The following is a 1,042,613-nucleotide window of genomic DNA, read 5'->3' as shown; positions in this document are numbered from 1 at the left end:
GCAGTGTCTAATGGATATCGGTGGGTTTTGATCATTTCAATTTCCAAAGTTTTCATTTTTACACAGCCATAATAGACTAAAATATTCCTAACTAATCTTCTCATTATTTTCCTGAAAAGAGACTTAATGTAATTCTAGCTCTTAGTTATAGTTACTTGTGTAATATAGGGCCTTTCTTCAGAGACTTCCGAACTTTGACAACTGATAACAGCCATCTAATTGAAACTACATCTGTCAAGTTAGTTGTATTTATTCAGTCTGTTTGGGTGTTCTGTTCAGGCAACATACCGCGCGCTTCACCCATTTTACGCTCGCTTTAATCGCCCTACCTAGAGGACTATTTGCAATGTGATGGATGAATTTGAGTCCACTGGTTCAGTAAACGTCGGTATCCTTGAGATACCGAATCCGAGACAGTCGACTTCGCGTCGCTCACAAGAACTCGGCTTTTTGCAGACCAAAACTTGGCAAATTTCGCGTCGTGGCTTGAGTCTGTGCCCATACAAAATTCAAATAACTCAGGAATTGAAGGTAAACCATAAACAACGATGTGTATTCGCTGAATTAGCTCTGGAGCAGTTGACAACTGACCCCAAAATCATCTTCAGCGATGAGGCACATTTCTGGTTCAATGGTTACGTGAACAAACAAAATTGTCGAAGGTGTTATGACCATCGGTCAAATTCAGCCTGATTCATGCTCCAGAGTAATGGAAAATTTGACGTTTCGGATGTGCTCCACCCAGAACGATGTTACGAGTATATTCCACACATAATGGCATCAATAGGTCTCGCAAATGAATAAAAATTTCTATGATATATCATTCACAATTTGTTTAATTTAATTTTCAAAGTCAGGAAGCGTTCAATGAAAGGCCTTATAGTTTATTGTGCTCCTCTGTACAGAAATACTTTAAAGTTAATACATCACGATCACGTTGTAGAATATGCAACACCACCGTCACATGAATAGCCATATAAACGGATACAGCGTTCTTTTAAAAAAGCGGCCTTAAATGAAATCGAGTGAGCCATACTGGTGATAGATTTTGCCTTTTTCGGTAGTTCACCACCATCACCACAAAATCTATGTAATTCGGGAGAAATAGAGAGTTGGAAGTTGATTGATTGTAAGAAACTAATGGAGTGTAAAACAGTAGTCCCTTTAGGATTACTTCAATACAAAAAAACAAAAAGTATAGATAACGTATGTTTGCGTCAACTAATTGATGTTGGATATAATCAGCCTTCAAGGAGTCGTGGATCGCTTATAAAAAACCGACAAACGATACTATAAATGAACATGGAGTCGGGCAAGTGTAAAGAAACGTACATTTCAACCAAAAACTGTTTCCAAATTCTCGCAGTTGTCATTGGTAAGTAATTTGAGTTATTTCTACTGTTTCACTTCCAAGATAGGTCATACAGAGCATTCTAACTGAAACTTGAATAATGATAATAAACGGGTCAATTCATTGCTACAAATGAAAAGGTGTCACTTTTTAATGTTTTTCAACTTGTAATTGCTTACATATGAACATACCATGCCATGCTTGACAACCAGAAGAACCCGAGATTTAGCCCAGAGCTACTGTTACACCTTAGACTAGGATTAGGTAGGAGTTCATTATGATCTTTTCCAAATTGTTTCTTGATATTTTTTGTGGGTAAATTTTCTTCTATTTTCCATTCTGAGCCAGAAGAGGTTCCTCTCATTTCGAAAGGCATAATATACAGAGACCATAGATGAACAGAAAACAGAAGTTTCCAGTCTTCAGTTCATTGAATTCATAGGTACTGTTCAAACAAGGCTCATAACTAAGTCACAGTAATCAAACAGAAAGCACTTTCTGTTTTTATACGATAACATGACTTCTTCTTGCAGACATTTTCAAGAAGTTTCTCTGATGGAAAACTTGACTTAGATGTATTAAATTTCAATTCAATACGTATGCCAAATAGTTTTTATGATGTATTCGGTATGATTGACATAATATACAGGGTGTTTCTTAAACACATGCTAATATTTAAGGAGGTATTTCTTAAACCCATTTTAAGAAAAAAACGTCCTATGGACGTATGTCCTAAACGCCTTAACTTTTGAGATACAGGGTGGCAAAGTTTTCAAAAATAATCAGTTTTTTAATAATAACTGAGATAATTTTGTAGACATCTTTGACATATTTGGTACATATGTTCCATGCCTCAAGGCGCATTTTCTGATGTACAATTTTCTTAATGTTCTCTGCCAGTGGCGTACGTACGAGTTTTGAAATGTATATTTTTGGCGAAAAAAATACTACGCCACTGCTTTATCTTGAATTAAAAATTATTTTTAAAATCTCCATATATTTTTCAGCACATTTGATTTGCTGGATTTTCTTTGTCCGACGCATGGTTTTCGCTCAAAAAATTAAAAATCGCTTTACTTAAGGATAAAGTCCTTAAAAATCTGATGCGGTATCGTGCATCGACTGAAAGCAAACTAAGAGATCAGATTTGTTGCAAAATAATTGAGGATCTAAAAGGTATTTGTTTGTTGTCAGATGCACTGTTCTCAATTAAAATTACGTCATAACGCAGCACCGCTTAATAATTTTTGAAAACATAAATTTAGCACCACCATAGCAATAGAAAACGAATTCTCTGTATGTACAAACGTCAGTAGCTAATATTGATGTTGGTTTGAAGTAAGGTGTTGGTGTTAAAAACTGTCACAGCGCGTTTTGATTGATTTTGAAGTGTTATTGAAGTTATTTTGGTAGTCCGCTGTTTTTCTGAATATCAGTAAATATGGTAAATTATACGAATGCGGAAATGGCGCAAATGCATTACGTATATGGCCTTGCCGATGGTAATGCAACAGAAGCCATGCGCATTTATCAGGAAAGATATCCTAATCGTGCCTTACCAGATAGCCGAACCTTTTCAAATATTCATCGTCGACTTGGGGAAACTGGTAATTTCAAGAAAGGGACTCCGGAAGGTAGACCTCGTGTAGTAAGAACTCCTGAAATTGAGGAAGGGGTGCTGCAAGAAATTGAGGAACATCCTGAGACGAGTACGAGGAAGATCGCTAGAACTCTGGATATTTGTCATCAAATTGTTTGGCGTATTTTGGTTGATTTTTTGTTATACCCATACCATATTTCAAGAGTGCAGGCATTACTCCCCAGAGATTTTCCACAGCGTGTGAACATCAGTCCGTGGTATCTACAAAGTATTGCACTAAATCCGCAGTTTGAGACACAAATTTTGTTCACAGATGAAGCAAATTTTTCTCGGAATGCCATTCAAAATTTCCATAACAATCATGTGTGGGCTGAAGAAAATCCCCTTGCAATAACCGAAACCCATTTCCAACACCAATTTTCGGTTAATGTATGGGCAGGAATTATAGGTGATCATCTAATAGGCCCATTTTTTCTACCACGACGCCTTGATGGTCGTTCTTATTTACACTTTCTCGAAGAAGACTTACCTGGGTTATTGAAAGATGTGCCACTTGCGTTAAGGAATCGAATATGGTACATGCACGATGGCGCCCCTGCTCATTTCAGTGTAATTGTCCGAAACCATTCAAATACAGTTTATCCTAATCGTTGGATAGGTCGCAGAGGACCTCAGCAATGGCCAGCAAGATACCCCGATCTCAACAGTTTAGATTTTTTATGGGGTCACCTTAAAACTCTTGTGTATAAAACTCCCGTTAATAATTTAGAAGATTTAAGAGAGCGAATAGTTGCCTCGTGTGAAACTATACGAAATACGCCGGGAATATTTGAACGGGTGCGTAATTCCATGCGTAGAAGGGCGGAAGCATGCATACTAAGTGCAGGTGGCCACTTCCAACAATTTTTATAATCAGTTTTGGTATTATTACTAATTAACAAATTTGTGCTATTCGTTTAGACTTACTGTCACAAAATAAAATAAAACTAGTTTTTGTGAAAAATTTATTTTTTTGCAGATTATGTTTTCAAATATTATTAGGGAATTGGTAATGCGTTATGAAGCAATTTTCAGATTCTCATTCATTTTAGAATTGATCTAATTTCTTAATTTGCTTTCTGTCGATTTTTATTTTTTTGAGTGAAAATCATGCGTCGGACAAAGAAATACCAGGAGATCAAATTTTCTCAAAAATAAATGAGGATTTTAAAAACGATTTTATTTTGAAAAGAAAGCATTGGCGTAGTACTTTTTCCCCAAAATTATTCAATGCGAAACCCGTAGGGATGCCACTGTTTGAAAAAATACAAATTTGTGTACATCAGAAAATGTGCCTTGAGGCATGGAACATATGTACCAAATATGCCAAATATGTCTACAAAATTATCTCAGTTATTATTAAAAATCTGATTATTTTTGAAAACTTTGCCACACTGTATCTCAAAAGTTAAGGCGTTTAGGACATACGTCCATAGGAAGTTTTTTTCTTAAAATGGGTCTAAGAATTACCTCCTTAAATATTAGCATGTGTTTGAGGAACACCCTGTATAATGGAATTGGCTGATATTTGATGAAAACCCTCAACGTATTCAAGAAACATATTATTGTAAAATTGTCACTAAGAAGTTAGGTTAGGTCAGAAGTGAGTAGGTCTATTTAACCTTCCATCACAACCAGCAAGGGTTTATTATGGCTCACACTCGACCAAATTAATTCAACTTCTTATCGAAGCCGATTAGTTTGTATGGTGAGTGGTCTTTCAGGTAAGATGGTAAGAGTACTCTAAAAACCTGACACAAAGTATATGCAATGCTGTTTCATCATTTTCCAGACAGAGACGACACACACTTTCTTCCGACAGTCCTAGTCTCTGCATATGATGATTCAGAAGACTGTGACCTGTGAGAAGGCATGTTAGACATCGTAGTTCATCCCTACTGTAGTCCAACAATTGTTCGGTATCAATCTTCGAAGGGTGAATGAACGCCTTGCCATCCAGGTGCTCAATGTTTGTTTGGCAAAGCCTAAAGAGATGCCAGTGAGAGGTTCTGGTCTATTAAAGCTGCTTGCAGCACCCTCCTTTGCAAGGAAATCAGCAGCCTCATTACCTTCCAGTCCAGTATGACCAGAAATCCAGACCAGAGAAAATTTGTTAAGTCTTCCTATTGAGGAGAGTCATTTTTGGCAATTTGCTACCAATTTAGACGCTGCTCGGTAGGAGCCGCGAGCTTCCAACGCCTTTTGACTGTCTGAAAATATTTTTATCGGCTTCTGTATGAGGATTCTGCCAATCTGTCCGCACACAATTCAATAACATAGATTTCCGCCGGAAATACAGTGGTATAGGTTTCTAGGCAGGTTGACTCATCCAAACATCTACAGTGTCATACCCTAAGAACAACGTAGGGGAAGGTCGGGCAAAGCGAAATAGGCGGGCAAAGTGAAAAATCGGCATATTTTATTTTGAAATTGACGGGTTCAAGTTGTGCTGCCATGTGAACATAGCTCGCTTGGGTTGGCAGTTGTGAATTCAATATGGTTATTTTATCTGAAATCTTTCATGTGACAGGTCGACTGTTAGTGTTTTTGGACGTTTTGTTGTAATTTTTTTACTGTTTTCTGTAAGTAATAATAAAGAAAAGGTAATTGTTTAATCTCTATCTATTTGTCAGCTATAGTTTACATGTTTAGAAGTATCTTGTTTATTGATCCTGTTTTTCCGTTTGAGATAAACAGGTGGATTTTTTTAACGGTTGTAGGATGGCGGGCAAAGTGAATCACAGGTGTTGCGGGCAAATTGAATTATTTGGCAAAGTGAAATGGTTATTTTTTTGCATGATACGAGCAGAAAAAGATTTGGTTTACGGATTTTTGAAAAGGAACACGAAGTTATCACTGCAGCTTCCAGAGAAAACTTCGGAAGCTAGAGCTTTGGCCTTCAATAAGGTTAATGTTGATAAGTTTTTCGACCTACTTGATCATTTATATGGAACTCATCGATATTCCCCGAATCGCATATATAATTGCAACGAGATAGGAATTACCACGGTTCCAAATAAGCCTTCCAAAGTTATATCAAAAAAAAGGAAAAACAGGTAGAAGTTTTGTCCTCAGCAGAGAGAGGCCCTGGTTACCGCCGAAATTTGTTTCAATCCGGCCGGAGATATATTCCTTCAGCTTTGGTATATAATAATAATAATAATAGTTTATTAACCGTTTGTTGGTACATTAGGTATATATGGTAAGTCAATATTATATTATAATTTATTACACTAAAATATAAAAAAATAAAAAATAAACGGACATATGTATAAATAAATGAAATCTTTCAATTCGTACATATGAATTGGAGCGTCAGTATATATAAAAAACAAACAATCAATATCGTTTACCATTTAAAAACTTAACAATCACGTAAAATCTGTGTCTATCAAATTATCATTTATAAACTCTTGGTAACTATAATAGCACTTTCTAAGTAAACGATTTTTAATTTTGTTTTGAAATACCTTATCATCGGCAATTTGTTTCAGCTGATTTGGTAACTTATCGTAAGAACTGATTACATTGTACCGTGGGGAGTTCTCATATAATGAGGTTCTGTGCTGTGGAATTCTCAAAGAAGCTCCATGCCGTGTATTATGTTCGTGCTCAGATCCATTTGTCGCAAGAACCGATAAGTTATGTCTTGCGAACAAAACACATTTTAAAATATAAATGGATATGAGGGTTAAAATCTTTTTTTCTATAAAAATATGCCGACAACTAACTCTGAAATTCAAATCAAATATAAGTCTAAGGATTTTTTTCTGAGCCACAAAAACGGAGTTCCCCCAAATACAAAAATTTTCACCCATCCAACAGCTAAAGACCGCGTCCTCTCCATTTTAGATGGCCACTCTACTCACATAAAAACCTTGATATGTTAACTGTTGCCAAAGAAAATTTTGTTGATATCCTTGTTTTACCTCCACATTGCACACATCGGTTACAGTCACTTGATGTCTCCTTTATGTATCCGATTTCCACTGTTTATCAACAAGCAGTAAGAGTGTGGCTGCGAGAACACCCCGGAAAAATTGTTACTATTCACGAAATTGGAGCCCTATTTGGAGAAGCCTACTTAAAGGCAGTCACAATGGAAACGGCTATTTCCGGATTCAAAAAAACGGGCATCTATGCCTTTCAAAAAATTTTCAACGCCAGCTCCTTTGCTGCAGCTGAAACAACCAATCGTTTGGCACCTCCTGAAACAAGTGAAGATCAAAGGTCATATGCCGTACAAGAAAAACCACAAACACCTTCAAATGTGAGTCTGGAAGGTGCTGTTCTTATGTCTCCTCATGATATACTTCAAATTCCTCACGTCAAGTAGATGACATGCATAAAAGAAAGAAACGTCATGGATCCACAGTAGCTGCGACCTCAACCACTTTTATGGAGGAGCTCAAAATAGCCAAGCAACCAAAGCAACCACAGAAACAAAAAAACAACATTGATAGTGATAGTGAAAGTAGTGAAATAGATCCACCCCTGAACGATGATAGTAGCTTCGAGTTGGATGACCAAACCTCTCCAAATGACCACACAGGTGAAAATACGTTTGCAGATTTGGAAGAAGGGATCTGGGTTGCAGTAAACTATGGCGGAAATATTTTTCCTGGGATCGTCATAAACCATGTGAACAAACAAGTAACGGTAAAATGCATGGAAAAATGCCAAAAATATTTTCGTTGGCCAAAAAAGGAAGACATAATGACTTACGAGCAAGAAGACATTCATATGCAAATTAATAAACCAAAAATACTGAGACGTGGTTTTTTTGATGTTCCGGAACTGGCTACATATGCAACCCCATAATATTTTAATTTAATCAAATATTACCTGAATTAGACTGTCAACTATGTTTTCATCAAACGTTACCTAAATTTAATTTACTTTTATTTTTTATTATTAAACTGACTTATTATGAAACGTTACTCGAATTTGTACCTTTTGCTTTGATTTTTTCATTATTAAAATGTTTGAATACAATTAGTCGTTTTTCACTTTGCCCTCTTGAAAATTCCACTTTGCCCGCAACACGGCGGGCAAAGTGAAATTTGCACTCCCTTGGGTTTTTATTTTTTCTTCTCAGAGGACATTGGATTAGCAGTGTATAGCTTACACATTGTGAATGTTTATAATATAGCTATTTCGCTTTGCCCGACCTTTCCCTGCAGTATCTTTATGCAAAAACAAATTCATCGATGTTTGTTTGAAGGTGATTGACAATGTTTCGTGATGAATTTCACTAGTTCGGACTTCCATTGTCTATTATATAAAATGATTTGTAATCCCTGAAACAAGTAAAAAAGAATAATTAAAAAGAATAGTTGAAAATAACAATTATATTAAGCAACAATAAACCTGAAATAAAATGATAGTGAAATAACCTACAAGTAAAAATATAATAATTGAATAAATAAAAATTAAAGGAATGCAAAAAGAAAATAATAAAAATAAAAAAGTGTAGAGATTCCAAGTCACGTTAGTTCCCGACGTTTCGATTGTTGGTATCTACAATCGTCTTCGGGTGATGACTGGACTGATTCCTCCGAGAGATGACTATTTTATAGGTCGTTGAAATACTTTCACTTTCTCTACTTTCCATTTTCCGCTTCACTGATTCCGTGAGAGATGACCGATTTGGCGGAAGTTGGTCATTTTTCGTTTGATGATGGGTTTCCATATGTTTTCTCCTGAACCAATGTTCCTCTCTGTGCAAGATCTCAGCTTGGGACCACTCGATGTTGTGTTGATGGGTCCAAACATGGTCTGCTATTCCTGATTTGCTGGTTTCTCCTCGCTGTGTGTGCTTCTTGTGCTCGGCAATGCGAACATTCAATGGCCTCTTAGTTTCACCAATATATGATTTTCCGCACTCACAGGGTATCCGGTAAATGCAATTCTTGGAATCGCAGTCCGCGTTTGGGGGCCTGGTTTTCGTGAGGCTGCTACGGATAGTGTTACCGGATCTGAAACAGGTTCTGATGTTGTACTTGGAACCAATTCTTCTTATCCTCTCCGATAATCCTCTGATGTAGGGAAGTGCAAGCACTGGTTGTGACGGCTTCTCTTCCTTGCGAGGCTCCTGCTGTCTTTTAGCCAAAGTCTTTTCTACCATCGCTTTGGAGTATCCATTCCGCTGAAGATCATTTTTGATGATGTCTAGTTCCTTCTCGAGACCTTCCTTTGTATTACAGAGCCCAAAAGCACGGTCTAATAGAGTCTTGATGATTCCTCTTTTTGTCGATTGATGGTGGTTGGATTCGTGGTTCAGATACTGTCCCGTATGAGTGGGTTTTCGGTATACAGATGTTTCCCACTTAGTGTCGATCCTCTTCACCAAAACGTCTAAGAATGGCAATTCATTGTGGATTTCCTTCTCCATTGTGAAAGTGATGGAAGGTCTCACGCTGTTGATGAAACACATCAACCTGTTTCAGATCCGGTAACAGTATCCGTAGCAGCCTCACGAAAACCAGGCCCCCAAACGCGGACTGCGATTCCAAGAATTGCATTTACCGGATACCCTGTGAGTGCGGAAAATCATATATTGGTGAAACTAAGAGGCCATTGAATGTTCGCATTGCCGAGCACAAGAAGCACACACAGCGAGGAGAAACCAGCAAATCAGGAATAGCAGACCATGTTTGGACCCATCAACACAACATCGAGTGGTCCCAAGCTGAGATCTTGCACAGAGAGGAACATTGGTTCAGGAGAAAATTTAAGGAAGCCGCATACATGTTGTCCAACAACGTATTCAGCCAGGCCAGCGTAGATATACGAAACATATGGAAACCCATCATCAAACGAAAAATGACCAACTCCCGCCAAATCGGTCATCTCTCACGGAATCAGTGAAGCGGAAAATGGAAAGTAGAGAAAGTGAAAGTATTTCAACTACCTATAAAATAGTCATCTCTCGGAGGAATCAGTCCAGTCATCACCCGAAGACGATTGTAGATACCAACAATCGAAACGTCGTGAATTAACGTGACTTGGAATCTCTACACTTTTTTATTTTTTATTATTTTATTTTTGCATTCCTTTAATTTTTATTTATTCAATTATTATATTTTTACTTGTAGGTTATTTCACTATCATTTCATTTCAGGTTTATTGTTGCTTAATATAATTGTTATTTTCAACTATTCTTTTTAATTATTCTTTTTTACTTGTTTCAGGGATTACAAATCATTTTATATAATAGACAATGGAAGTCCGAACTAGTGAAATTCAAATTCATCGATTTCAAAACCAAATTTTTCATGTGGTAATCATATCATTGTTTACAGCCAGTATATCAGCTGTCACAAGTGGAATTTGCTTCGCGTGGTCATCACCATTCGTCCTGAAGATTTCGAAAGACAAAGGAAACTACGATATCACTGAAGAGCAAGCATCGAAGTTTACGATACTCCCTTTCATCGTTGTTATACTAACCTGTCCAATCATCAGCAAGCTAGGCGATGTTTTTGGAAGAAAACGCATGTTGCTCATGACATCATTCATCGATGCAGCAGTTTGGATCCTGAAAGCTACAGCAAGGAATGTGTATATTTTTTATTTCTCCAGGATTCTGGTGGGTGTATCAGAAGCCATTTTGTTCACCACGTTGCCAACGTATCTCGGAGAGGTTTCATCACCGAAAGTAAGGGGAACATGGGGAAACTCAATGACAGTTTCCTTCCTTCTTGGGGAACTACTGGCAACCGTGGTCGGAAGCTACTTCAGCGTATGGGAAACAAGCTACATTTTCCTTCCTTTACCAGTTATATTTTTCATTCTATTTTCTTACATGCCAGAGTCACCCCACTTCTATATAATGAAAAGAAGATATGATGAAGCAAGGAATTCCCTGCGAAAACTTAATGGGAAAAAAGACGTCTCTGAAGAATTTCAGTCTCTGAAATGTGATGTTGAACGACAGATGTCAGAAGAAGGAACGTGGAAAGAAACATTCATGATAGACAGTAACAGAAAATCTCTTGCTGCTGCACTGTTTCTCAAGATATCCCATGTTTTTGGAGGATCACACGCGTTTGTCACTTTCACTCAGTACATATTCGATAAATCCGAAGGAACTTTCACGACAGAAGTTTCCTCGATTATTTTTATCAGTTTGGGGGTTTTATTGAGCGTTTTCGCCAGTTTTGCTGCCAAATGGCTCAGCAGAAGAAAGGCATATATTGGATCATTATTTCCGTGCGGTATAGTTCTGCTCATTGAGGCGGCATACTTTTTCGTCTACCAGCACCGACCAGACATAAATGTTGATTCCTTTCACTGGATTCCTATAGTTGGAATGATACTCTATTCTATATTCAGCTCTTATGGCATCAACTTGTTGCCCACTCTGATGATGGGGGAGTTGTTTTCCACCAGTTTTCGGGTAAAAGCTTTCATCATTGTGGAATTAGTTATTTCAATGGGGTCATGCATTGCTAATGCCCTATTTTATTTCCTCAGTTCCAACTATGGACTTTACGCTCCATTACTATTCTTTGGATTATGTGATATAGTCTCAACGGTTTTGTGCTATTTCATTCTACCTGAAACCAAAGACAAAACTTTAGAAGAAATTCAGCAGCTAATGAAAGGAAATAGATCAGGAAACAATTTGAAGGAAAGTGAAAATTTGATGAGCGTCTAAAATTAATGACTGTTCTAAATTGAAGAACACGAAGAAGTTTGGAAATAACTAACTCAGTTTTATAAAAAAAGTCATATTGTATTCCCAAGTATGAGGTTACTTCACACTCTACTGACTATTTTATCTCTTTCGTGTGTAACACCGTCTTAGTCACAGAATTCATATTCTGATTCATTTTTTCCCTATATTTCGTTACCATTTCCTTACTCGTTTCTTCATCAGGAACAAGAAAGCGGTACATGCGTCCGGTTAGACCACGGCTGAAGCTTTCAAAAAGGGTGAAAAGTTAAAAAAAAAATAGTAGGATGAAACTCATCAGAAAATGGGGTGAATATGATAAAAATGAAAAAAAAAATAGATTTCAGGCGATCGGAGTTTGGGAAGTGGGAGGGGGTAAATTTTTAAGGGTAAACACTGGTTTATCTCGATTTCCTATGGAAAAAAGTTAAATAGCAAAGTTATAGGCAATAAAAAGATCTACAACTTTTGAATCCACTATTTTTTCACATCACCTCAAAATTTATGTGAAAAATTGAAATAACCAAGTTTCTGGTTTTTTATTTCTTTTTCAAAAAAAAAAATTCTACGAAATTTGGTGAAAACTTAACTTTTCAAGTCCCAAATAGACTGTAATTCATTTGATATAAAATATTTAGGTTTTCACCTTATTTTGACTTAATATCTAAAAAGCACCCTAATTTTCAATCGAAAATTCTCACGTCAAAATATCAGCTTTTTTCAAAAAGTCGTTCAAAAAGTCTGTTTGTTGAAATCTCTACTTTCCGATGTTGTAAAAAATTTAATTTACTTTAGTAAATGTTTCCAGAAAATGCAAAAAAATCGAAAAAACTCGAATCAAAAAAATTTTTTTTTAATCATGTACAAATTTGAGCTATTTATTAAAATTGACACTTTAATCACTCAGAAAACGTAAGATTCAATGTTACATTGATGAAAGAAAAATTGCAAGTCGAAATATACCATTATAATTGACAAAATAAGTTAATGAAGTTAATATTTAATGACATCTACAATATTTTGAGAAGGTTGTAGAATCTTTTTTGAATAATATTTGTAGATGCCTATTCATTGCTGTTTTAAAATAATTTATCTATTTTTCATTTATCTATTTTTCACGTCTAATAGTTTCAAACATGAGTCCTTCAAAAATATTGTTGCATTTCTGCATTGTTTTTCCGGATGCGATACAACATCTGAATTTGCTGCAAAAGGAAAGAAAAGTATCGTAAATTCATTATTAGACGCTAAAAATGTGTCAAATTTGGCCAATGTTTTCATAAGGGAAATTCAAGTAAAGAAGATAAGAAAAAAATGGATTACAATTAATTGAATCTATTTATAAATGTAAAAATGAAAAAATAACACTAAATCAATTAAGATTTCAAAAATATCAATTGGCAAAAATTAAATCACCTTTCATTTTGGCAAACCTCACACCCACAAAAGGAGCAGCAGAACAACATTGTTACCTACATCCATACTCGTATTATCAGCTTCAAACTTGGTAATGAATTGACAGCAACAGATTGAGACTGGAAACAACATCAACGTGGCATTATGGATGAAACTGGATGTAGGACTAGACTGTCAAATAAAGGAAGGTGACAAAAGGAAGGTACAAAGTATTTAGGAATCATTGTCGATCGACATATGAAGTAGAATATTTCAAATATTTGAAGGATTTCTTGAACATTAACCAGTTGAAAACTGTTTATTCTTCCTTGATAGAGTCCTTACTATCCTATGGGATTTTGGACTGGGGCGGGGTCAATGATTGATTCTTGAATCAAGTACAAGTTTTGCAGAGATGGGTTCTGAAAATTATGTATGGCAAAAAGCTGACATTTTCTTCTGACGCACTCTGTAATGAATCTCAGTGTAGAGATGTGAGACAAATATTTGTTAATATAATTAATTTTACTTTATGTCAAAGCTAATAGAATTCAACTATATCTATAAATCTGTTGATAAGTTATTCAAAAAGAAATTAAAAAGTGGATTGTCAGTAATAGACCCATAATCAATACAATTTTCAATCAAAAACTATAAAAAAAACTGAATTACACCTATTACAACTGATTATTATATGTCGTGTTAACCAGTATTAAACGACGTTACCCCGAAAATGTAAAATTAACCGGATTGTGACTTAAATATAACTGATTTGAGAAAAAACCTCAAAATTAGAATGTGATTAATAGTTGTTTTGATACAAAGATACGTAGGTGTTAGATATTAAATTTTTTTATCGATTATGTCAATTGTACTCTCATATTAAACTTATTTTGTTACTGCCTTCATATACACATATACAAGTAGCTTTTGCAGCTACTTCTGTGTTTTTTTCGTGTTTATTCACCACTTCCCCTTATTTAATGAGTTACTGTATTTTTTAAATGAACTTTTTCATGTAATTATATGTAGTGTACTGTGAATAAACCTTATTTTTATTATTAACAGTTCAAAATGTGGCTATCGAAAACATGGTTTAAAATGCACAAATTTATGCTCAAATTGTCATGGTTCTGAAAATTGCTCCAATATGGAAGAAAAAACCTACGAGGAAGTTGATGATTCAGATGAAATTGTGGATGAAGAACCAATGCAGTCTGAAAATAATATTGGAGACGAAGAATATGATGGTTTTGAAGATTTCGTAATCAGAATGAAGTATCTAAATTCAATAATACGATTTACATGTATATTTATATTTTATGAGATTTTCTATGACATGAATGTAATTAGAATTCAATAAATGAACTTTTCAACTGAATAAAATTGCAGCAATCACATTTTTCTCATGAAATTGTACATAATGATTAAAAAAAAACTCTGATTCGAGTTTTTTTCGATGTTTTGCATTTTCTGAGAACATTTATTTTAAAAATGTATATTTTTTCACACTATCAGGAAGTAGATATTGCAACAAACAAAAAGCATACCGACTTTTTGAAAAAAGCTGAAATTTTGACGCAAAGTTTCACCAAATTTCGTAGAAAAAAAATGTTTTGAAAAAAAATAAAAATAAAAAACCAAAAACTTGGTTGTTTGACCTTTTCACATGAATATTTAGGTTATGTGAAAAAATTATGAATACAAAAGTTGTAAATCTTTTTATTATCCACAACTTTGCCATTCAACTTTTTCCATAGGACTTGTAGTTTTGCCGGAAATCGAGATAAACCAATTTTTACCCTTAAAAAAACGCAGGTCGGTTCTCGATTTTTTATGGAAACTCAATAATTATAATTGTTGAAAATGGTTACCAAATTGAAAGATCTCATTCGGACGCCATCTACAGAAATTTCGAAAAATACTGAACCCCTTTCAACATTTGTCACAGCTGACCATCTGCCACTGTATAAAGAAATCAAAGTGTTGGTGTTCTGAAATTGTCTGTCATTTCCGAAGGTTGCTTCACTAGGAAAAATAACAAAATACAGGGTCTTTCTCTAGGGGGATGAATGCACAAAACTCTGCAACTTCTGATCGAAATCCCATTTCCAGAAAACATGGAAGAAACTTAAGGCTGTTGTTTCACACTCCTCCACTTAGATTCCTATAATTCTTGAGATCTGGGACCTATGTTTCACAGTGCAGCCAGACACGTCTAAGGCGGTTCTTATACTTTGATATTTTTGTGCTTGTATGCTCTTTATGCTTTTACGCTTTTAATGATTTTGTGATCTTATGATTTTTTCTGGTAGAACTATAATACCAAAAAACTGTTGTAGAAAAATGCCGATCATTCTGCGATTAGTTAAAATAAACAATTTCAAAACATATAGAATCGGTATCGGTTCGAAGATCAGGCAATGATACCACCTGTTCTCTTAGTTCCTTCAGATACTAACATTGGCACTAAAATAGCTGAAAAAAATTGAGTACTCAAATCTACTTGACAATTTCCTTGTTGACATCCACGTAAATGCATCTGTTTTCTGGACCTGTAACTGTAAATGAAATAATCATACTTATATCCAAGCTTAAGAATAAGTGCTCTCCAGGTCCAGACGGACTTATTACAGAAATTCTATAGTTACACCTATCTTCAAATCTCCAGATCTAAAAAAAAATTAGGTATCATAGACATATATCTGTTATATCTAATTCAGCTAAAATCTTTGAATATTGCATCAAAGTACCCTATTAACATTTATCAGGGAGCATCATGTTATAACAGAACGTCAATATGAGTTCATACAGAATTCTAATACTGAAAATGTTATCTTAGATCTAACAAATTAAATAATAACGTTTCTTGATAAATCATCTGAGTCTTTAGCGATTTTTCTGGACTTGGCCACAGAATTTGACACTGTGTCTCATGATGCACTGTTGAAAGCACTTTAAAGATACGGTATTAGGGGGAGATCACTACAACTTCTTCAAAACTATCTCAGTGGTAGAACCCAACAAGTTAAAATCGGTAAAAACCAATGTTCACCCTCAATCCTATCTATTGGTGTGCCTCAAGATACAGTTCTGGGTCCAATACTGTTCCTTGTATATATAAACAATATTTGCCGCATTAATAATTTTCTAGGTCATATCGTATGTTATGCCGATGATACCGCATTAATTTTCAAAGGCAACACCTGGAATGAAACTATTTCCACAGCTGAGCAAGATTTGAGGAAAATTGGATTATGGCTAAATTACAAATTGAGTATAAATATACAAAAAACAAAATTCATCACCTTTGAAAATGAACAAAAAATTATAAAATTTGAGAAAGTTGAGAATCAAAAACAATATATTGAAAAATATTTCGAACCAAATTACTTCACGACGTTTCGATTGTTAGTATCCACAATAATCTTCAGGTGATGACATAGTAGACAATGACATTGTAGACCACTTTCAACCAAACGTTCATACTTTACGTTAATCACAATGCGGACACAATGTGTCCGCAAAGTATGCAATAAATTCGATATTTCCAAAATCAAATCTGAAACACGTCGATTTTCAATTTCAATATTCTACATTTTACAATTAAATTTCATCACACAGGGTGATCCATATTAATGTGTTGACGTCTTCGGTAATTTTTTAAAATGCAACACCCTGTATTTGGTGTCAGTTTTAGATAATCCGTAACGAGCTGATTCCGAAAAGGTATGATAGTTGTGGTTTAACGGACAGAATTTGAAAGATGTACGCTTAGAAAATAAATTTTATTGATATCTAATAAAAGTAGAAATTAATTAATTATTTTATATTTTTTTCTAATGATTAATTTAACAATGGGAAGGTAATCCAGTAATGAACACATGACTTTATTATAAATGTTCGAACTGTGGTTCTTGCTGTATTTGACAGTAACCTAAACGTTGAATAAATTCTTGTTGAACTTTGTTTATTGTTTTTGAGAAATATTGTTTATTTGTAAGCCATGTCGGGAAAGTTTTTGAAAAAATTCTAAAAATAAGAATAGAGAAATACATAAAAAAATATCATATACTCTCGGATAATCAGTATGGATTTCGCCAAGCCAAGTCATCACAAGATGCAATGGTTCATTTGACAAAAAAAATTATGAAGAGATGACGTAGGAGAAACCTCATTATATGTCTTCTTTGACTTGGCAAAGACATTCGACACATTGTGTCACCACAAATTACTAAGAGTATTAGAAAATATAGGTTTCAGAGGTGAACCATTGAAACTTCTCACTCTTACTTTTCAACGTGTTAGGAATCACACGTTGAAAGGTAAGACCTCGTTAGTCCTTAGCTCGCACAAGTTTCTCAACTTCTGAGAGTTGTGGTTCGTATGGGGGCTAAAGCTGATTAAATGAAAAATATATTTTTATTTTTTTTTAGTTACTCATCGAACAGAAAACAGAGAGTAAAAATTAATAGTTCATTTAGTTCAAATCAAGTCATTGAGTGTGGAGTGCCCCAAGGAACGGTGCTTGGACCTATTCTACTCAATATTTATATCAATAACCTCTACAATATTGATGTGGAAGCGAATATTATCAGCTTTGCCGACGACACCGCCCTTCTATTTCGTGACAAAAATTGGAACATTCTGAAATTTATCGCTGGTAGGGAATTGGAAACTTTATTTCATTGGTTCGACAGTAGGCTTTCAACAGTGAACTTTTCTAAGACCCACTTTATTGCCTTTTCAATTTATAACAACAACTTACCCACATATAGTAAAATTACAGTTAATATAAACGGCAATATCATTGACATTAAAAGGATAGAACATATACAATATCTAGGTCTCATTATAAACCAATATCTTAGATTACAAAAACACGCTGAATACGTTACAAAAAAATTGAGACAATTGATAATGAATTTCAAACTGTATCAAAAATTATTCGACTCGACACAAATGAACATACTTCATGCAAGCCTAGCCCAAACTCATATAAACTATGGCACACTTGTTTGGGATGGGATAACTAATAATTATATGAGAAACCTAGAAGTGAAACAAAAATGGCTGATGAAGATAATGTATAAGAAAATTCTCCGTGTTCTTTTCAACAGAAAAGAAGAAGCGGTGAACCTCAATCGAATATAATAATGATAATAATAATAATGATGTAGTCCTTCTCGACCACCAGACCAAAACAATATTTGTCGTGGAGTTTTCAGCTCCTGGCGAGACGAATATCGTCAGAAAAGAGGAGGAAAAACGGATAAAATATCGAGATTTTCTCTTTGAACTCCGCAGACTCTATCCAGACCACTCTGTCAAGATGGTTGTTCTGATTATTGGAGTCCTTGTTGGAATGATGTCCTCTCTACTCTCGAATCTCAAAATCATACCGGCTTGCCGCACTACGGCAGAAATCTTAGCCGCACAGATGCAGAAGGCTTTCATTCTTGGCTCACTGCGCTTGCTCAGGGCACATGATTCTCGTACCCAATGATCACTTACCTCACGGTGTGGGGAGTGGTCATTGGTTGGGGCTTTGGGGGATAGGGCCTGACCAGCGCACACTACGGTGGAAAAAAAAATAATAATTTATTCACAGCAATATAGGGTACAGATTGTGAATGAAGTAATATATATCTGGCGTGTCTTTCAGACACACCAGATGAAGCCATTGTATGGCGAAACACGTGTTGCGTTTTTGTAAAACAATTTAGTGAAAATCTCACAATAAAGTGTTTTTGGAATACCTTAGTTATGGATTTTCATCAAGTATCGGGCCGATTCCATCATATAATTAATTTGAAGGAAGAATTCTTCCTTCAGATTAAAGTAGTATAACAAATTAAGTAGTATAACAATATAACATTCAGAGTATAATTAGAGGTCAAAATATAAAAAGAAAATCTAAAATTTATTTGAATGTAGAATGTATATACATGTTTAAGTTACTATTAAAATTCCAATCTAAAAATGAACAAATATAAAGAATTTATGATATTATCACGGTTAAATATATGTGTACATGTGAAAGGTCTATGTATGTATTGAAAATGTGATTTTTTTCATCATGGGAATTTATGGTGAACAATCAATATAGTAGTTAAACAAAATTATTGTTTTTCTATTTTTTTTCTTCAGTTTTCAATTAGTGCACTAGTCTCATATCGATCAGATTGTTTCGTGAAGAGTTTTATTCCTTTCTTGAATCTGAATTTGAAAGTATCGTCTTTCAAATCTTTAGGAAGTATATTAAAAGCCTTTGGAGCTAGGACTCTATAACAGTTTTGACCAATTGATTTGGATACGAAGGGTATTGAGAAGTTACCAATTTGCCTCGTTGTATAAGCATGAGATGGTTTCTGGAGTTCATTTTCATCTAAGAACTGCGTTGTAGTTATGCTAATGAAAAATAATTGTCTCAGATCAAACATATTAGACTCTTCATAAAGAGCGTCGCTTGAATAACTATTATTTCTGTTTAGAGTCATTCTCAGAAAACGTTTTTGTGCCACTTCAAGATGTTTGAGGTGACTTTTAGAGACTCCTCCCCATCCTATAATCCCGTAGTTCAAATGAGATTCTACTAAACTCATATATATAATTTTAAATTGTTTTGTATCGAATATTTCTGAAAGTTTTTTGAATCTGTACAAAATACATCGGAGTTTTTTTACCAGATATTCTACCTGTGAGTTCCATTTCAAATGTCTATCAATTATGATTCCAAGTTATTTGATTTTATCTGCTGAGACTATGGTGAAGTTATCATCCAATGTAATTTGATTGAAATGTGGAAGACCTGTTTTGTTGCTGCAAAAAGGTAAGTAAACGGTTTTCTTTAGGTTTATCGAAAGCAGTCTATGATTGAGCCATTTTATAATTTGCGGAAAGTTTTCTTCAGTTTTTGCCAGGTTTCGTCTTCGTATATAATGACAGTATCATCTGCGAAATTTGTTATTTCACAGTCTCCTTTTATGAAGAAGAGATTGTTGATATATATTATGAAGAGAATTGGCCCCAACACCGTACCTTGAGGTACACACATGTAATTAATTTTTCTTCACTGATGTGGTTTCGTACTTTAACTCGCTGTGTTCTGACAGTCAAGTATGACGTCATTAGACTATGCACTGTACCACGTACACCCATTTTAAGGAATTCGAGAATAACGAACAGAATGACAACAGGCAGCAAGATTGTCAATGTTCCAGGTTCAAATACAGGTACAAGTACAGGTGCAAGTGCAGGTACAAGTACAGGTACCAAGTATACAGGTATACAGGTACCAATACAACGGATTACCTGACAAGGCATAAATACACTTTACCAAGCCTAAAAGTTAGTTAGGTTTTCGTGAGGTTCCTACGGATAGTGTTTACGGATCTTAAGAAGGCTCTGTTGTACTCGGACCCATTTCTCCTTTTTTTCGGTACTTTGGGAGCTGTCTGACTTATCCATTCAGTCCCAGTCTCCAGAAAACACTGCAGCCTCTTGGGCTTATTGCGTTTATTCTCCCATCTTCTCATGACACCCATTCCATCAGTCTTGTTCCCTGTGCTAGTTTGTACAGGTTCCGTGTTGGATGTTCGTCATATTCTTCTGGACGTAATTTCGTACGTCCATATATTGCCTGCTTCCTGTGATTCAGTGCCTCACATTCACATAACATGTGTAGAGCTGTTTCTATCCCTTCGTTGCCCCATTTTATTCAGGTGTCCTCTAAGCGGACAATGACCGGTTAGTAACCCTGTAATTATTCTGAGCCGATCCTTACTATATTGAAGTAGTTCTTCGGTTCTTTTCTCGGACGGTTCCCTAATGAAGGTTCTACTGTGATTGTTGCCAGGTATTATTGTCTAGTACTCTGTGTGCTTCTTATTGGTCCATGTCCTAATCTGGTTTTGTACCAATACCCAATTCTTCTTATCCTCCCGATAATCCTCTGATGTAGGGAAGTGCAAGCACTGGTTGTGACGGCTTCTCTTCCTTGCCAGGCTCTTGCTGTCTTTCAGCCAAAGTCTATTCTACCATCGCTTTGGAGTAGTCATTCCGTTGAAGATCTTCAACCTTTTCCATCTTTATATATTTCTTTATAATAAATGAAGAAGGCAATAAATTTCAAAATAAATTCTCATAAACTCCCGTGTTAGTAATCACACGTTGAAAGGTAAGACCACCTTAATCCTTAGCTCGCACAAGTTTCGAGTTTTGAGGATTGTCTTTCGTAGGGGTGCGGCAGCTGGTTAACGGAAAAACAGATGTTCAAACAGATTTTATCATACAAAGGGACAATCTGGAAGAAATCCCCTTTCGAAACAAGTACTTTCATATACATTTTGAATCATACGAAAGAAAAAATACTTTCGAAACAACTACTTCAAACATTTTTTGTATAAAGATGGATAAGTAGAAAGCCAAAACCTTGTTCTACTGAAAATATGTATCCGTAACTTTCGAATAATTGTTTTTAAAGTCGATTTTATTTTCCAAATAACTTTTTTTAACAATTGTAAGTAATGTAAAACAAAATTGTCGTTATCTTTGTACAAAATTTATTGCAATAATTATTAACGTGTTAAAACGAAAAGCCATTTCACATTCAAATTCGTTTCCAATATCACTCTACCTCTGATAACACTGGTCTACAGTGGTTTTGTTGCCCTAGATATAAGATTGATTTTGGGTGTATTTATACTCACAATTCATGAAATTATCAATGGTTTTGTAAGATTTGCTCTCGTTTTCTTTTAAATATTTATTTTCATTTTACATTACAAAAATTCGGAAAAAAATTTGGAAAAAAATATGATACTTTGAAGTAAATAGAGAGGGAAATTTCGAAAACATGTTATATTTCCATGAAACGCCTTTTAAGAGCTTTTCTTTTATAATTTTTCAGAAGACAATCTCTTTTTAAAGACCAGCAGTGATCGGCCATCATGTGACAATCCCATCGACCCTGATATCTTTCTTCCATTACTTTTAGATCCTGGTGGAACCGCTCTCCCTGCTCCTCACTATAATTTCCTAAATTATCTGAAAATTTATCCAAATGGTTGCGAAGATAGTGTAACTTGATACTCATATTTGCTCCTAGAATCTGAAAGTTTGTCAGCATATTTTGTACAATTTCTTCATAATTTGGTGCTTTATGGTTACCTAGAAAATTTTCGACTACCAACACAAAACTTTCCCAAGCTTTACTTTCCGGAACAGTCATAACTTTAATAAAATCAGTGTCTTTCATCAATTGCCGTATTTTAGGACCATCAAATATTCCACCTTTCAACTTTTCCATACTAAGTTTTGGAAATTTTCTACAAATATATTTAAAACAATCTCCTTCCTTGTCCAAAGTTTTTACGAATTGCTTTATCATTCCTAACTTAATATGCAATGGTGGAAGTATAATTTTGTCTCTGCTCACCAACGGCTCTCTTATTACATTAATTTAACCGACAGTTAAAGAATTTCTTTCAGGTCAAACATCTTGTTCCCAATGACGTTGCTTTGCTCTACTGTCCCACATACAAATGAAGCAAGGGTATTTCATGTATCCACTTTATTGACCAAGTAAAAAATTAACCATTTTTAAATTCACACAGATCAACCATTGATGGTCCGAGTAATTGATTTTTTCTAAAACTAATTCGACATTTTCATATTCTTCTTTGAGTTTTGTAGAATGGGCAATTGGAATTGATGCAAATTCATTTCCATTATGCAGTAAGACGCATTTTAAACTTCTTTTACAGCTATCAATAAAAAGACGCCACTCAGTAGGTTTGTATTCTTTCAAACCCATGTCCAGAAGCAGCTTCGCAATATTATTACAGTACACCAATCCTTCATTTTCATAAAAAAATTGTAATAGCTCACTTTCTCGCGTTCTGTACGTTGTAATTGTACCTGTCGGTGCCAATAATTTTTTATTGAGAAAATATTTTTTTTTTTACTAACAAGCCGATTATTATTAAAAATACAAGATACGTAAAAATCATAAAAAATAGAGCACATTCAGTACTTTCATAAATATATTCGTGATTTAGGCACTCGAAAACATAAAAATTTGCAAAAATATCCAGGGCAACACAAAAAAATGTTTTTTTGTAGAGCTGTGTAATATATATTATCAACTTATGGTTGAAAATTAACAGATTTCATTGCTGATTCACACGTTTATGAAACACTCCTTGGTGAAAGAGAACATGCCGTGATTTAGTGTTTCCATTAAGAAAAAGACTTGGAACACACAACGCTGTAGAACTGATATTAAAAAAAATTGAATGAATAAAATATATTTTGTGCAAACTAATTGCTCATTTAGGTCTGGTTGCATTGTTTTTAGTCTATTTTTATTCGGCCGTGGTTGTTTTTTGATAATAATAGCCCATTCGAACGGAGTATCAAATTTGGAGTCATCTAAATGTAAATAAACGACATCTCGAATAAAAACTACTCTCAAATTCTTACAATAACCATTGTGAGTAACTTCAATAGTCTTTTTACACGTTCCCTCCATCCCTCCATCAGTTTCGTTTTTGACATGGTGGTGGGCGGACGTGCCGATAGCGACCGCTCACAAAGAAGGTACGCGGACGCCATTGTTGTGTATGTCCGCCGTTTTCTAACGTGCATGCAAAATTGAAACAGTGATTATAAACATTGTTTTAGTGTATTTGAATAAATAGTGCTCCCATTCACGCCGGTTGAAGGCCGGGGTGGACCGGATGTCCACGTGGGAGTAGGATTGCAATTAATAATGTTTTATGAAAAAGACGTAAAATTTATATGTATGTATATGTCCGCCATAGATAGACGTGCTTTTCAAAAATAATAAATTGGAATAATAAAAATGGGGTGCAGTATTGTGTAAAGCAAGACTTCTGCACTCCCTGGACAAAGTTTTTATTATATTTTTTAATATAATAAAAAGAGTACTGATCATAATAGCGCCACCTGGAAGCTGGGACCATAATTAAGCAGAAGAAGAAGAAGAAGAAGGTTCCCTCCAATGAGAAATTATATCTTCTACGGTGTGACACACATGTGACACACTCCTGTAGTTCAACCACTCCTGAAAACAGATATTATATACGGGCGTCATGGGCCGCACTTTTCCCAATGCTTAGCTCAAGTAATAGCCTTGACCGAGCCTACTGCAATCACGCGAAAAGGGCAAATTCTCGATAATTTGCTTCGCGTTGGAGACCGAAATAAGTTGCTTGGAAATCAATTTTGAACCTGCATACCAAATTTCAACCCAAAATTAGAAATTTGAATACTCAAGCCCGATTTACAATTAATGGTTCCGAATAAAAAGCTGTAGAAAAGGTGAAATAGTCAAAATCATTTAAATAAATGTATTGAAATAAGTTAGGTTAGGTTGGGTCCAAAGTGAGTGGATCTATTCGACCCTCCACCTCAACCCATAAGGGTTTATTCCGGCTCACACCTATTCACACTCGACCAAATAAACCCAGCTTGACGAAGCCAATTAGTTTGTATGGTGAGTGGTCTTTCATGTCAGATGGTAGGAGTACTGCTCTGCCAGTAACAGTCTAAAAGTATATACTTCGCTATTACATCATAAATCTTCTTGCCATCCAGGTGTTCAATGTTTGAACACTCTGCGTTAAATTGATTTGTGCAATTGGCAATGTGCACAAGTCTATATGCAGTCCATCTAGCCTTTATATCCAAAAAATGTGGAGAGGAGGTGGATCTAGATCCATGGCCGCTGACGGTGTGCTACTGACGGCACCAGTGATGGCCAGACATGTCTGTCCCTGTGAGAAAGAAAGCTTCGCCTGATCCGTTTTCTGTAAAGCCTTCGGCCACCAGGCAATTGCACCATGACTGATCGGTCTGACAATCATCACATGAATTCAATGGATTTGTTTGGCAACCAAACCCCAAGTTTTACTACAAATCCTCCGACATGTCCATAGGGACAGTCTGGATTTGTGTAAAACTTTTTTCAAGTGCAGGTGAGTTTTTCATCAAGGATAACGCCAAGATATTTTCTCTCATAGCTTCAACTGTATTAAATCTGGTTCCCTTCAATGCTTCCTTCACTTTCGGTAACATAGTATATTGTGTAGAACTCCTGTGGATGATAACTGCTATAATTCCATAACTAAAGTTTGGAATACAAACCGAGTAGAGAAAAGTGTTTTTTGTATAATTCAGTGTTCATATAAAAGCATTATTTTCGAAAGAATTTTTCTTTCGTGTAATTCAATGTTTATGAGAAAGAAGATGTTTCAGGCGGGCTTTTTCTTCCAGTTTGTGTCTGAAAGTTACTTCTATGCATGATCTACAGACCCATTAGTTATGGAAGTTGTAGATTATACTATAGACGCACCCCTCCCGATACAGAAGGCCCCGTCGCTCAATTGAGTGAAGGCCCCACGACGTCTGTTAAAAAGAACAGTTTGTTCATCAAATACCCCAGTCAGGAAGGCGTACACAAGGCCAGGACGGCATAGAGGTCATTGATCTTTATGTCGTCACCAAAAAACACCTTCAGTTATGAACCACTCGTCCTCCTGACGAAAGACAGTTGAAATGGTAAGGGAAAAAATTTCCAACCTGAAGAAAATGAAGATGACATATGAATGATCCACACATCTATGTATAGAGTTAGTACTTTTAAATTGATTCCTTCCTTCCTTTCTTTGAAAGATTCCCACTTTTTCTTTTGTATCAAGATGGAGTAATAGAATTCCCGAATGAAATATTGCTACCAATGATATAGGTCTGTATTTATAGTTGAGGACGATATTCTCTATAATCGATTCATGTTGATACATAGAATGAATACTTCAACACTTCAAGCGCCCCATACACTGTCAGTTCAACTGAAGATAATTGTATGGCCGTAGATCGGCATTGCCCACACATTTATCAGTTGATCTGAAGATAATGGACTGCAGTTCGCCCGGACTGAAGGTGTGTGGTTGCCGGGCAGGTGGGGATAGGATGAGAGATTCGCGACAGGCAGAGCGACCTGTCCGAAAATGATCTCATGCAGCCCCCACCACACACTGTCAGTTAGCCTGCAGGCAAGCGATCTGTTGTCACCGTTTCCATCAGTTTTGCGTGAGATAATTTTTGTGAGATCATTCACCAGCCGAGATTTGACTGACGGGGAAAGATGGACGGGAAACCTCCTTTCATTTCCGCATTTATTGAATTATATCGGGCCTACCCCTGTTTATGGAAAGTCAAGGACGATTCCTACGCAAATAAAAGATCGCGGGATGAGGCGTACGGAGAGTTGTTGAAGTTGTATCAAAAAACTGTGCCGTCAGCCACCGTTGACACAGTGAAAAAAAAAATTAATAACTTGAGATGTGCGTTCCGTAAAGAGTTGAAGAAAGTAAAACAGCAAAAGTCGGGCTCATCGGGAGATGACGCGTATACCCCGTCACTGTGGTATTTCGACTTGCTATTGTTTACAGCCGACCATGAAGAAACTAGAGCGACGATTGGGAGTGAGGAATCACAACTCGTAAGTTACTATTTTTATGCTATTCTAATTTATTCTTTAATTCATATCAAATACATACAACAGTAGAAACAAATTTTCACAGTATAATATTTCACCCTCTCACCCTAATTGGTGACAAATTTGTTTTGCCAGGAAACTGCACCTTCTCCAACAAAATAGTTCTTGTAATTATCACGATTCTCCTTCGTTTTTTCACACGAAACTTGTGTATTATATCCCTGTCGTAGACCCACCATCTGATCTTCATCCCTATCCCCTCGAATAACTTCCCCACTATCAATATCTTCTACATCGAGTGAATTTGATGGTATGTACAACAGTTTTGCTTCCTTCCTCAGAAAATTATGAAGAGCACACGCTGCTAGCACAATGAAATCTATTTTTTCTGGTTTCAAGTTGATTTCTGTGTGAAATATCCGGAAACGACTTGACAGAATGCCGAAAGTATTTTCCACTATTCTGCGAGCTCTGCTCAAACGGTAGTTGAATATGCGCTGGTCATAAGTCAATTGTCTTTGTGGATATGGTTTAAGTACGTTTTCATGCAAAGCAAAAGCGTCGTCAGCTACAAATACAAAATTGAGGTTTGCCTTGTTGGCACTGTTCGGTGGCAAATTGAGACTTTTGTTTAGTAACTTCGTATAAAAACCGGTACATTCAATTACACCTCCATCAGAGACTCTGCCGTTACAGCCAACGTTTACGTATATGAACTGATAGTCTGCGTTAACGATTGCCATCAAAACTATACTGCAAAACCCCTTGTAATTATAAAAATATGAGAAACTGTTTGGAGGTTTCTTGATTCTGATATGCTTCCCATCAATGGCCCCTCCACAATTAGGAAAGTTCCATCTGTTTTCGAAATCTTTCCCTGTCTGTCGCCATTCGTCTTCAGAGTTTGGTAACTGAAACAAATAATAAATATAAAACAAGGTGTACTATATGTTAATTAACATTTTATGTTATATGTTATTTATGTGATATTATATGTTATTCAGCTTTTAAAGTTTCTATTCAATTTATGTTCCAGGAGAGTCAGGATGAAACCTCAAACCATACGTCATCACAACTGGTATCGCCCCCTGCTAGCCTCAGTTGGTCTGACAGTATTTCATCAGGCCTATCAACTTCATCCGGAAATATAAAAAAATCGGGCAATCAGAAAGAAAGAAAAGATGCTATCGACGCAGCTTTGAAAGCTTTGAAGAAGGACAATGAGTTCGATGGCATTGGGCTCAACGTCGCATGCAAATTACGCCGTATGGATGGAGATCAAAAACCGTATGCTGAAATGTTGATCAACAAAGTGTTGATGCATGGTGTGAAGGGAAGGCTTCAAGAGGAAACTGATTTCCTGGGTCTCAAGTTCGTACAGCCGCAAACACCAGTTCGTCGAGTAGAAACACAGATTTCCTGCTCCTTTGGTCAAGATGAAAACCTCTTCCAGACTACTAACAACTTCAATCCGAGAACTGGAGGGGGAAGTACCACAAAAGAATACTTGGTATCTGCTGATGCTGACTCTGATAACCAGTTGTCTGAATTGTTATTGTTGAAGTAGTTGTCTGAAAATAGTTGTCCTTAAAAGCGCATTAGCTTTCCGTTATTAAAATACTTCCTTTATCATTTAAAATACTCATCTGATTTTTTTTCTCAATAATTTCCAATACACAATTACATATCTGCTTACATAATTTTTAAATGTAATGGAGCAAAATAAAACATAATAAGATGAATGAAGTTTTTTTTTAATTCAATCTTACCTTCAAATAAGAATCCTTTAGCACCAGGTAAAGTTGTTTGCAGGTCTCGGGTATGATTTTCCCGAGTGCTTGAGGTGAAATTCGCGTGGGAAACTTCAGATCTTCGAAACTTTGACCCGTTGCCAAAAATCTCAGAGTTGCAGTCAACCTTTCTTCGGCAGTGATAGCCTGGCGCAAATGAGTGTCCATTTTTCTGATTTTCAATGCAACCAAATTTAGAAGTTTTTGGAAATTTTCTTCACTCATCCTCAGATAATTCACCAGATCTTCGTGGTGAGACAGCATCAGTTCACGGAGCAACGACATGTGAGAGCTAGCCTCTCTATCTCGCAGCCAACTTTTTACCCAGACCCTTTTTCTTGGGGTTCCCCAAGAACTGACAAAACAAACGCACAACGTTTCCGACGGCGCATGGTGATAAACTGGGGATCTCCTGCAGTCCTGTTTCTTGGCCGCGACAGTCCGCCTGCAGTCCTGATTCATTGACCGACAGTCCGCCTGCAGGTACCGGACTGTAGTGTGTGCTATCTTCAGGCTATCATCTGCAGTTCAGTATGGCCGCCTGCAGGCGGTTGACTGCTAGTGTATGGAAGTCGGCGATATTGGTCTTACGATCGCCTGTTGAGGCGACGGCCTGCAGGGAATCGCATAGTGTATGTAGTCTCTTAGTCTACTTAGTCGCCTGATGGCGATGTTATTCTATGGTGAAATAAAATGGATACGTTTTGAACTCTCAATGTATCTGAGGTTTGATTAGAATTTAAAAAACCAATATTGCTAGACGTGGGAGTAGTCCAGATAACCTTAAATCTCTATCGCGAATTGTTTCTCATCAAATTTCAACCACTTTCATGCTGTACTTCTTTGTTAGAAATATATTGAAGGAACTACCTTGTATAACTGCTCGTGAAAACAGCGAATTTTGAATAGATAAGGTAGACTTGATATAACTTCGTGTAACATTTAAATTTCTGTTGTAGTTCAGTTGTAATCCACTGGGTGACAGAAATATTTGTCATCCGAACGTAATTTTAATTATGGATTTATTCAAACCGAAATGTAAAAAAACTTCAACGGAAAATTATTCTGTTGAAATTCTGGCAGTGATAATTGGTGAGTGAGTTTAGTAGCGAAATTTAGACGTTACGATGTCTGTTCAAATTGTGAATTTTCATTTTTCTCAAAAAATATTCATTTTGAATTGTTGAATCGTTTTTTCACAATAGCGGACGTTTTCTTCTCGCAAGCGGTGCATATCAGAAGAAAAAAATGCGTTTAGGAAAATTTCTATCGCGCCCCTCAATCTTGGTAACAGGAAAAAGTCACAGGGAGCCTAATCTGGTTAATTCTATGGCTGAATGATTACGGTATTGTTTTTGGCCGAAAGATTAAGAAAAAGCAATGACGAATGAACAGATTATACTTTCAAGATTATACTCCTTATTGACCGTACTACCATGTGGCAAGTACTCCTGATGCATTACGCCACGGTAATCGAAGAAAACAGTTAGCAAAACTTTGACATTTGATAGAACTTGGCGAGCTTTATTGGTCTTGACTCTTCTGGGCTCTTCCATTGAACGATTGAACTTTGATTTCAATGTCCTAAACATATAGGTATGATTCGTCACCAGCTATGATCTTTTTGAGCAAATCTGGATCTGACGTTATCCAACAAATCCTGAGCGATGCTCATGCGACGGTTTTTTTGGTCAAAATTCAGCAATTTTGGAAAAATTTTCGCTGCCACACGCTTCATATCCAAAATTCAAATAAAATGCGTGATATGATCCAACCGATATAAAGAATCTTCAGCAACTTCTCTAATAGTGTTTGATATTCTGGGGCGTCCAGGGCGAGCGTTGTCATTCCGTTGACCTTCTGTGGAAAGCTTGTACTATTTGCAAACATTTTTCTGGCTCAGAGTACAATCACCATATGCCACTGTCAACCTTTCAAGTGATTTGAGCACCTAATTCTATTTTTTACATAAAATTCAATGCAAATTCTTTGCCATTTTCTTTGGTAGCAGCGGTAACGATAAACAGCTAAAAAAAATTAAAAATCGCTAATGGAATGTACGAAACACGTGAAATTAAAAAAATCTCCTCATTATCATTAACACGCTTTCATTAGCTTCACCTTTATGTATGTATGTTCGTTTGTTTGTTTGTAACTTTCCTTTTCATTTCATATCAGGATCTATATTTGACAGAATTATCGACATTATTGCTTGATCTATTCGCGGGCAGATGGCGCTGTAATTTGAACTCGCTTTACATGTAGTTCTTCATTTGAAAAAAGTATTTTTTTTTTCATTAGCACGCGCTCTTGCTGCCCTATTTGTAACCCTCCTTTGCGCGCCTGTTGCCTTCCTTGGGCTTGGTAGCTGATTTTCAAGCACCCTCTCCGGAATCGGAAAATATTGATGGTCATTTTTCTAAACAATATACGGCTGATCAATCCCAAAGTTTAGATATAATACACATAGTTTAAAAAGACTAAAAACACGCGCTTAAAAAACATCGAACTGAAAGGTTGAAAATACATCATTTAAAATAAGCTTACCCACATAGCAATAGATATTCCAGGTATATTTCATGAATATACATTCAAGGATATTGTATTATGCTATGAATATGCCATGGATATATATATCTTCTGGAGAATATTCCCTGGAAGTGCTCCTGGCGACATTTTGATATATTTTAAGAATATTCCTTGGGAATATTCTTGGAATATCTTATAATATTCTCAGAATATGTAAGGTATATTCTATTAAGAATATTCCAGGAATAGAACCCGAGGAATATTCATAAAATATTCAGGATATTTTTACTTTATTGTAGGAATATACAATAGTGAAACACCATAGAATATTCTTTAAATACATTTTATGAATATTCTATGAATATTTGGAATATTCCAAGAATGTGACGAGTAAACGCTATTAGGTATGTATATATTACATTTTGATGCAAGATTGACACAAGTAATAAAACACATAATATTCATAAACAAATATATTTTAAAAACAATATACACTGAAATATTTGACGTTTCAACCAATATTAAAAATAAAAAATCTATTTCAAAATATTTATTCACTGAATAAAATATTCCTGAATACTGTCATATTACAAATATTAGAAATGTATTCAAATTAGGATGTTCCTACTCTCAAACAAATGTATACTAAAAAATATAATAAAATAACAACTCTGTGAATTCATCAGCACTATCTAAAAAATAATAAATATATTATTTCATTGAAAAAGAAAAAATGAATTACATCAAGAAATAGGTTAGGTTAGGTTTCTCACTTAAAAAAATAAACCCACAAATGAAGTATTCAAAATGAGTGGTATGATGGGTTCTTCAATGAATTTCACTTACTTAAAGTTACCCAAACTTTGCTCACCAGAATAGTTTTCCTTATATTTGTCCAACAATGCATCAGCCAGTGTTTCAATAGTAATACCTGGAACAAAATGTACATTAACGTTCATTATCACTATTTGAAAGTGGCACAATAAAACTGGAATAAAAATCAAATAGATATTTTTCGCATAGGTTACTCATGAACATTTACAACATTTTATGACTTGGAGAGCAACTTGCATTGTCTTGATGAAAAGTACTCATTACGTTTTCAGTTCCTTGGCGCACCTGCCTGTACCAGGTGCCACTCTGTTTCCTTTTGGGTAAATTGATACTATCTTGAAAACGAGTGATAAAAATTATGAAAACAAATGATACAAAAGAATGTATTATTCACTTACTTTTATCTATTGAAGATACACAATTGAAATCACTCTAGTTCAAACATGTACGTAGTCAAACCAACAAATCCCACACACCAACTCTCCTCGAACCTAAAATGAGGTATAGTAGGTTAATCACCATGACTTTACTATCGATACTATTGCATTTTACTCACTTTTCTTGAAGACTGAATATATGCAACTCTCCTGTTTGAAGATCCAAAATCAAACTATTCGCTTTACTGCAAATTGGACAACCCCAAATTATAAATGGTACACTGAACGTGACAGAATTATACTTTGATAATAACACCAACACACCATGCATTACGCGAACCTGCCACGTCAACCACCATGTTGAATCAAATGTCGAATTCAACGCATTAAGGGACAGCCGCTTTCACAGAGCTTATTCGACTGTCGCGCGCTACACTTCAATTGACCAATGAGAAACGTTTACTCCAATTCTTCACTTCCCCATTTCTCTGTTTCCAGGATTTTTCCCTTTGTAATTAAATAATTTCAAATACAAAAAGACAAATAGGATGAGAATTAACCAATTTATTGATGCAATTGGTTCATTTATTGGCCCATTCAAATTTTTTTGTCGTTTCCAACAGTTGCTGTTGGAGCAATTCATCCAGAATCTTCGCGTTGAGTTCAAAAACTGGTTAACACTATCAGGGTTATATACATTAGGTTATGCATTCGATTAAGATCTTCAAATATTTTTGTTATTAATAATATTGAATTATTTGAATACGTTATTATAAGATAATTCAAAATTCCATGGTATAGAATATTCCAAAATATACCGTGGGGATGTATTCTAAGAATATACCATATGGTATATTCGATCGACAATATTCTTAGAATATTCAAGGGAGAATAATCCATTTATAGACATTCTATGCACATTCTTTCGGGAATAATCCTGCCATATTCATTCAAGCATATTCTATGAATATTCTAAAGGCATGTATATATTCCAAGAATATTCTATGAATATTTGGAATATATACGTTCGTTTTATGATATACAGGGAATATTCCATGAATATCTGGTGCTGTGTGGGTAAAACAATAACGAACGAAAAATACTAATATTATTGTGGAAAAAGCGTGGGCGCTTTGCGCCATATTTTTTGTCTATCAAGCGCCCGTCGCTTTTTTCACAATAATACTAGTCTTTTTCGTTCGTTATTGTTTTAAGCTTATTTAAAAAAAAAATAACTTTTTAGTCCGATGTTCTTCAAAAGCCTGTTTTTTAGTTTTTTTAAACTATATTTATTCAAACAGACGTCGTATGTTTCAATTAAAACTAATTGGGTGAATTTATCACGATTTCTGGTAAAATAGTGACTCTGTGATTCAAATATTACGTTTCTTTCAAACATATAATGAGGTTTCCCCTGGGTAATAAGTTTGTGAGTTGTGACAAGAAGGTGAAGTTGCCAAGGCTTGATCAATGTGAGCCATCAAAACTCATCAAATTCAACGGAGATGTGATCAAATTCCCTAACATCATGTTGGTGTTTCATGTCCAATTTTATTAAAGTTGACACATAGATGATATCACAATAAGACACTCTAGATCAGCCTTTCCCAAACTGTTTTGTCTGGGAATCCACCTTCATTGTGGATTGTTCCTCCTATTATTATTTTTATTTTTTATCGTGGTGTGCGCTGGTCAGGCCCTATTAATCCCCCGAAGCCCCGATACATTCGGGAGAGCGCGCCAGCATTATCAACCAACAACCATTCCCCACACCGTGGAGTAAATGATCATTGGGTCCGAGAATCATGTGCCCTAAGCAAGCGCAGTTAGCCAAGAATGATAGCCTTCTGCATCTGTTTCTGCCTTACTGCGGCAAGTCGGTATGATTTTAAGATTTGAGAGTAGAGAGGGCATCATTCCACCAAGGACTCCAATAATCAGAACAACCATCTTGACAGAATGGTCTGGATAGAGTGTGCGGAGTTCGAAGAGAAAATCTCGATATTTTATCCGTTTTTCCTCCTCTTTTCGGACGATATTCGTCTCGCCAGGACCTGAAAACTCCACGACGAAGATCGTTTTGCTCTGGTGGTCGAGAAGGACTACATAAGGCTTATTAGCTTTATGAGCCTGAGGGTGAGAAACGAATATTTCCAATAAATTTGTCACTTATCGTTTCCCAGAACGGATGCAATATCCCCCGGAGCGTAGATGATAATAGAGCACCCTTAGGGCTGCGTTATGTCGATGGATATAGGCCGAGAACGCATATGATGGACATGCTGACAGTAAATGCATTAGGGTCTGGGGCGCCTCGCTGCAGGCCCTGCACCTTGTGAGAAGACACCATCCTGGCAAGCCATGATGAACTCTCAGTTCCATTCAGCCCATTCGACCTGAGGAAATCGAAAGTCAGGCGCTCTGATAAGCCAAGGTCTCCAATGTTATTGAAGAAGACCCTATGCATTGGCTTATCCTTGTGTTCCCGCAGAAGTGAGGTGATCTCAGCGGCTTTTATATGAGCTTTCTTCTGAACGAGTCCCAACTCGGTGACAAAGTTATGGTCACCTCGTTCAGTGTCGAAAACTAAACCGAGTTCATCAGCTGCTCGGACAGCTGTTGTGAAGAGAAATGCTCCAATTCCTGCTCTCTCATGGTCACGGACCATGCAGGTTATATACAGGTTATATCCAGTAATATTCTATCATGTAGACACTCCAAACTCAAAAGTCCACGGCCTCCCTTTTGTCGGGGGAAGTACAACCGTGAAACGGACGATTTGGGATGCAAACTCCTATTGATAGGGGAGCCCAAGCGGGGATTTCAGTATTTACCGAAGCGCGGCAGATTGATATACAGGGGAATACCTTGTACCCGGTTAAGTACCTCCACCAAATATGAACCCCATATCTAAAGCCGCCTGTGAGGGAAAAAGGATCATATTAGGGAAAAAAATTTATCATTAGAAATTATCGAGCGCGTCAGATTAAGGTAGGTTGAGTTAATTACCTGCTGAAATGTGTATATTCCAGTAATCTGACAATTTGAGAGTGACGTAAAGAAAGGGGCGGGCAGCAAAGTTATAAGAAAATAACGTCATTTCGGCATTCCCGAGCGTAGCTAATTTTTTTATCATTTTGAAGAAAATAATTCAAGGATAACGAAAAATATACAATCTGACGATTTCCGCAAGCCGAAATAACAAAAATTCGTCGATGAAGTTTGATGCGTGCAGCTGTGTGATACCTATATTTCCCTCTTCGAGTTCCTATTCCTCTATTCTCTATTCACTTTTTCTCTATCTAATACTCTCTCACTCCGTCCCCACTCTGAATTCTGTTGCCATGTCGCCATCACAGCTGATCGCAGAGACTCGTTCATGATGAAGATGAAGATGATGATTAAGTAATCAATTAATTGATGGAAGTAGCCGTTACTGCGTGGTAGGAAATCATAATGAAGAAAAGAGAAATGAAACTTTCTATGTTTTTTTTCAAACTTAATTATTGTATAAGTTTGAAAATGTCTTTATAGGACGAAACTGCAGTAACGTTAGTTACAAATAAAAGTGGTAAAAACATAGAAAGTTTCATTTCTCTTTTCTTCATTAATTAATCAATTGATTATAAAAAAAATTAATTTTATCAGCATTGTTATTTTAACACCTCGGCACGTGTTTCGATCACCAAGTGATCATCTTCAGGGGGAAGATGAAACTAATCATACTTACAAAGCTATCCTTATTTACTCGTATACCATAGATACCTGTTCTATGTATCTGTATCTTGAATGTCTTGAAATAATTTTACAATTCGCCTTATCTACTTGTCTTAAATTAATTTTACAATGTGTCCTTATGTAATAGTCAGGTAAATCTAATAATTGAAATATTATAAGCTATATAAAACCAATTTCACAATATTGCCCTATCTACTTATTTCAAATTAATTTTACAATGTGTCCTTATGTAGGTAATACTCAGGTAAATCTAATAAATAAAATATTATTTTAAGAAGCTATACCGGGTGTCAACGAATCTATTAGACAAGTCATAACTTCTAGACTATTAGGTGTATCAAAACGAGATTTGGTACAGATAAATGGTATGTGGAGAGGAGAGTTTTCACATATTTTTCACTTTCCGGTCACTTCCGGTTTCAGCGGAAATGGCTCCGGTTCTGAATTTTTAAATGGAACACCCTGTATATTGTAACATTTTTGGATTTCTGAGACAATTCTGGATCAGAAACTGACATTTCCGGAAGTTTTTCAGCCTACTTGATTTTTTCAGAGTCACTTTTAAAATTGCATCTAGCTGGCCATGATCGGACGTAAACTAATCTATGGACCTCAGGTGATATCAGAAAATTGCAATAGCGGAGTTTTAGTGACTAGTGTGTTGAATATGAATGAGACAAGTTTACAAAATAACATTTTCGTCTATAACTATTATTTTTCAAATGGCGACCATTTTTTGACAAGCACTTTCCGAAAAAAGGATTTTTTGACAAATCTAACGATACTAATTTATTTGCGATTGGATTACAAATGAGAACATAAATTAAATATTACTGAGGAAAATACTCGATACAAATTCATTTACTTTTGTCAAGGGTGCCATGGATAGGAATGATGCATAATATTTTGCGGTTATTTCCATCAAGTCCACTTTGGAGAACAAAACGCTCACCTAGGTTATGACAGTGACATAAGCTTTATGAGCAGAAAGTAGAAGTTTCTCTTGATTTTCGTTAATTTTAGTTTAATTTTTCGTCGAAATAATGTATACTCAAAGTGAAAAAGTGGATATGTTGTTATTGTTTGGAGAATGCCACAGAAATTCAAGGAAAGCTGCTGAGTTGTATGCTCAGAGATATCCCAATCGGCAACACCCATCTCATCAGTATTTTCCCTATGTTGAGAGTCGTTTTAGGCAAGAGGGAAATCGAGACGCAGAACAGAGGTTTGTCATAAATGAGGAGACTGAGATTAACGTTCTTGCTATGGTAGAAGTTGACAAAACGGTTTCTTTAAGAGAAATTAGTAGAGAAATGCAGATAAGTCACGAATCAGCAAGAAAAATACTGAAAAAGCACGGATATCGAGCATTTAAATATCAGTTACATCAACATTTGTATGCTGACGACGGCAATAGAAGAGTAGTATTTTGTGATTGGTTGCTTCAAAATCATAGAGTTAACCCAAATTTTATCAACTTCATTCTATTTTCCGATGAATCACGGTTTACAAATAATGGCATGTTTAATAAGCAGAATTGTCGGTACTGGGCCCAACAAAATCAACATGCAATGAGAGAGGGCAATTTTCAAGAAAGGTTTGGCGTCAATGTCTGGGCTGGTATCGTTGGAAACAGAATAATTGGTCCAATATTGTTTCAAGGTCAGTTAACAGGGGTTGGATACTTGGGTTTTCTTCAAAATGAAATCGAGGATCATCTTAATGATATGCCTTTAGAAGTTTTACGGCAAATTTACTTCCAGCAAGATGGAGCACCACCCCATAATAGCAGAGATGTACTTGATTTTTTAATAGAGCATTTTAATAATAGAGTTATTGCAACCAACGGTCCAGTACGGTGGCCTGCCCGCTCACCGGATCTGACTGTGTTAGATTTCTTCATTTGGGGATATGTAAAAGAAAGGGTCTACTATGCAACAGCCCCAGCCACTCTCGAAATCTTAGAAGAAAGGATTCAACAGGCATTTAGAAGTATATCGCCTCAAATGTTACAAAACGTGTTGAGAGAAACAATTGAACGAGCTGAAATGTGTCTTGAACAAGGAGGGATGCACTTTGAAAATTTACTATAGTGGAATTTTCAAGAACTTAGGATATTGCAAAAAATCTAAGTGCATCGCTGAAATTATTAGTTAAATTTGTTAAATTTGTTGATCCAATCGCAAATAAATTAGTAACGTTAGATTCGTCAAAAAATCCTTTTTTCGGAAATTGCTTGTCAAAAAATGGTCGCCATTTGAAAAATAATAGTTAGACACGAAAATGTTATTTTGTAAACTTGTCTCATTCATATTCAACACACTAGTCACTAAAACTCCGCTATTGCAATTTTCTGATATCACCTGAGGTCCATAGATTAGTTTACGTCCGATCATGGCCACCTAGATGCAATTTTAAAAGTGACTCTGAAAAAATCAAGTAGGCTGAAAAACTTCCGGAAATGTCAGTTTCTGATCCAGAATTGTCTCAGAAATCCAAAAATGTTACAATATACAGGGTGTTCCATTTAAAAATTCAGAACCGGAGCCATTTCCGCTGAAACCGGAAGTGACCGGAAAGTGAAAAATATGTGAAAACATTCCTCTCCACATACCATTCAACTATACCAAATCTCATTTCAATTCTCCTAATAGTCTAGAAATTATGTCTTGTCTAATAGATTCGTTGACACCCGGTATAGTGTATACTATCAGGTATTGGTCCACCATCGTTATTAATAATATTATTATATTTACTTATTTCTGCACTTTGCATCTAGAATGCCTGTTGTTGTTAACTTGTCTAACTAATCTGAATCTATGGAATGGTTTTTTGCAAAAGATGATGGGCGACTGCTGATTTTTCAGGTCTTTCATATTTTAAGTGTGCTAAGCATTCCTTATCTTATCTTATTTTAATAGATATTTTTGTCTGTCCAAAACATTTTGCATCGCAGTCCTTACATTTAATTTCTTGAATTCCAGACTCTTCCGAATTCTCGATTGTGTCTTTTGGACTTCCTAAAAGGATCTGTAGTGTATCCAGAAAAGTCTGGAATTTACGAAATCAAATGTAAGGACTGCGATGCAAAATCCTATGGACAGACAAAAAAATCTATTGAAATAAGATATAAGGAACAAATAGCACACTTAAAATATGGAAGACCTGAAAAATCAGCAGTCACCCATCATATTTTGCATCAAATCCATTCCATAGACTTCAGTTCATTAAGCTTAGTTAGTCAAGTTAACAACAACAGGCATTCAAATTCCTATGAGAGTGTAGAAATAATATTATGAATAACGATGGTGAATCAATAACGAATAGTATACTACATAGCTTGTTAAAATATTATTTCATTAATTAGATTCACCAGACTATTACATAAGGACACATTGTAAAATTAATTTAAGACAAGTAGATGAGGCAAATTGTAAAATTAATTTAAGACACTTAAGACGCAAGACTCAAGGAACAGGTATGTATGGTATAAATAACGATAGCTTTGTAAGTATGATGATGAATTTGATCTTCCTCTTGAAGATGATCACTTGGTGATTGAAACACGTGTCAAGGTGTTGAAATAACAGTTTGGTGTTGGGAAAAAAACTCCTCTAATATTCATTAATATACCAAAGGTCTCAAACAGTGCATCACAAGTAAGACATTAACTGTTTTCAAAGGACTTTCTCTTCCAATTTGTGGAGCTTTGTAAGAGCTACACATCTTTCCTTTCTTCTATTCTTTGGAAGAATCCCACATTCTTCTGTAAAGAAATAGAGAAGTAAAATAAATTCAACTCTCATAATATATAATAAATTCATTAAAAAGTTCTGAACTCTCATTCACAACAACTATTTTTTCAGCTAGTTTATCATCTCTCACCAACGGAATTTTCTTCAGCTGGCCATCGCCGTTCATTTTGAAAATTTCGAAGGACAAAGAAAACTACGATATCAGCGAAGAAGAAGCTTCGAAATTCGCGATGCTCCCTTTCATTTTTGTGATGCTGAGCTGTCCAATTTTCTCCAGATTAGGTGATATTTTTGGAAGGAAGCGTATTTTGCTATTGACTGCATTTGTTGACCTAGCCGTTTGGATACTGAAGGCCTATGGAAGAAATGTGTTTGTGTTCTACTTCGCCAGGATTTTAGTGGGGATTTCGGATGGCATCATGTTTGCCACATTGCCTGCCTACCTAGGGGAGGTTTCGTCACCAAACGTTAGAGGCACCTGGGGTAATTCTATGAGCGTGTCATTTCTCACAGGGGAATTGCTAGTGACTGTGGTTGGAAGTTACTTCAATGTATGGCAGACGAGCTACATTTTCATTCCTATACCAATTGTGTTTTTCGTTTTCTTCTCTTTCCTGCCAGAGTCGCCATATTTTTACATGATGAGAGGAAGATATGATGACGCGAAGAAGTCGTTACAAAAACTCAGACAGAGAGATGATGTAACAGCAGATTTCTTATCTCTTAAAGCAGATGTTGATAGGCAGATGTCGGAAGAGGGGACGTGGAAAGAAACATTAATGATAAGGAGCAATAGAAGAGCTCTTGCTGCTGGAATATTCCTTAGGATTTCACAAGTATTTGGGGGAGCACAAGCTTTCGTCACTTTCACTCAATACATTTTCAATAAATCTGTAGGAACCATTTCGGCCGAAACATCATCGATAATTTTTATCAGTATTGGGCTTCTGCTGAGCCTGTTTGCTAGTTTTGCAGGTGACTGGTTTGGTAGAAGAAAGGCATACATTGGATCACTTTTTCCATGTGGCTTAGTTCTGTTTTTCGAGGCGATATACTTTTTTATTCATCAGGAACAACCAGACATAGATATCAGTTCCTACCATTGGGTTCCTTTGTTTGGAATGATACTTTATTCAATCTTCAGCTCTTACGGTATCAACATCATGCCTACTCTCATGCTTGGAGAGTTGTTTTCCGCTAGTTTTCGGGCAAAAGCAATGACCGTTGTATTAATCACAACTGGTACCGCATCTTTCAGTGCCAACGCTTTGTTTTATTTTTTTAGTTCCAACTATGGTCTGTACGCGCCATTCTTGTTTTTTGGCTTTTGCAATATGGTCTCAACAATTTTATGTTATTTTATCCTACCTGAAACTAAAAATAGAACATTAGAGGAAATTCAGCAATTGTTGAAAAGGACAAGACCGCAAAGACCCGAAAAAAAAATTGAAAAACTGATGGATGGATCTGAACTGTTCTGACAAAAACCACCCCACAATACCTACGACGATAGATCAGAGGATGCAATGAGGTTGTTTCGAAAGTTTTGTTCATTTTGATGTCATGACATCGATGTCCAACCACTATCCTGAACATCTGTTGTCGTAGAGGATTCACTCTTCACCACACGTGATGATCTGATCTAAAATAGGATCGTTATTGTTTTGCAAAAGCAAAGAAGAACAGACTTCGAAACGTGAAAATTTTTGTCGAACTATGAAACGAATAATTTGGCTTTTATGAATCAAGCGTAAATCAGAGCATTCCGTTTTCCCGAAACTCAATTGGAGAAACCATAATAGTCATATCGAGAATAAAATGAACAACTACTAGAAAATAAATATTTAAAAATAAAATATCTACCATTTACCTACCCCGTGGTTCTGGTAAATGTCTGCTCGGCAACCAATCATACAAACTGATTTGAAGTTATTTGGAAAGTTGCCGAATGCACCGTATATAAGTAAACAGAAGTAAAGTCACTCCCGGTCGGTCTTTTTAATGTTTCGGGTCGAGATTTTATTTTTTGCTGGCATGTGGCGGGGCAGGAGGGTATCGACTAAGAGCTGTTGTGCATCTCTGCACGAGGTTCGATCAAAAAATATGTGACCATGATCTGACTTCATCATTGCTACGAGGAGCTCCGAATTAATATCTCATATGATAGTGAACTGTATAGAAATTGATTAAAATAAGACAAGGCGGTGAAATGAACGTATATTTTATATAGTAAGATTATACAATTTAGGTCAAAAACTTATGCTAATATATTCTAATGGTTTTTCAGAATGATGAGTTTTTGATTTTTTTTTACCATTTGTTTTCAAATTTCTATTGGCAAATTTCAAAGTATAATAAATTCTTACCCTTGTGAAAAAAGTGAAAAATGTTGATTTTAAAAACATTGTTTTGGATTGGTTGCCTATGCAATCAGTGGCACATAAATTGTTGAAATGATTAAAAAGAATTGTCTCTAAACGAATGATACATTATAAAAATGGATCTGGAGGCATATATGAACTTCCAAACTGTTTGGCTACTGTATTACTATATGCATTGAAATAACTATATACATTTGTTTCACTTAGTGTGGTACTAGCCACCGTGGCAAAATTTGTACATACTTCACATGAATGTTTTCTTGAACATTTTCTCAAAAGATATCCACAAACATAGCCCAAGCTATTGCCTTCTGGAGTGGCTAGAGTTCTATAATCATTTGTCTCTACTCTCAAAGGTTTATGGGGATTTTTTGGAACTTCCACAAGAATATTCATTCTATTTATGCCAGCATCTAGACAATTAGTTCCTTCTGCCTGTGTGAAATACTGAAGAGTAAATGTGTTTTTGAAAGCTCTGGTAATTTGAATAGGAGGTTTCTGGCATTTCCACAAGTATTTCTAAGATAATCAAAATAATTTTCCACACAGTCCTGATTTATATTCCTCGTCAATATGTTCTTCACTATGTAGGTTGTCCCAAAGTTGCAGAAATGCCACCCCTCGATGAATCTCATTTGTCCAGTCGTGTATCTTTCCTTTTTTTTGAAATTACAGTTAATTTGCTGAAAAATATTTTCATTTCTTTCATAAAATAAATTTGTTCTGATGTTCCAAAAAAAGGTTTATTGAAATATTTCACATCGTCAAATCTATTCGAATTTAAAATATCGAACACGTTATCCATTTTTTTTTCAATGAATATAGCCGTTCCTATTGTTGCTGATGGTATCTGATTGAAACTGGCAAGTATTCATCGCTGTAGCTAAGGAATGACTGAAAACTTGACTGACTTATTTACCCTTCATCCTTTAAAAGTTAGTTGGAAATAAATGAGAATCAGTAAGTTTGGGTGCTAGTCTATATTGCTTTTTCTTATCCAAGTTGTAAAATCGTTCAAGATGACTTTTGTTCGTTGTATATTCATCAAATTTCAAAAAGTCATCGAAAAAATAGTTTCTGCTACATTTCAGCAGATGAGGAGTATCAAAAAAGTAAAATATTTTTTTCTCATGAACAAAGAAATATGGCTGCTCTACAGTCACTTCGAGATCTTTTCTGGCAAGTTAATAAAAATTAGAACCAAAATCTGAAATGATACCCCTCACTCTCAATCCAATTTTTGTTAATTGCCTAACAGCTTCAATCACAATACTTTTTATATCCAGTATTGATGTGGATGAATTGGTAAAAAAGTATGCAACAGGCTGTTTCCAGTTCGAATGTATACCTTTTGCCACGACTACCAAGGCATATTCTGCTATAGAAGCCGTTTTCTTGTTAAATAATTCCTCAAAACCAACTATTCTATCCTTTCCTATATTGCAGAATAAGTGTGACTTGATGCTCATTTCATCGAAACAAATGTTGCAATCCTATCTTGATTACTGATTGATTTTTAGTTAGATGTTCGTTATATGTTCATTACTGCAATCTTACATAATAAATAATAGAAAAAGATACCTTTTTTCGTCAATTGGAAATCGAAAACAATGAATGCCGACATCACCCTGCAAACTACAGCAACCGACAGCTCGACACTTGCTCATTTTGAAACTAGACACAAATTTTTCACAAATACCAAACCACCACTTACAACGACTCACTCTCTAATAATACTCCATGACTCAATTTGGCTCCTTTGGTAAACGCCTCAGATTCAGTCGGTTGCGCTGTAGTTCAGCCGCGCATAAAATTCGAGGTGGGGAATCTGGACCCAAATATGGCGGAGAGTGAACTTACTTGTGTTTACTTCTATACGGTGCCGAATGCGATAAAAAATTTCCCTATAAAGCTTTCGAAATCAGCAACAGTGATTTTACCATCAAAGGAGTGTTATGATTAACTCTAAAACATATTTCATGTTTCTATTCTACTATGCTATGCTATATGTTATAACATTTTCCTTGTAAAAAAATGTTTAAGTATGTAAAAGTTATGATATACTCATTATATACAAAAATTACTAAACTGTAGTATCCAAACCATGTTTCATAATTTTTGTATTGTGTATTACTTATATTATTCATACATGTGAATTATAATTTTTTATGTCTCCTTCCTTCCTGACTTGTGTAAACATTCGTTATTATAATCTCGAAAACTATAAAAGAAATTTGAACTGATAAAGTGTAATTAAGTCGAAAATGGTGAAAAAGTACCGGCATCACTGAAGTTGTGGATATTTTTAACTAAAGTTATATTCTAAGGGATAAAAATCTATCGTGTCAATAAACTGAACAGTTGACAATGATTTCAGAGATAACATATGAAAAAAAATCTACACAAAAATTAAAATTTTTGTACAACTGTCATTAAAAGTGACATTTTTAATGGTTGTCAAGAGTATTAAAAGGTATTCAACGAAAGTCATTTTTTGTGGAGGAAAAAATCAGTTTTTTATCGACCTTTTTTGGGTAATTGTTACCTTCCACAATCTGAAAAAATATAAAAAAAAATTATAATGGAGAACTTTATACAAGTGTAGAAGGGCAAACTTTTTAGTTTACCTTGATAAGTTACTGCGTAAAAATCAAAGTATTTTTCACAAAGAAAAATCGTCTATTAAAAGGTGATGTTTACAAAGTAGCGTGTTGAACATTATTTTAACATTAATGTTAAAAGTATTTTCAACATGATTTTTTTCGACCAAATAGCAATAAACAAAACATTATTATTCAGTTTTTTATCGACCTTTTTTTGGGTAATGGTTACCTTCCACAATCTGAAAAAATATAAAAATTATAAAAAATATAAAAAATATAAAAATATAAAAAATAGACAATTGACAGGATCAAAATTATCAGAACACATTTTAAAATCAGACGGTGAACATCGGGTAGAATGGAATAGGACAAGAAAGATTACCAATGAGCCTCATTCTAAGAGACGTAAGCTAAAAGAATCAGCGTATATTCTCATGTCTGGAGAGAATTGTATCTCGAATAGCTCCTTAGAAATAGATCGTACTTGGCTACCCATCTTGAAGAAAACTTTGGATAGTGGCGAAATGGCAACAAACTGATATCGGAGAGTACCTTGTATTACATCGAATATTTCAGTTGTCAATCAACAACATTGACATAATTTCATATTTCAAAACTTCTTTGACATCTGTCGAAGAAGTAAAGAAATAAGCTCTCAAAAAAGGAATAACTGCATATTTATTCGAATATTTATCCATTTCTGAAGACGGAGGCAGATTTTGGCCTCCGAAACGTAAAAGATAAGTATAATTTCTTAATATTTTTTTGATAGGCAAAATTGTGAAATACGACAAGTTACTGATAAATAGAAGATTTTTCTTTGTGAAAAATACTTTGATTTTTACGCAGTAACTTATCGGGGTAAACTAAAAAGTTTGCCCTTCTACACTTGTATAAAGTTCTCCATTATAATTTTTATATTTTTTCAGATTGTGGAAGGTAACCATTACCCAAAAAAGGTCGATAAAAAACTGATTTTTTCCCCCACAAAAAATGACTTTCCTTGAATATCATTATTCAATTTTCAAGGAAGTTTCATTATGAACAATAGATATAGATACGATTAAATTCTGTTACCTTGCGATGTTGAAGAGCCTTCTAATATATTTGAAATATCTGAATTGATGAGAAAGGGGACGATAGCCTTTTTATAAAGAAATAGATTGATCGATGTAACTCTCAGCTACTGTTGTAGACTTCCATCCTCCGTGCTTCTTAATATCCGTTATATTTGCTCCTAACTCTGCTAGCAAAGAAGCAGAAGACCTTCTGAAACAGGGACCTGTATATTTCTTTGAATCCGGGAGGTTCAGAAACTCAGCAATGCTAGAGGGCATTTTTCCAAACGTGTTTATACCACGTGGAACTGCATTTATAATTTGAGTAATTTCATAAGAAAACGTTGCTGATTGATAACAGAAGGGCGTAATGCAACTGTTGAGAATCTAGTTATTTTTCCTTTCAGGAAATGGACAATTGTAAATTATGAAAAACTTGTTATGAAAAGGTGTAAAAATGACATTTAAATGTCTTATTTTTTATGGCTTGTTAGCTACTCACTGAAAAAAAATTATTATTATCAACCGAAAAATTATCAGTCGTTATCATGAATGAATATGCAAACTCTGTTTACTAACAGTTTTAACGATTTACTAATCTGCAATTATTCTACAGTAAATGAAAGTAACGAACATAACAACACTGCAAAATAATTAATATGACCAAACCACGACGAGGTGCTTTTGAATGTGAACATAATGCGTTATAAAATATTGACTGAAGTTTTATAAATAATGAATAAATCTGTCAATTCAATATCCAGTGTGGTAATAATGGGCTAACCAAAACAATTATTGATTCAAAAATTCAAGATATGCTCCAGAAAAAATAATTCCTCATGCACCAAGTTAACTGAATTGATTTACTCGTTATCTCAAATAAGGACAAACAAAGCTGAATTATCATGTGACTTGTACAAAAATAGTGCGAGTCCTTCATTGAATATCAAATAATAAAACTTCAAACATGAAAATACTGTGGGTAGAAAGAAAAAAGTGAATAATAGGTATGAAATCAAACTTGCAAGAAGTAATGTGGAAAAAGAGTAATAGTTAAACTATAAATAAAAAAATATGAACCTATAACCTAACCTTACCTAAAAAAGTTAGGTTTTTACTATTTACGGGCTATCTCCAAAATTGGAAAATGCATTTAAATTTTGCCGACATTGAAAACGTGATAAAAATGATGACTTCAAGTTGACATTAGTCATTTCAAATTTTTCGATAATAAAAATGGAGCTGTGGCTTGAAAAGTTGTTTCGGTGGCAGGAATTTTCAAATACACTGCAACATTTCATTTTTCCAGTTTTCATTTTATACTGTTTGCGACAAAATCCAAACAAAAAGAAACCCTTTTTGCCCATTTTGAATGGTATATTGTACCATACCAATTATTTAAATTTCTTTTTTCACAGATCGGAGTTACTTCTGAGTAGTCTACAGTATAGTGTGTCGAGATTTTAGAGAAACTGCAGCAGTATATCTATATGTATTAGTGCCATTCGTGAAAAATCTCATTCATAACAAACAGTCCGACGCCTATTGACACTATATTTAACGCAATATGATAAACAGCGTTGGCCGCCTCTTTTGAAGTTCTTTACCGCAAATCATTATTTTCATGACTCTTTAGCGGCGTCCTCAAGGGACATAGCGGGTAGAAATATCTCAGTGACTTTGTGCATGAATTCTTCTGCCACTTTACTGTCACTGCCACTGTACTATAGTACTCCAAATCAAAATCAGAATGCTGACACCTATTCAAAGTCAATAGTGTTTATTATAATTATTTTTATTCGTGTTACGTATACAAAATAGACGTCAACAAGTGCTCTTCTACTTTTATTCAGTCATCGAGTCATTTTTCATAGTGAATAACGTAGAGTGAGAAGTGAGGTACAGACAGAGATATATATATATTTTCTTTGGTGTCATACTTAGAATCAGTGTGTATGTCTGAAGGAACTAACGGAACAGATGATAGCATTGCCTGAACTTTGAACCGATACCGATTCTAAGTTTGATGGATAAAATTTTGAAAGGGCCTTTTCTGTGCCTGGCTTCAGATAGAGAACGCGTAGTCGTGATATAAGTAACATTTTTGAGAATCGTCCATAAGAGTGAATGACATCTTTTGTAGTATTCATAGAAAATATTTTGAAAGCGGATTATATAAAATCATGTTTTGAAATTGTTAATATCAACTAATCGTAGACTCATTAAATTTTTTCACTTTTTTTCTATTATAGTTTTGCCAGGCAGAATCATGAAAAGCAAAAAATCATAAAAAGCATTTTAGTATAGAATATCAAAATATAAGAACCACTAATAGTTTTAAAACAGGAATAAATTGGGCATAACGAGGAGATCATCTTGGATACAGAAAATTCATCTCATTAATTGATAAATTTCTCCGAAATATGAATATTGATGATATTTTCATATAATTTCAGATATTATTTTACTGGCAACTCGCTCCGGCTACGCACGGGTGCGTAGCCGGAGAAGAATTAAAAATGAATAGCTGAAAATAAGAATTATATTAACCAAAATAAACCTGAAATGAAATAATAGTGAAATAAAATACAAGTAAAAATAGAACAATTGAATAAATAAAAATAAAGAAATGAAAAAAGAAAATAAAAATAAGAAGTGGAGAGATTCCAAGTCACGTTAGTTCACGACGTTTCGATTGTTAGTATCTACAATCGTCTTCGGGTGATAACTGGACTGATTCCTCCGAGAGATGACTATTAATAGGTCGTTCGAGTACTTTCACTTATTCCTGCTTTCCATTTTCCACTTCACTGGTTCCGTGGGAGATGACCATTTTGGCGGGAGTTGGCCATTTTTCGCGGCAACTGATTGTTCGACCGATAAAAATCCGGTGAGTGTGCAAGCACTCGCTACCAACAAAATATCGGCCGATTTTGGACGGCCAATATAAAATCGGCCGATATTTTATTGGTAGTGGGTGCTTGCACACTCACCGGATTCTTATCGGTCAAGCAATCAGTTGCTTTGTTGTCGTAATCAGCACGCACTACCAAAACGAAGTTAATGCGTAGTAATTACAATTTCACGGAGCATTCGAGACTGGAATGGTCGGTAAAAAACCGATGAGTATGCAAGAGTGTATTCAGTCATGTACGCCACTACTTCTCGGTACTGCCGGCGATACAGTGGCAGTGGACGACTGCTCACCGGTATTTAACAGGCGACGATCATCGGTAGGCATGTGTGCAAGATCCCGTTCCCACATGTGGTTCACTATTGGAATTTGGACGACCGGTACAAAGTCGGCCGTCCAAAATCGGTGTGTGTGCAACTATCGTAATACAGCGTTCTGGCAGTTTTGATTTCCAAATTTATTGAAGTTACTGCATAACATCCAGAACAAATTTTACTCTTGAGTTGTTTAATATGCTCAATAAATTTGAGCTTGTCGTCAATGTGAATAACTAGAAATTCAGATTGAGTCTCGTTCTTGATCACTAAGTTATCACCAAATGACAGGTCATCAAGAGCACATCTAAATGAAAAAACGTTTGTTTTAGTGATATTGAAGAATAGCCAATTAACATAATAACACTCCTTGCCTTTTTTCATATCAGTAGATATTGCATTGTTTAACTCATTTGAGTTGTTGTTCCACAATATTATAATAATACTAATAATAATAATAACACCTCAGTCTACCGCAGTCGCGTGATGGGTATAGAGGTTACTGACACAAGGTGCAGGGCCTGCCGCCAGGCGCCCGAGACTCTAATGCACTTGCTATCAGCATGTCCAGTATATGCGGTCTCGGCCTATATCCATCGACATAACGCGGCCTTAAGAGTACTATATTACCATCTACGGCACTCTTACGGTATTGACGAGACACCGGTGTTGCCCTACGCTACGGCGGATATTGAATCCGTTGTGGGGAACGAGAAGTGCCGAATTTATTGGAACTATTCGTTCCCCACCCTCAGGCACATACAAGCTAATGAGCCTGATGTAGTCCTTCTCGATCACCAGAGCAAAACGATATTTTTCGTGGAGACGAGGCGTGGCGAGACGAATATCAGAAAAGAGGAGGAAAAAAACGGATAAAATATCGAGATTTTCTCTTCGAACTCCGCAGACTCTATCCAGATCACTCTGTCAAGATGGTTTTCTGATTATTGGAGTCCTTGGTGGAATGATGTTCTCTCTACTCTCGAATCTTAAAATCATACCGGCTTGCCGCAGTAAGGCAGAAATCTTAGCCGCACAGATGCAGAAGACTGTCATTCTTGGCTCACTGCGTTTGCTCAGGGCACATGATTCTCGGACCCAATGATCACTCACCCCACGGTGTGGAGAGTGGTCATTGGTTGATAATGATGGCGTGCCCTCCCGAATGTATCGGGGCTTCGGGGATAGGGCCTGACCAGCGCACACTACGGTAAAAAAAAATTAATAATAATAATAATGCTCATGCTAATGCCAAAAATGCTCAAATTTGCAATGTCTTTGACATATAAGAATAAGATGGGTCCAAAAACTGATCCTTGTGGAACTCCACACAAAATTCTTACAATTTGATTCCTTCCTGAAAGGTAAGGTTCAAACCATTTGAGCGTCATTATATCTGCAGCCGTATTGGTGAATTTCTCTTAACAAGATGTTATGATCAACGCAACCAAATGCCTTAGAAATATCACAAAAGACCGCAGCTGCTACTCTACCAGAATTAAACTTCGAGTAAATATCATAAAGAAATGAAAAGATGGCATAGTGCGTATTTTCATTGCTTTGAAAACCAAACTGGCTTTCACTTAAAATATTGTGGGGTTTTAGGAAAACTGTCAGACGTATTTTCACAAGTTTTTCGATAACTTTGGGTATAGTTGGAATGAGAGAGATCGTGCGAAGATTCATTTATATGATGGAAGGACAACGGATATTTTCAGAAAATCAGAAAAAAATCCATTGTCGAAAGAAATGTTGATTAGAAATACCAATCTTTGCAGTGCCTGAATTGGAAGATTTTTAATACTTTTTATGGAGATTCCATCATAACCAGTTGCATTTTAATTCTTTATATTCCTCAAAATTCCTACTAATTCACTAATACTTGTATCGTACAATGTTAGGTTATCCTCAATTCTGACATCTTCAAGATTTATTGAGGGATCGTAACATACCACTATATTCTCACTAAGGTTTTTTGCAATCGAACAATAATAATCATTGATTTTTTCAGGACTAAGTGATATTCCCACATGTTTTTTTTTATTTCTCGTAATATCACTGATAGCAGACCATGCTTCTTTAGTTTACTTACCGATTTGGTTATCATAATGGATTTCCTTCGTTCTCTTAATAGTGGATCTATATATTCTGCGGTAGTTATTGAAGAAGTCATGGTAGTAAAGATTGTCAGTAAATTTTCGTATGTTATGCAGTGTACGTGAATTTTTCGAAGAAATTTTCAATCCTGTTGTAATTCATGGTTTTCTTTTTTTTGACTTTGATTTTTTTGCATGGAGAATGATTCATCAAATACATTTACTAGCGCGTTGTGAAATGCGAGGAAAGGTTCACTTTGGGACAGCATACCTTTCCAATTAATCTTTAGACAATTCTGATGAAATCTATTGTAATTTGTTCTACTGTAAAGTCTCCCAAACTTAAGTTTACGTTGTGTAATTAATGAGTCAAGACGTACAAAACAAGTAATTGCTTCGTGATCTGATAAACCTGATAGTATTGCTAAGCATGATACGTTCTGTACATCAAAATTGCTACTAATAATGAATAAATGAAACAAAATGTTGAATATAAATAAAGTGGTTTTATTATAAAAGTAAAAAAGACATCAACAATAAGGAAACTTCCAACTTACACACTAAATTAACAACAAAAAAGGACTAGTTTGGTCATTTGTAGAAAATAATGTACAGGTAGCGATAAGTTTATTCAGAAAGAGCTGCACTCAATGGTAGCCACCGTGACCTTCATCTCCTCCATGGCTTTCATAGCTTCCTCCATAACCACCGCCAAAATCATGACCTCCTCCTTCATGTGATATCGCGTTTTGCTCGAAGCCGTGACCTCCATAGCCACCATCACCACCTCCATAACCTCCTCCATAACCTCCTCCGTATCCTCCGTCACCACCGCCAAAGCTGTGACCTTCCTCGTAATGACCCAGACCTGAGCTCCCTTGATCTCCCCCATGACTCTCTAGCGATGCTCCGTGTCCACCTCCAATGCCCCCTTCATATCCACCACCACCTCCTGAAACTGAAAAGAGCTTCGTGTAGAGGCATAGAAATATGTGGTTTGTTTTTCGTGAATGGTTTTTGGCAGGAAATTCAACGTCTTTCATTTTTGAGTGTCTGCCTCATAAAGCAAGATGGAAAAGAGGTGAATCATTGGTGATATTTTCATCACATTTTGACACAAAAATTCTTGGAAATGAATCCTTATTTTCAGAGTGGTTCGCCTCTTTGCAAAATAGATTTTCTTATATTCATGATGAAGAAAATGTAGGAAAATATAGAATTATCAGGAAGAGGAATACTTAAACAAAATCTATCATAGAGAAAAATTTAAGGGAAATAATCAATGAAAAATAAATGAAAAACATGATAAATAACACACATGAATTTGATTAGGAAAAATTGGTACAAAAAATAATATACATACTAGTGAAAAGTATAGTACAAAAAACATTTAACACCACCATAAGATATCAGATGATTATGAGATAGAGCAGAAATAATGTGGAAATAAATGCCATACATTTGTTTCATTATAGTCAAACTTTCTTTCCAATATTTGTATTAGAAAAGAAGTAAGACTATATAGTATCTGACGATGTCACTATGGTGCTGACAGCAGCAAAAATACCATTCAAACAAATAAGCAATGAAGATCAACAGACCAAGGTGAATAACAACTTTCAAAATCAGTGGAACATAAGTAAATGATATTATAGTTGTAGAAAGAAACCATTTAAGGTAGGAGTATTTGAATTAGAAGAAATAACGACATTAAAATTCATTTCACCAACGATATTGAGGGATGACAATTAATGTATGCAACGAAAGCAAAATCTATAGCTGAAAAAATAAAAGAATATTCACGGATATTTGATTGATGAAATATCTGGACCAATTAACTAAAAAGAAATAATTAAAGGAGAAACTGAGAAGAAACCACGATAGAAAATGAAGAAACAAAGATTTGAATGCCTGCTTAGGCGATTGAAAAGAAAACGAATTTCAGCTGAGGAATCACTCGCAACTTACAGCAAAAACTATGATCAGGAAAAAATAGATAGACATCATTAGAAAAGTTTCAGAAAGAGACAATACACTTCATGAAAAGGCTTCCGTATTCATGATCGAATCACCCTCTAGGGGTTCACTTTATTGTTAGCAATAACATTCTTTTGAATCAAATTATACATGATTCCGGATTGGATGAAAAAACTATAACTTAACGGACGTTAATCAACCATAACTACTAGCATAAGAAACTAATAAACGTGCAAATGACAATATAATGAACAATCATGACATACAGACCTACCCGTCTGATAATGTGGAGTAATGCTGTTATAATAGGATTCATTTTAATAGGTTTCTCAAGCATTTGGTTGAACTTTCATTTGATTTCACTAATGTTTTTGTTGAATCTCCAAATATTTCTGTAGAATAAAAAATTCAGATATCGAATTACAATTTATTAACAAAAACATAACAAACAATATGTATATGACATATCTAAACAATACTACTATTAGGATATAACAAATAACCACACTTTTCGAGAGATCATAGTATGATGTATTCGATTTTGTTCCATATCAAAAAATAACCAAATCTCTTCATCAATATTACACAATATTTTATTGTTTTAATTTTTTTTACTTTTTACTTCTAGTAAGTGGAGATGAGGATGGTTTATAATTTACCATCCCTACTTGATCATTATGGCTTTCGTTTAGTCACTTGTATTGAAATTATGATTTTCATCATGAAAAATCATAAGCTTTTTTTCAAGATTGTATTAGACCGAAAACAATGAAGATGACAGACAGACAGTTTTTACTATATTTGATCAAAAAATATTTATGAAAATTAGGTACTTAACAAAAGACGGGGATCAGATATTGAAAAAAATCATTCGTTGAAAAAAAATATGCATAAAAACCTTGGAGTTAAAACCGATTCGCTTTTGTTTTGTTACAAACTTGACGCGAGAAATGAGATTGATCAAACTTTGTAAAAATGTTGATAGATGGAAGACGAATTGTTTCAAAATGTGGACAATGGTGTGCGCTTAGCGCCTCTGCGAATTGAATGCCGAACTATGTTGAATCTCTTCATTTTATGAAAAATTATAGGTGCTACGAATGGAATGATGAACTATGTTGAATCTCTTCATTTTATGAAAAATGATAGATGCTGTAGATCGAGTGAATTCGTCAAAATAATTAACATAGGAAGTTCCAAACGATTGAACCATGGTATTTCTATTTATTGAGGTTGAGAGTAGCAATTGAGGCTTATTCCTGCTACAACCCAATCCGTCAATTCATCACCACAAATACTTCAATAAATTTTGTTTGAAAAAAATTGAAATCTGTCTAAAAAAAACCGTTCAAAATCTGTTTTTCCGTTAACCAACTGTCGCACCCCTACGAACGACAACTTTCAGAAGTCGAAACTTGTGCGAGCTAAGGACTAACGAGGTCTTACCGTTTAACGTGTGATTCCTAACACGGGTTGAACGATAGGAAGTGAAAATCGATCGTCCGGCCTTGCGGTTCGAACCACCGGATCGCACAGCGGTCGATTGAGTGAGTGGAGCAAACCACCCACGTCAATCCAACCGGCTACCATCCCTCCAACCGGCTATCGTCCCAACAATACTTCAAAGAAGAGCCCAACAGCCGAAGCATCTGTTATAAATCAAAGTTGGGCAATTTTGCCAAAAGAACCAGTATTATTTTTTCATGACCTTACAGAAATCGTAATTCTGCAACTTTTGCACGACGTGACAATAGAGATTGATTACCTCATCACTGTACACAGTGTACATATTTCGTTTTCAAAAATTCAGGAAGAGTAGGTTACATTAGGTTAGATCAAGAGTGAGTGGGTCTATTCGACCCTCTACCGCAACCCGCGAAGGTTCATTGTGGCTCACATATATTAACACTCTAGCGACATACACTGTCTTCCAACAGTCAAAATCTCTGCATATGATGATTCAGACGACAGTGACCCGTGGGAAAGCATGTTGGACATCGTAGTTCATCCCTACTGTAGTCCAACAACTGTTTGGTTCCAATCTTCGAAGGGTGAATGAACACCTTAGAGGAGGAGGACGAGGTTATCAAAATTCATTGAGTAACGTACCAATCGCTAATCGGAAAATCATTAACATAATGAATATGCTAATTATATGTTTCACCAGGGTTCACCAATTTCAAAATCAGTTGCTGATATATTCAGAATATATTCAGAACACACGGTTTCACGGCCGAAATCACGATTAGAGAGAACCAAATCCGGGCTAACGGAGTGAGCAGAATGTTTCGTCTTCTACTGCGGCAGACATTGGTGATGAGACCTCGCAGTCAATGCATACTGCACTGAATATATCTGCCGCAGTAGCAGACGAAACGTTTTATACCACGGTTTCCTCTCGAACACAGCCTAGCAGCCCAGATTTTGTCCGTTCTGAAAAAATCTACAGAATTTATTCATTTGACAAGGGTATCCTTTTCGGTTGTTGTACTGAGGAGTTAGATAGCACCTCACATGAAAGTGATTTTTACTTTTTTGTTTGACTACTCCGATTTTTTCCATAAAGAGCCTTTCAAATTCTAATATATGATATTGTACATTTAACTTTGAGTGTGAGAAAAAGTATTTTTTAGCGATACTGGGATGATACTTTCAAAAATCTCTAACTTGATCACTGACCTGTTTTTCCATTAACCAACTTACAAACAATAATCCTAAGAAGTGTGCAAGCTAAAGATTAACGGTGTTTAATTTTTTAACGTGCGATACCTAACACGTGTTGAACGATACACAGTGAAAATCTATTGTTCGCCCATCGGGTTCGAACCACCGTTTCATAAACAAGTCGACTGAATGAGTAAAATGAGCCATTCAGGCCAACCAACAGGCTTCCTCCCTCTCCCTCCTGTTATAGATAGAGATAAAGATATATTGAATTTTTCGAATTGAACATATGAAAACTTGATTCAGTAAAATTAAATATATAAATGCACATATAACAAAAGACCATCACAGGTTTATCAATTCGTGGAAGTACATAACTGAGCATGTAAAAAAGGAACGTGTGAGACAGATAACAACCCATTTGTCTAAGAGATATGACTCGCATATATCATGTCTGTAGTTGTGAAGTTTATGAAAATTTTGATAAATAATACTACTTATCCTTCTACTGTTTTCTGAATTCGTCGTAAAATTGCAATATAAAAAATTATTGCATCGAATTTGGTTCCTTGTTACACAACTAATCGAAAATTAGATTCTTCAAAGTATGCCGTCTGCCTTCTTGTCAGTGGTAAATGATTGTATAATTTGATGGTCATAGATCGTGGACCTCTTTCTGTATTTCTTAGTCTATGTTTAGGAAGAATGAAGTTCAAGTTATTCCCAGTGAAGTATTCGCGGATATTTTTATGAATGATAAATTTTTCTTTAATGTCATACACGAAAATAACACAAACATAAATATAAATCCAATATAAAGTAAATAATTTATTACTTTTAGAAATATTACAAGAGTCTGTGAAGTTCATGTTCAGCATAGTCTTTATTAAACGTTTGCATAAAGAAAATGCGATCCAAGTAAATACTTCCACCCCAGAAAACTCCGTGTTTGAGAAAAGAATAGATAATTCCATTCCAGTATATTCAAGTGACTTCTTAAAACTCTAATTGCATAACATTTGCTAGCATTTGTTTTGCAAGATGATCAATGTGCTCGTCAAAGTTCAGGAAAATCTTTTATATAATTAATAAACAACAAAGGAACTAGTACACTTCCTTGTGGAACACCTTTATGAATTTCAACTATGTCAAAGTCAAAAACTTCTGCTTGATACTCAATACAAACGATTCGTTTTCTGTTGCTAACATACGATTTCATCCAATGCCAATTGGCATTATTGTTAATAACATTTCAATAATACGTTGGCAAATAAGCCCAAAAAAGCATATGCGATTGTTTATGTACATTTGATTGTTCAAATCATATTGCTCCAAAGATACTGTAAAAATTTTGTAACTTTTGATAGAAATGATTCAACTTTCTGATATACTATATAATATGTACTATTAGGAAAAATGGTGACCTTGAAGTTGATTAAAACATTAATTCTACTCGAGTGCTCGTAAAATCCACAGGACGTTTACAAAATAACATAAAACATCCACCTGTTATTCAAAAAACATTAGAGACCACATCAATGGCATAAAACAGTCCAAGGTATGTGTCAATAATCATAAAATAACAAAATTTCAACTTGTTCAGTTTTTGAACTCAGTATGATTCTGAATAAATCGATATAGAAATTATTCGTCGAGTTGGGTGCGTATCACTGCACGTCGAATTTCCGTTACAACGAATTTCCCTTACGTCGAATTCCCACTATCGTTACTTCGAAATCTAGCTATGTGAAATTGATTTCAGTTTCAACAACGTTTGTATTTTGGTGACGTCAGTGAAAATAATGTGTCTTGACGTACTGAGAACTTGACGTTATCGGAATTCAATGTAATCGGTCGAAGAACTATGTTCATAATTATATATTTATAGACTCGTAGTGCCATATGAGTTTTCTTTCATTCAAAGTTGATATCAGACGTTGAACATGAATAATATTGATGAAGGATTTGTCATGAATGAGGCTGATATAAAAGTATACATGATCAATGAAACCAAACCACTACATGATGATGAGAAACGTTAGTAGTTCGAAGACATTAGATTATTCAAGAAGTAGATAAAAGTAGACCCTATCTACCTGAGTGACCGATTTCGATTCCATGGCCGCCTCCGATGCCTCCGCCGAAACCGCCTTCCCATCCACCTCCGTGTCCGCCGCCTCCATGGGAAACTACCTCTCCGTCGTCGATTCCTCCGGAGTAACCGATGACTTTGTAGTACTCCTTGTCGCCGCCTCCTTCGTGGCCGACGTGCTTGACGACGGTGCGGGTGTGGTGGATGTGCTTAACTTTGAATGGCACGTGGATAATCACTTTTTTATGTCTGGAAAAGAAATAAGAATAAGTTAATTTGGCAACAATGTACTTGTAGGGGTACAAACACGTTTGATGTATTTTGTGCGATTTCGTGTAATGGAAATATACGTGCAATTTCGTGTAATTCCTCTGATAAAGAAGCAAAGTAATCGTAAAATATCGTTTGTTATATATTGACGTATAGATAGTCTGCACAGAACAAATTCAAAGGTGAAGGTCAGTGTGTGTGTGTGTGTTAGGTGTGTTCTGACAATTCTATCTGTTCTTTCGTCCCCTGCTTGTATCATGCTATGATATAAATGACAGATGACATAAGGGCAATTGTTTTTTATTATTTTTGATTTCTAGTGTATTAGTTAATGACGACGTGAATATGATTCTGGTTAATTCATTCGGCAATGTTCAACGCGCAGTTTCGATCAACCAATAGTGATCAATGGATCAATAAGTGAAACCACTGCTGAATTATCAAATTTGAAAGCATTTGACATTTGACAAATATGTCATTAACTTCCAGCTGCAAATCCAAAGTATGAAGGAACGAATAAAAAATACGATTATACATTGTTCCATTTCAATAATTGGCTTCAGTTTTAGCATATATCAATCTTCACTGTGACGTAATCATCACAAAACATATAGAGTGACCTTGAAGGTTCTCTGGCAATAGAGTTTATAGGTTTGGTAAATATTAAACCAGACAGACAAATTTTGGATTAGAGAACCCAGGTTGTCTATGACCTCATTTTCAAATCAGGTGAACTCTGACATTGAGAAGAGAATTGACTGTCTGTCTATCTCTCTCAGTTTCACGTTGGAAAGAGAGAGAGAGGCATATGATTTTTCCTCGATATGAGAGTTCACCCGACTTGCAGATGCGGTACCAGATGTAAAAGTAACGAGTCTTTAGTGTGTAGAGGGTGGTATAATTTCTAGCAATCTCGTTTGTTTGATGGTTCCAGTGATGTAGTTGCGTAATTTACAGTTGGAGTCACTTTAAGTTTAGTCATCCGCATACTAAATAGGGGGCAAAATATACGACGATTGTAATGGTCAGGATGGTTCTGGTTCCATTGCGTTATACTGAAGACCATCTTTCTATTGTCTCAAAAGTTTTATCCGTTTAAATGTCAAGTGTTTTCGTGGCTCCACCATACTCCCCAGATCGTGGTCAGTTGGCGAGAGATTTGGCGGAATTATTCGACACGTGTTACGTTAGCACATGTGCACTGATTCCAATGGCGTATATATAATAATAATAATATGCCTTTGCATAATAAAATAAAATTTTACAAAACACATGCAAAAAACAAATGAACAGAATAATCACAGAAGCAGTTCAAACTGCTTGTACGTGATATAATGACACATCCAGGTAAAGTCATATTTGGATTTTTTGATAAGTTACATGTAGTAATTTCACACCACTTTAAATAACATAATCAGGAGGCAAATGACATAATCAGGAGGTAAATGACTTAATCAGAAGATACATTTCTTTTATAAAATACTCACTTAGAATTTATCATTACTGAAAATATTACGTGCCGCCGTCTTGAGAATCCACTCAGTTAAAGAAAATTTTTCAATATTCTGAATCTCATGATGTATTTGCTTATATATTCTTGGTGCCAGGTAATTGACACTTCGTTGTCCAATTGTTTTGTCACATCGGGGTAAAAATGTAGAATCATTATTCCGTGTATTATGAGTATATTCATAAACTTGTAATATTATTTTTTTATTTTTAATGAGTAATAACATTTTCATGCAGAAAAGTTGTCTGTTGTCCATGATTTGAGCTTCTTTATATAACAGATCACTACTATAGTTACGTTTCTTGGCAAATATTAGTTTTAGAATCCATTTTTGAACCACGTTTACGTTTTCTGTAAAACAATCACTAACCCCCCTATCCTAAAATTCCGTATGTAAGATGTGATTGTACTAGCGAGAAATAAATCATTTTTAATTGTTTGATGTCCATAAATTCTTTGAGATATCTAAATTTCGGAAGAAACCCTCCTGTGTCTATAGTGACACCAAGGTATTTCACCGATGTTGCTGAAGGAATTTGTTTGTTGAAGCCTACTTTAAGGGGACCTAAGTTCGGTAATCCGCTAAAATAAGATGTAAATGGTAAGTACCAAGTTTTTTGGTAATTAACATTGGAACCATTCCGAAATTTTAGGAAAATCATCTTCAACAGTTTGTTTCATATTTTGCCGAGTTAAAGAAGTGTACAAAATGGCAGTATCATTGGCGAAACCGATAGTTTGACCAGTGGTATTTAAAGAAAACAGACTATTCATGTAGATAGTGAAAAGGAGTGGCCTCAGCACAGTGCCTTGAGGAACACCATAACGGTCACAGTTCTCAGAACACTTAGGACACCATCAATTTCAACACTCTGTTCAGGATCTGATAAATAACTGGACAACAGGTTGTATGTATTCCCATGGATGCCATAACCATTCAGCTTTCGTAAAAGGGTTTTGTGGCATACAGTGTCAAAAGCCCTGGGGAGGTCTATAAATATTCTAGAGCATTATAAACAATTGTAGTAAGTTTATAAATGACATCCTCGGTTGATCTGCCTTCTCTTAAACCATACTGAAGTTCCGACAATATGTTGAATTTCTTCAAAAACTTGGTCAGTCTAATTTTTATTATTCGTTGTTCATTTATCGTTATTATTCGTTGTTATCGTGAAATAATCAGGCCCTTAAATCACTCGTGCAGAATATTCAATGTGGCATGAACATATGGCATGTAGCGCCGTCCTATTGAAACCACATGTCCTTGGTATCCAGATCATCCAATTCAGTCCAATAGAAGTTGGTAATCATCAACCCGAAGTGCTCACCGTTGACTTGGCCCACGTCGTTCTCAAAGAAATATGGACCGATAATGCCCCCAGCCCAAAACCCACATCAAACAGATACTTTTTTGGGATGCATTGAATGCTTTTGGATCTCATGTGGATTGGTGTCGTCCCAAATTCGACAATTTTGTTTGTAGACGAACCCATTGAACCCGAAATGGGCAACATCGCTGAAGATGATTTTTCGATGAAAATTAGGTTCAGTTGCCAACTGCTCTAGACCATTCAGCAAACACAAGTCATTGTCTATGGTCGCTTACCTTCAGTTACTAGGTCAGTAGAATTTTGTACGGGGAAAGGCCCAACTCACGGCACAAAACTCACCAAGTTGAGTTCTTGTGAGGGACGCGAAATCGACGCGGATTCCCCTGCACACTCTCACAGACAGCGGCGATGTTTTCGGCAGATCTTGCGTTTTGTCGACGTACGGGTGTTGGTCGATCGTTTACTAAACCAGTGGACTCAAATTCATCCACCACATTGAGAATGTCCTCTCGGTAGGACTATTATGGCGACCGTAAAATAGGCGAAGCGCGCGATACGTTGCCCGTGTTTTTAAAAGCTATAATCGTCCATGGTGATTTGGCAATACGGACAGAATAAATGACAACTAATTTGACAGATGTAGCTTCCACAAGATGGCCGTTATAAATTGTCAAAGTTCGGAAGTTCCTGGTGGAAGACCCGTTACTATCATCGTCTAGTACGAGATACAAGTTTAGAAGTAGCACAGAACGTGTGAAACATTGTAGATTCAGACGAAGTGTGACTCACGGTCGATGGTAGGTTAGACGTTTCTGGAAAACGCAAAGCATGATTTTTCTGAAAATTTCACCTCACATTTCCTTACCTGTTCTATAGATCTAAAATATTGTCAGCATTGTGGCGTTGCCACTTCTATCAAAAAGTCCTAGCAATTATATTTTTTTGAATGGAACACCCCGTATATTAATACATTTTTGGAATCGCTCTAGTATTTTAATACTTTTTTGTTGATAATGTCCTATACCTATCTCTATCTGTTTTCGAGATAAAAAATAAATTGTGCTAAATATGGTCCAAAACATAGTCTTGATTGAAATTAAGTACATCAGTACTCTCAATTCATGAAAAGTTGATATTTTGATGATAGTTTGGACAAACTCGAAATATTCAAATAACACCAAGAAATCGACTTCATATCATACAGGGCGTACTAAAATTACTATTATTTCCAGTGTGCATAAAAGTAGTCGAAAGTTCATTTTTTCAAATGAAAACCCCTGTATATTACTCGATAAATTGAAAGATGGTGAAAAATGCTTCAAGATGATATACATGTCCCTATACCTAAATTGTCAAGTTTTCTTAATGCAGCCGTTTTTGTGGAAAAATAGTTATTCACGTTTTACCTACAAGTGTTGAAAGTGACATTTTATTTTGTGAGTGGGGATTATTGCAAAACGAGCGTCAGCAAGCAAACTCACGAGCAAAATAAAATAACTTTTAACAAATGTATCATACAAATTTTTCTGTATAGCGTTACTGCTGATAATAAAAAAAATTATAGGGTCCATGGGATTTGAACACACGATCTTTGGATTACAAGGCATATGTTACAACTACATACGTACGCCAACTCACGTTATTTTAAGGAGGATTATTGGTTGGTCATGAAGGACTTTCTATAGTTGGACTGAATACTACTTCGTCATCGTCAGTAACTTCACAGGGATTTAATATTACCAATAGCACGAACTGCATGTGTGAACTCTTCTAAATGATTTTTTGGTAGGTGTTCTGATTGAAGTGTTTCTTTCAAACAGTTGTACAAAAAATAATTTTTAAATAATTTGATTTCTAGGTAGCCGTGGAAATATCAAGCTTATGACAGTTTGATGACTTTTATAAGTAATTGATAAATGGTTATTGACGGAGTTTCAAAAAATCGCGAAAAATGAATGCAAATATTGATTATTCAAACGAAGTTCTTATGAAATTATTTATTATACACGGACAGTGTAGCCATAGTTAAGGAAATTATTTTGTAATCTTACAAAATTCCTCTCGTTCATTGGTGTTAATTCAGGATACATTTGGTTGAATTTTCTACAAGTTCTGGTAATGATTTGAACACTTTGTTCATGTGTATAATAAATAATTTCATAAGAACTTCGTTTGAATAATCGATATTTGCATTCATTTTGGAAGATGATTCGAAACACCGTCGATAACTCTTCGTTAATTACTTATAAAAGTAACCGAACTGCTATAAGCTTGATAATTCCACTGCTACCTAAATTCAAATTCTAAAAAAAATAATGTTTCTAGAAGAAGCGACTTTATTGAGAAAACTTGACGATTTAGGTATAGGGACATGATAAACCATCTTGAAGCATTTTTCACCATCTTTCAATTTATCGAGTAATATACAGGGGGTTTCATTCGAAAAAATTAACTTTTGACTAATTTTATGCACAATGGAAATAATAGTAATTTTAGCACGCCCTGTATGATATGGAGTCGATTTCTTGGTGTTATTTGAATATTTCGAGTTTGTCCAAACTATCTTCGAAATATCAACTTTTCATGAATTGAGAGTACTGATGTACTTAATTTCAATTAAGGCTATGTTTTGGACCATATTTAGCACAATTTATTTTTTATCTCGAAAACAGATAGAAATAGGTATAGGACATTATTAACAAAAAAGTATTAAAATACCAGAGCGATTCCAAAAATGTATTAATATACGGGGTATTCCATTTTAAAAAATTAAGTTGCTAGGACTTTTTGATGCTGAAAATATTCTAGATCGATAGAACAGGTAAGGAAATGTGAGAGTTGAAATTTTCAAAAAAATCATGCTTTGCGTTTTCCAGAAACGTCTAACCTACCATCGACCGTGAGTCACGCTGTATTTACTGAGTAGAAGTTATGAGAAAAAATTCAATTGATTTTCTTCCATACTTGACTGTCAAAAATCATATTCTGGGATGCTGGAACCATCTTAACGTTAATTTTTTTGTCAGGGGCGCTTTTTCTATCACCGAAACGGCCTCGATATCTCTCCGTCATTATTGAAATAATCAACAGAAATGCAAGTAAAACAAGATAACCAGGAGAAATGGAGCTGATCGTCTTGCAAGCAATTGATCATAATTAACTCTCTCCGATTCAACTCAAGTGTAACAGCAGCTTGTCACGAGATTAATCCGCCTTGAATTTCTTTTGAATGAAAGTTGTTTTTTATCGAAATGGATATATTTTGAATCGCTTCTGAAGAAAAAGGAATCATTAGATGCCATTACTTCAACGGTGATATGAGCGAAAGTGATCCACATAATGAGATAAAAAGGTGCAATCAACTTTCTAACTGGATATATATCTTTTAATCATTAGAGGATTGTTCTGCTCGTGTTACATCGAACACATTTATGAATTTTACTGTCACGGTCATTCCCTTCTAGTTCAAGAATGTTTAAGATGCATTTCGCATTTCACGCCAGACTTCATAGAGGTTATCTCGAAACCGTTGTCATGCATTTTCTGGAACTTTCTATGCTATTTCGAAACATATATTAAATATTCGTCTTTCAGTGAAAAACGATAACCTTCGTTTCTTATGTGTTAGAATAAATCTACACGACTCAAGTCAGGTGACTGAGCGGTGCATTTCCAGTTAACAGACACATCAAAACAGTAGTAACTTTACATTATATACTGGGATTTTACGGGTAAGTTGTGCCAAATGGCACATATAAAAAATCGTAGAACGTGCTTCATTAAATTTTTCGAATGATACTCCCAAGTATTCTTTGATATCATAAAAGACATGACTGTGTAGCAAATTCTTGAGAAAAACTTAAAAATTTTCGATTAGACAGCTCTTTGAGATTAGGTAATACATGATTATATATTTTTATACTGTTATATAGTGGTCCCTTTCGGGTCATAACTACAATTCGGTAACCTAAATAGGTACTTTATTCCTTGTCATATGCGCATGTACGTCAGAATAATGTGTCAAAATCTCTCTTTTTTGTGTATTAGGGACCTATTTTGAATATATATTTTATAAACTTGTTAAAGTAAGCATTTTTTGTTCTTTTATCTTAGACCGGCCAAATTCTCTTAGTTTCAAATCAAATGAGATGCTTATTGCTTTTTTCTGTTATGAATATGGATTGATGTTTAGTTGATGTACCTACTCCAGAATTCCATTCCATATTGAAGCAAACTATTGAAATGAGCAAAATTAATGGCTCTTGCCGTTATTGATATAGCTGTATCAATATTTTTTTCCATTATACGTACAGAATAAATAACGGTCACATGGACCGGAAGCTGGACTATTCCAGCTTCCGGTCCATGTGAATTCCTAAAAATTTGAATTAGAATGATCATTTTCTGAAGCTAAGAAAATGTCGTCATCATTTTGGCGTAGTTGAAACTGTAGCTACTGGGTTTGGAATTAGTCCATTACCTTTTTTCACTCGTAAATTCGTTATTTCGCTAAATTACAAATAAAACTCGTACATTTACATTCGCCCGGTACTTTAGGATTCGTCGCAGAGCCCAATTTTCGTGTACCAAACGTACTATACATTGCAATTGATCCCTATTGAATCTACAGCTTTCTTAGCTATAGATTGTCAACGGAAAAACAACAAAACTAACTCAGCTGATACCGCGCAGAAAGCTGAAGTAAAACCATCAGGCACCTGCGCAAGTAAATCCCTATATATGATGTTCAACATACGTCAAACTGGAATCATATTCAAAGCACGTATTAAAGAAGACAAAAAACTGTTTTTTTTTTTCATCATGCTAGTCGCTTCCTTACAGAGAAACATGAGTTCAATAATGAGTTTGAAACGCATTATTTATCAAACTTCAACTTGATCTTGGAAGCAGTGTGGTCTGATTTTTAGAGATATGTAGATGTAGAGATAGAATGTAGGAGACTCCATTCTGAACTTTATGAAATATTTGACGAAACGGTTCCGTTCAGATGTGTTCAGTTCGGTTCAGTTAGCTGACTTGTTCAGTGAAGCGAAGTTCTGGATCCAACCACAGTCCTTAGTTTTTCATCTTGGTCACGGAAGGAAGTTTTTCATTTCCGATGCTGACTTGAAAAGTTGAGTTGTGAGCTCTCTGTTCGTCTTGGGCCCAAACACCATTATTGCAGATTTATTAGGATTGAGTTTGAGCTTATGGGCTGTAGAAATATCAAAGATGGCTTGAAGATCCTTATCAATATATGACTGAGCAGAGGTAGAATCTCGAAGCGGAGAAGATAAATATAACTGCGTGTCGTCGGGTTAGTGATGTATATTGCATTTTTTCACAAACTGATGAAAATCTCAGATGTACAAGCTGAAAGGCAAGGGCCCAAGGATATATCCTTGTGACACTCCCTTTGATAATTTTTTGAGTACGATTTTCCCAGATAGCTTCTTGAGAGTGGCATTGCTTTCCGAGAAAAGCCAAAGTGGTCACACAAAATCTCGTGATAGAAATTACTCGTCATAGAAATTACTGAAATTGATATTTTTAACAGCAAGTTCTTCACTTGCTATGGATACCGTTAATAATAACAGTACTGAAAATGTATTAAAGGGTCTAAAAAATTCAAGAACAATTAAACTACCAGTAATGATAGGATCCCAACATGTTCATCGTTAAGGATTGCATTAGTGCAATATGTGAACCTCTATGATTATTTGTCATATTATTATAACTTCTTCCAGGTTTCACTCACAATAAAAAACTGCTCATGTGCGCCCCATTCTGAAAAAGGAGATCCTAGTTTTTTCAAAGTTACCGAGCAATTTCAACAGTGTACAAGATGTTTGAAATTTGCGTTCAAAAACTTTTTTTGACAGGTGAATATACCATATCGGCACATCAGCATGGTTTCATGCGACATAATTCTTGCATTACCAACCTAGCATGTTCAAATAATGTGTGTGCTCATTGCTCCATTTCCAAGGTCAAGTCGGTATTTAATAAAGATTTCCAGAAACGTTTTGATAAATGAGATCGTTACATTCTTCTGGCTAAACCAAAAAACATGGATTTCACGGAAAGCAGGTAGTAGAATACGAGTCATTCAAATCTTCTAGTTATTCAGTTAGTGCAGGTGTAGGTTAGGTCCAATGTAAGTAGGTCTATTCGACCCTCCACCGCAACCCGCAGGGGTTTATTGTGGCGTTCGGCCGAACTCTAAAAACCTGATTCGGTCTCCAGCGGGACAGGCAAAAAGTATGTGCTCTGCTGTTTCATCATTTCCAAACAGAGGTGACACACACACACACTGTCTTTCGACAGTCTGAGTCTCTGCATATGACGATTCAAATGACAGTGACCTGTAAGAAGGCCTGTTAGACATCGTAGATCATCCCAATTGTAGTCCAACGAGTGTTTGGTATCAAGCTTCGAAGGCAAATGAACGCCTTGGAGTGAGCCAATCCTGGAAGATTCTGCCAGAAATATTCTTGCCATCCAGGTGTTCAGTCTTTGTTTGGCAAAACCTCAAGCGATACCAATCACAAGTTCTGGTCTGATGAAGCTGCTTGCAGCACCCTCCTTTGCAAGGGAGTCAGCAGCCTCATTACCTTCCATGCCAGTATGGCCAGGAATCCAGACCAGAGACAATCTGTTATGTCTTTCTATTGAGGAGATTCGTTTTTGACAATTTGCTACCAATTTAGACGTTGCTCGGTAGGAGCCAAGAGCTTCCAACGCCGCTTGAATGTCCGAGAAATTTTTTATTGACTTGTGTATTAGGTTGGATTCTTCTAATCTCTCCGCACACAATTCAATAGCGTATAAAACAGCGATCTAACTTAGGGGCCTTGCCATTAATAATTCTTATAACGATCTATATCAGTCCTATCATATTTCGAATTGATTTTTTACTGACGATATGAAACTTGACGTAAAAATTGAATCCATATCAGACTGTTAAAACATTTGCAATCTACTATCGAGTTGGTTCATAATTGGTATTCACGAAACTAATTGAATTTCAAAATTCAAAAACTCAGCATTTTATCTTATTAACTGGAATTACTCATTCCAATACTCCAGTCCAAAGTTTCAGTCTTCATAGCAGAAATAAAAAGTTCCAACTAGAAGAGGAATCTAAGCAACAAACGCAGCTCATGATTCCTTCCTCATTGCGATACTTGGATGTCGAACAGGCAACTCAAATCAGGAAAAACGATAGCTATGGCTTCCAAAATTGGATTTTTGCAGAGTCAAGCTTTGGCATCGACCGCCGTGTTCTGTCTTTCTCTGTAGCTCTCACTGCAAGGGAACTAATCGAAACCAAAGCCCAAAAACAAAGCATTTGTGATCCAACCGCACACAGAGCTGTTTCGACCAAACCAAACCGTTATTTCAACACCTTGACACCCGTTTCGATCACCAAGTGATCATCTTCAAAAGGAAGATTAAACTTGAAGACGATTACTTGGTGATCGAAACATGTGTCGAGGTTTTGAAGAAACGGTTTGGTGTTGGGAAAAATTCCAGTAATATTCGAAAAAAACAAGTTCAGTCATGATGAGACCTACGTCTGTCCGGTGTTGGCTCATATTGTTTCATGCTCTTATTGTCAACTAGTTGCCTTGCAGTTGAAGCTGCAAAGACAGATATAAGGCGAATTTCCTTCGGCGATCGATGTCGAAGCCTTACTTTGTAACAAACTGCCTTTGGAAACCTCGTTCATTAGTGACATTCGTGGTTTCAGTTTTCTGTCAATAACATAGATGGCGTATTTGAAGGGGGAGATGTCTGCTAAGTTACACACCGACAAGGGCTTAACACTTTCAAAAACTTTATAGTCAATCAGAAAAACTCACCCTCCTCCTCCATAGCCTCCAGCATGACAAACTTCGAGAAGAGCTAGGACAACAATTGAAGCAACCTGAAAAAGGAATGGGTTTATAATTTTGTATTGCAATGAATACAGAAATAATTATTGAACTGACTATTTGACAAAGAAATGTGTTATTAGTACATTATATATTCGAATAACTTTCCGCTGTCAGCAATCTTAAATTCTGTTAAGTCCGAGTTATTAGTATATTATATATTCGAATAACTTTTCACGGTCAGCAGTTTGAAATGCTGTTAAGTCCGAGTTGAACCACTTTTGAAGTTTTTAGTTGTTCGACTATTTGGCTTCGGTTTTGAAACCATTTTTGAAAACTGGAAGATGTGGCCACACTGAAGTCTCAATAGATCAACTTCTCAGATAGTGAGGGGAGTTTGTAATACTGAGTCAAGTTTGAACTTTGTGGCACCCCTGTAATAACCACCAGCTATTCAGATTGCTCATCATTTTATATGCACAATTTATTATTGATAAAGATTCGTTCATTCTGATGGTTAAAAAATGAATATAATAATCTTGATTGCGTTTCCAAAAACGAATAAGAAATTTCTTAAAGCTGATAAGAGAATTGTGATGAAAAGTGTACGTTATGTCAAGTCTTGATGCCATCAAAAGAATTTTAAAATGAAATAAAAACGATGCTGTACCTATATGCCTAACATTGCTGAAGAATCAATTTGAATGGTATTTAAAATTGTTTGTGTTTGTTAATACTAGGTGGTCGACTTGGAATCCAGTTTTATTGAAGAGTCGAGAAAAAAGTTTGGTTGATTTTGTCATAAATAATAAAACATATTTATAGTAACTTTCGATTTAGCTCAATTAGTTTTTTATTCATTACCAACCATGAATTCTCGAATTTTGATGTTACAATTTATCACAATTTTACCAGATGATCAATAGATGCATTTGATATCATCTATAAAGTGTAATGTTGAAATTGGATTATTGTGGAAACTATATATTGCATTTCTTAACCTACCAAGATATGAGGATAGGGTTCATGCAATTGCAAAATATAACATGTTCAGGACATTTACGAATTTTTCAACAAAATGTATTCAAGAGTTTTAGGAATTTTGGTTCGGTGGGAGCTTTAGATATAGAGTATGATATTCTTTATTTTGCTCTCAATCCAGAAACTTTTTATCGATATTTGATAGTTGATTTCGAAACAGTAATTTTCCAAATGTCCGAAAGACATAAACGCTTTAGGGCGAATAATTATGTTCAATGATCAATATTTGAAGACTTAAAATATTGTAAAATTGTAACGAAAGTCAAAAAAAATGGGTGCATTTAACCCGGCTTGGATGATTTCTCTTGGCTGTAGAAGGAGGTCCGAAAAAGAATAAGAAATCATGAAAAAATTATATTTATGGGCAGCAGTTGCCATAAGATTTTTTCCATTTCATTAGTTCGAACTTCCATTGTCTAATATGATATAAATTGATTCGAAATACCGAAAAGAATCTGTAAAAATTCAAAAAAGAGATTAGCTGAATAATAACAATCATATTAAGCAAAACAACAACCAAAAAATCAACCAACCAAACCAACCAAAACCAACCAAAAACAACAACCAAAATGAATTCTTGGTTGTTGTTTGTATTTCATTTCATTGTAATTTCAGTTTTTTTGCTTAATATAACTGTTATTTTTCAGATAATCTCTTTTTAATTTCAATTCAGAAACCTCATGTAACCAGATCTAATAAATTAAAGTCACTACAATGTATATCTTTTTGAGTTCTACACTCTTCTACCTGCTGATCTTGAAACAAAAGCAAATGTAAAAATCTATCAAAAAAATCCAGCATTATTTTGTTTTGTAATAATAATTTCACAAACGCTTTCAACGTTATATCATATAATTTAATGGTCTCTCCATTTCAGTCAAGTGAAAAAAAAATAGGTTCTCTACTAAGACAACTATAGTGTTCTCTTGTACTCATTTTCAAAAGTGAATGAATGAATATTTTGAATTGAATGAAAGATTCCTTGAAAAAATAAACCCAAATAGTTACCAGAAATATACCTATCAACTTTGCACTTCTCGTTTCTCCCAGAAAATATATGCAAAGTAGAGACATCAGAATAGTATCTGAATTTCAATTCAGAAAAAAATCACCACACGAACTTTAGAGATTATTTTCCCATATTCGCAATGAACATTCCCCTATTAGTATTGAAGATGGAAGCGACGTTTCGAAACGTTCCCTCATGTAGAAAACGAACAACTGAAGTCACTTTTTTCCACGAATAACACTTCACAAAACAGCAAATACTCTCAAACCCTGATGCCTTCAACCCAGAATATACAATTTGGCTTACCAGAAGATGTGAAGCCATTTTCTTGGGTAGCTACGGTCAAGCTAGTAATTAGTTTTGCACTGCACTAGATCCAATAATGTTATGATGCTTTCTCGAATTCGGTACTCGCTATTTATACGCTAGTGAACTTTAATATAGAATGAAAGGAAAAATACGTACAGCATGGTGGTGTAACGAAAGTGAGAAAATTCGCATCGGTGCATTTACCCCGGCTTGGATTATTTCTCTTGGCTGTAGGAGGAGGCCCGAAGAAGAATAAGAAATTATGAAAAAAATTATGTTTGCGGGCAGCAGTTGCCAAAAGGATTTCTTTAATTTTGAACAGTACTATTTAGAAATCTCGCGAAAACTTCTGAGGGTTTGTTGCAGTTCATTGGATGTTGAGATGAAATAATCGATCAGAAAAATCATGTTTATACTTCAATGTTGAAATTTTAACAAAATAAAAATGAATCACAAATTGTGTGGTCCTGAAATGGAATCATTGAAAACTCTCAACTCTACTTCGATAGTAACAATTTGACCATCTGTTTTTCAATTTGTTGTTAAGAATGCAGGAAAATTTCAAAAGCAGCCTACAACATTTCAAAAGCAACCAGCTGGTTAACGAAAAAACGGATTTCGGAAGATTTTTCAACATTTTAAATTCTGAATAAGATTTTTTTCACCTTTCCGAAACTTCTGGAAAAGTGCCAAGATCAATGGTAATATGCCTGAGAGAAAACTAAGAACTCCATCTAAAAGTCAAGTGCACAAACAAACAAAATATTTTCTAGTTATATGTCTGATCAGTTAATAACTTTAAAATTTTTGATAATCAAAAACTATCAAACAAAATGCAAAAAATTAAAAGTAATTTCTATTGATATATTTATTATATGAATCATGCGGCCAGTAAAAAATACGTCTTGTTGTGAATAGTGAATACACTAACCCGTCATTTGATGAAAAGTAATAACACTATCCAGGACTGGTACATCAATCTATTTTATAAATGTCTTTTAAATAACAGAAAATAATAACCAAACTCAATTGGATTAACGATTAATGAGGAGTAAATTCAGAAAAAATATTTAGAATACAAAACTACTTCAAGGAAAACAGGTGAAATATCGGTATCTTATGTGAAAAATTGTTTGGATAAATGAATAATTCTAGCAAAACAGATATACTTTGGAAAAAAATATCAATACAGACACTATTTCCAGGGAAACAAGTGAAATATTGTTAATTTATGTCAAAACATGATTGGATGAATAAATATTTCTGGCAAAACAGATAGATTTTGAAAAAACAATTACAATACGTATACTACTTCCAAGAAAACAGCTCTAATATTGTCATTTTACGTCAAAATTGACTAGATGAATGAATATTTCTGGCAAAACAGGTAGATTTTGAAGAAACAATTGCAATACAAATACTATTTTCAGGAAAACAGGTGAAACACTGTCATTTTATGTCGAAGATTAAGAGGATAGAAGAATATTACTGGCAAAGGAGGAAGTTTTGAAAAAATACTTCTTACAAGAAAACAGGTGACATATTTTCATTTTATGTCAAAAGTTGATTGAATAGATAATTATTTCAGGTTGATTTGAAAAAACAATTACAATACAAAACTACTTCTAGGAAAACATAAAATTATCATTTTATGTTAAAACTTAATTGGATAAATGATAATTTCGGGCAAAAAAGGTAGATTCTTAAAAACATCGACAATACAATATCATTCATAGGAAAACAGATAATTTATGAATATGTTAATTGTTATTGACGTTTTATGAAAATAAGTTCAATAAAAGGTAAATGAACAACTTCTTGTTGGTCGTTCAAAAGAAAATTTGAATATAAATGTTTACTGATTTCGAAAGATTCCAGCAGTTTTTATTTTTTCTGTGTGTAATTTGTCATAGTTCATGTTGAGATCATAATTGTTCTCGAAAAGCTGGCAAGTATAGGTGAAATTGGTTTTATCAGTTCAAAACATCTTTTATGTTATGTTATTTCTTCAAGTCCTTCCTATATAAACTTTCAAGCATGCTCCACATGTTAGTTTGTAGACTCCTGATTTTGTTATCTATGTCCATTTTTGACTTGTCTATGCTATGTTAATGGTCTGTTTTGTTAATAGTCTTTTTATTTCACCCGATGATTTTCCTGTATATGTGAGTGTTTCATAACTGTTATTTTCTATGTGGAAGTATACTCGGTTAATAACCTGGTTAAAAAGTTTTTAAACAAAAATGCGATGAATTTTAATAGGGTTGAAGCTGTTGTTTACTGTAATTTGTTTCATCAAATTCAATTTCTTATTGATTCTTTGGCTCATGCCATGTTATGCTGCTGATTTATGTTGATGAGGATGATTAGAATGATAATTGATAGTTGATAATTGATAATTGTTAGTTACGGGCAGAGACTCTGCCCGTAACTAAAGGTGTTCCTCAACGGTCCATCCTTTGTCCATTACTATTCAGCTTATATATTTGTGACTTCCATCAGTCGGTAGAAAAATGCAATATTCATCATTACGCAGACGATACTCAACTGTACTTCCCTTTTCAGTTCACTGACATTGATTCCGCTCAAAACCTCATCAATCGTGACCATCTTTGATATTTCATCAGCTCATAAATTGAAGTTAAACTCCAAAAAGTCGGCAGTAATGACCTTTGGACCAAAAAGATTGCGAGATACTGCTAATAATAGTCTTCATATCAATATAAATTGTGACGTTCTGCCCTTTGTAACTGAAGCAAAGAACTTAGGCCTGTGGTTTGATTCTGAACCAATCAACTCAAACTAAAATTATGTGAGGCGCTAATCATTTCGAACGTTTTATATTGCGATAGCATTTATGTCTCTGCGTTACTTCAATCTAATTTCCTCCGTCTTCAATGAATCTCCAAAACAGTTGCCTTCGTTTTTTCTGTTAGCATTCGAAAATAAGACCACATATCACCGATCAGTTACAAGAAATGCAATTATTACATAGTAAATATGGAATTAATATTAAAAATAATGAAATATAGAAATGTATAAAAGTAAATGCTGAAACAAAGTATGTAAAATATTCTCGTATAAGTAGAATTTCAAAAGAGGACTGAAAAATTGAGTATATAATACAAAAAGTTACAAATCATGCAATTTAACAGGACTGACACAAAAGTTATGTATAGTATTATTAAAAGTGATTGTGGATACAAGATACCAAGGCGTTTAGAGAGTCGAAATGAATATCGCAGTGTTCACAGATTTTATTGAAGCTACGGCACATGAAATTCAATGGTGATCGTAGCATAATATTTGTGCGTGATGCTTCGTAATAGAATTTCAGATTGTATCGACCTTCACTTCTTGGTACTAAGAAATTGATCTCGGGCAAAATAACCGTACTGTCAATATTGTTGTTTAGTAATTTATGCAGGAATTTTATACCAAGGATAACTCTCCTATTTTCCAAAGAAGTCATATCAAATCGTGTCAACAATATGTTATGGTCGATGCCTCTCGTGGGGTATTGACCATCAATTTTTAGACATAAGTATTTTAGGAACTTCCTTTGCACGCTCTCAATTGATGTTTTTTGGTAGTCGTAAACTGGATTCCATAACACAGAGCCATACTCTAACTTAGATCTGGCATACTTAAATATAGAAATTTTAAGGTGGCAATACTTTTGAAGTTTTTGCCATTTCTGTAAATGAATCCAAGCGTCCTATTTGCATCAGCAGTCACATTCCTTATGTGTTGATAATGGTCATTTACTGTCGTATGTTATACCAAGATCTTTTATCTCATGTACGCGTCTGATCGTAGTTTTGTTGATTGAATAATCGTGCATTGAACTTCGCTTTTTGTTTTAAATGATATTATTTTACATTTGGATATGTTCAGTTGTAGACGATTATTATTACAGCAAAGTTTGATTACATCTAATTCATGTTGTACACATTGGCAGTCAGTAATGTCGTCGATTTTATAATATAGTTTCATGTCGTCTGCAAATAGTAGGCTAGGAATATTCAAAGAGTTTGCCAAGTCATTAATGAAAATTGAAAATGAAAGAGTTCCAATATTGGAACCTTGCGGTACCCCAGATGTAACTACGTACTGAGCCGATTTGAAAGATTCATATTCGACAAACTGTTTTGGTTAAATAGTCCCAATTTTGTCAATTTTCTGAGAAGAACGTAATGGTCTATTTGATCGAAGGCTTCTTGAAAGTCTAAATAAACAACATCGACTTGTTTCTGCTTGTCCAGGTACATACAGAGATATTGATTTAAACATGCAAGATTTCTCATACATGATCTTTGTTGTACGAAACCATGCTGAGTAGGAGAAATAACTTTTAGAATACGGGAGTACATAACATTTTGCACACATATCTGGAGGAGTTTAGAAAAATTACATAAAATTGAAATTGGCCTGTAATTTGTGATATCGTTAGAGTCGCCTTTTTTTTAATATCGGATGAATTCGAGCCGTTTCCCACTGTTCAGGGAAGGTAAAAGTTGATAAAATTAAGTTGAATATGCCTATTAGAGGTATAGAGAGAACGTCGATAAAGTCCTTTATCACAAGACTAGGAACATTTTCAACGCCTGTGGTGAGTGTATTTCTTAATTTTTTCAAAGCAGTAATAATATCGATTTCAGGGAAGGCAGAGATGTTTAATGTATCTAAATCATGAGGCAATCAGGTTGGTTGCAACTAGAGAATCTCAGGACCTACTCACAAACACCCACAAACTCTTGAAAACCGGATGCCACATTACTTATTGAAAAAATTTAATTCTTTCTCAAATATCAACAGCTTTTCCACTAGAAACAGGTCGGTGCTGGTCATTCCTGAACACAGAACTTCTGTTTTTACTAGCAACTTCTCATACAACCCAGCTAAATTCTACAATCTCCTGGCCAATGAATTCAGATCCTACACATTGGAAAACTTTAAAAATACTCAGAGAGCATCTATTTGAGTAGTTCGTTTTCCTCATGCTGAGCCTTGGAGAAAATGTATTGTGATAATTCAACAATTATCATCATATAAGTCCTATTGTACTTTCCAAAACTCCTTTGTCCCTGGAAAGTCTTGCAATTACCGCAGTCCTCTTGACGATGTTAAAAAAGAATTTTCAAAAACATTGAAAATCTGGTGATTCGTTCCATCAGCATCAGCAGTAAGCAATTTACTTTATTGATTATACCACAATGGGTTGTATTTTCAATTTATCCTAGTGTTAAGACTTTCCAAAACTGACAATGTTTGGTTCGAAATTTTACAATTTCTCCAATTTTACCTATCAGAACATTAACAAACGATTACATTTTCTAAGAAACTACGAGAAAATACTTGTTAACTTCATTTGAGCAACTGAAATACCTAATTTTTTTTCTTTTTTCAACGATTTAACACTTTCTGTGGGGTTCAAGGAGTCCTAAAATTTCTTATTAACGCTCATAGTACAATTAGGAATTAGAAAAACAACTTTCTAATGGAAATAAAAAAACTTTCACTTAAAAGTGACAGTGATTGGTTTTCCAATTGATTTTTCACAACTTTGATTGTATCTGTAGTCCTAAAAAATCACATGAGAAATATGTATTCATCAAAATTATTTGCTGTTATTTTAATGTTGCTGAAAACTATCACTTGAACGTTATTTTTTGAAAAATTTCTTGGTTTTCCAATTGATTTTTCACAACTTCGATTGTATCTATAGTACTAAGAAATCACATGGGAAATCTGTATTGATCAAAATTATTTGCTGTTATTTCAATATTGCTGATATTGAAATTATAATTTTAATAGAGAACCTATCAAGAAACTTTTTATCTTAGTTTAATAAATTGAAATCTAGACGTATAAGACAAACCGTAATGTTAATGTAACAAAAAATATAGATTTTGTTCATCCAAAGGAAATGTTGTACTTGAAACATAGACAATTAAACTGCCATTATTCACAGTTGGATTGCTCTTGAACTTGAATGAAGCCTTTCTCCGGTACAGTTGTATCACATTCACTTTGATTAGTCCAGTGATTTTGGTTTTGTTGATGGACTAACAAGAAATCTACGTTGCTTGACATTCAAAAACACTCGAAAAACACTAAGTAAACTAGTGCAGTAGAAACTAATTAGTATAGTTTATGTATGATTTATCAATATACCTAACGGGTTTTACAAAAACCCCGACACGTGTTTTGCTTCACAATAGCTTTCTGAAGCGTTAATAATCATTATTGTTGGATGATACATCATAGTCAAAGCCTATTATGATAAGAATTAATTTTTTTCAATATCTCCAGTTTTTCAAAAAAGAATGATAACTTATGATACATCATTGAAAAGGTAAAATCTGGTTCTATTCAAAATAGAAAGAATCCAATGTAGTGCCCATAAGAAAAAATGAAGTTGATGACGTTGGCCAGAAGACGAAATGTCGGATATCAAATCTGAAAACACCATTATGTAGCAAGCAAGAAAAAGTGGCAATATGGAAGTGCAATTTATTTTCGAACCTTTCGAAATTTCCGAACTTTCTCAACGGCATATTGTTAGTCAGGTAAATGCGCAACTTTGACCCAATTTAACCATCTTCGTATCTGTCTTAGTTTCTGAGATCCCAATGGTGACTATCGAATTTGAAACACCTTGTATGAGATATAAAGAAACAGTATTGATAATATCTATTTTTCTTGGTGAAAGAGCAACTTTTCTCAAAATTATAGGAATCACTTGAGAATTATAAAACAAAAAACTGTAACGACAATGGTTGTTATAGTTGGTTATCCAAAATGCGCGTCGAGAGACAGTGATGTTGTTCTGGTGTGAAAAAAGTTTTAGTTGAGCTTTGCTTACCTCATCCTCGCTCAACTTCGCTTTGAGAATTGGTACATTGCTGGAATCTTTCACTAAGGTATGCATCAGAGACTATCAGAATTCTCCAAGATCCTGCTACTTAATCTAAGAAAATAACTTGAACATCGCCAAAAACCACAGCAGATGATCAGTTTGATCAAAATTGTAGTTGAAAGTTGTATTTTGTCAAATATAAACGAAATATTTCACCAAAAACTGATTCATCAAGAAAATTGTGAGCCTATGATTTTTGGAGCTACTTTGCCACTTTGATGAAAACAAACTATTGATGGTTTTGCTTTCCATTTCAATAAATGAAAGTATGTGGTATACAATCTCTCTATCCTGTCCAGTATCAACATCATCAAATATAAGAAAATATGTATCATTTCACCAACGAATCTGACAAAATAGATTGGTAATTATTCGAAAAGTCAGACTCTAGTAGGTTCCACGAGAGCTGTGGAATTGTGAATATTGATTTTGATGAATTTTTTTTTCCATAAACTGAATAAATATTTTTGCCCGACTTGAACTATTCTGAAACTATTTCTGAAACAGATTTAGTGCAGTTATTTGTCGAATGATGATATGAGAAACATGTTTCCCAAAGAACGGGCATTGTTAATATAAACAGAACAACAAAGGATCATTCAGCACCGAACAACAATACTCGATATGGGGGTAAATAAGAACTTTACTAACCTGAGTTTCATTTCTTCTGATAACTGATATTTGAATTTGTATAGCGATTTGAGTTTGAAGAATGATACTTTGAAAATGTTTTTTACATGTTCATGGAAAGACAAAGAGCTATCTATCTATGGTTACGCCAAGATTTTTAGCACTGTCTACCCAGTCAATGTCTGCGTTATCGAGAGTGAGCCTAAAGTTACACTGAGTTTTTACTGTTTTTCTTTGAGTCCCTATACATAAGGCCAAAGTTTTATTTGATTTTCAGTCCATGATTCTCCGAGTATGGGAAAGTTTTGTGCAAATCTGTGTTTATATTGGCCACGCAACTTTCTGTATCGGTGTTATGAGAAGACAAATATAACTGTATATCATCTGCGTATAGATGTACTTGACAATGTGATAAGAAAGTGGGGAAATCAAAAATAAACACTGAAAACATCAAGGGTCCAAAAATACTTCCCTGTGGTACACCTGAGATTGTTTCTTTTAGGGATGACCATGAGTAATCATCCAGTTTGACCCTCTGTGATCGGCCTGTGAAATAGCTGGTCATCCATTTAAGAGAAATGTGATCGAATCCTATGAACTTGAGCTTGCTGATGAGTAAATCGAAATTAACTAAGTCGAAAGCTTTACTTTGATCAAGCAGTACTAAAATGGTGACTTTTGATTGATATCTGAATCTCGCAAGATCGTCGATTACTTTCAAGAAGGCAGTCTGTGTTCCGTGTTTTTTGCGGAACCCAGACTGTTCGTACGAGAGTATTCGATTTTCTTCAAGAAAAGCTCTTACTTGACGGGAAACATTTTTCTCGAATATTTTAGAGAATCAGGGCAGAATGCTGATAGGACGTAGGTCACTGAACGTGGTAGGTGCATTCTTTTTCGGAATCGGAATTATACCTATCAGCAACCTTCCAAACATCTGGAAAAATACCCTGCCTGAAGGACTTGTTGAAAATATGGTTAACTTCATCAATACAGTGTGGTATCGCTAAAAAAATTATCTTGATATTTATATTGTCAATACCTAAAGCAATAGACTGTATTTCTTTGATAGCAGTCAAATTATCATCATCGCATATATCGGTGAGGGAAAAATTCATAGGAACGTTCAATTTATTATTATTGTAAAATAAAAGAGTGTTATTATTTACTATTGAATGTCCAGCCACGTTTAAAAAATATTAATTTATTTCTTCAGGTCTACGTAGTTCAACTGGCAGGCTATTGGTTTGCGAGGAGGATTTTGTAGTAATCCCAATCTACAAGATTTCTTCCTGTCATTTTTGAATTGTTTTTATTGTTGTTCAAAACAAATTGTATATATGCTGTTTTTTTCACGTTTTACTCCGTCACTGACGTAGTTGCGTAAAGTTACATAGTACTGTCTAGCTGCTGCTGTCTTTTCTTTAAATAATTTGGCATGAGCTCTATCACGGGTTTTCATCATCAATTTGATATTATAAGTTATACACGGGGATGCTTTATGTTTTCAGTTTACAGTGCAAATTGGAGCATATTTATCAAAAAGCATAATGATACATTCGTTGAGAAAATTTACTTTGGAATTAATATCTTGCATAGTCAAAATATCACCCCATGGTGAGTTAGCAGCATCTTGAGAAAAAAGTTCATGATTGAAATTTCTATAAAAAATCAAGTTATCATTAGTATCTTCACCTTCGAAATCATTATCGCAAAATACCATCAGGTAATCAGTTATACCGTTCATATCAAGTGTATTAGAATTTCTTACCATTACTTTCTTACTAATGCAAATTACATCAATCAATTTTAGAATGGAGAAGATTTAATCAACACCTGGTATATGGCAAACTTTCTGCTTTCTTCCGTTCATTGTACTTTTCCTAATCATCAATTGCAAAACACTAAGACCGAGTACAGCTCAGTCATTCTTTGCACATGCAGTAAACAATACTCTTGAGAGCCAGCCCATAATGAATAAACAAATTATCTAACAATTGGATTGCTCCCATTATTTATTTACGTAAAAGCATTTCTTTATATATTCTAAGTATTTCTTCAGTGTACATTCAGTGCATCACCTCTGAGTATGGATCTGATATTGCAAGTATGTACCCTTGTTCGCCATTAATTTAGTTATTCAAATAATGATTGACTGACTGAGTAGGTTATTTGCGCCCAATTATTATAGATACGCAGTAATTAGAGAAATTGTGTAAATAATTTGGAACAGAGTTGTTTAGATTGCGGGATAAAAGTTGATTTTGTAGTAAACAGAGCGAAAAATTTGTAGTTAATGATCTATTCTAGAGATGAGGAACCCCTGAACGTTCAATTCTCAAATTGAATCGATTTCACCACCCGAATAATGACAAATTTCAACAAAATAACTTCTTTGAAAATACAATTATTCTAAATACAATATTCAAATATATAAACAGAGTATGTATTTTTCAATAATAGCCGACTTACTTGACGCGGCCTTGACATGAGACCGCAGAGCTGGCACCCGAGTCACTCCACATACTTGATGCGGCTAGTTGCATTAACTGTACGTCGCGTATGTTTTTTGATTTCAATGAAATTGCTACTATTAAGGATAATTAGGAATAAATTTCGATTGAGAAATTTTAATTGAAGGATTATTGTCTTATTTTCGATAAATTGTATATGTTTTGTGAATTTCATTTGATTTATATATTCATTTGAGTTTAGAGTTTTATTGCCATCCTAATCATGATGTCAAATTATGCCTGTTAGTCCGGTCAATTTATACATTCGAAGCTACCTAAATTCCCACCAAGCTGAAAATCAGTAAAATTGTTTAAAATATGATTAAAAATAAAACTTGAAAGTTCCTCATCTTTCTCCTGTATAAAAAAAATGTTATTCAAGGTCGAAGGTCAAAAAATGAGTTTTTCGCGATTTTCAAAGTTCTTATCTTTCCCTGTTTGGAAAATTTTCATTCGAAGTTAAAGGTCAAAAAATGAGTTTTTCGCGATTTTCAAAGTTCTTATCTTTCCCCTGTTTGGAAAATTTTATTCGAAGTCAAAGGTCAAAAATGAGTTTTTCGCAATTTTCAACAAAATTAAAAGTTTTATCATAAAAATACTTCTGACAAAAAATGTAGATCATAATGTATGGATACAAAAATGTATGAATACTTTTTTTTCTACGAGCCACCGTTTTTGAGATATAACGATTCAAAAAGTTGTAATCGTCATAATAAGAACACGTTTCCACGTCACCTATGAGGTAGTGTACTTAGCGCTTTTTTTAACGTGGGTTCAGTTGTGATTCTGTTTAATTTAATACTATTGCAAAATAATGGATATTAGCAGAGATTGAGAAGATAAAAGCAATTTAAGTTAAAAAAAGTGGTTAAATTTAATCGCCCGAGTCGTAACTTTCAAATTCTTCTTGTTCTTCTTGATCTTCCTGTTCTTGTTCGTCTTGTTCTTCTTCTTCTTCTTTTTTTCTTGTTCTTCTTCATCTTCATCCTGAGTACACGTGAAATGCGTTAATAACGATGTATCACATGTCGCCTCGTTGAAATCAAACGGATCCTCCACTCAAGGCCGTAGCCAGGGGGGATCAAGGGGGATCGATCCCCCCTGAAAGTTCAACAAGCAACGGCCATCCAAAAATTATATCAAATACAACGATTGGCTTGTTTAAACATCACAGGAGTTATGAGAATAACACCAACCGCGGCAATGAAATTAATTACTGGTCTGTCCCATCTGGACCTGTACGTTAAGAAGGTTGTGTTACGATTGCACACGGCTGGTGTAAACCTCGAAGCGCAGTGTGCGAGAAGCGCACAGGTTTGTGTTCAATAAACTCTACAAAATACAAATAAAACAGAACACAAAGTCAGATGCTACAAATGCAATACGCATGTATACAGACTGCTCAAAAACCAAAGGAGACTCAGGATATGGAGTGTACTCCAGATCACTAAGCCTAAGGATTGATTGGAGAATGGGAAAAAATACCAGCGTGGTTCAAACAGAACTGGCTGGTATCTCAATCGCCACAAAAGAAATAACCAGGAAAGGAATTTCTGGCAAAAAAATAACAATCTGCACTGATAGCAGACAAGCCCTATTAGCCTAGAACAGACAACGTGTTACCTCAGGGCTAGTACTGGAGTGCCACCAAGATTTAGCCAAAGCCTCGGTAGATAATAACATTATCCTGATGTGGATCAAAGGGCACGACAGGGGTAAAGGTAATCGCATTGCCGACTCTTCAGCCAAGGAAGCGGCTGGACTAAGAATTTTACGATCCAGTGACACCTACATCCTGATGATTTCGACAATTGCGGATCTAGCCAAACGTTACACCCATGCTCAATCCCTAAAGAGATGGAATGAAATCACAGGATGCACTCTTGCCAGGATCACCCTGGAAGTCCCTGAGAAGCTGGCTCCGAAGAATTATCTAGCGATAACCAGGAAAAATCTACGCTCAACTAAGAAATCACCTCCATTATATGGCGCTAGTGGACACACTATGTCCTATGCGAGTGTCCGGAGTTATCGTCAATAAGAGAATGTGTTCGGCGAGTCTTGGCCTACACCTGCCGATATAAAGGAGATGTCTACTAGTGATCTGTCCAACTTCCTGGAAAGGACAGAATCGACGATGACCTAGGAGGACCACTCCTTGGGAGGATGTACAATGGGTCACATGTGGCCTAAGTGCTGTGGGCCTACACTAACCCTCCCTACTCTACAGAAACAGATACTATTGAAATTATGAAATCCGTTTGAAATGTTTTCAAGTCCTTGGCAACACGAACCAAGCAGTGCTTGGAAGAGAATATTGAAAAAACTTCCCGAAACACAATGGAAAAACCTTACGGCAATGTGCGTACAAACTTTCAAAGATCATGGCGATACTACTACAAACTTTCAAAGATCATGGCGATACTACTTGTTTCCACATGTACCCCTGAAAGGACTTTCTCTTCTCTGAAATGCCTCAAAACTTATTTAAGAAACTACACAAGCCAGGAACGACTAAACGGTTTGGCGTCAATGGCAATCCACCGTAGAATTGACATCGACACCGAGAAGGAAATTGATTTGTTTGCTGCAAAGAAAGCTAAAAAACTAAATTTAATTTTGTAAAAAGATGTTTATATTTCTGTAACGGTTTTCTAATAAATATATGATCATGTAACACAATTTTATTCCCTAGTTATTTTTATATTTCATATTTTTCTACTGTTCCACCAGACCAAACCCCCTCCGAAATTGTTCTCTGGCTAGGCCTTGCCCCCACTGTTGCACCCCTTTTTGCAGTTGCAAAACATTGTGTTCAGCTATTTTTTCGGCGCAGGTGGAAGTGAAGATTGGACTGGTTCCAATTGAACTTGGTAATATATCCGAAAACGATGTTGATGAGCAGCAACTGAGGTTGGAGGAAGACAAAGTAATTGTACTTGTTTTTTACTTTTGGCATTTTCAACGAAACATGCATATCTATACTTATCTAAGCAGGTAGTTTTTCAGGAGCTCCGTACATAGAAAGAAGAAAGCGAATGCCATTAGTGATAATTTCTTGTCGAGTTGAAATAATATTTTAAAAACTCCAGCACATTGAACTGAAGTTTGTTTTTCAAACATTTTGAAAACTGTTATTTTACCCCCCTGTAAAATGCAGTTGTCATTTTACCTGATATTCTAATAGTTATAACTCATGTATATTTTATATCATAAGTGTCAAAAACGGTGGCTCGTAGGAAAAAGAGTATCGATACATTTATTATAGATAATTTTATGATCTACAATTTTTGTCTGTAGTATTTCTATGATAAAACTCACCAGTTTGCTGAAATTCGCGAAAAACTCATTTTTTTGGCCGTTGACCTTGAATATTTTTTTTCATGCAGGGAAAAGATGGGGAACTTTCAAATTTTGTTTTTGATGTTTTTTTTAACAATCTTACTGATTTTCAGCTTGGTGGGAATTTAGGTAGCTTTACTTCTATTTTTTGGTCTAATTTGACCGGACTATATGAATTTCTGTAGAAGCATTCATACAAAATTTTGACATACATTCACAATCATATTGAAATATTTGAATCCATTGGTTCAGTTTTATTAGGCCAGTAACAGTGATTGAAATTGTGAGAATGGTGCATAACTAGGCTCTGAAAGTTACAAATGATTCATAGCAGGGGAGCCCACGATGCAAAATGGGGATTTACTCGTGCGTCATAGAGACCCATTAGGTTGCAAAGCTTAGATGATAAGAAGAAAAAAATGTTATATAATATATATATATATATATATATATATATATATATATATATATATATATATTGAGCGCGTCAGATTTTCTAAGGGATAGTTAAGTACACCAAAAAAAAGCTCTCATTCAATAATCTGACGATTTCAATCTGACGCAAACTTGCGGCCATTATTATAATGTGCAAAAAAAATCGCCAGTTTGAAATACTCAAGCGCGTCAGATCAAGATATATATGGTTCGTCTTTAGGTTTTAGACATGCTGTCTCATAATCTGACGATTATCTAGAGGGATTCGCTCAATCTGACAATTCTCTTAGAAAAGAGAAATGAAACTTTCTATGTTTTTAACCACTTTTATAACTAACGTTACTGCAGTTACTTATACAATATATGAGTTACAAATAAAAGTGGTGAAAAACATAAAGTTTCCTTTCTCTTTTCTTCATTATGATTTCCTACCACGTAGTAACGGCTACATCCATCAATTAATTGATTAATCAATCATCATATTCATCTTCATCACGAACGAATATCTGTGATCAGCTGTGATGGCGTCATGGCAACAGAATTCAGAGTGGGGACGGAGTGAGAGAGTAATGGATAGAGAAAAAGTGAAAAAGGAATAGAAACGAGGAGAGGGAAATATAGGCATCACGCAGCTGCACGCATTAAACTTTCTCGACGAATTTTTGCTATTTCGGCTTGCGGAAATCGTCAGATTATATATTTTTCGATATCCTTGAATTATTTTCATCAAAATAAAAAAAAAAACAGCTACGCTCGATAATGTCGATATGACGTTTTTTTTACAACTTTGCTGCCCTTCCCTTTCTTTACGTCACTCTCAAATTGTCAGATTACTGGAATATACACTTTTTAGCATGTAATTAACTCACCCTACCTTAATCTGACGCGCTCGAGAATTTCTGATGATCAATTTTTTTTACTAATCTGATCCTTTATCCTTCACGGGCGGCATTATATTATATGGGGCTCATTTTTGGTGGAGGTACTTAACCGGGTACAAGGTATCCCCCTGTATATCAATCTGCCGCGCTTCAGTAAATCCTGAAATCCCCGCTTGGGCTCCCCTTTTATCAAGAATCATTTTAATTTCATGTCTATCAATTTTATCGTTGTTGGGAAGAAGCGTTTCATCGCCGTCAAACTCTGTTTTTTATCATTTTATCGGTTTGATGTGAAAAATCAGATATATTTTATGTGTATTACTGCCAAGGCACAAAAATATATTTCTGTTGAAGATTTTATTAGTAGTTAATTGTGAACTACAGATGAATATTGGAGAATGATGATATGCAGTATATAAAATAATATTTCAAGCTATAATTCAAATGCAGATTTCAAAAAATGAAAGGGAAACATATGAACATACAAAGTTTAAACATTTCATTCTGATGATTTCAAAAATTTGAGATTTATGATCATTAGAAAAAAAAATTCTGACGCTAAATTCAAAATAATATATTTTATCTTATTTTCCTACACCCTACTTCGATGAGTAAAACAAATAGTGGAGGTAATAACCTAAACTCTGTCCATACAACAAACATAGTAACCCAAACAAAGATCTGTCTATTTATGTTTTTCCGTTAACCAGCTGTCGCACCCCTGCGAACGACAACTTTCAAAAGTCGAAACTTGTGCGAGCTAAGGACTAACGAGGTCTTACCTTTTAACGTGTTATTCCTAACACGAGTTGGACGATAGCAAGAGAAAATCGATCGTTCAGACTGGAGCTTGAACCACCGACCAACATGGCCACGTTGAACCGGCCGGCTACCGACCGACTAAGATAGATGCGTGATCAAGGCATGATCATCACTCAGCACCACCACAATTTTTGAAATGTCAAGTACTGATGTGGCTGAAGAGTCGGCTAATTTGTGCCCCTACACTCCATCTAAAATATGTTCCTATACCCAGACGCATATTTCAAATAAATCCTTAGTGCGACTGTTGAAACCTGTTATTCAGATTTTCCAATTATTCAATTTGTTGCTTGTTTTTATATTTTTTTGCTCACCATATAGTTGTTTTAAAAAAGAAGGAGACGGTCAGAAGTTATTTTGGAAAAGTCATTAAAATTTTGTTAGACTAAAAATACAGTTTTATTGGCGATTCCTGGAAGGAAAAATAACTAGAGTCTTAACAGCGACTCTGTACAAGCAGCCTTGTCTGGGAGATAACGTGTACTATGCATGATAATGTTTTGAAAAAAAAATTTAAAACGAATATCTCCTTCGAAAGAATTTTCAAATATCAAAGAGTACGGGTTTTGACCTGTGAAATGTTTTTTCAGTTTGAGTTTGATTTTCATCTTCATCGCATATTTTCCTTTTCAGGTGACTTTCATTTCACTTATTGGGTTTTGTGAAGGAATCTTGTCAATAGGGTAGGTATATTCTGATTTTCTCAAAACGAAAATATTGTGCTTTTGAGTTATTAGTGAACAACTGAATGCTTTCCTTTTCAATCTCAATTTGTTAATTGTCTTCAAGCCAAGCCTCATGAACTCAACCTAGCTTTTTTGCATAGTAACAAAGCTTTAAGTTGAGCTAGAACCCTCAAGCCAAGCTTTTATGAACCTAACCTAGCATTTTGACTGCGGTGAGGACTGGCAAGTACCACTATAACTCAGAATTGTACAAATAGCAGATATTCATATACTCAAAACATTAAATTCTTGGTCCTTGTGCTAGATCAGTGCCTATCGAAAAAGTTCGTATTTTACTTTTTACGGCTGAACGATATCTACACAACTACGGAAGCACAGAAGAGCCACATATTTTTATTATTTGTTTCTTTATTCAACCAAAAATTAAGAACTTGAACTAGAAATTACGACTCTAAATTCGAGTTTACTAACGTTCCCATTGATTCACATTGTGACTTAGTTAAAGCAGAAGTTTGCTGTGTGATGTGTTAGATATATTTAATGCGAAAGTCATTTCAAAAGTCTACATATTTTTTCATTAGCTAGTTCTATTTCCAGTGATTCTGTTTATATTTTGTGTTTTTTCACGATGAGGACATTTTCTGCTCCAACCTGTCGGAATTGAGTATCCAAAATATGAAATATCTTGTCTATACCTGACAAAACAACCTTTTTTTTTCTACTTGAATTGCACAATTTGAACCAGACATCTTTGATTCTGACATAAAATTCTTCTTCTCCCTGCTTATCATGCTTGTTGAGCATGATTTATTCAAAGAATTTCAGCAACTAAGCTTAAGTAATTACGATCATAATAAAGCTGGGCTTAATTTTTTAGCCAAGCTCAGTAAGGCTTGGCTTTGACGATATACGGGGAATACGGACATATATTATCGGTGTTAAAGCATCGGTAGATCTTTCAACTTCCCGTGAGACATAATTTGTAACCGATTTTAATCTCCACTTTACATAATATCGACCAAATGCGACCTGTTGCCTTTAATAACACTTTATCGTTTCCTTAGGAATTTCCCAAGGGCGAGACCCCTCGTCCACTCGGAAGAAGACATTCCATTCCTCCCCGCGGCCTACTACGCTCCGACGGGTAATAAATTTTACATGCAGCTATCGGAGATAAACAAAAAAACTCCGAAATATGTGAGCATCGGTAAATTGATGGGCAGTTTCTTGCCAGCAGACGCTCCAAAAAAATGCTGTGGGAATGAATGGGTAGCCGATGATCAGGAAGTGCATCTCGTACACGGTGAGTTGAGGTGAATGGCATTGGCCCGATTGCGTGCACAGGGTGTTCTTCACATTCTTGAAGTCACGGTTGCTGAAAGGAAAATATATAAGATTCGAACTAAGGGTTAGTTTATGGGTACGACGACGTTATTGGAAATTCAAAATCAGATGCCAGCGCCGTTTGTGGCGAAAGTGAAAAACATAGATGTCTACATTGGATCTATAGGTCATAAAAAAATGTTTAATGTCTAAACAGGAATAAATCCCAATAACAAGACATATTAATATTATTAACAAACATGTTACAGTTTATATCTGCCTATATACACACAATACACATACATATATACGTACATACATATATACACATATACATGAATACAATAATAATTTATCAACTAGAAACACCTGAAACGAGTAAAGAAAAAATAAAATAAAGTACATTTAGGAGAGTTAAGCTAAAAATTAGGTGGAACACTTTTGTGTGCAGCAAGCTAGGAGAATAATTGAAAAAAAACATAAGTCAGATATAGAGCTAAGAAGTAAAAACATAGTTCAGGTGTATTACAAAAAAAACATAATTCAGCAGTAATACAGTAGTAGTAGAGAGCTCACATGGTAGAATAACTTTCATTTCAGGCTCATGTATTTTGACTAGAGTGTAAAAATTTCTTAACGTGGTTCTTAACTTGACCAGTAGATTCAAAATAAATGTCGAGATTTTCACAGAGTTGATTGTAAAGTTTGCTCATTGCAACAACTGGTGACTAGAGTAATATGTTTGTTCTAGTATTTGGTCGATAAAAAGTCAGTTCATTTCTAGAATTGATTCGTGGAACATGAAAGTTGAAGTGGGAGAGTAGTTCGGGACAGTCAATCAGATTATATTCACTAGTTTATAAATGAAAATTATAGAGTAGTAGGTTCTTCGGTTTTGAAGGGATAATAGATTGAATTTATTCAGTAGTATTCTGTTGTCGATGCCTTGTTCAGGGTAAACTCCTTCTAGCTTGTAAGTAATATATTTCATGAAGCCTCTTTGTATAGACTCGAATTTGTTTATGTGGACATTGTATATGGGTGACCATATAAGGGAGGCATATTCCAGCCGAAATTTGCATGACGTATGCATTGAAAAGAATTGAAAAAACTGTATCTGTTACGAAAGTTCTTACAGTTACGATAAATGAGCCTCAGCATCCGTTTGGCTGAGCATGTTATTGTGTCATAGTGGATGGAGAAACTCAGTTTAGGGTCAAATGTGACACCAAGATCCCTTTGATGAGTGCTAATTTGAAGAGGTGTGTTATTTATGCAGTAATCATGAGAAATAACATTATATTTAAGAGTGTATTTTGAGTATTTACATTTGTTTGTATTGAGGGGAAGATTATTTTCGGTCTTTTTGTAAGATCATGTGATGTAATGGGCCGAAAGATTTTCAAAAAATCTGCAAAGAGTCGGAAATTGCTAGAGAGATTATTTCCTATGTCGTTAATGAAGAATAAGAATAAAAGAGGTGCTAAATTGCTTACTTGAGGGGCACCACTGTTTGCAATAAATTGGAACGACTTGTAACCCCTATAATCTACGAATAGGATACGTTCAGTTAAGTATGAGCGGAAAAGGTTTAAGAGTTGGGAGTCGAATCCATATTGGTGAAGTTTACTGATAAGAATGTTATGATCCAACTTGTCAAACGCCTTCGAAAAATCTGTGTAGACAGTATCTACTTGTAGGTTATTATTAAGTGCATTACTTACTGATTGTGTGTAGCACATTAAGTTAGTTATTGTTGATCTTTTGCTAAAGAAACCGTGTTGATTGTTTGAAATTAAATTCTTAACATCAGGAAAGATTATGTTGTACAAGCATATTCCAAAAGCCTTTACAAAGTTTGATAACAAGGTTATAGGTCGGTAGTTTTAGATATATAACGTATATCCAAAACCTACATTAAATTATATCTGCAAACCAGTGTGTTTTGAGACACCAGGGGACGCTTATTTTGAATTAATGCCCCAATGTAGAAAACTAATTAATCTGACAGTAACACTTTTCAAACATGTCAATTGACACTTTTGCATCATGTCCATTGAAACCTTTTGAGATATATGATGGAATTGGCCGATACTTGATGAAAATCCATAACTAGCGTATTCAAAAACACTTCATCGTGAGATTTTCACTAAACAGTTTTGCAATGGCTTCTTCGGACGTGTCTTTACTCAACTTTTCAAATCTAAAAATGACACTTTTCAAACCTGTCAATTGACACTTCCCGAATATGTCGATTGGTACCTTTAAAATATATCAATTGGCACTTTTCAAGTCTGTCAATTGACACTTTTCAAATATGTCAATTGTTACTTTTTGAATATGTCAATTGGCATTTTTCAAATCTGAAATTACAAAAATGGAATTACATTTTTTGGTTTAATAAAATTGTTATTTTTCGGTTAATATTTTTTTTACAGATTCTTTCAGGGATTTCAAATCAATTTATATTATATTACACAATGGAAGTCCGAACTGATGAAATAAACAACAGTAATACTCGACGCTACTTTTTTTCAGATTTTATTTATGACTTCACACTGCTTACAGTGACTCGTCTTTTGTTGTGTCCTGCCGCCTAACCTCACTGATCTCTTTTTATAGATCTAATCTGTTCTCTTATCCATATTGTATTATCCCTGATGATGATAATTGTTTTTTCGGGTTTTGATCCGTGTTCTGTGTTTTTGTTTCCACTGGGACTAAGCAGTCAAGCTAATTCTAAACACACCAAATGAGAAGAAGAAACACAGGTAAAACATCACAGCATAGGTAACAATCAGCATGGACACTTGGCCATGCCGTCTTTGATGTGGAAAAGTATCTAGACGCCATTTTGGGAAGTGACGATAAGAGGGCAGGACTCGCGAAATGGTTTTGGACAGGTTCGCACTCAAACTTTTTTATATCCAAAATACTCATATAATTTTGATATACCTACCTTACGGAATGGAACCAAATTCAATTGATATAATAATTCTTGTGCAGACATTCTATCTGATTACATGATTTTTTCAAAAAATGTCAAAACAGCCGAATCATTTCTAAAATCACCAGTAGGAATACAATGCTTCAATCAACTGGAATATGAAGGAAAAATTGTCCACCAATCAACTTTTTGATATAAACTTTATTATCTACCTCTCTTAAAATAAATGTGATTTTGTATATAACTAATTGACCTTTCAGTTAAATTGCTTGTTCTTCATTATGATGAATGAACTCTTTTTCAACATAATGTATTTTTTATACATACATAGGTAAGTCCTATCCAAACATCAACTTACTTTTGTTACTCCAATCTTTTTATTCTTTTTTAGTAATACGTTCACGGAACGTTTTTTACCCTACTGAAATGTCAATATCATGTAGTTGACCCACTTAGGAATATTACTCCACTATATAACTCCAAAAGGTGAGATATTGGGAAATTTTCAAATGGATGGTTATAATCAAATCGTTCAAACAATGATACAAATCCTGAAATGACATTTGTTCCTACAATAAGATTCTCAAAATTGCTTTAGAAGTTTACTTTCAAGGAGGAAATGAAATAAACAAATTAATTTTTGGGCATATACTTAAGTTACCGAATGTGTCAAGAGTTCCATTTTGAAATGCTCTGAAATAACAGTACAGAGATTAATTATTTAATTCACAATTTATCCTAACAAGAGCAAAGCCAAAAGCAGTCACTTCCCGAAATGGCGGACTCATCAACGTGACGGATATGCGTGAACTTTTCCTGCCAAGCGAAGTGACTTTGCTGATTGTTACTGTTACTGTGAAAACATCAACATCCATACTTATATAGTAAGAATCAGACTCGAGCAAGGTCAGTCTGATTCCGAACACCAATAAATAAGCACCAGTAGAAGGCAAATGAAACTTTGCCGAAACGTCGTGAAATTAGTACCAGTGAGGATAAAAACACAGAATACAAAACAAACTGAATGATACAAATTTATTCATAGAAAACTTTATATTTCTCTTTCATTCAAATCTATACTTAATATTTATCTCTGGTCCACGAGACTGGAAATCACAAAATGTTTGAGCACTGTGTTAGCGTTTTGCATTTCTAATGAGCATTTATTATTCTTTGCTATTAGGAAACAGATTATAAACGTAGCATCACGACGATTTAGACAAATGAGTGAAAGTACAAGTCAGCCTGAAGAGGAAACTAAATTTACATTGAACTTTGAGAAAAGTTTATTCAGTTCCACATAAAGAGTTTATTCTTTGAAAGAAGTAGGAAAATGAGTTTTTTGACGAATAACAAGTCCGTAGGTATAGAAAAATAACTTTTACATTCTCAAGTTACCGTTCCACATAGACCAGCAATAAATTTTTAATTAATATATTGCTCCATCTCATCGTGGGAAGCCCGTTCGAACCACTCCCATTCGCATGCATCTTCCTTTCAATTAGTAACTACCTACCACCGTGCTTCGGTACTTTCGGAATGGAGTGTGAAGAACAACCTGGAAAAATCCGTTTCGCCTGAATGAAAGTTTGGCCACCCTGTCGTCGGGAAATTTGAATAATCACTTCATAAAAGAGGTAATTTAACCAGTTTCAGTTTTAGTGCCGACGACTTCGCCCCTTTTCTATGGATACCGAAAATCGGAGGACGTCAAACCGGTTACAGAATACATTGAAGATGACTTACAATACGATTTCCGAACAAAAACCCACTCGATCCGATAGAGAAGTAGGTACATGCCTACCGCATAATGATTCTTTTGTTCGGTAATAATGTTAAGTCAACATGTCAAAATTTGATTGAACGTTGCTTTGGAGTGGTTTGTAGGAACAGACGAGAGTAATTTACTTTTTCTGGGCATAGATATCTTCATTTGTTCTTCTGTACTTTTAGTTCACTACCTGCCAATAAAGCGTTTGTGTTAACTAGGCTAGTGATCTGATGACTTTCACTATTCGATTGTTTCATGTTATTTGTGTAGTGTTTGGTTCGGAATATTTTGTTACTAGGTACAGCATTTTTTATTATGTATCTAATATGTCAGAAAGTTTAGAAATAATTCATATTCGACACTGAAAAACTTCTTTTCGAGCCCTGAAGAAAAAATTAGTTAGTTTGAAATGTTGTCAAAAAAAGCAATTGTTTTTCTAAGAATAAATGATACTGTTACCCAATCAACCGCTATGGAAATTATAATTATGATTATTGTTCATTGTTTCATTAAAATCATCCTCTCTAAATAATACACGATAAATGTTGTAATACTATTGATGGATATCCCTCGAATACTTTTACCATCAGCGCTGGTGTTCCCCAGGGATCCATATTATCTCCAACCCCCTTTTCATTGTATATCGACGACTTATTGGTCCAAGAATCCAATATATTGCTTTGCTGACGACACCACACTTGTCTCGCCATTCCATTTGGATTCCAGGACATCAGCTGCGGATGCACGTCTTCACCGGCAGCAGAAGGTTGCAGGAGGTTATTTCCAATTGGGGTGAAAGTAACCAGGTTCATTTCAATGCCACGAAAACCCAGGCATCGGTTTTCTCAAAAAGATAAATGTCTGCGAACCGTATAGAATAATGTCAGGACAGACAATGCCGCTTTCTGCTTCGATAACTTTGTTGGTGGTTAAAATAGACACAAATATGTCTTGGCACAATCATGTCGCTGGAATTACGAAGGCTGCTTCTCAAAAGCTTGTAACACTATTCCGAAACGTAAAACTGTACACACCTCAGCAACTTTTGATGTTTTATAAAGCTCAGATCAGATCTTCTTTGGAATATCGTTCTCATATCTTGTAATGAGGTAAATATCACAACAACTAGGTGCCAAAATTCAATATTTTGGTATCCAATCAATGAAGAAGAAATTATTCTGGCAAGCAGAAAACTTAAAAACAAACTAAGTAGCGGTACTGATAGTTTTCCACCTAAATTATTGAAAAAGTGTGCTCATTCACTTTCCATCGTACTCTGTCATATTTTTAATATTTGTTTAGAGACAGGAATATTTCCAGATCAAATGAAGCTGGCAATAGTGGTTACCACTTTATAAAAAGGGAGAACAGAACGATATGGGTAATTATAGGCCAATCAATTTGTTGACAGCTTTTTCTAAGTTATTTGAAGTGATCATATCTACTAGAATTATAAATTTCTTCAATGCCTATAATTTGTTCAATGATTTCCAACGCAGTTTTCTCAAAGGAAAAAATACAGAAACAGCATTGTTTGATTTCAAAGATGAAATTCATTCTTTACTAAAACAAGACTCTATGGCTTGAGATGTTTTTCTGGACCTGAGTAAAGCTGTCGACTGTATGGACCATTCTGTTTTATTACAAAAGTTGTGTCATCATGGTATCAGTGGTAAAACTTTAGATCTCATGAAATCGTATCGTAGCAACAGAAAACAAAAAGTTTGCATTGAACATCAAACAGAAGATTTTTACTCTGACATAGCTGATATTCATAAAGGTGTTCCACAAGGAAGTGTGCTAAGTCCTTCGTTGTTTATCATTTATATAAACGATTTTTCGGAATTTTTTTAAAATACTAGCACCAAACTTGTCAGTTTTGCTGATGATTCCAATATTGTTATACCTCTTGACTGCCATATGAATTTGAAAAGTGATGTATTGAATGTTGTTTCTACATCCTCAAAATATTTCATTCAAAATGAACTTCTTTTGAATACAGCCAAAACTAATTGTATAATTTTCAGAACAGTAAATACGTCCATCATTATTCCAGAGTATGTGAACATGGGACCTGAAAAGTTGAATTTTTCATCATGTACAAAAATGTTAGGGGTCTATCTAGATGACAAATTAAACTTTGACGTACATATTGAGCATCTTGCAAAAAAATTGTCTAGCAAATGTTATACAATTAGAATTTTGAGAAGTCACTTGAATACTGCTGCACTAAAAATAGCATACTATGGAACCGTCTATCCTTTCCTCAAATACGGAGTTATGTTCTGAGGTGGAAGCACTAACTTTGAATGCATAATAAAAAAAACGTATAATAAAGAATATGCCTAACATGAACTCCTGTCGTGGAATTTTTAAAAGTAATAAATTACTTACTTCATATATTTATGTTTGTGTTATTTTCGTTTATGACAACAAAGAAAAATTAATTATTCACAAAAACATTCAAGAGTACTATACTAGAAAGAATTCGAACCTCGTTCTTCCTAAACATATACTAAGAAATACAGAAAGAGGTCCACGCTATATGGCCATCAAACTATATAATCATTTACTACTGACAATCAGAGAAGAAGGCAGACGGCATACTTTCAAAATTCTAGTTTTCGATTTGTTGTGTAACATATATATATAAATCCTTTATTTAGTCAAAGACTAATAAATTATACATACAAGTGAATAACAATTTTAAAGAAATCGATACAATCTAAAAATTATAGTATTTTTTTTTGTAACTTGTACAATGTCATTAAGCTGTAATATACTTATATTAAAAATAATTAATTACTAATTTACATCTCACCTCAAATATATTGTAAAATCTTACAAGTGAAATTAATAAATTAAACGTCGCGTCGTTCTATAAAACTGAAGTCAACAATGTAAAATATTTACAATCTATATATACATATATATATATACATACACATATATACACATACACATAGATCCTTATTTAGTCATGAAACTAATAAAAACATTGTGAACAATATACAAATATACAATGATAAAATAGGTGACTCGCACACATGTGTATAAACTTACAAACAAATATAATATATAAAATGAACCACACAACATTTATATACAAAAAAAAATGTTACTACAATATAATTCCATCCGTTAATAGGTGCTTCTTGAGTTTGACTTTAAATATACTCAGACTTTCAGAATTTTTTATATAAACCGGAATATTGTTGTACATGGTTACACCTTTAACAAAAATAGAGTTTTGGCTATATGTTCTGCTAACCAGAGGAACGCGAAGATTACCTCTACATCTAGTATCGTGCTGATGAACATCCTGATTGAGAACTAAGATATTCTGCAAGTATTCAGGTGCTATACCTCTTTTAATTTTATGAATGAATATTAAGGAGTGATATAATAGATAAGTCTTAACCGGTAACCAATGAAGAGTATCGAGCATAGAATTTATTGACGTGTCACGTGCACAACAAAGAATAATTCGCATAGCTCGATTTTGCAATTTTTGCAAACGGCTTAGCACATTTTGATTTACCAGATAAAGCACTGTTGCACAGTAGTTGAAATGAGGAAGAATAAGTGTATTATAAATCATAAGCTTACTCCACTGAGTGAGATGCGGAGAACATCTCCTCAAATAATAAATTTTCATGGCAATTGTTCTTATAACATTTTTTGCATGGTCATTAAAATACAGTTGACGATCAACCAAAACCCCTAAATATTTAAATGTCTCAACCATTTCTATCTGGACACCATCGATTGAAAGTTTTGGCACTGTTTTCATTACTTCCCTATAAATTTTATCTCTACTGATTAACATCCATTTTGTTTTGTTTGTATTTATTTTCAATAAGTTTCCACAGCAATAAATTTGAATGGCTTCTAAACTTTCGTTGATTGCATTGAAGCATGTTGAATGATTATTCCCAGTGTAATAAATAACAGCGTCGTCAGCAAAGAGGTGTATACAACATTCTTTCACCACCTCAACCATATCATTTATATAAACTAGAAACAATAAAGGACCCAGAACACTACCTTGAGGTACTCCTATATTATTATCGAGTGTGCCAGATGTAACATGGTTAAGTCTTAATTTTTGCTTCCGGTTATTCAAATAGTCTGCAATCCATTGTAATGCTGCATCTACAATTCCAACTGACTCCAATTTCTTCAATAATCTGGTTCTGTCAATAGTTTCGAAAGCCCTTTGCAAATCCAGAAAAACGGTCACTGTTATTTGATTTTTTTCTAAAGTGTTCTTCCAATCGTGGAGCACACATTGCAGAGCAGTTTCACAACTGTGTTTATTACGAAACCCTGACTGAACACATGTAAGGGCCTTATTACCTTCCAAGTGATCCACAATTTGATTGTAGACCGCTTTTTCTAGTACTTTTCCTATAATTGGTATCATATTTATTGGTCTCAATTCACAAGCTTTATTCGTATTTGGGACTTTAGGAATTGGGATAATTGTTGCAATTTTCATTTCATCAGGCACTTTATGAGTTTCGAAAGAATAATTTATCATATTCAAAAGTGGTTTAGAGATGGTTGAGAAGCATTCTTTCAACAATTTTGTAGATATTTCATCTGTACTATTTTTATTTGTCATTGAAAATATTATTTCCTTGAGATTCACAATGGTAATCATCTTGAAATATCTCAATTTATGTGAAACAGGACTAACTATAAGAGGAATTTCGTCTTGAGGTATTTTAATTGAATCAGTGATATCGTTAATACTTTTGACATAGTATTCATTAAGACTATTTGACATTTTGATATTATCATTTTCAATAATAACATCATCGAATTCAATACTTGCATATGTGCTAGAAACACTATTCTTTGGTATATATTTCTTCAAAGTCTGCCACATTTTAGTAGGATTACCCATATTACTATTTATTTTATTTTCTAAATATTTCTTTTTTTCTTGTCTTATAACCTTCACAGCAGTGTTTCGTTTTTGTCGGTAGGTTTCCCAGTTCTCTGCTATACGATTATTGACATATATCCGATAGCTTTCATCTCTCTCTGCAGTCGCATTTTTGACTATAGTATTCCACCATTCTTGATAGTGAGGTAATATTTTTATCTGCCTCACAGGGGCAACTGTATCAACAGCTTCTAAAATTGTGGTAACCAAATACTTATATTTACGATTAATATCATAGATTCTATAATCCCATTCTATACTCTCTAGTCTTTCATTGATTGCATGATAATCCAAAGTCCTACCTCTACTCTCGATTAATTTCACTTCATTTCTTGAAACAACTTCATCGAGATTTACTATTATATTTCTGTGGTTACCAATTCTAGGTAAATCCAGTACTTGTACATTGGTGTCACAATTTGACAACACTAAGTCAATTAAAGTACCCCCACTACTTGTTATGTTCGTATGCTCTTTAACTTTATTCTCAAAACCAATATCCTCTATCACAGCCATCAATCTCTGAGTGTACGTATTCGTACCATACCAATTAATATTGAAATCTCCAACAATAATAATCTTCATATTCTTGTCTGTTAAATTATCATCACACCATTTTTCGAAAAAGTCTAAAAATAATACACCACTGCTGTTTGGGGATCTATAAACATGGAACCGTATTCGATGCAAGAACTATTAATGGCAACTTCATGACGATTGCAGAAAACAGAAGGATAGATATTAGTATTAGCCATCAAAATTTTTATAATTATAACAAATATAGACATGATATATGCGAGAATATATTATCATTTTCATTATATTTTGATATCTATATATTTTAGACAAATGCGTTTATATCTGTGACACTAATCTTTTGTTTTTTCTCTTTTTTTCAATATTGAGTTATACTAAAATGTACACCCATGAATTTATAAACCTGTGATAATATTTTGTTATCTTTTGTTGTATTTTAGTTATATATTTATACCTTACTGAATTAAGTTTTCGTATGTTCAATTCGAAAACTTCAATAAATATATCTATCTATCATCATATAGAGCTCCACCCCTAAGCATACCCTAAAGCTGCTGGATTCCATCCAGAAAAGAGCCATTCGCCTGATTGAAGAAACGTACATTACTTGCATCATCACCGCATCACAAATCACTGTTGAAGAAGCTACTGTGTTAGCGAAACATGTGATATATATTTCAAATAAAGTTTGTGGGGATCAAATCGTGAGCTCTGTTACGCCAGCAACGCAAAGTACGTAAATCGCATTTAGAAAATGCCAAAATTAGGTACTTTTTAGGTGCTTTTTAGGTACCGAAGTCAAAAATTAGGTGCTCTGTAACTTCACCGCAACTCAATACTCAAAAGTTGACTTGGCACATTTGACTCCACCAAGAGCGATACATATCAGAAATACGCGACGGACTATGGCTTCTCATCGTTTCGAGGTTCAACTCAGTACACCTCGAACTCCACTGTTTGAGAACTCTTTCATTTGTTGAACTGCGTTTATGTGGAATAAACTTCCTGATGAGGTTTCTCCAAATGAATTTAATCTCCAGCGATTCAAATCCAACGTGAATAGCTAGTTTGGCACAGAGACCGATCTTAGAACGCCTTTAGGATTTTACTGTAGTGCTTGTGTTTTGTCCTTAATTGTCCAAATTGTTCGCTGTCGACACATCAACACTTCGAAATGAGATGGGTATGGTAGAAAAAAAAAGTGCCGAAAAAACACTGTAATCGATTATGTTTCATGTAGTGTAAATGATTATATCATTATATTATTGATACCATAGAATTTCAATAAATTACTCCTGTCAATTTTATTTCAAAAATATTTATGTATAAAATAAAAGATGTGGGTTCCCAATTAGAACCCTGAGGGATTTTGAGGTAGACATGTAGATGTTCAACTGTGGTTTTTTACTGTCGATAGATTTACACGTAGAAGTTAAATGATTTTAGAGAAAAAAAAATTGAAACCGCTAAGAATACACTAAGAATACCTAGTCATATTAAAAATACAACAGGATTTCAACAAATTTGTTGTGAAAATTTTATTTGAAACGTATTTGTGGGTAATATAAATGATAGTTTTCCCAAATTAGAAATATGAGGGATTCCGGAAGTAGACAATTAGATGTTGATGTGAAATAAACAATCCTCCATAAGCTGGCCAATCATACCCAACTGCAATCGGCTGGCGGAATTCATTGTTACATTGTCGGAGTGGTCAGTTACGTTTAAACGCCTGCAGTGTGTACGTATTCGGTATTTTAAAGTTTGAAAGTTTTGAGATGTAAGGTACTGATACGGTTGAAGAAACTGCTAATTTGTGTCCCTATACACTCCACCAGAAAAATGTTCCGATACCCAGCCGCGTATTGGCCTTCAACCAGACCAAATCATCACAGCAGAGTCCTGTTGTGAATAATTGTACCGAAAATTGCCACAGCAGCAGCGATTCTGCTCTACGACAACGCCGGTCAGCGCCTTTCACATATCACCGTCCGAAAATTAAACGAATTGAGTTCCGCCTCATCCATCATACTCCCCAGACCTCTTGCCAACCGACTACTATCCTTTGAAGCACTTCGATAACTTTCTCACCGTAGAACCTTTGCCAATCGAGACCAGGTCTTTGTCGACTTTATCGAATCCCCATTACCCAATGTTTATGTTGATGGATTTATTCGACTTATGTTACGTTGGCAAAAGTGCACTGATTCAAATAGCGCCTAAGTATTCACTGAGATATTAAAGATACGAACGGACAAAACTTTGGTAACAATTCACTCACCTAAAATTGGTAAATTTTATTGTTTGGACCTTATATCGATTGATACCTATTAATAATATTCAGGTCTGTTTATTCAATTTGCAAGTCACCTATCGGACTTATAACGTAAAATACTATTATCTCTGATAAATTTGAGTGTTTATCTGTTTTATACGTTCTTTCATGTTCAGTCACACATATATGTGTCCTCACAAACTGATAAACCTGTGATAATCTTTGTTTTTCATATTTACGTTTACATATTTATCTACTACGGTCTTGAGTTTATCATATGTTCTAATTGTTAACGGCGGCTTCGCCCGCGTAGAATTTCGTCACATTAAGTTTCGTGACAGACCATTTCAAACAAATAGTTACAAAATTTTTTATTAACCCAAAACTTCGGGTTTTTAACTTCAAAACTGACGAAATTCAATAATCTTTGAACCCCTATTTTCCCCTTTAGAGGTGGAAATTCCTGATTCTCTTTCTTGATGCTTATTTACGCTATACAAAGAACCTACCTGCATACTTCAAGATTCTAGGTTCAGTAGCTTCGGTTGTATATTAATATATAATACGTTAATATATATAATACAGTTACCAAAAAAATATGCCATCTGCATTAAGTAATGCATAACTTCGAGAATCGAATTATGTTACCTATAAAAAAATCGGAAAACTAACATAACCGTCAACGACGTCTGTCCTCGCACGTCTACCCGCGTTCGAGTCGCATTCTCGGCGATGACCGAGAATGCGAATGCTTAGACCGCCCCTGTACCCCCGCGCATCCTTCCCCGACGTATTACAGTAGACGCGACGCGTAATGGCTTACTGCGTTGCGTCAAGTTAATCTTATCGTGATAACTTTTAAACGATTCGTCCAAACAACTTAGTGTAAAAGACAAAGTTTGTCTATAATAATATAATCGAAAATCATATCAATTTTCAATAGAATTTGACAGATATTCTAAAATGTGCATTGTAAAAAAAATATCCAATTGAATTATATGTATTTCCCATCAGTATTTTGCATATAGTGGCTACCACGTAAGAGGTAGATATACGCTATCGCTGACTTTTATTTGGAACTATTTAAGATAAACCATCTTACGGTACATTATCTGCATGTAACTCCAACGGTATAGGCAGCGACTTACTCAATACTTATCGTTATATTATGACCAAATTCACATAAAACCTTTGTAAATTGTAGCCTATATGTTATTCCTATGTATAAGCTGTATTTCTGGAACGTTTCATCTAAATCCGTTTAGATGTGAAAGAGCCAAAAACACATACATACATACATCTATCCTCACAAACTTTCAGTTATAATACTAGTATAGATTTAAAAACTTCAATAAATATGTCTATGTATTTAATATTGAAATTACTGGCTCCGACACAACAGTTTAATATTTCTAGAATAATTTTTTTCTTTGAATAACTATAAATCATGAAATTCTAAAACAATAACAAAAATTAATTGGCGCCCGAGGCGACTTCATTGATTCCAGTGACGCATTTGCTTTTTCAGCTGCACGAAAACCCGGAAAAACCTGCAGCACCACATCATCTGAAGATCTTGATCTGCCAAGGTCCTCTCTCTCATAAAACAAAATGTAGGGTGTCTCCAGAGGCTCCAAAAAATTCAATACACCGCCAAAACACTTAGTGGCACGACTATCGTCAAACTTAAACCAGTCCGTTTCGTCTTTGACCAAGGCGTAATAATGACCAGATTTCGAACCTTCTTGAAATCTGGAGGTGCTTCCGTCAGAGGTTGAGTCATGTTTGAAGATCATCAGTGTTATTATTAGATTGACTGGTGCCTCAGCTGTACTTGTTTACTTATAGCAGTTCGTTAGTTTGGCGCATGGCGCAATACAGTCGATCATCACCTGTTAAAAGTTCCATTTTCAGATGATTTAACAATAAACTTTGCACGGACTGGTTATTAGTCATATTAGGAAACGCTAGTTGAGTTTCAGAAATTCGCATAAGTTTTTGCTACCTCTTGAACATTTACTACAAAGTAAACAAGTGAGGATTTTTCCAGCAAAAGATTTACAAACACAAGATGAGATAGACTGTACGGAATCATTCAATCCAGAGCGGTCAGGAGTATTGATTCTATTGTTTTTCTCACGAAGAGTATTCAACAAGAACCCCAAGATTTCGGAACAATCCTTTTGTTGTCCTAAAGAGTATCTAGTGGACTTCAAAGACTCCAGGAAATCAGTTGGAGGGAAATAAGATATATTCTTACGAAACTGCAGCTGCATGAAGGTGTTTAAGTTTGGTGAATAAGTAGGAAACATTCTCGTTCATCATTAAAACCTCGTTCTTGAAATTCTTCGTCATGAATAACACTTGGAAAATGCTATTCATGTAGGAAGTGTTTCCTAAATTATCCAATCTAATTTTCTTCTCAAAATTTTCAAGACAACTCTCTACTGATACGTAAGGAAAAACATGTTTCACATAATCTGCATAAGAACGATTTCTCAAGCTGCGATCAATCCTTCCAAGTGGTGAAGGATTTCGTAGAGGGATCGCTTCGGCTCTTGCTTCATGAAGCTCTTCCACTGAAACGGAAGATTTCATCATTTACTAATCCCAAAATGTGGCAGTTTCTGAATATTAGGAAAAGAAAGATGAATACTCTATTTTCAATACTTACATATAGCAAATATATTCTTGTTTTGAAAATATCCGCATATTTTTCGAAAGAATTGCTTTGATTAATTAATTCTTGCGCTTTTACAAAAATTCAGGGAAAATTGTAGAGTGTTTTGAAGAAAGCAATTCAATAGAATTCGAAGATTACACCAACCTCACGAAAGCTGAAAATCACTTCAAATCATACATGATTGAATGTAATGAACATGTAGATGAATAGGTAGGAGGTATTTCATAAACGCTGATTAACTTTCAAGTCCACTCACTTCCTCAGAAGGAGTAAAATTTCCGCAGCAATAATTAAAGAGTTATAACATTCTTGTACATATCCTATATATTTATATAATAAATCTTTCACTTGTATCAATCGGGAATTTCAAAGAGCATTGTCAAGGTAACTTTCATCTTTACTTGCAGACATCGGCGAACGGTCATCTGTTAGTGAAAGTGTAGCAAAGAAAGTTGTTAACATTCAGTTAATATTCAACAATTTTTAATGTTGCTTCGGGATATTCCTCTGGTTTCGAAACTTGAATTCAAGTGGTTTCGTCATAACGAGTTAACGAGATTCATTATACAACAGAATCGAAACATCTCAATAGATGCAGCACTCGTTTGTAGATGCAGCTCGATATCAAACCATTAATTTTAATTTATGTAACTGTCGGGCATTCTCAGATGTCCGTTTTCATGTTTCGAAATCGGGCGGGTTGTGAAAAGAAGTGGGAGTTGAGTAATTATCGATAAATAATATTGAGCACAGAAAATAGTTTTTTGAGAAGGGATTAAACTCTGATATTGTATTCAATATTTCACTGTCTTTGTTCAAGATAAGAGTAACTTTCAAATTTCCACAAACCTTCCAATAAATTGCAAACAAAAGAGTAGAAAAATATACTCAGTCCCCCGGTTTCATGATAATTTTGATGACTTTGATATGATGTGGTTGGATGAAAGAGCAATAGCTGCCTTGATTTATCATGTGCAGATGTAAAATTCTACTATTTGTTAAGTCAGCTGATTAACGGAAAAACAGATTTTAATCAGATTTTTAAACAGGTTAGTATCTCTTGTACTGAGTAACCTTAAAATGAAAGCATTTTTTACCGTAGTATGCGCTGGTCAGGCCCTATCCCTCGAAGCCCCGATACATTCGGGAGGGCGCGCCAGCATTATTATCAACCAACGACCACTCCCCACACCGTGGGGTAAGTGATCATTGGGTCCAAGAATCAGGTGCCCTGAGCAAGCGCAGTTAACCAATAATGACACCCTTCTGCATCTCTCCGGTTAATATTTCTGCCTTAGTGCGGCAAGCCGGTATGATTTTAAGATTCGAGAGTAGAGAGGACATCATTCCACCAAGGACTTCAATAATCATAACAACTATCTTGACAGAGTGGTCTGGATAGAGTCTGCGGAGTTCGAAGAGATAATCTTGATGTGTTTTCCGTTTTTCCTCCTCTTTTTGGACAGCCAGGAGCTGAAACCTCCACGACCAATATGTCTTGCTCTGGTGGTGGTTAATTTTACAATGTGTCCATAAGGACCTTTTTACTTCCAAGTATTTGAGTGTCAACAGGAGGAAAAAGAGGTGGAGGAGTAAGTACATTTATAAAAAACATATCAAATTCTCAATTATTGAAACTGAACCTACTATCACAATATAAGTCTCATTATTAGGTTGTTTCGAAAGTTTTGTCCGTTTTTGTAGTGGATATTGATTTAATTTACCTAATTGAAATAACTGAGTCACTGCACTTTTGCCAAAGTAAAACAAGTTGATTAATTTTGTCTGTATAAAAATTGGGTGTTTGGGATTGGATAAAGTCGACGAAGGCCATTTTTGTCGGGTCCTGATTGGCGAAGGTTTTACCGATGAGGTATACCTTTGACGCTCAATTCGTTCAATTTGTGGAAGGTGATTTGTGAAACTTGCGACGGGAGCAACATCAAACCTTTTCTGTTGACCATTGCAGGCTGCTGCATCCCAGCCGCTGACCACCATACAGTAACCATGGTCTTTTTTAGCGAGTTTTTGCCATTGAGAAGTACCTGGGTAGTTCATCGGTATCGGTATTTCCTGTTATTGTAGGAGATCCACTTTTTATCACACATGACCATCCTATCCAAAAAAGAATCGTTTTGATTATGCAAAAGCAAAAAATAGACCTGGAAACGTGACAATTCCTGTCAATAGTTCAAATCGTTGGTCACCCACTTTTTGAGCTTTTCGATTTTTCTAATACCGAAGGGAGCTCATCTTTGAGACTAAAATCTCCGGAACGAATCTTCGCAAACCGATATCGAACATAACCGCCAAATGCCTGGTTAAGTTTTTGGGCGGTTACGGCAGCGCTTTGGTTCAATTTGAATTCGTAGAGAAAAATGGCCGAAAATAGCTTAACAACATCATATTATGGGTGATTTTTTAAGAGGTATAGGATTTGATTTTCAAAACAACACAAAAAATTTGAAAAAATTGATGATATCTTTATTGGATTCGATAGAACGATCAATCTAATTTAATGTTCGAAGATGATTTCATAAAAATGTTGTCCTTGGCCCCGCTTTACATGGCCCATGCGCAAGTTCCAATTTTGGCACACTCCCTCTAACATATCGACCGGTATTTTACGTATAAATGCTTCAATATTAGCTTCCAGAGCGTCAGTCGTTGCTGATTTATTCCTGTAGACATGAGCCATAACACGACCCCACAAGAAATGAGCCAAAGGAGTTAAATCACACGATCTAGGCGGCCATTGACGGGCCCCAAACGTGAGATAAACTGTTCACCGAAGGCGGCTCTTAATTGGGTCATTGTTTCGCGTGCCCTGTGGCACCGTCTTGTTGAAATCACATGTCAGGCATGTCCAATTCTTCCATTTTGGGCAACAAAAAGTCGTCAATCATCACACGGTAGCGCTCGCCATTCACAGTACCGTTCCGGCCATTGTCGTCTTTGAAGAAGTACAGCCCGATGATGCCACCGACCCAAAATTAATCCACACCAAACAGTGACTTTTTCGGGATGCAACGGTAGCTCTTGCAATGCTTGTGGCTAGTCTTCACCCCAGATGCGGGAATTTGGCTTGTTAACGTATCCATTCAACCAGAAATGAGCCTCATCGCTGAACACAATTTTTCGATAAAAATGTGGATCTCCTTCAAACTTTGCCAGCACCCACTCACCAAATGTTAGACGTTGTGGGAGGTCGGGTGGCTTCAATTCTTGCACCAGCTGTATCTTATAAAGGTTTACATCCAAATCCTTTCGCAAAATTTTCCACGTAGTGGAGTAACAGAGGCCCAATTGCTGCGAACGGCGGCGAATCGACATTTCACGGTCATCACGAACACTGGCGGATACAGCCGCAATGTTTTCTACGGTCCTCACTCTACGTATTCGTGTTGGTGGTTTGATGTCCAATAATGTAAACTGGGTTCGAAATTTAGTCACAAGCTTTCGAACAGCTCCCTCAGTAGGCTGACGAAACTGCCCATAAATTGGAAGCATGAATTTTGATAATAAAATTCAATAATTTGCAAGCGTTGTTCATTCGTAAGTCGATTCATGGTTAAATTATAGACCAAACTGAACAAGTTTGACAATGACACAAGACACGATTCACGCGTGATCTGTCAAAATCAGTGTTGCCAAAAAGATAACAGTAAAAAAATCACTCATTAGTCATAAGCTGAAAAAGGAAAAAATTGAAATTTGGAAAAAATGAACATCAATGTACAGAGTACAAGATTCTCTATCGATCAGTTTATTCCACACAACAGTAAAATAAATATTTACTGAGATATGGAGCCATAAAAACACATTAATAAAACGGACAAATGTTTTTAAACAACCTAATACCATGGAGATTGGATCAACGTCTCCACAATTGAAATTATGTGTTCTGTACAAACCAATAATAGTTACGAATTAATATTTTTATATTTTTCAAAAATCTTATGAATAAATAAAATCAATCATTATGAGCAACATTCAAATATTTTGAGACAAAAATAGATAAAATTTGATAGATTGTACCCAATAAAAATCATTACAATGGATCATGGTCCATAATTGATCACACACTCTCCAATTAAAAACTAACGGAACACCGCATAATTTGATTTACCAATATACAATATTTTCTGAACAAAAATGATTGTGGACAGTAATAAAATTTTCCACAAAGTTATTGAAAAATAAAATCAATTTTATTAACAAATATTAATTCTGAGGATTTTTATTTTATTGTAACAACACTTCCAGAATATAAATTATAAAACAAAAACAAAAATTGATTGGCGCTCCGGGGCGACTTCATTGATACCAGTGGCGCATTTGCTTTTTCAGCTGCAGGAAAACCCGGAAAAACCTGCAGCACCACATCATCTGAAGATCTTGATCTAATAATGACCTCTCTCTCATAAAACAAAATGTAGGGTGTCTCCAAAGGCTCCAATAAATTCAAGACATCGCCAGAACACTTAGTGACACGACTATCATCAAACGCAAACCAGTCCCCTTCGTCTTTGACCAAGGCGTAATAATGATCAGATTCAACGCCAGAACCACAGTAAACAATGACTGATGAAAGAAGAATAAAATCTTCAGGAAAACACAACAAATTCCTCTGAAATATCAGTTGAATGTATAGTGAAAATAATTGTACTGCGTTGATTTCCTCTAGGAATAATTATTGGATAAATCAAGGCATTATCCACTTGCTGGAAAAAATAGTGAAAGTTAACAAAAAATTTTGGACTAAAATTTTTTGAATTTACGCAATCCCTTTTCTGTCCCTTTGTGTCCCTCGTACACAAACCTCATTCGTTCAAAATGAATGCAATTCTATGTGACAAATGTTGCTTTTAAGCAAACGCTTTCATGAATGATAATTTGGAATTTCATTAAATTATTATACACTCAAGTCATTAGCTCAACAAAATTTACAAAATTATTGATAGCCTTGGATGACAATACAACTTGTAATCTAGGATATATTGATGAATGATGGATTTTACCACTTTGTATTTGTAACTGATATTACCGCAGTTTCGTTCTATAAGGACATTCTCAAACGAATACAATGGGGAATGTTCCTCCTGACGAAAATCAAGTAGTTTTCATAAAAGAGCTCTAAAACAACGCATTTTAAACTTATCATTTCAACCTTTTTCTTTAAAATATTATTTAAAAACCAAAAAAAAAAAGGAATGAAATAATGCATTCAACATTTAAATGGATTCGTTTCCATTTCACCATTTGGCAACATCGGTTATAGCTAATAAAGGACAATGAATCTGTTACCTGTATGAGACAAACAAAGATGACATATTTCAGAGGCATGAGGTTCTGTTTACTTATGTTCCGAGTCATTCTGTGACATATGACATTTTGTGCACCTAATCTATCTTCCTCTATATAAATAAATAACAAAACAACTGTTGTTTATGTGGCTTGTGGAGGTGGTATTGAACTTTAATTTATATTTTGCCTTAATTGTTGATTTATAAAGATAGTTTTCTTTTTTTAAAGTAGAATATCTAGGTACGTATAAATTATTTCAACTTGAAATAGGCGCTGTTGCCAATATGTGAATTAGAAACAAATCCCTTTAAAAATTAAAACCCAACATTTGAAACATCAATTTGAATACTTTTCGAAGTGAATTTGAAAAACTCATGAATTAAACTCAACTTTATTTTGTTCAAACTTGTATTTGCTTGCATTTGCTGTAATAACCCAAATTGAGGAACATTCCCTATTGTATTCGTTTGAATCTAGAGGTTCGTAGTTGGAATTCCGGAGTCTTTCTAACGTTTACACCAGTGGTCGCCAACCTGTCGATCGCGAGCTACCGTTAGCTCGCGGAGGCAATTCTGGTAGCTCTCACAACGATTTTAATTTAAAAAATAAAAACTGCAAAAATCAGAGAAGCTTCCGAAAATTCCACAAAAAAATCTAATTGTCATAATATTAAACATAAACAGCGGCAACGTTGCGGTAAGCGATCTGCCGCTGACGCCATCAAGCTAGAATCGGCTAGAACCGGAACCGACCAGCCGGACCAGCGCGTTAGTGTTCGAGAACGATCTGGATTGCTTTGAACGGGATAAATACGCACGGCGCGGCGACATTGCGCTTAGTTCAAAACTGAACGCGTAACCAACGTCCAACGGTTGGGTTAGTAGAGAACAACAAAAATAATATTATGGCAAGGAGTTGTAAGAAAGTAAAGACATACCACTTTCATTCGGAATGGGAAGAATAATACTTTTTTACAGAAGTTAAAGATAAAAATGTGTGTTTGTTATGTAATACTTCGGTCTCCGTTGCTAAAAAAGGAAATATTGAGAGACATCATAAAACTGTACATTCTAATTTTGAAAAATCATTCCCACTACATTCTGCCGCCAGAAAGGAGAAACTGAAACAGTTAAAAAAACAGTTAATTGGACAACAATCAATATTTTTAAGAACAGTCGACGAAAATAAGGCTGCAACTGAAGCATCGTACCGTGTGTCCCAGATAATTGCACAAAAAAAGAAACCTTATGAAGACGGGGAAATGATAAAACAGTCGTTTTTAGAAGCTGCTAATTCGTTATTTGCCAACTTTAGAAATAAAGACGAGATAGTTTCAGCTATAAAATCTATGCAACTTTCTGCTAATACAGTGATGAGACGTGTAGAAGTAATGAGCAATGATATTTTTTTACAGTTGAGAACTGACTTAGATAACTGTGTTTATTTTTCACTTCAACTGGATGAATCAACAGATGTCGTTGACACTGCCCAGATGGCCGTGTTCGTCAGGATGGTTTTTAGTGATTTTTAGATCTTTTGATGTTCATTCCACTGAAAGGACACACTACTGGACATGAGTTGTTTTCTCATTTAAAAAATATTATTTCTTCCGAGAAAATTCCAATATCGAAAATGGTAGGCTTGACAACCGATGGCGCTCCAGCTATGGTGGGTTGTGATAAGGGTCTGGTGGCGTTATGTCGTAAATATGAAACTTTTCCGCAATTTCTCTGTTACCACTGCATTATCCGTCAGCAAGCATTATGTGGAAATTTCCTGAAACTAAACAACGTTATGAAACTGGTGATAAAAATTGTGAACAAGATTAGAGCTCAAGCGTTACAAAGATTATTCAGAACCTTGCCGATGAAGTTGACTGTCAATACGGAGACCTACTCCTTCACTCTGAAGTCTGATGGTTAAGTAGAGGACGGGTGCTGAAACGTTTTAATGATGTCCTATCTGGCATAGTTCAATTTTTCAAACAACGCGATGAACCGACTCCTGAACTAGCACTAGCACAAAGCACTAGCGGAAATGATTTCTGATATAAAAGCATTTATCAAAAAGCTGGAGTTTTGGGAACACAACCTAATTAACAGCGATGCCAAGCATTTTCCTATTCTTTCAGAAAAAATATCTCAAAATCTATTAGAACCCTATGACAACAAATATCATGTAGAAATAATTTCTACCCTGAAGAATAACTTCAAAAATCGTTTCAAGGATTTCAATGAAATGGCTTTAGTAGCGCAGTTTGTTGTTTCACCCTTTATGGAAATTGATATCCAACAGTTTGCAACTTGTGTTATGCAGAACTTTGGTGAAGACATCGCTGCAACAGAAATGGAAGTCATTGAGTTTCAAAATGATTTAGCCTTAAAATCGTTAGTCTCAAGTACTGAATGTATCTGGCCTATTGTAAGTAAAGACAAATATTCAGTTCTATGCCGTGTTGCCTTGAAAATGAAAGCATTATTCAGTTCAACCTATTTGTGTAAATCTTCTTTTTCCAATATGAAGTTTATTAAGAGCAAATATCGCAATCGACTTACAGATGAACATTTGGATAATTGTATTTGAATGGCTACATCAAATTATACTGCAAACATTAAAAAAATTATCGATGAGTCTGAGTATAAGCCTTCTCATTAAACGTGCTTTTTTATTTTTCAATGTTTATGTTCATGATAGTGCGTTACTTTTTTGTTGTTATTATTAATTATTTTTAAATCATACGTCACATGCCGTTGTGGCTGGATAAAAGTTTGTGTTTATTTTTCAAACACCTTCGTTTGATAGGTAGGAATGTAGCTATGAACAAGTACGTACTAGTAATATTAGTTATTTTATTATTAGTTTATTATTAGTACCTATGTATTATGTATTACCAGTTAAATAGTAAAATAAATACATATAATGATAAATTAACTGTGGATTATTTCATTTACGTTGCGTTACGTGGCTTCCGTGAGGGTAGCTCGCTGTTTATTCCAAAATCAACAAAGTAGCTCAACACATTGAAGAGGTTGGCGACCACTGGTTTACACAATCAGTTCACAAGTGTCTGAAAAAATGCTTTGAGTCAACTTCTTAATAATTTGAATTTGTAACATGCACTCGAATTCTACCCCAATTGAAAAAAAAAACGCTGAAAACTGTATATGTATATTAACGCTTCTTCAAGCAAAATTACACGAAAGCGATAAAAAAGAATAATCATATCCTCACAAACAAAAATTGTGACACGTCTATGTATTTACAGCAATATAATCTGGTGAATATATAATATATATACTCAATACTAATGTAACCTACAAATCGATATCTGCACAATAAAAAATTCAACAAAAACAATTCAAAACGAAATAAATAACTACAGGGCCCAGTGTGTCCACGGCCACAGAAAACAATTTTCAATATAAATCTGTTTGCTTCAAATGATTTCTTCTGGTTTCTCGTTAAAGATTTTGTCCCAAGTCAGTTTAATAGTGATATACATTGCGATGCGAACTTCCTGAAATAAAAAAAAAGGATTAGATTTGAGTTTCAATAAGAAATAACACAGATCAGAATACGTATCCCCTCCTCAATTGGGGGTGAAGAAACCTGGTATAAGGATAAAATTGATAAGTTTTTTTCAGTTCTTGACATAATAAAATTTTCTCAACTACTTTATTTTTTGTGTAACCTCGAAAGTTGAAATAGGACACTTTTTACTCCCAATCAATAGTAAATGTAACATTACTCCCAAAAGTGAATGTAACATTTTTTAAAAGGCAAAACACAAGCACTACAGGAAAATCATCAAGGCGCTCTAAGAGCGGTGCCTGTGCGAAAGTAGTGGATTTGAATCACTGGAGATTAAATCCATTTGGAAAAACGTTCTCAGGAAGTTTATTCCACATAAACGCTGTTCTCCAAATGAAAGAGTACTTAAACAGTGAAGTTCGAGGTGTACTGAGTTGAACCTCAAAACGGTGAGCAGCCACAATCCGTTGCGTATTTCTGATATGTACCGCTCTTGGTGGAATTCAATGTGCCAAGTCACTTGAACACTTTCCATGAAAGTATCTATAGAAGAGAGACAAATCTCCAACACTTCGACGATGTTTCAGACTATCAAGGTAGCAAGTTATGTTTGCATCTCCAATCAGAAGAATTGCTTTTTTCTGGATGGATTCCAGCAGTTTCAGAGCAGAGCAGCTCCAAGAGTAATTGTAACATTGCAATAGTAAATGTAACATTGCGACACAACAGAAATTATACACTCCATAGATTCATGTGTTCATAATTTTCAAATGATTGCGGTAAAAGTATCTAGTTTTCAAAAAAACTCTTCATTGCGAGATTTTCACTAAACAGTTTTTGCAAGCCAGGCTTCTTCAGGCGTGTCTATACTCCAGTATCTAGTTTTCATAGGTTACATTAGGCAATATGTTTCCTTCAATCATGTTCATTGACATATATATGAAAAGAATATTTTGTTATTAGTGAAGTAGTACTTTTTGTTGTGTAGTCAACAGATTTGTATCATGGACCATTGAGGAAACATTTCGTATTTTTGTTGTGTCTAGAACTGATCTCTGTTGTCTGAATATAGAACTACTTTTATCAGAATTAACATTTTTGAAGTTTTCAGCAAAATAGTTCAGTATTTGGACAAGAGATAGCACCAAACACGGGAAATGTTCACCTGTCATTCTCTATTCGTTAGGAGTCACCCTATTTTTGTTTATTTATTGATTTATTCATCCAAACAGGCTGATTAGCCCAACTACATGGATATAACATGAATAAAATATATAATTTCAATATATAATAATTACAACACAATATATACATAACCGCAACTGTCAATATACAAGAACAGCAGGGAAAAATTATACAGAAATATTAAGTAAATAATTTAGTAAATAAAGTAAATAATTACTTTCGATAAAGATCTAAGCTTTATTGATCATGTCAATAATATCTGTAATAAAGCATTCAGAATGCTCGGATTCATCAAAAGGAATACCCGCCATATTACAGAATATGATGCTATAAAGTCATTATACTTTTCACTGGATCGGAGTATTTTGGAATATAATAGTGTTATTTGGTGTCCTCTTTAGGCTTGTCATAAAGAGAGACTTGAAAAAGTGCAAAATCGCTTCACTATACTAAAACCAATAATGATTGAGAGTAGAAGTAAGCCCAGTTGACAGCAAATCGGGGGCGTGCTTATTAATTTTTGAGAGGGTTAAGAATGAAAGAAAAATTCTTAGTACAATTAGTTAAAATATTCATACACATTTTTTATTTATTTCATTAAAACTTTGCAATATCGTAATTTACCTAATCGTTGTAGTCATTAGGTGGGCCTTATGAAAACGGAGTAATAATCGTGATAATTATAGTAGGTACCAAATAAATTAACAATATTAATAAAAAACACATATATATATATATATATATATATATATATATATATATATATATATATATATATATACATATATATATATACATATATATAACTTTTTTTCACTATTGGGTTGCAGCAATTGATAAGTGAACTCTTTATAACTATTCTCAAGCTTTCGAGTATCTTAAACTCATCGTCAGGGGTACTCGAAAATACAAATTACAAATTTTTGATAATAGAATATAATATAAATGTAAATGTACAAATTTTCGTCTAATCTTCAACCTCAGATTCGTCACTGTTGCTACCGCTATCATCAAAGTGAATTATTATTGGTTCAATATTGTGTTCAATACGGTTGTCTATGTCCCACATTTTTTGCTCCTCTTTTAAAACATGCTGCATGCATTTCTTCCAGTCTTCTGCAGAAACAGTTCGAATAGCTTCTTGTAGGTGATGTTGCACGTCCACTAATTTAAATGTTCTGTTTTCTCGTGCCACTAATCCTTTTACTTGCGCCCAGATTAATTCTATTGGGTTTAATTCGCAGTGGTATGGTGGTAACCTTAAAACTGTAATTCCACGACTTAACGCCATTTCATCCACTGCGAATTTTTTATATTTGTCTGAGTGTAATTTTGTTAGCTGAAGTAGTTCTGCCTTTAAAGTATCTTTGTTATATTGGATGTTCTTATTAATTAACCATTCTTGAATTGCTGCTTTTTTCCATGATTGTTTCGGTAATGGTTCTAAATGTCGACTATGGTATGGGGCATTGTCCATGACGATGACAGACCCAGGTTCCACAAGTTGAATGATGCCTTCAAACCATTTTTCAAACACCTCCGCATTCATCTCTTCATGATAGTCGCCTGTTTTCTTAGATTTAAATATTAATTCACCATTTGGTAAAAATCCACTGTCGCTTCCTATATGCGTAACTATCAGACGACTACCTTTTCCAGATGGCTGTTTTAACCCAACTGACAAACCTTCAATGAAGGCTTGTCGTGCACTTGTTATATTACCATCCTGCCATACTTTTTTGACCGTATGTCCTTGGTTAACCCATGTCTCGTCCATGAAGTACAATTTTTTTTTGAGCTTCCGAAATTCGTCAATTTTTCTTAGATAGTTTCTTCTCCATGCTATTATTTCTTGACGTTCAATGAGAATGCTTTTTCTGTCAACTTTTCCGTACGTAAATTTCATTTCGTGTACAAGTTTCCTAAAAGTTTCTTTACCCATTTTTGGGACCAATTCATGATCGCTAAGTGCCTCCAGAACTGTTTGTAGTGTGGGCAGCTCATTTCTGAAAAAGAAACTGTCAATAGTTCTGCGTATACTGGTTTTGGCTTTTTCATCAACTGTGATTTTTTTTCGTCCGCTACTAGTTTTTGGCGTTTGTATGTCCACATGAATTTCTGCTTCTCTTACTATTTTGTAAATGGATGATTTTGGTACACCGGTATAATCAGAGCACATATCAACTAATTTATCTTTTGTAATTGTGGAACTTAATGATGTAGAAATGCCCGGTTGGTTATTTGTAGGTACACACGTAGAATTACAGCACATATGCACAAAGTCATCTTTTGGTGGCTGATGATCTCTTTCAAGACAGTGAAATACTCGCAGTACAATTTGTTTTTCTCTTACTGACCGAGACTCCGACCGTTTTACCTTTTTCGACGTGGAAGGCCCGACCATGTCTCCCATTTTTTGAGTAGTTTGAGAACGGTGTAGAAATATAATTATGTAACGCTTAAACACTTATTAGCACTATTATTTTCACCAATTGTTATCACAACACGTCGATTGCTGACTAACTTAACTGTAAAACGTACAATTCACGCTGTATAATTCACAAACCAATGATACCCTCATGGCTGCAAGTACATTAGTGAGGACTGCAACGATGAGATGGAAGTTACAGTAAAGTGACAAAGACAGAAATATCGTTGCGTACAGCGTTGCCACTAGTTGTAATAAATATCTAACACTATACAGAAAATAATGAATTTTAACTGATCAGTAATCAGGAAATGTATAAGTATTACTCATTACAAGCTCATTACTGATTTTTGTCATAAATAATACCTTTTAATCGTACTAGTATTGTGTATTATCTATAATTTGCCACAGCCTACAACTCTACTGCTTACTATATTTTGATTCTGCTATAAACTGGTAACGTAAAATTTAGATATGACAACACGCTTTACTCTCAATCATTATTGGTTTTACTATAAATATATAATTAGGAAACTTGGCCTACCCTACTTTGGATTTAACTCGCAAATGAGGCTGTCTGTATTGGATTTATTATCAGTTGAGGACAGACGTGAACTTGAAATGGTTCTATTCCTTCATAAAATAATAAACTTCCACAATTGTTCAGCTATTTTAGATGACCTTTGCCTTTCTGTTAAGTACTCAACTGTTAAGTTAAGTTAATTTTTAACTCAGTACTTAGTATGTGATGATTTCAATATAAATATATTTACTGACAAGAATTCAATAAATTTGGCATGGAAAACCATATAAAACAAGCCATACGAATCACCGACAAAAGCTCGACCTACACTGATCTTATGTTTTCAAATATTTCATTGTGTTCAGAATTGGTAAAAGATAACCACATATAAATTCAGTAACTTTTTCAAAAATTTCAAATTCTACTAAGATATCTCATTTCCATTTAAAAGAACGCAAATAAAGAAATACTGTAAAGTCTGGTATACCAAAGAACTGAAAGAACTTCATAATATGCTCTGTGATATGACAAACATTATTAAAAGTTCATCAAACATGACCATTAAAAATAAATTTGATACGTTGAAAAAACTATATAAAGAAAAAATAAAGCAAGAAAAGTATAATTACAATGATGAAAGAATAAAAATGACATGGAAAAATCATATAAACGAAACAACCACCAAGCTGAGAAAAATCTGTTTTGTAATAAGACAACTGAAAAATACTGTATCAACTGAAACTCTGAAATTGGCATACCATGGATTGGTTCAATCAACACTGGCCTAATGTTTTGGGGTAGCTTAAGCTACCTAAATCAGATATTTATAATCCAAAAAAAAATCGTCAGAAGTATGATTGGAGTGAAGCCTAACACATCTCGTAAATCAATTTTTCCAAAGATAGGTATTCTCACAGATTCACTACATATATTTCAAATTACTCTGAATATTAAAACACAAGAGAATTCCATTCTTAAAAATAGCAGTTTACACAAGTACGATACAAAAAAAAGTGGTAACCTACATCAACCATACTCAAGATTAACCATTGCACATATACAGTGTCACCGATAAAGTCCGCATCAAATGGGAAACTTTTTTATTTATCGTTTTATGTGAAATTTGATTTTGGCAGTAGATTTTGCTTAAGAAATGATGTCAAATGGCGTCTACAAAATAGGTCACATGATTTCCTTAACCTGTCAAAATTGACATTTAAAAAAAGAAACATCGAAAAATGACATTATTCTTCAAAATATCCAAAAATATTAAAGGATAAAAACATTTTCTTTTGTAATTTTATACCCACACACCAAGTTTCAAACCCATAATAAGTATTTTATATTTTCACAATTTTTCCGCATCCCTGCTTTTTCTACTTATCAAAATTTAAGCACACCTGTACTAAATCATTTATTTTAACTAAACTCGTCACCGAATTTCTTTTTTTGTAATATAATAATATTTTAAGAGCCTCTTTGATGTTAAAAACAAATTTTGAAAAATAAAAGTTGTCAAACTTGATGCAAAGTTCATCTAGTTTCAACGGGGCTTTCCAAACTATACAGTACTTGAGTTTTTTAATGAGCAAATGGCCTCACAATATGAATTAGAACAAAACGGAACATTAGGAAACAATATCTTAGAGTGTTTATTGTTTTTTTAACAAAAAATACAGTGGAATTTAATCTTAATTCAAAGGAACTGAAAATAAGCATGTACCTATACCTAATAGCAAAAAAACACGAAAAAAGACTCACGACATTAAATACACTACATTTCTGTATGTCTTCCATCGCGTTCTATGCAGATAATTGTCCTTCTTGATACATCTTTTATTGAGTTGCTGATACTCACAGGGTTTATGTTTAAAATAGTTTCTAATAACAGTTTATAGGTGATTCACGTCACGAAAAGGTTTTTGTTTATAAACGATTTGTTTTAAGTAACCCCACAAGAAAAAATCTAGTGGAGTTAAATCTGGCGACCTAGGCGGCCATATTTGCTCCATATTTCGCCCAATAACTTTGCCCCTAAACATTTCTAATAGTTTCTCTTTGACTTGTCTTGAACTATGAATAGGAGCCCCGTCACATTGATACCACAGACTGTGTCTTATTTCAACCAGCATATTGTCCACTATATCACTGATCTCAGTATTTAGAAATTGCAAATAATCCTGAGAAGTTAAATTGTGTCTAAAAAAGAATGGTCCCATTACCTGATTATTTAAAACACCGCACCACACATTTGTTTTAAATGAATATTGGTCCCGACATTCTATCACAAAATGAGTATTTTCCTGAGCCCACCACCTACAATTCTGGGAACTGACTACGCCGTTCGATGTGAAGGTAGCTTCGTCGGTCCATAGGATTTTGTAAGGAAATTTTCTGTTTAATTCTACTTCTCCTTGGTACCAGGAAGAGAAATCTAGTCGAACATCGAAATCTCTTTCCTTTAAGGTATCTATAAATTTGGGTTTGTAGGGTTTGAATTCATTTTTATGTAAAATTGCTCTTACGCTTTCTCTTTTAACGCCAGTTCTATCTACAATATTGGTAATACTTGATTTTCCCTGTTCGATAACATCCAGGCAGACAGCCAACTGAACCTCATCATTATTGCATGATGGATTATGGCGTTTTTTAAAAGTATTTTCAACTGAACCAGTCAGTTTAAATTTTTTTAAAATCCTACTTACAGTGGATTGCTGTACATGTCTACCAGGATGTCTTGCGTTAAAAATATCAGCCACTTGTCGATGCAATGTGTTTTCACCACAAATTAGCACAATTTCAATTTTTTCTTGTAAAGATAACATATTATTTTAATTTTCATACATTACATTGAACTAACGGGCATTAATTTATTCAGGGACAGTGACGTTTTCTAAAACACATTATGTAGTTTCATATTTTTTCACAGCCTACCCAGTTTTTTTAAATTAGTGTTGTTAGCGGAGTAGGTAAATGTAAATACTATGAGTTTTTTTCTTTTATTGAATGGGCTTCAAGAATCACGAAATGATAATTCCTAATGTTCCGTTTTGTTCTAATTCATATTGTGAGGCCATTTGCTCATTAAAAAACTCAAGTACTGTATAGTTTTGAAAGCCCTGTTGAAACTAGATGAACTTTGCATCAAGTTTGACAACTTTTATTTTTCAAAATTTGTTTTTAACATCAAAGAGGCTCTCAAAATATTATTATATTACAAAAAAAGAAATTCGGTGACGAGTTTAGTTAAAATAAATGATTTAGTACAGGTGTGCTTAAATTTTGATAAGTAGAAAAAGCAGGAGTGCGGAAAAATAGTGAAAATATAAAATACTTATTATGGATTTGAAACTTGGTGTGTGGGTATAAAATTACAAAAGAAAATGTTTTTATCCTTTGATATTTTTGGATATTTTGAAGAATAATGTCATTTTTCGATGTTTCTTTTTTTAAATGTCAATTTTGACAGGTTAAGGAAATCACGTGACCTATTTTGTAGACGCCATTTGACATCATTTCTTAAGCAAAATCTACTGCCAAAATCAAATTTCACATAAAACGATAAATAAAAAAGTTTCCCATTTGATGCGGACTTTATCGGTGACACTGTATAAAGGTATTCTCTGCTATAATAGATTTATAGATTTGTTTAATAGCAAAATTGATCTTGCCGATCTGAGAATCCAGGGCATTCTACTCGTTAGAGAAATTTCTGAAGACATGAACGAATATGTTGTAATTAGTTACATTTTCATATGTCTGTATTTTCTTTTTTATACTTCTTCACGTTCTGATTTTTATATGTAGACTAAATACTAAATTTATATCATATTTTGTGACGAGTCCAATAAGTTATACATTCTGTACTCCTTTTTGTAGTCTACAAGACTAACTATAGCTCGATGGCAATAAGTTGTAGACTTCTGAAAAATTTCAATACATACTTGTCAGAACTTGATCTTATTCATTTGTCACATTTAAAATTCAAAAAAAATGGCAATCAGACGACTTCATCCAGAGATTTTTCGTTAAACTTCTGAATAGTCATTTATTATTTATTTAAATGATCATAACTTATTCTAGTGTTTGTACGTGTTTTTTTTATTTGAATTTGAACTTCCTTGGCTTGCCATTTGGATCTTATTACAATTATATATAATGTACTACTTAACAAATGAAAATGCATACCTTCATTTATTATGAAGTAAAAACTTGACTCTAGGGTTTGTTTGCACATTGATGTAACATTTGGGACTTTGTTACAATTCTGTAATGTGCTTGACATAGTTACGTTTTGTTTTATAATTTAATTGATCATTAGTGTTGAATGTCTTTATGCTTATTCTTGTCTTTTTAATATTTTTTCTTCTTTATGTTCCATTTGGTATTTTATTAATAGTTTGTGGTATACTGAACTAATAAAAATAAATAGGTTTATTTATTTTTAAGCAATTACAATAGTTTATCTTGAGGATCTTAGTTGTTGGGTTCATAACTGAACTCTAATGCTTTACTAGTTTCTACAATTGAAACTTTCTTAATGTACCATTTGGGATTTTATAACAATTCTGTAGTGTACTTGTCGGATAAATAAATAAATAATTGATGAAAACTGTTTCCAGATAAAGTCCAGTCCAAAGATATCAAGACTTTTTGTAAGAAACATGGATACATATACAGTAAGGGATATGAATGTGTGACTTTATAAAAGTTTTTAAAGTAACCTACAGAATGTGAGTATATCAATATTTCTTGTAAATTTGATGAAGTTGATAAATATCATTATTAATGAAAAAAAATGTGATGTTTGGGCCCAGAACATGGACTTGGTGGAGTCCGAAACATCTGGATCACCGTCTTGAAATATCTTATTAAATGAAAAAAAATTACCTGTTGTCTGCACTGCCTGAGGCGGCGGGGGTGGCACGTGCATCTGCGGCATCCCGGGGGGCGGAGGCCCGTGATGCATCATCGGCGGCTCCGGCGGCCTACCGCTCATATGATGAGGCGGCATCGGTAGCGGCAGCGGTGGCGGCAGGTGGTGATGTGCTGACGGCAGTGGAGGCAGCAGCACGTTTAGTGGCGGCCGGTACAGTACGGGACTCTGACTAGCCTGTTGCGCTGGTATCAGGTTGGCGACGTATGGGTGAACGTTATTGACAGGGTGTGTCTTAAGTCTGGGGGGGAAGACGTGGGGCGGGGGCGATCCGGGTGGCGGAGAGGGTGGAGGCAGGATGTCCTCCTCGTCGGATTCTTCCGTCTCGGTGGGGGGTTTGATAATCTTCACCTAGAAGAATAGATGAGAGAATTATTATACTGTCTGTCATTTTCAATTCAAAAAATTAGAGTTAGGATTTATAATAAAATTACCTGAAGCGTCTACTCAACTTTTATATACCTAAGGTATATCCTCAAATTATGATTACCTAGAGTATATTATATAAATTCTACATCCATAATACAATGTCGATTTCTAAGAAAACAAGTTCAGTAACGATGATCTATTTAAATCCAATCGGTCATTCAGTTAAATGTTTAAATTTTTAAGTTTATTGATTTCCATTGCTTCCAAATAATCAAGCTTTAAACTGGTATTTTCTATGTATAAAACTTCAAAATCTAAAAGATGATAGCTCATATAATGTTCTGGGATGCGATTCTTAAATGTTGTGTCAGTTTGGCCAATGTAGCCCTTAAAACAAGTTCCACAATTTGATTTATATACTCCTGATTTCTCGATCAATTATTTTTAATTACTTTTCCCAAAGTATTCCCTCTTCTATATGCGATTTTAATATCTTATTTATTCAAAAATGAAGGCCCTTTTTCTGTTGTTTGGGAAACTTTTTTTTCAAGAAGTTTCAATGAAGTTTAACTTCGGCACTTGTTTGTGCTTTAAATTTAACCAAAAATGATGGGGCCAACTGCGACCCACTGACGTTCAGTGTTTGTCAAATTCAACTTTTTTTTGGAAAAAAATTGAAAAGGTGCATTTTTAGATCGAATATAACAAAAAGTTACCTGAAAAAGTTGTGTCTATGCCAAATTTTATGCAACTAGGATAAAGTTAATATTTTGCTTATTTTTGACAGATATCCCTCTTTATTTAAAAAAAAAAAGTTCGGTTAATTGTCATCAATTCATATATACATAACAAACTCATCATGGAGTTTAACTTTTCTGATACATTTTCACTTATACGGATATTTTTAAAGAGAAATTAAAAATTTGCTATAAAAATTTTAACATGACTGGTGCAAAGTTTCAATCACTTGGCTATTTTCTTAAACAAACCTTTGATTTCGAAAAAGCAGAGGCAACTAAAAAAAATGCAAATAATTTCGATAGAACTATTATTATTATTATAAATTTTAAACAACAATAATATTATAGAAAATACAAATGGGTACAAAAAATTACTTATTGATCTAAATGAGGTTGTCAAACACTTATAGCCTACATTTCAGTATGTCGTCCTCCACGTTCTATACAAATTATGGTTCTTCTACAGACATCTGTAACTGCATTTTTAATAAATCGGAGATTTATATTTGCATAGCACTCGCGAATGGTATTTTCCAGATGTATGTCAGTAAATGGTCTACTTCGGTACACTTTGTGTTTCCGGTAACCCCACAAGAAAACGTCTAAAGGCGTCAAGTCGGGTGATCTAGGTGGCCAATAATGTTCCCAGTTACGTCCAATAACTTTGCCTCTGAACATTTGTTGGAGGGACTGTTTTACAGCAACCGTGTGATGTATTGGTGCGCCATCAAGCTGATACCATAGGTCGTATTTAATATTTAAAGGCATATTATCTAAAACTTCACTAACCTCATTATTTAAAAGGTTGAGATAACGGACGGATGATAAATTTTCCCTAAAGAAAAGTGGCCCAATTATTTGGTCGTTAAGTATCCCACACCATACATTAGTTTTAAAGGAATACTGATCACCACATTCAACTGTGAAATTGGGATTTTCTTGGGCCCACCATCGGCAATTTTGAGAACTTACCATTCCATTTATCTGTCCATAAAATTTTATACGGAAACTTTACATTTTCTTCTCTCTCTCCTTAAAACCAGAATGAAAACCCCAAAGGCCAAAATTTTCTAACACTTTCTCTCTTGTAATCGGTATTTTGTATAATATCGGTTATGCTCGTTTGCCCGTGTTCAATAAATTTTAAACAAATGTTAAGTTGGGCCTCCTCATCATATTTACTTGGAGTGTGCTTTTTCTTAAATTGATTTGATACGGATCCTGTTTCTCTGAATTTCGACATTATCCTTGACACAGTAGTATGTTGAACATTTTTTCCTGGATGCCGTTCATTAAAAATGTTAGCTACTTGTCGGTATGGTGTATTCTCACCACATATTAAAACTATTTCTATTCTTTCCTGAAGAGACAACATTATTGCAACAATAACTGTTAAAAATTTGACAAGTAAATTAACAACTTGACACTACCATAGCATGGTAAAAATTTTATTCAACGTGATTAAGCATCCTTTCCGGCCTAGTTAGTGTTTATGAATAATCTGTAAATATTGAATATTGAAATTTTAATGTAATTTCAACTCTAGTAATTTTATTAATACTTATTGCAGTTTTTAAGTTGTGTCTGCTTTTTCAAAATTGAAGGTACTGACGTTTGTTTAAGAAAATAGCCAAGTGATTGAAACTTTACACCCGTCATGTTAAAATTTTTATAGCACATTTTTAATTTCTCTCTAAAAATGTCCGTATAAGTAAAAATATATCAGAAAAGTTAAACTCCATGATGAGTTTGTCATGTATACATGAATTGATGACAATTAACTGAACTTGTTTTTTAAAATAAAGGGGATATCTGTCAAAAATAAGCAAAACGTTAACTTTATCCTAGTTGCATAAAATTTGGCATATGGATATAAAATTGCCGTAGACTCAACTTTTTCAAGTAACTTTTTGTTAAATTCGATCTAGAAATGCACTTTTTCAATTTTTTAAAAAAAAAAATTGAATTTGACAAACACTGAACGTCAGTGGGTCGCAGTTGGCCGCATTATTTTAAGTTAAATTTAAAGCACAAACAAGTGCCGAAGTTAAACCTAATTGAAACTTTTCGAAAAAAAAGTTTCCCATATGGTGCGCACTTTAATGGTGACACTGTTGAAGTTTTATAATTTTGATTATCTGACTTATCAGTAGGAAAAACCTCCTCATTAGCTGTCGCGTACACTTTTTTGGAAAGGATTTTCTTAATAAACAAAATCCATTTCAATCAAAACCCAATTCTGTTAATGCATTATATTCCAAGTCCGATATTGAGTTATTTAAATTGTCCAGTGAGCGAAACATTAGACAGAATTAAAATTTATAATAACCATATAAAATAGATGGCTCAAAAACCAAAGAAGGTTCAGGATGTGGAGTGTACTCCAGATCACTAAGCCTAAGGATTAAATGGGGAATGGGAAGAAATACCAGCGTGGTCCAAACAGAACTGGCTGGTATCTCAATCGCCACAAAAGAAATAACCAAGAAAAGAATTTCTGGCAAAAACATTACAATCTGCACTGATAGCAGACAAGCACTATTAGCCTTGAACAGACACCGTGTTACTTCAGGACTAGCACTAGAGTGCCACCAAGATTTAGCCAAAGCCTCGGTAGATAATAACATTATCCTGAGGTGGGTTAAAGGGCACGAAAGGAGTAAAGGTAATCGCATTGCCGACTCTTTAGCCAAGGAAGCGGCTGGACTAAGAATTTTAGGACCAAGTGGCACCCACGGCCTGATGACATCGACAATTGCGGAACTAGTCAAATGTTACACCCATGCTCAATCTTTAAAGAGATGGGATGAAATCAAAGGATGTAATCTTGCCAGGATCACCTTGGGCGACCCTGGGAAGCTGGCGCCGAAGAAATATCTGGCGATGACCAGGAAAAATCTACGCCTTACAGTAGGATTTCTGACTGGCCACTGTCAGCTAAGGAAACACCTACATAATATGGGGCTAGTGGACACACCTCTATGCAGGATGTGTGAACAGGAAGATGAGACTGTCAGGCATATCCTGTGCGAGTGCCCGGAGTTATCGTCAATAAGAGAGTGTGTGTTCGGCGAGTCTTGGCCTACACCTGCCGATATAAAGGAGATGTCTCCCAGCGACCTGTCCACCTTCCTGGAAAGGACAGGATGGACGACGACCTAGGAGGACAACTCCTCGGGAGGATGTACAATGGGTCACATGTGGCCTAAGTGCGTGGGCTTACACTCACCCTCCCTACTCTACAGATACAGATACAGATACAGAACCATATAAAATTTACTTACAACAAAATATGAAATACCGGCAGTTTATTAGCCTCCGAGAGGAAGCTATCATTTAAACAAAGGCTGTTTCTGATTCAATGCAAACGTTGACTGGTTTGTCTTCGTTTTTCACTTCAAAAAAAAGAGATGCTGTGTAAAAGTAAATACTATGGCGACAGATATTGATGGCTCATGTATCAAAATGGTCATTTATTTTATAAAAAAAATGTTCAGTCATTAACTTGTCACCCAACATTGTTTACTTTCCTTGTAACTTCTGATAAAAAAATAAACAAATACATAAATAAAAATACTACAGAAATACATTTGAGACTGTATAATCACAAGTGACTTGATGATGAATAAGTAACTTAACATTTGTTTTAATTATAGTTTTTGCACAATAAGGGACAGCACAATATGTACCGAAATCTCAACTGAAAAAAACAAAATTTTTGTTGTTTTCGTTTCCAAATTACGTCAAAAATCCGTCATTTTCGGAATCCTACGGAATCACACGTTAAAAGATAAGACTTCGTTATTCTGCCAAATATGGCCGACAGTGAAGTACACTATTCAGATCGGTCCCGAAAAACGTGCAATTATTGTAAAAAAAATACAAACACAGGTCTCAAATGTGATATATGTGAGTCTGTATATCATAATAGCTGTGCAGCAAGAGTAAAAATTTGCTGTGATGTGCCAATTATTAATCTAATAGAGCTGGAGCCCATTCAGTCCAACGAATTTCTGAAAGTGGAAAATGAACTTCTGAAACAAATTATCGCTGATAAAAATACAATAATTAATGATAAGGAAACTGTCATTAAAATGCTTAAAGATATAATAGATGCACTGGAAACGAAATATGAAAATGCAAATCTTGGAATTCAGCATAAAAATGGTAAACAATTGAAGATTCCCACAAAAACAATTGAAGTGGCAGATAAACCACATGAAACAAAAACCGACCCAAGTACAAAAAACAAACAAACGACTACCTTTGAGAAAATCCAAAACAAGCAAATAAATGTAATAAATCAGCTAATACACTTACAGGATGATTCCCCTCAGCAAAAAAGATCATCACAGACACAAACAGAAATAGACCATGATTTTAAAAATATTACTTATAAACGCCACAAAAGGAACCAAAATAAAGTTTATATCGGAGAGGCAAAAATCAATGAAGAGGGGGAAAGTAAAGGATTTGCAGGAAGAGATCAGGACAAAAAAATCTGGTTGTTTGCATCCAGGGTTAAAGACCATGTTACAGAAACTGAAAATCGTATTACTGTTACAGAGATTGATACCCATAGAAAAATTAAAGACAACAGGTGCTTTAAAATCGGTATGGACTACAGTGTAAAAGAAATGGCTTATACAAACACATTCTGGCCCAGAGGTGTTGCTGTGTATAGATACGATTTCAAAAAAGAAATGTACAACAAAAAATTCAGAAATAACTATAATAATGCATCAAATTTTCAAGATGTACAGAGTCTAGAAACTCAAACTTAACATATTGTTATAATTCTCAGGATAAAAATTTTACTGCTATGCACAAAGTAAACAATGAAGTAGAATTGAATGTATTCCATTTAAACGTAAGATCTTTAAGAAATAAGGTAGATAACAAAATATTTTAACGTGTGAATTATATAAGTGTGTTTTATACATTGTAATTTTAGTTTATTTTATTTATATTCATTTTGACTTGTGTAAAACTTTATGTTAAACAGCACCAATGAACTATTCTATTCTACTCTATTCCTTAACTCGCACAAGTTTCGACTTCTGAGGATTGTCGTTCGTATGGGTACGATAGCTGCTTAATGGAAAACACATATTTCAAACATATACACATATTTGAACAACTAACTATTTTTCTATAATTCAGTCACCATTTCATATATTTAATAGATTCAAGAGGAAAAAACTCTGTGATTTTCTACCTCTCCATACTTTAAAAACAACTACTTTCATGTGAACATTGAGTCATACGAAAGACACTTTTTCCTATTCAGTTTGTACTCCGACTAACATTCGTTATGGAATTAAAACAAATATCATTCGTACTTTATGGTACTCTGTCTGTTTCTGAAACTTTATAAATAATATATGAAAAAATTACGATATAAAATTTCACTTACAAAGAACACTATGGTGTATCTCGAAGTATTGCATTAAGACACCTGTTTTTGGATGACAAAACAAGAAGAAGCACTCATTTTTTCATAACATTACGACTTTAAGTCACCAGAAGAGTCAAATCTACTCATGACGTGGGACTGTAGAGACATTCAAACGCTTATTTGATTTAATCCCAGCCGTAGGAATCCTGCTTAAATTGAAAGGAATATATTTTTTAGGAGAAATTAGTTTTTGGTATAAAAATATATCCCTTTCAGTTTGAGCAAGATTCAAAAGAATGTTCACCACTAACAACAAAAAACTTATACAAACCTTGATTTTCTTCTTTTTCTCCTTCATCTTCAATTTGGTTTTCGTGTACCTCTTCTCCTTGGGGAGTTTTCTATAACGAGGCGAGGAGGACAATTCTTCCCCAGCAGAAGGAGAGGTTCCTTCTCCAGGCCGGACCCCGTCCGCAAACTTGACCGTTTTCCTCCTATCCAACTTGACAGATTTCCTATCAAAACGAAGGTTAGTTCTTGAAACTAAGTGAATGCGACTTTCATTACCTGTGCCCGAGGACGAGAATGCTCTTATTCCCGTCTTTCGAAGTGCTAGAAATACTCGGCAGAGGTGGCCACTGGGTTGGAGTTTCGTTGAGTAGTGGATCTACCTCGCCAGCAACTTCCAACTGGAGAGCTCGCTGCAGATATAGAATAGGATTAATGGCGACCGTTGAATGTAACAATTTTGGAAGAATTTTGAGGGATATTAATGTCTGAGATGTTGTCACATTGGTTTTATTTCATCAAAACATTGAGATACAATGTTTACAAAAAAAAAAGTCAAATACAAGGTTGGACAGTATTATATTAAAAAAAAGGAGAAATGAACTACATTTTCACATAAAAAGAAACTGATTCAGAGAGTAGACCTTTTTTTTAACAACAGTGACTTAAATTCTTTATTGTACCTCTCAGTACTTTGTATATCTCAGTTTTCAGTGGAAATTTTATCGAGCAATTACTTGCCGTGAAGATGCTGAATTAGTTCAAAAAGATCTCGAAGCCTTTTCCATGTAAATAATTTGTTAGAGGTAAACATTAATAAAATCAAATCATTACGTTCGCTAAAATTAGAAGTCCAATATTCTTTAAATATACATTGAATTATAGCTCTTAAAAGAGAAACATTTATTCGCGATCTGGGAGTTGAATTTGATAGCGAAATCAATTTTAATCTTCAAATATCAGAAATCAGATTTTTCAATTAAAACAAAAAAGATTTTATATTGTGCTTTCGTAAGACCCATTCTTGAATATTGTTCGGTTAACCAAGTTAAATATAAAATCATTGGAAGATAGGAGAATTTCTATGAACTTGAGTTTCCTCTTCAAATTAATAAATAGTGAAATAAACTGCCCAAAACTACTTCAACTAATAACTTTTCATATCAAACAAAAAGATACGAGAAATCCTGACATTTTTCATATACATTTTTTCTATAACAATTATGCTTTGAATAGTCCGATTCCTCATATTCTGAAGCTAGGAAATCAATATCATAATAGCTTAGATCTGTTCAATGTATCACTTCAGGTCTTTAAAAATCAATTGAAAAGGGCTATAGCTTTTTCGAAGCTTTTATTTACTTTACCATTTTCTTTGTAAGTACCAGATTTGTTACATCTTTTTTCTTGTAAGTACCATAATTGTTTCATCGTTTAGTAATGTAGTAACTAGACATAAGGATTTATTATTATTTTGTATTTCACACTTCGCGAAATGCTTTGTAAAATTGTAAATTGTTATGTAGACATCACACATGAGCATTCAAAAATACTTTGTAGTTCCTCACACTTTGTTAAATATGATTTTGTAAATTGGCTTTGCCGTTGAATGAATAATTGAATAAATAAATAAAATTGGAGGTTGCTGGTATTACATTATCTACATTTAAAAGTAATCTGTGGTCAGAATTGTAACATTTACTTCTGTATGATACTTATTTATTGTTCTTGTACTTAAGTATCTCTAGTTTGTATGCCCATCAACTGTATTTGTGTTATTACTTCACTGTGTGATGTAATAGGGATAACCCGTATAACTAAATAAATAAAGAATAAAAATAAATATTTGTGGGTAATTCATGAACTGTTAAAAATAGACTGTTTTGTGCCGTGCTTACTTGGTAATAAAAGTGTTTTAAGTCTTGTGAGGTACCAATGATCTCTGCTTAATGTCAAAATATCCATTTCTTTGAAAAGTTCTCTGTAGCTCTCATTGTATTTTAAATTTGCCAACACACAAATAGCTCTTTTTGCATTACAAAAACACTGTCAATTTCATAAGCTTCACCCCAGTGTACTACAGAATACCTCAGATAGCTATGAACCATTGCAAAATATAGAATAGAATAGAAATTTATTCATCATTAAAAGATTTTATACATGTGGTACATACAGTATAAAACTTTATCAGACTAGTCAGAACCGAACATAAAGCAATTGTGCTTATCTATAGTTAGTGTATATATACATGTTATTAGAAGTTAGGTAGACATAATAAAAAGATGCAAGAACAGTGACAGATAATATATGCAAGTAGCTTAAATTAGTTAAAATTGTGAAATCTAATTTTTTTTTTTTTAATTATTTGTACAAGTAAAATAAAGTAACTATACAATAATAGCTACAGAAAAGAAGGCTTATCAACTTTTTCAATGCAAATGATGTATTAACCGATAGTCAATACGGATTCATAAAAAAATCAAATACGGAAAATGCTGTTCTAGACTTCGTGAGGAACGGCGTGGAGGCACTGGACAGATCGGACAGATGCATAGCCATTTTTCTTGACCTTGCCAAAGCCTTTGACACCGTTTCCCACGAAATTCTCTTCCATAAGCTATATAAGTATGGAGTTCGGGGTTTGACACTTGATTTACTTCGAGACTATCTATCAGAGAGAACACAAAGAGTAAAGATAAACGAAGAACTTAGTGATTTTTCAACAATTACCGCCGGTGTACCACAGGGTACTGTATTAGGACCTATTCTATTCTTGGTATACATAAATAGTATTAGTAAAATTAAAAACTTTCAGGGACATATTATATCCTACGCTGACGATACGGTCATTCTCTTCTCAGGGGACTCATGTCAAGGAGTCTACAGAAAAGCGGAAAATCAAATGAAAAAGATGAAAGCATGGCTCGATTATAATCTTCTTAGCCTAAACGTTGGAAAAACAAAATTTATGACAATCACTTTAACAAAAAGCGACCAACCAAATGAAAAGTTTTTGAAGATACATAAAATAAATTGCACTCAAAATATCTGCCAATGTCCTACGATCGAAAATTCGATTAAACTTAAATATTTAGGAGTCATAATTGATCAGCATTTACGATGGGATGAGCATAAGCAGTATATGATCAAGAGACTAAAGCAACTCATTCACAAATTTTACTCCCTGAGAGATATCCTAACCCGTAAGAACATGCTTACCTTATATTATGCACTGGCAGAGTCTGTTCTTAAGTATTGCATTACAGCATGGGGAGGAACTTTTGAAAAACATTTAGGAGGTTTACAAATAATGCAAAACACATTACTGAAAATTATTTGTAAGAAGGACCGTTTATTTTCCACAAAAAAGCTGTATGAAGAAATCAACTTATTCAACATCAGAAGTCTCTACTCTTACTCTTGTTTAATATGGATATTTCATAACAAAGTAAATTACCAAAGTTCAACTATTGAAAAAGAGACCAGATCTGTTATAAAAAGGTCTATCCATCTACCTTTATTCAAAAAAAGTCATTCACAGAAATCTGTATATTACTTTGGCCCAAAACTTTTCAATTTACTACCACCCGAGTCCAGGAATATTATAGACATAAAGAAATACAAAATTGCTATAAAATCATTTCTACGCTACAATCAACTTATTATTGTAAAATTATATTGAACACATATACCTGAAAGCTCCATTCTCCAGAAATATCAAATGTATATAAAATGTCTGACAGAATAAAAATCTCCTTTTAAAAAAAGGGATACCTATCACAACACAAGCGCATTTGCGCTTAGGTGAAAGGTCCCAATATATGAAAGGGGATAAGAAATATTTATATATTATTATCAATTTTGTATTATTATTAATTTGAAATTATTATTTGTAATTGTAATTTGTATTGTTGTTGTTGTAATAACTTCACTGTGTGATGTAATAGGGATAACCCATATAACTAAATAAATAAAGAATAAAAATAATTATTTGTGGGTAATTCATGAACTGTTTTGTGCTGTGCTTACTTGGTAATAAAAGTGTTTTAAGTATTGTGAGGTACCAATGATCTCTGCTTTATGTCAAAATATCCATTTCTCTGAAAAGTTCTCTGTAGCTCTCATTATATTTTAAATTTGCCAACACACAAATAGCTCCTTTTGCATTACAAAAACACTGTCAATTTCACAAGCTTCACCCCAGTGTACTACAGAATACCCCAGATAGCTATGAACCATTGCAAAATATAGTTGTCTCAATATGCAACTAAATTGTCTTCCAGCAATTTTTGGAGCATATATAGTTCTAGTCAGTTTAGGGCAAAAAATCAATATATCTGCCCAGTTGAGGTTACAATCAATTAATAGCCCAAGCATTTTTAATGTTGTTGATGTTCAAGGATTATTCCATTTAGAGAAATGGTGTTTTCTGATAGTCTTGACCTACTGAATGAGTGTCAGTTTTGTCTTCGTTTAGTCAGAGTTTGCACCCATAAGCTAACTTTGGCATACAATAGTTCAGCGAGAAGAACCCAGCGATAAGCGCTATCAGAGTGTTCAAAAAATGTATTTATTTATGAAAATATAATTCACCAGTAATCAGAATAGATCTGGTGTTATAGCCTACAAAGTATTCTTTGATTAACACAATCTTGTAATTATTTATAACAATACCAAAATAATAATAACCAAAAGTATATAAAAAAAAAAGAAGGAAATTTAAAGAAAAATTTTAGAGGTAAAAAAATAAAAAAGTTCCACAAAACAAGTTGGTGTAACTATTGTTTGATAACTTCATCATGGTAAAATTTTATTAAATCACCCTACTTTCTAAACAGTTATCTGCATGTTCAAATACAATTTTTTTAAAGCCTGTTTCAATTCAGTCTTAGAAGCAATGTTTGTGAAGTCTGCAGGAAGTTTATTGTATTGCTTGATTCCTCTATAGATGAGTGTATCCTGATTTTTCTTTGTTCTATTGTTCACAAAATTCAAAACGAAACACAAGAAATATCTTTTTGGCCAATTTAAACTTTTTTCCGTTATCTTTTTTTCTAAATAAACTTCAAACATTCTTTCACGGAAGGATATGTAATGATGCTAATACTTTGATAAGGTTGAAATGAACTCTGCCATATTCTTATGTTTATCAGCTCATGGTCACAAATATGAAGTGTACAATTTATGTGAGAAATATTATTATTATTACTATGTGCGATCAAGATGTTAGAATCATCAGCATATGACGCTATTGTACAGAAGTTATTGTTTCTACCAATGGTATGAAGTTGATCATTTATAAAAACAATAAACAGATTAGGACCAAAAATGGACCCTTGGGATACACCACTAGTGACGGTCATGATGAAGAATGATGTCATACAAGACTTTTAGCAAGTTGTCTCATATCATTCAGCTGTATACTTGAAAAACATAACAAAAGAATGTTCAGTACAATTATTATTAAATTTAATGGGATCTTTCTCCAATTTTAAGGTGAGTTTGTGATATAATAATATCAATACATTTTTTGGAGCCCTTTTTTTGTTGAAATTTTACATTGAACTTTTATGGAATCACCACAATGGCATATTTTCAAGAGTGCATGGAATACATAACAATTACCTTAATCATATTTTCGGTTTTCTGTTTCATCTTGACCTGTCTCTGTTTTTCCTTCTCCCTCCTCCTCTTCTCCTTTTCTTTCCTTCTGGCCTCTCTCTCTATTCGCCTTTTTTCCCTTTCTGCCCTCTTTTCCGCTAACTTTTGTTGCATAGCCATTTCTGCAGATCTTTTTTCCTGTTCATTAACAACCTTGATAACCGCTTTGACGTTTTCGATCTGTTCCTCTTTCGGTTTGGCAGGAAGTGGAGGGGGAATCACTTCCGGAGGTGAATCGTTAGGAACTATTTGGAGCATATTACCAACCTTAAAGAAGAGTTTTGTCAATACAGCACCACACAACAGAATTAATGAATATAAAATATCATTTAATTTCGTGGTCCAAAAACTTGGTACATCCACTATATTTCTAAGTAGTGAGCTTTAAGTGCTTTCATCAGATGATAGTAAGTAGAAAAGATGGTTTAGTATCTTCTTCAGCTATTTGAATGAACTATGTATTGAGCTAGAGTAAAACTATCAGATGAATACATCTCGTTAGGAGTGGTTCATTTTAGTATAGCTCTGTCAAGGATTCAATCATGAATGCTTCATTTCAAGGCTCAAAATTCAATTTGAAAATAACTCTCATTATTTATGCATTGGAAGGCGAAACTTTTGGTACTACAAGTTCCATTGGACCACAGCTTACCAGCCCAAGATTTTGTTTTTTGGGAAAGAAAGTTTTTGGCTTTCTACTACTCCATCTGATACAAAGAAAGGAAGGAAGTAATCAATTTGAAACTCTATACATGAATGTGTAGATCATGCAAAGAAGTAACTTTCAGACACAAACTGAAAGAAAGTCCTCCTGAAACAGCTACTTTCATATAAATATTGAATTACACGAAAGAAAATAATTCTTTCGAAACAAATACTTCTATTTGAACACTGAATTATACAGAAGATACTTTTCTCTACTCAGTTTGTATTTCAAACATTTGTTGTGGAATAAGAATCAGATATCATTCACATGAGTTCTACTTTGAATGAATGGTAATAAATTGTACTCACATAGAACACTATCACCCTCACTGGTATACACCGATGTTTCGCCTTAAGACACTTGCCCTAAGGCTCTTCAGTACCAAATTGGATAACATTATAGAAAATACACACACTTCATTCATGAATTACGATTTTGAAACGGAATCTGCTTATGTCATCGATGACATCGTAATGACATTCATTCACCTATTTGATTTAATCCCAGCCAAGAGGAATCTTATTTGAATTGAAGGAGTTATATTTTTAGGAGTGATTAATTTTTTGGGATTGAAAGTTTTTGGCTTTCTACTACTCCATCTGATACAAAAAAAGGGATGAGAGAATCTTCCAAAGAAAGGAAGGAAGTAATCAATTTGAAACTCTAGCTGTTTCAGGAGGACTTTCTTTCAGTTTGTGTCTGAAAGTTACTTCTTTGCATGATCTACACATTCATGTATAGAGTTTCAAATTGATTACTTCCTTCCTTTCTTTGGAAGATTCTCTCATCCCTTTTTTTTTGTATCAGATGGAGTAGTAGAAAGCCAAAAACTTTCTTTCCCAAAAAATTAATCACTCCTAAAAATATAACTCCTTCAATTCGAGATTTTGTTCTCTAATGAGTTCAATGAAAGTGATGAAAGCCAAAAAACATATCTTTAGTATGGCAGTAATCAATGACTTGTAAAATGTCTATGACTGTCAATCGAAAAACACTTTTGCAAAAGCTATATAATTATGAAATTGATGAAAACTCATACCTGTTCAAGTACAAATAATGTGAAATCAGAAGTACCGAAAGGTTCAATCCTGGCATGTATACCCTTTTTACTGTACATAAATAGTATTACTACTATACTCTGTCCATCTAAGCTAAGTCGGGGTTTGCTTTTAAATCTCCTTTCATTTTTCTCGAAACTAACAAACAAATTTTAAAAATGATTTAGAGGTAATGACAGACGCAACAAACGTCTATCAATGATGTCCCTCAACTCATCAAGCTATTGAAAAAAATAATTGAGGTAGTTCTGTCAGCAGGAGGGTGAATTTTATATCAAATGTTGACCTTCTCGAAATAAAAATTGAACTATTCTTTGAAACTTTTGATCATATGTCTTTTTCTAGGTTAGAGTGGGTCAAGTTTCCGTTGAGACACTGTAGGTAGTTTTACAGAAACTAAGATTTTGTTCCCTTCTCGTTTCAATTGATATATTGACCACTCCTAGACAATTCATATAGTCTATGTGGAAACAAACTATTATCACTCACCTGAACAATTCGAGTCTTATTCTCTTGTTGATGCAATTGTTTCTCGTTCCCAAGTTTTCTATCGGTAACAGCTGCTTGGACAGCTTCAGTCTTGACATTCAAATCACTAGGAACAATTTGTACCATATTACCTACTTGAACAAAACTGTTCTGCGATTGAGGCATACTCTGAAGAGCCTTACTGGCCGGTACTTCGATGTCAACAGGCGTAATTTTATTATGGAACACTTCGCTTTTTGAAGGTATGCCGGCTTCGATTTTAGCCGATCTCGAGAACTGGCCGATGGTCTCTAGAATTTGCGACAGCTGGTTCTGTTCGTACCTGTAGTTGTCGTAGGTCGTGCTAATCGGTCTGAGATCTTCTTTGGCGTAACCTAAAATCTGGCGAACGCCTTCGTTCATCGACAGCTGCCTAGACATATCCGTCTTTGCCCTTCCGTAGAAATGCGACAAAGGTGATTCAGTCATCTCCTCCAAATTAGGTTGAGGCAGTAAGGAATCGTCCGAAATTGTTGAATCCGCTACGCTTCTTTTCAGTTCTTCTAAAGGCGAAGCGATAACTGCAGGAGGTTCTGATGTGTGTGCTTCCAACGAAGACCTCTCAGACATTTGGTGGAATTTCACGGGTTTTTGGGGAGATCTGGAACGCCCCCTTCTGGACGATTTCGATGAAGAAGTTCTAGGAGAAGTAGATCTCTTGGGGGATTTTCTTCTTGGCGAAGGCGAACGTCTTCTGTGACTGGGAGAGTTACTTCTTCTAGAAGAATATCTCCTTCTGCTGCCTAGGAATCAAAACAAATCGAATAAAATATTCATTTCGCACAAGGGACAAATTACAAAATTTGTATAGTACAAGTCAAAAGGAATAGTGTGCATTTTCATCCCACTACATCGGGAAGTGATTTGTTAAAACCATAAAAAGGATTACGAACAACATATAACATATTGTTAGAGACAGTTATACCTTGAAAGTGCCCTCCTCCACATCTTCCAAACCATATGGTTCAGCTACAATGAGCATTTGTTTTAGTTTGTGTTTAAATGGTTGAATAATCTTTAAATTTCAACACACATAAATGGGGGCCGAGAGAAAACCCCAACATTTTACACAAATGACTCCAAAAAAAAGTAATATTAGTTTTTCTTAATCTCCTGAAAACGCAAACTTGTTTGGCGAAAGGCGCATCGAGAAGCGTATTCCATTTCTGGTGATTGGAAAAGTGCTTGTTTTCGGATTTATTCTCATCATATTCTCTAGAAGAATACTTAAATTTTGTGTTCAACATACAACTCACTGATTTTTAATAATACATATTTGACTTCAATATTTTTTTATTTACATAAGTTTTACTAATTGACACAATGGTCACCAAAGTTTTAATGAATTATGAGAGCCAATGTTTGGTCAATTCTTTACACACCATTGTAATCAATTACCTTCTCTCTCTAGAGCGTTAATTACCAAAGTGGTCCACATGGACCCCCCCCCCCGAGGGCCATGACAGACTCGACGGGGGTTTACGTTGGCGTGAACAAGATAGATAGATAACGTATTCCAAAAACACTTTATTGTGAGATTTTCACTAAATTGTTTTACAAAAACGCAACACGTGTTTCGCCATACAATGGCTTCATCTGGCGTGTCTTTCAACTAATTCTACACATTCAATACTAAATATATATATAGTTTATGGAGTACCTGAAATCAAAGTACCTGTAAACGAAGTACCTGAATTTTAAGTAGCTGATATTTTACCTGAGTTTCTAACGAATTAAATTACCTGCACTTATGTTCCATTTTCACATTTGAAAAAATATATTCAGTAACGGAGAGTTATTGAGTTCTAATTGATCATTCAGTAAATTACCCGAATTCCTGAATCTATTGATTTCTAAACATTCTAGATGATTAAGTTTCAAACTCTTCTCTTCTAAATGTAACACCTCGTACTCATGATTGAACTCGTGTCCTTCTGCTAAAAGATGGTTTGCAAATGTGGAATTGGTCTTTCTATTTACAAAACTACTCCTATGTTCTTTAATTCGTTGGAAAAATGTTCTTCCTGTTTGCCCAATATACAGTTTTGGACAGGAGCCACAAGTCAGCTGTCGGATAGATCAGGAGTATATAAGCTGACTTGTGGCTCCTGTCCAAAACTGTATATTGGTCAAACAGGAAGAACATTTTTCCAACGAATTAAAGAACATAGGAGTAGTTTTGTAAATAGAAAGACCAATTCCACATTTGCAAACCATCTTTTAGCAGAAGGACACGAGTTCAATCATGAGTACGAGGTGTTACATTTAGAAGAGAAGAGTTTGAAACTTAATCATCTAGAATGTTTAGAAATCAATAGATTCAGGAATTCGGGTAATTTACTGAATGATCAATTAGAACTCAATAACTCTCCGTTACTGAATATATTTTTTCAAATGTGAAAATGGAACATAAGTGCAGGTAATTTAATTCGTTAGAAACTCAGGTAAAATATCAGCTACTTAAAATTCAGGTACTTCGTTTACAGGTACTTTGATTTCAGGTACTCCATAAACTATATATATATTTAGTATTGAATGTGTAGAATTAGTTGAAAGACACGCCAGATGAAGCCATTGTATGGCGAAACACGTGTTGCGTTTTTGTAAAACAATTTAGTGAAAATCTCACAATAAAGTGTTTTTGGAATACGTTAGTTATGGATTTTCATCAAGTATCGGCCGATTCCATCATATAGATAGATAGATAGATAGAATTCATTTATTTCTACAGAGTATATGTAAATCTTGTAAAAAAAGTTAAAAGAAATACTTTGTCCGAGAAATACGTCAGTGAAGAAAATTATAAAAGATTAATAAGATACAAAATTTGAATACAACACGTCACATGCACATATAAGTATAGAGTTGATAAGATAAAATTTAACATACACTGTTAAAATATTCATCTATAGTATAAGGCTCTATATTGCATAAAAATTCTTTCACAGACTTCAAACAACCTCTGGCCAACCCAATGTCTCTTATATCCTGTGGCAGGGAATTAAAATACAATTCTTTCATATAGAGATTTTTTTATGTATCGGATATAAAAATTCATTCCTAAATCTTGTTCCTTACTTATGTGTTTTATGATGCTTTTCAAAGTAGCTTGGTTGATTAACTAAAAATTTTAATGACTCAAAAATGTATATCGCTGGTACTGTTAATAATTTGTTCATTTCAAAGATTCCTCTACATGAGTCTTTGACCTTCATACCAAAAAGTATTCTGATTACCCTTTTTTGGCAGAGAAATACTCAGTTCGGCTCATGACTGGAGTTCTAAATGACAATACCAAACCTTATTGCGGAGTAAAAATTAGCCTAGTAGACAGTCATCAGAACATCACTGTCAACGTTTTTTTTTGAGAATTCTCATAGCATATGTAGTTGAAGAAAGTTTTCTGCAGAGATTGTCTATTTGATTTACCCAACTTAAGGTGTCATCGATATATATACCCAAAAACTTCACAGGGGTGTTGCAGCTCACTCTAAAATCATTGAAACTAATGCTCTTCGGTGTCTCCATCCTGTTATCAATTTTGAACATGATGCAATCTGTTTTTTCATCATTTAAAATCAATTTATTTTCCAGAAAAAAGTTTTTTGTCCTTTCTATTACAATACTGCATGTTTTATTATGTGTGGTAAGTTTGCACCTGTCAACAATAGGTTAGTATCATCAGCATAATTAACTATGTGAGCGGAATTTGAATTTACCACCATGTTTATGTCATTTGTAAATATAATGAAGAGTATTGGGCCCAATATACTACCCTGTGGAACTCCCATAGACGTCTCCAAAGCCTCTGATAGTGCTGCTGTATCTTTCAAGTTCAGTTCTACGATTTGCTTTCTGTTTTTTAGATACGACTTGAACCAGTCATAGGAGTTTCCTCGAATTTTTACAAAAGAAATAAAAAATTTGATACTTCTTATGTAATTAATGGCCATGGATTATCTTATGTTTCGTCTGTGAAGGATCTGGGTGTTTTTTTGGATGAACAACTTCAATTTTTAGACCACTTGAACTATATTGTGGTAAAGACGGCAAAATGTCTTGGATTTATTCTACGACATGGTAAACATCTGTCCCTTCAAGTCTTAAGGATAGTTTACTTGTCTCTGGTAGTATCAATATTAGATTATGGCTCAATGATATGGTCTCCATTTTATGACAATCACAACCTTACTCTTGAAAGAGTTCAAAACAAATTCCTAAGATTTTGTGCTCATAGAATGAGTATACCTGTTATTGACCATGATTATAGCAACATTTTAGAAATCCTTAATCTCAATCTGTTGAGAAAAAGGAGGAAAACTTTGATCTAATTTTCATATACAAGTTACTGAATGGCTTAATTGTTGCTCCTGAAGTTCTAGAAAATATTAATTTCAATGTCCCAAACAGAATTCTAAGGTCCAGCGATTTGTTTCACTTACGGTTTCATTCTACAAATTATGGCTTACATAACCCTGTTGATCGTACACTTCGACTTATTAATGAAAGAAAATTGGAAGTAACTGGTATATCTCTCAGCAAATTCAAAAACAATCTCTCATAACTGCATGGTAGTATTATGATATGTATTTTATAATAACTTAAGTTAATGTAATGTAGTATATTACTTTATTATATAATTGTTAATTTTATTCTCAAATGGGGGTGATCCCGTAAAATAAATAAAAAATAATTTAAAAAAATGTAATATTGACATTTCTAAACTGACACAATGTGGTTAAACTTCTTCAAGTCATGACAATGACAAATTAGTTCCCAGTTATCTTATCTCATTTATTCAATATATTGACGTCCACACTAACCCACACAAGAAATGAGAGTAGTTTCCATATATTTTAAATGCGTAATACAAACTCAAAAACATTACTTCTCAGGGGATTGAATTATTTCAATAACTTTTCAACTGAAGTGAAAAACTGACCATCATTGTACATTTTCAAAATCAAGCCAAATGAATAACTATCAATTGAAAAAATGTGAAAAACTGAATTATGGAATTATCTAATTAATAATCTAATGAAAAAATATGTTCTTTATTATCAAAATATGGAGATGATTTATTTTTATTTAGTTGAATCTCAATTAAACTATGATATACTATCATGAGGAGTAGTTGATTAAACTTATTAAAACAAACAGAAATATTACAAAAGTGATTTCTAAAAATCATGTACAATAAAAACATTCGATATTGCCCCAATAAATAAAGCAGTACAATCCAGTACACCAGAAACCAGTATTTATAGACCAAAATCGAAAAAAAGAGTCAACCTTTAGGTCAGTCTTAATTTAGAAAAATATACATAAAAATCTGCAAGCATGAAATTTTATAATTCCAACAAAAATAATTCTATAATTATGGGACATTGATATCTGGTGAAATAAGGTGCAGCATTGAATCATGCAGCCTAAAATCAATTTTCACTTTGTTTTTTACTCCCTATTTGTCCGTGTTATGAAAATTACAATTTCAGCCTCAGAAAATTTAAACGAATATAGTAATATTTACCTGGAGAGGATTTTCTCCTAACAGGTGACCTCGCCGGAGATGAATGCCTTCTCGGAGACCATCCCCTTCTTCTCGGAGAGCTCTCTCTTCTTCGATTTCGCGACGAATATGATGAATCAGAACCCCTCCTCGGCGAAGAAGCTTTTCTCTCTGCCCTTTCCCTTCCGTGATGTGCTCCACTCTTTGGACTGCGTGACCTCGAACGTCTTCTCTTTCCGTCCTCCAACTTTGAGACGCCTTGCTTCGCTTCCCTAGCAGCATTTGGCTTCACATCCCGTGCAACATCTGGCTTCACCTCTCGAGGAGGGTCTTGCTTCACCTCCTGGGCAATGTCTTGCTTCACCCGTGACTTGATTTCCAGGGCATTTTCTTCTTTCAACTCTTCCTCGGGCAGTTTTCTGGACTTGCCAGATGAAATAGATTTCTCTAGCCTAATTTCATCAATCGCTCTCATTTTATTGCTTTCATCGTCTGAATCTCCCAGATTCAATTTAGAGTTGTTTATTAGCAGCTTCTTCGAAGGCAGGATTAAGCTGGTAAAGCTAAAAGGCTTTTCAGGAGCTTCCTGTGCAACCAAACTGATAGGCTCTTCCTTGAGGGGAGCTGCAGAAGTAACTTCGGCCGATATCTCTGTACTACCAATCTCGTTCATTTCCTTCACAGAGTTGTCGAATACACTGCTACTAACGACCGAATCTTCCGCTTTGGGTTCGGGATCGACCAGTAAAGGAGTGACAGGCTTCAAATCCAGAGGTATCCCAATCGAAACTTCAATAATTGATGCCAGATTCTCACTAGGAAGACTCAAATTCGATATCGTCTTGATGTCTATGGGTGGTGCCGGAACCGGCGTCGGCTTCACTTCTCCGAGCATTAGCTTCACTTCTCCCGACATCGGCTTCACTTCCCCAGACATCGAGTTTACTTCTCCAGACATCAACTTCACTTCTCCAGGCATATGCTTTACTTCCCCAGGCATATGCTTTACTTCCCCAGGCATATGCTTTACTTCCCCAAGCATTGGCTTCACTTCTTCAGGCATCAACATCACTTCCCTGGGTATCAGCTTCTCTTCCCCAGGTATCGGCTTCACTTCCGCAGGTATCGACTTCACTTCCCCGGGCAACAGCTTCACTTCTCCAGGCATCACCTTCACTTCCCCAGGCATCGGAATGAATGGAATATCTTTCGGAGCGATGATGATTTGGCTTGTCGATGCTTCGCCGATCTTATCCGACTTTATAGGGGTGCTCATTTTCATCGATTTAACGTCGATCAAGTGTCGATTGTCGAAGCTGCAATTTGAATCGCTGAAATCCGAGAAGCTGCTGAGGGATATAATACTTTCATTTAACTTTCTCAAGTCTTCATTGCGGGGCTTTGAAGTAACAGCTTTAATAAACTCCTCGTACTCGTTTTCCAGAACTGCACTGGTGTTCACTGAAGAAGTCGACTCTGAAAGATCGATCGCAACGACTTCTGGAGATTTCCGATCGTGATGCACTACCGAATCTGCTTCCTTCTTGTCCCATCTTCTTCGTTTAGTCTTGTTCTCAACTACGTCGATGGTTTCTTCCTTGCTTCTCTTTCGCTTCGGCGGCGATTCCTTCTCTTTACACTCCACCTCCTCGATGTTGGCCAGTTCCAGTTGTTTAATTTTGATTTTATCCAATTCCAGCTGAATTCGCTCTTCGTTTAATGACTGGCTTTGTATTTTCAGCACCTGCAGCTCTTTATCAGCGTCGATGATTTCCCTGCGTTTAAAGGGTTTGATGTTCAAAGGTATTTCCAAATCCAAACCTTCCGCAAAGTTGAGGGGCTTATCGACGACCCTAACCTCTTCGTGAACTTCTTCGTCGCTCTCCCAGGATGTGTTGATATCCTCTTTCGTCTTTGTAACACCTTCGTCGTCGCTCTCCCACACCGGAGAAGAGTCTTTTTCCCAGTTCCCTCGGTATTCGTCAGTGTCAGGTGTGCCAAGGTCTTTAGCTACCTCCATTGTGTCTTTAGCAAGTGGAAACTGTTCAAGTTTGTCTGTTATCGAAGCATCTTCATCGATTCTTTTGGTATCATTATCCTCTATCCATTCAGGCTCTTGCTTTATAAACAGCGGAGGCCTTACGTCTTCAATTTTCTTTGATTTCCTCTTCTCGTCTTTGTAGCGCTTGTCTATGAATTTGTTTTGTTTACTAGGAAAGCCACTTACCACGTCAGTCTTTTCTCTTGAGGATTTTCGTTCTTTGCCTCTTCCGTCCAAATAGTCATTTCTCTCTCTTGATATGTTCACATCTTGATTCTGCAATACTTCAGCTTCAACCACTGACATCATGGTAATATAGCTTTCTCTACTGTGTCTCTTCCTCTCTTTGCTTTTTCCCACCATTTGCTCTATTCCTGTCTTTTCCAATTTGTTCTCTAAGCTTTCAACTAACCCAAGATTGGTCAGTTTTGAATTCATTCTCTCACTTCTCTCTCTTTCCAGCGTCAAAAAGGTTCTCCTCAAGAGCTCTTCCTCTTCCCAGTCGTCATATTTTTTCTTTTCTTCAGTTTTCGGAACTTGATCGTGAGCACCTCTCTCCTTATCTTTTTTGTTTTCTTTCAAGAAACTAGCTCCTTCACTGACTGATAATTCATTACACTTCGTGTTCTTGTCTTTTTTTTGGATTTTTTCTTAGGTTCTTCCAAAACTGACAAGTCAGCAATTGCCTCTTTTTTCTTTTTTGCACTTTTCTCATTCATGGATCTCTCTTCGGACGATTCTTTTTTCTTTTTATTTTTCAATCGTCGCGACTTGTCCTTCTTGTACTTGTTTTTTTTTTTTTTTGACTTCTCACTCTTGCGTTTCTTGTACCTCTTATATTTCTTCTTTTTATCTTCTTCAGAGCTTGCACTGTCTTCCTCATCTGAGGAAATTTTCTTTTTTGTTTGTTTTTCTTTTTCCGTTTTTTGCTTTTAGGCGATTCATCTTCAATGTCTGAGGACTCTCTTCTTCTCTTCACCCCTGCTTTCTTCTTCTTAGCTTTCGCTCTGTCTTCTTTTAGATTCTTCCTTTTTTCTAGTTCCTTTTCTAGCTCCTTGATGACGTTTTTTGTCATGCTGATTTCATCTATTTCAGATTTGCCATCGCGTGACAGTTCTTCAGGGGTCAACCTATCCTTGTATTTGTTCTTGCTGAATTTATCAATTTTCTGATTGTCATGGTGTGAAATTTCTTCTGGTGTTAGCCTATCCTGGTTATACTCAACGGTTTCATTATTACAACAGATCTGTTTTGGAGTTAATCGGTCAGTATCATCAACTTCTAGTGCTCTATTTTTCTTGTATTCAGTACTGTCAACTCTTTCCAAATGATGCTCTTTTCTCTTGTTCAGTTCCAATTTCAAATTCAAATTTGATGGGGTCAGTCTTTCTTCCAACTCATTCGTTTCAACTTCACTCGAAAAAATTTTCTCATCATCACCATCAGTTGTTTTGGATATTTGATAATCACAATTCAGCCTAACGGGTGTCAATCTTTCTTCATCACGATTATCCACATTACTTTTCAGATGAGCTGTTATTTCCCAATCACATTTATCTTTTTTGCGTTCCTCCTCATTTGGGGAGGCCTTTTTGGAAGAATCTACTAACTCATTGATGATCTCATCCTTCTTGATTGTTTCTTTTACTGAATCTGTGTGGTCCTTATTCTTAAAGACAATTTCTTCAGTGTCATTTTCGAATGATTCTTGAGCTTTTTCATTATTGCAAGTAATTGCTGAAGCAGAGCCACTGTGATCCTTTTTCTTAGTCCTGATGTTGCTAGTAGGAAGTGTATTTTTATTGTCAACTAAGTCTTCAGGTTTCTCATTTTCTTCAGTTATTGCTGTAGCAGAATCAGTGTGTTCATTTTTTTTATCAATGATGCTGCTACAAATAACAATTTCTTCAGCTTCATTTTCCTCCTCTTCGTCTGAATAATTCTGAAGAAATGACAAACCGACAGATTTTTCCAAAACCTTACACTCTGGTTCCCCAGCTTTTTTCCACGATTTATGGTACCACGGTTGGCTCCTGTTTCTTTTACTGGATGGTTGAGCTCTGGTGAAAAAAGTTGTATTTATATTTGAAGTTGTACTTAACAAAGATTGGTATCAAAGAAACCCATGCCAAGAAAATCTAACATTTGTAAAATCTCTCTGAGTGATTTCCTTTTCATCAAAATAATATTATTTGAAAAACTTTATAATCTACATTCTACCATACTCACTTTGAAGGATTGTCAATCAGCTTTTTGATTATCTCTACCCTTTCCTTTGATATCATCTGGAAGAGCTGTTTTCGACTCAGGTAACTTTCTCTGTTACTTTCGAAATTTGTACTGAATATAATTGGAGGTTTCGACTTAGTAACTCTGAAAAAAAATTTAGATGTACTTTTTATAAAAGGTTTACACCTAACCCAAAATTATCTAGATCAATGACAGTGCTTATTTTTTAACTTGATTATCGGCCTCTCCATCGTTTTATTTTGCAAGTTATGTGTTAGTTTGAAAATGAATATCATTGCTAACTCGTACAGTCTCTGGGAAACAGACAGCCACTGCAATGTACTTAACATGTTTGATATACTAGAATACCTATTCACTTGTAAAATTATCCTCATTCCACGATTCTGTAACTTTTGTAAAGCCGATACCTTATTTTGGTCAAATGAGTATAACAGACTAGCACAATAATAAAAATGGGGTTGGATTATACAATTATATAATGTAATTTTTGAGTACATCGAAAGCTGAGATGAAATTCTTGAGAAAAAATATATTTTTTTAGTAATTTTTCTATATATATAATCAAAATGAGCATGAAGAGATAAACGATTATCCACCATGAAGTATTTGAATTCACTTACGAACTCTATTACATCACCTGCAATTTGTAATCTTATGTTGAGATTGTTGATGAGTGATAGCTTATAACCAGTTGATAAGATCATATATTTTGTTTTGGAGGTGTTGAGTTTTAATTTATTGCTATTCATGTACTTGAAAACATTTCTTAGTTCATTATTCATTTGATCAGCTACTGTTTCTATATTATCTCCTGAAATTGATAACAAAGTGTCGTCTGCAAAAAGATTCATGAAATCACAATCATGGATGATATGTATCTATATCCTTCAGGTAGATTAAAAATAATATAGGTCCCAAAACACTCCCCTGAGGTACATCAAAAATGACATCGCGAGATGATGACACTGAATCCTTTATTTTGGTTACCTGTTTGCGTTGTGATAAATACTCAGTCAGCCATAACTAAACAGTTTCCCTGATACAAATACTTTGCAGTTTTTTAGTAATATGTGGCGACCAAGTGTCTCAAAAGCTCTTTTAAGATCTAAAAATACAGCTATAATATAATGTCCCTTATCTATTGATTCTTTCCATTTTGATATTGTGACTTGTAATGCAGACTCACATGAATGATGTTTTCTGAAACCTGACTGATATTTCAGTAAAATATCATTATTTTCTAGATATTCAATGAGTTGATTATAAACTGCGAGTTCTAATATTTTTTCAATACAAGGCAAAGTGTTGATTGGTCTAAATTCCCAGGATTAATTTGTGTTAGGGACTTTCTGAATTGGCACAAGGACACTGGTCTTGAGCTCCTTTGGGAATCTGCCAGTGCTCAAAGATGTATTTATAAAATGCAACCAATGCATGTCCTATAACACCAAACGTTTTTTTAATAAGTTCAGTTTAATGAAAACAAAATTTGTCTCCGATGGGCAATGCACAAAACAAATTTCATCTACAGAATGGCCAATTCAAAAACTGAAAATTCTGTTAATTTCAGGATATAACGGTAAAAATCAATCAAAATGCTTCATTGTTAAAAGAAATGAGTCTTATTGACAAAGTTATTGTAGAAATAATATAATACAAAATAGAAGTATTACAGAATAAAATAGGCGTAAAAACTCGACTATATAAAATGTATAAAAATAGCGTGAAAAATAAGAAATGAATGTTTTTTACCCCTTTTATCACAGAAACATACAAAGTTTAATTTCTCATTTTTCATGATCTCCTACCACGTAATAACGGCTACATTAATCAGTTTATTTATGAAAATAGCAATATTCAGACAAAAAAGGAATTCAGATATAAAAATATTTCTACATAAAATTCCCCCAATGTATAAAATGCATAGTTTAAAAATGTATCCTTTAGGGCATTCTTAAATTTAGTACATACAGATAAGAAACGAAAATCTATTGGCAAGTGATTTTTTGGCGTTGTATATTACACAGTTCTTTATCATTATGCTTCTGGAAATAGGTAAGAGGATCACGTCGATGACATGCCTTCAGGAAGTTGAATTGATTGCATGACGAAATCTTTTATAAATCAAGCATAATAGCAAGATAAATATACACTGAGGTGTTCAGAGTTTTATATTGATCTCTTGGCTTTGCTCTGAAGATACTACGCAAGTTTCAGTTTAGTAAGAACTAAGAACTGCCCTTATGACATATACTTATACTTTATTGTCCAAGAAAATACAATGTTATTGACAAAGCTTGTGAAAAAATATGCTATATATAGCACTTTAAAGAATAAAAGAAAAGAAACAATTCAAAAACACAAATACCCAGAAACCCAATTTGGCAAAACTACGTTCACATATCTAATAATATAACAATAGAAAATAAAATTCAACAAAGTTTGTAAACAAAATAGTTTGTATAAAAAAAAGTCCCTTTCAAAAAGTGTAAGTAACAAATATACACAATTTGAACGTAAGTTCACATGTCATGGCAATAAAATAAGATATATCCCAGTATAAAATAGAATTTAAAGTATAGGTGTTAATATAAACAACAAAAAAAACAACTTTATTAAATCACAGCAAAGTTCCATTGTAATATTCATCAAGATTGTAGTACGATTTAGTTGCAAGGGCATCTTTAACAAGAGTTGTGAACTTTTTATAGCTTTTTTCCTTCCTAATTTCGTAAGGTATGTGATTATACAGCTTTTTACTTTCATAAATTAAAGAATACTTTGTCTGGCTTGTTTTTGGAACAGGAAGATGTATTTTATTTTCAGTTTCTTGCCGGGTTATGTATTTTGTATGTTCCGGAGTTCCAACCATATTATGTTTTTTGTAAATCAGGCAAACAGTTTCAAGTATGAAAATAAAGTAACAGTGAGAATTTTTTTCTCTCAAAAATAATGGTCTGCATACTCCACACACTCCCATCTTACATAAGTATCTAACCGCTCGCTTTTGCAAAACACTGAATGAAAAAGTAGTTGACTGCAAAATCCCCAGAAGGCAACACCATATCTCAGGTGGGACTTAATCAGGGAATGATATACCATTTTTGTTGTGGATGAACTCAGTTCATTTCAAATTATTCGAAATGCATAACATCCTGATGCCAATTTTTTATTTAAAGCTGAAATATGTTGATCAAATTCTAATTTGTTATCCATGAAGATTCCCAAGAATTTGGATTGGTTTTTATTCTCAAGAATTTGTCCATTCAAGTATAAATTGTTAATATTACAGGTTTGCTGCATAAGTGCACAAGTTTAACAAGGCCTTTAACACCAACAATTTCAGGTATCTCTCAAAATATCTTATTGAATAACCCTGACAACAATAATTTTTACCAATATTGTATATGTGTAATGTTGTCCTTCGTGCTTAAAAAATTTGGTGGTAACTATTTGTCATTCAATAATAATGAAGCCCTATCTGAAACAATAGTTTTGATGACTTGATTTCTTAACAAAGCATTTACCTCTGGAGTCTAAAAGTAGCCTCAGACAGTACAAATTATGTTGATACTTGACTTTGACAAAAATAAAAGTTCTGTAAAATGTCTTTTCTGTTTCTGTCAGCACATAAATAGATTTCTGTAATTCGAATCATGTCAAAATGATTTATTGAAACTGTCAAAATTTTTGTTGATTTTGTTTTGTTGATTTGATACAATGAAAATTATAATAAAAATGAAATCCCAAAAAGGTTAATGAAAAACTTGATTTTGTCTGTGAAAGTGTTAAATTATTTGGATATTCAGTATTATTGTGATATTCAAAAGTTAGACCAAATGCAAACCTGATTAACAATTTTTTTTCCACATATGCATATTCAGCACTGCCTTGAGGATTGAAAAAAACGCTGCCACAAGTGTATTATATCTGAGGGGGCTACTCTGAAGAGGACAAAATAGAAATTGATGAATAAATAAATATTTTTTGCGACAAATGAAAATTCACCTTAGTTTTTTAACAGACCTCATAACTAATAAGAGAATTAGGAATTCATCAAATCAACAAGTATTTAGGTTACCCTAATGTACAAACGTTCATTAAAAATAAAATACATAATGTAAGTGTAAATACAAATTAAAAATAAATTAATAATAAAAAAATATATATATAGTTATGATAATATCAATAATTTATAAAAGTTGAATAATTGAAAATAAGAAGCAGAAAAAAAAGAAATAATATGGAAATCACAAAAAATAAATAAATAAAACTTTAATAAGTACAGATATAAATTCATACATATATATTAAAATTTATTATCTTTTTTGATATGCTGCAATAAGGCTTGTTTGAAAGGGTGATTACTTTTGTTGTTTCTCAAAGCACCAGGCAGTTTATTGAATTCTACTAATCCCCTGAAAAGATACAGATGCACTCATACACATTATATTGAAATTTATTATCTTTTTTGATATGCTGCAATAATGTTTCATTAAAAATGTGGATACTTTGTTGTTTCTCAAAGAACCAGGCCGTTTATTAAATTCCACTAGTCCTCTGAAAAGATACAGATGCACTCATACACATATTAAAATTAATTATCTATTTTGATATGCTACAATAACACTTGTTTTAAAGAGTGATTACTTTTCTTGTTTATCAAAGAACCAGGCAGTTTATTGAATTCCACTTGTCCTCTAAAAAGATACAAATGCACTCACACATTTATTTATTTTTTTTATATGCTGCAATAATGCTTGTTTGAAAGTATGAATACTTTGTTGTTTCTCAAAGAACCAGGTAGTTTATTAAATTCCACTAGCCCTTTGAAAAGAAACAGATGCACTCACACACATATTAAAATTTATTATCTTTTTTGATATGCTACAATAACGCTTGTTTCAAAGTGTGATTACGTTTGTTGTTTCTCAAAGAACCAGGCAGTTTATTTAATTCAACTAGTCCTCTAAAAAGATACAAATGCACTCATACACATTTATTAAAATTTATTATTATTTTTTTATATGCTGCAATAAGGCTTCTTTGTTTCTCAAAGAGCCAGGCAGTTTGTTAAATTCCATTAGACCTCTGAAAAAATATAGATGTATTCATACACATATATTGAAATTTTGCATCTTTTTTGATATACTGCAATAATGATTGTTTGAAAGTAGGATTACTTTTGTTGTGGCTCAAAGAACCGGGCAGTTCATCAAATTCTGCTAGTCCTCTGAAAAACAGACTATTCATTGCTTGTACTAAAGTCTATTCAAATCCAAGATAGAGTGAAACAAAACAAAATCGAAGCATGATGTTCACGTGATCGCCCAGTGTCAGATGGAAAGGGCAGCGTTCATTGGTGAATTCGCCTTCTTGGTATGAGTTCGGTACCAGCACAGGGTTGTAATCAGTCGTTTGCGTGTTTGTGTGGCGTGCGTTATAGTATATTGTTTAAAATTGTTTTCCAAGATGTCCAGTACAGACACTGTTGATGACACTGTGAGCTATCCTCTGAGTCCAGCCAGGAAACGATCCAAAAAAAGACATTTGAAAGTTTAGACGAAAGAAATTATTTTAAATGTGTTCAAGAAAGAGATGGAAGAAATTGAGACGTCGACGAAGTCGTATCGAAAGTTTCCGATAAAATTGGAGTGTGTTACGCTTCGATTTACAAACCGAATACAAATCAGAATTTTCAAACCATTATAAAATCAATAGATGATGCTGATAAACATGCAATCAGAAGGAAAGTGCATGAGTACTTTTTCAGAAATGAAATTCTCACGATAGACAAAGTACTCACAGAAATAAATGATAATGTTTTATTGCCAAGTTTTAAGTGGTCAACATTCCATAAAGTATTGAAACATTTGAATTTTGTATGGAAAAAACGAGGGCGCAATAGTTTATTATTGGATAGAGAGGAAATTGTGTTATGGAGGAGAGAGTATTTAATCAAAATTAAATATTATAGGGAACAACAGAGAACAATTTATTATATGGATGAAACCTGGGTTAATGCTGGTCATACTACCCCTAAAGTATGGGTCGATGAAACTGTGACCTCGTCTAGGAGGGCCTTTCTAGATGGACTATCCACCAGATTAACAAATCCATCAGGTAAACTTATATTTATATTAAGACCTGCCTCAATCTCAATATATAAAAAGTAACCCTCGCATTTGTTTTATTTACTTACATACCTCTTCATAATTTCAGGTAAAGGAAAACGGCTTATTATTTGTCACATCGGCAATGAGAATGGGTTTGTTGCTGAAGGGCTGTGGTGTTTCGAGTCGAAGAAAACTGGAGATTATCACAAAGAAATGAACGGTGAATCTTTAGAACAGTGGTTTTCCAAAGTTCTACCCCATCTGGAGGATAATGCTGTGATTGAAATGGACAATGCACCTTTATCATTCGCGACGGTTAGAGAAGATTCCGACGTCTTCAAAGAAGGTTGAAATCCAAAATTGGCTGCGATTAAAGAATATTAGCTTTGAAGGCTCAATGCTAAGAGTACAGCTACTAAAAATTGTAGATGAGATGGCAGCAGGCCAAAACAAAATTGTCCTTGGCCTACCTCCATACCACTGCGAGCTCAATCCCATTGAGTTAATATGGGCGGATGTGAAGAATTTTGTAGCTCAGCATAACACCACGTTCAAATTTGCATATCTCAAAGTACTTTTTGATGAGGCTTTAAAAAGAGTCACAGCGGAGAAATGGGAGAAGTGTGTTCGGCATGTGATATCGGAAGTCGAGACTAAGATGTGGAAGCTTGATAACATAATAGAGGCACAAATCGAGCCACTGATAATTCAGATTGGTGAGGATGACACTACAGATGAAGAGACAAATTCATCCAGCTGAATAATTTTGATTAATATCCCTTTTGATTTTACATAAAATAAAAAGTATCAGTAAAGAAATAATTATGTCTCTTTTCATATAATGCTTGAGTGCGCTGTGAAAAATCCAATGATAATCTTTTTATATACACATATTATCTGCATTTTTCCCGTTAAACTACAAAACTTGTGCATTTCACTCGTTATTATAAAAAGTTTTCCTAAGTATGATATAGCATTTGCGATCAACAAAATGTTGGTTCTGAATATGGCCCTGGCCAATTCTTGGGATTTTCAATATCACGTGCGTAGGGAATGTCAATGTTTACATCCACTCTATCTTGGATTTGAATTTGCTTTAGATACATGGAAGCATATATTGATTCTAAGGCCATATTGGCGGACTTCATTGTTGACTTATTGTTGAATTATTGGAATACCTAGGTTGAATACCCTATATTATTTTGAATGTAAAAACCATACTTAGATAATATGATCTGTTTGAGATTGATAACCGCTGAAGAGAATCGAGCATAGTCTTTGCATCTCAAAATTATATGCATACCTGTTTTGCAGTTTTTCTAATTGACTTAATTTTGATTTAGAAGATACAATAATGTAGCACAGACGTCAAAATGTGGCTGAATTATACAGTTGTTAATTGTGACTTTTGAGTTAATACCAAGATGTGGGATCAATCTTGAAAATAGGAATAATTTTTTCAAGATTTTTTGTATAATAATAATCATCATGCCTATCATCAATCAATAAAGGTACTTACCTTACAAATGAAGTTGGGATAATCTTTTCTCCATGTTCTGTTCCACATCGAAATGGTTCAAGAGGCGTCGAGGGTAGAGCGAAATTGTAAATTCTGTTATACATATCTATGTAATTATTTGAATATGAAGGAAAACACTTTCTCTTGAGGCATTCGTCTTTAGCAGGTGTTAATTTCTGTTCTTTATATTCAGCCCAATTTTTTGGATACAATGATTTTTTATGAACAGGAGATGACCTTCTACGATTTTTTCTGCCCTGATCTTCTGGGAGACCGATTTTCGACTGATAGAATCTGTGCGCCGATAATTGCGACTCTTGATCTCCCTTCGTTTGAAACGTTTCGCCCGTTCTGTCAATAAATAATATCACTACATATTTGAAGATAAGTTGAAAGAGGTATATTTTCAGGGAAAATTAATTTTTGGGAAAGGTTTTGGCTTTCTGCTACTCCATCTTTGTAAGTTTTCCGCATTTTTTTTGTATAAAGTTGGAGAAGTAGAAAGCCAAAAACCATTCTTTACCATATTTGAAAATATTTAATGAACCACCATATTCAATTTTCGAAACGTGAATTATACATACCTGAGGATAAGGATCTGGACCGGGGTCTCAAACTGACAGAACTCATTGTTCTTATAGCTTCAGCAACTAGTTGTTTTTTCAGGATTTCTTCAACTTCTTTTTTCTTTATATCTTCAATTTCCTGAATTACAATTTTTGCTTTTTCGTCAGGATATAGAACTGAAAAAATGTGTCGAAAAAATATTTCTGTGAAATTCTGCATAAGAGAAACGGAAATGTGTTACAAATCAAAAAGGCTACCTGGTAGCTATATATCTCTGAATTTAAAATTTTGTACATAATATAGTATGTTTGGGAGAAATTATTTTTCAGAAACAATAAACGAATGATAGAAATGGAATTAGGACAGAAAAGGAATACTTCTTCATGAAACGTGCGTTGATATACTACTATTTACACAAGCAACTTAATTAAAAACCTCCTGGGATAACAAAAGACCTCTGTTGAGCTAGCAGAACCACTTTGAATTTTTATATTTATTTTTAGGTTAATTTTATAGACTATTCCAGAATGTTTTGTTCTTCATTTAGTGAAGATATTGTGGGTTCTGCTAGCTTTTAGGCTCCTATTGCCCTCTATCGCCGATTTTTAATGAGTTATTTTTTTTAATCTCTGGGTTCTGCTACCTAACTGTTAAGATGGCAGAACCAGATCGAAATCCTTCACTTTTTGCAAAATTTGAACTTGTAATAATTGATAATGAATACTTATTGCCTCTTGTTTGAATTGAATACTGGGTAATTAACTCAGAGACCAGCGATAGTAAAAACCGGAAATAATTTTTTCAAAAAATTCTTCAAGGAATAATTTTTGCTTACCACTATGGTAAAAAAGTGGGAGGAGAAATGAATAAGCTTGGTTCTTGAAAGAAGCATGTAGCTCTCTCACAAAATTCTTATAGACGTGAAAACACTACAATTTATTTAATAATCATTCTCTTGATATATGTGCTATTTTTACACTAATAGGATTGTCAAGTATGTGACAAGAACAAACCACAGATAAAGCTGACCAGCCAAAAGATTATTCTACCAAGGTAAGATTTACTTCACACGCTTTTCTTGTTGAAATTGAAAAATACAATCCCCTTCTCAGGTACTTAAACAATAGACATAAAATAACAGAAAAACTCTGGAGTTAACATCACAATTTAAATATTTGAAAATATCACCAATATGGCATTAAATCCTGGTAAGTTCAATTATTATGCAGGATTATTTCAATTGAAAAGGCCAGATACGTTTTTGAAAAAAAGTGATTTTTATGTAATTCAATGTTCACATGTTTGAGAGTAGTTGTTACTTGGCAACTTGGCAAAAGTTTTTATTGAGGTTCATTTCTTTGGAAAAATTCACACAGTTTTTTTTTTATTTAAAAGGAGAAGCAGAAAGCAAAGAGTTATTTCAAAGTTTCTTGACGTTTCTGTGGAAAATAACTTTGACACAGTTATCTTCGGCCGTGAAAGTTTACATTCTTTGAGAATGATATACTGTTGGTAAAATTATTTGAAAGTGTAAACAAGCAGCCAACTAACCTTTCTTGGATTTTTTCGACACATTTTTCTCAGGCTTATCCTCACTGTCAACCTTTTCATCTTTTGAAGTTGTCTTATTGGTTGTCTGCTTGGTATATGCCTGTAGCCTCTTTTTTGCAAGTGCAACATTTTTGAAACTTGACTTGATAGGAGTATCATTTTTACTCTCATTTTCTTCCACAACAGGATCAGGATATTCTGCAGACAACTGAGTACTGTCCGCAGTGTTATCTTCTTCACCTTCACTCCAATGCGATGCTATATATTGAGAATTTTGAGAGTTGTCAAAGTCAGGGCCTTCGACTACCCATTCGGAGTACCAGTTGTCCATTTTCAAGTATGTAACCTCATTTTTTCTTCAAGAGAACTAAAATTATAATATTGATATCTTAACGCTATCGAATACACCTGAAAAACGCTTACCGAATTCTCTTGATTAAATAAAATTGCAAAAGTGGAGTGTGATGAAATTGTATTTTATCACCATGTAAGAAATATTCACTTATGCCTAGCAAAATCTAAAGATAATTGAAAAAGGTACTGAAGCAATTATTCAATTACAAGCAATATAATCAATTGAAGAATTCCATATTCATTTACTTCACATTTTATTTGAATTATTATTATCTATAAATTGGTTTTATTAATAAATACTAGGTAAAACCAATTCACCAGAAAGTCACTTCCACCTAGATGTCAATTGTCAATCAATCAATATTTGGTGATATTTAGGCCGATTTCAAGCGACCAATGTCTCCACTCACCATAGGCGAATAAGGCCTATGATGACCATAGACTAACAACCAGAGTATAGTATATACGAAGTCAATTCTAATGGCATAAAAGCCAAACACGTAGGCAGTTTCTTTGTATGGCACGGACGGCGTGGTATAATTTGTAATCTGATTCAGGGTATTATCCTAATATATAAATGTTTCAATATAGTACATCTTTGTATAGTCCTAATTTCATTCTCAAATACATCATTATCGAGAAAGTCAATTTTTCAGATCGGTATGGTTTGAAAATATTTGTTCTCAATGTGGAACTGGAAGATCCATACAAAATGAAATTTCAGTTTCAACTTGATAAACGCCATTTTTCAAATTGATAATTTCGATCTGCAAGTTTTTTGTAGAAAAAATAAAAACAAACAATTTGATCTTTTCTAGATAATATTCCTTAATTATACAACCACGTTGAAAATTAACCGCTGATGATATCAAATGCCAATTGAGAACCGAGATCGACTTAAAAAGCATATGGAATATGATGGCATGAATGCATGCTCTCCGTGAAACACTGTAATGTGTTATGTTTGTGACACTAAACAATTGCGGCGAAAAATGCATAGACGTATCCTGTAATAAATCACGTAATAAATTCACGTGAGTATAATTACCGTTACTAGGTGGTAGGAGATCAACATGAAAAATGAGAAATCAAACTTTCTATATTTTTTACCACCTTTATTATTGAGAATGGTTATTAACATTGTATATCCAGAATACGAGGCAAATGACCAAAGCAATCGATGCTGTTGACACCCAAAAAATACTGTTTTATTGTATATAAATAGAAAATGAATTAAATGAATTAGAATTTTTTCATTCATCACTGAAGAATTTACATATATATATATATATATATATATATATATATATTATATATATATATATATATATATATATATATATATATATATATATAATATATATATATATTATATATATATATATATATATATATATATATATATATATACATATATATATATATATTACATGCAAAAAAACTTATCGGACTAGTCACAAGGCAATAAAGAAAATTCAGAAATATACAATTTAAAATATAGAAAATATACAAACAATCAGATTAAAATTCTCTACAATATAGCGTCTAAAAACTCTCGATGGTGGTGGTGAATATATCAATCAATGCAAAAGCGGAGTTCAAAAATCTTGTTCAAAAAAAAGTTTGTGCTCTTCCACTCAACCAATTGTTTTTTGTTTGTGCAGTTGGCTAACTTGATAATGTTAACATCACTAAACAGTTTTGACGTTTTGCTTAACCTTAAAAATTAGTTAAAAAAGGGCAAAGTTCAAAAAATATTTTCTTTCGTTTTGTATTATCCAAAAAGTGTGTTATTTCATTGTCATTTTCCTTAACGCAGATAAATATGTCTTGGGTTACAAATTATCCCTTCACCTTATTGCAAAAGTTTTGTATGAATGTAATCAAATGTGGTCCAATTCCAAGTCATCTAGCCTTCATTATGGATGGAAATCGTAGATATGCTACGAAAACCAACGTGAAAAAGGCAGAGGGGCATTCAAAAGGATTCGAGAAATTAGGTGAATGTCTTCAATGGTGCAGGGAGTTGGGCATAAGGGAAGTTACCGTTTATGCCTTCAGTATAGAGAATTTCAAACGCAGTAAGGAAGAGGTTGGTTCAAAATAAAATACGAGGAAAATGCTCAATTCAACAGCTAACTATGAATCTGAAGTCGTATCTTGGCACTTCAGTCTACTTTTCAAGATACGGTCAGTCAAAACTTGAAAATGTGAAAAAGTCATACTTCAAGAACTTTTGGTGATAAAAACTCGTAAAATGGCACCTGTTTTTCACTATTACATGGTGGGGACTTTCATTCGACCATGGGACTTTCATTCGAACATCTCAAATATTCTATATTACAGAAGTCAAAGTCAAGAAATGAAAGATATGTTGCCAAATTTCAAAAATTTTTCTAGCAAGACAAAAGGATTGTCGCTTTCTAAAAGTTTTGTTCTTATTCATTATTGTGTAAATGGCATTTTCTTGTCGGTTCAGCCTTCTTTCAAATAAATCAATTATTACATATAGTGACTTTCTAAAATATACATTTTTTTTTACTACATAGAACGTCTGTCTGTTCAAAAGTAGATCAGAGCGCCAAGTCTTGAGACATCAGAATCGTTATCATCTGTGCCTGCACAAGATGTTGAAATGAATGTTTACCAAATATGAAAAGAAAAATACTCAAAATAAATATTTCAGGTAGACACTTTAATGCAATTGGCAAGAGAGAAATTTCAAAAAGTATTTGAAGAAAAGGACAAGCTAAAGGAAGAAGGCGTCTGCATTAGAGTTATAGGAAACTTGTCGTTGCTCCCACAAGATATAAGGAAACTCATTGCTGAAGCAATGCTGCTCACAAAAGACAATAATAAGTCGATATTGAATGTAGCATTCTCATACACTTCCAGTGATGAAATAACTAACAGCATCAAAGAAATAGTGGACGGGGTTAATCAAAATTTGATCGACGTTGAAGACATCTCAGAAGAACTAATATCTAATTGTTTATACACACATTCAAGTAGTAATCCTGAAGTTTTAATAAGAACTTCAGGTGAAGTAAGACTAAGTGATTTCCTTCTGTGGCAGGTTTCGGAGTCTGAAATTTTTTTCACCGACGTATTGTGGCCAGAATTTTGCATTTGGCATTTGTTAGGTTGCGTTTTCAAGTACCAGAGGTCTTATAACTATTTGAAGAAATTTGATTACCAGTATAAAATTGAAAAACCTTTGACTAAAAAAGTACAGTCATTTGTGGATCAACTAGCTAAAAAGAGGTTTGAACAGTTAGAGCTCTATGCAAAATCATAGCTGACTGAAATCAAAAGTATTGAACCGTCTTTCTTCATTTGATGAATGTGCATTCCAACTCACAATAGGGTTTATAGGGTGAGAATATTGGTATCTCCAAGCTACTGATACATTTGTAAAGAATAGGTATGTATTTCTCAATAAGAGTTTGGACCTTTCCAGTTGTTGCCAAAAGTTACAGTAATTTGAGTTGTGTTACTTCTATAATCTTTAATTCAGTTATATGCAGGAACACAACTGCTAAAAAAATTGCTGTAATTTCCATGTCTTCCGAAGGTAGGTTCAAACTCCAATGGAATCATCACAAAAATAACCCAAAGGATATCATATTTATTAAGAAACTTACAGTTTATATAAGAGAAAATGTCAAAACATTTTAGTAATTTTATTATAAAAGATGGATAAAACCTTGGTATAATCCCTGATTTGATTTTTTGTCAAAACCAAAGAAATGGTTTGATTAGTCTTGCATACGTTTCGAGTAGACAAATAGATGAATCTATTGGATCAATCAATGGACTCGGCAGTATATTTAAAACTGGGTTTAACGATTAAGTGAGGCGAATGTAACATAATGTTAAAACAAAGTGTCGGACCAAAGTGCGTTCATTTTAAATTCCACTCCGCATAAGCAACAACTTATCCGTGACTCAAGACAGAGTTATGTTTCTTATTTTCAACAGTTGACGGTTACGAATTCTATGCCAGTTTTTGAAAGTTTTCTTGTTTGGTTAGGCATTAAGTGTGTCATCTATGAAATGATGCACTCCTGCATTGCCATACTCAATCTACAAATTCAGGTAAAGAATTCATCTGTGGTGTGCTATATTGTACTATTTGTCTTTAACATCCTAATGCCCTTTTTTTATCTCTACACATACAGAAGGGAAGGTTACATAACATTAGTAGTCAAAATAACAATACCTATTGAGGTATCAAGCATTTATGAGAGTGAAATGCCTATAAGAAAGGTAATAATCCAGATCAGTGAAGATTGGCACCTTTTCCCAGGAGCTAATCCATAAGCGAACAAAAAGCAAGATCCAGACAATGAGCTGGCTTTTTCCAAAATGTGTTCATACTACTAGTCAGAAACAACTCCTTGTCATTTTCTTCAAATTCTGTTCCAGAAGATTATTCACATTCGTTTCTTATGGATATACCAATACCTTACTTTTGGAGAACAGAATTTATACTTTTGTACCAGCACTAGAAGTTGATTATATCAATAATATTAACAGATTGACATCCTTATCAACAATAAAGGTATTACATGAATCAGCCTGTTCAGTATCAAATTTAAGTTTATCTTTAAAATTAACTGAATCTTGTTTTGGAGTAAACAAAGGAATTTTATTTAGTTGAATATAGCACATTTGATGTACAACACATCAAAGATGTGATTCAGTTCAATCCTGTTCATAGAATAATTTATGACTCTACACTCTTATAGATTTTGGTCAATTTTGTATACACGTGAATTGATGTATTCGTACAACCTGCTGGTGTACTGGAGTCAGCATTATGTCATGTAGTGTCCACTGTAAATGGTCCCACTTTCATTCGCAGGGCATATAGATCATCAAAAAAATGCTATATATTGTCTGTTGCGCAATTACTTATGTCCAAACATTCCAGAAGAGAGTTGATGAAATTATTATTAGATTTTCATCATGAATTATATTGAGGAAGTTTGATCTCTAATGAATATTTCATCAACTTTCCACAGTCAAGATTTTCAGTGACAATCTTGATTGCAATATGATTATGACAGAAGTGAATGCTCTGTGTCAAGAATCTGGAAATATAACCATTAAATGTAGCCATACAATTTGTTTTTGTAAAAAATCCAACATGTAAAATAATTTAATAGTTTTTATGCATCTTTCACTCTTTTAGATGCTTCACTAGATTTAATATTGTAAATAGTAAATCTGAAGTATTTTCAGTACATTCCAAATGGTAACCAAAACATTATTTCAATGATGAAATTCACATTTGATTATTCATTTTTATATTCATACAAATTCCAGTGTTTATATATAGTGACAGTATGGAATTAAGGAATTTGTACGGACTAAAATAATCTTATATTTTCCTTTCTCAGGTGGGTCACAAAGGAAATGGCAACTATTCAACCTTTCAGTAAAACAAATATTTTTGAAATATGACCTGTAGAACTTTGGAATCTAAATTATAGGTTTATGTTTATTATTATTGATATTTTATCCGTGTATTTGTACATTATTTATTTATTGTTATGGATGAATAATCATATATATATATATTTGAACAAAAAATATTGTTTCATCATCTTTACAGAAATAAATGACATCCATTCGTGGTTTCAATTTTTGAAATATAACACAAAGATCGAAGCAGACCGCAATCAATCTACTTGAATAATTTCAGCATGATCCTACTACTGGATGAATGAGAAACATCTGCGAGAGGTGCATACGACATGCTCCGGTTTACGTGAAAACACCTTACCCCTTGCCTCTAATGTGAACCTACAACTTTGTAAGTATGTGTGGCATATACCCGCTAGAAAAAAACAACCAACCCAGCTAATGGCGCGCAGAAAGCTGAAACAAAGCATCAGGCACCTGTTTGGTACTCCAGGTTCCATTCGACCACGATCTAATAGCCCAGATTTTGTTATCTCCAACACCATACTTGTTAAATGAAATAGGGCTAATTCTTTTCCAACAAATTGATGGATATTGCCGTTACTACGTGGTTAGTATATCATCACGAGGAAATTTAAAGTCTCATTTTTCATAATTCTTTTTCACTTAGTTCCGAGAGAATGAAAGTCACTTTTCAGATTTTTTTTAGTATTATAGAATGTTTGGTACAAAAGTTATTATTGACCTGTTGTTTTTTACACCATATGATTGTAAAATCTGTAATGTATATCTGATATCAATTAGTGCATTATTTTCAAAAGTGAGGTTTGTTGGGAACAAATTGAACATTTTTCATGAAAAAACTGAATTTTGCAAAACCCACTTATTAATATATCTTTATACGTCAGTGTTTCACAAAATAAATAAAACTAAAACAAATTCAGTTGACGTAGGTCTTTGAACATCATAAAAGTATGTAGGCACAAATTACTGAATTTTTATTTTTCTACTTGAACGGAAGGAATGCTTTTCAACTGACGAAAGGAATGGCAAAAACTATCAGAATAACTAACCACATCAATTCAAAGTCAGAATAACAAATGATTAAACAGCCAATAAAACTCAATTTTATTTGACAATAGAAGTATAACAATACAGAGAAGTCAAGAAAATGTTGGTTAATATTGCGTTACAGTACATGTAATTTACCCTAAATATCAACCACAGGAATGTAAACCTATACAACTATATACAGAAATATTTATAAAATTTTATAGAACCAGGTCCTAACGCATAATCTGAGATAATTCAAAATACCTTATTGCAAAACAATATCATAAAATACTATTGGCATAGATAATACTGGAAATATTAGCTGAAATTATGCCTTTCCTGCAACAGGCGTGGCAGATTTTGGTCCTGAATCAGTTCCTTGTTCTTTTTCAAGTTGCCTGCCAAGATATTCCCAGTTGTGAACCATAAGTTTCTGTACTGCCAAAAGAGCTTCGTAACGAACATTGGGGTCTTCATGACCTAACAATTGCATTACCAATTGTTTACCACCCAACTGTTCAATAACACTGCAAAACAAAGTCAAGAATAATATTTCTTTTCTCAAAGGTGTGCCTTATATAAGTTCATCAAAATCACAATAAAACAAAAAACGATAAGACAGATGCATAGACGGAATTGGTTTTCTTCAGTTCAAAACTTTTTTTATGTTCTATGATTCCCGTTTTGAAATTCCTTGAAGTCCTTTTCCATATAAACTTTTGGGCATATTCCACATGTTAATTTGTACACCCCTAATTTGTTATCTGGTTAATGTAAGTAAGGTTGGCGACATCTCCCTTTACGAAGACGCCATCTATGGGATCGTCAGATAACTCGATCCTCAAATATCAAAAATAAACTAGGTTCCCCAAGGCGGTCAGTTGCAAAGCCAAGCTACGACCGCTGACTAGATTCGTTCTTTGTCTTTCAATACAGCTTTCACTGCAAACAACTAGTTGTTTGGGCCTTCAGTTTTCAGCTGGTTAATGGACAAAGAGTACAAATCAAGGGTCTACAAACTAACATGTGGATCGTGCCCAAAAGTTTGTATAGGAAGCACTTCAAAAAAATACAACTTTTTCCTTTAAAGAACAATTTATTCAATAAGTATATTATTGGTTGATAAGTGGTCCATTGATGGAATTTTTACCAAATTTCAATTATTTTGGATAATGTTGGTAACTAAAAAACAGGTCTAAAATTGGATGGATCACCAGCTTTTTAATGTAGAGAAATGCCTACTGCCGTTTTTGAAAATTATGGAAATACTAGTACTATGTTGCTGTATCGCTGCTGTTCCAATGTTTTATCAGAATCAACGAACTTAGGCGTGCGCAGCGTTATAGAACAGTGCTTTCAAAAAATTGTTCTACAGCGCTATCTAGTGGCGAGTTACAGAAAAATTGATAGCCTAAAAACCTTCTCTATGAAAAATTACTTATACATGTCAAGTTTCATCACGATCGGTTGAAACATGTAGAAGTTTATCGCTCCATTTTTATATATTAGATACCTGTAGAAAAGGCCCTGTTCACAAATTAAATAAACTTTAGTGAAACAGTCAAGACTGTCATATATTTTCAGTGATTCATCATCCACACTAGAAGTTTTTCGTTCTTCATAACTTTTTTCAGTTTAGTTTTCAGTTTGTTTCTTTCAAGGAAAAAGAATGTGTATGATGTGAGAACATTAATTAAAATAATTTTTTAAAGTACTTTCCAAAAAATTAATCTCTTCTAAAAATATACCCTTTCAATTTGAAGTGGTATCTCACTCTCAAAATTTCAGTATCTGAATATTTGGAGCGTTAACATGCAAATTCTTAAAAAAAAAAAAGATTAATAATACAGTTTGGGATGATGAAGTTTATGTCTGAACTGAAAGCAGGTCAGATTGAAGTACGATAAAATCAGAAGAACTAAAAAAACTCACTGTTTTCCACGAGGATAGTGGCGAACATATTCTCCAATATCAAAACTGGCTACGCTCAATACCAGAGCATCTTTGCTGGTTTCCAACAGATGAATAAGAATGCGGAGCAATTCATAGTTCTTCTCGTTGAGGCGCTGTGCGTTTTCTCTCCAGAACTTGCTTTTGTGGACAGGAGACCATTCCAAACGGCCAGACTTGACCTGAAATCAAAGCAAAATTTCTGTTATTGTTTGAATATAATGAGGATAAGTTAGAATGCGTAGAATGCAGTATACTCCGATTTTGATACAATACAAAAATGTTCTCGAATCATCACTTTTCGGGGTCTGTTCTTTGCTTTTGCGTAACCAAAGCGATACTTTTTTTGATTGGATCGTTTATTGTGATGAAAAGTGGATCCTCTATGGCAACAGGAGACATTTAAGACAATGGTTGGTCTCCAATGAGCCACCCAGACACTTCCCAAAGGCGAAAACCCACCAAAAAAAAGACCATGGTTACTGTATGGTGGCCAGCGGCTGGTGTGATTCACTATAACTTTATGCAACCGGACCAAACCATCACAGCAAAATCGTATTGTGAAAAAATCGACGAAATGTACATAAGAGATCCGATTAAAAGAATTGAACGTCTGAGTTCATCCTCAGCCACCATACTCCCCATACCTCTCGCCGATTGACAATCTTTTCAAGAACTCCGATTACTATGTCACAGGTAGAACCTTCGCCAAGCAGGACCAGGCAGAAACGTCCTTTGTCGACTTTATCGAATCCCGAGCGATAATTTTTATGCCGACGGAATTATTCGGCTTCTGTTGCATTGCAAAAGTGCACTGACTTAAATGACGCTTATTTCGATTGAATTGAATAAGTATTCACCGAAATATTTCAGTTCAAAGTAGACTCTGAAACAATCTTATACTTCTGAAAAAACTGAATTTGCCTGAAAGAACTTTCACTGGAATCATTATGTTCTCTATCTATACCTACTGACTCACCTCAGTTGAATATTCATCGAAAGAACTAAGATCCTGAACAGAACTTTGCAACTTCTCTGTCAAAAACTCCACATCGCCGGTAACATCTTCATCGTCAAACTTACGTTGCTCTAAAATAGTTAATTGTTTCAAAACCTGAAAATAACAATACTGACAATGAAGGTATTCTGCAAGGTTCGGTATCCAGCCCCACGCCTTCCATAAGATACACATCAATACGTTCCTTACCTTACACTGTACCATAGCGATGCAGTGCTCTTTGGCTACCTGTTGATCTTCAGGCTTTTCTATCAAATTCCTGAACACGGCCAGGATGATCCTGGTTACTTTTTCTTTGACGGAGTCGCTCAAAATGTCCGCCAAGATAGGGATGACGTTGAACTTGTTCATTTTCTCGGCAACAGAGGATTGAAGGTCAACACCCACAGACAGAAGATGAGTTGATACTGCACTTGGAAATTGACTCGACCAGACAGTACCGAAAGGAGGGTGGAAATTCCATCAACGGAGACAAAGGCAAAGCGGTATTCGTCGATGCGGAGCATCATTTGTAGGCATCGGGCAACGGACTGAATGTACTCATTATTCTGAAGAACAAAATTATCTTTCGGGTCATGTTTTGAAAAAACACGGAGTGCAACAGACAAAAACTAACCTAATGGATTTATGGAAATGATTTGTTATTAGATGAGTTAGTTCCGTTTCATAAATCAATTGTACAAATTTATACAAAGGACTGTCACTATGATTCAAATTAATGATTTACATTAATAATGTAGTGAATAAGAAATAAGTTTCGATTATAACTTGAATTATTAAAATGTAGTGAAAACTATGTGTCTAGTTTTAAAAAATATAGATCTGGACTCTTTTTTTAACGATAAAAAAGTAGTCTTTTATTTACAAAATAAAAAATATTTCAACGGTACAACTTTTTGTCATCTTTCAGGCAAAAGGCTGATTCCTCATCGAAACAATTTTTTATTCTTTGTCACAAACCTACTTTTTCAAACCACTTCTAGGGTTGGAATTGTTCTTCAGCCAAAGTGTTGCTCTTTGAACAAAAAGGTAATATTCAAAGAAAGCAATGTCTGATAAATAAACCAAGTGAAAGCTCTCATCCACTTTTTCATAATACAGGGCTATTCAAATTCGTTTCTGTATATGGGGATCCCGTAAACGATAAGAGATAGGGTGTCGGTTAAATTGTGGCAAAGTTGCGTATTTTAGAGACCTATTCAATGATGTAAAAAAAATCGAATATTGCTCTTTTGGTTCTGGGGATATACAGGAAAAACCAAAAAATCCCAAATTATTTTTTTGCCTATATCTTCTTTATTTGCAGACATTGAAAATCAGTTCACATTTTGCTATTGACACTTGATGTGGGCTCTCAGAATATATTCATGAATCTTTTATACAGGGTGTCATCTGACTTGGGTCACCCCCCATCTTTGAATTTTTAAATACGGGCCTGTATTTTTTGTTGTAGTTTCACTTCATACTGAGAAACTAAATTCAATTTTATATTTCGGGATGTTTCGGTAATATTCGATTATAATTGTGTGAATTATTCCCTTTTAAATTACGGCTCTGGGAATTGGTTGACTGAGTTGAATAAAAACAAAAAATACAGGTCCGTATTTGAAAATTCCAAGATGGGGATGGCCCAAATCAGATGACACCCTGTATAAAAAAATCATGAATATATTCAGAGAGCCCACATCAAGTGCCAATTGCAAAATGTGGACAGATTTTCAATATGTCTGCGAATAAAGAAGATATAGGCAAAAAAATAATTTGCGATTTTTTTGGTTTGTCCTGTATATCTTCAGAACCAAAAGAGCTATATTCGATTTCTTTACATCATTGAATAGGTCTCTAAAATACGCAACTTTGCCATAATTTAACCGACACTCGTATCTCTTATCGTTTACGAGATCCCCATGTACCGACGCGAATTTGAATAGCCCTGTATATCTCAAATTCCATATTCAATCAAATATACAACCTGAGCTTGGTGATGATGGATCTGATTAAATTAACTACACCAAAAAGATTAGAAGCTCTGGTCCCATCTAGTTGCCTTGCAGTGAAAGCTACAGATAGAAAGTGATTTCTTATTCAGCGGTCGATGTTTAAGCTTGGCTTTGCATCAGTCCCCCGCGGGAATGCCTGCTCATCATGGAAAAATAAACAAGATATAAGTTTTCTGCCGATTCCATAGGTTGATTCATCAACAGTTTATGAACTGAAAAGTTTTTTGGATTGTGGCCCTAATACTGTAGGAGTGCCAAATTTGGCAAGGTTTAACATAACCTCACAAAATGAATATATGGAACAATAATTTTTCTCAAATCTATAATTTATCTCCTGCATTTTAAATACCAGCAAAAAATAACTGGTGAAGCATTCTTGAACATCTCAAAATGGGATTCCATATTCGGTGAGGTTCAAAGTTCTTCTTTTCTGTTTCGTGTTTTTGAACAGAATTCTGTGGTTTCCTTCACTGGTGGTGATTCTGATCGAAAACACAAAGCTCATTGCCCCCAACCAGGGATACCATAGCCGACTGGCACGAATATGGAATCTCATGCTAAGAAGTTCAAGAAAAAAAACATCATAACGGCAAGTAGAAAAGGGACAAGGAATGTTATCGACAATTTACCTAATCCAGGTACATTAATTAGCACATCAAACTACCTGAATCAACAAATATGCTTCACGCAGTCGAAATATCTAGTCATTGGAGATAGACTCAAGATATATGAACCTCTGAAGAAGCCAGCCTCGGGTCAGCGAAACGTCAGGAAGAAATTCCAAAAATCGACGAATAAAAATAGTGACACTGAAAACCCCAGCCGCGAAAGCCTTAACCATTTTGTCAACTATGTATTTACAAAAACAATGATTATTTTCAACTTTTCTTTTATGTTCACTTTTAAACTAAGGTTTGTGATAAGAACATGTTTCTTCAAACAATAAAGCAATCAATCAACAACATTTTAGAAAAAAGGTTTAAGCATGAATCGTTTTTAAACAAAAATAGGATAACACCTGAACAAGTTACACTTGAATTGAACAATCATTAATTCCAAATTCAATAACATACGCTTTCTCATATCATGAACGATTTTTAATGTCTCTAAAATTTCCGTTACTTTCAGGTGTATTTCTAATTGTAAAGTTTGGAACTGACAAACGATATATCTCAATGGATGATATGGATATAAAACTAATATTAGAATTTTAATGAGAAAATATTGTTATTAAAAGTTAATATATTCCGTGCAAAAAATCTCGAAACACGTGTGGCATGCATAGGCAAAACGCTGCAAAAATAACGCAGAGAATTCAAGTAAATAATAATATTTCAGACACCCTTTATTCATCCTATAATTATTTTAGATTATTTCCTTCGTAATATTTCACCTGCTTGCTACATTTAATTAACTGTTAAGAATTGGGAATTTCCTTGAATATCTATGCCTTACTTTACAGTTTTTTGATTTATGGCAGACTGAAACTAATTCACTCACCTGATAAATATAGAAAAATCAAAGATAATTAATAAAACATGCTTACATGCACAGCGTTGGTACGAATATGTAGATACAAGCGAGTATATAAATCTATAGTCGAACCATATACAAAAAAAGGAACATATTGTTACATCCATTCTCGAATGAGTTTTTGTAAAGAAGATATGACTTTTGAAACATCTATTGCATTGCATTATTCAAGCCTGTAACAATATATTACTATACAGTGCCATCCCCAAAGTATGCACCATATGGGAAATTTATTTATTAACGGTTTTTCGACAAAAAGTTATTTTTGATAAAAGTTTGTGCATCCCCTAAAACTAAACGTGCACCAACAAAATACAGTAAAACACACGTAATATACGAGGAGCCTTCAAATATTTGAATTTGAAAAATTTCGGGAAATGTGTGAAGTTTTAATTTTTTTCCCATTTTTTTTAAACGGGGACTACGAAAAAAAAATTGCTAAAATGATAAATAGACAGAATCCTGTATACAAAGGTTCATTTCAAAAGCCTGCAATATTACAAATTACACAACTATGGTGTTAACCACGGTCAATTTTTTTGAAGAGTAAAATAATTTTCAAAGTTTTTGGTGCAGTTATTTTTATTTTTTGTTGGCACCGAAAATTACTCAAAATTATACAGTACTGTAACAGTAACTTAATATTCAATAATATCAAATCACGAAACATCAAAATAAAATTATTATTTTGAAGAATTATTTTGGACGAGAAAATCTCCAGAAAATCAATGAGCTTATTCAGAAATATCTATTTTATTTTGAGGTTTTGTGATTTGATATTATTGAATATTAAGTTCTTGTCACAATACTGTATAATTTTGAGTAATTTTCGGTGTCAACAAAAAATAAAAATAACTTTGCACCAAAAAATTGACCGTGGTTAACACCAAAGTTGTGTAATTCGTAATGTTGCAGGCTTTTGAAATAAACCGTCGTATGCAGGATGCTATCTATTTATCGTTTTAGCAAATTTATTTTCGTAGTCCCCGTTTAAAAAAAGGGGGAAAAATAAAACTTCACATAGATGGCCATGCCTACAAATATATATATATATGTATTTTTTAATGCTGAACTACTTTTTTTAATTAACATTTCCCGAAATTTTTCAAAATGAGAGTACTTTATTTACTCTTGTCTCAAAATCAAATATTTGAAGGCTTCTCGTATATTAAGTGTGTTTTACTGTATTTTGTTGATGCATGTTCAGTTTTAGGGAATGCACACACTTTTATCAAGAATAACATTTTGTCGAAAATCCCTTAATAAATAAGTTTCCCATATGGTGCATACTTTGGGGATGACACTGTATACAGTGTCACCGATAAAGTCCGCATCAAATGGGAAACTTTTTTATTTATCGTTTTATGTGAAATTTGATTTTGGCAGTAGATTTTGCTTAAGAAATGATGTCAAATGGCGTCTACAAAATAGGTCACGTGATTTCCTTAACCTGTCAAAATTGACATTTAAAAAAAGAAACATCGAAAAATGACATTATTCTTCAAAATATCCAAAAATATGAAAGGATAAAAACATTTTCTTTTGTAATTTTATACCCACACACCAAGTTTCAAACCCTTAATAAGTATTTTATATTTTCACTATTTTTCCGCATTCCTGCTTTTTCTACTTATCAAAATTTAAGCACACCCGTACTAAATCATTTATTTTAACTAAACTCGTCACCGAATTTCTTTTTTTGTAATATAATAATATTTTAAGAGCCTCTTCGATGTTAAAAACAAATTTTGAAAAATAAAAGTTGTCAAACTTGATGCAAAGTTCATCTAGTTTCAACGGGGCTTTCAAAACTATACAGTACTTGAGTTTTTTAATGAGCAAATGGCCTCACAATATGAATTAGAACAAAACGGAACATTGTGAAACATCATTTCGTGATTCTTGAAGCCCATTCAATAAAAGAAAAAAACTCATAGTATTTACATTTACCTACTCCGCTAACAACACTAATTTAAAAAAACTGGGTAGGCTGTGAAAAAATATGAAACTACATAATGTGTTTTAGAAAACGTCATTGTCACTGAATAAATTAATGCCCGTTAGTTCAATGTAATGTATGAAAATTAAAATAATATGTTATCTTTACAAGAAAAAATTGAAATTGTGCTAATTTGTGGTGAAAACACATTGCATCGACAAGTGGCTGATATTTTTAACGCAAGACATCCTGGCAGACATGTACAGCAATCCACTGTAAGTAGGATTTAAAAAAAATTAAACTGACTGGTTCAGTTGAAAATACTTTTAAAAAACGTCATAATCCATCACGCAATAATGATGAGGTTCAGTTGGCTGTCTGCCTGGATGTTATCGAACAGGGAAAATCAAGTATTACCAATATTGTAGATAGAACTGGCGTTAAAAGAGAAAGCGTAAGAGCAATTTTACATAAAAATAAATTCAAACCCTACAAACCCAAATTTATAAATACCTTGAAGGAAAGAGATTTCGATGTTCGACTAGATTTCACTTTCTGGTACCAAGGAGAAGTAGAATTAAACAGAAAATTTCCTTACAAAATCATATGGACCGACGAAGCTACCTTCACATCGAACGGCGTAGTCAGTTCCCAGAATTGTAGGTGGTGGGCTCAGGAAAATCCTCATTTTGTGATAGAATGTCGGGACCAATATTCATTTAAAACAAATGTGTGGTGCAGTGTTTTAAATAATCAGGTAATGGGACCATTCTTTTTTAGACACAATTTAACTTATCAGGATTATTTGCAATTTCTAAATACTGAGATCAGTGATATAGTGGACAATATGCCGGTTGAAATAAGACACAGTCTGTGGTATCAATGTGACGGGGCTCCTATTCATAGTTCAAGACAAGTCAAAGAGAAACTATTAGAAATGTTTAGAGGCAAAGTTATTGGGCGAAATATGGAGCAAATATGGCCGCCTAGGTCGCCAGATTTAACCCCACTAGATTTTTTCTTGTGGGGTTACTTAAAACAAATCGTTTATAAACAAAGACCTTTTCGTGACGTGAATCACCTAGAAACTGTTATTAGAAACTCTATTTTAAACATAAACCCTGTGAGTATCAGCAACTCAATAAAAGATGTATCAAGAAGGACAATTATCTGCATAGAACGCGATGGAAGACATACAGAAATGTAGTGTATTTAATGTCGTGAGTCTTTTTTTCGTGTTTTTTTGCTATTAGGTATAGGTACATGTTTATTTTCAGTTCCTTTTAATTAAGATTAAATTCCACTGTATTTTTTGTTAAAAAAACAATAAACACTCTAAGATATTGTTTCCTAATGTTCCGTTTTGTTCTAATTCATATTGTAAGGCCATTTGCTCATTAAAAAACTCAAGTACTGTATAGTTTGGAAAGCCCCGTTGAAACTAGATGAACTTTGCATCAAGTTTGACAACTTTTATTTTTCAAAATTTGTTTTTAACATCAAAGAGGCTCTTAAAATATTATTATATTACAAAAAAAGAAATTCGGTGACGAGTTTAGTTAAAATAAATGATTTAGTACAGGTGTGCTTAAATTTTGATAAGTAGAAAAAGCAAGAATGCGGAAAAATAGTGAAAATATAAAATAGTTATTAAGGGTTTGAAACTTGGTGTGTGGGTATAAAATTACAAAAGAAAATGTTTTTATCCTTTGATATTTTTGGATATTTTGAAGAATAATTTCATTTTTTGATGTTTCTTTTTTTAAATGTCAATTTTGACAGGTTAAGGAAATCACGTGACCTATTTTGTAGACGCCATTTGACATCATTTCTTAAGCAAAATCTACTGCCAAAATCAAATTTCACATAAAACGGACCTTATCGGTGACACTGTGTAAACCCACCCGAGTTTGGAATTTGCACTTCCAGTTTGAGTGTGTGTGAACGAATGATAACTCTCTCACAACAAATCATGTGAAAATAAGCATATGATAGTGAACAACTTTGTCAGATGTACAAGTATTTCGAAAGCATAGGTCAGTGACATGTCTAGTATACTTTTATTCAATCAACCGAGTGGTTCATGTATTTTATGGTGAATGAGAGTGGTATGTATCAACAGGAGCCCATGAATAAGATTTGTTGGAACAGAAAATTCAAGAATATATTTTTACTAAAATTATTATGACTCTGAAAAGCCCGAAGTTGTGATAACATAAAGTTTTTCACTAGCTGGAATTGGCCGCGGTGGCAGTGCGCCCGACTCACGATCGGAAGACCGTGGGTTCGATTCCTGCTTCGACCAGATATTTTTCTGGAGAGAATTTATCTGGCTGAAGCTGGGATGATTCTGCAACCGTGTTAGGAATCACACGTTAAAAGGTAAGACCTCGTTAGTCCTTAGCTCGCACAAGTTTCTCAACTTCTGAGAGTTGTCGTTCGTATGAGGGCGACAGCTGATTAACGGAAAAACAGATTTTAAACTAGCTGGAATAACAGACACTGTCCATCGAGGTCGCAACTTAACTTAGATCAATCATCACTGCTGTCAATAATAGTTTCAGTTCTCAAAATTAAACTGCTTATAGCTTTTTTAACATCTATCGGTCTTCAGAAAACTGAAATCAACCTCTCCATTAGCCTTTAATAATAGCACAAGCATATAGTTAATCCGAAAAACATTTGTATTGGAACAATTAAAAATTGTAGTTGTAACAATCTATAGAGTGGAAATTTGCAAATATGCAAGTCATGAAGAAGTTCATTAGCATATACCGAAAATATTAATGATCAACGAACTAGCACCAGTACTTTGTTGGCTTTTTAATCTATCCCACAAAAAAAGTGTTATCCTTTCTTTTGGGGAACTGTTCGACTTCTGCCTAAACCCAAAACGGGCAAGAAAAATCTTCTAACCGATCATTGATTTGGTTTCTGGAAGCAAAGATCTACAAGTTACCTTCTTTCAAATGTCACCCATCGGAACAATGCAACCGAATGTTGTGCTTGATATTTGCAAGGCCTTGAGAACACTAGTAAATATCTTGAGTAGTGGAAGAGTCAACTAGAGCAGAAGAAAAAAGTATATAGGCGTTATTCTATCCTTTCTCCTTCTTCCTTGTTCTTCTGTTTATACAAACCTCTATCACTGTACAAAAAAAGACAATGTCACTCAGGTTTCATCATTTTTCTCTCTCTCTCGATCGTCATACTGTTTTTGACCTCCCATTAGTTCTATTCTTATTTTGTTCTTTTATGTTTAGAAACATTCATTATTGAATTTATTCAAATTTGAATAATAAACTGACTAGATTTTATTTTAAGTGGTTTGTATTCTTTAGAAAACATTTGTTTACTTTCAGATTTATTAAAATTTGACTATTCGACCGACTCGATTTTGTTTTAAGGGTCGTGTATATCTTTATGACGTTTACTTACTTTTGCATTTGTTAAAATTTGACTATCGTGTTGGTTGGTTGATATTGTTTGGTTTTGTTTTGGTAGCTTGTAAGATGGTAAAATTTGTAAATCCCATGTTTTTGTGTGCACAATGCACATGTAAAAACCCCTTAGTCTATACCATGTGAGTGACAAGAGATGAATCTTTCGGTTGCCTACAAAGATTAAACCATAAAATCAGGAGGGCAACTCTATATTTTTGAATATTGCTGGAGTTTTATCCCAACACCAAACCGTTATTTTCAACCCCTCGACACGTGTTTTAATCACCGAGTGATTGATAAATATACATGTCTCAATGTAGACCACGTTTATCCTAACATATGAATAATGGTTACCGTGGATGATCAATTTTCTCCATAAACTTTGAAATGACCAATTGTTTTTAATGTTAACACATCAACATAAAAAAAACAAAACGACATTCCTGAGTCATAAATTTCAGAACTTACAGTTGAACATCATCTTACAAATCTTACACAAAGACTCCAGCAAGTGTATGACCTATCAAAAATATATATGTGTATACCGATATCGTTTGCGAGGAGGACTGTTGATCGAACGACGATTCCGAGTAATGTTCAGTTGCAGCTCCCTTCAAGGTATCTAAAGTTGGTTGCGAAGCGGCCAAAGCTTCATACTAAAAGTTACAACACTAAAAATCATTTCGAGATCTGATGATGGAAATCATCAGAGAATTAGTTGAAAAATCCCTAAAATGAATATGCACATACCGTTGTGAGGTTGCTGGACCCACGTGAAAAATATAGTTATTAGGAAGAGTAGGTTTAGTACCACACCTAAGCATGGACCATTTGTAATCATTTGGCCCTTAGCGATGAATGAATATACAAAGCGGAAACCTTAGCCTGATAATATACTACATTCTACTACAAAGAAAAGTGCTAAAATAACCGCCTTTCTTACAAATATGAGCACGTTCGAAAAATACCTTATGAAGGATATATAAGATAAAGCTAAGTGGGTATGAACAATTATAAGGTTTACTGTTACTTAATGACGGGAATCCTAAGATCTTTCAAACATAAACATACTTTTTTTTCTCTTTTTTAAAGGTTTAATTTGCAAAACAGCGCAGGATGTACTTCATTATTCATCGAGATAATTTTTGTTACCCTTGTGATTTGTTTGATGGATGAATAAGCTCATTTTCCATTATTTTCTTTGCTAGAAAGGTTGCGCTGGTCAGGCCCTCTCCTTGAAGCTCTGACATCTGGTATCAGTAACCAATGACACTGTGAGTTGAGTGATTTGATCAGATTGGACAATCCTGTGCCCTAAGAAGATGTACTGAGCCATGTATATGAAGTCTCTGGAGTTCGAAGAGAACATTTCAATATTTCATCCGTTTTTCCTCTTCTCTATTGACGAAATTCTTGGGGGAGGTTGAGCTAGCCTGATCAGTCTAGGGATGATAAATGACTAATTCCAATAAATTCAGCACTCACCATTACCTGCATGGAATTCAATATTTCCTAGAACATTAGGCAACACAGGTAACTCGTCAATACCGTAAGAGTACCCGAAGTGGTTATAAAGCACTTGTACAGCAGATTTATGTCGGATGTATAAAGGGTGAGACTCCACATGCTGGACAAGCTATTCACAAATAAATCCGGCTCTTTGCTTGGTATGAGAACCCTCTATGCCCATCATGCGACTTTGGCAGACAAAGATGGTGAAGACACCATCGTGGCAGGCAATGATGAACCCCTTAGTTTCCGTCTTCAGCCACTCGACCTGAGGAAAGCAAGATGCTTTGATAAGCTGAGGTCTTCGATTATGTTGAAAAAGACCCCGTGCTTATCCCAGTCAAGCTGTAGGAGTAAAGTGATCCCTATATCTTTTAGATGCTGACCAGGTTCCAACTCGGTGACAGGGTTATGGCTGCCTCCTTCAAAGGCAAAAACTAAACCAAGTTTATGACCTCTCAAAAAAATTACCCACTTTCTCTCTTTCTCTCTCTCAGGGTCGCGGCCATGTCATCGCCTAACAAAAGTTCATTTTTGGATAAGTGTATCATTACATAAAATTTTAATGAACTGTACTACTCCCTATAAGGTAATATTAAATGGAATATGAAAAGAAATTACAAAGAAGTCATGTTTCATTTGCTACCCTAATAAAAACTAATTTTAGGTACTACACTGGCCGGCAAGAGGCTTATCGTAGTCCAATAGTAATTTAGTTGGAAGAGTCTATACCTGGGCGATCGCTCGCCATCACGTTAAGCGCTTGCTATAACGCTATCGATGAAAATAATTAAACAGTGTTCATTGCAAATTTTTCTTTGTTGAAAATATATTGAACTTATGCAGTAACTAGAAATTTGCCCTTACTACACCTGTGTGAAATTCCTCAATGAAATGCTATTTTTTAGATTATAGGTGAAAATTCTCAGAAAAGTCAATAAAGAACACTGGTTTCCTTCACAAAAAAAGACTTTCAGTCAATATTTGAAAAAAGTTTGCTTACACAAAATTCAGAAACTACATTAAATGGTTTTATTTAGTTATTTTCAGAATAGGTTTCTGGTTTTAATACTAATACAATATTCATGTCAGCTAATAAGGTGAGTTTTCTTATAACAAATTGTACAGCAACCTTATTACTTTCGCTTTTCGTTGAAAACTCTGATGTTCATTCAATTCAGATAATGCAATGTTCAGTTTTATCAAAAAAAAAAACTCTTAAGTCGGTTATTCTAGCAAGACGGAACTTACAAGGAACAGTAAACCCACACGTTTCATAAGTAAATGACGACATAGAACGACAGAATGTGTTATTGTTAGAACACCTGAAGCACAGAACACAAAACGTTACCACAGCCGGCTGGATCGCCGTGAAATTTATTTAGATAGTTTTTTGCTCTTTTCCAGAAAAAAGCACCAACCTCTTGGGCAACCCTAGTTGCATCCTCGAGAGACATCCCGAATAATATGGAGTGTGCGCCGTGAATGATATCGATGCAACTACGTTTGTCTTTTTTATGGGGAATGCTGGGCGGGGCCGAGCAAGACATTTTGTACTTGCTCTCCTACAGAAATGTTTTGTTTTAAACTCTAGTTTGTTTGTACACGTCAAAGCATGTACCTTGACACAGTAACGTAAGGGGGATGAAATAATGGAAGCTTTCTTTTGAGTTGGTAACTGAATAATTACAGCTTGCATACATTTAACATAAAAATTTCTTTTACATGAAAGACTATCATCCTTAGTATGTTTCGGGACAAGACACTTGTCTCATTTCATCAGAACCGTTTAAGATACCATTATAATACAAATCACTCGTTTCTTTCATGAGATTATGTCAATCATGCTCTTGTCATGATGACAGTTCATATTAACATTCATATGTTTAATTAATTTCATCCCAGCTGTAGGCATTACAAGCATATTAGAAGTTTCCCACATTTTTTCTTTAATATTGAAGAAATATAAAGCCAAAAAACTGTATTTGCCATTGTAATTTGTTTATTTAACTTTTGAATTAATTTTTAAACTACTGAAGAGATATACAACCAGGTAAAACAGGTACTTTTAAATTAGGGTAATATTTTTATGGACTGAAGTTTGAAAAGTATACTTCCTGCAGAATTGCCAACATTAAAAGAGTTCCTGTCACACTGAAATCAACAGTAAGAAGAATTTATGCAGTAAATAGAGACAAATTACCAACATAATAATAAAATCTTACTTGAAAACCTCTTCTATGTAGATTTGTCAACATTGCTAGAAAATCATAGAGTTTTCATCATAACAATGAACTTAATATTATTGCTCATGTTGTATGACTTATCAATTACTATAGGGAGAAAACACATAATATAATATATACTAGTGTTGAAAGATTATTTTCATAAAAAGAAAGTGAGTGTAGTTATTGATTGAATTCATCTATATGATGTTGGTGCATTTGAAAAAAGCCAAGTTTTAGTTCACAAAAATCAAATTACGAATTTATGTTGACTTTTATGTAATATGTATAAAGCCCGTCAATTCTAACCTAACTCCAATTAACATAACCTTCAATAAACTCAGTAAGTGTGTAATAATCTCAAATAAATTTGAATTGTGTTGGAATATGTTGCAAATGTGAGTTTTTTTGAAGACTTTAGAATCCAAGCTAGATGTAACTATGAAAATTTAATTTCATTCAGAGTGATGCCATTGATTTGAAATAATGTTTCTCTAGTATCAAACCAACTACTTGTTATTCTTGTTTTCGAAACATTTTAAAATTCGTGAACTTGGCCTAACTGTTCTATTCATGTAGAAATAGAAACTCTTGTTCGTGGTACATCTAATGATAACTCAAATTAACATAGAATTTCATCATAGTAGATTTTCATGTCCCTTTAAGAATGGATTTTCCAGTTTCCTATCTTATTTATAATTACTTAGATTACTCACACTGAGATAGTGCTTTCAGTCTTACTTTGAAATCAATACTTAAACATGTTCTAAAATAGTTTATTTTTTGACATTTCAATTGTATACTAACAAATGATGAATTGAAATTTGGTTAAAAAATGTTTTCAACTCATTATAGCCTGTTTGCAATTCAAATGGGATTATTTATCATTTCAAATTTTTAATCATACCATATTCCGAATTTCAGCAATTTAATGTGGGGAAATAATGTTTATATAAACCCAGCGGGGCTTTTACGACAATGAATCATTTACTAGTTATCTGTGCAAGCTTATATTCAGTTCCAATATTTCAATACTTTCGATAACCTAGCTGATATATTTTACCAACTCTTAATTTATAAAATCCCAATTACATTTTAAAAATTTCCCTTCCACGCCTGTGTTTCCCGATTCATTACAGGATTGTTTACTTCCCCTTTAGTATAAAGAATAAGAGAATCAAGTGGAGTTCTAAGTAACTGTTTCAACCTAAAGAGGATGCTCTCGATTTTAACGTTGAATTCAAAAAATTTCATAGAATTAAGTGACAATAGAGAAAGGTTAGTAAGACCTCATGTTAACGTTTGTCAACGTTATTCTAGACGTACAAATGAAATAGAATCAAGCAGTGACATATCCAGAGTCGAAGTAGTATCGAAAGTACTATCATAACTTTTTTTTTAAGAATATTAACTAAAAAAAGAACAGAATTTCTCTATATGCCACTGCTATCAAGCTAACATAATGGAGAGCCGATGAAGCTAGAGAACTCATAGGAAACCCCTTGAAATAAAGTAGAAATAGATTATTAAGAAAATCAATCAAAAACTATTAAATGCAAAATAACATGCAGGCCAGCTTGAAAGAAATTTTGAATTTTAAATGAACTCATCATTAGGCTGCAGATTTCTTGCGACAGGAAGTTCAAATAGCTTTTGAATGACTGGGAAAAAACCAACTCCTTTTATTGATATAATTTATTTTCATAAAAATCATACCCCTTCAAAAATAATTCGTTTCTATTAACAAACTATTCAAGTAAAGGTTTATAAAAGCAAAACCTTGGCAACTTTCCATGTTGTTTGATAACTATAATTTGGTTTTGCAGTTCGTGTTTGATTTCACAAAAATATAAAAAAGAGTTGGTGATTTTTTTCATACAAATTCATGCTCATCAAATAAAAAAAAAATAGTAAAATTAATATTTGATACCTGAGTTTTCAACTGATCTTTCAACCAGGTCAGATAGAAGTGCAAATCAGATCGTTCCATCGGAGTATGGGACCAACATGCGATTTTTGCAATGATTCTAGATGTCATGTTGGTAATGAATCCATCTTGTCGATTAAGTAGGTTCAAGAATGGTCCCCAAACTGATTCTTTCTTTTTATTGGCATATTCATGAAAGATCTCCACACGGCTTCTACTTTCCTAAATAAATGGAATCGTATTGATAGTAAGCGCCTTTATGAGTGATTATTCACACAAGAAACACCTACCTGTAACATATCATCTACCAAAACCAAGATGTACTGCAATGTTTGATCTTTTGAAACATGTCCCAACAGATTCAAAAAGGTCTGGGCACATTGATTACGATCCTTTTGCAAAAGTGCTTCTCGTTTAGCGCTATCTGTGACATCAAAAGCTACAATGAAGTTATAGTCTTCCTGTGTTATCATCTGAGACCTGTGAAAATATGATATCTGAGTATCTTACTAGATATAGACTGTGTTAATAAAATTCATATAATTTTCTAACAATTCTGAAGCGAGGTTATGCAAATTAGAAGACGATTTTCTGTAATAGAACATTTCTAACCAAAAAAAGCCAAATTTAACTATGCAATACATTATTTCTTTACACGCCAATTACGCGGATGTAGTCAACGGTTCTAGTCTCTTGAGAGTAAACTCATTTCGGATTCAAAAACTTCAAATGTCTTATACGAAACTAACCACGAGTACTGGAAAACGAGAGCACATTTCACACCTGTTCGGAGATTTAGGTTGGTTAAACATGAAGGTCAGGTGCAAGCTCCACTCTGCTCCACTATTCCATAAACTCATTACAACAAAAACACCCTCTTACCTTATTGAGAAAATATCATTCAGAACTGATGTACAGCATTTGAATTTATGAATCTGAAATGTAGTAGAGTAGAGTAGAGTTTATTCTCTTGTGTGACAATTAAAAAAATTGTATACAGTCGTCAAAAAAATAGTAAAAGGACAATTTTGTACTTGCAGAAACAAATTTTAAGCTATTTAAAATGTAAAATAAAGTTATATATATATATATATATATATATATATATATATATATATATATATATATATATATATACATATACAAAAATAACCTATGTAAAATAGTAGGAGAACTTAGTTATAATACATTACTGTTACTTAGTCATGTTCCATTAAAGAAGTGTATGAACTCTTCACTTTTATAAAACACATTTTCTTTAAGAAAACTTTTTACCCTTTAGCAAATTTAACTAGGACTAGTTCCTTCCACTCGTTTGGTATCATATTGTAATATTTAATAGACAGAAATCTGAAAGAGTTGAGATTCTTGGATAAGCGAAAATACGGCACTATAACGGATTTATATCTGGTATTATATTTATTTTGAACAGTATAACTGGAAATGTTTTTCTTGGCAAAAAGTAAGCATTCATAAATGAATTGATTAGTCACAGTCAATATACCTAGTTTTTTGAATAGTGGACGACAACTTTCATCAAGTTTTGAATTTGTTATTACTCTTATTGCCCTTTTTTGCATTATGAGAATTTTATCAACATGTGCCGATCCACCCCATAAGAGAATTCCGTAGGACATGGTACTGTGAAAGAGACCGCGGTAGGCTGTGAGAACAACACTTTCATTTACAATATCTTTGATATTTCTTAAGAGATAGATGGAGGTAGCTAATTTATTTCTCAGATTGGTTATGTGAGCCTCCCATGTCAGCTTACAATCCCACAATGTTAGTCCCAGGCATTTTACCGGCAAATTGTCCTCCAGGGTTAAGTTGTAATTCAGAGTAAAGAGTAACGTTTATGTTTTATCATTATTTAGACACAATAAAACGTTACCCAAACATGTATCTGGATAATTTATATTTATAATTGAATAGAACTGGCCGATACTAGATGAAAATCCATATTAAAAAAACTAATCAATATAGTTTATTGTATGATTTTCACTATAAAAGGGTTTTACAAAAACCGCAAACGTGTTTCGCTGTAAACTGAGGTTCCTGCTTGAAGAAGCTATTGTATAGCGAAACACATGTTGCGGTTTTTGTAAAACCCTTTTATAGTGAAAATCATACAATAAACTATATTGATTAGTTTTTTTTTATTTATATTTATTATGTTTTATTTTTTAACAAAATATCATGTGAATCATGGTATATGAAGGCATATATATGTTTTACAATTTGTCAATGAGATTTTTTGTATCTTCAGACAATTCAGTATATTTTGATTCAAGTGAACAATCTGAAGAAGAGCGATATTATACAGTGTGTCAATTTCAAAACTTACAATGGGCTATATCTCACGAACGAAAGCTGATATCAAAAAATGCTTTAAACCGTTTCTAGGATAGTAAGAGGGAACTAAAGTGACATGAAAGAGAACTCACCTCATCAACCCCCTAGGCCCCCACCCACCAAAACTCAAAAAAGTTAAATTGCAAACCCCTACTTGTGATACATCATTGAAAAGGCTAAAAAACGCTATCCAATGGTATAAATAATAATTGTGCAGTGTGAAGCAATAATTGTGAAACTTTGGCTTAAATGGAATATTTAATGAGGTTTTTGTTGAACTGCAAATTTATTGAAAATGTCAATTAAGTAAATGTTCAAAGTGGGTCCCATTGTTTTGTTAACAATAATACAGCCTATTGTCAAAGTCTGCACAAACTTTGATATCAGCCGGCTTACTATGACTTTTTTATTTTTATTTTATTTTTCTTTAAAATAATAGTCCTCCCGGACTATTAATTTAAATGATAAGTGTCTGTCGATACTTTTTTTGTTAAATAAAAACTTAATTTCCGTTTTTGCAAAACAAGTTGGAAAGATCTGTTTTTTGGGTTCTATCAGAATCAATAATTTTTGGTTTATTTGACTTTAAAATGATATTAGTTTTCATCATTTGTACGATCTGTACTGTCATTCAGCTGTAGTTGTCACGATGGTTTACAGTATACCTGAGCGTGTGGAGATAATTTTCATATTTGCCTCCCAGAACCAGTGTTATTTAAAAACAGCTCAAATATTTCATGAAAGGCATCCGGACAAAAATGTAAGTCACGTGTATGTCCGCGATTTAGTTGAAAAGTTTAGAGAAACGGGATCAGTACAAAATAAAAAAAGGAATGCCCCAAGATTACTGAATGAAGCAACCCAATTTGAGGTCCTTGGAAATTTTGCAATGGAGCCTGCTGCGTCAACACGTCAATTTTCTGCAGTGACAGGACTTTCACATGATTCGGTTAGAAAGGTGGTAAAATTACATAAGTTTCACCCCTACAAAACACAAATTCTTCAAGAACTAGGCGATGATGATCCAGACCAACGAATTGAGTTTTGTGAACTCATGACTGAAAGAATTCGCGTTGAATCGAGAATGATAAAAAATATTTGTTTCAGTGATGAATGTACTTTTATGCTGAATGGTAATGTAAATAAACAAAACTGTCGGTACTGGAGTGATACGAACCCGCATCGATTCAGAGAAGGTCGCATTCAATATCCTGTAAAACTGAATGTTTGGGCAGGAATATTAGGCGATGCTATAATTGGTCCCTTGTTCATACCAGGCAATTTAAGTAGCGAAATTTATCTCGATATGCTGGAAAACACCATCGAACCTTTAATTGTGCATGAATTAGAGAACCAAAGGGACGACCAAAGCAACCTAGCTGTAGACGAAGATTTGCTGCACTTCCAATAAGATGGATCACCTCCTCACTATACAGCTCCAGTTAGGCACTGATTGGATACTAATTATCCGAACAAATGGATTGGAAGGAGAGGTCCCATTGAGTGGCCACCGAGGTCACCAGACTTGGCGCCACCTGACTTTTTTCTGTGGGGTCACCTCAAGTCAGTTGTTTATAAAACTCAACTTGCGTCACTTGGGGAATTGAGAGAAAGCATTACGCAAGCAAGTCGCGCCATTACTAGAACAACATTTGCCAAAGTTCGTGCAGAATTTGAAAATAGGCTTTACTATTGTTTACAAAACAACGGAACCCACTTTGAACATTTTCTTAATTGACATTTTTAATAAGTTTGCAGTTCAACAAAAACCTCATTGAATATTCCATTTAAGCCAAAGTTTCACAATTATTGATCCACCCTGTACAATTATTATTTGTACCATTGGATAGCATTTTTTAGAGTCTTTTCAATGACATATCACAAGTAGGGGTTTGCAATTTAAATTTATTGTGTTTTGGTGGGTGGGGCCTAGGGGGTTGATGGGGGTGAGTTGTAAGTTTTAAAATTGACACAGTGTATATGAAACAACTGGCGAATAAAATCTTTATAAATAAATGAGATTTCACGGTTACCTAATCTTTTCGTAATGCTCGAAAAATGGCCACTTTTGAACCACATTTCTACTCATTCTTTGGTTGTTAAATGATCCATATTGTAAATGGCAAACCTTTCACTGAAAAAATTACACTTTAGATGACACTGAATGGATAATCCTTCACTTGACCTACTGAAAACGCATCATCACTCGACATTGAGAAAATTCTACAATAGTTTGTGAAGAGTCTCACCAAAAGGACTGTTCAAAAAACATTCTATAAAACTATATATCCATATTGCTGGGTCAACGAATTTTAATGAGTTATATATCAAAGCATTGATCAACTTACTTGTGATAAAAAATACTAGAATTCTTTTTCGAAGTCGTAATTGACGACTCATTGTTATTTTAGAACAGAATAATTGTTAATTATACGTCTCAATTTAAACAAATGCCAAATCCTTGAGGAACATCCAGCTATTTTGACACTTAAACAACAACAGACGAACTGACAGAACCTTATTTGACTCTTTCCAACTTATGACATTCACCTCATAGGCAATGGTATCCAACTTTCAGCCAATCAAATAACAGCTTCAGAAAAATGGTTATTTTTCTGGATATATTAGGTCGAAGAGGTAAGAAGAATTTTTGTATTGGTGGTAATTGAAACAAATCCACTCAAAAATTCACTGCAAAGTTCAATTTCCATGATAGATATTTTTATGATGGACGAAAAATCTTTTTTTAATGAATGAAGTTTTAAGCTGCCTAAGATCCTTCCCTCTACTGGTCTCCATGGACGAAGTTCTGACACAAATACCAGCTATTTTACACTCAACTGCACCATTCCCAATTATGAAGAAAATTTAGAATTATATTAGAACAGTATAGGTTCGTTCGTAACATAAAACATTACGTTGCGCAACAATTTCGTTAAGATGAAATTTTAAGATGATATGAAATGCACAAACAAACTAATTATTGCATCCTGGGATTACAGGAATGAATTACAAACCAACTTTTCTTCTCAACCTCACTAATATGGTTTTTATTTATAAATGATTGAAATCAGTACCACTTGAAACATAAAATACAAGTCATTTAAAAGATTGTGACATCTAGTGGAATTGAGTGAAACAAAGTAGCTACAACGAGATTTTTGCCATTAAAATTATTTGTTCATCTGAAAAAAGAGTGTGTAATAATATAATAGAAACAGTAGTTATACTATATTATCAAAGGTTGGTGAATAGTATCCCGCATCCACTTATTTGCCTCTTACTGCCATATGGATTTAATTCAAGGATTAATGTGAATGAATGAAAATAGCATACTCCTCACTTCAGGAGAAATATTAATTAGAAGATTGTAGTACTCACTGAAAATAAGACTGCCAGTTAACATGCTGATTCCTGATGTCAGTTGCCCTTTGCTGCAAAACACTGGTAGCAGCCAACATATCTGTTGGAATAGCCATAGTTTGAATAACACATTCGACAATCGTTTGATTTCATCAGATTTTTCTATTTATATACCAAAAACAATTCCAAAAATAAAACTTCTCAACAAATTTTGGTAGTCACTGGTATAGTACACCATTTTATGTCACGTGAATTCAAAACACGCCTATTTTTACAAATAGAAAACAAATGTTTTGTAAGAATTTAACAAAATTAATGAAAAATTAGGTAAATGTAGTGAAAATCCTCAACAATACTTCATTCGTTTCTTAATGTGCCAAATAAATAATTTTCCTTAAGTGAGTACGCACTAAAATTCTTACCTATTTTGTCGTCATCTAAAGACGTTATTATTTCTTTAATTTTCGGATCTGTTCCGGCCGCTGCTAGGTTCGATGCCATTTTTTGCAATTTTTATCCAAACCGATAGCCGAAAACTTTTTTGCTTCACCAGCCCAACTTTTTACTAGATCTTGACACAGCTGACAGTCTTGTGATTATTGACATAGGTTAGGTAACCTTTTCACCTGACGTTTAATGATTTTGTCGTAGGTAGGAAAAGGACAGCAGATCTTTTTCAGTTGGTCACGAGAGGTTTGTACCGCCAAGTTCAAAAATGGAACTCACGGAGCCCAGACCCAAGAAATGTTGCAAACTTTCCAAAAACCTACCTCTCCCAGTTATTTTGAAGAAGGATGGTACAGTTCACAGAATTAATGGTTTTTTCAATGGATTTTCAGTTTGTATTACCGACAAAGAGGACATGAAAAAAATTATTTCAATGGGGTATTTTGGAAAAGCAAATCTTTCACGAAACTACCCTCAGTTTGGTGACAAAAGGACTGAAATATTGAGAAATAGGCAATATAAAAAAAGAAAAGCTTGGAGTGAACAGACTTCCAGTAAAGATATCAGGAAAATTATAGTTGTTCCTGACTCTGAAGACGATAATGAAGATTATTTCACAAATTTAAGGCCAGAGTACCAAATCGATAGGTCAGGACTGAAAGAAACAGTTTGGCTCAGTCTGGAGGAATCTTTCTTTCTGTCAGAAACTGTGAAGTGCTTGAATATTTTCAATGGCAAAAATATTTTGAGTTCTGAAGAATGTTGGAAATTATTTTCGGAAGCAGATCCTCATTTTAAACAAAATTATATTGTTTACTTCCATTTTAGAGCTAAAAACTGGGTAGTGAAGCCAGGTATAAAATTTGGAGGGGACTATTGTAAGTACTGGATTTTATAAATAAATTACATCTAACACAGTTTATTTTAGTGCTCTATAAACAAGGCCCTCCTTTCTTTCATGCATCCTATGTAGTGATCATAGACTTTATGAACGAAGATTCAACAAGAAATGAAAGTATGTTGAGAAAATCACTGGACAATGTTTCATTATTGAGTTTAAATAGACTCTGCGAAACGGCAGGAAAGGAGTTGATGATATGTCAAGTTACAGGACAGCAAAACGAAGATATTCACTACACAAATTTGGGTAGTTTTGTGGTGAACGAGTTGTTAGTTAAACGATGGATGTTAACACAAGAACTTTCTTGAAATGTTTATTTTTAAAACTACATTATAATTCTTCTCAATCCTAGTGCTGTTCATTTTTCATTAATTGTTTAAGAATCAATTACATTGAACCCATTCTCTGTGTTTTGTTCCGAGAAATGCCAGTTCTTCTATATTCCGACCTTTCTGCTAAATATTCCTGTGTGCATTCTTCTTTGAACTGATCATTACTCAACCAGTTAACTAAGCATTCCTTCAAAGATGAATTTTCTTTTCTGCACTTTACCACCATCAATAGGCCAGTGTTTTTACAGCACTCTGTAAATTCTTCAACCTCTTTGAAACATTTTTCAACTCTGGCTTTCTCACGCATTTTCTTCGGTATCAATACATTCATTTCCACTTTTCTCATAAATAAATCATCTGGATCTCCTGAAAATGAAATATTACATCTGTTTTAGTATGAGTAGATTCCATTACTAACCCAATGCGTGGGGTCCATTACAATACCTAGAGAAGACAGTTTGTTTTTTCTCTGTATTTTCCATTATTGGAGAAAATCTAGTTAGATCAATTTTTTTATCTTCTGAATCAAAGTTTCATATTTTTCATAGATACACAAATATATTTTCAAAATTTAAGGTTATGTCTGTGATTCTATCTATGTAAAATCCACAAGACACATCAAGCAGCTAGCGCACAGAATTTAACTGGAACAAGTTCATAATATTCCGTAAAAAGTCGCTGATAAACGATTCGTTATTTATATCGGTAGCTGGATTTTATCGACGCTATTCTATAGCGAAACACATTTCCTTTTTGTGAAATAATGTAGTGAAAATACCACACGTATGTTTTGAATACTTTATGGAATACGTGTGTATGCATGTCGAGCGAAAGTTAATCCGATTTCTATTCCGGAACCCGGCAGCGGAACCGTCAAAAAGTCGGGCCCTCGAAAGAGAGTTCGTCGGGGCAACCCACATTTTAGAGTGCCACCAAGATTTAGCCAAAGCCTCGGTAGATAATAACATTAACAATAGCATTATCCTGAGGTGGGTTAAAGGGCACGACAGGAGTAAAGATGATCGTATTGCCTACTCTTTAGCCAAGGAAGCGGTTGGACTAAGAATTTTAGGACCCAGTAGCACCCACGGCCTGATGACTTTGACAATTGCGGAACTAGTCAAATGTTACACCCATGCTCAATCCTTAAAGAGATGGGATGGAATCAAAGTATGTAATCTTGCCAGGATCACCTTGGGCGACCCTGGGAAGCTGGCGCCGAAGAAATATCTGGCGATGACCAGGAAAAATCTATGCCTTACAGTAGGATTTCTGACTAGCCACTGTCAATTAAGAAAACACCTCCATAATATGGGGCTAGTGGGCACACCTCTATGTAGGATGTGTGAACAGGAATATGAGACTGTCAGGCATGTCCTGTGCGAGTGCCCGGAGTTATCGTCAATATAAGAGAGTGTGTGTTCGGAGAGTCTTGGCCTACACCTGCCGATATAAAGGAGATGTCTCCCAGCGACCTGTCCACCTTCCTGGAAAGGACAGGATGTACAATGGGTCACATGTAGCCTAAGTGCGTGAGCTTACACTCACCCTCCCTACTCTACAGATACAGATACGTGTGTAAGCATAGGTCGGAGTTTTCGATGCATCTTGTTTATGTCAAAAACACAGATTAGGTAAATATTCCACATCTTTATACAAACCTAACAAATGGATAGTAATTCAATCACAGTTCAGGTGTGAGTTGCGAAAAAATATGTTATTGATTTTTATGGCTGGCCTCTGCTCCCGTACTTTTGTTAACTATCACGAGCCATTAACTTGTTCCATTGGTTGATACCGTTAGTAACCGGTGAAGGTGACTTCATTGAAATTGAAATGAACATACTGTGCTCCTAAAGAAAAATACGTCAATTATCAAGTGGTTGGAAAACCATTGTTTTCGCCTGTATGATATAACTGCATTATTTTCAGCTTGCCATGCTTGACAAGTTCCTGGATAGTAATTTCAACCCAATTGTGGATGGGCCCGCACTAGGTCCACTTGTGTGGCCACATTTGGCTTTAACAACAACTTTCGTTACCAACTGGCCGAATAGTCTTAGCTGCTGAGGCCATTGAATCGAAAAGAATAAGAAGAAGATTACTTTTGATCCTTTCAACACTGTCAAATAAGTGGTGAGTTGCAAATTTTGGGGAATTTCAGCATTACAAACAATTATCTTCAATATCCTTTGTGAACAACGTACGCTCGGAACTTAGACAGGGTACGAGTACTGATATTTTCGCAAATTCAGATTATATTTCTCAGTTGAAATGGACCGACTTTTGAGACTTGGAGGAGGTATGCCAGGTTTGAGTCAAGCACCTCCTCCTTCAGATGCACCTGTGGTAGATACAGCTGAACAAGTGTATATTTCCTCTCTGGCTTTACTGAAGATGCTGAAGCACGGCCGTGCAGGAGTACCAATGGAAGTAATGGGGCTTATGTTAGGTACGCAAATTATGGTTTGCAAGGTGTGATTTGTTCTAATGTCTTTAAAATTTCCAGGTGAATTTGTAGACGATTACACAGTCAGAGTTATTGATGTATTTGCGATGCCACAGACAGGTACAGGTGTTAGTGTAGAGGCTGTAGATCCAGTTTTCCAAGCTAAGATGTTGGACATGTTACGGCAGACTGGTAGACCAGAAATGGTGGTGGGCTGGTACCATTCCCATCCAGGATTCGGTTGTTGGCTGTCGGGTGTCGATATCAATACCCAGCAAAGTTTTGAAGCCCTTTCCGAAAGGGCAGTTGCTGTTGTAGTAGACCCAATTCAGTCTGTTAAAGGCAAAGTTGTAATTGATGCCTTCAGGTGAGGCTCTAAGTTGTTTTTTTGTTTGAAGAAGGCAGGGTTTCACAATATCGCTCAGTGAAATACTGCTAGTGAAACTTTCTTTGCAACCACAATTTGTAGGTTGGTAAACATTCATTTTTCTGGCCTGGGTTAATTTTCAACAAATTTTGTGATTTATGTGTCCTCTCCATGCTGTTAATTCCATAATGTTCAATAAAATTAATTAAAGATGTGTTTCACTTCACGGTAGTTTCATCAGTTGGACTGGAACATCTAACATCTTTTTAAAGAATTTAATATTAATTTATGAACTACTAGCCACACAGATAACCTTTGGAAACGATTCTTAACGTAAATCTTGATTTTATCAATTTTTTTCAAAAACAAATTTAATTTCACTTTTCAAGTCCAAATCAGAACTTGAGTTTATGTAGATTAAAAATTGAATAAGCCCATTTACTGATTTTTTTTAGAAGTTATATTTTCTGAATTTCAAATGAAATTTGTAGGATTGACATTGATTGGTCCTATACTACACTATACTATACTACATCTATGACGTTTGTGATAGAAACCCCCAATATACTCGTATATGTAAAAACATTTTTGTGTTCGAGTTTTCTCAATCTCTTCAGTTGTTTCAGTTCCAAAAATAGAAACAAAAAAATTGATTTAGTTTGGAAAACAAACTTGAAACTCAAATTCCTCCAAACAAGACAAAAACTAATCTGGGTCGCGTGTGTTGTTTGGCTAAAAATGTTGTTTTCACGACAGGAACATTTTTTGTATAATTGAATCTTTTGAGCAAAAGGAGTGAAAGCGAAAAAACCAAGATACTGGATGAGATCATTGTTAAGAAGACGAATAGAATATGTAACTGATAAAATTATGGCAGATTTGATAAATGATGACATAGAAATGAATGGAGAAAGAGCATCAACGAAATTTGTACTTGCCACAGATAAACACTTTAAATAAAACAAAATAGTGAACTGAATATTTGTTTGGTTGTTGTCGCCGACCGTTAACACATAGCGAACTCTATTTATAAAAACAGAGACAAAACACCAAAACCTTTTGATCTTTCTGCCTGCCGAAGTGACATTTCCTTGTTGACAATAACAGTCACCCGCGATACAAAGTCTTCAAAATGTGTCTTGATTGGATAACTCTCATTTTTGTTTTGTTGAAATCAACACAATTGTTTTTTTTTTTGCTCATTTGGTGTAAATATGCGTTTACAGGTAATTTTGAACAAATTTTTTTTGTGGAGGAAATCGGAGTTGATGTCAACTTTCTTTGAGTATTTTCACCTTCCACAATCTGAAAACAGTGAAAATTGTAATGGAGATATACATGTAGAAAGGGCAAACTAGTTCACTCCAATAAGTTACTGTGTAAATTCAATGTATACAGTTCTTCATTACAATTTTCATATTTTTTCAGATTATGGAAAGTAATTTTATATATATTTGTGATTTTTACAGCAGTCTTTTTATTTTTTTTAGGTTGATAAACCCTAACATGATGGTTTTGGGTCAGGAGCCTCGGCAAACAACCTCCAACTTAGGACACCTCCAGAAGCCTTCAGTGCAAGCTCTCATTCACGGTTTGAATAGGCATTATTACTCGATAAGTATCAATTATCGAAAAAATGAACTGGAACAGAAAATGCTTCTCAACTTACACAAAAAGTCCTGGATGGATGGCCTTACCTTAGCGGACTATGCAGAGAACTGTAGTGTAAATGAAAAAACCGTGTCTGACATGCTGGATTTGGCTAAAAATTATAACAAAGCTCTAGAAGACGAGGAAAAGATGACACCGGAGCAACTAGCGATCAAGAACGTCGGCAAACAGGATCCGAAAAGGCATTTGGAGGAGAAAGTTGACGTTTTAATGACAAATAACATTGTTCAGTGTTTGGGAGCTATGTTGGACACCGTTGCATTTGAATAATTCAAGCTCTTGAGCTTCATTATCTCCAATTCATTCATTTGACAACTACTTTATAAGATATTTTTCATTAAACTAATTTTTTTTTGTACCTATTTTCTTTGTTTTGAAGAAAATTGTATGAAAAGGGAAAAACAAAGCATTATAAATTCACTGAAGTGGTTTTTTGAATAATATAATATACTGGTAGGTGTATATATCATTGACTATATGTGTTACTTCGATCGCTAGGGAGTGGATTGAAAGAACTAGTTACAACAGGTATATACATATAATCTCCCAGAGAGTAGGCTTTTCAAACCGTCAGTATTAGTTCTCTGGGGATAAGTGTTTTTAGTGATCTGTTAAAAACACGAAGTCTCTTAAAATTGATCCCTACAATTTCTAAAATGACCCTTCTCCCCCTAATAGATTTTTATCTCATTTCTATTACACTCATTTCAAAACAACCCATTGAAGCTGCAATAAATGAAATACAATCTCCTATTGATCCTTCACTTAGAATGATCAATGAAAAAAATCTAAATATTCGGATCATAGGTTTAGGCCTATCAAAATTCAAATGTCTTCTGAGTGGGACTTGAAGATTAATTATACACCAAATTATCAATGTATTCATTCATTACTTATTTCTATCCTTTATATTATACTCTCCATGTATCTCTGTATTTTGAAGAGTATAATCTATAATTCTGTTTATCTTAATCCTTTCACATTCTTCACATGCTTGAGTTCATTTTGACAAATACTTTTACATTTTTAGTATTTTCTTCAATTTTAAAATTTTCTATAAATATTTATTGAATTTGATGCTTGTACTATTATTAAAGGGGTGATCCCGTGCAATAAATGAATAAAAAATGCTAGAGTAATACACTTGTTATTCCCAAATAACTTACTCCTCCAATTGTTACAGTTAGGATTCACACGAAATTTATCAAACTCGCTAGCCACATATGAATTGGCCCGAGGTACAGTGGAATCCTTCGAAAGGGGAGAAACAGTAAAATATTTATATTGTAACCCTGAAAGGCTTCTTACTCAGAAAACTTCCACACTAGAGAATTTGAGTACAAAAGTTGGTACAACAGGGATGCCTCAGGGGTCTATTGTGGGATTCCTTCTATTTATATTGAATGTTGATGAACTTTCACAATACACAAGTCCTTTCAATACCATTCAGTATGTCGATGATACCATGTTTTGTGAGAATCACCCTGGTTATAAATATTCTATACAATAAACCTCGCTTCCTTTATGAAAGAGCTGAAATATTGCCAACAATCTCTAAACGTTTTTAGGTGTTATATTGTATCCAAAACGTAATTGGCAGAACCACATGATAGATTTTTCTTCTGAATTGCCCAGTGTTATTTTTCCTGCTTTGCAGAAGCACTGTATTTCTTATGTACTTGAGAGTAGCATGCATCTGAAACATCATACGGACTTCTTTTCTGAGTAAATTCAACTAATTATGACTAAACAAAAACTTATAATCTTGACTATTTCACCTTTATACATTTCCCAATGTCTTTCCCGTAGGAAAGATGTAGCTTGTATCAAAAACAGAAAGTGTCATTAGTAAGTAAATTGCAACCATATTATACAATCAGAAATGTGATAATCCCTTTATGCCACAGCATTGCTTGGCAACCACCAATGGAAGCTTCATTACCATGGCAATAAGGTTCTTCAATCATACCACCATAATCGCTTTATGCCACAGCATTGTTTAGTAACCACCAATGGAAGCTTCATTACCATGGCAAAAAGGTTCTTCAATCATACCACCATATAAGAGTTATCTGCTCACGAGTAAATTCAAGAGTAATTTAAAAGGACTGGTGGTTAATTTGTGTCCAGATACTATTTCTGTTATAATGAGAAATTAGGTAAATAAACTGGTTGCAAATTTTTCTCAAACACTGCATAGTGAATATTCGCTGAGTGTCTGCATCAGACATTTCCCAAAGGATGATACCATATCTAATACAATCTTCAATGTGTCCATAGTATGTCAGTAATGTTGCAAGTTGTTGCAATATTATTTATGAGTCTTCAAGTTAAATTTTGAGTCAACTGAAAAGACCTAGAAAAGATAATTGAGGAACAGATTCCCATTGCTAGAATTACTATCACTACTGGTGCCATTCAGTGTAAAAATTATGACTTGTGTTTTATTGGTGTTCAATTTCAGATTATGGACTGCAAAGTATTTCAACAATTTCAAGGAGGTAAATATATTGATTTTTTTGAGAAGAGGTATCATTTGAACTGAAAACCACAGAGCAATAATCAGCATAATGCACCATAAATCAATTCACAGTGTCGGGTACATTATAGTGTATAATATTTAGAGTGAAGGGCCTCAGACTGGCCCTTGGGGTACACCTTATAAGTTCGCCAGTTTGGTCCCTTTGATATGATAAATGATGATGATAAATAGAATAACAAAAATCAGAAATATTTCAAGTGCTTTCGTAAGGTTATTTCTTGTTACGAAATCGAACGGTATATCCCTGTTATAAGTATAGTATTCTACTCGCGAAAAATAGACATTTCTCGCTCGAATGATATACGATGCTCGCCTTGCGTTGACAAACTTCATTTTCATGAATAATGGCCACATTTCTCAACTGTTGAATGATACACTATTTTCAACTAAATCATCTAAAGGCACAAATCGTTCAGGCCAGTCTCAACTTTCTACACTGTAGGTTAATGGACTGACACCTATCAGAAAACAACTACTTCCCTGGCTAATACCACGAAGGGCGATGGATTATATCCGACAGGCGTCCGTGCAGGATTCTTCACTGAAGTTATTCCAGCATATGCTGTTGGCGATACAACTGCCGCTTTTCAATTATTGTAACACACTTGCAGACCGGTTTCGGGTTGTTTGGCCACTCGTCAGTGCAAGGTAGTGTATATCATCAACGTGAAGTCGATGATTCCCGATAATTGAAAATCGAATTCCGTCAGAGTATCATTCCTCGAACTAAGCTGAAGACTACAACAAACAACAGGTTTGTCGTCGCCCCATCTGCCTGTGAACGAGGTAACCAACCGCATATCCGAAATTTGCCCAATGGGGAATGTTCATCCTGACGAAAATCAAGTAGTTCATAAAAGAGCTCTAAAACAACGCATTTTAAACTTATCATTTCAACCTTTTTGTTCAAAAAATTATTTAAATTTAAAAAAAGGAATGAAATAATGTATTCAACATTCAAAGGGATTCGTTTCAATTTCACCATTTGGCAACATCGGTTATAGCTAATAAAGGATAATGAATCTGTTACCTGTATGAGACAAATAAAGATGACATATTTCAGAGGCGTGCTGTTCTGTTTACTTATGTTCCGAGTTCCGAAACATTCTGTGACATATGACATTTTGTACACCTAACCTATCTTCCTCTATTTAAATAAATAAAAAAACAAATGTTGTTTATGTGGCTTGTGGAGGTGGTATTGAACTATAATTTATATTTTGGCTTAATTGTTGATTTATAAAGATAATTTTCCTTTTTTAAAGTAGAATATCTACTCCGATCTAGCATTCTAGGCGCTGTTGCCAATATGTGATTTAGAAACAAATCCCTTTAAAAATTAAAACCCAACATTTGAAACATCAATTTGCTATAATAACCCAAATTGAGGAACATTCCCCATATACGGAAAGAAAACTTTTCACATATATTCATTGGGCATACTTGAAGACTGGCTATAAATCAAATTATCGAAAGGAACAATTCGTTCAGGCCAATTACTTTCTTCAACTTTTACATTACATTTTAGATTGAATGCTTTTTAACTATACAGATAGTGTCGACAGAATATTTCCTTGACAACAAAACATATTTTGATTAATTCTGAAAGTTCAATTAAAAAACTAGTTACAAAATATATTTTAATTTTTGTACTCGACATTCAAACAATAAATACCATTTTCAAATATGAATGATTTTAAATTACACCACAAAATTATTTGTTTCTTCTTTTGAGTCGAAGTTTCGCCTGTGTAGATCTGCATTATCAGGGTCAAGTAGATTTTCCAATTCGCAGTCAACACTGCACAGATCTGTAAATATAAAGTTAATGTATAGTTAATTTCAAAAAAAGTTCTGTTGAAAGACATTTGTTGTGAATAAATTCATGGTTTGCCTGATCTCCTGGGCTTCTGAACTTATGTAACATTTCAACAATTACCAATAAATTCAAAATCAAATCTGTTTACAAATTGAATTTAGGGTTCAAAAACGAGAACTTTGACCAATCACCAGAAATGCAATACTCTTCTCGACGCGCGTTTCAGCAACCAAGTTAGCGTCTTTAGGAGATGATGAAAACTGGCAAAACAAAATATTTGCTATACTTGGGTGATCTAACGCAAAGGTTGCGTGCTCTACGTGTAGAATTTTTGGGGAAATCTGTCGACTAACATGGCTAACTCGATTTCATTTACGTGGGTCGCTTTAAAAAAAACGATAGATATCGTTTATATCGCTGTTTGTGTGACGGTACAGACTTTCGAATTCTTTTACGTGATAATCACATCACATCAAGTCACATCTCATCTCCCTTGAGAGGGAGATGAGATGTGACTTGTCATGACATTGAGATAAAATATTATTTTAGGTTATGTAAGCATATGCTTGACAGTTTCCCGATTTCTTTGAATTACTTTTGTGAATCCATAAAAATCTCTAATTTATCAACAGTGTTGATCATAAGGCTATGTTGCGAAATTTTTTTTATGTTAGTAATAGAAATATTTACTTATTATGGTGAGTACAAACTTTAGCTTTTGTGTTAACCTATTGGACAGAAATCAAAATATTTTACTAATAATGTTACATGTGGGGATCCTCTCTAGTGGTATTAGATGACTTTAGTTCGCTCAGCGAATAATTTTTGCCGGGACAACTCAATCTATAATATCAGTGAGAACCAAACGCACCTATTAACATCATATGTAGATTGGCCATTAGTGAAACAGGAATTACGTCTCATTTTTGGACACATTTTTGGGAATTCCATCGTCCAGACGTGACATCTACCGGACATATTTAAACTAAGCCAGATGGTAAAACAAAAACACAGAGTCCTCTCCAGCTGTTTTCATGTATTGCTGTGAGTGAAAGTAATTTATTTTTAACTGTACCTGTTCATCAGTTTTTCATGTGTATAATGAACTCACTGAAAAACTTTACTCACAAATTTACATTAAAATTACTCAAACACAACCCGAGGGTCGGGCTATCTAACGGGCGCGTCCCCAGGTGGCGGATAGGGGCACGGCCAGGGGACAAGGGACCCTGTCCGGGAAGCCAATATGTGGCCTTACGGACCGGATCGCCGGACTCCTGGTCAGTGGTAGAAATAAGTAGGATGAGGGGAACTAAAACTCCCCAAAAGCCTTTGCAAAACATGCCACCGTGAACCAGCCTACCCAAGCTAAGGTGTAAGGAATCATGCCGACAGCTGAATGGCCGCAGGGTGATATGCGGTTACGAACGATCCCCTTGGGGAACCGGGCGAAACCTCATTGTAATCAGCCTTCGTCTGGTAATGCGAGGCTCTGCCAGAGGTGACCAACTATTCCCTTGCTACTCGTGGGAACACACATATATGAAACAAACTAACAGACACAACAAAAATCAATCCCGAGGCTGGACAGAAGTGCTCACCTCAATCTATGGCGGTGGCTGGGGATGAACAGAAATGTCCACTCCAATCTACCGCTCGGAATGAGGCTGGACATAGCAGATCACCTCGTGATGTAATACAAAGGCGGCGGATTTGTGGCGCCGAGGCCAAAAGAAGAAAGGGAGTGAAAGAGGTAGGAGTGGCAGCAACTATAAGTGCACCCTCCCCCTCCCCCACTCCACTTCCAACAGCAAGGCACTTCCTGCAACGGGCGCCAAGATCTCCGCCTTGAATAAAGGCAAGGAACTGGCTGCCCCTGCAGAAAAGCGCCCTCACTTGAACACCTCCACTAGGGGAAACCCAGAAAAGTTGAAGAAGCCGCGCAACGACAGTAATGTCGCTGCACCTTCCAAAACTTTTGCGGAGGCCGCCGTGAGATACCTCAAGGTTGCCAAAGAGAGTGTGTGTTGGGTGAGTTTTGGCCTACACTTGCCGATTCAAAGATGTTTCCTAGTGACCTGTCCACCTTCCTAGAAAGGACAGGATGTACGATGACCTAGGAGGATCACTCCTCGGGAGGATGTACAATGGGTCACATGTGGCCCAAGTGCTGTGGGTATACACTCACCCTCCCTACTATATACATACATACAACTCAAACACAAAAAACCCCAAAACAATCAACACAACATATGTTCAGTTATTCCGATCAGCCGTTAGCAATTTGTGTAGCGCCATCATCGGTAGAAATTCTCTCCTATATGGACCTTTTGTTTTTATATTTTGAAAAATATATTTTGAGATGGCAATCTCAATTTGAAAATCAAAATATACGAATATTTTACAAATTGGGTACTATATGTAATGTAAGGTTACTTGGATCATTACTTTTGGAACACCCACACAAAAAAACGGTATCATTCCATTTCACCCGGTACTCAAATGCGAAATGCGAACGATCGAACGATAGAACGAATTCATCGATTACCGCTCGAAATATATTTTCGAATTTGACACAGAGTCATATGTCAACGAACATCAACATAGGGCTTTTTTTTCCATTAACCTCACTAATTTGTTTCTACGATAAAATATTAGTATTGGCTATCGACATCATTTTGCGTCAACGTCAGAACTAATCCACTTGGTTTACAAGAATTTCTGAAACAGAAGCAGATGTAGCACATATGCCCGACTGATAGTTTCAGTTTCATTTAGAAAAAATGAACGATATCATTGATGTTCCTTTTACCTTTAATAATCTTCTCTAATTCCTCTTTGGAATTGAAATACTTGAAATCTTCTCGAATAATTTCTTGAAATATCGACACCACTTCTTTTCTCACATTCAAGAAGAACAACGGCTGTTTTCTCATTATGAATTCATTTATTAAAGATGAAATCCCTTTGGCTGCTGTAAAATCTGCACCTGAAAATAGAATTTTGATCATTTATCGATTCTATTCTAGTTTGATTGTTGATGATTCCGAAAATGCAAATTGATCAAATTGAAAAAAAATATTAGGAATTGGGGTGAATATCATTCAGGCGTGACACGGAATCATTATTTGTTTGTATAATATTGGCAGAATATTTGATAGTGAAATTATTTTAACTTGTAAGACTTACCTAATATATATCTACAGTCTATGACGACTGGAAGGTGTTTGGAAGTTTCACCTGCTTTTCCTACGTTTGTTTTTATGAAATCGATAGATGGAAAATACAAACTGTTTTCTGGCGTGATCATGATATATTCTTTTCCATCGTGAGTCTGAAAAATACGAAGAATTGAACATCCAAATTCGTTCTAGTTCCCCAACTATAACTATGAGTCAGACATTTAGTGTTTGTAATCCCTAATGTAGATGAAAAATCATGACAGCGAGAATCATTTTCTATATAGTCTCCACATTTAGACTATTATAACAAACGAATTATTTTTTGAATTGAAAATTTCAATATAGACTTTAAATTGTGACTACAAACCCAAGATATAAATATCCAACGATTAAATTTATTGTCTTTCATCAATCTTTACTACTCCGGTCAGAGGAACTTTTGAGTCAATTTGTTAATTTGTGATGTAGTCAGCGTTACTTATATTTGAAAAAGGGCCACCTGTCTGCGAAGAAGTTTAAAATTTGAACTTCCGTAGAAAGTTCCGTTATTTCTTCTGAAAGGAAATGCGTTGACAGTTTTAATTGTGAGTTCAAAGTTATAAGTGTGAAATCTCAGTTAAATTAGGACAAACGTCTGTAGACAGCAATCGTCACATCTGCATTTAGTGCTCAGCATCACAGATGTCAGTTAATGAAAATAAAATCTAACCTATATCCTAACCAAAGCTATATTTGAACTTCCATAGAAAGTTCCGTTATTTCTTCTGAAAGGAAATGCGTTGACAGTTTTAATTGTGAGTTCAAAGTTATAAGTGTGAAATCTCAGTTAAATTAGGACAAGCGTCGGTAGACAGCAATCTCGTCACATCTACATTTAGTGCTCAGCATCACAGACGTCAGTTAATGAAAACAAAATCTAACCAATATCCTAACCAAATCTATATTCAATCGACTTTAATACATGATATGTTTTCCATGTTTCAGTTGCACTAGTTGAATCAAACTTCGGCTAGGTGTTTCAAAATTGTATGTCTAGTTTTTGTTCGATTAACAGTAATAAATTAATTTGCAATAAATGCTGACATCCATTGTGTCGAGTAGAAAGTGTTCATGGGGGGAATTTGCTGTGTACAGACGCTGATCGTAATTTACAAGTTATATGTGTCAATTCACGGTTGTAAGTGATAATTTGTCAATTCATATTCAGTTGTAATATGGAATTCACATTCATCACAGTAAATTCATACATATAACTGTAAGAAACCACTATCGACATGGGTGGAAAAAAACGCGGGGCCCGAGAGATTGGATAGAAATTAGTCAGTAACAGTTACTTGAGCCAGCCAGGCGAGAGCATTGTTATTCATTTAATTTTTTATAATATCTAGCCTGGAAAACGGGTGTTGTTTTGTTCGTTAAGTTCAATTGTGAATTGATGTATTTTTGGGTAAAATATATTGTTTACGATTATTATATCTGCTTTTCTTATATAACTGTGAATTATTGTGGTAAGTATTCAAGGTGAGTATATTTTTTCTCAATAAGTAGGTACTGAAATATAGTTGGCAATATTCGCAGATAAATTGGTCGAAATTGATAAATCGTTCGAGACGTTTCGGAGGAGCGCGACCATAAACATCGTGATTCAAGATTTTTATATATTAGGTTAGCAAACATTTCAATGTTAGGATATTCTTGTGAAAAGACCTTTACAATTCGAACTTCAAAAAAATTAAGAAAACTATCGAAAACAATAGCACATGTACATACAAAATTGTCTTGGGAGGAGACATCTTATTTGGGAGGGGCCTCTAAGGTTTTTTTTTGCATAAAATATTGAAATAAACCACACATTTAATATTATCCACTCTAATGAAGTATTTTGTTGATGACGACCCAGATTTTTTTTGTATTGCAGCTATTTTAATAGTTTCAAAACAATTTGGCATTACACATATTAAGACACATTAGTGTGGAAATTTTAGTTTGGTTAGAGGTAATACCAACAACTAAAATGAAAAACTTGATATAACTTACATAGAAGTTTAAAAACTATATCAAAACCAAAATGAAAGACTTAGAGTTTCCATTGGATACTCGCTGGGAAAAATACCTTTGCTTTTTCTACGTAGACTGTGGGTCTTGCTGAAGAATGTAACAGGAACATCAGATTTATTCCAACTCCCAGCAAAATCCCGTATTCAACACCAACGATCAAACAGGCTATGAATGTAGCGAACGTGCACAGTAGATCTTTTTTACTAGATCTCCACATTGGTCTCACAACTTCGTATTCTATCATGAAAATGACGGCACTCACTATTACAGCCCCCAAAGAGGCTTTTGGGATGTAGGCGAAGTAAGGCGTGAGAAAACTCAAAGCTAACAGGGCCATGATTCCTGTGAATACAAAAAATGATAAGTTATAGTCATAAGCCAATGTGATTATTTTTTTTATAGAAAGAAAGGAAAAAAAAAGATATGTATATAATGGGAAAAATAAATTGAAGTTGATCCAAGGTACAATGAAGTTTTATAATACCTGTTACAATTCCCCCAAGGGAGTTTGGACGCCACTGGCATGATTCACTGCAGATCTCGAAAAGGATCCAGTGATAGGCATCGAAGAAAAAAAGGAACCAAATATGTTGCACAATGACAGAGTTAATAGTTCTTGAGTGGCGTCGATTGTGGAACCACTAGCTGAAAATAAAAAAAAATCACTAGCTGATGATACATAATCACCATCTTTTTGTATCAACCACATAACCCGTATACTTTTTGATTGATAAATAATAATAAATCTCCTGGATTAGATAACATACAAGTATAGGTATTTTTGAAACAGTGTTAAGGGTTAGGTCAAAAGTGTGTATGTGAGACAGAGACAGAGATGAGACACACTGTCTGACGACAGTCCGATTCTCTGCATATGATGATTCAGACAGCCCCACAAATATTTGGTTTCAAGCTCCGAAGGGTGTATGAACGCCTTGGAGTGAGCCAATCCTGAAAGATTTTACCAGAAGGCCTTAGATCTTCTTACCATCCAGGTGTTTAATGTTTGTTTGGGTAAACCTAAATCGATGCCAATGACAGATTATGGTCCGATGAAGCTGCTTGCAGCACCCTCCTTTACAAGGGAGTCAGCAGACTCATTGCTTTCCAGGCCAGTATGGCCAGGAATCCAGAGCAGAGACAATCTGTTAAGTCTTCCTATCGAGGAGAGTCGTTTTTGGCAATTTGCTACCAATTTAGACGTTGCTCGTTCCAACCTCTTGGCACACAATTTTCGCTTGAAAAACAGTCGCATAGTCCCTAGGCAGGTTGATATATCTGTCTTGGGTTTGCAACTGAAAATACCTGCACCGGAACCTGAAGGTGTTATGGATCCATCTGTGAACCAACAAATAATAATAAATCTTCTGGATTCGATAACATAAAAGTATAGGTATTCTTGAAACAGGGCCAAGGGTATTTTCCGGGTTTTTTGGCCACGGTCTGCAGGTTTTTGACATTATCAAAAGTGATGAGGTAACGGTCGAGGTGCCCGAGTTGTTCTCAATGCAGAAACTACAATGTTGGATTTGTCTCCGGTTCTATATCATTGCTGGTGGGCGTGGCTTCATTGAATTAAATGACCTTGTTTGTGTACAGTTAAGGACAGGCAGCTAGATTTTACTAATGTACAATGCCTCTTCCTTTTTACTGAAATTATCCCTCTGTTTCTAAATTTCTATAGCCTTTTTTTATATTTATTTTTGGGACAGTAATTTTGAGTTTAAAGGAGTATTTATGTATCTTTGAATGAAACAACGTGAAAGTCTTCTTTGTTGGTTGGTTTGTCCGAGGTGACAGTTTCTCTTGTGTTCAGAGAAACTAGTACCTACACTTCTTTTCGTGGTTCCAATGTAGACCATTAGGGTATACCGTTAAGGCAGCCGTTGAGATAGACCGTTAAGGGAGCCGTTTGAGAGAAACACACGATGTGAAACTAATTTTAAGGTCAACAAAACTATCGAAGAAAGTCTAAGGAGTATACTGGATCCTTTGTAGCTGCGGGTCTACCTTAACGGTCTACCTTAACGGCTTCCTTAACGGTCTACAATGGTTAGGATGTTAGTTTTTGGTATATTGAAAGACAACCTATTAGCATCACACCAATCTTTAACTTTACTAATATAATTCTCAATCATTTGATGCAATTGTGTGCCATTTTTATCATGCCAAAATATTGTGGTGTCATCTGCAAATTGAGTGAACTCTCCGAAATATTAATTGAGGCTAGATCATTTATACAGACTAAAAAAAGGGTGGGTCCCAGAACTGATCCTTGAGGTACCCCCCATCGATTTAGATGTTGATGATTAAAACCTGGTTCAGTAGAGTTTACAGTTCGATTTTCTACAAATTACGACACTTCTACTCACTGAATATGACTTAATAATTTGAGCTGAGTTTTTAGGTAAAAATTCCTCAGCTAGAGGGCCGATGTCAGTGATATACCTCTTCCTTTCCATACATCAGTATCGTCTTCAGTTGTAACACATCTAACGCCAACATTTTTATAGGATTTTTTAGGGTGATCTTTAAAAAACGAAATTCAATCGCAAATATGAATGAATTCGCTATAAAAATTCAAATGGACAATTTATGAAATAATTACCAGTTTTCACATGAGAAAACAGATTCCGAAGAGGTAAATAATTCAGTAAAATCTAGTCATTCAGCAAACCGTTATTTTAACAATCTCGACACGTGTTTCGATCACCAAGTGATCATCTTCACGAGGAAGATCAATCTTCCTTTCGCTGAATATTTAATTATATCCGACATACAGAGGTTAGTCTGGCTGATGTTTCTTATTCATCCAATAGCAGGACCATACTGAAATTATTTGAGTAGATCACCTATAGACCGGTTTCTAGGTGTCAACTCTCATCAGTACAGAAAACATATGCGAGACTAACCTCTGTTAGGTACCTTGCATGAACGTCTGTCGGATATAACTCAATATCCAGCGTGGTATCAGTCGGGGAAGTAGTTGTTTTCCGACAGGCATTTACCAGAACCTATGGTGTAGGTTGTTGGGAGAGATGAATATTTCGATAGAAATATTGCTTCTTGTATACTAGTTTTGGTATTTGTAGATAATTCAATGACAAAACAATCAAATGATTTTGATTTAAAGAGAATCAAAAGTCAAACTTTGATGAATTAATTACTTTTACATTCTCTAACTCTAAAGCCAACGGGGTTGCCTTTACTGTGTTAGTTATATTTGGTTTTTCTGAGTTCTCAGTGGAGTTTCGTCCAGTTACTCAGTGAAATAAGGTGGGACCGATGTGTATATGGAAAACAAAACAAAAATATAAAAATGAACTTGGACGAAAGCTCTTAGGAAATATAATATACTTACCAAAAGCTTTAGCTATCGCGACATTTCCTAAAACAGCGATGACGGGAACCAATACAATCGAACTTCCTAAATCCGAGATCATACCACCAAAAGATACAGTGTGATTGTTCAAACTTGTCTGGAAAGGAGGTGGTTTGAATTCGGGCAGACCCGGTTTCACTTGACCTGTTAGCAGGAATGGAGAACCTATACCCCTGGATTCGTATAAGTAAGCCAAAAAACTGCAGAAGATCACAACAATGGCATTTCTTGAAGTCGAAGTCAGCCACAGGGTATATTTGACGATGCTTTGATTTTTTGTGAGCTTTGTGTTTTTCTTGTGCAGACGGACGTCCTTCAATTTCTGAAAGCGAAAATGAAGAACAGAAGTATCAACTAGTTAAACTTTTAATTGTTTAAATGAACTATAATAATATTAATAATAATATATTTAGTTTCGTTTTCTTCACTTACTCTTAATGACATCAGCACTACTATGCAAGACACACCCAGGCCGAGATCAGCCATTCTAGTTTCATGAATTTTATGTGAAACTTCAGTAATAGTTTCCAAGAAAGTAGATGCTTTTATTTTCAATCCGAGAAGGCTTTTCAACTGAGATGTACCTATTATCACAGATGTTGCTGATGTAAAACCAACCGTCACCGGTATAGATATAAAATCTATGAGAACACCTGAAATTTAGAACAGAAAAGAAATTTTTAGAAGCAATGCTTGGCACTCAACTTGATTGAATACATATTTGAGGGGATAGTGAACGATTAATTATCCTGGTGTAGTGCGATAACTTTGGAGAATGTTCGTAAGGGTTCAATTGTTATACAGTGCATTTCTTTAATGTTTCCTCCCCTTTTATTTTTTGAACGACTCAACTCAAAAAATTGAAATTTGGGATAATGAAATTAATGCATGGATACTTTCTTATGGAGTGAAATTGGTAGATGAAACTTTTAAGATGGCGACTGGGCGCCATCTGGGAAAAAAATAAATGGAAAAGGAGGTCTTGTGACACATCTTTCTGAAGCTCCTGGCAAATGTTTCACAACCTCAGAATATATTGTCAATATCTTCAAATACTACAAAATGGCGGAACTTTAAATAATTGCCTGAATACATTGACATTTAACTACATAATATGAGCTAAGGGGTAGGCGGGGAATCACACGCAGCGGGCAATGGTACGCATGGCCCTGTATGACCAAGCGATCGTAGAATGTCGGTGCTAATTGGATAGACTCGTGGCACACATGCATTTCAACAACTCTGTTGCGGTACATTTCAGTTCTACGCTTTTGTCACAGACCATATACCCTACACGGTTCACGTAGGTTACTTCACCTTGAATCCCTTTTTTAGTACCGATACAAATCTTAAGATGGCACTGTAAATTTGTTCTTTGGTTTTATGTCACGGACCCACATATATTCTTGTGGTTTGTGATGTATGTCAAAAATAAGAAGAAGAAGAACATGTGCATAATATATAAAAGATGGTCATGTGACTCATGTGTTGTTGGTCTGTAGTGTTGTTGTCTGACTGTGTACCCTAGTGATTATTTATTTCGTTATTTTGATTGTTTTACAATGGTTTACCACAACAAATGTTGCGTTCCTTATTGCAAAAGTATATCTAGTATAAGACATGCGTTCCCTAATCCAGATAAAGATATAAATAGGTTCAAGAAATGGATACTGGTAATTAATAACTTGGAACTGATGGAAATGGACCCAAAAGAAGTTTACGGTTCTAGAAGGCTGTGTGATAGTCATTTTGAGGCAAAATACATTTCTGCTTGGTCTCACAAGTTATTTGGGAACGCTGTTCCAACTCTAAATCTTCCGGGTGAGTAAAAATTTTAATTCGTGAAACTTAAATGAAACAGACTTTTTTATAGGTTCAACAGACCCAAATGATGTATATGATACTCCATCAACATCTAAGTCTTCAAATAGTTCTGCTCAAGAAAGTACTCAATTTAATAAGTTAGTCATTGAGATTCCAGAATTGACGAATCTTCTCACAGTATTGAAGGTAATGAATATAAACATACAGACATATATGGTGGATCTTTCACTAGAAGATTGTGTTACCCAACGTTATCATTTCTCACTTCTTTTTATGATATTGTCCAAGTGATAAACTATTGTTTAGATAAACAACCATACTCCAAACATTTAATTCGTATAATTGAAAATACAATATGAGGCAAGGTTAGCTTTGAGTTCTTATCTTGCAACAAAGAGGAACATAAAAATAATATAATTCAATTTGTTATAAAATTCACCATAACAACTATCACACATAATTGGTGCAAGCGTTTAATTCAAATTATACAGGGAAAATCGAAACTGTATACAGGTACGAATGTAATTAAATTACAAGCTAATAAAATTCATTTGAACAGAATAAAGAAAAAGAATTCTAAGCAACCTGAACATATAATCACACAAAATGTTTAATGTTGAAATGTTCTGAATAAAAAATCTTTAATAATTCAGCTGTTTTTTTTAAACCTTATTGTCCTGCAACATAAAGCAGTGGTTAAGAATTTGTTCTAACTATAATTTTTACATTGTTTGAAGTCCACACAACACTCAATATAAAGTGTAGTTTGAGACTCGCAATTCGCTGGAATTTCCAAAAAACATTTGAATAAAATGAATATTCCAACTATATACAACATTTGAATATCCCGCGTCCGTCACCATGGTACTGATACAAATCTTCAGATGGCGCTTTTTTCCGTCTCTGTTGTTTAGAATTGCCGTGAACCGTCTAGGGTATATGGTCTGTGGCTTTTGTTCGTTAGATATAGACCATTTTTAGTTTTCGGCATTTTTATTATAGCATTTGTGCGTGATTCAAGTAAAGGTTAAGTATTACATTTTTATTTCAAAGTTGCTCTATTTTTTTTTCATGAATGAACTGGCCCCTATTGCACCAAATGCGGTATACATTTCGTGGCAATATCGACCAATAATTTGTTCAAATAGCTCATAAGACAAACGACGTAAATCGGGTAATGTCATCAGTACATGTGTTTCAGCTGCACATATTGTTGTTTCAGCTGCCTAACAAGTACGTGAGAAAAACAAATATCGCTGGTTGGACCGAGGATACTTTACAGAAAGCTCTTGAGGCAATAGATTCTGGTAGAAAAATTCGAGAGGTTTACAGATCATTCAACATTCACGAGGCAACACTGATAGCGCACAGAAAGAACAACAACTGATCTGGTCCAAGACAAGGAAGACCCTCTATGAGGTTGAAACTCAAATGGCAAGTCACGTTCTTAAACTAGCTAAATTGTTTCATGAATTGACTCAGGTAGAGTAATGAAAACTTCCGTTTCAATATGCAGAAGCCAATGGCATACGATACGATTTTAATAAAACTCGCCAAGAAGCAGGCAAGGATTGGCTGCGACTATTTCTCGAGAGAAACCCCCAAATTAGACTAAAATAACCTAAAGGAACAAGTGTCAATAGAATTACTGCTTTCAATGAAGAATCCGTTAAAACTTTGTTTAGAAAAATTTAAATTTGGTCCAAGCAGAATCTTCAATATTGACGAAATTGGGATTTCAACTGTTCAGAAGCCAATTAAGCAACTGGGACTAAAAAGCGTAAAACAATTTGAATAAAAAATATCTTGGTAACGTGGAAAGAACGTAACTGCCATATGCGCAATGAGTGCTTCTGGGACTTTCATTCCACCCCTCCTAATATTTTCTCGGAAACGAATGTCTTCTATATTGACGAAAAATGGACCACTAGAAGCGACGAAAAATGTTTTGTTCAGTGGTTACAGCGTTTTAAATTGCATGTAAATTCAAGTAAAGCAAACCGTGTTCTCCTGGTGCTCGACAAGCATTATAACCATATATCCATTCCGATTTATAAGTATTGCAAAGATAATGGAATTGGCATATCAATACCGCCACATACCTCCCACCGTTTATAACCTCTCGATACTTCGTTTTTCGGCTCATTCAAATGCGCTTTCAATAAGGAGTGCAATATTTTTTTGAAAACTGGCAAGCAAGAGAAAATAACTTTCACAGATTTGGCAGAAATATTTAAAAATGCCTACGTTAAAATTGCGACAATGGAAAAAGCTATATCAGGATTCAACTCATCTGGAATCCACCCATTCAATCTAGATAAATTCACCAAAGATGATTTTGAAGTTGCTAGTCAATATTTGCCTAATGTATCTGATGATTTGGTCTCCACAAATCGGCCTTTTGCAGTAAAAAATCATTTGCAAAAAGGGACCTTGTTGGCAAATTTTAATTTAATTTCTGAAATAAGTTTAATGTTTTTGTTAAATATTCAAAATATGTTTTAAGTTTTCGTTTTTATTGAGTTTTAATTATGAATAAGTTCACTTTTTTAAATTTATGATTTTCTCTAACTATTTTCAATAAACACGATTTTTCATTGCCCGACAAAAAGCGTATCATCAACCGCCGTGAAGGGTAATGGTACAAAACTCGGGTTTATCTGTTTTATACCAACTCCTTTCATTTTGTAGAGAATTTGAGATGGCTATATTGAAGGGAACATATGAATGAACGACAATGGCAAATCTGCAGTTTTTACCGATAAAAACATTTGATTTATGACAAATAATGCTTAGATGCGTACAATTACCCTCCTCTCCCCTAATGAGCTTGAGGTCAGTTCAGAAGAGGCTCGAAATGATTGTCTTGAACTTTTTGACATATGAACAGCCTATTCGATATTTCACGCCGAACATTTTCGAACACAGTAACGTCGATATCTCTACAAATATGTATATTCTCTGCTGTGTATCCAATATTGAAGCAAGTTCAGTTTTGTATTTGTATGTATTGTATTTGTATACCTTTTGCTTCGAATAGCCCCATAAAAAAGGCCAAAGGTGTCAAATCTAGCGAGCGGGCTGGCTCGCCAGATTTGACACTTCGCAATCTGTAGGACCTCGACGGCCAATCCAATGACCGGGAATGGTAGTATTTAAATAATTTTTTCCTTGTCTGGAGTAATGTGGTGGTACTCCATCTTGTTTGAATACAATATCTGTATCGAATTCATTAGGAGTCGCTTCGACGATTTCAGTGATGAGAGGGTCAACTGTAGTTTTCAAAATATTCAAATATAGTTCCTCTGTTAAATTTTGATCAATAAATAGAGGTCCTTCAATATGGTTTCCAATATTTCTGCCCAAACCTTATTTTTTTCTGGATATTGGGTATGTGTTTCCCGGAAAACGTGGGGGTTGGTGTCACTCCGTTTACCGTTTAAAAAAATGTACATTCGTCACTAAAACAAATATTGTGGAGATAGGTAGGATGCCTTGCAATGGTTTCCGTCATGATTCCGCAGAATTCTGTTCTTCGATCAGGGTCAGCTTCAGTTAATTGGTGTACCATTTTAATTTTGTATGGATGATACCTATTCCTCTTCAAAAGTCTCCACACAGTAGAAGGAGACACCTCACAACCATTCGCGACGGAATAAGTAGACTGTTCAGGGTTTACTACCATCTCATCAATTATTTGCACTTGTTGTTCTTCCGGAATGGACGGATGACCTGGGGAATTTTTGTTATGTATCCTACCGGTAGGTGTGAATTTGGATACAACTTTCCTCAAATATTTTCTACAGATAGGACGATTCGAAAAACGTTCATTGAAAATCCTTTCGATCTCGTGAAAGTAACGCGTCGCACCGTAAATAAAAATCGCTTCAATTTTTGCTTCCAATGGACGAGATATGACCATTTTAGGGATTGTTGACGTGGTACCTTTTTATTAGTAAAACCGAAAGTTAAATGAGAATATTCTAACTGATGTTCATTGTCGTACTGACATTTTTTGGCGTTTTTATAAACAAAAAATAACTTAACAAACCTTATCGGGTTGTTGGAATTGTCATATGGCAGATAAAAAGGACTATTTCTAGAAATATCGATATTAATGTGTTTGTCTTCAGAAAATTATCGAATATTCCGCCATTTTGTAGTAGGTGAAGATATTGACTTCATATTTTAGAGTTATGAAGTATTCGTCAGGAGCTCCAAAATGATGTGTCACAAGACCCCCCTTTCCATTTATTTTTTTCCCTAATTGGCGCCCAGTCGCCAGTTTGAAAGTTTCATTTGTCAATTCAACTTTAAATAAAGTATTCATGCATTAATTCCATTATCCCAAATTTCAATCTTTTGAGTGGACCTATTCAAAAAATAAAGGGGGGGGGGCATTAAAGAAATGCACTGTATAAAAGTTCTATGCAGTCGCACAAATGGCAGATTCTATTCCGTAAGTGTAGCGTTTCAAACTGAAATTGGATTTCAATTAATAAATTACTTTCATGGTATCTAGTTGAGGTATTTTTCTTTTTGACGATTTCTCGCGAAGTGCGGAGAATAAAAATTGAAAGCACGAGCAAGAATTTTGGTTACTCACCTAGATGTAAAACTGCCATCACTATCTGAACTATGCCTGACAGAAAACAGAGGAGAATAGCGTAATCTACATTTCTGTCTATCACTTGCTGGTATGTCATCAAAGCCATTAGTGCTGTAGGTCCTATGGTGATGTCCTTGATACTACCAAACATGGTGTAAACGAAGCATCCGATGAAAGAGGAATAGAGCCCATACTGTAATTTATTCAGTACTTATATCACTATATGTCATGGAATTGGCCGACATTTGATGAAAATCCATAATGCGAGTACGAATTCTAGTAAAATTTTATTTTTAGATGTTCACTAAACCGCAACACGTGTTTCGCTATACAATAGCGAAGCTGGGGTATGTTCATACCGAGTGAATTCTACCTAATTAGTGCTTTATATAATATGACAATTCGAATCATATGAACTTCTTCCTTCTCAATGACTAATAATTTCACCATAGTTTCGATAGGTAGGTTGCTTCAAAATTTTTGTCCGTCGAAGTTCCGCTTCACCCACCATACTCCCCAGGCGTTTCGCCAACCGACATGAAAACGCTAGAGAAAGCTATTGTATAGAGAAACACATGTTGCGGTTTTGAAAACTGTCCAGCAAATCATCAGAATTCTTGAAACTATTAATTTCTGAGCACTCCGAAAGATTGTGTTTTGGAACTTTCTCTCCCGAATCTAATGCGTCATAGTCGTGGTTAGACTTATGCCCCCCTGTCAAAAGTTGGTTTGCAAATGTGGAATTGGTCTTCACAACCAAGAATCTACTCCTATGGTCTTTCATTCATTAGGGAAAGTTATCCCCGGTTGGCCAATATACAGTTTTGAGGAAGAACCATAACTCAACCTATTACCTCCTGATTTATTGTCAATATCCTATGGAACTTACTATCGTTTCTCAAATTGCTATAGACCTTGGTAAAAGGCTCGTTCTTGTCGTTTTTTGGAAAGAATGTAGTCAATAATATTAACCTCGTAACCGTTGTTGGGAACAATCCGCTAACTGTGAGTAGCATTCCTCCGCTACTCACAGTTAGCGGAGGAATGGAAGACGCCAGTAAACTATATGGAGGAGATATCCAACAAGGCCACAGACGTACAAGTCCACGCAAAATAATCCGAGACCATCATATATGTATCCGAGATTGACGTAGCGACCGACGAGGACGCAGTAAAAACGGGCATTGAAGAGGAGTTGGGGCTTAACGGAGCAGTCAGCGTAAAAGGTATGTAACCAGGAAGGACAGGTAATTACACAGCCGTGATTGAACTTCCTAAAGATGCAGCATCGAGGCTGAAAAGGAAAGGGGAGATTGAGATAGGATGGGTACCATGCCGAATATGGGAGAGGATTCCAGTAATTCGGTGTTTCAACTGCTTAGCTTTCGGGCACAGGTCTAAAGAATGTAATGATCGAACCAAAAGCGACGAGTGTCGCAGGCCACAAAGCAAAGGAATGCCCAAATAGCCCTCACTGCAAGGAATGTCACGAAAAGGGCAGAAACGCGGAACATCGCTCCGACCAAACAAAGTGTCCACTCTTTAGAAAATTCATCGATCAGGAAAGGCAGAAAAGGCAGCGCAGAAACGGTGACCGGAAGCGCATCACAACCAGTGTGAGCCAGAATTAAATTCAAAGGGCTACAGACAAGAATGTAATGATCGAACCAAAAGCGACGAGTGTCGCAGGCCACAAAGCAAAGAAATGCCCAAATAGCCCTCACTGCAAGGAATGTCACGAAAAGGGCAGAAACGCGGAACATCGCTCCGACCAAACAAAGTGTCCACTCTTTAGAAAATTCATCGATCAGGAAAGGCAGAAAAGGCAGCGCAGAAACGGTGACCGGAAGCGCATCACAACCAGTGTGAGCCAGAATTAAATTCAAAGGGCTACAGACAAACCTGAGTGGATGAAGGATAACAACCATGACGTGGCAGTGCTTTTACTGAACAGAAAAATAGTCAATAGTCAAAAGTCAAGGCCTTCGAAAGCTTTATTTCTATCAAGACAAAGGGACTGACAGTAATCTGCTGTTACATATTTCCAAACATCCCCATTGGAATCTACAAGAAAAAGGTGAGTGAAATCATAGAAGTCGGAAGGTGAACAAGAAAACGATGTATCATCCTGGGAGACATAAATGCCAAACCGTTCAATGGGGCTCTCCGGTCTCTGACCCCAGGGAAGACTATTGGGCAGAATGACTCGCGGCGCTGGATATGGTAGTGATGAACACGGGCCTGGAACCTACCTTCACACGGGGGAAAAGCCGATCATAATAGATGTCACTTGCTGCACCCAGGACGTGGCCCTGGGGGTTGGAGAGTGGAGGATCCTCACGGAGGAAAGCCTCAGCGATCATCAATTTATTCAGTTCTCCGTTGAAGGAATAGGAGTTCATACTTGGACTAAGGTGGAGTATGACTGGGAATGTTTTAAAACACTACTGGAATGGACATTGGAATTAGCTCCAGAAGACATACAAAATGGGGCGTCAGGGTGCCAGGCGACCATCAAGGAGATACTGAGAAAAGCCTTAAGCAAAGCACTGGCGAAAGAACTGAGAATCCGTACTGGTCGAATGATGAGATCCAAGCGAAACGGGAAGAAAGCATCGTTCTTTCATGAAGCTGGAGAGCCATCTACATGAATGATCCGACAAGCCATAGTATCGAAGTTTGTCAAAGGCCTTAGAAATATCAAGCGCAACAGCTCTTGATTCTTCATTTTTCTCGGTTGCGTTATTCCAGATATGGGTGACATACGATAGAAGGTCGCCTCCTGTTGATCATTGTTTCCGAAAGCCATATTGATGATCGCTCAAGATGTTGAAACCTTCCAAGTATTAAAGGATATAGTGTTTTACGACTTTTTCCATGATTTTTGATATCACTGATAGCAAAGCGACTGGTCTATAGTTATTTGGAAGATTTTTCTTGCCTTTTATTGGGAATAGGCTGAACGCGAGCAATCTTCCAACAAGAAGGAAAATCCCCTTTCTTGTAAGACAAGTTGAAAAGTCTGCAAAATACTGGTGCGAGTTCATTTGCGCACTTTTCAAGTACGATGACGGGCACTTCATCAGAGCCAGACGCCTTGTTGATATTGAGCTGTCGCTAGACGCCGTCGAAAAGTAATTTCCGGCATTGTGGATTCTAGTGTGGTAATAGTGGGTGCTGGCTTTCCCATAAAATCGACTGTGGAGTGGGACGCAACTTGTTCAGCTAGTAGATTTGCTTTTTCTATGGCTGTTGTTGCAATTGAACCATCCGCTTGTGTTAGTGGTGAAATTGTAGATTTTGTAAAGTTCCGATTAACAGCTTTAGCTACCGACCAGAAGGATCTTGACCCGTTGGGATTGACAAGCAAACTTTAACCAAAGGGGTTTATAGTCTTAATGTCGGGATTTATCTCGAAATTGAGACTTCAAACCCGAAATTTTGACTATAATCTAAAAATTCCGAAATAATATAAACATTTTTTAATCAACTCGAAATTTCCAGTTTTACCCCGAACGTTTGAGATCAACTTTGAAATTTTGACTTTGAAGTCGCAATATCTAGATCAGTGATTCCCAAAGTGGTCCAGATGGACTCCCAGGGGTCCACGAGAGACTCGACGGGGGTCTATGTTGGCGTGATTTCTTTTAGTTAATAACTGAAAACTTGGCAGGACTTCACCTATTAAAAAGCTTAGCGACTGTTACATTTAAAAACTTGCAAATACCATATATCATTTCCTTAATAGCACAATCAAACAATCAATTGATTAATTAACCAATCAATTCTCAGTTTTTATTCGAAAACTGTTAATTTGTGGTTGGAACGTAGCCACGACGCAAATTTTCATAGTTAGATCTATAACATATAACATTGGCATTAGAGGGTTCCTTCTGGAATGGATAAAATATTTTATGTAAGATAGGAAAATGGTAGTGACTGTGAATAATGCAGTATTTGACAATGCAGTATTTGATATTCAAGATATTATCCTTGGGGTATCACAGGGATCCATTTTAGGCCCACTGCTTTTCTCTATTTATATAAATGATTTTCCGAAGTATATAAAACAAGGTTTCATTATCCTATTCGCAGATGACACTACCATAACAGCTTCCGGAAATACTGCGGAGAAGCTAGAAAATAACATTAATTCAGTCATGGATGACATGATTTCTTGCTGTGATATAAATCAACTAAAACTGAATGAAAGTAAAACAGTACATTTAAGCTTCGCGTTAAGGAAAACAATGAAATTCAACAACATCCAACTATCGTAAACAGCCAAACTCCTTGGTATGTTTATAGATAAAACCTTGTCTTGGGAGCCCCGTATCGATCATGTATGCAAAAAATTGAATCAAGCGTTATTTGCAATACGACAGATCGAAGAAGTGCTATGTTTAGATAGTATCGGAACTGTTTACTATTCATTGGCATATTCATATATGGCTCAAAATGTGGGGTTCTTCTGTGGGGGCAAAACATGTTTTTATTGTTCAAAAGAGAATAATTAGAACTATCTTTGATATTGCACCCAGGGATAGCTGCAGACCTGATTTCTGCAAGAACAAGATGCTAACGTTACCGTGTATCTATATATATAAAGCTCTGCTCTGTGTGAAAAATAATGTACCCAATCTGAGAGATGAATCAATAGTTCATAACTATGCAACACAACATATTATACCATTTAAAAAACAAATAAAGGAGCTATTGACTAATTAGGGATATTGAAGCGTAGAGTTCTTAGAACGGGATACACTGTTATCATGATAATTGCTTTCACTGCATTTCTTTCATCCTAGTTAAAGATAAATTTACATATAGTTGTATGTGTATGTGTGTTTGTTTTATTTTTTTATATATGTATATAGTTAAGTAGCTACCTGTCTTAAGTGTCCGATCTATGTTATACTGTGGACCGTTATTATTATTTTATATAATGTTCATATTTTTATTTATGACATGTCTTATATCATGTAAATGATCGAAAAGACGAATAAAGTTATTATTATTATAATCTTCACATTTCCTGTCGAGTTTTGGGAATGTGTTAGAAATGTAGCTGCATGGGGTCCACCAATAAAATTTTGACTAGCCTGTGATCAAAAAAAGTTTGGGAATCTCTGATCTGAATTTTCGAAATAAAAAGCTGCATGGGGTCCACAAATAAAATTTTGACAGTAGCCTATGACTGAAAAAAGTTTGGGAATCTCTGATATAAATTTTTGAAATCAAAATCAAAATTTCCTGTTTTCAACTCCATACTTCCGTATAATCCAATCAAAAAGGCTGCCTTTGAAAAGTGTGCCCCCCCTGCTGAATAAAATAAAACTATTTCTGATGAATATGAACTGGTGAAAATTTGGCAGAATTAATTCCAGCATAGAAACATAAAAAATTCTAGTATGTAAGAAATATTTAATCTCTTACCTCAAACATGCCGGAAACTTAAAATATACATATGCATACCTGGGGTTCAAGTCCTGCTAGAGTGGCGTACGCCAATGCCTGCGGCATAACCGTCAGCCCGACCGTGAAACCTGCTATCAAATCGCTTATCAATTTCCGGCCGTCGTATTCTCGGCCCCATGTCAAGATTGGAATTCGGTGCGCTACTAGGTTACCCAATTTTTTCGCAAACGACATCCTGGACTACTCATAAGGTTGTGTAAACCTGCAAATAGAAAGAAAAAGCACGTGTATGGCCAGCCGATCACTGGGAACTTTAGGCTAGCCACACACTAACAACTTTTTAGTCGCGGTGATTGAATTCGCCCGTTGTTGTTGCAAGCGCCCACCGCCAACTGATAGTTTCAAATTGGATTTCGTCGAGATCGAAACCGTTTATCTTGTTCTAAGGAAGATGAAATATACAGTACGTTGCTGATTTTCACATCCCTGAAGTATATACTGTGTTCCAGACTTATGCCGTCAGTTGAAGGTGGTGCACGTGAAAATTTTGGAGGGGAGAAAACAACAACCCAAGTGAGAAGGGGTGATTCGCCAAAAATCCTTGTACGTCTCTTGCATTTAATAGAGTTGAAATTACCAAATAATGAAGAATTGAAAAAACAATTCAAATTAAAGAAATACGAGTATGAACAACAACTTATTAATAGGAAAAGCGAGTGGCGATGAATAATATTCACGAGTCGTCTAATAGACCAAAAACTATCTGGGAGCACATCAACACCAATACAGGAAGGAAACCTAAAAAAAAGACAACTACGACGATATCTGCCGAAGAATTCAACAATTACTTTGTGAATATTGTAAATGAAATAATCAATGAAATTCCACCTTCGAAAGCTAATTTCTCGACACATCTGGGTAAATCCCCTACTACCGTAGATGGAAATTCACTTTTCATCTATCCTCCAACAGAAGAAGAAATAACTGATATAATAAAATCATTCAAGAATGACTGACATCTACAACCACTCAGTGTGTATGTATTAAGAAAACCTAGATGCATTACTAAAACCAATAACTCAGATAATAAATAATATATTAACAACTGGAATATTTCCGAATAAGCTAAAAATCGCAAAAGTGATACCAATATTCAAATCAGGAGATACAACATCGATATCAAACCACAGACCAATTGCATTGGTCCCCATTTTGAGTAAAATTCTGAAAAAATAATTGCAATACGAATAGCCTCATTTTTAGAACAAAATAACTTATTCACGAGTTCGCAGTTTGGATTTAGAAAGCGGAAAAGTACTGCTGGGGCAGTTTTTGAGCTAGCCAATTTCATAGGAGAGGGATTCGAAGACAAAGTATCAACCTTGGCAGTATTTGTTGATCTGAGTAAAGCTTTCGATTGTGTCTCAAAAAATATTTTACTCGAAAAGCAGGAATACTATGGTCTCAGAGGTATATCTCTTGATTTGATGCGATCTTATATGACAAATCGAACACAATCTGTGTACCATGACAATAAATTCAATAAACAATCCCCAATGAAATATGGAGTACCACAAGGCAGTATTCTTGGACCCTTGCGGTTTCTTATATAAAGGGGTTTTCAATTGGCGCGGGTAGATTTTGGCGCCCCGTGGCGGCCATTTTGTTTTGGTGACATCTGTCAAATCTTTTGTTTATTAGTTGCTTATGCCAAATCATCATGGCAAGTTACACGATTAAACAGCACGTTCAAATGATAAAACTGTATTATCAAAATGAGTGTTCGTTAACGCAAACGTTGCGCGCATTGCGCCCATTTTACGGTAGACGTGGTGGCCCTTCACAGTCGACTCTTCAACGTTTGGTGGCCAAATTTGAGACGACCGGTTCAGTAAATAATCAGCTAACACCCGTACGTTCAAGGAACGCAAGATCGGCCGAGAACATCGCCGCGGTCCGTGAAAGTGTACAGCAGAACCCGAGGCAGTCTCTTCCTCGCCGTGCACAAGAACTCGGTCTTTCGTAGACTTCAACTTGGCGAATTTTGCGTCGGGACTTGGGCCTACACCCGTACAAGATCCAACTGACCCAGGAGCTCAAAGTTCATGACCATAGACAACGCCGTTTGTTCGCTGACTAGGCTTCTAATCGTTTGGAAGAGGACCCCAATTTTGGCCGAAAAATCATCTTTAGTGACGAGGCGCATTTTTGGATGAATTGCTTTCTTAAGAAGCAAAATTGCCGCATATGGGCCGACACCAACCCACGCGAGGTTCACCAGGTGATAATGCATCCTCAAAAAGTTACCGTTTGGTGTGGATTTTGGGCCGGCGGCGTAATTGGTCCGTACTTTTTTGAAAAAGACGTTAGTGAGGTGGTCACCGTCAACAGCGAGCGCTACAGAACTATGATAACTAATTTCTTATGGCCCAAATTGAACCATATGGACCTAAACGACATGTGGTTCCAGCAAGACGGCGCTACGTGCCACACAGCAAACGCCACGATTGACATTTTGCATGAACGATTTGAGGGTAAGGTTATCTCTCGCAGGGGTGATGTGAATTGGCCACCAAGGTCATGCAATTTGACCTCGCTAGACTTTTTCCTGTGGGGTTTCTTGAAGTCGCAGGTCTATGCAAATAAACCACAATCGACCGATGCCCTAAAGGTGAACATAACACAGGCCATCGCTCAAATTCAGCCGGATCTATGCGGAAAAGTCATTGAAAATTGGATCACTCGGATCCGTGCCACCGTAAGAAGCCGAGGCGGACATTTGAATGATGTCATATTCCACACTTAATGGCATACATGCGCCTTTCAAATTAAACAATAATTTTGTTAATACCTCACACACAGCTTGTTTTATTCCATTTCAACATCTACCCGCCCTTATTGAAAAACCCTTCATATAAACGATTTGCCCTCTTCAATTAATATGAAGACTTTCTTATATGCCGACAACACAACATTTTATACGAGGGTAAGACAAAGAGAGGAAACCACCGTTATCCAGGACATAACTGAGTCAGCTAATGATTGGTTTAACGCAAATAAATTTCAAATCAATAAAGCGAAAACAGCTTCTATGATATTCTTAAACCAAGGAAATGATGCTCAATCTTTAAAGTTTTTAGGAATTCACTTGGACAGCAACTTGTCGTGGAAAACTCACACAGACAATCTTTCGAGTAGGTTTAGGTAGGGAAGCGGCTATCATGACATACCATTCACTATTTCATAATGTTATGACATATGGATTATTAAATTGGGGACACTCTATCTACTTATAGCCTATTTTTTTACTCCAAAAAAGATCAATTAGAGCAATTGTAGGTTTGAACAGATTAGAAAGTTGTAAGCCGTGGTTTGTACAGCTAGGTATTTTGACGTTACCTTCATCAGTCATATTATACTAACTTGGTATTCATAAAAGAAAATATCAGCAACTATCAGACACTTATTGATAATCATAATTATAATACAAGAACTAGAGACAACCTGCTGATTCCACAGCATAAATTAGCAAGTACTAGTCGCAATTATCTAGGAATGAGACTGTTAAATAAATTAACTATTGAATTGAAAGATACACACCTGGAAATATCCGAAAAAAACTAAAGAGTATTCTGTTGAGGAAAGCCTACTACGAAGTAAATGATTTCGAATTGTCCTAAGTTAATTTGAATTACAATTCCTGTTATTTTTTCATTCTTTTGGTTAAATTTGTTTCAAATTATTACATAATACTCCTCTCTTATTTATATATATGACTTACAGATTTGGTAATAATCTATATGGAACCTTAATATGTTTATGTTTCACTTTTAAATTTTGTTTCATATGTCATGTGTTAGTAATTATGTTGTAATTTCACGTTGTAAATAATTTATAATTTACAAATTATTTATGTCATATATGTGTATTTTATGTAACAACTTGTTCAGACACCATGGTGTACTTGTGATCAATAAAAAAAATAAATAAATAAAAAAAAAGATATTTCTCGGTAAACATTCAATTTGCAAAATATCACTCATACGATGGTTTTCGTGAGACGTCTATTAATAGATCAAAATAGTTGCAAATGATTACGTTCGTAATGAGATGATCATAAAAATGATTCATACATTTTGTCACTTTCATGACGTTCGTTTTTGTATGTTATATATACATTTTTTCATGATTAAAATATTTGGTACATATCTGTTTTCCTGCTGATTAATCAAAAACGTAAAAAACATAATATTTTATTTTCGTATTACAACAAACTGAAAATTAACGAACAATTAAAGACGAAAGTTATTATTACTTCAATATAACGTTATTTCGAATCCTTTTCGAAAACGTCATTTCAGAGATGTAAGGAAGACCAATTATTTTGATCCTTTTTGAAATGACTTATAGATTATGTATTCAGGATTGAAATAACTGGTAAAATACTTAGCATCATAAGTATATTACGTATCGGTTTATATTTTTTGAGCAAATGGAAAAATTCTGCATTTATACTGATACATTCAATATATTAGAAATGGAATGTTCCATTTCCGTATCATTACAAACAGATAATATTATGATAAAGTAAATATTTATAAGTGGAAGTTGTTAGTAATCCAAAATAACGTTTTTAGGCCATGTAAAAATCATCATTTTGGAAATGTTAAAAAGACCAATTATATTGATTTCTCAAGAAACAGCTTATATATTATGTGATTATGACCATCATCTGTGATATGTTTATTTTGAGATATTATATGTACATTATTTTTATGGTTCAAATATAGTAATACTTATTGCATTGCAAACATGTGAACAGATAAAAATACGTAGTTTTCAATTTAGAATTTTCATTTCCATAATAATAATGATAACAACAAAAGTAAACTAAACATTTGAAGAATCTAAAAAACTGAATAATTGATTTTAACTCACTAAGTTATATATTTTATATTCTTTTGCATTTCTTTTTTGGTATCTCTAATAACATCTAATTGTGTGAATTTATCACATTTGCATATAGAGTTCACTTTTTCAAAAAAGAAATTTTTTTGTTTTCCTGTTGTTTGGTTAGGAAATTTATGAAATTATGAAAGTCGTACAACTTTTGGCAAACTACCTTCGCCACTTGAGTTATTCTTTTCACTTTCCCAAAATATTTATGTTCACCACCCACAACTGACGTCATAAGGCTGAACCTCATGTTTCATTTCGGGACTGTGAAAATCATACGCTTCTCAGAGGTATCTATCAAAAGACCCCCGCGAAGGTTTGCGGTCTATTATTCCCGAATTTATTCCATTATTGTACAAACTTCCGACATAATTCACACCGCAACTTTTCAGGATTTTCATCTTATTTCACAGACACGACCAAATTTTAACTGGAAAATCAAGGGAACCTATTCAATCCTCAGTGAATACGTACGTTCTATTTTGCATGAAATGAGTCTCCTGGAAAATCGGCTAGCCCTTATCACCGATTCTAAAAAGTTACCAGTGTGCGACTAGCCTAAGGCTAGCCTTAGGCTAGTCCCACACTGGTAACTAAGGCTAGTCGCACTAGCTTGAGGATATATGAAAGATATTATGTTTACTCTGATATAATGCTTGACACGGATGTCCACTATAACAACAATAATAGAGGAGATTCCTAAAAAACTATTCGAAATGAAGCCATACAAAAACAATTACAGTAATAGTATTACAATAAATTACTAGAAATATATGTGTCTGAATAAGTTTTTGAAACGTTTACAACTAATTATAACTCACTTAATGACCAGTTTGAGTTAATTTCTTAAATTATTTCAAGCAATATTATCATCTGTTACCTGAAATTCAAATCGAATAACTTTGATGAATAGTTTTTAGTCAACATTTTCGATATGGATGTGTCATTTATATTCAAAATGAGAGACTACAAAGAATCAAAAGAATTTCGACCTTCACTTCCAAATGGGCTAAAAAACAATTCCATCGTTTCTTTGTCGCAGTTTTAAACATACGTACAGTTTATCGATAACAGTCTATATTCTCAAAATATTATTAATTCAATTGAATGATTTGGGTTGAAAAGTTTATGATACAAAAAAGCAATGAGTCTCAGCTTATTGTTGTTGTGCATGGGTTTGGGTCAAATAAAAAAAGCAAAAGTAACACAACTAATTGTTTAATTGAACAATGATTAGGCCACCCAAAAACAAAATTATGTTAACTGGAAAGTCTGAAATTCATAAAATAAAACTAAGGTCTGCGATAGAAGTATATCGATCAGATCAAATGAGTTTTTGAAACACGTGTTAAAGAACAGAATATGTAAGAGTAATATCGCTCAGTACGCCTTGAATAAAGGATCATTGCTTGCAATTGTTGAGGAACACGATCCTGTACTTTCGAATGAAAATAACAGAGATCCCATTCCAAAACAGAAACAAACTAATTTGAATCTTTCCCTGATGTCACCAAAATGCCCGGTTCGCTTCGAAAAAATCTATTGTGTAAAGAAATGTTTTTGTTGAATCCAAAATATTTTATTTTTTCTTGAACTAAACTGCTATTTATTTCTTGCAAAGTCAATTTCAGCTGAAGCTATACATTATATGATGAATACAAATAGAGACTGGAATTTCTGATGATGCTTAGTGCTAAAAGTAAACATTTTAAGAGGTAAAAAACAGGGCATTGGGTGTAAGAATTAGATTGATCAGCAAGAAACAGCCTAACAGAAAAAACATGACCCTTAGATCTTTCCTTGTCAATTCCAGCCCCAAAATAGGTTAGAAACATATTTCATTTTGGCTGAAACCAAACGTAGTTGAAAATGATTATGCAAGATTATTTTGAAGTGAAAATGAATAATAAAAAAGTCCAAAATCAAGCTGAAAGTTCTCTGAATGTTTCACACACCCTAAAAAGTGAAATGGAAAAAAAAGTGTGAAAACGAGTGAAATTCTTTAAACACAGTTCAAATGAGGAATGAAAGCCATATGTTTATGCTTGTTTAATGAAAAATCATGAATGGAAGAGATACATTTCCTATGATAGCGAAAAAGTGAAAGGGTTTTGAAATGCTTTCTGCTGTTTGAAAAGAGAAGGAATTGCTCCAGAAGTGGAAGAAGATTCATAACGTATATTTGTGATATAAAACTATCAATATTAAATGGAGTCACATTAAACATAGAATGTAATGCCGACGAACTATGTAACTTTCTTTTTTTTTTCTTCAAGTCATCAGTCTTGAGAAATGGGTCCAGTAATCCTTCATTTTATTGCAAATTTTTACACGTTTGTTACAATATATCCATTACTAATTAGTAGTTAAAGAGCACTTAATGTCTTGTTACGATTTCTTTCACCAAACACAAAAGACCGTTATTCTATCGTTTCCTCATCATTTCACCAAATTAGCATAATCAATATGACCTCGCGATCGGTGAGATGCGGCAAAATGTAAGTACGTACCTCTTTTCCGGAATATAAAAGTGAAAAAAGAATTAAAACTCGCGAGAACTTTTAATACTTCTTAACTCCAACAACGGCACTATCACACGTGTAGGCGTTCATCATCTATTGTGCTCGAAACAAATGACTATCCGCAAAAGCAACGAGCACTAGATTGATTTCTATAAATGTGCTTCTCTCTCCATTATGCGCTGGACCAACTTTTAAGCAGTAACTATGTCAACACGATTGCCTAAGATTTACCACGGACACTGAACTTGGCCCAGGTGGTATTGCAAATTTGGCGAAGTTTTCTGTTCCGGAATGTGCGAATGACAGATTGAATGAAAAATTACCGTATTTGTCATATGGAGATCATCTTTCTTTGGAAGAATTTCATATGACGATTTACTTTACCATTCTGTTTGTAGAAAACCAACTTGTTATCAAAAAACAATTGGAGAAAACAAAGCAACATAAGCCGTAAAACATAATACTATTTTTGAAGAAAGAAAGGTTTTGGTTGTGTGGAAATTTTGCAAAGGAAGAAAGAAAACAATGAATTTGAAAATTAACTTTATACAAAGATGTGTAGATCATGCAAAGCAACTTATTCCGAAACATCGATGTCCGCCATTGAGTTTTTTCCTCACTGAGTCTTTAATAGCTTATACACAGTATCACGCATTTTATATTGTTCTCATTATTGTTTTTATCTATTATTTACCATTGTATTAAAACCGTTTTTTCAATTTTTTGTTTTTGAATATTTCGAATTTTGTTTCACCATTCTGTAATCGCCTTTTCGCTGATTTTAATGAAAATAGGTGTTTGTTAGCAGTAAAAAGGCGCCTCTCTTCATGAAATTAGATTACGGGCAATAATTCCAGTGTTAAAGACTAATGTAGTCGATGCCAATGACACCAAAAAATCCAGTGGCGTCACAGAGGAATACCTAATTGATATTCATGGTAATGGTATTTATGGTACGCTACTTTTTTTTCCAGTTTAATATTTTTATCAGATTGAACAATTACGATATAGAACGCGTTTATAGATTAGCATTCGTACAAATGCATTAAATTGGAAAAATTAATATCTTCAATTGTTTGATCTAGGTTATACTGTAACATATTCAAAATCTTTCCGCGCAAAATTGGACTTGAGCAATAGAATTCCAAATGAAGGTTCTCATTTTGAACATCTGATTTAACTATTTTTTTTTAATCATTGTCTATGCTGTTATAAGAGTAAAATACAAATTAACTACCAGTTTGCATACGTCTTCTTTCTACCCTTCAAACATATTTTCATTTCAAAGTTTGTTCAAACGGTACACCCTGTATTGAGATAGCTTTGAAATTCTGAGATGATTTGAATCTTTTTTATGAAACATTCTCAATATCTAAAATCAACCGTTCACGAGATATTTCAGTTTTTCTTGAAAAAATAAAACATGCGTATGTCCACCATAAAACTAGAGTCTACGAAACTTTCATTTCAAAAATAATTAATTGAAAAATGTCTACTCTAAATGTTTCATAAAAGAGCGAAAATTCAAAAATATTGCATTGTCCTTTCCCACAGAATATAGAAACTATTTCAAAATACAGTGCATTTCTTTAATGCCCCCCTCCTTTTATTTTTTGAACTGGTCAACTCAAAAAAATTGAAATTTGGAATAATGAAATTAATGCATGAATACTTCATTTCGAAGTGAAATTGACAGATGAAACTTTCAAGATGTCGACTGGACGCCATTTTGAAAAAAGGCCAAAGGTGTCAAATCTGGCGAGCGGGCTGGCCATTCTGTAGGACCTCGACAACCAATCCAAGTAGTATCCAAATAGTTTCTTACTTGTCTGGAGTAATGTGGTGGTGCCCCATCTTGTTGGAATACAATATCCATATCAAATTCATTAGGATTCGCTTTGACAATTTCAGTGATGAAAGAGTCAACAGTAGTTTCCAGCATATTCAATTACAGTTTCCCTGTTACATTTTGATCAATAAATAGAGGTCCTACAATATGGTTTCCCAATATTCCTGTCCAAACGTTTTTTCTGGATATTGGGTATGTGTTTCCCGGAAAACGTGAGGGTCGGTGTCACTCCGTTTGCCGTTTGAAAAAATGTACATTCGTCACTAAAACAAATATTGTGGAGATAGGTAGGATGCCTTGCAATGGTTTCCGTCATGATTTCGCAGAATTCTGTTCTTCGATCAGGGTCATCTTCAGATAATTGGGGTACCATTTTAATTTTGTATGGATGATACCTATTCCTCTTCAAAAGTCTTCACACAGTAGAAGGAGACAACTCACAAACATTCGCGACGGAATAAGTGGACTGTTCAGGATTTACTATCATCTAACAAATTTTTTGCACTTGCTATTCTTTGGAAATGGACGTATGACCTGGAGGCTTTTTGTTATGTACACTACCGATAGTTGTGAATTTGGATACAAGATCCCTCAAATATTTTCTACAGATAGGACGATTCGGAAAACGTTCATTGAAAATCGCTTCAATGTTTTTTCAATGGACGAGAATTGACCATTTTGGAGATTGTTGACGTGGTACCTTTCTACTAGTAACACCGAAAACTAGATGAGAATATTCCAACTGAACAATGATGTTCATTGTGGTACTGACATTTTTTGTCGTTTTTATAAACAATAAATAACTCAACAAACCTTATCTGGTTGCTGGAATTGCCATATGGCAGATAAAAAGGAATATTTCTAGAAATATCGATATTAATGTGTTGGTCTTCAGGAAATTAGTAAATGTTCCGCCATTTTTCAGTAGGTGAAGTTGACTTCATATTCTAGGGTTGTGGAGTATTCGTCAGGAGCTTCAAACTGATGTGTCACAAGACCCCCTTTCCATTTATTTTTTTTCCCAGATGGCGCCCAGTCGCCATCTTGAAAGTGTCTGTCAATTTCACTTCAAAATAAAATATTCATGTATCAATTTCATTATCCCAAATTTCACTTTTTTGAGTTGACCCGCTCAAAAAATAAAAGGAGGGGGGACATTAAAGAAATGCACTGTATGATAGTCCATAGGAGACAGATCGTGGGGACGTACTGGCCAAAGGTAAAGCCCATTATTGGCAATCCACCTATCATACAATATTTGATCGAGTAATACGCGGTAGTACGTCGGTACTAAATGTTTTCTGTATCTCCGCAACATTTTGTAGTGTTACAGTATCCATCACCATTAAAATTGTCATCATAGATGTACAAACACAGAATGCTACTGTGCTTAATAGCACATTAAACGCTTAGAACTCTAACTTCTTTGGAAATATGTGAAAGGTATTTTGTGGGATTTTTGGCGGTGGTCTGCAGATTTTTATGCATGACGTCTGTGGTGGTAATTCACTTAAACGTTTACTTTATCATAATTTGGTTGATAATGAATTATTTGGATGCGCTACAAGTGAAAGTTAAGTTTTCAACTCAGCAAGAATAATGCACCAAGACACTTCTTAATAAAGATACAGGACTCTTACACAGAGACTTATTTCAAATCGTGATTACACTCTTTTGGTACAGGAGGTCCCTGAATTTCTACACATACTTTTCTACATGGGCTTATTTGTCGATACACACATCACCTGCATTTGAATTCAATTCACTCGGTACATAAAGCTTCAAAACATAAGTCGTTATATCACAGAAATCTATAAACAATATCATGAATTCAAGGAAAAAGTGGATTTAATACTTTTTGCTGAACTGTCAAGGCTCTTATGTGGTAACTGGTGTTTATGAAACAAATATAGGTGAGTATAAAATGTCCTTCTTATTTATGAAGGAATATTGCTGTATTTCTTTCAAATTCAGTGAGGTGTAGCAAAGAATCAACTCCATTACACGGTCGAAGTCAATCCGTTTTAGTGAAATAACTTTTTGTTTTCAATACTGACACTCAGTATTTAACATCATGGTCAGTATATTGAATGTTATGACGTCAAATTCGATTTAAGCAACAACTAGCAGGAAAAAACCCTGTTCAGTTTCCACATTGTACACGATCTTGTAATTTTACCAAACTTCTAAATGAATTATGTTTTAATCAGATTTCTGCAAAAACTTTTTTAAAATTCCGATAAAATAGCAATATATACAGTGTGTTCCACATCGATCGAACTTCCATAAGTATCAGTATTCAACCTTCTGAAATTTGAAAATATTCGTAAATATACACTCGTATCAGAATTACGTGTTTATCATAATAACAATATACAGGGTGTATCTTAAATGATGTCATTGATTACAGGTGGTGATTACTTGTCATATTTTATGAAAACAAATCATATAAACGTGTGTCCTAACTTGCTTCGTTTCCAAGTACCAGGATATCACCGTTTCAATAAAAATATTATTCTGTTACCAATAGATTAGATTAGATTGTCGGGGAGCTGGCCCATAGCCTGATTCACTGCGGCCTTTTCAGATTTATTGTGATGCTTCTTGGTTGTTAGAGCTCATTGTCTAGCTTGATCTCTTTGATGAGACTCCATAGCCTTGACATGACCCCTTCATATAGTTGGCAGCCTCGAGTTTCTCATCACTAGATCTTGCGTGTCTCAGCCTTGCTTCGCATTCACAGAGCACTTGCAGTGCGGTTTCTTCTTCTTCTTGATAGAACCTGCATTGGGTTTCTTCAGTCCTGATGAGTCAGCTGTGACTCGTTAGTAGACCCACTAACACCCTTACAACCTTACGGTTGTGATTCAGCAGGTCTTCCGTGAATCAGGGCGATAGTTTCTTTATGAACTCTTTCTTCTGTTTCATGCCTGGGAGTTAATTCCACCAATGTATCCATTCGACTTGCATCCATGAATTTATGGATGTCTTTTCTTTTATCAATAACTCACAATTATTTTTGCCGATTTTGAATGAACTACGGTGTTTTTAATGAGTAGCAAGGGGCTCCTTTTCATGAAATTAGATTTGGAATGTCAATTTCAGTGGCGTCGCAGAAGGTTACTTGATTGATATTTATGGTGCTGGGTTTCACAGGTAATTAAATCAAAAGTTAATGTTTTGTATCCCTCATTTTGATACATATTCAATTTTCACTTCGATTCGAATATGTTTGAAAACAAATATTATAAAAAACATTTTTAAAGAGAAGATTTTATACAAATGCACTGAAAATGAAAAACTAATTCTTTTCATTGTTTGATCTAAATTAAAAACAGTGGCGTCCAATGGTTTTACCATAATTATCAATCAGATAACCATCTGTGACGCCACTGGAATTATTATCCGTGATATAATTCCATGAAAGAAGCTCGTTTTTACTGCTAACAAACACACCTAGTTTCATTGAAATCAGCGAAAAGACGTGAGTTATTAATAAATGAACAATGTTTTTGGTGAAACTGACACCCCACCCCGTTACTCTGTAACGAAGCAAGTTAGAACACACGTTTATATGAACATTTTTTCATAAAATATGACAAGTAATCACCACCTGAAATTAATAACATCATTCAAGATACACCCTGTATATAGTGTTCTCCATATTCAAATTAGAAATTATTTTTCCATATACAGGGTTGTGTAGTATGTGTACCTAGGTGTTTGGAACTTATACCAAAAACAAAATAATGACAGTATTTTCCAGTTTTTTTTCAAATGAACCCCATATATCACATAAAATATGTTAATTCTCTTTGAGGTATACCTACAGACTAGACCTGCACCACAGTCACGTGGTGCAGGTCTAGTCTGTCAATTCGCAAATGATACGTCGGTAACAGTGTTTGGGTCCGATTCAAAGGTTCTCTCCAGAGGGTTACCTGAGGCAGAGGAAAAAATGTTCAGGTGGTGTGCGGAGACCACAAACAAAACAGGACTTATCCATTTCAGAACTTCCCAAAATAGACAGGAATCCATCTATGCCAAATTGGATCATAAATCTATTCCAGGAATGAACAATTTCAATTTTTTGGGGGTCACAGTTGATAGCAGAATCAGATGGGACACACATGTCAATAAACTGAACTCAAGGCTCTGTTCTGCAGCAGGAGTAATTCAAGCAACAAGGGACCAAGTCTCATTGAACAGCATTCGCAGATGATTTTAAGCTGTTTAAGCTAATAACGTGCCTAGAAGACTGCATGAAATTGCAGGAAGATCTTGATTCGGTTTGCAGGTGGTTTGAAAGTAACAAAATGTTCTTAAATATCGATAAGTGCTCAGTTATAACATTCACAAGGAAAATTAACTATATTTCTGCTTCTTACAAAGTAGAAAACGTTCCACTTATGCGTAAGTCTGAGTGTAAGGACTAAGGTGTTTATTTTCAAAGTAACCTCAAATTCAACACTCACTATGAATATATTGTCAACAAAGCCTATAAGATTCTTGGTTTTGTTATTAGAAATACAAAAAACTTTAGAGATGTTGGGTGTATTGTAAAGTTATTTAATGCTCTAGTTAGACCTCATCTTGAGTATGCTTCTGTTATTTGGTCACCACAGGGAGAGACCAACGCAGATTTGATTGAAAAAGTTCAAAAAACATTTCTTAGATATCTTTATGTCAAAATTTATGGCTGATATCCCATTATGGTGTCTTACAGAAGCATGCTCAAGGAATTTAACATTGTTACTTTACAGAGCAGACGTGCATTACAGGATGTTCTTTTTGTATACTATATAATTAATAATGTAAAGTACAAGGGATCATCTCTGGTCAACTATGTAAAATTGTTGGTGCCTAAGGTAAACCTGCGTAGACAGGACAAGAGAACATTCTTTATCGGCCTTTCTGATAACTCGCCAATCACCCGTATGCTAAATCATTGCAACATTTTAACTGAAAATAGCACCGTGGATCTTTTTACTAAAACAAATGCCAAAGAGATAAGGGCCTACTTTTTCTCACAGCCGGATTAATTTCTAGGTATTGGGTAACTTAATTTATAGGTAATTGTATACATTTTAAAAACTGTGATGATTTATTTGATTTCTTTTTTGTTTCCTTTTATATTTACTGTTTTGTTTTATTTTAGTTAGTAGTTCTTAAGCTTATTTTGTTATTGTAGTTTTATCTCTCTTACTTTTAATTACAATTCAATATTGTGTTTGTAGGAGTAAAAAGTAAATAAAAAGTAAATAAATAACTATGCACATGTTCAATCTATTATTCAATATGGCATTATATTTTGGGCGAACGAAATATTCAAAACTCAAAAGTATATAATTCGCTCTATGTTGAAATTTCCTTATGGGTCAACATGTAGACCATACTTCAGAGAACTTGCTATATTAACCGTTACTTTCTTCAATTAGTAACTTTTGCAAAAAACACTACCACATCATTTCAAAGAACTGTGATCATTATTCCGATCAAATGGCAATAAATACAAGAGGAAGAACCGACCTAAGTATACCCAAAACACATAACATCATTATATGAAAAGGGACCCCACTATAAAGCCATTATAATAAGAAATACCTAGTACTCGAAAAAATTCAGAATCCTAACAATAGAGTATCTGAAAGAAAAAAATGTTTATAGTTTCAACATTTGGTGATGAGTCTTGATATACAAATTACAATAATATTTATTAGATGTCTTTATGTTTACTTGTATTGTTACCTTGTCTCTCAACCTGTCATTCTGTATATTTTTATTTACTCAATGAATTGTTTTATAACCTCTGACGTGCTATGTCCCCAGTTGATTTTATAGCAATAAAGAATATTATTTTTTTTACCGTAGTATGCGCTGCTCAGGTCCTATCCCCCGAAGCCTCGATACATTCGGAAGGTCGCGCCAGTATTATCAACCAATGACCAATCCACACACCGTGGGGTAAGTGATCATTGGGTCCGAGAATCATGTGCCTTGAGCACATGATTCTCGGCAGCAAGCCGGTATGATTTCGAGATTTGAGAGTAGAGAGGACATCATTCCACCAAGGACTCCAATAATCAGAACAACTCCACGAAAGCGATTCAAATCCAATATGAATCGCTACTATCGCACAGGCACCGCTCTTAAGGATTTTCCTGTAGTGCTTGTGTTTTGTCCTTGAAAGAAAAACAACCTGAATGGTTCTAAAACACACAAACTGGTCTCCAGTACGGTACAAGATACCACCATGCGTACATTACACACACTCTATTCAATTACAGTAGAGTCAGGTTTTACAAATAATCAGATAAGAAACTAAAAGCACCAGAGACTAACTCCCGACCATGAGAGGTCAGATTTCAATATTTCTGAAGTGTCAAAAACAGCAGGTTGAGGTCCACTCGGAAGTGAGTCGGAGTGAAAGGATGAGATTTTAGCTTCTGCGCACAGATACAGTGTGGGAAAGATTTTATCTCGGGGCACTGAACCCCGGGGGCCATAGTGGAATGCATTTGTGGTTCAGCCTAGCACCACTGATGAGACCTACGGCAGATCGAAAAGCGATATCTGTTGTTGAGTCATAAATGCGTTGTGTTGGGCTCTAATTCCCAAACTCATTTGGCTTAACAATTTTCATTTTTCACACTTGTATTTTTTGTTATTTCATAGCTTCGTTTATCTCGAAAATAATAGTAAATAGATAAATATAGTCATGAATGTACTTACATTGAACATTGAGAAACGATTGCATATCCTTTTCCACACTAGTTAGTAAGTAAGCCGAACATGGTAGAATTTTTATTTTTTAAAGGTTACACTAGGCAACTGATACAATTTTTGTAGAAAACAATATATTTTTCTTAATCAACGGTAAAAAGTAGTTATCACATTTTATAAATAATACTGGCTTACCATTAGGTTTCAATAGCTTTGTCTTGCCGTAGAGTACTAACCGAATTCTCCGTTCAAATGTCCAAAAATAAGTTTCAACATATGCATATATGTTAACGAGCAAGGGACTAATTGTTAAAAATCATAAATAGTTTAACAACGAAATAAATATACTAACGTATTTTATAAGATAAACAAAATATCAAGTGCTCATTTTTATTTCAATAGTTTTCCACGTGGCCTAAATTTTTAGGTAAGGTCGAAACTCAAAGCGAGAATTTGCCAGACATATATTAACTATTGAAGCCTGGATCAGATAAATAGACAGCTGTTTCAGCTATCTACCGGTGGCTCTTGAATTGAAATCAATATGGGAATGATCAGAATAGTAGGTACTCATCTATTTATCTTTTGATTTTCATGGAGTTATTTTCCAGCAGTTTGACTGCATTAACCGTTCTCTAATCAGTTTCAACTTCTCAACTTTCACTATACGGTATTTCTGTCGACGCGACAAATTTATGTTATAATTATTACGTCACCGATCGGCGGAGAAGTTTAAATTTTTATTTTTAATAAAACATTTTTCAGCTAATTGACTTCAACAGTTCGATACATTTTCGAAAAAGCAAAAATAGATAAATTGATTTCCAGGATATTATCTCAATATTTTCATATTGAAATACAATGTACCTGCCACTACTATCAAATCTACGTCATAGTGTGTGTGTCAGTGACAACTTCTAACCTTACGCGACCCCTTCCATATGCTACGCCACTGAAAGCAGCTGTTCACCGAATCAATCAATCAATTTAACATTATAACATTTGGAGAGTTTTTTTTGACGCCCGTCGAATGGAATTATGTTCTGAAATTTGTGTAAGACAAGACAAAGCAAACAAACCTTCTGGTTTATGACACACCCAAACGTCGTATTATTTCAGCGTTTACACTCCGTATTTACAAATTTGTTTTACCGGCATCTTCCCCGCTCTCTTCATCTCTTATGGCCATAGAAAAAGAGCAAGTGTGTGGATCTTCACTGGTATCTGAAACAATTTTTCATTATCGAACCATCAATTGTTGAAATAATTTCAAAAAATATATTAAACAATCGCGGGGCGCGGTATAAAACTAACCTACAATACCTACTATCGATCGGGGCATATGCTCAGATGAGAAACGATAATATTTTATAAGCAGGGGCGTACGTTCAGGTTTGTTGATTGATTGAAATGCCTGAGTGAAAGACCAAAGTTTTGTGCACGGAAAATTTTTAGTTTTCACATGTGAAATAAAAACAAGATGACTACTTTTCAGAATGTTTTGAGAATATTCATTTCAAATTAACAAGGTCATCAACATACGAGGTCTGTTAAAAAAATAAGCTGAATTTAAATTTTTCTCAAAACAATATTCATTTATTAATCAATTTCTATTTTGTCTCCTCCGAAGTAGTACCCCTCAGATGTAATACATTTGTACCCGCTTTTTTTTTCAATAGTCGAAGTAGTTCTGATATGCACTCTTTCGTATGTTATTTCAGCGTTTCGATTGTTATCTCCTCAATCATTTTATCTCCTCAATCGTCCTTTTATGGGCCTCTTCAATATCGAGAACAGGAAAAAGTCACAGGGTGTCAAATCTGGTGAATATAGTGGCACGAGGCATCTTCAGTGGCTAGTGAGCAGGTGCATTATCATTATGCAAAAGCCATCAATTGTTTTCCCACAATTCCAGACGTTTTCTTCGTATTGCTTTTCGCAAGCGGCAAAATATTGGTTTCGATTTCAAAACCATATACCCATAAGTCGTTACCAGTTATGACCTTTTCGAACAAATCTCGATCGCCATTGACGGCATGAAACAATTCCTGAGCGATGCTCATGCAACGATTTTTTGGTCAAAAATTCAGCAATTTTGGAACGAACTTCGCTGCCACACGCTTCATGCCCAAAATTTCCGAAAAAATTGCTCATCATGAGCCAACCGATATGGGGACATCCTCAGCAACTTCTCTGATAGTGATTCGATGATTCTCCATAACAATTTTTTTATGCCACTGTAAACATTTCAGTGTTTTCGAGCACGAAAAAGACTTCTAGCTTGTATGCCTCTCACAAACAAACTGAACATGCTGAACATCAGAAACTGTGAACATATGTTCGAGACGAGTGCCCCAACATGAAAAAATAAAAAAATCAAGAAACTATTACCTCCAGTAAAACTTCCCAATTCACCAATGCTGTTGATAATTCGCAACCCATTTCCATTGATGTATTTCAATGTCACCGACAGATTTTTCCTTGGGTTCAACAGAAAAACTTGTTTCTGATTTTTGTTCAGGTCTTTAATCAGTTCGCATATACACTGAAAAAAAATACAAGAATGATATGAATAAGTATAACGCATACCTGATTCGTTATTTCTTACTAAGGCCGTAGTGTATTCCATTGCATCGATTCCTCCTAATTCTATGACAACGTTTCGACAGTTCTTCCCTTTCATTTCGACTTCCTTCAAAACTGTTTCCCTGATATATTCAGCCGAGTAGAACGGCATCGCTGACCCAAAAGCTACTTTCACATGTCTTTCCAAAGAATTGACCTATAATATATTTTTTTTAATTCAATCATAGTCTTTCAAATCCTTTACTCACATCGATTTTCTCCACTAATATCCGGGGTCTCGACGAAGTGTATAAAACTTTCAGTATATCAGCCATCAACCCAACCAAGATGCCTACTTCAATTCCAATAAGGAGACTTGTAAAAAAAGTAATGAAGAAAGGGAACAGGTCTAGTTCTGGAAACAAATAATACCTCAGTTATACTTAATACGAAGTCAATCCAAACAGCTAAATGAGAGACTAATGTACCGGGTCTGATAAATTAACTAGTTAATACTATATAAAACCTCCCACATAAAAATAATGATTAGACCTTGCATAAATTCACCACGCCGTCCATGCCATACAAAGAAACTGCCAACGTTCGGTAACTATTTAGTTTTTATGCCATTCGAATTGACTTCGCATATACTATACCATTAAAGATGAAGCGACAGGCACAACAGAGATTCATTGGTTATAATCAATTGGTTAGGTTAGGTCCAAAGTGACTGGGTCTATTCGACCATCCACCGCAACCCGCAAGGGTATATTGTGGCTTACACCTATTCACACTCGGCCAAATAAACCCAGCTTCTTAACGAAGCCGATAAGTTTGTATGATGAGTGGTCTTTCAGGTCAGATGGTAAGATTACGGCTCTGCCGAACTCTAAAGACCTGATTCGGTCCCCAGCGGGGCAGGTACAAAGTATATGCTAAAAAATGAGAATTATTTATAATTATTTATTAAGTGATAATTTATAAACCTTAAATGAGCTGATTTCGATCGGGAAAACCAGTTGATTTCAAATAATATTTAATCTGCGCTCGCGCTGCCCTCTATCTCAAAAACGATTCAACTTATGAAAAAATGGTAAAAATAAAATAGCGCAATTGCAAAAGCTTCTAAATCGGAGCATGCGATTAATATTGGTTTTCAGTTGTAGAACGTATATTATATATGACTATGATCTTTATATTTAAGCTGCATAAAGGATTGCTACCCAATTACTTTCAAAAATTCTTATTGAGAAATAATGAAGTTCATGATTACAATACGAGAAGAAATAACAATTTTTACATTAATGAAACAAACACTAAATTTGGAATGAATAGTATATTTCATAAAGGCTTAAACGAATTTAATAAACTACCACAATTTATAAAAGAATCTAATTCAATAAACCAATTTAAGTCATCATTAAAGAAGTTTATTAGTGACAGCTCATTATGATATTTGTAATTTTTTATTTTTTAATGTGAACTAACCTAGCAATCTATAGATATGTATGTATATTTGGTTTTCCTTGAAAGGTACTTCAAAATGTTATTATATTTACATAGTTAATGTTGTGAGATATTTATGAATTTGTAATTTTTCTTTTTTTGTATATTAGGCTTGCCTACTTAATAAATGAAATAATAATAATAATAATAATGTTTGAAACAAAAGTTGTAGAGAATCTGATTCTCTAAATATTGATGACAAATACAATTAGCATAAAACCCATTGGAAACGAGATATTGGCAAAAAACGTGCAAAAAGTCGTTTTTTTTTTTACTCTTGACCCCCAATTTTTGAAGTTGCGGCCGTCGAATCATATGTGAATTTTGAGAATACTTTTATGATGCCAAAATACAAAGTTTATACAAATTCACAGCTGGGTATGTCCACTTTCCTAGGCAAACCCCCTAAAATGACTGGACTATAAATAATCCAGGAAATAGTGACTGGTTTCAAGGAAGTGGTCGGCTAGAGAACTGCTCCCAAACAGCAGAACTGCCACACTTTTCTTTACACGCGTTTCAAAAAATAAACAGTTTCAAAATGTTCAAAACGTAGAATATTTTTGAGATAAATTGAAAGAGTTATATTTTTAGAAGTGACTAATTTTTGGGAAAAAAGTTTTTGGCTTTCTACTACTCCATTTTGATACAAAAAATGTGGGAATCTTCCAAAGAAAGGAAGGAAGCCATCAATTTTAAAAGAAGTAACTTTATAGTTAGATGTGTAGATCATGCAAAGAAGTAATTTTCAGACACAAACTGGAAGAAAAAACCCCTCTTGAAACAGAGATGTTTGAATTTACATAACAAATAACGAAGTTTTCTGGTGAGATCGCTCATATGTGCATTCGATTTCATATTACAATCGAAGATGATACCTAGATATTTTACTGTGTAAGAATGTTTCAACTATACAGTGGTACTTCCTACGGTTACGTCTAAAATTTAGTAATCCGGAAGGTTGGTCTCGTAGCTGGTGAAGGGTACAAAAACTGGGTTTTCAGGAAAAACATTATCATCCAGTTTGAGTATTTGAAAAAGATAACAGTGTCCTCAGCAAATAGCAAATCAACATGGAGAATGAACAGCGTGGGTCCAAGAACTGATCCCTGTGGTACACCGTACATGCCTGTTTTCTCTTTACTGGTTTTATCAACTATTATGGCAGATTTTCTTCAATTTTTAGAATAGTTTTCTATTATAGCTATATTCTCTGCATACAGATGTAATTTGACCTATAGAAAAAAATTAAAAAGTCTTACTGTTGATTCTCCAGAGTTTTCGTATAATCATCAACTCAACCATGAAAATAACTGCGCATATTATCACAGCTGCTAATGTAGGCTTCGGGATGAACGGAAAGTAAGGCGTCAATAATGTGAAGGCAAGAAATACCATGATAGCTGAAAAAAAACATTTCATTTTATAGATTCTCAACAGAATTTTTTATCCAAAAAATCAGTAATTCTCATTGCACTGGAAATCAAAACTCTTAGATGCTTTTTTACACCGGTTCTATTATAATAAAGTTTTTTAAAATATCTAATGTGTGGTGAATAGAAAATATTTAGAAACTGAACTCAATTGATGGTTGAATGAAATTCTTGAATTAGAAACTCTTCGAATTGAACTATTTTTCGTTTTCCTTTAGTGCGATTCCAAGAAATGTATTTACCGAATGCCTTGTATGTGGGACCAATCCTATATCGGCGAAACCAAAGTCTGCATTGCGAGCACAAGGAAAACATCTAGCTAGAACAAACCAACAAATCGGGAAGAACGGAGCATGTTTGAGCTAACTCATCAATATAACATAAAGTGGTCCGAAGCAAACGACTCATCCTGGCAAACTAATGTTGAGATACGCAACATATGAAAACCACTGATCAAGCGGGAAAACAGGCAACGGTGCACTGAACCGAAAAGCGAAAGGAGAGGGGGAAGAGAATGGGGTGTGGGGAGAGGTGAAAGCATACAAGTGACTATAAATAGTCTTCATAGTCACGAATAGTCCCAAACAATGATAAGTCACTTTACCCAAGCCTTTTGGTAGAGAATCTCCCACTCCAAGACTCGGTGACCTACTTGGGGGTTACTTTCACGTGGAGAAACGCCGGTCAGAGCAAATTTCCTAAAAGCACTGAGAGCCTCGGAAGATGCGCCAGTAAGACTCTATTACACACATATAAAATGTTGATAAGACCAATCCTGGACTATAAAGCTGTGATCTACTGCACGTTCTTCCCGAAACACATCCTAACAACCGCCGAGAGAAGAATCCTACGAAATATCCATAACCTCCCCTTCCGATCCCCCTTCCAAGATCTGTATAACACCTTGAAAATTACCCCAATAAACTTCAGATTTCAGGAACTCCAAGACCGATTCGCCGCCAGAAAACTAAGCAGCACCAACACCGCCGCCATTAACATACTGTTCCCGGACCATCTGTCGCTAACAAACAACACTAGCCAGCACGCACCAATAATCGTTTAAACTATCCAATAACTTGAGATAGTGAAGATGTAGTAGCTCAAAACCACCTGTAAATCAACCCAAACCCTAAAGAGACATAAGCCTATAGCAAGGCCCCCCACAACCCAATGTAACGAAAAACCCCTGTCAAAAACTGTAAATAAACGTCTTGAACAGAACGAATAGTCCAGTTAACCAACCGATTCATCTACCGGGACCTGGATCTTTGTACCCAGTACGTGGATGTACACACACACTCCAACCGAGCGCTGCGTGATTTTCTCGACGCACTGAGCAGGGACGACCCCATATTCCACAAGAGGGACAAGCTTATGAGGCCGAGGCTGAATCAGATACTACCTCCGATAGTCGTCATCCAGCAGCTCCCGTAAGTATAGGGTATTGGGTCTTCCAACAGGGGCTTCCGAACTTTGACAATGGCCATCTTGTTGAAGCTTTCAAATATGTTATCATGTATTCAATGTGTTTTGCCAAATCACCATAGACAGATATAACATTCAACAATACGTACAAGTAATGAAATTGTTATATCAAAAAGGATGTTTTGTTCAGACAACGTACCGCGCGTTTCGCCCATTTTACGGTCGCCATAATCATCGTACCAAGAGGTCTATTCGCAATGTGGTGGATGAATTTGAGTCCACTGGTTCACTAAATAACTGACCAATACCCGTACGCCGACGAAACGCAAGATCTACCGAAGACATCGCCACTGTCTGAGACAGTGTGCAGGAGAATCCGAGGCAGTCGACAACTTGGCGAATTTTGCGTCGTCTCTTGGGCCCGCACCTGGCGATCGTCTAAAACAACCCCAAGCAACTTACAGTGATCACCTATCGAGAGCTGATTATTAGTTGAAATTTACTGACAGAGATCCAAGCTTCTGCTTGTTGTTAGAACTTATGCAAGAAGTATCATCCGCAAAAAGAACAACTTGGCATTTCGTCATGATATGAAAACACATCATTATTATAGATGATAAATAGCTGTGGTCCAAGAACAGAACTTTGTGGTAGTACATGCTTCATGATATCCGGATCTGATTCAGAACAGTTGTTCAGGTGGACAAACTGTCTACCTTCTTGAGTGAGACTAGAAAAATTTTGACGGTGTGCCTCTAATGACATAGGATGAAAGTTTTTCTAACAAAAGTTCATGAGAAACACAGATTTGGAGAGATCACAGTCCGGGATAAATGACCATCTACCTCCAAACCCTCGACAATGTTTTCCAGAGTCTCAAGGAGAGTTTCGTTCTAGCTTTTTTCAAAGGAAACCGAATTGGGTGGAGTGCTGTCTTACGCGTCTCTCAAAATATCCCGGAAATCCGTCTTTTAGTGAGATTTCAAAAATCTAAGGGAAAAATGGTAATACTTGAATATGTATCTGTCCACCTACCTGTATATACACCTGCAAGTGGAGTCCTGATTCCACTGGCACTCCCAACAGCTCCTCTGGAGAATGAAGCGTTCACCGGATAAGAACAAAACATTGAACCTACGATACCACACAAACCTACTGCTATCATTTCTTGGGTTGCATCTACCACCTTACCATGTGCTGAAAAAAAATTTTTGGATACTCATTCATTTTTCGTTTACTACAGGAGAAGATTTGAACAAATCCAAAGAAGGTCTGATTTGAGCTTTATAAAGCATCAAAAGTTGCTGAGGTGTGTACAGTTTTCTGGTTCGGAACAGTTTTCCAAACTTTTGAGAAGAAGCTTTCGCAATGAAGAAAACGTTGGGAAAACGTTGGGATCGATGGGAATTTTGAAGTTCACACATTGATGCTGTTGATTTTTTTCCAAATTTCAATTTGGAATTGTGTGTATGTCTCACTATGTAATTTCTTTTGTATTGCAGTGAAGATGACTTTATGAAATTTGAAAAGTCAAAAAAGAATAAATTTCTGTTTTCAGAAACGCAACGATTTCCTGCTTAATAATTACGGCATTCAATTCTATTTTATTCAGATGTTTTTTAAATAGTTTTCAAATGATCGTGTGTAACCCAAGCAGCCAATCTCATACCTCATATTGGCACCTCACAGCTGGTTCAAAGCCTGATGATCTTGGCCAAGCACATTCATCAGCTTATAGTTGCCTTCGATTCAGGTACGTAGTAGCGAGTCAATTCATTCCAGTTTGCCAGTTCATTCAGCTCTTCACAGCATTTACTATCAATTCTCGATGTCATTTTAGTGTCCATCAATCCCACTTCAGGATACTAAGCGTCGTAGGACCTTGACATACTTTGGAAAACACACCAATAACGTCGCTAGTCCATCAACTTAGACACAGTTAACAGAACAACTAATAACTTAGGCAAATTTATTAAAAACAATGAAGACATAACTTCAGTAACTTGTACTTGTCCGAAACTTTATATTGGCCAAGCGGAGAGAACAATTCCCCAATAGATAAAAGAACATAGGAGGCATTTTCGAATGTGGAGACCAATTCCACATTTGGCATGAGTTCAACCACGACTATGATTCCAGAAGTACAAGGCTTGACCTAGAGATGACAGTAGTTGTCTCTATTAGAAAGTACACAATCTATAAAGCCTATGTTTCGAATTTGAAGACGCTGCGTTGCTTAAAATTTGTATTTGGAAGAGAAAGGTTTGAATCTTAATCTCTTGGAATGTCTAGATATTAATATATTTAGGAGTTTGGAAGATTTACTGATGAACAAATAGAATTTAATTCTTTCCCGCTGTTTCAGTTTCCTGATGTGGAAATTGGTAATGAGTTGTCCATTTATTGAGTTGGTAATATTACTTTCATAATCTTCAGATTCGAAGTGTCACTTGAATGAGTCTGTCAATGCCTCATATCGATGAGTCCTACAATTAATATTCCTTGTGCGTTACAAAATTGTACACACTTTCGCTTGAAAGATGGATCTGTATCTGTAGAGTAGGGAGGGTGAGACCCACAGCACTTAGGCCACATGTGAACCATTGCACATCCTCCCAAGGAGTTGTTCTCCTTGGTCAGCGTCCATCCTGTCCTTCCCAGGAAGGTGGACAGTTCTCTGGGAGACCCGTTTCACTCCTTTATATCGGCAGGTGTAGGCCAAGACTCGCCGAACACACACAATCTTATTGACTATAACTCCGGACACTCGCACAGGACATGCCTGACAGTCTCATCTTCCTATTCACACATCCTGCATAGAGGTGTGTCAACCAGCCCCATATTGTGGAGGTGTTTCCTTACTTGACAGTGGCCAGTCCGAAATCCTACTGTTAAGCGTAGGTTTTTCCTGGTCATCGCCAATTATTTCTTCGGCGCCAGCTTCCCAGAGCAACCCAGGGTGATCCTGGCAAGATTGCATATTTTGATTTCATTCCATCTCATCAGGGATTGATCATGGGTGCGACGTTTGGCTAGTTCCGCAATTGTCGAAGTCATCAGGCCGTAGGTGCCACTGGGTCCTAAAATCCTTAGTCCAGCCGCTTCCTTGGCTAAAGATTTAGAAATGCAATTACCTTTAATCCTGTCGTGCCCTTTAACCCACCTCAGGATAATGTTATTATCTACCGAGGCTTTGGCTAAATCTTGGTGACTAGCCCTGAGGTAACACGTTGTCTGTTCAAGGCTAATAGGGTTTGTTCGCTATCAGTGCAGATTGTTATGTTTTTGCCAGAAATTCCTTTCCTGGTTATTTCTTTTGTGGCGATTGAGATACCAGCCAGTTCTGTTTGGACCACGCTAGTATTTTTTCCCATTCCCTACTTAATCCTTAGGCTTAGTGATCTGGAGATGGATATTCATCGGTCTTTTGAATAGGTGGGAAATAATTTTTCCCGGACAGAATACCCATGCACCCATCCAATGTTTAGTTTTCGACAGGGCTGTACACAATGTGTTCTTACGAAGCTTTCCTACAGTTTGTGACTTTGAACATCAAGTTTGTGACAATAGTGTACTTCGGTGCTATGTGGTCCGTGAAATTGTTTATTTTTTTTTTCCTCTGAATATTCTAGACCCCCTATGGCTTAGTGGATATTTGACCCTGAAATGGCTTACCCCTGCCTCCCTCATTATTACAGGGTAGACTGAAAAATAATTCCAATGCTATAGTTGGTGTGGTTTCAATCGGTACCATCAATCTAACTATTTCTAGATGTATCCATCACAATCTACTGACTGCTTTCTACAAATGATATACATCATCAGAAGTTTGTTGCCACTCACCAAAAGATTTCGCTATTCCAATATTCGCCACAATCGCTATGAAGGGGATGAATATAATACCGGTTTCCAGTTCGGTCACCATGTCGATGAAAGTAATTGTTTTGTTATTTTGTTCCACGCTGAACTTTGGAATGGATACATTAGGCCAACCCGTAGCGATTTTGTCTGAAAAAAAGAATGAGGTTTCTGGTAGAAAAAATGTAGGTAGGTATATACTCATATTATTATTAACATATAGTTCAAACGAAACACTAATTTCGAAATTGCACTTTTCATAAAAATCATTAGTACTATATTATTAGCTTTCAGTTTCTTGATGGAACGCATCCCACGAGTATCCACCTCTTTCGGTACCTTTGACAAATTCCTTGGCACCGTTCTCCAAGCTCATTATCACTAAATATATTCGGAAAATTCAATTTATTTTTCCCACAATTACACCTCTCTTCTCTTTTACGTTTCTTCCCACAAGTACCAACACCTGATCCTTAATTTCGCTACATAGAAGTGAGATCAATCATCAATCAACCCATAGGATATGAAATGTAGGGTCTCCCAACAGGGACTCCCGAACTTTGATAATTGATAACGGCCACACTATAGACTATAGACGAAATATAGCATTCAATATCACGTCCTTTGCTATCGCTTTGCCAGTTGCTTTGCTATCAGTGATATCAAAAGTCAAGGAGAAAGTCATAAACCACCATATCCTCAAATATTTGGAAGGCTTCAACATCTTGAGCAATCATCAATATTGCTTTCGGAAACAAAGGTTAACAGGCGACCTTCTATCGTATGTCACCAATATTTGGAATAACGCAATCGAAAAACATGGAGAATCAATAGCTGTTGCGCTTGATATATCTAAGGCCTTTGACCGTGTGTGGCATGAGTGTTTGCTGGTCAAACTTCGATGCTATGGCTTGTCTGATCATTTTTGTGAAAGAGCGTTCCCTGCAAGTGGACGTCGATGGGTATCTCTCAAATACTTTCATCGTTAACGATAGTGTTCCCCAGGGATCCGTATTGTCTGCAACCCTCTTTTTATTGAATACGATAGGTTGCCTTTTATGTTTCGGGATTTGGCAACCCAAGCTCTATCGTAAAGACATACGCGCGCTATTTGTGTTGTTTGCAGTAACTTAAAAGATTCATCTCGGCCCAAAAGTGGAATTAAATCGTGAACTTTTTCGTGCGATTACGTTTTACAACTTTCGACGTGGATTAACTCAGCAACAGTGCATGGATGAACTTGATTCAAGTTTTGGCCATGAAGCTTCATCAAGGACCACTGTTTATCGATGGTATGGTGAATTCAATCGTAGTCGTAGTTCACTCCGAAAACCATTGATGCTGTGCGTGAACTTATATTGCAAGATCGTCATGTGACCTTTCGTGAGATTGAGACAACCTTAGGCATTAGTGGGACCAGCATACATTCAATATTGCATAAACATTTGATTGTCGAAAAAATTCATTCGCGTTGGATCCCACACAATTTGTCATCTTGACAGGAAATGAATCGTGGATCTACGCGTATGAGCCCGAAAGTAAACAATAGTCGACTGTATGGGTGTTTCACCCATACAGTCGGTCAGTAGCCAAGCGGTTCGGCGTGGGTGATTTGTTCACTCACTCGAATTGACTGCCGTGTTGGTCGGTGGTTCAAGCCCTAGTCTGAACGATCGATCTTCACTTGCTATCGTCCAACCCGTATTAGGAATCACGGTAAGACCTCGTTAATTCTTAGCTCGCACAAGTTTCGACTTCTGAGGGTTGTCGTTCGTAGGGGTGCGACAGCTGGTTAACGGAAAAACAGATTGTAAACAGATTTTTTTTCACGATGAGCCAAATCCAACAAAAGTCGTTCGCGCACGAAGCACATCCAAGCAAATGGTGGCCTGTTTTTTCAGAAAAACTGGACATGTCGCAACTGTACCACTAGAACAACGCAGAACAGTCAATTCTGAATGGTACATAACCATTTGTTTGCCAGTTGTCTTCCAAGAAATCAGGAAAACCAACCGCCGAAGACGGATCACTCTTCACCACGACAATGCAAGCTCTCACACATCGGCTCAAACAACTGCATTTTTGAGCACCCAAAACATCGATTTGATGAGTCATCTGACTTGGCACCGAATGACTTCTTCTTATTCCCGCACGTAAAAAACAAACTGAGAGGTTAACGTTTTTCGACACCTGAAGAAGCGGTTGCTGCATTCAGAATACATGTTTTGGAGATATAGTCCGGTCAAATTAGACTAAAAAATAAGAGTGAGGTACATGAATTTACAACAAGCTGCAACTGCGAATAATTGTTCAAAACATAGTTAAAAATTAGATTTTAAAATTCCGAATGATTGCGATGCCTGAAAAAAAATTTATTCAAGGTCAAAGGTCAAAAATCTCTTTTACTTTTGCAAAGAGTCAAAATCATGTACTACTTTTACACGCCATAACTGGCTGTGATACGACATCTGCATTTTACAGGAGGGGTAAAGCAACAGTCTTCAAAATGTTTGAAAAACAAAATTTAGTTCAATGTGCTGAAGTTTTCAAAAAAAGAAATTCGACTCAACAAGAAATTATCACCAACGGGATTCAGTTTCTTCTTTCTATGTAAAAAGCTCCGAAAAAAAACACCTGCTTATAAGTATCGATATGCATGTTTCGTAAAAAACACTAAAAATAAGAAACAGGTGCAATTAGCTTGTCTTCCTCCAACCTCATTTGCTGCTCATCAACATCTTTTCCGGGTATATTACCAAGTTCAAGTGTGGCTTGGTTATCAGCTAGACCCAAAAGACTGGGGTTGGAAGTTAGTCGACAATGTATTAGAACCTATTCAGACTTCACTCCCACCTGCACCGGAAAAACTGCTGAATATAATTTTTTGCAACTGTAAAAAGGGATGCAGCGCTAAATGTGGTTGTAAAAAAGTTGGATTGTTGTATTCTCTGGCATGTACACATTGTCAAGGCCAGTCATGTTCTAATGCTGAATCACCAATAGTGGAGGATTCATTTGATACCAACGAGGAAACATGCAATACATCACTCTTGACGCAGTTTACCTACACCCAGGATGAACATCAAGAGGAAGAAGAAGATCAAGAAGAAGAAGAAGATCAAGAAGAAGTATTTGAAGGTTATGACTCAGATGAATAAATTTTTCCATTTTTTTATTTCAATCGCTTTTATAATTTCCAACCCTTCCTAATATATTTTATTATGCAACTTTTCAATTTGACAGAATCACAACAGACATGTGGAATAGGCCTACTGGGGAAACCACGTTTAAAAAAACGCACTAAGTACACTACCTCATGGGTGGCGTGGAAACGTGTGCATATAATGACGATTACAACTTTTAGACTCGTCGTATCTCATTAACGGTGGCTCTAAGAAAAAAAGTATTGATACATTTTTTGTAGAGAATTGTATGAAGTTATTCTATGATAAAACTTACCGTTTTCCTGAAAATCGCGAAAAACGAATTTTTTTCGAGATTTTTGACCTTTGACCTCGAATAATTTTTTTTCCAGGCATCGCAATCATTCGGAATTTAAAAATCTTATTTTTAACTATGTTTTGAACAATTACACGCGTTTGCAGCTTGTTGTAAATTTATGTACCTTCCAATGTCTAGATTGACCGGATTAATACCTCAATCAGAGTGGCAAAAGTGCTTCGACAATTGGTTCAAACGCATGCAAAAGTGTATAGATCTTCATGGGGAATATTTTGAAAAAAAATAAAGTGAATTTTGATGATTAATATTTGTTTTTGTTCTCTAATCTCGACAAATAAAAGGCAACCCTTATCAACGACTTATTAGAGAAAACCAAGAATCCAATACATTGCTTTGCTGACAGCACACTTGTCTCGTCATTTCATTTGGTTTCCAGGACATCGGCTACAGAGGCACATCTTCACCGGCAGCAGGAGTTTGCATATCTCGATGAGGATCTAGGAGTGATTTTGAATTGGGGTAAAAGTAACCAGCTTCAATTCAATTCCACAAAAATCCAGGCATCGGTTTTCTCCAAGAAGATAAATGTCTCCGAACCGGATATAATAATGAAAGATAAAAATACCCGAAAAAAGGTCGATGAAAAACTATGTCTTTATAATAAAAGGTAAATAAAAAACTTAATGAGATAAACGATCGATTCTGGAAAAACAGGTAGTTGTTTTTTCAAAATAAATACATAACAATATTACTTCAAGGAACACAGGTAATTTTTTTATTAATTGAGATTGTGTGGCGTATTACTTTACCTTGTAATGAGAATGGTTTGAGATCGTGCAGGTTCAAAATAAAAGCCAAAACCGCGCATCCCACAACTACCAATGCATTTTTCGACACAGAGAGCAGAAATATAACTTTCCTTCCCAGGGGTTGTCTCTTCTGGTCTTTATCTTCCACCAGTGGGGATCCATAGTCCTTCAGTTTCTGAGACAAAAAACAATACTGATTAATACACTTGATCAAATCAAAATATACTTCATTACCCAAGATCTGAACATCTTACTGGCAAAGTCTAGTAAAGTAAAACGTGTATATGGGACATTGAATTAACAAATATAAACAGTGACGGCTCGTGCATTGGAGAACAGGGGAGGCTTAAGTCATATAAATTAGAAAAGCCCGCCGGAGGCGCGAAAATTTTTATGTTGTTGCACGCTTTGCTTAATACTAAAGTTAGGGCATGGGCATGACAATGCGTAAAAAGTGCATGAGGAGCTATGGACTTTATTTTAGTTTGTAAACCATTCAAATGGCCGGCCATGACCGCAGCCCCATCATAGGTTTGCGCAATTACCTTTTGCCTAAAATTATAGGTGTCACACGTACGAATTAAAAAATTAAACAAATCGTCAGCTGTGCGCCCAGATGAAACATCATGAAAACCCATAAAACGTTCTACCACATTACCATCTTTGACATATCTAAAAACGATTGAAAGTTGTGATGTACAGGTAATATCGGTAGTTTCATCAATTTTCCATGCAAAAAAAGAAACAATTTCAATCTCCTTGCTTATATTTTCCCTAATAATATATGCCACACTGTCTGTAATAAGCTCATTTTGGATGGTTTTTGAGGTGCCCGAAAAAACGCTACCGTTTAAAAAAGTGTCAAATTGTGAATCATATTTGCCCCATAACACGAGGTAAATTTTAAAAATCGGAGTATCCTATTTTAGACCACGTTTGGTATTCGGTTTGTACGGAAAATAAAACACAGGGCCAACAAAAAAGTTTGTCTCGTTTAATGGAGCCGGTTAACCAATCGCATTTATCGTACCAACTGATATTAAATCCACGATTTTGTCGATTATCTGACGATTTAATTGAAATCAAATTTGGTTGAGGCCTTCCCAGAATGTCAATAATGTAAAATTTATTATCATAAGATAAAGACTTGAAATTATTTGTCAGCAACCAATCGACCAATCACAGAGGGTCAAACTAGTTGATTACTCCTGGTCATCCCTAAAAGAAACATTCTCAGGTGTACCGCAGGGAAGTATTTTAGGACCCTTGATGTTTTTAGTGTTTATTTTTTATTACCCCACTTTCTTATCACATTGTCAAGTACATCTATATGCAGATGATATACAGCTAGCTATATTTATCTTCTCATTACACCGATTCAGAAAGTTGCGTGGCCAATATAAACACAGATTTGCACAAAACATTCCTATACTCGGAGAATCATGGACTGAAAATCAATCCAAATTAAACTTTGGCCCTGTGCATAGGGTCTCAAAGACAAATAGTAGAAACTCAGTGTAACTTTAGGCTCACTCTCGATAACGCAGACATTGACTGGGTAGACAGTGCTAAAAATCTTGGCGTAACCATAGATAGCTCTTTGTCTTTCCACAAACATGTGACAAACATTTTCAAAGTATCATTCTTCAAACTCAAATTGCTATATAAATTCAAGTATCAGTTATCGGAAGAAATGAAACTCAGGTTAGTTGAAACTCTCATTTACCCCCATATCGAGTAATGTTGTTCGGTGTATTACAATTTTTTGCCGCAATATAACAAACAGAAGTTACAACGTATACAAAATGCCTGCATGCGATTCGTATACTGTATCCCATATGGTGAACATGTCACCCCATTTTTGTTAAAAATTAAGGAGCTGAATATGAGGTACAGAGTCCAATATTTGATAAAAATGTTTTTGTTTAAGTTGCTTCAAACTAAAACACCTAGTTATTTATATAGTTTACTAAGCAGGCATTCTGACATACATATGGTCAAATTGAGAATTAACTCATTCAACATACCTAGACACCGTACTTCCAAATTTTAAAGATGTTTTTCTTATATAGCCCCTTCCTATCTGAATGAAATTTTACCCCTTTTAAATCATAATATTCATCAATTTAAGAAAGAAATGAAATCAAAGATGCTTACTGCTCAGTGCTAATTTAAAAGATTCAAAATTCAATGTACGGTAGTGCAATGAAATTGTTGAATCGACCAAAATAATGTTAAGAAAATCAAGAGTTATTAGCAACTAGATGATGTATTATTTTTTCTCTTCTCTATCATTGTTATGATACTAAATAAGTATGTTTATAATCATTTTCTTATACTTACTGTATAATTTTTGGGAAGGGTGGAAGATAGCCTTTGGCTAACCCTTTTCCTTTTATGTATAAATGAATTTTTATGCATAATAAACGATATTATCTTTTTTTCACCGTAGTGTGCGCTGGTCAGTCCCTATCCCCTAAAGCCCCGATACATTCGGGAGGGCGCGCCAGCATTATCAAACAATGACCACTCCCCACAACATAAGGTAAGTGATCATTGGGTCCGAGAATCATGTGTCCTGAGCAAGCGCAGTGAGCCAAGAATGACGGCCTTCTGCATTTGTGCGGCTAAGATTTCTGCCATATAATATTGGAGAAAAAACTATCCCCGCCGCTATGTACTGCATATAGAAACATACATAATATAATGGAAAACCCGAATAAAGGTAGCATAAATGACATGAAAAACTTTCAATATGCCCTAAATTCATTCTCTATCACAATCCCTGTATATAGTGATGAACCAAGTTTAAACAATTGCATCCTGAAGAGTTATATAAATAAATTTCCAGAGTACACATGCATTTATACAGACGCTTCCAAACAATGTGAAGGAACTAGCTGTGCATATTATATTCCTATTGCGAATGTGAGTGAGATATTCAAACTGAACCAACTCACTTCCATATTTTCAGCAGAAGCAATTGCTATAACCAAAGCACTTGAATATATAGAACAACAGTGTATTAAAAAAACAATAATAATATCTGACTCACTGTCTGTACTATCAAAAATATCACAACCTATCAACATACTTACATATCAACTCAGCTCGCATATTCTGGAATTGAAAATTATTATCAGCAGGCTCTATGAAGCTAATTTTGATATCAAATTAATGTGGATCAAAGCTCATGCAGGCTCAATAGGCAACGAGAAAGTTGATGAACTGGCAAAGACAGGCATCAGAACAGGACAACGCCTTGAGAATGAAAGTGGCGCTGAGGAATGTCTAATCTTAGCAAAGAGTAGGTTCAAGGAAAATTGGGAAACAGCATGGAAAGAGTATTGTAAAAACTCTGCTACACAGTATACCCGGTTAGTACCAAAAATCCCTGCGGAAATATGGCACAAAAAATGAAGTATGGACGGAAAACAATTGTCACAATAACCAGACTGAAATTTGGACATGCATGTTATCCAGCTCATCTTTACAAAATAGGAATCGTTGAGTCAAACAAATGTGCCACATGTAATGTAATATCTTATATTGATCATATATTTTTTAACTGTTCTGAACATCAGGAACAAACCAAAGATTTCATGGAAACATTAAGACGGGAAAAAATAATACCACCGTTAAATATACTGCACTTACTGGCACTGAACAAACCACAAGTAATAGATGCTATGATGAAATTCGTGAATGATTGTAACCTGAAGTTGTAGAGGATACTTGATGTGAATTCTATGTGTTCATGTTCCCAACCCCAAAATCCTTTCTTTCCGTGGTCTACCTTTTCTGTGCAAAGTCACCCTGATCGACCCCTGGGTGTGAAAAGTTCCCTTGTTTTCGAAAAATTGAGAGAAAAACTAACGTTTAGTTGCTGGCTATTATGGACTATGCGTCCGACGGCCAAAAAAAAAAATTTCTGCCATAGTGCGGCAAGCCGGTATGATTTTAAGATTCGAGAGTAGAGAGGACATCATTCCACCAAGGACTCCAATAATCAGAACAATCATTTTGACAGAGTGATCTGGATATAGTCTGCGGAGTTCGAAGAGAAAATCTCGATAGTTTATCCTTTTTTCCTCCTCTTTTCTCACGATATTCGTCTCTCCAGGAGCTGAAAACTCCACGACAAATATCATTTTGGTATGGTGGTCGAAAAGGACTACATCAGGCTTATTAGCTTGTATGAGCCTGAGGGTGGGGAACGAATAGTTCCAATAAATTCGGCACTTCTCGTTCGATATTATTATTATTATATCGTCAGATTTTTTAATTTCGTCCAACTTATCCATAATAAATGAAAAAAAAAACTTGCCGAAAAGTGAAAACCTGAAAACACCTTGAAATTGAAAGAAAACCCTTTAAAAACACATTAAAAATATTACCAAAAAGCACTGCTATAATATAATACTGCCTGTTTTATACACAAATAACAAATATTATCAAGACACACTAAAACGATTTACCGGAATATTTTTTAGTGCCGGTCCGTTACGGTATCCTGTTCGAATAATTAAATAAAAAACAAACGCATTCGTACTCTAACGGAGACCAACTGGAGGCAAGCTTCCTCTGACGCTATAATTTCTGCAACTGAAATTACAAATCGGGACGTATGTCGCATGTTGGATCGGTCTCGTGGAGCCTGTGTTTTTTAAAGCAGTCGGAGGCTTGGCTCCCTTGCAACGTATGGCATTCATTATTTCGGGTTGATGTTCGTTTATTCGTTCGTGGGAGGTGCGTTTGAGTTTTGTTGATGCAGGATACAGTGTGGTATACGTACTACGTAGTGAGTGATAGTGTTTTTTCGGGCATATTATGTATTTATATTAAAAATTAATAGTAAAGTAATGATACCCAAGCATTTTTAGAAAAAAATAATCATAATTATTTGTCAGTGTCTTTTAATTCATTGCGATGAATAACCTCAAATTTTATGGGGAGGCTAAGCCTCCTTTGATGAGCCGCCGCTATAAAACAATGCTTAGAGACAAGAGCAGAGTATATGGACAGAACAATATTTAAGCCCAACTGAACAGATACAAATACAAGTTCATGAATATTGAGTAAATGTAAATATATAATGAATATTTATAGCCATTTCGTGGTGATTTCTATAACTTGTTTACACAAAACCACATGCCAATTACGCGATAAAGCCTTGGTAAAATACGTCCATATTATAATAGGGCCTCCCAACAAGGAATTCTTTGACTTTCTTTCTGAATTTTTATTCATCATAATATAGTCACCTCAAATTAATGGGAAGGTGATTAAATAACTTCTTGCTATTGAAAGTAATACAATTTTGTGTAAGGGCTAGAGTAGATGTTGGAAGGGAAATTAAGACTGATGTGTACTATAAGTTGAGGTGGTATTAAACTGATTTTTATATTTTTTTGTGGATAAGACACATAGTTTCCAAAATAAAAAGACCTACTGAGATCAGAATTTTTTGCTTCACAAATAATGTGCGGCATGAATCCCTGTAGCTAGCCTTGCATAAATATCTGATGGATTTTTTTTGTAGAAAGAATACCATATTGAAACGAAATTGTGCACAATTTCCCCAGAAACAAATTCCATAACGTAAATAGGACTCAATTTGTGCAAAATAAACTGATCTTGTAATAGTAGTGTCTAACTCTCTTGCAACAACTATCACTGCATGACATCCTGCTGTAAATTTAAGGCGGTATTGCTATGCCAGAGGATAGTTGTGTCGTTAGCGAAACATGTGAATTTACCACTTATGTCAACATGGACTGAGTCATTGACATAAATGAGAAACAACACCGGTCCCAAAACGGAACCTTGTGTGACCCTACAGCCAATGAAACTTTTCTCTGATGACGTTCCATCTAATAGAACATTCTGTCGCTGATGAGATTGACTCATACTTCAAAAAAAAATCAAGATTTTAAAAATGATTCAATAATTTTTTGTAGTTCAAATGAAGGTTAGTTTTTTCAATCACATCATTTAGTTTAAAAATAATTAACCATGAAAGACATCATATTGGGGTTAATAGATGAAGATGAAATATTTTCTTTTTCTCTTATTAAAGAGTAAGACTTTTAGTGTCGTGATCTCATAAATTTTGAAGTTCTAAGGTCCTAAATGTATTCAACCTCTTGCTGAAATATACTCAAACTGTAGCTTAATGTCACAATTCTAGATGCAAATATATTTTGCAATTTCTAGGTTTGATTCATTTCTATTAATTACACATTTGTTGAAACTCACCCTCATGAGCAGTAGTATGGCACAGCAAAACAAACCTAAAACGGCATCCCACACTTTATACTTTGAAATGTGTTTGAAAATGTTCATCCATATGGAGAAAAAGTTTTCTGCTTCGAACTTCAGTCCAAGTAGACCCTTTACCTGCGTGGAAGCTATGGTGATAGCTGATGCTGATGTGAAAGCTGATACTACAGGCGATGATACAAAGTCCACTAGAAATCCTGAAAAATTATAATATTGTGTGTGAATTGGTGACTTTATCCAAAATCCAACAGTTGAAATCGCAGTGTTATGTCGCAAGATTAGAGAAACATGGGCGAACGCTTGAAGGAGGAATTGAAATCCGATAAATATTAATTCACAAATGTTATTCATGTTATCAGATTTATAACAAAATGGTTAAGTTGAGTAATGAAAAATTACTATCTTGTGAGATTTTCACTAAACAGTTTTACAAAAACCCAACACGTGTTTCGCCATACAATGGCTTCTTCGGACGTATCTTTACAAATTATACAGGGTGTTCCTTAAACACATGCTAATATTCAAGGAGGTAATTCTTAGACCCATTTTAAGAAAAAAACTTCCTATGGACGTATGTCCTAAACGCCTTAACTTTTGAGATACAGGGTGGCAAAGTTTTCAAAATAATCAGTTTTTTAATAGTAACTGAGATAATTTTGTAGACATATTTGGCATATTTGGTACATATGTTCCATGCCTGAAGGCACATTTTTTGATGTACACAAATTTATATTTTTTCAAACAGTGGCATCCCTACGGGTTTCGCATTGAATATTTTTGGGGAAAAAGTACTACGCCAATGCGTTCTTTTCAAAATAAAATCATTTTCAAAATCCTCATTTATTTTTGAGAAAATTTGATCTCTTGGTATTTCTTTGTCCGACGCATGATTTTCACTCAAAAAAATAAAAATCGACAGAAAGCAAATTAAAAAATTAGATCAATTCTAAAATGAATGAGAATCTGAAAATTGCTTCATAACGCATTACCAATTCCCTAATAATATTTGAAAACATAATCTGCAAAAAAATTAATTTTTCACGAAAACGAGTTTTATTTTATTTTGTGACCAAAACTGATTATAAAAATTGTTGGAAGTGGCCACCTGCACTTAGTATGCATGCTTCCGCCCTTCTACGCATGGAATTACGCACCCGTTCAAATATTCCCGGCGTATTTCGTATAGTTTCACACGAGGCAACTATTCGCTCTCTTAAATCTTCTAAAGTATTAACGGGAGTTTTATACACAAGAGTTTTAAGGTGACCCCATAAAAAAAAATCTAAACTGTTGAGATCGGGGGATATTGCTGAGGTCCTCCGCGACCTATCCAACGATTAGGATAAACTGTATTTAAATGGTTTCGGACAATTACACTGAAATGAGCAGGGGCGCCATCGTGCATGTACCATATTCAATTCCTAAACGCAAGTGGCACATCTTCCAATAACCCAGGTAAATCTTCTTCGAGAAAGTGTAAATAAGAACGACCATCAAGGCGTCCTGGTAGAAAAAATGGGCCTATTAGATGATCACCTATGATTAACCGAAAATTGGTGTTGAAAATGGGTTTCGGTTATTGCATGGGGATTTTCTTCAGCCCACACATGATTGTTATGGAAATTTTGAATGGCATTCCGAAAAAAAATTGCTTCGTCTGTGAACAAAATGTGTTTCTCAAACTGCGGATTTAGTGCAATACTTTGTAGATACCACTGACTGAAGTTCATACGCTGTGGAAAATCTCTGGGGAGTAATGCCCGCACTCTTGAAATATGGTATGGGTATAACGAAAAATCAACCAAAATACGCCAAACAATTTGATAACAAATATCCAGAGTTCTAGCGATCTTCCTCGTACTCGTCTCAGGATGTTCCTCAATTTCTTGCAGCACGGCTTCCTCAATTTCAGGAGTTCTTACTACACGAGATCTACCTTCCGGAGTCCCTTTCTTGAAACGATTAGGATATCTTTCCTGATAAATGCGCCTGGCTTCTGTTGCATTAACATCGGCAAGGCCATATACGTAATGCATTTGCGCCATTTCCGCATTCGTATAATTTACCATATTTACTGATATTCAGAAAAACAGCGGACTACCAAAATAACTTCAATAACACTTCAAAATCAATCAAAACGCGCTGTGACAATTTTTAACACCAACACCTTACTTTAAACCAACATCAATATTAGCTACTGACGTTTGTACATACAGAGAATTCGTTTTTTATTGCTATGGTGGGTACGCTGTTTTTTCTGCTTTTAATCTTTAAAAGAAATCACATATCGACAAACTCCATATTTCCAAGAGGTGCAGTAAATAAATTCTGCTACACGTCATTTATTCCAGGATAACTAAATATATGTTTTCAAAAATTATTAAGTAGTGCTGCGTTATGACGTAATTTTAATTGAGAACAGTGCATCTAACAACAAACAAATACCTCTTAGATCCTCAATTATTTTGCAACAAATCTGATCTCTTAGTTTGCTTTCAGTCGATGCACGATACCGCATCAGATTTTTAAGGAATTTATCCTTAAGTAAAGCGATTTTTAATTTTTTGAGCGAAAACCATGCGTCGGACAAAGAAAACCCAGCGAATCAAATGTGCTCAAAAATATATGGAGATTTTAAAAATAATTTTTAATTCAAGATAAAGCAGTGGCGTAGTATTTTTTCGCCAAAAATATACATTTCAAAACTCGTACGTACGCCACTGGCAGAGAAAATTAAGAAAATTGTACATCAGAAAATGCGCCTTGAGGCATGGAACATATGTACCAAATATGCCAAAGATTTCTACAAAATTATCTCAGTTATTATTAAAAAACTGATTATTTTTGAAAACTTTGCCACCCTGTATCTCAAAAGTTGAGGCGTTTAGGACATACGTCCATAGGACGTTTTTTCCTTTAAATGGGTCTAAGAATTACTTCCTTGAATATTAGCATGTGTTTAAGGAACACCCTGTATTCTACATACTCAAAGCTTAATATACCCAATTTTACAATTTGAAGTACCTGATTTTCACCTAAGTTTGTAATGAATTATACTACCTGAGCTCATGTCCCAGTTTCCACTTACCTTTACCAGTAAATTACCCGAATTCCTGAATCTATTGATTTCATAACATTCTAGAAGATGGAGTTCAAAATTCTTCTCTTCTAAATATAAAACGTTATGTTCATGTTTGAACTCATGTCCTTCTGCTAAAAGGTGGTAGGCAAATGTGGAATTGGTCTTTTTATTTCAAAACTACTTCTATGCTCTTTACATTTTCGAAAAAATGACCTCCCTATTTGGCCAATATACAGTTTTGGGCAAGAGCCACAAGTCAGCTTATATACTCCTGATCTATCTGACACCGAAGTTTTGTCTTTTCATTGTTTTAAATAAATTTACTCAGACTATTATTCGTTATTTTCTGTGAGCTACGTTTACGCATTCTCTCTTCAAAAAACGGGCAATGTTATTAGTGGGACCATCCAAATATAACAATGTCTTATAACTACGGTTATCACATCTTGAATTTGGGTATACCTGGTCCATAGTTTGCTTTTTAGGTTTTTTGGAAAGAAAGGAGTCTATTATATCTACCTTATAATCGTTGTTGACCGCGAGTTGTTTGATCATACTCAGCTTTCTCTGGAAATTACTCTCAGACAGTGGAATATTCAATAGTCTGTGAAACATACTATTGAATACAGCAACTTTATGCTGGTGAAGGTGTGGAGGAATTATGTATGAAAGTGTCCGTGTAAGATGGTTTGTGGAAAATTTCAAATTCATGTTTATTGTTATTTTTCGTAATGGTTGAGTCAAGGAAATTCATTGAATTATTCACCCCCCTTCCGTGGTGAATTTTATTGACGGGTAGATGGAATTGACATTTTCTACGAACTTGCCTAATTGCCTATCTGTACCAGTAAAACAGACTAAGATATCATCTACGTATCTGTACCAGTACAAGAAACTGTTAGTTAACTGATTGTTATGGATTTCATACTCTATGTTATCCATGAAAATTTCAGCGAGCAAAGGACTCAAAGGGTTTCCCACTAATAGTGCTTTACTGCATGAATACACTTTTTCGTCAAACTGAAAATAATTTTGAGATAGACAAATAGTAAGTAAATTTAAAAGTTCCTGTGTTATTAGTGGATTCATGTGGTTTTTGTCTAAGAGACGCTAAACCAGTACAAGTGTTTCAATTGGCAGAATACTGGGAAATAAATTTTGGACATCAAACGATATTAATTTTGTGTTATCAGGAAGAATGACGTTTTTAATATTGTTCACTGATTGATAAGAATTATTTATACTAAATCTCGGCTTGAAATTGGTATACAAGCTGACTTGTAGCTCTTGCCAAAAACCGTATATTGGCCAAACAGGGAGAACATTTTACCAAAGAATCAAAGAGCATAAAAGTAGTTTCGTAAATAAAAATACCAATTCCACGTTTGCAAATCACCTTTCAGCAGGACATCAGTTCAATCATGAATACGACATATTGCATTAAGAAGAGAAAAGTTTGAAACTGCATTCATGCGTACATAAGTACACACACACACACTTTTTTTTTCGTGTAATGCATTGTTTATATGAAAGTAGTTATTTCGATAGGATTTTTTCTCCAATGTTATGTCTAAAAGTTTGAAAAGAGTTCTTTTTGAGATCAACTGCCTTTTTTGTCAGTTTTTGTATATGCTCTATCAACTTATGTAACTCTGATACCGATATCTAGATAGGTACTAGTTGAATGCTTCTACTGTCCTGTTCAAGCTTGTTGAAAGTATGAAGAGAAGATACGACAACGATTTCCTATTTAACTAGGATTGTATATTTGAAATTGAGCTTCACGAAACATACATATTATAATTAAGAGAATGTTGATTTTATCTTGGCAATAGTAATATTAATGAATCATGAATGAATTACGTAGTTGTTACTATTGTTCATTAGAGATTTGGCACGGGTGATTATAATTTGACGAGTGAGTTCAACATCAGATACCGGTAAAAAAGATCATTAAATAAGCGTCATTAAGTTCTTGGTACTAATAATGATTGCCATTGTTACGACTACTTATGTAACCAAATATTAGCCAGTGTGAGTGTTACGTGTGAGAATAAACAACGTTCTGTTTGGAATGGTACCTTTGTCGGCGTTCATTGATTTTATTTCCCATTTTTTTTTAGTTATAAACTTTCAAAACCATCTACAAAACTGTTGGCATTTACCGGTCCCAATCATTTCACATTTATTTTGTGGCCGTTATCTAACGTACTCGTATGTTGAACAGCGCTAGGCTTCTCTAGTCTACGATACCGAATATGTGAAACGTGTTCCATGAAACGAAAAGAGTTATTCTGACCGACATACCTTTCATCGCAATCTCAGACTACTCTTTTTTGTCTTTTTGTCTTTCTGGTCGCTGAAACTTGTTGGTCCCTTTTTGAAAACTACTTTCGTGTTCAATTTTTCAACATATTCAGATCAATATACGAGGTCTCTTCAAAAAATTAGATAAATTTCCATTTTTCTCAAAGAATTCATTTCATAACAAATCACAATGGGACAACTGTGTTTGAGCTTGAGAATCTAATCATTCTAGAAGTTCAACAGCGATACTCACAAATCTCCTTCTTGGGAAATCATTTTCCAGATGTTTTATCTTTATTTGATATTAAGTTGGTACTAAGTTATACTAGATGCGCTAACAAATTCGTACGCTAACATACAGATGGAGCTACTGGTAATACATTCATATACTTTTTAGTTAACCCCAACCTTCAAAAGACATGTGTACAGCTGTCGGACTCTCAGTTTGTGGGAAAGAACATTTTAAGTGAAGCAACTTTTGTGAGTTTGAAGAAAATGGTTGAAAAGGATTTTCGTGTGTTAATAAAGCTTTGCTTTTCGACGAAAAAAATACTGTTGAATCCAATACTTGGCTTGATAAACATTATTCGTACTTTGCACCAGGAAAATCAACCGTTGAGGAGTGGTTTGCTGCACGCAGTGGATGCCGTAAAGAGGCTATTAACGACGAAAACATAAAAAAAGTCCACAAAATAACCCAACAGTCGGCTAGCAAGGTTATGGTGTCAGTATTCTCGGATGCGTGTCGTATAATATTCATTGACTATCTTGAAAAGAAAAAATCATCAACAGAGACTATTACATAGCGTTATTGGAGCGTTTGGAGTTTGAAATCGCAGAAAAACTAACCCATTTGAAGAAAAAAATATGATGTTTCTTCAAGACAAGATAAATCAATGAAAATGATACCAAAATTGTATGAATAGAGTTCTGGATTGCTTCCGCACCCACCGTATTCTCCAGATTTGGCATCCAGCAAATTTTTTTCCGTTTTAAGGCCTCAAGAGCATGCTAGCTGGATTCTGGTGTTGAATCTGGTCATTATTACGCCTTAGTCAAAGACGAAACGAACGTCAAACTTAAGTTTGATGATAGTCGTGTCACTAAGTGTTCTGGCGATGCATTGAATTTAGTGGAGCCTCTGGAGACACCCTACATTTTGTTTTATGAAAGAGAGGATATTGGCAAATCAAGATCTTCAGATGATGTGGTGCTGCAGGGTTTTCCGGGTTTTCCTGCAGCTGAAAAAGCAAATGCGCCACTGGAATCAATGAAGTCGCCCCGGAGCGCCAATTAATTTTTGTTGTTGTTTTATAATTTCATAATTAGCAAAAATTTGTTCTTGTGATGCACTGTTTAGAACTTTTGGTGTAGTAATGAATATTACTGGTGTTTATCCCAACACCAAACCATTATTTTTAACACCTCGACACGCGTTTCGATCACCAATGATGATCTTCAAGAGGAATAATAATCTTCCTCTTGAAGATGATCACTTGGTGATCAAAATACGTGTCGAGGTGTTAGAAATGGAGGTTTGGTGTTGGGACTAAACTCAAGTAGATTAAAAAAAAATTTTTTTAGCCTACGATGTTGGGTTAGTTAGATACTTACCTAAGTGCAATATGCCACAAAGTAATTCTATGCATCCTGCCAGGAAACACAGTAAAATGGCACCTTGTAAATTCCCGAAACTCAAATTTTTCGTGTAGGAATACGTCAGTAGGGAGAGTAAGGCTGTTGGGGCTATACTCAATTCAGGAATGGTTCCAAATACAGCGTATATGAGACCTCCACATAAGGAAGAGTATAGGCCATACTGAAAACAGAAACATATACAAAGTTCTCAAAAATTTGATATCTGCACTGACAGCGGCAGTTATCTTTTTTGATAATTAAAAATGCAAGATCAAAAGTTCATTGAATTGCAAACCAAAGACTCAAAATAGACCGGTTTGTTAAACCATTTACTACAACACTTGAAAATGGTTCAACAAACCAGTCATAACAAATAATAAACTAAGTAGCAATCGGACAAAAGTTTTTTTTATCCTTTTTTCGATATGAATTTTTACAAAATAAGAAGGTCATCAATCGAACTAAGGCTTGAGCTGGTGTGATTTATGGAAGACTTGTTACTATTACATGTAGTCTACTAGAACGTGATATCACAAGCGAGGCCATGATACTTTGAAGTGTTTTGATGCGAATTAAAAACTTATAAATAAAGTGTATTTATTTTATACTGAACTTTTATTTTTTGCGGAGATATGATATATGTTGTAATTATAATATATTACCCAACATTGTCATCAGTCATCATGCCTATTCTATTTTGGCCATCGACCTGCTTAATTAACATTATAGCCGATACCATTAGACAGCAATTAAAAACAAATGCCAAGAATTTATGACTCACAATCCCGTGCTTTTTATAAATCATTTTCCAAATTCAAATCCACTGTTTGAATATGCATCCAGTATTATCATAAATTTTCTTCCTTGCCATTTCAAACTTACACTATAATCGCCGAATGTTTTAGATAAGAACGAATGTTTCAATTTTACGATAAGAAATAATAACCCATTTTCCTGATATTAATGTTTCCTAAGTATTGATTTGAATTCTAGGTGTAGTCATTCTCAACTTTTCACATGATAAAATATTGGAAAACATGAAAAAATATATGACGGTGATCAAATGACAATTTGAAGAAGAAATATGAAATAATATCCTAGAGAAGGAGAGAGAGAGAAACATTTCACTAATGAAGTTAATGTCATTAGGAGTTGTACTGTACTGAGTGTAATTTATTTCCTGAACTCCAATCCCCTGACCTCATCGAGTCATTTTTTTCAACTTTGGAAACAGAAAATAATCAAATGGACAAAATCTGAGGGATGAAGTGCATAAGGAATCGAATAATAACTCATTGATTTTATCCAACACTATGTACAAACTGACGCATTGTGTTGAAATGAAACTTATTTTACTTCAAATCCCGTTTTTATGAATTCCATCACTCAAACGCTTCATTAAAATTGTGAAGTACATAAGGTAATCGATGAAAATTACTCAAGGGGAAATCCCAAATAACTTACTTCGTTTGTAGATTTCCGTGCCTGCTTTAGAGTCGTATTTGAATAGCTGTGCCTCTCAACAGATTTATTGATATAGTATAACAATTTTCAATTGAAGGTAACTCATATACAAATTGAACTGAGAGTTAACGGCAACAATGTTAAAAGTTAGAACTAAATTCTTACCGGGGTCATTTTTATTGTCTATGCATCGCCATTGTAAATCATTGAAAAGTAAGATGATGCCATAAAATTTGCCCCCCGTAACAAGATAGCTTCTGCATATCGATAGGATGTACGAGCGAACAGGTGAACCAGTTCGTTAAATACTTTGAAACATCGGTAAACTGATCAACACTTCGCAGGTCTATTATATTTGCGTCTTTAAAATGCCATAACTAGTCATTCGGTTTCTTTATTATCAAGCGTCCTTATCTGCATAGGCGTAGTGTGTTCTGTTTCTTGTGAAGGTGACTTCGTTTTGTATTCATTAAATATATTTTATTATATTTATTAAATATACTCTTATATTTATTAATTTTAAAATATAAGATAGAGTTGGCCGATACTTGTTTTTCAAAATACATTATCATAGATTTTCATCACATTCACACTTTATTGTGAGATAATTAGTTGACCTAGTCATTAAACTCAGGTATAACTGTCATTAATTAGTTCCTTTAATATTATTAGTTTCTACGTAGATAGTTATATCACAATGTATGTAGAATTCAGTTTGTTAGTGAACACGCTTGGAAAGGCTACTGTGCAGCGAAACACGTGTTGCGTATTTGTTAATATGTTCTAGTGAAAATCTCACAATACAGTGTTTTTCAAAATACATCAATTTTAAAATAGTTTTTGAGGTAAGTAAACAACTGACAAATAGCTGAATAATGTGATTGAATTTTTTATTATTTTTTTTATTAAAGTATTAAGATGGATGCTGTAGCAGGTCCAAGTAATGTACAAAGAAAGCGGAAGGTTATGTTGTTAGAAGATAAACAGATTGTCTGTAGAGTGTATGAAAATTTAAAAAATACACTCCGTACAGTGGAAGCTTTAACAAAGTGTAGCCGAGTTTTACCATTGACACCAGGAAGCGCCACCTACAATAACAATTTTTACGTAATTACCTATGTGTTTAAATAAATGAAAATATTATTTTGGTACGCTTCTGCAGAATTGGTAAGAGGATTATCCGTTGGTCACTTCAAGTGCGACGTTGCTAATGAATCACCTTCAATTGAAAATTGTTATAGTACATTATATTCGCCAAGACTTCTATGGGTGGAGCGCATCTAAAACGTTCAATTTTCCGTAACTCTGGCGCATAAATTAAGCCGAATTTGACCGATGTCATGTGTTCTGTATCTGTAGAGTAGGGGAGTTGTCCTCCTAGATCATCGTCCATCCTGTCCTTTCCAGGAAGATGGACAGATCACTGGGAGACATCTTTATATCGGCAGGTGTAGGCCAAGACTTGCCGATAACTCTCTTATTGACGATAACTCTTAGCACTCGCATAGGACATGCCTGACAGTCTCATCTTCCTGTTCACACATCCTGCATGGAGGTGTGTCCACTAGCTCCATATTATGGAGGTGTTTCCTTAGTTGAGATAGTTGCCAGTCAGAAATCCTACTGTTAAGCGTAGATTTTTCCTGGTCATCGCCAGATATTTCTTTGGTGCCAGCTTTCCAGAGTCGCCCAGGGTAATCCTGGCAAGATTGATTTTATCCCATCTCTTTAGGCATTGAGCATGGCTGTGACGTTTGGCTAGTTCCGCAATTGTCGAAGTCATCAGGCCGTAGGTGCCACTGGGTCCTAAAATTCTTAGTCCAGCCGCTTCCTTGGTAATGCGATTACTTTTACTCCTGTCGTGCCCTTTAACCCACCCCAAGATAATGTTATTATCTACCGAGGCTTTGGCTAAATTTTCGTGGAACTCTAGTACTAGCTCTGAGGTAACACGTTGTCTGTTCAAGGCTGATAGGGCTTGTCTGCTATCAGTGCAGATTGTTATGTTTTTGCCAGAAATGTCATGTGTTATATTGGCTATGAGAATCGCTGTGGTTTGTGGCTTATTCGCATACACCTGCTACTTGAGGAAACCCCACCAGAAAAAGTCAAACTGGGTCATATCGCACGATCTCGGTTACCAACTCACATCACCTCCACGTGAGATGACCGTACCCTCAAATTTGTCGTGCAGAATATCCAATGTGACATGAGCTGTGTGGCACGTAGCTCAATTCTGTTGAAACCACATGTCGTTGGTATCCAGATCATCCAATACAATCCAAATGAAATTGGTAATCATCGACCCAAAGTGCTCACCGTTGATAGTGTTGGCCTGGCCAACGTCGCTCTTAAAGAAATATGGACCGATGACGCCGTTAGCCCAAAATCTACACCAAACATTGACTTTCTCGGGATACATTAAACGCTCTTGGATCTCATGTGGATTGGTATGGTCCCAAATTCGACAATTTTGTTTGTTCACGTACCCATTCACCCAGAAATGGGCCTCACCGCTGTAGATGATTTTTCGATGGAAACCAGGGTCATTTGTCTTATGCACTGTAGCTCATTCAGCGAACACACGTCATTGTTTATGGTCATTTACCTTTAGTTCCTGGGTCAGTTGAATTTTGTGAGGGTGCAGGCCCAAATCACGACACAAAAAGCGCCAAGTTGTGATCTGTGAAAGATCAAGTCCTTGTGAGTGACGCGAAATCGATTGTCAGGATTCTCCTGCACACTCTCACAGACAGTGGGGGTGTCTTCGGCAAATTTTGCGAATAGTCCTCTCGGTAGGACGATTATGGCGACCGTGAAATGGGCCATTTTGATAAAATAATTTTAGTATTCGCACGCGTTGTTGAATGCTATATCCTATCATAGGAATTTTGGTTGAATTGAAAGGGGTATATTTTCAGGAGACATTAATTTTTGGGAATACAAAAAAATGTAAGAATATTCTAAAAGAAGGAATACATCAAGCAATTTCAAAGAATTAACTCTATATAAAGATATGTAGACAGTGGCGATTCTAAAAATTAAGGACGTATGGGCACACCATAACTAAGCGCTAAAATTCAGTAAATAGGCATAGATATTTGAAGTAATACTGTATTTCCCATTAAGAAAAGAAATAATATCAGAAAACTATAAAAAAAAATATTTCCATAATAAACAATGCGCACCATTGAAAAGCCAGCATACAAAACAAAACATTTCATTACCTCTTGGAGAGTAAACTAACCATTCGCGTACGCTGCGTTGTCCAAAAGTCGTTTTTTTAAGTTTGTACCAAAAAATGTTGAATTTTCTGTGATTGGAAACTGGAAAGTCATCTTATAACCCAGGTTGGCAATGTCCTTTTAGAATTAAATATTACTGTAGTTTTTTCCCTACACCAAACCGTAATTTTAACACTTTGACACTTGTTTCGATCATCAAGTGATCATCTTCATGAGGAAAATTAATCTTCCTAGGCGCATGTCGAGTTGAGCGTCACTTTGGCCAAGACTCAATCGATTGTAGAAGATCAGCGGCGTCCGGCGTTATTTTTTTCAGGGAATGGTTTACAACATTCTCACTAATCATTGGCGAAAACCTGATAATGATGAAAATTACCTGAATCAAAAGCATTCAATTTGGAAAATGATTATTATATCAAAAATTCGTTTGAATTAGCTTCTTTCATAAACAAAAAATGTATACCAAAATGAATATCATTTCATGAGTTTCAATGTGGTTTCTTTTTTCAGTAAAATACCGATAAAACTTGTTAAAAAGCAATATTAAAGAGATGGAATGATATAGAAGGAAATTGCAGAATTAAAATAAACAAATTTTTTGAAGTAACTAAATTTACTTTCAATTCGAGGTACTTCTCATTCGAATAAAAATACTACGAACAAATTTCAGGTACGCCAATGGATGCAACAATTTCACTAGTACTGGCACAGTACGTTTCTCGTAAAGTTTGTTAACGATGTTATATGAGTTCTTCCGAAGAATAAATCACAAGAAATACTTCAAAAAGGTGATAATTATAAACAATATAATTTGAAAATAATAAAACCATTTCTTTTCTAGATACCAAAATAATTCACAGAGATGACAATTCGTTATCTACAGAACGGTATATCAAATCTATCATTTTTTTTCATCAAAAGTCAATGGAAATAAATTGTATTCTCTGCTTGAAAAAAAGGATAAAAAGAGGAGTTCAACCTTCAGTCATTTTGCTATCAGTTTTATCAAAAATCATGGGGAAAGCCGTAAACCAGCATATCCTTTAACATCTTGAGCGATCATCAATATGGCTTTGGAAACAAAGATCAACAGTCGACCTTTTATCACATGACACCCATATTTGGAATAACGCAATCGGGAAACATGGATAATCAATAGCTGTTGCGATTGATATATCTAAGGCCTTTGACCGTGTGTGGCATTCGTGTTTGCTGGCCAAACTTCGATGCTATGGCTTGTCAGATCATTTTTATGTATGATTCTTCAGCTTCCTGAAAGAACGTTCCCTGCAAGTGGCCGTTGATGGATAATACTTTTACCATCAACGCCGGTGTTCCCCAGGGATCCGTATTATCTCCAACCTTCTTCTTATTGCATATCGACGACTTATTAGAAAAAAACAAAAATCCAGTATATTGCTTTGCTGACGTCAGCACACCTGTCTTGTCGGTTTTCTCCAAAAAGATAAATGTCTTCGAACTGGATATAATAATATCAGGACCGACAAGCCCGTTTTCTGCTTCGATAAGTTTGTTGGGGGTTAAAATGGGCACCAATATGTCTTGGCACTAGCATGTCGATGAAATTGCAAAGGCTGCTTTCCGAAAGCAGAAAACTGTACAATCCCCAGCAACTTTTTATGCTCTATGAAGCTCAGATCAGACGTTCTTTGAAGTTGTCTATGAGCTTCTAATATAGATATGTTATTTTCATTTGATGGATGAATGATTGAGTTCATGTTCAATTTCAACTCGAAGATAACGACCATCGTACTTATTATGCTCTTCCATATTTTTTTTAGTTTTATTGATATCATTGTTGACAAGTTAATTTTCCTTTTATAAACATGTTATATATTTCTTGGGAAATAAATATTTACCACTAAAATAGCTTTCTCAGTTTTGTCTTGATTGCCTATCGAGACACGTATGATAGTTCTGTAAACTATTTTACAAAGGAAAATGATAGTAAATGCCAAATATGTAGTAATCTAAAGAAATGAACTTTAAACGTTCTAGCCAGTCTCGAATATACCTACACAGTAGATTAAATGGACTGACGCCCATCAGAAAATAACTACTTCCCTGGCTGATACCACGAAGGGCGTTGGATTATATCCGACAGGCGTCAGTGCAGGAATTTTCACAGAAAATTTCCTGCATATGCAATGTGCAACACAACTGAAAGAGTGGACTTTCAATTTTGAAACGGGAACACTTGCAGACCGGTTTCGGGCTCATTAGCCACTCATCAGTACAGAATAGTGGCCATCATCGACCTAAAGTCAATGATATTCCATAATTGAAAATCGCGCCGATGGTCATCGTCGTTTTATTCAGGCTGGAGCCTTGCTCCCTTACCCTTTGGGCTGGTTTTTGTCAGAGGGACAAATGGGTCATGACTGATTTTTGATGGTGGCATGAAAGTCCTCAGACATCCATACCGCCTTTCGCGGTGTACCCCTACCTGGCTGGGGTGAGATGGATGAAGATATTATTCATCTGTTAACGGAGGACATAGAGGCCTCATTCGACAGAGTGTCGGGGCCTTCTATATCGAGAGAGGTCGTCTACAGCGTAATCTATAGCTTCCTTGACTAACGGATTGTCGTGAGTTTCAGCGTAATCTAAAACTCGCCGATTCCTCGACTGGATGGACTGCTGAATGGAAGGCAGCTTCAAATCTCTGCGGATGGCTTCATTACGCACGAGCCACGGAGCATTCACAATCATCCGTAGAATTTTATTTTGTAAGGTCTCCAAGATGGAGATGTTAGTCGGAGCCGCTTGTCCCCAAACGCCTGAAGCGTACATGATGACAGACTTGAACATCGTGTTATAGATCGTGATTTCATTCTTTAGGCTTAACTTAGATTTTCTATTGATTAAAAGGTACAGGCTTGCCATCCGACCCTGGATCTTTGCCTTCACGCTTAACAGGTGCGGGTTCCAGGTGAGCCTACGGTCTATAAGAAGACCTAGGTACTTGACCCGCGTTTGCCAGTTAATCTCCCTTCCAGAGATTCTTACTTTCATGGCCGGAGAAGCTATCGTTCTTCCCATGGTTATTGCCTGAGTTTTTTCCGGGTTCACTCGGATCTTCCACTCGAGGTACCAGCGCTCGAGGTCGCCCAATGCACGTTGCATATAGACGATCCCGAGCTCCCGACCCATGGAAGATAAGAGGAGAGCCGTGTCATCGGCGTAAAGAGATACCTTCACATGCTCGGACCTCGGAAGGTCGCTGGTGTAAAGGGAGTAGAGCGTGGGAGAGAGCACTCCAGCAAGGATCTCTCTGTTGTCAGACAGAGAGCCCTCTGCTCTAACCTGAAATGTTCTGTCTTTCAGGAAAGACCCAATCCACCGGATCTGGCCCCGAGGCAGGTCGAACGCGATTAATTTGTGTAGAAGGCCTTCATGCCAAACGCGGTCGAAGGCCTTCGAAATGTCCAATAGGACTAGGTGAACTTTTTTGTTCCTATTTAGCTCCGCGATGGTATTTTCGACCAGTCTCAGAGCCTGCAACTCAGTGGAATGTTCTCTCCTAAAGCCGAATTGCTCGTCAGGCAGGACATTTCGGTCCTCAACTTCTTCGTTGAGCCTTTGAAGTACGACTCTTTCAGCCAGCTTAGCCGCCGACTAATCGGGCGATAATTCTGCGGGAAAAGCCGGTTCTGCCCCTGTTTTGGGAGCATGACGACGACCGCATGTTTCCACCTTCTGGGGAAGTAGCTTAGAGCCAGAGAGCTGTTAATGATGGTCAGTAGGCCCTCAACGCAGTTTTCCGGGAGCTTCTTCAATAACTTGTTTGTTATTGAGTCAACCCCCGGGCAATTGAAAATCGAAATTCTTTCAAAGTATTTCATTACTCTACCTAAGTTGGAGCGAGCAACTAAATGTCACTCTATCTAGTGGACGAGGTACTAACCAACTGAATATCCGAAATGTGCCCGATTCCTTTGAATAAGGAAGAAACACTTTCTTATTAGTCAGTGAGCTATGCTTGAAGACAGGCAGTAAACAAATCTAAAGAAATGAACCTTAAACGTTCTTAGGCGTCAGTCCATTTAACCTACTGTGTAGGTATATTCGAGACTTGACTGAACGGTTAAAGTTCAGTTCTTAAGATTTGTTTACTGCCAGTCTTCAAGCATAGCCCACTGATCAATAAGAAAATATGTAATACCTGAAGATGGCATTCGAAATGATAGATGGAAAAATATTATTGTGCAAACTTGAAGAATATGATAGATGAAGTGAACTGGCCGATACTTGATGAAAATCCATATTAAAAAACTAATCAATTGTATGATTTTCACTATAAAGGGTATTACAAAAACCGCGACACGTGTGTACAGCATACAATAGCTTCCTCAAGAATAAACTAAGAGTTACTTCTAAATTACAACCATTTTATACTTTAACCTAGTGCCTACTCGTCTACCTGATTAATGAAACTACCTGAAACGGTCAGGTATGAATTCATTAATGGTACTAGTAGTAGCATTACTAGTGCTATGAAGATACAGGTTATTTTTCAATATCCTTCGATAATTTTTTTAATAATTGTCTCTTTTGCTTTTTCGTTAGGTTAGGTCAGAAGCGAGTGGGTCTATTTGATTTCCACCGCAACCCGCAAGAGTTTATTGTGGCTCACATCTATTCATACTTCATCAAATAAACCCAGCTTAACGAAGCCGATTAGTTTGTATGGTGAGTGGTCGTTCAGGTAAGATGGTAAGAGTACGGCTCTGCTAAACTCAGAAAACCTGATTCGGTCCCCAGTGGGGCAGGCACAAAGAATGTGCTCTGCTGTTCCGACAGTCCGAGTCTCTGCATATGATGATTCAAATGCGAGGGACCTGTGAGAAAGCCTATTAGCTGTCGTAGTTCATCCCCACTAGCAAGCTTCGAAGGGTAAATAAACGCCTTGGAGTGAGCATATCCTGAAAAATTGGCTCACTCCTTACGTGTGATTCCGTGTTAGGAATCACGCGTTAAAAGGTAAGACCTCGTTAATCCTTAGCTCGCACAAGTTTCGACTTCTGAGGGTTGTCGTTCGTAGAGGTGCGACAGCGGGTTAACGGAAAAAACAGATTTTAAGATTCTGCCAAAAGGCCAAAAATCTTTTTGCCAACCAGGTGTTCAATCTTTGTTTGGCAAAGCTTAAAGCGATGCCAATGGTCCGATGAAGCTGCTTGCAGCACCCTCCTTTGCAAGGGAGTCAGCAGCCTCATTGCCTTTCAGGCCAGACCAGAGACAATGTGTTAAGTCTTCCTATCGAGTAGAGTCGTTTTTGGCAATTCACTGGCAATTTAGACGTTGCTCGGTTGGAGCCAAGAGCTTCCAATGCCACTTGACTGTCCGAGAATATTTTCATTACTTGTGCATGAGGCTGGATTCTTCCGCACACGATTCAATAGCGTAAATTTCCGCTTGAAATACAGTCGCATAAGTTCCTAGGTAGGTTGATATATCTGTCCTGGGTATGCGACTAAAAATACCTGCACCAAACCTGAAGGTGTTTTTGATCCATCTGTGAACCAACAAATATCTGCTCTTGATATTTCCGTCTCCGAGGGATCCAGTTCTCTCTACTCGGGAACAATACTTTATAAGGCAGTTAACAGTTGAAGGCATAAAGTCAGAAGTCATTTCCGGAATGCTGTAACCTTTGACAAAATTAGTCATAATACACTACTTCGGAGACTTGTTGAAGGTGGTGTAAGTGATTCGATGCTAAAATGGATCGAATCATATTTAAAAAACAGAACTCAATATATCTTTATAGACGGTTATTCATCTGAACCTTATCCAACACCTTCTGGAGTGCCACAAGGGTCCCATCTAGGGCCCTTATTCGTTATTATCTATATTAATAACATTAAACAATGTTTTAAAAATGCCAAATTCCTAATGTATGCTGATGATCTTAAAATTTATCTTCAAATAAAATCATTGTCAGATTGCTTGAGAATTCAGAGTGACATAAATAATTTATTTGAATTTTGTAAACAAAACGAATTATATCTCAATTTTTCCAAATGTAGTTGTATATCATTCACCCGCAACAAAAATATTTTTACATATTCATATCACATAAATAATATCTTGCTGTCACGAGTTAATACATTTAAAGATTTAGGAGTTATTTTTGACTCCAAACTTATTTTCGATAAACATATAGATTATGTAATAAATAAGAGCAGTAGAGATCTGGGATAACAATCAAACAAAATCAATACAAAATCTATATAATGCTTTTGTATTAAGTAAGTTAATGTTTGCATCAACCATCTGGAGTCCACAGTATAATATATACATCGATCGATTAGAACGTATTCAAAATCAAATCATCTAAAAGAACAATTCGTTCAGGCCAGTCTCAACACCCTACACAGTAGGTTAATGGACTGACACCTATCAGAAAACAACTACTCCCCTGGCTAATACCACGAAGGGCGTTGGATTATATCCGTCAGGTGTCAGTGCAGGATTCTTCACTGAAGTTATTCCTGCATATGCTGTTGGCGATACAACTGCCGCAATAGATTTTCAATTATTAATGGACTGACGAGTGGCCAAACAGCCCGAAACCGGTCTGCAAGTGTGTTCCAATAATTGAAAATCTATTGCGGCAGTTGTATCGCCAACAGCATATGCAGGAATAACTTCAGTGAAGAATCCTGCACTGACACCTGTCGGATATAATCCAACGCCCTTCCTGGTATTAGCCAGGGGAGTAGTTGTTTTCTGATAGGTGTCAGTCCATTAACCTACTGTGTAGGGTGTTGAGACTGGCCTGAACGAATTGTTCTTTTAGATGATTTGACTTATAGCCAGTCTTCAAGTATGCCCACTGACTATACGTGAAAGATTTCTTTCCTTTTACGAGGAATTGGGCAAATTTGGATATGCAGTTGGTTACCTTGTTCACAGGCAGATGGAGCGACGACAAACCTGTTGTTTGTTGTAGTCTTCAGCTTAGTTCGAGGAATGATACTCTGACGGAATTCGATTTTCAATTATCGGAAATCATCGACTTTATGTTGATGATATACACTACCTTGCACTGACGAGTGGCCAAACAGCCCGAAACCGGTCTGCAAGTGTGTTCCAATAATTGAAAATCTATTGCGGCAGTTGTATCGCCAACAGCATATGCAGGAATAACTTCAGTGAAGAATCCTGCACTGACACCTGTCGGATATAATCCAACGCCCTTCGTGGTATTAGCCAGGGGAGTAGTTGTTTTCTGATAGGTGTCAGTCCATTAACCTACTGTGTAGGGTGTTGAGACTGGCCTGAACGAATTGTTCTTTTAGATGATTTGATTTATAGCCAGTCTTCAAGTATGCCCACTGACTATACGTGAAAGTATTCAAAATCGATTTTTAAAACTCGTTGCTTACAAACAAGGTATTCGAATTACTGAAAACAGTGATACCACAGTATTTTGTATACAGTAATTTCATCTTATCAAAAGACAATGCCAAGATATTTCACCTCCGTTCCGAAGGGAATGACCTCACAATTTAGGGAAAGTAGCGTTAAATCGTCCAATTTTCTTCTCCTGGTGAAGAGGATTATCACAGTTTTGTTGGGGTTGACAGACATCTGCTCCCTCAGGCACCAACTGTGAACAACGTCCATCGTACTTTGAAGGATATTACAAACTACTCTTCCCGACGTGAACCTTGCAAAGGTGACAAGGTCATCTGCATAAGCTGGCAGATCTTCTTTTCATCAGTCGAGGGAATCAAGCAGACTATCCATCAGGAGCAACCACAGAGGGGAAGATAGTACCCCACCTTAAGGGTGACCCTGAACCTAATGGCATCGCCTCGAAGAGTCGTAGTTGCAGTTCTGTTGCAACTACGACTCTTCGAGGTCATGCTGCAACAACATGTTGCAGCATGACATAGATCCAGCCAGTTTTGGTCAATTCTATACATTTCTTAAGCAGAGATGATCCTATAGATTCAGGTAGTGCATTGTCAAATGCTCCTATCAAGAAATACATTTTTTACATAATCTAGTGAAATTTCCAATATCATTTTTGAGTGAGGTCTGGTCAAAAGTCGAAACTAAAACGCTATTACTCTCGAAAATAAAAAGTGTTGCTAAGCAATACATTACGATACCAGATACCGTAATGTTCAATTTACCGGCCGCAAATGAGTAAAGGGTAGGTTGATTTACTGGAAAGAGTAAAAAAGTGCAATGGCTAAATTGATAGAAATATCAGTTGAAACAAAACTCATGTGCTTTCTGAATGATTCATACTCAGCAGATCGCACCCCGTTGGTGAAAACCATTTCATACTCGAATGAAGGTGAAATTACTTGCGGCGTACCACAAGGTTCGGTTATGGGTCCACTTTTATTTTCAATTTACATTGATGACCTATCGTCTCCTAACATCCAAGGTAAATTTACTTCATTTGCTGATGATACCACAATTGTATGGCATGCCCCTAACAAACATGAAGTATGAAGTTATTGAGAGTCACATCACGAAAGTGAAAGACTGGTTTGACTCAAATCTGTTGAGCTTGGATTTGTCAAAAACAAAAGTACAGTCGTATCGTTGCCAGATTCTAGCTGTATATTTGAATAATATTCAAATTGACTTTGTACCAACTTTTAAATTCCTTGGCATGTTCATTGATAATAATTTAAAATTTGACAAACATGTAGATAGTTTGATATCCAAGCTCTCTTCTGGATGTTATGCAATACGAGTAACTGTATTAGAGCTCGGATCTGCAGTAGCTAGAATGATTTATCATTCCCTATTTCTATCCCATCTTCGTTATGGTGTTTGCTTTTGAGGTGTGTGTTCTACCACATGCTCAATACGATGCATATGTAAAACCAAGTCCTAACTGTAGTCTCCTTATTAATATATAAAACATTGTGCCTTCTCTTTAAAAATAGGAACTTGTTCAACAACTTGGATGAGCCAGTGAATGAAACCAGGCATAGATTCAGCTTCAAATTACCGCTGCCTTCTTCGACCCTAGTTACAGATTTCATTATTTACAATGGTCTCAAAATGTTCAATCACCTTCCTTGAGTTATGAGAACCATAAATGGCCTTAGCGCTCTCAAGAAAAGGTTTGCTTTCTGTGAGACCTCATTATAGCTTAGCAGAATTCTACGATGAGAATTTTAATTGAGCATGACTAACTGTAACAACTACGGTATTTCATTGATTTGATATGATTTAAATCAATTTATTTCATTTTATTGACCATTTTCTTCTATTCTGAACGTTATTAGTAGGTTATTGTTATTTTTGTGATTTTATTTATATTTCATTTATAATTTTTACCAGGTTTTGTCAATGAAAATTTATTCTTCGGCCAATAAAGTATATTCTGAATTGAACTGAAAAAAAGTAGTATTTACCTGCGGTTCCAACCCCGCCAGAGAGGCATATGCTATGGACTGCGGTATCAAAGTAAGTCCCACCGTGATCCCAGCCACCAAATCCGAAATGGCTTTGTCGATGTTGTATTCACCGGACCAGCTCAACATCGGCACGAACCTCCGGAGATGATGCCACGGAGAAATCATTTTGCACTAGTCCCAACGACAGAAAAACTGATTCTGCGATGTTTTGCACCAATTGTCACTGGCTGATTATTCGCTCGTAGTTTTATTACTTCCTTGAGTTCTTGAAATGCGTCGGATCGCTGATAAAGTAGGCTTTGAGTCACCTGGAACGCGCAGTTCAAGGTTTTAAATAGCGAATGTTATGAAGGGTCTTCAACGTGAAGTTGAATAATTCATGAAATCACACGAAAAATTCTTTCTCGTAAAAGTATTACTATTTTGAAGATGTATTACTTTCAACGTTTTTCTCATTACATAGTGTTCAAGACACTTAAAAAGTCATTAACTGTTTATCGCAATTAGTGGTAGTCCAGTCGACGAATACTTAGCAGTAAACAGAACAAACAAATGTGGTAGGTTGTGAGGTAATACCCTTTATATAAAAACGAAGCAAAAATTGATCATGAAGAAAAGAGAATTGAAAATGTCTATGTTTTTTACCACTTTTATTTGTAACTAACGTTACTGCAGTTTCGTTGTATGAGGATATTTTCAAACTTATACAATAAACTAACAATGGTTCATTACATTAGCTCTTATATACCACCCCTGTGGTACATGGTTTGATTGAGTACCTGAATTTACAGTTTACCATGCGGATGTGCCAATTTGAAAACCGGTGAGTAAACTAAATGGATTTGATCATTTAACAGGTTGCACCCGCAATGTTCATGCTTGTGGGCCTGAATCTGATATCTTTAAAATGAGAGTCTTACATTCTTTGTACGGTATGTTGGAGAAGATACTCTTTACATCGAATGAAACTAAAATTGAAATATGTGTCGTAATTTTTGACAGTTGAAAATAACGCTACCAACTAATATACCTACTTTTTACAGCTGATATACTAAACTTACCGTACTTCCTTTTGAATATTCCGTCCAAAATTACCTCCACACTCAAGTACCATAGAAACGTATTTCACTAACTTCAATCCACCCAGAAATAGAAATGATTTGTCTATGACAAAATCAACAATGAAATATAAATCCATACAACCATCATAAATAAATTGGTTAACACTTGAAACACGATTTTTCTTCGAGCAAGGCTCACTCTGTGTAAATAAAACTTATTCGCACTTCACGATGGGTGATAACAAGTTGTTGTCCAATTGAAGAGTACAAAAGAAATTATGACTACACTGAAGACGTTGGAAAATTAACTACTATTATCTAAATTGTGTAGGACGTTACACAGTACCAAATTTTTTGCTCATTTGCAGAGATATTTCGGGAAACCCGCAGCAAAATGAATCTGCCTGTACCCGGTAATTGTAGTTATATAACTTCGAAGGTTGAAATAATTTTTTGCACGTTGATTGTAACGGGGATTTTAATTATATTTTAAAGTGATTCAGCTGTTCCATTGGTATTCAAAGATCCAATTAAGTTGAGCAAATCTAATCATTACTGAACTTTCGATTAGGAAAGTAGGAATGGGATCAATTGGATTGGGAATGTCCAAATTCAATATACGTTTACTTTCATTTTTTCAGCACCGTGTGGGGTACTCCAAAAAAAATTAAAAAATTCCAAACATCAGTTCATCAACGTCACATTCAAGGCATGTATTCGTGTTTTTAAGATCTGATTGAAAATATGTTCCATAGATAGATAGTTAGGTAGATTTATTGAAGTTTTCGAATTGAACATATGAAAACTTAAGTCAGTAAGGTATAAATATATAACTAAAATACAACAAAAGATAACAAAATATCATGACAGGTTTATAAATTCGTGGGAGTACATTTTAGTATAACTCAATATTGAAAAAAAAGAGAAAAAAAATAAGATAAGTGTCACAGAATAAACGCATTTGTCTAAAATATATGGATATCAAAATATAATGAAAATGAAAATACACTCTCGCATATATCACGGTACCATTAGGGGTGGAAGTGGGTAATATAACTGGAGTGTTGGGATACCTGAAATATAGAAGATTGCACTTGGGTTAACAGTTTTCAAGTTGAAACGTTTTTGAAGGTATAAGTAATTTTATCATGAACATGTAGCATGTATAGAGTCTTCCAAAAGGGACTTCCAAACTTTGACAATTGATAACGGCCATCTTCTTGAAGCGACATCTGTCAAATGAGTTGTCATTTATTCAGTCTGTTTTGCCAAATCACCATAGACGGATTTAACATTTTTTTTTTAATAATAAAATACTTTATTGTCATTAAGAATAAATCTTGTGGACAAAGCTTGTGAGAAATAAATACAAATGTAAATAAAGAAATATAAAATGTAAATATAAAATCTACAAAAAAGTAAAGTTAGAACATACACTGTAGGTAGTTCAATGCCGAAATTTTGTATCAACATGGTCGTGTACAAACTTGTTTAAAAATATTATCAACACTAATTTAATAGACATATAAATTAATAGACATATAAACATATTATATACTTATACATTATTAAACAACTTGACCCCATTGTAATAAATAGAATTCTTAACCAAATTTCTTAAAGGATTTGGCAATTTCAACGCGGTGGAACGGGTGCTATAAGAATGGCATGAAGCCTTAAATAGGGAGATATTTTTGTAAATGAGGCAAACCGATTCCAAAATGAACAAAACAATCACTGTTAAAATCTTTTGCTCATCGAATTTGTGTCTGCACGAATCATGAGGTTTAATCTTACACATATACCTGATAGTCCGTTTCTGCAGTACTAATACAGACAGAAGTGCTGATGAATTGCATACTCCCCAAAACGGTATTCCATAACGTAGGTGGGATTCAAACAGGGCATAATACAATACACCGTTCTGGCAGTTTTGATTCCCAAATTTATTGAAGTTACTCTCACTGCATAACATCCAGAACAAATTTTACTTATAAGTTGTTGTGAATGTTGTGAATACCTAGAAATTTAGATTGATTCTCGTTCTTTATCACTAAGTTATCACCAAATGACAGGTCATAAAGATCACATCTTGTTTTAGTGATATTGAAAGAAAGCAAATTAGCATCACACCACTCTTTGATTTTTTTCATATCAGTAGATATTACATTGGGTAAATCATTTGAGTTTTTGTTGTTCTACAATATAGTCGTGTCATCAGCGAAAAGAGTGAAATTTCCAGAAATGCTCAAATTGGCAATGTCATTGACATATAATAAGAATAAGATTGGTTTTAAAACTGATCCTTGTGGAACACCAAACAAAATTTAATTTTTTTTTTCTGAAAGTCCTGTTGTTCTTACCATTTGATTCTTTCCTGAAAGGTATGGCTAATACACCTATCCTTCTTCTGTTTTCGGCAATCGTCATGAAGTTGCCATAAAAAATTCTTGCATCGAATACGGTTCCATGTTACATAACAAATCGAAAACTAGAATTATGAAAGTATGGCGTCTGCCTTCTTCTCTGATTGTCAGTGGTAAATGATTGTATAGGTTGATGGCCATATAGCGTGGACCTCTTTCTGTATTTTTTAGTCTATGTTTAGGAAGAACGAGGTTCGAATTATTCATAGTATTGTACTCGTGAATGTTTTTATGAATAATGAATTTTTCTCTGTTGTCATGAACGAAAATAACACAAACATAAATATAGATCCCATATATAAAGTAAGTAATTTATTACTATTAAAAATTCCACGACAGGAGTATGTTAAGTTCATGTTAAGCATATTCTTTAATTTACGTTTTTGCATGATGAAAATGCGTTCCAAGTTAGTGCTTCAACCCCAGAACATAACTCCGTATTTGAGAAAAAGATATACGGTTCCATAGTATGCTATTTTTAGTGCAGCAGTATTCAAATGACTTCTCAAAATTCTAATTGCGTAGTATTTGCTAGCCAGTTTTTTTGCAAGATGCTCAATATGTACGTCAAAGTTCAATTTGTCATCTAGATGGACCCCTAACATTTTTGTGCATGATGAAAAATTCAACTTTTCAGGGCCCATGTTCACATACTCTGGAATAATGATGGAAGTATTAACTGTTCTGAAAACTATACAATTAGTTTTGGCTGCATTCAAAAGAAGTTCATTTTGAATTAAATATGTTGAGGATGTAGAAACAACATTCAATACATCACTTTCCAAATTCATATGGCAATCAAGAGGTATAACAGGATTGGAATCATCAGCATAACAGACAAGTTTGGTGCTAGTATTTTTAAAAATTTCCGAAAAATCGTGTATATAATTGATAAACAACAAAGGATCTAGCACACTTCCTTGTGGAACACCTTTATGAATATCAGCTATGTCAGAGTAAAAAACTTCTGTTTGATGTTCAATGCACACTTTTTGTTTTCTGTTGCTAATATACGATTTCATGAGATCTAAAGCTTTACCCTGATACCATGATGACACAACTTTTGTAATAAAACAGAATGGTCCACATAGTCAAAAGTTTTACTCAGATCCAGAAAAACACCACAAGCCATAGAATCTTGGTCTAGTAAAGAATTAATTTCATCTATGAAATCAAACAATGCTGTTTCTGTATTTTTCCTTTGAGAAAACCGTGTTGGAAATCATTGAACAAATTATAGGCATTGAAGAAATTAATAATTCTAGTAAATATGATCACTTCGAATAACTTAGAAAAAGCTGTCAACAAACTGATTGGCCTATAATTACCCATATCGTTCTGTTCTCCCTTTTTATAAAGTAGTAACACTATTGCCAGCTTCATTTGATCTGGAAATATTCCTGTCTCTAAACAAATATTAAAAATATGACAGAGTACGGTGGAAAGTGAATGAGCACACATAGTTATGTAAGCTGAGAGGACACCAGCCAATCAGTGAAAAACAATGAATTGGACATATAAATTGACGAATGAAAGTTTTATAATATAATAATTTTGGAGAATAAAAATAAATTTTTATTAAAACAACGATAAAAATGAAAACATCAATAAAAATTAATTGGCACTCCGGGGCGACTTCATTGATTCCAGTGGCGCATTTGCTTTTTCAGCTGCAGGAAAACTCGGAAAAACCTGCAGCACCACATCATCTGAAGATCTTGATCTACCAATGTCCACTCTCTTAATAAACAAAATGTAGGGTGTCTCCAGAGGCTCCAATCGATTCAATGCATCGCCAGAACACTTCGTGACACGACTATCGTCAAACTTAAACCAGTCCGTTTCGTCTTTGACCAAGGCGTAATAATGACCAAATTCAACGCCAGAACCACAGTGAACAATGACTGCATGAATAATATAATAGTGGTCTGCTAGATTGAAATGTTCATCTATTTCGAACCTTCCGAAGAGTTTCTCACTTCCGTCAGAGGTTGAGTCTGGTTTGAATATCATCAGTGTTATTATTAGATTGACTGGTGCCTCAACTATACTTGTTTCCTTATAACAGTCAGTTAGTTTGGCGCATGTTTGGCAATACAGTCGATCATCACCTGTTAAAAATTCAATTTTCGGATGATTAAACAATAAGCTTTGCACGGACAAGTTATTAGTCATATTAGGAAAAGCTAGATGAAGTTCCAGAAATTCACATAAGTTTTCGCTATACCTCTTGAACATTTACTACAAAGTAAACAAGTGAGGATTTTTCCAGCAAAAGATTTACAAACACAAGGCGGAATATTCAATTCACAATACGGAATCATTCAATCCAGAGCGGTCAGGAGTATTGATTTTCCTAATGTTTTGCTCACGAAGAGTATTCAACAAGAACCCCAAGAATTCGGAACAATCCTCTCGTTCTCCTAACGAGTATTTAGTGGACTTCAAAGACTCCAGAAAATCGGTTGGAGGAAAAGATGATACATTCTAACGAAACTGCAGCTGCATGAACAAGTATTTGAGTTTGATGAAAAAGTAGGAAACATTTCCGTTCCCGTTCACCATTAAAACCTCGTTCTTGAAATTCTTCGTCATGAACAACACTTGTAAAATGCTATTCATGTAGCAAGTGTTTCCTAAATTATCCAATCTAATTTTCTTCTCTAGATTTTCTGGACAACTCTCTACTGATTCGTAAGGAAGAACACGTTTCACAGAATCTCCATTTCTCAAGGTGCGATCGATCCTTCCAAGTGAAGAAGGGTTTCGTAGAGGGATCGATTCGGCTCTTGCTTCATGAAGCTCTTTCACTGAAAGGGAACCAGAACTACGGGGACTGCAACTCATATTTGGGGGGCAAGAATGACCTGAGTCCACTGACCGCATTGAAAAAGAAGAAGGTGGATCAGTCACTTGTGAATTAACCTTGATATGAGACTGATGGGTATCCTCATATCTCGGCTTGTTTCGAAGAGATTTCAGTTCCGTACTGAAATTAGGGCAATGCATGATCTCATCAAAATTATGTGAAGGAGGAATAGTTCCAAGGACCGAAGGGGCATTGCCACGTTGAATAGCAATACTAATTATTTCTATCAAAAAAGAGGTAGAACGGTGATCTTTCGTTGCTTGGCCTATTCTCCTTCCGAGTTCATGAACGAATAAGAAAGACTCCGGGCCATGAACACCAAAAGTTTCAACCGCTACTGGATGGAACAGATAGTTGTTACCAAGATTTTGATATTTTTTTCTTTTCAATTTCTCGCCAGACAATGCTGCAGTTCCAGCAGACATTGAACTTCCGGCTAGATGGGAAGCCGCGACCGTGTCAACGCAAGTGAAGTCCCATACCACACGTTTACCGTATTTCCATGGTATGAAAGAAAGTTAAACATGTATGGATTTTTTTAATTTGACAAATGTCATATCTTCACATAAATGTCATTTTTCAATGGGCATGATGATTTGATAATCTTCGAGTCTGAAGAGAGAGTTACGCTACACTCAACGATTTTATTATTTTTTCATCTGAACAATACCGTAGATTACTGAGGAGAGTGGTGTGATGACTGCTGCCTAGGACCTTCCGAATTATTTTTTAGTTTTTAGTACATTAACCTACATCATTATTTTTTTTTTCAAATGAACCGTTCAACATAATTATTTTTACTTATTTTATATTCTAGTTTTTAGTTTCTTATTTCGTTACTCAATTCCACTCATTTTGTTTAGTGCCTCAGTATCACAAGGTAATATGTAATACGCCATTTTGTAGCTGCGGCCATCTTGAATTTGCATAATTTTCAAAGTGTACTACTATTCTACTGGTCAAGGCCTGTCATGTGATATCCATATTGAAGTAGTTGTGAAAAATATTAAATCTGCGGCAATTTTGAATTTGCTTCTTTTTCAAAGTTTACTACTTTTCTACTAGGCAAGCCCTGTCATTTGATACTTATATTAAGGTAGTTGTGAAAAGATATGTAATCAGCCATTTTGTTGCTGCGCCCATGATACAGAATTTATTAAATTGTATTGTCATCAAAACTAAACATGTGTTCCAAATGTCAGATCAATCCAAATCTCAAACATGGCTAGCTAAATAAAACCGTTTAAAAATCGATTAATAATGACTTTCCTGTATATCTTCATTGCCTGTAAATGCATTGCGGAAATAATTGAAGCTGTGATTGAAGTTACGGATGACGACGTGAAGATGACCATCATGGATAGTTCTAGATTTGTGGTTACCGTCAAGTTCAAACGAAATTGATTCCGAATTCCGGGTTTCATTACATAAATAAATGATGGTCACTATTTGATTGGATAACAGACAAAATACGTAGTTTGCAATCGTAATTTGCAATATTCTTGGATTGGAGGTCATTTATTTTTGATCTTAACTGTGTATTTAATAATCGTGTTTGGCGCCAAACAAACATACAAATATCCCTGGCATATCTGTGGTTTGTTTGTAGTATTACATATTGTTATGCGAGAAGTTCACTTTACGATTTCCTCGTGAGTTAATCGGAAGCTCCGCAACCACCAATATTAAGGACATCGTGGTATCAATCGCACAATGCAAGATAGGACCTCGTTGATTGTTAGCTCGCACTATAGTTCCGATTTTCGAGTGTGGGAACGGATTTATGGAAAAACCGATTTCAGCCATTTGATACGCATCTATCAGACAAGTGTATTTATGTTTATGATGATAACATGAGAAAAGAATATATTAATATTTTTCTCAGAATTGAAAACAGCATACATTACTTCAAATTGCATCATTGAAAAAGGAAACTACAGTAGATCAGGTCTATGCATAGGGAAAGAATAAGAATATTCCGAAAATCTAATACGAGTATATGAAAGGAAGTCGCAAAATCTTTTCAGAGTATATTTTCTTAGTCAGCGAAGTAAAAAATCATTTTCAAGTTCCCGTTTCAGTGGCATACATAATTGAGCTGATTAAAAAGTGAAAAACAAATCTCAAAGGACTATAAATGTTGTATATATTTGGTGGGTGACAAAAATATGAATAAACACCCAAAATAGTTTTAACTTTGTTATTTCTAATTACATTTTCAATTCATTCTATAAAAAGCACTTTTCAATGTATTACAAACGTGCAAAATTTACCTTTTTTATTGCACATCTACAACATAAACCGAACCTACATACAAAATTTCAGCATCCGAAAATATACTGGTATTGAGAAACAGTCATGAAAAGGAAATTTTCATATGTAAACGCGCCCCTTTTTACTCCACGGTGGCGCCCCAGTTGGAATATTCAAAAATCCCTTCTTAGTGCGCATCTAAGACCTATGAAGCACCTATATACCAAATTTTAGCTTCCTAGGTTTTCCAGTACGGAGAAAGAGATGAATAAGTGTTAGGCGAGTGACATTCGCATTTATAAGTATAAATTTATACCGATTTGTGATTTAATCGACAGCTGTTGATTGAACAATACCCGGCGAACGTCGTTGCGCCTAGAGCATGTATACAGGGTGTAACATAAGTACGTTAAAATATTCAAGTGACGTATTCCTGAGACAATTTTAAGAAAAAAGTCTATATGAACTTGTGTCCGAAAATGATTCGTTTCGGAGATACGGGGTGTTGAAATTGAATTTTTTTGTTCGCTTTTTGCACGAAATTCAGGAATACGTCACTTGAATATTTTAACGTACTTATGTTACACCCTGTATATACAGGGCTATTCAAATTCGTTTCTGTACATGGGGATCTCGTAAACGATAAGAGATAGAGTGTAGGTTAAATTGTAGCAAAGTTGTGTATTATTTTTATACAGGGTGTCATCTGACTTGGACCACCCCATCTTTGAATTTTTAAATACGGACCTGTATTTTTGTTGTAGTTTATGAATCGTAGACGTTCACTTCATACTGAGAAATTAAATTCAATTTTATATTTCGGTATTTTTCGGTAATATTCAATTATAATTGTGTGAATTATTCCCTTTTAAATTACGGCCCTGAAAATTGGTTGACTGAGTTGAATAAAAACACAATAGCAACTTTCACATCAAATTAAAATTATAAATAATGGAGATAGAGTTTCGGGAGTCGGGACTTTTTTATCAGAAATTTCCTCCTCTTTTTCAAAATTGCTTAAATATTAATATTTTTTGAGTTAGTAACGAAAAACTAAATACCATTTTTTTTTTATCTTATTTTAATAACAATTGCAGTTTTTCACCTGCACAAAAATCCTCAAAAACATTTTTCTAGAGGTGATTCAGAATCGAATGAACTGTGGCTCATATATTTAGGACCTTTATCTCTATTTTTCATGTTTTTGAATTTGTTGAGTAGACTCCTCAGTTTAGAACTGGCATGACTTACCAATTAATTTAGAGGTATAGTTTTTTCAGATTTTACAGCTTTTTCAAAATGAACTTTCATCAGTGAACTTCAAAGAAAATGTTACTTCTCACCAATGCAATTACCACACTTTAAAATATTACAATTAGACCATGGGCCTGAAAAAAAATATTTCAAAATATTGTGGTTTCTATTTGTGATTCAAAAAAAAACATCAATTAAAAAAATCGTGTATTTATATCACAAAAGTGAAATATAAACGGTAAAAAACTCTCAATAGAGTTCGGCGTTTGAGTAAAACAGAAACATGGTGGCATATTCTCGAAGGGCAGTTTCAAAAAGTATACACCTATTTAAAAATAGTTTTCGGGGATTTCACAATACCTGACCCCAAACAGTAAGTAGACGAGCCTAAGTGTGATCTTTTGGATATTTGGCACTTAAAGTTGAGCTGAAAAAAAATAGTTTATTAGGACTTCCAAAAAAATCTACATAATAATTAAACGGTTCAATTTGAACTTCCAAAAAGGTGGTAATTGTCAATAGTAATAGGCCAAGGAAATTGCTGATGAGAAATAATTAGGCTAAATACTTGTAGAGTGAAATTGTTTTTAAAAAATGTTGCAGAACGACGTCTTGATTGCTAAGGGATATTGGAGGAATACAATTTGTAGTTGAACTTATGGAAAACATCAAAACAAAAGTTGAAGAACATAAAATCAACTCACCAGTCAGTTGTTCCGGCCCGTCGTCTCGAAAACATTCCTTCAAATTTGAATTAATACCCAAACAGGCTTCTATCACAGATTCTTTGAAATTCAAAAATACAATTTTTTGTTCCCTCAATTTGAGTTCGTCTCTCAACACGTTGAAACTCTGAAAAAAAAGTTTTAAATAATTAATTGTGAAAAAAGGAATTGGAACTTGGGGGTAAAATGAATCCGACACTTCTCCCGTAAGAACTGTAACACTATTTTCGACGTGCATTTTAGGGAATGATCTATAGGGTCTGTCATTAGGCGCTTCCTTTCTTTAAATTTAAAATAAAGAAAGTGTTCGTGAGATATCATCGTTTTAAAGACATACTGTATAATATCATGTGTGTTTTTGTTGAACCCTTTTAATAATGATAATTGGCTTATCAAAGCGCCTGACCTTCGCTTTTCTCAGGTCGAGTGGGCTGAAGTCGGAAACCGAGGGGTTCATCATGGCTTGCCAGGATGGTGTCTTCAACACCTTAGTCTACCGCAGTCGCGTGATGGGTATAGAGGTTCCTGACACAAGGTGCAGGGCCTGCCGCGAGGCGCCCGAGACCCTAATGCACTTACTATCAGCATGTCCAGCATATGCGGTCTCGGCCTATATCCATCGACATAACGCGGCCTTGAGAGTGCTATATTACCATCTACGGTGTTGCCCTACGCTCCGGGGGATATTGAATCCGTTGTGGAGAACGAGGAGTGCCGAATTTATTGGAACTATTCGTTCCCCACCCTCAGGCTCATACAAGCTAATAACCCTGATGTAGTTCTTCTCGACCACCAGAGCAAAACGATATTTGTCGTGGAGTTTTCAGGTCCTGGCGAGACGAATATCGTCAGAAAAGAGGAGGAAAAACGGATAAAATATAGAGATTTTCTTTTAGAACTCCGCAGACTCTATCCAGATCACTCTGTCAAGATTGTTGTTCTGATTCTGTTTAAAAATCTGTTTAAAATCTGTTTTTCCGTTAACCAGCTGTCGCACCCCTACGAACGACAACCCTCAGAAGTCGAAACTTGTGCGAGCTAAGGATTAACGAGGTGATTAAGGTGTGATTCCTAACACGGGTTGGACGGTAGCAAGTGAAGATCGATCGTTCAGACTAGGGCTTGAACCACCAACCAACACGGCAGTCAATTCGAGTGAGTGAACAAAGCACCCACGCCGAACCGCTTGGCTACCGACTGACCGACTGACCGAGTCCTTGGTGGAATGATATCGTCTCTACTCTCGAATCTTAAAATCATACCGGCTTGCCGCACTAAGGCAGAAATCTTGGCCGCACAGATGCAGAAGGCTGTCATTCTTGGCTCACTGCGCTTGCTCAGGGCACATGATTCTCGGACCCAATGATCACTTACCCCACGGTGTGGGGAGTGGTCATTGGTTGATAATGCTGGCGCGCCCTCCCGAATGTATCGGGGCTTCGGGGGATAGGGCCTGACCTTAGGTCCGCGTTGTGTCGATGGATATAGGCCGAGACCGCATATGCAAGTGCATATGCGGTCACCTCGCGGCAGGCCCTGCACCTTGTGTCAGGAACCTCTATACCCATCACACGACTGCGGTAGACTAAGGTGTTGAAGACACCATCCTGGCAAGCCATGATGAACCTCTCAGTTTCCGACTTTAGCCCACTCGACCTGAGAAAAGTGAACGCCAGGCGCTTTGATAAGCCAATGGTGTTGAAGAAGATCCCATGCATTGGCTTATCCTTGTGTTTGCGCAGAAGTGAGGTGATCTCTGCGGCTTTTATCTTAGCTTTTTGCTGAACGGGTTCCAACTCGGTGACAGAGTTGTGGTCACCTCGTTCAGAGTCGAAAACTATACCGAGTCCATCAGCTGCTCGGGCAGCTGCCCTAAAGAGAAATGCTCCAATTCCTGCTCTCTCATGGTGTGCGCTGGTCAGGCCCTATCACCCGAAGCCCCTATAGATTCGGGAGGACGCGCCAGCATTATCAACCAATGACCACTCCCCACACCGTGGGGTAAATGACAGCCTTCTGCATCTGTGCGGCTAAGATTTCTGCGGCAAGCCGGTATGATTTCAAGACTCGAGAGTAGAGAGGACATCATTTCACGAAGGACTTCAATAATCAGAACAACCATCTTGACAGAGTGATCTGGATAGAGTCTGCGGAGTTCGAAGAGAAAATCTCGATATTTTATCCGTTTTTCTTCCTCTTTTCTGACGATATTTGTCTCGCCAGGAGCTGAAAACTCCACGACAAATATCGTTTTGCTCTGGTGGTCGAGAAGGAATTCATCAGGCTTATTAGCTTGCATGAGCCTGAGGGTAGGGAACGAATAGTTTCAATAAATTCGGCACTTCTCGTTCTCCACAACGGATTCAATATCCCCCGGAACGTAGGTCAACACCGGTGTCTCGTCAATACCGTAAGAGTGCCGTAGATGCTATTATAGCACTCTTAGGGTGGCGTTATGTCGATGGATATAGGCCGAGATCGCATATTCTGGACATGCTGATAGCATGTCCAATAATAATAATAATACTCTACTCCAAACGAGTAGAATATTATTATTTTTTTCACCATAGTGTGCGCTATCCCCCGAAGCCCAAATACATTCGGGAAGGCGCGCCAGCATTATCAACCAATGACCACTCCCCACACTGAGGGGGAGTTCTGGATATTTTTTTTTCACCGTAGTGTGCGCTGGTCAGGCCCTATCCCCCGAAGCCCCGATACATTCGGGGGGGGGGGGGGGGCGCGCCAGCATTATCAACCAATGACCACTCCCCAGAGAGTGGGGAGTGGCCATTGTATTATTATTATAGTATTATCATTTTTTTTTCACCGTAGTGTGCGCTGGTCAGGCCCTATCCCCCGAAGCCCCGATACATTCGGGAGGGCGCGCCAGCATTATCAACCAATGACCACTCCCCACACCGTGGGGTAAGTGATCATTGGGTCCGAGAATCATGTGCCCTGAGCAAACGCAGTGAGCCAAGAATGACAGCCTTCTGCATCTGTGCGGCTAAGATTTCTGCCTTAGTGCGGCAAGCAGGTATAATTTTAAGATTCGAGAGTAGAGAGGACATCATTCCACCAAGGACTCCAATAATCAGTACAACCATCTTGACAGAGTGATCTGGATAGAGTCTGTGGAGTTCGAAGAGAAAATCTCGATATTTTATTCGGTTTTCCTCCTCTTTTCTGACGATATTCGTCTCGCCAGGAGCTGAAAACTCCACGACAAATATTGTTTTGGTCTGGTGGTCGAGAAGGACTACATCAGGCTTATCAGCTTGCATGAGCCTGAGGGTGGGGAACGAATAGTTCCAATAAATTCGGCACTTCTCGTGCCCATGCATTGGCTTATCCTTGTGTGTCGGCAGAAGTAAGGTGATCTCTGCGGCTTTTATCTGAGCTTTTTGCTGAACGGGTTCCAACTCGGTGACAGAGTTGCAGTCACCTCGTTCAGAGTCGAAAACTATACCGAGTCCATCAGCTGCTCGGGCAGCTGCCCTAACCGGAAATGCTCCAATTCCTGCTCTCTCATGGTCACGGACCATGCAGAGAAGGGGATCCGAACTCCTGACGACTTTACAAGCTGTATCCAGTACCATTCTGACATGTAGACACTCCAAACTCAAAAGTCCACGACCTTCCTGTTGTCGGGGGAAGTACAACCGTGGAACGGACAATTTGGGATGCAAACTCCTATAGAGATGCATCATTTTACGGGTCTTTACGTCGAGTTGATACAGCTCCTCCCGAGTCCACTTCACTACTCCAAACGAGTAGAGTAAAATTGGAACGGCAAGCATATTTGTTGCAGCAACTTTGTTCTTCCCCGACAGTTCCGATGACCAGATCTGTCGAAGTTTGTGCTGATACTTGCCGCGGAGAGAGTTTTTCACTGTAGTTACCTCTTGTGACTATTATTATTATTATTATTATCAATTATCGGAGTTCGGAAGTCCCTGTTGAAAGACCTTACAGAAATGACCCATTTCGGGTGTTTGGGATTTTTCAACTGAATATTAGAGCGAACCAGGGGAAAAATATTATGGTGGGCGACTCGTTGAAAACCCCTCAAAAAAGTACATTTCACTTACCTTCGCTACCGTAGCATCGATATTCCCCATGTATTCCCCATCAACAACGACCGTGGTTTTCTCCACTGTGCAATTCTGAAGGATTCGTTCCCGCATAAATTCAGAAGCGGTGAAATGAAGTCCAGACTTGATTTTCACGAGGTAAGTGTCTCCGGTCAGCTCCTCTATTTCGATTTTAGGTCGGGCAGAAGAATAGAGCACGAAGAGAATATTTGTCGCTATTCCTATTAGAATTCCGTATTCTAGATTGATCAGTAAACAACACAAAAGTGTGACGGTCAAAGGGATCAGGTCCATTTCTGAAATGATAATTTACATGTTTTACTGATAATTGTTGAATTTCTGGTAGATAATTTGTATTTAGTTGATTTCAAACGTAGGTGTTAGATATATTAAGTGATTCAATGTTTGCAGTAGATTTTTTTAAAACCCTAGTGCAGTGGTCGCCAACCTGTCGATCGCGAGCTACCGGTAGCTCGCGGAGGCAATTCTGCTGGCTCTCACAACGATTTTGATTTGAAAAATACAAACTGCAAAAATCAGAGAAGCTTCCGAAATTTCCACAAAAACTCTAATTGTCATAATATTGAACATAAACAGCGGCAACGTTGCGGTGAGCGATCTGCCGCTGACGCCATCAAGCTAGAATCGGCTAGAACCGACCAGCCGGACCAGCGCGTTAGTGTTCGAGAACGATCTGGATTGCTTTGAACGGGATAAATACGCACGGCACGGCGACATTGCGCTTAGTTTAAAACTGAACGCGTAACCAACGTCCAGCGGTTGGGTTAGTAGAGAACAACAAAAATAATATTATGGCAAGCAGTTGTAAGAAGGTAAAGACATACCACTTTCATTCAGAATGGGAAGAACAATATTTTTTTACAGAAGTTAAAGATAAAAATGTGTGTTTGTTATGTAATACTTCAGTCTCCGTTGCTAAAAAAGGAATTATTGAGAGACATCATAAAACTGTACATTTTAATTTTGAAAAATCATTCCCACTACATTCTGCCGCCAGAAAGGAGAAACTGAAACAGTTAAAAAAGCAGTTAATTGGACAATAATCAATGTTTTTAAGAACAGTCGACAAAAATAAGGCTGCAACTGAAGCATCGTACCGTGTGTCCCAGATAATTGCACAAAAAAAAGAAACCTTATGAAGACGGGGAAATGATAAAACAGGCGTTTTTAGAAGCTATTGATTCGTTATTTGCCAACTTTAGAAATAAAGACGAGATAGTTTCAGCTATAAAATCTATGCAACTTTCTGCTAATTCAGTGATGAGACTTGTAGAAGTAATGAGCAATGATATTTTTTTACAGTTGAGAACTGACTTAGATAACTATGTTTATTTTTCACTTCAACTGGATGAATCAACAGATGTCGTTGACACTGTCCAGATGGCCGAGTTCGTCAGGATGGTTTTTAGTGATTTTACGATTAAAGAAGATCTTTTGAAGTTCATTCCACTGAAAGGACACACTACTGTACATGAGTTGTTTTCTCATTTAAAAAATATTATTTCTTCCGAGAAAATTCCAATTTCGAAAATGGTAGGCTTGACAACCGATGGCGCTCCAGCTATGGTAGGTTGTGATAAGGTTCTGGTGGCGTTATGTCGTAAAGATGAAACTTTTCCGCAATTTCTCTGTTACCACTGCATTATCCATCAGCAAGCATTATGTGGAAATTTCCTGAAACTAAACAACGTTTTGAAACTGGTGGTAAAAATTGTGAACAAGATGAGAGCTCAAGCGTTACAAAGAAGATTATTCAGAACCTTGGCCGATGAAGTTGACTGTCAATACGGGGACCTACTCCTTCACTCTGAAGTCCGATGGTTAAGTAGAGGACGGGTGCTGAAACGTTTTAATGATGTCCTATCTGGCATAGTTCAATTTTTCAAACAACGCGATGAACCGACTCCTGAACTAGAAAATTCAATCTGGCTTAGAGATTTTGGTTTTCTCGTGGACATTACAGAGAAATTAAACGAACTTAATTTGCAGCTCCAGGGAAGAGACAAAGAACTAGCGGAAATGATTTCTGATATGAAAGCATTTATCAAAAAGTTGGAGTTTTGGGAACAAAACCTAATTAACAGCGATGCCAAGCATTTTCCTATTCTTTCAGAAAAAATATCTCAAAATCCATTAGAACCCTATGACAACAAATATCATGTAGAAATAATTCCTACCCTGAAGAATAGATTCAAAAATCGTTTTAAGGATTTCAATGAAATGGCTTTAGTAGCGCAGTTTGTTGTTTCATACTTTATGGAAATTGATATCCAACAGTTTGCAACTTGTGTTATGCAGAACTTTGCCGAAGGTATCGCTGCAACAGAAATGGAAATCATTGAGTTTCAAAATGATTTAGCCTTAAAATCGTTAGTCTCAAGTACTGAATGTATCTGGCCTATTGTAAGTAAAGACAAATATTCAGTTCTATGCCGTGTTGCCTTGAAAGTGAAAGCATTATTCAGTTCAACCTATTTGTGTGAACCTTCTTTTTCTAATATGAAGTTTATTAAGAACAAATATCGCAATCGACTCACAGATGAACATTTGGATAATTGTATTCGAATGGCTGCATCAAATTATACTGCAAACATTAAAAAAATTATCGATGAGTCTGAGTGTCAGCCTTCTCATTGAACGTGCTTTTTTATTTTTCAATGTTTATGTTCATGATAGTGCGTTACTTTTTTGTTGTTATTATTAACTATTTTCAAATCATACGTGACATGCCGTTGTGGCTGGATAAAAGTTTGTGTTTATATTTCAAACACCTTCGTTTGATAGGTAGGAATGTAGCTATGAACAAGTACGTACTAGTAATATTAGTTATTAGTTTATTATTAGTACCTATGTATTATGTATTACCAGTTAAATAGTAAAATAAATACATATAATGATAAATTAACTGTGGATTATTTCATTTACGTTGCGTTACGTGGCTTCCGTGTGGGTAGCTCGCTGTTTATTCCAAAATTAACAAAGTAGCTCAACACATTGAAAAGGTTGGCGACCATTGCCCTAGTGATATCACGTCGACAATGGATATGAGGCATGAGCATACGAATTATAACCAAATTCTTCAAAGTATTTTTATTCAATCACGATAAAGTGAGATAAACTAATATAATGTATACTGGAACTGAATTCAAATGCAACATTTTAAGTACTGCATCTTAACAATGCACCCCCTGTAGAAATTGCAACAAGGAGAGAAATAATTCTATTACTGCAGTAGACTGTTTTGTCCTTGTCATGCCACACTAATGTGGTGTCGTCAGCAAATAAGGTAAAGCTTCATGTAATCGATATGTTGGTCAAATCATTAATGTATAACAGAAACAGTATGGGACCTGACACAGAGCTTTGAGGTACTCCACAATTTATCTCCCCCACGTCCGAGTTAGATGACGTTCTTACAAATTGTTTTCTCTCAGAAATGTATGAACTAATCCAAATATGACTTTTGTCCCTAAAACCATATCTTATGAGTTTCCGAAGCAATATGCTGTGATTGACACATTGAATAGTGTGAATTAGTTTTTTTTTGCAGAATCTGTTAAATAAAAGAATAGCATCTTGAATTATATATTCTATGAAGTTTATTTATGATAATAATATCAACACAAGGTATATAAGATAACGAATTCACCTACATATACTCACTTTTAGTCCTCCAAAGAAGAATGAATGCATGAAATTCGCACAAATAATACATGGCTACAAGAATAACAGCCGCCAAAGTGGTTTTTGGGATGTACTTGAAAGTGGAAGTCAAAAAACCCAGCGCTAGTAGAACCATGATACCAGTTATAATCCCGCACGTGGGAGTTTTTGCCCCGGAAGCGTTGTTTACAGCAGTTCTTGTGAAAGAGCCTGTAACAGGCATCGATTGGACGAAGGATCCCATGATGTTAGAAAATCCCAGAGCGATCAACTCCTGTGTGGCATCCAATGTTCTTCCCTTTGCTGAAAATATTCATCAGACTCAAAGCAATATCATCTATAAACAAATGGTATCAGAGACCTGATTCTTACAATAACTACTGCTTGTCAAATCTAGGAAACCAGTTAGTGTTTTGTTTAAAAAAAAATGATGATATCAAACGCCAATCGAGGACGTCTATCAGTATTGCAACTGAGAGCTATCACCGTCTTCTAACGCGCATATAGTGAGAAGGATCATATCGAACTCCGTACATTCGGCAAGCTACATGTGAATAAGTAAACAAAAACGATGATTCATATTTTGAAAACACTGAGATAACAAACTGAACTTTCATCATTTAGAATGAGTTAAGAGCCAACTAGTGGGAGTCAAGAAAATTCCATAGTTCAACTATCCAGATGACAGCAAATTATGATTCCTACTTTCCTCTCGTACAAAAAAAAATACAAATGGGAACAGATCCTCCTCGTCATGGAGAAATTGTGATATTGATAATTTTTTCAATTTTATTCTATTTTCTTTGTAATTATTGTTTCTGAAAAACTGACATGACAGGACTGCAAACATTATATCAAAGAAGAAATGCAAATTTGTTTATGAAAATCCATTTGAAAATTCATCTATTGTGAACAAAAATTCGGTATTTCGTAAATAAGCAACGAAATGAAGTTGAAATGGAAAAGGCAAAGTAATTATATTGGAAAAATTGAAAACAACTGAAATATATCAAAATTAAGGAGATGTCCCAAACGCTAAAAAAGGATCATCTTATTTAAAATCCGAAGTCGGATATGGTTTCAAGAATAACTTTCGTTTCTCTTGTATTTTTTACATTTTTTTTTCACAAATAACATTATCAATATAATTAATATCAAACTCCCTGGAAAATTAAAACAATCCGTGAAAATGTATTAGAAATACATGTATTAGAAAATTTATTAACTTCATTTTCAGCAAAACTAAACTATGCAGGTACTTGAAATATTCTTTATTTTATATTTGTGAATGATATAGCTATTAATATCAAACTAAAAAATATATTTCGACCATTTTGGGATTTAAGAAGAATTGACGAAAATAAAATAGATAATGATGAAGAAAATGTTAACTTTCTTATTGGTCAGTGGGCAATGCTCAAGACTGGCAGTAAACAAATCTGAAGAAATGAACTTTAAATGTTCAAGCCAGTCTCGAATATACCTACACAGTAGGTTGAATGGACTGACACCTATCAGAAAACAACCACTCCCTTGGCTAATACCACGAAAGGCGTTGGATTATATCAAACAGGCGTCAGTGCAGGAATCTTCACAGAAAATTTCCTGCATATGCAATTGGCAATACAACTGAAAGAGTCGACCTTCAATTTTGGAATGAGCACACTTGCAAACAGGTTTCGGGCTCAATAGCCACTCATCAGTGCAAGATAGTGGCCATCATCGACCTAAAGTCGATGATATTCCATAATCGAAAATCGGATTTCTTTCAGAGTATTTCATTCATCTACCTAAGTTGGAGCGAACAACAAAATGTCACTCCATCTAGTGGACGATGTACTAACCAACTGCATATCCGTAATTTGCCTGATTCCTCTGAATAAGGAAGAAAAACTGTGCCCGTTCCAAAATTGAAGGTCGACTCTTTCAGTTGTAGTGCCAATTGCATATGCAGGAAATTTTCTGTGAAGATTCCTACACTGACGCCTGTCGGATATAATCCAACGCCCTTCGTGGTATTAGCCAGGGAAGTTATTGTTTTCTGATAGGCGTCAGTCCATTCAACGTACTGTGTAGGTATATTCGAGACTGGCTTGAACATTTAGTTGATTTCTTTACATTTGAAAATGCTTACAGTTGGAATAAAATTCAAAATAGTGAAAATGACAGATAGTGACACTCTTTTAGAAAACGTTTTTAAAATTACTTCTTGATAAGCAACGACGTTTTCTTGCTTTATCAACAACTAACTTGCTTTTCACCATGATCCGGGCACTAAAAATCAATAAACATATTTTAACTCACTGAAAGCTTTGGCAATAGCAATATGTTCCAAAACTGCTACTAAAGGACAAAAGATTATGACTGTTCCAAAATTTTCGATCATATCCTTCAAACCAAATTCTGTACCATTGAAGCTTGTACTGAAGGGAGGTGGTTTAAAAGACGGCAATCCACCTGGTACCTCACCTGAAAAAAAATAGTAAGGTTTTCTATAATAATTTTCTAATAATAATGACGAATTCAATAAGTGAAAACCAAAATATTTGGCACAATATTTACTTTAATGATGAGTGTACGTTTTTTCTTAATGATCTTGTAAAGAGACAGCGATGAAAATCCTCAACTTATAGAAGGTCATACACAGTATCCAAATAAAGTTAACTTTGAGCTGAATTCTTGGGAATACTATTATTGATAGGAATCTTAAGTGGAAAGCTCTACTTAAATCTACTTGAAGACATAATAGACCAGTGGTCGCCAACCTGTCGATCGCGAGCTACCGGTAGCTCGCGGAGGCAATTCTGGTAGCTCTCACAACGATTTTAATTTAAAAAATACAAACTGCAAAAATCAGAGAAGCTTCCAAAATTCCACAAAAAAATCTAATTGTCATAATATTAAACATAAACAGCGGCAACGTTGCGGTGAGCGATCTGCCGCTGACGCCATCAAGCTAGAATCGTTAAAAACCGACCAGCCGGACCAGCGAGTTAGTGTTCGAGAACGATCTTGATTGCTTTGAACGGGATAAATACGCACGGCGCGGCGACATGGCGCTTAGTTTAAAACTGAACGCGTAACCAACGTCCAGCGGTTGGGTTAGTAGAGAACAACAAAAATAATATTATGGCAAGCAGTTGTAAGAAGGTAAAGACATACCACTTTCATTCGGAATGGGAAGAACAATACTTTATTACAGAAGTTAAAGATAAAAATGTGTGTTTGTATGTAATACTTCGGTCTCCGTTGCTAAAAAAGGAAATATTGAGAGACATCATAAAACTGTACATTCTAATTTTAAAAAATCATTTCCACTACATTCTGCCGCCAGAAAGGAGAAACTGAAACAGTTAAAAAAGCAGTTAATTGGACAACAATCAATATTTTTAAGAACAGTCGACAAAAATAAGGCTGCAACTGAAGCATCGTACCGTGTGTCCCAGATAATTGCACAAAAAAAAAACTTTATGAAGACGGAGAAATGATAAAACAGGCGTTTTCAGAAACTGCTGATTCGTTATTTGCCAACTTTAAAAATAAAGACGAGATAGTTTCAGCTATAAAATCTATGCAACTTTCTGCTAATACAGTGATGAGACGTGTAGAAGTAATGAGCAATAATATTTTTTTACAGTTAAGAACTGACTTAGATAACTGTGTTTATTTTTCACTTCAACTGGATGAATCAACAGATGTCGTTGACACTGCCCAGATGGTCGTGTTCGTCAGGATGGTTTTTAGTGATTTTACGATTAAAGAAGATCTTTTAAAGTTCATTCCACTGAAAGGACACACTACTGGACATGAGTTGTTTTCTCATTTAAAAAATATTATTTCTTCCGAGAAAATTCCAATATCGAAAATGGTAGGCTTGACAACCGATGGCGCTCCAGCTATGGTGGGTTGTGATAAGGGTCTGGTGGCGTTATGTCGTAAAGATGAAACTTTTTCGCAATTTCTCTGTTACCACTGCATTATCCATCAGCAAACATCATGTGGAAATTTCCTGAAACTAAACAACGTTATGAAAATGGTGGTAAAAATTGTGAACAAGACTAGAGCTCAAGCACAAAGAAGATTATTCAGAACCTTGGCCGATGAAGTTGACTGTCAATACGGGGACCTACTCCTTCACTCTGAAGACCGATGGTTAAGTAGAGGACGGGTGCTGAAACGTTTTAATGATGTCCTATCTGGCATAGTTCAATTTTTCAAACAACGCGATGAACCGACTCCTGAACTAGAAAATTCAATATGGCTTAGAGATTTTGGTTTTCTCGTGGACATTACAAAGAAATTAAACGAACCTAATTTGCAGCTTCAGGAGAGAGACAAAGAACTAGCGGAAATGATTTCTGATATAAAAGCATTTATCAAAAAGCTGAAGTTTTGGGAACAAAACCTAATTAACAGCGATGCCAAGCATTTTCCTATTCTTTCAGAAAAAATATCTCAAAATCCATTAGCCCTATGACAACAAATATCATGTAGAAATGATTTCTACCCTGAAGAATAACTTCAAAAATCGTTTTAAGGATTTCAATGAAATGGCTTTAGTAGCGCAGTTTGTTGTTTCACCCTTTATGGAAATTGATATCGCACAGTTTGCAACTTGTGTTATGCAGAACTTTGGCGAAGACATCGCTCCAACAGAAATGGAAGTCATTGAGTTTCAAAATGATTTAGCCTTAAAATCGTTAGTCTCAAGTACTGAATGTATCTGGCCTATTGTAAGTAAAGACAAATATTCAGTTCTATGCCGTGTTGCCTTGCAAGTGAAAGCATTATTCAGTTCAACCTATTTGTGTGAATTTTCTTTTTCCAATATGAAGTTCATTAAGAACAAATATCGCAATCGACTTACAGATGAACATTTGGATAATTGTATTCGAATGGCTGCATCAAATTATACTGCAAACATTAAAAAAATTATTGATGAGTCTGAGTGTCAGTCTTCTCATTGAACGTGTTTTTTTATTTTTCAATGTTTATGTTCATGATAGTGCGTTACTTTTTTGTTGTTATTATCAACTATTTTTAAATCATACGTGACATGCCGTTGTGGCTGAATAAAAGTTTGTGTTTATTTTTCAAACACCTTCGTTTGATAGGTAGGAATGTAGCTATGAACAAGTACGTACTAGTAATATTAGTTATTAGTTTATTATCAGTACCTATGTATTATGTATTACCAGTTAAATAGTAAAATAAATACATATAATGATAAATTAACTGTGGATTATTTCATTTACGTTGCGTTACGTGGCTTCCGTGTGGGTAGCTCGCTGTTTATTCCAAAATTAACAAAGTAGCTCAACACATTGAAGGTGTTGGCGACCACTGTAATAGACAAACAACTAGTTTCGATAATAAAATGATGCATGATTTTTCCAGATTGAGTTCTCCCACACTACTTTTTGCAGTTAGATCTTCATACTATCGTTAGACAGTTGCTAAATGTTCACCAACTTATCGCCTCTGGATTTCTTCCTATGTTCATGAAACATACTTTCGAAATTTGAAGGATTTGAAGAAAAGATTAACAACTGCATGTAGGCAGACATTTTATAGAATATTGGAGAGAACTTTGAGTGCAGACTTCATCACAATAATGAGATAAATAACTTTTCATTAATTGTTTATATTTTATTGCGAAAAACTTGATACGTATATATTTTCACGTTTTCACTTGATTTCTCCGAAAGTACTGAATAAAATATCAAGTAGGGGTATTTTTGAAAAAGCTTCGCCTTTTTATTTAAGATTTTAGAGGTTGTCCGCCCCTGCTAGAGGGTTGACATGATTTAATTGAAAACTAGCTCTGAAAATGCCACCTTTGAAAATAAGTTTTCTGTCAAATAGTTTGGGAAAGAGCCTTGTGAGACACTATTCTTGTTCCCCTTTGAAATAAAGCACAATACATTATACAGGGTGTAAATTCCAAATGATATATGCAAAGAAGTGTCTTTGGAGACACTTCATAACTAAATTACGTCCATTACCTGTCAGTTCGAAGGGTTCATAACCACGTTGTTGAAACACATAAGCTAATACACTTCCGAAAACCACAGCTATTGCATTGCTTGCCAAAGAAAACATGAAAATGCATATTCCAATCATATTTCTTCTTCTAGTCCAGTCTGCGCGTTTTTTCAGAGTACCATATCGTCTTATTTCCTGTAAAAAAAGTATGAAACTATCTTATGCAATGAAGGAAGACATGAATGTTCTCTAAGCTAGTACCTCGACGGATATTTGATCACAACTTACCTTGGCAAATACTAGGAATATAATTGTGAAAAATCCCAGGAGGGAATCCGATAGCTTTGTGTTTCTTATATTCGAGAAAACGGAAATCCACGCTGTCAGAAACGTATCGGATTTCCCAGCTATCCCAAGAAGTGATTTTATCTGCGAAGAGGCAATATTCAAAGCTGCTGCTGTTGTAAATCCTGCTATCACAGGATAGGAAAAAAACTCCACTATGAAACCTAGAAAAAAACTTGTCTGACTACTTATATTTAGGTGATAAGCATTTGAAATGGGATAATCATATTTATTATAACTATCGTATAACTCTTCTTTGATACAAATACAATTGAGCTACAGTATTTTAGGATGAGGTGATATAACTTCTCTCCATAATCTGGAAGTAATCAAAATTGATCAGAAATGATATACCACCTAATGAAAAAAATGTATATAATATGATCTGAACTACATTATAAAGAAGAAAAATGTGTTTGTCAGCGTGAATTGGTAATAATGTAACAAATCAAAATATCTATAACTTTCCTATCAAAGTTAATCTCACCAAAAACGATCTTTTTCGATAAGTTATCAGATCTCAAAGCGAGCCAAACTCTTTACAATAGGGCGTGTAGACACACCTTAACTCTTTAAACCCTACCTTATATTTAAAATATGTCCTTTGACCGTTTCATGGAAATCACGTAGGCACTCCTAATTTTTTAATTTTGTGCCAAGGAGTGTCTACACTCACTAAGTATTATTGCGACCATCAGTAATTGAGAGAGACCGATAAATTTGGATTTTTAGATATTAATAAAAAACTATAATATACAATACCATATGAATTTCACTAGTTCGGACTTTCATTGTCTACTATATAAAATGATTTGAAATCCCTGAAACAAGTAAAAAAGAATAATTAAAAAAGAATAGTTGAAAATAACAATTATATTAAGCAACAATAAACCTGAAATGAAATGATAGTGAAATAACCTACAAGTAAAAATATAATAATGGAATAAATAAAAATTAAAGGAATGAAAAAAGAAAATAATAAAAAAAGTGTAGAGATTCCAAGTCACGTTAGTTCACGACGTTTCGATTGTTGGTATCTACAATCGTCTTCGGGTGATGACTGGACTGATTCCTCCGAGAGATGACTATTTTATAGGTCGTTGAAATACTTTCACTTTCTCTTAGAGATGGGCTTATCGATACGATATATCGATAAGGTATCGATTAACATTTTGAACATCGAATATCGATACAAAAAGTAATATCGATAAGAATATCGATACAAACAATAATATCCATAAGAATATCCAAATAATTTGTGTAATTGATGACTTGTTTATTTTGTGGAAATTCATGATCTATTTAATGAAAAGAATGAAACACTTTTGTTCTTATAAAACGTTACTTCTTCCACGTAACTATTAAGTAAGACGATTGGCTAGTTGGCAACAAAATTTCATTGTACAGCTCAGAAGAAGAAGTAAAGGTAGGAAAGAAGAGTGTCTGTCTTCGAGACTTGCAATTTGCAATTTGTCATTTGTCATATGACATTACTGTTAGGTCAACGTAAATTAAAAAATAGTTTTGTCACTTCATCCTATCTACTTTTTGTTTTGACTTTGTTGGTTTGTTTCTATTTCCTAACAATAACAATCTTTCATCATCTTAATATACCAAGGAATATGACATCCCTAGAAAAAGTAAAAAAGGAAAAGTTTAAGAAACCCAGACAAAAACGCAGTGCATGCTGGATATATTTTGAAAATATTGATAGAAATGATTCATGGAGACAAGCCAGATGTACAGTAATTCAATCTTTTATAACTAAATACCAAATGGGACTGATTGTTATATACGTCTGTTCCATCGGAATGAGTTTTTTCTAAAAGTGGACAACTCCTACGAGACCGCATAGAACTTGCCTCAGTCCCAAGAGAGTTGAAAAAATTATATTTTTAGCTTCAAATTTGGATTGAGTTTCTAGGTATATATTCAGTTTATCCAGAATAATTGTTTTGTTTTTGTAAATATTTTTATTTCACAAATTTAATTTATTTAGGTTATGTTGTTACTTTTCGTTTCGCTACTGTTAGAATTTATTTAATTCATTTAGGTTACTTTTTATTTTCGAGTTGTGAGAATTTGATTTATTTAGTAATATATTTTACATAATGTATGTTTTTTTATCTATTATATATCGATAAAAAATATCGATATATCGATAAGGAATATCGATACGAATTCAAAATATCGGTATCGATAAGATATCATATCGATAACCTCTAATATCGATAAGCCCATCTCTACTTTCTCTACTTTCCATTTTCCGCTTCACTGATTCCGTGAGAGATGACCGTTTTGGCGGGAGTTGGTCATTTTTCGTTTGATGATGGGTTTCCATATGTTTCGTATATCTACGCTGGCCTGGCTGAATACGTAGATATACGAAACATATGGAAACCCATCATCAAACGAAAAATGACCAACTCCCGCCAAAACTGTCATCTCTCACGGAATCAGTGAATCGGAAAATGGAAAGTAGAGAAAGTGAAAGTATTTCAACGACCTATAAAGTAGTCATCTCTCGGAGGAATCAGTCCAGTCATCACCCGAAGACGATTGTAGATACCAACAATCGAAACGTCGTGAACTAACGTGACTTGGAATCTCTACACTTTTTCATTTTTAATTTTTTATTATTTTCTTTTTTCATTCCTTTAATTTTTATTTATTCAATTATTATATTTTTACTTGTAGGTTATTTCACTATCATTTCATTTCAGGTTTATTGTTGCTTAATATAATTGTTATTTTCAACTATTCTTTTTTAATTATTCTTTTTTACTTGTTTCAGGGATTTCAAATCATTTTATATAGTAGACAATGGAAGTCCGAAATAGTGAAATTCATCACGAAACATTGTCAATCACCTTCAAACAAACATACAATACCATATGTATATAATATACAATAGTATATGAAGAATATACAATAGTATATGAAGAATATACAATACATACACATAATATACATTTAAATATTATGATTTTCGATTAGTCATATATATTTATATTATATTCCAAATAAGGCAGCAGGCGCGAGTGTTAATAAAAAAAATACTTTTTTCAAATGAAGAATTATATCAAGGAGGTTACATAAAGCGCCATCTGCCCGCGAATAGATCAAGCAGTAATGTCGATAATTGTGTCAGATACAAATCCCGAGTATTCAAACGGGAATGAATATGAAATGAAAAGGAAAGTAAAAAACAAACAAACAAACATACATACAGGTGAATCTAATAAAAGCGTGTTAAAAATAGTTCAGGACGAGACAGGGTAAAGGGTATTTTGGTTGATAAGAGTAGGTACAATACCTAAATGTAAGAGTCCGCAAATGAAAATAATGCATCCAGAAATGAAAGTAAGGAGAACGCTTGCTGCTACTCCCATAGTAGCCACGTATGGTTGAATCATCAGCGCCATAATAGCTGTTGGTCCGATGTTGATATCCTTGCAGCTTCCCAGTAAGTAATACATGAAACATCCCATGAAACCGCTGTATAAACCATACTGAGAAGGGAGGCCTAAAAAATATAAATGTGAACAGATTTAGTAGTAATTGATAATACACCTTGGAAATAATTTTTAAAACAACATTAACATTAGAGAAAAAAAGTTCACATATAGTCAGTGGGCATACTTGAAGACTGGCTATAATACAAATCATCCAAAGGCCATCCATTTTCCCCAGTGCTTGTGTTGATATGGCGCACGAAAACTTCAAATATTCCAAGTTTCTTACGCTAGCTAAGTAGCGAAGTGTAATAATAATAATAATAATATTTATTCGTTCATAACGATCATAACATGATGACATAGAACAAGTCAATAATAAAAATAAAAAATAAATATGATAGATAAAATAAAATAAAATAAAATATAAATATATAGATAGAAAACCCCGTTGATTGAAATCGTAGGTACATCAAAACTAAATATAATTATGAACTGAGCCACATTTGGTAATTGTGTTGGCATTCTAATCAACCCATGAAGGCATTAACCAATTATACATTACATAGGATCTTTCAAATACTCATCAACAGAGTAATAGGCTTTGTCAATTAAAAGTTGTTTCACATACTGTTTGATTTCTCTCAGCGACATTTCTCTAACATGAGTTGACAATTTGTTAAATAATTTGATACCCATATAAAAAGGACTTGATTCGGTCCTGGCCAGTCTATGAATTGGTATTTCCAATAACGTTGAATTTCTTGTACTGTATTTGTTTCTATTCAATGGGGCAAACAATTGTCTGTCTGATTTTACAAACATCAGTATCTGGTAAATATAAATGCAAGGTAAGGTTGAAATTTTTAGGATTTTGAATAGTTCTTTACAGCTCGTGCGTCTACTTACTCTTTGAATATTTCTGACAGCTCTCTTTTGTAAAATAAACACCCTTTGCGCTTCACTCGATAAACCCCAAGCTGATATGCTATATGAGATTAAAGAGTGAACATGTGCATGATAAAACATAAGTAATACAGATTTGTCCACAATTTTATTAAGTTGATACAGGCAATAGCACATCGGTGATATTTTTTTGCACATTTCATGAATGTGATGATTCCACTTAAAATCTTCTGAGAGGTTAAGTACCAAGAATTTAACTGATGTTACTTGTTTTAACGAACCATTTGATGCTTTTAAAAGTAAGCTGTGATCATACCCTTTTGGTGCATAACTAAATCTCACAAAAGAGGATTTTTTATCATTGCAAACTAATTTATTTTTGGAGAACCAATCCTGTGCTTTCAATATTTCTATATGAGCAGAGTCAACTGTAGCGGAGATGTTTGGTCCATTTACCAGTAAGGTTGTATCATCTGCATACATTACAACATCACCTGCAAAATCATTGACATATATTATATAAAGCAATGGTCCCAGAATAGAACCTTGTGGCACTCCCATGGTATAATTACGGTGAATAGACTTAAACTTGCCTATCTCAACATATTGTGTTCTATTGCTCAGGTAACTTTCAAACCATTTATATGGAATGCCCCTAAATCCATACTTTTCTAATTTATCTAGTAGGATTTTATGGTTAACCAAATCAAATGCCTAACTAAGATCCAAGAAAACACCCAGGGTTCTCTTTCCTTCATCTAAATTCTTATATAGTTCATTAAGAAATGTTATTATGGCATGCGTTGTTGACCGCCCTCTTCTAAAGCCAAATTGATTTGCATTAAATAGTTTATAAAGATCAAAAAAAGAAATTACCATGTATGCCACACACTTTTCATAAACTTTTGCAAACACACTGGGAACAGTGATGGGCCTGAAATTTTCAACCTGAGTTTTATCACCTGTTTTATGTATGGGTTTTATTTTATATTGTTCGAAAGTTTTGTTGGAATACTATTAAAATAATCAGCAAAACGATTTGTTATTATCTGGGTGTCCTGAACAACATTGTTATCTATATTCAATTGAATGGCATTCGATCTTATCTTTGAATTTTTATTTGTTCCTATTATATTCCAAGCAGTTTTGGCTTTATTTTTAGAGTTGGCAATCAGGCTATTATTATACTTTTTTTGCTACATTTAACAGATGTTTGTATAGTTTCTTATATTTTTTATAATAGGCTTTGAAATTTTCATTTCCTGTTAGAGTCAGGGCATATATATTCTTCAAATTTTTGCCGGAAATTAGTAAACCTTTTGTTAGCCATGGTTTTTTTTGAGTTAATCTATGTTTTAGTTTCGCAGTTTTCAGAGGAAAAGCAATATCAAAAAGGTGTTTGAAAGTTTGAAAGAAGACCTCAAATTTTTCATTTGTGTTTCCTGTACAGTAATACATATCCTCCCAATCTTCATTATGTAATAATGATAAAAAGTAGGTAGGTAGGTCTGAAGTGAGTGGGTATATTCGATCCTCCACCGCAACCCATAAGGGTTTATTGTGGCTCACACCTATTCACACTCGGCCAAATGAACCCAGCTTAACGAAGCCAATCAGTTTGTATGATGAGTGATCTTTCAGGTCAGATGGTGAGAGTACGGATCTGCCGAACTCAAAGGCAGTTTTATCATTTTCCAGACAGTGGCGACACACACTGTCTTCCGACAGTCCAAGTATCTGCATGTGATGATTCAAATCACAGTGACCTGTAAGAATGACAATGACAGGTTCTGGTCCGATGAAGCTGTTTGCAGTACCCTCCTTTGCAAGGGAGTCAACAGCCTCATTGCCTTCCAGGCCAGTATGGCCAGGAATCCAGACCAGAGACAATATGTTTAGTCTTCCTATCGAGGAGAGTCCTTTTAGGCAATTGGCTACCAATTTAGACGTTGTTCGGTAGGAAGCCAACAGCTTCTAACGCCGCTTGACTGTCCGAGAATATTTTTATTGACTTGTGTATGAGGTTGGATTCTTCCATTCTCTCCGCACACAATTCAAAAGCGTAAATTTCCTCTTGAAATACAGTCGAATAGGTTCCTGTCCTGGGTCTGCGACTGAAAACACCTGCACCAGAACCTGAAGGTATTTTCCATCCATCTGTGAACCAACAACTATGATGATCCAGTCCTCTCTACTCGAAAACATAACTTTATAAGGCAGTTCGTAGTTGACAGTTGGAGGCATAAAGTCGGAGGTGATTTCCAGAATGCTGTTGCACTCTGCATTAAATTGATATGTGCAATTGGCAATGTGCACAAGTCTATATGCAGTCCATCTAGCCTCTCTCTCCAGAAAAATGTGGAGAGGAGATAGATCTAGAAGGATCTCCATGGCCACTGACGGTGTGGTATTTATGTCAAATTGTCTAATTTTCTACTTTTGATGAAGGATATTATCACAGTTTTGCTGGGGTTAACATCTGCTCCCTCAAGCACTAACTGTGAACAACGTCCATCGTGCTTTGGACGTGGACGACGTGGACCTTGCCAAGATGACAAGGTCATCTGCATAAGCTTGCAGATCTACTTTTCTTCTGTCGAGGGAATCAAGAAGACTGTCAATCAGGAGCGACCACAGAAGGAGAGATAGATGTCTATGAGTACTCAATCCTTTTTTTACACAAAATTTGATGTACATTCTTCGATTCATTGTTTTCGATAGCAGAAAAACGCCGAACACGCAACTTTAATGCGTCCCACCAACAAACTAAATATGCTGAACAGCTGAAACTGTGAAATTGTGTTCAAGGCGGGTGTAACAACATAAGAAATAGAAATCTTTAATCGAAATTTGAACATTTTCCTTATTTTTTGAACAGTCCACGTGTATGCAAAGCAAAATAAATTCGTTTTAATTCATCAGACTAAACGTGTCACTTATCCATATTCCCATTAAAACCTTAACGATGTTTTATTCTGGAAACTTTCAAAAAAACTCATCATTTGAATTGAGAAATACTACAGTAAATTTACCTGCAACTATAGCATATGCAATTCCTTGTGGTATTTCAGTCAGACCAACAGTGAATCCCGCCAGCAAGTCTTGAGAAAAGGTTTGTAGACTGTATATTGGCAACCATGATAAAATTGGAAGTCTCTTCTTTATCAGTTGCCTAGCACTGTAGGATCTGTTGGTGATTCCTATAAAAAATTAAAAATTGAATAGCATCACCAAGTACTTACTCCATTTTTTCGTCTTGTGAAAATTATAATGTTCAGCTGGTTGTTAAAAATTTGAGAATCAATAAATAGCTAAATGATCGAATGATGCCTTTACTGAAAACCACAACGGAAATATAAGATTATATGAGAAGTGTTAATCGCCTTTTGAAAAAGTACACGTAGGGTTATTTCACAAAGTAATAAAAAAGTAACTAGAAGAAGATTTTATGAACGCATTATTATTTAGCCTATTTAGTAAAGTTTTAACTGCATACGATAATTTTGATTTGTGTTGCGCTGTTGCAAAATAAGACTCGATATAACCTACAAAAATTCTTAGTTTTGACAATACTTCATTTCAGACACAATACCAGATTTTCTCTTCGTATTTCTTCCCGCAAGTGGCACTTAACTTCAAAATATTACTCCTTATTGACCGTACTACCATGTGACAAGAACTCCTGGTGCATTAAGCCACAGTAATCGAAGAAAACAGTGAGAAAAACCTTGAAATTTGATCGAACTTGACGTGGTTTTTTGGACTTAGCTTTCCTGAGCTCTTCCATTGGAACGTCACCAGTTATGATCCTATTAAGCAAATTATGCAACGGTTTTTGTCACAATTCAGCAACTTTAGAACAAACTTCGCTGCCACACGCTTCATGTCCAAAATTTACGAAAAAATTGAATGCCGACATCCTCAGCAACTTCTGTTATATTGATTCGACGATTCTCCATAAAAGTTTCTTCACTTTCTCAACATTTTCATCTTTTTGACCTTCTACGAAAGGGTTGTACTACTTGTAAACATTTTTCTGCGTTAGAGTACTGTTACGTTTTTATCCGTGGGTTGACCAATAATTGACTACACTGAATAATCAAACTTAACTTTATTTCACTTTAAATACACAAATGCTTCAACTTAAACTTCAACTATTATTTGAATGTCTATCGCCTCACTAAATCACTTCGCTTACCGCACTGTAGCGTCCACTTGACTGTCTCGATATGCTCGCAGCTAGCCTTTAAATATCGTAATCGAATGTTGTAGAAATTTCGCCAAAGGTCCGCCGAAATCGACAGCATTATTCTCGCTGCTTCTAGAGTGGCGGGGAATCATCGTTCACTCGCGTCACGTCATGTCTGGTTTATGGCTACCAGCGGCGGCCGGCGTTATTTTCTTTCGGGCATGATTTACAACACTATCCCCTTCCCTGAGGTTGTTCGCCCCGAACAACATTCCAAGAGGGGACATCACGACCCATGTAAGAACTCAGTCTTTCTATGTGGACAAAACTTAGGCTTCCTTCTGGGTGACAATTGGATTCTGTACACCAGATCGTTTATCTTTTTGGTTACCGAGTAAGGTCCTTGCCATGGTCTCTGCAACTTAGGACACAAACCTTTTCGTCGTTGGGATTGGTAGAGTCATACTGCATCGCTCTTCTTGAAGCTCATTGGTAGCGACTTTTTGTCAAATCTCATCTTTATCCTGTTGCTGGAAAGCTGTAATTTGATCCTGGCAAATTCGTGTACAATTTCCAGTCTCTCTTTCAGGTCATTCACATACTCTGAAAGAGGTACCTCTTGAGATTCATCGAAAGGAATGCTACACAATACATCTATCGGTAGTTTCAGTTCCCTACCAGTTAACAACAGGGATGGTATGTAACCTGTCGCGTCATGTTGGGAGCTCCTGTATGCCAACCGAAAAAGAGGAACCAATTTATCCCAGTCCCTTTGGTTGAAGGTGCGATTATGCCTCTCAACCATTCCATCGGATTGTGGGTGAAGATCAGTTATTCTTGTCTTCTTTATTCCCAACAGAGTCATCATTTCCTTCCTTAAATCCGATTCGAAGTTGCGGCCCTGATCCGAGTGCAGTTCTTGGGGTACTCCGTGTCTGGCAATTACGTTCTGCAACAGGGCTTCTGCCACCGTTTTAGCTTCTTGGTTGGGTAAGGCTACTACTTCAGGCCATTTGGAAAAGTAATCCATCACAACCATAAGGTAGTTGTTACCGGATGTGGTCCCAATATGTCGACTGCGATTCTCTCGAAAGGGCACACACTGAGGTACTGCTTCAACTTTCCTCTCTGCCTTGTCTTCGGACCCTTTCTCGAAGAGCTCAGGTCACAGCGCTTATACCACTCATACACGTCTCGACGGCAATTGACCCAATAGTACCTTTCACGCACCCTCGCTGGAGTTCTATTTACTCCGAAATGCCCTCCGGTGCGACCATCGTGAATCTGTTCGAGGATACTCGGGAAACACGTCTTAGGAAGGATCATCTGGAATTTGTGGGTTCTTCCATCCGGACTTTCCCATTTCCAAATGAGTAGGTCATCTCGAAGGCTCATGCTTGGAAATCTCTTGCCATTCCGGTCTCGCTCTTTTGGCAATTCATTCTCGTACAGTTTTCAAGACGGGATCCTCTTTCTGCGCTACGATGATGTCTTGCCTCGTAGTGCCACCCTCAGAGGATGTTAACGACCGTACCACATCATGATCAGGTGATTCCTCAAATTGTCTGTCCGTATCACTGGACAAAGGACCCTTACAGGTTGCTACCCTCCGGATCAGAGGGAACCCGAAGCGGCGGGAGGTAGGGGAGCTTATCTCCCTATCAGAGCTGTCTATAAAGGAGTCTCCGCCCGCTACCTTATCACGTCTTCACTCCTTCAAGCTCCTTTTGAAATTTCCTTCCGACTCTTTCAACATCCTCTTCAAGTTTCCCTTCAACCCCATCAAACTTTTCATCGACTATTTGTTCCAATTCCTCCTTTGTTTCCTGAAATACTTTCTCAAATTCTTCCTAAATCAATTCCTGTACCTCCCCTTTACTCACTTAGGAAGATTTCAAATCTTCAAATAAATGAAGGTACATCTTATTGTGTTTTTCTTGTTTCTTCTGAATATTTACCAATAATTTAAGATGTTCCTCTTGTTTTTCCGGAATATCTAGGAGCAATTCACGATCTTCGTTTCGGCGTCATTGTTCTTCCTCTCTTCTCTGCGTTTCTCATTCTCTGACAGGCTCGCTTGCAAAGCCTCGAACATTTTCTTGAGTTTTTCGTAATCGACACTCATCGTTTTTACCATAAAACAGAAAATTTTCAGTCAATTATCCCACTTCTGACACCAAATGTTACTATTTTTTGAATGTCTATCGCCTTACTAAATCACTTCGCGTGCCGCACTGTAACGTCCACTTGACTGTCTCGATATGCTCGCGGCTAGCTTTCAACTATCATAATCGAATGTTGTAGAAATTTCGCGCAAGTTCCGCCGAAATCGGCAGTATTATTCTCGCTGCTAAATGATTGAATGATGCCACGTGGGGTTATTTCACAAAGTAATAAAAAAGTAATTATAAAAAGATTTCATAAATGCATTATTATTTAGCCTATTCAGTAAAGTTTCAACTGCACTGCTGCAAAATAAGACTCGATATAACCCACAAAAATTCTAAATTTTGACAATACTTCATTTCAGACATAATACCAGACATTTTCTTCGTATTTCTTCTCGTAAGTGGTACTTAACTTCAAGATATTACTCCTTATTGACTGTACTACCATGTGGAAATGACCTATGACTTTATGCCTCCAACTGTTAACTACGAACTGCCTTATATAAATTACTTTTCCCGAGTAGAGAGGACTGGATCCTCCGGGAGAAGGAAATATTAACAGCAGAGTCTATCGCCTTACTAAATCACTTCGCGTGCCACACTGTAACGTCCACTTGACTGTCTCGATATGCTCGCAGCTAGCCTTTAAATATCGTAATCGAATGTTGTAGAAATTTCGCGCAAGTTCCGCCAAAATCGGCAATATTATTCTCGCTGCTTCTAGAGTAGTGGGGAATCATCGTACATTCGCGCACTCTTTTCCACACCTAGTTTATGGCTATCAGCGGCGGCCGGCGTTATTTTCCTTCGAGCATTATTTACAACAGTACAACCACGCTATGCCACTGTTAATATTTCATGTGTTTTCGAGCACTCAATTCCATTTTTGACACAAAATTTGATTCAATTTTGTTTATCTATTTGTTTCTATAGCAAAAAATCGCCGAATCCGCAAAACACTTTCAATATTTACGCCTCTCACCAACAAACTAAGTATGCTAAACAGTCTATGAAACATATAGCGGTTTCATATTAGGTTCATATCATGTTATATTAACTTTCATCTAAAATGTTTCTGAAGTTGAATTTTTCTTCGTAGATCTTCGTAAATCTACTTTTTATTTCTAGTTACATTCAGTTCTCAGCAATACACTTCGGGTAAGAAAAGTACCATTTATTATTATTGATATGAATCAATGTTATACATCGAATCTCAGCCTGATAATAATTTCATCCAATCGCAGGAAAGTGCGGAACCTTGTCGTTTCTCTAACCATCAGTTTTTTTTTTCAAATATTAGGCATAAAATAATATCAATAATCGTCTACTCACTCAATCTATTCAGCAAATTTTGATTCTCACTATTTTTCTCATCATTTTCATTCATATTTTTCAGTGCGGAAGCTTTGCAGGTAACTGCCACAGTTATATTTTTACAAAGCAACATTTATAAATACAAACGGAATGTTCATCAGAAGGTCGATAATAATATTGTTTAGGAAGTAATTTGAGATGTTAAATTGAAGCCTGGGAGCTGACGCAACATGACGGTAGTTCATCGTACTCGAAATTGTTATGCAATAAATAGATAAATAAATGCTGTAAATTGTTTCAACGTAACAACAAATTATTGCACGCACAATGACACAAATTTCATTGTTAGATATGAATAGAGACCAATTTTAGAGTTAGAAATTAGTCATCAAATTCAAATTCAAATTTATTGCATCCATATCCTATTAACAATAAATATACCAAGTTCACAAATTAATGTATGTACAATTAAAATGACAAACATAAATGATGGTTAAAAAAGATTACATTCTTGAATGTTATGAAACATCGAGTCAAAAACCGAATTTGAATCGGGTATTACATTGATGCATACTTCACCGCCTGTGAGAAAGACCATCACAAAGATAAAGCAAAATATGAAGAAGCACGAGAGGGTCAGTACTGGAAATCAGTATTTTCTTTAATTTGCGTTTGAAGATACCTGGACGTCTGCTCTCTATCAATGCGAGGGGCAGAATGTTGAATGTGAGTCAACAGTTTTAATATACAGGGTGTTCCTCAAACACATGCTAATATTTAAGGAGGTAATTCTTAGACCCATTTTAAGGAAAAAACGTCCTATAGACGTATGTCCTAAACGCCTTAACTTTTGAGATACAAGGTGGCAAAGTTTTCAAAAATAATCATGCCTCAAGGCGCGTTTTCTGATGTACAATTTTCTTAATTTTCTCTGCCAGTGGCGTACGTACGAGTTTTGAAATGTATATTTTTGGCGAAAAAAATACTACGCCACTGCTTTATCTTGAATTGAAAATTATTTTTAAAATCTCCATACATTTTTTAGCACATTTGATTTGCTGGGTTTTCTTTGTCCGACGCATGGTTTTCGCTCAAAAAATTAAAAATCACTTTACTTAAGGATAAATTCCTTAAAAATCTGATGCGGTATCGTGCATCGACTGAAAGCAAACTGAGAGATCAGATTTGTTGCAAAATAATTGAGGATCTAAAAGATATTTGTTTGTTGTCAGATGCACTGTTCTCAATTAAAATTACGTCATAACGCAGCACCGCTTAATAATTTTTGAAAACATAAATTTGGTTATCCTGGAATAAATGACGTGTAGCAGAATTTATTTACTGCATCTCTTGGAAATGACGCAAATGCATTACGTATATGGCCTTGCCGATGGTAATGCAACAGAAGCCAGGCGCATTTATCAGGAAAGATATCCTAATCGTGCCTTACCAGATAGCCGAACCTTTTCAAATATTCATCGTCGACTTGGGAAAACTGGTAGTTTCAAGAAAGGGACTCCGGAAGGTAGACCTCGTGTAGTAAGAACTCCTGAAATTGAGGAAGCGGTGCTGCAAGAAATTGAGGAACATCCTGAGACGAGTACGAGGAAGATCGCTAGAACTCTGGATATTTGTCATCAAATTGTTTGGCGTATTTTGGTTGATTTTTTTGTTATACCCATACCATATTTCAAGAGTGCAGGCATTACTCCCCAGAGATTTTCCACAGCGTGTGAACTTCAGTCAGTGGTATCTACAAAGTATTGCACTAAATCCGCAGTTTGAGACACAAATTTTGTTCACAGACGAAGCAAATTTTTCTCGGAATGCCATTCAAAATTTCCATAACAATCATGTGTGGGCTGAAGAAAATCCCCATGCAATAACCGAAACCCATTTCCAACACCAATTTTCGGTTAATGTATGGGCAGGAATTATAGGTGATCATCTAATAGGCCCATTTTTTCTACCAGGATGCCTTAATGGTCGTTCTTATTTACACTTTCTCGAAGAAGACTTACCTGGGTTATTGGAAGATGTGCCACTTGCGTTAAGGAATCGAATATGGTACATGCACGCGCCCCTGCTCATTTCAGTGTAATTGTCCGAAACCATTTAAATACAGTTTATCCTAATCGTTGGATAGGTCGCGGAGGACCTCAGCAATGGCCAGTAAGATCCCCCGATCTCAACAGTTTAGATTTTTTTTTATGGGGTCACCTTAAAACTCTTGTGTATAAAACTCCCGTTAATACTTTAGAAGATTTAAGAGAGCGAATAGTTGTCTCGTGTGAAACTATACGAAATACGCCGGGAATATTTGAACGGGTGCGTAATTCCATGCGTAGAAGGGCGGAAGCATGCATACTAAGTGCAGATGGCCACTTCCAACAATTTTTATAATCAGTTTTGGTATTATTACTAATTAACAAATTTGTGCTATTCGTTTAGACTTACTGTCACAAAATAAAATAAAACTCGTATTTGTGAAAAATTTATTTTTTTGCAGATTATGTTTTCAAATATTATTAGGGAATTGGTAATGCGTTATGAAGCAATTTTCAGATTCTCATTCATTTTAGAATTGATCTAATTTCTATATTTGCTTTCTGTCGATTTTTATTTTTTTGAGTGAAAATCATGCGTCGGACAAAGAAATACCAGGAGATCAAATTTTCTCAAAAATAAATGAGGATTTTAAAAATGATTTTATTTTGAAAAGAAAGCATTGGCGTAGTACTTTTTCCCCAAAAATATTCAAAGCCAAAGATGTCTACAAAATTATCTCAGTTATTATTAAAAAACTGATTATTTTTGAAAACTTTGCCACCCTGTATCTCAAAAATTAAGGCGTTTAGGACATACGTTCAGAGGAAGTTTTTTTCTTAAAATGGGTCTAAGAATTACCTCCTTAAATATTAGCATGTGTTTAAGGAACACCCTGTATAAATAGAGGACACCGTGAGAATTTTATTACTTTTGAAAGTGTATCTGCAATATGTTCTACAAGATAAGCAGAAAATACGTCTAATAATACGTTTTTGCAACACAAACACTCTTGGTAGTTCGGACGCTTGACCCCACACAACGATAGTATATGAAATAGCGGAGTACCGCAGTGCATAGTAAGTAAACTTCAAGCAGACATTCTCGTTCTAGCATGTTTTGGAGTGTGGTCACCACATAGAGCTTGCTACAAACTACATCGACTTGCGGGTTCCATGATAAGCTGCAGTCGAATTGTGTTCCTGAGAACTTCACCATTATAGATAGCTCAATTGACACTCCTTCAAATGAGAGCGATAAATGCAAAGGTGTTCTATGTTTGCTTATTATGATTAATCATGAGCTCATTTTTAAAGCACCAGTCTTTGAACTCTATTAGGATTTTGTTGACCTTTTCGGATAGTATTTCAGATGAAGTATCTGACACAATAATGCAAGTATCATCTTCATACATAAGCAGCCTTCCTTGAGATATATGAACAGGAAGGTCGTTATTGAAAATTAGAAAAATTAGAGGACCGAGTACGCTTCCTTGGGGTGTACCAATATCTGTTTCAAATTTCTCCGAGATAACGTCATCAATATTAACAATGGACACGATCCACTCATTGATTGGGCCGCAGACAACAAGGTTATTCAATTTATCAGATATGAAAGAAATATCGCCGAGTCGAAAGCTCTAGTAAGATCAACGGAAATTGAGATCACAAATTCGCCAGAGTCCATTTTATTGTTGACATTTTGCACAAATTCTATCGTGCTTATTTCAGTTGATAAACCACTACGGAACCCATGCTGGTTGTCACATAAAACCTGATATGTGTTGAAGAAATTTGTGATTCTATTGGTCATCACTTTCTCTATCGGTTTAGAAAAATTGCTCAGTAAAACGATTGGTATATAATTCTTAATATTATTTGGATCACCTTTTCGAAAAATATAAATTGTAGAGGCTAGTTTGAGGCTAGGTGGAAATTTACCCTGCAATACGGACAGATTAATGATAATCGGGGAGCCCAAGCGAGGATTTCGGGATTTACTAAAGCGCGGCAGATTAATATACAGGGGGATACCTTCTACCCGGTTAAGTACCTCCACATATATAAGGCAGCCCTTGAAGGATAAAGAATCGTATTAGTAAAAAAATTGATCATCAGAAGTTCTCGAGCGCGTCAGATTAAGGTAGGGTGAGTTAATTACATGCTAAAAAGTGTATATTTCAGTAATCTGACAGTTTGAGAGTGGCGTAAAGAAAGGGGAGAGCAGCAAAGTTGTAAAAAAATAACGTCATTTCCACATTTCCGAGCGTAGCTAATTTTTTTTTTCTGAATGAAATAATTCAAGAACAACGAAAAATATATAATCTGGCAATTTCCGCAAGCCAAAATAACAAAAATTCGTCGAAAAAGTTCAATGTGTGCAGCTGTGTGATACCTATATTTCCCTCTCTGAGTTTCTATTCCTCTATTCCTCTATCTATTACTCTCTCACTCCATCCCCACTGTGAATTCTGTTGCCATGACGCCATCACAGCTAATCACAGAGACTCGTTCGTGATGAAGATGAAGATGATGATAAATTATTCTATTGATTATAAAAAATTGAATTTTTTTGAGCATTTTTTAAAAATTATTTTCTTATAAATACAAGTATTCTACTTAAAAAAACATACACTCATTTATTTGCATGCTATTTCCTGAGCTTTTCAATCAATTAAGTTCGATGATTTAAAAAAATTTAAAAAAAAATTGTCAGATTAGGCGAATCCCCCTAGATAATCGTCAGATTATGAGACAGCATGTCTAGAACATAAATATGAACGAAATATATCTTAATCTGACGCGCTTGAGTATTTCAAAATGGCGATTTTTTTTGCACATTATAATAATGGCCACGAGTTTGCGTCAGATCGAAATCGTCAGATTATTGAATGAGAGCTTTTTCTTTATTGCACTTAACACCCTCTTAGAAAATCTGACACTCGATTAAATTTATTTTTTTTCACTTTCAACCCTTACGTACAACCACCCGCATCATGCAAACGATCAGATTAACGTACGAACATTATTAAAAATACGTAGGACATTAATGCTATCAATATCTGACGCGCTCGAGTATGTCCATGCAACAGTATTTTTTCACATATTTGAAAATCTATATCCGCTTCCACCACCGATGAAAAGGTATATATTATATAACATTTTTTTTCTTCTTATTATCTAAGCTTTGCAACCTAATATGTCTCTATGACGCTTGAGTATATCCCCAATTTGCATCGTAGGCTCCCCTACTATGATATGTTCGAAAACTAGTGCAATTATTTCACTGGTGTCTTCAATTACTGAAATCGGAATTTCGTCCGGACCTGTAGATTTTTCATTCGGTAATGCGTTTATAACCAACCTCAAGTATTTCGTCCTTTGTGACGGGTTCAAAGAACATTGATGCAGGATTGAACTCACCTGTGGTACATTGTATACCACAGGTGTAATGATTGCATTATAATGCGATTTTTTTTCGAGATAAATTGTCTTATCAATGTTTCTTCAGTAATTTATAATTTTTTTCCCGTTACATCATCTGTCGTCTTGCATAACCAATCTAAATCCTTTCTCTCATTAGGTTTAGTTCATGTGAAAATTTGATTTTTTCACTTTTCATAGAAAAAATTTTTTTGTAGTCTACATCTGGTTGAATAGACGAGCTATGTCTGCTTTTATTTAACATGTGCAGATGTTGAATTCTGCCATTTGTTAGTTTAGTATCTCTTGTACTGAGTAACCTAAAAGTATTCATTATTATTATTATTATCTACTGAAAACGCCAGCTTGATTGGTGAAAAGTGCGTCAAAAAGAGTATTGCAGTTCTGGAGATTAGGAAAAGTGCTTGTTTCGAATATATTCTATGTCAAGGTTCCAGTGTGACCTATTATTCAGTCCGTATACCGTCCGACTGAATTTGAAAATTACTAATTTTTTACTTTAGTAAATTAATAGCCATTTGCGCTGAGTCGGCTGACTTATCTTCATTTATTTATCTTTATATTGTTGAAAATAAAGTTTGCTTGGCCTCGTAACGTGATAAAGGACAAGTAAATATGTCAATGATTCTGACTATTATACAAAATAAACATTTCGAAAAATTTTGAATCCCGTTGAAACGTGTTTGAAAAATCACTTAAAACATCTATCACATCTTCTCTACATATCTATACCAAAAAATAACTCCCTCTTCACGTAACAATATGTTACAATTATTAACCACAGTACGAGTACTTATGATAAATGTAATTCAAGTTTGTTAAATATTTCAATGGGTGTTCGGCAAGGATCGGTATTAGGGCCTACATTGTTCCTTTTATATACAAATGATTTGGAATCACTTATTAGGAATACTTCTTCAACAATGTATGCCGACGATATGTCTTTAATAGTATCTGACATGGATGAAAACTCACTTTTAGACAAATGTAAATATACTTTGCAATCTGTTATGAACTGGTGCGGAGCTGATTCTCTCTATCTCAATGCTAACCAAACAAAATTGGTCAGATTTCACAATCGACAAAAACATTACGTGCCTATTCAATTTCAAATTAAGAACATGAGAACATTTATCACCAATGAAATCATACATAGTAGGAATACTCGTCAAAAATATAACTTCCACATACAGTATTGTAAATATAAGGTTACTTCCAATTCACCTTGTGTGATGGGCCCAAATATATTTAATAAGTTACCAAAAGATATTAAGGATATCATTAAAATTAAGGAATTTACCCGAAATCTGAAAAAGTATTTAATTGATAGTTGTTTTTATAACCTAGACGAATTTTTTATATCATAAAATAGTTTTCTTTTGTATTGTATTTTATATTATATGTTAATTTTAGAGTGTTTTTATATTGATAGAGACACTGCGTTTTCATGTGTTCTTCATTGCTGAACAAATCCTATGCATACTTATATGTCAAACGGATAATCAATAAATAAATAAATAAACGTTGAACTGTATGGATTTCGTAACATGAAATGAAATAAAATTATAAATCCCAATCGAGTTACCTGAAAAATACCTAACACACGTGCATATTTTCAGACTTTGGTGAAGTATGGTATAAAATGAATTGTTTTCTATTTGGTTGTTGCAAAAATTTTCAATAAATTTGTTAGTCTGGGTCACAAGATCCTTTTTTTGGAACTTCTATCCAAGGGCAATGAAAATTATGATTCAGGGCACATTCGATTCGGAATGACCTCTAGCAACTTTTTGAAAAATTTCAAAAGGGGTTCGAAAAAATTGCAAAAGTTATAAACAATTTAGTGAAAAAAGGGGGATTTGTTTTTTTGCAAATATCTCGGAAAATATTGAAAAAAGATTCTTGAAGCGGAGGAAATTTACTAAAAAAAGTCCCACCTCCGGGAACTCTATCACCAATATTTATAATTTCAATTCAGAGGCGAAAATACCGCTAAAAGCAAGCGATGCGCGTCTCGCACGTACGGACCTCAGAACAATAAAAATTATTTTTACCCATTAAACACTATTATTAAGGAAAAAATCACATGCCTTCTAGACACTTGAATAAACGAAAATCCATGGAAAAAATGATTTCCCGTGATTATTTTATCAGATATACTTTAGTTAATTAAGTAATTTTTACAAGTTTTAAATTTACATAAAAACCCTGATAATTTTTAAACTAAAAACCTCAACTTTTGTACACTTCTTGAAGCTTTTCTTGAAAGCCTTCAAAAAAGATTACCGCTGGAAAATTTGAAAAATTTTGATTTTTCACCTTGTAATTAATAATTAAAGACGTCAAAAAGTGAGAAATTCAATTAAAGCAATGAAAGATTTTTTCAATATTCAAATTTATTCATATTCTTATTATCTGAAGTTACAAAAAAATGATTTTTATTTTTTGCTCTATTTGTTTAGAAAATTGTTATGAACAAATATATTGTTTATAAGATATTTGAAAATTTTTTTACTGATTTTCATCAGTGATAAATATTATGATTTTTAAAAACAAAATCTTTTCTTAAAATAATTTTTTATTGCTTAAAAACGCATTTGTTGATTAACAATTTTTTTTGCTACTAAATATGAATATTAGGGAACGATCATCATAATTTCTATTTCTCTTTGATATTCTGAAAAAAACTTTTTTCAATTTATATTTTCTTTATTTATTTAATCCACAATTTGTTTTGAACAAATTAATTTTTACGATATATTTTTCAAATACTACCAAAAAACAAAAACAACCATGTGTCAATTTTTATATAAAAAAATGTTCTCCATTTTTTACATAGTTTTTAATATATTTCTTTTTTTACAAAAAAAAAGTTTTTCCAGAATATCAAAGAGAAATAGAAATTATGATTTTTTTAAATCGCTCCATAATATTCATATTTAGTAGCAAAAAAATTGTTAATTAACAAATGCGTATTTAAGCAATAAAAAAATATTTTAAGAAACGATTTTGTTTTTAAAAATCATAAGATTCATCGCTGATAAAAATCCCACCAGAAAAACTTCAAATATCTTATAAACAATACATTTGTTTATAACAATTTTTTAAACAAATAACTGAAAATTATGAAAAATCATTTTTATGTAACTTCAAATAATAAGAATACGATTAAATTTGAATATTGATGAAAAATTGCATTGCCTTAACTGAACTTTTCACTTTTTAACGTCTTTGATTATTAATAACAAAGTGGAAAATCAATTTTTTTTAATTTTTCCAAGGGATTTTTTTAAGACTTTCAATAAAAACTCCAAGAAGTGAACAAAATTTGTGGTTTTTAGTTTAAAAATTCTCAGGGTTTTTATGTAAATTTAAAACTTCTAAAAATGAGTTAATCAACTAAAGTATATCTAATAAAATAATCACGGAAATAATTTTTTCTCCATGGATTTTCATTTATTCAAGTGTCTAGAAGGTATGCGAATATATTTTTTTCCTTAATAATGATATTTAATGGGTTGAAATAATTTTTATTGTTCAAAGGTCCGTATCAGTCAGCGCATGCGTAAATTTCCTCCTCTTCTAGGATCTTTTTTCAAAGATCGGATATCTTTAATATCTTCCGAGATATTTGCAAAAAACCAAACCTCCATTTTTTTCACTAAATTGTTTATAACTTCTCACTGCGCTTGCTCAGGGCACATGATTTTCGGACCCAATGATCACTTACCCCACGGTATGGGGAGTGGTCATTGGTTGATAAAGCTTGTAGATAAATTAGAGTTACAAAAAAATATAAGTTAACAAGATAAAATTCCAATTGTATAAAAATTGACTAAAATGTAAAGCCATTAGCTTAACAAATTATAAATCACATATCTAACATATTTTATTATATATAATCAAAGTTGAGTAAAAGTTCGGTAGGTGACCACAAAAGTCTCTCTTTCTTCTTGAATACCTTCGAAAAATTGATCAATTTCATACAAAGGATATTTGGTTAATATTTTCTCAAATAAGTTTTTGAATCTTCTGAATGGCAAGTTACGACAGATAAGGCATTGTATAGCTTAATTCCTATATTATCTGTTCTTTTCAACCTATTAGCTGTAGGAACAAGGTTCGATTCATTTCTTGAATCTTGTTGGTGTATATCATTATGAGCAACTTTATTCATCAAATTTTGTTGAACAAGAAGCAGATTTTCATAGACAATAACTGAGTACAGGGTCATTATTTTAAGTGTTGCAAATATTGGTCGACACTTTTCATCATAATTGGCAGAGATTATTCTCCTTACTGCAGATTTTTGAATGACAAATATTCTATTAACATGTACCTTTGATGCATTATTCCAATTGATTATACCATACCTAAGAACTGAATGAAACAATGAATGATATGTTAAAAGTGCCGCACTTTGATTTACTATTTTTTCAATTATTCTGATAGCAAAAACTGTCTTGCTAAGTTTACTACACATGCTATTTATATGGTCTATCCATTACAGGTTGGAATCTATTTGTACTCCCAAAAAATTTGTAGAATTTTTGTTATCTCGATTTATGCAAATTGTTTCAAAAGTTAGAGTTTCTGTTTTTTGTTCATTGAAAATCAAGTCATTTGGTGTGAAGCATGATCGAGCTTTCTCTAATATGTCAGTATGGATCATATGATATCATCTATTTTACCTATTTTTTTGCTCAAGGTTGCATCATCTGCATACAATATAGTTTCTATGTCTGACGAGTTAATCACGTGAGGCAGGTCGTTGATATAGATTAGAAACAGAAGTGGCCCCAATAATGACCCTTGCGGTACTCCTCTCAATATTTTTCTTTTTTCACATTTGGTATTTCATAGATCAACAATTTGATATATTTCGTTAAGGTATCACTTCATCATGTCCAGGCAGACATCTCTCACTTCGTAGAAATCTAATTTGGCCAATAAAATTGAGTGATTTACAGAATCGAATGCTGAAGTAAGGTCTGTGAAAACGCTCATATATTTTTCTTGGTTATCAAAGGCGTCTTTTATACTATTGCATCAGACGTCGGTTTTCCTTTCCGAAATCCAAATTGATGAAGACTAAGAAGATTATTTATATCTAAATATTTTACTAGTACTAGTCTGTCTGTCGAAAATTTTTTTGGTTCGGAAGTAACGCCTTTTTTATGAATTGGCAGGATTCTACCAATTTTTAATTGTTGAGGGAAGTAGCCTTCACTTAGACAAGTATTGATAATATCTGTTAACGGTTGAGTTAACATTCAATGGCACTCTTTATGACTAAAACATTCACACCGTTTATATCTTCAGTTTTTTTATTTTTCAACTTAGTTATGAATATTCTCACCTCATCTGTCGTTACAGGCCTAAAGAACATCGACTTATTTGTGTTTATTTTTTTATCCATAAAAGCAATAGGGTCAACATCCACACTGTTTTGCCGTACCTAATTATCAGTTTTGCTTAATATACTGTGGTAATGTGCTTTTTTAGCCTCCAATAGTGACTCTTGACTCTTGTTTATAAGTTTTATAGATGTTTTTATGTTGTTCAGAAGGATTTTGCCTTTGTATGTCATACGCAAGCATTAAAATAAGTTTTGAGGCTGTAACCCCAGGACTTATCCATTTTGATGCTCTCTCTGATTCAAATTTTATTTTAGTGAGTGGAAAGCAAATGTTATAATGAAACATAAATGCAGTGACGGCTCGTGCATTGGAGAACAGGGGAGGCTTAAGTCATATAGACTATATACACAAAGAAAAGCCTGCCGGAGGCGCGAAAATTTTAATGTTGTTGCACGCTTTGCTTAATAGTAAAGTTAGGGCATGCGCATGACAATGCGTAAAAAGTGCATGAGGAGCTAGGTATGGACTGTATTTTAGTTTGTAAACCATTTAAATGGCCGGCCATGACCGCAGCCCCATTATGGGTTTGCGCAATTAACTTTTGCCTAAAATTATAGGTGTCACACGTACGAATTAAAAAATTAAACAAATCGTCAGCTATGCGCCCAGATAAAACATCATGGAAACCCATAAAATGTTCTACCACATTACCATCTTTGACATATCTAAAAACGATTGAATGTTGTGATGTACAGGTAATATCGGTAGTTTCATCAATTTCCCATGCAGAAAAAGAAACACTTTCAATCTCCTTGCTTATATTTTCCTTAATAATGTATGCCACACTGTTTATAATTTTGGATGGTTTTTGAGGTGCCCGAAAAAACGCTACCTACCGTTTAAAAAAGTGCCAAATTGTGAATCATATTTGCCCTATAACACGAGGTAAATTTTTCAAATCAGAGTATCCTATTTTAGACCACGTTTGGTATTCGGTTTGCACGGAAAATAAAACAGGGCCAACAAAAAAGTTTTCCTTGTTTAATAGAGCCGGTTAACCAATCGCATTCATCGTACCAACTAATATTAAATCCACGATTTTGTCGATTATCTGACGATTTAACTGAAATCAAATTTGGTTGATGCCTTCCCAGAGTTTTAATAATGTAAAATTTATTATTATAAAATAAAGACTTAAAATTATTTGTCAGCAACCAATCGACTATATCGTCAGATTTTTTAATTTCGTCCAACTTATCCATAATAAATGAAAAAAAAAACTTACCGAAAAGTGAAAACCTGAAAACACCTTGAAATTGAAAGAAAATACTTTAAAAAAACACACTAAAAATATTACCAAAAAGCACTGCTATAATATAATACTGCCTGTTTTATACACAAATAGCAAATATTATCAAGAAACGCTAAAACGATTTACCGGAATATTTTTTAGTCCCGATCCGTCACGGTATTCCGTCCGAATAATTAAATAAAAAACAAAGGCATTCGCACACTAACGCAGACCAACTGGAGGCAAGCCTCCTCTGACGCTATAATTTCTGCAACTGAAATTACAAATCGGGACGTATGTCGCTTGTTGGATCGTGTAGCCTGTGTTTTTTAAAGCGGTCGGAGGCTTCGCTCCCTTGCAACGTATGGCATTTATTATTTCGGGTTGATAGTTTATTCGTTATTCGTTCATGGGCGGTGCCTTTTTCGGGCATATTACGTATTTATATTAAAAATTAATGGTAAAGTAATGATACCCAAGCATTTTTAGGAAAAAATAATCATAATTATTTGTCAATATCTTTTAATTTATTGCGATGAATAGCCTCAAATTTTATAGGGAGGCTAAGCCTCCCTTGCCTCCTCTGACGAGCCGCCGCTGCATAAATGAGATTTCAAAGTTACTGAATTTTTCTTAAGCATCATTTCTTGCATATACACTGGACCAATTACTCCTGCAAGCCAGTCATTCTATATGAATTGCCTTATATCCTGAAATACCTTTATATCACCCTTCCTGACATTAAACTCTAAATCTGCCCTTGTTCATTTTGATCTCCCCTAAATTTTCTAATTTTCGGTACGGCAACAAAAAACGGTATATTCAATTCAATTCACTCTGTAAATAATACTATTCTGCTATCACAACTTTCTCGTGTTTTAAATGCAATCGACATACCATTCTTCAGCAACACCGTCATTTCCTCACTATGTAGCTGCACTTACTGCAATCAAAACTGGTTGATATACTCCGAAAAACAAGATCAATCAGCGGCCAGGGACTTTCTTTATTGCGATAATGATGTTATGGATATGATATCTGTGAGTCAGAAAAATAATATTTTTATAAAAACGATGAAAACACCCATAAAATTATTTCACAATCGATTCACGACAACACCACCTGAATACGAGGAATATTTATACTGATGTGTGTTTCGTTTGAGTAAAATTCCAGTGGGTTTTCCAACATTTAATTACATATAAAGCTTGTAGAAGGAGAGAAATCTTACCTCAACAGGTGAATAATAATTTTGCTTCTATCTAACACATGGACTGGAAAGTCCCTAGCTTAAGAAAGAAAACGCGTTCTTTTTTTTGTTCGAAATTGGCTTTATTCATCAACGTAATCTCCATCAAGAGCCATACAAACATTCCAACGCCGTTCTATCATTTCAGTACCACTTTTGTAGAACGATTTATCTTTTGCCTCAAAATAGACCTCACTTTCAGCAATAACCTTTTCATTCGAGCAAAATTTCTTACGGTGAGTATTGAGCGAACGACCAGTAGTCGCTGGGAACCAAATCTGGCGAATACGGTGGAGGTGGGGGCAATTCAAAGTTCAATTCATGTAGTTTTGCCATTGTTTTGATTGACTTGTGACACGGTGCGTTGTCTTGATGGAACAAATTTTTTCTTTGCCATATGCGGTCGTTTCTTTGCAACTTCGGCCTTCAAACGCTCCAATAACGCTATATAATATTCACTGTTGATGGTATTTCCCTTCTCAAGATAGTCGATGAATATTACACCACGTAAATCCACGCACACCGAGGTCATAACCTTTCCAGACGATTGTTGTGCTTTCGGGTGCTTTGGACGAGGTTCACCAGTTGCTTTCCACTTAGATGTCGATCGTTTTGATTTTGGAGTGAAGTGAAGGATCCATGTTTCATCTACCCGTACATTCTAAAGAAATCAATTTCTCAACGAGCCTTCTAATGTGTTTCGTTAAAATTTTATAATTCAGTACCTGAAACAATAAAAAAAATAATAATAAGCATTTGTTCAAAAAAAAGCTGGGGTTATATATACACGAACGTGGGACATATTTTGTACAAATGCTGAACTAGGACTTCAAATACTTACCTGGACTTGACACAACCTTAACGGCTGAGTTCAATACATCTTTCGCAGATGAAATTCTCCTTACTCATTGTTTTTTTATTATATTACTGTATTGAAATTTATTATAATGTTGATATTCCTACCTGTTATTTCATTGTACTACTTTATTGAAAATTCATTATAATTTTTATAGATCTATTTAAAATTAATTTCATGTAAATTTTATTGCTATAACCAAACAAGTACTTGGGTCCCTACTTATCGTTTTTATTGTTTTATTAATCCAATAATTATTTCAAATTGTATATACAGGGTGTTCCTTGAACACATGCTAATATTTGAGGAGGTAATTCTTAGACCCATTTTAAGAAAAAAACTGCAGATACAGAACGCAGTGAACATCCAAATGAGGCAGTAACGACACAAACCATTAAAAAACACAAAATCGTTTCGAATGATCGAAAAAATGAAGATGAGAGAGTTAGCTGACATTGTAAAGATATCAAAAGAACGTGTTGGCTTGCTTCATATTGCATGATCATTTGACTATGAGAAAGCTTTGTTCAAAGTGGGTGCCGCGCGACCAAAAACAAGAACGTCTTGATGACATCTTTGGCATATTTGGTACATATGTTCCATGCCTCAAGGCGCATTTTCTGATGTACACAAATTTGTATTTTTTCAAACAGTGGCATCCCTACGGGTTTCGCATTCAATATTTTTGGGGAAAAAGTACTGTGCCAATGCTTTTTTTTCAAAATAAAATCATTTTTAAAATCCTCATTTATTTTTGAGAAAATTTGATCTCCTGGTATAAATTTTTCACAAAAACGAGTTTTATTTTATTTTGTGACAGTCTAAACGAATAGCACAAATTTGTTAATTAGTAATAATACCAAAACTGATTATAAAAATTGTTGGAAGTGGCCACCTGCACTTAGTATGCATGCTTCCGCCCTTCTACGCATGGAATTACGCACCCGTTCAAATATTCCCGACGTATTTCGTATAGTTTCACACGAGGCAACTATTCGCTCTCTTGAATCTTCTAAAGTATTAACGGGAGTTTTATACACAAGAGTTTTAAGGTGACCCCATAAAAAAAATCTAAACTGTTGAGATCGGGGTATCTTGCTGGCCATTGCTGAGGTCCTCCGCGACCTATTCAACGATTAGTATAAACTGTATTTAAATGGTTTCGGACAATTACACTGAAATGAGCAAGGGCGCCATCGTGCATGTACCATATTCGATTCCTTAACGCAAGTGGCACATCTTCCAATAACCCAGGTAAGTCTTCTTCGAGAAAGTGTAAATAAGAACGACCATCAAGGCGTCCTGGTAGAAAAAATGGGCCTATTAGATGATCACCTATGATTCCTGCCCATACATTAACCGAAAATTGGTGTTGGAAATGGGTTTCGGTTATTGCATGGGGATTTTCTTCAGCCCACACATGATTGTTATGGAAATTTTGAATGGCATTCCGAGAAAAATTTGCTTGTCTGTGAACAAAATTTGTGTCTCAAACTGCGGATTTAGTTCAATACTTTGTAGATACCACTGACTGAAGTTCACACGCTGTGGAAAATCTCTGGGGAGTAATGCCTGGTATAACAAAAAATCAACCAAAATACGCCAAACAATTTGATGACAAATATCCAGAGTTCTAGCGATCTTCCTCGTACTCGTCTCAGGATGTTCCTCAATTTCTTGCAGCACCGCTTCCTCAATTTCAGGAGTTCTTACTACACGAGGTCTACCTTCCGGAGTTCCTTTCTTGAAACTACCAGTTTCCCCAAGTCGACGATGAATATTTGAAAAGGTTCGGCTATCTGGTAAGGCACGATTAGGATATCTTTCCTGATAAATCCGCCTGGCTTCTGTTGCATTACCATCGGCAAGGCCATATACGTAATGTATTTGCGCCATTTCCGCATTCGTATAATTTACCATATTTACTGATATTCAGAAAAACAGCGGACTACCAAAATAACTTCAATAACACTTCAAAATCAATCAAAACGCGCTGTGACAGTTTTTAACACCAACACCTTACTTTAAACCAACATCAATATTAGCTACTGACGTTTGTACATACAGAGAATTCGTTTTTTATTGCTATGGTGGGTACGCTGTTTTTTCTGCTTTTAATCTTTAAAAGAAATCACATATCGACAAACTCCATATTTCCAAGAGGTGCAGTAAATAAATTCTGCTACACGTCATTTATTCCAGGATAACTAAATTTATGTTTTCAAAAATTATTAAGCGGTGCTGCGTTATGACGTAATTTTAATTAAGAACAGTGCATCTGACAACAAACAAATACCTTTTAAATCCTCAATTATTTTGCAACAAATCTGATCTCTTAGTTTGCTTTCAGTCGATGCACGATACCGCATCAGATTTTTAAGGAATTTATCCTTAAGTAAAGCGATATTTAATTTTTTGAGCGAAAACCATGCGTCGGACAAAGAAAACCCAGCAAATCAAATGTGCTCAAAAATGTATGGAGATTTTAAAAATAATTTTTGATACAAGATAAAGCAGTGGCGTAGTATTTTTTTCGCCAAAAATATACATTTCAAAACTCGTACGTACGCCACTGGCAGAGAAAATTAAGAAAATTGTACATCAGGAAATGCTCCTTGAGGCATGGAACATATGTACCAAATATGCCAAAGATGTCTATAAAATTATCTCAGTTATTATTAAAAAACTGATTATTTTTGAAAACTTTGCCACCCTGTATCTCAAAAGTTAAGGCGTTTAGGAAATACGTCCATAGGACGTTTTCTCCTTAAAATGTGTCTAAGAATTACCTCCTCAAATATTAGCATGTGTTTAAGGAACACCCTGTATATTTTGTATTCTGTATAAATTTATTATTAATATTATATCGACTCAAAAATGTCTATTTGTTATGTTCAAACATGGCCAAACACTGCTCAATATCATCAAGACGTTCTTGTTTTTGGTCGCGCGGCACCCACTTTGAACAAAGCTTTCTCATAGTCAAATGATCATAGTTAGTTCTTCCATGAAAAGAAAATCGGGCCTAAAGTTTGGAAAACTTAGGTTTTCGATAGGTTTTTAAATCTAACCGCCACTGAGTTGACATAAGAAGAAACTCGGGACTATTGGAAACGAAAAAAGTCTCAATTATAATGTAAAACCGAATACAAATTCTGCAAGTATAGAATTTTCAGCTTTCGAAACAGAGCTGGCTCTGAGAGATAGTTCAGATCAAAGTAACGTGTGGCTCCAACTACATATACTGAAATCTGAACCCGTTGATCAAATTCAGGTCAATGATCTCAACGATTTTTAAACACTTGAAAGAAGATATATCATCAACTCGGCGACATTAGAATACTGGATTAAGTACTCTGAAATTTGTACTTCCGTATGAAATCGTGAAAGTTATTGTTGCAAATGAAACAAATGGGCAGATGCGATCCTGGAAGTCAGCCAAGATTATAATTACCAGTCGTGCTTTCATTTCTCTATAGGACACAGCGCAGAGTTAAAGAACTAGTGAAGATCGAGAATTTACCAAAGAGATTGTTTACGAAATTAATATGGGATTCGGTAAAACAAACAAGGGTAAGGTAAATGATTGAATATTTTTGGCCAACAATAGTTTAGGGAGTTTTATTTTGCAGCTAGGATGGAGAGCATTTGATTTCTTCTGAGCTGTTTATATTTTGTGATTTTACTTATAGGATTGAATATATAGATCAACAATTCATAAATGAACAGTCAAATGAGAGTTAGTAAACGGTAGAGTGAATATATTTCAACAGAAATTTATACCAGGATCCTAGAGAATATGAAGCCTTAAATTATATGTTTGAGCTTCAAAAACATTTTTGGCATAGCAGAGTTAACCTACAAGCAGATGTCATACCGCTAATATAAATAGCACGGGTCGTTGTATTGATCCCTGAGGTATTCCCAAGTGGACCTGCCCAACTTCAGATATTACTACTCTAATAGGCAAACTTCCTCCACAAATCTAAGAGAAACACACAGAGAATGATTTTTTCATGAGGAATGATTTATCTTGTTTATAAACCGTATCAATGCGCTGGTCTTAGGTATATAATTTCTCATGAAGTTCAAACGCCGAGCTGAGAAAACTTTTTTTTTCAATTAATTTGATATTTTAGTTTTTCGAGTTGGATCAACTCTTCAAAATACTAAAATTTCTTTCAATCTGGGCGATTTTTTGGTCCTTCATTCATGTATTCGAATTTTAAAAAACAATTTCATCATAGGGCTCTAAAAACAAAGGCGAAAACGTTGCAATTTCTCATATATAATTACCCGATATTAATGACACAAATACAACCTGTTAACATCCTCTATGTCGTATAAATTCATATTCATGACAGGAGTTTAAAACACAATCACCCATAATGAGGATCTAGAAGTGATTTTGAATTGGGGTGAAAATATCCAGGTTCAATTCAATTCCACAAAAACCCAAGCATCGGTTTTCTCCAAAAAGATAAATGTCTCCGAACTTGATATAATAATGTCAGGTCAAACAATTCCCATTTCTGCTTCGATGAGATTGTTGGGGGGTTAAAATGGACACCAATATGTCTTGGCACAATCATGTCGCTGGAATTGCAAAGGCTGTTTCTCAAAAGCTTGGAACACTGTTCCGAACCAGAGAACTGTATAGAGCTCAGCAACTTTTAATGCTTTATAAAGCTCAGATCAGACCTTCTTTGGAGTATTATTCTCATTTATGGAGCTCCGTTCCTAAGCTTGCCCTAAAGCTGCTGGATTCCATCCAGAAAAGAGCTATCCACCTGATCCATATATCACCTGAAGTGACTTGGCACATTTGATTTCACCAAGAGCGTTACATATCAGAAATTCGCTACGGACTGTGGCTGTTCATCGTTTTGAAGTTCATCTCAGTACACCTCGAACTTCGCTGTTCAAGAACTTTTTCATTTGGAGAACTGCGTTTATGTGGAATAAACTTCCTGAGAATGTTTTTCCAAATGGATTTGATCTCCAACGATTCAAATCCAATGTAAGTCGCTACTTTCGCCAAGGCACCGCTCTTACAGCGCCTTAAGGATTTTCCTGTAGTGCTTGTGTTTTGTCCTTGAAAAAAACCTTTCAAATATTTACATAGCATTCCGATTTACACTGTATACAAATGCGCAAGCCACTGATTTTCATCGATCCAGTAACATAGCGAGGAACTCAAGGTTACGTCCGCGATTCTCGTTTTTAATGAATCGACTATCAACTGATATAGTATGACCTGTGATCTAGAGTTATTTTATCACTATATTATGGTTTATTTTAACGAAGACCCTCTAACATTTTTTGAACAAATTGAAGGTGAAGCACAATATCTCACCTGAGTTAAACATCGTGAATGCACCGCCTGTCCGCTTCTGTTTTGTTTTGTAATATAATATATCGCGAAACAGCTGAGATCGGTTACAAAAACGTTACACTACACTGTTGGTCATGGTAAAGCCGAAAGTGGTCGTTTACTCGTGTGATGAGTTTGAAACAAAATCGACTACTGTCTGTCCGTTTTGATACATTTGATAATGAGGATAAACGCCTTCAAATTTAAATTTCGTGAATATGTTATTAACGTTATCTATGTGTAACGTTTTTCAACATTAAACTTTATCAGGCTTTGGTTTCTCATTTTCATTTGGTAATTGTGAACCTAATCTTCTAGGATGTAATAAACGGATTAAAAATATCACATGTTCTTTGTGATTTGCAGATAATTCATTCACGAGCAGACATTGTTTCCTTTGTCTGGTTTGATTCAATTAAAAATGGTAAATAAAATTATCCAGAATAAGTCGTCGAGGTTAACAGACTCAAGGTTACTTTTGTTGATAGATTCCAAATGAATTTTACTTTATGTATTTATGGAAAATTGTGCACCAAAATTTTGCCACCAATATTTCATTTCCTGCCATAATGCAAACCTACCTAACCACAGGTATAGGAATGTAGACTTCCACGGCCGGAGATAACTGTATGAAAGCTATTTTCGGGTGGTTTGGCCGTGGTCTGCAGGTTTTATGTCTGACGTTTCGTCTACTACTGCGGTAGACATCAAAGACAGTGCCAGAGTTGGTGTTCCCGTTCCGAATGCAGTAACTACGATTCTAGTATTTGATTCTGGTTTTATATTATTAGTAGGCGTAGCTTAATTACTGTCAATTGGATTACCTTACCTTGTTTGTGTAACTTTAAGGACAGGTAGCCAGATTTTAGTGATGTTCATTGCCTCTTCTTTGCTATTGAAATTATTCCTGTGTTTTTAAGTTTGAACTCAGTTTATTATGTCACTTACATGTATTTTATTAATGTAGCACTAGTAGTAGTACTTATTTCCATCAAACAATACATGTACCTAGCCATCGGCATGAGGAAAATAGTAGTAGTAGAGTACATTTACGAAATCATTTATCAAAAAATATTCAGTCATTAAATGAACAATAAATACAGCATTTATCTAAATATTCTGTTGTATATTTATACCAGAGGCAGTAACTATTTGAGAAAATGAAATTTAGTAGATAACATTGATGTATAACACTTTCAATTTCCTCTTGAGAAGAATTCTTCAAAATTGTAAAATACGTACTGTTGGACAGTGACGGATAAAGAGGGGAGGCACGTGCCTCTTCCAATTAAGTTCACTATGTATATACCTTGGAATTTATTGAAATGATTTGACTCGATAATTTCTTCATTTAAATTTACCTCCACATTGTGAGTATTTTTGTAAGGATTGAAGAGGACATTGAAAGTTTTTGAGATATTCAAAGATAGCATCATGCTAGTGTCATTAGCAAAAATAGAGAAGAATGTCTAGAAAATTAACGACAATATCATTTATATAAACCAGAAATAATGATGGCCCGAGAATGGATCCCTGAGGCACGCCCACCTTGATGTAATCCTTTTCTGATTAAAAATGATCAATGGTTTCTTCGTCAGATTATGCTATTCTCACCAAATTTAAGCGATTGCATAGATATGTTTTGAACCAATTCAATAAAGTACCATGTTTACCTTAGTATTCTAGTTTATTCTGAAGAATGCTGTGGTCCACTCAATCGAAAGCTTTGGATAGATAGATCCAGAATCTCATTTATCCTTTTCTGAATGCGAAAGCAGCATTGATAGTGTTATGATCTTCTCAAAATTCTAACTAAAATTTAGTAAGGATATTTTTGATAGACAGGTGGTGACTACTGAAATTTGCTAGTAATGGAATGGCTCAGTGTAGTTATTCATGTCAGACCTGTTGCCTTTTTTTAAGATGGGCAATAAAATACAAGTCTTAAAGAAATTATTGGAATATTCCATTGGAGAAAGACATATTGAAAAGAAAAGAGAACGAGACTTCCGAAAAATTTATGTTACTTTTCATCAGAGTCGTTGGAAACTCATCTATCCCTGATGAGGTCATTGGTTTCATAGTGCTGCCACAAAAAACAATATCCCATATGGTAACTGACCACACAAACAAGCTCTACTAGCTTCAGTGGCTTGTCGCATTCATTTCTGTATTTGGGTTTGTTTATATATATATATATATATATATATATATATATATATATATATATATATATATATATATATATATATATATATATATATATTATCTTCTGAAATAACATTACTATCATTATAAATAAAGAATAAAAATGAATATGAACATTAAGATTCCAATGTGAAAATTCCTATCGTTTTTATAATCTTTTTATCTTCTAGAGTCATCTAATCGACAAAATTTTGGAATGGCTTAGTGGTAAGAATGCCAACTCTTAACGTTCTATAAGTAATCATAGATTACTAAAACATAGTTGTTAGTAATTTACAGATACTGGTTTTTCCAAGATAAGGATTGTGCACCAATAAACACATCACAAGAGCATTAACTTTTCCCACACTAGCTAAATCATCTCCTGATGATGTTAATATGGTTGGTGAAACGCTCCGAGAGACAGTATTTTGTTCTAGTGTGGCAAGTGTTTCCATAGAGTCCATCTATGGATAGTTTTATCTCTCAACTATCTACCTAAGGTTTGCTATTATTATTCATTTATATTCAGTATACCAACCAAAATGCAGTTTAATAGAAATGAAATTAATAGACGACAATTATGATTATTTATATTATTCATCCTAAATAAACATATTAAGAATCCGAATAATCCAAGAAATTAGAATCTTGATTATTCTATTCGAGCTCTACAACACCGCCAACTTTTTCTATAGCCTCTTTCAGCTTTTCTGCTTCTTCTTTGGAAATGTCTGACTTAACCACTGTCGGTGCACTTTCGACAAATTTTTTCGCTTGCACCAAGTTCATTCCTTCCATCAAATTCTTCATTTCTTTTATCAGAGCCACTTTCTGCTTGTCATCGAATTTCATCAACTTCAATGTGAAAACTGATTTAACTTTCTGCGGCTCAACTTCCTCTTCCTCCTTCACACCAGGACCTGGTCCAAATCCACCCACAGGTAGTACGGGGGCATCAGGGAGGTTCAAACGCTTCTTCAATAAATCACTGAGTTCCGAGACTTCTATGAGGTTGAGCTGCGATATTTCTGTGACTAACTTTTCAATTTTCGGTGCGAATACCTTTTCGCAACCGCTTGGGGGTGGGATTGTGAGTTTTTCGACAGGGTTAGATTGGATCTCCGCAGATTGGGCTACCCGGGCACTGTAATGCACAAACTTGGTAATGATTAGATTAAAAAGATAGTGGTAATAGTTTACCATTTTGAAATGGACCTCCAATGTCTTATACTTTGTAAAGAGCGGTAAGCTAGCCTCGCTTCCTGCATTTTGTTGAACTATTACGAATTAAAATCCTGAAACTAAAATTAATTTTTTGAGAGGTTAAAGCAGGAAAGTGTGTGATCTCTTTCTTCTTCTTTTCTTTCACGCTGGGACGAAGGCATGGATGAGTAAAATATCCTCTGTGATGTAATCACACATTTCATATAATAGATAAAGCATTCCTATCTCATTACAGAAATAGTTTGCTCTAAAATAACCCCTATGATCTTCAGTGTTGAATTTTAAAGTTGACACCCTGGGTTGTTCAACTACCTGTCCTTCCATCTTACCTAAAAACTCCATATATAACCGAGTTTTCAAATTTCAATTTTCATTTTTACACTTGATAATGAGGTTGAACCCGAAACCCTGAAAATCAACTAAGTAGTGGTAATTACACAAAAGTGTTTTTATTCATTTCATTAAAGTGATCATGAATCACCACAAAATAAACAAGTCATCAATCACACATGTTATCAGAAGCACCATTGCGGGCGTGATAGTTTCGCCGCTGCTCCGAAGCGAGAAGAGTATAACCCTTGCTATCGTAATACTAACTCTTCCTGGAGCAAAGAAGATATGCAAATTGGAAACAAGGCTAATGCATTAATGGAATATGAAATACAAAAGAAAATCAATATTGTTGAAAAACAAGACTTCTGCATTCCCAAGACAAGTTCCTCTAACTTAGCGTATAATACGCAACGGGAATACAATGACATTATAGTTCCATTTTATGGAAGGTCACCATTAAACGAAAAAAAAGAAGATGAAGTCTGTGAAGTAACCTATGTTAATGAATTTTTGAAAATATTTTTTAAAGGTAGAATGAAAATCGCAAAATTGTTAATAATTAACAATAATGAACCTTAAATTGTCCAAATTTTCAAAGCACCTATTTAAAAATAAATTGAATAAAAACATACTGCATGGGTCCACTACGATTAAAAATGAATTTTCTACTATCACTAAACAAGAAAATATTAAAGCTGTCTCGAATAAGTCATTATTCAAGAACAAACTAGTCAATGGCCCAACTTTACAGACCTTTTTACAAAACCAAGACAGAAATGAGGTCAACATACCTCAATCACAAGATATAATTCCTTATATACATAGCATATCAGGATATAAAAGAAAGGTGTTTTTTGATGTTTATGGCTGTCAAATGAATGTAAATGACACTGAAATCGTTTGGGCGATATTGAAAGAAAATAAGTTTGAACGAACAACGGATATTACTGATGCTGACGTTATTCTCATAGTAACCTGCGCTATAAGAGATAGTGCAGAAGAAAGAATATGGGGTAGATTAGATCATCTCAAAGGAATGAAAAAAAACAGATCAAAAGATAGACCGAGTCTCAAAATAGGTATTTTGGGATGTATGGCTGAGAGATTGAAAGAGAAAGTTTTGGAAAAAAATATCATGGTCGATCTTGTAGCCGGTCCCGATAGTTATAGAGACCTTCCGAGATTGCTGGAACTTACGTACAATAACCAAAAATCAATAAATGTTCTTTTGTCATTGGATGAAACATATGCTGATATAACTCCAGTTCGTCTTAATGAGGACTCCATAACTGCCTTCGTGTCTATCATGAGGGGGTGCGATAATATGTGCACTTATTGCATTGTTCCCTTCACTAGAGGCAGGGAACGATCTAGGCCTGTATCATCCATCCTACACGAAGTGGAAGAGCTCTCAAAAAAAGGAGTCAAAGAAGTAACTTTGTTGGGTCAGAATGTCAACAGTTATAGGGATACATCTGTAGACACAAAAATAGATAATGTAACAAGTTTAGCTAGTGGCTTCAAGACTGTATACAAGTCTAAAAAAGGGGGACTGAGGTTCGCAGATCTGCTGAAAAAAGTTGCTAGCATCAACCCTGAGATGAGGATAAGGTTTACTTCTCCTCATCCTAAAGATTTTCCCGATGAAGTTATAGAAGTAAGTACTAGTTATTTTTCTATTGCAATCTTTAAAAACAATCAGCTATATTGTGACTTATTTTGTAGCTGCAAATTCATGGTTCACGATGGACAAGTTTCTAGTCAACTTCGATAAGTTACTACTCTTCTGAATTATTACGTGAACATCAAAAACAGAAATCTTAGATATTATCAATTCCATTCTTTCTAAAAAATTACAGATACGAACTATGAACGTCTTCAAAAAACGAGGGAAAAATTTACCTACTTTGTTGAACCCATCAAAAATATCACACATTTTTTTCAAGAAAAAGTTAGGTATAGCTTGCATAACAAATAATTTGAGAAATTCATTTCAAACAATATAGACAAAATGTTTTTGTTGTATAATTTGGAAGTTGTCTTGAGGTTCTTGTCTCAAACTTTATATTTGTCAAACGTGGAGAACTTTTTTCAAAAGAATAAAAGAACGTAGCAGCAGCCTTTTGAAAGAAAACAAAACAATATTTGTAGATCATATATTGAGAGGTTCATTCACGAGTATGATGAGAAAGGTTTCAATCTCCATATTATGGAATGCTTAGAAACCAATAGGTTTAAGAATGTGAAACAGTTAATCATTGATCAAATAGAAATAAGCAATTCTACTATATTAAATTTGTTTTGTGATGATGAAACTTGTAGTTTTTGAAGAATCTTGTTGCAGAGTAGTGTCTGTCATAGGAATGTAGGCTTTTACAGCTGGCGTCAATGTTTTGGTTCGTGTTTATGAGTTATTAGAAAGATATGATAAATGGCAGAATGAAGGAACTGGTTTTACAGATGTTAATTATCACATATTTGACATGATAAAAATTTCTCTCAATATTAAGTAATTTGAATTCTGTACACAGGAGAATGAAAGAACTGCTGTTATCCATAGATACGTAAGGATTTTGATGAGCGAGATGGATTTTTAGAAATCCAAAGTTATTTTAACAGTACTTGAAAGTTGTCCGGAGTTCCTTATTGTAATTCTTATTTCTTTTAATCTGTGAAAGATAAAAAACATATCTGATTCCACATAATAATATTTTTAAATGAATACATTTAACTTGACAACTCTGATTCACTTGAAAAATTAATTGAAAATGTACCTGTTTTTATGCAATGTACTAATTAATTGATAATCAATCCAGTTTTCAAAGAAAGCGCGTCTTCTAACATAATGAAAATATATATTATTGTGACGATGCTGTATTTTATTTCATAGCCCTAATTTTAAGATTCAATATAATTATAAAATATTCTTGGAAATTCTAAAAATCTGTAATGGTTTTCAGACAATTCAGTATCACCCAAACATTTGTAATAGTCTGCACATGCCTGCCCAATCTGGTAACACAGCAGTACTAGAAAGGATGCGAAGGGGCTACATCAGAGAAGCGTACATTGATCTAATAAAACATATTCGTTACCATATTCCGGACGTGGCGTTGAGTTCGGATTTTATCTGTGGTTTTTGTGGAGAAACTGAGAACGAATTTGATGACACCATTTCTCTCATGAATGAGATCCAGTACAACACTGCTTTTCTGTTTCCTTACAGCATGAGGGAAAAAACTACAGCTCACAGGAGGCTACAGGATGATGTTTTGCCACATGTCAAACAGATGAGGTAAGATGTTCTAATTGTATGTTGAGTTTTGAACATTTTAGAAACTATCTCTCTATTAAAAAACATTATTCTCCTTGTGAGACTGCATTTTTTTATACAATACTTGTTTGTAATTACAAAATCAGCATTGAAGTGCCTGTTCTTGCAAGCATCTTTGTTTAGGACTCAATAATATTCAATAGAATCAAACTAAATCTCCTGCCAGTGGAAATAAAAAAATCAAGGTACATCAATTTATCTAGAAAGAACAATTCGTTCAGGTCAGTCTCAAATTACCTACACTGTAGGTTGATGGACTGAATCCTATCAGAAAACTACTGCCCTGGCTAATACTACGAAGGGCGTTGGATTATATTCGACAGGTGTCAGTGCAGGATTCTTCACAGAAGTTTTTCTGCATGGAATTTGATTCTTCTAGAATCGATTTTCAATTATTGGAACACACTTGCAGACCGGTTTCGGGCTGTTTGGATACTCGTCAGTGCAAGATAGTGTCAATCATCAACATGAAGTCGCTGATTTCACATAATCGAAAATTGAATTCCTTCAGAGTATCATTCCTCGAACTAGGCAGAAGCAAACGACAAACAACATGTTTGTCAACGCCTAGTCTCCAAGAATGCCAACTCGTTTTGTGAAAAAAATCAAGGTATACAATATATTCAGAAAAGCTAGTGAAACGCCTATTATACAGTTCAAGAGTATTTTCATGAAGTTGTATTTATATCCCTATTATATTTATGCATAATGTACTCTCTCCGAGAGTATGTCATATCTTCATTTTTATTTATGCTGTAATTGTCAATTTATATGCAGATTCTCTCTTGAAGACTTTATTATCAATCGAGTAATAATGATTACAAGACTTTAAATATATGTAGTAATCCTAATCATCACTTTTTTTAATTTTTTTGGGTATATAACCTTCCACAATTTGAAAAATAAACGTTAAATCAATAGAGAATCTGCTGAAGTGTAATGCAGGGCAACCTGAAAAGTTTACCCTCAAAAGTTACTGCGTAATATAAACCACAGAAGAGTTCAATTAGTCAGTTACAGTATTCATAAATTATGCCCACAAATTGAAAAAATCGATTTAAAAAAGTAAATATTCATACTTAGCATCGTTTAGTGGTCAACTTTTCGAAAAACAATCTTTTTCCTGAAATACACTTTTAAAGTTTCGCCTCAAACTGTGAATAGCTCTAGTTTTTTCAAAATACACAAAAAAATGAAATGTCTAGATGTCATATTTGATAGTGTTCATGAATATATACTGGATATTTTTTGAGAGTCGAATGATATTATCTCTGTATTCAAAATTATCAACGGACTGAGTATCAGCCCCGAGCTTCTCTCCAAAATATATTTACATGTCCCCACTCGTTCAACTAGACAGGTGCAAACGTATTGCGTTTCTTTTCACAGATTCAATTATTCATATAACAGCTTTATTCCCAGAACTCTTCGATTGGCTAACTCTTCAAATAACCTTCAAATCTTTAATATATTAGTTTCCCGCTTCAAAAACCATATTCTTCACCTAGCCATCTAATACTCTCTGCTTGTATTGTGTCTAGTGTTACTTGCCTGTAAGAATTATATTAGTTCATATTGTTATACATTTTAATTTTTCTTAAATTATCTACTTATTACCTCACTTTGAAATTGTATCATTCTTATAATTTACTTTAAATCCACTGTATTGCATCAAGTATTACATAGCACTGTACTACTTATATCTGAATTGGGCTTGCCTATCTATATACATAAATAAATAATTATGAACTGAGAATTGCCATCTATGTCTGACGAGTATTTATTTATTTAGGTTACCCCAATGTAGAAACCTTCAATAAAAATATAATACATAATGTGAGTGTAACTAAAAATAATAGTAAATTGAAAATAATATATAGTTATTTTGAAAAGTCAATATGGTAACATCAATATGAAATACAAAATCACACCTTGACCTTATACGTTTCATTTCACAGATTAGAAAGAATGATACAAATATTCCGTCAACACGCTCTCAGACTAAACCAGTCCCAGATAGGAAAAAATCACCTTGTGTTAATCGAAGGCTACAGTCGAAGATCGAAAAATTTTCTTCAAGGCAGAAACGATCACAATATTAAAGTTATCGTACCAGGAAACGAAGCTGTTCCACTCTTGAATGGGAGTTCTTCCAGACAACTGAAACCAGGAGATTACGTTTCTGTGTATGTAAATGATGCCAATTCCCAAACTCTGAAAGCTATTCCTCTGTATCTCACTAGTCTCGAAGATTATTACTTAGGAAAAGAAGCCAAGCATACTTATGTTATGTAAATCCTTTATTGTTAAGTTTCAAAGTAGTCTTTTGTTGTTAAAATAAAACTTATGAAATGCGTTTGTTATTTATGAAACTAGTATCCCGAGAGAAAAAAAAAATGTGTTAAACTCTCTGGCATAAATACTGAATACTTTTCCCACACCCGGACAAAAATAGAGGAGAAAAATACCTTTAAAGATATTCTCAAACATTGAATATAGTAAAGAACTAAAATAAAATCAGACCTTTTCTTTTAATAAAATTAAAAGAAAGGAACAACCATGAACGTAAAAAATAAATGAACTCGGCAAACGAATATCTACGACTGTTTATGCTCTTTAATTTTGATTTATAACCTTCAAGCAAGTTAGGTTCAGCTTCTAGTTTGACAGAAGCCAGAATGACTCCCTCAACTTTCTTCCTCAATGATTATTTTGAGAACCGCTCAAAAATCAAACTACAAAATGTCAAACTAGGTTTTATTGTTAAATCCAGCGTTACAAACTCAAAAAGAACTGTTATGCCACAGCCTGAAGGTTCTTATGAATACACTCTTCCTTATTGATAAGATGTGTGATTTTGTTAACTCTCTGCATGACCTGAGTGAGATCGTGGGCCCAGTCATTTAGAACATCGCTAGGATCTTTGGTTTGTTGAAAGTGCACCACTCCAGCGGGCCGATCCGTTTTAGCTTGGATGGACTTGCTGACGACCATCTGGGAAAGGAAATCCTCAGTCTCGGCAGGAGAGAGATCAAGAAGTTCGGCGATTCGGGTTATCCTGATTCTGGTGTAATACTTGGCCATGACTCGGATGTTGTGTTCCACGACTCTTGATCTGGAATGGGATAAAATAAAAAAGATAGCTTGAATATTTGATATAATTGTAAATCTCATCCTTTTTTCAGAGTGACATGGAAATTTGCAGTACCTGTTTAGAGTTTATTGTTATTATAATTGTTCACTGTATATTGAAATATACAGTGAAATTTTCTTGACAAATTTGAAATCAGACTTTAGCATAGGTTTTTGCTTTGAATGAGACCAATAATGAACACATCACTGGCATCAAAATTACATTACAATTTTTTTTGAAATGGTATTATTTGACCAAATTTCATAAAAATCATTTTAGAAAGTCCTTATACCAATTTTTCATGAGCTAGGACGAATATGATGTTTTCTAGCTTTAACAAATAATACTATTACTTATTAGAAACTTTCTTTTATTGTCAAAGATTTATACTATAGTCAGTAGGCTACTGACCATAGTAACTAATTATTATTGAATGATTTTAAAATCGAATATATGATATTCCAGGTATTTTAATACTCCTGTCATTTAGTAACTTTAAACTACGTTTGATAGACGATTGTTGACCATAATTTGTGAAATGATAACATAAAATAATATTTTTCACATATTAAGATTGTTAGTTGATACATCGAACATGACATGATCGGTTTTTGAAGATTGCATAGGTCAAAGGAAAAAATATCTGGGTGTTTTGCTGTTAAATTGGTAATCAATGAATTATATTTGCGATCTGCAAAAATGATATACTATTGTTTAATAGAATCCCGTTTGCGATACAGTATTTCATTCTGAGAAAACGCAAGTAGTTATATCTTTAATGTGGCTCTTGCAAACCTTTATTCAAAGAGTTTGTAGTTTTAACAGTAATGACAATATATATTTTAGATATAGTAATATGTCACAATAATAAAAACATATCGGCAGATTTGTGTCACACTAAGTGCATTACTCCACTAGACAAAAGCAAAATTAAAATTACAAGAACTACTGATCTAATTGAAGATTCTTCCATTCATGATGGAAGTAAAATATCCAGTCATATACTTGATGAAATCAAAGATATTGTGACTCTTGAAGAGTTGAGAAAACCAGTAAAAATATTTCAATTGTTATATCTCATTGCCACCTTGAAGAATATTTCAATGAGTTACTATCTTAGTTGTACTTAGTCATCTTTCATCATTTCAAATATTTGTATTTGCGATGTAGGTATGTATCTTTTGTAAACGTGACTCAACTCGCAAATTGATCATGCAGTTTGACATAGGTATATATAATTTTTTTCATCTTTCAAATTCAGTGTCATGCTTATAACTTTATTGTACCAAAAGATAAATATTTCAAAATAAAATCTTGAAATATTCATGGCTACCAAATACCTACATTGTAGGTTCTGGTAAATGCCTGCCTTCCCCGGCTAATACCACGCTGGATATTGACAGATATTTATGCAAGATACATCACAGAGGTTAGCCTATCAGATGTTTCTTGTTCATCTAGCAGCAAGACCATGCCGAGGTATTACCTATTATCAGTGCAGGAAAGATCTGACCTGAACAGCAAAGTGTCTGGGACTCGATTCATTTCAATACGTGTCAACTGCAAGTATAAAACCATTTAAAAAAAAATCTAATAACTAGTAACTGTTCCATCTTGTGAATAAAGCCCCAATCGGTAGTGTCTTCGGAAACGTTTTAATTTTATTGGTAATAATAATAATCCATTTTATTGACAAAATGTAGTACAAGGTATGAGTAATACAGACAATTCTTGAATGATATGTCATACATTTTTGTCAAAAGGCAGAATTCAGGTTTTATCTGATTTTATCATTTGAGTAACGCAATCAGAACTTACTCTTCCTTTCAACCATATCTCGTTTCTTAGTATACTGGTTTTAATATTTGAATAATAATAATATGTCTTTATTTATCACAATAAGAAGTACAAATTAAATAAAATTCAAAGAAATGCTGAATAGGCGGAGTTCAGCTATGAGAGCTGCTTTTAAACCCAACCTCAATTGGTATATGTTTTTATTATTTTTTGTAATATTCGGATATGTGAGAAATTGCCAAAATCTTTTGCATATGTCATGCCCTATCACTGTCGTGTAAGAAACATGTCTTTCAACCTTTTCTTAAAGTTTCTCAATGAACTTTCTTTAAAGTCTGTAGGGATGGTGTTATACAACTTTGCCGCATTGTAGGAGAAACTTCGAGTAAATATTGCTGTGAAATGCCTAGGAATGAGCAAAGTATGCCTATTACGAGAAGTGCCACTGCGTGATAGTGCAATCAGTCTTTCACGTAAGGCGGATATCCCGAAACAAGAATTCTATGCGTGAAACTAAGCAAATGGATTGCTCTTAGATATTTGAGTGAAAGCCAACCAGAATCTCGAAAGGACGGACTTATGTGATCATACTTTCGGATACTGTAGGAAAAGCTGACACAACTATTTTATATTCACTGGAGTCGCATTACATCTAATTGTTGTAAGGCGGGTCTGTAGATACAATCGCAGTAAGCTAATCTTGAAAAAATAAGTGTTTCACAGAGACTCAACTTCAGACTTTTTGATAAAAGGTGTCTACTTGGATAAAGTTGTCTTAATACATTGAATGACATTTTACACAGATGACTTACATGCTCCGTGAATCTCATGTCTATATCTAACCACAAGCCCAGATTTTTACATTCATTTACAAAAGGTATTATGTTATTGTTGACACGGATCGACAATGACTCACACAATATTTCTTTTACTTCTGGGACCAAATAACATGACCTGGGATTTCTTTGGATTGATAGTAAAATTATGTGCACAGGATACATCATATAGAGTTTTGAGGTTTCTGTTAATATTTTCATTAGCAGGTGTAATATCTTTAAAGCTGAATGAACTATACAATTGGGTATCATCGGCGTAGTGATGTATTTTACCAAAACTAACAAATTCATGGAAGTCACTAATATAAATTGCAAAAAGGAGCGGTCCCAGGACTGAATACTACAAAATCGAGGAATGAGAATAATTTTAAAATGTAATAGGTATACACCAATTTATACCATGCTATCTGCTCTACAATGGCTCTCAGTATCCAAAAAATTATTCTATTGTTCCATGGTTTTCATTCATAAAATATTAAATAAAATGACCCCACCATACTTGCTATCATTAATAACTTTCAATAAAGACATTCACCACCATTCTACTAGGCACAACAGCCACATTCATATAAATAGAACAAATACAAGAAATAATATGAGCAGTTTATTTTTTAAAGGTTTTGTCCAATTCAATTATTTACCTGATTAAATTAAATCTACTCTATCATTAAAGATTTTCAAGAGCGAACTGTTAAAATATATTCATGATGGAAATTGAAAATTTCCTTTTTGTTCAGTTAAAATTATGTACGTATATAAAATTGTATTATTTATATAAATTTTGTTGATTATATTATATTTTAAGTTAGCTAACCTGTATATTAGGGAATCCTAATTCAATAAATAAATTTAAAAAAAAAACATTTTTTTTTATATTATTATTGATTGGTTACCATCAAGGTAAGTTGATTGGGTCCTTCCGAAGAGATACCTATTCATAGGTGACACTGCATTATGGGTGAAACCAAAGCACTTAAGTTTTATGGACAATAAAAAAGGATCGAAAAGAAGGATCCAAGGTATCGAATGCTTTACTGTAATCAAGCATTAAGAGACATGTGAAATTTCCTTCATCAAGTGATTTGAATATGTCGTCAGTGACAAGACTCAGAGCCGTAGTAGTGCTATATAGAGAGTGAAATCCAGACTGAACGGAGGTAATAAGATTTTTTCGTTTAACGTAATCTGAGAGTTGTTCTTTAATGATCATTTCCAAGACTTTTGAGATGGCAGAAAGAATACTTATAGGTCTAATATCAGAGAACTCTGAGGGATCGGTTCATTTTGCCAATGGCTTAACTCTAGCATGTTTCCATTGAGAGGGAAATTTACTAGTCTCGATGGCAAAGTTGAGAATATTTGTTATATATTCCAATAAATGGGACAAAACTAAATCCCACTACTGATTTTATTAAAGTGCGTATTCACTTCATACGAGTTTACATTATAAAAAATAAACTCTGGTTCATATTTAGGATTGTAATATGTTTCGCATACAGCTATTTGATTGGCGTTTTTTTTAAATATTGGTATATTAACGAAATGTTCATTCAGATCATTAAAATTTTTCAAAAACAGCGGAATAGCCGAAGTTTTATTATCTCGAAGTACTTCAAGAGATCTAAGAGTATTCCATGTTGCCTTAGAATTCTTCTGTCCAAGTACATAATTGAGATAAACAGTTTTTTCATGGCGGATAGCACTAGATACATAATTACGCAATTCTTTACAATATTCCCATGATCCCAGTGTTCTCATTCTCTTGTATTGTTGGAATGCTTTGTGTTTCAGTTCAAGCATTAGTTTCATATTGTACGTTATCCAGGGTTTGGGCGGCTTAGTAGCTCTAATTGTGCGATTAGAAATATGAGTAAATATTTTCTTGTATCCTTCTATTATTCGGTTCTATTTCTTTAAGACTGTGTTTACATGACTCAATCATGTATACAGCATACTCTCTTTCTCTCGAAATGAACAAATTGACATTAAATTAACAGTAAACTCACTTTAAATCTGCCCATCTTTTTGTTGCAGCCTCATCTTCAGAAAAAACAGGTGTGGATTTCAGCTGTTTTTCGTACACCTCACATAAACCAGACCATTTTATCAGTTCCGGAGTAGTGAACAATTTCAAAAGTAGCTTGTATAATGGAATCTCTTCCAAAATTTTATCTGCCAACACCCTATGAGTCAAGTCAACCTAAAAAAATACAAAAATCCACTCAAACCTGAACTACCATCTCTCAGCTTTATTTTTTTTGGAAAGATACAAACTTGTTCACTGTCGTGAGTAGCAAGGATGAGGTATAAAACAACTGCTTGCGCAGCACTTTGTCTTTCTTCCGGAACAGCCATGATGCTGGGGGTGTTCAAAACAGCCCTGTAATGTTTGCAGGTGGCCAAATAAGATCCTTCGTGTTGATCAACTGCCATCATCAGGCGATAATATTTAAGCTTCAGATCGGAGGCAGCTAAAAAATATGATACAATAAACATTTTAACAAACAGAATGTGTCAATATTTAGGCTTGAAAACTTTTTTGAATTGAACAACATTACTGATGATAATCAGGTCAGGTTCCAAGTCAATACAAATATGAGTAAGCAATTTTTTTTTTGAGTTGTAACTCTGATCAATGTTAGGGATATTGTCGTTGCAGTATTTTACAATCTGGCAAAGCTTTTCGACTGTGTAAACTGTTGAAAACTCAACTGATAAGTTATTTGAATCATATTTAACAAGTGGTAGTGTGAATTTGTGAAATATCAAAGGTTACTGGAATTCTGCAAGGATCAGTTGTAGGTCCGATACTCTTCTTGATATTAAATTTTGAAAATTGACATGGCGGGTAAACTTACCCTGCTCGCAGATGATACCCCAATACTGTAGCAAACTAAAACTAAAATGATCTGAGTAATGAAATATCTTGTGCCTTGAAAAAATTCAAGCTATGATGTGACTAACCTACCATCATTCAAATTATGAATGGACTGACCTGTTACTTGATGAAAATTAATGGCACTATCCATGATACTAACTACACAATTTTCACAAACATTTCAACATCTCAAAATCTGATCAATTATATCTATTCATAAGTCGACTCTAGCCATTTTGTATTCGCGATTTTTTTCAACTCAACCAAGGCTTTCGATATGGTCTCATCAGAACCTAGTCAAGTGGATAGAGTCCTAGATGAAAAATCGCAACACGATTGTGAAGTATGATGATGTTTTATCCAAATATTTCAGCATAAACCAAAGTGTTCCTCAAGGATCGGTATTCGGATCCCTATTATTTCTTATTTTTATTGATGATTTGCCGGAACACTCATCAAATTGTCAAATCACAATGTTTGCTGATGATACGACTATCGCTGTATCAGGAAGAGATCTCAAAATATTGATTAGAACAAATTGATTGTGTTATTGAAAAATTCTCAGAATGGTGTCAACTTAACCACTTCATCTTAATCACTACCAAATCTGTTTCTATGAGATTCTATAAAAGAAGGAGCAATATTCCAGATCACATATGTGACTCACTTGATACTGATGTTGTAACTGTTGCTAAATTTTTTGATACAATTTTGGATAAACAACTGACTTGGGATTTACATATTGATAGGGTATGTTGTAGATTAAACAAAGCATATTTTGCAATAAAATAGATGAAGCAATGTATAAGCAGGTCAAGTCTGATGAGTGTCTACTATGCAATGGCGTATTCACACATTTCTTACAATGTAATGTCTTGGGGAAGTGCAAAAAACTTCACTAGGATCTTTGTATTACAGAAAAGACTAGTGAGACTGATATTTGACATCAACTACTTAGACAGTTGTAGGCCAGTATTCATTAGAGAACGATTTCTGTCAGCTCCCTGCGTATACATACATAAATGTGTGAACTATGCCAGAAAAAACGAGTCACTGCTTGAAAAAACCTCGTCATGAATATCCGAATCGTAATGGAAATTTTAAAAGTGCCTGACACAAAACTCCAAATTTAAAGAATCACCACTATATAATGCAGTCAGCCTTTATAATGTGCTGCCGTCAGCTATTACACAAATTAAAACAGACAAGTTATTCCATAGGAGCATTAAAAATCTCTTACTAGACAAATGTTACTACAGTTGCGAAGAATTCCTGAATGATTCTAACTGTTAAATATCTCTATATTGTGGGTTTGATACGTGTATGTCTGATATATAATTATTTTATTGTTAACTATAAAGAATATGATGTGTATATGATATATTGTGGGTGTATTGTTTACTGTAAAAATTATGACTTGCTATATGTATAATTCTGTACCCAACTGGCCAATAAAGAATTTGAATTTTAGTTTGTAGACTCATTTGTTACCTGTGTCTATTATTGACTTATTTTCTTTATACGTCTTCCTAAGAAGTCGCCAATCTTATATGTTAATGCTCTCTTTTGTTAGTAATTTTTCATTTTATCTGATGATGTTCCCATATAAATGAGTGTTTTGTGGATGTCAATGTTAATTTTGATGTGGGGGAATACTAGGTTAATAGCCTGTTTGAAAAAAATTTTGTCAAGGATGTAATGAATCATATTCGGGTTGAAGTTTTCACTGCAATTTGTTTCATCAAATTCAATTCTTTATTGAAATTATCTGTGGACATACGGATACTGATGAGTCTGTGGGTCCTGCTATGGTAAGCTGCTAATTTATTGACAGTTGGGCCTGTATGGGTTGATTTATGGTAAATCTCGAAATCATGTTTGTTGTTGATTTTTGTAATCGTAAGTTCTAATATTTTTATTGAATAATTGGTTACTAGTTCTATTGTGAATTTTATATTTTCGTAGATAGAATGTATTGAAAATATGACTGTAATTGTCGAAGTGTTCCTGTACCGATAATATCCTCAAAGTACCTATACCAATAAATGAGTATTTGGAAAATTGGATATTGTTGAATAGTTTTTTGAAATTGTCCATAAAAATTATTTTATTGGATATTTTTTCTCCATGTATTCTTTGTTACTAGTATACTTTGTCAATCAAATAATTTTTTTTGGACAATAAAGTATATTTATTTTTATTACCTTCATCTTCAAAGAACTTAGTATTGATCTTTTTCGATATGATTTGTGTACGAATATAGTCCTGCTTGGCAAGACATAGTCTCATTTGTTCTAGAATCAGCTCTACTTTTTCACGTTTTTCCATAGAGCCATAAGTTTCAACTTGCAGTTCCTGTATGATATTCGCAGCCTCTTCAATATTACCCTCTTCTTCGCGAATTTTAGCTAACTTATGAGTTAGGCGAGCCCGCTCAACTTCAACGTATATCTTTCCTTCTGTAACTTGCCTGAAAGAGAACTGATTGAATTAACAACAAAAAAATAGATATTTGTTTCAACAGCTGAAAGTAGTTTTTTTTTAATTTAGATTCAGTATTTCTGTCTGTTGATCATGAATCTGAAGTCTCTCAAATATTGAAAAATTGACTGATTCAGAAATTCACTTTGAATAATGAAAATTCTTGAAGTGATATACTACAAATTTTTCTCATATAAAATGTTTATTTCATTGAAATTGTATATTTTCCATTAAACTACAATATAAATCTTCAAAACTAAATAACACTTTTAGAAATGACTATTTCGTTGGTTCTGTTAGCACTGTTACAAAATGGCAGAGCCATGTAAAATTTTTGAAACTGGCAATTAATTTTTTATTCATTGATTTTGACTTTTTTGTGTTATTGCTATTGAATTATAACAAAAAACCCTGGTGAAATTATGATATAATAGAGGTCATGATTCCAAAAAAGAGTTATTTCACTATTTTTGATTACAAATGGTGAGTTACTGAAATAGTAAATGTTTTCAGCAGTTTCAACTTTTTAGTGGTTATATATCCAAAAGTGGAGTGTGGCACCAAGTTTTGACTTCAGAAACGTCAACAGTGGATAAAAATACATGAGTCTATTAAAAAATTTCATAACTTGCTTGAGCCGTCAAAAAAACATACCTTAACGTATCAATGAGTTTGACCTTAGTTTCTTTGTCAGGTGTCTCATCAACATAAGTGCAGCATTCCTGGACCATTTTTGCTACCGCCTGTTTCAACTGCGACCTTCTTTTTGTCAAAAGCACTATGTGTTCATTAAGAGCAGCCCAGTTTTTTGCTTCTTTACAAATTTGACACACTGCAACTAGTACTCTGCCTGTAGAAATCATGTCCGCTCCAGTTCTGGTTTGCTTTTCTAAAGCCAATAACTGGTCGAGGGCATCATGTAGTTTGCCAGATTTGGCCAATTTTTGACATTCGGGAATTTTTTCGTCGCAAGTAGCACTATAATCCACTTCCATTTTGACGATTTTACCAGAATCAGTGGCTATTGACTCCATGTTGGCCTAAAAGTAGTAAAAAGCATAATAAATTCAACATACTTGTATGTTGCATTGTGAGTTACAATGTAAGTGGAGGGTTACTTATTTATCTAGTTACGTTATCATCTCATGCATCAAATCAATGAGAAATGTTATATGAGTAGTTTTTATTCTCCTTTTAAACATTTACTGTGACAATGGTTTCTTATATTTTTGGATAGTACGATAGTAAAACTTGTAGCGTCTTGGGAGAATTTATTGGTTAGCTATGAAATACTTACTATTTTATATTGTTAGTTGAACTAGGAAATATTCCAAGTTTTCAAATTTGAAAAACTGAATTGAATTATAAACCACAAGTCATGTACATTTACACCAAAACAACTAATTTGTTCCTCTTCGTTTTTGTTCAAAAGTCATCTGTCATAACTGTCATGGGCAAGTGCTTACGTCCCAAGGCGGCTAAACAAATATATACTTCTTGTTGACGTCTAACAGCTTACAGCATTAGGCGGTTTCACAAAAAATTATCGCAAAATGTGATAGATAATATAGGCAAATTCTTAAACTCTTGAATTGAACAGAAAATTTCTAGTGGATTGCTCCAAACAATAGAAACACGCTAAAGTTTCGAATGGACCACTCACTACGTGAATTCAAGAACTTATCTCATGTATTGAATCCACAGAAAACGCTCCGTGTTCTGTGTTTTTGATCCTCACAAGGATTATTTCCACAACTTTTTGGCAAAGTAACCTTTAACACATTTAAAATCTGTGGCAAAGTCTCATTTACTATCTTCAGCTGATATATTTGAAGTTTAGAACTAAACTGTCTATCTCGTTCGATTGATGACTTATTTATTATGTAGGAATTCATGTTGAATATATAATAAAGAAAATACTCTTGTCTAGTTTCTACTGTGTTTATTTATTCGTTACGACCAGTTTCGGCTTATAAGGCTATTTTCAAGTAACTGAAATGAAAATGGCCTTATAAGCCGAAACCGGTCGTAACGAATAAATAAACACAGTAGAAACTAGACAAAAATATTTTCTTTATTCTATATTAAACTGTCTATCCATAGAAATTCATCGGATCAACCGTTGAATTTAAGAACTCGTCTTTGCTGTAATCTGACTTCATATGTAAAGCAGCTTTTATCCGCTGCCTGTTAGACAAACAACCGTTCCAATTGTCAGCTGTCTTTTTTGACAGTTTATTTGTCAAGAATTGGTTGAATTGTAATTTGTAATAGGTTTTTATAATTGGAATTCTATTTACCAAATTATTTAATGGTGGACATAAAATAACTGTTAATATGTTTGGTGAGTAGTTATCTTAACTCTTATTATCTGTTAGTAACAAAATATTGAGCAAATATAACGTTTTTGCTAGGAATTTGTTCTCTAATGATGTGAACAAAAAGGATTGGAAAGTTCTCAAATATGGATAACACGGAAACTATTCTTAAGTTCCCCAAATTTCTTGTTTGGTGTGACCTGTAGTCTTGCTAAAAATAAACATTGAAACATGCCGCTTTTACAACAAACATCAGTTCTATTTTCTATTAAGAAATTTGGTGATTACTTGAAGTTTATGTTTATGTATTTTTTATAGAGAAAATTTGAACTTAAATTATCTTAGTTTATTCTCGTTAAATATGCGTATAAAATGAACTGTAATAACTTTCTATTGGGTAAAATTAGTAACACTGGTAGATTTCTGGAGTCAGATACCATGAACTGTTCGTATAGAAAACAATGAAATGTTAATATTCAACTTTCTTGTCTAGGAATCAAAAGAGAGAAATCTGATTGTGACAGATCTTCAAGGTAGGATCCCTTTTTTACACTTCTTTATGAACTGATATATTTTCATATCTAGTTGAATTTGGAGGAGCTCTTCTACAATTTGAATGGAATTGTTATACTTTGGACAAATTTCTTTTTCGTTATTTTTCGATAAACAGATTCTGCTCTGAATTATTAAATTTATCTAGGATTACATTTACAATTGGGAGTTGTATCATAGAGTTCATTGAACTACATTTCAAAGTTCAAAACAACCCCTGTTTTTTGCACAACAAAACACAAATATGGATTCAATATAAACTGAGTAAGATAAACAGTGAAATATTTAATTACCCTAGTTATTGAAAAAACTTATTTGGTTAACAGGAATTCAATGGAAATATGTAGACAGTTATTATTTATTTCAAGTATATTCCTTTTTTATTTTTGTAGATCCCCAACTTCCATCTGGATGTGGGTAAATCAGACTTGCAAAATCAGGGATTTTCTTTAACTATGGCTGCTAATGGAGATGGCAGTGGAGGAAGCAATGGTATGAAGTCACAAATATTTAGTTCAATCAAAGTAGCATTAATTAGTGTTTAAAGTTCAACCGTATTATTAGATTTGCTAAAAATTTTCATTACGTTATTTGTAGTCCTAATGAGAATCGAAAAAATGTTTCATCATTAAATAAGCTTTAAGAACATGCACCACAGATAACATCAATAAAAATTTTGATTGGTAAGTCACGCATTCCCACTTATTGCTGAAAACTTTCAAATACATCCGTGAAAGTGCTGCTGCCTAAATTGTTGTTCTTCTTTGCCAGAATCTTTGACACATTTAATGAGGCGTGTTTAACATTAGATATGGTTTTAACTATTTCTGGATCTGGTTTATTTATTTCATCTCCCTAGACATTTACTGCCTTGTTTTGGGCTATAATTCAGTTTTTGTATTGAGTTAATCATCAAGTGAAATTAGAATGGAAGACGATTATGCTCCAGCGGTAAAACAAAGCAAGTGTTGTGTTGAAAACTGTACCGATACAAATGGTGAAAGACATCCCTTTCCTAAGAACGAGCTGGACGTTTGCCAAGCTGGGATTGATAAAATAAAACCCCCCTTCTTACAAAACCTATCTGTTCAGCAAGTTCATGACTAATATGTTGTTTGCGAGCAACATTTTTTTCAAGACTGTTCAGTTGTGGATTTCAAACGAGGCTTGAGGAGAGCCACTTCAATATTGGATAATCATTGTTATTAAAATTTCATATATAAATACTGCATGCACAGGCGGTACAGCACAATTTCCTGGGATATATTGCCTTCAGGATGTGTTTATACTATGACTATGTTGCATTAGAACGCATATTGAACATACCTTCTCTCGAAGCATGCAATAGTTCTATTTAAAATCGACAAAGGACTGAGTTCCAGCCCTGAGCCCTGATAATTAATCATACGACAGCTATATCCCCAGAACTCTTCGATTAGCTAACTCTTTGAATAATCTTCAATATATCAGTTTCCCGGTTCAAAAACCAAGTTTTTGACCTAGCTATTTAATATTTTCAGCTTGGGCTACTGTATTGTGTTTAGTGTTTGCTTGACTGCAAGAATTAGATTAGTTCATATTGTTATACCTTGTGAATTTTTCTTGATTAATCTAACTATTTTGAAACTATCATTCTTATGAATATTACTGGAGATTTTTGGAGGAAGATCAAACATCAACACGTGTCGATGTGTTAAAATAACGGTTTGATGTTGGGAAAAAACTCCAGTAATATTCATTACTACACCAGAGGTTCCAAACAGTGCTTCACAAGTATCATGAATAAATAAATGAATAAACATTATGCAGCCCAAGTATGAAGGTGCAAACAATAGAGTGGCCAGCTTAGCTTACTGGCTGAATTCCTTTGTATTCTTCGACAGGGTAAAAGTAGCAAAATGTCCCTATGAGGATAACTTTTGAATAAGCACAACTATGAATAATTCTGATAAATTATTTCTCATATGATTGGAAAATGATCAGAAAGACCTCTCTGATGAGGTGTTATTTCATATCATCTTCTAGTAAATAATGAGGGACACGAATAAAGAGTGTGGATCTACAAATAGAGAAATGATTTTCCTTAAACCCTATTCCAATAAAATGTTTTTTCGAACATTGAAAAACTTTCATTTTGTGTCTTTGATTGATGAACCTCTCGAATCCTTTCAGGTACTTTGTCCAGAAATTTCCCTACCAGAGAATATGACTCGCTCAAGCAACAGATAGAAAAAACAAACAATGAACTGAGTACATCGAGGAGGAGGTGTGATCATGCACTTAGTGTAAGTAATTTATTTGTTCCAACAATGTCCTTCAATGTCTTATTTCCTGAGGAAGTGAGTTGTATCTAGACCAACTGCTCTTGACAATCAGGAAGTAATAGATTTGAAGTCACGGTATGGAAATCGATCAGGTTTTGAAAATGTTACCTTCAAAAGACACGTGTACAAATTTCACAGCTTTCGAATTATTAGTTTGTGGGATAGAGCATTTTGAGTGAATCAACTTTTGTTGGAAAGAAGAAAATGAATAATAAAGAATTTTGTGTGTTAATAAAGCATTGCCCCTTGGCGAAAAAAAAAGTTGAAGGCAAGACTCGGGTTAATAAACATTTGTGATGATAACATCATCACAAATCTTACAAGAAATCAACACTATGAAACTGGAGTATATGATGTATGCATATCCGATCATTATTTATTTATTATACTATTGATATCTAATCAATTCAGATGAGATGAAGTAATTTTTCTATTTAATCTTTTTCCAAATCCATAAAATGGTATGTTATTACCTTTCTTTTCTTCATAATGCTGGTTTTCAGGAAACATGTGAATTTCATCAAATTTTTAGAATCTGGAAAAGTACTAGAAAACGAAGCCGCATTTCTTTTTTGGATGGCTCTACTAATTTTTTGAATGAGAAAAGAGGTGGCTCTTGAATCGTGGGTTTCATTGGTTATCTTTTTTTCCAATTTCATTGATAAAAGATAATGCTTCAGAGTCAACACCAAAAGTTTCAACGGCTATTGGGAGAAACATATAATCATTTCCCAAATTCTGATATTTCAGTAGATTTTTTTTATTATTATGTTTATATGTATATTAATGTCAACATCATTATCATTATTGTATATTATTAGAATGTACCATATTTGAATAAAGCATTTCATTTCATAGGAGTGCATGAATGTGTTTTGTTTTTTATAAAAGTGTTATTTTCAGTTGTGTAAAATGCTATAGAAGAATAAACTTTCTATCGTACCTATGCATCTCTTCAATGAAATTATTTTTCTGGACCTAGTGATTTTGCAGGACCTAGATTATTACCGTGAACAGCATCGAGCTGTCATGAACCAGTTAGAAGTATCTTCCCAAGACTCCGCATCGCTGCGCACTAAATATGCTGAACTCCTCAACGAAAATAAGCAGCTGCAGGCAGAGAATCAGCGTCTCTGCCAGGAGCTTGCTGATCGCAATGGCAACGCCTCTGAAGCCTTATTCATGTCTCACTCTCAAGCCTTGTCCAAATTGGAACTCGCCCAAGATGAGAATGCTCGTCTTGCTAAGCAGTGTGAAGTACTCAGCCAAGAAAGGGGACAGGCGCAAAGAGACTTGATTGGCCTGAAACAGCAGATGGTGAAATTGTGCAAGGATTATTCCAAGTATAGGGAATCGCATCAGAAGCTACAGCAGCAGTACGAGGAGGCCGTGAATGTGACCATAAAGGCGAACAAGGATATTAAACGGCTTACTGATGAGAGGAATGCCACCACTGCCGAATATACACTGATAATGAGCGAAAGGTTAGTGGAATTGGTTGTTTATCTAGTAATTTTTATAATATTACCCATTCAATTGACGTATTATTCAATTTGAAATTCAAATATGTCTTTTTTAAGCCATTATGAGCAATCTCTTTTGAAAATCAGGTGAAATAAACAAATGGTACCCCTTGTTTTGTTTTGATGAATAATCTTCCAATTGAAATAAAAAATTTGAGAGTTATAATGAAAAATCATAACCATCCTAGATTACCACTTTTAGGACCCCTTTCTATACACTGATGGTACTGTCACTGAGGCAGGCCGGGCGTAAAGGAAGGTATTTCACATTCGCCAATGACACGGTCCTTTTGTACAGTGGATATGATTTACATTTACTGGAGAACACAGTTAATGAAGATCTCTCTAAATACTCAAATTGGCTTGCACATAATAAACTTGAGGTGAACTCTGCAAAAACCGTTTACATGCTATTCAAACAAAAAAATAGAATTTATGGAAATATTGAATCAAGAATAAATAACTTACCCTTAATGAATTTTGTAAAAACCAAATATTTGGGACTCATAATAGATGATAAGTTTAACTGGTCAGGACACATAGAACATATTCATTGAAAAGTATCACCTGTGGTGTTCCACAAGGGTTTATTTTGGGTCCAGTTTTATTTTTGATTTACATAAATTCTATTTCAAAATTATTGTTGAAAGGAAATATTAAGTTATACGCGGATGACACATCATTGCTTTACTTTTCTAGTGATACTAAAGAAGTTTACAATAACATGAAAAATGACATTATATTGCTAACCTCTTGGTTAAATTATCATAAGTCAAGTTTGAATTATGAAAAGTCTTCTTTAATGTTGATAACCAAGAACAAAATCACAACCAAAGAGAATTTGAGTGTTAACAACAAAATGATTAAATATTGTCAAAACACAAAATTTTTAGGACTATACATTGATGAAAGTCTTTGTTGGAATACTCATATTGAGATATTAAAAAAGAAAATCGGACCAATTTTAGGAATATTATTTAGGATTAGAAATTTTATTCGATTAAAATATCTCAAATGTATATATTTCTGTTTCGTATATTCAAATCTACAATATTTAATTTCAATTTGAGGAACAGCTAATTTATCAATAATAAATCCTCTCAAGAGACTGCAAAATAAAATAATAAAATGCATAATATTCAAATTACCATATCTTGAACCTACGTCAAATTTATATGTACCGCGTGATCTTTTAGATATTCAGTGTATTTTTCAATTGAAAATTTGTTGTTTCATTCGTTCTGTTAGAAAAAATCACAAACATTCGAATTTGGAATTCAATCAGATAAATACTATCCATGACTATAATACAAGACAAGCAAAAAAACTACTAGTTGAATCATATCGCTCAAAATTTGGGGAGAAATCAATATTTCATTTAGGAGTTGAAATATATAATAATCTTCCTCTAATTCAAATTCTGATCTCAATATTACATTTTTTTGTTTTTAATTACCATTATAATTCAAAAATGTATATATTTATATATGTATGTGTGTGTATATGTAAATATGTATGTATATTTGTGTTCGTATTTATGTGCTGTATATGTAACTGATATTTGATATTGAAATAATTTATTTAATCATTATTTTTAATTTTATACCTGTTATAAACATTCTTGTTTCTTGGGATTAATAAAGATTATTATTATTATATTAATGGAGATCTAGAAGGATCTCCATGGCTGCTGACGGTGTGATACTGATGGCCAGACATCAGTGCCCCTTTTTTGTTTTGACGAATAATCTTCCAATCGAAATGAAAAATTTGAGAGTTATAATGAAAAATAATAACCACGCTAGATTAACAGTTTTAGGTGCTCTGTGTGTGGAAAAGTGCCCATCCCACACTCTAAATGAAAATTTTACAGTGTGGCAGACTTGTCAAGATGAAACTGCTTAGACCATCTTTGTGACTTTTGTAAGAGATTAGCTTATTGAAAATCAATAATTGACATCACATAAATTATCTATGACTAATGGAAGGTTTCAATATCGTGTGGATCACAACATATTACATAAGATGAGATTATTTCACAGATCGAGAGTACCTCAAGGGTCGGTCTCATTGTGCACATCTTGTGTTCAATATTTTTGTTAATGAAATTACAGAATGTTTTGAAAATTTAACCTTTCTAATGTTCCCAAATGATCTTGAAATTTTCAGAACAATACAATCATTAGACGAAGTTAATCTGTTACAACATGGTTTAAATAGCTTGGATGGGTTGTGTATTGAAAACAATTCACACATGATCATCGGCAAATTTATTTGAATCAGCATCTGTGACTTCACTGATATCTTGAACAATTTCATTCGCTACCAGATTTTTGGCCATATATTCAAAATGTATTCAGTTAAAGCAAATCTACTGCAATCGCTACCGCTGATTGCTTCAATTTTGAATTTTCAGGCACACCGTTCACAAAGAAATGGAGAAACTTAGCGACGACCTATCTGAAGCGACGAAAAAGAACAAAATCCTCGACGTCAACAACCAAGAACTGCAGGAGGAAAAACGGAATCTCACTTATCAACTAGAATCTCTGAGACGAGAAATTGCCAGCGCTCTCCACGAGCGCGATAAAGCTTTAAAAGAATGTAACGATCTTCGAGAAAAATTCGGAGATCTGGGCGCCACTTCGGAAGATGGTCGCTTGATCATGGGCGATCAAACTAAGAAGTCACGTGGAAGACTGATCGACAGCCTGGGGGCCATCGGGGACGGGCAGAGCTGCAAGGAACATTTGCGTGAGGATGCTCGGTCATTTAGGTGAGAGTTTTTTGGATTTCTGTAAAATTTTATTTGAATTAACATCAACGAGGGTAATTGAAATAAAATTCATTCTTCAGTTGCTGAGCTGACAGTTACATTTCTGATATGTGTTATATTGATATTCGAGTTTAATCAGAAAAAAAGATCTGGTGATGACCTCTTCAAAGCTTTCAACAGTGTATTTCTTGAAATCCATAAAAGGTATAGCACTGAACATCGTAAAATCATACTCTAAAGTTAAAAAATATGGTTTATAATGAATATTACTGGAGTTTGGGAAAAAACTCCAGTAATATTCATTACTTACTACACCAAAGGTTCCAAACAGTGCTTCATAAGTAATGGTTTATAATGATTTAAAATCATCAGCAAAGGAGATCCCTCATAGAGTTCCAAAAGGATCAGTATTGGGTCCCCTTCTTTTCATATTATATATCAGTTATTCGCTGGGTTTTGTGGGTCTGGCGGGTAATTTTCTTTATGCAGGTGATACATTTATAATTAAAAGTAAACTGGAACTATTGGCAGAGGAGACACTGTTGAATAGTGAGGAAATAAATGTTTCGAATATAGAGAAAACGCAATATATAAAATTCACGAAACATAATACGAAAAATAACATGACGTCACTCTAAATCCAATATGGCGGACGGTCCAAAATGGCGGAATAGTTTTGATTGAAAGAATATATTTTTAGGAAAGAGAGTTTTTGGCCTTCTACCTCTCCATCTTGATGCAAAAAATGTAGGTTTATTCCAAAGAAAGGAAAGAATCAATTTCAAAAAATTTATTCTATACAAAGATGTGTAGATCATGCAAAGAATCAACTTTCAGACAAAAACTGGAAGAAAAATTCCCTCCGAAACAGCTATTTTCATATAAACATTAAATTACACGAAAGAAAAATACTTTCGAAACAAATACTTTTATATGAAAGCTGAATTATATGAAAAACACTCTTCTCTATTCCGTTTGTGTTTCAAAAATTCATAATGGAATCAAATCAGATATCACTGTTATCCTTACTGCTAGACATCCGATGTTTCGACGTAAGACACTTGCCTTATCGGCTCTTCAGTAGCAAATACGTATTTGAGAACTATTTCATTTGGAGAACTGCGTTTATGTGGGATGAACTCCCTGAGAACGTTTTTCCAAATGAATTCAATCTCCAGCGATTCAAATCCAACCTGAATCGCTACTTTCGCACAGGCACCACTCTTAGAGCGCCTTGAGAATTTTCCTGTAGTCTGTGTTGTGTCCTCGAAAAAAAAAAACTAGAATGACATCTGTTCAATCCCCCATTTAAACACTTTTGGAAATAGGCGAATCCAAACAGACTTATTGTTTCTATTCAAATTGTTAGCAGGTCACTATTACGGTCCAGGACTTCTAAAACATGATTAATTTTAGAGTGAGGAAAAGGGAAATTAGTAATGGTAATACTGTCTTCATTGTACAGACACATTCCAGAAATTATAGACTCAATAGTCCAATTTCACGAAACTTAAAGGAGGCTAATGAGTCAGGACTAAATTTTTTCACAAACTCTATTGAGGCATTCAAAAGATCCGTAATTAATTATATTTTTATTGTGACAATTTAAAGAATTGACTGTTTTGAACAAATTTATTTCCAACAATATTTCACTATCATAAACTAATTTATTTACAACACTCAGCAACTAACGCTTAATTTATTTCCACTATTTGAATTCCTTGTTCAACCGCTCGATTCACTTTCTGAACTCAACTGCCCTCTTGGGACGAGAAGCCGACCTTATATATCGGTAACGATCGTTCTAGAATTCTCTAGTCGTTTCGGTACTCAATTAGAGTTTAACCGGCGGCTGCCGACTGCATTTCTTTTGCGGTGATGTTTAAAAAAAAATCTGTTTTTCCGTTAATCAGCTGTCGTCCCCATACGAACGACAACTCTCAAAAGTTGAGAAACTTGTGCGAGCTAACGACTAACAAGGTCTTACCTTTTAACGTGTGATTCGTAACACGGTTGCAGAATTATCCCAACTTCAACCAGATAAATTCTCTCAAGAAAAATATCTGGTCATGTGTTTATTCGCTGGCCGACATATCGGTCAGATTCCTAACATTATCATTTAGTTCTTCAACATTTTGATCTAGGTGTGAGTTTTCTGTTTTTTAATAATTTATGATAATTTATATGTCTAAATTGAAAGAGGTATATTTTTAGAAGAGATTAATTTTTGGCAAAGAAAGGTTTTGGCATTCTACTTCTCCATCATTATACAAAAAATGGAAATTTAAGTTTTTCTTCTTTTCATTGCTTGTAAATGAAAACTTGTACTTAGAAATTACTTTTACCATCAGTTTATTTTCATTCAGTCATTTAGTTACAGTGAACTGTTGTTAAAAGTAGTTTATTATAAATGAAACATTTCTTTATGTAAGTCTTCTTTATATCAAGTCTTCTTCCTTCTAATTTTATCCCAATAAATAAACTATAACCTTTCACAAATGATTTTCAATCATTTTCTTCTGATCAGTCAAAGGCAACGCCTGGACAATTTAGACCAGGCCAACCAGGAACTCGAATCTCTGAGAAAAAGTCTGGACAAAGCTCAAACTGAACTAGCAGAAGCAGTTCAGGAAGCAGAAGTATCAAAAGGTAAGTTAATATAATTCAGTAGGTTATTTATTAATAGTAGCTACTTTTTTATCTCACTTTAATTTCAGTCAATACTACAATACTACTAAAAATGATGAAAATTTTGTTTCTATTAAATTCAGAGTTAATCATCAGTGAAGAATATTATAACCCTAAAAAATTATAATAATGATGAACAAACATTTTTCAGTCGCACTTGTTTATTTTTAGGTCGTCGTGATTGGGCCTTCAGTGAGCGAGATAAAATCGTACTTGAACGTGAAAGCATAAGAACCCTCTGCGATAACATGAGGAAGGAACGCGACAGGGCTGTTTCCGAACTAGCCGAATCTCTACGTGAATCTGACGCCGTGAAAAAGCAACGCAACGAATTGGTGAAGGAGACCAAAGCTTTGAGGGAGGCTCTCGAAACGCACATCGAATGCGAAAATAGACCGCTGTCGAGCTACGACCACATACAAGATTATCCCAGAGGAAACACCGAGATTGTAGAGCTGGAACTCACCTCTGCTGATGAGGAGGGACTGGAGTTTGCCGGGGGGAGAGATTTTTCAGGTGAAGTTTTGAACCCTGCAGATTGCTCGTTTCAGTAGCCTTTTTCAAATAAAATGTAGTCTTCGCGAGTTACACACAGACTAGATTATTCATGAAACATGAAACAAATACAAAATAGCATCCTTAAAATTATTTATTGTTTGCATATAATTGAAGAAAAGTATCTACTCAATGTGAAAAAATTAATTGACATTTTTTTTTTATTTTCTCTCCAATAATTTATTTGTTTTGTACTGTAACTTTGTGTATTGACCTGTCAAAAGCATTTGATAGTGTCAGCCATGAAATTTTATGCAACAAACTTGATAAATATGGAATCAAAGGTACATTTTTGGACTTAATCAAATCCTATTTGAGAAACAGAACCCAACATTTGATTGAAAATGACATCTCGGAGATAATTAAATCAGAATCAATTGTGATTTAAAAAAAAGTGTGCCACAGGGATCCATCCTAGGCCTATTACTATATATACCGTACACAAATGAAATACCAAATGTAGTTATTGAAGATATTGTATTATATGCTGATGATATGTCATTGTGAAAGAAAAGAACTTACAGTTGGTCATGACAAAGACAACAAATGTGCTAGATGTATTAAACAATTTCCTCACAGCAAATGACCTACTACCTAATATTGACCAAACTTGAATAATTCATTTCGCATATAGATCTTTGCTAGAATTGAATACCTTTGAATATAATAATCAAAATATAGATAAATAGATAGATAGATATTTTATTCATGTCATTACACAGAAGTGCATATACATATGTCACATATAATAGATTCAAAAAGTAAAAATGTATAAATGTAAAATATCACAGTGAACAATTAAAAGTAACCCAATTTGTCAAATATAAACATATGCAATCAGGTCAAATTTCTGGCACTGTTGATAGATAGGAGACTGGACTGGAAAAATCACATAGGCTATTTATCAAAAAATATTGCAAAATATTGCTACACGTCGATCGATAGCCAGTTGAGCAAAATTGTAATTTTGTTCAATAAACTACAATTATTATTATTATTGCTATGCATTGAGAAAACTGTCGGAACATGTCTCAAACGAAACTGACCTCTCTGCATACCATGCTTATATTCAATCTAGGATAAAACTTGGAATTATATTCGGGGGAAACTCTGATATCTCTAGGATACTCGTACTAAAAAAAATGTGTCAGGTTCTATAAGATGAAAAAAAAACGATAGCTGCAGAAATTTTTCACTTCATTTGAGAGGTTGTGATGCAGTTTGATCTTCCTCTTGAAAATGATCACTTGGTGATCGAAACACATGTTAAAATAACGGTTTGATGTTGGGAAAAAACTTCAGTAACGTTTAAAGTTCACTTCTTTACATTTGTTTACTACCAATCTTCAAGCATAGCCCACTGACTAATAAGAAAGTTTTTCTTCCTTTTTCAGAGGAATTGGGCCAATTACAGATATGCAGTTGGTTAGTACTTCGTCCACTAGATGGAGTGACATTTTGTTGTTTTGCTCCAACTTGGGAAGAGGAATGAAATACTCTGAAAGAATTCCGATTTTCAATTATGGAATATCATTGACTTTAGGTCTATTGATGGTCACTATCTTGCTGGCTAATGAGCCCGAAACCGGTCTGCAAGTGTACCCGTTCCAAAATTGAAGATCGACTCTTTCAGTTGTATTGCCAATTGCATATGCAGGAAATTTTCTGTGAAGATTCCTGCACTGACGCCTATAGGATATAATCCAACGCTCTTCGTAGTATTAGCTAGGGGAGTAGTTGTTTTCTGATAGGCGTCAGTCCATTCAACCTACTATGTAGCTATAGCAAGGTTAGCTTAGTTTTTCAACTTAGTTAACTTAGTTAACTTTTTTCTCATTTTATAAATGATGATGAAATATGATGACAATGTGTTTCTATTCACTTGACCAAACTCTGCTCCATTGGTAGGAGTAAGTTCATGAACGCATCCTTGTAGTTCATAGTTGGGTGCCTGTGTTTTATATCGAAACATCTCTAGGTAACGGTTTCGTGTACGTAGCCTCCGTAGCTACTGGATCGACAGCTGAAGGAAAACTCTTCCAAAACGACCGAATCTTGAGGGTGAACGATGTCGACTGCAGCCAGGCCTCCCTGAGAATGGTCACGGAGGCCATTCGTTCGAGCATGCCCCTCGCTAGGGTGTTGGTGAGGAGAAGTAGATCTGTCAGAACCGAAGGCAAGGGGGTCGAAGATCAGGTCACCAAGTGGATACATACCGCTCGCCTAGTCCCGGGATGCCACGGTCTATCTCTGAAAATGGGGGTGTACATCAATAGAATCAGCGAAGGTAGTTTGGCAGCGAGGGATAAGAGTTTGACGGTCGGAGATAGGGTGCTCAGGGTGAGTGATGATTTTGTTGTAATATGTCAATTTTTCAAAACTTTTGCTTGTGAGAGTTCTGATTTGAATGAAATATCAGTAAACGATAAATTATATATTTATTTATTATTTTGTTATGCATAAACAGGTAATCCACTATAGAAAGAATAATTCAGCCCAGTTTATTGTCCCAATAAATAATAAATTCCTATAATTAGGTACTATAACTGATTACGTTTAATAAGTATAATAAGAAACAAATCTTGAAGCTATTCAGTGATCAATATAAAATATATAATTAATAGGGCTCCTTCAAAAAAATCAATATCATTTTGATTTATGAGCCCCAATGTCCCGTTAATAGCTGAGTGCTGACCACAATTGCTTTAGTTCAGTGAAAAAAATATCATAATTTATGAGTGAATTTTATTAGTTCGGACTTTGTCTGATATGATTCTACTATGATTCAAAATCTATGAAAGAACAAATAAATAAAAATTAGAAGAAATATCTAAAATATTAATAATATTAAACAATTAATCTTGAAATTAAAATTCAATAAAACGAATAAAATATTCAAGATACAAAATAAAAATGACCACAGAGTCAAAAAAGGGAACTGAAAAAATTAGCAAAAAATTAAAAACAATGAATTTAAAAAGATTTCAAACCAACATGAAAAATGAGAATTGAAACTTTTATGTTTTTACTGCTTTTATTTGTAACTAACCTTACTGCAGTTTCGTCCTACAAGGAATCTTGAAACTTATACATTAAACTAAAAATGATAAATCACATTGGCCCTTATATAACACCACTGTAGGTATTAACAGAGGTACCTAACTTGATTGAGTACCTGTATTTTGGTTACCTGTGTCAATGTGGATACGCCATTTCAAAAACCGGTGAGTACGGATCGATTTAATCATTTAACATGTTGCACCCACAATGTTCATTCTTATGAATTTCCAAGGATTCCAAATAATTGAGTTTGCAACCCTTTCTAGTTAAATGTATAAATTTGAAAATATCCTTATAGGATGAAACTGCAGTAACGTTAGTTAAAAATAAAATTATTAAAAAACATTCTCATTTTTCATGATGATTTCCTACCATGTAGTAACGGCTACATCCTTGAATTTATTTTAAACCAAGTTACTTCACAATCGTCTTTGAGTTATGACTGGACTATTCCTCAGAAATATGACTATTTCTAGGTTATTCAACTGCTTTCACTCTTTTCGCTTCACCGGTTTAGAGGGAGATGACTGTTCGACGGGAGTTGACCGTTATCCGCCTGGTTACAGGTTTCCATATGTTGCGTATCTCTACGATAGTTTGGTTTAATGCGTCGTTGGATAACATAAGCAGCTTCTTTGAACTTTCTCTTAAACCAATGTTCCTCCATGTGGATGATCTCAGCATGGAACCACTTGATGTTATGTTGATGAGTCCAAACATGCTCTGCTATTCCTGATTTGCTGGTTTCTCCCCGCTGTGTGTTGTTCTTGTGCTCGGCAATGCGTATTTTCAGTGGTCTCTTAGTTTCACCGATATCTATCTATCTATAGGATTTGCCGCACTCACACGCACACTCTTGATTATTTTATTTGTTTTATTGTATTTTCATTTAACATTTCATTGTTTGATATGATTGATATTTTAGATAATCATTTTAATTTTATTTGTTCTTTTATAGATTTCAAATCATAGTATCAATCAATCAATCAAACTGTATTTTATTGTCCAAGAATAATTATTCTTATTGACAAAGTGAGTAGATAACAATGAAGTGGATATCCACTGTGTCCAATACATATGAGAGACAAAAAATATGAAAATATAAAATGTAATGATGAATAATTATATATATATATATATATATATATATATATATATATATATATATATATATATATATATATATATATATATATATATATGTATAAATAAAATGTCCATATAAATAAACACAACCATGACAAATAGAATGATGACATTCACTCACAACATATATTTGAAACTAATTACAAAACAATATCTAGACATGAAGTTGATACCTATATCTTTATGCAAATATAAATGATTAAAAATGGTCATTGTTATATTCCTGCAGGTCATAATACGCTTTTGAAATGAGAAATACTTTTATCTCCTTCCTGTATTTTTTTTTATTTCCGATTGCTTTAAAATGTTCAGGCAAATGATTGTACATTTTTTTGCTTTCGTATATTATTGAATTTTTAATTTAAGTCGACTTAGGTATTGGCAGGGAGATATGGCAGTTATTTCTGGTGTGCCTGGGATTTAATGGGTTATCATTCGATAAATGTCGGTTGTGAATCAAGCATACAGTCTCCATAATGAAAAGGCATGTAAGCGTAAGAATTTGATGCTTGCTGAATAGTGGTCTACAGTGACCCCTTGCTTTGGCCTTGTACAAATAACGGATTGCTCTCTTTTGTAGAATGTACACAGAATTCCATAAGGTTTTCCTACAAAAACCCCAAAAGGGTAGTCCGTATCTAATATGGGATTCTATGAGTGAAAAATATGTGTTTCTGCCAATAGCTGTACCAAGCTCGAACTAATAAAATTCACCATGAAACACCAATTTGAAACGTGGTTTCTGAGGTTTCTAATCGGAATATTTTGGTAAGAGTTCATTTTTGTTGAGTAATTCAATATTTTTCTTGAAATTAATCAATCAAGATAGGTTAACATAGTAAGCCATTCAAATCAATGTAATGTGAAATTCTGAAAGTATAATCAAAATGTGTTAGAATTATACTGAAGGACTTTGGTCGATGGTCGTGTTGTATTTACCAACAAATCACTTTTATTATTATTGTTTCAATTTATATATTCAACATTGAAATTCAGATCAACGACAAATCAATGGACGATGTCGAAAGCGCCCACGAAGCCATGCAAGCGCTGAACATTGATTCCGGCGACGTCATCAACATAACCACCCTGAAGATGAGCTATCCAGAATGTCCGAACGTATTCACACCTGTCAGGCGTCACAAAAAACAGACGCGCTGCTCTCAAACAGAAGACTGGCTCATAGCGGATTACAAGTATGGTAACCAAGAGAAGAACAATGGCGGCGCTTGGTTGAAGGAGAAGCTAGATATGATGAGAGGTCCTTGGAGACATTCCAAGGACGATAAAAAAAAGTACAGGAACAGTTCTCCGAATCCAATAGATTATGGCCACGAACAAGCTATTGCTGAGCTGGATCTGGTTTTGGAGAGTTATCATCATGGAACAGTGAAAAGATCTGGGGGTAAGCAAATTTCCTGCGTCTCAGAATGAAATCTATATAATACTAGCTAACCTGGTACACGTTGTTTTACCACATATATTATTTCTCAGAACAATAACACTTACAAATAATATTAATCCCTTAATGCTGAAATATGTACAATATTTTTCGTTAGTCCATGTTTAACTAACACAAACAAACTGGATGGTTTGCCCACTCGAGAGCCTGCCACGTATAATGGGGAATGTTCCTCAATTTGTGTTATTATAGCAAATGCAAGTTTGAACAAAATAAAATTGAGTTTAATTCATGAGTTTTTCAAATTCACTTCGAAAAGTATTCAAACTGATGTTTCAAATGTTGGGTTTAAATTTTTAAAGGAATTTGTTTTCCAAGTTGAAATAATTTATGCGTACCTAGATATTCTACTTTAAAAAAGGAAAATTATCTTTATAAATCAACAATTAAGGCAAAATATAAATTATAGTTCAATACCACCTCCACAAGCCACATAAACAACAGTTGTTTTGTTATTTATTTATATATAGGAAGATAGGTTAGGTGCACAAATCGTCAAATGTCTGGGAACTCGGAACATAAGTAAACAGAACAGCACGCCTCTGAAATATCTCATCTTTGTTTGTTTCATACAGGTAACAGATTCATTGTCCTTTATTAGCTATGATCAATGTTGCCAAATGGTGAAATAGAAACGAATCCCTTTAAATGTTGAATGCATTATTTCATTCCTTCTTTTTTAAGTATTTAAATAATTTTTTAAAGAAAAAGGTTGAAATGATAGGTTTGAAATGCGTTGTTTTAGAGCTCTTTTATGAAAACTACTTGATTTTCTTCAGGAGGAACATTCCCCATTGCACACGTTTAAAATCAATTGGCACATCTGTAGGTATATCAGGGATTTGTGGTATTAATATATTTTCACTTCCGAACTTTATATTGAAATGCTGGCTTCGACACCTTTTTCAAATTACAAAGCGATCCAACCTTCAGTTGTAAATTATGCGTTGGCATGTCTGGCAAATCCAATGAGTTCAAAAACTTTGTTGGGTAATCCACAGCTTCGGTGGCATCGCAAACTGTATCTACGCAAGATGGATAAACAATAATAGTCGCCGTGTAGGGAGTGAGAGAAGGCTTATTGTGCGGGGGAGACAGGAGACGCTTTGTTGTCATCCCTACTCCTTGCTGTTTACTGAGTGCGAAGTGACACCGGTAGACGCCTGGCAGGAATAACAATGATTAAATTACTAAAATGGCTATTAAGAAATAGAGGTTGGTGATAGAAGGGTAAAAATTGAGGGCTATATGTATTTTTCAATGCCACATCATAAAAACATGAGAACAAAAAAGTTTGGTGTGTGGGTTTAGGTGTTAGGTATATGAAAAATAAACTAAACCTTATTCTCAGAACTACTGAATATACATATAAAATTACATTAAAATCGGGCCTAGGAGTGTGGCAACACTGTGACACGAAAATTTTATATATTAAATGAATGCTGTGTTTTAATTCAAGCACCAATTACTTACAAAGGTTCACGAACAGTTGATTACTAGTCATCATAAACATTGAGTTCTATAGAGTTCAATCCAAGCACGGCAGGTGAATATTTCTATTCCTTGTAGGGTACCTCGGGGGTCTTATCTAGGAACTTTATTGTTTTGAATATTTATCGATGACATTTCAAATTAGTTATACTTTACATATGTACTAAAGTGTACTCTTGAATTTTGGCAAGGGTTAATTGGATCTAATAAATAATATCAAATGAACACAGCAAAATTGAGTATTCCAAAATGTCTTTCCGTTTACTTTTTTAGATAACATAAGAAAATTGACCTAACTCATTGTAAAGAAATATCGAGATAATTACCCAGTAACTATATTTCCTTCTTTTTGGGTACAGGTTTTCTACTGTACTGGGTTCAATTTCATCACTGGCTGCCTGAAACAAAGGTTGCGCAGTAAGCGCTTCTCGCCATAGGCTTAGCCTCAATTGACCCATTCCTACTTAGAGGTTCACACCAGCCATGCGCAATCATAACATGACCATTAACACAACCTCCTCATTTTATGTATTCCAAATTTGTTTATGTTTCTTGAAATATAAATTGTATGCTCTAAATTTTTTTTCGCATATTTGTATTCAAAGGTGGACAAGTCCCATAAATAGATTAATAAACATACCCGTGATTATGTTCGTTTCCATATTAAAATGTAATAGTACTATGTACCTTCAGTAACAAATAACATTATTAGGCGCCAAAAGACATCAATCTCAAACAAAAGAAGAGAAAAACAACGGAGGCACTTGGCCCAAAGCCCGAGCCGCTCCAATCTTGACCTCTAGCGGAGGAACAGTTGTAACCAGAACTAAGGAGCGTCTACCACTATCCCTGTTGGCCCCAAAAAATAACCAACTGCAAGATAACTACAACTACAGGAATTCCACGCCCATACCACTTTCGCTGGTGTCTTCGGCAGTGCCTGTCAATTATGCGAGACACTCTGTTTACAAGAGTGTCGACGCTTCACATAACTTTGGCCTTGAGACGGATTCCTTCGAGAGGTTGAGATCCGGGAATGCCACGAACAGGCAGAGCGTCAACATGAACTCTGACAATAGTCTAGACTTTCCTGTTCACAGATTCGTGGATAAAGATGTGATATCTTACCTCAAAAAGAACAACATATCTGGTGAGTATTGATTATTTTTATGAGTGGAATTTTTTATTTTTATATTCTGCAAAAGTTGTTTGTAATAGTAATAAAGCTTTATTTGGTTATTCAATACGCCTCACCAGCGTGGTCACCATATTATCGAACTCACAAACATCGATCGAATAGGAAGAGTGTCAAAGTCAGAAATGCTTTATTGTCATAAAAGTTTTGGTTTTGTTGACAAAGCATGCTCAAGAACTAAAACAATCTGTAACATTAACATAAAAGTAAAGAATTTAAAACAAAATATTAATATGGCTCAAGTACACTTCAAAAAGTCTATGGTAAAAGTCTGTGATAAAAAATTTTATAAGTTGTAATTATAAGTTGCAAAGTCATCCGGAAGAAATTCCCCAGTACTATATTAAGCTTTATCTAGCAGAAGTTTTTTTACTCTTTTTCGAAACTGTTTGTAGCATGTTAACTTTCTTATTGAAAGGGGAAGATGATTGAAATATTTTTTGCTATTATAAAGAATCGAATGTGAGACGAGAGGCATAACTTTGAGATAAATTCGCGATGTTATATTTGTACTTTTTGTACATTAAGCAGAATTAGGCATACAGGAATCTTGGATTCTAGCTCTGGTAATGAATTTCACTGCTCTTTTTGGTATTGTGGTAACTTGACTCATTAAATTTTGACAGCTGCTCCCCCAGAAACAAACTCCGTACCCCAAGTGGAATTCGAAAAGTGCAAAGTATGCTTTTCTAGCAGAGTGATAGTCCAAAGAGTTAGAGATAAACCTTATCACATAATTTTTTGCATAGTATACTAATATGCGTTCAAAATTTTAATTTGTTGTCTTTGTTGAGGCCTAAAAATTTGTTCTCTAATTTATGATCAATCTTCAAGAATTATATGGTCCAAATTACATTTAAAGGACATTATATTAGTCTTTGATATATTGAGTGCATAGAAAATTTCTGAGGTGTATAGTATTTTAAATGAATCTTTGATATGGTGAATATGATTGATTATAAGCAAGTTATGCAAAATTTGAATATTACTAGCTTGGAAAATAGTAGAAAAAGAACTGACTTGATTACTGTCCATACTATCTGGGGAGATAAATTGTCCTTCATTGTTCCATTCAATTCATTTTGAAGTTGCAAATAGACTTTCTCAAAACTCTGAATTATTCTAAGTTTCCTACCAGCACAAATTATGGTTATCATAGAACTTTGTCAGGTTTTGTTAGATTAGGTAATGAATATTGCAATAGAGGTTTAGAATTTACTGGTCAAACATCAAATTCATTCAAAACCAGTGTAAAAAGATTATTAGTATAAGTGTCTGTCTATTACTGCAGTACTGTCAAATTGTTCATTTTTAGTTTATATTTAGTATAAATATGTATCTGTATTATATTTCATATGTAAAAAGGGGAAAATCCGTGTATAATAAAATAAAATAAAATATCGGTTGATAATTCATCATTGATTACATTTATTTCAAAAGCTTTGGTTTTGCTCGAAAGGATAATTGAAAATGTGTATTGCTTTCTAGTGTTCTAATTAAAGGATGTTGGAAATAGTTCCATTTAATTTTCAGATCAACATAAACATTGGTCATCGAGAAATATTTAAACTGGGTCCTGTGAGATGCATTCCAGTTGAAACTATAGCTACCCTGAATAAATCATTTGATTCTGAGACTGTAAAAACTACCACTTAAAATACCTCAAGTGTAATTTTCATCCAACCCCTCCAATAAGCTTCATGTCAAAAATTGGTGGAATGACACCTCATTTGAGAGATTTTTCATTTCTACGTGCAACCCTATTACATTTTTGCCATGATATCATTAAATAGCATTAGAAAAAATTAAATACTCTTAATTTTTATTCAATTCCAAACTGGTAACACTTTTTTCTTTATGTAATTCACAACTGCACATAAAGTTGGTAATTTCAGATGTATTTTTTCATTATTACATTATTTCATTACACAATAATAATCACCGACTTTTTTTGACACAAAATTTATTTGCTGATGAAATAGTGAACGAAGACATCTATAATAATGATGAACATATATTCAAATTGTCATCCTAATATGCAAAATTGAAAGAAAAGTAAATATTATTGTGAATATAACAAGTGACTGCTAGAGAGGAAGAAAGGATGAGCACATGATGAAAAGTGGTTGAGAAAAAACAATACTGTTTATCCCATATTGGTGCTATTACATATAAGGCCAGTTGTATCAAACTTCCACAACAACAGAATTTCGTAATGACATTTCAAGTCTAAATCTTGGCTCAAGAACATACCAAAAAGTGCAGAACTGCTTTGAGGATTGGAAAAAACGCTGACACAAATGTATTATATCTGAGAAGGGCTACTTTGAAGGAGAAAAAAATAGGAATTGATGAATGAATGAATAAATTTTGAGAAAATTGAAAATTCACCTCATTTTTGAACAGACAGTGTGTTGTTGAAAAATACTTTTCATGTTCTAATGAAATATATAAGAAAATTTTGATTTTTGCCAACATTTATCTGTTACCATTTTATTTTATTTTTATTATACACTCGCAATGTGATGGCACTGAAAGTTTCTTTTTATTTTTCATGATAGTTTGAACACAACTATAGTTATAAAATTATAAACACCGATGCGATAATGTATACAAAAACTCTTAATGAAATTCCAGTCATCCCGAAATATGGATCAGGTTCAGAAAGAGACAGCATAGTAGGGGGCCACCATGATGTAAATTCTTCTTCACACAGCAGGGGACACAGTCAATTATTCGTGTCTCCTCGAGCTCACTACCCCTTTCAGCCTCACCAACACCCCCACATCAATCAGTCGAGGGAGAGTTTCAGTTTTGAGCCCTTCCACCACATTTACAGCCCATCTGTAGATGCTCAGGCAGCACGGAGACAGCCCGATTTACTGGAGTCTGGGGGGACATTTCCGAGAAAAAACCAGAGATTTCGTGTACCATCAAACCCTAGTGTGACAAGCAAAGTAAGTTTTGGGAAGAAATTGCAGTTATATGTGAACAATTCAACATATTTTTTGGTAAAACGTTTGTTTTTGTTTTTTCACCATAATTATACAAAAAATATGGTAAAATTGCGAAGAACATATAAAAATAATTAACTTCAAAAACAAAAGGAAAAAAACAAAATGTATTAACCAACAGATAAATATATTTACAGGACAATATACACACATCGGAAAAATCTAGGGATATTTTTATAACGTACTAAATATCATAAAAATAAATGCATGAGGTCGTTTAATTTCGATTAAATTGGTACACTCGACCACCCTGTAGATTTCTATGGGTTGAACAAAGCCTGCAAAAACGGTAACTAATCTTTTATCCAGTTTTTTACAAACTGTAGGTTTTCGGCTAAAATGAATAATCTGAAAGTGTCGAGTTTGTACATTCTATGCAGTTCTTGCTCAGCAATTAAACTGGAAATATTGTGCTTTAACATGGAACGCCATCACTTACCATTGGCTGAGATGAATAGAGCTGTAGGGCTTCTTCAAGGTGGCATGCGACAAAATGATGTAGCTCTTCGTTTGGGGGTCTCCCAAAGTGTTATCAGTCGATTGTGGCGGCGTTTCCGTGAAACTGGCAGTCCAGCCGAACAACATCCAGGGCGAGGACGCGCTACAACTGCAGTTCAAGACCGATTTTTGGTCTTAACCGCAAGAAGACAACCGACAATCACAGCACCTGAGTTGGTTAACGTGTTGCAGCAGACGCACCAGGTAACCATTGGTCGTGATACTGTCAGAAATCGACTGCATGAAGCAGATCTCCACAACAGAAGGCCACTTAGATGTCCACCTTTGTCAAGAGGCAATCGCGGTAGAAGATTAGAGTGGTGCCAAGAACATCAAAACTGGGATGCAAATGATTGGGCCACAGTTTTGTTTACAGACGAATCCAGATTTGGATTTCATCCAGATTCTCGTCGAGTAAGACTGTGGAGACGACCTGGAAATAATGAACGTTTGAGACACGTCCAGGAAGTCCACACATACAGAGGTGGTACAGTAATGCTATGGGACGGAATCATGATCGGCGGCAGAACCGATCTCGTTTTTCCAAATCGCTCCCTCACAGCTCGACAGTACCTCGACACCATTCTTCTACCTATCGTCCGTCCGTTTGCTGGTGCTGTTGGTGAAAACTTCCACCTAATGCTTGATAATGCTCGTCCACATGTCGTGCGTCTAGTGACTGACTGGCTCACCAACGAAGGAGTTGATGTATTGCCATGGCCAGCACAATCACCGGACCTGAATCCCATCGAGCATGTGTGGGACATGCTTCAACGAAGAATTACTCCGAATATGGGGAACATTCACACAACGTTTCAATTGAGAGAGCTTTTAATCGCTGAATGGGCAAATGTACCTCAACAAGACATTGACAATCTCATTTTGTCGATGCACGATAGATGTAGGGCCGTAATAAACCAGCGTGGAGGCCATACTTTGTACTGATTCGAATTTTTTTTTGTATTATGATTTTTTTTCGGGGTGCCAAAGAAGAGCCATATTTTTTTTTTAGTTTTGCTTATATGCGCACTCAGTATTTTTGACCATTTAATAAATTTTGTTATAAGTTACATTCGTTTAATAATCACCCGTCAACTTTTTTTTTCCTAAAGCGATCTAAAAAAAAATTATTGCCATTTTTAAAAATATCCCTAGACTTTTCCGATGTGTGTATATTACAATAGGTATATGATTCCCCCATCTTAATATACAAAATTCAAATTCGAATTAACAAAATGCTACGTACTCTGCTCAACTAGAGTTGAGATTTTTCAGACTGGGTCGAAATGGATATGGCATTGATTTCAGTTCAAATACATTGAAATTATTGGAGCAACATTTCCAATATTTGTTCTCAATAACGAAATGTAAAATGTGATTTGTCTTTGTGTTGTTATTTGAGGTACATTGAAATTAAAAGGATTTGGAAAAGCTGAATACACTTATTTGAATTAATGAATCGAAGAGGTTTTGTATTAAAGTGTATAATATATTAAAATTCTTGCAAAGCGCTTTCGACTTTTGTCATCATCAGTGCTCACTTGTCAGGCAACAGGAAGTATCATGATAAGTGAATTGTACATTGTAATATTTAAATTATATAAAACAAAATAGGCTTATAGCCAAAAAATACATTTTTTGGATTCAGGCCATGTGGTTCAGTCAAAGTATTTTATGAAGAAGCTTCTTCATAAAATACTTTGACTGAACCACATGGCCTGAATCCAAAAAATGTATTTTTTGGCTATAAGCCTATTTTGTTTTATATAATTTAAATATTACAATGTACAATTCACTTATCATGATACTTCCTGTTGCCTGACAAGTGAGCACTGATGATGACAAAAGTCGAAAGCGCTTTGCAAGAATTTTAATATATTATACACTTTAATACAAAACCTCTTCGATTCATTAATTACATTGAAATTAATTTGATCCACCACCGAAGGTACTTACATCAACTGTTCCATTAAGAATTTTGTGCAACATAATTATGTTCAATGTTAACCTACCCATCTCTAAAGAAGGTAGTCCGAAACTTTGTAATAAAACTACGAACCTCAAAATCGTCTCTGTACTTTCTTCAAAGCTTTAATGTGGACACCGTAGAAAGGATAAAAAATCAAAGTGGCACATTCCAATGTGGATCAAAACAAATGAAAAATATATTAGTACTAAACCACGAGTATTAGTGAATGATTCAGAGTTATGTGAAAAAATAAACAAAATTCTATGCTTTTTCTTATGAAACTTCAGACCTACGAGCAGAACCTTGTTGAATACCCAACGAGAGGTAGGTGAGCGTGTATTAGAGGGAGACAAACGGCAATATGAGTGAGAAGATGATGACGTTAGCGAGTGGTAGAGAAAAAAACAAACACAGCGGCATACCAAAAAGACATCACTACAGAAATTACAGAATTGTAATTTCTGTATAATGTATAATGTGATACAATATAATTTGCAAAATATTTTCTTTTTCCTTACTCTTATTGGATAATCATTATTTTGTTGGAAGCTAATTGAATTAAAACAGTTATAACCATAGATAAACCCAAGGATGAAATCATTTTTTGATTTGACTCTCTAACAGGTCAGCACCGGCAGCATAGAACGGGGGAGTTCGGAACGAGGCAGCCCTATGCCAATCATCCACGTGGAAGTCCTTAGCAGTCCCGGCGACCATTCGGGCAACTCTGCGGCCAGCCCAAAAGACTATTGCCCTTGGGGCCACAAGCCGGTGCCTGGCGAGCTTCGACGCGTCCACATTGACAAATCCAACGAACCGCTCGGCATCCAAATCAACTGTCCCGATACAGGCGGCATTTTTGTTTCGACGGTCAATGAGAACAGCCTCGCCAGCCGCGTGGGTCTTCAAATCGGCGATCAGTTGCTCGAGGTAAGTATTTTGTGGTTTCACAAGTATTCGACTGTATTAACCACAGAATACTTCATAGGAAAAGCATAACTGGTTCTACCTTAGTGACAGGTTTTAATAACAATAATAATAATATACTTTATTGTCATTAAGAATAAATCTTGTGGACAAAGCTTGTGAAAAATAAATACAAATGTAAATATAGAAATATAGAATGTGAATATAAAACACCTAACAAAAAAGTAAAGTTAGAACATACACTATAGTTCAACGTCAAAATTATGTGTGAACATAATTGTATACAACTTGTTTAAAAATATTATCAACACTTATATAATAGACGTATAAACATATATACAAACAAAAAAAAGTGTAATAATAGGAATAGCTGATAGAGCAATATATCTCAGCAGCCCAACCCGAAGAGATGAATGTTTGAACAAAGTTAGAAATATCCTACAAAAAAACAACTACCCCCTCCAATTAATCAATGCCACAATTAAAAAAAGAGTTCAGAAATTCTACAACAAAACACAACACAATCCCCCAAACACAAACAAACAATACATCTCACTTTCTTATATTGAAGGATTATCCGACAACATAAAAAACATTATTACATGTCAACTTCAAAGCATATAACACTCTAAAACAATATTACAGCCCTCTCAAAAGTAGAGATCCGCAATTTAAAAAATCCAATCTGATATATAGCATTCCATGCAATGACTGCAACAAACAATATATAGGTATGACATCACAACTTCTGGGGAACAGAATAAATGAACACAAATATATGAAAAAATCAAGTACCGTGTTAAACAAACATATCATACAAGACTACCACAACCCCAATTTTGCAGAAACCAAAATTTTAGCCTATGAACCAAACCTAAACAAAAGAATTGTAAAAGAAATGATTTACATTAAAATAAACCAAAACACAATGAACGACAGACGGGACATAAACAATTTGAGCCAAATTTACCAAACAATCTTATAATCACCCACATATACACATTAACACCCATCTTCCCCAAACAAACCCCAATACACAGTAGAAAGACAATTAAATACAAATGCGCGCACAAATCAAATCCCAACACAAGAACACGTCATTTCCGTCCTCATTTCCTTCTATCACCAAAACGACACACACAAAAGATCCCTCCACCAGCCATTTTTAAGCCAACGGCGCTCAGTCCGATTCTCAAAAAATAAACATTAAAAACATAGGAAAACATGACCAGAACCTTTACTAGCAATCACTATCAAATAAGAAGAACAACAGCACTTCAACATTATTTACATTTTGAAAAGTTATCAATAATTTTAAGCAAGGTACGTACAAAACAAAAAATTGTAAACATTCAACAAATGAATCAATTTAAAATAAAAACAATAGTAATACAAAAATTGTATTCTATTTCAGGAAACCAGTCAAATATCCAATGTGTTATAAAACATTTTTTCAAATAAACAATCGAAAAAGCCTCTAGCCAGGGGCGAAACGTCTTGACACCTAATTGAAAAAACTTTTCCATTTTCCAAGAGAATCCAAAACCCAAGTACAACGAAACAATCATACTTATATATAATATTACATAAATAAACATGCCCATTGCACCAGACAATCAAACATTTATATCCAAATAAGAATGTAAACAAAAACCCTATATAACCTAAATTCAAAAATGCACATTTTGTCACGTAAATTTATCATCTTGACCCCACTGTAATAAATTGAATTCCTGACCAAATTTGTTAAAGTAATTGACAATTTCAACACGCTAGAACGGGTGCTATAAAAATGGCATGAAGCATCAAATAGGGAGATATTTTTGTAAATGAAGCAAACCGATTCCAAAATGAACAAAGCAATCATTGTTGAAATCTTTTGCTCAACGAATTTGTGTCTGTACGAATCACGAGGTTTAATCTTACACATATACCTGATAGCCCGTTTCTGCTGGACTAATACAGACAGAAGTGCTGATGAATTGCATTTGAGCGTCATTTTTCTGCAACCGTATTGGCGAATTTTATTTAGCAAGATCTTATGATCAACGCAATCAAACGCCTTAGAAAGATCACAAAAGACCGCAGCTACTACATTACCAGAATTAAACTTTGAATAAATATCATAAAGAAATGAAAAGATGGCATCGTGCATATTTTTATTGCTTTGAAAACCAAAGTGGCTTTCACTTAAGATATTGTGGTGCTGTAAGAAAACCGTCAGACACATTTTCACAAGTTTTTTGATAACTTTGGCTATAGTTGGAATGAGAGTTATCAGACGAAGATTTGCAGGATCATCTGTTAAAGTAGGTGACAGAACATCTGCTAGTTCAAGTAACAGTTAATTGTGAGATTTTCACTAAACAGTTCACAAAACCGCAACACGTGTTTCTCTATACGATAGCTTCGTCAAACGTGCTAATACTAAGTAAATTCTACCTAATTGGTGCTTTGTATAATATATCCATTTGAATAATATAACCTATCTAATTAATGACTAACAATTTCATCAGAGTTTAGGTATAAACTGATTGAAAATGTAAGAAATTACTTTCTCAGTGACTAATAATTTTACCAAATAAATAATGTTTCAATTTTCAAACTGGCATATACAGGGTGTAACTGAATAAGTGTAAAACATTTAAGGAGGTGATTCCTCATCGAAAAAAAGATAGGATCTTTCATAGAAAGAAACTTCATTGGAGCATCCCTTGTAGGGGGGTACCCCCTTATAGGGGGTACATAAAATTTGTATAACAATTTTTTTTACAAGCACTGAAAAAGTTACAATATTGAAATCAACCTGACGTTTTGTACTACCAAAAAGACACTTAACCAGTAATTTATTTGGTTTACCCCATGGTTGTAAGGGGTGGAAAACACAACCCCTAAAATTTATTTCCAATGTAACTTTTTGTCTTATTATTTGTTTACCATTTAAAAATTTATTTCCGATAGCCTGTTTCATTCTAAACAAAAAATGTCTCTTGGGTTTTTTGCCCAAAATAAACCAGTTCGCAGCAAAAAATTATTTTACGAACAACTACAGAGATACATCATCATAAATGCGAACTGGATTTATTGTTATTTTGTAGTTAGTACCAATTAAAGGGTAATAAAGAAAACTAATTTATTAATAACAAAACACACAACATGTAGAAATCATAGTAAATGTTCAATATGTCTACCTTCAGACATTACGCATACGTCTAGACGTCGGCGCATTGAGCCACGTATTCGCTCAAATATTCCTGGAGTCTCTCTGATTACCCTTCACGCATCGATGATGCGTTTTCTTAAGTCCTCTACATCGCAAACAGGAGTACGATAAACCAAATGCTGTAAATGGCCCCAAATAGAGAAATCGAGAGGATTGAGATCCGGGAATCGAACGGGCCAGTTCTGTGGTCCTCCTCGACCTATCCACTGATTTGCATATGTTTCAGTTAAATGCTGACGTGCTACTTGGCTAAAATGGGCGGGAGCCCCATCATGAATAAAAAACATATCCCTTCTGACGCCCAAAGGAACTTCCTCCAGCAGTACTGGATACACTTCTCTTAAAAATTGAACGTATGCCTCACCATTTAATCGAGGAGGTAGAAAATGAGGCCCAACTAAATCATGCCCAATAACTCCGAGCCACACGTTAAGAGAAAACTGTTCTTGATGGTTAGTTTCGACAATAGCGTGAGGGTTTTCATCAGCACATTTGTGTGTAATTATGAAAATTAATAATCTTGTCCCGAGAAAAACTATATTCGTCTGTGAATTCTATCGTCTTCAGAAAGTCACAATTTCTTTTGATCATTTCCAGCATCCAATTGCAAAATTCAAGACGGTTCGGAAAGTCTCGCGGTAACAGTGCCTGTACTCGTTGCAGATGGTAAGGGTATAAGAGTTGTTCCTTTAAAATTCGAAATACCGTCATATGATCAACATTTAGCTGGAAAGCAATCTTTCTAGTACTGGTAGTAGGTTGTTCTTCAATCAAATTAAGTACTGCTTCCTAAAGCTGTGGTGTTCGTACTTTTCGATGGCGACCACAATTCTGCGTTCTTTTGTCAAATGTACCATATTCTCGTAATCGTTGATGAAGTCGAGCAAATATTCTATGTGAAGGATGCTGCCGTTGAGGATACATTTCAGCATATCTTCTAGAAGCTTCTAACCCATTCCCCTGTGACAGACCGTAAACGTAATGCATATCAGCCATTTCCTCATTTGTGTATGCCATTTTAATTACAAGTGAATTATTAAAGTAACAAATTAAGAACAGAACAAAAACACACAAAATTGTAATAATTCAATTTCAATTCAATTTCAAACTGACAGCGTCATACCAATTTAATTGTCACTATCGCTAACAGCGACGTACTACATAGATTAGTTTCGTATTTTCGAATTTATGACAATGTATCTCTGTAGTTGTTCCTAAAATAATTTTTGGCTGCGAACTGGTTTATTTTGGGCAAAAAACCCAAGAGACATTTGTTGTTTAGAATGAAACAGGTTATCGGAAATAAATTTTTAAATGACAAACAAATAATAAGACAAAAAGTTACATTGAAAATAAATTTTAGGGGTTGCGTTTTCCACCCCTTACAACCATGGGGTAAACCAAATAAATTTCTGGCTAAGTGTCTTTTTGATAGTACAAAACATCAGGTTAATTTCAATATTGTAACTTTTTTAGTGCTTGTGAAAAAAATTGTTAGACAAATTTTATGTACCCCGTTTAAGGGGCTGTATCTTAACAAGAGTTGCTCCAATGAAATTTCTTTATATGAAAGATCCTAGATCCTATCTTTTTTTCGATGAGGAATCACCTCCTTTAATGTTTTACACTTATTTAGTTACACCCTGTATATAAAATTCACTTATATCTACTTATTACTTTTCTTCTACTGTCTCACTTCATGACATTTGTTTTTTGAAGGTGTGCGGCATCAACATGCGCAACGCCACCTACAACTTGGCAGCGAACGTCCTCAGACAGTGTGGCAACTCGATCACGATGCTCGTGCAATACAGCCCCGACAAGTACCACGAGCTCGAGGGCGGAGCCGAATCTTGCTCGTCGTCAACGTCCGAGTCGGAGGAGGAGGACGAGGAGGAGGCTGACGAAGGCGAGGCGACGCCCTGCAACTCCCCCAAGGAGGTCAGGAAGAGTTCGTCGTTGCCGATGAAGCCGTTGCAACTGATGGCGATGCAGAGGCAGGCGCAGAATGTTGCGGCGAACGGGAATTCTAGGTACAGTAGAAATCCGATAATCCGGCACGTTCGGGACTCGCTCGGTGCCGGACTACCGAAAATTCCTGTCTATCGGGCGGTGCCCCTTTTGGTGTAGGCTTTGCCGTAAAACAAATGTAATTTTTTTTAACTACAAATACATTATGCAAATACAACAAAGTTTATTTTACATTTCATATAATGTATGTACAAGTATTGTAAAACATATTTCACTTAGATTTAAAAGAGTCACGAATGTCTTTTTGTTTTCTTGACTTTTGACGTTTAGTATAAAATTTATATCTAATGATATGGAAATCGATAATTTCTGAAGCACTGTAGCTAGTACTAGCCGCATCAAAAGAGATAAACTTATTTAGTGATTCTACAGCTTCTGCCCAGCTGATTTTTTTCTTTTCTTCCGTTTCGGCATCTGAGTCACTTTCTTCAATATTTTGAGTAGGCTGAGGGTTTACTACACTGTTGATAATGTCCTCATCAGTTAGTTCTTGTTCAACAGGCTCATTCTCGTCGATTAGAAGCCACTCCTCTACCTCATCTTCAGGCAGGTTTTTTCAAGGGATTGTCAGCACTTCTAACGACATCCAAAAGTTTGGTCAGAGCGTCTTGATGGTTTTCTTCCTCATCAGTCTGTAGAGTTAGGTCAGATGCAGGGTTTGCAGCTGGCCAAAGTTTTCTTCAGCATTTTTGGAGTGTTGTATTTTTTACCTGATTCCAAGACAGTGCAACAGCATAGACGGCATCTTTTTCTGTAATCTTTTTTTTAAAGTTTCCGGATGATCCTGAACTACCCCGATAACTTCCGAATAGCTCTTGAGTGTTTTTATTCGCTTTAGGCACATTTTTGGAGAAAACGAAAATTTTTACAATTTTCCGAAGCGATGCTGGACTATCGAGTATTCCGGACTGTTGGATGCCGGACTAATGGACTTCTACTGTACATTGTAGTACTCTGTATACAATAAATAGTACTGTACAGTACAAAATATCAGTACTGTACAAAATATCAAAGTCATGACGGCATTTTTGTAAGCCAAGTAGTTGGGAACAATTTAGTAAAAATCCCCAAACGAGAATTTTACAGTCCTATGCGGTTTGTAAGAACTAAACATTGTCCAAATTAAGTTGTCATAGAGTCCTTGAGGATTGGTTTTGGTTTCCATTCTATTACTGAATATAAACTACATTATTTAAATATATCTGTCAATTTTACTCACTTTGCAGATGAAACATCTTTATTTTGGCACCAATCACATCATGAAAGAATAAAACTAATCGATGATTAAATGAAACTCAACAATTGTGCTTTCTAATACTAGATGGACTGAAAAGATCATAGGCTAACATACAGATGGCGCTACTGGTATTAGATCTATATGATTTTTAGTTAACCCCAACCTTTAAAAGACACGTGTACAAATTTCACAGCTGTCGGACTATTATTTTGTGGTATAGAACATTTTGAGTGAAGCAACTTTTGTTAGTTTGAAGAAAATGGATGAAAAGAAATTTCGTTTTAACAAACATTGCTCCTTGGCGAGTGATCAAATGGATAGCAATGAAAACACCCTGTATCCTTGTTATTTTTCAACAGTTTTGGCATGTCACGAATAATTCACCACTTTTCTTGAAAACGTTTCCATTTACCTCGGCTCAAAGAGTATGTGGGCTTTCATGATACAAATATCTTAGTATTTACACGCTTTATATTAGCTTCACCTGAATGTATTTATGTATGTATGTTTGTAACTCTCCTTTTCATTTCATCTGTATTTGACAGAATTATCGACATTATTGCTTGATCTTTTCGCGGACAGATGGCGCTGTACGTAACCTCCTTGATATATCGATATTATTGCTTGATCTATTCGCGGGCAGATGGCGCTATACGTAACCTTGATATAATTCGAACTCACTTCAGATGTTTGCAGCAGATGCTTGGTAGCTGATTTTAAGGCTCCCTCTCCGGAATCGGAAAATATAATTTTTTTTTTTTATTATTAACATTAATACGCTTTTATTATTTGACAGAATTATCGACATTATTGCTTGATCTATTCGCGGGCAGATGGCACTGTACGTATCCTCCTTGATATAATTCGAACTCACTTTACATGTATTTCTTCATTTGAAAAAAGTATTTTTTTTTATTAACATGCGTGTCTGCTGCCTTATTTGTAACCCTACTTTGCGCGCCTGCTGCCTTGGGCTTAGTCGCTGATTTTCAGGCTCCCTCTCCGGAATCGAAAAATATCAATGGTCATTTTTCTAAACAATATATGACTGATTGATCCCAAAGTTTAGATAAAATAAATATAGTTTAAAAATACTAAAAAACACGCTTTTATAGCATACGAAACTAAAAAATGAAAAATAAATATAGTTTAAAAAACACGCTATTAAAGAACGTCGAACTAAAAAGTTGAAAATATTTTTTTTATAAGCTTAAAACAATAACGAACGAAAAATACTAGTGTTATGGTGAAAAAAGTATGGGCTCTTTGTGCCATATTTTTCATTCTTAATTGTTTTAAGCTTATTTTAAAAAAAATATTTTCAACTTTTTAGTTCGATGTTCTTTAAAAGCGTGTTTTTAGTTTTTTACACTATATTTATTTTCCTTTTTTTTATCATTTTTATTTATTAGTATGTTTTGCTCTTTTAAGATCTTTTCCAGATCTTCTTCGTTCATTTGCTTTTTTAGACACAAACCGACAAGTGTGATGAGTGTCCACAGTGTGGACACTCATCAGTAATCTTTGATCCTTTCTTGGATTTGTCCCTTCCCATACCACAAAGATCTGGCCAAGTGAGTTTGTCACATTGCTTGGAATCTTTCACAAGAGAGGAAACTCTGGATGGAGATGAAAAACCAATATGTACGAGGTGCAAGCAAAGGAGAAAATGTACAAAGTCCTTATCAATCTATAAGTTTCCCCGTATTTTAGTAATTCATTTGAAAAGATTCTCTCCGACGGAAAGGTTCAGAGGCAAATTGAATGTTTCCATTGACTTTTCTTCAGATGGATTAGATATGAGCAGTTATGCAGCAGACAATGTGGCTCCTTGTCATTATAATCTATATGCACTTTCAAATCACAGTGGGACTACTTACAACGGATATTACACAGCATATTGCAGACACCCATATAGTGGCACATGGCATGAATACAACGATTCACACGTGTTCCCAATTTCGCCAAAATCAATTGTGATCAATGAGGCATATGTCCTCTTTTATGAACAGGAGGGAACGAAGCAGCACCTTCGATGTGTTTTTTTTTCTTTCCTTTTTTTTATAATCTCAGTTCTTTGAATTGATTTGTATTTCTAGTTGTGTCACTTTTTGTTAAATTCGATCTAGAAATGCAAAAAAAAAACACATTGTTGTTGAATAAATGCTTTCTGCTGAAAAAAAAAACGACAATCTATATTTTTAGGTTCGTGAGTTTCTGATAATCTGCTTTATATTTATTATTTATGATATTAACTTTATTTTCGAATTTGAAACATTGTTCATTAATAGTAAACATTATTTTCAGTCCACAATTTTTCATGGGTTCAGTCTCATTTACATTCATCCTATATTTGCACGGTGCTATATTTTTTTGTAAATCCATTCTGGTTTCTGTTACAGTTTAGGTAAACTTCGGTTCAATTAACATCAGGATTTTTTGCTATCAAAACAGTGGTTGATAAACTTGTGTATCAGCCAGCTAAAAATATATATTTTGCCTTGGTATAGTCTAACCTGGGACACTGAATACAATTCTGGGGCTCATGCAAATAATTTATGTAAACATCTCTTTATGAAAACCAAAAAAAATACTGTGAGTTAGTCCGTGAATAACCAAATCTGCCCTGGAGAAGTGAAAAAGTCTTTTATTTGAAATAACATTAAAATGAATAATGAATTGCCTGCAGCTATGAGGTGTACTGAATCAGTAAATTTTGAAAAATATTGAAAATATTCTCTTGGTCACGAATTTTATACATCTCAAGCAAAACTCAATTGAAGAAATGTAAATTTCTGACTTCGCAATATTCGAGATTATAAACCTATCAAGTTCTTTGGCATATTTTCTGTACACAGGGGCAGTACAGAAGAACCGCGATATCTCTGCATTGAAACTCAGAACACTTCCAATTTGGGCATATCTTTGGTAGGGGGTAATGCGGCAGGAATCTTCATTCACTCTGTTCAACCGGATTCTTTAGCTTACGACGCCGGCTTGAGAACTGGAGATCAGATATTGGAATACAACGGCAGCAATCTACGGGCTGCCACAGCGGAGGAAGCTGCTTACGAATTGGCGAAACCAGCTGATAAAGTTACGGTTCTTGCTCACTATCGTATTGACAGTAAGTATTCGTTACATTAAAAATATAACTTACTCATCGAGTTTTATGATACTAATTAGAAATTAACGGAGGCGTCCTATTAGAGAACCTTGCAGCACTATTCTAACCAACTGCATTGTTACTATGCTATATTTTTTGGTGATTTTAGAATACAACGAAATAAAGGACAAACCTGGCGACAGTCTATACGTTCGTTGCGGCTTCGACCGAAGCGGAAACGACATGACGGAACCTCCCCAGCTGTCTTTCTCAAAAGACGATGTTTTGTATGTTGACAACACCATGTTTAGCGGTTCTCCGGGTCAATGGCGTGCTTGGAAATTAGACGGCGAAGGACATCGGCAGCAATGCGGCGTTATTCCCAGCAAGTATAAGGTCGAAGAAGAGTTGCTTCTGAGGCGGGGCGCAGGAGATCCATCAGAAGGTAGAATAACCATATGTAAATGAAATATAGTTTTCCATTCATTCTATTTGGAAATAGTTGTTATTTGATAATGATATTTATTTTCCAAAAGAAAAAATATTGCTTATGTTGGGGAAATACAATGCATAATAACATCAACCTAAAAGTGCCTAGGCGAATACGCTGTAGAACTGAACTTTCCCCTTTGGTTATGAAATGCAAATTAGGATAGTCATTACATGGTTTAGATTCAGAAATAAGTGGAAGCTTCAAAGTTCAGACTCTTCATATCTGCACCAGCCACAAATCTTATATTCATTAACCATTTATAAATATTTATTTATGTATTTATGTATAAATTATAATTAAAATAAAATCAGATAAGGCATTGAATTACAAATTGCAACTGAGAATAGCCTAATAGGGGTAAATTTAAAGTTTGAAAGGGGTTAATTTTAGAGTATAAAACGACAAAAAACAATGAGCGATAATAAAACATATACCACATATAATACTTTAAACTATACACTAAAACATTAAAGCACAGTATTAAGTAATTGAGTTTTAAAATGATGCAAGGAGATGTTAAACATCTCAAGATCAACGTTACTATTGTATAATTGTAAGATTCTAGGAATGCAGCTATTGAATGTGTGGTTCAAACGATAAAATGGTACATAAAATGTTTGTTGCTATCGAGTTGAGCGGTTTTGAACATGTAGATACATTTTTTCTAGGAGTTCAGCACAACTGAATTTTCCGTTAATAATATTGAAAAATAGTGTCAGGTCTTTCTGTTTCCTCCTAGTTTCCAGGGAGGACATGCTCAGAGATCGCAGTAGCAACTCGTACTCACAACGAACACCCAATTTAATGCTATGTATCTGAGGAAGTTGTGTTGGACATCTTCGATGTTCTTAATATAAGTTACACAATGAGGGGACCATACAGAAGAACAATACTCCAGGTGTGAACAATAAAGGGCTTTAATAGCAGTTGGGTCTGTGAATTCATAGGTTAGCCGTTTGATAAATCCCAGCATTTTAATGGCTTTATGGATAGCCGTTGGTATATGTAGATTGAAGCTCAAGGTGGGATCGAGTACAACCCCAAGGTCTTTTATTTGATTAACAGACTCCAAGACATGACATGACCATTTAAAGTGTAATCAAAAGTGGTAGGAATTATATGGGATCGATAAAATCGCATGACACGGCACTTTGTGGCATTCAAGTCCATGCCACTTAAGGAGCACCAGTTTGATAGATTGTCAAGGTATGACTGAAGCCTATGAGCATCCAATGAGGTTTTAATAATTAGGAAAAGTTTTAAATCATCTGCAAATGATAGTGCTTTGGCGTGCCGGAAGCAATGAATAATGTCGTTAATGAATAAACTGAATAATAAGGGACCGAGGTGTGACCCCTGAGGAACACCAGAGGTTACTTCGTATAACGTGGAGTAGTATAATTTGCTCTAACCATTTGAGTCCCATTCCTAAGATAACTACTAATACATTCCAGTAGTACCCCACCTACACCATATCTGTTGAGCTTTTGGAGTAAGAAGTTATGGTTAACCCTGTCAAACGCCTTGGAGAAGTCAGTGTACGCTGAATCAATCTGGCAACCCTTCTCCAAAGATTCCGACAGGAAGTGGGAATAGGTAACTAGGTTTAATTCAGTCAATTTCCCAGCACAAAAACCATATTGTTGTTCAGTTATGATTCCAGAGCAATCAGAGTAATCTGCCAGAATGTTCTCGAATATCTTGAAAATTGTACTGAGAATAGATATCGGTTGGTAATTATTAACATCTGACTTAGTACCCGATTTGTATATTGGGGTGACAAAAGATTGTTTTCAATAATCTGGAAACACGCCTGACTGGATAGCTTTATTGAAAATATAGAAGAGAAAGCGAGACAAAACGAATCTGAAATTTATTATGAATATACTCGAGCTTGAAACTGTTCCCTGGGGAACGCCAAACAGAATATTTGATAAACATTCGATGTGGTGAATTGCATTCTTTCATAAATAATATGTAAACCAAGAAATAATATTGCAGTATGTTGCAACAATGATAGTGAATTTACCCCTTTAATATTATTAGATATTTCTCAAATTTCGATAAAATAAATGTGGTTTATATTCCAAGTAGATCTATTTGTAGACTGTAAGATATGTGTCTTGATTTTCAGGACGATCAACTGCCACAGCACGACGCAGTTTTTTCAGAAGAAAAAAGCATCAAAGAGGTGGTAGCGGAAGCTCCGGTTTAAATACGTCAAGGGATTCCAAAGAACTTGCAAGTTTTTGTAACCTTTCGCCTGGTTGGTACTCGGATTCAGGTACGTAAGACATTGTTCGTATTGTATGGGGTCTCATTCCAAAACCGAAACCAGGCGAAGTGGCAAGCGCACCACCTATCCTGAAAGGCTTAAATAATTTTGCGCAATATATTTGCAAAAGCTTTTCAATATATATATAACTAGCTCTTTCTATCTCATTTCCTTAACCCTTTCGCTGCGCATAGGCCGAGAGTCGTCTCTCGTACAGTTGACAGTTTTTCTGGCGTTTGCGAACATACTCGTCTGGAGCAGTATAGTCCAATGGGGTATGCAATTTAGGGAGAAATTAAATATGTTATGTCACCGAAACAATGTTTTATGATAGTGAATCATTTATTAAAATAACAATTGAAGTTAAGCATTATTTATTTTCCTGCAATGCAAGAAAAATACAATATATTAGCAAGCTCACACATGTACCACGTTGTTATCGGCGCGTCGTAGACAATTTGCACGAAAAGCGCCGTTGCAGGCTCGTTGCCACACTACAAAATAAGTTGCCGCGAGAATTTGCGGCTGGAGCAGTCAGATCTTATTTTATTTTGAAATGCGAGTTTTCTCGTCAGGAGCAATAGAACGGCAAACGAGAATACTCGTCTTGAGCAGCGAAAGGGTTAACTACACCAAACTGCTTCTTTTTGTTGATAATATGGAAAATAGGATAATAATAATAATATTTATTCATCCTCAAAGACGTTGACAAACGTATATGATAGGTCAGTATTAAGCACATAAAAATCACATCAAACGATAAAATTGTAGATCAGTAGATAAAAATAATACAATAAAAATTTATACAACAAAGTCAGAATTACAAAAATTAAAACAATTATAGTTATAAAAATTGAATATGTCATGCCAAAGCCGCATGAACCCATTCAGTCGAGATGGTCCGAGAGAAATTCGCCAATACTATAGTAGGCCTTAGAAAGAAACAATGTTTTAACTGCTTTTTTAAATGCTACAGTGTTCATCTGTTTGAAATGGTCTGGTAACCGATTGAATAATTTTATTCCCATATATTTGGGAGAATGTTCGAATTTTTTAGTTTTATGTTTAGGAATGCTCAACTCCTCTGCATATCGAGTTGGGTAGCTATGATAGAATGAGTTCTTAGTACAGTCTGTTATACATTCGCGAACATATAAAAGTATTTTAAAGATATAGATGCAGGGAAAGGTTAAAATTTGATGACTAATGAAAAATATCTTGCATGCATGATTCCCTATAGACCAGACTGTAATATACATCTAAAATGGCGCGTAAAGGCATACAATTCTTAATTCTTGAGATTGCATAATACCCTTGATTGATTTTTTTACAAACAACTGTGATATGGTCAGTCCACTTCAAACAGTTGTCTACATGAACGCCAAGGAATTTTGTACAACTTGTGCATGCCAGTGTCATTCCATTGATTAGTAAGGCAAGCGATTGCTTTTTCAGATCGTTTTTTAAATTAAAATAGATATATTTTGTTTTGGTCAAGTTTACAATCAGATTGTTCCTTTCACACCATTTTAAGAACAGTGATATTAATTCCTCTGTTTTTGATTTTAATTCCTCCTGACTCTCTGCTGATACAGCTAAAGACGTGTCATCATCTGCGAAAAGAGTGAGAGCATGTTCATTACTGGTGAAATAAGTAGGCAGATAATAATAATAATAATAACAATCGTCTTTATTGTTACCCAGCTGTAGTTACATACAAATATTTAAATAAATTAGAGAGCTAGTTGCTGACATAACAAAAGGCGAAGTTCAACTTAGTTAGCACAAGTGCTACTGTGCAAACAATAGAAAGATCAGTGGACCTAACAGAGCCTTGAGGAACTCCAGAACATATATCGTGATAGTCTGATTTCATATCTTTAATCTTGACGAACATCCTACGATCTGTAAGAAAGTCAATGATCCATTCTAGGAAGTCCCCTCTAAATCCTAGATTATATAATTTGCTCTCGATGAATTTAAAATATCGACAATCGAACGCACGTGACAGATCGAAGAATACTCCTGCAACATGCTTACCCCTATCTAAAGAAGCCTATATGATTTCTATAAATCTCCAAGTAGCTGATTGAGTGGATTTGCCTTTGCAAAAACCATGTTGAGAATCGGACAGGATCTTAAACCTTGATAAAAATCTCAATATTCTCTCATTCACAACTTTTTCAAACATTTTTGAGAAAATGCTTAGCAGAGCCACAGGGCGATAGTTTGTAATATCCGATGTATCGTTCTTCTTATGAACTGGTATGATCACGGCTGTTTTTAGAATTGAAGGGAATTTGCCACTTGTGACTGATAGATTCAACAAATAAGCTAAATGTTTTGAAATGTGTAACTTCATTTCTTTTAAAATTCTCACTGATATATTATCAATTCCTGTACTTTTTTTAATTTTTAGATTGTTAATTACTGCGTCAATTTCACATTCGTTAACGGGCATAAAGAAAAAAGTATTCGATTCAATTCCAGAAACCGTGCATATTGTCTCCAAAATGGTCTGCTAAGCTATTTTCTACTACTGAAGAGAAATAGTCCCCAAATATGTTCGCAACATGATCTTTGTCTGTGATTACTTTATTATTATAGTTAGAGTAATATCTCTTTGAATTTTTTTTCTGTTCGTTTCTTTGTTAACTAGGTTCCAAACTGTTCTATTTTTATTGTTAGAATTCTTAATTATAGTTTCGTAAAAATTCAACTTTGAAGCTTTTATTAATGATTCATAGTCTTTCTTCGCTTTTTTGTATGCAGCACGAGAATCTTCGTTGCCTATATTTTTACATAACCAATGCATACTTTTTAAATCAAGACTGGCCTGTTTCACTTCAGGAGTTATGGGTTTTGTTCAGAAAAAAAAATGAGAATTCAATTGAAAATATTTGATTGTTCATATTTTTTATCATCAAAAGTTTTTATTGACTTTTACTTGAACATTTTCATCAACTTATACCAGCATAATTTCTGTCTCAAAGTTTCATATCGAATTAATAAATGAATAATTCTAGGGTCCCTGCACGAAGATTTATCCCAGGCGTCCTACCAACGGGTGGAACGCCTCCAATACCCCGAATTCCGACCGGTGCTCGTCCTGGGCCCCCTGGCCGAGTGCGTGGCCGACAAGCTGGTACAGGAGTTCCCCGACAAATTCACCAGGGCTGCAACGGAATCGAGACGGTGCTCACAAGCTCAGCTCGATCGAGAGCTCGCCGATGGATTACTTCTCGAATACCGTAGGAGGGGCACTTGCTATGAATGCATAACTGTGTCCGCTGTCAGATCTGTAGCGCAGGCTAGGCTGCATTGCATGCTCGACGGGTCGATTACAATGGTGGAGCGATTGCATCGCCACCACATCTATCCCGTGGTGCTGCTAATCAAGTTTAAGAGCACCAAGCAGATTCGAGAGGTGAAAGATGCCAGGTAGGTTTTGAGTGATAGAGTCAGAAATGCTTTATTGTCATAAAAGTTTAGGTTTTGTTGACAAAGCAGGCTTAAGAACCAAAACAATATGAAACATTAACATAAAGGTCAAGAATTTAAAACAAAATATTAATATGGCTCAAGCACACTTCAAGAAGTCTATGGTAAAAGTCTGTGTGGTATTTGGCTGTACGTAAATGGTATCAATATATGTATTTTCTTTCGGGCTATAAGTGTATATTGGGATAGCATTCTTATTGGTTCATATGTAGGATTGTATATGATTATTATGGTATTTGGCTATACTTGAATGGTTTTCTTTTAGCAAAACAATGGAAAATATAACTCGAAATGTAAATACATAGTGTGTACGTTTAAATTTAAAACAAAACAAATATATTAATACTATCGAAGGAGCTGCTAATTAATATATATATAAGATTATACTTTGTGAATGTAGATTAGGATTACCTATTTCAAATAAAGATTATTATTATAAAAAATTTTATATGTTGACAAAGCAGGCTTAAGAACTAAAACAAACAGAAACAATAAAATAAAGATCAAGATTTAAAACAAGATATTAATATTGCTCAAGCACACTTCAAAAAGTCTATGGTGAAAGTCTGTGATAAAAAAGTTGCAAAGGCATCCGGAAGAACTTCCCCAAACGGTTTCTCTTTTTCGAAACTGTTTGTAGCAAGTTAATTTTCCGATTGAAAGGGGAAGATGAAAAGGAATATTTAATGTGAGATGAGTGGCATAACTTTGAATTTAGTTTGAGATGTTATCTTTGTGCATTAGGCAGACTGTTTCTAAAATAAAGAGGTAGTGGACTGTTAAGATGTGATACAACCGTCTAGCCACCGCATTATTGAATTCCACACTCTTCTGAAAATACCATAAATAATATTCAAGAGTTGCCTTGGAAAACGATTGCAGTATTTAATAAACAACTTGACAGTTGTTGTCAACTTTATAAGCTTTTAATTTATATTTGTTATAAAAAGTGTGTTTAGTGGTTATTTTTCGAACCATTTTTGTAAAATATGGTTCAATTTACTAACAGTGAAATGGCAGATATGCATTTCTGTTATGGAATGGCTCACGGAAACTCAAATGCTGCAAGACGCATTTACCATGAAAGATTTCCTCAGCGTGTAGTGCATAATAGAAGAACTTTTGTACGTCTCCATGCACGACTTTCTGAAACAGGTAGCTTTAAAAGATCGACGGTTGTCATTGAGAGGCCTGCAACGGTACGAACAGTTCAAATTGAAGAAGCTGTTTTAAATGAGATTGAAGTAAATCCTCATACCAGTAATCGGAAAATAGCTAAAGAACTGAATATTACCTATGTCACAGTGTGGCAGATTTTAAGAGCACAGCAGCTATATCCCTATCACATGCAACGTGTGCAAGCTCTATTGCCCAGAGATTTGCCTGTAAGACTAGCTTTTTCTAATTGGTTACGCGGTAAAATAAGAAGAAATCCAGGTTTCCTGAGTCGAATATTGTTTACAGATGAAGCTTGTTTCTCTCGCAATTCAATTATTAACTTCCACAACAATCACATTTGGGCCGAAAACAATCCACAAGCCTTGATAGAAAATTATTTTCAAGAACAGTTTTCTTTTAATATTTGGGTTGGAATTGTCAGTGACCATCTCATTGGGCCTCACTTCTTTCCACCTAGACTTAATGGAGAAGAATACCGAAGGTTTTTGGAATTTGTTTTACCTGGACTTTTAGAAGAAATTCTAGTCATGGAAAGATTCCGTATGTGGTACATGCACGATGGTGCTCCACCACACTTTAGTGTAGTGGCACGGCAATTTTTGGGTGAAAATTACCATAATCGCTGGATAGGGAGAGCAGGCCTACACCCATGGCCACCTCACTCGCCCGAAATGAATCCCTCAGATTATTTTCTCTGGGGACATCTTGAAGCGTTGGTATACAAAACTGCTATTCAAAGTGAAGAGGATTTATGGAATAAAATCATTAATTCATGTGACATAATAAAAAATACGCCAGGTATTTTCAGAAGAGTGCTAAATTCAATTATGCGGCAGCTAGACGGTTGTATTGAAGCCGAAGGAGGCCATTTCCAACACTTAATTTAGTGCAATTCGTTAGTCTAGAGTCTAGATGTTAATGTTATTTAATATTTGTTGTTATTGTTGAATAATTAGTAATGAAAAATTGTAAAAATAATAATTTCCAAAAGAAACATTTAATTCTCCATATTATTCCTTGTGAGGTCCAGGGATATGCAATTAGGTCGACTTTTTTTTCTTAAAAACTAAGCAAGATACAAAAAAATTCAAGAGACAAAACAGTTGTATTTCTAATTGCCTAATCCAAAGAAATAATAAAAATTGCACAAAAGTCAGTGGCGTACGTTTTTAAGTCAAAAATATTCGTTCAAATCCCGCTCGAGACGCCACTGGATTTGATAAATTGAATCACGTTCGGGCTAAATTAGCTCCTTAATGTTATAAATACCATTGCCAAATTACAACAAAATTAGGTAAAGGATATTTACGAATAACTTTTTTTTTTTTTATTTCAACACCCTCTATCTTGAGAACGAAGGATTTGCGGACCCATGTTTATATTAAAGTTGCGTCTTAAAATTACCTAAAGAATCGTCTGTTAAATTTATGGTACACACCCTGTATAAATGTATTGTTGATTGTAAATAGGATTGAATATGATTATTTGATTTCAGGTATAGCATCGACAAGCTTTCAGGCAAGGCTGCTAAAGAGATGTTTGAGCACGGGCAGAAGCTAGAAGGGGAATATCGCCATTTGGTTACGGCCGTCGTATCCGCAGGCGCTAACGTCGCTCATTTGTGCGCCCAAGTGAAGGCGGCCCTCGATGCAGAACACCGAAAGAGCCAGTGGGTTCCCACGGCCACGCTGCACTGACGGCAAGCGGTTCGCAGTACCAGTTCAACGCTTTTAAGATAACGAAACGTTTATAAATGCGATAATTTCTTGTGCAAGCGTTTGTGATAGTAGCCTCAAGAGTTACGTTTTGGTTGGTGAAGTTTATAGTGGATTTTTTTTGTCTCTGGAGGTACTTACTTGAGGTTCAGGATTGGAAGTACGGAGAAAAAGAAAGAAGGTATTTGATTTCAAAAGGGTATTCTTTTGAACTAGAAAAATCGCCTTGTTCAAAGTTGACACACAATACGATCTTTATCGTGCCTTTTCCAGTAATGGGGTATTTTCCTCAAATTTAAAATTATATGCCTTCGGAACTGAAGGAAAATATTCACACCAATTTTGGAGTATATTGATTTCACAATCGCAAAAGGTATTTTTAGAAAAATATACAATTTCATACAGGACATTGAGATTCAAAACAATTGATCAATTCAATTTCTATGTAATAAAACCTTCTGTATTATTAAACATCCTTGGAAACTGTAACAGCGAAGGTTCAACTTTTTGAAATATGTTATCACGTCTTGTCTGTTTCACTAATCTTGGTAACTAGTAAAATATAATGTGGACTTTTTATAGCTTGTCATTTTATGTTTGAGGATTCTCAGTAGGTCACCGTGTCTAGTATTATGTTCATGTTCAGAAACGTTAGACTGATAGGTTTTTAGATTCTGTCTGGCAAACATAACAGGTAGGTACAGTAATAATTTCATTTTGTCTAAATATTGGTCTGCAGATGTCTCAAAAATTCAAACTGAAAATAAAATGAGTCCAATTATGTGCTTCTGAGCGTATAATTGTTTCCGTTACTGATGTAACATTACTTACGTACGTTACGTGACATGTGTCACGTTACTTTAATACAGAATGGAATGGAAATGGATTTTCATCAAGTATAGGCAAGCAGAATATATACTTTTTAATGGTGCTTTCATATTGCATGGGTCACACTGTGTATGACATCTTTCGAAAATAGAAAAGTCCAACTGAGGATGCTATTATCGCATATTGGATATGAAGTATTAATTGTGAAAATTAAATAATTATAAAAATGTAATGGCATATGAAGAAGAATCAAACAGGCCGAAAATGGTATTGGATATCATTTGCAAAACTTGCAGAATGTGAAGAACGTTTTCACTTCCTGTTGTAAATAGTCGTTTTTATTTATTGTTTTGAAAGTCTAAGTTTAATGTTGAGAAAAGGAGGATTTGAGGATAATTCTTCATTTTCTGGTTTTCCAAATGATGTTCCTTATGAACGAGAGTAGGTCTGGAACGTTTATTTGTCTTTGAAAGTTCAAGTAAGTGCCTTCAGAGATTGTAGTAGATATCTTGAAAGGGTTTCCAATACCAGTTGCAAACAATTAGAATATTTCAAATTTTAATTGATTTCGAAAAGTATTCAGAATAATGTTCAAATGAACTACCTCTTATAAATATTGCTAGGTAGGTTTCCGGGTTTTGCCGTGGTGAAGGTCTTCTTTGGTTATAATCTCCAAACGTTTCGACTGCAACTGCTGCAGTCATCTTTAGTGGCATAGTCGAAGAACTCTTCTTGGCGTGTCAACTGAAACGCCAGCCGTGAGAGCCTACATTCCTATATTGTGTTAGGTACTTCAAATATTTCAAACAGTTCAATCCCATGCACAATTAAAAACAATTTGAAATATAAAATTATTCTATTTCTTGCCAAAGTTTGAAATACCAGTATTTGAATATGATATGATCTCTATCCTATATTTAATATATTAATTTTTGCAAATATTTGGTATTGTTAAGTCTATTCTGAAATATCTCAGATCAGTTGATGATTCAATTTTAATTTTTGTTTCTTATTTGTTATACATACTTTAAAACTTTTTTTTTTTTGAATTGAAGCCAGTAATAATTAATTGTATTCACTTTTATCTTCCAAAGAAAAAATGCTGTGTATATACAATTTATATTATTTCCAGTGCCTTATTATTTTAAAATCAGAATCTCATGAAAATAAATTTGAATGTAAACATAACTTCATATTTTGATAACTACTTATGTAATTTAAGGTACTATCACAAAGGCTTACTATATTGTTTGCAAGTTTAAAATGACATCCTAACTTTTACCAAGTCAGTATTTTTTCTTTCCAATAGTTTCTGAACATATCAGCCTTGATATTTAAAAAAATAATAATAATAATACTGCCATTTCGATCCAACAGCTCGAATAGTTGTTGAGGTCAATTCTCAAAAGTTCTGAAATGGTGGAATATCTCAGTTGTCTGCGAAATGTTTTTTTTTTCGTGTAATCAGACCAAATTGTTGAAATAATGAATATGTTTGTTTAAGATCTTTGAAAAATCAAACACTTTTAATGAATGTATAGTTTTATTGTATATTCAAAAATTGAAAATATACAGGATATCCTATTGAAAAAAGGAAAGTTGATGACATTTCCTGCTAAACCCTGAGTACCAAAGGTTTTATGATCAATACATTTTTTAATCATTATTTTATACCGTAAATCATTGTAAACGCTCCCATTCACTTATTTCTGGGGTAAACAATTTCAAATTCGAACGAAAATATAGTTCATTGAAAAAAAAAACAATTGAAAATCTATTTCGATTTAACCGGAAATGAAATCAAGTCAAGAATTTTAAAAACCATCTGATGGAATATAAAATTATCTTTTCAACGATATAACACAAGTGACCATTTCGTTTCAAAATGGCGCCGTGAAATTCTTGATTTGAGTTCATTTTTGATTAAACAGAAATAGATTTTTACAATTGTTTTTTTCAATTGGAAACATTGGCTTCAATAAACTAACCAAACCAAATCTTTGTTCAAAATTTCTTACCCAGGAAACAAATGAATGGCCTAGTGTACAACAATTGTATTGTCACCCTATTTACATATCAATTTAATTCTTTTTTTTCTGGATGACAAACATATTGGATTGTTGCTGGACTTTTGCTGTTATTTGTACAATTGATGTTCATGCTCCAACTTCTGATAATTTCAAGTTCATACGCTGGATGTAATTTTAAACTTAAAAATAAAATCTTGCTTTAATCGATCTTGAACTCGAAACTTCTCCAAGAAATGCGGGAATAACCCTTGCTGAACTTATTTCTTTCTTTGAGCGTGGTTTGGGTCTTTCCTACTATTAAGAATATATACATTAACTTGTAAGCCAAGTGCAGACATTTCGAAATTGTATTAACTTTCGTCCAAATGTGATATCAAAGTCAAAATATCAAAAATAATTTTATATTAGAGTACATCATTTAATCATTGTAAAAGCGGCAATAAAATTTGTTTATTGTAATATCTGTTATTCCTCTGCCTAGTTTCTAATGTTTATAAACCTTTCCTCGTAATTTTCCTTGGAGCAACAAATTTCCAGATTAAACAGAAGAGAAGTAGATTTTTCAGTAATTTGAGATTATAGAAAAATTTAATACCCAAAAAAACTCGCTAATCTCCTCATTGAGCAATAATTAATACAAGTTTTATCAACCTCTTTGGCGTGGCCACTAACAGCTCTTCACAATTGCATACAATGAAAGATTGCACATTGTCATCCATTTATGCATCTCATACTAGTCCGGTCAAATTAGACCAAAAATTAAGAGTAAAGCTACCTAAATTCACACTAAGCTGAAGATCAGTAGGATTGTTTAAAATATGATTAAAAATAAAATTTGAAAGTTCCCCATCTTTCCCCTGAATTATTTGATGAAAATATGACAGTCAACAAAAATTTCTTACAAATTTTACTGCTGAAAATATATTGGTAAAACAAGCTAATAATGATGCTGATGTATTGATAATTGAAACAACAATATAGAGCAATTCAATTTGACAAATACAACTATTGTTGTTGGTGAAGATGTAGACATACTAAATGTGGTTGCAAAAAAGCCAGACTATTTAGTTCTCATGTACACATACATTTTGTCTGAAGTATTTTTATGATAAAACTTACCGTTTTGCTGAAAATCGCGAAAAACTAATTTTTTTACCTTTGACCTTGAATACATTTTTTGCCATACAGGGGAAAGGTGGGGAACTTTCAAATTTTATTTTTAGTCTTATTTTAAACAATCTTACTGATTTTCAACTTGGTGGGAATTTAGGTAGCTTCGTATGTCTAAATTGACCGGACTAAAGAAGTAAACAAAATAATGAAAATGAAACGCCGTAGCTCACGCTCCAAACAACGTAATCTTTTAATGAAGAATTAGTTTCATTTTTCAAATTTGCTGACGATTTACCCTATGTTATGATTTATGGTCACCTTCATAAAATTCGTCAGCTTTTAAATAATTACTCTGATATCTCGCCATTTAAACAATCCAGTATATGAAATGTTAGACACAACCATTCCAATTTGAGGTAGAAAATTATAATTGATAATAATAATGATTAATTTTCCCAAGAAACATGCATAAAAAACAATAATTCAAGACTGTAACATAAGCAAGTATGAACAGAGCAACAAAAAATACATGCATAACTGAAACTAAGAAAAAATAGATGATTGAATATACTTTGACAGTCTAAAAAATAATTATAAACGTTCGTACTCATATTAGGTCGAGATATGGGGCTACAAAAACTCATGACATCAAAACGGTCAGAACTTTTGAAATAACCTATATAAAAAAGTTGTTCAGTTTTACTCCAACATATGTTATATAAGAGCTCAATGCCAACAACATATGTTCTGTTTGAAAGTTTTACATTAAATAAATGAAATATAATTTTGAAAAAAAAATTTTTCTTTTGTTCATTATAAAAATTGTTATTATTATTGTAATAATTTTTACATTATGTGATTTGGAATCAGCACGTCTTTATATGATAAAAAATTATAAATCACACTGCATTCCCCCCTACTATTTTGCATAACAGTAGCTAGTGAATGAATGATAATTGCACAATCCTATTTTAATCGCCTGATAAAGATATCAAATTACGTATTTCAAAAAGTTTTATCAGCTAAACGTTTCCAGAACTAATTATTTTTCGAGATTTCGTTTGAATCATCAATATTAGGTTGATATTTTTGCCCTTCAGTTTGATTCAGAGGTGAGTTCAATATTTATTTATCTATAACACTTGAGTCAATAAACAATGACAGAATTGAATGTTCTCATAACTGAAACTCAACTCAAAAATTCACTAAAACTTGTTTTGGATCACAAACTTCGAATGATCTCCGTATTACAAACATTTTGGGGCTAATACAAAAACGCACTTTGAATTTTATTTTACAAAATTGAAAAATATGGGTGTAGTCGAAGTAACCGGTATGGTGCATAGTTAAAGATGTCGGCGATCTCAAAGGCCAAAAAAACAATACAGAAAAATAAAGCCGCTGTTAACTAGTCCACGTGGACTGTAGACTTGACGTTTCATATTAGATGATTTTTATTAACCGAGTTTTATGATTGACTGAAAAGCCATAAAATTAAATTTGAAGTCATGTTACGGTGAATAGAATGTGAGGATGGTTATAAGAGTCGTGTTGTCAATGTTCAGTTGAGGAACTGATCGCGATTTGAGTGTTGAAATTCGATATTGGTGCAGTTATAATTACTTAAAATGTTTGTTATCTATTTAAAATGTGACATCCTTGAACAAGTACACTAATAGTAATAACAAGTGTGATAACAACGCAGACTGTTTCTTTCCTGTGTAGTGATTCCAATAGCGATGGTGAACAGTGCGAAAAAGAGATACCAGTGAATAAGATTGAATATTGAAACACAGAGAGTATGTTTCAGTGTATATAAGAATCTACATCTGAAGTTTGGTTTCGAAGGAACCCAACTATTACAAGCAACATCAGATTTGACCGAAATTCCTATCTCAACTGTACGTGAAATAGTCAAAAACAAATCTTATTAACGCAAGGCGCGATATGATTCGGGATAATTAAAACCTTTAGAAGTTCATCTACTAAAATCATTGAAAAAACAATATACGACTGTTACAAATGTTACAAAAGCAATGAGATACCTACAATTGAAATCATAAGGAAGAAATTGAATACTTCCGGCCATAACGTGAGCTGCTGCAACAAAACTTTTCAGAATTGGATAAAGAAAGTAGGATTTAGATTTATAATAAAAAACAAACGTCAATCATTTATGGAAAGCAGAAGAATAGTGGAATTGCATAACAAATACTTAGAACAAATAACCAAATATAGACAAGAACAACGGCAAATTTTCTATTTGGACGAAACTTGGTATGACACTCACGACACAGTTACGAAAGGGTGGACTGATGGTTCGAGAATGTTTACGCCTAACATGCCTGCAAACAAAGGATCGCGACTAATCATTGTGCAATGCGGAGGAAGTAAAGGATGGGTTCTGAATTCTTTGAAATTATGTGGAAAAAACTAAAGGACATCAATGTTGACTATCATAAGAACATGAAAGCTAATATTTTTGAGGAATGGTTTGAAAACACATTGATCCCAAATTTGGATGCGAATAATGTAATAGTTATTGACAACGCTTCCTATCATTCGCGACAGCTCATCAAAGTACCGAATAAAAATTCGAGGAAAGATGAAATACAAAGTTTTTTAATGGAAAAAAATTTTTATTTTGAAGATAACTATACCAAAAACCAACTACTTGAAGTTTTACAGGCAAAAACATTTGAAAAAGTGTATGCCTTGAGAGAATCTGTAAAAAATCAGCTAATCTTTTTAATTTTTTACAGATTCTTTCTGGGATTTCAAATCAATTTATATTATATTAGACAAAGGAAGTACAAACTAATGAAATAGGCCAACTTTTATTCTCATTCTCAACTGCTCACAATATCAAAAAAATTTGTAGAAGCAATTTTCTGTAAAAAGTTCAGTAATAAAGCAAGGAACAATGTTTCACTCTGATAATTCAAGATATTGAGGATTTTTCTAAAAAAAAAACATAATTCAAAAACTACTCTCAATATCGAAAATAAGCAAAGAGTCAATTATATTGAACTTTTCAAGTTCCTCCAAAAATATGTGAAATTTTTTCAATTGCTATAGTGTTGTTTTATGAAGGAATAGTTCAGGAATTATTTGAGTATCCGCTCCAAAATTGCTCAGAAAATTTCCTTCACGGGACTGTTATACTTGTCACAATTCAGGAGATATTTGTTGAAAATTTTATTTTATGTTCAAAGGATTGTAAATATCTGAATAAGTTGTCATCTCGATAAGTGAAAAAGGTCATAAGTTTTCATAAAAATCAAAAACTACACCTCACGATTTGATCTCCACAAACTTTATTTGAAAAATATATCACAACATGTTTCGCTAGCACAGTAGCTTTGTCAAGTAATCATAAAATGAATAGTTCTGGATTTGTATAACAAAGAACTACTTCAAAATTGCTAAGTGTCTTAGAAATAAGTTGAACGAAAAACTGGAAACAACGTACAAAGCTATAAAACCTTTTTTGTTGCTTCAGAAAAATTGAACAAAATATTTCATTATAGTTTTGCCCTTGCTATGTTCAGAAAAAATCGCGTTTTACCCATTTCTCTGGAATAGTTTCAGTTATAGAATGTTTCTAAAAGACGTTATTTATTTCAACGAGATATATCAAATTTTGACAGGAAATATAATTTTGTGAGGATTTTGAAGACCTTATTTTTCTACAAAATAGAAAATGCAATATATAGAGACAAAATCTACAAGTTATAAAATGTAAATAAAAAAATAACTAGCAAGCGTTTCCATATAAAACGTATGGTAAAGCAATCTTAGTGGTGAGATAGATACAATAAGAAAAATGCATAGCAACCCTGTGTTTGAACCAATTCGCTTTTGTTTTTGACCAACTTTGCACTCATGTTGATAGATGATGTAAAAATCGAAATGTAAATCATAAATGTTATTTACATTTATTACATTTTGATTCAAATATATATCAACTTGACCATGACTGTGCCCTCAGACAGGATTTATGGCATATATTCTTAAACTGCCCCCTGCATCGGTAAGTGTCGTTTTCAAGAAATTTTATTAAATGATATCCTTTTTTACTGTTCATGACCACAAAACCTCAATGCCACTAGAGTGACTACTGTCTGGTTTCCCAAAGTGAAATTTATATTACAGATTGGGTTTCCCTATTTTTTCAAAGTAGGGATGGACTGTTATCCAGATTCACTTTACTGTTACCCCATTTGACTCAGTGAACCTTTTGTCAGAATATCCCCAATAGCTTAGGCCACTACAGAAGAAGAAAAAACTAAGACAAACTTGTCGTTTCGTGCTGTACATATTCGATGCAGTGACAAATAATTAATATGGACTGGCCAATGAAGAGAGAACATTGACTCCAACAACTAAAAAAATTAAGAGATTTACATCACTCATACATTTAACGTAGTATACAACGTCACGATGTTCTTCATGTTACATATTCCCATGTGAAAATTTTTGGATTTGATTTGTCACATGAAGCTGTGACGCAATGGCCAAGTCCGCGTTTGGAATATATGTAAAGAGACATAACCACAGAATAGCTACTATTCTGTGACGTCACGCCCAGCAGTGCTCCCAATACTCAAAAATGTATCTCCCTAAAGACCCAATCAAAACCCCCTAAAAACTAGGAATTCCCCCTTAAAAAAATGTCATTATTCATGAAATATATAATTCAATATTTTTACGTAAATAATATATCAAAAATAATTAATTGATAATAAAATATCAAACAAATGATAAATTCAAAACAATCAGTTAATAATGTCATTCAGCAATATTTCTCAGTTTCCATTCATTCATAAATCATCTGAAACTCAAGTAACGAATCATTTTCTTAAGATTCTGACTTTTTAGAGTCATACATGTTGACACTGAATAATTTTAACATTTTTGGGAACGGTTGAAATGTTGTGCAGGATTCCGTTGCAGCGTGAATCGAACCATGAAAAATTGAAGTTATAAAAATCCCTAAAAATATCCCTAAAAGTATAATACTCTCATTCCACTTTTTTTTCTCCTAAATTGGGGGGAACCACTAAGCTGGGAACCCTGATCACATAATCCCTAACTACCGGTATATATTTGACATTTATTTATTATGTCTATGATTCATGATTCGATATTCGATGTTTATACTTTTTTAATTTACCTTTCATTAAAATATGAATCTATTATTGTATGAAAAACTTATTTTTCATGGAATTTGAAACATTAGAACATTGTTTATGTGAATAATTATCTATAATTTTGTTTGGAAAACCTTGAGAAATGAGACTAATTTAAAATTTCAGATGAGCACAAGACAGTAATGTTTGATGCAATGTTATTAGTATCCTAGACTTCTTAATTGAAATTCATTAAAAGTTATCAGAGACAATGTCAGTTACAAATTATCAAATAATTGATCAAGTTTCTGACGTGAGTATATACAAACTTATAAAATATACAACTATTTTGGTATACTTCAAGACTTTGGAATACTCGCTCTAAGGACTTTCAAATTATAGCACCGTACTTCTATACGGTGATAATAGTAATCAAGGCTTTTGTTATTTATAAATTGATTTTCCAATATTGCGGGATTGTCACATAACCTCAAAGAAAAATGAGGAGCGGGAACTATCTTATAAAATGTTACATTGTCCCAACTATAAACATGTGTTTCTTGGGATTAATAAATGTATTATTATTATTGAAATGACTGTTGAAACAATTTCCCTAAATAGCATTTTCTGAAGATTTTAAATCAAGGGTACTTTACTCTTGTGAGAATTTTGAATTTTAAACCTTTTAGACAACCTGTATACACTATATCACACCTGCATCAACATTCATATAGTTCTATTAAGTGAAAATTTCAATGAAGAAATACTCCACCATATAACCTGACATACTGTATTCAACAATCACTTTTCAGAAAATTATTTATTTTAGATGGACCATGAGCCAACATTTCGATATGGAAATAAGCTCAAGCATTACCTGAGTTACATAACCGTCGAGCCCACTATGGTTCTCTATATGATGGCTTTCATGACAACCAGCGTAGTGGAGCAATCATTTTACATATATAAAGCGTGCACAGTAAACCACGGCTATAGTGAAACAATATGCAACAATATTAATGATAAGAAGTACGAAAATATAACCAAAGAAGTCCAGGTAATCAATATTTTGTCATTAGCTTATAACTTTCCTTGTTTTGCCCTGTTTTATTAAGTTCTAAGTTGGATACTATTGTCTTTATTTTTTTCTATCACAGTTGACATCAGCTACTTTCCACATGTGGAATAGCATTGCTGGTCATGCTGCTCCAATAGTATTAGCTTTTTTCATGGGAGCTTGGTCTGATAAACGAGGAAGAAAATTACCTCTCCTTCTAGGCCTTTTCGGTAAACTCTACTTCTCTGCTATGATAGTGGTGAACACTCTAAAAAAGGATTGGCCAGTTGAATATGTGATATATACGGCAACTTTTCCTTCAGCTCTCACCGGAGCAGATGTAGCTATTTTTTCTGCAGCTATCACGTATCTTGTCGACGTATCTTCTCAGAAAAACAGAACCATAAGGGTGACTATTCTGGAGGTGTGCTACTTAGCAACTATGCCCACAGGTGTAGCTTTAGGTAGGTAAGTGTTGAGCTATTTTTATATTTCATGTCTTTGGTGTATCCTAAATATCCATTTGTAGTATCTTTATAATAGACTAGGGATGTAATTAGCAAAACTGATTATGAGAAATATGAGATAGTTGCTACTGAAACATTTTTGCAGAAAAGTGTCTATATAGTGGATATGTCCAAGCAGAGAATTTCTAGAATCTAAAAAAATTAACTGTCATGAATGTTCCTGTGGGGCACCACAGGGATCAATGTTAGGACTATTGTATACACCAACAATCTCACTCATCTAAACCATATATTAATATGTTCATATCACTTGACACACAACAAAAAATATTTCTCCTTGATAACTTGAAATTCATTGAACTGAAATCACATTCTTAAAACTCTGAATCATAAATGATGATTCTAGGTTAGACTGGAAAAGTTACATCAGTTGCATTAGTTACAAGAAATACTTCATACAAAAGGAGGTACTTTCACTTATTAAATTAGTTAATCATGCATTTGTTAAAAGAAATATATTATTTTCTGTCAATAATGTATAAATTTCAGAGTGTACTATCAATAGCAAAGACCTCTACAATTTCATTAAACTTTTTGGAGACATATGAGACGTATATGTCTCTCATTAAATTTACCATATGTTTTCTATATATTCACTTACATACCCTATAACATCAAAATTATTGTACACGAAACCCTTATCTTATAAAATTGTATTCATTTGTGGACCGTTTCAGGATCCTACCTCTTCAGAAAGGTGCTAAACCAGTCATATACATACATGTTCCTTATCAATACAACCCTAATGCTATCTGCCGTCATATATACGTTGCTAAGGTTGGAATGGAGAAGCAGCCCTACACAAAAACCTCTGTCAGAGGCTAACAACATATTCCTAGACTTTTTTGACTACAATCATGTCAAGGATACTATCCAAACTCTCGGTAGGAAACGTCCAGATAACAAGAGAAGATTCCTCCTCATGCTGATTGTTATGACGGCCCTGTATGTTTTTCAACGAGACGAACGAGAAGTGATGTACATGTACTGCCAGCTAGCCTTCAATTGGACCTTGAATCAGTTCAGCACTTTTCGTACATTCCAATCAGGTCTGCAAGATCTCGTTCTATTGTTTGCCATTCCGGTGATGAGCAGGTTGTTGGATTGGAGGGACACTGTCATTATCATGATTGGAGCTGCTGCACACACGACTGCTAGGGTGTTTTATTCTACTGCCAAAGAGACGTTAGCGTTTTATATAGGTGAGAATATAAGATATTTTTAGAAACAATAATAATAATCTTTATCAATCTCAAGAAACAAATATGTTCGTAACTATAGTAATCCTGAAATCGGTTTGATTTTTTTTTCAACATCCCAATAATGCTAAAATTGACAAAGTAAAACCATTATTTAAAGCAGGTTAAAAAGACCAAATGACGAATTATAATAGACCATTTTCAGTTTTACCAGTATTATATAAATTATTGAGAAATCAGTACATTCTAGATTGTTTGAATATCTTGAAAAGACAAAATTATTATATGATGGGCAATACGGATTTCAAAAAATTGTGACACAGAGTCCGCAGTATTAGATGCCATAACCCAATCACAGCTAGATTTAGATTTAAACAAAAATGTGGAGTTCTTTCATTAGACCTGAAGAAAGCATTTGATACTGTGGACCATAAAATTCTTCTGAAAATAATGCATAATATAGGTATGAGAAATTTAGTTTGTAATTGGTTTCAAAATTATTTAATGAATAGAAAGCAATATTTCTATATTGACAACATAATTAGTTGAAAACATATAAGTGGGGTACCGCAAGGATCAATACTTGGACCTGTTTTGTTTCTTATGTATTTGTATTCTTTGGCTATAGTAAATTTATTTGGTAATTTATCAATGTTTGCTGGTAATTCCACTTTAATTTACACTGGACATAGTGTACAAGAAATCAAAATTAATATTTCAAAAGACCTTGATCAAATATTTTTATGGCTTCAGTGCCATTAAATGTCACTGAATTTTCAGAAATCTTCATATTTGTTCATATCAAAAAGGTCTATATGAATTCATTCTAAAGATCCAATTAAATTCAATAATGAAAATATTAAATACTCTCCTATTGCTAAATTTTTTGGTATTATTCTAGATGAAAATATATCATGCAGACAACACATTGGAACAATAAAAAAAAAGAAAAAAATAACTCCCATAATGGGGAATGTTCCTCCTGATGAAAATCAAGTAGTTTTCATAAAAGAGCTCTAAAACAACGCATTTTAAAATTATCATTTCAACCTTTTTCTTTAAAAAATTATTGAAATACTTGAAAAAGAGGAATGAAATAATGCATTCAACATTTAAAGGGATTCGTTTCTATTTCACCATTTGGCAACATCGGTTATAGCTAATAAAGGACAATGAATCTGTTACCTGTATGAGACAAACAAAGATGACATATTTCAGAGGCGTGCTGTTCTGTTTACTTATGTTCCAAGTTCCGAGACATTATGTGACATATGACATGTTGTGCACCTAACCTATCTTCCTCTATATAAATAAATAACAAAACAACTGTTGTTTATGTGGCTTGTGGAGGTGGCCTTGAACTATAATTTATATTTTACCTTAACTTGACACTGTTGACATGATTCTTCTTCTTCTAGCATACTACTAACCTGAACTCCGATCTAGCATTCTAGGCGCTGTTACCAATATGTCAATTAGAGACAAATCCCTTTAAAAATTAAAAACGAACATTTGAAGCATCATTTTGAATACTTTTCGAAGTGAATTTGAAAAACTCGTGAATTGAACTCAACTTTATTTTGTTCAAACTTGCATTTGCTGTAATAACCCAAATTGAGGAACATTCCTCATTAGAATTTTATTCAAATTAAGAAACATTGTACCCCTAAAACACCTTAAATTAATTAATTTTTCGTTGGTATATTCTAAAATTCAATATCTTATGTCAGTATCGGGAATGACAACAAATTCCTTATTGAAACCAAATAAAAAACTCCAGAACAAAATTATAAAGTGTATATACAAGTTGAACTACAAGGAGTTCAACTTGTATAAACCAAAAAAACTATTAGATTTGTCATCCTTACATAAATTCAAATTATGTACCTTTATTTATTTGGCCAAAAATAAGCTCAAACATTCAAATTTAACTTTCAGAATCAATGTATCTTTTAATGTTTTTCCATCTCAAACGATATCATTTGCTATCCACGGTTTAGATATTTTTTGTTTGAGTTTTATATTTTTGATAGGACACGAGATATGGAAACGCCATAAAATCTGCTCAAGAAAATATATGTGTGGTATAATTTTTTAATGGCGAATAATTATTCTATTATTCAATAATGATATTTTTTTATTTGATAACATTTGGTTCTCTTTCTTAAAATAATGACAAAGTCAGCAATAAAATATTTGTGTTTCAGGGGGTGTTTTTGCCTCGTTTGGACCCATTGTTGCACCTGTTGTAAGATCATTGGTGTCTAAAATAGTGACAAGTTCAGAGAAAGGTAAGAAAGACAAACTTTGAATTTTTTATTGTTTCAATGAACAGTAAGAAATAAAAAACAATTTTCTTTACTGATTGTCACCATTTCAGGAAAGGCATTCTCAGTTCTTGCTGCAGCTGATAACGCTATACCATTAATATCTGGAGTATGTTATAGTGCTTTGTACTCCGCTACCATACACAGCAATCCACATGCCATTTTTTACTTGACAATGGCGACGCAAATTGGTGTATTTATACTAATTCTGTGAGTATTCATTCTCTAAAATATTACAAGGTTTTTAAACGACTTATCTGTTCATCCCTTACATATTACAAAATTTTATAAACACACTAAAACGTGTAAAGCTATTAAAATTTCTATATTGTTATAGGCGATATTAAAAATTGGGCCTTATCTTATGTGAGTGAGAGAATAAGTAATAAGTAATCCTCTTTCCAAAAACACTTGAACTTGACGTACCTCAGAGCTCGATTCTAGGACCACTACTGTTCCTCTTACTGTCAAAACCTACTTCAAAATAAAGTAAATGCCACGTAACAATGTTGATTGATGAAACTAACATAGCTGTATCTAAAAATAATGTTGAACAACTTAGCAGCAGATCTGAAAACAAACTTATTTTGAACACTGTGTCATTTTTTTTTTATGTATAGATAACTCAGATACTTCTAATGTAAGTGATATTGAAAACTATTTTGAAGTCAAATTCTTAGGTACTTAACCTAGACTCCGATTCAGAATGTGGAAAAGCAAGTCGATCACACTTGCTCTAAAATGAATAATAATAATATTCATTGATCTCTTTAGGACATCCTAATATACATACATTATTTTAAAAATATGTAAATAAATAACAAAAATTATGATACAATAGAAAAAAAAAGAAACGCATAACAAATATATTACAAAACAGAAAAAAGAAAATCAGGGATGAGATTTCATATAGTTCATGAGTTTTTTTGAATTGTAAGACATTTATTGAATCTTTCAACGAAAGTGGGAGTTTGTTATACTCATTCAAACCTTTATAAAATGAAGACTTCATCGTACTAGTCAAATTAGTTTGAGAAAGGTGGAATTTTTGGGAGCTACTCGCTGTTGTTAAATGGTTATGGATTTGAGATTTATGTATACAGAATTCTTCAAAATAAGTTGGAAGCGAGTTATGTGTTAGTTTGAAAATGAATATCATTGCTAACTCGTACAGTCTCTGGGAAACAGACAGCCACTGCAATGTACTTAACATGTTTTATATACTACTATACCTATTCACTTGTAAAATAATCCTCATTCCACGATTCTGTAACTTTTGTAAATCCGATACCTTATTTTGATCAAATGAGCACAATTATCAAAATGGGGTTGAATTATACAATTATGTAAGGTAATTTTTCAGTACATCGAAAGCTGAGATGAAATTCTTGAGAAAAAATATATTTTTTTTTGTAATTTTTCTGTATATATAATCAAAATGAGCATTAAGGTATAAACGATTATCCACCATGAAACCTAAGTATTTGAACTCACTTACGAACTCTATTACATCACCTTCAATTTGTAATCTTATATTGTGTTTGTTGATGAGTGATAGCTTATAACCAGTTGATAAGATCATATATTTTGTTTTGGAGGTGTTGTGTTTTAGTTTATTGCGATTCATGTACTTGAAAACATTTCTTAGTTCATTATGCATTTGATCAGTTAGTGTTTCTATATTATCTCCTGAAATTGATAACAAAGTGTCTGCAAAAAGGTTCACATCCATGGATGGTATCTATATCATTCAGGTAGATTAAAAATAATATAGGTCCCAAAACACTCCCCTGAGGTACCCCTAAAACGACATCGCAAGATGATGGCACTGAATCCTTTATTTTGGTTTACCTGTTTGCGTTGTGATGAAGCTTACTACGTCATTCAGCTACTGAAATTGATTTAAAATGAAACTGGTTTACTCAGCATCTACTACGCTATGATCTACTTTTATATTAGCATGAACATATTCGTCTGAGGGATGGCTAAATATTTCTCTAGAGCTGGCGTCAATGTTTTGGTTGGTTTCGGGGTTTTGCCGTGGTCTTCTTTGCTTACATCCTTCAAATGTTTCAACTGCCACTGCGACAGTCATCTTCAGTGGCGTGGTTGAAGTACTCTTCTTGACGTATCACTATCACCGACGTATTACTGATACGTCAGTAATCGTGGGGCATCCACTTTTTGAACTTCTTGACCTTTTCAATAAGTTTTAAACCATCAAAAACCTCATGTGAGCTGACGCCCGGTTGGAGTATAAAATTCAAAATTACTATACAAGACTATATATAGATAGGCAATAGAAATTCAAAAACACAGAGATAATTTCAATACAGAAGAAGAGGCAATGAACATCAATAAAATCTGACTACGTGCCTTAATTGTACCCAAACATGGACAAATAATCCAATTAAGAGAAATTGAGCCATGTCCACCTATGATTATATAAAGCGGGAGTCAAATACTATCATCATAGTTTCTGCGTTAAAAACAATAAATAAATAGGTAAATAAATAAACTCGAGCACTTCGACCGTTACCTCATCGCCTTTGATGTCTACCGCAGTAGTAGACGAAACGTGAAGCATAAAAACATGCACACCACGGCCGAAAACCCCGTAAAATAGCGTAGTTTTAGGTAACAAGTTATCTAAAAGTTCAACAAAATGTGTCATGCTACTATCTTTTAGTAGAAACTTGAAGACAATTCTGGTCAAAAAGTCACAAAAAGGATTTGAAGCTTTATAACTCCTATTTAATTATATGCGAGCGCTTTCGACAGCTGGTCGTGCTGTCATCATCTTGGCTCTACTCAAACGCAGTTTTGTAGTGTTTTTTATTTATACATTTATACAAAAATTACTAAATCATAGTTTTACCCATGTACAAGATTACACTTTAACACACATACTGTTTGTGTATGTGCTCATTTGTGTCTATTAGTACATTTATATATTTACTTAACAATTTATTAATATAGTTATTTTTTTAGCAGAAAAATATTTGTCGACAAGATGTATTTCTTATGACATTAAATGTATATCTCTCTCTCTCGCAGCTGCATTCTATTTGTCACTAGTTTCTCAACTTTTTGTTACATTTTGAACAATCCTAAGGGTGAAACCTTTATTTGTTTTTTAATTTTTGGTCTAAAAAATTTCAGTATAACTTATTCCGCTCTAATGAAAAACCTTTTTATTATTTTTATTCAGATAATCCAACATAGCGATTACACCTTCTCTAGTAATGAATTTTTGTAACAGGTACATACATATGAAAACTGACAAACGTGAGTTCGAAGTAGAGATGAAAGAAAGCATCAAACCTTCGGATGGAGAAACTGATAGGCAAGAAACAAACAGAGAGCGGTAACCACTAGAGAATTATTAGAAGAAAATGACTTGGACATATTGAATCTCATTTTTGTGAAAGGAGTTCTTTCCATAGTGAAGAGACTTTTAGGTGCAAAATAAGAAAAATCATCATTGAAAACAAAAATCAATAAACAAGATAAAAACAGTGGTCATCATTATTAATGTGTATGACTGCAAATCAAAAGATTACTCTATCTGACAAATGATTACTTTGATAGGTAAAATTGGAACCTCTGGAATAAAATGAATCTAGAACTATTTTCCAATACTAGACGCGCATTTCGCTAACCAAGTCAGCATCATCAGGAGATGGAAAGGTCAATTTCATCTTATGATAAATAATTACTGAATTGACTAATTGGAGACTGAAATTGGGAGGACTTTCATTGTGTACTAAATTTAATTATGAAAATTATATACTAAATTGAGTGAAGTCATATTACTATCATACCATGCACATTTGATAGGTAGAACTTTGGGGTAAAATAAATATAATGCAAAACACTTCAACTACATCCAGAACTAAAACTTCGGCATTCCATCATCCCCTGACGATGCATTTTTGGATAGTGTGCATTATGAAATAGTGCTTCAGTTTTGGTAGAGAATATGTAGGTTTGATATATTTATACTTAAGTATTTCCACAATAAACTGCCATTTTTGTGTCAAATGCAATAAAAGGGTATACCTAATTCCTAAAGCTGTTCTGTATCTTTTCCTGAGAGATCGAATCACTTCCTCCTTGATCGCTCGCTCTGTTCAATGTTTGTTGATCAGGAAAATCGGTCAGCATCTGTAAAATATGAATCAAAGTGGCTGTTGACTTCCCAACAACTTTTTTATCAACAGCTCAACAGCTGTTGAGATCTCTCAATTTCAATGAAGGCGAATGCTTCCGAAACATCATTCCTTCTCAATAATAACATTAAAATTAAAAAAAGTTTCAATAACATTGAAATTAAAAAAAGTTTTCATTTTGTTAGTCTAAATCGCCAAAACTTTACTGCAGTGCATTCCTGTATGGACATTTTCAAATGTATACATTAAACAATGATTTATTACATTAGCCCTTATATAAATTTGAGTTCAATGTTTTCAGAAAACCTAGCTATACAGACATTACCATCCCAAGCGATTATTTCCATACATACAGTCATAAATTAGCAGCCTACAATTCAATGTTGCACAGAGCATTCTCACTGCCTTTGTCTGCTAACAATCTAGGATGGGAAATTGGTATAATTACACAGATAGGTCATAATAATGGTTTCAACGCAGATACTATCCAGAAGTTAGTCAGCAAACAAAGCCCTAAATTCACTTACAGAATAATATACCCTCAGGTCAAACAACCAGAAATCAAGAAATGTGTAACTCTTATATATTTTGGAAAAAGAACAGAGATAATTGCGGGTTTCTTCAGAAAAAACAATGTGGAAGTGGCATATATACCACATGCCAGGTTATCTGATTTCCTTTTCAATGCCAAAGATAAAGAGGGCAAGTTGGAGAAATCTGGAGTAATAAGCTTAAGTGCCCGGAGTGTAATAGTGTTTATGTGGACAATGTGGTCGAAATTTACAAAAACGGTATGCTGAACATGAAAGGCCCTTCAGACTAGAAAAAAATGATTCGACGTTTTCAAACCGTTCCATGGCATGCAACCACAAGTTCCCGAATCTAAACGATACGGAAATTTTGCACTATGCAATTATTTAGAATCCTTGGAAATTCACAAGCATAAACATTGCAGGTGCAACCTGTTAAATGATCAAATCGATTTAGGTCACTCACCGGTTGTCCAAATTGGCACATCCGCATTGTAAATTGTAAATTCAGGTACTCAATCAAGCCAATTACCTGTATTATTACGTATAGGGGTGACATATAAGGGCTAATGTAATAAATCATTGTTAGTTTAGTGTTTGAGTTTGAAAATGTCCTTATAGGACGAAACTGCAGTAACTTTACTTACAAATAAAAGTGGTAAAAAACAGAAAGTATCAATTCTCTTTTCTTCATGAAAACTAACGTAATGGATTACCTTCTAGATGAGTTCACAATAGTTGAGAAAGAACTTTGTTGATAGTCACTTTTCAGTAGGGTTTTTTATCATATGAGTAAATATCTGTTGAGATTACAATAAATTTGTCAAATTTTAGAAAAGGTTTTTTTCGGAACTAATTGGACCTTCGAATGTGAAATCTTTTTAAGTATTGATGCTGATGACCATAATAGCCTATACAGTTGATATTGAAAAAAATTATCAGAAGGATTAATTCATTTCAACAATATGGAAAAGTTTTGCCTGTTCCAAAGGTAGATATAGAAACTTTTCCCACGTGTCTTTGATTCTAAAAAGAGCATATAATGGCTTGAGATTGATATACTCAAATAAAAACATTCTAAATAAGCTATTAAAAACAACTTTGTCAGTCACTTGTGTTATCTCACGCAAACTATGTCGATGTGGTTTTTGGTCCTCCCCTATTGAAATTTGATAAAACTAGATTGCAAAGATAATAGAACACCTGTGTGCGTCTCATATGTGGCTTACATAGGAGATACCACGTAACAAATGCCTTGAAATCTCTGGGTTGGATGAACATGAATGAGAGGAGAGCACTTCACACTTGCTGCTTATTTGTACCATAAAATAAGATTCAGAACGGACGTACATAACCTAAATATCCGATAAAAATCAACGCTAAGTCACAAAAAATCTGTATTCAAAAGTTAATTTTCTTATTATGTAATTTGGCTAATGAATAGGATTCCACCTTTGGTTTTATTCAAGAAACACGTTAAGAATGAAATTTTGAACAAATTCCTTGCATTAGAAACGAAGTGAAGCATCTTTTTTTAAAATACTGTTTCAAATAACTACATCAGTATCTCACATTATTAAACGTCCTTTTGTCCATGTACTTGAGATGCACGTTTTGTGGTTGAGTGGAAGAACAAGTCTCGTTTGCCGACTAGACTTGAACTCTGCCTTTTGACTGACATTCTTTTCTCTACATTCTCCATATATTTTGTATTTTCATATTATTTTGTCTTTATATAATTTGTATTTTAGTCAATAAAAACTATTATTATTATTATACTAGAAATACTTATTTTATGTAAACGATTAAAAATGTATACATTCGTCCAGATGCTGATATGGATCACATAAATAAAATAAAGTGTAAAATAGCTTCACATGACGAATGTACAAGTAACAAGGTACATATCATAATTAAAGACAAGAATCATGAACATGTTAAAACCAAAGAACAGGATAGTAATCCCTACCCACATATACATGTAACTACATGATCCAGATAATTATCTACGAGTAAAAACAGTGCCATGTTAAATATTTACGGATCTTGGTTTTGAATGATGCAAAAGACATTGTCATCTTTGAATTGTTGTTGCAAAATATTATACAATTTTATGCCCAGAATCTATAGGAGTTGTGTTTTTGTAAGTTTGAATAACGGAGGGCAGAGATCACTTTTTTCTTGTACTATAAGAGTGAGTGTAATAATGAATTCTTTGACATATTATGTTTCTTTTTACGTAAGGAAGACACAATTTGAAATGATATTAACCCTAACAATTACCCTTTGACGATCTAAGAACATAAATAGTTACCTGTCGAAAAATATCTATTCCCTGGCTAATACCACGGCTGACATTAGATTATATCCTCTCTGAAATAAATTTTCGGGGGTATTACTCCCCGTTAGTATTGGACAGATCTAACCAAGACAGCAAGCTGTTTGGCTTATTTCCACTTCGTTCACGAAATGGAGCTATTATCACCTTACTAGTTACAACAGATCATCTGCGAGAATTTCTTCTATGAGGAATATCATACAAAGATTTAATCGAATACCTGTCGTGGCATAAGCTAGGAAAATTGTAGTTTTCCTGCAGGAATGTTCCCGATCCTAGTGTGTGGAAACGTTGGGGGAGGTATTTCAAATTACAAATCGAAGTATTTATTTTCTTATTATGTGTTTGTATCTCTCCCTGATAGTCATCGGACTTGATTCATTTGACAATGATGTTTGTTAACAAGAGGCTGCATACACATTGACTAGTGTTAATTGACACTTGTCAATTAATTAATCTTCCTTGAAGATTTGTGTAAACTTACCTTTTCTAAAAAATGAACGAGCTCTCTCTGAAGTTCCGGATTAACGAAATCCATATTGATGTTCAAATGAAATGTGTTTTCCAAGTATTCACACAATCTAAAATTTTTGAATTTTTCGAATATTTTTGAAAAAATAGGGAGTACTGATACAGGTCTATAATTATTCATATTGGATATTGTAAAGATGCAAAAGTTTCACTTCAATTAATTTTTTTTATTTGAAAATTTTAGTAGGTGTGTGATGTATCTAAAAAAGTGTTATGTATTTTGATTTTTTAGCATCTACTTCTATATATTAATTTTTTTTAGTTCCTTTTGCTGATTTTTAACTTATACAGTCCTTATTCCTGAAATGTTTAAGATTTTGTAGACAACGAAATTCCATATTCTTGAAATGTATTTAGATTTAAGATTTTGTGACGTACTTTTACAGACAATGTATTCTGCCACTGTTTTCATGTACGACTACAAATACTCTCTGAAGTAAATAAACATATCTATCTATCTATCTACCGTTTTTGTAAATAAGTGTTACTTGTGTGATTTTCATTTCATGGCGATTTCCAAATTAAAAATTTCAGAAATGGAGTAATTTCTGTTTTGCAAATTTCCACAATCAATACTGAACCTTTCTTTGGGTTCAATTCCTTAATTATTTTCATAATGTGAGAACCATCAATGACACCATATTTCTTTCAACAAAATAATAGAACAATTCAAAGATTATTTTTTAGAGAATGAGTTAGTTCTGAATGATGGAAAAACAAATTGTATCATGTTCAGAATCAATAACAGTATAGAAACACGACAAAACATAATTATGCACAATCAAAAAATCATTTGTTATACTTCAGTGAAGTTTCTAGGCATATACATTGATGACGCTTCAAGTTGGACTAGTCAGATAGACAACCTTTGCCATAAACTATCCTCGGTAACATACGCCATGAGAGTTCTGAAAAATGTTGATCTTGAAGCACTAGTTACAGTATATTATGCGAATTTTCACTCTGTTATGAGACTAGGGATAATCATCTGGGGCTCATGTCATGGTTTTAATATTTTCCTATGTCAAAAAAAAATTATCAGAATAATCTTCAATATGAATACAACAGATTCCTGCAAAGGAGCCTTTAAGATCAACAAACTACTTACTGTGTCAGCAATTTATATCTGCAAATCAATAAAATTTATCATCAATCGTCCAGGCCATTTTGACATACATCACAAAATGCATATTTATCATACAAGACAAAAAAAAAACTTCTCATACCCCATCCATGCAATATCCCTTTATTAACGTAGCACTATCTATACTGGAATGAAATTTTATAATAATCTTCCGAAAAACATAAAAGATATTGCCGTTACTAACAGATTTCTGAAATCTGTAAGAAAATTCTTATGTAATCTAGAGCCCTACAATACTGATGAATATTTTCTGGCCTGTAGAAATTTATGAACTAAATTTCATTCAAAATTGTGCTATGTATTTATAGAAATTATCTCTACTTGCAGTCATCATGAGCAATATGACGCACATTTTAAAATGTTTGTAATCGTGTTTGAAACTTGAAGCTATTCATTTTCAATGTTTCATTTTTAGATTTATATGTACACATATTTGATATTTTTACAATTTTCCTTTTGACGTATTTCTCAGACAAAAATATTCTGCCACTCCTGTGAATGATTTTAAAATACTCTGCTGAAATAAATGTGTCTATTTAGCTATCAGGAATGGTTTGAAAGTCTGAGGAATTTTTCAAACAAGTGATTATTCAACGTACTTGAAGTGTTTGTTGAATGGATTGTTTTCATTGAAGACAGATGAGTCCAAACTTTGCTTTCGTTATCCATCCAACTACTATTAATGCGTCCATGGCGGATAAAAAACGAAACAGTCTTAATTGAATTACAAAGGGGATTATTTTGGGCACTGGTTTCAAGTATTTAGGATTTCTTGATACTATTTTCATTCCATTACTATTCCATTTATTGATTCTGAATTTCGATAACAGAAATAAAGGTATGTATAAAAAAAACGAACAATTTAAAATAGGTATGACTTTAATCAAATAGCATACAACACAGTTGCAGTAATTCAATAGTACAATCAATTTTAAATAAAAATTTTAAAACAATTTCTATCTATTGAGCTTCGAAGATGGCTCTCCGAAAATTTCCAATCTGGTCCACAAGAGAGCAGAAACCTTAAAATTAATAGTCCAATAAAAAAATACAAAAATCTAGATACCGATAGAAAATCATGAAAAATTTTGTGATGCAGTATTGAAATATGGAATGAATACAATGTACTTCTAACGGCTGTATATTATACTTCATACATCGAGACTGTACTAACATGAATGAACAAAGGCGGTTGAAAGACGGATTCGCTGTTGTTGTTCTCAGAAGGGATCTCCTCCCGCCTAAGTTTCAGATACGTACTATAATTGCTTACGATAAAAAAATCTAGCTAAAATTATTTATACAAACAATCAACCCTAACTAGTAATGAATATATTTATGATGAATAAAAATGTCCTCTATACTTGATTAAAACAAAAAAGCTACGTTCATTTGTCATGACAAGAGTATTTCAAATATACAGGGCTACTCAAAATTCGAGCATATGTTTGTGTGAGGATCCAGGGCGAAATTGCACCTTTTGATAATGAGCTCCAAGAAATGATTATCGGAGGATATGGAACATTTTAAAAGAGAACACAATACAGTCTTTCAGATATCAATATGTGGGTTAAATGAATTTGAAACTCCACTCTGATCCGATATTTTCAATTTTGAAAATTCCATCCATGAACTCGAATTCTTCCCGGCCTGTTTAATAAATGAAAAGGTGAATGGATAAGAACCTTACAAACTAGATTGTTGCACGTAGGTCATAGTTTAAGTTATAAAAAAGGTATTTGAAGAGTAAAAGAAAGAAAATCAGAGAGATACTTTGCCTCGACGATGGTACTAAAAAAATTACACTTTATTTTCCTTCCTTGTCTTTGTTTTCTTCTGTAATTTTTTCATTTGCTTTGTCCTTTTCTTTTTCATCGGCCTGTAAAACAAAAATATCGTTGGAAATGGGTATTTATGTAAAATATAAGGTGTTTGAATTGTTTCTAATTTCTCAGATTATTTCTTTCATTCCCTTCAGGAAGGACAGAAAAATGATTTTTTTAAGTATCATTTTTTTCTACTATACGAGGTCTGTCCAAAAAATGAAATGAATTTTCATTTTTCTCAAAAAAATATTTATTCACTCATCAATTTCGATTTCGTCACCTTCGAAGTAGTCCCCTCAGATATAATACACTTGTGCCAGCGTTTTTTTCCAATCCTAGAAGCAATCTTGGGAAAAGAAAAAGTCGCAGGGAGGCAAATCTGGGGAATACGGTGGCTGCGGTATGATTACTGTGTTGTTTTTGCCCAAAAAATAAAAGCTCGTACCACTTGTAAACATGTTTCTGTCTCAGAGTACAATCACCATATGCCACTGTCAACATTTCAGATGTTTTTGAGCACTTAATTCCATTTTCGATAGCAGAAAATCGCCGAACACGCAAGACACTTCTAACTTTCATGCCTCTCACCAACAAGCTAAACATGCTAAACAGCTGAAACTGATAATATGTTCGAGACGAATGAACCAACATAAAAAAACCTTATTTTTTTAACAGACCTCGTAGTATGTGTTCAAACGAGTTTAACCAAACTTGGTATTTGAGAAATAAGAATCACAAATGTAGCATTAAAAAACGATTTTCAAAATAATTTACATAAATGTTTCACTAACAAAAACCAAATTCATTGTTAAAAAATATTGACATAAAAACTTTCAACGATAATGACGCTTAATTTCAAAAGGGCCTTACTGTGGTACAACCTGATATAGGACAGAAGTTTGTTATAAAAGTTATCCATGTTGGAAAATGTGTTATTTCTGAAGTTATAATGAGTAACATTACTTTCATACTGAATACCAAACTTAAGCAATTGGAAAGTATCCTTTTTGAATTTGGCTACACTATCTGAGAAAGAAAACAAAAAAATTTTGACAATCAAGGAAGGAGTTGGAAAAGTTTCAACTACAATGTTCGCTTATGCAGTAAACCTGAATCTTTACACTTGCTTCAAAAACTTGTGCATACGAAATGAGTCAATGAATCGTCAAAATAATTTTGTTTCATAAAGTTCCTTCACTATAGGTACATCATATTTTATAATCCAACTCTAATATTTGGAAATTCAGTTATTCTACTGTGGGAACCTTTAGAGAACCATTTCCAATTAGAGGTTAAAATTCATAATCATGATACACAATTTACTTACTATGAAATGTGAAATGCTGGTAGTTCATTAATTATGATAACAACTACCTGTGTAGCATATGACGTCAAATAGTATGAAATTCCTAAAAAACAATATTGAACTGTCAAACGATAGTGATCAACTGCCGAATTCTGACCCCGATTCACCTTTGTGTATACGTATCTCTCTCCAATGTAGTAACAAAAGTTTATTCATTAAACTTGAACTGTTTCGACACCGTTATCCACTTGTAGAAGAAATGAGGATAATATTTCTTCAATGTCCCCCCTTTTATTTTTTGAAGGGATGAACTCAAAAAATTGAAATTTGTTTTAATGAAGTTGATGCATAAATATATTATTTTGAAGTGAAATTGACAGATGAAACTTTCAAGATGGCGACTGGGCGCCATTTGGGGAAAAAAATTAAATGGAAGGGGGGTCTTGTGACACATCATTTTTAAGCTCCTAACGAATACTTCACAACCCTAGAATATGAAGTCAATATCTTGCTACAAAATGGCGAAACATTTAATAATTTCCTGAAGACAAACACATTAATATCGATATTTATAAAAATATTCCTTTTTATCTGCCATATGGCAATTCCAACAAGCTGATAAGGTTCGTGAAGTTATTTTTTGTATATAAAAAATTGGAGTGACACCAACCCTCACGTTTTCCGGGAAACACATACCCAATATCCACAAAAAATTAACGTTTGGGCAGGAATATTGAGAAACCATGTTGTAGGACCTCTATTTTTTTATCAAAATTTAACAGGGGAACTGTATTTGAATATGCTGGAAACTACTGTTGACCCTCTCATCACTGAAATCGTCGAAGCGCATCCTAATGAATTCGATATGGATATTGTATTCCAACAAGATGGAGCACCGCCACATTACTCTAGACAAGTAAGAAACTATTTGGATACTACTTTTCCCGGTCGTTGGATTGGCCGTCGAGGTCCCACAGAATGGCCAGCCAGTTCGCCAGATTTTACACTATTGGACTTTTTTTATGGGGCTACTTGAAGCAACAGGTATATGAAACTGAACCTGCTTCAATATTGGATATACGGCAGAGAGAAATAAGTATTTATAGAGATATTGACGTTACTGTGTTCGAAAATGTTCGGCGTGAAATATCGGATAGGATGTTCATGTGTCAAGAAGTTTAAGGCAACCATTTCTAGCATCTTTTGAACTGACCTCAAGCTTATTACCTCATATTATGTAGTTAAATGTCAATTTATCGAGGCAATTATTAAAAGTTCCGCCATTTTATAGTAGTTGAAAATATTGACATTATATTCTAGGGTTGTGAAGCATTTGCCAGGAGCTTCAAAAAGATATGGCGCCTAGTCGCCATCTTGAAAGTTTCATCTGTCAATTTTACTTCAAAATAAAGTATTCATGCATTAATTTCATTATCCCAAATTTCAATTTTTTGAGTTGACCCGTTCAAAAAATAAAGGGGGGAGGGGGCATTAAAAAAATTCACTGTGAAAGTGTGTTTTATCATGACAGGTATTGTGTAATGATTCGTTGTCCCAAGTGTAGTTATTTCATGAAAGTGTGAGTCGTATCAAAAGTTTACATGAAATTTTGGCATTTTTTCAATCAATAAAGTTGAATACTTATGTTTTCTCACTTTCTCAATTTCTTTTTTTTGTACAATTTACTGTATAAATAAGTCTCATTTTATTATTTTAATCCTCGTTAAGTTTTGTTTGAAATTCCTAAAAACTTTTTCAGTCTAATTTACCCCTGAAATCCACCCCATTCCTAACATATCCAAAAACTCACCTTTTCTTTTTCTATATCTTTCTCTTCGGGCTCCTTCTCCCTCTCTTCTCCCTCCTTCTCGTCTTTGCCCTCTTCCTTGTTGTCTTTCGATTCTTCGGGGGCGGGTTTGGGCAGGTGGGAGTTGAGGTCAAGGGTCGTGCAGATGTCGTCCCAATCGGGGAAGCACCTCTCCTTCATGCGATTCACGAGACCCACGAGATTGGCGCAGGATTCCGTCATGAAGTCGCGCAGGGGGTAGCTGACCTCTTTGTCGATAAAATAGATTTGTGCTAGGTGTGCGAATACTACGACGTCCAGCTGCAAGAAAACGGAAGTTAGTGAAGGAGTCTCGGAGAGGTTATTTTTGAAAGTCGAGGGAGGTCAAGTCGAAAACAAATTGATATTCCATTTATGAGGATGTTTTGAAAAATTCTTTACCTTTTATGGAAGCAAACAAAATTTAATATAATATATTAACGGTTCTTCCAACAGGGACTTCAGAATTTTGACAATTGATGACGGCCATCTTCTTGAAGATACATCTGTCAAATTAGTCTGTGTTGCTGAATCACCATGAACGGATATAGCATTTAACAACAAGTGCAAATCATTAAATTGTTTTATCAAAATGGGTATTCTGTTCGGACAACGTACCGCGCACTTCGCCCATTTTATGGTCGCCATGATCATCCTACCGATAGGACTATTCGCAATGTGGTGAAAAAGTCACTGTTTGTCATGGAGTCCTGGAAAATTGGATGTTTGGGATGCGCCCCATCCAGAGAAAGCGTGGCGAACATTTGAGGATTGTTATATTCCACATATAATGGCATCAATAGATCGTTCAAACGAATAAAAAGTTTCGAAGATATCTCTCACACACACAGACACTTTGCTTTATTTAAATTTAGAGATAGGAAGCGTCTAATGGAATGCCCGTTACGTATAACATACATTTATTACAGTAAACCTGCGATGTCTCTGAATCTTGAAAAAAAATTGGCCTTTCAGGCATTTTTCAGTTGAGGAAAGTCATTATAGTCGGACGAAGCCGGATCTTGTGAATAAGATCGTTTAATACGATTTTTCATTCATTATTATTTTTATATCATTATTTTTATAAACCAACCGCGTTGTTATCTCTCAACTGAATCTCTCTGATATTCATTCTATCCTTCTATGCATCGGTTACGTCGCACACGTCTGTTTCCCACTCACTAACGGTGAGATCAATTTGAATTTCCCGCTGTGCGCGCGGTAGCGGTAGCTTCTGATTGATCGATTGATCATTACCCAGTCGATCAATCAGAAGTTATCGCGCGCAAAGCGGGAAATTTAAATTGTTCTCATTGTTAGTGAGTGGGACAGAGACGTGTGCGACGTAACCGATGCATAGAAGGATAGAATGAATATCAGAGAGATTCAGTTGAGAGATAACAACGCAGTTGAATTGTTAAAATAATGATACAAGAATAATAATGAAGGAAAAATTGGAAAGAAGAAAAAAACATGGCGGCGAGGCATTCAGTGCGGCAGTACAGAAAAAAATGGCTGCCATCGGGGGTTTACAGGGTGTGTGTTTGAGAAAAAACATCGCCCAACCCGTGTTAGGAATCACACGTTAAAAGGTAAGACCTTGTTAATCTCTAGCTGGTATAAGTTTCTCCACTTCTGAGAGTTGTCGTTCGTATGGGTGCGATAGCTGGTTAACGAAAAAAACATATTTTAAACATTTTTTCAATTCAAACTCAATATCACTAATTGTTTGAATAGCAAAATACTATTTGTTTGCAGTGGCATTTTCCACTCTCTATAATATTGTCTCGTATAGTGGACGTAATGTCAAATCGTATTTCCAAGTTATTGTTAAACAATTTTCCAGAAAATTATTCGTGATTACTTCTTGGTAATCTCCAAAAACTCAAGTTTTCAGCCTCAAATTTGTCCATTGCACAATGAACTACCAGAATACCGTTCTGACAAAAATTCTTTTTTGGAACTTGGAATGCTACTCAGTACCGAACAAACTAAAGTGGGCTTTTCAAATGAAAATACAATTGGAAAGCTTTTTTCTCGAAACAAAAAATAAAAACACCACAAGAAATACAATCCAATATAGTCTACAAATTGAACTGTGGAAGCTCTCACAAATGATATGTTGGTCAAACCGGACGGAATCTTAAAACACGAATTTCAGAACATATGAGAGACTCCAAGAAACTGAATATAAAAAACCCTTTTTTCATATTTAATATGATATTTGGAGGGCCATACTTTCGGAATGATGAAAATTACCAAATATTTTTCTCATGTCCAATGACTAATTCAATTCTGAAAAGTTGAAATCATTCTTGACTACAAAAGTGAACTTGCAATTTTGCTAGTGACTAATTATTTGATTAAGATATATGAATGTAACATCCGTTAAGTATTTTGGTATAAAAGATTTAGACAGAAAATATCAACGCACTATGTTTTCATTATTTTAAAAATATGTAGCATGAGCAATATTTTCATCAACATTACATTGGACAATAATTGCACAGTCTTGATAAGCATGGCCCTATCCGTTATCTGGGAATAATATTTATGCACGCAATGTTTGCCTCATTTCGGAGCAGTACCTATCACAAATGTCAATAAATAACGGCGTAATTTTACCCGTTTTCTATATTTACTTGTCGACACTGTTTGCATTCCAACTCTTAATAACATTGAGATAAGACGTCAATTATTCTCTTCTATTTTCCAAAACAACACTAATATCATATATTTTTCCAATTTTGATCATTATTATAAATAAACATGAAATGACAACAAAACCAAGAGAAAACTAAAGGTTTCGAGGACTTGGCCAATGCCTTTCAGACAACAACATTTCTTGGCTAATACAATGGCGAATATTGAATGACATCAACACAATGTCAAATATTCAGTTTTCTCAAGTGATAATAGTATAAACGAACTTACATTGGTGGGTTCATCTCCGAAGAAGAATGGTTTGTCGGCCAGCATTTCGGATAATACTTTGAGATCTTCCTGTCCGAATTCGTTGATTTCTTCGGCCGAGTGGACTCCCATACCTTGCGCCTTGACCTTTTTCGTTCCCTGGAACCACTAGATTGTCAATAAAACTACATTAAAATACCTCTAATAACACAACACTGGAAAAAACATGCTCACATGCTGAGGATATATATATTAACGAAAAATGTATGAAATAAAAAGTTCAGGCTTATTCATAATTTTGACGCACTCGTCAAAAACGCTAAAATGATTAGGGTGTTTCGAAAGTTTTTTCCGTATTTATTAGTCTACTTTAAATTATAATATGAATACTCATTCAATTTAATGGAAATAAGCGACATTTGAATCAGCGCACTTTTAACGTCGCTCGATCTATTTCGTCGGCATAAAAATTGTGTGCCATGGATTCGATGAAGTTGACAAAGGCCGTTTTTTCCTGGTCTCGATTGGCGAAGGTTTTACCGGTGAGAAAGGATAGTAGTCGGTTGGCGAGAGGCCTGAGGAGTACGGTGGGTGAGGCAAAACTTCACTTAATTCGTTTAGTTTTCGGACGGTGATTTGTGAACCATACAGTTAACCATGATCTTTATTTGGTGGATTTCCGCCTTTGAAAAGTACCTGAGTGGCTCTTCGGTTTCCAACCACTGTCCCGAACGTCGTAAAGGATCCACTTCTCGTCATATGTGATGATCTGATCCAAAAAGGATCGACTTGCAATTCAATGACTAAATCGAGGACCCAACTCGGGGACCAACTCTAGATCTTGAGGTACGAACCGATGACGTCTGCCTGAATAAGGGCTACTTCTACGCCTGATCGTCTGTTTTAATTATTTATGTCCACAGAAAATACAAATCTCCCGCCACGATGTTCTGAGATGCAGAAGCGTGTGCTCTGATTATCTGGCAAGCTGTGTGACAATTTGAGGACGCTACGTGACAATTTGGTACACTCCGATTGGTTCACTGCTGGGTGACAGGACACCACTTGACAATTTAGTGTACTCTGGTTGACTGGGTGATCTGTCTGCCTTGTATGGCGAGACGAGAGGCAACCTGGCTGGTGTGATGACATCACAGTCTGCCTAAATAAGGGCTACTTCTACGCCTGATCGTCTGTTTGAATTATTTATGTCCACAGAAAATTCAAATCTCCCGCCACGATGTTATGAGATGCAGAAGAGTGTGCTCTGATTAGCTGGCAAGCTGCGTGACAATTTGAGGACGCTACGTGACAATTTGGTACACTCCGATTGGTTCCCCGCTGGGTGACAGGACACCAGGTGACAATTTGGTGTACTCTAATTGACTGGGTGATCTGTCTGCCTTGTATGGCTAGCTGAAAGGCAACCTGGCTGGTGTAATGACGTCACAGTCTGTCTAAATAAGGGCTACTTCTACGCCCGATCGTCTGTTTGAATTATTTATGTCCACAGAAAATTCAAATCTCCCGCCACGATGTTCTGAAATGCAGAAGCGTGTGCTCTGATTATCTGGCAAGCTGTGTGACAATTTGAGGACGCTACGTGACAATTTGGTACACCCCGATTGGTTCACCGCTGGGTGACAGGACACCACGTGACAATTTGGTGTACTCTGGTTGACTGGGTGATCTGTCTGCCTTGTATGGCGAGCTGAGAGGCAACCTGGCCGGCGTGATGACGTCACTGTCTGCCTGAATAAGGGCTACTCCTACTAGTGTGATAACTAATCAGAACAAAAAGGATCGTTTTGGTTGCGCAAAACCGCAGAAAGTATTGTTCAAATAGTGGTTGGTGCATCCACTTTTCGAGCTTCTTTCCGTTTCCAATACGTTTTAAACCATCAAAAATCGCATGGGGGCTGATGCCCAGTTCTTCAGCCATCCCACGCACCATTTTTGATGGATCAGTCTCCACCAGGCTCATCTTCGAGGCCAAAATCTCCGGAAAGAAATTCGGAGACCAACGTCAAACAGTGCCAAATGCCTGGTTAATGTTTCTGGCTATTTGGGCAGCGCTATGATTCAATTTGAATTCGTAGAGAAAATTTGGCTGTATTTGGAGTACAACATTCTCTATCGATCAGTATATAATAACCACGATTCAGTAGAATGAATATTCATTGAGATATGAAGCTACAAAAAACATGACACTGAAACGGACCAAACTATTGAAACATCCTATACTACATATTTAGATTATTTATTCCAGTTATGGCCAATCTTGTCGTGTCCCATTATTAGAAACGGATCATTTGGTTTCTTATTTAGATTCAAAGATGCATTAAATGGTATAATCATTCATTATGGGCTTCAAATTATGCGGCATATAAAAAATAGAAGCATGTCAAATTTTGCTAATGATTTTCAAATATCATAATGAAATCAAATCCGTTGGAATAGGTTGGGGGAAACTAAAGGTCAATAACAGTGGCAATATTCATAACACGATTAAGTTGATGAGGTCGATAATTCAAAAAGAATTGTAAACAAATACAATAATACTAAGAAAACATTTTCATTACCAAACTTCAAAACTAAAGCAGATCAAAAGAGAATTCACTACATAAAAAATACATGCTCCAAAAATATTTATTATCAACGATTTCTGTAGTACTACATTAGTTGAAGCATAGCAGAATCCAAATATATAAATATTAAAAGACTTAAACCGTCACCTCGAGAGAAGTAGTTACATGCTAAAGCAAATTCTTGCATTTCCATTTGAAGATGGATTTTCAAAACACAGAAGAATAAAGATGTAGTTTATTTGTATGCGTTTTGTAATTCCACAGCAAATATCATATCATTTACGGACCCTTTAATGAAGACTATTGGGGGGAAATACCCAAAGCATCAATATTTGAGTAAAATACAACTATATACTTGATGGTGGTCGATGGCTCCGCTAATGAAACAGAACAGGTCGAAAGAAAGCCTTTTAAATAGCTACAGATGCCTCTTGATGGATGCTCAATAAAGATACGACCCTGATGTGTTTGGCAGAAAAAGGACTTGATCAGTTTTAACAAAAACAGGAAGGTAAACTGGGTGCACATGTTTTGTGTCATAATGAATACTTATGAAAACAGTATTATCCCCCAGAGGGGATCTTTATAGAACATCGCAAAAAAAAACAATTGAAAAGCATTCTTGTCACTATTATGAAGCCAGTGCTGAAGATTCTACACCTTTTAACACTGATCAAATCGCTATACAAATCGTTATACGTTTGGCGCCCAACGCGGGGCGCCGAAAGTGAAAATGATAATTATCAATTAGATGTTGGCCCTTAATATATAAGTGGCGTCAATAACCATTTCAATATCGTTCATTTTGGGGGGAATTTCATAGTTTATTTACCGTTTATTAAAGTTTGATGCATCAATTCACCGGACAGGTCAGTACTGATCCCACCACAGGCAATTGAAAATTTATCAACTGTTCCGTATCAACCTTTTGCTATCTGAGTCATTTAATCATTTCGATATAATTTATTCCGGTGAACCAAAGTTTCACCGTTCAGTATAATTTGGTCAATAGGGCCTAAATGTGTGGAGATTTCAGGCTACATATTTGATGGTAGTGCTGATGTCTTTACTCAGAATAATTTTGATTTTCATTAGTTTCAAGTTTGATAACTTTTTTGGTTCATCTACTCGGTTGGAAAAAGTTTTCTAAACGGAGGTTGGAAGAGGCAATCAGCTGAAAACTGAAAACACTGGAATATTGTAGTAGGTCTGTTGAAAGACTTCTTACAGGTCACTGTCATTTGAATCATCATATGCGGAGACTCGTGCTGTCGGAAGACAGTTTGTGTCGCCTCTATTTGGAAAATGATGAAACAGCAGAGCACATACTTTGTGCCTGCCCCGCTGGGAACAGAATCAGGTTTTTAGAGTTCGGCAGAGCCGTACTCTTACCAAGAAATTAAACTTTGAGAATGGAATCCCAGAAGGGTTAGAATCCTTGGCAACCGTCGATTACATTATACGTGGTAAATTATCAAATTCAGAGATTCAGAGAGATATACCTGTACATTCCGAAAAAAAAATTACCTTTCTGCCGAATGCGAATTTGAAGAAGAAATTGAGTATCCCGTTGGGTATCCTCGTCCCGAGTGCGTGCTGCAGATTCACTTTGTACCCCTTGAGCACCTGGTCGGGTACTTGGTGCGCCACCACATCACCACCCACGCGAGGTGGTTCTCGATCATGAGGATGGTGGCATGTGCCATGTTCCTTTGCTCCGCGGTCAGACAGGCGTCCAAGTCGTGACCGAACTTCGACGAGAGCTCCTTGATGATGATGGCACTGTCGGCGATTTCTTCGCCATTCAGTTCGACGAACGGGAGTTGCCCCTTCTTTGAACGGTACTTCATTTTGTGGTCTACGTTCTGGAAAAGAAGAAAAGGAATTTAGTATTGATCTTGTATCAATGGAAATTTACAAGATAATTGTGAAATTATTTGCTTCAATTAAAGAATCTACACTGAAAATTCTATAATTCCAAGTTCGACTTAATTATTAGGTAACAAAACTTCTACCAATTTTTTGAATTGTATGTTTAAGTTTCCAATATTATGAAAGCATTATATTACCTATACCTATTGATAAAAATAAAATACTAATGTAAGATACATCAATATAACCGAAAGTTGAGCACTAAGCATACATTTAATACTGCGACCACTTCGTGGCGACATCTAGATTTTATAATTCGAACGTCAAACTCAGGAAAAACGTTTGTTATAAGAAACGAATATTATTTATTATAGGTTTCTTTAGTCAAATGTAAACGTTAACACTTCACAATGACTAATGGATACAATGTTCATGAGCAAATTAATATAAATATATCTCGATAAATGTATCCAGGAATAGCAAACTCTTGCCATTTCCAAGCAATTTTTTTTTGTAGCGAACACTTCAACTGAGATTATTTTACTCATAATTACATAAAATACTTACGTAATAGCAAACATCTCATCTACAAATTGATGTGTAATTGCAGTAAACACTTCGACAAAGTTGATTTTACTCTAAATACATTAACTACCGAATATATTAGCAATTATCCAATCTATTATATTCTATATACCAGAGTTAAAGAGATTCAAATATGATAAAATGACATTTTACTGTTTTTCCTCGAGTTTTATAATTCCATCTAGCGACAATGGTCACTTCGAATAGTCGTTATATTCCCAGAGTTTGACTTTCGAATTATTGAATCTAGATGTCACCCACACCTTCATCCTCCGGAATACTATATAGTAAAAGTTAAAAGGGGATATCTTTCAAATAAGAAGAGATACCCGTTTGTCCTTCTGGCAAACATCAGTCCAAAGGGTAAGGGAGCCAGGCTCCAACCTGTCTAAACTCAAGATGACTTCCACCTAAGAAGAGATGAGCTCTGGAGAAATCTACGGAAATGAAAATTTTATACGAGAAAAACAGAAACGAAAATGAAAAATTTAAATTATTTACAAAAATAAGATCTATCCGCAATCATAAAAAAATAGGTAGGTAATTCTCAAGGACCCCTATTTCTCACACGTTAAATTGAATTTCCAATTAAATCCCCCCAGAGAGAATCAACAATTTCACTGAAAGAACATTTTGTTGAATACGTTTATTATTACCGTTGGTTGAGGTTTTTGCCCTAAACATTCCTAACTAAATATTCCTTATACTAAGTACGACAGAAAAAGTATAAATTATAATTATAATTTTTTTCATTTTCTCCAGAATATTCTTGGACCTTTCTGGAATGTAATTTCAAAAGGTTGTAATAACATGTACTGAAAATTTTAAACGTTTAAATCCAAAAAAGTGACAACCGGTATTTATTACAGACACGGAAGAAGTATTATTAAAATATTTTGTCAGCTGACACCTCAGATCCTATTTGTTTTCTCTGTCGACCAATTTTGCGTGAAACAATTACCTAGTTCATATTTCACAAAAGGAGACTATAAAGTCTATATCTCCATTAAACTAGCCTAATGAAATGCTAGAGAATGCGAAAAATGCAAGGACAAATTGTACGGCATCGCATTCCTTTCATGGGATGTTACCTGATTTTCTTCCGACGTCGCACATATGGTCAGCACATGGCTCAACTTGGACTGTGTGTATTTACTTTGAATTTGAATATGCTCAGGATGTTTATGGACATGAATGATTTTGTATTCCCTTCGCAACTCAAACAATTTATTATTCCAATAAAGATTATAGTCACTATAAGTTATAATAAATCGTGTTCATTTTGAAAGTGGAAAATAGAAATGCGCGCAGGTAGTTAGAAAGAAAATTCAAATTTATATAGTCAAGATTCAAGTGAATAGATGAGATTCTCTTCTTGCCTATTAGAAAGACTAAAATTTCAATGCTATAAAGGTTATATTACAGTTCACAGAAATACATGATAAGAAACCATTAACATGAATAACAGAAAGTGTGTAATACCCCCAGTAACGTGTCCTCATTGCTTACATTAAAACAAAATAGGTACTTTTTTTGACACGCTGAATTGATTCGATATCACACTTCAGAAACTTCCCTTTACTTGTCAAAATCTGACAACTTATTCAAAAACCGTGACGCCTAAAATAAAACGTTACCGGTATATCAGCCACGTTACCATTCACGGCGTTTCGTGTCTGTTTTCAAAACATGGTGTTGCTTGAGGTTGTTGCTTTGAAATATATTTCTAATATATGGGTTAATTTGTCACCGGTAAATTTTGAAATGGGTAAATCAGTTTTACTTGGAAAATCAGAAAGTTTTATGCATCTTAGGGCTGATTTGTACCTCCTAGCACTTGTCCCAGTCTATTTCCATTCTAGTATCTATTGTCTTGACTAATTTTAAGCCCGGTCAATTCATACAGCATAATTTCATTCTTAAGGATTAGGACCAGTGACATATAGCGTTACCAATAGGAACGTTATTGTGCGTTATTTCAACAAATGTGGCTCTTACAGAGTCATTTTGATTAATTAACTCTAGTACCATATTTTCCAAAGACCAATCAACTATCAGCTGTCTACAATCAACTAAATTCAATTACATTGATTGAAAAAGAAGTACTCGTTTGTGGACATACGCATTATTGACGTTTTCTTTCCTAATCTTATGTCCGTATTCTCCGTATATCATGCAAAGAAAAGCTTTACTCTGCTCGCCTGAAAAAAACTCGGTTTGAATGTTAATGATATAAGTACAGCGTAATTACATAAGCCAAGCCTCCTCAAGCATATGACAACTCCTGAAAATTGCTGAAATTATTCAAAAAAATCATATCGGAGGGAAGAAGAATGATATGTCAAAATCAGATATAACCGGTCAAAATTGTGCAATTATGGATTGTTGTGTTCAAGGAGGTAGTTCTCAGGTATATACAATATCATGAAAAAATACAAAATAGAAATGAATTTAGTGAAAATCGGATTAGCTTATAAAAAAATGTGGACTTTTACATCAAATACATCTAACATATTATCTTCAACTTTAAAGAAGTTGTCTTAATGTAAATCACTGGGAGCGTTCATATACTCATGTCAGAGTTCTATGGGTTTTATGTTCCATGTCATATGACGTTATGTATTAGTAGTGATGTACGTTTATATTAAAAAGGAAAACCACTGCGGTATTTTGTCATTTATTTGAAATATAACGTTCTCCATTTCATGCACAAATAACAACTTATTCATGTGTTGAGATAAAGTAAAAAAAGGTGTACAGTCCAGCTGTAAAAAGTAAAGTAAGAATTGTTTTCGTTAGGCAGAGAAATAAACATCAAGGACGGAAAGTTTAATGTTGTAGATATACAAATATCTGTAATTTATAGGAATGATTGTGAGTTATAGTGTTAATTGTCAGTCCCCACCGCAGACAGAAAGCTAGGTTAGGTTCATAAAAGTTTGACTTGGACGCTCTGAGCCGCCAAAATGGAGGGCTTAACTTTGAGCAGGCTTAAGTTGATTTTTGTTACGAAACATATGGTATTTTCAAATTGAGCAAAATCAAGGTCTGAGCCAGGCCGAATACTCAACGGATAATATGGCCATTAGCCTAAACGCTTAATTCCGGGAACTTTTGAGGGCAAAGACTAAAGAAAAGAGCATCCCCCCATGCCCCTTCGAGGTTGAGTGCCCTGAGATAGAATCTTCCCCACACGGAAACTGTGTGCAGAAGCTAGAATCTCGTCCATTCCCCCCCCACTCATCCCTAAGTGGACCTCAACCTGCTGATAAGCACTTCAGCAAGATTGACATCTAACCTCCTGCGGTCGAAATTCAGTCTTTAAGTTAGGTTAGGTTAACCTTTCACTCACGTAATCTGTTGATTTTATTTGACGTGACTTTACTGTGATTGCATGGGAGAAGAGAACATGAAACGAGTAGATAAATGCTTTTATGGAAACATACTCTTCGAACTCTCTTTTTGAGTCTAAAATTCAAACTAACCAAGGAGCACTCTGCTGACGAGACTGTGAACTATGTTTAAATAAAGAAGACAGAACGTAAAGTTCATTAGAAAACGTTCAGATCAGAATTCAAAACTCCTCTAATGGAAAATATTTGGCAAAATCGTTGCAGTTTATTTCTGACACTATCTTATTGTTGAAGAAACCTGTGATATATTCAGATTCTATCTGATTTGATTTTTTTCTGCAAATGTAAAAGTATTTGTGGTCAGCCTGTGATAAACAAGTTACCGTTTTCAATATAGCGAAACTAATCCCCTTGTCTTAATAAGATGCATGGCAAATCTTCAATGTTTCTTTCTATTGGAAATAATTAAAAGTCGAGTAAAATCTCAGCAATGAAAGTTCAATTATAAAGATATTGAAGCACTTTCCAAAGAAGAGACTGGATTGTGAAATAAATAGATTGCGAAGATTTAATAATGTGATTTATTGTGAAATTACACTAGTAGTATAATTCATATCTATTCTTCAACATCAAATCTGTAATTAATACAGTCGTTTTCTCAATAGAATGGAAGAAACTGTCAGTGTCGTGCATGAAACACATCATATATTTTCTAGTTCTTACTTTAATTTTTTGAGTGTTAATGTAATCAAAGATTATATTATCTTAATAATGTAAAATAGAGTTTAATGCATTGCGTCAAATAATGTCGAAGTTTGTTTCATAACATTTTTTGTCAGTAGTTTCTCCAAACCGAGTAAAAACGATAATTCTTCTTCTTCTTCTTCTTCTTCTTATGGCTCTGCCTTTTCGGAAAAACGATGATTGTGGCGTCACTAACATTTGATATGAACTTGGCAACACCGTTAAACTTATTCATATTGCATAATTCAATTTTCTTCTTCTTCATGTATTCTTGTTGTTTGTACTGTGCGTGCGATACTGCCAACTTGTTTTGAAGTCGATTCAATGGTTAGTTTCGAAATTAAGAAGCATTTTACATTACGAAAAAAAGACCTTATATTCGGAATTTTGTAAAAGAGATATTTGATCAGTTTCGTTTCTGACATGGTGGTGAACGGACGTGCCGATAGCGACCGTTCACAAAGAAGGTACGCGGACGCCATTGTTGGAGGTGGAACTCAGTTCGTGTTGTGTATGTCCGCCGTTATATAACGTGCAAGCAAAAGTTACAAAAGTTATAGAAACATTGTTTTAGTGGTTTTAATTAAATAGTGCTCCCATTCACGCCGGTTGGAGGCCGGTGTGGACCGGATGTCCACGTGGGAGTGCTAAAATGGAAGTGAAGTTTAAGGACCCCTTTATTCACGCCGGTATCCAGGCCGGGGTGGTTCGGATAACCACGTAAAGGGGTCATATATGTGAATTCAAAAATCAGGTCTCCCGAGAAGGAGGCGACCCAATAAATATATACGTAGTACATTTAAAAAACACATTGTTTTTTTTTATTGTAAAAAGTGTGACAAAAAAGGGGTGGCAGCATTGCTTCGAGCAAGACAGCTGCGCCCCTCCCGACGAAGCTTCTGTCAAATTGATGTCAATTTGATAGGAGGAGCCTGGACAAATGCGCCCGAGTGGGAAGCAACGTCCATATAATTAGAGAGAGAGAGAGAGATATTTGATTTAGTAGTACTAACCCATTAGTAGTATATCCATTATTCATACATGTACTTTTTTCTGCTTTACAAAAATCGTATTCCTACATCTTGGAACGTGGTTTGAAAAGGGGGTAAGTCTCAATGGTAGTCACAGTCAAGGTGTTATGTATATGTTTATGATTAGAATATTATCTATAAGTATATACAAGTATATCACAACTTTATGCCATGGACATTAAAAAAATTAATGTACTTAGCAAAACGATATCTTTGCCACACATTGCGTTGATGTGCGCGAGGGTTACGGGGAAAGATGAGACCTACGATAGACTGTGACTTCCCCACTGGGACTCTGACAGTGGCGCACACAACTTATTCAATTGGGTGATGATGAAAACAAAAATATGTGAAATTTCATATAAGAGAGTGGCCTGGAAAGTTTCCGACCTAACAAAGAAACAAAACATTTTTTCAGTTTTTTTTAATTTCTCAACATAGTCCCCTTTCAACTCTATACACTTCCCCAAACGATACTCCCATCTCGGTAACCCGTTCAAATAGTACTCGGCGTTTTTCTCTGCAAAATAATTGTTCACGAAGGTTATTGCCTGATCATTTGACGCGAATCTCTGAGAGAACAAAAAGAAGTCACTTGGGGCTAAATCCGGTGAATAAGGCGGATGGTCAAGCAGTTCAAACCGTAATTTCGGTCTTTCTCATGCATAAATGTTGATTAAATACGTGACAAACACGTTCTTTTGACATGTTCTATCTCTCTCACTTTAATTCGGCGGTCGTCTAGTTCCATTTAGTGAACTTAGACGGTGTGTTCGTCGGTAGTTGCAGTTTTTGGACTTGCGGCCACGTTTAAATTCAGCTTCCAAAATTTTCACTGTAGTAAATGATGGTGCAGAGTCCCCATACACAGAGCCCAACTCATCTTTGATTTGCGTAAGCGTATTGCCTTTCAAAAACAAATATTTAATTACAGCTCGATATTCGATTTTGCCCATTTTCATAAAAAAAATCACATCAACTCAATCAAACGACTGTTGAATAACAACGGCGCGTCCAAAATGGCTGAAATTTTGGTGAGTAACTGTTAACAGATGAACAACGAAATCTAGCTTTTATTTACGAGTGCTCCTATCCTTATGTTGAGGTCGATATTTTCATCAAATATGTAATTAGTTCATTGGAAATTCAAATATTAATTACAGAAAATATTCACTGTATCTGAAGAAAATATAGAGACTGAAAACGAACCGTTCCTGTGAGGAAACTCTTTCTTCTTCATTCGAATGTTTCTTATTATAATGAATATAAAATATGAACACTTGGCGTTGTGAAATGGAAACAGTGCAAAAGAGTAATGTTATGGTTAAAAGTTAAAATACAATAAGATTAAGCTTCAAATGCTTGTTTCAGATATACTTTTATACACTGCAAAAAAGTGAATCTACTTGCTTGGAGGCATGATGGCTCCACTGACTATCGACAGTAGAACCGTGCTAAAGTGTCTGAGCAGTCGAAAAAAGACACGAAAAATGATTTCGACCCTCACTTTTTTTCACTTGAAAAAAACTGTTATATGACTTTGATTTGAATACCATTTTCACTCATACATGCATGGGCCCAGGCGAAGCTCTTTGCTTACAGAGACGGGCTATCAGTGGTATCATTAGTACCACACCGTCAGCGGCCATGTAGATCCTTCTGGATCTACCTCCTCTCCACATTTTTCTGGAGGGAGAGGCTAGATGGACTGCATATAGTCTTGTGTAGTATGCTCTTTGTTATAGGTCCGTCATCGTTATTCATAATGTTATTGTGTTTACTTATTTCTACACTCTCATAGACATCTAGTTGCCTGTTGTTATTAACTTGTCTAACTAATCTTAATGAACTGAAGTCTATTGAATGGTTTTGTTGCAAAATATGATGGGCGACTGCTGATTTTTCAGGTCTTCCATATTTTAAGTGTGCTATGTGTTCCTTATATCTTACTCTAATAGATAGATATTTTTGTCTGTCCATAATATTTTGCATCGCAGTCCTTACATTCAATTTCGTAAATTCCAGACTTTTCCGAATTCTCGACTTTGTCTTTTGGACTTCCCAAAAGGCTCTGTAGTGTATGACTTGTTTTAAAAACCACCTTCATACTTAGTTCCTTGAAATTCTTTCCAAAGTTCCTCGTATATTGGTGGTATGGAACTGAGATGTATTTATCTTGGTTTTTGTCCTTTCTGAAAGTCTAGATTTCGTTCATTCTTAACCTAAACTTCTTCTTCCTTATTATGTCATCTACAATACCCCTCGAGAAACCGTGGCTGCTATTTCCTGTATTGTACGTCTTTCTTTTGTGAACCTATCATGTGTTAGAGGGAAAGTCAAAAGACGATGGACTAAAAAATTCAACCCAGCACGTTTGTGCTGTCCACAGTGATGTGAACTGTCAGGAATATACCTGTACGTGCTTGTTTCTTTTCTAAATATATCGTATTCTAACCCTCCATATTGGCTCCTCATTACCAAAACGTCAAGAAACGATTACTACATAAGGACACATTGCAAAAATAAATTTGGATAGGCAATATTGTGAAATTAATTTTTATATAGCTGAAAATTGAAATATATATATATATATATATATATATATATATATATATATATATATATATATATATATATATATATAGAGAGAGAGAGAGAGAGAGATTTTATCGAGTGTGCATGACACAAATCAAAAATGAAACAATTCGTGGACAGAACACTCCAAAAAAGGGGGGCAAACCGCGGACACGTGTTTCTGGCTATTGGTCTCATCAGCGCGGTGCAGCCAAGTGCGTGACATCCGGGTCCAGGACGTCACGCAGGTAGCTATAGCTGCCTACGTGGTCATGTTAGATGTAGCCTGGGAATTCTAGGTCTTCTAACTGGAACCACAAATGTGCGGTTGGCTTCTGTTGTTGACTCCGTGCGTATGTGTTGTTTCCTGCTTTCGGCAAACAAGTGTTGCCTATCTTCACACTTGGCTGCACCGCGCTGATGAGGCCAATAGCCAGAAACACGTGTCCGCGGTTTGCCCCCCTTTTTTGGAGTGTTGTGTCCACGAATATATATAGAGGAAAATAATAGATAAGGTAAAATTGTAAAATTAATTTAGGTTGGTATACCTGTATGGGTGGTACGCCTGGATGGTTTACCTGTATGGGATACCTATATTACCTGTATGGGATACCTATATAGCACAAATAGGGTTAGCTCGCATTAGTTTCTAGTTTTAATCTTCTTCTTTGAAGATGATCACTTGGTGATCGAAACACGTGTCGAGGTACTGATAATAACGATTTGGTGTTGGGAAAAAACTTCAGTAATAGGATAAGAACCTGTCATTGGCATCACTTTAGGCTTTGCCAAACAAAGATTGAACACCTGGATGGAAAGAAGATTTATGGACTTCTGGCAGAATCTTCCAGGGCCTTTATTTACCCTTCGAAGCTTGATACCAAACAGTTGTTGGACTACAGTAGGGATGAACTACGATATCTAACAGGCCTTCCTACAGGTCACTGTCATTAGAATTATCATATGCAGAGACTCGGACTGTCGGAAGACTGTGTGTGTCGCCTCTGTTTGGAAAATGATGAAACAGCAGAGCACACACTTTGTGCCTGCCCCGCTGAGGACCGAATCAGGTTTTCAGAGTACGGCAGAGCCGTACTCTCACCATCTGACCTGAAAGACCACTCACCATACAAACTAATCGGCTTCGTTAAGAAGCAGGGTTTATTTGGTCGAGTGTGAGTAAACCCTTGCGGGTTGCGTGGAGGGTCCAATAGACCCACTCACTTTGGACCTAACGTAACCTAACCATACATGCATGACTTTCCATTAAAAGAAACATACAATTCGAAATGACTCTCCAATAAAAATAAAGTTAATATTGGTAATGAATGTACTTAATTTGGGACAATCCGTGTATTGCTTCATCCAGTGATACATCACATGCTTCCATTTAAAAAATCGCGGTTTTAGAGATCGTCACAGAGTTTTGCGACATCCGTAGCGCTAATCAACGATGACAAATATACGATATCGGTTTTTTCCTAAAATATTATTACCGCAGCATTCCAAGTCGTGACCTAATTCTCTCATTCCTCTTATTTCCTTTGATATACTCATTCCTGATGTGGCTGAATGCACAATAGAAACGGTTAATCAGACCTGACAGTAACTCCTTTATCCGTCGCAAATTGCTCATCTCGTTGATGTGAATATGCGTCTTTGTTTCATGAAACCATGCATTAATTATATAAATAGCTGCCACTCTGGCTGATTGTGCATTTCTGTAATTTGTCTCGTTTAAGAAGATTGTGTATTGCGGAGACGTTTTGCTGCGATTAAGGCTAATGGACAACGAGAAAAGATGAATAAAAAATATGCGTTGTAGCATTGGAAAATGTCATTACGGTCGTTCAGATAAGTCGTCATGAAATGTATACGAGGGTAGTTCCAGAAGTACCTGACCCAACAAAGAAAGCAAAAATTTTGGAAAATATTTGTTCTTCAACATTATTTCCATGCAGCTCTAAAGACTTTTCACAGCGGCGTTCAATAAGTTCAGTACCGTTTTTATCATTGAAACTGTCTTGCATGAGGTAGCATTTCAAACAGTGGCGACGCAACGGGGACAGTATACCCCCCGCCCTTTGCAAAATGTTGTTCTTAACGCCCTTTCGATGTTAAATATTTCACAAATACAGGGTATTCCATATTCGATGGTCTATTAGACGTAGCTAGAGAACAAAAAAAGATGAGAGTTTCAAATTTTGGTTACCGATGTAGATGTCTGCGACCTATCGTTTGAAAATATTTTCATTGCCTCGTTGTTGCCACATCTACATGTAACAGACATCAACTTGGAAATTTCAAGTGAAACACCCTAGATATTATATCATTTTTGAATTCTGCATCGAAATCCAAGTTTCTTTTGTGAACCATGTTCTATACCTATCTCTCACCGTTTTCAAAATAATAATCATTTTGTAATTTTTTTTGGCAAAAACATGGTATTTTTAATATTTAATATCGCATGAATTAACTGATACATCGAACTCAAATCTTATTTTATACAGAGTGTCTGAAAAATACGACTCAATTTGTATCTTTGGAAAACGACCATAACTAATTTTTTTCAAATGGAACACCCTGTATATCATTCAATTTTCGAATTCAGCCAACCAATGTGAACAACTTTGATCAACTATGTCTTATACCTATCTCTGACCGTTTATGAGATATGATTTCTTCTATAATTTTTTTGATTCTACATAAATATAACATTTCAATTACAAAATTCAGCGAAAAAAGTATTTATTGAACACATTGAGTAATGAATAATAACTTTATATTAGTTCAGAAAGGTTTAACACTTTTGATAACAAAATTAATTCTACATTAAAAAACAAGAGATAATATTGTCAAACTAGCATCGCAATTATTTGACATTTGATACTGACATGACAAAAACTCACTAGCTCAGGTGCTTGAAATGATGACCATTCGCTTGTAAACATTGATGGATTGATGATATTATGTTATCAGTCGTGAAATAAATGAATATAAAACTTATTCAGGATTTTAAGAGTTCGAATAACTATTATTATTCATCTTCACTATTTAATATGATAGTCGAACTATTTAAACAAGTTATTGTAAAATTCATTATTTTGTTTTTTGAATCAGACTTAGATCATTATACACTTAGATCATGATCCTTGCCGAAATTCAGTTGCGAAATTGAAAATTAATGTTTAAATTAAAACTCTTTTGATATTCGCGTAAATTATTGGAACTAGAAAAAGATTCACCATATGTATTGAATTTTTCAGACTGATTTTATAATATTCAAAAGTATTTCTTGTGTATTATGTACTTTATTTTTAATTTTATTGGAAATTTTATGCTTGAATAGGAGCAATTTTTTTTTAGAAATAGTTCATAATAAAAGGTCAGGACGTAGTCGATCAAAGTTGTTCACATTGGTTGACTGAATTCAAAAAATTAATAATATACAGGGTGTTTCATTAAAAAAACATTAGTTATGGTCGTTTTACAACGTTTTGTACAGATACAAATTGAGTCGTATTTTTCAGACACTCTGTATAAAATAAGATTTGAGTTTCGTTCTGAAATAATGACCACCATACCTTATCTCAATGTTGCCAGAATTTGAGTTCGATGTATCAGTTAATTCATGCAATATTAAATATTAAAAATACCATGGTTTTGCCAAAAAAAAAAAAAAATTACAAACTGATTATTATTTTGAAAATGGTGAGAGATAGGTATAGAACATGGTTAACAAAAGTAACTTGGATTTCGATGCAGAATTCAAAATGATATAATATATAGAGTGTTTCATTTGAAATTTCCAAGTTGATGTCTGTTACATGTAGATGTGGCAATGAAAATATTTTCAAACGATAGGTCACAGACATCTACATCTGTAACCAAAATTTGAAACTCTCATCTTGTTTTGTTCTCTAGATACGTCTAATAGACCATCGAATATAGAATACCCTGTATATTGTTAGGTACATAACACGGAAAATCAATGAACGTGGCAACATTCGCTTTCAATACCTCGACCTCGATCACTTGTGAATCCCATATCGCTCGCTGTCTAATGCGAATATGATAATTTTTTAAGAGATTGGATATTGATTGTATCTTGGCGTGGCATTCGTGGCAGTAGTAGCAGACTGGTTTGTTAAGAGAGTTTGAAAGAGAGAGTTAAGAGTTTGTCGATTTTATCAATTATGGAAAAAAAAAATAAAATTGTCCAGAGCGGATTATCGAAAGTTACGCGAAAATAAGTTAAAATATGCTGCTGCATCACATTATAAAATAATATTAAATTTTTGAAAAAACTTTCAAATCGTACGTTCTTAATTTTCAGTTGAAGATTCGAAATCGTATTCATTATGGAAACTTGTACATTTACAGGGAAACAAAAGACAATTTTACCAGCAAGATATAATCTCAGACGTAGATATGAAATACGACTAAATTGGGGGAGATTGATTCGAAAAAAATTCTGGGGCAAAATAAACTCCGTTTGATGTCATGGGGGGGGGGGGGGGTAAAAAGAAAAAAATAGAACAATTAATTCACACTCAAAGTTGTGTAGATAAATCGGTGCCAAATAAACCTGATACTTCGGTCAGTACGGAGTCAACATTTCTTGACGTTCCATCTACATCAACCTATAAATTAAGAACAAAATCTGATTCAACATTTACCTAGATCATAATTCGGATTTGGATAGTGATAGTACTCAAGATAAGATGTCTGCTGAGAATGAAGGTGGAAAAAATATTTCAATTTTGTAGGTATTCACCTTTCTGTCGATGAAGATGCTTATCCCGTCGACCCATTTTTATTCGAAAATACTATTTTGATCCTTGAAATAGGGCGTCAACTAATTCTAAAAGGTCCTTGCCAACCTGGGTTATTAGATAACTTCTAAGACTTTCCAGTTTCCAATTACAGAAAATTTAACGTTTCTTGGTACAAACTTAAAAAAACGACTTTTGGACAGCGTAGCGTACGTGAATGGTTATTTTACTCTTCAATAAAATAAAATGTTTTGTTTTGTATGCTGGCTTTTTGATAGTGCACATTGTTTGTAATTGAAATATTTCTTTTATTATAGCTTTGTGATCTTATTTCTTTTCTTGATGAAAAATATAGTATTACTTCAAATACCTATGCCCCCCGCCAATCCTAATTTTAGAATCGCCACTGATTTCAAACAAACAAAAATTCATCAAGTTTGGTCATGGCGATAATAGATTTGTGAGCTGGTGCATTGTCTTTTTCTTAGCCAAATGAGGCCGTTTTTGCTTGATTACGTCGGGACTGGTGATAGGTGAATTATTAATCAGACGGACACAGCGTTAACAAATAATAACACCAACAAAACGACAAACAGAAAATAACATTGTTAGCTCGTGACGAGGAGAATCAGAATTCGGATTAGTTCCCGGCCGAAATCCCTGAATAGACTGAATACCTCGTCCAAAAAATGTGTTGCCAGTGTTGAAAAATCACCAGTGGTCGGGGTCATAAATATAGTCAAAAGGGTCAACCACTTGGGCCCGAATTCTTTGTTTAAATCGATAAGAGTGTTAACGATTAGTACCTACTCGAAACATCTCACATGTTTTCGTTCTAAATATTCAAAACTTTCGTTTCGAGAGAAAAGAGCATTCCAATGATATGCGATGAAAAAATACGAAAATAATAAGTAGAAATAAAAATAAAAGAATTACCATACAAGCAGATAGATATTCTGAACGCCTGTGCGATAAAAGAGTTACAAAAAGTTAATTTTGTAATAAAAAATTGATGATACAAAAAAAATCAATAAAGGGATACAATGTTTCTAAACTAAGTAGTAATAGTAGGAAAAACTTCACTAGTATTTCATTTCAGGTTATTTTTGCTTAATATAATTGTTATTTTCAGCTATTTATTTTTAATTCTTCTTTTTCAGTTGTTTCGGGATTCCAAATCATTTTACATATTAGACAATGGAAGTCCGAACTAGTGAAATTCATCATGAAACATTGTCAATCACCTTCAAACAAAAGTAGGAAAAACCTTACAATTTATTCACTCAAACGTTGTAATAAGTTCGCATGATACTCTCCGTTGATAGTTTTATCTTTAATCTAGTGGATGCCTGTCTACTCGATGTATGTGGGTTTTTCTCAAACTCATGCATTACATCAATTAGAGTTCATCACTCATTACATTGGCAGCGGTTTTTGTTATCTGTCCCACATTACCAAGCTCGCGAAACTGCTTCTCTATTTTGCTTATTGTTCCTTGAGATATGGGCGGTTAATTAGGAAATTCATCATGAAATAGGCGAGCTACTTTCTGCTGTGTTCGGGTTTTATCTCCGTAACCAATCATTTGTAAAACTGTTATTTTATGCATTTCCGTTAATCTAACCATTTGTCAGACTTGAAGTTAACGAACTGAAATACTGACAACTAATGTTGTAACATACAAAATAAATTGACAAGACGTTTTAAACTAACGTTGCCACGGAACTTATTTACAGTTTTTTAAAGGATACCATCTAAAAAAAACAATTGCTATGGTTTTTGATTACTTTCTTATTATCAAAACCTCAATATGAACCACATGATTTGAATTAATTTTATCTTAATTGTTGTAATAAACTTGAAAGCGATAACATTTTTGAATAGAGAATGAAGATACCTTTCAAACGATATATCACAAGCCTATACTTTCCATTTAAAAAATTGAGGGTTGTACCTGTCATTCAAATTATAAATTTAAATTTGATGTGTTTCGGGATTGTTAAAATATTTACTGTACCCCGAAATAATGAATTCATTCCATTTGGCTTTTACACAATGTATAAATGCCCTAGAATGTCAAATTACGGCACTTCCTGGAGTAAGTTTTCTCCACGAGTTTGAAAAATCGGCCTTTCCAAATTAGCATTATGATGAAATTAAAGATCTATATTGTAATTTCAAGCAGTTTTTACAGCTTCATAGGGGTATGTTACTGTTGAAATCAAAATATTTCAAAACTGAGACATGAGCGTATTCCGTATTCTGCCACACTGAGAAAGAACAAAGGGATAGATAAGCTGCGTGTTATTACATCGTCATAATTTCGATAACCACCCTTATCAACACACCCAGTATTACCGAAACACGAACACGACAGCTCCAATCGATACATTTCGGAACACATCCAACACAATGTGAAATGTTTCGTTACAACATTATAGCGGGGCCAAAGTGATGCCTTCTGTGATCCACACCCAGATTAATGGAACCGTTACCATGGCAACCCGCTCTGTCGTCCATCTTTGTCTAACACCCTCGGGACAGACCGGAAGAATGAAACGAAGCTGTTAATTCTTCTCTCCCCGAATTGGCCACTGTGTCGAAATCTGAGAACGCAGCAGGTGGACGATATAAAGTTTTGAGATTCCCCAGCGAGAAGTCTTTGGAAGCCTTTCACCGAGTGCCATTCAACATATTTAAATTACACCTTCAAGAAAATTATGATCGAGTTGTACATAAAAAGAGGCATGAAAAAACGGTTGGTTGGGTTACAGGAACAATTTTTTCTTATAAAAACAATTGTTTTCTTGCCGAAGTTTCGAATTTAATTCAATTAAATTTATTAAATTCATGTAAATTAATTTAATTAAATTAAATAATTCATTTAATTAAATTAAATAATTTATTTAATCAAATTAAATAAAATATTTAATTAAATTAAATTCTATTTGAGAAAAATTTAATTAATATAATTGAATTCGACAAGAAAACAAATTTTTTTTTTTTAAATTGATTCTGTTACCTAACCAACCTTTTTCAGAAAAATTATTGGATCACTAAACTAGTTAACTGAATAAAAAGAGGTGTTCGTGTGTTGCAAATATCTCCAGAACCATCGCGGGTATCCAAGATTTGGAAAGAGCTGTAAATTTACAAAAAAATATCTCCTTTCGAAAACCGTACGGTCGCTGGAACAAAAAACATTCAATCCATTCACTATATATATACGAGGTTTGTAAAAAAATAAGGTCAGTTTTCATTTTTCCCAAAAAATATTAAATTATTATCATTGTTATAATTATTATTAACTGGAAAAAATGTTAATCGCAAATTCTTCTTAATTTATGCTTCAATGATTAACATTGTTTTTCCAAATTGAAGTGACAACTTTCAAAATTGAATCCTGGATTTTTTCTTTCTTGAAACTTTCCTTTGAAGACTTTGAACAATATGAACAATCAAGATGATTAAAAAATTGAAAACATAAAAAATGATTTTTTTTTCAAATATTCCAAGTTTGTTTTTTAATGATAAAAGCTACATCAATGTGATTTTTTTTTAATTTCCATTTTTATTGTTGGAAAAATGTTTATAAACAAATGCATTGTTTATGAAATATTTGATTTATTTTTGTGAATCTGATAATCTGTCAATCAAATGATGATTTTGAAAAAAAATCGATTTTAATAATGTTTCATTACTTGAAAACGCATTAATTAATCAATTAATTATTTTTTTCCAGTAAAAATCAAAATTAATGAAGCTTTTTTTAAATAATTATTTTTGTTGCTCACTTCTATATATTTTTTCTATTTTTTTTTCGTTATAAAAACATTTCATTTTATACAATAAATTTTGACACTTAGTTTTTTGAATAATGAATTATTAAATGAAAATAATCATGTACCTTTTCAAAATGAATTTCACTATATAATAAAATTATATTTTCATTTAATATTCAACTAAGTATACAACTTTCAGATAATGATTTTCAGAAAATTATTTTTCTTATATTTTTCTTTTACATAAAAGTCATTAATCACAATTGATTCTCTATTTTTGCAATAAATATTAATGTTGAGGAACCATTTTTTTCTAATCATTATTTTCTCTGCTCACTTGAATTCTGAAAGAATATTTCTTCTATTTTTTATTTGTTTATTAGATAAACAATTTATTTTAAACAATTAATTTTCACACGTTTATTTTTCAAAATAAATTTTACTACAAAATAAAGTAAAAAACATTTGTTCGAAAAAAATGTTTTATCAAATGGACAAATAAAAAATTTAAGATGAGTTTTTATAGTCAGAAATAAAAATTATTATTCAATAAATGCGTTTTTAATGCTCATCTTTTTTGATTTTCAGATTATCTGGTTCCCAAAAAAATCAATCATCTCATGTATTTTATTATATACAAACATTGACAAATTAAAAAAATTAATGTAGCTTCCTTCAATGAGAAATCAAACGAATTGGATATTTTGAAAACGTTATTCAATGTTTCATTAATGTTTTCAATTTTTCAACATCTCTGTTCATAAAAATCTTACGTTTCTCTCTTCAAGGCAAGGATTTTTTTTTCAAAATTGAATATCTGCAATACTTCTTGATATATTTACAAAAAACGAACCCGTTTTTTATATCTTCAACTGAATTGTTTACAACTTTTGAAACTACTTGTTCTATGTGCAATACGAATCGATTGACACCTCAATAATAATATCGATGAAGACGAACTAAATTTATGTGTAATGGTACTTGTGAACCATACCATGGGGATGCTTGTAATGTATTGTATCGATGAATATGAATGAGATTCACTCTAGTGCACTCCTTTGCATATTCGTGGTGCAGCAGAACTAAATTAATTCTGAGCGTTGCAATATCTGGTTTCAGGAAACGTCTGGCGAAATGTAATGGAGTAACTGAATATAAAACGTTTTTTGATAAAATATCTTTTGAGTCCAGAAGGGACCAATTTTTTTTTTTTAATTCGAAATTTCAATATTGCAAATTTGATGTCTGAGAACAGTTTTGTTAAATATAGCTGACATATTTGTGATCAACAGAATGCAATGGGACATAAATTATATTATTTCATTCCCCGAGTTCTATTCGTCACCGTAACATGACTTCAAATTTAATTTTATGACTCTTCAGCCAATCATAAAACTAACTCAGTTAGTAAAAATCATCTAATATGAAACGTCAAGTCTACAGTCCACGTGGACTAGTTCGGTGCCGGTTCATTTCTATGTATTAGTTTTTTGGCCTTTGAGTGCCGCCAACTTTAAGAGTGCACAATATCGTTTACTTCGACTATAACAGAAACTAGAATGGATTTACTGGGGAATATATTACTGTGCGAATTGAAGATAAATGTAAATAAGATAGAACCAATAAAAATGGTGCACTACGCGACGGACTGTGGCTGCTCATCGTTTTGAGGTTCAACTCAGTACACCTAGCACTTCACTGTTTAAGAGCTCTTTCATTTGGAGAACTGCGCACGAGTGGAATAAACTTCCTGTTTTTCCAAATGGATTTAATCTCCAGCGATTCAAATTCAATGTGAATCACTACTTTCGCATAGGCACCGCTCTTAGAGCGCCTTAAGGAGTTCATGTAGAGCTTGTGTTTTGTCCTTAAAAAAACAAACAAATAATGTGTAGAAGTGAAACACAATTTTTTGGAAAGGTTTTGATTTTCTACTTCTCCATCTTCATACAAGAATTTTGGGAATCTTCCAAAGATTGCAAAGATAAGATAATATAATATCACCACGTTACATAATAAAATGTTTGTAGCAAGTCAAAAAATAGCATGAAAGTAATAATGAAAATATTATAAAAACAAACGAGAAACACAAATACAAAAATATAAGAAGAAAATTGAGTATGTATGTTGACATTAAAACATTTAAAATTTATTTACGTATTATTCGACAGAATAGAAGCAAAAACTCAAAAGATAATTTTTTATTGTTTTTTTTTGAATTTGTACATACTAAGAATTTTGAAACTATCGAAAAGATAGTTGTAGAGGTTGAAATTCAGTGTGTTCTTTCGTGATTTACTCAAACGATAACGGTTTGTCCGAAATTTTTTACAATGTCTGGTATCATAGTCAATGAAGTTCTGATTGCTTGATTAATGAAGTTGATTTTTTATGAATTTCTATGACAACGTTGTACAAAAATAATGTGAGTAACGGCATTATTCTCAATTTCAAAAAGAGAGGTAGACAATCATCCCTATAACCAGAATTAGTAATTATTCTGAGAGCTTTTTTCTGCAATTTGAAAATGTTTACAGCCCCAGTTGAGGTTACCCCAGAGTATAACACCATAGCTATAATAGCTAATGTGAAAATGGAAAAGGGAGAAATATGTTATTTTCAGTGTATCAAAACTAGTTATATTTCTCAACTGACTCAATAAAAAAAGAGTTCCAGATAATTTTTCACTCAATTGGTCAATATGACAGGTCCAAGTGAGAGTACTATCGACAACTAACTCAAGTAATTTAACACTATTTGCACTTGCACTGTAACTGTTGCGTTTTGTCTGTATTCAGTTTGAGTCGATTTGACACGAACCAACTTTCTGCATTCTCATCGACTTCCTTTGATATTCTAATCAGAGGTCTCCAAACTTTGAAGCCTTCGGGCTATAATGATTTTTTCAGTTTGTTCCAAGGGCCAATTTCTGCCCTAAGCAAACTTACGCTTTTTTTGCATTTCAATTATTATTGTTTATTGTGACACTTAACGACATCTAGTGGCGAGTAGTGGTACTATATACTATCTTTTTCAGCTACCCGCTAGGTAGCAGATAGCTGTGGCATTAGGCGTAATTAAATATTTGGAATTACCGCGTTGGTTCGAGAAAGTTCTGGTTCTAGCTAGTGTATTCCGATCAACTCGAGATGGCAGTAATAATTGCATATAAAAAGGCTAGCGGCGCAACTGCGAGTTAGTCTGCATAGGAAAGGCGAAAGAAGCGAAACTGTCTATTGTGAAATAAAGTAACACCCGCCAATGAAAGTATTTTGATTTGACTTATTGTTTTTATGTGTGATTTGTTAGTATGGAAAAAGACGCGAAAAATAGACAGTGAATGCAGAACGTTCCAAGAAAAATGGAACTTTCAGTATTTTGTGATTGAGTCCAGTAATAAGGCGCTATGTTTAATTTGTAATGAAACATAGCTGTTCTCAAAGACTATAACATTAAACGACACTATGAATCGAAACATCTTCAAAGTTACTCCAAGTATACAGGAAGTTTGCAGAAGGAAAAATTTGAAGCTTTGAAACGCGGACTCAAATCGCAGCAATCTTTGTTTACCAAAGCGATTACTGAACAAGAGTCTGTAACTCGCGCCAGCTTTCGTGTGGCTCTTGAAATCGGAAAACGTGTCAAACCATTCACCGATGGAGAAATAATAAAAGAATGCTTGATTGCAGTAGCCGAAGAAATATGCCCCGAAAAGGTAAATTTATTTAAAAGTGTCACTTTGTCAGCAAACACCGTGGCTCGGAGGGTGCAAGGCATCGCAGAAAATATATCATCTCAACTGTCTGACAAAAATAGACATCATGAGTGGTTTTCTCTAGCATTGGATGAGTCAACGGATATGTCAGATACTGCTCAGGTTATGATTTTTATTCGCGGAGTAGATAAAAGCTATGAAGTGTATGAAGAACTTCTTGATATTGATAGTATTCACGGCACGACAACTGGGGCAGATATTTTTGAGAGAGTTGAAAATGCCATTAATAAAAAGAACCTTCGATGGAGAAATTTGAAATCTATAACAACTGATGGAGGCAAAAATATGCATGGTAAAAATAAAGGAATGGTTGCACTTGTGTCAAAGCCTGTAGAAAATGATGGTGGTTCAAAACCATTAGTTTTACATTGTATCATTCATCAACAGTCCTTATGCGGAAAATGTTTGGATATGTCTGTTCTAAAACCAGTCATATCAGTTGTTAACTTCATCAGATCCACTGGGCTGAATCACCGACAATTCCGCGAGTTTATTCAACAGATTGGAGAAAATGATTTACCATATCATACTGCCGTACGCTGGCTTAGTTGCGGAAAAGTTCTTAAGGGCTTTTTTGAACTTCGAGCAGAGATAGATTTTTTTTTAAATGAGAAGCAGCGCCCTTTTGCCGATTTAGAAAATAGTGAATGGATGTGGAAGTTAGCCTTCTATGTCGATTTGACAAATCATATGAACGAACTGAATTCAAACGAACTGATAGTTCAATAGAATTTTTGTTAGAGTAAATAAACGTAGTGTCATCGGCAAACAAAACAGATTTATATAGATGCATGAAGTTACTAATGTCATTCACGTAAATTATGAATAGAAGTGGTCCCAATACTAATCCATGGGAACACCATGTTTAACGAGTTTTAAATTCGAAATGCTAGTATTGCTACTGACTGCTTGATATGATGTATAGTAACCTTCAGACATAAACTGGAAGAAAAAACCCTCTCGAAACAGCTACGAATGTTTTCCAATGCGGTGGAAAGGTAGAAGGGGTCTAGTGGAGTGGCCAGCTAGATCACTAGATTTCACACCTTTGTGAAATATTCTTTTCTATTTACTAGGACATTTGAAAAACAACTCAACTGGATTAAATTATGACTGATACATTTCTAGGAGTGCTTACGTTGAAAAAAGTCCTTGAAACAGACCTAAAATATTAGGTGGTCTACCAAAAATGAAAACAAAAATGAAAATGCTTTACAAACACTATATAAAGCCCACCATGAAAACAAAAGGTTTAGAAAGAGTAACACAGTTAATGCCTTCCCACGTTAACATTTTCTCCAATCAACTTCAATCAACCCTCGTCAATCCGCTCCCTATTATTTTCCAATAAAACTCAATAAACCACGTTTGATTCGAATATAAAAAGCTCCCTCCTTGACATTCCTGGATACCACCATATCTTTCAACTGGTAATAAACAGTAGTAAAAAGGTGCGGGTCTGGCAACAATACTGACTTTATAACCCTGTATAACTGTAGCCGTACATTCAATGGTCCCTTGTGTGAATCATTCATTTTCTTTATTAACGACTCGGTTGCTCCAAATCCGTCAGACATTCCACATGGTCGACGTCATGGATTATCTTCAAGTGGGTGGAACAAAAGGTTGCTTGAGAATGGTTGTCTAGATGCACTTTAGGTCAATAAAAATATCTGAGAGATCTGATTTCAGGAAGAGATTATGCACGAACATTAAGCGACTATCGTTCTTGAAGAGATTGAAAGATTAATGAAATGGTATAATTAGACAAACAATTGAACAAATTATTATATGTCGTGTTTTCGTAATCAAGATTGTACGGTACTTTTGTAAGGAATACTTTTTGATATGAAACTGCACCAACTGCATAGAAAAATATACAATTCACACATTTTTATCCATCGAAGCATAATGACTAGAATTAAAACGCCTAATCACAGAATACCCTACAAAAGAGATAATCATCACGAAACAGAAACCATGAACATTTTTGACAGGTGACAGCCTTGAAGGGGAAAGTTGTCAAACATTCCTTCGCGTTGTTAGTGAACGTGAACATGGTAAAAAGAAACTAGTTTAGTTGAAATGTTGTCTTAAAACCTTTCGAGACGATATCGTGATACATTTTCTATTGCAATAAAACTATATATACGATAAGTTTCAAATAATTTTAATTTACCGCTAAAAGAGGTCACAGAAACTTGACCCACGAACATCAAAGTGTTGCAAATATGTAGCAAAATTTCCAATGGGCGGAATCTATTTCAATTTATTTCTGAATGTTCGTATACAAATTGCGAAAAATGTTAATTCAATAGCACTGCATTTACGAATTCACAAATATCTGATTTAATTCGTTGTTTTCCCTTAGTTTCGCGTTGACGTTAGCGCCACCTTGCGGCAATACTTCTCTTCATCTATAAACATTTTATGGGCTTGTCCTGCGAGTCGTTGACCCAGCTTCACATTTGATCACTACAGAGTTTCACAAAAGAATTATTAATTGATGGCTAGATGTCCAATATAGCAGTTATTTTTTTATATCGCTTGTAATGTTTTTCGAATTATTGTAATCATTTCAAAGAATTCACTCAAGGGGTAGATTATGCTGAAGCCCAGACTTATATATTTACGAAAAAAGTATATCTTGTTTTTTAACGAAATTCCCTTACACAAAGGAGGACATTTGAAAATGAAAAACCGTCATTAGATGGGAAATATCAAAAAAACTCATTCCACGAACCCTCCGACACTTACTGAAAGTGGTATGATCTCCATATTATGATACGGGTAGGACCTTTCATTAGTTCAAGTCTCTTGTCAAGTACTCGCATTAACCAAATTGACTGCGTCGAATTAATGGACATTTTCATCATTCTGGCACTTTGAATAACGTGTGGAGGCACTCTCACGACGGAAATAATAATTAGAGTTGGTAATTCGATAGATATGCCACCCCGAGGAGGGTGGTAGAGGGAGTGTCGCATACATCCCTATCGCTGTGGGTATTACGAAGCATGTTTGCCACTCCCTTGTAACAGTTACACTTATTAAACAGGAAGAGTGTGTGTCATCAAATTGATAAATAATACGAATGCGAGATAACCAAAATGTGAAACTAAATTTTAGGATGAATGTTTGCCATTATTCAAGACCATGTGTCAAGTTTTACGTGAAATTAACGATTATTAAATTTATGTTACCAAAATCATGTATATCAATCATCACTTGTTGGGAATCACACACGTTAAAAGGTGAGACCTCGTTAGTCCTTAGCTCGCACAAGTTTCTTAACTTTTGAGAGTTGTCGTTCGTATGGGGGCGACAGCTGATTAACGGAAAAAACATTTCAAACATATTTTTTCAATTAATACTCTTATCAAATACTTTGTACCATGGGGAATGTTCCTCCTGACGAATATCAAGTAGTTTTTCATAAAGAGCTCTAAAACAACGCATTTTAAACTTATCATTTCAACCTTTTTCTTTAAAAAATTATTTAAATACTTAAAAAAGAGAAATGAAATAATGCATTCAACATTTAGAGGGATTCGTTTCTATTTCACCATTTGGCAACATCGGTTATAGCTAATAAAGGACAATGAATCTGTTACCTGTATGAGACAAACAAAGATGACCTATTTCAGAGGCGTGCTGTTTTGTTTACTCATGTTCCGAGACATTCTGTGACATATGACATTTTATACATTTTATGCCCTAACCTATCTTCCTCTATATAAATAAATAACAGAACAACTGTTGTTTATGTGGCTTGTGGAGGTGGTATTGAACTATAATTTATATTTTGCCTTAATTTGACACTATTGACATGATTCTTCTTCTTTTAGCATACTACTAACCTGAACTCCGATCTAGCATTCTAGGCCAATATGTGAATTAGAAACAAATCCCTTTAAAAATTAAAACCCAACATTTGAAACATCAATTTCAATACTTTTCGAAGTGAATTTGAAAAACTCATGAATTAAACTCAACTTTATTTTTTATTTTGTTCAAACTTGCATTTGCTGTAATGACCCAAAATGAGGAACATTCCCCATTCTGTCATATCAAGTGCCTTTGGAGTTATTACTGATACGTCTATGAATTTCAAAGAGTTTTTTGGCATACTTGTAAATTAATGAGGTCATTCGAAACACCCCCCAATGTTTGTAATCCGAACACTTCTCATCTATCAATTCACTTTGCTTTAGTCTATTTCCTTAGACAGCGGAGTAATACATCATTTTTAAGTGGCTGTTACATAGGCGTACATAATTCAGTCGGGTATTTTTTTAAACATTCAATGTTGTTATATGATGTGATATAACAAATTTCAAGACTTGTTTTGTATGTATGTGTTTAAAATAAAAAGATTTCTAAATACTCTTTACGGAGTCTTCAAAAAATAGCGAAAATGTATTGATCGTGTTAGAAAGAAGAGGACAGCATTATTTATTTGAGAAAATTGTAGAACTTTCAATCATAACACTCGACGAAAATTCATCGGATTTAATTTATTACAACACACCATAATTTTTGCTTATAGGTATCCACCATATTCTCAAATAAGTATACCTATTATTATGTACATATTTCAAATTAAAACATTACAACAATATTACTTGTATCTAAATAAATTAACATAGTTATTCAATTCGCCAGGTATTTGAACACCCAAACGCACCCCACTGCAGGTAGAAAACGACCTGAACGCCCATAAAATCTTCTGTTTGCCATATAAAAATAGGATGGGTCCGGTAAAGTATTATAAACTCGCATATACCATCTATGGCAAATCATGACGAAAACACAAACTTTTGTTAGTGTTTTTGCGTTGATAATGAGCATTCATCACATTTTACTATTAAGAAACAGAGTGTAGCATTACAACATTGGCAGTTAAAATAAAAACATCCCAACTTATTGGGACAGAGGTGCTGCGATCTTATTCAAATGAGCTCTAGATTATACTATATATACTATTCAATAAGGCAGATTTGACTTTTACAGTAGCAAACTATACAGTGACAATCCTGGAACAATAGGTTAAGAAGAAAGAATAAAATATTGGTCAATGAAACTTTTTTTTCATAATTAGAACAGAGGAATAAAAAGCCTCCTAGATAAATGAAGAACTACATTCAGGCTTTGCAGATCTGGATAAAAATTTGATGAAATAAAATCAGCACAGATATACTACAAAATATACAAAAAACAGAAATAAACATTGACAAGAGGTAGACAAATTTTGTGAAAGAAAAGGGGTTACAAAGCTTTAAACGGAGAATACAGCTTTACACCGTTCATGAATCGTACATATGGAGCAACCCACCTAATTAAAATAAAACCTTTAAAACACTTTTGAAAACGATAAAAAACAATGGAGAGAAAACAAGTTAAACCATATATCGTGTAGAGAACAGCAAATCCCATCCCACTCTCCTTTTCAACAATCAACTGCTACAACCATCAACTCGTACGATCGTTCGTATTATATGCGTAATTTCTAATCTAAAACAACTGAATAATTTATAAGACATACCGGATAAACAATAATCAAGAATGAATTAACCATGCGACAGATGCATTCAAGGTCAAACTTGGCACAGAATCAAAACAAAAATATGTTAATCGGATGTTTGGAGATATATTAGGCGTCTTTTTCTTTCATGGGTTCAACTAACTCGAGCCATAAATAAATCAAAACTGGTGCCAATAAACCTGAATTATGCATTTCTTTCGGGAGACGAGCTTGAAGGTTAAACTATGATGATTTATTGCGGTATTGTGAAATTTGTCGACTTGGAGCTATTGAATTTGCATGGAACTGAGCTTTGAATAATTGACCTAAAGCAGCGTCGTTTCCAGAGAATGTAGAAACAACTGAAATACTCTATTTCCAAGAAAAACATTCACAAATATACTTTGCAAATATCACGTGAAAGATTTAAGTGCGACATTCGAAGTTTAATGGTAGTAAACGTGCAACATGCCAGTTTAGCATAGAGAACGATTGGATTTGTTGTAAAAAAGGTTTACCTGTTGTACAGTTAGTGGTCACTTTCTAGCGGTCGTTTCCTTTGTTACCTAACTGTCAAATGATCAGCGGCGTCCAGTTAAGTGAGGAATCAGTTTTGATACTTCAAACATATCAGACATATCTTTAATGTTCCCCCCCCCCTTTTATTTTTTGAACTGATCAACTCAAAAAAATTGAAATTTGGGATAATGAAATTAATGCATGAATACTTTATTTTAAAGTGAAATTGACAGATGAAACTTCCAAGATGGCGACTGGGTGCCATCTGGAAAAAAAATTGAATGGAAAGTGGATCTTGTGACACATCATTTTGAAGCTTCTGACGAATACTTCACAACCCTAGAATATGAAGTCAATATCTTCACCTACTACAAAATGGCGGAACATTTAATACATTGAAATTTAACTACATAATATGAGGTAATAAGCTTGAAGTCAGTTCAGAAGATGGTCGAACTGGTTGCCTTGAACTTCTTGACATATGAACAGCCTATCCGATATTTTCTTGCCTAACATTTTTGAACACACTAACGTCAATATCTCTACAACTATTTATTATTCTCTGACGTATATCCAATATTGAATCAGGTTCAGTTTCGTACACCTTTTGCTTCAAACAGCCCCATAAAAAAAGTCCAAAGTATCAAGTCTGGCGAGCGGGCAGGCCATTCTGTAGGACCTCGACGGCCATTCCAACGACCGGGAAAAGTAGTATCCAAATAGTTTCTTACTTGTCTGGAGTAAAGTGGTGGTGCTCCATCTTGTTGAAATACAATATCCATATCGAATTCATTAGGATTCGCTTCGAAGATTTCAGCGATGAGAGGGTCAACAGTAGTTTCCAGCATATCCAGATACGGTTCTCCTGTTAAATTTTGATCAATAAATGGAGGTTCTACAATATGGTTTCAAATATTCCTGCCCAAACGTTTTATTTCTTCTGAATATTGGGAAAACTGAAAACTAAATGAGAATATTCTAACTGAACAATGATGTTCATTGTCGTACTGATATTTTTTGTCGTTTTTATAAACAAAAAATAACTTGATAAACCTTATCAGGTTGTTGGAATTGCCATATGGTAGATAAAAGGAATATTTCTAGAAATATCGATATTAAAGTGTTTGCCTTCAGAAAATTATTAAATGTTCCGCCATTTTGTAGTAGGTGAAGATATTGACTTCATATTCTAGGGTTGTGAAGTACTTATCAGGAGCTTCAAAATGATGTGTCACAAGACCCCCCTTTCTATTTAATTTTTTTTTTCCAGATGGCGCCCAGTCACCATCTTGAAAGTGTCATTTGTCAATTTCACTTCAAAATAAAATATTCATGCATTAATGTCATTATCCCAAATTTAAATTTTTCCAGTTGACCCGTTCAAAAAATGAAAGGGGGGGGGTATTAAAGAAATGCACTGTATGTATATTGATGCTGATGAAAATCAGCATTTAAAATGACATGAATACATTTTCAAAAAAAAATCCTTAATGTGAAATAATATACGAGGAGGTCCGGTTATTACATAACGAGACTGGTTACGAAAAAGGGTTTTATTGTAAAAATTATTCTACATTGGAATGCTCCCCTTCAATATTCTCCCCCTCTCGCCACACACCTTTCCATACGTTTTTCCCATTGATCGAAGCAGTGCTGGAAGTCTTCTTTGGTGAGGGCCTTTAGGAACTCTGCCGGTTTTTGCTTTACCGCTTCTATCGACTCTCAAATCGGTCCTTTTCAAAACAGATTTTATCTTTGGAAACAAAAAAATCGCACGGTGCCAAATCTAGCGAGTACGGCGCGTTTATCGGCCAAATACCGTTTCACAGACAGCGCGTTATGGGCAGGTGCGCTGTCCTGGTGCAAATCCACGAGTTGTTCTTCCACAACTCGGGCCGTTTCTTACGACGAACTCGTTCTCGCAGTTGCCAAAACTGACAAATAGTAAGTCGGGTTGACAGTCTGACCCTCAGGAACCCATTCAGTCATCACGATACCGTTAATGTCGAAAAAAAACCGATCAACTTTGCCTTGAATTTTGATTTGGAGATACTTGCTTTCTCCTCTTTACTGAAGCGTTTATACCACTCAAAAACACGCACAGGAGATAGAGAATTGTCGCCATAGGCCTCTTGCAACAATTTATAGAAATCGGTCGGGTTTTTTTTAATTTAACGAGAAAGAGACTGATACGTTGCTTTTTTTTCGTCACACATGGTTTTCGGCACGAGAAAAAAACACGACCGTTTTCAAACCGCTACTGCACAAGTACCATAACAGTGACGAAAACGTGTTTTGGTACGTAAATAAAGTAGATTTCCAGATACTCAATGCACTACTCGTTTTTTCCCTACCCCTCGTATCGTCAATACATTCTACATAAATCTGAGTTGGATTCGAAATCAATTTACCTGCTATCTCCATTGAAGCAAATCCTTTGGAGTGTAAATTTGTAGGTAAATTACTGGGATTTGGCTATTTCAGTATTTATTACTTTGATAATAATTGAGGAATAATGTGGGCATGGCGTTTTAAATGGGAGTTCCAGTGTTGTGAGTATCGTGGATTTTCGTTTGATTTTTCCGCGAAATGTCGAATATCGGCAAACTTTCATTTTGTAACTAAAGAAAGCCTCTGTAAGGCAGATGCGTGAATCAGGAGAACCAACTTATATTGAATGACAATAAAATCAAAACCTTAATGTTCAAAACAAACCATGCAGGATTTGACTTACCTCAAGAAATTCGGCTGACGAATATTTCACTCAAAATAGAAAATGATTGCAATTCTTAGGACTTCACATAGACAGCACACTGAGTCATATTCAAAATGTTTGTCAAAAGTTGAACTCAGTGTTGTATTCAATGAGAGTTATTGATCAGTATGTCGACACAGATGTAATCCGAATGGTCTATCATTCAAATTTTGAATCTGTTTGTAGGTATGGGATTATTTTTATGGAGGTAGTAGAAATGCAGAGCAAATTTTTATTGTACAAAAAAGAGCCGTAAGAACTGTGCTGAAACTAACCTCAAGAGAATCATGTAGAGGCAAATTTACTAGTCTTAAATTACTTACACTTGTAAGTATACAGGAACTCTTGTTCCTGCGTAAAGACAGAAAGGAGCCTGTTCTATCTAAGCATGAAAATGTTCAACAAACTCCCCACCAGCATCAAACAAATGAATAAACTTGGTGAATTCAAAAAGAGAATTCATTCTACTGAATATAGGACTCTATACTATTGCTGAATACCTCAACAATGCTGTCTGACATACTCTATCTTGCTGCTGACGTTATTTCTGGTTTTGTATCTTTTTGCGATTATTCTTCAGAAATAAAGATATATATCATTATTATTAAGCAATAAACAAATGTAGTCAACAAATGAATGGACATATTGGAACATTTCCTGCCGAGATAGTAATCAATTCACCGAACTTCCTATCTCCTTATTCCAATGGAATCACCTACTCCATTAAACCATGGCAATAAGAGCCCGAATCAACATAAAACTGTAGTAATTGCCTGCTTGTGAATGCCGTTGAAGAAGGAATGTCTGATCGGCTAGAAAAGTGCTTCCTCCTTTATGAAACGTGACATAAAAAAACGACACTCGCAGTCACTGTAACTTATCGATTCTTTCAGTAATCGCTGTTAAATACGAGTCGCCATCGACAGGTAGACTCTCAATCGATTAGAAATGGTCGTCGAGCGGTTGAATGCGAAATCGATTCTTTGTAGCACGTCCGGGCTACTGTATAATGAAAAGACACAAATGGTTGTTCAATCCTTGGAAGTAGAATAAGGCGTTACTGTATAAATTTGAGTAACAGCATCGATTTGATCAAAAATTTGTATTCAGGTTCTACTTACTCTACTACAGATTGTGTACTCAACAATATCAAGAATATAACAAACATACATCTGGCGCCCCACGTTGGGCGCCAGATGTAATAGGAACATTTAGCAAAAACTAATAAAACGATGAACAACCTTCGGAAGTAGAAACCTTACATTCCAAATGATAGCGGGTAGGAATGACCACATACAGGATGATTCTGCTACATATTTCAATGGAAAATGCACAATTCAAAACATTGGTATTAATAAATTGGTAATAGCAACATATTTGAATCTGCCCTGATCCTAATTTATATTCAGAGTATCGTTTTCGAAGAACATCTCAAAGCTTATTAGTTGATGCCGGTGGTGAGATTACTGCATTGAAACGTCATGGTGGCTGGAAATCCAATTCAGTGGCGAAGGGCTACTTCGAAATAAAATCAGCATTTACGATACAATATTGGGACTAGCGAAATAAATGTAAATATTCCTTCCACTTCTAGATCAGTGGGACCTAGAATAAACTATTCAAACTGACCAATAAATAATCTCAATATTTTCAAGAATCGGATCACCTACAATAATTATGTTCAATATGAATATAAATAGAAGGTTTATAGTTTTCCTATACACATGATAATAGCCAAGGTAATACCATTAACTACAATTTTGTAGAATTTTTTGGAGAAATACGAATAATTACTGTTATCGTGTTCAAAAACAAATATAAATATAATATTTTCAATTCTTCATTATTTGTGGGATTTAGAAAAAATAGCGTATGTAACTATCTTGTAGGTAATGTTATTATTACACTCCCTTAAAACAATAAATACGAAACTCGCCTTCACCTCGTTTCGTATCCCGTTAATGCTCGTGTATTATTAACAATCATTACATGATCATTGCATAATATACTATTGAACTATATAAAAAGTAATTTGTATGATGATGATATTGTGACGCCCGAAGACGCTATCGAATATCGAAACATGTGTCGCGGTTATATAAACTGTCAAGTGGAAATTTCACATCAAAGTGTTTTTTTGAATACGTTATAGTGGATTTTCATCGAGTATCGGTCAAGTTTTATCATATTGTTACGTATTTCCCAGTGGGTTGACCAATAATTGACTACACTGTATAATCTAACCTAACTTTATTTCACTTTGAATACAATAGTAGTAGTTTACAGCTGATTCTCGGCCTCCCCCCACCACTATGACGTATTAATTGCTTTTTTATTGGTTGTTGTTTGGTGAAGTTTTTTTTGTTGTGCAGTGAAGTCAAGGCGTTGTGACCTTGAAGTGTCTGGTGCATGGATCGTTCAGATTTTTTTTTTTCATATGAGATTTTGTGTGTTTATGGGTGTGTGTGTGTAGGAGAATGCACGGTACAGGGTTTCATCATGTGCTTGTTTGTCTATGTACAAACATACGTCTGCATACTTCGAAGATCCTCCAAGTAATAAATGCTCCATCGGTGTTAGGGCACCAAGTTAGTAGTGGAGTGACGTCACAGCAATAACCGTTCAACGGCTAGAGAGCGACATGTTCACTCCACGACGTGTGGCAGAGTAATGCGTATTCATCGGTCTGCCCTCACCTCTCCCGAAGCGATGAAGGTTCGCTCTAGCCCCGCTATCGATGGTGACACAACGGCAGCCGAGGACCGTTTGCCTAGCGTCTACCCTCTCCGAGACCGCAACGACCACTGCTTGCTCGTATATCGACATCTGTTATCGCATTCAGTTGGGAGGTAATCTTGGCGCATGTAGTTGAGAAGTGGGGTTGGCTATGACGTCTTGACGGGTCCTATCAGAGTGTATTTAAGAAGCGTACGAGTGTTGGCTATGTCAGTTTACATCAAGTGAGTTAGTGAGAACTATTATATAAAATGTATTCCTGTGACTGTGGTAAATCTTTCACTCGTAGTGATAATCTTCGTCGGCATCAGCTCCAGAGTTGCCAAGGAGGGCCTGCAGTGAAACGGGTGAGAGTGGATAATGCAACACCTATGTATACGTGCAATTGTTGTAATGTGACAATTCCTATGACCCAAGTGAATTCTCACCGAAGAACCATGAGTCATAAAAATAATGCATGTGTTCAATTGTCTGACGGTGTTCAAATTATAACGAATGCATTCAATTGCCGCATTGCTACATACAGGGTGGAGAGTTCGATTGTAACCAGTGACTACATGTCATTTTTCAATAAGATTAGGCAGAAGGTCATTGAATTACTGGAATCAGCCATCAGGATCCATAAAAGCATCAAGGTGAATATGGAAGTTTTTGGGAATTATATTCTTCAGACTGATGATTCGAGGGACACGAAGTCATTTAATTCCCAAAATAAAAATAGTGGACCAATCTTCAGATTTGAATGCTGTTTTTGATGGATTCCGTGATGTAATTGTGGCTCAAACGACTGAGTTCCAGGATCGTGACTCAGGTATTTATTTTTTAAAAATTTCAATAAGATTGAATAGTAATATTTTTTTTTTATAATTCAGGTTGGACTTGTGAAAAAATATTGTTTCTCGAGGTCAACATTAATAAATACAGTCCACTGGAAGGACGTTCATATGTGAAGCTGCCTCAATGTATTCAATGGAAGAAAGCTGTTGTGAATGTTCGTAATGAAGATCAATATTGTTTTGCTTGGGCTATAACATCAGCATTATATCCTGCAGATAGTCGAGTGTCCGAACTTACGTCATATCCACATTTTTCCACTGTTTTAGATGTCACAGGTATGGATTTTCCGGTTAAAGTTAATAATAAGAGTATCGAAATATTCGAAGATAGGAATGATATTTCAATCAATGTTTACGGTTTAGAGAGTACATTTGAGAAGGGTAAAATGAAGTATGAAGTGATTGGTCCATTGCGATACTCACAGAGAAGACTCCGGAGACATGTCAATTTGTTGTTTATAACTGATGACTCCGTAATGGTCACTATTGTTGGATCAAAGATCTTTCAAGATTAGTTTCTAATCAACTATCAGCTCATAGACAGAAAAAATATTTTTGTGACGGATGTTTGATATATTTTTCTGATGAGAGATTGCTTTTACGTCATAATATGTATGATTGTAATCACATTAGTACCACAACACCAACTACTAATTTAAAGATCAATAAATATGGTAGAATGGTTGCGGAAAATAAACTAATGTTTGAAAACTTTGAGAGGCAAATGAGGGTGCCATTTGTAGTGTATGCTGATTTTGAATCAGTGCTTAAACCGATTCATGTGAATGAGCCAAATCCTGGAAGTTCATACACGATTAAAACATTCAAACATGCCCCATATTCATTTGCTTATTTGATAAAGTTTCATATAATGATGATTTGACAAAATTTGTTACATATAGGGGTGTAGATGCAGCTCAGAAATTTGTGAGTAGCATTGAAGATGATTTGAAAGAGATACATGAAAATCATCTCAGAAACCCTAAACCAATGGATACACAAACTGTCGAAGAAGAAGAACAGTTTGTTGCAGCCAGAACTTGTGGTATATGTAATAAAGCATTTACTGATGGTGACGTCAAAGTAAGAGATCATTGTCATGTCACAGGAAAGAAAAGATCACATGCCGCTCACTCGAAATGTAATTTAAATTTCAAAATACCAAACTTCATACCTATCATTTTTCATAATTTAAGTGGTTATGATTGTCATTTATTCATAAAGAATTGTATAGGAATAAAGAGAAAGTTGATGTTATCCCGCAAACTAAAGAGAAATATATATCTTTCACGAAGCATCTCTTTACACACAGCTATACCGATAAAGATGGTGTGGTTAGGAAGAATTATCTCAAAATGAGATTTATCGATAGTTATAAATTTATGACTAATTCGTTGGAGAAGTTGGGTGCAAACTTGACCTCCGATCAATGTTTGGAGATGCACAAACATTTCCCACAAATTGAGAAATTCAATTTGATGAGACAGAAAGGTGTATTTCCATATAGTTTTGTTGATGACATTGATAAATTGAATTATCCATTACTTCCGACAAAAAATCAGTTTTATGACACACTCAATTGTGAACATATATCGGAAACTGATTATGATAGGGCTAGAAATGTTTGGAATTTATTCGAGTGTCAGAATTTGGGGGAATACTCTGATTTGTATTTGAAGTCGGATGTATTGCTACTATGTGATATTTTTGAAAACTTCCGCACCACAAGTTTAGAGATATATAACTTAGATCCGGCACAATATTACACTGCACCTGGATTATCATGGGATGCCATGTTGAAGTTCACTAATGTTGAATTGGAATTACTAACTGACATTGATATGATTCACTTTTTTCAAAAAGGTATACGAGGTGGAATTAGTCAATGTAGCGAGAGGAAACATATAGCAAATAATAGATTTTTACCCAATTATAATCCCAACGAACCTTCCACATTCATTACATATTTAGATGCAACAAATCTATACGGTCACAGTATGTCACAACCTCTACCAACAAGTGAATTTACATGGTTGACACCAAATGAAATTCTTAATCTCGATGTGATGGATGTGAGTACTGATAGTCCGTATGGGTATGTATTTGAAGTGGACATTCATTATCCACAAGAGTTGCATGATAAACATTCTGACCTTCCATTTTTAGTCGAAAAAATAATACCACCTCGTACACAATCGAAAATTCCCAAATTAATTCCAAATTTGAATGATAAAAGAAAATATATTGTTCATTATAGGAATCTACAGCAAGCTGTCAAAAATGGATTGATTGTAATGAATACACATAGAGTATTGAAATTCAAACAATCATGCTGGATGAAACCCTATATAGATCTTAATACTGAAATGCGTAATAGGTCTAACAACAAATCTGTTAAAGATTTCTATAAACTAATGAATAATGCGGTGTATGGAAAGACAATGGAGAATGTAGATAATCGAATTGATGTTAGACTCGTTACACATTGGGAAAATATAAAGAAAAATATAGGTGCCAGCACTCTCATAGCCAAACCAAATTTCAAAAATTGTTCAATTTTCACTGATAATTTCGTTGCCATTCAATTGGGTAGAGTGAAGGTTCATTACGATAAACCATTATATTTGGGATTTTCCATATTAGAATTATCTAAAACAGTCATGTATGACTTTTTCTATGGATGCATCAAACAACACTTTGATGAAAATGTCTCTTTACTTTACACAGATACCGACTCGCTCATTCTTAAAGTAAACACAGAAAATTTTTATGAATTCATAAAAACTAACATAAGTAGATTTGATACATCCAATTACAGTATAGTTAACCAATTCAATATTCCAGTAACAAGTTCAGTCTTGGGTAACTTCAAAGATGAATTTCCAAATGATCCAATCATGAGTTTTTATGGTACAGGTGCTAAAGCATATTATGTGAAATCTGTTGATGGTGAATTTAAGAAAGCCAAAGGGGTTAAACGATCTGTAATAAAGAATGAATTGACATGCGAAGATTATCAAAAAATCGTCGAACAAGGTGGTATGATATTCAGAAAGATGAATTCATTTAGAAGCGTGTTACATGATATGTATACTGAATTAAAAAATAAAGTTGCAATATCATATCACGACGATAAACGATTTATCATTCCGAATACTACCCACACTCTTCCTGGGGTCATAATGATATTGAATTTTATGAAAACGATCCAAATGAGAACATTCGTTGGATAAGTAATATTATTCAACAATCACAATCTCAGGAGACTCCATTGGATCAATTGATTAATTTATTATCTGCCGAGATCAATGATTGAAATATCATTCAATATCTTCAAAACCGGAAAATTCAATATTGATATTTATGTAGCCATTTATAATTAATAATATATGATAGAAGTAATGTGATATTAATGTATTATGTATGTATGTATATGTATTACTGTAATGAATATAAAATGATTAAAATTTTATTTGTATTATTTCTATTTCCCTAATCAATTACTGCAATATATAGTATAATGTAAATGACAGAAATATCAGTTTGAAGAGAATCATCGTAGAGTGCACAATGTCTAAAACAATCGATAAGTTTGGTAGAAAAAGAAAATGGGGTGGTAATGTCATTCGAGGTCCTCCTGGGAATGGTTTTAAATTAACAAAAGATGGTCATTATGACATGCAAAGGAAAATATTGAAAAATACAAGTGAACCAATTGACAAGAGTGATTGTGTAACTGTATCATATCTTGAGGGGGAAATTAATGGAGCAAAGGAAGTTATACTTCTAGCCCTACAAGCTGCAATACAATCCACAATAGGCAATATTGCTCGGGACGCCCGGCAAGCATTTGACGATAAAATTGCAGAGGCTCGGATAACTTTCACTCGTAAATTTGACAAACTTACAAGTGATGTAGACATAAAAATGTCTGACATAACAGCGTCTACAAATAAAAAATTTGATGCTATGTCAAACATAACAGGGACTACAATGAAAACGTATGATGTACTGGAACAGAGAGTTGAAGTATTGGAGAAAAACCATAAAGAAGTTTTGGAGAGAAACTATAAAGTCAGGCCATCATCATCAGGTGGACTGGGATATCCAGGACTGAACATTAATCCAAATCATAGAATAATACAACCAAAACCAAAACCAACTGATGATGTATTAATGGAACCAACATGGTGAATGTATTCCCTCGTTAGGTTAGGTTAATAGTTACGTTAGGTTAGCTGCATACTTACGTTAGGTTAGGTGTTAGGTTAGTATTCCCTCGTTAGGTTAGGTTAGGTTAATAGTTACTGTAGGTTAGGTTAGGTTAGGTTAGGTTAGGTTAGGTTAGGTGTTCGGTTGCATAGCGGTAGGTTAGCGTACTAGGTTAGTTACGTTAATACATACGTTAGGTTAGGTGTTCGGTTGCATAGCGGTGGGTTAGCGTACTAGGTTAGGTTACGTTAATACATACGTTAGGTTAGGTGTTCGGTTGCATATTATGTTACGAACGCGCGCGCGAAGAGGGCGTAGATGTCTCTCCAGATGTCCCGCCTACCTGGGGCCGGGGCCCCACCCACCTGGGCGGAGCCCAGGCAGTGGGCGTGGCCCGTCAGGGCCACGCCCCCCCCCCCGTCGCCACCAACTTTTCGGATACCCCGCCCCTTCCCGAAGCCCCGCCCCCTTTCCGAAGCCCCGCCCCTCCCCTCCCCGAAGCCCCGCCCCCCCGACTCCCAACATTTGCGCATGTACACCCCTACCCTCATCGCGCATGTGCGCTCCCACCATTTTCCCACCGCTCACGCATCGAAGTCGATACCCTCCGGAGAGCACTCCACAACATTCAGTTCGAGAAGTCATCTCATCGAGAGCAGTCCACTCCACAACACGTTCCAACGACCAACTTGATATTTGAGTAAGTAAATTAGGAATGTTATTTTTTATATCAACTAACTTTGTATTATTTCTTCTTTTTCAGAATGGCAACCAATACACAGGAGGTGAATAATGCTGTGGCGTCTATTCTGCCGGTGTCCGCTGACCAGGAGGAGGCAGCATCTTCGAGAGCGGTGACGGGTGACCAGCCAACCACTTCGCGTTCGCGAGTTAGGTGCAGATCTTCTAGCCCTGACTTATTCGAGGAGGAGGAGGAAGTCAGGGCTGTGAAGAAGGTTTGCCAACGACCTGCAGCAAGGGTTGGTCCTATTTCAAAGTACCGAGCTACTTGCAATAGGGCTAATCCTTATGCAGGTAGTTTTTCGACCTCTCGTAAGAGGACCTCCACACCAGCAGCAGCACCAGCAGCAGTGGAAATTCCGAGGAGTCCTTCTCCGGAGTTGGTGATATTGTCGCCGTTGGTGACGCGACTACCACCGCTGCCAGCGACACCGGCGGATCCTGAGGTGTTGGTGCCACAGCCTATCGGAGAGGTTAGTGAAAAGATGAGTGTTTTTCTGCAGAGATGCAAGAAAGCAGAACGAGCTGCCCGATCTAGCGAGGCCGCGTTGGTTACCATGAAGCGACAAATGGCTGAAATGGATAACCGACGGAGGGAAATCCAAAAGGAAATGGCCGAAATAGATCGGAAGTATGCATCTATGCAGGAAAGGTGTAAAGCAGAGACCTCTTCGATAAAGCTGTACAAAAAAATAGTGACAGTTATGGACACTCTTTTTGTAGATGAAGTGTAAATATAAGATTAGTTTTAGGTTAGTTAGGAGTATTTAATTATGGTAGTTTTAAGTTTATATTTGTTAAGTTTATATTGAATAAAGGAAAAGGAAGTGAAATAAAGGGTGTACACTGTTTTTTGGTTTGGTACACATTGAACAATGCGATGGTTGGAGCATTTTTCTTCACTTCCTCTTATTATTATTATTATTTTTTTTATTTCAATTCCAAGTTCTTCTAGACAAATACCTCACATCAATTTTTGTGTTCTCTAATCACTTGTAAATAATTTCATGTGAAGAAAATTTAAAAAATAAAAAATAGACATGTTTCATAGTGAAATCGACAAGTATATTTCATTTGTATTTTATCCATTCAAGTATCTCTTTCATTGAATATGTCTTATGTCACTTTGCAATTTACCCCTACTCATTGAATATGTCTTATGTCACACTACAATTTACCCCTACTCAATGTTCCACTCCTCTCCCACTCCCTCTCGAAAGTATAAAAGTAGAAATCATCTGATGAAACATTCAGTTGATCAGCTAGCATCGAGATGGAACCCGATTCAACCTCCGAACCCTATAGCTGCCCGGATCAGGGGTACAACTTCAATTACTGGGATAACAGCCAGGTACAGGTAGTCTCTTCCACCACGGAACCCCACAGTCCGCCATACGAATACCGGGATCACGACATCAGGATGCAAGTTCAACATGTCACTGGCAGTGACGAAGGACACTTGGATGACTCGGAATATCCAGATCCTGACGGATGGTGGGACCCTGCTTATGATGACATTGTCCCAATGAGTAGCGACGACGACGATGATGACGACGACGACTCTGGTGATGATGCTGATGACGAGCTTGACGTTAGACGTCCTCCACCATCCCCTATCCTCATCGAGGATAGTCCTCCGCCATCCCCAATCCTAATCGATGATGATGTCCTCAATTCCGATGATGACATATAATCATCTACTCGTCCATCATTTCCTTTCCTTTCCTTCCACGGAGTACACACTTTTTGGTTGGTGTACACGAGGCACTGCGAGGCTGGGGCAGTGTCTTCCTCCCTTCCTCTCCCTCTTATTAGTTTTTTTTTTCATAATAATCACTAGAATTTCTCCTAATAATCGCTCAGAGTTTCATTCTTGATGTTTTCGAATCTCAAACACTGTTCTACATTTCACCCCCTCCATTTCATTTCTTCCAATATAAATATAGCAACAATCCCAGTTCTATATCATTCTTCCACAATGTCGAGTACAGGACCCATCCAAGTACATGAAATAGATTCAACGTCTGATCATTTGAGTACAACCTTCGCTCAATTTCTGCAGCGAATCTATGATCTTCCTGATGATTTCGCAGAACGAGTGGAACAAGGTATTCAGGACGACATAGATGCTGTTGACGATAATAATGCGGATGATGTGATTAGTATATCATCTGATTCAGCTGATTATGACGACGACGACATCATGAGTATATCATCTGATTCAGATGACTACTATGAGGATGATATCATTAGTATATCATCTGATTCAGATGACGATACCATAATTATTGTTTCTGATGATGAGGAGCGTTAGTCCATATCATTGCATGGATTAATAAAAAAATAACAGCCCTTTTCAGGGCTACAATTAAAGACTGAAACAATAAAAAAAATAGCTCTTTTCAGAGCTACCATTATACTTTCAAACAGAAACAGATTCATACCATTGTTAACATTATGTTAACATTATAATCTCAAACGAAATATATGTATGTGAAAGTATTCATCATTATATGCATATGAATGATTGACAAATGCCAACTTCAACTTTCATTTAAAGTAGTACTCATCATATGCATAGATATTCAATGACTATCAAATTCCAAATTTCGACTTTTCAGTCAAAGTAGTAATTTATTTGTCATATAATGTATAGATATTCAAAGACTAACAAATAGTAATTTATTTGTCATATAATGTATAGATATTCAAAGACTAACAAATTTCCAACTTAGACTTTTATTAGTCAAAGTATTCATTTGTCACATAATCTATGAATACTAATACAACTAACTACTGTTTGTGTGAGTAATGTAGCCCTGAAAAGGGCTGTTGTTTTTTTTTTTGACCAGTAGGTCCACGGTTATTGTGCCACAGGTTGGACATTATTACATATAATACATGTAGATACTCGGGTGAAGTTTGTTAGTGGCCTCTCGCAAGCTTCACACCAATTCTGTCCCATTTCCATAATTGAGACAGTGTTGTGGGTGTTGACATGGGCATACCACCCTCCATTATTGTTTCTATGCGAATAAAACCGAAAGCAGCACCAACATAGTTTTTTGTTCTCTCCATCTATTGTGCTGATCAATACGTATGCATCCAATGCACAATACAAATCCAAGGGATCTTCCAGTGTCTCACTGACATTGAGTGTTCGCATACCGATCCTCATAGCACCATCACCTTCAGTTGTGTCAGCTTCTATCCCTTCATCATCTCCTTCTTCATCCATGACCCTCTCAAACTCCATCACGTCATCATCTTCGTCGCTTTGGTTGGCCTCGTTTTCAACTTCGTCTATCTCATCTTCATCGACTCCAACATCTTCTGCTTCAACTATTACTTCCTCTAGCGGAACATTGACATCCTCATCATCTGATTCGTCTATCCAATTGTTTTCATCAACAGCAGCTATTCTATTTAATGCAGCATTTATTTTTGCAGAATTCATCTTGTTGTTGTTTGCTCACAGTTGTAGAGAGTGAATGAATGAACTCTAGGTTTGCAAGTCAACTTATATAGGAGGTGATGCGACTCCCACTTGACTCGTTTAGAGTGGAATAGTAGGAGAAGTTATCCCACTATACTTCCACATGATGTTGATTTGTATAAATAGAGATCGTAGGTATAGGAGAGAGCATTCAGAGTTTCTGTAAGTCATCTCTTAATATTTCTAATCGAATTAGTAAAATGCCGTTTCCAAAAGAGTGGAATGAAAAACCAAAAGTGTGTGTCTACCCAATGATGATTGCAGGGGCTATTGTGTGCTACTTTTGTCAAATAAGTAGACCTAAGGATTCAATCAATCCATGTACTGGTATGTGTAGTGATTGCGTGTTGCGGATTCAACTATCGCCTCCTTCTCATCCACCGAAGCGAACAAAATCGGATTATCGTCAACAACAGTTACAGTGTCTGAAGTGTTCCGAACCTATAATATTTAACAATATAGGTATCTGTAGAAATATTTGTGGTACCTGTGCTGCCGTTCCAACTCCACTGCAACGTTGTTTGCGTTGTGATACATATTCCATGAATTGTTGGAATCATGTATGCAATGCATGTAGAAGTACTTGGGATCTGTGTGAGAAGGTTGGTCAACTCTACCCCAATAGGAGAATCCATTTTTTTCAATGTTGGTGTTTGACGCACGAGCAACAACTATTGAGGAATAGAGTCAAAGAACGTTCCACATCCACAGAGACATATTAACATTTTTCATTTTTTATTATCGTTATTGTCCTCTATTATTAATAAATATATATATATATATATTTTGAATTTATTTGTATTATTTTCTAACATTTAAAAATACATGCATGCAACACAAAGTTTTCCTCTTAAATGACAAAGATTGTTACATGCGTGAATAGTTTAGTGAGAGAGCGCATGTGCCAGTTGATGAAAGAGCGCATGCGCTAGTTTATTTTCTTCTATAAATGGTGAGGTCTCAGTAACATCATCACCTTTCCTATCCACATTCTATTGCTATCACATATCATTCCTCAGACCTCAATAATCATGAGCTCTATGCCGCTATTGATTGCTGAAGATGGTTCACCACTTGTTGATATCGATCAGACTGATTTTGAAAATATTCCAGTATTACATTTATCGAGTCAAGATTCGATAAATGATTTTGATATTAACGACTTCGTTAACTTTGCAGATGTGCCAGAACCAAATGAGCAAATTATTATTGAAAATCCGATCGTTTCGCAATTATCATCACTCAAACACTCTTCATCTACCCTTCCTCTTGGTGTTGATAAGAAATCTAGAACAATCAAGAGGAAGGTTACTAAGGCATCTTCATCGATTGTCACTGACTTTAAAGAAAAGAAAGAATCCAAAAGTGTTGTGCGACAGAAAAAACCCGCAACGAAAAGTGACAGATCGAAGAGGAAGCCAAAAGGTACTCCTAAAGAAATGAAGAGTGATTTGAAAGCTGAACCGCTATCTTCTTTCAGTCCCCTCCATCGGTTTGGGGAAATGAAAAGGAAAGCAAAATGCCGTCTTGTAAAGGCACAGATGACTATTGCTGAACTTGAAAAGAGTGAGCGAGCTATTAATGCTAATAATGAAACTCTTGAAGCATTAGATGCCAAGATTGCATTAGCGAAGGTTGAATTGGCTAGAATGTCTAAAGATGCTGATGAACTCCGTTCAAAAATTGGTAAAGATAAGCAATTCCATCAACGTTCGAGAATGCAAGCTCAGGCTGAGCTTGAGGAGTCGACTAAGCTTTATGAGACAGCATTATCAGTGAGAGATAATTGGCAAAAAGAGTTGGATACTGCATTTCAAAGTGACGGCGATTAGTTTTGGGAATGATAATGTGTTTTCAATATCGTGAGTTGAAAAATATAAGCGGGAATGGAGTATACAATTAATTTGGTTTGGTATACACAGAACATTGCGAATGGCTGGGGCAATGTTTACCGCTGCAATATTTTTCAGTTCACATACTTATAATTGAAATGAAAACAATAATGAACTTTAATATTACTTTATTCATAAAAGTCACTATTATATACATTTAAACCATATTTGATTCATCAATCCAAGAATTTTGTTCGCTAGGAAGGCCTAACCACTTTACATATACTTTATTTTTTCTTCTCTTCAACACCTTCTCAATCAGATATACGTCAGGATTCTCGGTTCGTAATAACTCTTCTTCGTAAAAACATCCTCTAATCGGCTGTTCATTCATATCTTCAAGATTATAAGTCGTTGGGATGGTTTTATTAATTTTAACAATCTTGAATAGCTCCGTGGTAAAATTCGCAGTGTAAGACTTTTCAAAAATATGTTTGTATTTACTTATACGTACAATATCATTTAATTGGAATTTGGGTTTACTTTGTCTTCCTCCAATTCCATTGATACCCTTGAATTTTAATTTTGTTGTTGAATCAACATTGATGGGTGCCATACCTATTGTACGATGAACTTTATTATTATATCTACTAGTTATAATTGGAAGAATATCAAGCCATTTGTGGTGACCTCTCATCGAAAATTCCTTGTAGAGCCATGCCTTTATTGTACGAATCACTCTTTCTGCTATAGCTGCCTTCTTTGTGCTAAATGTTGAATAATGATTGATATTATATTCTCGCATGAGAGATGAGAAGCTTTTATTGAAAAATTCTTTCCCTTGATCGCTTTGTATGTGTTTGGGGGAGTATTTGGCTTCTTTCAGTACATGTTTCATTGCATTAGTTACTGTACTACCTGTTTTATCTTTAACTGCTACAGTCCACAGATATTTGGAGTAACAATCTATCACTACAAGTATATATCGGTATCCTTCATTACTTTTTGCATAAGGTTGCAGTTCAGCTAAATCTATTTGCCATAGATCTGCAAAACCTTTGATGGTGGTTATTCTTCTACGAAAATTACGTCTTGCAGGTTTATGTAATTCATTAACAACTTGTCGTTTGACATCACTTATTTCATTAGTCATTCTATTTCAATATGATTAAAGAGAAAAGGTGATAATGTTACTGCATTGAATGATGATGTGACAGTGATCATTACATGTGAATATGTTAATATATTATACCTTCTTCACGTAATTCTTCAATTATTGAAATTATTTCATTATCATGTCCGGTATGTCCGGCTGACTTTGAAGCTACCAATAGTCGTAGGCGAGCAACTAACTCTTTCGGTGAATTCCAGTACACATAATTCACAGGTTTAGAATTATATATTTTCTCCATTTTCACTCGTTTGAGTGCTCCACCAATTTTACTTCTACTTCTTATTGGATATTGTCGTGAGTCTAATAGAGGTTTGATAACTTCACGAAATTTTTTAGAATTTGTATTTTTAAAACCATTCTTCAGATGATATTGTTTATATGGAGCATTCGTTATTTTCAATATTTTGGAATATACTTGACGAGTTTCTTCATTATCAACATCTTGTGGATTCTTCAAAAAAATCATATCATACAATTCTGGACTACCTGCGCATTCATATTTTTTCACTTTATTAGCATCCCAAAATGAAATGTTTCCATCTTTGAAATTTACCACTAGACTTCCCATTTTCAGCTTTTGTGTAATTGGATCCATACGTACGCCAAATGTTCCATCATATGCTGGATTTCTAGATTTTATATTATTCAAATGTTTCATCAAAACATCTTCACCACTTTCATTCATAACAGGTGAGATGTCAGGATCCGAGGAATCGATGTGGGACGATGATGGTGTTTCGAATAGAGTTGTTCTCATATCGTCTTGAAGTGTGCTCGTGTCACTATTCACAGATGATACACTACCAAAAGATTGTTTTCTTCCTATTGGAGTACTCATGGGATAATTTGAAGTAGATTGAACAGTTCCATGATTTGGTGATAACACTGGTGATTTAGAAGTAGCGTTTGATGATAAAACATTCAATGGTTTCATTATGGGCTCATACAATCTTTCAAGTGTCGTACGATTTTCAATATTATCATTCTTGATAGAGTTGAATTTCTGCCTGACAGCTTCTGTTGTCTCTACTAGTTGACGTTTCAAATTTATTTCATTGTTTTTATTTTCAGGATCTTTTTTTGTATTCATAATGCCCTTTTTTTGAATTAAAGCTTAATTCGTTGGTGAAGTGACCACTACAATATTCAGTGATCGAATAAGTTCCAAAAACAAGATCATGGGTATATAAAACTATCGAATCCTTTGCGATATCTACCTTCATCTATTTTTCTATCCTTATCAATGACTAGAAATCCATATTGGTCCTCCCAGCATTTAACACACATCAATTGGAATTGTTTGAATGTTACATCGGGTGAAACATGATCTGAATAAATGTGATGTAAATTCGTCTCATCTTGTTTGAACATTATAATGAAATTGGTATTGTCACGCACTAACTGTTTGGGTACCCGTGAATATGTCTGTGCTAGATAAAAACAATCAACATCCTTATGACGTCCCATACAGAAATATGATCTAATAATATCTTGCTTTTCACATATCACATCATCGAAAATGAAAACAGAATTAGGCTTAGCGTCGGAGGGTTCCACTATTTCTGCATTATTGCTGAATGTATAAAAACCTAATCCTTTTATAGGTTCCAAAACACTTCGCAAGTACTGATATTTAGGTTGATTGAGTGATTTCGAATAGAGATACACATTTCTAAATCTCAGTCCTTGTGGATGTGTTAATAGTGATATCATTGCATTCGTCTTTCCACAATTTGAAGGTCCTATAATGAGTCCTCGAACTGATGATGGAAGTAGTGGACCATGTCTGAATACCCTTTGTCCATTCAATCCACAACCAAATTTCTCATCTAGATTATCTACAGCAAACTTTTCTTTCTGTTTTACAATGCGCATCGTGCCGTGGTTGGAGACTATATAAATGTTATTAGCTTATTCATTTCAATGTGTACCATCAAACGATACGGACGTATTGAAAGTGATCGTAAAATTAAAAGAGGTTGTGGTTTTGTTAATGATTTAATAAACAAACTTCCTTTCGAATTACATCTACCCGGAGGTTATCAATACTGTGGACCGGGTACAAAATTGAAACAACGTTTAGCTCGTAACGACCCTGGAATCAATAAATTAGATATTGAATGCAAAAAACACGATATTCAATATTCTAAGCATCCATCCGATCTTGCAGCAAGACATTTAGCCGACAAAGAACTTGAATACAGCGCTTGGGATAGGGTTAAATCGAAGGACGCGAGTATTGGGGAAAGAGCAGCTGCATTACTTGTCACCAACATTATGAAAGCGAAAAGACATATGGGCATGGGTTGTAGTACCAATAAGAAAAAATGTAAGAGGAAACAAACGAAGAAAAATAAAATTAAAAAAGTTGCATTTGGTGCTGGGATAGTCCATAAAGTGCGAAATGTATTGAAGAAAGCTGGTGGGAATCAATTTGTGACGAATAATAGCAAAAAAGCTATCACTGTGGCATTGCAGGCGGCACGTAAATACCTTAAAGCTGCCGGTGGAAAGAAGAAAATCCGCACACCACGCATAATTCCTGTTCCCAAGATCGGTGGACTTTTACCATTGATACCAATTTTTGCTGGACTATCCGCACTAGGAAGTTTGGCGGGAGCCGCTGCTGGTATTACCAAGGCCGTGAATTCGGCAAAAGCCAGCAGAGCGGCTTTAATGGAAGCCAATCGTCACAATAAAACCATGGAGGCTGTAGCATTAGGCAAACGCGGAAGTGGAATATATCTCAAACCATACCGTAAAGGTTTAGGACTATATTTAAAACCATACAAAGCCACAAACAAAACAAAAAACTAATTGAACCCCTACCTCAGAGGCCTCTTACTGATCTCGATCTCAGTTATTATGCACAAAAAATGAAAATTCCACATTTTCGTGGTGTTTTTATGCGTGATAGATTACCATCTTCAGGTCCAAAACAAAACGAGACAGCTATTGTTAATTTAGATGGAATAAGTGGACCAGGAACACATTGGGTGGCATATAAAAAATGTGGGAAAGAAGTCACATATTTCGATAGTTTTGGAGATCTACCCCCACCATTGGAATTGACTCGATTCTTTCGAAAATGTTCGAATGTAAAAATCAAATATAACTATGATCGACAACAGAAATTTAATACAGTTCTCTGTGGTCACTTGTGCTTGCAGTTTCTCTCTAAATAATTTTCCAAATAAAAATGGATTCAACACCAAAACTGGATCGGGAGGCTATCAAGGGAATGGGGTTTTCACTTAGAATGTTTTCAAAATATGGTACCTTGAAAAAAATGGATAAAGTGATGCTTGCAAATATGCCTAAGGAAGTGATACTTGCATGTGTTGCACATGAGATTGCATATGTTTGGGAAAAGTTGCCTAAGCATCTGCAAGATGACATCGATATAATGAAACATAGATATTGTTATGAGCACCACCACCACGATCAAAATTCAGAATCGGATGTTAATGACGGTCCTATACCTCGGAAATCTATGTGTTGTATTTGTAATATAGAGGATGTGAATATTGGTATCAATAAAAATGATACTTATTACAATACAACACCTTCCAAAAAGTGTAAATTGTCTCAAATGTGCTGTTGCTGTGTACAATAATAAATTGAAATGTGTTTCAAAATATTCATCAGTCATGTCACGAAAGTTCGAGCTACAAGCTGTCGGGACAAGTGTCTTGAGTGCGGATTTTTTTCCACCAATTGAATTGGATAGGAACAGTCGTTATGGATTAGGACTTTTGGGATTCTATGGGTGCAATACAATCAATAATATAACTGAAGCTAATAACTTAGTTAGTTTTAGAATCAGTAATGACAACTCATCGATACCCCAAAAGTTGACAATTGAAATTCCATGTGGTGCTTATGAAATAGAAGAGATCAATGCCGTCATACAGAAACATATCATGTTCAGATTGTTTCATGATAAAAAACCAAATGATGTCGTTGCAGATGATATTTTCTATCTACACGCCAATAATAATACATTCAAATGTGAAATGCGATCCAAATATGAAATTGATCTGACACATCCAAATTCAATAGCAGAAATGATGGGGTTCGCTCATGAAATATTTCCACCAAATCAGATACATGAATCATCATTACCAATAAACATTACAACTGTGAGACTTATCCGCTTAGATTGCAATATAATATCTGGTTCATATATAAATGGTGAAGAATCCCACATTCTTTTCTCATTCGATATTGATGTTGAACCTGGCTACAATCTCACTAAAGAACCACACAGTATTATATATATGCCTGTCAGTCCAGAAGGTCGTCAATTGATTCACAACATTACAGTGCGTATTTTGGATGAAAAAAATAACCTTATCGATTTTGGAAGTGAAGAAGAGATTTTCATTATTTTGGAATTGAAGAAAATCGAATAACTGTTGTTATGGGTTTCATTTATAATAGACAAAATCGCATTGAACAATCCCAAACGAGTTGCACTATCAAAAAGAAAGGTGTGCATAAAAAGAAGCTCATTCCACAAGTGTATGCTAAACAGTTAGCACATAACGCTCTGTCTGTGAGTGATCTTAAATTTTTGAAATCGATTGGATTGAAAGTGAGAAAATAACAATGGTGCTCGAAACAAACAATGAAAAGTTGAATATATTCAATGAACCAGTGCTCGATCATTCTCTCATAAGTTTACATGAGCACACATATAAGCCCTATGGATCACCGCTATTCAGGAATTCGGATGAAATCAGAATTGCAATCAATAATCAAGATGTTATACTAGATATTGCCGAGAGCTTCATTTACATAGAAGGTAAATTCACCCCCAAAGATGTAGCGAAAACATGCTATCTCTCGAATAATGCAATTGCATTTCTCTTTGACGAAATTCGTTATGAAATGGGTGGTGAACAAGTGGCTGTTGTTAGAAAACCTGGGATAACATCTACAATGAAAACCATGATATCATTTGGACAATCTCATGCTAACACATTATTGACATCTGGTTGGGGACTTTCACAATTGAAGCAAGATATCTTGGATACAAACAGTCATGTTTTTAGTGGAAAACTACCACTGAAATATTTGATGGGTTTTGCTGAAGATTACAACAAAAGTATCTTGAATGCCAAACAGGAATTGATTTTGATTATCGCTCGATCATTCAAAAACTCATATATAGGTGAGGTTGATGCTGATTTGGAAATAAATAAAATCGAATGGAAAATAAGGCATATTGTACCAGATGATAAACACAAGCTCAAACTTTTGAGTAGAATAAACAAAAGCGGTCTGAATGCCAAAATCAAGTTGGCGTATCGTATGTGGGACCTCTATGAACTACCATCATTACGTGGGACTTCTTCAGACATATGGGCCATCAAAACAACTAACGCATTGGAAACTCCTCGTTTTGTCATCATCGCATTCCAAAGTACTACCACATCTGAAGATAGAACACAAGATATTACAAAATTCACAACTGCTGATATCAATAGTATTCGAGTATACTTGAATTCTGAAGTTTATCCATATGAGCGTTGGAATTTGAATTTCGATAAAAAACTTGATGCTCCTGCTTATTATGCTTTTGAGAGTTTCCAGCGAAGTTATTATGATAAAGATATGAGTGAACCTCTGATGGACATTGGACAATTTAGAGAGAATCCACTATTCGTCATCGATTGTTCCCATCAACCGAATGCAACAAAATCATCAACTATTGATATAAAGATTGAGTTTGAGACGAGGAAGACCAAGTTTCCAGACAACACTAAAGTATATGCATTAATTTTGCATGATACAGTTTTAACATACAATGCATTGGATGGTTCAGTTCATAGCAGATATTGACACTTTTTTTTTTCACTCTATCATGTACTGTTTTATGATCTTTTTTTTTTTATTTGTAACTGACTTATATCATGTATTGTATTTTATATCATATTTATTGTTTTGTAATCATTTTCTATTGTATTTCATCAGATTTAAATAAATAAAACATGAAAATAATACAAAGTTTTTTATTTGACATTATTTATGATTTACAGGAACATACAGACTATCTAAAATAACTTCTTCCTCATAATCATCATTTTCGCGACCATCTTCAATTTCCTCTCGATTTTCATCATTCAATTCAAAGTGATGAATAATCCATTCTGGCAAGTATGGTTGGAGGCTATACAGGAATCTTCTTAGGTTCAGTTCAATCATAACCTCACAAAGTTGCCACAATTCCAATTCATTATCCAAAAATTTGTTGCAAACTTCTGCACCACTCCAATAGTTCTCAGCATCACGAAGGCATAATTCGATTTGTTTTTCATCATAGCATACACTCATATCATAAACGCTTGCATGTTCGGCTCCATCACCCAACACCTTCAATTTAGACGACAAATGTTGAACCGATGATTTGAGATCTACAATATCGACCCAATCTTGACTTGCGTACTGCATCCACATCTTTAAATGGTGGAACTGAAATCGAATAAAAAAAACAATAAGCAACCTCCAATTTTTCAGTGATATAATACTCACATTCCCATTTTACTTGTAGTTACAAAGTGAGTGTATTCAACTAAGTTAGTAATGTTTATATTTCCATATAATTATCATCTAATATATGAATATTAATAAAACAATAAGAAATTCATTATAATTACTATTATTATTCAATCATATTGAATTTGACTAGAGTTATCGTTTTCACACCAAAAAAACTTTGTAAGCTATGACCTAAAGAAATTCACTATAAATTATTACTATTATTCAATCATATTGAATTTGACTAGAGATCGCGTTTTCATGCCAGCAAAACTTTGTTGGCTCTGTCCTAAATACATCATCGTATATTTACCACCTGATGAGTTGATACAAGATATATCGTCATCACTGAATTGCAACGAAATACGTTTTGGTAGCCATGTTTTAAATAATTTATCATTGCTCACATCTTGCAAAGTTAATAAAATTGATTTACCAAATCGTGTAGAATAAGTTGACATATTTTTAATTATGTACACTTCATCAATTGGCAATGATGATAAGGCCTTTTGCTCTAGTATTTCAACCTCCTGTACAATCAAATTATTAATTTTATTCAAGTCTACTTTTGAAACGGACATGATGAAAATATATATGAAAATATAAACAATTTCCAACAGACAAATACACTCACCGTCTTCCTTCTATTACGAACTGAATAACACTCTACCAATTGCTAACTGCTGCAGATATATTCGTCTACTGATTTCATAGTGTGCCAGGCATTTCTTTTATATTAAACAGTGTGAGTCACCCCCACCATGAAACCGTGAAAGTTTCACATTGCTAGTTGCTATCCACTAGAGATGCCTGACGTCACAGCCAAGCCCATCTCCCAACTTGATGCGATAACAGTTGCCGGTACGAGCAAGCAATGGTCGTTGCGGTCTCGGAGAGGGTAGACGCTAGGCAAACGGTCCTCGGCTGCCGTTGTGTCACCATCGATAGCGGGGCTAGAGCGAACCTTCATCGCTTCGGGAGAGGTGAGGGCAGACCGATGAATACGCATTACTCTGCCACACGTCGTGGAGTGAACATGTCGCTCTCTAGCCGTTGAACGGTTATTGCTGTGACGTCACTCCACTACTAACTTGGTGCCCTAACACCGATGGAGCATTTATTACTTGGAGGATCTTCGAAGTATGCAGACGTATGTTTGTACATAGACAAACAAGCACATGATGAAACCCTGTACCGTGCATTCTCCTACACACACACACACACACATAAACACATAAAATCTCATATGAAAAAAAAAATCTGAACGATCCATGCACCAGACACTTCAAGGTCACAACGCCTTGACTTCACTGCACAACAAAAAAAACTTCACCAAACAACAACCAATAAAAAAAGCAATTAATACGTCATAGTGGTGGGGGGAGGCCGAGAATCAGCTGTAAACAACTACTTACAATAAACACTTCAACTAAAACTTCAACTATTATTGGAATGTCTATGGCCTAACTAGATCGCTTCGCGAACCGCACTGTAACTTCCACTTGACTGTGACTGTATGCTAGTGGCTAGCGTTTATATATCGTAATCGAATAAGCTAGAAAATTTCGCCGGAATTCCATCGAAATCGGCAGAATTATTCTCTCTACATCTAGAGCGGCAGCGAACATCGTACATTCGCTCGCTCTTAGCTACGTCACGATTGGTTTATGACTACCAGTGGCGGCCGGAATTAATTTCTTTAGAGCATGATTTACAACAACATTTTCGATATCATACATTATTATCAAACTGAGAAGAAACAGTATTATAAATACATGTCACTTTCTAAGAATAAATAAAAAATGTAACAATGTGTAATGGTTGTGACTGAAAAATTAAAATTAAAAACGAAAATTTGCAATATTATGGATGGAAATAAACTTCAAAAGTGTTTGCTAAGGGGTAATGTTACCGTATTTAGAAAAAAATTAGCAAATATCAATTATTTTCTTTGTATAAAAGAGCTTTCTGAAGGTATGCCATAAAATGTCAAAATAAAATATATTTGATGGTCTCAATGGCATTTTACATTTAACTTTCTATGAATCAATACTTCCAAACTCATGTTAGGCCGGCCACACACGTACATTTATAACTGAACAGCTATAACTTCAATTAAAACTGTAAACTGAAAAGCACTCAGCTAGTTCACTCCTTTATTTTTACAATGGATTCGAACGAAAAAAACAATTTTGTCGCTTTCACTTCACTGGTTCTAGGTTTACAAAAAAAAAACATTCACGCAACATAATGAAGAATGAACAAAACGAACAAATTTGAGTGAAATTGAAACTGTTGTACACACATACGTACAGTTTTATCAACCTGACACTCAAAGCTATCCAATTAGAACTGTACGTGTACGGCCGGCCTTAAATACCTACTTTTGAAAAATATGAGGTTATACAAGTATATGCCATTGTGAGTTGGCCCCATTAAAAAAAAAATAAGTATTATTCTATCCAGCTAATTGGAGTATGTAATGTAAGGAAAATAAATAAATAAAAGTCTCGCCGTATGTGCTGAAGGGTCAATACTCACTGCGTTTCTTCTTGGACAACAACGAACTACATACCTGCAAAAGAAAAGAAAAAATTAGAAGTAGTTCTAAACACGTCACCGAAAAATATTTCAAGTTTTAAAATACAAAAATTTGATTTGAGGTAGTTCAAGTTTATTTTCATACATAGTCTTTTTGCGAAATATTTGTTATGCTGGTGCATACAACTATTTTACATAAATTGGCCGTTGTTATGTGTTGAAATATGTTTTTCGGTTAACCGGCTGTGACTCCCTTACGAACGACAATCCTCAGAAGTCTAAACTTGGGCGAGCTAAGGGTTAACGAGGTCACACCTTTTAACGTGCGACTCTCAGCACGGGAATTGAAAGAAATATCTAAAAAAAATTAAAATTTCTGTGATCGACCCCTTATTCCCCCATGTGATATGAAACTAAAATACTTAGGGCGTCCATATGAGGTATGTAGTTTCAGAATAGAACTGAAGCTTTTAGAGTTTCTGTGAATAAATCTCAAAATTCTCCATCTTGCCGGACGGTTTTGTCAATATATATTGAAAAAAATTTACTGTCGTATATTATGTCTGAATCATTTATTTCTTCGTAACAATTCATAGCATTATACATAATTTGTTTCGAAAGCCTCAATTATGAATAAATTCAGTAAACGATTACTGAATATTGACAATCTGAAATATGTTCTATTTCACTGTCAAACTACGAATCGCCAGCAAAAAATAAATTTAGAACAGTTACGGTTTGACATAAATTGTTTATAAAAGTGTGACTAAGAGGCGTCCTAACTTACAAATGTGGGGCACACCTGGTACAAATCGAACAAAGTAGCGTGTGTGACGAAATTATTCTGGAAAGCAAATACGAAAACACTGGAATCTGATCGCGGACACACTATAAGATATTTGTTTGAATGTGGTTGACAATGTTTCGTAATGTATTTATTTCATCGGTTCGGACTTCCATTGCCTAATTTAATATAAGTTGATTTGAAATCCCTGAATGAAAAATTAAAAAGAAATAACATACAAGCAACAACCAAAAAAATAAAAAATTGAAATATGAATAAAAGCTGAAAATGAAATAATGTAAAACTATTATTAACAAGAAATGAAAAATAAAAATTAAAATATTCCAAACCAAGCTACGACAAGACGTTTCGATTGTTAGTATCCACAATCGTCTTCGGGTGATAACTGGACTTATTCATTCCTCCGAGATTTGACTTCATTGGTTTTAGCCAGAGATGACCGTTTGGCGGGAATTGTTTCTTTTTAGCTTGATGAGAAGTTTCCATATGTTACGTATCTCTACGATAGCTTGACTAAATGCGTTGTTGGACAACATATACGTAGCTGACTTGAATTTTCTCCTAAACCAGTATTCCTCTTTGTGGATGATTTCAGCTTGAGCCCGCTTGATGTTATGTTGATGACTCCAAATATGTTCTGCTTTTCCGGATTTGCTGGTTTCTCCTCGCTGTGCGTGTTTCTTATGCTCAGAAATGCGAACTTTCAATGACCTCTTAGTTTCACCGATGTATGATTCTCCGCACTCGCAGGTTATCCGGTAAATGCAACTCTTGGAATCGTAGTCTGCGTTTGGTGGCCTGGTTTTTGTGGGGCTGCTACGGATAGTATTCCCAGATCTGAAGCAGGTCCTGATGTTATACTTGGACCCAATCCTTCTTATCCTTTCCGATAATCCTCTGATGTAGGGAAGTACAAGTACTGGTTGTGGCGGCTTCTCTTCCTTGTGGGGCTCTTGCTGTCTTCTAGCTAAAGCCTGTTCTATCATCACTCTGGAGTAACCATTCCGTTGAAGGTCATTTTTGATGATGCCTAGTTCCTTTTCGAGACTTTCCTTTGTATAACAGAGCCAGAAAGCACGGTCTAGTCGAGTCCTGATGATTCCTCTCTTAGTCGATTGATGGTGGTTGGATTTTCGGTTCAGATACTGTCCTGTAGGTTCTCGATATACAGATGTTTCCCATTTAGTGTCGGTCCTCTTCACTAATACGTCTAAAAAAGGCAATTCGTTATGGACTTCCTTCTCCATTGTGAAAGTGATGGAAGGACTTACGTTGTTGATGTGCTTCAGGAAAGAGTCTAGTTCTGCATTCCCATGGTTCCATATTATGAAAGTGTCGTCTACGTATCTCAACCAGACTCGGGGCTTCTTGTGGACTTCTTCAATGGCCAGAGTTTCAAACCACTTCATATATATATTGGCTATAACCGGTGAAAGTGGCGATCCCATTGGCAGTCCCTCATCTTGCGTAAAGAATTCGTCCTTCAGTTGGAAGTAGCAGTTTCATACACATCGTCCTAGTAAATTCATGATTACTTGTATCGGTAAGTTTGTTCTAACTTTCATGCCCCCATCTTCGGATAGCTTCTTCTGTATGATTTGAAGTGCTTCTTCGACAGGAACGTTGGTGTAGAGGCTTTCCACGTTTCCATATGGAAACCTCTAATCAAGCGAAAAACGACCAACTCCCGCCAAACGGCCATCTCCCACAACTCAGTGGAAGAACAACTCAGTAGCACTTGTGCTAACTAAGTTGAACTTCGCCATTTGTTATGTCAGCAACTAGCTCTCTGATTTATTTAAATATTTGTATGTAACTACAGCTGGATAACAATAAAGACGATTATTATTATTATTAAGTTGTGAGAGGTAAAGAGGATAGGTGAAAGCACTCGAATGATCTATAAATAGTCAGATCTCGGAGGAATAAGTCCAGTTATCACCCGAAGACGATTGTAGATAATAACAATCGAAACGTCGTGTCGTAGCTTGGTTTGGAATCTTTTAATTTTTATTTTTCATTTCCTGTTAATAATATTTTTGATTTTTTTTTAATTTTCAGCTTTTATTAATATTTCTATTTTTTTTTGGTGTTACTTGTATGTTATTTCTTTGTAATTTCGGTTTTTTGTTTAATGAAATTGTTATTTTCAGTTAATCTTTTAAATTTTTTTCCCAGGGATTTCAAATCAATTTATATTATATTAGACAACGGAAGTCCGAACTGATGAAAAAACATTATAAGATAGTTTGAATTAGTTTGCGGAATAGTTCGAAAGCAAGGAAAGCGACAATGAAATAGGAAAATGAGTACGATAACTACAAAGTGGGAATGAAGTAGTGCTCAGACGTAATTTGTGCTATTACATCAAGTTGTTGGTACCATTTATTTACTTATTAACAACACACGCCATAAACGCATAGACATACATTGGTGACAGCGATAATACGTACAATATTCCAGTTTGCATTACCAGAAGCATTCATAATAACGCAATGGAATTCTCTCCTGACATAAACCAAAAGATTTTGTCTTCGTTCGAAATACAAAGATACTATCGACAGGAAACACATTATATAATTACGCTTGAGCTTTAGGAGGAAGGCGAATGCAGATTTATATTTCCGTGATCGAATGTAACTGGATTTTTGTTGGATGTGATCTAGTAGGAGGCTCAACAGGAACCGGAATTCCGGTCATAGGTATTCTCATGATTATGCAAAGCGTATTACTATTTCTGTATAGAAAACATGATCGGGAATACCAGACCGTTGAATGTGTGTCACCCATATGAGATTGATTTGCTCAACCAGTTTCAATATTAATCAAAATGAACACTATGAGATTTTTATTAAGCGCAAACTGTGTAAGAGATATCATGGAAATGTTTTATTCATATGAAAGGCCTGTTAATGTCATTATGTGTCGAATATAATATTGTTCAAATATCCGCCACAACTACCATGAAGCGAAAAAGAGCATTTTTCGGGATATGAATTTTCGGCGCGCATGCGCGAAACAATGTTAATGTCAATCTATACTTGCTGTCTTACGAATGTATCACAGGGTTGCCAAATCTTGATTGATTTCTGGCATTTACCGTGAATTGATTATACTATCAGATATTATCTGAGTCAAAATTCTTGAAATAAAAATGTATTTGTAACAGGTACATGCCAAAATAATATAGATATTGTTAAGGATTGCAGAGAATGCTGTAGTAAAATTATTTATACAGTAAACTTCTAATTTCTCAAATAATTTCATATTGACCATATCATGTACTTCATTAAATATATTCTTATGTAAGTATATAATAATTAGTGCCGTCTTGCCATTGGATTTCTATCCGTTGGATGGCCTTGCTACAAATAAATGAATAAACAAATCATAAAAGAAATATGTTGTTTTTTTCAATCATTCAACGAATTTACAGGTTTTCAATATTTTTTTCTACACCCGTACTATAATAATACACTTACATTCCCATAATTCGTTTTCGGTTCGGTTTTCGTTTCTTGGTTCGAACCAGTAATGAAATAGCCCAATCGGATATATGACAACGCCGTAGACCTCTAGACCACCGGCCGACTTTTAATGAAGATCAGCTTCATTCTTTAGTGTTGGTCGACAATCACCTCATAAGTATTGTTGTAAATCATACCCGAAAGGAAATAACGCCGGCCGCCACTGGTAGCCATAAATCGAACGTGACGTAGCTGAGAGCGTGGGAATATCCAATGTTACCTGCCGCTCGAGAACCAGCAAGAAACATGCTACCGATGTTGATAGAACTTCGGCGAAATTCTACGATGTTCTAGTGCGATATTTAAACGCTGGCTGCAAGCGTATTCGGACAGTCAAGTACACAGTGGAATGGACGTTACAGTGCGGTGCGCGAAGTGATCTAGTAAGGCGATAGAGATTCAAATAATAGTTGATTTTTTTTTAGTTGAAGTGTTTGTTGTATTTTAAGTGAAATAAAGTTAAGTTTGATTATTCAGTGTAGTCAATTATTGGTGAACCCACGGGGAAAAACGTAACAGTACATTATAAATAATGAGCTTCTTTATTAATCATAACTAATGAAATGGTGAAGCATCATTCAAGGGTTTTTCAGCCTATGAACAATGAGGTTAGACTACTTGGCAATGAATACACTAGACGACTAGACGAATGGCTACAGTATTACTAATCAAAATAAAATTTATTAAATTTCATCAAACTTCATGTAATATTAAGTTCCTCTGATATATGTACTTGCTTGAAAAACTAAAATCGAAAAACGTTTTTAGTTCAATTGAAATTCATTTGTTGTTTGATATTTTGTTTACCAATTAATTGTAGCTATTTCAACCAAATTCATAGCATTTCTGATATGATTTCAGGAAAACTGATCAAAACAATAAATTATTAAATATTACTGGAGTTTTTTCCCAACACCAAATCGTTATTTTTAACACCTCGACACGTGTTTCGATCACCAAGTGATCATCTTCAAAGAGGAAGATTAAAAACTGGAGGTACCAAAATCATTGGTACGAAACCAGATTAGGACATAAAAAGCACACAGAGTACTGGACAAAAGTACCTGGCAACAAATACAGTAGAACCTTCATTAGGGAACTGTTCGAAAGAAGAACCAAAGAACTACTTCAATATAGTAGGGATCGGCTCAGAACAATTACAGGGTTACTAACCGGTCATTGTCCGCTTAGAGGACACCTGAATAAAATGATGCTGTACAACGGAGACTTCCGCAGATTATGCAACGAAGGGATAGAAACAGCTCTACACATCTTATGCGAATTTGGTCTAAAATAGTTTTTTTCTGTAGAAAACATAAAACGAAATCCATTCATACCGGTGGCTCAATAAAACAATTTGAAAAAAGCAATTTATTAAAATAAAAATATATAGGATTATTCGAATATGATGTCACACGGCAGTATTTTACGGTAAAAAAAACTTTTTTAAAGGACAGAGGGTTTTATATTCAAATATTTCCGTTTAAACGTTAACATGATGGAAAAATTGGAGACCGGGCCACCAAAACTGAGTTTCACATATAGTAAGGGGGCATACTTGAGGACTATCTGTAAATCAAATCAACTAAAAGAACAATTCGTTCAGGGTAGTCTCGAATCATCTACACTTTATGTTAATGGACTGGCACCTATCAGAAAACAACTACTCTCCTGGCTAATACCACGATATAATCCAACACCCTTCGTAGTATTAGCCAAGGAAGTAGTTGTTTCCTGATAAGTGTCAGTCCATTAACCTACATTGTAGGTGAGTTGATAATGGCCTGAACGGATTGTTCTTTTAGATATTTTGAAAACAAAGTATCACAGCGATGAAACGCTTCACTTCAAGAGCGATAAAACTGCCAGTCATGAAATTCTGCTGTTGAAAAAATTATTAAATACTGTAAAACTACAACATGTCTAGGACTGAATATTCATGAAAGTCTCTGTTGAAATATTTCAGATAAAAAAAAGAATCAGACCACTGCAAGGAATACCATTTAGAGTTTCGAATGGATGGATCCACTGATCCAATATCTCGAATCGTAATTTCACACTGCCGAATGGTCTACTATCATTACAGGAGATCCAGTTGGAATAAGCCCAATAAAGTTCAACCTTACTTTTGTTCCCGAACCAAATTGGCAACCGTAAGCGCCATTTCACCCTTCACATCCCGGAAAAGTATAGCTCTGGCAAGCGTTCCTATAGAAACGCGAAGAATATAAATCTCTCGCTCCCCAAAAAAAACACTGCCAAATAAATTCCTCTGCATTTGAATCTGAAACAAATTCGGGCACAACGAAATGGGTTAGTGACGTTGGCAATCTACTCGCCGAGGGAACAGAACACAATCGAATAAATCACGAACAGTGTTGCCGGATAATACTTTATGAATAAGGAACACGAACAGGTCTGAGTGTGCATACATTACCCTACAGTCTACCCTGGTAATGACCATCGGCCTAATGCATGCTACTTTACTTTAGCCAAAGCCAATTAGTCCATCTCAATCGTATATCTATTTTTGTTGCGTCATTTTATTACTAGGTTATACCAATCAATATTTTTCATATCATATAATTTTTGTTACTATCGTTAATCATGTCAGTTGCTTAAAACACCGCTCCATACAAATAATGAAGCTGGATCCAACCAAGTTAATGAAAGGTTTTCCGTACAATCAATTTATTTTCAAAGGTTCGTAAAAATTCGAAATTCCTCAAATCTGCAGAAATTCATTAGCATCTGGCATCGCCGCTGATCACGAAACAAAACGAATCTATTCACCCGGACCGTTGCCATGGAGCTACTCGGCCAGGGCTGAAAATTGCTGATAGCGTTCCGGTCGCTAGGAGACCGCTCGCGCGAGTATCTCGAGCGGGGTCTTTGCTCCGAAGACACAGATTCGATTGAACGCATTCTGTTCGGGACTGAACCGACGAACAATCGCGGGACATCTAGCTTGATTTGGAGTTATCGAGGACAATTCCGTATGCGGTCGGTTCGATCAGATACGTTTTGATTCACGGTCGTATTCAAGTTGACATGGATTTATTATCGCTCATCATGAAGCTGTCTACATTCGTAAAACCTGTCTTTGTTTGAGAACAAGGAAATGTCGAGAGAAAAACAATAAGAGTTAAAAGCAGTCCGGAAAGATTTGAAACCTCACGGACCTCTGGCAAGTAATATTTGAGCTGCAGCTCAGATGAGCCTACGTACTATCGTGGTCAGATTAGGCCTGGTGTACTAGACATCGCGCTTCTCAGAAACGTCTCTCAGACTAGCGAAATTTACGTTCTGTCGGAATTAGATTCTGATCATAATCCAGTAATCCTGGTATTGGGCGATAATCTTCCTTCTCCTAATTACCGCATGAGGCCTAAGACGAATTGGGATATATTCACAACCCAGCTCGGAGAAATGCGCGCCCCTCCTGAGGCACTTCGCTCTCCCGACGAACTCGACGGGGAAGTTGAGCGTTTCGAGCTTTCTGTGAATGATGCGTTTCGAGCGGCCACCTCCAGAGAGGAGTGTCCGCTAAAGAGCAACAATGAATTTCCCCCTCGTATCACAGCCTTTATACGAGAGAGAAATCGCTTGAGAAGGCTCTATCAACGAACCCTTTTTCCAGATGATAAAATTGCGGCAAGCAGGATGGCCAATCAAGTTAAACAGGCCATCATTGATCACCGAAACAAAAGGTGGGAGGAGCTCTTGGAATCCTTTGAACCTGGGGATGACGAGCTTTGGCGATTCACCTGCAGGCTCAGGGAGAAAAAGACTGCTCCCTCACCCATTCACGGAGAGCGCGGAGTGTGCTACTCCCTCGCCGACAAAGCGTTAGCCTTTGCCGACACGATGGAACGTCAGTTTCAACTTAACGTTGACGACATCGACCGCGATATGCTGTTGGAAGATCGGGTTCACCGTATCCTCAGGTAATATGACGATGATAACACCCATCCAGCTTCTGTGGAAGAACTGAAGGGTTACTTCAGGGCCGCAAAGGCCAAGAATAACAATAAATAAATAAGACGCCGGATAACTGCGTTGTTTAGAACCTTCTGAACATTATAAACAGTTCGTTGGCCCTCAGATACTTCCTCAGAAGGTGGAAGCATGCGATCGTCGTCATGATTCCAAAACAGGGTCAGAACCTGCGGTTCCCATAGAACTATCACCCGATCAGTCTACTCTCGTCGGCGGCTAAGCTGACTGAAAGAGTCGTTCTACAAAGACTCAACGAAGAAGTTGAGGATGAACAATTTCGCTTCAGGAGACAACATTCCACTGAGTTACATGCTCTAAGACTGGTCGAAAACACCATTTACGAACTGAACACCAACATCTCGAAGGCCTTCGACCGTGTATGGCACGAAGGTCTTCTGCACAAACTAATTTCGTTCGACCTGCCTCGGGGTCTGATCCGGTGGATTGGGTCTTTCCTGGAAAGCAGAACATTTCAGGTTAGAGTAGAGGGCTCTCTGTCCAACGACAGAGAGATCCTCGCTGGAGTGCCACAGGGAGCCGTGCTCTCTCCCACGCTGTACTCACTTTACACCAGCGACCTTCCGAGGCCTGAGCGTGTGAAAATATCCCTATACGCCGATGACACGGCTCTCCTCTCATCTTCCATGGATCGGGAGCTCGGCATCGTCTACATGCAACGTGCATTGGACGACCTCGAGCGCTGGTACCTCGATTGGAAGATCCGAGTGAACCAGAACATTACTCAGGCGATAACCAAGGGAAGATTGCTATCTTATCCGGCCAGAAAAGTGAGAATCTCTGGAAGGGAGATTGACTGGCAAGCGCGGGTAAAGTACCTCGGCTTTCTAATAGACCGTAGGCTCACCTGGAACCCGCACATTATGTGCGTTAAATCAAAGATCGAGGATCGGATAGCTAGTCAGTACCCTCTGATCAATAGAAATTAAAAAATGAGCCTCAAGAACAAAATTACCATCTACAATATGATGTTCAAGCCTGTCATCATGTATACTTCAGGCGTCTGGGGCAAGCGGTTGTAACATCTCCATCCTGGAGAGATTACAGAATAAGTTGATACGGATGATTGTGAATGCTCTCTAGTTCGTGCGGAATGAAACCATCCGCAGAGATTTGCAGCTGCCTTTCATTCAGCAGTCTATTCAGTCGAGGAAACGGCGAGTTTTTGATAGCGCAGAAACTCACGAAAATCCTTTAGTAAGGAAGCTATAGATTATGCTGTAGACAACCCCTTCCGATATAGACTAACACTCTGTCGAATGAGGCCCTCATGTCCTCCGTTAACAGATGAACAGATTTTTCATCCATCCCACCCCAGCCAGGTAGGGGTACCCCGTGAAGGGCGGTACTGATGTCTGAGGCCTTCATGCCGCCAATATCCCCTCAGTCATGAACCCATTTGTCCTTCTTGGTGGAATGAGGTTTAACATTCTTCGTGGTAATCGCCAGAACGTTGTGGTGCTAGACGAACCTATGAAGTGTTCCAAAAACCCACGTACACGGATAGGTACCTGCACGAACTATCAAACCATCATCCCAGTCAAAAGGGGAGATGTCACCCCTACTCTATGCGGTGGAGGGCCGAATAGACCCACTCACTTTGGTCCTGAACACCTCTACTCTAATTGAATGGGCTTTAAGAATACGTGAAACCGAGCACCTGGAGGAAGAACTGGAACATCTTAAAGTGACCTTGAGATCGAATGGATATACAATGTACCCGAGATCAACAAAGCCATGAAATCGAAGAGGTCCACGGTTCAATACGGTGGGGAGGCTCAGATGGTTACACGTGCCTATCTACCATATGTCCCTAGGGTCACAGACAGAATTGGAAAACTCTTGGGGAAACAGCATTAAAACGGGCTTCAAACCCACCAAGAAGACAAAACAAAGCCTCAGGTCGACTGAAAGCAAAAAGAAACCCACTGTCAGCAGCATGGATATATCGTATACCGTGCACTTGTGGGTAGGTATACATCGGAACCACCAGAAGGTCCATGGAAACTAGGCTGAAGGAGCATGAAACAAACTGCAGACAAGGCTAAACGGACAAGTTCAAACAGGATTCTGTTTGAAAACAAGAAACTCATTGCCCCCAACCAGGGATACCATAGCTGACTGGTACTGGAAGCAATAGAAATCCACAAACACACGGATAATTTCGAAAGAAAAGAAGAAGCGGTGAACCGCAATCGAATATGGAATCCCATTCTAAGAAGTTCAAGAATAACAAACGGCATGGGTATAAATAGAAAAGGGTCAACGAATGTCATTGACAATCTGAAGAAAGGATGGTGGGGGAAAAAATTGTTTTCTTGCCTACGTTTCGAATTTAAATAGATTCTTCTTCAGGGCTCTAAAAGTAGTTTGTTCGTGTTAATATCATTATTTTAAAAACCATTAAACATATTAGATACATTTGAAAAAAAAACATTGCAACAATCAAATTTTCGAGACATCAACAGAGAACGACATGAAACCAACGAATCTATTACTAGATTCTTGAAATAAAATGAACGTACTGTTCTTCTAATTGCAAGTTTGTAGTTTGCATCAACAGGCAGAGTTTTTCTTCTAAAATTCTTTCTGAAATTGTGGACCGAAAATAAATATAGAAATTCAAAGTGGTTCTTCTAACTTAACAGGGCGTCTAAAGTAATAATTATTGTCTTTGTCGGTTCGTTTTTTGATATTTTACCTTCTTGTTCATATCCTTCGATCCGTTGTAAATCCAGACCAAAAATACATTCATTAGTTTAAGCAACTTTGCTCATGAAAAAATTGAAATGATCATTAAAGAAAAAAGTATTTTCAAAGATTTCCAAGAAGGTACTGAAGAGGATTTTACCAGAACTCTTAAAGGAACACTTGCGATGAACTTGAGTTGACACAATTTGTTCAAGGAAAGAAGAATATCTGCACGGGACTATAGTCCGACTTTATAAACTATATCCATCTAACAAGAAAAGTAAGTCACATATAGATGAGTGATCACGCATCTATATATAGATGAATAAACAAGCCTCCTTACGCTGACCAATCAGATTTAACTGCAATCGGCTGGCGGAGTTCATCGTTACAGTGTCGGAGTGGTCAGTTACGTTTTAACGCCTGTTTTGTGAACATAAACGGTATTTTGAAATTTAAAATTTTCAAAATGTCAAGTACTGATAAAGCAGAAGAAACTGCTAATTTATGTCCCTACACTACACCTAAAAAAATTTCCTATACCCAGCCGCATATTTAAAAAATAATCCTTAGTGCGACTCTGTAAAAGCAGCCTTGTCTGGGAGATCTCGTGCACTCTGCATGATAATGTTTTGGAGCACTCCATTGCCTAGATAGTCATAGTATAGTTATAAATAAATTTAAAAAACCTAATTTCCTACTATAACAAACTCTTCACAAACGAGTAGATATCGTGTTAGCTCGTTAGTCACGGAATGAAGAATTTTAATTGAGCCGGACATGTTAACATTGTTATTATGATTCATTAACAGTTTTTGTGTGGAAGGTGAAAGTAAATTCCATTGTTCCAGAGAACAGGTCGGTTTGTATTCTTTGAAGGCGTATGACCCGCTTGACCGAAAACAAAAACGTTTTGGTGAGGTTCTTTCTATTTAAATGCAAGTGAGAAATTCCTCGAACCACTATTGTCTTCAAAGTAATTTGATGCATGCATAAATAAGTTGCAGTAGCTATGTTTGTTGGCCTAGGTACAAGAAGCATATGCCCGGAGACCCAAATTTTAGTGCTATATTGTGAGGACAGGAAAATATCCCTCAAAATTGAATCAGTTGCATAAAAAGGGCACCTTGAAATGGTAACAAATTGACTTTTTCATTTTTATCCTGAATTTGATTATTTGGTTTCAATGAATGGAAGGAAATTTATCTCAGATTGATTCACAACGAACTGCATGGTTTCCTAATAATGCCCGATTTAAAACACCCTGTGGTGAAATATAGCTTTTGGATGACATATTTATTGAATATGAACTGCTGGCCACAATAAATGCAAGAAAATAATACATATCTCAAAAATGAAACTAGGTATATAAGTGCGGTTTTTATACAGGGTGTTCCAAATTAACTCAGCACCATTGCCAACTCCATTAGTAGCATTTTTGATGGCCTTCTCTTGAAAGTCGCGTTTTCCAAATATTTCATAAAATGATCTGTTTTGGAAACAGATGGGTTGCTGGTCCTGTTTAATTGCCTCCTCGTTCAACAGACATGTCACCTCTACATTTTTATTTTTGGGGATTTCTGGAAAATGAGCTGTTCAAAATATAACATTATAATGTAGATGAACTGAAAACTTATATTGAAACTATAATTATAAGAATTTATGACAGAATTGTATTGAAAGTAACACGCAGTGTCAACAGAAGGGTCCAAATATGTGTGCAACAAAAACGCGGTGGTTTTGAATATTCACTCCATATTTTATAGCTCTTTATTCGCCAAAACAAAGACATTTTTTTATACTATTGAAAAAAATAAATATTTCCATATAATTCGCTCATTTTCAATTTTAGGAAGAAAGGTGAGGTGAGCTTTGTTGTTGAGAATGTAGTCACGAAGCGAAATTCAATATAGGGCGTTCCATTGAAAAAAATCATTTTATGAAATATTTTGAAAATTCCACTGTCAAAAATGCTACTAGATTGTCCATTCAATCAAATTCGTAGCATCAATAATAACGTAGTTGGCAATGGTGCCGACTTAATTTGGAACACCCTGTATAAATACTACAACTAGAATCAGTGCGAGTAAAAACAGTGAACTGTCATCTTTGTTTCATGTTTATACTTTTGAATCAACTTTTGAATATAAATCTTTATTTTTTATAAATTATTTTATACTTTTTTTTCAATCAGTTTGATTTTTTAATTCAATGATGAAAATTTGAAGCAGGATTTACATCCGGTCAATCCTGTGTTGAAGCATTAAAAATATTTAAAAACGTGTTGCTTTCTTTCATTATTTTCCCTCATTGTTCTTTCATTATTTTTTTATATCCACTGACCTAAAGTTATTTGGGATCTTTTCCTAGCCCTTATTGGGTTCAATCTGAATAAGAGCGGTTGCCCAACAAAAAAAAAGAATCTCTTATTTATAAAGTTAACTAGCCTACAGAATACTGTTATAAGTTCTATTTTAAGTACGAAGGTATTTCATCAAGACCAAAAGTTTTGTTGATGTTGAGCTGTTTCAGTGTTCTTCTGTTTAAATTTGTTTTTCCGTTAACCAGCTGTCGCACCCCTACGAACGACAACCCTCATAAGTCGAAACTTGTGCGAGCTAAGGATTAAAGAGGTCTTACATTTTAACGTGTTATTCCTAACACGAGAAGTTCTTGAAAATAACTTTGTGGCTTGTACAGTAGACATAGAAGGTAAGTATATAAAAAAAGAAGGTATATGTTCAAATTTTGCGAGTTACTTACATTCGATTAGCGAGTTTTTTGTTCCCAATTTCAGCTGTTTAGCATTATTCTGAGATTTAAAAGTTTTATCTTTCATAAATATAATTTGGCTTTTTGTAAATGAGGAATTCATGTGTAATGACGAGTAGGTGGAGCTGCCAGGTCTTAGGTCTAACTCCTCGAACTTGGGGGATATATGGTTGAATTTTCTCACGCCATGAGAAAGACGAATGCAATTGTTTTGTATTTTTTGTAAACGATTTAAATCAAATTGAATCTGAAGGGGGCAAAATAAGATATTGTTGAAAATATTTTTTGAAAAAAAAAATGAAAATTCACCTTACTTTTTGAACATACCTCGTGAAAGGGTGGTACTTTTTCCTGAAAATCAAACAGTGGGATGCGGGTTGTTCACCACAAATAATACACGTTTTCAAAGTGTGTTCATGCATAAAGTGTAAGACTCAATTTGTGTACAAAAATAAAACAAAAAAAATGTTGAATTCCTTTCATATTGAGTAGTATTAGTTTTCAAAATCAACTGTTCATATTTGTTCATATTTTTTTATACTTCTGATTGATATTTTCATATCTTCACCCTTTTATGTGTATATATACATTTATTTGTATTGTGAATCTCTATATTTGAGTATAACTGACTTTTTCCATGCTGTAGAGTCTCTGGAAATAAACTGATTTGATTACGAGTATGAATTTTCGATACGCAAAAACACGTCCAAAAAAATACCACATTCTCACGGTATTCCTTATTCTCTACAAGCTCAGGTTATCGTATCAACATACAAATTCTTGGGAGTCACCGCCGCAAACACGATATTTTATCATTTTGGGAGAGTTCCCAATGTTAACAACTTATCAAGTGGTATTGATATTGTCAAGTGGTGCATGTCTTAAAATATCCGGTCGGAGCCGTTCTCGGAAAATAAATATGCCCTTCCTTGTTTGGATTGCATGACATTTATTAGATTTGAAGAGAGGCTAATAGGTTCAACGAATTTACATTAGTCTTAGTTATTGCAAAGGTAGGGGTAGAAAAACTGAGATTGGGCTCATCGCGGCGATGTCAAGGCACGTAGGAACAGCGTATCTTTATTCAAATAGTATAATATCACATCAAATACGAGAAGATAAGGGTGACTAGAACTAACGGATTTGAATTTGCCGCCATTTGTGCAGTAACGTGCTGCCAACCTAAAAAAAAACGATTTGCCGCTGACAGTTTACGGTTGGTAAAAATGGGGCGTTTTACGATAGAACAATAGTATTTTTATTCATTTTAAACAAACGTAAAACAATATGACTTTATTGTTAATTATTCCTTTTATCAAGTATGTTCATCACACCGCTTGTTAGCTAGAAGTCTTTTATAGAAAAAGCAGCAGAAACTGTCTTATATTTCCTACGCATATCTCCATGAGTATTTATTCATAAGTGACTTCCGGTACCTCCAATCCAATATATATCTCCAAATGAAAAACATGTGGTTTCGTTTTTAATCGGGGACGAAATAAATGCACATTTTGTAATCAATTATGAAAAGAGAAAAATTTTCTGTTAGGTTAAATTATTATTGTTCTGAAATGAGTTCTTCAATATTTAAAAAAAATTCATTTAACGAAAGTAAAAACATATAAACCACATTAAAATTTTGAGAGTTTGAATAAATATTCTAAGAATAATTTTCAACAGAAATTCAGTTTATGATGTTTTAAAAAAATGTTTAAAAAATATCTAATGTCGCAGGACACGGTTCATAAACGTTAAAAATATTTTCATTTAAAGTACAAGAACATAAAAAACTGTCAACTTACTGCAAACGGAATCATAATAATAAAACACAAGTTCTCTCTTTCCCAGCAATTTTTTTTCGTGGAAAAAAGTGAATAGTCGCTAAAGCTAACTCACCATGACTGTCCCAATGATCTAATGAGTAAATTATCTAGAGAATCAGCGGCCGTATCTAATTGTGAGAAAATTTTTCTGCCACACTAATCTGAATACTTGCCGGCTGCAATTATACGGCAGTTCTTTCTCATCTGATATTTCAAAATAATGAGGTTAATATGGCTGCAGTTCCCACAAAGGAGTGTAAATTCCTCTAATGAACTACTTACACAGAGCAACTCTTCTGCCATTATTTTTTTTATTGTTCGTGTCATCTTATTCTATTCATTTTTTATTTGTTTTCGTCTTTCACCCCCTTTCTGTCATTAATACATCATAGTTTTCTTCTGAATTCTTTCATTAATTTCATTTTTTGATTCTCTTTGTGTCTTGCATCTAATTTTATTCACTTTTTATTCATTTCTTATTTTTCCCATCTTATCTCTGTGGCCGTTATTCTCTTGTCGGTTGTTCTTTCTTCCTTTTTGTCGTCTATCATTTCAAACAATCAATCGTATTCGTAACCTGCTTTCTTCCAAAAATCTTCTACCAATTGATTTCATTTTTGGATTCCATATGTATTTTTTGCATCACTGTTTATTTATTTCTCACTCTTCTCTCATTCAAGTAGCCGATTTTCTCTTTTCAGTTGTATTTTATTCCATTTTCTTCTCTCTCACTTCCTTTCTGTGTCCAAATTATTCGTACTCTGATTTCTTCTATCATTCCTTAACTTATTTAATTTTTGGATTCGGTTTGTTTGCATCTTTTTCTATTCATTTAATATTCATTTCTTATTTTTCTTATCCTTCTTATCATTTCCTTCTGTCAATATCAAAACCTCTGTCATATATAAGTATTATTGTAATCACCTTTTCGCAAAATGTACCTTTGTGAATGAACAAGTATAAGTAAGTTGATATTGACATAAGTAAGTAGTTCCAGAAAAAAACATATTTTTAGGAAATAGATGAATCTTGCGACAGACAGGCTTTTATATTGAATAAAGTGTGTAATTTAATAATTTATAAGTTTGATTTGATTTATAGTTTATTTTGTTATAGCAGGTAAATAGTAGTTTGTTTTCAAAAATGTTTCTACTGTCAATTTTTCAACTAGTTTTTGTCGTTCTCCATAAGAAAAAATAAATATTTCGAAATAAATTTCGAAACGTTCATCTCTCCCAACTACCTATATAGTAGGGTGTGGTAAAAGTCTTTCGGAAAACAGTTACTTCCCCGGCTAATACCACGCTGGATAGTGAATTACCAGACCTACCTACCTACCTCTATAACCTTTTTATCAAACTTTGGAAAATTATATCTACGCCTGATGCTTTGTTTCAATTTTTCCCAAATCAACTCGATGGGAATGAAAACACAAAAATAGGGGGGAAGTCTCAGTATGATGTGTCCATATTTTTCAACAATACCCTCAAGGGCATACACTTTTTCAAATGTTTTGTCTGTAAAACTTCAAGTAGTTGGATTTTGGTATAGTAATCTTCAAAAAACAAATTGTTATCCATTAAAAAACTTTGTATTTCATCTTTCCTCGAATTTTCATTCGGTACTTTGATGAGTTGTCGCGAATGATAGAAAGCGTTGTCAAAAACTATTACACTATTCGCATCCAAATTTGGGATCAATGTGTTTTCAAACCATTTCTCCAAAATATTAGCTTTCATATTCTTATGATAGTGAACATTGCAGTCCTCAAGTTATTTCCACATAATTTCAAAGAATTCGGAACCCATCCTTTGCTTTCTCCGCAATGCACAATGATTAGTCGCGATCCTTTGTTTGCAGGCATGTTAGGCGTACACATTCTCGAACCATCAGTCCATCCTTTCGTAACTGTGTCGTGAGTGTCATAGCAAGTTTCGTCCAAATCAAAATTTTGCCGTTGTTCTTGTCTATATTTAGTTATTTGTTCTAAGTATTTGTTACGCAATTCCACTATTCTTCTGCTTTCCATAACTGCTTGACGTTTGTTTATTATTTCAAATATAAATCCTAGTTTTTTTATTCAATTCTGAAGAATGTTCTCACAGCAGCTCACGTTATGGCCGGAAGTATTCAATTTCTTCCTTATGATTTCAATTGTGGAAATCTCATTGCTTTTGTAACAGTCGTATATTGTTTTTTTCAATGATTTTATAAGATGAACATCTAAAGGTTTTGGTAATCCTGAATCACATCGCGTCTTGCGTTCATAAGGTTTGTTTTTGACTATTTTACGAAGGTTGAGAAAGGAATTTCGGTCAAATCTGATGTCGCTTGTAATAGTTTGTTTCCACCGAAACCAAACTTGAGATGTAGATTCTTATATTCATTGAAACATACTCTCTGTGTTTCCATATTCAAATGCATCTAAATCTTATTTACTGGTATCTCTTTTTCGCATTGTTCACCATCGCTATTGGAATCACTACACTGGAAAAAGTCTGCGTTGTTATCACACTCGTTATTACTATTAGTACTTGTCCAAGGACGCCACATTTCGAACAGATAACAAAAATTTCAAGTAATTTTAAGTGCACCAATGCCGAATTTCAACACTCAAATCGAGATTAGTTCCTGAACTGAACATTGATGACACGACAGCGATAACCATCCCCGCATTCCCCCATTTCGATTCGTCACCGTAACGTGACTTCAAATTTAATTTCAATTCTATATCTATAATTCAATTCTATGCATTGGTTTTTTTGGCCTTTGAGAATGCCGCCAACTTTAAATATGCCCATTATCGCTTACTTCGACTATACCCATGCTGGTCACTGAAAAGGAACAATAGACAATATTTGAAACATTCTGATGCAATTCAACTTTTCTTTCTAGAAATCGTCAATTACTAAAGATAAAGAAACGTCAATAGGAAAAATCCTAACTGGATATACAGCGAATAACCCATAATAATACCGCAACGAGAATCTCTTTATAGCAGAAATGAAACCGTTTAATTCATTATCCCAATCATCAATGGATCAGCTGCAATCTACCTACTTACCGAAACAATTATCACTGAAACACAATAACCTCATTTCTAATTCCAAGAGGCGAAAAAAAAATCGTCCACCATATGGTCACTAGATTTATAGGTATGTATATCAACGTGCTGTGATTATACCGTTATTTTCAGAGAGGAAAAAATCAATTTCAATGTGCTTTGTACTGATACTAGAAGGATCTCATGCGATACTTTGTGAGAAATATGCAGTTACAGGTTGTCAAGTTGAACGGGGTGTGATCCTTAATATCACCCTTCTAAGAAATATTATAAATCGGGAATGCATATCCCAATTTTTCTTTCAACGCGAGCACTGCCAAAAATATTTCGACCCTAATGGTTAACTTCCTATGAGGGGTATATGTAAAACAGATAAATTCTATGGAAAGAATGTGCAAGGTAACTCAATTCTCTTTCTAATGGTTCCCTAAATTTACAATCAGCAGTTTCGGAAAAAATCGCCTTTGAAATTGAGGGTAATGAATTTCAGGTTATTATTTACACAAAAGTATATATTATTGAACGAATGAGAATTGCAAACATTACTAGTGATGGTGAAGTTTGTGTAGACGCGAGCCGAATCAGTTGAACGAGTAAAATACTATACTTTTTCTATAACTACTAACAGGAATGTTTCGAAATAAGATTCATTTGTAAAGAATATCCCGAATGTGAAAAACGCATTCAAAAATATTTCGTGTTTTTTGTTATTTTATTCAAGTTCAAATAATTTGAATATCCGACAGGCGTCAGTGCAGGAATCTTCACAGAAAATTTCCTGCATATGCAATTGGCAATACAACTGAAAGAGTAGACCTTCAATTTTGGAACGGGACTCTTGCAGACCGGTTTCGGACTCATTAGCCACTCATCAGTGCAAGATAGTGGCCATCATCGACCTAAAGTCAATGATATTCCACAATTGAAAATCGGAATTCTTTCAGAGTATTTCATTCCTCTTCCTAAGTTGGAGCGAACAACAAAATGTCACTCCATCTAGAGGACGAGTTACTAACCAACTGCATATCCGTAATTTGCCGAATAAGAAAGAAAAACTTTCTTATTAGTCAGTGGGATATAATCCAACGCCCTTCGTGGTATTAGCCAGGGGAGTAGTTGTTTTCTGATAGGCGTCAGTCCATTCAACCTACTTGTAGGTATATTTGAGACTGGCTTGAAGGGTTAAAGTCCATTTCTTTAGATTCGTATACTGCTAGTCTTTAACCATAGCCCACTGACTAATAAGAAAGTTTTTCTTCCTTATTCAGAGGAATCGGGCAAATTACGGATATTTGGTTAGTACCTCGTCCACTAGATGGAGTGACATTCCGATTTTCAATTATGGAATATCATTGACTATAAGACGATGATGGACACTATCTTGCACTGATGAGTGGCTAATGAGCCCGAAACCGGTCTGCAAGTGTGCCCATTCCAAAATTGAAGAGACATTTAGAAGAAAAGAGATTGAAACTCAATCTTCTGAAATGTTTAGAAATTAATAGATTCAAGAATTCGGGTAATTTACTGAATGATCAATTAGAATTGAATAACTGTATATGCAGCTTTTGTTGACATTAACCTTCATTGCTCGTAAAAGTAGAGGTTGTTGATTGAAACCAGCAAAACTACCGTTCGATTTGTTAACATCACTATTTCCCAAACAAATTTATTGCCCGAATGAACTACTAGAAACATCTGCCTACACTAATATAGTGATAATTATTGTACAAATAGCCGCACTCTCTTCACTAATTAAGTGCGGCAGTCAAATTCCCATCAATTACAGTATTTATATTGCCAGCAATGAAACCAGATGAGTCATTACTAATTTGCTCCAGATATGTCGGTTATAAAATGAAAGTTCAGAAGTTTTGTGATCAATTTTGGAGTTTCGTAAAAACCTTGGAATTATATTGAAAAACATAACAAGTAATGCATATTATTATTGGAATTTATTGAAAAGATTTTTCATGACATTGTATTTATTTATATTTTTGAAATTCCTATTATCAAAAACCGCCAGCTCAATTAGTATTTTAGGTTTACCGCCATATCACTTTGTATATGTTCCAAAACTTCCCAAAAGAATCCTGGGCCAGTTTGGTTTCATATCAGATGTTCCTACTACATATTTCTGAAGATGGTGGGTGTCATAGTGGACGGGTTTTAGAGGAAGGAATATGTTGTCATTACAATGTGCGACACTGTTTAAAACTTTCGACTGTGTTCCCATCCTATTTTTTGGAAAAACATTGCAGAAGGGCTCGCTTCATGATTTTTACCAAATAAACCTGAGCTAAATAGGAAAAAAAGTCAGAGCGTTAGTTTTCTCTTCAAATTTGTTCATCTCAGAAACCACCACAGAGCTCTATTGGGTTTAGCTTCATTGAAGACCTCAGAAGTGAACCTGTCTGTCTTCAACTGTCACTTGTCACCTGTCAACTATCAAGTGTCATTTGTCAACAAATGACATGCCGGGAAGTATCACATGACGTGGGTGTTGCTGGCGGAAAAAAGTGACAGGCGACGTGGGCATTGTTGGCAAGAAAAATTAACGAGTGACAAGTGCTGTTTCATCATGTTTGCTGAGGTCACTAAGATCTTTGGTGTGGTTGACAGATGATATGACGGAAAATGAGACAAGGTGTGGGTAACAGATGGCGGGAAACTATGACTGACATTTGATAGTTGACAAAAAAGTGGAGGGGAAAAGGAGTGGATGGGGCAATTAACAGCTTACCAGCTTATATTAATGTGAGATTAGTTGTTTCGGGAGGGTTCTCTCTTCCAGTTTGTATTTGAAAGTAACTTCTATACATTATCTACACATCTTTATGAATAGTTTATTTTGAACCTAAATGCTTTCTTTCTTCCTTGGAAAGTTTCCCACATTTTTTGTGTGAATATGAAGAAGTAGAAAACCAAAAGTTTTTTCATATTCTTAAATTTATACCCCTTTTTAACTTGATGCTGTTGACGCTTTCGGGAATTGATAAACCCAAACACGTGTATTTTGGACATTCCGAAGTACACAATTTCATCAGTAGATAATGCAGTTACTTTATGAATCTCTGGTTTGGGCAGTTTTCTGTATTTTATAGCGAAACACATATTTCGCTTTTATAAACTGTTACTTAAATAAACTTTTTATTTTTTTTACTGACCTGCACCACATTAGATATTAAATGAACTAACTCTATCTACGTATTCTAATAATAACATATTTTGTTGTAAACTATACCTGTAATTGAGAATGAATATTTATACAGTGTTTGTCAAATCGAGATTCCAATAGTAGTTTGAGATGATGGAGTCGAGATATAAAAAAGTGTTCCGTATAAAAAAACGTTTTAGATATCAAGGCATTGGATTTTATGGGGTACACAGTGAAAACGTAATGAAAAAACTATCTCATTAAAACCACTTCATACTAAAGCAAGCTTTTCAAATGAGATTTCCTTGAAAATGACGAAGGCTGAATACATTTATTTTTCAAATCTGAACCGCTCGTTCTATAACCATACAATACACTGTTTTTCACTACTTTTCGGGCAGAATCAAAAGTCTGCAATGCAATATGTTATTCCATTAAAAAAAAACAAATTTCGATACGCGCCAACACACACTGTATGTTACTTTTCATGAAGTAAACAATAGATTTACGTCAGCGTAAAAATTAATTGGTTTTTCTCTCGTTCAATTCTTGATGATTCTTCTTCTTCAGAACGTTTCGAATATTACCCAACATCTACAGGGTGTTTCAAATTCGATCCTCACCTTTGGGATATGTAAGTCTAATTACACAAAATCAAGTTATCCAGGGATTAAACTGCTAAATATACGTTGGCTACTGTAATCAATCAGAAATATCAGTAATGTTTTCAAATCACATTAATAATTTAGTTATTTAAAAAACCCAACCAATAAAATTTCAGAAAACTTTGTGCGTAAATTTCTCTCTGCTCGTTTTCTTTTATTATTAATACGTAGATACACTGGGTGTTTCCCAACTATGTGGATAACACAGTTCCGCAGTACAACTTAAAAAAAAAATGTATTTGATACAAATGGAATGAAAGAAAAAAAATAGGTTGAAAAGGTACACCCTCAGAAACAAAATTGACATTTTCGAATATTTCTCCCACGCATTTCAGTTCTGTGGTTTAAAAACTACCTTCATGAAGTTATTCAGAGCATTTTTTTCCTTTAGTATGATCGTATCACTTTCGAAGTATACGGAATAGGAGACGTCAAGGTATTAAGACGAACGTGTTAATTTATTTACACATACTCGTATCATTAGTCATCGTACATAAACAACAAACAGCGATCTCATTAAAATAATTAGTTATTAATGGGACATGGAAATATTTCACTGCGTTGTTGGGGCATCTCTTTCGTGATAAGTATTTCGGTACTATTTGTATGTTTAAGTGGGCTTTTAATGAATTCTTGTAATGGTGTGTGAGAACGATATTTATATGTAAAGGCAGCTTTTACATTTTTCGGTAATTATGTGCATGGACCATTACTTGAAATGTGGGTTCGTTTATAGTAATTGGTGTACTTCTGACACGATAATTGTGAAGATACAGGCATACAGGCTGTTTCAAATTCGATCCTCACTATTGGGGTCTCGGAAACTATGAGGGATACGAAGATAGTTAAATTGGAGCAAAGTTGCGCATTTACCTGACTAACAATATGCCGTTGAGAAAGTTCTGAAATTGCGAGTATATCCGGAGATATCTGGAAAAAACAGATATTTCGAAAAATGGTTTAATTTTTTTCTGGCTTTATTATTCGAAGGATTCGAAAATAAATTGCACTTCCACATTGCCACTTTTTCCCTGCTACATAATGGTGTTTTCAGATTTGCTATCAGACGTTTCATCTTCCAGCCACCAGTAAATTGTAGAACCATTAATCATAACATTCGAAGAAGATTTTTCGGATTTATCTGATGATTTAACACCATAATTTTTGCTTATACCTAATACATATATTCTTTAATGAGCATATCTAGTCATTATTATATGAAATGTAACAATATCAACTGTATATGAATAAATAAACAGTTTTTGCTAGACGAGCGTCGTAAAGATCTTGTGCCTTTCCATGCTCTGTTCCACGCTTCAATATACTAATTAAACAATTGAACCCCTTGAATAAATCGTTTTCGCGCACCACTGCCTCGATAACGCACCGTGGCAGTCTTTCCCCCATGCCGAATGAGAGAAATCAAATAATTCCGGAGTGAATAATGAAGGCATAGATCCCGGTTTCGGTTGAAATATCACGAAGGAAATGTCGCCGTTGTCATCATTTCGAACGGAAATTGTCGGGATTTTACAATAGTTCCAAAAGTTTTGTTAGTTTTAATGTCATGTGTTTTTGTAGCAACATATCTCGATAAATATTTATTTTACTGAGTCATGGTATATTCTGATCTATAGAGAATTTTTACTTTATACATTGACGCTGTTTCCTAATTTCAATTTTTTGCCTCTGTTCAGCTCATTTCTACATGATATCATTGAAAACATTTTTGGAAGAAATTCAGTTTTATAATTCACTTCTCCGAAACGTTTTCGCAACTATTATGAAATATCAAATTACAAACCTCTGAGGCAATTACGAACACACATATTGAAGTTGGTAACAACTATTGTCATTATTGCCACTGACATATGTCATGTCAACTGTCTGTCAGTCCCAACTAACAACAACATATTTAAACAACATATTTAAAAAATATCGCGAAATACGTCAAATGTAAATTATAATTTGACATTCTTCAACGTAAAAATGCTACCCCTAGCTTCAACCCCCTTCGAATGACAGGTTCAACCACCAATTTTTCAAATAGGAAGTATAGGTTTGTGATATATCGTTTGAAAGGTCTCTTCATTCTCTATTCAAAAATGTTATCGCTTTCGAGTTTATTGCAACAATTAAGATAAAATAAATTTAAATCATTTGGTTACTGAAATTCGATAAAATACCCTCAAAAACTAAAATGTAATGCAAAACGTAATGAAATGTAGAATACGAAAAAGAACTATGGATGCTAACGAAGTAGATGTTCACTTCACTTCACTCAAAGTTCTTGGCCTTTGCTTCCAGATAGGCGCATTTAGCCAGCTCGATTCGGATGGTTACAGCTTGGTCTGATTGTGAATCATGCTGTAATCCAAGACTTCTGTTTTCTTAATTAGATTTATCTCTTCTCGTGATATAAATTTTACGAATTCTTCATAAAAGATTACTAATTGCAATCCTACTCCCACGTGGACATCCGGTCCACTCCGGCCTCCAACCGGCGTGAATGAGAGTAGGTATTATATAATTATTTCACTTTAGCACTCCCACGTGGACATCCGGTCCACCCCGGCCTCCAACCGGCGTGAATGGGAGCACTATTTATTCAAATACACTGAAACAGTGTTTATAATCACTTTTTCAACTTTTGCATGCACGTTAGAAAACGGCGGACATACACAACATGAGTTCCACCTCCAACAATGGCGTCCGCGTACTTTCTTTGTGAGCAGTCGCTATCGGCACGTCCGCCCACCACCATGTCAGAAACGAAACTCAAGTAGATGTTCAAAATTTTCACCGCGAACGTCTTGGCAACATACTAATCTCAAATAAACTTGTCTTCTAATATTATTCAACATATCAGGCGTGACCGACCTAATCGCAAGCGTAATTCGTTTTTTCAAGTCAATCTGAAGGTTTAGTTTTGTACACATTGCTCTTTACATATCCCCATAAAAAGGAATCTAATGATGAAAGATCAGGTGACCGCGCTGGCCATTCAATCGACCCTCGCCTCCCTATCCACCGATTGGGAAATGTTGTGTGGAGGTATTGCCAGACATTAACTTGGTAATGTGGTGGTGCTCCATCCGGCTGAAACCATATCGTATTCACTGGAACTTGAAGGTTTCCTGGATCAGGATATATACACACATCGGAAAAGTCTAGGGATATTTTTCAAAATGGCAATAATTTTTTTTTAGATCGCTTTAGGAAAAAAAAAGTTGACGGGTGATTATTAAACGAATGTAACTTACAACAAAATTTATTAAATGGTCAAAAATACTGAGTGCGCATATAAGCAAAACTAAAAAAAAAAAAATATGGCTCTTCTTTGGCACCCCGAAAAAAAATCATAATACAAAAAAAATTGGAATCAGTACAAAGTATGGTCTCCACGCTGGTTTATTACGGGCCTACATCTATCGTGCATCGACAAAATGAGATTGTCAATGTCTTGTTGAGGTACATTTGCCCATTCAGCGATTAAAAGCTCTCTCAATGGAAACGTTATGTGAATGTTCCCCATATGCGGAGTAATTCTTCGTTGAAGCATGTCCCACACATGCTCGATGGGATTCAGGTCCGGTGATTGTGCTGGCAATGGCAATACATCAACTCCTTCGTTGGTGAGCCAGTCAGTCACTGTCACTAGACGCGCGACATGTGGACGAGCATTATCGTGCATTAGGTGGAAGTTTTCACCAACAGCACCAGCAAACGGACGGACGATAGGTAGAAGAATGGTTTCGAGGTACTGTCGAGCTGTGAGGGAGCGATTTGGAAAAACGAGATCGGTTCTGCCGCCGATCATGATTCCGACTCATAGCATTACTGTACCACCTCTGTATGTGTGGACTTCCTGGACGTGTCTCAAACGTTCATTATTTCCAGGTTGTCTCCACAGTCTTACTCGACGCGAATCTGGATGAAATCCAAATCTGGATTCGTCTGTAAACAAAACTGTGGCCCAATCATTTGCATCCCAGTTTTGATGTTCTTGACACCACTCTAATCTTCTACCGCGATTGCCTCTCGACAAAGGTGGACATCTAAGTGGCCTTCTGTTGTGGAGATCTGCTTCATGCAGTCGATTTCTGACAGTATCACGACCAATGGTTACCTGGTGCGTCTGCTGCAACACGTTAACCAACTCAGGTGCTGTGATTGTCGGTTGTCTTCTTGCGGTTAAGACCAAAAATCGGTCTTGAACTGCAGTTGTAGCGCGTCCTCGCCCAGGATGTTGTTCAGCTGGACTGCCAGTTTCACGGAAACGCCGCCACGATCGACTGATAACACTTTGGGAGACCCCCAAACGAAGAGCTACATCATTTTGTCGCATGCCACCTTGAAGATGCCCTACAGCTCTAATCATCTCAGCCAATGGTAAGTGATGGCGTTCCATGTTAAAGCACAATATTTCCAGTTTAATTGCTGAACAAGAACTGCATAGAATGTACAAACTCGACACTTTCAGATTATTCATTTTAGCCGAAAACCTACAGTTTGTAAAAAAACTTACTTGGAATGACATCATTTTGAAGTTGTCCCAAATAATTATCACCATTGAAGTTGCCCTCGATGAAAAAGGGACCAATGATATGGTTTCCTACAATCCCTGCTCAAACATTAACCTTTTAAGGGTATTGCGTTTGTTCTTTCATCAAGTGAGGATTTTTCGTTGACCAGTAGCGGCAATTTTGCAGATTAGCATGACCGTTAAGAGACAAAGTACACGTCTTCTAATTGGATGATATTGTTATCCAACATGTCCATCAATTGTTCACAAATATAATTTCTTCTATCAAAATCGTCTTCCATGAGCTCTTGAATAAGTATCATTTTATAGGGATGCAATTTATTTTCTTTAAATATGTTTACTATCGATGTATGGCTAACATTGAATGTAGTGGATGCCTGTCTACTCTATGTATGAGGGTATTCCTCAAAAGCATCACATCTAATTTGAGTTAATCACTCATTGCATTAACAGCTGCTTTTTTTATCTGCCCCACATGACCAATCTCGCGAAACTATTTCACTATTTTGCTTATTGTTCCTTAAGATATGGGCGGTAAATTAAGAAATTTTTCATGAAATAGGCGACCTACTTCCTGTTGCGTTCGGGTTTTATCTGCGTAACCAATCATTTGTAAAACTGTTATTTTATGCATTTCCGTTATTCTAACCATTCGTCAGACTTGAAGTTAACGAACTTTAAACTTGAATTGAAATACTGACAACTAATGTTGTAATATACAAAGGCGTTTCAAACTAACTCTGCCACGGAAATTATTTACAGGATACCATCTAAAAAGAACATGGTTTTTGCCTACTTTCTTATTATATCAATACCTCAACATGGGGGGTTGTTCCTGTCATTCGACGGGGGTTGAAGGTAGGGGTAGCATTTTTCCGTTGAAGTATGTCAAATTATAATTTAAATTTGAAGTGTTTCGGAATTTTGTTAAAATATGTACAGTCACCGAAATAATGAATGTATTCCATTTGACTTTTACACACTGTATATATATTCCTAGTTATGTATGTCTATAATACAGCGATACCCTTTCTAAAATTGTCATAAAAAGGGCAACCCTAGGATGGTTTTCTACCAGTCATGCGTCTACAGAACAACAAAAAGCGAACATGAATTTAAACAATGAAAAAGTAACCAGACATAGTGGCGCTCAAGGCCGAAGGAGTGCCTCGAAAACGACACTGAAAGCCGTCTACCAGTCGGTCTTGGCGGGGTGGGGAGGGACCATGAACTGAGGTAAAAACATGCCCTCCAGGTAAAAGTGCGTAGTATTCAAACTATTGTTCCATCTCTTTTTACCTGTCCGTCCGACAACGTGTTTAGGTGAGGTAGAGATTCTGTTTATTCAAAAAAGATTTCCGGCAGGTCATAGCTATTAACTGTTTCCTTCCAACATAAAGGAAACATTAAAAAAAATAAGATCATCTGGTATTAGGTAGTACCGTTTGGATGTAGATAATTTATGAGAGGTCATCTACTTATTGAAAAAAAACAAAAAAATATGAATATTAACGTAGGAGAAAAGTGAAATGGCAATATTCTACTCTGGTATACAACTTTTCTTCTACAAAAGAAATCCTAATAGCAAACAATATGCAATGAGTTAGCTACAGTTGGAGCAACGAAAGAATAGACATGCGTCATCAATAAAATACAGGATTACACAAGCCAAGCCAACTTTTTCCGGATGGTCATTTCATTTTGAAAACAAACTAACCGTAGATTAAAGCACTGTGCTTTATCACAGCACATCAATACATTTGCCAACAAAGAAGCACTGTAAATCTTCATTACCAACATTCTTTTATAACTTGTGGTGGTATTCTTGGAACTCTAGGTCTTTTCACAACCTGACAGATTTTCTTATTATACTTATTATCAACAAGAACATTTTAGGCAAGATTTCTTCAAAAGTTCACATTTTCAGAGAGCTGCACTTGTGGATGCAACCTTTGTCGCAACTGAGTGAAAGAACAGTTATAACCTCGTTTATAACTAACTGTAACTACTATAGAAGTAGTAGTTAACTATAACTATTCTTGCAGTGAGTAGTTACCTCTTCCATAGTCGTATCAGAACCTTGCCTCCAAATAACTAGCTCTTTTCATGGATGTGCCATTGGTATCTGGAGGGTTGGAGAAAGAATGTCTATTAGGAGTGGAGGTATCTAACCGAACCCAAATCGGTATAAGAAAATAGAGGGATGACCTTGTTGACCTATGTCCTTGACAACTTCAAATACCAATTCTTCTTCTTCTACCTATAAAGTTACGGTGACTATGTCTTAGGGGGTAAAGAAGATTGCCTTGTAGCATACTCTTTATAAATATTACTAGCTATTTGGATGTGGATATGTTTTCATCATAGAGGTAAAAATAAAATGGTCTAAGTTTTTCGTCTCATCAAATGAAGTCAGTGTTCGGGGACATTCTAAGGTCATGTTGTTGAGCTAGGTGTTGTCATATCGATTCCATGATAATTCTTCAATATCCACCAACACTGAGCTGAACTTCATCGCCAACGAGTTAGTTTCATTCAGTAACTTGAAATTAAGACCTTTTTTATGCAATAAAAATCACATTAAACATTCCAGAATCTAAACTGAAATCGCATTATTCTGGATACTTAACAACTTAACACGTAGCAACGATATTGAAGGAATGGCTGTTTGATAGTTCTTTACTGTTTATAAATTTCACCAATTCATGTTGACATTATTGTTTATGCACGATATTTCCAATATTAAGATAAGTCATCAACAGAGATACAACAATTACTAGATAATTATCATGGGTCTAAATGAACTAAGAAACTATTTACAATGTCCACGAGGTTGATTGCAAAAGATTGAACACAACATGAATATTATTTTACCAACAATATTTATGGAGTCAGACAGTTGAAAATACATTGGAATGACACATTAAAATCAATCTACATAAGTAGAATAATAAAAGTGTTGCAACAAAGGAGCACGGTAATAATACTAACATAAAATTGTTAAACTGGCATTTTATGCGGCCATGAAAATCTCATGGCACACTGGTTAGTGGAGCCATCTATCATGACAGTCGAGGAAACTCATAGAACAACATATCAAAATGGAATCATGAAACCGTTCTGGAGCAGAACCTCGACAACTGGATATCTTTGTATTCATCTAATCTTATGAACATCTTTATCTAGTAACGATTTCATGATTTCATTCTGATATACAGGCTGATTCACGGTGGATGGCACATTAGACGTTTCTGGTGAACCAGACAACGGATCACTTTGAAAATTTAATGGAGGGCATATTCGGACATTCTCTAGCCAACTAAAATATTTTCGACAATGCGGTGTTGCCGCTTCTATTAGAAAGCAGTAGCAACTTTGATTTTTCAAATGGAACACTCTGTATATAATATTATTTTTGGAATCTCCAACAATTGCCCGACAACTTTTCTTGATATTTCCCTATACCTATCTGTTACTGTTTTCGAAATAAAAATTAATTTCAATTTTTTTCTTCGAAAATCATGACTTCTAAAAATGCCGATATCTTTTAGTTAAGAAGTACTATGATATCGAAATTTGGTTTGGAGTTAGGTGATACTTGGACACTTCCCACACGTCAGCCTAATCTCCGTTACTTCAATACAGGGTGGTAAAAAAATACAGTTTTTTCGTTTGCTTGAAAAAGTTGCTGAAATTTGATTATTTTAAATGGAACACCCTGTATATTATTGAAAATTCGGAAAGCTGCTGAAATTTGCTTTCTTTCTATGTATATCATACCTATACCTAACTAGTCAAGTGTCGGACTTATGAACATTTATTTGTGAAAATGTCCCTTCAGAATGGTATTTCCATTCGGTATTTGGTAAGCAGGCCATGATTACTATTTGACAGTAGCGTTGTGACATTCTCCTAATAATATCGACATTTTCGTCACTTCAGAAGTTGCAAATACCTTCAAAACGATGGAACAAAACTATTCAAACGAAGTTCTTATGAATTTGTTTATTAATTTTGGACAGTGTGACAAAATTATCAGCAGAACATGTAGAAAGTTCAATGAAATGTATCCGAATCTACCGCCAATGAACCTCAAGAAATTTATACGAATTCAGAACAATTTCAATATGTTTGGATAAACTTTAAAAAAGCACCAAGAAACTTGAAATTGGAAATATTGATATGAATAATTATAAAAAAGTAAAACAATCATGTGGAATATTTCAAAATATGTTCGAATCGCTGGCCGTTCACTTCCAAGCACTTTAAAATGCGGGTGTTGACTGCTTTCGTGGTGGCAGATCTGATTTCATTGGGATCCAAATCTTCAAATGTTTTCATGTTCAAATGTTTTTCTTTAAACATTCCCCACCGATCGTCAAATAGTCTATCCAGTTCTGCGCTCACTTCTCTTGTGCAATGTGCAGGAGCTCCGTCTAGTTGGTACCAACAGTTTCGATAATCTTCGAGTGGCAGATTATCCACGAAACTGTCTACAGTATTCTCCAAAATATTCAGGTAGCTTCTGGATGTTAATGACTCCTCGTATATCACGTAGATCAATTTGTTGTCCATCAACATGCAGAAGACATTAAAACTAAATTTTTCTTGAAATCCGGCTTCTTTTGTGACGTGAGGATTTTCACTGGACCAATAATGACGATTTTTTCTATTGAAAATCCCTTCTCTCGAAAATTTCGATTCATCAGTCCAAATAATTTTATTTAAAAAAAGTGGATCTTCTTGAATGCGTGTCAACAACATTTCACAAAATTCTACTCTCTGTTGAGGATCTTGAGGCTTCATTGCTTGAATTTTGGTGAATTTATAATCATGCATTTTATGTCTTCGCAAGATTCTTTGAACCGATGAATATTTTATACCCAAATCTTCTTCAGCACTTCTTATCGATGACTCGGGAAATACGTGAAAATATGCTAAGACATTAATCTGGTTGTCTTCGAAAGTTACGGGTCGAGGCAAGTTTCTTGGTGCTTTTAAAGTTGATCCAAATGCATTGAAATTGTTCTGAATTCGTATAAATTTCTTGAGGTTCATTGGCGGTAGATTCGGATACATTTCATTGAACTTTCTACATGTTCTGCTGATAATTTTGTCACACTGTCCAAAAATAATAAACAAATTCATAAGAACTTCGTTTGAATAGTTTTGTTCCATCGTTTTGAAGGTATTTGCAACTTCTGAAGTGACGAAAATGTCGATATTATTAGGAGAATGTCACAACGCTACTGACAAATAGTAATCATGGCCTGCTTACCAAATACCGAATGGAAATACCATTCTGAAGGGACATTTTCACAAATAAATGTTCATAAGTCCGAAACTTGACTAGTTAGGTATAGGTATGATATACATAGAAAGAAAACAAATTTCAGCAGCTTTCCGAATTTTCAATAATATACAGGGTGTTCCATTTAAAATAATCAAATTTCAGCAACTTTTTCAAGCAAACGAAAAAACTGTATTATTTTACCACCCTGTATTGAAGTAACGGAGATTAGGCTGACGTGTGGGAAGTGTCCAAGTATCACCTAACTCCAAACCAAATTTCGATATCATAGTATGTACTTCTTAACTAAAAGATATCGGCATTTTTAGAAGTCATGATTTTCGAAGAAAAAAATTGAAATTAATTTTTATTTCGAAAACGGTAACAGATAGGTATAGGGAAATATCAAGAAAAGTTGTCGGGCAATTGTTGGAGATTCCAAAAATAATATTATATACAGAGTGTTCCATTTGAAAAATCAAAGTTGCTACTGCTTTCTAATAGAAGCGGCAACACCGCATTGTCGAAAATATTTTAGTTGGCTAGAGAATGTCCGAATATGCCCTCCATTAAATTTTCAAAGTGATCCGTTGTCTGGTTCACCAGAAACGTCTAATGTGCCATCCACCGTGAATCAGCCTGTATTGTTCTATGGTTATTTAGAGTTTCTTCAATTGACATAATAGTGTGCCATGAGATTTTCATAATCACAAAGTGTTAACCATAAAGTGTAACGATTACATTACTATTTTGTTCTGCATCTATTTCACATTGCCAAGTGCTCACATTTCATACGTATTATAATAAAAAAATCTTCCTTTCTGATATTAGAGTTAGGATCAGCAGTTTTCTCTCAGGAACGTGTTGTTTTCAGTCTTTGTATTTTTTTCTGATGCAATGAATACTTTCTGTAACTAATATTTTAATTTCAAATAATTTTATTACGAATTATATTTTGACACGTTACTTGATAAAAATGAATAACCAGTCCAACTGAGGAAACTCCTGTTGTAGTGAAACGCATACTGGAAATAAAATCTCTGTGAGATTTGTAATTATCATTATGAATAATATCAATTATATATTTGATGAAAATATCACATACATCTCGGAGGTTTCCATAAATATTCGAACTGTCTCATATTTTTGTTTCTGTCATCACTCAATTATTAAACTTGTGTGCGCCACTGTCGGTGGAGGGGAAGTCACAGTCTATCGCAGGTCTTCTCTTTCCCGTAACCAGCGTGTCCACGAACATAGCGACTTCAACACAATCTGTGTATTGGTTTGCTGAGTCCATTAATTTTTTTCAAGTCCATAGTTTTTATCGTATTGTACAACCGCCTTATTATAGATGAAACATTCAGAATATGCCGTCCTTCAGTGTGAATAATCTTCGGGTTTGAAGGCCGCGGAAGCCTTAACTATACCGTCCTTATGTACGCTCGTAAGTCGCAATTGCACTGCATGGGTTATCCACCCGTTTAAAATTGTGAAATGATCGGTCCAGAAATAGACGGGAGGCCAATTATCTTATCGACAGCCCCCACGACCAACCGCAAGAAAGAAACATAGAGTGAGTTACCAAATGACTCAGTGGAATTCAAGATATTTATACCCGCAAACGGAAATTGAATCTAGCCGGCGTAACGAGAGAGAAATACCGACAGATAAGGGGAAAACAGATAAACAATCAACTGACGGTGAGGCATAAGCACGCTAGGACAATAATGCATCACTGTGGTAGATACGAGTAGATATGTTTGCAGCGATAACTAGTTCTATTTTCTAGGGCAGAAATATACGCCTAAACTTCGTAACTGGTACAATAACGCTAATATTCCGTAGAAATGTTCAACATGCAATGTGGACCCTCAAATAAAGAATGAACAATAGGGAAAGTACCAATTGTGTCCATTATTAAAAGAGTAATTTCATCAATGTGATACTTGACTGCCGTGTTGGTCGGTGGTTCAAGCCCTAGTCTGAACGATCGATTTTCACTTGCCATCGTCCAACCCGTGTTAGAAATCACACGTTAAAAGGTAAGACCTCGTTAATCCTTAGCTCGCACAAGTTTCGACTTCTGAGGGTTGTCGTTCGTAGGGGTGCGACAGCTGGTTACCGGGAAACAAGTTTTTTTTAACAGATACTTAACTACGTTACTTGTCATTATGACGCCCTCTTGCGGACAAAACCATGTAATGAAGTAACTCATAAAATGCTCCAAAATGTCAGACGTTTCGAGATTTACTCATACTCATGTATGATAATTAATAGAGGACATTTCGAGCACCTATTCTGTGGATTAATGTAGTTTGCGGTTATTGAAATTATACAGTTTTCCATTTGTGGGTTCATATCATGTACATTTTTTCAATGTTTGTTATCTTTTTATGACTTGGTTCACTTTACCTTTCAAATGAAGTAGACACATGGATGGATTCCTTATGAAATTACGTTTCTAATGATGTCACCTGTTTACCTATCAAAACCACTTTGAATTTCTATATTTATTTTCAGGCCATAATTTTAGGCTACCAATGTGGTCTATTCCAGAATGATTTGTTCTTTATTAATCGGACATAACCCAAAAAAAATGTTTAATGTCTACGTCATAATTTTAGGCTCATTCTTGATTTCTATTCCTGACTATCGCTGATTTTATAAGCATAATATCTAATATTTAAAAATGGATGTTTGTTGGTTGGTTGGTTGGTTGGTTGGTAAATGATAAACTTCTACATCGCTTAACCGATCGTGAAGAAACTTGACATGTATAAGTAATTTTTCATAGAGAAGGTTTTTAGGCTATCAATTTTTCTGTAACTAGCCATATAAAAATGGATGTTTGTTGGTTGGTTGGTTGGTAAGTGATAAACTTCTACATCGCTCAACCGATCGTGATGAAACTTGACATATATAAGTAATTTTTCATAGAGAAGGTTTTTAGGCTATCAATTTTTTTGTAATTAGCCATATAAAAATGGATGTTTGTTGGTTGGTTGGTTGGCTGGTAAGTGATAAACTTCTACATCGCTTAACCGATCGTGATGAAACTTGACATGTATAAGTAATTTTTCATAGAGAAGGTTTTTAGGCTATCAATTTTTCTGTAACTAGCCATATAAAAATGGATGTTTGTTGGTTGGTTGGATGGTAAGTGATAAACTTCTACATCGCTCAACCGATCGTGATGAAACTTGACATGTATAAGTAATTTTTCATAGAGAAGGTTTTTAGGCTATCAATTTTTCTGTAATTAGCCATATAAAAATGGATGTTTGTTGGTTGGTTGGTTGGTAAGTGATAAACTTCTACATCGCTCAACCGATCGTGATGAAACTTGACATGTATAAGTAATTTTTCATAGAAAAGGTTTTTAGGCTATCAATTTTTTTGTAACTAGCCATATAAAAATGGATGTTTATTGGTTGGTTGGTTGGTAAGTGATAAACTTCTACATCGCTCAACCGATCATGATGAAACTTGACATGTATATGTAATTTTTCATAGAGAAGGTTTTTAGGCTATCAATTTTTCTGTAATTAGCCATATAAAAATGGATGTTTGTTGGTTGGTTGGTTGGTTGGTTGGTAAGTGATAAACTTCTACATCGCTCAACCGATCGTGATGAAACTTGACATGTATAAGTAATTTTTCATAAAGAAGGTTTTTAGGCTATCAATTTTTCTGTAACTAGCCATATAAAAATGGATGTTTGTTGGTTGGTTGGTTGGTTGGTAAGTGATAAACTTCTACATCGCTCAACCGATCGTGATGAAACTTGACATGTATAAGTAATTTTTCATAGAAAAGGTTTTTAGGCTATCAATTTTTCTGTAACTAGCCATATAAAAATGGATGTTTGTTGGTTGGTTGGTTGGTAAGTGATAAACTTCTACATCGCTTAACCGATCGTGATGAAACTTGACATGTATAAGTAATTTTTCATAGAGAAGGTTTTAAGGCTATCAATTTTTCTGTAACTAGCCATATAAAAATGGATGTTTGTTGGTTGGTTGGTTGGTTGGTAAGTGATAAACTTCTACATCGCTCAACCGATCGTGATGAAACTTGACATGTATAAGTAATTTCTCATAGAGAAGGTTTTTAGTCTATCAGTTTTTCTATAACTCGCCACTAGATGGCGCTGTAAACAGTTTTTTGAAAGCACTGTTCTATAACGCTGCACACGCCTAAGTTCGTTGATTCTGATTCTGTCAAAACATTGCAACAGCAGCGATACAGCAATATAGTACTAATTAGTACTACAACTACCAAATTCTACGCAGGCGAAGCCGCGGGCAACAACTAGTTTTTTATAAATCTGGGTTCTGGATTCTGCTAGCTTAACGTTAAGCTAACAGGACCCAAAACATTTTCTTGAATTAGTCTACGTCATAATTTTAGGTTCATTTTTGCTCCTATTACTGATGTTATAAGTGTACTTTTTTATACATTTGGGTTCTGCTAGCTTAACGTTAAGCTATTCTTGAATCAAAACACGTCATAATTTTAGGCTCCCATTCCTGACTGTCGCCGATTTTATAAGCGTAGTTTTTTAGAAATCTGGGTTCTGCTAGTTAAAAGTTAAGCTAGCAGAACCCAAAAACATTGTCTTGAATCAGCCTACGTCATAATTTCAGGCTCATTTTTGGCTCCTATCACTGATTTTATAAGTGTAGTTTTTTAATAAAAATGGGTTCTGCCAGATTAACTTTGAGCTAGCAGAACCCAAACACATTTTTTTGTATCAGTCTACGTCATAATTTTGGGATCATCTTTGACTTCTTAAGCTGGCAGAACCAAATCGAATCCTTCAGTTTTTGGAAAATTTCAACTTCAATAATTTTAGGCTCCTTCATTACGATGCCAAAAAATCTTTACCCCTCGTTCAAATTAAATATTTGTGTGATTACCTCAGGCACACGCAATAAAAGTAGGAAATAATTTTTCACTTAAAAATTGAACGGAGGTGAAATATCTTGGCATTGTCCTTGACAAAAGTTTTACACAAATCCAGACTGTCCCTATAGACATGTCGTTTACGCCCCAAACAAATCCATTGGATTTATGTGTTGATTGTCAAACCAATGATCACTTATGGAGTCATTGCCTAGTGACTGAAGGCTTTACAGAAAACAACTAAGGCGAAGCTTTCTGGATTACAGAGACAGGCTTGTCTGGCAATCTATGGTGCTATCAGTACCACACCGCCGGCGGCCATGGAGATCCTACTAGATCTACCTCCTCTCCACATTTTTCTGAAGAGAGAGAGGCTTGATGGACTGCATATAGACTTGCACATCGCCAATTGCACAAATCAACCTAATGCAGAGTACACAAGACTGCTGGTTGACACTGGAAGTCCCCGCATTCTGGGAATGACCTCTGACATTATGCCTCCAACTGTCAATTGTGAACTGCCTTATACAGTTCTTTTCCCGAGTAGAAGACTGGACCCTCCGGGAGAGCGGGAGACGGAAATATTGAGAGCAGATATTTGTTGGTTCACAGATGGATCAAAAACACATTCAGCCTCTGGTGCAGGTGTTTTCAGTTACAAACCCAGGACAAAGATATCAACTTGCATGGGAACATATGCGACTGTATTTTAAGCGGAAATCTATACTATTGAATTGTGTGCGGAGAGATGGGGGGAATCCAACTCATAGAGAGTCAATAACATTATTCTCGGACAGTCAAGCAGCTTTGCAAGATCTTGGTTCCTAGCGAGCAACGTCTAAATTGGTTGCGAATTGCCAAAAACGCTCTCCTCAAAAAGAAGGCTTGACAAATTGTCTCTGATCTGGATTCCAGGCCAGTATGGCCAGACCATTTTTGCTGCAAGCAGCTTCATCGGACCAGAACCTGTCATTGGCATCGCTTAAGGTATTGCCAAACAAACATTGAACACCTGGATGGCAAGAAGAATTAAGGACTTCTGGCAAAATCTTCCAGGATTGGCTCACTCCAAGGCGTTCGTACACCCTTCGGAGCTTGAAACCAAACAGTTGTTGGACTACAGTAGGGATGAACTACGAGGTCAAACACTCCTCACAGGTCACTGTCGTCTGAATCATATGTAGACTCGGACTGTCGGAAGACAATGTGTGTCGCCTCTGTTTGGAAAATGATAAAACAGCAGAGCACACACTTTGTGCCTGCCCCGCTGAGGACCGAATCAGGTTTTCAGAGTTTGGCAGCGCCACACTCTTACCATCTGACCTGAAAGGTAACTCTCCATATAAATTAATCGGGTTCGTTAAGAAGCTGGGTTTATTTGATCGAGTTTGAACAGGTGTGGGCCACAATAACCCCTTGCGGGTGCGGTAGGGGTCGAATAGACCCACTCACTTTTTACCTAACCTAACCTATATTTAAATGTTCAAACTCAGATTCAGGGTTTGGTTGATTGGAGAGATTATTCGCACATTTCCATATTATTTCATTCGAGTTTTTATTTTCACTCATCATGTTTATTATATAATTTTTCATATTCATTTCATCACAACATACATATTTCTCACATTTAGGTTAAAGGTTTCGAATCTGAATTGAAGGGGTTATATTTTTCAGGAGTGATTAATTTTTGGGAAAGAAAGTTTTTGGCTTTCTACTACTCCATCTTGATACAAAAAAAGGATGAGGGAGTCTTCCAAAGAAAGGAATCTGTTTTGAACATTCAACACAGAAATCTCTTTTGCGGATTTCTGAAGCTTTTGTGACGTTGATCACACAAAAACAAATCATGAAAGAATTAATCCAATCATTATCTGCGGTCATGGACATTTTAACTACCGACGAATAGTATAAATCTGAACTATCGACGAAGCGGGTTTTAAAATAGAACCTTCCATCGCGAGTTCCTGATAATCGCCTCAATAAAATTGTACACTCCTCAATCTGCTTTATAAGTACCTGCCGGTTGTCTTGAGTTCATTAGCAAATCATCGTGGTTAGCCTTGCAGAGTTTGTTGCACTCGGCTATATCTAAATACACACAACACTGTGTTTGTGTCGAAGGTCTATTTTAATTTCCGTCCTAAGACTGATTGCATATCTCTATTATCTTCGTGTTATTGTCTTATTATACCGAGTGGTCCATTCACTGTTAAATTCTCCGACACGGTTTTCATCTATTTAGTCAGGCGAATTTTGAAACAGCTTAATATCAATAAGGCGTCTGGTCCTGATGAAGTGACTGTCATCGTACTTAAAAAGTGCGCAAATGAACTCGCACCAGTATTTTGCAGACTTTTCAAACTGTCTTAGAAGAAAGGAGTTTTTCCTTCTTGTTGGAAGATTGCTCGCGTTCAATCTATTCCAAAAAGGGCAAGAAACATCTTCCAAATAACTATAGACCAGTGTCGCTTTGCTATCAGTGATATCAAAAATCATGGAGAAAGCCGTAAACCACCATATCCTCAAATATTTGGAAGGCTTCAACATCTTGAGCGATCATCAATATGGCTTTCGGAAACAAAGATCAACAGGCGACCATATATCGTATATCACCCATATTTGGAATAACGCAATCGAGAAACATGGAGAGTCAAGAGCTGTTGCGCTTGATATTTCTAAGGCCTTTGACCGCGTGTGGCATGAAGGTTTGCTGGCCAAACTTTGATGCTATGGCTTGTCAGATCACTTCAACAATTAGCTTAACCTGTATGTAAGTAACTCTCAAGCTCGGGATCTGTATTTGACAGAATTATCAACATTATTGCTTGATCTATTCGCAGGCAGATGTCTCTGTACATAGGTAACCTCCTTGATATAATTCGAACTCACTTTACACGTATGTCTTCATTTGTAACAAGAATTTTTTTAACACGCTTTTATTAGCTTCACATCTATGCATGTATGTATGTTTGTTTGTTTGTAACTCTCAAGCTCGAGATCTGTATTTGACAGAATTATCGACATTATTGCTTGACCTATTCGCGGGCAGATGGTGCTGTACGTAACCTCCTTGATATAATTCGAACTCACATTACATGTATTTCTTCATTTGAAAAAAGTATTGTTATTCATTAACACGCGCGCCTGTTGCCCTAATGGGGAATGTTCCTCCTGACGAAAATCAAGTAGTTTTCATAAAAGAGCTCTAAAACAAAGCATTTTAAACTTATCATTTCAACCTTTTTCTTTAAAAAATTATTTAAATACTTAAAAAAGAGGAATGAAATAATGCATTCAACATTCAAAGGAATTCGTTTCTATTTCACCATTTGGCAACATCGATTAAAGCTAATAAAGGACAATGAATCTGTTACCTGTATGAGACAAACAAAGATGACATATTTCAGAGACGTGCTGTTCTATTTACTTATGTTCCGAGTTACGAGACATCCTGTAATATATGACGTTTTGTGCAACTAACCTATCTTCCTCTATATAAATGAATAACAAAACAACTTTTGTATGGGAAAGAAAGTTTTTGGCTTTCTACTATACATGAATGTATAGATCATGCAAAGGAGTAACTTTCAGATACAAACTGAAAGAAAGTCCTCCTGAAACAGCTACTTTCATATAAACATTGAATTACACGAAAGAAAATAATTCTTTCGAAACAAATACTTCTATATGAACACTGAATTATACAAAAGATACTTTTCTCTACTCAGTTTGTATTTCAAACATTTGTTGTGGAATAAGAATCAGATATCATTCACATGAGTTTTACTTTGAATGAATGGTAATAAATTGTACTCACATAGAACACTGTCACCCTCACTGGTATACACCGATGTTTCGCCTTAAGACACTTGCCCTAAGGCTCTTCAGTACCAAATTGGATAACATTATAGAAAATACACACACTTCATTCAAGTGTCTTGAGGCGAAACATCGGTGTATACCAGTGAGGGTGACAGTGTTCTATGTGAGTACAATTTATTACCATTCATCCAAAGCAGAACTCATGTGAATGATATCTGATTCTTATTCCACAACAAATGTTTGAAATACAAACTGAGTAGAGAAAAGTATCTTCTGTATAATTCAGTGTTCATATAGAAGTATTTGTTTCGAAAGAATTATTTTCTTTCGTGTAATTCAATGTTTATATCTACACATTCATGTATAGAGTTTCAAATTGATTACTTCCTTCCTTTCTTTGGAAGATGCTCTCATCCCTTTTTTTGTATCAGATGGAGTAGTAGAAAGCCAAAAACTTTCTTTCCCAAAAAATTAATCACTCCTAAAAATATAACCCCTTCAATTCAACTTTTGTATATGTGGCTTGTGGAGGTGGTATTGAACTATAATTTGTATTTTGCCTCAATTGTTGATTTATAAAGATAATTTTCCTCTTTTAAAGTAGAATATCTAGGTACGTATAAATTATTTCAACTTGCCAATATGTGAATTAGAAACAAATCCCTTACACAGATAGTATGTTTCAATGTATATAAGAATCTACATCTCAAGTTTGGTTTCGAGGGAAACAAACTATTACAAGCAACATCAGATTTGACCGAAATTCCTTTCTCAACCGTACGTGAAATAGTCAAAAACAAACCTTATGAACGCAAGACGCGATGTGACACGGGATCACCAAAACCTTTAGAAGCTCATCTACTGTAATCATTGAAAAAAACAATATACGAATGTAACAAAAGCAATGAGATTCCTACAACTGAAATCATAAGGAAGAAATTGAATTCTTTCGGCCATAACGTGAGCTGCTGTGACAAAACTCTTCAAAATTGGATAAAAAACTAGGATTTAGATTTAAAATAATAAACAAACGTCAAGCAGCTATGGAAAGCAGAAGAATAGTGGAACTGCGTAACAAATACTTAGAACAAATAACTAAATATAGACAAGAACAACAGCAAATTTTCTATTTGGACGAAACTTGGTATGACACTCACGACACAGGTACGAAAGGGTGGACTAATGGTTCGAGAATGTGAATAATTTTCCAAAATTTGATAAGAAGGTAATAGAGCTAGTTAAAGAAGAAATATCTAATATTACCGAAGAAGACTGGCAGAAAAGGATTGAAAAAGTGATTTTAGTTGAAAAAAGACTATATGGAGATTGGACACCTCCATATTAATGGTGGAAATAAATGCATTATTGATTTAAATGACGACAGTGATAGTATTAAAGGGGAACTGAACTATATCGTTTACTTGAACTATAACAATGATTTTTCGAGTTAATTTTAATTGACACTGCCAGTGACACCCCCCCTCAAGAATTCCGAAAGAAAATTACCAGTAAGCATGGTTGTTTTGCAAGCCCCTTTTTTAAGCTAATTCGACTGGGCTATAAACAACCCTGAGCTAATTCGTCGCGGCTATAAACTACCCTAACCTATTGACTTCATGATTCAATGAAAAAATAACAATAAATATACTGACAAATGTGTTTTCTATTCAAATAAAATCTTGCGTTGATTTTGTATCATCCTTCAGTAGGCAATCATCTCTACATTTGCTACTTCAATTCTAAGCTTTCGAATCTCACACAAAGCCGCCTCAAGACACCGACATCTTGAATTTCAACGCACAAAACATTCGTGTTTCATATCAAGTTGCATCCCGGCGTCGCTTCCACGAAGATCCGAAGCAATTGCTTCATTTAATACAACGGCAACAAACACTCGAGGTTATAATAAACAGTTTTTCCAACGCCAGCTATACACCGAAAGAATGCTGATGTGTTAAAACATCTGCCGGTCGACGAGATAAAAAACGCCTGCTCGTCTCAACACCAACAAAATCAACAAAAATATATCCAAGATGCCAGAATGTAACGAACGCAGGGAATTCTTTTGAAATTGAAAGATCTCGAGGAGCGGTAAAAAGTAACAAATGAGCGAGTGATGCTCGTAAATACTTCGCCAACTACTCTCGAACAAAATTTTCAAATTAGTTTTAATTAGCGAGCATGTTTTCTTTGGATTAATTCAAGTTTGAAGAGCTGAATCAGGGAGTGGCAAATTACTTGATGGAAATGAGTACAGGCAATCAACGGAAGTTTCAGTAGCGCCTCTGACAAAAACAGTGTTATATAATAATAATTAATGGAATCCAGCGAGCTGTAACATATTTGTAAATATTACTTCTGTAAACTCCATTTCCGTGAGCAGCAGAGGAGCAAATCATTTTCAAGTGGCGGTAACAAAGTAACAAAGTAACATAGTAACCTAACCTAACCTAACTTTCTTCGAAAGCTTCTGATAATTCATCTTCCATATTCTCTGTTTCACTATCATTGTCGTCATTTAAACCAATAATGAAAGTATTTCCACCTAATATGGAAGTGTCCAATCTCTATTTAGTCTTTTTTAACTAAAATTACTGTTTTAATCCTTTTCTGCCAGTCTTCTTCGGTAATATCAGATAATTCTCCTTTAATTACCTAGCTCTATTACGTTCTTATCAAATTTTGGAAAATTATTTTTACGCCTGATGCTTTGTTTCAATTTTCCCCAAATCAACCCGATGGGATTGAAAACACAAAAAAAGGGGGGAAGTCTCAATATGGTGTGTCCATACTTTTCAGCAATACTCTCAAGGGCATACACTTTTTCAAATGTTTTTGTCTGTAAAACTTCAAGTAGTTCGTTCTTGGTATAGTTATCTTCAATATACAAATTGTTATCCATTAAAAAACTTTGTATTTCATCTTTCCTAGAATTTTTATTCGGTACTTTAACGAGCCCTCGCGAATGATAGGAAGCGTTGCCAAAAACTATTACACTATTCGCATCTAAATTTGGGATCAATGTGTTTTCAAACCATTCCTAGAAAATATTAGCTTCCATGTTCTTATGATAGTCAACATTGCAGTTTTTGTCCACATAATTTCAAAGAATTCGGAACCCATCCTTTGCTTTCTCCGCAATGCACAATGATTAGTCGCGATCCTTTGTTAGTAGGCAAGTTAGGCGTTTCACATTCTCGAACCATCAGTCCACTCTTTCGTAACTGTGTCGTGAGTGTCATACCAAGTTTTGTCCAAATAGAAAATTTGCCGTTGTTCTTGTCTATATTTAGATATTTGTTCTAAGTATTTGTTACGCAATTCCACTATTCTTCTGCTTCCCATAACTACTTAACGTTTGTTCATTATTTTAAATCTAAATCCTACTTTCTTTATCCAATTCTAAAGAGTTTTATCACAGCAGCTCACGTTATGGCCGAAAGTATTCAATTTATTCTTTATGATTTCAGTTGTAGGAATCTCATTGCTTTTGTAACAGTCGTATATATTTTTTAATGATTTTAACAGATGAACATCTAAAGATTTTGGTAATCCTGTATCACATCGCGTCTTGCGTTTATAAGGTTTGTTTTTGACTATTTTACGTACAGTTGAGAAAGGAATTTCGGTCAAATCCTATGTTGCTTGTAATAGTTGTTTCCCTCAAAACCAAATTTGAGAAGTAGATTCTTATATACATTGAAACATACTCTGTGTTTCAATATTCAAATTCATCCGAATCCGATTCACTGGTATCTCTTTTCGCATTGTTCACCATCGCTATTGGAATCACTATACTAGAAAAAGTCTGCTTTGTTATCACACTCGTTATTACGCCACATTTTAAACAGATAACAAAAATTTTAAGTAATTATAACTGCACCAATATCGAATTTTAACACTAAAACCGCGATCAGTTCCTGAACTGAACACGACGGCGATAACGATCCCCGCAAATTTTCGTGTTCTTTGAAATTTTAGATTACATGTCCGTTTTTGACTTACAGGGGAGGTCAAGTTTTTGTTGTAACGCCCTGTACATAAAAGAGTATAAATCTAAAATTTCACTTACAAAAAAGATTAAATATGAATAATTACACTTCGGTGACGAGCAGGTCCTCGATAACACCTTTCTAAAAAATAATGGATGATATTTTATTACGTGGGCATCTCGTATAGTTGACGATTCAAGTTTCATAAGTTGTTTGATCTCTAACGAGATATTTAATAAATACGTGTTAATAATTCTCACATTATCATTAACATAAGTTTCAACATTTCAATTTTAATCAGAATTTAACTAGGGCGACTGTGCTGACTTAATATCAAGATAGCAAAGCTATACCCCTTATAAAAAAGAAGGAGCACGAAAATTATTCAAATAATAATATATTATTAACTGTACCGCAAGTGGCCTTGCTAACTTTCAAGAGGTGATTTGGTTTGAAACGTCATTTTCAACAAAAACTTGAAATGTACGAAATCATTCATTCTGAGTCTTATTTTGCGCTTACATTTCCAGTAAGTGAATAGCAAAAAAATATATGAAGTGAAGAATCAAATATGCTCTTTTGGCTATCAATAGATTTTCTCCATCTACATTTTTTTTTATTTTACGATTGGCTCTATACTTTTAAATTAGATTTTCTGTTCAGTTGTCAACAACACGAAAAAAAATGAAAATACTCCACGAAAAAGATTGATATCTTTTGAAATATTTACAGTTTCCTCAATAATAATTTTGAACATTGGGATACCACAATTTGTGAATTTATCCTTTTAACTGCAACCTTTTTGCAGTGCAGGTAAACAGCGTCCCACTTCATTTCCTTGGTTTTTACATTCAGATATCTTACTATTGTTTGGATGTGTACCTACAACAGTCTAGGTACAAAAATGAGTGCCCTCAACTACTGATGGAAATAACATTGTCTCTTTATGAACACTTGCAGATACCTGCCCTGCCAAAGTTCATACCTCTCCTAAACTTTTGTGAAAGTTTCACCAGAGAATGGAATACAAATATTTTTATAACAGTAGAAACTTACTAAATATTTCTACAGAAAGAAAAAACCCTCAAATATGATTCATGCATTACTGCAACTGAAAATGTTTATAAATATGAATAATTTAATAAAAAGTTTTGTGGGAATCATATTTTCGTGTCTAAGTGAATGGATTTCCTCCCCTTTCTGAACTTCTGGTTTTAAGAATTCAATGCATGCAACATGTATCGAATTCATTTTGACTGAACAAAGATTGTGGAATAATGAACTTGAGATGAATCTTTCAGGCTAGCAGAATCGATTCGGAAATCTAAATTTATTTGTATGCCATGTTATGGTGGAAACATACAGCCTAAATTATCATTAGCAGTATCACTAAGAGGTTGAATTATTTCGTTCGCATTGATTCAACATTACATTAGAGTAGGTCAACTTTCATCTTAACGATGTCAATGTTAATTTTTCGACATTTTGCGCATTACCTATTCTGCGCAAATTTCAAAGTAATCTTTTGTTCTGTCGTTTGATGTCAACACTAGCAGATATATCTGATATATCTATTTGAGCGATTATGAATTTGTTATTCATTGTTGCTGTTCACCAGAAATCTTCAATATTCGAGAAAACTATATTTTAGTACTCTCAGATTCAAATTATTGTCAAAAATCGGGCGTCAATATGACGTGGCATAGCGAATACGCATGCGCAGATATTCTTTAACTATGTTGCAAGCAATGCGATTATTAAAGTAAATGTAATGTTGATTTAATGCTAATTTGAATTTGGCTACATGTTTCCGGACCTCTTGAAAATATTTTTAGGTTCCCTTTCTGGCAAATTTTCTTCAGAGCCGGTTCTTTTGTAATCATCAAATGCCGCTGTTTTTAATTTTTTTAATATTCTAAAACAACGTTAGATTTTCTCAAGAAGAAATTTCTTACCGCTATTATGCCCATCTAATAAAGTGATATTTAATAAGAATTATTGATTATTGAACTCTTTTCGAGTGATATTTCATGGAAATAAATCTATGTTTCAGTTCATGAATGAGAAAAAAAAACATTACACAAAAATGTGTAGAGTTAACTTTGCAGATTTTTTTAAAGGAAATTTATTCCAAGCAATCGGCTACTTTTCCTTGTATTGGCATCAGTTTTGATTGAGTAAGTAGACAAATTTCAATTCAGTTCTGAACATTTTTCTGTATTCTGAAACTTAAGAATATAAAAAAGGTAATAAAAATATTAGGAAACGAATGATTTTGTGAAAATACATTCAAATTCTGATGTAACTTAAGCCATATCTAATTATTATAGACAGAATGAGTTAGTAGATTCGGTTAGATTAGATTTGATCACTAGCAGCGCTCAAAGTAAGCATTCTCAGGTTACTTGGTGAAGTTAGATTACTTGGTAAAGTTAGATTAGTTATAGTACAATAAAATCCACAATAAATACATATTTTCGATAAACGGACAGCAAAAAATGTGAGAAAACGGTAGATATATAAAATTAGTCTGAAATGAAGGCTAAAAAATACAATGTGGTTTTGCTAACTCAAAAATTTTTTCTTTGTAAAATATATTTCTGTCAAAATAACAATTAAAATAATGTTTTATCAGAAAAAACCTTCATAAATATGTCTCCGACATCAAGTCGTCTGTTTTCAAATTTGTCCAAAAAGGATGAGGAGTTGAAAACAATTGTTTTCACCTGAAACATCGAAGTACACCTAGAGAATGACAGTTTTCATGAAAGAAATTTTATTGATACTCTTTAATATGTTACAGTGTGTAGCATTCTTGAAAATAATATCTGTTTCAATTCCATTATAAATGTTTGTAGTGAAAGCCACAATAAACCCTTGCGGGTTGCGGTGTAGGCCGAATAGATCCACTCACTTTTGAACTAAAAGCTGAATGAGAAAAACTAATTTTCGTGTGATACAATGTTCATATATTAGAAAGTACTTACCTAGTTGTTTTATATAGATTTTTTTCCGGTTTGTATTCGAAAGAAACTTCTGGGCATGATCTACAGTTCTTTGTGAATAGTTTTTATTGAATAATTCAGTTACTATCTCCCTCTCCTCGGAAGTTTTCCAATAGAAAGTCAAAAGGCTTTTTTCTAAAAGACTGATCTTTCCTGAATAAATATTCCCTTTTCAAGTAAGTCTTTTCAGTAATTTGCATTTTCCGACATTTTTTCCATACTAAGTAACTCGGTGAGTTTGTTGCTGCTGGTAATTTTAAAATGTTTTCAACAGACGGTTGAAGATGAGGCCTTCTTTCAGGGTCAACATTCAAATAAAATGTTCGAGAAAATATTCTCTTTAAAAAAATTACAGCATAGGTATTTAGAACACAAAAAGATAAGTTTCCACCAAATATTGTGAAAAACAAAACAATTTCAATTATTTTTTTTCTCTTCCAAGCACACTATTTTTTATTTAACCAGTTTCAATATTGTTGATTTTTTATTTTTCTAACAGGCCCCTGCACAGGTCTATAAGATGACTAATAATTTCAAAGGGAGTGACTTCGGTACAATGACACGCCCTTGAATTATCATCTGAACAAAAACCAACTTTAGCATGGTTTCAGATGGAAAATAAAATATAGAAAATAATATATATTCTGGCAAATAAACTGCATTTTGTCATAAATTTCACTTGATCCTTTGAAAAGTACTCTTTCAACAAATCTGGATAACCATGAAATTATTGGAGCTGTCACAATGGCCGACCAGTCCATGCAAATGCACGGATCAACCCCTACAGAAGACCCTCACGTCTACATTATAGATTTTACAAACAAAATCAACGGTCATTCCCAATCGATATCCAATATCATTACTCACCTCGTATTTGACTCCAGCCAGTCTTAACCAGGTTTCCGCTTTGAGACAATAGGGCGAAAGAGACGGCAACAGGGGGGTACGCGAAAATTGATACAAATATACGACTTCCTTTTCGAAGTTGGCCTTGTGAACGGCGACTTTCGGGGGCGCGGGGGCTTTTTCTTTGGCCGATACGGGCGCGTCGCCGGCATTTTCCTGCTTACCGGCGGCCTCCTCCGCTTTGGCTTCGGCCGCGGATTCTTCCTTGAGTTCTTTGGTTTCGGTCGCGGGGACGTTATTCTCAACTTCGGTGGCCATGATCGCCTTTGTCGGTTTTATAAGAGCGAGAGAACACACAACAAAACACTCGACGACACAGAACACAACGACTACGACGAACAGATATGAATCGAATCTACCCTGCAAGCGTACTCAACCGACACAAGACAAGAACAAAGTCAAGCTGGCGAACTGCGCGAGAGAATCGAGGACGGCGGCGGGCGAGTCGAGCAGTGACGTCACTCTTCGGCTGGAGACGCGAGCACGCGAGAGCCGCTTTCACCCCACCCGCGCTTTGTTACCATGCACATGCACCGAGCCCCACCCTTGTGCATCTCTTGTCGCCTCTGTTCGGTGGACGTTGACCTAAGTTGCGTACAGGGTTTCCCAATGAAAGCTACACCCTGAAAGTAGAAACTCGGAAAAGATATTATGATTCAGAGGAAAATTCAGCTCCAATAGTAATATTTGGCCAATGCAAATGGTTTTTGGGCAGAAAATGTTAATGACAGCAGAATAATAGTTATTGAAGACAGAAAGTTTAACTCTTTGAGGGAAAAACAACTTGAATTCGATCCAAGATATGAGAAGGGATGAAATGGGGTGAATTCAAAACTGAGGACACACTATAAAAACACACCTTTGTCTATTTTCCATGATAGTTTTATAAAACTATCATGGAAAATAGACAAAGGTGTGTTTTTATAGTGTATCCTCAGTGAACATGAATTTCCACAAAATAAACAAGTCGTCAAATCAAAGAAGTGAATTCAAAAGATAGAATATAGATTTTTCGCGATTTCCACAGAGATTGAACCTCCCATTCGAACAAAGTTCAAGATAAAAGTTCTAGGTAATGAAAAGATCCATATCTTTTGAGGGAACAAATTGGAACATTGGAAAAACCAGTTTTTTTTTTGTTTTAAATTTCCCCTCCCACCTTCTTCTTGTTTTCTACAAAACTTGTGGAAACTTATCATTTCATGTCCCAAATATGCCACAATTTTTCAATGAAACTATTCTCTTTCAAAAAAGAAATTACTGGAAACAATCATTTTACGATTGCTTTCTTTCTTTCTTTCTTTAGAAGATTCCCACATTTTTTGTATGAAGATGGGGAAGTAGAAAGTCAAAACCTTCATTTCCCAAAAATTAATATTTTCTGAAAATATACCCCTTTCGATTTAAACAAGATTCCTATGGCTGGGATTTAATCAAATAAGCGAATGAATGTTTTCACATACTGTCATCGATCACGTGAGTAGATTGAACTCATTCGTGACAAAGTCGTAATTTTAGGACTGAATCGAGTGCTTCTTCTTATAATGTTATCCAGATTTGGTGCTGAAGAGGCGCCAAGGAAAGTGTTGAAACATCGGATGTCCACCAGTGAGGATGACAGTATTCCATGTAAGTGAAATTTTGCCTTTTTCATAAACTATATTGTGTAGGAATCCTGTGAACGATATCTGTTCCAATTCCATAACGAATGTTTTTGGTGTAATTCAGTGTTCATTTAAAAGTATTTGTTTCGAAAGTATTTTTCTTTCGTGTCATTAAATGTTTATATGAAAGTAGCTGTTTCGAGAGGGCTTAAATTTCTTCCAGTTTGTGTCTGAAAGTTATTTCTTTCCATGATCTACACATCTTTGTGTAGAGCAAATGATTTGAAATTGATTGTTGCCTTCCTTTGGAAGATTCCCACATTTTTGTATGAAGATGGAGAGGAAGAAAGCCAATACCTTTATTTCCTTTACCCTTCGTGATTGGTTTGACCATTTTCTTATGCGTGTGATAAGAAAAAACAGTCCTTTTCTACTATGGCCACCACAGTCTCCGGATTTAACTTTATTGTGTATGTTAATACGTGAAAATAGGAAACTAACTTTAATATAAAGTTATACACACACTGACAATCAACAACTTCAACTATTGTAACTATCCAGTAAATTGACAACTACAAACTATTCAAAATCAGACATTATATACAGTATCACAAATAATGAATTAATAATTCAACAGTTCCGATGGAAAGTAGCTTTTTCAGGTGATTTACTTGAAAAAGTAGCTTTTTCAAGTAAATCACTTGAAAAAGCTACTCAATTGAAAAAGCTACTGTGCTAGCGAAACATGTTGTGATATATTTTTCAAATAATATTTGTGGAGATCAAATCGTGAGGTGTAGTTTTTGAGATTGTTTATTTTATGTAATACTATGATATGTTATGTTATGTTGTTATGTTATGTTGTTGTTATAAGTTATGTTATGTTTTGTTATGTCGATTAGTGCTAATCGACAGATTTAACTGGCTAATTGATAGTTCAAATTGTCGAATTTATGGCTAATCCATTGTTTGAACTGTTGCCATCATAGGTTTTCATGGAAATCGTGATAAACCATTTTCTACACCTAGAATTCACTCTATTTCATAGTCCGTACCTTGGATCGACCTAATTTATTATCATGTTGTATTTTCTACCATTTCTAACAATTTTTATGCTGTTATTAACCATTTTTAATGTTTCACCTTACTGATAGGATTCTACACTTGTCTAATACGTTTCTACGATAATTTCAATGTACATTTTGCTCTAGTCAAAATATATCAAAAGTGACTTCATGTCGCATTGGAAAAACCGTCATTTGTCACGAGAAAAACTGTCGAGGATTGTTAGCTCTGATATCATCATTTCAGGGCAATATTCACTTTAGTCTCTTTGGAAATGAGAGTAATAAATTACTGTCGAGTAGCTATTCCATAGGCGTATCTACGACGGTGTGGAAGAGCCACATATGTTTTCCATATGAAATTAATCAAATTTCGAAAATGTCGAACACCAATGTATTACAGACTGTAACTGACATTCAACTGTAACTTACAGGTGGATAATGAGAGAAATTGGATCAGATATCATTCAAAGGATTGCTACACAATACAGTAAATGGAAGAGGTAAAATGTCACTTACATGGAACACTCTTATCCTGACTGGTGGACTTTCGATGTTTCGTCGTAAGTCATTTGTCTTATCGCCCCTTCAGCACCAAAACTGAATAACATTATAAGAATGAGCACTCGATTAATTCATAAAATTACGACTTTATGTCACGAATGAGTTCAATCTACTCATGTCATCAATTTACATAAATTGATGTATGCGCATTCTTTTATCATCCAAACTGTACATGACATTTTGTGTAAACATTGTTTCACCTTACAACACGGTGGTTAGGTTAGTTTGATCTTCCTCTTGAAGATGATCACTTGGTGATCGAAACACGTGCCGAGGTGTTGAAATAACGTATTGGTGTTGGGAAAAAACTCCAGTAATATTCATTATTACACCAAAGTTTCCAAACAGTACATCACAAGTACAGTGGTTAACAGAAACTATTAACTAAGTTCGCAAGGGACTTCAACCTTTGACATAAATTAACACTACTAAGGAAAAGTGCAAAAACTTTAAAGAACATTATGAGTTATTGCAACAGCAATGACTGTCACAATTGGTGACAAAAAATAAAGAAAGATTTCACAACAAGTAACGTGGATATTGATAATCGAGACGTTATTTTTTGCTGGTGTTGGATACTTAACATTCCTGATGTTAATTTGTGGATATTATACATATTCTGATTCATGCAATGAAGATGTTTCGCTGATTTCTGGAGATAAAGCAAAATATTCTCTACGATACGAAGGATAATGTGGATCCAATTTGTTTGTTGAAAAATGGCCATTGTCTAATATGATATAATATGATTTGAAATCTCTGAAAAAACAAAAAAAAAATTAAAAATTAAAATGGATAGCTGAAAATAACACTTATATTGATCAATAAACCGTGAAATGAAATTACAATAAACTAAAAATAATCAAAAAAATTTAAAAAATTAAAAATTGAACAAATAAAAATTAAAAACAAAGTTACTTCACGGCGTTTCGATTGTTAGAATTCACAATCGACTTCGGGTGATGACTGGGCTATTCCCCCGAGAGATGACTATTCATAGGTCATTCGAGCGTTTTCACCTATCCCCTCTTCCCTCTCCCGCCTCACCGGTTTAGTGGGAGTTGACCGTTTTTCCGGTTGATTAATGATTTTCATATATTGTGTATCTCTCCGCTAGCTTGGCTGAATATATCGTTGGACAACATATATGCAGCTTCTTTGAACTTCCTCTCAAACCAGTGTTCCTCCCTGTGGATGATCTCAGCTTGTGAATACTTAATGTTATGTTGATGAGTCTAAACATGCTCTTCTATTCCAGATTTGCTGCTTTTTCATTCATTTGTTTCAGCGTATTAGATTCACAATACGTTATTACTACAGTTAGTGTACAAGTAATACTGAATTATCAAGTTTTCATGTAAAAGCCAAGTTGAATAATGAACTGTGATGATAGAACAGAAGTACCATCTAACTAGAATGGTACAAAAGTTCATTTTTGGTGTCTGCGGCTCCGATTTCCATTATTATTAGATTCGTATTCTGGGTATAAGATATATTAATAACTCTCCGAGAAACCTAGGCTATTCACAAGCCCGCCAACCAATTGATGTAGCAGAATTAATTCAGCTTCAACTAGATACATTCTCAACACAAACGTTTCAACTATTTTTAACCTTGCAAGAATCAAACATTGATCATTATTGTATAAATATTTTGAGTAGGGTATACATTCTAGCTTTAACGATCCTTACAAAAGAAAAGTACAGGAAGAGAAGGGGCTAAGTCGATATTTATGTTATTTTTCAGAAAAAGCTTTTGAGTTTGAAAGACTAGTAATATTTTTATTCGTTAATGTTTACTCAGATTCAACCTATTACTTATTTTGTAAGATACAGTCCGTTTTTTCAGCTATCTCAAAAAACGGTGAGATATACGAGTAGGTCGGTTAAATTGGACAAAAGTTTTCTATTTTGGGGAACTAGACTAATCTCTTTTCAGATCCAGAATATCAGAGGTTGAATGAGTTGTTTTTCATGGCAAATCTCATAAAAATTTCTTTTCACGAAGAAGTAAAGCAAAATTATTTCACTAAATATGCAATTAATCCATTCCCGAAATAATTAATATCTAGAAAAGTACGCCACTGTCTGCTTCACAATTAAATTACTAACAGATGTTCTGATCTGAGGTTTATACCCTTACAGCTGACGGGTGTGAACGGGAATTTCCATAGGGTGAAATATCAACAGCAGTTCTGTAAACATAATTCTAAACGAAACTGAAGTTATTAAAATTAAGTTCCCAATAGCTTCTTTCTATCTTCTATAAATAGAAATGGTTTCTATGCCTACCATCCGCGCTATTCATAATTAACTAAGAGCTTACAATTATTGTCAATCTATAGCTACAGTCTACATATTAATTTTTTCGACATTGCTTATGCATTGCTTATCAATTTCTAGTCATAGGTTAAATTATAATTCGATTATTTCATTGTTTCTTCGCCATCTGGTGGTTAGTAGCTCAAATAAACGTCTCAGAGACTGCATCCATTTAAAGAAATCTTTTCAAGTAAAACACAGGACGCAAACAATGATAGCTCAGAACAATGTCAGAACCATTGTCATGTCAGAACCATTGTCTAAGGATTTAGACAATATCAGAACATTGGTCCACAGAACACCTGTATATTCTCTCTCTCTCTCTCTATTAATCGCTTTTGCTTACGTTAAGGCGCAGTAGCCATATCGATCATTCATTCACCATTCATTAGTCGTATTCGGGTTCGCTGTCTGAACAGTTTTTGTACAGTCAAAAGTAGTCACACAGTTGATACTTTGAAAGTTTTGAGCGAGTCTACTCTCAAAAATCAGATGTGTATCTATTCTGAACCTTCTTATAATCGTCCGAATTGCGAACCCGTATACGCATACGTATACAAGTTTTAAGCTTGGTTCAAATAAGAGTATGTATTGTACAAGGTAGGTTCAACGGTAAATCTGGTTCATTTCACCACATACGTAGAGATTTATTAAAATTTTGTAGTTTTTATTTTTGAACTTGAAATTCATAATCAAAAAGAACAAAATCCGAGCTGGTAGGCCGAAGTCGAATGGAACCTGATGTACCAAACGTTTCGTCTACTACTACGGATGACTTCATCATTGGTATGTGCGTTTACTGCGAGGAGGAAAGTTATATTTCGAAGTTTCGACAACGACTAACGGTTTTCAAAATCTAGTTCTTTTAATTGTATCTTGCTTTGGGTAGGTTTGGTTACAAGTTAGATTTCATTTCATTTCATTTTATTAACAATCATATTTTTGATTGACAATAATAAATGGAACGTGCCGACATCTTTTTTGTAGAGGGCAAAATGTACCTATATGTCAGGAGCAAAATATTCTTCGGACACAGTTTTATGCCAGAACCATTGTCTAAGGATTTACCAGAACGGTTTGCTGTTTACAGAGCTAGTCACGATTTATCAAATTACTATTATAACTGTGAATTCACAGTTGCATGTGTGGATTGTGGAAAAAAGGGGGATAATGTTATATATTTTTGTGGACTATGTATCTTCTGTACAGTTTTAGGAACATACAGAAGCACCACTCTCCTATGTGGATCTAAAAAAAAAGCAGTTGCCAGCCAGAATCCCGAGTAATGCTTTTGAGTTACTTACATGAGTATGGTCCTCCCTTCAATACCATAAAGGTATTAACCATACATAATATACTATTAATAAAAAATATAATATATTATAATATACTATTATAATATCTATGGTACCGACGGACAAAACAAGTTTTGTTCGGGGACAATTAAGTTGAAACTGTGCACAACTCTCGTTTTCAGCGTATCATCTCATAAACTCAGAACTCATAAACTAATATTTTATGATGAAGTTATCCAACTTTGACTTTGAAAATAAAAGGGAAAGTTCTGAATATGATTTCATCTTCATTTCCATGTAAGTTACGAGAGCATAGAAAGACCACAGAATTTATTATATTATTTTGCCATAATAACAGGCATTGTTCAAGTCAATGTTCAACGAAGAATGATAATAACGAAGTAAAATTCATCCACCAACGAAAGTTAGCTTTTCTCCTGTAAATTTTCATGAAATTTGTAAATATTTTGGAAGATCAAAATAGCTCTATTCACTATTACTATTCCGATCTGATATGTGAGAACACTGTGTAACTCATATATAAATTTGTAAATGTTAAAGACTCACTTTATATGTATGTTTTTTTCTGACACTATAAATTTCAGAAACATAGAAATAAAATTATAATGTTTAGCATATAATGCGTGATATCTTAGGTATGTTAGTTTAATAAAATCGGTGCGCACGTTTAACGCGCCTCGCTCGGCAAGCGTTCGATATCGAACGCAGATTTATTATCTCAGATACATCAGCTCTATGTTAGGTATTCACAAGAGCAAGAAAAAAATGTGGTGGGTCAGCTCAGAAATCAACTTTAGGATCAGACCGTTTTTTAGTTGTAATTTGTCATATTGGGAAAATTGATCCAGCTCAAGTATTCTTTGAAAAATTATATATTGGTGAAATTTTTGACTTTTGTCAGCACATATCATCTTCAGAAATGATTTCATGACACATTCTCATTGACAAAATGATGCCTTCTTTGTTTCCATTTGAAAAAGAGCCTTCTTGATCTGAGATAAAAGTTTATCACAGAACTCCAAATTATATTTTGAAAGTTTATTTTTCTGAGTTCTGTGAAGTTCATGAGCTCTGTGGTGCTATGGCGTACCTGACAACTTTCATGCTTCATCAATCATCAAACTCAAACCTCAAACATCAAATAGAAATAGTGTTGCCAACATATTTACTGTTTTGTTTGGTTAAAAGTTATATCTTTTATTGAATCATCGAAAAAAGTGGAAAATTGTAAATTATCCTGGATTCTTTCATAAAACCCAGTGTAATGATGTGTATAATCGTCAATTAAAATTATACATTACACAAATTCATTTTATTTGGGTATGATAATGGACTCTAGAAATTCTAATAAGAATGGCAGTATAGACGCTGAAAAGTTGAACTTGAGCTTGGATATGAGCGATGATATAAAGCTCGATGAGGTAAATTATGAAAGTGACGTGTCTTCATCAAGTTCAGAAAGCTCATCAGCTCCAAGCATAAGCTCAGTGAGCACAAATTCTTCGAGAAAAGGCCGTCGATCCCGGCATAAAAGAGCCCGTTCTAAAGACAAGAGCCCTTCCCCAGTCACGAAAAGACCTCGATCCAAAGACAACAAAAGTAAGTCCTACGATTACTTGACCAAGTTGAACTATTTATTTCGAGATACCCGCTTCTTTGTGATAAAATCAAATAATGCCGAAAACATAATCCTTTCAAAAGCTAAAGGAGTCTGGTCAACATTGCCCCAGAATGAAGCCAATTTGAATAAAGCTTACAGGGAATCTAGAAATGTATTACTTATTTTCTCAGTGAAAGAGAGTGGTAAATTTGCTGGATTTGCCAGATTACACGGCGAATCTAGACATGATGGCTCTCCAATATCTTGGGTTCTTCCTCCAGGCCTGTCAGCAAAAGCCCTGGGCGGAGTATTCAAAGTGGATTGGATTTGCAGGAAGGAGTTAGCTTTCTCAAATACCATGCACCTGTATAATCCATGGAATGATGGTAAACCAGTCAAAATAGGCCGAGACGGTCAAGAAATAGAACCCAGAGTAGCAGAAGAGTTGTGCCGATTATTTCCTGAAGATGATGGTATCGAAATTACCCCCATCTTGAGATTGTCTAAGGAAGCCTCTAAGAAGAACAACCTGCGTGGTCGTGACGGTCACAGACATCCAAAGTCCAGAATGCCAATAGCAGCTAGAACATCATCTTTCGGGCACAGGGGACGAGGGTCGTCCTACTCAAGAAGAAAGTATTTTTTATCAAGAGGACTGACTTCTTCTTCCAGCTCTTACAGGCGTTCAAACTCGCCTAGACCTAGAGACAGATACTCCATGTTTTACGAAAGAGACCTGAACAGGCCACCCACTGCGGACGCAGCTGAAGCTTATGTTGCTAACTATATGCGGAGTATGCAGCATCAGCTGCCCCCACTGCCGTATGTTCCTCCCCGAGTTTGTACGGTGCTTCGCCTTTTGATGGTCTGCCTCCTCCCCGTTATTATGATGGACTACCCCTACCAGACTATCCTTCTCCAAGGGTAACTTCGTACTCTGATAAGCGTTCCTATGATCGTTCTGTGGACGAGTTTATATGGCGAACGAGTGAGAGGTCCAGGGAATCCAGAGTTTCCAGGGTCTCCAGAGTGTCTAGAAACAGTAGAAATAGGAGCAGGAGTCGTCATCGCTACAGAGATAGACATTGAATGATTTTCTTTTATAGGGAATTTATCCTATTGTTTTCTTTTGATTACTTTTATTGAAATCGATTCGTTTTTCATGTTATTTTTAAAGCATGGTTGTAAAATTAAAATCGTGATGAATGTAATTACCAATATTTGTCATTTCTGGTGTATTTTTCAAACAATTTTTTTTAATTAGCTGAAATTTAATTGAGTAATATGTTACTTTATTTGTATAATATATTTCTATAATAAATAAGTCTTCAAATTTTATGAAGTAAGTTTTAATATAAGATATGGTGACTTGAGCCTTACTTTGAAAAAAAGTCATAGATTCATAGGAAAAAAATGGTATTCAAAACTTTAAATGATTATACTATTTTCTTGAATTCTCAATTCTGCTGTATTCAGTAGTTATTTCAATGTTTTCATACTACAAATGTTAAATGTTAGTTGAGATGAAAATGAAAATTAATATTTGTCTTTGAAAAGGATTTTTCTCACCTTCCATGATCTGAAAAAATAAAAAAATTAATAGAGAACTTTATACAGGTGGTAGAAAGGGCAAACTTCTATTGTGCTCCGATCTGTTACTGCATAAATTCAATATAATATTCTAATATTAAAATAATATTTTATAATTTTTCCTATGAAAGAAAGGGCTAAGAATTGCGTTGTTTTATCCTGAAGTTTTTGTTAGGAAAGGAAGACTTGCAGTCTTCCTTTGGATCCATTTATTTTCAGGCGTTCTCAACTTTTATTCTATATAGTTCAACTTGATGTTTTTGAATAAATTCATGAAACTTTATGTTATTGAATGAGAAGCTATTTTCTTCTGCTTTCATTCAGAAAGTTATTCTTGTGAATGATCTGTTCTATAAGCTACCAATAGTAGTCCTCATCCTAGCTTTATTTTTCAACTACTGAACCTTCCTTCAAGGTGATTGATTAATAACGGCTAGAATAGTTTCAATACATTTTCAGGGAGATTAAAGCTTTCCAACGATATTGCATCACATTTTTCTGATTATCCAAACCTATCAAAGAACTTCCATAAAAAATACCCAGCAACGTTATTCAAACATCTATTAGGAAAATAGTAAATTCATATAATAATATTTTATTTTGAAAAATATCCGATAAAAATACAGTACTAATAGATGTGCATGTTTATGAACCATAAAATCAAAACTAGACTCTCTGAAAATTACTATTTTCTCGTCATAAGTAGCAGCAGAGTACTTTTCGTAAAATTATGTGATTTGAAAAAGTTGTCATCCAAACTTTGGTCTCTGTGAATAAAACCACCAAAGTTTTCTCCTTCCAATAAAAAACGTTTACTTCTCGCATATGTTCTTGGTCTTTAATCACTAAAAAACTTTACACACAATGCCATTGAATCACAAAAGGAAATTACTTTCGAATCTAACTATTCGGTATATAATCCTTCTAATTTACATGAAGACTTGGATTTCTATACGTGCTTTAGTTCATTCTACTAATCGGCCTTCGACACTACAATAGTAGAAATGACCGCAATTTAACGTTGCCGCCAAAAATTGAACATTTCATTGGTGAAAGATTTGCCGGGCGTTTGCTCATGCGTCGTATCAAACACTCCGGTTATTGCTCCAAAACGCTAGCTATGCAATGTTGCCGATGTTAAAAATTTTCATTTAAATACACGAAACTAAATTTTATCTAATGGCAGCAAAGGAACTTCCACTTTTACCGAAATTAATAGAAAAAGATAAATTTCTATCGTTGAGGTGCAATGTTGAAACATTGATCTTCTTTTCTTCATATTCTTCTCTCAAATTTATCACAGCTTATTTTCAGGATTGACCTACGATAATAAATGACAAGGAGTTTGCATATAATTATAATTCGAAAAGCGCAGAGAGGTCATATATTTGTATTGTTTTTGGAAATTACTACTTCAATCTCAAAATTTCGACTTCAACCTCGAAATTAATGTTGCAATTTTCAAGAAACAAATAATAAAAATATGTGGCCCTTTAGCGCTTCCGCAGTTTTGTGTGTTAGTAGGCTATAATTTTGCCTGCAAGTATAGTAGTCAATCGTAATATGGGGAAATGGTTTTCTGTCACCATCTGTTCCTTAATATTAGAAAAGCAGAATATATGATCTTTCATACCAAACAATGGGCTATCGATAAACAATATATAATTTAATCGAAATATGTCTTGTGAAGTTTTTAGGAACGACTATGGAAGACAAGCTCCATCAGTAGGAAAATGTACCCAGTATGATCATAAAATTAACACAAAAATCTGCTAAATTCGCTGTATTCGAAATGTTGCTGATAGAATCCGCTTACGAAATTTATCTTTAGCAGAAATTCAGTCAACATTGATAAATGGTAAATTATTATAGAAAGCAATGCCAGTAGCACAAAGTCCCTTAGCACAAAAGGGCAATAAGAGGTATAATGAAATCGAAGTTAAATATCCTTTGGATGAAATAAATGATTTTGATTCTATTCATTTTCGAGCATTTGGAGTTCACTTCTTTTGTTTTTCGAACATGATAATACTCCAATAACTCATAATCGTCAGACGTACAAAGTAATTTCAACAAAGCTATTATTATGACAATAAATAGAGAAAATTTATTTTTACGATAAAAAAAAGTTAGATCGCATTTTAACAATCCAAAGTCAGGACTGATTCCTCAGAATATGTCACGAACAGTCGTTTTTGATGCGAATAGTCGAAAGTAGATTAAAATTAGGTGCCTGATATAAATCTCGCACTGTTTCCCAATTCCAAGAATGATATTGTTTATTACTAGTAATGACCTAACGTTAGGAAGTTCAAAATTAATTGCCTCATAAAAGGATTCCGCTTTCAAGCAAATACATTTTGAAATACATATTACTCTATACATTACTAAAATATAAGCTTTGATAAAATAACGTATATCTGGCGGGTTTGGGTACCTATTCTTGAATCACTAGCAGTTCTGTCTATACGTAATTCTTGAATCCTGAAGTCCTAAATTTATACTACAATCATTCATAGGTGATTTAAACAAATGAGTCACAGAGATCAAAGTGTTAGTTTCAGCAAACTTCTTGTGTGGAGTTCGCAGACCTGTGAATGTGTCAAGAATAGGTACCAATTTTTCTGAAATAAGTTACAATGAATCATCTATAAAACTATCAGATAAATAAATTGACATAATTATGATGATATTTCAATAAAAAACACCCATGTATGTCTCTGTATTAAAATATTCTAGTTTGATTACCCCTAACATGAAAAAATGGATCGCAATACCTCAAGTTCCAATTTTTCGCAAAGAGAGCCTTTCAGTTGTCAAAATTGAAGTATCCGGCGTGCTTTACAGGGATTGTTTAATGTTGTTATCGTATATAATAATATAGAAGTAACTTCTCTAATACTGTTAGTAATTCCTCATTGATGATTCAATCATGATTGCGATAAAGTTATTGTGAATATTCATAAAAGAACCTCAAGTGTCGCTGTCGTTTGGGGATGTTATTCAAATTTAAGGTCAAATCATGTTGTAGATATTTTCAAGTTTATTATTTTTTGAAAGAAGCGATGTGAGGAATCACTCTCGTACATTTCTGTGACCTTTATCAATTACTTGAAATAAGCCAATTGCTACATTTTTTCATATATTGTACTGCATTGAAGATCTGAATTTATTTTTTATTGTTGACAACATCGCATTACATACCAAGCTGTCAACCAAAATGCTGTCAAGAAAGTGGAGGTGAAGGGAGAAGAAGAGGTACCAGAAACAGAAAATTCTGATAGAACCCGACGTGATGTGTTTGATATTGTCAGGACGGCAGAGAATTTTTCAATTCTTGTTCAGGTTGAATTGTTTGCTGAAAGTGATATAACGCGTTTTAACGAATTAAACTGTTGTGCTACGGTTATTCCCTTGTCACTTTATCGAAAACAAGTGTTGTGTGGTTTGTAGTTTTAAAAACATAAATGGCTGGAAGCAGGAACCCCTTCAACTTTAATGAATATTCACCGGTTATGGCCGTGCAGCGAATAAATTTTGAGTTTGTGTAAAAGGTTAGTGGTGTTTCAAATACGCAAACCAGAAAATATATTTGCGATATGCAAATTCAGTCTGCGTTTTCGTAAACTCAGGTGATTATTCACGTAAAGAGATAAGATTTTCAAAGAAAGATATATTTTATTCATATCTTTATTCATAATAAGTTATCAATGAATTGCATTAATTATTAGTAGAATCATAAAAAAGGAGGGGCCGGAGGTTTGAGCTACAAAGGCCATGGCTCTATACCCACTAGAAATGTCAATGCTGAGGTCACATTGTTTTTGTTATGAAATTTCCAATTTGGAATCAAAGAGAGTACAATTTTTATTTCCGGTTGTGAGAATAGTACAATGGCATCGACGTTTGATTCATAAACAAACTTATCTGTTCGGGATTGACTTAGGTTGTAAAAATATACGACTGCCAGTGGCGTTCACCAGCAATTTTTAATATACCTCTAAAATTATCTAAATTATTTGTAATTCTGAAACCTAAATATAAAAACTATACTTACTGTTTCTTTGTACCAATATATTGTTTATAATATTCCACTTATCAACAAATAAAGAAGCTTTTCGACTTTCTTTTTCTCCATCTTTGTACAAAAAAACCTGGGAAACGTCCGAAGAAAGAAAGCAACCAAGTTCAAAATAAACTATTAACAAAGATGCATAGGTCATGTACATACGTTTCTTTCAGATATAAACTAATACTCTCTCCTAAAAATTATCCCCCCTTTCAATTCAAACAAACCCCATGTTTTATCTAAAAGGAATGAATTAAAAAAATATACAGGGTGGACTATCGAAAATTTAACGCAGGCATAACTGAAAGGTAGATTAAAGCACAGGTTTGATTGATTGTTTATTTGCAATGGAGACCCAATAACCATTGCAAAACTGACAACCCTCTGAGAAAGGTACTCTCCACTAAATATATTTTCAAATGGAAATGTGGGCTGATATCTGAAAGAAAATATCTTTCGATTCCAAAAAATGTGATGGTGATATGGATTTTACTTGCAAATTTATCACATTAATCAAGTAAATGACGGAAATGTCTTCTGTTGAGAATGAGTGGTATTTGATCTGATTTACATATTGATATGTGACATTCCTTTTTATGTTTATTTATTTATTTACGTCATTGCCAACAAATTTGACATATGTTCTGTAAAAATAATATATCATAGTATAATATATGTAGGGACAATTATGAATTACAATATTTTCAGTCTTTTTTAACGATTCCAGAAAATGATTTAAAAGTTCTAATTCCACACTGTCTAAAAATTCTACCTATAGACACATTCTTGCCATGGTCGGTTTGATGGAAATGTACTTTGGATATATCTGTATATCTTGTTCTCTTTGCATTCACATTTAACGTTATAAGTTTTATAAGTTTTGGAGAATTAATGCTACCATTGATTATTTTGTGAATTAGTGTCACCTTTTATAGAATCATCAAATGAAAATTCACCTGAAAATGCAAAATTTCCAAATACATCAAATGGAATTCTCAAGAAGAAATCTGAAAATCAAAATGAAAATCCGGAAAAATAAAATTGTGTAACCCGCTTTGGAAGAAGAGTTCATTTTCGTGTTTAATATTTTTTTTAAGGGGGGGTGTAATGTAGTGCCCTACAATTTCCTTCAAATGGAGTATGTTAGGTGTTGCTAGGAGATGTTTTTGTTTAGAAAAGATAGGAAAGAATTAATAAAAACTTCAGTCAAAAACGTTTTTTTAAAAGTAGTTTAAAAAGTACACACCTGATCTATAAAGCTTAGATAGTAACAATTCGTGTTCCACATAATCAAAAGTATGTGAGAACTCTATAAAAAGGATCATAACGCATTTTTTTCTTGTCAATAGCATTAACAATTCTCGACTGAAATTCACGTCGGTTGACAATAATTTGTTTCGTTCGTAAAACATAGTCAACTGAGGAAAAAGAGGAAGATTAAAATGATTTCTACAAAGTTTTTTATTTGTTACGACCAATTATTTTGAACAAAATAACAGGATGCCATAAAGAATGTAAGACCTTGTGAAAGATGTCTACCCAGCAACTTTTGAAATTTTATGATTGTTTCATAAAATTTGCTAATACTAACTACAGGAGTCTATTTACATACAATCACTTTCCCGTTGAATACTATCACCAAAAACCTCTTTATAGGGAACTCAAGTTGAGAAATAAATTTTTATGAATTTGCAAAGTGGACACTGTCGCAAGTGATCTATCGACCCAATCAATCAATATTACTAATTGAATATGGGTCTTCTTTGAATTATTGGATAATTTACTCTGTCTATATAAAAGGTGAGATGCTGTCGTCAAAGAATACGAATCCAATAGAAGCTCAGAACTGACATTTTCGTGTACCCTGATTTTTTCAATACTTACCGTGACCACCAGAGGGCGATGACAGTATTTAATGTGAGTATCAACAGAACTGAGTAACTAGCAGTTGCTGACAACTAGTCGGCCGGATCATATCGAAGTCGGCATGTACGCCAAAATTAAATTAAAAAGCTGACTGGTTTGTCAGCGATTGCCACTCGTTTCTTTTGGTAATCACATTAAATACTGACATCGTACTAGCATCGCCCTCTGGCGGTCAGAGTGAGTACTAAAAATTTTTGGGTATACAAAAATGCCAGTTCTGAGCTTCTATATAGAATGAAAATAAGAGGAGTAGCCAATGAATGGGTAGCATCATATTCATGTCAAAAGTCGCAAATAGTGGTAATAGATGAAATAAAATCACAACCAGCTTCTATCTCATTAGGAGTTCCACAAGGCTCAACATTGGCTCCGCTTCTCTTTATAATATTTATGAGTGATATTGAAAATTCATGTGTATCTCCACAAAAAACAATATATGCTGATGATATCTATCAAATAGTAGCAGAAAATGAACTTCTCCTCTCTGTTCAAGCTGCAAATAAAACTGCTGATGACTTTGATAGAGTCAACCATAACCTACTGATTGCTAAGTTGAATGCCTTGGGTTTAGAGGGAGATGTTTTAAATTGGATTGAAAGCTACCTTTACAATAGAGTTCAATACGTTAAATATGGCAACTCTAAATCTGAACCGATAAATGTGCCATCAGGTGTTCCTCAGGGATCCCACATAGGCCCATTACTGTTCAATTTATTTATCAATGATGTCTCCACTGTTTTTACCTCCAGCTCATTTCTAATGTTTGCAGATGATTTAAAGGTGTTCAAATCAATACAAAATATATCAGATGCTCAGGCACTTCAATGTGATTTGGTACAGTTTTCTAGCTGGTGTGACGTCAACCTTTTGCATTTGAATCCAGATAAGTGTCAAAAAATTACTTTCTCAAGGATTAATAATGTATATGATTACTCGTATAAAATTAATGGGAATGATTTAGCAGTAACGGATAAAATAAAAGATTTAGGTGTCGTTTTTGACTCAAAAATGTCATTTAAGTACCAAATAACGGAAGCCTCATCTCGAGCCCGTAAGATGTTAGGTTTTACACTTCGTTCTGCTAGAGACCTAAGTGTCGAATCTATAAAACTGATTTATTGTGCACAAGTGAGATCCATTCTTGAGTATAACTCCATTGTATGGTCACCCTATTATAATGTTGATGTTGAGTTGTTAGAGGGGTGTCAAAACAAATTCTTGAGATATGTTGCTTTTCAGTTAGGATTAAATAGAGGAGAGTATAACTACTCACAGATATTGAACATATTGAACATGAACACCTTAACTCATAGGAGACTTGAAACAGATCTTGTGTTTGTCCACAAAGTATTAAACGGCTATATTGATTCTCCAGAAATAGTTGAGCTTTGTACTACTCTCTCTGTGAATGATAGAAGAACCAGAAATAGTGATATTTTTAAAATTCCTTTTTGTAGAACCAATTATGGTCAGAATGAAACAATATGTAGGATATTGAAATCAGCAAATCATTACCTTCTTAACCTGGAATTGTTCAATTCATCATTATTATCCTTCAAAAAATCGATTAAAAACATCTGATGTATCTTTAGTTTGTAAGCACATGTACAATTTATAAAAAGATATTTGTAAAAATTGGCTTGTCCGTTGAAATAAATAAATAAATAAAAAATAAATAATTTTCACAATGGTGCACAAATAACGGTCTACTTGTTAATGTAAATAAAACTGTTTTCATGAATTATCAACAGAGGAATCTTACTAATGATCATTGTTCACTAAAAGAAATACTTCACAGTATCTAATAACAAAACTGACTAGAGTCTGCTTCATAATATGACAACTACATGGAATAGTATCTCTAGAAGTACTCAAATTGGCCTATTTCGGATTAGTATAATCTAATATCTCAAATGCGTTAATATTCTGGGAAAACTCAGCATACCTAACAAAATTATTTGTTATCCAAAAAAAAAAAATAATCAGATGTATCGCTGGCATACATTGTAGACAATCATGCAAGACAGTTTTTAAAGATCTATCTATTTTAATACTACCGTTATTATATATTTTGCTCATAACTATGAATATCAAAAGAAATGAATCACACCATACAAAAAACAGTATGATACATGATCACAATACTCGCAGAGGAAATGAACTTAGACTACCTTACTCTCGATTAGCAAAACTCGGCAAGCTATCAGGGAGTCATTTGTTATAACAAAGCAACTAGGTTACTAGGAAATATTGAAAATTACAATACATTCAAAAAAGCTTTAATAGACCTTCTCCTAGAAAATGCCTTTTACAATGTCGAAGAATTTTTAGATTTGAATGTATAAGCTGCTTTTTCTTCAGTTTGTGTGACTACTCTGATAAATATTATAGTAGTAATGTATATGTTATATGTGTATGATATTTTAATGATACATAAATTCTATTCTATTCTATGGGCTTTGTATTCTTTGCAATCGTTTAACCATCGAGTGAATTGTTGGTCACATATAAAACAAAAGCCTGAGCCTCTGATCAATAGATGTAGTTAGTTGCATTTTTATTGATTCATTTATTGACTGAAATATTTATTAATCAACAACTAAGGAGGAAATCTCATGTTTTTATCTTTATAATCCTTAACGTCATTTCTCGTTTTCAGTTAGCCAGCCCAAATGCATACGATGGAAGAGAAAAAGGGTCCGCGCTTTGGCGGATCAAAGGTCTCGGAAATAGCGAACATCTTTCAAGCGAAAACGCCCGCGCCGCGAGAAGACTTGATCGCGCCGCTCAGAAAAACGCAGCGACTCAGCCACAGCTCGGAGAAAATCGACGCTGACAACAACGCGCCGACCGTCACTGTCATGCGAACCGAATCGCACGTCACTAGGTTCAACAACGCGAGGGCAATGTTCGAGAAGCTCGGCGAAGAGCAGCACCACAACAAGCCGCGCGACAAAGTCGTCATCCCGCTGCAATCTACGAGGAGCGCTTCGAACATCCTCGATGCACGATCGCGTGCGAGTTCGGCCTGCAGCGAGACGCGCGACACGAAATCGCAACATGGCTCTCGAACGCCGTCTCCATCTACCGGCGCGCTCGACAACTACAGCAACAGCGTTCCCGCGCTCGACTCGCTCGGCAAAAAGACGAACGGTTTCGCCGAAACAAACACAAACGGCAAGAGCGACGGCAAGCCCGTGCTGCTGAAGAAGCCGGAAAAACCCGAACGAAAATTCAGCAGCAAGGAGCTGATAGAGCGACAGCGGAACTGGACGTCGCACTTTTCGAAGACGCGGTCGAGCAGGTATAACAGCGACCCGAACCGAAACGAGGTCCGGCTCGCGGTCAACACCGTCGGGCAGGGAGAGGTTCCCAGCGGGGGGAAAACGACTACTAGGAGCGCGTCTTTCAGCAACAGGCTGAAAAGTCCGCCCACGTCGCCGCCTCCGCCCCCAGTGCGTACAGAAGCTTCGAGAAGGCCGAACGTCGTTCGGAAGGAGAGACCGGCTTCGGTAAGTAGCTTTGGCATGCTTTAAAATGGAACTATAAATTGAGCTCAAGTGTGAGGAAGAACTCGGAAGGAAAGTATAGAGTAGAGAAAGTGAGAATAATGAATGTAGAAGATAGGGATTGAGGAGAAAGAGAGATGTAAGATATAAGTGAGAATGGAAAGATATGAATGATAGAGGACAGTGTGAGAGAAAGAAAAAAGCAAGCCTGAAAATGAAGTGAAAAGGGAAAATAGCGAATGTGAGGAAAAAGGTAGAAAAACGTTGAAAAGGAATGAAGGAGATATGGGAGAGACTTCACCAGAAATCCTGGTGCTGAAACGGGAAACTGGTGAGGAAATTTGGAAAGGCGATAATAAACAGAAAGTTAAATGGTAAAGAGTATGTAGAGAGTGGTAGAGAAGACAAAAGAGAGTGATAGGGAGGGAAGAGAGTGCTAAAAATTTGGAAGAAATGAAAGAGAAATCATGAGAGAGTATAGTAGATAAAGGAAACAGAAGAAATTGTGATGTATGAGACAGGAGAGAGAGAGAGAGAGAGAGAGAGAGAGAGAGCGCGAGAAAGAATGATAGAGAAGAGGGAAGGATAGAGAAAATATGAAAGATAGGTTGGAGAAAGGGGGGAAAGATAGAGAAGAGGTTAGGAAGAAGAAGGGGAGAAATAATAGAGAGAGAAGCGAGGAGAGAGATGTAAAAAAGAGGACAGAAATGGAATAGCGGGAAAAGAGACAAAGAGAGGAGAAAATTGGAGAAGTTAGAGAAAGTTAATTGGAAATCCCAATTCAAAAACGAAATTCGCAAAGCATTGTCGAAATTTCAAGTTAAAGATTCAATATCTGGTTTTAAATTTAATTTTCAAAACAGATAAAGTTGTAATCGATATTTTAGGTTGAAAGCCAAAACTCAGTTCAAGACAATAATATCTAGAAAATCATAAGATTTAAATTCTGAGACAAATTTGAAATTTGTAATTCGATGAGTAGGAACTTTTAGTTTGCAGTCCTTATACTCAGATAATTGAAGCAGAATTCGATATCAGGTTTGAAAAAGTTTATTGATAAGAGAGAATTTTAAATTTAAAATAACATTTTCGAGGTAAAAAATTGGGTTCGGGGTTGAAATTTTTGTATTTACGAATTCAAGATTAATATTCCTGGTTTGAATTGCGGAATTTTTAGTTTAACTTTAAAATTTTCAGTTTAGAGTTTCATTCTGAAATTAGATTTTGAAATCTCAGTTTCATTTGAAATTCCAATTCAATTCCAGCTCAAAATTCGTACCACGCTACACAGCTATTTCAATCTTTACAGGTCATTCCTACCACCGACATTGGTTCCTACGAAACCTTCGTCAGATCTAGCAAACAAATCAAAAAAGATACCGACGCCGTCGAGCCGAAGAACAGCCTGCTGGTATCAAATTCACCTGACAATGACCTGAACTCCTTGATATCCGACGTTTCAAAACCAAACCAGAACTTCGCCAAACCCAAACGTATTGCCAGCAGAGAAGCCAGCGTAGAAAACGACAATAACGTCGCCGCCGAATCGAATCTGCCACAAAACGTCGTGGTGAAGTCACCGCTTGCTGGCGAGGACAAGGAGAACAGCAGAGAAAATCTGTCGGTGGCATCCGGAAGTTTGTCTTCGTTGAGTCCCCCAAGTAGTCCGAGCAAGGTCAAGTCGGAGCAGGAGAAGCAGGAACAGGAAGGGAACGAGAAGTCTCTTTTGGGTGAGTGTTATTTTTTCTTATAACCCAAACTACGCTGCAGGACTAGAGCGCAGAGCTTATGAACTCTGCACCAAGAAGTATTGTGAACTAACTACAATACCCAGTTGCTTGGATCTAATAGTAATATCTGTGGCTTGGAACAAAAACAACTAATGTCAATTTTATGTCATTTTCTTCTTTTTACAATGTGATCAACTATATACTTTTGAAAGAAATAGGAACCAATATTGTGAGGCTTTTAGAGATGAAGCGGATACTGGATAGCTAGCGCCTATCCGGCCGAATATTGGGTTAAAAAAAATGAATAATAATAATATAAATATCATTTATTGGTGAATAACCAAAGGGCCATCAACCAAAGTCCTTCAGCCATTGTATAATTTTTAAATATTTACAGTGATTTTTTTATATGCTTATATAATAGAATTGAGGTACATTAGATTTGTGAAAAAAAAAAAAGAAAAAGAGTATAATAAATTATGAGAATGATTTGATGTTTTCCCAAATAGTATTTGAATTTGGTTGGTTGACCTTCAGATATTTTCCCACATAATGCCTGCAGGGTCTCCAAGTTGGTTTGTTTTTTGCAAAGCGGTTTCCTAAGTCTGATTTTCTCTCCTTTATAGGCTTCACTTTTGTAGTTTCATACAGCAGTGCATTTGAGGGATTGTGTAGTATGTTCTCAGGATTACAACAACTTGAATAAATTATGTGTGCATATTTGGGAAGTGCAGTTTTAGTGTTAATAATAATAATAATAATATTTATTAGTCTCAAGAAACACACAGTTTTTAGACACGTCAATACAATTTCTAAAATAGGTTTGAGAGGGTAAGATTTCTCAATATAGTTTTAAAAAAATGCTTGTAGGTAAATTAGATTCACAAAAAAAACACAAGTTAACAAAATAAAATTCCAATCTTATAAGACTTGACTAAAATGTAAAGCCATGAGCTTTTACAAATTATAAACACATAGCTAACATATTATATATATTCAAAGTTGAGTAAAAGTTCGGGAGGTGACCACAAAAGTGTCTCTTTCTTCTTGGATAACTTCGAAAAATTGATCAATTTCATATAAAGGATGTTTGGTTAATATTTTCTTCAATGAGTTTTTGAATCTTCTAAATGGCAAGTTACTAAATTCGGCAGATAAGGCATTGTATAGCTTAATTCCTATATTATCTGTTCTTTTCAACCTATTAGCTGTAGGAACAAGGTTTGATTTATTTCTTGTATCATGTTGGTGTATATCCTTGTGAGCAACTTCATTCAACAAGTTTTGTTGAACAAATATAGGGTCATTATTTTAAGTTTTACCAATATTGGTCGACACTTTTCATCATAATTGGCAGAGATTATGCTTCTCAATGCAGATTTATGAATGACAAATATTCTTTTCAGAGATGATTCCTCTCATTTCAAATGCCAGACTCCCAAGTTGATTTTGTGGTCAATGTTAACTCCCAATTATTTTACTGATTGCCTGTTTCTTACCATTTCGTTGTTGATGTTTATTGAAGGAAGCTTTTCTGAAGCATTGTGATAAAAAAAGATTGATCTCAATCGCCATTTATCGAACCAGAATATTGTCCTGTCGATGAGGCTTTGCATCCTCTATTGTAATAGCTAGCGTCCGGTTGTGTGAAACTAAGGCAGTGTCATAGTGTAAGATGTAAAGGTTTTTATTAAATTCATACTTATCTTTCAAGTTATGATTGTATATATCATAGCAGTATATATTATTGAGAAGGTGGCCTTGTGGAACCCCTTGGTAAAAAAAATATTTTTAGGTAATTAATTGCTTTATTTAGATAGTACCAATTAAGAAATGAAATCAGTAATCACACAATAATTCTACAACTTAGAAAATTAATTAGTACTTATACTGCACTAACGGCAAATTATGGTGAATGAATACTAATTTTTGTCCATTAAAAGCGGTTTCGCTTGTCTTCATAAATAAAGCCAGCTTCAGAAAAAAGTTTTTCGCTGTACACACTGCTGCAAGGTGCTGAAATATAGATGCACTGCAATCAATACAATAAGTCAATGAATGAAACGGTTGATAACTTCGCTTATCCACGAAAATATCCGAATTGGATGTAATGTTTGTCTTATTTTGAAACATGGATGTCCGCCATTGAGGATGACAGTGTTCCGTGTAAGTGAAACATTACCTCTTTCGTATACAATATTGTGTAGCAATTCTGTGAATGATATCTGATTGGATTCCATAACGGATGTTTCAAGTACAAACTGGATAGAAAAATGTGGTTTTTGTATAAATCCATGTTCATATGACAGTTGTGGTTTCAAAATTATTTTTTCGTTTGTGTAATTCAATGTATATTATAATTTATGTTTGTTAAGCCAGTTAATTTCATATCGCTGTAACATTATAATCATTATTCTTCTTTGGCATATCCAAGTGAGGAAAATTAATTTTCAGCAAAGTTTTCTAAGATCAATAAACGTTTGAAGGGGTGATTTCTTGCCATGTATTATGAAAAATAAATCACATTAACATATTTTCGTACTTGGAATCATTTTTCGAGAATAGGTTATCAAAGTTTCAATATTCAATTCAATTATTTCAATAAAAAATCAACTTCTTGATTATGTCTCAGAAGTTTTTCAGTCGATTATTATGAATCTCTGTATATTCAATACAATACAGTATACTCGACAAAAATACGTCTGTAACTGGACAAGACTTTATACACAAAGTGGATCAACGATGTGCAGGATCGCCCATCCATGGATGGGCGATAGTTGCTTCCCTAGTTGAGATTAGAAACAAATGTCTCGAATAAAAATTGTCGGAAAATTGGAAGCTATGTTTTAAAAATATGTTCAACAAATGTGTGTTTTACCAAAGTTGTTTTTAAAATAGTATACCCCGTATAATTTTATTTGAGTGATTTATTTCAAATATGTTTTGGAAGTTATGGTAAGATTTATTCTGTCAAATGTATTGTGAACATTTTCCAAACACATATCCTCCAAGAAGAGTTAAGAAGAGAGTATTCTCATTTCTCTTCATCATTACAGGTGCTGTTTGCATATCTAGATAAATCAAACTCGAGATAATTTTTTTCTCATTTTTTTTTTAATGAAACACCCTGTTAATTTTTTTCGAACTTCAATTGATTCTCATCTTATGATAGAGCACAAATCTCTCTGACTCCTTTCTTCCGGAATTGGTGGTTTTTCACATTAGAACCGTCCCTTGGCCTATCTTCAGATCCTCACCTTAATACAAGGGAAATTGCAATAGATACGTTTCTGAAGGAACTGCAATGTCCCCAGACCTCATTTCTTTAGATTTCTGTTATCTGGAACTATGCCAAGAGATGTGTTTACTGTGAGAAACCAGAGACATGAGAAAAATAACATTAATTGAATGTCAAAAAGAAATTGAAGACAGTATAGACTTAATTCATACATAGCTCAAAATAGAATATTATTTGTACATCTCTTGTGGATTTATGTTTTTTAAAACCGTTTGAGGAAATTTTGTAACCTGTTTTTTCAAGCATTGAGTAAAAAAAAACGCTATTGCTTCAGTTTAACGAATTTTTCATGGTTTCTTCAAGATTTCGAAACGTTTCCCATAGATATATGATAGAATTGGCCGATACTTGATGAAAATCCATAACTAACGTTTTCAAAAAACACTTTATTGTGAGATTTTCACCAAAGAGTTTTACAAAAACTCAACACGTGTTTCGCCATAGAATGGCTTCTTCGTTAGTTTCTCATATGAATCAGTAGTCAAGCCCTATATTTTCAAATTGAATCAAAATATGCTTCATTACCCATGATCTGAACATATTATTGGCAAAGTCTAGTAAATTAAAACGTGTATATGGGACATTAAATTAACAAATATAAGCTAAAAATAATGCTTAGAGACAAGACCAGAGTATATAGACAGAACAATATTGAGCCTAGCTGAACAGATACAAATATATTTGTTTGAAGATGATTGACAATGTTTCATGATGAATTTTACTAGTTCGGACTTCCATTGTCTACTGTATAAAATGATTGGAATCTCTGAAACAACTAAAAAAGAAGAATTGAAAATGAATAGCTGAAAATAACAATTATATTAACCAAAATAAACCTGAAATGAAATAATAGTGAAATAAAATACAAGTAAAAATAGAACAATTGAATAAATAAAAATAAAGAAATGAAAAAAGAAAATAAAAATAAAAAGTGGAGAGATTCCAAGTCACGTTAGTTCACAACGTTTCGATTGTTAGTATCTACAATCGTCTTTGGGTGATGACTGGACTGATTCCTCCGAGAGATGACTATTTATAGGTCGTTCGAGTACTTTCACTTATCCCCGCTTTCCATTTTCCAATTCACTGGTTTCGTGAGAGATGACCGTTTTGGTGGCAGTTGGCCATTTTTCGCTTGATGATGGGTTTCCATATGTTGCGTATTTCTACGCTGGCTTGGCTGAATACGTTGTTGGACAACATGTATGCGGCTTCCTTGAATTTTCTCCTAAACCAATGTTCCTCTTTGTGCAAGATCTCAGCTTGGGACCACTCGATGTTGTGTTGATGGGTCCAAACATGGTCTGCTATTCCTGATTTGCTGGTTTCTCCTCGTTGTGTGTGTTTCTTGTGCTCGGCAATGCGAACATTCAATGTCCTCTTAGTTTCACCAATATAATATTTCCCGCACTCACAGGGTATCCGGTAAATGCAATTCTTGGAATCGCAGTCCGCGTTTGGTGGCCTGGTTTTCGTGAGGCTGCTACGGATAGTGTTACCGGATCTGAAGCAGGTTCTTGTTGTACTTGGAACCAATTCTTCTCATACTCTCCGATAATCCTCTGATGTAGGGAAGTGCAAGCACTGGTTGTATCGGCTTCTCTTCCTTGCGAGGCTCCTGCTGTCTTCTAGCAAAAGTCTTTTCTACCATCGCTTTGGAGTAGCCATTCCGTTGAAGATCATTTTTGATGATGTCTAGTTCCTTCTCGAGACCTTCCTTCGTATTACAGAGCCCAAAAGCAAGGCCTAATAGAATCTTGATGATTCCTCTTTTAGTCGATTGATGGTGGTTGGATTCGTGGTTCAGATACTGTCCCGTATGAGTGGGTTTTCGGTATACAGATGTTCCCACTTAGTGTCGGTCCTCTTCACCAAAACGTCAAAGTATGGAAATTCGTTGTGGATTTCCTTCTCCATTGTGAAATTGATGGAAGGTCTAACGTTGATGTGTTTCAGGAAGGCGTCTAGTTCAGTATTCCCATGGTTCCATATTATGAAGGTGTCGTCAATATATCTCAACCACACTTGAGGTTTCTTGTGGGCTTTTTCAATGGCTAGAGTTTCAAACCACTCTATATATATGTTGGCTATGACTGGTGAAAGTAGCGATCCCATTGGCAGTCCCTCATCTTGTGTAAAGAATTCGTCCTTCAGTTGGAAATAACAGTTTCGTACACAGCATCCTAGTAATTCCATGATTACTTCTATAGGTAGATTCGTTCTCTCTTTCAGGTTCCCGTCTTCGGATAGCTTTCTCTGTATGATTTGGAGTGCTTCTTCCACCGGAACGTTGGTGTAAAGGCTTTCCACGTCGAAACTAATTAGTTGATCTTCCTTTGTGACCTCAATTGACCCTAGTAGTTCGACAAAATGCCTTGAATTTTTCACGAAAGACGATGTTTTTCCTTGTAATGGTTGTATTAAGGGAAGTAAAAATGTAGACAAGTTTTGAGTAGCCGAATCTCTGGAGCTAATGATCGGTCTAAGTGGATTTTAGGTAGTCCATACAAGTGAGGGGGCTTACTGTGGTGCGGTGTTAGCGATGATACAAATATAAGTACATGAATATATAAATATTGAAATGTAAATATATAATGCTATACGTAATGAACATTGATAGCCATTTCAAGTTGATTTCAATAACTTGTTTACACAAAGGTACATGCACATTACTCGATAGAGCTTTGGTAGAATTCGTCCACACTATAAGGAACAACAAGGAATTCTTTTACTCTCTTTCTGAATTTCCCAAAACGGAACCTTGTGGAACCCCACTGCCAATGAAACGTTCCTCTGATGAAATTCCATCTAATAGAACAGTCTGAAGTAGCATGTGGACTACACAATTGAAGACCTTGGATAGGTTACAAAACATGGCCGCCGCAGATTATCTTTCATTAAGATTGGTGTACAGGTTTTCCAGGAGCGAAAATATAGCGTCTTGTGAACCTTTTGAAGACTGAAAGCCAAACTGGAATAAATTTATTATATTGTTTTTCTCGAGGCAGGATATTACTAGTAACTTTAGACAAGACTGGTAGCAAAGCAATTGGTCTAAAATTAGCTGGGATGTCAAGATCGCCTCCCTTATGTAGAGGAATAATTGTGGCAATTTTCAGACACAATGGGAACATACCTTTGAAGATTTAGAAATTTATTGCCTCCACCAAAGCACTCAAAGCCCCATCGAAAAGAGTTATCAAAATTTTTAAGGAAATAGCATCCCACCCCACCGATTTTTTATTTTTTATTTCACCAAAGAGAGAGCTCATAGTGTGGACTATTCTGGTATGACCTTGATGGAGAAAAAAGCGATCCCAAGTTTTTTTTACCCTTGTACGCAAACAGCCCCACTCGGAAAAATTATGAATTGTGAATAAAAATACACTATTTATTCTCAAGGTCAATTGGTTACAAAAATTTCTCATTTCATTTGATCGATTCGTTGTTGAGTGACATGAATCCGAGCAACAATTAATTTTTGAGAACAACTCTTTTATTTTCAAACTTCTGTACTTTGTTCAATTTCTCTATCTCTCGCCGTTTAGGAGATAATCACGAACGTACCATTAAAATAGAAGGTTTATCGAGCAAATCATTTACTAAGAATGTAATAAATTACAATAATTGGTCTATTAACAGAAACCGATAAGCACAAAAATGTAAATGATTTGTTTCGAGCTTTGGCCAGAAGTCGGTGCAGTGTTTTGAAATTCAAAATACACATTGGTCAACGTAAATGGTTAATATTATAAAAATGAAATCTTTGAAATTAGTTCTGGTTATTTTCTTGCAATTCTGTGCTTATTACTAACTCGAAATTTATTGAAACATGAATTTTTACAATACTGACACGGCTCAAAACAGCAATTTCTTCAGTTTTGTTTCGCACTATTTTAATTGGTGGATTTTTTTTTTATTTACCTCCTAGGATCAGGGCCGGACTGGCCTATAAAGCGATCTTCTACATATCATGTTTTAGTTTATTTTAAAAGCTTTGTCCGTTTTTATGAGTCTATTTAATCGAAATAAGCGCCATTTGAATCAGTGAATTCGATGAAATCGATGAAGGCCGTTTTTGCCTGGTCCTGATTGACGATGGTTTTACCGGTGAGAAAGTTATCGAAGTGCTTGAAAAGATGGCAGTCGGTTGGCGAAAAGTCTGGGGAATATGATGGGCGAGGCAGAACTTCGACGCTCGTGCGGACGAGCGTTGTCGTGGAGCAGGATCGTACCTTTTCTGTTGACCAATGCCGGCTGCTGCTGACACTCATCGTTGTCCAACCACTGTCCTGAACGCCTCCTGTTGTCGTAGAGGATCCACTTTTCATCACACATGACGATTCGATCCAAAAAAGGATCATTTGGATGCGCAAGAGCAAGGAAGAACAGACTTCGGAACGTGAGAATTTCCGTCTATCGTGCAAATCGCGGGGCACCTACTTTTCGAGCACCTGCAGTTCTTCCCCCATTCCACAAACCGTTTGTGATGGGTGAATCTCCACCAGTCGAGTCTGTTTATCGATCAGTATATCCCGCGACATTCTTGAATAAATATTTATTGACATACGGAGCTATAGAAACATATATGACATTAAAACAGGCAGAACTTTTGAAGCAACCTAGTATTAATTAGGATTATTGTCTTATTTGACCAGAATTCAGGCAACATTAATGACTTATAGGAATAAATCTTTCTCATAAGTCACTCTATCAATTGGTGAAAACCATACGAGAATCTGTTTGGTAGTTTTTGAGTTTATCGTGTTCAGACAGATGCGGTGTGGGGGTAGCTAGGTAGGTAGGTTGTAAGTCTAAAGTGAGTGGGTCTATTCGACCCTCCACCGCAACCCACAAGGGTTTATTGTGGCTCACACCTATTCACACTCGGCCAAATAAACCCAGCTTCTCAACGAAGCCGATTAGTTTGTATGGTGAGTGGTCTTTCAGGTCAGATGGTGAGAGGACGGATCTGCCGAACTCAAAGAACCCGATTCGGGTTCATTGCCTTCATTGCCTTCCAGGCCAGTATGACTAGGAATCCAGACCAGAGACAATCTGTTGAGTCTTCCTATCGAGGAGAGTCTTTTTTGGCAGTTTGCTACCAATTTAGACGTTACTCGGTAGGAACCAAGAGCTTCCAACGGCGCTTGACTGTCCGAGAATATTTGTATTGACTTGAGAGTGAGGTTGGATTTATCCAATCTTTCCGCACACAATTCAATAGCGTCAATTTCCGCTTGAAATACAGTTGCATAAATTCCTAGGCAGGTAGATAACTCTGTCCTGGGTATGCGACTGAAAACACCTGCACCAGAACCGGAAGGTGTTTTTGATCCATCTGTGAACCAACAACTATCTGCTCTTAATATTTTCTTCTCCCGGAGGATCCAGTCCTCTCTACTCGGGAATAGTACTTCATAAGGCAGTTCTTAGTTGACAGTTGGAGGCATAAAGTCAGAGGTCATTTCCAGAATGCTGTGACTTCCAATGTCAACCAACAGTCTGTTGCATTCTGCATTTAATTGATTCGTGCAATTGGCAATGTGCACAAGTCTGTATGTAGTCCATCTAGCCTCTCTCTCCAGAAAAATGTGGAGAGGAGGTAGATCTAGAAGGATCTCTATGGCCGCTGACGGTGTGGTACCTACTGATGGAACCACTGATAGCTAGACAAGCCTGTCTCTGTAAGCCAGGGAGCTTCGCTTGGGCCGTTTTCTGTAAAGCCTTCGGCCACCAAGCAATTGCACCATAAGTGATCATTGGTCTGACAGTCATCACATAAATCCAATGGATTTGTTTGGGACCTAAACCCCAAGTTTTACCACAAATCATTCGACATGTCCATAGAGACAGGTTGGCTTTGTGCAAAAATTTTTCCAAGTGCGTTCCGGGTGAGTCTTTTATCAAGGATAATGCCAAGATATTTCACATCCGTTCCAAATGGAATGACCACACCATTGAGGGAGAGTGGCGTTAATCGTCTAATTTTCTTCTCTTGGTGAAGGGGATTAACACAGTTTTGCTGGGGTTGACAGACATCTGCTCCCTCAGGCACCAACTGTGAACAACGTCCAACGCGCTTTGGAGGATATTACAAGCTACCCTTCCCGACTTCGCCAGGATGACAAGGTCATCTGCAGCGGTGTAGAGGACTTCGTTATACAATATTTAGTGATTATGAAAATGATAGGTGCGCTAATACTGTAGTCACAATGGTCGAAATTCGGATGAGTACGTAATGTAGAGAAATAAGTTTGTGAAGTCGATGACAAGTTTAGGGAGACATAATAGGCAGGGCCAGGCTAGATAGAACTTACTAGCCCCGGAAGAAGCCCTCATGGTTGTGATTATATGCACATTGATAGCTCAATGTTTATCTTTTTATGAAACATTTTCTTGAAATTCGAGAGAAAACTTTCACGAGAAAATTTCTGGCGAAGTAATACCCGAAATCAGTGTATCGAAAAGTGAAAGTGAAGTCTATTGAATTCATTATTTATCACTTAAACACGCTTTTAAAGAACATCGAACTAAAAAGTTGAAAATAATTTTTTTAAATAAGCTTAAAACACTAATGAACAAAAAATACTAGTATTTTTGTGAAAAAAGCAACGGGCGCTTGATTTACAAAAAATATGGCACAGAGCGTCCACGCTTTTTTCACAATAATACTAGTATTTCTCGTTCGTTATCGTTTTAAGCTTATTTAAAAAAATATTTTCAACTTTTTAGTTCGCTGTTCTTTAAAAGCATGTTTTTTAGTCATGTTAAACTATATTTATTTTATCTAAACTTTGGGATCTATCAGTCGCATATTGTTTAGAAAAATGACCATTGATATTTTCCGATTCCGGAGCCTGAAAATCAGCTACCAAGCCCAAGGCAGCAGGCGCGCAAAGGAGGGTTACAAATAAGGCAGCAGGCGCGCGTGTTAATAAAAAAATACTTTTTTCAAATGAAGAAATACATGTAAAGTGATCTGGAATTACATCAAGGTTACGTACAGCGCCACCTTCCCGCGAATAGATCAATCAATAATGTCAAATACAGATCCCGACCTTGAGAGTTACAAACAAACATACATACATACATGCATACATACAGGTGAAGCTAATATGAAGCGTGTTAAAAAAGAGTATCACAACATAACTTGGATTTTGTATCTAGATATTAGTCTATACATGACATTTTATTTTTTGTTGAGATAAGAATTTCTTATTTGGAATAGTATCTGAAAAAGAGAGTAACATATTGAGGCTTTCCTGCCGGAAATAAGGGAATTCTGCATCCGAACCGTTCTTACCGCCAGTCAAAACAGATTATTAATAAAAAAGCGAGAAATCTCGCGGATACGTGGGCGCTTCTCGGTAAGAAAAAAAAACGAAAATAGGACGACCGTCGACGCGAACAAAAATGTATACACTGTATGCGCGTGTAGGTCTGCAACTTATTTATAGATCAAGTGTGTATGTATATCGGCCGAAGTGGAGGAGTCCGCGAGCTCGCAATGATATCGAGAACAGTGTTGCCAACAAGGCGCGAAATACTCAGAATCTGCGCAATTTCTGAATCTTCTGCGTTTTCTGGTTTTTGTGGCGCATTTGCTGCGTTTTCTGGCTTTTTTTTTGATTGTCTGAACATTTTATATCCTGCGGATATAAAATGATCTCAGCGGACCATTTCAACCTTGGAATGCATCAGGCCCATTAACATTCATTGTTGCTCCTTGTTATACAATTGTACAACACATTGCACTATTTTTTGTTGTGTTGTTGTACATTAAAATGTACAATTTCATATCCGATTTCAATGACATGAAGAAATCTGTTTCATTTCACTGATAAGTCCTGAAAGCCACGGCCAAGGAAGATTGAGAAGTGAAGAAGAAGATCAGGACAGGTGTCAATCGGGGCCACCATTGGCGAGGCCGTCAGAGGGCGCTTGAAGACGAGAGGTTAAGACGACAGTTCAACATTTAAACAGCTAATTTGAGTGCCTGAGAGATTAATGTTTGAATATGGCTTGTTTTAGATATTTTTATGTTCGTTTTGCAAAGTTTTGGCATATAAAGAAAACAAAATATTGTGACATGGAATGAAAAGGGTTAATTAAACGGATAGAATAAAACGTTTACGTCAATAATATGTAAACAAAAATCGCATAGGAGCTGACGTTTAGTTTTTTCGCCATCCCACGCACCATATGTGATGGGTCAATCTCCATAGGACTTTTTTCGAGGTTATACGCCCATTTTTTCATATATCAATGTTTCGCGCTTTTCGATCGGATTTTTCGTTCCTTTTGGTGAATCTCGAGAAAAACAACTGTACTGTGACGGCAACACCGCCGAACACTCGCAATAATATCGTCAGTCTCAGCCGTCTCAGCGCAGTATCGTTTCGCGTTCAAAAGTCTTTTCTTCGAGTTTTATTATTATTATGCTTCTCTCTGGTCGTTTGCGGTTGTCCGAGAGTTAATCGCCGGTCGGCGAGAATGCGTTATGTGTTTAGTTAATGAAAAAGTGCGGCAAATTGATCGAGTCGGCCAGCTTTAAAAATAGGACCCGTCTAAATGGTCAGGCACCTGGGAAAAATGTGCTTGAGACTGAAACTCTTGTGCATCGATTGTTCAGGTTGGTTCCGCAGTTTTTTCTCTTTTCTCTGCTTCGAACGGGACAGGTTCAAGGGGCTGTTGATGAATTCACGAACGACGTTTTTTTTTGTTCTGGAGATTTCAAACCACACGAAAGTTTTATATGTGCTGAAGCCAAAATAGTTCGGGATTCCGAGGTGTTCTAATCTAAAGTGCAGAAACCACAGTTTGTTTTCGAGGTTTTTTCTATATATTTGAGGTTGACGGTAAGAAATTTCCAACAGAATCATCGATTGGGTCTGAAAAAACTTCAAAAAATTATTTTCCAAATATAGTTATTTCATGTCCGAACTAGCAGTAAACAGATCTTTCAACACTGCAAAGTTTTCGGTAGCAATCCAGAAAAGACATAGGATTTAAAGAGTTCGAGATATCATTGAAGTGATATGTCAATAAATTTATAAATTTCATTTGTTCAGGTAATAAAAGCCCTCAAACACACACCACACAGATCTCCACACTACATCACACCTATTTTCTACTCCATCCATTTCCAAACTTACAATATCCTAACCTAACAAAAATTCCGAAACTCGAATCGACAAAAATAAACAGCCCCACATGTTAAAAAACAAGCCTGTAAGTCTCACATTCGTAGCGCCCTAATTAACAATTACCAAGCCCACAATACCTTAACCTAACTCATAATCATTCATAAATCCTCAAACTCATAATTTGTACCTACCTCGTCATAATTCCACAATTTCTACTGTTACGTTTTTCCCCGTGGGCTGGCCAATAATTGACTAGGCTGAATAATCAAACTTAACTTTATTCCACTTTAAATACAACAAACACTTCAACTCAAACTTCAACCATTATTCGAATGTCTATCGTCTTACTAGATCACATCGCGTACCGCACTGTAGCTTCCACTTAACTGTGTACTTGTCTGTCTCGATACGCTCGCAGCCGGCGTTTAAATATCGTAGTAGAACATCGTAGAATTTTCGCCGAAGCTCCATCGACATCGGTAGCATGACTCTTGCTGCTTCTCGAGCGGCAGGGAACATTGGGCATCACCGCGCTCTTAGCTATGTCATGTTTGGTTTATGGTTACCAATGGCGGCTGGCGTTACTTTCTGTTGGGAATGATCTACAACACTACCCCCTTCCCTGAGGTTGTTCGCCCCGAATAACATTCCAAGAGGGGACATCACGACCCATGTAAGGACTGAGCCTCTCTATGTGGACAACTTTAGGCTTGCTTCTGGGCTGACAATTGGATTCTGTACACTAGATCGTTTATCTTTTTGGTTACCAAGTAAGGTCCTTGTCATGGTCTCTGCAACTTGGGACACAAACCTTTCCGACGTTGGGGTTAGTAGAGCCACACTGCATCGCCCTCCTTGAAGTTCACTGGCAGCGACTTTTTGTCGAATCTTATCTTCATCCTGTCCCTGGAAAGCCGTGATTTGGTCCTGGCAAATTCGTGTACAATTTCCATTCTCTCCTTCAGGTCATTCACAAACTGTGAAAGAGGTACCTCTTGAGATTCATCGAAAAGACTGCCACACAATACACAGGGCTTCTGCCACCGTTGGTTGGGTAAGGCTACTACTTCGCCGAAGTTCCATTGACATCGGTAACATGACTCTCGCTGCTTCTCGAGCGGCAGGGAACATTGGGCATCCCCGCGTTCTTAGCTACCTTAGCTGGTTTATGGTTACCATTGGCGGCCGGCGTTACTTTCTTTCGGGCATGATCTACAACACTACATTCTCTCACAATTTCCATATGGTATTCCTTATCACAATTTTTATTCGTTTGAAAGAACTATTGATGACATTATGTGTGGAATATAATATCGTTCAAATTTCCGTCACGGCTTCTCTGGGTGAAGTGCATCTGAAACGTCCAATTTTCCATGAATCTGGCGCTTAGATCAGGCTGAATTTAACCGATTGCATGGGTTATGTTGGCTTTGAGGACCGCTGGGGTTTCCCAAATAGGCTGAAAAACAACACCATAATCATGCTTCAGCCACCGTATACACCTGATTTGCATCCCCCCTACCGCAACTATTTCTCGTTCCCGAGATTGAAGAGACCCATGAAAGGACGGCGTTTTGCGAATACAGAATCTCCAAAAAGTGCAAGGACTGCTTGAGGATTAGAAGAAAACGCTGTATTACATCTGAGGTGGAGTACTTTGAAAGGAACAAAATAGAAATTGATGAATAAATACATATTATTTCAGAAACATTAAAATTCACAAATTCACCTTATTTTTTGAACATACCTCGTATAGTCGAAGTAACTGATATAGTAATCCTAAAGGTGTCGGCGAAGTCAAAGGCCAAAAAAAACCAATACAAGAAATAATGCAGCTACGAATTAGTCCACGTGGACTGAAGAACTGGCGGTTCGTATTGTATAATTTTTACTAACCGAGTTTTATGATTGGCTGAAGAGCCATAAAATTAAATTTGAAGTCATGTTACGGTGACCAATAGAATGTAGCGATGAGTACAGCCGTTGTGTCGTCAATGTTCAGTTCAGGATCTGATCGCGATTTGAGTGTTGAAATTCGATATTGGTGAAGTTTTAATTACTTAAAATTTTTGTTATTTGTTTAAAATGTGGCGTCCTTGGACAAGCACTAATAGTAATAACGAGTGTGATAACAATGCAAACTTTTTCCTGTGTAGTGATTCCAATAGCGCTGGTGAACAATGCGAAAAAGAGATACCAGTGAATAAGATACGGATGCATTCGCATATTGAAACACAGAGAGTATGCTTCAATGTATATAAGAATCTACATATCAAGTTTGGTTTCGAGAGAAAAAAACTATTACAAGCAACAATATATTTGACCGAAATTCCTTTGTCAACTGTCCGTAAAATAGTCAAAAACAAACCTTATGAACGCAAGACGCGATGTGATGCGGGATTACCAAGACCTTTAGATGTTCATCTAATAAAATCATTAAAAAAACAATATAGGACTGTTACAAAAGCAAGGAGATTATTACAATTGAAATCATAAGGAACAAATTTAACAGGCTTGTTCATACTAGTTAATCAGTGTGACCTTGATATCTTGTACCGTTTGGAAGTCAAGAGGGGGAGACGATTTACGTCCGCACTGTATAGACATTTTACGCTGCATGATGATTGACGTTCATTTTTTTCCGTCAATGATAGATCTGTCACTGTCACTTTCATTGTCCGTGTAAAATTGACTTTGATGTGTTTCTTGTGCCTCTAGGAAAAAGTATAAACAAATCACAATCTGACAAGCGGAAACTGAAACGAAAAAGGCCCTAATAATTGATAGGGTCAGAAAACAGTGATTTTCATAAGACGTTTCTGTTGTGTAACCAAAAACATGTACAGTATTATCTGTATAAACTATTAGTTATTTAGTACTTGAGCCTTGAGTAGCAAAATGTGGCACCACAAAAATGTATTGGATTATATACGAACCGGTTCAGTGATATTCCTGATGATTTTCATATGGCTGCACCTCAACTTTTCAGGTCTAGACGAACCTTCTTCAAAATACTCCAAGTTGAACAATGCCGATGCGGTGATTTCGAGTGCGAAATCTGCAGAACCACCAATCACCTCTGTTTATGAAGAAATATTAAGTAATATGCCCAATATATCCACCATAAAACGAAAAATAGCTCAATACAACCAGGAACAAGTCGTTCACAACGAGCACAAATTTCAACCCCTTCGGAATGACTCGGTTGTCATCGTCGTTCAGGTACACGATCGAATTGCTTACTTACGCCATCTAGTAGCGAGTCTCGCAAGAGCGTTTGGTATATCGGAAGCGCTTCTCGTTTTTTCGCACGACTTTTACGACGAAGAAATAAACAGTCTTGTAAAAACCATCGACTTTTGCAAAGTAACGCAAATGTTCTACCCGTACTCCACGCAAACTCATCCTAGAGAATTTCCCGGGGACGATCCGAGAGACTGTCCTAGGGATATGACGAAAGAAGAAGCAGTTATGAAGAAATGCAATAACGCCCTCTATCCTGACGTGTACGGACACTACCGGGAGGCGAAGTTTGCCCAAATAAAACACCACTGGTGGTGGAAAGCCAATCGAATATTCAGTCGACTCAAAGCAACGGAAAACCACACCGGCCCCGTCGTTTTCCTGGAAGAAGACCAATATGTCGCAGAAGATTTCATATACATGCTGAAGTTGATGGAAAAACACTGCAGAATATTTTTCAAACACTGCAACATCCTCTCCTTGGGGACGTATTTGAATGCTTACGATTACCGTCTGGATTCCGGAAGAGTGGACGCATCCCCTTGGATAGGGGGGAAACACAACATGGGGATGGCTTTCAACCGATCTACGTGGAATCAGATAGCCGAATGCGCAACCGATTTCTGTGAATATGACGACTACAATTGGGACTGGTCTCTCCAACACTTGTCTCAACGATGTTTGAAACACGAACTCCAAGCTGTGTCCGTTCGAGCTCCAAGGGTTTTCCACATTGGGGAATGCGGGGTCCACCATGCGAAAAACGATTGTGGTCTGACTTCGGCCATTTTGAGAGTTGAACGTGTGCTCAAAAGTGCCAACAGTCACTTGTATCCTGGTCACTTGATATTAGGGAGTTCGACAGATTTGAAAAGTAAACGGGTCAACAGGAACGGGGGTTGGGGGGATCGAAGGGATCACCGCCTATGTCTGGACATGACAATTCGTTGATTCTGTCGAAGATATTTTCCGGGTTGTTTGGCCGTGGTTTGCACGGTCAAACAAGCTTTGATAATATCAAACGTAGTAGTTGTGAAAGTAGTAGTAGGTCGTGAAAGTTTACATTATTTGAATTCGTTAATTGTTTAATGTTTGGTACCAACTGAATGAAATGTAGATTTTTGCGTTATTCATTAGATTCTTTCAAATATGCACAATGGCATTCTTTATTCAATAAATATTAATAGAGTGTACCACCAATGTAAAATTGATAATGCTATACTGAAATACTCTTGATCTGTCGTGCCGTGTCGTTTGTAACGGTTCCATCTGTAAACATTTTGGAAATGCTTATACAATTGATTGAATTTCATAGAAATGTTGTAAGTCATGCCTGAAAAAAAAACGCCGGCCGCCACTGGTAACCATAAACCAAACGTGTCGTAGCTAAGAGCGCGGGAAAGCCCAATGTTCCCTGCCGCTCGAGAAGCAGCTAGAGTCATGATACCGATGTCGATAGAACTTCGGCGAAAATTCTACTATGTTCGATTACGATATTTAAGCGCTGGCTGCGAGCGTATCGAGACAGTCAAGTACACAGTGAAGTGGGCGTCACAGTGCGGTACACTAAGTGATCTAGTAAGGCGATAGACTTTCAAATAATAATTGAAGTTTTAGTTGAAGAGTTTGTTGTATCTAAAGTAAAATGAAGTTAAGTTTGATTATTCAGTGTAGTCAATTATTGTTCAACCCACGGGTAAAAAAAACGTAACACTAATTTCAGACCGCAATTTAGTATAAAAATACGGTTTTGTTTTCCTCGTGTGTTCGACAATAATTGATCACACTGTACAATGAAACTCACTTTATTTCACTACTACACTTCCAATACAACACCAAAAACTTTACCTGAACTTCAGACTAATACTCAAATGTCTATCGCCTCATTAGCTCACTTCGTACCGCACTTTCGACTAGACTAGCCCTATTTGTCTGTTGGTAGTGCTTATATATGCTTATTGAAGTCTCCGGAAGCTGACAGGAATATTCTCGAAGCGACGCGACACCTAGAACGACCTAGAGTTGAGGGCGACCTTGGCCAAGTCACAGTCCATTTACCAAGACCAGTGGCGGCCAACATATTTTTTTCAAGGGATAATTCATAGCAATACATATCGAATGTTGAATAACATTGAAAACATAACTCTTCCTAATAACGCTTATTTTATATCGTTAGAAGTATTCCGCCAATTGAAACAATTGAGCCAGTTGAGCGTTTCTCAGACAGAAATCTTGTTTACTATTTGTCCGTCTGAAAATTATTTTCAATTCAATGAAAAGTTTAATTCATGCAGCGAATAGCTAATGATGGAAAACCCGCGGAATCATTTGCTAGCTGAAATTTTGTGGAGAACCTTGAGAATGAAATTTATAATAATCAGTGGTTTCATCGGTTCAGTCGACCGCTAGGTGGTACGGTGGTTCGAGGCAAGAGGCCGGACGAACGATTTTCACTGCCTATCGTCCAACCCGAACGAGGATTCGCACGTTAAAAGCTAAGACCTCGTTAATTCTCAGCTCGCACAAGTTTCACTTTTGAGAGGTTTTAACATATTTTTTCAATAGTTGATATCTTATTTCAATGTAGATGATTTATCAGTCTGCTTTGTTGGTACAGGTAGGCATTTGTTCAAGTTTTTCGAAATTGTTAATTCCCTTTACCCATCAATTCGATTCATCACTGAAATGGACGTAAATAATTCAATAAATTTTCTATTAATAAAATTAATTATAAATATGATTTTTCAATTTTCCACTAACCATCTTATATGGAAATTTTCATGCATGATTAATTGACACATCCCGATCAACAGTAGTTGCATTTATCAGCATAATAGATCATTGGTGAACCCACTAATAACATACCTCATTTTTTGAAAAGCACAGACTTACACATGGCTTACTAGACAATTAATAATTTAAGGGAATGTATTGAAGACAATAAAGGCAAAATTTCAGTGTCAGATAGATCAGGACTATATAAGTTGACTTGTGAATCTTGTCCAAAACTTCATATTGGCCAAACGGGGAGAACCATTTCTCAAAGAAAAAACGAACATAGACTTAGTTTCTTGAATATGAAGATCAATTCCACATTTGGAAACCAATTCTTGACATAGAGCCATGAGTTCAACCACGACTATTTATCCAGATTTCCAGAAAGTTTTTGATCAGATAGATATCTGTTGTTATCTTGTGGGGAGGTTGAAAGAAAAGAAATGTATCATGCAGACCAATTTTCAAAGAATCAGGTGTTCTCACTCTGCCATGTCTACTTATTTTGGAATCATGTTTGTACATATTCAATAACAAGAATACTTTCATGAAAATCAGTTATATACACTCAAAAAAACTAGGCAAACAAATGATTACTATGAGCCCGTTTGTAAATACAAAGTGACAACTAATGCTCCTTCACACCTAGGCCTGAAACTTTTTAATAAACTTCCCTGTGATATAAAACACAAATCAGTCAACTTAGTTAAATTAAAAAAACATCTGGAGAATATTATATTAGAAAAGTGCTTTTACTCACTAGCTGAGTTTTACGATGAATACTCAACAGTTATTGCTCTTGTGGAGTTGATATTTGTACATATTTCTCTTTGTAATTGTGTATTTTTTGTTTTTTTTGTATTATATTTTTTGTATGTTTTTTTACGATCTAGGAAAAGCTTGACTATTCTTATACAAATTGTGAATTTGTCATAAAGAAAATGAATCTTACTACTACTACTTGCTCGCGTTTAGCCTATTCCCAAAAAGGGCAACAAAAATCTTCCAAATAACTATAGACCAGTTGCTTTGCTATCAGTGATGTCAAAAATCATGGAGAAAGTGGTAAACCACCATATCCTTAAATATTTGGAAGGCTTTAACATCTTGAGAGATCATCAGTAAGGCTTTCGGAAACAAAGATCAACAGGCAATGGAATTAATCACGGGTCTGACCCCTCTGGATCTGTACGTTAAGGAGGTTGCGTTAATGGCCATGGTACGATTGCGCACGGCTGGTATAAACCTCGAAGTAGGAATGGGTCAATTGAGGCTGGGCCTATGGCGGGAAGCGCTTACTGCGCAACCTCTGCTGCAGGCAACAAGTGATGCAATTGAACCCAGGTTGGTGTTCAATAAACCCTACAAAATACAAATTAAGCATGCTACAAATGCAATACGGATTTATACAGATGGTTCAAAAACCAAAGAAGGCTCAGGATGTGGAGTGTACTCCAGATCACTAAGCCTAAGGATTAAGTGGGGAATGGGAATAAATACCAGCGTGGTCCAAACAGAACTGGCTGGTATCTCAATCGCCACAAAAGAAATTACCAAGAAAAGAATTTCTGGCAAAAACATAACAATCTGCACTGACAGCAGACAATCACTATTAGCCTTGAACAGACAACGTGTTACTTCGGGGTTAGCACTAGAGTGCCACCAAGATTTAGCCAAAGCCTCGGTAGATAATAACATTATCCTGAGGTGGGTTAAAGGGCACGACAAGAGTAAAGGTAATCGCATTGCCGACTCTTTAGCCAAGGAAGCGGCTGGACTAAGAATTTTAGGACCCAGTGGCACCTACGGCCTGATGACTTCGACAATTGTGGAACTAGTCAAATGTTACACCCATGCTCAATCCTTGAAGAGATGGGATGAAATCAAAGGATGTAATCTTGCCAGGATCACCTTGGGCGACCCTGGGAAGCTGGCGCCGAAGAAATATCTGGCGATGACCAGGAAAAATCTACGCCTTATAGTAGGATTTCTGACTGGCCACTGTCAGCTAAGGAAATACCTATATAATATGGGGCTAGTGGACACACCTCTATACAGGATGTGTGAACAGGAAGATGAGACTGTCAGGCATGTCCTGTGCGAGTGCCCGGAGTTATCGTCAATAAGAGAGTGTGTGTTCGGCGAGTCTTGGCCTACACCTGTCAATATAAAGGAGATGTCTTCCAGCGACCTGTCCACCTTCCTGGAAAGGACAGGATGTACGATGACCTAGGAGGACAACTCCTCGGGAGGATGTACAATGGGTCACATGTGGCCTATGTGCGTGGGCTTACACTCACCCTCCCTACTCTACAGATACAGATAGAAGCATGACTATTCTTATACAAATTGTGAATTTGTCATAAAGAAAATAAATCTTACTACTACTACTTGCTCGCGTTTAGCCTATTCCCAAAAAGGGCAACAAAAATCTTCCAAATAACTATAGACCAGTTGCTTTGCTATCAGTGATGTCAAAAATCATGGAGAAAGTGGTAAACCACCATATCCTTAAGTATTTGGAAGGCTTTAACATCTTGAGAGATCATCAGTAAGGCTTTCGGAAACAAAGATCAACAGGCGACCTTCTGTCGTATGTCACGCATGTTTGGAATACCGCAATCGAGAAACATAGAGAGTGAAGAGCTGTTGAGCTTGATATTCCTAAGGCCTGTGGCATGAGGGTTTGCTGGCCAAACTTAGATGCTATGTCTTGTCGGATCATTTATGTGTATGGCTCCCCAGCTTCATGAAATAAATGTTCCCTGCAATGTTCCGTCGATGGATATCTCCCTAATACTTTTACCATCAACGCTGGTATTCCCCAGGGATACACATTGTCTCCAACCCTCTTTTTATTGTATATCAACGACTTATTGGAAAAAACCAAGAATCCCATATACTTGCTGCTTTTCTGGCGACAACACCCTTGTCTCGACATTCCATTTGGATTCCAAGACATCGGCTGAGTATGCACATCTGCACATGCAGCAGTAGGTTGCATATCTCAATGAGGATCTATAATGCCACGAAAACCCAGGCGGTTTTTTTCCGAAAAGATAAATGTCTCCGAACCGGATATCATGATGTCAAGACAGACAATTCCGCTTTCTGCTTCGATAAGTTTGTTGGGGGTTAAAATGGACACCAATATGTCTTCGCACAATCATATCGCTGGAATTGCAAAGGCTACTGCTCAAAAGCTTGGAACACTGTTCCGAACCAGAAAACTGTACACACCTCAACAACGTTTGATACTTTATAAAGCTCAGACCTTCTTTGGAGTATTGTTCTCATGTAAGGAGCTCCGCCCCTAAACACACCCTAAAGCTGCTGGTTTCCATCCAGGGAAAAGCCATCCGCCTGATTGGAGACACGAGCATCATTGATAGTCTGGAACATCGCCACTTTCGCACAGAAATGGCTATGAGATCACCTTAAGGATTTTCCTGTAGTGCTTGTGTTCTGTCCTTGAAAAAAACTCTATATCTGTTTGGTGGAAAGCAGTTTAATATGAGTCATTCAGATCTCCTAGGTATTCTCTTAGCTCAGGTATGCCACAGAGTTCTAACGTGGGCCCCTTCTTATTCATAATGTTCATAAACGATCTATGTGAAGTAATTAATATTTTGCTTACACTGTCAACAGTTGCAATCTGGTTTGAGTTGGTTCATAATTGATGCTTGCGAAACAAATTGCATTTGAATATTCGAAAATGCAACATTGAGTCTTATAGTGAAAAAATAACATCTTGTCCTATACTATTGCGTAACAATAGATTGTTACGCAGATTCGGGCAATGTACCCGGCTATGACAAATTAAAGAATTAACTGTCTTAAAAAAAATATTTCCAACAATATTTCAGTAATCACAAACTAATTTATTATAACACTTAGCAACTGGCGCTTACATCATTTCCACTATTTGAATTTCTTGTTTAGCCGCTAGATTCACTTTCTGAACTGCCCTCTTGGGTCGGGAAGACGTGCTTATATCGGTAACGGTCCTTTCTAGAATTATGTCGTCGGTTCGGTTTAAAATTTTACCGGCGATTCCGACTGCATTCTTTCGCGGTAATATCATTTGTTTGTTCCATGATTCGGCCGGCGTACTGGTCAGGGGCGGTTTCAGATTCGTTACAATATTATAGTCATATTGTCTGCTGATGTTCTTGTAGTTTGGACATTAGGTTAGGTCCAAAGAGAGTGGGTCTATTCGACCTTCCACCCGCAAGGGTTTATTGTGGCTCACACCTATTCAAACTCGACCAAATAAACCCAGCTTCTTAACGAATCTGATTAGTTTGTATGGTGAGTGGTCTTTCATGTCAGATGGTAGGAGTTCGGCAGAGCCGTACTCCTACCATCTAACCTGATTCGGTCCCCAGCGGGGCAGGCACAAACTGTGTGCCCTGCTGTTTCATCATTTTACAAACAGAGGCGACATACACTGTCTTCCGACAGTCCGAGTCTCTGTATATGATGATTCAAATGACAGTGACCTTTAAGAAGGCCTGTTAGACATCGTAGTTCATCCCTATTGTAGTCCAACAACTTTTTGGTATCAAGATTCGAAGGGTGAATAAACACTTATATTTCCTGAGTTAATTGATGTGTGAAAAGGTAGACGTAGATATACCCCAAAAACTATAATTAGCTTACATTTTAATTGAGTTAACTTGAGTTAACGTTCGAGGTCGCTTATGGAAATAGAAACTATTTCCTGTGTTATTTTTGTCGTGTATCGTCAGTGATACCGATATAAAAAATATCGTATGTTAGTTTTGGCGCCAGTTGTACCGTGTGTTTCGTCTTTAACGTTTTGAGGGTCAGGAGAGGACAACCACCTGTTCAAAATTTTTTGATAAAACTTTTTTTTTTATTAGTCAGTGGGCTATGCTTGAAGTCTGGCAGTAAACAAATGTAAAGAAATGAACTTAAAACGTTGAAGCCAGTCTAGAATATACCTACACAGTAAGTTGAATGGACCGACGCCTATCAGAGACTGGCTCGAACGTTTAAAGTTAATTTCTTTAAATTTGTTAACTGCCATTCTTCAAGCATAGCCTACTGACTAATTAGAAAATGTTTCGTCCTTATTCAGAGGAATCGGGCAAATTACGGATATGCAGTTGGTAAGTACCTCGTCCACTAGATGGAGAGACATTTTGTTGTTCGCTCCAACTTAGGAAGAGGAATGAAATACTCTAATAGAATTCCGATTTTCAATTATGGAATATGATTGACTTAAGGTCGATGATGGTCACTATCTTCCACTGATGAGTGGCTAATGAGCCCGAAACCGGTCTGCGAAAGTGCCCGTTCCAAAATAGAAGGTCGACTCTTTCCAACTGCATATGCAGGATATTTTCTGTGAAGATTCCTGCACTGGCACCTGTCGGATATAATCCAACGCCCTTAATGGTATTGGCCAGGGGAGTAGTTGTTTTCTGATAGGCGTCAGACTATTCAACCTACTGTGTAGGTATATTCGAAATGGGCTTGAACGTTTAAAGTTCATTTCTTTAGATTTAAAAACGTTTTTTGTTTAATTTACTGTATTGAGTATACCCGATTGAATTGAACAAAAGGAAGATGACAACTCACTCATACATATAAACCTAAAACATGTTTTTCGGTACATTTCTCCCTCGTCATTGCGATGTAGTCAATTGATGAAAGGTGAAACTGGAACCTCCGACGTAGATTAAAGCACTTTTCACAATCAACAGAGATGGAATTCTGGCCAATCCACGGGCCAATCAAGTTGGTGTCATCAGGGGAACAAGAAAACTGATTCCTAACTGGGAGCTTTGTTACTGTTAATGCTTCACATGGCACACATTACAATTTCCAGAGTTTCAAAAGCATCCAAAAATATAGTGTTCTGTACCGATCTCAACAAATTTCAGACAGTTTTCATTTATTCTATTGTTCTCCTAAGCGTGTTCAGCGACACTAAATTTTTCTGGTCTTCGAAATCAAAATCGTGTTCGCTGCGTGTTCTTCGAAACGAGTCTTAATGGCTCGCTCAGTCTGACCGATATATTTTTGTCACAGTCCTCACAGGGACTTCTGAACTTCGACAAATGATAACGGCCATCTTATTGAAGCTACAATTGCCAAATTAGTTGTCATTCATTCAGTCTGTTTTGACAAATCACCACGGACGGATATAGCATTCGACAACACGTGCAAATAATGTGCAAAATGGGTGTTCTGTTCGGGCAACGTACCGCGCACTTTACGCAATGTGGTGGATAAGTTTGAGTCCAATAGTTCAATAAACGATCGACCAATACTGGTACGTCAACGAAACGCGAAATCTGTCGAAAACATCGCCGTTGTCCGTGAGAGTGTACAGGAAAATCCGGGCACTGGATTTCGCGTCGCTTAGACCATAGACATCGACGTGTGTTTGCTGAATGGGCCCTGGAACAGTTGGCAAACGTTCCAGTAAATACCGGGGAAAATTCTTGTACCTAACGAAAATCCTTTTTAACACCAGATCAAAAATACTGTCTGTCGATGCGCGTTTTGATAAACATGTTAACATCGTCAGGAGATGACTAGGACAAGCTCAGTCATAATTAATGAATTTCTATCGATTACACAAGCGTTTGGTGTGGTTGTTAGCAAATGTGAATATAATAATAATAATATAATAAATGGTCTTTATTTTACGTGGCGGAGTTTAGCAAAGGACAATAGTAAAATGAAATACAAATGTTTATGTTTGGATCACTGTTGACTGAGCAATTCAGTTTTAATTTTACTTTTGAATAGCGGTAGTGATGAATTTTTCAAACATTCACTGAATGAATTATACATTGTTACAGCATGATACGTGAAGGATCGTTCATAGATAGTGCTGTTATGATTCGGAATGTCAAAATTATTGTTAAATCAAAGGTGTCTTGAGTGTATCTGATGTCTGGTAAGAAATTTGTTTACCAAATAAGTGGGTTGTTGTTTTTTTATCAGTTTGTAAATGAAACAAGCGAAACTCCATTCCCTTCTGTTTTGCATCTCTAACCAATTCAATTGATTGATTGAAGGGATATCACATGGTCTCTGTAATTCAAGCTGAACATTAGTATAATGCAGGCGTTCTGTACTTTCGAAATTTTTGCAGAAGTTATGGAATCGATACAAGGGCCATAGATCACATCGTAATAATTAAACATAGATAGAATAAGTACGTCTGAAAGGGTAATTTTGAGAGACCTACTAAGATAGTGTCCATCAATATACAAATCGATATTATCTATGGCCCTTCCACGATCTTTGGCTTTTCCAAAAATTATTAAAGATGATTTACTAGGATTAAGGTTTTGGCAGTGTTGCTGCGAAATCCGAACAAGATTTTTTATATCATTATTGAGCGATGTTTCGTGATCAATAAGCTGATTCACTTTATCGGAATAGTACAAGTAAGTGTCGTTTGCATATGTATGAATGTTGAATAACTTAAGAACCTTGGAAAAGTCAGATGTGTAGATAATAACGAGTAACGGGACGAGAATTGAACCTTGCGGGGCTCCATGACATACACTCAGACTGACTACCATTTACCAAAACATGTTGCTTTCTATTGTTTTTAAATGAACTGATAAAGGCACATGTCTTCATACTAAAACCATAAAAAACAAGTTTAGCGCACATCAGATTGTGATTCATGGTGTCGAAAGCCTTACTGTAATCGAGATACAAGAATAGAGTGATCTAGCACTGAAGATTGTGAACTGAACCGAAACAAGTGTTTTGAGGTTTCCTGTACATATTTATTTTCGTATATCGATAATTTATAAATTTTCTTTTATTCGTTTTATAGAATGGCCTAAAAATTAATGCTGTGCTATAAAATTAATCAGTTACTTTATTAGTTTAAGCATTACTTTCTATTGAATTGAAAAAATCATTTTTAAACGGAGAGACCACGAAAAGCTATTAAAGTCCAAGTCTTAATTCGCCGGCTGCAAGTTTCTTGTTAATGATCAATGAAATCGATACCTCTAATAACATTTAATGTTGAAAGAGCCTTAAATTTGTGTCATATTCTATTCTTAGTGTTGGAAGTCACTCGGATCGAGAGGAGAGAAAGACAGCGGTGCTGGAAAAATAAACTATTTAATTCTCGGAATTGATAGTTAGTCCCGTGGATATGCTGAAAAACGTAATTATTAGGTTGTTTCGAAAGTGAAACAGTGAATACTTCTTCAATTTGATAGAAATGGGCGTCATTTGGATTAGTGCACTTTTGATAAGGTAACACAAGTCGATTATTTCAGTCAGCATAGACATTTTGTGCTCGTGATTGGATGAAGTCGACGAAGACCGTTTTTGCCTGGTCCTGATTGGCGAAGGTTCTACCAGTGGGAAAGTTATGGAAGTGCTTGAGGTCTGGGCGAGTATGGTGTGCCGAGGCAAAAAAATTAAATTTGGAAAAAGTTAACAGCGTCAAATTTCTTCATTCCCAATTGTTTTTTTTTCAAAAATGCAGGAAGAAATATCAGATATACAAAAAAAATCTTCAATTTAGATAAAAACTAGTTGTTGCTCGTGGCTTCGCCCGCGTAGAACTTAGTTTGTAACATTGTTTCGTGACAGACCATTTTAAACAAGTAGTTACAATATATTTTTATTAACTCAAAACTTCAGGTTCCCAACTTCAAAACTGACGAAATTCAATAAAACTTTGAACCCCTATTTTCCCCCTTGGGGGTGGACATTCCTGATTCCCTTTCTTGATATTCATTTACGCTATACAAAGAACCTAACCTAACCTAACCTAACCTAACCTACCTGCAGTAGCTTCGGATGTACGTTAATATAAAAGCTGGCAACAGCTAGTAATTTTATGTTTTTAATTTAAAAATAGAGTAACTAAAGAAATATGCCAACTGCACTAAGTAATGAATAGTTTCGAGAATCGAATTTTGTTACCTATAAGGAAATTCGCAAAACTAACACAACCGTCAACGACGTCTGCCCTCACGCGTCTGCCGGCGTTCGGGTCGCGTTCTCGGCGATGGCGCTTCATTGCTTAGACCGGCCCGCACATCGTCCCCGTCGTCTTACAGTAGACGCGACGCGTAATGGCTTACTGCGTTGCGTCAAGTTAATATTATCATAATATATTTTAAACGATTCGTCCAAATGACTTACTGTAAAAGACAAAGTTTATCTATACTTAATACTTTAAATGCCAATTGTATCAATTTTTATAAGAATTTCACAGATATTATAAAATGTGCATTGTAAAAAAAGTATCCAATTTAATTGCATGTATGGCTCAGTATTTTGCATCTAGGGGCTACCACATAAGAGATAGTTATATGCTATCGGGACTTTTATTTAAAACTATTTAAGATAAACAATCTTACGGTACATTATCTGCATGTAACTCCAACGGTATAGGTAGCGCACGCCAAGATTGCTCTCAGGTAGCCGACTTACTTAATAATAATCGTTATATTATAACAAAAATTACACAAAACCTTTGTAAATTGTAGCCTCTATATTATTCTGGTGCATAAGCTGTATTTATGTAAAGTTTCATCTAAATCCGTTCAGTTTTTTAGGCGTGAAAGAGTCGCAAACATACATACTCAAAAACTTTCACATTTATCTACTTAAAATGAATATAAAGACACATCCTTAAAATCCAATAAGTAAAAAAATATGTATTACTTCATGATGAAAACTGGTGTGTACTCCATACTAATTCTTATCATGTTCCATTCGGTTGTTGTTTACTTTTTTTACTTCTTTTTGTACTTTAAGCTACAAAATCATTATATGAAAAATTCTGTATTTAGTTTCACTTTACTTTAGTTCGTGATAGGTATTAAATTTTAAAATTCAAACAATGAATGTTGATGTGTTGGGCAGAAGAAGGATACGTAGGGTGTACCTCAACGAATTTCAAGTTGCTAGAGCAGTGGCATTGATTCAAGTAGGGTATTCAAGGCGTCGTGTAGCCCAAATGCTTAATGTGAGTCATTCTGCGGTTTTCAGAGTTTGGAATCGCTACCAAATTTACGGCATAGTAAAAAAATTGTTCCATTTGGAGATGGATCCATAATGGTATGGGCTGGTATAACTTTGACAGGACACACGGACCTTGTGGTATTTCGGGAAGGGACTTTAACGGCTCTCCGTTACATAAAGGAGATATTGGAACCTCATGTCGTCTCATTTGTCCAAAATGTGGGCGCTGGGTTCATTTTACAACAAGATAATGCCAGGCTACACGTAGCCAGGGTCGTGAGAAATTTCCTACAGGAGCACAATATTGATGTCATGAGATGGACAGCTAATAGTCCGGATTTAAATCCTATTGAGCAGCTCTGGGATGAACTGGAAAGACGTTTGAAGGATCATTAACCCTTCCAAAATCTGAACCAAGTTGCAGATGCTCTTTTGACGATTTACGAGCAGTTACCACAACAAATAATTAGACATTTGGTGGAAAGCATGCCTCGCCGTTGTGCCGAACTTCTTAGAGCCATTTTTCTTAATTTTTTTCTAAAATAAATTTTATTTGTTTTTGACACTCATTTGCAGTTCTTTTTAATCGTATTACCAAACAGCATTTTGGAAACAACGTAAGTTAAATTTGATAAAGGCACCCATAAACTATTTTATAAATATAAATGTTTGACAAAATAATACATATTTTTTTTACTTATTGCATTTTAAGGACATGTCTCTATATTCATTTTGAGTAGTTTAGTAGTATAAAAGATATAATATAATTTGTTTTGTTCATAATTTTGAACCATTTTCTATTATTAAATTACTCCAAATTGTATTTTATCAAACTTTTTTGGGTATTTGTTACCTTTCACAATCTGGAAAATATAAAAATTATAATGGAGAACTTTATACAAGTGTAGAAGGGCAAACTTTTTAGTTTACCCCGATAAGTAACTGCGTAAAAATCAAAGTATTTTTTTCCACAAAGAAAAGTCTTCTATTTATCAGTAACCTGTCGTATTAAACAATTTTGCCTATCAAAAAAAAATGTTAAGAAATAATACTTATCTTTTACGTTTCGGAGGCCAAAATCTGCCTCCGTCTTCAGAAATGGATAAAAAATTCGAATATATTCGCAGTTATTAATTTTTTGCTAGTTTATTTCTTTACTTCTTCGACAGATGTCAAAGAAGTTTTGAAATATAAAATTATGTCAATGTTGTTGATTGACAACTGAAACATTCGATGTAATACAAGGTACTCTCCGATATCGGTCTGTTGACATTTCGCCACTATTCAAAGTTTTCTTCAAGATGGGTAGTCAAGTACGGTCTATTTCTAAGGAGCTTTTCGAGATACAATTCTCTCCAGACATGAGCATATACGCTGATTCCTTTAGCTTACGTCTCTTAGAATGAGGCCCATTGGTAATCATTTTTGTCCTATTCCATTCCACCCGATGTTCACCGTCTGATTTTAAAATGTTCTCCATTATAATTTTTATATTTTTCAGATTGTGGAAGGTAAAAAATACCCAAAAAAGGTTGATAAAAAACTGATTTTTCCTCCACAAAAAATGACTTTCGTTGAATATCCAAATTGTAATAAAAACCCCAGCGGATAGTTTTCCTGGCTTTAATTAGAACCTCGTGTTTGAAGTAAATTTAATTCAATTCAATTCATTAACTCATTTGATAACAATGCATATATTTTGGTTACTGCTTTAATATAGAAGTACTTGGTTTAGGAACAGAAATTGCCTAGGCAAAGATGCCTGTATTGCATTTCGGCACCCTTCCAGTTGCTTTCAAATTTGTTTTATATGTAAATTTGTTGCAAGCATAGAGTATATAATCAATCGAAAAAATTGTTTTTTAATAATCAGGAGGTTATGCTACGGTTATTGACGGGATCATTTTTTTAGAACGTTTCTGTTTTCACGCCGGTAACAATAAGTTCGTTGTGATTTTTCATCACTCTTGAGCCGTGTCTTTGGCTGTTGCAATTTTTTTTTTGTTTTATTTGATTCATGCTCATTCTTTCAGTTTGTTTTGCACTCAATTTCATGGTCGAATCCTTGAATTTTGTCATTACTTAACCCACATAAATTCCAAACGGCATAGCTAAACGCCTTTGCAGAGCTCGACTCACTTAAATTATCGTTAGATACCGATCTTGAACACTTTCAGTATTATTTGTGGTGTCTTTATTTTAAATTTGACGAATATAGAAGTATCAACTGGATAGTTTTCACTTATAGTCTTTGTAGATCACAAAAAATATTGCTGGAAAAGCTATACCGCTGCGGAGTGAGAGATGAAGGTTAGTCTTGATTCAAAAAGCTACCCTGGAAACCACAAACAATATATAAAGACCAGTTCTATTTTAATTCATTGCTTTGAAAACAGGGATACCCCAAGGTTCTATTTCAGTCCGCTGCGACATTTAGACCTAGCCCGTCTAATCGTCGCAATCTCATTCATAATACTTGCACGTAAATATTTCTCGAAATTTTGATCAATTGACATTTTGGTCAGTCTAAAAAAAGAACATTTCAACTTTCTCGATTGATGCTGGGAAACGACATTATTCAAAACAAAAACTCTGACAAAATGTTTAGGCATTAATATAGATCAAAACTTAAAACTTGTGGAACATGTAAAGAGCACTAAAACTGATTTAGCATGGGGTTAACTTGCGTTAATAATAGTGTCACACAAGGTAGGTTTTCATTCTGGTAAAAGTGTTTATTAGGTTAAGAGTGTATTAGGTTTCTTCATTATGATTTCCTACCATGTAGTAACGACTACATCTATCAATTTATTTTTTATTAGGTCATGATACAACTTATAAAGTCTACTTTAGAAGTGTATACTTGGTTTCGAACGAGAATGTGCTTCGTGAGAATTCTCATGATTCTGATTTAGATACATTAAACATCCCTGCCTTCTCATAAATCGATATTGTTACAGCTTCAAAAAAATTAAAAAATTAACTCACCGCAGGCGTTGACAATGTTCCTAGTTTTGTGATAAAGTACTGTATCGACGTTCCATCTATACCTCTAGTGGGCATATTCAACTTGATTTTAACAACTTGTGCTTCCCTTGAGCAGGGGAAATCAGCTTGAATTTGTCCGATATTGAAAAAAGCGACTCTAGCGGTATCACAAACTACAGGGCAATTTCAATTTTATGTTTTCTAAACTCTTCAAGATATGTGTGCAAAATGTTATGTACTCCCATATTCAAAAAGTTATTTCTCCTTCTCAGCATAGTTTCGTACAACAAAGATCTTGTATGACAGATCTTGCATGTTTAAATCAATATGTCTGTACGTACCTGGACAAGCAAAAACAAGTCGATGTTGTTTATTTAGACTTTCAAAAAGCCTTCGACCAAATAGACCATTATGTTCTTCTCAGCAAATTGACAGAATTGGGACTCTCTAACCAACTGCTTACTCTAATTGAATAACATCTAGTTAACTGAAAACAATTCGTCGAATATGAATCTTTCAAATCGGCTCAGTACGTTGTTACATCTGGGGTACCACAAGGTTCTAGTCTTAGACCTCTTATTTTTTATTTTTAATAATGATTTGGCAACCTCTTTGAGTATTCCTAGCCTACTATTTGCAGACGACCTAAAACTATATTATAAAATCGACGACATTACAAGCTGCCAACGTGTACAACATGAATTAGTTGTTATCAAACTTTGGTGTAATGATAATCGTCTACAACTGAACGTATCCAAAAGTAAAATAATATAATGTACAACAAAAAAGCTAATTTTAATGTACGATTATTCAATCAACAATACTACAATCAACCGCGTAGACGAGATAAAAGATCTTGGTATAACATACGACAGTAAATTAACATTTACAACACATATAAGGAATATGACTGCTGATGCAAATAGGATGCTTTAATTCATTTACATAAATGGCAAAAATTTAAAAAGTATTGCCACCTTAAAATTGCTCTATTTTGCGTATGACAGATCTAAGTTAGAGTATGACTCTGTGTTATGGAATCCAGTTTACGACTAGCAAAAAACATCAATTGAAAGCATGCAGAAGAAGTTCCTAAAATATTTATATCTAAAAGTTGTTGGACAAAACCCCACGAGAGGCATCGACAATATTGACAGTACGGTTCTTTTACCCGAAATCAATTTCTTATTACTGTGACAAAACACATCTATTTGATTTATTTCAATTTTAACTTGTATCGTTTCGCCATCTGGTGAATTTTCTCGGTAACTTATCCGCCGCAGTGGAGGCCGATTCCTGTTGTTTATAGTTTTCTACCGCCCTTAATCATGAGTAGCAACAGTCCTCATGCCCTCCGGGATAGGCAACCAATATTTCACATTGACGGTTTTTTGCATTTGCAAAGTATTTCCAGTGTCGGGTTTTTTATGAACGAAGGTCGAGATTCTTTTTCGTCTCTAGAGACCTCAGTGAAAACTTTTTTGATGCGCCATATTTGCTCGATTGTTCGAAGATTTTTCTGGCTTGCTTTTTAAAGTGAACTTCGTTCTAAATTACCTTACTGTGGTCCTTAGGACAGGATTCACCGTCGAGTCCCGTGCCTGTAATTATTTTAGGTGGGTAATGATTTTTATTACTATAAATGATGTAACACGTGTGTGAAGTTTTTATTAACTACTTTTAACGACTTTATTGAATCATTTGTGATTATTTTAGAACCAAGTCAACAACCAAATATGTACTCTGTCTCCCCCCTGAACTGAAAATAGACTGTTTCGCCTCCTATCCGGTGTCTCATTGGATCAGCAGCAACCCCTTTCAAAAAACCCTGAGATTGAACCCTTACAGTACCAAGAAGTGAATATCAACACAATCTGAAATTCTATTGCGAAGCATCACGCACAAATGTTATGCTACGATCACCATTGCAGTAGCTTCAATAAAATCTGTGAACATTGCGATATTAATTTCGACTCTCTGAACGCCTTGGTATCATGTATCCACAATCACTTTTAATCTAATATATAAAAATGGATGTTTGTTGGTTGGTTGGTTGGTTAGTTGGTTGGTTGGTTATAAACTTCTACATCGCTCAACCGATCGTGATGAAACTTGACATGTATACGTAATTTTTCATAGAGAAGGTTTTTAGGCTATCAATTTTTCTGTAACTCGCCACCAGACGGCGCTGTATAAAAATTTTTTGAAAGCACTGTTCTATAACGCTGCACACGCCTAAGCTAGTCTAATATATAAAAATGGCTGTTTGTTGGCTGGTTGGTTGGTAAGTGATGAACTTCTACATCGTTCAACCGATCGTGATGAAACTTGACATGTATAAGTAATTTTTCATAGAGAAGGTTTTTAGGCTATCAATTTCTCTGTAACTCGCCACTAGATGGCGCTGTAGAAAAATTTTTTGAAAGAACTGTTCTATAACGCTGCGCACGCCTAGGTTCGTTGATTATGATTCTGTCAAAACATTAGAACATCAGCGATACAGCAACATAGTACTAGTAAAACTATAAATAACATTTGTGTCAGTACTGCTACATTGCATGATTTGTAACTTTTTGTGTTATATCTTATATATACTTTGTTTTAGCATTTACTATTATACATTTCTTATTTCCTTTAGTTTTAATATTTATTTCATATATACTCTGTAATAATAGCATTTTCTGTAACTGGGTACTCCTGTTGGAAATAAATCGCTTTTTTTTATTTATTTTTTTTCATTTTACGTAAAATACTTTCAGATTTTTTATTTTACACCATATTTTGATATCGCCATAGCTGGTTAAGGGTGCATATGTAAAGTTGTTAATTCTGAGTCTTGGTACCTAACAAATAGTCAGGATGTTTCTATCTGTTTCCTTTAGTGTTCCACAGCATTTGCAAACTAGTCTACTGCCGCTGTAACTGATAGCTTCATCAACCTCTGCTCTGAGTGCGGCCTGACTGCAAATTATAGTTCCAGACACATTGAAGGAATTGGTCTTCTACATTATGTCAAGATATAAATGGTATAGATTCAAGAATGTCTCCAACACTGCTTTTCCTGTGGTTCTAACTGCTCCCGTTATTCCCAAACTAGCCTAGTTTGTTTATAGCAGTCGCTTGTTTCATCTTTGGCCACCAAACTAGAGTTGCATATGTCTCCATAGATCTAACCGCTATTGTGTAACAAGGTGCACGGCCCTCTTTGAAGACAGTTTTTTTTACCTTGGGAGCTGTCTGACTTGTCCATTTAGTCCAAGTCTCCAGAAAACACTGCAGACTCTTGGGCTTATTGCGTTTATTCTCCCATCTTCTCATGACACCCATTCTCGTTTCCTGTACTAGTTTGTACAGGTTCCATGTTGGATGTTCGTCATATTCCTCTGGGCGTAATTTTGTACGTCCATATATTGCCTGCCTCCTGTGATTCAGTGCCTCACATTCGCATAAGATGTGTAGAGCTGTTTCTATCCCTTCGTTGAATAATCTGCAGCTGAGGTCTCCGTTGTACAGCCCCATTTTATTCAGGTGTCTTCTAAGCGGACAATGACCAGTTAGTAACCCTGTAATTATTCTGAGCCGATCCCTACTATATTGAAGTAGTTCTTCGGTTCTTTTCTCGGACGGTTCCCCAATGAAGTTTCTGCTGTGTTTGTTGCCAGGTACTTTTGTCCAGTACTCTGTGTGTTCTTATTGGTCCATGTGCTAATCTGGTTTCGTACCAATGATTTTGGTACCCCCAGAGCTGGTTCAGGACCTATATATGAAGTTCATGATCCGCGTCTAGCGCATTTATCAGCTTTATCATTACCTGTGATTCCTGAATGCCCTGGCACCCAGTACAAATTTAATTTGTTCCTGTTTGCAAGTTCATTCAGTTCTTCATGGCATTCCCAGACCAATTTTGATGTCACCTTCGGGTTTGTCAGAGCCCCTAGTGCACTCTTGCTGTCTGTAAAAATATTGATCCGCTCATTTCTTTGAGGTCTCAATTTAATAAGCCTTACACACTGCACACTTCCGCTTGAAAGACGGATGTGTATAGTTCTAGAAGTAAGCTGTAGTTTAGATTTCTATCCGCTCGGTATATTCCAGCTCCCGTTCCATGTTTGGTCTTCGATCCATCTGTATACCAGGTGTTTTTTCCAAACATGTTTTCGGAATGACTAATGGTCTTCCACTCTTCACTGCTTATGATTTTGGCCGTCAAATTTGTGTTAAAGGTGTACTTCGGTGTCATGTGGTCCGTGCACATATTCAATATGTGCTCCTCCGCTTGTTCCGAAATTTCTGTTCGGTCCGATCTTTTGTAGTTCGGTGAGTTTTCCAGTCTGAATTGGCCCATCCTGGCCTCCCCCATTATCACAAAGTGTAAAGGAGGTAGATTCAGGAGTGTCTCCAATGCAGATGTTGGGGTAGTTCTCATTGCTCCCGTCACTCCCAAACATGCAAGTCTTTGCACCTTGCCTAGTTTGTTGATGGCGGTTGCCTGCTCCATCTTTGTATAGCCAATATACAATGTCTGGTTTAAGCCCCCATGTTTTTCCATAGGTGCGTCAGGCGAGCATCAGTGCTACCTCCGCTTTCCTCTATATCCTGGTTCCAGGTCAGTTTGGAATCTAGGATTACTCCCAGATATTTAACCTCCCCGACACTTGTATTTCTTCACCTCGAAGTTTTAGAGGTCCGAGACCCTCCGTTTTAGTCCTCTTGGTGAATGCTACTATGGTCGATTTGGATGGGCTTATGTTAAGCCCTTCTTCTTCGGTCTTCGGCCTTCTGCATGCATCCCTTCACTACATTATTGTATTTACCCTGGACTAGGATGACAGTTACTACTGTGTCCCCCATTGTAGTCAGGTATACCAATCTCTGAGCTTGCAGTCTATCCGCCTGCAGATTTGTTAAAAATTTGAATGGATTGAATGAAACAACTTTCGTCTATTCGAAGATTTTATTGATTTAATTTTTTGCTTCCAAGGCATTCCAACAAACAATGTTTTTTAAAGCTACCAAAACAAAAACACACCAATGTTTTATGGTATCTATTCTTTAGGTGTCTATCGTCGATCCTTTCTCTTCAAAGCATCTGGATAAAGTGACACAAAATAATGTTAACCGTTTTTCCCTTTTTGCAGATAATGGCGAAATAAGGAAGACCGACAATAAGACTGAAGAAAACTTAATAGTGCCAAGAAGGACGAAAGTCTCTAGTATTTCTCTGAACATTCCGGCGGCCGGACTTGGCAGTCGCCCGGCCTCCATCGTCAGCACCACCACCTCCGACGAAGGGGCTTCAACGAACCCTCGCCGAAAGTAGAAGCCAAGCTGAAGCCCCACGAAGAGTCCCTCTATGACTTTCCCATAACCGAAGATAAGTCTTTCAAGTCTCCTGAGGACCTGAAAGAGCACAAAGACCGCAGTCCTCCAAAACTAACCCCTGCCGAAATAGAAGCACTGTACGCGGTGCCTCACAAGAAGATGGTGAAGCCGTCTATTGTACCGCAGAATTTGGAAAGCGCCTTCGCCTACGAAGACGAAGTGCCCCAGTACGCGGTTCCCTATAGGCCCCACAGTCTCAGTCAGCAGAAGTCCATCACATCTACGGACTCGGACGTGTCTCAAGTAACGGTAATACCTCAGAGGCCAAAAACGAATTCGGTATTAGCGGATTTAGACAGCGAGAGCAGCTGCGAGAATCCTTGCCAAAACGAACCAGATCTTATGAGTAGCGATAGGTTAAGTGCAGAAAAGTCTGATAGTAGTGATAGTAAGAAATCGGAACCGTTCATCATGGTCCGCGAAGTTATACAGATGTCCGACAGGGGAGCTAGGACTCAGGTCGTGCAAAAGGCCGAAGCGAACCTGTTGGATTTGAACGATGTGGAGTACGCGGACGCTGGGAGCGACCACGATCAGGAGGGTAGCGTGGTGGAGGAGGAGAAGGTACCTGTTGCCGATGCTATGACTCCGGACGAGGCTGAGAATTTGTTGAGCAACAAGTGAGTAGTACAGTTATTGCATATTAGTTAATTTCCAACACTATTAGGTGTTTCTTTTTTACGAGAGCTGATACTACTCCAAAACAATATGGAACTGTCCTCTTATTTCATATTCGTCTAAGGCAGTGGTTCTTAACCTTATAGTCATGCGGGACCATTTGATAAAATTTCTGTCAAGTCATGGACCACCAAGTTGGTTAATTAGTTTGTAGTTAATATAAAGTACCTTACGATAACTACAAATAAATACAGTACAGTAAATAAATGGAATGGTTGTTCTAATTCATCTATAAATAAAATGCCCATAAAATTATTTAATCATTAGGTAAAATCTGTAACTAACAAAAATTGCATTATAAATTAATGCGATTTTTTGTGATTGCATACTCTTTACTAAATTCTGAATCCATGAAGAGACGAGTATTGAGTGCTTTCTTATAATTACTACTTTTATAGCTATTTTCATCGTCAAATCAGAGATTTTTTGTTTTTATCAATGCTGAAAGACCGGAGCGCGAGAACCAAGCATAGCAGGAGCACTGTCTATACAAAACCCCATAAGTCGTTCCCATATAAGTCCATGTTTCTCCATATATTGACTTATTGCATCCATAACCTGCACCTTGCGACGTCGTTTCAAGTTCTAGAGAAAATAGTAACTCTTCTTTAAACATCTAACATATTTATTAGGATGACTCCGCGGACCGCTTGGGATGCTGGTCCGTGGACCAGCGGTTAAGAACCACTGGTCTAAGGCTATCTATTTAATTTAATAATTAGTGGTAGTGCGTCCGACTAACGACTGGAAGGTCGTGAGTTCGATTCCAACCTTGACCAGATATTTTTCTCGAGATAATTTATCTAGTTGAAGTTGGAATAATTCTGCAACGTTACATGGCTGACGGACTGCGAATAGCCATGATGCTCCGTAAGGTGGCTCGAGGAGTTATTAACATTGCCTATCCAGGACACGAGGCTAATGACAGATGTAGTAGTACTTTTCATTCATAGAAATATCAATGAAAGTACTACAATGTCAAAAAAGTATTGAAAATTAGTCAATGAAACACAAAATATTATTGAGTCTAGTTATTATATCGCCTCCAAAGTAGACCGCTTTCGAAATAATACACTTACGCCAATTAACAACTCAATCATCAAAACTTTTTTAGACGCATTTTTTGAGTCGAATCCGGTAGTTGCTTCAATTTCTCTTTCATGTCATCTTTCTGGTGCTTCGAAGTGGTATACTTTGAGAGTGTTACTATCTTCATTCGGGTTTGAAGGCCGTCGTAGTTTGGAACTGCATCCTAACATTTCGCCAGCACGAGTGGCTGGCTTCTTCAGAGGTTTATTCATCTTGATGATTCACCGATGACTGGTGATTTCCCCCCCCCCCCCACATGCCCCCTCCCGGGTTGAGTACCCTGAGTTGAAATCTTCCCCACTCGGTTGCTGTGTGCAGAACATCTCGTTCCGTCCATCCACCCCCGCTCCTCTGGAGCGGTCCCCAACTTACTGATGGGCACTTCAGCAAGATTGACATCTGACCTACTTTGGTCGAAAGTTAGTCTTTAGGTGCTTTTACTTTCTAATCTAATGTTTTTTGTTTTATCTTGGCCAACAGAATTTTTGCATGGGGTCCCCAAAAACTAACCGGAGACGAGTGTCTTTATATCGCGAGCAAGTGTTGTTTCCCAGTGAATCTGAAAATGAAGTGAATTTTAAATCTGGTTAAGAAGTTTTTATACTTACCACTCTCGGGGTGGTCTCTGGTTCTGCTTCGTTGGCCTCTTGTGTTTGTCCCTCTGTCGGAATCTGGGGCTATCCCAGTGCATTGTGTAGATCGCTTAGCGCTGAATTGTCCTGCGCTCGAATTCTGTCAAACGTGTCTTCTGCGTGTTGTCTCATGTATACGTCTACCTAGTGTATGGTCAGGTCTAGATCCCGGGATATGTACCTATTCGGTACATATCTTGGAGCGTTTACGGCGGCCCTTACGCACGCGTTCATAAACGACTGGATCTGTCTTCTGTATGTCGCTGCGCACTGGCCCCAGGCAATGCAGGCGTACAGGATTATCGGTAATATTACGGTCTTTATCATCAGCAGCTTCACTTTCAATCCGATGTTGCTTCTTCGACCTATTATTGGTAGATTATGTCGGGCAGAACTCACCATTACTATTCTCTACCGTACGTGAGACCTGAACGGTAATCTTTTGTCTAGGTTGACTCCCAGGTATATAGCTTCGTTGGTCCACGGAATATCTTGTTGTCCGTTGTCTCTTCCACAGGTTGACCCATTCCTCTAATCTATCTGCCTGTTGCTGCAAGTATCTGTGACGTGCGCTTGGTTTGTCGATCTCGCCAGCAGAGCTGTGTCTTCCGCGTAAAGTGCCAACTTGTTAAAGTTGTTCTCCGGCTTGGGCATGTCTGCTGTGTATACCGAGAAGAGGTGTGGCGAAAGGACTGCACCTTTTGGGACCCCTGCTTCCAGTAATCGCATCTTACCATTTGTTTCGTGTAGCCAAAGTTGCACATTTTGGCCAGAAGTCCGTCATGCCAGACTGTGTCGAACGTTTTGGAGACGTCTAAGAAAATCGCTCCGGGACTGGTGATTTCGAGTTTGTAAGTTGTAAGACTGAGGTAGTCTGCCTCTCTTGTTGATGCATTGCTATTGGCCGAAGTGTTATTACCTGGTAATGACCTAACATTGCATTGCGCTGTTGCCACTTCAGCATCTTTTAGTATGGGATTCCAAATCCGATTAAGCGTTACCGCCTCCTCTTTTCTGTTGTAGTTTTCCGTATGATATGGATTTCTATAGCTTCCCGTACAAGCCAACTGTGGTATCCATGATCGGGGGTAAGTAGTTTCACATCTTCAAAGAGTATTGTGTGATCTCCTTCACAAAGTGCGTGTTCCGTTACTGCCGATTTGTCTATTTGACCTAATCTGCAGTTTTTCCGGTGTTCATTCAGCTTTGTACCCATGGATCTTTTTGTAGTACCGATATAAACTTTTCCGCAGGTGCAAATGAAGATAGTAGCACTGAAAATCTCGGCCGCGAAAGCCTCGAGATAATTTGAGATATGGAAAAAGAAAGAAGATGGTGGAAGCCATATCAGGTGAATACGGTGGAGGTTCGATATTCAAGAAATTCGTTCACAATGTGAAGTAACTTGACCATGGTTTTATCAAATGCGTAAGAACTATTCACTTCTTGGGGTCACCAATTGTAGTTTTTAATCTACTTTTAAAAAACGTTTTTGATTGAAGTTTTTATTAATTCTTTATTATAATTTCTAAACAAAATCATCTAAATTAACACATCTCCTAGCATACTCCATTTGAAGGAAATTGTAGGACACTACAACAGTAACGTTCCGGCCATTGTCGTTTTTGAAGATGCCACTGACCCATAATCCACACTAAACAGTGACTTTTTCGGGATGCATCGGTAGCTCTTGCAATGTTTGCTGCTGGTCTTCACTCCAGATGCGGCAATTTTGCTTGTTAACGTATCCATTCAACCAGAAATGAACAAAATTTTTCGATAAAAATGTGGATCTTCCTCCAACTTTGGCCAGCGCCCATTCACCAAATGTTAGACGTTGTGGGAGGTCGCGTGGCTTCAATTCTTGCACCAGCTGTATCTTATAAGGTTGTACACCCAAATCCTTTCGCAAAATTTTCCACGTAGTGAAGTAACAGAGGCCCAATTGCTGCGAACAGCGGCGAATCGACATTTCACGGTCATCACGAACACTGGCGGATACAGCCGCAATATTTTCTTCGGTCCTTACTCTACGTATGCGTGTTGGTGGTTTGATGTCCAATAATGTAAACTGGGTTCGAAATTTAGTCACAAGCTTCCGAATAGCTCCCTCAGTAAGCAGACGAAACTGCCCATAAATTGGAAGAAGTGCACGATGCACTTTCTTCAACGAGCATTCATTTTGATAATATAATTCAATGATTTTCAAGCGTTGTTCATTCGTAAGTCGATTCATGATTAAATTATAGACCAAACTGAACACAAGACACGATTCACGCGTGATCTGTCAAAAACAGTGTTGCCAAAAATGCCAGCAAAAAATCACTCATTAAATAACATAATTTAGTAATAACTGCAATCCTACAAAACACAACAAGATATTTACTTACATACCGTATAATGATGAATTGGCTAATAGGAGGCTGGATTTTGTCTGACAATGTGCTTGTCACGCTCTCATAGTCTTCTAACGAACGCACATCTAGTGGGCGGGACCATAACAAAATTCAGAAAGCTCTTCCTACATTTGACAAGCTGTAAGTATATGTGTTTGAATGAAGCACTATATAAAATTATCTACTATCTAATATGTTTGAAGGCCAATTATATCTTATAGGTAAAGTTTTTGTATACCAACTACGATTAATGAAAAATTATGTTATGTTCCTCAACGTACTTCAGAATGTATTGAACTCTATAATCTTGATGATCAATTTTCTATTTCTTTATTTGCTAGAGAATAGAATTAATTTTGTTTCAATTGAGCTATTCTAAGCCAGCTTTCTTTCTATCTAGCTCCACTTGACTCTGGATTTTTGCATTAACCAATTTAGGCGCTCTTCAAGCAAAAATAATATCAAATTAATTTCAATGTATCTCTTTCATGTTGGCGACTACTCAATAGGATTTTGGAGAAAAAAAATAGGTGAGTTCAATGTCTTGGTTTATGTGGAGGGTACAATAAGATAAAGTGCAATCCAAATGATGAAAATTGTGTTGAACTCAAATTAGGATTTAGAAACATTGTTGCTTTATTGTGTATGTCTGACTGTGTAAGTTGAATGCTGCGTATTTTATATAAACGTCAGTGAAAGTCTAGGTCTCATTCAATTCGAAATGCCAGTTGTGATATTTGTCTAAAGAACCAAATGGTTATTGACATGATTATTTAGTTGTGGAAAGAACAGTGAAATCTGTCGTGTTGGCACCGGTTATATCATGTTGGCACCGGTTATATCATGTTGGCACTAGTCATATTGAGATGCATTCCATGATAGCTGTATTGAAGGTTCACTATTCCTGGAAAAGTTCACTAGATATTTTTGCACATTGAATTGACAAAAGACTACTTTCATAGTTGACTGAAATACTTATTTCATTTTTAAAATAAATGTAGTATGCCAACACCTTGAAGTAAGTCTGCCAGCTTATGCACATGACCTAGTCATCATTGCAAGGAACACATCGGGCAGGGTAACCTGTAATGTCATTCAAAGAATGCCGGACAGTGTTCATAGCCGGTGCTAGGGGAACAGATGTCTGCAAACCCCAGCAAAACTGTTTTAGTCCCGTTCACCAGGAAAAAAATTCTGGATGATTATCCATTTCGTTTTCAGTGGTGAGGTCATTCCATTTGCGGTGGAGGTGAAGTATTTAGGTGAAAACTCACTTGGAATGCTCACATGGAAAGGGTTTTACACAAAGCCAGACTGTCCCTATGAACATGTAGAAAGATTTGCGGAATGTGTTTGGGCTCAGGCTTCGAACAAATCTATTGGATATGTGTTAATTGTCAAACCAATGATCACGTATGGATCAATTGCCTGTTGGCTGAAAGCTTTACAGCAAACGACTCAGACGAAGCTTTTTAGAATTCAGAGATTGTCTTGCACCACACTGCATGGAAATCTTTCTAGTCCTACATCCTCTCCACACTGGTCTTAGAGATTTAACAATAATAATATTATGCTTCAATATCATAAGATATAATCTTGCAGACAAAGCTTGGGTACTTTAAAAAATGCAAAACATACCAACTGAAAGTAAAATAAAAATATAAATGGTGCATGGGTACAAACTATGTTAAAATGGAGGATATAAAAGATATGTATTAATAAAAGAGTAAAAGTCAAGTTTATAATAGAGTAGACATAAAAAGTTACAACTTAATAAGTAAAGATAAAAATATGCGTAAGTCAGTTAAAAGCTATCGTGAAAATATTTATTCAAAGTATAATAGGGTCTATCAGATAGAAATTGTTTGACTAACTTCCTGAATTGCAAGTCATTTATATTGGCAGATATTATGTCCATAGGCAAATGATTGTACATTTTTTCACCGTTGTAAAATATGGAGTCTCTGGTAATGTGTTGGCACAGTGAGTTTCAAAGTGTGTCTGCAGTTTCGGGTGTTATAATGGGAAGAGGATGCAGCAAAATTTAATATATATGCTTATTTATTAAACACACAGAATCCAGTATAAATAATGCAGTTACCGTTAGAATATTATGTTTTTTGAAGAAGGTTCTATAGGAGTCTCTTGGTTTAAGGTTTCCTATATACCTTATTGACCTTTTCTGTAAAACTTTTGAATAAAGTTGGACTGCATGCTCCCCAAAACGGTATTCTGTAGCGTAAGTGAGAATCTGTGAGTGCAAAGTACGCCATCTTTGCAGAGCTGAACCCCAATTCTTTATAAATCACTCTAACCGCATAACAGCCAGAGTAGACTTTTCTAGTGAGTTGTTTAACATGATCCACAAATTTTAAATTCTGGTCAATGAAGACTCCTAGAAATTTAGTGTTATTTTTAGATTCCAGTGATCTGTCTTCAATTTGTTTTAGTTAAGTTTGATGAACAATGTAACAAGAATTCTGCATATTGCCAATTGTGCAAAACAGGCTTATGTGGAGCATAGCTGGCCGACACTGGAAGTCACAGCATTCTGTGAATGACCTTCAACTTGATGCCTCCAACTAACTTCAAACTGCCTTATATAGTTCTAATCCAAAAAAGAGAGGATTGAACCTCTGGGAGGAGGAAATAATAAGAGCATATAGCTATTGCTTCACATATAAATTAATGACACCTTTGGTTCTGATGCAAGTGTGTCCAATCACAGACAAATATCATTCTGCCTAGGGACCTTTGTGACCATATTTCAAGTGGAAATCTACGCCATTGATTTGTCACATGAATCGATGAAAAATTAACAAAACAACAAACATATACTGTTTTCACTGGAATTTATTTCATATTGAATGTTTCAACTACTATCATCTTCATTTGTTACACTCTCACTCACCTACACTCTCACTCACCATTCTAAATGAACTTTTCTCCTAAGTAAAGAAGGTTAAGATCAAGTCAGAAATAAATAAATAGTTTGATTATTATGGTTTGAGTATTAAAAGAGCATTGAGCAGATTTTTTTTTATTTACTAACAAAATGATACTAATGATCTGATATTACACTTAAACAATTAATTTTATGAAGGAGGGTTTCAGAGATATGAAATAGTTCTGCTCGAATAAAATTATAGGACTGAATATATGAGATTGAAGAAATTGATTCAGGATTAACAGTGGACCTAATTAATAATTATTATTTCGAAAATTAATGCAAAACTCCTTAAATAATATATCAATATCTATAGTGAAAACCCTATGTTGATTTATTCGAGTTGTTTAGGCCGTATTAGGCATCACACGTTAAAAGGTAAGACCTCGTTAGTCTTTAGCTCGCACAAGTTTCTCAACTTCTGAGAGTTGTCGTTCGTATGGGGGCGACAGCTGATTAACGGAAAAACAGATATTTTTTTAACCAGATAGATAAATAAACTTTAATGAAACTCACGTTTTACACAGTGGCGAAGCTGCCAAAAAACTACAATTGAAAAAATATATAATTCAATAACACAACGAAAAAATAAATGTGGAGAAGATCATAGTCATATTAATTAATATTGATAATTGCTTATTGCTTTTGCTTTATAAATAATGATTATGAACACTCACTTATTTATATATACAAGAAATATTCATATATAAATATTAATCATCAAAGGGAGCTATTTCAGAATTGGTTTAAATAATAACAAAAACTAACAAATATGATAATTTAAATTAATACAACAAACAGTTCTTAAATGCCAATTAAATTAATTATGTCTTGGAAAATTGTTTATTGTCATTTGGTAATTCGTTATATTCAATTATTCCTTTGTAAAATATAGATTTGAGATTTTTTTCTTAACAGATTGTTGTTGAGCTGTCTTGTTTGATGATGATTTACTTTTCTATATTATATAAACTCCATATGTGCATACTTTTAATTTATATATATATATATATATATATATATATATATATATATATATATATATATATATATATATATCCAACTATCAATAGAGCTTCCGTACATTTACAATTTTCTATCAATCGGGCGTCCGGTTTCAATGAGGCGTCCATATATGGACGCCGAATTGTTTCACCATGCCAGGCAGTTCAGAGGTTCCCTATCTTCCATCTGACAAAATTTCAGATGGGCGCCTATTTATCAATTTCATTGTCAAAATTATATGTATTGGCGTATATTCTAGTTGAGTCTTTTTTATTTTGGTGGCGCTCGGGAGGTACGCGTATACTTGTGCCGTATATTTTTCATACATGTGAGCGATTATGAGGCGTCCATATAACTGACAACAATGCAATAGTTTTTGCGAGAGGGAAGTCTCAATGATTTGTTAGAAATATCGTTGATTTGGTATGTTTGTAGGTCGGCGCCGGTTTCATACACAGGGTGACAATTTGAAAACTTACAAGGTCTATCTCTGAGCAACCAAATAAAATATAAGAAATCGCTGAAAACAACTTTCATAATACAAAGGGAGAAACAAATGATGTGATGACTAACTTGTTTTTTCTCTCACACCCTTGCCCCCAGCCACCACAACTTCATATTTTTGAAAGGCAACCACCTACTTGTGATACATTATCTGAAAGCTCTTAAGATATGCTCTTCAATGGTACTCTTCAAAGCTACATTCGATGCAGTAAGTTTTGGTTCATCAAATAAAAGAATTCATTCAGAATAAATTTTATTTTCTATTATTAATTTAGTAAATTTTCAAAAACATGATTTTTACCATCGTAGCATTAATATTAAGACTTGAATATTTTACGCCTCTTCTATTTTTTTTATTCGTCTCGATAATAGATAGGGATAGATAGGGAAGGAGAGTGGCACCTTGTTTTAGAGGTCTTTCGAATACCTTTACTACTGTGTCAACAGAAAATTTTTGTGACGATTAGTTTTCGAGATAATTTGAAGTTTTAAAGGTATTTGCATTGAGTTCAACTCTTTTTAAAATAAATCAAATTGTTTTTAAGGTGCAAGTTACGTTCAGAACTCTCATAAAAAAAATAAATTTTTGCTTTTTATGACAACCTGCTAATACGTGTCCATTTGATGTCGAATTATTTGTTTATTACGAGGAGATTTCTCCGGGGGATGGGGTTGGTTACCACCATTACATTTTAGGTAAATTGAGTGGCACCTACTTATGAAGGTTGAATTGCCTCTTCAAGAAGTTGTTAATAAGAATCACCGGTTGAATTTCCATCAATGAAAAATGAACCTATAATATGATTGCCTAATATTCCGGCCCAGATATTCAACTTTTGGGGATGTTGGGTATGTATTTCTGCGTATTGTCTTGGGTTTTCATCCGACCAATAACGGCAATTGTAACGGTTCACGCAACCATTTGAATAAAATGAGCTTTCGTCCGAATAACAGATGTTATAAAGCAGTTCGGGATTTTGCATTAATATTTCACTCACGCCCTCACAAAACTCCTGTCTTCGGTCAAAATCATCCTCATTGAGTTCACGAACAAGTTTAATTTTGTAAGGATGGTATTTGTGGTTTTTAAGGATTCTCCATGCGATCATATGGCTTATTCCTGCCATTGCGGATAAACCTCTGGTACTTAACCTGGGATTGGCGATGACTTGACCAAACACTACAATCGCATTATCGTCATTCACTACCCTTCTCTGAACATCACTTTTTTCATTTAAAACCGAACCTGTCTCCCTGAATTTTGTGACCAAATCCAGAACGTGATTTCTGCTTAGGTGTTTACCAGGTTTTTGCTCGTTAAATAAAATTGATGTTTTATTAGCATTTTGGTCGTTGCCAAAAAATGAAGCAATAACTGAAACCCTTTCGGCAGTAGTGAAAGAAATGTTTAAACAAATAACAATACACGACCCGTTTCAACAAAACAATCGAACGTTGTTATTTAACAAAAAATTGATAAGAAGAACTGCTTAAAATTTTTTTTATTTAGGCATACAAGTTACCGAGTGGTCTGTCTAATGTATTATCAACATGGCAATTTTAACTTCAAATTATCTCGAAAACTAATCGTTACAAAAATTTTCTTTTAACAGAGTTGTGAAGGTATTCGAAAGACCTTTAAAACAAGGTGCCACTCGACCTACTTTCCCCATCTAAATAAAGGTCGTCGGACGCACCTCTCTGAGGGGGTGCGTACTACAAAAAATCTGATTAGTCTGAAAGGTGTCCCCCTTCAATTAGAAATCGACGTGTCCGAGCTTTTTTGAAAATCTTACTTTTTATATTCAAAAACGGCTCTGTTAGGTTTTCGTTGTTACTCACTGTATATAGAAGAAAATGTAAATGGCGAAATGTATGATCACATGCTAGAAAGATCTATCGAACCTCGGATAGTTCATGAATTAGAGAATCACAGAGACATACACGGCAATTTATCTTTGAAAGAAAATGTATTACATTTTCAACAGAATGGGGAACCTTATTATTTTGTAGTTCCAGTTATTCAATGGTTAGATAATAATTATGCTGATCAATGTATTGGAAGAAGAGATTCTACTGAATGGCCTCTCACATCCCTGGACCTATCTCCTCTAGATTTTTTCCTCTGGGCCACTTACTTAAAATAGGTTGTTTTAAAGACGACGCAATCTGATTCAATAAAGCCACTGAAGGAAAGAATAATCCAAGAATGCTGAGCTATTTTCAGAGAAACATTTGCCAATGTTTCGGAATGACTTTCGGAAATGAAAATTGCGAAAGTTATAAACAATTTAGTGAAAAATAAAAAATGGGTCCAGTTTTTTGGAAATATCTCAAAAACTAATTGGAATTTTCAAAATCGAAAAAAAAAAATTCGAAAAGAGGAAGAAATTTCCTATCGAAAAGTCCTGACTACCGGAACTGTAGGACCAATATTTATAATTTTCCCGGAGCTCTGAAATAGAGCTCTAAATCGGGTGTTTAGCCGCGTGTAGGCCGTGCGTGTTTAGGTTAATTTTACAAAAAAAAAATTATAGCATATAAAATATATAAATTGAGGAATGAAAAAATTCAGTCATATACTCAAAAGATAAATTAACAGTAATCTGTCGGTAAAAAATTTTTAATGCAATTATTAGATTTATTATGCTATTGTTAATTAACAATTTTTTATCACTCGATTATCATTATTGCAAGTGTGATATTTTTCAAACTAAAAGTGTGGAATTTTTTTCCTTCCATAGAGTTATGATTATAACGGTTAGGAATTGATTTACTTCCAAAATATTGAAAAATTATTATTTTTCAGTTATTTATTAACCATTTACTGCATTTTTGAATTAAAAAGTTTATTAAATAATCGAAGAACAATTTTTTTTTGATTATTATTATTAGTATATTTTTTTTTCAAATCAGAAGCTACATAAAAATATTTTTTTCATCACCTATTGTTTAAAAATTTGTTATAAACAAATGCGTTTATAACATATTTGAATTTATTTTGGATCCTAATCTTTAATAAAAATTATGATTAAAAAAAAATAGCGTTTCTTGAAAAATTGTGTGCAATGCAAAAAACCGCATTTGTTAATTTACAATTTTTTTACCACTAATTGTCAATATTTCAAAAAAAAAATTTGTAAAAAATTAGAATAATTCGAATGAATAATTTTATAAAAAAAATCAAACTTCAGCTGAATATATTCTTTCATTAATGGAGAAAAAATGAGTCTAGCGATTTTTCATTGTATCTCCATTAGTTTAATGAATATAATAATTTAAATGATGAAAAAATAGATTGATTATAGAGCGCCAAAATTTATAAAATTCGATAAAAAATTAAAAAAATTAAAAAAAAATACAGGGTTGTTTTTCATTCATTAATTGCAACAAGAACAAAAATGAAATGAAAAAATTCATTTGTTTATTACAAATTGTTTATTTATAAAACAATGAAAAATTTTAAAAATTTTAATTTTTTTTTGTTCCAAATAATTGAAAACATTTAAAAACATTTAAAAAAAAATTGTCAACTAGTGAAGAAAATAAAAATATTAACAATAGCGTAATAAATCGAATAACTGCAATAAACATTTTTTACCGACAGATTATTGTTCATTTATCATTTGAGTATATGCCTGAATTCTTTCATTCCTTAATTTATATATTTTAAATGCTGAAATTTTTTTTAGTAAAAATGGCCCAAACAGGCACGGCTCACGCGCGGCCAGACAGCCGATTTCGAGCTCATTTTCAGGGCTTCGGGAAAATTATATATATTGGTCCTACAGTTCCGGGAGTTGAAACTTTTTTATAGGAAATTTCTTCCTATTTTCGAATTTTCGATTTTGAAAATCTCAATTAGTTTAGAAATATTTTCAAAAAATTAAATCCATTCTTTATTATTCTCTAAATTGTTTATAACTTTTGCTATTTTCATTTTCGGAAGTCGTCCGTTTTCAAAAACTTTCTAGACGCTATTCCGAATCGAATGACACCTCAACCATAATTTTCGGAGACTGCTGAAGAAAGTTCGGAAAAAAGCACTTCTTGATCAGATTAGTCAAGTTCAAACATAGCTTAACAATCTTTCAACAGCTACAGATTGGGGATGAGAAAAAACAGAGACTCTGTTTTTGCCCATGAAAACACCATAATCATTGGCAGGTTTAGAATTACTGAAACTAGTTCATTGTAGTTGCATAGTAGGTATCTAACTGCAGTAAAACTTAAAGCAGTAGAAAAACAGTGATGAGTGCATCCGATGTTGTTGGGATGATGACAATTTCAACTTCGAGTACGGCATGATTGTTGATCAACAAAATACTAACCATCCAGTATATCGAAAACTGATTCAGGCATTCTACGTATCAAACTCAGATACTAACTCTGACGGTTAAGAATGCGTTAATAATAAATTGTTTTGGTAATAAATGATAAAATTAATTATGAAAAATGTTTCTGTCAATTTGTAGAGAAATGTCAATTATGATTTTCAAAATAGAAAACATTCTCCGAATAATCATTTGAACATTCGAGATATATAAAAAAACGTTCATAAACAATTAAAAATCGTATTTTTTTCTGAATATCATATTATGAAGATAAAAATTTTTTGAATTCCCATACGGTCATACACAATTTATAAACAAATTGCGCTAAAACAGTTTGTTCAACTTACCGAATGTCTTTATTTGATACAGAAACAGGATATAATGATAAATATATAGAAAAATTAAAACAATATGTTATGTTACTAAAAAAAATCATAATGAACAAAATATAATGTTTTTGAACTTTTATAATGTGATCTTGTGGAGCACATTGATAAAAAGAGATTCACGTTCATTACAAGACCAAACACGACTATGATACGATATTTCATCATGGAATCCTAGTGCCTATCTTCCGGCTCCATCATCAGATCAGCTCCAGAGTACCTACCATATTGTCATCAAAATCACATAAAACTGCCAATTTTCATAACGCTACGATCTTTAAAAGATGGTTAAATTAGTTTTCTTAGATTTGACTACATAGTTACATACATACATACAGGTCGACCTAATAAAAGCGTATTAAAAACGAAAAACTCTAGAAAAAATTAAAAAATATTTAGGTCAGTCCTTAAAGAAATATTGAAAAATGCATGACTCGAAAAATCGTATACCATACACGGAAATGAATCTTGACAGGTCTTGATGCCTTCTAGATGGCTATCCTGTGTAGTGTGTATCAGCCAAATGGAATAAATATGACACTGAGTAAATATGACTGTGCTCAACAAAACACTCAGGCACGTCCAATTTTCAACAACCAAATTTTTCAATGCTCAATAACTCAGTTAACGGGAACAACAACTCGACCACGAACTCGGGCTTTGCAACCGTTACCACATCGCCTCTGATAATGTATACCGCAGTAGTAGACGAAACGTCAGGCATAAAAACCTGCAAACCACGCAAACGCTGAAAACAGATTTTACACTGTCATCTACGGCCGTGAATATTTACATTCTTTGGTAATTCATATTATTTATCCTATCGTCTGTCATTTTGGCGTCTTCAACTAGTTTGAATACTTTGAATTCTTGCTGTTTTCTAATGGAAATATACAATGAACTTTTTGTAATTAAAGTTGAACTTTCAATAATCACACCATGCATGTGTCGGTTTCACTTCTCCTATCATTATATTCGGCTCGCTTAAATATCATACAGTGTTAAAATGGAAATATGCCAACCAAGACAAAAATTATCGAATGATATTGAAAATTTCGTTATGGAATAAACTTTTCATGATCAGTCAATATCACTTGGTACCTATGTAAAAATGAAATACATACCGGCTACCTGAAATCCATACGCAATTTGTCGTTGGCACAACGCTTGTTGAAAAACAGATGTGAAGAAATTAAAACCCACTTGCTGCCTACATTTAATGCGGTAAATATTGGCAACGTTGTAAGGATTCCCAATAATCTATTTCATGTATGAAAATATACTTATTGGACTCCCTATTATCAATCAGATGTCTGATGATGGTGTATACTGAGGAGTTCTTATGAATGTTTGACGGACGGACGCTCTACTATCGAATCAATAGTGAACTCAATTTTTTTATGGTGGTAAAAATGTCATGCCAGCCTACAGAAATCAGTTTTCTAGTACTTACCATGAAATATATTCGGTAAATTCTTCAAATTATGATGGACGCCCTATCAGCGCATTCAATGTATGGATGCCATATTGATATCGGGATGTATATATATATATATATATATATATACAGGGTGTTCCTTAAACACATGCTAATATTTAAGGAGGTAATTCTTAGACCCATTTTAAGGAAAAAACGTCCTATGGACGTATTTCTTAAACGCCTTAACTTTTGAGATACAGGGTGGCAAAGTTTTAAAAAATAATCAGTTTTTTAATAATAACTGAGATGATTTTGTAGACATCTTTGGCATATTTGGTACATATGTTCCATGCCTCAAGGCGCATTTTCTGATGTACAATTTTCTTAATTTTCTCTGCCAGTGGCGTACGTACGAGTTTTGAAATGTATATTTTTGGCGAAAAAAATACTACGCCACTGCTTTATCTTGAATTAAAAATTATTTTTAAAATCTCCATACATTTTTGAGCACATTTGATTTGCTGGGTTTTCTTTGTCCGACGCATGGTTTTCCCTCAAAAAATTAAAAATCGCTTTACTTGAAGCAAACTAAGAGATCAGATTTGTTGCAAAATAATTGAGGATCTAAAAGGTATTTGTTTGTTGTCAGATGCACTGTTCTCAATTAAAATTACGTCATAACGCAGCACCGCTTAATAATTTTTGAAAACATAAATTTGGTTATCCTGGAATAAATGACGTGTAGCAGAATTTATTTACTGCACCTCTTGGAAATATGGAGTTTGTCGATATGTGATTTCTTTTAAAGATTAAAAGCAGAAAAAACAGCGTACCCACCATAGCAATAAAAAACGAATTCTCTGTATGTACAAACGTCAGTAGCTAATATTGATGTTGGTTTAAAGTAAGGTGTTGGCGTTAAAAAATGTCACAGCGCGTTTTGATTGATTGATTTTGAAGTGTTATTGAAGTTATTTTGGTAGTCCGTTGTTTTTCTGAATATTAGTAAATATGGTAAATTATACGAATGCGGAAATGGCGCAAATGCATTACGTATATGGCCTTGCCGATGGTAATGCAACAGAAGCCAGGCGCATTTATAAGGAAAGATATCCTAATCGTGCCTTACCAGATAGCCGAACCTTTTCAAATATTCATCGTCGACTTGGGGAAACTGGTAGCTTCAAGAAAGAGACTCCGGAAGGTAGACCACATGTAGTAAGAACTCCTGAAATTGAGAAAGCGGTGCTGCAAGAAATTGAGGAACATCCTGAGACGAGTACGAGGAAGATCGCTAGAACTCTGGATATTTGTCATCAAATTGTTTGGCGTATTTTGGTTGATTTTTTTGTTATACCCATACCATATTTCAAGAGTGCAGGCATTACTCCCCAGAGATTTTCCACAGCGTGTGAACTTCAGTCAGTGGTATCTACAAAGTATTGCACTAAATCCGCAGTTTGAGACACAAATTTTGTTCACAGACGAATCAAATTTTTCTCGGAATGCCATTCAAAATTTCCATAACAATCATGTGTGGGCTGAAGAAAATCCCCATTCAATAACCGAAACCCATTTCCAACACCAATTTTCGGTTAATGTATGGGCAGGAATTATAGGTGATCATCTAATAGGCCCATTTTTTCTACCAGGACGCCTTGATGGTCGTTCTTATTTACACTTTCTCGAAGAAGACTTACCTGGGTTATTGGAAGATGTGCCACTTGCGTTAAGGAATCGAATATGGTACATGCACGATGGCGCCGCTGCTCATTTCAGTGTAATTGTCCGAAACCATTTAAATACATTTTATCCTAATCGTTGGATAGGTCGCGGAGGACCTCAGCAATGGCCAGCAAGATCCCCCGATCTCAACAGTTTAGATTTTTTTTTATGGGGTCACCTTAAAACTCTTGTGTATAAAACTCCCGTTAATACTTTAGAAGATTTAAGAGAGCGAATAGTTGCCTCGTGTGAAACTATACGAAATACGCCGGGAATATTTGAACTGGTGCGTAATTCCATGCGTAGAAGGGCGGAAGCATGCATACTAAGTGCAGGTGGCCACTTCCAACAATTTTTATAATCAGTTTTGGTATTATTACTAATTAACAAATTTGTGCTATTCGTTTAGACTTACTGTCACAGAATAAAATAAAACTCGTTTTTGTGAAAAATTTATTTTTTTGTAGATTATGTTTTCAAATATTATTAGGGAATTGGTAATGCGTTATGAAGCAATTTTCAGATTCTCATTCATTTTAGAATTGATCTAATTTCTTAATTTGCTTTATGTCGATTTTTATTTTTTTGAGTGAAAATCATGCGTCGGACAAAGAAATACCAGGAGATCAAATTTTCTCAAAAATAAATGAGGATTTTAAAAATGATTTTATTTTGAAAAGAAAGCATTGGCGTAGTACTTTTTCCCCAAAAATATTCAATGCGAAACCCGTAGGGATGCCACTGTTTGAAAAAATACAAATTTGTGTACATCATAAAATGCGCCTTGAGGCATGGAACATATGTACCAAATATGCCAAAGATGTCTACAAAATTATCTCAGTTATTATTAAAAAACTGATTATTTTTGAAAACTTTGCCACCCTGTATCTCAAAAGTTAAGGCGTTTAGGACATACGTCCATAGGACGTTTTTTCCTTAAAACGGGTCTAAGAATTACCTCCTTAAATATTAGCATGTGTTTAAGGAACACCCTGTATAGAACTAAACAAATAGTGGGGCTTTGCAGCAGTTTGTCCAAGCTTTCGGAAATAATAAATTGTTTCCATCATCAGGGGTGCTACAAAATTGTGGGTGTAATTAATATTAAGATATAAATGAATGGTTAGACTTACAACTTTGTTGAGGATGTTTCATACAATGGTTATATTGGGCACATAGCTTTCGTGTATGGTGTAATGCATTTCCTTTTCAGGGTACCTATTTGAAACATTATGGTTTAACTATTCCTTGTTATTATTTCAATATCTCACACTGAATATTCTGCAGGTCAAACATTTTATCTGACGAAGAAGCTCAAGAGGTAGCGAAACTCCTAAATTCTCAAGACAACAAATCCGACAAATGGCATCCGAATGCGTCCAGTTCGTTGCTGCAAGATTCCATGTCTGCCTCCGTGGCCGATTCCTCGGGACCGGTATCTCTCAACGATAGTTTCGGGCCCCCTTCGATCTTTGAAGAGTCATTCAATGAGCATTTCATGGAGTCCAGCGAAACGACCAATCTCTTGAATTCTGTGAAAAACCAAGATAGTAGAGGTAAATACGCTGAAGCTTCGTCTCAGTACTACGAATCGACGTCTAGTTTGGATTCGATGCAGGATGAGGAGAAGGAATCTAAGAATGATATAGATACTAGTGTTTCGGCTACTGACTCTGGTTTGATAGGTAAGTCTTTCTCAGTTTTATAAATGATGTCATTTTGGTCTAAATCTTTTTTTTTTTTGAGGACTAGGTGCGATATATTCTTATTGTTCATGATTTATCAAGATGTACCTAATAAAACTCGTTCGCGATGAGAAATTATGGAGAAACATTCCAAGTTTGTTGTACAATTAGAAATATAAATATAATTGTATTCTTGTAGAAAAAAAGTATTTTATATAGTTGTCTTTCATTCAGGAGTTTTATAAAATTCACACCCAAAACATCATTTCAGAAAGCATACAATTTCTTTCAGATTCCGTTACTAGCTTATCCGAGGGTAACTATTTAGAAAGCAAGACTGATGAAGGATTTGTTGCGAAACCTATTCAAATCATAGGGGTAGAACACGGAGTGCATTACTATGAGGATGGCCACTTTTGGATGGAAGTACCTGGTTTACCTCCAGAAGATGACGATGATCTCGAATATCCTACATACGTTCCTAAACCAAACAAAATTAGCTTTTCGTTGGAACCCATGAAGGTCTATTCGACTTTTAGGTGAGTGAATCTTCATAATGCTAGTAATAATAAAACTTCATTTCCCAAAGACAATATAAAGTTGTCTACACAATAAAATAGAGATACCAAAAATTAATTATGAACATTAAATGAGAAGAACAGAATATGAATTACTGAAAACTTCTGCTAGTGTCTAATATATAAAAATGGATGTTTATTGGTTGGTTGGTTAGTAAGTGATAAACTTCTACATCGCTCAACCAATCCTGATGAAACTTGACGTATATAAGTAATTTTTCATAGAGAAGGTTTTTAGGCTATCAATTTTTTCTGTAACTCGCCACTAGATGGCGCTGTAGAACAATTTTTTGAAAGCACGCTGCACACACCTAAGTTCGTTGATTCTGATTCTGTCGAAACATTGGAACAGCAGCGATACAGCAACATAGTACTAGTATATGTATAAGTGTGACTGGTTTATACATGTAAACATCTAATTTTTGATACATTAACATATTTTTTTATTATTAAATATTTTTTTAGTTTGAGAATACTCTCTACAATATTGTGACGTACCTAAACAAAAAACTGTTGTGTGACTATTGTAACATACTGTTTTCTGTAAAAAAATTTGAAAGTGAATAAATATCTTATCTTGTAGTAAAGTGATGGCAATAACTAATATTATGTTCTCTTTGTGTATTTTTTAGCATATCTGAATACGATAGGAGAAATGAAGATGTCGATCCGGTCGCAGCATCCGCGGAATATGAACTGGAGAAGAGAGTCGAAAAGATGGACGTGTTTCCCGTGGAACTAGTCAAAGGGTCTGAAGGTCTAGGTTTGAGCATAATAGGGATGGGGGTTGGCGCGGACGCTGGCCTGGAGAAGCTAGGTGAGAATTTATTTTTAAAATTATTTGTTGCAAAATGCCATTTACACAGTTGTATTCTCGACAAATACGCCGTCGTGGATGTTTTCAAGGTTTTCTTCATCAATTCACACTTCACACTGGCAAAAAACATTCGTTTGAAAAGCAATGAAACATGATTGTCGTCTTTTCCAGCAAACTTCTGTGTAAGTAGCGGTAGTCTTTCTTCAATAGGAATAATACCAGTGAATTGGTACAACAGAGAGTTTAGATGGTTGTTTTTGGGGTTATTGAGATACCTCACTTGTTATTTTCCTGATAGCCGTTGTTCCAGATACTTCAATTGTTTTCAAGGTCCTTTGTTTGATATGGAGAAATACTGGGTGCGAATATTCAATAAGTGGTTGACAGATTAGTTTGTAGATTCGAATTGCTATATTGGGTTGGACCCATGTACATTTTTTATCAGAATATTGAGTTCTGCAATTTGAGTAAAATTTGATGGAATGCCATTTTCCATAGGCAAATTGTTTCATTTGGATGTATTGTTACGTTTCCCCCGTGAGTTTGATAGTAATTGACTATACTGTACAATTAAACTCAAACTATATTTCACTGCTAGACTGACAATACAACACAAATACTTTAACTGATACTCAAATGTCTATCGCCTAATAAGATCTCTTCGTACCGCACTTTCAACTAGACTTCCTCGATCTGCATGTTGGTAATGTTTATATAACGTCATGGAAGTATCTGGAAGCTGATGGGGAAGTCTCTCGAAGCGACGCGACATCGAGAACAATCGCGACTCGCAAGTCGAGTTGAGCGCGACCTTGGCAAAGTCACAATCGATTGACGAAGACCAGCGGCTGGCTGGCGTTATTTTTTTCGGGAAATGATTTACAATAGTATTAAGGTTATCAAGCTATTTCATTTGCAGAAAGTATGTCAGAAAAATAGTATTTTTTTCCTTTTGAAACGATAAAGAATCATTGTTCTTTCGAAGAAACACTTCTGATTAGGTCATTCAGAGTGTTATAATTTATGATTCAGCTGACTTCGTTATTTGAAAACATTAACGTTTTCAATTGAATTATGGGGATGATCTTTTCAGGAATTTTTGTCAAAACGATAACTACTAATGGAGCTGCGGCTAAAGATGGACGCATCAGGGTGAACGATCAGATAATTGAGGTGGACGGTAAAAGTTTGGTGGGCGTCACTCAAGCTTACGCCGCCAGCGTTCTAAGGAATACCTCGGGCTTGGTAAAGTTCAGTATAGGAAGGGAGAGGGATCCAGAAAACAGCGAAGTTGCGCAGCTAATAAAGCAGTCGTTGCAGGCAGATAGGGATAGGGAAGAGAGGAGGCAGAGGATTATGGAGGCGGAACAGCAGCATAGCGAAGCAAGCACAGTTCAGTTGACTGGTAAGTTATTTCTACTATATTCTAGATTCTTCAAAGTGGGTGCCACTACGTTTTGAAGAACTCTTTTAAAATACTCTGAGATTATTTATGAAAAGCAACTTTTTCACTACAGTAGACAGGTTATTAATGAACATATTGAATAGAAGAGGCCCCAATTTGGAGCCTTTAGGTACACCAGAATTGACTGAAAATTTTCTAGAAATATTTCCATTGTGTTTCACAATGAAGTATCTTTTAATTGTGACTTATTTCACACAGTTTCGTAGACATAATTAGTGAAAATGAATAAATTCTTCTTGATTAATTCATTTATTTTATTTACACACATCGGAAAAGTCTAGGGATATTTTTATAACATACTAAATATCATAAAAATAAATGCATGAGGTCGTTTAATTTCGATTAAATTGGTACACTCGACCACCCTGTAGATTTCTATGGGTTGAACAAAGCCTGCAAAAACGGTAACTAATCTTTCATCAAGTTTTTTACAAACTGTAGGTTTTCGGCTAAAATGAATAATCTGAAAGTGTCGAGTTTGTACATTCTATGCAGTTCTTGCTCGGCAATTAAACTGGAAATATTGTGCTTTAACATGGAACGCCATCACTTACCATTGGCTGAGATGAATAGAGCTGTAGGGCTTCTTCAAGGTGGCATGCGACAAAATGATGTAGCTCTTCGTTTGGGGGTCTCCCAAAGTGTTATCAGTCGATTGTGGCGGCGTTTCCGTGAAACTGGCAGTCCAGCCGAACAACATCCAGGGCGAGGACGCGCTACAACTGCAGTTCAAGACCGATTTTTGGTCTTAACCGCAAGAAGACAACCGACAATCACAGCACCTGAGTTGGTTAACGTGTTGCAGCAGACGCACTAGGTAACCATTGGTCGTGATACTGTCAGAAATCGACTGCATGAAGCAGATCTCCACAACAGAACGCCACATAGATTTCCACCTTTGTCGAGAGGCAATCGCGGTAGAAGATTAGAGTGGTGTCAAGAACATCAAAACTGGGATGCAAATGATTGGGCCACAGTTTTGTTTACAGACGAATCCAGATTTGGATTTCATCCAGATTCTCGTCTAGTAAGACTGTGGAGACGACCTGGAAATAATGAACATTTGAGACACGTCCATTTGAGACACGTCCAGCTATGGGGCGGAATCATGATCGGCGGCAGAACCGATCTCGTTTTTCCAAATCGCTCCCTCACAGCTCGACAGTACCTCGACACCATTCTTCTACCTATCGTCCGTCCGTTTGCTGGTGCTGTTGGTGAAAACTTCCACCTAATGCACGATAATGCTCGTCCACATGTCGCGCGTCTAGTGACTGACTGGCTCACCAACGAAGGAGTTGATGTATTGCCATGGCCAGCACAATTACCGGACCTGAATCCCATCGAGCATGTGTGGGACATGCTTCAACGAAGTTGTAAGTTACATTCGTTTAATAATCACCCGTCAACTTTTTTTTTCCCTAAAGCAATCTAAAAAAAAAATTATTGCCATCTTTAAAAATATCCCTAGACTTTTCCGATGTGTGTATAAATCAATAGTGATAATAATCTTTGTTGACTTTCAAATAACATATGTTGTACAAGTACGGTCAAAGTTTAAATTGAGATAAAACTACAACTAAGGATACGACAAAATATTTTGAGACTTATCTTGAGTAGAAATAAATGTGTATTATAATTTTGGCAAACGTTGAAGATATGAATAATTTTTCTTTTTATAGACAGTATTGAAATTCAAAAATTCATATCCCATCGTGAAGAAATGAATCAATCAAATTTACATACAGCGAAAAATAAATGAATGTTCGTCTTGTTCGATAAGAAAATAAACTGAAAGAATGCATTTAATAAAAATTTTCTCAGGATCGGCAAACACAAGTGTTAGCGATGGTCCCACTAGTCCGACTGTCAATCAAGAAAGCCTTTTCGAGCACGAGCAGGACAACGTTGAATCTCTAAGATCTCTACTAGTGGAGGTAACGTATTCGAAGTATTTTTGTCATGCTTTGGTTTGATCAAATTTTTGTGTGTTGTGCGATTAAACTACGAATTTTGTGTTGATTTTTGCTATTTGTGATTGTTGATGTGACATCTTTTCCCTTTCATCCGATATAATTTTGTTTTAGTTAAAAAATTAAAAGACAATGAAATGTCTCTTATTGTTGAAACTAAAAAAGTTGAAACTTATTTATTTATTCTTCAATTCATTGCTACATTTGTATATACAGGGTCCTGCAACAGTGGCGCGGTGTTCCATATCTCAGTTTAGGAAACAGATAGGGATCTAAATTTCTACAATATTACCTCATTGCACGAGCTCGACAAAATAAAAATATTGGCGGTCACACAGGGTGTTCAATTTTTTCTGGGCGGATCTCAACTGTGTTTTTTTAAATAGCAACCTATATTTTTTATTGCTTTTTCGGTTTCTACATAGAAAATAAAAGACACTTTATGAATATCTTCACTCCGAAAATATTGACGGTTTTCGAGATATCTAGCATGACAGATTTTTTTTTCCAATATTCGTCGCTCAGAATATTTGAAATTATAAAGTTGTGCCAAGTCCAATTGAATTTTTATTTTGGTCAAATAATCTACATTGGTAACTCTCTCAAACGATATATCTGAAATCGACCTGTGATATACAGGGTATGAAAAACCGCTTGCCACATATTGTCACATATGGATTTCACAGTAAAAAAATCATTGATATTATGGCGATACAATAGAGAGTTGTCATTTTTAGAAAAAAAAATAATAAGAAAAACTATAGGACACGCTATAATGTACAAAATTGAAACAAGTTATCTTTCGTACATTTTTATCAGTCGTCAAATGGATTTTGCTTTGAAAAAAGTCTTTCATCGAGTTTATGGCGTAGAAATAGGAAGAATGCCCATTTTTCGAATAAAATGCTTTTTTAAGAAAAACTATTGAACCTAGCCATAGGGAATACTTAATGAAATTTGTAGAGGTTTCGTTGGCGCTCCTTATGGATCAATAATATACCATATAATATCCATTTAAAATAAGAAAGTTTCTGCAAATTTTTATTTACAATATGTGGCAAGCGGTTTTTCATACCCTGTATATCACAGGTAGATTTCAGATTATCGATATATCGAGAGAGTTACCAATGTAGAATATTTAACCAAAAAAAAAAATCAATTGGACTTGGTACATCTTTATAATTTCAAATATTCTGAGTGACGAATATTGGAAAAAAAAACCTGTCACGCTAGATATCTCGAAAACCGTCAATATTTTCGAAGTGAAGATATACATAAAGTGTCTTTTATTTTCTATGTAGAAACCGAAAAAACTATAAAAAATATAGGTTGCCATTCGAAAAAACACAGTTGGGATCCACCCAAAAAAATTGAACACCCTGTGTGACCGCCAATATTTTTATTTTGTCGAGCTCGAGTAATAAGGTGATATTATAGAAATTTAGATTCCTATCTGTTTCCTAAATAGAGATATGGAACACCGCGCCACTGTTGCAGGACCCTGTATAATCAGATACCATATTTGAATTTTTATCTTTTTTTTATTTCTGAATGTTATAAATCTTTGTTTTTTTTATCTTAATCTTTTCTATACTTTCAGTATTTTTATTTTATTGTCATTTTTTCTACTTGATATACATATCGGATGCAAAATGAAAAGTTAATAACTCTTTTATGTGTTTGTGATGCAGACTCAACGAAAATATAACATGTCAGAGCTTGAAGTTATGCGGCTGAAAAATAAGGTAGGTGAAGTTGAACTTCATAATTACTATATTCAGTTCAATATTGTTGAAAAAACAATTTTTTTTCTTTATTGAATACTTCTAAGAATGAGTAATCCTTTTCTCATAGAGAGCTGACTACGGAAACCATTCATTTAACAACAATAATAATAATAATAATCTTTATCAATCCCAAGAAACAAAAATGTTCATAAAACAGAAATAAAATTCAAATAATGATTAAATGAATTATTTGATAACTAATTCGTTAACGAAGTATAGTTAATTGATGCTTATTACATTTGTAACTTTATCTGCATTCGTAGTGTAGTGCATAATGTTGATAAAACAAAATTGTTTGCATGGTTTGTTTTGTGAGTTGAATGCAACCTCTTTCGTAAGTTTGGTAATTCATTTAAGAGAATTGAAGCAGTAGTAATATTCTTTGAAAATCTTTTTATTTTTGTTTAGAACTCAATGTTTCTTTCTGATTTTTGGGTTTATGATTTTCACAATCTGGAAAATAAATATAGTTAAATAAAGAGAGAATCTGCCTAAGTGTTATAAAGAACAAATTGTAAAGATTACTCTGAAAAGTTACTGCGTTATACAGGGCTTTTCATGATGAGCGTTAATTAGCCGTTTCTGGCAAACTATTCAACGGATCAACCTGAAAATTCCACAGTATGCATAAGTCAATATGACCTACACGCCTAAAATATTTTAGAAGAAGCGGCGTTGTCGCTTCTACTATAAAGTATCTACATTTTTTGAAGACCCTGTATGAGGCAAATGAAAATATGACTCGGAGTGAAGATCCTCATAGTATCACTCCACTCCATTTCAAATTTGATCGTTTTAGTGCAAGAGAGTTCAAGATTATCAGCATTTATAAAAGTTCATGTTTGGTAAAAAAAATATCGAAATTAATTAGATAGATATTTAGATACATTTATTTCAACAGAGTATTTTATAATCATTCACAGGAGTGGCAGAAAATGTTTGTCTGAGAAATAAGTCAAAAGGAAAATTGTAAAGATATCAAATATGTGTACATATAAATCTAAAAATGAAGCATTCAAAATGAATTGCTTCAAGTTTCAAACACGATTACAAACATATTAAAATGTGCGTCATATTGCGCATGATTACTGAAAGTAGAGATAATTTCTATAAATACATAGCGCAATTTTGAATAAAATTTTGTTTCATAAATTTCCACAGGCCAGAAAATATTCATCAGTATTGTAGGGCTCCAGATTACATAAGAATTTTCTTACAGATTTCAGAAATCTGTTAGCAACGACAATATCTTTTATGTTTTTCGGAAGATTATTATAAAATTTCATTCCAGCGTAGATAGTGCTACGTTCATATAGGAATTTTGCATGGATGGGATATGAGAAGTCTTTTTTTGTCATGTCTCGTAAATATGCGTTTTGCGATGTATGTCAAAATGGCCTGGATGATTGATAATAAATTTTATCGATTCATATATATAGATTGCTGACACAGTAAGTAGTTTGTTGATCTTAAAGGCTCCTCTGCAGGAATCTCTTGTATTTATATTGAAGATTATTCTGATAATTTTTTTTTGACATAGGAAAACTCTATTAAACCCATGACATGAGCCCCAGATGATTATCCCTTGTCTCATAGCGGAGTAAAAATTCGCATAATATTCTGCAACTAGTGCTTCAAGATCAATATTTTTTTTAGAACTCTCATGGCGTATGTTACCGAGGATAGTTTATTGTAAAGGTTATCTATATGACTACTCCAACTTAAAGTGTCATCAATATATATGCCTAGAAACTTCACTGAAGTATTACAAATGATTTTTTGATTGTGCATAATTATTTATATCTTTTAAACGGTAATAGATAGGTATAGGGAAACAGTATATGAATTTGTTGACAAAGTGATAATGAATCATAATATGATATTATATATGGGGAGTTCCATTTGAAAAATCAAAGAAGCCACTACTTTATAGTAGAAGCGTGTAGGTCATATTGACTTATGCATACTGTGGAATTCTCAGGTTGATCCGTTGAATAGTTTGCCAGAAACGGCTGATTAATGCTCATCATGAAAAGCGCTGTATGTTTGCTCTCTATGAAACTGTTAGCCTTTCATAACTCTTTCATGTATTATATTCTGTAGAGTTCCTGTAAATGTTATCTGTTTCAATTCCATAACAAACGTTTTGGAGTGTAAACTGGATAGGAAAAAGTGATTTTTGTATAATTCAATGTTTAAAATTCATTTCGAACTTGATTTTCAGGAAGAGGTCTTGATATTAGTGAATTTTTTTCATCAAGACTAAAAATTTCATGGCCTAAAAAGTATGTTATTTGCATATAACTTTGCGAATTTTTTAGATCTCAATTTGCACCAACTAATTGTAATAGCTACCAAAAAACACATTAACAAAGAATGGTACCCTAGCTCCTGAAAAACAAATCTAAAAATATATCCTTTTCACATCCAATTTACACTTTATCATGGGATTTCACCGAACAGTTTACGAAACTACAACAGTTGTTTTGCTATACAACAGCTTCTTCAAGTGTCTTCATATATATTATATATATGTATATGTAAATCCAAAAGATAATTTCAATGGACATAACTAAAAAAAGAGCCCACCATAGACACGAATTTCGGGCTTTTGGCCCATCACCAGTATGGTGCAGCCAAGAGCAAAGATGGACTACACTTGGTTGCCAAAAGAAGTACAAATGCACGGAGCCATCAGCAAAAGCTAGCCACATATTTGTGGTTTTAGTTGATGGATCGTGTGTTTTACTAAAATACTACTAAAGTTACCACGGAGGCAGCATTTGTACTTCTTTTGGCAACCAAGTGATACCCATCCACGCACTTGGCTGCACCATACTGAAGATGGGCTGAAAATCCGGAATACGTGTCTTGGTTTTTCCCTTTTTTGACTGCTATGTCTGACAAAATTATCTATTGGATTTATATCAAGACACTCAATAATCTTCATACAATCAAATTCCCTGTTAGCACAGTATGGTGTCTAAAAATCTCACGATTATATTAGCTTTCCAATTCAAATGAATTTTAGCGAGGTAGATCAATTCTTTATTATTCCCCACATTGTAGCTCATGGAGCAGAATGGTGTGAAGCCCGACGAATCCGAGAAGTTCGAGCAGGTCTCCCAAAGACTGAAAGAAACCGAAAGACACCTCACAACCACCAAGAAGGAGGTGCAGACCTACCAGAACATGTTGGAGCAGTCTCAAACCCAATACCAATCCCTCGAAAAGAAATACAGCAAAGCTAAGCAGTTGGTGAGGGAATTCCAACAGAGGGAGCTGGACATGCTTCACCGGGAGGATTTCTATCAGCAGCTGTTGCAGGAGAAAGACACCGAATACAATTTGTTGGTGAAGTCGTTGAAGGATAGGGTTATCGCTCTGGAACAAGACTTGCTGGATACGCAGAGGAAGGCAGGGTTACCGATGGTGCTGCCTTACGATAACATCAATTTAAAGCAGGTAAGGATACGTTTCTTAGACGGATGTTGTTTTACACTTGTTCAGTGATATATATATATATATATATATATATATATATATATATATATATATTATGTACTTGATTTTTTAATATTCTTTGCAAAATTTATGGTGGAGTATAGAAATTTAGCTACTTCAGTTAGTTCCACTGATAATTATTTATTTAGAACAAGACTAATTCTCAAAAGATAGTTTTCTGTTGAAAAAAAAAAGATGTTTTTTTTAAGAAACGTTTTGATTTTCTACTTCTTCATCTTAATACAAAAATGTGGGAATATTCCAAAGAAAGGTATAAAGGTATAAAGATAAAGGATATGTAGAAAGCCAAAAAAATTTTTTCGTACTGCGGGATGAAAAGTTTGCTTTTCGTATCCTTCATGCGGGACAAAAGTGCCTCGTTCTCTCCCGGTTAGATAACACTAACGCGTATGCTCATAACTAATTTTTATTCTCGGTAATCTAGCAACGAATTGTTTATCAAACTGTCTATGACAACTTGAAATACATGAGTGAGTGAGTGAGTTATCGTATATGCACCACGAATGAAAAGGTGCATAATATAAATTTTTCCCAAAAATTAATCTAAAAATATACCCGTTCAATTCAAAAAAAGGATTTTTTATTTCACAATGGCTCCTGAATACTTTCAGACGTTTATTATTATCAATAAAGATATTCATACCTATAACGTGAGTGGGAAAGATAATATTCACATCACCGGCAAAAATATTAAACCACCTTGTACTCCTTTTTTTTTTTCAAGTGTCTTTGGGAATTGAATAAGTTACCAAATACCATCAAAAAGTATCATTCGCTAAACCTGTTCAAAAAACAACTTAAAAAAAAACCATTAATACTGAATAAATTTCGTAATCTGAGAAATTCTTGAAAATCAAACAACTAGTTGTTTGATTTTCAAGAAACAACTAGTTTAGATGAATATTCATGGTGTATTTAGTTTTTTCTTTTCATTAAGTTGTTACAAAAGTTTTGTCCGTTTCAATGTCATGTATTTTTTGTAGCTCCATATTTCAATAAATAATATTATTCTACTGTGTTGTGATATATACTGATTGATAGATAATGTTCTACATTGATGGCAATAATTTTTTTTCCTCTGTTCAACTTATTATTATTATGATGCCGTTAAGCTATTTTAGGCCAATTTTTCTCTACTAATTCAAATTGAACCAGAGCGTTGCTGAAGCACCTCAAAAATTAACCAGACATTTGGCAAAGATAGTGTTAATGTTCGACGTTGGTTGCAAAATTTCGTTCCAGGAATTTTTGCCTCGCCCCATAAGTGTTCGACCCACTCACGATGTGTGAGATGAAAGAAGAACTGGGTGTCAATTCTCATGCGGTTTTTGATGGTTTAAAGCGTATTGGAAATGTCAAAAAGCTCAAAAAGGGTGTGTCTCACAATTAAAACGATCAACAAACATTTTCACGTTTCGAGGTCTGTTTTTCTTTGCTTTTGCGCAACCAAAAGATCCTTTTTTGGATCGTATCGTCAAGTGTGATGAAAAGTGGATCCTCAACGACAACAGGAGACATTGGTTGGACATCGATGAGCCATCCAGGCACTTTCCAAAGGAAACAAAACCTAACAAAAAAACCTTGGTTACTACTGTATGGTGGTCAGCGGCTGGTGTGATTCACTATAACTTTTTGCATCCAGTCCAAACCATCATAGCATTGTACTTTGTCAACAGAAGAGGCCCGATCCTGCTCCACGACAATTTCTGCCTCACCCATCATACTCTCCAGATCTCTCGCCAACGGACTACTATCTTTTCAAGCACTTCAATAACTTTCTCACTAGTAGAACCTTTTCCAATCAGGACCAGGCAAAACAAAAACGGCCTTCGTCGATTTCATCGAATCCCGAGCACATACTTTTTATGCTGACTGAGTTAATCGGCTTTGTTATTCGGCAAAAGTGCACTGATTCAAATGTCGTTTATTTTGATTAAATTCAATAAGTATCCACTGAGATATTACAGTTTGAAGTAGACTCACTTAAGTTTTCGGAGTAATATTCCATACTTACATTTTTTCTTTATTCTTTGTTTTCATAATGATAATTTTAATTATAATTGAAAATTATTTTTATTACATTACACATTATATTAGCTTCACCTGTATGTATGTTTGTTTGTATCTGTATCTGTAAAATGTATCTGTATCTGTAAAAAGCCCACGCACTTATACCACATGTGACCCATTGTACATCCTCCCGAGGAGTTGTCCTCCTAGGTCATCGTCCATCCTGTACTTTCCAGGAAGGTGGACAGGTCGCTGGGAGACATCTCTTTCCAGTTTGAATGCTTGGTATCTATATTTGACAAAATTATCTACATTATTGCTTGATCTATTCGCGGGAAGATGGCGCTGTACGTAACCTTGATATAATTCGAACTCACTTTACATGTATTTCTCCATTTGGAAAAAGTAATTTTCCCCCTGCTGCCTTCCTTGGGCTTTGTAGCTGATTGTCAGGCTTCCTCTCCGGAATCGGAAAATATCAACGGTCATTTTTCTAAACTATACGGTTGATTGATTCCAAAGTTTAGATAAAATAAATATAGTTTAAAAAGACAAAAACACGCTTTCATAGCATACGAAACTAAAAAATGAAAAATAAATATAGTTATAAAAAACTAAAAAACCCGTTTTTAAAGAACATCGAACTGAAAAGTTAAAAAATTTTTTTTTTAAATAAGCTTAAAACAATAACGAACGTAAAATACTATTATTATTATGAAAAAAGCGTGGGCGTGTGCCATATTTTTTGTATGTCAAGCACCCGTCGCTTTTTTCACAATAATACTAGTATTTTTCGTTTGTTATTGTTTTAAGCTTATTTGAAAAAAAATATTTTCAACTTTTTAGTTCGCTGTTCTTTAAAAGCGCGTTTTTTAGTTTTTTAAACTATATTTATTCATTCTAGAATCGAAATTCCATAAATTGTCTTCAAAATATAGGTCTCCATTAATGTTTTGTTATTTTTATTCGGGAATAGGTTACACCAAAAATGTCCAAAAGGCAGCCCCCAAACCCCTGTTCCAGTCGCTACAACCTGATTTTTCCGACACTGAAATATCAGACGCAAGTCCTGACGATGACAAAACTGCAACTGTTGAACGAAAAATGCCGATAAAAGAGGAATTTGACAGGGCAGTACCGCCACACGAATTACTGGATATCTCGGCCAGTAAAAGTAAGGCTGAACTTGCAGGAAGGGGTGCCCTAGCTAACAGGTAAGACAATACCGTATTTATTGATCAAACGAAATCCGTTTTAATTGTTGAACAATGCTTTTGTATATCATAGTAATGTCTAAACATACAGTCTCGGATGTCTCAATTTGAATTATCTTGCAACAGGCAGCTACCGAGCGTGAAAAAAGGCTCGTTAAGCAACAGCAGCTCAGATTATGGCCTCGACGAGAGCTACAACTCCTCTGATGAAGTTACCGATTCCGTGTTCGCCCAAGCAAATGAAATGAAACAAAAATCTCACAGCTTGGTCAGCTCAAGACCGACTTCCTTCAACGCTGTCATCCAGCAACAACATCAACAACAACACTACTATTCCGCTCAACAAAACAACGCTCAAGAATCGCAGTACACAGTGCAATATACTCAGGTGCAAAATACTCAATCGCAGAAATCCAGTCAGTACTCGACACAACAGAGTGCCGTTTCGAATCAGAGTTCAAGCGTAGTCTATGCCAGCATCCAGAGGGAGACCAGCACTTTCCAGCAGCCAAGTCCGGATCCTTGGAGCGACGTCGCTGGAAGGGGAACAGGGATAGCGGTGGGGCCGCCTTCTTCCTTGGCGGAACAGTTGAAGCAAGTGAGTAATTTTGTTTCTGGATCATTATCCAGAAACAACAATTCATTAATTGTTGTTTCTATTTATTTTTTTTTCATTGGTATCAACGGGCGTAAGTAATTACACTGGTCCACAGTTAATATTCCTTGTATTATAAATAGTAGCTTACATGAATCATTTCACGTTGCTTTAATGAGATACTTTACCGCAACTGAAAAAGCTAAAATCCCAAACAAGCACTGTTCCCAAATATTAGAACTACAGAGTGATACCCAACTCTAAAACAGCTCTCTATACAGGCATTTTTTTAATGTCCCCCCCCCCGTTTATTTTTTGAACGGGTCAACTCAAAAAATTTAAATTTAGGATAATGAAATTAATGTATGAATACTTTATTCTGAAGTGAAATTGACCGATGAAACTTTCAAGATGGCGACTGGGCGCCATCTGGGAAAAAAAATTAAATGGAAAGGGGGGTCTTGTGATACATCTTTTTGAAGCTCCTGGCAAATGCTTCACAACTCTAGAATATAATGTCAATATCTTCAACTAATACAAAATGGCTTAACTTTTGATAATTGCCTGAATAAATTGATATTTGACTACATAATATGAGGTAATAAGCTTCAGGTCAGTTCAGAAGATGCTCGAAATGGTGGCCTCGAACTGCTTGACATATGAACAGCCTATCCGATATTTCACGCCGAACATTTTCGAACACAGTAACGTCAATATCTCTACAAATATTTATTATTCTCTGTCGTATATCCAGTATTGAAGCAGGTTCAATTTCGTACACCTTTCGCTTCAAATAGCCCCATAAAAAAAGTCCAAAGGTGTCAAATCTGGCGAGCGGGCTGACCATTATGTAGGACTTCGACGGCCAATCCATCGCACGGAAAAAGTAGTACCCAAAAAGTTTCTTACTTGTCTGGAATAATGATGTGGTGGTGCATCTTGTTGGAATACAATATCCATATCGAATTCATTAGGATTCGCTTCGACGATTTCAGTCATGAGAGGGTCAACAGTAGTTTCCAGCATATTCAAATATAGTTTTCCCCTGTTAAATTTGGATCAACAAATAGAGGTCCTACAATATGGTTTCCCAATGTTCCTGTCCAAACGTTAATTTTTTCTGGATATTGGGTATGTGTTTCCCGGAAAACGTGAGGGTTAGTATACTGATGACCTGGGGACTTTTTGTTATGTACCCTACCGGTAGGTGTGAAATTAGATACAAGCTCACTTAAATATTTTCTACAGATAGGATGGATTCGGAAAACGTTCATTGAAAATCCTTTCGGTCTCGTGAAAGTTACGCGTTGCACCGTAAATTAAAATCGCTTCAATTTTTTCTTCCAATGGACGAGAATTGACCATTTTAGAGATTGTTGATGTGGTACCTGTCTACTAGTAACACCGAAAACTAAATGAGAACATTCTAACTGAACAATGATGTTCATTGTCATACTGATATTTTTTGTCGTTTTTTATTAACAAAAAATAACTTAACAAACTTTATCGGGTTGTTGGAATTGCCATAATATTCTCATAAGTAATCAATCCGGTTTTAGGAAAAATCATTCTTGTGAAACGGCTTTACAACTTACGATTAGTAAATGGACTCAATCTATTGACAACGGAGATTATGTTGTAACAGTATTCTTAGACTTGAGAAGAGCTTTTGAGAAAATTGACCGTAATATATTATTAAAAAAGTGGAAGCTATAGGTCTTGAAGGAACGGTGCTAGGATGGTTTAAAGACTACTTAGGCGATCGAAGACAAATCACTAAAGTGGGTAATGTCCTCTCATCTCCGATTGACGCAAAATTTGAGGTACCTCAAGGAAGTGTCTTGGGCCCTTTACTATTTCTTATATATATTAATGACATCAGTTTATGTCAAAATTGTGACTTTATGAATTTATTTGCTGATGATACAATGTTAACAACATTTCATAAAGATTTAGAGATAGCTTTGGCAAAAATCATTATCTGCTTAGAGGAGATTCATAAATACTTGAACGTCAACAAATTAAAACTAAACGTATCTAAAACAAAAGCCATGATTCTGACCACAGCATATAAATATATAAACATAAATTCCTATTCTTTGGAAATTAATGAAGAAGAAATAGAATTTGTAACGGAAATTAAATACCTGGGATTCATGTTAGACAACTGTTTATCTTATGATGCACACTTCAAATACATAACTAAAAAAAAATATCAAAGAAACTTTACTTTTTTACTCTAATCACTTGTCAGTTTCTTCCAAGGTCACTATATATAACACAATCATTCAGCCTCTTTTGAAATATTGTAGTACATTACTATATGGGTGATATCAAAACAAAATTTCGACTTTATAAAAACTACAATATCGTGGAATGAGAGTCATATAAGATGTAATCATTATACAAGCGTAATGCTCGACGCATTACAATGGTTATCAATAAAAGAAAGGTTCTATAGATCAGCAATGATATTTATTTAAGACTATTAATAATATGTTATCATCTTATTTTGATGAATTCGTTACTTATCGTGATAGTACTCACAACTTCGAGACTAGTCAAAGTTATCTTTTTCACTTGCCAAGATGCAGATTAACCAGCTCAATGAAAATATTGTTTTATAAAGGTTTAAACCATTTTAATAAGCCGCCAAGAGACATAAAACAAAGCGAAAGTATTTATATATTTAAATCTAAACAAGTATATTAAAACAAACACAATTTTGTAGTAAAAGATTGAATGATGCAGAACATCAGTAGTCTTAAGTCATTTATTATCATGTATCATGATGTTTCAAATTGTTAGTATAGTTTTATCTAGGTTAGTTAACTTCGAATTTTGTTTTCTTTTCTATTTTATATCTCAACATCATAGAGTCTTATGTATGACTCTAGTTATTAGTTATTATTATTGTTGTTTATGGACATATTATTATCGTTTACTGATTTATTATTATTATGATTGTATATTATTATTATTGTATGTATATTAGGATTTCCTAAATAAACGTATTCATTCATTCTAGCAATATCGATAATAATGTGTTTGTCTTCAGGAAAGCATTAAATGTTCCGCCATTTTGTAGTAGGTGAAGATATTGACTTTATATTCTAGGGTTGTGAAGTATTTGTCAGGAGCTTCAAAATGATATCTCACAACACCGCCCTTTTCATTTAATTTTTTTTCCCAGTCGCCATCTTGAAAGTTTCATCTGTCAATTTAACTTCAAAATAAAGTATTCATGCATTAATTTCATTATCCCAAATTTCAATTTTTTTAGTTGACCCTTTCAACAAATAAAAGGGGGGGCATTAAAGAAATGCACTGTATATCTCACTTCTCATTAAAGTTCACACCAATTTTACCAGAGTCATTCAAATAAAAACTGAGAAGGAGAAAATACTAAAGTTGTTCACATTTACTGAATATTAAAAAACCTGTTTAAAATCTGTTTTTCCGTTAATCAGCTGCCGCCTCCATACGAACGACAACTCTCAGAAGTTGAGAAACTTGTGCGAGCTAAGGACTAAAGAGGTCTTACCTTTTAACGTGTGATTCCTAGTTTAGGTTAATGTTTAACACGTAATGTTGCTGGGAATAATGAATACAAATAAATATTTCAGGTCTTGGCAGAGCGTGAGAAACGTCTCGGCGGTGACAGCACCAGCAGTTCGACGGACGATCTGAACGACAAAACAACCAAAGACGATCCCGCCCACCATCTACTCGAAGAGATAAGGCAGGCCGTTCACGAAGCGAACGCCAAGGGTCAGTACTCTTTCCAACTTGCCGTTCGAATAGAATAATAAAGTCGTTTTCTTTTAATTTGTGTTGTAGTAAAAAAAGTTGTTCCTGTTACGTTATCACCCCCAGGTAGCACGCCCTGGCAGCCGCAGACCAACACTTCGCCGACGCCCCCCTCGCCCTCCAGCCTGTCTTCAGGCTCGGTCTCGCCATCGAGGCACGACGCTTCGTGGGGCACCACCGATCTCAGTCTGTCGTCTTGCAGCATCAGCAGCGATAAGAGGAACACGAATTTCTGGCAGTCGGTTCCGATTCTCGATTGGAACAAGGATCAAGTAGGTTTTTACAATGATTTTATTATGGACAATGGAAGTACGAACTGGTAAAATTTGTACATTAATGTTTGGAACATGTGATACATCGCCATTTGGATCTTGCAGTTTTGTTCTGCTCTTCTTTTCACAACGATGACACAAGAACAAATGACCAACTGTACAGGCAGACGCAGGAGCTGCTTGAACAACTTCAAAGTCCGACTTGCATAGAGCTCGAGTACGAACTTGCATGTGGCACTGTGTTATTGCCTCGCCGTCCGGTGTTACAAAATTGTAGACATAATGGCGAGGTACTTATATTGAGTAACCAACACAGCAATTAAAAATAAGTAAAAATTCATCAAACATGTTCAAAATGCCTAAATCTAAATCAGTATAATTGTTCAATGAAAACTTTAAGTCAACATGCTCAATGTGTTGAGAAAAGTGAAGTATTTGCAATGAACATTTGGAGTTGAAGAACACATCATGTTTCAATTTCTTGTTCCTTTCAGGTCTGCCAGTGGCTCCTCGCCATCGGAATGGAGCAGCATGTTAGCAAATTTGCGGAGTTACAAGTGAATGGAAGCGCACTGCTGCTGCTGACATCGGCGGATTTCAAAATATTAGGAATCACTAGCGACGATAAGAATCGTCTCAAAAGAAAAATTAAAGATCTCAAACTACAAGCAGAGAAGGAAAGGAAGCAGATGGAAAGGGATCGAAAGGAAAAGGAAAAATTGCAGAAAAAGGCTGAGAAGGCAAACAAGAGAAAGTAGATGTTTGAAAATCGATGTATTAACAGGGAATTTTCTTTTAATTCTGACTCGGTAATTAGGTTCTGAGAAGCTGAGTCAAGCCATAATTTCATAGATATTTGATATGAAGAGTGCCAGATACATTTGAGAATACAGTTGATATTAGTCGTTGTACAGCTTGTTCCAAATTAGTTTATGAAATGGAATGTTCTAACAAGTTTTTTGTAACTCTATATTGAAAACGTTTATTCAATAGTTAAATTTTATATTTTATAAGCAGAACGGCCTATTTTGAAATATTTTCTTGTACATGAAAGTTAACAAGTAGAATTCGGTTACTTTCCTTGCCTCTTTTCTGGGACAGGCTGAACTTCACACAAATTCCTTTTAGAAATTATCTGTATTATGTATTATAAAATGTGCTCGTGTTAGTGTGGTATGTAGTAATACCTTGTAAATATTAAAGAAAGTTGGGTATGACGTATGATTTTAAAACATTTCAAACTTACCTACTTGTATTCAAACATCAATATTCCTGTCTACAAGTTTTTTAAGTTCCTTTTTTGGATGACTCCAATGACTGGCTGATCTCCAACAGCTTTTCAGAAGAATAGTTTTACAATAGGTTAAGTATAATTTATTTTTCTGTCAATTTTAGTGTTTTATTTCCTTTGAATTTTTTATACTAACTTTGTGATAATCACAAAATATTTTGTAATTTTAGAATTTATATTTTAAATGAAAATATGTGATCATTGTAAGATAAAATCTGTTATAATTTATTGAATTATGTTAATTATTGTTTTCTTATGTTTCGTTTTATTCTTTTATATTATATTTTACAGAATCTTTAATCAAGATTTTTTTAACGTGTTTTATATCGTCTTTCATGAAGAGTTCTTCACAGTTTTCCTTCCTCATTACTAGAAGAGATAATGTCCAATGATCTATCAATCCTATCACTGTCTCTGTTGAGATTGAATTTATATGACAATGTCACTATTTTGTCGAAAAAATGCTGAGTTCTTTAAAGTTTTTGTACATTTTTATGTTCCTTACTTAAAGTTCAGCATATTTTGGGAACACTGTGAATAACCTCTTTTTATACAGTAATTGTAGTACAAACGTAAATCAAAGTTTTTTACATGCTTTTCTCCAGTCTGGTAAACTATTTTGTTGGGACCAATTCCTTTTTCCAAAACTACTCATTTGAACTTGAAAACTTGTTTTGCTCAATCTCTTGTCCTTTCAAATTTTCAATGCCATCCAAGGCAGCTTTATGATTTTATTGGGTTTTTTCTGATATTTTGTAATTTACAAATCAAATTGTAGAATCATGAATAAATGACAATGTATTTATATACAATACTTTTATTTTTTTAATGTGCCAATCAACACACTGATGAAGTGAATTTGAAAAAGTACTAAAATGTTCAGTGACATCATGGGCGGAAGACGAAAATAAAATTTGGGCTGTCTGCTGAAAGTACCATCTTACAAACGTTGCCATCTAGTAATGAACCAAGTAACAAATTTTGAGTTTGCACTAATTCATTGTCTGAATTTCAGACAAAGACTAAATTGGGAGGTTCATCGCCAGATGCGACATCTACCGACATATTGAAACTAAATAGTCCCGTCAGCTCTTTTCATAATATTGTTGTGATTTCTTGTGCTTTCCATGAGTCATTAATTTATTTTACCTATTCATCAATCTTTCCGGTCAATAATCATTGCACTATTTTTATTAGAAGAGATTTAGGATGTTCTTCAAATAGGGAAACATTTTACCGATGACAGCGTGGATTATGTTTATCGTTTTGGGGTTATTGTGTTTCGAGTTATTTATTTCTGAGTATAACTTTTATCAGTGCGTTTATTATAGACACGAAAAACTGATGTATAGGTAAATTACTTTCACTCACGGAATGCACAAGAAACCTCAACAATATATGACAGCTGACAATTTTGTTTCACCCTATGGTTTAGTTTCTGGTAACAAACTTTCCAATAATGCACTAATTATATTAGCACCATCTAGCAGTTGAAGGCTAAACAATTCAAATTGTCCCGTCACCTAATAGCTTTGTATATAGACTAACCTAGTAAAGTAATGTAACTAGTTAGCCTCGCTTCATTGAAGTGAACGGAGGATGGTGTCTAAACTTTAAAATCTTTGTCTATATGAAAACTAATTTGATTTTTGCCCCATCTAGCAGTTGGAAGCCCAACTAAACCACCTCAAATTATATTTAATGATTGTTACTTATATCCCAACATTTGAATAGAAATAAGAATTTTAGATGGGAGATGAATAATATACAAAATATTATTCCAGTACAATTACTCTCATTAATTGATTACTCTCCTTTTGAAATATTCCTGTCACAAATCATACAAAGAGTATAATAATCTACCCTATCGAAAGATTTAAGACACTCGCTTGGTTTGACAAATTCATTCCCAGGAGTAATGAGCAAAGTTTTAATTGAATAAGATACTATTAATAAATGAAAAGTTCTCAAATGAGGTATAAAAAGCCTTTTATTCACACACCTGAAATGCATTCACAAAAGTATATAATCTGTACAATTCTTTACAATTCCTCAGTGAAAAATGCTTTCAATAATCACAATAAATTTGTTCAATTACTAACTAAATTATCTAAAATAAATATTACATTGAGAGACTAGTTATGATTTATTTTGTTAAGCCTTGCACTTGGTTCAAATTCAATTGCACAGTACTATTCATATTTTAGTTACGTAAAGATATTTTTGGATGGGTTATCTGATTATTACATAACACTAAATAGAACACTGTTTCAATAACGGCTAAAACTGGAACCTCTGGCATTGAATAAATCTAAAACAAGCACTTATCCCAAACACCAGAACTGCAATTCTTTTCTAGGCGTTTCACCAGTTGAGTTGGCGTCTTCAGGAGATGGAGTTTGGTAATGAAGACGACAACTTGGCCGTGAAACGCGCATCGTAAAGAATCTTGCAGTTCTGGTGTTAAGGAACAGTGTTTGTTTTGGACACAATTTCAAATTTATCTTCTGACAATGAGGAATCCAACTGCCTTTAGAATTAATTCAAATGAAATACATGCATTCATTTTAGAGCTTGGCATAATAAATTGGGTTAATAAATATTGTTACTAAATCTGATGAGAACCATCTAGAGTATGGAATCTGTGGTAAATAAATTTAAAAATATTTCCCACTTTACGATAAATTTAGCTGTGTTCAAATGATAACTCAACTTATTTGAATTTTCTATTTAAAAAAAATTCTTTGTCATACATCTGGTATTATGCCACAATAATGATAGATCTGAATACTGCTACTTGAAAATGGAGAAAAATCTACATATTCAAGATAATAATGAACTTCTATATGCTGAAAAATTATAAAATATATCGACAATTTTTGTATTCCTAATCTGAGTTAACAAGTATTATTTAGGAAAATCATTATGCAATAAGATTTCAGAAATATTCTAAATGATGATGATTTAGAAAAATGTATTCAAAATATAATTGAATCTGGAAATATGTTTCTTCTAAATCAACTTTTTTCACTTGAATAGAACCTTCATTATCAGCAGAAACTGAATACTGTATATAAATAGTTGAATAAAATTGAATATTAAAAATCTAGAATTATGATTTTCATTGGGAAAAAATTAACACGAATATTATTTATATAATACGAATAAGTTTTTTAATCCTAAAACTTTACAAATTGTAATATTTTGACAGATTATGAAGGTTCTTCAATATTATTGAGTAATACCTAAATATATAATATACTAAAATAGCTAATATATCACTTTCAAATCTTAGGTTCACAAGTATAAAAATAAACTAGCAAAGAATACTTTCACCTTGAATCAAACCATGACAACAGTCAGCGAATAAATAATTTTTATATATTTATTCATTTTCCAAACTCGACCATGTTTACTTGTAAAAATGTAAATGAATATATTTTTGAACAGTAGAAAACTGCTGTCATTGCCAATTCGATTTAAAATTCAGATAAGTTTGTAACAAAACTTATTAAATACTAGATACATTACTTTTCATGACTTTTCTTAATAGGTGTCAACCTCAATCCCTTAGCAAGCATTTGTTCCTCTAAATCACGATCTTCGTTCGAATACCTGTAACAAAATATGTGAATAAAAGAAAAATATTCAAGTAATATAACATATTAGCGAGCCGCCCTGGCTCCACACGGATGCAATGCTGATAGATAGATAAATAGATTGATAGATATTTATTTTCTCCTTCATTGCCACTATTACATGGATTAGGTAAGTCAGAAATACATAAAATGAAATGTATAAGGTATATATACTAAACACATCTTCCATAGACATGGATTGTGAACGTCAACAAAGATATAAACCAAGGTAAGTTTATGGAAATTACATAAAATATGAATTGTGTACAATTAAATAGCATACAACAGATACAAACTCAGTATACTGGAGATAAAATCCATGTATATACTAATACACTGTGTACACGATAACATTACAATATACCAACTGACCTTACACAAAACTAGAGTGCAGTTAAACAATTATACCCACTAATTATGCTAACAAGGTTTACTTATTGGTTATGTACTACTATTTATAGTTTTTAAATAATTTTCAAATTCTTGTATATTGTAGAAGTAACCTTTGTTCATAATCTTTCTCAGTTCTTTTTTGAAGATTATTACGGACGAACATTTGATATTGTGAGGAAGCAAGTTGAAATGAGAACATCCTCTGTAGATTCCAGTTTTTTAAAGAATGCGTGATTAACCCTGCCCAGTTGCAAATTTTTAGAATTTCTAGTGGCATACTTTGAAATATCTCCGACTTTCTCAAAGTAATTGATGTTTGTTTTGACATACATTAAGATTTTCATGAGATATATACTAGTTAAGGTAGGGATGTTGTTCCGTATGAAAGTATCTCGGCATGATTCATTATAGGAAAGATCAAATATTACACGAATTATCCTTTTTTGTATTACAAAAGGTCTTTCCATCTCTGTGCTATTTCCCCATGACATAATGTTGTAGTTCAGAGTTGAGTGAACTAATAGTAGAGATTTCATGTTCAAGGATCTCTTCAGTTGCTTAATCGCAAAGCACTGGCTACTGAGTTTTTTGCAGATAAAGTCAATGTGCCGGTTCCAGTGCATTTTGGAGTCGATGAATGTGCCCAAAAATTTTGCATCTTCACACATGCTCATCGTGATATTGTTTATTAATATATTGTAGTCTGATTGGTTTTTATGCATTCCAGTAAATTCAATGCATGTTGTCTTATTAATATTGATTAAAAGTTGATTTCTTTGGCACCATTCATGAAATTCATGTATGACTGCAAGGGCCCTGTTATTTGCTTCTTCTGGCGTTTTGCCATGCACCACTATTGAGGTATCATCTGTATACATGAATGTCTCTCCCATACTTATGTGTAAAGGCAGATCATTGACATACAAAATGAATAGTAGCGGGCCTAGGATACTTCCTTGCGGTGTACCCAGTTCTATGCTACTATGATATGATACTAAATATACTATGATACTAAATATACATATAAACGCGTCGATCGCTGATAATCATAAATTGCTATAAATAGATAGATAGACATATACTTTATTATCCAAGAAAATACAATCTTATTCACAAAGCTTGTTAAAAAATCTGGTATATATAGCACTTCAAAGAATGAAAGAAAAACAATTCAAAAACACAAATACCCAGAAACACAATTTGAGCAAAACTAAGTATCTAATAGATAAAATATAACAATAGAAAATAAAATTTATCAAAGATTGTAGACAAGATAGTATAGCAGTATAGTATCTTTCAAAAGATGTAAATAACAAATATACACAATTTGGACATAAGTTCACATTTCATTGTCATGGCAATAAAATAAGATATATCCCAGCATAAAATATAATTTAAAGTATAGGTGTCAATATAAACAACAAAAAAAACAGCTATATTAAATCACAGCAAAGTTCCATTGTAATATTCATCTAGATTGTAGTACGCTTAAGTTGCAAGTGCATCTTTAACAAGATTTCTGAACTTTTTATAGCTTTTTTCCTTCCTAATTCTGTAAGGTATGTGATTATACAGCTTTTTACTTTCATAAATTAAAGAATACTTTGTCTGGCTTGTTTTTGGAACAGGAAGATGTATTTTATTTTCAGTTACTTGCCAGGTTATGTGAGTTCCAACCATATTATGTTTTTTGTAAATCAGGCAAACAGTTTCGAGTATGAAATTTGGATCGATTTTTATTCTCAAGAATTTGTCCATTCAAGTATAAATTGTTAATATTACAGCTGAAGGTGAGTAGGTTTGTTTTTTTAATATTAAAGCACAAGTAGTTTGCTTCACACCATTTTTTCACAACTTCTAAATCACTAGAGAAGTTTCTTTCATATAAGAAGTATTTTTTCCATGCCAAAGGAGCGTGGTGTCATCCGCAAAGATCGTAAAAATTCCTTGAATTGAGAGAGTAACAAGGTCACTTATATAAATAGGGAAAATAATCGGGCCCAGTACTAATCCGTGTGGAACCCCCCTAACCTAACCCCACGTAAGATATCCTTAGTGTGTGATAGTTTTTCGTTTGACCTTACTAACTGTTTTCTATCACTCAAGTAAGACCTGAACCAGTCATTACACACTCCTCTAAAGCCATAGTAGTTTAACTTTTGCAAAAAAAGTTCATGATTTACACAATCAAAAGCTTTGGAGAAATCGCAGAATACTACAGCTACAACCTCACCATGGTTGAGATGTGTATAGACATGTTCAAGAAAGGAAAAGATTGCATCATTTGCGCCTTTTGCCTTCTGAAAGCCAAATTGACAAGTTGGGTAATATATTGTTTTTATAAAGAAAAGCTAATACCTTTTTTTTTCTATGATTTTTGAGAGTGTTGAGAGCATGGAGATAGGTCTGAAGTTATTTGGATCTTCTGCATTACCGCTTTTGAAAATAGGAATTACAAGAGCTGTTTTTAGACACGGAGGAAAATTTTCAAGGGAAAAGGATTTATTTATAGCCATCATTAGTGTATCCAAAGCGGAATCGGGAAGATTATAATTTCTTTTGCATGTTTAATTACCCGTCTGTAAATTTGACGATATTTGTTGAAAAATGTTATAAAAAATTTATCGGAAAAATATTTTCGTATTGAGTGTAGCGATCTCAAGTTGGTCGCAGAAATTTTGATGCCCTGTGTAATCCACGATTTATTTATTTTTTTAATCTTTATTTTCCGTTTAGGAAAATTATAAGGCGAAGCGCGGCCTTCGAAGCGCTGTTTATAGGCACGCGTTGCCGGCCTCCCAGCCAGTACCGCCGCAACAGCATGTCTTTGCATTTTAAATCTGTAACACCTTCGAAAATATTCATTTAAATTACATGCTGTACATTATATTAAACATCTTTAAAACTATCAGTGTTTCTCTACTATATTATGCATGTTTTATACATATTAACCTTCCTCTGGACTCACCCTATCTATTTAAAAAACCTGCATCAAAAAACCGTTGCGTAGTTTCAAAGGTGTAGGTATACATAGGGACAGACAGCATGAAGCAACTTTGTTTTATACTATGTAGTGATTTTTACCATAGTTGTCATACTACAATAAATCAACATCAAAGTGTCAATAACAGACATAATCACAGAATTAGACAAATAATCTTCTATTTCAAGTTCCTCTACTACTCAATTCAGTTCATTCATTCCCAAAATCTCATCGGAAAAGAACGGAAAAAACGGCAGAACGGTTGCAAAAAATTCAGCAATAGTGATATGAGAACAATTTCTTCATATATATATATATATATATATATATATATATATATATATATATATATATATATATATATATATATATATATAACTGGAACCACAAATGTGCGGTTGGCTTCTGTTGTTGACTCCGTGCGTATATATATAATATATATATATATATATATATATATATATATATATAATATAATATATATATATATATATATATATATATATATATATATTATATATATATATATATATATATATATATATATATATATATATATATATATATATATATATATATATATATATATATATATATGTTCTTGCATTGCTCAAGTTTAAGTAGATATTTAATTGAGTGTAGTTCAGTCTGTGAGAATAAATCATTTGTGTGGGTTCAAAATGGAATTTGAAATAAAATTTTTATTTCATCTTCATTAACTGTGTTCTCCAGTAAATGTAAATCAGATCCACTGTACAAAAGGACCGTGTCATCGGCGAACGTGAAATACCTTCCCTTAAGCCCGGCCTGCCTCAGTGACAGTACCATCAGTGTATAGAACAGGGGCCCCAATACGGAACCCTGTGGTACGCCACAATTATTTTTAATATGCTCACTCATACTCTCACCAACAACGACAAACCGGGATCTTTCCTTTAAAAATGTCTCAATGAGAGAATAAGTTTTGCCCCTTATACCCATGGAACATAGTTTGTTCAGAAGAACAGTATGGTCAACAACGTCAAATGCGTTTCTTAAATCAATGAACACTGCAATAACCATTCTTTTTTATCCATTTCCGATGTAATATTATGAATGAAATCTATGGTAGCGCTTAGAGTGCTGCTACCCTTGATAAAACCATACTGATACTCGTCAAATCTCACATAACGATCAACAAAGTCTATTATTCTTGTCTTTATTATAGTTTCAATAATTTTAGAGAATGAGCACACAATTGTTATAGGTCTATAATTTTCTAAGTTTTTGTTATCACCACCCTTAAATATTGGTATTACTTTTCCAGTCTTCAGTATCTCAGGAAATATCCCCTCTTTGAAAATATCGTTTATCAAATTAACGAGTATGGAAATGACATTTTTTTCATATAGCTAAATAATGTTTCGATTACAAGATGCAAAAGGTAGAAAGAACGACTGATGAGCAAATAGACAAAAAACATAATTCAACCAAAAAAAAAATTATGATATCTATTCAATATGATAATACATTATTTCCATAATATAAACTCACGAATCACAAACAAATTAGTGAATGACACTCACCTTATACGATCTTCTTCTATTTCAGCTATTAAGGAATCCCTCTTTTCAACAATATTGATCATTTCGTTTATAATACTTTCTTCAGTCTTCACATCCTCTTCAGTTTTTTCTTTATCTAAAATGCAAAAGTCACACTCTCACTCAATCATTCCAAACTGACAGAAAAAACAACTCACCAAGTTCTATCCTCTCGCGAAGCTCGTGCTGTAGCCTGGCATGCCTGTCTTCCAATTCTAACTCTTGGGCTCTAACGGTGAGCTCCCTTTCGTACCTTCTGAGCTCTGTTCTATCTCGCATCAAATCGAACCATTCCTGCAGCAAATCGCACTCATCTTTAGAACAAGATCCGCTGTCTTCTCCTCTCAGGGCTTTTTCAACCATTACGCCTCTTTGTTCAAGTACTTTGGTTTTTACCTCAGTTTCCTCGAGCTTTCGTTGTATTTCTTGAGCCATACGATGTCTAAAAACATTTGTATCAATTTCTATTTATATTTTATTCATATATAAATACATTCACATATATGTCTATATTTATATTTACATATTTATTTACTACTATGTTCAAAAAATAAGGTGAGTTTTTATTTTTCCCAAAAAATAATTTATTTATTCGTCAATTTCTATTTTTTCCTCTTCAAAGTAGCCCCCTCAGTTGTTCAATCGTTGCAAAACGCAGTCCTTTCATAAGTCTCTTCAATTTTGGGAACAGGAGAAAGTCGCCAAATCTGGTGAATACGGTGGCTGTGAGAGGATTACTGTATCGATTTTGTCAAAAAAATTATAAACAAGCAATGAATAGTGAGCAGGTGCATTATCGTGATGCAAAGCCATGAATTTTTCTTCCACAATACTGAAAGTTTTCTTCGTATCGCTTCTCGCAAGGGGCGCATATCTTCAAAATAATAGTCCATATTGACCGTACGACCATGTGGCAAAATCTTGGCATTTTATCAAACTTGGCGTGCTTTTTTGGTCTTGGCTCTCCTAGGCTCTTCCAGTGGGACAATTGGATTTTGGTTAAGATGTCATAACCATATATACTATAACAATTTTCAGTTGAAGGTAACTCGTATACAAATTGAACTGAGAGCTAACGGCAACAATGTTAAATGTTGTAACTAAATTCTTACCGTCGTCATTTTTACTGTCTATGCATCGCCATTGTAAATAATTGAAAAGTAAGATGATTCCATAAAATTTGCCCCCCGTAACAAGATAGCTTCTGCATATTGATAGGATGTTCGAGCGAATAGGTGAACCAGTTCGTTAAATACTACTTTGAAACATCGGTAAACTGATCAACACTTCGCAGGTCTGTTGTAGTTGCGTCCTTAAAATGCCATAACTAGACATTAGGTTTCTTCATTATCAAGCGTCCTTATCTGCATATGCGTAGTGTGTTCTGTTTCTTGTGAAGGTGACTTTGTTTTGTATTTATTAAATATATTTTATTATATTTATTAAATAGACTGTTATATTTATTAACTTTAAAATATAAGATAGAGATGGCCGATACTTGTTTTTCAAAATACATTATCATAGATTTTCATCACATTCACACTTTATTGTGAGATAATTAGTTGACCTAGTCATTAAACTCAGGTATAAATGTTCGTTAAACTGAGGTATAACTGTCATTAATTAGTTCCTAGAATATTATTAGTTTCTAGGTAGATAGTAATATTTCAAAAAGTATATATTAATCACAATGTATGTAGAATTCAGTTTGTTAGTGAACAAGCTTGAAAAAGCTACTGTGCAGCGAAACACGTGTTGCGGATTTGTTAATCTGTTCTAGTGAAAATCTCACAATAAAGTGTTTTTCAAAATACATCAACTTTAAAATAGTTTTTGAGGTAAGTAAACAACTGACAAATAGCCGAATAATATGATTGAATTTTATTATTTTTTTAGTAATAAGATGGATGCCGTAGCAGGTCCAAGTAATGTACAAAGAAAGCTCAAGTTTATGTCGTTAGAAGAAAAACAGATTGCCTGTAGAGTGTACAAAAATTTAAAAAATACACTCCGTACAGTGTAAGCTGTAGCCCAGTGTTCATTTTTAACGCGAATATCCGTGTCGACAATTGAACACATTGTACGTGAAAAAAAGGTGACTGGGATTGTGCAAGCTCCAAAAGTACATTGTCGTGGTAGAAAAAAAATTGAATTGGACGAGTACCAGAAAAATTGTGTACGCTATACTATTCATTCTTTCTTTTTTGAGAATAAAGCGCCAACCCTCGAATCCATTGGAACAAAGGTTATGGATAATGATCTCATTCCAAAAATGAGCAAAGAGAAGTTAAGAAAAATAATAAAAGAAGTTTTAAAATTTATATATGCCAAACGATCCCGTGAATCTGTCTTAATAGACAGAGAACATATAGTCTCATGGCGACGGAGATATCTTCGCTCTATTAGAGAAATGCGTTCTGCTCACAAAAATATTTATTATCTGGACGAAACGTGGGTGAATGCTGGCCACACAGTTTCTAAGATCTGGCAAATACTACTGTAACTAGTTATCGTCAAGCATTTGTGGACGGTTTATCAACAGGGTTACGCGGAGCAACGAGTAAAGGGCAACGACTAATTGTCGCCCATATAGGTAGCGAGAGTGGCTTTTTAGACGATAGTGCACTAATTTTTTTATCCAAAAAAACGGGAGATTATCACGAAGACATGGACGCCCAACGCTTTGAAGGATGGTTTGAATCCCTTCTTTCACGAGTCGAGTCAAATTCGTAGTAGTAGTAGTAATGGATAACGCTTCTTATCACAGCCGATTAGTGGAACAGCTGCCAACTATGACCACCAGAAAAGCAGACATGCAGAGTTGGTTAGGACAAAAAAGAATTCCATTTTCCGAGGACATGGTTAAGGCCGAGCTTATGAGTGTCATTAAACAGCATCGTGACAGATATCGCCAGCATGTGGTGGATACAATAGCTCGTGCTGAAGACATCACCATTTTGAGACTTCCTCCTTACCATTACGAGTTACATCCGATAGAATTAATTTGAGCTCAAGTTAAGGGTTACGTAGCTCGTGAGAACGTGACGTATAAAATTTCTGATGTACAAAGTTTATTAGAATGGAACGGACACGGAAAGAAGATTGGGCTAATGCTGTAGCCCATGTGATCAAGGAAGAAGAGAAAATGTGGAGATTGGACGGGATGGTAGACACTGTTTTCGACCAAATAATAATAGATTTAAGTGTGACTGGGATTCCTCTTCGGACGAGTCAATGGATTCTGAAACTTCATAAGCATGACATAGGTAATTATTTATTTACTTTGTAGTTCTCTTTCTATATAAAAGGAACATAATAATTATTTTTTAATTTTTTCTGTTTTTTTGAAGTACTGTATTAGGCATAATAAGAAAATGTAATCAGTTTTACCATTGACACCAGGTAGCGCCACCTACTATAACAATTTTTACGTAATTACCTATGTGTTTAAATAAATAAAAATATTATTTTGGTACGCCTCTGCAGAGTTGGTAAGAGGATTATCCGTTGGTCACTTCAAGTGCGACGTTGCTAATGAATCACCTTCAATTGAAAATTGTTATACTATAGCCATGATTTGTCGCCAGTTATGACCCTCTTGTGCAAATCTGGATCGCCGTTGACGTTATCTAACAATTCCCGAGCGATGCTCATGAGACGGTTTTTTGGTCAAAATTCAGCAATTTTGGGATGAACTTTGCTGCCACACTCATCGCACCCAAACAATATGCAGAGATCCTCAGCAACTTCTCTTAATAGTGATTCGACGATTCTCCATAACGTTTTGAGAGAGCTTCTCCTTCTAGTTTGGGTCTGAATGTTACTTCTTTGCATGAACGACACATCTTTGTATAGATTTTATTTTGGAATTATTTACTTTATTCCTTTTTTTGGAAGAGTCTCAGATTTTCACTATTTATTTCACGATTTATTTTCCCAAGAAACATACAATGTTTATTATAGCAGGGAGAAAAAAAACAATGATTCAAAACCTTGAAACTTGAAAAAATATATATATTAGTGAATATGATTATCAACATACACATAACTGCACTAAGTTAAAGAAATGAAAGTGGCAGAATCGAATACAGCTAGATGGCTGACAAATAATAAATTAAAATTGAATACCAATAAAACGCAACATTACTTTTTTACACACAAACAACTGCCTAAAAGACAAAAATGAATCGATCAAATTTCTTGGATTTCAAATTAATCCAAAGCTGTCTTGGGAAAAACACGTAGATTTTATTTGCAAAAATCGTAGGAGCATTTATGTTACAAGAAGTTTAATGAACATTTCATCTATTGAAACCAATATGACTGCTATAATTCACTTTTTATGTCCCGTATCTCTTATGGTCTACTACTCTGGGGCACTAGCCTTATGCAAAAAGAGTGTTTGGACTGCAAAGAAAAGTTTTGCGAAGTTATCTTCAAACTAGGTTATCAAGAAGACGTTGAAAAAACATTTATTAAAAATAAAATATTCACATTACCTTTTCTTTTCGTTTATTCGTGTATAAATTATGTAAAAAAAAATCCTCACTTATATCTGAATCAAAACGATTTTCATTCACACAACACCAGATAATCACAACAGATCAAAATTGAATTCACAAGACTAAATTACTGCCGTTTTTCGAAAAACTATTAACAAACTACCAGAAGATATAAACAACTAAAATACAGCTTCATTTACAAATTATATTAGAAATATCTGTCGGTTCGGTCAGCGAACAAACACATGACATCACCGCAAAAAGTATGCAGTCGGCAACCGCCGGTAAAACGGCCTACACACGTTAAGACTTTTCATACTGCTTTCAGTACGATATGCATCGGTACTGCCGCAGTAACGATAAATCATAACGTGTGTAGGCAAATTGGGTGATTTGCAGTATGCAGTCGTCGAATCGTTCGCAGTACGGAGCTTCCATAAAATATCGTATCAACGGTCGTGTTTGGGGTTGGGTTGTAGACAAACAGTTACGATTTTATATCGTTTAAAGCAAATCATTTAGGGAAAAGGGTTTTATATACATATATATATATATATATATATATATATATATATATATATATATATATATATATATATATATATATATATATATATATATATATATATATATATATATATATATATATCATATCATATCATTATAATGTATATGAAAAATAAGACGTTCTGGGAAGAGTTTATTGCTGTATGTAAAAAAAACAGCTGCCTGTGGGATGTAAAATCATAAGATTACTCAAATAAAATTTAAAGAGTTGTTCCCAAACGATTCTCAAGAAGTAATGAAAAAGAAAATAAACAATAAGAACTTCCTTCAGACGTGACTTTTGACAGATTGAAAAATAAACCTCGGCAGTACGAGCTGTTGGGAGGTGTGGATGAAACATGGCTGTACTGCATGCTGTACGATTTTCTTAATTTGCAGTTCAACATACAGTACGAAAAATCGTTACGTGTGTAGGCCGTTTTAAACTCTAGAAACGAACCGACTACAGATTTCTAGAAACGATCGTTACCGCTATATAAGCCCAGCTTCCCAACCCAAGAGGGAGTTCAGAAAGTGAATTGAGCGGTTAAACAAGTAATTTAAATAGTGGAAATAAATTAAGCGTTAGTTGCTAAGCGTTGTAAATAAATTAGTTTGTGATTAGTGAAATATTGTTGGAAATAAATTTATTTAAGAGAGTTAATTTTTTAATTTGTTACAATATCTATACAAACAATAAATATTTTTTCAAAACGATTCGGAATTTTTGTCTAATAATTTTTTTTCTAGCATTAGGTAGTTCATTGCAAAACTTGTTTTAATTTTTATTACTTTGTATGAATCTGGAGAAGTATAGAGCAAAAACCTTTCGTCAAACTGAATCTCAATAAACTTTCTAAAATTTTTTCAAGAGTTTCACCTTTTATGTTGAACCTGTCGACTAGCCCTCTTTGCTGATCTACTCGATCTCCTTCCAGTAAGACTTGAAGTGGACTGTTCAAACATACCGGTATTATCGAGAGTGTCGCAAGAGCTGTGATCATGTTTTCTATCATGCTCCCCATCCGAGCTCTCATCTGAAAAAATTCAATAATTTGCTGAGACTTTCAAATATAAATAATGTAAGCTGTCCAAATAACTGTGAAAGGAATTATAATATTTTGAATAACTGAACGTTATAAATGTATACAATAATGGACCACTCAAAGAAGATCAAGTTACTATTGTTACCACAAAAATTTAAATAAAAAACGAAATTTCAATACAATGAAAAATATGAAAGCTGACTCACCAGTTTTTCTAACCACGTAATTCAATGGCAGTGGCGGTACAGGTGGCGGGGTAACCAAGTTTCTATTGATAAAACCTTCTGAAAAGCTCTTCTTTCGAATTGGTTCTATCGCTACTGAATCCTAAAAAATGCAATAATGAAAAGATATGGCACGTCAAACATTGAACAGAATTCAAGGCAAGTTATGAAAACAAAAATTGAATGTTCGGGCATATCAATCACATTCAAATCGATAGTCTTTTAACAAAATGCAGTAACATAAAATTTGAAAAACCATAAAAGATGATTTGAGTGAGATCCATAACAGTTAAAATAAGGTTAATTTGGATTTTTCAATGGACTTCAGTAGGAGCACCAATAAAGTCTAATACTGATATAAAAGTACTATCTTGTTCTTGCAAAATCAAAAACATACCGCAAGACAGAACAGCAGGGAAAAGACTTTTCGCAAGAATCCAAAAACACGAAAAGTTTTTTCTAAGGGGGAGAATTTTCGTTCAAAATTCCATTAGAAAACCTTCAACAATCTAAGCTGAAATATCAACTACCATTTTTTTCTAAATGGACCTTCAATTCCCTATCCACTGCTATTTCACTTTCCTGAATCTGCTCACACATTTAGAAGAAATGAAGATTTTCATAGCTACTCAACAAGTAATTGGCAAAATGTCACGAAACTGGTTTGGTTCGAAATAAGAATGAGCAGAGCGGATATCCCGTACTCAACAAAGCTACAGAGGTACAGTATTGCGAAAAATTGCAATGGATAATAAGCTCATGACTCAAGTTGTAGAACTGCCTGGAAAATTTTTATTATGTACTCGTACAAGTCCATCCTATGATATTTGTTTGGTACAAAAATTGAAACGAGAGAACCTTGCAATTTTGCATTTATGAGATGAGCGAGGGAAATGGTAACTTCCTATTTGATGTGTTGTTCGGTTGAGGGTACTTTTTTTTAACGGTGTTGTTAATTGCCACACTTATTTTCACTGGGCTGAAAGCAATCCCAGGGTAATCCACGTGGTACATACTCAAACCCCTCAAAAGTGTGGGTTGGTATTTTGGGAAATTTCCTTCTTAGGTTCCTTTTTTCTTCCTGGAAAATGAACAGGTGATATGTACTTGCCAATTGCTACTGACCCAGCTCTTACTAATATTGTAAAGAATGATCCTGCTCACAAGAGAAAATAATGACATTAGACTTCTCCACACTATTCATAAAATATGCCTTATTATTTGAACAATAGATTTCAAGATTGCTGGATGAGACAAAGGGATGCAATTGAATGGCCTTCTCAGTAACCTGAATTAAGTCCTTTAGATCCCGTGGGTTGGGCTACCTATCGGACGCGTCCCCAGGTGGCGGATAGGGAAACGGCCATGGAACTGGGGGTCCTGTCCGGGAAGCCAATGTGGCCTTGCGGATGGGGTCGCCGGACTCCTGGTCAGAGGTAGAAATAAGTAGGGTGGGGGAAACTAAAACTCCCCAAAAGCCTTTGCAAAACATGCCACCTTGGAGCAGCGTATCCAAGCTAAGGTGTAAGGAATCGTGCCGACAGCTGAATGGCTGCAGGGTGATATGCGGTTACGTACGATCCTCTTGGGGAACTGGGCGAACCTTGGTAATGCGGGGCTTTGCCAGAGGTGACCAACTCTTCCCTTGCTACTCGTGGGAACAGACATGAATGAAACAAACACAAAAACAGAAACAACAAAAACCAATCCCGAAGCTGGACAGAAGTCCTCTCCTCAATCTAAGGCAGTGGCTGGGGATGAACAGAAATGTTCACCCCAATTTACCGCTTGGCATGAGGCTGGACATAGCAGATCACCTCGTTATGTAATACAAAGGCCAAGGCGTAAGCGCATTTGCGGCGCCGAGGCCAAAAGGAGAAAGAGAGTGAAGGAAGCAGGAGCGGCAGCAACTACAAGTGCATCCTCCTCCTCCCCCACTACATCTCCAACAGCAAGGGCACTTCCTGCGGCGGGGGCCAAGAGCTTCACCTTGAATAAAGGCAAGGGACTGGCTGCCCCTGCAGGAAAGCTCCCTCACTTGTGCACCTCCACGGAGGGAACCCCAAGAAGGTTGAAGAAGCCGCGCAACGACAGTAATGTCGCTGCACCTTCTAAAACCTGTGAGACACCTCAATGTTGCCAAAGAGAGTATGTGTTCGGCAAGTCTTGGCCTACACCTGTCAATATAAAGGAGATGTCTCCTAGTGACCTGTGCACCTTCCTAGAAAGGACAGGATGGACGATGATCTAGGACAACTCCTCGGGAGGATGTACAATAGGTCACATGTGGCATAAGTGCTGTGGGTTTACACTCACCCTCACTACTCTACAGATACAGAAGTCCTCTAGATTTTTATGGGGAGCACAAACAACGAAGCCTGTCGTACTCAGACTGGCTGGTAAACTTGTGAGTACCACCACAAGCGCTCAGAAATATATGACAATGATTCGAAAATAACCTATATTATTTTATGGAGGTTGGCGAACAATATTTGCAGCAGTTACTTGATCAATATGTTAAGTTATCAAGTAAAACCCATTTGATCTTTATATTTCTCAGAAATTGTATCGTTGGAATTTCAAAAGTTCATTTCTTCTGAATGAGACGGCCGATTTGCTACTGTGGCACTGCTTGACATCCATTTTCATTTATTTGAGAGACGACAACTCCAGTTAGGATTGTGATCAAAACCTGTTTCTCTTACATACTTGAATTTTTGTGGAAGCTGTTTTTATGCAGTGGTTTGTAGGTTTTTATGCCTGAAGTTTAATCTACCACTGCGATAGAAATTATCAAAATTGATGAGGAACGGACAAAGTACTCGGGTTGTCATCATAGCAGATACTACATTCAAGGTTGGAGTCTCCGGTTTTGTTCCACTATAGATGGGCGTGGCTTCGTTTCTATTAGTCAAATTAAATTACCTTTTACGAGTATAATTTATTGCAGGTAGCCATACTTCATTGATGTTAATTTCATCTTCTGTTCTATTTAAATGGTTTTTGTGTTTTTGAATTTCTACTGCCTCCCTACATAGTCTTGGGTAGTAGCTCCGAATTCTATCGAGCACTTGGGTCTCTTCAAACACGATAATGTGGGTACCTCTCTGAGTGTGTGTTCCGGTACTACATGCACCAGGCGACAATTTATGTTGTGTTCAGAGAACCAGCTATTTACACTTCTCTTCGTAGTTCCAATGTAGACTTATCCACAGTTACAAGCGATCTGGTATACCACGGTGTAGTTAAAAAAGCCCTCTGGGGTACTTCAGTGACTTCTGATTGTTTTCGTTGGCTTGAATGAAGATTTCAAGTTGTATTTCTTGAGAATTCTCCTGATTCAGTCTGTGACAGCAGAAACGCTTTTCCATCGGGAGGTTCGTTTGAAGTTGATTTGGTATTCTCGTTCTTGGGTCGTATGGCCTGCTCAAATTCAGATTCGGTTTACTCATTTTCTTTGAAGGAATTTTTCAAACGATTAAGTTTCCTGGGAGACTCTCAGGGTCACTTATGTCTGGGCCTTCTTGACTGAAGTTTTAGGAACTGTCCTTGTTTGTCTTGGCTGGTGGTAAGAGTTTCAATACTTATACCCGTCGTCAGTCTGTTCACCTGCACATTCAAAAGGATGATTGTTCTTTGGGATTTCCGTTCCATGACTTGAATTTTTGTGAAAAGTTCTTTCCCTTAAGTGAATTTTTGAAATAGCACCTCACATTTGGCACCTGTCTATGACCATAAAAGTACACATCTGACATATACCATAAGAATTAATAAAATAATAAAAATGATTAAAAAAAACTTGTGTCAGTCATTATTCTCAATCATCGATCTACAAAATCCCAACTTTCACCACCAACTACTACAACTTCAAAATATCTATCGTACATACTCTAGAGGATAAAACAAACAAAGTGAAGGTTTTTGAACATGTTTGAAATGTTAAAAGAAATTAAAAAAAATGTATCCTTGACAATGCCTGTATATTATTCCTCAGAGTTGATTGAAAGAACAAAAACTTGAACATGCCACAAAAAAATATCAGCATGCACACAACACAAATAAACATTCATAGTGAAATTTCTTACTTCCTTCATCTCCAGATTAGCGCATGACTGTAAATCACGGGTTTAATAAATAAGAAGGCTTTTAACTAGATATGTTTTTGAGAAATTGGATTTTGATGAAATCGACATGACGTGATGTTGATTTGAAGGTTTCAAGATAATAAAAATGTGTTTCTTCAAAGTTCTCAGCATTTCAAGAACTCGGTGAAAAGCAAATAATACAATATATTTCATAGATTGAACTCAAGAAGTAGAAGAGTGAGAGGGTTTTTGTAACAACGACTTCCCAGTGTGTTCTCAGATTAGCTGTCAAGGCAATAGTAATAAAGTGAAAGTGTTTTTCTTTCTCTGTGTAACAATAAGATCTATCGTCAGTAATCTGACCAATGTTACTCAATTCATACCTGAAGTCTTAGAGAGCAGTAATCAAGTGGATATCGTCTATACATATTTTGCAAAGTCTCACACTCGATTCCACAATTCATAGTGATCCAGGAGTGGTTTTGACCCTCTACCTGAAGAATTATAAACAAATTGCAAGTCATCAAATCTGGCTTTCACGGCCTTGTCAGAAGTTCCGCAAGGATCCAACTTAGGGCCTCTCCTATTTATTTGATTTATCAAAGGTCTTGTGAAATATATTACATCATCTCCTTACTATTTGTGGATGACTTGAAAATTCATAGAAACGTTGAAACTTTAATAGCTGTATTCTTCTAGAAAAAGACAAACTGGTTATGGAATGGTAAAAAAAAACAAATTACTATTCAATATTAGGCTGTTATATATTCACAGTGAAAATTCTAGCAATAAAAGAGGCGTTCAGGATTCTTTGCGTTTGAGATTCAATTCCATCAAAATCCAAAAATTAACGACAAAAAATGAAAGAACGAAATTGATGAATTGATTGAAAAAAAAAGATGACCTTGTCGTTGAAGAAAAAATAAGGAAATTATTCTCTACCCTCAAAATATTAAAAGAATTTAGCTCAATTCATCAACTTCAAAATTCCATCATGATATTTACCTTGGAAACTTCCTTCTTGGTGGGTGACAATTTCGAAAACAACCCTTTCGAACTGCCTGAACTCGGACTTTTCTTTGTAAAAAGGGTAGTTATCAGTTTTGTGATGCTTTTGCGCCTTTCGCGGTCCTTGCTCTTCTTCTTACTTTTACCTCCGGTCGATTCTAAAATATTCGGATCGGATTTGAAAATCTTGTCCCTCTCATTCTCACAACCATCTTGCTCTACAAGTATGATTTTCTGAGGAAAATCCGGTATAGACTTCGTCCTAGCGGATAGATTAGTAACGTCTTCGCCAACCGGAGCTCGAGGTGAGTGATTGGTTTCGTAGCTGCCACTTTGGCTTCTCCTGAAGATGTTCTTCTTTATCGGCGTGTTAGAGTATAGCCAGGAATTTCTCTTTACTGGGGTTATCACAGACAACTCTGGTTCGGCTGAGTTGAGATTCTCGATCTCCTTGTCTCTCAGTTTGACGGTCTGTTTCGACTTGTCTGTTATTTTGAGAGTGTCGGAACTTGATCTGTGCTGCCTGGGCGGGGCCTTAGGCGTGTCAGGTTCGGGGTTGGAAACTTGTTTTTCCGGCTCTTTTTTATCTACAGGTGTCTCTACCTTATAACCAACTACATTAACTGTTTTTGAATTCTGCAGAGGATAGTTAGTAGAAAGGAGCACGTCTGGAGTATTATAGTTACTGGATCCACTGGTTACACTCTTATTCAGGTTGTTGGAGTTTATCTGAGAAACCAAATCCGTAGTGGCCGACTTTGTCAAATCGAAAGGAGAGAGCGGATTCTTTCTCCTTTTCCGTTCTAGCGACTTGTTCTCAGCCTTCATCCTGTTCATAACCATTTCCTGGACAACCCTCTGGTTCGTATCACGCTCTTTCTTGAGTATTTCTTTATTGTACAAAATATCCGGGGTATGAGTAGGAGTTAAATTCAATGTAACGCCTTTCGGTATCGCTAACTGAAGTCCAACATCCTCCTGGATCAAATCCGGCTTGCTCTTTCTCCTCGATTTTCGCACATCGATTGAGTCTTTGACGTTTCCAAACTCGATTCTCGACTGCAGCCGCTGGCAATGTTCCTCGAACTCGATGTTGTTGGCATCCAGGTTTTCCTTATTCTTCTCCGGGATTGTATCAGCCGACGAAAGCTTTATGATTTCCTTATTGTCTTGAATCATACGCTGGTCAGCGCCTATTTCGGTAACGTTCCTCACGGTGGAGTCGCTGCAAGTGTTTTCCTCCGTAGTAGTTCCCGTTTCGACCACAACCAAACTGTCTTCTTCGTGGTCCTTTGGTTTGATATTCTTGAGAGCTTGAGAATTATCCAGGACTTTATCGGCGTCGATATTTACCGCTTCCACGATATCGTTCACGTTCGGGCTCAGGCTGTCCTCCGTGAACTCGTAGTCGTTTTTGAACAAAACATACCCGTTCTGACTATCGACTACCCCATCGTCGCTGCTAGTTTCTGTCCCGGTGTCCATGAATTCGATGTTGTCTAAATTGCCGGAAAGGATATTGTTCATAGCCTCCGTAATGATCGTTTTGTTTTTCAGCTCATTCACATCTTTATCTTTTGTAATCTTCCCGGATTCCTGAACACCGGGCTCGAAGTAGGCGTATTCAAATTCGTCGGATGCTAGTTCGTCTCTGGCCCAATCAGAAAGCTCTGTCTCTGTCAAGGCTGCTGTGGCTTGTTCCGTCCCTGACTCTGGGGAACTAACCCCGCTGAGCGACTTAGTGTCCGGTTTTGGCAATTCGATTGCTTCATCCTTCTTCTTATATTTGATGTGCAGCGAGTTGTGAATTTCGGGCAATAGGTTCTCCAAGTTCGGGAGCGGCTTCGGCTGATTTAGCGCCTTTTTCTCGCTGCTTATCGACTTTTCCACACTCGTGGTTTTGCTATCTATGCATAGCGAGTCAGGTACAAAGTCGTCGTTAGGCTCTTCGTCATTGACGGTGTGAATTTCGACGCGTGGTACGGGTTTCGTTGCCTCGTCGTCCGAAGATGCCAAACTGTCCGAGGAAAGACTTTGGTGGCTCTTGCTCCAGTCGATCTGGGGCACGATGATAGATGTTTCGTGAACCGGGCTTCGAGGGCGACCTAGGGATACGTTCACAAACTCCTCAGTATCTTCCGCGGACTTTGCTTCGACTGGAGGAACTTCTTCTTTCGGCGCCTCGGGTAGTTTAACCGCGGAAGATTGCGGTGACAGTACTGGCGACTTTCGCTCGTTGAGGATGTTGCAGAACGTCTGCATACTCGCGCTAATCTCCGTAGCGGGCTTCAGCAGCTTCTGACAGTCGGATATGTTGGTGTGAAAACTCTTGAACTTCGTGTCCAGAGTGCTCGCGCTGCCCGATTTCTGTATACTGCCCGCCGCCTGCTCCCCTAACAAATACTTTTTCTTAAGTTCAAGCGATACCTTAGCCGCGATGCCCCCCGTGCTCTGGGTGCGATTCAAAGCATAACCCTCGGTACGTGATAGCAAAACTGGTGCAGGTTTTTTAACGGTGGTTGTGATGGGTGTAGTAGGTACTAGAGGTTTCAACTTTAGTTCGATATTCGGCTTTCTAGATTTGCCGTTCGAAGGTCTTTGGAGGAAGCCGGTCGTCACCTGAATTCTCTTGGGGGCGCCGCCGCTGCCTCTCGTTTTCGTCACGTGGAAGTCGTTCAGAACGATGGACGGGATCTCTCTGGTCGGTGTCGGATCATCCTGAGCGAACTCCGAGTCGGTTGAGATCTCCGTTGCGGAATTGTGGATTTCGCTGGACGATTCCGAACTGGTTTCGTCGGAAACGATCTGGAAAACGGATACGAGATTCAAGGTTGATTCGGCGGTGGGCGGCGAACATTATTCAAAGCATGTTAATGTTTTAAGTGGCAAAAAAGTCAATCGGTCAAAACAAAAACATTTAAAGACAGATGTCATTGGTGTCGATAATGGTGGGGTAAAATTGAAACTAAAAATCAGTCAGTCACAAATGTCTCTTCACATTTGTACGTTTCGATGAGCTAGAAGTCGTAGTTTATGATTCAATTTTCAGTTGGTGAAAGTAAAAAAGCATTATATAATACATTAATGTCAATACATATCTCAATTTATTTTTATATATTAAGATCAGATTTACAATTTAACCCTTTACTGAAAACTTCATATTCAAAATTATGTTTCTTTCGTTATCTAATTTCATTGAGTGCCTGTATATTTGATGCGTGCCTAACATAAAATGTAATAGAAGCCATTCTCGTGCAATATGCAAGCCTGGTCTTCTGACAGTACAACCCACTGATCAATTTATATTTGTGTAACGAATCTGAAGCCGACTCTGGCCGGTTGATTGATCTTTACCGATCCAAGAGGGCAGTTTAGAAAGTGAATCGAGCGGCTAAACAAGAAATTCGAATAGTGGAAATAAATGAAGCGTTAATTGCTAAGTGTTGTAATAAATAAATTAGTTTGTAATTGTTTAAGGCAGTTAATTCATTAATTTGCCACAGTAGTAACCTGTGTTGTGTTTTTGCTTTCTCTAAATTGTATTCATATTACAACCAACACATAAATCAAGTTAGGAGCTGAGGTTACAAGTCTACAGTGGGGATTTATAAAGTTCGATTTGGTATTGTGTTCATCAGCATAAAAACGTCTAGAGCTGCATTCCTAATTCACATGACTTGCATTGGAAGTTGCAAGCACACAAGGGCGTCATACATTTTGAATTGGCATGGCGTTTGCCTTGAACAATAATCAACCAATGTATGACGGACTTAATGGTTTCTTGGAACAATAAAATATTTATTCATTAATTCAATTTACTAAATAATTTCAGATTTCTATAAGCGATGATGCAAAGTGTACCAATTCACAATTTAGTGATGAAATTTTAACTTTGTTTACATTTGGAAATGCACCAGCATTAGATAAGATACTGCATATGTGAAAAATTATAAATGTTAAAACAAAATGTTATACAGGGTGTTCCTTAAACACATGATAATATTTAAGGTGGTAATTCTTAGACCCATTTTAAGAAAAAAACTTCCTATGGACGTATGTCCTAAACGCCTTAACTTTTGAGATACAGGCTGGCAAAGTTTTCAAAAATAATCAGTTTTTTAATAATAACTGAGATAATTTTGTAGACATCTTTGGCATATTTGGTACATATGTTCCATGCCTCAAGGCGCATTTTCTGATGTACACAAATTTGTATTTTTTCAAACAGTGGCATCCCTACGGGTTTCGCATTGAATATTTTTGGGGAAAAAGTACTACGCCAATGCTTTCTTTTCAAAATAAAATCATTTTTAAAATCCTCATTTATTTTTGAGAAAATTTGATCTCCTGGTATTTCTTTGTCCGACGCATGATTTTCACTCAAAAAAATAAAAATCGACAGAAAGCAAATTAAGAAATTAGATCAATTCTAAAATGAATGAGAATCTGAAAATTGCTTCATAACGCATTACCAATTCCCTAATTTATTTTGTGACAGTAAGTCTAAACGAATAGCACAAATTTGTTAATTAGTAATAATACCAAAACTGATTATAAAAATTGTTGGAAGTGGCCACCTGCACTTAGTATGCATGCTTCCGCCCTTCTACGCATGGAATTACGCATCCGTTCAAATATTCCCGGCGTATTTCGTATAGTTTCACACGAGACAACTATTCGCTCTCTTAAATCTTCTAAAGTATTAACGGGAGTTTTATACACAAGAGTTTTAAGGTGACCCCATAAAAAAAAATCTAAACTGTTGAGATCGGGGGATCTTGCTGGCCATTGCTGAGGTCCTCCGCGACCTATCCAACGATTAGGATAAACTGTATTTAAATGGTTTCCGACAATTACACTGAAATGAGCAGGGGCGCCATCGTGCATGTACCATATTCGATTCCTTAACGCAAGTAGCACATCTTCCAATAACCCAGGTAAGTCTTCTTCGAGAAAGTGTAAATAAGAACGACCATCAAGGCGTCCTGGTAGAAAAAATGGGCCTATTAGATGATCACCTATAATTCCTGCCCATACATTAACCGAAAATTGGTGTTGGAAATGGGTTTCGGTTATTGCATGGGGATTTTTTTCAGCCCAAACATGATTGTTATGGAAATTTTGAATGGCATTCCGAGAAAAATTTGCTTCGTCTGTGAACAAAATTTGTGTCTCAAACTGCGGATTTAGTGCAATACTTTGTAGATACCACTGACTGAAGTTCACACGCTGTGGAAAATCTCTGGGGAGTAATGCCTGCACTCTTGAAATATGGTATGGGTATAACAAAAAATCAACCAAAATACGCCAAACAATTTGATGACAAATATCCAGAGTTCTAGCGATCTTCCTCGTACTCGTCTCAGGATGTTCCTCAATTTCTTGCAGCACCGCTTCCTCAATTTCAGGAGTTCTTACTACACGAAGTCTACCTTCCGGAGTCCCTTTCTTGAAACTACCAGTTTCCCCAAGTCGAAGATGAATATTTGAAAAGGTTCGGCTATCTGGTAAGGCACGATTAGGATATCTTTCCTGATAAATGCGCCTGGCTTCTGTTGCATTACCATCGACAAGGCAATATACGTAATGCATTTGCGCCATTTCCGCATTCGTATAATTTACCATATTTACTGATATTCAGAAAAACAGCGGACTACCAAAATAACTTCAATAACACTTCAAAATCAATCAAAACGCGTTGTGACAGTTTTTAACACCAACACCTTACTTTAAACCAACATCAATATTAGCTACTGACGTTTGTACATACAGAGAATTCGGTTTTTATTGCTATGGTGGGTACGCTGTTTTTTCTGCTTTTAATCTTTAAAAGAAATCACATATCGACAAACTCCATATTTCCAAGAGGTGCAGTAAATAAATTCTGCTACACGTCATTTATTCCAGGATAACTAAATTTATGTTTTCAAAAATTATTAAGCGGTGCTGCGTTATGACGTAATTTTAATTGAGAACAGTGCATCTGACAACAAACAAATACCTTTTAGATCCTCAATTATTTTGCAACAAATCTGATCTCTTAGTTTGCTTTCAGTCGATGCACGATACCTCATCAGATTTTTAAGGAATTTATCCTTAAGTAAAGCGATTTTTAATTTTTTGATCGAAAACCAGGCGTCGGACAAAGAAAACCCAGCAAATCAAATGTGCTCAAAAATGTACGGAGATTTTAAAAATAATTTTTAATTCAAGATAAAGCAGTGGCGTAGTATTTTTTTCGCCAAAAATATACATTTCAAAACTCGTACGTACGCCACTGGCAGAGAAAATTAAGAAAATTGTACATCAGAAAATGCGCCTTGAGGCATGGAACATATGTACCAAATATGCCAAAGATGTCTACAAAATTATCTCAGTTATTATTAAAAAACTGATTATTTTTGAAAACTTTGCCACCCTGTATCTCAAAAGTTAAGGCGTTTAGGACATACGTCCATAGGACGTTTTTTCCTTAAAATGGGTCAAAGAATTACCTCCTTAAATATTAGCATGTGTTTAAGGAACACCCTGTATATTTGATTTACAGAACCATTCGGCAACACAGTAATGGAACATAATGGATCAAATGCAGATATTTTCAATGTTGAAAAATAATCCTTCATACTTCATTATCGCTTATGTAAAATATTTTCTGAGTACAACTTTCGAGTTCAGCAAGATCAGAAATCTCTATGAATTATAGTGGACGTTTGTGTACACTTCTCAATACATTCAAACTTAGAGAGACTTCTAAATCTCAGCACTAATAGAGAATATAGCATAATTGAGTTATCATTTACTTTTTGTATTGAATGTAACGTAATAACCTTTGCATTCATTAATTGACGAGCCAATCACAATACAACCTGGAAAACTAAACTGCTAGTGAGCATTAATGTCCAACTAAAATGTGACAGAATTCTATTCTGTGCATTGAGTGCTTTTGACGAAAAAAATCGAGTGGAAGAATAAATCATAAGTTTATCCAGAATGAACCAGAGGTTTATCCATCTTGACTCTTAGATAGTATTCCTTTGTCAGTTGTCAAGTGCAGTAACTGTTCGAAGTTTTTGATTCCAATTCAGTTTTTACAGGCATTGGTAACATGTCTTAGTTCCAACTGAAAAATTAATTCCAATTTCACCCCACATTAATCACGGATCTCATTAAAAAGTTTGTGAGACTGTGTCTTAGATGTCATTTTCCTGGCAAATAACATAACAGACATAAAAACATTAGCAAAACTTGAATAAAAAGTGAAGACAATGCAATGAAAATTATGAATTAAGTGTGATCATGAAGCCATAAATAACTAAAGAGATATACGTCGATTTAATAACCTCTTTGAGGGGCTCTCAGGATCACACTAAGGTTGTATGATACAAGGTGTTTATGGTTATATAGTTATAGGAAGAAATAGATCAAGTTATGCTGAACAGAAAACTTTGTTACATTTTGCTTTTTGACGCATAGTTTTGCCATAAAATTATTTTAATCTGTATGCCATTTCAATATGTGGTAACGGCGCATGTCTAGCTAGCCATTCAAATTAAAATCAAATCCGAATATGTGTAACGAGACAAATAGAGAGAGTACATGAACAAAGCAATATTAAGCCGAACTAAACATAAATACACACGACTATGACAATAAATGCATAAATGTACATATACAAGCTACAAAATGAATAATGATTGCTTTTTGTGTCGATTTAATGACTTATGGTGGTATATTCAATTTGATTTTTATATTTTTTTGTGGATAAGACAAAATTTCCACAATAAAGACATACCAAGGTTAGGATCTTTTGTTCCACAAATAAAGTTACGGCATGAACCTGTTGCCTTGCATAAAAATCTGATAGCTCATTTTTTGTAACGGGAATAGTCTATTGAAAAGAAATTGGATGCAGTTTCCACAGAAGCAAATTCCCTAACATTAATGGGTCACAATTTGGGCAAACGGATCTCATAATAGCAGTATCTAATTCTCTTGTTGAAGGATAAAAGATTGGATTTGCAACATTCCTTCATTCTTCTCATGGCAGTAATGATGCTATCAGACAAATTTTAATTGTTATTGTTGTTTATTTATTCATTCAATTTGAGATACGAACAGGGTGGAACCCAAAACAGTATGCTCAAAAGGTCACCGAGATTCGAACAAAAAAATTATTCAACAAACATGGGAGGCGACTATGGAGCAGACTAACAGCTATATCTTTTCTATAAAAAAAATCGAAAAAGGTGAATTTACTATTGATGTCAACATGGACTGAGCCAGTGACATAAATGAAGAACAACATCCGAAAGGGACCCTTGTGTTTCGTATGTACAGATAGTACTGATTTTAATATTTTCTTGTGCCCTATATTATTTTGTGATATTTTTCAAGAAAGCTTTGTGCCCATGTCTCAATCTCTATCTCTCTATTTTTTCAAATCGTAAAATTTTGTATACAGACCATGAACACCTTGTATATGGTAAACAGTATAACAAAAATATGTTACAACACTCACGTTAGCAATGGATTAGAGTGCAATACATCAACTATCCAGCCCACTCTTATAATTACCTTTTCATCTACCATTGCTTTAACGTGATTGTTAACCAGGGTCGCAGAATCATCATCGAAACTACAAAATACTGGACCCGATATGATTCGGTGAATGCATTTTAGAATGAACAAAAAGCTTTTAAACAAAAAACACGGCGTTAAACTTTTAAAATATCCAACACTTTTTTAAACTATCGACGGAAGTCAACATCAATAAAATCTCTTAAATTTTAACTTCAATCCGAAATGAAACGCAGAATATTTCTACCCGTAAAACGTAAAAAATGACTAGAAAATTACAAAAAAACTAATTTAATCACTGAATGCAACAGTCCTTGTCTTCATCTTTCTTTTTATTCTTATGTTTGCCTTGCGACCCGGAAGATAAAGATGAACTCGAACTTCTAGAATCAACTGTCTGCGGCTTCGGAATATAAAAGGAAGTTACCACTTCCTTCTTTGGCTTATCATCTTTGGGCGATACATTTTTTACAGTAGGAGGAGCTTCATCTGTCAATTTTCTAATAGGTATTGGCGAAGCAGCCGTAGAGCGTTTCCTTCTAATCGGAGCACAAGGAGTCATCAAATCACCCTCCATTTGTTCCTGTGGCTTTTCTAAATTACTCGCTCTGCGTTCTAGAGACTTCTGCCTCAGAGGTCTTTGCGGTGGGCAGGAATTCGTAGAAACTTCCCCTTCCAAATGAAGGTGGCTCGCTGACTTTTTATCAACTTTAGCATACAAATCTTCGATATTTTTGTTCGAAGTAGATTCTGTCAAGTTTTCTACCCGTGAAGTAGGAGATGGACCTTCAAAAGGACGATCCTGCTTGTCAAAGTCGCAAAGTTCAATAGGTTCAACTTTTGGATATATTTTCTCGACGATTTGTGTAACATTCATGCTGTTTTCTGCAGGATTTTGAGTTTGACCGGATTCCAAAGGCGTGTTTCCAAGTTCACCATTTTGTTTCTCCATAGAACTTTGTTTATCAAATTCTACACTTGAATTCGAAACATCAGGCATTCCTGTTATGTTACCTTTTGGAGAAATTCCGCTGGAATGAGCCTCTGCATGCATGTCTTGCTCCAAACAAACTGGTTCTTGTTTAGCAGGTTCAGTATCATTATTTACCGGATCTTCCAAGTCATCATTTTGAGAATCTTCATCACTATCAGAACTTTCTGAATCCGAAATAGTATCATCTGATGACTCTGAAGACTCTTCAGGATTGTCGGATGAGTCTACAACAGCCTTCATAAAGTTGAGAGGAGTGTCAGTACGAGAGCTTGAAATGTCCTCAGAACTTTTTTTAATATCTGAAACGCCTTGCTCAATATCAACTAAAACTCCCAGGAAATTATCAGAAACTGTGGAATCGATACACAAAGAGGTTTCATCAACAGGAGAAATATTTGCAGACTGTGCAATATGAGGACAACTATCTTCAATGTTAGATGAATGATCGATGAGAGGTTTCTCGAGAACGTTCTCCGTTTCATTGGATGAAGACAAAACTGGTTCGCAAATAGTATTCTCCAATTGGGATTTTCCATCAGAAATTGTAGTTTCGCTTCGAACTGTCAATATGGTGTCATTACCTGGTAATATTGTGACATTCACTGGTGACATTGTATCATTAACTATTGATAATGCAGGATTGACTGTTGATATTGGGCTATGAACTGTTGATTTTGTAGGATTAACTGTTGATATTGTTTCATTAACTGTTGACATATTGCTATCAGCTGCTAATATCATTGGACTAGCTGTTGATATATTATCATTTACTGTTGATATTGGGTTATCACCTATCAACATCATAGGATTAACTGTTGATACTGTTCCATTAACTGTTGATATCGTAGGATTAACTGTTGATGCCGTAGGATTATCTTTCAATTTTGTGTCGTTATCTATTGATAATAAAGGGTTAATGGTTGATATAGTGTCACTAACTATTACTGCACTGTCAGCAGTTGAAATTATGGGAATACTTGTTATCGTGGGATTAACTGTTGATATTGTGTCATTGACTGTTGAAATACAATTTAGCACTACATCATTTTCAACAGAAATCAAGGATGTGGAACTTTTCTGTTCTGAAATAGGAGTATTACCCGGCAAATTATCAAAAACTATGGGATCTTTTGAAGTGGTGTATTCTTCATCTTTTTTGCTATCAAGATCATCAATAATATTGGATACTTCAATGTCGTTATTAGACATTTCATATTGAGCTGGTTCACTCTCCATGTTACGAAGTTCAGGCGTTTCAACTTCTGGACTGCTCAGTACAGTAGAAACAGTGACTTGGGCGCTCCATTTGTTTTCAACTGGGTCTCCTGTTGGGGATGGACCACTTTCATATTTATCTCCGATGCTGCTCAATGTATCTTGGACAAACTGCTCCAATTTATCGAAAGAATACTCATCGATGCTCTTTTTTTTGTTTATCAATGGTTTTCCTTTCGGCTTCTGACTATTTAAAGCAGTGTTCTTTTCAACGGGAACATCTTTCTTTTCCATGGATCCTTTCTCGAACTTCTCTATAGTATTTTTGATCGGTTTTGGTTTAGCTTTGAAAGATTTGTCCAATATTTTCGCCAATTTTTCATCTTTCTCTGTTCGAACCGATCTAAAGTCTGTGAATGAATTTCTTTTGATATTGAGGGTAGGCACAGGCTTTGGAGAAGGTTCTTCGCTGGGAGTTTCAAATTTTTTAAGCATTTTCTTTATATCAACCTTCTCAATATCGTCCAAGTTGACAGATTTTCTCACTCTACTGCCTTTATTGAATGTAATTTCTGTTTTTGATCTTTTCAGATCTACCCTTCTTGGTGGCATGTCTTCGTCGCTGTCGCTGTTTTCCCTGGGCACCCCTTTGCCTGAGAGATGTAATTCGAAAAAGGACAGATTGTTCTTGGGGATCTTATTCACGCATTCCGATAAGTGAGGCGTTTTCAAAACTTTCTCCAAGTTTTTGTACTTGACGTCGCTAAAGGACCTGTACACTTTACGGTCCTTTGTTTGGTGTTCTAAACCTTCCATCCAGCTGAGCAAGTCCTCAATTTTCTCACAAGGCATTTCCTCAACTTTCTCGCTTTCGATAGTCGAGTCTTTGGTTTCTGTTTCGAGAGCCTTCAGGAGATCTTCGATGCTGCTAGACGCTTTCTCTTCTTCTTCACCCTGGGTTTCCTCTACGGGCATTGCATACTTATCAGGGTCTATAGGTTTGTGTAGTTCGTCTTCGTTTGCTAACAGATTTTCTATATAGTCGTCAATCTCCTTCAAGTCGGAATCTTCTGGTTCGAAGTTGAATGTCGTCAAGTCTTTTTTCTCTTCCGAAGTCTCTGGTAAGCTCTGCTGTTTAACCAGCAAGGTTTTTGGAGTTGCCGCGATGGTTTCAGACCTCTGCAAGGTTTTCTTTGGTACAGGTTTCTTGGATACGACTCCGAAATATTTGCTCTTGTCCAAATTGCTGGTGTTCACGGCCACTTTGGGTTTGCCAACTTCTTTAGGTAACGATAGTTTGCTCGGGGTTCTTTTTATGATCAACAACGGTTCAGGCTCGGGAGACTGAAACTTGGGAACGAATTCAGCGCCGAACATTCTCCTATTTTCTTTAGGAGGTAGGACAAAGTTCCTTTTAATCAAGAGATCCCCGGACGTGACGCTTTTCGTTAAAGGATTTGCTTTGTGGACTTCGCTAGGTTTGCTGGATTTTTCATCACCACTACTTTTAGTTATGGTAAGTTTACCGACAACCACGTTACCGCCGCTGAAATGTTTTTTGTTCATATTTAAATCTAACTCGCCGGATTCTGCGCTATTAAAGTCCGCGGAATCCGCGGAGGAAGATTTGTGCAAGTGAACGTCTCCGACTGAGAGACGGTTATGATTGGATATTATATCAGGAAAATGAGAATTCAAGTTGAAAGATGATTTCACCTCAGTATCAGTGCCAGTGTCTGTATGAACGATGGGAGGTTCCACGCACACTTCTTTTTTGCGCAACTCGCGCGCTCGTATCTCTTCCTCACCTTCGGTGGCGGTATCAGATTCGTCTTCTGAAAAATAACAGAAATGCAGTCGGTGCTATTGCAAGTGATTATTTGTGAAAGTCAAACAGTTATTTCCTGCGATATTTATTATTTGTCTCAAACGGAGTCACAAAACAATTCGAATTTCAAGCTGAGCCATTATATCTCAATCTAGCACTTGATCTATTTGTTCGACATAGAAAATTACATTCATCTAATAATAATAATAATAATAATTGCCGTTCCAATCTTACTCTACTCGTTTGGAGTAGTGAAGTGGACTCGGGAGGAGCTGTAATAACTCGACGGGAAAACCCGAAAAATGATGCATCTCTATAGGAGTTTGCATACCAAATCGTCCGTTCCACGGTTGTACTTCCCCCGGCAACAGGGAGGCCGTGGACTTTTGAGTTTGGAGTGTCTACATGACAGAATGGTACTGGATACAGCCTGTAAAGTCGTCATGAGTTTGGATCCCCTTCTCTGCATGGTCTGTGACCATGAGAGAGCAGGAATCGGAGCATTTCTTCTTAGGGCAGCTGCCCGAGCAGCTGATGAACTCGGTATAGTTTTCCACACTGAACGAGGTGACCACAACTCTGTCACCGAGTTGGAACCCGTTCAGCAAAAGGCTCAGATAAAAACCGCAGAGATCACCTTACTTCTGCGGAGACACAAGGATAAGCCAATATATGGGGTCTTCTTCAATAACATTGGTGACCTTGGTTTATCAAAGCGCCTGACGTTTGCTTCATGGATTGCCAGAATGGTGTCTTCAACACCTTAGTCTACCGCAGTCGCGTGATGGGTATAGAGATTCCTGACACAAGGTGCAGGGCCTGCCGCGAGGCGCCCAAGACCCTAATGCACTTGCTCTCAGCATGTCCAGCATATGCGGTCTCGGCCTATATCCATCGACATAACGCGGCCCTAAGAGTGCTATATTACCATCTACGGCACTCTTACGGTATTGACGAAACACCGGTGTTGCCCTACGCTCCGGAGCACGAGAAGTGCCGAATTTATTGGAACTATTCGTTCCCTATCCTCAGGCTCATACAAGCTAATAAGCCTGATATAGTCCTCGATCACCAGAGCAAAACGATATTTGTCGTGGAGTTTTCAGCTCTTGGCGAGACGAATATCGTCAGAAAAGAGGAGGAAAAACGGATAAAATATCGAAATTTTCTCTTCGAACTCCGCAGACTGTATCCAGATCACTCTGTCAAGATGGTTGTTCTGATTATTGGAGTCCTTGGTGGAATGATGTCCTCTCTACTCTCGAATCTTAAAATCATACCGGCTTGCCGCACTAAGGCAGAAATCTTAGCCGCACAGATGCAGAAGGCTGTCATTCTTGGATCACTGCGCTAGCTCAGGGCACATGATTCTCGGACCCAATGATCACTTACCCCACGGTGTGGGGAGTGGTCATTGGTTGATAATGTTGGCGCGCCCTCCCGAATGTATCGGGAGGGCACACTACGGTGAAAAAAAAAATAATAATAATAAATACAATCGAGTCAACACAAAAACTCAATTTTACCACCTTACAAAAAACGAATTGGTACATTTTAATTCATCTGAATAATGCCACTCTTAAAAGATAATAACATCCTACCGAACCAGTGAAAATAGAAGATATAATTAGTATATTCGACTCGAGAAAAGCTCCAGGATTCGATGGAATTACCATAAAAATTGTTAAAAAAGTTAAATCAGAATCAGCACCAAAAGGTTTGGTACCTAATAATGCTAAAATTGACAAAGTAAAACCAATATTTAAAGCAGGTAAAAAAGACCAAATGACGAATTATAGACCAATTTCAGTTTTACCAGTTTTATCTAAAATTATTGAGAAATCATTACATTCTAGATTGTTTGAATATCTTGAAAAGACAAAATTATTACATGATGGACAATACGAAAAAATTGTGACACATCATTTAATACTGTGGACCATGAAATTATTCTGAAAATAATGCATAATATAGGTATCAGAGGTTTAATTTATAATTGATTTCAAAATTATTTAATGAATACAAAGCAATATGTCTATATTTATTTTTATAATATATATAAATATATATATATATATATATATATATATATATATATATATATATATATATATATATATATATATATATATATATATAATAATAATAATAATAAATACAATCGAGTCAACACAAAAACTCAATTTTACCATGTTAATGTTGTAATTTATCCTTACAAAAAACGAATTGGTACATTTTAATTCATCTAAATAATGCCACTCCTAAAAGATAATAACATCCTACCGAACCAGTGAAAATAGAAGATATAATTAGTATATTGACACCCAAGTCAACTTGGCAAGTTGACTTGGGTGTCACACCAATAGGTGGTTCCACTTATGTTTCGCTTGCGTTTACGCAGCTATTTTTATCAAGTACTTTCTTGGTTTTTTCTCATTTTGTCTTCAATCGAGGACCGCCTGCCCGGTACTGACGATGCCCAATAGGCTGAAACAGCTGTATACCGGTGGCTCTTAAATTGAAATCAATATGGGAATGATCAAAGAGTACTTATCTATTTATTTTTTGATTTTCATGGAATTATTTTCCAGCAGCTTGACTGCATAAACCTTTCTAGATTTCATATATATATATATATATATATATATATATATATATATATATATATATATATATATATATATATATATATATATATATATATATATATATATATATATATATATATATATATATATATATATATATATATATATATATATATATATATATATATATATATATATATACCTTCATTCATTTGGCAAAAAATAAGCTCAACATTCAAATTTGATTGTCGAAATCAATGGTAAACAACACAACCATTTGACAAGATATTCAGGCAATCTGAAATTAATGAAAATGAAAACAAATATTGGGGAAAATTTGATTTATTATAAAAGTATGAAATTTTACTATGAGCTACCGAATGTTTAAAAAAATATAATGAAAAAAAAATCTGAATTAATATTTATTGTTTGTCTTATTTGTATTATTATTTGTATTATTGTTTGTATTATTATTTATTGTTTGTCTAGATATATTATCTGATGAGTACATTTATGTTCTTGTTGACAATTATATTCAAACATATATGTATGTATATGTGTGTATATGTACACGTATATTCATTTTTTTTCAAGTTTCAGTTCCGATTTTTTTGTGTGTTATGTTCGTACTTAGTTACGTTATAGTTAGTTTTTTGAATTATTGTTTTATTTCCTTGCTATAAATATTGTATATTTCTTGGGAAAATAAATTGTTATTATTATTATTTCAGTTGAATTTAGTGTCATAAGTTAGGTTGGTATGCTGATTAGGTTAGCTTACTGATTATGTTGCCATACTGATTAGGTAAAGCCAGATCAAAATATATTTATTTAAACCCTCTTGAGAATAATTACAGGTCAATGTAGTTTTCATAAAATACATTGATCATCTAATCTTCGGCGTTTTCTCATAATTACCAAATAATAAGTTGAGTAATAATGTAATTTATATAAAAACATAACTAATTATGAGAAATGAAAACCAATTATTATTATTATTTTGTAAAGTGTTGATTTTATGAAATGGTCTCCTACAACAAGAACTCTCTCTGCGGCAAGTATAAACACAAACTACAACAAATCTGGTCACTAAAACTACCGGAGAAGAATAAAGTTGCTGCTACAAATAATAGATCTGCCTTTCAGTCTTACTTTACTCATTTGTTGTATTGATATATTTTTTCCGACAACAGGGAATGTGGAGTGTATACATAACAGAATGGTACTGGACCTTTTTGAGGAAGCTGCTCGAATAGTCGATAAGCATGTTTATTTTACTTTAAATACAATAAACACTTCAACTAAAACTTCAACTATTATTCGAATATATCGTAATCGAATGCAGTACGAATTTCGCCGAAGTTCCATCGAAATCGGAAGCATTATTCTCGCTGCTTCTAGAGCGGCAGGGAACATCGTACATTCGCGCGCTCTTAGCTACGTCACGATTGGTCTATGGCTACCAGTGGCGGCCGGCGTTATTTTTTTTAGGGCATGATTTACAACAATATTATAAATGTATACTTCAGAGTGGTATTTGAATGGTGACTCAAATTATTTAAATCGCCAGGAAATGACTCTTTGGCAATAATTTCAGTTGATAGTTAAAAAAAAAAGAATACACAATGTAGACACAACAGCAGTTACAATTTCATTAACCACATGTCAAATCGGGTCTAATAGATTCGTAATACTCTAATTAAACACAAGAAAAAACAATCGACAACGTTCATCAAGCACAATAAGTAAAAAAAAAATTAAAATACATACTACGCCTGCTTGATCTGAGTTTAAGTTTCATAAAGCGTTTGAATAGAAGCAATTTTCTGATAACTAAAAAAGTAAAATAGTATAAAAATTCGAATCATAAAAAAAGTCAAAAACTCGTAAAATATCTTACACATACCATCCGAAGTATTTTCATAATAGCTAGACTGATCACTGCTGCTGAATTCGTTCGAGTCAGAATTCCGCTTTTTCCTGGAATAGCTGTTCTTCCAGCGTTCGGCCCATTTCATCGTACCTTCTTTAGTTACAGGTTCTTCCAGAGCATCGTCGAAAGCATCTTCATCGTCACTATCTGTGTCGCTGAAAAAAAACAGAAGAAAACGGTATGAAGTGACAGTATAACCTATAAACAGATTCCTACCTCATGCTAGAAGAATCGTCGTCACTGTCATCCAATTCCGCGCAAGAAGCACCGAAGTTCTTATCAGTCCATTCATCTTCATCCATTTGGCTTAAAGAATCCTCCTGATCTGAAGATATATGGTCGACGGAGAGGTTCGAGAATTCAATTCTCTCTGGAGTGTGTACTGAAACGAACTCGAAATGAAGCTCCAAGTTTAGAGAAATTATTAAGTATGTACCTTTATCGAGCAAATCAACACCAGATATACCCGAAGGCAATTTCTTTTCTGGACTTCGTTTTTGTTCGCTGAGAACCCTTTGGGATGGTTTTCTTGTTACTTTTACAGTCGGCGCGATGCTAACCATTCCGAAATGTTGCAAACAGAAGAATTTGTAACCGTACTGTCCATCACGATCGAATGCGTAAGATCCAAGACGAAGTTGAGTGTAGCAGAATTGACACCTGTGAAATGATTCAAAAATGCAGTAGTAGTATTTTGATTAAGGTTCTCTTAATGTATAAATCCCCTTTTAAATTGAATAGATAGATGCAATAGATGCAAAAAAATGTATAAACACGAATAAAAATTTTGATGATGATGATGAGGATGATATATTTTATTGTGCCTGAAATAAATCATGGTACAAAGCTTGAGTGATACAATTCACTATACAATGAATTAAAAAAGAAATATCACCACAAACAAGTTTAAAACTGTTAACAAATCTTGATAACAAAATTAACAGATTAAAATGGTGAATGTATCAGATGAAATTTTCATATTTTTCTCTAAGAATATGTAGCTGTTACTACATGGTAGATCATCATGAAAAATGAGAATCAAACTGAGAAAAAAATGTCATTGTAATTTGTTTTTCAACTCATAGTTGAATGCAGTCATCATAATTTTGCTTTTACTTACATTAAGGAAGAGCTCATAACTTAGCAAATACCCAACAGTTCGATTTACTGCACTTTACACTTCGTTTATTGTATTTTTAATGTAACTATTTTATGGGCTACGATACAACATGTATAATGAGGTTTTATCTGCAAATAATTTAATCAATTGTCTATTTGTTAAGTAATAAATATCATTGAGATATATAATAAATAAGAGTGGACTTAGAGCACTACCTCGTGGGAACTTCAAATCATTTACAGATTCTTTTGAGATTGATGATTTAATTTTTGATGTCTCATATTATATGTAAGAATCAACAAAAATAAACAATTTTTACATAGTTGGTAAAACTCTGAATTGGTCTGAAATTGAAATATTTCACAGTATCTCTGATTTTTTATATAGGTATTACCAAATTTAGTGTTAATGTGTGTTGAGAAGATATAAATTGTGTCGAATGTATTTTTTTAATTCTCTATCAATATCTTTAGGATTATTTCAGTTTGTTGAGTAAAACATATTTTTTTTCAACTGCTTCATATTTTCTTTTTTCAAATAATGATAGCTTTATTACCCAACAGTTAAAAACCATTTACAGGGTTAACTAATTATGTTAAACAAGTAACATAGGTCCTTATAACTACAAAGTTACAATTATACAAAATTAATAATAAAATTATAATATAATAAAATAAAAAAAAACTATACCAGAAAATTGAAAATTCTCCATGAAATACTGAGATGCAGTGTCAACAATTTATTCTAGGGAATCAAAATTGATATCACACAAATTTGAAATTGAATTGAAATTATTGCAAATGCTAAAGGTAGGTGACTTGAGGTACAAATTAGTTCTGGGCAGTCAGCTGTAAAAAGTTTTTATACTTCTAGTTCTAAAATGAGACACACAGAATTTTATGAGACATAACACCTCCATATCATCCACATTGTTGTGCAGTAATTTATACAGAAAAATTATTCCAGCTAGTTTTCTGCGTGTAATTCAAGTCTTTCAATTCTGAATGTTATGGTAAGAGATTCATATGGATTACCTCTATCTAACGACATCGAAATAAATATGCCTGAAAGGTGAGCTACTTAACATACCATTTCAAATTTTTTCATTGCTATAAAAAACTTTGAATACTCACTTGAAACAGCCATGATGGAAAAATCTTCCTTCGGCTGAGAGTCTCTCCATAAGATAGACGCGTTTCCCACAAAAATGACACATTTCCGAACCTTGAGTAGGTAACACAGGAAGGGGACGAGGTACCTATTGAATTTTGATCAGAAGACACAGATATCAGATACAGAATATATTTTTTCAGAAATCTTCAATACTTACGCTCTTCTCCACTGGTTTCGGATCAGGAGGTACTTTGCTTGTCAATTTTTCAGTTATGGTTGCGACCTTGTTGGTACCCAGTTCCCTTACTGTGCCCTCTTTCAGTTTCTGATCCAAATTCTTTATACTTTTGTCTATATCTGCGTATTTTGCTGAAAACAATTTCTTATAAGTAATGTTTTCAAAAACCTAATATTTGAATACATAAATAGTGTTGTATTTCAGGAATACTTTGAGCTTTCCTCAGTACCGAGATTGAGGTCAACGTGTTATAGAAACCTACATTCCTTCAAAGAATAGAAAATTTTTCACGTATAGTCAGTGGGCATACTTGAAGACTGGCTATAAATCAAATCATCTAAAGGAACAATTCGTTCAGGCCAGTCTCAACCCCCTACACAGTAGGTTAATGGACTGACACCTATCAGAAAACAACTACTCCCCTGGCTAATACCACGAAGGGCGTTGGATTATATCCGACAGGTGTCAGTGCAGGATTCTTCACAGAAGTTATTCCTGCATATGCTGTTGGCAATACAACTGCCGCAATAGGTTTTCAATTATTGGAACACACTTGCAGACCGGTTTCGGGCTGTTTGGCCACTCGTCAGTGCAAGGTAGTGTATATCATCAACATAAAGTCGATGATTTCCGATAATTGAAAATCGAATTCCGTCAGAGTATCATTCCTCAAACTAAGCTGAAGACTACAACAAACAACAGGTTTGTCGTCGCTCCATCTGCCTGTGAACGAGGTAACCAACTGCATATCCAAATTTGCCCAATTCCTCGTAAAAGGAAAAAAATCTTTCGATTATAGTCAGTGGGCATACTTGAAGACTGGTTATAATCCAACGCCCTTCGTGGTATTAGCCAGGGGAGTAGTTGTTTTCTGATAGGTGTCAGTCCATTAACCTACTGTGTAGGGTGTTGAGACTGGCCTGAACGAATTGTTCCTTTAGATGATTTGAATAGAAAATTATTTCAGCGAAACACTTCTGAGCTTTCTGGTTTCAGATCTTAAAATGCAAAAAACTGCCGTGACAATTTCTGGAATGAAGTAATTTAGATTCGTTTCAAAATTTCTGAAATTTGACAAAAAATTGTTCAGATTTGTTTAAAAGGATCATAGCTGGTGATGAATCATGGGTATATGGTTATGACATCGACACCAAAGTTTCCAAGTGTCCCAATGGAAAAGCCCAGGTGTGGTATATTATTAATATGTTATCCAAACACATATTTAATTTTCCATTCGAATCTAAATTAGATAGGGAATTTATGTAGGTTAAAATGAGATGAACTCTCGATGAAATCTACACCCTACATTCCCAGGTAGACGTTTTATTTCTCCTATACTAAGAAAAAACTTATTTTTGATCAATGACTACTTTATTATTGAAATAGGTAGTTATTTTTTCACTCCAAAAAACAGATAGTTCAACAAGGAAAGTATCTAGATATCCAGACATAATGTGTATTAAAGTAATGGAAAAAATAAACAACCCAAGTTGTACCAATTTCTAGAACATCATTCTTTGAGAATGAATAGTAGCTTAGACATCAAGATGTATATATGCAGGGATATGGCAACGCTGTTTGTGACTGACAATTCCTACTAGTCACGTGATGATATAGATTTAATTATCTCACTCACATGTTTACTGTGTATCAGTTGCAAGTTAAATTTTTATTAGAAAATTTCTTTTAAATCAGCTTGAAACTAAGAAATAGTAGTTAGTCATCATACTAGTTTTTGAGGTTAGCAACAATAGCGTTGCTGTGTTGCCAGATTGCGAAAATAAATGGTAATTGTACATGCATCTACAAAAGTGTACAATGTCCACAAAAAATTATATTTTTCAAATTTATAGTTATGACTGAGAATCCATATAACTATATAACTGTAAATTGAAAAATTCAAAATTATAACTGTAAATTACACTTTGACTCAGAACAATAGATATTAAATGTTGATGGAACAAAATCTAACCTGTAACCTAACCAAGATATATTTAAATTTTGTCTTGATCTATTTTCTCTCACATTTTCTATAGGCTTGGGACTGTTCATTTTCGACAGTTTTCTCATTAAAAACTAAGCTAATCTATAACCCGAACTAGCCTGAGTAGTTGGAGAGAAAATTTTGCATCAAAAACTACCTACCTTAGCCTTTGAAGTTGAGTGGAAAATTTTTTGGTCAAAAATCAACCCAACCTAACCAAATCTAGACTCTGAAGTTGAGGAAAAAAACTGACTCATCAAAAACTAATCTATAACCCAACCTAACAACACTGTTGAAAAGAACTGCATTGGTATATTTTACATAAGAGTAAGCAATTCAGTATATTCAGGTATGGAGATTTCCGCCACCTGGGAGATGATGCTTTTTGTGAACACAACCCAGAAATAGTCAATTAGTTTGCATGTGCATTAGACATCGAAAAGTTATTTGAAATGGGAAAATATTATTCACAATCTGGTGACGATGCTACTTGATTTTTGTTATCTTTTGTCGAACGACAATTATAGATGTTTTTATTGGTACGGCTAGTGTGCATTCAGTGTAACTTTTATCCATGTATCAAAGAAGAGAGGACAGAGATACAATGAATGTGCACTAGTTTTATTAATGGAAAACGCTATTATTGAAAAGAAAAATGCAGTTTTTATGGTTTATCAAACAGTTCTGCAACTTTTCTAGAAAAGTAATATACATTAACTTGTTTTCTCAAAGAATATTTTTTATGGAAGAAACAGGATAAACTTATCACTTTTTTAATGGGCTGCTTCCGACTCCCAAGAGTTTTGTTGAAAAACAGTATTTCAAAATCTTTTCTGCATAATTTGAGGTTGTCTTAATTGGCTAGTACACCATATTAAATACCTTTAGCTCAACGAGTTTCTTTACTAATTATTTTTGTTGCCTCAGCAAATATTTTTGCAAATAATTTTTGAACACTACAAAGTGAGTATCATTGTACCCATTTAGTGTTTGCTCTTGAATCAACCTACCTTCTACACTATCCTGCCTATCTAGATGTTGTTTCTCCATCTTAGTCTGCCTAGCTAAAAACTGCTCTTTGCTCCATTTCGGAACTTTCTCTCTATCAAAAGCTTTAGAAGGTTTCCCCATCTTGTTTTCTTGGATTTTCTTCTCGATTTCTTTAATATTCCAGTCTGATGTCTCTATTTTTCCTATAGCCCTTAACAAGTCTTTCGGTTTCTTATCTACAGGAACCGGATCTCTCCATTTATTTTCTAAACTTTTTATCCTAGCTGCCAAGTCTTCGTCTTTTCCTCCGCCTCGGAACGTCTGGCCTGATGTTTTGTTGTCGTGATCCTGTGTAAAACAGCAAATAAGGACAAGTTGAATATACAAAAATTAAGTATACGATTCAGATTTCAGAACGACTTTCAGATGACTCTATTAAAGTATTCAAGAAACACTTCATTGTATAATAGCTTCTTCTGGCACGCAAGTATACACTCGCCTGAAGATTCTATTATATAGCGAACCACGTGGGGCGGTTTTGTAAACTTTTTAATGTGAAAATCAAAATAAATCTTATCATATAATGATTTTTGATATGGATTTTCATCAAGTACCGGCATCAAATTCATAACTAATGTGTTGTGAAATGTTAAAATCAACCAAATCTGGAAACTCAAATTTGTTTTGTCTAGTAGATTTTTCGAAAGCATATGCTGAAAACCACAACTGAATATTAGTAAATCACAACAGAGCAAGACCATGTTAAACTATTCTTAGGCTACACTCAAGTCAAGCACAACAACAGCCTGCTTACGGGGATGTACGTGAACTGTTTCTCTAAATCTTTGACTCGGTCCTCGAATTTTGGCGCAGTTTGCCGATACAAAAATATAGAATAGTCTTCGAACGGTTGCGAATCGGGCTTGGCGTTGGCTTGCAACATCTGCATACTTTTGAGAAACTGTTCTGTTTGCAATTTCCTCTGGTACCTTCTTCGGTTTTGTCTGTCGGCACGATTAGAAGAGATTTCTTCCAGCATCTTTTGACGATCCTCCTTTATGTACAGATAATTGTTGAGAATAATTTATACTCACCAGTGTTTGATGGATTGGAAAAATATACAAATTGTTGACTAATTACTCAATTTGAATATATACTTTCATATGTTATACAAAACTGGCTAACAATGAGTATTTATGTTGAAGAAGGTCACTTTTGCCATGGTCACCAAATAAAATTATTTACTAGTACTTTGGTGAGGTATAGAGGGATGCAATAAATTATTAAACAAAAACATTACATATAAATTTAGTTCCAATATTTTTTTTAATGTCCGTCATTTGATCACAAACAATTTCTACAGAAAAAATTATTAATTTCTCCAAAAATTATTTCTCCCTATTTAATTTTTCTAATAGCAGCCTTTTTTTCTCATTAATTTGAAAACTTTAAACATCAGAAAGAAAACCTAAGTTTATTTGTTATGAGACTGAAAAAATCATTCAAATCAAACTATACTTTATTGTATGATGTGCATTTTATCGACAGAGTCAAAGAAAACATAAATATGAAGATAAAATCAGGGCATAAAAATAATAAACACTCAATTAGATACAATAATGATTGTAATTATTCGTTAGAAAACTCTTATTTATTACAATAGGATTTAACAGCTGGCAAATTCTTTGTTGACTGTTCAAATTGAATGTCGCTAAGTTTTGCGGACCTTAATTCGAATGGTTAGTGATTGAATAAATTACCACCATAAGAGTAGATGAAATTTCTGAATAAATTCGAGGCGGCGAAGGGAAGTCTAAAACTATAGTTGCTATTGCTAGTGGCACATGAAGTGGGAATTTAGATTCATGTCTGTATAGAAGGCAAGCCATCTCAAAATAAATAGTGAAATTAATGTTAGAATTACGAGGCTGTTCAAAAATTAAGGTGGATGTTCAAATTTCGCGGGCTAAGTACACTCGATTATAGTATAACAATTTTCAATTGAAGGTAACTCATATACAAATTGAACTGAGAGCTATCGGCAACAATGTTAAATGTTAGAACTAAATGCTTACCGGGGAAACTTTTATTGTCTATGCATCGCCATTGTAAATAATTGAAAAGTAAGATGATTCCATAAAATTTTCCCTCCGTAACAAGATAGCTTCTGCATATCGATAGGATGTACGAGCGAATAAGTGAACCAGTTCGTTAAATACTTTGAAACATCGGTAAACTGACCAACACTTCGCAGGTCTATTATATTTGCGTCCTTAAAATGCCATAACTAGTCATTCGGTTTCTTCATTATCAAGCGTCCTTATATGCATAGGCGTAGTGTGTTCTGTTTCTTGTAAAGGTGACTTTGTTTTGTGTTTATTAAATATATAAATTGATGGATGTAGCCGTTACTACGTGCTAGGAATTCATAATGAAAAAAGAAATGAAAATTTCTATGTTTTTTTACCACTTTTATTTGTAACTAACGTGACTGCAGTTCCGTCCTATACGGAAGTTTGAAAATGTCCTTATAGGACGAAACTGCAGTAACGTTAGTTACAAATAAAAGTGGTAAAAAAACATAGAAATTTTCATTTCTCTTTTCATTATTGAATATATTTTATTATATTTAGTAAATAGACTGGTTATATTTATTAACTTTAAAATATAAGATAGAGTTGGCCGATACTTATTTTTCAAAATACATTATCATACATTTTCATTACATTCACACTTTATTGTGAGATAATTAGTTGACCTAGTGATTAAACTCAGGTATGAATGTTCGTTAAACTCAGGTATAACTGTCATTAATTAGTTCCTAGAATATTATTAGTTTTTAGGTAGATAGTAATATTTCAAAAAGTATATATAAAACACAATACATGTAGAATTCAGTTTGTTAGTGAACACACTTGAAAAAGCTACTGTGCAGCGTAACACGTGTTGCGGATTTGTTAATCTGTTCTGGTGAAAATCTCACAATAAAGTGTTTTTCAAAATACATCAACTTTAAAATAGTTTTTGAGGAAAGTAAACAACTGACAAATAGCCGAATAATATGATTGAATTTTATTATTTTTTTAGTAATAAGATGGATGCCGTAGCAGGTCCAAGTAATGTACAAAGAAAGCTCAAGTTTATGTCGTTAGAAGAAAAACAGATTGCCTGTAGAGTGTACGAAAGTTTAAAAAATACACTCCGTGCAGTGGAAGCTGTAGCCCAGTGTCCAATTTTAACGGGAATATCCGTGTCGACAATTGAACGCATTGTACGTGAAAAAAAAAGGTGAATGGGATTGTGCAAGCTCCAAAAGTACATTGTCGTGGTAGAAAAAAATTTAATTGGACGAGTACCAGAAAAATTTTGTATGCTATACCATTTCATTCTTTCTTTTTTGAGAATAAAGCGCCAACCCTCGAATCCATTAGCATTAAGGTAATGGATAATGATCTCATTTCAAAAATGAGGTTAATGAAGTTAAGGAAAATAATAAAAGAAGATTTAAAATTTATATATGCCAAATGATCCCGTGAATCTGTCTTAATAGACAGAGAAGGTATAGTCTCATGGCGACGGAGATATCTTCGCTCTATTAGTGAAATGCGTTCTGCTCACAAATAGATTTATTATCTGGACGGAACGTGGGTGAATGCTGGTCATACAGTATCTAAGATCTGGCAAGATACTATTGTAACTAGTTATCGTCAAGCATTTGTGTACGGTTTATCAACAGGGTTACGAGGACCAACGGGTAAAGGGCAACGACTAATTGTCGCCCATATAGGTAGCGAGAGTGGCTTTTTAGACTATAGTGCACTAATTTTTTTACTAAAAAAAAAGGAGGATTACCACGAAGACATGGACGCCCAATGCTTTGAAGGATGGTTTGAATCCCTTCTTTCACGAGTTGAGCCAAATTCGGTAATAGTAATGAATAACGCTTCTTATCACAGCCGATTAGTAGAACAGTTGCCAACTATGACCACCAGAAAAGCAGACATGCAGAGTTGGTTAGGACAAAAAGGAATTCCATTTTCCGAGGACATAGTTAAGATATTAAACATCATCGTGACAGATATCGCCAGCATGTGGTAGATACAATAGTTCGTGCTGAAGGGATCACCATTTTGAGACTTCCTCCTTACCATTGCGAATTAAACCCGATAGAATTAATCTGGGCTCAAATTAAGGGTTACGTAGCTCGTAAAAACGTGACATAAAATTTCTGATGTACAACGTTTATTAGAATGGAACGGATACGGAAAGAAGATTGGGCTAATGCTGTAGCTCATGTGATCAAGGAAGAAGAGAAAATGTGGAGATTGGATGGGATGGTAGACACTGTTTTCAACCAAATAATAATAGATTTAAGTGTGACTGGGGATTCCTTTTCGGACGAGTCAATGGATTCTGAAACTTCATAAGCATAACATAGGTAATTATTTCTTTGCTTTGTAGTTCTCTTTCTATATAAAAGGAACATAATAATTATTTTGTAAATTTTTCGGTTTTTCTGAGGTACTGTATTAGGCATAATAAAAAAATGTAATCAGTTTTACCATTGACACCAGGTAGCGCCACCTACTATAACAATTTTTACGTAATTACCTATGTGTTTGAATAAATAAAGATATTTTTTTTGGTACGTCTCTGCCGAGTTGGTAAGAGAATTATCCGTTGGTCACTTCAAGTGCGACGTTGCTAATGAATCACCTTCAACTGAAAATTGTTATAGTATAGTGATTTTTTAAATTTTTTTTCAAGTTAGTACACTCGTCTGGAACATATGTTCACAGTTTAAGCAGTTTAGCATGTTTAGTCGGTTGGTGAGGATATAAAAGTTAGAAGTGTTTTGCTGATGAAAATGTTGAGAAAGTGAAGAAAACTGTTGTGGAAAATTATTGAATCACTATTACAGAAGTTGCTGCCGTGGAGTTTTTTTCAGAAATTTTGGGCAGGACTCATATGGCAGCGGAGTTCGTTCCATAAGTGTTGAATTTTGACAAAAAAAAACCGTCGCATCAGCATCGCTCAGGAATTGTTGAATGACGTCATCGGCGATCCAGATTTGCTTAAAAGGGTCACAACTGGTGATGAATCATGGGTATATGGTTATGCCAATCCAAAAAAGAACGCCAAGTTCGATAAATACAAAAATATTTTTTGAGAAATTTGAAAATTCACCTCATTTTTTGAACATACCTCGTATATCTCATCAATGGTACTAGACAACTTGTTTTTTTCTAATCAAGATATACACTTGAATAATTTTGTCTTCAGGTAGTTCCTCAGGTACATTCGGAACTACCTTCTATTCATTATCCCAAATTAGTTATATATGCATTTATATTCCAACCAATTTATTGATAGAAACCGCATTTGACGGCAGTTAAAAAAATAATGAATACTGAATTCTAAAACATATTCTAGATCCATAAATTCGAAATAACACACAACTACAAAGAAAATGAGAAGCACCAATTGGGTAATATTTTAATTTAATTTATGTTACACATAAATGTTTCTTCTTACTGGTCAGGAATTAAAAATATAATTCTGGTAGCCGTACTGTTCCGAGTTTACGAGTATGTCGAGCATAAAAAGCAATACCGCCACAATTCCAGTTTCAACGAATGCACGGAGGAAAAAGGAAAGCATCTGGAAAAAGGAAAGAATGAGGAAAATGGATCAATGGTCGTAAACAGGAACTTCGAATTTGGATTCATTCATTAATTGAGATTCCTTCTCGGGGTTCAACGTATACATAACCATACATTTAATATGTTTCACTTACCACACTGGCTCCTACTCTCTCAAGTGTTCTACGTTTCCGCGTTTTTCTATCCACATTACACGTTTTTTGAGACAAAACTTCAGCATGTCTTTTGTGCTGCCTGCTAGAAGGCCTTGACAGTTGACCCCCTGTCTGAGGTTGAACACTGGACGTTTTAATGGTCTTGAACGATACCTCACTAATTTTCACACTTTCAGGCAAATCCTGAAAATGAAACTCATATGAAAATAGGCTAAATCACTCATTTTACAATTCAAATATTAATGACGAGTCAAAAATTAGTTTGTACAAAATTCATTTTATCAGAATTCAGCTACATAAAAAACAAGACAAACAAAACAACTACCAGTTGAATCATAGGTAATAGGTATCAAAATTTGGGAAAAAATAAATATTTAATTTAAGTGTTAAAATATGTAATAATCTTCCAAAGAAATTATAAATAAACAACAAAATTTAAACCAGAATTAAAAAAGTTTCTGCTTTCTTTCTCATACGAATAATAATTTATTCAATTACTATTTCACTTTTATTCCTGTGTAAAGAGTCTGAAGCCGGCCCTGACCAGTACGCCGACCGAATCATGGAACAAACACATGGCATCACCGCGAAAGAATGCAGTCGGGAATCGCCGGTAAAATTCTAGTACCGAACCGTCTACAAAATTCTCGAAAGGATCGTTACCGATATAAGTACGTCTTCCCGATCCAAGAGAGCAGTTCAGAAAGTGAATCAAGCTGCTAAAAAAAATTCAAATAGTGGGAATAAATTAAGCGTTAGTTGCTAAGTGTTGTAATAAATAAATTAGTTTGTGATTAGTGAAATATTGTTGGAAATAAATTTGTTTAAGACACTTAATTCGTTAATTTGTCACACCTGTTATGAACATTCTTGTTTCTTGGGATTAATTAAGATTTTAATTATTATCAATATTATTATAAATTTCTGATTTTTACTCAAAATTAACTGAGGTCAAGCATAGCCTCTATTATAAAGTACTCAAAATGTCTCATAAAATAGTTTTAAATTATCCAAATATCACAAAAAAACTATCTGTCCCAGCAAACTTATAGCCAAAGTCAACAACTACCACTTAAGACTTTTTGGAGATATATCTCAAAAATTCTAACTATATGATATTCTATATTCAGAATGACTCAAATTTCTTCAAATATCAATCATGCAAATAAATATTTAACAAAGCCAAATGGCCTTCCTATATGTATAGCGAATATAATTTTCTCTTATTTTCTATGGAAGTTATTTTATGTGAAAGACAAACAATGAAAAAGTATAATAAAGTGAACACAAAAGTAAAAAAATTATACCCTCTCAAGCTGTTCGAATATATCAAATTTTTAATGTAGTGTTGTCAGTAATGGTAAGACTTTTCGAGAATAGAATCAGATTTTTTTTAAAGAAATTTTACTCACAGTTTACAATTACAAAACCTGAAGTGTAAGCTAAATGTATGGTATGTTTGAAAATGAAAGAAACTGACTGATCATTTTTAAGCATTCCTTAGATCAATTATTGGAGTTGAAACAGAAAGTGTTCTCAGCGAAGAATTTTGACTAGTTGCCATGGACATGGCTTTTCCTTTCAAAACACTGTTTGAAAAAATATGTATGAAAAAGTGCTTTCATGTATGTAAAACATAGGTTATGAATTATCTGTTACTTCCAAATGGTGAAATGAAAAATGGATTGTTAAAATTGAAAATGCTAAACTTTGACATGCTATATATTTCAGGAACACCCTGTATACTTCAAAATTTTAAATTATGGTGACAATTGATAGGTACGCCAACGTTTCGAAATTACTTATTCTCAGAACTCGCCTATCCTCTAGGAACAATAAAATATTAATTATAATAACAATTTGTTTCCCAAAAAACATACGATGTTTATACTAGGGAAAAAACAATACAGGAAAGAACAAAAAAAAGTGCAACTAAATTGTTTGAATGAAATTGTAGGAGATATAATTTCCAAAATTTTTTTTCAAATTATTGCATAATTTAAAACCACTCAAAAAAATCGATTTTTTACTACCTAAATTTGATGTAATTATGACACCCTTATATTTTTTGAATGACTGTGAAGTTATGTTGATCAATATTTATTTCAAAAATCAGATTTGTTTTTTGTCAGAAGAATAAATCTGCAAAGTTTGAGTTTGTATAACATATTTTTTGGTTTGTATGAGCTAATAGTTAGTTTCTTATAACCCAATTTGGGAGTACAATTCATAACCTTATTCTATTACCCTATAAATAATAAAGTAATTGTTTTGTCCCTGGTGTGTATTAAATGTATTATTATTATTATATAGAGAAATTTTAGGAGCTTTTAATGACCAAAACTAAGATCCCACCCATTATGAAGGACCATATTTCTAAAAATAGTTTCAATGGACAAATTGGTAAAATTTCCTTATCCAGGTTCGAGCAATTTTTATTCCAATTTGTAAATTAATATCTTTGTCGTCAGCAAATCACGATTCCAAAAGTGAAGTTTTTGAAAAACGATTATTCCGGGGGTTCATTTCTATCAGTGAAAACTTTTCATGATCGCAAGCTTTCTCAAACTTTTATCTTACACAAATAACCTTTTTAAAACCCTAAGTGATATCGATGCTTCAATAACTTTATTATTTATTGGCAATATTACTTTACGTTGTTTAGTATATGATGATTACTTCTGCAAAAGAATCCATTGCTAATGTTCTGAATCATCCTCTAAAAAAAAATAACGCCGACCGCCGCTGGTCGCTGTAAATCAATTGTGACATGGCCAATATCGCGCTCAACTAACTACGACCGTTATAGGTGTCGCTTTGCTTCGGGAATGATTCTATCGGCTTCGGGTGAATTCGGTTACCATATATAAACGCTACCCATACCCTGAAGTTTAGTTTCGCGGGCAGTGCGGTACGTGGAGATCTAATAAGGCGACAGACATTTGGATATTAGTTGAGGTTTAAGTTAAAGTGTTTGGTTGTATTAACAGTGAAATGACGTTAAGTTTGATTATTGTTCAGTGTAGTTAATTATTGGCAAACCCACAGCGAAAACGTAACAATATACTATTATTGTTGCTGATGATGTTAAGATGCAACCATTTGGTAGTTGAGCAAGTGATACATTGTTGAAAAACAACCCATGAAATTATTGCTGTTTAAAGAGTAAATATAAATACCACAAAATTTGTTTCTACTCAATGACTTTTTTTATTTTACAAGTAATTGAATTTTTGGCGAAAAATGTCTTTCACGAATGAATAAAAAAGAGATATGATACAAATTTATTACAAATACTATAGAAAAAGTGTTAGGAAGGACATCGGGAATGTAGTTAAATTTGTATACCGAAAGACGACAACCACATCAATACTATGTTGTATCAAAATCTCACCGAATTTGGTGTACTTTTGAAAAGCCAATGAAAAAATACGGAGACAGAATCAACAACAAAATTTGATAAATGAGGTGTGTATGAGTTAATTAGATATTGTGTTCTTTTCAATGAAAATAGAACTTTGAACAAATAACAATAATTAACTAAAATGTAAAGACAAGAGTAAATCACAGCAAATACCCAAAATGAGGGCCTTGTTCATGATAATACAACTGTGCCCTTATTCACTGCACGATTAATTTCCCTCCTACTCAATCTTCCGAACTCTCTAACAATGCTGTATTGAAGGTCTTCAACATTTTGATATTCCTTCTGACCATAAACTCTATTTTTCAGTGTACCCCATTAGAATGTATCCATAACACTTAAGTCTGGGAACCTTGCTGGCCACCTCACCGGCCCATCATTCCCTATTCATTTATCACCAAACCTTTCAGTCAGGCAATTAGATAATCGTCTGGTAGTGTGCGGTGGAGCACCATCATGTTGAAACCAGATGTTGTTATAGTTAGCCAAAGGTAAATCATCCATTCAGAATTCCGTCAAATAAATGAGGACACAAATTTTATCTTTATAAATGTCTGCCCAAATTTCGGTTGAATATCCCACAATTCGTAAAAGTGCTTTCATCTGTCCAAATTACATTTTCCAGGAAAACAGGAAAATCAGGTCTTCTTATTAGCCGATTACAACATTCTGATCGCCTTTCGGGATCACCTGGATGGAATTTTCGAGATATGGGTATTTTATAACATTTTAAACCGCATTTTTTGAGATGTCTCCAAGCACTTGTATGACAAATATTCATTTCGGAGAAAATTTAACGTGTAAATTTTTGCAAATTATTAATATTTATTGAAAAGGACACACTGTCTAACTTACCTCATACATACCTTATTTATCAAATTTTCTTTAGTTTCCTGGTCCATTATGTCTCCGTATTTTTTCCTCGGCTTTTCAAATGAACCAAACTTAGTGAGATTTTGATCCAATAACTTGAACATAGTACGATGTAGTTGTCGCCTTTCGGGATACAAATTTAACTACATTCCCGATATCCTTCCTAACAATGTTTCTATCGTATTTGTAATAAATTTGTATCATATCTCTTTTAAATTCATTCGTGGAAGACATTTTTCGCCAAAAATTCAATGACTTGTAAAATAAAAAAAAGTCATTGAGTGGAACAAATTGAAAGTCAAATTTAAAAACATCAAAGTCAAAACCTATTACGATAAGAATTAATTTTTTTCAATAGCTCCAATTTTTCCAAAAAGAATAATAACTTATGATACATCATTGAAAAGGTAAAATCTGGTTCTATTCAAAACAGAAAGAATCCAATTTAGCGTCCATGAGAAAAAATAAAGTTGATGATGGTGGCAGGAAGACGAAACGTCGGATAGCAAATCTGAAAATACCATTATGTAGCAGGGAAAAAGTGCCAATGTGGAAGTGCAATATATTTTCGCATCCTTCAGAAAATGAAGCCAGAAAAAAATAAAAACCATTTTCCGAAATTTCTGTTTTTTCCGGATATCTCCGAATATACTCGGAATTTCAAAACTTTCTCAACGGCTTATTGTTAGTCAGGTAAATGCGCAACTTTGCCCTAATTTAACCATCTTCGTATCTCTCATAGTTTCCGAGATCCCAATGGTGAGGATCGAATTTGAAACACCCCGTATAGTTTTGAGAAAAATAAACATTTTGTATGAAAAAAGCCCAGAAATGGTATAATTCATTCATAATTCATTTTGCGCAAAAATAGATGTTCGCCTTTTACTTTTACTTGATAGGTCAATATTTACCTTACTATAAATGGAAATAATTAAAAGAAAAGAAAATCAGCTCGAACAAGAGTCTATTTCCTCACTGCATTAACAAAAAAAAAATTTCGTTCGCACGAACGAAGACTAAAAAAATATCAAACCAAATCAGTAGGGACAGAACAAAAAAAACTCGTAAAAGTAATGAGCCACCGCGAAATAAACCAAAAAAAGGATATCGATCACGACGGATGCACCTACAGATTCCTCTCCCTCGACGATGACGGAAAACTGCGTGGGGGGCGCCGACGCAGACTTCAGGTTACCGCCGTACTGGAAGGGGAGTACTGCGAAAACTTCGACAGCGTTCTCACCGACTTGTTGTTGATGTGCTTCAACCGTTCGGCGAATTTTTCCTCGGAGGAAACGGGAGCCTCGCAGCCCTGCGAGAAATTCACCACGTCCGTCCTCTCTTCCACCCTAACCCCGTCGTATTGGTCCATCTTCGAAACGGAAGTGATGTCGGTGATCTTGCTGTTGGAGACGATGGTGTCGACGTCGGTGTCGGCTTTGCTGTTGTCCTGCGACAGAAAGTCGTTCGAGCTGATCCAGTTGGAGACCCTGCTGTAGATCTGGTTGTGCATGCAGTCGCCCTCGTTCATGGTACCTTTCTTGGACGGAAATTTACGTGTTTGACAACGAAACTGTGACTGACATCTGGAGTTTGACGTTTGCTTCAGACTGCCTGCTAGACCACACAGCTCGGCGGGCACGGAACAACTTTTGGGCAGACCATTCGAGCATTTGGTGTACCGCAGCTTTGATTGAAGCTCGAGCACCCTTTGCTGCTGTCTCGGCTGGGATATACCGACTTTGGACGAAATCGTTAGCTGGTTCAGTGAAGATACGTACTCTATGTTTTGCAGAGTGAATTTGTTCCGAGTCGTTTTCTCTATCAAGCGGATTTTTATCAAACTTTCACTGCTGGGAACTCTGCTCGATGATTTTGCTTCGTAACAGCACCTTTCCGAACTGAGACGTTCCTCCACCAGCAATTCTTCTGTCTGTTCGAACCGTTCGGAAGCAGAATTTACGCAGTCTTGTCCTTTATTGAACATTGTAGCTACGTTACAAAGAGAAGATTCGGTGCCGGTTCTAAACTCCGTAGCGGAACTCTCGAAATATCGCGATTCCATTTTATGACTATCCACGTTGTCAAGTCTAATTTCCTCAAAGGTCTTCTCCGTCTCTTCCTTGCTCTCATTCTCGCTAATCTCGCATTTGGGTTCTTTCCTTTGAACTGGAATTTTACTGTTGTGACTATTCAAGTTCAGTGGTTCTTTGCCATTCGCAATGTCAATGTTAGTTTCCGAAATCACCGATAGAGTACATTTTTTCAACATCGATTTTTTCTTCTTCAACAATAGTTTGGTCATGAAACTCTTCAGCTTCTCGTTCCTCAGGGCCACGATTTTTTGAAGACATTTCTCTTCTATGTCGTCACGTGGTACTAACTGACTCTTTGAGATGCTTTCTATCCTGATAGGCGGAGGAGGAGGAACCTTTACTTCAACAATGTCAACACCCATACTTTTTGTCTTTTCCTTCGGCGTTTCTTTTGCAGACTTGATTGTTGATTTACGCTTTTTGTCAACTTTCTCAGACCTTCTTGGATCAAACTGACTTTCATTGCTTTGCTTCTTTTTAACAGAAGGTGGATGAGCTCTAGGCATTCTCGATAATCTTCTAAACTTGTCCTTAACATCAGACTTGTTCGATTCTATTTTGACATTTTTCTCTGGAAACTGAGCGTTTGATTTTGCGGTCTGGGTTGTTTTTCTTTCAGGATGATTTGAGGGATAAGTTTTTATTTCAGAATTGTACGCTTCAAAACATTTCTTACAAGGTTTTGTTTCCTTTTTCGTATGACGTATAATTAAAGAGGACTTGGGTTTGGGTAGGACGAGTGGTTTGGGAATTCTTGAAGGAAGTTTCTAAAAGGAAAATTGGTGATGACTAATGTGTGGTAGAAATTTGGAAATTCATTTTGTTGATCTGTTTTTAAAAAATAAAAAGAGAGATGATGAACAGGGTGTTCCGTAACTATATCGGCAAATTGAAACTGAAATTTCCCTTGATGAATAAATTATATTTTTCAAGAGCAATTTTCCCGAAAGATACTCTGTTTCAAAAATACATGTTGAAAAAATGAAAAGACGTTTTTGGGCATAATTATAGAGTTCGTGATTTTTTTTTAAACAATTTAAGTTATAATAACTTTTTTTCCAAGTTGAATAGGATTTTCTGAACCTAGAGAAGTGGTCGGATAATATTTTGCTCCCTTATTTTGACGCCACTGGCAGGATTGGTGAAATTTCAGTATTTCTTGCAGCTCACATTGAAATTGAGTCAGTTGATACGTCAAGAAGAGTACTTTGACCACGCCACTGAAGTTGACTGCCGCAGTTGCAGTTGAAACGTTAGGAGTTAGTAATCGAAGAAGACCACGGCAACCTGACAAACAAATAATTGGTAGACAAAGGGAATACGGATCTCTGAAAAGTAACGTGAAATGCACAGGAAGAAAAAGATACGATAGGAATGTTTCTGCAAAATAACGAACTTAGGAGGTTGAAATTCCTTGATAGTATACCCACCAAAACAATATACAGTGCATTTCTTTAATATCCCCCCCTTTCAATTTTTGAACGGGTCAACTCAAAAATTGAACTTTGGGATAATGAAATTAATGCATGAATACTTTATTTTGAAGTGAAATTAACAGATGAAACCTTCAAGATGACAACTGGGAAAAAAATTAAATGGAAAGGAGAGTCTTGTGACACATCATTTTGAAGCTCCTGGCGAATACTTCACAACCCTAGAATATGAAGACAATATTTTCACCTACTACAAAATGGCGGAACATTTAATAATTTCCTGAAGACAAACACATTGATATCGATATTTATAGAAATATTCCTTTTTATCTGCCATATGGCAACGACAAAAAATGACATTACGACAATGAACATCATTGTTCATTGTCGTTGTTAGAATATTCTCATTTAGTTTTCGGTTTTACTTGTGGAAAGGTACCACGTCAACAATCTCTAAAATGGTCAATTCTCGTCCATTAGAAGAAAAAATTGAAGCGATTTTTATTTACGGTGCGACGCGTAACTTTCACGAGACCGAAAGGATTTTCAATGAACATTTTCCGAATCGTCCTATCTGTAGAAAATATTTGAGGGAACTTGTATCCAAATTCACAACTATCGGTAGTGTACATAACAAAAAGCCCCCAGGTCATCCGTCCATTCCGGAAGAATAGCAAGTGCAAATAATTGGTGAGATGGTAGTAAATCCAGAACAGTCTTCTTATTCCGTTACGAATGTTTGTGAGGTGCCTCCTTCTACTGTGTGGAGACTTTTGAAGAGGAATAGATATCATCCAAACAAAATTAAAATGGTGCACCAGATAACTGAAGGTGACCCTGATCAAAAAATAGAATTCTGCGAAATCATGACGGAAACCATTGCAAGGCATCCTACCTATCTCCACAATATTTGTTTTAGTGACGAATGTACATTTTTTTAAACGGCAATGTTCACAGACAAAATTGCCGTTATTGGAGTGACATCAAACCTCACGTTTTCTGGGAAACGCATACCCAATATCTAGAAAATGAACGTTTGGGCAGGAATATTGGGAAACCATATTGTAGGACCTCTATTTATTGATCAAAATTCAACAGGGGAACTGTATTTGAATATGATGGAAACTACTGTTGACCCTCTCATCACTGAAATCGTCGAAGGGAATCCTAATGAATTCGATATGGATATTGTATTCCAACAAGATGGAACATCACCACATTACCCCAGACAAGAAAGAAACTATTTGGATATTACTTTTCCCGGTCGTTGGATTGGCCGTCGAGGTCCTACAGAATGGCCAGCCTGCTCGCCATATTTGACACCTTTGGACTTTTTTCATGGAGCTATTTGAAGCAAAAGGTGTACGAAACTGGACCTGCTTCAATACTGGATATACGGCAGAGACTAATAAATATTTGTAGAGATATTGACGTTACTGTGTTCGAAAATGTTTGGCATGAAATATCGGATAGGCTGTTCATATGTCAAGAAGTTCAAGGCAACCATTTCGATCATCGTCTGAACTGACCTCAAGCTTATCACCTACCTCATATTATGTAGTTAAATATCAATGTATTCAGACAATTATTAAAAGTACCGCCATTTTATAGTAGTTGAAAATATTGACATTATATTCTAGGGTTGTGAAGCATTTGTCAGGATCATTAAAAAGATGTGTCACAAAACCTCCCTTTCCATTTAATTTTTTTTCCCAGATGGCCCCCAGTCGCTATCTTAAAAGTTTCATTATACCAAATTTCAATTTTTTGAGCTGACCCGTTCAAAAAATAAAAGGGGGGGTGAAATTAAAGAAAAGCACTGTATAAAATAATGAAAGAATATCAACCTTATCCGTTTTATTTCGTTGAAGTTCAAAAGTCGTGTGCTGGAGATCATCAACTAAATAATTAGGAAACATTGTCGTGAATGAAATATTATTCGCAACCTTCTCAATATACGTGGACTGTTGAAAAAATAAGGCGAATGTTCAAATTTCGCGGGCTACGTACATTCGATTAGCGATTTTTTTAATTTTTATTTATGTTGGTACACTTGTCTTGAACAAATGTTCACAGTTTAAGCTGTTTAGTTTGTTGGTGAGAGGCATATAAGTTAGAATTTCTTTGCGTGTACGACGCTTTTCTGGTATCAAAAAAATGGAATTTGCATAAAATTTTATAAAAAAATGGAATTAAGTGCTAAAAAACACTTGAAATGTTGACAGTGGCATGCCTTGATTGTACTCTGAGCCAGAAAAATGTTTAAAAACTGGTACAAGCTCTTTAAAGAAGGTTGAGAAAATGTGAATGACGACGCTCGCCCTGGTCGCCTCAGCATACCAACAACCGATGAAAATGTTGGGACAGTGATCAAAATTGTTATTGAGAGTTAAATTGTTATTGAGAGTTATCGAATCACTTTCAGAGTCACTGGGGATGTTGGAATATCGGTTGACTCACGGCATACAAACTTTTCTAAAATTTTGGGCATGAAGCTGGCTGCGAAGTTTGTTCCAAAATTGCTGAATTTTGACAACAAAAAACGTCGCATGAGCATCGCTCAGGAATTGTTGAATGACGTCAACGGCTACCCAGATTTGCTTGAGAGGGTCGCAACTAGTGACGAATTATGGGTATATGGTTATGACATTGAAACCAAAGTCCATTTGTCCCAATGGAAGACCACAGGAGAACCAAGACCAAAAAAGCACGTCAAGTTCGATCAAACGTCAAAGTTTTGCTCACTGTTTTCTTCATTTACCATGGCGTAGTGCATCACTTCTTGCCACATGGTCGTATGGTCAATAAGGAGTATTATCTTGAAGTTACGCGCCGCTTGCGAGAACTAATACGAAGAAAACGTCCGATATTGTGGAAAAACAATTCCTGGCTTTTGCATCAAGATAATGCGCCTGCTTATACGTCACTGATTGTTCGTAATTTTTTGGCCATAAACAACACCGTAATCATGCCTCAGCCACCGTATTCACCCGATTTAGCCCCCTGCGACTTTTTTCTGTTCCTTAGATTAAAGAGACCCATGAAAGGACGGCGTTTTGCGACGATTGCGAATCGCTGAGATAGCGCATGGAGGTACAAAAAAAATCAAAAGTATGGTTTATTTATCGAGGAATCTCCAGTTTCAATTTGACGATGCGAGAACACCTTGCATATATCCACTTTGCTTAATGTGAGCACCAAAACCATTTCAATATTTACATCTGTGCACGTCACAAATTGGTAGACTTATAGCTGATTCAACAAAAAAACGGTCCTAATATTGGGAGAAAAAAGAAAAATTCGATAAGCAAGAGTTTAAATTGGCCGCGTGTCTGTTGACCAATAAAATTGATCGTGTCTACAGCGGTGTTGCCAAGTGTCAATTATTTTTAAGAAAAATACGAAGTTATGAAACATTACAAAGAGTACATTGTCTCATACATTCAAGAGAGATAGCTGACTGGGTGGCAATGTGGCTAATATATAACGTTGAATTTCTCATTTTTGGTGGGTGGCATGAATGCATAATTGATTTATTTTATTAGGGTTCACGAGTCTTCGAGAACCATTTAAAAATATGGCTCGTTAAATTTTATTTAGATCCATGGTTTTCGAGTATATTTTATTTCATATGGGGAATTTTTCCATGAATTTAAACGTTAAAGGGTTCATATACACTTCCATTATTGAAATTTCTATGAATTTCAACATGAAAATATCTACTGCCGGAGATATTTCAAAAATAAAGTTTTTATTGCGTTTTGTGTTATTTGGATCCCATGTATAATTAATTCTCCCTTCCAATGCATTTCTTACACTTTCTTCTTAGATTTAGTTGTCTGAAGTGAGTGTAATTTTACTTTGAATCACGAATGAATCATAAACTATTTATACTCTCCGTGCATTTTACAATTTGGCAATGTTCATTATTTGTATTGTTCCTATTGGTCAATGGAACAAGAAGCGGGACTAGGCCCGTGACGTCACGGGCCTAGAAAATCCGATTTTTATTAATCAATTACGGGAAAACAACGCTATTCAGAGAGCTGAAACAAAGTACACTATTTTTCAATTTGAAATTACTAACAAATGAACCATAAACCAAAAATCATGAAACACGTCCATTGCATGTATTCCCGAGAGATCATATTTATCGGAGTGAATGTTACATATCTCATAATTTTTTAAAATTTCTTACGAAGTGGCCGCCATTAATTTAGAATACACGTGTATTCTAAACGAGCCATTACCTACCTGCTGTTGTACACGTAATGGATAGTTTAAAACGGAGGGAGTAGAAAAAAAAAGTTTCATGCATAATACTTACCAGTTTCGGCAATCTTATGTGAGGAATTTCACCTCTGAATGCATCATATATTTCAGCGAGATAACTGGCCATTGTTAAGTAGTCATCTGTATTGGTTATATCCGCTCCCGTCATAAGAGGTGGTATCCCTACAATGCAGTTGAAGGGTTCAAATACTAAAGCATTCATATCAATGTAGAAGAATCGATATAGACAGAAGATGCCAGAAACTATTGATAAATTTAAAAAATGAAATATTGATTCAACTCTATAGGTTTGTTCCAACCTTGAGTCACAAACAGATTTCCAACTGTTTGTAAATCGTTGTCAACGCGCATGTCTGGTAAATATTGGTTTCTGATTAATTTGAAATTTCTGATTGGAACAGCTGATAGTTCAACTGAAGTTTGGCATAGAATTTCAACATAACCTTTAAAAATAATTTGGGAAAGAAAGTTTTTGGCTTTCTATTACTCCATCTTAATACAAAAAAAGGGTATGAGGGAATCTTCCAAAGAAAGGAAGGAAGTAATCAATTTGAAAATAAGTAACTCTATACATGGATGTGTAGATCATGCAAAGAAGTAACTTTCAGACACAAACTGAAAGAATGTCCTCCTGAAACAGCTACTTTCATATAAACATTGAATTACACGAAAGAAAAAATTTTTTTTCGAAACAAATACTTCTATATGAACACTGAATTATACAGAAGATACTTTTCTCTACTCAGTTTGAATTTCAAACATTCCACAACGAATGTCACTCCTAAAAATATAACCCCTTCAATTCTTTAAAAATAAATCTAATCAAGTGTATTTCTGGAGAGTAAAAGAAGGTTGCAGTATTTTATATCTCTATTCTATTTACTTATCAACATGGAACTGGGAGGTCACCGCAATAATTAATTTGTGTAATTAAAGATGTTCATATTATAGGTTCACTTAAAGAATTCCCAATTTTTCCTGCGCCAGCAAATACATAATTTATTTTATAACATTTTTGCAGGTTATGTTGTTTGTAAGTTGCATGAACATAAAACAGAAACAGTAATACGGAATACGCATGCGTCAGATTGATGGTTAGAAGATAATCCTCAAACCATTCTGATAGATTTCGAACAGGTTTGAATCTTGGATGGAACAGAAAACTGATAGTTTACTAATGGTTGGAAACTCACGTTGGAACGCAATCACATTACTGCGCAGAATCCTGACTGTCAGAAACGGTTTCTGACGCTGGTTGGAACGAACCTTATGAAAACTTGTTAGAAAACAACCACATTTTTGAGGAATAGTTGGAATGGTAATCCAGTAGTGTTGATTGATTGATTGATTGATTGATTGTTATGTGGGACAAATGCAGTAAACTCATGCGACTGCAATGTTTTCCAGAGACTTGGTAGAAATAAACAAGTCAGATGGCTCCCAGAAAAGGTCTCGCTGACATTAGACGTGGAATATTGGTTCTCATTACTGAAAGACAAGTTTAATCAAAACTGTTTTACGGACAAAACCAAAACTTTGTCTGAGACTGGAGCCGTTCAATTACAATGAAATAAATTAATGGGTGTAGCCGTTACTATGTGGTAGAAGATCTTCATGAAAAATGAGAAATAAAACTTTCTATGTTTTTTTACCACTTGTATTCGTAACTAACGTTACTGAAGTTTGGTCCTGAAAGGACGTTTTCAAACGAATACAAAAACCTGAGAATAATTGATAATTTCAGCCCTTATATATCTAAACTGCGTCTCTATTGATATTTTATCACAAAAACACTTTGTCTTTGTAGGCATACTACACGATCCGCTAGCATCATACCTAAATGAGAAAAAGCAATGTGTATCATATAATGAAGAACTCAGTAGCTTACAAAAGATCTTGAATGGTGTTCCTCAAGGTAGTGTGCTTGGGCCACTACTTTTCTTGATTTAGGTATATCAATGACCTGCCAAATTCAATGACAATGTTCATAATGTTATTCGCCAATGGCACTTCCTTCGCCATTCGGGAAAAAATATTGAGAGGTCTCAGAATGAGAAAAGTGAGTTATTCAGGAAGCTACGGACTGGTTCAATGTGAATAAAATCAAGGCCCAAACAGTTATGTTCTCTCTGATAATGTGAAATGTCTTGGTATAACTATTGATTCAAAGTTAACTTGGGAACCCGTATTGATAAACTAAGCAAAAAATCTATCATGCAAGGTATATGCAATCAGGCAGTCCGTAATGAAGCTGCCCATACTGTTCATCATGCAATGTTTCATTCATAGTTCCCTAGCTTATGGATTGATAAACTGGGGCATATCTATTCACATCTTGAGAATATTTACAATTCAAAAACGAGCAATCAGAGAGAGCTTCAGCTGGAATAGTTCAAATGGAGAGCTGTAAGAATTGGTTTATAAAGTTCAATATATTAACTCTGCAATTGTGTGCAATTTAATACACATTCAGGAAAATTTACAAAAGTTTACGACAAATGGAAACAACCATTCGTATAATACTAGGAATAAGGATAATATTAAAGCACCAAAACAAATATTAGAAAGGAGATGTAACTCATTGTACAATTCACTGTCCCAATCAATGGAAAATGCAACCCTTCCTAATTTCAAAAGGAAACTGAAAAAACATCTCTCAGAGAATGTTTACTATGATGCGTCTGACTTTAACTTTACTGAGTGACTATCGTCAATGTAGATACTGTATCTATGCAGATCTGTTTTTTCATTTATAGAATAGAATATTTATTTACCAATATTTGATACAATAGTGTACATTTGGCACGTCAATTAAATACAATAGAATCATTAAGAAAATAAATGATGAAAAGACAGACTGAAAACTGAATCGTCACATTTTTACACATAAAAATATTTTAAAAATATGATTGTATAATATAACTTATACTTGTAAAATTCACAAAAAATCAGGTGTACATGGGACAAAACAAAATATTTACAATGCACAAAAAGTTTACACAATGAGGAAATGATTTAGATTCCTCATTCCTCCTATTTTCAATTTGACAGGTCATTTATTTTTACTTATAAACTCATCTATACTATAAAAAGCATATATTTATTTACTTCATTTTGTGCTCCTATCATATCCAATTTTCATCAACTACCTACTGTTTTTCAGTGATTTCAAATGTAATTTACATTTATATTGATTGAGTACCTGAATTTTGTTTACCTGTGACAATGTAGGTACGCTAATTTGAAAACCAGTGAGTAAACTGGACCGATTTGATCATTTAGCAGGTTACATCTGCAATGCTTATGAATTTCCAAAAATTCCAAATAATTGAGTTTCCAACCCTTGATTGCATAGTGCCAAATTTCCGTATCGTTTAGATTCAAGAATTTGTGGTTACATTCCAAGGAATGGTTTGATGAAAGGACCTTTTATGTTCAACATACTGTTTTGAGAAATTTTGGCCACATTGTCCCACATAAAAACCATTACACTCCGGACACCTAAGCTCCTAAACTCCAGATTTCTCCATCTTGTCAATTTTGTCTTTGGCATCAAAAGGGAAATTAGCTAACCTGGCATGTGGTTTGAATGCCACTTTCACTTTGTTTTTGCTGAAAAAACCCGCAATTGTCTTGTTATTTTATCAATTTATGTTAGAGTTACAAACTTCTTGATTTCTGATTGTTTGACCTACTGGTATAATATTAATTTGTATGTAAATTCGAGGGCTTTGTTTACTGACTAACTTCTGCATTGTGTCTGCGTTCAAACCATTATTATGTCCTATCTTTATAATTTTTTTAATGTCCCTATCTAGATTGTTAGCAGACAAAGGCAGTGAGAATGCTCTGTGCAAAATTGAATTGTAGGCTGCTAATTTATGACTGTCTGGATGGAAAAAATCACTTGGGATTATAATGTCTGTGTAGCTCAGTTTTCTGAATACATTGAACTCAAATTCACTATGATTACGTGTAATGGTCTCTGTTTCGAGTGTGAACTGAATGTTTTTTTTTAATTTCTCATACATATCATTAATTGGTTCGGTTGTCGTATAGTACCTTTGAAACACGCAAGAATATCGTCTACATATCTGTAGCAAAAAAAAATGTTTCACTCAGGTCGGAATAGTGATAAAAAATGGTGGAAAAACATAGAAAGTTTCATTTCTCTTTTTGCAATGCGGTATTAACAGCTCAACCTTGAGCTTTACTGAAACGTCAAGAGAGGTAAATATTTTGAATATTTATTTGACCTCACTTTTCACTTGACGAACTAAATGCAAATTTATGAAGGAGCAACAATTATAATACTGAATTTCAAAGTCAGATATTCCAGTAACAATATGTACCCCAGTAAACTCAGCAGACGGTGTTACCTTTTCCACTTATACATACTAGAACTTACCCAACTCCTTCTCTAGCAAATCGATAGCTATTTGATTATTCTTGGTAGGTTCGTCATTCTTGATTGCACTGTAGTCTAGAAGATCAGGCCTGTAGTGGTGTATTATTGCACATAAAACTTTGCCGCTTCTGAAGACTGAGTTGATGTCACTTATAACGATGCTTTCTTCCCATTTGAGCTGTTGTGTCAACCAATTGAGCAATAATTCGTTATCGATGTTACCTAAAAGCACACATGACTCATGAGTTGTCAACTGGTTCATGTAAACAGAGCAAACAAGAGGAGCCAATAACAGCCTGGACACAGCAGCAAAAAGGAACATGGTGCCTTGATTTTTTTAAAAAGGAAAAACGTTACAATTTTTTCTTTCCTTCAATAAGGTATGCAAAAAACAAACTTTTTACTGTGATCTCCACTTATTTTGTGGAAGAAATTAATATTAAGAATATTTCTAACAGAGTTAACTTAAGGATAGTTACAGTTTTGCCAATATCGTCTTATAGTTATAATTTATATAATCTTCAAATATTATTATTAGCGTTTTTGTGCTAAATAGAGGAGTAATAATAAACATGATGGACTGAAGATAAAACATAATTTTTGAAATGCCTGTCATTTGAACTCAACTGAAGCAGGAGAAGCAAGAGATAAAATAAAATTTTGAACCAAAAATGGAAAAAATATTTCAAGGATTAATTAATTTTTTGGAAAAATACTTTTTTTGGCAATGAAGAATAAAACGAAGGAAACTTACAAAAAAAGGAAGAAAGAAAACAACTACAACAAAGAACTCTTTATAAAGCTATGTGAGCATACACAGAAGTTTCTTTCAAATTAAATTCCAATGGCTGGAATACCTAACCGTAAGAATGTCACCAAAATACGAGCAGGTTTGATTGTTTTGGAAAGTCGTAATGTGCTTAATCTTGAATATTACTTAGAACGGTGCTGATGAGGTGATAAAACAAGTGACTTGTCCCGAAACTCCGAAGTACACCAATGAGGATGATAGTATTGCATGTGAGAGATATTTCATATCAATACTCTTTCATAATATATATCATATCACGTAACGGTAATATAAACGATATCTGTTTCAATTTCATAAAGAATGTTTGTATTACAAACTGAATGGGAAAAAGTTATTCTCGTATAATTCAACGTTTGTGTGAAAGCAGTTGTTTTGAAAGATTTTTTCCAGTTTACATCCGAGAGAAACTTCTGTGCATGCTTTTTGTATCTTTATAAGGAGTCTTCATTGTAGTTGCTCTCCTTTTTTCCTTTCTTTGAAAGGTACCCATATTGTTTGTTCACTGATGGAGAAGTAGAAAACCCATATTGGTTTTGATTTCTAAAGGGGTTTTTATCAATAAACAGACATTATAGGACATTATTAAAATATTCAAACGCTACCCATAAGGGCGCTAGCCAATATTACAAATGATAAACATTGACGAAACGTTTCGTGAAATTCTCGTTGTTGTTTTTGAAAAACGAATCAGAGTTTGAAACTGAAAATAATTTACCGAACCTAGATGGTCGTAAAACACATGATTTCATGTGGCTCATCCCAGAATAATTTGAAAAAAAAAATGGAATTAGGATTCGTCAGGGCTGAATTATTTTCAATCACAACATATTTGCCAAAAAAAAAAGATTTACAGTCCACGTTATAACAAAGTATCAACTGATTTACGACGCCGTTCTGCGACGATTGAGCTCGACGACATAAAAGTAGGGGGGACAAAATAAAAATGAATGAATAAATAAATGTTTTTTGAGATGAATGAAAATATACCTTATTTTTTGAACAGACCTCAAATATTATGGAATCTTCACGAAACGCCGTTTGAATATGCATCTAATTTTACATACCATCAATTGAAAAATTACAGCAACAAATAAAACACATGGCAAATTGTAAATGAGTTAGCACTTCAACTAAAAAAAAACTCTTAATTTTTGCAACATTTATTGTTAATTACACATAGAAATTTCAAACTTTGGTATTTGAATAAAATATTACATTTCTTTTAAAATTTATTATTAGGACCAGTTTATTAAAATGATGAGGAATATAGATTCAAAACTTATATTCACAACTTTCAATTTAATTCACACTTTTTAGTAAATCAACATTTACATTTTCTCATGTAAATATTAGAGTGAAAATGCCAGTTAGTTTCAAAATACACACTTCTAAAATCAAGTTTGTTGAGTTATATAATTTCGAATCTCTTGTAAAAAATAATTATATAAAAAATAGTTCATAGTTATTCAACCCAAAAACCAAACTCAAGCTGAAAAACTTTAGGTGTTAGCTAATAGCCAATTTCATGATGCTTCACTTTCACACAGAGGCTAACGAATTAGAAATTTTGGAATTGAAAACCACTTCTTGGGCGACCCCAAATACTAATTTATACTCACCTACGATACTCACTGATCTAAAAATTGTAAGGGCCAATATAGGAGTTGAAAGATGATTTCCATTCATCAAAGTAGTTGATACTGAGAATATGAGTTTTGAATCTAAGATCCCAAATAATGGCAACTGAGCTTTCAATTAAGTGAAAATCAATCAGTTCTTGATAATCAAATAGGTTCAATTCTTGAGATTGCTTCAACACTCACCTTTGTTGTTTCACCAATTAATTCAATACCATAGCAATGTTTGAATATTGAAATGTAATATTCTAATGTCAACTCAATAGACTTGAAAATCATGAAAGAGTGTAAAATTTTGTATTTTCTTTATCAGTTCAATCAAGAATTATTGAGCTAGAGGCGTTTAAAATGTATAAAACCTTGCTCGTAATACAGACTGTGTGTCATAACGAGACGAGTGAAAAATACATTAAACAGTGAACAAATTTCGAATGATGCAAAGCCTAAATTGTGATTGGATTGAAAAAAGCAAGGATATAGAAAAATATCTTATCATTCGAAAGTTAACAAGTAGGTGAATTGGATTTCACTATTGTTAGTGCAAAAGGTCGTATGTAAAAATTATGCACTCTACTGGAGACCATGAAAACTGATAATTTCCTTATCACCATTTCATATCATACAGTGCATTTCTTTAATGTCCCCCTTTCTTATTTTTTGAACGGGTCAACACAAAAAATTGAAATTTGGGATAATGAAATTTTTAAGATAGCGACTGGGAAAAAAATTAAATGGAAAGGGGGGTCTTGTGACACATCATTTTGAAGCTCCTGACGAATACTTCACAACCCTAGAATATGAAATCAATATCTTCACCTACTACAAAATGGCGGAATATTCAATAATTTCCTGAAGACAAACATATTAATATCGATATTTCTAGAAATATTCCCACAATATTTGTTTCAAACGGCAATGTCCACAGACAAAATTGCCGTTATTGGAGTGACACGTTTTCCCGGAAACACATACCCAATATCCAGAAAAAAAATAACGTTTGAGCAGGAATTCTGGGAAACCATATTGTAGGACCTCTATTTATTGATCAAAATTTATTAGGGGAACCGCATTTGAATATGCCGGAAACTACTGTTGACCCTCTCATCATTGAAATCGTCGAAGCGAATCCTAATGAATTCGATATGGATATTGTATTCCAACAAGATGGAGCACTAACACATTACTTCAGACTATTTGGATACTACTTTTCCTAGTCTTTGGATTGGCCATCGAGGTTTTGCAGAATGGCCAGACCGCTCGCCAGATTTGAAACCTTTGGACTTTTTTTATGGGGCTATTCGAAGCAAAAGGTGTACGAAACTGAACCTGCTTCAATATTGGATATACGGCAGACAATAATAAATATTTGTAGAGATATCGACGTTACTGTGTTCGAAAATGTTCGACGTGAAATATCGGATAGGCTGTTCACATGTCAAGAAGTTCAAGGCAACTATTTCGAGCATCTTCCGAACTGACCTCAAGCTTATTACCTCATATTATGTAGTTAAATGCCAATGTATTCAGGCAATTATTTAAAGTTCTGCCATTTTGTAGTAGTTGAAGATATTGCCATTATATTCTAGGGTTGTGAAGCATTTATCAGGAGCTTCAAAAAGATTTGTCACAAGACCCCATATTTCCATTTAATTTTTTTCCCAGATGGCACCCAGTAGCCATCTTTAAAGTTTCATCTGTTAATTTCACTTCAAAATAAAGTATTCATGCATTAATTTCATTATCTCAAATTTCAATTCTTTGAGTTGATCAGTTCAAAAACTAAAAGGGGGGGGCATTAAAGAAATGCACTGTACGAAATTATGCCAATTGAAATGAGAAATAATTAGTTTTTATGACCTCCAGTAAAGTGTTCAATTTTTACATATGACCTTTTTATGTTAGGTAGAATTGGAACTTCTGGCGTGAAATTAATCTACAGGGTGGGGCACCGAAAACGAAAGAGATCGAATACCTTCAAAACACGTGTTCTGAAAAAAATGCAAAAACACGTCGATTTGTAATCCAAGGGGGACATCTTCCTATCATAACCTCAACTGTCATACCTCCCCTCGTATCACTCGGTGGCTATCACCAAAACAATTTGAATAGGGAAAGTAGTAAGTGTGATACATCGTTAAAAAGGTAATTTCATAAGGAATGCAGCCATGTTCATTTTAGCTACCTAACTTTTCGATTTTGGCGCCTTCTTGCGGGAAAAAAACTGTCCCGTATTCCAAATTATGATACTTCATTCGCAAGTTAATTTGACATAAATTCGGTGACAATTATGGTCCGATTTGATTCAAAATTGATAAGTGGTGGTTTTCAGGGTCGGAAATTATGAATTGTTTTTCAATTTTCAAGATGGTGGCTCCAAAATGGCGGACGAAATTTGTAATTATGGTTCGATTTAACCAGACACCAAAAACGAATTCTTCAAAACACATGTGTTGTGAACATAGAGCAAAAACACGTAAATTTTAAATCCAAGGGGGACAAATCCTATCGTTACTTCAACTGTCATACTTCTCTCCCCACCCCTTGTTCACTCATACAATTTGATTAAGGAAAGTACTTAAGTGTGACACAGCATTGAAAAGGTAATTCCATAAGGAATTCAGACATGTGAGTGTTCGCAACTTAACTTTTCAGTTTGACGCTCTATTGCAGGAAAAACAACTGTTTCGTTTTTCAATCCACATTTTATTTGAAAGGTAATGTGAACAATTCACGAAAATAGAACAACAATTGAAAAAATTACATAATCTAATCATCGCAAACTACTTTAATTCACAGTAGATGCTCAAAGTGTTCGCCATGAACTGCCATAAATGAGTATAAGTTATTCTCGAAATGCCGTCTGACGTTTTTGAGCTTTTCTGAAGTTATTTGATGGCATTCGTACCTTTGGAATAACAATTGACTTACTACACCTATGTATTGGTATAATAAAAAACCTTGGAATTAAAATTGACGTGTTTTTGCATTATGTTCACAACACATGTGTTTTGAAGAATTCGTTTTCGGTGTCAGGTTAAATCGAACCATAATTACAAATCTTGTCCGCCATTGTGAAGCCGCCATCTTGTTTTTCCCCTAGAAAAACTCCATAATGCATTGTCACCGAATCTATGTCAAATTAGCTTGCGAATGAAGTATCATAATTTGGAATACGGAACAGTTTATTCCCTGCAAGAGGTCGATCTGTTTCGTTTTCGGTGCCCCACCCTGTATAAAAAACATTTTTACCACACCAGAACAAAATTACTGTCTCTCGACGTGCGTTTCGCTAACCTAGTCACCATCATGATGATATGATGCTGACTAGTCATTTCCTAATAGAATGAATGACCTTTTGCACTAACAGTAGCGATTTGATATATCACTTTCAAAATTTTGATTTCAAATCATTAGAAATATCGAATATTATCATGATTGTACTAGTTATACTTTGAAATAAATGAATGGTGTTTTTTATGATGTCCAATAATGATGTAGCAACTACAAGCTTGGAGAAATCTTTAGTTCGGTGATATGCTGTGAATGAGAATGAACATGAAATTACTTCAAGAAACACATTGATGAATTTTTATGTATCAGGATCAGAGAGAAGGAAAAAGATGAGTTAGAAGGACATTGTAGCGAAGAGAAGATTTTCAAGAAGTGGCTGCAGTAGCATTTAGAAACAAATAGACAAAACAGGTGATTGTGGGCAAACAAATGACATGGAAACGTATAGACAAAACAGGACAAAATGTGAAAGTAAACTGAGTGAGAGAGGGCTGAGATCATCTGTTACGCTGGGAGACTGGGAAAAGAAAGCGAATGAAACGGCAAAAGTGAAATGAATAAAACTACTGCTACGCAACTTTATTCAAAACTTTCAAAAACACACAAATTATGACACGTTGCCAAACAAACAAACACTTCAAAATCCATAAAACCATCAATAATGAATTTGAGCAATGAACAGGTGAACACAGGTCGGCGATTATTTTTTTGATTTGTTTTTCTTACTACTAAAGATCCCCAACAATCTCCAGAAAAATTTACCTCTCCTCTTCTTCTTCTTAGGAACGTCGGTGGGTTTCTCATCCGAAATTCGCTTCATCCTATCGATGCTATTAGGATTATCCGTGTCGTAGAGGCAGACCACTTGGTGAGGCATTACGACACTCTTATTGAGGTTCGGATATCTCGTGGAAGGATCGACGGTGTAGGATTTCCAGCCTTTGTTGAGATTATCCGGTGTTGTTTGAGCAAGTAGTCTATAAATGGATTCTCGCTCCGCTATAACTTCTAAGGGACTGTAAGAGCTCATCGACCAACATCTAATGGCCCAAGCGGCGTCAAGAGATGAAAGAAAACCTCTTGCACATCCTGATCCCGTTGGCCAGAACGGCTGTAAAAGACACAATCAACGGTTGATGATATGGAAATTGTTTGGATCTGGGTATCAGTTTTTGAAAATATTTATCTAGGCCGTTAAGATTTTTCAAACATAAAAAAAATTCTCCGACATAACATTCAAAAATAAATAAAATTTTATATGATCAGTTACTTTCATTCAAATCTAATTTATCTCATTACTGTATGGAACGCCGTTTTACTTTTTATTGTCACAAATATTCATTCCTCAATTTATTTAACTAACAATTTATTTGTTTGAATTTAATTGATTATCGCATTTGTTGGGCACATTAGAAACGATTATTCGCAAAATTTGTTCTATTTTAAATGAAACTTGATTTATAATGAAGCTTTTATTGATTCCGAAGAAAAATATTGTTTCAGAGTATTGAAAAATGGAATGCCAATTTACTATATATTTTGCTGAAAAATAATCTATATACATATATTTCAACTCAGCAATGAACAAACATTTTTATTAAACAGTCAATGGAATCTATTATTCAAGTAAATTCAACAAACGTTTCAATTCCGCATATAGATTTGACCTTTGAATAAAATGTTAGTTATTTATATGACTGTTGAATTATAATGAAACTTTAAATTCACTTTCTAAAAGTAAGTTTGGGAATAAAATTTTAATGAATATATTTGAATGACTGTCAAAGTTTTCCCATGAAACATTGTTGGTAATGAAAATAGACTTTCGTTTGTCTGAAAATATAGCAAATTAACTTTTCATACTGAATATGTTTCTATGAATAATAAAGATTGTTATATTTCCATTTTATTGAAAGTATTAAATATTTACAATATTCACTTCTATTTAAAATTTGGTTACAACTTTTGTGCAAAACATTCTGAAGCAAGTATCATTTTATTTCATCAATCTTTTTAAAAAGCTAATTTCTGACAAAGAATTAAATTTTTTGATGATTCAAAAAGTTTGTTGTATTTGAAAGATACATTTAAAACGATTGTTGATAATTTCAATTCGGCGCTGGTATCGAGCGGATTTATCAAGAACTTCAAGTGTTACTTACATATGGCAACATGCTAGTTCATTTATAGTACGACAAAACGCCGTTCAACCGTGGCGCCCAATAAAAATTATCAACCATCAATTTAATTCATGTATCACTGAAATTCAACAAACAAAATAATTCAGCTCATTTCAAAGGAATATTAATAAAAAGTAAAACGGCGTGGCACGCCGTTTTACTTTCTATTGGTATTTTGTGAAAATAAATTGTTTTGACTGTTGCTTTTAGGTGATACATGAAATAAATTGATTGTTGAACATTTTTATTCGGCGCTGCGGTCGGACGGAATATTGTGTTACTATTACTAGACTATCATGTTGCCAGATTTAAAAATTCAGTTTCTGCAAAAATCCGCTCGACGCTAGCGCCGAATCAAAATTATCAACAATTGTTTTAATCAATGTAACTATAATTATCATGTTTCACAGAAATTGTAGTAAATTATTCGATAGTTACAAAAAAAGTATGTATGACAAACATTTACTTCCAAAAATTTCAAACAATGAATCTATATTATAACTGTTCGCAACTTTTCATCAAACAAATTAATTCATTTCAAATCAAGTGTCATTTAAAACAGAACACATTTCGCGAACAATCGTTTTTAATGTGTCGAACAAATGCATGAATCAATTGAATTCAAACAAATAAATTGTTAGTTGAATGAATATTTGTGACAATAAAAAGTAAAACGGCGTTCCATATTACTGATGTAATCAATCCATTATAACCCTAGTTATCCATCCTACTTTATCGAACTGATTTGATGCCAAATAATAATCAAGTTAACACCTCTAGAGACTAAGTTGCTCATTTGAAATTCTTACCTCTAGTAAGCTATCCCCCACTAATATCATAAGTAATCGATGGCCGTTTCGTTCGAGTACTTTGGAAGCGTTCTCTGCTGCATACATTGAAGTAAAGTCGAACATCGCAATATCTGGCTGGCCATAATGATTCACTGCAAATTCTAAATTAGGCATTTGATAATTCGTACTGAAATTAGCAGCTTCAATAGCGTACTGCTGCAAGGCCTCTCTGTCTACGTTCTCCGGTGCTAGAAGTCTCTCAGTATCCGCTAAATCCTAGGAAGATAATCAAGGAAGCTGAATAAATAAAATGAATGAAGCTCAACTAACCTGCTTTATCACCCCCTTCTCAATCAAACTAGCTTTCTTAGCAGTCATAACGAAATAATGAGTATCATCTTTGTAATAAACTATATTCTCCAAATCTATTCTCGTCTCCGCGAGCAAATCCTTAAAAAATTTCTGATTGAATATGAAGGCCACACCACTGATTTCTTCGACGCGAGCCTCCGCTTCGGTCTTCTTATTTATAAAATTGGCAGTTATCGCAATAGCAAGTTTGCCTCTGAATTCCTTACGAGAAAAACCCTGTAGAGTGTTCCTTTTGCCGTCCGCTCCGATTATCACATCAAATTCGTACAGAGACACTGGATGGTTTGCCGGCTTGAATTCAGCTCGCCAACCTGTCTCTGAAAAAAAAAATGCATATTGGACTACTGAATTACGGATCAGGTCAAAGACTCCCTTGAGTTTATTCAACAAAACATTGATTGACGCTTAATAATATCAAATAGTAATAAAATAATCAATCCTTTAGAGTGGTGGGAGAGTTCATCTCGAAAGAGGATGTTGTGGTAATTACACCCAGTATGTGCAGCTTCTGGACGGAAGCATTCTGCGCCATCTGGATGCCAGAGAGACGTATACTTATCTCGGGGTGGAACAAAGCGACTCATGAGAGGAAACCTCTGTAAAGAACTTTCTCCAACAACAGATCTCGTCCTCAGAACGCTCAGAAAAACAAAGTTGCTGCAAATATGTTTGCCATTCCGATCTTACTTTACTGCTTTGGTGTATTGAAAGAATGAGAAAGGACCTGCGTTTACTTGATGTTAAGACCCGAAAACATGAATCTCTATGAGAGTTTGCATTCGATTGTCTATTCCACAGTTATACTACACAACAGAACGGTGCTAGATGGTGCCTGTGAAGCCATATGGATCTGCAGATGACACCACGTTGCTATGGCAGGGAAAAAATCCCACAACTTTAGCACAAGATACCACTGAAGACGTGGAAAAGATAAAGAGCTGATGTGACTCAAAACAAGCGTTCTTTAAACTTCGATAAAACAGCATCAAATGTGAACTCTACAGCTTAGATTGAATAACAACATTCTCGAGGTAAAATTGTCCTCTAAATTCTTAGGACTTCATTATAGACAATAAACTTAAATTCGAGGATAATATTATTGAGCTAAGTCAAGTCAGTTTCAAGAGAACTAGGTAGAACCTTAGCAAGATCTGCTTACTTTGCCTTTGTAGATGCACAAATAAGATATGGCAGTGCCAATGATAAAAACATGATCATTAATACATAATATTGTTAAGCTTATCTTGTCAGAACACTGAGAATATTTACAATTTGTCATCATAATATTCCTGCAGGCTATAATAAGCTTTCATGAGCAGTATATTTTTGACCGACTCCCTGAAATGTCTCTGCTCTATTATATCGCTAACTACCTGAGGTAAATGGTTGAACATTTTTTTCGCTTCGTACATATTAGAGTGTTTTGTTGGTCAATCTGGGTATTGGCATATGGATATTATTACTACTGTTCTTTCTGTCTTGTGTTGTGGATGCTATGTGTATCTGGAGAATCAGCGTTATATCTTTCATGAATCAGGCAAACAACTTCGAGAATAAAGATGCTGAATAGAGTGAGGATTCGGTATTTAACGAAAAGTTGTCTACAACTATCCCTATGGTTTGCCCCACATAAAAACCGCAACACAAAGACCTGATTCAATAGTTGTTTACTACAGAATCCCCAAAATGCAATGCCATACCTTAGATGAGACTCTACTAGGGCAAAGTAAGTCGATCTAGCAGTGAATATATCAAGTTCATTGGAGACAATTCTGACAGTAAATGATCCTGAAGCCAATTTTGTGTATAAAGATGTGATTTTTTTTAAATTTTAATTTATTGTCAATATGCAGACCAAGAAATTTAGTGCAAGTCGTTTCTTCTATCTTCCTACCATCTAACGGCAAATTGTCATAGCTAAATTTCACTTATAGTTTCTCGCTATAACATATATTTTCAAAAAAAAATGTATAGCATTCCATTTGCTCTGTATTAATGTGTCTGACATTCTATTTTATATAGATAATATTTTAGGTACTACTTTTATACAATTTCAACAGAGTTCAAAAACGTTTGTCAACAGAAACTTTTTCTTAGGACAATAAACGTATTTCTCTCTTTTGTTTGGAGGTGGTTGACAATGGTTCGTGGTGTATTTCATCAGTTCAGACTTCCATTGTCTAATATAATATGAATTGATTTGAAATCCCTGAAAAAATCTGGATTTCGGTTAATCTTTTTAATTTTTTACCGGTTCTTTCAGGAATTTCAAATCAATTTATATTACATTCGACAGTGAAAGTCCGAAATGAAAAAATGTATTTCTCTCTTCCTCTCTCTGCATGGTCCCATAGTCCGCGACCGTGGCAGAACATCCATTGGAGCATTCTTTTTCAAGACAGCTGTCCGAAAAGTCACCAAAGTAGGTTAAATTTTTGACATTGGATGAGGTGGCAACAACTCTGTCACAAAATCGCAAACACGTATATACTTTCGTAGCTACCCAAAAAAATGAGCCAAAGCATGGGTTTTTTTTCTTCAGCAACACGAAGACCTTGGATCATCACCCACCCTTTGCATTCTTCAGGTCAGTGGGCTGAGCCGAAAACTGTGGGGTTCATAATATCCTGCCACGATGGTGTCTTCAATACTTTATTCTACCAAAGCCTCGTGATGTCCAGCCTATATCCATAAAGGACCCTAAGAGTCTGTATCTTCGGCACTCCTACGATATTGACGAGACAATGGTGCCGCCTTATGAACCGGGGATATTGAATTCGTAATGAGGAATGAGAAGTGAGGAAAAAACTGATGAAATGTCAAGATTTTTTTTTTAGAAATCCGCAGACAATACCCTGACCACTTTGTTAAAATGGTTGTACTGACTACTGGAGTCCTCGGTGGAATGATACCCTCCCTACTCTCGAACCTTAAGATCATACCCGCTTGTTGCTATTCTTGGTTCATTGCGTCTTCTTGAGACATATGACTGTCGCACCCAATGATCACTTCCCTTACGGTGTAGTTAGTGTGTACCCACCCTAATATCGGAGTTTCGTGAAGAGGCCACGATCGTTATAAACTTTTTGGTGACAAAAAATAACTTTTGAGCTACCTGTTTTTAAAACAGCCACAGGAGTTGGAATAACATAGAGAAGTTTAATGATCGTACTCAGAAATGATAAACTAATTAATACAGTGCATTTCTTTAATGTCCCCCCCTTTTATTTTTTGAACGGATCAACTCAAAAAATTTAAATTTGGGATAACGGAATTAATGCATGAATACTTTATTTTGAAGTGAAATTGACAGATGAAACTTTCAAGATGGCAACTGGGCGCCATCTTGGAAAAAAAATTAAATGGAAAGGGGGGTCTCGTGACACATCATTTTGAAGCTCTTGGCGAATACTTCACAACCCTAGAATATGAAGTCAATATCTTCACCTACTACAAAATGGAGGAACATTTTATAATATTCTGAAGACAAACACATTAATATCGATATTTCTAACAATATTCCTTTTTATCTGCCATATGGCAATTCCAACAACACGATAAGGTTTGTTAAGTACATAACAAAGAGCCCCTAGATCATCCGTCCATTCAGGAAGAACAGCAAGTGCAATAATTGGTGAGATGGTAGTAAATCCTGAACAGTCTACTTATTCCGTCGCGAATGTTTGTGAGGTGTCTCCTTCTGTTTGGAGACTTTTGAAGAGGAATAGGTATCATCCTTACAAAATTAAAATGGTACCCCAATTAACTGAAGATGACCCTGATCGAAGAACATAATTTTGCGAAATCGTGACGGAAACCATTGCAAGGCATCCTACCTATCTCAACAATATTTATTTTAGTGACGAATGTACATTTTTTTTAATGGCAATGTTCACAGACAAAATTTCCGTTATTGAAGAGACACAGGAATATTGGGAAAACATATTGTAGGAGCTCTATTTATTGATCAAAATTTAACAGGGAAACTGTATTTGAATATGATGGAAACTAATGTTGACCCTCTCATCACTGAAATCGTCGAAGCGAATCCTAATGAATTCGATATGAATATTGTATTCCAACAAGATAGAGCACAACCACATTACTCCAGACAAGTAAGAAATTATTTGGATACTAGTTTTGCCGGTCGCTGGATTGGCCGTCGAGGTTCTACAGAATGGCCAGCCCGCTCGCCAGATTGACACCTTTGGACTTCTTTATGGGGCTATTTGACGCAAAAGGTGTACGAAACTGAACCTGCTTCAATAATGGATATACGGCAGAGAATAATAAATATTTGTAGAAATATTGATGTTACCGTGTTCGAAAATGTTCGGCGTAAAATATCGGATAAGCTGTTCATACGTCAAGAAGTTCAAGGCAACCATTTAGAGCATCTTCTGAACTGACCTCAAGCTTATTACCTCATATTATGTAGTTAAATGTCAATGTATTCAGGCAATTATTAAAAGTTCCGACATTTTGTAGTATTTAAATATATTGAAATTATATTCTAGGGTTGTGAAGCATTTGTCAGGAGCTTCAAAAAGAGGTGTAACAAGATCCCCTTTTCCAGTTAATTTTTTCCCAGATGGCGTCCAGTCGCCATCTCGAAAGTTTCATCTGTTAATTTCACTTCAAAATAAAGTATTCATGCATCAATTTCATTATCCCAAATTTCAATTTTTCGAGTTGACCTGTTCAAAAAATAAAAGGGGGGGGGGACATTAAAGAAATGCACTATATTACAATTTGAAGTCGACTCATAATAACGGACAAAACTTTTGAAAAAACTAATACTTTGCAAATCTGGGTTGTTTTTGAATGGACAGTTCAAAAGATAGTTCAGAAGTTAGTATAGGATCGTGAATATAATGTTTTTGGACCCATACATGATTCGACCAATCCGAGAACGAAAAATAAGAGAAAACTAGGAAACGCCAACATTTCGACGGGGGGATAAAATAAAAAAAATTAATGTGTCACAGAGTGTATTTACATCTCACCGAGAAAACATATTAAAAATAATCTTTGGAAACAGGCCAGCATCATGCACGGAGTGTGACTTCAAGATCTGTTGATTATTATATTTCACAAGCAATCGAAAAGTGGATTCTCTCTGTTACAAAATAGCGCGAGAGCTAAATAAAACTAAGCGGAATCCCACGCGAAATAAATATATAATCACTCCGAGTCTCGCTCGGTTCTTCGAGCTTTTTGTATCTAAATTCGAGTCGCAGAACAAGAAAAAACAAAGGAGAATCATGATTAAGGTTTATGAAAAAGCACCAGGATATAATAAACTAACAACAGGAATGATAAAAAAGCAGGAAAAATATGAAATAGCACCTTCTTTTTTAGTTTTGCAAAAAAGAAAAATACAGGCTGTGGAAATGAAGTATCTCAAAACTGTGGTAGAGGGGACTGATTTTCAAGAACTGGAATGGGATAGTGTGACTGAACCAATATCTCGAACTACCTACTCCCCAGGTCTCGTCATTGGTCTTCGCAAGGGTCTCAATCTTCTCCTTCATCTTCAACTTGGTTGGTGGAACGCGCAAGAGTTTTGTAGTTCTGGTGTTTGGGAAAAGTGCTTGTTTTGATCTCAATTTGCACAGTCCCAGGCAAGGACTGACGGTCCCCTCCTCAGTCATCCCGATAGCCATCTTAATTTAGGTCAGGTTGGAGCTTGGCTCTCTTACCCTTTCGACTGATGATTGTCAGAGGGACAAATGGGTCATAACTGATGGTGAGATGGCGACATGAATGTCCTCAAACATCAGCGCCGCCCTTCACGGTGTACCCGTACCTGGCTGGGGTGAGATGGATGACAAAATTGTTCTTCTGTTAACGGGGGACATGGGGGGCTCATTCGACAGAGTGTTGGGACCTTCTATATCGGAAGGGGTCGTCTACAGCATAGTCTATAGCTTCCCTAAATAACGGATTATCATGAGTTTCTGCACAATCAAAAAGTCGCTGATTCCTCGACTGAATGAACTGCTGGCTTCGTTCCGCACAAACCACGGAGCATTCACAATCATCCGTATCAACTTATTTTGCAATCTCTCCAGAATGGAGATATTAGACGGAGCCGCTTGTCCCCAGACGCCTGAAGCATACATTATGACAGGTTTGAACATCGTTCTATAGATCGTAATTTTGTTCTTTAGGCTCAGTTTGGATCGTCTATTGATCAGAGGGTATAGACTTTGGAGCCGACCCTCTATCTTTGCCTTCACGGTTATGATGTGCGGGTTCCAGGTGAGCCTACGGTCTATTAGAAGACCGAGGTACTTTACCTGCGCTGGCCAGTTCATCTGCCTTCCAGAGACCCTCACTTTCTTAGCCGGAGAAGATATCGTTCGTCGCATGGTTATCGCCTGAGTCATCCGGAGGCGGAAGTAGGAAGGAGGTTGTGACTTGCTGCAGCGTGGTGTGAAATGTTGCCAATATGTGCGGTGAGACAATAATGATCTCCATGTATGTAGTAACTTAGTTGGTGCGTTTCTTCAGTGGCGATGCTTTTGGTGATTTCGAAGATTATTGTGTGGCCTGTTCCAAATTAGTGTTTGGAGAAGAATGAGGCTGGATGTGATTTACGGAAGGCTAGCTGACAGTAAAGACACGCCCGAAGAAGCCACTGTATGGCGAAACACGTGTTGCGTTTTTGGAAAATTGTTTAGTGAAAATCTCACAATAAAGTGTTTTTTGAATACGTTAGACATGGAGTAGGTGAAAAATCAAAAATCAGCAAATCACCTGTACATCATTAGTTATCGTGTTCATAAAAATGTAAAGTTTTGATTGTGTATGCAAAATTGAAAAGTGTACTTTCACTGAACTATGGAAGATTTGCCCCATTTTTAAGTCTGGAGATCCATCTGATATTCGGAATAATCATCCTATCTCAATCCTGTCGAATTTTGCTAAACTTCTCGAAATTGTCATTTATAATCGCGTACATTCCTCAGTTCGTAATATTATAGATCCGCAACAACATGAATTTATATCAAACAAATTCACCATAACAAATTTAATTGTATTGAATTGTGGAATTGGCCGCGGTGGTAGTGCGCCCGACTCACGATCGGAAGACCGTGGGTTCGATTCCCGCCTCGACCAGATATTTTTCTCGAGATAATTTATCTGGTTGAAGCTGGAATGATTCTGCAACCGTGTTAGGAATCACACGTTGAAAGGTTAGACCTCGTTAGTCCTTAGCTCGCACAAGTTTCTCAACTTCTGAGAGTTGTCGTTCGTATCGGGGCGACAGCTAATTAACGATAAAACAGATTTTAAACAGATTGATCCAAAATGTTGGTGATGTCTTAGATAATCGTGGTCAAGTTGATGTGATATATACCTATTGATTTTGCTAAAGCATTTGATCGACTTGATCACATGATCCTTTTACACCAATTTGGTTTCCATAATTCAGCAGTACATTTCATCAAATCCTACTTACTTCAACGAGAACAGTTTGTATCTTATAACGGCTATGATTCTTTGTATAACATTCCTTCATCTGGAGTACCTCAGGGGTCGAATCTCGGACCACTTATTTATTTATTAATGACCTCAGTAATTATGTCAATTGTAATAAGTTATTTTTTGCAAATGATTCAAAAATATATTTACCTGTCGAAACTACCGAAGACTGTAATACAATTGCAACGGCAATTAGAAAATATACAAACTTAGTGTGAAGTTAACAAACTATACCTCAATGCATCCAAATGTAAAGTAGTGTCTTATAGTAGGAAAATGTCAGTCATTGAGTACAACTATCGAGTAGATACCATTTCACTGTCACGAAGTAACTCAAATAAAGATCTTGGTGTATATTTTAGTGTATGGCTTTATAGTTCGCAATTGTAGATCTTTTTCAAACATATCTGCTCTATTTACTCTTTATGTGAGGTCAAAATTAGAATATGGCTCTGTTCTGTGGTCTCCATTCTACAATTGCTGTAATACATTCATTGAAAAAGTTAAACGTCGTTTCCTGAAGTTTGTTTACTTCAAATCTTATGGTATCTATCCTGATAGAGGTATTCCATGTGAATCTCTTACCATAACATTCAATATTGAAAGTCTTGCTGGAATAATTTTTCTGTATAAATTACTGCACAATAATGTGGACGCTATGGAGGTGTTATTTCTTATAAATTTATGTGTGCCTCATTTCAGACCTAGAAGTACAAAAACTTTTTACAGCCGACTGGCCAGAACCAATTTGTACCTCAAGTCACCTATCTGTAGTATTTGCAATAATTTCAACTTATGCAGACGAACCACCCAAAAACTTTTTCTTCCATAATCATGGAATTCCAACTTCTGAAGAGGCACGACATAAGAACAATATTCACAGCCAAACATTTTTTTTTTTTTCGGTGGAAATGGTCTTGGTGTTTTCGAAGCTTATTATGTGGCCTATTTCAAGTTAGTGCTAGCTTACGTTCATAGTCTATGCTGAGACTCGTGCATTGGTCTGACCCGAGGAATTCTGTAGCAGGCGGAAAATGATATTTCGCTTATGCCCTGTGCCTCTTTGAGTATTGTGTCTTTAGATTTTTCGGGAAAAATCGGAAATTTGATTGCTGTTTGACTGTTGTAACTCCATGAATATAGGTAAAAAGGTGTGGTTATAGAACTGTTGGAGATGTAGAGTATGGGTTTGCTGGAGCTGTATGAATCTTTGGATTCGGGAGTCGGTATAGTCATATTGACGGAGAGCGGTTTTGCATTTGTCTAATTCCTCAGATCCATTGTGGTGGTCACCAAGTTTGCAGGCGGAATTCAATCGGGCAGGATGATATTGTTAGATATAATAAAATTCATTTAAAAGTGGATTCTTTCTGTTATAAAATCGAGCGAGCTTAATAAAAGCGAGTGAAATCCCTCTTGAAAAAAAAAATACTCACTCTGTGTCGCACTCGGTTCTATGAGCTTCTCGAAGCTGACTTCGGTGTGCACTTCGACCCCTAACAGCAAGGCGACTTTCATTAAAATGCATTGCAATTGTCTTATACTAATGTGGTCGATTGCGCCCGCGCAAAATTTACCAAAAAACTTTTTTGCGCCGAGCATCCTCAAATCCTCGATGACGAACGGCCACAAGTGCAACACGTTGTTTCTGGAGAACCTGTCGCGTTTTTCTACGACCACCTGAAACAATTGAAAATTATTTATTGTGGTGAAAAAATTTGACCACGCATCACACCGATTGTAACCATAAGAAATGTTAATAATAAGAATACTCGTTATTTCCCAGTTGAAAAATATAAACGTACGGTACATATTTTAACAAAATCCCGAAACAAGTCAAATTTAAATTATAATTTGACATACTTCAAAGGAGAAATGCTACCCTTACCTTTAACCCCCGTCGAATGACAGGTACAACCCCTAATTTTTTACATGGGAAGTATAGGCATGTGATACATCGTTTGGATGTTTGGAAGGACTCTTCATTCTCTATTCAAAAATGTTATCGCTTTCAAGTTTATTGCAACAATTAAGATAAAATACATTAAAATCATGTGGTTACCAAAATTCGATAAAATACACTCAAAACTTATTACAATATACTCAAAACTTATTTCATGTTGAGGTAATGATGATAAGAAAGTAAGCAAAAACCATAGCAATGTTCTTTTTAGATGGTATCCTTTAAAAAACTGTAAATAATTTCCGTGGCAACGTTAGTTTTAAACGCCTTGTCAACTTGTTTTGTATGTTACAACATCAGTTGTTAGTATTTTAATTTAAGTTTAAAGTTCGTTAACTTCAAGTCTGACAAATGGTTAGATTAACGGAAATGCATAAAATAACAGTTTTACAAATGATTGGTTCCGGAGATGAAACCCGAACACAACAGGAAGAAGCTCGCCTATTTCATGAGAAATTTCCTAATTTAGCGCCCATATCTCAAGGAACAATAAGTAAAATAGAGAAGCAGTTTCGCTAACTCGATCATGTGGGCCAGATAAAAAAACAGCCGCCAATACAATGGGTGATGAACTCAAATTAGATGTGATGCTTGAGTTTGAAGAAAACCCACATACATCGAGTAGACAGGCATCCACTACATCGATAGTAAATATATTAAAAGGAAATAAAATGCATCCCTATAAAATGATACCTACTCAGGAGCTCATGGAACACGATTTTGATAGAAGAACTTATTTTTGTGAGCAAATGATGGACATGTTGGATAACAATATCATCCAATTAGAAGACGTTATTTTTCTGATGCGTGTACTTTGTCTCTTAATGGTCTTGCTAATCGGCAAAATTTCCGCTACTGGTCAATGGAAAATCCTCACTGTATGAGTGAAGAACACACGCAATACCCTCAAAAGGTTAATGTTTGGGCAGGGATTGTAGAAAACCATATCATTGGTCTCTTTTTCATTGAGGGCAGCTTGAGTGGCGATAATTATTTGGCACTACTTCAAAATGATGTCATTTTAAGTTTAGCAAATTTATATTCTGATCCAGGAAACCCTAAAGTTCCAGTGAATACGATATGGTTTTAGCAGGATGGATCACCACCACATTAAGTTAATGTCCGGCAATACCTCCATACAACATTTCCCAATCGGTGGATATGGAGGCGAGGATTGATTGAATGGCCAGCGCGATCACCTGATCTTTCATCGTTAGATTTCTTTTTATGGGGATATGTAAAGAGCAATGTGTACAAAACTAAACCTTCAGATTTGAATGACTTAAAAGAACGAATAACGCTTGCCATTAGGTCGGTCACGGCTGATATGTTAAATAATGTTAGAAAACAGTTTTATTTGAGATTAGGATGTCGTTAAGACGTTCGCGGTGAACATTTGGTACAGTTACTTTGTTAACATCCAAAGTTCTTTATTATATACTACATTTAATTACGTTTTGCATTACATGTTAGTTTCTGAGTGTATTTTATCGAATTTCGGTTAACGGAAAAACCGATTTTAAACATATTTTTTTAAACATAATTTTAATTTATTTTATCTTAATTGTTGCAATAAACTTGAAAGCGGTAACAGTTTTGAATAGAGAATGATGATGGCTGTTTTCAGGCAATATGAAAAGATCCACCATTAATTGTAATATTCATAGATACACATCTTCAACTGTTATTTTTCATTATAAGATACGATGTCTATAATTGTTCATATTAAAAGATGCGATGTACGTATGCTTCAATATGCTTTGTGCTAAAAATATCGATTGTGATACGCCACTGCAAACTGGGAAATAGACACCAGGAAAATATTGACATCTGCGTTATATAATTTAAAACGCTTTAGTTTTCAATCAAAGAATCATTGAAGTTTCAGCTACAGTTACATATATAATCAATTCCCCAGATACACTTCTGTTAATAACTATTTCAAACCAATTTACCCACTATTTCAATCATACTGTATCTACGGCTGAATTTGTTTGGAATAGGGAGCCAATAAAATGATTTCGGCAGTTAATTACTATTACATTCCGGTTATTTTCTGATATATGAAAATGCGTGGTATACCGCCTCTGATCATACCGAACTAGATGATTTATAATGTTGCAAGTCACTTTACCTTTTTCGAGATACAATAAATATTGCATGATATATGATACAATTTTATAGCTTGAAAAACGTTAGCTATCGATCACATGCCATTGTTTTTCAACGAATAATAATTTTTTATACGCTGTTAGATTGGACAAAAAAAATGTTGAAATTTTACGAGTATTATAAAACAATGATTTAGTCCCTTTGGATATCTTTTTCATATGAAAATATATGGAAATATACATAAGAGTATATAAATATATCTAGGAAAATGGATTGACGGGGTCTCTCATTCGAAAATCATAAATTAAAACTCTGCTTTACTTTGCCAAGCCTTCGCTTCTCACTGGGAAGCTTCTTTAGGGCAGGCAGTGAAAATAAGTAAAAGAAGAAAAACATGTGTATAAAATTTATATATGAAAAAAAATATACACACGAGTAGAAGGGGTCTGGACTAAGCGAGACAGACAGACGGTGACGTCATTACACCAGCCAGGTTGTTTCCCAGCAAGGCATACAGACCATCCAGTCAACCAAATTGTCACGTGGTGTCCTACCCATCGGCGAACCAATCAGAGTGTACCAAATTGTCAAGTAGCGTCCTCAAACTGTCACGCATAATCAGAGCGCACGCTTCTGCATCTCAGAACATTGTGGCGAGAGATTTGAATTTTCTGTGGTCATGAATAGTTCAGGCAGAAAGACACGCCGTCACGGCAGACTAGACATAGTAGGTAATATAATTAAAAAAAGTTTAAGGTTATGAGGATCGAACCCACGCGACATCCGTGTGGGTTCGAGGTGTACTGAGTTGAACCTCAAAGCAATGAGCAGCCACAGCCACAGATATGTACCGCTCTTGGTGGAATCACATGTGTCAAGTCACTTGAACACATCCTGTGAAAGTATCTATAAAAGAGAGACAAATCTACAACATTTCTTCGATGTTCCAGACTCCATATATAAGAACAATACTACAAAGAACGTCTGATCTGAGCTTTATAAAGCATCAAAAGTTGCTGAGTTGTACACAGTTTTCTGGTTCGTAACAGTGTTCCAAGGTTTTGAGAAGCAGCCTTTGCAATACCAGCGACATAATTGTGACAGGAGATATTGGTGTCTATTTTAACCCCCAACAAAGTTATCGAGGCAGAAAGTGGAATTGTCTGTCCTGACATTATTATATCCGGTTCGGAGACATTTATCTTTTTGGAGAAAACCGATGCCTTGGTTTTTTGCCATTGAATTGAACCTGGTTACTTCCACCCAATTCGAAATCACTTCTAGAACCCTATTAATGCAATTAAACCAGCTATCAGCACAATGCTTGAATGACTTTTTCTGCAGTATAGCTGATAATACTATTAAAGCTCTTCCTGATCTTTCGATCAATGAAATAAATAACTACAATAACTTTCCCTCGCCATGCGAAACTTTTTTTCTGGACCCTGTCTGTCCTCAAGAAGTATATGATACGATAAAGTCTCTTAAAAACAGCAACTGTCGCGATACACACGACCTAAATAGCCAAATGATTAAATCGGTGGCTGATATAATCGCAGCTCCACTAACATTACTGATAAAGAAATCTTTTCAACTGGAATATTTCCAGACGTTTTTAAAATTTCGAGAGTAATACCCTTATTCAAAAAAGGTTCTAGATCTTCACCGGATAATTATCGCCCAATTAGCATAATATCTATATTTGGGAATGTAATTTAGATAATTTTGAAAAATCACTTTTATTTATATTTTGAAAAACGGTTCTACCTCAACAATTCACAGTATAGTTTTCGAAGAAATAGGTCAACTACCCAAGCGGCTTTTAAACTAGTTTCGAACATAGTCGAAGGTCTTGATCACGGACAGCACTTTTCTTTGACATTATGTGACCTGACTAAGGCATTTGATTGTGTATCGCATAGTATTTTGATTGACAAAATGAGCTACTATGGTGTCCGAGGCACAGCTCTCAAGCTCGTCAAATCTTATCTAACAAATCGGTGCCAATTTGTTGGATTGAACAACGTTAAAGTCAGACCTCAGAGAAATGAAGCATGGTGTTTCTCAGGGATCCGTTTTAGGTCCACTATTGTTCTTGATCTACATCAATGACCCAGGCAGTCTCATGAAACCAGCATGTTGTATCTTGTTTGCATGCTCTAGTAAAGACTTAACTAGCTTACAACTAATGATGGAAGATAGCAAAACATTAGTTTACAATTGGTTTGCTGCTAACAAACTCACTTTGAATGAAGCTAAAACTCAAAATATAATCGTATCTTCCAATCGCAATATTCCCCAATCTAAAAGTGTCAAGTTTTTAGGATTCACTATTGATCATAGATTGAGCTGGTCTGATCATATTAAAGCTATGCTCAGCAAACTTTCTACTGTTTTGTTCGTTTTGAGACGTCTGCACGATGTGGTCACCTTTTTGACGCTGAAAAGAGCCTACTACGGATTATTTCACTCAGTTATTTCTTATGGTATTCTCATTTAGGGTCATTCAAGTAACTCGATAAGTGTGTTTAGGTGCCCGAAAGGCCTCATTAAATCAACTTACCTACATTTTAATTTTAGCGACATATTTAAAAAGATTTTATATTTATGATTTTATTTATACTTATATTCTTTACTTATATTTCATAGTAGATGAATTTTATCTCTGATCAAGGATTTATGTATTTGTGACTTGCCATAAATGTACAACTGTATGTAAAATGGTCAAATAAAGTACTCTACTCTAAGATATGCAACCTCCTACTGCCGGTGAAGATGTACATCCACAGCTGATGTCATGGAATCCAAATGGAATAAAAAGTGTGCTGTGGTCAGCGAAGCATATAGGATTCTTGTTTTTTTTTTCAATAAGTTGTTGATATACAATAAAAAGAGGGTGGGAGACAATATGGATCCCTGGGGAACACCAGCGTTGATGGTAAAATTATTCGAGAGATGTCTATTGACGGCCACTTGCGAATACGGAAAGCCGTCATGATATCTTGAATGCCAATCAGAGCGAATTACGTCACGTTAGAGTAAACAAATGAAAATGAAATATTGTATAATACAACAGTAATACCCTTGACAAAGAGATTGTGGTCGCTGTATTTCTTGATATTGAAGGAGCATTTAACAATGCGCTACCTAAATCTATAGGATTGTCTTTGGCTAGGAAGGGTATAGAATCGACCATAACTGGCTAGTAAACAGAACTGCAACTACGACTCTTCAAGGCGAGGCTATCAGGTTCAGGGTCACCAGGGGCTGCCCTCAAGGTGGGGTATTATCTCCCCATCTGTGGTCGCTCCTAGTGGATAGTCTGCTTGATGCCCTCGACAGAAGAAAAGTTGATCTGCAAGCTTATGCAGATGAACTTGTTATCCTGGCAAGGTTCACGTCGGGAAGGGTAGCTTGTAATATCCTCCAAAGCGCGTTGGACGTTGTTCACAGTTGGTGCCTAAGGGAGCAGATGTCTGTCAACCCCAGCAAACCCCTTCACCAAAAGGAGAAAATGGGACGATCTAACACCACTTTTCCTCAATGGTGTGGTCATTCCATTTGGAACGGAGATGAAATATCTTGGCATTTTCCTTGATAAAAGACTCACCTGGAACGCTCACTTGGAAAAAGTTTTACATAAAGCCAGACTGTCTCTATGGACATGTTGAAGGATTTGTGGTAAAACTTGGGGTTTAGGTCCCAAAAAAATCCATTGGATTTATGTGATGATTGTCAGATCAATGATCATTTATGGTGAAATTGCTTGGTGGCCGAAGGCTTCACAGAAAACGGCCCAAGCGAAGCTCTCTGGTTTACAGAGACAGGCTTGTCTGGCTATCAGTGGTGCCATCAGTACCACACCGTCAGCGGCCATGGAGATCCTTCTAGATCTACCTCCTCTCCCGTTTTTCTGGAGAGAGAGAGGCTAGGTGGACTGTTGGTTGACATTGGAAGTCACAGCATTCTGGAAATGACCTCTGACTTTATGCCTCCAACTATCAACTACGAACTGCCTTATAAAGTACTATTTCCGAGTAGAGAGGACTGGATCCTCCGGAAGAAGGAAATATTAAGAGCAGATAGTTGTTGATTCACAGATGGATCAAAAACACCTTCCGGTTCTGGTGTTTTTAGTCGCAGACCCAGGACTGAGTTATCTACCAGCCTAGGAACTCATGCGACTGTATTTCAAGCGGAAATTTACGCTACTGAATTGTGTGCGGAGAGATTGGATAAATCCAACCTCACTCACGAGTCAATACAAATATTCTTGGACAGTCAAGCGGCGTCGGAAGCTCTTGCTTCCTACCGAGCAACGTGTAAATTGGTAGCAAACTGCCAAAAAAGACTCTCCTCGAAAGGAAGACTTAACAGATTTTATTTGGTCTGGATTCCTGGCCATAATGACCTGGAAGGCAATGAAGCTGCTGACTCTCTTACAGAAGAGGGTGCTGCAAGCGGTTTCATCGGACTAGAACCTGTCATCGCTTTGGGCTTTGCCAAACAAACACTGAACACCTGGATGGCAAGAAGATGTATGGACTTCTGACATAATCTTCCAAGATAGGCTCACTCCAAGGCGTTTATTCACAGAGGCGACACACACACTGTCTTTCGACAATGTGTGTGTCGCCTCTGTCTGAAAAATGATGAAACAGCAGAGCATATACTTTGTGTCTGCCCCGCTGGGGGCCGAATCAGGTTCTTAGAGTTCGGCAGATCCGTATTCTCACCATCTGACCTGAAAGACCACTCACCATACAAACTAATCGGCTTCGTTAAGAAGCTGTGTTTATTTGGCCGAGTGTGAGCCACAATAAACCCTTGTGGGTTGCGGTGGAGGGTCGAATAGACCCACTCACTTTAGACCGACCGAATACTCGACGCTAGTTTTCTCTGATTTTATTTAAGACTTGAAATTGTTTACAGTGACTTTTCTTTTGCTGTGTTCTTAAATCAAAAGTGAAATAACGTGAGCCATGGAACCAGGATTTACCAAGGCTAAAACAGTGACTTTTTGATTCTGGGAGAGTTTCTGGCATCAAACAAAGAAGTTGGTACGACAGAATTCAGAAATGTGAAAACTTCCATGTCAGTACAATGATAATCTTTCTAGAACAAATAGTAAGGATAACTCCAAAGCCTTTGAAAGAAACTTGTAGTTTAATATTAATGGTCATACTATTGAAATTATATTTCTAAATACATTGATTTATTTATTGCAGGTCCTTCAGGGCGTCCTATGGCGATGATGCAATAAGTTACGTTCAATTAAAACGCGAAGAAAATCTGTTCACAGTGAAAGATACGAGAAATGAAACTTAACCTCAAAAAAGTTTGTTGATTATTGAATTAAATCCTCGACTAAGATAATACTGGTTCATAATTTACAAGTTTAGGGTAATACTTTCGTCAAAGTCATCTTCACAAAAATAAAGCTGAGTTCTGGGCAATATTCCCGTTGAATCTAGTCTTGTAAGTTTGAGACACTTATTTCGTGTTGTTATTTTGTACGGGCGGAACACAAATACCTAGTTCGGAGTTTTTAGTGATGTATAAGTACACTGAGGGACTGCACACAAACGATACACTTCTGAATTCATATTTAATAATCACAACACAACAAAAAAATATTTTTTGAATGTTTCCTACACTAAATTAGTCAATTTCTACTAATTTTGGGGTGATAAGAACGAAAATAACAATGAAAAATTTTTATTAGCTCTGGTTTTTGAGATACACAGTACTTAATCTTAAAGAGTAGTTATACTATACGTGAAAAGTGAAAGTACATAAAACGATATTGTTATGTTTCTTTTAGAATATTTTAAGTACAAAATTAATTAAAAAAAACATTATTCTTAGTGTTTTGACAAATAAAAGAAGTTTGTACCACCAAATTTCAATTAAGTCCATCCGATTCATTGTAAGATCGCTGTCGTTTAGCTTGTCTTTTATAAAACACTTCTGGAGCATCCCTACACACAGACCAGCAGTAGTCTGCAAGCATTGCTTCATTCCATCTCTGTTCCATTAAGGCAATGTCTTGATGGAATCTTTCTCCATGTTCGTCACTCACAGCTCCACAGTTTTGTGGGAAGAAATTAAGATGAGAGTGAAGAAAATAAATTTTTAAGGACATGTTGCATCCAAGTTGGTGGTAAGCTTGAAGAAGCTCTTTAACCAATGCTGCGAAGTTATCATCTCTTTTGTTACCTAAAAACCCATGTACAACCCCCCTAAAGGCTTCCCAGGCTCTTTTTTCATTTCCTGTTAAAATCATGTCAAAAGCAGGATCATTTACGATTTCACGGATTTGAGGCCCAATAAAGATGCCTTCCTTGACTTTAGCATCACTCAACCTGGGAAACTTTGCTCTCAAGTACTTAAAAGCTTGTCCTTCCTGGTCCATGGCCTTCACAAAGTTTTTCATTAGTCCCAACTTAATATGTAATGGGGGAAGGAGAACATCCTTAGGATCTACAAGAGGCTCGTAAACTACATTTTTCTCATTAGGGTTTAGGTCTCGTGTAGGCCAGTTCATTTTTTTATAGTGAGATTTTCTGTCCCGACTGTCCCACAGACACAAAAAACAACAGTACTTGGTGAACCCTAATTGCATTCCTAGGAGTATAGCAATGACTTTCAGATCACCACAGATGTGCCACTTGTGTTGTTCATATTTGATTGATTGGAGAAGTGTTTTCATATTTATATACGTTTCCTTCATGTGAACTGCATGACCTATAGGAATAGAGGGTAGCTGATTTCCATTATGCAGAAGTACAGCTTTTAAGCTTAGTTTTGAAGAGTCTATAAACAGTCTCCATTCAGATGGAGTGTGATCCAAATTCAAGCAGTCCATCAAACCATTAACATCAGAACAAACTAGGAGGTTTTCTTTTTTCTCAAAAAAAGGAAGCAAATCTTTTTGACGCTGTCTGTACTGAGATATTTTCACATCATGTTTTAGAAGATTCCACTGTTGTAGTCTTGACCCTAACAGCTCAGCCTTTTCCTTAGACAAGCGAAGATCTCTTATAAGGTCACTCAACTCTGCTTGACTAATTCTGTGCGGATCACTAGACCTATCGCTTACCTCAAAATCAGGGTCATAGGATGTAGAAGGATGGGTTGCTCCTTCTAAACAGTCTTCATCACCTTCCTCTAAAATTTCATAGTTTTGGGGTGGAGAAGGGACTGGCAAATTGTCTGAGTGTGGTACAGGCCGAAGAGCAGATGGGAGATTAGGGTATTTAACCGTTCCTCTTTTCTTCATAGATAAACCTTGCTTAATGGGAGGAGTTAAGCAGAAATAACAGTCGTCTGTATGATTGGTAGGCTCACGCCAAACCATAGGTACTGCAAAAGCCATTGCCCGGTTTTTATTTTTCAGCCACTCTCGCAATATGATGGAACAAGAATTACAACATATATGAGGAGCCCATGATTTATCTTGGTCCCCAACTTACACACCAAAATAATGTTCATAGGCTGTCTTAACGATAGGTGTCATTTTACGTTTCTGAGCCTTAAATGTTATTTCACCACATATATAGCAAAAGCTATCGACAGAATTCACACACTTTCGAGGCATTTCAGATCAGCACTTAAATTAATTTAAAAATCAACTTCACACGATAATTTCAATAGCAACCACGTGCGTACAATTGACAAACTCACATAGGTTATGTTTACTACTTAAGAACAGCTGATGAGAGGGGTGTTATGTAAACAAACATGTGTACCAACTGTTGGTGATGAAATATTTCATTTGTTGAAAACTCAATATACATATATATATAATATAATGATACTATATCTTGAAAACAAGAGCTAATATATAATTTTTATGGTCACTTTCGGTTTTAACACGTGGAAATACATTAAAATCATCTAATTTCAACCCCGAAACAAAAACTTTGTTGTGTTGTGAATAGTTATCACCAAATGTATCACATACAACGCCATGACACTTTGAAGTGTTCTGGTATAAATTTTGAACTGATGAATTTTATTTTATACTGAACTTTTGCGGAAATATGATATACGTTGTAATTATAGACTATTTCCCATCATTAAAGAACGATCATTCAAAATCATGCCTATTTCCAGCGATTTAAGATTGTCCTATAGTGCTTGTGTATCACCATAAAAAATAATCGAGCACTTACCACTTTAGCGCCAAGCAGCTGTGCTTCAATGGCTGCCCTCATACCGCAGGGTCCTCCGCCGATGATCAGGACCCTGGTGCCGGCCGCTAATTTCCCCTTCTGGTAGCATTTGTGCGAAGCCCGAGCATCGAACTTCTTCCATAGAGCCTTTGCCCTCCAAGAAGTCAGGTTAGCCCTCAACTTCGGATAGAATGACGTGATGACGGCTGGCTTCAGGTGGAGATAGTCGATCAAGCCCCTAATGTCGAAATATGATATAAAATAAACAGGTATGGTCGATTTTTGGCAGATACAAAAAGGCTAGGTCTACACCCTACACCCTAGGTCTACAATAGTAGTACATTCTTTCAAGAAAGTTTCGTGACTCTATTATTTGTAGAGCTCGCGTGGAGGGACCGCCGAAATTATTTTTGTGGCTAGGTTGGCACAACTGTCCTCTATGCTCATGCGGAGTTTGAGCGCCATATGTTAATTACTTTGTTTACAGTACTCAATTTGTTAATTAACTTCAAACGTGTTTTGCAATTTTTACAATGGATAAAGATAACAACCAAAAAAGTTTTCTTGAATTTTGCATTGCAAATGGAATTTCTTGTTAGGGAGCGCTGAAAGTTTTGCATGAGTCTTGCGGTGAATCGACTTCATCAAAAACACGTGCCTGTGAGTGGTCCAGTGCATTTAAAAGCGGTCGAGATGTAGTGAAATATTTGCCTCGCTGTGATCGGCCAACAACATCCTCAATCGAACTTAAACATCACTTAAAGTAAAGTTCCTCCAGATTTTTGAGATTGATGTTGCCGAAATCATGTTAGTACGATTAATGTTCCCCAATTCTTGTCACTTCAATTTCTAGATTGAAGTTCCTAGATATTTTCGAAATGGATGCCTTCCAGGCATTTGAGAGTGCTGTTCCTCAAATCATGTTAGTACATTGGATGTTCCTCAATTCCTGCTAGTTCCATATCTAGACTGAAGTTCCTAGAGATGAATGTTCCTCCAGACATTTGAGGCTGGTGTTGGTCAAAGCATGTTAGTACGATGGATGTTCCTCAATTCTTGCCAGTTCTATTTCGAGATTGAAGTTCCTAGATATTTTCGAAATGAATGTTCTCCAGACATTTGAGAATGTTATTCCTCAAATCATGTTAGTACATTGGATGTTCCTCAATTCCTGTCAGTTCCATATCTAGGTTGAAGTTTCTAGAGACGCTGGAGATGAATGTTCCTCCAGACATTTGAGGCTGGTGTTGGTTAAAGCATGTTAGTATGATGGATGTTCCTCAATTCCTGCCAGTTCTATTTCTAGATTGAAGTTCCTAGATATTTTCGAAATTAATGTCCTCCAGACATTTCAGAGTGCTGTTCCACAAATCATGTTAGTACATTGGGTTCCTCAATTTCTGCCAGTTCCATATCTAAATTGAAGTTTCTACAGACGCTGGAGATGAATGTTCCTCCAGACATTTGAGGCTGGTGTTGGTTAAAGCATGTTAGTATGATGGATGTTCCTCAATTCCTGCCAGTTCTATTTCTAGATTGAAGTTCCTAGATATTTTCGAAATTAATGTCTTCCAGACATTTGAGAGTGCTGTTCCACAAATCATGTTAGTACATTGGGTTCCTCAATTTCTGCCAGTTCCATATCTAGATTGAAGTTCCTAGAGACGCTGGACATGAATACTCCTCCAGACATTTGAGGCTGGTGTTGGTCAAAGCATGTTAGTACGATGGATGTTCCTCAATTCCTGCCAGTTCTATTTCGGGATTGAAATTCCTAGATATTTTCGAAATGAATGTCCTCCAGACATTTCAGAGTGCTGTTCCACAAATCATGTTAGTACATTGGGTTCCTCAATTTCTGCCAGTTCCATATCTAAATTGAAGTTTCTACAGACGCTGGAGATGAATGTTCCTCCAGACATTTGAGGCTGGTGTTGGTTAAAGCATGTTAGTATGATGGATGTTCCTCAATTCCTGCCAGTTCTATTTCTAGATTGAAGTTCCTAGATATTTTCGAAATTAATGACCTCCAGACATTTGAGAGTGCTGTTCCTCAAACCATGTTAGTACATTGGATATTCCTCAATTCCTGCCAGTTCCATATCTAGATTGAAGTTTCTAGAGATGCTGGAGATGAATGTTCCTCCAGATATTTGGGGCTAGGGTTGGTCAAAGCATGTTAGTACGATAGATGTTGCTCAATTCCTGCCAATTCGATTTCTAGATTGAAGTTCCTAGATATTTTCGAAATGAATGTTCTCCAGACATTTGAGAATGCTGTTCCCCAAATCATGTTAGTACATTGGGTTCCTCAATTCCTGCCAGTTCCATATCTAGATTGAAGTTCCTAGAGACGCTGGAGATGAATGCTCCTCCAGACATTTGAGGCTGGTGTTGGTCAAAGCATGTTAGTACGATAGATGTTTCTCAATTCCTGCCAGTTCTATTTCTAGATTGAAGTTCCTAGATATTTTCTAGATGGATGCCTTCCAGACATTTGAGAGTGCTGTTCCTCAAACCATGTTAGTACATTGGATGTTCCTAAATTCCTGCCAGTTCCATATCTAGATTGAAGTTCCTAGATACCCTGGAGATGAATGTTCCTCCAGACATTTGAGGCTGGTGTTAGTTAAAGCATGTCAGTATGATGGATGTTCCTCAATACCTGCCAGTTCGATTTCTACATTGAAGTTCCTAGATATTTTCGGGAGGGATGTCTTCCAGACATTTGAGTGATGTTCCTCAAATCATGTTAGTACATTGGATGTTCTTCAATTCGTGCTAGTACGTAGATATTCTCGAGATAGATACCCTCCTGATTTTTAAGACTGATGTTGCCGAAATCATGTAAGTATGATGGATGTTCCTCAATTCCTGCCAGTTAGATTTCTAAATTGAAATTCCTAGATATTTTCGGGATGAATGTCCTCTCCAGACATTTGAGAGAGATGTTCCTCAAATCATGTTAGTACATTGGATGTTCTTCAATTCGTGCCGGTACGTAGATATTCTCGAGATAGATACCCTCCTGATTTTTAAGACTGATGTTGCCGAAATCATGTAAGTATGATGGATGTTCCTCAATTCCTGCCAGTTAGATTTCTAAATTGAAATTCCTAGATATTTTCGGGATGAATGTCCTCTCCAGACATTTGAGAGAGATGTTCCTCAAATCATGTTAGTACATTGGATGTTCCTCAATTCCTGCCAGTTCCATATCTAGATGGAAGTACGTAGATATTCTCGAGATAGATGCCCTCCAGACTTCCAAAACTGATGTTTATCCAATCAAAGAACTATTCCAAAACAGTTCAATATCTAGATAAGTTCTCAAATATGCTAGAAACAGATTTTTTTCTAGACATTTCAGATTGATTTTCCTCAAATCAGACAATAATTTCTAAATTGACGTTCCTACAGATGGTTACGACAGATATTTCTTGAGATTGATATTCCTCAAGACATTTAACAGATCATGTCATCGTGACTTCTTGACTGAAGTTTCCAGTGCTGCTCGAGATTGATGTTCCTCCAGATATTCAAAATTGATGTTCCTCAAATAATGTCGAGTCAGTTGGATGTCCAGATTGACGTTTTTTCAGATGTTCGAGCTTTTAGATATTTGGAATTCACCAAGACTTGAGTGTGATGTTCTCAGAACATGCCGTATTATCTCTGCATTGAAGTTCCTAGATATGGAGGTTTCTTCAGACATTTGAGATTGATGATCCGCAAATCAGAGAATGACTTGTAGATTTTCGTTCAGAAGATTGAATTTTCTCGAGACGTTCATCGATGTTTCTCAAGACATTCGAGAGTGATTTTTCCTGATCAGGCCAATGCGATTTCTAGATTGAATTCGTGTATATGCTCACGACTCAAAGTAATTGGAAAAATTTATAGTGGACTAAAACCACTTTTTATTTACAGATATTTCTGACTTGACTGAGGCAATCGAAGATAGTAGAATGGCCGAATTACAAAAGGAAGGGGAATCAACCAGTGATTCTTTAGCTGAAGTGGGCCTACAAAAAAAGTAGAAGAAAAAAGAACTTGGCAGTACTAAGAGAATAAGGTGATGGAGATAATAACATTCACATTCACATCGACATTCCATACATGCACATAAAAGTTGCAGTATTTCCAAAGTATTGTTAAAAAATATATACAGAGTGGTCCAACGAAAAGTATGCACCTTGCTTTTTTCTTTTTTTGTAACTTAACGCAAAAATGCTCGGACAGGTCAATTTTGCTTTTGAGAGGGACACATTTTAGATGTATTTTTCTACCTGTGCCTTCAACCCCTTAGCGAGGGTGAGTAACAACCCTAAAATTTTAAATGGAGAGTGGGGTCGAGTGATATATCATTTGAAAGGGCACAAAATCATCTTTCCAATGATACCTAATTTGTTGTATTTCACTCAAACATGCAGGTATTATGAAGAAAAACAACTACAACCCAGTACTTTGAAATGTGTAATTGACTTAGTAGAATCCTACTTCAGCAAGTGCTGAAGTAGGATTCCATCATTTGCTTCCATACAATAATATAGATTTTGTTCAAATCTATTCCTAACATTCTGTAGCATACCAGGTGTTATACTTCTGCACTCTGCTGTAATTTGTTGGCGAAGATCTTCTATGGACTCGGGCTGCGTAGCAAAACATTTATTTTTCAAGTGTGCCCAAAGGAAAAAGTCTGAAGGCGATAAATCAGGTGACCTGGCACGCCATTCGATGGGGCCTCTCCTTCCAATCCACCGTCCAGAAAACCGGTCATCTAAAAACTCTCTTACCGGAGCAACATAGTGAGGTGCTCCATCTTGCTGAAAATAAAGCCGATCATCATTATGATTTTGGTTATTTTCAATTATTTCTGTTATGAGAGGATCAATTGTATCTTCAAGCATGTTCAGGTAGACCTCACCAGTTAAATTCCCAGGAATAAAAAGTGGCCCTACGATATGACTACCTAATATGCCACACCAGACATTGATTTTTTGAGGATACTGGGTATGGACCTCTCGGAATAAGTATGGGTTACTGTCATCCCAGTAACGGCAATTATGCCTATTCACAGCTCCATTCAAAAAAATGTACTCTCATCGGAAAAGCACGTGTTGAATGATGTATGCGGATCACCAGTTAGTAGCTGGCTCAGTTGTTCACAAAATTGCAGCCTTCTATCAGGATCATCTTCATTGAGTTCCTGTACTAATTTAATTTTGTACGGATGAAATTTATAGGCTTTTAATATCCGTATTATGGACGAACGGGAGACACCTGAGGCTGCAGCAAGCTGACGGGTACTTTGAGTATGATCCAATTCAACATGTCCCAAAACAGCGACTTCCACTGCTTCATTTCTGATCGGTTTCCGTGGCTGGTGTTTCACATTACAGACAGATCCGGTATCGACAAACTTTTGGACTAACTTGGCAACGTACGAATCATTCACATTTTTCCCGGGATGACTGTTATTAAAGAGGCGAGCAGTAAGTCTAGCACAACTATCATGTTGATAATACAGTTTTACAATTTCAACTCGTTCAGGAATGGAATAAACCATTTTTACAGTAAAGTTGAAATAATTTCAAAAGCAACCGAACTGAATCAATGAACGTTTGCCTAAATTTTTTTTCTACACTTATCTGCTGTTGTTATTTGAACCAAAAAACGCACGAGAGGAATTGAGGAATGTAGTAGTGATAAAAATGCCTTTTTTTTTTGCATTTTCATTAATGCATTTTCATTAGGTATCAAATGATATATCACTCGACCCCACTTTCTATTTAACATTTTAGGGTTGTTACTCACCCTCGCTAGGGGGTTGAAGGCACAGGTAGAAAAATACATCTAAAATGTGTCCCCCTCAAAAGCAAAATTGACCTGTCCGAGCATTTTTGCGTTAAGTTACAAAAAAAGGAGAAAAGCAAAGTGCATACTTTTCGTTGGACCACTCGATATAATTGAATAAACACCCAGTTTTCCTTATTTCACTTTCAGATTACAGATATATGGAAATCAAAAAGCTTGGGATCCCTTGGGATCATTCGGATCACATGATTTTTTTCTGAGTTGGCTACTATGTGTAATTATCAGTTATATCACACGCTACTTCACGACGTTATATCACGACGTTACTTCAAATATTGAAGAAACTAAATGGAAAATGAATACAACGAAAACAACTTTCGAACAGTAAATAAAACTCAAAAAATCGGCAATAGAAACACCAACTGGCACTAATGACGAATCAACAGAGTAGCCAACTTAGAAAAAATACAAGTGCTCCAAATGAAATCCTTATCCGATATTGACGATTCAACTGACTTCAACTGCACTTTTTCTCGAATTCCTGCCGACAAATACAATAACAAAACCCCAGCATTCGATATAAACTCGTGTCGACAAATAAACAAAATGTCAGCGAGCTTTCCACGTGCTAAAGATACATTCAGTTAGAGCTGCCAAAAATCGACGTTTTTATTTCGGTCGTATCGCCTACTACCTGTAGTATCCCAAAATGTGTTTCAAACTGGTCGCATTTAGGAACTGGTCGAAATATTCGTTGGCGTTGGCGGCTTCCAGCCCGGAGACGGGCCTACCGCCGCCTCCGTGCTGGATGGTCTGATTATTGCGGTCCATTGTAGTAGTAGCAGGAATCTGTAGCGGTTACGATTTCGTTCGGGAAGATATCTGAAACAAAACAACGTTTATGGAATCTCTTTCATAAACAAACAACGCAATTGATGTACGAAAGAAAGAAATAGGATAAGTATACAAGTTTCCATTTTAAACACTGGTAGTATAAGTAAAACATGTTCCAATTTTTCCCGCTTTGTTTGATGTTGTTTCGGCCCTAAAATTACAGAGTTTGTAGAACTTTTTAATGCAGTCATTTTGCGGGGTTTAAAATCCAAATTCGATCCAAACTTAGCCGAATACAGGGTGTTTCCTAACTACGGTACGAAACTTCAGTTATACGTCGTTTTAAGAAAAAATTTCTTATGAACATATGTTCGTTTCTGAAATACAGGGCGTTGAAGTTTAAAAAAAAAACGGTATTTATAAAATATCATGAATATCATTACACCAATTTGGTTTTAATTTGCTACAGTTATTTGAAATAATGAGGCGCTTATTTAGCCCGAACTAGATTTAAATTATTAGACCCAGTGGCGTCTCAGTGGGCACCACACCCAACAATATTGAAAAAAAAAGTACGACACTGACTTGTTGTTGTAGTTTTTATTTTCTTAGATTAATCAACTAAAAATACAACCTTTTCGTCACTTGTGTTTTCTTCATATCAAGCTTCGTTTTCGAGAAAAAAAATTGAAGCCACTTTACATATTATGACCACCTGCCATGGAGTCCATCTGACAGTGATAGTGTTGTCATATCAGTGAAAGTCAGAGTTGTCAATTAGTAGTGATTCCATTATGAATGATTTTAATAAAGCTGAAATGGCTGACATGCACTTTATTTATGAATTAGCATATGGAAATGGGGAAAAATCATGGATTTACCAGGACAGACATTTTAACAGAGTAATTCCACGTGTTGAAACATTCAGATCGCTATATGCAAGATTATGTGATACTGGGAGTTTTAATAAGAATGCAAGAGGTGGAAGACCAGAAACTGTAATAACGCCTGAACTAGAACAAGCTGTACATACTTGATGCGATAGAAGAGGATTCTGGGCTAGGAGTCAGCCGAAGAACCATATGGACAGTTCTAAAAAGAAACCTCCTATACCCATATCACATGCAGCGGGTCCAAGCTCAACTGCCTCGGGATTTTCACCCAAAATTGATGTTTTGCAGGTGGTTGATTCATACGATAGCACAATAAAAAAATTGTACCAAATATTTTATCTACGGACGAAGCAAATTTTCCACAAGATCCTATTATGAACTTTCACATTAACCATTTTTGGACAGACGAAAATCCCCAGGTTATTATAGAGAGTCATTTTCAGCAATTTTTGCTGAATATTCGAGTAGGAATGATTGGTGGCTATCTAATTGGCCCTTTTTTTTCTACCAGCAAGATTAACAGGTGAATCCTACACTGACATCCTCCCTAATTGCTGGATTGGACGTGCAGGATCTCAAAATTGGTCAGCTCGCAGTCCTGATATGAATCCTCTAGATCAGTCTCCATCAGGCTCCTCAAATCCTCATTCTGGATAACTATAGGTCAACCACTTCGGGGTAAATCATATCAACACTGACTGTAAAAATGATCACGAAACTCCGTGAGATCGTTTTTTTACCCAAAAACTCCCCTTAAAATCATTTCCTTCTCAAGTATAGTCGAAGTAAACGATATTGTGGACATTTAAAGGTGGCGGCACTCTCAAAGACCAAAAAAACGATGCATAGAAAGCAACCGGCAGCGAACTAATCCACGTAGACTGTAGATTTGGCGGTTCGTATTGGATGATTTTTACTAACTGAGTTTTATAATTAGCTGAAGAGTCATAAAATTAAATTTGAAGTCATGTTACGGTGACGAATAGAAATCGGGATTGCGGGGATGGTTATCGCCGTCGTGTTCAGTTCAGGAACTGATTGCGATTTGAGTGTTGAAATTCGATATTGGTGCAGTTATAATCACTTAACATTTTTGTTATTTGTTTAAAATGTGGCGTCCTTGGATAAGTACTAATAGTAATAACGAGATGAAGTTTTACAGACAAAAACATTTGAAAAAGTGTATGCCCTTGAGAGTATTGCTGAAAAGTATGGACACACCATACTGAGACTTCCCCCCTATTTTTGTGTTTTCAATCCCATCAAGTTGATTTGGTGAAAATTGAAACAAAGCATCAGGCGTAAAAAATATTTTCCAAAATTTTAAAAGATAGGTACTAATAAAGCTAATTAAAGAAGAAGTATCAAATATTACGGAAGAAGACTGGCAGAAAAGGATTAAAAAAGTAGTTTTAGTTGAAAAAGACTATATGAAGATTGGACACTTCCATATTAATGATGGAAATAAATTCATTATTGATTTAAATGACGACATTCATAGTGAAACAGAGAATATGGAAGAGGAATCATCAGAAGCTTTCGAAGAAAGTTGCACTATATCGTCTACTTGAACTATACACTTAAATTTTCACTGAAATGTTGAGAGCCAATATTGGGACCGAACGTTTGATAGAAAAATATAATTCACGTGTCGCACGTACATTTTCCTAAGGATAAAACATCGAGAATGTACGGAATGAAAGTTGCTACAATGAACCGAACCGGTAAAGCGTATAATACATCATTAAACGTAGCATTTCTTGAAAAATTACACATGACGAAATAAATACCTATGCGAATGAAGCGGAATCGAACCTTGAAAATCGAGTAAATTCATTAAAAGAAACAACCGCAATCCGTATTACATTCGTAATATACAATTTCCGCATCGACCGTGACAAATTAAATGCATTATGCGAGGTAGTTTGCATTAAATCTCAATTTCATTAACTCAAAGCAAACAGCCAAGTCAATTAGCAAAGCTTAATAAGATCGTTTCGACAATTCGAAAGTAAACGTAACCGGGCGTAAGGCAATTCGTTAGCTAGTCATAATAATCATAATTGGGCAAGTATCTCAGAATTAGAGATCGAAACCAACTGGTTGAAACTGATCATACATCCGGATTACTAAAAATTATTCGGCGAGTACCCCAAGGGTCAGTTTTAGGTCCATATCTTCCCTCTTAGATATATCTGGTTCCTTCACTTTATTTGCCGACGACACTACCATTCTATGGCACTCTGAAAAAAGGTTACAAAGGTGCTTCGAAAAAAGGTTACAAAAAATCAAGTTGTGGTTCTTCTTGTGTCTTCTTCCGAATATACAATTAGGTGCTGATTCTATATCATCTGACGGCAATATAGAATTCTTATGTAAAATCACGAAACGGAAAAGAGAAATATAATTGCGTGTCATCTGCATAGTGATGTATATTGCATTTTTTACAAACAGATACAAATTACAGATAAAAGCTAAAAGGCAAGGGCCCAAAGGATAGATCCTTGTGGCACTTTCTCTGATACCGGTAGACCATCCGATTCAACTCCATGGCACTCTGAAGATGTTAATTTGGTCCGAAAAAATCTTATAAGAGACCTTAAAAAATAAAGTAGTGGTGCGATGCAAATTTTCTACGTTTAAAATTTCAATAAAACAAATTTCTCATATATAAATGTCTTCTTCCGAATATAAAAATTAGGTGCTGACTCTATATCATCTGACAACAATATAGAATTCTTGGTACTTAACATAGATACCAATTTGAAATTCACAAATCAGTTTTGGGACCATTTTTTTATACTTTATACTAGCCAATTTATAAACACGTTGAACATTGTAAAATACATATGTATGCTGATGACATTCAGCTATACCTCCCTTTCGAAGTTGATGACCTGAACAATGCTGCTAGAAAATTGAACAATGGCTTAGAAACTATATCAAACGTTGCCTAACAGCATACCCTTGTGCTCAATCCAAAAAAATCAGTAGCGCTAGTATTTGGAAGCAATGCTCATGCACCATTAGGTAAAAATAACTTGAAACTGCACCTGAATAATGAAGTAATTTATATCTTCTATTAATTATCTGCGAGCGCTTTCGACAGTTGGTAGTACTGTCATCTTTTGGCACTCCTCAAACTGAACTGGTCATCCTGTTGTCTGTCTCTTTATACGGTTAGAGCGTCTTAACTCAGGTATTTCAGGTACTTTAGGTAAATTTGCCTGTATTTGTTCTTCATCAGGTACTCTTCTTCGCGTTAGATCTTCTCTAGGAATGTGTATGGTTTTGTTTAATATATTGAATGTGAGATCTTGTTATATATAATATATATATATATATATATATATATATATATATATATATATATGGAATAAGGAAGTATGAACATGTGTCCCACAAGCTTGATGAACTGAACTGGTTTAACATGAAAGATATGTTCAAATTTCATTCAATATGTTTATTTTATAAAATTATATTATACAGAAATCCGCCTTATTTATATCGTAAAATAACATTCAGGACAGACGTACACAACATAAATTTGAGAAACAAAAAGGTAATCACATGTTCACAACACAAGACCTCAGTTTTCCAGAGAAGTTTTTCGTGTTCAATTTTTCATCTATATAACTGCACTGCACGGAATGCAGTGCCCAAATCCACACTGATCAAAGACTCAATAATTTACGTCGGTGTCAAAGAGTATGATAAACTTCCTGAAGATATAAAGAACATGGATTCTCTTAAAACTTTTAGGAATAAGTTACATGAAAGACTGGCATCTAAAACCTATTACAATCTGACAGAATATTTTAATGACGAAGTGATATGAAATTGACGGTGCTTATATGTAATAATATGTGTGTACTTTTACCTAGATGTGATTATTATATGTATTATTGTCATGTAACTATGTAGTGGAATTGGCCTTGGTGGTAGTGCGCCCGACTCACGATCGGAAGGCCGTGGGTTCGATTCCCGCCTCGACCAGATATTTTTCTCGAGAGAATTTATCTGGTTACCTGGTTACCTCGTTAGTCCTTAGCTCGCACAAGTTTCTCAACTTCTGAGAGTTGTCGTTCGTATGATTTTAAAACAGATTTTAAAACAGATTTTTTTTACCAGTGTTTGTCAATAAGGTCCTGTATTTTGAAGAATAAATAAACATATTCTCCCTCTATAAACTTGCATAAACCTTTATTTTGACTGCTCTAATCTTGTCTCAAACGTACTTATCGTATTTACGGCCGCCACTATCTAAGGAATCTAAGGTCAAAGGTAAAAAAAAACGATTTTTTGCACATTTTTTGCAAATATCTCGTTTCCTAGAGGTTTTATGCTATTTGTATCCACTATGAATATTGTAGAGGATCAACTTCTCTACAAATTTTGTTTGAAAAATGTTTCTATACCTTGTCCTATTTTTGAGATAGAGGGCGCAAAGCGCCCAGCGTTTAATTATTTAGACTTGACTATCAACCGAAGTCAACCGATAGTAAACAAACCGAATATAGTCTATAAATAATTGGTAAATACATAATTCTAAATAATTTTAATTTTTTATTAACCATCACGTTATATTTGTTTATTTATTTTTCGTTAATTGAGTATCCATTCATTTAATAACACTTACCTACTCCTGTAATTAAAAATTTTATTAAGGGAAATACTTTAATTACATTTTAAGTGTAAAATAATTAAGTGCATATCCTTTAAAATACTTAAACTTTCAGAGTCTTTCATAACATTAAAAATTATACCTGAGAATATGGACCCCTATTATACAGGGTGTAACATAAGTACAGCTTGTCAAATCAAAATGTACTTTATTGTCGAAGATGAAATATCATAGTCAAACTGTTATTATTTCAGCATTTTAGGGTGAAAAAGTAGTCAGTCAGAGTGTAATAATATTCATATGCTACATATTGAAATAAATAATAATGATAATGAATATTCTTATGCAACACATAAATGTACGCATGAGAATATAAAAACTATAAAGCATAAAAATATGAAAGTGAATGTATAAAAAATAACAGTATCAACTTCGTAAACATTTTCAACTATACAGTTCGGAGCTAAATGTAAACATCAAACAAAAAGTTAAAAAAGTAACATAGTTTACATACCAGTATAGGTATTGAAACACAATAATTAAAATTAATTGTTTATATCTTTTAAATTTCTGTCTGAATAGAATTCTGTTAAGGAATAAAAGGCCTTTGAAATCAGAAGCTTTTTTACGAATTTCTAAATTTAGTGGTACATGTTATGCCTTTGATCTCAATTGGCAAATGATTTAACATTTTTTTCCATTATATATGAAAGACCCCTCTATTTTTGATGACATTGGAATCGGTAAACCTATATTGAGTTCATTTCTGGTATTTCATCGTGGTGAAATGAAAATTTCCGTCCTGTATTTTTTGCATCAGACATAACATTTCCAATATAAGTATGGAAGGCAAGGTCAATATTTTATGCATTCTGAATAAAGGTCGACAGGAATCTCTGAATCCAACTCTACACATATTTCTAACTCCTCTTTTTTTGTAGTACAAACATCCTATCTAACATGTATTGGCAACACGTTCCCCAAAAACAAATACCGTATCTCAGATGGGAATCGATGAGAGCAAAGTTCACATTTATTGCCATATTAGTGCCCAATTCATTTGCTGATACTCTGACTGCAAAGCATCCTGATGAAATTTTTTTACATAGGTTATTTATGTGACCTTCAAAATCTAAATTTTTATCAATGTATAATCCCAGAAATTTTGCCGACATTTTGTTTTCTATTAATTGAGTACCCAGGTAGATATCCAGTTTGGAGCACTTGAGGGTGATGATGCTAGTTTTTGAGATATTAAATGACAAGAGATTAGCATCACACCAGTTTTTATTTTCATAATATCCATGCTGATCAAATCATGCAGCTCCCTTTCACTCTTGCAATGCCAAAATAATGTAGTGTCAATAGCGAATTGGGTTATTTCTGCGGTTATAATAATGCGGGCTAGGTCTTTGATATATAATAAGAGGAGAATTGGACCTAGAACCGATCCTTGTGGAACACCACAAGTGCCTGTCTGAAGATGGGATATGTTGTTTGGGAGTTAGACTTTCTGAGTACGTTCTGACAGGTATGATCTGAACCATTTCAAAGATATATCTCTAAAGCCATACAGTTCTGGTTTTTGCAGCAGAATTTCATGATCCACGCAATTGAAAGCTTTTGAGAGATCGCAAAAAACTGCCGCTGCTATTTCACGATTATTTAAATTGAGATACACGTTTTCCAGTAGATGAAACATAGCACCTTCCGTGTTTTTCAAACTCTGAAACCCAAACTGACTGCTACTAATAATATGCTTATTTACAAACATCATAATTCTTTGTTTAACAAGTTTTTCTATGATTTTAGCAAGGGTAGGTAGCATAGAAATAGGCCTAAAGTTGGCAGGATTGTTAGTGTCGCCTCCTTTGTGCAAAGAAATAACAATGGCTGTTTTTAAACATGCCGGAAATACACCCGTTATGAAGCTTGTGTTTATAGCTTCCACCAAGACGGTGATAGCGGAGTTGAACCACTTGGTAAATACTTTTTTCTACACCCGTACTCTAACAATACACTTAAATGACCATAATCCGTTTCATAATGATATCCATTATGATACAGATTTTTCATAACGATACAGATTATCAACCAATAGAAACCCATAATTTTTCAATCAAGAATCCTGTTCCTTTGTTTGTCCTAGATTCTAACCTAAGTAACTAATTGCTTTATTTGTCAAAATCAGTTTTCATATTACCTACCTATATTATCAAAATGTCTGAAAACAGCGATATAGAAGGAATACCATCGACTCCAATATTTTTAAAAGATCAGATTAATTACAGTTGTTATATTCAATATAAATATAATTAGAATCTTTATAGTTTTCATATATCCATGATAATACCATTAAGTTTGTGTTTTTTTAAAAAAAATATTAGTTAATTACTGTAAATGTGTTCAATACAAATATAATATTTATAGTTTTTCATTATTTATCGGGTTTAGAAAAAATAGCGTATGCGGCTCTCATGCAATGGTTATTAATACACTCGCATATACCATACAAAACTCGCCTTCGGCTCGTTTCGTATCCCGGTTAATGCTCGTATCTTAATAACCATCATTACATGATCGTTGCATAATATACTATTATGCCAATGTTATCCCAACCAGCTGAGTTTAAATTTTTTATTTCTTTAAGAATTTTTATAATTTCCATAACATCTGTAGGCATGAAAAAAAACGTATCTGAAACTGATTTGTCTTTAAGAAAAGTCAAGGGATTAATACTGGATTTTATATTTTTTAGATAAATTATGTGCCACAGTGCAGTAATATTTGTTAATACAATCAGATTTTAGGTCAGTTTTCGTAGGAGCAATATTCTATTTTCCCCTGAGGTCATTGATGATTGCCCAGCTTTCTTTTTGTTTGTTTGCAGATATTTCCATTTTTTCATATAATGGAGTTGTTTTGCAGTCCTTATAGTTCTTCTATGAATGTTTTTGTACCTATTATATAGGGAGTTGAATCTAGGTAGATACTTGAGAAATAAATTGATGGATGTAGCCGTTACTACGTGGTATGAAATCATAATGAAGAAAAGAGAGAATTGAAACTTTATATGTTTTTAATCACTTTTATTTGTAACTAACGTTACTGAATATTTTAACAAATACTTAAGTTACACCCTGTATAGTATGAATAGTATTCGAAAACTACAAGCTGTTGATATCACAACAAAACATGCCAAAGATGATGCATATATTCTCATCATTGAAACAGCTATTGATAAATCGAAACATGAAAAAACTGCAGTCATAACAACGGAATATATAAATTGACTTGTCATTTTAATTGGTCGTACTCTATATCTCATCAACAAGATATTTTCTTTGAAAAATGTTGGCAAAGGAAATGCAGAAACTGAAATATATTCTTCAAAAAGTTTTGATAAATATCCTAGTTCTAAAAAACACGTGTTGTATCTGCCTACAGTAAAAATGTCTGTGACACGACTTCTGCGCCTCTTCAAAAAGGGAAAAACTTTTTGAATACACTCGAATTTGGATCAACTTGCTGCAGGATTTGAAGAAGAAAACTGCTCGATTCAAACATTATTTGAGAATGGAATACAAATATTGTTGCAGTTATCAAATCTTACACCAAATAGTGCAGCAGCTCATCAACATTTCTACCATCTTCGGGTGAAGATAATCGAAACGTCGTGAGATAACGTGGTCTGAATTCTTTTTTTTATTTTTTACTTTTTCAAATTTTTTTTGTATTTCTTAAATTGATTGTTTCTTTTTATTCTTTTTTTCATATTCATCTTTTATCTTGATTATTTTATTGTTACTTATTTCCCAGTGGGTTTACCAATAATTGGCTACACGAAACAATAATCAGGCTCAACTTTATTTCCCTATTGATATAACAAAACACTTCATCTGAAACTTCAAGTCATATTCAAATTATTCAAATATCTATTGCTTTATTCGATCGCTCCGCGTACCGCACTGACACTTTCGCTTGACTGTCGCGATAGGCGAGTGTATATTTGGTAATCGAAGGCCATAGAAAATTCGTCGGAATTCCATCGAAGCCGGTGGAATATTCGTCGCGATTCCATCAAAGGTGGGGCTGCACACGGCCTTGACAACGTCACAGTTGGGGTTTATGGCTACCAGTGGCGGTCGCCGTTATTTTCTTTAGTGCATGATTTACAACATTATTTTATTCATTTTATTGATATTTTAGCTAACCACTCTAATTTTTATTTGTTCTAGTTCGGACAATGGAAGTCCGAACTAGTAAAATTTACCATGAAACATTGTCGACAACTTTCAAACAAACGTTTATTCTATATACATGTCTCATATTGAATAATTTTCTAAAATTATTGAAAATGTGCATTTTTTTGATCAATGAAAATATATATTTTTCCTGATGAATTAAAAAACGTTAGAAAGAGAATGTTTCATTTCTATATTTTTACAAACAGATGAAAAAGAAATATTTGGAAGTTATTGGTAATCCAGAATAACATTATTTAGGAGTTATAATTACTTTCATTTGTCAAAACAGGATTTTCAACTCCTTTTTCGAGCCTTTCATTCATAAGTTTTCGAGCTCTCTCAAAATTATTTCACACGTAAGGTTTTTAGGGAATTCTTGATTAAAATTAGAAAATAGTTTTCATTTATATTGACTTCTTCAATGTTTGTCGTGAATAATTGACTCAATTAGCCCCCGTCAATTAAAAAAAATGCATATACATCATTCCAAATATGCTCGGAGTTGCATTATAAACAACAGAGATATGGGGTCGTATTCAAGAAAAGCGGGCCACGAAACTTTCTGTAGTTCAGAAAGTTTCGTGGCTTCATATGACGAAATTTTAAATCAATCACAAACTTTTGCCAAAAAATGTTTCTCGAAAAGAATCTATCTGTTAAAAAAAACTGTTTTTCCGTTAACCAGCTGTCACACCCCTACGAACGACAACCCTCCGAGGTCGAAACTTGTGCGAGCTAAGGACTATCGAGGTCTTACCTTTTGACGTGTGATTCCTAACATTCGGAGACCTTTGTTTGTTTGTACATGTTTCAATCTCATCCCACCAATTCCAATTTTCCAGGACCTTTTAATTATTCCGAGTGTTAATTAATAACTTAGTTAACTAGTAATACATTTAGGTCTTAAACGTCTGGGACACTTACACGACGCCTTTTTACGTATCGTCGAAGAAATTGAAAATGAAACTGGATAAAGGGCTGTTTTCATAACATTTCCTTTAAGTAGAAGTTACAAGTTCTGAACGTTTGACAAAGTTATAAGCGTCCAAAATAAAAGCAAGCTTCTGGAAAACCCACTGGTTGGCTCTGTGGTTATGACTCTCCAGGGTGATTCATATATTATTCCGTAAAGAGATTGTTTTTTTTTTGGATTATCATTCTCTTCTTCTCCAAGGATTTCTGTTTGATTTACAAACCTTACCAAAGCCACACAACAAATGATTGGTGATGATTTTGATAAAAAACCATAACGTATCCGTTTGTTAAAATATGTTTTTCCGTTAGCCAGCTGTAGCACCCCTACGAACGACAACTCGAAACCTGTACGAGCTAAGGATTAACGAGGTCTTACGTTTAATAGAAAATGAAATTTGAAATTTCTCAAGACATGGTTGGTTTTTGTCATAAGTTTTTTGTAATTTCATTTATTCATATTTCGAAAACGAATGATTTTTCGATGAACATTTTATAGGAAAAAGTTGTTTATTTTGACGAGATCCACAACATACTTAGTTTTTGTAATGTTCCCACCATCTTCACAAAAAATTGTAAATATCTCGAAAACGATCACCTCCAGCGCTGTTGAGGAAGTGTACCTTTTTTGCCTGTAAAAGGTGTGGGATTTAGGTTTTTCATGAAAAGTACCAACAGTTTATTTTCAAAAAAGTAAAAGCAATTTGAAATAAATAATGACCGATATTAGATAAAAATTATACGAAATTATGATTTCCCACGTCAAAAAAACTCCGGGTATCAAATTCCATGAAAATAACTTAGTTTAACAAAAAATTCAATTTGAACATCCTGTTTCTCCGAAACAAAGCATTTCCGGACACAAGTTGATACAATGTCATCCCCAAAGTATGCACCATACGGGAAACTTATTTATTAAGGGTTTTTCGACAAAAAGTTATTCTTGATAAAAGTTTGTGCATCTTCTAAAACTAAACTTGCACCAACAAAATACAGTAAAACACACGTAATATACGAGGAGCCTTCAAATATTTGATTTTGAGACAAGAGTAAAGTTTTCTTATTTTGAAAAATCTCGGGAAATGTTATTTAGAAAAGTTGTTCAGCATTAAAAAAATACATCTAGATTTGAAGTCATGGCCATTTGAGCGAAGTTTTATTTTTTTACCAATTTTTTTTAAGGGGACTACGAAAAAAATTGCTAAAACGATAAATAGACATCCTGTATACGACGGTTTATTTTTAAAGCCTGAAATATTACAAATTACACAACTATGGTGTTAACCACGGTCACTTTTTTTGAAGAGTAAAATAATATTCAGAGTTTTTGGTGTAAAATTATTTTTATTTTTTGTTAACACCGAAAATTATTCAAAATTATACAGTATTGTAATAAGAACTAAATATTCAATAATATCAAATCACAAAACATCAATTTAAAATGGGTATTTTAGAACAAACTCATTGATTTTCTGGATATTATTTTGGAAAATAATTTTGGACAAGAAAATCTCCAGAAAATCAATGAGTTTGTTCCTAAATACCTATTTTATTTTGATGTTCGTGATTTGATATTATTGAATATTTAGTTTTTGTTACAATGCAGTATAATTTTGAGTTATTTCCGGTGTTAACAAAAATTATTTTACTCTTCAAAAGAATTGACCGTGTTTAACACTATACTTGTGTAATTCGTAATATTACAAGGCTTTTAAAATAAACCGTCGTGTACAAGATGCTCCCCTTAAAAAAATGGGTAAAAAAATAAAACTTCGCTCAGTCGGCCATAACTTCAGATCTAGATGTATTTTTTAATACTCAACAACCTTTTCAAATAACATTTCCCGAGATTTTTCAAAATAAGAGTACTTTAATCTTGTCTCAAAATCAAATATTTGAAGGATCCTCGTATGTTGCGTGTTTTACTATATTTTGTTGATGCATGTTGAGTTTTAGGTGATGCACAAACTTTTATCAAGAATAACTTTTTGTCGAAAAACCCTTGATAAATAAGTTTCCCATATGGTGAATACTTTGGTGATGACACTGTATAGACTTTTTTCTTAAAACTGTCACAGGAATACTCCACTTGAATTATGTTACACCCTGTATAAACACGCCAGTCATTTTGGGGGTTTGCCAAGGAAAATTTACATACCCAGCTGTAAATTTGTATAAACTTCGTATCTTGGATTTATAAAAGTATTCTCAAAATTCACAAATGATTCGACGGCCGCAACTTCAAAAATTGGGGGTGAAAAGTAAAAAAAACGACTTTTTGCACGTTTTTTGCCAATATCTCGTTTCCAATGGGTTTTATGCTAATTGTATTCATCATCAATATTGTATAAAATTAAATTCTCTACAACTTTTCTTTCAAACATTTTTTCATACGTTGAATCGTTTTTGAGAGAGAGGGTAGCGCGAGCGCAGATTAAATATTATTTGAAATCAACTGGTTGTCCCAATCGAAATCAGCTCATTTAAGGTTTATAAATTATTACTTAATAAATAATTATGAATAATTTTAATTTTTTATATACAAATACATTATATTTAAATATTTTTTTCATTAATTATTTATTTTCAATTGAGGATCAATTCATTTAATAACACTTACCTGCCCGTGTAGTTATGAATTTGTAGAGGGAAAAATATATATTACATTACAATTTAAATCTAATCTATTGTAATTATTATTTATTAAATAAAAATAAATAATATTTTTATAAAAAAATCTCATTTGATACATTTGTGAATGTAAAAATTAAAAAAACAAATAAAATAATTGAAAGGATAATGAGTTTTGATTTCAATTTTCTTCTTCTTCATCGTCGTCGTCTTCTCGCAGCTGTAAAAATTCAAGGGCGTTATCATCTTCATTTTCATCTTCACCCAGATTCGTTTCCAATTCTTCCATGATTTCTGGATCAAAGGACCTATCTTCGTTAACATCGGTCTCGTATGGTACAGCATTGAGACAAGCTTGCCCAATACACTGGCCACAAGCTAAAGAGCATTGCAACCTCGCTTTCCTGCATCCACATCTTGAACCATAACCACTTTTGCAATTACAGAATATCGTATTGAGTAACTCATCTGGAGCAGGTGGTAAAATTGTTATGATAGGTTCTAGCAATCCGTTACGTATTGTCCTACCCCATTCCTGGGGTTCCAAATCATGTCCTAACCAAGTTTGAACTTGGTAATAAACACGATTTAAATGTTGGTGAGCTGCTCCACTTGTTGGTGGGATATTTGATAACTGTACAGGTTTATTGAGCTTTGTTAGCTTGATATATTGTGCATAACGAAGATGATCGACAGTATCTACAGACTTTGGAGCATTATAAACAGGTAATAAAGTTTGCAATCCACTATTAAATAATCTTTGAACCGGGCAGTTTTCTTCTTCAAATGCTGCGGCAAGTTGATCCAAATTAGATATTTTTCGAATGTTCTTAAAAACGTTTTTTTTTTCTTTTTTAATAAAGAGCGCAGAAGTCGTATCACATCCGCCTAAAGCGTGAAAGAACAAAATGTGTTTTTTAGAATATTTGTCGAAACTCTTAGAGGAGTATATTTCCGTTTTCACATTTGCTTTGCCAACTTTTTTAAAGAAAATTCACATATCCGCATCATCTCTGGCCTGTTTAGTGTTGATGTATTTGTTAATAAAAAATAAAAATTATTTATAATTATTTATCAAGTAATAATTTATAAACCTTAAATGAGCTGATTTCGATCGGGACAACCAGTTAATTTCAAATAATATTTAATCTGCGCTCGCGCTGCCCTCTATCTTAAAAACGATTCAACGTATGAAAAAATGTTTAATTCTCTACAATTTAATTCAATACAATTTAATTCTCTACAATATTGATGATGAATACAATTAGCATACAACCCATTGGAAACGAGATATTGGCAAAAAACGTGCAAGTCGTTTTTTTTTTTACTTTTGACCCCCAACTTTTGAAGTTGCGGCTGTCGAATCATATGTGAATTTTGAGAATACTTTTATGATGCCAAAATACAAAGTTTATACAAATATACAGCTGAGTATGTCAAATTTCCGAAATACAGGCCTAAATCGACCTAAAATGACTGGACAATATTGAAACTCGTGTTTTATAAACTGTTTATAGCCTCTTTTCTTCAGCAGCGGAGTAATACATCGTTTGTAAGTGGCTGTTCCATAGACGTACAAAATTGGGTCGGTTAAAAAGTTAAAAATGTAGTATATATTCTGAACATTCAAAGTTGTTTCATGATTTGATATAACAAATCTCAAAAGATCACTTTCTACTAATAATAAACAGAGCATAATAGGTCTTTTTCAATTTTGTTCGCGCATTATGTTACCGTTTATCATTTATAATGGGCATTTATTACTTTTTACTATTTGTAAACAGATAAGAATAGGTCTTTTTCCATTCTGTTTGAGCATTGTAATACCGTTTGGCATTTATAACTTTTTACTATTAGTAAACAGAGCAGAAAAGGTCGTTTTCAAATACTTCGATCCCTACCCACGTTCGTTCATCGACCCAAAATGACAATGAAACTGACCCATCGCATCTGCATAAATAAGCCCAATTAACAAACGACAACGTTCTCGGAATCGGACAAACGTTTCCGATGTAAACAAGTGAACGGCCTGCTACGCTCGATTGCTATATTAAAACAATAGATAGAGACACTTTATATTCTTCCCACGTCGTCACTGGAAACAAGTGCCGGCGAGACGTGATCCGAGCACTTCGATCGGAACCTTCCCTAAAAATTAGATATGCATAATGTGCGTGATCTCTGTAGGTGAACTATGTAGGAGACACATTCAATCACGGATATCTTGTTCGACTATTCAGAGAATCGCAACACGTGTCGGATATTGATTTTGAGTAAGGCATCTGTCACACGGGGAAAAGCTCTTAGCGACGAAATGCAACGAGTCCCATGGAGCTATCAGACGAAGAGCGGAGCCGCCACGTCTCGGGAGACGAGAGCTAGAGTATAATAATTTTCAATTGAAGGTAACTCACATACAAATTGAACTGAGAGCTAACGGCAACAATGTTAAATGGTAGAACTAAATTCTTACCGGGGTCATAATTGAAAAGTAAGATGATTCCATAAAATTTGCCCCCCGTAACAAGATAGCTTCTGCATATCGATAGGATTTACGAGCGAATAGGTGAATCAGTTCGTTAAATACTTTGAAACATCGGTAAACTGATCAACACTTCGCAGGTCTATTATAGTTGCGTCCTTAAAATGCCATAACTAGTCATTCGGTTTTTTCGTTATCAAGCGTCCTAACCGCATAGGCGTAGTGTGTTCTACTTTTCGTGAAGGTGACTTTGTTTTGTATTTATTAAATATATTTTATTATATTTATTAAATAGACTGTCATATTTATTAACTTTAAAATATAATATACAGTTGGCCGATACTTATTTTTCAAAATACATTATCATAGATTTTCATCACATTCATACTTTATTGTGAGATAATTGGTTGACCTCACGAGTCGAGCCAAAATCGGTAATATTAATGGATAACGCTTCTTATCACAGCCGATTAGTAAAACAGCTGCCAACTATGACCACCAGAAAAGCAGACATGCAGAGTTGCTTAGGACAAAAAGGAATTCCATTTTCCGAGGACATGGTTAAGGCCGAGTGTCATTAAACAGCATCGTGACAGATATCGCCAGCATGTGGTGGATACAATAGCTCGTGCTGAAGGCATCACCATTTTGAGAATTCCTCCTTACCATTGCGAGTTAAACCCGATAGAATTATTCTTAGCTCAAATTAAGGGTTACGTAGCTCGTGAAAACGTGACATTTAAAATTTTTGATGTCCATCGTTTATTAGAACTCGCAATGGAAAGGATACGGAAAGAAGATTGGGCTAATGCTGTAGCCCATGTGATCAAGGAAGAAGAGCAAATGTTGAGATTGGACGGGATGGTAGACACTGTTTTCGGCCAAATAATAATATATTTAAGTGTCACTGGGGATTCCTCTTCGGACGAATCAATGGATTCTGAAACTTCATAAGCATAACATAGGTAATTAATTATTTGCTTTGTAGTTCTCTTTTTATATAAAAGGAACATAATAATTATTTTGTAAATTTTTTTGTTTTCTTGAAGTACTTTATTAGGCATAATAAGAAAATGTAATCAGTTTTACCATTGACACCAGGTAGCGCTACCTACTATAACAATTTTCACGTAATTACCTATGTGTATTATTTTGGTACGCCTCTGCAGAGTTGGTAAGAGGATTATCCGTTGGTCACTTCAAGTGCGACTTTGCTAATGAATCACCTTCAACTGAAAATTGTTCGAATATATCACGTCTCCGGGGGAGCCACGTCTCCCCCTCAAAATGCATAAGTGGGAGCTTCCACTATTCATCATGGCAGATTACGATGTGGAGCTGTTAATTAGTGCTGTCTGCAACCGACCCGCTATTTGGAATAAAAGTCTCGCCATGTATAAGAACCGAAATGGTTTGATCCCTCTGGACCTTTACGTTGAGGAGGTTGCCTTAATAGCCATGTTACGATTGCGCACGGCTGTGCGAAGAAGGAATGGGTCAATTGAGGCTAAGCCTATGGCGAGAAGCGGTTACTTAGCAACCTCTGCTGCAGGCAGCCAGTGATCCAATTGAACCCAGGTTGTGTTTAATGAACCCTACAAAATGCAAATGAAACAAAACACAGAGTGAGATGCTACAAATGCAATACGCATATATACAGACGGCTCAAAAACCAAAGATGGCTCAGGATGTGGAGTTTACTCCAGATCACTAAGCCTAAGGATTAAGTGGGGAATGGAAAAAAATATCAGCGTAGTCCAAACAGAACTGGCGGGTATCTCAATCGCCACAAAAGTAATAACCTGGAAAGGAATTTCTGGCAAAAACATAACAATCTGCACTGATAGTAGACAAACCCTATTAGCCTTGAACAGACAACGTGTTACCTCAGGGCTAGTACTAGAGTGCCATCAAGATTTAGCCAAAGCCTCGGTAGATAATAACATTACCCTGAGATGGGTTAAAGGGCACGACAGGAGTAAAGGTAAACGCATTGCCTACTCTTTAGCCAAGGAAGCGGCTGGGCTAAGAATTTCAGAATCCAGTGACACCTACGGCCGACTTCGACGATTGCGGAACTAGCCAAACGACACACTCATGCTGAATACCTGAAGAGATGGGATGGAATCAAAGAAAGCAGACTTGCCAGGATCATCTTGAGCCACCCTGGGAAGTTGGCGCCATAGAAATATCTGGCGATGACCAGGAAAAACCTACGCTTAACAGAAGGATTTCTGACTAGCCACTGTCAACTAAGAAAACACCTCCACAATATGGAGTGGACACATCTCTATGCAGGATGTATGAACAGGATGTATGAACTGTCAGGCATGTTCAATGCGAGTGTCCGGAGTTATCGTCAATAAGAGAGTGTGTGTTCGGCGAGTCTTGGCCTACACCTGCCGATATAAAGGAGATGTCTCCCAGCGACCTGTCCACCTTCCTGGAAATGACAGGATGGAAGATGACCTAGGAGGACAACTCCTCGGCCTAAGTGTGTGGGCCTACACTCACCCTCCATAATCTACACATACAGAAGGACCGAATTGAAGTCGCAAAAAATTGGAAGGAAGTCTACAAGGAGCTCAACGTAGATTTCGCAACTTTATCCATCCCCGTTTTTGTCTGATTAGGTGTATCCAAAACATTTTTGATCGTTGGCGTTTCTGTCGTCGAAGTTTGTGTCAACGGTAGAGAAGATATATGGCAACAATTCACGTGCGATCCATTCTTACGACTGAGCTCAAGGAGCCAGGAAATGAAAAGGATTCCAGTGTGAATGGGCGGTAGGTAGGAGTGAGTAACGATCCCGAATAGGAGCGAGACACGTGACATTCCCCGTGTGAAACAGACTGAGGCAATGCCAGGAAAGAAGAAATCACCTCAGTTATGACTGTTTGAAATTCCATTTCGCAAATCTGGGGTTCGCATTCATGAACAATTGGTTGAACAAGAAAAGTTTTTTGAAAAAAATCTCAAAAACTACCACTAACACAAGCGGGTGGTTCAATTGCAACAACAGCCATAGAAAAAGCAAATCTACTTGTTTGTGTCCCACTCCACAGTCGATTTTCTGGGAAAGGCACAACCCACACTTGAATCCACAATCCCGGAAATTACTTTTCGACAAAGTCTAGTCAGGCGAATTTTGAAACAACTCAATATCAACAAGGGTCTGGTCCTGATGAAGTGCCCGCCTTCATACTTAAAAAATGCTCAAATGAACTCGCACCAGTATTTTACAGACTTTTCAACCTGTCTTACAAGAAAGGGGTTTTTCCTCCTTGTTGAAAGATTGATCGCGTTCAACCTATTCCCAAAAAGGGCAAGAAAAACCTTCCAAATAAATATAGACCAGTCGCTTTGCTATCAGTGATATAAAAAATCATGGAGAAAGCCGTAAACCACCATATCCTTAAATATTTGGAAGGCTTCAACATCTTGAGCGATCATCAATGTGGCTTTCGGAAACAAAGATCAACAGACGACCGCCTATCGTATGTCACCCATATTTGGAATAACGCAATCAAGAAACATGGAGTGGCAAGAGCAGTTGCACTTGATATTTCTAGGGCCTTTGACCGTGTGTGGCTTGAGGGTTTGCTGGCCAAACTTTTGATGCTATGATTTGTCGGTTCTTTTTTTTGTATGGCTCTCCAGCTTCCTGAAAGAACGTTTCCTGCAATTGCCGTCCAATGTGAATCGCTACTTTTCCTTTTGTGCTTGTGTTTTGTCCTTAAGAATAATAATATTTTCGTTAACAGAAGAAGCAAATTTGCTCATTCGTTTTACTGGAGAGCAATCTATTGAGTATGATTTACTAATAACAATACTGATTAAGATGCAGGCTTCATCATTATTTCAAATTCTTCACGTAATAAAGTACCTAATTGAAACACTATTGGATAGAATCGAATCATTACGTCATCCTTTTTTCCTGCGAAAATTGAAAATATCTCAGGTGTTCCCGATGATTTAATCAGGTGAGCTGTGCAGGTGTGTGATACATTGAAAAATGCTCCTCGTAGAGAGTATTGAAAATTTTATTCGAAATTCAAAGGTAAACAAATAGTTACTTCAACAGATATGTTTTTATGCAATAACATTTTTCAGAAAAATATTTTTTTCATTATTTCCATTAGTATTTAGTAATCGTAAATAGTATTTGTATCTTAATAATAATAATTTTTTAATATATCCTTGTTAAAAAGTACATTGTTATACGTATAGTGACAAGGAAAACGTCTGAGTGTAGGACACGTCACAGAGTATAATGTTTATAGTAATCAATAATCTAAAAATATGATACATATAGGTATATACATATAATTATTTGTTTGGCTTAGATTATGTAGAAAAATAATTATTAATAAATAAAAGTTAATTTTATCACATATTTGTGATATTTTGTCATTAAAATATAAAAAAAACAGTTTAAGATTCGTCAAGTGTGTAGCAATTTTTTTCAATAAGTGCCTTTTTCAGTCTTGATTTAAAAATGTTAAGATTTGGTGATAATTTAATTGATTCTTCTAATTTATTAAACATTTTTGGTCCAAGATAAAGAAAAGTTTTCTGATAAAGAGTTGTTCTATGAATATTGGGCATCAGTTTGTCTCTAGAACGAGTTGGATAATTATGTTGCTGGGAAGGTGTATTATGCTTGTTTCTATAAACGTATATATACATTTCATAAATATAGAGACCAGCAACAGTTAGTATCTTGAGATTTTTAAAAGCATCTCTACATGATTCTCTCCAACCAATAGCGGCAATGATTCTTATTGCATTTTTTGCAAAATAAATATTCTTTCAGCAGCAGATCCGGTACCCCAATTCAAAATTCCATATCTCAAGTGGCAGTTTATGGTCGCATAGTATAAGCTCAGTAAAATCTCTTTACTACAAAAATTAGCCATGAATCTCAGAGCATAGCAGTTTTTTCTCAATTTAATACAGAGGGTCTCAATATGAGGAGTCCATGTGAGTTTGTAGTCCAAGGTGACGCCTAACATTTTTGTAGAAGTAGAAAATTCAATTGGCAGATCCCCATTTTCATGGATAACAAAATGTTCGGGCCAGTTACTAATTGTGAACTTCATCATCACAGTTTTAGATGTATTGAGTGTTGAGTGATTTATTTCTGCCCATAAGTTTACTTGTTTATGTACATCCTGGTTTCTTTCCTGTAGGGTAGTTACATCAATTTCCTTCACTATGAAATTTGTGTCATCTGCATACGCAACGGTGTGAATAGTTGACAATCCTTGAAAATATTTCGTCAGGTCATTTGCATATATCAAAAATAGTATAGGTCCAAGGATTGATCCCTGTGGGACACCCTGCCTAATGGTTGCCAACTGACTGAGAGTGTTTCCAACACTGACACGTTGCCCTCTATTTTCCAGGTAGGATTTCATTAAATCTAGGGCAACTCTTCTTACACCATATCTTTCCAATTTCCCTAATAGCAGGTCATGATAAACGCAATCGAAAACTCTGGAGAAGTCTATGAACAATCTATTGAACTCATAAAGTGCTGTTTCTGTACTTCTGTTCTTTGTGAAACCGTGTTGGTTTTCTGAAAAAAGGTTATTAGTTGTGAAGAAATTTGTTCAAAAATCTTGGAAATACTTGATAGTAGGCTAATTCCCCTGTAGTTTTCATAGAGGTTTCTATTCCCTTTTTTATAAATTGGTGTTACTTTTGCTAGTTTCAGACTATCCGGAAACATTCCATTTTCAGTAGACAAGTTTATGATATACGTTATTGGGCTGCAAAGTTCATAAGAACATTTTTTCAATAAATTGTTTGATATCTATCTCATCGTGACCACTTGCGTTTGAATACTTTAAGCTCTTTATCAATTCTATAATTTCGGGTTCCGTTAGTGGACGCATGTTACCGGCTATTTCTTATGTGACATGATACACGATATGATGTTGATATTTTTCTGGTTACTACTTAAAATTATTACGTAAAAGATTAATTAACAGATAATTTAGAATGGAACTTCATAGATCTAGTTTAAAAGTCCGGTGTTTTGTACCGGCCTCAAACATTTTTCTAAGGTATCACTAAACTGATCTGGTCTTTGCAACCGAATATGTGAAACATATTCCTTCAAACGAGTTATTATAACCTGCTTAGTCGGACCAACATACGTTTTGTCACAATTTTCACATTTTATTCAGTAAATCCCACATTTGATACCCCAACACTTATTTAAGTGTACGAGTAGTTTTGAAAGACATTTTCACGTTAAATTTTTCGAAAATTCATGTATTTTTTGCTTTGAAATATAGAAGCAAAATTTATAATGAGAAGTGTGTGAAAAGTTTCATAAATCTCGATCTGAATTTCATTTGCCACCTAAGCCAAACATATATCTGCGGAAAGTCCAATTTTCGACTGACAAATTTTGTTTTTCGTCGGAATTGCCGTGTAAATAACATCGTTACTTATCGTTATCGTGAGCGAATGTCAAAGTAGTATTTAAATAAGGTTTAGCTTAGGAATTCTCATTTTAAAACGTCACATAATATACATATCTGGTGATTACTTTCTTATCATCTTAATTGGAAAGATGAATCAATGTTTACCGTTATTGTATTATAAATTTCACTAATTTATTACGGTATAAATCATAACACTTTATGCGGATTTCATTAATTTTTCGTGAAATATCCAACGTTTTATTAATAATAGCATCGAGAAAGTCTATTCTCACGGCTAATTAGTATTTATGAGTGACAATGAAATTCAGAGTTAATTGCCCTATCGAAATTGTTACGGTCTGTAAATAGGTGGGATTCCGAAAAAAAATCATTATTCGTGGAAACCTATTGGTTAAAACTTTGATTTTCGGATTATCGAAAGCAGCAATTTCTTCAACCGGCTCGGGACCATTCTCAAATGGCTTTACGACATATTTACTACATTTACCTCTTTGATACTGGGTAAAAAAGCATTACCCCTTGAAACTATAACAGGTATAAAATCGTTATTGATTTTTGGACTTGCGGTTTTGTAGGCAGGATGTCTCAAGTTGTTATTGTTTAAATTGGAAAAATTGGTTTTCGTGGTTTGAGTTATAAATTGATACAAGAGAAATGAGAAATGAAACTTTCTTTGTTTTTTACCACTTTTATTGGTAACTAATTTCACTGCAGGTTCGGCTGATAAGGACACTTTAAAACTATTACAATAAACTTTATGGAACTGAAATAATGTTAGTTACAAATAAAAGTGGTAAAAAACATATAAAGTTTCATTTCTCATTTTTCAGGATGGCATTACTACCACGTAGTAACGGCTACATCCATCAATTCAATTGATACAGAGTTACCTACAAAATCGAAAGCAAACTGTGTTAAAATAAGGCACGATATTAGTCCAGAAAAAATATTGAATTATGGAGTTCCACTAGTTCAGGGCCCGTATTGTTCGACATACTTCTTAACGATATTTTCAATTAAAAAACGAATGGTTTTATGCACAGCTTTGCAGACGACACTGTCATATAGTATAATCAACAAGTTCAAAAACATGAAAAATAGAGATAAAGGTTCTAAAAATATGAGCGATAGCTCATTCGATTCGGAATCACCTCTAGAAAAATATTTTTGAAGGATTTTGGTCCAGGTAAAAAATTGCAATTGTTATTAACAAAATTAGATTTAAAAAAAATGTTATTTAGTTTTTCGTTAATAACTCAAAAAATATTAATATTTGAGCAATTTTGAAAAAAGCTCGTTAAAGAGGAGGAAATTTGCGATAAAAAAGTCCCGACTCCCGAAACTCTATCTCCATTATATATAATTTTAATTTGACGTTGAAAATAGGGTTCCGCGCGGCTGTTACGGTATGCGCACGCTGCCACTGAAGAGAGTTTATCAAATAATTTTTTTATAACATCAAATGTCATTTTGAAAATTTAAAAAAAATCTAGTATCTTATTAACACTTGAATAAATCGAGCCCCGTAGAAAAAAAAATGTTATCACTATTTTTCAAAATGTTATTCAATTGTTAACTAACACATTTTTTCCCAATCTCCGTTGGCATAAATAATGGGATAAAAGGTATAAATGATTGGCCTTTAATTGTTAAACTTCGTGGAGCCCTTTTGTTATATATACTCCATACGATCCTGCGATAAAAGTTCATAAAAATTTATTAATTATGCTTTTTTATTACTATTGCAAAATGAAATATCTGAAAATTGTTGATAAACTTTTTTTTTCAATTGATATTTAGCTATGTCTGTTTTCACATTAAACAACGGCAGTTACTAACATAGCATATGAATTTTTTACGTGATTTGTTTATTAAATTGTTTTAAACAAATAGAGAAATTCAATATTTTTGAAAATTTTTTTTGCTATTTTGTTGTCTAGAGATAATTATGATTTAAAAAAAAATGTTTTTCTTAATTTTAATTTTTGATTGTTTAAAATTGATTTTTTTATATTTCGATTGTTTAAGTAATTAGGTAGTTAAGAAATAATTTTGCCTTTAAAAATCATAATTTACATTTTTAAATAGCTTGGCAATTTTTTTTATATTTATTATTTAATTGTTTATCAGTATAACAATTTGTTATAAACACATATTGACCAAAGTTATATTTTGTTCTGAAACAGAAAAAAATTATAATAACAGCTATATATAAGAAAGTGACATAAAAAATGTTTCATTTATTATAATTTTATAATTGAATTAATTATAAAATGTTTCATTTATTATAATTTTATAATTGAATATATTTTATATATAGCTGTTTTTATAATTTTTTTCTGCTTCAGAAAAAAATATAACGTTGGTCAATATTTGTTTATAACAAATTTTTGAAATAATAAACAATTGAATAATGAATAAAAAACATTTTTTCTGCCAAACTATTTAAAAGTGTAAATTATGATTTTTAAAAGCAAAATTATTCATTAACTAAATATTTAAACAATCGAGATATAAAAAAATCGATTTCAAACAATTAAAAATTAAAATTCAGTTTTTTTTTTAAATCATAATTATCTCTAGACAACAAAATAGCAAAAAAATTTTTTCAAAAATATTGAATTTCTTTATTTGTTTAAAACAATTTAATAAACAAATTACGTAAAAAATGCATATCCTATGTTAATAACTGCCATAGTTTAATGTGAAAACAGACATAGCTAAATATCAATTGAAAAAAAAATTATCAACAATTTTTAGATATTTCATTTTGCAATAGTTATAAAAAAATCATAATTAACAAATTAATAAATTTTTATGAACTTTTATCGCAGGATCGTATGAAGTATATGTATATATCAAAAGGGCTCCACGAAGAACATTTGAAGGCCAATTATTTATACCTTTTATCCCATTATTTATGCCAACGGAGATTGGGAAAAAATTTGTTAGTTAACAATTGAATAACTTTTTGAAAAATGGTGATAAAACTTTTTTTTCTACGGGACTCGATTCATTCAAGTGTTAAGAATATACTAGATTTTTTCAAATTTCTAAAATGACTTTTTATGTCATAAAAAAAATATTTCTTTTGATAAACTCTCTTTAGCGGCAGCGCGCGCATGCCGTAACAGCCGCGCGAAACCCTATTTTCAATGTCAAATTAAAATTATAAATAATGGGGATAGGGTTTCGGGAGTCGGGATTTTTTATTGCAAATTTCCTCATTTTTACCGAGCTTTTTTCAAAATTGCTTAAATATTAATATTTTTTGAGTTATTAACGAAAAACTAAATACCATTTTTTTAATCTAATTTTGTTAATAACAATTACAATTTTTTACCTGCACCAAAATCCTTCAAAAACATTTTTCTAGAGGTGATTCCGAATCGAATGAGCTATCCCTCATATTTTTAGGACCTTTATCTCTATTTTTCATGATTTTGAACTTGTATATTAGACTAATGTTTTATAAATCAAAACAATGTCCGTATAAGATGGTTTGTGAAAAATCGCAAAAGCATATTTATTATGATCATGATCACCGCCTTCTAGAGTGAAAGTCTCACACAATAAAGTGTTTTTTGAATACGTTATGAATTTTCATCAAGTATCGGCTATTTGCTCTTTCTGTTCCAAACTTTCAATAAATATCGTAGACATACCGAGTCTCATTTCCGACAAAGGAAATGTGATTATGGGCCTTCCAAGCAGTTCAATAGTCCAGTCATCATAGTAAGTACCTCTGAATTTGAGATAACCAGCTATTAACTCGTATAAACTTGTATTTCGACAACCTGAAAGTTGTCTCAAAACCTATAAATGGTAGAGCGTACGCGACCATCATAATTCAAGGTCAAAGGTAACAAAAATATATTTTTTTGCAAATATAATAATAATGATAATAATAAATGCTTTCATTGAAAGTTACTCAGTACAAGAGATACTAACCTAACCTAACAAATGGCAGAATTCACCATCTGCACATGATGAATCAAGGTAGATAATGCTTTTCCATTCATGGATATCTCACGAATACTTTCACCATCCCGTGGGTTGGGCCCCAAGTGGCGGATAGGGGAACGGCCAGGGGACTGGGGGTCCTGTCCGGGAAGCCATTGTGGCCTTACGGACGAGGTCGCCGGACTCCTGGTCAATGGCAGAAATAAGTAGAGTGAAGGAAACTAAAACTCCCCAAAAGCCTTTGCGAAGCATGTCACCGTGGACCAGCCTACCCAAGCTAGGGTGTAAGGAATCGTGCCGACAACTGAATGACCGCAGGGCGGCTACGAACGATCCCCTTGTGGAACCGGGCAAAACCTCACTGTAATCAGCCTTCCTCTGGTAATGCGGGCTCTTCCAGAGGTGACCGTCTCTTCCCCTGCTACTCATGGAAACACATATGAATGAAACAAAAACAGACACAACAAAAACCATTCCAGAGACTGGACAGAAGTACTCACCTCAATCTATGGTGGTGGCTGGGGATGAACAGAAATGTCCACCTCAAACTACCGCTCAGAATGAGGCTGGACATGGTAGATCACCTAGTAATGTAATACGAAAGCCAAGGCGTAAGCTCATTTGCGTCGCCGAGGCCAAAAGGATAAAGAGAGCGATAGAGGCAGGAGTGGCAGCAACTATAAGTGCACTCTTCTCCTCCCCCACTCAACCTTCAACAGCAAGGGTACTTCCTGCGGCGGGCGCCAAGAGCTCCGCTTTGAATAAAGGCAAGGAACTGGCTGCCCCTGCAGGAAAGCTCCCTCACTTGAGCACCTCCACGGAGGGAACCCCAAGAAGTTTGAAGAAGCCGCGCAACGACAGTAATGTCGCTGCACCTCAATGTTGCCAAAGAGAGTGTGTGTTCGGCGAGTATTGGCCTACACCTGCCGATATAAAGGAGTGACCTGTCCACCTTCCTGGAAAAGACAGGATGGACGATGACCTAGGAGGACAACTCCTCGGGAGGATGTACAATGGGCCACATGTGGGCTAAGTGCTATGGGCCTTTACTCACCCTTCCTACTCCTACGCTGGTGTTCCCCAGGGATCTATATTGTCTCCAACCCTCTTTTTATTGTATATCAACGGCTTATTGGAATAAACCAAGAATCCAATATATTGCTTTGCTGACGACATCACACTTTTCTCGTCATTTCATTTGGATTCAAGCAGGAAGATCTATAAGTGATTTCGAGTTGGGGTGAAAGTAATCAGGTTCAATTCAATGCCACGAAAACCCAGGCATCGGTTTTCTCCAAAAAATAGATGTCTCCTAACTGGATATAACGATTTCAGGTCAGACAATTCCACTTTCTGATTCGATAAATTTGTTGGGAGTTAAAATAGACACCAATATGTCTTGGCACAATCATGTCGATGGAATTGCAAAATCCGCTGTAGTGCTTGTGTTTCATCTTTAAAAAAATTGGAATTTAATACTCTACAATATTGGTTATACAGAGCGGGCCATCGAAAACTTGACATGGAGGTTTTGGGTACTAATCTTGCAAGTCCTAAAAAACGCTCAGACAGGTCGATTTTTATTGGGAGGGAGACAGTTTTTTTAACCATTCACAGCGTCGTCACTTCAACCCCGGAACAGGGGGGTGAACAACCCCTGGAATTTTAATAGGGAACTGGGGGCGAGTCGCATATCGTTTGAAAAATCTTGAAATTCTGTAAACAACAGTGTACATTTTTTAATTTTTTAAATTTTTTAATTTGGACAAACCATATTAAATTCAGAGTTGAAGTTACTTACTTTATTCTCATGTTAGCATATGCTCCAAATGGGCACCTCCAGCTTCCATGCAATACTAGAGATTCTGCTGGAAACGTTCTCAAACATTGAGGAGCATTTGTGATTTGTTGCCGTAAATCTTCGAATGATGCAGAAGGAGTACAGTAAATTCTGCTTTTCAAATGACTCCACAGAAATAAATCTAACGGCGAATAGTCTGGTGATCGTGGTGACCGTTCGATAGTGCCCCGCCTCCCAATCCAGTGATCCGAAAAGTTTGATCTAAATACTGCCGAACAGGCAGAGCATAGTACGGAGGAGCCCCATCTTGTTGAAATATTAACAGATCCTCCCGATCACAACACAACAAAAAAATATTTTTTGAATGTTTCCTACACTAAATTAGTCAATTTCTACTAATTTTGGGGTGATAAAAACGAAAATAACAATGAAAAATTTTTATTAGCTCTGGTTTTTGAGATACACAATACTTAATCTTAAAGAGTAGTTAAACTATACGTGAAAAGTGAAAGTACATAAAACAATATTGTTATGTTTCTTTTAGAATATTTTAAATACAAAATTAATAAAAAAAACATTATTCTTAGTGTTTTGACAAATAAAAGAAGTTTGTACCACCAAATTTCAATTAAGTCCATCCGATTCATTGTAAGATCGCTGTCGTTTAGCTTGTCTTTTATAAAACACTTCTGGAGCATCCCTACACACAGACCAGCAGTAGTCTGCAAGCATTGCTTCATTCCAACGGCCCTGCTATCTCTGTTCCATTAAGGCAATGTCTTGATGGAATCTTTCTCCATGTTCGTCACTCACAGCTCCACAGTTTTGTGGGAAGAAATTAAGATGAGAGTGAAGAAAATGAATTTTTAAGGACATGTTGCATCCAAGTTGGTGGTAAGCTTGAAGAAGCTCTTTAACCAATGCTGTGAAGTTATCATCTCTTTTGTTACCTTAAAACCCATGTACAACACCCTTAAAGGCTTCCCAGACTCTTTTTTCATTTCCTGTTAAAATCATGTCAAAAGCAGGATCACTTACGATTTCACGGATTTGAGGCCCAATAAAGATGCCTTCCTTGACTTTAGCATCACTCAACCTGGGAAACTTTGCTCTCAAGTACTTAAAAGCTTGTCCTTTCTGGTCCATGGCCTTCACAAAGTTTTTCATTAGTCCCAACTTAATATGTAATGGGGGAAGGAGAACATCCTTAGGATCTACAAGAGGCTCGTAAACTACATTTTTCTCATTAGGGTTTAGGTCTCGTGTAGGCCAGTTCATTTTTTTATAGTGAGATTTTCTATCCCGACTGTCCCACAGACACAAAAAACAACAGTACTTGGTGAACCCTAATTGCATTCCTAGGAGTATAGCAATGACTTTCAGATCACCACAGATGTGCCACTTGTGTTATTCATATTTGATTGATTGGAGAAGTGTTTTCATATTTATATACGTTTCCTTCATGTGAACTGCATGACCTATAGGAATAGAGGGTAGCTGATTTCCATTATGCAGAAGTACAGCTTCTAAGCTTAGTTTTGAAGAGTCTATAAACAGTCTCCATTCAGATGGAGTGTGATCCAAATTCAAGCAGTCCATCAAACCATTAACATCAGAACAAACTACGAGGTTTTCTTTTTTCTCAAAAAAGGAAGCAAATCTTTTTGACGCTGTCAGTACTGAGATATTTTCACATCATGTTTTAGAAGATTCCACTGTTGTAGTCTTGACCCTAACAGCTCAGCCTTTTCCTTAGACAAGCGAAGATCTCTTATAAGGTCACTCAACTCTGCTTGACTAATTCTGTGCGGATCACTAGACCTATCGCTTACCTCAAAATCAGGGTCATAGGATGTAGAAGGATGGGTTGCTCCTTCTAAACAGTCTTCATCACCTTCCTCTAAAATTTCATAGTTTTGGGGTGGAGAAGGGACTGGAAAATTGTCTGAGTGTGGTACAGGCCGAAGAGCAGATGGAAGATTAGGGTATTTAACCGTTCCTCTTTTCTTCATAGATAAACCTTGCTTAATGGGAGGAGTTAAGCAGAAATAACAGTCGTCTGTATGATTGGTAGGCTCACGCCAAACCATAGGTACTGCAAAAGCCATTGCCCGGTTTTTATTTTTCAGCCACTCTCGCAATATGACGGAACAAGAATTACAACATATATGTGGAGCCCATGATTTATCTTGGTCCCCAACTTTCACACCAAAATAATGTTCATAGGCTGTTTTAACGATAGATGTCATTTTACGTTTCTGAGCCTTAAATGTTATTTCACCACATATATAGCAAAAGCTATCGACAGAATTCACACACTTTCGAGGCATTTCAGATCAGCACTTAAATTAATTTAAAAATCAACTTCACACGATAATTTCAATAGCAACCACGTGCGTACAATTGACAAACTCACATAGGTTATGTTTACTACTTAAGAACAGCTGATGAGAGGGGTGTTATGTAAACAAACATGTGTACCAACTATTGGTGATGAAATATTTCATTTGTTGAAAACTCAATATACATATATATAATATAATGATACTATATCTTGAAAACAAGAGCTAATATATAATTTTTATGGTCACTTTCGGTTTTAACACGTGGAAATACATTAAAATCATCTAATTTCAACCCCGAAACAAAAACTTTGTTGTGTTGTGATTGTGGTCATTTTTAATAATATCAGTGAGAAGGGGATTAATAGTATCTTCCAGAAGCTCCAGATACATTTGTCCGGTTAAATTGCCTTCTAAAAACAATGGGCCAAGAATACGGTCAACAAAAATTCCAGCCCATACATTTAATTTTTGTGGACGTTGAGTATGCACTTCATGAAAAATGTGACGATTTGAATCAGCCCCATGGCGACAATTATGGCGATTAACTGTGCCATTTAGAAAAAAAGAACATTCATCTCTGAAGCGAATGTTGAAAACAAAATGTGGATTTTCCACCACTTGTTCACTAACCAACTCGCAAAATTGCAAGCGTCGATCGAAATCATTCTCATTCAGATCTTGCGTTAATTTAATCGTGTAAGGATGCATTCTGTGGGTTTTTAAAATACGCCGAATGCTAGTTCGTGACACCCCGGAAACAAATGCTAACTTTCTTGTGCTCAAAGTATGGTCAAGCTCAACATGGCCCAGAATTGCCACTCGTGTCGCCTCATTTATTACTGGTGGTTCGATTTGCCGTTTTTAATTTTTTCCATAGTACAGTTTAATCACCTCAACCCTCTCTGCAGTTGTGTAAACCACTGTGTGTAAACCACGGCACTAGTAATAATGTAGATATCACTTTTGACATACAAATGAGAAATAGAAACAGCATTTTTCACGATTTCTCAATTGTAATAGTCCTCTTATCATAGAATAACTAAAAATTAAAAAAAAAGTAGCGTGAGAAACAAATGAAAGAGTTCCAAATACATTCCAACTGAGCAGTGGCGTACAACAATTTGTTGTTATTAACAATATTGAAAATGTTAATTATCGGAAAGAACTCTTTCAAATACGTCCAAATTTTAAAAAAATGTACACTGTTGTTTAGAGAATTCCAAGATCTTTCAAACGATGTGCGACTCGCCCCCTATTTCCTATTGAAATTCCAAGGGTTGTTCACCCCTCTGCTCCGGGGTTGAAGTGACGACACTGTAAATGGGGAAAAAACTGTCCCCCTCCCAATAAGAATCGACCTGTCTGAGTGTTTTTTCGGATTTGCAAGATTAGTACCCAAAACCTCCGTCTCAGGTTTTCGATGGCCCACCCTGTATATACAAATAGCAAAAAACTCATAGGAAACGAGATATTTGCAATAATCGAATCTTGTACCTCTGATCTTAGATTTTGATAGTCGTAGGTTTTGAGACAACATTTAGGATATTAAAATACACGTTTATACGAGTTTATACAAGTTTGACATACAAGATGGCCGACAATGAAGATGTATTGTCGGACAGCTCTGAAAAAGCGGAGATTGAACACTTTATGAAGTGCTGTGAGAACAAAAAATGTGGAGTAAAAGTTTGTATAAACTGTTTCGCGATTTATCATAAAAGTTGTGCGAAAAGAAACCAACAATTGAAGCTATTATCGGAAAACAAAGTGATATGCTGTGAAAAAACCGAGAACATACAAAATCAAAAGCGAAGCAACGAGAGTGAAAAAGAAATGCTGCTGCTAGAAATCAGGTATTTGAAAGAATTACTAGAAGAAACAAGAGACAAAAACAATATATTGATCAATAACAGTTTATTGCTAGATAAAGTGGTGATATTAGAAAAAAATAATAGAAGAAATCATATCATAAACCAGAGGAGAGTAATAAAGGCGCAAAAAACGTAAACATAAACAATTCGCATGCCGGACAAGGAACGTCACATGAAAGTAACCCAGATACAGAAAGCTGGAATAAAATAAACTCAACATCAATGAAAAGTCCTAATGTCCAACGAAGTGATTTAGTACCTCGCGAGCAGATGGCGAACTTGAAAAAAATACCACAAAAGCCAACCTATGGACATATTGCCGCCAAAACAAGCGTAAACAATAACAATCCAAACAGTGGACCCATAACCTATAATAATCCAAACGACAACAATGATAATTTCGTGGAAGTGAAATATCGAAAACGAAACAAACAAAATAGAGTATACAAAAAGAATATTGGCACAGGTCCTAGCGATGATATTTCCGAGTTCTCAGGACCAGAGCGAAAAGTATGGGTTTATTTATACAGAGTGAAGAAGGCTGCGACAGAAGAAAAGATAAAAGAGACTATATTACCAATAAACCAGGTTATAATGATGAAGTAAATATGAAAGGGATCCCAACCGCAGAAGATCGACTACGAAGATATGTAGTTACAGCACCACTATCGAAAAAGGATGAAATGTACAAACCGGACTTCTGGCCAAGCGGAGTAGGTATTAGAAGATTTGATTTCACAAAACACAAAGATTTTCTGAACCAAGTAGGTGGAGAGCAATGATCTGTTGGATCTGGAACCGTATGATTCAAAAGAATATTTTAAAGTGAATCACTAAAATTATTGTTTTTTATTTTGGACGTTTTTTCTTTCAATGTTTGTATGTACCATTGTTGTATACATAAATGTTTATATGAAATAAAGAATTTTTTTTTTCACCGTAGTGTGCGCTGGTCAGGCCCTATCCCCCGAAGCCCCGACACATTCGGGAGGGCGCGCCAGCATAATCAACCAATAACCACTCCCCACACCGTGGGGTAAGTGATCATTGGGTCCGAGAATCATGTGCCCTGAGCAAACGCAGTGAGCCAAGAATGACAGCCTTCTGCATCTGTGCGGCTAAGATTTCTGCCTTAGTGCGGCAAGCCGGTATGATTTTTAGATTCGAGAGTAGAGAAGACATCATTCCGCCAAGGACTCCAACAATCAGAACGACCATCTTGACAGAGTGATCTGGATAGAGTCTGCGGAGTTCGAAGAGAAAATCTCGATATTTTATCCGTTTTTCCTCCTCTTTTCTGACGATTTTCGTCTCGCCAGGAGCTGAAAACTCCACGACAAATATCGTTTTGGTCTGGTGGTCGAGAAGGACTACATCAGGCTTATTAGCTTGTATGAGCCTGAGGGTGGGGAACGAATAGTTCCAATAAATTCGGCACTTCTCGTTCCCCACAACGGATTCAATATCCCCCGGAGCGTAGGGCAACACCGGTGTCTCGTCAATACCGTAAGAGTGCCGTAGATGGTAATATAGCACTCTTAGGGCCGCGTTATGTCGATGGATATAGGCCGAGACCGCATATGCTGGACATGCTGATAGCAAGTGCATTAGGGTCTCGGGCGCCTCGCGGCAGGCCCTGCACCTTGTGTCAGGAACCTCTATACCCATCACGCGACTGCGGTAGACTAAGGTGTTGAAGACACCATCCTGGCAAGCCATGATGAACCCCTCAGTTTCCGACTTCAGCCCACTCGACCTGAGAAAAGCGAACGTCAGGCGCTTTGATAAGCCAAGGTCTTCAATGTTATTGAAGAAGACCCCATGCATTGGCTTATCCCTGTGTCTCCGCAGAAGTAAGGTGATCTCTGCGGCTTTTATCTGAGCTTTTTGCTGAACGGGTTCCAACTCGGTGACAGAGATGTAGTCACCTCGTTCAGAGTCGAAAACTATACCGAGTTCATCAGCTGCTCGAGCAGCTGCCCTAAGGAGAAATGCTCCAATTCCTGCTCTCTCATGGTCACGGACCATGCACAGAAGGGGATCCGAACTCCTGACGACTTTACAGGCTGTATCCAGTACCATTCTGTCATGTAGACACTCCAAACTCAAAAGTCCACGACCTCCCTGTTGTCGGGGGAAGTATAACCATGGAACGGACGATTTGGGATGCAAACTCCTATAGAGATGCATCATTTTTCGGGTCCTTACGTCGAGTTGATACAGCTCCTCCCGAGTCCACTTCACTCCTCCAAACGAGTAGAGTAAGATTGGAACGGCAAGCATATTTGTTGCACCTACTTTGTTCTTCCCCGACAGTTCCGATGACCAGATCTGTCAAAGTTTGTGCTGATACTTGCCGCGGAGAGAGTTTTTCACTGCAGTTACCTCTTGTGAGTGGCGTTGTTCCACCCCGAGGTAAGTATACGTCTCTCCGGCATCCAGATGGTGTAGGATGCTTCCAACTACGAGCTGCACATCCTCTCCGTAGTCCCCGCATCGTCCTCTTTTGAGATGAACCATTGCACATTTGTCTATCCCGAATTTCATACCGATAGCATGCGTGTACTCTTCCACCACCCTGATGGAGGACTGATGGAGATCCTTCTCTCCAGAGGCATAAAGTTTAAGATCATCCATATAAAACAGATGGGTGACCTTGTGCCTCCGGTTTCCGGGGGTGCCACAGTTATACCCTCGAGTCTTTCTGAGCGCAACGGATAATGGCAATAGTGAGATGCAGAATAGAAGGGGGCTGAGGGAATCACCCTGAAATACACCCCTTCTGAAAGTGACCCACCTTGTTTGAACTCTTGCTTGACCAGATGTTATGGTGAAGCGAGTTCGCCAAAGTGGTATCAGTTGTTCAATGCATCTCACTGTGTTGTCGGGTACCGCAAGGCATCTGAGCAAATGCAAGATGAGCTCATGCGAAATTGTATCAAATGCCTTACGGTAATCGATCCAAGCCATAGAGAGGTTACGCTTATATTGTATCGAGTCCTGCGTTACACATCTATCGATGAGCAGGTTCTCTTTACATCCAGCGACTCGTCTCTTCGTATCCTATCAAGGCAGTGCTGTTTGGTGGTCAGCAGCACGCCTTGGCTTAAAGTGTGATGGATACGTCGTAGATTGGCGGCTATTTGCCGCACTGCGGGCGTGAAAGGCCTGTTGGCTGCCCTGTAATCCATCACACATTGGATACGAGATGCGTGTTGTCTCACCGACGTGATTTTAGCCTCCATCTTGTGTACACGCCGTTCAATCTTCCGAACCGCAAGGCCGGGATTTCGTCCTTCCGATTCGGAAAGCGATTGGACGACGATTATTATTATTATTATTATTATTATTATTATTATAGCTTGGTATCTCAAATTCCGAGATACATACTAATTTTGACTGGACCATCAAAACAACTTTTCAAATTACTACGACACAGCAGTTACAGTTATAAACCAAATTAAAACTGCATACATTTACAAGCACGATAAGTTGTTTTCCTCTATGTATTAGCGTCATAGCATCGTTGAAATTTCCCAGTACCGTGACTCACGAGTCTAAATCTCCCTGACTGACAGTACGGTCATTAAAAATCAATATTTACCCCTTTTATCTGCAGTAATTTAAACAAAACCTGGCAAACACATTACGAAGTATAAAAGATAAAGCAACCTCGTTAGCGAATCAGTTACGAACGAAAAAAATCAACGATGAAAGTGCTAGCTAGTCTACTAGTCGCCATAGCGATCTTCAATGGCTTCGACTGCCAAGTTTACTACCATCCCGTCCAAGTTTTGATACCGACGATCAACGGAACGTTGGCAACGAACCATTCGATTCATAATAATACTAGTTACGGCAGGCCGCCTTCCTCGTTCATCAATAATGGTTACAATAACAACTACCCTGCTTACAACGGTTCAGCGAGATACAATTCTTCGGTTTACAACGGCACCCAAGACGGACACTTGTTCATTGGAACTATCCAAACTTTCGACAGGCTCTTGTTCAACCAGGTAATATTGAAATTTCTAAAAACCCGCTCATAAAACTTAATTGAGACCTGTCGGTAGGTTTCGTTCCGTGTATTTGTCTTTTCTTTAGCGAAATGTAGGACCAAAGCGACTGGCCAGGCAATTTCAAGTTGCCATTTTATCGTTGAATAAAATCCACGACTTTTTATACTTGCAGAAATTTATAAACGAAAGCTGCGATTCGAATATTTCAAAGATTAAATTAACCAGGCAATTGGCAATGATAGTGTTTATCAACCAATCAATCAATCTTTATTAACCATTTCAGTACTCAACTTACATATGGTAAGTCAATGAATGTACTACATTATAACATAATTGAAATCATAATTTGTCATATATAAATAAAACTAAAACATAAATATCACAACAGCACATGATATACAGTGCATTTCTTTAATGTCCCCCCTCCTTTTATTTTTTGAACGGGTCAACTAAAAAAATTGAAATTTGGGATAATGAAATTAATGCATGAATACTTTATTTTGAAGTGAAATTAACAGATGAAACTTTAAAGATGGCGACTGGGCGACATCTGAGGAAAAAATTAAATGGAAAGAGGGGTCTTGTGACACATCTTTTTGAAGCTCCTGACAAATGCTTCACAACTCTAAAGCAAATTCAAATTCAAGATAGAGTGGATGTAGACATTGACATGCCCTACGCACGTGATATTGAAAATCCCAAGAATTGGCCAGGGTCGTATTCAGAACCAACATCTTGTTGATCGCAAATGCTATATCATACTTAGGAAAACTTTTTTATAATAACCAGTGAAATGCACAAGTTTTGCAGTTTATCGGGAAAAATGCAGATAATATGTGTACTATAAAAAAATTTTCATTGGATTTTCACAGCGCACTCAAGCATTATATGAAAAGAGACGTAATTATTTCTTTATTGATAATTTTTATTTTATGTAAAATCAAAAGGAATATTAATCAAAATTATTCAACTGGATGAATTTGTCTCAGTAGTGTCATCCTCACCAATCAGAATTATCAGTGGCTCGATTTGTGTCTCTATTATGTTATCAAGCTTCCACATCTATGTCTCGACTTCCGATATCACATGCCGAACACACTTCTCCCATTTTTCCGCTGTGACTCTTTTCAAAGCCTCATCAAAAAGTACTTTGAGATCCGCAAATTTGAACGTGGTGTTATGCTGAGCTACAAAATTCTCCACATCCGCCCATATTAACTCGATGGGATTGAGCTCGCAGTGGTCTGGAGGCAGGCGAAGGACAATTTTGTTTTGGCCTGCTGCCATCTCATCGACTATATATTTTTGGTATTCAAGCTTGCGCTCCTTGACAATTTTTAGTAGCTGTACTCTTTAGCATTGAGTCTTCAAAGCTAGTATTATTTGATCGCAGCCAATTTTCGATTTCAACCTTCTTTGAAGACGTTGTCGAAATCTTCTCTAACCGTCGCGAATAATGAGGTGCATTGTCCATTACAATCACAGCATTATCCTCCAGATGGGGTAGAACTTTGAAAAACCTCTGTTCGAAAGATTCACCGTTCATTTCTTCGTGATAATCTCCAGTTTTCTTCGACTCGAAACACCACAGTCCTTCAGCAACAAACCCATTCTCATTGCCGATGTGACAAATAATAAGCCGTTTTCCTTTACCTGAAGTTATGAAGAGGTATGTAAGTAAATGAAACAAATACGAGGGTTACTTTTTATATATTGAGATTGAGGCAGGTCTTAATATAAATATAAGTTTACCTGATGGATTTGTTAATCCGGTGGATAGTCCATATAGAAAGGCCCTCCTAGATGAGGTCACAGTTTCATCGACCCATAGTTTAGGGGTAGTATGACCAGCATTAACCCAGGTTTCATCCATATAATGAATTGTTCTCTGTTGTTCCCTATAATATTTAATTTTGGTCAAATATTCTCTCCTCCATAACACAATTTCCTCTCTATCCAATAATAAACTATTGCGCCCTCGTTTTTTCCATACAATATTCAAATGTTTCAATACTTTATGGAATGTTGACCGCTCAAAACGTGGCAATAAAACATCTTCATTTATTTCTGTGAGTACTTTGTCTATCGTGGGAATTTCATTTCTGAAAAAGTACTCATGCACTTTCCTTCTGATTGCATGTTTATCAGCATCATCTATTGATTTTATAATAGTTTGACGATTCTGATTTGTATTCGGTTTGGACAATGTATGATTTTGTTTATATTCCCGTAAAACATTGTAAATCGAAGTGACTTCGTCGACAGTCGATGTCTCAATTTCTTTCATCCCTTTCTTGAACACATTTAAAATCACTTCTTTCATCTCAACACTCAAATGTTTTTTTTTGGATCGTTTCCTGGCTGGACTCAGAGGATAGCTCACAGTGTCATCAGCAGTGTCTGTACTGGACATCTTGGAAAACAATTTTAAACAATATACTATAACGAACGCCACACAAACACGCAAACGACTGATTACAACCCTGTGCTGGTGCCGAACTCGTACCAAGAAGGCGAATTCACCAATGAACGCTGCCCTTTCCATCTGACACTGGGCGATCACGTGAACATCACGCTTCGGTTTTGTTTTGTTTTACTCTATCTTGGATTTGGATAGACTTTAGAATGTCTTCAACTACCACAAAATGGTGAAACTTTTAATAATTGCCTGAATACTTTGACATTTAACTAAATAATATGAGGTAATAAGCTTGAGCTCAGTTGAGAAGATGCTCGAAATGGTTGCCTTGAACTTCTTGACATATTAACAGCCTATCCGATATTTCACGCCGAACATTTTCGAACACAATAACGTCAATTTCTCTACAAATATTTATTATTCTCTGCCGTAAATCCAATATTGAAGCAGGTTCAGTTTCGTACAACTTTTGCTTCAAATACTCCTATAAAAAAAGTCCAAAGGGGTCAAATCTGGCGAGCAGGCTGGCCATTCTGTAGGACCTTGACGGCCAATCCACGACCGAGAAAACTAGTATCCAAATAGTTTCTTCCTTGTCTGGAGTAATGTGGTGGTGCTCCATCTTGTTGGAATTCAATATCCATATCGAATTCAATAGAATTCGCTTCGACGATTCCAGTGATGAGAGGGTCAACAGTAGTTTCCAGCATATTCCAATACAGTTCAAAATAAAGTATTCATGCATTAATTTCATTATCCCAAATTTCAATTTTTTGAGTTGACCCGTTCAAAAAATAAAAAGGGGGGGCATCGAAGAAATGCACTGTATTTTGACTGGCTAGTTGTAGCTTTTAGTATTTAGTATTTTTATTTATACCAGTGCTTTGTCCACAAGAATTCCATGACAATAAAGTATTGATTGATTGATTGAATCAGCTATCATTCTCAGGATTACTACACAATAAAGTGTATTAAAGAGATTAAATTTCACTTACAGGGAACACTGTCGTTCTTTTAAAATAAGACACTTGCCTTATCGATTGAAGGATAGAGAAACTATTATCGAGTAACTTAGTAGATATCAGACAAAAGTTATGTCTTTATCCTATATTCAATATGAATTTCTACAAAATAAATAGGTCACCAATCGAACAAGACTTGCGTTAACAGCTCTTCAGCACCAATGTGGATAATATTTCAAGTTGAAGCACTTTGAGTCACGAATAAATTAAACCTTCTCATGTCATTGACGTGACATTCATTCGTTTATATGATTAAATCCCAGCCTTAGCAATCTTGTTTAAACCAAAAAGGGGTATATATTTGTTTAAACCGAAAGGGGTATATATATTTTATATTATACAGGCTGATTCACGGTGGATGGCACATTAGACGTTTCTGGTGAACCAGACAACGGATCACTTTGAAAATTTAATGGAGGGCATATTCGGACATTCTCTAGCCAACTAAAATATTTTCGACAATGCGGTGTTGCCGCTTCTATTAGAAAGCAGTAGCAACTTTGATTTTTCAAATGGAACACTCTGTATATAATATTATTTTTGGAATCTCCAACAATTGCCCGACAACTTTTCTTGATATTTCCCTATACCTATCTGTTACCGTTTTCGAAATAAAAATTAATTTCAATTTTTTTCTTCGAAAATCATGACTTCTTAAAATGCCGATATCTTTTAGTTAAGAAGTACTATGATATCGAAATTTGGTTTGGAGTTAGGTGATACTTGGACACTTCCCACACGTCAGCCTAATCTCCGTTACTTCAATACAGGGTGGTAAAAAAATACAGTTTTTTCGTTTGCTTGAAAAAGTTGCTGAAATTTGATTATTTTAAATGGAACACCCTGTATATTATTGAAAATTCGGAAAGCTGCTGAAATTTGCTTTCTTTCTATGTATATCATACCTATACCTAACTAGTCAAGTTTCGGACTTATGAACATTTATTTGTGAAAATGTCCCTTCAGAATGGTATTTCCATTCGGTATTTGGTAAGCAGGCCATGATTACTATTTGACAGTAGTGTTGTGACATAATATCGACATTTTCGTCACTTCAGAAGTTGCAAATACCTTCAAAACGATGGAACAAAACTATTCAAACGAAGTTCTTATGAATTTGTTAATTATTTTTGGACAGTGTGACAAAATTATCAGCAGAACATGTAGAAAGTTCAATGAAATGTATCCGAATCTACCGCCAATAAAACTCAAGAAATTTATACGAATTCAGAACAATTTCAATGAATTTGGATCAACTTTAAAAGCACCAAGAAACTTGCCTCGACCCGTAACTTTCGAAGACAACCAGATTAATGTCTTAGCATATTTTCACGCATTTCCCGAGTCATCGATAAGAAGTGCTGAAGAAGATTTGGGTATAAAATATTCATCGGTTCAAAGAATCTTGCGAAGACATAAAATGCATGATTATAAATTCACCAAAATTCAAGCAATGAAGCCTCAAGATCCTCAACAGAGAGTAGAATTTTGTGAAATGTTGTTGACACGCATTCAAGAACATCCACTTTTTTTAAATAAAATTATTTGGATTGATGAATCGAAATTTTCGAGAGAAGGGATTTTCAATAGAAAAAAATCGTCATTATTGGTCCAGTGAAAATCCTCACGTCACAAAAGAAGCCGGATTTCAAGAAAAATTTAGTTTTAATGTCTTCTGCATGTTGATGGACAACAAATTGAGGTACGTGATATACGAGGAGTCATTAACATCCAGAAGCTACCTGAATATTTTGGAGAATACTGTAGACAGTTTCGTGGATAATCTGCCACTCGAAGATTATTGAAACTGTTGGTACCAACTAGACGGAGCTCCTGCACATTGCACAAGAGAAGTGAGCGCAGAACTGGATAGACTATTTGACGATCGGTTGATGAGGCGCTTGGGACCATGGAATTGGCCAGCGAGATCACCCGATCTTAATCCATTAGATTTTTATTTGTGGGGAATGTTTAAAGAAAAAGTTTACAAAATACCCGTGCGTTCGAGAGATTAATTGTTAGAAAGGATTGCCCAAACATTTGAAGATTTGGATCCCAATGAAATCAGATCTGCCACCACGAAAGCAGTCAACACCCGCATTTTAAAGTGCTTGGAAGTGAACGGCCAGTGATTCGAACATATTTTGAAATATTCCACATGATTGTTTTACTTTTTTATAATTATTCATATCAATATTTCCAATTTCAAGTTTCTTGGTGCTTTTTTAAAGTTTATCCAAACATATTGAAATTGTTCTGAATTCGTATAAATTTCTTGAGGTTCATTGGCGGTAGATTCGGATACATTTCATTGAACTTTCTACATGTTCTGCTGATAATTTTGTCACACTGTCCAAAAATAATAAACAAATTCATAAGAACTTCGTTTGAATAGTTTTGTTCCATCGTTTTGAAGGTATTTGCAACTTCTGAAGTGACGAAAATGTCGATATTATTAGGAGAATGTCACAACGCTACTGTCAAATAGTAATCATGGCCTGCTTACCAAATACCGAATGGAAATACCATTCTGAAGGGACATTTTCACAAATAAATGTTCATAAGTCCGAAACTTGACTAGTTAGGTCTAGGTATGATATATATAGAAAGAAAGCAAATTTCAGCAGCTTTCCGAATTTTTGATAATATACAGGGTGTTCCATTTAAAATAATCAAATTTCAGCAACTTTTTCAAGCAAACGAAAAAACTGTATTTTTTTACCACCCTGTATTGAAATAACGGAGATTAGGTTGACGTGTGGGAAGTGTCCAAGTATCACCTAACTCCAAACCAAATTTCGATATCATAGTACTTCTTAACTGAAAGATATCGGCATTTTTAGAAGTCATGATTTTCGAAGAAAAAAATTGAAATTAATTTTTATTTCGAAAACGGTAACAGATAGGTATAGGGAAATATCAAGAAAAGTTGTCGGGCAATTGTTGGAGATTCCAAAAATAATATTATATACAGAGTGTTCCATTTGAAAAATCAAAGTTGCTACTGCTTTCTAATAGAAGCGGCAACACCGCATTGTCGAAAATATTTTAGTTGGCTAGAGAATGTCCGAATATGCCCTCCATTAAATTTTCAAAGTGATCCGTTGTCTGGTTAACCAGAAACGTCTAATGTGCCATCCACCGTGAATCAGCCTGTATGTTTGTATGAAAATGGAGGAGTAAAAAGCCAAAACGTTTTTTTCAATTTTTTTTTCTTTCAAGGAATACTTCAAACCCAGACGTTGGTACAGCAGCAGGGACAAAACCGTGGAGTACCCCAAGGACCTACCCGCCGGCTATTCGAGACACGAGACCATTTCTGCTATAAGGATATACAACAAGTTTTACGACGGAAATTCGGCAAGAGCGACCATCCTATCGGGGGGCATCGGAAGACAGTACGTCAAAATTAATCTCCACTCCACATGGGGCAACGGTTTCAGATATTTGGTCCAGATTTACGGACGTTGAGATATAATATCAACTGAGATTGTAGATTGACGGAAATAGAACGATGTTGAAGTTTCGTTGTGTTTTATTTCAAACATTGTTAACAGGCCCGAGAAGAAAAAAAAAGTTCTTAGCAGAGTTTCTATTAGAGGCCAGACTTTAGACAAGAGGGGAACCAAGAAAACAAATTTTGAATATGTATTAAAATTCAAAATACAACTATTATTCTTACAGACCGACAGACTGCACCCGGGCCATTATCTTATACAGAGTGGCTCAATATAAACTTGACATGACGGTTTTGGGTAATAATATCCCAGATGTGGAAAAACGCTGAGACAGATCGATTTTGGAATAGAGGGGAATATTTTTTTTCATACCGGCAGCACCATTACTTCAACCCTCGAGCAATGGGGTGGACCACCCCGAAAATGTGAATAGCGACTAGGGGGGTGACATTTTGACAGCCCGTTGAATTATCTTAACAACGAAATGCCAATTTTTAAGTTGAGATATACCGTTCGTTAAAAAATATATTTTTTCAAAAATATGAAACCTCTCAGATGTAACGCAACCGGAAAAACAATTCAGAAATGCAACAATATTTTTGAAAGATTCATGTTTAAAACTATTAGACGTGAAAAATAGATCCTTTACATTTTCAGAACCTGATGGTTTGAGAAAATAAATGTCATGATTATTTGAATTTAATTGATTTAAAAGGTCCAAAAGATCAATATCTTGACCCACAACAACTTATTTGTTTGTTACCTATAAAAGTAAGTATATTTTGATTTGCAATTTTTTCGTTTATCAATGTAACATGGAATCTTATGGTTTTTGAGTAATTAAAGTGTAAATTTTAATAAATAGCTCAAAGTTGTACACAATAATTTTTAAAAAATCGAATTCGAAATTCTTTCGATTTTTTGCATTTTCTAAGATCATTTACTATAGTAATGTTTATTTTCATTATACCATCACAAAGTAGAGATTTCAACGAACAAAAAGCACACCGACTTTTTGGAAAAAACTGATATTTTAACACGAGAATTTTCGATTGAAAATTAGGTTGCTTTTTTATATTAAGTCAAATTAAGGAGAACAAATATATATTTTAAATCAAATAAATTACAGTGTATTTGGAACATAAACAGGTAAGTTTTCACCAAATTTAGTAGAATTTTTTTTGAAAAAGATAAAAATAAAAAACCAAAAACTTGGTTATTTGAATTTTTCACATAAATTTTGAGATTATGTGAAAAAATAGTGAATACAAAAGTTGTAGATCTTTTTATTGCCTACAACTTTGTTATTCAACTTGCAGTTTTGCCGGAAATCGAGATAAACCATTTTTAACCCTTGAAAACTCACCTTCTCCCACTTCCCTTAATTTATTTTTCCGTTCATTTTTATCATATTCTCCTCCCTTTCTAATGTTTCATCCTACCAAATCATTTAAATAGTACATTTAATCGCTGTAAAACTCTATAAAAGCTGTTTAGCCTTCATGGTTTCATCGTTGTTATACATTGAGGGAAATAATACGACTCATTCTTCACTTCACTGCACTTTCTGTAGAATTAATGTTGAAAAATAGTTGTGAACAATAATTTGAAAGACAAAAAAACCAATACATAGAAATGAACTAGTCCACGTGGACTGTAGACTTGGCAGTTTGTATTGGATAATTTTTACTAACCGAGTTTTATGATTAGCTGAAGGGTCATAAAATTAAATTTGAAGTCATGTTACGGTGACGAATAGAAATCGGGGAAGGTTATCGCCGTCGTGTTCAGTTCAGGAACTGATCGCGATTTGATTGTTGAAATTCGATATTTGTGCAGTTATAATTAGTAAAAATTTTTATTATCTCTTTAAAATGTGGCGTCCTCGGACAAGAACTAATAGTAATAACGAGTGTGATAACTTTTCCAGTGTAGTAATTTCAATAGCGATGGTGAACAATGCGAAAAAGAGATACCAGTATATAAGATTCGGATGCATTTGAATATTGAAACACAGAGAATATGTTTCAATGTATATAATCTACATCTCAAGTTTGGTTTCGAGGGACAAACTATTACAAGCAACATCAGATTTGACCGAAATTCCTTTTTCAACTGTACGTCAAATAGTCAAAAATAAACCTTATGAACGCAATACGCGATGTGATACAGGATTACCAAAACCTTTAGATTTTCATCTAATGGAATCATTGAAAAAAACAATATACGAATGTTGCAAAAGCAATGAGATTCCTACAACTGAAATCATAAGGAAGAAATTGAATACTTCCGGTTATAACGTGAGCTGCTGTGACAAAACTCTTCAGAATTGGATAAAGAAAGTAGGATTTCGATTTAGAACAATAAACAAACGTCTAGCAGTTATGGAAAGCAGAAGAGTAGTGGAATTACGAAAGAAATATTTAGAACAAATAACTAAATATAGACAAAAACAAAGGCAAATTTTCTATTTGGACAAACCTTGGTATGACACTCACGACACGGTTCGATGACTGATGGTTCGAGAATGTTTACGCCTAACATGCCTGCAAACAAAGAATTGCGACTAATCATTGTGCATTGCGGAGGAGGTAAAGGATGAATTCCGAATTCTTTGAAGTTATGTAGAAAAAACTTGAGGACTGCAATGTTAACTATCATAAGAACATTGAAGCTAATATTTTCGAGGAATGGTTTCAAAATACATTGATCCCAAATGTGTATGCAAATAGTGTAATAGTTCTTGACAACACTTCCTATAATTCGCAACAGCTCATCAATCAATCAATCAATCAATCAAAATATACTTTATTGTCGAAAAAACTCTTGTTTTGTTGACAAAGTAGAATATACAGGTACAGAAATAAAATTTAGGCAAAATACACACAATTATTTAAAATATAAATAAAATAGAATAAAAATAAAAATAAAATTGTTATATAAACAAGCAGTATATAAACATATACATTTATTAATTATACATTTTATTCAATAGAATAAGTGTCAATGAATAAATAAAATATCAATCATAAAATGTTATTTGAACATTTTGTCAATTTTACGACTTATAAGTTCACAGTCTAATCGAGTATGCTATACAGTACCCCCAATAAATTACAATTTCACTGAAAGTTGTCACTGTAAAATTCTTGCAAACTATAATAGGGTCTGCTCGCGAGAAGTTTTTTTGTGTATCTTCTAAAGCTGCCAATACTATCGTAGCCATTTCTAAAATGAGACGGTAAGTGATTATACATTTTAACACCGTTATAGAAAATGGAGTCCTTTACTAGGGATGAAGAGGCAATGGTAATTTAAAATTATTTTTAGATTTAAGGCGAGTGTTATGACACGAAGAAATATATTCAACTTTTGACCTATGTTTGTGTATAAGACACGCAGTTTCCATTAGAAAGTTAGCCACAACTGTCAATATATTTTTTCTGCAAATAACTGCCTACATAAATTGCGCGGTCCTAGTTTGAACACATATCTAATGGCTCTCTTTTGCAGTTTTAGTACTGAATCTAGCAGACTAGAGTTATATACCCCCCCAGAAAGGAATGGCATATCTCAGTTGAGATTCAATTAATGCATAATATGCGTTCATAGCCGTGGCAGTACCAAGTTCCCTTGAAATAATTCTCATTGCATAGCACCCTGAGGAGATTTTATTCTTCAGTTGGTTGACGTGTGCTTCAAACTTCAATTTACTGTCGATATATAGGCCCAAAAATTTTGTGCAGTCTTTATTTTCAATCTTCTCATTTTCTAGAGGCATATCTTCTGAAGTACATTTGAAAGTTAATATATTTGTTTTTTTTATACTTATGACGCACTGTTTGGAACCTTTGATGTAGTAATGAATATTACTGGAGTTTTTTCCCAACACCAAATCGTTATTTTTGACACTTCGACACGTGTTTCGATCACCAAGTGATCATCTTCAAAGAGGAAGATTAAAACTAATTCAATCCAATTAATATACCAAAAACCAACTACTTTAAGTTTTACAGACAAAAACATTTGAAAAAGTGTATGCCTTTGAGAGTATTCCTGAAAAGTATGGACACACCATACTAAGACTTCCCATCTAAGTATTTTTGTGTATGGTAAAATTGAAACAAAGCATCAGGCGTAAAAATAATTTTCCAAAATTTTATAAGAAGGTAATAGAGCTAATTAAAGAAGAAGTGTCAAATATTACCGAAAAAGACTGGCAGAAAAGGACTAAAAAAGTAATTTTAGTTGAAAAAGACTATATGGAGATTGATAGTTATTGTGATTCTTATATAATCAGAAAGTTAGCTCTCTAACTATATTATTAAAGGGGAGCTGTTGGAAGATAGGTTGCACTTTATTGTTTACTTGAACTATAACAACATTTACCCACATGCTGCGTCACTGCACCTGCGAAAAAGGAAGACACCACGCTAAATGCCCACATACCTCTTTATCAATCTAGAACTAAGTCGGCCGTGGATGGCACAGCACAATTCTCGAACTGACACCGAACAAATCCAAAACAATTGCGAAGCGAAAGTAAGCACATCAACACTGAAAGGAGCGGTCGCGAAACAAACTCAAACTGTGAAACGCGTCGCGACGTTCGAAAACTCTTCCAAACCATCGACGCTCGCCGAAAAGATGTACCGATCCGTGCCCACGGGCTACTTCGCTCGAAGCGGCCGAGTGACTAATTAGAAAATCCTAGGAAGCTCCGAGTGACCTCGATCGGTCGCGGAATCGAGAAAATCGAAGGAATCGAATGGTAGTCGGTATCTCGTGTCATGAATTACAAATAAATGCATGTCTAGTACCGACAAGAACAATTGAATGTAGTGCGATGCGCCGGCCTTCTCTAGCTATGAAGTTTTTGGCAGCATCATGTACACAGTGCATTTCTTCAATGTTCCCTCCCCCTTTTATTTTTTGAACGGGTCAACTCAAAAAATCGAAATTTGGGATAATGAAATCAATGCATGAATACTTTATTTTGAAGTGAAATTGACAGATGAAACTTTCAAGATGGCGACTGGGCGCCATCTGGGAAAAAAATTAAATCGAAAAAAGGGGTCTTGTGACACATCATTTTGAAGCAGCTACTGACGAATACTTCACAACCCAAGAATACAAAAAGACGGAACATTTCATAATTTCCTGTAGACAAACACATTAATATCGATATTTCTATAAATATTTCTTTTTATCTGTCATATGTCAATTCCACAACCCGATAACGTTTGTTAAGTTATTATTTGTTTATAAAAATGACAAAAATGTCAGTACGACAATAAACATCATTGTTAAGTTACAATATTCTCTCATTTATTTTTCGGTTTTACTAGTAGAAAGGTACTACGTCAACAATCTCTAAAATGGTCAATTCTCAACCATTGGAAGAAAAAATTGAAGCGATTTATTTACTGTGCGACGCGTATCTTTCACGAGACCGAAAGGATTTTCAATGAACGTTTTCCGAATCGTCCTATCTGTAGAAAATATTTGAGGAAACTTATATCCAAATTCACAACTACCGGTAGTGTACATAACAAAAAACCCCCAGGTCATCCGTCTATTCCGGAAGAACAGCATGTGCAAATAATTGGTGATATGGTAGTAAATCCTGAACAGTCTACTTATTCCGTCGCGTATGTTTGTGAGGTGTCTTCTTCTACTGTGTGGAGACTTTTGAAGAGGAATAGGTATCATCCATACAAAGTTAAAATGGTTCACCAATTAACTGAAGATGACCCTGATAGAACTGAATTCTACAAAATCATGACGGACACCATTGCAAGGCATCCTACCTATCTCCACAATATTTGTTTTAGTGACGAATGTACATTTTTCTGCCGTTATTGGAGTGACACCAACCCTCACGTTTTCCGGGAAATACATACCCAATATCCAGAAAAAAATAACGTTTTGGCAGGAATATTGAGAAACCATATTGTAGGACCTCTATTTATTGATCAAAATTTAACAGGAAAACTGTATTTGAATATGCAGGAAACTACTGTTGACCCTCTCATCACTGAAATCGTCGAAGCGAATCCTAATGAATTCGGTATGGATAATGTATTCCAACAAGATGGAGCACCACCACATTACTCCAGAAAAGTAAGAAACTATTTGGATACTAATTTTCCCGGTCGTTGGATTGGCCGTCGAGGTCCTACAGAATGGCCAGCCCGCTCGCCAGATTTGACACCGTTGGACTTTTTTTATGGGACTATTTGAAGCAAAAGGTGTACGAAGCTGAACCTGCTTCAATATTGGAAATACGGCTGAGAATAATGAATATTTGTAGAGATATTGACGTTACTGAAGCAATTGTCAGTAGCTTCAAAATGATGTGTCACAAGACCCCCCTTTCTATTTAATTTATTTTCCAGATGTCGCCCAGTCGCCATCTTGAAAGTTTCATCTGTCAATAAACCCAAAAACTACTGAACAGTACTGTTCATTAGTTGACGGAGTGTTAGGAATCACACGTTAAAAGGTAATACCTCGTTAGTAGTCAGCTCTCACAAGTTTCGAATTTTGAGAGTTGTCGTTCGTAGGGGTGCGACGGCTGATTAACGGAAGAACAGATTTCAACAGACAGATACGTTATGGATTTTTATCAAATTCATAACAAATCCTTTGTGGTGTCGTTTCGGTGTGGTTTGTAAATCAAACAGAAATCCTTGGAGAAGAAGAGAATGATAATCCAAAAAGAAACCGTCTCTTTACGGAATAATATATGAATCACCCTGAAGAGTCATAACCACAGAGCCAAGCAGTGGGTTTTCCAGACGATTGCTTTTATTTTGGACGCTTATAACTTTGGCAAACGTTCAGAACTTGTAACTTCTACTTAATGGAAATGTTATGAAAACAACCCTTTATCCAGTTTCGTTTTCAATTACTTCGACGATATATAAAAAGGCGTTTAACACCTAAATTTATGACTAGTTAACTAAGTTATTAATTAACACTTGGAATATTAAAAGGGTTCTGGAAAATTGGAATTGGTGGGATTGGATTGAAACAGGTACAAACAAACAAAGGTCTCCGAATGTTAGGAATCACACGTTAAAAGGTTAGACCTCGTTAGTCCTTAGCTCGCACAAGTTTCGATTTCTGAGGGTTGTTGTTCGTAGGGGTACGATAGCTGGTTAACGGAAAAAACATATATTTTTTTAACATATTCAATTATGTGTATTCAACATTTTGTTTATAAAGCGTGTCCCAGTTTTTATATCCTGTTTCCTAATAGTAAAAAGTAATAAATACTCATTTCAAATGAAAAACGCTAAACAGAAAGCTCAAACAAAATTTTGTGTGCTTTTATGTGTTTTGCGTCCACGATGCCGAATCGATGTTCTTGAATTTTCAGCAACACTCTCACGAACTGCTTTTCTGTATTTTTACCGTTTTTACTGAATACTCAGTAGTAATTCGCGATCTTCATTTCGGTGTAATCGTTCTTCCTCTCTCCTAAGATTTTCATTCTCCGCCACCGTACTGTCACTCAACTTGTCGATCTGGGTGTGGATAGCGTTTATATATGGTAATCGAATTCTCTCGAAGCAAATTGGGAATTTTCTATCGAAGCGACGCAGACTCTGACTAGAACAATCGCGAAGCGCACGTCGAGTTGAGCGCGATCTTGGCCACGTCACAATTGATTTATGACGGTCAGCGGCGGCCGGCATTATTTTTTTGGGAGATGATTCACAACAACAATATTGACATTTGAACGGCTTGTTTTTAGACCACCAGTGTGTTTAGTGTCTCCAACAGATTCAGTCTTTTCGAATTTGTCAATTATTCTCTTCACAGCTGATGAAGTCAAAACACGTATGGAATTTTCGAACTGGGCCGCCAACTTTCATCATTTTTGGGATTCAACAATAAAACACGTTCTATCGTATAACGTTCCATTTTCACTTACAGCTACCGAACTGAGTCATGGCCGATGGGAGAAACTGTATCTGCGTGAAGTTGGGGTCGCTGTATGACGAATAAAGTATCAGAAAAAAAAGAATGGAAACTTTTGTTTGCAATCTTACGTAGTACGGATTAAGGGGTAAACAATAAATGGATATTAAAATGCCATTTGGGTTCTTGTAGGTATATAAAAAGCAGTTTATGTAGAGGCAAATTCGGGAGGGAGGGGCTTCTCACTGGCCATGACTCAGTCCAGCAGGTGTACCACAGTAGAATAATACAACCAGTAGACTCTTTTATCACGTGATCCGCCCGAGTTGCCGGGGACCTTCAACCGCTCCGCTCTCAGGATAAAATTCTCATCCAACGCTTTCAATGCTGTAGTATCGAAGGATTCGACGGTATCACTGGCATCGGATTAGTTATAATAAACGGTCGGAAATTGATATTGTGTTTAGTTCATTCTTTGTTGTTATTATTGTTTTTAGTTTTTGCAGTTGGTTGTAAGTAACTTACCATAAAATCTTCTATGATATCCTTAAATTTCGTTTTTATATGAGCGCACGCCTATGGTAAAAGAACGAAATTGGCTCCGCACTTCGTTTCGAGGTCACCGTGAACTTTGTGAATGAATGAATGAAAGTAGTGGGAGTGGACTTACTGGTTGATTTTGACTATGGCTGTACCCTAAACTGTCAGCTGGCAAACTGTTTTTTATAGTAGCCATGGTTACTACACAAATGGCGACAAATTCCGTACAATTCACTACGAAACTGTTCTTTTGTAGGTCTACAAAATAGTCGGCGATGGCATATATCTGTCTTTCAAGGATAGCTTACGATACCCGTTTCGATGTTTGAAATATTGGTCACTTGAATTGTTGATATTGGAAAACTATTTAGAATCACAAATACATTTTTGAACTCGGCCGTTCTTGAAGCATGAGAAGACGCCATTTATGGCATAGACAGAGAACTCAATTTCCGACCGAGGCTCCGAAAGGCGGCCCGTTGCAAAGCCAATTTTACACATTGGTCGCAAACGAGATTCATCTTTTGTCTTCCACTGCAAGAAAAACGAGTTGAAACCAGAAATCGCGACTGCTTTGTTTTTTCGGCTCTGGTTTCAACATGTTTTGAGGTAATTACAATTCTGGCTGGACCAACTGCGAAACTACCCCCACGGCACTCACAATTGAAGATTCGCGACAGATACGTCAATCAAGAAACAAACACCTGTCCATTCCACATTATTACTTCATCTTTGTCGCATCGCAGTTTTCGACGTGGAGGCTGGAAGTTGAACGAACTTGGTGTATTTCCGTCGGAAAAATGTTTTCACAACGTGGTACGCTAAACCGATTAAAATAAAAACAATGATTTCTGAAACTATATTCGTACCGCGCATTCTCGCTATCTCAATTCCGACGACAAGATAACGGGTGGACAAGAAGTCGAGGTATCGGTTGGACACGACTCAAAATACCGTACGATATTTTTTTGAGATATCGCTAATTTGTGATGCAGATGGCGTTTTTTGATCTGCCACTGCTAAAATATATCGTCTACTTTGAACTGTAATATCCCAGCCATTTGCAAACGTAACAAATGTTGATTAAATCCGTCAGTATAACAATTTGTACTCGTGATTCGATGAAGTCGACGAAGGCCGTTTCGGCCTGGTCCTTATTGGTGAAGGTTCTACCGGTGAGAAAATTATCGAAGTGTTTGAAAAGTATAAAAATATACAGTGTCACCGATAAAGTCCGCATCAAATGGGAAACTTTTTTATTTATCGTTTTATGTGAAATTTGATTTTGGCAGTAGATTTTGCTTAAGAAATGATGTCAAATGGCGTCTACAAAATAGGTCACGTGATTTCCTTAACCTGTCAAAATTGACATTTAAAAAAAGAAACATCGAAAAATGACATTATTCTTCAAAATATCAAAGGATAAAAACATTTTCTTTTGTAATTTTATACCCACACACCAAGTTTCAAAACCATAATAAGTATTTTATATTTTCACTATTTTTCCGCACACTGCTTTATCAAAATTTAAGCACACCTGTACTAAATCATTTATTTTAACTAAACTCGTCACCGAATTTCTTTTTTTGTAATATAATAATATTTTAAGAGCCTCTTTGATGTTAAAAACAAATTTTGAAAAATAAAAGTTGTCAAACTTGATGCAAAGTTCATCTAGTTTCAACGGGGCTTTCCAAACTATACAGTACTTGAGTTTTTTAATGAGCAAATGGCCTCACAATATGAATTAGAACAAAACGGAACATTAGGAAACATCATTTCGTGATTCTTGAAGCCCATTCAATAAAAGAAAAAAACTCATAGTATTTACATTTACCTACTCCGCTAACAACACTAATTTAAAAAAACTGGGTAGGCTGTGAAAAAATATGAAACTACATAATGTGTTTTAGAAAACGTCACTGTCACTGAATAAATTAATGCCCGTTAGTTCAATGTAATGTATGAAAATCAAAATAATATGTTATCTTTACAAGAAAAAATTGAAATTGTGCTAATTTGTGGTGAAAACACATTGCATCGACAAGTGGCTGATATTTTTAACGCAAGACATCCTGGTAGACATGTACAGCAATCCACTGTAAGTAGGATTTTTAAAAAATTCAAACTGACTGGTTCAGTTGAAAATACTTTTAAAAAACGTCATAATCCATCACGCAATAATGATGAGGTTCAGTTGGCTGTCTGCCTGGATGTTATCGAACAGGGAAAATCAAGTATTACCAATATTGTAGATAGAACTGGCGTTAAAAGAGAAAGCGTAAGAGCAATTTTACATAAAAATAAATTCAAACCCTACAAACCCAAATTTATAAATACCTTAAAGGAACGAGATTTCGATGTTCGACTAGATTTCTCTTTCTGGTACCAAGGAGAAGTAGAATTAAACAGAAAATTTCCTTACAAAATCCTATGGACCGACGAAGCTACCTTCACATCGAACGGCGTAGTCAGTTCCCAGAATTGTAGGTGGTGGGATCAGGAAAATCCTCATTTTGTGATAGAATGTCGGGACCAATATTCATTTAAAACAAATGTGTGGTGCGGTGTTTTAAATAATCAGGTAATGGGACCATTCTTTTTTAGACACAATTTAACTTCTCAGGATTATTTGCAATTTCTAAATACTGAGATCAGTGATATAGTGGACAATATGCCGGTTGAAATAAGACACAGTCTGTGGTATCAATGTGACGGGGCTCCTATTCATAGTTCAAGAGAAGTCAAAGAGAAACTATTAGAAATGTTTAGGGGCAAAGTTATTGGGCGAAATATGGAGCAAATATGGCCGCCTAGGTCGCCAGATTTAACCCCACTAGATTTTTTCTTGTGGGGTTACTTAAAACAAATCGTTTATAAACAAAGACCTTTTCGTGACGTGAATCACCTAGAAACTGTTATTAGAAACTCTATTTTAAACATAAACCCTGTGAGTATCAGCAACTCAATAAAAGATGTATCAAGAAGGACAATTATCTGCATAGAACGCGATGGAAGACATACAGAAATGTAGTGTATTTAATGTCGTGAGTCTTTTTTTCGTGTTTTTTTGCTATTAGGTATAGGTACATGTTTATTTTCAGTTCCTTTTAATTAAGATTAAATTCCACTGTATTTTTTGTTAAAAAAACAATAAACACTCTTAGATATTGTTTCCTAATGTTCCGTTTTGTTCTAATTCATATTGTGAGGCCATTTGCTCATTAAAAAACTCAAGTACTGTATAGTTTGGAAAGCCCCGTTGAAACTAGATGAACTTTGCATCAAGTTTGACAACTTTTATTTTTCAAAATTTGTTTTTAACATCAAAGAGGCTCTTAAAATATTATTATATTACAAAAAAAGAAATTCGGTGACGAGTTCAGTTAAAATAAATGATTTAGTACAGGTGTGCTTAAATTTTGATATATAGAAAAAGCAGGAATGCGGAAAAATAGTGAAAATATAAAATACTTATTATGGGTTTGAAACTTGGTGTGTGGGTATAAAATTACAAAAGAAAATGTTTTTATCGTTTGATATTTTTGGATATTTTGAAGAATAATGTCATTTTTAGATGTTTCTTTTTTTAAATGTCAATTTTGACAGGTTAAGGAAATCACGTGACCTATTTTGTAGACGCCATTTGACATCATTTCTCAAGCAAAATCTACTGCCAAAATCAAATTTCACATAAAACGATAAATAAAAAAGTTTCCCATTTGATGCGGACTTTATCGGTGACACTGTATATGTTATATATTATCATAAAACGAAATAATTATTTGATAATAGAACCTAACTGAATGAAATTTGTATGAATAATTTGGGTTAAATTGAGTCAGTTCGGTTAGTCTTGATTAGTTTTACAATTAATATTAACTATAATAACTATTTAATCAAGTTGCTAATTTTTCAATATCCCTAGCCTGAACGAAATTATCTCACAAATCAGATAGATAATAATTGAAATGGTCTTCACATACATAGAGAACTTTGCTGTTATGTGCAATATCATTTTTATTCCTTCTGCCTGAATTTAACCATTTTCTTCGACGATTACGAACATCTTCAGGTACTCTTATAAATATTTTATTGGGTGATTTAATGGAAGTACTAGTGCACAAAGGCACGAAGCAATATTGTTTGTATTCCATTGCCTTTAAAATTGAAAGTTCTTGTTAGATTTATAAATTCAACAACACACAAACAAAGCTAAATCAAGGTTAACCACAAATCACGAAACTATACAACTTAATAATACCAATCTATTAAAAAAACAGGACCTCATTACATTTTACACAAAAGCGTTTTGCTGCAGCTGCTTAAATAAGTAGATTTAAACGACAGTCACAGCCTGCGCCATATGCGTTCGCCCGGGTTAATACAGTATGACGTCATGACAGTTCGCGCCTTCAAACGCTTGTTTGAATTGGTTTTTCAGCGCATGAAACTTTTTATATTTTTTATAAACTGACTATTGATATTTTACTGCTCATATTTTGCAGAAGTTTAATAGTTATCATAGCAGAACACACTTACGATGTAAAAAAAAATCTGCAAGGTCCCTATTATAATTAGAATACAATAGACAAATAAATCAAAGAAAATTTGGTACATTTTCATCGTACTGGTCAACACAAATATAAAGTACAGGTACTTGAAAAGTAGTGTTGTTATAACACCTCTTAAATTCGAGTTATTGGACATTGAATAAAGTTGACGTTGTCTAATAACGTTGTTTCTTTAAAGAACGGCTCTATTAAAGCAATGAAGGCATCGAAATTAATATCGTTATTATTATCCTGATGTAAGTGGAGGTTCAAAATCAAATGCAAACAGCAACACGTTTGTTTTGTTTCCATTCGAAAATCGTTTACTGGTTTTGCACCATTCATCCGCCTTTTTGATCTTATGTGTTTATTTACACATTCCGATATGGTTTAAATATCAATATTTACACAACAGGGGAACTATTAATTTGATTCGGCTATTCAACATTAGCTTTTAAAAAAGGAAGCCAAAAGAAAAATGGGCAAATATTCCTCTCTATCACATAATTTGAACACTGAAAGAATCATTTCCATTTGCCTTTCCGGTGACATCATGATATGAATTGGCCATTGAAGAGTGAACATTGACTAAAACAACTAAAAGAAAATGACAAGATTCACGTCTTGGCATTGACGTCACTCATACGCTTAACATCTGATATAACGTCACGATGTTTTACGTGTTGTATGTTTCCATGGTGAAAATTTTGGGATTTGATTTGTCACAAGATCCTGTGACGCAGTGGCCAAGACGTGTGAACCGCAGGTGGAATTTTTGTGAAACTGACACGGCTGGTGAGTAATCGAATCAAAGTTATAATTGTGTCAGTAGCGTCTCAAGTTCTTTGATTACCTGCGTGCTTGTGGAGCTCGCCTTGTGACACCTAAGCAGGTACCAGGTAAGAAAGGTAACTAAAAATAAGAGTTGAAAACAATTGGTAGACTTTAGAAGAAAACCAGTATCATTTTCATTGGTTTGAAGTTTGAAATTTTTTATAATTATTCGCAGTTTTGAATTTTCAAACTTTTTTTATCTATTTTTTAAAGAAGAATCTGCCAGCAACGACAACATAGAAAAAAAGCGATTTATTTCCAACAGGAGAACTCAGTTACAGCAGTGTTTCTCAAACTTTTGGAATTCACGGCTCCCTTATGTTTTTTTAAGGTTATCGCGGTGCCCCGAACGTAAAGTCTACACTAGATATTTAATTAATAAAAGTAGGTAGGTGGCTGTCTGAACGAATTGCATTTTGCAATTACCGATATCAGAGGATTTTTATTAATAGGTACCGACGTATTACCTTTACTCTCAGTTATCTATGTTGTAAAACGTTGTACCTTGAGACTACCGGTGGCCCACGGCGCCCCAGTAAAGGTTCCACGGCGCCCCAGGGCGCCGCGGCGCACACTTTGAGAAACACTGAGTTACAGGAAATGCTATTATTACAGAGTATATATGAAATAACTATCAAAAATAATGGAATATAGAAAAAATGTATAAAAGTGAATGCTAAAACAAAGTATATATAAAATATTCGTATACGTAGAATTTCAAAAGAGGAATGAAAAATTGAGTATGTAATACAAAAAGTTACAAATCATCCAATGTAGCAGTACTGACACAAATGTTATTTATAGTATTATTAAAAGTGATTGTGAATACATCATACCAAGGCGTTCAGAGAGTCGAATGGAATATCGCAATATTCACAGATTTCATTGAAGCTACTGCAATGGTGATCGTAGCATAACATTTGTGCGTGATGCTTCGCAATATAATTTCAGATTGTGTCGACCTTCACTTCTTGGTATGGTAAAAGAACCGTACTTGTCAATATTGTTGTTTAGTAATTTATGCAGGAATTGTATACCAAGGATAACTCTCCTATTTTGCAAAGATGTCATATCAAATCGTGTCAACAAAATGTTATGATCGATGCCTCTCGTGGGGTATTGACCATCAACTTTTAGACATAGGTATTTTAGGAACTTCCTTTGCACGCTCTCAATTGATGTTTTTTGGTAGTCGTAAACTGGATTCCATAACACAGAGCCATACTCTAACTCAGATCTGGTATACGCAAAACATAGCAATTTTAATGTGGCAATACTTTTGAAGCTTCTGCCATTTCTGTAAATGAATCCAAGCATCCTATTTGCATCAGCAGTCATATTCCTTATATGTGTTGTAAAATGTTAATTGTTAAATGTCAGTTTGTAAGCCATTTAAATGGCCGGCCATGACCGCAGCCCTATCAAGGTTCGCGCAATTAACTTTTGCCTAAAATTATAGGTGTCACACTTACGAATTAAAAATTAAACAAATCGTCAGCTGTGCGCCCAGATGAAACATCATGAAAACCCATAAAACGTTCTACCACATTACCATCTTTGACATATCTAAAAACGATTGAAAGTTGTGATGTACAGGTAATATATGTAGTTTCATCAATTTCCCGTGCAAAAAAAGAAACTTTCAATCTCCTTGCTTATATTTTCCTTAATAATATATGCCACACTGTCTATAACCTCATTTGGATGGTTTTTGGGGTGCCCGAAAAAACGCTACCGTTTAAAAAAGTGCCAAATTGTGAATCACAATTTGTGAATTACAAGTTCCTTGTAATTGCCGCGATTAATCGAATCTTCGGTTTCATCGTGTCCACTAAAAGCTAATTCTTGGGAACCCAAATAAATCGTAATATCGATATCTTTTTAAATTCGACCGATTTTCCCTAACGTGATTATTAAAAGAAATTATGGCCTCTTTTTGAGCTGTATTTAAAGCTGTTGCTTTATTTTGTTTGCTAAACAATTTTAATTTACAACACGAAAATATATGCTCCTTAGATTTAAAATGTCTTTCTGTAGAACGAGGTAAATTTTTTAAATCGGAGTATCCTATTTTAGAACACGTTTGGTATTCGGTTTGTAAGGAAAATAAAACACAGGGCCAACAAAAAAGTTGTTCTCGTTTAATGAAGCCGGTTAACCAATCGCATTTATCGTACCAACTAATATTAAATCTTCGATTTTGTCGATTATCTGACGTTTTAATTGAAATCAAATTTGGTTGAGGCCTTCCCAGAGTTTTAATAATGTAAAATTTATTATCATAAGATAAAGACTTAAAATTATTTGTCAGCAACCAATCGACTATATCGTCAGATTTCTTAATTTCGTCCAACTTATCCATAATAAACGAAAAAAAAAAACTTACCGAAAAGTGAAAACCTGAAAACACCTTGAAATTAAAAGAAAACGCTTTAAAAACAGATTAAAAATATTACAAAAAAGCACTGCTATAATACAAAACTGCCTGTTTTATACACAAATAACAAATATTATCAAGAAACACTAAAACGATTTACCGAAATATTTTTCAGTCCCGGTCTGTCACGGCATCCCGTCCGAATAATTAAATCAAAAACAAACGTAGTCGTACACTAACGAAGACCAACTGGAGGCTAGCCTCCTCTAACGGATCGGTATCGTGGAGTCTGTGTGTTTTAAAGCGGTCGGAGGCTTGGCTCCCTTGCAACGTTTCAACGTATGGCATTTATTATTTGGGGTGTATCATTTCTTCGTTATTCGTTCATGGGCGGTGCGTTTGAGTTTTGTTGATGCAGGATACAGTGTAGTACGTACTACGTAGTGAGTGATAGTGTTTTTTCGGGCATATTATGTATTTATATTGAAAATTAATGGTAAAGTAATGATAAACAAGCATTTATAGAAAAAAATAATCATAATTATTTGTCAATATCTTTCAATTTATTGCAATGAATAGCCTCAAATTTTATGGGGAGGCTGAGCCTCCCTTGCCGCCTCTGACGAGCCGCCTCTGCTTTTATCTCATGTACGCGGTTGATTGTAGTATTGTTGATTGAATAATCGTACATTAAAGTTAGCTCCTTTGTTGTAAATGATATTATTTTATATTTGGATACGTTCAGTTGTAGACGATTATTATTACACCAAAGTTTGATAACATCTAATTCATGTTGTACACGGTGGCAGTCCGTAATGTCGTCGATTTTATAATATAGTTTCAGGTCGTCTGCAAATAGTAGGCTAGGAATATTCAAAGAGGTTGCCAAGTCATTATTAAAAATTAAAAATGAGAGAGGTCCAAGATTAGAACCTTGTGGTACCCCAGATGTAACTATGTACTGAGCCGATTCAAAAAAATCATATTCGACGAATTGTTTTCTGATATGATTTTCTAGATATGATTCAATTAGAGTAAGCAGTTGATTAGAGAGTTCCAATTTTGATGATGACGATAAGTATGATGATTCGAATGGACAGCATCATGATTGGGCTACTGATGAAAATTCCAATGATTATGACGACGATTATATGATGAATAAAAGATGAACAAATAGGTACTTTCTTTACTTAATTATTGTTAAATATTTTTTTTCAACCATTTTTGTTTTAATTGTTCTAATTGATATCTTTTTATAATAAAATTAAAATAATTCAACATAAATCAAAATTGCACCAAAAAATTTTATTTTCCGGAATACATGCAACAAATTATTTACTTAAATATTAATTAATGATTACTTTAATGTTGGAGTTCGTCTTATTTAAATACAGACGCAAAAATATTGAGTGGAAAGCAGTAAGTACTTTAAAAATATAATAATTTTCGTGTTTAGGAGATTTTTTGGTTACTTCAGTTTGTCTGACTAATGAAATATAACTTTGTAATAGTTACCATTATAATATATTATTTGAAAATGTTATCAATTTTTTTTTTCTATTTGTCTAAGTATTTTTCAGTCCAACTGTTATTTCTCTTATTCCCCATTTCTCTTCATGATAAAAATGCAACCAATAATTTTGACCAACGGACAGTCGAGTCCCGTATCGTGCACACTGCGCGCTAAATATAGCAATTGACATACGAGTAGTTGCAAGGACGTGCCAGAAGCTTCGGCGATCCAAAAATAAAATACAACGAAACAATATGCTGTTCTTTGGAAAATCGTGCACAGCCACCTAGATCAACTTCCAGTGGGGACGAGCTCTGCCTGACGAATTTTATGCAGTTTGTAAAAGCCAAACGGAATGAATTCATTATTCATGTTATAATTTGACATACTTCAACGGAAAAATTGAAATAGATTTATTTGAAATAGATATCCTAATATACATAAATATTATATACCAGTCAATCTAATAATAACACTGATGATTTTCAAACAAGACTCAACCTCTAACGGAAGCAAGAAACTCTTTGGAAGGTTCGAAATAGATGAACATTTCAACCTAGCAGACCACTATTATAATATTCATGCAGTCATTGTTCATTGTGGTTCTGGCGTTGAATGTGGTCATTATTACGCCTTGGTCAAAAAAGAAACGGACTGGTTTAAGTTTGACGATAGTCGTGTCACGAAGTGTTCTGGCGATGCATTGAATTTATTGGAGCCTCTGGAGACACCCTACATTTTTTTTATGAGAGAGAGGACATTGTTGGATCAAGATCTTCAGATGATGTGGTGCTGCAGGTTTTTCCGGGTTTTCCTGCAGCTGAAAAAGCAAATGCGCCACTGGAATCAATGAAGTCGCCCCGGAGCGCCAATTAATTTTTATTGTTGTATTTATTTTATTTTTATCGTTGACTTGAAAACTGAATAAAAATTTATACAAATATATCAGTTATTAAACAGAATTACAAAAAAACTGAAATATATAAGACCCTATATAATGGAATATAATGGGTAAAACATAGCAGTAGTAGATGATGAAGAGATTAATAGAGAGAAGAATGATGAACAACTCAATTGGGATAGTATTGTGCCCGTATATATTCAGATAAGGAGCGTTTGACGAGTTGAAGGGTGTTTGTTACTTTGTTTAATTTCATTAGGAGGCTTGTTATAGTCCACGAGTCCTCTGTGAAAAATAGAATTCATTGTTCTTGCAAAGTTAGTTCGTGGGACAACCAAGTCATCTCTTCCTCTTGTATCGTATTTGTGTATCTGATTGTTATATGTAATAAACTCATTGAAATAATGTGGTGCTTTTCCAGTGAGTATTTTGAATATGAATATCATAGAAAAATATTGTAATCTATCTTTCACTGTTATCCAATTCAGAATATTAATCATTGATAATATAGGAGTATATCCATGGCATTTTTATAACAAGCGCATTCCTCTGTTTTGTAATTTTTGTAATGTAGAGATAGAATTACCGTCTAGTAATGATATCAAAGTAGCATAGTAATCAAAGTGTGGTAGCATTATTGTTTTATGAACAGTTAAATTAGATTGGAATGTTAATTGTCTACTAATTCTAGTACAAAAAAAAATAATTTTTAGAAATTTTATTACACATATACTGTTTGTTTAAGTTCAAAGTGTTATCAACGATGAAGCCTAGGTATTTGAATTCTTTCACAATTTCTATAGTTTCGCCGTAGATCTCAATATTAATGGAGTTGATATCAATTAAGTTATACAGGGTGTTCCTTAAACACATGCTAATATTTAAGGAGGTAATTCTTAGACCCATTTTAAGGAAAAAACGTCTTATGGACGTATGTCCTAAACGCCTTAACTTTTGAGATACAGGGTGGCAAAGTTTTCAAAAATAATCAGTTTTTTGATAATAACTGAGATAATTTGGTAGACATCTTTGGCATATTTGGTACATATGTTCCATGCCTCAAGGCGCATTTTCTGATGTACAATTTTCTTAATTTCTCTGCCAATGGCGTACGTACGAGTTTTGAAATGTATATTTTTGGCGAAAAAAATACTACGCCACTGCTTTATCTTGAATTAAAAATTATTTTTAAAATCTCCGTACATTTTTGAGCACATTTGATTTGCTGGGTTTTCTTTGTCCGACGCGTGGTTTTCGCTCAAAAAATTAAAAATCACTTTACTTAAGGATAAATTCCTTAAAAATCTGATGCGGTATCGTGCATCGACTGAACGCAAACTAAGAGATCAGATTTGTTGCAAAATAATTGAGGATCTAAAAGGTATTTGTTTGTTGTCAGATGCACTGTTCTCAATTAAAATTACGTCATAACGCAGCACCGCTTAATAATTTTTGAAAACATAAATTTAGTTATCCTGGAATAAATGACGTGTAGCAGAATTTATTTACTGCACCTCTTGGAAATATGGAGTTTGTCGATATGTGATTTCTTTTAAAGAATAAAAGCAGAAAAAACAGCGTACCCACCATAGCAATAAAAAACGAATTCTCTGTATGTACAAACGTCAGTAGCTAATATTGATGTTGGTTTAAAGTAAGGTGTTGGTGTTAAAAACTGTCACAGCGCGTTTTGATTGATTTTGAAGTGTTATTGAAGTTATTTTGGTAGTCCGCTGTTTTTCTGAATAATCAGTAAATATGTTAAATTATACGAATGCGGAAATGGCGCAAATGCATTACGTATATGGCCTTGCCGATGGTAATGCAACAGAAGCCAGGCGCATTTATCAGGAAAGATATCCTAATCGTGCCTTACCAGATAGCTGAACCTTTTCAAATATTCATCGTCGACTTGGGGAAACTGGTAGTTTCAAGAAAGGGACTCCGGAAGGTAGACCTCGTGTAGTAAGAACTCCTGAAATTGAGGAAGCGGTGCTGCAAGAAATTGAGGAACATCCTGAGACGAGTACGAGGAAGATCGCTAGAACTCTGGATATTTGTCATCAAATTGTTTGGCGTATTTTGGTTGATTTTTTGTTATAGCCACACCATATTTCAAGAGTGCAGGCATTACTTCCCAGAGATTTTCCACAGCGTGTGAACTTTAGTCAGTGGTATCTACAAAGTATTGCACTAAATCCGCAGTTTGAGACACAAATTTTGTTCACAGACGAAGCAAATTTTTCTCGGAATGCCATTCAAAATTTCCATAACAATCATGTGTGGGCTGAAGAAAATCCCCATGCAATAACCGAAACCCATTTCCAACACCAATTTTCGGTTAATGTATGGGCAGGAATTATAGGTGATCATCTAATAGGCCCATTTTTTCTACCAGGACGCCTTGATGGTCGTTCTTATTTACACTTTCTCGAAGAAGACTTACCTGGGTTATTGGAAGATGTGCCACTTGCGTTAAGGAATCGAATATGGTACATGCACGATGGCGCCCCTGCTCATTTCAGTGTAATTGTCCGAAACCATTTAAATACAGTTTATCCTAATCGTTGGATAGGTCGCGGAGGACCTCAGCAATGGCCAGCAAGATCCCCCGATCTCAACAGTTTAGATTTTTTTATGGGGTCACCTTAAAACTCTTTTGTATAAAACTCCCGTTAATACTTTAGAAGATTTAAGAGAGCGAATAGTTGCCTCGTGTGAAACTATACGAAATACGCCGGGAATATTTGAACGGGTGCGTAATTCCATGCGTAGAAGGGCGGAAGCATGCATACTAAAGGCAGGTGGCCACTTCCAACAATTTTTATAATTATTTTTGGTATTATTACTAATTAACAAATTTGTGCTATTCGTTTAGACTTACTGTCACAAAATAAAATAAAACTCGTTTTTGTGAAAAATTTATTTTTTTGCAGATTATGTTTTCAAATATTATTAGGGCATTGGTAATGCGTTATGAAGCAATTTTCAGATTCTCATTCATTTTAGAATTGATCTAATTTCTTAATTTGCTTTCTGTCGATTTTTATTTTTTTGAGTGAAAATCATGCGTCGGACAAAGAAATACCAGGAGATCAAATTTTCTCAAAAATAAATGAGGATTTTAAAAATGATTTTATTTTGAAAAGAAAGCATTGGCGTAGTACTTTTTCCCAAAAATATTCAATGCGAAACCCGTAGGGATACCACTGTTTGAAAAAATACAAATTTGTGTACATCAGAAAATGCGCCTTGAGGCATGGAACATATGTACCAAATATGCCAAAGATGTCTACAAAATTATCTCAGTTATTATCAAAAAACTGATTATTTTTGAAAACTTTGCCACCCTGTATCTCAAAAGTTAAGGCGTTTAGGACATACATACGTCCATAGGAAGTTGTTTTTTTAAAATGGGTCTAAGAATTACCTCCTTAAATATTAGCATATGTTTAAGGAACACCCTGTATTTATATTGTGTTGTCAATATCATAGCTTTCGTTTTAGTGGTATTCAGTTTTGAGTTTGTTTATGTTCAAGAACTTCGCCACGTTTTCAAGAGTCAAATTAATTTTGCGTACAGCATTATGAATATCAGAGTCGCTTGCTGCAATGAGAGTATCATCTGCAAAGAGGTTGATGAATTCACAGTCACTAATGAAATGTATGCCATTCAAATAAAGTATGAATAAAACAGGGCCTAGTACACTCCCTTGGGGGACCCCGGTATCAATTGCTTTTTGGCTTGATGGGACGCTGTTTATTTTAGTACATTGAGAACTGTTGAGTAAATAACTTCTGAACCATAGCAACACTCTAACAGTTATTCCATAGTACTATATATCTATAGTTTCGAAAGCTCTTTTGAAATCCAAAAATACTGCTACTACATATTTATTGTCATCAATTGACAGTTTCCATTTAGACAAGTTGAAGAGCAGTTTCACATGAGTGTTGCGATTTAAAACCTGATTGATAGTCCATCAAAAGGTTGTTGTCTTTGATATATGTGCATATTTGGTTATAAGCAGCTAACTCTAATACTTTTTCTAAAGGAGTGTTTATGGGACGAAAGTTAAAGGCTTCATTTGCGTTGTAAACTTTAGGCACAGGAACAACTGTACTAATTTTGGGTTGATCTGGAAAGTGCCCATTTATCAAAGAAGTATTGACAAAATCAAGAAGTACGTGACCTAGTACCGAGAAGATACTCTTGAGAACCTTGTTATTCATTATATTAGTGTTACACTTGTTATCCAAACATGAAATAATTGACTTCAATTCCTTCAGTGACAAACGTTTGAAATCGGACAAATTGCATCCAATCACTTCAAGATTTTCACATGACCATTGTACAGAAGCAGGAATTGTTGCTTTAATATCAAGAATACTTTCAATACAAAAATTATTAAAGCTTTCAGCTTTATCTTGGTCTAACATGACTCTCTGTGTGTCAAATACAATTACATCAGGAAGGGGACTATTATATGGTTTAATAAGTGTTTTCAAAGATTTCCACATTTTCTTTGGATCGTGCGAACAATCGTCAATCTTCCGTTTTAACACTTCGTTTCTATAACTTTTATAAATAGCCCAATTGAGCTGTTCAGTCATAGTTCTACAATTTTTAAATTTTTTGTAAGCTTCATCCCTATACCTTGCTGCAACAAAAACTTCATGATCATACCAAGGCAATTGGCTTTTATATTGTTTGTATGATTTTAATGGATTAATAATATTGACTTGTTCACTTATGTTCTTAACAAGGTTAGCATATATTGTATCGGTATCATTCAAGTTCAAGTTCCAGTTGCAATTTATTAATTTTTCATTTAAAAGAAGAAGTTTTGTTTCACTAAAATCCCTATATAATTTCGAAGTGCTAGATTTCTGCAGCTGACAGGATTTGATTGTAACAGTGATGATATTATGATCTGTAATCTTAGGAATTTCATGGACTGAACATTGGTTTAAGGTTGAGGAGCTTAAGACATAATCAATCAATGTACTACTAGTATTAGTAACTTGTTGGTTCATGGATCAGTTGTTCCACCCCAATATTTGCAATGAAATTCCTGAATTTTCTTACCAAAGAATCATTCTCGTTAAGGAAGTTCAAATTGAAATCACCAATCAATGTGCACTTATTTTGTTGAGATAAAATATTTTCAGCCCAATATTCAAAGTGATCAAAAAACTCATCAAACTTAGAACTAGGAGAACGATATAAACCTCCAATCAATACATTTTCATTATGAAACTTCATTCTTATAACCAAACACCAATAGACCGAATCGACATTAATTTTTTTGACAACCTGCTACCCCTATACCTTCAACCCCCGTCGAATGACAGGTACAACCCCCGATTTTGAAAGTATAGACTTGAGATATATCGTTTGAAAGGACTCTTCATTCTCTATTCAAAAATGTTATCGCTTTCAAGTTCATTGCAACAATTAAGATAAAATAAATTAAAATCATGCGGTTACCGAAATTCGATAAAATACACTCAAAACTTATTTCATGTTGAGGTATTGATGATAAGAAAGTAAGTAAAAACCATAGTAATGTTTTTTTTTAGATGGTATCCTTTTAAAAAACTGTAGATAATTTCCGTGGAAACGTTAGTTTAAAACGCCTTGTCAACTTGTTTTCTATGTTATAACATTAGTTGTCAGTATTTAAATTTAGGTTTAAAGTTCGCTAACTTCAAGTCTGACAAATGGTTAGATTAACGAAAATGCATAAAATAACAGTTTTACAAATGATTGGTTAGGGAGATGAAACCCGAACACAACAGGAAGTAGGTCTCCTATTTCCAGAGAAATTTCCTAATCTACCGCCCATATCTCAAGAAACGATAAGCAAAATAGAGAAGCAGTTTCGCGAGCTTTGTCATGTGGGGCAGATAAAAAAGCAGCTGGCAATGCAATGAGTGATGAACACAAATTAGATGTGATGCTTGAGTTTGAGGAAAACCCATATACATCAAGTAGACAGGAATCCACTTCATTTAATGTTAGCCATACTTCGATAGTAAAGATATTAAAAGAAAATAAAATGCATCCCTATAAAATGATACCTACTCAGGAGCTCATGGAGGAGTCTGATAGAAGAACTTATTTTTGTGAGCAAATGATGGACATGTTGCATAACAAATATCATCCAATTAGAAGACGTTATGTGTACTTTGTCTCTTAACGGTCATGCTAATCGGCAAAATTACCGATACTGGTCAACGGAAAATCCTCACGCAATAACCTCAATAGGTTAATGTTTGGGCAGGGATTGTAGGAAACCATATCATTGGTCCCTTTTTCATTGAGGGCAACTTGAATGGCGATAATTATTTGGCACACCTCAAAATGACGTCATTCCAAGTTTAGCAAATTTATATCCTGATCCAGGACACCTTCAAGTTCCAGTGAATACGATATAGTTTCAGCAGGATGGAGCACCACCACATTACCAAATTAATGTCCGGCAATACCTCGATACAACATTTCCCAATCGGTGGATAGGGAGGCGAGGGTCGATTGAATGGCCAGCAAGGTCACCTGATCTTTCATCATTAGATTTCTTTTTATGGGGATATGTAAAAAGCAATGTGTACAAAACTAAACCTTCAGATTTGAATGACCCAAAAGAACGAATGACGCTTGCAATTAGGTCGGTCACACCTGATATTTTGATTAATGTTAGAAGACAGTTTTATTTGAGATTAGGATGTTGCCAAGACTTTCGCGGTGAATATTTTGAACATCTACTTCGTTAACATCCATAGTTCTCTTTCGTATTCTACATTTCGTACGTTTTGCATTGCATTTTAGTTTTTAAGTGTATTTTATCGAATTTCGGTAACCACAAGATTTTAATTTATTTTATCTTAATTGTTGCAATAAACTTAAAAGCGATAACATTTTTGAATAGAGAATGAAGAGACCTTTCAAACGATATATCACAAACCTATACTTCCCATTCAAAAAATTGGGGGTTGTACCTGTCATTAGAAGGGGGTTGGCCGTAGGGGTTGCATTTTTACGTTGTCAAATTATAATTTACATTTGACGTGTTTCGGGATTTTTTTAAATACGTACAGTAACCGAAATAATGAATTTATTTAATTTGGCTTTTACACACTGTATGAAACTTTTAGCAAATATACACAGTGTTTCCTTACTGGAAACGATTGGCGATCAATTCTGCTTCCAATGATGAGCAGTTTCTCAAAAATTGCGTTGTATTGTATCCTTTTAATGAAAATGGCACCGTTCCAACCCTTGAATGACAGGAATAAATTAATTAGGTACGCGTGGGATTTTTTATTTGTTGGTTATTGTCCTTTTACAAAATATAATTTAATTTGCGAGAAAGACATTTCGAACATAAAATCTACTTACGCTTATCTTATGAACCGTTCGAAAAAAGTCGCACATTTTGCGATAGTCTGTTTTCGAACTCCCCTCTAACATTACGGAAAGCTTCACTAGGAATTGACTGGCATACTGCTGTAATTCGTCTTTTTTCTTCAATATCAGAAGGTTGTGTTTTATAAAGAACGTATTTAAGATAACCCTAAACAAATAAATCCAAGGGTGTTAAATCCGGTGATCTCGGAGGCTATTCAACTGATTCCCTTCTGCCAATCCATCTATCCGGAAATATCTCGTTTAACAACGGGTAGAAAATAATGAGGTGGAGCACCTTTTGCAATATATTTAGTCATTTCTCGCATGACTTTTTTCATAGCTAAGTTGGAAATTATTTCCATAGATATTACTTTGATGTTATTGTTATTTTGCTTATGTATCATGACGTCACACCTTCACCATGGCAACGTGTATGAAACGTCAATGAAGGAGAAGAATTCGAAGAAGTAGGTTTGAGATTATTTCAAAGGACTTATAACTTAATCCCTAGTTCCCTTTAGGATTTAAGAGAGGATTAAGGGTGCGACCGCACTCCGTGAAGGGGTTGAAGTGCCTAAATTGAAAATATGGGTAAAAGATGTCCCCGTCGTATTAAAAATTAATCCAAACATTTTTTTAAATGGAAACTATGAAAAATTGGCTTTGTTTCCTTTTCATTGTCTAACTAACATGTGTTTTTTTCATTTCTGGTGATTGCTATAAAAGTCCTTTTATCTTTATACTATGGTATAAGTGTTTGTATTACATTAATACTTTGTTGACATTTTCTAACAACCTAACAAAAGGTTTAGTCTGCAAATTGTTCTGTAGAGTAAAGCATTTATTTTTTTATTCACCGAATAATTGAAGAGAATAGAAGTTATTTAATTTCAGGAATAAGACGTGTTTGTGGTTGTGGGAATTTTGCAAAATTCACAAAATTTTGTAAAAATATTAACTTTTTAGTAAGTTTGTGAAATAACAAATGAGATGTGACTCAACTGAAATTAAAGTTTCAAATTCGAAAATGACTGATCTCAAAAATGTTTCTAATGAAAATAATAAATTAAAACTAATACCTACAATGAGGAAATATAAACTATGAGTCACTTTACAAAATAGAATTGAATTGCAGGTAATAAATAATAATTATCTGTTTCTCATGAATTGTTAATTAATATTTCTACATTGTTGAGCAGAATAATAAAAGTAATGAATTCAATGGTAGTCCATAAATTCTAAGAGAGATATAATGTAAACAAATTATTTGCCTGTTTCTTTACCTCCTGCATTGTTTAGACCAGACAAAACTGGTGACTAACCCCAATAATTAGCAATAATCATCTAACCACCTAAAGGAGAGTACTCAAAAGCAAATGTGAAATATTTTAATTTGAATCAGTATCTAGAAACACAAGACTAAGAATCATATTCAAGTGTGTTTGTCACATACATATTTGGATTATTTGAATTATTCTTGGCAATTAAGTATGCCGTTTTTAGCAGGCTTCAAGTATATAATTGACTACTTACCATTTTCGTTTTTTCTATGGATGGAGTGGGTCGTACACTTAGCACTTTCAGCAATCTCACCAACAATAATAATAAGAGATTGTTTCAATTAATTTCGAGGAGGCGAACTATCACTGTGCCAGTTCACGAGAGCACTAAAATAAATTCACTAGTGTCCAATGTCCAGCAAACCAGAACTTCCTGTGTCACGATATAAGTATAACTATTTTCCCGATTTTACTAGATGATCCCGTATATATTTAGCTGATCAATGGACGATGCACTAGAGGATATTTCATTGCGCTTATTTTCACGTTGCTTTCGATAAAAATCAATTTAGTAAATGAATTGGACGATAAATTGATATTAACTGAAAGTAGACAGACACAAGTCTGGAATATATTTCCCTCAAATCCAAAAATAAAGTTATTCAATCCAATTCACAATAAAACGTCAAAGTGTCACTGTCAAACCAACATCCTAAATGTCATTGAAACATTGAAACTCAAACAGAAAATGAAATGTTAAAATGTCAGTATATGAGTCAAATGTCAACAGTCAGACATAAAAAGCAGCGTTTCCACGTTTTATTACTCTGAATTTTAATCCTTCTATCAAAATGCAGAGTAGTAAAACATAATTGACATTTATTTGTGTTTCTGATCATGAAGATTTTGCACACGTCAAGAATGTGGTTACATAGTGAAATATATCCAAAGTAACATACAAATTACAATTGAAATAATTCAAACGAGACAAAGTAACAGAACCTTATAAACAAATTATGGTCAAATTGTCTAAATAAAAATAATCAACTTCCGTTCAGAATTGAAAATGTTATCGATTGAGTAATAACTAACGTCCCCATGTTTTAAATGGTATTTTCTTTTTTTTTTCGCCTTTGACTATCGGTCTTCCAATCTAAGCATTCTTTCCAGAATACTTTCACAATAGAAAATTTGGGAGTATTTTCAATGAAACAACAAGTAATATTTTGTAGAAATTTCAATACGAAATGCCACTTTCTCACAGTTTCTTTATTTTCCTAGAGTTTTGTTATTGGTAACTCCTTGAATACCCACTACCCACTGTTAGAGAAATATATGGATTGAAACTCAATGACAAACAAAGCTCCGTAAAAAGTAGTGAACACAATACCCTAGAGTCATCAATGACATTGGCATAAAACAATTATAGAATTCGTGTTCCATGTCAATTAAATTACATGTTTTTTGATTTGAAATCATCTTTTATAGGTTAGACTGCTTCATTGCATAAATTCATTAGAAATTATAAAATGGCTTTTCTATCGCGATCGATAATATTGCATTTAGTTTTAATATATTTTCTAAATTTGTCATCAGCGCTCTATGAAGATCAAGTAGGAAAATTTGACTGGAAAAGGTCTTTCATAGGAAAAGTAAAGTATGCAGAACTGGAGTCAAAGAAATTGATTGTGGTTACTGAAGAAAATATCCTAGCGGCTTTAAACGTGAAGAATGGTGAAATAATGTGGAGGCAACTACTGGAAAATCCCAGTGACCATGACGTGAAATTGTTACACATAGACAGAGATGTATTCACAATTTCTGGATCTCTTAATAATTGGATTGTTCGTACGTGGGACATTAACAGCGGAACTCTGCTAACAGAAAGGGCATTGGTTACTGAAAGATTACCCCCATTTGAATTTCTCGTTCTCGATGGAAAACTTATCCATGCAGTACCCATAGTTGGATCTTATTTAGAAATATCTTCATATCATTTGCTGAGTGGCGATCCCACTGGAAAAACCGTCAAGATACCTGCACCTTGGATCACAGATCTCTCAAACTGTGTGATTACAAGAACATACTATGTGTGTATTTCAAATAATGATTATTCAGGACAAATATATTACGTTGATTTCATTTCGAAGGACAGAAAAGTTCACTCAAAGCCCATTCAAAGTTTAGTGAATGCAGCAGTGGATAAGGTAAAAATATCTGCTCTCACGTCTAAGACACCAGCTTTCATTTTGGATACAAATGATGGCGGTAAGCTAATACACATTGAGAAGGATGACCTCGTTGCCAAACCTTTCGATATTATGATCAACGCTGTTTGTGTAAGAAACGAGGGTAAATTGGTAGTTCATCAACTAGAAGCCAGCGACAACCCCGGAAAATTAATCAAAGTTGTTTCTAAAGACTACTCGACTGGTGAAGAATTGTCAGCAGTTGATTTGGACTACCCTCTTGGACTGGGTGCTCCTGTAATTGTTGCAAGCCTCAGCAAAGGTGCAGTAACCGATCTCTTACTCAGTACATCTGATAATGCTATAGTATTCATGAAGTTACCCGAAGGTAAAGTCAAATGGACTAGGGAGGAAGCCTTGAGTCACATAGTAGCTACAGAGTTCTTGGAGTTGCCCGTTTCTGAATTGGACGCATCAATAGAAAACGAGTTCAAAACCAGTTCAAACAATGTTTTGAACATGCTCGCCCACAGATTGACAACTCAAGCGAAACAGTTATCTAATATCATCTTAGGAGGGCAACTCTTATCTGGCAGCGGTTTAGTGAGGGATGAATTTGGCTTGCATAAGATAATAGTCGTTGCGACAAAGGCTGGCAAACTCTTCGCCATTGATACCCTGACAGGCTCTATTGCTTGGACTTATAGGCTGCCAAATGTGAAACCGTTCACAACCTTGCAAGAAGAGAAAATGTTATTATTCGTTCAGCGAACAGCTAGGTATGCCCCCCTTCCAGCTCAGTGTATTCTACTTGCTGAAGATTCCACTACTGGAAACGGAATTCTGTTTGAGTTTGACCCGATAACAGGCTATTCTCGAAACGGTATTGTGCAACTAAATCAGGGAATATCACAGGCTGTACTCCTACCGCATGAAGATGAATACCATATCAAGCCCATTTTGCTGGTCTCTCCCAGAAATGAGGTTTCCATTCACCCATCATCTGCAAAGTCGCTCATCACTAAACACATTACACAGACTTACATTTACTTAGTTGACACAGTCGAGAACTCCTTGAAAGGCTTCAGCTTCCACCACAGCACTGGAAATTCTCTTTTGTTAACTCCAACTTGGCAAGTCAGCCTTCCTTCGTCCAAAATTGTAGCTATTGGGGCGAAGCATCCAAATGAGAGAGTCCACTCTCAGGGAAGAGTTCTGCCAGATCGATCCGTTTATTACAAGTATGTCAACCCAAATTTAGTGGCCATCGCCACCTTAGCAGATGATCCTGTACACAAGCGTGTACTCAGCATTTATCTCATAGATGGCGTCAGTGGTTTAATTCTCTACTCCACTTCACATAAAAGAGCGAAAGGGCCTGTGCATCTCGTGCATTCCGAGAACTGGTTGGTGTACTCTTATTTCAGCGAGCGTTTCCGCAGGACTGAAGTTGTGGCTGCAGAACTTTACGAGGGTCACGTCCAGAGCAACAGCACCGTCTTCAGCTCTCACGCAGTTAGCCTCCTGCCGCATATTCAGACACAAAGCTACATTTTGCGGCTAACCCACTCAAACTGGCAGTAACATTAACAGAAAGAGGTATCACGAACAAATTCCTATTGATGGCTTTAAGCGGAGGATCAGTGAGCGAAATTCCTTGGCTGCTGCTCCAACCAAGGTTCAATGACATTCCATGCGGGCCGGAGGAGAGCTGTATTCCGTACATGCCTGAAATTCCCCTTCCTGGTGAAGCAGTAATAAATTACAATCAGTCGATAGGGAGGATTCGCGGTATCGAAGTTGCTCCTGCTAGGTTGGAGAGTACAAGTCATGTTTTAGTGCACGGTTTGGACATATTTTATACAAGAGTGGCACCCTCCAAGACTTTTGATGTGTTGAAGGAGGATTTTGACCACATGATGATCGTTATAGTGCTAACTGGACTTATTGTCGGATCTTATGTCACGAAGTATTTAGCCTCAAGAAAGACACTGAAGCAGTTGTGGAAGTAATGGGTGTAAACAACTTTTTTGTTATGTTTTTTATAGTTTTAATCATAATTTAATGAATTCCATACATTGTAATAATGTATTACCTCAATAAAAATAGGGGCTGTGCTGCCCACCTTGGAACCAATTCAAGGATAGGTTTTTTTTAAATAAATGAAATCCTGGAAAAAAGTTCACATTTGTTAGAAAATTTCAACTGATCTCAACTTGATTACAATATGAAATTTTTAAGAACATTCAAAACTAGCAAGGTCTAGTTTATCCACAGTATCTCGGCCTTTGATAAATTAAACCATGAACTTTTGCAAATGTTAACTATTGGGAATAGTGATTTGAATAGCATTATCAATAAAATATACAATTCATTAGAAACCATTCATTTTCATTCCAATAACAATGAACTCAAACGTAATATTTGACAAACTAAACTGTAACATTTCTCTATCTTTCACTGCGAGGCAACTAGTTGAAAACTTGTGCTCCCTCTGAGGTGTTTGTGAAGGTAACTCAAATAAATATTCCGCTACTTTTGAATTTATCTACTCAGGTGCTAAAATTGATTTAAAACTTCATAAAGTTATAGATGGTGATGTGAACTATCCATATGTAACACAACTGATTGACTTCAATGTAAATTCAAGAAGAACCAGAGTGTCAGAGTTGTTTAAAAGTTCCTCACCATTCTACTAGCAATGGCTTAAATGAACCCATTACTATATAGTATGCTTAGGCTAACAAATAAGAAAAGCATCTACATTGATTCATCCTTATAATCTTCCAAAAATCAGGATCGACGCATTGACTTTACTATGAAGAAACTGCTGATTATTATTATAATTAATTATTTTTAAATTTTGAATTCCATATTATCGTCAAACAAGAGGAAATACGGGACAACTTCACTTAGCAAAATATGGTCTCACTTATCATTATTGTAAGGGCTTTAAAGAATATAATGAACTAGCTAATTATATAAAAATTGAGAGAAGTGTTATCGAATTTAAATTCATATAAGATCTAACCACTAAATTTTGATTCATTATTACTATCTATGAATCCAGATGTATGGTAATAGTGTCATCTGTTGATTGTTTTTTTTACTTTTGAAGTTGTATGTATACTAGAGTAAATTTCCTATTCAATAGATTCATACATTCATTGCAAAGTTTGTATATTAGTCTCTTGATTTTGAATCTGACACCAGCCGTGGGAACCAATCATTAATTTGAGATGTTATCACTAAAGAGCCGAAAGTCCGCCATAAATGGTATCAATATGATTTTAACAATGTTGTTTTATGGTGGGTATAATTACAACCTCTAACATAAGATGAGTCTATTGAAAATTTCATATGATATAATAATCCTGAGAATAATACAAGAAATAAATTAACATATTCTTTAAAAAATAGAGTGAAGAAAACGATATCACAAGAAAATTACATGTATATAATTCCTTATATATTTAATAAAGTGCCTCATTATATAAAAAATTCAAAATCTTTTTTTTATATAAAAATAAAATTAAATGGCGATAATAGGGACTTCACTAATTTTTTTTCCGTGCAATAATGAATTTTATTTTCTTTTTTTCACAATGTTCATATACTTTGTATATGAATATATTGTATATATAAAGATGTATCTGTTTTTATGACTTAACTTGGCACAAGTTTTTACTTAGAAGTTTATTATTTCGATATATATATATATATATATATATATATATATATATATATATATATATATATATATATATATATATATATATATATATATATATATATATATATATATATATATATATACATCAAAAGGGGGAAATTCGTGGACAAGACACTCAAGAAATATGGAGGCAAACCATATTTTTCTTAAAAAATATTTATTCATCAATTTTTATTTTGTCCCCTTCAAAGTAGTCCTCAAATAAAATACACTTGAGCCAACGTATTTTCCAATCTTTGAACTAGTTGTGATATGCACTTTTTGGTGTCTTTGAGCTTCTCAGCAATTCGATTTTTATCTCAAGTCATTGCAAAACACCGTTCTTTCATGGGTCTCTTCAATCTTGCAAACAGGAAAAAGTCGCAAGGGGGCAAATATGGTGGATAAGGTGGCTGAGGCATGATTAGGTGTTGTTTTTGGACAAAAAATTACGAACAAGCAATGACGAGTGGGCAGGTGCATTTTTGTGATGTAAAAGTCATCTTTGCAATTGGCTGCACCGCGCCAATTGCTGGGTCTTCTAATTGAAACCACAAATGTGCGGTTAGCTCCTGTTGGTGACACCGTGCATATGTGATATTTTTTCATTTTTGGTAACCAGTTGTTGTACATCTTTGCAATTGGTTGCACCGCGCTGATGAGGCCAATAGCCAGAAACACGTGTCCGCGGTTTGCCTCCATATTTCTTGAGTGTCTTGTCCACGAATTTCCCCTTTTGATGTATATCATACACACTCGATAATAATCTATATCTATGTATTTATATATATATATATATATATATATATGTATTTATATATATATATATATATATATATTATATATATATATATATATATATAAATACATCATATATCATAAAATGTCATGAATTAACTTATATTATTATATTCTGATGATGCTAACTTGGTTCGCTAAGCGCACGTAAAGAGATTGTATTTTTGTTTTGGTATGGGAAAAGTATTCTCAATAGATTCCTTTGATCATAGTTGAATCATTTTCGACAAATAAATGTAATTATTCAATGTCCATTCCTCCCACTGTCAACTTCACTAAATACATTATTTTCTTAACTTTCTCTAAAATATACCTATATTATAATTTTAGATTATGTGCTTTATCATTATATTCAACATACAAGCCATTGAAATCCACGTTTTTTTTTTCAGAAGGAAAATTGGGTATTTTTTAGGGGATTTGAAATAAAGGTCAGGGTGTGCTAGCCTATTTATTTATTATTTAACAAAAATATACGCTTAAATATTTCAACAATTGGAGAACACGATTCAGTCAAAATGAAAAGTAATTTTTCATCAAAGTTTGTTTCAAATACACAAATTCACGATAAATAAAACTTTTTTATATATAATATATAATACACATAAATGATCATGTGATTCTTATTATTCTACACATTTAAACATTCACCTGTAGAAATTACGACTTTAATGTTGTAATTTCCATATAACAAAATTAAAGTCAAAATTTCGAGAGTAAAATCGTAATTTCAAGATTGATGTCGAAATTTCCAAGGAATGAATAATAGAAATATGTTGCATTTCCGCACTTCCATAGAAAAGTGTCATGTTTTGCAAATATTTTTCTTCTCTGTATAAACAAAAATAACAACAAACCTTCAACAAAAGAAAAAAATTTAAATATCCAATTGTGGTCGGAATATCTTTTTTGAACATGAAATGGATGTTCATGAGAATCCTACAGACATCCATAAGATATCAGTGAAAAGGGTCAAAATTTCGTCGAATATCCCTACGTAGCCTTGGTCATTCGTATTGTATCTTTTGTCAACTTTTCATTTTATTTTTAGTGTGTTAGCTTATGCCTTGCTAAGATATGTATCTTATGGATGTCTGTGCTATATATCTTATGGACATACTTGCTATATTCTGTATATCCATAAGACATACATCGTATATTCACAAAATTCTCTCCATGTGATGAATATGTAGGTTATGTTAAAGAAGATATTGCAATTTAAACAATCAGTTAATAGGAACTGGTGAATTAATAGCTTTAAATGTTGTTTCTCTTTTCAGGTTAGTTTGTGATTAATTAATGTTGAAGAATGTTTTGTTGAAAATGTAAAAACTGGTTTATGTAATAAAATCCTCCTCTCTTTTCAGAGCAACTCAATTTTGGTTATACTTTTACTGTTCCACAGAATATCTAAGGATAATTATAAAACACATTATATATCATTTACAAACATAATGAGTAAAAAAACAGGATTGATTTTTGAGGCACTTAACTGACAAAGCTTCTTCAGACTTATGAACATACTTATTAGTTATATCTCGAATTCTTAATCAATATAGTTTTTCAAGTAGAGGAGCATATTCATATTTGAAACCTCTGGCATATAGAAAGAAGCTCCTACACACCAGAACAACATTAACCTTGACAGATATTTCACCACCTAAGTTGGCAACACTAAGAGATGAATTCCACTGTATAGTTCAAGTTCATAATATTTTATACTCGAAGCCTGTTGGAACCAAAGATTTCAAATATTGGTTGCTTCTTCATATTTTCAACAATGAAATCATTTCAGAAATATCCACATGCACTCTCCTGTAAAGTCCAACAATTGATAACATTTTGTCCACTTCTGATCCTATTAGTTATTCCATTAATCATTCCTCTATATCTGATCACACTTTCCAGTTGGCAATTTTCCACTACGATCAGGTAGATCATAACCAAGAAACATACATGAGATGTTTTAGTGACTATAATACTGAGAAATTTCCTAGTTTACTGTTGGAGACTGATCGATCTTCAGTGTATGACTCGGTACAAATTCTAAGTTTGATAGTCTCTATAATACAGTTTCCTATTATTTTGACACTTCATTTCCAAAAAAGTTAGTCTAGATGAAAAAAATCTGTGGACTCCAGGTAGAACTACTGTTATCTGAGCTGAACAAAGTATATTAAAAGGATTATATCAGAGGGAATATCAAGAACTTAAAACAATACATCAGGCTAAATTGAAACATGCAAAAAAAACTTGCAATGATGATAGAATCTCTTCTGCTGACAATAAGGTGAAAGAATCCCGGAAAATCATAAAGGAAGCTCAGAATGGTTATACTGGCAATACCATACATTGTCTACAAAGAGCTGAAGGTGGCGACATTCTTTCTGATAATTTTGCTATATGCAATCTTTTCGGTGATTGTTTCTCAACTGTCAGTAGTAGCATATCCAAACCTGACACTAAAAATATCAACTATATGTCATCTGCTCATCAAAGTATTTATTTATATCCAGCAACTAAAATGGAAATTGAACAAGTAAACAAAAAAATTGGTAAGAAAAAATTGTTCGTTATTGATGAAATAACTCGTCATGTTATTAAAAAGGTTGCCAATGTGATTTCTGAGCCTTTGATTCATATTGTCGACTTCACTTTCATTGAGGAGAGGTTTCCTGATATAATGAAAATGTCAAAGGTTTTGCCAATATACAAAAATAAGGGCTCTCGATCTAACTGTGCATCTTACAAGCCTATATCGCTACTTAGTCAGTTTTCTAAGACTATTGAATACTGTTTCTATCAAAGATTATATGATTACTTTGGATCATTCAGATTATTTTCTTCTAGTCAGAATACTTATAGAAGAAATAAATCTACAGTTGATGCAATTGATCAAGTCATTAAACATGCGCTTGAAATCTTGGAAAACATACTGTTACACAAATTGCAGTTTTATGGTATACGTGGCTTTGCATTGAATTGGGTTGGATCTTACCTGACTGATCGAAGTCAGCTGGTCTGTGTAAATGGAATGAATTCTGAAAGAAAATGTATATCAAGAGGGGTACCTCAAGGCTCTGTTTTGGGACCTCTTCTATTTTTGGTTTTTATAAATGATCTTCCGAAGTTTTGTTCCAAACGCTGCCATTACTGTTATTTTTGCGGACGATACTAACATCTTGGTATCTGTCAAAGCTAATGAAGTAACTGATCAAATTTCTGAGTGGTGCTAAATCTTAAATGCTAAACTTTGTTACTGAAAATACAATTGATAAAAGCTATTTGGTTAGATAGTTTACATCAAGTTAATTGTACTAAATTCTTAGGAATATTGATAATAAACTGGAAGTTCCATGTTGATAGTGTCAAACTGAAGCTCAGTAAACATATATATTTACTTCTTCGGTTAAAACAAACAGTCTCTCTTGGTGTTCTCAAGCTTGTATACCACAGTTTAATTCAGTCAGTAATTTCCTATGGTCTTGAACAGTGGGGCTTATCAGCTAAAGCTGATGAAGTTTTTGATATTTAGAAAAAGATAAAGATATATATGGATATAGGACTGCCTGCCCGGTACTGACGATGCCCAATAGTCTGAAACAGCTGTCTACGGTGGCTCTTAAATTGAAATCAATATGGGAAAAATCAGAAAGTACTTATCTATTCATATTTTGATTTTTATGGAATTATTTTCCAGCAGCTTGACTGCATTAACCTTTCTAGATTTCATATCATTTCTAGAAACATGTGGATTCGTTTTCCGATGGCATTTCAGGTTAGCTTCCCAAGTTTCTGCTACCGCAGTTGTCGGTTGATTGGTCAAACCACCAACACTGACATAAAAACTTGGCAAGTTGACTTGGGTGTCACACCAATAGGTGGTTCCACTATGTTTCGCTTGTTTTTACGCAGCTATTTTTATCAAGTACTTTCTTGGTTTTTCTCATTTTGTCTTCAATCGAGGACCGCCTGCCCGGTACTGACGATGCCCAATAGGCTGAAACAGCTGTATACCGGTGGCTCTTAAATTGAAATCAATATGGGAATGATCAAAAAGTACTAATCTATTTATCTTTCGATTTTCATGGAATTATTTTCCAGCAGCTTGACTGCATTAACCTTTCTCGATTATATATATATATATATATATATATATATAATCGAGAAAGGTTAATGCAATCAAGCTGCTGGAAAATAATTCCATGAAAATCGAAAGATAAATAGAATTATTCCTAGAAATAAGCAAATCCATGACCATTTCACCAGAAATAACTCTCAACTACATCAACCTTATAGTAGATTGACAGTATCAAAAAATTACCCCATGTGCTTTGGGGTTAAGCTATATAGTGACGACATTAAATCCCCCAAATATCAACGTCTTTAAAAGATGACTCAAGATTTTTCTATTGCAAAAAGCAAACTACTACTCTGTGGATGAGTTTCTCCTTGAATCCCAATTTGATTGTGGCTTATTAACTTTTTTTAGGTATGTTTTATATTGACTTTTCGAAGTTTGTTTGACCTGTTGAATCAGCCAGTATTTTATGATATGTTTTTTTGTCTAATGTGATTGTGAAGGAAAACTGATTCAATAAATATTTGATTGATTGATACCTTGTGTGGATATATCCATACTTTTGGAGAATCTCCATCATGTTGTCATTCAAATTTTCAACATTTTTCATATTCTCCTCCAAACTAATTGTTCAATTACAGTAATGACTGAATATCAATACATTTGTAACCTGTATATATCGGCTTTTCAAACGTAAGAATTTTTTTGTATACCGAAGAAATATTCAGATAGTTAATAACTGTATAATACTGAGAAGTGGTCCTGAGATTAGACTTTTTAACAATATATTCTCTAGTCTTATCTCTCGCTAATTGGAGTAAGGACGGAACTCTAGGTCTGTTTTTAATATAATCGAAGAACCCACCATATCCTATGGAAGCAGCTAAATAATCATCGATCTCAGCAGAACATAAATCGTCTAAGGGGCGATAAATCCAGTAGCGAGCAGATTCATTCGCGTCTTTGAGAAACATAATTACAGCCATCCACTGATCTTTAACAGACACCATTTCATTGACTCTAGATTCTATGGTACTTTCAATGTCAAAAATTAACCTGGAAGTGGTTGCGAAAACGTCCCAATCAGTCGTATAGTCAATAAACATCAACAATTTGAAAAGCTCACAGTAACCGAACCTAATGAAAATAATGTGTATGACATGACAACTCATTTGATAACCGTTTTGCAGCAGGAGGAAAATCAGTTTAGTTAGCTGATCTATGGAGGCATTATCCTCTGGAAATCCACCAATGAACTCTTTCATATTGTAACTGCTTATGCTTTCAGCTATTACAGCCAGTACAGAATCATCACTATCTTCTAACACCACATCTATAAAATCATGGAAAACTTGGCCCTTCAAGCTACCTAGATTAAAGAAATTTATTTGTTTTGCTTCTCGGGGATCTAGTCTTTTCCATAAGAGTTTGAAAATTTTAGGATCTTGCAAGGCCAAACTTTTTTCAAAAGCGACTTTATCTACTTTAACTCCTGTATTTAGTAATTTCTCAACTATACAATGTCCGTAATATATGGTCATATCTAAAATGTTTTTCTGGGTACTCAAGTCATTTACATACTCACATAGAGTATCTATCAATACAACATTCTTAAGATACATTGCTATTTCAAATGGTGTTTTACCACGATTATCCTTCATATTAGCATCTGCATTGTAATAGAGAAGTATGTACACAGTTTCCAAACAGTTATCAAGTGTAGCTTTATGTAACACAGACCTGCCCTCTGAGTCGACAGCATCCAAGTCTGCCCCATTTTCTATGAGTAACTGTGAAATATTTGGAAAGTGAACAGATGCATGCAGAGGTGTTTCAAAGTATTCGTTCGGTATATTCACATCAGCTCCACTATCAACGAGAAGTTGTGTCATCTTGAAATTACCAAACTTCGAGGAAGTAAAGCAAGGCGTTTCGTCGAATTTGTTTCTCGCATTAATATCTATATCAGGTACAGTAAGAAGGCATTTCATGATATCCAAACTGAAAATTAGTTATATCAATCATTAATCAGAGAGACGTTGCTTGTAGCTTACTTTTCTTTCATTGCAGCTAGATGCAGTGGCGTATAACCATCAGAGTCCTTGCTATTGACAGACTCTCCAGATGTAATCAAATATGTAATTTTATCCAAGTTTTCCTTCCGGACAGCTTTCATAATACTTGGCTCATCACGTTCAGGTGGTTCGCACAGTTGGTTAATCTTAAAAGATAAAAATAGTGAGTGTTAAAAATGGTTTGCTGGTTAGAAAAATTTTATAAAATTATTTCACTGTTACTGTTGCAGATATCCACGTTCACTTCATTTGATAGATCTTGTTTTTAATGATTTCTTGGAATTGGTTGTACATTTTATGTGTTATGCATGGGTACCTGCAAAGTTTGTAAACATAACCTGGCTGAGGATGAATCTACTTTTGAGTGGAGTGGAGTGCTCAGGTCTTACTGCATCAGAGTTGATACAGGAAGTTCAACAATTAAAGACTGAACTTGAATCTCTCAAAACGGCAATCTCAACTACGATACAACTTCAGACCAACCAATAAATCATTCATCGTTTGAAGAAATTGTTGAGGAAGTGAATGAGAGAAATAAGCGGAAGAATAATTTAATTATATTCGGTATCAAAGCCAACCACCAGATGCTCGGAAAAACTCCGATAAATTAGCAGCAAGGAATGTAATTCAAGCCATTCAACCGGATGTCCAATTCCAATTCATAGATATCATCAGACTGGGTCGTTTTGCTAATGGTAGAAACCGCCCAGTCAGGGTCATCTTGAAAAACGAATCTGATCTTCATCAAATAATTAGAAACTCAACAAATTTGAAAAATCCTGAAGAATTCAGGAGAATATCCGTATCTTTCGACAGAACGCGGCGCCAACTGGATCATTACAAGCTCGTGAAGACCAAATTGGAAGATCGTCACAGCAAGGGTGACATAAACTGCAGAATCAAATACATTAATGGAGTGCCGAAAATTGTGTCCAATACTTTAAACTAAAGCAGTCCAACTTCACCCACTCATTCACTTGCAACTACCAAAATGTGAGAGGTATGAGAAGCAAAGTTTCAATATTTCACGCCTGTGTTTCGGAAGAGAAATATGACGTGATAGCTCTGAGTGAAACGTGGTTGCAGGATGATATCACCAGCAGTGAATTGTTTCCAAGTGGTTACATAGTTCATAGATCAGATCGTAAGTTACTGGAAACCAATCTTCAAACAGGTGGAGGGGTTCTGCTTGCTTGCAAAGATTTTCTGAACAGTAAAAAAAATTAACCTAGACTTATTCAAAAACAATCTACCAGCAATAGATATGCAAATAGGGATGCAAATGTTCATACATACAGTCATGTTTCCTTCTACCTATTTGTTATATACATTCCGCCATCTACTACTATAGATCATTATGATCAGTTTTTTTGAAATGTTCGAACACATTCACGAGATATATAATGAAAACATTGTAGTGTTACGTGATTTCAAAATAACACACTTCATTCACAACTCCGATAATGATACAAAAACATCACTGGCAAATAATTTTTCAAACTTGAAACAGCTCAATAATATACTCAACTCCTCTAACCGTTTACTAGAGATCAACATTGATATTTATTCAAAATACAAAACATTCAAAGCTGAAAACTCCCAAAAAACATATAACTTCAAAAAAGCAGATTATCCTTCTTTGTATTCGGCTTTGCAAGAATGTGACTGGACGTTCCTGAATAATTACACAGATGTGAACCTTGCAGTAGATAAATTATATGAGACAATATATTCCATTTTTGATACACACATACCATTGTACAAAACAGTGATCCACAAATACCCGAAATGGTACTCTGCCGATATTATTGGCTAACGATATTATTGGCTAACGCCTTGGAAAAATATAAAAAAGACCAAATCAATGTTCTATTTAAATCGCTTCAGAATCTTGCGGTCCACCATAAAAACAGAAATTAAACAATCCTATGAAATCTACCTAGTAAATGTACAATCATCAATTCGCAATGATCTAAAATCTTTCTGGAATTTCATTAATTCAAAAAAATAAAAGTCAAGAATTCCTGGTAAAATGAACTATAACAATCAAGAACTAGAAAGCCCTCAAGATATAGTAAATGCGTTTGCAGAGTTCTTTAGCAGCGTGTATCTTCCTTACAATTCAAATCCAAGAGGTCGTTCGGAATCGGTAAATAATAGTCAAAATATCAACATCACAAACATTTCAGAAAATGAAGTGAGAGAAAACCTCAAGAACAAAATGACTTCCGGTTTTGATTCCATACCATCTTTCATAGTGGAAGACTGTAGCTCAGTCTTAGCTTCTCCTCTCTGTTACCTCTTTAACTTATCGTTAAATACAGCAACGTTTCCTGATGTTTGGAAACTTGGCGAAATTTTAAAGAACGGGGATGTTTCAAACATATCAAACTACAATTATCTCAAACTTCGCGAAGGCGTTTGAAATTATCTTGTATAAGCACATTTACTTGTCAACACGCAACCAAATGAGTGAATTTCAACATGGTTTCATGAACCACCGCAGCACTGAATCAAATCTAGCACTGGTTTTCCACTACAAGTGCTCAACGTTGGATAATCAAGGACAGGTGGACGTGATATACACAGATTTCTCAAAGGCCTTTGACAAAATTTATCATAGCATCTTACATTCGAAACTGGATCTTATTGGCCTTAGTAATGAGCTACTAGGCTTTTTTGAGTCGTGCCTTTTTAACTGTAACCAAATAGTTTATTACAACAGATACAAATCAAACACAATAATTGCTAAGTCTGGCGTACACCAAGGATCGAATTTGGGACCGCTGTTGTTTTTGATATTTATCAATGATTTAAGCACACAAATAAATTCTAAGAAACTTTTTTTTGCTGATGATCTGAAAATACTGAATTCTATCCAAAATGTGAATGATTGCAAAACACTTCAGGAAAATATAGATAATGTGCAGGCTTGGTGTGAAATTAATAACCTACATCTGAATATAGGTAAATGTAAAGCTATGTCATATACTGTAAAACATAGACATATTGACCATCCATACAATATTCAAGGTAGTTTGCTAACCCGTTGGGTGGAGACTAAGGATTTGGGTGTATTTTTTGACTCTAAAATGGCATTTGTCAATCACATAAACAAAAAAGTTTCCAAAGCCAATAAAATGTTAGGATTTATCAAACTAAATTGTGAAAACGCTTTGAAGATATTATATTTCTCATATGTCAGATCCAAGCTTGAATACTGCTTAATTATTTGGAGCCCCTACTATTTCTGTCATGAGTACTCAATTGAAAAAGTTCAAAGAAAATTTTAGAAATTCTTGTACTTCAAAAACACTGGAATTTATCCAGCTAGGGGTTCTGACCACTATAGTTTTCTCAATCTCTTTCAATTAATTTCTTTAGAAAAAATGAGAAGATGTGCTTCAATAACCTTTTTGCATAAACTACTGCACAGCCAAGTAGACTGCCATTTGCTCCTGTCTGAACTGAACTTTAGGGTGCCAAGAGCTTAGTCACGACTGAATCTCACATTTGACTGCTCTGCAGCTCGAACAAACATAATATTGCATTCTCCAACTAAATATATGTGTGAAAACTACAACTCAATATGCAGCTTTTGCGATATTAATACTTGCTCAGCGAATCATACAAAAAAGTTGCAATGGAAATCTTAAAGTGATATCAAAACTGTTTTTTCTTTTTTGTGTTGTGAGAGAGTCAGTTATTATAATCACTCTTACCAAGTAGCGCAATGAATAGTCATACTATCAGTTTTTTTCTTTTGTTTTAGTTTTCTTTCTTTTGTTTTCTATTCGAAGTTATATATCATTGTTATGTTATTTTCATATAGCATGTCAAGAATGAACATGATTTGTTAATTTATTTTATCTATTATCAGTACTGATGTATTTAATTATGTCCTGTAATTGGGTGTTACCTGTTGGGCAATAAATGATATCATTATTATTATCATGCAGTTGTTATTATTTGAAATGTGTCGTTTTGATATTGATTATTAAAAGATAATTCAGTAAGGTTTGCAGTTTCCAATAATTTATAACATTTACATAGGAGGCCTGTTAAAAAATAAGGTAAATGCTCAAATTTGTGGGCTATGTACATTCAATTAGTAATTTTTTATTTTTTTATGTTGGTACACTGGTCTCAAACATGTGTTCACAGTTACAACAGCTGTTTAGTTTGCTGGTGAGAGGCATAAAAGTTAGAGTAGTTTTGCATGTTCGGTGATTTTCCGCTATAAAAGTACACCAACAACCGATGAAAATAATGAGAAAGTGTAGAAAATTGTTATTGGGAAAGATTATTGTTGTCGACTGTCGAATTGAATTCTAAAAAGTATTTTTCTATATATTTTTGCTTGTTTACCAAAATGTTATGGGCCCAGATGGATAGATAGAAACTTTATTGCCTAAAGAAGAGTAAATTCTTGCTGATAAAGTTAGGAGATTAACTATTATATGTAAAAGTTGTACATATCTTTGCTTGTTCCATGATATTTGGAGCACAACTTAAAAACCAATTGAGAAAAACCTGTGAGGGCAGCTGTCCGTTCATCAAATTTATTCCACCGAGAGCTATAGAAAAAGTTACTTATTCCATACAAGTTCTCATTGGTGAATTTGATGTTAAAAGTTCAACATGGATACACGTTTCGGGATTGTTTGAAAAGAAAGAAATTTTTGTTGTACAAACAAGTACGAAACCCACTTACTAGACAGCTTATACACAATAGTGAATATGTAAGGGTAATTTGTTTCTTTCACATCAAGCTGTTAAGCAGTTTATATCATTCTGAAGTATCTCAGTCATTTAAATATGCTACTTCACTGAATAGTTTCAAGTCACCAGCAAAAAGAAAACCTAACTTCACAATGTTTCAAAAACTTTTTGTCAACTGAGTTGGTTTTGATCATAGATTGAGTAGGAATGTTTGTAGGGGGGGCAACAACTGGGTAATTTAAAAAAATATTTCAACAGTTTTAATTAACAGATATGCTGAATTCGGGTTAGCAATCCAGATAGTCCTCGAACAGTCACTAGTAGCAACATAAACGTGTCCACTCTCAATAAACAGTTTTTCAACTATTTTGAACTGCACCAGAATTGTCTCAAATGTAAGCCTGAAAATGCCTATTACGAAAAGTAATGAATATCCTGTATTGTGGAAATGGATTTTGAGAAAGAAAAAATCAAGCCTGGATTCATATGCTGGTCTATAGACTGAAGTCATTAGTAATAATGTCTAAAGTTGATTCATTAATTATCAGCATTCATGTATGAGCTTTGATATAATAAATATGTGCATGAGTTGTAATTTTTCAGTGGTAATGGATGGAAAACATGAATTCTTAATACCTATGATCAGCCAATGAATCTATATTCACCAAAACATACCAAATCTGCCAATGTTTCGCCATCCAAATCTTCCAATGTTTCGTTACCCAAATCCATGACAAAATATTACTTGTGATAGAACTGCTAGCTGTAGGATATAGGAATATCCTAATATCATTTGTTCTTCTGTCGCTGCTCTTCAGTTTATGGCAACTTGTAAATTAACTGGGAATAAACGCAGTTCTCTATTTCCCCCTTCTCATTTTATCTTGAAGAATCTGATATTTTATGTTTATTGGATTCTTTCACTAGTATCTATGCGATAATGAAATAATGACTAAAGTTTGGGAATTCCCCACCAGCGTGACCACATTTTATTTGAGAAATACACCTATTGTCATTGTCTAGACACAGACTAGATTAAGTACTCTGTGGCACAATAAGTATACTGTGTCTGTGGTCTAGACAATAGGTTCGTTTTGGTTCTGTATTTCGAACCGTTATTGAACCGTCCGTATCGACGCCGAATCAAAGCGCAGAACATTACAGTCACAGAGCGTTCTGGAACGGTCCCAACAAGTAAAAAATCAAAACATATAATAAAATTATTCTGACAAGTGTATAAACAAATATTTGAGGTTAGGTACATCTACTCTGGTATAACGATCATTGGACTTTTGAGTTAAGTTTAAAGACAAGAGTGAAAAAGTTATGCAAATATATAATTGAAGTGTGATGATGTTTTTGAAAAAATTAGAGTAACAGAAATTAACTGAGACGTTATCTCCGGTTATTCAAAATTAAATTGAAAATATATTGTCCTCTCTTTCTAATCTTATACTAATAAGTTTGACAAAAACATGCCAAGAATAAATTTTTGGAATTGTAAAAGATGTGATAATAACAATGATTATTATTATTATTGCTACATACATTTCACGACTATCTGTTGTGGTGTAAGAATAATGTTGATATATAATTTTGTCTTATTTAGAGGTCGCAATGAACTCTCCGAGTTTCTTTGTTTTACGGAGACGAACAGTATTGTAGATAAAATACCAAATGAAACACCAACTAAACCAACTAAAATACGGATAAAAATGAGATTAAGAAAACGTTAAACGTTACTACCAAAATCCACAACGCAAATGAAAATTTTATTAGTGCGCAAGAGCAAATTCGAAGTTCTTACCGGTCTCTATTCAAATGTACGAAATAATAATTATCGTTCTGGAATAGTTCCGAATCGATTCGGAGAAAACCAAAACACTTTGTAAACGATACTAGAACGGTTCTAACTGATCCAAAACACTTTTTAATAACAGCGTATAATCGAACTGTCCAGAATTGTGAACCAAAACAAACCCAATGCTACGGCGTTATTGAAAAATTACTGAAAACTGAAATATACTGAAATATATTTGAAAAGCACCAACATAGTGAAAGTTTGAGTTTTCGACCACTAGATGGCGCTTTTAAAGACATTTGAATAGTATCACTGATAGACAATGACTGAATCTAGAAGTCCTCGGCTTACAAACCTGAGAACTCCCGGAAAATCCTAACATATTTGTTTTATGTATGGCAGACACCAAGTGCTCCTTCAAGGAAGCCTACGAGAAAGAACTTCTTAGTCGTATGCTTTACAATTTGCATTTCCATTCCTTGACTTCTTCAATTACTATGCAAATAAAAGATTTAATTCCCATTCCGCACGATATTCTTGATCAAATGTTCATTTTGAACGATTCATTGTAACAAGTTAACCATAAGTTATGGTTGTAAATATTCAGAAACAGGCATGTTTCTATGTTCGAAATTAAATTTTTAATTCTTTGGAAGTTTTAAAACGAAAAGTGAAATGAGCCTATATACTATTATCTTCTTCTTCTTCCTTCAATCGGAGGTCAGCACGGACAGATTAAGGTTATGTCGATGGTAAAAACTGATAATGGCTGCGTCCAAAACAAAAAATCGCTCTGCGTCGAATGCAGCGTAAAAATGTTTTTTGAATCAGTTAGACGGTATATGTAAAATATATCAAATTTCAAAATGGAATCAATGAAGTCGCCCCGGAGCGCCAATTAATTTTTATTGTTGTATTTATTTTATTTTTATCGTTGTTTTAACACATTGTAATAATGTTATTTGATTATAAAATTTATCAATTAAAAAAAAAATATTCGAAATATTCAAATTAACAAAGAAACTCGTGTTGACCGTGAATTTGTATCTATAATAATAAAAAAACAGGTAAAAAGCAAGAGATATCAACTGAAGGGTACCGTCTACGAAAAATTCTAATTTAGGAAAGGAATGACACATTGTCACGGTATAACGCTAAAAGAAACGTTGTTACAATAGAAAGAGATATATTTTTAGGAAAGAATAATTCCCACATATTTTTTTATAAAGATGGAAAAGTAAGAAGCCAATACCTTTCTTTGCTAAAATCGTCCTTATGCTTGACAGTATTCCGTATACTGTGCTAAGCTAACTATTCGTTTGTTTACCAGACACCGCACCGCCAGGGTGCACGTAATTTGTATTATGAATGAATTGAATTTTTACTTGTAACTCCAAGCAATTGCACAACTTCATTAGGTGTAATATATCTACTTATTTCGATCAAAATATTTCATAACTGAGGCATATGCATGCTCCCTATTTCATTACTGTCTTCAGCTGTGTGATAATGCAGCTTTAACCACTGGAACCCTGATGGACGCAAGCAAAAGCAATACCTAACAAAACAACCAAAAAATAAACCTTATGCATAATCCTGATCAATTATTTTTTTGGTTTATTAGTCCAAAGTTCAACGGTTAATTTTCTGATATATGTACTAAGGTTCATCAGTCTCCTCTTATTCTCTTTATTACTCATAAATTCTATAGATAGTAGGTTGTATTTAAAACAACATAATAAAGGCAGTATCCAATAATTATATCTTTTACTTGTAAACTGAACACAAAATGTCAACTTTTTTTATGATGAAAAGATGTTTGTCAACTAGTTCAATGATGAGTGCAATTCAAAATGTTACAGTTATTGGTGGAGGGCTAATGGGATCTGGAATAGCTCAAGCAAGTATTTTTTCAAATATCTTTTTTGACTTCTATTCTTTTATTCTTGGCATCTCAATTTATCCTAAATGGTTATAATTATTCCATAATGAATTTTAATTTCTATAGGTAGCTGCGCAGAGTGGTCAAAATGTAACGCTGGTTGAGGTTAATGCAGAAATCTTGAAAAAGTCCGAATCTAGTATTGCAAACAATGTGGCCAGAGTTGCAAAAAAGATGTATAAGGATGATGAGACTGCAGCAAAAAAATTTGTTGAAGACACCAAAGCCCGCATCAAAGGTTCTACGAGCGCTGTCGATTCTGTTAAAGACTGTGATTTAGTTGTTGAGGCAATTGTAGAAAAACTGGAAATTAAGCATTCTCTCTTCAAAAGTTTAGATGCTGTGGCACCCAAGAAAACAATTTTTGCATCAAATACCAGCTCATTATCTATTGGAGACATTGCTTCCGTAACGAATAGAAAGGATAAATTTCTAGGTTTGCATTTTTTCAATCCCGTACCTGTGATGAAGCTGCTTGAAGTTGTTAGAATCCCGGACACTTCGGAAGAAACATATCAAGCGGCAATGACATGGGGCAAAGCTATCGGTAAAACTTGTATCACATGTAAGGATACTCCCGGATTTGTAGTCAACAGATTACTGGTGCCTTATATAGCAGAAGCAATACGAATGATGGAGAGAGGTATGTTTTGAAAATTTTTATTAGCCCTGAAATATTTATAAAATGTCAAGTTGATTGCCTTTTCCTGATTGTGAATAAAGGAGAATTTATGTATGCTTGATGAATTAACCTTGCCAAGATTTTTGTTATTTTTTCATTATTATTCTATTCTGATATACAGAATGTCTCGCAATCATTTCTTTCATTATTTCAGGGGATGCCTCACCACATGATATCGATATTGCCATGAAGCTAGGGGCAGGGTATCCAATGGGTCCAATAGAATTAGCTGACTATGTTGGTCACGATACCACATTATCCATTATCAACGGGTGGCACAAGAAATTCCCAGATAATCCTCTTTTCCAACCCTGCGGTTCTCTGCAAAAGTTGGTGCAAGATGGAAAACTTGGAATGAAAACTGGAGAAGGATACTACAAATATAATAAGTAACGATAGTAACTTACGACAGCTTTTATTTTTCCACAAATAGATTTCTATTTTTCCACATAGTTTCTTCAGGATTATATGGGTAAAACATATGAATACTTGTTGTAACGGAATTTCATCCACACTCTTTTATTAGTATTTTTTGCAGTTTTGTCTTATTTACAGATTCGATGTCAGGTTCTTGGATTTCATTTTGAAAATTCATTTTAACTCGCAACATTTTTACAGCTTGAAATATTGGTTACGACAATTTTCCAATGAAGTGATAGATAAGAAAAAATGGTCGAAATATTATAAAATATGGAAGAGGATTCTTCAGAAAAAAATTGAAAGCAGACTTCCCAACTGACACCATATTTTTTGAAAACTAAATGTTTTTATTGTATTGCAATTTTTGTATTGTAAGGTTATGAATGTTTTTCAGGTTTATTAAAATTTAAAAATTGTTAGCTATTAAATATATTTGAAATATTTTGTTAAGTGATAAATTCATCTTTTTTTTTTTCTTGGGTGTCGTCGGCATCGACTGTTATGGTCATTAGCCTCCGCGTTAAATTCTTGTAGATAATTATATACAATTTTATAATTCTTTGTTTTATTTTTCTGACCAAGTTAATGAATTAAGGATAAAGGAACTCCCGTCGTTTGGCGTATTTCCTTCATTACGTTCCATTCATAAAATAAAAGATGTAGTTGGTATCAGTTTAATATACTATATAATTATGAATCAACAGGAAATATTAATTGTATAATATGTTTAAAGTACCTATTAATGAAACATATTCTTTGGGTTGGATATATTTATAATGTATAAAGTAATTGATTTATTCTTGGATTAGATGAGTATTTGTAAGTTTTGTTAAACATAGAAACTACCTAAGTTGAATTTGTTATGGCCATAGAATTTTATCAATGTAGCAATGATACCATCCGAAGAAAATTTAGTTTTCAATTATCACAGAAGTTGCTGAGGATGTTGGCATATCGGTTGGCCATGCCATGCAATTTTTTCGGAAATTTTGGACATGAAGCGTGTGGCAGGAAAGTTCGTTCCAAAATTGCTGAACTTGTACCAAAAAAACCGTCCCATGAGCATCGTTCAAGATTTATTGAATAACGGCGATCTCGATTTGCTTAAAAGGGGTCATAACTAGGGTTACCACCTCTTAGCTGTCTAAACCCGGAGAAAAAAAACATTGATTATGAAAACTTTTTATTTTATTTTGAACTTATATTTTACATTCGAACGAACAGATTTTAAAATATTTGGTCTATAGTAAAACCAATAATGATTGAGAGTAAAGCGCGTTGTCATATCTAAATTTTACGTTACCAGTTTATAGCAGAATCAAAATAAATATAGTAAGCAGTAGAGTTGTAGGTTGTGGCAAATTATAGATAATACACAATACTAGTACGATTAAAAGGTATTATTTATGACAAAAATCAGTAATGAGCTTGTAATGAGAAATACTTATACATTTCTTGATTACTGATCAGTTAAAATTCATTATTTTCTGTATAGTGTTAGATATTTATTACAACTAGTGGCAACGCTGTACGCAACGATATTTCTGTCTTTGTCACTTTACCGTAACTTCCATCTCATCGTTGCAGTCCTCACTAATGTACTTGCAGCCATGAGCGTATCATTGGTTTGTGAATTGTACGTTTTACAGTTAAGTTAGCAATCGACGTGTTGTGATAACAATTGGTGAAAATAATAGTGCTAATAAGTGTTTAAGCGTTACATAATTATATTTCTACACCGTTCTCAAACTACTCAAAAAATGGGAGACGGTCGGGCCTTCCACGTCGAAAAAGGTAAAACGGTCGGAGTCTCGGTCAGTAAGAGAAAAACAAATTGTACTGCTAGTATTTCACTGTCTTGAAAGAGATCATCAGCCACCAAAAGATGACTTTGTGCATATGTGCTGTAATTGTACGTGTGTACCTCCGAACAACCAACCGGGCATTTCTACATCATTAAGTTCCACAATTACAAAAGATAAATTAGTTGATATGTGCTCTGATTATACCGGTGTACCAAAATCATCGATTTACAAAATACTAAGAGAAGCAGAAATTCGTGGGGACGTACAAACGCCAAAAACTAGTAGCGGACGAAAAAAAATCACAGTTGATGAAGAAGCCAAAACCAGTATACGCAGAACTATTCACAGTTTCTTTTTCAGAAATGAGCTGCCCACACTACAAACAGTTCTGGAGGCACTTAGCGATCATGAATTGGTCCCAAAAATGGGTAAAGAAACTTTTAGGAAACTTGTACACGAAATGAAATTTACGTACGGAAAAGTTGACAGGAAAAGCATTCTCATTGAACGTCAAGAAATAATAGCATGGAGAAGAAGAAAAATTGGCGAATTTCGGAAGCTCAAAAAAAAATTGTACTTCATGGACGAGACATGGGTTAACCAAGGACATACGGTCAAAAAAGTATGGCAGGATGGTAATATAACAAGTGCACGACAAGCCTTTATTCTTTATTGAAGGTTTGTCAGTTGGGTTAAAACAGCCATCTGGAAAAGGTAGTCGTCTGATAGTTACGCATATAGGAAGCGACAGTGGATTTTTACCAAATGGTGAATTAATATTTAAATCTAAGAAAACAGGCGACTGTCATGAAGAGATGAATGCGGAGGTGTTTGAAAAATGGTTTGAAGGCATCATTCAACTTGTGGAACCTGGGTCTGTCATCGTCATGGACAATGCCCCATACCATAGTCGACATTTAGAACCATTATCGAAACAATCATGGAAAAAAGCAGCAATTCAAGAATGGTTAATTAATAAGAACATCCAATATAACATAGATAGTTTAAAGGCAGAACTACTTCAGCTAACAAAATTACACTACTCTCAATCATTATTGGTTTTAGTACAGAATAGACAAATTTAAAAAACTCTGCAGTCCATTTTGAAATTGAAAAACGTTTGAATTTCCGCCTTGAAATATTCTTCATTTAAACGATTTCTTTCCTTTGTCCATGTATCGAATACTATGCTAAAAACACGCTCGCATGCAGCGTTAGATACAGGTACAGATAAAACGAATGAAACATTTTTGTTAACATAACACCAACTCCATTTTCGATGGTTGAGAAAAATTTTGCCCACCTCAAATCCACTCTTTCATTTGATTTAAAAATGCTGTCTTGAACTTCCCTTAAAATGCAAAAATCTTAAAGTTCATTTTCATCAAAACTGATCTTCAAATCAACGGCCAAATCTCTCAAATCATCCCACGTTATCGGTTTTTTCATTAAAAGTATGCTCAATTTACTGTAGGAACTCAGAATTTTCAAAGTCATACCATTTATTCAGGTAATCCAAACATCTCTGAAAGAAAATATCTGCTTCCTTGTAAAACGTAGCGTTGTCTGTTTCATTTAGTTTTTTTAAAAGATCTTTTACTGAACTACCAAAAAAATCCTTTCTTCTATTTATAGGTTACCGGGAATGTTGTCGTCAAAAGTTTATGGAACTATGTATACTTACCTTGCCACGTGTCTACATATTGGAATGTCTATTGTATATGAAACAAAATCAAAACATGTATAGTAGACATTGCGATTTACACAACTATTCTACTCGAAACAGTCAAAGAATTGTACAAAACTATTTGCGACTCTCCCGTACTAGAGACGGAACTAGCTATCATTGCATAAATATGTACAATGTCCTTCCAGAAGAAGTAAAAAACTTACCTTTCACACAGTTTAAGAACAAAATAAAACTATACCTAAAAAAAAAAGCGTTCTATAGCACTGATGAGTACCTTCAAAATAACTTTAGGGACATGCATTAAATCACTTAATTCTTTTTAACAATGTCTGTGCATCATTTTTTTTTTATATCCGTAAGTGTTAGTTGTCAAGTATACTTGTTTATATGCATTTATTGTAAATTTTTATCCAATAACGTATTTTTTTTTTCTTTTCGACTTGTGTAAATACTGCTGTATATTAGCATCAATAAATGATTATTATTATAATTTTTTGGCGGATTTCAATCATCGCGCAATTCTGTGCAAGTTACAAAATCACTTTAAGGACAGTGTTGAAAATCTGCATTGTATTATGTAAAAAGTAACATATGTCTGTTTAAAATCTGTTTTTTCGTGTATCACCTGTCGCCCCCATACGAACGACAACTCTCAGAAGTTGAGAAACTTGTGCGAGCTAAGGACTAACGAGGTCTTACCTTTTAACGTGTGATTCCTAACACGTTCCTAACAGTAGCATATCATAACGGCAGGGAGTTTTCATCGTTATTTTTGCACAACTTGTTATTCCGGGAGAATTTTATATATTTTAAATTCCTTCCGGGAGATTTTAATTTTCAGAGCTTAAATCCGGAATACTCCCGGAATTCCGAGAGAGGTGGGAACCCTAGTCATAACTGGTAACGAATCATATATATATATATATATATATATATATATATATATATATATATATATATATATATATATATATATATATATATATATATATATATATATATATATATATATATATATATATATATTTTTTATTGATGCAACTAATTTTCCTTTATTTTGAGCATTTCAATATTAAATTCTACAAAAAGGATTTGAAGCTTTATATCTTCTATTAATTATCTGCGAGCGCTTTCGACAGTTGGTAGTACTGGCACAAACTCAAAGGAGTGCCAGAAGATGACAGTACTACCAACTGTCGAAAGCGCTCGCAGATAATTAATAGAAGATATATATATATAAGTATATATATATATATATTTCCGATTGATTCGGCCGCTACTTGAAGATCCATAGTAATTTCAAAAACTACACCTCGATTTGATCTCCACAAACTAAGAAAATTTCCAGTATTGTGGAAAAACAATTCATGACTTTTACATCACGAAAATGCACCTGCCCACTCGTCATTGCTTGTTCGTAATTTTTTGTCCAAAAACAACACCTAATCATGCCTCAGCCACCTTATCCACCATATTTGGCCCCTTGCGACTTTTTCCTGTTCGCAAGATTGAAAAGACCCATGAAAGGACAGTGTTTTGCAATGACTCGAGATAAAAACCGAATTGCTGAGAAGCTCAAAGACACCAAAAAGGGCATATCAGAACTACTTCAAAGATATTATTAAATTTGTTTTTACACAAGTTATTTTGCGCTGCAAATTTTCAACCACTCAGCAGGGACTCATACAGAATTTTCAGCAAGTTAAATAACCTAACAATAAGTATAATATACCTAGCACAAAGTATTATTATTAAATTAGGAATGTTACTTTCTGTGAAGGAATTCGGAACCAGGTACCAAAATTATATTTCTTTCGAACAAAAATTGGGTCAATTAACAGCTCGACAGTATCAATTTGGAATAAACATACATAGATCCTCTTTAATTACTTCTGTCAACATGTATGTTTCTCTGGGATTATTCAGGCTACTATATTTGATCATTTTGATGTTTACATTTCACATTTTATATCTCCAATTTAACAACGTTCATTGATAGATTAGTTAACTTGCTCATGCACAAGGTTATACCTTTTATGAACAACAAACCGATCTATTTGCTGAATTAAATTGAACAATTTTTATTGTAATTTTAAATATTTTTGATGGCAAATAAAGAAAAGTTGTTGAAAAAAATTACTTAATTTGCGTCGTGTAAAATCTATCAAATCGTAAAGTTAACTGTCACTTCGACAATAATATTCCATGAAAGTGGAAAAAATTTATTTTATTCAACCATAAAATATACATTTTAATTTCTTCCACCTCATTTTTTGCTTGCTAAGATTATTCCGTCGTATTTCTGTTGGAACCACTTCATGGCGTCTTCCTTGGTCAATCGGTGGCTGAATCCTACTTTGCCTTGTTTCGCCCTCCTGTGAGCTACATTGAAACCTGGACGACCCAACACAACGTAGAAATCTAAACCGTAGATTCCAATGCTGGGGTCATATTTGATTCCAAGATCAATGTGTTCTTGGATACCGAAACCGAAGTTTCCGGACGCTGCAACAAATCACATTATTTAATATAAAATAAATTATTTCTTAGTAGCAAACCTTAAAACAAGGGAGTTTTCAATGATTTCTTTCCGGTCATTTTAATTCTCAGTGAAAAAAATTTAAAACACCAAATAGAATTGAATATTGAAAATATATTTGACTTGCATACATGCGCTTAATTTTTTTGTTGATTCTGTAGAAATTACATGTAGTTAGAACAGTGAATGATTTTATTAGTACTTCTGAAGTTAAAAAAGTTTACAATCCTTCCATTCATATTTGCTTCATTTCGTTTCGGTGGCTGTACATATTTATTTACACATTAGGAGCACCTACAGAAGCAATATTTTGGATACCAAAATATCATGCAAATGGATCTGATCATTAGATCTCCAAATAGATAAACAATGAATAAGAACAGATCAAAATGATGTGCAGTAATATCAACAGACTGGTCAACAAATTGTTATCATGGAAACTACTGCATTATTTAGCCTAATAACATTCCACGAGAGCCTCACATCTACATCCATGATTCTGAAATTGATGTGGATGTCTGGATCGTAGTGAATATTAAAGATTCTGGTTTCAAAAATGAAAAAACCTGTCTGTGATTAAAGTTGAGAAGATTTAGGTTTTCACTTTTTTCTAGATGTACAATTGGGTCGGAAGAAACAAAACAAGATCACACTTTTACTTTGAGAAGAAACAAGGTATATAATAATAAAAAACTAATAAATCTATCGCTTTGGTCATTCAATTATTTTTAATCATGAAGTTAATGACCTCAGTTAGTTACTTATATCTCATTTATACAGGGATTTTGTGATTTCAAAAAGTAAAAAACAATGGCTTCTTCGGCGTGTCTTTGCTCGCCTGAGTGATAATCTCACTATAAAGTGTGTTTTGAATACAAAGTAATCTGGTGATCTCACGAAGAGCGATAATGATGGCTACTAATTCTTTGGTAAATAATCATTTTTCAGGCTCACTCTACTTGTTGAAATATTTTCAATTAAACCTACATAGTTTTTTTCCGTTTATCACAAATACAAAGTCAAAACTTATCAGTCTGGTCTACTTTTAAAGTTACGGCTACTCAATAGTCAAAACTGTTCCGAAACTCACTTCTGGTAATGAAAATTCGTAAAAGGACACCTTTTAACGATTACATGCTGTGGACCTGTATTCAGCCATTTGAAATGTTTTCACAGAATAAAAATGGAAATTTTTATTACTCTTTGATAATAATAATAGTTTATTTGACCATTATTTGTACGAGGTAGTACACGTGGTAAGTCAAAGAACACAAACAGAAAATTAGAAACAAATAAATGACATTAAAGTCATTACCATAAAACTCGGGCAAACTTAAACAATATATATATATACTAACTTAAATTTTCATTCAAGTATTCCTGGTAGTAAATTGATGGATGTATCTGTTACCATGTTTTTTCACCACTTGTATTTGTAACTAACATTACTACAGTTTTGTTCTATGACATTTTCAAACGAATACAATAAACTCGTTTTCATTCGAAAAGGTGCTTATAGAACAAAACTGCAGTAACGTTAGTTACAAATACAAGTGGTAAAAAACATTAGAAAGTTTCATTTCTCATGATATTTCTGGTAGCTATAGTAGCATTTTTCAATGAGGAAACATTTGGATCATTTACAAAACACATGACGAGGTAGGTGATGGCATTATGAAAGGTGGATTTTCTATATTTGATTGTTTGCTGGGTGTGTAATTGATTGTCATGATCTATACAAATCATGGGAAGAACCAACAGTCAAGAAAGTAGACTAGTTCTTTCTGACAAAAACTATACATTTATAAATGTACACTAATGAAACAGTTTACTTTCTTTTTATTAACACTGGTTTACCAACTTTCTTGATATTCCATATCAAATATCATTTTCAAGTTCAGTTTTAGTACTATGAAACCTATTCAAATCTGTACATCAACCCTAAGTCATGATATTCAGGGAAATGTTTGAAAAAGCCATTGCATGATATAAACTTAATGAGACTTTCATAATCAACATATCTTTTCATGTTTTATTGCAATGAATGATTGAAGGAGGTTCTCAACATCGACATGAGTATTCCATCCAATTTAGGGACTCATCAGTCATAGTGACTAAAAATGCATATATAAATAAATAAATTTCAAAAATTTTGCTTAGCCTCAATGGCAATTCAATCACCCAATATATATTTTTTTTCTTTAAGAATGTCTTTACAATGGAAATATATGAGAGCGTTTATACACACTTTATAAAGTAAAAGTTGAGTATTTGGTGAATGAATAAACTATAAATGATATATTATGTAACAAAAAAGAGAAAAGCTAGTGCAATTAGAACATAAAAAAACATTACATACCTAATTCATTTGCAATAAATGATGCTTTTCAAGTTCTCATTGCACTACTAGAACCCAGCTTTGGCTAGGTTGTTAGAAGTTAGATTTTTTTCAAAAACTTACTAACCTTCTCACTTCACAGTGAGAATTTCAGAGTCAACTGTATTTAGTGAATTCTGATACAAATTCTCATAGTGTCAGCCACTTCCATTGACAAATATATTCTTGATAGATTCGGCATTACATTCATTTCCAGTGTAAATTTGTAACACTGTTAACAAAGCCAATTAGTCTCTTGAACAATTATGTTTGTGAAATAGAACGTTTTGCATTACATAAAAGGTGGCAAGAGAATAATCGTTCGCATCTTTGGCAAAAGTAAGAGCCTGGAATAGTCAATTTTTCCACTTATGAGTGCCAATGTCTTCTTAGCTAGCAAGTGTCACAGAAACGAAATTTCAACAAAACGTTTCAAATTTTATCTTCTAATAATTTTACAGTGTGGTCAGCATAAATAGCCACTACTTTCCTAAACAACTTTGAGGAGATTGAACATACATTTATGTCATGAAAATAAAATCTATTCATTTTTCTATATAGAAGCAATGCATTCTCAATGTAAAATCTACTTGGAAGGTACAGCACACTCATGAACAGAAACTGATGGCTTACCTGAAAAGTTATCCCTTCTCAATTCATATTCTCTCACTTTGAGACCTCTCTCCAAGATTTCTTCAGCTTTAGCACCACGGACTGTGCAATGTACAGCGATTTTTTCATTACGACGGATGCCAAAAGACCTAACAGTATATCTGGCTTTGGAGAAAACAGGCTGTTGTCCAGTAAGTTGTTCCAATACCTGAAAAACATTATTAAATAACAAATTGCAGAAATTTCGGTATTTCTCCTTTATAAAAAACATTTTCTGGAAATGTTCTTGTAATAGTTTAAAATGTATACTTGAGAACTTACTTTGGCAGCTCTCGTGAGTCTGTCACCAGATTCTCCGACACAAATATTCAAGCATAACTTTCGGATATGCAATTCCCTCATGGGGTTCTTGGTCTTGTCCTTAACTTCTTTTTTGTCTGAGGCCTGAAAATAAAAGTAAAATCAATTCTTTATCCATTATATAGGTTATGTTTGTTTCGACTATGAAAACACGGTTTAGTTTTTGGTGTTCCTGAAAATATTGCAAAAAAATTATTGGAGTGCACTTTAGACACGAATTTTATATGAAACCAATTTAAAAATTATATACGATCAACAGATGTTTGAAGAAATTCGTTTATTGAAAAATTCACCAACTCACCGCCATTGTAAAGTTGGACTTGAAAGAAAAACAGAAGTGATTTTCGGGCCCGTTGCCAGTTCTTAACGTTCAATCCAAATGATTCCGTTAGAGGGAGCTGAGTTGGCGTAGAACCATAGAATACCTTACAGAAAAGACAAGTTGCTGTAACCTATTTTCAGCAGTAAACTCAAATAATTTGAAACTAGGCAGGTTGTTAGGCCAACATTTCAACAATTCCAACCGAACTAGCTCTGTTTAAATTCACTAACCACTCGACGAAAATTTAGGTTGACAGTAACCAACTTGAGATTCTCAAAAAGGTTATGGTTTCTGTGGTATATTAGAACGCACTTAGTGACAAGTGTCAATTGAGACAGTTGACATTTGATATAGAGAAATAAAATGGTGTACGAGACCACATGTTCAAGTTATGTAAAAGAATAAATTCAATAATAAACGCTGCTTCCTATTAGTCGGTATTTCACTGAATGAACCACGAAACATTCAAATTAGGCTAGAACCCTCGGACAACACAGGACCTTACCGTCTTACCGATAAAAGCTGAAAGAAAAAATGGAAAGATGATCAAAAATAATCTATACATTCAATAGATATTTGTTGATGATGATGAATCGAAGATAACGTAAAATGATTTCAGACATAGCATTCCCTTTTTTGGAATTTTTTATCGTTGTCTTCTCAATTTTATCGAAAAAAAGAAAGTAATACAATTCATAAAATTATGAAACGACAATAAAAATTAAATGACGCTCCGGGGTGACTTGATTAATTCCAGTGACGCACTTGCTTTTTCAACTGCAGGAAAACCCGGAAAACCTGCAGCAATACATTCATAAAATATTGTAGTAGTTTAGCAAATTCTAGTGTTGATTTTTGACAAATGGTTTTTAGTTTATTATTTGTTTTTTATAGAAGCGTGAATGAAATACTAGTTTAAACAATTGATATTTGAAAACTTTTCCATTCGAAGTCTTACATGGAAAAAGCAACGTAGACTTCAGTAGTTCAGATTTCGAAAGCTGTATGAAATTTATTAGACTTTGAACTCTTTAGTTTAGGAAATTGAGATATTCGAGAGCGTTTGTGAGTATTGTCATATTCCAAACGATATTGTTATTGATAACGTATTCAAAAAACACTTTATTGTGAGATTTTCACCAGATAGTTCTACAAAAACGCATTCCGTGTTTCGTCATAAAATTGTTTCTTCGGGAATGTCTATCGTTATTGATGACAGTGCTATAATGCAGATTATGATGCATTGTAAATGAACATAAATCTACTTTTCCATTCATTTGCTATTAAAAGTAAAAATTTCAATCATTTTCCATTTGAAAAAGCAATAAGAAAGCTGACAGCATAAGTAAGTATGGAAAAGGAATCTGTAATGATGAAGAGGGGAACACCGATTCGGCTTTCTGAACGTCCATAGCAGCGTTGAAATGGCATTAAAAAGCGAGAGGCGAGAGTATTTGAAATGTATACATTCAAATTGTCGTGTATTGAAAACTCTTTTCTCACATCAGAACAGGAATACTGTCATTCGACGCGCCTTCCCCTAACCAAGTTAGCATCAAGAGATATATAAAACTCCTACGTATGTATGTATTCCTTCTCAATACATTCTTAACAATTATTTTGAAACATTAACTAACCAAAGTTGGTGCAATTAATATTTTGAAAAAATACCACGTACCTATTGTAAATTTATTGGTACAGTATAGACTAGGTTAGATTTTAGTATATAATAATATCAAGATAAACAATTTCGCTTTCTGCTTCGATAAGTTCGTTGGTTACAGTGTAACAAGAACTGTAAATTACAATAATTATGTTGGGTAAAAACTCCAGTAATATTCATTACTACACCAAATGTTCCAAACAGTGTATCACAAGTATAGTATGTAATGACAAACAAGACCCAAAAATGACACTAAAAGTTTTGCAAAAAATATCTAAAATTCAACCAAAACCATTCGAATATGATAAGTAACAACTAAAAAAAATTGTCTGATCCTAACAAACATAGAGCAACTAAAACAATAACAATAGATCATCGAACGCTTGTCGAAATCTGATAACGTCCGTCCACAAAGAAGATACGCGGATACCATATGCCATCGTGGGGCTCCGTTTTGTGTTAGTCCATTGTTATAATTCTTGAAATGTGCTTGAGTCTCTTCACTGAAAAACTTATCTAAATCTTTATTTTCATTGTTGCTGTTGATTATCAAAAATTCTGAGAGAATCATATTATTTTCATTTCACTCGATTTTAATTTGACATGGTTGCAAAAATGATGAAGAAAATGAAAAAATCAACAAAACTGAAGTATCATACGTCATAATGTGGACACCCAGTGTACTCCTCAGTGTAATGTTACTCTGAGTACAACTCAAACTATAATATATTCCGAAGTTGCCTGCCTGCTTGCCAAATTAAAACTCTTCATATAAGCGATAGATAGCGCAGTAGTGTCCTCAAAATGTGTTCTGGTTTAAAAAGTGTTCAATACTATTTCGGACTGTCTGTCATCATGTCTAGCGCAGTTTTCAAACAGTTCGGATGTTAAAACCAGAACAAACTTATAGTTCAAATCTCAGAGTAACAAAAAACTCTGAGGTTCAAATATAACTAAAAATAAATGCGATGTTGCAGTATTTATATCCATCTCTATAGAAAAAATTCAAAATATCACTTTTAATGACATTTGCAATTAGCCTTCCACAATTGATTTCAAGTTTATGCTTTAACAAGTGTTTCATTTACAATAAAGCTGAACTGATAAGACAGTAGTTGTTGGCAATGTTACAAAATTAAACTACAATACAGATTTTCATATGGATGAAGTCAAGAGGAAGGTTAATGTGTATAACTCATTGATGTGTTGTTGTTATGTATTAGTTTTTCCCAGATAACGACGCTATTTGGGTGAGGTTCATTATCAACTTGTATTATCAAAGACACAATCACGGAATCACAGGCTCAACCTTTAATTGGATTTGTTTCCGAGGAAATCATATATACCAGCTCTAAATATGAAGTGGTTACCGTTGGAGTTCCACAAGGGTCTATGCTGGGGCCAAATTTTTTTCTATTGTATGCGAATCATCTCAAAACAGTTTCTCACAGGGATATAACGATGTATGCTGATGACACCTTGTTGATGATATCAGACAAGGATGAAATTGCAACTCAACAGAAAAGTTAAAAAGTTTCAAATTCTATAAATGACTGTACCTGAATGCACCGATGACACAGATTATTAAATTTCACAACTGGCAAAAACATCGTCTTCCTTTAACTATTTCTACAACAGGAACAACATTCTTAGGACTAGTAGGTACTAGATGAAACTATCAACTGAATAAATCATTTTATATATTAGATCCTATATAATGTGATAATTAGAAAGCTATTTAGTTGGATACGATACTGATCTTTATCAAATTAGATATGTTAGTTACCTAAAGTATTTTTTGCATATTATAATTGCCCTTTATACCATATAATTATAATTGATATCGTAGGAATTACTGTGAAATGAATCCAAGCCTCCTCATAAACCAATACTATATGTATGATGAAAACATATTGCATTTTTTTGGCTTTATTTTAGATAGTGAAAAACTTTAAATGTTAAAATCGCATTTTTGTTTTATGCTGTCTTTAAGTGAAGAGATGAATCAATTCTTAAATAAAAATTGATAGTTGTGAACATATTTTTGAGTTAATTTTATCAAAGCTCATTATTAATGGTTACAAGCTCAAGATCAAGTGAAGATAATTTGAAAGCGCGCCTGTAATTGGCAACGCTGTAATAGTTGCGCGGTGCAGAAGCAGAGTTCACCGAGTTCAGTCAGACTTCAGACTAGTTCAAAGTGATGAGTGTGGGCGCTGTGGGTTGGTTCGGGTTATGTTTTGATTTTTATAATAATATTTTCACTGAAAACTAGAAGGTTCGTTTACGAATTTTTGAATTAAAACCAGGAGCTTATGACTAGTTGATACATTATCCGTTTGCAATTGCAAAAACGCCGACTTGACTAAGAAATACGAAAGACTGAAATAAGTGCCTTTACGAAAATGTTTCTGGCACATCACAGTTTATTTATAAATGCGATTTTATTGTGGAACTTCCAGAATATAGTTTTATGTTTCAATTTCGAAGACAGAGATCCGTTAGTGAAAAAATCCCCCTTCAAAGAAAATGGATCGTATTTTGGATTCAGCATTGCACAGCACTCTACAAAGGAGATCAGTGAAAACATTGGTGACTATTCGTAAGTTTACCTTGTTAATTAATCATTGAAACACTTTTTGTTGAATATCGTCGTAACTTACAATAAAGTCATAATGAATTCCTAGGATTACCAAACTCATGAGATGAGTAATGATGCTGACCCACATCATATATTTTTAGTAATGTGAAATGCATCTAAGTATGTATTTTGAAATCGTAAAACATTTCGGATTTACCTCCAAAATATATGTTTTCCAATCACAATGAATTTCTTAATAAATAATTTTGTTGTATGAACAAAAGGATAATCTTAGATGAGGTGATACTGAGATTAGATTAAGAATGTACACCCACTTATAGTTTTATTGGTGTATTTAGGTATTTATAAAATATACCTAATTACACCAATACCAGAAATACCAAATGGCAGAAAGTTTACGAAATTGGTAAATTTGACAAAATTTACCAATTTACAATAAACAGCATGGATTTTGATTAACAATATCATTAAATTAAAAAACATAATTAGACATGATTGGTGAACGATATGCCATTAACTACAAAGATGTGTAGTTCATATACTTGAGAGGAATCGTTAATTTAAGCTGTATGTGACAAGTTGAAGGATTTGTAGAGTTTCTTGGATGAATTTTAAGTCCCGCAGTTCCCAATTTTCTATGTAGCAAAACGATTGAGTTCTTGGAAAACCGCCTTTTTGAAAGCATTTTTTAAATGTTCATCCTTTTTTTATTCCTATACAAAATTTTTGGATACAATTAAAGAATCAAAAGGGGTTTGGCAATGTATTTTTCAGCTTTGAAGTAATTAGGCAACATTTTGGGAAAAAAAAGGAGAAAATCAACTCAATCTGTTGCTTAATTTCATTTCCAGGCTCAAGAAAATAAAAGGAATTACTTTTTATGTTTCCCGTCGAGAACCTAAGTGTGAATATTGAAGGATTTCAATCATAAATATCAACTAGACAACCCCCTGATACGCCACTGGAATTTCAAATCATTTTAAATTTGTTATATAAAAAAAACAGAATTGTATCTGCAAACAAATTAATAAAGAATCGCCGCAATTATTTGTGAGTATTTAATATAAACTAAGTCTCTAGCTAATTAAAATTCTGACTACTTATTTATTGAAATCGAAGCGAGTTGAGTTTTACGTTTATATGATTTTTTTTTCATAAAATATAAGGTATCACTTATGATTCGCCCAGTATGAAGAATGTAGGAAAATTTCACTAGTTCGGACTTCCATTGTCTACTATATAAAATGATTTGAAATCCCTGAAACAACTAAAAAAGAATAATTAAAAATGAATAGCTGAAAATAACAATTATATTAAGCAAAATAAACCTGAAATGAAATAATAGTTAAATAAACTACAAGTAAAAATATAACAATTGAATAAATAAAAACAAAATAAAAATAAAGAACTGAAAAAAGAAAATAAAAATAAAAATTGTAGAAATTCCAAGTCACGTTAATTCACGACGTTTCTATTGTTAGTATCTACAATCGTCTTCGGGTGATGACTGGACTGATTCCTCCGAGAGATGACTGTTTATAGGTCGTTCAAATACTTTCACTTATCCCTGCTTTCCATTTTCCGCTTCACTGGTTCCGTGGGAGATGACCGTTTTGGTGGGAGTTGGCCATTTTTCGCTTGATGATGAGTTTACATATGTTGCGTATTTCTACGCTGGCCTGGCTGAATATGTTGTTGGACAACATGTACGCGGCTTCCTTGAATTTTCTCCTAAACCAATGTTCCTCTCTGTGCAAGATCTCAGCTTGGGACCACTCGATGTTGTGTTGATGGGTCCAAACATGGTCTGATATTCCTGATTTGCTGGTTTCCCCTCGCTGTGTGTGTTTCTTGTGCTTTATATAGTAGACAATGGAAGTCCAAACTAGTGAAATTCATCATGAAACATTGTCAATCACCTTCAAACAAACATGTAGGAAAATATTGTGAAAAATGTCAGTGAAAGTTCTTCACAGGTGGTTTTTTTCAGATTTATTCAGAAAGAAAAATCCATCAGCTCCCTTTTTTCATAAATACGATGAAACAGTTGAAGTTACAGAGTATAACAGTGATCAAATGCTCTAATAGACCTGTTTAACCGATTGAAAAATGAAGATGAATCGGTGCTCTTTACGTTTCTTTTGCAAACTTTTTTGAAATATATTTTTTTTTTTGATAGGGTACGGCCCCAGTAAACCTCTATCTTCTATTCCTCAACATCTCTGGTCTGTTTTGTTGTGATATTGATTAAATTTTTTTACTTGAAATGCAATTAAAGTATTTTCCTTAACGGGGTCGTTCTCATGTCGCGGGAGCCATGAGAACGACCCCAACTGTAGCACTTGAGGTCCTACTCGGACTCCCACCAGCACATCTACCTACATACAAAGAGAAGCTCGGCGGTGACACACAGTCTAATGCAGGGGCAAACCCCAATCAGCCAGTCACAAAGTGGAGAACACTTGAAACTGTACAATGAACTGAAGGCAGATATAATACTAGGAATGCCCGTGGATAACAGAGTTCCGCAGTACAACTTTCAAAAATATTTCAAAATCATCATACCAAGTAGGGAGGACTGGCAAAACGGACCACCTGTAAAAGCGGAAGAAACTTGGTATACAGATGGCTCAAAGACCCAAGAAGGAGACCCAGCAAAGATGAGAATCGCACTCAGCCTCGGACATAATGCAATAGTGTTCCAGGCAGACGTAGCAGCCATCGAACACTGTATAGGGGAAATAAACAGGCAGGTCACAAATAAAACCATGGCCATTTTCTCCGACAGCCAGGTGGCAATTAAGGCGCTCAGCTCATTTCAAGTCTTCTCAAGACTGGTGGATAGATTGGTGGAATAAGCTCTCAGCAACTGAGGCAGGCGAAAGAGTTCATAAAGAAACCATCGCCCAGATTCACAGAAGACCTGCCAAACCACAACCGTAAGCTTGTAAGGGTAGTGGTGGGTCTACCAACGGGGCATAGTCGATGCAGGTTCTGTCAAGAAGAGGAAGAAACCGCACTGAGTGTGGCTCTGTGAATGCGAAGCGATAGCAGGGCTGAGACACTCAAGATGCGGGTAGAGAAACTAGAGGCTGCTATCTATATGAAGGGATCAGTGTCAAGGCTATGGAGTCTCATCAAAGAGATCAAGCTAGACAATGAGCTCTAATAACCAAGGAGCATCACAATAGATCCGAAAAAGTCGCAGTTAATCAGGCCACGGGCCAGCTCCCCGACAATCGAATCTAATCTAATTTCCCTTAATAACTTTTCATTTACACGAGTAGGTAAGTGTTATTTGATGAAAAGATACACAATTAATGAAAAAAAATTATAAAATATAATGTGATAGTTGAAAAATGCAAATTATTTGGAATTATATAATTATCAATGGTTAATAGACTTTATACGGCGTGTTTTTAATAGGAACTACCTATTGACCTCGAATAATACTCTAAATATTAGGTTGTTTTAAAAGTTCTGTTGGTTTTTATGAGTCTACTTTAAATTATAATATCGAAGTGAACCCTTATTCAGTTTAATCGAAATAATCGTCACTTGAGTTAGTGCAGTTTCTCCAGCGTAACACAAATCGATCAACTCCGTCAGCATAAAAAGTGCGGACTCGGGATTTGATGAAGTCGACGAAGGCCGTTTGACGTTTTTGCCTGGCGAAGATTTTACCCGTGAGAAAGTTATCGAAGTGCTTGAAAATATCGTACGGTTAGCGAGAGGTCTGGGGGAGTATGGTTAAAAGGTTTGTAACTACACTAACATTTTTTTCGACATGATATGACTAGAGAAATGCCATTAAAACCTTTCTCGCAATTCCCCACAGTCCAGGATATTTTTCGGGTGTTTCTGCCTGCAGACAAAATGTTAGATACCCTCTTTTGAATTTCTCCCTCAGCTCCTCATTAGTGCTAAGTTCGAGTAGCTCCTCTTGTTCACCACAACCGTTTCATCAAATGGATCCATGGTGGATCACACCATGGATCAAAAAAAATTATTTCATCTAACTTTTATCAATAAGAAAACAAAAAAACGGGATATTTGAAAATATACTTTTATTCTTGTTTTATATTCATTGTACCATGAATGTAAATATAATAAAATCAATGATAAGCAATTGTTTGATTTTGGAAGAACGCACTATATCAAATAATTTTATAGGATTCTTGTTGGCGCCCCTTTAGGAGGGAACCTCCAGCCAGGCACTAACCATTCGGGGGCTCTTTTTAGATGTCCCGTTGATGAGGGATATTGTTCTCAAATTGAAACTGATGGAAGAAGAGGTAAGTCCATTTATACATTTGTCTTTTTTAGAGTTGAAAAACAAACCGTTTTAAATGCGTGACATTATTTGTGACTCTCATCTCAAGGTTTGTTCACAAAACCTCTAGTATGAAATTGTGCTATTTACTATTTACCGCAAAACCATTATTGAGAAACGGACAATTTTTTAATTTTTGTTTTTCATTCGTCATAACAATTCATTCGATGTACTACCTTTGAGAGATGATGAGTATTTGAATTGAAACGTATTTTTCCATTGTAATCGGCCGAATGCTAACCTTTGCTATTGTACAGGGCGTTCCAAATGATGACGTCAAAAAACAAAAGTTAAATTTTTAGTATATCATATGTATTGTGTATGCTATGTCAATTTATATATATATATATATATATATATATATATATATATATATATATATATATATATATATATATATATATATATATATATATATATATATATATATAGAAACAGAAGTTATTATCGGACATAGCACTCATGAAAGTGGCAAACCATAGACACGTGTTTCGGGCTTTTGGCCCATCATCAGTATGGTGCAGCCAAGTGTGAGGATGGGCAACACTTGGTTACCAAAAGATATAAATACAAATGCACGGAGCCACCAACAGGAGCCAACCGCACATTTGTGGTTTCAGTTGATAGATCTCGTGTTCACAAGAAAACTATCAAAATCACCACGGAGGCAGCTATAGCTACCTGCGTGACATCCGAGTCCAGGAAATTATACAAATATGAAAGTTATTGAGTGTCTTGATATAGAAACAGAAGTTATTATCGGACATAGCACTCATGAAAGTGGCAAACCATAGACACGTGTTTCGGGCTTTTGGCCCATCAGCTATAGCTGCCTCCGTGGTGATTTTGATAGTTTTCTTGTGAACACGAGATCTATCAACTGAAACCACAAATGTGCGGTTGGCTCCTGTTGGTGGCTCCGTGCATTTGTATTTATATCTTTTGGTAACCAAGTGTTGCCAATCCTCACACTTGGCTGCTCCATACTGATGATGGGCCAAAAGCCCGAAACACGTGTCTATGGTTTGCCACTTTCATGAGTGCTATGTCCGATAATAACTTCTGTTTCTATATCAAGACACTCAATAACTTTCATCCACTTCTCGACCTACATACAAAAAAGTGCGAATTTTTCTAAGAAACCATTTAATTTCAAAATAAACTTTTCACAAACAAATACTTTCATACAGTGCTTTTCTTTAATGTCCCCCCCTTTTATTTTTTGAACGGGTCAACTCAAAAAATTGAAATTTGGGATAATGAAATTTATGCATGAATACTTTATTTGGAAGTGAAATTGACAGATGAAAGTTTCAAGATGGCGACTGGGTGCTATCTGGGGAAAAAATTAAATGGAAAGGTGGGGTCTTGTGACACATCTTTTTGAAGCTCCTGACAAATGCTTCACAACCCTAGAATATAATGTCAATATCTTCAACTACTACAAAATGGCGGACCTTTTAATAATTGCCTGAATACATTGACATTTAACTACATAATATGAGGTGATAAGCTTGAGTTCAGTTCAGAAGATGCTCGAAATGGTTGCCTTGAACTTCTTAACATATGAACAGCGATATTTCACGCTGAACATTTTCGAACACAGTGACGTCAATATCTCTACAAATATTTATTATTATATGCCGTATATCCAATTTTGACACAGGTTTAGTTTCATACACCTTTTGTTTCAAATAGCCCCATAAAAAAGTCCAAAGGTGTCGAATCTGGCGGGCGGGTTGGCCATTCTGTAGGACCTTGACAGCCAATCCAACGGGAAAAGTAGTATCCAAATAGTTTCTTACTTGTCTGGAGTAATGTGGTGGTGCTGAATCGTGTTGGAATACAATATCCATATCGAATTCATTAGGATTCGCTTCGACGATTTCAGTGATGAGAGGGTCAACAGTAGTTTCCAGCATATTCAAATAGAGTTCCCCTGTTGAATTTTGACCAATAAATAGAGGTCCTACAATATGGTTTCTCAATATTCCTGCCCAAACGTTAATTTTTTCTGGATATTGGGTATGTGTTTCCCGGAAAACGTGAGGGTTGGTGTGAGTCCAATAACGGCAATTTTGTCTGTGAACATTGCCGTTTAAAAAAAATGTACATTCGTCACTAAAACAAATATTGTGGAGATAGGTAGGATGCTTTGCAATGATTCCGTTATGATTTCGCAGAATTCTGTTCATCGATTAGGGTCATCTGCAGTTAATTGGTGTACAATTTTAATTTTGTATGGATGATATCTATTCCTACTATTCCTCACAAACATTGACGACGGAATAAGTAGACTGTTCAGGAGTTACTACCATCTCACCAATTATTTGCACTTGCTGTTCTTCCGGAATGGACGGATGACCTGGGTACTTTTTGTTATGTACACTACCGGTAGTTGTGAATTTGGATATAAGTTCTCTGAAATATTTTCTAGAGATTGGACGATTAGGAAAACGTTCATTGAGAATCCTTTCGTTCTCGTGAAAGTTACGCGTGTCACCTTAAATAAAAATCGCTTCAATTTTTTCTTCCAATGGAAGAAATTTCACCTCAAAATAAAGTATTCATGCATTTATTTCATTATCCCAAATTTCAATTTTTTGAGTTGATCCGTTCAAAAAATAAAAGCAGAGGGACATTTAAGAAATGCACTTTATAAGTGCTGCTATACAGGGCTTTTCAAGATGAGCGTTAATTCAACAGATCAACCTGAAAATTTCACAGTATGCATAGATCAATATGACCTACACGCCTAAAATATTTCAGACGAAGCGGCGTTGTCGCTTCTACTATAAAGTAGCGGCTTATTTGATTTTTCAAATGGAACACCCCGTATATGATATCATATTATGATTCATTATCACTTTGTCAACAAATTCATATACTATTTCCCTATACCTATCTATTACCGTTTAGAAGATATAAATTAATTTCGATATTTTTTTTACCAAACATGAACTTTTATAAATGCTGATAATCTTGAACTCTCTTGCACTAAAACGATCAAATTTGAAATGGAGTTGAGTGATACTATGAGAATCTTCACTCCGAGTCATATTTTCATTTGCCTCATACAGGGTCTTCAAAAAATGCAGATACTTTGATCTCATGAAAAAATGAGTGGAACTCAATTTTTTCAAATGGAACACCCTGTATATTTCAACATTTTTGTACTCTACATCCAATTTTAGATTAACTTTGTTCAGATAATACTATTTCTATTTTGAATCGTTTTCGAGATTAACTGTTTCAAACGGAAACTGACGTGGTTTTCTTGCTCGTTTATTGAATTCATCACTTATTTTGGATATTCAACAATTTTTTTATACTTAGTAATATTTCTTTTTGATCCAGTTTTTTAACTGTCTCAGATCAGTCAATTCGAAATTGGTATGTACCTACCTTAGAAAAAGTTACAATTTGTATACATTGAGGTATTGGTCTCTAACCTACAACAGTACACATTAATATTTTTTAATAGTGTGCTTTGGAAAAATAAATAAACCAATTATTCGTCAGACTTTCGTTGGTGGTTTTGACTGATTGTGATAGCTACCGATTATAATAGAATAATGTCAAGATTAGGTTACAGTAAAGAAGATTTCTTGAATTTATTAATAATTTATGGTGAGTGCAATAGAATTGCAAGTAGAACATGCCGAGTATTTCATGAAAGATATCCACAACTTCCGAAGCCGAATAATAATGTGACAAATCGACTACTAAAATATTGTAGGTTGAATGGAACCTTCCGTCCAAAAATCATTCGTAAGAAGACTAAAGTGGATGATGATGACAATGGTATAACAGTTTTGGGATACTTTCATGCATTTCCAAACAGCGACGGATCTAGACCATGATTTCGGGGGGGGGGCAATCGAGATTTCCAAGTTATAGATAAATACCTTACCTGTAGGTCTACCCTACGTTTTGATCCATATAGGAAAATATGTTTTATTATATTCTACCATGTAGTGTGGAAAGTTTATTTATTTACTTGTCAAAGCAACAATAACAAATTGTAATGGCGATTATCGAAATGGTTTTGTCACAAGGTTGCAAATTTCTGCTGCCACTACCACCGCCAAAATTAAAATAAAATTAGAACGTACATCAAATTAATAATTTTTTTTGAAAGGTTGACGCTTCAATAAAAAGTTTGCAATTCTTAAGCACACATCCCTAAGGGAATTTTTTCTCGGGGGGCACTTGCCCCCTTTGCCCCCCCCTTCGATCCGTCGGTGTTTCCAAATGCTTCTCTGCACGAGGCTGAAAGGGAGATAGGTATACCCTACGTGACAATTCTTAATAAGCATAAATGGCATCCCTATAAGTTCTACTGTGTCCAACATTTGAAAGAGACTGATTTACCTCGTAGAGTGGAATTCTTTGAATGGTTACTTGTCAAGACTCTAGAGGATGAACATTTCCTTGACAATATCATATGGACAGATGAGGCCAAGTTCACAAAAAATGTAGTTTTCAATAGACACAACAGTCATTATTGAGCGCCAGAAAATCCCCATGTTGTCCGCCAAAGGGGTTTTCAAGAAAGATGGCAATTCAATGTATTTTGTGCCATAAAGAACGAATCAATTTTTTATATCGAGTTTTATGATGACAATTTGAATGCATCAAAATATGAAGATTTACTGAGGAATGGAATTCAAATGATTTTAAATAATAGACCAGGAAGAGAACGTGTATGGTACCAAATGGATGGTGCTCCACCCCATAATTCTCATTCAGTCAGCGAAGCTTTAACCGAAATCTTCGAAGACAGATGGATTGGTAATAATGGATCTTTTCGTTGGCCTCCTAGAACAGCAGATGGCATTCCATTAGATTATTTCGTATGGGGTTTCATTAAAAATATGGTTTACTCTACTCCAATGACAACAATGGAAGATATGAAATCGAGAGTTACAACTGCTTTCAATAGTTTGACTCCAGACTTGATCAGAAGCGCTAAACATGACAATCTTTTGAAGAGATTACATGTTTGTTTAAGAAGAGGTGGAGATGTGTTTGAACATATTCTGAAATACACTGACGATTAAATTAACTCATTAATTTATGGGTTTATTATTTTCAGTTCGTGTTACAACGTTAATAAAACTATTGTTTGAAGAGAAGTTTCATTTGATGGTTGAGGAATATTTTGATAATTATCTTTTCATTGTATTATCTGTGACTAATTGAGAAACATCAAACGAAATCTGTTTTACAAAAATGAGTGATGAACAAAGAAACCATGTCAATTTCCGTTTGAAACAGTTTATCTCGAATACGGTTCAAAATAGAAATAGTATTATCTGAACAAAGTTAATCTAAAATAGGATGTAGAGCTCAAAAATGTTGAAATATACAGGGTGTTCCATTTGAAAAATTTCATCCCACTCATTTTTTCATGAGATCAAAGTATCTGCATTTTTTGAAGACCCTGTATGAGGCAAATGAAAATATGACTCGGAGTGAAGATTCTCATAGTATCACTCAACTCCATTTCAAATTTGATCGTATTAGTGCAAGAGAGTTCAAGATTACCAGCATTTATAAAAGTTCATGTTTGGTTAAAAAAATATTGAAATTAATTTATATCTTCTAAACGGTAATAGATAGGTATAGGGAAATAGTATATGAATTTGTTGATAGAGTGATAATGAATTATAATATATTATATACGAAGTGTTCATTTGAAAAATCAAAGAAGCCGCTACTTTATAGTAGAAGCGACAACGCCGCTTCGTCTAAAATATTTTAGGCGTGTAGGTCATATTGACTTATGCATACTGTGGAATTTTCAGGTTGATCCGTTGGATAGTTTGCCAGAAACGGCTAATCAACGCTCATCATGAAAAGCCCTGTATAAGTCAGAATCACAAAAACGCCGGACACTACAAAAAGAAATTCGAATCTTATCGGAAAATTCCGCCTGTTTCAAAAGGCGTTATCGATTTAAAATAAAAAGTGATCCCACCTTGACATTAAGTTGTTACGTCTGTAATATGGCAAAGCAAGAACGGAAATACTAATAAACAACTCCTAGATTAGATTTCTGTGTCGGAAAACAGACAGCAATTGCATACAGAATAAATTTGTTTCTGCTATTTTCAGTTGCCGAGTTATTTCTACTGTTTTTGTATTTTGCAAATAAATATGGCGCGAAATCATGAAGAGATTGGATTTAAATTTAGCCTTGGAAACATTTTCAGTAGCAAACAATCATGAAAACTCTTGTACAGTGTGTTTCGTTATAAATGCCCTTTCAATTATATGGGAAAGTTACTTTTCTAAATTTTTCAAAATAACCAATTCTTAGTGCGACAGAGTCGCATTATGGGCCCCTCTGGTGAATGTTTTTTGTAACAGTATGTTATAAATTTAATATAATACGATATAATATATAACAGATGAATTTTTGGAATGCAAACTGAAAAGGAAAAATAATTCAATGTTCATATAAAAATAATTCAACTAGTGACTCTTATCAGTGACACTTTCAACACATGTGATGGAATTGGCAGATACTTGATGAAAATCCATAACTTACTCAACAATATATTGTGGGATTTTCACTAGACAGTTTACAAAACTTCAACATATGTTTCGTTATACGAAAGCTTCCTCAGGAGGGTTGTTACTGACCAAATTTTACCTAATTAGTGCTTTATATAATATATCAATTTGAATAATATGACCTTCTACGTAATTAATGACTTATTACCAGAGTTCAGATATGAACGAATAAAAAATTTAGGAATTATAACAGAAACTACCTACTTAATCTCTAATAATTTTACTAGAGTTTCATTATGAAGGAATTAAAAACTTGAACATTATTACAATTACAATTTTCATTATAAGTGACTCTCTTTTCTAATGTGGAAATTGTTACGTGTCCATTTAATGTGTCGGTAAAATTATTTTTTTAATGTTTAGTTTTGTAATTAGTTTATACCTGTACTCTGGTAAAATTATTATTCCACATTAGAAAACATGTTTATTCATTATGGAAATTGGTATTCAAATTATAACATATCCAGTCAATGAGTCGATAAAATTTCTTTTATAAATGAGTTTTCAATTAATGAGCGGATAAAATATCTTTTATAATTAGTTTATACCTAAACTCTGGTAAAATTATTAGTTTATAATATGTCCAGCTAATGAGTCGATACAATTTCTTTTATAATGTTTAAATTTTTTATTAGTTTATACATAAACTCTGATGAAGTTATTGGACAACATTAGGAAATATATCCATTTATAATGAAAATTGGTAAACATGGCCAAATAATGAGTCGATAAGATTTCTTTTATAAATGAGTTTTCAATTAGTTTATACACAAGCTCTGGTAAAATTATTAGTCCACATTAGAAAACATGTTCATTCATCATGGAAATTGGTAATTAGTTTATAACACGTCCAATTAATGAGCCGATAAAATCTCTTTTATAATTGAATTTTTGATTAGTTTATACCTAAACTCTGGTAAAATTATTAGTTTATAACATGCCCAGCTAATGAGTCGATACAATTTCTTTTATAATGTTTAAATTTTCAATTAGTTCATACATAAACTGTGATGAAGTTATTGGACATTAAGAAATATATCCATTTATAATGAAAATTGGTAAACATGGCCAATTAATGAGTCGATACAATTTCTTTTATAATGTTTGAATTTTTTAATCAGTTTATACCTAAACTCTGGCAAAATTATTAGTCCACATTAGAAAACATGTTCATTCATCATGGAAATTGGTAATTAGTTTATAGCACGTCCAATTAATGAGCCGATAAAATATCTTTTATAATTAGTTTATACCTAAACTCTGGTAAAATTATTAGTTTATAACATGTCCAGCTAATGAGTCGATACAATTTCTTTTATAATGTTCAAATTTTTGATTAGTTTATACGTGAACTATGATGAAGTTATTGGACATTAGGAAATATATCCATTTATAATGAAAATTGGTAAACATGACCAATTAATGAGTGGATACAATTTCTTTTATAATGTTTGAATTTTTTAATCAGTTTATACCTAAACTCTGGCAAAATTATTAGTACACATTAGAAAACATGTTCATTCATCATGGAAATTGGTAATTAGTTTATAACACGTCCAATTAATGAGTCGATAAAATATTTTTTATAATTATATTATACCTAAACTCTGGTAAAATTATTAGTTTATAACATGTCCAGTTAATGAATCGATACAATTTCTTTTATAATGTTTAAATTTTTAATTATTTTATACCTAAACTCTGATGAAGTTATTGGACATTAGGAAATATATCCATTTATAATGAAAATTGGTAAACATGTCCAGTTAATGAGTCCATACAATTTTTTTTTATAATGTTTATACGTAAACTCTGATGAAGTTATTGGACATTAGGAAATATATCCATTTATAATAAAAATTGGTAAACATGTCTAGTTAATGAGTATATACCTGAACTAAAATTACTAGTCCGTAATAGAAAACATATATTCATTCATCATGGAAATTGGTAATTAGTTGGTAATATGTCCAGTTGATGAGTTAATACTTAAAGTCTGATAAAATTATTAGTCATCAAGTGAGTAGTTTTTTTTATTGTACTTAAATTTTCAATCAGTTCATACCTAACTCTGGTAAAATTATCAGTTGATAATTGAATAGAACGTGATATGATTCAAATTGATAATTTATTGTATAAAGCACGAATTAGGTAGAATTCAGTTACTTTGAACACGTCTGAGGAATCTATTGTACCTCGAATCACCCGTTGAGGTTTTGTAAGCTGTTCAGTGAAAATCTCACAAAAAAAGAGTTATTTGAAGACACACTTGACAATGGACACGACTGTTTTGTTCCAAAAGAAACCAAAAATGAAATATTTTCCAGGTAAACCGTTGTTGAAAATTCTGTTTAGTAGCGATTGTTATTTTTGGAACATACCCTCAATCGCGTTAGCCTTAGCTTTGTCGCAAAACATTGAACCGAAAGATCATTTAATCGTCGAATCGTATAGTTGAAGTAACCTGTATTGTGAATAGTTGATGCTATCGACATCTCAAAGGCCAAAAAACCAATACAGATAAATAATGCCGCTGCCAACTAGTCCACGTGGACTGAAGAATTGGCGGTTCGTATTGGATAATTTTTACTGAAGAGTCATAGAATTAAATATGAAGTCATGTAACGGTGACGAATAAAATGCGGGGATGAGTATCGCCGTTGTGTCGTCAATGTTCAGTTCAAGAACTGATCGCGATTTGAGTATTGAAATTCGATATTGGTCCAGTTGTAATTACTTAAAATTTTTGTTATCTGTTTAAAATGTGGCGTCCTTGGACAAGTATTAATAGTAATAACGAGTGTGATAACAACGCAGACTTTTTCCTGTGTAGTGATTCCAATAGCGGTGGTGAATAATGCGAAAAAGAAATACCAGTGAATAAGATTCCGATGCAGTTGAATATTGAAACACAGAGAATATGTTTCAATGTATATAAGAATCTACATCCCAAGTTTGGTTTCGACGTAAACAAACTATTGCAAGCAACATCAGATTTTACCGAAATTCCTTTCTCAACTGTAAGTAAAATAGTCAAAAAAAAACTTATAAACACAAGACACGATGTGATGATTACCAAAACCTTTAGATGTTCATCTAATAAAATCAATAAAAAAAACAATATACGACTGTTACAAAAGTAATGAGATTCCTACAACTGAAATCATAAGGAAGAAATTGAATACTTCCGGCTATAACGTGAGCTGCTGTGACAAAACTCTTCAGAATTAGATAAAAAACTAGGATATACATTTAAAATAATAAACAAATGTCAAGCAGTTATGGAAAACAGAAGAATAGTGGAATTGCGTAACAAATACTTAGAACAAATAACTGAATATAGACAAGAACAACGGCAAATTTTCTATTTGGACGAAACTTGGTATGGCACTCACGACACAGTTACGAAAGGGTGGACTGATGGTTCGAGAATGTGTACGCCTAACATGCCTGCAAACAAAGGATCGCGACTAATCATTGTGCATTGCGGATGAAGTAAAGGATGGGTTCCGAATTCTTTGAAATTATGTGGAAAAAACTTGAGGAATATCATAAGAACATAGAAGCTAATATTTTTGAGAAATTGTTTGAAAACACATCGATCCCAAATTTGGATGCGAATAAAGTAATAGTTCTTGACAACGCTTCCTATCATTCGCGACAGCTCATGAAAGTACCGAATAAAAATTCGAGGAAAGATGAAATACAAGTTTTTTAATGGATAACAATTTGTATTTTTAAGATAACTATACCAAAAACCAACTACTTGAAGTTTTACAGACAAAAACATTTGAAAAAGTGTATGCCCTTGAGAGTATTGCTGAAAAGTATGGACACACCATACTGAGACTTTCCCCTATTTTTGTGTTTTCAATCCCATCGAGATGATTTGGGGAAAATTAAAACAAAGCATCAGGCGTAAAATGATTTTCCAAAATTTCATAAAAAGGTAATAGAGCTAGTTAAAGAAGAAGTATCTAATATTACCGAAGAAAACTGGCAGAAAATGATTAAAAAGGTAATTTTAGTTGAAAAAGACTAGTTACTGTGATTCTTATATAATCAGAAATGATAATTGAAAAACAAAATTATTTAGCTCCCTAACTATATTATTGAAGGGGAACTGTTGGAAAGTAGGTTGCACTATATCGTTTACTTGAACTACTTCTTTCTATTCTCAAAACGGATAGAACCTTTTTTCATGTGATAATTGATCCTTAGTAAAGAAAACAAATTGAGTTGACGCAATTAACACAGATAGAACAGTGTTTCGAACTGATTATTAAAAATTCCATTTCTATTTATTTTATTTTATTTATATTTATAGTTTCTTTTTCTGTTGTATCTCTTTTCAAAATTTGATTCGCTAGAAATATTCATTAATTAAATTATCTAATTATACTCGTTCTGCTTGTAAGTAGCTGTCATAGACAGGTTCGCCAGAACCTAAATGACTGAACTATTTTATTTGCAAATCTGTAAATGATTGAAATTAAGTACATGTATTTTGTTATTGCGATTAAAAATTATTATTATTATTATACCTTCAGTCAGAGTCGTCGCCATGGGGAGATTGGGGGGGAACCTCCCCCCTGCTTTTTCGACTTGGGAAAAAGTTGGTAAATTTTGGGCCGTGAAGATGTAAAAAAATAATAGTAAAAAAATGAATGAAAATTAAAAAATAAAAATGAGAGAAAAGAAAGGGAGAGGTAATAAAAAAAGGAAAGCCGGGAGAAGGTTGGGATTTCCCAACATGCATAACTTGGAGGTCCCATACTTTGAAATTCTGAGTTGTTTGAAAACTTCAAAAAAGTTTAATTTCTCCTAAATTAGAGAACAGTCCTGAGCAGTCCACAAATTTTGAAGTGACAATTTTACAAATTTCGCTGTTTTTTCGACTTGAAAAAGTTGGGAAATTTCGGGCCGTGAAGATAGAAAAAATAATAGTAGAAAACAATAAGCACAATATCAAAAAAGATATACTGCCATAATGCGGCATAATTCCTTTGTATTGGTTTTTTTGGCCTTTGACTTCGCCGATAGCTTTGAGAATTACTATATCGGTTACTTCGAATATACAAAATATTCTAATTGGAAAGATCGATCGCAGCTTGAGAAATGGTTCTTATGGAGATTCTGTGAAACGTGTTCTTCCTTACGAATCAGTAGAGAGTTGTCCTGAAAATCTAGAGAAGAAAATTGGATTGGATAATTTAGGAAACACTTGTTACATGAATAGCATTTTACAAGTGTTGTTCATGACGAAGAATTTCAAGAACGAAGTTTTAATGATGAACGAGAACGAGAATGTTTCCTGCTTATTCATCAAACTCAAACAACTGTTCATGCAGCTGCAGTTTCGTAAGAAGGTATCATCTTTCCCTCCAACCGATTTCCTGGAGTCTTTGAAGTCCACTAGATAGTCGTTAGGACAACGAGAGGATTGTTCCGAATTCTTGGGGTTCTTGTTGAATACTCTTCGTGAGCAAAACAATAGCAAAATCAATACTCCCAGCCGCTCTGGACTGAATGATTCCGTACAACCCATCTCGTCTTGTGTTTGTAAATCTTTTGCTGGAAAAATCCTCACTTGTTTACTTTGTGGTAAATGTTCAAGAAGTACTGAAAACTTATGTGAATTTCTGGAACTTCATCTAGCTTTTCCTAATACGACTAATTACCAGTCCGTGCAAAGCTTATTGTTAAATCATCTGAAAATGGAATTTTTAACAGGTGATGATCAACTGTATTGTCAAACATGCGCCAAACTAACTGACTGTTATAAGGAAACAAGTATAGCTGAGACACCAGTCAATCTAATAATAACACTGATGATATTCAAACAAGACTCAACCTCTAACGGAAGCAAGAAACTCTTTGGAAGGTTCGAAATAGATGAACATTTCAACCTAGCAGACCACTGTTATAATATTCTGTTATTGTTCACTGTGGTTCTGGCGTTGAATGTGGTCATTATTACGCCTTGGTCAAAGAAGAAACGGACTGGTTTAAGTTTGACGATAGTCGTGTCACGAAGTGTTCTGGCGATGCATTGAATTTATTGGAGCCTCTGGAGACACCCTACATTTTGTTTTATGAGAGAGAGGACATTGTTAGATCAAGATCTTCAGATGATGTGGTGCTGCAGGTTTTTCCGGGTTTTCCTGCAGCTGAAAAAGCAAATGCGCCACTGGAATCATTGAAGTCGCCCCGGAGCGCCAATTAATTTTTATTGTTGTATTTATTTTATTTTTAATGTCATAAAGAACTATTATTTTTTTTTTAAATAAAATATTCAGGAAATATTTTGAGGCATGACAGCAAAATTTGAATCAATGAGATAGCTCTTAGCAAATAAAGCCATATCCTCTTCTTTATGGGGACATCTGTATACTATCAGCATACCAATTTCTCTATCAGAAAATCAACATTACTATCAATTATCGCCCGAAAGTTGTTTTTGTATGAATGCATTTCCAAGGCTGATATGCAATCAAATCAATAATGGCTTGTGTTACGGTAAATCTTGTTCGAACGAATAATACAAAACGCTGAGAGAATTTGGATGGGAGCAGCCGCCCACTTCCATATCAGACTAAAACGGTTTCGAAAATTAAATTACACTGGATTATCTTCACTGTTCTGCAGACAAGACCAGACGCGTCTCTTCGATGTTCTACTTGCGTAATGAATGTTATACGGCGGCGGTTTGGCTTTCTCTATTTTTATGAAACGAGGAAATGTATTTGAATATTGTAATTTCTTATCATCGTGTTGTAGGTGCTTGTTATCTTGTGTGCAGAGTGTCGCAGGATTTGCTTCAGTAAAGGTGACACTTTACAATTGAGGCGGAATATTCCAAGTGAATTTTCGACCACTAAAGAAATCAAAATAATTTTGAAGCCAGTATCACAGCACAGGTAACAATCAGCATGGGCACTTGGCCATGCCGCCTTTGATGTGGAAAAGTATCTAGACGCCTTTTTGGGAAGTGACGATAAGAGGGCCGTACTCGCGAAATGGTTTTGGACAGGTTCGGGCTCATATAATTTTGATATACCTTACGGAATGGACCCACATTCAATTGATATAATAATTCTTGTGCAGATATTCTATCTAGTAACATTATTTTTTTCAAAAAATATCAAAACAGCAGAATTATTTCTAAAATCACCAGTAGGAATACAATGGTTCAATCAACTTGAATATGAAGGAGAAATTGTCCAGCAATCAACTTTTTGGTATGAACTTTATGATCTACCTCTTTCGAAATAAATGTTATTTTGTATATTACTAATTAACCTTTCAGTTGAATTGCTTGTTCTTTATTATAAGAATTGACGTTCTCCTTGCATTTTAAAATGAACTCTTTTTCAACACAAATGTCTTTTTTATATACAGGGTGTCCCTGGACTTCCTCTTTTCCTCTCGGGAATGTATAGATGGGGTCAAAATATCACCAGTACTTCATATAACTTTTTTTCCTAAAAGTCTTCGTAACCAAGTTACGGGCCCTCGAAGTTACAAAATGAAAAATGTTTTTCTTTGATAACTTTTCAAGTGAATATTCAAAATCATCCAAATTTTGGTAATTGACTAAACAAATGAATTCCGTCGATGAGCTTTCATGCAGGAGTCAGTTGTTTTGCTACAAAGTCAGGAACGGACTACCCCCGATGGTCCACACCCCAAAACTTTGAAATGACAGATATTTTTCAATATTTTTCAACAAATTAAGGTTACTTGGACAATTTTATGAATAAAAGTACTCGTGTGGAAAGTCGATCGGAGCAACGAGTCTTGATAAAAATGTAGTTCTACTCGACGACATCAAACCCGCTCGTCCACCATTATTTGAAATGAATAATTATCAAAGCAGAAATAATAATGATAACGTTAATTCAACAACATTTATAACAGGAGTAATACAAAGTATGCTAAAATGAAGTCGTGAACAAAAAGTACAGTACCTATATGGAAGTTTAAATCACAATTGTGATAGCAGATATTTTTTCAAAAGAAATATCAAGTTCTGTAGATTCGTGGTGTTTTTAAACTAACAAGCTACTCTACTATGAAATATCGAATTCATTCCATATTTTGTATGTACATAATACGTGTGGAATAATCACGTTTCGTGTTGATCAGTTATCTGAATCTCATGAAACTCAACATTCGAATGTTTCAAATTCTTCTTCACAGCTAAACTGTTGAGGAGTTTCACTGATAATTATAATTTTATGGGAGAAATTCTTTAACACGAATCTAAATTTAGCTGAAAAAACGCACATCGGAAAAAATATTTACTATATTAATAAAAAGCAAACGAATGAACTACAAAAATGGCTGCACATGATCAGGTGAAAAATATCCAGGGAATAATTATGTTCCATTTCTTTCACAGATGTTGACAAAAAACCTTTTAGAAAGTTTTGATAAAAAATGAGAAACTGGAATGCGATTTTGTTTTGTTGAGTGGTGCGTTGTCATATGACTATCATTGTATTGTCAATATTCTATAGGATATTTTGAATTTTTTTGATATGGCCGAACAGTTTACATTCAATTAATATGCAGATATGCGTGCGTGACCATCTGAACCATATTTTCCACAATAGATGGATTGGTAGAGGTGGGCCATATTCATGGCCATCGCGGTCTCCGGATTTAAATTCATTGGATTTTTTTCTGTGGGGGCATCTAAAAAGCCTTGTTTACGCTACACCTATTCACACAAGAGATGCATTGTTGAATAGAATAACATTACATTGTGAAGCCATACGAAACGACCCTGGAATGCTATTTCAAGTACAGAGAGGGTGTCTTCGCAGACTAAGAAAATGTATAGAGAGAGAAGGTGGTCATATCGAGCAGTTTCTGTAGCGGATTTTTCATTTCTGTTTGCTCTTGAGGCTCTTGAGTTTCGTTAGTTAAACGTGTTTGCATTATAAAAATTCGTTATGAACATTTTACCTATCATTTCCATTTTCCTTAAAAACTAATATTTTCGAATAATGGTAGACATCTCAGGATAAATGTTGTTGAATTAACGTTATCATTATTATTTCTGCTTTGATAATTATTCATTTCAAATAATGGTGGACGAGCGGGTTTGATGTCGTCGAGTGAAACTACATTTTTATCAAGACTCGTTGCTCCGATCGACTTTCCACACGAGTACTTTTATTCATAAAATTGTCCAAGTAACCTCAATTTGTTGAAAAATATTGAAAAATATCTGTCATTTCAAAGTTTTGGGGTGTGGACCATCGGGGGTAGTCCGTTCCTGACTTTGTAGCAAAACAACTGACTCCTGCATGAAAGCTCATCGAAGGAATTCATTTGTTTAGTCAATTACCAAAATTTGGATGATTTTGAATATTCACTTGAAAAGTTATCAAAGAAAAACATTTTTCATTTTGTAACTTCGAGGGCCCGTTACTTGGTAACGAAGGATTTTAGGAAAAAAAGTTATATGAAGTACTGGTGATATTTTGACCCCATCTACACATTCCCGAGAGGAAAAGAGGAAGTCCAGGGACACCCTGTATACATAGGTTAGCTCTATCCAAACATCAACTTACTTTTGTTACTCAAATTTTTTAATTCTTTTTAGTAATACGTTCACAGAACGTTTTTTACCCTCCTGAAATGTCAATATCATGTATATTAAGGTTATGACTACTTTTGAATAAAACTGAGAAAAACTGCTTAATTTGTTTTATTTTAACGTAACAAAAATGACTGCACAGTAAAAACTCAAAAATTAACATTTGTATCTGGTGCTGCCATCTAGACACCAATAGGAAAAACAGTGGGCAACGACCCCATGGCTATTCAGCCGAAATTGAAATTTTTTGTTAAATTAACAGTGTAGTTGACCCACTTGGGATCCTTCTAGGTTTCCAGGGTAGCTGGTTATTATTATATGAGGAAAATACTGGAAATACAAATTGTTCATTTTAAAACATTCATTCATATCTCCAAATTATTATTTCATTCTTCCGTCTTTTTTTTGGCAATATTTTTCTGAGATAGTGAAAACCCTATTTATATATTTTAATGTATAAAATTATCTTACTCTACTATATGTTAAAAGTTAAAATTCACGATACACACAGAACACAGATAACATATACGTCCTAACAAGAGCAAATCCAAAAGCAGAATGAGAAAATCTGTCACTTCTCAAAATGGCGGACTCTTCAACGCGACGGAAATGCGCGAACTTCTCCCGCCAAGCGAAGCGACATTGCTGATTGTTACCTATGCTGTGACAGTATCGAGCAGAGATACTTGTAGGTACAGTACATTTCTTTAATGTCCCCCCTTTTAATTTTTGAACAGGACAACCCAAAAAATTTAAATTTGGGATAATGAAATTAATGCATGAATACTTTAGTTTGAAGTGAAATTGACAGATGAAACTTTCAAGATGGCGACTGGGAAAAAATAAGTGGAGAGGGGGGTCTTGTGATGCATCTTTTTGAAGCTCCTGATAAATGCTTCACAACCCTAGAATATAATGTCAGATATCTTCAACTACCATAAAATGGCGGAACTTTTAATAATTGCCTGAATACATTGAAATTCAACTACATAATAGGTATGAGGTAATAAGCTTGAGAGGTCAGTTCAGAAGATGATTGAAATGGTTGCCTTGAACTTCACGACATATGAACAGCCTATCCGATATTTCACACCGAACATTTTCGAACTCATTAACGTCAATATCACCACAAATATTTATTATTCTCTGCCGTATATCCTGTCTATTGAAGCAGGTTCAGTTTCGTACACCTTTTGCTTCAAATAGCGCTATAAAAAAGTCCAAAGGTGTCAAATCTGGCGAGCGGGCTGGCCATTCTGTAGGACGTCGACAGCCGATCCAACCATCGGGAAAAGCAGTATCCAAATAGTTTTTTACTTGCCTGAAGTGATGTGGTGGTGCTCCATCTTGTTGGAATACAATATCCATATCATTCATTAGGATTCGCTTCGACGATTTCAGTGATGAGAGGGTCAACAATAGTTTCCAGCATATTCAAATACAGTTCCCGTGTTAAATTTTGATCAATGATTAGAGGTCCTACAATATGGTTTCCCAATATTCCTGCCCAAACGTTAATTTTTCCTGCATATTGGGTGTGTGTTTCCCGAAAAACGTGAGGGTTGGTGTCACTCCAATAACGGCAATTTCGACTGTGAACATTGCCGTTAAAAAATGTTCATTCGTCACTAAAACAAATATTTTGGATATAGGTAGGATGCCTTGCAATGGTTTCCGTCATGATTTCGAAGAATTCTGTTCTTGTCTGTGCTTATGTATGTGTTTGTCTTCAGGAAATTATGAAATGTTCCGCCATTTTGTAGTAGGTGAAGGTATTGACTTCATATTCTGGGGTTGTGAAGTATTCGTCAAGAGCTTCAAAATGATGTGTCACAAGAACCCCTTTCCTTTCAATTTTTTTCCCAGATGGCGCCCATTCACCATCTTGAAAGTTTGATCTGTCAATTTCACTTCAAAATAAAGTATTCATGCATTAACTTCATTATCTCAAATTTCAATTTTTTCAGTTGACCCATTCAAAAAATAAAAGGGGGGACATTGAAGAAATTCACTGTATATTTTGAACTCATCCAATGAATATACAATTTTTTTATATTTAGGTTACAATTTCTGTGGGTCCACATATTTGGAAAACCATAGCTTTCGGTCGTCAGTTTGTATAAAACAACTACCTAACTGTTCTGAATTAAAATGTACTACTCACTTAACAGTTTCTATTAATTTATTCAAACTGGTCTTTCATGGAGCTATGGAACACACTAGATTTTCGTAAAAGATGTTTTGGGTGTCCCGGATCTCCATGATCGAAAATAATCTACACACTAATATTAATATGATCTGTTCATCTCATCAATATCAAATAATTTTTCTATAGGTTTCTCGCAGGGCTTTGCGAGGTATGTGAAACAATATTGAGTGAAAAATAAGCAACGAAACTTGGCCTCTTGTAAGTTTATTTTTGAAATATACATATTCTCATGAGGCAACGAAATGCTATTGTGAACGATACAAAAATGGTAATGGTTTCAGTAGTGAAGCAGTACATTTTCAAAATTGTCTCAGAAAAACCTGTGAATTCCAATATTTAATAAGAAATTTGAACTTTAAACTAAAAATTACGAAAACAAACTCTGACATCAAACTTCAACATTTGACTTTTCACCCCAGAAATCAATCTGATTTACGATTGACCAGAAATTACGACTTCATGAATCCTTATAATTATAATTCACTATTCCGGCCTGGAGTTTATAATACAATTTCTGATTCGGACTCACGATTTTAATCTCGCAATTCCAAATTCGACCTCAGAATTCCGAAATTCCCGACTCATATGTCGGGAATTTCGACCTTTGAACTAGAAATTTCATCATCATGCCTGGATTTTCGACTTGTAATACCAGAATTACGATTTCAAACTAGAAATTACGACTTCAATAATCCTTACAGTTCACAATTCCGGCCTTGGAGTTTATAATACAATTTCTAATTCGGAATTATGATTTCAATCTCTCAATTCCAAATTCGACCTCAGAATTCCGTCTTTTAACCGTTGAATTCTGATTTTAAACTGTTGAATTCCGACTTTCAACACTTTAATTTGAATTTTAACGTTTGAATTCCGACGTTTCAGACGGAATCGAACTGAAAACTGTGAAGTGGAAGCCTTCAAATCGTACCTCATATGTCGGGAATTTCGACCTTTGAACTAGAAATTTCATCATCATGCCAGGATTTTCGACTTGTAATACCCGAATTACGATTCCAAACTAGAAATTACTACTTCAATAATCCTTACACTTTCACAATTCCGGCCTTGGAGTTTATAAATACAATTTCTGATTCCGAATTACAGTTTTAATCTCGCAATTCCAAATTCGATTTAAGAATTCCGTTTTAAAACCATTGAATTCTGATTTTAAAACTGTTGAACTCCAATTTATTTCCAACATATTTATTTAAAATTTCAACATTTATCGACGTTTTAAGACTGAAATGAATGACTAGGAGGCTTCAAATCGTACCTCATAAGTCAGGAATTTCGACTTTACTGAAAATCTCATCAACACGACGGAATGACGACTTGAATACGACGTCAATTAAACTAGAATATACGACTTCAATAATCCTTTCAATACACAATTCATCATTCCATCCTTGGAATAAAATAAATACAATTTCTGTTCGGAATTACGATTTTAATCTCGCAATTCCAAATTCGGCTTCAGAATTCGTGAATTAAACATTGAAACCGTTTTTTAAACCGTTGAATCCGACTTCCAACATATTACATTTAAAATTTTAACATTTGGATTCCGACGTTTCAGACGGAATTGAACTGAAAAAGCGAACTGGAGGCTTCTTCAAATCGTACCTTATAAGTCAGGAATTTCGACTTTTGAACCAGAAATCTCATCATGCCAGGACTACTGTCGACTAGTAATACCAGAATTACTATTTCAAACTAGAAAATACGACTTCAATAATCCTTACAATTCACAATTCCATCCTTGGAGTTTTATACAATTTCTGATTCGGATTTTTAAATCTCATAAACCAAATTCGACTTCGAATTCCAATTCCCCTAAAACCATTGAATTCTGATTTTAAACTATTGAATTCCGACTTTCAACATTTTATTTCGAATTTTAACAAGATTGAATTCCGACGTTTCAGACAGAATTGAACTGAAAACTGAACTGGAAGCCTTCACATCGTACCTATGTCGGGAATTTCTACCTTTGAATTAGAAATTTCATCATCATGCCAGGATTTTCGACTTGTAATACCCGAATTACGATTCCAAACTAGAAATTACGACTTCAATAATCCTTACAGTTCACAATTCCGTCCTTGGAGTTTATAATACAATTTCTGATTCGGAATTATGATTTTAATCTCGCAATTCCAAATTCGACCTCAAATTCCGTCTTTTAACAGTTGAATTCATTTAATAAACTGTTGAATTCCGACTTTTAAACTTTAATTTGAATTTTAACGTTTGAATTCCGACGTTTTTCAGAATTGAACTGAAAACTGGATTGGAAGCCTATAATTCAGGAATTTTGACTTCTATACTAGGAATCTCAAAAATCTTGCAATAACATCATCATCATGCCAATATTTAAATCACAAACTCCAAATTCTCAAAAATTTCAGAAACTACAATGTCGGATTTTTAATGGACTTTTTCCGAAAATTCCGACCTCAGATTCCATTCCATTTAACATCAAAACTTACATATCAAACCGATAAATTCCCACCATTACAAATTACTACTTTAAGACTAACCGCATTAAACTTGGAATCCGAAATGTATGATCAATACATCCATTTCAAACTCAGAAATCATCATTCGATTCCAATTCCATCATCAGTTTAGATTTTTCACTTTCAGTCTCAGAATCCATGTTTTGAAATCATAATTTCGGTGTTGAAGTTGACAATACAAGATTCAAATTACAACTTTGGGAATTAATCGCTTGACAATCCCTACAATACCAAACCGATCCTGAAGCTTGAAATTTCAAACACTCAACTCAAACAAAATTCCACTTTCGATCTGAATTGAAAATTTTAACGTAATTGGAATTCTGGCTCTTCAAACTGGAAATTTTACTTGACTTCAGTTCCTTCTCTCAAGATTTTATTTTCCGACCTTTGAAATCTGAATTTGGGATTTAAACTTGAAACTACGATTTGAATCCAATCATTCCGACTTTTAAAAGCCGGAATCTTTTGAAACAAGAAATTTCAACTTCAAGAACCATTAATTCGACCTTCAAATTCCGAATTAGACCTTTAAAAATAAGTTTTTATAATAAATCTGAATAAATATTTAGTTAAATGAATTTCAATAATACTAAAACACTTAGTGAATATTAAATAATAGAAGACATCGTAAAGATCATTATAGAAGAAGATCTTATAAGTAAACATCATATATATAAATATCATGAATATGTATATTCTAAAAAAAATGGAGGCTCTAGTTTTTTCTTTTGTTTTTTATACCTAACACAAGAAGCATTTAACAAGGAAGCATTAAGGTGAGAAATGTACTTGAAATATTTTCGAAAAAAAAAAAAGACTTAGTTTTGATACATGACACAGCAATTGAAATACGAATACGCCTCTGTTCTAGTAATAAAAATCTCTCTTTTTTTTTACCCGGGATCTGGTTAATTTCAGTCTTGTCGAAGTATCATTTTACAAGCTTTAATGATGATCGTATTCGGCGATACAAAAAAAACAGTCAGTTTGAATGATATGCTTGAAAATTCTTCTGAAATTAACCACATCATCACAATCGTTTCTTTGTCGATTCCCATTGCGATTTTTGTACTGCAATTTGTACATCTCGAAAAGGAAGAGGAAAGTTCTGGGAATGTACACATGTAAGCTTAAGTATGAACGGTCCATTTGATAATCTTTATCTAAAAGCTGTATCTGTTTACCGTTTCTGAGAAGGCGATATTCGTCACACTTGTAAGTGCTTCTTTTTCACAGGGTCCTGCGATAGTGAGTCAGAATTTCATGTTTTTTTATTTTGTTGCGCCCGAGGAATTAGTTTGAATCGTGACAGATGCTTCGTATGTACATCACATGGAAGACTCTTTCTCGGAAAAATGTATTCCATATGAAAGGCGTATTTAATTCAAAATAGTCTAATAAAAAAAAGATGTACTTCACTTAGTACTTATTTTGAAGTTTTGTTTACGTTATGTTTATCTTGCATAAAAAAAATCAACGATTATGTAATGAATTTATACAGAAATTTTAATGAAATCTAAAGAATTCTACTATTTTGAATGATGTGGAATGAAAATAGTATACAGGCGGTTTTTGTAAAGCCCTTTATAGTGAAAATCATAAAATATTTATGTAATACAATATATCAATTAGTTTTTTTCTTCATTTCCTATTCAAAAATGTTATCGTTTTCAAGTTTATTTCAACAATTAAGTAAACAAAAACCAAAGCAATGTTGTTTTTAGTTAGTATCCTTTAAAAAAACTGTAAATGATAATAATAATAATAGCCTTTATCTTCATAATTAAAGTTACAAAGAAAAGAATGATAATAATATACAGTGTGATACCATTTTTTAATGGAAACACCCCCCTAAAATTTGAAATTGAAACCGATTTAAATAATTTTTTTTTAAAAATTCAGTTAATAAAATTTTTTTACAATTTTTAAAAAAAAATTGAAATTTCATAAACATACTACAATGTTATTTTTTACAATAAAAACTACGGATTTTTTATTAGCGATTTTTTTGAAAATAACTACCCACCCACTGTTCAGATTGAAGTATCCAATATGAGATCAAAAATATCATCAAAATTAACAACATTTATAAAACATTCGAAAATCCAACTCAAAAATTCGAAAACTCACAATAACAGTCACAATAATAATTTTTGATTTCAACAATAAAGTGCCGCCAGAAAAAAAAAAAAATAGCGTAAATATTTTTAATGAAAATAACGGAATTACATTCATACAATTCAACTAACAATGAAGCAAAAAATTTAATAAACGTAACTAATAACTAATTATTGAAATATTTCGATTCAGTGCAACAATTAATTCCAACTCATATTGTAGTAGCCTCTACTAATCCACCACGTATTTCGATACATGTGTCGCAGCGCTTACGAATGTTTCTGATTACGTTCCTTAGTTCTTGAGGGCTAATATCTGCACATACCTGTCTAATTTTTGCACAAAGTTCATTTCTATCTCTTGAGCGGTTTTTGTATACCTTTTGTGTGGGAATTCCCCAGAGAAAAAGTCCAAAACTGTGAGGTTTGGAGATCTGGGTGACCACTCTATAAACGGACTACCACGGCCTATCCATCGGTTTGGAAAATGTTCGTTAAGCCATTGCCTCACAGCTCTGGCGTAATGAACTGAACACCCATCTAACTGGACAATTAAATTTGATCGTTCATTGATTGGCAGCTCGGGAATAGCATCCCAAAACTGTGTTTAAAAATTCTAGAAACCTCTGCGCATTAATATTTTCCTCAAAAAAGAAAGGACCAATAATTCGTTCGTTCAATATCTCACACCAAACGTTGATTTTTTGGAATACTGGCTTTTACAGTTTATTACCCAGTTAGGATTATCCGCTGCCCAATAGCGACAATTCTGTGATGACACTACTCCATTTGTAGTGAAAGTGGCTTCGTCGGTATATAAAATATTTTTTAGGAAATTTCTATTGTTTAAATATACCCTTTGGGTCCATAAACAATATTCCAGGCGTCTTGCTTCGTCGCCTTCTTGAAGTGTGTGTAAAAATTTTGGCTTGAAAGGTTTAATATTCTTCGCCTTGAGACATCTCCGAATAGTTTCTCGTGGAATATTCAAATCTAAAGTGGCATTCCTTATACTGGCATTAGGATTATTTCCGAAATGATCTAAAATGATTTGATCATTCCTGTCATTCCTGTTTCGTCTTTGTACATGATTACTTTTTAACATCATTTTTGATACTGCACCAGTTTCATTGAATATTTTATTTACCGTACAGCAGCTAATACGAGGACGATCTGGATGTCTCTCATTAAATACTCTACAAACCTCTCTAGCACTTCTAACGTCATCTCCCGAAAGGCGTACAATTTCAATTTTCTCTCTTACGTTCAATTTTGCAGCCATGACACAAAATAATTCGAAGAACTGTAAGGTGAATATATTGTTGACAATAGTAAACTTAAATCTTTCACAAGTGTCAAACTGTAATATCATTTCCATGGCAACTAAGATTTAAATTGAAATATTAGGTCTAAGTTTTAGTTAATTTGCGTGAAAACTTGAATGTAATTCCGTTATTTTCATTAAAAATATTTACGCTATTTGTTTTTTTTCATCTGGTGGCACTTTATTGTTGAAATCATAAAAAAAATATTCTCATGGCTATATCTGTTGATATAGGGTGTTTTTTGTAACTGTTAGCTGTGTGAGTTTTTGAGTCGAGTCGAGTGAGTTGTCATAACTTTGTTAATAATGAATATTTTTTCATGAAATTTTGGTCACACCTGTTTGGAGGCACTCTGAATCCAGTGGCGTAGTGATTTTTTCTATAAAAAAATCGCTAATAAAAAATTCCGATTTTCGACTAAGAAAAAATATCGTAGTATGCCCTGAAACTTTAATAAACATTTCAAATTTTGTCCCAAGGTAGACCTTTTAGTACTTGATATTTCAAAAAAAAAATATTGAAATCGGTTTACAACTTCAAATTTTAGGGGGTGTTTCCATTAAAAAATGGGTCACACTGTATAATAAAATGAAATAAAAAAAACTATACCAGAAAATTGAAAATTCTCCATGAAATACTGAGATGTAGTGTCAACAATATATTCTAGGGAATCAAAATTGATATCACACAAATTTGAAATTGAATTGAAATTATTGCAAATGCTAAAGATTGGTGACTTGAGATACAAATTGGTTCTGGCCAGTCGCTTGTAAAAAGTTTTTGTACTTCTAGGTCTAAAATGAGGCACACAGAAATGTATAAAAGATAACACATCCATAGAATCCACATTGTTGTGCAGTAATTTATACAGAAAAATTATTCCAGCAAGTTTTCTGCGTAATTCAAGACTTTTAATATTGAATGTTATGGTAAGAGATTCATATGGAATACCTCTATCAGGATAGATACCATAAGATTTGAAGTAAATAAACTTCAGGAAACGACGTTGAACTTTTTCAATTAATGTATTATAGCAATTGTAGAATGGAGACCATAGAACAGAGCCATATTCTAATTTTGACCTTACGTAGGCTACATAAAGAGTCAATAGAGCAGATATGTTTGAGAAAGATCTATAATGGCGAACTATGAAGCTATAAACTCTCAATGCTTCACTTACTTTCGATCAAATTGTGGTTGGAAAAAGACAAATTTTGATCAAAATATACACTAAGATCTTTAATTGAGTTACTTCGTGACAGGGAAATGGTATCTACTCGATAATTGTACTCGATGACTGACATTTTTCTACTATAAGACACTACTTTACATTTGGATGCATTGAGATGTAGTTTGTTTACTTCACACCAAGTCTGGATATTTTCTAACTGTCGTTGCAATTTATTACAGTCTTCGATTGTTTCGACAGGTAAATATATTTTCAAATCATCTGCAAAAAATAACTTATTACAATCGACATAATTACTGAGGTCATTAATAAATAATAAGAACAGAAGTGGTCCGAGATTCGACCCCTGAGGTACTCCAGATGAAGGATTATAATAAAAAGAAACATAGCTATTATAAGATACAAACTGTTCGCGTTGAAGTAAGTAGGATTTAATGAAAAGTTTTGCTGAATTATGGAAACCAAATTGGTGGAGAGTTTTTGTAGAAGGATCATGTGATCAAGTCGATCAAATGCTTTAGCAAAATCAGTATATATCACATCAACTTGACCACGATTATCTAAGACATGACTAACATTTTGGGTCAATACAATTAAATTTGTTAAGGTGGATCTGTTTGACATAAATCCATGTTGTTGCGGATATATGATATTACGAACTGAGGAAAACCATAACAATGTTGTTTTTAGATGGTATCTTTTAAAAAAACTGTAAATAATTGCCGTAACAACGTTAGTTTAAAACGTCTTGTCGACTTGTTTTGTATGTTACAACGTTGATTGTCAGTATTTTAATTTGAGTTTGAAGTTCGTTACCTTCAAGTCTCACAAATGGTTAGATTAACGGAAATGCATAAAATAACAGTTTTACAAATGATTCGTTACGGAGATAAACCCGAACACAACAGGAAGTAGGTCGCCTAGTTCATGAGAAATTTCCTAATTTATCGTCCATGTCTCAAGGAACAATAAGCAGTTTCGCGAGCTTGATCATGTGGGGCAGATAAAAAAAAAGCAGCTGCCAATGTAATGAGTGATAAACTCAAATTAGATGTGCTTGAGTTTGAGGAAAACCCACATACATCGAGTAGACAGGCATCTACTACATTCAATGTTAGCCATACATCGATAGTTAACATATTAAAAGAAGATAAAATACATCCCTATAAAGGATACCTACTCAGGAGCTCATGGAAGACGATTTTGATAGAAGAACTTATTTTTGTGAGCAAATGATGGACATGTTGGATAACAATATCATCCAATCGGTCATGGTAATCGGCAAAATTGCCGCTACTGATCAACGAAAATCCTCACTGGATGAGAGAAGAACACACGCAGTAACCTCAAAAGGTTAATGTTTGGGAAGGGATTGTAGGAAACCATATCATTGGTCCCTTTTTCATTGAGGGCAACTTGAATGGCGATTATTATTTGGGACTACTTCAAAATGATGTCATTTCAAGTTTAGCAAATTTATATCCTGATCCAGGAAACCCTCAAGTTCCAGTGAATACGATTTGGTTTCAGAAGGATGGAGCACCACCACATTACCAAGTTAATGTCCGGCAATACCTCGATACAACATTTCCCAATCGGTGGATAGGGAGGATCGATTGAATGGCCAGCGCGATCACCAGATCTTTCATCATTAGATTTCTTTTTATGGGGATATGTAAAGAGCAATGTGTACAAAACTAAACCTTCAGATTTAAATGAGTTGAAAGAAAGAATAACGCTTGCTATTAGGTCGGTGACGCCTGATATGTTGAATCATGTTAGAAGACAGTTTTATTTGAGATTAGAATGTTGCCAAGACGTTGGCGGTGAACATTTTGAACATCTACTTCGTTAACATCCATAGTTCTTTTTCGTATTTCGTAATGTAAACACATGATTTTAATTTATTTTATCTCAATTGTTGCAATAAACTTGAAAGCGATAACATTTTTGAATTGAGAATGAAGAGCCTTTCAAACGACATATCGCAAACCTATACTTCCCATTAAAAAAATGGGAAGTATAGGTTTATCATTCGAAGGGGGTTAAAGGTAGGGGTGGCATTTTTACGTTGAAGAATGTCAAATTATAATTTACATTTACATACAATAAATAATATCATTCATTACTATGTATATATATATATATATATATATATATATATATATATATAATATATTATATATATATATATATATATTATATATATATATATAGCGCTTTATTTATTGTTTTGTCCTGTGATTGTTACATATGTCACTAGGAGTTATATCCAGAACTATAGCCATGCGCGGATATATTTCCTTATTTCCGAAAAAGTGAATTTATTCCATTAGGCTTTTACACACTGCATAAAAGTACAATTATTTAGACATTTTTTTGTTTATTGTTTAGTTGGTATTCAAACAATGTTTGGAACATCAAGGCAATTTATAGGAGAATTAGACGATTATAGCAATCAGAAGAGTAGAATTACGTATCAACACCCGCGTCCTATATCTTATTTATCATTTGGCATGATCGAGCCTCTGTTTGAGATCAGAAATGCACTGTATAAAACCCGACTCACTATCGTAAGACTCTGTTTGTGTTCTTACATTCTTCCGCTATCTCAGTACAATGTCAATAACATTTTAATATTACTACATGTTATGAACGTAATCCACACTATTTTTTTGTTGTAATATTTTTGGATTGGAATAATCAATTTTTTGTTTTTTTCTTGGTGAACTTCAAGAGGCCGGAGGAAGGTATATATGTAAGTGGTGGTTGGACGCATCGAAATTAATCAGACTTTACGATTTAACTAACGGCATGGATTCATCTGCGAGGTATACATAGAAATCCACGGTACATCCACTTTTTTTTAACTGATAGTTTTTCGATAAAACTTATACACTCACCACACGTTCATTGATTCCGAGATTATTTCTTCAGTTCACGAAATACGTTTTTTTTTCAGTCACGAAGCCATCGCATTACATGTATGAGGAAATTTTTGTCGTTTTAGTGAAAAAATGTAGAGACGTTATTTTATAAAATTAATTTTTTATGGTATCTTCAGTTACCAAAAATATGTTCAAAATAAAAGTGAAGAGCAAGAATCCCTACATAACCGTCATCTTGGTTATAAGTAATTATTATTAGTAGACAAGAATTTTATGTATTTCATTCAAGATAATATTTTCGATTCAATTTATAAATTACTTCATCAACATTCCAAAATACATCTTGTAATCGGTTACTTCACAATTTTCATTTTTTTAAAATGTGTGTACATATATCCGCATATGTTTTTTATCAATATTATAGTATTCCTTATTCTTAAAGATAGTACAAATATCAAAATGTCCAACTAATGCTTTAAATTTGTTGATTATCGACTAATTTTCAGGGCTTATAGCCTAGCTATAGTGTATAGCTGTTATTTATTTATGCAGCCTAATAAATCCAAACAATTCAGCTACTCTGATAAAAATTATAATCATTAATTACAATTTTGCTGAATATCACTCAATTTTCAAAGCCTACTAAAGTATCAAAAATTTTTTTTTCAGTATGGAGTGTATAGCTGTCATTTATTTATGCAACCTAATAACTTCAAACAATGCAGCTACTTGAATAAAAATAAAAATCACCAATTTAAATTTTGCTGAATATCATCGAATTTTCAGAGCCTACAAAAGTATCGAGTTATCAAAATTTTCAGGACCTTCTAAAATATCAAAAATTATTTTTTTTTCAAAATATTCAGTATGGAGTTAATAGCTGTCATTTATACATGCAACCTGATAACTCCAAACAGTTCGGCTACTTAAATAAAAATAATAATCGTCAATTAAAATTTTGCTGAATATCACCCAATTTTCAAGGTTTGCTAAAGTATCAAAAATTTATTTTTTTTCAAAATATTCAGTAGGTATGGAGTTATTTATGCAACCTAATAACTCCAAACAATTCAGCTACTTGAATAAACATAATTTTCGCCAATTTGAATGTTGCTGAATATCCTAACTTTCAGGGCCTACAAAAGTATCAAACGTGATTGATTTATTTCAATATATTCAATATAATGTGAATAGAATAATAACTTCAAAATAATGGCTAATTTAAATGTATCATTTAAAAGTATCAAATATTGATTTATTTCAAAATATTCAGTATGGGGTGTATGTATAGCTGATAACTTCAAACAATTCAGCTACTTAAATAAGAATAATAATCGCCAAGTTAAATTTTGCTAAATATCACCTAATTTTCAGGACGTACAAAAATATCGAATATGATTTATTGATTTCAAAATATTCAGTAGGTATGGAGTTAATAGCTGTCATTTATTTATGCAAACTAATAACTACAAACAATTCAGCTACTTCAATAAAAATCGCTGATTTAAAGTTTGCTGAATATCGCCCAATTTTCAGGGCCTACAAAAGAGGCAGCATACAAACTCTTTGGGTTGGTCCTGAAGAAGGTTGAAGTGAAATAAAACTTTATGTGAGATAGAAATATTTGTATCAGAAGAATAATTGCCATTGACTGAAGAAAGAATAATTTTACATTATTTCATTGTTAAAATAGCGGCTGAAAACATTAGAAATGTGTTCCTATTAAAGTTACAAAGGAGAATTTATTTTAAGTTATAGTTTCGGATGAAAGAGTATATTTGAATCTTTGAAAAATTGAAAGACATCTATTCAATCAGTACTTTCGTATATTTGATTCAAATGTTATTGTAAGACTGATCAAGGTTAAACTTCATATGATTCAGAGATTATTTTAGAAATTATGTTGGATGGCTAATATGCGAAAAACTTGTTTCGTGAATAGGAGAAATTTAACTCTAAACATTCAAAACACTATCTCCATACATACTCGTGCAGTGAAGGGATATTTTTATTCCGGGCTGGTGTTTCTCGTGATGGAGTGATTATTCAGAATAAATCGGTCTCTTGATATGAAATCGCGTTAGTGGATACACCAGGGTTTTTATACTTCTTGGCTTTTTGCTTGCATGTTTACTCACGAAGCATGTTTTGTGATTTTTGTACTAATCCTTAGCTAACTGAAACAATACTGAAAAAACATCTTTTCAATGACGCTCACTTGTTTTTTTTGAATGAATTCATTGAAATCTTTAGGTATCCATTTATGCATACCTACTTTTTTGAGTGTTATATTTGACGAAGCCTCACTTCCATAAATTTGTTCTTATTTTCTAGGTACTAATTTTCAATAATACTGAATCGACAACAGATTTTTTTAAACAGAAACATTGGATACTGTCAACATTTTCTAACATTGTTGAATAATTTCTTATTATGAGGACGCCAAGTTTCAGAAAACATCAAACAATGAGCGAGGAGGGCGGTTATATCTGCTGGGAATACTTTGCTAATTAGCCGTATCGTGTCCTTGATCGGATCCATCGTGTACAAAGAGACTACGTCGAAGCTTATTAGTATTTCTCCAGGACTTAACTTTATATCTCTAGTCTTTTCGATAAAGTGTCCCGATTCCTTAATAAATTATCCTGTATTTCCTATAAATGGCTGCAGTAGGGTTGTCAAGTATTTGGCCAGCTCGTACTCGTAGGTTGGTGAACCTGTCGCATTTACGAGGGTGGTCCCAGAAGTACCCGGCCCAACAAAGAATACACAAAAATTTTGAAAAAAATTATTTTTTTTTTTCAACATAATCTCTTTGCAGCTCCAGTAGTCTGGGTCACATGATCTTTTTTTTGGAACTTCTGTCCAAGGGCACCGAAAATTGTGATCAAGGGCTCATTCGATTCGGAATGATCTCTAGCAACTTTTTGAAAAATATCATGAGGGACTCGAAAAAATTGCAAAAGTAATAAACAATTTAGTAAAAGAAGGGGGGTTTAGTTTTTTGCAAATATCTCGGAAAATATTGAAGATATTTTGAATTTGAAAAAAAAAATCTTTAAAGAGGAGGAAATTTCCTAAAAAAAAGTCCCACCTTCCGAAACTCTATCACCAATATGTATATAATATTTATATTTATATTTTATATTTCTGTTGGAAAAATTAAATAAGTTTGATTTTCCAAATTGTTAATAATAATCAGACGTTAAAAAGTGAAAAATTCAATTAAAGCAATAAAAAAATTGTTTTCAATATTCGAATTTATTCGTATTCTCATTATTCAAAGTTACACAAAAATGGTTTTTCATAATTTTTAGCTCTATTTGTTTACAAAATTATTATAAAGAAATGTAATTTTTTTGGGGGGATTTTTATCAGTGATGAATGTTATGATTTTTAAAAACAAAATCGTTTCTTAAAAAAATGTTTCATTGCTTGAAGACGCATTTGTTGATTAACAATTTTTTTTCGCCACTAAATATGAATATCAGAGAACGATTTTTTTTACAACATAATTTCTATTTCTCTTTGATATTCAGATTTTTTTTTAATTTATATTTTCTTTATTTATATAATAAACAATTTGTTTTGAACAATTTAATTTTTACGATATATTTTTTTAATAATACTTAAAAAACAAAAACAACCATGTGTAACTTTTTGTGTAGAAAAAATTGTAAAAAATAGAAAATTGTTTTTATCGTAATTTGTTTAAAACAAATTGATTATACATCAGTTGTGTTCAGTAATTTGTTTAGGTGTCAATTAGATAAATTAAAAAAAATGAATTGAAAAAATTTTTTAATTTTTTTTCAGAATATCAATATCAGAAATAGAAATTATAATTTAAAAAAAAACCTTCTTAATATTCATATTTAGAAGCAAAAAAATTGGTTATCAACAAGTGCGTTAAGCAATAATTTTTTTTTAAGAAACGATTCGGTTTATAAAAATCATAATATTCATCACTGATGAAAATCCCCCCAAATAATTTCAAACATCTTATAAACAATGCATTCGTTTATAACAATTTTTCAAACAAATAGAACTAAAAATTATTAAAAATAATTTTTATGTAACTTTAAATAATAAAAATACGAATAAAATTGAATATTGAAAAAAAATTTTTCATTGCATTGTTCATTTTTTATATAGGGTGTATCACATAAACTCACTTAATAATTATGCCAGGTCTATATGTTATTCAACAATTACAATTACTAGAGCAAAATATCTGAGATGATCGAATAAATTGTAAGAATTGCTATGGTTTTTGATTTGTTTCCTGAATAGGTTGGCTTTTTCTTTGGTAAGTTATTCATATATCATAACCAAAAATAGATTAGATAGCATCCAAATCAGAACATGAATATGCTTCTTCTAACAATCATTTAAAACATGGCTTTGTAAGAGCGGAAAGTAAACCTAAATAGAAATACGTAAGAGAAGCTGTTTGTCATACACTAATCTACTACGTCGTCATTATCAGTATTTGTGAAAACCATGATTCATTGCATATTTTGTAGAATCACTACTGGTTTATTGAGTTGAATTCTACAAATCCACCGCAACTTCCATAAAATCAGGAAACTATTCCTGTATTTGCCCCATATTGAAACGAATAAAATTGAAAACCACCAAATCGACATTTGTATGGAAGCGCAGAAAAGCCACATATTTTTATTAATCGTGTGTTGGAAATTCCGACTTTAATTTTGAAACTTCGACCGTAATCTCGACTTTAATCTCGAAATTTCGAGGTTAATCTCAAAATTGGAACTCAAATCTAGAAATTTCAACTTTAGTCTCCAACCTAAGACTTTAACCTTGACTTAAAACTCGTAATTTCGACTTTATTCTTTAAATTACGACTTTATTCTCTTAATTACGACTTTAATCTCTGAATCTCGACTTTAATCTCGAAATTACGACTTCAATCTCGCAATTTCGACTTTAATATCGAAATTTCGAATTTAATCTCGAAATTTCGACTTCAATTTCGAAATTACGACTTTAATCTTGAAATTTCGACTATTACCGCGAAATTTTTACTTTGTTCTTGACATTTTAACTTTAATGTATGAATTTCGACTTCAATCTCTAAATTTCGACTTTAATCTCGCAATTTCTACCTTAATATCGAAATTACGAATTTAATATCGATATTTCGACTTCAATCTCGAGATTACAATTTAAATCTCGAACTTTTGACTTTAATATCGAAATTACGACATAAATCCCGTCTTCAATCTTGAAATCTCGACATTAACCTTGAAATTTCAACTTCAATCTCGCAATTTCGACTTCAATATCGAAATCACGAATTCAATCTCTAAATTTCGACTTCAATCTCGAAATTACGACTTCAATCTTGAAATTTCGACTATTATCTGGAAATTTTTACTGTGTTGTTGACATTTCGACTTTAATCTTTAAATTTCGATTTCATTCTCTGAATTTCTACTTCAATATCTAAATTACGACTTTAATCTCGAACTTTCGACTTTAATACCGAAATTACGACTTCAATCCTGAAATTTCGACTTCAGTCTCGAAATTTCGACTTCAATATCGAAGTTTCGACTCCAAACTTGAAATTTCGACTGTAATCTCTCGAAAATTCGAGTTTTCAAAGTCGAAATTTCTAAATTGAGTCGAAATTTCCAAGAAACGAATAATAAAAATATGTGGCCCATCTGCGCTTCCATACATTGACAACTCATTGATAAAAAAAATCAATAAAAAACTTTTAACCACATGAATTATAGGTTGTTCCTAAAGTTTTGTCCGTTTCAATGTCATGTTTTTGTAGCTCCATATCTCAGTTAAGCGCTGCCGAAACATCTCGAAAAATTGACCAGACATTTAGCAATGATAGTCTTATTGAACGCACTGTTCGGCGGTGGTTTCCAAAATTTCGTTCCGGAGAAATTAGCCTCGAAGGTAAGCACCGAAGTGGTCGACCTGCAATAATACAGGACGAGGAATTGAGGATCCTGATGGAGAGTGACTCTTCACTGGTCAACAGAAAAGAGCTGATCCTGCTCCACGTCAACACCCATCCGCACGTATCATAAACCATCGTTAAAAAATTCTGCCTCACCCACCATACTCTCCAGACCTGGTTGGCTGGAGGTCTGGACTTCCATACTTTCGAACACTTCGATAACTTTCTCACCGGTAGAACCTTTGTCACTCAGGACCAGATAAAAACGGCCTTCGTCGACTTCGTCGATTCTTGAGTACACTGACATATGCTGAAGAAATTATTCGACTTGTGTTACGTTGGCAAAAGTGCACTAAATCAAATGGCGCTTATTTTGAGTAAATTCAATAAGTATTGACTGAAATATTACAGTTTAAAGTAGACTCATCAGTAAATGGGCAAAACTTTCGAAACAGCCTAATGCCATTTGCAAAATTCATGTTGTTTTTTTTATCTCAATGACCAAATAACTGTATGTTTGGACTACGCCCCTGTAAGTTTTTGTTACATGGGCGAATTCATCTGGGCTCTTTCAATATATGGAGTCCTTAATTAGGTGCTGTGATAATAAATTAACCTTCAAATTTTTTTTGGTAATATCGAAAAGGAACTATAATAGGAGCCACCATCAATTTCTATCTTTCATGTACCTCCTCGAAATTCAGTCTCGAATTAGTCAATTCATAAAAAAGGATCGGTTATATATTTCTCATTATACAGATTGACAGATGAAATTTTCAAGATGACGACTGGGCTCCATCTTTTTCCGAATATTTGAGGGAACTACCGCTAGTGTACTAAACAAAAAGCCCCCAGGTCATTCGTCCATTCCGGAAGAACAGCAAGTGCAAATCACAATACAACAAAAAAATATTTTTTGAATGTTTCCTACACTAAATTAGTCAATTTCTACTAATTTTGGGGTGATAAAAACGAAAATAACAATGAAAAATTTTTATTAGCTCTGGTTTTTGAGATACACAGTACTTAATCTTAAAGAGTAGTTATACTATACGTGAAAAGTGAAAGTACATAAAACAATATTGTTATGTTTCTTTTAGAATATTTTAAGTACAAAATTAATAAAAAAAACATTATTCTTAGTGTTTTGACAAATAAAAGAAGTTTGTACCACCAAATTTCAATTAAGTCCATCCGATTCATTGTAAGATCGTTGTCGTTTAGCTTGTCTTTTATAAAACACTTCTGGAGCATCCCTACACACAGACCAGCAGTAGTCTGCAAGCATTGCTTCATTCCAACGGCCCTGATATCTCTGTTCCATTAAGGCAATGTCTTGATGGAATCTTTCTCCATGTTCGTCACTCACATCTCCACAGTTTTGTGGGAAGAAATTAAGATGAGAGTGAAGAAAATGAATTTTTAAGGACATGTTGCATCCAAGTTGGTGGTAAGCTTGAAGAAGCTCTTTAACCAATGCTGTGAAGTTATCATCTCTTTTGTTACCTAAAAATCCATGTACAACCCCCTTAAAGGCTTCCCAGGCTCTTTTTTCATTTCCTGTTAAAATCATGTCAAAAGCAGGATCATTTACGATTTCACGGATTTGAGGCCCAATAAAGATGCCTTCCTTGACTTTAGCATCACTCAACCTGGGAAACTTTGCTCTCAAGTACTTAAAAGCTTGTCCTTCCTGGTCCATGGCCTTCACAAAGTTTTTCATTAGTCCCAACTTAATATGTAATGGGGGAAGGAGAACATCCTTAGGATCTACAAGAGGCTCGAAAACTACATTTTTCTCATTAGGGTTTAGGTCTCGTGTAGGCCAGTTCATTTTTTTATAGTGAGATTTTCTATTCCGACTGTCCCACAGACACAAAAAACAACAGTACTTGGTGAACCCTAATTGCATTCCTAGGAGTATAGCAATGACTTTCAGATCATCACAGATGTGCCACTTGTGTTGTTCATATTTGATTGATTGGAGAATTGTTTTCATATTTATATACGTTTCCTTCATGTGAACTGCACGACCTATAGGAATAGAGGGTAGCTGATTTCCATTATGCAGAAGTACAGCTTTTAAGCTTAGTTTTGAAGAGTCTATAAACAGTCTCCATTCAGATGGAGTGTGATCCAAATTCAAGCAGTCCATCAAACCATTAACATCAGAACAAACTACGAGGTTTCCTTTTTTCTCAAAAAAAGGAAACAAATCTTTTTGACGCTGTCTGTACTGAGATATTTTCACATCATGTTTTAGAAGATTCCACTGTTGTAGTCTTGACCCTAACAGCTCAGCCTTTTCCTTAGACAAGCGAAGATCTCTTATAAGGTCACTCAAGTCTGCTTGACAAATTCTGTGCGGATCACTAGACCTATCGCTTACCTCAAAATCAGGGTCATAGGATGTAGAAGGATGGGTTGCTCCTTCTAAACAGTCTTCATCACCTTCCTCTAAAATTTCATAGTTTTGGGGTGGAGAAGGGACTGGCAAATTGTCTGAGTGTGGTACAGGCCGAAGAGCAGATGGGAGATTAGGGTATTTAACCGTTCCTCTTTTCTTCATAGATAAACCTTGCTTAATGGGAGGAGTTAAGCAGAAATAACAGTCGTCTGTATGATTGGTAGGCTCACGCCAAACCATAGGTACTGCAAAAGCCATTGCCCGGTTTTTATTTTTCAGCCACTCTCGCAATATGACGGAACAAGAATTACAACATATATGAGGAGCCCATGATTTATGGTGGTCCCCAACTTTCACACCAAAATAATGTTCATAGGCTGTCTTAACGATAGGTGTCATTTTACATTTCTGAGCCTTAAATGTTATTTCACCACATATATAGCAAAAGCTATCGACAGAATTCACACACTTTCGAGGCATTTCAGATCAGCACTTAAATTAATTTAAAAATCAACTTCACACGATAATTTCAATAGCAACCACGTGCGTACAATTGACAAACTCACATAGGTTATGTTTACTACTTGAGAACAGCTGATGAGAGGGGTGTTATGTAAACAAACATGTGTACCAACTGTTGGTGATGAAATATTTCAATTGTTGAAAACTCAATATACATATATATATATATATATATATATATATATATATAATATAATGATACTATATCTTGAAAACAAGAGCTAATATATAATTTTTATGGTCACTTTCGGTTTTAACACGTGGAAATACATTAAAATCATCTAATTTCAACCCCGAAACAAAAACTTTGTTGTGTTGTGAATTGGTGAGATGGGTAGTAAATCCTGAACAGTCGCGAATGTTTATGAAGTGTCTCCTTCTACTGTGTGGAGACTTTTGAAGAGGAATATTATTCATCCATACAAAATTAAAATGGTACACCAATCAACTGCCATTGCAAGGCATCCTACCTATCTCAACAATATTTGTTTTGGTGACGAATGTACATTTTTTTCAAACGGCAAAATTGCCGTTATTGGAGTGACACCAACCCTCACGTTTTCCGGGAAATACATACCCAATATCCAGAAAAAATTAACGTTTAGGCAGGAATATTGGGAAACCATATTGTAGGACCTCTATTGATCAAAATTTAACAGGGGAACTGTATTTGAATATACTGGAAACTACTGTTACTGTTGACCCTTTCATCACTTAAATCGTCGAAGCGAATCCTAATGAATTCGATATGGATATTGTATTCCAACAAGATGGAGCACCACAACATTACTCCAGACAAGTAAGAAACTATTTGGATACTAGTTTTCCCGGTCGTTGGATTGGCCGTCAAGGTCCTACAGAACGGCCAGCCCGCTGGCCAGATTTGTCACCTTTGGACTTTTATTTATGGGACTATTTGAAGCAAAAGGTGTACGAAACTGGACCTGCTTCAATATTGGATATACGGCAGAGAATAATAAATATTTGTAGAGATGATATTGACGTTACTGTTTTCGAAAATGTACGGCGTGAATTGTCAGATAGGCTGTTCATATGTCAAAAAGTTCAAGGCAACCATTTCGAGCATTTTCTGAACTGACCTCAAGCTTATTACTTCATATTATGTAGTTAAATGTCAATATATTCAGACAATTATTAATAGTTCCGCCATTTTGTAGTAGTTGAAGATATTGACATTATATTATAGGGTTGTGAAGCATTTGTTAGGAACTTCAAAAAGTTGTGTCACAAAACCCCCCTTTCCATTTAATTTTTTTTCCCAGATGGCGTCCAGTCGCCATCTTGAAAGTTTCGTCTGTCAATTTCACTTCAAAATAAAGTATTCATACATTAATGTCATTATCCCAAATTTAAATTTTTTGAGTTGACACGTTCAAAAAATAAAAGGGCAGGGGTGGCATTAAGGAAAAGCAGTGTGTTTCCTAATAATAAAAAGTAATAAATGACCATTATAAATGGGGAACGCTAACCGAGCTCTCGAACAAAATTTTGTAATTTCGTTTTTGTTTACCACAGCTGGTATACACGGGTTTTTAATACTTCAAAATGTCCACCCGGTATTTAATCAATAATAATTGTTGAAAATAATGGCTACGTCTATTCATTTACGCTGCCTGTTAAAAAAATCAAGTGAATTTTCTCAATTTTATCAAAAAATATTCATTTATTCGTCATATTTTTTGTCCCCTTCAAAGTACCCCTCCTCAGATATAATATACTTGTGCCAGCGTTTTTTTCAATCCTCGGAGCAGTTCTGATATGCACTTTTTGGTATGTTTTGAACTATCTCAGCGATTCAGTTTTCATCTCCCGAATCATCGCAAAACGCCGTCCTTTCATGGGTCTCTTCAATCATAGGAAAATGAAAAAGTCGCAGGGGGCCAAATCTGGTGAATACGGTGGCTGAGGCACGATTACGGTGCCTTTTTCGTATTGCTTCTTGCAAGCGGCGCATAACTTCAGGATAATATTCCTTATTGACTGTACGACCATGTGGCATGAACTCCTGATGCTCTACGCCACGGTAATCGAAGAAAACAGTGAGCAAAACCTTGACATTATGGTCAAACTTGGCGTGCTTTTTTGGTCTTGGTTCTCCTGGGCTCTTCCATTGAGACGATTGGACTTTGGTTTCGATGTCATAACCGTATACCCATGACTCGTCACCAGTTATGACTCTTGAGCAAATCTGGATTTTCAACAATTCCTGAGCGATGCTCATGAGACCTTTTTTTTTCAAAATTCAGCAATTTTGTGACGAACTTTGCTGCCACACGCTTCATGCCCAACCGATATGCCGACATCCTCAGCAAATTTCTCTAATAGTTATTCGACGATTCTCCATAACAATTTTCTCTTCACTTTCTCAACATTTTCATCGGTTGTTGATGTGCTGAAGCGTCCACTTGTAAACATTTTTCTGACTCAGAGTACAATCATCGTACGCCACTGTCAAAATTTCGAGTGCAATTTCGTTGAAGTTGAGTGCACACTCAACATCATTTTTTTACCCATAATTCGATGCACATTCTTCGATCCATTATTTTCTATAGCAAAAAATCGCCGAACACGCAAAACACGTTTAACTTCTATGCCTCCCACCAACGAACTAATCATGCTAAAAATCGCTAATTGAATGTAGGTATCCCGCGAAATTTGAACAGTCACCTTAATTTTTTGAAGAGGCCTCGTATATTTCATCATTTATATTATCTAATGTTTCAGTTAAGTGATTCCTTATTGGTCTTATCGCCAGTTATAATGCGGCGTGTGCTCAACTGAAAATCGGCTTATCAAAGAAATACACGGAAGTTCGAGAGGCAGATGTTTCTTCTTTTTTATCTGGAATAGTGTGATAAGGGTACCAGCAAAACGACGTACCGTCCCCAAGATCAATTTAGAATTTATCAGTTAAATAGATTTCAACCGACCGTTTTCCTCATAAAAATATTTTTACTGAAGCTTATAGCAAGCGCCAACCGTGATGGCGAGCGATCGCGCAGGTATAGACTCTCCGAACTAAATTACTATTGGATTACGATGAACCCCTTGCCGACCAGTGTCGTACCTATAATTAATTTTAAATAGGGTAGCAAATGGAACATGACTTCTTTGTAATTTCTTTTCATATTTTAATTAGTACTATAGGTAATAGTATAGTTCATTAAATGATACACTCCTATTGACTGGTTTTTTGTTAGGCGATGACATTTTCTCAGAAACAACACAAATTATTCAGACAATGCCAAACGCCAATAGCGTTGGAGGACATACAAATGCTCTGTACAGAACATTTGTGGGGGTTACATTGAAAATGAGTTTAGCGCATGGTGGCGGGCTCGCCATCACGTTTGGCGCTTGCTGGACACACCTCTATGCTGTATGCATAGGTGTGACCACTAGCCCCATATCATGGAGGTGTCTCCTCAGTTGACTGTGGTCAGTCAGAAATCCTACTGTTGAGCGTAGGTTTTTCCTGGTCGTCGCCAGATATTTCTTCGGCACCAGTTTGCCAGGGTCCTGGCAAGACTGCATCCTTTGATTCCATCCCATCTCTTCAGGGATTGATCATGGGTGTAGCGTTTGGCTAGTTCCGCAAATGTCGAAGTCATCAGGCCGTAGGTGCCACTGGGTCCTAAAATTCTTAGTCCAGCCGCTTCCTGGCTAAAGAGTCGGCAAGGCGATTACTTTTACTCCTGTCGTGCCCTTCAATCCACCTCAGGATAATGTTATTATCTACCGAGGCTTTGGCTTAATCTTGGTGGCACTCTAGTACTAGCCCTGAGGTAACACGTTGTATGTTCAAGCGTAATAGGGCTTGTCTGTTATCAGTGCAGATTGTTATGTTTTTGCCAGAAATTCCTTTCCTGGTCATTTCTTTTGTGGCGATTGAGATACCAGCCAGTTCTGTTTGAACCACGCTGGTATTTTTTTCCCCAGTTAATCCTTAGGGCTAGTGATCTGGAGTAAACTCCACATCCAAAGCCTTCTTTGGTTTTTGAGCCGTCTGTATATATGCGTATTGCATTTGTAGCATCTGGCTCTGTGTTCTGTTTTACTTGTATTTTGTAGAGTTCATTAAACACAAACCTGGGTTCAATTGCATCACTGGCAGCCTGTAGCACAGGTTGCACAGTAACGGCTTTTCGCCATAGGCTCAGCCTCAATTGACCCACTTCGAGGTGTTCCCCAGCAGTGTGCAATCGTAACATGGCCATTAAAGCAACCTTCTTAATGTACAGGTCCAGAAGGGTCAGACCCAGACCAGTAATTAATTCCATTGCCCCGGTTGGTGTTGTTCACATGGCTCCTGTGATGTTTAAACAAGACAGTCGCTGTATTTAATTAATTTTTGGATGACCGGTGCTTGTAGAACTTCCGGTCCCCATGCAATGGCTCCGTACGGTAACATAGGTCATATTATTTCAGTGTAGATCCAGGTCACCACACTGTCCTCCGACATTGCCACATATGCTCTTTTTGCTCTACTCCATAGGTGAGAGTTCCTGGTGAAAAGGAATATCTGAGTCTTCTTGGGATGGATCGACAATGAGTGTTATTTACAACATGTTTCTATTAACTTGAGTCCATCCTGCGCTCTATCGCACAGTGTGTTCACAAATTTAATAATAAAATAATAAATCGGCTTTATTGATAATACAAAAAAAAACAATACAAAGATATATTTGAAAATGAAAATAGGTTACAGGAGATTCTGGTACTCCTTGGCGAAGTCTAGCTCAAAGCTACTCTAACTCAACCAACAAGCACCACTCCATAATGCACGCAAACATACAAAAATAAAAGCAATTAACAGTGATGGTACGAAATGAGAAACGTAAATAAAATAATAATTTGTGATTACCTTCTAAAGATAGTTGATAAATAATTTAATTTAATTGATCTGTTGTCTAAAAAGCAAAAGTTGACATTACTGACTATCACAGATATAATTTTCATATTTGTATTTGAATTTTTTGATATTGAATCTCTTCAATTGCTCGGGCAATGAATTATAGAGTTTTACAGCACTAAAAAGAAATGATCTCTGAAACTGTGCAGTGCGATGTTGTGGCATAGTTAATTTGTTTTTATGTCTAAAGTTTCTTGAGTGAATATTTTCACGCAGAATTAGTTTTTGTATTAAAAGAGGAGAATGGGGAACGGTGATCAATTTTTGAACAAAACAACCCAAATGATGAATCATACGGTTTTTCATATTGAGCCAGTGGGAGTTTTTTAAGGCTTCAGAAATTGAACCATACTTACGAAGTCCATAAATTAGGCGGCAACAAGAATTTTGCACTTTTTGTATTCTTTTTTTATCTGAATCATATAAGTATGGCCCATATATGAAGTCACAGTAGTTGAAATGGCTTAGCAACAAACTATCACAGAGCATTCTTTTTAGAGGTTGGCTCAAAACAAAACGATTACAGTATAACAGTTTCAATGACATATAAGCTTTTTTCATTAAATTTTTAACATGACTAGTGAATCTAAGATCAGTGTCAAGCATCACCCTAAGTTTTTAGCTGTATTGACAGGAGTCAAGATAGTATGACCTAGTTCTAAACGGAAATTGTTTTCTGCAAATTTACGATTCTTCTGCGATCCAAAGTGCATCATCATTGTTTTATTAGGATTAATTTTTAAATCATGTTCACTTGATAGCCCATTGATCAAATCAAGATCAGTGTTGAAGAGATTTTGTGCCTCAGCACAGTCATCGATTTTAAAGTGCATGTCATCAGCATGTATTTTACATTTCTTGATGGACGAGATTATGTCAGTAGTATAAATGATGAACAATAAAGGTCCCAAAATGGAACCCTGTGGTACTCCTGATAGAATATCAAGAGGTAAGGAGTGATGACCATCAACAACAACTTTTTGAGATCGACCAAGTAAATAAGACCAGATGAGAAATAAGGCAGCACTATCAAAACCATAATATTTGAGTTTCATGCAAATCAGCTCATGATTGATGGTATCGAATGCTTTCGAAAAATCTAGTAGTACCAGAGTGCTAATCATTCCCTTATCAAATCCCTCAACAATGTCTTGTGTAACAGTAGCAAGAGCTGTAGCCGAGCTAAAACCTTGCCTAAAACTACATTGCGATGGTGATAACAGATTATTGGTATTGAAATATTCATTAATTTGTAATTGAATAACTCTTTGAAAAATTTTACTAATGGTTGGAAGTATACTGATAATTCTGAGATCAGAATAACTAGCTGGATCATTATTCTTGGGAATGGGTTTCCCAATGGCAATTTTCCACAAGTCTGGAAAATATGAACGTTCAAAACAACAATTGATGATATGTGTAATATATTTATCTATAAACGGGCTACAAAGTTTCAACATTCTGATTGAAATATTATCAACCCCTGAAGCTTGACTTTTAATATCATTCAGTATTTCATGAATAGCTTCTTCAGTAGCGAATCGAAATGAGAAGTTATCTTGCCTGATTAAATAATTATTGCTATAAAATTCAATATTTTCATCACAATTATTAGAAACATTTTGTACGAATTGGGCAAAATAGTTGTTTATTTCATCGGGATTCGAGAGGTGATTGGGTAATGAATATTGTTTTTTGAACGAACATTGAGGTTAGAAAGAGCCGGTCCGAAATAACTGTCATCTGCATATGCGATTGTGTAGAATCCATTATTGTTGAGGTGATCAATCAGGGTATCCAGAACTATGTTCCAGAGAAGGGGTGATAAGACCCCTCCCTGTGGACATCCCCTCATGACCAGTCCTCGTACTTTGATGTCTCCTACATTGATACTTATTGCTCTACTAGAGAGCATCTAGATTATCCATTCTCCTACTATCAGAGGTATATTCCTGGAGTTTAGTTGCTGGGTAACTGTTGGAAAGGTTGTTCTATCAAACGCTCCCTCGATACCTATGAATATACCCAGAGTGGATTCTTTGTTGTCCAATGATCGTTCCAACAACTAACGAAATAAACGACTAATGTATCGGGTCTGATAAATTTACTAGTTAATACCATATAAAAACTCCCAAATGATGATTAGACCTCGTATGATTTACCACCCCGCCCATGCCAAACAAAGAAACTGCTGACGTTCGTTAACTATTCACTTTTTATGCCATTCGAATTGATTTCGTATATATTATACCAACAATCTCGTTACAGAACTTATGAATCTGCTGATCACATGTTATATGAAAATATCGGGTTTTTATGATTCTCCGAATGACGAATCCAACGAAACATGTGTTAGTATATTTCTTTTATATTTCCGTTTTGACTGTGCACGGTTATGCATGTTAGGACTGTTTTTATTCTTGCTATGCTTCCGCTTCACAAAAATCTTCTTTTTAACTTGTCTATTTCGAGTCTATTGGAACTAGTAGACAAGCCACAACAATAGGTGGTTTCGAACAGGTGCTTCTTTTTTCCAGGAACCGTTTCTACTGTAGGTGTAAGAATAATAAACGCAGGTATATTTTCAATTGAATAGGTGGCATATAATTTGCAAGGTGTGTTGTAAACGGTTCTGAGGTAGAAAACCGCGACTGGTAAGGGCGGTTTTAAACGTTAGAAGTAGCCAGAATATTCAGGGTTTGTATCATACAGAGTGGACCAATACAATCGAAACAAGAGTGATTTCTCATAGTTGGTTTCAAGTAAAAATAATCCTCGTACCAATTTTGAGGGGAAAATCTTGTTTATAGCACATATTTTCAAGCTTGTCACTTCCACCTCTTCGGTGGGGTAAAATGAAACTCTTAAGTCTAAAGTGGAATTGAGCATTAAGCAGTATTTACTTCGTTTAAAAAATCGTTGACTCGCCTCTTCAATGTTTTCTTTTTTTTTATTGTGAGTGATTAGATATCGGGTAGAAAAAAAAGTAAGAAATGAAAGGTTTTTTTTTCATTTCCAAAACTAATTTTTTGAAATTTGATGCTTGTTTTAGGACTATGGTTTCATTCATAATATAATAATAGATACAGTGCAGTGAATTAAAATTCATTATTAAAAAAATTTAACAAATAATAAAAACGATTTTGAACTGTGTTGTGTTGAATGGTGAATTGAATTCAGTTATATCAGAATCTATCTTCAAATTAGTTTTTTTGTTGAATGCTGGGGACATAAAACTATCGTCCCTTAAATTTGACGTTATGAAAAGTTGATGGTGTTATTTATGTAGGGTGTGACTAATAATAATAATAATAATAAATCTTCATTTCCCGTTGACAGTTCATGTATGGGAATTGTCAAGCCTAATTCTAAGGTTATTAAAAGTATTTAAAAAATAAAATATGAGTTTAAGAAAGGTAGTCACATACATTAATTTTCAATTAAGAATTCGGAAAGCGAATAAAAACATTTCTCCAATAAAAAATGTTTCAAATCTTTTTTGAAATGTCTCACATTTTTATGCTGCTTAATGATATCTGGGAGTTTGCTAAAAATTCGTGGCCCCTTGTACTGGAGAGCAAAATATGCAGTATTCACTTTCGCAAATGTAATATACATGGAGTGTTTATTTCTTGTATTATATCCATGAATATCTTCATTCAATTCGAACAACGATCTATTTTCAAAAATATAAACAGCTATATCAAAAATGTATATACATGGAAGAGGTAAAATTCCGTACATTTTGAAAATAGGTTTACATGAGTCCCTAGATGAAATGTGTATTAAAGTATGTAATATGCGTTTTTGACAGATGAAAACATCCGATGCTGGGGTGGAATTTCCCCAGAGACATACCTAAGCCTTGAATCAATTTGGGTGTAGTAAATTGTCAGTAGTTGTGCCTCATTGAGCACATTTTGAAGATTCAAAAGAAGAAAATTCAGGGGATTCAATTTGGCCATTATTTTATTAGAGTGGGTTTTCCAAATCAAAAATTCATCTAGATATACCCCAAGAAATCTGACAGATTCTTGAGTGTTTGTCAAAATTGTTTGATTTACTGTAAAATCAAGATTTTGTATTGACTTCTGACGATTGTGGAAACGTACTACCTCTGTTTTTTCCGTATTGATAAATAAAGAACGTTCATTGAAAAAATTTGATATATTATGCATCACATTACTACAATAAGCATTTAGTAAATTAGTGTCAGGTGAAGACAATACCGAAGATAAATCATCTGCATAGACAGAGTGATGATAACTTTTTATAATGGAATCAATCTGATTAATGTACAAAATAAACAATACGGGTCCCAAGACGGAACCTTGTGGGACACCCATAAGGACTTGATGTTCAGGATAACTAACTTGTACAAAAATGATAATAATAGGTCGTTGTTAGAAATCACACGTTAAAAGATGAGACCTCGTTAGTCGTAGTCGTTAGCTCGCATAAGTTTCGACTTCTGAGGGTTGTCGTTTGTAGGGGTGCGATAGCTGGTTAACGGAAAAAAACATATTTTTTTATACATATTTACTCAGTTGTTCGAGTTTCATAGTCCAGTCATTTAAGTGAGTTCACCTTGTATTTTGAGGTACCCAGCTATATAGTCGTATTTTGACATCCTGTAAGTTATCTCAAGACCTACATATGATAGAGTGTACTCGACTATCAAAATCAAAAGTTGAAGGTCAGAAAAATCGATTTGGCGTGTTTTTGACAGGTAGCCCCGTTTATAATTACTGATAAATACATAATTAATAATTATTTCAATTACTTATTAACTATTACATTATTTTTAATAATTATTTCAGTTAAGAATCTATCTAGCCTGGTGGGTTGACGTGGGTGGTTTGCTTCATTCACTCAATCGACCGCTGTGCGAACCGGTGGTTCGAACCGCAAGGCCGGACGATCGATTTTCACCTCCTATAGCCCAACCCGTGTTAATAATCACACGTTGAAAGGTAAGACCTCGTTAGTCCTTAGCTCGCACAAGTTTCTGCTTTTGAGAGTTGTCGTTCGTAGGGGGCGACAGCTAGTGAACTGAAAAACAGATTTCAACAGATTTTTTAAACAGATTTAATAATACAAAAAAAAATCAATGACACATTTTAAAAATTTTTGACCCTATATCATGATATAGTCACGACAGAATTGGTATTGGAATCTAAAAATGGGAAAGTGAACAGTTGTAACCATCTTCTGATATAATGAAAATTAGATGGTTATTGGAAATATTGTGGACGAGTTGAGATGTCCCAATTATACGCTTTATATTAGCTTTACTTGTATGTATGTTTGTTTGTATGTATGTTTGTTTGTAACTCTCAAGCTCGCGATCTGTATTAACAGAATTATCGGCATTATTGCTTGATCTATTCGCGGGCAGATGGCGCTGTACGTAACCTCATTGATATTTCTTGATCTATTCGCGGGCAGATGGCGCTGTACGTAACTATCAATTATTGCTTGATCTGTTTGCGGGCAGATGGCGCTGTACGTAACAATCAATTATTGCTTGAGCTATTCGCAGGCAGATGCCGCTATACGTAACTTCCTTGATTAGGTTGTTCAAAAGAAAATGAAAATAAAAAACATATTTTAAGAATTATAAGTGTTAGCAAAATTTTGTACTACAGATGAAATATTTAAATATTCACAATTACCCGTGATTCTGTATATCAGGCGCCCGTCGCTTTTTTCACAATAATACTAGTATTTTTCGTTCATTCGTTAATGTTTTAAGCTTATTTTTAAAAAATATTTTTAATATACTATATTTATTAAATCTGAATATGGTATTTTACTCTGAATTTTTCCGAAATGTCTGCCAAACTACAACTGTTACTTTTTCACGATTTCAATCCGTAGTGAGGTAAATCTTGTTGGAGTTTGAGACACCCTGTATATGGCATGCGGAAGTTGCGGTTAAAAGTATTATATATGATGCATACACTACATTCTACACTAATACTGCTTCCTGTGAATGAATTATGAATCATGAAATATTCTATAAATATTTTATTCGAGTCAATTGGTCCATGGATTTAGTTTGCAAATTATTTCCACCAGATCACATCGAAAACAAAAAATGTATGAGGTGTGCGTGTCGATTCTACTGATGTTATTCTAATTTGGTCTACAAATTTTCACCCAAAGTTTATGTTCAAAACAAAAGATTGTGTGTCTCGTGAATGTTGATTCTAATTATATACGAGTTCGTTATGGAATTCTTGGTATCTATGTAATTTGGATATTTACTCATGAAATTAGTAGTAGAACAACACATGTACATACAAGAGATAAAATACGTGGAAACAGTTGAACAGTTAATAATTACAATCTCAAATTGAACTAAAGATTTTTGCCATCAGCTGACTTCTTTTTAGGGTTTCAACAAATGAATCAACATACCTTGTACAGTGTCATCCCCAAAGTATGCACTTTATGGGAAACTTATTAAGTGTTTTTCGACAAAATGTTATTCTTGATCAAAGTTTGTGCATCTTCTGAAAGTAAACATGCGCTAACAAAATACAGTAAATCACACGTAATATACGAGGAGCCTTTAAATATTTGATTTTGAGACAGAGGTAAAGTACTCTTATTTTCAAAAATCTCGGGAAATGTTATTCAGAAAAGTTGTTCAGCATTAAAAAATACATTAGGATTTGAAGTTATGGCCATACAAGCGAAATTTTATATTTTTGCCCATTTTTTTAAATGGGGACTACGAAAAAAAAAATTTGCTAAAACGATAAATAGACAGCATTCTGTATACAACGGTCTATTTTGAAAGCCTGTAATATTACGAATTACACAACTATGCTGTTAACCACGGTCAATTTTTTGAAGAGTCAAATAATTTTCAAAGTTTTTGTTGCAAAGTTATTTTTATTTTTTATTAACACCGAAAATTAGTCAAAATTATGCTGTATTGTAACAAGAACTCCATATTCAATAATATCAAATCACAAAACATCAAAATAAATAGATGTTTCGGAACAAACTCATTGATTTTCTGGAGATTTTCTTGTCCAAAATAATTCTCCAAAATAATCTCCAGTTTGTATCAAGATACCCATTTTATTTTGATGTTTTGTTATTTGATATTATTGAATATCAAGTTCTTGTTATAATTCTGTATAATTTTGAGTAAAATTTGGTATTAACAAAAAATTAAAATAACTTTGCACCAAAAACTTTGAAAATTATTTTACTCTTCAAAAAAATTGACCGTGGTTAATACCATAGTTGTGTAATTTGTAATATTGCAGGCTTTTAAAATGAACCGTCGTATGCAGAATGCTGTCTATTTATCGTTTTAGCAATTTTTTTTCGTAGTCGTCCCCATTTAAAAAAATGGGTAAAAAAATTAAACTTCACTTAGATGGCCATGACTTCAAATCTGGATGTGTTGTTTAATGCTGAAAAACTTTTCTAAAAAATATTTTCTAAGATTTTTCACAATAAAAGTACTTTACTCTTGTCTAAATCAAATATTTGATGGTTCCTCGTATATTAGGTGTGATTTACTGTATTTTGTTGGTGCATGTTCAGTTTTAGGGGATGCACAAACTTTTATCAAGAATAACTTTTTGTCGAAAAACCTTGATAAATAAGTTTCCCATATGGTGCATACTTTGGGGATGACACTGTATATTTAATTATTATTGAAAAAAACAATGAATTGTCTAATAAACCGAAACCGGTCGTAACAAATTAATAAACTTGATAGAAATTAGACAAAAGTTATTATCTTTATTCTACCTACTGTAGTGTACTGTAGTGACTTCTGTATACAAGGGAGGTAACAAAAGTAATCCCTCAAATTAAAGGATGTATTTTTTATTTCAACCTTAGATAGTGGCAAACAATACTTATCGAAGCAGAAAGCGGAATTGCCTAACCTGCCATTATTGTATTCGGTTCGGAGACATTTATATTTTTGGAGAAAACCGATGCCTGGGTTTTTGAGGTACCGAATTGAACCCCAATTCGAAATCACTTCTAGATCCTCCTGCTTGAATCCAAATGGAATGACGAGACAAGTGTGCTGTCGTCAGCAAAGCAATATATTGGATTCTTGATTTTTTCCGATAAGTCGTTGATATACAATAGAGGGTTGGAGACAATATAGATCCCTGGGGTACACCAGCGTTGATAGTGAAAGTTTTCGAGCTCACTTGCAAGGAACGTTCTTTTAGAAAGCCGAAGAGCCATACACAAAAATGATCCGACAAGACATAGCATCGAATTTTGGCCAGCTAACCCTCTTGTCACACACGGTCAAAGGCCTTAGAATTATCAAGCGCAACCGCTCTTGACTTTCCATGTTTCTCGATTGCGTTATTCCAAATATAGGTGACATACGATAGAAGGTCGTCTGTTGATCTTTGTTTTTTAAAGCCATATTGATGATAGCTCAAGATGTTGAAGCCTTCCAAATACTTGAGGATATGGTGGTTTATAATGAACTCATTGTGATCTGGTTGCCGCAATGTTTTGTGATTTGTCCAAAGCTATCGATCGCGTGAAGCATGAAATATTGCTAATGAAACGTGTTTGTTATTGATTCAAGACAACTTATTTGTCACATACAAAAAATAATATTTGTCGTGTGGCGCAAGGTTATGCACCTGGACCAATTCTTCTCCTGTTATACCATGATGCCTTGTCACACCTGAATACATTTGGAAAATGTATACTTTCCTCCAATGACACCGCTGCTTTTTGGCATGGACTTGACGAAAATATCATGATATACATTTGTTTGAAGGTGGTTGACAATGTTTCTTGGTGTATTTCATCAGTTCGGACTTCCATTGTCTCATATAATATAAATTGATTGATTTGAAATCCCTGAAAAAAATTAAAAAGATTAATCGAAAATAACAATTTTATTAAACAAAAAACTGACATTACAAAGAAATAACATACAAGCAACAACTAAAAAAATAAAAATTGAAATATTAATGAAAGCTGAAAATAAAAAAATATTATTAATAAAAAATGAAAAATTAAAATTGAAAGATTCCAAACCAAGTTATAAAATATATAAAAGGCTAAACCAATTGTCGTAGCCAATTATGGAAAAGAATAATTTCATGTTATTCAGGAGAACATTAGAAAATATAATTACCAACACAAAATACAGGGTACAAGAAATGACCGTCGGTTAGGTTAGGTTAGGTTAGCCGTATTTTGGGAAATAATACGATTCATATCCTGACAAAAATCAAGTAGTTTTCATAAAAGAACTCTAAAACAAGACATTTTAAACTTATCATTTCAATCTTTTTCTTTAAAAAATTATTTAAATACTTAAAAAAGAGGAATGAAATAATGCATTCAACATTTAAAGGGATTCGTTTCTATTTCACCATTTGGAACATCGGTTATAGCTAATAAAGGACAATGAATCTGTTATCTGTATGGGACAAACAAATATGACATATTTCAGAGGCGTGCTGTTCTGTTTACTTGTGTTCCGAGTTCCGAGACATTCTGTGACATATGACATTTTGTACACCTAACCTATCTTCCTCTGTATACATAAATAACTAAATAACTGTTGTTTATGTGGCTTGTGGAGGTGGTATTGAATTATAATTTATATTTTGTCTTAATTGTTGATTAATAAAGATAATTTTTCTTTTTTTAAAGTGGAATATCTAGGTACGTATAAATTATTTCAACTTGATATAGGCGCTGTTGCCAATATGTGAATTAGAAACAAATTCCTTTAAAAATTAAAACCAACATTTGAAACATCAATTTGAATACTTTTCGAAGTGAATTTGAAAAACTCATGAATTAAACTCAACTTTATTTTGTTCAAACTTGCATTTGCTCTAATAACCCAAATTGAGGATCATTCCCCATTCCAAAATGCTTTATCGAATGAAAATAATGGCCTTTTTTTAACACTACCGATTTTGACCCTATATACCGAATTTCAACGCAAAATTCGAATATTGAATTTTTTTTCTAATTTTCATACTCAAGTCCGATTTTCAAATAATTATTCCGAATAAGAAGCTACAAAAATGATAAAAATTGTCAAAAATCAATGAAATAAATGTATTCATAATGAATATTAGGTTTTTCATTCCTATTTCTACATTATAACGAATGTATTGTTTATTTTCTTAGCTTCTTATTTATAATCATTAATTGAAAATCGGATTTGAATACGAAAATTACAAAAAAATATCGAAATTCGAATTTTGCGTTGAAATTTGGTATGTAAAGTCAAAATCGATTTCCAAGCAACTTTTTCTAATAACTTAAATCGGTATCATCAACGCGAAGCAAAATATCGAGAATATGTCCTTTTCGAAGGAACGTAGTAGGTTGCTTTTAAAAAATGACTAAAATATAGGGGTGTCATCTCTTGTGTGTCACACTGTATTAAAACACGGTAATTCGTTGAATCTGTTGAAATCTGTTTTTCCGTTAACCAGCTGTCGCTGCCCTACGAACGACATTTCTCAAAAGTCGAAACTTGTGCGAGCTAAGGACTAACAAGGTCTTTCCTTTTAACGTGTGATTCCTAACACGGGTCGATAGGAAGTGAAAATCGAGAGTTCGGCCTTGCGGTTCGAACCACCGGTTCACACACCGGTCGATTGAAAGAGTAGAGCAAACCACCCACGTCAACCCACCAGGCTACCGTCCCACCATTCATATTTGTTTTTGTAAAGGTACTTATAAGTCATTCTTTTGCCTTGTAATGCCTGTATGAACGCCTGAATTTTTTCGAAATGAATATTCGTTCAAGAAAACAGATTTCCCGAGAATTTAATAATTGAGAAAAAAATCGGGGCTGGTAGGCCGTGATGGAATGGAACCTGGAGTATCAAAGGTTTCGTCTGCTACTGCGGCAGACATCATCAGTAGTGTGTGCGTTGACTGCGAAACGAAAATTATATCTCGAAGTCTCAGCAAGACAACAACGACAACTTGCATCATCGCCAATCAACGCACATACCACTGATGATGTTTAACGCAGTAGCAGACGAAACGTTTTTTGATCACGGCCCGTCAGATCCAATTTTGTTCTTATATTCACAAGTATTGTTTACTACAGGTTTGATTCTACTTTAACTTTGTTTTTGGAAGGTGATTTGGTAAACAGTGTGTGATTTTGAACTAAAATCTCACTATTTATTGGTTTTGTGGAGTTTGGGTGCGCACTGATCGAAAACTAGGGATTTTGTCTGAAAAGAAAAGTTTTTCTTTAAAATTTCCACCAATGTGAATGGTACAAAGTACGAAGAACACAATCTTCCAAATCGTTTCGTAACCTCAGTGAATTTAATAAACTCGTATTCAAGAGATGAGTGGAAACATCCAGTAAAAAAAACTTCATTTTGTAAAATATTCTCTCTATCTTTCCTTTTCAGACACTTCTCTTATAATCCAGTCATTTTAGGTTTTTTAAACTTCAATCTGCGGAAAAATTCCTACTGAGCTGAATTTTGGTATACACCTTCATTATGGCGTTTTAATGAAGATGTGAAAAATCGACATTGATATCGTGTCGGCTAAAAAAGTTATCAAGGGTCAAAAGGTCAGGAAAATCAGTTTTTCGCGAATATCTCCCGACCTATGGCTCGGAGGTCAATAAAGGTCATTATAAAAATTATTCCTCTTACGATTATCTACAAAAAATGTCTCTTGCGTTTTTCTATAAAGTCATTCATTTTCGGAATAGAGCGCTGAGGAAGCGAGTAGAATGCACTCACATAGGGTATTGTATACCGTATACATATTAGGAGTCAACTCTATTGCTTTTTATCAATTTATTTAAGTTTTCTCAAACCATACATACATAATTGATAGTGGATTTCTTATGCATCGTGTTGTATGGTAAAAAAATTATACATTCAATATTATCATTAACAAATGTATTAATTATTTATCAAACAATGTTGGTCAAAATACTGTTGTCATTTTTGATGGTCACTCCGATACCAGTAAAAATATCAAAGCGATGGAACAACTAAGACGAACCGGTGCCGTTTCTATGTCTTGTGAAGTGCACTTCAATGAATCGATGGAAGTTCCTATCAGTCAAAAAAAAAATTTATCTAATCGATTCAACAAAAGAAAATTAATTGAAATGCTTATTGAGAATTTTGAAAAAGTTGGTATTTCTACAAGATAATCACGTGATGATGCTGACGTCTTGATAGTTGAAACAGCAATTGAAAAATCTATAAATGATACTACAATTATCGTTGGCGAAGACATAGATCTATTGGTACTTCTCATAGTACGCACACAAATACTTGACCAACCTACATTAATTTTTTTTAAGAAACCTGGGAAAACAATGTTGAAACAAAAATATACTCGACTGAGAGCCTAAACAAATATCCACACTGCAAGAAAAATATTCTGTTTCTACATGCTATGACGGATGTGACACAACTTCAACACTTTTTGGGAAAGGAAAAATTAAAGTCATGAAGATGTTTGAAAAAAAATCCGATTTACACAATTCTGCAGAAATATTCCAACAAGAAAATTGCGCTCGAGATGCCCTTGTCAATGCTGGAATACATTTTCTACTAGCAATGTACGGTGCTCCAAAATCAGAAAATTCAATTGACAATTACCGATACTGCAGCTTTGCTAAACTAACAAGACAAAGCACAGCTGTGAAATTTCAGTTATTACCACCCACTTCTTCAGTAGCTCAACAGCATATTTATCGAGTCTATTATTAATTACAAATCTGGCTAGGAAAAGAAATTGATCCAGTGGGGTTGGGAGTTGAAAAATAATATATTACAATCAATAACAACTTTATTCCCACCAGCACCCGATGATCCCGATGATTGTACAAAAGTTTGTGGCGGCAAATGTGGATGTAAAAAATTGGATTGAGCTGTTCTAAAGCTTGTGGACATTGTCGTGGTCAATCATGCTTAAACGCAGAGTCCACTAGTGAAGAAAATGATGAAGATGTTGATTTAAATACAACAATAAGTCCACTCGATGTTTTGTCAGCAACTTTTGATGAAGTTGAAATCGAGGATATCGACGACGAATGAATATAAAAGAAAATTATACACAAACATTTTTTCCCTATTTTTCAATGTACAAATAGAAAATTATTGAGCATAAATTAAAAAAACCTTTTATTATAGTTCATGGATTATGCCTACGGGGGAAACCATGTAAAAAAAACGCGCCTTGCATTCTACCTCAAAGATGGTGCGGAAACGAGTGCTTCATCATAATGTAGTCGCTTTCTCAGCGCTCTAGTCCGAAAACGGTTGACTTTACAGAAAAATGCAATATACATTTTTTGTAGATAATCGCATGAGGAATAATTTTTATAATGACCTTTATTGACCTCCGAGCTATAGGTCGTGAGATATTCCCGAAAAACTGATTTTCGTGACCTTTCGACCCTTATAATTTTTTTAGCCGGCACGATATCAATGTTGATTTTTCACATCTTCATTAAAACGCCATAATGAAGGTGTATACCAAAATTCAGCTCAGTAAGAATTTTTCCGCAGATAAAACCTCAAATGACTGGACTATTATCCTTTGTGTTTTTTCCTAAGATATTTCTGTCTCTCGCTCCAGTCTTTTATTTTTTTTGCTTGATCTAGTCGAAGATTTTGACTACGACGGAGAAGAAGAAGAAAGTTTGTATCCTCCCGGATCGGACGAAATAAAAAACGGGCAATGGTTGGGGGTGACCGTGAAGTCACAGAAACCAGGAGGTATTGTCATGGTCTGCGCACACAGGTACATCCAGAGCCCGAACCTGGGCAAGTTCCATTACGGTCAAGGGCTCTGCTATCTGCTCGACAAGGATCTGTCCATCTACGAGAGTTTGCAGCTGTGCAAAGGGAGGCCGGTTGAAAAGTAAGTTAGATTATAATTTAGTTGATATATTCATTTATTTCAACATGTTTCGTACATCAATGTATAGGGTCTTCCAACAGGACTTCCGAATTTTGACAAGTGATAACGGCCATCTTGCGGAAGCTACATCTGTCAAACTAATTGACATCAATAGGTATTTTAAACGAATAAACGATGTAGATGATATCTCATAATATATAATAATAATGTTTGTTCAGATTCAAATCACAAAAAGAAATAACTAAAGTAATACATACAGTGTGTAAAAGCCAAATGGAATAAATTCATTATTTCGGTTACAGTATATATTTTAACAAAATCCAGAAACACGTCAAATTTCAATTATAATTTGACATACTTCAACGGAAAAATGCTACCCCTACCTTCAACCCCCGTCGAATGACAGGTACAACCCCCATAGGGACGCCAGGGTTGATACGTAATTCTACTCTTCTAATTGCTATACTCTTCTAATTCTCCTATAAATTACCTTGATGTTCCAAACATTGTTTGAATATCAACTAAACAATAAACCAAAAAATTTCGGTTACTGTACATAATTTTTAAAAATTCCGAAAAACGCAAATGTAAATTATAATTTGACATTATTCAACGTAAAAATGCCACCCCTACCTTCAACCCCTTCGAATGACAGGTACAATCCCCAATTTTATAAATGGGAAGTATAGGTTTGTGATATATCGTTTGACATGTATCTTCATTCTCTATTCAAAAATGTTATTGCTTTCAAGTTTATTGCAACAATTAAGATAAAATAAATTAAAATCATGTGGTGACCGAAATTCTATAAAATACACTCAAAACTTATTGAAATATACTCAAAACTTATTTCATGTTGAGATACTGATAATAAGAAAGTAACCAAAAACCAAAGCAATGTTTTTTTAGATGGTATCCTTTAAATAACTGTAAATGATTTCTGTGGCAACGTTAGTTTAAAACGCCTTGTCAATTTGTTTTGTATGTTATACCATTAGTTGTCAGTATTTTAATTTAGGTTTAAAGTTCGTTAACTTCAAGTCTGACAAATGGTTAGATTAACGGAAATGCATAAAATAACAGTTTTACAAATCATTGGTTACGGAGATAAAACCCGAACACAACAGGAAGTAGCTCGCCTATTTCATGAGAAATTTCCTAATTTACGCCCATATCTCAAGGAACGATAGGCAAAATAGAGAAGCAGTTTCGCGAGCTTGGTCACGAGGCAGATAAAAAAAACAGCTGCTAATGCAATGAGTAATGAACTCAAATTAGATGTGATGCTTGAGTTTGAGGAAAGCCCACATACATCGAGTAGACAGGCATCCACCACATTCAATTTTAGCCATACATCGATAGTAAACATATTAAAAGAAAATAATTATTTGGAACTACTCCAAAATGATGTCATTCCAAGTTTAGCAAATTCATATCCTGATCCAGGAAACCCTCAAGTTCCAGTGAATACGATATGGTTTCAGCAGGATGGAGCACCACTCCTTTACCAAGTTAATGTCTGGCAATACCTCGATACATTTCCCAATCGCTGGATAGGGAGGCGAGGATCGATTGAATGGCCAGCGCGATCACCTGATCTTTCATCATTAGATATCTTTTTATGGGGATATCTAAAGAGCATTGTGTACAAAACTAAACCTTCAGATTTGAATGACTTAAAAGCAGGAATAACGCTTGCGATTAGGTCGGTCACGCGTAATATGTTAAATAATGTTAGAAGACAGTTTTATTTGAGACTAGTTCTATGTTGCTGTATCGCTGCTGTTCCAATGTTTTGACAGAATCAGAATCAACGAACTTAGGCGTGCGCAGCGTTATAGAACAGTGCTTTCAAAAAATTGTTCTGCAGCGCCATCTAGCGGCGAGTTACAGAAATATTGATAGCCTAAAAACCTTCTATATGAAAAATTACTTATAGTTTTTGCACATCTACTTCGTTAACATCCATAGTTCTTTGTCGTATTCTTCATTTCAATACGTTTTGCATTAAATTTTAGTTTTTGAGTGTATTTTATCGAATTTCGGTAATCACATGATTTTAATTTATTATATCTTAAATGTTGCAATGAACTTGAAAGCGTTAACATTTTTGAATGGAGAATGAAGAGACCTTTCAAACGATATCTCACAAACCTATACTTCCCACTTAAAAAAAATGGGGGTTGTACTTGTCATTTGACGGGGATTGAAGGTAAGGGTAGCATTTTTCCGTTGAAGTATGTCAAATTATTATTTAAATTTGACATGTTTCGAGGTTTTTTTCAAATATGTACAATAACCGAAATAATAAATTTATTCTATTTGGCTTTTACACACTGTTTAACCACAGAAAGTCAAATAATAACATAAACTAATCAAACAGAGTGATGATATTTGTTTGAAGGTGATTGACAATGTTTCATGATGAATTTCACTAGTTCGGACTTCCATTGCCTACTATATAAAATGATTTGAAATCCCTGGAACAACTAAAAAAGAAGAATTGAGTATGAATAGCTGAAAATAACAATTATATTAACCAAAATAAACCTGAAATGAAATAATAGTGAAATAAAATACAAGTAAAAATAGAACAATTGAATAAATAAAAATAAAGAAAATAAAAATAAAAATAAGAAGTAGAGAGATTCCAAGTCACGTTAGTTCACGTTGTTCACTGTGAACTTTGTTCACTGTGAACTTTGTTCACTGTGTCACGTTAGTTCACTTTGTTCACTGTGAACTTTGTTCACTGTGACTTGGAATCTCTCCACTTTTTATTTTTATTTTCTTTTTTCATTTCTTTATTTTTATTTATTCAATTGTTCTATTTTTACTTGTATTTTATTTCAGGTTTATTTTGGTTAATATAATTGTAATTTTCAGCTATTCATACTCAATTCTTCTTTTTTAGTTGTTTCAGGGATTTCAAATCATTTTATATAGTAGACAACGGAAGTCCGAACTAGTGAAATTCAGAGTGAAGATAATTAAAAATTCAAGTTGTTCAAGAGAAACAAGTCAAAGTTAAGATATTGTCAGATGAATACATTTGAAACAATGAAATGGAGTGTGTATAAATAATATAATTGAAAAGGGAATCGAAAAATACATTGGCTTTAAAGGAATGCTTCAGTTTATTTTTGAGATGGTGTCAGGTAGTTTACTGTAGTGAGTTTGTTGAATTGTTCTGAGCTATGATAAATCTGTTGTTGTCATTTCAATGTCAGAGTTCAGATTTACAACTTTTCTATAAGAACTGATGAGAGTTGCAGCAAATCTAAATTTTTCTTTGGAAAAAGGCAGTAAAATAGATCATTGACATAAACAATAAAAAGAAGTAGACCCCAAACCGACCCTTGTGGGACTCCATGTTTTGTAGGTTTTGTGGTAGAAAATTCGTCACCAATCCAAAATAATTGCCTCGTATCCTATTGTAGAAATGAGTTTCGAAAAGTTTTAGCGAATATCTTAATATTCCAGTTTCTGGATCAATGAGTTATGACAAACACAATTGAAGGTCTCACTAAGATCTAGAAGAAGCATGATGGACGTTATTCGCAGTATGTGCCTGAGGGAGCAGATGTCTGTCAACCCCAGAAGAACTGTGATAATCCCCTTCATCAGGAGGAGAAAATTGGACGATCTAACGCCACTTTCCCTCAATAGTGAGGTCATTCATTTTGGAACGGAGGTGAAATATCTCATTGTCCTTGATAAAAAACTCACCTGGAACGCTCACTTGGAAAACGTTTTACACAAAGCCAGACGTGTCGAAAGAGTTGTAGAAAAACTTGGGGTTTAGGTCCCAAACAAATCAATTGGATTTATGTGATGATTGTCAAACCAATGATCACTTATGGTGCAATTGCCTGGTGGCCGAAGGCTTTACAGAAAACGGCCCAGGCAAAGCTCTCTGGCTTACAGAGATAGGCTTGTCTGACCATCAGTGGTGCCATCAGTACCACACCTTCAGCGGCCATGGAGATCCTTCTAGATCTACCTCCTCTATACATTTTTCTCTATACATTTCCAATTGCACAAATTATTTTAATGCCGAGTGCAACAGACTGTTGGTTGACACTGGAAGTCACAGCATTCTGGATATGACCTCTGACTTTATGCGTCCAACTGTCAACTACGAACTGCCTTATAAAGTACTGTTTCCGAGTAGAGGGGACTGGATCCTCCAGGAGATGGAAATATTAAGAGCAGATAGTTGTTGGTTCACAGATGGATCAAAAACACCTTCCGGTTCAGGTGCAGGTGTTTTCAGTCGCAGACCCAGGACAGAGATATCAACCTGTCTAGGAACCTAGGCAGGTTGATATCTCTGTAGTGGAAATTTACGCTATTGAATTGTGTGCGGAGAGATGAAAGAATCCAACCTTAAACACAAGTCAATAAAAATATTCTTGGATAGTCAAGCGGCGTTGGAAGCTCTTGGCTCCTACCGAGCAACGTATAAATTGGTAGCAAATTGACAAAAACGACTCTCCTCCATAGGAAGACTTAACAGATTATCTCTGCTGCTGCCGACTCCCTTACAGAACATTGGAACACAGAACCTGTGTGCTTTAGGCTTTGCCAAACAAAGATTAAACACCTGGATGGTAAGAAGATTTATGGACTTCTGGCAGAATCTTCTAGGATTGGATCCCTTCAAGGCGTTTATTCACCTTTCGAAGCTTGATACCAAATAGTTGTTGGACTACAGTAGGGATAAACTACGATGTCTAACATGCCTTCTTACCGATCACTGTCATTTGAATCATCATATGCAGAGACTCGGACTGTCGGAAGGCAGTGTGTGTCGTCTCTGTTTGGAAAATGATAAACAGCAGAGCTCATACTTTGTGCCTGCCCCGCTGGGGACCGAATCAGGTCTTTAGAGTTCGGCAGAACCGTACTCTTACCATCTGGCCTGAAAGACCACTCACCATACAAACTAATCGGTTTCGTTAACAAGCTGGGTTTATTTCGTCGAGTGTGGATAGGTGTGAGCCACAATAAACCCTTGCGGGTTGCGGTGGAGGATCGAATAGACCCACTCATTTTGGACCTAACCTAACCTAAGATCTAGAACACAGTGTAGTGTGTTTACCATTATCCGATCTTTCCACGTTAGTTTCACTACACAAAGATAGAAAATATTTTTTGAATGCTTCTTTAATTTGCTTCTTGTTACGAAAATCAATGATATTACTCTTTTTCACAAATTAATCTCATTTTATATTATACTATAGAGAAGTAGTCATAGAAAAATTATAGTATTCTACTTGCGAAAAATGGCCATTACTGTCTCGAATAAACTTTCATTTACTCCACATTCGAATACACTATTATTTGACGTATTTTCATATATTTCAGGCTTCATCAGCAGTTCGGATTCTGTCAACTGGGCACTAGCGTATCTTTTGTTGGGGATCAGTTCGCTCTGATGGGAGCTCCCGGACCTTACACGTGGAGAGGAACCGTTTTCGGCCAAGTCGTAGTCGGTGACTTTTTAACTAAAGACAAGACAATTTATCACGGACCCTTTGGAGATATCGACGAGATTGAAAAATATAGTTATTTGGGTAAGGGTTTATGATTTGTTACGTAAGGCTGAATTGGGTCATATTTCGAAATAAACTCTCCGTAATTAAAATGAATTATGGATGTCAAGTCGTAAATGTAATATAAACAAAACTGAAATCTCTATTCTGAATTCGAAATGAAAACATCCATAATAGTGGCAATACAATTATAAAGAACATTTTTCATTCGCTATACCGGGTGGCAACGAAATCATTCTACACGGTGTCATTCAGTTGTTCATGATGTAAGAAATTTGATAATCGAAGCCGATATTTTTAATGATAAACCACTTGACAATCTATGTCTATAACAGAACGTCGTATATTTTTTCTAACCATTTGATCGGATATGAAATTCTATTTTCAACGGTATAACAGGCCGTTATTCAAAATGGCCGCGTAGTTTCGCTACACGGTAGCTTCATCAGTTGCTGGTCACACCATTAACCAGTAGCTTGGGCTGAAAACGTCATAGGCTAACATTGAAAAAAAAAAATTGGTGAAATTTTATTTTATTATTTTATATAGTTGCCCTCGAGGACGATTCAATGATTATAGCGATCATACCATTTTAAAGAACGATTTGTCTTTAGCCTCAAAATAGGTCTCAGTTTCGACTACCGGAGCTAAATTTCTTTCCAGCGAGCATTCTCATACATACAATTTTGCCATGGTTTTCATTGATTTGTGACACGATGCATTGTTTTGATTAAACAGCACTTTGTTTTCCTTCATATGGGGCCGTTTTTCCGCGATTTCGCCCTTCAAACGCTCCAATAACGCTATGTAATAATCGCTATTGATTATTCTTCCACAGTAGAATAATACAACCAGTAGGCTCTCTTATCACGTGATCCGCCCGAGTTGCCGGGGACCTTCAACCGCTCTTAGGATGAGATTCTCATCCAACGCGTTCAGTGCTGTAGTATCGAAGGATTCGACGGTGACACGGGCATCGGATTAGTTACAATAGACGGTCGAAAATTGATATTGTGTTTTGTTTATTCGCTGTTGTTATTATAGTTTTTAGTTTTTGTAGTTGGTTATTGTTGTTTGTTTTATTATTGAGCGAATAGTAAATGAGAGATGTAAAAAATAAATTATACGAGTAAAAGAAGTCAGGAAATGTTTGCTGCTTCAATGATTGCAAAAACAAGGCCTACAATTATAGTGAGAAATTTTATAGATTCCCGAAAGATCCCGAAAGGTAAGTAAGTACCTAATAAGTTGTTCAATCTGTATGGCTGGAAGCATGCTGCAGACTTGATTTGCTTAACAAAATTGGAAACACTGTACAATCGTTATCAAAGTCAAGTACTGATATAGATATGATAATGTTGTTTATAATGATTATGTTATTAAACAATTATAAACAATACCTTTTACTGTTTTGCCATTTTCAATTTTGGGAACCTCTGGGACAGACTTCACACCATTATTAGATTTAGCCATCCCTTCTACTTCAACGTCATCCCCAAAATCTTGTTTTTTGTTATTTCACATGAGTACTTATTTGCAGCACATTATATTATATGTATCAGCATTATAGAAAAAAAATATTCAAGACAAGAGAGAAAGAAAATGAAACAAAAAGAAAATACACATTCAAAACTTCGGTGAACATTTTTTTAAATGGTCAATGTCCGGATTTTTTGCTCGGGTTGGCCGGACGGCAATATCAACACATGTGTGGACCGCATGTTTCAAGGGTTGGGCTGTTGAAAAGCCGGTGACATCGCCGTAGGGAATAAGTAACTTACCAAAAAATCTTCTATAATATCTTTAAATTTCTTTTTTTATATGAGCGCACGCCTATGTGAAAAGAACGAAATTGGCTCCGCACTTCGTTTCAAGGTCACCGAGAATATATGGATAAAAGTTGTGGGAGTTCACTTACTGGTTGATTATTTTTACTGTGGTTTTTCTCTTTTCAAGATAGTCGATGAATATCATACCATGCGCATCCCAAAACACTAATACCATAATCTTCCCAGCCGACTGTTGCCTCTTTGCACGCTTTAGAGTCGGTTCACCACGTGAGGTCTACTCAGATGACGATCGTTTTGATTCTGGTGCGAAATTTCACACATCCAAATTTTCATGCACGATATTGTGACAAATTAATGAATTAACTGTCTTAAACAAATTTACTTCCAACAATATTTCAATAATCACAAACTAATTTATTTACAACACTTAGCAACTAACGCCTAATTTATTTCCACCATTAGAATTTCTTGTTTAGCCGCTCGATTCACTTTCCAAACTGCCCTCTTGGGTCGGGAAGATGGGCTTATATCGGTAAAGGTCTTTTCGAGAATTCTGTAGGCGGTTCGGTACTCGTCTAGAATTTTACCGGCAGTTCCAGACTGCATTCTTTCGAGGTGCTGTGTTTGTTCGACTAGTTGGCTGGCGTATCAATTCAACCGATCAGGGGCGGCTTCAGATTCGTTACAATATGTCCAACAAGTTCCTTTGATATCTTCAGAGCCTCAGCCGTCTGGATCAACTCCACTTTGCGGTTATCCAGAAATGTTTGTGGACTTTTTTGGTTTTTCATCACAACAACCTCTTTGGGGCGTCCACTGCGTGGACGGTGTTGATTTCACCCCGTTCAAACTCAGCAAACCACTTCTCAGCGGTTGATTTCCTGGTGGAAAGTCCGACTGATGTTTATCAAGCCAAGCTTTGGCTTCAACAGTATTTATTTCTCCGAAAAGCAATGCTTTATTAACACACGAAATTCATTTTTATAAGTTTTCTTCGAACTAACTAAAGTTGCTTGACTCAGAATGTTCTATCCCACAAACTAATAGTCCGACAGCTGTGACATTTGTACTCGTGTCTTTTGAAGGTTAGGGTTAACTGAAAATCATATGGATTCAATACTAGTAGCACCACCTGTGAGTTACCATACGAACTTTTCATCCCATTCAATAGTTGAAAATGAAATTTATTGTGAAAATCTATAATTATTATCATTGATAATATTTCCTTCCATTCGATTTTTATGAGTTTGAGATTGAAAGATGTTGAATTGTTTGAAGTATTCTGAAAACAAGTTACTGAAAACTTTTAAAATTGATATCATGGAAGTCGAGTATAAGTATTATAATGAGTCCGAAATGTATAGGGTATATTTTTTAGGAATGAGTGTCGCTGGCGGACACTTCTTTGACAAATCAGAGTACACGTATATTTCGGGAGCCCCAAGAGCAGAAATGAAGGGAAAGGTGTACTTTTTTACAAAGTACAACAACGAAGAATTCAATATTTCTTTGATTATCACTGGTGAACAGTTTGCATCCAGTTTTGGGTATGAGGTACTTGCTGTGGATGTTAATAATGATGGGTAAGTTGTTGCACTTGGTTTTCAGTGAAAATTTTTCACTTTAAGTAACTGTTATAAGGTAAAAATAAGGCCCCTGAAGGCGGTAGTATAGTTCAAGTAAACGATATAGTGCAAGCTACCTTCCAACAACTCCCCTTTAATAATATTGTTAGGGAGCTAATTAATTTCTTTATTCAATAATCATTTCTGATTATATAAGAATCACAATAACTATATAACATCCAAATTTGGGATTAATGTGTTTTCAAACCATTCCTTGAAAATATTATCTTCCACGTTCTTATGATAGTCAACACTGCAGTCCTCAAGTTTTTTTCCACATAATTTCAAAGAATTCGGAATCCATCTTTTACATTTTACATCCTCCGCAATGCACAATTATTAGTCGCGGTCCTTTGTTTGCAGGTACGTTAGGCGTACACATTCTCGAACCATCAGTCCATCTTTTCGTAACGTGAATGTCATACCAAGTTTCGTCCAAATAGAAAATTTGCCGTTGTTCTTGTCTGTATATAGTTATTTGTTCTAAGTATTTGTTACGCAATTCCACTATTCTTCTGCTTTCCATAACTGCTTGGTGTTTGTTTATTATTTTAAATCTAAATTCTAGTTTCTATATCCAATTCTGAAGAGTTTTGTCACAGCAGCCCACGTTATGGCCGGAGGTATTCAATTTTTTTCTTATGATTTCAGTTGTAGGAATCTCATTGCTTTTGTAACAGTCGTATATATTGTTCTTTTCAATGATTTTATCAGAGGAACATCTAAAGATTTTGATAATCCTGTATTATCTATCTCTTTTTCGCATTGTTCATCATCGCTATTGGAATCACTGCACTGGAAAGAAGTCTGCGTTGGTATCACACTCGTTATTACTATAAATACTTGTCCAAGGACGCCACATTTTAAACAGATAACAAAAATTTTAAGTATTAATTATAACTGCACCAATATCGAATTTCAACACTCAAATCGCGATCAGTTCCTGAACTGAACACGACGGCGATAACCATCCACGCATTCCCGATTTAAAAATTATCCAATACAAGTCTACAGTCCACGTGGACTAGCTCGCTGCCGGTTCATTGCTATGTATTGCTTTTTTAGGCCTTTGAGAGTGTCGCCAACTTGAAGTATGCACAATACCGTTTACTTTGACTGTACCTACCATCAGAATTCATGTTTGATAAGATTTCTCACTTTGGTTTGTATTACAGCTACGACGATCTGTTGGTAGGCGCTCCGTTCTACTACGGAGAAAACAAGGGAGGCGCCGTTTATATTTATTATAATATGAAGAATTGCGTGCAGGAGAACTGCACATGGAACAAAGTCCTCCACGGTACGCAGCAATCCCGATTCGGATTTTCGATGACATCCCTAGGAGACATCAATAAGGACGGATACAACGACGTTGCTATTGGAGCGCCTTACGATAACGAACGGGGCGCCGTTTACATATACTTGGGTTCTCAAAACGGCCTCAACGAAGAACCATCGCAGGTTAGTGCTCAGTCAGCAAATCATGACTATTATTATTATCATTATCATATCAGTGTACGAGGTCTGTTCAAAAAATTAGGTAAATAATCATTTTTCTCAAAAAATATTAGTTATTTATATAATACACTTGGGCCAGCTTTTTTTCCGATCCTCCAAGCAATTATCAATTACAATAATCCAACTCAACTATATTTCACTTTGAATACAATAAACACTTCTACTAAAACTTCAATTATTATTCGAATGTCTATCGCCTTACTAGATCACGTCGCGTACCGCACTGTAACTTCCACTTGACTGTGTCGATATGCTCGCGGCTAGCGTTTATATATCACGAATACGGTAGAAAATTTCGCCGAAATTCCATCGAAATTGTTAGCATTATTCTGGCTGCTTTTAGAGCAGCAGCGAAAATCGACCATTCGCGCGCTCTTAGCTACGTCACAATTGGTTTATGGCTACCAGTGGCGGCCGGCGTTATTTTCATTAGGGCATGATTTACAACAGTATGTTGTGGGAGAGATAAATGTTTCGAGATTTTATTTCAAAATATTTATTTCTTTATAGGTATTTATCTCTGCTCGATAGTCTTCAGACTTGTCTTGATTTCCGTCATAAGTTTTCCGATGGTGAGAAGGATTCTCCCACAATAAATAGTATTGTATTTCTTGGATTTCATATATAATTGCTTTTTTATAATAGTCATTGTAGCTCTATTGAAATTGTCAAGTAGTATCTCTCTCACGTACAAGCAATCACTTGCTTCTATGAGTATATATGTTTATTTTATTGTATTTATGCGATATTCAATTGCCTATTGTGAATTGTTTGTTGAATAAACGTATTATTAACATTAGCAAATAAATAAGATATATATCGCATAGTATTATGTATTTCCCAGACGATCTTGAGAAACAAAATACATTTTAGAATAAAATTGTTTTAGGTGATCAGGATATCAACTCTCAAAACTTTCGGTTACTCTTTGAGTGGAGGAATGGACATGGATAATAACGGATATCCAGATTTGGCTGTCGGAGCATTCGAATCGGAGAAGGTTTTGTTATTCAAAGCGAGACCTATAATCGATATAAAAATCGAAATAAAAAGCAACGAGTTGAAAAATATAAACGCTTCCAGAAAAGCATGCTCTGTGGGCCAGAGTAACTACACTTGGTAAGGAAATTGTATTCCATTCAGTGGTTTAGCTGTTTACATATGTTTTTTTCCAGTTTTTCCTTCCAGTGTTGCTTTTCCATAGTAGGTAAACTGAAAAAGACTGATAAGTTCCACGTGATCTATAATATAGCCGAAGAAAAAAAATTCATCAACCGCATTTGGTTATTGGACGAAATGCATGAAAACAAACACTATTCAGCCAGGAGCAAAACGATTTCAGTCAGTAGTTACTCAAAACAGTATTGTCAGAAAGAAGTAGCCTACCTCAAAGAGACCGTCAGTGATATTTTATCGCCGATTAAGGTACAGAATGATTTGTCGAGCTAGATTTTCTTCTGAGCGATATTTTATTTGAGTTCTTCTTCGTTTCAGTTTCGAGTGAATTACACTTTGGAGAATAATACATTTCACAGTGCTATTTTGAATAAAACGTCTGTCAAACTTTTCGAGGCAACATTTCAGAAGGAGTGTGGCGACGACGATATTTGCGAAAGTTATCTCACTCTCAAGGCAGGAACTAATTTGGAAAGTGAGTTGTTATAGATTTTCAAGTGAAGAGTTCCATATCTTGTTGTCATGTTTGATATGCTTGATTTCTTTCTTGAGTATCTCCCTCATCATGGTGATGGTTATTGTTCGAACCTCTCTTCAGTATAACTAACATTAATAATAATAGTGTTAATAATAATAATGATAGGTCTTCATTTCACAGATTACAATACAAATGAAAAAATAATCACAGTAGACAAAAAAATACTTTGAACTGTTATATTCTAGACCATAAACAGCTGATTATACTGTATTATTCTCAAGCCGAGTCCTGTCTTTGGTATGATATTTCTCTCTGGGGAGTATCCTCCTCATGCAAAGATGTTTTGTCGCCCACAAAAAGATTATACGACGTAGAGGTCTCAAAAATTGCAAGCTCTAAAAGCCTTTTCAAAATTTTCAACATACCAACATTACTTTACTGAAATGAATAAACACTTTTGTCTAATTTCCACTAGTTAATTTCATTTATACGACCAGTTTTGAGTTTAACCTCATCATCAAGTATAAAACTAAAATGTGAAATTTGAAAACTCGGTTATATCGGGAGTTTTTAGGTAAGATAGAAGGACAGGTTGTTGAACGAACCAGGGTGCCAACTATAAAATTCAACACTGAATATTATAGGGGTTGTCAAACTTATGAATTCAAGAGTGACCTACATAAATCGAGTTGCTCGTTTAGGGGTATATGTTTCAGGTTTTTAATTGATTTGTTAATTTCCATGGCTTCCAATGAATTAATTTTTTCCCTTTATTACATATGAGTAGGATTTTGGGGTTATCTTTACTTAGCTGGTATTTTGATTCTTGAAAATTTTCATACATTGTAGATTTTTTTTCCAAACAGACGTCAAAATTTCTATTGGTTTGGCCTGTATATACTGTCAAGCATTCGCCACATTATATATTCGCCACTATATATACCTGATTTTTTCATTCTATCTCGTTTGGGTTTTGCATTGAACAGAATTGTGCCTAAATTATTATTACTTATGAAAGGTTGTTATTTTGTATTTAAAAAAGTAATTTTGAGTATTTTCTGAAAGTTTATCAGAGTAGTTGTTGCTACTATACTTACATATATTGTGTTCTCTGCAGTTTGGGTATAATTTACTTATAAGTGTTTTATGAGTTTTACTTCATATTATCTTTTCTATTAGAGAACTCTGACTGTTTACTGCAATTTGCTTAATTATTTTCAGTTTATCTTGGAAATTCAGGTAAAACTCGTAAAACACTTAAAAGTAAATTATACCCAAACTGCAGAGAACACAGTGTGTCTCCTTTATCGTTGATAAATTGACTCGAAGTCTGCGTTCCTGAGATCTTCATGAAAGAGGTCATTGGAAAAACTTCTGAAATCTCGTAGCAAACGGGTCTAGTCCAAATTTTTTGAAAATTTAGAGTACCTACTTGAAGCATTCTTCAGTTAGTTTCTTGGTTTTGAGTTCATATTGTAGGATGATGAATATACTAAGAGATTCAAAAAGTTTGCTACTTTTGATGGTCTAAACGATTTTTACAGTTGTGATTTTTACAGTCAGTTTGAATATCATCAAAACGTCCCCAATTTGCTGTTTCAGGCGATGGCTTGGGTAATTACAAAGTGAAGAGCATTAACGAAGTTTTCGATGTTGAAGCAAATATAACGAATAGTAAAGATTCTGCCTACGAAGCCAAACTATTTGTCGTCCATCCCAAAGCTTTGAGCTATGTTTCGCTAAAATCAGATAAAAATGTTCCGGTAAGGATTGATTTGGCAGCTTCTAATCTTCAATATTGGTTATAATCTCAGTGATTCTTTCAGGGTCACGTCAAATGTGTGTTCCACAATGAAACGTTGGTTAGTTGTGATATTGGTAATCCATTTAAAGAAGGTAGCAAATTGAACCTGAGACTGAAATTCGAAATTAGGAAAGACACCAAAGATCAGGAGTTGAAGATAGACATGTTCGTGAATTCGACTTCGATAGAACTTTCAAAAGAAACCTCTCAGACGATCAATGTGATATTACGGAAAGTGGCAAAATTCCAGATCAGAGGGTGAGTTAAGTCTAGAGATCTTGAACATAATTATTGAAACTGTTTTGGGAAATATTAATGTCACGTTCGGTTTTCTAAGGTCCAAGTTTACATATAATTTTCAAATTTGAGTTTTTTATGAGATTATAATAGTGTAAATCCTAATCAAAAAACATTTTCCACGGAAACTGACTAAACTTGTTTCAAGTTAGGAATGGAGTTTTTTCAAATATGTGAATAAACTATTTGAACTGTTTAAAATAAACTCAACATTTTCGAGATATAACCTTCATCCTCACAGTCAATGCACATACCACTGATGATGTATGCCGCAGTACCAGACGAAACGTTTGGTACTTCAGGTTCCCATATTGTTTTTTGTTTTTATTTATTTTTTTATAAACCTTCTTGTATAGTGTTTTGAAGTGCTACATTCATTTATTTATTTGCAACTTATATACTTCTCATAAAAGATAAAAGCCGCATTAAGATCTGCGCCTGGAGCTTCGCAATGGTTTTTTATTTATTCATTCATTTATTACCCAAACAGGCTTGGATAAATAAGGTGAATTACAAATATTTACATAAAAATATTGTCTATATTATACCTACTACCTATTAATCAATGCCCAGAATTGTAGGAGATGAACTGAGTTCAAAATTGTGGAGATGTGGAAAGTCAGCCTCAAATACTTGTATTCGATATGCAGTCTAAACCATTCTTGTGATAGAGCGCTGGGGGTGAGGTCCAGTCTTATTCAAAGTGTTGAAATTATTAGCTAATTTGAGGATGAAAACCAGTGGTCCCCTTTCTGGATTCCCTATTCCTGATATATTGAAAATGAGTATAGAACGTGTACGACGAGGAGGAACGTTGAATGGAATCACATTGAGAATTTCTGAAGAGTTAATTTTAGTATTTATTATTTTGTGTAGATATATCATACAGTTCAAGTTCTTTCGTTGTTCCAAAGATAATATTTTGAATTCCGAAGAATCTGAAGCCGCCCCTGACCGATATGCCGGCCGACTCAGCGAACAAACACATGACATCACTGCGAAAGAATGCAGTCGGGAATCGCCGCTAAAATTGTAGGACCTAACCGACTACAGATTTCTATAAAGGACCGTTACCGATATAAGCACGTCTTCCCGACCAAAGAGGGCAGTTCAGAAAGTGAATCGAGCGGCTAAACAAGAAATTGAAATAGTGGAAATGAATTAAGCGTTAGTTGCTAAGTGTTGTAAATAAATTAGTTTGTGATTAGTGAAATATTGTTGTTTAAGGCAGTTAATTCATTAATTTGTTACATTATTATAGTCAGGCCACACACACATGATGCTGTTTCAACTATAAATGTTTTAGTAATTCATTCTGAACCTTTTCCAATTCATATAGATACGTTTTATACTCCCTGGACCAAATAGTAGAAGCAAATTCTAGTTTAGGCCATACTAAAGACTAATATAGTAGCTTAATGTAGCATGATGCCCGCCAGATCACAAAACCCAGAATTATATTGGCAGATTTGATATTTTTTTGATATGACTAGAAAATGAGAATTGAGAATTATAAGTTCCTCCAAGATCTTTTACTTCTGTTTAATTTTCTAGGACCTCTCCATTCATTTAATACGCAAAACTAATTGGTTCTTTCAGACGAGTTATTGAGAGCACCGGCATTGCGTCCATTATACGAGGTGTAAACGAAAAGTAATCGACTTGCGTTCATATGTGCACAAGACAGATGAGGAATGGTACAGGGTGTTTAAAAATGGCCGCACATCCGTTGACAGTGACCCTTCTTTGAATCATGGGTGCATGGCTACAATCCTGAAAGTAAACAACAATCTTCACAGTGGAAGCATCCAGTCAAACAACCACCGGATTTTTAGGCCAAATATTACGTTGAAGTTGTTACTGCTTGATGCAGTGAGAAGAAAACAGCCACGTCTTTGGTGAAGCGATGAATGGCTTCTTCACCATGATAACGCGACATCGCATCCATCTAACCTTGTGCAGCAATTGTTGGCGAAACACAAGATTATACAGCTTCGCCAGCCTTCGTACAGTCCCGACATAGCTACCTGCGACTTTCCGATGTTTCCGAAGTTGAAAATGCCAATCAAAGAAAAGCGTTTTCAAGAAAATCAATACGATTCAGAGTAATGCGACGCGCGAGCTGAAGGCCACCGATGAGAGCGTGTGATTCATTTAAATGGGGACTACTTCGAAGGATGCCACGGCCCTATGACGAGGCCCAATGCAGAAAGCTGGTTAGATACGTTTCGGATGCGCGTCATATGTGCTACTGAATGTTAACAAAATATGCTAAAGTCAATTTTACATTTATACTGGTCACTGGTCTAATACAAAAAAAAAACTTTAACTTCGGAAATGTATGGTTTGAAATAATTATTAAATAGGCATGATCCTGAGAAATAAATGGTGAACAAATGGTTTTTTCCTTCACCGATTTTTCTTGGGAAATTTCACTTTTTTCTCATTTACAGCAAAGCAACCTCTAATTTATTCTACGGCGGTAAAATCATGGGAGAATCGAGCATAAACTATTTGGAAGACATAGGCGCCAGAGTTATCCATAAATATCAGATCGATAATAATGGGCATTGGGATATGTTCGATGTGAAAGTAAACATCGAGTGGCCTTTGCAGGTTTCTCCAGGTCCTGGTGAAGGTAATAGACCAGGAAAGTGGCTACTATATCTGGAAAGTGCCATGGTTCACGGTGAGTTTTTTAGAATATCGTATTGTGTAAATTTGTAATGAGTGTTTAAAATGAGAAATGAAACTTTCTATGTTTTTACCACTTTTATTTTTCTATTGTATTAGTTTGAAAGTGTCCATATTGGACAAAACTGAAGTACGATAGTTACAAATAAAAGTAGTACAACAAGAGAAAGTTTCATTTCACGATGGTCTCCTACAACGTAGTAACGGCTACATCAATCAATTTTGTGATTAAAATGCTGATGAAATATTAGGATGGATATTTGGTAATTTTTTTTCTATAGTTAATGAAAGCACGAAATGGATGTTAGTTGACATACAGCTCAAAACACATTATTTTTAACTAGTGACCTAATTCGGCTTCACACGGGTGGCAGAACATTCATTTTTTTTCTGTGTGTCACACCAGAAGGTCCCTGTTAAAACCTGAAGGGTGTGTTTTTGAAGATATAAAAGCTGGAAGTTTAACTCCCTAGAACAGTCCAGAGCATTCCACAACATCAAGGAATATTCTAGATTGTGGTGAAATGTTCAGGAATGATCTAGAACAGAGGTCTCCAAACTACGGCCCGCGGGTCAAATCCGGCCCGCCAGTGTCATCAATCCGGCCCGCAACAGCCAATGATTTACTGTCATCAATCTGGCCCGCAACAGCCAATGATTACCTAATTGTTGTTACTATTGCTGTGATAAGTTGAAGAAGAAAACACAGAATGATAATTACTCGGTTTTATTTACTTGCAAGGTAAAACTTAACGACAGAAATGATGACAAAGAAAACTTAACTTATGTATCTAAGTTTAAGCATATTAATAACTAACAAATAATTGAAATGAATCACAGTAAAACAAAAACACTAATGAGATTCATGTAATTGTAATTTTCCACCGACAATACTTTGTAGTTATGGATCAATTTTACTTGTACCAATTATCAAAAGAGATTTAAGATGCTCATCGGTTAATTGAGATCTGTAAACATTATTTGTGTACTTCATCTTGGAAAACGTTTTCTCACACAAGTAAGTAGTACCAAAAACAAAAAACAACCCACGAGCAAATTTATGCAAATTATCAAATTTTTCCAGTGGAAGACTCTTATAAAATTCGAACAAAGATGATGTTGTTAAGCATATCACTGCACCATAAATCAATAATTTCCATTAGGACTTCCGGAAACAGGGTTTCAATGTCAGAATCAAAAGGATTTTGAAAAAGCTTAATTTCATTTGCAATGACATCAAAATCTGAAAAACGAGTATCAACATTTATCTTCAAAGCACTCAAAGTTTCGATTGCAAAACTGACGGGAAATTCAGTCTCTGTAGTGTGGCTGAAAATTTCACATGTTTCAAAATATGCGAAACATTTTTTACGTAATTGCGATTGAAATAGTATTATTTTCTGCCTGAAGGATTTGATATTGGTGTATAAATCAGGGAGAAGCTGATTTTCTCCTTGCAATCTCAAATTCAGTTCGTTCATATGATTTGTCAAATCGACATAGAAGGCTAACTTCCACATCCATTCACTATTTTCTAAATAGGCAAAAGGGCGCTGCTTCTCATTTAAAAAAATTTCGATCTCTGCTCGAAGTTCAAAAAAGCGCTTAAGGACTTTTCCGCAACTAAGCCAGCGTACGGCAGTATGATATGGTAAATCATTTTCTCCAATCTGTTGAATAAACTCGCGGAATTATCGGTGATCCAGCCCAGTGGATCTGATGAAGTTAACAACTGATATGACTGGTTTTAGAACTTCAGACATATCCAAACATTATCCGCACAAGGACTGTTGATGAATGATACAATGTAAGACTAATGGTTTTGAACCACCATCATTTTCTACAGCCTTTGACACAAGTGCAACCACTCCTTTATTTTTACCATACATATTTTTGCCTCCATCAGTTGTTAAAGATTTCAAATTTCTCCATCAAAGGTTCTTTTTATTAATGGCATTTTCAACTCCCTCAAAAATATCTGCCCCGGTTGTCGTGCCGTGAATACTATCAATATCAAGAAGTTCTTCATACACTTCATAGCTTTTATCTACTCCGCGAATGAAAATCAACACCTGAGCAGTATCTGACACATCCGTTGACTTATCCAATGCTAGAGAAAACCACTCATGATGTCCATTTTTGTCAGACAGTTGAGATGATATATTTTCTGCGATGTCTTGCACCCTCCGAGCCACGGTGTTTGCTGACAAACTGACACTTTTAAATAAATTTACCTTTTCGGGGCATATTTTTTCGGCTACTGCAATCAAGCATTCTTTTATCATTTCTCCATCGGTGAATGGTTTGCCACGTTTTCCGATTTCAAGAGCCACACGAAAGCTGGCGCGAGTTGCAGACTCTTGTTCAGTATTCGCTTTGGTAAACAAAGATTGCTGCGATTTGAGTCCGCGTTTCAAAGCTTCAAATTTTTCCTTCCGCAAACTTCCTGTATACTTGGAGTAACTTTGAAGATGTTTCGATTCATAGTGTCGTTTAATTTTATAGTCTTTGAGAACAGCTATGGTTTCATTACAAATTAAACATAGCACCTTATTACTGGACTCAATCACAAAATACTGAAAGTTCCATTTTATTGGAATGTTCTGCATTCACTGTCGATTTTTCGCTTCTTTTCCATACTAACAAATCACACATACTTTATTTCACAATAGAGTTTCGCTTCTTTCGCCTTTCCTACGCAGACTAACTCGCAGTTGCGCCGCTAGCCTTTTTATATGCAATTATTACTGCCATCTCGAGGTTATCGGAATACACTAGCTAGAACCAGAACTTTCTCGAACCAACGCGATAATTCCAAATGTTCAATTACGCCTAATGCCACCTAGCGGGTAGCTGAAAAAGATGGTACATAGTACCAGTACTCGCCACTAGATGTCGTTAAGTGTCACAATACACAATAATAATTGAAATGCAAAAAAAGCGTAAGTATGCTTAGGTCACGCACTTTGCGAATATCCTTGTCTAGAAACATAGTTAAGGGTAACTTTTTCCTGAAAGTTTTAAGAGAATCCATGTTATTTATATCTTGAGGAAGTTTATTATACATTTTGACACTGACGTAAATTATTGAGTCTTTGATCAGTGTGGATTTAGGGATGATTAATGATAAATTCATTGCATTCTGTGCAGTACGATTGTTATTTCCATATAAAGATTTATTCTTGTAAATGAGACATGTAGCTTCTAAAACGTAGATTGAGGTTAGTGTCAGTATTCCGTGTTTCAGGAAAAGAGGTTTGCAGGAATTCAACCTATTTACTTGGCACAAATACCGCACCGCTCGCTTTTGCTGCAAAAATACACTCTCAAAGAGTTCATTACTACACGAACCCCAGAACTGGATTACATGCCTCAAGTTTGACTGAATGAGAGTAAAATATACATTTTTTGCCGCAGCGTAACCTAACTCTTTAGCAATAAATTATTGGATGTAGCCGTTACTATGTGGTAGGAAATCATAATGAAGAAAAGACCTGAAGGCAAAACAGCCGGATGATAATTTTTTGTTTAGCATGTTAATATGATTTCTGAATTTCAATTTGGTATCTATGTTAAGTCCCAAGAATTCTATATTGTCAGATTATATAGAGTCAGCACCTAATTCTATATTCGGAAGAAGACATTTAAATGTGAGAAATATTGTTTTATTGAAATTTAAACATAGAAAATTTGCATCGCACCACTACTTGATTTTTTGTGGGTCTCTTGTAACCTTTTTTCGAAGCAAATTCATATCTTCAGAGTGCCATGGAGTTGAATCGGATGCTCTACCGGTATCAAAGGAAGTGCCACAAAAATCTATCCTTGGGCCCTAGCTTTTTAGCTTTTTACTGTTTGTAAAAAAATGCAATATACATCGCTATGCAGATGACACGCAGTTATATTTTTCTTTTTCGTTTTGTGATTCTACATCTGCTCAGTCATAATTAATAACGATCTTCAAGCCATCTTTGACATTTCTACAGCCTATAATCTCAAGTTCAATTCTAATAAATCTGCAATAATGAAGTTTGAACCCAAGAATACTTTCTACAGTTTTTTTATGTAACTTATTGAAATAAATTGTATTCTATTCTAATTTGTGTTTGAAAAAACAATTCAATTTTGAGTTTTGTCTTTATTATGTCTATTATTATGTGCTGAATTTAGTTCTCTATTTTCTGGTAATCTGACTTCACGTTGTTCTGCTTTACACATTGATACTGATTGTCATCTAAATGAACTACGTCGTTTCTATTTTGCACATTTCTAATGGCAGCCAGATAACCGGTCAATACAATTTCAATTTCAGGCATCGCAATTGATGGTTACTGCGAACTACTTGGCAATGCAAAGTTGAATGAACTAAATCTGAACATGTCGAAGACCGGCATCGAAGAACCACCAGAAAATTTGCTCTTGCCTAGCGATTTTCCAATGTCAACTGACGCGCCAAGTAGAAGAAGGAAGAGGAGCTTGAATTATGTTGTTCCATATCAAATTACGAAAAAGAATGGTCAAAATCGTAAAGTAGTCGTTTTGGTATGTATACAGTGAATCCTCAAAGTAATACATAAATTCTTTAGAAACTACTTATTCACCAAACTCGAAACACCTGTTCATGTAGCTGCAGTTTCGTAAGAATGTATCATCTTTCCTTCCAACCGATTTCCTTTGAAGTCCACTAGATTCTCGTTAGGACAACGAGAAGATTGTTCCGAATTCTTGGGGTTCTTGTTGAATACTCTTCGTGAGCAAAACAATAACAGAATCAATACTCCTGACTGCTCTGGATTGAATGATTCCATACAGTCTATCTCGTCTTGTATTTGTAAATCTTTTGCTGGAAAAATCCTCACTTGTTTACTTTGTAGTAAATGTTCAAGAGATAGCAAAAACGAATGTGAATATCTGGAACTTCAACTAGCGTTTCCTAATACAACTAATAACCAGTCCGTGCAAAGCTTATTGTTAAATCTTCTGAAAATGGAACTTTCAACTGGTGATGATCGACTGTATTGCCAAACATGCGCCAAACTAACTGACTGTTAAGGAAACAAGTATAGCTCAGGCACCAGTTAATCTAATAATAACACTGATGAACACATGACTCAACCTCTGACGTAAGCACCAAACTCTTACGAAGGTTCGAAATAGATGAACACTTTAGCCTAGCAGACCACTATTATAATATTCATGTAGTAATTGTTCTCTGTGGTTCTGGCGTTGAATTTGGTCATTATTACGCCTTGGTCAAAGACGAAACGTACTGGTTTAAGTTTGACGATAGTCATGTCACGAAGTGTTCTGGCGATGTATTGAATCCATTGGAGCCTCTGGAGACACCCTACATTTTGTATTATGAAAGAGAGGACATTGGCAGATCAAGATCTTCAGATGATGTGGTGCTGCAGGTTTTTCCGGGTTTTCCTGCAGCTGAAAAAGCAAATGCGCTACAGGAATCAATAAAGTCGCCCCGGAGCGCCAATTAATTTTTATTGTTATTTTATAATTTCATAATTTGCATTTTGAAAATGTTGAACAAATAAAAACATTGATAATGATAATTTATTCACAATATTTCTCCAAAGTAGTAAAATAAACAATTAGTGAATAAATATTTAAAGCTTTATGAAGTTATTGCACTTGTGAGGATTTGGGTATTATTAACAATTCATGAAGTTAAAGAAATCAATAAGCAATTAATAACAAATTCTGTAAAGATTAAAAACCATATAATATACGAGGATGGTTCCAAAGTACCTAGCCCAACAAAGAAAACACAGAAATTTTGGAAAAAATATAATTATTTCAATTGTAACTTTGATTCTTTAATTTGTCGTTACGACAACACTTTTTTTATTAAATAAATACTACTGGATTTTTTTCAAGAGGAAGATCAAACTGATCTTCCTCTTGAAGATGATCACTTGGTGATTGAAACACGTGTCGAGGTGTTAAAAATAACAGTTTGGTGTTGGCTTGGGAAAAAACTCCAGTAATATTCATTACTACACCAAAAGTTCCAAACAATGTATCAAAAGTACTTTTTTTATTAACCAACTGCGGCCGTTTTTGCTCGATTTCTTCACTCAAACGTTGCAGAAAGTTCGCATACTACTCACCATTGATAGTTCAACCTATTTTAAGATATTCATTGAAAATTATCCCACATGCATCCCAAAAAACCGATGCCATGACCATGCCTACAGTTCAGCTTTCATATTGGTTCGGCTGAGGACTTTCAAATATACAAAAGTATTGTATCACAAAACAATGATCAATTTTCTTCATTTTCACAAATTCACCGAAAACGGACGCTATTGATGGCTGCTAAACAAAGACTAAACAACGCAGCGTCTTCAGACTTGAACCATATACTTTATAGATTGTGTACTTTCTAATACAGTGACATTTTTCAAACAACTATCGCCATCTCTAGGTCAGGCCGGGTACTTCCGGAATCACCGTCGTATATTTGAAACACTTAGTAGTCCTGATATTTTACTTCTATTAGGTTCTGGAAAATTAGTCTAGGAGTTTCAAAATGAATTTTTCCACCATCTTTTTATAAGAATATCTTGATTTGATTGTTTTTTTTTAAATAGGCTTTAATGGTTTTATCAAACTTTTTATGAGAGAATAATTGCCTGATGCGCATTTTTTACATTTTTTAATAATTCATCAAAAGAGTATCGAATATTGAAAACAAATTGTAATTTTCCTGTCAATCAGAGGGTAACAACGTTTTTTCATTTCCAGGAGTGTTTGAATGGAACGGCAAAGTGTATAGATATAACGTGCACCATCAAAAAGCTGAGCAGTGGTAACCAAGCCGACATAGATATTCGATCTCGAATTTGGAACTCCACCCTTGTAGAGGATTACTCCAATGTTGACTGGGTTGTCATTAGGTCGGACGCTTCTGTTGAAATCGCAGACAAGAGGAGCGTCAGTAAAGATTCCATTACATTTTTCTCGGTAGGTGGTTCGAGTACTTTTTCTTTTGACATTCTATAACAGTCTAGTTGATGTGTTTAATACATCGGTTTTTTCAACCACAACGTTAATTTATTTACTGATCTGTTATAATCTATGGTTAATTACTTTCTTATTGGTTTGCAAACAAATATTAATGATATCTATTCATTTCCAAAGAAAAGTACAATGTTTATACAAGGGGAAAAAGAACAATATACAAAAGAACAAAAGAAACATCAAATAATATGCTCAAATAAAAATGTATGAAATATACAAAGTATTCATAATAATATAATAGTTTATAACAGAAGATTTCTTCCAAGAATGTAAACTTTCACGGTCAGAGATAACTGTGTGAAAGCTATTTTCGTTTTTTTGCTGTCGGCAGAATTTTATATCTGACGTTTCGTCTAAAACTGCGGTAGTATACTCCCGTTGTTCCGAACGCACCGCAGCGACTTTTACTACATTGCCATTAATAATGTCTACTGCAGTAGTAGACGAAATTTCAGACCAAAAACCCATAAAATTGCTTTCACATAAAAGATATCTTTTAAAAATTTTTATTATTTTGTTCTGCTGATATTTTTCAAAGAATTAGGTAAAATTTTATATAGGTAACTTAAAACCACTCCAATAAATCGATTGTATACCAATGTTTCATCTAATATTCAAAACCCTTAGATTTCTTGAATATCTTGTTGAATAGTTTTCTTAATCACTAATTATTTCGAAAAAACGAATCATTTTGGAGTTTTATAACATTTGTGAATTATCACATTTATGATTGGTCTCTTGTTAAAGAGTTCATTCCTGCATTACTTGAATATCTTATTTGGACTTATTTGGACTATTTGTTCAGAAACATTTCAGTTCCTTTCCTTATTGAACTTGTTTTCATGCATTTCAATAGTCTTCAATAGTTTTTGTTGGAACCACCTATATATGTAAGATATATCTTTTAGAGAATGCATATCTTGTTTGAAAAAAGAGTTTTGTAGCCTTTTAGACCAATGCATGAGATAAAAATTTGTTTGAATTGAAAGGGGTATGTACTTACAAGATATTAGTTTTTGGGAAAGAGGTTTTGCCTTTGTACTGCTCCATCTTCATAAAACCAATATGGAAAACTTCCAAAGGTGATAAGAAAGCAATAAGTTAAATATGAACATTTTACAAAGATGTTTAGATCATTCGTATAAGTTACTTTAATATATACTGGGAGAAAAAGCCCCCTTGAAATAAATACTCAATATACAAATTGAATTACACGAAAGAAAAATACTTTTGAAACAACGAATTCTGTATGACCATTGAATTACACAAAAATCACCTATTTTAATTCAGGTTGTACTCCACACATTCTCATGGAATTGAATCGGATATCTCTCCTAGGAAAGCAAGTATAAAAAAAGTTACAATATAAGAGACTTGTCTTATCACCTCATCAGCACCGTTCTGGATAATATTTCAAGATTAAGCACTGATTCTATTTATAACATTACAACTTCATGTCACGGTCACGGATGAGAAAAATCTATTTAGCTCATGATGACCATAAGTAAAGACGTTCATACCCTCAATTGATTTAATCCCAGCCATAGGAATATTGCTTAAATTGAAAGGGATATATTCTGAGTGATTCATCTTGTAATATTATCAAGATTGATCATGATGAGGCAATGAGACAAGTTTCTTATTCCGAAACTTCAAAGTCACCCTTGAGAATAACTGAGTTCCACGTAAATGAAATTTTTATATTGAAACTCTTTAATATACTGTATGATGTAGCTTTATTGAATGTATAAGTACTGTTGTAAATCATAAGTATTCGTTTCAGTACTTTTTTTCTCTCATGTGATTCAATGAATATTACTGTAGTTCTATCCCAACACCAAACCGTTATTTTTAACGCCTCGACATGTGTTTCAATCACCAAGAAGTTGTTTTGAGGGGGCTTTCTCTTCTAGTTTATATATGAAAGTAACTTCTACGCATGATCCACACATCTTTGTGAAGGGTTTATTTTGGTATCCAAAGTTTTCCCCATTTTCCGTATAAAGATGGAAAAGTCAACAATATCAAGTCAGATTTAAAGTCAATTTGATATGGCGTTCCTCAGGTTTCTGTCCTTGGCCCGTTATTATTCATCATTTATATGAATGACTCATGTAGCTTCATTTCACCATGTGTCTTGTATGCCGAACGACACAATCCTCATATGCTCAGATAAATCACATACCAGTTCACCTCAAATGATGGACAGCAAATAAACTGAAACTGAACAAAAAAAAAAACAGAATACTGTGATATCTTCAAACACCAGTGTTACTCTAGGAGACAGTGTTAAGTTTCTAGGTATTCATATTGATGCTAGACTTAGTTAGTCCAGCCATATTGAAGCAACTACTCGTAAGCTGTCTAGTGTTTTGTTTGTTCTTAGACAGTTGAGAAATGCTGCAGGTTTGATGACTTAAGATAACATATCATTCCCTATTCCACGCAGTTATTTCATAAGGAGTCTTGATTTGGGGGCATTCCACAAACGCAATCACAATTTTCAGATGTCACAAAAAAGCCATGAGAATCATGGCAAACGTAGGATATAGGGAACACTGTCGTCCTATTTTTATTCAATTTGAAACCATAAACATGAAACCATAACATACACACATCGGAAAAGTCTAGGGATATTTTTATAACATACTAAATATCATAAAAATAAATGCATGAGGTCGTTTAATTTCGATTAAATTGGTACACTCGACCACCCTGTAGATTTTTATGGGTTGAACAAAGCCTGCAAAAACGGTAACTAATCTTTTATCAAGTTTTTTACAAACTGTAGGTTTTCGGCTAAAATGAATAATCTGAAAGTGTCGAGTTTGTACATTCTATGCAGTTCTTGCTCAGCAATTAAACTGGAACTATTGTGCTTTAACATGGAACGCCATCACTTACCATTGGCTGAGATGAATAGAGCTGTAGGGCTTCTTCATCGGAAAAGTCTAGGGATATTTTTATAACATACTAAATATCATAAAAATAAATGCATGAGGTCGTTTAATTTCGATTAAATTGGTACACTCGACCACCCTGTAGATTTTTATGGGTTGAACAAAGCCTTCAAAAACGGTAACTAATCTTTTATCAAGTTTTTTACAAACTGTAGGTTTTCGGCTAAAATGAATAATCTGAAAGTGTCGAGTTTGTACATTCTATGCAGTTCTTGCTCAGCAATTAAACTGGAAATATTGTGCTTTAACATGGAACGCCATCACTTACCATTGGCTGAGATGAATAGAGCTGTAGGGCTTCTTCATCGGAAAAGTCTAGGGATATTTTTATAACAAACTAAATATCATAAAAATAAATGCATGAGGTCGTTTAATTTCGATTAAATTGGTACACTCGACCACCCTGTAGATTTTTATGGGTTGAACAAAGCCTGCAAAAACGGTAACTAATCTTTTATCAAGTTTTTTACAAACTGTAGGTTTTCGGCTAAAATGAATAATCTGAAAGTGTCGAGTTTGTACATTCTATGCAGTTCTTGCTCAGCAATTAAACTGGAAATATTGTGCTTTAACATGGAACGCCATCACTTACCATTGGCTGAGATGAATAGAGCTGTAGGGCTTCTTCAAGGTGGCGTGCGACAAAATGATGTAGCTCTTCGTTTGGGGGTCTCCCAAAGTGTTATCAGTCGATTGTGGCGGCGTTTCCGTGAAACTGGCAGTCCAGCCAAACAACATCCAGGGCGAGGACGCGCTACAACTGCAGTTCAAGACCGATTTTTGGTCTTAACCGCAAGAAGACAACCGACAATCACAGCACCTGAGTTGGTTAACGTGTTGCAGCAGACGCACCAGGTAACCATTGATCGTGATACTGTCAGAAATCGACTGCATAAAGCATGTCTCCACAACAGAAGGCCACTTAGATGTCCACCTTTGTCGAGAGGCAGACATGGTAGAAGATTAGAGTGGTGTCAAGAACATCAAAACTGGGATGCAAATGATTGGGCCACACTTTTGTTTACAGACGAATCCAGATTTGGATTTCATCCAGATTCTCGTCGAGTAAGACTGTGGAGACGACCTGGAAATAATGAACGTTTGAGACACGTCCAGGAAGTCCACACATACAGAGGTGGTACAGTAATGCTATGGGGCGGAATCATGATCGGCGGCAGAACCGATCTCGTTTTTCCAAATCGCTCCCTCACAGCTCGACAGTACCTCGACACCATTCTTCTACCTATCGTCCGTCCGTTTGCTGGTGCTGTTGGTGAAAACTTCCACCTAATGCACGATAATGCTCGTCCACATGTCACGCGTCTAGTGACTGACTGGCTCACCAACGAAGGAGTTGATGTATTGCCATGGCCAGCACAATCACCGGACCTGAATCCCATCGAGCATGTGTGGGACATGCTTCAACGAAGAATTACTCCGCATATGGGGAACATTCACACAACGTTTCAATGAGAGAGCTTTTAATCGCTGAATGGGCAAATGTACCTCAAAAAGACATTGACCTCATTTTGTCGATGCACGATAGATGTAGGGCCGTAATAAACTAGCGTGGAGGCCATACTTTGTACTGATTCCAATTTTTTTGTATTATGATTTTTTTTCGGGGTGCCAAAGAAGAGCCATATTTTTTTTTTAGTTTTGCTTATATGCGCACTCAGTATTTTTGACCATTTAATAAATTTTGTTGTAAGTTACATTCGTTTAATAATCACCCGTCAACTTTTTTTCCCTAAAGCGACATAAAAAAAATTATTGCCATTTTTAAAAATATCCCTAGACTTTTCCAATGTATGTATATATGATTATTCATCAAGATCCGCATGTTTATTGAATAATACAAGACAGGTTAGCAGTTAGTCAAAAAAACTCTCTAAATTTGAATTTATACAACTGTCTCCTCCCTCTCTGTCCCTCAGTTAAATCTTTGGATTTCAGAAATTTCAAAAATAATATCAAGAGATATCTTCTCGACCACTGTTTCTACACAATCGAAGAATATGCTGCTGTAGCTGGTCAATTCATAGTTCTTGAAAAATGATTCATGTTGTAAAGCTGTGATAAAGCCTGTTCTTATGTTTGTTGACCTTTTTATATTGATATCTTCATTTTATTAACATTCATGTGACACTGTGATCATTTTAAGGAATTTTGATATGCCAGTTTTATTTATTTATAAAATTTATTACTTTAATCTAGAAACGTTTTTGTTGATTTTAAGTGTCTGACATAGTACCTATAGTTTATAGTATATATGACTTGGCATAAATGTAATTTTGTATATAAAGTGGTCAAATAAATTTCTCTACTCTGTCCAGAAAAATTGATATATTCTCTGGTGCTGTTAGTGATAAAAATGTTATTCTAGGCGGAGACAATCGCATATCCAGAAATTGTCGTTGCGGATTCTGGGCTGAATTGGATCATAATCGGTGGCAGCGTTTTGATTGGTCTACTGCTACTCATACTGCTCGTAATAATATTGTACAAATGCGGTTTCTTCAAACGAAAACGAGTTACCGATCCCACGTTATCAGGAAACCTGCAGCGAAAAGATGAAGATGAATCGTTACTTAAATAACTGATGGCAACGAAGTACTTATCGGTGATGAGGATTAAGCAAGTGCTCCTTGATAGAAATGTGATTTCATACATTGTTTTCCATTTGCCTATACCATTTTGAATGTTCTCAGCACTCGGAATATGGCCCATCGAGAGAATTTCTAACAGTTTGTTATCGAAGAAGCGTTTCATGAATTGGTCAGATTTGAGAGTCGAAAGAGCAGTTCACATTGGACCAATTCACTGAGTTTCATTTTTATTAATTTTACCTTGAGGCAGCTAATAAAAATTGTTCCTTACATTATATATTTGAAGTGAAATTTCTTTAGGTGACGTTTGGTATTATATCTCAGATTAGAATTTATCTAGAAAATACGAGGACTGTTCAAGAGGTAATGTTGAATCTCTTAAGAAAAAATATATTTCTTATCATAACGCTTTTTATTGAAGATCTCTCCTCAAAAGACGAGATGAAAATTAATGAAGTTTCACTTTAATAATGTGGTTCCTGGCACGTTAGTTCTTACAACTTTCCAGTACTAGGAAAATTGTGTTATAACAACATCCAAAATACAAACATATTCTTCTAGAGAAAATACTTACACCTTCAACAGCCTCAGCATGATTAGGATTCTAATTAATATTATCAATAAATATTTCAGTTAATGTGAATATCTATATTTACTTAACTAAAACCTACTTAGGATATCCATGACTACTTCACTACAAGTGTAAGTCATGTTGAGTGTTTTTACAATTTTCCACATATAAGTCAAATGTCCAAAAAGCATGCAAAACGCTCAACTATAATAACTCAAATAATTATAATCCACAAATGAACTGCCTGCACTTTCAGTATGGCCAAATGACCTCACGAAATTCCCCCTACCTCAGGTATCTGTTCCTCTAAAGTCTGCTGTATTTTGTTACCACTCCTGTTACACCCCTGAATTAACATAACTTTTTGAACGTCCCTTGTAAGATGTAATTGAAAAATAGCTGTAGAAAAACTTAGAAATAGCAACAAAACTAGGGTCAAACATGATTATAGTAATAATAATAGTAATATGTCTTTATTCACCTGAAGTTTTTTCAACATTTTTATTTTTACAATATCTTTTATCGATTCTCTGATGGCTATCATCCCAGTGTCTTTTAAATAGGTACTTAAGTTAGTTGTATTGATAATTTTATTTTTATAGAATAGTTATGGACAGTGTGTTTATTTTATTACTTGCCTTTTCACTTTGTGAAATTAGTTGAAGTTCATTATAATGGCAATGAAGAATGTAGAGCCATTTCCAAATCTTGTTTGTTTCACATTTCCTAGCACCATGAGCACACTAAATCTGTAAAATTTTCTTGCTTTGAGCTGTAATTTCATCAGTAGTACTATTGTGGGTGCCATATAGATCGATTTGAATCACATGTGATATTGAGCCTTTATATATTCCAAATCTTTTTATATTCTGGTAAGCTTCAGGAAATTTTTACTGAACACCCTGTACTAATGTTAGGTAAGCACACTGAAGAAGGTGAAAGTTGAAGTAGTTGAATCGTCCAAGCTGTTGAAAAATTTTGTTGATTGTTAGTTTTCTTTCCGAGGGGAGAAAACTAAAGCTTTTATTTATTTATGAATAGACTGTTTATTTAAAAAATATGTTTTATTACATTCCTTTGGAAGAAATCGTCCTTCCATCCCCAAATTACTCAATGGTTATAAATTGTAGGAGTTCTTTTCTTAACTTATCAAATTTTCGATTTTGGTTGATAATACAGCCAAGAAATTCATTAGTTGAAAATACAATTACTTTTTTTTTAATCTTCCAACAGAGTTGCCAACCGTAGCGAAATTTACTCGACGGTAGCGGCGTAGCGGATTTGAACATAAAGTAGCGAAATTTCCTATAATCAATATTGAAAAAAATATGGAAGAAGAAGAGGCAGTGGACAGCACTTTCCTTCTTTTCCATTCAATGGCCTCAGCAACTAAGGCTAGCTGACAGCTAAACGTCATAGTCTTGGTAGTGAGGCCATTACATGATGAATGAGAAGAAGAATATTTTCATTCATATCATAAACCATATCTCCAATCTCTTGAAAGTAAAAGTCTCTAATATCTCTAGTATTATAACTTATATGAAACAAATTACAGTGGAAATAGAAGATAGTTCATCTGATTATGACTCGAGCTATCGCAGTTGGAATTGATGGGACATGTTGAAAAAAATACAAAAAGTCTCGAAAACAAACTTTTTCTCAACATTGTTTGTCTGATTCCAACTTGAATGGATGGATTAGACCTGTCGTGAATGATCGTTCAAGAGCTCAGTGTGACTATACGTAAATGAACAAATTGATTTTTATTTTTCAAAATCATTTTTTTAAGCTAAATATTTGGTCGAGACGACAGCTTTTGAAAATTAGTATGATCCTGATAACTTACATTAGTTACAGTTCACTTCGGTGGTATCTGAACGGTTCACAAACTTTAAGTACTGTAGATTTTGGATAGGGCGCATGAGCCAACTAATTGCCTCAGATATATAAGCGTAGCAGAATTTTGAATCATGTGTAGCGACTCTATAGTTCTACTAGTTGGCAACACTGTCTTCCAATGGTGATAATAGCATTCTGTCACTCTTTTTGCAAATCGATTTTTTTGTAAACCACTATTCTCCGTTTCAAATTTATGAGATGAATATGACAAAATTACAGTGAACTTGGTATCTGTTTTCAATGATTTTTATTGAATTACACCAAACAATTTCGTCTCTAGAACGGGAGAAATAAAATTTCAAGCATTGTAAACATTATATTTTATCGACAATACAGGGTTTTAGTTGAAAGAGGGGAAATAGATATATATTATATGCGTTATATTTTATTAACTTTTTCAGCGGTGACTTTCGGATTCTGCTGTTCCAACAGCTTGCGTCCTTCAAGCTTATAGTCGTAGCTGCATCGGTGAACCTCTGAATACCTATGCTGCGAGCAGAAAATTTTTCCACACCTACAATTGTGTATATTCGTTATATTCAGTTTTCTATTACATTCGTTACATCTAGCTTTCTTTTTTATCACAGGCGGCAATTCTAATTTCTTTTCATTCTTCTTCGGCAGATCTAGAATCTTCTCCCCGAGCAGATCGGACGGATTGTAAGGTCGCAAATCGTCGATGCTCTGGGAGAAAAACTTATCGCACTCTGAGCTCTCGTTTTGGAGTCTCTCGATACCGGAGCAATCGTCCAGTACGGCAAATTTCTCCTTGGTCAGTTCATCTCTTTTGGGATTGACGGCAGATAGGCCGTTGCTTTCGCTCCTGCTGTAAAGCGGGGAGCGATCCGTTTTCGTAAAATAGTAATCATGAAAACTGGGCTCGGTTTGGGTGTGGTGCGGCTGCAACGCATCAGGGGATGACACGAACTGAGGTATACGTACAAATTGCTGGAACATACCCCAAAATCAGAGTTCTCGCATGGATAGTTACCGATTTCTCCTTTGGGGTCGTTCTTTATACTGCCGTACGAGTAATCCAAGCTCTGTCTGCGATTCAGAACGCCCACCTTGCACGTGGTGCTATGTTTGAGTCGTTCTGCGACAGGTTCGTGGATCTCCCACACATCCTCTTCTAGCTCTATGCTATCAGACGACGATTTGGGGCTTTCCGGACCGTCAGACAGCACCAATCTGGTCAAATGGATCCTATTCGCAGGTTGCATCGGACGAGGTTGACTGCAGGCGTCTTCATTGAAAACGCCAAATGTCGCAGAGAGTTCCGATTCAGACGATAGTTCTTCGCTCAGTTGGGATTCCTGAAGCTTTTTATTGATTCTGGCATACTTTTGTTTGATGTTACTGCAAGCGCCTTTCGATTCTCTGAAGAGAGATGTGATTTGGTGATGCTTTGACCTGAAACAGAAAAATCTTCAATCTCCAAAAGTTCATCATTAATTTTATGAGCCCCACGTTGGGCGCCATTTCTTTATAAAATTTTGTCCGAGAAGAAAGTAACGCAGCTTTTCCCTAGGAAGTTCAGTTCACAGCCACTTCATTTTTGGAAATTTCCAAAACAATGAGTGGTTTGATCCAGTCCATAATAGAAAATATGAAGGCTGTTCCTGAGAAATAGAAAAATAGATCTCAGGAGATCGAATTTTGTCAATACACCAAAAGGTTATTATATATTATACTCTGAATGAAAAAAAACTTTCTTGATGAAAAAAGAGACATTTTCAACGACAAAAAATAAAAATTGTATCGTTTTTCTATAGTTTTGATAGTTTCCGAAATTCCTCTATTTATATAATGTGTGAAAATAAATATAAAATAATTTTTGTGGAGAATTAATTCTATATCAAAAATGACCCCAACCCAAATGACTTTTTAGAATTGAAATCACCTTACTATGATGAACGAATTCATGTTAATGTACGAAACATCAAGTGTATAGCACTTGGGTCAACGCTATTGAGCCGGTGAGTGAATTTTCAATATTCCCATCAGTCCTTGATAATTACGGAAGTTTCGGGGTTGCTTCCATGGAAAGTGAGACAAATTTTGATTTTTCAAGGCTGAAATTTTTTCAGAAAAAAGTGTACCTGTAGTAATTTGGGGGTCCCGATCACGAATCTGAAGGAATTTTCAGCCTATTTTGCCCCGTAGTATGATTTACCGTAAAAATGGGTTCTTCCACCGCGAATGGCGGGCAGTGTACATCACTTGGCCAACACCATTTAGCCGGTAAGTCAATCCTGCCAGTTTCATCATTCTACCCTGATAATTACGGAAGTTACCGGGGTGCTTCCCTGAAAAGTGAGACAAACTGTGTACGGACTCTAAACTGCATTGGAAGTAATTCGAGTAAGAAGCTTAACTGAGTAAAATATTGTACAAGGAGAAAATAATTTTGTCACACCAAGCAGCTAAAATTTATGCAAACTTTCATAGTACAGTAACATATAGAATCTTTTTGTAGGGTACAGGTTCTGAAGCAAACAAAATATTTGTCTAGCAAAAAAAAGCCATTAGAACTATATGTAGACTTGGATATAGACATTTAGCAAAGATGCTTTTCACTAACAAAGAATACTTACCATTTCCAGCGTACATATATATAGCTGTCTAAGATATGTTCATGCAAATCCAGAGAAGTTCTCAAAAAATGTAATCGCCAAAAATTAAGATTTATTGTAAATTTCTTGTGAATTCCTCATTACCAATTGAAGAAAAACAACAAAGATGTGATTATTGGGGGCAAAATTATATAAAATACCAGGTTTCGTGAAAAAGAAAAATTTCAGTAAATTCTCCACCTGACTGGAAAATGTCCCAATAGAATATTTTTTAATTCAATAGAAGATTTTATAAATGACTAGTACATGGCCTGATCCCTTGTAGGTTTAGCCCAAAGTGAGTGTGCTTATTCGACCCGCCCCCGCAACCCGCAAGGGTTTATTGTGGCACACACCTATTCACACTCGACCAAATAAACCCAGCTTCTTAACGAAGCCGATTGGTTTGTATGGCGAGTAGTCTTACAGGTCAGATGATAAGAGTACGACAGCGGGGCTGGCTCAAAGTATGTGCTCTGCTGTTTCATCATTTTCCAAACAGGCGATACATACACTCTTCTGACAGACCGAGTCCCTATATATGATCATTTAAATGACAGTGACTTGTCAGAAGGCCTGTTAGACATCGTAGTTCATCTCTACTGTAGTCCACAACTGTTTGGTATCAAGCTTCAAAGGGTGAATGAACGCCTTGGAGTGTCATTTACAATTGATACTATAATTGACTTCCCAAAAACATATTTTGTGTTTGTTTGTGTAGGTTAACCTTAGTAATTGGACTGTAAATATTATACAATTTACATATTCATCAATAATTTTTATTTTTCATTCATGTAGATAATTTCATAAACTATAAAATGTTTTTGTTGTTGTAAATGTAAACTGTTTGTGTTTTCACAATTTATGAATATTTATGCTGGACTGATGAGGGTTAGTTATGGTTTTACACTTACATAATGTATGTAAACGCTTTTATATAAACCAACTTTCTGTTTTGAATTTCCTGATGAATATTTCAGTTATTTGCTTCATCGACTTGTTCTTACAGCAATTTATATGTTGATTTAAATCGAAATAATTCAATTGATTTAAATTGGTACAAACTTGCTTTTCCTTGTGAAAAACTCTAATTGGTGAAAGTTGATGGTTTGAACCTTGAAAAAAATTGAAAACAGCTCACCTATGTTTGTCTTTGAGCGCGACTTCCTCTTCATCCTCCTCAGAATTCCTCTCAAAAACCTTCACATCAACTCCGTCCGGTGCCAAAAATTTAAAAGACAGGTTATTCTTACCCGCACAAGAGCTACTAGCTTCCAAGTTAGACGGAGAGTCAGTCACTTCCTTGGAGTTATTGCCTTGTTTGCGGGAGTTGGTTTCATCCATTTTTTTGCGAAGGTTAGATATTTTCATGGACATTTCGTTATCTTCTACGAAACGCTCGAATATTTCCATGCGAGATCCTCTCCGAGAGGGTTTGGAAGGGGAGATATCGGCTTCTCGCTGTGAGGTGCGTGGGAACCATCTTCATGTTCAATTACGCTCAATAAATTTATCACCACCCCATCTTTGAAGATTAGCACAGACACCTTGGAGCCAGGAGTAATCTCCTCGCTAAAAAATATTTAAATTCAAGACATACTTGTTCCAAAAACAATAACATGATTTACCTATTATTTTCTAGAAGTTCCCGCAGCTCTTTAAGCATCACATGACGCTCACAGGTCACCGATAGCCGTCTAGTGGATATCGGTCCTCCTTTCATTGAAGGTACAAGGGTTAGAGTTGAACCGTTTGTGATGCCAGCATCTAACAACCGGCTGAAATCTCTCAAGATAAGAGATTGAAATATTAAATTTTGTTGAAATGGCGGTATGCCTAGAAAATAGAAAGTATATTTTCAGAGACACGTCAAAAACATTATCTTCAAAGCATTGATTTAATTAACCCACAAGATATTGTTGAATTATTGAACGAAAGTCATTTATTGTGGAAGAAATCAGTTTTTATGGATCTTCTTTGGGTGTTTTTACCTACCACAATCTGAAAAATATGAAAACTTATCGATAATTTACTGTGTATTTTTCACAAAAAAATAATGTTATCAGTAACTTTTTTTCAAGAACGAAACATAAGCACTACAGGAAAATCCTTAAGGAGCTCCCAGGGCGAAAGTAGCGATTCACATTCGATTCGGAATCACCTCTAGAAAAATGTTTTTGAAGGATTTTGGTGCAGGTAACAAATTGCAATTGTTATTAACAAAATAAGATTAAAAAAAAATGGTATTTGGTTTTTCGTTAATAACTCAAAAAATATTAATAATTAAGCAATTTTGAAAAAAGCTCGTTAAAGAGGCGGAAATTTCCGATGAAAAAGTCCCGACTCCCGAAACGAATCGTTTCGAAATTTGAAAAAAATCTAGTATCTTCTTAACACTTGAATGAATCGAGTCTCGTAGAAAAAAAAGTGTTATCACCATTTTTCAAAAAATTATTCAATTGTTAACTAACAAATTTTTTCCCAATCTCCGTTGGCATAAATAATGGGATAAAAGGTATAAATAATTGGCCTATAAATTTTAAACTTCATGGAGCCCTTTTGATATATATACTTCATACGATATATACTTCCTGCGATAAAACTTCACAAAAAATTATTAATTTGTTAATTATGATTTTTTATAACTATTGCAAAATGAAATATCTGAAAATTGTTATTTAGCTTTGTCTGTTTTCACATTTTTTTATGTAATTTGTTTATTAAATTGTTTTATTAAACAAATAGAGAAATTCAATATTTTTGAAAAAATTATTTTTGCTATTTTGTTGTCTAGAGACAATTATGAATTGAAAAAAAAAATCCCAATTTTAATTTATAATTGTTTAAAATAGATTTTTTTTATATTTCGATTGTTTAAATAATTAGTTAAGAAATAATTTTGCTTTCAAAATCATGATTGACACTTTTATATAGTTGAGCAAAAAAAAATTTTTTTATTCTTTATTTAATTGTTCATCAGTTTAACAATTTGTTATAAACAAATATTGACCAACGTTATATTTTTTTTCTGAAGCAGAAAAAAATATATAATATATAATTAAATCATATATGTCTGGACAACAAAATAGCGAAAAAAATTTTTCATAAGTATTGAATTTCTCTAATTGTTTAAAACAATTTAATAAACAAATTATGTAAAAAATTCATATTCTATGTTAATAACTGCCATTGTTTAATGTGAAAACAGCCATAGCTAAATATCAATTGAAAAAAAAAATGTTAATCAACAATTTTTAGATACTTAATTTTGCAATAGTTATAAAAAATCATAATTAACAAATTAATAAATTTTTATGAACTTTTATCGCAGGAACGTATGAAGTATATATATATCAAAAGGGCTCCACGGAGTTTAAATTTATAGGCCAATTATTTATACCTTTTATCCCATTATTTATGCCAACGGAGATTGGTAAAAAATTTGTTAGTTAACAACAACTTTTTGAAAAATAGTGATGTAACTTTTTTGTACGGGACTCGATTCATTCAAGTGTTAAGAAGATACTAGATTTTTTTCTAATTTTTAAAATGACATTTTATGTTATAAAAACATTATTTCTTTTCATATCGGAAATTTCCTCCTCTTTAACGAGCTTTTTTATAATTGCTTGAATATTAATATTTTTTGAGTTATTCACGAAAAACTAAATACCATTTTTTTAAAATCTTATTTTGTTAATAATAATTGCAATTTTTTACCTGCACCAAAATCCTTCAAAAACATTTTTCTAGAGGTGATTCCGAATCGAATGAGCTATCGCTCATATTTTTAGGACCTTTATCTTTATTTTTCACGTTTTTGAACTTGTTGATTAGACTATCAAGAAGTTCATTCCACATAAACGCATTTCTCCAGATGAAAGAGTTCTTAAACAGAGTCGGTTTATATTATTTATTTATATATTTTATCTATTGACTTCCTTATTTACCTGTTAATGTCTGACTATTCGTTCATTTAGGGTGTATATAAATATGTATGTGTGTGGTATTTATGTGCGTTTATATATGCATATTCATTTATTTATCTATAATTGTTTTAGCTATGCACTAAAAATAGTAACCATATTTCAATATGACACATACATTAAACCAATATATATGTATAATGTATAGTTATTATAGTGAAACTCATTTATACATGATTAGCTTTGTCAACGAGTTTATACTTTGGACAATAAAGTATATTTGATTTGATTTGAAATAGTGAAGTTCGAGGGGTACTGAGTTTGTTTGAGAGTGGTTGACAATGTTTCATGATGCATTTCATCAGTTCGGACTTCCATTATCTAATATGATATAAACTGATTTGAAATCCCAGACAGAATCTGTAGGTTAGCTGAAAAATGACAATTATATTAAGTAGAAAAAAATCAAATTACAATGAAATACAATACAAGCAACAACCAAAAAATACAAAAATTGAACTATTAACACGAGGTAAAAATTAAAAAATTATCAACAAGAAATGAAAATTAAATTAAAAGATTCCAAACCAAGTTATATCATTTTAGAATGGAAGTCTGAACTGATGAAATGTGTACTGAGTTGAACCTCAAAACGATGAGCAGCCACAGACCGTCGCATATTTCTGATATGTTCCGATCTTGGTGGAATCGAATGTGCCAATTTACTTGAACACCTCCCGTAAGAGTATCTATAAAAAAGCGACAAATCTCCAACCTTTTTTTGATGTTCCTGACACTCAAGGTTGCAAGTGATATTCGTGTCTCCAATCAGGCGGAGAGCTCTTTTTTGGATGAGATCCAGCAACTTCGGGGTATGTTTGGGGGCAGAGCTCTATACATGCGAACAATACTCCAAAGGTCTGATCTGAGCTTTATAAAGCATAAAAAATTGCTGAGGTGTGTATAGTTTTCTGGTTCGGAACAGCATCCCAAGCTTTTGAGAAGCAGCCTTTGCAATTTCAGTGACTTAATTGTGCCAAGACATATTGTCCATTTTAACCTTCAACAAACTTATCGAAGCGAAAAGCGGAATTGTCTGACCTGACATTATTATATCTGGTTCGGAGACATTTATCTTCTTGGAGAAAACTGATATATATAAAAAAGTAATATTAAGTGAATTAATCATTACCTGTAAGTACTATATGCAGCCCGTGTTACTTATCTTAACATTTCGGAGGCTACGTCTTCAGAATTGGAAAAAATTCAAGTATATTAGCAGTTTTGCCGGTTCTCTTTATTTCTAAACTTCCTCGGCGAATGTGGTGAAAATACCCAAAGAAGGTCGATAAAAAATTGCTGATCACTTTTCAAATGTTGCTACATTTATTGTTTCTACATACTTTCGACAGAATTTGGCACTTCCTTGCGCGGGTAGTATAAATATCAACATTTCACACCCCTTTGATGGTAGCCCTAAATCACAAACTGAAGTATGCGGCACCCCCCTATCAATAAATAGTTTCTGGAACTATTTCAATGATTACAAAAAAGTCTATCGATCCACTATCAGTCTAGCTAAGAGAATATATTACGGCAACAGAATGCGGGAATCGAAGAATAAGATTGAAGAAACTTGGTCAATTATTAGTGATATAAGAGGTAAAACAAAAAAGAAAAACTCTGAACTCTCACTTAATCCTAATATAATAAATGAGTTCTACTGTTCTATTGCTGAACAGTTGAGTAACACAATTCATGCTCCATATGATCCATTGATCAACTTAGAAAATATAAAAATTCATGAAAGTCTTATTTTATATGACACTGACCTTAATGAATTGTTCAAAACACTTCATGACATCAAAAACAAAAACACGGCCGGATATGATGATATTTCCGTTAAGATTCTTTTGAATTTACCACTCAATGTTCCAGAAACTTTGGTTGCTCTTATTAATACCTCATTCAGAACTGGCTCATTTCCTTCTTTCCTAAAGACTTCCGTTGTCATTCCACTACATAAAGGCGGTGATTTAGATAATCCCTCCAATCTGCGTTTCCTTAATACCGACTTTATCAAAAATTATTGAAGAATTAGTCAAAGTACGTTTAGATGAATTCTTAAAACTGTGCACTATATTATAAGCAAAAACCAGTTTGGGTTTCAAGCGGAAAAAGATACAAATGATGCTATCTTCTCTTTTTTATATGAAATTTTCTCTTAATTGAATGCTGGTGAAGTAGCCGCCGCAATTTTTTGCGATATTTCAAAGGCGTTTGATTGCGATAATCATAAAATTTTATTAAAAAAACTTCACAAATATGGATGTAGAGGTGTAACGAACACTTGGTTCGAATCGTGCCTTTCAGGCCGGAGAACAGGGCCATTGAATCTAGTGTACCACAGGGTTCTGTGTTAGGCCCTATTCTGTTTCTGCTGTATATCAATGCCATATCTATGATTAACATATCTGATAGTTTCACTCTATTCGCGGATGATACTACAATATTGTGGAAAGAAAAAACCCAATGGAGCTAAATAAAACAATATCATCCGACTTGAAGAAGATGAAGAGCTGGTGCGATGCAAATTTACTCTCTCTAAATGCATCCAAAACGAATATAATATCATTCAAATGTTCCCTAGATGACATTTCAATGGACGCTGCCATATTACAAAATAAATTAAACACAAACTTCCTCGGTGTATTCATCGATAATAGGCTGAAATTTGATGAACACCTTGAACAACTGAAGAGTAAGATCTCCTCAGGATGTTATGCAGTTAGAGTAGTTTCAAATGAGTTGGGTTTCCATGTCGCAAAGACCGTTTACCATGCACTTATTGAATCTCGACTACGTTATGGAATGCCTTCTTGGGGAGCATGCAAGTCATCCCTTCTCTCTTCTGTATTGATATTACAGAAGAGGGCACTAAGATGTCTCTGTAAAGTCAAACCCAGAGAATCGTGCAGGAATTTGTTCACTGCCAATAAAACGTTAACGGTCATCGCACTTTTCATCTTAAAGACAGTTTGCCTGATTCATAAACATAAATCGAAGTTTAACTTTGCTTCTACTCCTTATGCTACTTGCAATAGCAATTAACCTTTAGACTTCCCATCTCAACTTTGAACTTAATCAAGGATTCCATATACTATAATGGTGGTAAATTGTTCAATCAATTACCATTAGAAATGAGATCTGAAAATTTAAGCAACTTTCATTTCAAAAAGGTGGTGAAGAACCTACTTGTTGATAGACCCTATTATAGTTTGGAAGAGTATTTTAGCGAATTCTTTTAACAATATATTAGCAATTTATTCTTTGAACTATCACTTTATACATGGTGGTATTTTATCTATACATTTTTAGAACTTTTTTTTTATTTACATTTATACATTTTTGTAACTTTTTTATATCTACATTTATACTTTTTTAGTACTTTTTTTATATTACCATTGTATTTCTTGGACTTTGTCAATAAGATTCAAATCTTCGGACAATAAAGATAGATAGATAGATAGATAATATATTTGTCTCTTTAGGTTGTTCTTGCAACATGAGATATGTCAAAAAAAAAAAGAAAAACAAACAACAAGTACAAACACATTAACAACAGTCAATTTCACACAAAAGTTAAAACATATTGGATGGATACATATTAAAAACACTACATATAATGCATACTACATAGATGAAAATGAATCAGCCACACTTTTGAATGAAATCGTCTAAAGTATAAAATGCTCCTTGGATTAAGAACTTTTTCAGTGTATGTTTAAAGTTTTTATTTTTGTTTCCGATTTCATGCTTTCAGGCAATAAGTTGAATAAATATGCCTCTGCATACAGAGGTGATTTTTTGTGACGTGATCTGAGTATGGGATGTAAGTGAAAGTCATTTTTCTTTCTCGTTTCGTATCTGTGGTACTCACTGTTTTTGTGGGGTCGACTGGCCATGATGAATAATCAATTGTTATGGGAAAGAAAAGTTTTGTTTTTCCACTTCTCCATCATTATACAAAAAACGTGTGGGAATCTTCCAAAGAAAAGAAGGAAGAAATCAATTTTAAGTAACTCTATATAAAGATGTGTTGATCATGTAAAGAAGTAACTTTCAGATATGAACTGGGGAGAGAGCCCTCTCGAAACAGATACTTTCATATAAACATTGAATTACACGAAATAAAATACTTTCGAAACAAATACTTTTATATTAACACTGAATTACACCAAAAAACACTTTTCTCTATTCATTTTGTATCCCAAACATTCATTATGGAATTGAATCAGATATCATTCACAGGATTGCTACACTATATAATAATAATAAAGTTTATTCATCCTGTCAATTTACATGATTTATATAAGATTTATGTATAAACAAACAAGAAATCACAGAAACTCTAAATGTGCTTGTTAGTGATAAAATAATACTAAAAAAAATTAATATATAATAAAAGACAAAAGACAAAGACAATATCGATAAAATTACATTGGAGAAATATAAACTTAGACCTATTAAATATAATTTAATACTGTAATACATAAGGTTACATACTAGCAAGTAGTGAATGGTAGGAGAGAAGTATAAAAAGTATTCATCATTCGAGTCGACCAACAGTGACTTCACGAATGACTTCAAGCGATGTGAGTTATTAATCAATTTGATTTCATGGAGAAGGGTGTTGTATAATTTTGAAGCAAAATATTTATATGAACGTTGGGATATTAGTTTTTGCATTTGTGGTGTGATATGTTGATTTCGTTGACATGTATCATATTCATGTGTGGGTAATTCAAATTTTTGTTTTTGGTGGTAATACATATTTATTTTCAGGAGAAAGAGTTGGTAGACATCAAATACATGACATTCCGCATAGAGAGCATCAGATGGAAAAGTGGATTTCATATAGTACATGAAAGAGCTAAGATGTCCACCACATTTCTTGGCGAAATCTCCAAAAACACAATTTGTCATCACTTCATTTAACAATGAAACAATACATTCCTCAAATATTCATCAAAGGAAAATTTTTGTGAAATAAAAATGTGTTTCATTGGCTTGCTTTGTCTGACCAATATATTTCTGTCACAGTCCTCACAGCTTTTTTCATATATCCCCGACTTTTCATTTTCCCACCATCTTGTCTTTAGTGTAACCTAACATTTGTTGAAGTGAGCAAGTTCAACAATATTTGAACAATACATGTTGGTTTCAGCTATGTCCCTGTACTAAACATTATGTAACTCTAACTTACTTTGGTGCTTCTACTAATAATATCGCTTATTTTTTTGAAGGCAAATTGGATGTAGCCTACAGAGCAAATAACAATTTGAGTAATTTCATTAAAAACAATAAAGATAAAATTCCAGTGTCGGATATATCGGGACTATACAAGTTGACTTGTGGTTCTTGTCCAAAATTTTATATGGGACAAACCGGATAAACTTACTCCAAAAGAATAATAAGAGCATAGAAGTAGTTTTATGAATGGCAAGACCAATTCAACATTTGCAAAGCATCTTTTGGCAGAGGGACAGGAGTTCAATCAAGATTATGACATATTGCATTTGGAAGAGAAAGGTTCAAAGCTCAACCTTTTGGAATGTTTAGAAATCAATAGATGTTAAAATTCGGGATTACTGCTCATTGATCAAATAGATTTGATTGCTCCCCTTTATTGAATTTAGTTTGCAATGAGGAAACTGGTAATTAGGATAGAACATACAAGTAGGTAAAATGATATCCCAGGTAAAAATTGTATTTATTCTCCATTGTTATGAGTTGTTCCTAGATAGGTAAATAGTTCAAGTAATGAATTATTCATGTAGAAGTTAGGCAGGTAGCACGGCATGATAAAAACATCACACAAAATTTGTATAAGCAGTATTTTGATGCCCAAGGATGCTATCATATAGCGAAACAAATGTCACGGATTCGTAAACTTTCAAGTTGAAATCTCACATTAAAGTGTTTTTTGAATACATTATAATGGACTAAATTGAAAGGGTTATATTTTCAGGAGTGATTAATTTTTGGGATTCTATCCAAATCAACATAAAAGAAGACTATTCAAAATTTAAAGATAGCCAAATGATATTTTCAGATCATTCAACAAATTAGTTTCGATTTCTTCCAACAGAAACAAATAGATAATTTATTTAGGAATATATATTCAATGAACATTTGTTAACTGTTTTAAATGTGAGTAATTTTATTGATAGTACATTTTGAATTGAAATATGAACTGTCAATGATTACACATACACAACACACCTTTTCATCAATGTGATTAAAAACAGTGGAAATATTCAATTAAGGAAGCTAATAGTCAATTCTTAATAATATAATCAGCAATGATAATCAGTTACAGATATCAGTATTCATTGCTAATGTCTTGGGGCCAAATTCACAGAAAAACACTCACCCTCAATTCGATAAATTTTTTTCTTGATATCAGCGACTGTATCCATTGCAGAAACTTTTATATCAAATGTAGTTCCCATGAGAGTTTTGATTTGGATTTCCATGTTGGGTTCTTCCAAACAGTCAGATAAATCATCCTCAGACATTTTAGGTTTCTAAATGTATTGACAAGTGACATATACAAGATGCACCTCAAGTTTATTCGGGACCAACCAATAAGAAAATGCTCTATTTTAGAACTTTGGACAGTGCCTAGAAACGATCAGTGATCTCATGCATACATCGATCCACTATTATTAAATTAAACCATCCATATGTTGAAAACTTTCAATATCTGAAATGAAAAAACAGTGTAGAATTCAAAGAAAAAATTATAAAACTTGTTCGGTACCTTTGCTTAACTCCTTTATAATAAATAACACTGAATTTCTGAATTAGTACTACGTGCTTAGTAACAGTAATATCCAGGACCTCGAATAGTTTATTTTTAATTATCACGTTGCTTGCTTGCACCAAAGTTCCACCTTTGATCTTTGGACAGGGTTGCCACTCGACATTGTCTTTTTGTACTGAAAATTCAGACGAATTCTTGACATCCTGATGTCCTGACATTCAGTCAGCAATATGCTAATTTTTCCAAGATCACATCATTGTGCACCACAAAACTTAAACCTAACTTTTTAGTTCTACATAGCGATATGCATAATCGAATTGTTTTGATAATCGAATTATTACAAATCGAATTGTTTGGATTGTTGAATTATACAACCATCCAAAATATATAAAGAGAGAGAGAGAGATAGTCGAATTATCACTGGAATCGTAAATATAGGATATTTACGTTAAGAAGAGAATGACGTCATTTTTGGTAACTTTGTATATCCAACATTACAACGTAAAAATTCCCAATAAAATGCGTTCAATAGTAATAAAACTAGTAAAATTTCATTTTGTAAGTTGCTCAACTGATAGTTAAATTTCAGACGTTGCCGAATCGAAAAAAAAAACTCGAAAACTGTCAGTCTTTCGTTTTCTTTTCAGAACTAATCATTTCCTCTGATGATATCTGCGTATATTTAATATGCCTAAAGCATTGTCGAAATTTGTATTTCAACTAAGTAAGGTTAATAGCAATAAAGCAAATTAACATTACAAAAGAATTTGAAAGTTCTAAATAGTGCACATGTCGGCAACGCCGTAACTTGTCATTTTGTGACGTCATTCTCTCAACGTGAATATTCTATATCTTGCAATACGAAGTAGAATCATTCGATAGACATCGATAATGCAGTAGTTGTTCAGGATGTTAATGTACCTTATTAGATTGAACTGTAATTTTCATTGTGAACTAAGAACAATATTTTATTTCATTTTTATATATTGAGATTTTTTTGAATTTGTGAATTTATGATGCATTATGTTCTATGCTTGAATTTTGGAATAAGGTTCCACTGGAGAGTAGAAATTTATATAAAATAACATCCACTGATCGTTCCTGTAATTTTGTATTCAATACATTTCATCATATGCCGAGGTGACATCAAGAAGTATTAAAACGGCGAATTCATTGATTGCCAGATAGAATATAGGGCTCTCAGATAATCATGTACCCCTTTACCATTCCGAAAACCGGATTGAAATGGGCTGAGAAGCTGGCGTGCTGGCGATTTTCTAATTGCCATTCTACTCGGTTTTCAATGATTGTCTCTAGTACCTTTCCCGGATAAGAGTTAGTGTTTCGTCGTTTCGTAGAATTTTCTTCATAGCTATAGAATATGGGTATTGAAAAAGGGTTGATTTTTTTTTTTCAAAGAAGTAACATTCCATTTAGTAGACACAAATGCAATTATAAAAAAATCATTTGGTTGCTCCCAACAGACGTGCTCAGCTGTTACTAATCTCATTCCAGATTGAGCCAGAAGTTATTCACTACCCCTGTTCAATAAGTCCCATAGGGCAGAGAGAACGAATTCTTTTCGGTGGGAAGACCCCATTAAGAATAAGATTAGTTTCAACAAAACATATCTAATGCTATTACATCAAGAGTGAAGCATCATTGAAATATGAAAGGGTGAAAATCATATATATTATAATAAATAACTCGAATTTATATCCATAGTGAAGACTGATCATACAATTGTTCTCACAACTCACACTAAACTTTTAAGTTCTGTGGTTCGCAATTATAGATTCTCTAAAACGCCTTTAGGTCATTGATCGACGACTGGATCTGTCACTCCTCTATCTCTTATCTTTGTTTTACTAATGTTTTTGGTAAAGATTAGAATGAGAGCAAATCTGAAGAGCGAGAACGAAAAGACCATATGACGTACATTTGTCAAAAGTGTCATTTAAGTTGCTCATTGTAAATGACAGTGAGTTTTTTAGCATTATGTGGTGTGTGTTATTGAACTTTTGTTGTTTATTTAATGTTTTGTGTTAAATTAAACCGTATTTTGGTGTTCAATACAAGCGTGACTAAAGCTTTGCTACCAAGCAGTATTTGTAAGTACACATATATTCATCTTCCTTCTGCGGTATACATTAATTTGGCTATAGGGGTAAACAACTTCAGACTCAAAATCGATTATATCCTATCTGACACTTTTAAGTACTTTTGTCTTGAACTTCACTAATTTCTGACCAAAATGTAGTGATTTCAATTCGAAAATAAGAGGAGAAAATGCGCTCTTCTGTCTTCAATTGCTCAATATATATGAAACATGTCTCTCAGCTGATTAATCAAAACTAGGTTAGAAGTGAAAAAAAATTCTAGTTCATGGAAATTCTGTTGACTTAGATCTATTCACATTCTAGTTCTGAAAAATAAAAATTTGAATACGTTGACTTTAATAAATTGTAGATGAGTTGAGAACTTTCAAAGGACAAAAATATAGAGATTAATGTCAAGTGCAATATCATTCGACTTCAGGTATAGGTATGTAATTATCTTGGACAAGGGTCTATTTTTGTTTTTTGACAAATATATGAGGGGTTAATATTCAAAAAGTACTTTTGGTTTTTGATAGAACTATTATTCAAATGTAACCTAGCATCTGTCTTGAAGTCAACCAAGAAAGTTGAATTTCACCTGAATTTTCACACCCCATCTTGTATAATTCGTAAGACTTCGGTGTTCTTCAACTTGAAGGACTAAGGGTCTAGTCATGCACCAGTCTTAATTTGCAAGTTGAGTTCAGAATTCATGTTTATCATTTGTTACTATTGAAAAGTTAACAGCACATTCACTCATTAATTTTTAATCAATTTGATTTTACTCATAAATTAAATAAATAACATTACCACTTGCTTACAGGATTTCCAAGCAATGCCGTCCATCACCAGGAGATGAAATGGGTTCCTTATGGTATGTTAGTTCCTTTTATCTAGTTATTAAGGTACCAAGTCCAATAAACGATCAGAAATATTTCTTTTCCATGCGAAGTTTTTTGTTTGTGATGAATAATCTTGAAGCTGGGAATGATATAGAGTAATTGTATAAAATAACTAGCAGAAGTTCTAACTGCTAAATTGTTAAATCAGAAGTTTTATAACAATTACCCAGAATCAAAGCGACACTTCCCTGCAACAAACTATTGTGCAAGAAGTGTTTAATAGACCGCTTCTAACCAATTTTTATTCAATTTCCTGTCTGATTGCAGACTTTTAAACCTGTCTCACAAGAAAGGGGTTTTTCCTTCTTGTTGGAAGATTGCTCGCGTTCAGCCTATTCCCAAAAAGGGCAAGAAAAATCTTCCAAATGACTATAGACCAGTCGCTTTGCTATCAGTGATATCAAAACTCATAGATAAAGTTGTAAACCAAATATTTGGAAGGCTTCAACATCTTGAGCAATCATCAGTATGGCTTTCGGAAACAAATATCAACAGGCGACCTTCTATCATAGGGAGAGAAAAATACGTTTATTGTCCTAAGAAAGAGTTCTTGTTGACAAACGATTATGAACTACGTTAAAGTAGTATAAAAGTAATTCCTAAAAGCCCATTTTTATAAAATAGGGTGTCAAACACATTTTTATGAAACAAAATAAATGCTTTACAATTTAAAATGCAAAAAATTTCTTTAAAAAAAGTATGCTATATTATAGTGACATACAGTAGTAAACTATAATTCATAAAAAGCGTTGTCATTGTAAAATTCATCCAAACTATAATAGGCTTTATCAATCAAAATGTTGCTTAATTTTTTCCTGAAAATATTCAAAGAATAACTCTTCAGGTATATGGGAATTTTGTTGTACATCTTTTTTTCATTGTATATCAATGAGTCCTTCACCATTGTTGTTGTAGGCAGGGGAAGTCTGATCAAGTTAGCTTGACGTGTATTATAGTGTGGCTTGTTTATATCATCAGGAGCAGATATATTTTTATGAATCAGACTTACTGTTTCAAGAATGAATAGAGATATTATTGTCAGAATTTGTTGTTCAATGAATAATGGTTTGCAGTAATCTTGGAACTTTGCCCCGCACGCATACCGGACAGCTCGCTTCTGTAAAACGAAAGTCTGTAGCATGCTTTTGCTGCATACTCCCCAGAAGGCAATACCATATCTTATATGTGCATCCACAAAGGCAAAGTACGCAGATCTTGCAAAGGTTCTACCCAGTTCCTTCGAAACTGACTTCACTACAAAGCAGCCAGATGCAAGTTTTTTATTCAACTTGATAATATGATCCTCAAATTTAAGCTTATTATCAATGTGAAGTCCTAAGAATTTGGAGGACAATTTCATCTCGAGAATGTTGTTATTCAAACTAAGAGGTGGGAGTTCACATTTGAAGGTGAGGAGATGGGTTTTATCAAAGTTTAAAGAAAGCTTATTTGAGTCGCACCAGCTCTTAATTTTTTCCATGTCTACAGTGGCATCTTGAGCTAGTTTTGTAGGATCTTTTCCCTGCCACAGCAACGTTGTGTTGTCTGCAAATAATGTGATGCTAGCAGTTAGATCCAGTTGTGTTATATCATTAATATACAATAGAAACAAGATGGGTTTTAGGATGGAACCTTGAGGGACACCTGGTTTGATTTCTCCTACATTTAAGTCGGTTGAGAGTCTTATAATTTGCTTTCGATGCAATAAGTACGATTCAAACCATCTAATGCTTCTGTGCTCAAAACCATAATGTTTCAGCTTCCGCAGTAGGATTCCGTGATCAACGAGGTCAAATGTCTTGGAAAAGTCACAGAATACAACTGCTGAATAGGCACCAGAATTCATATCACTATAAATCTTATGCAAAAAGTTAAAAATTGCATCACTTGTACTTTTGTTGTTTTGAAACCCATACTGCTGGGGACTCTATATGTTATTAATATAGAGAAAGTAACTTAGCCGCTTTTTTATGATTTTTTCAATAATTTCTATATTATGTCACCCGTATTTGGAATAATGCAATCGAGAAACATGGAGAATCAAGAGCTGGCCAAACTTTGATGCTATGGCTTGTTGGATCATTTTTGTGTGTGGCTCTTCAGCTTCCTGAAAGAACGTTCCCTGCAAGTGGCCCTTGATGGATATCTTTAAAATACTTTCACCATTAACGCTGGGGTTCCTCAGGGATCCATATTGTCTCCAACCCTTTTTTTATTGTATATCAACGATTTGCATATCCTTATGAGGATCTAGAAGTGATTTCAAATGTTAACATAAGTGGTAAATTCACATGTTTCGCTGACGACACCACTATCCTCTGGCATAGCAATACAGCCTCCAATTTACTTGATCAAATCATCGTCGACATAAGAACGGTTAAAGAGTGGTGTGATTCCAATCTCTTATCATTGAACATCGATAAAACAAAGGTGATCACGTTTAGATGTAACATAGGGGAAGTACACTTGGAAAATGTAAAAATTGAAAATTTGGAGAAAAACAAATTTTTAGGGCTCTTCATTGATGAAAATCTAAAATTTGATTTCCATGTCGACTACTTATGTAAAAGACTATCAGCAGGATGTCATGCAGTGAGAGTTGTTGCAAGAGAGTTAGACACTACTATCACAAGATCAGTTTATTTTGCACAAATTGAATCGTATTTACGTTATGGAATTTGTTTCTGGGGAAATTGTGCAAAATTTCGTTTCAATATGGTATTCTCTCTACAAAAAAGAGCCATCAGATATTTATGCAAGGCTAGCTACAGGGATTCATGCCACCCATTATTTGTGAAGCAAAAAATTCTGACCTTAGTATGTCTTTTTATTTTGGAAACAGTGTGTCTTATCCACAAAAAATATAAAAATCAATTTAGGAACACCGCAACTTATAGTACACGTCAGTCTTACTCCGTTTCCCTTCCCACACCTTCTCTAGCCCTTTCACAAAATTTTATTATTTTCAATGGCAAGAAGTTATTTAACCACCTTCCCATTAATTTAAGGCGAATATATAATGGAAAGAAATTCAGAAAGAAAGTGAAAGAATACCTTGTTGGGAAGCCCTATTATAGTGTGGACGAATTCTACCAAGGCTCTATCGAATAATTGACATGTAGCTTTGTGTAAACAAGTTATTGAAACCAACACAAAATGGCTATCAATGTTCATTATGTAGAATTATATATTTACGTTTACTTAATATTCATAAATTCATGTACTTATATTTGTAGCTGTTCAGCTGGACTTAATATTGTTCTGTCCATATACTCTACTCCGGTGTTTAAGCATTATTTTATAGTTTATATTTGTTAATTGTCCCTTATACATGTTTTACTTTACTAGACTTTGCCAATAAGATGTTTATATCTTGGGTAATAAAGCATATTTTGATTTGATTTGATTGAAGTAAACAGGGTCAATTCAATGCCACAAAAACCCAGGCATCTGTGTTGTCCCAGAAGATTAATGTCTCCTAAACAAATATAATAATGTCAGGTCAGACAATTCCGCTTTCTGCTTCGATTAGTTTGTTAGGGGTTAAAATAGACATCAATATGTCTCAGCACAATCATGTTGCTGGAATTTCAAAGGCTGCTTCTCAAAAACTTGGAACACTCTTCCGAACCGGAAAACTGTACACACCTCAGCAACTTTTGATGCCTTATAAAGCTCAGATCAGACCTTCTTTGGAGTATTGTTCTCATGTATGGAGCTCTGCCCCCAAACATACCCTGAAGTTGCTGGATTCCATCAAGAAAAGCGCCATCCGCCTGATTGGGGAAGTGGACATCATGTGCAACCTTGATAGCCTGAAACATCGAAGAAAGGTTGGAAATTTGTCTTTCTTCTATAGATACTTTCACGGGAAGTGTTCAAGTGATTTGGTATGTTTGATTCCAACAAGAACTGTACATATCAGAAATAAATAACGGACTGTGGCTGGTCATCATTTTGAGGTTCAACTCAGTACATCCCGAACTTCACTGTTTATGTGGATAAACTGCCTGAGAACGTTTTTCCAAATGGATTGAATCTCCAGCGATTCAAATCCAATGTGAATCGCTACTTTCGCTATTTTAGGGATTTTCCTGTAGTGCTTGTGTTTTGTCCTTAAAAAAAAAGATGCTCCGAGACCCATGACCTTGCCGGCCCCTGCTGGAAGTCATAGATACTAGCAGTTCGTTATTAATGTAACAGTTAGTACTAAGAAATCATTTAATGACCTTAATACCAAAGATAATGGTTTCCTCAGATGTTTATTGAAGGCTGTAACTTGCAAGGATTTAGTTTTATTTACCTTCTGATGATGCTAGCTTGATTAGCGAAACACGTATCGAGAGATGCAATTCAGTCAAATAGCTTAATGTAGGTCACAGAAAAGAAAATACAAAAATCCAATTATTATTCATGATTTTTATTTCCTTTTGTAAATTAAAGTAAAATAAATACAGGTTTGTTCAACTTGGTAGGAATAGTTTTGAGATCAGATCAGTTGTTAGCAGCAACTGTTATTATTCTCAACAACACCAGTAGAATGCCCAATTTGGAGATAAAAACATTCAACATAATTTGTCTTCTCTCTATTGTCAAGTAATGTTGCAAGTTGCTAGTTTTCGAATCACTTTTGATATTAATAGTATATCAGAAACATAAACAGATATCTATTGGTAATGAACTGCTGATATACTTTTGTTCACAATGCTAAAATAATTTTTCTGTTGATATAACGTTAAAATATCCAGTAGGTTTGATTTTTTTCAGACAATGGCTTCGATTTACCAAAGCTAACAACAAAAGATGTCGAGACCATTCCAGTTTTACACCGTTGAGGTGGGTGACACGAAGTTTACTATTTTGAAGAGATACCAAAACTTGAAGCCTATAGGCTCAGGAGCCCAGGGTATCGTCTGGTGAGTACCTTGAAAATGTCTCCAGGAAAATTTGGATAATTTTCATATGATGTAGGATTTAATATACAAAGTACGAGATCTATTAAAAAAATAATGTGAATTTTAATTTTTCGCAAAAAATATATTTATTTATTCAATTTCTATTTTGTCCCCTTCAAAGTAGTTCCCCTTAGATATAATACACTTGTGCCAGCGTTTTTTCCAATCCTCGAATCTGTTATGCAGTTTTTAGTATATCCTTAAGTCGTCTCAGCAATTCAGTTTTCATCACCTCAATCGTCGCGAAACGCCGTCCTTTCATAGGTCTCTTCAATTTCGGGAACAGGAAAAAGTCGCTGGGGGCCAAATCTGGTGAATACAGTGGCCGAGGCAAAAAATCATGAACAAGCAATGACGTGTTGCATTATGGTGATGCAAAAGCCATGAATTTGTTTTTCCACAATACCGGACGTTTTCTTCATATTGCAAGCGGCGAATAACTTCAAGATATTCAAATTAAAATTTTTATTTGGTTCATAACAAAGCTACAGCTTTGGAACATGTCACAAAATACGATAAAATTGACATATGCTCAAAAAGTAAAATATAAAATCTACAGAAGATACTTAACTGTGCAATAAAAATGATAATACAGTACATACATACAATCGTGCAAGGCATCTTTGCTCTATGGTCCAGGGAATGAATGAAAAAGTCATTAATACCATATAGGGGATTTTCCGTAAGTAATGTCTTCAAATGTTTTTTGAATTTAGTAAAGTTCAGAGAACGTACTGTGAGAGGTAGGGCATTGTACATTTTAATATCAATAATATCGTCCATTCTTTGTAACCGGGTTTGAGGTATAATCAAATTATCTTTATTTCTAGTATTGTGACCGTGTATATCGGACACAACAGAGTAACTATTAATGTTTTGTTTGACATATAGTAACTTCACAAAAATTATCAGAGAGTAAAGTGTCATTATTCTCAACGTTTTAACGATTGGTTTGCAGGAGTCTTCAAAATTAGCTCCTATGATAGATCTTACAGCCCTCCTCTGAACGACGAAGATAACATTTAAATGAAACTGAGCTGCCGTACTTCAGACAGACAAGCCATATCTAATAATGGATTTGAACAGTGCATAATATTCAACAACTGCAAATACTGCAGTATTTAGTCTATTGCAGATTGTATATGACTCAATAACTGACTATATTGTTTTCTCTCTTAGAAATCATGACATGTAGTTGAAGTCAAATGTGAAATTTCTTGGAGTAATGCATGACTCGTCTTTAACATGGGAATCTCATGTTGATTATTTAGCGAAAAAACTATGCAGGGTAACTTATCTCCTAAAAAACTTGGCCAAAATTGTTAGCAATAAAGGACTATTAAAGGCTTACTATGCTTTATTTCAGTCACTAGTTCTGTATGCATTTCTCTGTTGGGGCCACTCGGCACATACTGAAAGAATTTTTAGCATCCAGAGACGAGCTATTCGATATATACTCTCTCTTACTTATAGGGAGGATAATAGAGAAAAATGTATAAAATTTGGTATCTTAACTATACCGTCACTATACATTTATAAATGCACTAAGTTTATAAAAATCAATATAAAAACTTATGACTATGTATCCACTACTCATTTACATAATACCCGACAAAAAAATAATTTAGTTCTATAGTATCATAGGTTGTCTAAAATCAGAAATTATAACAAATATTATGGTCCAATATTCTTCAATAAAATTCCTGAAGCTATACGCTGTACCCCTACTAAAAGTTTCCTACAAATAATAAAAAAACTACTTATCAAAAAAGCGTATTATAGCATTGAAGAATTCCTGTCTGATGATGTGGTCTCTTCTTTGCCGATGTTGCAGTGACACACAGGTAGAGCATAAATATTTTATAACTATCTTTAAGTTTAAACCTTTTATATTATGTAGATGTAATTATAACCATGACTTACCTATTTTACTAGTATATTCCCACCTGACTTGTGTAAACATGAAGAGTGTAAAGCATCAATAAAATTTCTTTCTTTCTTTCTTATATGTTGGCCATTAATGGTGAAAGTAGCGATGCCATTGGCAATCCTTCATCTTGCGTAAAGAATTCGTCCTTCAGTTGGAAATAGCGGTTCCGTACACAGCATCCTAGTAATTCCATGATTACTTCTGTTAGTAAGTTCGTTATGTCTTCCAGGTCCTTGTCTTTGGATAGCTACCTCTGTATGATTTGAAGTGCTTCTTCGACAGGAAAGTTGGTTAAGAGGCTTTCCACGTCAAAGCTCATTGATTGACCTTGCCCTGTGACTTCAATTGCCCCTAGTAATTCGACAAAATGCATTTCCCTAGTTCGGACTTCCATTGTCTAATACATAAAATGATTTGAAATCCCTGAAACAACTAAAAAAAAGAATTAAAAATAAATAGCTGTAAATAACAATTATATTAAGCAAAAAAAAATCTGAAATGAAATAATAGTGAAATAAAATACAAGTGAAAATAAAACAATTGAACAAAAAATAAAAATGAAGAAATACAAAATGAAAATGAAGATAAAAATAAAAAAGTTGAGAGATTTCAAGCCAAGTTAGTTCACGACGTTTCGATTGTCAGTATCCACAATCGTCTTCGGGTGATGACTGCTCACCCGAGCACAACAGCTGAAACTGTTGTTCGGGACAAGTGTACAACTTGAAAAAATAAAAAATGTATGTGGCCCTCGAAATTTGAACATTCACATTTTTTTTAACAGACCTTGAATATTTTGATAGTTTTTTTAAATTCATATTTTTTCAGTGCTGCATTGGACACAGTGACTCAACAGAATGTGGCAATCAAGAAACTCAGCCGACCTTTTCAAAATGTTACACATGCCAAAAGGGCATACAGAGAATTCAAACTCATGAAGCTAGTAAATCACAAGAATGTAAGTGAACCTTTTTGTTGAATCCAAGACAGTTTGTTGACTTCATAATAAATATACTTAAGCTGACAGAAAAAGTTTCTTATTCCAAGTGAATATACCTTGAAACTTTTTTTTCAATTATGCCTTTATCATCATGTGATTTAGTTTGATTAATTCTGATGGCAGTTTATTTCGTAGATAATTGGTCTGTTGAATGCCTTCACTCCTCAAAGAACTCTTGAGGAATTCCAGGATGTCTACTTAGTTATGGAATTGATGGATGCCAATCTTTGTCAAGTCATTCAGATGGATTTGGACCACGAAAGAATGAGTTATCTGCTGTACCAGATGCTTTGCGGCATTAAACACTTACATTCGGCTGGAATCATACACAGAGTGAGAATAACTTACTTTTAGTCGATGTTCAATGTTTTATAATGGTTTTGATTTCATAGGATTTAAAACCAAGCAACATAGTAGTGAAATCTGACTGCACGCTGAAGATTTTGGACTTTGGTTTGGCCAGAACTGCAGGAACAACTTTCATGATGACACCGTATGTGGTGACCCGATACTATCGTGCCCCGGAAGTTATCCTAGGGATGGGTTACACAGAGAACGTGGATATCTGGAGCGTTGGATGTATCATGGGCGAGATGATACGTGGAGGTGTCCTGTTTCCTGGCACGGATCACATCGATCAATGGAATAAAATAATCGGTGAGTTTGCTTACCTCTTGTTTTTTCACTGAATTGGAATTCAGTGAAATTTTTCACACACTTTTTGAAATTTACACTGGAATCAATGGTGGCGAAGGGGTTGCGGCAGTGTTTTGTGATCTGTCTAAAGCATTTGATTGCGTTGATCATAAAATTCTGCTGCAAAAACTTCACTACTATGGTTTCAGGGGTCTTTCCTATCAGTGGATTCAATCATACATATCAAAAAGAAAACAAATGGTCAAAACTACAGAATGCTCGGGTATGGAAAAAGTCAATTGCGGGGTTCCTCAGGGCTCCGTCCTCAGACCAATTCTATTCCTATTTTACATAAATGATTTAACATACATCAAAATCTCGGGCAAATTCACTCTATTTGCCGATGACATCTCTATTATTTGGCATAATAAAGACACTGATGTTCTAAAAATACAAGTTGAGAACGATTTAACAAAAGTCTTCATCTGATGTGAATCGAATCGTCTCTCATTCAATATACAGAAAACCATTTTGATGACTTTGAAATGTAATTTTGATGACTTAAATATTAACTCGAAGAATATTGGAAATATAGGTACTGTGAAAACACTGGGAATATTAATTGAAGATAGACTTAAATTTGATAATCACTTGACTGTTCTTAAAAAAAAATTATCTTCCGGTTGCTATGCAGTTAGACTAATCTCTAAAGAATTAAGTTTTCCAACTGCTAAAATTGTATATTATTCATTATTTGAATCTCACTTAAGATATGGCATTCCATTTTGGGGCAGTTGCTGTAATTTTCTGTTCAATAGCATATTCATTTTACAAAAACGTGCCATTAGGTACATGTGTAAAGCTAAATTTAACGACCACTGTAAACCTCTATTTAAATCTCATAAAATTCTAACTGTAGTAGCATTGTATATTTTAGAAACGGTACTTATTGTAAAAAAACATTTGAATAAATTTGGTTCAAATTCTTCACATTACGTAACTCGGCAAAGTAATGACATCAAACTCCCACTGCCTACCACGTCTCTTGTATATGACTCTTTTATCTACAAAGGTGGCAAAATATATAATCACTTACCACTTGCAATAAAAACCATTGGATCCTTCTATAAATTCAAAAGAGCAGTAAAAAATCTATTATTAGACAGAGCCTATTACAGTATGAATGAATACTTTAGTGAAACACTAGAATAATCCTTATTTAATTTCCATATGTCGCATAGTGTTGCTCATCTTTTATTATGTATAGTTGTGTAGATTTATATAATATTAAGTGTGACATGTTACCTTTTATTAACAAGTTTAATTGTTGTTGACATATTTTCTCTGGTATCAGTGCTATGTATATTTTATATATATATTTTTTTTTTTTAATTTTTTAACTTTGTAACCATGATGTTATTCATGAACAATAAAGTACTTTCTCTCTCTCTCTCTCTCTCTCTCTCTCTCTCTCTCAGTGATCATATAAAATACCCGAATAAAAAATTTGCATCCATCTGTTACACCATTAGAGTTATCAACAACGAACTGGGAACATTCGCTGGCTAAACTGCCAATTTTTAAAACGGTTTTATTTAGCTTGCCTGTTTGTTTGGGTCAAATTTAGTAATAATAATTAGTTAATAATAATAATAATAATATCATTTATTGCCCAACAGGTAATACCCAATTACAGGACATAAATAAATACATCAGTACTGATAATAGATAAAATAAATTAACAAATCATGTTCATTCTTGACATACTATATGAATATAACATAACAATGATATATAACTTCGAATAGAAAACAAAAGAAAGAAAACTAAAACAAAAGAAAAAAACTGATAGTATAACTATTCATTGCGCTACTTGGTAAGAGTGGTTATAATAACTGACTCTCTCACAACACAAAAAAGGAAAAAACAGTTTTGATATCACTTTAAGATTTCCATTGCAACTTTTTTTATATGATTCGCTGAGCAAGTATTAATATCTCAAAAGCTGCATATTGAGTTGTAGTTTTCACACATATATTTAATTGGAGAATGCGATATTATGTTAGTTTATGCTGCAGAGCAGTAAAATGTGAGATTCAGCTGTGACTGAGCTTGTGACACCCTAAAGTTCAGTTCTGGCAGGAGCAAATGGCAGTCTACGTGCAGTAGTTTATGCAAAAAGGTTATTGAAGCACATCTCCTTTTTTCTAAAGAAATTAATTGAAAGTGATTGAGAAGAACTTTTTCAATTAAGTTCTCATGACAGAAATAGTAGGGGCTCCAAATAATTGAGCAGTATTCAAGCTTGGATCTGACATATGAGAAATATAATATCTTCAAGGCGTTTATATTTGTGAAGTTTTGACAATTTCGTGTGATAAATCCTAACATTTTATTGGCTTCGGAAACTTTTTTGTTTATGTGATTGGAAAATGCCATTTTAGAGTCAAAAAATACACCTAAATCCTTAGTCTCCACACAACGGGTTAGCAAATTACCTTGAATATTGTACGGATGTTCAATATGTCTATGTTTTCTAGTATATGACATGACTTCACATTTACCTATATTTAAATGTAGGTTATTAATTTCACACCAAGCCTGCATATTATCTATATCTTCCTGAAGTGTTGTGCAATCATTCACATTTTGAATAGAATTCAGTATTTTCAGATCATCAGAAAAAAAGTTTCATAGAATTTATTTGTGTGCTTAAATCATTGATAAATATCAAAAACAACAGCGGTCCCAAATTCGATCCTTGAGGTACGCCAGACTTAGCAATTATTGTGTTTGATTTGTATCCGTTGTAATAAACTATTTGGTTACGGTTAAAAAGGTACGATTAAAAAAATCCAAGTAGCTCATTACTAAGGCCAATAAGATCCAGTTTCGAATGTAAGATGCTATGATAAATTTTGTCAAAGGCCTTTGAGAAATCTGTGTATATCACGTCCACCTGTCCTTGATTATCCAATGTTGAGCATACGTAGTGGGAAAACAATGCTAGATTTGATTCAGTGCTGCGGTGGTTCATGAAACCATGTTGAAATTCACTAATTTGGTTGTGTGTTGACAAGTAAATGTGTTTATACAAGATAATTTCAAACAAAGTTTGAGATAATTGAAATTGCTCTGTAGTTTGATATGTTTTAAAACATCCCCATTCTTTATAATTGGGCAAATTTTGGCAAGTTTCCAAACATCGGGAAACGTTGCTTAAGTCTGTCTTAAAATCTGTTTTTCCGTTATTCAGCTGTCATTCCCATACGAACGACAACTCTCAGAAGTTGAGAAACTTGTGCGAGCTAAGGACTAACGAGGTCTTACCTTTTAAAGTGTGATTCATAACACGGTTGCAGAATCATCCCAGCTTCAACCAGATAAATTCTCTCGAGAAAAATATCTGGTCGAGGCAGGAATCGAACCCACGACCTTCCGATCGTGAGTCGGGCGCATTACCACCGCGGCCAATTCCACAACATGCTGTATTTAACGATAAGTTAAAGAGGTAACAGAGAGGAGAAGCTAAGACTGAGTTACAGTCTTTCTCTATGAAAGATGGTATGTAATCAAAACCGGAAGTCATTTTGTTCTTGAGGTTTTTTATCGCTTCTCTCACTTCATTTACCGAAATATTTGTGATGCTGATATTTTGACTATTATTTACCGATTCCGAACGATCTCTTGGATTAATAATAATAATAATAATATTTTATTCACCATTCACGATACATAGTGTATATATGGTAAGTCAATCAATAATCAGAATTAATACTAGGTATAAATTTAAAAATGTTAATATTTATACAAGACGTCACTAAAAAGAACAAAAAAAGAAATAAATTTATACATACATATAAACACATACACAATTAAAATATATAAAAACGTATACAGATCTAGTTCATATTTTATTTTTCAGAAATTATCTTCTAAAAATTCTTGGAAAATATAGTAGCATTTCTCTAATAGCAAGTCTTTAACTTTCTTTTGAAATATGATGTTACTTCCAGTCCGTTTGATTGATTCTGGTAGTTTATTGTAATATATGATTGCATTGTAATCCAGAGACCTCTCATAGAATGTCGTTCTATGTTTAGGAATTTTCAATAAGTTGCCGTGTCTGGTGTTATATTCATGTTTCTCAGAATTACACGGATAATTATCTATATTCTGTTTGGCAAAGATAATACATCGAAAAATGTACACAGCAGGCACCGTAAGAATTTTATTTTCTTTAAAGATAGATCGACAACTGTCTTGATAATTCAAGTTAAAAATCATTCTTACTAAACGCTTTTGGGAAACAAACACTATCAAGAATTCTCTTGCTCGATCCCATGCCAATGGGGTCAATTACATTTGAAATGTAAGGAAGATACAAGCTGCTAAAGAACTCGGCAAACGCATTTACTATATCTTGAGGGCTTTCTAGTTCTTGATTGTTATAGTTCATTTTACCAGGAATTCTTGAGTTTTGTTTTTTTGAATTAATGAAATTCCAGAAAGATTTTGGATCATCTTTGGATCTTCGAAACAAGATGGCCGACAATGAAGATGTATTGTCGGACAGCTCTGAAAAAGCGGAGATTGAACACTTTATGAAGTGCTGTGAGAACCAAAAATGTGGAGTAAAAGTTTGTATAAACTGTTTCGCGATTTATCAAAAAAGTTGTGCGAAAAGGAACCAACAATTGAAGGTATTATCGGAAAACAAAGTGATATGCTGTGAAAAAACCGAGAACATACAAAATCAAAAGCGAATCAACGAGAGTGAAAAAGAAATGCTGCCACAAATTCTATTTTTTTGTTTAAATAGCATGTAAACGGTTTTTGCAGATTTCACCTTGAGTTTATTATGTGCAAGCCAATTTGAGTATTTAGAGAACCCTGTGGTACGCCACAATTATTTTTTATATACTCACTCATGCTCTCACCAACGACGACAAACTGGGATCTTTCCTTTAAAAATGTCTCAATGAGAGAATAAGTTTTGCCCCTTATACCCATGCAACATAGTTTGTTCAGAGGAACAGTATGGTCAACAACGTCAAATGCCTTTCTTAAATCAATGAACATTGCAATAACCATTCTTTTTTTATCCATTTCCGATGTAATATTATGAATGAAATCTATGGTAGCGCTTAGAGTGCTGCTACCCTTGATAAAACCATACTGATACTCATCAAATCCCACATAACGATCAACAAAGTCTATTATTCTTGTCTTTTATTAGTTTCAATAATTTTAGAGAATAAGCACACAATTGTTATAGGTTATAAGTTTTTGTTATCACCACCCTTAAATATTGGTATTACTTTTCCAGTCTTCAGTATCTCGGGAATTTAAGAATGCTTACTTTTTGCCAAGAAAAACATTTCCAGTTATACTGTTCAAAATAAATATAATACCAGATATAAATCCGTTATAGTGCCGTATTTTCGCTTATCCAAGAATCTCAACTCTTTCAGATTTCTGTCTATTAAATATTACAATATGATACCAAACGAGTGGAAGGAACTAGTCCTAGTTAAATTTGCTAAAAGGGTAAAAAGTTTTCTTAAAGAAAATGTGTTTTATAAAAGTTATTATAACTAAGTTCTCCTACTATTTTACATGGGTTATTTTTGTATATATATATATATATATATATATATATATATATATATATATATATATATATATATATATATATATATATATATATATATAACTTTATTTTACATTTTAAATAGCTTAAAATTTGTTTCTGCAAGTACAAAATTTTCCTTTTACTATTTTTTTGACGACTGTATACAAATTTTTTCAATTGTCAAACAAGAGAATAAACTCTACTCTACTCTACTCTATCTACCCGCTTTGAAAATATCGTTTATCAAATTAACGAGTATGGAAATGACATTTTTTTCAATTAATATTATTTCTTTAACGGATATGTTGTCGTGCCCTGCTGCAGAGTTTTTATTGAGTGCAACTATGACTTCAGATACCTCTTTAGCATTGGTTTCCTTTAGGAATACTGAGTTGCCACACGAAAGTTCCTCAAAATCTACCCTTTCTATATTAATATCTATATTGGAAATAATTGATTGACCTATGCTAGTAAAATACCTGTTGAACATATTTGCCACCTATTGAGGGTCAGTAATAGTTCTATCATCTGTAACTAATTTAATTGACTCGTTTTTTTTCTTCTTTATATTTATTATCGAGTTTATTAGTTTCCATTGTTTTTTTGCATTGTTACCTGCCTTTTGCCATTCTGCTTTGAAATAAATTGATTTTTGTCTCCTTATCTCATTGGTAACTTTATTTTTGAATACTTTAAAGTCCATCCACAATTTATTTATATTTTCAGAATTTGGATTTGTTCCATTTATTTTTTTATATATACTATCTTGTTCTTTTATTAAGTTCAATAGATCATAGGTCATCCAATCATTCTTTGCGATGTTAGCATATCCATTGTGTCAATGGATTCACAATTTTGTGACGCGTCCCTAAATTTTTGTTTGAATAAATTTTGCTTAACTACACTGAAGTTTGTTAGTATCTTTGGTTTATAGTATACAGGCTCAATATCTACATTGATATTTAATGGCTCATGATCAGACAGAGCATAGTTGTATATTGAGACATCACACTTAATATTTTTATTAACCAGGACATGATCCAGTAGAGAATTCGTTTTGCTTGTTTGTCGAGTCGCATTATTCTGGTCAATTATGTTACTCTAAAACCACTCATAGTTACCACATCAATCAATGTATTCTTTTGTTTCCTCTGAATCGGCATTTAGGAGATTGACATTCATACCTCCCAGTACAATAGTTTTATTCTTTTTGTTACATAATATATTCTGAAATACATCGATGAATTCCCTAAACTGATATTTAGGTGGTCTATAAATACCATATATTTGCGGATTTAAAGATTTTAACAAAACTGCCATTAAATTATATTGATCAGAACTATCAACTTTTTCTATCACACTGAAATCAATATGTTCACAAATATATACCGAAACACCTCCAGCTCTTCCTTCTCTGCAGGAATGAACAGCCACAAATCCATCTAGATCAAAAAATTGAACTTCATTGTCAGACAGCCATGTCTCCGTCAATACCAAGATATCACAGCCATTTGTTTTTATAAAACAATGTAGTTCGTCCAACTTATTACGCAAACTTTGCATATTATTAGCATAACAAATGAGAAGTTTGTTTGCCAGCCTAAGAACTAGTTTTTAAGTCATCTTCGTCATTAATCAGGTTAACTTTGCTACCTTCGTCCTTCTTCAGGAAAATGTTTCCATCCTTGACCCAGATAAATCTGAAGTTGTGTTCCTTTCTGAAATTCCTAGTCTTTTTATATAGCTCCTGTTTTCTCTTTGTAAAGTCATGGTTAACGTATATAGGTTCAATCGAAGGGTTATCGAAACCGTGATCTTTGGTAGTAATTCTCTTTTTTCTGGTAACTTGCCAAACTTCTCCTTACTTTGTGGATTTTCAAAACAGACCTTTATTGGTGCTGGATATTTGGGTCCTTTCCCAAGCCTATAAAGGGCTTTTCATGATGAGCGTTAATTAGCCGTTTCTGACAAACTATTTAACGGATCAACCTGAAAATTTCACAGCATGCATACATCGATATGACCTACACGCCTAAAATATTTTAGACGAAGCGGCGTTGTCGCTTCTACTATAAAGTAGCGGCTTCTTTGATTTTTCAAATGAAACACCCCGTATATAATATCATATTATGATTCATTATCACTTTGTCAACAAATTCATATACTATTTCCCTATACCTATCTATTACCGTTTAGAAGATATATATTTTTTTTACCAAACATGAACTTTTATAAATGCTGATAATCTTGAACTCTCTTGCACTAAAACGATCAAATTTGAAATGGAGTGGAGTGATACTATGAAGATCTTCACTCCGAGTCATATTTTCATTTGCCTCATACAGGGTCTTCAAAAAATGCAGATACTTTGATCTCATGAAAAAATGAGTGGAACTGAATTTTTTCAAATGGAACAACACCCTGATATTATATACGGGGTGTTTCATTTGAAAAATCAAAGAAGCCGCTACTTTATAGTAGAAGCGACAACGCCGCTTCGTCTAAAATATTTTAGGCGTGTAGGTCATATTGATTTATGCATACTGTGGAGTTTTCAGGTTGATCCGTTGAATAGTTTGCCAGAAACGGCTAATTAACGCTAAGCTAATTAACGCTAATTAACGAAAAGCCCTGTATAGGTTCAATCGAAGGGTTATCGAAACCGAGATCTTTGATAGTAAATCTCTTTTTTCTGGTAACTTGCCAAACTTCTCCTTACTTTGTGGATTTTCAAAACAGACCTTTATTGGTGCTGGATATTTGGGTTCTTTCCCATGCCTATATACTCTAAGATTTTTATGTTCCGTCTGTATACTACCCATTTTTTTCACGATATCCATTAAGTTTTCTACACTTTCTGACTCCGGAATTATCTTAATAATAATTTTGTTATTAAGTTCCTTCTGTTCCCTGACATCAATTTCATGGTTTAGTTGTTTTTTCAGGTCTCTTATTCCGTTTTGTAGTCCTTTATTGACATCGATTTGTTCTTTGTATTTGGTCATTAAATCAGAGTAGTTTTTATCCATTTCAAACAATTTATTCTTCATTTCATTTACATTTAAATATAAACTAAACAACTGTATTAAAACAAACACAATTTTGTAGGAAAAGATTGAATGATGCAGAACATCAGTAGTCTTAAATCTTAACATTTACTATCATGTATCAGTATGTTTTAAATTGTTAATATAGTCTTATCTAGGTTAGTTAACTTTGAATTTTGTTTCCTTTTCTATTTTATTTCTCAACATTGTTAGGTTACAAGCATATGTATGACTCTAGTTATTAGTTATTATTATTGTTGTTTATGGACATATTATTATTGTTTACTGATTTATTATCATTATTATTGTATATTATTATTATTGTATGTATATTAGGATTTCCTAAAATAAACGTATTCATTCATTACACTTAATTGATGAATAAGTGTTTCCCTGAATCATGAGAACTGTTTTGCTATCATTGATTGATTAGTGATTTTGTAACCCATATTTTCTCTTTAGAACAACTGGGTACGCCCTCTCATCAGTTCATGGTGCGACTGCAGCCAACAGTTCGCAACTACGTGGAGAACAGACCGCGTTTCCCGGGCTTCACCTTCGAGAAACTCTTTCCGGACGTGCTATTTCCTTCCGACAGCAGCGAACACAACAAACTGAAAGCTTGCCAGGCCAGAGACTTGCTGTCCAAGATGCTAGTCATCGATCCACAGAGTAGAATATCTGTGGACGATGCTCTGCTCCATCCTTACATCAACGTCTGGTATGACGAGCAAGAAGTCAATGCGGTAAGTCCAAATGTGAGTAGAACTTAGACAGTATTGGTGGTACTAAGCATGATGTTTTTATTGACTTGTATAGTTTGAAAGTAGTAAGAGGGTCACCTTTCAAGTTTTCACAAAAATTATGAAATGAGTGTTTTTACTACAGTTTTATTGTTATTAAAAATATTCGCTTCTTAAAGTGAATTTATTTTATTCATTTATTTACTATAATGGTGTATATTACGGAATATACACCTTTATTCTATAGATTATTTTTATTCACCCTTATTTTATAGATTGTAGCCTATCCTTTGACTCATAAATTTATGTTTCTCACAAGCAGTATTTCCATAATTATTAAAAATGGTATCTAGAAAGCTATATTTAAAAAAAGAAACAGAGATGAAGAAAGTAACTACAGACCCATATGATTATTGCCAAATCCCAATAAAATTTTTGAAAAGCTCATGAACAAACTTTTAATCAAGTTTTTAGATGATAATATGTTGTTAGCGAAAGAACAAAATGGATTCCGTAAAGGTAAATCAACCATACAAGCAATATATCAAGCCATTGAAAAAAATGTACATCATTTGAACAAAGATGATTGTACTGTAACTTTGTGTATTGACCTGTCAAAAGCATTTGATAGTCTGTCAGCCATAAAATTTTATGCAACAAACTTTATAAATGTGGAATCAAAGGCATTAAATCATAATCAATTGTGATAAAAAAGGTGTGCCACAGGGATCCATCCTAGGCCCATTATTATATCTACTGTACACAAATCAAATACCAAACGTAGTTAATAAAGATATTGTATTATATGCAGATGATATATCGGTCATTGTAAAAGAAAAGAACTCTCACTTGGTCATGACAAAGACAACAAACGTGCTAGATGTATTAAACAATTTCCTCACAGCAAATGAACTACTATTTAATATTGCCAAAACTAAAATATTTCATTTCGCAAATAGATCCTTGCCAGAGTTGAATACCTTTGAATATAATAATCAAAATATAAACATATTATTACGCAATCAGGTAAAATATTTGGTACTGTTGATAGATAGGAGACTGGACTGGAAAAATCACATAGACTACTTATTAAAAAATATTGCAAAATATTACTATGCATTGAGAATACTGTTGGAACATCTCTCAACCGAAGCTGTCTTCTCTGCATACCGTGCTTATATTCAATCTATAAAATCAATTAATAAAATATGGAATTATATTCTAGGGAAATTCTGTTGATATCTCATACTACAAAAAAATGTATTAGGTATATCTATAAGATGAAAAAAAACGGTAGCTGCAGAGAAGCTTTTATTACGAGCAAAATTTTAACTTTAATAAATCTCTATACAGGGCTTTTCATGATGAGCGTTAATTAGCCGTTTCTGGCAAACTATTCAACGGATCAACCTGAAAATTCCGCAGTATGCATAAGTCAGTATGACCTACACGCCTAAAATATTTCAGACGAAGAGGCGTTGTCGCTTCTACTATAAAGTAGCGGCTTCTTTGATTTTTCAAATGGAACACCCCGTATATAATATTATATTATGATTCATTATCACTTTGTCAACAAATTCATATACTATTTCTCTATACCTATCTATTACCGTTTAGAAGATATAAATTAATTTCGATATTTTTTTTACCAAACATGAACTTTTATAAATGCTAATAATCTTGAACTCTCTTGCACTAAAACGATCAAATTTGAAATGGAATGGAGTGATACTATGAGGATCGTCACTCCGAGTCATATTTTCATTTGCCTCATACAGGGTCTTCAAAAAATGCAGATACTTTGATCTCATGAAAAAATGAGTGGAACTCAGTTTTTTCAAATGGAACACCCTGTATATTTCAACATTTTTGAGCTCTACATCCAATTTTAGAATAACTTTGTTTAGATAATACTATTTCTATTTTGAACCGTTTTCGAGATAATACAATATTTTATGCGTGTAGGTCATATTGATTTATACATACTGTGAAATTTTCAGGTTGATCCGTTAAATAGTTTGTCAGAAACGACTAATTAACGCTCATCATGAAAAGCCCTGTATATATGAAGCAGTAGTATTTGTAACAGAAAATAAATCAGAACTTTTCATTAACTGTGAAAAGGATCACGTATAGATCACCAGAACAAAAAATGATCTTAGAAATGAGAAATACAACTAACTATACTATATATGCAACATTTACAATAAATATCCACTCACTCTAAGAAATCTTCCAATTTCAACAATAAAATGTCGTTTGAAGAACTACCTCTTAGAAAAACCTTATTATAGCTTGCAGGAATTCTTAAATGATAGTATGCTAACTATATGAATGTTATTTATTTATGCCTGATTTTATATATTTTTTTTGTCTCAAAACTATGTGTGTGATAATGTTGATTATGTATGTGAAGCTTTGATTTGTTATTTAGTTGTTATTTGTTACTGATATGTTCCACATTCGTTGGAGTTTATATATGTACATTATATGTAACCGGAGCAAATAAAGATCTATCTATTTTTACTACAACCGAAAAATTATCATAGCAATAGACAAAGATGGAAATTGTACAATCCATCTTACTATAAATATAAAATTGTCATCATTAAACACTAAAATAGAAGTAGCTAGCTAGCTATTACAGTTTTATAAAAAAATAAGTATCCTGAAATGAAATCTCGAAATATTCATCTTTCTCTAAGTTTTGGTAAATGCCTGCTGGTAAATAATTACTGCCCCGGCCAATACCACGCTAGATATTGTATTATATCCGACAGACACTTATGCGAGATATCTCACAGAGGTTAGTCTTGCAGATGTTTCTCATCCATCCAGCAGCAGGTCCACGCTGAAATCAATCTAGTAGATCACCTACAGACTGGTTTCAAGGTATTACCTCCCATCAGTGCAGGATTGATTATCTCCTCGAGCGTGGTCCTGCTACTGGATGAACGAGAAACATCTGCGAGACCAATCTCTGTGGCATTAGCCGGTGAAGTAATTGTTTTCCGGCAGGAATGGATATTTCGAGATTTTATTTCTACCGAGTAAGCTACGGTGTTAGCAAAGCGTGTCTAGAAATAAAAATGTTTATGAAAATTGTTTAATTATTATCATGGATAGTGTGATTAATTGTCATCATGGATAGTGTGATTAATTTTCATCATGGATAGTGTGATTAATTTTCATCAAGTAACGGTTCAGTCCATTCATAATTCTGGACAGAAATCAATTTGTCATGATGGAATTATAATTTATAAAACGACTTCTAAAGAAATTAAAAAATCTGCAACTGCTCTCAAATTCAGATATCAATTGAAAAAGTATACAATGAATTGAATTCAAGTACAGATTTAAACAAGTTTTCTTATAGCCAGAGTCATCAACATTTTTTTAATATTCAATCTAGATAATTTCACGTTTGAGTGTTTGCTCACATTAAGTATTTTACTTGTGTTTTCTAATCGAATATTTTATTATCTTTGTTAAATTTGTATTTTAGTTTTCAAAGCTTATTATGAAATGAATGTTGTTTGATTTGTCATTATTTTGTAAAATGTGTATATTTAGTTTTTATTCCCTATTTATAAACATTTAATGTTTCTTGAAGATGATGAAGACAACAATATGATAAGAGAAATGAAAATTTCTTTGTTTTTTACCACTTTTATATGTAACTAACGTTACTGCAGTTTCGTCCTATATGGCTATTTTCAACAATACATTTCAGTAGCACCATCTAATGGTAGTTTGTGAAAACATGAAAGGCAAACCTTTGAACAAATTAGACACGGAATATGTAAATACATCTTAATGATGTTTTAGCCGGCACCTGGTCCTTACGACCACAGCGTTGACGAGAGAGAACACACCGTCGAACAGTGGAAAGAGTTGATCTATCAGGAAGTTATGGAATACGAAAATTCGCATGGAAGGGCATCTTCAAGTTCACAACTAAGTCCGGCTGTCAATAACGAACCAAATGGTAAGTTCAATATTATTGTATTTAAATAAGGTGGAAGAGTTAAAAAGACATATAAAAAGGTTGTCAGAGAAAGACATGAAAGAACAATTCACCAGGAGAGAAGAGGAATGTCTATAGAAAGAGAAAGAAGTCTGCTAGAGATATTCTGAAAGTGGGATAGGGATATTGTCAGACAGAAAAAGGAGATAGAGTTTGCCAGATAATAAGAAATATTGTCAGAAAGAGGGGTAGAGAAAATATATTGAATTAGTCCAGAGTATGAGAGAGAATGTGGTTGTCAGATATAGGTGAAGATATGTTCAGAAAAAGAAATGTCAGAGGGATGGAGATACTGTCAGACAGAAGAGAGATTGAAATTGTCAGAGAAGTGACAGTGTCAGAAACAAAGGGAGGATTGATTGAGATATCAGATGTGAGAAAGAATATAGGAGAGTGAAACAATAAAAGAAAAAGAAAGGCATAATGAAACAGATTGAGATATTGTCAAAGAGAGGTATGTTATTGATTGAGATATGAGGTGTGTGAAAGAATATAGGAGAGTGAAACAATAGAAGAAAAAGAGGCATAATGAAAGAGATTGAGATATTGTTAAAGATAGGTATGTTAGAGAGATTTGTCAAACATAAATATGGGAAGTTGCCAAAGAGGGAGAAATATTGTCTGACAAAGAGATGGAAGGGTAATCAATTGAGATTTGAAGTATGTCATAAAAGTCTTTTCAGAAAGAGAGATGATAGATGGAGATATGAAAAATTGTAAAGATGGCCAAAGAGATAGAGAAATAGATTGTCACAGAGAGAAAGAGAGCAATTATTTTTAATGAAAGATAACATGAGAAGGAGAGGAGAGTGTACTGAAAAAGAGATATTTGAGATAGAGAGAGTGAAAGATTTCCAGAGAGAGGCGATATGGATATTGTCAGTTAAAAAAGATGGGAAAGTGCTGTAGAATTGAGGTGCGGATCAGAAAGACAGAGAGAAAGAGAAAGTAGAGATGAGATATGAAGGATGTCAAATGAATTGTTATAAAGGTGTTTTTATAATAGAGATGGATTGTTTATGTTCTATAGGAAATTGTGAACAAATACAATACCTTGTTGAGTGTTTTTTTGATCACTGTTTATTTGAATTTTTTTAATAAACTTCAGTGTCCCACACATGATTAAATGAGATACACTGATATCAAGAAAGATATGGACGAAGTGAAAAAGAGGCAGCTTTAGTTAGACAACAGAAAAAGGGTGAAAAATGAGTTGAGGAAGGGAACGAAAATCTGACCTATATGTCATTAATGACTCTTTTAGAAATGTTAACCTAAGTCCTACGTAATCAGAAATATAACATTCCCAAATGCACTAAAAATCACAAAGTCGATTCCTATATTCAAAAAAGGGGATACACAGTGTGTTGAAAATTATAGGATGATTTGCCTCCTCAGCTGTTTTTCCAAAATAATGGAAACAGCGGTGTACAACCAAATAATCAACTATTTAAATAAATATAATCTTATTACTTCATCTCAGCATGGATTTCGACCTAACCACTCAGTGGAGACAGCATCTGTTGATTTGACACAATATATATATGATAATATCAACGAAAACAAAGGAGGAAGACTTTTCTTTGACCTGTCGCGTGCATTCGACACCATAAAGCACGAGTATTTACCAATCAAATTAGAGGCAATAGGTATACGAGGCCCAGTTCAGCAGTGGATCCTATCATATATATCTGGGAGGACGCTTAAGGTGCAGATTGAGGACGAGTTCTCTGATAACTTTGACATTACAATTGGCACTCCCCAAGGTGGTGTCTTAGGCCCCTTGCTATTTTTGCTTTATGTGAATGATTTACCCACTCACATTAAGCATGGACAAACCTTTATCTATGCGGATGATACCACAGTTATTGTTGTGGCTGACACCGCTACTGAATTCCACAGGAAAATTTAATTGGTTACAGAGGAATTTGCGCACTGGTGTGAGGTGACTCATCTAATTAACAATACAGACAAAATGGTGTTCATAGAGTTTACAAGTCCCCTCAGGCGAACACACAATCTTACAATAAATATTGATGATATTGAAATAAACACATCAGAGTCAGCACGATACTTAGGTATGGAACTAGACTATAAGTTCTCATTCAACAACCAAATAGATTCTATTTGCAAAAAACTAAATAAACTATATTATGCTTTCTAGACCTCACTTGATTGATTTCATAGACCTTACTTGATTAATTTATATTATGCACTGGTATACAGCACCATCAGCTGCAACATCATAGTACGGGGAAGGTCCACAGAAACATCCAGAGTCTTTGGAATACAAAAAAAGTTCATCAAAATGATATATGATTTAGACTACAGAGAATCGTGTAGGAACACCTTCACAAATAACAATATTTCAACATTCACATCTATTTATTTGTATAAATTACTGACATATACCTTAAAGGAAAACTAAACAAAAACAGTGAGTACCACAGATACGAAACGAGAAAGAAAAATGACTTTCACTTACATCCCATATTCAGATCACATCACAAAAAATCAACTCTGTATGTAGGGGCATATTTATTCAACTTATTGCCTGAAAGCATGAAATCGGAAACAAAAATAAAAACTTTAAACATACACTGAAAAAGTTCTTAATCCAAGGAGCATTTTATACTTTAGACGATTTCATTCAAAAGTGTGGCTGATTCATTTTCATCTATCTAGTATGCATTATGTACTGTTTTTAATATGTATCCATCCAATATGTTTTAACTTTTGTGTGAAATTGACTATTGTTAATGTGTTTGTACTTGTTGTTTGTTTTTCTTTTTTTTTGACATATCTCATGTTGTAAGAACAACCTAAAGAGACAAATATATTATCTATCTATCTATCTATCTATCTATAAAATTCTTACTGAACAATTTTTTGTGACACCACATATGATCCAATAATTCCAAAATCAGTTCTATATTCTGTCACTACTATTACATTTTTTTTTTCAGGTTACTGATTTTGAAGCACAAATTCATCTTTACCTAGGCTAATCTTAAATGAACTTATATAATGATTATTATTATAAACACCGGCAAGCTAGCTATTCACAGTAAGAAAAAAAATTGGTTATACGAAATACCGATACCTTACTATATAGACCCCACTCCTTATCAGTAAATAAACAAACTATATTGTTTACTTAGTAGGTGTGTGATATAATAATGAAAACAGTTCCGATTTGCTGTCATTGTCAGTTTTTTTTGAAGAGAAACAAGATCGGAAATTAATAATCGATTAGTTAGTAAAGTTGGCAATTCAGCTTAAAAAGAGTTCAATATTACCGTTATTATTATCCAGATGGTGAATTGTTGAAAACTTGTAATTTAACTTGGCAAGATTATTTTTGGAGCAATAATAATCTCTCGATCTCAACCACTCTCATTTCATTTATTTTTGAATAAAGTTGATAATTGCTATAGTCTTCAATGGCAGAAACTACCGAAAAAGACACTGAAAATTTATGACGATTCGACCTTTTTTATAGTCGCTCAAGGTTTGAAAAAAACTGACAATGAGAGCAAATTGTTTTATCTTGTAATATAAATGAATAGTCTCTCAATTTTTGAAGCTACGATTTGATTACGGTCGTTCGTATTATTTATTTATCGGTTATTATTGAAAATAGATCATAACTTGTTATTTTTGTATGTGTTGATGTTTGTGTTTTCATTTTTATAATAGTTACTTAGTCTTAGGGAATTTCTCTTGTTAGAGAGACGTAGTGACAAACAACAGAAAGTGTTCTGAAGCACTAAAGTTTATTCTAAGCTGAACAAAAACAAATTCTGTTCTAATTATAGTGTTCGTAATATTGTAAAAGGCATCCGATCCAAAAATCTTGAATTCTGTAAAAATGATACTTCGTAATAATGTTTCGTACATTAAAATGATGAATTGAAGTCTTTGTTTTTAATATTAATCATTCAAAAATATTAATATCCTTGATGCAATATTTAAAAAAAATCCTGAGAAAATAAAAGACGTCTCTGAATTTACTTTGCTTGTAAAAGTAGGAATAGATTGAAAGTTTTGTGACGAGTTTTTTCGTAAAACGGATATTACCTGTTTACCTCTGAACTACCATTTCCTCATTAGAATCTGTAACACCAATGACCTACTGTTATTTATCCAGTGTATAGGGTGAAATGAAGATATATTTATATAATTAGCGGAATTCAACTGTTAGAAATTGATTATTGGAAATTAATTATATAAAAATACTTTCAGTCTTGGGGATAACACTTTTTTGATAGCTTCCTACTTTGATTCCTATTATATAGGATGATACTCGGGGAGTTTCGATCAAGTCAAAACAGTTGTATCAACTACATGTTGAGGTTTCCTCTCTGCGTTTGATGCAGATTAATCACTATACTTGTATAGTGCATCATTTCATTCATTGAATCAGCTTTTCATGTTGAATTTTTCAAAATCTCTACAGGTTTTTTGTATATGCCATTTGTATATCTCATTTTAGCTAACATTTTTATTAAGAGAAAGTTGTAAACAAATCCATTCTTCCCTTTTTCAACAGTGCCCTTGAAGATATATCTATTCTTTATTTTCTTCGCCAGTTCATTTTTTCCACGTAATCGAGTCTAAAATTTTGATAAACTCTAAAAAATAAAAGTTTATATTTTTCTCTTCTGATCGCAACACTTTCTAATCATAATTGAACTTAATGCCCGTCTGTCAAGAGTTGTTATGGAAATATGACATTCCTTTTCCCATTCCCAAAACACCTACCTTCTGTTATTCTTCTGACAAAGATTCTGAATGTTCAAGGGGTTCAAACTTGTAGATCTTCGTCAATTTTCGAAAATTTTTGAAGATTGAAATTCTTCATTGAAATGAGTTGAAGAGCCAGTTTATTTCAAGATGTAACTTTATTGGGATTCATCAGTTTTTTATTAGGCAATCAACTCTTTTTTGTACACTTTATAAGATATCAGTGGCAAACAAAAAATAATATAGTGAACCATCATTTATTTTGATTTCTCAAGTGACATTAAAATTTTCTTGCTAAATTTTTTTCATACAAATATTTTTATTTCACTCTATTAGGTCAAGAGAAGGATTTCTTTTTTAAATATTTTGAGAAATGTTTAAAGTTGAAGAGATATGATGGACCTATGATGCACTGTTTGGAATGTAGTAATGAATATTACTGGAGTTTTTCCAAACACCAAACCGTTATTTTAACACCTCGAAACATGTTTCGATCACCAAGCGATCATCTTCAAGAGGTAGATCAAACTGTTTGATCACTTGGTGATCGAAACACGTGTCTAGGTGTTGAAATAACGGTTTGGTGTTGGGAAAAAACTCCAGTAATATTTAGATATGATGGAATTGGCCGATACTTAATGAAAATCCATATCTAACTAACTATCATAACTAACGTATTCGCCATATAAATAAATAAATATAGCAAACTCGTGTTGCGTTTTTGAAAAACTGTTTGGTGAGAATCTCACAATGAAGTGTTTTTTTGAATACGCTAAAGTTGAAGAGATTTGTTTGGAATTCAACAACATTATGAAATTATAATTTAGAATAATTTCAATTCGAGTAATAATGTTATAACACCATTGTGAATTTTCTAATTTTATGATCGATTTCATAAATGTGTTATGATGTATTTAATACACACTTCAATATGAGATTTCTACTTTTCTACACAATACATTGTAACACCTGAAGATGCTGTTGTATAGTGAAACAGGTGTTGCAGTTTTGTAAACTGTCAAGTGGAAATTTCACATTTAAGTGTTTTTTGGATACATTATAATGGATTTTCGTTGGTCAGTTCTGTCATATTTTTGAATCAAGAATTAATCGAAAACTGAATGCAAAGCTCAAAATATTAGTATTGAAATCTTTTGATAACTGTACTTGGTGGTCTTTTTCCATTTTGAGGAGAATCTGGATCAAGGAGGTTACTATGAAACGACTTTGGTTGTTCCCAGTATACTAGGGGACACTTTTTATGTGTGAATTTGGGCAATTTTGGAACTATTACAGATAGAAGATCAGTAGAAGTGGAAGAAAACAGTTCTCCGAGTTGTGTGTAATGGTAAAAGCGATTTCGAAAATATTATATTCATTTCCTCCATATCCGTTGTTTTGCTTTTTACAAATGGCGGAACTCTGATATTATATCTTGTATAACTAGAAAATAGCTCAAAATTCGCATTAAAATGAGATCCTCGTGTATCATTGTTTTTTCTCAATCTTTATTTTGAAAATTTCATTAGAAATAAGATTTCTCCTTCGATATAAGTTGTTCTAGTTTGTGAAGTTTGCGTTTTACATAAGTTGCAATATACAAGTGTGAGTGCAATGATACATGTGTGCTTTTTAATCTGTACCTGCTGTATTTATAATTATAAAGTGAACATGTATTTTAAAGTAAGTCTGTGAGTTGCCTTTTGTACAAAATGTATGTAGACTTGGCCAGTGATAAATAAACACATGTATAAATAAGAATTGACTGCATTTGGCCATAAAATTCGCATCTCCATGGCTTCGTACCATAATAATATTCCTGGTTTATTTCAGAACTTCAATGAAAGAAGTAAGTGAAAATCATTATTGGATATTTATTGATATTGAGAAAATAAGTCAATAAAATAACATTTTTTTTGGAAATGGCAATAATGCATATTGGAAAATATTTAATATAGGAGGAAAACAACGTAATTTTTATTTCAGAAAACTACAAGCTGTTCTTTCATTTTCATATACCAAAGTTAGGGGGAATGAGCGACATCTACTAATATAACTTGAACTTGAAACTTATGGAAAACATTGGCTATTGTATATATCCATGCACCACCTTCCCTGAAACCCGAAAATAGCAAAGAAATGGAAAATTATACCTAGAATTGGTAAATCAAATGACAAATATATATGCATACACTTCGACAGAGATTTGAGTACTTGAAATACTGTATGTGTATGCGCAGCTGTACCAAACTTTTATCCAGTTCCTCATGACTGAATGTCGAAAGTTTTTTATAACGACATGTAGAAACAAAAAGACTTTCACAATTGCACACACATACACACACCTTTTATCCACTCTATTCATACAAGAAACCATAGTTAATCCTATTATGTGAGGAAACGAATTCAACGAATAACTGGCGACCAGTCCTGAATCCTTCTAATTGAATTACCTTAAATTTTTTAAATTGCCGGAAAGCATTGATCGCTGAGGCCATTAGCTGACGTATTACTTCTTATTTCTGGTGTGATTCGACCTTAGCTAATAGGGCTATTCGGCCAGTCGGTCTTCTAAAGAGCCACGGAGAGGTAGAGATTTAAATACAAACATTCAAAGTCGTTGAAACGGTTCTCTTTGGATTATTTCGGTTATTATTGCCACTTGCTATGGTCAGATTGTAAATCACATTCTGCCATAAATAAATGTTTTTACATATACTGCAAGATATTAGATCGCAGGTTAACCCTTTGGGACAACTGTTTCAATTATAGGATATAATAGTCTCCTTAAGCTCAGTTTGAATTTTTTCCAGATATTTTGATTTAAGCACAAACAACTTATCAAGGTTTCCATTTTTAGTTCCAGGATTCAGGAGTAAAATTGTGAATGGAAATAGCAATCAAATAAAATAATTTTATTTGGCTACTCCTCTCAATAATTATGGTTGCCATAGACTTGAATATACAACTCAATTTTTATTTAGTTTTCAAATTCAAATGTGATTTTATAATTGGAAGATGAAATGTTGAATCAACTTTTTCCATAATGAGGTTATTACAAACTTTAAATTAGCAGTTGTATATATGAATTATGATGAAATAATTAATATTGGTGGCTTTAAATAAAATGATTTATTAAATCTATGATGTTAAAATTCCATGTCAAACAGTTAAAATTATTTACATAATCAGACTTTATGTATCCAAAACTGCAGGAATATTCATCTCCCCCTGCCTCTACCCCTCTGGAAGCTACTCCTTCCTCTCCCTCCTGTGTTACCCTTAACTTTAGGAGGTGGACTTTTAGGTCGAAGTGCTTCGATTCTCTCTGAACACCCGGTGGTAGAGGTGTTATTGGTGAAGTAGCTGGAGTACAAATCTACGTTGAAATTGGAGTTGGTCAACTCTGGGCCCAAAGTGAGCCAACCTGGACGAATCGTGCTGTCTTTGCCGAAGATATGGAGCCTGCGCCTTCCTGAAGAAAGTAGGTACTATAATAATAATGATAACAATTCATTCCCCAAGAAATATAAAATGTTTATGCAAGAGAAAAAACAATATGGAAAAGAACAAAGTTCAACTAATTTGCTCAAATAATATGTATAAAACATAATAGAAAATATTTTTAAATAATGTTCCTTGGGAAAGTTGAAATCAAGTTAAGTATCAACCTAACAAACTTACCTAAACAGAAATGTTCAATGATATGAAAAATCTCTACAGGTTTTTCCAGGCTACCATACTCATTTTCTTCTGATATTATTAGATCGATATCTACATTTGCGTGAATGAAATCCCCGTCTGTTGACCGACGAACCGTACCCTTTATACCCATAAGACAATGTTCCTTTGTCCTTTGAAAAACTGCTCTGGGGTCAAGATTCTTCGAATGCCCTGGGTTTTTTATGTTGGTCCTAATCCAACAAATATCTTCGCATCTGAAATGATTATGGTCAACTATAGGCCTATTCACTCTAATAATGATAATGAATCTATTCACATAGTCAGATTACAATTTCAACTCATTAATACAGTTTGTTGTATGATTTTCCCATTACAAAAACCGTGACACGTGTTTCGCTATACAAAAGCTTTGTCAAGCGTAAAACATTTTACGTTAGGAGATTATAATCACAGAAGACCACGGCAAAACCCGGAAACCAACCAAAACATTGACGCCAGCAGTGAAAGCCTACAAGGTAATATCATTAACAAAATTCAAATATCTGTAAAAATCATCCACTTTGCAGTCATTAAGTCGCAACTTACAGGTGTAAGTTATTCAAAAGTATTTTTTTGAATAAAATATTATATAGACCTGTTTGAAAATAAAATATATTAAGCTAACATGTTGTTAACTTCCTTAGGTTGTATTTGTTTACTTATTATCCTACTGAAATCAATTTTCATGTATATTTTTGATGAATAAGCTCTACCTAAACAAACAAAAATCAATTCAATTTTTAATATACTCACCTCCTAAAACCCCACTTTCTCAAGCAAATTCTACCCATATCGAGTCCCTCAGAACTGCCACACCATAAAAACACAAAACTTCGCTGAGCTGCTACCTCTCCTACGTCCAAACTCATAATCTGGTCCCAAGACCAAAACTGCATATTCGTTGCTCCCATAGTCCTCTGGTACTCCTCCAAAGGAGGTTCAATAAGTATCACATCGAATTTAGTGTTGAGATCCTTCAAATCATACGTCGTTAGGTCACACTTTAAGTACATAGGTGGAGTGGCAGTTTCTTGAATCAGCTCATCTTTGAGTTTAATAAGTTCCCGCAGCTTTGGGTACTCTTCAAAACGATCAGCCAAACCAACGTCACGAATGAAATTCTGAGGTCTCTGACCTGTATCAACAAAGTGCTGGCAGTAATCGTTGTGAGGATTTGATGACTGTGTACCCTGTAAATAAGTATTAGTGAGATAACTGAAAATGTATGAATGGAATACTCAATTGATACGCATTCTCACTATAGCGGGCACAATTAATAATTTCTGATTTAATAATATCATTAAATTGAATTTTAATGATTCATCACTTCTTTCAATGAAACTGGCATAAAAAAACACCTCAGAGCTTGGCACCAGCACCAAGCCCTGAGGAACCCCCTACAGTACTGAATATTAGATAAAATGTTTGCTGGAGTATATATTTTGCTCAATGTAGTATGCTACATTGTAGTATGCTACCTTTAAAAACATTGAAGAGTCTTGATACACAAGTTCGTCCATATATTCCTTTTTGTAGTCATATTTTTCGTTATCTTGATTGTTTTCTCTATTTGTCGTTTTTTCAGTGCTGGTTTCACCAGTTCCCAAGACATGTCTCAATTCGTCAGCACCAGAAACACCCAGCTAAAAGAAATATTTTAAAGTTTAGAGAATTATAGTACTGTATTATTAATAAACTCACAGTTTGTGCTAATAAAAGTTTTCTCTTTCTAGATTTTTCACGTATTTCTTTCATAACATCTCCCATAATTTCTGATTTGATCTCAAATTACGTGACTTTATACTCGCTCGTCCTGCTTTGTTGAGTTTCTCTCCTGTCGTTGTGACCGTTTGTTGATAAATAATTGTCAATGTCAAGATTGTCAAATTATTAAATACTTTAAAGTTTTACTTCTTCTTTTTATTTACTTAACGGCGTTGTAGCCTGAGCTATTGGAAGAATTTAGTCAATGTTGACTGACCGGAACAAAATTGGCAGCAAGACGTTAAGCGTATCGATAAACCACTTCCCGTTACCTCAAGGTCTTCAACTGTAAATTACGAAACTACACCGCTAGAATCATCAAATTAGACATGAAAGTGCTGAAATTTATACCGCCGTTTGAAGGGTTTTAACGCTATATCAGCCTATTATATCGAAGAGACAACATGTGTCCGCTGTTTCAAAATTTGTATGTATTTCTAACTACAGGCCTCAGAACTCATGAAATATAATCCTCAGATTCGTGTTGTAGAGCTTGGGCACAAAACAGGTAATCTGGGGCCAGACAATCTTCAAGGTTACGCCACAGAATATCGGAACTACATCTGTGTAATAACAAGAGCTTCAGTCAAAAAGAAAATGAGCAGCTGTCATTGAACCGAGAAATTTCAAAAGGATTGTTTCAGAATTGTATTTATATTATAATAAAGAAAATTAACTGTTGAGATTCGAACATTGTTTTTGTTTATATTGAATTATTTTCAGTACTATAGTAAACCCGGTATAAGCAGGGTGGAACCTAGGATCATTATTAGGGTAGGGGGTAAGGATTTGATCTTGACGCCTGACCATCAACGTGCTCTACAACCCACAATGACATGAATAACTGATTTATTGTTATCAAACCAAACAATTCATTAGCGGTTGAACTCATTCTGAATGAAATTTAATCTTTTGAGACCCAAATTATCAATCTTAAACGCGTAAAACTGAGCCTCGAATTGGATTATATCCCTGTAACCATTTGGAAAAAAAACTCTTTTGAGATACCGAACTCGGAAATGCTTGAAAACATTAAAAACAAATGATAGCATATTTGGAAACGAATATTTATTAAAAAATCCCATACATGCAAAAAAGTTTGATTTTTAGTGAGCAATTATGTCTCCCTTCAATATAAATAAAGTTCTCAACAAATAATAACAATTTTTTATTTTTCCTTTTCTTGTATATAATGCAACCAAGATGACATCAATCTTGACGACTTCTCTGCCTCATGGTGCCTTGTCTTCGCTTTCTTCCCTGCCCTGTTTAAATGTTTCTTACTAGGTATATTTAAGTAGATGTGGCTATGCACAAATGCAGTTAATTGGGAATTGGCACTAAAACATTACAACTTCATTGTTTCTCAATAAAACTTTTGTTTATTGAGTAAATAGACTTGACATTAAAATTTATGTTTTTGGTTATGAAGCTGTTACTAATTTCGATGATGTTTCTGGCGCCCCATTATTTGATGCCCCCCAACAACAGCCACCAGGGCGCATGCCCCTCTAGCCCCCTGGATCCGATCCTAGGTATAAGTACAAGTTACCAAATTATTTAGATTGTATTTGCTCATTTATCGTTCAAATAGATTGTAATTGGAGTTTTCATATACATTTCGATGAATAAACTCTATTATTATTACTGTTTCAACGATTATTAGTTCTTATTGACTTATTACTATTTTTCAATTTTTATTCGTTCACCCGGTATAGGCTAGTGTTATTCTCTTTCTAGAAATCCACCAAAGTATCGTAAACTAACAAAAACAAACCTCGTGAAAAAAAGTACGAACAAAAAACTTCATGAAATACATCGTCAGTTGGGTTCGATCCCAATTCCAGCAGCGTTTTCACAAATTACGCCCGAAAAACTAACAGAAACGCGCTCAATTTCAAGAAAACACAAAACCCGGTGACGCTGCGCGTTAGTGTAAGAAAAATATTTATTTATTTATTCGTAATTTATTTGTGCCGAATCGTATAATTGTTCTTGGTGTGAGCTCATAATCGTTTATGTAAAATGTCATTGGCGTGCAATTTCTTACCCCACCATGTGCTTGACGTGAACAAAAATTCCGACACATTATCGGAAGTATCGGAATCGGGAACGGGAACTTCGGAATGGAACTCAAACTGGGATTCGAAGGAGGAACTCAAAGATTTTCTAACGAAACTGGGATTGAAAGACGTCTCGGACTTGCATCAGGACCGATTCAGAGTGGACAGGAAAAAGTTGGAACAAATGCTAACAGGTGGGACAGCACTCTTTTCTTCATCCATTAAAATAACCAATAGTTAACCAAAATAGTTTTTATACACGTAAGTATATCTCAAAATCAAAAAGCGGTGAACAATGATGAATGACTGAATAATGAAGGTTTTTGAACACTTTTGACAATGTCAACAACATTGAAAACCCCATGTTTTAGGAAACTACAGTTCATGTAGATACCTACTTGCAACAGCATCTTCGATTCAGAAATAACTTTCGTGATCTTGACAATTTTGACATTTGATATTAATATGCACCAGACTGTGTAATAATGGAACATTTCTTCGGTGTTTTTTCTGTATTACCCAAACCATCTACGAGAGTAGGTTAGGTTAGGTTACGTTCAAAGGGAGTGAGTTTGTTAGACCCTCCACCGCAACCCGCAAGGGTTTATTGTGGTTCACACCTATTCACACTCAACCAAATAAACATAACTTCTTAATGAGGTAGTCGGATAGTCAAGGTGCAAGATTCCCACCTTGATACAAGCGACAACCTTCCCATATGAGGGTTTTTTGCACGTCAGCTACACCTGACGATGCCTTAGATTCAGCCGTGCAGGGCTTTTTCCCCTCTGGATTTGGTGAATTATCACTTGAGCGCAAACGTTTGCTAACCTGCTCATGGGGGGTTTGTTCCTCCACCTTCGACAGATTTTGCGTACGCCACTCAAGAATTTGGTGCAAGGCGGTTTCATAAGGTACCCCGCTCTTGAGGAGACGACTCAGTCGTTTCCTGGCTGCATCACCAAACCTTTTTTTTTAGGTTCAGTTATTGGATCAGGAGTTGGAGAGTTGAGAGCTCTCGCTCCTGATCTAAATTTACAGGGAGGTTAGTTGGAACCGTAAGCTCGACATCCATCTCCTCTGTAGACTCAGCGTCAGAAATATTTTATAAGTTTAGTCTGTCCATAAAAGTCCCACAAGTAGCTAGGGAGAGAAGGTCAATCACGGCAGAGCCCCGCATTACCGTGACAAGGCGATGCTCCGACGAGAGGGCGCCCGGTTCTCGAAGGTTCCGTAAAGACAGCTGATAGGCTAATCAACAAGTTCAAAAACATGAAAAATAGAGATAAAGGTCCTAAAAATATGAGCGATAGCTCATTCAATTCGGAATCATCTCTAGAAAAATGTTTTTGAAGGATTTTGGTGCAGGTGAAAAATTGCAATTGTTATTAACAGAATAAGATTAAAAAAAATGGTGTTTAGTTTTTCGTTGATAACTCAAAAAATATTAATATTTGAGCAATTTTGGAAAAAGGTCGTTAAAGAGGAGGAAATTTCCGATAAAAAAGTTCCGACTCCCGAAATTCTATCTCCATTATTTAGAATTTTAATTTGACGTTGAAAATAGGGTTCCTCGCTGCTGTTACGGCATGCGCGCGCTGCCGCTAAAGACAGTTTATCAAAAGAATTAATAATTTTTATAACATAAAATGTCATTTTGAAAATTTGAAAAAATCCAGTATCTTCTTAACACTTGAATGAATCGAGTCCCGTAGAAAAATAGTTTTATCACCATATATATATATATATATATATATATATATATATATATATATATATATATATATATATATATATATGTATATATATATATATATATATATATGTATATATATATATATATATATATATAATATATATATATATATATATATATATATATATATATATATATATATTAAAAATCATGATTTACACTTTTAAATAGTTTATCAAACATTTTTTTTCCATTTATTATTTAATTGTTTATTAGTTTAACAATTTGTTATGAACAAATATTGACCAACGTCATATTTTTTTTCTGAAGCAGGAAAAAAATATGAAAACAGCTATATATAAAAACTGCCATAAAATGTATATAATTGATTTAATTATAAAATTATATTTTTTTCTGCTTTAGAAAAAAATATGACGTTGGTCAGTATTTGTTCATAACAAATTGTTAAATTAATAGACAATTAATTGAATAATGAATGAAAAATGGTGATAAAACTTTTTTTCTACGGGACTCGATTCATTCAAGTGTTGAGAGAATATTAGATTTTTTAAAATTTTTAAAATAACATTTTATGCTATAAAAAAATTATTTCTTTTGATAAACTCTCTTTAGCGGCAGCCTGCGCATGCCGTAACAGCCGCGCGGAACCCTATTTTCAACGTCAAATAAAAATTATATATAATGGAGATAGAGTTTCAGGAGTCGAGACTTTTTTATCGCAAATTTCCTCCTCTTTAAGGAGCTTTTCAAAATTGCTTAAATATTATTATTTTTTGAGTTATTAATGAACAATTAAATACCATTTTTTTAAATCTTATTTTGTTAATAACAATTGCAATTTTCCACCTGCACCAAAATCATCCTCTCGGCATGGATACACACACCTTAGGATTAAACCATCGTTGGGATGCAATTCAGTTAGGGAATAACAGAACCACAAGTGATTCTGTCATTCTCGTATCCAGGGGGGCTACGTGGAAACAGGCATCCGATGGCCGGTTTGCTCAACCCTCACATCCTAAGCCAATGCACTCGCCAAAAACAGCATGGACAGTGGTTTGGGCAGCGAAAGATGAACAAGGACAGCCAATCCGCCATCTACGAGAACAATACATGGGCTGGAAAGTCCAGGGCCAAACTTTGCTTTATTCATAAACGTAATCTCCACACAATCATTTCAGCGCCGCTCTAACATTTCAATATCACTTTTGTAGAAAGATTTATCTTTTGCCTCAAAAAAGACATCACTTACAGCAATAACCTCTTCATTAGAGCAAAATTTCTTACAGGTGTGCTTTATTTTGAGGTCTGCGAACAGCCAGTAGTCGCTAGGAGCCAAATCTGGCGAATACGATGGATGTGGGAGCAATTCAAGCAATTCATTGCTTTCATTGACTCATGACACGGTACACTGTCTTGATTGAATACTTTTTTTTCTTTGCCATATGCGGTCCTTTCTTTGCAATTTCGACCTTCAAACGCTCCAATAATTTTTTTCGTTGAAAAACATTATTTCAACACATTAAATATCATTATCAAGGAAAAAATTCCACAAACCAAATACTTTTGTTGATTAACTAATTTTCATAAGTTTTTAATTTACATAAAAACCCTGATAATTTTTAACTAAAAGTCTCAAATTCTGTTCACTTCTTGGAGCTTTTCTTGAAAGCCTTCAAAAAAGATTTCCGTTGGAAAAATTAAAAATATTTGATTTTCCACTTTGTTATTGATAAATAATCAAAGGCTCAAAAAAGTGGAAAATTCAATTAAAGCAATGAATAAAAATATTTCCAATATCCAAATTTATTCGTACCTATTCTTATTATTTAAAGTTACATAAAAATGATTTTTTATAATTTTTAGCTCTATTTGTTTAAAAAATTGTTATAAATAAATGTATTGTTTATAAGATATTTGAATTTTTTCGGGATGCTTTATATCAGTGATGAATATTATGATTTTTAAAAACAAAATCGTTCCTTAAAAAAAATTTATATTGCTTAAAAACGTATTTGTTACTAAACAATTTTTTTTGTTCATAAATATGAATATTGAGGAAAAATTTTTTTCAAATCATTATTTCTATTTCTCTTTGATATTCTAAAAAAACTTATTTTAATTTATATTTTCTTTCATTTATTTAATAAACAATTTGTTTTAAACAAATTAATTTTTACTGCAATAACGTTAGTTACAAATAAAAGTGGTAAAAGTTTCAATTCTTTTTTCTTCATTATGATTTCCTACCACATAGTAACGGCTACATCCATCAATTTATTGACAAAAATAACCTTGTGCCACTTTTTGTGTAAAAAAAAAATATTGAAAATTAGTAAAAAATTGAGAAATTTCTTTTCTTGAGACCCATACTATATATCAACCATGTATTATCTCCAAACATTTCAATTTTCCCTAATAAATCTGAAGTTATACTGAATGTATGAATATAAGGAAAAGTACTGGCCACAGAATAGATCCTTGTGGATCCCCACATAATACAGGTCCCTGCTTTATTATTCAAAAACATTTTTGAAATAATATTTAACAACGATTTCAGGCGACAATGAGGCCCTTATCCCAGCAGACGTATTCTTTGCTAAAATAATGGAAGACACAGACACTCATATCACTTGGCCGAACAAATTGAAGATTGGAGCAAAATCAAAAAAAGGTATTTATTCAGAGTAATATGCATGCCAAGAGGAATATTGGTGTTCCGTGAAATAGTCTGTTCAAAAAATAGGGTGAACGTTCAAATTTCGCGAATTACCTAAATACCTCAGAGTAATAATAAGACATATACTAAAACCAATAATGATTGAGAGTAGAAGTAAGCCCAGTTGACAGCAAATCGGGGGCGTGCTTAATAATTTTGAGAGGGTTGAGAATGAAAGAAAAATTCTTAGTACAATTAGTTAAAATATTCATACACATTTTTATTTATTTCATTAAAACTTTGCAATATCGTAATTTACCTAATCGTTGTAGTCATTAGGTGGGCCTTATGAAAACGGAGTAATAATCGTGGTAATTATAGTAGGTACCAAAAAAAAAATATATTGTGTTTTTTATTAATATTGTTAATTTTTTTGGTACCTACTATAATTACCACGATTATTACTCCGTTTTCATATATATATATATATATATATATATATATATATATATATATATATATATATATATATATATATATATATATATAAATAACTTTTTTTCACTATTGGGTTGCAGCAATTGATAAGTGAACTCTTTATAACTATTCTCAAGCTTTCGAGTAACTTAAACTCATCGTCAGGGGTACTAGAAAATACAAATTACAAATTTTTGATAATAGAATATAATATAAATGTAAATGTACAAATTTTCATCTAATCTTCAACCTCAGATTCGTCACTGTTGCTACCGCTATCATCAAAGTGAATTATGATTGGTTCAATATTGTGTTCAATACGGTTGTCTACGTCCCACATTTTTTGCTCCTCTTTTAAAACATGCTGCATGCATTTCTTCCAGTCTTCTGCAGAAACAGTTCGAATAGCTTCTTGTAGGTGATGTTGCACGTCCACTAATTTAAATGTTCTGTTTTCTCGTGCCACATATCCTTTTACTTGCGCCCAGATTAATTCTATTGGGTTTAATTCGCAGTGGTATGGTGGTAACCTTAAAACTGTAATTCCACGACTTGAAGCCATTTCATCCACTGTGAATTATTTATATTTGTCTGTGTGTAATTTTGTTAGCTGAAGTAGTTCTGCCTTTAAACTATCTTTGTTATATTGGATGTTCTTATTAATTAACCATTCTTGAATTGCTGCTTTTTCCCATGATTGTTTCGGTAATGGTTCTAAATGTCGACTATGGTATGGGGCATTGTCCATGACGATGACAGACCCAGGTTCCACAAGTTGAATGATGCCTTCAAACCATTTTTCAAACACCTCCGCATTCATCTCTTCATGATAGTCGCCTGTTTTCTTAGATTTAAATATTAATTCACCATTTGGTAAAAATCCACTGTCGCTTCCTATATGCGTAACTATCAGACGACTACCTTTTCCAGATGGCTGTTTTAACCCAACTGACAAACCTTCAATAAAGGCTTGTCGTGCACTTGTTATATTACCATCCTGCCATACTTTTTTGACCGTATGTCCTTGGTTAACCTATGTCTCGTCCATGAAGTACAATTTTTTTTGAGCTTCCGAAATTCGTCAATTTTTCTTAGATAGTTTCTTCTCCATGCTATTATTTCTTGACGTTCAATGAGAAAGCTTTTCCTGTAAACTTTTCCGTACGTAAATTTCATTTCGTGTACAAGTTTCCTAAAAGTTTCTTTACCCATTTTTGGGACCAATTCATGAGAGCTAAGTGCCTCCAGAACTGTTTGTAGAGTGGGCAACTCATTTCTGAAAAAGAAACTGTGAATAGTTCTTCGTATACTGGTTTTGGCTTCTTCATCAACTCTGATTTTTTTTCGTCCGCTACTAGTTTTTGGCGTTTGTACGTCCCCATGAATTTCTGCTTCTCTTAGTATTTTGTAAATCGATGATTTTGGTACACCGGTATAATCAGAGCACATATCAACTAATTTATCTTTTGAGATCGTGGAACTTAATGATGTAGAAATGCCCGGTTGGTTATTCGGAGGTACACACGTAGAATTACAGCACATATGAACAAAGTCATCTTTTGGTGGCTGATGATCTCTTTCAAGACAGTGAAATACTCGCAGTACAATTTGTTTTTCTCTTACTGACCGAGACTCCGACCGTTTTACCTTTTTCGACGTGGAAGGCCCGACCATGTCTCCCATTTTTTGAGTAGTTTGAGAACGGTGTAGAAATATAATTATGTAACGCTTAAACACTTATTAGCACTATTATTTTCACCAATTGTTATCACAACACGTCGATTGCTGACTGACTTAACTGTAAAACGTACAATTCACGCTGTATAATTCACAAACCAATGATACGCTCATGGCTGCAAGTACATTAGTGAGGTCTGCAACGATGAGATGGAAGTTACGGTAAAGTGACAAAGACAGAAATATCGTTGCGTACAGCGTTGCCACTAGTTGTAATAAATATCTAACACTATACAGAAAATAATGAATTTTAACTGATCAGTAATCAGGAAATGTATAAGTATTACTCATTACAAGCTCATTACTGATTTTTGTCATAAATAATACCTTTTAATCGTACTAGTATTGTGTATTATCTATAATTTGCCACAACCTACAACTCTACTGCTTACTATATTTTGATTCTGCTATAAACTGGTAACGTAAAATTTAGATATGACAACGCGCTTTACTCTCAATCATTATTGGTTTAACTATAGAGTTGCCATGCCTGTACGGTGCCTATACCAATACAATACATGTGTTTTGAAACGGGTATCTTACTATCCTTTTCTGTACAACTTGTGACTATCCTTTTCTCTACAATTCATGGGCGAGGGAGGGTAATGAAAGGTTATGGAGAGTTTGTTTACATTTGCAGTATTTGGGACCATAAAACAGTGGAGGTTGATTTAGTTGATAATTGGAGGGATGTTATCTATTTATAAAATAAATCATTTCAGGTGAAAACGTATTCTGTTCAGATAGTTCCTACAGGAAATTTGATTTATTATTCATTAATGATTATGGAAATGAAGCCAGTTTTTCTACCACCAACTAAATTTTTATTTATGTATGGCTTTATAATAAAACGCGTGGTTTGAAAAGAATCTTTTTAAAATATGTTTTTTCGTTAATCAGTTATCGCCCCCATACGAACGACAACTCTCAGAAGTTGAGAAATTTGTGCGGGCTAAGGACTAATGAAGTCTCACCTTTCAACGTGTGATTCCTAACACGGGTTACTGGGTTAAAATTAAATTATTCCAAATGAACTAATTCATAACAATGTTAAATGGTAATTTCAAAAGTAATGAACTTTGCTTCATGAAATCAGATGAAGACATTTTTTATTCATTCTCAGATTTGATAAACAAGCGGTACGGTACGGTTTGTGAGCTCCGATATAAAAAATTTTCGATTAGAAATCATGAATATTTATAATTACGATTGAGGTTTGATATTATGTGATTTCATTCAAAATTGGTATCTAGGGATCTTTGTGGACCGACATTGTTTTTTTTTCAATAATTCATGCTGACGAATTGTATATTTACGAAAAATCATAAATGTAAATGAAAAAAACTGTATTCAAAAATGAAAAATATGTTTTTCATATGTGTGCCATAGGTCATATCCATTCTGTGATCAACAGATGAAAAAGCTTTCTGCTCAATGTTCAATTTGTTTACTAAATAGTTATTCTTGTGCAAACACTGTTATATCTGTTATTGCTCACTTAACAACTAACTTACGTCACACAAAGAATATGATCTCCGTTTTGGTTATTCTTTTTTTGCACGAGGCTTTCAAATTGCATACAGACAATGTTCAGTAAGAAATGACTGTTTTATGGTCCAACTTACTTCCCGTAAACAAACAAAGTTATGGTGCCTTCAATGTAAGGATGGAAAATGCCTTTCTATTGTCTTTTGTTACTCTGAGGTAAATACCTACATTCGGTTTGTGAATTTTTTTATGTTGGTACACTCGTCTCGAACATATGTTCACAGTTTCAGCTGTTAGGCATGTTTACTTTGTTGGTGAGAGGCATACAAGTTGGAAGTGTTTTGCGTGTTCGGTGACTTTCTGTTATCGAAAAAAATGGTTCAAAGAATTTGCATCGAATTTTGTGTATAAAATTGAATTGAGTGCTCAGAAAAACTTGAAGTGTTGACAGTGGCATACGGTGATTGTACTCTGAGACAGAAAAATGTTAACAAGTGGTACAAGCTTTTCACAGAAGGTCGAGAAGATGTTAATGACGACGCTCGCCCTAGATGCCCCAGCACATCAAAAACCGAGGAAAATGTAGAGAAAGTGAAGAAAATTGTTATGAAGACTCGTTGAATCACTATTTGGCCTCTCGTCCACTGGGAGCTGAAAGCTGCGTAATCAATTCGTCAGAATTCGCACGACAACGCACGAACGATCCAAACACATGGATCGGTTGGGGACCGCGTCCACTTTGCCAGTATCGTTCGTCAGTTTTCGTCAGACTAGGTGCGAATTGCGAACCGATTCCGTTCTGCTGGGATTTGATTGCGGCCTAGTGAGAAAATAATTACAATACTGTATTGAAATGTGTCTTTTCTCATTCGAAAATAAGAAAAGTGATGGTCATCGACGATTTGAAGGTCGTGCCAAAAATGAGAAAATTCACCGAACTCCTTTTTTTTTGCGTAAATGGGATTCACCCACATTTTCCGCCTTCGTCGTTATCGCCTGTGCCTGATACGACGATGAATCAAAAGTGATAATTCCAAAACGAAAAATTCTTCATTATAGTTCTTCTTATACTTTGAAAGACTATTGGAGTGATAATTCTTGGGAATAATTCTCAATGTAATATAATATATGTATTTGATTTTAAATTGTAACATTTGTTTATTGGACGAAAACAACCCCGTAATCATGCCTCAGCCACCGTAATCACCAGATTTGACCCTCTTGCGACTTTTTCCTGTTACCAAGATTGAAGAGACGCATGAAAGGACGAATCAGGACGAATCGCTGAGAGAGCTCAAGGACATACCGAAAAGTGTGTATCAGAACTGCTTAGAGGATTGGAAAAAACGCTGGTATAACGTACAGCTGTATTATAACTGAAGGGGACTACTTTGAAGGGGACAAAATGGAAATTGATGAAAAAATATATGATTTTTGAGAAAATAGAAAATTCACCCTATTTTTTTGAACAGACCTCGTATATCTATATAACATGAAATCATACAGAAATTTTTTTAAATGTGAAAAAATCTAGGCCTTGTAGGCCATGGTCAGAGGGAACCTGAACTACAAATGTTTCGTCTGCTACTGCGGCAGACGAAGCGTTCGGTTTGTCAGGTTCCATTCGACCACGATCTATCAACCCGGATTTTGTTCTCATTAATCGTGACTACTGCCGAGTAAGCCTATGTTCTTATATTGTAATATGTTTTTCAGATCCGCATGTTAGGATTGCGGGAAGACCAGAGGATGTGAAAACTGCCAAAGAAAGGATTATGACTATTTTGGACACTAGGGTGAGCAATAATCAGTTTCGTATTCACTTCTGTATCTGTAGAGTAGGGCGGGTGTGTAGGCCAACACTAGGAGACATCATCTTAATATCGGTAGGTGTAGGCCAAGACTCGCCGAACACACACTCACTTATTGACGATAACTCTGCACACTCGTATAGGACATGCATCCTGTTCATACATCCTGCATAGAGGTGTGTCCACTAACCCCCTTATTATGGAGATGTTTCCTTAATTGACAGCGGCCAGACAGAAATCCTATTGTTAAGCGTAGATTTTCCCTTATCATCGCCAGATATTTCTTCGGCGTCAGATTCCCAGGGTCGACCAGGGTGATCCTGGCAAGATTACATCTTTTGATTCCATCCCATCTCTTTAGGGATGAAGCATGGGTGTGGCGTTTGGCTAGTTCCGCAATTGTCGATGTCATCAGGCCGTAGGTGCCACTGGGTCTTAAAATTCTTAGTCCAGCCGCTACCTTGGCTAAAGAGTCGGCAATATGATTACCTTTACTCCTGCCTTGCCCTTTAACCCACCTCAGGATAATGTTATTATCTACCGAGGCTTTGGCTAAATCTTGGTGGCTCTGAGGTAACACGTTGTCTGTTCAAGGCTGATAGGGCTTGTCTGCTATCAGTGCAGATTTTTATGTTTTTGCAAGAAATTCTTTTCCTGATTATTTCTTTTGTGGCGATTGAGATACCACCCAGTTCTGTTCGAACCAGGCTGGAATTTTTTCCCATTCCCCACTTAATCCTTAGGCTTAGTGATTTGGAGTACACTCCACATCCTGAGCCTTCTTTGGTGTTTGAGCCATCTGTATATATGCATATTGCATTTATAGCATCTGACTCTGTGTTCTGTTTTATTTGTATTTTGTAGGGTTTATTAAACACAAACCTGGGTTCAATTGCATCAATGATTGATTGCCTGCAGCAGAAGTTGCGCAGTAAGCGCTTCCCGCCACAGACCCAGCCTCAATTGACCCATTCCTACTTCGAGGTTTACACCAGCCGTGCACAATCGTAACATGGCTTAACGTACAGATCCAGAGGGGTCAAACCAGTAATTAATCCTATAGCCGCGGTTGGTGTTGTTCTCATGGCTCCTGTAATGTTTTAACAAGCCAATCGCTCTCTTTGATATAATTTTTGGATGGCCGTTGCTTGTAGAACTTTCGGTCCCCATGCAATGGCTCCGTACGTTAACCTAGGTCTTATTATTTCAGTGTAGATCCAGGTGACCACACTGTCCGCCGACATTGCTCATAAGTCACGTATGCTCTTTTTGCTCTACTCTGTAGATGAGATTTCCATGTTAGCCTTCTGTCGAGAATAGTACCAAGGTATTTCACCTCTTCGGAGAAGTTTAGTTAGCTTTTGAAGATTTCGGGAGGTTTCAAGCCCCTTTTCTTGGTGAAAAAGATCATCTCAGTCTTTTTGGGATTGATCGACAGTGAGTGTTCCTTACACCATGTTTCAGTGTGTTCAGAAATTTGCCGGTCTGCTAGATAACTATGTCATCTGCATATGCAATTGTGCAGAATCCATTATTGTTGAGGTGATTAATCAGGTTATCCAGAACTATGTTCCAAAGAATGGGCGATAAGATCTCTCCCTGTGTATACACTTGTGAATTGTAGTAAATACATGTAACTACGTAATTATACGTGAGTAATTCTAGGACGAAAAGTTCGTTCAATATAGGTCTGGTAATGCTTCGTTTTCTAGATTCAGGGTGTGAAATAAATATTTTTTCCTAAATATCTCAATAATCAGTAGTATGGCAGTTGTATTTAGGTTAGTCAGGGTCTAACTTAGACCTAAATAGATTTTTTCTGATTAATTCGGCCGTTACTTAATCCATAGTAATTTCACAAACTACACCTAACGATTTGATCTTCACAAACTTTATTTTCAAAAAATTCATTCACATGACTTGATAAATAAAATGAAGAAAATAACTCTGCCAGACGACGCAAAATTAATATTCTACGATGTGCAGAATCTATTTCCCAGCATATCTCCTGATGATACTATTACTTTAGTTATATATAAATATAATGATGGGATAATAACAAAAAATTCAGAAAAACTCAAACTCTATATGGGAGTGCGGCAGGGGTCAATTTTAGGTCCTATCCACTTTATGCTCTACGTTAATGATATAGAGAATATTTCAGCATACGCTGACGATTTTACGTTAATTCTATTAGATTTAGATGATAACCGTCTAGAAGAAAAATTAAATGTACATATATATATATATATATATATATATATATATATATATATATATATATATATATATATATATATATATAAATAGATAAGTACTCTTTGATCATTCCCATATTGATTTCAATTTAAGAGCCACCGGTATACAGCTGTTTCAGCCTATTGGGCATCGTCAGTACCGGGCAGGCGGTCCTCGATTGAAGACAAAATGAGAAAAAACCAAGAAAGTACTTGATAAAAATAGCTGCGTAAACGCAAGCGAAACATAAGTGGAACCACCTTGCGTTTACGCAGCTATTTTTATCAAGTACTTTCTTGGTTTTTTCTCATTTTGTCTTCAATCGAGGACCGCCTGCCCGGTACTGACGATGCCCAATAGGCTGAAACAGCTGTATACCGGTGGCTCTTAAATTGAAATCAATATGGGAATGATCAAAGAGTACTTATCTATTTATTTTTTGATTTTCATGGAATTATTTTCCAGCAGCTAGACTGCATTAACCTTTCTAGATTTCATATATATATATATATATATATATATATATATATATATATATATATATATATATATATATATAAACAAATTAATTGCCTACTATATACGAGAAACGTTTTGGCAAAAACTCACTTTCACATCTGATAATGAACTGAAGGACAGTACTGCAGGAACCGTAAAATGTATATGTTGATGAATTTCTCAGCTGGAAATTTCAATGTGAACAGTTAATGTCAAAAGTTGGGTAGCATCACATTTCTTTTTAGATATCTGAAACAAAATCAGTTGATAACTTTCTATCACTCTCAAGTAAATTCACGATATGGGTTGTGTCTGTGGGGTAATAATATCCATGCAAGGGATGAAAATTTTGAAACTAATGGCAGGAGTTTCCTATGATCGATCATTCATGTAGAAATATTTTTCCTTCTTATAACATTCTACCTCTTGCAAGTTTATATATTCTTGAAGTATGCGTCTATATATTCAAAAATATTGATAAATTTTATAAAAATTCCAATATTCATACGTTGAACACTAGACAAAAAAATGATATTCACGTTCCATAGGTGACAGGTGACACTTCATGAAATTACTTTATTATATATATATATGTATATAATATATATATATATATATATATATATATATATATATATATATATATATATATGATGAGGCGCTGATGAGGCCAATAGCCAGAAACACGTGTTCGCGGTTTGCCCCCCTTATATATATATATATATATATATATATATATATATATATATATATATATATATATATATATATATATATATATATATATATATATATATATATACTGAACTGGACATACTTAAAACGACCATAATTGGTCCTCACCCGGGTGAGTTTTTAAGGGTAAAAAATGGTGGTTTATCCCGATTTCCGATCCTATGGTAAAAAGTTAAATGGGAAAGTTGTAGGTATCTCATAATAACAGAAAGGGTTTATAAAAATATTATAATTAATGAGTATCTAAATTCGATAGTAGGATTCACATGTATATTTATTTTTTATGAGATTTTCTATGACATAAATGTAATTTATTGAAGAATTTAATGAATACATTTTTTAACTGAATAAAATTGCAGCAATCACATTTTTTTTTGATGAAATTGTACATAATGATTAAAAAAAATTCGAATTCGAATTTTTTCGATTTTTTGCATTTTCTGAGAACATATAGTAATGTATTTTTTACATCATCAGAAAGTAGTAATTTCAACAGACAAAGAGCACACCGACTTTTTGAAAAAATCTGATATTTTGACGCGAGAATTTTCGAATGAAAATTAGGGTGCTTTTTTTGATGTTAAGTCAAAATAAAGTGAAAAAATAAATATTTCAAATCAAATAAATTACAGTGTACTTGGGTCATAAAAAGGTAAGTTTTCACCAAATTTCGTAGAAAAACAAATTTTTTTGAAAGAGATAAAAATTAAAACCAAAATCTTGGTTATTTGAATTTTTCACATAAATTTTGAGGTTATGTGAAAAAATTGTGGATACAAAAGTTGTAGATCTTTTTATTACCTACAACTTTGAAATTTATCTTTTTTCTATAGGACTTGTAGTCTTGCTGGAAATCGAGATAAACATTTTTTACACTTAAAAACTCATCCCCTTCCCATTTCCCGAACTCCTTTTCCTACTTTATTTTTTTCACTTTTTACCATTTTTGGAGACTTCAGCCCTGGTCTATCATCCCGCGCACCGTTTCTGATGGGTCAGTCTCTACCAGAGTCCTCAAATCCTCGTCCTGGATTACTGTAGGTCGACGAATTTGAGGCTCATCTTCGGTGCTACAATCTCCGGAACGAAATTTCTTTAACCAACGCGCCAAATGAAAGAGGCAAAATTTAAAAGTTGTATAAATTGAGAAGTATTATTTTCACCCTACCCATTCAACATCATACAGTGATAAGCTGAAAAGAGGCAGAACATTAAAACAAAACATATCGATCATTATCTGTTTAAAATCTGTTTTTCCGTTAATCAGCTGTCGCCCCCATACGAATGGCAACTCTCAGAAGTTGCCGTTCGTCTTACCATTTAACGTGTGATTCCTAACACGGTATATACCATGACACAGTAGAATAAATATTCATTGAGAGATTGAGCTACAAAAACACATGACATTGAAACGGACAAAACTTTTGAAACAATCTAGTAGCTCTGAACCTTGAAACGACAAGACTCAATTTCTCTCCGTGAATGAATTACAAGGCAGAAATTGCTCTTCCACCCAACCAAGTTTGTTTTTCAGTGTAATCGCATTACGATGAAAATGGACGTCAGCTACACTGACCACTCTCACATAATCGGAAAAGGGGGTTTGAGCATCAAACGGGTGATGGAAGAGACGCAGTGCCACGTCCACTTTCCCGACTCTAATCGTTCAAATCCCACCGAAAAAAGCAACCAGGTTTCCATTTCCGGAGACATCGAAGGAGTCGAAAACGCCAGAAGTCGCGTTAGGGTATGTATTTAACTCTTTATATTCAAAACGTTACCCTTTACGACTAGGACACAGTTACGGATCAATAATCTACCCAGTAACATATTTACAGATTGCAACATCTAACTTGATAACATTTCAAAAATGTGTCAATTGTTGTGCTAGGCAGAACCACAAACGTCAGAGAAGACATCTCCACTTACAGGAATACTAATTTCATTAATGAAGGTCTTCACAACCATTGTCTCCAGATGAATTCTACTAATTCTAACATACTATTATTTGTTTGAAGGTGGTTGACAATGTTTCATGATGACTTTCATTAGTTAGCACTTCCATTGTCTGATATTATATGTTTTGAAATCCTTGAAAGAACTAATAAAAGAAGAATTAAAAAAGAATAGCTGAAAAAAACATTTATATTAAGCAAAAAAACCCTGAAATGAAATAACAGTGAAATGAAATAAAAGTAAATAAAAGTAAAAATAAAACAATTGAACAAAAAGCCTTTACACCAACGTTCCGGTCGAAGAAGCACTCCATATCATGCAGAGGAAGAACTTAGCTATAGAAGTAATTATAGAATTACTAGGATACTGTGTATCCTAGTACACACAAGATGAAGGATTACTAATGGGATCGCCATACTGATTGAGACACGTTGACGACATCTTCATAATATGGAACCATGGGAGTACTGAACTAGACGCCTTTCTGAAATACATCAACAGCGTAAGACCTTCCATCACTTTCACAATGGAGAAGGAAGTTCAAAACGAATTGCCATTCTTAGACGTATTTTCAAAAACTACACCTCAACGATTTGATCTCCACAAACTTTATTTAAAAAATATATCACCACAGGTTACGCTAAGACATTAGCTTTTTCAAGTGATTTGAAAATCACTTGAAAGTGCCAGCACAACCAGTGTTGGCACTTTCCTACATCAGAGGATTATCGGAAAGGATAACTAGAATTGGATCTCTAAGTACAACATCAGAACCTGCTTCAGACCCGGAAACATTATCCGTAGCAGCCTCACGAAAACCAGGCCACCAAACATGTATTGCGATTCCAAGAATTGCATTTAACGGATACCCTGTGAGTGCGGAGAATCCTATATCGATGAAACTAAGAGGCCATTGAAAGTTCCCATTGCCGAGCACAAGAAACACACACAGCGAGGGGAAGGCAAATCAGGAATGGCAGAGCATGTTTGAACCCGATAACATAACATCGAGTGGTCCCAAGCTGAGATCATACTCAGGTAGGAACATTGGTTTAGAAGGAAATTCAAAGAAGTCGCATACATGTTGTCCAACAATGTATTCCAATGACCCCAATAATCAGAAAAACCATCTTGACAGAGTGGTTTGGAAAGAGTCTGTGGAGTTCGAAGAGAAAATCACGATATTTTATCCATATCTTCTCCTCTTTCCAGAAAATATTCGTTTTGCCAGGAGCTGAAAACTCCACGCAAATATCCTCTTGCTCCGGTGGTCGAGAAGGACATCAAGCATTTTAGCTTGTATGAGCCTGAGGGTAAGGAACTGATAGTTCCAATGTATTTGGCACTTCGCGTTCCCCACAACGGATTCAATATCTTGCTGAGTCTACTCAGGAAGTCCAACAATGCATTCGAGGTTAAGCCTAGTACCACTGATGAGACTCATAGCGGGATTACGTCTCCAGTCGTCTCCAACAATAAAACTTTTACCTTTTTCAATCAAACACTTCCATATTTTGTACACAAAATACACGAGGCAGTAAATTATATTGTCGATACATCTGTTTTTGAGTGGTGAAGAATATATAACGAATACGAAATAAAAGCCGAGTTATTAGTTTTGTTTCCAGCGTTTACGCTATTTGTAAGTATAATTTGTTAATACGACAAGTTACTCACTAATTGGACTCTAGTGGTTTCTATTAAGCAGTTATTTACCGTAGAAAAAGTGTAGTGTGCAGCAAATGCGTAAAGTCTTTCTTCCAATACTTTGGTTTGCAAATTGTGCACGTGTCTTTCGAAGGTTAGGGTTAACAAAAAATCATATGGCTTCAACACTAGTCGCGCCATCTGTGTGTTAACCTACGATGTGTTTCAGTCCACCTATCATCACAGTAAAATCTGCTCTGAGGGGGATTCTAACTCCGAAGTCAGGTTATTAATAATTCGTTATCGTTTCAGGAACTGATTCCGCTGATTTTCGGCTTCGAATTGCCGATAATGACCCAGAATATAGATGCGACATCGTCCTACGTTGTTAAGATTCAAGATCAATACAGAGTCCAAGTGATGTTCAAGACCAGACCTAAACTCCACGCTACTCTGGTGCTTGTCAAAGGAGTTGAGTGGGAGGTAGAGCAAGTCAAGCGGGCCACTATTCTTCTGATGGAGTACATGTGCGAAAATTTGGCGGTAAGGGAGTAGTTGAACTGTAAAGTTAGAGGAAAGATTCAAATTTACCGGTTGACGGTACATTTTTTATCTAGTTTGTTTCCCATACGAAGGCTTTGAAAGGTTCAAAGAAAAAACCCAATGAGGATAAATTTGGTGACTGTTTTGGCTGAAGAGCATTATCACATAACGCCAAAATAGCATCTGTCTGGATCAAAAACGGAGAAATTATTTGAAGAAAGTTCACCATTGTGGAAAGTATAAAATTACATTTCATGTTTCATCTCCAACTCTTTTTAAAAACAATTTTTTTTTAGATAATGATTTGAAATATTTCATATTATTTTTGAATTTCTTTGAGATACTTCAAATTCTCTAATAATATGTTGAGCTTTTGCATTTTTAAATGGTTTTATTCAGCTTGCCGTGTTTTGTTTGGGTCAGATTTAGTAATTGACGTTTCACCTCCTTCCTGTTGACAGATTGATCTGATATTTGGTACACTCATTTAGTTTTGATGACAATACAATTCAATAAATTCTATATCACTGTAAATCAAAGATGGTCGCAGCTACAAATCAGCGGATTACATATTTTTTCACAACTAACTCAATATGGGTATCAAATGACGGGGCTTGACAAGCAGAATAGTAGTACACTTTGAATAAGATGCAAATTTAAAATAGCCGCAGCTACAAAACGGCGGGTCACGTATTATTTCACAACTACCACAATATGTTGCGTTCCAATTTTGAGACGTATTGAAAGGATCGGTAAACGGCGCTCTCGATCCGAATAACTTTGGAAGAGATGACGTAAATCTTATCCACCCTGAAGCCATACAGTTTCCAGTAAAGTTTAATTATGGGACGGCTGAAAGAAGGATATTACCTTCAGTTTTGTCATGGGCTTCCACTGTCCACAAAATGCAAGGCACCACTGAAGATCACGTAGTTGTGTATCTGTAGAGTAGCGAGGGTGTGTGTAGGCCTACAGCACTTAGACCACATGTGACCCATTGTACATCATCTCGAGGAGTTGTCTTCCTAGGTCATCGTCCATCCTGTCCTTTCCTAGAAGGTGGACAGGTCACTAGGAGACATCTCCTTTATATCGGTAGGTGTAGGCCAGGACTCGCCGAACACACACTCTCTTATTGACGATAACTCCGGACACTCGTATAGGACACGAATGACAGTTCATACATCCTGGATAGAGGTGTGTCCACTAACCCCATATTATGGAGGTGTTTCCTTAGTTGACAGCGGCCAGTCAGAAATCCTACTGTTAAGACTGAGACTGCATCCTTTAATTCTATCCCATCTCTTTAGGGATTGAGCATGGGTGTGGCGTTTGGCTAGTTCCGCAATTGTCAAAGTCATCAGGCCGTAGGTGTCACTGGGTCCTAAAATTCTAAGTCCAGCCGCTTTCTTGGATAAAGAGTCGGCAATGCGATTACCTTTACTCCTGTCGTGCCCTTTACCTCAGGATGATGTCATTATCTACCAAGACTTTGGCTAAATCTTGGTGGCACTCTAGTACTAGCCCTGAGGTAATAGGGCTAATAGGGCTTGTCTACTATCAGTGCAGATTGTTATGTTTTTGCCAGAAATTCCTTTTCTGGTTATTTCTTTTGTGGCGATTGAGATACCAACCACTTCCTCCACATCCTGTGCCTTCTTTGGTTTTTGAGCCGCCTGTATATATGCGTATTGCATTTGTAGCATCTGACTCTGTGTTCTGTATCACTTGTATTTTGTTTATTAAATCTGCCTGCAGCAGAGGTTGCGCAGTAAGCGCTTCTCGCCATAGGTTCTGTCTCAATTGACCCATTCCTTCTTCGAGGTTTACACCAGCCGTGCGCAATTGTAACATGGCTATTAACGCAACCTCCTCAACGTACAGGTCGAGAGGGGTCAGACCAGTAATTAATTCCACTGCCGTGGTTGGTGTTGTTCTCATAGCTCTTGTGATGTTCAAACAAGCCAATCGCTCTCTTTGATATAATTTTTAGATGGCCGTTGCTTGTAGAACTTTCGGTCCCCATGCAATGGCCCTGTACGTTAACATAGGTTTTATTTTTGCAGTGTAGATATAGGTGATCACACGAAATGGAAGACCCCATGTGCGACCCATTGTTCTCCGACATTGCTCATATGCTCTTTTTGCTCTACTCTGTAGGTGAGAGTTCCATTTTAGCTTCCTGTCGAGGATAGTACCAAGATATTCCACCTCTTCAGAGAAGTTTAGTTTGCTTTTGAAGTTGTGTATTTAGGCTCGAAATTATTTGAACCACTTTCAAACAACCAAGAAATCATTTTGCTTCCTCAATTATTTGATTATACAAAAATGCAGTCTCCACTATTGCCTTCGTTTTCAGAACCAAATCCCAGTCCAGATGTCAATGGAGATCTCTCCCCACCACCACCAGATCGTGCTTGGGAAAAACCACGCCAATCTCAAACTCATCATCCAGTATACCAGCTGCCAGATAATGTTTCCGGACGCCCAAGACCCGAACATTCCGAGCTTGAAGAAGAGCAACGTCAACATCTCCGGCAATATCCACGACGTATACAGGGCGAGACAGCTGCTCCTGGGCAGCCTTCCGTTAATTATAATCTTCGACCTCCCGGAAGAGTCAACGATCGCCAGGACCAGGCCGGATCAGATCTCGGAAATTCAGACTAGTTGCGATGTGGTGATCAATATCAGGCAGAAAGCGAAGCAGAACACCAAAGCTTGTGTTGTCAAGGGCGTGGAGAAGAATGCTGGTAAGGATTAATAATGAGTATTTTTTCAAACCGATGAAATAATGAAAAAATTGGAGGCAGGGCCACCAAAACAGAGTTTTACAGCAATAAAACGCTTTTTCCCAACAGCGATAGAACTGTCAGCCATGAAATTGGCATCTAGGTGTTATTATTCTTGAATCATACGTGATTCTCAAGGTTTACTGGAATTTGCAGGTTCAGTTTGATATTATAATTATTGAAACGGATTTTCACCAAACGCACTTGCTTGTGACAAGTTTTGTTTTCAAAAACAGAAACAAAAAAACTTGTTTGAGTTTCGATAACAAACTCGAATTCCACCAAAGAGACAAAAACTAGTCTGTTGTTGTAAAATGTTTTCTGGCGTTTTCTGCCTTCTTTAGGCGATGCTTTTATAATGGCTTGTGGTTTTTTATAATAGAAAATTTGAAGCGGAAGCAAAAAAACAAAGAGACTGTATAAGGGCATTGTTAAAAAGACGAATAGACCATTAAACGGATACAATTATGGCAGATTTAATAAATCATGGCATATGGATGAATGGAGAACTGAGATTAACAAAAAGTTTACCTACCACGAATCAACACTTTGAATAAAGTAATAATGTCACATGAAGTCACACACCGAAACAAAATAGTGAACTGAATAGTTGCTCGTTGTTATCGCCGACCGTGTCCACAGACAAAACGCCGAAACCTTTTGATCTTTCCATCTGCCGACGGGACATTTCGTTGTTGACAAAAACAGTCGCCCGCGACACAGAGTTTTCAAAATGTTTCTTATTTTGGCAATTCAGGTTTTTTTTACGAAATCCACACAGTTACTGCTTTGTTGTGATTTTGTCCGTTTGGTGGAAATCTGTCTTTACAGTGGCAATACCTTATCTCCACTGAGTCAACAGTCACTGAAGTAAATCTCACCAATATAGTGAACAAATACAAGAAACCTTAATGAAAAACGAATTGCCACACTTCACTGATTCACATAACATCTAGAGGCGTCATGTTAGGTGATCTAGTGGGCTCTACTGAGGGACCTCGTCTGCCTGTCTACTCGTTTGCATAATTGACAAACCCAAATCAGTTTTCATCTAATGATACTTTTCAGCAAATGAGGAACCTCTTCATTACCACAGGTAAGAATGGCTCCTCTAGATCACGCTTATATTTTTTGTAGGCATGCCTGAAATCTAAAGTATACAGTATCTAAGGTATAAAGTATACAGCCCAGTCTTTTCCCAAGCTAAGGGATACAATAAGATTTTTTCAAACAGAATTACCCCAGAAACCTATATCATTATGTAAAAAATTTATTTTTCAAGCAAACTCCACTATTTTTAGAAAGTGAACGGTGAATATTCCAAATATTCATTGGAATAAATTGGAATTATGATTCCAAATTATGAAATTTATCGTTTTTTACATGTTTTTAAAACGAATGTAAAACTGATAATTACCAAGAAACCACTAATCCGATATCCAAGAATGAAAAAATGTTGAATAAAGACTTGAAAAACATATCAAATGATGTATCATAAGATCCACCTTTTCATTTGAAAAAAAATGTAGCATCCTTTCAGCTACCGAGTGGCGCACCACCAGACTTATTCAACAAAAGGTAATGAAAATTATAAAACTTCATTTTCATTAACTTGATTAAAAAATATATCTGAACTAAATGACAAATTTATTGGAGACCCTATTCATTGATTGTTGTTTTAAAAACATAGCTTTCAGTATTTCTCCACAAAATTATTTGAAACACTCCACTAGAAAAGCAGATATCTCAGTATTACCGACATATTGAGCAAATGCGTACTGTTGGGACACCCGGTACAATATTTCATCTATTCCATACATTCACTCCAACACTCTGTTCATAGGTAACATTTACAAGGCTCGCAATATGATTCTCGGATTCGACGATTCACCCACCTGCGCGGACATTCCTCCTTCATATCATCTAACTTCGGTGATTCCCACCCAATACGCCTCTGCAGCAGCCACCAACAACAACGTCCACCCTATGTCGCCGCTGGTCAGCCCTCTAGTTTCGCCCACGTGGAAGTATCCTGCGATTCCCACGGGCCCCCCTTTCGTGGGTATCACGAAGCAGCCGCAGTTCTTGTACAACGTCATGCAACAATCGGCAACTAGCGGGTGAGTACTGGCACAGAAGCACTGATTAGCGTGATAACATTTTATTTGAGAAATCTCCCACGTTGTCATCGAAAATATACTGAAATCTACTGCAATATATTTGAAGTGGTGTACTCTTTGATTTGAAGTTTGAAGAGCACCAACATAGTGAAAATTTGAGTTTTACACCACTAGGTGGTGCTTGTAAAGTCATTTGAATAACATCACTGAATCTAGAATGCCTTGGCCTTCTTACGGGTATGGCCAATGGGCGTGGTCAAATACTAATTGGTTTTTTGTTGTTGGTTATTTTGAACACAAGTATTCGATTGCAAGATTCAAAGACAGAAATTTTTCCATATTTGGAATGAAACTTTCAATACTTTGCAAGTCTGAGAATGAAAAGTGAAATGAGGTTATGTATTATTATCTTCTTCTTCTTCTTCCTTTATTCGCAGGTCGCTGGTCGGAGATATTCAGATAACAGTAACAAGCAATCGGGAAATGGGTGTTTTATGATTTGTATCCATTTTGTGTTCTGTATATCAAAGCGGGCAGAACCTAAAAACAATGAATTCATATCATTTGCTGTAGATGTCGCCACTCACGTTGAAATAAAAATTCTATCGCCAAGGCATCTTATCCAAATCTACTGAAATTTACCGGCGAAAATTCATCTACTGCAATTCAATATATGTTGAAAATCTATCGAAAAAGTAGAAATCTACCGCATGTGGTCACCCTGGCACTGATGTTATTCAGGAATGAAAAATTGTGCTAACCCTGAACATCATAATAATTTAGTGTCTTGTGAATCTATGAAATTAGTGACAGGAGTCACAGAAATAAAATTATACACTAATGTCTAGAACGCTCCAGAGTCCAACGCTCATCCTAATTAAGTGATGAATCTCGTGTTGGATGAAAGAGGATCTCTGACTATGGTTAAACATAGAAATAGTGTGCGTGACATAGACGGCAGCATAGACGTATGGCGATAATATTTACTCATTGCATCGAATTTAGGCATCATTGCTGTTGTTATTCAGGAGTATTCGTTTGTTTTATCACGATTCTAGTTCACGTTGACAGTAGTAATTTTCATTTTGTTGGAATTATTAACAAGGACTATGTTATGAGGAAAAATGCATGTCGAGCCGCGTTGAAATCAATCGAGTCCGAAGCACACTGCTGTTTGGGTCGAATTTGTCTTGCACTGATGAGAGGAAATACTTCGAAACCGGTCTGTAGGTGATCTAGTCGAATAATTTCAGCGAGGTCCTGCTGCTGAATGAACGAGAAACATCTGCGATACTAAGCTCTGTGTGGTATATTTCATGAATTTCTCTCGGATATAATTCAATATCCAGCGTGGTATTACCCGGGGAAGTAGTTGTTTTCCGGTAGGCATTTACCAGAACCTAATGTGTAAGTAGTTCGGAGAGATGAGTGTTTCGGGATTTCATTTCGAAATATTCATTTCCTTGAAATTTAAATGTTTAGTTTTTCACAGAACTTACCAAAACATCAATATTTTTATAAATTACTAATATTTATAACCACTCAACTATACTTCCATACTCTGAATGTCCTCTTTATTAGTCAAACAATGTTGCCACAATGGTTTGATCCACAGAACCAATTCTAATTCACTGTCATAATAGTTTGTCATTTTTCCGTCAAAATTCGCATCAATTTGGATTTATGGTGGATACGATAATCCTTAAATAGTGTAGCCAATATTTCTAAGTTCTCCACCAGAACATTTCTGAAGAATAATTGATAATTATGGGACACATATATTGTTATAATGACGGACACATTTTTTTGCTTATTTAAGAAATATACTATTTGCATCCCAATGAAAATAGGATATTTGCTAATTCATAATAATAAAACACAGAAATTTAGAGGTTTTTGAAGCTACGGTTCCGTAATACACATAAAGTATCCATCGTTACAACTACACAAAGCATGTCACCGTGATAAAATGCACTAGCAAATAACCGCATTGCTACAGAAAGTTCAGAATCTTAACAAAAATTGAAGGGCTAAAAATCTCAAAAATGTTACGAAACGCAATATATTATTTTTTCAGATATCAATCGCTGACCCAGAATCAGATTACTACAACTTCCACAGGAATTGAAAGCAACGTTGAAACCGGTAAATTTTCAGCAATTTCTAGTAACAACAGCTCACTGTCCAGTAACATATCGAGTCCGAGAAACTCCAATTTCAGACAGTTTCCGGAAACTCAATCTCAACAGTTGGGTAAGTTAAGTTGTTCACGTTCCACTTCATACTTTTTAATTTCGTGTCATTACATAATAATATGAAATATTATATATTTCGATAAATTATTATTTGGATTTCAGATAGGGTATTTCTTTAAGCGCATCCTATCTTTGAATTCAAATAATAGAAAGTGTGTGTGTGTGAGATATTATGAAATTATTTATTCGTTTGAAATGAGCCATTATGTGTGGAATTCAACATCGTCACGGCTTCTCTGGGTGAAGCGTATCCGAAACGTCTAATTTGTTCTGACTCCGGCGCATAAATCAGGGTGAATTCGACCCATGGTATAGGTTATGTTGGCTTTAAGGACCACTGTGGTTTGTGATTTGTATACACCTGCGACGTGAGAAAATCCCACAAGAAAAAGTCTAACGGGGCCATTTCACATCACCTCCACATGAGAGGAGTTGATGTGATCCTCCTCAAATCGCTCGTGCAGAATATCCATGACACCATGAGCTGTGTGTCACGTAGCGTCGTCCTGTTGAAACCACATGTCGTTGGTACCTAGATCTTCCAATTCAGGCCAAAAGAAGTTGATAATCATCAACCTATAGTGCTCGATATTGACAGTGATGACGCTTTTGGATCTCATGTGGATTGGTATCGTCCAAAATTCGACAATTTTGTATGTTCACATACCAATTCATACAGAAATGGGCCTCATCGGTGAAGATAATTTTTCTTTGAAAATTAGGGTCAGTTGCCAACGGCTCCAGAGCCGCCCATTCAGCGAACACCCGTCATTATGTATGTTCGTTTACCTTCAGTTCCTGGGTCTGTTGAATTTTGTACGGGTACAGGCCCAAGTCACGATGCAAAATTCGCCATGTTGTGGCCTGCAAGAAGCCGAGTTCTCGTGAGCGACGTGAAATCGATTGTCTCGGATTCTCCTGCACACTTTCACAGACGGCGGCAATGTTTTCGACATATCTTGCATTTCGTCGACGTACGTGTGTTGGTCGATCGTTTATTGACCCGGTGAACTCAAATCCATTCACCACACTGAATAGTCTTCCAGATAGAACTATTATGAAACCCGTAAAATGGATGAAGCGCGCAGTACGTGACCCGAACAGAACACCCATTTTGATAAAACAGTTTCAGTATTTGCACGTGTTGTTGATTGCTATATCCGTCCATGGTGATTTGGCAACACAGACTGAATAAATGACAACTAATTTGACAGAGGTAGCTTCAACAAGATGGCCTTTATCCATTGTTAGAAAGTCCCTGTTGGAAGACCCTATATAACATTTTTGTTTGAGAAAATTCAGTTATGTAAATCATAAATAGAAACACTTGTGAGGGTGAAGAATATAATACGTTGCAATGAACTGAAAAAAATCATAATTTTCACTCAGCTTATTCGAACTCTCAAAAAGTGCCCAATAAATTTCAACTTTCATTCATTTTTGTAATGTGAAACTTTAATCATTTCAACTACAAATTCGTTTACTTTCTGAACTCATACCTCCTTGAGTTTATATTCTACTACTTGTTGCCCGCGCGTAGAGTTTGGTTTGTCTCATTAAGTTTCGTGACAGACCATTTTATACAAATACAATATTTTTCATCGACCCAATTTCCATTTTCAAAACTGAGGAAATTCAATATGATCTTTGAACCCCCATTTCCCCCCTTGGGGATGGAAATTCCTGATTCTCTTTCTTGATGCTTATCTACGCTATACAAAAAACCTACCTGCATTCTAGATTCAAGGTTCAGTAGCCTCGGTTGTACATTAATATAAGAGCGGATAATAGCTAGTAATATATATTTTTACTTTAAAAATACAGTAAATGAAAAATATGCCAACTCTGCACCAAGCGATGAATAGCTTCGAGAATAGAATTATGTTACCTATAAACAAATTTGCAAAACTAGCACAACCGTCAACGACGTATGCCCTCACGCGTCTGCCCGCGTTCTCGGAGATTGCTCAGACCGTCCCGTGCATTGTCCCTCCTCGTCTTACAGTAGACGTGACGCATAATGACTTACTGAATTTGACAGATATATTGAAATTTGCATTGTAAAAAATCTATCCAGTTTAATTATATTTATGGCTCAGTATTTTGCATGTAGTGGCTACCACATAAGAGGTAGATATATGCATTCGCGGACTTTAATTTAGAATTATTTAACGTAAACAATCTTACGGTACATTATCTGCATGTTACTCCAACGGTATCATGAATTTTTCCGACTTACATTATACTTATCGTTATAATATTATGACCAAAGTTACACAAAACCTTTGTAAATTGTAGCCTATATGTAATTCTGATGTATGAACTGTATTTATGTAAAGTTCCATCTAAATCCGTTCAGTCGCTTAGGCGTGAAAGAGCCACAAACATACAGACATACATCCATCCTCACTAACTTTCACATTTATTAGTATATATTCTTTAGACATATCTTTAGTATTGTCAGATATGAATTTTTCTCCCGGCTATCATGGACCATCGGTGGATAAACGACAAGATAACACAATTTGTGCCTCAGAGGTGGAAAACAAGAAACTAGCGGGTATCAGAGCGATGCAAAGTAGGCCACAACCAGGTTCCTACAGAGTTCCCAATAACTCTTGGTCTGGATACTTCATCAGCCACACTAGCCCAGCTGGTCTGGCAGATAAATTGAAAAGCAAGAAGGTAAGGCATTGTTTTCATTAAAATTAAATTAAAAACAAAAGTAGTAGTATAATGGGTAGGCTTTCACGAATTGACCGAAGTTTCAGGGTTCATTAGCCGTGGCCTGCAGGTTTTTATACCTTACGTTTCGTCTGCTACTGCGGCAGATCAAAGGCGTTGCAGCAACGGTCCGTTCCACCGTTGCCGCATTGCCTTCGATAATGTCTGCCGCAATAGCAGAGGAAACATCAGTATAAAAACATGAAAACTAACAAACATGCAGGTTAATAAACCTGGAAACATCGGGGAAAAGTAGTAATAGTAGAAATTTATAAACTCAGCTATTCAAATCTTGAAAAAGAAAGATGAAAACAAGAAATTTACTCCAGTAAACAAGTAAAATATTTGAGATCTCTGGAATACAGGATATGATTAAGTCATACCTACTCATCTCCTGCTGATTATAATTTTGTCAGCCAAACGCGTAGTAGAATATTCGAGCCTTTTCATTTTCATACCTCTATTCCATAAATACAACCTATTAAAATTATGAAAATATATAAACAAACTAATTTTTTAAGGCAAAACACAAGCACTACAGAAAAATCCTAAAGACGCTCTAAGAGCGGTGCCTGAGCGAAAGTAGTGATTCACGTTGGATTGGAATCGCTGGAGATTAAATTCATTTGGTAAAACGTTCTCAGGAAGTTTATTCCACATAAACGCAGTTTTCCGGATGGAAGAGTTCTTGAACAGTGAAGTTCAAGGTGTACTGAGTTGAACCCCAAAACGAAGAGCAGCCACAGTCCGTCGGGTATTTCTGATATGTACCGCTCTTGGTGGAATCAAATGTGTCAAGTCACTTGAACACTTCCCATGGAAGTATCTATAGAAGAGAGACAAATCTTCAACCTTTCTTCGGTGTTTCAGACTATCAAGGTTGCAAGTGATGTTCGCGTCTCCAATCAGGCGGATGGCTCATCTTCGGATGGAATCCAGCAGCTTCAGGGCATGCTTAGGGGTGGAGCTCCGTATATGAGAACAATACTCCAAAAAAGGTCTGATCTGAGCTTTATAAAGCATCAAAAGTTGCTGAGGTGTGTACAGTTTTCTGATTCGGAGCAGTGTTTCAAGCTTTTGGGAAGCGGCTTTTGCAAGTTCTGCGACATGATTGTGCCAAGACATATTGGTGTCCATTTTAACCCTCAACAAACTTAGCGAAGCAGAAAGTGAAATTGACTGACCTGACATTATTATATCCTGTTCGGAGACATACATCTTTTTGTAGAAAACCGATGCCTGGGTTTATGAAACTGGTTACTTTCACCCCAATTCGAAATTAATTCTAGATCCTCATTAGGATATGCAACCTTCTGCTGCCGATGAAAATGTGTATCCGTCGCTGCGATGTCCTGGAATCCAAATGGAATGACGAAACAAGTGTGCTGTCGTCAGCAAAGCAATATATTGGATTCTTGGTTTTTTCAATAAGTCGTTGATATACAATAGAAAGAGGGTTGGAGACAGTATAGATCCCTGAGGAACACCATCGTGGATGGTAAGAGTATTCGAGAGGTATCCGTCGACAGCCACTTTTAGGAATGATCCGAAGCCATAGCTTCGAAGTTTGGCCAGCAAACCCTCATGCTATACTACCTGAAACAGAACATAGCGCATACTAATAAACAGGCTCATTGAAACTTAAAATTCTACACATTTCTTAAGGCAGATTTCCACCAAACGGACAAAACGACAACTAAACAACAACTGAGTTGTCAAAATAAGAAACATTTTCGAGACTTTGTGTCACGGCCGACTGTTTTTGTCAAGAACAAAATGTCCCGTCGGCAGTCGGAAATATCAAAAGGTGTCGGCGACAACAACAAGCAACTATTCAGATATAACGCATATGCAATGTGTATCCTGTTTGAAAATTTTTGGTACCGGTACATTTGAAAAGTTCTCAAATTCGTTATTGGACATTCTTCAAAAATTACGATACTATGATATCAGTATCATTCATTCCTATGTCATCATTTATCGAGTCTGCCAAAATGCTATCCGTTTCATAATCTATTCGTCTTTTCAACAATTATCTCATCTAGTATCATGGTTTCGCTATCATAAATGAATCGCAGCACATTACAAAAACATAGTCTAGAGAAGGCATGATGAAAACTGTTGATGCAGTAGAAGCGATATAAACATTTCACAACAAAAAACACGCGACTCAGACTAGTTTTTGTGTGTTTGATGAAATTCGAGTTTCAAGTTTGTTTTCGAAACTGAAACAAGTTTTGTGTTTCTGTGTTTGGAATCGCATACGAGTCCGTTTGGTGGAAATCCGCCTTTCGTTCAAAATAAAATGAACATCTGTGCTGAGTTTCATGTGAATCCTAGGTGGTTATTTTTTTAATTGTTTCAAAATTTTCCAGGAGGAAGATGTATGGAATACTCCATCGACAAAACGAAGCGACGTCTGCAACTCTTTCTCGAATTCGGTTTCTCTTAATACGAGCAACTTCTTGGATCACACTCCCAGTCACATATTGAACTGTTTGATGTCCTCGGAATGGACTGATTTACCGACAATGCTAACTTCGCTAGGACTTGAGAGATACATCGGCTTGTTCACCAGGCACGAAATTGATTTGACTACATTTCCGACTTTAACTGACAAGGATCTAATCGAAATTGGAATAAACGCGTTTGGAGCTCGCAGAAAAATATTGTTGGCAATATCAGGTTGGTAATTAATAATGGCTTGTTAACCGTCCGTTCATTACTTTCGATATCGCATTGGTGTGATGGACTGAAAGTTTTTTAATTTTATTTCAACATTTTGGTTGGGTGTGAAACTAATTTCGAAAAAAGCAAAAAACATTTTTTTGAAGGAAATGCATCCTTTGCGTTACCGTAAAAATTTCAGATTATAAGTGGGAAATTACAAGAGTTTTCTCCACATGTAAAAATATTGTATAATTTCAGAAGTATCGAAGACCAATAATGACTTTTGAATTCAGTGATGCGTATGATTTTGTGAATCCGTGACTGATCAATACTGAATATGCATTTAAATTTTGATGGTTTGATATGGACTTCATTATATAGACTTATTAATCATTTAATTGGAGCCATGGAACGATTTGCGAAGTAACTTTTGAAACCTCATATTGATATATTCAATGGTCAACAAAAAACATACAATTGAGTTGGGATCTAGCCTTGTAGAATCTTTGAAAAGTACCTGGAGAATTACCGAGTCCGAATGGCATGCTAAAATACTTATTATGTCTGGTTATCTGACTGAATTTCTGTTGAGGCTAGTGATCTGATTAAAAATTGTTTCTGAAATATTTGATTTGAAATGAATTAATGAACTCGAAGAATAACTATTGTTTATAATAGTATTTTTAGTTTCACATTTAAGGCCGAAAAGTCGTTTTCTTGTTTTGAATAGTTCGAAAGTGACAGAAATGTATAGATAGAAGATAACCTAACAAAAAACAACGACTAACGAACATTAGTCGACACTAATTATTTTTGAAATGTTATTACAATTTTTGCATATAAGTATTTAATAGCAATGCATCTTTTGTGGAATTTTTAATAGCGTTAGATCAGTGGTCGTCAACCTCTTCAATGTGTTGAGCTACTTTGTTAATTTTGGAATAAACAGCGAGCTACCCACACGGAAACCACGTAACGCAACGTAAATGAAATAATCCACAGTTAATTTATCATTATATGTATTTATTTTACTATTTAACTGGTAATACATAATACATAGGTACTAATAATAAACTAATAACAAAATAACTAATATTACCAGTACGTACTTGTTCATAGCTACATTCCTACCTATCAAATGAACGTGTTTGAAAAATAAACACAAACTTTTATCCAGCCACAACGGCATGTCACGTATGATTTAAAAATAGTTAATAATAACAACAAAAAAGTAACGCACTATCATGAACATAAACATTGAAAAATAAAAAAGCACGTTCAATGAGAAGGCTGACACTCAGGCTCATCGATAATTTTTTTAATGTTTGCAGTATAATTTGATGCAGCCATTCGAATACAATTATCCAAATGTTCATCTGTAAGTCGATTGCGATATTTGTTCTTAATAAACTTCATATTGGAAAAAGAAGATTCACACAAATAGGTTGAACTGAATAATGCTTTCATTTTCAAGGCAACACGGCATAGAACTGAATATTTGTCTTTACTTACAATAGGCCAGATACATTCAGTACTTGAGACTAACGATTTTAAGGCTAAATCATTTTGAAACTCAGTGACTTCCATTTTTGTTGCAGCGATGTCTTCGCCAAAGTTCTGCATAACGCAAGTTGCAAACTGTTGGATATCAATTTCCATAAAGGGTGAAACAACAAACTGCGCTACTAAAGCCATTTCATTGAAATCCTTAAAACGATTTTTGAAGTTATTCTTCAGGTAGAAATTATTTCTACATGATATTTGTTGTCATAGGGTTCTAATGGATTTTGAGATATTTTTTCTGAAAGAATAGGAAAATGCTTGGCATCGCTGTTAATTAGGTTTTGTTCCCAAAACTCCAGATTTTTGATAAATGCTTTTATATCAGAAATCATTTCCGCTAGTTCTTTGTCTCTCCCCTGAAGCTGCAAATTAAGTTCGTTTAATTTCTCTGTAATGTCCACGAGAAAACCAAAATCTCTAAGCCAGATTGAATTTTCTAGTTCCGGCGTCGGTTCATCGCGTTGTTTGAAAAATTGAACTATGCCAGATAGGACATCATTAAAACGTTTCAGCACCCGTCCTCTACTTAACCATCGGACTTCAGAGTGAAGGAGTAGGTCCCCGTATTGACAGTCAACTTCATCGGCCAAGGTTCTGAATAATCTTCTTTGTAACGCTTGAGCTCTAATCTTGTTCACAATTTTTACCACCAGTTTCATAACGTTGTTTACTTTCAGGAAATTTCCACATAATGCTTGTTGATGGATAATGCAGTGGTAACAGAGAAATTGCGGAAAAGTTTCATCTTTACGACATAACGCCACCAGACCCTTATCACAACCCACCATAGCTGGAGCGCCATCGGTTGTTAAGCCTACCATTTTCGATATTGGAATTTTCTCGGAAGAAATAATATTTTTTAAATGAGAAAACAACTCATGTCCAGTAGTGTGTACTTTCAGTGGAATGAACTTCAAAAGATCTTCTTTAATCGTAAAATCACTAAAAACCATCCTGTCGAACACGGCCATCTGGGCAGTGTCAACGACATCTGTCGATTCATCCAGTTGAAGTGAAAAATAAACACAGTTATCTAAGTCAGTTCTTAACTGTAAAAAAATATCATTGCTCATTACTTCTACACGTCTCATCACTGTATTAGCAGAAAGTTGCATAGATTTTATAGCTGAAACTATCTCGTCTTTATTTCTAAAGTTGGCAAATAACGAATCAGCAGCTTCTAAAAACGCCCGTTTTATCATTTCCCCATCTTCATAAGGTTTTTTTTTGGTGCAATTATCTGGGACACACGGTACGATGCTTCAGTTGCAGCCTCATTTTTGTCGACTGTTCTTAAAAATATTGATTGTTGTCCAATTAACTGCTTTTTTAACTGTTTCAGTTTCTCCTTTCTGGCGGCAGAATGTAGTGGGAATGATTTTTCAAAATTAGAATGTACAGTTTTATGATGTCTCTCAATATTTCCTTTTTTAGCAACGGAGACCGAAGTATTACATAACAAACACACATTTTTATCTTTAACTTCTGTAAAAAAGTATTGTTCTTCCCATTCCGAATGAAAGTGGTATGTCTTTACCTTCTTACAACTGCTTGCCATAATATTATTTTTGTTGTTCTCTATTAACCCAACCGCTGGACGTTGGTTACGCGTTCAGTTTTAAACTAAGCGCAATGTCGCCGCGCCGTGCGTATTTATCCCGTTCAAAGCAATCCAGATCGTTCTCGAACACTAACGCGCTGGTCCGGCTGGTCGGTTCTAGCCGATTTTAGCTTGATGGCGTCAGCGGCAGATCTTTCACCGCAACGTTGCCGCTGTTTATGTTAAATATTATGACAATTCGATTTTTTTGTGGAATTTTCGGAAGCTTCTCTGATTTTTGCAGTTTAAAATCGTGAGAGCTACCAGAATTGTCTCCGCGAGCTACCGGTAGCTCGCGATCGACAGGTTGGCGACCACTGCGTTAGATGATGCCGTTGAAAAATAAATAAATAAAAATAATGATAAATGATCAGTCTGTTGAAAATATGTAAATAAATGCTCTAACAGTTTAATATAATTTTCAGAATTGAACAAAAGATCCAATTCATTTTCTGCGGCTCCAGGTGCGGAAAGAAAGAACTCTCCTACAGCCAAATCGTCTCCTAATTACGGAAGCCCCAGTGAAAATTGGTGAGATTTTTCGAATAAATAATTGCCTATGAATGAATATGATAATTGTAATTATGCGAGAAGAAATGTTCTTTCTAATATTTATTTGTGACGTTTCTTTGTTTTAATTAGGTATGTAATTTTCTTGATCGAACTGTATGTTTCGGATTTATTATTAGTGAAAAAATAGATTTCACATTTGTACCGTTAGTTATGTGTGTGATAATGAGATTTTTTGTGTTATTGATTGAATATTTATGAAAATGATGTTAAGTCATTGCATTTAGGTTGAAGGGTATATTCTCTTTCTATAGTTCTTTCGAATATTTCATATCCACAGGATTAGAAATCGATGTTTCGTGAGTAAGCAGGGTTTCTGCTGATATTAAAATAAATTTATTCTTGAGAAAGTGAGGAAAATATATTTTAGAAATGCCAGAATTGATCCTGCTTCATGTAAAGTTTTGAGATGTCGCTGTTTGCAACCATTGTTTTAAAATGAGATTTACAAATTTAGCGAATTTACATCACACAATGGTTACTATTTGTTGGTTATATATGATTATAACAAACGATTTCTATTCAATTTTAAATGTGCTTTTTACGTTATTAATTCAGTATACGGAGATGGCATTCGGCCATGTTGCCGTAGTTGATAGTTTCTAGAGTGAACAGACTACTTGTGTAAGAACAACAAACATTAAAGCAAATATGGATTACGAATGACCGTCTTCGTTTTCACTTTTTTTCTCAGTTGAATTTATTTGTTTACCTACCTTCACTTCATGCCATATGAAAATATTAATATTATGAACTAAAACTTCACCGGGAGTACTTGACTCCAAAGTGGGCATATTATTATTTAAAACATCAAATCATTGAGTGTTTTAACTAATTAATTTTGGTCGAGTGAGAAGAGCAATGCTGAGCTTACATTTTATTCATGGTAGTATGGCGTTTTAAATGATTGTTGTCCTGTTTTTACACTGGATGATTGTGATATTTTATATTTGTAATGTTGAGAATAATCAGATATATATATTTATTACTTATATTATTATAGTTATTTATTACCCTACTTTTAAGCATTTTATATACACTGATTTTGTAAGCAAAAGTTTTGATTTATGTTTCTAGTTTTTGATCGATATAATTTTTAATATATGAATTGAAACTTTTGTCAAATTATTATCTAAATGTACTGGTATATTAATGCATCAATTAAATATTGTTACTTCTAGTAGTGTCTTTTCATTTTTCGACAGAATCGAACACAAAAGTCAATTTCTGCAATTTGTTCATAGCTTTGAAAGTGAAAGTAACGAAGTGTTACGTTTTCCCCGTGGGTTTGATAATAATGGAATACAATGTTCAATTAAACTCAAATTTATTTCACTACTACACTACCAATATAACCATATGCAGAGACTCGAACTGTCGGAAGACAGTGTGTGTCGCCTCTGTTTGGTAAATGATGACACAGCAGAGCACATAATTTGTGCCTGCTCCGCTGGGGTCCAAATCAGGTTTTTAGAGTTCGGCAGAGCTGTTCTCTTACCAACTGACCTGAAAGACCACTCACCATACAAATACATCGGCTTTATTAAGGAGCTGATACGAATACGAATGTTTGGAATACAAACGGAACAGAGAAAAGTGTTTTTCGTATAATCCAGCGTTCATATAAAAGTATTTATTTCGAAAATATTCGTATAATTCAATGTTTATATGAAAATAACTGATTCGAGAGAGCTTTTTCTTTTAGTTTGTGTCTGAAAGTTACTTCTTTGCATGATCTACACATCTTTATATGGAATTGATTTCTTCCTTCTTTTCTTTGGAAGATTTGCATTTTTCTTGTACCAAGATGGAGAAGTAGAAACCCAAAACTTTCCTTTCTTGCTAAATTAATATTTTTCATGGCCAAAATTTATTTCCTAGTATTCCGCCAATAGAAATAATTCAGTTAGTTGAATGCCTTTTGGACGAAAACCACGTTAATGTAACATTTAAACATGAAATTTTAGATTTAAAGATTTGTCTAGCTGAAAATTATTTTCAATTTAATTCAATGGCAATGTGTGTGAGGTTGTTGATTGATCTGTCAGAAATCAATTTGAATAGTTGTCAAAACTTCTTAAATATATTTCTATTGAAGAAGTTATTAATAGTTATATGCTGACTACAATTGGTGACGCCAAAAAAACATTAACACTGTCTACAAAAAGATGGTTAAACTTCTGCAACAACTCAACAAGGATCAAGTTACAAAAATCCTACGTCAAATCGACATCGACATTAATGAAGAAGTATCAGATTTGAAAATCAAATTGGAAGCAGAAATCATCAAGAGGTATCCCGAGTTTGCGAATCCGAAAGACTTCACATTATCCAATGACGAGTGTTCAACTAGTGCCTCAACCAATCGAGATTGTATTACGACGAGAGTGGACAGTATTGAATTTTTATGCATCCAACTTATGGAACAGTTAAAAAATACCAATAACAAATTAGAACATTTATTTGAAGAAAAGAACAATGAAGCTACTTTCAGTCACGACATACTTGTTCCCAGTCCAGATGAGAATAATATTAATCAGATTGAACCAAAGAAAACAAAGATTGCCTGTGAAACTCTTTTCAATATTGTCAAATATGGAAAATAAGCATAAAATAATTCAAATTCATTCAAGTAAATACATGAACTGAAAGATGTTCCAACCTCAACTCCAATATTCTGAAACAAAAAACACTCAGTATTCAGAATTCAATCTTTAAATATTCAAAGTTCGTAGACATCCAAATTGATACGATCATAGGATATAGAAATATAAAACAATCTCCAAATACGCAAACTTTGTACGGATTGTATACTGAGCATTTTACTTTAGTACAGTGACCGGATCAAAGTTGCAATGTTAGCGTATAAATCTTCATAAATGTTGAAGGAGGTCAAGATCATAAGGATACAGCACATCTCCTTTTATTCGATCCTGCTGGGTGGCTGTATAATGTGAGTTTTTGGTGATTTATTATATTTTTCATCAACATTTTAGTGTAAGTTTATTCCTGAAGTAGGTATTTTCCCGTTCCATTACAATAAATATTTAATTAAGTTTTTAAATGAGTTCTTTCATTATTTGGATGAATGATGAATACAATCCTCTCTTTAATAAGCCAAGCTAGTACCGAGTTGCGATAATTAATATCAATGACAGTTAACGTATTCTAAAAACACTTTATTATGTGATTTTCACTAGATAGTTTTACAAAAACGCAACACGTGTTTCGCCATACAATGGCTTCCTCGGGCGTGTCTTGTTCCGTTTGAAAAAATATTCAGTAACGGAGAGTTATTTAATTCTAATTGATCATTCAGTAAATTACCCGAATTCCTGAATCTATTGATTTCCAAACATTCTAGAAGATTGAGTTTCAAACTCTTCTCTTCTAAATGTAACACATCGTATTCCTGATTGAACTCATGTCCTTCTGCTAATAGGTAGTTTGCAAATGTGGAATTGGTCTTTCTATTTATAAAACTGCTTCTATGCTCTTTGATTCTTTGGGAAAATGTTCTTCCAGTTTGGCCAATATACAGTTTTGGACAAGAGCCACAAGTCAGTTTATATACTCCTGATCTATCCAACAACGTTTTGTCTTTATTGTTTTTAATAAATTTACTAAGATTATTATTCGTTCTGTAAGCCACGTTTAACGACGCCTTCTTTCTTCAAAAAACGGGCGATATTCCTGGTTGGTTCACCCAAATATGCCAATGTCCTATAACTGACGTTATCGCATTTTGAATATGGGTAGACCAAGTCCATGGCTTGCTTTTGAAGTTTTTTCGTAAGAATAGCGTTTATAATATCTACTTTGTACCCGTTATTAACCGCGATTTGTTTGATCAAATTCAGCTCTTTCTGGAACTCCCTATCAGACAGTGGAATATTCAATAATCTGTGAAGCATATTATTGAATGCAGCAACTTTATGTTGGTGAGGGTGTGTGGAGGAATTATGTATGATAATGTCTGGGTACGATGGTTTGTGAAAAATTGCAAATTCATGTTTATTGTTATTTTTCGTAATCGTAATCGTAATATCAACATGAGTAGTGGCATTCCATTATGATCCACAGGCTATTGAATATTCCACTTTCAGAAAGTAATTTTTGAAGATAACTGATTTTCGTAAAACATATTGCTAGCAACAATAGTTACGACGTGGAAATGATTGACTCAATTCTTTCTAAAAATTGCAGAAACAACCTCTGAACCAGGTCTATCCAGTTTCCAAGAATGATACTAAATATTATGTAACTCTTTTTCAATTTGTTGATCCTACTAATAATAACTCGTTTTTTAAAAAGCAAAGAATCGGACATAGTTTATAGAATAAATGATAATTCTAGTAAATTCATTAAAAACAATAAAGATAAAGTTACTTAGTTCAGTGATCCAATAATTTGGCGAAGAAAGGTTGGTTGCTTAACGGGATCAATATTTTCTTAAAAAAACAATTGTTTTTTGCCGACGTTTGCATTTTAAATAAATTCTTCTTCAGGGCTGAAAAGTAGTTTCTTCGTGTTGATAACATCACTATTCTAAAAACCATCAGACATATTAGATACATATTGAAAAAATAAATAAGGAACATTGCAACAGAAGAACTTCCGAGACAACACCAACACAAAACGACATGAAACAAACGATAAAATGAAGATAAAACTCTAGTGGACTTATCATTCTTGTCCAAAGTTTTATATCGGATAAATCGGAAGGACTTTTTCCAAAAGAACAAAAGAGCATAAAAGGAGTGTTTTGAATAGAAAGACTAGTTCAACGTTTGTGAATCATCTGACAGAGGGGTACGAGTTCACGTATATGAAGTATTGCATTTGTAAGGGAAAAGTCCAAACTCAACGTTTTGGAATGTTTAGAAATGAATCTTGTAGAGCCAACTTTTTGAAACTAATTGCTTTCTTCCTTTCTTTGTATAAAGATGGAAAAGTAGAAAGCCAATAATCTCTCCTTAAAATATCCCTCTTTCGGTGAAATACGAATAGCTTCACCGACTATATATTGACTACTTGAAGTGTGTTTCATGAAATGAAATTGAAAAATGCCTTGTCAATCCCGTGTCAGATTCAAAAATATTATTGTACCGTATCTAACCATTAAATGTTTATTTAGGGAACAAAAATAGGTAGTTTAAAAATAGTTGGATGGGATGAAACTGCCAAAGAAGCGTTCAGAATTCACTAGACTTTACTCACGTGAAGTTTGTGAAGTTCGAACCGGTGATAAATATATCTCTGTTCATTCAAGTCGATTAAATCGTACGAAATGAACCAGAAGGTAAATATTAGTGTGGTAGATTTTTTAACCTCAAAGAGGTAAAACTCATGGTATATTCTTCAAAATTACATGCATATCATGAACGTTTCTTGCCTTGGGTTTCTATTTGAAAATTCTCTATAATATTATTGTTTTCAGAAGAGTAAATGATCCACAAAATATACATCAATCATTACGTTCAAATTGAAGCACATGATAGTAGAAAACATACAGTGATAATAAAAATGAACAATAATGTTCATATTAATTTCATGAATTTATCTTACATGATTATGAATAGATAATAAATAGAGCTAGAACTGATTCAAAAACCAATTGAAGAAAAGTAAAAAATACAACCCAATCAAAATAGTTTTACAAATTTATTGATACCGTAGGAAGTTGATTCAACACGACATGAAAAAAATATAGATATACTAGGTGTTAGGTCATAAGTGCTACAATAGATTTAGAACCATTTATTTGAATTTGACTTTGGTGAATAGAGATCTCCACCTGTATGGTGAAACTAGACTCTCTAGCGTATTATTCAGCTACATATGTGTTACAATACGGACAATACGGTACACATAACTGAATTTGTTGTTATACAGTGGCTACAAAAATAGATTAAAAAACTAGAGGTCTGTATTAAAAAAAATAAATAAAGCCGATGATGAAATCTAATGAACGAAACGCCGCATTGCAAATTTTTCAATATTAGATTATGAAACAGTATTGAAAGTTCCTCTGCCTCATCAGAAATGGAGATGGTAGAACCAAATAACGGCATTCTACGGTTCTAGTTTTTGGCGGACATTTCAAAAACAACCTCCGATGTTCTAGATATGAAAAGGGATTATTATAGTTCCCCAAAATAGAAAACTCTTCTTCAATTTAGCCGACCTTGTAGGTCTTACCGTTTCCCAGATAGCGATAGTGGGATCAGGAAGGCGCTGGAGGCCTATAGGGGGCAGTAAAGGGCACAGAGAAGATTGGGGGCGTTGAAGCGGTTTAGTAAAAATGTGTTTTTTGCTTTTAACACAAACTAAATAGACAGTAACTATTTCCTGTCCGATAGTTGTCAAACTGTACAATAGATGAAGTGAATTTATGAATCGAAGAGGTTTTTGTATGAATGTGTATAATTATAAAATTATTGCAAAGCGCTTTCGACTTTCGTCATCTTTCCAATTATTTTATAATTATACACTTTCATACAAAAACCTCTTCGATTCATTCATTCAACAAGTGTATTCATCTTCCCAAATCAATTTTTTTAAGTGAATTTAGTTAGCGACTAGCTAGGTAAAGTGCTGTACGTGCGGTGGTGAATACTGTGAGTGGTGTCATTAGCAAGTTTTTAATACTCGATTCTTTACTTCGGCATTTTTGAAGACAAAATCATGTCAGAAGCAAAACAGAAGAAACTTCACTATAGCGCGAAATATATAAAATATGGATTTATTGAAAATCCCACAAATCCATCTTCGCCTATGTGTTTTCTTTGTCAAAAAACATTTTCGAATGAAGCGATGAAACCCTCAAGGCTACAAGATAAAATGTGTCAAAACTTTTTTCACGGGCTTCTAAGCAAGACGACGACGGACTCCGAGCTTCCTACACTATTGGAGAGGATTTAATTTTACCGGCAATAAAAGAATTAATAACTGCTGTGCTCCATAAACCAGCGGCAGATATTATCCGAAAAATTCCTTTCAGCAATAGTTCCGTGCAAAGATGAATTGATGAGATGGCTGAAAACATTGAAGAGTCATTCAATCATCTGAAGACTTCTAAATTCTCAATTCAGTTAGAATTCCAGATGTGCTCGCTGTACATTGCGTCATTCATAGTCAACATTTGGTTGCGAAAAATTTGAGTGAGCGCTTCTCTCAATCACTACAAGATATCATCAAAGTAGTCAATAAAATCCGAAACGGCCCTTTAAATGACAAATTATTTAATCAGCTAATGATGAAGAGATCAACCGATTGCTATTTCACACAGAAGTGCGTTGGTTATCAAGAGGTAATTGTCTGACTCGATTTTATAATCTATTCGACTCTATAATAGAGTTCTTGGAAAACAAAGACAAATAACACTGGTCTACAGTGGTTTTGTTGCCCTAGATATAAGATTGATTTTGGGTGTATTTATACTCACAATTCATGAAATTATCAATGGTTTTGTAAGATTTGCTCTCGTTTTCTTTTAAATATTTATTTTCATTTTACATTACAAAAATTCGAAAACAAGAAACAAAATAACAGATATATTTATAATCTCAGTTTTATTTGTAAAAAAAATATGATACTTTGAAGTAAATAGAGAGGGAAATTTCGAAAACATGTTATATTTTCATGAAACGCCTTTTAAGAGCTTTTCTTTTATAATTTTTCAGAGGACAATCTCTTTTTAAATACCAGCAGTAATCGGCCATCATGTGACAATCCCATCGACTGATATCTTTCTTCCATTACTTTTAGATCCTGGTGGAACCGCTCTCCCTGCTCCTCACTATAATTTCCTAAATTATCTGGAAATTTATCCAAATGGTTGCGAAGTAACTTGATACTCATATTTGCTCCTAGAATCTGAAAGTTTGTCAGCATATTTTGTACAATTTCTTCATAATTTGGTGCTTTATGGTTACCTAGGAAATTTTCGACTACCAACACAAAACTTTCCCAAGCTTTACTTTCCGGAACAGTCATAACTTTAATAAAATCAGTGTCTTTCATCAATTGCCGTATTTGAGGACCATCAAATATTCCACCTTTCAACTTTTTCATACTAAGTTTTGGAAATTTTCCACAAATATATTTAAAACAATCTCCTTCCTTGTCCAGAGCTTTTACGAATTGCTTTATCATTCCTAACTTAATATGCAATGGTGGAAGTATAATTTTGTCTCTGCTCACCAACGGCTCTCTTATTACATTACCTTTACCGACAGTTAAAGAATTTCTTTCAGGCCAAACATCTTGTTCCCAATGACGTTGCTTTTCTCTTCTGTCCCACATACAAATGAAGCAAGGGTATTTCGTGTATCCACTTTGTTGACCAAGTAAAAAATTAACCATTTTTAAATCCACACAGATCGACCATTGATGCTCCGAGTAATTGATTTTTTCTAAAACTAATTTGACATTTTCATATTCTTCTTTGAGTTTATTTATTTCCATTATGCAGTAAGACGCATTTTAAACTTCTTTTACTGCTATCAATAAAAATACGCCACTCAGTAGATTTGTATTCTTTCAAACCCATGTCCAGAAGCAGCTTCGCAATATTATTACAGTATACCAATCCTTCATTTTCATCAAAAAATTGTAATAGCTCACTTTCTCGCGTTCTGTACGTTGTAATTGTAACTGTCGGTGCCAATAAATTTTTTTCTCTCAATCTTGAAGCTAACAGTTCTGATCCTTGTTTTGATAAATTTAGATCACGTATTAAATCACTGAGTTCATTTTGAGAAAACAACTTTGGCGTAGATGTTTCACCCTCTCATTCACTTCCAATGGTAGACTCATTCGATTTCTGTGAATTTGGCAACATCATTGTTTCTGAGGGCATGCTAATCACTTTTGAAACATAAATAGGCCGAGGGAGATTTTCACTGTGTAAAACAGGACATTTTGTAGACTGTAAGTCTGGATATCTCCACGTTTGATTTCAATTAAAACCTTTACCATCTACTACGCAAAAGTAACAATCATCGAAATGATTCTTAGGCTCCATCCAGATCATAGGAATACCAAAGTCTAATCCAGAACGTTTTCCTTTTTTTCACAACCGCAAAGACTCAACGCAAGACTTACAAACTTTATTAGGAACCCATGATTTATCTAATTTGTCCATTTCAAACCCGAAATATTCAGCATAAGTTTCCTTAACAAAGTCTGTGATATTTCTTTTTGTTTTTTTGATATATAAATATCACAAATATAACAGAATAAATCACTACTATATTTGCACTTCCTTCGTGACAAACTCATGTTTAAAAAGGCAAGATAAATATATTAGAACGGACACTCAACAATTGAAACAAAATATTAACATATAACAACTTATCCAGATTTCCGTGTTAGTACTTCAATATTATCAAATAACTGAGTTCTCAGCTGTTTTGCAGAGCAAGGAGCCCAAGAAGTGGGGATCACGTGATGTTTGTACGCGCAAAGAAGTTGCGCAGAAGCCTAATCATGACTGAGAAAATATTTTTTTTTACCAACAAGCCAATTATTATTAAAAATACAAGATACGTAAAAATCATAAAAAATAGAGCACATTCAGTACTTTCATAAATATATTCGTGATTTAGGCACTCGAAAACATAAAAATTTGCAAAAATATCCAGGGCAACACAAAATTTTTTTTTGTAGAGCTGTGTAATTGCACGACAACCTCATCACTGTAAAGAATGATAATACGTACTTGACAGACCTGTATAGATTATTTAATGATGTCAATCTCCAACTTCAAGATGACGACTTGAATTTGATTAAAACAAAAAATGTCATTGTTGCTTTTGTAGCCAAATTGCTCTCAAACAAGAATAATATCGGCAGACGTGAGTTTGGCAATTTCCCTAATTTGTCAGCAGTATTCTTCAACAACGACGACTTGCTTGTTTACTGCCAACATTTGGAGAAACTCCATAGTGATTTCGCAGAACGATTCCAGGGCATTTTGAAATTGGAAATACCGGACTGGGTGTTGAATTCTTTTTCAAATGTCAACAAAGCAGGATCACCCCAGCTGGAAGGAGAACTCATAGAACTGATGACGAATGAGGAAATAAAAATAAAATTCAAGAATGCATACCAAGATTTTTGGCTATAAAAGCCAATCCCGCAATTGTACCCTGGATTGTGGTCCATCATTTAACGATTTTTGATAGCATTCCCATCATCGTATTTGTGTGAACGTGGATTTAGTGCTGTGGCAACGTTGCTAACTAAAAGATCTAATATGTGTGATTGATGAGTTGTTTACTTTATGGTAATTCATGATCACTTAAATGAAATGAATAAAAACACTTTTGTCTAAATACCACTGGAAAATTTTCCACTGGTATTTAGACAAAAGTGTTTTTATTCATTTCATTTAAGTAACTTAAAAGAGAAATCGGTTGCAGAGTACCGAACGCGGTGACTTATGGCTGTTTTTGAGTAATTTCGAGGCCGTTATTAAGAAACTTGTTAAAAATCATCAAATTCATCCTTCACATTAGATTAATTTTAAAACTCAAATTGAAATGTTTGTTTTAATAACATGAATAAAAGTTTCCCTGATATTTCAAAATGGTTTTTTACATTACCCTCATCAGAAAGTCGTATTTTCACATGACACACATAATTTGATTATTAAAATAATGACTGCGATTGTGATTCTTAAGATATAGTAAAGTAAAAAAAATTGGAGGCGCTAGAAAATAATTAATTCTCGAAGTGGGCGGTAGACAAAATAAGTTTGACATCCTCTGGTTTAGACGGATTGATTTAAGACCAAGGTTTATGCTTCCATCGAAAACGCTGTCAAATTCATTCGACATATGAAAAACAATTCACTTCCTTCCAGGGTTCACAAAAAAGTCCGCAATGGCATATGCCCATCTTTTAAGGATAGCTCAATATACTAATTTTGATGTTTAAAATAATGGCATTCAATATAGGTATTCATTGCTTTTGAGAAAATTATAGGAAATTGATTTTAGTGGGGTTGATTATGATATACTGAAAACAAACTTGTTTGTTCCTCAATGGAAGTATCTGATTTGTTTGTATTTCTTAGGAATTATTTAACATCGAAAGAAACGATAAAGTAGGCAGGTACGCAGTCGCAAAAGAAAACTTGAGAGCAGGTGATATTATATTTTCTGAGAAACCATTCGCTTATGGTCCCAAATCAGGTAATATGAAGTGCCCTGTCCAAATTGTGAGTGGTGCAATATTTGAATATTGAATATATCAATGAGTACTACTTTGGAAATTTCAAAGCAGTACATATTTATTGCATTGTTTTTTGGATGGCCAATCTAAAACGAAACGGAAGGAACTGCGTCACCATTTTAGAAAAACGCAAGGATCTGACGATTTTTGTTTGAAGAGAAACTCTTTTCTGGTATATTTTAGCCCATCACTTCCATTTTTAAACGTTGTTGACAAAGTCACTCCAAACTTTTTAAATATCGTGGGAAGTCAAGTAGGTGAGATAGTTTATCACTCAATTTTAAAATTACTTGTAATGTTTTCGTGAAGAAATATATTTAGCAATTTCAATTTGTCTAGGTTCTTACCTACTAATCAATTGATTGACAATTCGAATTCATAACTAGTTGTAAGCATGTAGGCTAACACACAGATAGCGCTAGTAGTATTATTTTTCTGATTGATTCGGCCGGGATCTGGTGATCGTAAAGACCATTCATTCTTTTCTAAATCCAGTGCCATGGAAATATAGATTTGAATCAACACTATGATGGAGGTCATTCAATATATAAAATTACTGGAGTTTTTTCCCAACACCAAATCGTTATTTTTGGCACCTCGACACGTGTTTCGATCACCAAGTGATCATCTTCAAAGAGGAAGATTCAGTTAATCAATTTTTAATCTTCCTCTTTGAAGATGATCACTTGGTGTTCGAAACACGTGTCGAGGTGTTAAAAATAACGATTTGGTGTTGGAATTGAACTCCAGTAATATTCATTACTACACCAAAGATTCCAAACAGTGCATCATAAGTATTTAATATATAGTTCAGGATGAGTCTTCACGGTCGTAAAATTTGTCGGTATTTGACTTTCTTTGTGGGGATTCCTAAAAAGTAAATTATGTGTAACATATCATCTACAGAGTGCGGTCGAATGAGTAGACCTGTCGAACAAAATCTATATTACTCATCTGTTTGAATATTCAATACACTAACTAGTAAGCAAGAACCTCAACAAATGAACTGAAATTGAACTGAAATTTTCAAAAAACTATAAAGTGGAATTTTAAAATACATAGACTACTACGAATACTATTTCAGTGCTGCTGTCGCTAGCGCTACCATCTTAAAAGTAGAGAGTTAAACCTCACCAGGTGTATTTAGTGCTATGAGAGTGAAGACTGACTTAATTTTGTTACATACGGTTATGTTTAGAAAGAGTATAGCGGCAATTAGGCCCAAAATAGTTTTTTATGAGGATGAGGTATGTATCCGTTGATTATTTTCATGAAATATGTTTTTTCCTGGGCTCTACACTGTGACATTTTAACAAGTCCCATTGAAAAAATGTTTATCTTTTATATTTTTCTACTACTGATCTCTCAAATAAATTGATTCGGATTTGAAGATCTTCAATAGATGAATAATTCGTAAGGCAAAACACTATTCATTTCAATTATTCTATAAGGAATATTCATCTTTCAAGTTTGTTGAGCCTCATTTGCCTCTTGTACCTAATTCAGAATTCAAAAAGATATCCTCAAAAGCAGACAATTCACTGAAGAAAAAACCTACCTCCCGAAACTTGTGGACTAAATTATAAATGCTGACGCAGTTCCGGCACTATTTCTTTGGCCTCGCTCTGAATTCGTATTTTATTTTATTTCCAGACAGTCCTTGCATTTGTGTTGGGTGTTACAATTTCGTGGATTGCACTAACCTATGTAAGACATGTTCCTGGCCGGTATGTAACGCGGCATGTGAAAACTTACCAAGTCACAGAGAGTTCGAGTGCCAGGTATTTTCAAAGGCTGGTGTCAAATTTCAAGCGGTAGAAGATCCAACAGAAGTATGCTTGCAATATGAATGTCTAACACCGCTGAGGTAAAAGTTCAGTTTTCACTACTTTGAAATTTCGATATAGGGCAGGTTTAAAAACTGAAAGACAGAAAAATTTATCATAAACTGAAGTTGAAAAAAATTGTTAAATGTTCTACTAACCAGAAGATAACCTAATATGATCTACATGAGTGTGGTGGTTATAATAGAACTTTTCTGTGTACTGAAATCCGAAAATGATAACAACTGAATTTTACTCATTATTATATAATGCAAACTGTAGCCTCTTTAATTCTTAACTTGCACATGGTTACCGGAAAAACAAATGTTTATAGAAACAGGTCGTGATATTTCTATAACAAGTTAATATTGTTTCATTTATGCAGATGCAAAAACTCTGTTGGGAAGTTGAGATTTTCTACTGGCTTTCAATGAAATAAACAGCTTTTTCCTGTGTAGTTCTTGAAACTTTCCGGTTTTCCCCAAAAAATAATAGTTACAAGACTCAGAGGAAAAAACAAGAATTTCAAGTTAAATTAGTGTACGCTTATGAGAAGTAGGTAACGATATGATATATTCGGTACACATAGTGAGTAAAAACCGCTGGCCACAGTCAACAAACCCGGAAAGTAACCCTGACACAGTAAACGCCCCACGTTGGGCGCCGCATACACAACTTTTTTGCTCTGTTTTTGGTCTCATAGATGCACATTTCGTACCGGACTAGCCTCCACTAAAATGATCTCAAAAAGTAAATTTCAGATAGCGCATTGTTTCAAGGTCCCAGCAGAGTGAGTAAAATTAATATTACTGCTTTGGAGATTGTCACCTCAAACTGACATTTTCTTCAGACAATTGTAAATTGGGACCGGTAACAATTCCAACAAATACACTTATCTTGAGTAAGTATAATAATCGCAAAAACTCAAAACTGTTGATGTTTCTCGACAGCACATTCTGAAGTTGTATGATCGCCTAACTTAAACCAAAGCTGAGAAAAATCGCGATTTGATTATGTTCCTTTCAGAGTATTACTATCCAAAGAGAAACATCCAAAACGATGGGACGAAGAAATCAGTATGATGGAAGCCCACAATGATTTGCGAAAAAACAACCCTATTTGGGAGTTCAACCAACACAACGTCGTCGAGTATTTAAGAGGTCCATGCAAGTTGGACCGATTCTCTGAGGACTTGATACACACCGTCTGCGGAATCTTAGAAATAAATGCCTTTGAAGCCAGAACCAACTCGGGGCAACTGATCAGATGTTTGTTTCCCAAGTTGGCTATCCTGTCTCACAACTGCGTTTCGAATATCCACCATGCAGTTAAATATATAGGGACAGGAGATGATGATGATTGTTGGTGAGTACATATGTACCTAGTTGTTGTTACGTGTGAATGAACAGAACAACTGAAAATGTTATTGCTGTTATTGTTATTCCGAATTACCTAAAGCCTGTTTCTTTTGAAATGTCATTATCACGAAAACTTTAGACTTATCTTAAGAAAATAATAACACCTTGACGAGGAACTTCACCAACTGACAGTAACATGAATAATGTGTAAATTGAACACCCCTCCGATGCATTACCAATAAACTGCATCTAACCTCACATTTCATGGCAAAACCTGAAACAAATTGAGAAAAAAAAATGTTCAACAAGTAATGGAATCAGTTTTGGAAAAATGTTCAAAAAACTAGGTGTACAACATTTTATTTTCAGTGTTACTGTAAGAGCTGCAATCGATATCCCAAAGGGTAGTCAACTAAACAGCAGTTACACGTATTCCCTCTGGCCCACCTTAGTCCGAAGAGAGTTTTTGAAAGAGAGCAAGTATTTCGACTGTACTTGTGAACGATGCAGCGACAAGACAGAGTTGGGAACTCATAGCGGTACTTTGAAGTGTCAGAAATGTGACAACGGAGTTATCCTGTCAACAGAACCATTAAGTGAGTGTCAAAAACCAATGTATGTCACTGGATGCTTGGTTCAAGTTACAGAAGCATCTATGAATTCATTTATTTTATCCTATACACGACTGTCAACTGAAGACGCCTTAAGAAGCTAGTGTACGAGTATAGAGAAACGTGTCGCGGTTTTGTAAACTATTTAGTAAAAATCTCATAACGAAATGAAAATAAAATCAATAAATGTTTCTTTGTTTACTGTATCTTATTACAAAATTATAATTCTCATCTGGAATATAATGACATTTATTATAAAAACTTGCATCAAAATGATTTTCACAGACTTACATTTCAGACTGTATAGGCACAAGTGGAACATGAATAAATAATTTTTCAGGTGTTCTAATGCTAGTATACCAAATTATATAAGTTTATTCAGTGATGTTCAATCGGCTCAATATATTTCAAATTGACCAATGAGAGAATCTTCAGCTGAATTTGTTTTTTTTTACTGACTTTGATAGATAATTATTGTCACGATAGGTCAAACAAACATTTTTTGATTTATCGCGCTCGTAATCTGTGCTATGCAGCAAAAGGGTAAATTTTAAAAAGGGCGCTGAAATTTATTAGAATAGGATGGATAATTGAAAAAGGACAAAAGAACTTCCATCTCGTTATGGTGCTCTTTTCAAAATAAAAATAAAATAGAAACCGAAGTTTCATAATCATTTGTTTGCTTATCATTTCTTAACGCTTGATTAATATAACATTTAGAAAGTCATGCATAAATAACGGTTGAAAAAGTAGAGAACAAAAGTATTATAACAATAAGCGATATTGAAGAAATTAGTTTGGACTTCGTAAACACGTGAGGTCTTGTATATTACTCTGTCACTAACTACTCTAGTCTCTCTCTCTCTCTCTCTCTATGTGTTTGGGTTTTGCTTCCATTGAGGCGCATTAAGCCACAACTACTCTAGTCATTAAATATATTAAATTTCCTAACTCAGCATTCTTCAATCAGTTAACAACTGCTTAATTCATATGCAGTCTTGCTAATTGGATGAACTATGAAGTCGCTACACATGAACCAAAATTCCGCTACGATTATATATCTGACGCAATCAGACAATCAATCTGACAAAACTGAACTGTCACTAATGTCAGGAATCAGGATCATGCTAATGTTCAACCGCGCAACTCAGTAGATGGTACCTAATTTTCTAAATTTACTGCAGGTAATTTTTGAAAGCTCTTAGCTTGAAATAATGATTTTGAAAAGTAAAAATAAATATCAATTTGTTCACGTGCATATAATCACACTGAGCTCTTGAGTGTTCATTCGCGACAGGTCTAATCCATCCTTTCAAGTTGGAATCAGACAACCAATGTCGATAAAAAGTTTGTTTTCGAGACTTTGTGTATTTTTTCGAAAATGCCCCGTTTCCGTCAATTACAACTGCGGTAGCTGTTTCACTCGAGCTACAATCAGATGAATTATCTTCTATTTCCACTGGAATTTTTTATATATAATTTATAATAGTCGAGACTTTTAGTTTCAAAGTGTTGGAGGTTATAAGGTTTATGAAATGAATGGAAATATCCAAGAATATTCTTCTCTTTCATCATGTAATGGCCTCAGCTACTAAGACTATAACGTATTGACTGTGCATTCAATTATTCAAGAGTCAACTGTCAGCTTCGAGTGCTGTCCACTGCCTCTTCTTCCATATTTTTTCAATATTGATTATTTATAGAAAATTCCGCTACTTTATGTTAAAATCCGATACGCCGCTACCGTCGAGTAAATTCCGCTACAGAAACAGAATTCCGCTACGGTTGGCAACTCTGTTCATATCATACCCTGTGCCTATGCTAGCGCCATTCTGGAGGGTTTTTGAACTGTTATTTACTGCTGAAAGTTGGACACTTTTTCAAGCTCCCTCTCATATGAAACGGTTCTACTTACCTCTACCATAGCTATGATGTATCTACCCTCATGCCCCCTCCCAGATTGAGTGCCCTGAGTTGAAATCTTCTCCACACGGTTAATGTGTGAAGAACATCCCATCTCGTCCATCCACCCCCGCTTCTCTAGAGCGGTCCTCAACTTACTGATGGGCACTGATGGGGTCCCCAAAAACTAATCGGAGACGAGTGTCTTTTTAGTCGCGAGCAAGTGTTAGTTCTCAGTGAATTTGAAAATGAGATCAATTTGAGGTCTGGTTGAGAAATTTTTATACTTACCGGAGCCGCCTGACAGCGACTCTCGGGGGTGGTCTTTGGTTTTGCTTCGTTGGCCTCCTGTGTTTGTCCCTCTCTCGGAATCTGGGGTCATCCCTGTTTAGTGCGTTATGTAGGTCGCTTAGCGCTGGGTTGTCGTGCGCTTGAATTCTGTCAAACATGTCCTCTGCGTGTTTTCTCATGTATGCGTCCATGTAGTGTTTGTTCAGGTCTAGATCTCGGAATATGTACCTATTCGGTATATATCTTGGAGCGTTTACGGCGGCCCTTACGCACGCGTTCATAAACGGCTGGATCTGTTTTCTGTATGTCGCTGCGCACTGGCCCCAGGCAGTGTAGTCATACAGGATTATCGGTAGTATTACGGTCTTTATCATTACTAGCTTCACATTCAGTCCCATGTTGCTTCTTCGACCTATTATTGGTAATAGGTTTTGTCGGGTAGATCTCGCCATTCCTATTCTCTGCCGTACGTGAGATCTGAACGTTTTTTTGTCTAGGTTGACCCCCAAGTATCTAGCTTCGTTGATCCACGGAATATCTTGTCCGTTGAAAATAACGTTTTTTCTGTGTGTACCATTTTCCGGGTAACAGTATTATCTGACTCTTGTCAGGGTGATGTATCTTCTTCATCTTCTCTTTTTTTATAGCTTTCGCTTCTCTTACGGTGCAGTTGACCAGCTATGATGTATTATTCCATATTCATATAAGCGTATAAGATTATGGTGAAATTGTGATCTCTTTTCAGCGTATTACTATAGGATGTCGTTAAGCGATTTTCGTCCAATTTTTCTCTACGACAAATTGAACCACAGCGCTGCTGAAACAGCCCGGAAAATTAACCAGGCACTGAAACTCACTTGTCACGTCTGCGTTCACTAACTATGCTATAATGAGTGAATTTCGGTATATCCCCGACCACGGGAACTGAGTCAGCAATTTTATTTAGGTAACAATCATGACGTGCATCCATATCCAACTTCTGTCATTGATATACCAATATTTTCCATATACTTCAGTTAGGGAATGCGGTGAACCGGTGTTCTTGATTGTATAAAGTATTTTCAATGATTATGATTAGAGTAGGGATCTCAGTATAGTACCCTCTCAAAAAGAAAGTATGTATGGAGACTGTTATATTCTTGGTATTAATTAGACAACAAAACATTTAAATAAACTACATACTTCAATGTTGTAAAACAAGATTCATCATCTTGATACCACTAGTCTGTCGTCAACCTCCGTCTGTTCGTTTTTCGTCAACCTAGGAATGTTCGTTGTCATGGTTCTCATAACAGAGACATTGTATTATGGTTGTTAGATATCACAAATATATTTCAGTTTCAAATACGGAAACGGGTCTCCAATGTCACGCTGAATTTCGTTATCTTTTGCAGTTTCTAACGCTATGATTTCTTTATAAAACAATTGAGTAGGATAGATAACTTATGAATAGTATTAAATTACATAAAATGTATGTGATATGATGTGAAAAATATATGATGAACACTTTGTTGTGAGATTTCAACAAATCAGCTTACAAAGGTATTAAGATTAATGAACATGTTATATATCTTTTAGGCGATATCTGTGAATGGAAATGTACACACTGTGAATTCAAAACAAATGCTGTAGCAGTAAGAAAAGTATTTGCTGCGATTCAGACAGAAATCGACAATGTTGACTGTACAATTGGACCAGAAGGTGAGTCATATTAACTAGTCTTAACTGTATTATTACGAAAAATTCACATTTTGAGTTATTCAAACACTGATATTCTTGATTTCTCAGGTATCGAGGCCAGAGAAACAATTTACAGAAAATACAGGTCCGTTTTACATCCGAAGAATTCTTACATGACAATCCTACGGAGCGTGTTGGTGCAGCTTTACGGAAAAACGGAAGGTTACACTTTGGAAGATCTTCCAGATCTCCTTCTGGAACGAAAAGTTGAACTTTGTCAGCAATTACTAGAGGTTCTTGACATTATCGAACCCGGTTGTTCCAGGATTAGAGGTAACTAGTTACTGCAGTAAAGTTCGAAAATATGTGAAGTAGAAAAATTGGTGAAACTTTTCTTTTTCTTCGCTAGTTTTTAAAAAACTGGTATTCAAACCTAAGTATTTTTGTCCGTTGATCTCGAATCTTGGATCAAAATTTGGCGTTTTGAAAAAACGACAACTCAAAAGTCGAAAAACATATATTATATCAGTAAATGACTTTTTTCGATAAACTACATACCGTTTTTTTATGAAACTAAGTGACAAAGGACGTTTTTATTGATTCGGTTGGTAGTATTACAAAATTTACTTTCAATTAAATGCGATATTGTCAAATGTATATGACTATCGGAGAGATAATGAACGATACCTTCTTTTTTATTTCACAGGCTTTATATTAACTTCAACTGTATGTATGTATGTTTGTTTGTTTGTAACTCTCAAGCTCGGGATCTGTATTCGAGAATTATCGACATTATTGCTTGATCTGTTCGCGGGTAGATGGCGCTTGTACGTAACCTCCATGATATAATTCGAAGTCACTTTGCATGTATTTCTTCATTTGAAAAAAGTTTTTTTTTATTAACACGCACGCCTGCTGCCTTATTTGTAACCCTCCTTTGCGCGCCTGCTGCCTTGAGCTTGGTAGCTGATTTTCAGGCTCCCTCTTCAAAATCGAAAAATATCAATGGTCATTTTTTTTAAAAATATACGGCTGATTGATCTCAAAGTTTAGATAAAATAAATATAGTTTAAAAAGACTAAAAAACACGCTCTTATAGCATACGAAACTAAAAAATAAATATAGTTTAAAAAACTAAAAACACGCTTTTAAAGAACATCGAACTAAAAAGTTAAAAATGTGGCGCTTTGTGCCATATTTTTTGTATATCAAGTGTCCGTCGCTTGAGAAATCATACGTACCTTTTGTTCTTATATTTTTTGATTCACGATCTCAAATTGACCTTTCATTGATATTGAAATGCACAATTTTCTTCATAGTTTATTTTCTTACTTGAATATTTTACAAATTGTCCTCACCTTATGTACCTTATACAATATAGGTACTTGGATCATCACGTTTGGAACACCCACACAGAAAACAATATGGCCTCATTCTGTTGAGTGAACTAAATAGCGAACAACAGAACGACTCTTTCATCAGTTGAGATAAGTTTTCAAATTTGACACAATCCTCATACGTCAACGGACTTCAACTTCCGCGGTGTATATGTGATAACCTCGCTTATTCGTTTTCAGGAAAAAGTAATAATATTGGCAACATTTATCAAAGATTATTTCTTGACTACAATTAATAGAAATCTTGATTATTGGCACCATCTTGCGGCAACGTCAGAACTACCCCACTTGGTCTACAACAATTTTGAAAACAAAAGGGCATCACACCTTGTCTACATAAAAAGACATATTGACATCTTAACGTGGAATTCCTAAAAAGGCGAGTTCTTAAATTCAACAGAAAATGGGTCTATCGTTTTGAAGTGACCAAAGATGAATCATTGAATAGAACTGACCGATACTTGATGAAAATCCATATTAAAACCCATTAATACAGTTTATTGTATGATTTTCAATACGAAGGGTTTTGAAAGAACTCGTCTGAATAGTGCTTAGAAATAGTGCATTTTTCTAATAGTTTCAAATTTTGAACGGCCGAATGGCCGATAGTGATCCGAGGCGCCAAGTTTTTTCAAATTCGTGATAAGCGGATAAAACATTTTTTCCCGAAAACTAACGCAGTTTCACGTATCGAAATTAGTTCTTAACAAGATTGCCATATTTCAAGTGATGTGTGATATTTCAGGTATGACACTTTATGAACTCCATGGCCCCTTGATGATACTAGCAAGGCATCAATACCAAAATGATGCTATAAATAAGGATCAATTCAAGAAGGAACTGAAGAAGGCTATTAATACACTCGAGGAGGCTGTAAAAATTCTGAAACAGGAACCAGAGACTCTACCAGAGGGACAGCTGGCAGTAATGGCGGCAGAAGCTTTTAAACAGCTCGAAGAAAATTTTGACCTATTAGTTGAAAATGCTTGATCATCAGATCACATATTATTGTAATGACATACCTAGGTAATTAAAGAAATTAGAATGGCAGTACTGTTCAGCTATCTTTTTCGATGATAAATCAAATCATTAGGTCAAAACTTCTCAGAATTTAATTCTTTAGGGCCAGTTTTAAGATTTTGCATATACGAGGTATGTCCAAAAATAATATGAATTGTCGTTTTTCTCGAAAAACATTTATCGATACATCAATTTCTTGTCCCCTTCAAAGTAGTCCTCCTCATATATAATACATTTGTGCCAGCGTTCTTTCCAATCTTCGAATTTCTGATATGCACCTTTTGATATGTCCTTGAGATCTCTCAGCTATTCAGTTTTTATATCCTAAATCGTCAAAAAACGCCGTCTTTTCATAGGTCCCCTTCATTTTGGGAACAGGAAAAGTCGCAGGAAGCCAAATCTGGAGAATACGGTGTTGTTTCTCGCATGGCATGAGCCAACCGATATGCAACTTCTCTAATAGTGATTCGATGATTCTCCATAACAATTTTCTTCACTTTCTCAATATTTTTGTCGGTTGTTGATGTGCTGGAGCGTCCAGGGCGAGCACCGTCATTCAAATCTTCTCGACCTTCTGTGAAAAGCTTGTACCTCTTGTAAATATTTTTCTGACTCAGGGTACAATCACCGTATGCCACTGTAAACATTTCAAGTATTTTTGAGCACTTTATTCAATTTTTTATACAAAATTTGATGCAAATATTTCGATAAATATTTTTCGATAGCAGAAAATCGCAAAACATTTCTGACTTTCATACCTCTCACCAACAAAATGAACATGCTAAAAAGCTGTTACTGTGAACATATGTTCAGGGCGAGTGTACCAACACAAAAAATACGTACGTAACCCGCGAAATTTGAACATTCATCTAAATCAAATAAGTATTCACCGAGATATTACAGTTTGAAGGCACAAAACTTGAAATTCTTTATTCAAAATAGGATACATCCTAATATACAACAATGATAATAATGTTGACATTAATATACCACTTCAAAACAAAAAATTATAATAACAAATATAATGTTCATTTAAGAGAAACAAAAGTAAATCAAAAAAGGTATCATGATAGAAAAGGTGTCAGAGCCTTAGATGATATGACAGTGAATCATAAAGTTAGAGTTCAAATCAAACCAAAAGGTCCTTGGAAAGATGGTAAAGATCTAGAAAAAATAGGTACTAGGCAGTATAAAATTCAGTGCAATGGTGCAACATTTATTAGGAATAGAAAATTCATTAAAAAAACGTTCCAACATGTAAATTTGACTAAGCCATTTCAGAATGATCAACAAACTGAAAATGACTATAGGGTAATAAGAGTAGGTAAGGATGGCAACACCAATAGCAACTTATGTAATAATCAACAAAAAACATCACAATATGTTGAAGTTTTAAACAATGAAACAACAGAATATTCATCCAACAATTCAAAAGCAGAAAATTTATGTGGATATCGTTTTCAAGTAAAAATTTCTCAACTTTTTCGAAACTCTCCCTATGCCAAGTTGTTAGAATTAAAAATTATTTTTGTATTTGACAATACAGCTGCGGGAGTGAGTCATGGCCAGTAAAAAGCCCCTCCCTCAAGATGTGCAGTAGATGTGTAGAAATATGTTATCAATCTCTTAGATTATTAAATTGATGGATGTAGCCGTTACTACGTGGTAGGAGATCATAATGAAAAGAGAAATGAAAATTTCTATGTTTTTTACCACTTTTAATTGTAACTAACGTTACTGCAATTTCGTCCTATCTGGACATTCTCAAACTTATACAATAAACTGTTTACAATAAACCGTTAATTGTATAAGTTTGAGAATGTCCATATAGGACGAACCTGCAGCAACATTAGTTACAATTAAAAGTAGTAAAAAACATAGAAATTTTCATTTCTCTTTTCTTAGGTTATTAATCCGTACTACGTAAAATTACAAACAAAATTTTCTATTCCTTTTTTCTTAACACGATTTCTTCCACCGGCCATGACTCAGTCCGGTAGCCCTATTCTGAATTATTCACTTGTTAACGGATTCCTTATATCGAGCTATTCAGTAATTGTTGCCCTAATTATCGATTGGAATAAAGTGAGTCATCGTGAGAAATGGAAATTTTATAATATTCAGCCGTGCACGAAATACAAATATCACTGAAGGTGGCAAGTTTGTAGTGGATTTAATAGAAATGAAAACAGCAAAAAAAATATCTAACTCACATTCAACAATATTCGAAATTTATCAATTTATCCAATGTGAACGTGATTATTGTATTACATTGGAAATGGAAAATCATCACGCAGCTAACATTTTAACAATATTTCTACGGTAAAACAGATTTTACCAGAAATAGAAATTGTGAATTGGTGAGAGTAATGTTTCAGTCCGTTTATTATAGACATGAAAAACTGATATAAATATGTGAAATAAATAACTTCACTGACGGGAAGCACACGAAATCACAACAATACATAACATCTGGCTTAGTTTCAATATGTCCGGTAGATGTCGTATGTGGACGATGAATTTCCCAATCTTTACAATATTTATGTCTTTGTATTTATGTATTGTCTTATACAGAATATGTATTATACAGTACTGACATCTAACAGTTGGAAGCGAGTAAAACAGAAAAAAAATCCGTGGCCTGCTTGATGATATAATAGAAAATACTAATTTGTTAGTCTTTGCAAAAGTACATTCAAAATAATATTAGATTGTTTCGAAAGTTAAGTCCGTCTTAATGTCACTTTTTGTAGCTCCATATATCAATAAATATTCATTCTACTGTGTCGTGGTATATACAGATTGATAGAGAATTTTGTACTCTATACACTGACGCTGTTCATTTTTTCCAAATTTTAATTTTTTGCCTCCTTTCAGTTCATTACTATATGACGTCATTAAGCGATTAACCAGACATTTGGCAATGATAGTGTATTAATACACTGTTCGACATTGGTTTGCAACGTTGGTCCTAATGGATTGTTTTAAAAGTTTTCTCCGTTTTAATGTCACGTGTTTCTGCAGCACATATCTCAATAAATATTTATTCTACTTTGTCCTGGTATATACAATTTTTTCGAACTCTTAAATTTTGCTTCTTTCAATTGGCGCGTTGGTTTGAGAAATTTCGTTCCGGAGATTTTAGCCTCGAAGTGGTCAACCTACAGTAATCAAGGCGAGGATTTGAGGACCCTCGTAGAGACTTAGTCGTCACAAACGGTGCGAAGGATAGCGGAATAACTGGGCGTCGGCTCCCATACGGTTTTTGATGATTTCAAACGTCAAACTTTCTCACCGATAGAACCTGCGTCAAATAGAACCGGGCAAAAACGGCCTTCGCCGACTTCATCGAATCCCGAGCTCACAATTTTTATGCTGTCGGAATTGATCGACTTGTGTTACATTTGCAAAAGGGCACTGATTCAGATGGCGCTCAATTCGTTTAAATTGACTAAGTATTCATCGGGATATTACAGTTTAAAGTGGACTCATAAAAACGGACAAAACTTACCACTAGGGTACTTTTTCACACACAAGAATAAAGGATCTTGATGCATAAAATCAAACAATACTGTGCCTAATAAAATCTGAATTTTTATTTTGTTAAAAATGGATATAAAAAACATGGTGCCAAAAACAGTGATAAAAAATTGGATTTTTTCGACTATAAAAGTGCAAATTCATACCTTCCCACCTATTTTAAATAATATCAATTTAATGTAAGCAGAGTGACAAAAACAATTGTCAGATTCATTTACTTCAAATTCATTGCTATCCACATAAAATACAATAAATTAAAAATTTGTTCAGTTGCTACTTATTCCACTAATTTCGAATAATTTTACTAAAAATTGATCAGAATGTAGACAAGGTAATTATTGTCACTGCAAATTTGTACTACATTAACCACACGAAATTTTCTAAGACATTTTCAAAGCTTTCAGTTGCTTTCTCCACACTAAGTTATTCAAAGTTTCACCTGCAATATATAATAATACTATAAAAATTAAAAGCACAGCAAAGAAGACTATCCGTGATGGTACATTTAGAACTGTTAAAATTGGGTAAACCCAAAAACCAGTGTAGTAGTTTATGACATGGACCCACACGAGATAGATCAACATAAAGATGCACAGCACCCTCAGTCCTTGTTTCCTCGTTGGGTACTTTCTGAAAGATATGAAGAGCTCTATCAAAATGAATATTGCTATGTTGGTGTGCATCAAGTGATTGAGCCAGTCAGGAAAGTAGGGTGCTATTGCTTTTGGCAGGATCAGCTCTCTATCTACGCAATATATTCCCCAGAAAGTCAAGGCAACAAACAGCGAGAGGGGTAGGGCTAAACTTGTCATTAGCTGAAACAGAAGAATTAATATTCTTTGAAAACCATGTTTTGTGGAGTGGTCAATGGTACTTGATGTTTTCTGGGTTATAAACCAACACAGAAACTGATCAAGTGTAATTAAAGACAAATTAAAAAGTTCACATCCCAAAAAGTTATCACATTAAGTAAGAAGAGTCATCAAAAGAAATGTACATACTTCCAAGTCAGGTGGTTTTTACCAAGTATTTTTTGGTTTTGAGATCAGAAAGAATGTACTTTTTGAAAAGTCAACCATTGTTAAAAAGCTATGAAGTAAAATTCAACTTTCTCAATTATTATCTATTTTGTTTGTCGGCAAAATTCATGAATATGGCAAATCACTGTCTAATATCACAAAATAACATTTCAGATGAACTTTCTGATTCACCTATCATTACCGTTTAGCAGATTCTCTGTTAATATAAATTTATTTATATTTCAGTTTAGGTTACAATATCCAGAAAATATCAAGCTATAAAAGATTGAATAAAATAGTTGAACCAATAGTTTTTAGCTTTACTTCATATGATAAAAATTGTTAAGTACCGTATCTTTGACTTTTCTAATTAAAGGAATCCTTTTTGGTATATTTTCATTGGTGCCAATGAAGTCGTTCAAAAGACAAACGGTGAAGAATGTTGCTTGAAGGAGCTGAAACAAAAACCAAATGAAACTTTAATATTGAAAAATAAATAAGAATGTCAACAAAAAGATAAATTTTAAAATTATTAGATCACAGAAATTATAGAATAATCACATCTTCAACTACAGTAGAAAACTGTTAATTAATGAATTATTTAAACACAAATATCTTTCATTATATCTCAAGAGTAGAAATAAATATACATTCAAAAAATATACCTATTGAATTATACCAACTACAAGTTATTTATTTCTCAAGTTTCTATTCATTTATTTGCCTTTTAATTATACTGTAATTATAGTTTAATGTAAATTTTTGAGGAATAAATTATTCTCATCATATTAAGCGCAAATCATTACTAACCGCATTCCAGTATGTTAAGAATTTTAGCTTGCCACTGAAGCCGAAAGATTCTCCCATATTATGAACGTGTGCTGGGATCTTCACGTAATTCCAATCATAATAACATCCACCCCAAAAATGTACGGCAGCCACAAAGTGAAAAATCTCTCGAACACCCATATTCACTTGTTAAATCACTATCGTGATTTCTGCGCTAGTTCATAATATCATCTCACGTTATGTTATCAAGAAATATTTTAACAAACTTCACCTCTTTGACCAAAATGTTGATATATTTGGAAACGAGGTCACGGTGAATGTGAATCTGAATCAGTTCCGATAAATTATATAAGGTCCAAAGTTCATTATTTTTTTTAATTCTACCGCGGTCGTGGAAATGCTCCCGAGTGATATCTTTTGGTAAGGCAAGATTGCAATTTTGTAGGATTATGATTAGTGGGCTATATAATATAAACAAAAATAGAAACACCGACCAATCAAATTGATTGAATCAATAAATGAAGCACGGAGCAGAGTTTTCTGTGACATTGAACAGTGGCAGTCAAACTAGTCAATATATTGTGCTGTCAGACCAATCAACACAAGCATCTACAGACAGCAATCACCTCGCACAAATACTTTAGTAATATGTGACGACAGACTTCACAATTAACTCCTGTACCTAATCTAACCCACTTTAAGTTTATTAAGGTATTAATATTTTTGGCGAATCAAAATATCATATAAGATCTACAACAGAATCTAATCTGTAACCTTACCTATTCTGCATAGATGAAATGACATGTATTTCAAAAACTAATTAAATAATTGTTTTGCAAATATTACTGTTTTTTTAACGAGCTAATTAACTGACCTACAAAAACGTGTGTTTTAAGAATCATAACAATACGAAGCGTTTGTTCAACACGGATGACAACAAAAAGTATTTCGTTAAAGAGCGAGATTAGTAGATGGCGTGCAATCTGTGCTGTCAACAATATTTTGAAATGTGTTTTTCCGCGTAAACCAGCTGTGGCTCCTGACAACCTTCAGAAGGCAAAACTTTGCGAGATGAGAATTAACGAGGTCTTACCTTTCAACGCGCGTCAGACGATACGCACTGGAAAACACCAAATCAATAAACTCAATATTGGTTCATATCCAGCTGTA

The 1,042,613-nt window shown here is 34.8% G+C and overlaps 37 protein-coding genes and 2 long non-coding RNA genes across 66 annotated transcripts; 21 read left to right on the top strand and 18 right to left on the bottom strand.

The window, feature by feature from the left end:
- Positions 1-1,031: 1,031 nt before the first annotated feature.
- On the top strand, positions 1,032-16,890 carry LOC111513120 (facilitated trehalose transporter Tret1). Of its 2 annotated transcripts, none has more exons than XM_074182288.1 (2): positions 1,032-1,375; positions 10,295-16,890. In XM_074182288.1, the coding sequence occupies exons 1-2, from the start codon at positions 1,297-1,299 to the stop codon at positions 11,650-11,652; spliced, it is 1,437 nt and encodes a 478-aa protein (XP_074038389.1). In that variant the 5' UTR covers positions 1,032-1,296; the 3' UTR covers positions 11,653-16,890. The 2 variants fall into 2 exon arrangements, with proteins under 2 accessions (XP_074038389.1, XP_074038396.1); XM_074182295.1 differs by lacking the exon at positions 1,032-1,375 and adding an exon at positions 5,509-5,593.
- A 9,346-nt stretch (positions 16,891-26,236) lies between these two features.
- LOC141485476 (uncharacterized) lies at positions 26,237-28,363 on the top strand. Its single transcript, XM_074182273.1, has 2 exons — positions 26,237-26,593; positions 27,627-28,363. The coding sequence occupies exons 1-2, from the start codon at positions 26,237-26,239 to the stop codon at positions 28,155-28,157; spliced, it is 888 nt and encodes a 295-aa protein (XP_074038374.1). The 3' UTR covers positions 28,158-28,363.
- A 987-nt stretch (positions 28,364-29,350) lies between these two features.
- LOC111513388 (facilitated trehalose transporter Tret1) lies at positions 29,351-47,769 on the top strand. Its single transcript, XM_023169589.2, has 2 exons — positions 29,351-29,472; positions 39,725-47,769. The coding sequence occupies exons 1-2, from the start codon at positions 29,397-29,399 to the stop codon at positions 41,092-41,094; spliced, it is 1,446 nt and encodes a 481-aa protein (XP_023025357.2). The 5' UTR covers positions 29,351-29,396; the 3' UTR covers positions 41,095-47,769.
- Positions 31,424-32,484, bottom strand: LOC141487491 (uncharacterized). Its single transcript, XR_012468408.1, has 3 exons — positions 32,300-32,484; positions 32,142-32,234; positions 31,424-31,840 (listed from the first exon to the last, which is right to left on the bottom strand). It is a non-coding gene; the product is annotated as an uncharacterized lncRNA (long non-coding RNA).
- Positions 47,770-51,465: 3,696 nt separating the features above from the next.
- LOC111513389 (uncharacterized) lies at positions 51,466-71,183 on the bottom strand. The gene is made up of 4 exons (XM_023169590.2): positions 71,057-71,183; positions 68,689-68,753; positions 57,717-57,961; positions 51,466-51,937 (listed from the first exon to the last, which is right to left on the bottom strand). Exons 1-4 carry the CDS (start codon positions 71,072-71,074, stop codon positions 51,627-51,629), a joined length of 639 nt encoding a protein of 212 aa, XP_023025358.2. The 5' UTR covers positions 71,075-71,183; the 3' UTR covers positions 51,466-51,626.
- A 9,368-nt stretch (positions 71,184-80,551) lies between these two features.
- Positions 80,552-93,827, top strand: LOC111509642 (uncharacterized). Of its 3 annotated transcripts, none has more exons than XM_074182241.1 (4): positions 80,552-80,718; positions 87,238-87,287; positions 88,355-88,593; positions 93,223-93,827. In XM_074182241.1, the coding sequence occupies exons 1-4, from the start codon at positions 80,701-80,703 to the stop codon at positions 93,342-93,344; spliced, it is 429 nt and encodes a 142-aa protein (XP_074038342.1). In that variant the 5' UTR covers positions 80,552-80,700; the 3' UTR covers positions 93,345-93,827. The 3 variants fall into 3 exon arrangements, with proteins under 3 accessions (XP_074038342.1, XP_074038336.1, XP_074038333.1); XM_074182235.1 differs by having other exon boundaries at positions 93,217-93,827; XM_074182232.1 differs by having other exon boundaries at positions 93,211-93,827.
- On the bottom strand, positions 86,341-90,455 carry LOC141485470 (uncharacterized). Its single transcript, XR_012467230.1, has 2 exons — positions 90,338-90,455; positions 86,341-88,665 (listed from the first exon to the last, which is right to left on the bottom strand). It is a non-coding gene; the product is annotated as an uncharacterized lncRNA (long non-coding RNA).
- An 18,412-nt stretch (positions 93,828-112,239) lies between the features above and the next one.
- Positions 112,240-154,122, bottom strand: LOC111514198 (uncharacterized). Its single transcript, XM_074182223.1, is given in 11 exon segments — positions 112,240-112,604; positions 121,645-122,041; positions 128,529-128,712; positions 128,765-128,898; positions 134,111-134,413; positions 136,400-137,181; positions 141,969-144,567; positions 144,570-144,842; positions 144,845-146,048; positions 146,218-146,361; positions 153,874-154,122. Coding segments are annotated over 11 exon segments (6,156 nt in total). The 5' UTR covers positions 153,978-154,122; the 3' UTR covers positions 112,240-112,572.
- Positions 154,123-158,053: 3,931 nt separating this feature from the next.
- Positions 158,054-161,994, top strand: Dhdds (Dehydrodolichyl diphosphate synthase subunit). Its single transcript, XM_023170431.2, has 2 exons — positions 158,054-158,437; positions 159,032-161,994. Exons 1-2 carry the CDS (start codon positions 158,171-158,173, stop codon positions 159,641-159,643), a joined length of 879 nt encoding a protein of 292 aa, XP_023026199.2. The 5' UTR covers positions 158,054-158,170; the 3' UTR covers positions 159,644-161,994.
- Positions 161,995-162,879: 885 nt separating this feature from the next.
- Positions 162,880-186,654, bottom strand: VhaSFD (V-type proton ATPase subunit VhaSFD). Its single transcript, XM_023170356.2, is given in 10 exon segments — positions 162,880-163,355; positions 164,761-164,960; positions 165,758-165,892; positions 165,986-166,158; positions 166,161-166,344; positions 177,642-177,785; positions 180,376-180,594; positions 180,663-180,852; positions 186,109-186,190; positions 186,513-186,654. Coding segments are annotated over 10 exon segments (1,605 nt in total). The 5' UTR covers positions 186,592-186,654; the 3' UTR covers positions 162,880-163,156.
- Positions 185,817-187,789, top strand: Tsen2 (tRNA splicing endonuclease subunit 2). 4 transcript variants are annotated; one of them, XM_023170406.2, is made up of 3 exons: positions 185,817-185,970; positions 186,742-187,415; positions 187,466-187,789. In XM_023170406.2, the coding sequence occupies exons 2-3, from the start codon at positions 186,806-186,808 to the stop codon at positions 187,744-187,746; spliced, it is 891 nt and encodes a 296-aa protein (XP_023026174.1). In that variant the 5' UTR covers positions 185,817-185,970; positions 186,742-186,805; the 3' UTR covers positions 187,747-187,789. The 4 variants fall into 4 exon arrangements, with proteins under 4 accessions (XP_023026174.1, XP_023026167.1, XP_023026152.1 ...); XM_023170399.2 differs by lacking the exon at positions 185,817-185,970 and adding an exon at positions 186,190-186,417; XM_023170384.2 differs by lacking the exon at positions 185,817-185,970 and adding an exon at positions 186,190-186,488.
- On the bottom strand, positions 187,739-188,564 carry LOC111514175 (COX assembly mitochondrial protein homolog). Of its 2 annotated transcripts, none has more exons than XM_023170423.2 (2): positions 188,215-188,564; positions 187,739-188,156 (listed from the first exon to the last, which is right to left on the bottom strand). In XM_023170423.2, exons 1-2 carry the CDS (start codon positions 188,250-188,252, stop codon positions 187,826-187,828), a joined length of 369 nt encoding a protein of 122 aa, XP_023026191.1. In that variant the 5' UTR covers positions 188,253-188,564; the 3' UTR covers positions 187,739-187,825. The 2 variants fall into 2 exon arrangements, with proteins under 2 accessions (XP_023026191.1, XP_023026183.2); XM_023170415.2 differs by having other exon boundaries at positions 187,739-188,136; positions 188,189-188,550.
- A 1,312-nt stretch (positions 188,565-189,876) lies between these two features.
- Rpn11 (Regulatory particle non-ATPase 11) lies at positions 189,877-192,615 on the top strand. The gene is made up of 3 exons (XM_023170346.2): positions 189,877-190,222; positions 190,280-190,586; positions 192,077-192,615. The coding sequence occupies exons 1-3, from the start codon at positions 190,045-190,047 to the stop codon at positions 192,525-192,527; spliced, it is 936 nt and encodes a 311-aa protein (XP_023026114.1). The 5' UTR covers positions 189,877-190,044; the 3' UTR covers positions 192,528-192,615.
- Positions 192,616-196,425: 3,810 nt separating this feature from the next.
- LOC111514239 (sodium-independent sulfate anion transporter) lies at positions 196,426-234,358 on the bottom strand. Its single transcript, XM_074182217.1, has 10 exons — positions 234,221-234,358; positions 217,149-217,353; positions 211,671-211,866; positions 205,673-205,893; positions 205,220-205,562; positions 202,353-202,503; positions 201,914-202,211; positions 199,808-199,952; positions 199,431-199,607; positions 196,426-196,610 (listed from the first exon to the last, which is right to left on the bottom strand). The coding sequence occupies exons 2-10, from the start codon at positions 217,323-217,325 to the stop codon at positions 196,501-196,503; spliced, it is 1,818 nt and encodes a 605-aa protein (XP_074038318.1). The 5' UTR covers positions 217,326-217,353; positions 234,221-234,358; the 3' UTR covers positions 196,426-196,500.
- On the bottom strand, positions 233,290-277,048 carry LOC111514087 (sodium-independent sulfate anion transporter). Its single transcript, XM_074182165.1, has 12 exons — positions 276,695-277,048; positions 275,631-275,941; positions 261,485-261,689; positions 254,458-254,678; positions 248,200-248,374; positions 243,914-244,078; positions 241,106-241,267; positions 238,475-238,615; positions 235,976-236,121; positions 235,750-235,923; positions 235,533-235,686; positions 233,290-234,365 (listed from the first exon to the last, which is right to left on the bottom strand). The coding sequence occupies exons 2-12, from the start codon at positions 275,796-275,798 to the stop codon at positions 234,277-234,279; spliced, it is 1,800 nt and encodes a 599-aa protein (XP_074038266.1). The 5' UTR covers positions 275,799-275,941; positions 276,695-277,048; the 3' UTR covers positions 233,290-234,276.
- Positions 277,049-285,686: 8,638 nt separating this feature from the next.
- Positions 285,687-332,173, bottom strand: LOC111514075 (sodium-independent sulfate anion transporter). 3 transcript variants are annotated; one of them, XM_074182146.1, is made up of 10 exons: positions 331,966-332,173; positions 307,726-307,893; positions 303,649-303,858; positions 300,276-300,496; positions 300,008-300,182; positions 296,307-296,471; positions 294,003-294,305; positions 290,316-290,614; positions 286,201-286,348; positions 285,687-285,923 (listed from the first exon to the last, which is right to left on the bottom strand). In XM_074182146.1, the coding sequence occupies exons 1-10, from the start codon at positions 331,976-331,978 to the stop codon at positions 285,913-285,915; spliced, it is 1,713 nt and encodes a 570-aa protein (XP_074038247.1). In that variant the 5' UTR covers positions 331,979-332,173; the 3' UTR covers positions 285,687-285,912. The 3 variants fall into 3 exon arrangements, with proteins under 3 accessions (XP_074038247.1, XP_074038245.1, XP_074038238.1); XM_074182144.1 differs by lacking the exon at positions 331,966-332,173 and adding an exon at positions 325,402-325,624; XM_074182137.1 differs by lacking the exon at positions 331,966-332,173 and adding an exon at positions 312,383-312,519.
- A 2,573-nt stretch (positions 332,174-334,746) lies between these two features.
- On the bottom strand, positions 334,747-335,540 carry mRpL12 (mitochondrial ribosomal protein L12). Its single transcript, XM_023169202.2, has 2 exons — positions 335,374-335,540; positions 334,747-335,317 (listed from the first exon to the last, which is right to left on the bottom strand). The coding sequence occupies exons 1-2, from the start codon at positions 335,439-335,441 to the stop codon at positions 334,831-334,833; spliced, it is 555 nt and encodes a 184-aa protein (XP_023024970.1). The 5' UTR covers positions 335,442-335,540; the 3' UTR covers positions 334,747-334,830.
- A 646-nt stretch (positions 335,541-336,186) lies between these two features.
- Positions 336,187-341,420, top strand: LOC111513039 (CDK5RAP1-like protein). The gene is made up of 3 exons (XM_074182150.1): positions 336,187-337,387; positions 338,691-339,025; positions 341,023-341,420. Exons 1-3 carry the CDS (start codon positions 336,299-336,301, stop codon positions 341,357-341,359), a joined length of 1,761 nt encoding a protein of 586 aa, XP_074038251.1. The 5' UTR covers positions 336,187-336,298; the 3' UTR covers positions 341,360-341,420.
- Positions 341,421-341,807: 387 nt separating this feature from the next.
- Positions 341,808-351,642, bottom strand: Rpn5 (Regulatory particle non-ATPase 5). Its single transcript, XM_023169201.2, has 6 exons — positions 351,487-351,642; positions 350,844-351,229; positions 349,913-350,178; positions 347,105-347,301; positions 346,837-347,030; positions 341,808-342,179 (listed from the first exon to the last, which is right to left on the bottom strand). The coding sequence occupies exons 2-6, from the start codon at positions 351,221-351,223 to the stop codon at positions 341,861-341,863; spliced, it is 1,356 nt and encodes a 451-aa protein (XP_023024969.1). The 5' UTR covers positions 351,224-351,229; positions 351,487-351,642; the 3' UTR covers positions 341,808-341,860.
- Positions 351,643-352,396: 754 nt separating this feature from the next.
- Dlg5 (MAGUK family member discs large 5) lies at positions 352,397-399,764 on the top strand. 2 transcript variants are annotated; one of them, XM_074182100.1, is made up of 18 exons: positions 352,397-352,533; positions 353,452-353,551; positions 355,232-355,344; positions 356,377-356,867; positions 359,323-359,682; positions 362,210-362,331; positions 362,542-362,886; positions 364,904-365,265; positions 368,128-368,536; positions 370,797-371,234; positions 373,917-374,236; positions 377,385-377,690; positions 382,630-382,943; positions 387,037-387,305; positions 387,454-387,729; positions 389,912-390,061; positions 393,079-393,493; positions 396,228-399,764. In XM_074182100.1, the coding sequence occupies exons 2-18, from the start codon at positions 353,515-353,517 to the stop codon at positions 396,427-396,429; spliced, it is 4,929 nt and encodes a 1,642-aa protein (XP_074038201.1). In that variant the 5' UTR covers positions 352,397-352,533; positions 353,452-353,514; the 3' UTR covers positions 396,430-399,764. The 2 variants fall into 2 exon arrangements, with proteins under 2 accessions (XP_074038201.1, XP_074038209.1); XM_074182108.1 differs by lacking the exons at positions 352,397-352,533; positions 353,452-353,551 and having other exon boundaries at positions 356,366-356,867.
- Positions 399,765-401,380: 1,616 nt separating this feature from the next.
- Positions 401,381-418,772, top strand: LOC111505925 (probable peptidoglycan muropeptide transporter SLC46). 2 transcript variants are annotated; one of them, XM_074182116.1, is made up of 7 exons: positions 401,381-401,530; positions 406,380-406,607; positions 406,708-407,071; positions 407,812-408,336; positions 410,541-410,624; positions 410,714-410,870; positions 413,923-418,772. In XM_074182116.1, exons 2-7 carry the CDS (start codon positions 406,380-406,382, stop codon positions 414,029-414,031), a joined length of 1,467 nt encoding a protein of 488 aa, XP_074038217.1. In that variant the 5' UTR covers positions 401,381-401,530; the 3' UTR covers positions 414,032-418,772. The 2 variants fall into 2 exon arrangements, with proteins under 2 accessions (XP_074038217.1, XP_023016601.2); XM_023160833.2 differs by lacking the exon at positions 401,381-401,530 and adding an exon at positions 405,573-405,863.
- Positions 418,773-420,236: 1,464 nt separating this feature from the next.
- fax (failed axon connections) lies at positions 420,237-534,669 on the bottom strand. Its single transcript, XM_074182122.1, is given in 6 exon segments — positions 420,237-421,254; positions 424,318-424,614; positions 427,267-427,413; positions 431,361-431,464; positions 431,467-431,698; positions 534,185-534,669. Coding segments are annotated over 6 exon segments (1,149 nt in total). The 5' UTR covers positions 534,482-534,669; the 3' UTR covers positions 420,237-421,182.
- Positions 469,587-470,497, top strand: LOC141485429 (uncharacterized). Its single transcript, XM_074182127.1, has 2 exons — positions 469,587-469,606; positions 469,670-470,497. The coding sequence occupies exon 2, from the start codon at positions 469,671-469,673 to the stop codon at positions 470,379-470,381; it is 711 nt and encodes a 236-aa protein (XP_074038228.1). The 5' UTR covers positions 469,587-469,606; position 469,670; the 3' UTR covers positions 470,382-470,497.
- A 7,544-nt stretch (positions 534,670-542,213) lies between the features above and the next one.
- Ythdc1 (YTH domain containing 1) lies at positions 542,214-544,030 on the top strand. The gene is given in 2 exon segments (XM_023160830.2): positions 542,214-543,525; positions 543,528-544,030. Coding segments are annotated over 2 exon segments (1,365 nt in total). The 5' UTR covers positions 542,214-542,414; the 3' UTR covers positions 543,782-544,030.
- Positions 544,031-547,502: 3,472 nt separating this feature from the next.
- Positions 547,503-631,294, top strand: Spn (protein phosphatase 1 regulatory subunit spinophilin). The gene is given in 19 exon segments (XM_023160826.2): positions 547,503-547,836; positions 552,937-553,789; positions 555,096-555,516; positions 592,101-592,250; positions 592,253-592,964; positions 597,649-597,669; positions 610,748-611,145; positions 611,438-611,684; positions 612,356-612,540; positions 613,634-613,945; positions 615,830-615,942; positions 617,670-617,723; positions 620,835-621,230; positions 624,277-624,307; positions 624,310-624,514; positions 624,641-625,112; positions 628,736-628,880; positions 628,950-629,191; positions 629,686-631,294. Coding segments are annotated over 18 exon segments (5,208 nt in total). The 5' UTR covers positions 547,503-547,836; positions 552,937-552,949; the 3' UTR covers positions 629,950-631,294.
- Positions 568,542-572,436, top strand: Mgat2 (alpha-1,6-mannosyl-glycoprotein 2-beta-N-acetylglucosaminyltransferase). Its single transcript, XM_023160831.2, has one exon. The coding sequence runs from the start codon at positions 570,862-570,864 to the stop codon at positions 572,155-572,157; it is 1,296 nt and encodes a 431-aa protein (XP_023016599.2). The 5' UTR covers positions 568,542-570,861; the 3' UTR covers positions 572,158-572,436.
- Positions 631,295-632,454: 1,160 nt separating the features above from the next.
- On the bottom strand, positions 632,455-802,164 carry Mical (Molecule interacting with CasL). Of its 5 annotated transcripts, none has more exons than XM_074182065.1 (26): positions 801,688-802,164; positions 730,752-730,939; positions 724,241-724,478; positions 713,425-713,668; positions 704,456-704,814; positions 704,144-704,401; positions 701,917-702,265; positions 695,416-695,637; positions 691,042-691,169; positions 678,868-679,071; positions 673,885-674,124; positions 673,091-673,418; positions 670,076-670,227; positions 669,879-670,003; positions 668,062-668,285; positions 667,842-668,007; positions 667,599-667,780; positions 667,463-667,525; positions 662,993-663,111; positions 650,488-653,295; positions 649,483-649,509; positions 645,380-645,500; positions 645,008-645,164; positions 639,238-639,521; positions 639,062-639,176; positions 632,455-634,097 (listed from the first exon to the last, which is right to left on the bottom strand). In XM_074182065.1, the coding sequence occupies exons 2-26, from the start codon at positions 730,886-730,888 to the stop codon at positions 634,010-634,012; spliced, it is 7,338 nt and encodes a 2,445-aa protein (XP_074038166.1). In that variant the 5' UTR covers positions 730,889-730,939; positions 801,688-802,164; the 3' UTR covers positions 632,455-634,009. The 5 variants fall into 5 exon arrangements, with proteins under 5 accessions (XP_074038166.1, XP_074038169.1, XP_074038174.1 ...); XM_074182068.1 differs by lacking the exon at positions 801,688-802,164 and adding an exon at positions 778,546-778,786; XM_074182073.1 differs by lacking the exon at positions 649,483-649,509.
- On the top strand, positions 766,847-774,164 carry LOC111517443 (uncharacterized). The gene is made up of 2 exons (XM_023173607.2): positions 766,847-767,194; positions 773,861-774,164. Exons 1-2 carry the CDS (start codon positions 766,889-766,891, stop codon positions 774,107-774,109), a joined length of 555 nt encoding a protein of 184 aa, XP_023029375.1. The 5' UTR covers positions 766,847-766,888; the 3' UTR covers positions 774,110-774,164.
- Positions 802,165-802,899: 735 nt separating the features above from the next.
- Positions 802,900-805,759, top strand: EMC1 (ER membrane protein complex subunit 1). The gene is given in 2 exon segments (XM_023173606.2): positions 802,900-805,178; positions 805,181-805,759. Coding segments are annotated over 2 exon segments (2,670 nt in total). The 5' UTR covers positions 802,900-802,963; the 3' UTR covers positions 805,636-805,759.
- Positions 805,760-812,391: 6,632 nt separating this feature from the next.
- LOC111517441 (uncharacterized) lies at positions 812,392-820,038 on the bottom strand. Of its 2 annotated transcripts, none has more exons than XM_023173604.2 (3): positions 819,687-820,038; positions 814,269-814,435; positions 812,392-814,215 (listed from the first exon to the last, which is right to left on the bottom strand). In XM_023173604.2, the coding sequence occupies exons 1-3, from the start codon at positions 819,741-819,743 to the stop codon at positions 812,850-812,852; spliced, it is 1,590 nt and encodes a 529-aa protein (XP_023029372.2). In that variant the 5' UTR covers positions 819,744-820,038; the 3' UTR covers positions 812,392-812,849. The 2 variants fall into 2 exon arrangements, with proteins under 2 accessions (XP_023029372.2, XP_074038159.1); XM_074182058.1 differs by having other exon boundaries at positions 814,269-814,436; positions 819,712-820,038.
- A 2,346-nt stretch (positions 820,039-822,384) lies between these two features.
- Positions 822,385-824,412, top strand: LOC111517440 (hydroxyacyl-coenzyme A dehydrogenase, mitochondrial). 2 transcript variants are annotated; one of them, XM_074182056.1, is made up of 3 exons: positions 822,385-822,716; positions 822,825-823,397; positions 823,591-824,412. In XM_074182056.1, exons 1-3 carry the CDS (start codon positions 822,602-822,604, stop codon positions 823,827-823,829), a joined length of 927 nt encoding a protein of 308 aa, XP_074038157.1. In that variant the 5' UTR covers positions 822,385-822,601; the 3' UTR covers positions 823,830-824,412. The 2 variants fall into 2 exon arrangements, with proteins under 2 accessions (XP_074038157.1, XP_023029371.2); XM_023173603.2 differs by having other exon boundaries at positions 822,389-822,712; positions 822,821-823,397.
- Positions 824,413-829,559: 5,147 nt separating this feature from the next.
- Positions 829,560-833,689, bottom strand: RpL11 (Ribosomal protein L11). Its single transcript, XM_023173602.2, has 4 exons — positions 833,541-833,689; positions 833,201-833,323; positions 832,901-833,087; positions 829,560-829,856 (listed from the first exon to the last, which is right to left on the bottom strand). The coding sequence occupies exons 1-4, from the start codon at positions 833,544-833,546 to the stop codon at positions 829,618-829,620; spliced, it is 555 nt and encodes a 184-aa protein (XP_023029370.1). The 5' UTR covers positions 833,547-833,689; the 3' UTR covers positions 829,560-829,617.
- A 3,703-nt stretch (positions 833,690-837,392) lies between these two features.
- Positions 837,393-929,049, top strand: LOC111517437 (multiple edematous wings). 4 transcript variants are annotated; one of them, XM_023173600.2, is made up of 16 exons: positions 837,393-837,826; positions 842,000-842,121; positions 870,454-870,474; positions 898,057-898,315; positions 903,686-903,894; positions 907,042-907,246; positions 908,464-908,749; positions 909,696-909,925; positions 909,982-910,231; positions 910,301-910,457; positions 912,063-912,223; positions 912,287-912,522; positions 915,015-915,250; positions 919,568-919,797; positions 922,018-922,236; positions 927,640-929,049. In XM_023173600.2, the coding sequence occupies exons 1-16, from the start codon at positions 837,630-837,632 to the stop codon at positions 927,850-927,852; spliced, it is 3,231 nt and encodes a 1,076-aa protein (XP_023029368.2). In that variant the 5' UTR covers positions 837,393-837,629; the 3' UTR covers positions 927,853-929,049. The 4 variants fall into 4 exon arrangements, with proteins under 4 accessions (XP_023029368.2, XP_023029369.2, XP_074038143.1 ...); XM_074182042.1 differs by lacking the exon at positions 837,393-837,826 and adding an exon at positions 841,444-841,583; XM_023173601.2 differs by lacking the exon at positions 870,454-870,474 and having other exon boundaries at positions 837,394-837,826.
- Positions 929,050-930,635: 1,586 nt separating this feature from the next.
- LOC111517436 (AN1-type zinc finger protein 4) lies at positions 930,636-943,876 on the bottom strand. Its single transcript, XM_023173599.2, is given in 7 exon segments — positions 930,636-931,193; positions 931,196-931,745; positions 934,089-934,392; positions 934,395-934,519; positions 934,576-934,783; positions 943,310-943,642; positions 943,700-943,876. Coding segments are annotated over 6 exon segments (1,815 nt in total). The 5' UTR covers positions 943,455-943,642; positions 943,700-943,876; the 3' UTR covers positions 930,636-930,710.
- Positions 943,877-945,654: 1,778 nt separating this feature from the next.
- bsk (mitogen-activated protein kinase dJNK) lies at positions 945,655-972,593 on the top strand. Of its 4 annotated transcripts, none has more exons than XM_023173595.2 (9): positions 945,655-945,813; positions 946,625-946,675; positions 951,471-951,619; positions 954,417-954,546; positions 954,724-954,921; positions 954,981-955,245; positions 964,369-964,664; positions 968,478-968,637; positions 971,643-972,593. In XM_023173595.2, the coding sequence occupies exons 3-9, from the start codon at positions 951,507-951,509 to the stop codon at positions 971,648-971,650; spliced, it is 1,170 nt and encodes a 389-aa protein (XP_023029363.1). In that variant the 5' UTR covers positions 945,655-945,813; positions 946,625-946,675; positions 951,471-951,506; the 3' UTR covers positions 971,651-972,593. The 4 variants fall into 4 exon arrangements, with proteins under 4 accessions (XP_023029363.1, XP_023029365.1, XP_023029366.1 ...); XM_023173597.2 differs by having other exon boundaries at positions 951,455-951,619; XM_023173598.2 differs by having other exon boundaries at positions 945,656-945,813; positions 964,369-964,652.
- Positions 972,594-976,535: 3,942 nt separating this feature from the next.
- Positions 976,536-979,033, bottom strand: Mettl14 (Methyltransferase like 14). 2 transcript variants are annotated; one of them, XM_074182006.1, is made up of 5 exons: positions 978,847-979,033; positions 978,624-978,788; positions 977,899-978,335; positions 977,107-977,360; positions 976,536-976,913 (listed from the first exon to the last, which is right to left on the bottom strand). In XM_074182006.1, exons 1-5 carry the CDS (start codon positions 978,910-978,912, stop codon positions 976,774-976,776), a joined length of 1,062 nt encoding a protein of 353 aa, XP_074038107.1. In that variant the 5' UTR covers positions 978,913-979,033; the 3' UTR covers positions 976,536-976,773. The 2 variants fall into 2 exon arrangements, with proteins under 2 accessions (XP_074038107.1, XP_023029362.1); XM_023173594.2 differs by having other exon boundaries at positions 976,536-976,897; positions 978,847-979,029.
- Positions 979,034-980,703: 1,670 nt separating this feature from the next.
- On the top strand, positions 980,704-1,015,952 carry BicC (protein bicaudal C). Of its 4 annotated transcripts, none has more exons than XM_023173591.2 (11): positions 980,706-981,166; positions 985,250-985,363; positions 990,767-990,846; positions 995,867-996,079; positions 998,248-998,478; positions 1,000,838-1,001,231; positions 1,003,114-1,003,390; positions 1,005,468-1,005,643; positions 1,008,089-1,008,330; positions 1,010,745-1,011,054; positions 1,014,628-1,015,952. In XM_023173591.2, exons 1-11 carry the CDS (start codon positions 980,935-980,937, stop codon positions 1,014,735-1,014,737), a joined length of 2,379 nt encoding a protein of 792 aa, XP_023029359.2. In that variant the 5' UTR covers positions 980,706-980,934; the 3' UTR covers positions 1,014,738-1,015,952. The 4 variants fall into 4 exon arrangements, with proteins under 4 accessions (XP_074038100.1, XP_023029359.2, XP_023029361.2 ...); XM_023173593.2 differs by having other exon boundaries at positions 980,707-981,166; positions 1,008,110-1,008,330; XM_023173592.2 differs by having other exon boundaries at positions 980,707-981,166; positions 1,008,101-1,008,330.
- A 3,976-nt stretch (positions 1,015,953-1,019,928) lies between these two features.
- Positions 1,019,929-1,036,125, top strand: LOC111517432 (SET domain-containing protein SmydA-8). Its single transcript, XM_023173590.2, has 8 exons — positions 1,019,929-1,020,074; positions 1,025,856-1,025,973; positions 1,027,667-1,027,880; positions 1,028,863-1,029,201; positions 1,029,564-1,029,790; positions 1,033,577-1,033,699; positions 1,033,787-1,034,011; positions 1,035,821-1,036,125. The coding sequence occupies exons 1-8, from the start codon at positions 1,020,063-1,020,065 to the stop codon at positions 1,036,063-1,036,065; spliced, it is 1,503 nt and encodes a 500-aa protein (XP_023029358.2). The 5' UTR covers positions 1,019,929-1,020,062; the 3' UTR covers positions 1,036,066-1,036,125.
- Positions 1,036,126-1,039,669: 3,544 nt separating this feature from the next.
- On the bottom strand, positions 1,039,670-1,041,925 carry LOC111517430 (androgen-induced gene 1 protein). Its single transcript, XM_023173588.2, has 3 exons — positions 1,041,465-1,041,925; positions 1,041,005-1,041,109; positions 1,039,670-1,040,450 (listed from the first exon to the last, which is right to left on the bottom strand). The coding sequence occupies exons 1-3, from the start codon at positions 1,041,621-1,041,623 to the stop codon at positions 1,040,016-1,040,018; spliced, it is 699 nt and encodes a 232-aa protein (XP_023029356.2). The 5' UTR covers positions 1,041,624-1,041,925; the 3' UTR covers positions 1,039,670-1,040,015.
- Positions 1,041,926-1,042,613: the final 688 nt, after the last annotated feature.

Source organism: Leptinotarsa decemlineata, unplaced genomic scaffold (assembly GCF_025532065.1).
Source record: "Leptinotarsa decemlineata unplaced genomic scaffold, Ldec_3_MD MMD2_P_RNA_scaffold_2, whole genome shotgun sequence".
Taxonomy (NCBI): domain Eukaryota; kingdom Metazoa; phylum Arthropoda; class Insecta; order Coleoptera; family Chrysomelidae; genus Leptinotarsa; species Leptinotarsa decemlineata.
This window is presented reverse-complemented; position numbering and strand designations above follow the sequence as displayed.

What these genes read in the sequence shown, in the direction of transcription:
- LOC111513120 (XM_074182288.1), top strand. Translation starts at nt 1,297, where the DNA reads ATGAACATGGAGTCGGGCAAGTGTAAAGAAACGTACATTTCAACCAAA. An exon ending in AATTCTCGCAGTTGTCATTG is followed by an intron (nt 1,376 to 10,294) that starts GTAAGTAATTTG and finishes CATTGTTTACAG; the next exon opens with CCAGTATATCAGCTGTCACA.
- LOC111517432 (XM_023173590.2), top strand. An exon ending in CGCTTATGGTCCCAAATCAG is followed by an intron (nt 1,025,974 to 1,027,666) that starts GTAATATGAAGT and finishes TTTTATTTCCAG; the next exon opens with ACAGTCCTTGCATTTGTGTT. An exon ending in GAATGTCTAACACCGCTGAG is followed by an intron (nt 1,027,881 to 1,028,862) that starts GTAAAAGTTCAG and finishes TGTTCCTTTCAG; the next exon opens with AGTATTACTATCCAAAGAGA.
- LOC111513039 (XM_074182150.1), top strand. Translation starts at nt 336,299, where the DNA reads ATGAACCTTAAATTGTCCAAATTTTCAAAGCACCTATTTAAAAATAAA. An exon ending in TTCCCGATGAAGTTATAGAA is followed by an intron (nt 337,388 to 338,690) that starts GTAAGTACTAGT and finishes AATGGTTTTCAG; the next exon opens with ACAATTCAGTATCACCCAAA. An exon ending in CCACATGTCAAACAGATGAG is followed by an intron (nt 339,026 to 341,022) that starts GTAAGATGTTCT and finishes TTCATTTCACAG; the next exon opens with ATTAGAAAGAATGATACAAA.
- LOC111517440 (XM_074182056.1), top strand. Translation starts at nt 822,602, where the DNA reads ATGTCAACTTTTTTTATGATGAAAAGATGTTTGTCAACTAGTTCAATG. An exon ending in ATCTGGAATAGCTCAAGCAA is followed by an intron (nt 822,717 to 822,824) that starts GTATTTTTTCAA and finishes TTCTATAGGTAG; the next exon opens with CTGCGCAGAGTGGTCAAAAT. An exon ending in AATACGAATGATGGAGAGAG is followed by an intron (nt 823,398 to 823,590) that starts GTATGTTTTGAA and finishes TCATTATTTCAG; the next exon opens with GGGATGCCTCACCACATGAT.
- LOC141485476 (XM_074182273.1), top strand. Translation starts at nt 26,237, where the DNA reads ATGGACGGGAAACCTCCTTTCATTTCCGCATTTATTGAATTATATCGG. An exon ending in GGAGTGAGGAATCACAACTC is followed by an intron (nt 26,594 to 27,626) that starts GTAAGTTACTAT and finishes TTTATGTTCCAG; the next exon opens with GAGAGTCAGGATGAAACCTC.
- RpL11 (XM_023173602.2), bottom strand. An exon ending in GACTCACGAGAGCTGCCAAA is followed by an intron (nt 833,088 to 833,200) that starts GTAAGTTCTCAA and finishes AATGTTTTTCAG; the next exon opens with GTATTGGAACAACTTACTGG. An exon ending in GAGAAGGGATAACTTTTCAG is followed by an intron (nt 829,857 to 832,900) that starts GTAAGCCATCAG and finishes GATTTGTTGCAG; the next exon opens with CGTCCGGAAACTTCGGTTTC.
- LOC111517441 (XM_023173604.2), bottom strand. Translation starts at nt 819,743, where the DNA reads ATGGATTTGGGTAACGAAACATTGGAAGATTTGGATGGCGAAACATTG. An exon ending in GCGAAACATTGGCAGATTTG is followed by an intron (nt 814,436 to 819,686) that starts GTATGTTTTGGT and finishes TTATCTTTTAAG; the next exon opens with ATTAACCAACTGTGCGAACC. An exon ending in CTAGCTGCAATGAAAGAAAA is followed by an intron (nt 814,216 to 814,268) that starts GTAAGCTACAAG and finishes ACTAATTTTCAG; the next exon opens with TTTGGATATCATGAAATGCC.
- LOC111513389 (XM_023169590.2), bottom strand. An exon ending in GGAGGCTATGGAGGAGGAGG is followed by an intron (nt 57,962 to 68,688) that starts GTGAGTTTTTCT and finishes TTTCTTTTCCAG; the next exon opens with ACATAAAAAAGTGATTATCC. An exon ending in AATCGAAATCGGTCACTCAG is followed by an intron (nt 51,938 to 57,716) that starts GTAGATAGGGTC and finishes AGCTCTTTTCAG; the next exon opens with TTTCAGGAGGTGGTGGTGGA.
- Rpn11 (XM_023170346.2), top strand. Translation starts at nt 190,045, where the DNA reads ATGGACCGACTTTTGAGACTTGGAGGAGGTATGCCAGGTTTGAGTCAA. An exon ending in AGTAATGGGGCTTATGTTAG is followed by an intron (nt 190,223 to 190,279) that starts GTACGCAAATTA and finishes TAAAATTTCCAG; the next exon opens with GTGAATTTGTAGACGATTAC. An exon ending in GTTGTAATTGATGCCTTCAG is followed by an intron (nt 190,587 to 192,076) that starts GTGAGGCTCTAA and finishes TATTTTTTTTAG; the next exon opens with GTTGATAAACCCTAACATGA.
- Tsen2 (XM_023170406.2), top strand. Translation starts at nt 186,806, where the DNA reads ATGGAACTCACGGAGCCCAGACCCAAGAAATGTTGCAAACTTTCCAAA. An exon ending in AAAATTTGGAGGGGACTATT is followed by an intron (nt 187,416 to 187,465) that starts GTAAGTACTGGA and finishes AGTTTATTTTAG; the next exon opens with TGCTCTATAAACAAGGCCCT.
- LOC111514239 (XM_074182217.1), bottom strand. Translation starts at nt 217,325, where the DNA reads ATGTCGTTTGCGAAAAAATTGGGTAACCTAGTAGCGCACCGAATTCCA. An exon ending in CGCGATAGCTAAAGCTTTTG is followed by an intron (nt 202,504 to 205,219) that starts GTAAGTATATTA and finishes TTTTATTTTCAG; the next exon opens with CTAGTGGTTCCACAATCGAC. An exon ending in ATTAGAGAAGATTATTAAAG is followed by an intron (nt 196,611 to 199,430) that starts GTAAAAGGAACA and finishes TTATATTTACAG; the next exon opens with ATCTGTGCAGTGTTGACTGC.
- mRpL12 (XM_023169202.2), bottom strand. Translation starts at nt 335,441, where the DNA reads ATGCAGGAAGCGAGGCTAGCTTACCGCTCTTTACAAAGTATAAGACAT. An exon ending in TGGAGGTCCATTTCAAAATG is followed by an intron (nt 335,318 to 335,373) that starts GTAAACTATTAC and finishes TGTGCATTACAG; the next exon opens with TGCCCGGGTAGCCCAATCTG.
- LOC111514075 (XM_074182137.1), bottom strand. Translation starts at nt 312,497, where the DNA reads ATGTTGCTTTGTAAAAATATAACTGTGGCAGTTACCTGCAAAGCTTCC. An exon ending in TGAACCCTTCGAACTGACAG is followed by an intron (nt 296,472 to 300,007) that starts GTAATGGACGTA and finishes ATTTTTTTTCAG; the next exon opens with GTGAGGTACCAGGTGGATTG. An exon ending in TCGATGCTACGGTAGCGAAG is followed by an intron (nt 286,349 to 290,315) that starts GTAAGTGAAATG and finishes CTTTTTTTTCAG; the next exon opens with AGTTTCAACGTGTTGAGAGA.
- LOC111514175 (XM_023170415.2), bottom strand. Translation starts at nt 188,252, where the DNA reads ATGGAAAATACAGAGAAAAAACAAACTGTCTTCTCTAGGTATTGTAAT. An exon ending in TAATGGACCCCACGCATTGG is followed by an intron (nt 188,137 to 188,188) that starts GTTAGTAATGGA and finishes TTTCATTTTCAG; the next exon opens with GAGATCCAGATGATTTATTT.
- LOC111514087 (XM_074182165.1), bottom strand. Translation starts at nt 275,798, where the DNA reads ATGATTTCTCCGTGGCATCATCTCCGGAGGTTCGTGCCGATGTTGAGC. An exon ending in CCATACTACTGCTCATGAGG is followed by an intron (nt 248,375 to 254,457) that starts GTGAGTTTCAAC and finishes TTTTTGTCTCAG; the next exon opens with AAACTGAAGGACTATGGATC. An exon ending in TGGAATAGCGAAATCTTTTG is followed by an intron (nt 241,268 to 243,913) that starts GTGAGTGGCAAC and finishes ATTTTTTTTCAG; the next exon opens with CACATGGTAAGGTGGTAGAT.
- Dhdds (XM_023170431.2), top strand. Translation starts at nt 158,171, where the DNA reads ATGTCTTGGGTTACAAATTATCCCTTCACCTTATTGCAAAAGTTTTGT. An exon ending in TCAAACGCAGTAAGGAAGAG is followed by an intron (nt 158,438 to 159,031) that starts GTTGGTTCAAAA and finishes TAAATATTTCAG; the next exon opens with GTAGACACTTTAATGCAATT.
- Mettl14 (XM_023173594.2), bottom strand. Translation starts at nt 978,912, where the DNA reads ATGGGAGATGTTATGAAAGAAATACGTGAAAAATCTAGAAAGAGAAAA. An exon ending in ACTCTTCAATGTTTTTAAAG is followed by an intron (nt 978,336 to 978,623) that starts GTAGCATACTAC and finishes ACTTATTTACAG; the next exon opens with GGTACACAGTCATCAAATCC. An exon ending in CATTGAACATTTCTGTTTAG is followed by an intron (nt 976,898 to 977,106) that starts GTAAGTTTGTTA and finishes TACTTTCTTCAG; the next exon opens with GAAGGCGCAGGCTCCATATC.
- LOC111509642 (XM_074182232.1), top strand. An exon ending in GAAGGAATCTTGTCAATAGG is followed by an intron (nt 87,288 to 88,354) that starts GTAGGTATATTC and finishes TCGTTTCCTTAG; the next exon opens with GAATTTCCCAAGGGCGAGAC. An exon ending in GGAAGTGCATCTCGTACACG is followed by an intron (nt 88,594 to 93,210) that starts GTGAGTTGAGGT and finishes TAATTTAACCAG; the next exon opens with TTTCAGTTTTAGTGCCGACG.
- Rpn5 (XM_023169201.2), bottom strand. Translation starts at nt 351,223, where the DNA reads ATGGAGTCAATAGCCACTGATTCTGGTAAAATCGTCAAAATGGAAGTG. An exon ending in TAAGTTCTTTGAAGATGAAG is followed by an intron (nt 347,302 to 349,912) that starts GTAATAAAAATA and finishes CATATTTTTTAG; the next exon opens with CTGCCTCCGATCTGAAGCTT. An exon ending in CTACTCACGACAGTGAACAA is followed by an intron (nt 347,031 to 347,104) that starts GTTTGTATCTTT and finishes GTATTTTTTTAG; the next exon opens with GTTGACTTGACTCATAGGGT.
- LOC111517437 (XM_023173600.2), top strand. Translation starts at nt 837,630, where the DNA reads ATGTTTCTGGCACATCACAGTTTATTTATAAATGCGATTTTATTGTGG. An exon ending in GGCCAGAGTAACTACACTTG is followed by an intron (nt 909,926 to 909,981) that starts GTAAGGAAATTG and finishes GTTTTTTTCCAG; the next exon opens with TTTTTCCTTCCAGTGTTGCT. An exon ending in ATATTTTATCGCCGATTAAG is followed by an intron (nt 910,232 to 910,300) that starts GTACAGAATGAT and finishes TCTTCGTTTCAG; the next exon opens with TTTCGAGTGAATTACACTTT.
- Mical (XM_074182065.1), bottom strand. Translation starts at nt 730,888, where the DNA reads ATGGACCGCAATAATCAGACCATCCAGCACGGAGGCGGCGGTAGGCCC. An exon ending in AGAAGGGGGTGATAAAGCAG is followed by an intron (nt 704,402 to 704,455) that starts GTTAGTTGAGCT and finishes TTATCTTCCTAG; the next exon opens with GATTTAGCGGATACTGAGAG. An exon ending in TTTGCTAGAGAAGGAGTTGG is followed by an intron (nt 691,170 to 695,415) that starts GTAAGTTCTAGT and finishes ACTGCATTGTAG; the next exon opens with GGATACCACCTCTTATGACG.
- Mgat2 (XM_023160831.2), top strand. Translation starts at nt 570,862, where the DNA reads ATGTGGCACCACAAAAATGTATTGGATTATATACGAACCGGTTCAGTG.
- LOC111517443 (XM_023173607.2), top strand. Translation starts at nt 766,889, where the DNA reads ATGAAAGTGCTAGCTAGTCTACTAGTCGCCATAGCGATCTTCAATGGC. An exon ending in ACAGGCTCTTGTTCAACCAG is followed by an intron (nt 767,195 to 773,860) that starts GTAATATTGAAA and finishes TTTTCTTTCAAG; the next exon opens with GAATACTTCAAACCCAGACG.
- LOC111517430 (XM_023173588.2), bottom strand. Translation starts at nt 1,041,623, where the DNA reads ATGGGTGTTCGAGAGATTTTTCACTTTGTGGCTGCCGTACATTTTTGG. An exon ending in TCTTAACATACTGGAATGCG is followed by an intron (nt 1,041,110 to 1,041,464) that starts GTTAGTAATGAT and finishes TTTTTGTTTCAG; the next exon opens with CTCCTTCAAGCAACATTCTT. An exon ending in TTAGAAAAGTCAAAGATACG is followed by an intron (nt 1,040,451 to 1,041,004) that starts GTACTTAACAAT and finishes CTTCTGTTTCAG; the next exon opens with CTAATGACAAGTTTAGCCCT.
- LOC111513388 (XM_023169589.2), top strand. Translation starts at nt 29,397, where the DNA reads ATGGATTTATTCAAACCGAAATGTAAAAAAACTTCAACGGAAAATTAT. An exon ending in AATTCTGGCAGTGATAATTG is followed by an intron (nt 29,473 to 39,724) that starts GTGAGTGAGTTT and finishes CTATTTTTTCAG; the next exon opens with CTAGTTTATCATCTCTCACC.
- BicC (XM_023173591.2), top strand. Translation starts at nt 980,935, where the DNA reads ATGTCATTGGCGTGCAATTTCTTACCCCACCATGTGCTTGACGTGAAC. An exon ending in TGGAGCAAAATCAAAAAAAG is followed by an intron (nt 985,364 to 990,766) that starts GTATTTATTCAG and finishes TATGTTTTTCAG; the next exon opens with ATCCGCATGTTAGGATTGCG. An exon ending in ACGCCAGAAGTCGCGTTAGG is followed by an intron (nt 996,080 to 998,247) that starts GTATGTATTTAA and finishes TTATCGTTTCAG; the next exon opens with GAACTGATTCCGCTGATTTT.
- bsk (XM_023173595.2), top strand. Translation starts at nt 951,507, where the DNA reads ATGTCGAGACCATTCCAGTTTTACACCGTTGAGGTGGGTGACACGAAG. An exon ending in AGCTAGTAAATCACAAGAAT is followed by an intron (nt 954,547 to 954,723) that starts GTAAGTGAACCT and finishes TTTATTTCGTAG; the next exon opens with ATAATTGGTCTGTTGAATGC. An exon ending in TCAATGGAATAAAATAATCG is followed by an intron (nt 955,246 to 964,368) that starts GTGAGTTTGCTT and finishes TTTTCTCTTTAG; the next exon opens with AACAACTGGGTACGCCCTCT.
- LOC141485429 (XM_074182127.1), top strand. Translation starts at nt 469,671, where the DNA reads ATGGCAACCAATACACAGGAGGTGAATAATGCTGTGGCGTCTATTCTG.
- Dlg5 (XM_074182100.1), top strand. Translation starts at nt 353,515, where the DNA reads ATGGCTGCTAATGGAGATGGCAGTGGAGGAAGCAATG. An exon ending in GAGGATGCTCGGTCATTTAG is followed by an intron (nt 359,683 to 362,209) that starts GTGAGAGTTTTT and finishes TCTTCTGATCAG; the next exon opens with TCAAAGGCAACGCCTGGACA. An exon ending in AACAGTGAAAAGATCTGGGG is followed by an intron (nt 368,537 to 370,796) that starts GTAAGCAAATTT and finishes TAACATTATTAG; the next exon opens with GCGCCAAAAGACATCAATCT.
- LOC111505925 (XM_023160833.2), top strand. Translation starts at nt 405,822, where the DNA reads ATGTCAGTTACAAATTATCAAATAATTGATCAAGTTTCTGAC. An exon ending in TAATTGATCAAGTTTCTGAC is followed by an intron (nt 405,864 to 406,379) that starts GTGAGTATATAC and finishes TATTTATTTTAG; the next exon opens with ATGGACCATGAGCCAACATT. An exon ending in ATATAACCAAAGAAGTCCAG is followed by an intron (nt 406,608 to 406,707) that starts GTAATCAATATT and finishes TTTCTATCACAG; the next exon opens with TTGACATCAGCTACTTTCCA.